The sequence below is a fragment of the Pleurodeles waltl genome, chromosome 9 (genome assembly GCF_031143425.1).
Source record: "Pleurodeles waltl isolate 20211129_DDA chromosome 9, aPleWal1.hap1.20221129, whole genome shotgun sequence".
Lineage (NCBI taxonomy): Eukaryota > Metazoa > Chordata > Amphibia > Caudata > Salamandridae > Pleurodeles > Pleurodeles waltl.
Genome location: NC_090448.1, coordinates 198,174,841 through 199,328,273, shown reverse-complemented (window position 1 = coordinate 199,328,273; position 1,153,433 = coordinate 198,174,841).

Genomic DNA, 1,153,433 nt, shown 5'->3' with positions numbered 1-1,153,433 from the left:
CGTCCACTTAAAAACAGCTTGTAGGAGAGAGGGCATTAGAGGGGGATTCCAGCCAGAATTTACATCAATGCTGAATGGCAGTTTTTGGTGGACCTCAGTTTTTGTGTCTCCACGGTTCGTGATCGGGGGACTGGCGGTCTCACCTTGTAACAAGGTAACTGGGTGGTGTATGCTTTTTATGGACACCATACAGACAGATTGGCCTGCATTGACATGCTCTTACTTAGGGACTAGAGATTAGGGCCCATATTTATACTTTTCCTGCGCTGCATTTGCGTCATTTTTTGTCTCAAAAATGGCGCAACCTTACAAAATACAATAGTATTTTGTAAGTTTGCCCGACTTTTGTGTTAAAAAGCGGCACAAATGCAGTGCTAAAAAAGTAGAAATATGGGCCTAGGTTTTTTTGTAGGAATTATATTTCACGTTATGACAATATGTTGGGGTTCTTCAAATTTACAGCTCTAATTTTCACAATCCTGATTCTGTTGTTTCTCATTATCCTAATCATTGCAGCTCATGCATTTTATTGTAGATCGCAGTCCTTTCAATAAATGTATTGAAAACTGTTCTCCTATCTTGCCTATGTGTGCGTAAGAGACTTGTATGTGGTGAGAAAAGGGTTAGACTTCTTTCCACCACAGTTTCCCTGAGGGGGTTTTCAGAGTCCATGCACGGCTGCCACAAATCACCTTTAGTGGATGGGTTTGGGTGAGGTACTACTATAGAGCACAGAGGGTTGGGCCAACGGCTTCCATCTGGTGTAGGAGTGACTCAATTGCTTACAACATATAAGTGCTGTCACCCCAATTCCAGCAGTCTTGCCAGAGAATGAGCGTCCGTATGACATGGCGCAACCAACAATGATGTAGGCACTACTTTTATGAATATTCTGAGTATCTCTGTCTCATGCACTCTGAATGTACCCTAAGTACCATCCCACTGTGAAGTCTGTGGTCTTAGGGACAATTTTCCTCAGCTAAATAGGGATCACCTTTCTAAACTGTAGGATGTTTAAGCTTGAACACAAAAAGGACTTTCCCCTGATGGTGTTCCCTAAAATGGATTCTCAAATAAGGCAAATGATAACAACATCAGGGATAACTGCAGACAGCCACTCATGTAGTCTCATTTAGCCCATGGTTTAACAGAAGATGACAGGGATATCACATTTGTCGTGGAAGCCCACAACGCATATTTGACAGAAATATTTTGCTCCTGTGTCAACTTTCCTGAAGGAGATGAAGATACACATGCATTTCATACATATAGAAGAGCAAACATATCACAATAGTACTGAGCTTACCTATACTTAGAGATACCTTTCTCTTATCAAGAGCATTAAAACCTGGTCAATGAGGCCCTTCCACATGTAAAACAACCCATGAGATTAGGTCCTTGAAGCAATGACGGACCAACGTGACCCACACTGAGCATCTGTGCACCACATCCCAATGTGCAGGCTATGACAGTAGATGAGGTACACATACTTTACAATGAGCTAGTTGCATTATGGAGATGAGTAATACAATTTTTAATGCAAACTTTGAACACTGCCCAAGCTAGGACTGCTCCATCTGTTACTCAATTGGCTGATCTGTGAATTCATCCACAAACAGTCCACTCAATAATGGGAAAAGCACCCACAGAACAGGAGAAGATCCTGTTCAGGATTGTACAAAAACCAAACTAGTTGGAAGCAGTCTTTCCCCGTACGGGACCCAAGACAAACATAGAATTCTCACCATGTGCTTGCCGTTTGGCATGGTCCTCTCAATAGAGGACTGCAACACGCGGTGTTCAGTTTTCTCAGCAATATACTCTACCAGACATGGTACCCAAATGCTCTTGTCAGTTTACCAAAAGTGTTAAAACACATTCAAAATGAACACAGGGCCACCCTGCCCTGGATTTTGGGATAAAACTGAAGTGTAATTTTGAAACAGTCTCCTTGATTCTTCTAAGTAACATTAAAGGGAAAGAAACAGCTTTGGCTATTTGCCAACATCTCCTAGAGGTTCCTCAGCAGGAACAGGGGCGCGTGGTGCCAAAGATTATTTCTGACACCTATACTAGTATAGGATGGGATAGTCAGGGGGCCAGACCAACTAAATCACAACTACAGAGTACCACCCTTAAGGAAGGTACTAAACAAGCAGAAGAGGGTTCTAAAAATGCTGGAATAAATAAAAACAAAATAAAGACAATAGAAGTCGGAATGGGAAATCTCCACAACTACAGTCCTCTGACCGAAGATATGATCTCTGTCAAAGAGAAACCTCCGAAAGTCCTCGTAGATACTAATATACTGATATGCGTCCCTCTCATTCCTTTCAGGACATACCAGATAAATGGAGTCAGAGAGTGGGCCAGGTCCAAAACAAGAAGTGACTATACAAAGCTGAAGAAGAACTTACAACGTTCCTGAAGCTTATGTTAAAAAAGAGGACTAATCTCCTCAACAGAAACCCTAATTTGAAAAGAAAAATGGGGCTGTAATTTCGGTCAAATATGCCAGCCATGCTGGGAACGTTGTTGAAAATCAGGACATGGGCAGCCACTTTGCTAGACAGTAAGGACGAAGTCACAATTTGTCACCAGAATCTTATAGATCATCTGGATGTGACAGAAACTTGTGATTTTCTCATCAGAGAGACAGCAGACAGGCGCGTCTCCCCACCTGACAGGGTTTATGAACTAAATATACAAATAGAGGGTGAGATAGAGCGCACTATTGAAGTATATTCTAATGGCAGAAAAAGATTGGCCACCTGAATTTGCCTGCAAATTCTCATATGGGGAAGATGTCAGTTTCCCTTCTTTCTTAGTGCTGGCTCCAGATACTGTAAAGTAAGCTTATGTTGCTGATTGGGGTCTGGCGCAGGCTCCCATGCTCTACCGCAACCACGTGGGATGGGACAAATAATCCCCTTACCAATTGATACCAATTAGATCTTCACCACAGCATCAACCTCAATACCCTATCAAACATGAGGGCAAAGCTTCAGTGAGAGAGATTCTCACACAACTTGAATAGCAGGGATTAACTGAACCCTGTGTCTATGCAGTGCATAATCTGTTATCCCCCTTTGCCAAACCTGACCATTCATATAGAACAGTCATAGATTACAGACATTTAAATGGGGTACACACACTTATACAATGCACAAAGTCCACAGCACTTCACTAATGAAAAATAAAGTGCAGAAAAAAATATAAGCAAACTTGGTTATCTCCAATGTATCTCATTAGGCTTTCATCATCGCTTTTGCTGACTACCTCGTGGTTATAGGAACAGCCCAGGGTTGTTTTCAGCCTCTGTAACATTAATATTACATGATATTGACCCTGAGGTGCTGACAGACTACAACCTCAGCATTCATCTTGCCAGGATAAGTCAGATTGTGCTTGGAATTGCTGCCCAAGGCTATAAATTCAATTTTGAGAAAACAAGAATTGCTTTTCTTCGTGTCCTATTCCTGGATACCCATAGCATACAAATCTCATCTCTATTACAATGCAGAACAAAATTTTGCATCAACTGAAAAAAACAACTGACTGCTGTTAAGATGTTCGTCATCAAGGAGAGACCACTTGCCCAAGGGAAACACATTTCTGTAGTTACCCCGGTGCGAGCCCTCAAGGGAGTCCCCAAAGCCAGTGTCCCAAGCCCCAGGGCTTCACATCAAGGTTGGATTCAATGGGCAACCTCCATGACTACCACTGATATTGATTACATGGTTGATCCAAAACTTTAGACCCAGGAATTCCTCTAATATGAATAGGAGTACCCTGCACCTACCAATATATTACCATTAGACCAATACAGAACTGTCATTTACACTGATGGGTCAGCACAACCCGCAGCAGGTACTAAACATCAATACTCAGCCACTTACACAGCTCTAAGCAGAGTGATGAGGGGTGGTATATTCTACCCTCAGAACACCTACCCGCAGACCCCAGGGGACTGCATACCACAGTTGGCAGAGCTCAAGGCTCTTGTCCTGGCACTGGAACATATGGATTGTGAACAAACAACTCTAATTGTGTGTGATTCGTATTATTGTGTCCAGTGATACAATGATTACCTGAATCACTGGTGCCAGAATGGCTTCAGAGATTCCATAGGGAATACTATCAAACACAGAAACTTGTGGAGGAGGGTGGTTGACCTACGAGACAGACCACCAAATGCTCATGTAGTATATACATTGGGCTGTCAACGTGTAGGAGTACATGTTGTAGGAAACACCTTGGCTGATGAAGCTGCCAAGTATGCAGCGGCTACAGCTTCTGTTGCTGCAATAACTCATTCTTAGACAAGATTAGGTAATGAGATGCTGTCTGCTGTGAAAGCTTTGTCTGTCAGCAAGCCTTTACCAAAAGCATTTCCTGCTAAATATTCCTACCATCTTAGTGTACAGAACATTGCGTTTGCAACCAGTTCAGGGGTGGGAGATCGGGTGATCTCCAACCGAAATGAGAGAGCAGATCTCATAAAAGCAGCACATGGGTGTGTCACTTCTGTTTATGCAGGTGTGGCTGCTACAATATCACTATTACAAAAACACTTTTGGTGGTCAGGTCTTCACAAGCAGACAAGGCAATGTTTTTTGCTGTGACATTTGCCAGTAAATTAAAGGGCCCACCATTAAACACCCTCCACACACATCCCTCCTAATTTCCAACAATCCACTACAATGTTTGTACCTAGACCACTGTGGTCCCTTACAGCTTTTTGGTGCATACAAATACGTTATAGTCACTGTTGAGTCCTGTTCTGGATTCCTGTGGGTCTGGCCACATTGGTGGGCTGATGCTCAGACTGTTATTCAAGATTTGATTTTCTTTATTGGTACTTATGCAGTTGCAGCATTTCACTGGGACCAGGGCCATGCTTTTGCCTTCAGGGAATTCAGAGACACCATGGGAACGATGGGTGATCAACTCCTTTATTGCTCCCCCTAATATCCTGAGGGAAACAGTGTGGTGGAGAGGAAAACTCAAGACCTAAAGCAGTCCTTCAGAGCATGAGTTATAGGTATAGGCCGTAGTTGGCTTCATCACCTCTATGGGGTCTGGAGAACTTTAAATAATCTGCCCAGAAGGTCCTTGGGAGGTTGCACCCCCTATGAGTTCCTCTTTGGGACACCTATGTATGTCCCTCATCTTAATGGTTCTGACGCACTGACAGCAGACACACTGTTTGACTTAAATAAATGTGTTGCTGTTTTACAGGAGATACAGCAAATTCATCTGCCTGTGTCACCACCTTAGGAATAAGGAATTTGCCAATAACATCTACATGCTGGATTCCTAAAGTTGTGGATCTAGTGTGTGAAAAGATTGCTGTGGAAAGGAATTTGGCCCATCTTGCAGAGCACCAGTTCCAGTCCTAGGAATACACAGTACCACAACTGTCATCATACCACTGCTGCCTTGTTCCAGAGAGAACAGATTTGCTTCTAACATAAAATTGCACCATGTGGCCGATCTTGTGAAGTAGACCTAGAGGTCCCTTGGGTAGTACCCGCTCCCCTCTCACTATCCAACAGGGTATACCTTTACCTTTAGAAGCAGTAAACAACATTTCTGCCAGCACCAGTGCTACAGTTGCATCTTTGTGCATGGGGAGGGTGAAAAATTAACTTTTGTTGGTTCCTGTTAATACTGTCTGAGATGTGGAATGCTATTGTTCCAACTCACAGATTACATCGTCTACTATGAACCACCACAAATGGTTCTATCCACCAGCTCTGCACCAGCTCCTGTGTTTGCACTGACTGCTTCTGGTTATTTCATCGACCTAGATAACTTTTCTTTTGACATCTGCTTCTGCAACTGAGACTGTATCAAAGACATGTAAGCTATACATTGGCCTTAAGAACAATTACTTAATTTATCCATGGTACTATCTGTGGATACTGTAGATATTGCTTGCCTTTCTCTTTTGTATTTGTTTTGTCATTGTTTTTTCTTGTGGTAAATAGTCATTATCTTCCTGAACGCTCTGCCTTTGAGCCAGTGGGTAAGGATTTGACACCTTACTTATCGTCCCATGAGGTCCGAAGAGACTTATCCCCAGTGAACTTTTCAGCAGTTCCAATTGCAGATGGGATTGTGTGGGACAAAGTACCATTGAATATATACGATACTACTGAGGTCATTCAAATTCCATATGTGTTTAAGGTTTCAATGAGTGATGTAATTGCACCTGGTATTGTTTCTGATGACTGGGATGTTAAAACAGTTGATTCTATGCTGTCTGTGCTGGAATATTACACTGTATTTGAAAGTGAAGACGTGTATGTGAACACAGCAAATTATGGTGAAATGTTTTGTTATCACCATTATGGACATTCCTTTCTGCACCGAACCAGGTATATGAGGGAAGCCCTAATGTTAGCCTATGAAAGGAGCAGACCTCACAGTAGTTGAAAACTAATTTAGGAGTTTTCCACTACCAGGACATATAAAACACACAGATAATTATGTCCTGCCTTTTACCTACACAGCACCCTGTCCTATGTGTTACCTTGGGCCAACCTTAGAGGTGACTTATATGTAGAAAAAGGGGAGTTTAACGCTTGGCAAGTACTTTTAAATGCCAAGTCAAAGTAGCAGTGAAACTGCACACACAGGCCTTGCAATGACAGGCCTGAAACAGGGTTAAGGGTAAAGTGTGCAGAGTCTTAAAACCAGCAAAAACATTGTCAGAAAAGTGGAGGAAGGCAGTCTAAATGTTGGGGGATGACCACCCTAAGGCTGTCAGGTCTACCACTTGCCAACAGACCGGCTGAATTAAAAGACAATTTGGTATCACATTTTACTGTTTGGAAAAACCCAATTGTCAAATGTTAACAATAATCATGTTCTTGCAAAAAATCTCTGATGTCATGAAGAAAAATGTAGACCAGGGAGGTCTCCACTGTGGCAAGTAACAAGTTGATAAAGGTATTGGCAGAAGGATCCATGGAGCAGAAGTGTGCAGGAGCCTCCGGTGCAGACTGAATTGCATAGGTAGCACTGTTCATTGTGTCAGATGTTGTTAGAACCAGCAATTCCACAAGCGGTGGTTCAAAGGATGCCTCACGAATCAACATGCTGTCTCAAGGGGCATTTTTGTGACATTAACAGATCCTTGCCCACAGGAGATGCAGGTTGCACAGCAAGACATACCAAAGGTGACCATTCAAACAGGCACCAGATGCAATAGAAGACTAGCTGGACACAAGTCAAGATCGGTCTGAACGTCAAAGACCAATCAGGCTCCAGCTCCCCAAGCACGGAAGCTCTGAAATACTGCATCATGCATTCTTGATACAGCTGTATTGGCGTTAGCTCCATCACTCAATTTTGCTAAGAGAGAACAGCCACTGCATATCTAATGTAGTAGCAGAAAACGTCTGCCAATTAATGCAAAGGTAGTAGGGAATCTGCCTAAGATACTCAAAAACAGTGAGTGTATTTCTGCAGGTATTACTCCAAACGGGGTCTGGAAGGTGTTATCAAAGCCAGAACTGCCAGCCTTAAAAAAGTGTGCAATCCACGCAGTATTCAATGAATCGAATATTCTGCTGACCAATTCACAAAAATACTCTGGGAAGTTAATTTTGAATAGTTATTGTATACCTGCAGGTCGTATGTCTCTCTGGCCAATGTGAGGGCCAGATGTTTTTGGAATAATACCTTTAATCTGATGAGCTTGCCAAAGTTTATATTAAAATAGCAATGTGGGGCTACATGTCTGCCACTTTTAACTCTTGTGTGGGGGGAACATAATATGGCTGCAACAAGTTACCATTTGAGTAACTGAAATCACGTAAGCAATTCCCAGCTTCATTCTGCAACAACTTTGATCATTCAGAACCACATAACTTCCATTACAAAAGTATCTCAAATACATGACAAATCAAAGAGACAGGAGTACCCTTTAAATAGCATGGCAAATTTGACATCTCTGCATTGCAAAGGCAGTGCAAGCACACCTACATACAAATCTTAGAATGACTAACAATAGTCTCACATTTGCTTCCACCAGGAAAGACCTCCATTTTGCCGTTCATACATTTGTAATGGAAAGGCAACTCCTCGTGTATGTAGCCATCTCCTAGCTGCTCAATCCTGCCTACAGCAAAATGATTTAAGCATTTCGTGAAACAAAAGGTGGAAATGGCATATTTATTACTCCATATAATAGCCATACCGGTGAAGGGATTTCGGCTACAGTGAAAGGCAACTTTTCTAATTTCTCAGTGTTAAGCATGATGTAACTCGCTTCTTTTTAGCCATGGTCTGTTATTTTCTGGGCAAATTAAAAGGTGCAAATAATTTAGTAATGTTCAGTTGCTTCCAGGGTACACAGCTACTTTTGAGAACCTGCAGTGTCCAACTTAACTGCATAATAGAATGCAACAGCTTTGTCCATGTTGTAAAAAAGGCACATCATTCTGAATGTTGTCAATTGCAGATGACATGGTTTTGTCACCTCATTCTGAATGTTGTCAATTGCAGATGACACAATTTTGTTTAAAGTCTAAATTCTGTTGGACAGAGTGTGCATGCCATTATTGTCTACAGCTAAAGCCTTTTCCATGTTTTCCATGTTTTCCTTATCTATCTGCCTTAAGCATACAGCAGCTTCCATCTGGGATAGCTTCCAGATCTTGTGAGATATGGCATAAAGAAAATGCTTTGAGCGTGGCTTTCTAGGTCCTAGCAGGAAATTTTGTAGATTGAAGTTGTGAGACCGGAGCCTAAGGTGTTCTTTTACAAATTTAAACATAGAGGAATACACCCATTGTTGGCAGTTTGCCCACACTATATATAATAATGGTTCCTGAGTGCTGAGTCAAGCCAAAGTGAGGATCTGGCTGACTTGTTATGAAACCCCCAGGGGAATTAACAAAACATGCCTGGCACTCATTTATGTCTTTTGGCCACAGTAACCAACCGCCGGGACTTGAAAAAGAGGAATTAAAGGTAACATTCTGAACCCAAGCAGTTAATTGTTCTTCAGTGATATTTAAAAATGTTTACAAATTGTGAAATTTGGTAGGTGATGGATTATTTTACCTTTGCTAACCCCAACAGGATGTTTGTTGGATGGTGTCATTTAAAAATATCATTTGTAAAGGAATAAGGCATGCTCTAAACAAAGCTTTCCTACACTGTATTTGCCAATCTTTTCTTCCACATACACTTTTCAGTTCAATAGTGTTTTTCCAAAACTCATACCCATCAACAGCAAGACAGAAAATAAAGGACTCATATTCTGTTTGAAAGGTAGATTCCGATCAAAAAGGGGTAAACAGGTCATGTTTAGTATGGCCAGAATTGTAATAGAAAATGTAGCTTATTGGTGAGGTTGTATTTTTTATTACTATTTTAGAAATGCTACTTTTAGAAAGTGAGCATTTCTCTGCACTTAAAATCCATCTGTGCCTTGCAACCTGTCTCCAATCCACGTCTGGGTTGGGCTGGTTGACAGCTCCCTTGTGCATTTCACCCAGACAACCACAAACACAGGATACTCAGTCACACCTGCACTTATTTACATACTGAATGGGTCTTCCTGGGCTAGAAGAGTGGAGGGGCCTGACACTTACATTTCAAAGGCTAGTGGCCTGCCCTTACACATTAGACTGCCAAACACCCTACTGGGACCCTCGCAGACAGTCCTGTACTGAAAGGGGACCTTGTGCACTTCAAAACCACTCTTTGAAGTCTCCTTTACTTCGAAGGCATTTTTGAGTATATAAACTGGAGCCCTGACGCTGCCAAATCAGACACTTCCTGAGACACTTCTGGACCAGATCCTGCAACCTGTCAAGAGGAGCTGCCTGGCTAACCAAATGACTCACCTGGACAGCTTTACTGTGAGGGACTCCTGCCTTGCTGTTGCTCTGCTGCCTTGCTTGCACCGAACTCTGCTGAGAAGTGCTCTCCAGGGGCTTGGATTGAGCTTGCCTCCTGTTCCTGAAGTCTCAGGGCCAAAAAGACTTCTCTCTTTAAGGAAACTCCTTGTACGGTGAACATTGATGCACAGCCTCCCAGAAACAATGCCAAGCCTGCCCAGTGACGAGAAAATTGCCACTTTGCCGAACCGGAATGACGCAGCCCCGCTCCCTGAGGGGAGATCAACGCAGCACCTGCGTGACAAGCGTAACTTCGACGCACAGCCATACCGGAATGACGCAGCATGACTTCTTGAGTGAGGAATTTACACAGCGCCTACCGTGTGATAGAAACTCTGATGCATCGTCACCAGATCGACACAGAACCTGTGACTTTGTCCTGCACGCCCAAAATTTCCATACATCGTCAATGGGCATCAAAAGATCCAGCATCGCATTGAAGATCCAAGATTGCATGCCAGAAATCGATGCAAAGCCCTTTTAGCATGGAAAGAAACAACGCATTGTCTGTGCTGTGTTGGGAAATCCAATGCACACCTTCCTTTTTCCATGCATCTCCTCCTCTGTGGTCTCTGTGCGTGTAATTTTTCATTCAAACCAGGCACTTTGTGCACACAAGAGGCAAATGCTGATTTTTAAAGACTTAAGACTCTTCTCAACATTGCAAAAGTGGAAATTCAACTTGTTTTTATAAAATCTTGATCGTTTTGACCTTAATTTAATCAGATCAAGATCTTATATTTTTCTAAACCTGTGTGGTGTATTTTTGTTGTGTTTTCACTGTGCTATTGTATGATTTATTGCACAAATACTTTACACATTGCCTTCTAAGTTAAGCCTTCCTGCTCAGTGGCAAGCTATCAGAGGATGGGCACAGGATGATTTGGATTGTGTGTGACTTACCCTTACTAGGACTCTGGTCCCTACTTGGACAAGGGTAGATACCTCAGCCAACTAGAGAGCCCATTTCTAACATTGGTGATCAGCGTTGAGCAGTGACATATAATAGCTAGGTGTACACTACCCACAGTTAAAGGTCAATTTGATTTTTCATTTTTTTGCTGCAATTTTATTTTCTTGATTGATATTTTAATGTAATCCTCAACAACATGTCTCTGGTTGGGTCTCAAGGAGGCCCTAGAGAGTTTGACCTAGCCATGCTAGAGACATACACTGCCACCCAGCTCAAAAGGTTTTGCAAGGTCCTCCAAGAAGGAGGAGTACCAAAAGACACTGAGGGCCTGGGCAGAAGCCCGTTCACAAGAGGATGTTGAGGTGGAGGGGCCAGAGGAAGGCTCCCCAGAGGATTCACCAATAGCAGTGGGGGGTGACACCCCTGGATTTGTGCTCCCTGCTAAACCAGGGAGCAGTGTTTTTAGTCATGGCCTGATCACAGAGGAAATGTGGGAGGAGAGAGAGTTCCAGCTGCATTTGGCAAGGTTAAACATGGAGGCAGAGGAGAGGAAAGCTGAAAGAGATGCTAAACAGGCTGAGGCTGACAGGGCCTTGGCTGAAAAGAAACTACTTCTGGTTCATGAAATGAATCTGAAAGAACTGGAGCTCAAGTCTAGGCAGTCTGAGTCCAGCAGTGATGGTGGCAGCAAACATACAGGACCTGCTGGAGACAAAAAGGTTTGTATGCCCAAAGATGTGGGTCTAAGTTATGTGGTAGGAGATGACATTGACAAATGGTTTGATGCCTATGAAGTTGCACTAAGAGCCCATGGGGTTTGTGAAGATTAATGGGGGGGGGGCGGTTTTGTGGAAACATGTTTCAACAATTGGGAGGGACACACTCCTCACATTATAACCAGAGGACCATAACACATAACCGCTCATGAAAGTCAAGTTTAGACTGACCCCTGAGAAATACAGTCAGAGGATCAGAGACAGCTACAAACTCTCCACATAAACTTGGGTAGACTTTTTTTTGAATTTTCTAGCAAGGTACTGACTGGATGGGTGAGGGAAAATAAAGTAAATGATTATGTGGGGTTGTCTAATTTGATCCTGAGAGAGCATATGCCCAGTGCTTGCTTTACAGAGTTGTGCCAGCACTTGATTGACAGTAAACTAACTGATCCTAGAAAGCTTGCTGAGGGGGCGGACCTCTGGGCTAGCACCAGAGAGTCCAAAAAGGTATCTGGGGGGACACCCACAAAGGTAGTCAGGTTTTCCACCAGAAGAAAGAGGGGGGAGAAAAACTTAAAAATAAGGAGTTCTCAAAAGGCCCCCAAAATAATTCCCAGGGAGGAAGAGGTAATGAGTTCCAACCTGATTCTGAGGGGAAGCCAGGGTTTTTGGACAAGAAGAAAGGGAGGTTTGTATCCCAATGCATAGATTCCAGCATGTATGGTCAGTCCAAGGGTGACTCCAATTGTCCAAGAGAGCACAGCCCCCCACCACTGGAGGGCAGACACCTGGGTTGGCCAGTGTAGTGCTCGGGGAGGAGGTAGTCCCAGATAGGTTTGGGGAGCAGATAGAGGTAACGCTAGTGTACCTGGAGATGAGGAAATGGTGCCAAAAGCCCACATGCCTGTAAATACTTCCAAGTATAGTAAAAGAACTATGCACCAGTCTATCTCTTAGGGATGGCAGTTTCCCATAAGTTATTAGTGAATAATGTGATAGTTCAGAGCCAATCGTGGAGTCACTTTCGACCAGATGCCAATGTTTACAAATCATTTTCCTGATTGTTTCAGATTCAGATGAGTCTCACCTGTTTTAAATTGTCCTTCTTCTTATCTTTTATCACCAACAACTCATCTCTGGTTTTTAATCGACCTTCTCTATTGCATCCTGCAAGTCTCTCTGAAGGTATTCCCTGACTTTAAATTTTTCTATCATCCTTTCTGCCACAAGTTGATAAGACACTATACTGCTGCAATTGTGTTTGACATTAAGTAATTCTCCATATGGAATGCCTTATTTCAGTTTGCTTGGGTGATGGCTCTGGCCATATAAAATGCTATTGCCCGCCTTGTGTTTGTGATATAAAGAAGTATGGACTGATTCTTCTCTCATTTGGACCAAAATATCCAAAAATTCTCCTTTCTTCCTTCTCAGGCTTATCAGTAAAAGACAATTTCATGTCATTTTTTGAAATATTCTGAAAGAAGTCTCTAAAGTCATCTTTGGACCTAATAATAAACAAATCATCAATGAGCCTGGTTCAAAAGACAATGTACTTGGTCCACATTTCATTCACATCAGTCCATACAATCTGTTGTTCCCAACAACCCATGACGATTCCAGCAAAACTAGCAACCAAGCAGCTGCTGATCGCAGTCCCCGTGCATTGTTGATACCATTTGTCATCAAAGAGAAAAAATGTATTTTCCAAACAAAATTTTAGCATATCCAGTAACATCATGGAATGTCCATAATAACACATGGCTTTATCCCTAAAGAAGTGTCTACATGCAGCAATGCTCTGATCATGATTAATACACCTGTAAAGAGAGGTCACATCCATTGCAATCATGAGATAAGTGCTCTGCCACGGTAAATCAATAATCTTTGTGATACAGTCTGTGCTATCTCTGCAATAGGAGGGTAAACTGATGACATGTGGTAATAAATAAAAGTCTAAATACATAGATGTTGACTCGAATGAACTATTATTTGCAGACACTATTGGCCTGCCAGGTGGATGAGTTTTATTTTTCTGGATTTTTGGCAACAAGGAGAAACAAGGGCCTACTGGTTTTCTCACAAACAAAAACTGAAATTCTTCATCACTCAGCAAACTCCTGTCCTTCCATTCTTCGAACAAATTGTGATATTTATCGATTGATTGTTTGTACTCTTAATAAGTGGTAGATTCATATTATCATGACCTATGTAACTGTCTCTCTGCTACATGAATATAGTTCTTCACATCCCATAATACTACATTCCCTCCTTTATCTGATGGCTTAGTTACAAAACTCGTATTTGATGTTAAGCAAATTAATGTTTCCCTCTGTGAAGGCGTCAAATTCTTCCCAAAATTATTTTTGCTATTCTTTTAAATTTCTAACAGATCCTGAGTTACTACCTCATAAAATACATCAATAGTATCATGTGAAGTGATGGTGTTATACACTGATTTTAGGTCTAAAAGGGTTGGTGGATCTCCTATCCATTTCCAAATTCAAATGGCTAAATAACTCTCTCTCTGTTGCCTAGTCCACCTCCCCTTGCTCTAACTCTCTAGGTGATGCCATACCTTCTATATCACTCAAACATAAATCATCAAAAGTCTGATCTCTTTTTACGGATGCCAAAATTATTATCTTGTTCTCTTGTTGTTTGAAAAACTTAATCAGGCTTAATTAACATACAAATAAAAAGACATCAATACAAGTTCTACAGTAATCCATTTTATTCATTGGGCAGAAAGATAATCCTAATTCGAGAAGAGATTGTTAATTTCCTGTCAGTTTATGCTCAGACAAATTAACAACTGTTAACTTTTTCTGACCAATTATTTCTTTCTGGCCTGTCGGGTTACTTCATATGACACTTTGTTTAAACCCTCCCCATCTGCTTGTTTTCTTTCTCTTGCACTGATTTCTCCTGTTTCTCTTGGTGTTTTTATCCTTGGACCCTTGCTTATCTGAACAAGTATCCGATCCCGATTCTGATGTTGAGGATACATGATCTTTAGTGACATTCATTTGTTTAAATTGCCTGATGACACCATCAAACTTCCTGCCAAATGTTAAGATCCTCCCATTTGCATAATCCTTTTTGTCTCTCAAAAATGTACGTCTCTTTTTCATCTGTTTCTCTTCCTTATATTTACATATTCTTGGCTCCATTTCCATCAGAAATTTTATCACATATTTCATCTAACTCAATTTTAGCATATTTTGCCAATAAGCCCATCATTTGTTTGCAAGTGGTAGATATCAAGGAAGACCACTCCTCTAACAGTTTCGGGTTAGGTTTCTGATAGGTGTGGGTAATGAGGTTCCGTAAATCAGGTGGGACTCGCCCTACTTCCATATAGTTCTCTAGAGAGCTTAACTCCCACCATCTATTAATTTCCCTCTTAAGTAATTTTTCATATTGAAACAAATGTTGTTTCAGGTTTTTTCCAATGTCACCACTGTTTGATATTCTTGGGGTGTTGCTTCCATCGTTACATTTCTCATCAAAGAGATTTCTAAATTTCCATCCTCTGTGCACATATCTGCTCCATTTTGTATTCAACGTCTCCGTAATATTATTAACAAGTGTCAGTCATTAGAATATAAAAAATTGCCCCTTTTTATCCACAAAGGCTTCTCCAAATGCCTTATTTGTATAATAATAGCGAGCTCCCCTTTTCCTGCGTACCCATGTATCGCATTGGCCCCGCATGGTGCAAGTGACCGGCTTTGGGGAATTTGAATTTGAAATATAGATACAAATTTATATATATACAGATATATATATATATATATACAGATATATATATATAATATATATCTGTATATATATATATGTGTGTGTGTGTGTGTGTTTATATTTATAATTAACTGAAAAGACCAAAGGTTACCGGGATGTTGTAGTAGGGGAAGGGGAAGTGCAGGTTCAGTGAGGAGAACAGCATTTTGATCAAGGAGGTGAGGCAGCATCAACAACAACTATTCGTCACTTCCAAAATGCCATTAGGGAAGAAGGAGGCAATATGATAATCCATAGTTGACATAGTCAACATTGTGGCAGAGGTCAAGAGGACAGTCATCGACTGTAAGAAGTGCTGACATGATTGCAATTGCAGAACAAAGGAGAAACTGGCCAGCATATGCAAGCAGCACTGCAGACTGGAGGTTGAAGTTGAGCACCCAAGGAGGAGCTTGATGACCTGGAGGAGACGGTGGCAGCCCTTCATCCGTGAGGAGTTAGTCACAGGAGTCAAAGAACATGACAGTGTAGCATATGACAGACCACAACAACCACAGGCTAAGTCGCATCGGAGGGCAATGTGGGAAATATGTTAAGCCAAACGGGGAAGGAAACCATGTTCCTGCACCAAAATGTACTGTCCATAGGCTAGAGTGTAGGATGCTGGCATGCTTATAGTTAAATAGCAAACAGATGTAAGGGCTCACCTACAAAGTCCATTGCACTGATGTTGCCTCAATTCTTCACATTTTAAAAGGGAGGCACAGGTGGTGCAAGGGACTTGGAAAGAAGCCCAGCAATGTCAAAAAGGGGAGGCAGTCATGTCTCTGTGCCAAAATGTACTGTCTGCAGGCTACAGTGTAGGATGATGACTTGCTTATGGTTAAACTGCATACAAAAGTAGGGGCTCACCTACAAGCCCCTTGGGCTGCTGGTGACTCACTTCTTCACATTTAGAACAGGAGGCACCAGTGGTGCAAGGGGGTTGCCAAGTCCTGGGGGATTTTGTGAAAAAAATGCCTCTTGGCCCACTCCTGCTGCCCCAGGGACCACCACCTCCCCGTGGCTTATCAGTTGTACGCGGGGGGCCATGTGCCACCCCCACTGTCCTGGGGTCCACCACCTCCCCAGGGCAAATATTTAATATGTGGGGGGTGTCCCCTACCCCACTGCCATGGGGACCACTACCTCCCTGGGGTGATCAATGTAATTAATATGGGTGGCCTGTGGTGCCCCAGGGGATACCATCTTCCCGGGGCTATGCACACATTGGAGGTGGGCTGCATGGCTCCCCTCATGGAGCCAATAATGTCCCTGGGGACCACCACCTCCAGTGCCGGATCTTGCTATGTCCCTGGGTGCCCACCCCAAGACATAGCTGTTTGCTGTGGATTCGCTGCAGCCAAGCCACAGCAAACACTTCTGATTTTGACAGTGGGACCTGTAAAGCAGGTCCTGCTGTCAAAAACGGAAGCTTTCATCTGTCTCCCCTGCACGCGTGCAGGGGACAGAAATGAAATGCTTCAGCAAGCTGGAGCTGCTGTTAATGCAGTTCTGTGCTTGCTGAAATAATTGCCTTAAGGCTTACCTTGTGGTGCCAGATTGCCCGTAAAGGCATTTTTGCAAAATAATAAAAATAAATAAATAAGGAGGGACCACAGGGGATCCCTTCAGTGCTCCCTTGCAGTCCCAGATATCCCATAAAGAGTTGGGAAAAAAATGAAAAATGAAATCAAACCCTATATCTCAGTGTGTAGGTTGTTAGACCGTCACACTGAGCAGGCAGGGTTTGAGTCCAGCCAGACTTGTGCCGCTTCTACTTTTATTTTTTAAAATGATAAATGCATTTTTTATTATAAATTGTAGAGAAATATTACATTCTAAGTAAACCATACACCAAAGTATAAAAATCTCTCTATATCTCTTCTTCTCACTTTTTCTCTCTCTCTCTGACTCTCTTAAAATTCAATTTCTCCAATTCACACAGCCACTCAGACACTTCTGCACCCACTCACAAATGCACTCTGACAGTTACACACCCACTCACAGACACATTCAGGCTCTCACACACCCACTCACAGACCCACTGACACCCTCATGCACCCACTCACAGACTTGCACATACACGGATGCACTCACTAAAACACTGATGAACACACTCACACCCAGACAAACCCTCTCACTGCCACTCTCATGCTCAGATAAACCCTCTCACAACTTTTCTCACACCCAGAGAGGCCACGGGCAACTCCTGCCACTCATAGCCAAAGGGCCATGGGCAGCATGGGATTGGGCGATTAAGGGGTTGGCAGCAGGGTCTGGCTGCAGGCCAGGTCTTGCAGGCAACCTCTGCTGCACATGGGTGAAGGTCATGCACAGTGTAAGGTTGGGTATTTATAGGGGATTGGCCTCAGTGCTTGGCTGTAGTAGTTTGATTAACTTATAGTAATGACAATTTCTATACGTTAAAAAAATGTAGAAATTCCCAGGAAAAAAACTACGTTTACAGGGACATTAAAGGTAGGAAATACTTGTAAAAAACCTTAGAAATTCAATTAAAAAAACAAAGGTCACAAGGATGTTATAATTAGGAAATCAAATCGAATTAACAAACACCTTACAAATTGGGTGTATGAATGGGTGTGTAACCAGCTGTATGAGTCTGTGAATGCATCAATTACTACAATTTGGGTGACAGTGTTGTGACAGTGTCTGTTTGAGTGAATGAGTGTATATGTCACTAGTTTTATGTTTCTGTGAATTAGTATGTCAGTATATGTGTATCTGTGGATATACAAGAGTTTGTATGTGTGAATAAATGGGTGTGTGAGTGTTTATGTGGATGATGTCATCAGTGATGTCACTGACCATGTCATGAGTGATGTGAGGTCATAAGCAGTGCATTACGGGAGCACAAGTTATAGGAAGCCCAGATAACAATAACTGCTCAATTTCGTAGATTTTGTATGAGTAAATTAAGAACGTAACTATAACATCCCTGTAATCTGCTTTTTTCAGTAATTTGTTTTTATATATATATATATATAATATATGTAACTATCTGTATATATATGCATATATATACATATATACACATATATACACACACACACATATATATATATATATATTTTTTTTTTAGAACACACAAACCCAAAACAACACCCATCCCCTAGAAACCCCAAAAAGCACCCCCAAGAAGAACTATTATGTGCTACCAATAATCAACACCACACTAATCTAGCACTAACTAGCTATATACCCCAACTATGTAGAAAATTAGATACAATGGGAATGGAAGGAGTGTCCTCTTCAGTGCCTCATCACTGCAGCCTTGATCACCCTCAGCATTTGCACTGTTTGCTCAGTTTTATGTTCCACTCTGGTATTTTTGGTCAGCAAGCTCAGTATGACCTGCCTACAAATAGGATATCTCAACAAAGGGAGGAACAGCCTTTGAAGTAATTGGTACACTTGTAGTTGCAGCAGAATGTGATGGATCTAACCCCTGTAGGTCCTGCCCTGTTTGCGGCCTGATACCTGCCTGCTGTGTGGGTAGTTAAAGCAGATGGTTTCTTGGGAGGTCCCCCTTGAAGAAATGTCATCCAGAAGCCCAATGATGGCTCCCACTCATAGAGCTGCACCATTCGGAAACCCTTCTGTACCAGACAATTGTGGCGTAGTGTTCTGCCCACTTGCCAAACTCTTGCTTCAGGGATAGGGTCATGTTGGCAGCTGAAACATGAATGGAATATGTCAGCCCCATGTCTATGAGCCAAATGAACAACAGGCATGCAATGGAAAGAACATCTGCAGTTGTAACACATTGGCCTGCACAAATCACAATAACATTGTTGGAAAATGGGTTATTGGTAAGGGTAGGTAAGTACCTACACTTAGCAATAGGCCACTTACTTCCACTTAGGTCCAGTTAGGTCTCAATAAATTAAACCTCGCTTAACACTTGGTAGCTTGGCAATGAGCGACAAGGCTTAACTTAAAATGCAAAGCATAAAGCATTCAAATATCAGAAAACAGTACTTAAATAAAATGGAGGAAACAGTTTAAAAATCCAAAATCAATTTATAAAAATAGGACATATTTTTAACTTCAAAATGACAACAAAATGAATAAAATCAGATAAAGGGAAGCGGATATATGAATTTTTAAAGAATTATTGCTTTTTAGCACTTAGAAACGAATAACAACAATCTGGTCATCAGGTCACACCTCGACCGGGGCAAAGTCAAAGTTTAAGGCCAACTGCGATGGAGACCTGCTCGGCTACAGCCCGCGGCCTTCGGCCTTTACCTTCGGACTTAGTCGTTTTTTTGAAGATTTTCTTCAGCGGGACCAAGTCGCCAGTCCAATCTGACCTCCTGGAACTCTTTCTCGGATACGCATCATGGGAGCCCTCAGTGGAGATTTATACCTTCTGAATTAGTAATTTTTGTGAGATGAAAAACCTTCAACTTGGGCAAACCTGAATCTTGACCCAACGTCCTTGGAGCCCTCTTCAGATACACTGCCTATGAGGTCCGGCTCAACTTAACTTTCTACATTCGGTCTTAGCCACTTTTTCAGAGTTTTTCTCCACCAGGATGAACCTGCAAGTGAGGCCGGGTCACGGTTGAGGCAAGCCGGCTAAATTTGCTGTGGCGGGTCAGTTCCTTTCTGGAGATTTTTCCCAAAACGTCTCCAAACTTCCCCAAACTTCTGGATCTTCTCCCAGATGTTTTTTTAAGGTTCTTTTGAGGTCCACTTATCACCCCAAGGTTCCAGAAGCTCTGAGATGCTCCTTGAGGGTGCAGACTACAACTCCCAGAATGCACCTGACGTATACTCCAAATTGACCGGAGGACTGTGGTCAGCTGGTCAGTTTCTTCAGGTGTTGGTGCAGAGGACTTGAGATAGCAATTTTCGACCTGTAACAAACAGGGAGTCCCTCCTTGAACCAGTTGAAGCCAGGAAAGTTTTATCCTTGCTCCTGGGTGAAGAACAAGTGGGTCCTGGTTCTCCAATCAGGTGTAGGGTCCTTCTCCCTGTGATGCCCACTTCTTGGGAAGTGTGGCAAATAATCTGTCCCAGGGAGCAACATTCCTTAAAAATCCATCATGGCTGAAATTTAATTTTGGAGGTTACATCTGGCTGAGCCCACCAGCTGGTGTGGCTAAAAATCCTAAACACACCCCTCTCCTGCTCTCTCCCAATATAATCAAGGGAGTACCTAATTGTCTGGGTTTCTCGGATGTGAGGGAGGTGCTGGATTGCTCCAAATGTTCTTCCCTGCCTTTGAAGACTAGTTTGGCAGCCCTCCCCCTTCCTGCATTTCCATCTGCTGAGGGAAGTTCTCCTTCCCCAGGCATATCTCTTTGTGTTTAGCACAGGCTACTTCACACCTCAACAAGGCTGCCTGGCCAGGCTGCCAGAGGCTGGCCAATCAGAGGAAACACTACAGGGCTGAAGTTGGCAACTTTGTAGGTAAAGTTTAAAACTCTTTACCTGAACAAGTTATATTAAATCCAACAATTGTAAGTTGAGGAATTTATTATAACAAGTAATTTGATACCAAACTTGAGGTCTCTGTCACTTAAGGGGACTTTATAAATTAAACTAAAGACTCCCCATTCTAGCCTATGGAGGCCATTCACCATAATGAGGGGAAAAACAATTTGTCTGTTTCACCTCACCAGGGCTTGAAAAACTATTTTATAAGGTACCTGCTTATGGTTACAGGGCACCCAACCCTAGGAGCACATAGGGCACACCTTAGGGGTGACTTATTTGTAAAAATAAGGTAGTTTAAGACTTTGGAAGTAATTTTAATTCCAAAGGCGAATTTGCATGTAACTTTATTTTAAAAGCAGCAGCAAGGCATGTCTGCCTTTAAAATGAGACTGGGCACCTCAGTAGTGTACCTATGGGTGCACTACCTTTGCTGAGGTCCCTAAACCTACCATATACTAGGGACTTATAGGTAGTTTAGTATTGCCAATTATATTTAACCTAATTTGCATATCCACTTTACACAGAGCACTGGACCTGGGACTGGTAAGCAATACCCAGGGCAGAGCCAAGAGTCATTAACCACCAGTATCTGTCCAAACATTTTGGAGTTGACCAGGGAAAAAGGAGGACTTTCCTGCACTGCCCACCCCAGATGAAAGGTGATAGGTACTAACCTACAGCCTGGTAGTCCACATCAGCTAAATGGAAAAACCTTGAAAGGCCATCTGCGTTGGCATGGGCAGTCCCAGGTCTATGTTCCACTGTGAAGTCGATCCCCTGTAGGGAAATGGACCATCTTAACAGTTTGGGTTCCCCCCCTTCATTTGCATCAACCATCTGAGAGGTCTGTAGTTAGTTTGTACATGGAAGTGAGTGCCAAACAGATATGGCCTCATCTTCTTCAGGGACCAGACCACAACAAAGGTCTCCTCTCAAAGGCACTCCATCTTTTCTCTCTGGGGAGTAGTCACCTGCTGATGAAGGCAACTTGCTAATCTTGGCCCTCTTCATTAACTTGTGCTTTCACTGTCCCAATCCCTTCTTCAGAAACATCTGTTTGCAGTATAAACTCTTTGCTATAGTCAGGGGCCAGTAACACTGGTGCTGAACACTTACCCTGCTTCAGAGTGTCAAATGTTTTTTGACACTTGGGGGTCCAAATGACTTTCTTGGGCTATTTCTTTGAGGTAAGCTCATTCAGAGGGACCACTATGGTTCCATAATACTGAACAAACCTCCTGTAGTACCCAGTCAGGCCAAGAAAGGCCCTGACCTGAGTCTGGGTTTTAGGAGCCTCCCAATCCAGGATAGTCTGGATCTTGAGCTGGCAAGGTTGTATATGGCCTCCACCAACAAGGTGGCCGAGGTACACAACTGAAATTTGCCCTATCTGGCACTTGCTTGCCTTTATAGTCAGGTCTGCTTGTAGCAAGGCCTGAAGCACTTCCTCCAGGTTGACCAGTGTCCTCCTAGGTGGAACTGAATACAGCTGTATCATCCAGATAAGCTGCACTGAAAGATTCCAACCCAGACAGGACTCTATTCACCAACTGTTGGAAGATGGCAGGAACATTTTTCAGGCCAAAGGGCATCATCTTGAACTGAAAATGGCCCCCTGGTGTGGAAAATGCTGACCTCTCCTTAGCTCCTGGACTCTAGTCAATCCGCCAGGATCCTGAGGTCAAATCAAATATTCTCTGGAATTTGGCAGCCCCCAACCTATCAATGAGCTCATCAGCTCTCAGTATGGGTGAGCATCAGTCCTAGTTACTACATTTAGACATTTGTAGTCCACACAGAATCTCAATTCCTTCTTTCCACCCTGGGGATTAGGTTTAGATACCAGTACCACTGGACTGGAGCAAGAACTGTCAGAGGGCTCAATTACCTTGAGCTCCAACATCTTAGCCACTTTAGCTTTGATGCTGGCCTTGACCTGGTCAGACAGCCTGTACAGCTTGTTTTTGACAGGTAAGCTGTTACCAGTGTCAATGTCATGGACACACCAATTGGTGAGTCCAGGCGTCAAGGAAAAAAGACTAGCATACTGCTCCAAAACCTTTCTGCAGTCTTTTTGCTGCTGGTCTGTCAACTTGGGAGAGAGTACCACTCCCTCCACTGACCCATCTTATGCATTTAAGGACATGAGGTCTGGCAGAGGTTCACTCTCCTCCTCCTTCCCCTCATCAGTGACCATCAGCATGGTCATGTCTGCCCTGTCCTGATGGGATTTCAATCTGTTGACATGCAGGATCGTATGAGGATTCCTGGGGGTGCCAAGGTCCACCAGGTAGGTGACCTCACCCTTTTTCTCCACAATTGGATAGGACCCTGTCCATTTGGCATGAAGTGCCCTAGGAGCCATAGGCTCTAAAACCCACACCAGCTGACCTGGGTGATACTCTGGCATGGTAGCCTTCTGGTCATGCCAGAGCTTCATGAGCTTTTGGCTGGCCTCCAGGTTGCTGCTTGCCTTCTTCATGTACTCAGCCATGCATGACCACAGGCCCAGCCCATAATACAGCACATTCTCCTTGGCTTCTTTGAGAGGCTTCTCCCAAGACTCTCTCACCAAGCATAATGGGCCTCTTACTGGGTCCCCAAACAGTAACTCAAAGGGGCTGAATTCAACCCCTTTCTGTGGCACCTCTCTGTAGGCAAACAGGCAGGAATGGGAGGAGAACATCACATCTCCTACTGAGTTTGTCAGACAAACCCATGATCATGCCCTTGAGGGTCTTATTAAATCTTTCCACCAGACCATTGGTCTGTGGATGATAGGAGGTGGTGAACTTATAAGTAACACCACACTCATCCCACATTGCTTTCAGATAGGCAGACATAAAATGGGTGCCCCTATCTGAGAACAACCCCTTTGGGAATCCCACTCTAGTAAACACACTAAGTCGGGCCCTACCCACTGTGGGAGCAGTGACTGTCCAGAAGAGTCTTGCCTCAGGGTACCTGGTGGCATAGCCCACAACCACCAAAATGTACCTGTTGCCTGAGACAGTTAGTGGGTCTAGGGGGCCAACAATGTCACTCCCCACCCTCTCAAATGGAGTCCCAACCACTGGCAGTGGTATCAAGGGAGGCTTTGACTTGCCCCCTGCCTTGTCACTGGCCTGGCAGGTGACACAGGAGCTGCAAAACTCCCTGTCTTATTCTGACATTTGGGGCCAATAAAAATGGTTGACCAGCCTGTTCCAAGTCTTGACCTGTCCCAAATGTCCAGCTAAGGGAATATCATGTCTTAAAGTGAGGAGGAATTCTGTATACTTCTGGGGGACCACGACTCTCCTGGTTGTCCCTGGTTTGGGGTCCCTTGCCTTGATGTAGAGATCACCATCCTCCCAGTAAACCTTGTGGGTTCCACTGGTATTCCCTTGTTCTTGCCTGCCTAGTTAGAAGGTGCTCCCTCATAATCAAATTGTAAAGCCCCTCAAAGGTACTCACCTTGTTGCCCTGTATCCAGCCCTCTAGTGCCTTCACTGAGATGTCTGCAAAGCCCCCACAGGACTGGGTGCTTGCCTTTTGGGTGTCCCTAAACTGGAGCCTATACTGCTCTGGGGTCAGAGCCAAACTGTTTAGGTAAGCAACTCTTCATACCAGCATATGAATCTGCCTCCTCCCCACTTAAGGTCAGATGCCTATCCCTCCAAGAGTTGGGGACCATCTCCCAAAGAAGCGAACCCCAGTCCTGAAGCTAAACTCTCCTCATCTGGAGGGCCATCTCAAAGGCCCCCAGCTACTTGTCTATGTCGTCCCCCTCTACATAGGCAGGAGCCACCCCCTTGGGTAATCTGGGCAAAACACCCACCATGACATCTTAGCTTCTCTGTCGCTGACACCACCTCTTTTCTCTTCCCTTGCCCACTTTTTCTTTTTTAGGGCCAACTTCTCTGCAGCCATACTATAAATGCTAGCAGGGCCTCCAGCTCTCTTTCCCAAAGTGACATGCCCATGCTGTAGGGGATTTGATCACAACATGCTTCCTGATGTTAGTGGCTGCAGGCAACTCCCTCTTAGTACACAACCTCCTAAGCATGACTGCCGTCAGTGTGGTTAGGCTAGCCAGATCAAGCTCCATGGTTCCCTATTTTTGTGTCAACAAAAACGTTTTACAAAAACTGGAAACAAGAATTTAGAAAAATCACAAAAATAAAATAATTGAAATTAATACAACTTAAAAATTAAAAACAATTTTTCCACTAGGGCAATTTAAAGGATTTCTAATTTGCTTTACTTAAAACTGTAACATGATACTGAATACAGGTACATGATCCCACTACTACGCACCAAAAATGTTGGAAAATGGGTTATTGGTAAGGGCAGGTAAGTACCTACACTTAGCAATAGGCCACTAACATCCACTTAGTTCCAGTTAGGTCTCAATAAATTAAACCTAGCTCAACACTTGGTAGCTTGACAATGAGCGACAAGGCTTAACTTAAGATACAAAGCATAAAGCATTCAAATATCAGAAAACAGTACTTAAATAAAATGGAGGAAACAGTTAAAAAAATCCATAATCAATTTATAAAAATAGGACATATTTTTAACTTTAAAATGACACCAAAATAAATAAAGTAAGATAAAGGGAACCGGATATATGAATTTTTAAAGAATTTATGCTTTTTAGCGCTTAGAAACGAATAGCAACAATCTGATCATCTGGTCACACCTCGACCGGGGCAAAGTCAAAGTTTTAGGCCAACTGCGATGGAGCCCTGCTCGGCTACAGCCCGCTGGAGGCCTTGGTCAAAATTTCACCTTCAGACTTAGTTTTCTTGAAGATTGAAGTCACCAGTTCAATTCGTCCTCCTGGAACTCTTCCTGGAATGTGGGTTGCGGGAGCCCTCGTGGAGATTTTTACCTGTCGGGTCGGTCCCTTTATGGAGCTTTTTCCAAATGTTCTCCAAACTTCTCCAAACTTCTGGATCTTCTCCCAGTTGTTCTTATAAGAGTCTTTTGAGGTCCACAGATCACCACAAGGTTCCAGAAACTCTGAGATGCTCCTTGAGGGTGCAGACTACAACTCCCAGAAAGAACCTGGCGAAAACTCCAAAACTGGACAGTGGTCAGCTGATCAGTTTCTTCAGGAGTTGGTGTAGAGGACTTGGGTTACCATTTTTTACCTTTACCAAACAGGGAGTCCCTCCTTGAACCAGTTGAAGCCAGGAAAAGTCCTTCTTGTGGTGAAGTCCAAGTGTGCAGCCGGTGCAGTCCTCCAAAGTGCAGTGTCCAGGTGCAGGTCAGTGGTACAGCAGGGCAGTCCATTTTCTCCTGTAGTTCTTCCTTGTAGCGATCTAAGGTGTGGGCCTAGGTCTGCCAGTTTTATCCTTGCTTCTGGGTGAAAAATAAGGGAGTCCTGGTTCTCCAATCAGGTGTAGGGTCCTTCCCCTGTGATGACCACTTCCTGGGAAGTGTGTCAAAAATCAATGCCAGGAAGCAACATTCCTCAAAAATCCATCATGGCTAAAAATTATTCTTGGAGGTTACATCTGTCTGTGCCCACCTACTGGTGTTGCTAAAAATCCTAAACACACGTCTCTCTTGCCCTCTCCTAATCTAATCAAGGGGGCACCCAATTGTCTGGGTTTTCCGGATAGGAGGGAGGTGCTGGGTTGCTCCAATGTCCTTTTCTGCCTTTGAAGACCTGTTTGGCAGCCCTCCCCCTTCCTGCCTTTCCATCTGCTGAGGGAAGTTATCCTTCCCCAGGCACATTTCATTGTGTTTAGCCCAGGCTACTTTACACCTCATCAAGGCAGCCTGGCCAGGCTACAATAGGCTGGCCAATCAGAGCAAAGAACTACAGTCTCCCCATTCTAGACTTCGGGGGCCATTCACTACGATGAGGGAAACATGAATTTGGCTGTTTTACCTCACAAGGGCTTATACAACTATTTTTGTAAGGTCCTTGCTTATAGCTACAGGACACTCAACCCTAGGGTCTCATAGGGCACACCTTAGGGGTGACTTATATGTACAGATAGGGTAGTTTAAGACTTTGGAAGTACTTTTAATTCCAAAATCGAATTTGCATGTAACTTCAATTTATAAAAACAGCCAGCAAGGTAGGCCTGGCTATAAAATGACACTGGGCACCTCAGCAGTGCACCTATGGGTGCACTACCTATGCTGGGGTCTCCAAACCTATATGCACTACCATATACTAGGGACTTATAGGTAGGTTAATATTGCCAATTATAATTAGTCTAATTTGCATATCCACTTTACACTGAGCACAGCAAGAGTCAGTAACCACCAGTGTCTGTCCAAAGATTTTGGGGGTGACCAGGGCAAAAAGGAGGACTTTCCTACAGACATCTTGAAGGACAAAATTAATAAACATCTGCACACAAACAGTGATCAGAGGTTGTATCCCGGCGGTGGTGGCTGAACCCTTATTGGTGCCACAGGTGGCTGCTGAAGATCCGTTGGTACCGCCGCCTTTTTGGTGTGGGAGCTCTGGGTCCAGGAAGTTAGCCCTTCACACTTGACCACTGTAGCTGTTGTCAGAAGGACCTGGTATGGTTCCTTCTAACGGGGCAGTAGACAATGTCGTCTGGTGTGGCCTTTGACCACACCCAGTCACCAGGCCGCAGTCCACTTTTTGGTGGTGTCTTCTTCTGGTAAAGCCTGTAGCACCTGGCGGTGTCTCTGTTATTTTCTTGCAGTACTGTAACAATAGATCATCTGTTACTGCTGGTGGAGCCACAGACATGTGGCCAGGAATGTGCATGAGGAGGCCAAACAGTATCTCATGGGGACTCAACTTTGTCATTCTGGCAGGGGTGCTTCTCATGGCAAGCAATGCCAATGGAAGTGCACCAATCCAGGAGAATTCAGTGGATGCACAGATCTTTCCTATCTTGCTCTTAAGTACCCTGTTCTTCCTTTCAATGTCTCTTGCTATGGGTGGGTGGTATGCACAGTGCAATTTCTGGGTGACCCCTAACCCTTCGCAGAGCCCTTTTATTAGTTGAGAAATGAACCCTGGTCCATTGTCAGAGCTCAGGAGTGCTGGGACCCCAAACTGTAGGATACGTTCCTTCAACAGGCACTTGGCAACTGTCTGTGCATCACAGTTCTTGGTGGGATAAGCTTGTGTCCATTTGCTGAACATGCACACAATGACAATGTGCGTCAGGGCATTTTGATGAAGTCCACTTGTATGCTCTCGAAGGGTCTGTGTGGCAGTGAGAAATGGCCTGATGCATTGGGTGTAACCTTGTATGTGTTACATTGAGCACAAATAGTGCACTGCTAACACAAATGTTCACATACTGATGACATTTCGAGCTAAACCCACATTGGGAAAATAGACAGATCATTCCATCTCTCCCCACATGTGAGGGGCTGTGGAAGAGGCTGGCCATGGAGGGGAGCACCATTGATGGCAGGCATATTTTACCATTTGGGGCTACCCAAACCCCCTCTCAATTTTGTATACAACCTCCCCTCTTCCTTTCCTCTAACTCCTGTTCCCCAGCCTGTTGATCACAATTAGGATCAAAATATGTGCATTTTTCTTTAGCCAGTGGGGTATATGTCACCTGCACTATTTCATACTTGCACCCACTTACGACTATTCTTCTAGCTTCACTATCAATGAACGCATTACCTATGGAAACATAGGCCCTCATTATGACATTGGTGGTCAGCTGACTGCCACACCGGCAATGGCGGTGGTACCGTTGCTAGGCTGGCAGTGAAGACCCTCAAATGATGGCAATGGTGGTGATCCCTCCCATAGACAGCCAATGTACCACCTGAACCGCCAGTGTGGTCCATCCACTGACCACAGCGGTAGTCATCTTCAGGCTGACAGACGACAACGACCCACCCACCATAGTATGACATAGCAGACCACCAGGATTTCAGAGGCGGGATCACTGCCACCAAAAGCCTGGCACAAACACATCATATAAAACGAGACACTCACCTCCAGGGACACAGAGGAGTCCGCCTTACCACTAGGAAATTAATTTTGGAGCTAAGAGACTTACCAAGGTCCTTACATCCTATGGCGTACTAAGATGTACCTACCTGTTCATGTTGGACGAGAACATATCTAACTACTACTGTATACAAGCTGGGATCGACATGCGGAATCAGATCCCCACCACTATTTCTTTAATACAAGTGCCTCTTTTAAATGTAACGCTCAAGGTACTCCTACATCATACTGTCAAATTAGCCTTGATGAATTCACAGTCGTGAGGAAACACGTGTTGGATGTACCTGTTACATTATTCCTTGGGATGTATGAATGATAATCCAAATAAAAGACCTACTGGAACACCGAGTTGAAGACTGAGTGATTCTGTCACCAAATAGGTCCATATAAGTTTAATCTCATACTTCTCTCCCTCCTGTTTTTTTTGGTTTCTTTTGTACACCTGTTGAGTGCTGTGGTCATATACTGTTCATTATATGCTGTATATTTTATACACTAAACTGTGCCTTTTGGCAATAGGGCACTCGGCCGTGTGCACCTTTTCATAATATAAATCACCACGGCGGACACTTTCGGATGTGCATTTGTCTACCATTTACTGCCCATGTTCTTGTTTAAGTTCATTTGAGTCAGCGGCTGCCATGGAACCTGAAATGTAAGTCATGCCGATGCTGTACCACGCGATGGCAGTCCAGGAGCACCAACGCCAACGAAGATGACAACGTGCGTACAGTTGCCGAGCACACAAGGGAGGTCAAGGCAGAAAAGGAGAAGCTTCTTAGGGCCAATGGGGTGGGGTGTGGGAGGAGAAATGGGAGTGGAGGTAGAGGGAGTGGTTGTAGGAGGAGGAGGTGTTCTGGACTCTGGGTACAGGTGCATGGGCAGTGTGCACGTGTGAGGTGGATGGCTATTGGGTGTCTGAGTGGGAGCCTTTATGTGTCTTTGGAGGGGGAGTGAGGACAAACAGAACGTGTGTATGTATGTTGTGGTGGTGTCTGCAAGTGAGGTGGGTGTGCTGCATGAGGTGGTGATTGTGGTGGTGATGACTGCATGTGGTGTGTGGGGTGCATGTCTTCATGTCTGCTGTTCTGGTGAATGTGGGCAAGGTTGTACAGGTGGCAGGATCTGGGAATGATGATGCAGTGCATGCAGGTGTGAGTGCTGATGTGACTGTGAGGGAGGAGGAGGAGGGGAGACATTGGAGGCACCAACTGTGTAGTATGTGCATCTGGGTGTTGGCTGTGTGTGTGCTTGTGGAGTAACGTGCAGTGTCTGTGTTTGTCTGTTCGAGTCCTGTCTATTGTTTTGTGTGAGTGCTTGTCAGATTGTGTGTGTGGGATGGGTTGGGGGAGAGGGCTATGGGACTGGGAACAGGTAGTTGGAGGGGGGACAGAAGAAACAGGGACACTGGCTGCCATCAGAGAGGAGGCCAGAGCCTGAAACAATCTCTGTAGGGCAGCCGAGCCACCGTGAGTGCCCTCCAGGAAGGCATTGCATTGCTGCACCTGGTTTGCCAGCCCCAGGATGGCATTCAAAATGGGTGACTGCCCTATAGAGAAGGATCTCAGGTGGTCAATAGCCTCCTCACTGAGGGCAGCAGGGCTGACTGGTGCAGGGCCTAGGGTGCCTGGGGCGAAGGAGATGCCCACCCTCCTGGGTGAGCCGGCATGGGCAACTGGGTGGGGGGCTACTGGGAAGGTGGTGCTGGTACGGGGGTGGCGGAACACTACATAGCTGGGGTGGTCCCAGATGGGTCCACCACAACCAGGGAGCTCTCGGAGGAGGAATCTGAGGGGGTCATTACAACCCTGGCGGACGGTGTTAAAGCGGCGGTAAGACCGCCAACAGGCCAGCGGAATTTGTTGGGGAATTACGACCGTGGCGGAAACCGCCAACAAAGACAGCCACTTTCACACTCCGACCGCCACGGCGATACAAACAAACAGCTCGGCGGTCACTGACAGCAGACAGGCAGGAGACAATGTACCGCCCACACTATTATGACAGGCCAACCCGCCACCCTTTACGGGGCGGATTCACAGCGGATGAAAACACAGAGGAAACAGGCATTTCTAAGGAAAAACGCTCACCTCTACACACTCCACGAGGAACGACGACACCATGGAGCCGGAACTCCATATTCTTCCTGCGTTAGTCTTCCTCCTGTACCAGGAGCACCAACGCCGCCGGCGAAGACCACGGTGAGTACTGCACCCATGACGTGGGGGGGGAGGCAAAAAACAGGGACACACACACGCAACACCCCAACCCCCACCCCCACCCCCACCCTCACCCACTACAACACACACACCAATGCATATCCAAACATTACAGTAACGCCCCCCAACCCCCTCGGAAGAATGCAAAGACAAAAGGAAATGAGTGTAACCATTGTAATATATAAAAATTCAGTAAGCAAATATATACATATATACACTATTAACAAAATATACACCACGATTAGTAGTCCAGGTATTGCACCATTCATAGTCCATGGACCACTGGGCCCAAAATGCATGGGCGAGGCCCACACAAGATACCCAAACATGAAGGAGAGAACACTGCTGGGGCATCAGATAGAAATACAACAGGCACCTCAGGGGGAAGGGAAGGGGGCACCTCAGACGGATGAGTGCACGACGCCAGATCCACGAGGGGGCTCCATGCCCATTGATGTATCCTGGGGAGTGCAAAGCCACAGTCTCTCAAGTCTCTCCAGTGGGTGGTTTTCCCACTGCTTTATCCTGGGGAGTGCAAAGCCACAGTCTCTCAAGTCTCTACGGTGGGTGGTTTGCCCACTGCTTTATCCTGGGGAGTGCAAAGCCACAGTCTCTCAAGTCTCTCCAGTGGGTGGTTTGCCCACTGCTTTATCCTGGGGAGTGCAAAGCCACAGTCTCTCAAGTCTCTCCAGTGGGTGGTTTGCCCACTGCTGTATCCTGGGGAGTGCAAAGCCACAGTCTCTCAAGTCTCTCCAGTGGGTGGTTTGCCCACAGCTTTATCCTGGGGAGTGCAAAGCCAGAGTCAATCAAGTTTCTCCAGTGGGTGGTTTGCCCACTGTACCATCCTGGGGAGTGCAAAGCCACAGTATCTCAAGTCTCTCCAGTGGGTGGTTTGCCCACTGCTTTATCCTGGGGAGTGCAAAGCCACAGTCTCTCAAGTCTCTCCAGTGGGTGGTTTGCCCACTGCTGTATCCTGGGGAGTGCAAAGCCACAGTTTCTCAAGTCTCTCCAGTGAGTGGTTTGCCCACTGCTTTATCCTGGGGAGTGCAAAGCCACAGTCTCTCAAGTCTCTCCAGTGGGTGGTCTGCCCACTGTACCATCCTGGGGAGTGCAAAGCCACAGTCTCTCAAGTGGATAACAGTCTCCACTGGTTTTGGAGGGGGACTGGTGCCCAGAGTGCTTTATCCTGTGCAGGACAGAGGTAGTGGATGCATGTCTCCACTGGTTCTGGAGGGGGACTGGTGCCCAGAGTGCTTCATCCTGTGCAGGACAGAGGTAGTGGATGCATGTCTCCACTGGTTCTGGAGGGGGACTGGTGCCCAGAGTGCTTCATCCTGTGCAGAACAGACGGAGTGGATGCATGTCTCCACTGGTTCTGGAGGGGGACTGGTGTCCAGAGTGCTTCATCCTGTGCAGGACAGATGGAGTGGATGCATGTCTCCACTGGTTCTGGAAGGGAACTGGTGCCCAGAGTGCTTCATCCTGTGCAGGACAAACGGAGTGGATGAATGTCTCCACTGGTCCTGGAGGGGGACTGGTGCCCAGAGTGCTTCATCCTGTGCAGGACAGAGGTAGTGGATGCACGTCGCCACTGGTTCTGGAGGGGGCCTGGTGTCCAGAGTGCTTCATCCTGTGCAGGACAGACGGAGTGGATGCATGTCTCCACTGGTTCTGGAGGGGGACTGGTGCCCAGAGTGCTTCATCCTGTGCAGGACAGACGGAGTGGATGCATGTCTCCACTGGTTCTGGAGGGGGACTGGTGCCCAGAGTGCATCACTCACCCCGTGACGGTCCCAGTTGTGTCACTGCCACAGCCGCTCATGGGCTAGCGGTGCTTGAGTTGGCGGTCCTTGCCCTGTTCAGTGGTGCTTAAGTTGGCGGTGCTTGCCCTGTTCAGCGGTGCTTGACTTGGCGGTCCTTGCCCTGTTCAGCGGTGCTTGACATGGCGGTCCTTGCCCTGTTCAGCGGTGCTTGACTTGGCGGTCCTTACCCTGTTCAGCAGTGCTTGAGTTGGTGGTTCTTGCCCTGTTCAGCAGCGCTTGCCCTGTTCAGCGGTGCTTGAGTTGGCGGTCCTTTCCCTGTTCAGCGGTGCTTGAGTTGGCGGTGCTTGCCCTGTTCAGTGATGCTTGACTTGGCGGGCCTTGCCCTGTTCAGCGGTGCTTGCGTTGGCGGTCCTTGCCCTGTTCAGCGGTGCTTGAGTTGGTGGTCCTTGCCCTGTTCAGCGGTCCTTGCCCTGTTTAGTGGTGCTTGACTTGGCGGTCCTTGCCCTGTTCAGCTGTGCTTGACTTGGCGGTCCTTACCCTGTTCAGCAGTGCTTGAGTTGGTAGTTCTTGCCCTGTTCAGCGGTCCTTGCCCAGTTCAGCGGTGCTTGAGTTGGTGGTCCTTGCCCTGTTCAGCGGTGCTTGAGTTGGCGGTCCTTGCCCTGTTCAGCGGTGCTTGACTTGGCGGTCCTTGCCCTGTTCAGCGGTGCTTGCTCTGTTCAGCGTTGTTGAGTTGGCGGTCCTTGCCATGTTCAGCGGTGGTTGCCCTGTTCAGTGGTGCTTGACTTGGCGGTCCTTGCCCTGTTCAGCGGTGCTTGACTTGGCGGTCCTTGCCCTGTTCAGCGGTGGTTGCCCTGTTCTGTGGTGCTTGACTTGGCGGTCCTTGCCCTGTTCAGCGGTGCTTGAGTTGACGGTCCTTGCGCCGTTCAGCGGTCCTTGCCCTGTTCAGCGGTGCTTGACTTGGCGGTCCTTCATTGCCTAGCTGGGCTGGGGCTGGCGGTCCTTCATTGGTCAGATGGGCTGTGGCTGGCTGTGGCTGGCGGGGCCCTCCTGGTCAGATGGGCTGTGGCTGGCGGGGCCCTCCTGGGCAGCTGGGCTGTGGCTGGCGGGGTCCTCCTGGGCAGCTGGGCTGTGGCTGGCGGGGTCCTCCTGGACAGCGACGATAGGGCTGGCGGTGGCGTCCTGGGCAGCGACGATGGGGCTGGCGGTGGCCTCCTGGCCTGCGGGTATGATGGCGGTCTTCTCCGCCGTGCTGCTCCTCCCAGACTTTGTGGGTTTCTTCTGCCCCTTCCCCACCTTGGTGGGAGTCACAGCTGAGTCCACACTCCCCCCGGGACCCCTGTGAGGGGCTTGGGTGGCTGGAGTCTTCCCTCTCGCTCGCAGGGCACTGGCCAACTTCTGGTGTTTCACAGGGGGGGTACTGGCTGTGCTCTGGCTCCGTGATACACTGGCTGGTCTGGTGGCTGGTGCACTCCACATACCTGTGACAACAGGCACCACTGGTCCCGGAGATTGTGTGGCTGAGGTGCTAGTACGGGACCTATGAGTTGGACGGGGGTGGTGGGAAATAGGTTAAGGGTGGACAGGAAAAGTTGTTTGGAGACTCTGGGACGTGTAGCTGGAGGGGGTTTGGGACTGGAGGAAGAGGTGGCGGTTGTAGGAGGTGTAACTTTTGTGGCTTTGGGTGCAAGTGCATGCTCTGGAGGCTGTTGTGAGGTGGATGTATGTGGGTGGGTGTGTGCCTACATTTGTGCATCTTGGGAGGGGGCGTCACAGACACACTGGGAGAGGACACAGGGGATGTGTGAATGGTAGTGGGGGTGGTGACTGCACGTGAGCGGGGTGTGGTGGTGGGTGTGCTGGTGCGGTACGTAGTGGCTGTAGTGGTAGTTCATGCAGGTGTGAGTGTAGACGAGAATGGGATAGAGGAGGGAGATGAGGAGGAGGGGGACACAGTGGAGGCAGTGGATGTTGGTGTGTCTGTATGTGTGTGATGCTTGCGTGAGTGCCTGTGGGATGTGTGGTGCTTATGTTTGCCTGAGCTTCCCTTGTGTGGTGAGGTGTGTGGAGGCTGGTCTGTTGGTGTGCTTGGGATAGGCAGACGTACAGGGGATTGAGTCTGGGTGGAGGAAGTTGGAGGGGGGAGGCTAGACACAGGAACAATGGCTGCCATCAGTGCTGAGGTCAGAGTTTGAAACGTTCGATGAAGGGCAGCCTGACCAGAATGAATGCCCTCCAGGAATGCATTTGTAAGGAATCCCTTTCTACACCCTGGATGGCATTCAAAATGGTAGACTGCCCAACAGTGAGGGACCTGAGGAGGTCAATGGTCTCCTCACTGAGGGCACCAGAGGTGACAGGGGCAGGGGCTGAGGTGCCTGGGGCGAAGGTGATGCCCACCCTCCTGGGTGAGCAGGCACGGGGCACACGCTGAGGGGCTGCTGGGAGGGCGGTGCTGGTAGGGGGGGGTGGCGGCTGTACCTGTAGTAGCAGGGGGCACAGATGTTGCCACCACCACAAGGGAGCTCCCATCGGAGGACTAGTCCGTGTCGCTGGTTTCAGCACCTGTCTGTAGTGTGGCCCTCCATGGCCATGTGGGACGCAGCTCCCTTGTGCTCCGGTGCCACTGCTCCTCCGCCTGATGATGCTAATGCACACAAGAACAGGGTGACCACAAAAAAGGGGGGGGGACGGAAGAAAGACAGGTTGAGTGCATGGCTTACCGCTACCGTTGGCGGACAAGACCGACACAGCAGCCCCCTGCACTATGTCGCGCTGTTGGGCTCTACAGTGCAATTCCTGGGAAAAAGCCTACAAGGCTATGGATGACATCTGCACACATAGATAACACAGGTGCATGAATAGCTGTACTTGGCACTCAACAGAGGTGGGGTGGGGGGCCACAGAGCCATGCCTTACGAAGGGGCCTAGCCTACGGAACTCGCCCTGGCCTAGGGAAACCCAGAGCCCTCCTCCCCCACCCAGACCCCTCCACTATGCGCAAAGTCAGCTGAATGAGAGTGTACTCACCCCCTTGTGTCTGCTGTGATGCCCTCAAGTGCCCATCCAACTCCGGGTAGGCCACCGCCAGGATCTGGAACATCAGGGGGCTCATGGTTCGATGGGCACCACTCCCACGTTGGGAGGCCATCCCCAGCTGAGCCTCCGCCGTCTTCTTGCTCCAGTGGCGATTGTCCTCCCATCTCTTCTGGCAGTGTGTGCTCCGTCTGTGGTGGAACCCACAGGGTCCGGACGTCCTTGGCGATGGCACACCAAATATCCTTCTTCTGGTGGGCGCTGACCTACATGAAATGTACAGGAGAAGAAGAGAAGTCATTACCAACTGCGCCGTCAAAGTGAGTGGCCCCCATCCCTACCCTTGCAATGTGGCACATGCACCCACCGTCTTTCATGCACTTAGAACTCTGCCCCCTTCCTTCTTACAACCAGCCCTCTCCACACAGGCATAGCCCATACAAATGCCCCCTGTGTACTTACCTGTTGGTCTGGAGGACCCTAGAGTAGCGTGTACCGGGGGAGGACCCAGTCGACGAGCTTCTCCAACTCCTCCGATGTGAAGGCAGGGGCCCTTTCCCCAGATGCACGAGCCATTGTCTCTTCCAGACCGAGGTCACAGCAGCACTTGCAGTGTAGGTCCTCTCCTGTCGAAGATCAGGTATAGAGTGATTCAACAGCTAGAAAATGGCAGTCACTTCCGCGGCATTCATGTCCGCGGCGGTGCGTACCATCACCACCAGCGTACATCGTCATTGGCTCCTGGGACCCATTGGGTCCAATGTTAACCAATGCAGCATTGCGCCATGGTCTTCGACCGCCTACCGCGACGGTGTACAACGACATCGTAGTTACCTCACATCCCATTGTCCCACTTTAAAAGTCAGGCAGCCGCCATTACAGGGGCCCACATGGCCTAATTACTAACTGCATCACACATACCTAGGCCTACTCTCAACACACATACAGGCCAGATTTTGTGTATGAATCGTGTTCTGTGTAGACTGTGGGTACATACCTCTCACTTGTTTGACTCTCTGGTCGCTGTTGTCCTTCATAGGCACTGTCCGCTGGGACATGTGAGGAGATGGCAGAATCCTCCGGTGTACCGACCGCTGGTGGACCTGTCGACAATGGAGGAAAGAAATCTGATAATTACCTACAGGTTTGACCATGCCACAATCCAGGAACTGTGTACCCAGTTGGAGCCAGACCTGATGTCAGCAATCTGCCATCCTACAGGAATCCCCCCTCAAGTGCAGGTGCTGTCAGTGCTCCAATTCCTTGCAAGTGGGTCTTTTCAAACAACTGTGGCCATGGCATCAGGGATGTCCCAGCCTATGTTTTCCAACGTGTTGTCCAGAGTGTTGTCTGCCCTGCTGAAACACATGCAGAGCTACATCGTTTTCCCTCAGGTGGAGGACTTGCTTACAGTGAAAGGTGACTTCTATGCCCTTGGACATATCCCCAACATCATAGGCACCATTGATGGGACCCATGTGGCTTTGGTCCCCTCCAGGGAGTGAACAGGTGTACAGGAACCGGAAGAGTTATCATTCCATGAATGTACAGATGGTTTGTTTGGCAGACCAGTACATCTCCCATGTGAATGCCATGTTCCCTGGCTCAGTGCATGACGCCTACATCATGCAGAATAGCAGCATCCCTTATGTGATGGGTCAACTCCAGAGGCACCGTGTGTGGCTATTAGGTGACTCTGGTTACCCCAACCTGTCATGGCTACTGACCCCAGTGAGGAATCCCAGGACAAGGCCAGAGGAACGCTACAATGAGGCCCATGGGCGTACTAGGAGGGTGATCGAGCGGACCTTCGGCCTCCTGAAGGCCAGGTTCTGGTGCCTCCATATGACAGGTGGATCCCTATTCTACTCACCAAAGAAGGTGTGCCAGATCATCGTGGCCTACTGTATACTTCATAACTTGGCTTAGCGATGACAGGTGCCTTTTCTGCAGGAAGATGGTCCAGATGGAGGTGTTGTGGCAGCTGTGGAGCCTGTGGACAGTGATGAGTAGGAAGCAGAGGAAGAAGACATTGACAACAGGGACTCAGTCATCCAGCAATATTTCCAGTGAAACACAGGTGAGAATACATTCCTGCCTACTACAAGTACTTTTACACTTCTACCTCTATCCTGTCTGTCGATTTCACCCAGTGTATGGTCACTGAGTTGTCACTTTCCCTTACGGTTTCACAGGTGTGGGTCCCAACGGTGGTCATCTGCTTAGATTCCTCAGGGACTACAGCTGTGTGACATAGGTATGTTGACATTAATATTTCCTGAACATTTTGTCACTGTAATTGCAAATACACTATTTAAAAATCACAGACAGACTCCAGTTATTTGGTGCTTTAGGTGTGTTTATTTACATATAAAATATTGGAGGGGGAAGTTAAATGGTGAGGGGTGATGGTGGAGGAGTGTCCATGGCAGAGTCCAGTCTATTTGTCTCATAGGTGCATTGCCCATATGGGCATAGGAAGTGGAGCTGGGGCAGTTTCAATATGGACAGGATGACAAAGTGGGACAGTGGGTTGACAATAAGGGGGGGCTCATTTCTTGGCGGGGTCTTGGCATCGTTCTTGTTCCTGGATCTCAGGGACCGTTTGCGGGGTGGTTCTCCGTCTGCAGGGGGTGGGGTGCTGGTGTGGTGGTCCTGTGGCGGTGCCTCCTGTCCACTAGCGCCGGCGGAGGTGGTGGGCAGTTCATCGTCCATGCTAGTGTCAGGGGCGCCTTGGAGTGCCACAGTGTCCCTCCTGGTGTTGAGTATTTCCTTCAGCACCCCTACGATGGTGCCCAGGGCAGGGCTGATGGTTCTGAGTTCCTCCCTGAACCCCAAATACTGTTCCTCCTGCATGCGCTGGGTCTCCTGAAACTTGGCCAGGACCGTTGCCATCGTCTCCTGGGAGTGGTGGTATGCTCCCATGATGGAGGAGAGGGCCTCGTGGAGAGTGGGTTCCCTTGGCCTGTCCACCCCCTGTCGCACAGCAGCCCTCCCAGTTCCCCTGTGTTCCTGGGCCTCTGTCCCCTGGACCGTGTGCCCACTACCACTGCCCCCAGGTCCCTGTTGTTGTTGGGGTGGTGGGTTATCCTGGGTTCCCTGTAGTGGTGGACACACAGCTGATTGACGTGTCCTGGGGACGGAGGTATGGGCCCGCTTGGTGGGTGCTGTGCTGGTGTTACCAGAGGGGGGAAGGTCTGTGGTGGCCTGTGCCTGTGTGAGGTGAACCGACTGTCCCGAGGCCCACGATGGTCCGGGCTGGTCATCTAGATCCAGTTGGACAGAGCTGCTGTCATCGCTGTGGGCCTCTTCTGTGGGTGGGGTGGAGATGTCTGGACCCTCCTGTCTGGTGACGTTGGGTAGTGGTCCTGCAGGGGTGAAAAAGCAAGATTATTGCATCTGTGTGTGTCATGGTGTGCAATGGGTGAGTGAGCGTGTACCCAAGTGCTGGCATTCCTGTGTGGGGGCTTGTGTGATGATGGTTTAGGGGGGTGTATGGGTATGTGCAATGGGAATGCTTTAGTGATGGGTGTCCATGCGTTGTTGTTGCATGCAGGGCTTGGTGTTGGGATGTGTGGTTTGTGATATTGGTACATTTGTGAGGAGTTGGAGTGTTAGGGGTGGGGGCGAGGGCGAGGGTGGGGGTATGTGATAGCATTGAGGTAGGGTGGGGGATATGGTAGTGAAAGGTTTGACTTACCGGAGTCCATTTCTCCACCGACTCCTGCGAGGCCCTCAGGATGCAGAATCGCCAAGACCTGCTCCTCCCATGTTGTTAGTTGTGGGTGAGGAGGTGGGGGTCCGCCGCTAGTCCGCTGAACCGCCAGGTGGTGTCTTGAGACCAAAGAACGCACCTTCCCCCGTAGGTCGTTCCACCTCTTCCTGATGTCGTCCCGATTTCTTGGGTGTTGTCCCACTGCGTTGAACCTGTCGACTATTCTTCGCCACAGCTCCATCTTCTTTGCAATTGAGGTGTGCTGCAACTGTGCTCCAAATAGCTGTGGCTCTACCGGAAAGATTTCCTCCACCATGACCCTGAGCTCCTCCTCCAAAAACCTGGGGTGTCTTTGCCGTGCCATGGGGTGGTGTAGGTGATGTGTGGGGTGGTGTGTGTGGTGATAAGTGTGGTGATATGTAGTGGTGTGTGGTGTTTTGTGCGTGGGTGTTGTGTGCCTGTGGCTGCTAGTTTGTGGATGGTGGTGTCTCTCTCTGGCCTTGTCTCTGTAATAGTGCTCGTAGGGGTTTGTGGGTGATGTGGGTGTGTGTTTTATATTGCAATGGGTGTGTGGGAGTGGTGTGTGTATGTGTATCAGGTGTGTGTATTTCGAATTCTCCAATGTGGCGGTGTTTTGTAGAAGTGTGTGTATTTTGAGCGCGGCAGTGTGTACCACCAATGGAATACCGCGGTTGAAAGACCGCTGCTTGGATTCGTGTGTTGTGATAGTGTGGGCGTATTTCTGTTGGCGTGATGGTGGAAGTTTTTTTTCGCCAGTTTCTCACTGACCTTTGGTGTGGCGGACTTGTGTGGGTGTCTGAATTTGGTCGGATTTCGAGATGTGGGTCCTAATAGCTGTGGTGGAATTCCGCGGCCGCGGCGGTGTGTTGGCGGCCTTCTGCATGGCGGTAAGCGCCTTTTACCGCCAATGTTGTAATGACCCCCTGAGTCTTTATTAGTCGCTCCTGTCTCCCCCATGGTGTTCCCCTCACCCTCCAACCCACTGATCCACTCGGTGTCTGTGCTCTCTGCCACCTGGGTCCTGTGGGCTGCAGCTCCCCCACTTTCCAGTGCCCCTCCTCCTTCACCAGATGAAGCTAATACACACATGGACATGATGACAAAAGGAGAGGGGGAGAGAGCAAGGTAGTACAGGGTGAATAACAGCACCAACAGCACAAATGACTGTCAAAGCCCAGCTCACCTGAGTTCTTGTTCAGTTCTGATGGTGGTTGAAGACAATCCGACCCCACCCTGAAACTGCTTGTTCCAGCACACTAGTTTTTAAAACAGTGCACTAAGAACAGAAGCTCAAGGGAAGGGGGGAAGTGGATAAAATAAAAAAGAGAGACAACACCGTTCTTGCGTTTCCACTGTTGAAGTGCTGCACAAATCTGCGGCCCTTTCTGACTTCTGTAGAAACTGGTGCCTAATGAAACATAAACAAAGAACAGATAAGTGCAACCTATTCCTAAATGGGTTCCTGACTATCCCTTTATTTATTAGAAATTCTCTTCTAAAAGTACCTCTTGGATCCTGGTCTCTAGTTTCCAGGTTTGGAATGTGTTACTGCTCTGGGATGTGTTTTCTATTACTGTAAAGCTTCTAAAACATTAAACAAATACCGTTATCAGAATTACCAATATCAAACATTCATCATAATATAACTAAAGCCTAAATTCCCAATAGCAGACTCACTTTTCCCCTATTTCCAGAATCTTTTATAAAACAAATACTGTACTTTTACATCAAAATACAGCATGTAATTTGTGCAAGTCCTTGATTTACTGTTTGCCTTGCTGTTAATGGTTTCCACTGTTCGATTCTTAAAAGTTCCATGAGAAAAAACAATGTTTGCTTCACAAAGTTCTGCAAAATATTCTTGTAACAAAGAGTTTGAATCACAATGTTCGTGGAAGGTATTTCGTTTCAAATTGTCTATACACGAATCCAGAAATTGTTGTCAAAGTTCTTTCAGGTAATAAAAGGTTTTGCACTTACTTGTTGCTGGCAAGAGATACTGATCAGTCTAACCTTGTCTTCTTTCTCTTTTGCAGGTTACTCATAGGAGAGAGGCTGAAGCAAGGAGGAACCGGAAACCGGAAGAAGGAAGAGCCAGAAGCTGCGCCCACTGAAGTCAATGAAAGTCTGTAAAGAGCAGGAGTGCCAGCGCCGAGGGATCTGTTCTCAGGTAAGCGGGAGGTAGACGAGCACAAGCACTGGGTGAGGCTCGGGGATGCCTTTTATAGACAGGGCTGGGTGTGGTTTGAAGGGCTGGGTGTGGTCCTCACATGCTGCACATGTTCTTGGAAGGTGTGCAGAGCTGGGTGTGGTTTGAAGAGCTGGGTGTGGTCCTCACATGCTGCACATGTTCTTGAAAGGTGTGCAGAGTTTCAGTTATTATACAAATGAGTTGGATTAACACATGGCCTAGGGAGGAGTATTTTAAAGAAGCCTTGGTAAAAGCAAGGCCCAATGTGTAAACAAAACAGCACATTAAACAACATACACAGAAGCCGGGGGGGGGGGGAAGGTGAGATAACAAGAAAGGCTTTCAATAGTAAGTTTAAAAGGGAGCTATTACAGAACCCACTAGTGCAGTGAGAGGGGACATGCTCTTTGCTGTGTACAAACCCTAACAGTTGCCCCCCTCAAAGGCCCTCCTACAGGACGGGGTTTTCCTGGATTTTTTAAATAAAACCGTCTAATCAGCTGTGGGGCATGAACATATGATGCTGGTTCCCATGAATTCTCAGATTCATCATATCCTTTCCATTCTACTAAATAAAACAGACGTCCACTAAGTCTTTTTGAGTCTTTTATGCTTTTCACTTCATATTCCAGATTTCCCTTAATTGGTATGGGTGGAGGTGGTGGTTCAGGTCGGGTTTTTGAGTTGTACGGCTTAAGCAAGGACACATGGAATGTAGTATGTACTGGATATTCTTTTGGTAAATCTAATTTTACTGTTACCGGGTTTACTATGGCAGTTATACTAAAGGGTCCAATGAAACGTGGTTGCAGCTTTCGGGATCCCTCTAAGTTTAGGTTCTTTGTGGAGAGCCATACCTTGTCACCAATTTTATACATTGGGGCCTCAGACCTGTGTTTGTCTGCTTGTCTTTTCATGCTTTCCTTGTACTTTAATAAATGTTTCCTGGCTTTGTCTTGTATGTCACCTAACCTCGTTAGTCTATCCGTTACTGTAGGCAACAGGGAATCTTCTAACAAAATGGGTATAGCTCTTGGATGATACCCCTGCAAGAAATAGAATGGTGAGCAAAGTAGAGCTGAATGCTCAGTATTATTATAAACAAACTCTGCTACAGGGAGAGCTTCCAACCATTCACTAGAATAATCAGCCAATAAACAACGTAGCGTTTGAAGTAAGGTTTGGTTCAGTCGTTCAGTCTGTCCATCTGTCTCTGGGTGGAAAGCAGTGGATAAGGCCACATCTATTTTCAGTTTTTCACATAATTTTTTCCAAAATCTGGAGTTGAACTGGCTCCCTCGGTCTGACACCACTTTGCTTGGCAAACCATGTAAACGCACAATTTCCCTTATAAAAATATTGGCAAATTCTGCCGCCGTGGGTAATTTCCGTAGTGGTACAAAATGTGCCATTTTAGATAAAAAATCCACTATAACCAACACTGTTGTGAAGGATTTTACAGGTGGTAAACCTACAATAAAGTCTACGCTCACAGTGTGCCAAGGTTGTTTGGGTGTTGGCATTGGTATTAACAAGCCGTCAGGAGCCTTATGAGAAGATTTATGTCTTGCACAAATTGGACAGGTAGTGACAAATTGCTTAATGTCCTTTCTTATAGTGTCCCACCAAAAGTGTTTTTGCACATTTTCCAGGGTTTTTACCCAACCAGGATGACCTGCCAACGGTGAGGCGTGATGCCAAATTATCACCTGTGTTTGTAATTCAGAGGTGGGCACTAACAGCATGTTGTCGTGATACAATAAACCTTGTTGTATTGTGTTATGGGAATCCTTTAACCAATCCTGAGGTGCTATTTGCATGTGTGCATTATATAGATCTGTGATGAAATCCTTCTGTTGTACTGGTGCCAACAACTTTTGGGGAGGAATAATGGGTTCTCCTATTTTATCTTGTTTCATGTCTGAGGTATGTCCGTATCTAGATAACACATCAGATTGAATTTGTTGTGCACCTGGTCTATAGGTTATAACAAAGTCAAATGTGCTAAAAAAAATTAACCAGCGCATCTGACGTGGTGTTAGTGCTTTAAGTGATCCAAAAAACTGTAGGTTCTTATGGTCAGAAAATATTGTAACTGGGTACTTGGCTCCCATTAAATGGTGCCTCCATTCTGAAAAGGCTCCTTTGATAGCTAGTAGTTCCCTTTCAGCCACAGTGTAATTTTGTTCAGCTGGCAATAACTTTTTAGAATAGAAAGCTATAGGATGTAACTGGCCATCTACTGCATCTCGTTGAGAGAGAACTCCTCCTAAAGCTACTTGTGAAGCATCCGCTTCAACAAAAAAGGGCAAGTCAGGATCAGGATGTTTCAGAATTGGGGCTGAAGTGAACTTTTGTTTTAGGAGTTGAAAGGCGTGTGCCGCCTCATCAGTCCAAAGAAATCGTTGCCCTTTCCGCAACAAGGTAGTTATTGGGGCCGCAATGTCTGCAAAATGTGCAATAAACCTCCTATAAAAATTGGCGAAACCCAGAAATTTCTGAATATCTTTTACAGAGGATGGTTCTGGCCAATCAGCAATAGCACTGATTTTCTTTACATCCATAGTTATTCCTTGAGGTGACAGGCAGTATCCTAAAAAGTCCACCTTGTTGACATTAAAAGTACACTTTTCTAACTTAGCAAAAAGATGATTTTCTTTTAACTTTGATAATACTGCACGAACATGTTGGGTATGTTCTTCTGAGTTCTTAGAGTAAATGAGGATGTCGTCTATGTATACTATGACACAAACGTCCAGGAATTCGTGTAGGACCTCATTTATAAAGAACTGAAAGGCCACAGGGGCATTACATAACCCAAAGGGCATTACTGTGTACTCAAATTAACCAAACTTTGTCTTGAAAGCTGTCTTCCACTCATCCCCCTCTTTTACTCGGACCAGGTGGTAAGCTCCCCGCAGATCTAGTTTAGTGTATACAGCAGAATGTCTTAATTGATCCAACAACACAGGTATTAGAGGAAGAGGATATTTATTCTTTATTGTAGCCTTATTTAGTCCTCTATAATCGATACACGCGCGCAGGGATTTATCCGGCTTCGGGATAAAAAAGAGTGGAGATGACATCGGAGATGTGGAATGACGGATGAACCCAGACTGTAGTAGGTCATCTAGGTAGGTTCTTAAGTATTTGGTTTCTTCGTCAGTCAAAGCGTATACTCTGTTATTAGGTAAAGGGGCCCCTGGGATAAGATCTATACGGCAGTCATAAGACCGATGTGGGGGCAGCACACTAGCCTTTACTGGATCAAAGACGTCTTTAAAGTCAGAATATTCAGGAGGGAGACTTGGTTCATCTTGTGTAACACTAGCACAGTGTAATACTGTGCTCTGTTCTGTACCTGCTTCTTGATAGCAATTGGTTCTACAGAAAGAGGAATCCAAAGTAACAGTTCTATTCACCCAATCAATTTTTGGGTTATGAGTTGTTAACCAGGGTACCCCGAGAATCAAACCAAAATTAGGAGTATCTATCAGATCAAAGCTAATCACCTCTGTGTGCCCGTTCTGACAGACCATAACAAGTGGACTTGTTTGTTTTGTGATTAATCCAGAGGTCAATTCTGACCCATCCACTGCACATACTGCTTCTGGACAAGGCTTTAGGCACATAGGAAGTCCTAAGATTTCAGCTAACTTATTATCCACAAAATTTCCTGTTGCGCCTGAGTCCAGTAGGACAGGGAGAGAATGTCTCACTTGGGTAGTAACAATTAAAACGACCTGAATTATGAAATGTCTAGGTATGTGCGGTACCCTGAAGGCTGCAGCATTAGAGGTTTGATTAAGATGTTTTCTCGAACAAGTAACCTCTCCCCTTGTCGAGCTTAATCGTTTCCCAATTCAGTTGAGGAGGTGGAGGAAACAGCACCCTTTTGTGGAGTTTTAAGCTTTACTGGACATTCTCTGGCAAAGTGACCTGCCCTGCCACAATATAAACATAATTGAAATGTTCTCCTTCTTTCTTTTTCCTCTGATGTGAGTGGACCTCTGAGTGTCCCTATTTGCATAGGCTCTGATTCAGGGAGTTTATTATCTGTGTCTTTCTTCTCGTGTCTAATAAAAGTTAACTGTGATTCCAGTTTGTATTTATCTCCCTTTCTTTCTCCTAGTCTATGTTCTAATTTCACAACTAAATCTACAAAGTCCGAATAGTCTTTTGGCAAATCAACGATATGAGCCAGCGCGTCTTTTAACTCGTCTCTCAAACCTTTATAAAAAAGGGAGACACGCTTTTCTTCTGGCCACTGTGTCTCGGTGAGTAAATGATTAAAACTAGTGAGATAGGTCAATAAATCCTTGTTACCTTGTTTAAGATTTAAAAGCTCATTATCACTTGCCTACATGAAAGTGTGTTTTGCAAAAAGGCTGGTCATGGTACGTTTAAATTGATTCCAATTATGGAGGATGGGATCATCTCTATCCACGAAAGAAATTTACCAATTGGCTGCTGTGCCACCCAAATAAGACAAGACAAATGCCACTTTCGTATCATCAGTAGGGAACTGTTGTGGCTTACAAATGAAGTGTAATTGACATTGATTGATAAAAACATGGAATTTGTTACTATCTCCATGAAAACGTTCAGGTGCTGCTAAGGGCACAACATTAGGAACATTAACAGTAACCTCAACTGGGGAAGGCAAAGTTGTATGTTTTGATGGCGCCCCTGTCTCTGAGGAGGTTTTAAACAAAGGCGTAGAAGCTGTGTTCCACTGAGATCCCCTAAATTTATACCTGCTTAAATCCTGTTTTAAAGAGGTATTCTCCATCTTTAATCTCTCTATTTCCTCTTGCATATGTTGCAAGATGCCAGACACTGATTCATTATGAGCCAAGTCCTAATTTAGGGCCTGCGCCATATCCGTGACGTCAATGCCCTCTATTTCTTCCCCGGTATTCATCGTCCACCAGAACTGAAATTTGTTAAGGCTTGTGCTTCTGTCAAAGCCCAGCTCACCTGAGTTCTTGTTCAGTTCTGATGGAGGTTGAAGACAATCCGACCCCACCCTGAAACTGCTTGTTCCAGCACACTAGTTTTTAAAACAGTGCACTAAGAACAGAAGCTCAAGGGAAGGGGGGAAGTGGATAAAATAAAAAAGAGAGACAACACCGTTCTTGCGTTTCCACTGTTGAAGTGCTGCACAAATCTGCGGCCCTTTCTGACTTCTGTAGAAACTGGTGCCTAATGAAACATAAACAAAGAACAGATAAGTGCAACCTATTCCTAAATGGGTTCCTGACTATCCCTTTATTTATTAGAAATTCTCTTCTAAAAGTACCCCTTGGATCCTGGTCTCTAGTTTCCAGGTTTGGAATGTGTTACTGCTCTGGGATGCGTTTTCTATTACTGTAAAGCTTCTAAAACATTAAACAAATACCGTTATCAGAATTACCAATATCAAACATTCATCATAATATAACTAAAGCCTAAATTCCCAATAGCAGCCTCACTTTTCCCATATTTCCAGAATCTTTTATAAAACAAATACTGTACTTTTACATCAAAATACAGCATGTAATTTGTGCAAGTCCTTGATTTACTGTTTGCCTTGCTGTTAATGGTTTCCACTGTTCGATTCTTAAAAGTTCCATGAGAAAAAACAATGTTTGCTTCACAAAGTTCTGCAAAATATTCTTGTAACAAAGAGTTTGAATCACAATGTTCGTGGAAGGTATTTCGTTTCAAATTGTCTATACACGAATCCAGAAATTGTTGTCAAAGTTCTTTCAGGTAATAAAAGGTTTTGCACTTACTTGTTGCTGGCAAGAGATACTGATCAGTCTAACCTTGTCTTCTTTCTCTTTTGCAGGTTACTCATAGGAGAGAGGCTGAAGCAAGGAGGAACCGGAAACCGGAAGAAGGAAGAGCCAGAAGCTGCGCCCATTGAAGTCAATGAAAGTCTGTAAAGAGCAGGAGTGCCAGCGCCGAGTGATCTGTTCTCAGGTAAGCGGGAGGTAGACGAGCACAAGCACTGGGTGAGGCTCGGGGGATGCCTTTTATAGACAGGGCTGGGTGTGGTTTGAAGGGCTGGGTGTGGTCCTCACATGCTGCACATGTTCTTGGAAGGTGTGCAGAGCTGGGTGTGGTTTGAAGAGCTGGGTGTGGTCCTCACATGCTGCACATGTTCTTGAAAGGTGTGCAGAGTTTCAGTTATTATACAAATGAGTTGGATTAACACATGGCCTAGGGAGGAGTATTTTAAAGAAGCCTTGGTAAAAGCAAGGCCCAATGTGTAAACAAAACAGCACATTAAACAATATACACAGAAGCCTGGGGGGGGGGAAGGTGAGATAACAAGAAAGGCTTTCAATAGTAAGTTTAAAAGGGAGCTATTACAGAACCCACTAGTGCAGTGAGAGGGGACATGCTCTTTGCTGTGTACAAACCCTAACAATGACATACACATCAAAATCACTCATTGGGACTTAGATGGCACAGTATGGACCACAGTGACAAAACATTACCTAGGTACAACAGCAGTAAGGAACCCAAACACTACCAACTGCACACCTACTGGGACTAAGCCCCGTCTGCATGCTATGCTAGCTACTCAGCAATACCAAATATGCATACCACCATACATAGCTAAGCAGGACCACACAGGAATTGCTAAACCAGTATATTGGGTCATCCACTGACGTGAACCTCACAGCAAAACCTCATGGCAGGCAACAAATACAAAATACAACACAGTCTGTACTCACCCCCATGTGGCTGCAACTCCGGATTGACCACCGCCAGTATGTGGGCCATCAGGGGGGTCAGGGTCCGACGGGTACCCCTCCCTCGTTGGGAGGCAGTCCCCAGCTGGGCCTCCGTGGCCTTCCGGGCTCAGCATCTCTGCCGGCTATGGACCCCCAGGGTCCTCACATCCTTGGCGATGGCAAGAAACAACCCTTTCTTTTGTTCGGTGCTGCCCTGCAGAGGAGACACAGACTGAAGGACACCATGAACTATACAATCCAGTCTGTCACACAAATGGCACACATACTGCATTTGCCCCTCAACAAGCACACATATTACCAGAATATCTGTATACACATTTCATGCAGCCAAACCCCCCAAATGACACACTGCTAGCACACACATACATATATGTGAAGCTATGTTGCATCCAACGTACCCATGATGTACTCACCTGTTGGCCTGGAGGCCCATACAGCTGCCCATACAGGGGTAGGACCCCATCCACAGGCTTCTCCAACTCCTCGCATGTGAAGGCTGGGACCCTTTCTCTTGTAGCACGGGCCATCACAGGTTCCAGATACAGGTCACAGCAGCACATGCAGTGGAGGTGTAGTACCGTGGAGAGTCAGGAATGAAGTGAAGTGGTAGAAGGAATATGGCGCTCACGTCCACGACGGTGAACACCGTCACCCCTGTCGTTGATCATCATTGGTTCCTGTACTCCGTAGAGCCTCATGTTAATCAATGAAGATTAGCATAGCGATGCAAATCACCTTCCGCCATGATGCTTAACTCCAGTGGAGTGAGGCCAATTCCACCTATCCCTGCATACAGGACAGGCAGTTGCCATTTCCTACTTCTAGTACTCATTTTGGGAATAAATATGTGTGTCATTGGTGTTGACTGTTCACACCTAGACAATTCCAGTCTCCTTCATATATATATATGTTCTGTGTACTATGATGTTGTGTGTCCTGTAGTCACAGCCATTTTACTTTTGTCTCACTTAGATACAAACCACTGCGGAGGATAAGGATGAGGAGGCAAGCGCCGGTATACAGACTCTTATGGACTTGGCTACACTGGAGTACTGGCACATAATACTCACCTATCGTCTGAACAGGGCTACCATTGCCGAGCTGTGTGCACAATTGGAGCCAGATCTAATGCCTGCTATCTGTAGCACTACAGCTATTCCTTCTGTAGTAAAGGTACTCTCAGTGCTCCACTTCCTGGCAAGTGGTTCATTCCAGGTGACAGTGGGCTTGGCTGCAGGAATGTCACAGCTAATGTTTTTGATAGTGTTTGGAAGGGTTTTGGCTGCCTTGCTCAAACACATGAGCAGCTACATTGCATTCCCCCAGAGTGAAGCTTTGCGCACTGTGAAGGCTGAATTCTACGCCATGGGACACATACCACATGTGATCAGGCCCATTGACGGGACCCATATTGCCTTGGTCCCTTCCAGGGCAAATGAGCAGGTATACAGGAATATGAAGAGTTTCCACACAATTAATGTCCAGATGGTGTGCCGGGCAGATCAGTACATCTCCCATGTCACTGCCAAGTATCCTGGATCTGTGCATGATGCCTATGTCTTGAGGAATAGCAGCATTCCACAGGTGATGGCACAACTACAGAGGCACAGAGTATGGCTTATAGGTGAGCATGAGTCTTCACATCATGTATGTCAGTGTATGGCAACTGGAGATGTACTCTATGCCATTGTAGATGGGTAATGTGTGCCCAGAACTACTTCAAGGTGACTTCGGCTACCCAAACCTGTCCTGGCTGTTGACCCCTGTTAGGAATCCGAGAACAGGGGTTGAAAATCGGTAGAATGAGGGACAGGGACATACCAGAAGGATTGTAGAACACACATTTAGCCTACTGAAAGCCAGGTTCAGGTGCCTCCATTTGACAGGTGGGTCCCTATGCTACACCCCTAAGAAGGTCTGCCAGATTGTGGTGGCATGCTGCATGCTGCACACTTTGGTCCTCAGAAGCCATGTGCCCTACCTGCAGGAGGAGGGGGGCAATGCACCTGTGGCAGCAGCGGACACTGAGGATAGTGAGGAAGAGGAAAAGGAGGAGGATGTGGACAACAGGATACATATCATACGGCAATACTTCCAATAACACTCAGGTAAGACTGCAGATATGTTCATGTCTCCATTTCTGTTGAGTGCTGTGTTCCAGCTGTGTTGAGCCAACCCCTGCCTTAACCTTTCAATAGACTGTCACTTAAGCCTTCCCTTTTTGCAGATGTTGGTGTTGTCACAACAGTGTACTGATGTGATGGCTGGTTTATTGAAGTGACAATAATGAAGGGATAGTGCAATAGAGTGGGGTGATGGTTGAGGAAAACCACTGTGTAGTGGTCCAGTTGGTCTGGAGCACAGATACAATGTCCATGAGGCCACAGAATGAGGGTCAATGGCAGTCCAAAGTGAACAAGGTGACTTAGTGGCACACACAGGGACATTTTGGAGGAGCTCATTTCCTGAGGTTGGTCTTGGTAACAGTCTATGGTGTCTGTCTGGGTTGCAGGGAACATTTGCGGGGTGGTTCTTCTGCTGCAGATGGAGGGGTGCTGGTGGCCTGTGGGTCCTGTGGCAGGTCCTCCTGTCCACTAGCTGCAGCAGATGTTGATGGCTGCTGCTGCTGAGTGGAGTGGCTAGAGTTACTGGGCAGCTGGTGTGTTCTGTTCTCCCGCATGGTGTTGACCATGTCACCCAGCACCCCTACAATGGAGGCCATGGTAGTATTTAGGCTCTGCAATTGCTGCATGACTTCCTGGTGGTGTACCTCTGCAGCCGCTGGTTCTCCTGCATGATGGTGATGACCTGACCCATCCTGTCCTGGTATTTTTGTTATGCCCCCAAGACATATGTGAGTGCCTCCTAGGCAGTCGGTTCCCTGGGCCTGCCCCCCCGGCACACAGCTAACCTCCCACTGCTATTGGCCCCCTTTGTCCCATGAATGGTGTGTCCACTCCCACTTACACCAGGACCTTCTCTGTCTTGCTTGTGTGGTGTCGACTCGAGCTCCTGTACAGGTGGGCACACTATTGATCGACGTGTCCTGGGGACATGGGATTGGGGATGTTGGGTGGCTGAGGTGGTTGTTTGAGTTGGGGGGCCTGTGGTGGATTGACTGTGTGATGTGGAAGCCGACTAACCTGTGGTCCCAGATGGGCCAGAGAGTTCATCCAGCTCAGGACATCCATAGATGCTGTCATCACTGGGGGAATCTTCTGGTGGAGGACTGGGTTGCTGTGGCACATGCTCGCTGCTGACCTTGGCATGGAGCACCAGTTGGGATGTAAGTGATTTGTTAGGGTCTTTTCTGTCACATTTTTCACATTTCTACCTTTCCCTACGGGTTTGGTGTTGTCCCCCCTCCTTTGGTAGTGTATGGTGTTGGATTGTGGGATTGGTAGTACTACATGCTGTCCATGCATTGCTGGTGGGTGTGCATGCAGTGCTGGAAGGGGTGTGCCTGCAGTGGGTACAGCATGCAGGGGTACAGATTTATCTATGGTGATTAGGGTGGTGCAATGTGTGGGATGTGGTGGGATATGGGGAGTCAGGATGAGGGGGTGACATGCCATGCAGGAATTGGTGGAGGTAGGATAGTAATGGCGACTTACTCTTGTCCTGCCCTCCAGTGACTCCAGTGAGGCCCTCAGGATTGCCATGACTTGCTCCTCCCATGCTGTCAGCTGTGGAGGTGGGGGTCCATCGCCAGTCCTCATGATGCTATCTGGTGCCTTGATGCAATGGAACGCACCTTCCCCCGTATGTCGTTCCACCTCTTTTGTATTTTGTCCCTTGTGTGTAGATATTGTCCCACGGAGTTCACCCTGTCCACGATCCTCAGCCATAGCTCCATCTTCCTGGCAATGGATATCTGCTGGACCTGTGCACCAAACAGCTGTGTCTCTACCCTGACAACTTCCTCTACCGTCAACCGGCAACTCCTCATCTGTGAAACGGGGGTGCTTTTGTGGGGACATGCCTATTGGGTGTTGTGTGTGTTGTGCAGAAGGTGTTCAGTGTTTTGCTAGTGTGTGTGGTGTGTGATGCGTGACGGATGCATTGGTGGATTTGGTGTGTGAGTGCAGTTCTGTAAAGGATTGGTGTGCAAGGTGTGGCAGTCTTTTTGTGTTTGCAAGGGACTGTGGGTTGGTTGGGGGTGGGTTTTATAGTTCTTTTGGTGGGTGTGTAGGGTGTGTGTTTAGGTGTCAGGTGTGGTTTTTTTTAACTGGCCAATGTTGGCTTGTAGTGGTGATGGGTGCCCAATTCTGCGGCAGCGGTGTGCACGGCCAATGGTTGACCATCACTGAATGTCCACTGTGGTGATTCATAGGCCATACTTTGGAGGGCGGTTTTTGCTGGCGTAGCTCTGTGGGTGGTGGGTCTGTCTGTTTATTGACTTAGTTGGGTCTGGCAGACTTGTGGTTGTGCCAGTTTTTCTATCAGTTTTGTGTGTCATAATCTGATGGGTGGATTACTGCCTCCCCGGCTGTCTGTCAGAATAGACCGCAATGTCATAATGACCACCAAAGTCTTTGCCAGAGGTATGAGCTGCACACTTTAAAATGATGTCCTTTTTGGTAAAAGCAATGCCTGCAACAGTTCAGCAATCAGTGATGTGTGCTGTATGTGTTGGCCAGCTGAGGTGAGGAATCCCCTCATTGCCCACAACTGGCCAAAGTCATGCATTACTCCAAAAGCGTATTGACTGTTTGTGTAGATATTTGCTCACCTTCCTTCTGCCAGCTTGCAGGCCCTCTTTAGTGCCACTAGTTCAGCTGCCTGGGCACTTTTGACTGTAGCTAGCCTCCCACTTCCAGCACCCCTTTGACTGTACCCACAGCACAAGCAGCCTGCAGTGTCCCATTTTCATCATTGATGCATGACCCATCAACAAACAAGTCTCCCTCTGCATCTGGGAGTTGGGTATCTCTGAAATCTGGTCTCACTTTTGGGTGTCTATCAGGATGCAGTCGTGAAAGAAGTTGTCTGTGTAGAGGTCATCATGATCGCATTCTGTCAGCAGGAGACAGGAGGGATTCAGTGTGGTACATCTTTTAATAATAATATGTGGTGCCAGCAATGTCAGCTCATATCGGGAGAGGCGAAAATTTGTGAGGTTAAGTGTTTTGGTAGTAGTCAATAATGTGTCCACATCATTTCGAACGTGCAAATTCAATCTGTGTGCCAGTACAACACTTTCTGATTGCTCTACCGCCAGGGCAGCAGAGGCACATTTTTGAACATGCACCACTCAGAGTAAAACAATTAAATCCAATTAGTCCATATTATTAATAGAAAATCTTCTCTTTATTGGGGTTTCCTTGGATATAAAAACAAAACAGCCAACGCGTGACGCCCTAACCAAAGGCCTTCTTCAGGGTTTGTGAGTAAAAAGTACTTAATATCTCCTCTAATTTTGATAATTTTTAGCTCATGGATATCAGCAAAAAACTGATGCTAGAATAGTATACACATCAAGAACTCAGTGTTGGAATCAAGTGCGGCCGCAGATACTGCCGGTCCCGATTGAAATGTGTAAAAAAAATTATCATTGTATCTCCCTGGAGCTGGTACCTTGGCGGCAGGTACTATGATCTGTGCACACGTCAATTTATAAAGTAAAATATCTTGTTCTCTGTGTCTACTTATGAGGACCATATATAAATTGGAGATAGGGATAGGTGCATAGAGGGTGTTTTTGAACCCGCTGCCATTTTCTGAAATATATTTAGGGCATCAGAGGCCACCACCCTCAGACATAGTGGGAGTGCTGCACCAACAGGATCTACCGTGGTAGGCCACTGGGCGGTAAAAGGAGCTGTGCTTCTGGGCCATCACTCCCCAGGAGCAGCCTCCTTTATCATGGCAGAATAAGTAAAAGTTGTATGATCTGGGAGTCCTAATGCTGGTGCTGCATACAGCTCTCTTTTCAGTGTTTGGAAAGCTTCCTCGCTGTCTGGGGGCCAGGGGCCTTTGTCTGGCACTTCCTTGTGGGTGAGGTTCTGAAGGGGACATGCTATTAAGAAAAAATGTGTGATCCAGTGTCTGCAGTAGCCTGTTACTCTCAGAAAGGCCCTCAACTCCCTCTGCATGGGTGGTCTGGCATATTGTGTTATGACTGCTATCCTATCTGGTAGTAGTTTCCTTGTCCCCTGAGAGAAATCATGACCTAAGTACCACACTTTTTGTTGGTAGACTGCTATTTTTGGCCCTTCCTCACTATGTGACATAGGAGTGCTATAGTGTCTTCGCTACAGGCCATCTTAGACGGCGAGGCCAGCAGCAGGTTATCAATATACTGTACTAGGGTGGAACCACTAGGTAGCTGTAGAGATGCTAGGTCTAAATGGAAGGGGAATCACAGAAGCCCTCAGAGGTTCTTTCCCATGTTAATCGTCTACCATGGAATTGGGATGAGAAAAGATTCTGGGAATCCCTATGGAGGGACAGTAAGAAGAATGCATTGCTAAGGTCCAGGACCCAGAAGTGGGTAGCTGTGATTGGGATGCTAGACAAGATAGTGGCTGGATTTGGGACCATTGTGAATGATGGGACCACCACCTTGTTCAGTTCATGGAGGTCTTGTGTAAATCTGTACACTGGGGCCCCATTGGTCCCCTTAACTGCCTTCTTCACTGGGAGGATCTGTGTGTTACAGGGCCTGTCCTGTATCTCCCTTAGTACCCCTTGCTCCAGTAGATCCTGTATCACTGGAGCTTTACCCTCCTCCCCCTCTTTTGAGATCTTGTATTGCGGCACTTGTGGTAGTGGACCCCCAGGGTGTAATGTTACCCACATTGGGGGGGATAATACAGTACCAGCCCCATATCATTTTCTTCTTGTGCCCAGACCTTGCTAGGAACAGAATCCTGCAGTTCTGTTGGAATGCCTTGTGTTTTCCCTTGGAGGCCACATCTCATGAATGGCTGTAACATTATTCCATTTGTCTTGCTTTCTAGGAATACCCCTTCAGGTGAGCAGCTGATGGTGCACTGAAACTTGCATAGGAGATTCCTTGCCATCAAATTAACAGGGCAGCTTCAGCTGAAGACAAATTGGTGGTTTACAGAAATGGGGCCAACCACAAACTTCAGAGGCTTTGTTATGTATTTATCAATGGGTTGTCCTGTCATGCTCATGGCTGTTATTTGTGTTCCTGACAGTAGTGCATCCAGTATGTCTAATGCCTTTAGCATTGACCTTGTTGCCCCTGTGTCCACCGCAAAGGGGACGTCTTACTCAGCACAGTCCTGTCCACATATCGGCCTTCTTGGTCCACTGATATTCCTGGGCCCTTAAAGTATATTTCTAAGGGTGAAGGAAAAACCATTCTCCTCCCTAGCAGAGTGTTCGCCACATGTGTAGGCTTGTGTGGTTCCTCCCTCAGTTTTGAGATGTCTTTAGTGAATGACATTAAGTCAGAGTGAGTCCAAGGTACATGAAAATAAGATGGTGTGGTGGAGTCATCATCCTCTGATGATACCTTCAGTATCTCTCTCAGGGGCATGGTCAATGCTACATTTTTCAATACCGGGTAGGTGCTGGTCCCTAAATCATTAATAACCTGTGCTGTTGTGATGCTTTCCATTAATTCTTTCCACTTTTGTAACATCTGAATGGCATACTGCAATTTTTCTGTTAACTTAGCATTGTCCCAACAGTGCAGTTTGCTATCTGTGAAGCTGAGCTGGGATGTGTCCCAGGCATATATTTGTGGTAGAGGGGCTGCGCTCTTGAAATGCTGCTTGTAGCTGTGGTGTATATCAGGACCTTGGGCCATTAAGGCCCTCATTACAACCCTGGCGGTCGGTGTTAAAGCGGCAGTAATACCGCCAACAGGCCGGCGGTAAAAAAAATGGAATCACGACCATGGCGGAAACCGCGAACATAGACAGCCACTTTAACACTCCGACCACCACAGCAGTAGAAACAAACACTGCGGCGGTAACCACCAACAGACAGGCGGAACACAATGTACCGCCCACTGTATTATAACAGGCCCATCTGCCACCTTTTCCAGGGCGGTACCAATGCCATCAAAAGCTCGGCGGAAACAGTCTGTGGAAGGGAAACCACTCATCTTCCAACACCCAACGAGGAACCAGGATGCCATGGAGCCCGAGTTACAGGTCCTGCTCATGTTGGTTTACCTCCTCTTGTATCATGAGCAGCAAAGATGCCGGCGACGACACCTAGCACACACGGGAGGGGAGGAGGGAAAAGAGAGTGACACACACATGCAACATGCAAAACTCCTACCCCCAACCTCACCCACAACACTAGACACACAAATACATGCAGCAACATTACATATACACCCCGTCACTCCCTGGAATGCTGCAAGGACAAAATGAAATGATTGTAACAAGTGTAATCATCGAAAAATCTGATAGGCCAAAAAAGAAATATCAGTATATACAAATATGTACACCAACTACACAAGTCCGGATAGTAATGAAATAATTGTCCGTGGAACAGTGGCCCCAAAACGCATTGGCGAAGCCCACACGTGATACCGGACTCGAAACAGAGCGAACACTGCTGGGGCATCAGATCGAAAATAAACAGGCACCTCAGGGGGAGTGAGAGGGGGCACCTCAGCTGAATGAACAGACAACGCCACTGCTCCACGAGGGGGCTCCATGCCCACTGTTTTATCCTGGGGAGTGCAAAGCCACAGTCTCTCAAGTCTCTCCAGTGGGTGGTTTGTCCACTGTTGTATCCTGGGGAGTGCAAAGCCACAGACTCTCAAGTCTCTCCAGTGGGTGGTTTGCCCACTGTTTTATCCTGGGGAGTGCAAAGTGGCTAACAGTCTCCACTGGTTCTGGAGGGGGTATTGTGCACTTCATCCTGCCAAGGACTGGGGTAGTGGATGCTTTTCTCCACTGGTTCTGGAGGGGGCTTTGTGCCTAGAGTGCTTCATCCTGCCAAGGACTGGGGTAGTGGTTGCTTTTCTTCAGTGGTTCTGGAAGGGGCTTTTTGCCCAGAGTGCTTCATCCTGCCAAGGACTGGGGTAGTGGATGCTTTTCTCTACTGGTTCTGGAGGGGTCTTTGTGCCCAGAGTGCTTCACATGCAGTGTGGCAGGTCCCATTCCCTCACCTGGGTGTGTGTGCCATGATATGCCTGGGAACAGGTAGCATGATACCCCATGGAGGCAGAGATACACTCCACCCTGCTGCGACTTCGCCTGCCACCTGCAGGTACAAATAGTGCTGGGTGTCATGCCTCATGTATGTTGTGCAGGGTCCTGGACATCTCCTGCAGCCTTGGACGGCTGACCACTGGGGATGATAGCCATGTCAGCTGTGGTGGCACTATCTGAGCACGTCGCTGGGCTGGTGGCGGTGGTTGTGGAGGTGTCTGTGGCAGAGATGCTGGCGGTGGTGAATGTGTCAGCACCTGTAGAGCGACACGGCTGGACGTCTCCTGCAGCCTCGGATGGCTGCCCACTGGGGATGATCCTGGGGACTATTGCTGAGGCAACAGACATACAGGTGGCGGTGCAGGTGGCGTTGTCCACCGCCGTACAGGTTGCTGTTCTGGCTGCCAGAAGGGGTGACTCTGGTCCCTCAGCCGGAGGCTCCGTGCCCTGTCTTGCCCTTCACGTTGTGTCCCTTCCCCACCTTTGATGTCGCTGCTGGTCCCTTGGCACTGTCCCCTTTTGGCTTGGAGGAGCCCTTGCTGGGTGGCTGGTGCGGCTTCTCCCTCCGGCATGTAGGCACCTTCTTCACCTTGGCAGGTGGCGTAATTGGCTGATCCTTGGCCTCGCTAGGTGGCACACTGGCAGCCCTGATGGGTGCCGCCTGCGATGTGACAGGACTTACTGAGACCACAGTGCTTGAGGATTTGGTGGCTGAGGTGCTGGGCTGGGACCAAGACAGCTTGGCCCTAAGGGAAGGATGGGGGGAGGTGTAGGGAAGAGGTCAATGTTAGCCAGGAAGAGTTTCTTAGACACACTGGGACGGGAAGATGGAGGAGGTTTGGGAGTGGAGGAAGAGGTAGTGGTTGTAGGAGGTGTAAGTCTGCTGAATTTGGGTGAAGGTGCATGGGCCGTAAGCTGTTGTGAGGTGGATGACTGTTGGGTGGGAGTGTGCCTGCTTTTGTGTAGTTTGGGAGGAGGACTCACAGACACACTGGGAGAGGACACAGGGGATGTGTGAATGGTAGTGGGGGTGGTGATTGCATGTGAGCGGTGTGTGGTGATGGGATTGCTGGTGATGGAAGTAGTGAATGAAGATGTGGTGCATGCAGGTGTGAGTGGAGAAGAGGCAGGGAGGGAGGAGGAGGGCGTGGAGGAGGGGGACACAGTGGAGGCAGTGGATGCTGGTGTGTCTGCATGGGGATGGTGCTTGTGTGAGTGCCTGTGGGATGTGTGGTGCTTATGTTTGCCATGTTCACTCTTTTGTGTTGATAAGTGTGCATGCTGGTCTGATGGTGTGCTTGGGATAGGCTGAGGTACAGGGGATTGAGTCTGGGTAGAGGAAGTTGGAGGGGGGAGGCTAGACACAGGGACAATGGCTGCCATCAGTGCTGAGGCCAGAGCCTAAAATGCTCTCTGTTGGGCTGCCACTCCAGAATCAATGCCCTCAAGGAATGCATTTGTTTGCTACAAATGCTTCTAAACACCCTGGATGGCATTCAAAATGGTTAATTGCCCAACAGTGAGGGATCTCAGGAGGTCAATAGCCTCCTCACTGAAAGCAGAAGGGCTGACTGGGGCAGGGCCTGAGGTTCCTGGGGCAAAGGAGATGCCCACCCTCCTGGGTGAGCGGGCACAGGAAAGTCGACGAGGGGCTGCTGGGAGGGCGGTGCTGGTAGGGGGGGTGGCGGCTGTACCTGTTGTTGCAGTGGGCACAGAAGTGCCCACCACCGCAAGGGTGCTCCCATCAGAGGAGGAGTCACTGTCGCTGGTGTCTGCTCCTGCCCCCATCGTGGAGCTCCCCTCATCCTCCATCCTACTGGTGCCTTCAGACTCCGTTAATTCACCCTCCAGGGCCATGTGGGTTGCAGCTCCCTCCTGCTCCAGTGCCAATGCTCCTCCGCTAGATGATGCTAATGCACACAAGGACAGGGTGACAAAACAAAAAGGGGTGGAAAGACAGAGGAGACACATGGTCATTGCCTGCAACACCACAACCGTTGGCGGACACAACACACAGGGAGCAGCCCTATGCACTAAGCCATGCACTAACAGTGCAGGGGAAAAGCACATGCCCATGGGGGACTCTGTCTAGACCCATTTCATGCACAGCTGGAACCCATGGGAGCCTGACTAGGTGTAGAGGGCAAATACCACCTTTGGGATTGGAGTGGGACTGAGCCTGGAAATCAATGGATCTACCTTTGCGCATCTGCCCTGGCCTAGGGGAACCCACAGCCCACCTCCCCCACCCAGACACCTGGTCAAGCGCGCAGAGTCAGCTGAATGAGCGTGTACTCACCCCCTTGTGGCTGCTGTGATGCCCTCAAGCGCCCATCCAACTCAGTATATGCCACCACCAGGATCCGGTACATCAGGGGGGTCATGGTGCGACGGGCACCCCTTCCACGTTGGAGGCCATCCCCAGCTGGGCCTCCGCCATCTTCTTGCTCCAGAGGCGCAGGTCCTCCCATCTTTTCCGGCAGTGGGTGCTCCATCTATTGTAGACCGCCAGGGTCCACACTCCCTTGGTGATGGCATGCCAAATACCCTTCTTCTGGTGGGCGCTGACCTAGAGAAATAGTGAAGTAAAAAAGGATGTTACTCTCCCGTACAGTTCTTCTCACACATTGGGCACAAACCTCCCACCCTGGGCCAGAAAAACATACACTCACCATCCTCACATGCTGGCCTGTCCCCCCCTGTCTCTTCCATCCATGACACTCCATACAATCATGCCCCATCCACCATGCACACGGTTCACTAACCTGTTTGTCTGGAGGACCATACAGTACGTTGTACTGGGGGAGGACCCCATCCACCAGTTTCTCCAACTCCTCCGCAGTGAAGGCAGTGGCCCTTTCCCCAGACACTGTAGCCATAGTTGTTTCCAGATGCAGGTCACAGCAGCACTTGCAGTGTAGGTCCTCACCTGTTGAAGCTCAGGTATCAAGTGAGGGAACAGATAGAAAATGGCGGTCACGTCCGCAGCAGTGCGTACCATCACCACCGGTGTACATCGACATTGGCTCCTGGGACCCATAGGGCCCAATGATAACCAATGCTAAATTGTGCAGTGGTCTTTGACTGCCTACCACGACGCTGCACAATGCCAGCGCAGTTACCTCATTTCCCCTTGTCCCTCCTTACATACAGACAAAGGCACACAGAGATAATTTCACGATGGTGCTAAACAGCCTTGTGAAACCTATGTGGTGTATGACCCTCTGCTCACCCTTCTCCTCCATAGGGCACGTCCGCTGGGGCAAGTGATGAGATGGCGGCATCCTCCAGTGTACAGACCCCTGGTGGACCTGTCGACAATGGAAGACAGACACATCATTATCACCTACAGACTTGATCGTGCAACAATCCAGGAACTGTGTGCCCAGTTGGAGCCAGACCTGATGCCAGCAATCCGCCATCCCACAGGAATCCCCCCTCTAGTGCAGGTCCTGTCAGTGCTCCATTTCCTGGCAAGTGGGTCTTTTCAAACAACCCCATGTGCAGCTACATCGTTTTCCCTCAGTTGGAGGATCTGCCCACAGTGAAAGGTGACTTCTATGCCCTGGGATATATCCCCAATATCATTGGTGCCATTGATGGTACACATGTGGCATTTGTCCACCCACCCGCAGGAATGAACAGGTGTACCGAAACCGCAAAAGCTACCATTCTATGAATGTGCAGATGGTGTGTTTGGCAGACCAGTACATCTCCCATGTGAATGCCAAGTATCCTGGCTCAGTGCATGACGCTTACATTTTGAGAAATAGCAGCATCCCTTATGTGATGGGGCAACTCCAGAGGCACCGTGTGTGGCTAATAGGTGAGCTCAAGGTCCCCACACAGTTTAAATAGGTGTCTGGGTATGGGAGATTCCCTAATGTTTGGAGAATGTCTAACAGTTGTCCCTCGATATCTGCAGGTGACTCTGGTTATCCCAACCTGTCATGGCTACTGACCCCAGTGAGGAATCCTAGGACAAGGGCAGAGGAATGCTACAATGAGGCACATAGGCGAACTAGGATGATAATCGAGCACACCTTCGGCCTCTGAAGGCCTGATTCTGGTGCCTCCATCTGACAGGTGGCTCCCTTTACTACTCACCGAAGAAGGTGTGCCAGATCATCGTGGCATGCTGTATGTTGCACAACCTGGCTTTGCAACGCCAGGTGCCTTTTTTGCAGGAGGATGGCCTGATGCTGGTCTTGTGGCAGCTGTGGAGCCTGTGGACAGTGTCATGCAATATTTCCAGTGAGACACAGGTAAGAGGATGACACTGCTTCACACATCTCATACTACTGTAGGAAATAGCATAAATCTGCCTTTTTACCTCTGTGTATGGACCCTGACATGTCACTGTGCCTTTCCATTTCGCAGATCTGAGTCCCACTTAGTGCCCTTTGCTATGTTTGCTGCTGCCCAACAACTGTGTACCATTAGTATGTGAACATGAACATTGACATTGCTATATTTCTGAGAGGTTGCAATTACACATTTTTGAAATTTTTGACTGACTCCAGATTGATTTGTAATTCAATGGTGTTTCTTTCTGTGCCAATAAGTGGAGGGGGTGTGAAATGGGCTGGGGTGATGATGGAGGAATGTCCATGGTAGAGTTCAGTCTCTTGGTCTCACAGGTGCAATGTCCATGGGGACATAGGAAGGGGGGCAATGGCAGTTTAAGGTGGACAGAGTGACAAAGTGGGACAGAAGGGTGACAATCAGGAGGGTCCTATTTCCTGGCGGGGGTCTTGGCAATGTTCTCTGTCTTGTTCCTGGATCTCAGGGACCGTTTGTGGGGTGGTTCTTCTTCTGCAGGGGGTGGGGTGCTGGTGGCCTGTTGGCCCTGTAGCAGTGGCTCCTGTCCACTAGTGCTGGCGGAGGTGGAGGGCTGTTCATCATCCAGGTTACTGTCAGGGGCCTGTTTGTATACTACTGTGTCCCTCATGGTGTTGGCTAGGTCTGCCAGCACCCATGCAATGGTGACCAGGGTGGTTTTAATGGACTTCAAGTCCTCCCTGATCCCAAGGTAGTGTTCCTCCTGCAGCCGTTGGGTCTCCTGAAACTTGGCCAGTACCGTGCCCATGTTCTCCTGGGAATGGTGGTATGCTCCCATAATGTTGGAGAGTGCCTTGTGGATAGTGGGTTACCTGGGCCTGTCCTCCCCCTGTCACACAGAAGTCCTCCCAACTTCCCTGTCGTCCTGTGCCTCTGTCCCCCGAACCGTGTGCCCACTGCCACTGACCTCAGGTCCCTGATTGTCTTGGGTTGGTGGGTTTGCCTGGGGTCCCTGTAGTGGTGGACACACTGCTGATTGATGTGTCCTGTGGACAGAGGGATGGGCCCGCTGGGTGGGTGCTGTGGTGGTGTTTCCTGAGGGGGGAGGTTCAGTGGTGGTTTGTGACTGTGGCAGGGGAACCGACTGTCCAGAGGTCCCTGATGGGCCAGGCTGGCCATCTTGATCCAGGCGTGCAGAGCTGCTGTCCTCACCGTGGGCCTCTTCTGTGGGGGGACTGGATATGTCTGGCACCTCCTGTCCGGTGACGTTAAGTATGGGTCCTGTTGGGGTGTAAATGCAGAGTTTTAGTATTTGTGTGTGCCATCTAGTGCATTGGGTGAGTTACCCTCTACTCCTGTGCTTGCATTATTGTGTTTGCCCTTGTGTGATTAGCGTTTTGGGGTCTGGGTGGGTATCTGTACTGGACATGCTTTGGTGATGGGGGTCCATGCTTTGGTGTTGCATGCAGGGCTTGGTATTGGGATGGCTGGGTTGTGATAGTGGGGCATATGTGAGGTGTTGGAGTGATGGGGGTGAGGGTGGGGTATGTGATGGCATGCAGGTGGGGTGGGGGATATGGTAGTTAAGATATGACTTACCAGAGACCAGTCCTCCTGCTACTCCTGCGAGGCCCCCAGGATGCAGTATTGCCAAGACTTGCTCCTCTCATGTTGTTAGTTGTGGGGGAGGGTACGGGGGTCCACCGCCAGTCCTCTGTACAGCAATCTGGTGTCTGCACCTTCCCCCATAGGTCGTTCCACATCTTCTTGATGTCATCCTGTGTTCTTGGATGCTGTCCCACTGCGTTGACCCTATCGACGATTCCTAGCAATGGAGGTGTGCTGCACCTGTGATCCAAATAGCTGTGGCTCTACCCAGATGATTTCCTCCACCATGTCCCTGAGCTCCTCCTCAGAAAACCTGGGGTGTCTTTGAGGTGCCATATTGTGGTGTGGGTGATGTGTGAGGTGCTATTTGTTGTGCTGTGTGATGTGTAGTGTTGTGTTGTGTTGGGGTGTGTTGTTTGAGGTGCGTAGATGTTGTATGAGTGATGGTGTTGTGTGCCTGTGGATGCTGGTGTTGTTTTCTATACTCTCTCTCTCAGCTTCTTAAAAAAAAAATTGTTGTAAGTGTTTGAGGGTAATGTGGGTGGGTGTTTTATAGTGTTGTGAGTGTGTGGGTGTGGTGTGTGTATCAGGTGTGTGTATTTCGAATTGTTCAATGTAGTTGTGTTTTGTGAGTGTGTATGTATTTTGAGCGCAGCGGTATGTACTGCCAATGGATTACTGCGATTGAAAGACTGCCTCGTTAATTCGTGATATTGTGGGTGTATTCTTGTTGGCTTGACGGTGTAGGTTTTGGTATCGCCAGTTTATCACTGACCATTGGTGTGGCGGACTTGTGTGGGTGTCTGTATTGTGGTGGATTCCGAGATGTGGGTCGTAATACCTATAGCAGATTTCCGCCACCGCCATGGTATGTTGGCGGCCTTCAGCACGGCGGTAAGCGGGATTTACCGCCAGGGTTGCAATGAGGGCCTAAGTCAGCATGTGCTTATGTTAGTATTTTCTTTCTATGTGGTCTATTAAAAGTCTCTATTATATTTGCCAGCATTGCCCTTTTGTTAATCAGGTCTGGCAGTATGGTGCAACACTTGGCACTGTCTGCCATGATGATCATTTTCTTTTGTGTCGTAGGAACCATGTGAGGTGTAGTGGGTTGTCTTTTAGGCCTGGCAGTGTGATATGCTGTCTCTTCTCCCCCCTGGCATGGTGGTAGTGCCCTGTAAGAACTCTGTCAACATATCTATATTGTGTTGTGTATGATTTGCTTAAATACATATTTCCCAGATCAGCTGTCGCATTCCCTCGGCCCCCATACAGTGATCCCCAGAGTCATCTTGGAACCTTTGTGTCCAGTTTGTGTTGAACAAGTGGGACGCTGAGTGCTCTAGAGTGTCTTTCTTGACTGGGGCAACTGTGTTATTAGTGTTCCCCATTCTCCTCATTAGTATGTCTTCTATCAGTTGGTCTTCTCCCTCATACCCTTCCGCACCTTGTTCCTTCGATTGTCCACCTAAAACCGGAAGATACTTCTAATGGTTGTTCTCTCCAACCCTCGATTTTCCCTTTTTCTTTTTTCTCGGTCCAACATTTATTTTTTAGTTCCAACAATTCTTTATGCACCTTCTCCTTCACATCACTAGTCGCACGTATATCACGTAACACCGCACCACATATCCAGAATGCCTCCCATTCGAGAAGCCTAATCTTTTTCCCTTTAAGGATCAAGATTTGCCGAAAATAAGACAACTTTGTCATGTCATAGGTGCCAGTCTGCAGGAATTGCATATCTGGTCTTTTTGCAGTCAACTTGTAGTAGCCCTGCCTAGTGCCTGGTGCGCTAACGAATCTCGGGGTGGTGCAGGCTGACTGGTATACAGATCCCTTTTGCTAAACAGGTTACTCATGTTGGGGGAAATAACTTTCCCTAGTTGTGCTACTCAATCAATTCAGTTGTGCTTAGCATAGAGAAACAAAGGGGTGTCAACAGGCTGTCCTTATCACTCATACCCTGTGAAACATGGGGGCGCAGACAGTTGATAGTACAAGCAGTCAGGCACTCATCCATCAACAGCAAATATTGTTAGTGATAGTGAGGAGAGCAATTTCAATCTGGCAACATTTCACTTGGTTCCAGTTCATCATAAGCATTCACTAGTTGGAAATAGGTAGAGGCCAAAGGTGCTGTTTCACCGGCATCCTTACGTGGCCAGGAAGGGAAATGACAAAAAAGTAGGGAAAGAAGGTAAACATTTCCACACCCCTGTATTCCCACCCGGCGGCAGGGTGCAGCTGTATGGAAGTGAAGCCTCCCGAATCCACGGCTGGCAGCACACAGGTGAGGTGACAGGTGGTGAACCTATCACACACTTGCATTCATAGGGGTGCAATACAAAAAGCGGGGGACTGTCCCTGAACTATGCCAGTGCGCCCTACGCTTTGCACTGGGTATTCCTAGCATCCCCGTGGGATAAATAGGAGGCATAGTAAAAGCAAAGTGATAAAGCAGTTGGTGCATATGATGGCAATATGAAAAAATTTATCAATTGCTGATGGCCTGTCATTGGGTGGCCTTGGCAGTCTATGAATGTGTCAAAGTAATAAAAGGAAAACATGGTCCTGGTAAGGATAGCAGCCTGGTACTGTCAGTTTCCTTGTAATGTCAATATACCCCAAATGTTAACAATAGTGTCCTTACCACAAACATCCAAACATCAAATCCAGAGGCATGCAGTCTCAGCAGACATTCGTTGTCACACAAAATCCAATATTTCAGATACTCCACTGTTACACACAATCCACCTGTGGTATTCAAAGAAACTTGAAATGTATATACAACAAACAATAGTCAAAGGATCCTGAAATCAATATTTTCTCCTGTCTCCCCATCTATTGTTTCTGGGGGCCTGGTGGGTTCTCGGGAACAAACCAGAGGCCCCCACCTTGAGCGCAGGCATCTGTGAGACAGGGGCAGAAATGACCCAGTCTGAGGTGGTGGCGTGCAAAGCAGCAGAGCACTACCTGCCTGCTGAACTGGGTCAAACCCCTACCACCCCTTCTGGCCAGATCTCTCTCCTCAGCCCCACTGGCTGAAGACACTACTGTGACAGCCCCTCCAGCTGAGACCTTGGACAACCCCACCGGCTGTCCACAAAGACTGTTGTCCCAACCCCACCGGCTGAGGACAGTAACTGCACAGCCCCTCTGGCTGTGACCAAGGGCAACACCACCGTTTGACCATACCCAAAAACAGCCCTACCACCTGCAAATATCACCCAAAGAGCGCTGCTTGCTCATGGAATAAACACAGAGAAAATCCACTGTTACCCCAGGAAGAAAGGTGATAGTAAACAATTTGTGAAGCAGGAGAGCAGACAAATTAACACAGAATCACAGAATCCGATGTGTGGTTGATGGCCAACAATGCAAAATGAGGAGCAGCCTCCGAAGCAAGGGTAGTGCAATGGGAATGCCACCGAAGGCAGAGGAGAAAGAGAACCAGAAAGGAGACACCACTCAAGGGTAGGGAGATAGTGAAAATCAGAGCAAAAACAGAATTCATGTAACCAACTGCACCCCTTACCACTCCACTCCCCTCTTATGCAAACAGAGCCCAAGCATAAATGCAAAACAAGAGGTGGCCAGGAGTAGACAGATATTCACCACAGCACTGGCTCCCCTTCCAGGGAGGGCCACCCCGAGCATGGTGAGGAAAGCCACAGGAGCCAGGTGCTCCCCCAAACAGCTGGAAGCCAGACAGGGGAGACCGTCAATCCAAATAGCGCCGCATTCTTCACCATTCTTCATTGGATCGGGAACAAAACCAAAGACCAGCCAGCCTTAGAGTATAAAGAAAGAAAATGTATTTACGTGCATGGAGACTGTTGGCCAAGTCCAAGCAGTCCAAATTAAGGAAGTCATACATAGGTCCTCTTTATGACATTGGCGGTAAATGCCCCTTACTGCCGTGGTGACGGCCGCCAACTTACCGCCGCGCTGGTGAACATCTGTTCACCATATTATGACACACACACACCAATCCAACAGAATACAGTCACATACACAAATCTGCCAAACCAAAAGTCAGTGCAAAAGTGGTGATCAAAAAAAGCACACAACGTTACGCCAACAGAACACCGCCCATCACATTATGACCCACGAATCACCACAGCAGACATTCAACGGCGGTAAACCATTGGCGGTACATACTGCCACGCTCATAATGGGCACCCACAGACAAAACAACACCACATTGGACAATTAAAAAAACACACACCTGACATCCATACACACACCACACCCACACCACTATAAAACACACAACCAAATTACCTACAACCCTTTACAAATACAAATGATTGCCACCAGACAGTCACCAAGACCACTGTCACAACTAGACACACACACCACTCATACCCATACACCCCTCATGTACTCCACATCACACACCCCAACACATTACCCAACACACCTTCACCAACACACATAACATAACACCCATGGCACCACAAAGGCACCCCCGTTTCACTGTGGAGGAGTAAAGAGGCATGGTGGAAGAAATCGTCAGGGTAGAGCCACAGCTCTTTTGAGCACAGGTGCAGCAGATATCAATAGCAAGGAAGATGGAGCTATGACGGAGAATCGTGGACAGGGTCAACGCCGTTGGACAGCATCCAAGAACAAGGAATGGCATCAGGAAGAGGTGGAACGACCTACGGGGGAAGGTACGTTCCATAGCAGCAAGACACCAGCTCCCTAAACAGAGGTCTGGCGGTGGACATCCACTTCCTCCCCAACAACTCATAGCATGGGAGGAGCAGGTACTGGCAATACTGCATCCTGAGGTCCTGGCGGGAGTTGGAGGAGGACTGGACACTGGTAAGTCAACTGTTAACAATTATCACCCCCATACCTGCATGCCATCACACACCCTCACCCTCACTCCCATCACGCCACTCTATCCCACACACTCCACCGTCACATCACACTAATCCCAATGCCATGGCCTGCATGCTGCACCAATGTATGGACAGCCCTCCCAGCCCTGCATGGACACTCATCATTAAAGCATGCACAGCATAGGGACACTAACAATCCCACAATACACCAACATACACAAGCAAAAGCTGGCATGGGAACAAGAACCATAGGGGGGAAACTACAGAAGTACAAATGTCAGACACCTGAAGCATAATACATCATTTACATCCGCCCAGGTACCCCAGCCGATGTCACTGGAGAGCAGGTGCCACCACTATCCAGTGCCCCAACAGAAGATGCCCACCGTGATGACAGTAACTCTGAGCTTCAGGATCTGGATGATCTACCTGGCCTGTCAGGGACCACTGGACAGTTGGTCACCCAAGCCCAGTCACAGACCACCACAGAGCCTCCCCCATCAGGAACCAATGCCACAGCAACCACCCAGCGTACCCACACCTCTGTCCCCAGGACACGTCAATCAACAGTGTGCCCACCTGTACAGTGATCCCAGGCCACACCTCGTACACAAAACAATCAGGGACCTGGGGTCAGTAGCAGTGGGCACACCATTCGGGGGACAGAGGCACAATCCAACAGGGACACTAGAAGGACTGCTGTGCACCAGGGGGAGGACACGAGCAGGGAACTGACACTCCAGGAGGCTCTCTCTGAGATCCTGGGAACCTACCAACATTCCCAGGACACGATGGGCCAGAACCTAGACAACGTGCAGAAGAACAGGCAGCTGCAGGAGGGACAGTGTCAGGGGATCAGGGAGGACTTGCAGGCCATCAACAACACCATGATCTCCATAGTAGGGGTGTTGGCAGACATGGCCAACATTATGAGGGAGGCAGTGTCACACCAGTGGCCCCCACCACTAGCCAGTCATCTGAACAGCCCTCCACATCTGCTGCCACTAGTGGCCAGGTGGCCCAGCCACAGGACCAATAGGCCACCAGCACCCCTCCCCCTGCAGAAGGTGAACCACCCCACAAACATTACCTGCGAACCAGACAGAAGCCAGAGACACTTGCCAAGACCACCGTCAGGAAATGTGACTCTCCTGATTGTCCCTCTTGTGTCCCACTCAGTTACCTTGTCCACCTTGAACTGCAATTGCTCCCCTTCCTATGTTACCATGGACAATGCACCTGTGATACAAATAGACTGGAACAATACCCTGGACTTTCCTCCATCATCACCCCATTCCATTGCACTTTCCCCTCAATTTTTTGCCATTACAATCAACACCCTTGGATACAAATCGACTCCTAGTATTTCATGTATTGCAAATTTGTATTGATTGAAACAACTACAACCATTGTAAATGAACTGTACATAGAATGAGCATAGAATTAATGACATGTAGCTGGTTGGTGTGATCACACCAGGAAAATGTGTCATATCACCAACATCTGCAAAATGAATATCCAGAGGTAACAGTAGGTGGGCAAAGAAGTGGGTAATGCCAGCATGGCAATGCTACACAGAATATAACAATAGTCATAGAAATGTAAAGTTGCACTGTCTCACCTATGTGTATTGGAAGTACTGATGTATCACAGATGTTCTGTTGTCCACATCCTCATCCTCTGCCTCTTCATCCTCACTGTCCTCAGGGTCCACTGCTGCAACAGGGGCATCTCCAGTCTCCTCCTCCTGCAGAAAAGGTACATGGCGTCTGAGGGCCAGGTTGTGCAACATGCAGCATGCCACTACTATCTTGCAGACCTTCTTGGGTGAGTAGCGCAGGGATCCACCTGTTAGATGGAGGCACTTGAACCTGGCCTTCAGGAGGCCAAATGTCCTTTCAGTGATCCTTCTGGTTCACCCATGTGCCTCATTATAACATTCTTCTGCCCTTGTCCTGGCATTCCTCACAGGGGTCAGCAGCCATGATAGGTTTGGGTATCTAGAGTCACCTACAAATATTGAGGGACAACATTTAGCCACACACTATCTGATATAGCCAATACCATAGGCATACACCAACATATACTGGGTGGGAACCAGGGCTCACCTATCAGCCACACCCTGTGCCTCTGTAGGCGGGACATCACATTTGGGATACTGCTATTCCTCAGGACAAAGGCATCATGCAGTGACCCTGGACACTTAGCATTGGCGTGGGAGATGTACTGGTCCACCAAGCACACCATCTGCACACTCCTGGAGTGGAAACTCTTACGATTCCTGAACACATGTGCTTTCTGGCGGGGGGGGCATAAATGCAATATGTGGTCCATCAGTCGCACCAGTTACATTGGGGATTGTCCCATTGCATAGAATACGGCCTTTACAGTGGCCAAATCCTCAACCTGGGGGATTGCAATGTAGCTGCACATGTGTTTTATCAGGGCAGACAACACTCTTGTAAGCACGTTTGAGAACTTTGGCTGTGACATTCCTGCTGCCAAGCCCACTGTCACTTGGAAAGAACCAGTTGCCAGGAAATGGAGAACTGATAGCACTTGCACAAGAGGGGGGATCCCAGTGGGCAGATGGCTAGCAGATATCAGGTCAGGCTCCAATTGGGCACACAGCTCTGTGATTGTGGCCATGTCCAGTCTATAGGTGAGTATTATGTGCCTGTCCTCCAGTGTAGCCAAGTCCACCAGGGGTCTGTACATGGGGGTATGTCTCCATCTCCTATTTATCCACAGCAGTAGGTATCTAAAGGACACAAGAGTGAGTAGGCTGCCACAAACTGATCAAGGGAGCCACAACAGAAGTCCACAATGTGCAAACATGGTTTGGGACAGTGTAATTTGTGAAGTATGTGCCTATGGATCCTGTGACGCAGCAATAATCAATAGGCCTGTTAACACCCACTGAAATGGCGACCGCCTGTCCTGTGTGTAGGGACAGGTGGAAGTGAGGTAATGCCGCTGGCATTGTGCGCCGGGGCCTTAGGCGGTCATGAACCGCCATGCAATTCTTAATTGGTTAACATTGGGCCCTATGGGGTACAGTGTCCAATGGTGATCTATGCCGGTGGTGACAGTATGCACCGCCGCAGATGTGACTGCCATTTTTTATCCGATTCCTCAATTGTTTCCTGACCTTTCATAAGAGAGGACCTGAATTGCATGTGCTGCAGTGACCTGTTTCTGGAACCTACCATGGCCCGTGTGACTGGGGAAAGGGCCCCAGCCTTTACTACGGAGGAGTTAGAGAGACTGGTGGATGGGGTCCTACCCCAGTATGGACTGCTGTATGGGCCCCCAGACCAACAGGTGAGTACACCTTGCAGAGGCACTGCCGACAGAGGGGGCTGCATCTCACAGTACCCTGGAGTCAGAGTCCACCAACGCTGAGGGCACCAGTAGGACGGAGGGTGAGGGGAGCACCACGGCGGAGACTGGAGAGGACAATAAAGACTCTGATACCTCCTCTGATGGGAACTCTCTGGTGGTGGCGGACACCTCGGTAACCACCCCAGACGCAGGTACAGCTGCCATTCCCCGTACCAACCCTGCCCTCCCAGTAGCCCCTCAGTGAGTTGCCCGTGCCCGCTGACCCAGGAGGGTGGGCATCTCCTTCGCCCTAGGCACCTCAGGCCCTGCCCCAGTGAGCCCTGCTGCCCTGAGTGAGGAGGCTATTGACCCCCTGAGATCCATCTCTGTAGGGCAAACAACAATTGTGAATGCCATCCAGGGGCTGGCAGACAAGGTGCAGCAATGAAATACATACCTGGAGGGCTTTCACAGTGGACTGGCAGCCCAACAGAGATCGATTCAGGCTCTAGCCTCCTCTCTGATGGCAGCCATTGTCCCAGTTTCAACAGTCCCCCCTCCAACTTCCACTTCCCAGTCCCATTCTCCTCAACCCCAACCCATCCCAAGCACACAGCCAGACAAGCATGCACCCAAGACAACACCCAAGAGTGTCAAAGGCAAACACAATCACCACACTTCATTCCACAGGCACTCACAGAAACACCATTCAATTGCAGACACAACAACATCCACTATCTCCACCATCTCCCACCCAGCTGCGTCTAAACTCACACCTGCATGCATTACATCAATAGCAACTACCAACATCATCACCACACCAAGCAGAACACACACCTCACTGGCAGACACCTCCACAACATCCATGCACGTGTCCCCTGTGTCCTCTCCCACTGTGTCTGTCCCCACCTCCTAATGTAAACAAACGCAAGCACTCAGACACCCAACAGCCATCCACCTCACAACAGCATACAGCCCATGCACCTGCACCCAAATCCAGAAAGCACCTCCAACAACCACTCCCTCATCCTCCACTCCCATTATTCCTCCCTCTTCCCGCCCCAACGTCCCTAAATAGCTTTTCCTTTCCCAGATTGACCTCTTCCCTACCCCTCCCCCCATCCTTCACATATCGGCAGGGTAGCAAGGACCCAGCCAAGCACCTCAGCCAAACAGTCACGGGCCCAGTGGTATCACCACCTACTCGTGGTGGAAAGGATTCCAGACCAACAATACTGAAGGTTAAGGAGCCTGCAGCAGCTGCAAAGAAGGGGAAGAATCCTGCATCAGCTGCTAAGAAGAGGAATGAGCCTGCAGCAGCTGCAAAGAAGGGGAAGGAGCCTGCACCAGCTGCAAAGAAGGGGAAAGAGCCTGCAGCAGCTGCAAACAAGGGGAAGGAGCCTGCACCAGCTGCTAAGAAGGGGAAGGAGACTGAACCCGCTACAAAGAAGGGGAAGGAACACGCACCACAAGGCAGAGGGGGGAAGAGCCCATCCACCAGTGCCAGGAAGCGTAAGGGATCCCCAACGCCGGAGGAGAGGAGGCAATCTACGCCAGCGGAAGCTGACAGCCAAACACCGCCACCATCAGCAGCTGTCACAGGGCCTCAACCGCCAGCCATGGTTGTGTAGCCATCAGAGGGTGCAGGAGCCTCCAACAACCACCACCACAGTGCAGCCATTGGAGAGTGCAGGGGCTGAGCAGGAGCCTCCGACAATCATCACCACAGGGCAGCCGTCACCGCCGGCGGACACCAAATAGTCCAGCCTTCAACGGCTGCTCTGCGGCCTGCCCCTACCAGAACCAGTTGACAAAACACCCACTTGAGAGACTGTGGCCTTGCACTTCCCAGGACAAAGAGCAATGAGCATGTTGCCCCCTCCAGAACCAGTGGGAAAGACACCCACTTGAGAGACTGTGGCCCTGCACTCCCCAGGACAGAGCACAAGACATGTTGCCCCCTCCAGAACCAGTGGGCAAGACACCCAATTGAGAGACTGTGGCCTGGCAATCTCCAGGACAAAGGGCAATGGGCATGTTGCCCCCTCTACAACCAGTGGGCAAGACACACACTTGAGAGACTGTGGCCTTGCACTCCCCAGGTCAAAGCACAGGGCATGGTGCCCCCTCCAGAACCAGTGGGCAAGACACCCACTTGAGAAACCGTGGCCTGGCACTCCTCAGGCCAAAGCACAGGGCATGTTGCCCCCTTCAGAACCAGTGGACAAGACACCCACTTGAGAGACTGTGGCCTTGCACTCCCCAGGGCAAAGCACAAGGCATGTTGCCCTCTCCAGAACTAGTGCGCAAGACACCCACTTTGAGAGACTGTGGCATTGCACTTCCCAGGACAAAGAGCAATGGGCATGTTGTCCCCTCCAGAACCAATGGGCAAGACACCCACTTGAGAGACTGTGGCCTTGCACTCCCCAGGATAAAGCACAGGGCATGTTGGCCCCTCCAGAACCAGTGGGCTTGTTCCCTCATCTGGCTGAGGTGCTCTCCCCTTTCCCTGAAGTGCCTGCCTATTTGACAACTGATGCCCCTGCAGTGTTCTCTCCGAATTGATGCAGAATTCGAGTGGGGTCTCGGACTGTGCCCTGTCGTCATGTGGGCCCTGTGAACTATAAACTGGGCAGCGTCCCTTTTTTATTCATGTGTACAGATCTGTTTCATGGCCAAATCGGATTTTTCATTTTATTGTTGGACTGATTACAATCATTTTCATAAATTCCTGTTGCCTTTGCATTATTCTGCAGATTTTCGTGGTCAAATTGCTTTTGTTGTGCACTTGATTGTGTGTATTGCATGTGTATGTCTGGTGTGTGTGATGCCCATGTGTGTCACTCTTGTTTTCCTCCCACCCTCCCTTATGTGCAAAGCGTCTGTACTCACCTTCGTCGTCTTCACCGACGTTGGTGTTCCAGGTGGAGCATAACGTAGAAGATCATCAAAAAGACTTGCAGTTCTGGCTCCCTGGCGGTGTAGTTCTTCCCTGTGTCTCCAATGGTGTGTCCTTTCTCTTCTGTGATGTGTTTCCACCAGGCTTTTGATGGTTGGTACTGCCTGAGAAGAGGTGGCAGAATCATGTGTCTTAATATGGTGGGCGGTACCTTGTGTTCCGCCTGGCTGTAGGCGGCTACTGCCATGGTGACTGTTGTTTCTGCCCTGGAGGTCGGTATGATGCATTGGCTGTCTATGGGAGATATCATCGCCATGGTCATAATTTGGCAGTAATTACCGCCAGCCTGTTGGCGGTATTACCGCCACTTTATCACCAACCGCCAGGGTCGTAATGAGGACCATAATCTTTTATTTCTGTATACCACAAGGCGAGTTTATGCATCTAATTAATTCTCATCTTTAGCATGTGATAATTTCTCGAACATTGCAGAAGGTATTATGGTTAGTCCTTTTCTACTGCACCAAAGAAGATAAGGTAGAGTACAGCATGGAAGTTACAGACCATAGCCTATGTGTCTTGCATTGCAAGGTGGAACTTTCCATCTAACAGAGATGACACGTATACAGGATAGAATGTTTCTTCATACATATTGCTTTGGCTTGCATGCAAGGATATTTTGTGAGGGCTGTCTTGATAGCAAGCCTTGTATCATAATCTGTTCCGAGCAAGCAGAAAAGAACAGTAAGCAAACTTCATTTAAGTAATGAACTGTTCAACAAACAATCCCAAAATAAAGTCAATGTAAAATGCAATTCCACAAGGGAAGAGGGGGTGTTACAGTGTGTGGTGCACACAAGTGTTTTGATACTTTGGGTTGCATTTCCAAGCCACTAGCACCACAGGTGCTTCACTTTTGGCAACGCTACGGTGGCACTGTGCCCTGCACCATATTTCCAAGGCAGAATTAAGCCACTTTTCATGACTTGACATTGCCTCGTAAATTTGGAGCAGGGCACCGCACCACCAGAGGGTAAAAAAAAGAGTGACAGTCCGGTGATGCAAATCAGACCCTTAGCACATACATGTGTATGAATTTGAGAATAGTGCAATTTGCTCATGTTCCCCTTATCCAGGGACCTCCCATCAGGGAACACAGGGGCAGTTTGACACCGGATATCGGTTTTGAACTTGGCTCCACATTTGACATACATCGGACAGTGAAAAGTTCCCTGCCCTATTATCTACTAGGGACTTTTAGGTAGTGCAATTCAACCTTGCACAATCATTTACTTGGGATTTATAGATAGTGTGATTCAACATTGCCCTATTAGCTGCTAGGGATTGATAGGTAGTGGGATTCAACCTTGCCCTACTAACTACTAGGGACTTATAGGAGTCTGTCATTGGCAATTGTGCTTGTGCCAATTTAGCTTATGCCTATTGTTCAGAGTAGTGGCCCGAGGCCAGGTTAACAGACCCAGGGTACAGCTGAGGTCAGTCCACCATTCTCAGTGACTGTCAAATTGTAGTATATGGAAACTGGATGACTTTCACAAAGTGTGACTGGACAGGTAATTTGACCACACACTGGTTGTGATGCTATGGGTAATCTTACATAGGTACTCTCTTTCTTGTTATCAAGCTCTTATGACATTGTGGGAGTCACTCATGCATGTCCCATACACATAACTAGTGTTGGTGACACAGCAAGGTTGCTGCTATTGATGCTATTTGTTGGGCTTGTTCTCCATCTTCCACATACTCATCATACAGCTATTCCTGCTCTTCATTGTCATTGGGCCATGGGAGATTGTGGCCTGCACATGTGTTTGCCAATACTCAGCACAGTAGTATTGGTTCAATGGCTATTGTTGGGGAGTAGGGTAAATGGTCCTAAGTCTTATCCTGACTCCAGGAGTGATACTGGGGTACTCTCGGTGTCCCCTCTACAATGAAGCATGTCCTGTTTAGGCCATGATTTGGACTCTGCTGGGCTTACATGTGGGTGTGTTTGTTAGGTGCAAACTCAATACTTTGTCAGCTGCACAGTGAATAGGGATGGTTTTCGGTAACAGGTTTTCCAGTTTATGTTCCAACATACACATACCAGTTATTCTATGTCCTGATGTACTCAAACCTATTGCCAACAGTATGGGACATGCTGTGACATTGATAGGCATACATGCAAGATGAACACTAATTTTTGAGACACTGTGCTACACATAAAGATGTACTACGCTTTGTGATACACTACTATTTGTCATAAATGTAAGTGCAAAAGATGTTGTGAGTTGTCAGCAGTGTTAAGATTCTTTCACCCATTGATTTAACACATATCTCACAACTAGCAACTGTTGCTATTATTTATAGACCTTGGCTTACAGTGTTGCCCTGATGTATCACGTAGTAATACCTATCTATCTGTTTTCCATCATGCACAACATTTCAAAGGCAGAAATGACTGATTTCATTTAGGATGTTTTTGGCAGGCAAGACAAGGCAAACATTACACAACACACTTTCAGAGCTCAGTGCATCATGTCTGGTCTTTAGAGGATGACAACAAAATTCACACTAGATTGACAACTCTTGGGTCCTACTCATGTTTTCCTAGATGTAGATTTTCTAGGAAATGGGACTGTACCAAACACTCCAAGAAATATGTTGTATATGAACATTTATTCACCTGTTTGCCAGCCATGCCTTACTCTATATGTTATCAGTTGAAGAAATGCTGAACAATGGGGTCACGTCGCTGTGCACCAGCAGCAGCGGTCTGAGTGTCCGGATGATTTGGCGTGTCATATTTTTATTCTTCCCAGGGAACATTTGTTTTGACACAAATATTGTGCAAAATGACACATGCCAAGATCATCTTACAAACCATGGTTCGGGAATACAACAGTCGCCCACCTGATACATCCAGGCAGTGAATGCGGGCCTCTGACAAGCCAAAGGTCCTCTCCATAATGTTCCTGGTCCGAAGATGAGCTTGGTTATAGGCCCTCTCTGCATCAGTTTCTGGATTGGAAAAAAGTGCCATTACCCATGGCTGGATGCCATAACCTTGTCATCGCTATGGTTTACTGCATTTGCATTCATCCTCCATATGTGTGTCAGATGTAATTGTTTTGTTCTGCACTTCTCCCAGTTATGAACACATAATATGTACATCATGAAAGTGTATTGCCATTTCCAGAGGCCTCTTTTCTGACTGTATGTGAGGTCCAATGCAGTGGATTGGCAGCTACATCATACAAATCAACTTCCTGACAGGCACATTTGTGCATCAGGGTTGGATGGTGTCTGATCATATCACTGTGGTCCACTCAATGTTTTGTGTTGCCACTACGTGTGGTGGTATAGAACGTGGCTGTAAATAGTTTTTACATGTCCAGCCTAGGTTGGTGGTGACATGACAGAGATGGCTGCGACGGACACATGTATAGGTCCATGCTCCTCCCTTGATGTTGTTATTGCCCTATATAACATTTGCCAATACCTTTGATTATCCTACATTATCCATGACAGTTGACATGATGCCATGCACACAGTATGTCCTCACACATCCCAACTGAGCGACATGATATGACAACTGCCATTTCCCAATCAATGTTGCATGTCACGGTGTTGTAACCTTTTGTATATGTGAGACAGATTTGTACTCAATTTGTGCACATGAGACATGTATACTGCAGATTTGTGTGTGGCCATCTCTAGGACAGCTACACAACTTCCTACACTGTACTACATCTCATACATGGGGAACTGGTACACATTACTTGGGTCCTCATGCCAATTTGGGGTCCATAGGCCTGGACAAACACAGATTTTGCCTCACAAGCATACATTCACACTTACATCAGAGATTGAAGGTGTACTTCTAAGCTTTCCGGATGGAATTTGTGTGTGCAGGTGCACCTTTCAGACAAAGCTGCTGCCTTATTACCATGGCGAATGATACATGTTTCCTGGATTTCACTATCTGTGGACAAAGTTCACCAGGAGTCATCACTTCTTTTTTTGACAAATGGTGGAGAACACCAAGGTAGCATGTGGAAAAAGTGTCATAATTTAACAAAGGAGCCCTTCATTAGGATTTCCAGTCCTACCCCAGTAAATGTTCATTGGTCATTCCCACCACAGAACACAATATTGAGGTCTGGATGATTTCAACCAAAGGTAGCAATTGATTCGACTTAAACCCTCTACGACCAACTCAAGTAATCTCTACCTTAGGGAAACTTAGGTCCTTGTCAATGCCAGTCTTTCTAACACTCTCTCAGACCCAAAACATAAAACTATGGACCACAACACACACATTAAGGCAAAAATGACAATGGAGGACAGTACCTAGGATATGAGAGAAAATATATGGTTGGATGGTGGACATGAACAGTAAATTTAGGTAAATACTGAAAGAAAACTAGTAAGTAACTTCTTGATTGGCTTTTGAAACATGAAAAATGTTATGGTGTTTGGGATATGCTTGGAATTGCAAATAGTCACTCACACCTGCTACAGTTTAAATTGAAACTAGTATGCTGGTCGCAGAAAGTCTTGTAAACGTTTGACCTAGTGCTAGCAGAGAGTTTTCCAAACATGGTTACTTTGGAAATGGAGCTAAAAGAGTGTGAGGGGGACCAAAAAGACAGTGAAAGTTAAAAGAAGAGTGGTGTACAAGCATTGCTTATTAGAGAGTGTTTGGCTTTTAATTGAGTAGTTATTTGCAAAGTAAAATATATAAGCACAGCATCAACAGCATAATGTTAAATGTTTTTATTGGCATCCATGTGGATTCACATGTCCACCATGAATTTACACATGGGCCACGCTGGGTGCTGCAATGGATCCGCAGATCTGCCAAAAGTAGACTTTGACTTGGTTAAAAATAGGGACCATTTAGAAGTTGTATAATAAAAATAAAAGATGAAAGGAAGGTTGTGATTTATTAAATAGAGGATTATCAGTGAAAGTGCAGTGGGAAAGGTAGCCTTTATTTGTACTTTTGCACTGAGAGTGAAAGACCATTGTTATAGTTCTGACCTGATATTTGCACTAGAAAGAGATACTAATGGATATTAAAAGAAGAGTTGGAGAACAGCAGTTGGAGAACAACAAAGAGACTTGTATGTGAATTAGGGTGTACTGTAAAAAACTATTTGTAAAACAATTATGTCTGTATACACACTGAGAGAAAATGTGTACATTCCAAAAAAAGGGAAAATAGAAGTGAGGTTAAATAATGACATTAAATAACAACATACGGACGAGGAAAGGAAAAAGAAGAATTGGTTTACTGAAAGAATAGTTATTTTATAAAGCGTCAATGAATTAATGTGCTTGAGATTAGAAATGGATATTTGGTTATAGTATGCAATTTATAAGTATATAATTTGTACTCACTGACACAGTGAAGCTGCCACTCATGCACCTAGTTACACTCCAGAACAGCACTTATGTAACCACCACTGCTACAGCTAGACAGTGACTAACACAGTCATAAACACATCAATAAAAGCATTCACACATGAATTTACTTAGCTATAGATCAATCAATCAATCAATCAAAAAATTTATTAAGCGCACTACTCACCCGAAAGGGTCTCAAGGTGCAGTGGGGGTAGGGTGGTAGGGGGGATGCCGTTTACTGCTCAAAAAGCCATGTCTTGAGGTGCTTTCTGAAAGTCAGGAGGCCCTGGGTCTTGCATAGGTTGGTGGGCAGGGAGTTCCAGGTTTTGGAGGTGAGGTAGAAGAAGGATCTACCGCCGGAGTTGGTGCGTTGGATGCGGGGGACTGTGGCGAGGGCAAGGTCAGCAGAGCAGAGGAGTCGAGTAGGTGCGAGGAAGTTCACTCGTTCGTTGAGGTAGGCTGGTCGAGTGTTGTGGAGGGATTTGTGAGCATGGAATAAGGACTTTGAAGATGATCCTTTTGCTGATGGGCAGCCAGTGAAGGGATTTGAGTTGAGTGGAGATGTGTTCGTGGCGTAGGAGGTTGAGGATGAGATGTGCGGCTGCGTTCTGGATTCGCTGGAGTTTTTGCTGAAGCTTGGCTGTGGTACCAGTGTAGAGGGCATTTCCGTAGTCTAGTCGGCTGCTGATGAGTTCATGGGTGACGGTTTTTCTGGTTTCTATGAGAATCCATTTGAAGGTCTTCCGTAGCATGCGAAGGGTGTTGAAACAGGAGGATGATATGGTGTTGATTTGCTGGGCCATGGAGAGAGATGAGTCTAAGATGATGCTGAGGTTGCGTGCGTGGGTGGAGGGTGTTGGGGGTGGTCCTAGGGTGGTGGGCCACCAGGAGTAGTCCCATACTGTCTTGTTGGGGCCGAAGATGATGATTTCAGTTTTTTTGGAGTTGAGTTTGAGGTGGCTTGCTGTCATCCATTTGGCAATGTCGAGGATTCCGGTGTGGAGGTTTGTCTTGGCGGTGGAAGGGTTCCTGGTGAGGGAGATGACGAGCTGGGTGTTGTCTGCGTACAAGAGGATTGTGATTCCGTGGGGGCCGAGGATGTTGGCGTGCGGGCCATGTAAATGTTGAAGAGGGTAGGACTGAAGGAGGATCCTTGGAGGACCCCACAGATGAGCTTGGCTGCTGGGGACTGGAAGGGAGTGAGGCGGACTTTCTGGGTTCTTTCGGCGAGGAAGGAGGTGAGCCAGTCCAGGGCCTTGTCCCAGATTCCTGTGTCAAAAAGGCGTGCGCAGAGGATTTGGTGGCATACAGGGTTGAAGGCTGTGGAGAGGTCCAGAAGGATGAGTGCGACGGTCTCACCCTTGTCTACTCTGGTTCTGATGTCGTCAGTGCAGATGATGAGGGCAGTCTCAGTGCTGTGGTTCTTGTGAAATCCAGACCCAGGAGGCATTGAGTGTGTTGTTTTCCTCTAGGAAGTGAAAGAGTCGGGCGTTCACTATCTTCTCAGCGACCTTGGCGGGGAAGGGGAGAAGAGAGATGGGGCGGTAGTTCGTGAGGTCTACGGGGTCTGCTTTGGCTTTTTTGAGGAGCGCGTTGACTTTGGTGTGCTTCCAGGTGTCTGGGAAGGTTGCGGCATCGAAGGAGCTGTTGATTACGGCACGGAGCTGGGGAGCGATGATTGGGCTGGCCTTGTTGAAAATGTGGTGGGGCAGGGGTCTGTGTGAGAGCCTGAGTGGATGGAGTTAATGTTTTTTTCGGTTTCTTCGTCATCGGTAGGGGTTCAGGTGTGTAGTTGGTTGGTGTGGGGGGGTGTTGTGCTGTTGGTCATGTCGGTGGTGTCGACGGTGAAACTGTTGTGTATGTCTAAGATTTTGAGGTGAAAGTAGTTGGAGAGGGAGTTGCAAAGGTTTTGAGTGTGAGGGGGGTCAATGGTCCTGGATTTGGGTTTGGTGAGCTCTTTGATGATGGTAAAGAGTTCCTTGCTGTTGTGTGAGTAACTATCTATGCGTTCTTTGTAGTAAGCCCTTTTGGTGGTCTGGATGAGTTGAGGTGTTCGCGTATTGTCGTTTTGAGGGTGGAGAAGTTGTTCATAGAGGGCTCTTGGCACCATACTTTCTCAGTTTTGCAGCATTCAGGATTGGAGGCTTGGAGTTCAGTGGTGAACCAGGGGGCGGTCTTGATAGTGCAGGTGTTGTTGTTACTTTTCAGTGGGGCGAGGGAGTCTGAGCAGGTTGTTAGCCATTGTGTGAGGTTGTGAGCAGCAATGTTGGGGTTGTTGGTGATGGGGGGGTGGAGCTTGTGTGAGCTTGGCGTTCAGGTATTCTATGGGGATCTTGTCCCATATTCGGTAGGGTGTGGTCTGTTGTCAGTAGTGGGTGGGGGGTTTCGTGAAGGAGAAGTGGACGCAGGGGTGGTTGGTCCAGTGGAGTTCGGTGGTATGTGTGAATGTGACGTGGTTGTTGGAGGTGAAAATTGCATCAGGCGTGTGTCCTGCTGAGTGAGTGGGTGAGGTGACCAGTTGTTTGAGTCCTAGGCTCGTGAGGTTGTCTAGCAGAGTTGTGGAGTTGGAGTCGTGGGTTCTTTTCAGGTGAAAGTTGAGGTCACCAAGGAGAATATAGTCTGTGGAGGTGAGGGAGTGGGGGCTGATGGTATCAGCGATGGCGTCATAGAAAGGGGGGCGGGGTCCTGGTGGTCTGTAAATGAGGGTTCCTCTAAGGGTGGTGTTGGCATTTATGTGAATTAAGAAGTGTAGGTGTTATGGGTTGTCTAAGGTGTCCTGGGTGTTGGTGGAGATCTTGATGGTGCTTTTGTGTATGATGGCGATGCCTCCTCCTGGTTTGTTTATGCGGTCTCTACAAGAGATTTTGTAGCCTTCTGGGATGGCTATGGCTATGTCGGGTTCTGATGAGGGGTCCATCCATGTTTCCATGAGGAAGGCGATGTCAATGGAGTGTGTTGTGATCAGGTCCCAGAGCTCAATGGCGTGCTTGTGGACGGAGCAGGTGTTTAGGACTATGCAGTTAAGGTGGTTGCGGGGGCTGTTGTTGTTGGGGTGCGTGTTGGTGTTGTTGTGGTGCATGTTGGTGTTGTTGTGGTGCGTGTTAGTGTTGTTGTGGTGCGTGTTAGTGTTGTGGAGCATGTTAGTGTTGTTGTGGTGTGTGTTGGTGTTGTTGGTGTTTGTGGGAATGCTGGAGAAACAGCATGCGTGACATGAGAAAGGTCCGTGTGTGTGCTTGGGGTTGGCCTGAGTGCAGGCACGGTGCTGCCCTGGGTTAAAGGCGTGGAGTTTGGTGGAGGAGTAATGCTGCCTCAGGGGGGGTCGGAGCGGCGAGGGCCAGGGGGACCGGTGCTGGTGCGGTCCAGGCGCGGACGGGCGCAGATGGTTTTGCCTCAAGCGCGCTAGTGAACAACCATATATGCCTACCACTAGGTACCAGGGATGAGGTGTAGGCGGGTGCCTGCAGGGGGTGGAGGGCCTCAAACTCTTATTCCTGGCAGCAGACAGCAGGATCAGGGGCTCGGAGGTGGCTGGGGGAGCCAAGTGGACTCCTTGCCAGAACCATTTACATAGCATTTTACAGATCCATACAGGGAATGCCACACCCGGTCACACACCTATATAGCCATTCACATACCCAGCACTCAGATAATTAGGTAAGGAGATGCCTGCACACATATTTACCCAGTTATAGACCCAGTCACCTACACATATAAACACTCATATACCTATTTTCAAAGTCAAACACTCAATTATACACAGTCACACAGCAAGAGAGGTAAATGCACATCAACTCACACACACATATAGCAGTTATAAATGCATCAGTGACACGTCTAGACACCTACCAGTAGAGCTACTTACATAAAGATTTATACACATATAGTTAGACACTTAGAAAGCATGTTACAAACTGAGATAGAGATTTATATAGCTATTGATTTGTTTATTCTGTGTAATGAGGTAGTACATAATATTTAATGACATTTGTTTTCAGATATTTACATGTGTTTAAATAGGAGTATTTACTATGCCAAGAAAGATTGAAATTTGAAAAGACCGAGGATACAGTGCTATCTGCTTGAATCTGAGAGTAAAAAGGACATGATGTGACTGTGCTGATAAGAAAGACCTGCTCGTAGGAGACCTATGGAGTTTCTTAAAAAGGTATGTGGGAAAACTTCCAAATAAAAAACAAGGTTTAAAATCAACCCATAAAGGAGAATGAGTGCATGGCATTGAAAGTGAGAAATCTTAGAAGAAAAACAACTAATTTGAAAAGGAGACGGAAACAATTTTAAAGAATATGAATTAGAATGTTTAGTAACAGGGTAAAATAGAGACTGATATGAAAAATTAGGCAGTGTAAAAGGAGAAGGGCAGCATTGAAGTAAAAACAACATTATGACAGTATGGTTGATACAAAAGGCGTATTAATAAAAGTAATCTGTGTAAAATTTTCAAATGAGAATTGAAGCATACATCTAGTACTGAGGCGTTCTCTAATGAAGAAAACTGCTTAGAACATAACACATTAGTGTATGCAGTTGAAACCTCTGGCTGATGATATGAGGTAAAAGATGGTACTCTTATTGGAAAGGCTAAGTTTTATTCCAGTCTTTTGTTGCAGGATCTTCGAGCTTGGGCTGAATCGACGGCCTTAATCTCCATAGTTAAAACGGGGTTCTCAGCTGGCTCAGGTACCTCAACCAATTTATTAGCCCTTTCTATTTTGATTGATAGGGCGGTTTCATCAGGCTTGACACTGAATTGCTGTTTTGTGGACTTCAAGGCAGCATTCGATCGGATCCTCCGGATTGCTCTATGGGACAAATTACAAAGCTGGGGCATCCCTCCAGTACTTTTGGGTGCTATCATAGAACTCCACACTAACACCTGGGTCCGTATTAAGCTTGGCGATGGGTGCTCCCTTTCTAGAAAAATTTGACCACTCTTGGTGTGAAACAGGGCTGTGTACTCGCTCCTCTTCTTTTCAATTTGTTTATTGCTGATATGTCAACATCTCTTGACGCCATCAATTCTCATCCCCCTAAGATCGGTGAGCTTAGGCTTAGTTACTTGCTTTATGCTGACGATCTTGCTTTGTTCAGTTGTGCTAAGATCGGCCTTCAACGGTTGCTTACTCAACTTGCAACGTATACTTCCGCTAACCAAATAGAAGTTAACTTGTGTAAAACTAAAGTGGTTCCCTTTGGGAGGAAAAAACATTTGGGCTTTAGTTGGTAATATAAGAACTGCAAACTTGTTTCCGACCAGTCTTACAAATATTTAGGGGTACATTTTGATTTGAGGGGCAGCTTTGTTAATCACAAGAAGGCAATTGAACTTAAAGCTGTGGCTTTGCAGGTGGCCTTTTCTAAATTAGCAAAAGTGTTAAAGGGGCCGACACTCATTCCATTAATGAAAGTCATGAAAGCAAAGATCGCCACCACGTTGGTCTATGGTCAAGAAATTCTGTTGGACAAAGGCTCCTGCCTATTAAATAGGTTGGTTAATAAAATCTATAAAATTGTTTTTCATGTTCCTCACCTGCCTTCACTGGCGCAGGTACGGTTGGTGTTTGGGCTTCCGGATCTGGTGGCAGTTGATGCTGGTGCTTTCCTGAAGTTGTGTCATAAACTGCGTCAGGCCTCAGTTGGCCATCTGGAGGCAGTACTGTGGCAAGAAATTAGTGAGCTGAAATCGAAGTGCACTTACTCCCAATTTTTGGTTGACTGTAAATGGCGTTTGGATGCCGGCGATCTCTGGGAAAGCAATCCCCCCCTATTCATTGTTTAAATCAGAGATTAAAAGGCTTATTCAATTGTACTCTTATCACTCAGACTGTTCTCCTCTTGCTCATCGGAAGCATGCCTAGGCAGTAATTGGCTCTTTTAAACCAGGTATGTCCTCCAGTTTCTTCTCCTGCTCATATGGGTTCTGGTTGAAAAAGGCCTTTTTGGCCCTAAGGATGTGTGATTGGGTTTTTTTAAAACATTTGCCTCAATGGCAGCTATCCCCTGGGGACAGTGTGATATGCAGAGGCTGTAGCGATGCGGAGGAAACCATTGATCATGTGCTCTGCCTATGTCCAGCCTTATCAAAGGAGCGTAGAATTTTGCTCCAGAGTAAATGGAATGAATTAGGAATCCACTCTTGCCGACAAGCAATCATTCAGTCTCTGGACCCAGGCAATCCAATGTTAAATGTGTTACTGACCAAATTTATTAAATTTGCATGTTCTAAATTTAATGGCACTGCGAGCAATGAACATGCCTAGTTTATATTTTTCCATGCTCTTGCCATTTTGCCAGTTATTGTTTAGTACGAGGAATTTTATCGGTATTTGATGATGTTCAGTTAAATTATTATTTTATGCACCTTGCACTTTAGGGCTGTGCCTATGTGTATTAGCCTGTGTCTATTGGGGCTTTGGGTCAGGTGCCCGGTATTGTACTGTATTGTTTCATAATGTTTTTATTACGTTGCATGCGCAATTTATGGTGTGCTTTTAGTTTGAACTCAGTTCTTGAGGGCATTTGCTTTTGATTGTTTGTTTTTCTTTTTTCCTTTTTCCATTTGTCTTGAATATTTGTATTGTATTTTATTATCTGTAAAATAAATTATTACTTACTTATTGGAAAATAAGAGGTAAAAGGAAGGCGTAGACAATCCCCTGTATGTAAATGGAACTGCAGTGGTATTTGTGGTGTTTGGCCAGAATCAATTGATACCTTAAGACATTTTCTACATTAATTTCCAGATAGAAATGTGATACACAAAATTTAAATGTTGTAGGCAATTGATCCATTCAAAGTGAGAATCTATACCAATTGCAAGGGCACTCACTGGTATGTCCATCAATGGAAAGTGTGCACAAGTAATTTTTTGGGAATCTTGACTGTTCATCATTCAAAAAAGTGAAATTAAAACAACATCTTACATTACATTTAGGAGAACCCAACATAGCACTTTTGTAAAGTACAGTAACAGAGATATTCAGTTATATATAATTTGTTCCGAAGTAGAGTCTGGGCAAAGTGGGAAGTTGGTATGTTCAAGTGTAGAGTAACAGAGCACAGATAGATATTAGTACTGGTAAGTTTGCATGAGAAATAGCAAAGTTTCATGCAGTTTCAACAGAGGAAGCCAAACTATGTTCATGTGTGTTGTTGATGCACTTATTACAAAAGCCACATTCAAAAGGTTGATATATTCTCGAAAACTGAGCAACAAAACAGTGATAAGTGTTATTTGCTATGTATTTATTTGTGGAGGAACATTTTGATTTATTAACACACCAGATCATATGTAAGCATTGCTTTGACAAATTAGAGAACAACAAAATGCCTGCCAGAGAAATACACAGTAAGTTACAGCTGGTTCAAATTCTAGAGGAACTTCAGCATCTGAATGTTTATGAAGGAATACTTATACAATCTATACATTCTTTTCAAGCAGTTGTTTGTATGGGATCTGGGAAACTGCTACCCACTGAGCTTCAGAAAGGCCTTAACTGTAGAGTTGTGTATTTACCTTTATATTTAAGGAGCAGTATAGAAACTGTGGGTCTAGAGAGAGATCTGGATGAACTCCTTAATATTCTAGTCAATGGTGTGTCCACAAAAAGGAACTTGTGGATGTGAATAAGGTGGAGAAATTTGCAAAGATGTAGATGTTGTTGCATATTAAAGTTGCACGGCGGAAGAAATGTTCCATTCAAGTGGACAGCTTTAAAAAGTGGATGGAAGTAGATGTGAAGAAATATATGAACACTACAGTATCCATCCACAGCATTCAAAAGAGGTTATGGGGGATACCACTGAACTGAATCAGATGAAACAAGCTAAAGGAGCTTCAATGTGTGTGTTTAGAGAAAAGTTTAGAGAAAAGTTTAGAGGCTCAATGTTTTCTACAGCTATTTACATCTCAAGTAGGTGGATTGTATGATGGCTGTCTTGTGCAAATACCTACAGCTGAGAATAGGTCAACAAGATCATATTTAGAGGAGGTAGATTTTGACAAAATATTCCGTATATGTTCCATCTCTTTTTTTAAAGTGATTTGTCTGGGCTGTTGTATGCTGTTAACCATATTTTCCAGCCAGGAGTTAATGTGCAAAATTTATCTCCAAAAGAGTTTATGGGAAAAACATTGATTACAAAGTTGAGAACGTTGAATACAATTTGATAAATTTGATGGCATGACACCGTGGGATAGTTGAATACTGGTATAATCACCATTGTGATCTGAAGTTTATGTTGCAAAATTGAAGTTCACCAACTCAGTTTGTAATGCTTAGGGACATATGTACAAGCCCATTGCATTTCCTTGCACCCAAACTAGTGTCCTTTTTTTATGCTAATGTGGCATTAAGGAGGCCATTTCCCCACGCCATATTTACAAAGTAGTGCAATGCATGCATTGTGCCACTTTTTAACTCCTTGTGCCACATTATCCCTGCGCCAGACACAATGTATGCAAGGGGGGCGTTTCAACTCAGTGTGGGCCAAAAAAATGTACCAGTGAAATTTAGAAGCTTTCACTGCACCATTTTTAGTGTCACTTTTAATGCTTGCCTGAGGCAGGCATTAAAGTGATGCTGCCATTTTTTAGAATGGGCCTCCCTTGACTTTGCAGGATTAGCGTCATCATTTTTGGCACTAATCCTGCAAAGTACCACAATGGCAACCAAGTTTTGATGCTGTTGTTCTAAGGGGTGCCATGGTGCACCCTATGTTGTCGTTAGGGGGTGCACCATGATGTAAGAAAATGGCAAATCAGGGCTTTCTTGTAAATATGCCTGCAGCTTGTGCAGAGTAAGCATGGGATGATTTACATGAGTTTTGGGAGAAGCATACTCTAAAATTAAAGGCATGAATTCAAGACAATAGGAGAAATCGCTCTCTGGATTATGCAAATGCTTGCAGGTACTTTAACTGTTGATTTCATGCTCTTCTGTCCTTCATTTGAAACAAAAATGCCCCTCATGGAGAAGCTTTCTTTTGTTGTAAGGAGTACCAAGCAAGAGGTGTTCCACATATTCATATGCTATTGTAGATTAAATAAGTACCAACATTTGGAACAAGCACAGATGAGTCTGTACTTTCTTTCATAGACTAGTATGTTACATGTAGCATCTAAAAAGACGCTGTGGAAACAGGCCTAAAGCAGCAAGTCCTGTATTTGCAATCACACAGATATGGTAAGTACTGTTGGAGGAAATACAGAACAAAAGTATAATTTTGCTCAGAATGTTGTTTTGGATTCTCAAAACCTGTTATTTCAAAGGGAAGACTGAACAATTTTGTACGCAGCAAGACATACATTTACTCGTAAATCACCAAAAAACACTGACAACCTGAGGAGAACAGAGGCTTTGAAATATATTCATGACTACAATCTTGTCATTTTGAAAATGTGGAATACCAATATGGATATTTAATTTGTGGTAGACAACTCCACAGCTGTTGCTCATTACGTAACTTCATACATAACAAAATCTGAGAAAATGGAGATGAAAGATGTGTGAGAAGAGATTTTTACTGAAAAGACTCTAAAAAGAGTTTACATCTTCTGTTTGAAGATGCTTTCACACAGGAAAATTGGATCCTATGAATATTGTAATTGTTTGAGTCCAGCTAGATTATACTCTAAATTGAGGGTAATTGTTTGGGCGAGCCTAGACCTACTATTAACTCAAAATAGAGTTCTCAAGTCTTTTACAGAAATTCATTATCTCGCTGACTTAGACCCCGAGAGTACAGACATTGTAAGAACAAACATGGTGGACACTTACTATCCAAAAAGGAGTGTGCATCTTGAAAATGTTTGTGAAATACTCCAAATCTACACATATAGAAAAAATGTGACAGAAAATGTACATGAAGGCAAATTTGCAAAATTTGCTTGATGGTTGTTTGGTATGACACAACAAAGATAGTCTACTTAACCATCGAAAACTGAGTACTGCTGATAAAAGATACATTTTTGATTTGGTACTTTTGGAGCTGCTTAAGCCTTGATGTTGTGAAGCAGAATTAGTAGGAACTTTGACTGCTATGAAGACTCTTTCATTGCTGCAAGGATGGCATTGAGTGCACATTATTTCTAAACCACTTCAAAATGTTTACTGATGAAATTGAACAGGAAGAAACAATTGCTGCTGAGGTAGCTAAGAAGAGTTCAAATAGCAGCCAAAGATCAGGACCTCAAAGTCAAGATCCACTTGGACAGCCAATAATTAAAAATGAAGCTGCTATTGCAATGAATGAGGTTGAGCCTGCAACTGAAAAAGCAGGACATGATCAGTTGATGTGGTTTATTTAGTCACACGTTGATTGCGTCATGACAAGAATGCGTGTTCATGCTCAACATTTGAGCCCATACAGTTGTATGTCGGCAGCCAAGCTGGCACTGGTAAAGGTTTCTTACTACTTTCCTACAGACTGTAATTTGCCATGTGTAGTTACAGCACCTTCTAGATTAGCTGCCTACAATATTGAAGATATTACTTCACAATGTCTTTTGATGGTGCCTGTTGGATATGACAACACACTACCAAATGTCATCCGGTGAAACTAGCCAGGAAGTGTTAAGAGTGTTAAGGGGCATATTTATACTCTGTTTGCGCCGAATGTGACTCAAAGAGTTTGACTCACATTCTGCGCAAACTGTGCCCCATATTTATACTTTGGCGCCCGACCCCGCGGACGTCAAAATTCCACCATGTGCGTCATTTTTTGGAAGCGGGAAAGTGCCTTGCGTTAATGATATGCAAGGTAGGCGTTCCCTTCCAAAAAATGACTTTAAGGCCTGTGCGCCATATTTATCCCCCAGCGTCATTTTGACGCACAGGAGGGGGTGGGCCTTAAAAAACAATGTGCGCAGTTTTTAAATGCCTGGTTCAGGGCAGGCGTTAAGGGACCTGTGGGCTCGGAAGGAGTCCAGAGGTGCCCTCCACTGCCCCCAGGGACACCCCCTGCCACCCTCGTCCACCCCTTGAGGACACCCCAGGGAAGTAGAGGTAAGTGACAGGTACGTATTTTTTTACTTTTTTTTAAGTGGCATGGGGGGCCTGATTTGGGCCCCCCCTACATGCCACTATGCCCAATGGCCATGCCCAGGGGACATAAGTCCCCTGGGCATGGCCATTGGGCAAGGGGGCATGACTCCTGTCTTTGCTAAGACAGGAGTCATGTCAATGGGGATTGTGCGTCAGAAAAATGGCGCAAGTCCGGTTTGAGGCCTGATTTTAGCCTCAGACCTGACTTGCACCATTTTTTGATGCACAACCCCCATTTTCCCATATGCCGGTGCTGCCTGGTGTGAGTAATTTTTTTTTACTCAGACCAGTCCGCAGCGCCGGCTAACGTCATTCTATAAATAAGGCGCCCGCATGGCACGTTGGAATGGCGTTAGCCGGCGGTGAAATTTTTGAAGCACACTGCGTTGGCACAGTTGTGTGTCAAAAAGTATAAATATGGCCCTTAAAACTTTTAATTATCAATGACGTGAGCAGAGTCTCAAATGTAATGCTTGCATTTGTACATCTGAGAATGCAACATATTCTGAGAACTGATTACAATGTCATATTTGGAGGAAAACATGTGCTTGTTTTTATAGATCTATTGCAACCTACTACTGTTAAAGCCCGGCCTGTGTTCTAAACACTGCTCCGTGACAAAACTCTGAATTTTTTTGGAAACATTGGACATGTTAATATTTGGCTGTATTTCAAACACAAAGTATTAATTAGGAATGAACGACAAGCATTGGAAATTAAATAGGGAAATATTTTGAAATATATTAAAGTAGGTCTTGTTTCAAAAAATGAAAGGTGTATTCTATAAAGTCATCTTCTTAAAAACTGTTTCCAATGACAAAGACAGCAGCAGAACTACTGTTGACTTTGATACAAGAAGGTAGATCTATTGTGTGCCTAATGCCTACACTGGAGGAATGTGCCTCATTCAACAAAGAATTGCTGGAATTAGAGAAAGAATACATTTTGCAACTGAAGGCAACAGACAAAGAAGAACACCATTGTGTCACTGTATTGCTAAATGAAATGTTCCAAGCAAAATTCAGTTCATTTGAAAAGTCTGCTTTAATGTCTTTGCGAAAACTGTAGAGTCATTTTTCATTGAAATGTAAATGTTGAGGAATGTTTGGTCAATGGTGCTATCACTAAAGTTGTTGATTTTATTAGTTTTCCTAATAGGAATGAGGTGGAATACCTAGTGATTAGATGTGATCAGCTTAACAGCACAAAGCAGATTGGAAGGTCTAGTGCAGGTTTTTAACTTGTGAAAGATTTATTTGTTTGAAGGAAACAATTTCTGGTTTCTCTAGCATATGTTGTTGCTATTCATAAATCACAATGTTTAAATTTAGATGCGGTATTTATTAATATTGGCAATACTGTCTTTTATGAAAGTATGTCATATGTAGCTTTTGCTTGAGTGAGGACATTGTCCCCATGGGACCCCTTCCCCTTTGTGAATGGCAGGAAAATATATTTTTTCAGAGGAGGCACTGCCTGTCCTGAAACAAATTTAAAAGAAAACTTTTCATTTTTTATTTTTGAAATGCATCTCATTTTCCTTTAAGGAAAACGGGCTGCCTTTTTTAAAAAAAACTGCTTTATTTAAAAGAAGTCACATACATGGTGGTCTGCTGTCTCCAGCAGGCCACCATCCCTGTGAGGGCAGCCATTCCCAATGGGGTCGCAAATTGCAATCTACCTCATGAAAATTCATTTTCGAACTATTTTAAAGATAAAAATATAATCTATTATTGTAAATTGGCTTTACACCTGTTTTCTAAGTTAAGCCTTGTCGCTCGTTGCCAAGCTACCAAAGGTTGCACTGGGTTTAATTTATTGTGGCCTATTGCTAAGTGTAGGTACTTACCTACCCTTATCAATAATCCTCTTTCCAACATATAGATAGATAGATAGATAGATAGATAGATAGATAGATAGATAGATAGATAGATAGATAGATAGATAGATAGATACATAGATAGATAGATAGATAGATACATAGATAGATAGATAGATAGATAGATAGATAGATAGATAGATAGATAGATAGATAGATAGATAGATAGATAGATAGATAGATAGATAGATAGATAGATAGATAGATAGATAGATAGATAGATAGATAGATAGATAGATAGATAGATAGATAGATATAAGGTCTTTGATGTAATGAAAGGTACCCAGTGGACCACCTTGAGTGTGTTCCACGTGTTTCTCTTCAGTGGTCATGGTAGGTCTGCAAGCATGGAGAAAGAGGATGAAGATGCTCATGTAGGTCAAAGAAAGGAAAGTGATGTGTGGAGATTGTCACTACCCACACTTCTGAGACAAAAACTGTGATAGGTATGTGGAGTGGACTCTGTGTGGAAAAAGCTTTCCAGAGGCACTGACAAAAAGTACAGCTATGGTACTTCCACTTTGTGAAAACATTTTAAAACTAACCATGTGCGAGTATATCTATGTTACATCAGGGAGAGAGCTATGGATGCTTCTGCACCAGGATGTCTTCTGGAGCTCCAGCTGTACAAAATATATCTATTCCACCAGTGCTCAACGAGCTCTAAGAGATGGTCATCCATTGTGGCAAGTGCCAGAAACAAAAAAGTGAAGAGCCACTGTTGTTCATTTGTTTTACTTATTTTTTAGTTAGCAAAATAAGTTTTTTTTTTTATATACAACAGCTTTGCATATTGTTTTCTTGTTTATAAAAGCTGTTTTTAAGCCATTTCTATAAAAAAAAAATAGTTGAAATTTAAAAAAAAGTTTTTCTTTGTTAAAACGTCAAAAGAAAAGTTTTTTTATAGAACTGCCATATTTACTAGAAACAGCTGTGTCCGTGTGCTGTTTTTTGTAGTTTGTGGATGAGGGTGTATCTGGGTATGACAGCGAATGCATAAGTATGCCCCTAGGTCTATCAGTAAATGCATTAGTGTCTCCCTAGGTCCATTAATGTATGCATCACTGTGTGCCTGGATGTGTCAGTGTATGTATCAGTGTATACTTGGGTGTGGTAATGTATGTATCATTATGTGACTGGATGTGTCAGCGAATGGAGCAGTGTATGCCTGGATATGTGAGTGCATTAATAAGTGTGTGCCTGGATCTCTAAGTGTATCCATTACTGTATGCTTTGATTTGTCAGCATCTGTATAACTGTGTCCCTGGCTATGTGCTTGGATATGGTCATGTATGCATAAGTATGTCCATGACTGAGTTAGTGTATGCATCATTATGTGCATGGGTGGGTCAGTGTATGCATTAGTATGTTCCTTGGTGTGACATTGTATGCATCAGTGTGTCCATGGGTTTGTCACGGTATAAATCACTGTCTACATGGATTTGTTGAAATATGAATGTGTGCCCCTGGGTATGTCTACATATGCATCAGTGTGTGCTTGGTTGTGGTAGTGTATACTTCAGTGTGTCACTGGGTGTGTCAGTGAACATCAGTGTATGCCTGGCTGTGTCAGTGTATGCTTCAGTGTGTTCTTGGAGCTGTATGTGTATGCATCGGTGTGTGCTTGGATCTGTCAGCATGTGGATTAGTGTGTCCCTGGATGTGTCAGTGTATGTAGTCATTGTGTCTCTGGATATAGTAGTGTATGCATAAATGTGTCCATAAATGGGTTACTGTATGCTTCATAGTGTGTATAGCTGTGTCAGTGTATGTGTCAGTATGTTCATGTCAGTATGTTCGGGGGGGTGTCAGTGTATGCATTAGTGTGGGCATGGGTGTGTCACTGTATAAATCACTGTCTTCCTGAATGTGTTGTAGTTTAAATTAGTGTGTCCCTGGGTATGTGTCTGTATCAATCAATGTGTGCTTGCCTGTGGTAGTGTATGCATCCATGTGTGATTGGGTGTGTTAGTGATATTCAACGGTGTATGTCTGGCTGTGTTAGTATATGCATCAGAGTGTGCCTGGATCTATCAGTGTATGTATCAGTGCCTGCTTGGATCTGTCAGTGCACACATCAGTATTGACTTGCATATGTTACTCTATGCAGCAGTGTATGTTCAAATGGGTTTGTGTATGCATTAGTGTGTCCTTGAGTGTCAGTGTATGTATCAGTGTGTGCCTGGGTGTGATAGCATATGCATCAGTGTGTGCCTGGGTGTGGAAGTGTACGCATCAGTGTGACCTGGTTGTGTCACTGTATGCATAAGTGCCTGCTAAAATATGTTTGTAGATCCATCAGTGTGTGCCTGCATGTGTTACTGTGTGCATCAGTGTGTGTCTGTGTGTATGATATATAACTAGTTACTTACATTAGCACAATAAATAGCTTATTTAATCTGTATCAAAAGAGAAAACATAAATAAAAGTTAAAGTTTCATATTGATAACTTATGTATTAAAAATTGTCAACTTGTAATGCAAACAATATCATTAATTTCAAAAGAAGAATTTCCTATTTCCATATAAAAATTTCAAATTTTACTTAAGCATGTCACATTCCCTTCTCCACTGTTCTCGGCTTGTATACTTTTGCACTGGGTGAATAGTCACATTTACTTTTAAAAGAAACTTAAGTACATGGCATGTTATTTAAAATTAACATTACTATGTATGCTATACATATATCCACTATGAATACATTCAAACATTAGCTGTGCTGCAGATTTTTTGCAAGTAAATATATTCTTTATAAGTCGTATTTCTAAGCAATGTTTCCCTTCACCTGACAGTATTACTACTCTGATGTCCTTCAGAATATTTCCATATTGCATATCAGAGGCTTGACACATATTTCTAATTAGTTCTTTGTATTGGAAATTCAACCAAATGTGTACATTTACAATACTCCCTAAGGAATTGCAAGATTCTTCATGTAAGGGTGTCTCAAATACAGGCTGTCCTTTTGTAGGAGTAAATTGTAGTAAATCACCAAAAACAATTACATGCTTTCCTCCAAAAGGTAGATTGTGCTCTGTCTTAAAAATCTGTTGCATTCTCTAATGCACAAAGGCAAGCATTTAGTTTTACACCATGCCTACCTCATCAACTCTTAAAAGCTTAAATCGCTTCAACACTCGAGAAACTTTGTGACAAGTCTCACCAGATAACTTTAGAGGTTTTCCTTTCATAGTAATAAGTTGTAATAAATCACCGAAAAAATTACATGCTTTCCTCCAAAAAGTATATCATGATCTGTCTTCAATATCTGGTGCATTCTCAAATGCACAAAGGCAAGCATTTAGTTGTACACCATGCTCACCTCATCAATGATCAAAAGCTTTAATTGCTTCAACACTCAGGAAACTTTGTGACAAGTTTCACCAGATAACTTTTGATACTCCAGTTTATTATTGTGTTCAATAGGTAAAATAAGTAGACGAAGCCAAATAACTCATTTGATGTTGTGAGCAGCTAATCTAGTAGGGACGGTTACAGCACATGACAAAATAGAGTCTCTAGGCACTCATTAGGACCCTGGCTGTATTCTGACTGCCAGGGCCAGGGTGATGGTTTTACCGCCAACGGGCTGGCGGTGAAGACCACCACACTATGAGTGTAGCAGGTTGGCCTCTGCCAAACCGCCACATTCCTGCTTATACCGCCCAGGCAGTTTGATCTGCCAGGCTGGAGATAAGCATCTAGGAGCCGGCTTTCTACCAGTGTTTCCATGGTGGTAGCACCGGCATGAAAACCCTGGCAGAAAGGCTGCTAGTGACAGGAAATTTATTTCCAGTCACTGACAGACAACTCCCCCACCCCACATGAAAGCCCAATACCCCCACATCCCTTCCATTCTAGAAGCCCCCATCCCCTAACAGAACAGCACCCCCGTCTAGTACAGCACCCCACCCCCTCCTGCCCTACCTCCTTTTCTAGTACAGTGCCTCCACCCATGTCCCCCTCTTTCCCGCTCCCCACTCTAGTACAGCCCCCCCACCTCTGCATACACACACACAGACACCCACACGTACCCCACATACACTCATATACCAACATGAGATACACTTATTCACTCACAAGCATCTATACACGCATTCACCTCAACATTCATACATGCATTCACCTCAACATTCATACACGCAGTCACCTAAATATTTATACCCACACTCACTTCAACATCCATACACACATTCAACCATGCATACAGACATACATTCATACACACACCAATGCACACACACATGCAAACATGCATACATGGATACATGCACACATGCAGACAACACCCACTTACTCTCCCTTGTCGGCCGATCAACTTACCATGTCCAGCAGGGAGGTCATCGGCAGGGAACGGTCACTTCCACCGCCGGTGCTGGTAATACAGCTGGCGGAGTTCTTTTGGCGGGCAGGTGGTGAAACCACCCATGCACCTCCGACAACCAGCATGACTACTGAAGGATTTCTGCCCAAGATGTGGCGGAGATCCTTCAGTACTCATATTATGGTGGTCGGAAGACTGCCAGCATTGGCGATCTTCTGGCTCCCGTGGCTTCAAGACCGTCAAAGTCAGAATGAGGGCCTGTGGTCTTCTGTAGAGATCTTTTTAGAGTATGAATACATTTTTTTTTTCCAATGACAGCTTGTCTACTAATATATAAAAGAATTTACTTAAAACTTGAACACTTGGGGAGAACATGGTGGCTGGCTCATCTGCCGGTCAGAGAGGGCTCCATTGACCTGGAGACAGAGATGGAAGAAAGTTATTATTTCTGACTCACCGAAGGCGAGGGGAACGCGACAGGCTCGCTGCCGGAGTAGCGGTAAAGAGTTTTGGTGGCAAAGTGAACTGCGGTAGAGAGGTTTCAGAGGGGATGCGCGGCGTCCACAATTCGAGGCAAGCCGCACCATTACTGAGTGCAGCAGTAGAAGTCCAACAAGGGAGAGACACTGGGGTGCGAATCTCGTTCTGGGGCAAACGTGGCAGTGCTAGTACTAGCTCAAGAGGAGTCAACCTGGAAGAGGTAGGTCGAGGGATTTTTTTAAAGTCAGCAGTGGAAGGTATACAAGGAATTCAGAGAGGGGAAAACGATTCTGTGGCACTTTCAGGTGGGTGTGCTTCGTCTTTTACCCACTGTTTGCCGGTGGGAATGACAGAGGGGCTGCTTCCTCCTAAAAAAGGAGGAAAAGTGGTGTCCAGGAGCTGCAGTAGTGGCTCAGGTTATTTTCTGAGGAGTGCTGAGAAAGTAAGAAAGAGCACTACAGAGGAAGGGTGTAAAGAGGATGCTCAGACTCAGGCCCTCATTATGAACATGGCGGTCTGTTCCGCACCGCCGGTGGTAGCGGTAGAAACCGCCAACAGAGGTGCGGTCCGGACCGACAAATAATGAACCAAACTAAAGTTACGCATCCCGCGCACCACCCACCTCCAGGAAAGGAGTCCCGCTGATGACGGCAGACACCACCCACAGGCTTTTGGAAAGGCCCAAACCGCCCATCAAATTATGAACCACCATTCCACTGCCAGTTCCGGGGTGGGAACCACTGCCAATCAAAGCCAGGCCGAAAAGAAACGAATAAAAGGAAACACTCACCGGAGGTCAACAAAATGTGCAGCGGCAACCATGGACAGAGAGCTGCAGATCATGCCAGCCTTGCTCCATGCCACATATCTACACGACCGAGACTGCCGACGAAGACGGCGATGGTAAGTACCGCAACCTACAAAACAAGGGAGGAAAGGGCAAAGTTACATACCCACCCACTCCACCCACCTCGCAAAGCCCCCCCAACTCTTCCCAGCAGCAATAGTCAGACACCCCAGACCAAGACGGATGTAACCGACCGAAGGCCACTGCAACTTGGCCATAGGACATACAATAGCACCGCAGCCATAAATTATTTAAACAAACATCAGGGTGGAACTGAGTGCAGCCCAAACACAAGCCACAGAGAAACTTTATTCAGGTAGCTCAGTGAGCTAAATGATGCTAACAGGGCCAATAGCCAGTCAATAAACAGTCAATTTTCCTTGGCCACAACTGGCCACACCTGACTCGCACAAGTGCCGGGTAGTCCATTCAACAGGGCACCATAGGGGAATCCAGGCACCTCACGGAATGGGGGTGGGGGTGGGGATTTACGACAGCGGTGGGACTTAGACTTGCATGAGGAGGTTGGCGGGGTGGACTTCTCCTTTGAAGGGGGTGGGGAATGTTTGGCTCGGGCAGAGCAGGATGCCTTAGGCTCTGAGCGGGCATTCTTCTTAACTGGAGAAGGGGCACAGGAATGGGAAGGCTGGACTGGGGTGGGCTGCGATGTGGAAGGAGCGGAAAGGGCAAGGAGGTGGGCACGTTTCGGGACAAGACGGGGTGAGCCAGTGGGTACAAACAGGTCTACATGGGAGAGGAAAAGTTTTTGGGGAGAAATTGGGGTGGGCGTGGGAGTGAAGGCAGAGGTAGTTGATGTATGGGGTGTAGCTGTGCATGTAGTGGGTGCTGGTGACTGCTCAGTATGCTGTGGTGTGGTGGATGTGTGATGGATGGGTGTCTTGGTGCGTTTGAGTGTTTTGGGAGGAGGGGTGGTGGACATAGTGGGAGAAGACAGACAGCTATTGTGGATGTATGTTAGGTGGGTGTGTGCAAGTCGGGTGAGTGTGCTGCATGTTTCAACTACAGTGGAGGTGGTGAGTGCAGGTGTGCTGTATGGGGTGCATGGATGGCTGTCTGCTATTGTGGTGAGTGCAGGAAGAAGAGCAGCAACAGTGAGTGAAGGTGCAGTGCATGAGGATGTGCATGTAGAGGGGACAGACAGGGATGCGGAAGAGCCGGGCACACTGGGGGAAGTGGACGTTGTTGTGTGTGCAGGTGTCTATTGGCTGTGTGAATGCTTGTGGTGGGATGTGTGGTGCTTGTGTTTGGAAGTGTGTTTCTTAAGTGTTGATGTGTTTGAGTGCTTGTCTGAAAATGTGCCTTGGACAGGTAAAGGGAGTGTGGTGCTGGAAGGTGTAGAGGAGGTTGGAGGGGGGACGGAATGGCCAGGGAAACTGGCTGCCGTCCAAGAGGAGGCCAGAGCCTGAAAAGATCTCTGTAGGGCAGACATGGCACCGTGAATCCCATCCAGATAGGTATTTATCTGCTGCACCTCTGATGCTAGCCCCTGGATGGCATTGACAATGGTTGTCTGCTCTACAGAGATGGTTCTTAGGAGGTCAATAGCCTGTGAGGGCAGCAGGGCTGACTGGGGCAGGGGAGGAGGTGCCTGGGGTGAAGGAGACACCCACCTTTCTGGGTGGGTGGGCACGGGCAACTCGGTGGGGAGCAGAAGGGAGGGCGCTGATGGTATGGGTGTTGACGGAAGATTTCACGGTCGGGATTTGTCCACTAGTGTCCGCCACTGCCAGAGGACCCCCATTAGAGGAGGTTTCAGAGTCACTACCCCCTGTGGTAGTAGCCTCCCCGTGGAAGTCCCCTCAGCTCCCTTGCCTGATGTTGATGCTGTACCAGACACACAAAAGAGAACAGGGATGGGGAGACAAAACAGGAGAGACACTTGTAAGTAGCTGAATGCTGATACACAATGGCCAGACATATACCTACCCAGCAGACACACCCAACAGGTAGCACCGTGCACTAGGCCCATGACCATGGCCCTGACTACTGGGCAGTATAGTGACCTACACCCATATCCTGTCATTGCATTGAAGCTGAGGTAGGTGAAACCTGACAGGGACACCCCTACACCCTTTGGGGAGCAGACAGTAGCTGGACATCAGTCAAAATCCCTGCTCTAAGCACCATGAGCCCTATCGCACACACACTCATCCTTCCAGGCTGAAGTATGGGCTGTGAGTACTCACCCCCTTGATACTGCTGTGCAGCCTTCAAGCGCCCATCCCGGTCTGGGTACGCCACCGCCAGGATCCTTTGCATGAGGGGGGTCAGTGCCCAATGGGCACCCCTTCCACGTTGGGAGGACTTCAACAGCTGGGCCTCACTGATCTTCTGCGCCGCAGGTCCTTCTACCTCTTACGACAGTGGGTGCTCTGCTGGTTGTAGACCCCCAGCGTCCGTACCTCCTTGGCGACGGCATGCGAATGTGCCCTCTTCTGGTGGGCGCTGACCTAGTAGGGAGACACAGAGAAGAAACACAGAGGTCAGGGACCTGCACGATGGCAATAGCTGGCTGATTGTTAGACATAGGACAGACAGTACTCGCAGACATGCAGGACAGTGGCACGCAGCACTCCATGCACCAAGCCCCATCCTGGCTCACAGGAGTGCACATCTGAGCAATCCACTCCATCCATTACACACACAGTGCCCCCCAAACCCGGACTCACCTGTACCTCTGGCCGGCCGTAGAGTCTGCCGTACAGGGGCAGGACCCCTTCCACCAGTTTCTCCAGTTCTTCCTGGGTGATGGTCGGGCCCTTTCCCCTGTACCACGTGGAACATCCATAACCAGAGGCAGGCCACAGCAGTACACAGAGTGGAGTACTTGTCCGCACAGGATCAGGGATTCAAGTGATCACACAATGATGAACGCGCGTACGTTCCGCGGTGGAATGCACCGTCACGGCCGGCAGCGATCATGATACACCAGGATTCCCCATTGGCACCCATGTTAGCCAATGAGGGTGTGAACAGCGGTCAACAACGCCGTATGCTGTGACGTCAACCGCTAGCAATCTTAGGTCACTTCCACAACAAAGGGGCAGAACTACATTGGGCAGACATTTTGCCATCACCTACACATCTTGAAATTCAAATTACTCACAATGCTGGGCCTACTAGCCATATGAAGCACCTATGTCTCTATCCATAGAGTATATAATCACACATGATTTACTTCATTCCCTCTTAGTGATGTCAATGTACATCAGTCAGGTAGCAGTTATTGTACAGACACTACTATGAAGAATGCAGTGAATGTGTTTAGCAAATATGCCAGTGTATGTGTGCACATGACTCCTTGTTCTTAACCCCACAGGTACCGAACCTTGTGGCGAGGAAGGGCACCATCTGTGTACAGACCACTTGTGGATATGGGGACCAGGTGGAGCGTCAGATCATTATCACTTACAGACTCACACGTGCAGCCATTCAGGACCTATGTGCATTACTGGATCCTGCACTGACTCCCGGAAATCATAATCAGCATGCCATTCCAACTGAGGTGCAGGTGCTCTCCGCACTACATTTACTGGCCACAGGCTCTTTTCAAGTGACAGTGGGCATGGGTGCTGGTTTCTCACAGCCAATGTTCAGCCAGGTACTGACAAGATTTCTGAATGCATTTGTACAACATCTACAATCCTATGTGTGATTCCCCCAAAGTGCTGAGCTCCCTGCCATCAAGTCAGACTTATATGCCTTTGCAAACATTCCCCATGTTATTGGTGCCATCGATGGAACCCACATACCCATCATCCCCCCAAGAGTGAGTGAACAGGTGTACAGAAACAGGAAGAACTTTCACTCCATGAACTTCCAATTGGTATGTACTGCAGACCAGTACATATCCCATGTGAATGCCATGTTTCCGGGTTCAGTCAATGATTAATTTGTTTTGAGGAACAGTAGTGTGCCACAAAAGATGGAACAACTCCAAGAGGACAGAGGGTGGATCATAGGTAAGTGTGCCTTTCATTAACTGACACATAGCAGACAGCCAGGCTGTCTGACTAAGGGGCATAACAATGCCGACTCTTTATTGCACCTTTTTCTAGGTGATTCTGGCTATCCAAACTTGCGTTGCCTCCTGACACCAATGAGTAATCCCAGGACGGATGCAGAGAGGAATTACAATGAGGCCCATGGACGTACTAGGAGGATGATAGAGCGAACTATAGGTCTCCTGAAGGCTAGATTTTATTGTCTACATATGTCTGGGGGTTCCCTGGCCTATGGGCCTGATAAGGTGTGTAGAATAGTGGTGGCCTGATGCATGCTGCACAATGTGGCAGTGAGACATTCTATCCCCCTCTTGGAGGTGGAGGGTGCTGTACGTCCTGACCAGCTACATCTGAGGGGTGAGGAGAGTGATATGCGTTCCCTTCTTGACTATTTTGAAACACATTGTACGACCACCATGCACAATTTGACAATCAAGTTTATCCCTGACTGTTGCATCATTACTCCACTTTGTTCAACATTGAAGACAGGGGACATTGTTACAGGTGAGATATGCTGTTTATTGGTGGAATACAGTGAAATGTGCTATGTACAGTGATGGAAGTCATAATGGTTGGGTGTCCTCAAAACAGACTTGGTGCCAGGCCTGTTTAATATCGTAGGTGGGTCCTATTTGTAGTTTAGTACTTTATTTAGCCCTCAGCTAAGTACAGTTGGTGAATTGGTGGGATGGTTGCTTGGCAGTAGTAGCAGTGTCAATTGTTGAAAGGGGGCTTATTCTTAGCTGGATTTCCAGTGCCATATCTTGGCCTGAGGCTATGTTTGGGTGCCTGCTGTGGAGCTTCTTGGGGTGACATGGTTGGCCCTTGTGATTCCTTGGGGGGTACATTCCTGTGCTGTTTCAGCTGCTTGGGACAACTGTTGCTGGTTGTCTAGGGCTGTTGTGGGGGCCTCTTGTCCGGTGTGGGTGTCTGAGGGTTTGTTGACCAACTGCAGCAGTGCTCCAGCAATGGTGGCCATTGTGGCATTGTGTTCTTTCCACTGCTCCATGGCCTGTTGGTGGTGTTCCAGCTGAATCCTCTGACTTTGCTCCAGGGTGGTTACAATCTGTGCCAATCTGTCTTGGGTATGTTGGTATGCCCCCAATACCTCTGCAATGATGTCCTGGGCTGCTGCATCTATCCCGTGCCCTAACCCCTGACCCACTGGGGCACTTGACCTTGCCCTGGCCCCCTGTGCCTGTGTCCCCTGCGCAGGTCTTGACGTGCCACTAGTACTGGGGCCCTCATCTTCCTGCATGTTGGGGGTGGGACCCTGTGGCCTCTGTTGCTGTGTTCCACCTGTTTGTGCCCTGGGTCCACTGGTGTGGGCACGCCTCCCCTGGCCTGCTGGTCTTGACTGGCTGTTAGGGGTGACAGTGTTTTCCTGGGTGGGGCTGCTGCATGGTGAGCATCCAGGGCTGTGTGAGGGGCCTGCCTGCTCCTCAGTGTCCAGGGATCCTTCACCAGTGGCCTGTGATGTGCCTCTGTCTCCCTGGAATGCTGTGGCACTCCTTATCCCCTCCATTAGGGTTGCATGGGTGGTGGTGCCTGTTGGGGGACATAGAAATGCTTGTTACATATGCATGACGGTTTGAGGTGGACTGTACTGTGCAATTTAGTGCTGGTGTGCCTTTCAGTGGCCTTCAGGGGTGCCTTTGTGAGGTGGAGATTGTATTTAGAGGCAGTGATGGTGTTACATTGTGGTGGGGGTTATTATTCCTTTGTGGGTACATGCAGGGGTGGGTGGCTGTGCACAGCGGGAGTGATGTGGGCCTGGTAGTGAGTTGTGGGTGATGCAGGGCGGTGGATGTGGTGGGTAATGGCTGGGAGGGGTGTGGGTCTAGGTGGGTGGGGGTGGGGTGGGGTGATGCATGCATTACAGGTATGGTGTATATGGGGTAAATGTAGACGACTTACCCAAGTCCATTCCTCCAGTGAGTCCCTCTGGGTGCAGGATGGCGAGTACCTTCTCCTCCCAGTTGGTGTAGTCCGGTGGTGTGGGTGGCGTTCCTCCCCCAGTCTTCTGCACTGCGATGTGGTGTCTGGATGCCATGTCCCGGACCTTCCCCCGCAGGTCGTTCCATCTCTTGCGGATGTCGTCCCTGGTGCGTGGATGGTGTCCAAATCCATTCACCCTGTTGACAATGGTCTGCCACAGCTCCATTTTCCGGGCGATGGGTGTGTGCTGCACCTCGGAACCGAATATTTGTGGCTCCACTTTTAGGATCTCGTCCACCATGGTCCTTAGCTCCCTTTCAGTGAAGCGTGGATTTTATTGGGTGGGCATGGTGAAGGTGGTGGATGGCGTCGGGACTGGGGACCGTGTTTGGGTGCTCCTGTGTGGGTCGCTATGCGTGTCCTGTCTACTGGCTTTCTCTGTCTGGCTCCGGTGCTCTCCGTCTTCTGGTCCTGGTTTCCTTGCAAGGGATTGTGGGGTGTGTCTGGGGGTGTTTTATGGTGTTCTGGATGTGTGTCAGGTGTGTGGGTGCTAAGCCTAGCCAATGTGTGCACTGGTTGCTGTTTGGCCCACTTGCCACCCCTGGCGGTCGCAGCCGCCAATGGTCGTCCAGCCTCCACTGTCCGCTGAGGTGATTTGTGCATCATTATTTGGAGGGTGGGATGTGGGTGTGCTTGGCAGTGGCGGGTGGGGTGGTCCTGGATTCCCGCCGACAGGGTCCTGGCGGGGATTGGTGGTGTGGGAATGTTTGGCGGGGTTGGGTTTTTTGTTCATTATATGACGGGCTTCCATTCGCCGCCGCCAGTGGAATTCTGTTCACCGCCGCCACGGCAGTCGACGGTCTTTCCCGCCATGTTCATAATAACTGCCTATGAGTCAGACTACAGTTGGTAACAAGGTAGTGCGAACTGGTTATAATAAAACAAAGTCCATTTTGAACAATCTAGGATCTGTTGTTGGCAGGAAAGCAAGGATTACCCAATTTTTTATTATTTTTTTTGTTTTTATTTATTTATTAATTATTGCGAATACACAACAAGAACAACCAAAATAAAAAGAAAAAGGCTCGCCAATTACATATATACGTTGTACAGAAATGCATCCCTCCCCTGACATAATGCAAGCTCTGTTTGGCAAAGCCCAGGTTCATGCTCAGGGACAACGATATTCTATACAGTCCACAGCAGCAAAGTCCATCAGCCTCCTCGGCTGCGCAGCCCGACAAGAAATCCAGGATAGGGGCCTTTCAACAAGTGGCATGAGGCCTAAACGAACAACAGGAAAAAAAAAAAAACAACGAAAAGAGTAGGGCAGGCAGAGTACGCACACAGCAGCATCCAGCCATTGACAGCTAAGCACTCAACACGCTGCGAGCAGGGGAAACGATAGAGAAGCATCCAGCATTGCAAGCCAACATAAATCACTCGTCCTCCCCGTTCGACCTCACCAGGTATGCACGCAGAGGAGCCCATATGTCCTTAGGCCGAGAGCCCTAAGGTGAAAGCTCCCAGAAGATCATCAGCTGGTCTTGGCAAAATGCTGCGTCCCTCAACCATTCAGATCCACGAGGAACGCATCCCCTGCCCCAGCACATGGCAACCCTGCACTTAGCCAGCAGTAGAAGCAGGCCTACCAGCCTTCTGTGAGCCCTGCCAATCTCGTTCACACACACAAGCAACGCAACTTTGGGAGAAACAGGTACCTCTAAACCCGTCATCTCGGCTATTATACGGAAGACTTCCACCCAGAAAGCATGAACCTCAGCGCATTCCCACGCAAGTTGCAAGAAACCGTGTCTGGGGCACGACATCGCTCGCAGAGGGCATCCACAGTTCCATAGAGCAGAGCCCACTAGGCGTATAATATAAGCGGTGCAAGAACTTGAAGTGCAGTAGCCTATAATTCGGGGCAAAACTTTTATATGCTCACAGCAACTCCGCCACATCTCTTCTGTGATGGGCTCTCCCACATCCACCTTCCAACGAGCCCTGGAGGACTCTCCAAGCACGCTCTGTTGCTCCTGCATACAGTTAGACAGTTTGGTGACCAGTCTGCATGGCGACCGCGCACAGCACAACACCTCCAGTACACAACACTCTGGCGGAACCTCCGGAAGACCAGGGAACCGAGCTCGAAGCATGGCACAAACCCGCAACGCATACATCCGCTGCAGCGCAGTCACCTGCTCCCCGCCGAGCGCCTCGCCAGGAGACAGTAAACGGCCATCCGCGAACCAGTCGCCCAACTCAGTTAAGTTAGCATCCCAAAGGAATTCCCGTATGCCCACATCGCAAAACATTTGGGCGTCCGCAATGGCCAGAACAGGCAACGAAGGATCAAAAGGAGTGCCCGCTCTCAAACTCCACGTCAACGCCTTCTACGCCCCAGCAGTATATGCCACTGTATCCACGCCACGGGGCGAGGTCGAGATAGATGCCTAAGCACGCGCACCAAGCCGTCTGGCCAGACCGCGTCACTTTCAGGTGCCAAATGCGGCAAGTACCGAATCGGACGCAGCCAGTAATATTCAAAATGCGCTTCCACACAGTTATAATGAAGCTCCAAATCAGGGGCAGCAAGCCCTCCCAACTCAAAAGGCAATGTCAGCCTCTCCCAGGAAATACGGGGCTGGCCGCCTGCCCAAACCAAATGGAGCATAGCAGAGCGGAGACGCCGCAAAAAGCTCCTCTCAAGCAGAAGCAGGAGGTTTACACACAGGTACAGAAATTTCGGGAGAACCATCATCTTCAAAGGATTACCCCATCTTTAAGGACCTCTTTCAGAGTGTTATCAGGATTGCCAAAAATGGCCGTCGATGAGGGATGTGTGCAGTCTGAGCAAGGAACTATATCCCCGGCTAGGAGGGTGGGGGAGATGTCCCCCCAGCTGCTGTGGGCATGAAAGCTCCGGAAGATAACTTGAAATGGGCACAGTCTAGCCCACCTATTGAAAGCCCGCATAACCAGGAATCCCCGGGAGGATGACAGGAGGGTTTAGGGAATGTCCAATTTTTGTACAAAACAGGCCCGCCAGGAGGGAATGACCCTGAGGACTTTTTTTCCCAATCTGTAACTGGGATGTTGAAAGCATTATCAATGGAATTGAGAGGGGGATCTGAGACCTATAAAACTAATCAGGCTGAGATCAGGAGTCTCTGTGAGGATCTCGGTAAAAAAAAGGATGATTTGACAGGCCGGACGGCTGCTATAGAGGAAGAAGTCAGCGATTTGAGGGCTGCAGTGGAGGAGAGTAAAGAAAATATCAAAGGTTTAAAAGCAGGAGAGGTTGGGGTGATGGCTAAGATGGAGTCTCTGGAAAATAATCAATGGAGGAAAAACTTGAGGTTTCTCAGAGTTTCTGAGGGATTGGAAGGGGATGACTTGAAAGGACTGATAGTACATTTAATAAAACAAGAAGTAGATTTTGAGGATATGGAGGATGATATTGTGAAAGATATCCAGAGAGTTCATAGGGTTCCTGCAAAAATGCCCCCTAATATAGATAAGCCAAGGAAGATCCTGGTTTATTATCATACATATGCAGTTAAATAACGCATTTTAGCAGCAGCATTGAAAATAAAGCCTTTTTTGGTGAATGGAGTACCTTTCAAGATTAGATCAAATCTGGCATCTATTACTTTGAACAAACAATGGGAGATGGGGAAAATAATTGATGTATTAAAAAAGTTGAGGGCAACAGTCCAATTAAGATTCCCCACATCCCTTAGGGTAATGGTGAATAATAAAATGTATAATTTTAGTGATTGGTGTGAGGTAGATGATCTGATCAAGAAATCAGAGAAGGGCAAGTGTTCCGGGACGTCTCCCACTTCTAGCTCGAATTAGTCAGGTATTGGAAATGGTAGTCTCCAGGTCCAGTGCGGCAACCTATAAAAGGCAGTAGTGCCAGATTCAGAAGATCGGGTGGGTTCTCCAAGGGGAGGGAGGGATGAGGTGGGGTGGGGAGAGGAGAGGGTGAACTGTAGGGGAAGCAAAGGAGGAGAAAATGGGGATTGGTCCTTAATACGGTGGAGGTAGAGGAGGTCAAAAAGAGGTGCAAAGAGAGGGTGGAAGCTTAACTGGGAGGGATGATGGTAAAAGAACTGAAAATCCTGTCCTGGAATATTAATGGCCTGTGGGTGAAGAGTAGACAAAAGAGATTGCTGCAATATCTGAAAGACCTTTCAGCTGATGTGGTGGTCTTGCAGGAAACACATCTTTCTAGTGAAGAATGTTTGGATGTATTTCAACCATGTAGATGAGTAAAGCGGGTTGCAAGTTCTAATTATATGGGGGAAGTAAAGGGGTGGCCATTCTAATAAAAGTATTAATATAACCTTTGTTGAGGGCCCAGTAGACAAATCTGCTAGATTGGTTGTGGGGAAATTGTTGGTATATGATTGTGCCTTTACATTGGTGGGATGTTATTGACCTAATAGAGATGAAATAGCCCCATTGATAGTGATTGTTGCAATACTGGGATCATATCATTTGGACTGGGGATTTCAATGTTGTACTAAACTATGAACTGGAGAGATCCTCAAGTAGTAGGTCGAGGGTAAATGAAAAAATGCAAGCCCAAGTGCGAATAATGATGTCCAAGTTTGGGTTATATGATGTGTGGAGAGAAAAGATGGGACAGGTGAAAGGATATGCCTATAATAATAAAAAATCTAGGCAAAGGTCTAGATTTGACTACTTTTTCATAGACAGTGCCTTAAAAGAGCAAGTAGAGGAAGTTATACATATTGGGGCACATTTATCTGATCATTCCACTATCAGCTTGAAACTTAGGCTATTGGCTAATAAAGAAGAAAGAAGGTGGACCTTAGACAGAACATTGTTATTTGATGAGAAGGTAGTAGCGGAGTTACGAGCAGAAACATTGGAATTCTTTGAGATTACTAAGGGTTCGGCCCCATTGGCATTAGTTTGGGACACTTTTAAAGCTTTTTTGACAGGGAGACTGATGAGGGCAGCCTCATTTAAGAGGAAAACACATAATAAAGTGATCAATAAAATAGAAAGTAGGATACAGCATGTTGATCAGAGATTGGCATTACAGAATCTTGAGGAAGGCGAAGTGGCCCGGTTGTGTAAACAGGGACAAGAGGCCTGAGCAGAATTGGCAGCAGTGATAGGTAGTAGGGTTAGACTTAGGTGTGAGGCAAATACGGTGGCACACTGTGAACACAGTAAATATAGTGGTAAAATCTTGGCATGGAAAATAAAATCTGAGATAGCTAGGAACAGGGTGGGAGAGATTTGAGATGGAAATCCCAAGCAGGTCAGGAGAAGTAGGAATGAGGTAGAGGAAAGCTTTTATAATTATTTCAAAGATTTACAGACAGAGGAAATAGAGGTATCTCCAGGGAGGGTGAAGCAGTGGGTAGAGGGACTAGAATTACCTGCCCTGAGTAAACAAGAAAGGAGCGTGTTCAATGAATCGATCAAGCTGTTAGAAGGAGAGCGAGTGGTGTGTTCCAGTAAACTTGGTAAGGCCCCAGGGCCAGATGGGTTACCGGTGGAGTTATACTGAGCACTAGGATCTTGTGTCAAAAATGACATGTGGGAATTGAGCAATAATATAATAGAAGCAGATGAGAGGCTCCCCCGTCTTGGAATGAAGCTATCATCGCTATAATTTTAAAACCAGGTAAAGATCCCCAAAAATGTGAGTCATACTGCCCAATATCTGTTCTGAACTCTGATTATAAAATCTTTGCAAAGATTATGTCAGATTGACTGGGGGGGGTTCTGAGTAGGCTAATTCATGCAGATCAGAAAGGTTTTCTAAAAGGAAGGTATATGCATGAATTGACCAACGGGTTAATAGGCTCAATTGATTTTGCCACTACGTGTCAAACCCCGCTGGCAGCTGTAATGGTTGACGCAATAAAGGAGTTTGATAGGGTTAACTGGACCTATTTAAACACGGTTTGGGAAGTTTATAATTTGGGTAGACAGTTTATAAAAACATTATTAAAAATGTTCCATTCCTCGTTTGCGAAGTTTTCGTTAATGGTTCATTGACTACTTTATTTAAGATAGATAGGGGAACGAGACAAGGGTGCCTGTTGTTGTTCGATTTATATATTGAACCATTGGCTTGCAGTATTACAATGGATCAGTGGATTCCCTCATATATGTGTGGGATGCTATCTAGAAAAGTTTCTCTATGTGCAGATGACCTGATGATATATACGTCTAATTTGAGGCAGGCTAAACCAGTACTGGAGGAATTTGAGAAAATATCAGGTTATGTGGTTATTAACCAAAAGACAGAGGTTATGGCATGGAACATGGGTACATGTACCCCCATTGTTAAAAAACAGGGGATCAAGTATTTAGGGGTCATCATAACACACAATATAATTAAATTAGCAGACACAAACTTCATAAAAGTGATGAGGGAAGTGGATCAGTTAATGAGAAAATTGTATAATCTTCCCTTAACTATCATAGGGCGGGCAAATTTAGTCAAGATGGCAATTGTGCCTAAATTCACCTTTATCTTTAATTCAATACCATTGATGTAAAATCAAGACTGTTTTAGGAAACTTCAAGGGAAAATAAGTAGTTTTATCTTGGCTTCCAAGGGAGCTCATATCTCCTAGAAAAAGTTGAGAAATAAAAAAGAGAAAGGTTGTCTGGCGGTCCCGGATGTGCACTATTACACGTAGGCCTTTTTTCTGAAAAATGCAAGGGAGTTTTTTAATCAATCAGTGTGTTCGGACTTCGGTCAGAAGGTTTTTTTTAATAACTTTGGAGACCGCAATTTTTTCAAGGTACTTCAAGATCTATCAAAGCTCTGGTATAAGGTTAGGAGGATCACAAATCTATCTTATTACAGCGAACATGCTCCTGTGTGGGGTTCACCAGGCTCACCCGAATGGACAAAAGATGCTTTGGCAACCCCGTTGAGGGAAGCAGAACTGTTGGAATGGGGACATTTTAGTTACAATGGAGTAATTGGGTCATATGTAAACTTGAATGGAGAGGCAAGGGGTAATTTGTCCAAATTTAAATATCTTCAGATAAAAAGTTGGGTGAATCATCTAAAATGGAAGTGGGTGGTACGAACAGTCTGGAGGAATTGATGCAGCTGGGTACTGGTGTGAAAAAGGAAGTGGCCAGATGGTACTGGTTGATTTTGGACATTGTGGATGGCGAATTTACTCTCTCAGAAGAGCTATTGAAAGAATGATTGCCAGAGTCACAGCAAGAGGATTTATGGCACGTATCTTCTACACTTTTATATAATATGGTTAACTCTGCTGCTTTAAGAAGGAATCATTTGTTTTCTATTCATAGAGTCTTCTGGATGCCAGCCAAGCTCTCTAGATTGGATTGGAACACTACGGTCAGGTGCAAAAAATGAGGAGTGGAATCCGCAGACGATTTACATGTTTGTGGAATGCACAATGCTCAGTATGTTTTTGGAAGAGGTTGGTGCAGCAATTACGGAAATACTCCCTTGAAATCAGAGTAGGCAGGTCACTAGTCATCTTTGGATGTCACCATAAAGCAGTCAAAAAAACATAAGGATAATGCCAAACTCCTTTTTTACATGATGCTGGTGGCAAGGAGAGAAATATGCAAAAAGTGGGTCAGTGCTCTCCCCCCACCTTTTTTGGAGTGGAAAGACTCTATGAGGAATAACTGTAAGTTAAGTGGGAGGGAGGATAGTAAAAAAAATGTAGATTTCGGGACCCCTTGAAACAATGGTTGGATAATGGAATGGATATGGATGGGCAGTAAGTAAGGTATGGTCCGATGACTATGCAGACTTCCGGATACCACTGCACTGTATACCGATGTCTTGTTGGCAACGTGGTTATATTGGAGATCTGATAGATTCCATGCAAGAATGGCTTCAGTGGATGAAAGTTATAACTCACAACCCCCCTCTCCCTCCTTCCACACCCTTTTTTTGGAATGGAATGTCAGAAGATATATGAGGACAACAAATAAAAAAACCTTGAACATTTGCATTCATAGTTTTCATGCAGGAATCATGTTCTTTTTTGTTTGACTTCTATATATATTTGTTCTGCTCATCATCCAGTTATACTACTAGCTGTTGGAAGCCAACATTTTATTCTCTTGCTTGTTGCATAGCGGTCTCCACCTCATTAATTGCTATGGATGGCTGCTTCATTCTCAATTATTGACTGACCAAGAGGATCTTGACTGAGAATTTCTAAAACCTGATGGCTTTGTGAGCTTTTTTTGCTATCTCAGAAACAATTGCGTCCTCTTGTTCCATTTCTTCATTCAACATTTTTAGATAGTTTGGAAATATTTGAAACTCAACACTGTATTTTATAGCATTAAAAAGTCTTCATAGCATTTGTAGTCTCCAAGTAAGTTTTCTAGGGTTAATTAAGTTACCTTTTGCATGCCATACCAAACAACTGTCACAACCATCAACAACATACCTGCATTCATTGATACTTTCTGACACATTATTTCTGTACCTATAGTACTGTAGAATTTCATAAAGACATATATTTTTGAGATGTGGACTTCTTCTTGGATAGTAGGTATCCAACATGTTTGTTTTCACAATATCTGTACTCTCTGGATCAAACTCCGCTAGATACTGAATTTTTGGGAAAGATTTCAAAACTCTAATTCTCATGTTTGCAAATCCTAGACTAACCCAAACAATTCCTCTAGACTTTGACTACAATCTTGCTGAACTCAACCAATCACAGCACTCAAATGAGCTTATATCCCTATGTGAGAACATTTCAAACTGAAACTGTATAACTTCTTTGAGAGGGATTTTTCTGTAGAAGTCTCATCCCAGGTTTCCTTTATCTATGTTTTCTCAGATTTTGTGATGCATGAAGTGTGATAGCGAGCAGCAGCAATCACATTATCTGCAACAAACTGTATGTCAACATTTGGGTATGTTGGCAAAGGCATAGAATTCCGACTTGATGGCAGGGAAATCAGTACTTTGGGGAAACCTCACATAGGACCGCAGGTGTCGTACAAATGCATTCAGAAATCTTGTCAGTACCATGCTGAACATTGGCTGTGAAAACCCAGCACCCATGCCCACTGTCACTTGAAGTGATCCTGTGGCCAGGAAATGGAGTGCAGAGAGCACCTGCACTTCAGTAGGGATGGCATGCTGATTACGATTTCCCAGAGTTAGTGCAGGATCTAGTAAAGGACAAAGTTCCTGAGTTGTTGCACGTGTGAGTCTGTAATTGATTGTGATCTGACGCTCCACCATAGTCCACATATCCACAAGTGGTCTGTACACCGATGGTGCCCTTCCTCCCCACAAGGGTCGGTACCTACGAGGGGTTTCAAAAAGGTGTGATGAAGACACATACATAGGCACACATTTCATTATTTGTGCACTGCATAGTTCATTTTAGTGACTCAACATTAACTGCTTCCTGACAGATCTACATCTACATCTCAACGAGGGAACAGAGTATTTCATGTGTGGTATATTATGGAATGGACACATGCTTAGGTGCTTCATGTGGCTAGTAGGGCATGCATTGTGCAAAGTTTTATTTATAGATGCATAGTTACTGCCAAAATGTCTATCCACTGTAATCCAGGCCTTTTGTTGTGGAAGTGACCTCATACTGCTAGCGGTGTGTTTACCGCGGTTCGCACTGTCATTGGTTAACATGGATGCCAATGGGGAATCCTGGCATATCATGATCGCTGCCGGCGGTGACGGTGCACACTGCCGCAGAACGTACACGATTTTGTCATTGATTATTCACTTGACTCACTGATCTCGTGCGGACAGGTACTCCACTCTGTGTACTGCTGTGGCCTGCCTCTGGCAATGAATGTGGCTTGTGTTGCAGGGGAAAGGGCTCCGGCCTTCACCCAGGAGGAACTAGAGAGGCTAGTGGACGGGGTCCTGCCCCTGTATGCAAAACTGTACAGACGGCCAGAGGCACAGGTGAGTCTGGGTTTGGGGGGCACTGTTTGGGTGTAATGGATGGTGTGAATGGAAATATGTGTGCACCTCTGAGCCTGCATGGGCCGTGGTGCATGGCATGCTGCATGCGTATGGCCTGTGAGTCTGAGAGGACTGTCCGTCCCATAGAGGACAATTAGTCAGCTGTACCTATCTTGCAAGTGCCTGACCTCTGTGTTCCACATCTGTGTCACCCTTTTAGGTCAGCGCCCACCAGAAGAGGGCACTTTGGCATGCCATTGCCAAGGAGGTGCGGACCCTGTGGGTGTACAACCAGCGGAGAACCCACTGCACAAAGAGGTGGGAGGGCCTGCGGCGATGGGTGCGTAAGATCTGTGAAGACCAGCTGGGGAAGTCCTCCCAATGTGGAAGGGGTGCCCGTCGGGCACTGACCCCACTCATGTGACGTATCCTGGCGGTGGCGTACCCAGAACTGGATGGGCGATTGAAGGCTGCACAGCAGTCACGAGGGGGTGAGTACTCATTTCACAAACTTCAGTCTGGAAGGATATCTGTCTGTGCATTAGGGTTCATGATGCTTAGAGGCAGGGACTCCGACTGGTGTCCATCTACTTTATGGTCCCCAAAGGGTGTAGGGGTGTCTTTGTCAGTTCTCCCACACGTCGCCTCCTTAGGTAGACCAGGGGATGGGTGTAGAGCAGTATTCTGGTCAGTAGTCAGGGTCATGGCCATGGGCATAGTGAACGGTGCTGCCTGTTGGGTGTGTCTTCTGGGTGGGTGTATGTCTGGCCATTATGTACCTCCATTCAGCTATTTACAATTGTCTCTCCTGTTGTGTCTCCCCATCCCTCTTCTCTTTTGTTGGTTTGGTACAGCAGCAATATCTGGCGAGGGAGCTGAGACACCAGCAATTGAGGAAGCAGCGGCCCACAGATCCTTGGAGGCAGAGACATCCAACGCCCAGGAGACCAGTGGGTGGGAGGGCGAGGGGAGTTCCACAGGGGAAGCAACTACCACAGAAGGTAGTGACTCCAAGACCTCCTCTGAAGTGGGCTCCCCGGCAGTGGCGGACCCTAGTGGCCACACCACTACAGTGACATCTTCCGCCAACCCCCATTCCATCACCGCCCTCCCTTCTGCTCCCCACCTGGTTGCCCGTGCCCGCTCACCCAGAAAGGTGGGCATCTCCTTCGCCCCAGGCACCTCCTCCCCTGCCCCAGTCAGCCCTGCTGCCCTCACAGAGGAGGCTATTGACCTCCTGAGAACCATCTCTGTAGGGCAGACAACCATTGTCAATGCTATCCAGGGGCTAGCATCAGAGGTGCAGCAGACAAATGCCTATCTGGATGGCATTCATGGTGCCGTGTCATCCCTACAGAGATCTTTTCAGGCTCTGGCCTCCTCTTGGATGGCAGCCAGATTCCCTGGCCATTCGGTCCCACCTCCAACCTCTTCTACCCCTTCCAGCACCCCACTCCCTTCCCCCGTCCAAGGCACACATTCAGACACGCAGTCAAGCCCATCAACACACAAGAAGCACACTTCTAAACACAAGCACCACACCTCCCACCACAAGCATTCACACAGCCAACAGACACATGCACACACAACAACATCCACTTCCCCAGTGTGTCCACCTCTTCCGCCTCCCTGTCTGTCCCCTCTACAGCCACACCCTCATGCACTGCACCTTCAGTCACTGTTGCTGCTCTTCTTACTGCACTCACAACAATAGCAGACACCCATACATGCACCCCATGCACCACACCTGCACTCACAACTACTGTAGTTGACACATGCAGCACACTCACCAGACTTGCAGACACCCACACAAAATACATCCACACTAGCTGCCTGTCTTCTCCCACTGTGTCCATCCCCCTCCTCCAAAAACACTCAAACGCACCACGACACCCACCCCTCACACATCCACCACACAACAGCATACTGTCCAGTCACCTGCACCCGCTACATGCACCCCTACACCACATACATCCACTTTCTCTGTCTCCACTCCCACACCCTCATCCAGGACCACCCCAATTGCTCAGAAGAAACTTTTCCTCTCCTGTGCTGACCTTTTCCAACCCACTGGCCCACCCTGTCTTGTCCCCAAGCATGCTCACCTCCTTGCCCTTTCCACTCCTTCCACTTCACAGCCCACCCCTGTCTGCCCTTCACAATCCTGTGCCACTTCCCCAGAGAAAAAAAAGGCCTGGGCTGAGCCTAGTCCATCTGGCTCCACCTGCTCAAAACAACCCCCCTTCAAAGGACAAGCCCACCCCCCTCAACCTTTCAAACAAAAGTCAAAGACCGCAAATCCCCACCCCACCACCACCTTCCCTGGTCTGTGAGGTGCCCATTAGGTGGAGTACCGTGCACATTCGGCAGTCAGCTTGGGTCCGTTGTGGCCCATGGCAATTGTAGCCATACGGACTGGCCATTGGCCCTGTTTGGACTATTTGGCTCTGTGAGCTTTCATTAAAGATTTCTGTGTGGCCTGTGTTTTGGTGGCACACTGTTGAACCCTGGTCTTTCATTTTATTGTTTATGGGTGTGGGGCATTTGTATGTACTATGGTCAAGTTGGATTTGCCTTGTGTCGGGTAAGTGCCTCTTGCTGTGGGGTGTATAACTTGTGCTGCTGTGAAGGGTTGGGGGGCATTGCTGGGTGGGTGGAGTGGGTGGGTATGTTAATGTGCCCTTTCCTCCCTTGTTTCATAGGTTGCAGCACTTACCGTTGTCGTCTTTGTCGACGGTCTCGGTCCTGGAGGTATGTGGCATGTAGCAGGGCTGGCATGATCTGCAGCTCTCTATCCATGCCTGCTTTGGCGCGTTGTGTGGCCCTCCGGTGACTGTTTCCTTATATTTGGATCATTTCCACCTGGCTTTGTGTAGCTGTGGTTCCCGGTCCGGAAGTGGCGGCGGACTGGTGGTTCATTATTTGATGGGTGGGTTGGGCCTTTCCGTCAGCCTGTGGGCGCACTCTGCCTTCGTCGTCGGCACTCCTCTGCTGGTGGTGGGTGGTTTTCGGGATGCCTGTCTTTCGTTTGGTTCATTATTTGACAGTCCAGCTCTTTTGTTGGCAGTGTTTACCGCCACCGCCGGCGGCGCAGAACAGACCACAGTGTTCATAGCAAGGGCATGAATGTCTTCACAAAACTTCCCAACTTCTCCCACAGTACTTGGTAAGAGAGTTCTATTGAAGTCTCTAGAACATAAAGCTGGACTTTTCACAAAATAAAGTCTCCTTACTACATTTCACATTTTTGAATGATGCACAGCTAATGTTCTTAAGTGATGAAAAGTGCTTCTACACACTTTTTAAAAGACATGCCAATGAATGGCTTTGTAAATTTGTTCATTGGATCTAATTCTTGAAGCATTCTAATTTTCTGTTTCAGACTTCTCCATGAAAATACTCATTAAAAAAAAAAATCAATTTAGCAATAAATCCCTGTTAGATACTATAATTGCTATTGTACTTCCACTTGTACACAGGAGTCTGTGAACGCCTTCCTTCTACTTCTTCACCTATCGATTCTGCTACTTTCCTAGTAACTATCTCTTCTTTTCCTATGGAAGTACCATCTTTTACTTCATAACAACTACCAGTAATGCCAACTGCTTGCACTAATGTTAAAAAATAGTTCGGTACTAGATGTGTGCACCCATTCACCTTTAAAAATGAGATTTGTTGATAAGTCTTTTTCTCAATGTTCTTTTTCTCCTGCACATGGCTGTTTTGTGTAGTGTTGTCTGTCTAATATTAAGAAAAAAGTTTACTCTTCACAACAAATGCTTTTTCAATCAAATTCTCAATATGCTGGTGTTTTCCTGACTCTGGTGGTGCCCTGAGTACTGCTAATCAGTCCTAGGGCCTGTGCTCTGTATAAAATAAGTAATCAAATTAGGCTACTTATAATTGGCTATGTCAACCTACCTATAAGTCCCTAGTACATGGTAGGGCATGTAGGTTTAGGGGCCCCAGCAAAGGTAGAGCCACCATAGGTGTACTGCTAAGGTGCCCAGTGTCATTTTAAAGGCAGGCCTGTCTTGCTGGCTGTTTGTAAACTAATGTTATATGCAAATTCAACTTTGGAATTAAAAGCACTTCCAAAGTCTTAAACTACCTTATTTTTACATGTAAGACACCCCTAAGGTCTGTTCTATGTGACCCTAGGGTCGGGAGTCATATAACTATAAGTAAGGACCTTACAAAACATTGTTTTGTAAGACCTGATGAAGTACCATAGCCACATTTGTTTTCCCTCACTGTAGTGAATAGGCTAAATTAGGGGGACTTTATTTTAATAAACAAAGTCCCCTTAGGTGTCAGATAACTTGGGTTTGGTATTGTTAGAAATGGGGTCTTTGGTTGGCAGTCAGGTTACCCCCTGTCCAAGCAAGGACCCTCACTCTAGTCAGGGTAAATGAGAATCAGCCTCAGCTAACCCCCGCTCACCCCATTGGTAGCTTTGCACGAACAGGCAGGCTTAACTTCAGAATCTAGGTGTAAAGTATTTGTACCAACACACACAGTAATCCAGTGAAAACAATACAAAATAGCACAATACAGGTTTAGAAAGATAGGAAATATTTACCTAAACAAAACAAGACCAAAATGACAAAAATCCAACATACACAAGGCAAGTTATTCATTTTAAAAGCAAAAGAGTCTTAAATCCGTTTGTAAACAGTAAAAACACTGTTAGAATTGAAAAGTACCTGGGTAGCATCAAAATAACTTGCAAGGACGAGTGTGCGTCCAAAAAAGTTAGGGATGCGTTGATTTCTCACCCACAAGCGAGACCGTGTGTCGTTTCTCTTTCTCTAGTCGGGTCAGCGTGTGTTGTTTTTCCTCTCCGCAGGAGAGCGATGCGTAGATCTGGGCGGCACTCAGGTCTGGGCAGGCATTGCTTCATTTTTCCAAGCCAACAAGGTTTGCAGCGAAAATCCAGCCGCGCGGTATCAGCAAAACCGCACTGTGTGGGTTGCGATTTTACCAGCCTCCGTTAGCGGTGTTGCGAGTCATTTCTCCAGCCACATGAGTTGATCTTCAGCTCTTCTTCAGGCAGAGGTTGCTCTTCATGTCCAGAAGTGATCTAAAGGCTGTGGTTTGCGTGATCTTCTACCCATTTTGGCCTTTGAAGTAGGCCTACTTCAAAGGAAAGACTCTGTTTGTGAAATCCTGCCTTGCTCAGGCCAGGCCCCTGAAACCCACCAGGGTGTTGGAGACTGTATTGTGTGAGGGCAGGCACAACCCTTTCAGGAGTGAGTGACCACTCCTCCCCTCCCTCCTACCACATATGGCTCATCAGGATATGGAGGCTACACCCCAGCTCTCTTTGTGTCACTGTCTAGAGAGAGAGGTGCAAACAGCCCAACTGTCAAACTGACCCAGACAGGGAATCCACAAACAGGCAGAGTCACAGAATGGTTTAAGCAAGTAAATGCCCACTTTCTAAAAGTGGCATTTTCAAACACATAGGCCTCGAATTACGACCGCGGCAGAAGCGCTGAGGTCTCACCGCCGGGACCAGCGGTTTTCCACCAAGTTGGTCCCGGCAGTTGTAATCCTCCAGGGCAGCGCTGCTTGCAGCGCTGGCCAGGGGATTACGAGTCCCCCTCCCACCAGCCTTTTCATGGCGGTAGGAACCCCTATGAAAAGGCCGGCGGGAAGGGGAGTCGCGGGCCCCTGGGGGCCCCTGCACTGCCCATGCCTCTGGCAAAAGTGAAGCTTTTCACTGTCTGCATAGCAGACAGTGTAAAGCGCGACGGGTGCAACTGCACCTGTCACACCGCCGCAACACTGCTGGCTCAATTTAGAGCCGGTTAACGTGTTGTGGACGACATCCCCGCCGGCCCAGCGGGCATGTCATAATGGCCACCGCGGGATTGCGGCCGCATTGGCGGCTGCACGGCGGTTACAACTTGTTGTAATGAGGGCCATAATCTCAAAAACAACTTTACTAAAAGATGTATTTTTAAATTGTGAGCTCAGAGACCCCAAACTCCACATGTCTATCCGCTCCCAAAGGGAATCTACACTTTAATTGGATTTAAAGGAAGCCCCCGTGTTATCCTATGAGAGGGATAGTCTTTGCAACAGTGAAAACCAAATCTATCAGTATTTCACTGTTAGGACACATAAAGCACATTAGTATATGTCCTACCTTAAAAGAACACTGCACCCTGCCCATGGGGCTACCTAGGGCCTACCATAGGGGTGTCTTACATGTAAGAAAAAGGAAAGTTTAGGCCTGGCAAATGGCTACACTTGCCAGGTCGAATTGGCAGTAGAAAACTGCACACACAGACACGGCAGTGCCAGGTCTGAGCCATGTTTACAGAGTTACTATTGTGGATGGCACAACCAGTGATGCAGGCCCACTAGTAGCATTTGATTTACAGGACCTAGGAATTATTAGTGCACTGTACTAGGGACTTACCAGTAAATCAAATTTGCCAATCATAGATAAACCAATCAACAATGCAATTTACACCGAGAGCATGTGTACTTTAGCACTGGTTAGCAGTGGTAAAGTGCTCAGAGTTCGAAAGCCAACAAAAACAGGTCAGAAAAAATAGGAGGAAGGAGGCAAAAAGATTGGGAATGACCCTGCAAAAAGGGCCAGGTCCAACAGGTATCAAATTGATTGTTATAATAAATCACACAACTTACAATTGTTGGATTTAATATAACTAGTTCAGGTAAAGAGTTTTACAACTCTACCAGAAAAGTTGCCAACTTCTGTTCTATAGTGCCCTTCTCTGATTGGACAGCCTCTGGTAGCCTGGTCATGCTGCCATGATGAGGTGTGGAGAGGCCTGGGCTGAACACAAAGGATGTCCCTGGGGGAGGAGAGCTGTCTCAGCAGATGAGGAAGCACGAAGGTGAGAGGGAGCCAAACTGGTCTTTAAAGGCAGGAAAGGACATTTGGAGCAACCTAGCACCTCCCTCACATCCTGGAACCGCAGACAATTAGGTGCTCTCGTGATTAAATTAAGAGAGGGCAGGAGAGGGGTGTGTTTAAGATTTGTAGCCACACTTGTGGATGGGCTCAGCCAGATCTAACCACCAAAAATCACTTTCAGAAATGTGGGATTTTTGAGGAATGTTCCTCCCTGGGATTAATTTTTGCCACACTTCCAAGCAAGTGGTCATCACAGGAGGAAGAACCCTGTCGCTGATTGGACATCCAGGACCCCTCTGTTTTTCACTCAGGGGCAAGGATAAATATGGCAGAGCTGCACCCACACCTCAGATCCCTACAAGGACCTCCCACGCAGTATATCCGAGGACGGCTCCTGGGACGCCCGATCAAGATTCAGGTTTTGCCCGGTCGAAGGATTTTTGTCTCGAAATATCATCTAAGTCCGATCTTCAATAAGGTCTCTTGAGACGCATATCCGAGAAAGGGCTCCAGAGAGGTCGGATCGGACTGACGACTTTGTCTCGCTGAAGAAAATCTTCAAGAAATGACTAAGGGCCAGATGTAGCAAAGGTTTGCGAGTCGCAAATGGCCCGAATCGCTATTTGCGACTGCGCAAAATCGGAAATGGGATGCAGAAATCCCATTTCCGACTCGCAAAAAGCGATGCGAGCCGTTACCGACTCACAAAATGTGCGACCCCATTTTGCGACCCGCAAATAGGAAGTCGCAATTTGCGAGTCGCAAACCATATGCAATTGCAACTCGCAAATTGTGACTAGTCGCAAAAAGCCCAGTTTGCATGTCCCATTTACCACTAACTCAGAGCAGGTGGTAATCATTACGAAAGTATAAAAGGAGACCCAGAAGGCATCTGGGTTACTCAAGATGGCGGAGATATACCTGATAGCAGTGAGGAGGAGAGTCCACGCAGCCCAGCAGAGGAGGAGGAGGAGCCAGAGACAGGAGAAGATTTACAGAACAAGGCAGACTCTTTTCCAGCAAACTGAGGAGGAAATCTACGACAAATACCGACTTAGCAGCGCAGCTATACTTGAATTAATTGAATTACTCAAACCACAGCTAGAACACCAGACTCTGCGCAGCTGCGCCATCCCTATGCATGTGCAAGTGCTATGCTCACTGCACCTCTTGGCCTCGGGGAGCTATCAGGGGGTCATTGCTGTGGCAGGTGGGGTATCTCAAAGTGCACTATCAAGGTTCCTCAGGGCTTTCCTAGATGCCTTACTCACACACATGTCTCACTTCATATACCTACCCAGGAATGAGGCAGAAATTAACAGCACCAAGCTGGACTTTTACCGGATTGCCAACTTTCCCCATGTCATAGGGTGTGTAGATGGGACACATATTCAAATATGCCCCCCTGCAAACCTGGAATATCTTTTCCGCAACAGAAAGTGTACCCACTCACTCAATATTCAGGTAGTTTGTGATGCCCATTATGTCATCACTGACATTGTTGCAAAATTTCCAGGCAGTACCCATGACTCCTACATTTTTAGGCACAGTGGGATACACCAACGCCTGGAACGTGGGGAGTTTGGAGACAGATACCTCCTAGGTAGAGCTGCACACACCTCGTAGACATACACACAGATCAATGTGCACATCAACCAGGACTTTCTAACAGTGTACTGTTTGTGCCCAACAGGTGACAGTGCATATGCACTATGGCCATGGATACTGACTCCGTTCTTAACACCCAGCAATGAATGCGAGAGGCGATACAACAGTGCACATAAGAGGAGCAGGAACCTGATTGAACGCACCTTCGGATTGCTGAAAGCACAGTTCAGATGCCTCCACCGCAGTGGAGGTGCCCTCCAGTATACCCCCATTACAGCATTCAAAATTGTTGTTGCATGCGCCATCCTGCACAATATTGCCACCCGACGTGGGCTACCTCTCACCCCTGCAGACCCAGATTCTGAGGATGAAGAGCAGGAGCAACCACATCGCCATCATGGGGATCGGAGCATCGCAAATCAAGGCAGACTGAGACGGCAACATATCGCAACCCAATACTTTGGAAGGTAATGGTCAACTTCAAACATACTCACCTATTGACCAAAAACTCCATTTGTTAAGTGGAACAAAATAACTATTTAATATGTGCAGAAATTGAACTATTTACAATACAAACTGTTCAGGGACTTCAAAAAGCCAACCATGCATGGGGCACATTGCTGTCATGTGCCCCAACATCAGGGACAGGGTTTAGTCTATGACCTACGGCGGCCTCTGCCAGCCTGACTGGTCCCAGGTTGTTCTGCAGTGCTCTGCCTGGTACTCCCACTTCGGAGCACCCTGGTGTCACCAGCAGAGACACTGCTCACAGTGGAGCCCTCTTCGCTGTCCTGTGGGGTGTCCCCTGTACCCCTGGACACATGTCGTGCCTCCATTAGATCGATCACATGGGTGATCCGGCCCAGGCCTCTTGCCACATCCCCTGCAAAGTGGCCCATTTCCACTTGGAGGCCGACTGTCCTTCTTGACAGCCCAGTGGTGTTGACTGCCAGTCTGCAAATTGATGAGGCCATCCTGTCCAGCCTCTGGAGCAGCTGGCGGTCCCAGCGCCGCCCACCCTCGCTCTGTGACAAGAGTCCAGCCACCAGTTCCCGCATGGACAGGGCTAGGTCCCCAGTGTTGTTTCCTATGACGTCCAATTGTGCATGGAGCTGCTGCATGCTGGTCTCATTGCTCCTTACAAAGCGGTGGAGAACCCCACTAATTCTCCCTAACATTTGGTTCTGCAGGCGCTGACCACGAAGCAGTTGTGCCTCGGTCATGGTGGTGGATGGACGCCCGGACTCAGCCTGCAGCCCTGCTCTCCTCAACCTGTGTCGCCTGCGCAGCGGTGGATGGCCTGTGAGCTGTACCGTGGCACTCCTGGCTGTTGCTGGCGCAGCCTTCGGAACCACTGTTGTAGCAGGTGTAGTCATCAAGGGGATGGTGTTGGTGGTGCAGGTGGGAGTGGTGGCAGCTCCTGTGCTTTCCTCATGGAGCTGGCTGACTGTTGGCACCTGGCTGCTGTGGCTGGTGGTGGTGTCTTGTGGGAGACCTGTGGGACATGGGGAACAGACTGTCAGTGTCTACTATCTGTTGCACACTTCCTAATAAACATTTGCCTATTTACTGCCTACTTGACTACATTGCCCATAATGCATCATTCTGGTGTTTGCTACCCTGAAATGGAGCTATCTTGGTTGTGCATGCCCCTGTGTACATGGTGGGTGGGGGTATGGCATTGATGGGGGTACAGGCATATCACATGGTACTCACTGGTTGATGTTGTGGGCTCAGAGGTGTCCAGATCTCCAAATCCTGTAACTGCCTCCTGCTCCAGGGTCTCCTCCACCCTTTCCTCCAGGGGTGTGGGTGGTGGTACGGATGATGTTCCCCCTCCTGTGCCTCTCATCTCCCAGAGCCTTTCTGCCACCCTCTCCTTGGTCCGGGAGCGGAGGTCATACCACCTCTTCTTGATCTCATCCACACTCCTGTGGCTGGCCCCCAGGGAGTTCACCTTTTCCTGAATATCCAGCCAGAGTTGTTTTTTAGTTGAGTCTGGCACATTGAGGGCTGCCTTCCCAAAAAGATCATCATAGTGCTGACAGCATTCCTCTGTCAGCACCTCCAGCTCCTTCTCAGAAAACTTTAATTTCCTCTTTCTGGGTGTTTCTGCCATTGTAGCTGCTGTTCCTCCTGTTGGCTGTTCAGCAGTTGAAAATGGGTGTGGTCCTCCCTCCTCCCAGGCGTATTAGTAAACTTCCTGGCTGTGATGTCATCATCATGTGCCAGGAAGTGTTTCCAGAGTGTTCTGGAGTGGTTTCTGGAGTGTTCTGCAGCACCTGCAATCAATTTACATGGTACTCGCAATTTGCGACACCCACTCGCAAATTGCTTGTCCGTTTTTTGCGCGGTCGCAAACAGCGACCTCGCAGACAGCGGACTCACTATCTGCGTTGCGAGTCCGGGTGCGAGTCGCAATTTGTCCACGGAAATTGTACCTGCATTCCTATTAGCGACACGCAATTTGCGAGTCGCACATGCTCGCAAATTGCGAGTCGCTAATTTTTTTGTACCTACATCTGGCCCTAAAACCAAAGGTAAATGTTTGACCAAGGCCTCCTGTTGCTGTAGCCGAGCAGGGCTCCATCTCGGTCAGCTTTAATCTTTGACTTTGCCCCGGTCGAGGTGCAACCAGATGAGCAGATTGGTGCTATTAGTTTCTATGCACTAAAAAAACTAAAAAAACTAAAAAATTCATATCTCCAGTTCCCCTTATCCGATTGCATTCATTTTGGTGTCATTTTAAATATATAATATATTTTTATAAATTGGTGTAGGATTTTTATTGTGTTTTGTGATATTTAAATGATTTCCACACTTGAATCTTAAGTTAAGCCTTGTCGCTCATTGCCAAGCTACCCAGGGTTGAGCTGGGTTTAATTTATTGAAACCTAACTGTATCTAAGTGGAGGTCGGTTGCCTATTGCTAAATATGGGTACTAACCTGCCCTTACCAAGAACACTTGAGGACAGCAGTTCTTCTCTTATACGTCTTCCCCTTCTTCTATAAATATTAAACTATTCTGTTTCAAAAATGTTTTACTCTCAATTCCTTAAAATGTTTTTGTTTGCAAGATTCTGTTTTTGTTCTTAGATTTCTTAATTTTCACAACATCAATTTGTTCTTCTTTCTCATTATGTTTCAAGTGGCTCCTTTTAATTGATGTATTTTGTCTCATTTTGCATTTTACTGCATATTTTTGCCTACCTGTCTTCGTGTATGCAGCAATGTGCACCTAGATGTAAAAGTGGACACGCTAGTGTATGGCTGGATATTTCAGTGAATGTATCGGTGGGTAGCTAGGTATATAACTGTATGGGCTGGATTTGTTAGTGCATCCATCAGAACCTCCCTCGATGTGCCACTTTGTGCATCATCATGTCCCTAGGTATCTCAGAACATACATCAGTGTGTGAAAAGTTGTGTCAGTGTGTGCATCAGTATCTATCTAGAAGTCTCAATCTATACCTCAGTGTCTGCCTAGGTCTATATATCTATGCTTCAGTGTGTGCCTGGGTGTTTCAGTGTATGTATGAGTGTGTGCCTGGCTGAGGTAGTGTATGGATCAGAGTGCCCCTACATGAGTTACTGTATGTATCTATCTAAGCCAGCATGTCTTATTGTATACATCAGTGTGCTCCTGGGTGTGTCAGACTATGCATTAGTATGTGCCTGGATGTGTCAGTTTGTGCATAAGTGTGTGCTTGGGTGTGCAATAAATGCATTAGCTTCTGCAGGGAAATCGGAAAATGATTTTTTTAACATACTAAAAAACACACATCCATATCAAAGTTTTTTTTTGACACAAAAGCAAATCTGAATAGCAAATAATTATTGTAAATCATTATTGCTTCTACGTTTGCAACAATGAATTCACAGTTCAGTCTTGTTTTTAATACCATTTCCCATCATGCTCCTATAGCTGTGTTACCATGGTTACACAGACTGCAGTATTCTGCTGCAGCAGGGCACAAGTTCATAACAGTTTATAACTAGAGCATAATCACTTTTAAACCATCTTTAGCAGGTGTAGTTGACACTTTCACAATAAACATATCACAGTCAGTAATACTGTTCTTAAATTTGTGTAAAGCCACTCCACATTTACTTAAAATCCACATAACCCCACCACCAAATCCACTGAGAAACATATCTTCAAGAGCCAATTAAATCTGTTCTTTCAGATTCTACCTTCTACCCTCCATTTTAACTGAATTTCATTTCACACTAGCCTCATTCAACTGCAGCCATCTCCTGTGTACTTCTCCAGATTACCCCAAGATGCTCAGAGTGTGTCTTGTGGGACACAGCTTTCTGTTTTGAGCCAGGGAGAGTGCAAAAATAAATGGTATTGACAGGCCCCCAAGTTTATCTAATGTGAATATTACTAGGGTTAGCCAGAGAGGGTTAAAGTGGCATTAATTACTTCAACATCTGGACCTTATGAATGGGCACTGTAGTGGCAATGACTTAGGCACAGTTACAGGGGATGGTTTAAAAATCCTAATGAAGGATACCTTTAAAAAATGTATGACACTTTTCCGCCACACTGTCTTCATATTTTCAAACATTTGCCAAAGGCAGAAGTGGAACTGCTCAACTCAATTTTGCACACAAATAAACAAATCCAGGAAACATGTTAATTAAACTGTTTCTGCATTCCTCAGGGACCATAACATGGGCTCTATGTTTCATGACAACTTACAATTTCACATGAAGAGTATATACAGAAATGATGAAGTTCATCTAACAGACAATGACAAAACGGCGTTCCTACATAATTTGAGAAACTGCATCCTCTATCACTTGTACCATTCACCTACAAATCAAAAGCACAATGGCTCTTCTCAGACCAAATACATTAACCATACACACATAAATACTTTCTTTTAAAAACTTATTTGTGTCAATGTGCTATAGATCCAGGGATCCACCCTAGGATACCAAAAACAAAATTCTATTTCTCACATCCTGTACACATTTTTTTAATGTGCCATTTTATTTTGAATGTATTTAGTAATAGAACTCGTATTCTAACTCATTTATATGCATAAGTGCCCAAATATTGGTCCACTGGACCATTTTGCACTGACTGTCTCTCTAGACCTTGGATTTTATATCTTCTCTCTAGCTGTGAGACAGCTGTGACAGTGTCTATCCTGCTGTGAGAGTGAAGGTGATAGTGTATGTCTCCATGTGAGGGTGAGTGTCAGAGTGTGCCTCTGAATGTGAGACTATGGGAGTCATTACGAGTTTGGCGGTCACAAGACCGCTATGTTGGCGGTGGAGGCTGACATAGAAGATCACCAAATTATGACCATGGAGGTATTCACAGATGAATACAGCCAATCCAACATCGCCACTGCGGTCAGCCCACCATGGATGGCGGTAGCCATGTTCAGCTGGTGGAGACCATGTTCCCGCCGGACAGATTACGATGCTACACACAGCCAAGGATTCCACCACAGTCACACCACCATGGAAACCCTGGCGGAAACCAACTCATAAAAGGAGACATCCACCTTCAGGAATACATACCTGTCTGGAGCCGCTGTGGAACCTGAACTGCACGTCCTCCCACTGCTCCTCCTCGCCCAATGACTCCGGAACCAGCGACGACAATACCAACCGTAAGTACACATGATTACGCTCACTGCTGTAATTTGTGAAAGTACCTACGCATACATAACACACACATCTGGGATGGATGGTGAGGGCAACACACACACTTACCTTCATACTGATACACACATTCACACACAGCCACATACACGGACACATACTACAAACACCATGGCCAACACACACTTGCAACACGCACACCAACCTGCAGACACACCCTTCACCGGCACAGTCGAGCACAGCCATACACAACACTAGCAATTCACACAACTACATCACAACCACAACACCTCAAACGTATTGTCAAGAAACCACAATGCACACCTCCAGCTGACATGACATACATACAACAACACGTAACAGCACCTGACAACCAAAACACACAGTCACATAACCATACAACGAACCATACGTCATGCCACACAAACAAACCACACAACGGTTTTGATATTCCAATCACTACACACACGAATGCACACAGAGTACAAAAACAGAAGGGCACGCAACACTACAAATAACACGTCAATACAAACAATATACACAATATCAACATACATGAATTTTCCAAACACGTCCTACAGACATTACACAGCCATTACTGTGGGCCAAATGCTAAAGCCACACCCACATATGATGCCCAGATACAACTTGTATGCCCAACCAACACACACACACAAAAGTTACTCACACACAAACCAAAGCAAGCAAGACCAAAACAGCCATGTTAAAAGAAAGGCAGGATAATTATGTGTCCATGGGACCACTAACTGGTTGGTCTAGAACTATGTACAAAATAAAAGGCCACATGGAAGTCCAAACAACAATGTGCATAATGCACTATGGCCCTTCAGTGTGTCCCTACATGTCTCCTGATTGCTATGTGACCTCCACAGGGTAGGGGCATCAAGGGGGCAGACAGGTACCTCAGGTATTAAGGGGATCAGGGAACTGGGCTTCAGTTTGGGAGGGGGGTCTTTGGGCTTGGAGGGGGCTTAGGCCAAGGTTTAGGGGAGGGCTGGGAACATCTGGGAGGGGTTAACTTCTTGGCAAGGGGAGGGGCATAGATACTAGCAAGGGGCCGGGAGAAATTGGAGGTGGAAGGGCTGGACTTGGGGAGGGACATAGAACATTTGGGGGTATCATGGGGTGGGAGAGGAGTAGGGAAGAGGGACAACTCTTGTGAGTGGAGAGAGAGGAAGTGGTTGCAGGAGGTGTCCTAGTGGATATCTTGGGTACATGTTTGTGCGAGGAATGCTTGTGGGTGCTGGGTGTCTGTTGGGTGGGTGAGTGTAGGAGGCTGCCCTGGTTTATAGTGGGTACCTAAGGTACTTACACCCTATACCAAGTCCAGTTATTCCTTATTAGTGAAATGTAGGCAGTGTTCTAGTAGCTTAGGCTGTCTAGGGGTAGCTGTAGCAGAACAGCTTAGAATGATCTAGGAGACATGCAAATCTCCTGCAATACCACTATAGTTACACAGTACGTCTACACAATAAAAGACAATGCTCCTTGTTACCAAAAATAAAGGTACTTTATTTTAGTGACACAAGGCTAAAAATATATTAGAGGCAATACTCCTTCTGGAGGTAAGTATTATACACAATATTGTAGGAGGCTGCCCTGGTTTGTAGTGTGTACCTTGGGTACTTACACCTTATACCAGGTCCAGTTATCCCTTGTTAGTGAATGTAGTAGTGTTCTAGCAACTTAGGCTGATAGAGGTAGCTATAGCAGAGCAGCTTAGGCTGAACTAGGAGTCATGAAAAGCTCATGCAATACCATTTATAGTTACACAGTACTTATACACAAGTAAAGACAATACTCAGTGTTACCAAAAATACAGGTATTTATTTGGGTGACACAGTACCAAAAATATCTTAGAGACAGTACTCCTTCTGGAGGTAAGTATTATTCACAATATATACACTAGTCACCAAAATTAGACAAGCAAATAGTTATAGAACAATGCAAACAGTAGGAATTCCCATAGAATGCAATGGGAGAAAATAGGTCTATGGGCAACATAAACCAAATACTAAAAAGTGGAACTTGAATCACAAATTCCCCCCTAGATAAGTGTAGTGTGTGCAGAATCGTTAGGAGAGCAATAATACAATTAAGGTAAATAAATTACCCAAACCCAGAGCCCAGAAAAGCAGGAGTAAAGTACTGCAAGTTTCCTTAGGGCACACTACATCTTGTTTTGGGGATTTTGCAGCAGCCAACCAAGTCTGCCAAGAACAACTGCTGGATTATTGGACCTGAAGACCTGCAAAGACAGAGGACCAAGTCCAGAAGTCGAAAGAAGTTCCAGGAAGGACAGGAGCCCCTGCCAACCCAGAAGAGGGTGCAAAAGAAGAGTCCCCGGTTAGTTGAAGACTGCAGAAATGCACCCTAGGAAGATGCCAGTGGGTTCCTGCATGATGCAAAAGATGTCCTATGACTTGAAGATTGTTGTCAGATGAGATTTTGTGTTGGAAGGTGCCAACAAGCCTTGGCTACGACAAAAGTGTGTTTTTTTGTCAAACTGGCACTGGATGGACCCAGGAGGGCTCTGGGGGCCTCAACTCTGTGTGAGGAGGAAGAGGGGCCAGCCATCACCCCCAGAAGCCACAGAATCCAGGTGCAAAGGAGGTGCAAAACATGCTTGATGCAGCACAACAAAAGAAGGTCCCACGCCAAAAGAGAACAACTCAGTGAGTTGAGCATCACAGGGTGGTGTGCTGGGGACCTGGGCCATGATGTGCAGGAAGGAATTTTGCAAAGAGTGCACAGAGGCCTCAGGAGGCGAAGAAGACACAGTACACAGGGCTACCATCGTTCTCAGGGAAGGCTAGGGCTTACCTCCTCAAAGTTGAGTCAGCAGGACCTCAGGACAGTCTATGTCGATAATGTCCACCCTCTGTGTCCTTAGGAGCAAGCTCGTCATTGTGAAAAGAGTCCCAGGGTACCGATCATCATCTTGGAAGGTGCCTGCTTGGAGCAGGGGAGTGACTCCGTCACTCCTTGGGAGATTTTTTCGGTCCTTCTGGTGCAGGATGAAGACAGGGAGTCCCCAGAGCATGCACACCATCGAAACTGTTCCAGTTGCTGATATGGAGCTGAGGTTGCTGAAGAAAAGTGTGTCTTGTAGACACTTTGTTGCAGTTACAGCATTTCTTGGAGCAGGCTGCGGTTGATCCGAGGTCAGAAGAGCCTGAAGTTAATGCAGAGGATTTCTGAAGGAAACTTGCAAGCAGAATCTGAAGAGAACCTACAGGAGAAAGCCTAAATAGCCCTGAGAGGGGGATTGGCTGCCTTATCAGGTATGGACCCATCAGGAGGGGTCTCTGACAACACTGGCTGGCACTGGCCACTCGAAGTCACCCCAAAGTGCCCCCATACCTTGCAAAGCAAGATGGCTGAAGTCTGGGACACACTGGAGGAGCTCTAGGAACCACCCCTGGGGTGGTGATGGACAGGTGAGTGGTCACTCCCTTTTCCTTTGTCCAGTTTCCCACCAGAGCAGGGGAGAAGGGGTCCCCGAATTGGTGTAGACTGGTTAATGCGAGGAGGGCACCATATGTGCCCCCTAAAGCATTTCCAGAGACTGGGGGAGGCTATCCCTCCCAGCCTGTAACATCTATTTCCAAAGGGAAAGGGTGTAACACCCTGCTCTCAGAGGAAATGCTTTGTTCTGCCTTACTGGGACTGGGCTGTCCAGATCCCAGGAGGGCAGAACCCTGTCTGTGAGGTGGCAGCAGCTGTAGCTGCAGTGCAAGCCTTAGAGAGCTGGTTTGGCAGTACTGGGGGTTCATGGTGGAGCCCCCAGGATGCATGGAATTGGCTCCCCAATACCAGATTTGGAATAGTGGGACAATTCCATGATCTTAGACATGTTACATGGCCATTTTCGAAGTTACCATTGTGAAGCTACATATAGGTATTGACCTATATGTAGTGCACATGTGTAATGGTGTCCCCGCACTCACAAAGTCCTGGGAAATGGCCCTGAACTATATGGGGGCACCTGTGATAGTGCAAGGGTGCCCTCACACTTAGTAACTTTGCGCCTAACCTTCAGCAAGTGAAGGTTAGACATATAGGTGACTTATAAGTTACTTAAGTGCACTGAAAATGGCTGTGAAATAATGTGTGCACTTATTCACGGAGGCTGCAGTGGCAGTGCTGTGTAAGGGTTTGTCTGAGCTCCCTATGGGTAGCAAAAAAAATTATGCAGGCCTTATGGATCTCCTGGAGCCCCAACGCCCTGTGTACCTAGGTACCAAATACTAGGGAGTCATAAGGTGGGTCCAGTGTGACAATTGAAATTGGTGAATTAAGTCACTAGCCTATAGTGACAAATTTAAAAGCAGCTGGAGCATAAGCACTGAGTTTCTGGTTAGCAGAGTCTCAGTGATACAGTTAAGCACTACTGACAACACACATATTAGGCCACAAACTATGAGCACTGGGGTCCTGACCAGCAGGATCCCAGTGAGACAGGCAAAAACATACTGACTTACAGGTACAAATGGGAGTAACATGCCAAGAAAGATGGTACTTTCCCACACTGACTGTATGCAGGTACTTGACTCTGTATGTATGATGTTTGCTGTCCCACTGTAGATTCTGTGACAATGTAGTAAGTGCAACTTGTATTTAGACTAGTGGACATGTATAGTTCCCAACTTGCCTGAGTAATAGATGTGGCATCATGGTTTGCTATCAGTAAATTTACATCTCCTGTATCAAGACATCTCTATGTCTGCATGTGGAAATTGTCAAATGACAATGCCACATGTGTGACTCCATCCTGCCATTTCTATGAATGTGACCTTGTGTATCACCCTACCCATTGAGTATGACCTGGTCCTCCAAAGGCAAGTGAGCATTAGTGGCTCTAAGGTGTCTGTCCTCTCCCATATGTATTGATCACATGTATTTGCAACTGGTTGACTCTCATTTTTGGTACAGGAACTATAGACGTCTCGTACTGGTACAGGTATGGACTCCATGTGAGGCAGACATCTCATTTATACTATAGGTATGTCCTGTATAGGACTGTACTTATGGCTTAGTAGTTGTTTTCCCATTGTCTGTTCATCTTCAATCTATGGGGTATGTGAAGATAGCAACAGTAGGCTACTATGATTTGGGAGTCTGATTTGGTATAATTGGACTCACCCTGGTGTCACCCAAATAAACTAACTGGCAACACTGAGTATTGCCTTTACTTGTGTATCAGTAATGTGTAACTATAAGTGGTATTGCATGAGCTTTGCATGTCTCCTAGTTCAGCCTAAGCTGCTCTGCTATAGCTACCTCTATCAGCCTAAGCTGCTAGAACACTACTACATTTCACTGATAAGGGATACGTGGACCTGGTATGAGGTGTAAGTATCCAAGGTACCCACTACAAACCAGGCCAGCCTCCTACAGTCAGTACTCACTCCGTTGTGGCTGCTTTGCTGCCCTCAAATGTCCATCTACTTCAGGGTAGGCCACCGCAAAATGCAGCCCATTAGGGGGTCATGGTCCGATGGGCACCCCTCCCTCATTGGGAGGAAATCCCTAACTAGGCCTCTGCGATCATGTGTGCCCAGTGTCTCAGGGCCTTCCACCGCTTATGACAATGGGTGCTTTGCCAGCTGGGGACCCCCAGTGTCCACACTTGCTTGGCAATGACACACCAGATCCCTTTCTACTGATAGACATTCACCTGCAGGGATGACACAGACAGTCATGAACACATGCATCATACGAACAGGAGTGGACACCACACATCTGTCATAGCAAGTGCCGACACATACCCACATATCCTCTCCGCTCACATGCTTTCACTATATGGCCTCTGCATGCATACACTCCCTCACCAGTACACATGCCTGAATCAATGACACAAGCAAACCCTATTACACATGGCTGGTCCATTGGACTCACTTGCTCCTCTGGTGCCCCATATACCTGTCCATACAAGGGTAGGACCTCCTCAATCAGCTTCTCCAGTTCTTCTGGTGTGAAGGCAGGGGCCCTATGAACTGCAGGACATGGCATAATGGCTCCCAGATGCAGTATGCAGCAGCTCACGTTGTGGAGGTCTTGCTAGCAAAAGTGTCAAGAGTCAACTGAGCATGGCTGCAGAAAATGACAGTCATGGCCGCCAAATACAGGACAGTCACCTTCGGTGGTCACCGCCATTGGCCCCAGTCCAACACAGGCAGCAATGTTAACCAATGACAAGTTGCATAGTGGTTGTGTCTGCCTATTGACATGACGACTTCTGATGACAGATTTAGGTCACTTCCAATGGTCCACTATAGCAGGACAGGCGACTGCCATTTTGTGCATATTTAATCAATGGCTATATATTGGTAGACTTCAATAATAGATGTGTGATCAGTTCAGGACAGCTCAGTCAGCCACACATATTCAATTACACATGTGACATATGTCCTAGACAACATTACATGTAAACCAGTGTGAAGCAACCAGGATGTAACATGCGCATAACCATGGTCGTTATTGTATATGTCTGCAGTACAACGCATTCCCTATAGTGTTAAGCGTGAGCTAATATATCATGTGGTGCTTACATGTGCCTACTGCTTTACTCATTGTACATTCTCTCCTCTCAACATAGATATCCTGTCATGAGGAGATTGAGACAACCACCAGTGTATCGTCGACTAGTTGACCATGCAACCATGGAGGGCAGGCATGTAATCTAGACATATCGTCTAAATCGTCAGACCATTATGGATCTATGTACACAGATGGAGCCAGATCTCTTGTCAGCCATACAAAATCCCTAATGCATCCCTCTCATTGTACAGTGCTGCACTACCTGGCCACAGGCTCCTTTCAGAATTCAGTGGCCTTAACAGCAGGGATGTCGTAGTCTATGTTTAGTCTTGTCATGAAGATTGTACTGTGTGCTTTTTAAAGCACCTGGACAGCTACTTCAGGTTCCCCCAGCATGTGCCTTGGCCCATGTGAAGGCAGATTTTTATGATAATGGACACATTCCTCATGTGAAAGGGGCCATTGATGACACCCAAGTAGCCCTAGTCCCTCCCAGTACCAATAAACAGGTGTATAGGAACAGGAAGAATTACCACTCCATAAAAGTGTAGGTGGTGTCTCTGGCAGACCAGTACATCTCACAAGCGACAGCCAAGTTTCCAGGATCTCTGTATGACTCCTACATTTTGCAGAACAGCGATGTCCTACACATGATGGCAAGACTACACACAGAGAGGGTCTGGCTACTTGGTATGTATGTATATGAAGGTATTACACTAATATGGCACCTTTCATCACATTCTGGCCTGTCTCTGTACCTATTATTTCATAAGTCCTAGATTTGTGCACACAGGTGATTCTAGCTATCCAAACCTTCCTTGGCTGTTGACACCAGTGAGGTACCCTGCCATAGAAGTGGAACTCCATTTCAATGAGGCCCAAGGGAGAACAAGGTGTGTAATCAAGTGCACTCTCGGCCTCTTGAAGGCAAGATTCAGGTGCCTGGACTTATCTGGAGGTGCCCTCCTCTACTCGCCCCAAATGTTATGCCAAATCATTGTTGTCTGCTGCATGCTCCACAGTCTAGCCTTGAGACGTCAGACACCATTGCTAGATGATGAGGGTGAGGCAGCTGGCCCAGTGGCTGGAAATACTGAAATTGGAAGTGATGAGGAGCCAGAGAAAGAAGGTGCAGCAGACTCTAGGGCAGAGCTTCCAGTGATGTATGGGTATGTAGTGTGGGGTTTTTCAAGTCTTGAATGTCTACATTCAGAGGTGGATTGGTGGCAATAGTCCTCCTGATATGATTTATCAGTAGGAGTGGAATGTGGTCCTATCCCTATGTGTGCATCGTGGACTGATAGAATGTAAGATGCACTGTAACAGTGGTTCAGCTCTAACATGTGTGCTCACTACAGTTACCTAAATTCACTCCTCAAGTAGACAGACCAGTATTGAGCTATGTTTGCTGCAGTCTCCTGTTCTCATTTCATTCCACCCACTGACTATAGTTTTTATTCTGTGCCTCTCCTACCTATGGGTCGAGGCATTCATAGTCATTAGCCGTTGCTAAAGGATTGCAGAAATGAGAGGCGTAGATGACAGATGGCAGGTAAATGATTTGTGTGAATAGTCTGTGACAGGTGATGTGTGGAAATATCTGGGGGACCCTGTCTAGGAGGTATTCTATACTGGGCACAACATTATGATATGCATATGTGATTTGTATGACACCATGCCTTCCATCCTAATGGTACTCTTTGTCATGGTCTTTTTTGTAAGTTGCAATACTGTCTACCTCTCTGACATTTGTTCTGGGACAATTTCTGGACATATTCTGCTGTCCAGTACACTGCCTGTTCGATGGAGGTGGGCTTTACCAGACCACAGTTGGCAAGATTGACAATTTTTGATGTTTTATGAAAGCCACATATACACTATCTGTGTTCAATGGTGATTTATTGTCTATATCATAATGCTGAAAGTTGAAATAAAGGTGCATAAATTGACATTAAGGTGATGAGTGAGGTCATGGTAGATGAAATCAGAGTGGCAGGTACACCAGTTGGTTGCACAGGTCCAGTGTCCCAGCGCCATTGGAAAATGGAGTCATGTCTCTGCACAGTCAACAAGGTGTCTCAGGGGCACACAAGGGAGATAAAATAGGTGAGGTCCACTTCCTGGCAGTGGGTTTAGTCTTGGCATCTCCTCCAGCCAGATGTCTGAGTGGGTGTCCACATTTGCAATGTGGTTCTTCTGCTATAGAGGGAGGGTTGTCTGAGACCTGTGGTTCCCTTTGCAGGGCCTCAATCCCATTAGCTGCTTCTGATGTGGAGGTGGTGTAGATATCCCTCAGCACCCTGCAGTGCAGGCTATGGTGGGAGTGTCTGGCTGCCACTGCTGCATGACCCCTCTGTAGTCTTTGGTTTTCCCACAACATGGTGATAATCTGGTCCATCCAGTCCTGGGGAATTTGGTATGCTCCCAAGACTTGGGTGATGGTTTCCTGATCAGTCGAGTCCCCCTTCTCCGGCCTGCAGCTTCCCTCCCACACATCCTGGCATGCTGTGCCCACTCTCAGTGTTAGCAGAACCTTCATTGTCTGGAGTGTCATGGATCGACTCAGGTCCCTGCACTGTGGGGCACACAATAGTTTGAACAGTCCTTGAGATACAGGTTTGGGGACAAAGGGTTGGCTGTGATGTTGTAGAAATTGGGGGCATGATTGATGTACTGAGACAGGGAGTCATAGACTGACCAGGTGTCCCAGATGAGTAAGGTAGGTCGTCACTGTCCAGGCATTCAGGCGTGTTGTCCTCTCTGGGGCCTTTATCATGAGGAGCGCTGGCAGTGTGGTATCCTCTCCATGGTGGCACTGGCTAGGGTTCCTGTGGTACTTGTGGATGGAGTGAGACACTGATTTAAAAATTTAAATTGTGTTTCGTTTTCTCTTTGTTAGATTATTACAGTGTCTTAACATGATTACAAGCTAGGACAATGGCATATGCTGCACAGAATAACTTGGGTGGTACATACTAGCCCGCATCATTTGTTCATACTTCATATTGGGTGCTGTAATTTAGGTTTGGTACATATAGCACTGGGGATGAGTTCAGGTACTCTGATACTTCACATGATTGTTCAGCAATGTTACCTAGTGAATAGTCAGGCTTGCTAGATCTCACACGAAATGGCTGGACATTGCACCATGGTGCAATAGTGTGAGGACAGTATGTGAGCATGGAAGGTTAAATGTCCATTCTCTGCATGTTGTGCATGTGCATTGAGTCTGCCATCTTACTTTCTATACCATGGTCCATCCATTTCAGGGTTGGAGATCTAGATGAGTGGCTGTTTTGATTTCTCATGAGCCGTAGCTGTGTTTAGCCTTGGTTGACATTGTGGTGTGCCAGTGGATTGCTGTCATTGCCATGTTGTGGTCCTCAGTCGTACCATCTAGTTGGTGTAGCTTGTACAATAGTCATATATGCAAGAGATGTGATGTGCACGTTACAGGTTTTCACATAGATGTGATAGTGTATTGTGATAGTCTTAGTGATAGTTTTAGCCAATGCTATTCGTGCCTTTGCCAAAGGCTGTATAGGCAGTTGGGTTGGGTGGAGGTGTGGCATGCAAGAGAAGAGCATATGGTGAGTAGGTGGGAGGTGTAGTGAGACATACAGTAAATTAGGGAGTATTTGGGTGGCGAGGAACCATGCAGGACACAGCACTTGTGTGACATGGAAGTTGTGGGTATTTAACAGAGTCCAGGCCGCAAGGTATTCCAGTCATGCCCTCAGGATGCAGGATGTCCAAGACCTTCTCCTCCCAAGATGTGAACTGTGGGGGAGGAGTTTGGGGCCCCCGCCAATCTTGTGCATGACGATCTAGTGTTGGGATGCCATGAAACATAGTTTCACTGTAGGTAATTCCACCTCTTCCTGATGTTGTCCCTTGTGCGTGGATGTTTGCCTACTGAGTTGACACTTTAGATGATTATTTGCCACAACTCAATTTTCCTAGCAATCGACGTTTGTTGGACCTGTGCTCCAAACATTTGTGGCTCTACCCTGACAATTTCATCCACCATGACCCTCGTCGTTTGTGAACCGTGGGTGCTCTTGTGGGGACATAATTGTGGTTGTGTTGAGTGATTGATAGGGAGTGGGTGGTGCATGGTGTGTGATGGATGCTTGTTGTGATTTGTGTGTGCTCATTATGGTGGTCATTACAACCCTAGCGGTTGGTGTTAAAGCGGCGGTAAAACTGCCAACCGGCGGTAAAAAATTTTTAATCACGACCATGACGGAAACTGCCAACATAGACAGCCACTTTAACACTCCGACCGCCACGGCGGTACAAACAAACACTGCGGCGGTCACTGCCAACAGACAGGCAGAAGACAAGGTTCCGCCCACTGTATTACAACAGTCCAATCCTTTTCTGGGGCGTATTCACGGCGAACAAAAACACTGCAGAAACAGGACTTGGAAGGGAAAACGCTCACCTCTACACATGCCATGAGGAATCAGGAAGCCATGGAACCCGAGCTCCAGATACTGCCAGCCTTTATCTTCCTGCTTCTCCACCAGGAACAACAAAGACGGCGGCGAAGACCACTGTGAGTACTGCACCTATGACACAGGGGAGAGGAGAGGGAAAAAAGAGTGACACATACACGCAACACGCAACACTCCCACCCCCACCCTCACCCACTACAACACACACACATGTACATATTGATACATTACATTAACAACCCCCAACTCCCCCTGGAAGAATGCAAGGACAAAAGGAAATGAGTCAAATGTTTGTGATCTATTGAAAAACAGTAATCAAAAAAATATACAGTCATATACGTATATTTACACTAGAAACATATATATACACCAAGAATACAAGTCCAAGGTATTCCACCATCATAGTCCGTGGACCACTGGGCCCAAAATGCATGGGCGAGGCCCACACTCAATACCCAATCAAAACGGAGAGAACACTGCTGGGGCATCAGATAGAAATACAACAGGCACCTCAGGGGGAAGGGAAGGGGGGCACCTCAGCCGGATGAGTGCACAATGCCAGATCCATGAGGGGGCTCCATGCCCACTGATGTATCCTGGGGAGTGCAAAGCCACAGTATCTCAAGTCTCTCCGGTGGGTGGGTTGCCCGCTGCTGTATCCTGGGGAGTGCAAAGCCACAGTATCTCAAGTCTCTCAAGTTGGTGGTTTGCCCACTGCTGCATCCTGGGGAGTGCAAAGCCACAGTCTCTCAAGTCTCTCCAGTGGGTGCGTTGCCCACTGCTTTATCCTGGGGAGTGCAAAGCCACAGTCGCTCAAGTCTCTCCAGTGGGTGGGTTGCCTACTGCTTTATCCTGGGGAGTGCAAAGCCACAGTCTCTCAAGTGGATGTCTTTCTCCACTTGTTCTGGAGGGGGCTTTGTGCCCAGAGTGCTTCATCCTGCCAAGGACAGAGGTAGTGGATGCCTTTCTTCACTGGTTCTGGAGGAGGCTTTGTGCCCAGAGTGCTTCATCCTGCCAAGGGACTGAGGTAGTGGATGCCTTTCTCCACTGGTTCTGGAGGGGGCTTTGTGCCCAGAGTGCTTCATCCTGCCAAGGACTGAGGTAGTGGATGTGAATCTCCATTGGTTCTGGAGGGGGCTTTGTGCCGAGAGTGCTTCATCCTTCCAAGGACTGAGGTACTGGATGTCTTTCTCCACTGGTTCTGGAGGGGGCTTTGTGCCCAGAGTGCTTCATCTTGCCAAGGACTGAGGTGGTGGATGTGAATCTCCACTGGTTCTGGAGGGGGCTTTGTGCCCAGAGTGCGTCATCCTGCCAAGGACTGAGGTACTGGATGCCTTTCTCCACTGGTTCTGGAGGGGGCTTTGTGCCAAGAGTGCTTCATCCTGCTCGAGGCGGCCTCAGTTGCATCTGAATCTTTGGCGCTCAGTGGCCTGCGGTGCTTGTTGCGGCGGTGTCCTGTTCAGCAGTGCTGGTGGCGGCGGTGTCCTGTTCAGCAGTGCTTGTGGCGGCGGTGTCCTTGGCAGCGGTGCTGGTGGCGGGGTGTCCTTGGCAGCGGTGCTTGTGGCGGTCTTGTCCGCCGTGCAGGTTTTCCCAGACTTGCCTGTTTTACTCTGCCCCTTCCCCACCTTGGATGGTGGCGCAGCTGTCTCCACACTCCCAACTGTACCCCTGGGAGAGGCTTTGGTGGAAGATTTTTTTCCTCTCTCCTGCCGCGCACTGGCCAACTTTTTGTGCTTTTGAGGTGGGGGACTGTCCGTGCTCTGGCTCCTTGGCACACTGGCTGCTCTGCTGCCTGGCGCACTCCAGAAGCCGGTTACTACTGGCACCACTGTTCCCGCTGATGTTGTGGCTGAGGCGCTGGGTTGGGACATGGAGAGGCATGCCCTAGGAGACTGAAGGGGTGGGGGAGGTGAGGGGAAGAGATCAAGATTGGACAGGAAAAGTTTTTGGGACACACACAGACGGGTATATGAGGGGGTTTGGGAGTGGAGGAAAAGGTAGTGGTTGTAGGAGGTGTATGTTTGGTGACTTTGGGTGAAGGTGCATGGGCTGGAGGCTGTCGTGAGGTGGATGGCTGTTGGGTGGGTGTGTGGCTGCGTTTGTATACCTCGGGAAGTGGGCTCACAGACAAACTGGGAGAGGACACAGGGGATGTGTGAATGGTAGTGGGGGTGGTGACTGCACGTGAACGGGGTGTGGTGGTGGGTGTGCTGGTGATGGAAGTAGTGGCTGATGATGTAGTGCATGCAGGTTTGAGTGAAGACGAGACTGGGAGGGAGGAGGGAGACGAGGAGACGGGGGACACAGTGGAGGCAGTGGCTGTTGGTATGTCTGCATGTGTATGATGCTTCTGTGATTGCCTGTGGGATGTGTGGTGTTTCGGTTTGCCTGAGCTTCCCTCGTGTGTTGACGTGTGCATGCTGGTCTGATGGTGTGCTTGGGATAGGCTGAGGTACAGGGGTTTGGGTCTGGGTGGAGGAAGTTGGAGGGGGGAGGCTAGAGACAGGGACAATGGCTGCCATCAGTGCTGAGGCCAGAATCTGAAAAGCTCGCTGATGGGCTGCCTGACCAGAATCAATGCCCTCCAGGTATGCATTGGTCTGTTGCAACTGCTTCTCTACACCCTGGATGGCATTCAAAATGGTAGACTTCCCAACAGTGAGGGACCTGAGGAGGTCAATGGCCTCCTCACTGAGGGCAGCAGGGCTGACTGGGGCAGGGCCTGAGGTGCCTGGGGCAAAGGGGATGCCCACCCTCCTGGGTGAGCGGCCACGGGGCAAACGCTGAGGGGCTGCTGGTAGGGCGGTGCTGGGAGGGGGGGTGGCGGCTGTACCTGTAGATGCGGGAGCACAGAGGGGCCCGCCACCGCAAGGGAGCTCCCATTAGAGGAGGAGTCCATGTCACTGGTCTCAGCTCCCGGCCTCGCCGTGGAGCTCCCCTCGCCCTCTGTCCCACTCGTGAATTCTGACTCCGTTGTGCCGCCCCCCAGGGCCATGTGGGATGCAGCTCCCTCCTGCTCCGGTGCTACTGCTCCTCCGCCTGATGATACTAATGCACACAAGCGCAGGGAGAACACAGAAAGGGGGGGAAGCCAGAAGAAAGACATGTGGAGTGCATCCAATACCGCTTCCGTTGGCGGACACTACAGATATAGAAGCCCCCTGCACTACGCCGGGCACTTGGAGTTCCCTAATCAATCACAGGGACATGGGTTACAAGGCTATGCCCGATTGCTGCACACATGGAAGTCAAAGGAGCCTGACTAGGTGTAGTTGGCTTTGTACACAGGTGGGGTGGGGTGCCACAAGGCCTGCCTTAAGAAGGGACCTTGCCTACTAAACTCGCCCTGGCCTAGGGGAACACACAGCCCACCTCCCCCACCCTACAATGCGCGCTAAATCAGCTGAATGAGAGTGTACTCACCCCCTTGTGGCTGCTGTGATGCCCTCAAGCGCCCATCCAACTCCAGGTACGCCACCACCAGGATCCGGAACCTCAGAGGGGTCATGGTGTGACAGGCACCCCTCCCACGTTGGTAGGCCATCCCCAGCTGAGCCTCCGCCGTCTTCTTGCTCCAGCGGCGAATGTCCTCCCATCTTTTCCGGCAGTGGGTGCTCCGTCTGTGGTAGACCCCCAGGATCCGGACTTCCTTGGCGATAGCACGCCAAATGTCCTTCTTCTGGTGGGCGCTGACCTACAGGAATAGTACAGGGGAAAAGGAGCAGATATAACCGTCATCACCGTCACAGTCATTGGCCCGCATATCTACCCTTGCCATGAAGCAGATGTACTCACCGTGGTTTCATGCACGCCTCATTCTCCCCCCCTATCTTTCATCCACACCACTCCAAACAGGCATTGCCCATACAGCATGCTCACAGTGTACTCACCTGTTTGTCTGGAGGACCGTAGAGTAGCGTGTACTGGGGGAGGACCCCATCCACTAGTTTATTCAACTCCTCCGTGCTGAAGGCAGGAGTCCTTTCCCCAGAGACACGAGTCATTGTCTCTTCCAGACTGAGGTCACAGCAGCACTTGCAGTGTAGGTCCTCTCCTGTTGAAGATCAGGTATCAAGTGATTGAACAGACAGAAAATGGCAGTGACGTCCACAGCGGTGCGTACCGTCACCGCCGGCATACATCGTCATTGGCTCCTGGGACCCTTAGAGTACATTTTTAACCAATGCAGGATTGCGCCGCGGTCTTCGACCGCCTACCGCGACGGTGTACAACGCCAGCGCAGTTACCTCATATCTCCTTGTCCCACATTACAGGTCAGGCAGCTGCCATTTCAGGGGGCCACATGGCATTATTTTTTACTACGTCACACATATCTAGGCCTTGCTTAAACACTAATACAGCCATGTGTCGATTTTAAAACATTTTCCGATTAAGTTGTGTTTACGTACCGCAGTGTTGGTTGACTCTATGCTCGCTGTTCTCCTCCATAGAGCACGTCTGCTGGGGCAGGTGAGGAGATGGCAGCATCCTCCGGTGTACAGACTGCTGGTGGACCTGTCAAAAATGGAGGAGCGACATGTAATTATCACCTACAGACTTGATCGTACCACAATCCTGGAACTGTGTGCCCAGTTGGAGCCAGACCTGATGTCAGCTATCCGCCATCCCACAGGAATCCCCCCTCTAGTGCAGGTGCTGTCAGTACTCCATTTCCTGGCAAATGGGTCTTTTCAGACGACAGTGGCCAAAGCAACAGGGATGTCCCAGCCTATGTTCTCCAATGTGTTGTCCAGAGTGTTGTCTGCCCTGCTGAAATACATGCGTAGCTACATCGTTTTCCCTCAGGTGGAGGATTTGCCTACAGTGAAAGGTGACTTCTATGCCCTGGAACACATCCCCAATATCATAGGTGCCATTGATGGGACACATGTGGCCTTGGTACCCCCCCCCCGCAGGAGTGAACAGGTGTACTGAAACCGGAAGAGTTACCATTCTATGAATGTGAAGATGGTGTGTTTGGCAGACCAGTACATCTCCCATGTGAATGCCAAGTTTCCTGGCTCAGTGCATGATGCTTACATTCTGCGGAATAGCAGCATCCCTTATGTGATGGGGCAACCCCAGAGGCACCGTGTGTGGCTATTAGGTGAGGACATGGACCCAATACAGTGTGACTAGGTGTCTGGGTCTGGGGATGTCCCTAAGAGTTAGTGTGTGTCTAGCAGTTGTCCCTCGCCATTTGCAGGTGACTCTGGTTACCCCAACCTGTCATGGCTACTGACCCCAGTGAGGAATCCCTGGACAAGGGCAGAGGAACGCTACAATGAGGCCCATGGGCGGACAAGGAGGATTATATAGAGGACCTTCGGCCTCCTGAAGGCCAGGTTCCGGTGCCTCCATATGACAGGTGGTTCCCTATTCTACTCACCAAAGAAGGTGTGCGAGATCATCGTGGCCTGCTGTATGGTTCACAACTTGGCTTTGCGACGACAGGTGCCTTTTCTGCAGGAGGATGGTCCAGATGGAGGTGTTGTAGCAGCTGTGGAGCCTGTGGACAGTGAAGACAAGGAAGCAGAAGAAGAGGACATAGACAACAGGAACACGGTGATCCAGCAATACTTCCAGTGAGACACAGGTAAGAAGACAACACTGCCTTCTACATCTGATTTAATTCTTCTACCTCTCATTTTCACCCAGTGTATGGACACTGAGTTGTCACTTTCCTTCTCGATTTCACAGATGTGGGTCCCACTGTGTGACCTCTGCCTTGTTTCCGCATGGACTAGAGCTGTGTGACATAGGTATGTTGACATTTCAATGGATATAGCATTTTGCCACTGTTATTGCTAATACACATTTTCAAAAGCACAGACTGACTCCAGATTGTTTTGTGATTTAAGGGTGTTTATTTAAGTGCAAAATAGTGGAGGGGGTTGTAAAATGGTCAGGGGTGATGGTGGAGGAATGTCCATGGCAGATTCCACTCTATTAGTCTCACAGGTGCATTGTCCAAAGGGGCATATGAAGTGGAGCTGGGGCAGTTGATGGATGGACAGGGTGACAAAGTGGGATAGAAGGATGACAATCAGGGTGGTCTCATTTCTTGGCGGGGTCTTGGCATTGTTCTCTGTCTTTGTCCTGGATCTCAGGGACCGCTTGCGGGTGGTTTTCCATCTGAAGGGGGTGGGGTGGGGTGCTGGTGTCGTGGTCCTGTGGCAGTGCCTCCTGTCCAGTAGCGCCGGCGGAGGTGGTGGGCAGTTCATCATCCAGGCTAGTGTCAGGGGCCCCTTGTTGTGCCACAGTGTCCCTCCTGGTGTTGACGATTTCCTTCAGCACCCCTACAATGGTGCCCAGGGTGGAATTGATAGATTTGAGTTCCTCCCTGAACCCCAAATACTGTTCCTCCTGCAGCCGCTGGGTCTCCTGATACTTGGTCAGTACCGTTGCCATCGTCTCCTGGAAATGATGGTATGCTCCCATGATGTTGGAGAGGGCCTCGTGGAGAGTGGGTTCCCTGGGCCTGTCCTCCCCCTGTCGCACAGCAGCCCTCCCAGTTCCCCTGTTTCGCTGGGCCTCTGTCCCCTGAACCGTGTGCCCACTACCACTGCCCCCAAGTCCCTGGTGTTGTTGGGGTGGTGAGTTAGCCTGGGTACCCTGTAGTGGTGGACACACTGCTGCTTTATGTGTCCTGGGGACAGAGGTAGGGGCCCACTGGGTGGGTGCTGTGCTGGTGTTTCCAGAGGGGGGAGGCTCTGTTGTGGCTTGTGCCAGTGTGAGTGGAACCGACTGTCCCGAGGTCCCAGATGGGCCGGGCTGGTCTTCTAGATCCAGTTGGACAGAACTGCTGTCATCACTGTAGGCCTCTTCTGTGGTGGAGTGGACATGTCTGGACCCTCCTGTCCAGTGACGTTTGGTAGGGGTCCTGCAGGGGTGTAAGAGCATGATTATGCATCTGTGTGTGCCATGGTGTGCAATGGGTGGGTGACCCTGTAGCCCAGTGCTTCCATTCTTGTGTGGGACCTTGTGTGATAATGGTTTAGGGGGGTGTATGGGTATGTGCAGTGGACATGCTTTGGTGATTGGTGTCCATGCTTTGGTGTTACATGAAGGGCGTGGGTTTGGGATGTGTGGTTTGTGATATTGGGACATATGTGAGGAGTTGGAGTGATGGGGTGAGGCTGATGGTGGGGGTATGTGATAGCATGCAGGTGGGTGGGGGATGAAGTAGTTAAAGGTTTGACTTACAAGAGTCCATTCCTCCAGATACTCCTGTGAGACCGTCAGGATGCTGTATAGCCAAGACCTGCTCCTCCCATGTTGTTAGATGTGGGGGAGGAGGTGGGGGTCCGCCGCCAGTCCTCTGTACCGCGATGTGGTGTCTTGAGACCACGGAACGTACCTTCCCCCGTAAGTCGTTCCACCTCTTCTTGATGTCATCCCTAGTTCTTGGGTGCTGTCCCACTGCGTTGACCCTGTCCACGATTCGTCGCCATAGCTCCATCTTCCTAGCTATGGAGGTGTGCTGCACCTGTGATCCGAATAGCTGTGGCTCTACCCGGATTATTTCCTCCACCATGACCCTGAGCTCCTCCTCAGAAAACCTGGGGTGTCTTTGCGGTGCCATGGTGTGGTGTGGGTGATGTGTGGGGTGGTGTGTGTTGTGATGCGTGGGGTGATATTTAGAGGTGTTTTGTGTGAGGAGCGTGGATGTTGTGTGAGTGATGGCGTTGAGTGCCTGTGGGTGCTATTGTTCGTTCTGGTTGTGTCTCTCTCTGGCCTACTGTCGCAATTGTTGTCGTAAGGGTTTGTGGGTGATATGGGTGTGTGCTTCATAGTGTATTCAGTGTGTGGGAGTGGTGTGTGTATGTGTATCAGGTGTGTGTATTTCGCATTGTCCAATGTGGTAGTGTTTTGTAAATGTGTGTGTATTATGAGCGCGGCGGTTTGTACCGCAAATGGAATACCGCGGTTGAAAGACCGCCACGTGGATTCATGGGTCATGATAGTGTGGGCGTATTCCTGTTGGCGTGACGCTGGAGGTTTTGTTATCGCCAGTTTATCACTGACCTTTGGTGTGGCAGACTTGTGTGGGTGTCTAGATTATGGCAGATTCCGAGCTATGGGTCATAATGGCAGTGGCAGTATTTTGCCGGCCGCATCCTTGTGTTGGTGGTCTTCTGCATGGCGGTAAGCGGCTTTTAACGCCAATGTTGTAATTACCCCCTATGTGTGTTGTATGTTAATTGTGCTGGTGTGTGGTGGGTGATGCATGTGGTATGTGTGTGCCTATGGTGTAAGGGTGTTCTCTCTATGTGTTTGCCTGCTCTTGGGTTTTGTGAATGTTATTTTTGTTGCTGTGCTAGACTCTCAAGGGGCGACTACACCTCCCAGACTGCTCTCTTGCCCTAGGAGGTGGCCATTCCTTGCAACAGCTACTCACACTTGACATCAACAAGCGCTATAAAGCGTCTGAGAGCACTCCGTAGCGCAGGATGCCCTAGACTCCCAGGAGGGGACTACAACTTCCAGACTGCTCTCTGGCCCAGGAGGCAGCCATTCCTTGCCACAGCTGCTCACACTCGACATCAACGAGTGCTATTAAGCACTTGGGGGCACTCTGTAGCGCAGGGCACGCGTGGGCCGTGCCCCGGTGAAGCCCAGGCAAAGTGCGGCCCCGTCCACACCTGTCAGTGGCCAAAAGAGGTTGTGCTGGGCCACCTCTCTGACATCTGGCAAATGCAGGGTGAGTGCTAACTTCAAATATCTCTATCAAAGCATAGCTGGAGGGGGTTTTCTTACTCATCCTCTCAAAGCTGTAACTGTCTAGCGCTTGAGAAGTGCATTGGGTGGAAAACGGTTGCTGCATAATTGGCAGGATGGGCAGGAAGAGGACTCTGCAGAAGGGTGCACAATCAGTAGGGGGCAGAGGGAACCAAATTAAACGTTAAACTCCTTTCTAATCCGAGCAGTTGGGGTAGTCTGAAAGGAGATAGATTTGGCAGAGAGATGCCTTTCAATGGAACTTAGTGACTGACAGCGAGTATCTGCCAGTGATGAGATTCATGAGCTTTCTGATAATGAAGACAGTCGGCCTGTGGTACTTCAGGTAGACTTACTTAAATCACCCCTCGCAGCAGATGGAAATAATGTTGTGGAGGATCCCCCAAGAAAGGACTTGGGGACTTTGTCTGACCTGGCTATACTAGTCCTTCACTCAAGAGAAGAAAAACTCAGAAGAAACCCGGGAGAAAACTCAAAGTAGCACTTTCTGAAAATCTGAACTGCTCTGGTAGCCAGGAATGTATTCATGCCAGTCAGTGTCAAGACCCCAGCATTGAGAATCTTGGAAGCAGCAGTTTCCCTGTTGTATTTCGGGGGGAAATGTGTGGGACTGTGGATCTTGAATGTTATGGCCCCATCCTGGAAAAGTAAACCCTGCTGGAAGAAAACCCAGCAATTCAGGAAAGTGTTACCCAGCAGTCCACACAACCATCCAAATATAGGCAACCTTGTAAAGCATGTAAGGACAGCCCAGGAAAAAACTGTGTAGAACTGCAGGGGAATCCAGTAGAAATGGTATTAGAGGGAGATCTGTGAGCTGGACAGGAGAGAAAGCAGTGACGGTTCAAGAGCAGAGGAGGGGTCAACATTTGCACTGTTGTAATGGTCTCCCACTCACCTGTTTGGAGCTTCCACCTGACTGTGCCCCCTATGTGGTAATACTTACAAATGTTCCATCGTTAGCTCTGGGTGTAAGCAAATCCACTGAACAGCTTAAGAACAAGTCAGGACATTGGCTGAGTAAAAACTGATTTTAACTGCAAGGATATTATGGATATTTTATTTGTTAGAAGGACTGGGTGGGTAGACCCACTGCAAAAGGAAGGAAAAGGGGACTGTATTATAGTGAACTGTAGATACCCAGGTCTAGCACAACATCTGCTTGTACTTGTCACAATACACTGATCCCCAGGCGAGTGAAAAGATTGGTATGTCCCCTTAAGGCTTTTATAGGCACACCCAACCCTAATATGGTTTCCGAGCCAGGGGTCTTCCCAAACTTCAGAAGGGTCGGCAACCACTTAAAGTGGAAAATTGATTTATTGTACTCTTGGACCTGGAGGAGAATGATTGACAGTATGAGTGGTGCATCCGTTAACACAGGAAGTAAAAGATAAGGTAGTTTCATGGAGGTCACCTATTAAAACCCCAGGCTTGAGAGGGTTGGGTGAGGTGTCTTCCTTGACTCAGATAATCTCTTAGAATGTGGCAGGTTATGATGCTAAGCTGCAAGATGGGCAATGGGTAAAGTTTACTTCAGGCTGATTTCATTTTACTTCAGGAAACCTGGTCAGAAGGTTCCGCGGTATGGGATGGATTCCAATGGTTTGCCGTTCTGGCTGAACAGGTGCCTGGTTGGTGCCCAAAAGGGGGTTTTGTCACCCTGGTTCACATCTCTAAGATTGCTAGAGCATATCAAACTAATTGTAGTCATCAGGGTCTACTCATCATTTGGGCAGTATTCCCAAATAAGTAATACGTCCTTTTGGTAAACTTCTACAATGCAGTATGGGATTCTGGTTGCCAAATCAGGGTGTTTTTCTCGGCGCTGCAGATATTGAAGGGAAAGTTAGAGGCCTGTGGTATGGAATTCCATGCAATTGTATCTGGAGACTTTAATGCAAAGATAGGGGGTTAATATACTGTTGAGACTCCTTTTGAGCCGGATTATTGTGTTCTGCAACTGAGGATATACAGGATGGGAGTGGAAGGTCCCTTATTAAGGGGTTACAAAGCCTGGGTTTACAGAATACTCTTGACCTGGAATCTGCTTGCGAAAATGAGGTACCAACTTTTGTGGGGAGAGGGTCCGGGTCGTTTATTGATTATATAGTTGTGCTCCCTTTAGTGAGAAATCTGGTCCAGCATGGAGAGGTGAAAAGGCAGTACTTTAGTGATCAGAACCCCCTCACGGTCTCCCTAAACCTTCCATGCAATATCTGCACATCAGTGATTGGTGGGCCAATAGGTTTGTGAATAAAGGATCAGGGCAGGAGAATTGGTTGGAGAAAGGTGAGCATCCCACAGGTAGTGAAAAGGGTGGTGAGCCAAAATTTAAATCTGATAATAGGGATTCTTTTGGCTGAATCCCCCTCACATGGGGAAGTGATTGATCCTGTGAATAAAGTAAATGACACCATCAAGGAATTCATGACCAAAAATTCCTAAGCATCAGGCAGGATGGTTTAGCAAATCCTGTCATGTGGCGGAAAAACCCTGAAGAGGGCATTGAAGGCACAGCCCAAGGATAAGGCCTATGTGAGTAATGTGAGGGCTCAGTATAGATTTGCTGTGAAGGAAAGAGAACAGCAGCTGAAGGAGCAGGCTTGGGAGGATTTGGAGCGTGCATCGCACTAAAAACTCAAGCCTGGTCTGGAAGATAGTTAACAGGGACACCTTTGAGACAGAAACATCAGAGGTTTTGGGCTGTAATATTACCCTGACGTGTGGGTGAGTCATTTTTGCAGGGTTTTCCTGGGAAGAACTTAAGGGGGAGAAATGGATGAGTTGGCAGGTTATACCTTAAATTTGGCCATCAGATTTACACTTGATGAGGTGTTGTCAGCTATGCAGGATCGCTCAGGCCATAAAGCGCCGGGCCCTGATGCAATCCCAATGGACCTATATAAAAGTGATCCTCAGTTGTGGGCACCTATAATGCTTAATGTCTTAAATGCAGCAATGAGTGCAGGAATCCCTTCCTCCTGGAAATCTGCGTGTTTCGTCCCATTGTTCAGAAAGGGAAACCGGAGTGATCCCAAATCCTACCACCCAATCTCACTCTTAGACTCCTCAGTGAAAATATTGGAACAAATTGTTTTACGGAGTATTGAGGATTGGACGAGAGAGCGTGATGTGCTGAGTAAGGTGCAGTATGGTTTTAGGGAAGGGCTGGAGACTCAGGAGCAATGTTTGAATTTGCTCATGTTGATCGTAAAATACACGCAGGCAAAGAAGGGTACCCTGCATCTTGCTTTTATGGATCTTAGCTGTGCTTTTGACAAAGTAAACCACAGCAAGTTTTGGGAAACGTTTAACCTCGATGGGTATGTACTCCCAAATTGTGGAATTGCTCTGATTCTTACACTTGGGGACAAATGCAACCATGAGATATGGGACTTATGGGGAATGCACAGAATGTTTTAATTTTAAAAGAGGTGTGAGACAGGGGTGTGGTCTGGCCCCCACTGTGTTTCTTTTACATACAAATGGTTTCCACAATTTTCTGGTTGAAAGAATTAAGGGTGTTCCTATAATAAATGGAAAGAGTTTGCTAGCCCTGATAAATGCAGATGATGCAGTGCTTATGGCCCGTACTAAGAACGGCCTCCACAAGATGGTTAAGGCATATGGTGATTTTATGTCTAATTTAGATTTAGAGGTTAAGAACAGTAAGTCCTATTTTATGGTCTGTGACAAGCCCCTGAGCAAAGTGGGTGCTTTGAAGATCAATGACCAAATCATCAACAATGTGCAGGAATTTCCTTATATAGGGGTAACTTTTGATGACAAAGGAACATGGAAGCCCTGCATTTCAAGGCAATGTGCTCATTTTAATGCCATTGTAGGAGTTACTTTTGAGTTTGCCTTAAGAGTTGGAAATAAACCTATACAGCCTCTGCTTGAGATGTTTAGATGTAAATGCTTCCAGGTTCTTATGTATGGGGCACCACTCTGGTGCTATTCGGGTATCGCGGCCCCTCAGAAAATCACTTCTGCAGAAGGTTATTGGGCATGGGGCAAAATATCTCTGGGTTTTCCCTACATGAGTAATTGAATTTGGAGTTCGTGGAAGATGGGATCAAGATTGCACCCTTTTTGCTGTGGATTTCCATCTGGTCAAATGATTTTCCTCCCTAAATAGGGAAATGTTGCATGACTGTTTGGCATGTGATCGAGCTCTGGATATGGCATATATAGAAGAGGTCGCCACATCCCTTGGTCTCCCTGGAAATGTTTAATGTCCCACAATGTCTAACACGTACCGATAAACAATGGGCAAAGGAGAACTTTTTTTAAATTCTGGGAGCAAAAAGGAAGGCAGAGGTATTAAGGAAACCAATGGTGAGGGATTTGTTAATGCTAAAGGGGCAGGTGGGTCTGGAGCTGTATCTTTTGATGGTACAAAATGTTTTGGAAAGGTCACTCATCACTCGCTTCCGATTAGGATTAATTAGAACTAATTTGTGCTTCCCGCTTGGCCAGTATGATTTGAAATCTGTACAAATTTGCCTGTGTGATGGGGTGTCCTTACAGTCTTTAATACATTTTACCATGTTTTAGTGGTTTTTATGCACCGTTTAGACAAAGATTTGTACTCCCCCTACTGAGAAAAAAGGGTTTTGTGCTGTACCTCGCCGCCTATTTGTGATTGCGAATGGGCGTAAGAGCTATAAGCTGGGGGAACAGTGCAAATTATTTTTAATTATTAAATATTTTTATTTTTCAAATTTTGACTGTAAATGAAATTGGAAGCTTTCAAGGTTTTAAATATGTAAGCTTTTATTCTTTTTTCAATTTGTTTGTATTTTATATGTTATATATTTATGTGATTTATGGTTAATATTATATAACCGAATTATTAATTGGATTGGGTTGCATCATATTGTGGGTTGTGTTGGGGTGTGTTATATAGTACATTGAGTAGGTGTGTATGGTGTGTGGATGTGTGTCAGGTGTGGGGTATTCAAACTCTCCAATGTGGTGTTGTGTTCTGACAGTAGTGGGTTATGACCAGCTGGCTGGCAATCTGGTTGGTGGATTTTTGTCAGCCCAGCGGTGCTGGTTGTGTAACCAATTCTTTCCTGCCCTCCAATGTCCCTGCAATCTGGCGGTCATGGATATTTGGCTTTTTTTTGGCAGTCTTCACTGTGTGACTCCTAATACAGCGGTCGGATGACTGCCAGCTTGGCACTCTTTTGGCAGGCGGCAATGCAGCGGTCTTCTGAAAAGACTGCCAAAGTCGTAATAAGGCTCTAGATGTCAATGTGTCTATATCAGTGTGAGACTGAAGATGAGACCGTCTGGGTGTGAGAGAGAGTCTGACAGTGACTCCCTGGATGTGAGAGTAGGTGTAAGAGTGCCTCTTTCAGTGTAAGAGTGCCTGCATGGGTGTGACAGTGAGTGTTAGAGTGTGTGTCTGAGTGAGAGACTATGTGTGGGAGTGATGAGGAGCCAGAGAAAGAAGGTGCAGCAGACTCTAGGGCAGAGCTTCCAGTGACATACAGGTATGTAGTGTGGGGTTTTTCAAGTCTTGAATGTCTACATTCAGAGGTGGATTGGTGGCAATAGTCCTCCTGATATGATTTATCAGTAGGAGTGGAATGTGGTCCTATCCCTATGTGTGCATTGTGGACTGATAGAATGTAAGATGCACTGTAACAGTGGTTCAGCTCTAACATGTGTGCTCACTACAGTTACCTAAATTCACTCCTCAAGTAGACAGACCAGTATTGAGCTATGTTTGTTGCAGTCTCCTGTTCTCATGTCATTCCACCCACTGACTATAGTTTTTATTCTGTGCCTCTCCTACCTATGGGTCGAGGCATTCATAGTCATTAGCCGTTGCTAAAGGATTGCAGAAATGAGAGGCGTAGATGACAGATGGCAGGTAAATGATTTGAGTGAATAGTCTGTGACAGGTGATGTGTGGAAATATCTGGGGGACCCTGTCTAGGAGGTATTCTATACTGGGCACAACATTATGATATGCATATGTGATTTGTATGACACCATGCCTTCCATCCTGATGGTACTCTTTGTCATGGTCTTTTTTGTAAGTTGCAATACTGTCTACCTCTCTGACATTTGTTCTGGGACAATTTCTGGACATATTCTGCTGTCCAGTACACTGCCTGTTCGATGGAGGTGGGCTTTACCAGACCACAGTTGGCAAGATTGACAATTTTTGATGTTTTATGAAAGCCACATATACACTATCTGTGTTCAATGGTGATTTATTGTCTATATCATAATGCTGAAAGTTGAAATAAAGGTGCATAAATTGACATTAAGGTGATGAGTGAGGTCATGGTAGATGAAATCAGAGTGGCAGGTACACCAGTTGGTTGCACAGGTCCAGTGTCCCAGCGCCATTGGAAAATGGAGTCATGTCTCTGCACAGTCAACAAGGTGTCTCAGGGGCACACAAGGGAGATAAAATAGGTGAGGTCCACTTCCTGGCAGTGTGTTTAGTCTTGGCATCTCCTCCAGCCAGATGTCTGAGTGGGTGTCCACATTTGCAATGTGGTTCTTCTGCTATAGAGGGAGGGTTGTCTGAGACCTGTGGTTCCCTTTGCAGGGCCTCAATCCCATTAGCTGCTTCTGATGTGGAGGTGGTGTAGATATCCCTCAGCACCCTGCAGTGCAGGCTATGGTGGGAGTGTCTGGCTGCCACTGCTGCATGACCCCTCTGTAGTCTTTGGTTTTCCCACAACATGGTGATAATCTGGTCCATCCAGTCCTGGGGAATTTGGCATGCTCCCAAGACTTGGGTGATGGTTTCCTGATCAGTCGAGTCCCCCTTCTCTGGGCTGCAGCTTCCCTCCCACACATCCTGGCATGGTGTGCCCACTCTCAGTGTTAGCAGAACCTTCATTGTCTGGAGTGTCATGGATCGACTCAGGTCCCTGCACTGTGGGGCACACAATAGTTTGAACAGTCCTTGAGATACAGGTTTGGGGACAAAGGGTTGGCTGTGATGTTGTAGAAATTGGGGGCATGATTGATGTAGTGAGACAGGGAGTCATAGACTGACCAGCTGTCCCAGATGAGTAAGGTAGGTCGTCACTGTCCAGGCATTCAGGCGTGTTGTCCTCTCTGGGGCCTTTATCATGAGGAGCGCTGGCAGTGTGGTATCCTCTCCATGGTGGCACTGGCTAGGGTTCCTGTGGTACTTGTGGATGTAGTGAGACACTGATTTAAAAATTTAAATTGTGTTTTGTTTTCTCTTTGTTAGATTATTACAGTGTCTTAACATGATTACCAGCTAGGACAATGGCATATGCTGCACAGAATAACTTGGGTGGTACATACTAGCCCGCATCATTTGTTCATACTTCATATTGGGTGCTGTAATTTAGGTTTGGTACATATAGCACTGGGGATGAGTTCAGGTACTCTGATACTTCACATGATTGTTCAGCAATGTTACCTAGTGAATAGTCAGGCTTGCTAGATCTCACACGAAATGGCTGGACATTGCACCATGGTGCAATAGTGTGAGGACAGTATGTGAGCATGGAAGGTTAAATGTCCATTCTCTGCATGTTGTGCATGTGCATTGAGTCTGCCATCTTACTTTCTATACCATGGTCCGTCCATTTCAGGGTTGGAGATCTAGATGAGTGGCTGTTTGGATTTCTCATGAGCCGTAGCTGTGTTTAGCCTTGGTTGACATTGTGGTGTGCCAGTGGATTGCTGTCATTGCCATGTTGTGGTCCTCAGTCGTACCATCTAGTTGGTGTAGCTTGTACAATAGTCATATATGCAAGAGATGTGATGTGCACGTTACAGGTTTTCACATAGATGTGATAGTGTATTGTGATAGTCTTAGTGATAGTTTTAGCCAATGCTATTCGTGCCTTTGCCAAAGGCTGTATAGGCAGTTGGGTTGGGTGGAGGTGTGGCATGCAAGAGAAGAGCATATGGTGAGTAGGTGGGAGGTGTAGTGAGACATACAGTAAATTAGGGAGTATTTGGGTGGCGAGGAAACATGCAGGACACAGCACTTGTGTGACATGGAAGTTGTGGGTATTTAACAGAGTCCAGGCCGCAAGGTATTCCAGTCATGCCCTAAGGATGCAGGATGTCCAAGACCTTCTCCTCCCAAGATGTGAACTGTGGGGGAGGAGTTTGGGGCCCCCGCCAATCTTGTGCATGACGATCTAGTGTTGGGAGGCCATGAAACATAGTTTCACTGTAGGTAATTCCACCTCTTCCTGATGTTGTCCCTTGTGCGTGGATGTTTGCCTACTGAGTTGACACTTTAGATGATTATTTGCCACAACTCAATTTTCCTAGCAATCGACGTTTGTTGGACCTGTGCTCCAAACATTTGTGGCTCTACCCTGACAATTTCATCCACCATGACCCTCGTCGTTTGTGAACCGTGGGTGCTCTTGTGGGGACATAATTGTGGTTCTGTTGAGTGATTGATAGGGAGTGGGTGGTGCATGGTGTGTGATGGATGCTTGTTGTGATTTGTGTGTGCTCATTATGGTGGTCATTACAACCCTAGCGGTTGGTGTTAAAGCGGCGGTAAAACTGCCAACCGGCGGTAAAAAAAATTGAATCACGACCATGACGGAAACTGCCAACATAGACAGCCACGTTAACACTCCGACCGCCACGGCGGTACAAACAAACACTGCGGCGGTCACTGCCAACAGACAGGCAGAAGACAAGGTTCCGCTAACTGTATTACAACAGTCCAATCCTTTTCTGGGGCGTATTCACGGCGAACAAAAACACTGCAGAAACAGGACTTGGAAGGGAAAACGCTCACCTCTACACATGCCACGAGGAATCAGGAAGCCATGGAACCCGAGCTCCAGATACTGCCAGCCTTTATCTTCCTGCTTCTCCACCAGGAACAACAAAGACGGCGGCGAAGACCACTGTGAGTACTGCACCTATGACACAGGGGAGAGGAGAGGGAAAAAAGAGTGACACATACACGCAACACGCAACACTCCCACCCCCAACCTCACCCACTACAACACACACACATGTACATATTGATACATTACATTAACAACCCCCAACTCCCCCTGGAAGAATGCAAGGACAAAAGGAAATGAGTCAAATGTTTGTGATCTATTGAAAAACAGTAATCAAAAAAATATACAGTCATATACGTATATTTACTCTAGAAACATATATATACACCAAGAATACAAGTCCAAGGTATTCCACCATCATAGTCCGTGGACCACTGGGCCCAAAATGCATGGGCGAGGCCCACACTCAATACCCAATCAAAACGGAGAGAACACTGCTGGGGCATCAGATAGAAATACAACAGGCACCTCAGGGGGAAGGGAAGGGGGGCACCTCAGCCGGATGAGTGCACAATGCCAGATCCATGAGGGGGCTCCATGCCCACTGATGTATCCTGGGGAGTGCAAAGCCACAGTATCTCAAGTCTCTCCGGTGGGTGGGTTGCCCGCTGCTGTATCCTGGGGAGTGCAAAGCCACAGTCTCTCAAGTCTCTCCACTGGGTGCGTTGCCCACTGCTTTATCCTGGGGAGTGCAAAGCCACAGTCGCTCAAGTCTCTCCAGTGGGTGGGTTGCCTACTGCTTTATCCTGGGGAGTGCAAAGCCACAGTCTCTCAAGTGGATGTCTTTCTCCACTTGTTCTGGAGGGGGCTTTGTGCCCAGAGTGCTTCATCCTGCCAAGGACAGAGGTAGTGGATGCCTTTCTTCACTGGTTCTGGAGGAGGCTTTGTGCCCAGAGTGCTTCATCCTGCCAAGGGACTGAGGTAGTTGATGCCTTTCTCCACTGGTTCTGGAGGGGGCTTTGTGCCCAGAGTGCTTCATCCTGCCAAGGACTGACGTAGTGGATGTGAATCTCCATTGGTTCTGGAGGGGGCTTTGTGCCGAGAGTGCTTCATCCTGCCAAGGACTGAGGTAGTGGATGTGAATCTCCACTGGTTCTGGAGGGGGCTTTGTGCCCAGAGTGCTTCATCTTGCCAAGGACTGAGGTGGTGGATGTGAATCTCCACTGATTCTGGAGGGGGCTTTGTGCCCAGAGTGCGTCATCCTGCCAAGGACTGAGGTACTGGATGCCTTTCTCCACTGGTTCTGGAGGGGGCTTTGTGCCAAGAGTGCTTCATCCTGCTCGAGGCGGCCTCAGTAGCATCTGAATCTTTGGCGCTCAGTGGCCTGCGGTGCTTGTTGCGGCGGTGTCCTGTTCAGCAGTGCTGGTGGCGGCGGTGTCCTGTTCAGCAGTGCTTGTGGCGGCGGTGTCCTTGGCAGCAGTGCTGGTGGCGGGGTGTCCTTGGCAGCGGTGCTTGTGGCGGTCTTGTCCGCCGTGCAGGTTTTCCCAGACTTGCCTGTTTTACTCTGCCCCTTCCCCACCTTGGATGGTGGCGCAGCTGTCTCCACACTCCCAACTGTACCCCTGGGAGAGGCTTTGGTGGAAGATTTTTTTCCTCTCTCCCGCCGGGCACTGGCCAACTTTTTGTGCTTTTGAGGTGGGGGACTGTCCGTGCTCTGGCTCCTTGGCACACTGGCTGCTCTGCTGCCTGGCGCACTCCAGAAGCCGGTTACTACTGGCACCACTGTTCCCGCTGATGTTGTGGCTGTGGCACTGGGTTGGGACATGGAGAGGCGTGCCCTAGGAGACTGAAGGGGTGGGGGAGGTGAGGGGAAGAGATCAAGATTGGACAGGAAAAGTTTTTGGGACACACTCGGACGGGTATATGAGGGGGTTTGGGAGTGGAGGAAAAGGTAGTGGTTGTAGGAGGTGTATGTTTGGTGACTTTGGGTGAAGGTGCATGGGCTGGAGGCTGTCGTGAGGTGGATGGCTGTTGGGTGGGTGTGTGGCTGCGTTTGTATACCTCGGGAAGTGGGCTCACAGACAAACTGGGAGAGGACACAGGGGATGTGTGAATGGTAGTCGGGGTGGTGACTGCACGTGAACGGGGTGTGGTGGTGGGTGTGCTGGTGATGGAAGTAGTGGCTGATGATGTAGTGCATGCAGGTTTGAGTGAAGACGAGACTGGGAGGGAGGAGGGAGACGAGGAGACGGGGGACACAGTGGAGGCAGTGGCTGTTGGTATGTCTGCATGTGTATGATGCTTCTGTGATTGCCTGTGGGATGTGTGGTGTTTCGGTTTGCCTGAGCTTCCCTCGTGTGTTGACGTGTGCATGCTGGTCTGATGGTGTGCTTGGGATAGGCTGAGGTACAGGGGTTTGGGTCTGGGTGGAGGAAGTTGGAGGGGGGAGGCTAGAGACAGGGACAATGGCTGCCATCAGTGCTGAGGCCAGAATCTGAAAAGCTCGCTGATGGGCTGCCTGACCAGAATCAATGCCCTCCAGGTATGCATTGGTCTGTTGCAACTGCTTCTCTACACCCTGGATGGCATTCAAAATGGTAGACTTCCCAACAGTGAGGGACCTGAGGAGGTCAATGGCCTCCTCACTGAGGGCAGCAGGGCTGACTGGGGCAGGGCCTGAGGTGCCTGGGGCAAAGGGGATGCCCACCCTCCTGGGTGAGCGGCCACGGGGCAAACGCTGAGGGGCTGCTGGTAGGGCGGTGCTGGGAGGGGGGGTGGCGGCTGTACCTGTAGATGCGAGAGCACAGAGGGGCCCGCCACCCAAGGGAGCTCCCATCAGAGGAGGAGTCCGTGTCACTGGTCTCAGCTCCCGGCCTCGCCGTGGAGCTCCCCTCGCCCTCTGTCCCACTCGTGAATTCTGACTCCGTTGTGCCGCCCCCCAGGGCCATGTGGGATGCAGCTCCCTCCTGCTCCGGTGCTACTGCTCCTCCGCCTGATGATACTAATGCACACAAGCGCAGGGAGAACACAGAAAGGGGGGGAAGCCAGAAGAAAGACATGTGGAGTGCATCCAATACCGCTTCCGTTGGCGGACACTACAGATATAGAAGCCCCCTGCACTACGCCGGGCACTTGGAGTTCCCTAATCAATCACAGGGACATGGGTTACAAGGCTATGCCCGATTGCTGCACACATGGAAGTCAAAGGAGCCTGACTAGGTGTAGTTGGCTCTGTACACAGGTGGGGTGGGGTGCCACAAGGCCTGCCTTAAGAAGGGACCTTGCCTACTAAACTCGCCCTGGCCTAGGGGGACACACAGCCCACCTCCCCCACCCTACAATGCGCGCTGAATCAGCTGAATGAGAGTGTACTCACCCCCTTGTGGCTGCTTTGATGCCCTCAAGCGCCCATCCAACTCCAGGTACGCCACCACCAGGATCCGGAACCTCAGAGGGGTCATGGTGTGACAGGCACCCCTCCCACGTTGGTAGGCCATCCCCAGCTGAGCCTCCGCCGTCTTCTTGCTCCAGCGGCGAATGTCCTCCCATCTTTTCCGGCAGTGGGTGCTCCGTCTGTGGTAGACCCCCAGGATCCGGACTTCCTTGGCGATAGCACGCCAAATGACCTTCTTCTGGTGGGCGCTGACCTACAGGAATAGTACAGGGGAAAAGGAGCAGATATAACCGTCCTCACCGTCACAGTCATTGGCCCGCATATCTACCCTTGCCATGAAGCAGATGTACTCACCGTAGTTTCATGCACGCCTCATTCTCCCCCCCTATCTTTCATCCACACCACTCCAAACAGGCATTGCCCATACAGCATGCTCACAGTGTACTCACCTGTTTGTCTGGAGGACCGTAGAGTAGCGTGTACTGGGGGAGGACCCCATCCACTAGTTTATTCAACTCCTCCGTGCTGAAGGCAGGAGTCCTTTCCCCAGAGACACGAGTCATTGTCTCTTCCAGACTGAGGTCACAGCAGCACTTGCAGTGTAGGTCCTCTCCTGTTGAAGATCAGGTATCAAGTGATTGAACAGACAGAAAATGGCAGTGACGTCCACAGCGGTGCGTACCGTCACCGCCGGCGTACATCGTCATTGGCTCCTGGGACCCTTAGAGTACATTTTTAACCAATGCAGGATTGCGCCGCGGTCTTCGACCGCCTACCGCGACGGTGTACAACGCCAGCGCAGTTACCTCATATCTCCTTGTCCCACATTACAGGTCAGGCAGCTGCCATTTCAGGGGGCCACATGGCATTATTTTTTACTACGTCACACATATCTAGGCCTTGCTTAAACACTAATACAGCCATGTGTCGATTTTAAAACATTTTCCGATTAAGTTGTGTTTACGTACCGCAGTGTTGGTTGACTCTATGCTCGCTGTTCTCCTCCATAGAGCACGTCTGCTGGGGCAGGTGAGGAGATGGCAGCATCCTCCGGTGTACAGACTGCTGGTGGACCTGTCAAAAATGGAGGAGCGACATGTAATTATCACCTACAGACTTGATCGTACCACAAATCTGGAACTGTGTGCCCAGTTGGAGCCAGACCTGATGTCAGCTATCCGCCATCCCACAGGAATCCCCCCTCTAGTGCAGGTGCTGTCAGTACTCCATTTCCTGGCAAATGGGTCTTTTCAGACGACAGTGACCAAAGCAACAGGGATGTCCCAGCCTATGTTCTCCAATGTGTTGTCCAGAGTGTTGTCTGCCCTGCTGAAATACATGCGTAGCTACATCGTTTTCCCTCAGGTGGAGGATTTGCCTACAGTGAAAGGTGACTTCTATGCCCTGGAACACATCCCCAATATCATAGGTGCCATTGATGGGACACATGTGGCCTTGGTACCCCCCCCCCGCAGGAGTGAACAGGTGTACTGAAACCGGAAGAGTTACCATTCTATGAATGTGAAGATGGTGTGTTTGGCAGACCAGTACATCTCCCATGTGAATGCCAAGTTTCCTGGCTCAGTGCATGATGCTTACATTCTGCGGAATAGCAGCATCCCTTATGTGATGGGGCAACCCCAGAGGCACCGTGTGTGGCTATTAGGTGAGGACATGGACCCAATACAGTGTGACTAGGTGTCTGGGTCTGGGGATGTCCCTAAGAGTTAGTGTGTGTCTAGCAGTTGTCCCTCGCCATTTGCAGGTGACTCTGGTTACTCCAACCTGTCATGGCTACTGACCCCAGTGAGGAATCCCTGGACAAGGGCAGAGGAACGCTACAATGAGGCCCATGGGCGGACAAGGAGGATTATATAGAGGACCTTCGGCCTCCTGAAGGCCAGGTTCCGGTGCCTCCATATGACAGGTGGTTCCCTATTCTACTCACCAAAGAAGGTGTGCGAGATCATCGTGGCCTGCTGTATGGTTCACAACTTGGCTTTGCGACGACAGGTGCCTTTTCTGCAGGAGGATGGTCCAGATGGAGGTGTTGTAGCAGCTGTGGAGCCTGTGGACAGTGAAGACAAGGAAGCAGAAGAAGAGGACATAGACAACAGGAACACGGTGATCCAGCAATACTTCCAGTGAGACACAGGTAAGAAGACAACACTGCCTTCTACATCTGATTTAATTCTTCTACCTCTCATTTTCACCCAGTGTATGGACACTGAGTTGTCACTTTCCTTCTTGATTTCACAGATGTGGGTCCCACTGTGTGACCTCTGCCTTGTTTCCGCATGGACTAGAGCTGTGTGACATAGGTATGTTGACATTTCATTGGATATAGCATTTTGCCACTGTTATTGCTAATACACATTTTCAAAAGCACAGACTGACTCCAGATTGTTTTGTGATTTAAGGGTGTTTATTTAAGTGCAAAATAGTGGAGGGGGTTGTAAAATGGTCAGGGGTGATGGTGGAGGAATGTCCATGGCAGATTCCACTCTATTAGTCTCACAGGTGCATTGTCCAAAGGGGCATATGAAGTGGAGCTGGGGCAGTTGATGGATGGACAGGGTGACAAAGTGGGATAGAAGGATGACAATCAGGGTGGTCTCATTTCTTGGCGGGGTCTTGGCATTGTTCTCTGTCTTTGTCCTGGATCTCAGGGACCGCTTGCGGGTGGTTTTCCATCTGAAGGGGGTGGGGTGGGGTGCTGGTGTCGTGGTCCTGTGGCAGTGCCTCCTGTCCAGTAGCGCCGGCGGAGGTGGTGGGCAGTTCATCATCCAGGCTAGTGTCAGGGGCCCCTTGTTGTGCCACAGTGTCCCTCCTGGTGTTGACGAGTTCCTTCAGCACCCCTACAATGGTGCCCAGGGTGGAATTGATAGATTTGAGTTCCTCCCTGAACCCCAAATACTGTTCCTCCTGCAGCCGCTGGGTCTCCTGATACTTGGTCAGTACCGTTGCCATCGTCTCCTGGAAATGATGGTATGCTCCCATGATGTTGGAGAGGGCCTCGTGGAGAGTGGGTTCCCTGGGCCTGTCCTCCCCCTGTCGCACAGCAGCCCTCCCAGTTCCCCTGTTTCGCTGGGCCTCTGTCCCCTGAACCGTGTGCCCACTACCACTGCCCCCAAGTCCCTGGTGTTGTTGGGGTGGTGAGTTAGCCTGGGTACCCTGTAGTGGTGGACACACTGCTGCTTTATGCTGCCCTGGGGACAGAGGTAGGGGCCCACTGAGTGGGTGCTGTGCTGGTGTTTCCAGAGGGGGGAGGCTCTGTTGTGGCTTGTGCCAGTGTGAGTGGAACCGACTGTCCCGAGGTCCCAGATGGGCCGGGCTGGTCTTCTAGATCCAGTTGGACAGAACTGCTGTCATCACTGTAGGCCTCTTCTGTGGTGGAGTGGACATGTCTGGACCCTCCTGTCCAGTGACGTTTGGTAGGGGTCCTGCAGGGGTGTAAGAGCATGATTATGCATCTGTGTGTGCCATGGTGTGCAATGGGTGGGTGACCCTGTAGCCCAGTGCTTCCATTCTTGTGTGGGACCTTGTGTGATAATGGTTTAGGGGGTGTATGGGTATGTGCAGTGGGCATGCTTTGGTGATTGGTGTCCATGCTTTGGTGTTACATGAAGGGCGTGGGTTTGGGATGTGTGGTTTGTGATATTGGGACATATGTGAGGAGTTGGAGTGATGGGGTGAGGCTGATGGTGGGGGTATGTGATAGCATGCAGGTGGGTGGGGGATGAAGTAGTTAAAGGTTTGACTTACAAGAGTCCATTCCTCCAGATACTCCTGTGAGACCGTCAGGATGCTGTATAGCCAAGACCTGCTCCTCCCATGTTGTTAGTTGTGGGGGAGGAGGTGGGGGTCCGCCGCCAGTCCTCTGTACCGCGATGTGGTGTCTTGAGACCACGGAACGTACCTTCCCCCGTAAGTCATTCCACCTCTTCTTGATGTCATCCCTAGTTCTTGGGTGCTGTCCCACTGCGTTGACCCTGTCCACGATTCGTCCCCATAACTCCATCTTCCTAGCTATGGAGGTGTGCTGCACCTGTGATCCGAATAGCTGTGGCTCTACCCGGATTATTTCCTCCACCATGACCCTGAGCTCCTCCTCAGAAAACCTGGGGTGTCTTTGCGGTGCCATGGTGTGGTGTGGGTGATGTGTGGGGTGGTGTGTGTTGTGATGCGTGGGGTGATATTTAGAGGTGTTTTGTGTGAGGAGCGTGGATGTTGTGTGAGTGATGGCGTTGAGTGCCTGTGGATGCTATTGTTCGTTCTGGTTGTGTCTCTCTCTGGCCTACTGTCGCAATTGTTGTCGTAAGGGTTTGTGGGTGATATGGGTGTGTGCTTTATAGTGTATTCAGTGTGTGGGAGTGGTGTGTGTATGTGTATCGGGTGTGTGTATTTCGCATTGTCCAATGTGGTAGTGTTTTGTAAATGTGTGTGTATTATGAGCGCGGCGGTTTGTACCGCAAATGGAATACCGCGGTTGAAAGACCGCCACGTGGATTCATGGGTCATGATAGTGTGGCCGTATTCCTGTTGGCGTGACGCTGGAGGTTTTGTTATCGCCAGTTTATCACTGACCTTTGGTGTGGCAGACTTGTGTGGGTGTCTAGATTATGGCAGATTCCGAGCTATGGGTCATAATGGCAGTGGCGGTATTTTGCGGCCGCATCCTTGTGTTGGTGGTCTTCTGCATGGCGGTAAGCGGCTTTTAACGCCAATGTTGTAATTACCCCCTATGTGTGTTGTATGTTAATTGTGCTGGTGTGTGGTGGGTGATGCATGTGGTATGTGTGTGCCTATGGTGTAAGGGTGTTCTCTCTATGTGTTTGCCTGCTCTTGGGTTTTGTGAATGTCATTTTTGTTGCTGTGCTAGACTCTCAAGGGGCGACTACACCTCCCAGACTGCTCTCTTGCCCTAGGAGGTGGCCATTCCTTGCAACAGCTACTCACACTTGACATCAACAAGCGCTATAAAGCGTCTGAGAGCACTCCGTAGCGCAGGATGCCCTAGACTCCCAGGAGGGGACTACAACTTCCAGACTGCTCTCTGGCCCAGGAGACAGCCATTCCTTGCCACAGCTGCTCACACTCGACATCAACGAGTGCTATTAAGCACTTGGGGGCACTCTGTAGCGCAGGGCACGCGTGGGCCGTGCTCCGGTGAAGCCCAGGCAAAGTGCGGGCCCGTCCACACCTGTCAGTGGCCAAAAGAGGTTGTGCTGGGCCACCTCTCTGACATCTGGCAAATGCAGGGTGAGTGCTAACTTCAAATATCTCTATCAAAGCATAGCTGGAGGGGGTTTTCTTACTCATCCTCTCAAAGCTGTAACTGTCTAGCGCTTGAGAAGTGCATTGGGTGGAAAACGGTTGCTGCATAATTGGCAGGATGGGCAGGAAGAGGACTCTGCAGAAGGGTGCACAATCAGTAGGGGGCAGGGGGAACCAAATTAAACGTTAAACTCCTTTCTAATCCGAGCAGTTGGGGTAGTCTGAAAGGAGATAGATTTGGCAGAGAGATGCCTTTCAATGGAACTTAGTGACTGACAGCGAGTATCTGCCAGTGATGAGGTTCATGAGCTTTCTGATAATGAAGACAGTCGGCCTGTGGTACTTCAGGTAGACTTACTTAAATCACCCCTCGCAGCAGATGGAAATAATGTTGTGGAGGATCCCCCAAGAAAGGACTTGGGGACTTTGTCTGACCTGGCTATACTAGTCCTTCACTCAAGAGAAGAAAAACTCAGAAGAAACCCGGGAGAAAACTCAAAGTAGCACTTTCTGAAAATCTGAACTGCTCTGGTAGCCAGGAATGTATTCATGCCAGTCAGTGTCAAGACCCCAGCATTGAGAATCTTGGAAGCAGCAGTTTCCCTGTTGTATTTCGGGGGAAATGTGTGGGACTGTGGATCTTGAATGTTATGGCCCCATCCTGGAAAAGTAAACCCTGCTGGAAGAAAACCCAGCAATTCAGGAAAGTGTTACCCAGCAGTCCACACAACCATCCAAATATAGGCAACCTTGTAAAGCATGTAAGGACAGCCCAGGAAAAAACTGTGTAGAACTGCAGGGGAATCCAGTAGAAATGGTATTAGAGGGAGATCTGTGAGCTGGACAGGAGAGAAAGCAGTGACGGTTCAAGAGCAGAGGAGGGGTCAACATTTGCACTGTTGTAATGGTCTCCCACTCACCTGTTTGGAGCTTCCACCTGACTGTGCCCCCTATGTGGTAATACTTACAAATGTTCCATTGTTAGCTCTGGGTGTAAGCAAATCCACTGAACAGCTTAAGAACAAGTCAGGACATTGGCTGAGTAAAAACTGATTTTAACTGCAAGGATATTATGGATATTTTATTTGTTAGAAGGACTGGGTGGGTAGACCCACTGCAAAAGGAAGGAAAAGGGGACTGTATTATAGTGAACTGTAGATACCCAGGTCTAGCACAACATCTGCTTGCACTTGTCACAATACACTGATCCCCAGGCGAGTGAAAAGATTGGTATGTCCCCTTAAGGCTTTTATAGGCACACCCAACCCTAATATGGTTTCCGAGCCAGGGGTCTTCCCAAACTTCAGAAGGGTCGGCAACCACTTAAAGTGGAAAATTGATTTATTGTACTCTTGGACCTGGAGGAGAATGATTGACAGTATGAGTGGTGCATCCGTTAACACAGGAAGTAAAAGATAAGGTAGTTTCATGGAGGTCGCCTATTAAAACCCCAGGCTTGAGAGGGTTGGGTGAGGTGTCTTCCTTGACTCAGATAATCTCTTAGAATGTGGCAGGTTATGATGCTAAGCTGCAAGATGGGCAATGGGTAAAGTTTACTTCAGGCTGATTTCATTTTACTTCAGGAAACCTGGTCAGAAGGTTCCGCGGTATGGGATGGATTCCAATGGTTTGCCGTTCCGGCTGAACAGGTGCCTGGTTGGTGCCCAAAAGGGGGTTTTGTCACCCTGGTTCACATCTCTAAGATTGCTAGAGCATATCAAACTAATTGTAGTCATCAGGGTCTACTCATCATTTGGGCAGTATTCCCAAATAAGTAATACGTCCTTTTGGTAAACTTCTACAATGCAGTATGGGATTCTGGTTGCCAAATCAGGGTGTTTTTCTCGGCGCTGCAGATATTGAAGGGAAAGTTAGAGGCCTGTGGTATGGAATTCCATGCAATTGTATCTGGAGACTTTAATGCAAAGATAGGGGGTTAATATACTGTTGAGACTCCTTTTGAGCCGGATTATTGTGTGTCTGCAACTGAGGATATACAGGATGGGAGTGGAAGGTCCCTTATTAAGGGGTTACAAAGCCTGGGTTTGCAGAATACTCTTGACCTGGAATCTGCTTGCGAAAATGAGGTACCAACTTTTGTGGGGAGAGTATCCGGGTCGTTTATTGATTATATAGTTGTGCTCCCTTTAGTGAGAAATCTGGTCCAGCATGGAGAGGTGAAAAGGCAGTACTTTAGTGATCAGAACCCCCTCACGGTCTCCCTAAACCTTCCATGCAATATCTGCACATCAGTGATTGGTGGGCCAATAGGTTTGTGAATAAAGGATCAGGGCAGGAGAATTGGTTGGAGACAGGTGAGCATCCCACAGGTAGTGAAAAGGGTGGTGAGCCAAAATTTAAATCTGATAATAGGGATTCTTTTGGCTGAATCCCCGTCACCTGGGGAAGTGATTGATCCTGTGAATAAAGTAAATGACACCATCAAGGAATTCATGACCAAAAATTCCTAAGCATCAGGCAGGATGGTTTAGCAAATCCTGTCATGTGGCGGAAAAACCCTGAAGAGGGCATTGAAGGCACAGCCCAAGGATAAGGCCTATGTGAGTAATGTGAGGGCTCAGTATAGATTTGCTGTGAAGGAAAGAGAACAGCAGCTGAAGGAGCAGGCTTGGGAAGATTTGGAGCGTGCATCGCACTAAAAACTCAAGCCTGGTCTGGAAGATAGTTAACAGGGACACCTTTGAGACAGAAACATCAGAAGTTTTGGGCTGTAATATTACCCTGACGTGTGGGTGAGTCATTTTTGCAGGGTTTTCCTGGGAAGAACTTAAGGGGGAGAAATGGATGAGTTGGCAGGTTATACCTTAAATTTGGCCATCAGATTTACACTTGATGAGGTGTTGGCAGCTATGCAGGATCGCTCAGGCCATAAAGCGCCGGGCCCTGATGCAATCCCAATGGACCTATATAAAAGTGATCCTCAGTTGTGGGCACCTATAATGCTTAATGTCTTAAATGCAGCAATGAGTGCAGGAATCCCTTCCTTCTGGAAATCTGCGTGTTTCGTCCCATTGTTCAGAAAGGGAAACCGGAGTGATCCCAAATCCTACCACCCAATCTCACTCTTAGACTCCTCAGTGAAAATATTGGAACAAATTGTTTTACGGAGTATTGAGGATTGGACGAGAGAGCGTGATGTGCTGAGTAAGGTGCAGTATGGTTTTAGGGAAGGGCTGGAGACTCAGGAGCAATGTTTGAATTTGCTCATGTTGATCGTAAAACACACGCAGGCAAAGAAAGGTACCCTGCATCTTGCTTTTATGGATCTTAGCCGTGCTTTTGACAAAGTAAACCACAGCAAGTTTTGGGAAACGTTTAACCTCGATGGGTATGTACTCCCAAATTGTGGAATTGCTCTGATTCTTACACTTGGGGACAAATGCAACCATGAGATATGGGACTTATGGGGAATGCACAGAATGTTTTAATTTTAAAAGAGGTGTGAGACAGGGGTGTGGTCTGGCCCCCACTGTGTTTCTTTTACATACAAATGGTTTCCACAATTTTCTGGTTGAAAGAATTAAGGGTGCTCCTATAATAAATGGAAAGAGTTTGCCAGCCCTGATAAATGCAGATGATGCAGTGCTTATGGCCCGTACTAAGAACGGCCTCCACAAGATGGTTAAGGCATATGGTGATTTTATGTCTAATTTAGATTTAGAGGTTAAGAACAGTAAGTCCTATTTTATGGTCTGTGACAAGCCCCTGAGCAAAGTGGGTGCTTTGAAGATCAATGACCAAATCATCAACAATGTGCAGGAATTTCCTTATATAGGGGTAACTTTTGATGACAAAGGAACATGGAAGCCCTGCATTTCAAGGCAATGTGCTCATTTTAATGCCACTGTAGGAGTTACTTTTGAGTTTGCCTTAAGAGTTGGAAATAAACCTATACAGCCTCTGCTTGAGATGTTTAGATGTAAATGCTTCCAGGTTCTTATGTATGGGGCACCACTCTGGTGCTATTCGGGTATCGCGGCCCCTCAGAAAATCACTTCTGCAGAAGGTTATTGGGCATGGGGCAAAATATCTCTGGGTTTTCCCTACATGAGTAATTGAATTTGGAGTTCGTGGAAGATGGGATCAAGATTGCACCCTTTTTGCTGTGGATTTCCATCTGGTCAAATGATTTTCCTCCCTAAATAGGGAAATGTTGCATGACTGTTTGGCATGTGATCGAGCTCTGGATATGGCATATATAGAAGAGGTCGCCACATCCCTTGGTCTCCCTGGAAATGTTTAATGTCCCACAATGTCTAACACGTACCGATAAACAATGGGCAAAGGAGAACTTTTTTTAAATTCTGGGAGCAAAAAGGAAGGCAGAGGTATTAAGGAAACCAATGGTGAGGGATTTGTTAATGCTAAAGGGGCAGGTGGGTCTGGAGCTGTATCTTTTGATGGTACAAAATGTTTTGGAAAGGTCACTCATCACTCGCTTCCGATTAGGAGTAATTAGAACTAATTTGTGCTTCCCGCTCGGCCAGTATGATTTGAAATCTGTACAAATTTGCCTGTGTGATGGGGTGTCCTTACAGTCTTTAATACATTTTACCATGTTTTAGTGTTTTTTATGCACCGTTTAGACAAAGATTTGTACTCCCCCTACTGAGAAAAAAGGGTTTTGTGCTGTACCTCGCAGCCTATTTGTGATTGCGTATGGACCCGGATGTGTTGGTGTGTCAGGGGGTGGGGTCCTTCTTAAAAAGAGCTATAAGCTGGGGGAACAGTGCAAATTATTTTTAATTATTAAATATTTTTATTTTTCAAATTTTGACTGTAAATGAAATTGGAAGCTTTCAAGGTTTTAAATATGTAAGCTTTTATTCTTTTTTCAATTTGTTTGTATTCTATATGTTATATATTTATGTGATTTATGGTTAATATTATATAACCGAATTATTAATTGGATTGGGTTGCATCATATTGTGGGTTGTGTTGGGGTGTGTTATATAGTACATTGAGTAGGTGTGTATGGTGTGTGGATGTGTGTCAGGTGTGGGGTATTCAAACTCTCCAATGTGGTGTTGTGTTCTGACAGTAGTGGGTTATGACCAGCTGGCTGGCAATCTGGTTGGTGGATTTTTGTCAGCCCAGCGGTGCTGGTTGTGTAACCAATTCTTTCCTGCCCTCCAATGTCCCTGCAATCTGGCGGTCATGGATATTTGGCTTTTTTTTGGCAGTCTTCACTGTGTGACTCCTAATACAGCGGTCGGATGACTGCCAGCTTGGCACTCTTTTGGCAGGCGGCACTGCAGCGGTCTTCTGAAAAGACTGCCAAAGTCGTAATAAGGCTCTAGATGTCAATGTGTCTATATCAGTGTGAGACTGAAGATGAGACCGTCTGGGTGTGAGAGAGAGTCTGACAGTGACTCCCTGGATGTGAGAGTAGGTGTAAGAGTGCCTCTTTCAGTGTAAGAGTGCCTGCATGGGTGTGACAGTGAGTGTTAGAGTGTGTGTCTGAGTGAGAGACTATGTGTGGGAGTATCTGTCTGGATGTTAGAGTAACTGTGACAGTGTTGGTCTTGGTGTGAGAGGGAGTGTGACAGTGTCTGTCTCAAAGTGAGAATGGATGTAAGATAGGTGTAAGACTGTGTTTCTAAGTGTGATAGTGAGCATGAGAGTGTCTGTATGGGTCTGAGAGGGATTATGACTGTGTCTGCCTCAATATGTGAGTGTGAGAGTGTCTGCATCGGTGTGACAATCAGTGTGAGTGTCTGTGTGAGAGTGGATGTGACAGTGTCTCTTTGGGTGTGAGAGTGGATGTTAGGGTGTTTGAGTGGTGGAACATGTGTATGAATTTATATCTACTTTTTCTTCATGTTCCATGAAATGTGTGGATAAATCTGTAGATTTACAGTGGGGCAGCCTCGCTGAGCCCTGCGGATATATCAGCGGGTTTTGAAAACTGTAGAAAATAATATGATTTAAGGCATTTAAAGACCATTTTCACCTATTTATCACAACTAACTAAAACCATTGGGGTCAGGGAACCTCTACCCTGAACCCTCATCTATATTCAGCAAAGATTTGACCGAACCCCAGGGACTGCTTCCTGATGGAATATAATGGCAGCCGCAACATTCCTGTCAGGTTGCGGCCAGCCAGTCAGATTCTCCCTGTGGTGAGCAGATCCGCAGATCTTTCCGCAAAGATCTGCAGTGCTAGATTTTGATATTATTTGGCCTTAAATGACTCCAAAACTACTGAACAGATTTACACTGAACCACACAAAGCGTAATTTGCAGTACAGAATATAGCTTCATGCCAAACTGAGTGTAAATCAGTTTAGTGGTTTGAACTGTAGGTGTGTCTAAAGTATGCAAAATCCCCATAGACACAGAATAAAAAAAAGTGTTTTAGGACTTCCCCTTTTATTTTGGACCCTGCTTCATGGATCACCCAAAACTTTCATGACAGCAATTGAACTGAACAAAGTATAAGTTTTGACAATTTCATGAAGGTTCATCAAGTGGCGCCACAGTTATTGGCAAAACAAAAAATGCTCTGACTATGAAAAAAATGGTCTTAGCTATAACTACCTAGTGGTGACTGCCACCAGGTTTTAATTTTATATATATATATATATATATATATATATATATATATATATATATATATATATATATATACTACATATATATATATATTACCTTTTTAACTTTTACCTACTGACGATTGTCAGTAGATAGTTACAGTTAGGACCTAGTTTCCATAGTGTTTTTTGACTTGCCTATATTTTTGGTGCCGTTTGACAAATATTCATGAAATAAAAAATATAAAAAAGTGTGCCACAGAATGTTGTTGTGCAGGGGAAGTTTTGGGTTCCATGAAGCAGAATAAGGGAGTGCCAAAAAAAGTGCATTTCCTATTCAATTACCACAGGGATTTTAGACATGACTACTGTCCAAACTGCTGAACAGAATTACAATAAATGTGGCAGAAAGGTAGCTCTTGGCCTGGAAAGAGTGATTTTTGGTATATGGTGTAAATCCATTTAGTAGTTTTTGAAATATTAAAAGAAAACCAAATTTGTATTTCTTTGGGCTCAAAGGCTGTGCAAATGCTCCTAATCTTGAACAGAGATGTGAATTTAGCTGTGACTTTTTTTTAAAAAAGCAAGGCTGGTCTCTTTTTTTTTATTTTATTTTTTACTCTCGGTGAGACAGGTCCCGGAAGTATAGCAAAAAATAAGAGGTGCACACAGGGCCCCTCTCCTAGAGCTTCTGAAAGCCCAAGGAACTGCTACCTCCCTGACGCGCTGCTTTTTAATTATGTGGGGGTGCCCAAGCAGCACTCCGCAGACCAGCACCTCTCCAGGGCAAATGTTTATAAATTAATCTGAGGCGTCCAGGTGGCACCCCCCCACATCCCTGGGGACCAATTCCCCCCCCAGGGCACTCAGGCATATGCATGTGAGTGAGCCTGCTGGGTCTGTCCACGCCCCAGGAACTGCCACCTTCAAGGGGGCAAAATGTTATAAATTAATGCCGGGGCACCATGTGCCACCCCCACAGGCCTGGGGACTGCCACCTCTCTGAGGAAAAACATGGTAAATTAATGAGGGGGGCTGCGTGGCCACCCCACAGCCCCAGGGATCATCACCTCCTCAGGGTAATGAGTTTGATATAATTGGGAGGGCTGAGTGGTGCCACCACACCCCAGGGATCGATACCTCCCTGGTTCAACTCATACAAATTATGGGGGGGCACAACCCCCGCCTTAGCCTCGAGGACCACCACCTCCCCAGGGTTGAAATACATTAATATAGGGAGTCCGCAGCTCGCGGTTGCAGAAAGCAGAGTTTACATCTGTTTCCCTGCAAGCAAGTATGTGTGCAGGAAAACAGATGAAAACAATGGTCCCTCAAGCAGGGAGCTGCTATTTAAAGCAGGTCCCTGCTTAAAGCCTTCACTGCCAGGCATTTTCCCTCTCCTGTAACAAGCCTTTTTTTGGTTTTAGCCTCATTCCAGTTAGTGAAATGGGTGTGAAACCAATTCTGGATCCTGGACAGCTAAACATTTCTGAAAAGTAGACAATTCTAAATTCAGCAAGGGATCATTTGTGTAGATCCTACAAGGTTTTCCTACATAAAATAACAGCTGAAATAAAACAAATTGTCATTTTCTCCACGTTTTACTCTGTAACTTTTTCCTGTGATGTCAGATTTTCAAAAGCAATATACCATTATGTCTGCTGGACTCTTTTGGTTGCAGGGATATATAGGGCTTGTAGGTTTATCAGGAACTCTAGGTACCCAGAGCTAATAAAGGATATGCACCTTGGAATGGGTTTTCATTGTATAGCGGGTATACAGCAATTCATTTGGTCAAATATAAAGAGTCAAAAATAGGTAGGAAGGAACCCTTTGTATTTCCAAAATGAGTAGAAGATAAGGTATTGAGAAGCAGTAGTTATTTGGGCATCTCTGAATTCTGGGGTCCCCATACTAGCATGTGAATTACAGGGCAATTAGACATCTTTTTAACACACTGTCTTACATTTGAAGGGAAAAATGTAGAGCAAGACAAGGGGCAATAACACTTGTTCTTTTATTCTGTGTTCCCCCAAGTCTCACAATAAAAATGATATCTCACTTGCGCGGGTAGGCCTGGTGCCCGCGACAGGAAATGCAACATGGACACATCACATTTTTACATTGAAATCTGACGTGTTTTTTGGAAAGTGCCTAGCTGTTGATTTTGTCCGTTAGCTCAGTCGGCACCTAGGGAAACCTAGCAAACCTATACATTTTTCAAAACTAGACACCTAGGGGAACCCAGGATGGGGTCATTTGTAGTCCTCTCACCAGGCTCTGTTATCCAGAATCCTTAGCAAACCTCACAATTTGGCAGAAAAAATACTTTTCCCTCACATTTTGGTGCTGCAAAGTTCTGGAACCTGAGGAGAGCCAGAAAGTTCCATCTACCTAGCATTCCCCCAGGTCTCCCAATAAAAATGGTACCTCACTTGTGTGGGTAGGCCTAGTGCCCGCAACAGGAAATGCCCAAAAACACTTTGTGGACACATCAAAATTATCTATTACAAAATTACCTGTTTTTGCTGGAAAGGCACCTGTGTTTTTGGCACTGGGCTCAGCAGCCATCTAAGGAAACCTACTGAACCCAGACATGTCTGAAAACTAGACACCCAAGGGAGTACAGGGAGGTGTCCTGCTGGATCACCCAGTTTGTTCTTACCCAGAATCCTCAGCAAACCTCAAATTTAGCTAAAAGGTCAAATTTTTCACACATGTGTATGTGGGATCATTACACCAGCACAAATTTCCCACCACCCAATGTTCCCCTCAGTATCCTAATAAAAATGATACCTCACTTGTGTAGGTGAGCCAAGTGCCTGTGACGGGGAAGAGCCAAAAACATGTTGAAAATGAGGGGGAACCAAAGCAGGTCCAAAAACGTTTTTAGGCTGACAAGTGGGGCAGAATTTTTATCAGTATAGATGTGACAGTTCTGGGTAATTTTGTGGATTCCTGCAGATTCCGGAAGGTTCCATCACAAAAATATGGGGAAAATATGTGATTTCAAACAAAGTTGGAGGTTTGCAGGGTATTGTGGGTAGGAAAATGGTGTGGGGTGCATGTGAAGCACACCACCCTGGACTTAACCAGATGTTTAGTTTTCAGATGCGTCTAGGTCTCATAGATGTTTCTAGATGTCAGTGTCCCAAAGTCCAAAAAGTGCAGTCCTCACTATTCCAAGTGGGATGATTTTGAGAGTTAGACAAGCTCTCATGGCCCAACTGTAAATCCAAAACCCAAAATAATCAAATGTACTGTTGCTTGCCATGGGATAAGATGTTTTAATGTGTGGGGGAGAGCTGAAAGACTGTTATCCCCTTCAGTTAAGGTGGGGGCATAACCATACCCATACTGGTTGGTAGCCACCACCCCAATATTTTTTTTTAATTCCTTGGTATCGAGTAGGCTTTCTGTCCCCCCGGGAGTGGATCGGGATAACTACCCTGCATGCCCACCGGTGGGTAGAACAACTTTGGCTGCATTTATTTGGGGTGGGGATATGGCCACATCAACTTGTGTGAAATTGATGCAAAAAAACCATGGTATCTAGTGGTTTCTGCCCCCCCCCCCCGGTTACAGATGGGCCTAATTAATATAGGCGGATCTGCCCCCAGGGGAGGCAGAAAAAGGTCTAATAATAAAATTGCCCCCTGGGGAGTGACCCTTGCCTAATGGGTCACTCCCATTATTAAAACAAAACATCCCTGTTGTCTAATGGCTTCTGCCCCATGTGGGAGCAGATATGGCCTTAGAATAAAATGCCCCCACTTGGGGAGCGACCTTTGCCAAAGTGGTTGCTCCCCTTATGCCAATTTAAAAAAATAGAATAAATTCCTGGTCTCTAGTGGCTTTTGTCCCCCCGGGGGCAGATTGGGCAAATTAATATAGACTGATCTCCCCCCAGGGGGTCAGAAAAAGCCTAATAATAAAATTGCCCCCTGGGGAGCGACCCTTGTCTAAGGGGTCGCTCCCCTTCTAAACGTAATTAAAAAAAAAATCATCCCTGGTGTCTAATGGCTTCTGCCCTCCCCCGGGGGCAGATCGGCCAAATGAATATAGGCCGATCTGTCTGCCTTAGCAAAAATGCCCCCCCCCCTTGGGTAGCGATCCTTACCAAAGGGTTTGTTCCCCTCATAACAATAAAAAAAAAAATCCCTGGTGTCTAGTGGCTCCTAATTAATATAGGGCGATCTTCCCCCGGGAGGGCAGAAAAGGCCTACTAATAAAATTGTCCCCTGGGGAGCGACCCTTGCCTAAGGGGTCGCTCCCCTTATAAAAGTAATTTTTTTAAAATCCACAGTGTCTAATGGCTTCTGCCCCCCTGGGGGCAGATCGGCTTAATTAATAGAGGCTGATCTGCCCCTAGGGGAGGCAGATAAACGCCTAATTAAAAAATTGCCCTCTGGGGAGTGACTCTTGCCCAAGGGATCGCTCCACTTATAAGAATAAACAACCAAATCCCTGGTGTCTAGTGGCATTCCTGCAGCACAATCGCTATGTGATCGTGCTGCGGGAATGCTCAGAGAGACATGAAAAGGAAAGGAAATGCTATTCCTTTCTTTTTCCTATCTCCCTGACCTCCCCTGACCCCGGACTGAGGAGGAACTAATCTGTTTCTCCTCTGTCGCGCTGGAAGCCATGCTTATATGATTATATGAGCCAGGTGTGGGATAAAACATATTACACAGTGTTGTGTGAGGTTAGGATTTTTCAGCCTTCCTAAGATTTAAACATGGTTGAAAAATTTGAAAAATGTTTCAAAAGTCATAAGTTTACAAAAGTTATAGAAAAACAATCATACTTATCCCCATGCCTTGATAAGCTCTCTCCCAGATTCAATGTTAAAAGACTGGGCCAACTGCCTGAAATAGCAAGAAGTGATTTTAAATAATGAATGTGGCTTGAAGAGCTTTACAGACTGTGAACTTTTTAAAACTAAGGACCCATCAGTTTATCTTGCTTTTCAAACTACACTCTTTTCATTTTATAGATCTTTACAAATGAGTACAACATGTGGTTAATAGTCAAGTCAGGAAAGAAAACTAACTTCCAGTTGATAGGAAATTATGACAGTGTTGAGGGCATTACAGAGCTTCAAGCAGCAGCTGCAAGATTTGGCATTGATTTAGATGAACTATCAGGGACAAACACTTATCTGAATTATCAGTTCAGGGCAATGTCAAAGCTGCTGAACTAGGTAGTATGCCAGATTGCATCTTGGCAGAGAAACATCTCCTGTCCCTTAATGTAGTGTCATTCATGTTCAAAAAAGCAAAATATATTAGTTAACATTAAGAACAGGGCATTTCCTTTCTCACAGGAATTTGTGTTTCAAGTTGTTTGCAAGAGACTCAGGCCCTCATTACGAGTCTGGCCGTCCTAAAAACTGCCAGACTTGTGGTGGTGGTTGGACTGCCATCAATTCGGCAGTCCGACCTCCAGATTATGACCGTGGCAAAAGCACCACGGTCGGACCAATGGCACCACCACATTTGCACGGGCAAAAGCTGGCGCGGGCGGAGGTCTGAATCTACCAGAGCAGCACTACCCTGGTGGTTATGACCCCAATGTCCGTCAGCTTTTGCATGACAAATCCACTGCCATGCAACGGCTGAAAAAGACGGGGTACTGGGGGCCTCATGGGAGCCCCTCTACTGCCCATGCACTTGGCATGGGCAGTGCAGGGGCCCCCATGGGCAGCCTTATCACTCTTTTCACTGCATGATTGACAGGCAGTGAAAAACACGATGGGTGCTGTTCCATCCGATGCACTGCAACATTGCCAGTGGCTCTATTATGAGCCGGCATCAATGTTGTGGGTAGTTTTCCGCTAGACCAGCTGGTGGAAATGCTGTTTCTGCCTGCTGGCCCAGCGGGAAACATAATAGGGCTAGCGGACAGAATACCGAAAGGGCGGTCTTTCAGACGTTCAAGTTTGGCAGGAGGCGGACTCCTAATGAGGCCCTCAGTCTGCCAACATTAGATCTTCTTGCTACCAGACACAATGCACTCCTCCTTCAGTCATTTTCCTGATTTCAAAACCCATTAGCTCTGAGGATATATATACTGTTAAGTCAGTGGTACATGGATCTGCAATTTGCATTTCTCTGATTCCCCTAATTTCTTATTCAACTGCAAACACATAGAGGGGCAGGACAGAATTAATAGTAGTCATTCCTTTTTGGCGAGGCGGCAATGGTTCCCTCTTTTTTAAGAAATGTCAGCCCACCATAGGAGGAGTGGATTCTCCCACTTGGCACTTGCCCTGTTTGCCAACTACCTCTGTCATTGTTAACTATCTAGCACCTAAATCTGTTGATATGGAAATTGAGAGGAAAGGGCTTGTCACTTCCAGTTCCTTTTTTCCGTTCACAATCATCACTGGTGTTCTTATGATGACTGATATCAAAAGAACAAAATATCTACTGTGAAGTATTTGTTGGAGAGGACTTTGAAGTAGCTGACAGTATGAACCTTAAAGTTGGGAACAGGCAGTTATTAAATCTTATTGTTCACTTTGAGGGTCCTTACCCTCCACCAAGATATGGGTATTCTAGGCCTTTAAGTATTTAATTGTAGCAAATTTGTGAATATTAGTTTCTTCCTGAGATCTACCTTTGGTGTTATCTGCTCTTCAGAGTCCACCTTTTGAGCCTTTTAATGAAGTTTCAAATTTTCCTTTGCCATAAATAGTTTTTTCCCCATGGCCATTATTACAGCCAGATATTTTAGTGACTGGAACACTCTGATGTGCACTTCTCTGTATTTGAACATATGTGAAAATAATATTGGTGTTTTACTGGGTCCTTTCCTAGGACATTGCCTGGCGTCTTCTGGGAATCAACAGATAATTCTTCCGATGTTAGGTCCCAATCTGACTTCAGAGCCAAAAGCCTTGTTAAGGTATTTAGATGTGGTTAGAGCAGGAAAATCTTATTTTCTTTTAGATCAGCTGAATTTGAAATTCTGATTATTAGCCAGTTTTGGCCCAGTGAAAGGATTATACAAAACCTCAATGTCAACATTGAGTTATTGGATTAAGGAGGTAATTTCAATACCCTGTTTTTAGGATGGGCATTCTATTCTGGCTTCTGCTCAATGTCATTCTATTTGCAGAATGACAACTTCTTGGGCAGAATGGAGTGGCAGCATCTATTTTGATATTTGAGCAGCACCTATTTCTGCTAATCCTTCCACATTTCTTACTCATTACAGGTTTAATATCACTCATTGGTCAGAGTTTGTGTTTTTGCACTAACATTTTGTTGAGTAATATGGCCCCTTAAAGTTATTTTCTTGTATTTACGTCTACTTCAATGGGAGTTCAAAATAGAAAGCATACTGCTTTGAAGTTCTTGCAATAAGTAAGACATAGGACAGGAAAATATGATGAGGAGGTATGAAGCTTTATTCGGTATAAAAAAATTCATCCATTACAACACATAATCAACAAAACATTATAAGAATACCAATAAAAACCATGTATAATAAAAGCACCCATCATAAAAACATGTACATATAAATATATATATATATATAAAAAAAGTAAAATAAAAAACAAAAGATAAAAACCTCATTCATAAAAACTGAAGAAAAATAAATGAGATCATTCTAAACATTCTATTTTTTTGCGCCAAGTGGTAGCTTCCTTCAGGAATGATCCCAGGCCCTTCCATACCAGTACATCTGACGCCATTTGCAGCCACATGAAACAGGACGGTGTTGCACAAAACCCTTGGGCCTAAGGAGCGGTAGTAGGAATCGGGTTCTAAATGGTGCATAAAAGACACAGAATAGTGTAAAATGGATCAAAGTCTGATGGGACACCCCATCACAGGGGCAGGGTCTAATACATTTCTCCCCATACTGACCTAGGGGGAAGCACAAATTACTTCTAATGATCCCCAAGCGAAATCGAGTTATGAGAGACCTTTCCCTCACATCCTTGATTTCTAAAAGATATTGCTCAGGACCCACCCACATCTTTAGCATAGTAAATTCCCTGATCGATTTTTTCCTTAGAGCCTCCCCCTCCCTCTTGGTCTCCTGGATTCTCTGAAAGTTATCCTTAACCCATTTCTTATCGTAGCTAGTCAGGTCTTCGGGATAATCAAACAATTCAGGCCGCCCCAGGTCATGTGCTATCTTCCTTATGTGCGACAGCCAGGGAATATGTTTTACATGGTCGCAGGCCAAACAATCCCTTAGGATATCCCTATTAAGGGAGGCATGTTCGTTACTCCAAACTGAAATCCATAACAAAAGGGGAGCCATCTGGGTAGTGTCCTGTACAAACTCAAGGTCCAGTTCCAGGTGCAGGCAAAATCCAGGAATATTTTGACCAACACCCAGAAGCCTTCTACAGAAACGATTTTCTTCCACTATAAGGGCTCGGGTATCCCTAAACCCCCAAACTGCTGAACCATACAGAAGGACAGGTAGGCATTTCCGCCTATAGATTTCAAGCAGGGGTTTGATCGGTTTGCTACCTACCCTAGCCGCAAAGCCAAAGGTTGCACCAACAGTTGCATGAAAAAGCACAATCCTTCTAACAATACAGGATTTCCAAGATCCTTTCTCATAAAAAATGACCACTAAGTATGGGAACTCGTGGACTCTGCTAATAACTTGATCCTCCACCCTTAGCTCCCCTACCCTACTCATAGGTTTACCACAAACCATAAAGTGCGACTTCTTAAAATTGATCTCCAGTCCCAAAGCTGACATAAAGACGACATAAGCTCTAACTTTCGTAGACCATTCATCGTGCGGGCCATAAGGACCGCGTCATCCGCGTATGTCAGCACAGGGATATCAATACCCTTCACCTTCGGGACATCCCTGCAGTGTTCCATCAGAAAATCTGTCGGTCCATTGGTATATAGAAGGAACAAGGTAGGGGCCAAGACACACCCCTGGCGCACACCCCTTGAAAGCTTGAATGCCTCCGAAACATTCCCCATTTGGGCCCACCCTCACATTTGCTACTGTCCCTGCATGGAGATATCGGAGAAGCTCTACAATAATAGGGTCCAACCCTAACTGAATTAGCCTCTCCCATAATAAGGACCGGTTCACTTTATCAAAAGCACAGCTGAGGTCCATAAAAGCAAGATAAAGGGTACCTATCCTGGCCTGCATGTATTTGTTGATTATCATCAGTAAATTGAGACACTGTTCTTGCGTACCGAGGCCTTCCCTGAAGCCATACTGTTCCCGACTTAAAATATCATTTCCTATCATCCAGGCATCCAGACGCCCTAGGATAATCCGTCCCAGAATCTTCACAGAGGAATCCAACAGTGAAATAGGGCGATAAGACTTAGGATCATTACGATCACCCTTTTTAAAAACTGGGACTATGCATGCCAATCTCCAAGAGGCAGGGATGCCCACAGTTACGGCTGCATTGAGAACATTTAGGAGAATGGGTGCCCATGACTGAGGGTTAGCTTTATACAGATCCATCGGGATCGAGTACGGGCCCAGAGCTTTATTATGCGCACAACTCTGTATCGCATCAATAACCTCCTGTAGTGAGAATCTGATTGCTAGGTTAGGAGCCACATCATACACACTCTCCCGTGTATTACTTAGGGTAATGTATAGATTACTTAATGGCAATCCTTATTACTCTAATTTACATTACCAGTACTTAAATGTCTTCATTCTCTCCTATCTTCTTCCACTTTGCAAGATTGGAATAGTTTTTCTAATCATGAGTAATTTTCAGTAGCACATTTTTGTGAAATTACTGTGAAATTATGCAAATTTACATGAAATTATGCAAAGTGCATCTCTCACTCTGAACATTACCCCAAAAGTCCATTTATGTAAGAAATCTACTTGAAAATTTAATTTGGAGTTGATTTACGGTCCTTCACATCCACAACATGGCCGCTTATGATTCGGATTTGTAGAAGAAAATGCTGCTTGTGTTCAGAATTCTGCCACTTGCACTCAAATATTACCCAAATGGTAGATCCAAGATTACAATTTCTTCCAAAATTCAAAGCTTATTATGTGACATAATCGCATAATATCAGTAATTTTGTGTAAACGTCTTATGTAAAATTATGTAAAATTATGTAAATAATACTAGCATTATTACATTTTTCCCTGGTTTAATTTTTAGCTCTTTTGCGTAAAACAAATGACGCAAAAGCGGCGCTAAAAAAGTATAAATATGGGCTTGTGTCTAAAAAACACAAATTGGGCAACATACAGAGGACCTACAAGGCTTAAACAGCACTTTTATCGAATTTATTTTCATGTTAACTTTAACCTGCTAGAATAATGAGCTGCAGCCTACATTGTACCTACATTGTACCTACATTGTACCTTCAAGAGCTCACAATTTCCTTTCAATCAATATTCAATGTTCTAGAAAATGGTACTTAACACTTTTACATTGGGATACATCACTTCTTCTGGCTCTACTAAAGCACATATCAGGACAAAGTCTGCAACATCATTTAAAATCATCCCTCAGCTCCTCCAATTGAGCAAAACACTGGTCATTGTTACTTAGCAACACAGTGTAGATTAATTTCTCACTTACAATAAATTAACCATGTTCTACTGCATCGGTATGCATTTTATAGGGTTAATGCCAGCTAGCTTAATGGTTTTCTCTGTAATTGCATGAGAGATGGCCTGATCCCCTGAAGAACATGTGAATTTCAATGTAATCTTGCAAGATCACATCTTTTATTCTTGATCTTGCAAGACTATGCTCATCTTGTCACAAGGCTGCCTTGATCTATAGAGATACAATTCAAAAGGTTCACCATCTTAAGTTCAGAATCATAATCGAGTCATTAAGAGAACGCTAAAGAAATGCACCAGTGTAAAAATAACAAACATTATTACATTATTACTTTAAGTACACAATTCAGGTATGACATTAACAACTGAATGCTTGAAGAGTGTGTCTACTTTTCATACATACAAATAGTTTCTCTAACCTTGCAATAGGTGAGAGCACCTTTTTCACTTTACCCTTCAAGTGTTTAGACGAAAAGAGAAACATACACTTAACTTAAAAAAATAGCATTGTAGGTGTTAGACCTGACAGCCTTAGGGTGGCCATCCCCCAACCTTTTGCCTGCCTCCCTCCAATTTTCTGACACTGTTTTTTCTTGTTTTAGGACTCAGCACACTTTACCACTGCTAACCAGTGCTAAAGTGCCTATGCTCTCTCCCTTAAACATGGTAACATTGGTTCATTCCAAATTGGCATATTTGATTTACTTATAAGTCCTTAGTGGGCCTGCAGCACTGCTACTGCCACCCACATAAGTAGCCCCTTAACCATGTCTCAGGCCTGCCATTGCAAGGCATCTGTGTGCAGTTTCACTGCCTCTTCGATTTGGCATTTAAAAGTACTTGCCAAGCCTTAAACTCCCATTTGTCTATGTATAAGTCACCCCTAAAGTATTCCCCAGGAAACCCATAGGGCAGGGTGCTATGTAGGTAAAAGGCAGATCATATACATGTGTGTTGTATATGTCCTGGTAGGGGAAAACTCCTAAATTTGTTTTTCACTACTGTGAGGGCTGTTCATTTTAGGCTAGCATTAGGGCTACCTTTATATGCGGTTTGAATGGTAGATTCTGATCTGAAAGGGGTAACCAGGTCATATTTAGTGTGGCCAGAATGGTGAAACGAAAATCCTGCTTATTTTTAAGGTTGGATTTTATATTACTATTTTAGAAATGCCATCTGTGCCTTACAGCCTGCTCCAATCAACGTCTGGGCTGGACTAGTCGACAGCTTCCCTTTGCGTTTCACCCAGACAAGCACAGGACACTCAGTCACACATGCACTCATCTGTTTACTGAATGGGTCTTACTGGGCTGGAAGGGAGGAGGGTCTGACATACTTCAAAGGCTAGTGGCCTACCCTCACACAATGGACTGCCAAACACCCTATTGCGACGCTGGCAGACAGACCTGTACTGAAAGGGAAATTTGTGCACTGCAAAACCACTCTTTGAAGTCTTCCACACTTCAAAGGCATGTTGGGTAAATAAACTGGGTCTCTGACTCCACCAGATCAGAAACATCTGGACCTGAACCTGCAACCTGTCAAGAGGAACTGCCGAAATAACTCATCTGAACTGCTTTCCTGAGAAGGACTGCTGTCCTGCTGTTGTCCTACCCCCCGACTTAGCTGAGAAGTGCCCTCCAAGGGCTTGGATTGAGCCTGTTACTGTTTTCTGAAGTCTCAGGGCCAAAAAGACTTAGGGGGTCATTATGACCCCGGCGGACAGCGGTAACATGGAGAAAAGTATTGCCAACAGGCTCAAGCCAAACTGCCAATGTACCACACCGACCGCCACAGTGGTAACGACCGCTGGGCTGGAGATTTCAGTCTCCAGCCCGGCAGCTGTCACTTGCCCGCCTGTGGGATTATGACCCCGCCTACTGCCATGGTTTTTGTGGCAACCTTTCTGCCACGAAAACCATGGCAGTAGGCACTATCAGTGACAGGGAATTTCTTCCCTGTCACTGATAGGGGTCTTCCCTGTCCCTCCCCCTCCCCATGTTTCCACTCCACCCTCCCTCCCCCTTCATACATGCACCTTCATTCACACACGCATACACGCATTCACACACTAATTCTCACATTCAAGCACGCATACAGACATACATTCACACACATCCACACACACTTACATACATACATGCACACATGCATACACACAACACAACACACATGCACTTACACATCCATACATGAACACACACAACACGCAACACACACCCGCATTCACACACGCACAGACATACACACATACACACCCACACACACACACACACACACACACACACCTCACCCCCCACCCCCTCCCTTGTCAGAGAACTGGACTGTCTTTTGTGAGGGGGTCCTCCGGCAGGAGACAGGATGGGGCGCTGCTGCCAGCAGCAGTGTCCACCAGCAGAAGACTGCCCGGCCTTATCATGTGTCATGATACGGTCTGTCCCGGTCTACTGGCGTGGCACAGCTACTGCATCCTTCTGGCTTAAATCTGGCTGTGGTCATAATCCGGCTGATGGCTGGTAGCTGCGGCAATGGTCTTTTGGTGGCCATTGCTGTGGTGGTCGGCGGTATATACCACCAATGTTATAGTGAGGCCCTTAATCTCTTCTGGAAACTCCTTGTGCACCAAAAATCGATGCACAGCCTACCAGAAACGACACACAGCCATTTTGCGACAAAGAAATTGTCGCACAGCTGAGCCAGGACAACGCAACCCGACTTCCTGAGTAAAGGTTTGACGCAGCACCTGCCTTGAGACTGGAACTTCGACGCACAGCCGAAACGGAATGATGCAGCCGATTTCCTTAGTGGAAAATCGGTGTATCGCCTGCCGCGTGACAGAAAATTCAACGCATTGCCATACAAGATCGACGCAACACCTGTGACACCTTCCGGCACACCCAGGACTTCCCCACATCATTCCTGAGTGCCAAAAAGATCCCTGCATCGCACTGAGGAACCAAGACTGCGGGCCGAAAAAATGACGCAAAGCCCCTTGTAGCTTGGAAAGAAACAACGCATCGCCTGTGCCGCATTGGAAAATCCGATGAGCATCCTATTTTTCCATGCATCTCCCCCTCTGCGGTCTTCATGTGTGTTAGTTTAAAAACAAACCAGATACTTTGTGTGATCAAGAGACAACTGTCTTTTTTCAAACTTGCAAAAGTGATATTTCAACTTGTGCTTATTGAATCTTTATCATTTTTACCTTAATGTAACCAGATAAATATCATATATTTTTCTAAATGTGTTTGGTGTATTTTTGTCGTGTTTTCATTGTGTTACTGTATGATTTATTGCATAAATACTATACACATTGCCTTCTAAATTAAGCCTGACTGCTCAGTGCCAAGCTACCAGAGAGTGTGCACAGGATCATTTGGATTGTGTGTGACTTACCCTGACTACAATTGTGGTCCCTATTTGGACAAGGGTGTATACTTCTGCCAACTAGAGACCCCATTTCTAATAGTAGGGTTAAATATTATTTCTAAATTATTCATAAAAAGATGGTAAGAACAGTAAGGTAAACAAGGTGCATATATACAAACATGTTTCTTTCTCTAACATAGATATCTCCTTATGCTTAAGCAGGGGAGTAGCTTGTTCATTAAGATTGGGGGGTTTGTGTGCAGATTTCCCAACAGTCATGCAGAGATACTTTGTTAAATACATTATATGAGAAGCAGGGGAAATTAGTGAAGTTTAAGGAATAGTGGCAAGAGCGAGGAGTGTGGATTGTTAAGGACAACTAAAGCACATTATTCTTCAAATGTATCAACATTTCTAAGGTCTTTAAAACAGAGGCCAGAGAGAGTGTGTGTGTGTGTTTGAGTGTGTGTGTGTGTGTGTGTGTGTGCATGTATGCTTGTGTGTGTGTTTTGTCAGTGTCTAAATGTAAAAATCCCAGGTAAATCCAAATAGACACTTCATCATACCCAACTGAAGTCCCCTGTACCCAACTATTTACTCCAGAATACACTTTGTAGTGGTTGTAACACACTAAAAACCCTCTGAAACTACAACTCTGTGCTTAAGTGCAGTAAATCATTCACACACAGTAATAGGCAGAAATGTGGAGGCAGGGGGGAAATGCTGCAATCTTGTGTGAACACTGCGCCTTCTGAATTGTAGACTAGTGGTAGTTTATCTGCCCCAGACTGCGGACAGCCTCTTACGTGCATACAGGGGTAGCTTTCAGCTGGTGCACCTCCTACAGACATGGAGACCTGTCTCCTGTCTCAACATGATTTGTGTGGCACATACATTTTCTTTAATGCTCCTACACCATGTTTCGACTGAAAGCAGCAGATGTGGTTTGTAATGAAGACACAGCAGAGGCTAATAATAGGGACAGCAGAGTTTTCTGTAAACCCTGCTGAATGGAGGAGGGTAGGATAATACTTAGGGAGAACTTCAGGGAGCGCAGTTGGCATGAGGACACATATTACTGATATTGTCATCACCACTTGTGACAGGTATTTAGGAGATAAGAACGTTTTGGGCTCATAATGGCAAGGACAAGACTAGAATTGAGTGTTTATTTTTTTTTTACTTTTGCTTTAAGCAGTAGCAAATCTTAGTGGAAATCTGCCCTTTTCACAGAATCTGCATTCCCCTCTCATGCTAAAAAATGCAGGCAAAATAGCTAAACCATACATGCTGTTCTCGGGTCACAGTGTGGGACTGTGTATACAGTCCAGTTGCCAGCTAGCACAGACATCAATCCATCTGTTTCAGAACCCACCTTAATTTCTGGTACTTATTTAAACAAATTTGTAAATACATTATTTGGACCTGAAAATTATTCTAAAAATTAACTACTTCCCTGCTTTGATGGAGAACATCAGCATTGAAGAACTAAAGTAAAGAGGGTGCTAAAGCAGACTGCTTGTGATGCCCTGAGGAAAGCCAGCCAGAGAAAGGGTTATTGGGAAGTGACACTGTAACTGGGGCAAGAGACGACATGGCTGTGCTATGCATTTGTTCCCTCCAGCACAGCACACCAGATTTTACTCAATGAACTTCAAGTATTCTGGTGTTTGACTGAGTGTTCTGCACACCAATAGAGAGGACAAGGACACAATCAGATCTCCTAAACCAGTTAAATGTCCCTCATTTGGGGTGGCCAGGGATGAAAAGTCATGCAGAAAAATGGGCTGGTACATAGAGCTTCTTCTATAATGGACCAGGTCTCTGTCACTTCTCTGTGTATCTAACCTTGTGCACCTTGAATGCTTAACAGAACCTTCAATGCATTGGGCCTCTAACAATTCTGGAATTCTGGGTGAACCTATATGATATATATCCTGGTTGCCTAATATCTCCACTACAGAGGTTGTGTCTCTGTCATGCCCGGATGTTCCTTCTTATAGTGTACACTGAAGCAGCGTACATCTTACCTTTTGAACAGACTGATGCCAAACTTTTCATGGGAGCAGGGTAATGAAGAAGTATGCTGCTTACCTGTTGGGACCAGGAAAACTGGAGCTGTATCTGCCCAGCAAAATTATTTTGTCAGACGTACTTTGGAAAAAAATATAGGATTCTGCAACTGGCTAAAGAATGGATCCCTAAAAAAACATGAATGTCCTGTGACGGAATGAATGATTTTGATATTTTATACAATTTTTATATGTTGGGTTTTAGGTTTGTGGGAAATGTTTGGATTATGAAGGTTTTCCTTGTGGAGTCATACTTGATGTCAAACTTGTTATGGTAGGACTACAGTTCTTCCAAGACAATCTGCAAGTCTTCTGGTATTGTACTTTAATTTTTGGAGGCGGGAGGGCATAAATGCACATCTTTCTACAAAATACTAAGGAAAAGTAAAGATTCAGGCACTGGTGTGCTCCATACAGAAAAGGGAGGGAGTAGAACACATGGATAAAAAGCATAATATTCTGAAAATTATAAGATTTATGTCAATATAGATAGAGTTCTTAACAGTGAAGTTTTTTTTTTTTAAATACAATAGCAGGAATTATGTTCTTGATTAATTGGATTCCCCTCTTTAATCATCTAATTAAGGGTAACATGTAGAGTAGTAGTTTGAACAAATGCCTAAAAAGCAATTTTTAATGTAAAATAATGATACAAAAGGGAGTGCCAAAATCCGGCGTGTGACTACCCTCAAACATGTAAGTCTGTGGGTGTTCACTTTTGTAGAAGTCACCAACCTGTAACACCCAGCATGGGGAATTGGTGTACTTTCTCATTGAGTGAATTTGTCTATGAGTGCAAATGTATGTTTTGGCAAACAGCAACATTAGATACGCACTCAGAAGTATTGCTGTTTTCATTCCCAGGGTCCAATTCACAAGGCTGTCCCCTAAGAGTGAGTTTACGTTATTGATGGAATGCAGGAGTTAATCAGAGATAAAAATGTTCTAATTCGTGAATTAGGTCCTTAGCATCACTGGAACCACACTTCAAAAAACATTTTCAAGGACCACGTATGGCTTACACCTATCTGTCATGGAAAACATAAGTAAGCAGGTTTAACTTTTAGAAAATAATGATCTAACCTAAACCTGGAAAAAAACACATCCGTGTATATAAAATGCTTTGACAGAATATGTGAAAGAACAACTAGGTCCTAAACAACTATAGCCTAAACCACTACTGCTAAACAACTAATATATATATATATATATATATATGTATATATATAAATATATATATATTTTCTAAACAACTCATTACCCATAAAAACCAAAAAGAAAACCTTACCTTCAAATTAATTGTTCAGGCAATTGTTATTCAGGCACAATTGTTATTTAGACAGTAGTTGTTCAGTACTTAGTTGTAGAGACTTTTTAGTTGTTTAGCAGTAGTGGTTCAGGCAAGTAGTGGTTTAGACCTACTTGTTCAGGATGTTTCCCATAAGATGAGGTTTGGGATGAGTAAAGGAGAAATGGAGGATGGCAGAGTATGTAGAAAGGGATTGGGGAGATCATAGTAGTTAAATGAGGTTTTAAATTAGTAAAAGGAGAGGTAAATGAGGGAAAATTTAGAAGGGTTGTTTGGGTGATCATAATCGTAAACTGAGGTTTGAGGGGAGCCAGGAGGGGTAGAGGAGGGAAGAATCTGTGAAGGGTTATTTTGGGGATCATAGTAGTAGAATGGGTTTGAGATGAGTCAGAGACTGGAGATATAGGTAGATTGATAGAGGTATAGGGTGATGGTCAGGCAGAGTAAAGCTTTCAGGAGACTAAAATGTTTCTTTTCTCTTGTACAGTAGGATTATAGTAGTAAATATATATGTACATGATTACATAATCAAGAGAATAAAGGTGTAAGGAATATATTATATTGATATTTAAAGTTGTATGGCATAAACACAGGCTTTTTAAGGGTTACAGTATCTGAAGTTAATTTTATAACAGTATATTATCTTTCCTCAATATTTCAATAGTGAAATGCTTATGGGTAGATAAAATAAAAACAGAGACTCATAATCATCTAATCAAGCAACTTCTAAAGACACTATGCAGTGACCTCTGAACATGTCAAGTGTAGAATAATATACACACACACACACATCGCTTACACATGAGTGCCATCCAGTTGTGATGCCTCTGTTTTGATGCAGTAGCACTTGTCCTGGTAAAACAGGCATGAACAACACAAAGTCACAAGACTGGTGATGCACATTCAACTATGAAAATGTTCACTCTTTCGGGTGAGGAGCCTGGACAGTGCATGTTCACCCTGCCTCTTTGGTCTGCAGTTCTTCACATATTGAAAACCCTTTTGTGCATTAATTTCTTGCTACCTGAACTGAAAGGGAGAATAGAGTATAAAAAGACATGTGAACAAAAGGGGTTAAAAAAGTTAAAAAGTGCAACACAGACAAAAGTTAATTCTTCGAAAAAAATTCAACATTGACAAAGTCAATAGGTCCCACTTTTTTATTAGGGAGAGGGAGAGGTAATAGTTGGGATACTGTGGCCCATATTTAAAAGAAAATGACAGAGCACGACACTGTGCCAAAATTGACAGTGCTGTGCTCTGTCAATTTCACAATGCAGGGATGCGCCATGTTTAAGTGAATACGGTGCATCCCTGTGTTGTCCACTGCACTGGCTCTAAATTAAGCTGCATGAGCCAACGTAGGTATCCTTGCATCATTGTGCAAGGATGTCTGCGTTGAGGGGTTTCAGTGTTTATGTGCGGTAAGGTATCCCTTCATGCACTAATAGCGATTTGGCACTTCTGTGTGTGCTGCAAAATGCAGCACACACAGAAGTGTCAAAGCGTAATTTTGAAATTATGTTTATGTGCAGGAAGGGACAACATCCCACACATAAACAATCATGTCTGGCATTTTTCTCATTCTATGCATGCTGCAGAATGTAGTACACATAGAAAAAGCAAAAACAGAGGAGGAATAAAAGTATTCCTCCTTGTTGGGCCTTGCTAAGACCACCCCTGGTGTGGAGTTTGATTTTGACGCTGCCTCAGGTTTACCAAATCTTGTAAATCTGAGGCAGCGTCAAAATGCACACCCACAGCAATACCCATTGCACGCCCCTTGCACGCAAAGGGCTGCATGTGAAGGGGATGTATTTACAATGTGGCGTTAAGTCACAAAAAGTGGCTTAACGCACCTTCTAAATACGGCTCAGGGCATAGCACCACCGGAGCGTGACTAAAAGTGATGCTCCAATGGCTGTGGGGGCTCTTAAATATGCCCCTTTATGTGTTGGTCTCTTTTGTCATAGAAGAAAATCTGATGATGAAATTACTGAAGAGACTGTAGTAGGAGGAAAGATGTGCCCTCAAACACTATAATTATGAAAAGAAGAGAGATCAAAATTTAATTGTGAGGTATGAACCTAACAGACATGCATAGAAAAAAGTCACATAGTAGATACCTCAGACAAAGGCCAGTATTGTTGTTGCATTCACAAAAAGCTTTTGTGAACGATTGTCTTTAATTTGTCAACAAAAAAGCTACAAATTCAACAACATTTTATTGTAACAGCAAAGCAAAGCAAATGACCACACAAGAAAAATGAATGAATAGCAGTGTCTAACTGACTGGTTAAGACATCTAAACAGCACTTAACATCCTAAACAACAAAAAAAAAAAAACATAAATCACCCACTTGCTCTGACCTACAAGTTACACATCATATTACATCTGCAGTCTAACAATAGGACTACAAGACTATCCATCTTCAACACCTAATAGTAACACAAGAAATGACATGACCTTGATACAAAGCCCGTTCAAGCAACAGTAAACCATGAAAAAACAAATCACCTATTCCAAAGCACCATAATACTCACATTATGAGTTTGAGATTAAAGACAGACTTGACTTTGGGGATTGGGACACATGAGGGCATTTTAGGAAGACGCTATACAATGAAAGGGATAAAAGATATAGGCCCTCACTATGACGTCGGCGGTCTTTTCAGCAGACTGCCGAAGCCACAAGCTCCACAAGAGCACCAGTGCTGAGGGTCTTCCGATCACCATATTACGACACTGTTTCTGGGCTGGAGAGAGCCTGCACATGCCCCCAGTCCTTCTGGGAGTACCGAGGCTGGGCACTCCCAGCCAATCCTGATGCTGCTTTGAGCAGCATCAGGATTGACCACAGGACAGGCTGGGAGCCTGTGTCTGCTGCCAGCAGAGGAGCGGTGCGCCGTGCAGGAGCCAAGGTAAGTTTAGTATTCTTTTTTTATTTTATTACTGTTCCCCATCCCCCACCCCTGCTCCACCCCTCCACATGCCGCACCGCCACCTTCAACACTCGCGAGCCGCGACTGCCATTTAGAAACCGGTTGAAAACAAGATAGTTTTTATTATCGTTCCCTGAAATAGGAGGGCTATTTGCTTATCAAACAACCGAAACTCTGACCTTACTTCTAGCTTCGATTTTCATTATCTATAGAAGTATGCAAATTACATTTTGTAATGATTATTGTTGGATAGAAATGTATCACAAAACATAATGATTGAAAAGAGTACATTTTTAATGCTTTTTTTCTTTTTTACTTTTGCATTTCTTTTCTGTTGTGTGTCTCTTATGAACTACTTTTGCTCTGAATGTTTGGCAGAATTTCACGTTAACGAGGAGAATGCATTCTTTCGAAAGTATTCCAATACCGAGATGAACACTGCGGTAATTTACTCATTCTCATGCTCACGACTTTAGAGTAATGAAGCTTTTAAGCAATTCACCGAGGCTGCGCTGACATTGTAAAATTGTTCTAAAATACACCAAGCTTGAAGAGAGCTTGATCAATCTGCAACGTGACTAAAATGGATTGGGATTCTGATGAAGGGGATTACAAACATCCATTAAACAGACCGAGCTTTCCACTTCCTAAAAAAATATTAGTATATAGGAGCTCCTTCTCCAGTAGCATGAGCCGTGTGGCTGTAGAGCAAGAGGGAATCTAGTTAACTGAAAGCATCAAAATCAATAAAGGGCACTCTATTTTCCATTTACTCATGCTTTTGTTAGGTTTTCCACTGCAGCAGCCCAAGGAGGCTTCAATTAAATAACAATTCACCTTCTACGTGAGGGACTGATAAAGGTACTGACATGTACTGCATGATAAAGTTTGCAACAACAATGAGCTTTCCACCATTTTGATCAAATTGTACCCTGTGATTTGGAGGACCCTAGATAAAGCTTTGTTCTGGTGAACTACTAAGTAAGTTTTTCGAAGGCTGCTTTCTCCAAATCACTATTTCATTCCAATGAGGTGAAACAAAGGTTTTCCGCTGTTCCTTATGTGATAAGGGCGAATTAAGACCCATGTCTGATGCAGAAGGAGAAGCGTGGGTTCTTTTCATTTGCTCTTCTCATTGGTGGTACTCATTTCACGTTTATAATCTATGTGACCTTGATGTTGTTCTATCTCGCTTCCAGGTTCCGCGTATCGTTTACCATCGTGCAACATTGACGAAAAACTATTGCCTGATTACATCTGAGAGATAAGTACATTTCCAGCTTTGCATGAAAGAATCCAACGTAATTGAACAAATAGACGTTCATGCTGAGGCAAAAATAACCTGATTGATCCATTAGACGCAATGAAGCAGATCTGTGCAAACTCTGATTAATCAATAGTGTAGTGTTCAGGAGGGTTCCCTACGAGGCATGTAATGGGTGTAGAGTGTGTTGATAATAAAAATGAATTTGTACGTTATGTGGAAGTTGCAAGTAGCAGGTGTTACTATAAACCGAGGGAATCGACTTTGTTTCATCAGAATGTGACGTTTTGGTCACGCACAAATGCTAGCAGCGAGTACATAAATATCTGAGCCACCTGAGTGTTCTATGTTAGGGTTCCAAGGAACTAACTAGTGTTAGACATGGCATCCTTGGCATGGTCTCCCATAACTTTTTGCCTCTGCTTCCCAGGGTGGTGTTGTGTGCTGAACTCTGTTTTTGCTGTTTTTGATACTCTGGGCACTTTACTGCTGCTAACCAGTGATAAAATGCAATTTCTCCTATGTAACATGTATATGTAATTGGCTTATCCATGATTGTAATATCTGATTTACTAATAAGTCTCTAGTAAAGTGCAATAGATTTGCCCAGGGCCTGTAAATCAAATGCTATTAGTGGGCCTGCAGCACTGGTTGGGCCACCCACATTAGTAGCCTTGTAAACATGGCTCAGACCTGCCACTGCAGAGTCTGTGTGCAGTTTTAAACTGCCAATTTGACTTAGCATGTGTACCCACTTGCCAAACCTAAACCTTCCATTTTCAAACATGTAAGGCACCCCTAAGGTTGGCCCTAGGTAGCCCCATGGGCAGGGTGCAGTGTATGTTAGAGGTGCGAGATTTCCTGATGTGTGTTACAAGTACTAACTGTGAAATACTGCTAAATTCTGTTTTCACTGTTACAAGGGCTTTCTCTCTCATAGGTTAACATGGGGCTGCCTTTAAATATTATTAAAGTGCAGATTCCCTTTAGAGCAGATAGAAAAACTGAGTCTGGGGTCTCTGATTTAAAAACACATCTTTTAGTGAAGTTGGTTTTTAGATTGTTAGTTTGAAAATGTCACTTTTAGAAAGTAGGCATTTTCTTGCTTAAACCATTCTGCGTCCCTGCCTGTTTTTGGATTCCCTGTTTGGGTCAGTTTGGCCATTGGGCTGTTTGTGAATCCCCTCTAGACAGAGAGAGAAAGGGAGCTAGGGTGTAGACTGCATATCCTGATGAGCCATCTGTGCTAGAGTGGAGGGAGGAGTGGTGACTTACACCTGAATGGGCTGTGCCTGACCTCACACAATACATTTTCCAAACCCCTAGTGTGTGTCTGGGGCCTGGCCTGGGCAAGGCAGGATCTTGTGAACAACAGACACTTTCCTTGGAAGTATGCCTACTTCAAAGTCAGAAAGGGATATAAGTATTGGACCCCAAACCCTTGAAAATTAGATCACTTCTGGACTCAAGAGGAACCTCTGCCAAGGAGAAGAGCTGAAGAGCTGAGAAGAAGTGCTGCCCTTGCATGTGACTGTGCTTTGTTGGGCTAGCCTGCAGTTGCTGCTCCTGCCTGTGAAAGGGGACAAAGATTGGACATTTTAGAATATTCCTGGTTGTGAAGAATCTCCAAGGGCTTGGACTGAGCTTGCGTCCGGTTTTGAAGTCTCAGGGCAAACAAAGACTTCCTCTGTCAGCACCTGGACTCTCTGCTGAGACTTCTGCCCTGCCAAGTGTCGCCCTATTCAGTTCTTGGGCCCTTTAAAGGAGAATTTGGCCGAACAAGAGCTGAAAATCCACACACAGAAAGCTGTGTGGGGAAATTTTAGATGCACCATCTGTGACATGGATAATAAACTATGCGCCGCCGGGCGCATATCTCCAGGGCAGGTAGCAATGTGTCATCCAAGGGTCTGACTCCTGAGGAGTTACCGGACAGACAGGCAGAGAGGAGTCACCAGATGGAATTGCAGAGGCTCACAATGGAGCTGGAAAGGAGGAGGCTGGCAATTGAAAAGACAAATTTACTGCTGGCTCATGAGCTCAGCTTGAGGGAGCCGTATCAGGGGAGCCAGTCCAGTAGGGATGGTGGCAGCAGTACCACAGTGCAGCCTGAGAGAAGCGTACACATTCCTAAAGACTTAGTGAAGGACAATAAGAAGGAGGATGACATATACTTGTGGTTCAAGGGGTATGATCCTGCTCTCCATATGAACCTGGTCCCTGAGGCACATTGGGGGGCGGGTCTGTGGAAGTACTTTGAGGTAGAGGGGAGGGACACTCTGACATCCTAGGGGGATCTTCGGGGACTCACCTACACCATAATGAAGGATGCCCTACTCACAAGATATGGTCTGACCCATGAGTAGCATAAGGATAAGTTTAGGTCCTACAAAAAGAAAGAGTCCCAAACTTGATTGGAGTGTGTAGATTCCTTTAGCAGTTCACTGGATGGTTGGGTGAAGGGCAGTAAGGTAATATCATATGAGGGGCTTCACAATTTAATTGCTTGGGAGCACCTGTGCAGTCGTTGTTTTCTGGAGCTGCGCCAGCTCCTGATTGACAGCAAGCTGACTAATCCCAGGACGCTTGCGCAGCAAGATTACCATTGTGAGATCACCAGTGTCCATAAGAGGTAAGGGGAGACCACGCCAAGGGTGGGCAGGGTCTCTCTCAGAAGAAAGGGGGGGGTAAAGGTAAACAGGGGGAGTTCTGTAAAGGGCCCCAACCTAGTTTACAGGCTTAGGATTCCTGCCCCCCCAGTGAGAAGAAGCTATGGTTCTTCAAAGGGAAACCTGCGGAGGGGGGTCCCCATAAGTGTTATGCATGTGACCTGGTGGGTCATGTGAGAAGAGATCCCAAATGTCCCAAGGGGACACTGGCACCCACTGATGCTCAATCACAGGGTTTGGTCAGTGTAGCTCTTGGGGAGGAGTTGGTTCCAGGTGGGTGGAAGCCAGCTGAAATTAACCTTGTCTCACTAGGGGACAGTGAGATGGTCATGAGAACACTTGTGCCTGAAAACACTAAGAATACAGGCAGTACCATCAATGGACAGAGACTGGAGGCTCTGAGAAACACAGGAGCCAGTGTGACTACAGTGAGAAGTCACCTGGTGCCTGAAGAGCAGATAGATCCCTGTGTACTTCACCAAATAGTTGCAGTAGAGAACTCTGAGCGCCTGTGCAGAGTGGCACAAATTCCCAGGATCTCAGGTTCCTTAAAAGTAGCTGTGAGTTCAACCATGCTTGTAGATTGTTTGCTTGGGAATGACCTGGAGGATTGTCCTGGGAAGGAAGTGGAGCACAGGTCACACAAAGAGATGATGGGTCTGCCTGGGTGGTTGCATGTGTCTACCTGGTCAATGGCAGCCCACCAGGGTGATCAGAAGCATGAAACAGTGGCCCACGGGTCCATCAGTGGGAGGAAGGGTAAGGGGTGCTAGAAATTGGCCCCAGAAGTTCCCACAGTCCAAGAAGAGGCTGAACTGAGGGTGACGCCCTGGAGCCTACAGGGGAATAGGTAGCTGAGCTGGGGGAGGTCCCTGAGCTGTCACAGTGGTAGCAGGAAGGGAGGCTCACTAGGGAGGCATTGAGAAAATGCCCTACTCTGGAGGGCTTTCGGCAGCAGGCTGCAAATCAGGTGGCTGGCATGGAGCCAGGATCATACCTGACATATTGGGAGGAAGGCCTCCTATATAGTGATCCTATGGTTGCTGAGCCTGGGTCAGCCAACGTGCTGGTGGTACCCCAGTGCTCAAGAGCCTTTGTGCTGGGTCTGGCTCATAATGTGCCTTTAGCTGGACATTTGGGCCAGGACAAGACCTTTGACAGGCTTGTCACCCACTTTTACTGGCCCCTGATGCACAGGCACTCAGATGCACATTGAAAATCTTGCCAAACTTGTCAGGCAAGTGGCAAGAGTGGGGGGAAATGCAAGGCTCCCCTCCAACCTCCTCCTGTGGTTAATACCCCCTTTGAATGGGTTGGTATTGACATTGTGGGGCCACTGGATCCCAAGACATGGGTAACAGGTTTATCCTGGTATTGGTGGACCATGCAACCCGGTACCCAGATGCCATTCCTCTGAGTTCAATAACCTCCCCTGTGGTGGGATATGCATTGATGGGGGATTCCCCAAGGAAGTGGTAACTGATAGGGGGACCAACTTCATACTTACTTACGTGAAGTCTCTGTTGGAAGAGTGTGGGGCAACTTATAAGTTCATCACTCCTTACCTCCCCCAAAGCAATGGACTAGTTGAAAAGTTCAACTGCACCTTGAAAGGCATGGTCATGAGCCTCTCAGAGCCCTTGAGGCGTAAGTGGGACATCCTCTTGCTGTGCCTTCTGTTCGCCTACAGGGAGGTGACTCATAAAGGGCCTGGATTTAGTCCTTTTGAGTTACTGTGTGGCCACCCTCTTAGGGGACCTTTGAGTCTGGTTTGAGAGTGCTTGGAAAAAGCCTCCAATAAGTCCCCCTAGGATGTATTTAGTTACATGCTGGCCTTTAGGAACCAGACAGCTCGCTTCAGGAAGCTCACTCAAGAGAGCCTGGAAGCAAGCCAGGATGATATGAAGCACATTTATGACCAGAATGCCACTCTGGTTGAGTACCTGCCTGGCCAGAAAGTGTGGGTGATGGTGCCAGTGGAGAATACGGTCTCTCAGGACTAGTGGACGGGGTGGAGTGTAAGAGCAAAGTTACCTACCTGGTGAACTTGAGGACTCCCAGGAACCCCTTGAGGGTCTTGTATGTGAACCGCCTCAAGCCACACTTTGAGCTAACTGATTTGACAATGTTCCTAGCAACAGATGATAGGGTGGAGGAAGAGAGTGAGCCTCTTCCTGACCTTCGTCTACTAAGGAGAACATCCAGGAGTTAGCTGGACTGGATGATTTCAGTGCAGCCTACCTGGATGACATTGCTGTGTTCAGCTGTACTTTGGTGGAACACTTGCAACACCTCTTCAAAGTGTTGGAGGCCCTGCTTTTGATACCTTGTAGGCTGCCCAACTCATTCCTCTGTTGGGCTTGAGTTGCCACTCCCTGGATGGCATTCACAATGGTCGACTGACCCACAGAGATGGACCTCAGAAGGTCAATAGCCTCCACAATGAGCTGAGCAGAGCTGACAGGGGCTGGGGGAAATGTGCCTGTGGCAAAGGAGACACCCACCCTCTTGGGTTAGCAAGTGCGGCCAACTGGGTGGGGAGCTACAGGGAGGGAGGTGGTAGTAAGAGAGTGGCAGACAGAGATCATGCTGGGGTGGCCCCAGATGGGTCCGCCACCACCAGGGCATGCCCACTGGAGGAAGATTCCGATGAAGAAGACGTGCATCCTGTCTCCCCGTGAAACTCCCCTCACCTTCCGGGCCACTGGGTCCCTCTGTTTCAGTGGTCTCAGCACTCTGGGTCCCATGCCCAGCAGCTTCCCCACTCAGCTGTGCCCAGTCTCCTTCACCTGCTGATGCTGATGCACAGAGAGAGGGGGAGAGAGAGAGACAGAGAGAGAGAAGGTCATCACATTCTTCAAACAGACATACATTACAACAACATGCAAAACAGTAACAAAACATCTCTTGCAAATAAAGCCCCAGTTAGAAACCATACAGAGCCTACATCATATCACAACAAGATACTTTCACCTTTCCCATATGACAACAGTCTCACACACAACATAAGCCAGCCATCTGCCTACTACATCACCATCCCATCAATTAAGCTGTGACTCAAAACTATCATGCACAAGATGGATTGGCTACATTAAAAATGTATCCCCATAGAGATCATCACTCTCCATCACCAAATCAGTCTAATGAAATGCAGTTGACTGATAACACAATATCTTGCTTACTCCAGCTCCACATCTGCCCAGTCAATCACCAATACTCATGTTCCAAGAAAATAAACTCATCTCACTTCACACGTTACACAGCATGTTCCTTTCCAATCACATGACTAACTAATAATTCTGTACTCAACTTACATAATGGAAAACACCTCAGATGAAGACACTACATGCAGCATTCTCATATAGTGTGCATCGAAAAATGACATAGCATGTCATTGAAACATCTGTCTAAATAGTAGGAAAAGATTCATTAGGAGTTTCTGCACCCACTATTGTGATACATTGTTACACAGACAACAAATCTATACTGCAATGGGGGCCTCCTGAGCACATAGGATACATCCATAGACAGCCACAGGGAGCATAGTAACACCAGCAACACAATGGACACCAAACAATGTGCATGAAGGGCTTATAGCATTCCGCCATACATTCTGAATAGAAACCTCTACATGACATCCGAGCACCTGCATCGCTAACAACTGTCCAGACATGTGATTCCTACTACCTAAGTCCAGAACTAACAATTACACAACTGATTACTAATGTACCCATGAATGAAGTCAAGTAAATTGAATGATAACCTATCCTACAACATCAACAGGTGTATGTTAAATGGAATACCTGCTACACCATTGTCAGGCAGAAATGAGCAGAGCCATAACTAAAGTTGTCCAAACAGCCTCAGATTTGCTAACATGTCTGTAAAAAAAGAGGCTTCAATATCAAATCAGTCATGAAGTATCAATTGACATATGAGGTAGGCAATAAATAGCATATGTTGCACTCATATAGATACGGTATTGCCCTATGTAGCATGTACAATATAGGTTTCAGTAGCCTAGCGACTTATCTTCTCTACACCAAATACATTATGATAAAAGGTATTTGTACACATGTCAATGTATTACCATGAAATGTCAATGTTTTATTGTCAGCACGAGTTCCACAGTGTAGGAGGTCCACCCTTCTCAAACTTCACATTTCCCAGAGTATAAATCGGAAATGACAATGGGGACACCTCTTCAAACCTCGAAGGGAGTGTAGTAAGTTGGCCATAACAAAAGCTTGATTTGGATGACACCCTCACATGAAGTGTCCAACTATTTCAGGACACAGGATTACTTGGGCCTGTTACTCATCTGTCAGACCCAATGTTGCACATACAGCAGATCCAGTGGAGTAGGAGTGGTCAGAAACCAAAGAGCCATACAACTCACATTGTGTGTTAATGGACTTGGGTACACTAGGTGGGAAGGCTGACACAGCAGGTTACAAATATGTATGGCTGAGTAGAGTCACACATATGACTCAGTCACATGAGCATCCCCACATGCAGTCATACTATTTGATAGACAAAGGTGATTAACATGTTTCCATGCACAATACTATGGCCACATCTATGTTTGTAACACTGGCAACTGTAGTACTGTGTCTTCTAGTAGTCACCATACCTGTAGCACATACCACATTGTCACAGCTGCAATACTTAGACATCGTACACTAAACTATCAGAGGCAAGTACATGGGATCTGTCAGTACTAACCCCCTTGTGGCTGCTGTGCTACCCTCAAATGCCCATCCACCTCAGGGTAGGCCACTGCCAAACTGCCGGCCATCAGGGGGGTCAAGGTCCAATCGGCACCCCTCCCTCATTGGAAAATCATCCCCAGCTGGGCTTCTGTGGACTTCTGGGCCCAGTGTCTCAGATTCCTACAGTGGGTGCTCCACCGGCTGTGGACCCCCAGGCACTTGCTTGGCGACTTCTCATCAAATTCCCTTCTTCTAATGGGCATTGACCTACATGGATGACACAAAGAAAAGGAAAAAGTAATGTCAACATGCACCATACCAATAATAGTGGACAGTACACATCAGTGATAGCAAGTAGGCAAACATTTCCGTCCTCTCAACTCACACTCATTTACCGATTATCATCTGCATGCATCAACTCCTTCACTACTTTATGTTTCAGATAAACCATCATTCACCATATCTATTACACATTGGTATTTCATTGGACTCACCTGCTCCTCTGTTGCACCATATAGCCAGTCATACAGGGGTAGGACCTCCTCCACAAGCTTCTCCATCCCCTCAGGGGTGAAGGCTGGAACCCCATCAACTGCAGGATGTAGCATGATAGCTCTCAGAGGCACTACACAACACCTCAGGTAGTCAAGGTTTTGCAGGCAGCAGTGCCAGGAGTCAAGTGAGCAATACTGCAGAAGATGGCGGTCACGTCTGCCACGTACAGGACCATCACTTCTGGTGGACATCGCCATTAGGCCATGTCCGACAAAGGCAGCAATTTCTTCCAATGGTAATTTCCACCACAGTGGTGACCGCCTACCGCCACGACAACTTCCCCCGGTGGAGTTAGGTCACTTCCATGTGTCCAGTACAGTAGGTCAGGTGGCTGCCATTTTAAGCACATTACATTTATGGAAGAGTTTTTTCATCTGCATCATTAACTGTACCCCATATTGTGCATCACAACTGTAAGTAATGCCTTCATGTTTAGTTGTCAACTTGTGCATCATTGCAGGAAGTGCTGTGATATAGGAGGATATGTGGCGATAGCAATGTACACCTACTCAGATGTTCCCATGGTTTCTTGAAAATGTAGATAATGTGAAACAATATGTGTAAGACATGTCAAATCAGTTGGACTTATAATGATGTACAGTAACAGATTAATCTGTATCTGTAGTTCAATAGTTAAGGGAATGTGCCTCAAGGAGGGTGTCATCGGGTTCATACCTATGTGCTGCAATGTAGATATCTGACTTTGTAAATGATCTCAACTGCAGATATGTGTGAGTTGTGTATCTGACTTTACAAGATGTCTGCATGCTGCATGTCACATACTATTTTGAAATTTCTTCAAATAGTTTTCCTGCCATGAGGAGAGGACAACCAGTGTACCGTCCACTAGTAGACCCGCACACAGTGGCGGAGAGACATTGTATCTAGACCTATCGGCTGAATCGTCATACTATCATGGATCTTTGTGATCAATTGAAGCCAGATCTGACACCTGCCATTTGCAATCCCTATATCATACCTCCCATCATTCAAGTCTCATCAGTGCTGCACTTCCCGGCCACTGGGTCCTTTTGGAATTCAGTGGCCCTAACTGCAGGAAAGCCCATGTTCAGTCTGGGTTTGAGGGATGTACTGTGTGCATTGTTGAAACACCTGAACAGCTAGTTCTGGTTTCCCCAATGTGCAGATTTGTCCTATGTGAAGGCAGAGTTTTATGAAATAGGACACATTCCACATGTGGTTGGAGCCATAGATGGCACCAATGTAGCTTTGGTTCCCCATAGTGCCAATAAACAGGTGTATAGCCAAAGGAAAAACCACCACTCAATAAACATTCAGGTGGTGTGTCTGGCAGACCTGTACATTTCACAAGTCATTGCCAAATATCGAGGATCAACCCATGATTCCTTCATCATGTAGAACAGCAATGTCCCACTGCTTCACACATAGAGGCCCTGGCTGGTTGGTAAGTTACAACTGAAATGTGTGTTTGCAATGTACATCATCTGCCATCACGTTGCATGTCCCACATATATGTGTCTGTTGTTCTACCAATTAGTTCACAGGTGTCTCTGACTATCCAAACTGCCCTTGGTTGTTGACACCAGTGAGGTACCCAACCACACCAGGGGAAGTCTGCTACAATGAGGCTCACAGGAGGACAAGGTGTGTTGTTGAGCAGCTTTAAGCCTCCTGAAGGTAGGATTTAGGTGTTTGGACAGATCAGGAGAAGCCCTCTTCTACTCACCCAACAACGTATGTCAAATAATAGTTGCCTGCTGCATACTCCACAATCTTGCCCTGAGATGACAGATACCATTTATACTGGAGGAGGGGGAGCCAGCAGAACCTGTGGATGGTAATGCAGATTTGCCAAGTGATGAAGAGCTAGAGAAAGATGAAGCAGGAGACTCTAGGGCAGATCTATCTCATCAATCAGTACTTCAACTTAATAAAAGGTATATGAAGTAGACGTAATGTTGTGGGTCAAATTTACAACCTGAAGTAGATCGGTAGCATGTCATCTTCTTTCTTACATCATCTGTGGGGTTGAAGATAGCTCCAATGCCTATGGGTGAGTTGTGCTTGCAAACTCTAAATTTTAATGTGTACAGAACAGAGTAGTGTTCATTATCATGTATTGTTATAGCAGATGCAAAGTTACACTTCTGGACTTTCCTGAACTGAGGAGTGAACACTGCTATGTCTCATTCCTCTTTTCGTACAAACACAGTTTTGCCCAGATGCTGTTTGGCTGATCATTCTTGGCAAACAACAGACAGTGTCAGAGAAGAGAGGAATTGCAGACAGTAATGAAAAGTGGACATGGCTGATACCAGATACTATGACCCTCATTATGAACCTGGCAGCAATCACCGCTGACCGACGGTGAACAGAAGACCGCCAGTGGCAGTAGACTGGACACCGCCGAACTAGGATGCCAAAAAGTAAAACCACCAAAAATCCTGCAACCTCCACCCACACCAGGGACCACAACAGTGGAAAGGCAGTACACCCCACCCCACCACGGCCATGCAGACAAATCCTCCACCCACCAAATACACAAATCAGCGTGGCGGATAGTGGATGCCGAACGACCATTAGCGGTATGGACCACCACAGCCAGCAATGGGACCCACCAACATCAAATGCACACATTGGCAACTTTGAAATCTGCACACCTGACACACATCCACAACACTGTAAAACACCCACACACATACCCCACAATCCTTTGCATCTCCAATAGCACAACTGAGATTGACAACACACATACACTGAACATTACATAACACAATTCACACGCACAAATACACCACGAAAACACATACAAACCCCAAACACCTTTATAAGCCAAACACACAACCACACGACAGCACCCTCACAACACCCCACCAACAACATACACCATGGCACCCCCTAAGGACCCCTGCTTCACAGAAAGGGAGCTAAGGACCATGGTGGACGAAATACTCAGGGTCAAGCCACAACCATTCGGGGCACGGGTGCAGCAGGCACCCATGGCCAGGAAGATGGAGTTATGGCAGAAGATTGTCAACAAGGCCAATGCAGTTGGAAACCATCCACGCAAAAGGGATGACATCCGGAAGAGTTGTAATGACCTGCGCAGGAAGGTTCGGTCAATGGCATACAGCCACAATATAGCTGTACAAAAGACTGGTGGCAGTCCCCCACCTACACCCTCGAATACACCGACTGGGAGGAGAAGGTCCTGGCAATCCTGCATCCAGAGGGCCGCACTGGACTCACTGGAGGACTAGACTCGGGTAAGTCAACCACTATACCAAAACATCCACCCCACCTATAATGCATGTATTACCACACCCCTCTCATTCCCACCACGACCCCATCCCCAGTCAGTCCATAACACCCACATCCAACTATTCTGCATGCCCACTATCTCATAAACAGACCTTCATCCTGCCCCCTGTGCACAGTCACTTACCCCTGCATGGATTCCCAGTGGCACTACAGCACCCACAGTGCACCTCCACCCCTACATAAAATGCAAAGAAATGTACACAAAGGGACCTTGCATGCCACAAAGGGGAATATAAGTACAAAATAGGGCAGAACAGTGCATCAATTGCTGAAAAAGTACCCGACACCCAAATGTCTATTCCCCCCCCCCACAGGTACCACCATTCATGCCACCCGGACGGAAACGCCAAGGAGTGCCAGCGCCCCACACGAAGACAGAGGCCCCACTCAGGGGAGTGCAGAGGGATGTATGGAAATTGAGGAATACCCTGGCCCATCACACAGACCTGGACTGTCACCCTCCAGCAGCCCCACCCAGGATACCACTGACAGCCTAACCACCCAGCCACCATCATCAGCTCTGGACACATGACCCCACACCAGTGTCTATGGGCCACAGACTGGCAGCCCACATGTACAGAGGCCAGAGTCTCCATCCACCAACAGGCAGGATGATGAAGGGCCAACTGCAAGAGGGACTGCCAGACCTGTGCAGGGGACACAGGCACAGGGGGCTAGGGCCAGTGGGAGGACATCAGTGGCCCAGGGGGTGTGGCCAAAGGATGGATGCAGCAGCCCAGAAGGTGATATCTGAGGTCCTAGGAGCATTCCACCATACCCAGGACAGGATGGGCCAGATCCAGGCCACATTGGAGCAGAATCAGAGGCTACAGGTAGAACACCACCAGGAGGCCATAGAGCAAAGGAAACAGCTTAATGCCACCATGGCCTCCATTGCAGGGGTGCTGCAGCACCAGTACCACAGCCAGCCTGAGTCCTCCACCCACCTGCAAGCCCCCACCACTAGCCAGCACACTGCCCTGCCCTCTACATCTGCAACAGCTACTGGACTGGTGGCACTGCCAGAGGTCACACAGGAAACCAGCACCCCTACCCCTGCAGCCCAGCTCCAGCCACACAAACATGCCCTCAGACCCAGACATACCACTGAAACACCAGCCAAGACCTAGCCCACTTCTAGGAAGTGACTGTGCCCTGAACCGTCACCCTTGTGTGCCACTGTGCTCCCTTGTTGACTTGCTACTGCCATCACACTATCTACCAATGGCCACATGGAATGAAACCCAGTGCTACCAACAGCTGAGCAAATGTACCTGAGTATGGATATGCACCATGTAGCCCCATCCCTATCACTGTCCCACGCGATGTGTATTTTGTATTTTGTCACTTACTAAATACATCTATGCACTCAAATCCTATGACCCTCATCAATATGAGATATCAATTGTGAGTGTGTATGCATTAGGCAGTCAATTTCGTAATCATACTTTTATTGCAGGAGGGGATCCAACGCATGGTAGTGTCTGAAGTATGTCACACTGTACGTAATTTTGGGTTACCTGGCACATGCCATTTCAGTCATCAGTTAACAGTGTCACTGACTATAGACACCACACTACCAATTACATTAGTCAGACTGAAACCATGTAGTGAAGACATCAGCATCATTGAACAGTACCTTATAGTCACTGGAAGTATAGGTGGATCAGCTGGTTTCTGGAGTTGATATTGTCCCCCTCTTCTTCCTCACCGTTACTTTCATCCCCTCTCTGAGGTTGCTGGGCTAGTTGGACAACACCCTCCTCTTCCAGAAGGGGGATAGCTTTCCTCACAGCCAAGTTGTGCAGCATGAAGCAGGCCACCACTATCTTACACAACTTGTCAAGGACATAGCACAGGGATCCCTCAGAGAGATGGAGGCAACAAAATCTAGCCTTCGGGAGACCTATAGTGCACTCAATCACCCTCCTAGTATGTCCATGGGCCTCATTATGATTCCTCTCTGCATCTGTTCTGGGATTCCTCACAGGTATCAGGAGCCAAGTTGGGGTAGCCAGAAAAAGCAAAAGTGGGTGAAACAGGACCTTAAGAAACTGGCTTTACATGCACATTGGCTAGTGTCATACACACTCACCTATGAGCCATCCTGTGTCCCCTTGTAGTTGTTCCATCAAGTGTGGTACACTGCTGTTTCTCAGGACAAAGGAATCATGGACTGAGCCTGTGAACCTGTCATTGACATGTGATATGTACTGGCCAGCAGTAAACACCAATTCTATATTCATGGAGTGATAGTTCTTCTGATTCCTGTACAACTGTTCATTCACTCTTGGGGATATGAGAGCTATGTGGGTTCCATCAATGGCACCTATCACATGGGGGATGTTAGCAAAGGCATAAAATCCAGATTTGATGGCAGGAAGTTGAGCCCTTAGGGGAAACTGGATATACGTTTTTAGGTGTTGGACAGCGCATCTAGGAATTTTGAAAGGATGAGGCTAAATATTGGCTGTGAGACCCCTGCACCCATGCCCACTGTCACCTGAAATGAGCCTGTAGCCAAAAAACGAAGTACAGATCGCACTTGCACAGTACAGGATCCATTAATGCACAGAGGTCATGGACAGTAGCTCTATTGAGTCTGGAGGTGACAATGATGTGACGTTCCTCCATAGGTTCCAAATCAACCAGAGGTCTGTAAACAGATCGGGCCCTCCCTCACCACATGGGTCTGTACCTATGGGGGAGAAAAGAACACATGTTGAATGTAAACATACACTTGCATCACATGATGTTGCTGTATCTTTGTAAGTGCGATACATAGGTAACACACACAGACGCAAAGTATGAAGTACACTGTCAGGCATATGTGTGCTGAGTTAACTCTGTCATAATGGCATCCCATTGTGGACACAATTCCAAAGATGGGCACATGTGAGGATCCTAGACTCATGTCAGCAAGCAAATAAGGTAGGAGATTTTGAGGCCCTGAATGAGGCCCTGGCCAGGCTATGGTGACGTGGTGGTAGCAAAATGGCAGCCTCCTGCCATCCAGGTATGAGAGAGTGGAAGTGAATTTATTCCGTTGGTGTTAGTCATCATGGTGGAAGGCGGTATTCACTGCTGTGCACCTGATCATTGGGTTACATGGTTGTCACTGGGGAACCTGGGCCAATCATCATCAGCGGTGACAAAGCACACCGCCACGGTACCTATGACATTTCGTCAGACCCTTGACACTTGACTCCTGATTTCCGTGCTGGGTAGTACTGCACTGCGTGTGCTGCTGGGTCCTGACTCTGATCCCTGAGATGGCACGGGTCACAGGGGAAGGGGCCCCAGCTTTCACCGTGGAGGAGCTGGAAAAGCAGGTGGATGGGGTCCTATCCCTGGATGCCAAGTTGTATGGGCGACCAGAGGAGCAGGTGAGTTCGCATCTGTCATCCTTAGATGTGTGTGATTGCGGAAGGTGCCTGTATGCATGTGGGTTTGATGTGTGACTGCCCAGCCATAGACTGTCTGGCATGTACTGTATATGAGTTGATAACTTGACTTTCAACAATGGCCATTCTATAGGGAACGACATGTAATCTGTATTCGGTGCACACATACTGATGTCTGTTTTTTTGCTCTGGGTGTCCCATGCAGGTCAGCGCCCATCAAAAGAAAGGCCTGTGGAAAGCCAACACCAAGAGGGTGTGGACCCTGGGGGTCTACAACCGGCAAAGCACCCACTGCAGGAAGCGATAGGAAGACGTGAAGCACTGGGCCAGGAAGACCGGCTGAGAAGGCCTCCCAATGAGGAAGGGGTGCCCATCAGACCCTGATCCCCCTAATGGCCCGCATTCTGGAGGTGGCCTATCCGGATTTGGATGGGCGCTTGAAGGCAGCACATCAGCTACAAGGGGGTGAGTACCAACACTGTTGTCATACTGCTTTGATGGATGGATGTTGGTGCTGTAGTATGTATGCATTCTAGTGCCAGGCACTTGGACAGGTGTGTTCCTGCAGTCCTGCCCCATCACAGTTCCTGGAATGGTGTGAGGGCTAGTTTGGGCAGTCTCCATAGGCACATGGGGGGGTCCCTGTTTCTGTCATCTGATATGCTTTGTGGCATCATGGACTTGTAAGCATATTGGCTGGGTATGGTCTCTCATGAGTGTACTCCACACAGTGTATCAGGTCCATGTTTTCTGTGGGCAATGTGGTGTATTCTGGGGTAATGGTCATTAGTCAGGGGCACAGTCATGATGTATGTTGTAGGTGCTGCGTGTAGGTGCGTGACCTGGATCGTAGTGTGTGTGCGCCAAAATGTACATCTATTCATGATTTGACAAAGTTCTCCCTTGTTTTGTTTCCCCACCCCTGTGCTCTTGCGTCCTTTGTGTACATTAGCATCATCTGGCAAGGGAGCTGAGGCACCAGAGAGTGTGGATGCAGCAGCCCACGGTTCCAAGGAGGCAGAGTTGAGTGACGCCAAGGGGACCAGTGGGTTGGAGGGCGAGGGGAGTACTACGGGGGAGGCAACCATCACTGGAGGTAGTGACTGTGATACCTCCTCCGATGGGAGCTCCCCGTTGGTAGCGGATGCTAGTGGGCACACCCATTCTATGCCATCATCCGCAACCCTCCATGCCATCACCACCCTCCCAGTTGCTCCCCACCTAGTTGCCTGTGCCTGTTCACCAAGGAGGATCGGCGTCTCCTTCGCCCCAGGCATCTCATCCCCTGCCCCAGTCAGCCCTGCTGCCCTCACAGAGGAGGCTATCGACCTCCTGAGGACCATCGCTGTAGGGCAGACAACCTCCGTGAATGCCACCCATGGGCTAGCATCCCAGATGCAGCAATGCAATGCATACCTGGAAGGCATTCAAGATGCCATGTCTGGCCTACAGAGATCTTTTTAGGCTCTGACCTCCTCTTTGATGGCAGCCAGTGTCCCTGGTCCCTCCCACCACCTCTACCCCTTCCACCACCCCACTCCCTTCACCCATCCCAAGCACACATACAGACAGCCATGCACACACATCAACACACAAGAAGCACACAGACAAACGCAAGCACCACACTTCCCACCACAGCAGCCACACACCCAACATACCAAAGCACACACAACAACATCCACTTCCCCCAGTGTGTCAACCTCCCCCATAACCCTGTCTGTCACCTCACCATGCACACCCACACGCACTGCACCCTCAGTCACTGCTGCTGCCCCCATTCACGCAGTCACCAAAACATCTAACATCAAGACATGCACCCCAGACACCACATCTGCACTCACCACAACTACATTTACAGAAACTTGCAGCACACTCACCAGACCTACAGACACCCAGACAACATCCATGTACACTGGCAGCCTGTTTTGTCCCACTGTGTCCACCTTCCTCCTCCCAAAACACTCAGACATTTGCAGACATCCACACCACACACATCCACCACACATCAGCATACTTTACATGCACCTGCATCCATGTCCAGCACATCTACACCTGATACAAGCACTCCCTCAGCCTCTACTCCCAGACCTGCCTCCAGCTGCCCCTAAGAAGCTTTTCCTCTCCCATTTTGACCTGTTCAAACCCACTGGCCCACCGTGTCTCGTCCCTAAACGTGCCCATCTCCTTGCCCATTTGACTCCTTCCAAGTCCAAGTCCGCCCCAGTCCAGCCTTACCATTCCTGTGCCCCTTCCCCAGGGAGTAAGAAACCCTGTGTTGCCCGAGGTCCCTCTGCCACCCCCTGGTCCAAGCCCACTATCCCACATTCCAAGGGCAAGCCTGACCCCTTCACCTACCAAACCTAACCCACGCCCCCCCTTCCAGAAGTAAGTCCCCACCCCTCCACCCCCTGCCCCTATTCCCTGGGGTGCCTGGCTGGCCCATTGATGCCCCTTTCCAGTGGAGTACCCTTTGCGCATGTGGGAGTCAATTTCAGCCTATTTTGGCCCTTCAGGGAATTTACAATGGACTGGCCAATAGACTTATTTGGACATTATGGCCCTCATTACAACCCTGGCGGTTGGCGGAGAAGTGGCCGTCTTACCGCCATGGTCATCCGCCACTTCTCCGAACTGACCGCCAGGGCGGAGATGACCGCTTAGCTGGAGACTTGAGTCTCCAGCCGGGTGGCCGTCACAGGACCGCCGGCGGTATCATGACCCGGGTGACCACCATGGATTTCATGGGGTTGGACACCGCCATGAAATCCATGGCGGTAAGCACTATCAGTGTCAGGGAATCCCTTCGGTGGGCGGTGTTCTGTTCACGGGGCGGTAGAGGTGGAGCAACCTCCACTTCCCCACCGACCGCCAGTATGGCTGCTGGCGGCTCTCCATCAGGAAAAGGACGGAGGGCTGCCAGCAGTCATAATTCGCAGAGCGGAAAACCGCCAGCACTGGAGGTTGAAATGACCCCCTATGTTTTTTCCATGTGAATAAATTTGAGTGCCCAGTAGTGCTGTTGGCACAATATAGTGACGTTGTTCCGCGTTTCACAGTGGGGGTGTGGTGTGCAACTGTGCCCTTTCTTCCCATTGTACTAGGTTGCAGTACTAACCGTCGTCGTCTTCGTCGGCGGTCACAGTCATGGAGGTATATGGCAAGGAGCAGCACTGGCATTATTTCCAACTCTCTCTCCATGTCTGCGTCAGTGTGCTTTGTTTGCCTCCGGTGAGTGTGTCCTTTTATATTGTTTGTTTCCGTCACGCTGTGCCTGGCTGTGATTCCCATCGCTGAACTGATGGCTTGTGTTTCTTTATTTGGTGGGCGGGTAAGACCTTTCCACCGGCATCTGGACAGCCTCCTCCGTCCTCATCCGGACTACAAAGATGGCAGTGTGCGGATGGACCGCTACATGTTTTTCATTGGCTTCATTATTTACTGGTCCGGACTGCCAGCATGTTGGTGGTAGTTACCGCCACCGCCAGCACGGCGGTGTTTACCGCCAAATTCATAATGACCACCTATGAGTCTTGATTATGTGGAGTGTGACTGACAAAGTTAGACAGTCAGGGGACTGAGGTGGAAAAGTGTTTTCCCGTCAAGGTCACCTGTAGGGTACATGAGGTTGTCTAATGCTGTCATTTGTTTTTGAATATGTGTCTGGCTGAAGTGTAAATGTAGGACCATAGCCTCTCCCTGCACAATGGTAACAGTTGTATGTATTCTACCTTGAATCTAGCTGTTAGTGTGTTCCTACTTTGCAGACCAATGTTCATGCCAGTGTGGACTTACATAGGTGAATGACATGCCTACAGGTATGTGGCCAATGTAAGTAGAAGTTTCCAGTTATGGGTAGATCAGTACTGATTTCTTTCTGTACCATGGGATATGTATATTTGGAAGCCATGGTATGGGTATGGGATAAGGTTTTGCCAGGTGATACAGAGAACCAATATGTGTGCCCCCTGCCTTGTTGATAAAGTGACATGACCCTAACTTCTATATCATGTTGTTTAGCATTGTTTACACCTTAGCAGATATCCTGATTCTACTGTCAGTCATGCTCTTTGTGCTGTTAGCATATCTTTCACTGATTGTGTGTAGTTGTAGTTTACAACATGTTTGGTATCTGTCCAGTTACAATCCTATTGTAATGAGTCTCCTTCAGGTGGAGTCTATGCATGGGGTCCAGAACAATGCATGTACAATACAGAGGGACATGATCAGAATAGAGTTGACATACATAACTATTGTAGATGGTTGATAAACGAGACATACACAGGACCTCTGTTTAAATGTGATTTATTGTGGGGAAAGAAAACATATATGAGACTATGAACGTTAAACACACACAAAAAATTGTGATAGGTTTATGCATGGTGTATGACATAATCAGGGTAGCTGCTATACCTTTTGGGAACACAGACCCAGTGTTCTGGCACCATTGGAAAATGGAGATTGGTTACAGAACAGTCAGCAGGAAGTATCTGTGGCACACAAGGAGAACAGTTCAGGAGAGGTTTACTTCCTGGCAGTGGGTTTGGTCATGGCATCTGCTCCTGCTGGATGTCTGGGTAGATATCCACGTTTGCTGGAGGGTTCTTCAGTTACAGAGGGTGGGGTGGCTTAGGCATGTCCTTCCCCTGGCAAGGCCTCTATTCCACCAGCAGCCACTGATGTAGAAGGGCCTGATGTATAATTGCTAGTGGAAGGGGACAGATGTTGGGTACAAGACCTACTCAGTTTGGTAATCAAGTCTCTCAGCACCCCTGTAAAGGAAGCCAAGTGGGCATTTTGTATCTGCCACTGCTGCATAACTTCCTGGTGGTTGTCCCTCTGCAGGTTTTGGATTTCCCCCAACATGGTGATAACTTGGCCCATTATGCCTTGGGAACCTTGATAGGCTCCCAAGACTTGGGAGATGGTTCTCTGGTCTGAAGTGTCCCTTTGAGACCCCATCCTCTGGCTCCCAGCATCCCTTCCACACACCCTGTCCCCACATGCCTGTGACTCTAGCACTGTGTGCCCATTCTCAGTGGTGCATGTCTATCATTGACAGGGGTGGCACAAGGTGAGACTCAGGTACCTGTACCGTGTGGCACACAGTGGATGACACAGTCCTTGTGACACAGGTTAGGGGACAAATGGTTGCCTGTGATGTGGATGCAACAGGGCTGGGAGGAATTGATGTGGGCTGGGTGAGGCTGACAGTTGTTGACTGACCAAGTGTCCCAGATGGGCCAGGTTCTTCATCAGTGTCCAGACATCCAGGGGTGTTGTCCTCACTACAGTTTTCATCCAGAGGGGTAGTGGCAGTCTCTGGTATCCTCCCCATGGTGACAACAGCAATGTTTCCTCTGTAGGGAGTGGAACACAGAGTTCAGGTTACAATAGGGGTATTGTAGCAGTTGTGTGAGATGCAGACAGTGCCTTGACATGATTCCCAGCAATGCCACTGACAGCTGATGCACTATGTAACTTGGATACAACATTACATTTTGTGACTTCATTTCCATACACCCTGTTTTATGCTGGTAAACCATGTTTGTAGTGATTGTACAGCTGAGAGCATCTGATATTATCAGATAATTGACATGGCTGTTCACCTCTGTTACCTAGTGCACTCTTTGGCATGATAGCTGGCACAAATATGAGCTGTAGAATGCACATTGATGTTTTTGTTGAACACAGTATATGAGTTTACAATGGACATTGACCTGTACTGGATGTACTGCATGTGCATCCACTCAGCCATCTGACTTTCTAAACCAGGTGAGTATATTGCTAGCTTGGGATCTTTGATCTGTGGGTGGCCATTATATATGGACACTCAGCTATACCTGTGTTTTGCTTGGGGTGTTAGCATGAGTGAGCCATTGCATTGCTGTTATTGCCATGAACTGTTCCACACAAGTACAATCAAGGTGGATTAGGTCGGATATTGGTCTGACATGCATGACAAGTAATATTTGTTGCAGCGTACTGGTGCTGACTGTGTTGAGATTTAGCATTCTGGGATGTGTAGTGCTATAATTAACCTGTGTTTCACGTGCCATTTTCAAGGGCTGTGGGATGATATGTGTTTAGGGGACAAGTGGTATGCCAGGGAAGGGTATTGGGTGATTAGAAGAGAGTTGTAGTAGGTGGAAAATAAATTGGGGTGGGTATAGGTAGGGAGGGAGCATGCAGGACAAGACAATTGTGTGACATGAATGTTGTTGATACATACCATACTCCACTCCCCCAGGTATTCCTGTCCAGCTCCCCAAGAAGTGATCGTAGGGGGAGGAGGTGGGGCCATCCCCCAGTCTTCAGTACAGCTAGCTGGTGCCCGGATGCCATGGCACAGACCTTATCCATGCAGTCTCTCCACCACTTCCTGATGTCCTCCCTTGAGCATGGATAATTGTCTATAAAATTCACCCTTTTGACTATCCTTTGCCACATCTCGATTTTCCCGGCAGTAGATGTTTGTTGTACTTGTGTTCCAAACAGGAGTGGCTCTACCCTCCCAATTTCATTCACCATGATCCTCAATTCCTCATCAGTGAAATGTGTTTTTTTTTTTTGTGGGGACATGGTAGTGGTTGTGAAGATGCTGTGGTTGTGTGGTAAGTGAATGGATGCAGAGTTAGGAACATTTTGCGGTGTAGGTGTTGTGATGTGAGTGTGTGACGGGTGTTGTGGATTGTGTGTGGTACTAATGTATGTGTACATAGTGAAGTGTGAATGGGTGCCTATTCTTGCTCTGTTGTACTCTCTGGGATGTTGGTTGTGTGTGGTTGTGTGTGGTGTTTTGTTTGCAAAGGTTTGTTGGTTGTGTTGGGATGTGTTATAGAGTGTAGTGAGTAGGTGTTTCGAGGGTGTGGATGTGTGTCAGGTGTGGGGTATTCAAACTATCTAATGTGGTGTGCTGACAGAAGTGAGTTGAGACCTCTGCGGTTCGTACCGCTGATGGTTTTCTTCCATGTAAGAACTGCAGATTTGTTTTGGGCTGGTGGTGGTGGTGGTGGTACCATCTCTTTTCTTTCCTCCACCATCCTAAAGGTTTTGGGAATTTGTCTGTTTTTTTGGTGGACTTCATATGGCAGTTTGATTGCCGCTAACATGGCGTTCTTTTGGTGATGATTCATAAATCATCTAGAGTAGCCAATACTTCTCAGATGCTTTATTTTTTGTATAATAGATTGTTGTTACTAGCGTTCATATTAATTAAAATTAAGCTTGTTTATAATGATCATTTCTGGCCTTTTAATACTCTGAAATTTTATGCATGTGCTGTTTACTTGCCTGTGTATAACTCACTTTTTGGACTAAGGCTTGTACACAAATTACAGGCATTTTTAATATTAAGATTCCCTTTTCAACCCAAAATCTATTCCTTAGCAGTATTTTCCCATTTTTGAAGCTTTTATCCCAGAAAGCTCCTTTAGTGGATCACCTCCTAGCTAAAGCATTTTATCAAATAACTTCTGACTGGAAACATGCTGTTACTGTTTCTTGTAGAGGTTTGAGGAATGCAATTTTGCTTTCATCATTGACTAGATAGAGCTGATACCTAACCTATCTCTTTAGTTCGTACAAAAGAGCAAATGTGGTTACCTGTAACCCCATTCCTCAACAAAACCAGTATGCAAAGCAAAAATGTTGAAGTCTCTAGCATTGAGGTAAGAAAACCTAGCTACATTTTTGTATGCTTGTTGCTATATTTTATATAATTGTTTTTATTGATCTTGATAGATTCTTATCTCACTTTAGAGCTGTAATATTACTTACAGTATTTGACTGTTGTTTTGGTTAACTAGCTTACATAGGCATGTTAGGAACTATTTTATTTTATGTATTTTTCGTTTTTCTTTTCCTCATTCATACTTCTCATACCTTATATTGCTTATTGATTACGTTTTTATATACCTTTTTGTACTATATTACCTTCACCCTATTACAGCTCTATGCCATGCGTTTTGTTGTGGTTTACATTATGTATATCATCTGATAATGTCCAGTTGTTTATATGTGCATTGTTTCAATGAATGTTACTTATTTTTTCAATAAAGCACATCTAAACTAGAAATGTCCCTCCCTTTCCTTGAGCATGCTGGAGTTTCTGGGAACCTCAACCCTTTGTGTCATTTTCTTTATTAGTGAAGGAAGGGAGAGAAGCCCCATCCCATACCATAGATCTGCCACATGATCTAAGCAGTGTCCTAAGGACCCCATTATCTTGGACACTACTGTTTTCTGCCCAGGAGAGTGTGGACATAACCGGCCCACACTCTTCTGGGCGTAAAACACAGCTCCCTCTGTGGCCTTCAAGAAACCAGGCACTGTGGGTACCACAAGTGAGTACCGGGGCACCCATAGGTAAAGAAAGTGGCTAGCCTCTGCCAGGAGAGCCAGCATGGGCCACAGGGGTCCTGGAGCTCCCCTTCATGGCCATCAACGAACCACATTTGTGATTGCACTCCTTGATAAAAAGAAAATACTGAAATACTGGCTCCCACGGGCACCCATTATAGGGACCAGCTGGGGAGCTAGCAAGGTGCACCAGGGCCTAGAATCTCTCCCATTGGACACCAACATAAACAAAAATGATGTGGGTGCTCTAGTTGCACACCAGGACACTCAAAAATGCCCCTGAAAAAATATATGTAGAATAAATGATTTGTGGACACCATTTATTATTCAGTGTCATTGAGAAGAAGCACCATATAATGCACTGCAAGGGCTTTTTACATTTATTTTTACAGCCTGCTGGTGTTCCTAGAAGTGGCAAGGGCGCCACTAAGCATTTTATTAAAGTTCTGCAGGACACAGAGAGAAGCCTCTAGCAACCTCAAAAGAAATACAGCGGGTCTCCTGGGCTCACTATTTGTTTTAAGCACTCTAAATTCGCCTTCCAGGTTCTTCAATTGGAGACTGGAGACACCTTGTTGTTGTTTCTATGGATGCATTTTGCGGCCTGAAGCAAGTTAAAAGAAGGACTCAAAAGATGTTTTTTTTTTTTAAAGGTGTTAATAAAACATAGAACAATAATTTTTATTAAAGATTGCAATGTGTGAATGTATATATTTTACATTTGATTATTTTTATTGGTGACTTTCTGACAAATATTATAGGTCTGCTTTACATATGTTAACATTTTGAGCCCTTCATACAGCCAATACACCCAATTTTTAGGTCTTTCCTGATACAGCACACGTGCTGCATGTACTCTCACTTGCAAGAGATATTGTATACAACAATGGACTTGCAGCCACCGATTGATTAATATTCAGTGGCTTCATTATCACTCTTATTTGCTGCCTTCTAATTGACCAGCATGTGCTTGCTTCACTTCCACTTATTTCCTCCCGATGGAGGATGGGACAAGCACTGATTGCTTCAGTTTGATTGCTGTCCTTCTGCTGATTGTGCTTTCATTGAGGTATTACTTTTATGTTTCTTCTTCCCTGCTGGCTTCTTGAATGTCTTGCCATTTGTATCTATGGTTTACTATTCCACACATATTTCAAAGAAGTTATTTTCTCATTTGAAATGGATGTTTATTGTGACAACAGATGTTATCTGCTTTTATTCTGACAACACATGTTATCTGCATTCAAATGTATTTTCAGTAGGACTTGCACATGGGTGCAATTGCTTTCTTCATGTGACAGGATTGTTTTGCCAAATATCTTTTTTTTTGTTAACTGAGATTTCCACATACCTAAAATGTCACTTTAATCTTTGTTTTTTTTCAGTGCATGTCTAAGGTTTTCTTACTGTAGGGTACGATATTACCACCAAACTAACTTAACATAATAGCAACCTTTCATTTTTTCAGTGAATGTATGTTTTTTTCAAAATAAAATTCAATGTTGGGCCTGATTAAGAGTTTGGCTGATGGGTTACTCCTTCCTAAATGTGAAGGATGTTGAGTTGGCTGTATTACTATGTCCATGGTCTAGAATGGAACTGTAATACACCTGATGGGATATCCATCACAATTGTGATGGAGTAAACCTGTCCACCAAACTCTAAATCAGGCCCTTTGTTACCATATGTAACCATGCCAAACCTCCACAACCCATGGCCTTTGGCAGTGCTTGGCACTGGGATGGCCATTGGGCTTGACATGCAGCCAGGCCCAGCACCCACCTCCTCAGGCATCTAAACCCTGCCATAAGCTGCCCTTTTTTAAAATCAATTTCTCAATCCTGCTGGACTCCTTTGACAGTTTTTCAGGAGCCAGCGCATACACCTATTCTCCTGGAAGACTTTTCTGGGAGCACAGGGGGCCACAATGACTCCTGAGAGATTTCTGTGAGATCAGCACACACTAAAAGAAATGCCTTTTTCAAATTTGACCTGGGGGGGTCAATCATGGACGGCCCTCAAAACGGCTAAGTCAGGATTTCTCCACTCCCTAATAACTTACAATTTTTAATTTTTAGGACACAGGAACCAAGGGCCACATGTACGTAGCATTTTGCACGTCGCAAACAGCGAATAGGGCCATTTGTGCCGTACAAAATGCACTTTGGGATGTACAGACCCATTTGTGATTCAGTAAAGTATTTACCGAATCTCAAAAAGGGTTTGTGAGTCGAAATTAGGAAGGGGTGTTCCCTTCCTAATTGTGAGTCACAGTCCCATGTATGATTGTTTTGTGACTGAGAATGCGGTCGCAAAACAATCACAGTTAGCACCATTTTCAAACTGGTGCTAACCCATTCGCAAATGGGAAGGGGTCCCTATGGGACCCCTTCCCCTTTGTGAATGGCAGCGGAAAAAAAATTTCACAGCCTGCAGTGGTCCTATGGAAAACGGGCTGCATTTAAAAAAAAAAATGCTTTATTTAAAAGCAGTCACAGACATGATGGTCTGCTGTCTCCAGCAGGCCACTATCCCGGTGAGGGCAGCCACTCTCAAGAGGTCGCAAATTGTGACCTATCTCATGTATATTCATGAGGTATTTCATTTGCGACCCCCTTGCAAATCGCAAACAGTGTCATTGACACTGTTTAACATAAGGTTTTGCGACTCGTAAATTGCGAGTAACTCTGACTCACAATTTGCGAGTCACAAAACCTATATTTCGTACACATGGCTCCAAGGACCAGATGTATTAAAATCTTTTGCACTCGCAAACGGTAAATTCGGCCGTTTGCGAGTGCAAAACCGTGGTCTGCGATGCATGAAATGCATTCGCAGACCACAGATCGGAAATCCCTAAAATATCAATTTCTTGCGTTGCGACCAGGAAATTGCGATTTTTCCAAAAATGGCATTTTGCACTTGCAAAACACCATGCTTTGCAACCAGGTGGTAACCTGGTGCAAAATTTAAAAATGCAGTTAAACTGCATTTTTAAAATAAACATGTAAAGCACACATGCCCTTTTGGCATGTGTGTACCGTACATGTTTAAAAAAAAGTTTTTGGGGTGCAGGAGAGGGGGCCTTAGGCCCCCAGCACCCTGGCCTTTTGCATTTCCAAAATTGCGATTTCTGGTTCAGAAATCGCAATTTTGGAAATGCTAAATATTCGCAGCTATGGGCCAACAGGCCCATTGCTGTGAATGGGGCCAGTATCGCAATTTGCGATTCGGTAATAGCATTTGCAATTTTTAAGAAATCGCTATTACTGATTCGCAAATGTGATACATGGCCCTTTGCGAGTCGGTAATAGCGATTTCTTAAAAATCGCTATTACCGAATCGCAATGGGCAGTGATGGTACATCTGGCCCCAAATCCCTTAGTCCTGTAATAGTGGCTGCAACATTTCTGTTTGTGTTGCAGACAGCCAATCAGAGTAAGTGCTCTTGCATGATGGCTGGTGATAAAAAAATCACAGGCAATCAGATCACTCCATTATTTGAAGTTGTAGGTTAGTGAGAACCTTATAAGACTCTTGTGTACCCAAACTGTCCATGTATATTTTGAAGCATGATTTCTCAAAACGTACTGAACAGATTGCACCAAATCATTGAACGCATCCATTTTGGGCAAAGATCTAGCTTTATGCCAACTTTGGTGTAACTCTGCTCAGCCATTTTGGCTGTAGCGCTGTGTAAAATTACATTTCTGCACTCCTCTTTTTCTTGGCCCCTTTTTGATAGATCACTCTTCAGAAAACTTTCCAGGAATGCAATGAGGTGGATGAACTTATGTTTAGGAGCTCCGGAGGATTTGTTAAATGCTTCCAAAGTTATTGTCCAAACAATTTGCTGCTTCTCAATCATATCGCTTGGCCACACCTAATTATCTATAAATGTTTAACTTTAGTATCTCAAAAACTACTGGAGGGATTTACACCAAATTGCCCTTGTCATTCTCAGTTGTTTCAGAAGCACTAAAATGCTTTGCTATGAAGTGTTTGTTCATTTTGGTCATTGTCAATCTTGACATGTTTTGAGGTGAGAGACTGATCCTTCTGGCTGGGACAACTCCACCAGCTGTTCTAAGCACACGCTTCAAGGACATGTTTATTTCCAGCCTGCTGAGATTTGGCCACTGTGCCCTCTTCTCATACCAAGAGATGAATGGGTCTTGATCCAAGCAAACCTCTGTTCGGGTATCCAGATAGACGTGGACCATCATTTAAATTTTTATTGGTTCTGCCTATGCCTCTGTACATGGTCAAACAGGCTTTGCAGAATGTAGTAAATTTAGTTACAACCTCCTGTGCGCTTGCACAGGAGATTGGTACCTCCTGTGCAAGCGCTTTTATATGTAGATTATTAGCACTCTAAGGGCCATATGTACGAGCACATTTTTCCATAGACATAGAATGGGTAAAAACCTTTCCTACATCTGTCCCTAAATGACTGTTCACTGCTTCCGGGCTTCAAATGAATGACTTAAATGAGTGCATATTCTTAAATAGGTAACCAATATGTTGCTGACTATGGGCCTGATTTAGAACTTGTCCGACGGGTTGCCTAATCACAGTGGTGATGGATATCCTATCTGAGGGAGTAACATGTCCGTTAAGTTCTATATCAGGCCTATGTCTTCTTTCACAATTAGGTTAAAGCAATGTGCAAAACATGGGACTTTTAAATATCCACCGTCAGCCATTGCTTTGACCATATTACTGCACTTGTCAATGACAACAAATCCATTTCTGAGAGCTCTGGGTTTAAGGCATTCACATCTTGGTAGCAAACTTGTCAAAGATGTTGGCAGCTATATGCAATTTCTCCTAGGAAAACATTGCAACGTTTTCATCCCTCTGAATGCTCTGAAATCTAGTAGCTAGCTTTTGCTTAAAGACCAGAAAAGAGATCCGGTGTTCAGTGATGAACATGTAACCTGCTATGACAACTTGTCCACATGTTTGTCATGAGGTGTATGCACTGAACAGTGCTTTGCTTCCTAGCATTAGCAAGCAATTGCGGCACTTCAGAAGCAGCACTAGCATAGTTGCTGTGGCAATATATGTCTGGTCACACACCAGCTTCTTGAGTATTCGGTGGAGCACTCCCATCTTTGGTCATGACAAATATGTAATTGGGGCAAAGTGGAGTGGTCCAACTTTTTATACACATTTTACAGACTGATCTGATGGACAACTCAGTTCCACTCATTTCAACTTCTTTCACTACTTGTGTTATCTCGGGCAAAAAGTCCTTTCTGCAAAATCTTCTGCCCCTTTTAAACTTTCATTCTGGTCACAGGCTCAGCTTCGCTTTTAAATGCTGGATGACATTGAAGTTCTAGTGATGCAGCACATGCAGTTTGTGTACCCACACTTGCAGCAGCTGTTTCACTTCTGATGGGACAGTAATCACATTTGATCATGGATCATCTGACAGAATGAGAGTGGCAGGCCTTGGCAGAGGCATTCATCATAGACAGTGGCTGTCTCCCCAACCAGGTGCATATACGTGTTCAGGTATGGCAGTTACTGCCCCTTAGCTAAGAAGTACTCTGTGATAGGTGTCTTCAGCAGTTGTAACTCCTGGGCTGTTTACTGCTTTTCTTTCAGCAGCAATGTGGCCACTCTTCCTGATGACAACAGTAGCAGCACAAATCTCTCAAGCTCACAGGAGATTGGCAGATGCCACAGTGATGATTGTTCTTGTAAAGTCTTGGGGCAGTTCACAGCAAAAACGACTCAGTCAGACTATGGGAGTCTCTCACAGTATGGATCATTCTTGGCTTCACTCTGTTGTGCTCATGGTTCTCAGGTTCATCTTCACATGGATAACATGGTGCATTTCAACTGCTGAACAGTCTCTCCCCCTACGGGTACAAGCACTTTCCTTCTCTCTCTTTCAGTAGAATTCTGGATTCTATGGACTAGGAAGGCCCTTAATTCCTCCGGAAGAAAGTTCAGACTGCAACTAATGTCTCTCAAAAGTTGGTGAATGGCAGTCAGACAGATGTCCACGATGGTCACACAGCAGCTCTTCGAGTATAGAGCGCTCCCTCCTTAAACATAAAACTCTTTGGAATTGGAATCAAGTGGGTTGCTTTGATCGCACAATTTTACATATTATCCAGATAATGGTGCAGTTCTACTGTCTAATGCCTCAAAGTCAGTTTAGTGTGATTCTATGTCAATTGTAATTTACTGTTTGCCTCCATAGCAGCGTCTTTGTCAAAGGTGGTGGTTCTCATAGTGTGTAGTAATGGTGCTGACTCTAAGCAGGGGCATCCAAAACGAGAATGTGTGTCTGCACCTGTCTGTCAACATCCATCCCAATACTCAAGGACAAGTAAATGGACTGGCCCAAGCCTACAAACTTGCCCATTTGCAATGTAGGACATTCTTATCCTAACAGACATACAACATAATTAATGGGGACAACACAGCAAGCTTTTAATGTTGTGAAACCTAAATACTGTGTCAGGAATATTGTTAACACAAAAGTATTGTGTCACAGAATACAGTTGTCAAGAATAGTGTGTAGGTAAATAATATTGTTTTCTTCAACATCTTTTTATTTAATATCTTGACTTAATTCTAGTTGTAAAAAATATAGGCTTGATTATTTCCATACATGTTAGTTAAAATAGTACCCTCCGGTTTTACTGTTGTTAATACAATTAATTTTGTAAAGCATGGGTGTATTTTAAATGTTTTTTTTCAAAAATAAATTATTATTTTATAATGTAGCAGCAGCTCTTTGGGGGATATGTAGAGGAACAGGGTGGGGAAGTAATCTAAAATGATTAGGGAGTGGAATGCTTTTTGTAGTCCCTGCAAAGTACAACACTTTCTCTACTGTTGCTTAGTCTGAAGTGAATCTAAACTTGTCAAAGTCTGACATTTTCTTTGGTGTTGCCTAAAATGAAGTGTGCCTACTACAAATAACCCTCTTGGAGTCAACTTTCCATGCTGTTGCTTATACTGGAGTGGGAATAGTAAATTTATATCCTCCAGAGTCCTACACTTTCACTACTTATTCTTATATTGGAGAATAAATATTAAATGTAACCCCTCTGGAGTCCAACACTTTCCCTACTGCGGCTTAGACAAGAGAGGGAATAGTAAATCTAACCTCTCTGGAATGCAACACTTTCCCTATTGTTGCATGGATGGGAGTATAATATATCTAAACCCTCCAGAGACTATCCCTTTCTCTACTGTTGCTTAGACTTGAGTGTGAATACTAAATCTAAGCCTTACAGAGTTCAACACTTTTTTAGTGTTGGGTAAACTTGAGTGGTAATAATACATCTAACACATGCAAAGCCAACTATTTACCTACTGTTGCTTAGACTGTAGTAGGAATAGTAAATCAAATAATTCCCACGTCCAACACTTGCTGTAATGCTTATTGAGATGGAGTATGATTTGTAAATTAGGCCCTTGTGAGGTACATACTTTATATAAAATGTGTTAAATAGTGTTTATAATAATTACTTTTTATATTGTACAGAATATTGTATGCTTTCTTTTTTCTAATATGCTTTATACTGTATGCTTTCATTTTTCTAACAATTTATACTTCTTAATATTTGTCATTATGTGTCTTTAATTATTTATGATATGTTGTTAAATATGGTTTTATATTTTTATAATAGACACACACTAATCCATATATATATATATATATATATATATATATATATATATATATATATATATATATATATATATATACATATCTATATATATGTATATATATATATATATATATATATTCACTGAAAAAAACTAAGTTTTCAGGGACTTTACAGTTAAGTTCTGAATTTTCTCGTACAAATCCATAGAAATAGAGTTATTTCAAGTAACTATAACTCACGCCCTACGCTAGCTATAACTCGACAGTGCCCCACAAAATAAATGGTTGTCACAACAACAGGCTGCGGTCAGCCAAATGCAACGCTTCTTTTTGCATGTGTATTTGCAAAAAATTACAAATTTCATGGATTATTTGCGGCCGGAGATATACAAAAGTATTTGACCTTAAATATCTCATAAACTATTGAACAGATTTACACCAAATAACAAAAAGCACAATCTGCGTACTGGCAGCTAGCTTTCTGGTAAATCTGGTGTAATTCCATCCAGTAGTTTGGGCTGCAGACGTGTTGACAGGTCCTCTGGGAATTAACATGGGAAATGCAACATTTTTTGTGCCCCCTTTTTCTTGGGCCCCACATGACAGACCACCTTTCTGTGTGCAACAAGAATCACCAGGTCACTTTATTTGGAAAATTTGTTAAAGAACTATAAAACGGTGCCAAAAATATAGGCAAGTCAAAAAACGCTTTTTCTTTGGAAACATGGTCCTAACTATAACTACCTTCTGACGTCCTCCAGAAGGTAATCTATATATATATATATATACATATATATATATATATATTTATACATTTTTTCCAACACACAGCTTCAGCAACTAGCGATCAGCAGCACCACCAAAGAGTTGTTCAGCTGCACAAATTTGATTTTTAAACAAAAGGTTTTTTATTGAACTTTGGCATAAGGACCATACAAGTAATCACGGCCGCCGTGTTTCAGCATGACACCTTCAACCGGGCCTAGATGTACTCCATGACAGGCACTCTTTTAATACATCGTCCTTCCTCCATTTTCCCAGCCCAACATACTAGACCGCTAAACCCACCCTACTGCATGGCTATAGTCATCCTCCATTTTCTCAACAAATGCATGACCCCATCAATGATGTTTACAATTCCCATTTATTGTAGAAGGCTCCTCTTAAAGCAACATAAGCACATTCAAATACATCAAGATTTAGATCACCAGAAGATTTCAAAAATAAGTTCCTGACACCGATTTTTTATTAATTTAACTGCACATTAGTATATCGTCACATACTCGACCCACATTTCTAAAGAGAATTTTTTTTCCAATATTTCTTACTGTATTTAGGGGCACATGAAATAGTGGTATTTACATAAAGTGCATGTGTTAAGGGTATTTGAGAGAAGAAATTCTAGTCATCCTTGCAAGCTTATATAAAGTGCTGTCGCTTCATTGCAATACAACTCAACATAATGTAGTACAACGCAGTTCCTAGTTATGTACATCGTCTATACAATACTTTCCTGAGATGTCATATATAGCATAGACGATTTTAAAAAATAATCAAAAACTATAGTAAAGTGCACACAGTATCACATATAAAATAAACATTAGATTCTACTACCCCCTACATATAAAGTGCTGCTAAAGTCTCTAAAGTGCACCTAAAAGAGTATACCACAAGGTAATTAATGGTACTTCACATCAAGTCCCCTTCCATCTGAGGAATGCTGTTAATCATACAATTCCTCACTGCTCTATGCTCATATGATATCTCACTACAGTGAATGTCATCCCAGTCACATTATTTCCTAAAGGTATATATGTTTTGAATGACGGTCAAAGGATACAGATGAAGTGAAAAGATATTTTTTTGCAAGGGGCACTCAGGAGATGCATATGATGGGACTCAAACGGCTTTCTCAGCTATTTCAAATATTAAAGTTAGTGCACTTCTGCCTTCATTGGGTACAAATCCATCAACCCCCAAATAGGGGAAATTACCCAATACTTTTAAAATGGAAGGATACAATTTGTCTGTAAGGGATATCCTTACATCAGAAATTCAGTGCTCTAAGGACTCATTAATAAATAAATGAATAAAGAGGTACACAAGCCTATAACATTCATCAATAGCCCAGTGGTCTGTGGGACGACTGTCTGCTCTGAAAAAACATTTTCGCTGCTATTCACAAAGGGAAAGGAGTCCCAGGGGCACCCCCTCCCATTTGCGAATGGGTTAACACCAATTTGAAATTGCTGTTAACTGTGATTGTTTTGTGACCACATTCATGGTCACAAAACAGTCATACTTCCCACCCTCTGGAAGCCCCTTTCTAATTGTGAGTTGCAATCCCTATTTTGCGAGTCAGTAACTGGCTATCCGACTTGGAAAATAGGGATGGTCCATTGTACAAAGCCATTTTCACCTTTTTCATCCGGAAAATCAAGTTGTACATCTGGCCCAAGATGACAATACAGAACTGATAGTAAAAGAAGCTGAAGAAGGATGAAAATATGTTATTTTACATACTGATGACTACCCAAAGGAAATTTACTAGCAACTTGAGGATACTACATGTTACCAAAAAAAATCCCAAAATCCAACTCCTGAAGTACATAAAAAACATATCAGAAGATTTCGACAAATGGTGCAACAAGGGCTTGATCTTTCTGGAGGAAAAGCAATTCTTATATATCAAACACCCAGTAATGGCTACTCTATATGTATTATGAAAATAACATAAACCCAGATTTCCCCCCAAAAAGGCAGCTCATTATTGCAGGCATAGATTCAATCTGTTTCAGACTAGGGGACTATATACACCATGAAGCCATTTATGAAGAGTTTACCACCATGCATTAGGGACACAAAAGACATACTACAAAAACTTAATAATATTGATTGGCAACCTAACTACACACTGGCCACAATAAATGTGATGAGCCTTTACACATAAATAAAACATTCTGATTGCTTGGAAGCAGTGAACAAAGCACTCTCAACTAGTCAATACACTTTTTAAAGCATGAACCAGATAATTCTGGAGATGCTTGACTTTTGTTTGCACAATCATTTTTTTACCCTCAATTTTCCTACAGCAGCAAGGGACAGCGATGGGGAGCAAATTTGCTCCCTTTCATGCCTGTATCATCATGGATGAGATCGAAAAATACTGTCTGAAAAATATGAGTGGTTCAGTAACAAAATAATTATCTGGGCCAGATATTTTAATGACACACTGATTATTTGGCAGGGACCACAGAATACTCTTGAGGAATACATTTTATAATTCTCTGTCCATGATTGTGAATAACCATAACATCCTCTACTTCCAATGAAAAAACAAAATTCATAGATCTAACACTTTACATTGAAAATATTAAGGGGCATATTTATACTTTGTTTGCGCCGGAATTGCGTCGTTTTCTTTTGACGCAATTCCGACGCAAAACTAACTCCATATTTATACTTTGGCGTTAGACACGTCTAGCGCCAAAGTCCATGGACTTTGCGTCATTTTTTAGCGTGGACACCTACTTTGCGTTAATGATATGCAAGGTTGGCGTTCCCGTCTAAAAAATTGACTCCGAGGCATGTGCGCGTATTTACACTCCCGGGCAAAATTCACGCCCGGGAGTGGGCGGGTCAAAAAAAATGACGTACGGCCGCTTTTGCGCCGTTTTTTAGCGCCTGGTCAGGGCAGGCGTTAAGGGACCTGTGGGCTCGAAAGGAGCCCAGAGGAGCCCTCCCATGCCCCCAGGGACGCCCCCTGTCACCCTTGCCCACCCCAGGAGGACGCCTAAGAATGGAGGGACCCATCCCAGGGACATTAAGGTAAGTTCAGGTAAGTGTTTTTTTTTTTTTTTTGTGGCATAGGGGGGCCTGATTTGTGCCCCCCTACATGCCACTATGCCCAATGACCATGCCCAGGGGACAGAAGTCCCCTGGGCATGGCCATTGGGCATGGGGGCATGACTCCTGTCTTTGCTAAGACAGGAGTCATTTCTATGGGGGTTGGGAGTCGAAAAAAATGTCGCAAATCGGGTTGAGGCGAAAAATTTGCCTCAGCCTGACTTGCCCCATTTTTTGGCGCCCAAGCTCCATATCCCCCTACGCCGGCGCTGCCTGGTGTACGTCGTTTTTTTTCAGGCACACCAGGCAGCGCCGGCGGCTAACGCCGGCTAACGTCATTGAATAAATACGGCGCCCGCATGGCGCTTCAGAATGGCGTTAGCCGGCGCTAATTATTTTGACGCAAAACTGCGTTAGCGCAGTTTTGCGTCAAAAAGTATAAATATGGCCCTAAATTTCATAGCAAAATACACATTGAAAAGTAACAACAGTTATTTCTATCCTGCATGCATCAAGCTGCCGTCCCAAGACAACTATAGACAACATACCCAAAGAGCAGTATCAAAGAATCAGACGAAATAGTAGTAAAAGTGAAGATTACAGACAGAAAGCAAATGAACTTACACACTGCCTGAAATAATGAGGACATGAGGAAAAGTATTTACTTAATGTGATAAATGCAATTTAACAGCTGGATAGAAATCTACTCCTCCATGATACACACAAGACTGAAACAATGAAACCAAAAATAAGATTTAGCACACAACACCACATTGGTCACCATCATATCAGAAACATTCTGAGAAAACATTGGTCATTACTCATACATCACATACAATTACAAGAAAGTGTCAAACCCTACCCCAAATTATTTTCCAAAGAGCACAAACCTTAAACAAAAACTTTGCCCGTCACATTAACTGCAGAAAAGAAGGAAAACAGATATTATTTTGGATAAACCTGTGGGTTTGTATACATGCAGAAGCAGCTCCATTTGCAAGGATGGATATGTAACAGTTTAACTGTTCTACTAAGAATTACGAAAAGCACACAAACACTTTATTCCAAGAATGGCTTACTCATATTGTGTCAAGGATACTGTACCAAGGAAGGTCCCTCCAGATCACAGAAGGAAGGGCCTTGTTGAACACTGAACTATAGAACAGGCAACTTGAAAAGTGAATGGTGTCACTGTCTTGAACCTTATCACATACCATACCAAAGTAATCCAACATTACATAAACCTATGTACAGACAGAGGGCAGGACAATAGTCCCTGGTCACAGGTCCGTTATACTCCAATGACCATGCATCTGATGGTATGACACAAACATATGTTAGTGTTGTGGCACCTACACGGTGGCCAGCAATGATGAAACACATTTACAGCTACATACAGGTCATATAAGAAGAGTGTTTAACCTTTGTGAAGGGTGAATGCCTGTCTTGCTCTTGATGACAACATATTTCATGGCCACATATTCACACACATTATGCAATCAATAAATCAATCAATCAAAGATTTGTAAAGCGCGGCTTATCACTCATAGGTTCTCAAGGCGCTGAAGAGCAAGGTCTTGAGGTCCTTTCTGAATTGCTACAGTGATGCAGTCTGCCTGAGCTTAAGGAGAAGTGTGTTCCTTGTCCGGGCTGCTAGGTAGGAGAATGATATTCCTCCTGCTGTACTTTCCCAGGTCTTGGGGAACACTGCAAGGGCGAGCTGGGAGGAACTGAGACGTCTGTTGGGTACTTAGAAGGTGAGGCGGTGGTTGAGGTCTGCTGGTCCTATGTTGTGCGGTGCCTTGAAGGTGTGGATCAGGAGTTTGTATGTGATGTGCTTGTTGACTGGGAGTCAGTGTAGGCCTCTGAGGTGGGAGGAGGTTTGGCTGTGTCAGGGGATGTCTGGGATGAGTCTGGCTGCTGCATTCTGGACTCGTTGTAGTCTTGATTGAAGTTTCTTTGTATTGCCAGCATAGATTGCATTTCCGTCATCCAGTTTGCTGGTGATGAGTGCGTGGGTGACTGTCCTCCTCATGTAGGGGGAATCCATTTGAAAATCTTCAGCAGGACACAGAGGGTGTAGAAGCTTGATGAGGAGATGGCATTAACTTGACAGGTCATTGAAAACGTGGAGTCCAGGATGATGCAAAGGTTGCACGCATTGTCAGTGCGGACGGAGGCGTTACCCAGAGCGGTGTGCCACCAGGTTTCATTCCAGGCAGAAGGGGTAGAGCCGATCACAATGATCTCTGTCTTGTCCGAGTTGAGCTTGAGGTAGCTGGCCTTCATCCAGGCAGCGACTGCTCCCATCCCGTTGTGGAAATTCCTCTTGGCTTGCACAGAGTCCTTGGACAGGAAGAGGATCAGTTGGGTGTCATTGGCGCAGGAGACTATGTTTAGCTCATGTTGTTTGGTGATCTTAGCGAGCGGGGTCATGTACACATTGAAAAGCGGTAAGGATCCTTGGGGCACTCCGCAGAAAGTGTCTTTAGGTTCTGATGTGAACGGTGGTAGTCTGACCCTCTGTGTTCTTCCAGTGAGGAAGGAGCTGATCCAGTTCGGGGCTTTGTCTCGGATGCCAGCGTCGTGCATTCTGTCGCAGAGGGTGGAGCAGGAAACAGTGTTAAATGCAGCGAAGAGGTGGTGGAGGCTGAGTGCAGTGGTGCCTCCGTGGTCCAGTATGATGTGTATGTCATCAGTGGCTGCTAAGAGTACAGTTTTCGGTGCTGTGGTTGCTTCTGAAACTGAACAGGGAAGGGTCTAGGATACAGTGAGTCTCAAGGAACTCGGTGAGTTGCTGGTTGACTGCTTCCTCTGTTACCTTGGCTGGGAAAGGGAGCAGAGATTGGTCTGTAGTTCTTCAGCTCCCTAGGGTCAGCGGTGGGTTTCTTGAGTAGCAGGCTGATATTGGCATGTTTCCAGTCTGAGGGGAATTTGATGGTCTTGAAGGATAGGTTGATCGTTCGGCAGAGCTCTGGTACTATGGAGTTGCTGGCTAAATTGAGGATGTTATGAGGGCATGGATTGAGGGTGCTCATGAGTGGATGGAGTTCATCAGTGTTTGAGTTTCATCTATGGCGATGGGGGCCCAGGACTTCAGTATCTGGTGGGGTGCAAGGTCCATGGTAGTGACAGTGCAGGCAGGCTTTAGTTCCTGACGCCTTCAAAGATGTCCTAGATCTTATGGAGAAAGAAGGTGGCAAGGTCGTTGCAGCGGTCTTGGGAGGGAGGGACGGATGAGGTGTCTGCCCCAAGGTTCATGAACTCTTTGAAGACGGAGAAGAGCTGTTTGCTATTGTGAGTGCTAGTGTTGAGGCATGCGTGAAAGGTGGCTTTTTTGGCTGCTCTGATGTTCTTTTGATGTGTGGTGACTGCTATTTTGTAGGCTGTGTGGTCTTCGGTGGATTTCGCATCCTCCATTTATTTTCCAATCACCTGCAGGCGCTCTTGGATTTCTATAGGTCTGGCATAAACCACTTGGGTGTTTTTCTGTTGATTCTCTGCTGATTTCTTTAGGGGGGCTATGTTGTCGGTGTAGTTTGAGAGCCAGGGGTGAAGTTTCCTTGCAGTTTCATTAGGGTCCGTTGCATCCGGTGGGAGGGAATGGTTGAGAGCGTTGATGAGCTGTGCTTCTGTGACTTTGCCCCAGCATCTGCCGTGGGGGACAGGGGATGTAGTGGTCTGTGGTGTTCTTTGTGTAGGTAAAGTGGATGCACTTTTGGTCGGTCCAATGGTGTTCAGAGGTGTGGGAGATGGTGATGTTGTGCCCTACTGAGAAGATGGGGTGAGAATGTGACTGGCTCTGTGGGTGGAGATGAGTTGTTTGAAGCCAAGAGTTGTGAGGTTGTCCAGGAGGTTTGAGGTGTTGGGTTCATTAAGGATATATAGGTGGAAAATGAGGTCACCGAGTAGGATGTAGTAGGAGGAGATTTGCACTTGAGGGGCGACGAGGTCAGAACTGGGGTCAGGGTTCGGGTAGCCTGTAGATGAGGGTGCCATGTAGGGAGGTGTTAGAGTTGGCATTGACTGAGACTGAGACTCTATGGTGGTAGTCAGGCGGAGGTTGTTCTTGCAGACTATGGCAATGCCTCCTCCAGGCCCGCTGGCTCTGACCTTGTGGATGATTTTTAGTTGTCCGGGATGGCTGTGGCGATGTTTGGGGCAGCAGTGGGGGTGATCCAAGTCTCCGTGAAGAAGGTGACGCCCGGGGCTGTTGAGTTGAGGAGGTCCCAGACTTCTACTGCATGTTTGATGAGGGAGCAATAGGCCCAACACAGCACAGAAAAACAAGTACATTGTGCACTTCAGACCGGCGACCCAAACAATAGCCAGGCTGCCTTGGAACACGTCTCATACATCCCAAATCTTTTAGCTATCTTACCTGGAACACTCCATGTCCACTTCATGTCAGAACAGCATTGGATACCTGCCAATTTCACAACTCTGAAATGTCCACACGAGGATGTCATGGTGAAGGTACCTGGACAAAGACAAGATAAGGAGTATAGATTTAATAACATGCCTACAACACACATCACATATCAAGCATCTGGAAATGAGTTTACATTGCAATGAGAGTTACACAAACAAAGCAGCTACATCAAGGTGGCGATATGTCAAAGGCTAACTTTTCATGCACCCTTTAATGAATGTTGGATAGCATTAGCTCCTGATTGTCTTGCAAAATCACTCTACTCCACACATTCTGACAACTACATTTCATTGCACAGTCACAAACATTACATCACATAAAATACTTATACTCATGAAAAGCAGTTCTAAATGAGATCTTTCCGCAGTCAACTCCTTCCTCTTCACCACTGCCATCTTCACTTGGCATTTCAGGATTCTCACCCGGTGGCACTGCAGTCTCCTCCTCCTCTGGGATGTATGGTATATTCCTCTGCAGGGCAATGTTTTGAAGCATGCAGCAGGCCTCAATGATCCTACACACTTTACCAGGTGAGTAGAGGAGGGCTCCACCAGTGCGTTAGAGACACCTAAATCTGGCCTTCAGGAACTCAGAAGCCAGCTTCACTACCAGTCTTCTTCTTCCATGTGCCTCACTAAAGCGGACCTCCCCTGGTGTATTGGATTCTTTAGTGGCATCAACAACCAAGGACAGTTTGGATATGCTGAGTCTCTTGTTATGGAATGGGACATATATGCAACTCTAAGTCACTCTTGTCAGAATTGTCACACAAATCTTTGCACACACACAACCAGGACAGATGTTACTTACCAACCAGCCAGGCCCTCTCTGGGTACAGTTGCAACATCAGCTGGGGGACCATGCTGTTCTGCATTATGAAAGCATCATGGTGTGAACCTGTATAATGGTCACAGACCTGTGAAATCTGCTAAACATACAACTTGGATGGTGATGGAAAGGAAGATTTTCTATGGTGGTATACTTGTTCAATAGCATGTGCTGGGACCAAGCCAACATATGTGCCATCAATAGCCCCCACCACATGTGGGAGGCATGCAAAACCATAACTGTCATCCTTCCATGAGTTAAATCCTCACGTCAGAGACATTGAATATAACTGTCCAGGTGTTCCAACATTGCTGAGAGGACATCCTTCGACACCAGACTGAATATAGGTTAGGACATTCCACCAGCTATGACCACGGTTTTTTGGAAGGTTTCTATGGGTAGCAAGTGCAACATTGACCTGACCTGTACAATGAGTGATATGCTGGTTGGATAACTAATAACTGGATTCAGACCTAGGTCTAACTGGTGACATAAGTCCACTATTATTTGCGTATCCAGGCGGCAATATGTTATGATGTGCCTTTGCTCCATGGTTTGAAGGTCTGGCAGTGAATGATAGACAGGTGGTTGTCGCATCCTCCCTCTCCCTGGGTACCCACACATGACAAGAAATGAGTTCTGACATTATCATTCTGTCCACAGCAACATACTTGATGTATGTCAAGGATTACATGTGACATGACAATTTTAAATGGATGGACATGGCAAACATTACACATCACAACTGCTCAAACCAAAAGGGTCACATGTAACCCCCCTTGATTTGTTACACTTGTACACATCATATATCAGGAATGAAAGCAATATTGTGCCTCACAGATTCCACTCAGAATGTGACTGGATATCCTGAGCGCAAAAATGACCTTTGAGGAGGTTTACTGTGTCCCACTGTAAATTTCCATATGTGCGCAGCAACATATTACAGTGGTGTTTGATTAGTAGGACAAACATAACCAAACTACAAGCGCAGGTTTTAGTGCTCAAAACAAAGTTATATGAGGTGTGATACCGTTTATGACCCCTAATACTGCACTACTAGCCTCTAAAAAGGCAGCTGCCTGACCAACTCCATTAAACATTAGGAAGTGCCTGCGACCGCTGGCGAAAGTTGTTGTGGCGGTAGCAACTGAGGCAGACACAGCCATAGGCTAACATTGTTGCCAGTGCCAGTCTTGGGTCAATGGCTGTGTCCACCAGGTATGGAGACCGTGTACATGGTAGGCGTGACCCCCATGTCCTGAAAAATCCCTCAGTTGACTCCGGACATTGCTATCAGAAAACATCCACTGCTGAGCTCCTGTGTACCACTTCTGGGAGTAATTATGACACGTGCAGCAGGTTATAGGGCCCCAGCCTTCACATAAAAGGAGCTGGAGAGGCCGGTGACTGAGATCCTACCCATGTATGAACAGCTCTATGGTGCACCAGAGGAGCAGATAGGTGCCTCATGTGCACCGTCGTCTCTGTACCTCACCATCCTTTCCCTGCTCACAGGCTAGATTCTGCCCATGTCTGCTATATTTTATAATTATGTGCCTGGTGTTGCAGTCTGTGTGGCATCAACGTGATAGTCAACATGTATGTGCATGTCAGAATGAGCTGAATATGCATGTTGTATGTGTCAATTGTAAGGAATGTAAGCTATGGGTATGTTGCCACTGACATTACTTCAGACATCTGCACTAGCTAGTCATATTTTTGGAAGGTATGACATCACTCTCTCTGCTTTTCAGGTTGCAACACAGACCACATGCCAAATTGCTGTTGGCTATGTGGTGTACTGTAATGCATGGTAGTGATGGGAATGTGAGTGTTATATAGGTTCAGTTTGCTCACCCTGCAGAGACCAGGGTCTGTCACATGTATCTCCCAGTATGGGTCCTAGTCTAGGTTGGGGTAGAGTCACTGTCACTATACAGCTATGACACTGTGCCACTCACTGTACTCCAGAAGATTCTGTCCTGTGGGCAATATGAGGCCCTTGTGTTAAATTCTACCCAGAGTGCCTCATTCCTTTGATTATATTATGAATGGGTCCAGATGTAAGTTACTAATCTAGTCCACATGTGCACTCATCACCATTGTCAATGTGGGTCTTTGACTCATGACAGGTCCCTTGCTTCCACAGCCCTGTTGTCACCTTCACACAGGTCATATATGTTCTGTGCAGGCTCATTGCCTGACTGACATTTCCACAGTGCAGAGAGTGTATTGATTCTTGGGAGACCATGATATGTGACTCAATAGCTTGGTCACATAGTAGAAATTCTACAGTGCATGCCTTTGTTTGTTGGATGCCTTCTCTGCAGGTTGGACACATACTTCCGAAAGCATGTTCTGTGGTACAGATAAATAACACAGAACCCCACCCCCTGAGTGGCATGAGTTTGAATTTGTCATTACAAAGCTCCACACATGGACAGGGAATACACTTTCTGTACCCACCATACCAGACGCTTCATTGTCACCTGTGTTTGTTGTCTGAGTTTGTACTCTGGCAGTGGCCTGTAGGGAATCCATGCAGGAAGTCATTTTCACAGAGAGTGCATGTGTTGGTTCATTCATGCCTAAGGAGTCTACATTTCAGAAGTCACAGAGGTGTGAAGTGCCTTATGGTAGCTCACATTTCAGTCAGGTTGCTAGATCATGTCAAACAAGATGTCAGTAAGCCTGCCTAGTAATTGTAGGGTCAGTGCCAGGTGGTGGGGCATTCTGCAGATTGAGAAATGTATGTCTGTAGTCATGGCCCAGTACTTATTGGATTGTATACTCCAAACATGGGCAATATTCACAAAATGGGGAAGTCCAAGCTTGATGTTTTTGACATGTATGTGACTCTACCATTTGTGACAAGACTGGTGATCATGATCTCTTGATTTGTTTTTTGCAGTCATGAGGTTAATGCCCATCAAAAGAAAGAGATGTGGAGAGCCATTGCCCATAAGGTGTGGACCCTGAGAGTCCACAGCTGGCGGAGCACCCACTGTCATAAGCAGTGGGAGGACCTGAGACGCTGGGCCCGGAACATCACAGAGGCCCAGCTGGGGCTCTCCTCCCAGTATGGGTGGGGTGCCCATCAGACAATGACTCCCCTAATGACCTGCATCCTGGCAGTGGCCTATCTGGAGCTCGATGAGCACTTGAGGGCAGCACAGCAGCCACAAGGGGGTGAGTACAGAGCATATTCCTTGCTGTCCCATTACCAAGTGGTTTAGTGAGGGTCTAACAGTTCATCCTGACATTTAGGGATGAGGGATGAGCCAGTGTCACTCAGTAGATGAGAGATTCTTTTGGTTGACACGTCCTGTGTTTTATACTGATGTGCCTTGGACTATCGTACCAGGAATCTAGGACTGCACTGGTTGGGAACCTCAAACCACTAGGTTTGAAAGGACCACATATTGCTATGTACAGTTATCAGTCATGTACAGTTTGCTGTTGTAGTGTGTGTATTCCCAAGAGGGTGGGTATCTCCTTGGCCATATGCACCTCTGCCCCATCCCCTGTGAACCCTGATGCCTTCAGTGAGGAGGTTATCACAGTCATCACAGTGGATGTGTTTTCAGTCTAAAAGTTGACAGCGGACCGGTACCATCAAGATCTAAATGAGGCCCTTAGTCCAACTGGTAACCAAAATATGTGATTGAAAAGACTTTGACAAAAGAGACAGGATGAACTGCCTTTTGGGATTCTCCCCATTTTTATGCTTAGGGATCCACTGGATTTTCAGAAGTCTATTTCTGACAATTTCATATTGTTTTACACTTGTGTGTTGACGTGTGTGCATGCTGGTCTGTAGGTGTGCTTGGGATAGGCTGAGGTACAGGGGATTAGGTCTGGGTGGAGGAAGTTAGAGGGGGAGGCTAGACACAGGGACAATGGCTGCAATCAGTGCTGAGGCCAGAGTCTGAAAAGCTCGCTGAAGGGCTGCCTGACCAGAATGAATGCCCTCCAGGAATGCATTTGTTTGTTGCAACTGCCTTTCTACACACTGGATGGGATTCAAAATTGTAGACTGCCCAACAATGAGGGACCTGAGGAGGTTAATGGCCTCCTCACTGAGGGCATCAGGGGTGACTGGGGCAGGGCCTGAGGTGCCTGGGGTGAAGGTGATCCCCACCCTCCCGGGAGAGTGGCACGGGGCGAAGGCTGAGGGGCTGCTGGGAGGACGGTGCTGGAAGGGGGGTGCCAGCTGTACCTGTAGATGGGGGGGCACAGATGTTGCCGTCACCACAAGGGAGCTCCCATCAGAGTGCAAGTCTGTGTCACTGGTCTCAGCTCTTGTCCCCGCCGTGGAGCTCCCCTCGCCCTCCGTCCCACTGGTGAAGTCCGATTCTGTAGTGTGGCCCTCCATGGCCATGTGGGACGCAGCTCCCTCGTGCTACGGTACCACTGCTCCTCCGCCTGATGATGCAATGCACACAAGAACAGGGAGACCACAAAAAGGGGGGGACGACAGAAGAAAGACATGTTAAGTGCATGCATTACCGCTACCGTTGGCGGACACCACAGACACACAAGCCTCCTGCACTACGCCGCGCTCTTGGGCTCCACTGTTCAATTCCTGGGAAATGGCCTACTAGGCTATGGACGACATCTGCACACATGGATGACACAGGGGCATGACTAGGTGTAGTTGGCACTCTACAGAGGTGCGGTGGGGTGCCACATGGCCTGCCTTACGGAGGGACCTTGCCTGTGGAACTCTCCATGGCCTAGGGAAACCCACAGCCCACCTCCCCCACCCAGACACCTCCACTGCGCGCAAAATCAGCAGAATGAGAGTGTACTCAACCCCTTTTGGCTACTGTGATGCCCTCAAGCGCCCATCCAACTCCGGGTATGCCACCGCCAGGATCCTGAACATCAGGGGGGTCATGGTGCGACGGGCACTCCTCCCATGTTGGGAGGCCATCCCCAGCTGAGCTTCCGCCGTCTTCTTGCTCCAGCGGCGAATGTCCTCCCATGTTTTCCGGCAGTGGGTGCTCCGTCTGTGGTAGACCCCAGGGTCCGAACGTCCTTGGTGATGGCACGCCAAATATGTTTTTTTCTGGTGGGCGCTGACCTACATGATTTTTACAGGGGGAAGAGAAAGTTATTACCAACTGCACCGTCAAAGTGATTGGCCCCCATCCCTACGCATGCCATGTGGCACATGCACTCACCGTTGTTTCATGCATGCCGCACTCTCCCCACTTCCTTCTTACATCCACCCCTCTCCACACAGGCATAGCCCATACAACATGCTCCCAGTGTACTTACCTGTTTGTCTGGAGGACCGTAGAGTAGCGTGTACTGGGGGAGGACCCCGTCCACGAGTTTCTCCAACTTCTATGATATGAAGGCAGGGGCCCTTTCCCCAGACACTCGAGCCATTGTCTCTTCCAGACCGAGGTCACAGCAGCACTTGCAGTGTGGGTCCTCTCCTGTTGAAGATCAGGTATCGAGTGATTGAACAGATAGAAAATGGCGGTCACATCCGCGGCGGTGTGTACAGTCACCGCCGGCGTACATCGTCATTGGCTCCTGGGACCCATAGGGTCCGATGTTAACCAATGCAGCATTGCGCCGCGGTCTTCGACCGCCTACCGCGATGGTGTACAACGCCAGCGCAGTTACCTCACATCCCATTGGCCCAATTTACAGGTCAGGCAGCCGCCATTTCAGGGGCCCACATGCCTACAATTTCAACTGCGTCACACATACCTAGGCCTAGACTCAACACACATAAAGGCCACTTTTTAGATTATGAATGGTGTTCTGTGTAAGCTGTGGGTACGTATCTCTGAGTTGTTTGACTCTGTGCTCTCTGTTGTCCTTCATAGGCACCGTCCGCTGGGAAATGTGAGGAGATGGCGGCATCCTCCGGTGTACCGACCGTTGGTGGACCTGTCAACAATGGAGGAAAGACATTTGATAATCACATACAGGCTTGACTGTGCCACAATCCAGGAACTGTGTACCTGATGCCAGCTATCCGCCATCCAACAGGAATCCCCCCTCAAGTGCAGGTGCTGTCAGTGCCCCATTTCCTTGCAAGTGGGTCATTTCAAACAACAGTGGCCATAGCATCAGGGATGTCACAGCCTATGTTTTCCAACGTGTTGTCCAGAGTGTTGTCTGCCCTGCTGAAACACATGCGGAGCTACATCGTTTTCCCTCAAGTGGAGGATTTGCCTACAGTGAAAGGTGATTTTTATGCCCTTGGACATATCCCCAACATCATAGGTGCCATTGATGGGACACATGTGGCTTTGGTACCCCCCAAAAAAGGAGTAAACAGGTGTTCAGAAACCGGAAGAGTTATCATTCGAGAAATGTACAGATGGTATGTTTGGCAGACCAGTACATCTCCCATGTGAATGCCATGTTCCCTGACTCAGTGCATGACGCCCACATCCTGCGGAATAGCAGCATCCCTTATGTGATGGGTCAACTCCAGAGGCACTGTGTGTGGCTATTAGGTGAGCACCTGGAAGCTAGTCAGTGGGAATGGTTGTGTGGGTCTGGGGATATCATTCCAGGTTAGTGTGTGTCTAACAGTTGTCCCTCGCCATTTGCAGGTGACTCTGGTTACCCCAACCGGTCATGGCTACTGACCCCAGTGAGGAATCCCAGGACAAGGGCAGAGGAACGCTACAATGAGGCCCATGGGCGAACAGAGGAGGGTAATCTAACGGACCTTCGGCCTCCTGAAGGCCAGGTTCAGGTGCCTCCATATGACAGGTGGATCCCTATTCTACTCACCAAAGAAGGTGTGCCAGATCATCGTGGCCTGCTGAATGCTTCACAACTTGGCTTTGCAACAACAGGTGCCCTTTTCTGCAGGAGGATGGTGCAGATGGCGGTGTAGTGGCAGCTGTGGAGCCTGTGGACAGTGAAGATGAGGAAGCAGAGGAAGAAGACATGGACAACAGGGACTAAGAATACAGACCTGGCTACTACATGTACTTAAACATTACTGCCTCTCTACTGTCTGTCGTTTTCACCCAGTGTATGGTCACTGAGTTGTCACTTTCCCTTACGATTTCACAGATGTGGGTCCCACTGTGTGACATCTGCTTTGATTCCTCATGGACTAGAGCTGTGTGACATAGGTATGTTGACATTACCAATGAAAAAGCTTTTTGCCACAGTTATTGCTAATACAGTATTACGAAATCACAGACAGACTCCAGATTGTTTTGTGCTTTAAGGGTGTTTATTTAAGTGCTCAATATTGGAGGGGGTTGTAAAATGGTGAGGGGTGATGGCGGAGGAATGTCCATGGCAGAGTCCAGTCTATGAGTCTCACAGGTGCATTGCCCATATGGGCATAGGAAGTGTAGCTGGGGCAGTTTAAGGATGGACAGGGTGACAAAGTGCGACAGTAGGATGACAATCAGGGTGGTCTCATTTCTTGGCGGGGGTCTTGGCATCGTTCTCTGTCTTTGTCTTGGATCTCAGGGACCGTTTGCGAGGTGGTTCTCCCTCTGCAGGGGGTGGGGTGCTGGTGTGGTGGTCCTGTGGCGGTGCCTCCTGTCCACTAGCGCTGGCGGAGGTGGTGGGCAGTTCATCGTCCAGGCTAGTGTCAGGGGCCCCTTGTACTGCCACAGTATTCCTTCTGGTGTTGAGTACTTCCTTCAGCACCCCTACGATGGTGCCCAGGGTGGAATTGATGGTTCTGTGTTCCTCCCTGAAGCCCATATACTGTTCCTCCTGCAGGCGCTGGGTCTCCTGAAAGTTGGCCAGTACCGTTGCCATCGTCTCCTGGGAATGGTGGTAGGTTCCCATGATGAAGGAGAGGGCCTCGTGGAGAGTGGGTTCCCTGGGCCTGTCTGCCCCCTGTCGCACAGCAGCCCTCCTAGTTCCCCTGTGTTCCTGGGCCTCCGTCCCCTGGACTGTGTGCCCACTACCACTGCCCCCAGGTCCCTGTTGTTGTTGGGGTGGTGGGTTAGCCTGGGTTCCCTGTAGTGGTGGACAAACAGCTGATTGACGTGTCCTGGGGACGGAGGTATGGGCCCGCTGGGTGGGTGCTGTGCTGGTGTTTCCAGAGGGGGGAAGCTCTGTGCTGGCCTGGGACTGGGTGTGGGGAATTGACTGTCCCAAGGTCCCTGATGGGCCGGGCTGGTCATTTAGATCCAGTTGGACAGAGGTGCTGTCATCACTGTGGGCCTCTTCTGTTGGTGGTGTGGACATGCGTGGACCCTCCTGTCCGGTGACGTTGGGTAGGGGTCCTGCAGGGGTATAAAAGCATGATTATTGCATCTGTGTGTGGCATGGTGTGCAATGGGTGGGTGACCGTGTACCCCAGTGCTTGTATTCCTGTGTGGGACCTTGTGTGATGATGGTTTTGGGAGGTGTATGGGTATGTGCAGTGTGCATGCTTTGGTAATGGGTGTCCATGCTTTGTTGTTGCATGCAGGGCTTGGTGTTAGGATGTGTGGTTTGTGCTGCTGGGACATTTGTGAAGAGTTAGAGTGATGGGGGTGAGGGTGGGGGGTACGTGCTGGCATGCAGGTAGGGTGGGGAATGTAATAGTTAAGATTTGACTTACCAGAGTCCATTCCTCCACCTACTCCTGCAAGGCCCTCAGGATGCAGAATCGCCAAGAACTGCTCCTCCCATGTTGTTAGTTGTGGGGGAGGAGGTGGGGGTCCCCGCCAGTCCGCTGAACCGCAAGGTGGTGTCTTGAGACCACGGAACGCACCTTCCCCCGTAGGTCGTTCCACCTCTTCCTGTTATCCTCCCGATTGCTTGGGTGCTGTCCCACTGCGTTGACCCTGTCCACTATTCTTCGCCATAGCTCCATCTTCCTTGCAATTGATGTGTGCTGCACCTGTGCTCCGAAGAGCTGTGGCTCTACCCGGACGATTTTATCCACCATGACCCTGAGCTCCTCCTCCGAGAACCTGGGGTGTCTTTGCCGTGCCATGGGGTGGTGTAAGTGATGTGTGGGGTGATGTGTGTGGTATACGTGTGCTGATATGTAGTGTTGTGTAGTGTGCAGTTCGTGGAAGTTATGTGGGTGATGGTGTTGTGTGCCTGCAGATGCTAGTGTTGTTGATGGTGATGTCTCTCTCTGGCCTTCATTCGTGATTTGTTGTCGTAAGGGTTTGTGGGTGATGTGAGTGTGTGTTTTATATTGTATTGGGTGTGTGGGAGTGGTGTGTGTATGTGTATCAGGTGTGTGTATTTCGAATTGTCCAATGTGGCTGTGTTTTGTAAAGGTGTGTGTATTTTGTTCGCAGCAGTGTGTACTGCCATTGGAATACCACGGTTGAAAGACCGCTGCGTGGATTCGTGGGTCGTGATAGTGTTGGCGTATTTCTGTTGGCGTGACGGTGGAGGTTTTGTTTTCGCCAGTTTATCACTGACCTTTGGTGTGGCGGACTTGTTTGGGTGTCTGAATTTTGGCGGATTCCGAGCTGTGGGTCATAAGAGCTGTTGTGGATTTCCACAGCCGTGGCGGTATGTTGGCGGTCTTCTGCACAGCGGTACGCGGCTTTTACCGCCAATGTTGTAATGACCGCCATAGTAACCTATAACAGGGCATTAATGGCATCATCGCACTTTTGATATCCGGTTTCCAAATGTGGTGCAATTTTACTATACCTTGCCTTATGTAGTTTTTCCTAACAATCTGAAGCGAATGCTATTCCACCCCTGACATAGTTTTATTTGTCCTGAGCCAGCCAACTCCCGAGCCTGCTCTTAGATTATCACTTTTGTACTTACACTTTTAAGTTTCTGGGTGAAACCTATCCAAGGTGTAAATGCCATTACCAACACAATAACCCTTTCACCATTACGACTTGGAATGTCTGCACCGGCCAGTGTTTGTCTGGGTGACTAAGCATGGTATTTTGCCATTCTTCTTTTGCTTATCTTCCTAATAGTTTTTAAATCACATTAGATATTCGTAGTATTACCAGAGTATTCCCCTATTTGCAGCTTATCTTATTTTATTATCGTTAAAGACAGAGTCAAAACCAGGAGGTATCTAGAATCAGGACTTCAGAATATATTTTCAAAAGGTAATAAAAACTGGAGACAAGAAGACTTTTTTTTAAAAAAATTACGACAATTTAGTACCAAGCACATGTGCTTAAAACTTAAGTATTAACCTCATCAACTTAATAATAATTGTTTTTATCTAAGAGGAATGGGGCACAATGTTTGAGCACTAACCCGACCATTAGAACTAGATCTATGAGCACCTTTTGATAAAACCACGACTCACATGTTGTGTAAATACATTACAGACAATGTAAATAATTGAACAATGTTTGTATTGACTTCCAGATGTGAAAAAGCCCCCACCCAACAAGCTCTTAGGGGGGTGAAATACGTGTTAGCGCCCCCCTACCGCCAACATGTGTGCACCATATTTAAAATACTGTGCACCATGGCGCATGGTACGGGGCAATATTGTATTTCTTTTTTACGCTACTTATGTACTCTGCTGGAGTAGGGCCAACTTACTTATGCTAATGTGGCATTAAGGTGGCCTTTTCATCACGCCATATCAACAAAGTGGCGCAATGCATGCATTGCACCACTTTGTTACCCCTTGCGCCACATTATGCCTGCGGCAGGGATAATGTATGTAAGGGGGGCATTCTCCCACTAGTAGGCCAGTAAAAATGGCGCAGTGAAATTTACAGCTTTCACAATGCCATTTTTAGCGTCACTTTTAATGCCTGCCCAAGGCAGGCAATAAAATGACGCTCCCATTGTTTTCAGTGGGCCTCCCTTTACTTTGCAAGATTAGTACTATCATTTTTGGCGCTAATCCTGCAAAACACCACAATAACGTCAAACTTTTTGATGCTATTGTCCTAACAACCACCATGGTACACGGAATTGTAAATACAGTGCAACCATGGGGTTGTTAGGTGGCAGTAGGGGCACGTCAGAAAAGTGGCGCATTGGGACCGATGCGTCACTTTCTTGTAAATATGCCCAAAGTCTGAAGGATGTTTCATTAATACTATATTTGAAATAAAAACCAAACATATAGAATCCTGTGCTGCTCTTGTTAATATTCTATAGTTGGGTGTTTAGACATAAACTATAGGAAAACTGTACACTTCTCACAATATATTTCTACTAAAATGCCTGGCAGAAATAGATATTCATTACGATCAGCAGACTGGGAGAAAAAGGCAGACAAGCGAGACAACTCCATATGGGGAAACTAGCAAAGGTGTTCATTAAAAAAGATTACCCCTGCAAAGAAATAAATACTTAGTCCAAGCAGTGCTTATACTAAGACAGCTGAGAGAAAAGCAGCTGAGGCAACAAAGAAACCAACACCCTTGCCTTTAAAATAGAGAAACAGAAAAACAAAGATGTTTGCAATGCCAGCCAAGGATTGGATACAGGTGTCTGAACAAGAGAAGAGGGGAACCGTATTCAGGGGGTTGCTCAAGAAGACTTAGCTACAGCAAATAGGTTTTAGGTATTTTTATAAGCAGAAGAGGTAGAGGGCGCTTCTTGTCTATCAACAGATTGCAAGTTGGGCAGATCAGGTGTTTGGAAAGGAGATGCCTCTAAGGGGATTATACATAGTGAAGAACCTATTAAGACTGACAACAGTGATAACCCAGACACTTCCTTAGAGGGGATTCTTCTGGGCCAGAAAGCTGAAATTATGATGAAGTTATGAGACGTCTGAAAATTACCAGAAGAAATAAAGGGGACATGTCACTCTTTTTTGAGTAAACTGGATGACCTTACAGAGCGAACACAGGTACTGGAAGAGGTTACGGAAAGAGCTACTCTTTGTCTATAGGAAATAGGATTAAGACAACAAAATATGCTCCTGAAAGAAGATATTGAAAGATTGGAAAATCATTTGAGGCTGAGCAATCTAAGATTTTCGAATATTCCAGTTGCAGTCAAAGCCAATGACTTAAAGGGATTTGCAAATAAACTTCTAAAGAGAGGAGTCTTGCAGGATGGGCCTGATAATAATCTTGACCTTGAAATCCAAATAATCCTCAGAGATCCCTTTAAGCAGAATCCAAATCGAAAATCCACTAGGAGGATTCTAGTTAATTTTCTAACCTATATAGTGAAAGAGCTAATTTTAACTTGTGCATTGAAAGTAAAGCTTTAACCTATGAAAATGTCTCCTATCAGATAAGATTGTATATTAGCAAAACAAGCTGTATCACTCTGACCTTTTGACCTCTACTATCATACTCTTGGATTCCGTTAAAGTGTAAATTGTTTCCAACTGTCACTTGCATATGCCTCCTGCAAGAAGTCATATCCCTTTGTGTAACATATGTTCATACCAAGGTTCCTTGAAAAAGTCTAATAATTCCACATGAGACACATCCCTTTATGGAACACTCTCTCCTTCCACATCAGCATAAATACCTCATCTGAACCTGAATCAGGGCTTGGCCTCATTTCTGTCCTGCACAAGCATCTTCTCTGCACTCACCTCCCGGGTCATCTGGAATGTCCAGTGCTCCAGTCTTCCAAGCCTTCCTGCTGAACTAGTGATTTGGAATTCTGTGAAGCTTAAAATGACTACATTCTTGGCTAAGATTCCCACCTTTCATGGCCTTCTTAAACCACAGCCTCCTGTCTTTCCTCTGATTCTAGTTTAAGTCCTAAGACAAGGGTAAGTACTTGGTCCTCAGGTAAGTGATCACTAATTCATAGTTTAGTTTACATAATACAAGACTGAGTTTTGTGATGGCATAAATACAATCATGGAGATCGGACAATTTTTGAGTCCCTCAGACCTGTAAAGTCCCAGTGCTCTGGACTCTTATTTTTTGAGTATTTTGAACTTTATTATACCTGAACTGAATAATTTAACTACAATATTTTCTGACTTGTTGGTGCAGGTATTGAGGAAGCTACTAATGCAAAAACTTGCATTCGAGTTTTGTATCAGAACCTTGTATGTTATGACCTTCTTGGGAGTGTCAGAAAACTCCAGTTTATTTTTTTAAATGGTTGCTGCTCTTTTACGTAATACTTGCTAAAAGACTATGAGCTGAGAATTTTTGGTAAACTATGCTTCTTGTTATTTTCAGTGCTTCACACTGGCATTAACACTAATGAGGCACAGGGAGTACAGACACTTCTAGGCCGTGGTAAAAGGCAGCTGAGCAGGCCAGTGAATCCAGTCCATTTTTTCAGGTTTTCTCCTAATCCCCCCTTCCTATCGGGGGCAGCTAGTGAAACTGGATAATTATTACTTGGTTCACACTGCTGCCCCAGCTGGGATTTGGGGTCCAGCATTGTCTTTGCGATAGGAACCAGGTGAGTGCTGACACCCTACACCTATATTTGTGGGAGGAGATTTCAATATTGTTTTAGATAAAGTGAAACAGGCGGAATCCAAACCTAAATATATACATTCTTCAAAAACAGGGTGAAAGCTAAAGGATATGATGAGAGATTTAGGGTTGATAGATATTTGGTGTAGGAACTGGTACATAGAAATCTTTTATTTTCCGCAGTAAGAAATATGGGCACTACTCAAGAGTTGGTCATTTTCCTCCTTGATGAAGCAATGTACGAAAGGGTAGAGTCAGTGACCCGGCACCCAGCTCTGCTGCTGGATCATTCAGCTGTGGCCTCATGTTTAAGTTCCCGGTTAGGACATGTAGGATGAGGTGGACATTGAATAGAGCTTTATTGTTTAAAGAGAACATCAATAGGGAATTGGCAGACAAGACCACGGAAATATTTGATTATAACAGGGGGTCAGCCATTCAAACTATTGTTTGGGATGCCTACAAGAACTATCTTGGGGAAAATAGTATGCAAAGTTTCACATAGACAAAAGCTAGAGAGACAAAGATAAGAAGAGGTCCTGATGGATAACATCCACACAAAAGAAAGAGAAATTTGGAATTTGAAGAAGCCATTAAGGCATGGTTTTTTGCAATGTCCGTGGGTAAGATGGTTTCCCTATTGATTAATACAAAACTATAGTGAAATGGGCAGTACCTCTGCTGACTCAAGTTTTAAAAAAGGCTACTGAAGTAGGCAATTTCTAACAAGATTTCAACAATGCATATATCTTACTGATCCCCAAAGCTTTTAGAGATCCCTTATATACAGCCAATTACAGACCCGTCTTGCTTCTGAATCATGGTGTAAAAATGTGGGCAAATGTTTTGGTGGGCAGGCTGAAGAAGTTGATACCCCTTCTCATCTTTTAAAATCAGGTGGAATTTGTGCTTCTAAGGATCATCTCACGGTCTTTATCCATCTACTTCGGAAAGTCATTAATGCTCAGATAGAAACAGTGACCCACTATCTAGATGAGGAGAATGGCTTTGACCAAGTGGAATGGGGATACATATTCACAGTGATGACATGAATGGATTTTGGATACATGCTCATAAGGGTGGTTCAAACGCTATGAGACGGTACACGTCAACAATAACAACTTTATCTCAGACAGAAAAACTGTAGCTAGAGAGACCAGAAAGGTCTATCCGTTCTCCCTATTGTTATTTGTGATTGCTTGGTGCCACTGCGGATAGCCATTCAGGAACATCAGACATCACAGGAATAGCCTCAGCAGTCGAAACTCATGGTATGTGCAAATGACATCCTTCTAATCTTGACATCACCTGAATCATCCATGTTGGCTCTCATGTTCACCATCACAGGAACCTCTCTCTTCTCCGGTCATAAAATCAACTGAATGAAATGTGAAGTCCTACCTATGACAAGAATCACAATGGTGTAATTGCTGAGAGGTTTTCCCTTTAAATGGATATTTAAGTGGTTGAAATGTTTAGGCATCTCAGTTAGCAGCATTCTTAAACAAATGGAACAAAACAATCTGAAAATGTAGCAGGAGTATGTGGGGTCGGAGCAATTACAGTTATCACTATGGGGTATTATACAAACCATCAAGATGACAGTGGCCCTCAGACTGAACTACGGTGGTCATTACAACATTGGCAGTAAAAGCCGCTTACCGCTGCGCAGAAGACTGCTGTGACACCGCCACAGCCGCGGAATTCCCCCATGGCCATTATGACCCAAAGACCGGAATCCGCCAAAATCTAGACACCCACACAAGTCCACCACACCAAAGGTCAGTGATAAACTGGCAATAAGAAATCCTCCACCGTCACGCCAACAGGAATACGCCCACACTATCACGATGACCCACAAATCCACGCAGCGGTCTTTCAACCCCGGTATTCCATTGGCGGTACACACCGTCATGCTCAAAATATACACACATTTACAAAACACATCCATATTGGACAATTCGAAATACACACACCTGATACACATATACACACCACTCCCACACACCCAATACAATATAAAACACACACCCACATTACCCACAGACCCATACGACAACAATTGCGACAGAAGGCCAGAGAGAGACACCACCAACTACAAACGAGCATCCACAGACACCCAACACCATCACCCACATAACATCCACGCACCTCACACAACACACCACTAAATATCACCCAACACATCACAACACACACCACCTCACACATCACCCACACCACCCCACGGCACTGCAAAGACACCCCAGGTTCTCTGAGGAGGAGCTCAGGGTCATGGTGGAGGAAATCATCTGGGTAGAGCCACAGCTATTCGGATCACAGGTGCAGCACACCTCCACAGCTAGGAAGATGGAGCTATGGCGAAGAATCGTGGACAGGGTCAACGCAGTGGGACAGCACCCAAGAACTAGGGATGACATCAAGAAGAGGTGGAACGACCTACGGGGGAAGGTGCGTTCCGTGGTCTCAAGACACCAAATCGCGGTACAGAGGACTGGCGGCGGACACCCACCTCCTCCCCCACAACTAACAACATGGGAGGAGCAGGTCTTGGCTATTATGCATCTTGAGGGCCTCGCAGGAGTAGCTGGAGGAATGGACTCTGGTAAGTCAAATCTTTACTACTATATCCCCCACCCTACCTGCATGCCATCACATACCCTCACCCTCACCCTCAACCCCATTACTCCTACTCCTCACACATGTCCCAATATCACAACCCACCCATCCCAAACCCAAGCCCTGCATGCAACACCAAAGCTCCATACACACCCCTAAACCATCATCACACAAGGTCCCACACAAGAATGAAAGCACTGGGGTACACGGTCACCCACCCATTGCACAACATGGCACACACAGATGCAATAATCATGCCTTTAACCCCCTGCAGGACCCATACTCAACGTCACCGGACAGGAGGGTCCAGACATGTCCACTCCACCCACAGAAGCGGCCCACAGTGATGACAGCAGCTCTGTCCTACTGGATCTAGATGACCAGCCCGGCCCATCTGGGACCTCGGGACAGTCGGTTCCCCTCACACTGGCACAGGCCACTACAGGGCTTCCCCCCTCTGGAAACACCAGCACAGCACCCAGTGGGCCCATACCTCTGACCCCAGGACACTTCAATCAGCAGTGTGTCCACCACTACAGGGAACCCAGGATGACCCACCACCCCAACAACAACAGGGACCTGGGGGCAGTGGCAGTGGGCACACTGTTCAGGGGACAGAGGCACCGGAACACAGGGGAACTGGGAGGGCTGCTGTGCGACGGGGGAGGACAGGCCCAGGGAACCCACTCTCCACAAAGCCCTCTCCAACATCATGGGAGCCTACCTCCATTCCCAGGAGACAAGGGCAATGGTACTGGCCAAGTTTCAGGAGACCCAGTGGCTGCAGGAGGAACAGTATTTGGGCTTCAGGGAGGAACTAAAATCCATTATTCCACCCTGGGCACCATTGTAGGGGTGCTGAAGGAACTCGTCAACACCAGGAGGGACACTGTGGCACTACAAGTGGCCCCTGACACTAGCCTGGACAATGAACTGCCCCCACCTCCGCCGGCACTAGTGGACAGGAGGCACTGCCACAGAACCACCACACCAGCACCCCACCCCCTGCAGAGGGAGAACCACCCCGCAAACGGTCCCTGAGATCCAGGACAAAGACAGAGAATGATGCAAAGACCCTCGCCAAGAAAGGAGACCACCCTGATTGTCATCCATTTGTCCCACCTTGTCACCCTATCCATACTTAAACTGCCCCCGCTCGACTTCCTATGCCCCTTTGGACAATGCACCTGTGAGACTAATAGACTGGACTCTGCCATGGACATTCCTCCACCATCACCCCTCACCATTTTACAACCCCCTCCAATACTGAGCACTTCATTAAACACCCTTACAGCTCAAAACAATCTGGAGTATGTCTGTGATTTTGAAATAGTGTATTAGCAATAACAGTGGCAAAATGCTCTTTCAAATGTAATGTCAACATACCCATGTCACACAGCTCTAGTCCATGAGGAAATAAAGCAGATGTCACACAGTGGGACCCACATCTGTGAAATCGTAAGGGAAAGTGACAACTCAGTGACCATTCACTGGGTGAAAATGCAGACAGTAGAGAGGTAGTGGATTTAAATTAGATGTAGCAGGCAGGTATGTCTTCTTACCTGTGTCTCACTGGAAGTATTGCAGGATCACTGTGTTCCTGTTGTCGATGTCCTCTTCTTCTACTTCCTCGTCTTCACTGTCCACAGGCTCCACAGCTGCCACAACACCTCCATCTGGACCATCCTCCTGCATAAAAGGCACCTGTCGTCACAAAGCCAAGTTGTGAAGCATACAGTAGGCCACAATGGTCTGGCATACCTTCTTTGGTGAGTGGAATAGGGAACCTCCTGTCATGTGGAGGCACCGGTACCTGGCCTTCAGGAGGCCGAAGGTCCACTCTATCATCCTCCTAGCTCACCCATGGGCCTCATTGTGGCGTTCCTCTGCCCTTGTCCTGGGATTCCTCACTGGGGTCAGTAGCCATGATATGTTGGGGTAACCAGAGTCACCTGCAAATGGAGAGGGACAGCGGTTAGACACACTAACTCATAGGGACATCCACAGACCCAGACAACTATTCCCACTGATTTGGGTCCATGTGCTCACCTAAAAGCCACACCTGGTGCCTCTGTAGTTGCCCCATCACATAAGGGATGCTGCTATTCCGCAGGATGTAAGCGTCATGCACTGAGCCAGGAAATTTTGCATTAACATGGGAGATGTACTGGTCTGCCAAACACACCATCTGCACATTCATGGAATGGTAACTCTTCCGGTTTCTGTACACCTGTTCACTCCTGCGTGGGGGAACCAAGGCCACATGTGTCCCATCAATGGAACCTATGATGTTGGGGATATGTCCCAGGGCATAGAAATCACATTTCACTGTAGACAAATCCTCCACCTGAGGGAAAACGATGTAGCTGCGCATGTGTTTCAGCAGGGCAGACAACACTCTGGACAACACGTTGGAAAACATAGGCTGGGACATCCCTGATGCTATGGCCACTGTTGTTTGAAAATACCCACTTGCTAGGAAATGGAGTACTGACAGTACCTGCACTTGAGGGGGGATTCCTGTTGGATGGCAGATAGCTGACATCAGGTCTGGCTCCAACTGGGCACACAGTTCCTGGATTGTGGCACGATCAAGCCTGTAGGTGATGATCACATGTCTTTCCTCCATTGTCGACAGGTCCACCGGCGGTCTGTACACCGCAGGATGCCGCCATCTCCTCACATGCCCCAGCGGACGGTGCCTATGTGGGAGAACAGCTCACTCCGAAAACATTCAGAAATCAAATTTTGCCTGTAATTGTGTTGGGGCAAGGGCTAGGTATGTGTGACGCAGTAAAAAATAAAGCCATGTGGGCCCCTGAAATGGCGGCTGCCTGACCTGTAAGGTGGGACAAGGGGATATGAGGTAACTGCGCTGGCGTGGTAGGCGGTCGAAGACCGTGCGCAATCCTGCATTGGTTAACATTGGACCCTATGGGTCCCACGAGCCAATGACGATGTACGCCGGCGGTGATGGTAAGCACCACCACGGACGTGACTGCCATTTTCTCTCTGTTCAATCACTCGATACCTGATCTTCGACAGGAGAGGACCTACACTGCAAGTGCTGCTGGGACCTCAGTCTGGAAGAGACAATGGCTCATGTGTCTGGGGAATGGCCCCTGCTTTCAGCACGGAGGAGTTGGAGAAACTCGTGGATGGGGTCCTCCCCCAGTACACGCAACTCTTAGGTCCTCCAGACAAACAGGTAAGTACACTGTGTGCATGCTGTATGGGCAATGCCTGTGTGGAGTGGGGTGGATGAAAGATGGGGGGGTGAGAATGAGGTGTGCATGAAACGACGGTGAGTGCATGTGCGTCATGGCAAGGGTAGGGATGCGGTCCAATGACTGTGACGGTGCAGTTGGTAATTACTACTCTTTTACGCCTGTACAATTCCTGTAGGTCAGCGCCCACCAGAAGAAGGACATTTGGCGTGCCATCGTCAAGGAAGTCCAGACACTGGGGGTCTACCACAGACGGAGCACCCACTGCCGGAAAAGATGGGAGGACATTCGCCGCTGGAGCAAGAAGATGGCGGAGGCCCAGCTGGGGATGGCCTCCCAACGTGGGAGGGGTGCCTGTTGCACCATGACCCTCCTGATGTTCAGGATCCTGGTGGTGGCATATCCGGAGTTGGATGGGCGCTTGAGGGCATCACAGCAGCCACAAGGGGGTGAGTACACTCTCATTCTGCTGATTCAGCGCACTGTAGGTGTCTGGGTGGGGGAGGTGGGCTGTGGGTTCCCTTAGGCAAAGGCAAGTTTGGTAGTTAAGTTCCCTTCTTCAGGCAAGCCCTGTGGCACCCCACCCCACCTGTGTACAGTGCCAACTACACCTAGTCAGGATCCTGTGACATCCATGTGTGCAGAAATCGGCCATAGCCTTGTAACCCATGTCCCAGAGATTGAATAGTGGACCCCAAGTGAGTGGCGCAGTGCAGGGGGCTTATGTGTCTGTCATGTCCGGCAACGATAGCGGTATTGCATGCACTGAACATGTCTTTCTTCTGTCTCCCCCCCCCTTTTTGTGGTCTCCCTGTTCTTGTGTGCATTAGCATCATTAGGTGGAGGAGCAGTGGCACCGGAGCAGGAGGGAGCTGCATCACACATGGCCCTGGAGGGCGAGACTACAGACTCTGAATTCACCAGTGGGACGGAGGGTGATGGGATCTCCACGGCGGGGACAGGAGCTGACACCAGAGAGACGGACTCCTCCTGTGATGGGAGCCCCCTTGCAGTGGCGGCACCATCTGTGCACCCGCATCTACAGGTACAGCCGCCACCCCGCTACCAGCACCGCCCTCCTAGAAGCCCTCAGCTTTTGCCCATGCCTGCTCACCCAGGAGGGTGGGCATCACCTTCGCCCCAGGCACCTCAGGCCCTACCCCAGTCACCCCTGCTGCCCTCAGTGAGGAGGCCATTGACCTCCTCAGGTCCCTCACTGTTGGGCAGTCTACCATTTTGAATGCCATCCAGGGTGTAGAGAGGCAGTTGCAACAAACCAATGCATTCCTGGAGGACATTCACTCTGGTCAGGCAGCCCTTCAGCGAGCTTTTTAGACTCTGGCCTCAGCACTGATGGCAGCCATTGTCCCTATCTCTAGCCTCCCCCCTCCAACTTCCTCCACCCAGACCCACACCCCTGTACCTCAGCCTATCCCAAGCACACCATCAGATCAGCATGCACACACATCAACACACAAGGGAAGCTCTGGCAAACATAAGCACCACACATCCCACAGGCACTCACACAAGCATCACACACATGCATACACACCAACATCCACTGCCTCCACTGTGTCCCCCTCCTCCTCGTCTCCCTCCTCCCTCCCTGTCTCGTCTCCACTCATACCTGCATGCACTACATCCTCAGCCACTACTTCCATCACCAGCACACGCACCACCACACCCCGCTCACGTGCAGTCACCACCCCCACTACCATTCACACATCCCCTGTGTCCTCTCCCAGTGTGTCTCTGAGGCCACCTCCCAAGGTACACAAACGCAGCCACACACCCACCCAACAGCTATCCACCTCACGACAGCCTCCAGCCCGGGCACCTTCACCCAAAGTCACGAAACGTACACCTCCTACAACCACAACCTCTTCCTCCACTCCCAAACCCCTTCCAGCTACCCGTCCCAGTGTTCCTAAGAAACATTTCCTGGCCAGCCTTGACCTCTTTCCCTCACCTTCCCCACCCCTTCAGTCCCCTAGGGCCCGACTCTCCAGGTCTCAATCTAGCACCTCAACCACAACATCCGCGGGACCAGTGGTGCCAGTAGTCACCGGATTATGGAGTGCACCAGGCAGCAGGGCAGCCAGTGTGGCAAGGAGCCACAGCACGGAAAGTCCCCCACCTGTCAAGCATCAAAGTTGGCCAGTGCCCTGCGTGAGAGGGGAAAGAAATCAGCCACCAAAGCCACCCCCAGGGGTCCAGTTGGGAGTGTGGAGACAGCTGCGACACCATTCAAGGTGGGGAAAGGGCACAGTAAAACCGTCAAGTCTGGGAAGATCAGCACGGTGGACAAGATCACCAGCAGCCCTGCTGCCACAGACAGGACTGCCAGCAGCAGACCCGCTGCCCAGGAGGCGACCGCCAGCAGCCACACTGCCCATGAGAAGACAGCCAGCAGCAGCCCGCTGCCCAGGAGGCGACCGCCAGCAGCCCCGCTGCCACAGATAGGACCTCCAGCAGCAGCCCCGCTGCCAAGGAGGCGACCGCCAGCAGCCCCGCTGCCACAGACAGGACCGCCAGCAGCCACACTGCCCAGGAAAATACTGCCACCAGCTGAACTGCCAAGAACACCGCCGCCAGCAGCCCCGGAGGCCAGGACAAGACCACCACCAGCTGAACCGCTGCCAAGGACACTGCCGCCAGCAGCCCCGCAGGCCAGGACAAGACCACCACCAGCTGAACCGCTGCCAAGGACACTGCCGCCACAAGCACCGCTGCCAAGGACACCGCCGCTACAAGCACCTCTGAACAGGACAAGACCGCCACCAGCTGAACCGCTGCCAAGGACACCACCGCCACAGGCACCGCTGCCAAGGACACCGCCGCCACCAGCACTGCTGAACAGGACAAGACCGCCACCAGCTGAACCGCTGCCAAGGACACCGCCGCCACAAGCACCGCTGAACAGGACACCGCCGCCCCCAGCACCGCAGGCCAATGAGCGCCAAAAGCTCTGACGCTACTGAGACTGCCACAAGCAGGATGAAGCACTCTGGGCACAAAGCCCCCTCCAGAACCAGTGGAGATTCACATCTACTACCACCGTCCTTGGCAGGATGAAGCACTCTGGGCACAAAGCCCCCTCCAGAACCAGTGGAGATTCACATCCACTACCTCTGTCCTTGGCAGGATGAAGCACTCTGGGCACAATGCCCCCTCCAGAACCAGTGGAGAAGAGCATCCACTACCTCAGTCCTTGGCAGGATGAAGCTCTCTGGGCATAAAGCCCCCTCCAGAACCAGTGGAGATTCACATCCACTACCTCTGTCCTTGGCAGGATGAAGCACTCTGGGCACAAAGCCCCCTCCAGAACCAGTGGAGAATGTTATCCACTTGAGAGACTGTGGCTTTGCACTCCCCAGGATTGAACAGTGGGCAAACCACCCACTGTAGAGACTTGTGAGACTGTGGCTTTGCACTCCCCAGGATTGAACAGAGGGCAAACCACCCACTGTAGAGACTTGTGAGACTGTGGCTTTGCACTCCCCAGGATGCAGTAGTGGGCATGGAGCCCCATTGTGGATCTGGCGTCATGCACTCAACCGGCTGAGGTGCCCCCCCTTCCTTCCCCCTGAGGTGCCTGTTTTATTTCCAACTGATGCCCCTGCAGTGTTCTCTCTGTCTTGTTTGGGTATTGAGTGTGGGCCTCGCCCATGCCTTTTGGGCCCAGTGATCCACGGACTATGATGGTGGAATCCCTTGGACTTGTGCTCTTGGTGTATATAATTGTATATAGTATAAATGTATATATTTGTAAATATTTTTGATGTAGGTAATTGAATATATCACAATTATTCGACTCATTTCCTTTTGTCCTTGCATTCTTCCAGGGGGGGTTCGGGGGTGTAACTGTTATGTGTCAATATGTATTAGCGTGTGTGTTGTAGTGGGTGAGGGTGGGGGTGGGGGTGTTGCGTGTGTCACTATTTTTCCCTCCCCCCTCCCCTTTGTCATAGGTGCAGTACAAACGGTTGTCTTCGCCGCCGGCGTTCGTGCTCCTGGTAGAGGAGCAGGAAGATAAAGGCTGGCAGAATCTGGAGCTCCGGTTCCATGGTGTCCTGATTCCTCGTGGGGTGTGTAGAGTTGAGCGTTTTCCCTTCCACCGTGTTTTTGTTCACTGTGAATCTGCCCCGGAAAAGGTGGCGGATTGGTGGGTTGTAATAGTGTGGGCGGTACATTGTCCTCCGCCTGTCTGTTGGCGGTTACCGCCGCAGTGTTTGTTTGTACCGGCGTGGTGGTGGGAGTGTTAAAGTGGCTGTCTATGTTGGCGGTTTCCGCCACGGTCGTAATTCAATTTTTTTTACCGCCGGCCTGTTGGCGGTTTTACCGCCGCTTTAACACCGAACGTCAGGGTTGTAATGACCCCCTTTGTGTTTAATGATAACCCTACTTTTTCCTCATACACTACTTACACCGGTTGACAATCAGATCAAACTGTGGCCCATATTTATACTTTTTGACGCTAAACTGCGCTAACGCAGTTTAGCGTCAAAAAAGTTAGCGCCGTCTAACGCCATTCTGAGGCGCCATGCGGGCGCCGTATTTATGGAATGGCGTTAGGCGGCGCTAGCAGACCGGCGCTGCCTGGTGTGCGTGGAAAAAAACCACGTAGACCAGGCAGCGCCGGCGTAGGGGGAAAATGGCGTTAGGGCGTCTTAAAATGGGGCAAGTCAGGTTTAGGCAAAAAAATCGCCTCAACCCGATTTGCGCCATTATTTTCGACGCCCAGACGCCATTTAAATGACTCCTGTCTTAGTAAAGACAGGAGTCATGCCCCCTTGCCCAATGGCCATGCCCAGGGGACTTCTGTCCCCTGGGCATGGTCATTGGGCATAGTGGCATGTAGGGGGGCACAAATAAGGCCCCCCTATGCCACCCAATGTTTTTTAAAAAAAATAAAAAATTATACTTACCTGAACTTACCTGAATGTCCCTGGGGTGGGTCCCTCCATCCTTGGGTGTCCTCCTGGGGTGGGCAGGGGTGGCAGGGGGGGTCCCTGGGGGCAGGGGAGGGCACATGTGGGCTCATTTTGAGCCCACAGGCCCCTTAACGCCTACCCTGACCCAGGCGTTAAATAGTGGCGCAAATGCGGGGTTTTTTGACCCGCCACCTCCCGGGCTTGATTTTTGCCCGGGAGTATAAATATGACGCATTTGCGTCGCCGTCATTTTTTTAGACGGGAACGCCTTCCTTGCATCTCATTAACGCAAGGAAGGCGTTCACGCAAAAAAATGACGCTATTTGCCCATACTTTGGCGCTAGACGCGTCTAACGCCAAAGTATAAATATGGCGTTCGTTTTGCGCCGAATTTGCGTCGAAAAAAACGACGCTAATTCGGCGCAAACGGAGTATAAATACGGGCCTGTATGTGTGAGGGCCAGGCTGTTAACCTGGAAGACCAAGATGGGTATTTTATGTATTTTACAATTTTTATGAAGCGTAAAATTCATCCTGAAAGGGATATCACAGTGCTATAGCTCACAATGTAACATATATAGAAGTACTCTGAATAGGTGCTAAAAAAAGACAATTAATTTTGAAAGAGCCATGCTTTGAGCTTCTTTCTGAATCTTAGATAGTTATGTGTGAAGCGAAGATTTGAAGGCAATGGATTCCACTGTTCTGTGGCTAGATGGGTGAAAGGCCGGCCTCCTGCTCTTACTTTTTTCATCCATGTAGTTTGTCAAGGGCAAGATTTGCAGTTCTCAGGTTTCCGGTAGGAGTATAGAACTCCATTTCAGATTGAAAGATTGCAGGACCGGAGTTCTGAATAGCCCGGTGTGCATGGCATAAAAGTTTTAATTTCACCCTCATGCGGATAGGCAGCCAATAAATAGAATTGAGACATGAAGAGGCAGAGCTGTACTTATATTTTTCGCAGATGTGTTTGGCAGACATGTTTTGAACCACCTGCAAGCGGGAGAAGAGATGGTCCGACATCCCCACATAAAGGGCATTTTCACAGTCCAATCTGCTAACCACCAGGGCTTGTACTATGGTTCTGCGCCAATCTACAGGAATCCAACAGAAGAGATTTTTGAGAAGTTTTAACAAGCCCTAGCATTTGCCACAAGTGTCAGTGACTTGTTCATGCATTGTAAGAGACTCATCAATCAAGACCCCTAGCTTTCTTACCACTTTTTTTAGGCTTAGGGCATTTCCTAAGGATGCCGGCCTCCCTCATGAGTCCCAAATCCATCTTGTCTCTTCAACTTTCTTACTTAGGGTGATGATCAATTGCATGGCATCAGTATATGAGCAAAACCCCACTTACTTACCAACTTCACGAGGACTGCAACATAAACATTAAACAATGTTGGGCTCAACGACGAGCCCTGTAGCACCCCACAGTTAGAACTGTGGGGAGAAGAACGTATAGTCCCGAGCTGAACAGACTGAGTTCTGTTGCTCAAAAATGAGACAACTCATCATAGAACTGCTGAGTGGATCCTGGCTTTGGGGGTCATTCTGACCCTGGCGGTCCAGGGCGGCGGAAGCACCGCCAACAGGCTGGTGGTGCTTCCTGGGCCATTCTGACCGCGGCGGTAAAGCCGCGGTCAGAAAAGGGGAGCTGGCGGTTTCCCGCCGGTTTCCCGCTGGCCCAGGGTATCCGCCATGGCGGCGCTGCTTGCAGCACCGCCATGGGGATTCCGACCGCCTTCCCGCCAGCCTGTTTCTGGCGGTGTCCACCGCCAGAACCAGGATGGCAGGAAAGGGTGCCGTGGGGCCCCTGGGGGCCCCTGCACTGCCCATGCCACTGGCATGGGCAGTGCAGGGGCCCACTAACAGGGCCCCAAAAAGATTTTCACTGTCTGCTTTGCAGACAGTGAAAATTGCGACGGGTGCCACTGCACCAGTCGCACCCCTGCAACTCCGCCGGCTCCATTCCGAGCCGGCTTCATTGTTAAAGGGGCTTTCCCGCTGGGCCGGCCGGCGGTCTTCTGGCGGTTGCCCGCCGGCCCCGCGGGAAAGCCAGAATGGCCGCCACGGTCTTTTGAGCGCGGAGCGGTCTTTCGGCGGGATCCGCTTGGCGGGCGGCGACCGCCGACCGCCGCGGTCAGAATGACCGCCTTTGTCTTTTGATTATCCTTATCAAAAGACTATGGGGGTCATTCTGACCCTGGCGGTCCATGACCGCCATGGCGGAGGGCGGCGGAAGCACCACCAACAGGCTGGCGGTGCTTCCTGGGTGATTCTGACTGCGGCGGTAAAGCCGCGGTCAGAAAAGGGGAGCTGGCGGTTTCCCGCCGGTTTCCCGCTGGCCCAGGGTATCCGCCATGGCGGCGCTGCTTGCAGCACCGCCATGGGGATTCCGACCGCCTTCCCGCCAGCCTGCTTCTGGCGGTGTCCACCGCCAGAACCAGGATGGCGGGAACGGGTGCCGTGGGGCCCCTGGGGGCCCCTGCACTGCCCATGCCACTGGCATGGGCAGTGCAGGGGCCCCCTAACAGGGCCCCACAAAGATTTTCACTGTCTGCTTTGCCACTGCACCCGTCGCACCCCTGGAACTCCGCCGGCTCCATTCCGAGCCGGCTTCATTGTTGAAGGGGCTTTCCCGCTGGCCCGGCCGCCGGTCTTCTGGCGGTCGCCCGCCGGCCCCGTGGGAAAGCCAGAATGGCCGCCGCAGTCTTTCGCCGGGAACCGCTTGGCTGGCGGCGACCGCCGACCGCCGCGGTCAGAATGACCGCCTATGTGTGACAGTGTCAAATGTCATAGAATCAGGGCTGCCCTGACCTACCCTTAGTCTTATATTGTCCAAAACTGCCAGGGGGGTGGTTTCTTTGCTGTTCCCGGGTCTGAAGCCTGTCTGAGAGGGATCTAATATGCTATTGTGTTCTGAAAAAACTGTCAACTGACTGTTGACAAGTCTTTCTACAACTTTAGACATATATCGAAGTAGGTAGATGGGTCAGTAATTTGATAATACCGAAACATCAAGTCCTGCTTTCTTTGCTAGTGGGATAACCAAGACTTGCTTCCATATGTCAGGATATTTAGTACTTCTCAATGAAGAGTTGAAAACTTTAGTAAAGTTGAGACTGAAAATGAGAGATAATCTAGAAAAATGAATGATGACAGGGGTCGAGAGTATAAATCCAGAAAAGTTATGAGCATATTAATAGAAGCTGAAACAGGGAAAATGCTAACCTCTACATGAGAGATAGAACAAGACATTTTGAATAATTTAGGATCACTGCATAAGGAAGACATCAATCTGGATGAAAATTATATTAAGGAATTATTGCAATATAAAGAACGCCCAGCGCTTACATGACCTCTTGCCTGAAATTACTGAGATAAAAATAAGAAGACAAATTATGACTCTAAAAAATGGAAAAGAACTAGGACCAGATGGAGTTCCAGTGCATTTTGTAAAAAGCTATCATCTCTTTCGATCCCACAATTGAAACATTTGTTTAACTTGATTTACTCTAAGGGCAAGGAAATTCCATTCTCCTCATATGACGCTACTATTGTGATCATTTTGAAGCCAAACATAGATCCAAAAAGGCCAGAATCTTACCGATCTATATCACTCCTAAATTGTCATCATCATGGATATCAAAGCCAATCCAATAACAGGGATAATTTGAGCCATAGCCAATCCTGAACAAAGGAGTCCATGCCAGGATGGCAATTAAATGAGTTAACAAATCTTTTGGTTGGGGTGAAAGATATGGCAGAACCATTTAATATTCTTTTGGCAGAGGTGGCCTTGCCACTACGGCTTTTGATAAGGTGAACTGGACTTATCTATCGAAAAGTCTTTGGGATTTTTGGGATCAATCTCAGTATAATAAAATATGTAATGAAAAAACTAACTTTACAGGCCCTGTACCAAGCCCCTTCTACCTGGGTGTTAATACGTGGACTTTTTTCAGAAGGTTTAGAGAGGGTTGCCCACCCTTACCACTATTGTTTGATCTGTTAATTGAAATTTACGCCCAACAGATCATGTGGTATTATGACCCACAAGAGAGAAATCTGCCACTATACAGATACCCACACAAATCCGCCAGCCCAAAGGTCAGTGATAAACTGGTTGTACCAAAGCTCACACCGTAACGCCAACAGAAATACACCAACAGTATCAGGACCCACGAATCACCGCAGTGGTCTTCCAACCGCGGTAAACCATTGGCGGTGCACACCGCTGCGCTCAAAATACACACACACTAAAAAAACTACACCACATTGGACAATTCAAAATACACACACCTGACACACATACACACACACAATACAATATAAAACACACACCCACATTGCCCACAACCCTTTCAACAAAAAGAAAATTGCTAACTGAGAGAGAGACAAACCAGAAGCACCCACTCAATCTGAGCCACAGAACACCATTACCCATACACCATCTACCCACCTCACAGCACACACCATAACACATCACCCCACACACTCTCACACATACCACTCACACCACATCCATGGCACCACAAAGACACCCCAGGTTTTCAGAGGAGGAGCTAAGGGTCATGGTGGAGGAAATCATCCAGGTAGAGCCACAGCTATTCGGATCACAGGTGCAGCAGACGTCCATTGCAAGGAAGATGGAGCAATGGCAGAGAGTCATGAACAGGGTCAATGCCGTTGGACAGCACCCAAGAACAAGGGATGACTTCAGGAAGAGGTGGAATGACCTACGGGGGAAGGTGCGTTCCGTGGTTGCAACACACCAGGTAGCCTTACAGAGGGCTGGCGGTGGACCCCCACCTCCTCCCCCACAACTAACAACATGGGAGGAGGAAGTCTTGGCAATAATGCATCCTGAGGGCCTCGCAGGAGTAGCAGGATTGGACTCTGGTAAGTTGAATCTTTACTATCATATCCCCCACCCTACCTGCATGCCATCACAAATTCCTACCCCTACCCCCACCCCCATCACTCCACCACCTCACATATACCCCACTATCACAATCCACAACCCATCCCAAAACCAAGCCCTTCATGCCACACCAATGCATGGACACCTATCATAGACCTGCATGGACACCCATTACTAAAGCATGAATATTAGAGATAATCACCTAGCCCACAAAATCACCACTCACACAAGGCAAAGCTGACAGGGCAATCACAACCATACAGGGAAATACACCCATGAGCAAGATGGCACACGCAGATACAATAACACTGCATTTACATCCCCACAGGACCCCCACTCAACGTCACCGGCGAGGAGGTGCCAGCCACATCTACTCCCTTCCGGAAGAGGCCCACAGTGATGACAGCAGCTCTGCACGCCTGGATCGCAATGACCAACCTGGCCCATCAGGGACCTCTGGACAGGCGGTTACCCTGCCACAGTCCCATACCACCCAGAGACTCCCCCCTCAGGAAACACCAGGACAGCACCCACCCAGGGGGCCCATACCTCTGTCCCTAGGACACGTAAATCAGCAGTATGTCCACCTCTACAGGGACCCCTGGCAACCCCACAAACACAGTATGATCAGGGTCCTGGGGTCAGTGGCAGTGGGCACACGGTTCAGGGGACAGTGGCACAGGACAACAGGGACAGGGAACCCACTCTCCACAAGGCACTTGCCGGGATCCTGGAAGCATACCAACATTCCCAGGAGACCTTGGGCCAGATACTGTACAAGTTGCAGGAGACCCAGCGGATGCAGGAGGGACAGTACCTGGGGATCAGGGAGGACCTCAAACACATCCACATCATCCTGGTCACCATTGCAGGGGTGCTGGCTGACATGGCCAACACCATGAGGGAGGCAATGGCACACCAACGGGCCCCTGACACTAGCCACACCGATGAACAGCCCTCCACCTCCGCCAGCGCTAGTGGACAGGAGGCCCTGCCACAGGACCAACAGGCCACCAGCACCACACCCCCTGAAGAAGGAGAACCACCCTGCAAACGGCCCCTGCGATCCAGGCAGAAGCCAGAGAACATTGCCAAGACCCCCACCTGTAAATAAGACTCTCCTGATTGTCACCCTTCTGTCCCACTCTGTCACCCTGTCCACCTTGAACTGCTATTGCTCCCCTTCCTATGCCCCATTGGACAATGCACCTGTAATACCAATAGACTGGACTCTAGCCTGGACTTTCCTCCACCATCAACCCAGCCCATTGTAATACCCCCTCCACTTATTAGCACCTAAAAAACACCTTTTGAACAAATTAAAGTATGGAGTCTGTGGATTATATGACAAATGAATTAGTTTCACAAACTAAACATTGCATTTCTAATCAGCTGTAATATTAACATAGGTATAACCTGTAGTGGGCAGCAGTAAACACACCAGGAGCCAGAGTGGGGCACAGAGATCTGAAAATAGAGATGCCAAAGTTTACAGTAAGTGGCCATAGAAATAGGGAAATCAGGCTGCCATGTTCAATGTCAAACACAAAACTGCAATGGAAAGTGAAGTTACAGTGTCTTACCTGTGTGACACTGGAAGTACTGTTGTATGAGTGATCTTCTGTTGTCCACATCTTCTTCCTCTGCCTCCTCTTCCTCGCTGTCCATAGGCTCCACCTCTGCCACAAGACCATCTCCAGGCTCATCTTCCTGCAGAAAAGGCACCTGGAGTCTCAAGGCCAGGTTATGCAACACGCAACATGCAACGATGATCTGGTACACCTTCTTGGGTGAGTAGTTCAGGGATCCACCTATCAGATGGAGGCACCTGAACCTGGCCTTCAGGGGGCCAAAGGTTCTTTCAATGATCCTCCTTGTTCGCTCATGTGCCTCATTGTAACGTTCCTCTGCCCTTGTCCTGGGATTCCTCACTGGGGTCAGTAGCCATGAAAGGTTGGGGTAACCAGAGTCACCTGCGAATATTCAAGGGACACCTGTTAGACATACACTCACCCTTAGGGACAACCCCACACCCATATACCTACATCATCTGGGTGGGGACCATAGGTTCACCTATTCGCCACACCCTGTGCCTCTGTAGTTGAGACATCACATACAGAATGCTGCTATTCCTCAAGATGAAGGCACCATGCAAAGAACCATGATACTTGGGGGCATATTTATACTCTGTTTGCGCCGGAATTGCGTCGTTTTTTTAACGCAATTCCGACGCAAAACTAACTCCATATTTATACTTTGGCGTTAGACGCGTCTAGCGCCAAAGTCCATGGAGTTTGCGTCATTTTTTAGCGTGGATACCTACTTTGCGTTAATGATATGCAAGGTAGGCGTTCCCGTCTAAAAAATTGACTCCGAGGCATGTGCGCCGTATTTACACTCCAGGCAAAATTCACGCCCGGGAGTGGGCGGGTCAAAAAAAATTACGTACGCCCGCTTTTGCGCCGCTTTTTAGCGCCTGGTCAGGGCAGGCGTTAAGGGACCTGTGGGCTCGGAAGGAGCCCAGAGGTGCCCTCGCATGACCTCAGGGACCCCCCCTGTCACCCTTGCCCACCCCAGGAGGACGCCTAAGGATGGAGGGACCCATCCCAGGGACATTGAGGTAAGTTCAGGTAAGTGTTTTTTTTTTTTTTTTTGTGGCATAGGGGGGGCCTGATTTGTGCCCCCCTACATGCCACTATGCCCAATGACCATGCCCAGGGGACAGAAGTCCCCTGGACATGGCCATTGGGCAAGGGGGCATGACTCCTGTCTTTGCTAAGACAGGAGTCATTTCTATGGGGGTTGGGAGTCGAAAAAAATTGCGCAAATCGGGTTGAGGCGAAAAATTTGCCTCAGCCTGACTTGCCCAATTTTTGGGCGCCCAAGCTCCATATCCCCCTACGCCGGCGCTGCCTGGTGTACGTCGTTTTTTTTTACGCACACTAGGCAGCGCCGGCGGCTAACGCCGGCTAACGTCATTGAATAAATACGGCGCCCGCATGGCGCTTCAGAATGGCGTTAGCCAGCGCTAATTTTTTTGACGCAAAACTGCGTTAGCGCAGTTTTGCGTCAAAAAGTATGAATATGGCCCTTGGAATTCACATGGGATATGTACTGGTCTGCCAAACACACCATTTGCACATTCAGAGAGTGATAGCTTTTCCTATTTCTGAACACTTGTTCATTCCTCCAGGGCAGGGCAAATGCTACATGTGTACCATAAATGGTACCAAAGATGTTGGGGATATGTCCCAGGGCATAGAAGTCAGCTTTTATTCTTGCCAAATCCTCCACCTGTGGGAATACGATGTAGCTGCACATATGTTTCAGCAGGGCAGACAACACTCTGGTCAACACTTTGGAGAGCATAGGAAGTGACATCCCTGATGCCATGGCGACTGTCTCTTGGAAGGAACCACTTGCCAGGAAATGGAGCACTGAGAGGACCTGCACTAGCGGGCAGATACCTGTGGGGTGGCGGATAGCAGAAATCAGGCTCCAATTGGGCACACAGTTCTTGGATTGTGGCCCTATCAAGTCTGTAGGTTAGGATAATGTGTCTGTCCTCCATTGTCGCCAGGTCCACCAGGGGTCTGTACACTAGAGGATGTCTCCATCTCATTTTCATCCTCAGCGGTTGAAGTCTAGGGAGGAAAACGGTGAGCAGAGGGTCATATTCACACATCTATTGAAATAATGATGCATCTTTGCCTTTACAGAACCAGTATGTGAATCCAAGAGTCAGTTGATGTGCCTATGTCTGCTGTGACGCAGTTAGGTGCCATGGCCTGTGCCCCCCTGAAATGGAGGCTGCCAGACCAGTGAGGAGGGACAAGTGGAAATGAGGTAATTCCGCTGGCTTTGTGCGCCATAGCGGTCGGCGGTCGACGACCACCGCGCAACTTCCCATTGGTTAACATTAGGCCCTATGGATTCCAGGAGCCAATGACGATGTACGCAGGCGGGGACGGTACGCACCGCCGCAGATGGGACCACCATTTCCTATCTATTCACTCGCTTACTACCTGACTTTCAACAGAAGAGGACCTACACTACAAGTGCTGTTGTGACCTGTGTCTGGAAGCGACAATGGCTCATGTGTCTGGGGAAGGGCCCCTGCCTTCACTACGGAGGAGTTGGAGAGACTGGTGCATGGGATCCTACCACAGTACACTTTACTCTATGGTCCTCCAGACAAACAGTACACTGAGCATGATGCGTGGACCATGAATGTATGGAGTGCTGTGTGGGTAAGCCAAATGTAGGGGGGGCTGAGGTGTCCTGGTCAGAGTGCTGCATGTATGGTGGTCAATGTATGTGTGGAAGTGGATGGGAGGGATATGGGGGACCATGATTATGACAGTCCAGGTGGTATGACTAATCCCTTTTCTGCTGTAATTTTCCTGCAGGTCAGCACCCATCAGACAAAAGGAATTTGGCGTGCCATTGCCAAGGAGGTGCGGACCGCGGGGGTCTTTGACAGGCGGGTCACACATTCCCGCAAACGGTGGGAGGACCTGCACCGCTGGGCAAGGAAGACACCTGAGGCCCAGCTGGGGCTGGCCTTCCAACGAGGAAGGGGTGCCCTTCGTACTCTACCCCCCTGATGTTCCGCATCCTGGAGGTGGCCTATCCAGAGTTGAATGGGCGCTTGAGGGCATCACAGCAGCCACAAAGGGGTGAGTACAGATTCAGAATCATGACTTTGCACGTGTTAAGGTTTTACCTGGTGTGGGGATGTGGACTGTGGGCGCCCCTAGGCCAGGGGAAACATGGCAGGGTAGGTCCATTGTTGGGCAGGCTCTGAAGCACTCCATCCCCAATGGCATCTACTACTAGTCAGGGCCCTGTTTGTTTCAGGTGTGCAGCTGATGGTGTTATGCTATGTGCCCCATGGGCTGGTGACTATCTTTGTAACTGGTAGTGCATGGCCTAGTGCATAGGGCTGCTCCCTGTGTGTTGTGTACACCAACTGTAGTGTTGCTGCTGGCATTGACCAAGAGGGGAGCATCATGATGGAGACAGGAGGGGACACTACAGACAGCAACTCCTCCTCCGATGGAAGCTCCCTGGTGGTGGCAGACAGCTCTGGGCCCACTCCAACAACAGGTACAGCCGCCACCCCCCCACACGCACTGCCCTCCCAGCAGCCCCTCAGCGTGTTTCCGTGTCTGCTCACCCAGGAGGGTGGGCATCTCCTTCGCCTCAGGCACCTCAGGCCCTGCCCCAGTCAGCTCTGCTGCCCTCAGTGAGGAGGGTATTGACCTCCTGAGATCCCTCACTGTTGGGCAGTCAACCATTCTGAATGCCATCCTGGGTGTCAAGAGGCATTTGCAACAAACAAATGCATACCTGGAGGGCATTCACTCTGGCATGGCGACCCAACAGAGATCATTTCAGGCTCAGCCATTGTCCCTGTCTCCAGCCTCCCCCCTCCAACCTCCTCTACCCAGTCCCAAACCCCTCAACCTCAGCCTATCCCAAGCAGACCTTCAGACCAGCATTCGCCCAAATCAACACACAGAAGTGGCTCAGGCAAACACAAGCACCACACTTCATCTCACAGGCACTCACACAAGCACCATCCCCATTCAGACACACCGACATCCACGGTCTCCACTGTGTCCCCCTCCTCCTTGTCGTCCACCTCCCTCCCAGTACTGTCTCCACTCACACCTGCATGCACTGCATCCTCATCCACTACCTCCATCACCACCATGCCCATCACTACACACCCCTCACTGGCAGTCACCACCCCCACTTCCATGCTCACATCCCTTGTGTCCTATCCCACTGTGTCTGTGACCCCTCCTCCCAAAGTACACAAACGCAAACACACACCCACCCACCCAACAGCCATCCACCTCACAACAGCATCCAGCTCATACACGTGCACCCAAACACAACAGACTGACACCTCCTACAAGCACTCCCTCTTCCTCCACTCCCAAACCTTCACCCTCTTCCCACCCCAACGTCCCAAAGAAGGTTTTCCTAGCCAACACTGACCTCTTCCCTACCCCTCCACCCCCCCATCCTTCACCTCGGGCCAGGGTGGCCAGAAACCAGCCCAGCACCTCAGCCACCAAGTCCAAGTCCGCTTTGGTTTCTGCAGCTGTCAGAGGCTCTAAGGGAGCATCCGTCAGCCCAGCCAGTGTGCCACCACCCCCTGCCAAGGCCAAGAAGGTTCTGCCACCTGCCAAGGTCAAGAAACGGACAACATCCAGCAAGGAGAAGGAGCCCCAATTACCCAGCACGGCCATGTCAAAGACTCCAGCTGCCAGACCCAAGGTGACACCACCTTCTGCCAAGGGCAGGAATGGGCACAAAACGCCAGCCAAGGCACTTCAGCAGTCTGAGCCTGCAAGTGAATGCCTGGTGGCTACCAGCACAACCGCCAGCACCGCCACCTGCATTGCGGCCAGCACCGCCACCTGCACTGCCGCAAGCACCGCCTCAAACACCGCCACCTGCACTGCCAACTTCACAGCCGCAAGCACCACTACTGTCAGCAGCAGCAGCCCCAGGGGGCAGCCATCCGAGGCTGCAGGAGAAGGGTTGGATCCTCCCCCCACCACTGGCAGCACCGGCACCTGCACCGAGGCCAGCACCGCCACCTGCACCGCCGCAAGCGTCGCCACCTGCACCACTGACAGTAGCACCACTGCCAGCAGCAGCAGCCCCACTGAGCAGCCTTCCCCCCCACCACTGCCAGAACCCCCACCAGCACCGGCACTACAACCACTGTGCAGCCGTAGCCACCGGTGGATGGACTGTAGCCCTGCCTCCATGGACTATCATGCATCCTGAAAATCTTGTGGCTCTGACACCCAGGTGAGGGACTATGACCTGGCACCCTGCAAGTGCTGCGTCACTGGGCACAAAGCCCCCTCCAGAACCAGAGGAAGAAGACATCCACTCACCTTATCCTTGGCAGGATGAAGCACAGTGGGCACAAGGCCCCCTCCAAAACCAGTGGATTAAGGCATCCACTCACCCTATCCTTGGCAGGATGAAGCACACTGGGCACAAGGCCCCCTCCAGAACCAGTGGATTAAGGCATCCACTCACCCTATCCTTGGCAGGATAAAGCACACAGGGCACAAGGCCCCCCTCTAGAACCAGTGGATTAAGGCATCCATTCACCCTATCCTTGGAAGGATGAAGCAAACTGGGCACAAAGCCCCCTCCAGAACCAGTGGAAGAAGTCACCCACTCAAGAGACTGTGGCCTTGCACTCCTCAGGATCAAGCAGTGGGCAAACCACCTACTTGAAAGACTGTGGCCTTGCACTCCCCAGGACAAAGCAGTGGGCAAACCACCCACTTGAGAGACTGTGGCTTTGCACTCTCCAGGACCAAGCAGTGGGCAAACCACCCACTTGAGAGACTGTGACTATGTACTCCCCAGGTCCAAGCAGTGGGCATGGAGCCCCCTCCAAGAGCAGTGGCGTGGTACCATCTTCCGGCTGAGGTGACCCCCCTTGCGTATTCCCCTGAGGTTCCTGTGTGTTGTTGACCTGATGCCCCTGCAGTATTCTCTCTGTTTTGAGGCAGGAGTCAAGTGTGGGCTTGGCCAATATCTTATGGCCCAGTGGGCCACGGACTATTTTTGTGTGGACATTGTCCCGCATTTTATATATATTGTATATATTGTACATACTGTTTATTTATTTATGAACGTATTTCTCTAAATTTCTAATATTACACTAATTTGACTCCATTCCTTTTGTCTTTGCGTTATTCCAGAGGGTTACAGGGTGTATATGTAATGTTGTTGCATGTGTTTGTATGTATGGTGTTGGGGGTGAGGGTAGGGATGGGGGGTTGTGTGTTGCGTGTGTGTGTCTCTTTCTTTTTCCTTCCCCCCTCCCGTGTGTACTAGGTGCAGTACTCACTGTGGTGGTCGTCGCCAGCATTGGTACTCCTGATATATTCCTTGGGAAGGACGTGCAGCTCGGGTTCCATGGCATCCTCGTTCTTCCTTGAGTGTCGAGAGGTGAGTTGTTTCCCTTCAAAACACCGTTTCCGCCGTGCTTTCGATGGCATTAGTACCACCCCGGAAAAGGTGGTGGATAGGCCTCTTGTAATACAATGGACGGAACCTTGACTTCGGCCTGCCTGTTGGCGGTTACTGCCGCGGTGTTTGTTGCTACCGCCGTGCCGATCGGAGTGTTAATGTGGTTGTCTGTGTTGGCGGTTTCCGCCATGGTCATTATTCCATTTTTTTTACTGCTGGCCTGTTAGCGGTATTACCGCTGCTTTACCACCAACCGTCAGGGTTGTAATGAGGGCCTAAATACATTAGTGGCAGTCCAAAAAACATGACTTTACTTAAGGAAGGCAAACAACATTCCCTATTACTCATATTTGGTTCTGATTTGGGATTCACCCGGAAGTACAGAATGCTTAAAGGATACCATTGAGACAGGAAGATGGCTCAGTAGACAATTGAGACAGGCAGAATTTAATAACTGGGGGACTTAACAGGTAGAACAGGCTTGACGGACCGGGAGACACTCAGCACTAACAACTGGAGAATGACTTAGGTTTAAGTACCTCCAGCTACGATCATGGTAGTCTTCACGAAAATGGTCTGGAGAGTATAGCAGAGCATGCAAGAATCTCTTCAAAGACAGCACTAAGTTGAAGAAAGAAGTGCCACTATGTTCCTGGGAGATCCTTGCAGCCAAGGACAATCATCGTCAAGAACCATATTCAACTGGAAAAAATATTTCCTGGAGAACAAACAATTGTGGCAAGTATCTTGGAATACTCTTTATTCTATATTAAAACCTGCTGCATTAAGAAGGATACATTTTTTACTCTTCACAGGCTTTACTGGGTGGCACGGAAGCTGGCTACATTCGCACATTAGGTAGAGAAATGCCCAAAGTGTAAATCTTTAAAGGCGGATGACATGACGTTCCTCAATTGCCCTGTTCTTTCGCTTTTCTGGGAGGATGTAAGAAGGATATAGTAGAAGTCACCAGGCACCAGAATGAGGTAAGCTGACCTCTAAAAGTATTTGGAAGGGACCAGAGTTTAAATGTAGTGCTTACTGAAATTCACATTAAACTTCTATTGTATATAGTACTTTTGGCAAGAAGGGAAATAAGTAGAAAATGGCTATCCTCAAATCCTTCAGCCTTTGCAGAGTGGGACAAGTATGTTAATTATATCTGTCAGATTGATTTGGCATGTGACCCAGAAATTTAGAGAAAGTCTTGAGGGATTATGTTAGCTGGCACCATATTCTGATTCTAAAGATTACCCTCTGTTTGCTGCTTTAGATGCCCACTGACAGCAAAGAAAACATAACCAGTTCATTCGTTTGAGGCAACTATGCAGTGTAAAACCAATATAGGAATGAGTACAAAAAGTACTTTTTGAAGTTGTGAGGCTGTGCATTAATTATTGTAGAGCCCCACTGAAGAAGTATTGCACTTCAGTTAAGTGCACTTTATATTAGACATATATGCCCCTTTTCTCTCCACAACTCATCCATCTTCACATCTTCAACCTCATCTCTTCTCTCTTCAGCACCCTCTCTCCACTCTCACCTGAATGCAATTCCTCACATCTATCTCACTTCACTGTCTCCAAACATACAGTGCACTCACTCACATGTAAGCACTTTATTTTCTTTGTATTTTGCCCTTGAAAATATATTTACAACTGTGTACCCCTTTCAAACATACTTAAATAGAATTTCAATTGCAACTGGAATCCGTGACCATCATTCTGTGTGCTCTGACCAACCCACTGACATGCACTGTAAAAAGCTTGCACTGCCTTTAGCCTCAGTCCCAGTGCTCTCAATTGTGGCCTCTCAGAAACTCCTGGCACAAATCAAAGTATGCTCTATGCAGGAGTAATAAGAAACACAGAAACACAACATGATGGAAGTTGCTAACAATCTTGGGGAATGCAAGATTAAGTAAAATATGTGAAATAGAAACAGGAACTAAATTGTGAATATGCTTTACCTTTAAACTTTTCAGAAATGAATCCATGTTTTTGGCATTATTGTTAAGGGCATGAAGACAGGGCCTCTTTCAACATCGTATGACAGAGTCAGATCCCCAAAATAACGTAACCACAAACATCAAGCATGCTGCAGCATGGAACTGTCTCTAAAATCCAAACATGTCCAGAGTTAGGATTAAACATTCTTGAACCGTAGTGTCAACCAATCTAAATAAAAAGGGACTTTGGTAAGCAGCACATGTGAGCGCCATATTCTAGGCATTTGTACCCATATCATTTAATTTTTTTTTACATTCTTCTGATATTCCACAAATCAGGACACTACAAGTACACAGTTTTCCCTTTACACATGACTCAGATATTTGAATTAACTTGACAAGGGAACAAAAGCCCTGCTCATCTTTTTGATCAACTTCACCAGAAAAGGAGCCAGTGACTTAGAACCACAGCCTGGGGTATCACTGCGGGGAGGTCAGTGTGACCAGATGTCTGAGACAAAAATACTTAACACAAGTTTACCATTCTAAGACTTATCATTAACGTCGACAAGACTCCAAATCTCACATACCGCACTTGCATTCAACCCTATCCTGTGACGAATCGGAAAGGGTGGGATCAATACCTGTGAAGCACTGATATCTGGCCTCACCCAACATCACTGGCCTACAGCAGATATCACCATAGTCTATTATAGCATAGAAGGGCTTTAGAAAGGTAAGCTCTGTGTTGTGTGTCACATTGCAGAACCTTGATTTACTGTGTGGCTTCTGACTCATTGTTCAGAGCCAGGTGGGGCAGGCAGCCTGGACAGGCAACCCAGACTTAAATAAATTGATTTGTTTAGAGATGTGACTGTATCATCTATTATTTTTTTAAGTTAACATGTAGGAATTTGAGAGGGATGCAGCTCCAGAGCCATAATGGAAAAACTGTCCCATCGCTGACTGCAGAGATCCAAAGCTCTGAAGTCCAAAGGAAAACAATGAATTTTTTCTTTCCTGTGTCAGAATCTGCTTCCCTAAAGATGTTAATATTATAATGGATACCAGGACCAACACTGCCACAGGTTTGCAATCTAATGCTAAGTATGCCCACATTATACCAAGGGTTAACACCTCTATTCCAGGGGCAGCGTTATGATAAGTTGGAGTGTCATTATATCTAAGATTATATTGTATTTTGTTGGCATTGATAAAGCACTTTCCTACCTCTTGTGAGTCCCAAAGTGATACTGACCTGGATGAGTAAGGATCTGTTCCGGGCAGAATGCATGATAGAAAGACTGCTGTTAGAGTCTTGCCTGTGATTGAAATGTATTAGTGTTGTGCATTAAGTTTGGAATTGTGCTCCAAATGCGTTGTAAAGGGCATGTTGCAGTACTTTTTATCACACAGTAGGGAGTGAACAATTTTGACTGGAATGCAGTTTTCTGCTATAGACCTGTATTGTAAGATGCCTTCAGTCAAAATTATGTTCCAGATTAGTTATGTCTTTATTGCTTTCCTAACTTCTGAATATCATTCTTATTTCTGAAGCATATTCCTAGCTTACATGTCAGTACATACAATGATCTCCCATTATTTTGTGTTCTTTTAAAAGGAGGAAAGGTCGGCAAAAAAGGCAAATGACATACATATGCCTGTTCTGGATCTGAAGTTTTTTTGTTGTAAAAAAAGCCTGCATTTGGAATTTAGGAAAATAGGTCCTGTGGATCTCCTTGTGGGAAATTATAGGTTTTTTGTAGAGACAGCGAGTGTAGGAGGCTGGCTCTGTATATAGTGAACAAAAATGACATGCACTGTGCAGAGTCCAAGCAACCTCACCTTGGTATCCAGAGGTAAAAAGCAGACCACCTAATGCTCTGTTTTTGTTGTAGTATGGGCAACCAGTCGGGCTAATCCAGGAGATGTGCTAAGCATGAGTTGTATTCACAGTACAAATAAATGATGACACATACTCAGAGGAATAACTCAAGACCAATTTACAAATATACTCCATATCTTTATAAATGTTTTTAGAACAGGATCATCAATATACAGTAAGTACTTTTTTTCTTATGATTTTTCAAAGTCTAGAAAATGTTCTGTTGTTGGGCATAATTATGTACCATAGGAATCAATGGGAAAAACTTTCAAAATGCATTTAAAATCAGGCAATGCTCTCACAAATGTCACCCTCTATTTTGAGGTCGAGGTCATCAATGTGTCTAATGGGCCAGTCTGAAAACATCAGGTGGTTCCTGGTTCAACAGGGAGCAGTTGCTACAAGTCTTGGAGCTGGCGGACAAAGGAGAAGGGGTCAACATGGAAACACACTGGAAAGTTGTATTTACAGGTAAGTCTACTGGGTCCACTTGGAGGGAGGAGGATGCAAGGGGTTAGGGACCACTAGAGTACAACTGGTTGGTCAATGCAGGGGCCAGGGAGGATGGGTGCAGTGCAGATAAGTCAGCCAGGAGCCATGCATCTTGGAGTCAGGAGCAAGTGAATTGGAGGGTGGATTACAGGTCAGCAGGGTGATCCTGGGGGTGGTTCTTGGGTGTTCTGAAGTCCCTTGACTTGTGCTTGACTCTAGGCTTTTGGGAGTCTGGACTGGACTTTGGGGTCCAGATCCCCAGGTAGTGGTATACCACAGCCCAGGAGAGCCACACTGCCACCAAACTTGGCATGGTGGTAGGTCCTGTCCTTATGGGCTATTGAACAGAATTTAGTTGAGCTGCTGCGTCTGGGTCATTGGTCTGAAGCTGGTCACTTTATCATATTTCATGGGTTCCTTGCCTGCAGGGTGCAGGAGAGTGATACCTTCACTCTGTGGGAGGTCCTTGGCAATTTTTAGAAGGCAGGAGGTACTCTGGGGTTTTGTAGCATCCTTCAGGTTTCCAGGCAACACCTCATTGGCGATGGCTTAGTCCTTGGAGCAGCAGGCAGGGTTTGTCACCTTTGTCTTTCTGTAGCAGGGCTTCAGGTCTTGTGCTTTGGTTCTTCTTTGTCCTGGTCTTCTTTGTGTCCATTGAATCTGAGTGTTTGGTCTAGGGATGCCCACTATATTGTATATTTAGGAGACGTTAGGGGAGAACCTGGTAGTGGCCAATAGGGCACCTACCTTAGGGGGGCTACACCTGCTGAGTGACAACTTCCTGTGGGAAGAGATCACATCCCTAACCCTGATTGGATATTTTCTTACTACTCAAGATGAAGGAAAGGGAAATGGAGTGGTCATCTCGCCTGCCACACCAGCGGGGTTTTGCAGGCTGTGGATGGACACTTTTCCTATCCTTGCTAGATTTCTAGCCAGTGTTCCTGCATAAAGTGGGGGTAAAACCAGTGAGCGGCCATCAGCTTCTAGCAGCAGGGCGAGAGGTCAGTTTTCTAATTCAGCAAAGCCTTTAAAGCTGACAGCTGGTGCAGTGTGCCTGCCTGGGGAGGAGGTGTGACACCTCTGCCCAGGAAAGGCTTTGTATTCAGACTCCTGAGAGCAAAGGCTCCCATCCCAGGAGTCCAGAATTGTGTCCAGTGATGGCAGGCCATTTAGTATCAGTAAGCAACCATGATGGGGCTGTTAGGTTTTGCAGAGGGCAACTCTAATATGCCCTCTGGGTACATTTTATAATAAATCTGACACTGACATTTCAAAGGAGGCCCTTTCTCACAGCAAGCCAATGCAGGACCTTGAGGGCAGGAATAAAATGATCATGATGGCTCAGATTTAGCACCTGTTTAGCTTTGGTGTCTGGATTCCTTGCAGTTTGTTAATTAGGAGTTTGGGGTAGCTAATATAAGCTCTTGTAGCATACTCAAGGCATAGCAGAACTTGAGACTTAAACCTGTGAAAGAGACTCAGGTGAGGGAAAATCTACCAAAGGATTCTCATGCTATAGAAGGCAATTTTGTTCCTCTGCTTAACAAATTTGGAGTGAGAAATTGGACACTATGATTGCACTGAGGTTCTTTACTTCTATAGATTCTTACTAATTACCTTAGGTTAGATGTGGCAGGTTCATAGTTTTGACATGCTCCAGAAGTTATAATATCTATTTCTGAGCACTTATGATTTAAGTGGTTTAGTAGCACTGAGCTGTCAGGAAGGTCTTTTGGTGCCTTCATTTCTACACTAGTTAGTCTTTCAAGTAGGAATTGATGGTTGTCAGCATCATAATCATATGACAGCCTAGGAAATAGGGTGGTAGCAACAACAACATAAGATTCAAACTTGTTCTTGAGTTCACTCCCAGTTTCAATTATTGTAAATTCAGATAGAAAAATATTTGTCTCAGAGGTGGTTGTTTTGTTTGAGAAAGTCAGCAGTTAGACTGAAGGCTGCCTATTTTGGCTTCCCCAGAAATGGGGCATTTGATATTGGACTTTTAATTTGTTGTGTCCAATTGAAGTATGTTTTTCTACATTTGGTGGCCTATATTGTGCTTGGTGACCTGGAAATAGTGATAGCCTTGAAGTGTTTTGTAATTCTTTTTTACAGAAAGTATGTCAATCATGAAGAGTTTGTGGTGCATGGTATAAGAGAAATAATTCAGAGCCTCATTTACAAGAAACTGACGCATCATCATCGATGCGTTAGATTTAATTTGCCTGACACACATCCCCTAACAATGGCATGGATGCGCTGCATTTACAATACAGAGCTCCAGGGTGCACATTTTCACAGATGCATCAGAAATTCACTGATCTGTTTGTGCTAAAATGACACATTCCTGGAGATGAGTCTTTAAACTGACACAACTCCAGCAATGCAAGGAGAGTCCCATTGGAAAAAGCCCTGCATCAATTTTACGCCAGGTCTGAGAAGGTGGTAACATTTTGATGCAGTAAAGTCGTAGAGTGATGCAGTGAAAAATTGTAAATTTCACTGCGTCAGTTCTACGTTGTTTTTTCTGGAGGAATGCCTACCCTGGGTACATCATATTTGGCGTAGGTATAATGTGATGCAGGGCTGTACAAACTGATGCATTGAGCACAATGTGTCAGTTTTTAAATATGGAGCAGTGTACTGCACTGCTACCGTCCCTGATGCATCCCCAAAATAAAATGCAGCAAAAGGTGCTTGTAAATGAGGCCTTTAGTTTGAGGGGCATAATGTCTTTGCATAGACAGCATTTTGAAATAAGTGATCCATTCATGAGTTGCAGAGCTCCTGTGAGCATTTTGCACAGTTTGAGCTACAGTCTTTGGTTTGCATTGTTTTAGTTGCATTTTGTTGGTTTCGAATGATGGGTCTGAAATGTGAAATGTGTTATAAGTTATGATCTAGTTATTCTTTGTTTGTAACATTATGTCAGTTTGAAGCCAGTTTACCTTCCAATGGTGTGCTTGTGAAGCTCTGAACGAACACACTTTCCCAGAAATAATGGAGAGACATACCTGGGACTGGCCATAACATGGATAATTCTAACGGAATGGACTCTAGAATGAGGTTTTTCCATAACCTGGTGGGTGTGCTTGTGTAGGATGCCCAAAGAGGGGTGGGATGGGAAAGTTGGGGTTGCAACTTATGAGGTGATGTTTACGGCAGGTGATGAAGTTGTAGCCTGTAGCTGATTTTCTCCCTCCTTCAATTTTACTATATAGTAAAAAGCATATGAAACCTTCTAGTACCTAACACATTGCTATCTTTAGTGTTAAGTCATTGTATTTTTTTATTTCTTTTTAATAAATTTAAATTGTTTCCTCTCCCCTTGTCAGAATCAATCAAGTTAATAACAAAAACAATACATTGCCACTTACAATGAACATAAATAACTGTGTATAATAATTCCATAGAAAACTAAACCATAGAGAAATTCACCCAAATTTATCTGAGAAGCAATCACCCCAAATCAAAGAAAACTTGTTACCACTTCCTGCTCTGTTAGCGTATCTCATTTCCTGATTCCTGAATTGCATCATTTTGCACTGCCATTCTTGAGCAGTGGGAGAGAGCTCAGACCGCCAGTTCCTTATCAGAAGAGATCTGGCGACCACAGTAGCAATAAATACAAGTTTCTCCCACCTAGAAGGGAGCCTAGCCTCAGAGTCGAAGCCTAGGCACATCAGCCAGATACTGGGAGTTATGGATACCTGCGCCATGGTTGTTGACATCTTAAGTGTTCTAGTCCAGTATTCCTGTATGCATCATGTCACACTCACATGTGTCCAGCCCGCCACCCCTACTTCCTTACAGCGAAAACACTGGTCAGGACAACTAGGTCCCATACGGGATAAGGCCTGCGGAGTTCGATATAATAACCATTTGCTGAAGAATATAATTCGATGCCAGTTTGCCCCTCTGAGAACTGAGAAATTCAGATGATTAATTGTCTCCTAGCCTTCGCTCGAGAGATCTAAGCCCTCCTGACGAGCCCATTTCCTTTGCGCTTTTATCCCAGAATTGGCCTTATCCCTGTCTGACAAGAGCTTTCTCCATGACCCCGTGGACCTTATCCCAGGCGGATCTACCAGTTCTATAATCAACGACTGTGCATTAATAATAGAATTGACATCTAAATCCCTCAGAGTGTATAGCAAAGAATAATAGGATCCCAGCAAGAAAAAGTCATTTTTAACAGCAGTCAGGATATTTAAGGGAGTCTCACAGATATCATTAGCGTAAAAATCCCCAATTTTACTGAATCCAGCGTATTCCCATATCCTTGCTAAGTCTGCATTGAGCTGAGTACCAGAACATAGCGTAACCTGTGCAAGAGGGTTATCAAAATGCAGAAATGGAATAGAATACTTTTAAAAAAAGTCTGATATTTTCTTAAAGAACCATTTAAGAATCTTATAACACACTTTTTTAGGAGATTTCGCCAAGAGAGCTGGATTCTGAATATTATGCTCCCTGCATATTAACTCACGGGAATCATTGAAGAACCCACAGCCTGCCGATTGATCTATTTTAAAGCTAGAGAAATAATGCACAAAAAAAGATAAATAATACTCTATAAAATTAGGTAGAGCTAACCCACCCTTTTCTTTCTCCACATATAGTATATTTAATGCAGTGCGAGCCTTCTGATTTTGCCAAATAAATGGTTGCAATATAAACTCCAATTGAAAAGAAATTTTGTGTCAGAAAACACGGAATGGCAGCAAATAGAAAATTGAACAGTGGTAAAATAGACATTTTAATTAACACGATTCAACCTAGTATAGAAAGGGTAAGAGATCCCCAACGAGTCAACAAAGCCTGAGTTTTCAGAAGTGGTGGATCATAGTTAAGGTTGTACAGGTCTCCTATGTTAGCTGAGAAGTAAATCCCTAAGTATCTCTTGGGCCTAGGATTCACACAGCATCTTAACTCAGGGAGCAGTTTATTAGAAGAGGTGCCGCACAAAATAATATCAGCCTTAGTCATATTGACCTTATAGCCACCGATTTGTTCAAACTCAGTGAATACTTTAAGAACCGTTTCCTGAGAGATACGTTCTTCAGCTAGAAACAGAATAATGTTGTCCGCATAAAGTTTAATCTTCCCCATAAACATTAAAGGAGGCTGTATCTGATTATGTTGTCTAATTTTAATGGCTAAAGGCTCAATAAAAAGAGCAAAGAGTATCGGGGATAGAGAGCAGCCCTGCCTAGTCTCCCGTTGTATTTGAAGTTGACCAACGTACTTGGAGTTTATGATAATATTCGCTTCCGAGTGTAGATAGAGCTTTTGAATTAGAGCAATGATCTGGGAGGGCACCTTATAGCTAGCAAGTACTGCAAAAAGTGTGTCCCATACAACCAAATCAAATGCTTTTTCCGCATCGAGTAAAAGAATGATGGCAGGAACATTATTAGAAGCAAAATAGTCCAGAGCCTCAGCCAGAAAGTGCGTATTAGAATCAAGTTGCTGACCTGCTATAAATCCATTTTGATCAGAATGCACCAGTTTATTAACTACCCGATTTAGCCTGTTAGCAAGGAGTTTAATAATAATTTTATAGTCTGTATTTAACAGTGAAATTGGACGACATGCATTAGGTTCCTCCTTGTCCTTGTTCTTCTTAGGGAAGCAACCACATCCCCTAAATGCCAGGTCTTGGGAATCTGCTTAACCACCAGAAGGCCATTAATTAAAGCCAAAAAATCATCAACAAATGCTTTAATGAGGGCCTTATAAAATTCGTCCAGAAAGCCATCTGGACCACAAGCCTTCCCCGTGGGGAGGTTCTTAACCACGTCAAGAAGTTCACGCTTCGTGAATGGCTGCATCAGAGCCTCACTGTCTTTTTCTGTAAGACTGGGAATGTCCAGTCTCCCCATGAATTCTGTAATGGCCCTAGGGTGAATGTTCGGAGCATGGCTGTGAATTCTTCTATAATGCTCCAGTATAATTTCATCCACAGCTCTGGGGTCAGTGTGTCTAGATCCGATAACAGGACATCTTAAAGCATGCATAATATTCCCAGCAGCTCGATCTCAGGCTTTCCATGCCACAAATTTACCTGTGAAATTACTTTCTTCGTAAACCTTTTGTTTATAAGCCTGATAGTCTGTATCAACCATCTTAAAAAAGTTATTGGTCAATGCCTTTTTAGCAGATTCTAAGGACTGACTATTATTTTCAGAAGGGGCATGTAGGTAAGCAGTTAAACAGCTTTGGACTGCCTCCTCCAGTGTCCTAATTTCTTGTCTCAGATAAAGTTTATCTGCAGCCTCCTTATAAAAAATTAAGTTATTTTGTCCTGGGAAATCTGTAACCATCCTTCGTCCTGGAGAAGCTGCAGGTTGAAGGCCCACCTTTTAGTCTGATTTCTAGTGACTTTGGAAGAGAGAGACACTTCTAGGACTAGGGGGGCATGGTCGGATAGGCCTGAGTGCTGCACCGACTTAGTTTTAAAACAAAATGTTTCTGATATCAGAAATAAATCAATATGCGAGGAGCTTTTAAATCGAGTTGAGAGACAGGTATATTCCCTCCCATTAGGAACGTTCGTTCTCCAAGGATCACAGAGCATCAAGACCCTAACGTAATCTTTAAAAAAAATTGAAACTCTAGGTTTATGCTGTTTCTTGCCCCGGACAGTAGCATCTAAAACTGGATCCTGAAGAAAATTAAAATCTCCTCCAATAATGATTTTGCCTGTTAATTGCAAAAGTGATTGAAACATCCCGACATAGGGAGCTGGGTCATCTAGCAAGGGAGCATAAAAACTAACAAAGATAAATCTTTCTTTGGCAATCAAACACTGCACCCAGTACCATCGCCCTCCAGGATCAGAAGAAAAATCAAGTGGCTGTGCACTGAGGCCTCTGGCTAAAAAGACCGCAACACCTCAATGTGCCGCTGAGGCTGCAGCGACCACCTTAAAATCGACCATCTTTCTAAACATGTGAAAGCCCAAGACTTTATAAGCCAGAATATGAGTCTCCTGTAAAAGAATAACTGAAGGGTTTAAAGTAACAACCCTTTTCTCAATTGCGGCCCTTTTTCCTACGGTTATTTAATCCATTGACGTTCCAGGACAGTATTCTTAATGGAGAAAACAACCTTGCCATTGATTTAAACCTTGACTTACTTTGAATGATTTTGCCCACATTATGGCCGGAAAAATTCTATAATAATAAGTGTAACAGCGTTCTGGAGTGGCAAAAAAAATAGATCCTGACATCCTACCCTCCCCTCCCATTCCCTCCGCTACTGCCCCATCCCTCCCCCTTGGTGGCCAATACTTGGAGCCCTCCCGTCTGGGCCAACCTAGACCACCCCGCCCCCATACTCCCTTCATCCCTAGCCTTGATATAGCACCCAAAGCCAAAGACCAGCGAGGGGCTAAAGTATGACTACCCTGGAAGTGCGCGGTGGTCGCTCTCAGTACAATCTGCCATTCTAATACAACGAGATCCTCCCTCTTAGCGCAGAATGTGTCTCGCCCCCCCTTTCTATTATATTTTTTTCCCTTATATTTTTCCCCTTATACTTTTCCCACCCCAGCTTCCCCCCGCCCGCTTGTCCGTCTTGACTGCTCAGGATTTTGAATTACACGGAGCAAAGACTTAGCAGCATCAACTGTATGAATAAAATTAGAGTGACCCTGAAAAAAAACTTTAAGCATGTGTCTCGCCCCCCCTTTCTGTTATATTGTTTCCCTTATATTTTTCCCCTTATACTTTTCCCGCCCCAGCATCCCCCCGCCCGCTTGCCCGTCTTGACTGCTCAGGATTTTGAATTACACGGAGCAAAGACTTAGCAGCATCAACTGTATGAATAAAATTAGAGTGACCCTGAAAAAAAACTTTAAGCTTAGATTTCTGCACTAGCCCAGCCTGGGCCCCAGCCTTTTGAAATGCCGGGATCAACGCCTTCAGTTCTCTCCTCCGGTGCGCAGCCACCACCGACATATCTGAGAAAACTTTAAATGCATAGTTGCTGGGATTTTACTCTTAATTGCTTTCTGGAGAATCCGTTCCTTGATGCGAAAATCACCAAAATTCACAAGAATAGTGCAAGGGTATTTAGCGTTGGAAGGCTGTATGGCAGGGACCCGACGGGCCCGCATAATAGTAAGATCTAAGTGCTTGTCTGTTGGATCTAACAAAACATGACGTTGAATAAGAGCAGTAACTAAGTCTGTCACTGTCTGACCATTTTCACGCCCTTCGGGAACCCCTGTGAGTCTCAAATTAGATCTGCGTGAGTGGTTTTCAGCATCCTCAAGCCGGGTCTGAAGACCTAGCAAATCTGCACTGTCTCCGTTTCCCAACCACCCCCCACCAGCTGAACAACGTACCCCTTACCACGTCTTGTGCTCCTCCTATGTTACTGGTGCTGGGGCAGAGGCGTGAGTCTGCGTCTACTCCTACTGCGACTGCCTTGCACCACGAGGGTTTTCTTACAACAGCCTCAATGCCTCAGTTGTGAGGGGTACAAGGGGGGGTTGAGTGGTCCGATGCAGTTGTTTTCAGGCATTGCGGGTCCGGTCCTTGCAGCGGTGCCGGTGTGCTGCTGTGTCTCTGCGGCGACTTGGCTCAGCTCGGCTGCCGCTCCCCTGCTCCACTGCGTCCTGCTGTTCCTGCTATTCATCTTCCTGCCTCCGGAATCCGATGGAGGCGTCGGGTCAGTTTTCAGAATATGCCTGGTTTAGCTGCTCCATTGCAGCCCTTACCACCTGTGGTCCAACCGGGCTGCTGTACCGCTGAGCCTCAGCTGAGGCTCCGATTAGAGGAATGCTGAATTGCGGAGCTTCTCCATAGCGCGTCTCACTCCAAAGCGCGTCCTCTCGCTGTGTCTGTGGCTAGCCACGGAGCATGACGGGAGCTCCTACGCCGCCTCAAGTCATTGTATTTTTAAATGTTTTTTTTTGAGTAAAAAAAAAAAAAAGCAAAACACATGCTATTGTCACATATAATGAGTAGATAGTCACATTCTACAATGCAATAATATATACATTTACATGAGGAAGTGAAACCCACTCTGAAATATAATAAACCAAGAATTGCAATTGTTGAGGATCACATGATATCCGACGAGTGCCCACGATCATTCAGTGGTGGAGTTGGCAAGCCCAGTTATCTGAATACTTTTTATAGGATGTGATCATGTGTGCACTCAGATAATGGGTTCATTCTGCCAAGGCATCTTACCTATGGGTAGACTATCAAGACAGAAGTGGTCACTGAGCAACCTAAGTTATTTCCCCTATAGCATTTGTATTGTCTTCAGTGGGAAAACTAAGATCCGACAGGCATAGTTAGGAAGGGAATGGTTCCCATATATGTTTTGGGAGAGTCCGGGTTGGCATCACTTCCCAGTAGTCTGCTAGTTGCTCCTGGCAATAGGATACGTCTTTTAACCAGTTTGTAATTCTGGGTGCCGGTTTCCTGTCCCAGTGCTTGGCAACTCTACATTTGGTTAGGAGGAAGTAACATGACTTTTAGTCTGCGGGGCATGGAAGGCGTGACTTTCACATAGCCTAACAATCCCACCATGGGTATGCACTGGGGAAGCAAGTCTGTGATCTTGTGTATAATAGTGAACACCTCAACCCAGAGTTTTGCCATCCTAGTGCAATACTATGAGAAATGAATAAAGGTGGCCTGTGGTGCTTTACATCCCAGAAACTAAGATTCATGAGATAGTTCCATCCTAAAAATTTGCATTGAGTTGTGGTACATCCGATGGAGAAACTTTAAATGTATAAGGCGCAATCTCTAGTTAGTCCCATAATAGTGTGTGTTGAGTATAGCAGTAGGACCACTGCACCTTCGTTAGAGGAAAGGTGAGATCCTCCCCCCAGGCTTCTAATGCCTTTTCAGGAAACAAACAGTGAGGAAGCTTGCATGTGGTTGTATAACCGAGTGATCAATTTGTGGGGGGAGCGGGAAGTGTATATACACAGAACTTCTGTAAAAGGCTGCGTGGATGCAGGGACGGTACTGTGTGTCATCCGGCATGTGGCCCTTAACTGATAGTACAGTGGGCTGTGAAGATGGTGAGCTTTCAAATGGTAGGATGAATTGACCTCCTGGGTAGAGGTCTGTGGCACCACATGAGACGTCCACCTTGTCTTGTAGTGGTGGAAATGCAGGATTATTAGCAAGGGGAATGGATGGGGTGTATAGGAGCGGCAGACCAACACATTTGTGCAATCCTTCCCATGCCCAGCATATTCAAGCAGCTGTATCAATTTCTTCTCTGGGCACTCTATTTGGCTTAAATAGTGCTGTCTATAGCAGCCAGGGGGAGATGCAATCTTTCTCAATGGCCATATGTGGCTGGTGTGAAGTAGGGTGAATCCAGTAATGTAGGAAGTGGGCCTGGTCGCATAGCGCGTATAGTCTCCTCTCTGGTGCCCCAAGGCCCCCTTGTGTTTGTGTTAGAGTGAGGAGTTTGTGAGGGACAATCAGTTGTGTCAAATGTCAGACTAGACTATCAACACTTAAACAATTGTGAGGTTAGTGGAAGTGGCACCATTATAAATAGATATAGGAGCCTAGGCAGTATAACCATTTCCCCAATTGCAATACAGTCCGCTATGGATAGCGGATGTCTGGACCACAAAGGAATCCTGCCCTCTAGCCAGTCAATGACCCGTCTGTAGTTTACCCACCAGAGTTCTTCCGGGTCCCTCCTGAGCCAGATTTCCAGATACCGAATCGAGTCTTCAGCCTGTTGAATAGCAGTTTGGGTTCTGTTAGCGGAAAAAGAGTGGACTTAGCCCAATTTACATAAATACCTGAGTAGCCCCCAAACTGCAGCACTTCTTGGAAGAGCAGATCCAGATTCTCCCTCAGGTTACATACATTGAGACCTTAGTCCCCAGGTATGGAACACAGTGCCCCTATTTGTGAAGCACTGACCCAGTCTTGCGGCTGGCAGATCCACAGCAATAGCAAATAGGATAGGCAACAAGGGTAAAACTTGTTGTGTGCCATGAGTGAAGCACCCGGGAGTGAAGCCTGATTGGTCTGGGCTCACTATCGCTGGTATTAGAGACAACAGTTGATTGGCCAGCACTTTGACATAAATCTTGTAATCAGCTTTGATTAGTGAGAGTGGTCCGTTGGAGTCACAGAGCTCGGCTGGCTTTTCTGGTTTGAGGAGGTTATAATGACCGCTTCTCTCAATGTAAGGAGCCTGTAATTAAGGAGTCCTGATATCTCGCCATGAGGTGTTGGGCTAGTAGGGTTGCAAACTTTTATATAAAAGGCTGTGGTCAGGCCATTAAGTCCCGGAGCCTTGCTGCCCAGATGCCCACTAATCACTTGTACAATCTCTTTGGTAGTGATGGGACGATCGAGGTAGGCACGGTGGGCCGGATCCAACCAGAGCTGATGTATTGTGTTGAAATAAGTAGTCATCTCAGACAGGTCTGGCACCAGAGTTTGCCTATAGAGTTGGGAGTAAAAGTATGCCATCACATTTAAGAAGTCAGGGGGGTGAGAGTGACTGGGAATTGGGTTCAACAAGTTCTGACATGTATCTGGAGGCTTGCGGTTTGCGTAGCATCACAGCCAATGACCTGGCAGGATTGTCGCCTTCGCCAAACTGACTAGCGTGAGTCTCTTTAAATAAATAACATGTCTCCTGCTTGCCTCTTTAGAATATTCTGAAAGTTTGTTACAAATATCACTCACTATGGATTGTTCTCTCTATTGGCAATATTCTGTTTCCAAAATGTGGATGTTGTTTTCTAGTCCACTTAGTGAGCTACAAATGGCTTTGAGGACTTCTGACTGTTGTACAATGCATATCCGATGGATCACAGCTTTGATAGCCTCCAATAATATGGAGGCAAATTGGACAGAGCCCTTGTTATGTTCAAAGTACTCCATGTTGCTGATCAGATTTCCTCATGGAATGTCACGTCTCTCAGTTGGCGTCTCTGGGTGAATGCCCTTGGAAGGGTTGGGGGATTCTCAGAGTCAGCATGACTGGCACATGGTCAGAGAGGGTGTACGGAAAGTGTTTCACCTCAGTGATCCAGGTCTGAACGTCTTTTGACAAAAGCCAGAGGGCTGTTCTAGACCAGGCTTTGCAGTATGCCCAAAGACAGAGTCATTCAATGGACTCGGGATGTATGTGGCACTATACTTCCTGCAGATTATTGTCCTGTAGTATGGTGTTAAGGGTATGTGCCACTTGGGGATGCAGACTCTTGGTGATGCCACAGCGGTCACTGCTATCATAAAACACAACATTGAAACCACCCCGCATATAATCATGCATGGTCCCAGCTCTGATATAAATCTCCATACTCTTGTACAAAGTTCCGGGTCATCAGTGTTTGGCTCCTACATAGCCAAAAGAATTACCGGTTGTTCGAATAGTTTACCAGCAATTATGACATATTGGCCCTCTCTGTCAATAAGGGAGTGGGTTAGTTGGCAGTGAAGGCCCTTTTGCAGCAAGATAGCAACCCCTCTTGCATAACTTGAGTAGGCTGAGGATTGAGTTTCGCCGCACTAGATGGCATGAATTCCTGGTGCTGCCATGTCAGCTGGATGTGTCTTGTGCAAAAAATAGATATAAAGTTTGTGTTGTGTCAGGTAGGAAAGTACTAGGCGTGCCTTCCTATAGCAATTGAGGCCACAAATGTTCCAAGTTATGCAAGTCTTCGACAGTGGACAGATTACTTGGTTGTGTGGTGTCTCATCATGTACGAGTCTGAATGACAGGTGAAATATAGTCTGGGTGGGGACCCAGAGTAGATTTCAAAGTGGTTACATAAGAACACAGGACAGCAAGCTTGAATAACATTAAACAACATTGACAAGTTCCCATACCCCCACCTTCCACTCTAACCCCCAAAGTTGGTTCAGATAAATCGAAACCCCCATCCCAAAAAATCTAAGGAAGAACAAAATGTAGGCTGGGAATTTTCCATTGGGGCGATGGGTGACCGTGCATACTTCCCTGTCTGGATGGCTGAGTGGCTGAACTATATGCAGTTAGAGCTGTTGGGGCACTCCCGTGTTGGTAGTGGTGCAGAGAAACAATGATACCGGTTGATGGAACCAAACGGTTTAGGCACCATGGAGCCTGGGCCTCTACCTCCTGTTGGTGCTCCACTTGCCGAGGTCATGCTCAGGGGTGCCAAATACTGCATAGACTGATGTAGCATAGGAATTAATCATTGTCACTTAGATGAGTCTCCTTGGAGGCATGATCTGTCTTCCAGGGGGATTCCATGTCTTTCATTATATGTTTTTTTAACTTTACGGCCACCTTGGTATCAGTGAAGTAATGTTGCTTGTCCTTGGTTGTGATTCAAAGTTTGACTGGGTACAGTAGAGCATAGAGTATGTTTGCTTTCTGAAACAGATGTTTAATTCGCAAGAACTCTCTGCATGCGGCTTGAACTGACAGGGTGAAATTAGAATAACCCTCCGACATTCCAGTGCAGAGCAAATCTGGCCACTTTCAAAATGCACCAGGCAGGGCACGCACTGCCTCCAAGTCTGTGTAGTTGCTCGAGCTGGGCTAGGGAGCCCCGATGATGCTAATTCCTCTCAGATTTGGTGTTTGGCCAGCAGAGCCTCCCAAGACAGTGGCCATCTTACTGCACAGCCAGACCATTCCCCCAGTGTTAAGTCATTGATTAAAACAAATCATAAATAGCAACATTCACTCCTGATAATGAACTGGGCATCTTTCTGGTAACTGGCTTAAGGATTTTTCCTTTGCAATTCTGGCTAGTTTATTAATACCTTCTTAAAAATCATGCAGTCCGTCTAGAAAGAACAATAGTCATGGAGGCATTTAATCTTTAAAGACATATTACATTTATTCTCAATTTTGATGCATTATCCTAATCAAGCTGACTAGATGGCTTTTACTTTGAACAATGCTCCATTCACTTCCTGAATATGTCTTCTTGTTTACTGGTTCACTGCAGTTCAAGTTGGTTTTGGGTGTCTTTTTATAACTTTATTGCATGGTTATCCATCGGAGCATCTGACCTGACCAATTTTAGGGCATTTAATATAGGGATAGGTGCAGTAGATCTTGATGTCACACATAACGTATCATATTCCTGTGCGAATACTGGCTTGTCTCTTGGCAGTTTGAATTTAAATATGGATTGTTTGGTACCTGGATCCTGTTCCTCATTGCGAATTTACAAAGCTTGACAACATTACAAAACTGTCCTGAAACACTTTCGACCAAGAATACATCAAGTGACATTGAATCCAGGACAGCACCGCTGAAGCAGCTTCTCAGAGAGTCACAGTCCATAATGTTATGTTATGTTATGTTATGTTATGTTATGTTATGTTATGTTATGGAAATGTATATAGGCCATAGCTACCCTGAGGCCTCCCAGTGCTTGAGACAGAAATATCCGACAACTGAACACAGGGAACAGATGTCAGTACAGCCAAGTTTATAATAGCCACCAAAATATTAGTTCTTGGTTAAAGGAAAGAGGCAGGGAATTCAAAAGCTTAGCACCAAGATAGGCCATAGATTTTCCGCCTGATTTAGCTTTTTTTATTGGAGGAATCACTCCTCCAATAAATGCTGCTAATGATGATCTGAGTTGTCTAGTTGGCTTATGCAGAGTAGCAAAGGTACGCAAAAATAGAGGACCCTAAGCATGGAGAGCTCTGTGAATACAACAGAGTACCTTGAACTTTAATGGTTGTTCGATGGGGAGCCAGTGTAAGGCTGAAAGGGCAGGTTTGGCCAATTGATGTCTGGGCACGTTGTAAAGAAGGCGAACAGCCATATTCTGAACCACCTGCAATTTCTTTTTAACTTAATTTGGGGAGCCTAAAACAGAGCATTCCCATAGTCCAGACGTGAAATAATGAATGCTTGTACAATCGGGCAGTGACCTGCATGATGGGGTACTGCACCGGGGCCCCTGTACTGCTCATGCCAAGTGCATGGGCAGTGTAGGGGCCCCCAGGGTTGCCCCAGTGCATCCCTTCCGCCAGCCTTGGCTGGTGGCTGAGGAAACATTATCCAAGGGGCAGCACCGCTGCCCTGTCGGATAATGTTTCCAACCGCTGCCAGGCTGCCTGACGGAGGCAGGCTGGCAGTCAGTGAGGGCTGCCGATGGTGGCCCTCGTGGGGTACATTATGTGGCGGTGGCCCGCCATGCCGGCTGGCAGGTTTTATCCACCACCGCCGGCATGGCGGGCCACATCGCCATGTTCATAATGACCGCCATAGTTTGGGAGGGCTTGGCAGGTTTTTTGGTAGTAAGATTCAGAGAGATTAACATGTGGTCTGACCAAGCTAATGGGGTGGGGGGAAGGGCAGTTAAATCAACTGTATTACTAAAAACAAGATCAATGGTGTGCCCTTTATTGCGAGCGGGGCCTCTAATCCATTGAGTAAGATCTAATGCTTTCATGTCAGTTAAGAGGCTTCTTGCAGCAGCATTGTGTGAGGTTTCTGTGTAGATATTAAAATCACCAAGAATAGTAAAATTGGGTCTGTTGCAGATTAAGTTAGCGACTTTCTCAGGGAGAGCTTCTAAGAAAGATTGTACTGGGCTGGGGGGATGATATATTAAAGCCCCAGCAAAAGTATAGTGACGGTTTAAAAGAATAGCAAAAAAGTTAACTCTCACCGTCGGGGAGATGAAGAGGGCTGGTCGAGACCCTGACTGTGTTCCTAACAATGATGGGAATTCCACTCCCTTTCCCTGATGGTCTATCTAACCTTGTTATCAGGTAGTCCCTATGCAAGACCAGCGCCACATCTAGCCCTGAGCCATCATGGAGGCAGGTCTCTGTTAAAACTAATACTGTGGGTCTCTGTGTGCCTAAAAGGGGATTGAAATCTAGTTTATGTGCCACTAAAGATCTGCAGTTTGCCAAGCACAGGGCGCTTACCAACAATTCCTGAGTCCACAGAAATGCTCTGCGGACCTGCTGGTAGATGTCTTTGACTATCTATAAATTGCAGAAGGATTTAGTGGATTTCCACTCTCTATAGCAGCTAATATACAGGAGTGGAGGAATTCGGCATCATACACAATCCTATTAGGGCTAAAACGGGCAGGGGTACTGGCCCCTGGGCCCGATCAGGCGTGGATGGGCACAGACGGGCTTGTCTTGTGTGTGCCTTTGGCGCGCCTGCTGCGCGCATCCACCTCATCACTGATTTTAAATAACTGAAGGAGTGTCAGCCGCTAGACCACTGACCTCCAGGATGGTGGACGTAAACTGTCCCCGCAGGGGGAGTATAAAATGGCTGCCATCTGTAGAAATAAATTGCAAAGCTTAAAATGGAGCGGGATGCCCACTGAGAGTCCCCAGGGACGGAAAGAGGAAGGGTAAAATAAACCGTTCCCTGGGAGTCTCTGCAATATTGGCCTCTGAACACAGACCAAATTGCAGACTCCTTTAAACAGTCAATAAATAGTTTTAAAACACGATACGAGTACAATCAAACAAAGTGTCTAAAACATCAGGTTCAGACAACACATCTATGTCGTGGCTAAAAAAGACTGTCACCTACTGCTGCCACTCTGGAGATTTCGGTGCATGTCTGCCCCATCACCGATCTTAATGACTGTAAATGTCTCAGAGTCAATGCCACTCACACCAAACACCAATTGGGTTAACTCCATCTTCCAAAGTCTAAACCTGTCTCTTTGGGCCTCATTCTGACTTTTGGTGGGCGGTCGCGCCCGCCGCGGTAATTCTGAGTTTCCCGCTGGGCTGGCGGGCGACCGCCAGAAGGCCGCCCGCCAGCCCAGCGGGAAACCCCCTTCCATGAGGATGCCGGCTCCGAATGGAGCCGGCGGAGTGGAAGGGGTGCGACGGGTGCAGTTGCACCTGTCGCGATTTTCAGCGTCTGCTTGCAGACACTGAAAATCTTGTTGGGGCCCTGTTAGGGCGCCCCTGCAGTGCCCATGCCAGGGGCCCCACGACACCTGTTCCCGCCAGCCTGGTTCTGGCGGTGAAAACCGCCAGAACCAGGATGGCGGGAAGGGGGTCCGAATCCCCATGGCGGCGCTGCATGCAGCGCCGCCATGGAGGATTCCCTGGGGCAGGGGAAAACCGGCGGGAAACCGCTGGTTCCCCTTTTCTGACCGCGGCTTTACTGCCGCGGTCAGAATGCCCCGGAAGCACCGCCAGCCTGTTGGCGGTGCTTCCTCTGCCCTCTGCCCTGGCTGTGAGACACCGCCAGGGTCAGAATGAGGCCCTATGTCTTTTATATGTACAACAGAAATTAACGTCAGCACTCAGTAATTGCCATCTCATCCAGTGCTTCTATGTCCCTTACTGTTATCCTTGCTTTTTTCTTAGTGGTAGAATTTGTGGAGCATGCAATCCCCTATAGACCCTTCAATCTGCAGTTTTCATGCTTCTCAGTGACTCCTTCGTTGTCCTCATATGTCTGCTATCTTGTATTTACAAGTGGGTAGACACTCTTGCCCTCTCTGGGTCAAGCCCTGAAAATTGGGAACTGAAAATAATTTTTTGCTGCCGTTTTGCTTCTTGGGCAGTTGCCTCTTGACCTATCCATGTAAAGTGAAATTCAGAAGCTTGTGGTAAGTTCCATTTGGGATTTTATTTTTTCTAAAATAATATTAAGTTGTGAACATTGTATGCAGGTATCACTGACATAGCAATTCATCAACATTATAATGAGTGAATTATGGTGAATAGCTGTATGAACATTATGAGTGTATCTTTAACTAGAGATACTCAAAACTTGTTTGTGAACATTTACTTTAGTGTAGGAGTAACACTTTAAAGATAAGTATGAATCATGTCCATTGAGAACAACTCCATCTCTCTCTGTATCGTCCTGCTTTTGCTTTGTTTCAAGGTCTGTTTGCAGGAAATACACTTCTACAAAGACCCCTGAAGTGCTTGTGGAAGTTGACTATCTAAAACTCCTCTCTGAGGAGGAAAAGTGTGTCCCAGTTCAGTTGACTAAAAATGTAAACTGTGATGATGGTCTGGACACTAGTAGTAAGCTCATAGATCATCTGTGTGTAACCTGTTGCTATTTGATCTATCTGGATTCTGGAGCTTGCATGTTGTTCACTTCCACACGATCACTATGTCTGATAGCCCTGCAGAAGCTCTGCTGACCTACACTTTTGGGAATTTTAACATAAATCAATCTGATGCCACTGGGGAGACAGAACACAATGGCAAGTTCCTCTGCAATAGGTTCATGGTCTTCTTTTGATCTTCTCTCTGAAGATAGTTTTCTCTATGGCTCATTACTCGAGGGACAACTTCACGTGGATAAGTCATGATCTAAGCACAGGGAAGAGAAGTCAGTACAAGGAGACCAGTTTTTAACCAGCATGTAAACCTTTAGAGTAGTGCTCTCCCTCTTTTCTACAACTAGTCTCTTTCACTATAGCTTGGCCTGGTTCTATGGATTTCTTGATGGGTTTCTGGAGTACAAATGTTTTGTCCTCATTTCAGGGCCCCCCTTTTTAAGCCTTATCAACCACTTAATAATGTGAGGGGGAGATATGATATGTTTCCTGAAAACAAGGGGAAAAGCCTTCTTAGAAATTACCAGTCTCAAAAGCAAAAGGGGGACCTGTGGACCAAACAAAATGATTATCTCGGAAATGGTTTAAGACATCCAAATGTGATCATTTATTCTGGCTGTATGCTCCATAGATCATATAGAAATGTCAAAAGAAAGGTCCCTGTTGTTTCTTCACCACCTAGGCACAAAATCTGGTTTGGAACACAAGAAAAGCTCAATTTCAACAGGATACTGTTGTTGCAAAGTCTATGTATATCTTACACTCAGACACTCTACAGAAAGTAAGTGGGAATGTAATATTTTTCAGCTCGGACAGGTGTTCTTATTGTCCTTGATGTTTTAGAGCATGTTTTGGTGTTTTGGGTGATTCAGTAAGGAGTCTGTCCACAGGGAGTCAGTAATGAGGTTGGACCAACTCGCAGAATTTTACTCAAAGGAATTCTGTGGAGTTACATGAAATTCTGTGACATACCGTAGAGCTCCACCCATCTACAAGTGCAGAGCTGTGGAGGGGAAATTGGCATTTAAAGGTGCAACAGCATGTGCAGATATGTGACATCACCGAGCCGGAGAGCTGATAGTCTGAAAAAGCTGCCGTTCTCAGGCTTACCAGCAGAAGTGACCTCACAGCTGTGCCAGAGTTGGCATCTGTAGCAAAGTGAGCATTTACAGGCAGGAGTGTCTACTGTCCACTCATTGGCACCGTCACTACCTATTATCAGCCTTCTCATGCACCGTGTGTGCAAGACACCAATCTCATAGTGCAAAGGTCACCATCGTAGAGATAATGCTAGGCAATAATTCAACACACTAGAGTACAATGTGTGACTTGAAGTCTGGAAAACAGAAATTCCCTTTTATGATGTGTGTGTTTGTAGGACAGTTAAAGCAATAAAAACGGAGTGGATCACACATTTTGTACATGGAAACGGTTTTGCTGGGTAAACAAGAAATGTCTGTATACACAGCCAGCCTGTTGTGGGCTGTAATTCAAAGGAGAGCCATGGTCTCCATACTGTCTATTCAAACGTCATACAGAGAAGCTGTAGTTCACAAAAACTTACTGTAACTGTGCTCCCATTTTAATATATAATTCAATTCAGCAACTCACCGAGTCTTTTTGTAGTTCTGACATATAATATCACACCTTACCGACTAGGGATAAATTAAAAGGCAAGTAGTTACTGTGCTCTAAGTCTAGGTGGTTGTTGTAGTAAGCCACCCGGACTATGCAAACACCCTGATGACCCATATATAACTTGCACTCACCCTCTGGCCAGGCGTGGCCAGAGATTATAAATGAGGGATCGCACACCACAAGTGGTCTTACTCCCGTATCTCACATGAGTATCCTGTCTCTTATTTAGCGCTGTGGATAGCATCGTACATAAGGGCCCCGCCACAACTGGTGACAAGGTGGACTGCCCCCATGTGTCCACCCCTCACTGAGTGCACAGTGACCCACAAGTGCCCAGCGATATGCCGCTGATGCACCTGAATTGGAGCCCTGGAGCCGCGGTGTATCTCTCCACAGCCACAAGCACCAGCGAGCCCAGAGTCTTGCCCTGCCCAGCGACCGCTCCAACAGCAGTCCAGAACACCTCTGTGCCAACACCCCACTTCTGCTATTGTTACTTGTTGAAGGCTGTCAGCCCTATATGGGCTCTCTAGAAAGCTACATGTTTGCGTGCTGACATGTGGCCCCACCCAGCAGGATCCAAAGGCTGCTGGTGGGAAGGGACATGGCTGGAGCACGGCAACAGGTGCTGCCCATTTCAGCACCAGAGCAAGGCAAGCGCATACAATGAGGGAGGAGAGAAGAAATTACCTGATCGCAGACCACACAATGTAAGCAAAATTGAATGCAAGGGCTGGTGAACTAGCAAAGAAAACTGAATGAAAGGGGTGATGAACTAAAATGAAAAGACACTCGCTGGGCAGAAAAAGAAATAAACAAATAACAAGTATACAGAGAGAGCTAACAAAAGTGACACCCAAAAAAGCCTAACAAGAGGAACCAGAGAGACAGGCACAAGGAGAAAAGCCCTGTGAGGACACAGCACACACAACAATCGTTGTTGTCTGTTCAAGTAGCAGGTCCCTAGCTCCAACACCCTGGCTGATGATGCAAATGCACACCTTCCACAAGCACAACAACAAGGCAGAGCCCCACACCAGCACATGCTTGTGGGAGTCATGTAACCATTAAGCGAATTGGCGGACCCTGGTATGGCCGCGACCCGCTGGTGCATAGACAACTACTTCATGGTGATAAGCGAAAATGGTGGGACTGTCAAATGCTCACCACTACTTCATTATGTGGGGTCTGAAATCTATAAGCTTTTCAATCACCTGCCTAACACCAGTACTGTGAATGACTATGATGCAGCAGTGAGAGCCCTCAATGCCCATTTTGGCCACCCATTGAATCCCAACTTTGAACGGTTAAACTACGCTAAGCACGCCAGCATTAAGGGGAATCCATTGACACATTATATGCACGACCTTGAGAACTGGCTAGTACATGCAGAGTGGATAGCCAGATCAAAGAAATAAGGGTACAACTGATCCAGGGCTGTTGCAGCAAGACGTTGAGGGGCCTCATCCTACGTCAACCCAATATTAGCCTCAATGACATCCTAGTTATGGCTAGGTCACATGACCCCTCAACTGCAAAAGCCTCAGAGATGGATCTAACCATCCCTCAAGCCCCTGAGAAGGCTTCCACCATAAACGTGGAGTGTGTGGATGCCATGACTACAAAAGGAAGACCCAACAAGCCATGAACATAGGCCACCACCACACCGCAACTTTTCTGTGAATACTGCGGCAGGGAGGAACACCCCAAGAATGAATGCCCTGCCCAAAGACGCACCTGCTCCAACTGTGGAAGGAACAACAATTTTGTATCTGTGTGTCATGGAGGACAAAGGAACAGAGGAGCAAGAGGCAGATGGATACCCACCAAGGCTGTGCGACATCTGCTGCTAACCAAACCTGAACTAAGTGGCATAATTAGACACCTGCTGAGGTATCAAGAGCAAAACGGTTGTTCACCATCAGATGATGAGGAGGAAGTCTTTCTCATTTCTTTCACAAATTAGTTAAAGAAGCACAGAAGACCACAGACTACTCATGTGAAAGAAATAGCTGGCTCTAAAGTCAAAGCCCTCATTGACACCGGGGCATCCGTTAATGTGTTGGTGATCCAAAAATACCACTGCCTAAGATTGAGGTTATCACCCTCTCATACTAATACATTCACGTACTGTAGCCGGGCGCCCTTGCGGCTTAGACCCCCATAACAGTATGTGTGAAATTCTATAACCAAGAGGTTCACGCAATCTTCCATGTGGTTGATAGGAAGGCTGGAACCCCGCTTGGAAGCCATGCTGCTGATGATCTTGTACTCATTCACAGATAATTTCATATCCAGCCAAACGGACAAATCTTTCGAGTGACTGGAGAGCATGGGAGTGATTGAGAAGGTGTCAGGGCCCACACCATGGTTGTCCCCCACAGTCATAATGGAAAAGCCCAAACAACCAGGCAAGATGTGCTTTTGACCTACCTTCAGAAACTCCTTAGCTGTCAAAGTATTTCAAGCTGCCATCAAGAAACCCTCTTGGGGCTCTAGGGGGTTTTGACTATTAGGGATAACATCCTGATCTTCTCAACAACAGTGGACAAATAACATAAGCATCAGAGAGCAGCTCTGAAGTGCTCATTCTTTCAAAACTCAATTGATTTCTTCAGTTATGTATTTAATCAAGACAGGATGCAAGTCTGGCCAAGGAAATCCTAACCCATCAAACAGGCCCTGGCACCCACTACAGTGTTGAAGGTCTGCAGCTTCCTCTGGAAGGCCAAGCACTGTGGCCATTTCATCCTGAACCTAATAATGATTTCCAAACCGTTGTGGGCCCACACGAAGGCAGATGGTAGCTGGAAATTGGAACAACCAGAAGAACAAGCCTTTCTGAGTATCAAGGACACCCTGTTGAGCAAATCAACAATGGCATACTTTGATCACACTAGACAAACCTGGCAAATGCTCATCACTGGCTTTCACCAGCTGAGCACTGACAACGCTGGAGACTAGGTTTTCTCAATTAGAGAGAGAGGCTTTGCCCATTAAGTGAGCCTGTACTCACTTCTACTTATAACTCACCGGATGACCATTCACATATATTACAGACAACCAGCCACTTGTACCACTCTTCAGAGGCACTGCTCCACACCCACCACCTCGGATAGAATGTTGGGCCACCCACCTCCAGCACAACAACCTCAACATCATATACAAACAAGGAGCTAAGTACCCTGCAGATTTCTTATCACTCCACCTGCTGTAGAAACTGAAGTTACTGGCAATGACACCAGGTCAGCAGAAGAATAAATTCATCTAGTAACGCAAAGCATGTGTCCAAGAGCAATGAGCAATGAGCCTAGATGAGATCCTGGAGGCCACAAAGAGCGAAGTTTTTTTGATCAAAATGGCAGACGTCCTGCAGCAAGGATTGTGTTGACACTTCCTCCATCCTGCTAGCCACTGGCAAAGTGAAGAAATAGAAAGGGGCATGTGTGTGCTCCATTGCAATTATAAAAGTACCTTGGGGTGTTTTTAAATAGCACCTGTTTACCACCGACTTCACATCCATGGCAATTGCATCTCCTAAATGCCCAAGTCGCAGTTAGGAAATCCTTTGTACATCAGACTAGGAATCGCAAATAGAAAATCCCTATTTGCGATTTCCTATTCTTGGAATCACAAATTGCGATTTCTGGAGGGTAGAAATCACAATTTGTAATTTCTTAAAGGCCGTTGTATATAAGAAAAGGCCGTTTTTCATTTCTCAACGGATCGAAATACCGATTCGGACCATTAAGAAATGCAAAAGGGCTTTGTACATCAGGGCCTATGTGACTAACATTCAAGGTTAAGACTTTATTACCAAGTTTGGGAAGGATGTAGTGGGCCACCCGGATTCCACAAACACCCTGATAACCCGGATACAACTTGAACTCACCCTCTGGCCAGGCGTGGCCAAAGGTTATTAATAAAGGGGTCGCTGACCGCACGTGGCCTTATGCCTGTATCTCACACGAGTGTCCTGTACCTTTTTAGCGCTGTGCATAGCACCACAAAGGCCCCATCACACTTGTGACTGCTCTCTGAAGTTTCTGTGTAGCTGCCATAGTTCTCTTCTTATATACCTCTGTGGAACACACTGTAGTTTCGGCAGTCTAGAAAAGCACCGTCATCTGTACACACAGATTGCTGGAAAATTATAGCTTTTACTTTCCTGCAATCAAACAAGGAGGCATTGACAATATTTAGCAGTTTTGACATAGCAATTTACAACACACTAATGTTATAATGGCAGACTTTTAATATACAGAAAAATTTCATTTTTACAACGAAATGAGCCATTATTAGCAGTGAAATACACTGAAGGCCAATGGTTGGTTCATAAAAATAATTTTTTATAAAATATATATATATATATATATATATATATATATATATATATATATATATATATATAAATATATACACAAATGCAATACTCGCATTATCTTGAGGATAACAGTTGTACTGTGCGCTCGCTCACACTACTATGCCACACATGGGGCTTTTCTAACGAGGCTTGAGGGAGACAGGGATTTAAAGACGTCCAGGATTGGAAGACTAGTCTTCTAAGGGTAATTAATAATGATAAATCTGTTGTGGCATGGTGCTGTGTGCTTGCTCAGAACTCAGGACGCTCACATTTCACCCATAGCTGTAGCTATGAAATTTCAGGAAAACAAATGACCTACTCAACAGGAGAAGAAGAAGGAGAGGAAGAAGGCATCGCAAGATAAGAAGGACTAAAAGGCCTCCATTATCCTAAAGCTAGAGCGCCAGTGTTGCCCGTACCTGATCTCAACAGTCTCTGTATACCTCATAAATTAAAGACTGTGAGATTTGATGAGAGACAAAGATGTTAGTAGAATTAAATTCCATTGCACTTGGATTCCGGCTGTGAGAATTGCAAAGAGTAATTATGATTTTCTCATTACAGTTCTATCACCTCTACTATCGCGTTGCCGAAATAATGATATGTAATCAAACTAAGGGTTTATTTAGATCAGAGAAGCCACTTTAGATTACTGGTGAAAATGTACAGAAAATGTTGACGTTCACGCGATCAGTGGCTTACACCAATGGGTTTAAATCATTGGAAAATATGCCAGGTAGAAACCCAACATGGATAAAAACACTTATGCAAAAGCATGCGCCATGGCATTATGAGCAAAAGTCAGGAGAATGAAGGAATTTCCCTATTTTATCCAACCATTGATGCATTTTTTCCAAATCTATTGCAGCTATGATCTGCTCATATTACCTCTTTTATCATGAATTGTATTATGGGCCTTGTATATTATAAGGTGGAAATTGGAATGTGTCTGATTAATGCAGGAGGTGGTAAGAGACGTGTTACAGAAGTCGTTATCAGTGAGCAATCATTCAGGAGATTTGCCTTAGTAACACTTTCCCTTAGGTCACAATAATTCCATCAGACTATTCTCCAGCAACAAACAGGTACCACATCTTCCTTGAACTGGTATGTTTTACATCATCACTCAAATCGAATCATGGGCCTGCAATTTCACCATATATGTTCATGCACCAACGACTTACATGGAGGCCCCCATTCACTCCTGGGTGGAGATACCACTTCCAGCCACGCCTTAATGCTGCCCCAGCCATACCATCTCTTCCATCAAGGCCAGCAGTAACATTTGCCCTTTATTACGGGTGTGGTAGGGCACTGGCCGAAAGATGGAGAGGTGATGGCAGACATCAGCATGGTGATACAAACATCACTAAGCTCAAGTCCCTGTTTCCCTGGACGCTCTGCAGGATTGTTTTGTTTCATATTGAAGAGGCACTGGTGAAGTGCATATGTGCGAAAGCGGTAAGGTACATTTGTGCTAGTACATTACAGTTCTTTTTAAAGTTATTTTTGTTTCAGATTGAAGAGGCACTGCTGAAGTGCGCACACACACAAGTGCGGCATGGTATATTTGTGCTAGTAAATTACAGTTCTTTTTACAATTCATTTTGTTCCAGATTGAAGTCACTGGTGAAGTATGTACACGCAAGTGCAGTAAGGTACATATGTGGTATTACATTACAGTTCTTATTTTCTTAATGCATGTGCCTATTTTTTCAGTCAGGGTAGTTCGCATCCACTTGATAGTAATCATCATACGTTCATCTCGCTATCCTTGCTTTGCTCTTGTGATTAGTTTAAAAAGAATGATACGAGTTGAATGCATTCTGTACTTTTATCATCTTCAAACTCGTTCATCACAGACCGAAAATGATAAATCAAGGGAAGGAAAGAAAATGTCGCTGCCAATAATGTAAGTATGCTTTTGTTCCAGAGGATCCCATTCATCTCTCAGTGACGCCTTGCAGCACTGAAAAACATTATAATCATTCTCTATTCACAGCATTACGCATTTCTCTATTATTGCTACTGGCATTTTGATTCACGTCGAGGCAAGTTAAAATCCAACTTTTGAACATCATTCCCCCCCAAAAAATACAACATTTAAAAAAAACTACATTTATTCATCAGGCTGGATAGCATTTTGAATGCCTCGATATTTTTGTCACACTTTAAATTTGTACATTTTGACAGTCTTTTTATGTCATCTATTCTAGTGTTGAAATGTGATTCACAGTTCCTTCAGATGCAACTGACTGTTGTATTTGTTGTATTGCAAAGATTATCCAACACGACACTGTATCGTCTAAATAAAGTGATTCAGCTCATAGGGGGTCATTCCGACCTTGGCGGGTGGCTACCGCCGCCCGCCAGGCGGAAACCGCCATGCGCCCGCCAATGTGGCCGCACTCACGCGACCCCCATTCCGACATTCCCGCTGGGCCGGCAGGCGCAAACCAAGTTTGCGCCCGCCGTCCCAGCGGGAATGAGGCCGCAACACAGGAGCCGGCTCCTAATGGAGCCGGCGGTGTTGCGGCCGTGCAACGGGTGCAGTTGCACCCGTCGCGCTTTTCACTGTCTGCTATGCAGACAGTGAATAGCTGGCCGGGGCCCTGTTAGGGGGCCCCTGCACTGCCCATGCCAGTGGCATGGGCAGTGCAGGGGCCCCCAGGGGCCCCAGGACAACCCTTACCGCCAGCCTCTTCCTGGCGGTGCAAACCGCCAGAAACAGGCTGGCGGTAAGGGGGTCATAATCCCCAGGGCAGCGCTGCTTGCAGCGCTGCCCTGGCGCATTATCACTGCCGGGGCATAAACGGTGGGAAACCGCTGGCCCCGGCGGTGCGACCGCGGCAGTACCGCCGTGGTCAGAATAGGGAAGAAAGCACCGCCAGCCTGTTGGCGGTGCTTTCGTCATTTTTGCCCTGGCAGTCTCGGACCGCCAGGGTCAGAATGACCCCCATAGTCCTAGAAGAGCACTAGACCCACTACCCTTCATCTGCATTCCTGCAGGTGATCTTTAGTAACTAAAATGTATGTCCAGAGGTGGATCACACATATCTTGGACTGACGCCTAACTGAAGCAGCCCTTGAAGAAAAATTATTTTACCACCCTATTATGAAAGTATGTGTTTTTAGGTGATAATTTGTGACCACAACTGTTGTGTATATTTGTTGTATTGCATTTTGTTGTGGTAGTGATGTGTTGTGCTGTTTTTGTACATTTGTTTTATGTGCTGCAGTTTTGATTTGTCTTTTGGTTGTGCTGTAGTTTGATTTTTGTCTTGCATGCTCTTTTGAGTGCTTGTTGTGCAGTACTTTGTTAGTGCTACTGATTTCTCAAGACGTTCTCTCCTGGCCACATTTAGAAGAGGAATGCTTTACTGTCCTTGTGAATTCCAACTAGTTGCCTGGCTCGCTTTTATCCTCGATTAACACTAACGGGTACTTCCACAAGGGTGAAACTGATCTCTGCTCTTTTTGAGTGGTTGTTGTGTTCACACCTCACTTTTCAGTTTTATTGTTATTTTAATTACATTTTATTATTGCTTAGCAGACGCTGCGCATTAGGGAGCTTTGTGCCAGCACTGTAAGCTGCTGGGCTCCGTTTGTATTTAGTTGCCCCCCACTGTCCTTCCCTTCATTGCAGGCTTGTGATATGGTCACCTGACAACTCGCTATGGTCACGTTCACCTTTTCAGAACTGGAGCCCATTTAAACACTTTGGATGCAACTGCCACTCTAATAGTGCATTGAAAGTTCACCTCTAACAAGCCCACCTGCACCCATCTACTGACGGTCCACACCCTTGTGTTAGCTAGCCATGCTGCCTAACTCAGCTCCCACAACCGGGTCATCACACATAAACGTAGCACTCTTTTAATCCTTTTCTTGCCCTGTGCGGTCATGGTTCTGCCTCCTCTCACAGAGACCAACCCCAGCTTTCCTCCATTGTGATGCCTTTCGCCACTGTCTCCCCTGTATCAGTATGCCCTAGTCCTGGCTCTAATAAGTCCAATTAAAGCCCAATCTTTATCCAAACAATAATTCGAAATCCATGAACTTATGCTATATTTTCGGCTTGATATCCTATCTATTACCGAATCCAGCCCTATGGATGCCGCAGGACCCAATTTAGCAATAGCTGTCCACCCAGGTTTAAAAACTTTCCATTTACGGTGCCAAGTAAGACAAGGGGGTGGCCTTGCAATTATCTGTAAGGAACCTTTCATGATTTTTCCTCTGTCTTTAATTACCTTCCCTTACGCATGAGAAAGATCAAACTTTATTAGTATATTAATGGCATAGAAGTTAGCATATGGTGACTAATTAACCTACTTTTAAAGGCCTAACAAACAAAATAACATGAGTTGTAAATGTCCATGTTTGAATTATGGTGACCTATGAGGCAACCATTCATATTAAACACAACATTTCAACATGAGATAATTTGCATCCATATTAAATGAAGTACTAAAATGACAACATTGAGGCCCTCATTTCAAACATGGCGGTAATGACCGCACTGCCGGCGGTGACGGTCATTACCACAAACGGCATGGCAGTTCAGAACACCATATGATGAACACAGTAGTGAACTAGCTGAAAACCAACCAGTTCACTACTACGCACTGCCAAGCCAGAATTGACAGCTAGGCCGATGGTAGGCACTTTCAACCAGGCGGTGGGATAATGATCCCATTTCCACCAGGGATTTCCTGGCGGGATACCCCACCAGGTAATCCCTGGCGGAAAGCATACTGGTGTAGGAAAGTACCATCTTGCCTGGCATGGTACCCCCATTTTTACTTGTAGGTCAGTTTGTTTTTGCCTTTCTCACTGGGATCCTGCTACGCAGGACCCCAGTGCTCATAGTTTGTGGCCTGAATGTGTGTCCCTGTGTAGTGACTAACTGTGCCACTGAGGCTCTGCTAAGCAGAACCTCAGTGCATTCGCTCTCTCTGCCTTTAAAATTGTCACTATAGGCTCGTGACCATTTTTAACAATTTGAATTGGCACACTGGAACACCTGTATAATTCCCTAGTATGTGGTACCAAGGTACCCAGGGTATTGGGGTTACAGGAGATCCGTATGGGCTGCAGCATTTCTTTTGCCACCCATAGGGAGCTCAGACAATTCTTACACAGGGCTGCCACTGCAGCCTGAGAGAAATAACATCCACGTTATTTCACAGCCATTTTACACTGCACTAGAGTAACTTATAAGTCTCCTATATGTCTAACCCTCACTTGGTGAAGGTTAGGTGCAAAGTTACTCAGTGTGAGGACACCCTGGCACTAGCCAAGGTGCCCCCACATAGTTCAGGGCAATTTCCCCAGACTTAGTGAGTGCGGGTACACCATTACACGTGTGCACTACATATAGGTCAATACCTATATGTCGCTTCACAATGAAAACTCCAAATATGGCCATGTAACATGTCTAAGATCATGGAATTGTCCCCCCATGCCAAATATGGCATTGGGGTGCCAATCCCATGCATCCCCGGGGCTCCACCATGGACCCCTGGTACTGCCAAACCAGCTGTCTGGGGTTTTCACTGCAGCTACCGCTGTTGCCAACCCACAGACAGGCTTCTGCCCTCCTAGGGTCTGGGCAGCCCAGTCCCAGGAAGGCAGAACAAAGGATTTCCTCTGAGAGAGGGTGTAACACCTTCTCCTTTTGGAAATAGGTGTTAAGGGCAGGGGAGGAGTTGCCTCTGGCGCGAAACTGGACGAAGGAAAGGGGAGTGACCACTCCCCTGTCCATCAACACCCCAGGTGTGGTGCCCAGAGCTCCTGCAGTGTTTCCCGGACCTCTGACATCTTGAATGCAGAGGTGTGCTGGCACAGTGGAGGCCTCTGAGTGGCCAGTGCCAGCAGGTGACGTCAGAGACCCCCCAGATAGGTGCTTACCTCACTTGGTGGCCAATCCTCCTCTGAGGGCTATATAGGGTCTCTCCTGTGGGCTTCTCTTCAGATAATGAATTCAAGAGCTCACCAGAGTTCCTCTGCATCTCCCTCTTCAACTTCAGCCATGGATCGACCGCTGACTGCTCCAGGACGCCTGCAAAAATGCAACAAAGTAGCAGGAAGACTAACAGTGACATTGTAGCACCTAATGCTGCTGGCTTTCTTGACTGTTCCCTGGTGGTGCATGCTCTTGGGGCTGTCTGCCTTCACCCTGCACTGGAAGCCAAGAAGAAATCTCCTGTGGGTCGACGTAATCTTCCCCTTGCTAATGCAGGCACCAAACTTCTGCTTCACCGGTCCTCTGGGTCCCCTCTCATCGTGATGAGCATGGTCCCTGGAACACAGGAGCCGGATCCAAGTGACCCCGACAGTCCAGTGGTCCATCTGTCCAAATTTGGTGGAGGTAAGTCCTTGCCTTCCCACGCCAGACAGTAATCCTATGTACTGCGTGAACTGCAGCTGCTAGGGCTTCTGTGCACTTTTGCAAGGAATCCTTTGTGCACAGCACAGCCCAGGTCCCCAGCACTCCTTCCTGCATTGCTCAACTCGCTGAGTTGAGTTGAGTTGACCACCGGCTTCGTGGGACCCTCCTTTGTAGTGTTGAGATGACCACTGTGCTCAGTTTACTTGAATCCATGTTCAAGTACTTCTGCAGGTGCTGCCTGCCTCTGTGTGGGCTCTCTGTATTGCTGAGTGCGCCCTCTGTCTCCTCCTCCAAGGGGCGACCACCTGGTCCTTCCTGGGCCCGGGTAGCACCCATTTTCTTCAACAGTGACCTTTGCAACTAGCAAGGCTTGTTTGCGGTCTTTCTGTGTGGAAACAACTGTGCATCCTCCAGCACTCCGTGGGACATCTTCTGTAAAAGGAGAAGTACCTGGCATCTTCCGTTTTGCAGAATCTTCAGCTTCTTCCACCCAGAGCCAGCCATTTTGCAACTTCATCCGGGGTTTGGTGGGCTCCTGCCCCCCCCTTGACACTTTCTTGACTCTTGGACTTGGTCCCCTTCCTTTGCAGGTCCTCTGGCCCAGGAATCCATCTTCAGTGATTTGCAGTCAGTTGTTGTCTTTGCAGAATCCCCTATCTCGACTTTAATGTCTTTCTCGGGTGGTAGGGTAACTTTACTCCTACTTTCAGGGACTTGGGGTGTGGTATCTTGGACACCGTTAGTTTTTTCTAACACTCCCAGCGACCCTCTACACACTACACTAGGCCTGGGGTCCCTAAGTGGTTTGCATTCCACTTTCTTAGTGTATGGTTTGTGTTGCCCCTAGGCCTATTGCATCATATTGTATTCTACAGTGTTTGCACTACTTTTCTAGCTGTTTACTTACCTGATTTAGGTTTTTGTGTATATTTTGTGTATTTTACTTACCTCCTAAGGGAGTATATCCTCTGCGATTTTTTTGCCACATTGTCACAAAATAAGGTACCTTTATTTTTAGTAACTCTAAGTATTGTTATTCTTGTGATATAGTGCTATATGATATAAGTGGTATAGTAGGATCTTTGCATGTCTCCTAGTTCAGCCTAAGCTGCTCTGCTATAGCTACTTCTATCAGCCTAAGCTGCTAGAACACAACTAATCTACTGATAAGGGATAACTGGACCTGGCACAAGGTGTAAGTACCATCAGGTACCCACTATAAGCCAGGCCAGCTTCCTACAACTGGTGACAGGAATTCTCATTCCTGTCACATGTATGTGACATGCAAGCCCCACCTTTGCCACAACCCCCCAACCCCCCAACACCTAGAACCACCCCTACCCGCCGAACCCCAAAAACCAACCCCCCATCCCTCCTCCCTCCAATCTCCCTGTAGGCCCACCCCAACCCCCTCTCACCATCCCCTTCCCCACCCACCTCCATACAGGTCCCCACCAAACCCCAACCCCCCACATCCATATGCACCCATGTTCAGACACACACACATTCATACACGCAGACAGAGATCCCCCTTCACAAACACACACGCACACCCCCATGCATGCACTCACTCACTCAAAATGCAGACCCCCTCCCCCCTTCCCTCTTAGGCAGCACTTACCTGTTCTGTGGTGTTGCTCCGGGAGGGAACGGGCTCCTAGGATTCTGCTCCGCCTTCATCACCGCACCTTTATACTCCACCACGCCTATGACTGCATCATAATAGTTTTTTTTTGTGGCGATGAGGGTAGAGCAGCATTCACCCCCGCCACCGTCCGCCAGCATGGCGCATAGCGACCCTCACCGCCATCAATGGCGGTGAGGCTCCATGTGTCAGAATATGGTGGGATGCCTGCCGCCGTCATTGGCGGTCCTCCATCGACCGCCAAACATGGTCAGTGGCGGGCTATCACTCCATGTTTGAAATGAGGGCCTAAGTGTTGTTATTAAGATGTAGATTAAGCATTGAAAATATTACATGAATATGACTTATTCATATTGAATTAATTGAATTTTATTAATGCAAGTTACATGTGTGCAGAAAAATAAATGCACGTTTAAAATTGCTCTAGCATGTCATAAATAATGGTTGTAATTAAATAATATTGAAAGATAAGCAATAGGTTTATTAATGCATTACGTGTATTAATGTGTATTTACGGCTTTCTTAGCTTGACTAGACCCGAAAGATTCATTTTGTAGCAGTAAAATCATGTGTTTATTTTGTCCCCTCTGACCTGAATTCTTTTCAAGGATGCTAATGTGACTTTGAATGCCCTATTGTATTGAGAGCAAAGGACATGTTTTTTAATAACAATGTTGTATTATTTGTTCTGGCTGTTGAAGAAGACAGGAACTTGTGACTCCCATGAAAATGTATTAGTTTATTCACTGTACTGTGAGAGAAGATACTGATGTTGCAAACAATTAGATAATGTAATATTTTGTCAGAACTGTATGAAATCATTGAAATGATAATGCTCTTTTGCTGAGAAAATCTGGAATAGTTGCAAATTTAATAGTGCTATCGACAGCCACTGGACACTGAATCTGATGCCTGAAGTGATCCCACCTGAAGCACCAATGAATGGATCCTGTATACTTTGAATTATTGACAAACTTTGAAACTTGGAGTTAGTTCCACTCCTGGCTTGAAGCTGTCCATAACTCTGTCAGAGATTGTCTACTCTTGATTAAGTCTGCTGTCACCCTCTGTTTCTTAAAGTCTCCGGGTGAATTTTCTCAAATTATTTGCCCCATTTGGTTTGCTGTTCAGTTCTAATAAGCTCAAATAATTCTGAACTGCTAATATCTTATATGTGCAGCCGGTGTTCTGCACTTTCCTGATGCTGCTCTCAACTGACGCCGGAAGAAAGTGACCGTTCTGATTAACGAAGTACTACTGTCTGCTGTCCTGTTACGAGAGGAATAAATGTGGTTTCTGGTTTTCTCTTGTTAGATAATTAAACCATCATATTTATATAGGGAGTAGTCCTAGTTAGATGTTTTTTAAAAATATTGTTTTTCTTTGTTTTCTTTTTGTTTTTGTCCACATGTGTTAGCCCGTTCCCACATGCAAGTCCTAGGTTGTGTCAGTGATAGGAATGGCCTAGCCCTGAAATCTGAATTTGATTGTGAAAATTGTATTTTGATGATTTACTGATGTCCCCACCATCTGCTTTGAAATCTAATAATAATGTGCATATTGTGTTGTTGCTAATTTATATTAATCTTTTGGAATGTTTAACAGTATTGATGGTTAGTAGGTTTAACCTTTTCAGAGACTTTGGTCAGCCTATTGTTTTCATCTTTGGTTATAGTTTAGCTTTGCGCACCATTTATGTGACATTGATTTTGAGATTGTAATAAAGCTTTGAAGCTTTATTCAGTTTGGAATTTGATTTAGTGTTATATTGTTCATGGTGTTTAGAATTGTTTATGGTTAATGGTATTGATTTGTGATTGAATGATTCTGGCAACTACACTCTTTGCCTAGTCAAAAGATCTAGTCAACCTCAATAGGTGGGACTAAAGATGGTGTCTCACCTGCGCATTTGTAGTTTCCGAACCTGAAATTCTTCCCAGCCAACATGCTAACAGGTTTGGTAGCAGACTTATGGTTTTGTCTCGTAAGGAGGAGAATCAGAATTGCCTACATTGTAAGTGTTGATGAAATTTCAACGTTGTGTTACAAGTTTACGGCATGTGTTTTGAGTAGGGTTTGCACTTGCAATGCATTGGCTAAATCACATTGATATGTGATGTATGAAGTGAGTAGGGATTTTGCATGCTTCAGGTTATTGAGTAGGGAGTTTGCGTACTCCAAGTAAGAGAGTGGGGAGTTGGCATACTCCAAGTGGATGTTGTGCTTTGTACCAAAAATTGCCCACATGGTTGTTTTTGTCAACGGGCCTGCGAGGCTTAAGACTCCAGAGGATTGTACAAGTGTATGGAGACACTTGGTTAATTTATTGTCCTCAGGCGAGGTTTTGGTCAGTTGAGCGCTGTTGACAATACCAGTAGATTGTCCTTGAGTGTTTAAGTTGTTGGTTGGTATTAGGTGAATCCTGAGTGCACAGGTAGAATCTGTCCCAACCAAAGTGAGGTTTGCGTGTCAAATCTTGCTTGCGTTTGTGAGAAAGCCATAGTCAAAAGAGTAGCTGTTTGTGCGTAAGGCCACAGTTGAAAGTTCTGTACTGCTTTCAAAAAGTTTGAGTCCTACCCGTAATGAGCAGACAAGTTTAAATTTTTGTGCTCGCAATATTTACATTTCGGTTTTGCGTGAAAGGTGTATGAGATAGCTCTGATGTGAATCGTTGTTGTTGAGCAAAGTAAGTGTGACGTCCCTTGGTCCCCACTGGGAAAGGTCAGTTCATCAGCAAAGTTGCACACAGATTGGTGGACATGACTGCGCTGCTAATGGTTGGGAACAGCTTGTGAAAAGGATTGTGGGATTGAAAAGCACTTTCTGGTTTCGTAGATTTTGTGTTTGTGAATTAGATCTGTGTAAAAATGACGTATTTCAAAGCGTTAAGGAGCACATTGAGAGGAGATGTTTTTATTCCAGTTAGGGAGGGTGAGCCTACTCCACCTGAGGGTACACCAGCATTTCAGGTAATGAAGGAGAGAGGAGTTCCAGCATGTCTGTGGGTGAATCAATGATGCAAAATAACTGAGAAGGGAGTTACTCCAGCTTTTTCCTCTAATGGGTCCTTTAATATGAGAATATTGGAACATTTTATGAGGGTGCTGTATGAGTGAAAGCCCCTTCCTAGAACGGCACAGTTTGAAGCACTTTCTATTGGGGAATTAGTTGCGAGACAAAAAGAAGCTCAGAAATCTGAAAGGAGAATAAAGAAAGTAAAGAAGACACTAGCAGAAGCTAGGTGGAATGCAAAGCAGAGAAAGTGGAGAGCAGATACAGTACATGCGGTGAAGCTTTCCCAGCAATTACACAGGAATATGATGGGAGTGTTAAACCTAGAGCTGAAAAGAAGTTGGAAAAAGATACTGAACAGAAATTGGGTGAAAAAAAAAGAGGAGCAGATGTCGAAAGTGATTCATATGATTAATTTATATGTCTTCTGTTGCAGAATCGTCTCCCACTATATAATGCCATTGTATCAGTAAGCCGGAATATAGGCTCTCATTATGAACCAGACGGTCTTCTGACCGCCAGGGCCATGGTGGTAGTTTCACCGCCAACAGGCTGGCGCCACATTATGAGTGTGGCGTGTTGGCCTCTGCCGATCTGCCACATCCCCACTCATACCGCCAGGGTGGTTGGAGCGCCTGGGCAAGGGATGAGCATCTCCGACCCAGCGGTCCACAGAAAACCACTAGCAGTATTTTGAGCCAGCTTTCCACCAGGGTTTCTGCAGTGGTAGCACCACCACAAAAACCCTGGTGGAAAGGCTACCATTGACAGGGAATGTCTTCCCTGTCACCGTCAGACGACTCCCCCACCTTCCCAGCAAGAACAATGCCCCCCACACCCCTCAAGGTACAATGACCCTTCCCCCGAACTCCCACCCCCTAACCCACTCCAGGTACAGAGCCCCCACCCCACCTCCCCGCATACATGCACGCGCACACAGACTCCCACACGCACCCGCACACATTCATTCACCAATACTGACATACATGCATTCACTCACATGCATCTATTAACTTCAGCACTCATACAGGCATTCACTTCAACATTCATACTTGCATTCACTTCAACATTCATACTCGCATACACACATGCATACATACATGCATACAAACATGTGCACACACATGCCTACACACATGCATACACACAATAATACAACCACACATACACACACGCATACAAACATGCATACACCCACGCATACACACTTACATTCACACAAGCAGACAAAACCACTCACACATACACATACAACACCCTCCACCCTCCTGCCCTACTCCCCTATGGGACGCCTGACTTACCTTGTCCGGCGAGGAGGTCGTCCGGCAGGGAACTGGAACAGGTGCTTCCACCGCCTGTAGCGCCCCACCATCAGGATACTGCCAGGCCATATTACTGCTCATAATACGGCTGGTGGGGTCATTTTGGGAGGGGTGGGGCCGGTGGTGGATCCACCCATACGCCTCCACCCACCAGCATGACTACTGCTCGATTTATGCCCAAAATGTTGCAGAAATCCAGCAGTACTCGTTATATGGTGGTATTCTGGCACCCGCGGCTTTGGCGGTCTTTGAAAAAGACCGCCAAAGTCATAATGAGGACCATAGTCTTGAGTGTTGCCACGGTTCCAGTTGCACAAAGCCAGGTTCAGAATATTCCTGCTCCAGTTCTGTCACAGTCAATTCAGAATGCAGTAATATCTCAGTTTGAGTATAGACACCTGTACAAGTCACAAGCCATTAACAAACCATTCCTATGTATTCCCCAGTAACAACACCACAGAATGTTGTCCTGAATCAGTCATATCAAGTTTTTGGTACAGTATTAACTGATTAAAGTAAAGGATTAATGTTCCCGCCAAGTCAGACAAATTTGTCAGGATAAGAAGCATTAACAGTTCCTGTAACCGTAGGTCAAGTCCTCTTGTATGCCCAGGGTAATAATGACAGTGGTTCGCAATTTCAAATCCAGTATCGGCAATAAATTCACCTTTTGGAACTAATGCAGAAATGGAGAGACTGAGCACTATTGTGCCAGCCATGACCCCTATAAATTCATCTGGCTCTAATCAGACATATGATAGAGTGGGTCCACTGTCTGATGTGACATGTCTCCCATGCTCTATAGATTTATTCGTATTAGCTCAGGAGCAGACAATGAGAACATCCTCTATTCATGCACAGCCCCTATCTAGAGGTAATAACATTAGTTTGCATGCATTGACAGCACAACAATTGACTGAATGGTTTGATAGTTTGAACAGCATCAGTTCAAGGAAACACACTAGAGGGAGAAAAGATATTGAACACAGACAGATTGAAATTGAAATTGACTGAAATGATTGAGGGAAAACTTGGATTAAACAGATTAGATTCTTACAATGAAAGTGAATTGTGATTGAAGTATGTTACTCTTCGAGCAGGGCAGGTTAATGATAAATTAGCTAATTTGGCTGAGGAATGTGAACTTGAGATGAATAAATGCAAACAGTTGAAGAAGAGGTACAGATTAGAATTTGATTCAAGAGATTTGGCGAACATGAGATCACCTGTAATGAGATTTCAAATTAAGGAGTTTATTGAAAGCACTCAAACATGAGGAGTATTAGATAAATGGGAAGGCAGATGGGAAAAGAAAAGAGATCAGAAGAAAAAGCCAAATATATCTTCAAATGATGTGCATCAGATTGAAGGACCTATAAAAAGGATGCCAATGAGAGACATTCTGGGAGGGAATTTTGTTCATGTCCCGGGTAGAAGTGACATGTTGTCATTTACAAATGATTACCCAAAGTTCAGGGAGAAACTAGTCAAATTGTACCGCCAAACAGTGAGGTTTGTCAAGCATGCAAAGTGTTTGGGGAAGATCTGAACACTGTTTTTGAGATTGTGGTTCCAGCAGATTTGTGGGTTGAGTGTTAGCGGAGTTTTGATTGGCCAACACGTGAGCCGGCAATAGATGCAGTAACAGGAATGCCATCGGAAGAGGTGATCAAGAGCTATGACAAGGTGATTGAGTTCCTGAAAATCAGAGTTTCCCAGAAGGATATTGATTGGCAGAGGATTGACAGGACATCACAGGAGACAAAGTAGTCTGTTCATGCTTATTATGAGAGATGGTTGCAAGCATTCAAGCAGTACAGTGACACAGAGATTATTGAGCCGAAAGACATGATTCATTTTGTGTTTAAATTTGTTCAAGGTTTGAAGCCTGAAATTATTACTATGATTTGCAATCTTTAGATTTGCTGGCAAGGGAAGCCGATTGATGAAGTCTTGTATTATGCAGAATATTGTAGTGACAAGATTGAGTTGAAGAAGAAAGGTTGAGAGAAAAGGCACTGGTGATGCAATTCAAGCCTGCCCATGCAGCAGGTATGAAGTGTTGGCAGGAAATGGTGAGCGCAGAAGGAATGCAGGGAACACAGCAACAAGGAAATTTGGTGCCTCAGTTCAGAGGTAGAGCTTGTGGAATTCCAGTAGATACGAATGCGAATGTGACTGAATTTCAGAACGTGAAGACGATCCTTCTTTGTCATGCATAGGGCAGTGTTGGGCATTGGAAATGGGAGTGTCCGTTATATAAATAATAATTTGGTGCAAGGTGATGGTGTTGCACAGATGAATGACAACAGTCAGTTTCAAAATCAAAGAGGTCAAAGGCCCCGAAATCAAACCATGAATGTTCCTATTGGAGCAGAATAAATGCAGGTTTCCTGAGCAACAAGTGCAATTTCCCCAACAGCAAATTCAAGCCCCACAGCAAATGCAGATATCTCAAGCTCTGATGGCACAGCGACAGGTAGTGGTTCCTCAGCAGAACGCAAACTAACAAACAAATGCAAATATAAATCAGATAATCACACAATACCCATTGATTGATTTCAGTGATGATGAAATGAGTGAAGAATCCATGAGTGAGAGTTCAGGAGAGGAAGAAGGTGTGTTGGATGCGCTATTGGAGGTAGATCAGCATGGTCCTTATGTGAGTGCGAATGTTATGGGTCATGATGTTTCACTCCTGGTTGACACTAGAGCAACTTGTTCCACTCTCAGATCTGCAGAAGTCCCTAATGTGCCCCTTTCAGTAAGGACTGTTCAGGTAGTAAGAGTAGCAAGCCAGCATTTGTTAAACCCCATTACAGAGCTCATTCCAGTTAAGATAGAAACGTTTGAGGGTTTGGACAGATTCAGACTTTAAGATTCAAGTCCTGTGAGTCTGTTAGGAACAGACTTGTTATGCAAATTAAAATGTTCTATTATTTGTACACATGGAAGGAGAGCAATTTAGACCAATAGCGGTGATGAGACTTCCAGTTAAGCTGATGAGATGTATCCTCTTATTACATTGTTTCCTGCCATAACAGTTAAAGACTTGCCTGATGAATTATAAGGGACTGTAACTCTGAGAGTTTGGGATCTCTCTGGAAAAGATATTAGACTTCTTTTAGGCGTTGAACTAGTCAAAGTGTTGATAAAGCCAAAAGCAGTTTGCCTGAAAATGCTACAGTAGATGACTCCAGAAGTAATTGAAGGTATCACCCAAATAATTGCAGATTTTGTGGAGGAGGGATTGTTAAAAGAAGTGATGTGATCCTAATTATGGGATTGAAAAACTAAGTGAGAAATATAGCATAGTTCATGATTTGAAAAAGGTGAATGAAATTGTGGTATCCTGTTGTGCTGTAGTGCTAAATCCAGCAGTGATTTTATTCAGGATTCCATGTGAAGCAGAATGGTTTTCAGTTATCGATCTGTCACAAGCATTTTATTCAGCGCCTTTGCATGAAGATAGTCAATTCCTCTTTTCATTCAGATTTGGAACCCATGTGTATTTATGGTGTCACAGTCCACAGGGGTTTTCAGGATCTCCATCCATTTTGAATTAGATTTTGAAAAAGAAGTTAGAGTCTTTTAACATGCCATTTCAGTCTGCTTTGGTGCAGTATATTGATGATCTGATAGTTGCGTCCAATACACGTGATGCTCACAGATAAGATAACTTAACATTATTTAATCATTTGGGTGACAATGGACATAAGGTTTCCCCTGCTTAGTTACAGTATGGCCAGAAAGAAGTAAAGTACTTGGGTCACCAAATTGAGAAAGGTGCAAGGAAAGTCTCCCAAGAGAGACTTGCAGCACTTATGCAAATGAATCCCCCAGTTACACAGAGAGATGTCAGGATGTTTTTGGGGCACTGTGAGTTACTGTTGTCAATGGATCCCCAATTTTCAGTAATTTGCAAAACACTGCAGAAGTTAACACCTAAGGAAGTCACAGACTCAATCACTTTGATGAAGAATGCATGAAAGCTTTCACTTGCTAAGAGAGAGTTTGCACAGAGCACCAGCTTTGGGAATGCCTGATTATATGAAAGGTTTTGCACTGTTTGTCATGAACGTGATGGTTGTGCTCTTTATGGTTTGATGCAGTCACATGGAGGAACAAGCAGGCCAGTAGCTTATTTTTCCACCACATTGGATTCTGTCGCTGCTGCTTTTCCCAGCTGTTTAAAAGCAGTGGCTAGCACTGGTGTAAGCATAGGCCAATGTGAAGGCATTGTGATGGGACACCATTTAACTGTTTATGTCCCACATTCAGTTGAAGTACTTTTGCCTAGGTCTAACACCTGATATTTGACCAATGCCTGTCTTACCCGTTATAAGTTATTGATCCTGGGGTCTGCCCATGAAACTGTCAAGAGGTGTGCAGTTTTAAACCATGCCACATTATTGCCTGTAAATGTTGATTATTCAAATGATGTCAATGAAATGGAACATGACTGCCTCGATGTCACTGAACTGTGCACCAAACCCAGACCTGAGATTCAGGATACTCCTTTAGAAGAGAATGACCAAGTTGTATTTGTGGATTGCTCCTGTTTAAGAGACAGTGAAGGTACTCTGAGAGCTGGATATGCAGTTTTCATATTCTCTGGAGTGGTCAAAACCTCATGGCTTCATGGAGTCGCTTCTGCCCAAGTAGCCGGATTGGTTGGTATTACTAGAGCATGCTGCATATCAGAGTAGCTCAAAGTGACAGTATTCACAGATAGTCAATACAGATTTAGTGCTGTGCAAGATTTGGGGCTTTTATGCACCAGCAAGGTTTTATGACCTTGTCAGGATCATCCATTCGAAAAACTGAAAAAGGTCATAATTTGTTAAATGCTTTACAATTTTCGGTTGTTAAGTGTATGGCTCACCAATGGGTCTAATGATTATGTATCATTGGGCAATGCCTATGCTGACCAAATTGCCAGATATTGTGCACTCCTTGCATCACCTTCAGTGAAGAGTGGAGTAGTGGAAGTGACACCAGCAAGACAAATCAAAATTTCTTTATGTCAGTAGTGGATACCTGGGATGAGATCAAGAGGTTGTAGGAAGAGACAACAGTGGAAGAACACAGAGGTTGGATAAAGCAGGTCGTGTTGAAAGAGAGGGAGATAATGTTTGGATTTCAAATGAAAGAAAAGTTGTGTTGCCAGATTGTTTGTTGAACTTCATGGCTAGATATTATCATGGTCAGTTTCACCTCGGCAGAGATGTAATGATTTGCACATTCAAACAGACATGGTTCAACCCCAGATTTAGATTGGTTGCAGAAGCAGTTTGTCACAGATGTGTTACATGCCAACAAATGAACAGAGGGAAATGCACAGGGGTTAACATGAGCCACATAGACAGATCGAAAAGTCCATTTAACAGAATGCAACTTGATTTTACTGAGATGCCTGCCTGCAATTGATTAAAGTATGTATTGGTTATTGTATGTATGTTCTCTCATTGGATTGAGGCTTATCCAACATGTATGAATGATAGTCTCACTGCAGCTAGCTGCTGCTCGGAAAACAGATACCCAGGAATGTGTTCCTGACTTCTTTGGAATCAGATCGAGGAACTTATTTTAATCATGAGATCATAAAGTTGTTGTGTGCAGCACTGAATATTGAGCAAAAATGACACTGCAGTTACACGCCATAGACATCTGGATTGGTGGAACAAACTAATGGAACACTGAAAGCTTGAGTGGCAAAGGTTTGTGCCTCTGCAGCATTGAAACTGCCTGATGCATTGCCACTTGTCCCGACGAGCGCGAGTAGCACCCCTGACAGAAAGACAAGATTGCCTCCCCATGAGATTCTGATGGGTTGTGCAATGAGGCTACCAGCAGCACCTGCAAGTGCACTTGTGAACATAACAGATGAATTAGTGCTGGATTATTGCAAAGGTCTAGCTGATGTGGGTTGCTCCTTGTCTCATCCAGTTGAAGCAGCAACAGTTGAAATGTTTCACGCACGGTATCACAGCTTGAAAGGTAGTGAATGGATTTTAGTCATGAAGCATGTCAGGAAGACTTGCCTAGAGCCACAGTGGAAAGGACCCTTTTAAGCTATCTTAGTGACACCAACAGCTGTGAAGTATGCTGGTCTTCTGAACTGGATCCATACAAGCCATACAAGCAAACTTCTGTGTCCTCTTGAAAACACAGAGTCTGATCCCACAAGAGAAAATGCTGATAAAGAAGGGGTTCAGCTTGACCAAGCTGTGAGGAGAGAATCAGTGGCTGAAGCAGAGATCGTGCAAAGTGGTGAAGGAACAAGTAGCCTGCATGCAGGCAAAAGTGCAGGAGAGCAAGGTCAAAGTGAACTGATTCCTGCCAGTTCAGAAAATGTTGCAAAAACAGTTGCACCTGAAAAGAGAACTGTAAAACAAGATAAATGGCTTGAGGCTGCACATGAACTGGTTGCTGATAAACTACCATCAATAACAGAAGCAGTTAAAGAGTCAAATCAGAGTGAAGATGATGAAGGTGATGTAAGGAGAATGAAGAGGAAAAGAGTGCCAAATTGCAGGTACTCTTCGCCTGAATGGATCTACATTTGTCACAAATGAATGGGAGAGCAAGTTTATGGCCTTTTGTTTTGACTGTGAGAATTCAGTTGAACATTCAGGAACTTGAAATTGCATTTGAACTGAATTCTGAAACAACCTTGCCAGGGAAGCGCGTCACCTGAGGGGAGGAGAAGCCAGGGCAGGAGCCCTTTAAACTTTCTATAGCGCTCCCGCCGCCGCGGGAAGCGCGTCACCTGAGGGGAGGAGAAGCCAGGGCAGGAGCCCTTTAAACTTTCTATAGCGCTCCCGCCGCCGCGGGAAGCGCGTCACCTGAGGGGAGGAGAAGCCAGGGCAGGAGCCCTTTAAACTTTCTATAGCGCTCCCGCCGCGCGGGACGCGCGCGGGCGGCGCCCGGGCAAAGCCCGGGCCAAGGGCGGGCCCGTCTTGCGCCCGTCATCGCCTGGAGGAGACTGGGCTGGGCCACCCCCCCAAAGTTTGGTTTTTGATACATGGTCCTGGTACAGAGGTCTCAGGAATGCCCTTTGCTTAGTTTGCTTAGTCTTACTTGACCACGAGCTTCACTTGGCACCAAAGGGGTCAGTGGAGCAAGTCCCTATTACTTCTCGCTTCTTGGGGTCTTTTTTTTTTTCTCAGACGTGTTTGAAATTATTTAGCTGGGCTATTGGTTAGTCGATATGGGGAAGAGGAAGGCCGATGATGTATCAGCACCCCAGTCCCGGGTTAAAAAACCCAAGAAACGTTCTGTTGGGAAAGTGGAGGGATGTTCTACTGCAAATTTACAGCAATTCAAAACAATTGATTCATTGTTTGAAGAGGTTGAGGCTATACTGAGGAGCCCTTCTGTTGCTGGCCCTTCTATACCGGGTATCATTCCTCCCAAAAAAAAAAATCCTGATCTCTTCAATAAAAAAATACAGACGCATAGAGTAGAGGTCAAGGTTGATTTACACCCACCCCCCCACTCCCAGGGTGTAATTCCTTCACTCGTGGAGATTTCACCATTTTTGGTGGAAACAAATGGATGTTTACCTATAGAAGGTGCACCTCAGCTGAGGTGCTTGTCTCCGCCTCCTATTACCATTCCTTGTTCAAATAGGTTTTCGGTTTTGTCCTCTAATTCTGTAAGTCCTGGACTTTTACCAACCTTACTCGTAGAAGGAATCGATAAAGACTCTTTGGATGGGAAGATGGGCAACAACAAAGCTCCTCAGTTGGTTATCATTTCTCAGAAATTAGATGACGTTAAGTGTTTGTTGATATCTCTGATGAACAAAATCTCTGGACTTCATGTTCAAAAGTCTGGTTGTAATTGCATTGTGCCATATGAGTCTGTTCCTTCCTCTGATTTACTGATGGAAACAAAAAAAACTAGTTCTCTTACCGTAGGTGATAAATTGACATCTTCTTCTACAGATAACCTCACTAAGGGAAGTAACGGTAGTTTCCCAAGGCATGGTAGGTCTGCTTGTCAGACCATGTCTTCTACTCAGGAGCAAGCTTTAAAACTAGGTGTAAACAAGTGTGGATCCATCCTTGGACGGGGGGATAAAGGTAGCCCTCGCTCAAAAACTCCTCAGTTAAAACTAGGAGGAACGCCCTCTGCAGCAAGTTGTTGTGTTAGTCCCCTTTCAGTCACTCACCCTGATCATTTGACACTCTCGCAGCCCTGTGACCTCAAGGGAAGGTTAAGAAGGAGGAGGGAAGATGCTATTATATATTTGACTAGGGTGCCAAAGCTACCTCAGGGTAACAGAGAGTCGAGTGACTCTCTAATTAATAAAGTCATCTATTGGATACGCTCCCAGAGGAACTGTCTCTCTGTTATCCGGTCTGACATACGTGAGTCCCATAGATATAACCAGTCAGGGTCGGAATTTGATTATATTTCGATTCTTTTTAATGACAGTAGTCTAGTTAATGATCTCCTGGCCTTTGATACACGGACAGGTATACTACGTACAGGTAGGGAATCGAATCTTAGACTTAGCACTCAGCCGCCTGGGGCCCCGCTATGTAGAGGATGTTGTACATCCGGAACCATCGCAGCTGGGGTTATTTCTTCTTTAGATAACTCTGTAACATCTAAACCCGTGAATCCTGCCCCCTTACTTCCTGAATTAGACTGACTGATTGCCCCCTGCACAGTACTTCCTAAAATAGTAAATGATGAGTGTCAACTTACAGGGACTCCATCTCCTGCCCCCCTATTGAGAACTAAGTCAATATTTACACCTCCCAAAATTAATATTATATCATGGAATGTTGCAGGAATCAAGTCAAAGTTGGACGACCTGGGTAAGCCTTGTTAATAAACAAGATATCTGTCTTTTTCAGGAAACTTGGTCTGCAGAACAGCTATCCATACAAGGCTTTACAACCTATTTTTTGGCTGCACAACCTCCCTCTGGTGGCTTTGGAAGACAGATAGGAGGGTTAATGATTCTATTGAATAATAGGCTAGAATGTGTCCACTCCATGATAAAGATTAATTCCTATGATCTGCTGGGTGTCCAACTCATATTCCGACCTGGATTCAGGATGATAGTTCTGAATACTTATGCAAGATCCGTTCTCCGTGGGTCAGAATCAATGGTTCTCACCCAGCTGACGGACTATATAGAGCTTCTGGACCCTTCAGATCTTCTGATTATAGCAGGTGATTTTAATTGTTCTTTTGTGTTGGACAACACCATCAGCAATCTGACTACTGAGGAGGACGAATATTGGGGTATTCCCCAATCTAAGGAAACAGCGTTTTTGCCCGCTTCCCGTGTTGCATCTCAGTGGTCTTCCCTTTGTCTGAAATATGGCCTGAGAGAATGTAACGGCCGCACTAAATCTGACTCAGAGCGAGCCATCACTTTCAAGCGAGGGCTTTCCTTTAGTACTATTGATTATATTCTGGTGGATATTAGGCTATGGTCAAGTTCACTGGACATGGAAATCTTACCTCGCTTGGATAGCGATCATAATCCTCTGTGCCTTGTACTGACCAACCATGCATTTTTAAGAGTCCAGCACACTACGATCACTAACGTCCCACTCCCTTATTTGAATCATAGACGTTCTCGGGTCTGCTGGCCAAAGGTGGAATCCAACCCGTATTTGATCGGGGAAATATATTCATTTTTTTTTAAACTCTTCGCAGATTATGAGGAACACGAAGCCTCTGATATTCCCATTATGGTTATCCACAATAAATTGGTGGATTCCCTACAGGGTATCTTCTATAGGGAAATCCCTTCCAAATCGAGACCTGTTGACACCCCTCGTAGGGATTGGTATAATCAGGATTGTGTGCGAGCAAGATCTAATCTAAATAAGGCTGTAAAAAACTCTACCCAAGTGGCCGTTAAAGAGGCCCGACGTAGGTATGTTAATGCCCTGAAACAAGCAAAAAAAGACTGGGATAATGAGATATGGCAGAAGCTGCTTGCAGCAGTCAAATACAAAGATGATAGTTCCTTCTGGCGGCTGTTGACCTCTAGTTCGAAAAGGGCAATGATGACATTGGTATGTACATACAGCCCGAAAGATGGGTGTCCTATTTTTCTGGAATTTATGCTCTGCCTGCACCACAATCTCTGGAGGACCCTGGATATGATGAGTGTTGGGCTGTTAACAAGACCACAACTGAGAGCATTGTTTTTACTTTAGCCGAAACAACAGCTGCAATTAATTCTTTGAGGCCAGCCAAAGCCCCTGGTCCAGATAAGATCCCAGGGGACCTGTTCAAATCAGAACCAAAGATATGGGCATGGTACATCAATGTATTGTCTAATGCCATAGCAGCTGGTAGCCCTATTCCAGATTCCTGGCGTGGCGCAGAAATAATACCGATTCACAAAAAGGGTGATGTAGGTTCACCTGCAAATTATCGACCAATCAGCCTAATTGATATTCTTCAGAAGACGTTTGCTAAGCAGGTCCTAGATAGGCTTACCGATTGGATTCAAGACAACCAAATTTTATCCCCCTTACAGGCCGGTTTTCGGCCTAAAACTAACACCATGGACCAAGTCCTCAGGCTGTCATTACTATTTTGGAAGTATGTCACCCTATCTAAGCAAAAACTTTATGTTGCTTTCGTAGATCTAAGATCTGCATTTGATTTAGTCCCAAGAGAGAAACTATGGGGAGTATTAAATAAAATCGGTATCCCAGGAAATCTAGTGCATTTGATCCAAAGATTACATGAAAAAACATTTGCACAAGTCAGATGGGGTAAGCAGGGGGAACTCACCGACAAAATAGATATTAAGAGAGGAGTACGCCAGGGCTGTGTTCTTGCCCCAACGCTATTTACATTGTTTATCAACGAGGTGGTGCAAGTCGTTACCAACTGCCAAAATGATGCTCCATCCTTGAACAACCATAAAATTCCAATTTTGCTATTTGCTGATGATTCCCTCCTGATCTCCAGAACCCCTATGGGTCTTCAGGTACTTGTGGATAAGTTTAGTTTGTTTTGTGGCGACTATGGCCTTGAACTCAACCATAGCAAAACTAAATTTATGACCCTGGGTTGTGGCCCCACTAAGAGATATTCAATTTTCCATAATGGTACCCCCCTAGGTATGGTAAGCTCCATAGATTATTTGGGGGTGAGAATTAGCAACAATCTGCATTGGGGGGCCCAAATTGAAAAATGTTCAGCTATTCTGGCGCAGAGATCTGGGGCCATTTTACGCTTTCACAAATCTACTTCTGAGAGAGTGATTACTCCAACTATTAAAATTTACCAAGCAAAGGCACAGAGCGCTGCGGTCTACGGGTCTGAAATTTGGGGGTCCTCGAACACTGGCAAGCTTGCAGTGGGGGAAAACAACTTTGTAAGGTCGACTCTGGCCTGTCCTCGCAATACCCCACTGCTGCCTATGTTCTGGGACCTTGGCCTTTCACGCATCTCTGATGTAATTGCCCTACGACCATTGCTATTCTGGGTCCGTGTATGGACCACCCCAGAGCTATCCACATACAAGGAGTCTATTCAAGACATTCTAGACAGACCAAATGTACTTACCATTCCCTGGTTTAGCCACATCTCAAAATGGTTCCACAGATTGGGTCTTAGTGAGTTTTGGAGTCATCCAGAAAGTATAAGGAAGGATCAGAAGAATCATTTAAAAATTGTTTACTGGATATATGTCAGGGAAAACTACTTGCTGTGTTCAACACACGGCAGATTGACTTCACAATTTTTTGATTTTAAATGGTACCCGTATCTGGAACCATTTATGGATACAATTCTTGACCCATTAAGTAAGAGTCTATATATTCAGTTCAGATATGGCTGTCTGCCTCTTAAATCCTATGGCAGCACATGGAGTGCGACCGCAAGTCCTGATACTTGTCCGAGTTGTAATCAAATTTCTGAATCTATTGTACATTTTATGTTTATATGCCCTGTTAATTTGATTGCGCGACGGAAGTGGTTACGACCTGTGTGCAGTAATATGGGGGTAAGACATTGTGAGTGTTTCAACGAAAGGAGAGGTGCAAACTACAGCAACTTCAGTGCAGAGATAGACAACATCCAAACAGGATGGGGGTCATTCTGACCTCGGCGGTAAAAGGCCCTTACCGCCGGTCAGAAGTCCGCCATACTACCGCCGCGGTCGACCGCCACGGTCATTCTGACCACCAACTGTGAAACCGCCAAAAATCCGACATCCAAGGAAGGCCGCCACATCAGCGGGCCGCGGAAAACTGGAGATGACCAAACCTCCACCGTCACGCCAACACAAACACGCCCATGCCATTCTGACCCACGAATCCACGCGGCGGTCTTTCAACCGCGGTATTCCATTGGCGGTACACACTGCCGCGCTCAAAATACACACACAGCTCCTAAACACTGCCACATTGGACAATTTGAAATACGCACACCTGACACACATACAAACAACGCTCCCACACATCCAATCAACTATAAAACACACACCCACATCACCCACAAACCCCCACTAGTTGGAAATCGGAGCGAAGGCGAGAGCGAGAGATAGTGATAGCGAGCACAGCATTAGAAAACCCCAACACACACAGGAACACAACTTCATCACCCACACCACATCTACGCACACATCACCACATATCACCACGCACATCACCACAAACACCACCCCACACCTCATCCACACCACCCCATGGCACCCCAAACACACCCACGGTTTTCGGACCAGGAACTCCGGGTCATGGTGGAGGAAATCATGAGGGTTGAGCCCCAGCTCTTCGGCACACAGGTGCAGCACACCACCATAGCAAGGAAGGCTGAACTATGGCAAAGGATCGTAGACAGGGTCAACGCTGTGGGACAGCATCCCAGAAATCGGGAAGATATAAGAAAGCGATGGAACGACCTACGGGGGAAGGTGCGCTCGATGATCTCCAGGCACAACATCGCTGTGCAGAAGACTGGCGGCGGACATCCACCCACCCCACCCCAATTCACAGCATGGGAGCAAGAGGTGGTAAACATCCTGCATCCCGATGGCCTCGCTGGAGTACAAGGAGGAATGGACTCTGGTAAGTAGAATTTCAACCACTTCACCCCCCCCAAACACCAGCATGCCAACCCCCCTCCTCACCCCCAATCTCACCTCCCAGCACATAACCTCCCTGCCAATGTCTCACCAGCACAACCCACCCTAAACAACACCAACCCCTGAATGCCAACACAAACCATAGACAGCCACCACCAAAGCATGACCATTGCACATACCCATACACCCCCCCCCAAACCCTCACAACACCTCCCACAAGGGAATGCCAGCACTGGGGGACAAGGGCACCCAAAATGCACGCCATGGCACACACAGAAACAATAACCATACTCCTTTACCCCTGCAGGGCCCGAACGACAACACACCGCCAAGGAGGGTCCAGAGATGTCCATCCCACCCCCAGAACAGGCCCCCAGCGAGGACAGCAGCTCTGTCGACCTAGAACCTGACGACCAGCTCGGACCATCGGGGACCTCTGGACAGTCGGTTCCCCACACACAGGCCACAGCAGACCCAAACCCCCCTGGGAACACCAGCACAGCTCCCACCCAGCGGGCCCATGCCTCTGTCCCGCAGACGCGTCAATCAGCGGTGTGTCCGCCACTACAGGGCACCCAGGCTGACCCAACACCCCAACAACAACAGGGACCTGGGGGCAGTGGTAGTGGGCACACCGTCCAGGGGACAGAGGCCCGGGGAAACAGGGCAACTGGGAGGGCTGCTGTGCGACAGGGGGGGGAGGACAGGCCCAGGGAACCGACTCTCCAAGAGGCCCTCACCACCATCATGGGAGCGTATCATCACTCCCATGAGACGATGGCAACGGTACTGGCCAGGTTCACCGAGATCCAGGCACAGCGGGAGGAACGGAACATGGGGTTCAGTAATGAACTCCGGGCCATCGCTACCGCAATGGGGACCATAGTCCAGGCCCTAAACCGCATTGAAACCACATAGCGGGACCATGTGGCACCGCAAAGGGCCCCTGTCACTAGCCAGGAACAGCCTACCACCTCCGCCGGCGCTAGTGGTCAGGAGGCCCCCACAGAACGACGGGCCACCAGAACCCCACCTCCTGCTGAAGAACAACCACCCCGCAAGAGGAACCTGAGATCTCAAAGGAAGACAGAGTAGGATGCCAGGACCCCCGCCAGTCTAATATCCCCCGGATGTCATTCTACTGTCCCACAGTGTCACCCTGTCCAACCTTGAACTGCCCCTGCTCCATCCTTCCACTGCCATATGAACAATGCACCTGTGCGACCGAGAACTGGACTCTGCCATGGACATAACTCCACCCTCACCCTTCACCGTTTAATATCATGTACCAAAATATAGCACTAAAAATAAATCACTCATTGCACATAAATCATTCTGGAGTCAGCCTGTATTATTTACAAATGTATAACACATTACTTATCAATAATGTTCTGTTATATATGTGTGGACAACATACCGATGTCAATAAGCATTAGTCCATGGGCTAATCAGGCAGAAGTCACGCAGTGGGTCATACAGCACTGAAAAGGGAAGGGAAAAGTAAACTTCAGGTTAAAAGAACTTGGGGGCAATACACAAAGTAAAGATGCAGGGGGCATTCACTAAATGGTAAATGGCGTAGGAGATTCCTACCTGTGTGCTACTGAAAATACTGTAGGATAACTCTGTCCCTGTTGTCTGGGTCGTCCTCTTCGTCTTCCTCCTCTTCACTCTCCGCAGGCTCCACAGCTGCTTCAACGCCACCATCTGGACCATCCTCCTGCAGGAAGGGCACCTGACGTCGCAATGCCAGATTGTGAAGCATACAGCAGGCCACGATGATCTGGCACACCTTCTTTGGTGAGTACATCAGGGATCCCCCTGTCATATGTAGGCACCTAAACCTGGCCTTCAGGAGGCCAAAGGTTCTTTCAATGACCCTCCTAGTTCGCCCATGGGCCTCATTGTACTGTTCCTCTGCCCTGGTCCGGGGATTCCTCACTGGGGTCAATAGCCAAGGCAGCTTGGGGTAACCAGAGTCACCAATTAGCCACACACGTTGTCTCTGTAGCTGTTCCATCACATAAGGGATGCTGCTATTTCGCATCACATACGCGTCATGCACTGACCCAGGGAACATGGCATTCACATGGGATATGTACTGGTCAGCCAAACAGACCACCTGGACGTTCATCGAATGGTAACTTTTCCTGTTTCTGTACACCTGCTCATCGTCTTTTGGGGGTACTAAAGCCACATGGGTCCCATCAATGGCACCAATTATGTTGGGGATATGTCCAAGGGCATAAAAATCACCCTTCACAGTGGCCAAATCAACCTCCTCAGGGAATACAATGTAGCGCTGCATGTGTTTCGTCAGGGCAGACAACACTCTAGACAAGATTTTTGAAAACATAGGCTGAGACATTCCAGATGACATGGCCACTGTTGTCTGGAATGAGCCACTTGCCAAAAAATGGAGGACTGACAGAACCTGCACTAGAGGGGGAATTCCTGTGGGTTGGCGGATGGGGGACATCAGGGCTGGCTCCAGTTGGGCACACAGTTCATGTATAGTGGCTCGGTCAAGCCGGTATCGTAGTATGATGTGGCGTTCTTCCATTGTCGACAGGTCCACCAGCGGGCGGTACACGCGAGGATTCATCCTTCTCCTCGCAAGTCCCAGCGGACGGTGCCTAGGAAGGACAACATGGAGCACAGAGTCAAGCAAGTCACAGGTGCGTTCACCACTGCATGCACAGTACACGAAAAGGTATGGATGGCTATGTTTGGATATGTGGCAATGCAAGGCCTAGGCCTGTGTGACGCAGTTGAAATTAAGCCATGTGGGCCCTTGAAATGGCGGCTGCACCGCCGCGGCCGTGACCGCCATTTTCTATCTGCCTAATCACTCGATACCTGATCATCCACAGGAGAGGACCAATACTGCAAGTGCTGCTGTGACCTCGGTCTGGAAGTGACAATGGCTGCTGCGACTGGGGAAAGGGCCCCTGCCTTCACGTCTGAAGAGTTGGAGAAACTAGTGGATGGGGTCCTCCCCCAGTATGCGCTACTCTACGGTCCTCCAGACCAACAGGTGAGTACACTGAGTGCACATTGAATGGGTTATGGCTGTGTGGAGTGGGGTGGATGTAAGTTGTTGGGGTGGGGAGAAAATGAGGGCTGCAACGCACGACAGATGAGAGAATGGGCCACATGGCAAGGTTGGGGAGGGGGTGGCATGTACTCCAAACATGCCGAAAATTCACGTTTTCTCTTTCCCACCCTGTACATGTCTAATAGGTCAGCGCCCATCAGAAAATCGACATTTGGCGTGCCATCGCCAAGGAAGTCCAGGCCCTGGGGGTCTACACCAGACGGGGCACCAACTGCCGCAAGAGGTGGGAGGACATTCGCCGCGGAACCCGAAAGACCGCCGAGTCACTGCTGGGGATGGCCTCCCGACCTAGGAGGGGTGCCAGTCGTACCCTGACCCCCCTGATGTCCCGGATCCTGGCGGTGGCCTACCCTGATTTGGATGGGCGCTTGAGGACATCACAGCAGACACAAGGGGGTGAGTACCTGCACATTCTGCTATCCTTAAGCGCAGTTGAGGCATCTGGGTGGGGGAGGAGGGCCGTGGGTGACACTAGGCCAGGGCGCTTTCTGTAGTGTAGTCCCCTCCCTTAGACATGGCCCTGTGCCCCCGCCCCCCACCTCTGTAGGGTGCCAAGTACAGCTATCCATGGTCCTGCATCACCCATGTGCGCGTCTGTTGTCCCTAGACCTGTTGGCCTAGTCAGAAGTACTGAGTAGTGTACCCCAATTTCGCGGCTTAGTGCATGAGGTACCTGTGTCTGTCCTCTCCGCCAACGGTATTGACAAGGCATACACTCAACTTTGTATTATTTCTCCCCCTACCCTTATTCTTTGTCTTCTTGTGCATCAGCATCATCAGGCGGAGGAGAATTGGCGTCGGAGCACGAGGGAGCTGCAAGTCACAATGCCCCGGTGGGCACTGGAACAGACACCGAGGGCACCAGTGATCCGGAGGGCGAGGGGAGCACCACAACGGGGACCGGTGAAGACACCAGCAACACGGACACGTCCTCGTTTGGGAGCTTCCTAGCGGGGGTGGCAACATCCGGGCCCCCCGCCTCCACAGGTACAGCCGCCACCCAGCGCTCCAGCTCCGCCCTCCCAGCAGCCCCTCAGCCTTCGCTCCGTGCCCGCTCGCCCAGGAAGGCGGGCGTCTCCTTCGCCCCAGGCACCTCAGCCCCTGCCCCAGTTACCCCTGCTGCCCTCAGTGCGGAGCTCATTGACCTCGTGAGGACGCTCATTGTTGGGCAGACTACCCTTTTGAATGCCATCCAGGGGGTGGAAAGGGAGGTGCATCGGAGCAATGCCTACCTGGAGGGCATTCATTCGGGTCAGGCTGCCCATCAACGATCGTTCACTGCTCTGGCCTCAGCACTGACGGCAGCCATTGTCCCTGTCTCCAGCCTCCCTCTTCTAACTGCCTCCACCCTTTCTCTGTCTCCTGTCCCTCAGCCTATCCCATCCACACCATCAGACCAGCCTGCACACACCTCAACACCCAAGGCCAGATCATCCAGACACAAGCACCACAGGACACACAAGCATTCACCCCAGCAACACCCAGATGCAGACATTCCAACAGTCACTACCACCTCTGTGTCCCCCTCCTCCTCGTCTCCCTCCTCCCTCCCTGTGACGTCTACACTCACACCTGCATGCACACCACCATCAGCCAGTGCTTCCATCACCAGCACACCCTCCACTACAGTCCTCACACGTGCAGTCACCACCCCCACTGCCATCTACACGTCCCCTGTGTCCTCTCCCACTGTGTCTGTCACCCCCTCTTCCAAGACACATAAACGCAGGCAGACACCCAAACAACAGCCAACCACCTCACGACAGCCTACGCCTCAGTCACCTGCACCCAAAGACAGCACACCTGACTCTCCTACAACCACATCCTCTTCCTCCACTTCCATCACCACTACTCCTACCCTTTACCTTGGTCCTAAGAAATGTTACCTCTCTAATCGTAACCTCTTTCCCTCCCCTGACCCACCCCCTCCATCGGTTAAGAGTCCCAAGAGCACCTCAGCCACCACCAGCCCAGCATCGAGGGTCCAAGTGGTGCATGGCTTCTGGAGTCCACCCTTTGGCGGCAGTGACACTTCACTGAGCAGCAAGGGGACATCCAGCCCACCCCCAGGCAAGAGGACACGTAAAGTGAAGGGCTGCCGTGAGAGGACTGAGACGGCTGCCCCCAAGGAGCCAACAACGGCCACTTCACCTGCCACAACAGCCAGGGGAGGCAAGGGCTCGAGAGCCCCATCTAAGGAGCGAAAGGGCAGCAGGGCGGAGAGGTCATCCATCAGGAGCGCGGAGCTGGAGGGCCCGCAAGCCCCATCCCGCCTGCAAGGGACAACAGCAAAGGGCCCAGGACTCCGTCCCCGAAGGGGCCTGCCACTGCACATTCGGAGGGCGAGTGATCAGGGTGTCCAGCCCAGGTCTGGCTCCCTAGACTTCCTGGAAGAGGACCGCTGAAGAGGGCACCGCCGTGAAGACAGGCACCGCTGAAGAGGGCCCCGCCGTGAAGACAGGCACCGCTGAAGAGGGCCCCGCCGTGCAGAAGAGCACCGCTGAACAGGGCCCCGGCGTGAAGACAGGCACCGCTGAAGAGGGCCCCGCCGTGCAGAAGAGCACCGCTGAAGAGGGCCCCGCCGTGCAGAAGAGCACTGCTGAACAGGGCCCTGCCGTGCAGAAGAGCACCGGTGAACAGGGCCCCGCCGTGCAGAAGAGCACCGCTGAACAGGGCCCCGCCGTGAAGACAGGCACCGCTGAAGAGGGCCCCGCCGTGCAGAAGAGCACCGCTGAACAGGGCCCCGCCGTGCAGAAGAGCACCGCTGAACAGGGCCCCGCCGTGAAGACAGGCACCGCTGAAGAGGGCCCCGCCGTGAAGACAGGCACCGCTGAAGAGGGCCCCGCCGTGCAGAAGAGCACCGCTGAACAGGGCCCCGCCGTGAAGACAGGCACCGCTGAAGAGGGCCCCGCTGTGCAGAAGAGCACCGCTGAACAGGGCCCCGCTGTGCAGAAGAGCACCGCTGAACAGGGCCCCGCCGTGAAGACAGGCACCGCTGAAGAGGGCCCCGCCGTGCAGAAGAGCACCGCTGAACAGGGCCCCGCCGTGAAGACAGGCACCGCTGAAGAGGGCCCCGCCGTGAAGACAGGCACCGCTGAAGAGGGCCCCGCCGTGCAGAAGAGCACCACTGAAGAGGGCCCCGCCGTGCAGAAGAGCACCGCTGAACAGGGCCCCGCCGTGAAGACAGGCACCGCTGAAAAGGGCCCCGCCGTGAAGACAGGCACTGCTGAAGAGGGCCCCGCCGTGCAGAAGAGCACCGCTGAAGAGGGCCCCGCCGTGCAGAAGAGCACCGCTGAACAGGGCCCCGCCGTGCAGAAGAGCACCGCTGAACAGGGCCCCGCCGTGCAGAAGAGCACTGCTGAACAGGGCCCCGCCGTGAAGACAGGCACCGCTGAAGAGGGCCCCGCCGTGCAGAAGAGCACCGCTGAACAGGGCCCCGCCGTGCAGAAGAGCACCACTGAACAGGGCCCCGCCGTGAAGACAGGCACCGCTGAAGAGGGCCCCGCCGTGCAGAAGAGCACCGCTGAACAGGGCCCCGCCGTGAAGACAGGCACCGCTGAAGAGGGCCCCGCCGTGAAGACAGGCACCGCTGAAGAGGGCCCCGCCGTGCAGAAGAGCACCGCTGAAGAGGGCCCCGCCGTGCAGAAGAGCACCGCTGAACAGGGCCCTTCCTGTCAAGCACCGCTCCGCTGGGACCCGCCGTCTCAAGCACCGCTCCGCTGGGCCCTTCCTGTCAAGCACCGCTCCGCTGGGCCCCTCCGGTCAAGCACCGCTCCGCTGGGCCCTTCCTGTCAAGCACCGCTCCGCTGGGCCCCTCCTGTCAAGCACCGTTCCGCTGGGCCCCTCCTGTCAAGCACCGCCACGCTGTGCCCTTCCTGTCAAGCACCGCTCCGCTGGGCCCCGCCGTCTCAAGCACCGCTCCGCTGGGCCCCTCCTGTCAAGCACCGCTCCGCTGGGCCCCGCCGTCTCAAGCACCGCTCCGCTGGGCCCCGCTGTCTCAGGCACCGCTCCGCTGGGCCCTTCCTGTCAAGCACCGCTCCGCTGGGCCCCGCCGTCTCAAGCACCGCTCCGCTGGGCCCCGCCGTCTCAAGCACCGCTCCGCTGGGCCCCTCCTGTCAAGCATCGCTCCGCTGGGCCCCGCCGTCTCAAGCACCGCTCCGCTGGGCCCCGCCGTCTCAAGCACCGCTTCGCTGGGCCCTTCCTGTCAAGCACCGCTCCGCTGGGCCCCTCCTGTCAAGCACCGCTCCGCTGGGCCCCTCCTGTCAAGCACCGCTCCGCTGGGCCCCGCCGTCTCAAGCACCGCTCCGCTGGGCCCCGCCGTCTCAAGCACCGCTCCGCTGGGCCCTTCCTGTCAAGCACCGCTCCGCTGGGCCCCTCCTGTCAAGCACCGCTCCGCTGGGCCCCTTCTGTCAAGCACTGCTCCGCTGGGCCCCGCCGTCTCAAGCACCGCTCTGCTGGGCCCCGCCGTCTCAAGCACTGCTCCGCTGGGCCCTTCCTGTCAAGCACCGCTCCGCTGGGCCCCTCCTGTCAAGCACCGCTCCGCTGGGCCCTTCCTGTCAAGCACCGCTCCGCTGGGCCCCTCCTGTCAAGCACCGCTCCGCTGGGCCCCGCCGTCTCTAGCACCGCTCCGCTGGGCCCCGCCGTCTCTAGCACCGCTCCGCTGGGCCCTTCCTGTCAAGCACCGCTCCGCTGGGCCCCGCCGTCTCAAGCACTGCTCCGCTGGGCCCCGCCGTCTCAAGCACCACTCCGCTGGGCCCTTCCTGTCAAGCACCGCTCCGCTGGGCCCCTCCTGTCAAGCACCACTCCGCTGGGCCCCGCCGTCTCAAGCACCGCTCCGCCGGGCCCCGCCGTCTCAGGCACCGCTCCGCTGGGCCCTTCCTGTCAAGCACCGCTCCGCTGGGCCCCGCCGTCTCAAGCACCGCTCTGCTGGGCCCCGCCGTCTCAGGCACCGCTCCGCTGGGCCCTTCCTGTCAAGCACTCCCCAGGATATGGCAGTGGGCATGGTGGCCCCTTCGTGGGTCTTGCGTCGTGGACTCATGTGGCTGAGCTGCACCCCCTTCGCTTCCCCCTGAGGTGCCTGTAGTTTTGTCATCAGATGCCCCTGCAGTGTTCTCTCCAAAGGACTCAGGTCTCGTGTGTGGGCTTTGCCCTTGTGTTGCTACACTTTGGCCCACGGACAAATCGTTACTACGTAAAATGTGCAGGACTGATTTCTGCAGTTGTCCACTGCTGTGTATATTGACTTTATAAATGTAAATATTCTGGATAGTTGACCAATACTTATCGGAGGCTATTTTGGACATAAATATTTATTGACAATTTTGAAATGTCATTTCATTTTTTACGGGGGTTTGGTTGGTGTCGCTGTGACTTGTTGCTCTGCATTGGTGTGTACATATTGGGGGGGGGTTGCATATGTGTGTGCCCGTAACCTTTCGTCCTCCCCCCTCCCGTGTGTCGTAGGTGCTGTACTCACCGTTGACGTCTGCGCCGGAGTTCGTACTCGTGGTAGATGAGCAGGTAGACGAGAGCAGGTATGATGTTCAATTCGGGTTCCATGCTGTCCTCCGTACTCGTGGAGTGCGTAGAGGTGAGCGTTTTCACATTCGTAGTCTGTTTCCGCCTTGTTTTTATCGGCGGGGCTCCCGCCCCGGAAAAGGTGGCGGATTGGTGGGTCATGATAGTGTGGGCGGTACATTGTCTGCCGCCTGGCTGTTGGCGGTGACCGCCGCGCTGTTTGTCGGTCTCGCCGTGGCGGTCGGAGTGTTAATGTGGTGGGCTGTGTTGGCGGTTCCCGCCAGGGTCAGAATTCAATTTTTTGGACCGCCGGCCTGTTGGCGGTTTGGCCGCCGCTTTATCACCGACCGCCAGGGTTAGAATCACCCCCGATATGTTTTATAAAGATAAGGATGAGGGATTGCTTCATTTAGATAACACAAAGGGAGATTTGTCTTACAATGTCTATTATAGTTTGCTGTATGAGTATGTGAATACGATGAATGTGTGTGATTTTTATGTGTGTTATTAGAAATGGGGTCTGTGGTTGGCAGTCAGGTTAACCCCTATCCAAGCAATGACCCTAAATCTAGTCAGGATAAAGGAGAATCACCCTCAGCTCACCCCCTTGGTAGCTTGGCACGAGCAGGCAGGCTGAACGTCAGAGTTCTAGGTGTAAAGTATTTGTACCAACACACACAGTAACTTAAAGAAAACACTACAAAATGACACAACACAGGTTGAGAAAAAAAGAAAATATTTATCTAAACAAAACAAGACCACAACAACAAAAATCCAACATACACAAGTCAAGTTATTAATTATTATCACCCGTAAGCGAGACCGTGCGTTGTTTCTCCTTTTCTGGTCAGGTCAGTGTGCATCGGTTTTCCTCTCCGCAGGAGAGCGATGCGTCGCACTGGGCAGCACTCGGATCAGGGCAGGCGTTGCATAGTATTTCTACACCCAGCAAGGTTTGCGTTGAAAATCCGTCCCCACTGTATAAAAAAAATAAACAGTGCAGTGTGGGTTGCGACCTATCAGCCTCCTTTAGAGGTGTTGTGCGCCATTTCTCCAACCACATGCATTGATCTTCGAATCACGCTGCAAGCGCATCGTCGATTTCAGCCCCAAAGCCGGTGGCGCATCATTTCTCAGCCGCGCTCAGGAGGTTGCTTTGAAAATTTCCCTGCACGATGGTCTGTGCATTGATTTTAAATCTTGGTCTTCCAGATTCACCTGTCAAGGCCCCAGGAACTGGATAGGATAGGGCACCACATGCCAGGGCAGGAGTCTCAGAAGAGAGCCCAGGTCATGGCAGGGGAAATCTTTGATGGCCCTGAGACTTCAACAAAAGGAGGCAAGCACAGGACAAGTAGTTGGAGAATTCTTCGTAAGCAGGAATGCACAACAAAGTCTAGTCTTTGTCGCCTTTCACCAGGCAGAAGCAGCAACTGCAGGATAGCTCCACAAAGCACAGGCAGGCAGCACTTCTCCGCAGCTCTTCAGTTCTTCTCCAGGCAGAGGTTCCTCTTGATTTCTAGAAGTGATCTAAAGTCTGTGGTTTTGGATGCTCTTCTTATACCCATTTTGGCCTTTAAAGTAGGCTTACTTCAAAGGAAAGTCTCTCTTGTTTGTGAAATCCTTCCTTGCCCAGGCCAGGCCCCAGACACACACCAGGGGGGTTGGAGACTGCATTGTGTGAGGGTAGGCACAGCCCTTTCAGGTGTAAGTGACCACTCCTCCCCTCCCTCCTAGCACAGATGGCTCATCAAGATATGCAGGCTACACCCCAGCTCCCTTTGTATCACTGTCGAGAGTGAGGTGCAAACATCCAACTGTCAAACTGACCCAGACAGGGAATCTACAAGCAGGCAGAGTCACATAATGGTTTAAGCAAGAAATGCCCATTTTCTAAAAGTGGCATTTTCAAACACAAAATCTTAAAATCAACTTTACTACAAGATGTATTTTTACATTGTGAGCTCAGAGACCCCAAACTCCACATGTCTATCTGCTCCCAAAGGGAATCTACGCTTTAATCATTTTTAAAGGTAGCCCCCATGTTAACGTATGAGAGAGATAGGTCTTGCAACAGTGAAAACTGAGTTTGGCAGTATTTCACTGTCAGGACACATAAAACACATTGGTATATGTCCTAACTTCAACATTTGATGCACCATGCCCAAGGAGCTACCTAGGGCTTACCTTAGGGTTGTCTTACATGTAAGGAAAGGGAAGGTTTAGGCCTGACAAGTGTTTACACTTGCCAAGTTGAAATGGCAGTTCAAAACTGCACACACAGACACTGAGCATTTGATTTACAGGCCCTGGGCACCTCTAGTTCACTGTGCTAGGGACTTACTAGTAAATCAAATATGCCAATCATGTAGAAACCAATCAGCAGTAAAATTTACACAGAGAGCATATGCACTTTACCAGTGGTTGGCAATGGTAAAGTGCTCAGAGTTCAAAACCCAACAACAACAGGTCAGAAACAATAGGAGGCAATAGGAAAAAAGATTGGGGATGACCCTGCATAAGGGAAAAAGTCCAACACGGCCCCCTACCAGCCTAAAGCCAGGGGAGACCAACAATACCTTGATGGACTTCCCTGATTGGGGCGATAGAAGAGGGACCTAGGCCCACAACATCAGGGGCATGTTCCAGTTCTACACCTTCCTGACTCCAGTTTGATCCCTCTGTCCATACTCTCAGGTCCCACTAAACTAATCCATGGGGAACCCTTCTCCTCAACTGCAGATACCATCTGTGCAGCACCTAACTTTACTTTGCCCACAGATGTATCCCAAGGGGCAGATAGAACTACCAGGGCCAACACAGTGGTGTTCCCTACTCCACCCTGGGGTGTGACTCTTGTACCCCCAGAGGTAACTCTGTTAACCAGGACAGAAAGCCAGAGTGGCCTCTGACAGCTGTCAGGGATGTGAGCCAGACCTCAGGCCTCTCAAGGCTCTCCAACCACTGTGACTGTGGAGAGTGGAGGGTGGTAGCCCCAGGGGCCTGGCACCCTTTGACCACTCTCCCTTCCACCAGGTCAGGGATGACAGCCTGACCCTGGTCATCTCCTCTGGGACTCTGTACCTCCCCTCTAGGAGTGGCACCCCCAGAGTCCAAACTTGTCAGGGTGCTTGTAGAAGCAGTCCTGCACAATTCTCCCACCAGTGCAGGGATGTTAACATGCAACTGGTCTTCCATCCTGGAGTCTGTACCTTCAGGTTGGACTAGGGCCAGGGGTGAGGCTTCCCTCCCCCTGCCGTCCCTTCTGGGGTCCTGTACACCGCAACTAGGAGTGCCCCCCCCAGAAGACAACATGGTAGGGGCTCTGTTAGCGGTAGTCCCTCCTTCCAGGTCAGGGGGGACACCCTTAACCTGGCCTTTCAATCCAGGGTCTGTACCGTTAGATTCAACTGGGGTCAGGGGTGAGTCTCTCCCTCCCCTGCCCCTACCCCCAGGGTTCTGCACCCCCCATCAGGTAGAGTACTCCTAGAAATCACACCAGTGGGGGTGATTTGCAAACAGCCCCCCCTCTTTCAGGTCAGTGTTTACCCCCTGCACCTGATCCTCCAGTCCAGGGTCTGTACCCTCAGACTGGACCACTGTCTGGCACACCTACTCCCCATCAGGTGGGATATTACTCCCTGACCCAGACCATCCAACCCAGAGTCACCACCCTGTGGTTGAACCACTGCCTGGCACACCAGGACTTCCTGGGGGGGCACACCTACCCCCCCCAAGGGAAACACTTTTCCCAAGGGCCACACAAGAGTCTGGCTGACAAAGGTCCCCTGCTCATCTGGCGTTTTCTGGATTCCCCCCAACCCAAATGGTTTCACCAAGGTCATTCCTGGGGCGCTCTTCTCTCAGAGCTGACCCCTGACCCTCCAGGTTCTCCACTGGGGTCCGCAACCCCCTCTAAACCCTCTGTCTGGACTCTTGCACCCCCTCACTAGGAGTGGTACTGCCAGACACCAGAACTGGTGGGACGCTGGCTACAGCCACCCACCCCCAAAGATCTCCTGACACTGTGGGGTCTCCCTCAGCAGATGGCGCTACAGTACAGGCTAGACTCTTCTCCTGGTGTTTCCTCATGGAACCCTCCAGGACCTGGGATTGGATCTCGAGCACCCTGGGCCGCAGCCCATCCCCATTCCCTCTCCTCTGAGAATGGGCACAGGGTCCCTCACCCATCCCATTACACTGGGACCTACTTGGGACACTGCAGTCCTTCCCTATCTGACCTGGTTGGGAAATACCGAGACCGCTCCCCTCAGGAGCACCCACAAATGCCTCTTCAGACTCTATATTAGTCACCCAGAGGTCTGCCTCCAGTGTGAGTTCCCTGGGGTCAGAGAACTCACACTCCACCTGGTGGTGGTGTAGCTCTGGAAAATAAGAACTAGACATATGGGGGGTTATTCTAACTTTGGAGGAGTGTTAATCCGTCCCAAAAGTGACGGTAAAGTGACGGATATACCACCAGCCGTATTACGAGTTCCATAGGATATAATAGACTCGTAATACGGCTGGTGGTAAATCCGTCACTTTTCCGTCACTTTTGGGACGGATTAACACCTCCTCCAAAGTTAGAATCACCCCCATGATCTCCAGCAATTACATCACTCAGCCCCTTCTACTGAGGGCAGAATCAAGTGATCACACTATGGAAGAGTTTCTGCCATTTAAATTATTCTGAAAGAAATTAATTGATACAATTAGTGGGATGCTACAAGCGACAAGCAGATTATATGCCAATAAAGTGAATTTTAAAAGGGTTTGCTTATCTTGACTGCCACAGCAATGGTGCTTGAGGTTAACAGTCTGTCACTATGATGTCCAGACGTTGATGGGGTAGCCAGTGTCATCACACGAAAATCTCTTTGATATGCTAGTTGCTGTTAGACCATGTTTCCTGCAGACGGACAAATGGTAATCAGTAATCATGTTAACCCATGTTGGAAGTGGCCGTTTTTGCGGGGTCATCTCAAAACGTTTTGCCTTCTTCTTCCTCATTTTTCTGACCTGTTTTTGTCGGCTTTAGGACTCTGGGCACTTTACCAGTGCTGATCAGTGCTACAGCACAAGTGTTCTCTGTCTAAATTGTGTTGGTGATTGGTTTATCCATGATTATCATATTTCATTTACTAGTAAGTCCCTAGTAAAGTGTGCTACATGTGCCCAGCACCTGTAAATCAAATGCAACCTTTGGGCCTGCAGAACTGATTGTGCCACCCACAGGAGTAGCCCTGGAAACATGTCTCAGACCTGCCACTGCAGTGTCTGTGTGTGCAGGTTTAAACTATTATGTCGACCTGGCAATTGTACCCACTTGTCAGACCTAAACATTCCCTTTTAGTGTATGTAAGACGTCCCTAAGGTAGGTCCTAGGTACGCCATGGGCAGGGTACAGCGTATTTAAAAGGTAGGACATGTACTGGTGGGTTTTCCATGTCCTGATAGTGAAATTCTACCAAATATGGTTTTCACTAGTGCAAGGCCTATCCCTCCCATAGGTTAGGATAGGGATTGCCTTTAAATAACTTTTAAGTGTAGTTTACCACTGGGAGCAGATAGAGATCTGGAGTTTGGGGTCCCTGAACTCACAATTTAAAGATACATCTTTCGGTAAAGTTGGGTTTTAGATTGTCTGTTTGAAACTGCCACTTTTAGAAAGTGAAAATGTTCTTGCTTAATTATTTGGTGCCTCTGCTTGACTGCTGAATCGACGTCTGGGTCGCACTGACAGTTGGGCTGTTTGTTAATTCACTCTAGACAGTGGCCCTCATTACAACATTGGTGGTAAATCCCCCTTACCGCCGCGCAGAAGACCGCCAACACACCGCTGCGGCGGCCGAATTCCGCTACAGCTATTACGGCCCACAGATCGGAATCCGCCAAAATCTAGACACCCACACAAGTCCCCCACACCAAAGGTCAGTGAGAAACTGGCAATAACAAAACCTCCACCTCCACGCCAACAGGAATACGCTCACACTATCACGACACACGAATCCACGCAGCGGTCTTTCAACCGCAGTATTCCATTGGCAGTACACACCGCTGCGCTCAAAATACACACACATTTTCAAAAACACAACCACATTGGACAATTCGAAATACACACAACTGATACACATACACACACCACTCCAACACACCCAATACAATAAAAAAACACACACCCACATCACCCACAAACACCTACGACAAAAATTGAGAACTAAGCACAGAGAGAGACACCACCATCAACAAACTAGCATCCACAGACACACAACACCATCACTCACACAACATCCACACACCTCACACAACACACACAAACACATCCCCTCACACATCACAGCACATACCACCTCACACATCACCCACACCACCCCATGGCACCGCAAAGACACCCGAGGTTCTCTGAGGAGGAGCTCAGGGTCATGGTGGAGGAAATTGTCGGGGTAGAGCCACAGCTATTCGGATCACAGGTGCAGCACGCCTCCATTGATAGGAAGATGGAGCTATGGTGCAGAATCGTGGACAGGGTCAATGCAGTGGGACAGCATCCAAGAACTAGGGATGACATCAGGAAGAGGTGAATAGACCTACGGAGGAAGGTGCGTTCCGTGGTCTCAAGACACCAGATTGCAGTTCAGAGGACTGGCAGCTGACCCCCACCACCTCCCCAACAACTAACAACATGGGAGGAGCAGGTCTTGGCTATACTGCATCCTGAGGGCCTCGCAGGAGTGGCTGGAGGAATGGACTCTGGTAAGTCAAATCTTAACTATTACATCCCCCACCATACCTGCATGCTATCACATACCCCCACCCTCACCCTCACCCCCTTCACTCCAACACCTCACATATGTCCTACTATCACAAACCTCCCATCCCAACAACAAGCACTGCATGCAACACCAAAGCACGGACACCCATCACCAAAGCATGTCAACTACAGATTCCCACACATATCCCCAAACCAAATATCACACAAGGTCCTAGACAAAAATGTAAGCACTGGGGTACAGGGTCACCCACCCATTGCACACGATGGCACACACTGATGCAATAATCATGCCTTTACACCCCTGCAGGACCCCTACCCAACGTCACCGGACAGGAGGTTCCAGACATGACCATCCCCCCACAGAAGAGGCCCACAGTGATGACAGCAGCTCTGTCCAACTGGATCTAGATGGCCAGCCCGGCCCATCTGGGACCTCGGGACAGTCGGTTCCACACACACTGGCACATGCCACCTCAGAGCCTCCTCCCTCAGGAAACACCAGCACAGCACCCACCCAGCGGGCCCATCCCTCTGTTCCCAGGACACGTCAAGCAGCAGTGTGTTCACCACTACGGGGAACCCAGGCAAACCCACAAACCCAAGAACATCAGGGACCTGGGGCAGTGGCAGTGGGCACACAGTTCAGGGGACAGAGGCACAGGAAGATAGGGGAACTGGGAGTACTGCTGTGCGACGGGGGAGGACAGGCCCAGGGAACACACTCTCCACAAGGCCCTCTCCTACATCATGGAAGCGTACCATCATTCCCAGGAGACGATGGCAATGGTACTGGCCAAGTTTCAGGAGACCCAGTGGCTGCAGGAGGTACAGTATTTGGGGATCAGGGAGGAACTCAAGTTCATCAACACCATCCTGGTCACCATTGTAGGGGTGCTGAAGGACCTTGTGAACACCAGGAGGGACTCTGTGGCACAACAAGGGGCCCCTGACACTAGCCTCGATGATGAACTACCCACCACCTCCGCCGGCGCTATTGGACAGGAGGCACCACCACAGGACCACAACACCAGCACCCCACCCCCTGCAGATGGAGAACCACCCCGCAAATGGTCCCTGAGATCCAGGCACAAGACAGAAAACAATGGCAAGACCCCGCCAAAAAATGAGACCATCCTGAATGTCATCCTTCTGTCCCACTTCGTCATCCTGTCCATCCTTAAACTGCCCTAGCTCCACTTCCTATGCCCCTTTGGACAATGCACTTGTGAGACTAATAACTGGACTCTGCCATGGACATTCCTCCACCATCACCCCTGACCATTTTACAATCCCGTCCACTAATTTGCATTTAAATAAGCACCCTTGAATCACAAAACAATCTGGAGTCAGTCTGTGCTTTCACAAATGTGTATTTGCAATAACTGAGGAAAATAGCAATGTCCATTGTAATGTCAACATACCTATGTCACACAGCTCTAGTCCATGAGGTACCATAGCAGAGGTCACACAGTGGGACCCACATTTGTGAAATGGAAAGGCAAAGTGACAGGTCAGGGTCCATACACTTGGAGAAAGTGACAGACATATGATAGGTCTAACAATAGCATGAGATGTAGGAGGCAGTGCTGTGTTTTTACCTGTGTCTCACTGGAAGTATTGCTGGATCACGTTGTTTCTGTTGCTGATATCCTCTTCTTCTGCCTCCTCTTCTTCACTGTCCACAGGCTCCACAGCTGCCACTAGACCTCCTTCTGGACCATCCTTCTGCAGAAAAGGCACCTGTTGTCGCAAAGCCAAGTTGTGCAGCATACAGCAGGCCACGATGATCTGGCACACCTTCTTTGGTGAGTAGTACAGAGAACCACCTGTCATATGGATGCACCGGAACCTGGCCTTCAGGGGGCCGAAGATTCTTTCTATAATCCTCCTAGTCCGGCCATGTTCCTCATTGTAGCGTTCCTCTGCCCTTGTCCTGGGATTTCTCACTGGGGTCAGTAGCCATGACAGGTTGGGGTACCCAGAGTTACCTGCAAATGTCGAGGGACACACACTAAACTGTAGAAACAAGCCCAGACCCAGACAACTATTCACAGAGTATAGGGTCCTTGTCCTCACCTATTAGCCACACACGGTGCCTCTGGAGTTGACCCATCACATAAGGGATGCTGCTATTCCTCAGAATGTTAGTGTCATGCCCTGAGCCAGGAAACTTGGCATTCACATGGGAGATGTACTGGTCAGCCAAACACACCATCTGCACATTCATTGAATGGTAGCTCTTCCGGTTTCTGTACACCTGTTCACTCCTGCGGGTAGGTACCAAGGTCACATGTGTACCATCAATGGCACCTATGATGTTGGGGATATGTCCCTGGGCATAGGAGTCACCTTTCACAGTGGGCAAATCCTCCACCTGAGGGAAAACGATGTAGGTGTGCATGTGTTTCAGCAGGGCAGACAACACTCTGGACAACATGTTTGAGAACATAGGCTGGGACATCCCTGATGCAATGGCCACTGTTGTTTGAAAAGACCCACTTGCCAGGAAATTGAGTACTGAGAGGACCTGCACTAGAGGGGGGATTCCTGTGGGAAGGCGGATAGCTGAAATCAGGTCTGGCTCCAACTGGGCACACAGTTCCTGGATTGTGGCACGATCAAGTCTGTAGGTGACTATTACATGTCTCTCTTCCATTGTCGACAGGTCCACCAGCGGTCTGTACACCGGAGCATGCCGCCATCTCCTCACCTGCCCCAGCGGACGTGCCCTATGGACGAGAACAGCGAGCACAGAGTCAGCCAACACTGAGGTAGAAAAAAATAATTTATTGCATGCATTTGTCAATCCACTATGTGCCTGTCTCTGTCTGTATGCAAGGCCTAGATATGTGTGACGCATTTAAAAATAATGCCACGTGGCCCCCTGAAATGGCGGCTGCCTGACCTGTAATGTGAGACAAGGGGATATGAGGTAACTGTGCTGGCGTTGTACACCATCGCAGTAGGCGGTTGAAGACTGCGGCGCAATCCTGCATTGGTTCACATTGGGCCCTATGGGTCCCAGGAGCCAATGACGATGTACGCCGGCGGTGACGGTACGCACCGCCGTGGACGTGACCGCCATTTTCTGTCTGTTCACTCATTTGATACCTGACCTTCGACAGGAGAGGACCTACACTGCAAGTGCTGCTGTGACCTGTGTCTGGAAGCGACGATGGCTCATGTGTCTGGGGAAAGGGCCCCTGCCTTCACTTAGGAGGAGTTGGAGAAGTTAGTGGATGGGGTTCTCCCCCATTACACGCTACTTTACGGTTCTCCAGACAAACAGGTGAGTACACTGTGAGCATGCTGTATGGGCAATGCCTGTTTGGAGTAGTGTGGATGGAAGATACAGTGGGGGACTGAGGCCTGCATGAGCGGACAGTGATTGTATGTGTGTCAGGGCAAGGGTGGGAACATGGGACAATGACTGTGACGGTCCGGACAGTTAAAGAGTTTTTCCTTTTCCCCTGTAATATTCCTGTAGGTCAGCGCCCACCAGAAGAAGGATATTTGGCGTGCCATCGCCAAGGACGTCCGGACCCTGGGTGTCCACCACAGTCGGAGCACCCACTGCGGGAAAAGATGGGAGGACATTCGCCACTGGAGCAAGAAGACGGCGGAGGCCCAGTTGGGGATGGCCTCCCAACGTGGGAGGGGTGCCCGTCGCACCATGACCCCCCTGATGTTCCGGATCCTGGCGGTGGCGTATCTGAGTTGGATGGGCGTTTGAGGCCATCACAGCAGCCACAAGGGGGTGAGTACAGTCACATCCATCTGACTCTGCGTGCATTATGAGGTGTCTGGGTGGGGGAGGTGGGCAGTGGGTTACCCTAGGCCACGGCGAGCTTTGTAGGCAAGGACCCTTTGTGAGGAAGGCTATGTGGCACCCTAACCCCACTAGTGGTAAGAGCCATCTACACCTAGTCAGGCTCCTGTGACTTCCATGTGTGCAGCAATCGGGTATAGGCCTTGTACCCCATGTCCCTGTGATTAATTAGGGAACTCTAAGTTCATGGCGCAGTGCAGAGGGCTGCTGTGTCTGTAGTGTCCGCCAACGGTGGCGGTATTGCATGCACTGAACATGTCTTTCTTCTTTTTCTCCCCCCCTTTTTGAGGTTGCCCTGTTCTTGTGTGCACTAGCATCATCAGGTGGAGGAGCAGTGCCACCGGAGCAGGAGGGAGCTGCTTCCCACATTGCCCTGGAGGACCAGACAATGGAGTCTGAAGTCACCAGTGGGATGGAGGGCAGGGGGGAGCTCCACGACGGGGACAGGAGCAGAGACCAGCAACACCGACTCTTCTGATGGGAGCTCCCTTGCGGTGGCGGGCCCCTCTGGGCCCACTGCATCTACAGGTACAGCCGCCACCCCCCTACCAGCACCACCCTCCCAGCAGCCCCTCAGTGTGTGTCCCGTGGCCGCTCACCCAGGAGGGTGGGCATCTCCTTCACCCCAGGCACCTCAGACCCTGCCCCAGTCAGCCCTGCTGCCCTCAGTGAGGAGGCCATTGACCTCCTGAGATCCCTCACTGTTGGGCAGTCTACCATTTTGAATGCCATCCAGGGTGTAGGGAGGCAGCTGCAACGAACAAATGCATACCTGGAGGGCATTCATTCTGGCCAGGCAGCCCAACAGCGAGCATTTCAGGCTGTGGCCTCTGACTGATGGCAGCCATTGTCCCTGTGTCCAGCCTCCCCCCTCCAACTTCCTCCACCCAGACCCAATCCCCTGTACCTTAGCCTATCCCAAGCACACCATCAGACCAGCATGCACACACATCAACACACAAGGGTGGCTCAGGCAAACATAAGCACAACACATCCCACAGGCACTCACACAAGCATCATACCCATGCACACATACCAACATCCACTGCCTCCACTGTGTCCACCTCCTCCACGTCTCCCTTCTCCCTCCCTTCCACGTCTCCACTCACACCAGCATGCATTACATCCTCAGCCACTACCTCCATCGCAAGCCCTCCCATCACCACACACCGCTCATGTGCACTCACCACCCCCACTACCATTCACACATCCCCTGTCCTCTACCAGTATGTCTGTGAGCCCTCCTCCCAAAGTACATAAACGCAGTCACACACCCACCCAACAACCATCCACCTCACAACAGCCTATAGCCCATGCACCTTCACCCAAAGTCACCAAACGACCACTCCTACAACCACTACCTCTTCCTCCATTCCCGAACCCCCTCCATCTACCCGTCCCAGTGTGTCTAAAAAGCTTTTCCTATCAAATGTTGACCTCTTCCCTACACCTCCCCCCCCATCTGTCCCCTAGGGCCTGCCTTTCCAGGTCCCAACCCAGCACCTCAGCCACCACATCACCGGGCGCAGTGGTGCCAGCAATAGCGGGATTTTTGAGTGCACCAAGCAACAGGGCTGCAGGTGTCCCAAGGAGCGAGGGCAAGGACATTCCGCCACCTCCAAAACTGAAAAGGTTGCCCACATGCCAGGGATAAGGCGAAAACACCTGCCACCAAAGGCTCAGGCAAGACAAAACTTGAAAGTGGCAAGACAGCTGCGCCACCATCCAATGTGGGAAAGGGCCTGAAAATCAAAGGCAGGTCCACGTCGACGCCAACCTGCATGGAGGATAAGACCACCACCTGCACCGCAGACACCGCCGCCAGCACCCCAGACACTGAGCCCTTCACCAGCACCGCAGACACTGTGCCCTTCACCAGCACTGCAGTCAGTGAGCCTGCCACCAGCACCGCCGCTACTGACACTGCCGCCAGCACTGCAGTCAGTGAGCCCGCCACCAGCACCGCCACTACTGACACCACCGGCAGCACCGCAGTGAGTAAGGCCGCCACAAGCACTGCAGTCAGTGAAGCTGCCACCAGAACCGCTGCCACAAAGACCGCCGGCATCACCGATGTCACGTAGCCAGCTGCAAGCACCGCCGCTACTGACCCCACTGCCAGCACCGCCAGCGGCCCCGCAACATCCTGAGCCAGTGGCACTACCACAGACATGGCTGCCATCCCCAGTGGTCAGTCGTACAAGGCTGGTGGTCAGTTCCAGGAGCCTGAACAGCTTGCATGTTGCACCACCGTCAGTGGAGTGTCACATCCACTTGGCAGGATGAAGCACTCTGGGCACACAGCCCCCTCCAGAACCAGTGGAGTATCACATCCACTACCTCAGTCCTTGGCAGGATGAAGCACTCTGGGCACAATGCCCCCTCCAGAACCAGTGGAGAGATACATCCACTACCTCAGTCCTTGGCAGGATGAAGCACTCTGGGCACAAAGCCCCCTCCAAAACCAGTGGAGTATCACATCCACCATCTCAGTCCTTGGCAGGATGAAGCACTCTGGGCACAATGCCCCCTCCAGAACCAGTGGAGAGATAGATCCACTACCCCAGTCCTTGGCAAGATGAAGCACACTGGGCACGAAGCCCCCTCCAGAACCAGTGGTGTATCACATCCACTACCTCAGTCCTTGGTAGGATGAAACACTCTGGGCACAATGCCCCCTCCACAACCAGTGGAGTATCACATCCACTACCTCAGTCCTTGGCAGGATGAAGCACTGTGAACACAATGCCCCCTCCAGAACCAGTGGAGAGATAGATCCACTACCTCAGTCCTTGGCAGGATGAAACACTCTGGGCACAAAGCCCCTTCCAGAACCAGTGGAGTATCACATCCACTACCTCAGTCCTTGGCAGGATGAAGCACTCTGGACACAATGCCCCCTGCCCCCTCCAGAACCAGTGGAGTATCACATCCACTACCTCAGTCATTGGCAGGATGAAGCACTCTGGGCACAAAGCCCCCTCCAGAACCAGTGGAGTATCACATCCACTACCTCAGTCCTTGGCAGTATGAAGCACTCTGGGCACTTGGCAGTATGAAGCACTCTGGGCACAAAGCCCCCTCCAGAACCAGTGGAGTATCACATCCACTACCTCAGTCCTTGGCACGATGAATCACTCTGGGCACAAAGTCCCCTCCAGAACCAGTGGAGTATCACATCCACTACCTCAGTCCTTGGCGGGATGAAGAACTCTGGGCACAATGCCCCCTCCAGAACCAGTGGAGAGATAGATCCACTACCTCAGTCCTTGGCAGGATGAAGCACTCTGGGCACAAAGCCCCCCCCAGAACCAGTGGAGTATCACATCAACTACCTCAGTCCTTGGCAGGATGAAGCACTCTGGGCACAAAGCCCCCTACAGAACCAGTGGAGTATCACATCCACTACCTCAGTCCTTGGCAGGATGAAGCACTCTGGGCACAATGCCCCCTCCAGAACCAGTGGAGCGATACATCCACTATCTCAGTCCTTGGCAGAATGAAACACTCTGGGCACAAAGCCCCCTCCAGAACCAGTGGAGTATCACATCCACTACCTCAGTCCTTGGCAGGATGAAGCACTCTGGGCACAATGCCCCCTCCAGAACCAGTGGTGTATCACATCCACTACCTCAGTCCTTGGCAGGATGAAGCACTCTGGGCACAAAGCGCCCTCCAGAAGCAGTGGAGTATCACATCCACTACCTCAGTCCTTGGCAGGATGAAGCACTCTGGGCACAATGCCCCCTCCAGAACCAGTGGAGAGATACATCCACTACCTCAGTCCTTGGCAGGATGAAGCACTCTGAGCACAAAGCCCCCTCCAAAACCAGTGGAGTATCACATCCACCATCTCAGTCCTTGGCAGGATGAAGCACTCTGGGCACAATGCCCCCTCCAGAACCAGTGGTGTATCACATCCACTACCTCAGTCCTTGGCAGGATGAAGCACGCTGGGCACGAAGCCCCCTCCAGAACCAGTGGTGTATCACATCCACTACCTCAGTCCTTGGTAGGATGAAACACTCTGGGCACAATGCCCCCTCCAGGACCAGTGGAGTATCACATCCACTACCTCAGTCCTTGACAGGATGAAGCACTCTGGACACAATGCCCCCTCCAGAACCAGTGGAGAGATAGATCCACTACCTCAGTCCTTGGCAGAATGAAACACTCTGGGCACAAAGCCCCTTCCAGAACCAGTGGAGTATCACATCCACTACCTCAGTCCTTGGCAGGATGAAGCACTCTGGACACAATGCCCCCTGCCCCCTCCAGAACCAGTGGAGTATCACATCCACTACCTCAGTCATTGGCAAGATGAAGCACTCTGGGCACAAAGCCCCCTCCAGAACCAGTGGAGTATCACGTCCACTACCTCAGTCCTTGGCAGTATGAAGCACTCTGGGCACAAAACCCCCTCCAGAACCAGTGGAGTATCACATCCACTACCTCAGTCCTTGGCAGGATGAATCACTCTGGGCACAAAGCCCCCTCCAGAACCAGTGGAGTATCACATCCACTACCTCAGTCCTTGGCGGGATGAAGCACTCTGGGCACAATGCCCCCTCTAGAACCAGTGGAGAGATAGATCCACTACCTCAGTCCTTGGCAGGATGAAGCACTCTGGGCACAAAGCCCCCTCCAGAACCAGTGGAGTATCACATCCACTACCTCAGTCCTTGGCAGGATGAAGCACTCTGGGCCCAATGCCCCCTCCAGAACCAGTGGAGCGATACATCCACTATCTCAGTCCTTGGCAGGATGAAACACTCTGGGCACAAAGCCCCCTCCAGAACCAGTGGAGTATCACATCCACTACCTCAGTCCTTGGCAGGATGAAGCACTCTGGGCACAATGCCCCCTCCAGAACCAGTGGCGTATCACATCCACTACCTCAGTCCTTGGCAGGATGAAGCACTCTGGGCACAAAGCCCCCTCCAGAAGCAGTGGAGTATCACATCCACTACCTCAGTCCTTGGCAGTATGAAGCACTCTGGGCACAAACCCCCCTCCAGAACCAGTGGAGTATCACATCCACTACCTCAGTCCTTGGCAGGATGAAGCACTCTGGGCACAAACCCCCCTCCAGAAGCAATGGAGTATCACATCCACTACCTCAGTCCTTGGCAGGATGAAGCACTCTGGGCACAAAGCCCCCTCCAGAACCAGTGGACTATCACATCCACTACCTCAGTCCTTGGCAGGATCAAGAACTCTGGGCACAAAGCCCCCTCCAGAACCAGTGAAGTATCACATCCCCTTCCTTAGTCCTTGGCAGGAGGAAGCTCTCTGGGCCCAATGCTCCCTCCAGAACCAGTGGAGCGATACATCCACTATCTCAGTGCTTGGCAGGATGAAGCACTCTGGGCGCAATGCCCCCTCCAAAACTAGTGGAGTATCACATCCACTACCTCAGTCCTTGGCAGGATGGAGCACTCTGGGCACAAAGCCCGTTCCAGATCCAGTGGAGTTTCACATCCACTACCTCAGTCCTTGGCAGGATGAAGCACTCTGGGCACAATGCCCCCTCCAGAACCAGTGGAGAGATACATCCACTACCTCATTCATTGGCAGGATGAAGCACTCTGGGCACAAAGCCCTCTCCAGAACCAGTGGAGTATCATATCCACTACCTTAGTCCTTGGCAGGATGAAGCACTCTGGGCACAATGCCCCCTCCAGAACCAGTGGAGTATCACATCCAGTACCTCAGTCCTTGGCACGATGAATCACTCTGAGCACAAAGCCCCCTCCAGAACCAGTGGAGTATCACATCCACTACCTCAGTCCTTGGCAGGATGAAGCCCTCTGGGCACAATGCCCCTCCAGAACCAGTGGTGTTTCACATCCACTACCTCAGTCCTTGGCAGGATGAAGCACACTGGGCACGAAGCCCCCTCCAGAACCAGTGGTGTATCACATCCACTACCTCAGTCCTTGGTAGGATGAAACACTCTGGGCACAATGCCCCCTCCAGAACCAGTGGAGTATCACATCCACTACCTCAGTCCTTGGCAGGATGAAGCACTCTGGACACAATGCCCCCTCCAGAACCAGTGGAGAGATAGATCCACTACCTCAGTCCTTGGCAGGATGAAACACTCTGGGCACAAAGCCCCTTCCAGAACCAGTGGAGTATCACATCCACTACCTCAGTCCTTGGCAGGATGAAGCACTCTGGACACAATGCCCCCTGCCCCCTCCAGAACCAGTGGAGTATCACATCCACTACCTCAGTCATTGGCAGGATGAAGCACTCTGGGCACAAAGCCCCCTCCAGAACCAGTGGAGTATCACGTCCACTACCTCAGTCCTTGGCAGTATGAAGCACTTCGAGCACAAAGCCCCCTCCAGAACCAGTGGAGTATCACATCCACTACCTCAGTCCTTGGCGGGATGAAGCACTCTGGGCACAATGCCCCCTCCAGAACCAGTGGAAAGATAGATCCACTACCTCAGTCCTTGGCAGGATGAAGCACTCTGGGCACAAAGCCCCCTCCAGAACCAGTGGAGTATCACATCCACTACCTCAGTCCTTGGCAGGATGAAGCACTCTGGGCACAATGCCCCCTCCAGAACCAGTGGAGCGATACATCCACTATCTCAGTCCTTGGCAGGATGAAACACTCTGGGCACAAAGCCCCCTCCAGAACCAGTGGAGTATCACATCCACTACCTCAGTCCTTGGCAGGATGAAGCACTCTGGGCACAATGCCCCCTCCAGAACCAGTGGCGTATCACATCCACTACCTCAGTCCTTGGCAGGATGAAGCACTCTGGGCACAAAGCCCCCTCCAGAAGCAGTGGAGTATCACATCCACTACCTCAGTCCTTGGCAGTATGAAGCACTCTGGGCACAAAACCCCTCCAGAACCAGTGGAGTATCACATTCACTACCTCAGTCCTTGGCAGGATGAAGCACTCTGGGCACAAAGCCCCCTCCAGAAGCAATGGAGTATCACATCCACTACCTCAGGCCTTGGCAGGATGAAGCACTCTGGGCACAAAGCCCCCTCCAGAACCAGTGGAGTATCACATCCACTACCTCAGTCCTTGGCAGGATCAAGAACTCTGGGCACAAAGCCCCCTCCAGAACCAGTGAAGTATTGCATCCACTACCTTAGTCCTTGGCAGGAGGAAGCACTCTGGGCCCAATGCTCCCTCCAGAACCAGTGGAGCGATACATCCACTATCTCAGTGCTTGGCAGGATGAAGCACTCTGGGCGCAATGCCCCCTCCAGAACTAGTGGAGTATCACATCCACTACCTCAGTCCTTGGCAGGATGAAGCACTCTGGGCACAAAGCCCCCTCCAGAACCAGTGGAGTATCACATCCACTACCTCAGTCCTTGGCAGGATGAAGCACTCTGGGCACAATGCCCCCTCCAGAACCAGTGGAGAGATACATCCACTACTTCATTCCTTGGCAGGATGAAGCACTCTGGGCACAAAGCCCTCTCCAGAACCAGTGGAGTATCATATCCACTACCTTAGTCCTTGGCAGGATGAAGCACTCTGGGCACAATGCCCCCTCCAGAACCAGTGGAGTATCACATCCAGTACCTCAGTCCTTGGCACGATGAATCACTCTGGGCACAAAGCCCCCTCCAGAACTAGTGGAGTATCACATCCACTACCTCAGTCCTTGGCAGGATGAAGCCCTCTGGGCACAATGCCCCTCCAGAACCAGTGGAGACTGTTATCCACTTGAGAGACTGTGGTTTTGCACTCCCCAGGATAAAGCAGTGGGCAACCCACCCACTGAAAAGACTTGAGAGACTGTGGCTTTGCACTCCCCAGGATAAAGCAGTGGGCAAACCACCCACTGAAAAGACTTAAGAGACTGTGGCTTTACACTCCCCAGGATAAAGCAGTGGGCAACCAACCCACTGAAAAGACTTGAGAGACTGTGGCTTTGCACTCCCCAGGGTACATCAATGGGCATGGAACCCCCTCGTGGAACTGGTGTTGTGCACTCATCCGGCTGAGGTGCTCCCCTTCCCCGTGAGGTGCCTGTTTCATATCAATCTAATGCTCCAGCAATGTTCTCTCTGTTTCGAGTCTGGTATCGACTGTGGGCATCGCCCATGCATTTTGGGCCCAGTGGTACACGAACTATGAATGGTGCACTACCCGGACTTGAATAGTTGGTGTACATAATTGTTTATACTGTATTTAAAGTTTGGACTAATGGATTTTTATCGATTACAATCGTTATAATCATTTCCTTTTGTCATTGTGTTCTTCCAGTGGGGGTTGGGAGGTGTGAATGTAATGTTGCAGCATGTATTTGTGTGTATGTTGTTGTGGGTGAGGGTGGGGGTGTTGCATGCTGCATGTGTGTGCCACTCTCTTTTCCCACCCCCCTCCCCTGTGTTGTAGGTGCAGTACTCACCCTGGTCGTCGCCACCGTCTTTCGTTCTCCTGGTAGAGGAGCAGGAATACTATTGCAGGGAGTATTTGGAGTTCTGGCTTCATGGCATCCTGGTTCCTCGTGGGTTGTGTAGGGGTGAGTGTTTCCTCTTCCAAGTCCTGTTTCCGCTGTGTTTTTGCTTGCGTTGAATCCGGCCCGGAAAAGGTGGCGGATAGCCTCTCATAATAGTGTGGGCAGTACATTGTCTTCCGCCTGTCTGTTGGCGGTGACCGTCGCTGTGTTTGTTTCTATCTCCGTGGCGGTGGGAGTGTCAAAGTGGCTGTCTACGTTGGCGGTTTCCGCCATGGTCGTGATTCCATTTTTTTTACTGCCGGTCTGTTGGTGGTCTTACCGCCGCTTTAACACCGACCTCCAGGGTTGTAATGAGGGCCAATGACACAAAGAGAGCCAAGGTGTGTCATGCATATCCTCATGACTCTTCCTGGGTTAGAGTAAAATGGGAGCTGATACCTGCTCTTGAAATGGCTGTGCCTGACCTCACACAGTGCATTCTCCAACCCCCTAGAGTGTGGCTGGGGCAGGGAAAGGAAGAGTCAGGGTCTTGGCACTACAAAGACTTTTCTTTGAAGTTTGCCTAATTCAAAGGCAGAAATTAGTATTGGGCTGCTGACCCCAAAATGTTGAAACACTTTCTGGATCAAGAGGAACCTCTGCCAAGGAGAAGAGCTGATGAGCATTGAGGAGGAGTACTTTTCTGTGTGTGCTTTGCTGGGTTGGCCTGCAGTTGTTGCTTCTGTCTTGGAGAGGACAAAGACTGGACTTTGCTGTGTATCCTGCTTGTGAAGTTAATCCAAAGACTTGAACTGAGTTTTCCTCCTGTTAAGAAGCCTCAGGGACATCAAAGACGTCACCTGCAAGCACCTGGGCTCTCTTGCTGAAACCCCCTGAATAGAGAAGTGGTGCCACATCTAGTCCCTCGGCCCCTGGAAGGTGAAGCTGGCAGCACCTGGGTGAAAATCCATGCACCAGAGCTGTGGGGACCTCGCAGCTGCAAAATTGACACAAAGCCTGCGTAGCGGCTGCAGAATTCAACACATCAGCAGCTCAGCACAACCTCACCTTCGCCATCCATCCAGATTTTACACGCATTGTCCCTGGGCATCAAAATCTTCAACAGCATTGATCCAAGGCTGGTTGTCTGGAATTCGATGCATCCCTTCCCTGCAAGAAAAGAATTGACGTATCTCTTTCCCGGCAGAGAAAAAAGTCAACGCACGGCCTCACTTGCAAATAAGGAATCCACACATCACTTGCTTTTCTGATGAACCCTCGCCCCTGTGGCTTTATTTTTAACACATACCAGGTACGTTGTGCTAAAACAACGCATCCATTGATTCTTATTGATTAAGACTCTTTTTACTTCAAAATTAGTTATCTCTTTTTGTGTATGTTGGACGTTTGTTGTTTTGGTCTTGTTTGACATAGATAAATATTGGCTATTTTTCTAAGCTGGTTTGGAGCCCTTTTGTGGTATTTTCACTGTGTTACTGTATGTGTTTGTGCAAATACTTTACCTCTGAGATAAGCCTGAATGCTTGTGCCAAGCCACCAAGTGGGTGAACAGGAGTTTTCTAAGCTGTGGATCTCCCTTACCCTGACTAGCGTGAGGGACCCTTCTTGGACAGGGTTTAAACTGACTGTCAAACAGAGACCCCATTTCTAACAACCCAAATAACATCATTCAACTTATTTGCAAGACCAGCAATATTCCAAGCAAGCAGGCTCAAGTCAGAGAAGGCTATGGTAGTGCATGTTCTATAACTTGAGGCTGTTCCTAACATTGATAACTGACCAGTGGTTTGCAGTCCTGTACAGGTCAGGTTTTTAACAGTCCTTGCTCCACCATCAATGGAGTTGTTATCAACACTTTCATTTAGGAGATATAATCAATCACTCAAACAATAGTGCTGGGCATTGGGTGTGGTCTTCTTATCTGGGAGTTAGAACCTAAGCCATGTGGCCCCTTCTTGCTTTACATAATTTTGGCCCAGGAGGTTGCTTAGATGAGTGCCCATATCCTGTTTTAATTGATGGCTTATTGCAACCCAGTCAGTCAACTCTGCAAAGGAGGAGAAGCAATTTTGAGTTGGAATGATGAATCACCTGGGTACTGAGGGTGTCAGTAAGACAAGGTTTGAAATGAATGGCGGATTTTTACCTATGAAAATAGCCGAGGGGAAGAGCCTGTATGTCACGTTTAAAATGTACAAAACCAGACAATCTGTGAATTAGGAAACACACCAGCTGTACGTCACAGAAATTAATAGCTATACAATCCTCTTCCTCCCTTTTAGGACTATTACCTATCCACAATACTCTGCGGATGACAATTATATCTCTGTTGAGAGTATCGCATCTCAAATTTGCAAGCTATTAATTCATCTAGTGGGTGGTTTTATTCTCTAATTGAGGCATCCTCAGTTTGACTTGGTCGTAGAACTGGGACATTTTTTAATACAACCACGAGGGGTGTAGCGGGAAACTGCCAAATTGTGAGGGTCAGGATTGCATAATGTGGCTTAGCATTTCTAGTTAAATTGAAACCAAAAACATGAGACAAGGGAAAGGCTGACTCTTTCTGATGTTGTTCATGATGTCCTGAGGTACTTGTATGTATGGGCCAAGTTATGTCTGTGCTATTTAGGTATCCCTGTTGCCCCCTTTTTCAATGTCTTCCTTGCTGTGATGAGCACCATGTGTTTCTCCTAGGCTCTCAGGCTCAGCATGTCCCAAAAACATGGGTAGAGTTGTATTAGGACCTCTTTCAGCACTGATTCTATGCTATTGAGAACAGAGCTTACAGGGCTGAGCAGAGTCTCAAGGATGTTCTCCAGATGTTTAATATTAACATTAGAGATGTTAACTTTACCCTCGCCTAGGTTTGGCTTTGAATGTGAAAGGCTCCTGTCTGCCGGCAAACTAACTGCTAATTTACTTGGCAGCTTAGTAGCCGAAAATAATTTCCTGGTGCCCAGTTTTGCCTGACATAAATTGGCTTTTTTCTTTTTGGTTGGCAGAGATCTCACAGAGTGCTTGTTGGTATGCGATGTGTTCTTAGGCACAGTTTCCAAATCCCTAGGAAAAACACAAGGTTTACTAAGTGCCCGCCTAATACCCCACCCTGAACTCCAATGTGAATGCTCTACAGTTGCACAAACTGGCAATGTCTCTAGAGCTGGGTCTCCGACTATGGCCATCTCTAGGGCCTTCTTAGTGGCTTCCAGCCTCACCCTCCATGCAATCAATTTCAGAGTTCATTGCACCGATAGCAGTGAATAAAAAAATGGTGATAGGGCCAGATACTAGACATTCTTTAATCCGCTCAGATAAAGGTGCAGATTTTCTCTTACTCTTGATGTTTCATGAGGCAGTGCTCTCTTTTGTGGCACAATAGACAGCTGCAGAGTAAGAGGCCAAGGGAGGTGGCTCAGCTCGGTTCAGCCGTGGACAGGCACAGACTTGCCCCCTCTTGGCCCGGTCTTTGCACGGGCCACGCCTGAGCACGTGCTGCACCTCGGAGAAGTTGTGCAGCCTATGTAGCAACCACTGGTGCAGTGATGATAGGCCCCGCCTCTTTGGAGTGAGGCACTCTGGTACTTAGAGTCCTGCCCTCACTGGATTCCTCGAAGAACGACCAGTCATAATGATTTGTGGTCTACACAGCATTCTTACAAAAGACCTGTGCTGTCCTCTAAAGCCTCATTCTATGCAGAAAAAAAATCAAGGCAAGCAACAGGAATAAGGAAATATTGAATTGTGTATTTGATGTCTTCTCCCTCCAGTTTTGCTTCTAAACTTGAACCTTCCCAAGCACCATGCGATAATATTTCCAATGTGTTGCAATAACAATGAAACAGATATGTAATCCCTTCCCTGCTACTCATCTCAACCGCACAGTCAAAATACTGTTGACCCTATTCCCCGATTTGCTCTGGACAGCCTTTCTATGCCACTTCCTATCATACACTACAGGACCCTGCTAGTCCTATATCGGGTCCTGCCTCCCCTTCTCTCAAAGAATTTGCTCTCATCTCTTGTTCTGACTTTTTAAAACCTAATGTCAGTTGTGTCTCCTGATCTCCTCTAGATCCTTCCTCCATCTGGCCCTCTGGTTCACATGTGCTCACTAATACACTACTCATGCTTTGCTTTAAATCAATCTCCACGACCTTGGCCCCTTCTTGCTGAAAAAGAGCCTTAGTGATTCCTCTTCTAAAAACATCCTTGGAAAACCCAGCAATTCTAAGCAAATACCAATCCATACCCCTGCTACTTTTCTGTGTTAATCGTTTTAAAGAGTGCTAACATACTTTGATTTTACATTGTTTATTTAGAACAAAATGCCAAGTAGCCAGTTCATCCCTGATAGGAAGTGCACTGAAGCGAGTATTTCAGAGCAGGCCATTCCTTGGACCATATTATGTCTTTCTTGCTGCACTTAAGAGGTCTCCTCACACTGCTTCAGTCGGTCTTCAGAATCCTCTCTCATTGCAGCCTGCATACTCCTCTTTGAGTCCTGGTCTCATTAAGAGCAGAAGTTCCATCAGATAGGTGATTTGTCACAGTCATAAGCGTCAAATAGTGACAGGAAAATTGACTGCTCATGCAGCTTGATATTGGTGTAAATTTACACGTATGTCAATTTAACGTAAGTAAGCATAAATGAGAAAGTGTTCCGTAGATCATCATTTTTTCTTTGTGCATAGAGGAAGAAATTTCTTCACATTCGCATAGAAATATCTTTTTCATGTCTATCAAAAAAGGGGCAAGTTCAATTGCACCGCTACCATAACTGGAGGTCTAGCTATCACCAGTGCTTAATTTGTAAAAATAAAAGTGAGTACCACTGCCCTTCTCGGGAGGCCACTGCAGTCTGCACCACCCAACACCCCTGTTAGCAGTAGTTGCAACACCAGTACTAACCCTCACACTTCTGCAAGACTGACAATTCAGACTATTCCAAGCCACCCAAAACTAAAATAAATGGTGTGAATGTCATGTGTTATTCATTTTTAATGTGTATTGACCTATTAAACACTGTTGTGCTCATCTCAAAATTTGACAGACAGTGCCACCATGTGGTAAACTGTCGCTAGAACTGGTGCTGACAATTAACTGTCAGTCCAGAGCACTGGAAACCACTGGCTCATATTAAGCACTGGCTATCACACTTGTAGACAATAAGTTGGAGTGGGAGTAAGGGTGTCAGGTATGCACTGACAGCCATAGGTTTCTTGCAAGCATGTCTGTTGAGCTGTGGAACTCTATGTAAATGTTTGGTGCATGTCTACATGGCTGGAGCTTCACACTTTCTGTCAATCGGTCTCTGATATAAATCTCCCCTAAATGTAATTATACATTGTTTATTCTGCAAATAAATGTTTTTCCAGCAAATTAAAAGGGATAGCAAAAATTATATTAAATACTTTTTCACTCTTGATCACATCGAAGGATGTGGCAACAGAAGTACGTTGTCACTGATGATGGCCTATTTTATTCTTTTTAACAGTTAATTGAACCTTAATGGAAAGTATAAACCTCAGAATTTCAGTTAAACAGTGATTGATATTAGGGGCAGCATAACATGTACAGCCCACTTTCCTTGTTTGCGCCACTGTGTAACTTAAAAAAGGTGCACCAGGCACAACCAGGGAAAGTGTTCTTTATTATGTCAAATGTGCTGCCCCCAGGGCAGCTGCGAACTCATGCTGCCAAGGTGGCAATGCATTCAAGTGGTATACGGAGAGGCTGCTTCACAGTCGTTGTGTGTTTCACTGTGCAGATGGCATGCCACCTGCACTTTCAAGAGGGGACAAACATCCCCTTGCAGGCAGGTGCAGTGAGTGTCTGACCCCGCCGCACAGTGATGTCTGGGGGGGTCCATGGGATCCCCTTTCTATCCACAGAGAACTGCCATCAGGAAGAACCACCTCTTTGTGGCACACTTTCAGTGCACCTCCTAAATGCATATTTGCCTCTGCGTCCGTGTCAGTAATATCGGGCAGGGCGCCGAGGGATTCCTTAATTTGCATGTGGCATGCCCTCTCATGATAGCGAGGGAGCTACCTTTATTCCTGTGCTACCGTTATTAGAAAAGGGGGAACACGAGGATCTGCAGCATCTTCTGTAATACCATATTGTCCCAGGGGCACACAAAGTGGGTACACACACCCCTGGGCACAATCTATAGTAGGGCCCCTGATGTCACACCGGTGAAAAAAACTTTCTTTTAAGACTGCCAAAAATCTTTAAAAATAGCTTAAGGGTCACATTTCCTGTCTCTAAACTCCTTTAAGTCATAGTCGTGTTTCGAAACTATTTGCAGTAATATGTTTATTTCTTGGAGATTGTAGTTGTCTGACACATGTATATTATAAGACCATCAAACCTATACAGCCAGAGACACATTATTATTATTATCAATATTTTGAATCGGAAATCACCCCCACATAAAAGAAGATATCATTCAACATAATGTTTAGGATTGAAAAACACATCTAACTGTAAAGAAACTGAGACTACCTCACATATTAGGGAAACCCCAAGTTACGGTTCTCGTAAAAAAAGGCACGCTTCATAAAAAAAATACAAAAATAAAATCTGAAATGCCAGTGAATTATTATTCTTTCAATTGGGACTGATGCATTCACAAACTTGTTATTCTCTTGGAGCAGAATGCAGCGTAATTGTTTCTTGAGAGCACGTTGCGCAGGAAAATTACACACCTACCCTCCCTTTTGTGATAAGTAGGGAAAGTACACATAATGATGTGGAGGAAACACGCTGAGCAAAAAAGTGTAGTAATTATGGAGAATTTGGACCTTTGTCAAGACACCTGCCCTCACCCAAATCACGTGGCTGACAGATATTGAAAAGCAAGTGGGGTTATATACAATCTGAATGAAACGGTTATGCCACAAATTACACACAGTGTGAATCTATTTCATAATTTTTGATTGTATCCATATATATTTGTTCTATTTTTATGTGTTTTCAATATCGCAGAATTCATGTCTAAATATGCTAAAGCAGATTACCGGTAATTACATTCCTTTCTTGCATTAGTTTGTGAAGAAAGTTACACATTGCAGCATTATTAAGAATGAGGGAATACTTTCTTTCTTTCTTCCTCTCTTATCCACCCACGTAAAATATTATATAAAGAAAAAAGGATTGTGAACATTCAGAAGACTTGAAGAGGAACACATTTGAACAGAAGTTCACATGTCAAATGAAATCGAAATTTAGCATTTTTTCCTTCAAAAAGTTTATGGATTTTTACTGCCTGCAGTAAGAGTGTTTTTATGCCACAGAGGCATCAGCAGAAGTTCCCTGATCTTTTCCAGTCAGCACAGCTGGCAATGTCAGTAATTTAGTAGTTACAAGACTCGTTTTGCTTCAAATGTGTCATACACGTATACCCCCACCTCTGGCTGTAACATCTTAAGCACTGAAATCATTTTTGCTGCTGATCACCAAGAGATCGGAATTGCATGTGGGAGAAGAGTACCGCAGATTATATCTGAGAGCAAGGCACACAATAAGCCCTGAAGGCTGTTTTCTAAAACTTGACAATTACATGAGTGACATCAGTCGGTGCCTCTTTAGAGGGTGACTAACGATTCCCAGTCTCGTTGCAGACATTAAAATACAATTACATTCTGTTAGCCCAGCTCTCGCGCCAGCTAAATTACAGAACAGTAGGCACAATCTCCCTCTTGAAGTCACGTTTTGCTGCAGCAGATTTTGCTCAAATGCCTGACAAATTTATTCTTTTTCCGTGTTTGGCATGAGGGCTGAAATTAGTTCGCTGCTACATTTTCCACCCGTCAACCTGTCCTAAGATTTGTGATCCTGCGTTTACAATTATTTTAGCTCTTCTACACCCTAATGAATTTTTAATTCTGAAGTTTACTCATTAAATGCCTTTACTATCCATCACTGTGTAAATGATTATAAAGATGGCGTCATTTGCTGTTATCAATCTTTATCAGTGTTCCTTCAAGATTGATGCTCTTTTATTCTTATGGCTGACTTTGATGATATCTTCTATTAATCTTGCTCATTCTGAAGTTATTTACCACTTTTACCATTTTCTGCACTGAACGTCCTGCTGTGCTTGTGATTGAGTTTTAATAGCCTTGTTGAAAAAAGAGAGTCTGCGATTGGTAGATTTAATTTATACAGAAACCAAATACAAAGGTAAACATGCCAGAAAAATACAGCTTTAGGGAAACGGATGCCACTTGTTTTCAAGGCAGGTGCAATGAGCTCGGAAATCTATCTGCGCCTTGGTTAAACTGCAGTGGCACAAATTCTTTAGAATGATTATGAAATTGCTGGTGGATGGGGGTGTTGATCTAACTGCAGTTCTATTGACAAATCATTCAACATGAGATTAATAAAACTTACTATCTCCTGTTTCATACAGTGGAAGTGGTTGGATAAAAGGGATACTCAAGAACCAACTCCCGAACACCTGCACAAGAAGAATGCATAAATGTGTCAGTATGGCAGAAATTGATTCACCCCTTCCGTGCAAAAATACAACTCCATGAGCACATTTGACACATTTAAAATGAATAATGCCTACCATTGAGACATAAATGGTTTTGTTAACAGCATATTTCCTATGTCATGGCTCACCCGCGAAGGAATGGTTAATTCACCCTACATTGTTGTGTTTCATAACTGGCATTTGTACACTGACACATTCACAAATTGTTTGCTTTTTGATCCTCTGCTGCAGGATTGCGATTCAAAGCACCGTTGGCCGACTCACAAATTATGACTGTGTTTGTTTGACTTTAGAAAACAGAACCTGACAATGTCTACATACTGAGACAAATGCATCAGTCCGATACAGAACAAAGGCGCTGTTTTATATTGAACTGCACACAAGTGTTACAATTTGCAGTGACCATCAGGGTAAGAATACAGCAGCTCCAAGGTCAGCTGTGTACTCACATCAACTCCCAAAGGTCTAAATTGCACAACAGAATGTTTTCCATATGGACAACCTCCTGTGTTCAACTTATTACATGCCGACAAGGGAGTTGGTAACCACTCAATGCTGGTGACCATAGGAACAGTTGCACATCTTTGCTGAGTATCATTTAAAAAAAAAAAAAATTAAGATGGAACACATCTGTACTGCCTACTTATAGACCTGGCATCCTTGGTGTTGGTTCTCCTGACTTTTTGCCTTCAAACTTCCTTTTTTGCTGACCTTGTTTTTGCTTGCTTTAGGACTCTAGACACTTTGGGCCATATGTATGAAACATTTTTGCATTCGCAAACGGTGCAAATCGCAAAAATCGGCCGTTTGCGAGTGCAAAAACGTGGTCTGCGATGCATGAAAGGCATTCGCTGACCAAAAATAAGAAATCGCAAAAACTGAAATTTTGTGCGTTGTGACCTGGTTTTGCGAGTCGCATTTTGCGATTCGGTATTTCCAGTAGGAAATTGCGAGGCGCAAATTGCGATTCGCAAAATCCAAGTCGCAAAGAGATGCATCAAAAAATAGCAAATTGTGATTTTTTGCAGAATGGCCTTCTGCACATGCAAAATACCATGAACTGAAACCAGGTGGTAACCAGTTGCAACATATAAAGAGGCCCAGAATGCCCCAGACTCTTTTCCACAATGACTGCACTCTACGTTATGGCGAGGAGGATGAGGATCTTGGCAGGTTTGAGGAGAGGGAGGAAGAGACAGGAGCGCATTTTTAGAGTGCGCATTACACTTTTTGACCTGACAGAGGAGGAAATATATGAGAGGTATAGGTTGAACTCAGCCATGATACTTGATCTGATAGCTGAGCTACAACTTATACTGCAGCGCAGAACACTAAGGACTCACAGCATACCCACCCATGTACAGGTATTATGCTCCCTCCACCTACTCGCCTCAGGGAGCTATCAAGGGGTCATAGCAGCAGCTGGAGGGGTCACACAGAGTACCCTCTCCAGATTTTTCAATGCATTCATCAACGCTATGCTGAGCAAACTACAACAGTACATCCGATTCACATCTCACAGGAATTACAGCAGACAAAAAGAGAGTTTTACCAGATAGCCCAGTTCCCCCACGTCCTAGGTGCCATAGATGGCACACATGTGGCAATATGTCCACCATCAGCCACAGAGTATGTGTACCGCAACAGGAAATACCAACATTCCATGAACATACAGGTGATATGCAATGCCTACTACATCATTACTGATCTCGTGGCCAGGAACCCAGGGAGCACACATGATTCTTACATCTTTCACCACAGCGGGATTCACACAAGACTGCTAGCTGGGGAGTTTGGTGAATGATATCTATTAGGTATTGTCCCTCTGTACACTGGTGCATTGATGGCGTACCCATGTCAGATGGCTCAGTTACTCATCACACCCTCTGTCCCTTCCAGGAGACAGTGCTTACGCAGTGCACACGTATATGATGACGCCCTGCCTCAATCCTACCACACCAGCTGAACGGAGATACAATGCAGCACACAGGGCAACCCGCAACATGGTGGAGCACACATTTGGACTGCTGAAGAGTCCCTTCCGGTGCCTCCACAAAAGTGGAGGGGCACTACAGTACAGTCCAGAGACAACATGTAGCATAGTGGTTACTTGTGCAATCCTGCACAATATAGCTACAACCAGGGGCATACCTGTAGAAATCAGTGCTACTGAATCAGATGAGCATGACAATCCCATACCACCTCTACAGCCAGCAGACAGGACCAGTGCAGCAGAGGGAAGGCAAAGGCGTGCGAACATCACACACAACCATTTCAGACGTGAGTATGAATGACACAAATCCTCTGACAACTGTACATGTAGTGGAATAAATTTATGACCTTACGTCAGGTAATGTACGTGTGAGTAAGAAAAAAAACAGGTGATGTGACAAACGCAAACCAACAAATAACCAGAGTTATGCACTATTTCTTCATAGTGTCAACAGCAGTCCAATGGCAGCGAGAGTCATTTTTCTTGACCACGCACACCACTCGAGTGCCCAGTTACGTCACTGGCACCTCTATTGTCACCCTCAGTGGCAGTGCTGTGCCTGGCACTGCGCCGTCTGGTGTCCGCTGCTGGTACGGCAACACTGCTGAGGCTGGAACTGTCCTCAGTGTCCCCCAGTGCTAGCTCACTCGGAGTGGCTGATCTTGGTCCCATAATGTATTCGATCACATTTGTGATCAGCACAAGTCCATTGACAACGTCCCTGCTGCTGTGTGCTGCCTCCACTTGCGCAGCCACTGCATGACAGGCAATCACTGCTATCAAATTTGCCATCCTGTTAGAGGAACGGCAGAAGCTGCCAAACATGGTACGGAATCTGCGCTCCTGTCTGCGCTGGCTCACCCTCTCATGGCGCAGCTCCTGGCAGAGTTCATGGACAGCACTTGTAAGGTCCCTGGTGTCCTGTGATGCCTGTACCTGTCCCTCACGCAGCTGTAAAATGTTACTATTGAGTGAGTCAAGTTGGCGATGCAGGCCCATCATGTTGCGGTTATGTTTGCGCAGATTTCTGTCTAATGCAAGGATCCGCTTATTTTGCAGATGCTGCTGCTGCAACATAGCAGCTTCCAGGCCACCGAATAAGGAGGGACCCTCACCTGACTCATGCTGCTGTGCCCAGGACTCTGTCGCAATCCTGCGTGGTGCTGTGGTTGGATGACACCTGCCCTCCTGAATCTGGCTGCGCCTTTCTGGTGCTGATGGGGTACTTGGCCCTTCCTGCTGCTCATCAGAGTTGTTGCTGAGCTCTGGCAGTGGCAGTGCCCTGGGCCTGCGTTGTCCAGTCGACATGTGGAGGGACCCACTGGTGTTCGAATCTGAGGGCAGATGGGTGTCTGTCTCGCCTACTCAGGCAGATGCTGTGGCTGCTGGGCCTGGCCCACCTGCAACAACAATATGCAGCATGTCAGTTCTGTATGTTACATTTTCGGTCAGACAATGGCAAGAAAGGTACAGGTACTGATCTACACGGTGTTGTGTGTGTTGTGTTACTCTGGGTGTCACTATTCTTAAAAACAGTTCTAGGTTGTGGACTGCCACTCCCATAATGCATTGTAGTGCTGCTTCCAAGATGTGGACTGGACTACTTCTCACACTGTTTCACATTACTTGCTAATTCCTAAGGGGCTTTTGTGCATACACATATAGGGTTACAAAACAATATTGCACTTACCTTGGCTGGTACTCGGTGTGCCGGAGGTGTCCATCTCTGTGACCCCAGTCACAGCTTCAGAGAGGAGTGTGGACTCAACTAGGTCCTCCAATGGTGTTGATTGTGCCTCTGTGGGTGGACCGCCTCCTGTACCCCTGGCTTCCGCAAGTCTCCTTGCCACCCTCTCCTTTGCACTGGACCGCATACCACTTTTTTTTTATCTCTTCAATGGTGCGCTGTACCACTCCAATAGCGCAGATTTTGGACTGTATGTCCAGCCATAGTCTCCTCTTTTCACTCTCAGGCACCTGGAGTGAGCTTTTTCCAAACAGGCGGTCATGGCTCCTCACCACCTCCTCAGTTAGTACCTCAAGCTCCTGCTCGCTGAATTTCAGCTTGCGCTTCCTTTCACCCTTCTCCTGTGCTTGGCCTGGGGTATTCATCCTGGCACAGGTGTTCTTGCTCATTCTGAGTGCTGCTCTGTGTGTCTGGGCTGCTCTTTCTCAGGATGCTGGTTTGGGTGTGACACCTGAAACTGCCTGGGATGACTCATTTCCTGCTGGTGATGTCATCAGGCTCCTCCAGGTGTGCATTCTCGAACTTTATTGTATTTTGTGATTTTTTGCTGAATCGCAAAAAATCGGAATTTGCAATAATGCAAATTGCGATTCGGTAAATGGGCCTCGCAAATCACAAATAGCGATTTTTAAGAAATCACTATTTCTGAATCGCAATTTTGTTACATGGCCAATTGCAACTCGGAAATAGCGATTTCTTAAAAATCACTATTTGCGATGCGCAAGCTCCAGTTTTCATACATATAGCCCTTTATCACTGCTAACCAGTGCTAAAGTGCATATGCTTTCTGCTTAAAACATGGTGACAGTGGCTTATCCACACATGGCATATTTAATTTACGTATATGTCCCTAGTAAATTGGCCTGTAAATCAAGTGCTACTAGTAGCCCTTCATTACTGATTATGCCACCCACTTTAAGTAGACCTTCAAACATGTCTCAGGCCTGTCATAATACATATGTCACCCCTAATACAAGCCCTGGACAGTCCAAGGGCATGGTGGAGTGTATTTAAAAGATAGGACATGTACTTTAAAGTTTTAAATGTCCTAGTAGTGAAAAACTTCTAAATTTGTTTTTTGCAATTGCAAGGCCTAGCTCTCCCATAGGATACATTGGGATTACTTTATTTAAAATGTATATGTGTAATTTCCAGTTAAAAAGAGATGAAACCCAAAGTTTTGTGTCTCTGGAATCACAATCTATAAACACCATTTATGGTGAAGTCAGATTTTACATTGTAATTCTGAAAATGCCACTTTTAACTGCAAACAAGGTACTGTTGCAGTGGACTAAGGCTAGTCCCTGTATTCGACCCGTGCTCCATTGAGGTTGGCCTGAACATTCAGATATGACCCTGGTTAGCGTGACCAGGTAGCCTAGTTTTGAGCTTTATGCCTCTAAGCACTACTTTTCAGTTTGTTCTTTAAAGAATCATATCTCCTGAGTTTTTGCATTTTAGCCTTGTTTTGGTCCTTATATTAAGTTCAATTTTTTTTCTAACCAGGCATGGTATATTTTTGTGTAGTGTTTTCACTGTTTTACTTTTTGAAATGTTTCACAAAAACGTTGCATATTGCCTCTTAAATTAAACCTAACTGCTCTGAGCCAAGCTACCAGGGGGTAAGCACAGGTTAATTTAGGGTGTGTGGTGACTGATTAGGATTGTGGTTCATGCTTGGACAGAGTGCACATCTCTGTCATCCATTTAGGGTGTGTGGTGACTTAGCCTGACTAGGATTGTGGTACGAGCTTGGACAGAGTACATGTCTCTGCCAACCACAAACACCTGCTTTGCTGTGTGGTTCAAAAGGACTCACCAAATATGCTTGAAGAGTCACAATAACAATTTTTTATTTACTCCACAGCGCTCTGTTTTTAGAACTGCAGGCTTTAAAAGAAACATCTTTCACGTATCGGCCCCTTTTGTGCAAACTGTATCTGTAGCTTGTAAGTTTTACTCTTGCAGGGATTTTATAAAATTGGATGTTGTAATCTTTTACCAAACTGGTGTGAGTATTGTCTTTGAGCTTTTGGTATACCCGTTGAGGCTGCTTCATGTTGGAAAGAGGGATGATGGGTCTTGTGTCCTTTTGTCTAAAATTTGTGAACATTGATAGTGTGGTGTTGTCTCAACTTGTGTGAGATGTGAAGTTTACGCTATTGGGTTGTATTGTAGGTTTGAAACTATGACACTGGTGATTGAGTAGTTTTTGACACCTTCTTTTATGTGAATAAACTGACAGCATAGTATGTATCCACTCAAGTACTGCATCCATATATTTGGGAGTGTAGGATTATTGGAAGTATTTTGTGCAGCACTTCAGCCTTTTTGATTGGAGAGCTGTGAAAGGTCAGCTATCAGCCTCAGCAGAAAACCATGCCTCTTTCTTACCCAATAATGATCTGCTAATTGTTGTCTTTTTAGTATTATTGGTCCGGGGGACACTGTTGTAAGTTCTTACATAACTGGTCCTGATGTTGATGTTTCTGGTGCTGGTTGCCCTCCTGGTGCTGCTGGATTTGGTGATGCTTATGGACTTTGGAGAATGATGTTGCAAGTATCGCTTACTTTCATTTTTATCCCAAATTCTTGGTGTTACTCATTAGTATTGCCTGGTTTCTACTATGGTTCTTCAGGGTTGAGTTTGGATGTATTTTACAATGATAGAACCTTTGTTGCACATAATTGGAGGTCTAAAGGGCACATGGAGAGAAAGAAGTAATCTTGATTCTATGCATAGGAGTAGGTGAATGTTATTATTTTTGTTTCTCTACTCGTTGATGGGTTGGGCCATTTTATAGGAGCATGATGTTTATTACATTTTTGCAATCTTTAGAAGTATGACTTCTATTAATGTTCTGCTCCTTTCCTGCCATCACTACTACATAAATGGTAGAGCAATTATCTTAAAAGCATACAAGAGATTGAATCCTAGGTATGTGTATATTTCAAAATAGGCAAAATGAACATTACCATTTTTCCAATTTAATAAGGCAGATTTTAACATTTTCTACTATTTCCAGAGTGTGAAGTGATTCTTAAAGCACTTGAATGACATGTGATGCACCTTGCCCATAGTCTTGCAATATCCTCTGCAGTCTTAAAATGAATGTCACTTCTATATGGGGGCCCGCCATACCCTAAGGGTCTATGAAAACAACACAGTCTGACAGAATTTAAACAATCCACTTGTACCCTCTGTGCTATAATATCCCTGCAGGGCATTAAAACGAGAAAAGACAAGGCAGGAATGCCCTTTAGGGGCGTGCGTTTCAAAGCAAGAAGTTGAACAAACAATGGCCTTTAAAAGCCTTCAAAATACAGAAAACTGTCAAATGAGTCTAGTGCACCAGCCATGTTTGGGAGTCATCCATGTCCTGTGTCCATGCCTTTGGCCATGCGCAGCCAGAGCTGGCCACAGGTTCGTGTGACCCTCCCTGCAGATTTCAGCCCTGGGGACCCTATCCCCTGGGACCCGGGCTTCTAAATATTTTTTGGGGGGAAGTGGGCCACGCAGCCCCCCTCCCCTGGCCAGTTTCAGCCCCAGGGATCCCATCCCCTGGGTCCCTGTTTCAATATATTTAGATCTCTGGGTGACCCCCTCCCTGGGCTGATCTCAGCCTCAGGTACCACATCCCCTGGGGCCAGCCTTTCAAATTTGTTTTTGGAGGAGGGAGCCACAAGACTCCCCTCTCCCAACCGATTTCAGCCCCCTGGACCACATGCCCCAGGACTCGGTCTTCATATGTTTTTTGGGGGGTAGGGGGTCCCCCTGACTAAACTGATCATTTTATTTTTTGAGAGGAAGGAGGTTATGTGGCCACCCACCCAAATCTGATCTCGGTCCTGGGTACCCCATCCCCAGGGCCAGGCCCAAGCATTTAATTTTTTCGGGGATGGAGGGACCACAATCCCCCTCCCAAGGCTGATCTCAACCCCAGAGACCCGTCCCCCAGTACCGGGCCTAAACATTCTTTTTGTTTGGGGAGGGGGGCCACAGCTGTCCCCCCAAGGCTGATCTCAGATCCCAGGGCCCAGCCCAAACAATTAAATGTTCTTGGAGGTAGGGGGTCATGCAGCCCCCTCCCTAGTCCGATCTCAGCCCAGGGGACCCCATCCCCCTGGGTGCAGCCATGTGACAATGTTTTGGACTGCAGGGGGAGCCTGAAGGCACCTGTGGTTCCAGACGTCTCCCCACTTCCTGTGGGAGCTGGCATTACTGTTATTTTTGGAATAAGCCAGGAGAGGTGGCGGTGCCCAGGGCTGTGAGGTGGCCAGGTGGCCCCCGCATTTGTTTACATATTCTGCAGTGGGGCTGGGTGCCCACATATTTGCTTAGATATTCTGCCCCAGTACCTGGGGCAGCAAAAAGACCACCAGGGGGGTCTCTTATGCCCCTGGCTTCTCATTTTTTAGTACGCCTTGGGACCTGGTCCACATGGGGCTTTAAAAAAACAAGCGCGGGAGCCAGCACTAGTTTTTGTAATTTTTTTGGCCACAAATTTTTCATTTTGCTTTGTGGGGTTCTGCTGGAGTTTCTCTGGCTCCCCACGAACAAGGCTTGGGGGGGTCAAGGTATTCCTACCATGGCCCCTTTACTTTTTTCACTTTTTTGGAGGGACTTGGCTGAAGCCTAGTCTCAAAATGGCTGCCAATACTTCCTGGTTGAATTGTTGGCAGCCAATCAGAGCTGAACATTTCACTGTACAAGGTTGTCATTATTCACAAAGTCATCGAGGAGGATCTGCAGGCTTAGATATACAAATTTATTTTCCCTTCACTTTCTCTGAACAGATTTACACCAAATAATGAAAAGTGTAATCTGCGTACTGAAAGCTAGGTTTCTGACAAATTTGGGGTAATTCTGTTAAGTGGTTCAGGCTGTAGTTGTGTTCCAATCTCCTATCAGAATTAACATAAGAAACACACATTTTTTTTACCCCACTCCCTTTTTTTCTTAGTCCCCGCTTGACAGATCACCCTGAAAATTTCTGTGTTCATAAAGAATCACTGGGCCACTTGTTTTGGGAAATTTTGTGAAGATTCGTCAGACGGTGCCAAAGTCATAGGTAAGTCAAAAAAATATTTTTCTATGGAAACATGGTCCTAACTATAACTACCTACTGGCAACCACCAGTAGCTAATATATATATATATATATATATATATATATATATCTTGACAAGATATGTTTCTTCAAGGTACATAGGTGTGGAGCCAAGAATAGTAAATCTATGCTTCCCTGTATGCACTTACCTTTCAAAATGTTGTCCCTCGATATTCTATTTATAATATTAGTGTGCCTCAATACACTTGTACTCGATATTCCAGAGTACAATCTAAAATGCTATGTTTAGCTACTTTTACTTCATTTATAAACTAGATATGAGTTGAAACTGAAGACAGACATCAGTGTCATAACACGCATTAGAAAGTTGCCAAAGGTTTTACTCCAGATATAAATCGTGGCTTAGGATAGATATGAGGGAGAACGCTTACTGAAATCAAACTCAACATAAGGTATAGTTGGGTAGGAACATTTTCCCATGTAAGTAAAAGATTTGACATCGCATACAATCCATTTTGTAAGAATCTCGAAATCAGAAATTTATTACAGCCCTTTTGGAGCCAATAGTAATGTTGGAGAAGGGAGGGCAGGCAACTAACACCAATGACAGCATTCCAAGCTTTTCAGTAGCACGATAATGTTAGGGTCATCTTATAGTAAATGGATCATTTGCCTAGTGTCACCACTCATGCGCAGCACAGGCCTTTTAAGAGGATTGATCCAGGTAAATAAAGAGCTAAACTTAATTGGCCTTGTCCATCCCCAAGCATGTCAAGCTCCTCAACCTTTTTTTAAAACAATAGGTTATGGATGGCAGAGCAAGCTAAGTTGACAAAGTATTGAAAGCTGCTTTGGTAAAATAAAAGTAAACGGCAATGAATGGACTATAAAGTTGTCCTTTCATTATAATTTGTGTGCACAGAAACCCGTGAAAGCAGTTTTATTTGTTTGCACATTTTCACAGTAAAAAATAAAATTACTATAGTGCATGCTGATTTATGAAGGTACTTGTATCTGAGGCAGATCTACCCGAACCATCTGAATGTAGTCTGTGGTTCAGCTGTGGGTTTCCTGTGGACAGTGATGAAGTTGGGATTCAACTTAGCCGATCAGGGAGAAGGAATGCCTGCCTAGAGCATACAGGCAGATAAGTAGTGGAAAGAAATGTTTAGAGAATTCGAAGCAATGCCCAACGATATGAAAAGGATTGATTGGCACAAACAACAAATATTTGCTCTTCTCTTTTTGCTGTCCAGTTCTGCCATGTGTTTAGTTCGGCAAGAAAATCAATTGCAGTGTGCGCCTCAATGGCGTACATGCATGAAGTGAACCTCATTTACACCTATAGTCGTTCAGTCACTACATCACTGAATTCTGGGATTTTTTTGTTTGTTACAGTTGGCTAATGCACACAACATAATTATCTGTAAAAAGAATTCCAGGACTCGAAGTTGCTCTCTCGTCACATGGATTATGGTAACTGTTCTTAGACCTGACCTACAGCATCCTATGCTATTTTATATCTTACACATGAACAGACCTCTGCCAGCATACTTCAATTCTGACCTGCAGACAGCTCTTCCAGTGCACCTAGAGTATGACTTAAGGTGAGTTCTGCAAGTCCATCTCTGTTCTAACTTACAAGAGCTCAGCCAGCGCACCAGAGTTGTGAAGTGCAGAGGGTTTTGCCAGTGCATCTGGTTTTAACTTATGGATTGCTCTGGCAGCTCACCTCAGTTCTAACGTGCAAACAGTCCTGCCAATGTACCTCAATTCTGACTTGCACAGAGCTCTGCCAGCGTACCTTGATTTTGATTTGCACAGAGCTATGCCAGTGCAATTAGTTCTATTTTTCAGAGGGCTCTGCAAATGCACCTCTTTTCTGAATGGCAAAAAGCTCTACAACTGGAACTCATAACACTTCAAGTTGGACTTGTTGAGAACTCTGCCAGAACAACTCAATTCTTAATTGCAATCTGGAGTTGGCACCCATACTTACCTCTCCAAATCGGTGGTGCCTAGTGTGGGGAAATAGGGTGTATTATATGGTGTGCTAGTGCAAGTTTCAGGACCATTGGGTTTCGTCTGTCAAACTCTCAGCTCAATCCTGGGTAGCTGTGACACAGAACAGTAAGGCTTACACCGAGCAAAAACTGTTAATCATTTAAACAGCACCAAAACAATTGAAAAGGAAATCAATAGAAAACTCAAGAAATTAAACACCAATTTGTAAAAATAGTTCGTTTTTTATAATAATTTTGATGCTAGAATGAAAAAGCTCCACTGGAGGATCCCAGAGACATACACTTTATGAGCAATGATAAATCAATGTAATTTCACTGAAACACGAACAAGATTTAGCAAAGTCAATGATATGGACACTGAGAAACTTTTTTCCCAAAAAACATAGGTACGTTTCAAGGTGGTTGGTAAGAAGTACTTGGGGCGACCAACTCCAGTAGGGAGCTACTCAGGGGGACTAGCAAGGTCTTCAACTGCTGTCAACTTTAAAGGAGAAGCAGTCCTTCACCAGTTCCAGATGCTTCATCTGTGTTGCAATGGATTCCAATAGAGTGGTTCTGGTGCAAGGGATACAGAATGTTGAAGGTGCTCTTAGGATGCTGTGCATTTAGGGTCTTCCTGCAGGGATTCCCACCAGGATGGGGAGGGGGTCCTGCTTGCAGGGTCTTACAAAGTCCTCTCCAGTGTGGCAGAGATCTACTCGCCACTAGACTGCCAGTCGTTGATTGTCTCTGTCACAGTCTAATCATTCCTGAGTTGATAACCCACCTTCTGAGGAGCCCAGCAACTCTCCAACACTCCTGGGTTTAATAAACGCAGGTCAACTCTGTGCATTGGGTCTTGGTCCTCTGTTCTGAACAGTAGCAGTGGTAAGACTTTGGACTACCAGCTTACATCAGCAGTCTTCTTAAGCTGTTGTGTTACTGTGCTGCAAACAGGAGGCTAGTCATTATTGGTGCAGCTTCTCTTGGCTGGTCCATCAGTGCATTCCTTCTTTGGCCCTTCTTCTGCGTATGTCAAGATCTGAGTCTGGGTGCCAGAGGTGCCCCCTTTATGCTTGGAAAGTGCCCTCAGGGCAGGATGTGGTTGGTAGCCAATGGACTACCAAGCTCCCACCAGCCTAGTGACAACTTCCTGTGGAGTGTTGCGTCTGGCTATCACAGATTGACACCCAGTGTCTCCTGGTGTATAGACCTCCCTAGCCCACCCTGTGTGAGTGGCTGACTCACTGCTACATGCCCCTGAGGAAACCAGTTTAGCACCTGGTTTCCCATCTCTGGTCCCATGCCGGCCTGTCTACCTCAACAATGGGGCAGCCTTCTCACTTGATGTCCCACATCTTCACTTCAAAATCAGCTTCACTTTTGAAGCCTGCCGTTTGGGCCTAACACGTGAGTGGCTTCTTATAGGAGGGAAGTGCCACCTCCCTAGCCTGCAATGCCTCATTGTTCTCCTTTCAGAGAGTTGTTAACACATCTCTCCAGGAGGGCAGAAGGCTGTCTCGTGGTGCAGGCTTCATGTGTGCCTGGGAAAACACATGAGATTTAAAAGTAACAAAGGGGCAGCTTTGCTAAAGCTGCACACTGCAACATGCTACATTAATTTTAAGTTGAGGTACAAGTTAGCTTAATGTAACATGTTGTGTAATACCTTGAAGTGCCCACTTTGGTTGCATTGTTCTGAAGTTAGCACAGCAGAGTTGTTCAGCATGTAAAATTGTATTTGTCAATTGGGCAACCAATTCTTGTTACAGTAAAACAGTCATTTTGCCTATTTTACTGGCAGGACATGTAAAGTACATGTCCCGTCTGTGATATTTCGTGCACCTTGCATTTAGGGCTTAGTTGGTCTGCCAGAGGGGTGACTTACCCACGTGTCCATAGGAAGTGGTGGCTTTGCCATTGTTTCAATGGCAACATCAGGCTAGCAGTGCACAACTGCCCTACCAGTCTGCAGTGGCGGTGGGGGTCTTGCTTTTCTTGGGGGACCTCCAGGGTAACACAATCACTGCATCAAGCCCTGGTGTACCACTGTATCTTACATGCACAGGCTACCAGGGTGCCATTTACTAGGGACTTATGGGTAAGTCAGCCAATTTCAATTGGGTATAGCCAATTCGACAAACAATTTAAGGACCAGGGCACTGGCACCTGCGTTTAGCTAGCAGATCTCAGTGAACTCTCTATAGCAAAAAAAACAGCAGCATCATTTGAAAGTCTTGGGGTGACCATAAAAAAGGGGCATTTCCTTACAGCTGGTGATCCTTAAAAGTGGTGGAGGATAATACTTGGCATTAATTCACCCTTTTTGTTTCAGAGGGCCAGATGTAGCAAAGGATTTGCACCTCGCAAACGGCAAAAATCGGCGTTTGCGAGGCGCAAATGCCTCTTTGCTATGCAGAAATGCATATTGCGAGTCGGGACCGACTTGCAATATGCATTTCGGAATCGCAAATAGGAAGGGGTGTTCCCTTCCTATTTGCGATTCTGAGTGGTATGCAATACCATTTGCGACCGCATATGCGGTCGCAAATGGTGTCGCAGTTACCATCCACTTCAAGTGGATGGTAACCCACTCGCAAATTGGAAGGGGTCCCCATGGGACCCCTTCCACTTTGTGAATGGACCCACAAATATTTTTTCAGGGTAGGTAGTGGTCCACTACCTGCCCTGAAAAAAAACCGAAACTAAAGGTTTTTTTTTTTTAAGTGCAGCTCGTTTTCCTTTAAGGAAAACGGGCTACACTTAAAAAAAAAAAAAATGCTTTATTGAAAGCAGTCACGAACATGGAGGTCTGCTGACGACAGCAGGCCTCCATGTTTGCGAGTGCCTAGACTCGGTATGGGGCCGCAATTTGCGACCCTCCTCATTAATATTAATGAGGTGGGTCTTTGCGACCCCATACCGACTCGCAGAAGGTGTCTGAGACACCTTTCTGCATAACATTTTGCGAGTTGCAGAATGCGAGTCGCTAGTACTCGCAATTTGCAAGTCGCAAAATGTTATTTTGCTACATCTGGCCCTAAATTACCATGGGGAGTTGCCCATATGTGAAACATTACCTTCACTGTGCCAATGTCAGCAATTCATCATGCATGCCTCCTATGCCAATAATTGCATACAATATTCCAGTACCAGAATTTTGACACTGACATTGCACATAAAGCATGGATGGCCCTTACATCAAAAAATTCCTCAAGTATTACAGAGGCAGCGTTTTATCATGGTTTCCCAAACTCACCCTCTCGGCCCATATATGCCATGGCTGCCATCTCCAAAGCAAAGCATTGTCTGCGGTATACCAACAAAACATTTTGCCTCAGATGCCCCTTTATGTCAAGTATTTCTTCCAGTATTCCAGGATCTGCAATTTACCTTGGGAGTCCTCCTTTATGCCAAGAATGACCTCCAATGTTCTGGTAAAAGCATTTTAACAAGGGTGCACCCAGGCCAAGAATTTCCTCTGGTATGGAAGGGCTAGCATTTTACCACAGGGGTCATGCCAAGAATTCATTCTCATATGTTAGTGCCTGCATTTTGCCACGGGTGTCCTTTCTAATTGCAAGAATTATCTCCAATATGCCAGCAGCAGCTGTTGCTTTGGGTGCCAACACAAGCCCAAAATTATTTTCAGTATGCCATGGCCATCGGCAGATTCACAGTCATAAACACACAAACTCACTCTTACTCACACTTTCGCACATACTCACTCCCATTCAGTTACTCACAAACAGACATACTCATCGTCAATGATTATCACTCTCACTTACAAAAACACATAGGGGGTCATTCTAACCCTGGCGGTCCAAGACCGCCAGGGCTAAAATGACGGGGCACAGCGAACAGGCTGGCGGTGCCCGCTGGGCATTCTGACCGCGGCGGTTTGACCGCGGTCAGAAGTGAAAAACCGGCGGTCTCCCGCCGGTTTTCCGCTGCCCATTTGAATCCTCCATGGCGGCGCAGCTCGCTGCGCCGCCATGGGGATTCTGACAGCCCATACCGCCATCCTGTTCCTGGCGGTTCGCCCGCCAGGAACAGGATGGCGGTATGGGTTGTCGTGGGGCCCCTGGGGGCCCCTGCAGTGCCCATGCCAATGGCATGGGCACTGCAGGGGCCCCTGTAAGAGGGCCCCACAAAGAATTTCACTGTCTGCATTGCAGACAGTGAAATTCGCAACGGGTGCCACTGCACCCGTCGCACCTTCCCACTCCGCCGGCTCCATTCGGAGCCGGCGTCCTCGTGGGAAGGTAGTTTTGCACTGGGCTGGCGGGCGGCCTTTTGGCGGTCGCCCGCCAGCCCAGTGCAAAACCCAGAATACCCTCAGCGGTCTTCCGACCGCGGAGCGGTATTTTGGAGGGGGAAGTCTGGCGGGCGGCCTCCGCCGCCCGCCAGACTTAGAATCACCCCCATAGTCATGCTTTCACACTCACTGACTCTGGGCCCTGGTGCAACTGCACCTACTGCACCATTGATAGCTGCACACCTAATGCCCTTCCATGTCCCCTTACAGTCTCCACTTAATCTCCAATCACGCACTACTTATAACACACTCATACTCCTTTATTCACCCCTCATACTAACTTACACATATTGATAAGCTCTCACTCAGATTCTCACTCACTTTCACTTTCATTGACACTCTCATACACATCCATAGACACTCCAACTCAATCTCCGTCACTGTCAATCATTCCCAAACACACTCACACATACTCATGCATGCACGGAGAGACATGTTTTACTTACCTTGCTTCCTTAGATAACCACTCTGAGGTTCTATGGCATCAGTGGAGCAGAAGTCTAGAGCTGGGCATTAAAACCAGTAACCCATGATTCTCAGGGAGGAGCCAGACAGAGCATCATGACCAGGTTTTACAGGGGGAGGCCCACCTCAGTCTTTTTCTCAGCTTCTTGAAAGGACTGGAAGCACAACCCTATAAGAATCTGGTACAGTGCTTGGGATCATGGTCCTGCTGCACTGTGTGATTTCTCATTGGCCTCAGATGCACTGATAAGCGCCCTGACAGCCCTATTTCAGTAGATAGGCTGTACTGCCTGAGGCATGCACAGTATGTCTGCTAAATAAAGAAGATCGTGCTGTGTTAGGGGACCATAGTTTAGCTACACCGTTCACATGCACAATCCAGACATCCAGCTACTAATGTTGTATTTTGAAATAACACTCTGTCGCTGGATCGTCCCTCAGCCCCCATAATCCCCTTCCCCAGCCTCCTACCATCAGGAGCCTGGAGAGGAGGTTGAGAGGGTTGACCTGTGCATTGGCAGTGTTCATGAAAACCTGAAACTCATGTTTTCCAAACTCTGCTTAAATCTGTAGCAGCAGAGACAAGGGGCATAAACTGGTGCCTCACAGGAGGCAGTGCTACACCCCTTAGTAACCTATTAAAGAGCCGCTGCTGGTCCAAGTGTACCTCAGTCTGGACACAATTTAGAATATTTAGGCCCTGCTGCCGGGGTCTGCAGAAAATAATGTCTCTTACCGTGCCTGTAGTTATGAGCATGACCCGCAGGTGAGGCTGTGAAATGAGAGAGTAAAAGCTGGTAAAGTTACTGGGCAGAGCGGACAGACTAGCTAGAATTGCAAAGGGGCGCTACATCTGGCCCCTCAGTTCCAGAATTACTGTATTATTTTAAAGAGAACGAATTTTCCTATGAAACCTTCTCAGTATGGAAAGAGGGACATGTGAAACTGTGAAAAGGCAGCTAGGTGAGGGTGACTTACAGAGGGAGGCAACAACAGTTAAAGAAATGGTAGAGACATTAGTGAGGAGAGCTAAGAAAGATAGGGTCAGACCCATGTAAATAGTCAGTAATGTCCTGATCAGTAATAAAGAGCAAGTGAGTGATATATAGAGAGAGGCAGGAAGTATATCAAATAGATGGAAAACAGCAGGGACACAGAAGCATGCGTCTTGTCTGACACACACCATTTCTAGTGAAGGGTCACCTTTAGTTATTTCAAGGTATGAAGCAGGGTAATTTCCCTAGTAAGGCTGAGAGCTAGATTTCTGGCTCTAGCGACTTCAACTGGCTGTACGTCACCAGAGCAGACTCCCTTGAGGAAGTGCTAGGGGGGTAGAAACTTCTCACCCTTAGTTACATCACACAGCATTAGTAGGTCACGATTTATAAACTCATGCATTCATCGGAACCCGCCTTTAATTTATTTGACTATGCACTTGAGTCCTCACATCATTTTGGCATCGGCTGGGCCTCAATAACAAGATTTCATGCAAGTCAAGAGGAAGAAAGGGACACGGTTGAGGGAATCATGGTCTACTAGTCAATTCCTTCTCAAGTTTTTCCGAGGAGCTTTCCAATAAATAAAGTTGGCCCTTTATTCCTAATTGCTTGCTCTAAAAAAAAAGTTATTTCAAGTATATTAAGGGCGTTCTCTACAGTTTTCAAAATAGCACAGTGGAGATTCTGCCGGATATGAGCCACGGGGGATCAATGTTCATTTCCCAGGGAAGAGTCAGTGGAGCAGTATTACAGTTAATGCACGCATTCCCATGAGAGTCTCTAGGGCCCTAAGTGGTTAGGGCCACAACATCTCTGACTTGAGAGAGGGTTAGAGCCTTACTGTCTTCGTAGTTATACATCTGCTTAAAATTTTATCTATTTAAAATAAATCCACTGGAATAAGTGAATGATTAATAGTTTGGAAGTTTAGTGTTTCGCGTCGATGGGGAGCAGGGGGTTGTGACATTGGTGACCTTGCTGAAGCATGACATTTCCCTCCAAAGGGTGTCAATTTGCATTCTACATCGTCACCTGCAAATAATGGTAGGGCGAGGTTGTACCATCAGTTATAATAAGTTTGTAACAGACCTTCATAGCGTCACACAGTATTGAGCACGGGCAGATGGGGACTAGCGCTTTCGTTCAGCTTGTGATGCGCGGAGATCTATCTTCCGGTTTCAGTATCTACTACTGTCAACCTTTTTTTCTTGAAGTAGGCCTATACTTCCTTTGGTTTGGACAAGAAGATCATGAGGGAAGATGGAAAGGGTCAAGCACAATACAAAGGAGAGGATAATGGAGCGTAAAGATTATGGTCTAAGACTTGCAGTCTGAAGTTTAAGGGTTAGATTCCTACTGTCTGTATGGTCATCTGTCTGTTGAGGGGTCTGTTCCATTGCAAAGAATTATATGGATTTATGAAATAGACGCACGATCAATCCTTTTAAATGTGTTCTTGGTAAAGTAATGTTACTTGAGAGGTTATAACGTCTCCTGGTCAAGAGCTCTCCCTGTGAAGTGGGGTGCAGAAATGTACATAGATAGTACACAATCCTTCCTACTATTTCTCTTCTAATTGTGTGTCTTTTTTACGGTATTATGTACTCTGTAGCAATCATGCACTGCGATGAAGGGCCCCTCAAGACATGTCAAGCTTTGCTACTTCACGGAGCTGTGCAATGCAGTGCACATTCATGGTATTGCTTAGGCAATGCAGAAGTTGTCCAAGGGCCCAGGATCAGGGTTCGAGGCTCAGACATCAAAGATACCCTCTAAAAGAGTGAGGAAAGTACTGGTCCACTTCAGAGAATCCCTAACAGCACTCAGGGAGGTTGGACTGGTGGCATCGGTCAATGGAATATCAACAGGAAATGTTGACGGTGAATTGATCTCTAGAAAACAACAGTGTCTCCACCTTAGAGCCACAGACCATAAGTTCCATTAATAATGCCTATGTGAAGGTGGTGAGCCAGAGTTATAAAGTTATCATTCCTGTTAATCCTGTCAGCCTTAGGGTGGTCTTCCCCCCCAACCTTTTGCCTTCATCCTCTAATTTTTCTGATCTTGTTTATGCTGACGTTAGGAGTCTGATCACTTTATCACTGCTAAATAGTATTAAAGTGCATACACCTTCTCCAGTAACCATGCCAACATTGGCTTGTCCCCAATTGGCATATTTAATTTACATGTAAACCTGTAAGTTCCTAGTAAAGTGGTACTACAAGCATCCAGGGCCTCTAACTTAAATGCTGCTAGTGGGTCTGCAGCACTGACCGAGCCACCCACTTGAGTAGCTGGAGGGTAGGGTGCAACATATTTAAAATGTAGAACACATACTTTTAAGGTTTACCTGTCCTGGTAGTGAAACACTCTCAAATGTATTTTCCAGTACTGCAGGGCCTCTCTCACCTATAAGATAACAATGGAGTTGACTTATAATTAATAAGTGTAATTTCCAAATAGGAGGGGTTAACCAGTTCATGTTTGTTGTCTCTGGAATCCTCATTTAAAATCCTAACATGATGAAGTTGCATTTTAAATTACAATTCTGAAAATGCCACTTTTAGAAAGTTGGTGCCTGCAGCCTGCCTCTGGTCACATGACAGGGTGTAGTTGGCAGATGGACTTTGTGTATTCAACCTAGACAGCTACACACAATGGAAGTTTAGGTGTGGCTGGATTGGGCCTCACTGACAGAATGGGGAGGGAGAAGCTGTGCACAGCCTTACTTACACCTAAATAGGCCATGGCCTTTCTCCACACAAAGGGTTGCATACCCTCCGCAGTTAGTCTGGAGCCAAGACAGGGAAGGCAGGACATCCGTGCACTTCAAAGGCATGACTCTAGAAGTTTTTTCCCCTTCCTAAGGCACAACTGGGTATAAATACTAGACCACAGACACCAACTCTTCAGTACACTTCCGGACCTGTGGGTACTCTGCCAGAAAAAGGACTGATGTGATGCTGAAGGACTGCCACTCTGCTGGACTGCTGTTTTGCTGTGCTGACCTGCAGCCTGCTGCTCTCCTGCCTGGGTGAGAGCGACTGGATCTGTGTCTCTTGAACCCAGAACCTAAGAGCTACTTGGCTGGCCTTTGGATCTGAAGCCTCAGGGACATAACAGGCTTCCAACAACCCTGCATCTGTACCTAGACTCTGCCATCTGTGAGTCTACCCTGCCAAGTAGTGCCACCACAGTCGTGAATACTTGGAATTGGGCTTAAAGTGCATTACCAGCCTCTCTGGATCCAGTGTAGCCTTGCATCTCTTTGGAACCAACTCATTGCCCCAACTTTGCACCGTATCCCTGATGCCGCACTTCACATCACAAGCCCTGTCAACAGGATCCTCGACATTGATGCAACATGACCTCGCACTGCAACCTCACCGCATCTTGGAACTGACACATTGCCTCAGCTGCACAATGCATCTTCAAATCTGATCAATGCAATGCTCTGCAACTGAGGATTTAAGGAACTCTTTTCAGCTAGCCTAACTGGGTCCTTGTAGCTGGCCCACACTCCATTGTGGTCATCCTGAAATGGCAGCTTTGTCCTGGTCTGGCCCAGGCAGATATCCCCAGTTTATGCTGACTCATTTTAGTCCTTTTTTCTCAATTTTTTTTAAAATGTAATAACTCCGGTTCTACAAATTGGATTTTTGTCATTTTGGTCTTGTCTTATTTATTTAAGACTACTTCTTTTTACTAACTATGTGGTAGGCTCCTGTTGTGGTGTGTTTTAACTGTGTTACTGTTTGAAATGTTGAATAAGCACTTAAAACATTGCCTCTAAGTTAGGTCTGACTTCTCTGTTCCAGACTACCAGGACGAGCACAGGTTAAAATGAGAGTTGCTTGTGCCTTACCCTGGCAAGGATTGTGGTTGCTGCTTGACCAGGGCTCAGAGCCCAGTTAACCAACAATCCAATTTCTAACACAGGTGTTCCGCGGTGAGGACTGGACTTGTGTTTCTTCAGTGTTGTACAGTAATTTTGTATTATGCTACCATTCTACTTCTCCCTAATTGTCCTTTTACATTTTTCAAATTCTCTCTCTCTCTGTTGTGCCTGAATCCACTTCAAACATGGAGTTTGAGTTGTACAACATGGAGTCCACCACTGTGGCCTAGTTCAAAGATCTATGTAAAAAGAGGTGACCTTCAACCAAGAGCACCACAAGGAAGGTAAAATTGCAAAAGACGCTGAGAGCCTGCGTGGAAGTCCACCATTGTCTTGCTACAGTAACTGAAGAAGATGAGAAGATTGACTGCCAAGGAAAGGATTTAGACCTTAGCTCTGAGGGCAATCAGCCTGAAGAAAAGGATGACTTGACCACTAATTTGGAGTTTGATGCCTATGTTCGGAGTTACCATTATGTAGCTGGACATAGGTAGTGACCTATGTCAAGGACGCGTGTAAAATGGCGTCCCCGCAAAAGTTCGGGAAATGGTCGTGGAGGTTGTGGAAGCACCTCTGCTAGTGCAGGGGTGCCCTCACACATAAGTACTCTGCACCCTGCCTTCAGGGCTGGAAGGCCAGCAATAGGGGTGACTCATAAGTGACCTGGTGAAGTGTAAATGGCAGTGAAAGGGTGCATGCCCTTTTTCACACAGGCTGCAAAGGCAGTCCTGTAGAAGCCTTTTCATGGGCTCCCTATGATTGGCAAAAGATGTGCTACAGCCCAAAGGGATCCCCTGGAACCCTAGTCCCCTTGGTACCTAGGTGCCACATACTAGGGACTTATAAGGGGGCTCCAGTATGCCAGTTCTGGGTGAAATACTGAATTACCAGTATGCAGTGACAGAATTTAGAGGAGAGAGAGCATAATCACTGGGACCCTGATTAGCAGGATCCCAGCGAACACAGTAAAACACCCTGACATGAGGCAGAAAATGGGGGGTAACATGCCAAATAGAGGGTACTTTCCTAAACAACCCCTCCACCCCAAACGACGGATATCTGCATTGGAATGGCTACTTCCAGGTCTATGTTCCACTGTAAAGTCCATCCCCTGTAGGGAAATGGTCTCCCATAACAATTTAGGGTTTTCACCTTTCATTTGTTTTAAACTATAAGAGAGGTTTGTGGTCTGTTTGAACAATGAAGTGAGTCCCAAAGAGGTATGGTCTCAACTTCTTTAAGGCCCAGACCACAGCAAAGGCCTACCTCTCTATGGCTGACCAACACTTTTTTTTAGGGGTCAACCGTCTGCTGATAAAAGCTACAGATTGATCCTAGCCCTCTGAATTTAGTTGTGATAGAACTGCCCCAACCCCTACCTCTGAAAACTCAGTCTAGACTATAAACTTCTTGGAGTAGTTTGGGCTTTTTAGGACAGGTACAGTGCACATAGCCTGTGTCAGCTCCTCAAAAGCTTTCTGAGAGCTAGCTGTCCACAATAACATATTAGGCATCTTCTTTGAGGTGAGGTCATTAAGTTGGGCAACAATGGAGCCATAGTTCCTAATGAACCTCCTGTGAAACCAAGACAGGCTCTGGCCTGGGTCTGTGTTGTAGGGGGAGCCCAGTCTAAAATAGTCTGGATCTTCCCCTGTAGTGGTTGAATCTGTTTTCCACCTAGCAGGTGTCCCAGATATACCTCCTTCCCCTGCCCTATCTGTTACTTTGAAGCCTTGATAGTGAGGCATGCCTTTTGCAAGGCCTCTAAAACCTTCCATAGGTAGACCAGGTAGTCATCCCAGGTGGAGCTGAAGAGAGCAATATCATCAAGATATGCTACACTAAAAGCTTCCAGACCTTGGAGGACTGTGTTCACCATCCTCTGAAAAGTGGCAGAAGCATTCTTCAAACCAAAGGGTATAACAGTAAACTGATAATGCCCTCCAATGGTAAAGAAAGCTGTTTTGGGTTTTGCATCTTCTGATAGTTTGATCAGCCAATACCCTGTAATCAAATCAAAAGTGCTGAGATAATTGTCAGATACAAGTGTATCAATAAGCTCATCTGCCATGGGTGTAGAGTAGGCATCAGTCTTTGTGATTGTGTTGAGCCCTCTGTAATATACACTGAACATCATCTCCCTTTTTCCATTCTGAGAATGAGGTTTGGGTACAAGCACCACGGGGCTGGCCCAGGGGCTATCAGAGTGCTCAATCACTCCTAGGTCAAGCATTTTCTGAACCTCTGATTTATTGCAGTCTCTGACATGGTCAGGCTCTCTGTAATTCTTACTTTTGACAGGTAAACTGTGTCCAGTACCAATGGTGTGTTCACACCAAGTAGTTTGACCAGGTATGAGAGAAAAGAGTTCTGAAAATTGACCCAAGAGGTTCCTGCAGTCCTCAGTTTGCTCTTCAGAAAGGCAGTCTGCAAGAATAACTCCTTCCACTGAACCATCAGGGAGAGGGTCACTCTCATCTTCCTCTCCCTCATTAATGGCCTTGAGCAGGGTTAAGTCAGCCATGTCATAGTAGGACTTTAGGTGAGTCACATGAAGTACTCTAAGAGGACTTCTAGGAGTGCCTAGGTCAACTAAATAAGTGACCGCACCCTTTTTCTCTACTATTATATGTGGTCCACTCCATTTGTCCTGGAGTGTCCTGAGTGCCACAGGCTCCAGTACCCACACCGTCTGTCCTGGTTAGTACACTGTCAGGACAGCCTTCTGGTCATGCCATTGTTCCTGTAACTCCTAGCTTGCCTGAATGTTTCTAGTGGCCTTTTTCATGTACTCAGCCATTTGTGATCATAGGCCAAGTACATAGTCCACTATGTCTTCTTTGGAGGGGGGGCTTCAAGGGTTGCACCCACTCCTCTTTCACAAGAGCTAATGCCCCCCTACCAGAGTGCCCAAAAAGAGGTTCAAATGGGCTGTAGCCCACTCCCTTCTGTGTACCTCCCAGTAGATAAAAGGGGAGGCATGGTAACAGGACATCCCATCTCCTTCTGAGCTTTTCAGAGTGTCCCATAATCATACCTTTAAGGGTTTTGTTAAACCTCTCAACCAACCCATTTGTTTGGGGATGATAACATTTGGTGAATCTTTCCACATTGCTTTTAGGTATACAGACATGAAGTTGCTACCTCTGTCTGACACCACCTCTTTTGGAAAACCCACCCTGGAAAAGATTCCCAGGAAGGCTTTTGCCACTGCAGGAGCTGTAGTGGTCCTCAGAGGTATTGCTTCTGGATATCTAGTAGCATGGTCCACCACCACTAAAATTAACCCATTGCCAGAAGCAGTAGGAGGGTCAAGGGGACCAACAATGTCAATCCCTAACCTTTCAAATGGCACCCCAACCACTGGCAGTGGGATCAAGGAGGCCTTTGTGGTGCCACCAGTCATACCACTGGCTTGGCAAGTGACACAGGAGTGACAAAACTCCTTTGTGCCTTTGTGTTCTCTGACATGTGAGGCGAGTGAAAGTGAGGGGCCAGTCTGTCCCAGGTATTAATTTTCCCCAGATGTCCAGCAAGGGGAATGTCATGTGCATGGGTCAACAAAAATTCTCTATACTGCAAGGGTATGACCAGTCTCCTGGTGGCACCAGGTTTTGGCTCCCTTACATTCTGTGTATAGGAGAGTGTTTTCCTAATACAAGCTATTGGTGTCACTGACATCCCCTGCTTCTTGTTTATAGCTTGCTGTCTTAAACCCTCATGTGTGGGACACGTTTTGCTGAGCCATACTTAACTCATCCCTGGCAGGCCCCCCTCTGAAGCTCCTCTGGGTTAGGTTCTGCACACGGAGTAGACTCCTCTTCCTCAAAAGGAGAATCTTCTGTGGAGGGAGGGATAGTGGATAACCTTTTACCCTTTCTTCTCTTTTTTTTTAAGATCTTGGTCCATTGTTCCAGGGTACAAGTTTCCCTGTTCTCTTTGCTTCTTGGCCTGAGCCCTTGTCAAAGCAAATATATGCCCAGGAATGCCCAGCATTGCTGCATGAGCCTCCAACTCCACTTCAGCCTAAGGTACAGTCTCCAAGTCATTTCCTAGTAGACATTCTACTGGTAGGTCTGTGGATTCCACAACTTTCTTTGGAACAGTAACCCCCCCAGTTGAGATCAACAACAGCGATTGGGTGGTTAACAGTGTTGCTATGAGCATCTGTCACTTGGTACTGATGACTAAATAGGTGTTGCTCAAGGGCCACCAGTTTTTTAGTCACCATTGTGACACTGGCACCTGTGTCCCTGTAGGTCTCAACCTGAACACCATTTATTCTGGGTTCTTGTTTGTACTTCTTATCCATATTAAGAGGACAAGCAACAGGGGTTGCAAGGTCAATGCCACCATCAGAGACTAAAACAGCCTCAGTGGTTTCCTTAACCAAACCAACCCTCACTGCACTTCCCAGAGTGAGCCTAATACACCCTTGGAGTGGCAATTGGTAGTGTTATTTTTAACACCACCACTGTTATTAATAGGGGCAATAGTGGAAGCAGTGGGGGCTGTGGTGGTGGGAGCTTGCCCAATAACCTTTGTTTTTACACATATAACACTGAGGTTTTCATTCTGTTGGTTAGAAGAGGATTTAGACCCACCCCCAGAGGATTTTTGTGGGCCTGATGAAGATGTTTTGTTTTTATCTTTTTCCCCACCTTTTTCATTAGACTTACCATCCTTCTTCTTGTCTTTGTCACCCCCTGTATGACCTTTCCTGCTCACCCTTGTTCTGATGAATATGTGTGCCTTCTTTACCAATTATTGGGGAGAGGTCAGATATGATTCTACCAACTATTGGTGTAACAAATCACACAAACAGTTTATCAAAATAGGCTATCTCAGAATCAGATTGTATAAGCCCTCATAGTCTGACACTTTGCTACTATGTAATCAGCCTTCTAAAGCAAAACCAAACAGTCCACAAAGTTTATCCAATCCTATAAGGACTCTTTTCTGGTTTCTCTGAACTTAATTCTGTATTGTTCAGTGGTTAAGCCAAAGCCATCCAAGTGTGCAGTTTTAAGAATAACATAGTTGTCTGAATCATCTCCTCTGACAGTGAGAAGTCTATCCCTCACCCTTGTCAGAAAAGCACAACCATAGAATAGCAGCCCACTGCCTTTGAGGGACCTTCTGAACTTTGCAGGCCCTCTCAAGTGCAACAAACCACTTGTAAATATCACCCCCACCTTGTATGGGGGAACGATTTTGTGCAGAATTCTAGAGTCAATGGTGTCCTGGCTAACTCCATAACTCATGAAAAAGCTTCTGCCACCATGGGTAACTAATCCTAGCCCCTGCCTTTCCCTTTCCACAGCCAAGGCCACCCTATGTAGGGCTAGCAGTTGCTGCTGCAGCCTCAGCCTGGCCTCCTCCAGTCTCAGTTTCCTGAGCTCCATATCTATGGAGTCATCACCAGGAGTCGACCCATGGGACCCCTCAGAAACTGAGGTGATATGGGAAGGGGCAGAGGTAGATCTTTTCCTATATTTTTAACCTGAGTAACCTGACCTCTAGATGTGAAGGTAGCCCTCCCTGAATGACTATCCATCCCTCCCACTGCCAGCTACACCAGTAGGTGTGCTTGGTGGAAGATCTTTGGAAGCGCCCTCCTCTGAATCTAAAGGATGATTCACTGACTCTAAGGGTCTAGAATCTCCCTCCCCCTCCTCCTCCTGGTTATCAGCATGTTCCTGGTCATCCTGAAGGAGAAGGCTCAACAGAAAATTCTTGTTGGGGTTCTTCTCTATGTCTAAGTATCTGTCTGAGCAAAGCCCCTTCAATTTGGTGAAGGTCATGACCTCAGGGGGAGTACCCATGACCTCAGAGCTAGAACCAGCAGTAGACATGATGTAGTGTGTGTGGTAGTGTAGCGTAAGAAAAACCTAACCTACCTAATCTCTAGTCTCTTGCAAAGGTAAGTAAGAGACAATAGAAAATACCACAGAATCTAATATGAAGAAATAGGCCCAGGGGCAACACAAACCATATACTAAGAAAGTGGAATGCGAATCACAAATTCCCCCCCTAGGCAAGTGTAATGTGTAGAGGGTCACTAGGAATTGTAAGAAACCACAAAGATGGGTAAAATACCCCACCCCATAGCCCAGGAAAGTAGGAGTAAAGTACTGCAAGTTTCCTCAGGACACACTACACGTCGTCATTAGAGTTATTGAAAGAACCAAGCAAGACTGCAAGCAACAAATGGTGGATTTCTGGACCTGGAGACCTGTAAAGAGAGGAGACCAAGTCCAGAAGTTGCAGAAGATTCCAGGAAGGACAGGAGCCCCTGCCAACCTAGAAGATGGTGCAAAAGAGGATTCTCCGGTAGGAAGAATTCTTCAGAAGAGCACCAAAGAAGATGACTCCGGGTTCCAGCGTGATGCAAAGGATGTCCCACTTGGAGATATCGGATGCAGACGAGTTGCAGCACTGGATTCTTCCAACAAGCCTTGGTTGAAGCAATGTCGTGGATTGTTTCAAAATGGCGCTGCCTGGACCCAGGAGGGACCTGGGGGCCTCAACTTGGACTGAGGAGGCTGATGGGGCTCCCAACACTGAAGGGAACCTAAAGATGACCAGGCAGCACCCATGGAGGTCCCAGGACACCGGGACAAAGAAGGTGCAAATTGCGGTTGCTGCAGCACTACAAAAGAAGGTCCCACGCCGCTGGAGAACAACTCAGCGAGTTGAGCATCGCAGGATAGAGTGCTGAGTGAAATAATGTCCACGTTATTTCACAGCCATTTTACACTGCACTTAAGTAACATATAAGTCACCTATATGTCTAACCCTCACTTGGTGAAGGTTAGGTGCAAAGTTACTTAGTGTGCGGGAACCCTGGCACTAGCCAAGGTGCCCCCACATTGTTCAGGGCACATTCCCCCAGACTTTGTGAGTGCAGGGACACCATTACACGCGTGCACTACATATAGGTCAATACCTATATGTAGCGTCACCATGGTAACTCCGAACATTGCCATGTAACATGTCTAGGATCATGGAATTGTCACCCCAATACCATTCTGGTTTTGGGGGGACAATTCCAAGCAGCCCCGAGTCTCCAGCATAGAGCCCGGTTACTGCCAAACTAACTTTCCGGGGTCTCCTCTGCAGCTACCACTGCTGCCAACCCCTTAGACAGGTTTCTGCCCTCCTGGGGCCTGGGCAGCCCAGACCCAGGAAGGCAGAACAAAGGATTTTCTCTGAGAGAGGGTGTTACATCCTCTCCCTTTGGAAATAGGTGTGAAGGGCTGGAAGGAGTAGCCTCTCCTGGCCTCTGGAAATGCTTTGAAGGGCACAGATGGTGCCCTCCTTGCATAAGCCAGTCTCCACCGGTTCAGGGATCCCTCCAGCCCTGCTCTGGTACAAAACTGGACAAAGGAAAAGGGGAGTAACCTTTCTCAGTAGCCAATCCTCCTCTGTGGGCTATTTAGGGTCTCTCCTGTGGGCATCTCACCAGACAACAAATGCAAGAGCTCACCAGAGTTCCTCTGCAATTCCCTCTTTGACTTCAGCCAAGGATTGACCTCTGACTGCTCCAGGACGCCTGCATAACCGCAACAAAGTAACAAGAAGACTACGAGCAACATTGTAGTGCCTCATCCTGCTGGCTTTCTCCACTGCATCCTGGTGGTGCATACTCTGAGGGTTGTCTGCCTTCACCATGCACTGGAAGCCAAGTAGAAATCTCCTGTGGGTTGACGGAATCTTCACCGTCTAACACAGGCACCAAACTTCTGTATCACCGGTCCTCTGGGTCCCCTCTCATCCTGACGAGCCTGGTCCCTGCAACACAGGGGCTGGGTTCAATTGTCTTCGACAGTCCAGTGGGCCTTCTGTCTAAATTTGGTGGAGGTAAGTCCTTGCCTCCCCACGCCAGACAGTAATACTGTGTACTGCGTGAACTGCAGCTGCTCGGGCTTCTGTGCACTTTTGCAAGACTTCCTTTGTGCCCAGCCTAGCCCAGGTCCCTAGCACTCTGACCTGCATTACCCAACTCGCTGAGTTGGACTCCGATGTCGTGGGACCTCTTTTGTTGCTCTGAGTCGACCATTTTCCTCAGATCTTCTAAGTGCCAGTTCAGGTGCTTCTGCGGGTGCTGCCTGCTTCTGCATGGGCTCTCCGTGTTGCTGAGCACCCCCTTTATCTCCTACTGCAAGGGGCGACCTCCTTGTCCTTCCTGGGCCCTAGCAGCACCCAACATCCTCAACCGTGACTCTTGCAGCTAGCAAGGCATGTTTGCAGTCTTCCTGCGTGGAAAAAACTGCATCCTCCAGCATGCCGTGGGACATCTTCTGACCAAAGGAGAAGTTCCTGGCCCCTTCCGTTGTTGCAGAATCTTTGGCTTCTTCCATCCGGAGGAAGCCCTTTTGCACCTTCATCCGGGGTTTAGTGGGCTCCTGCCCCCCCCCCCGGACACTTGTGTGACTCTTGGACTTGGTCCCCTTCCTTTACAGGTCCTCAGGTCCAAGAATTCATCTTCAGTGTTTTGCAGTCAGTTGTTGTCCTTGCAGAATCCCCTATCTCGACTGTACTGTCTTTTTGGGGTAATAGGGTAACTTTACTCCTACTTTTCAGGGTCTTGGGGTGGGTTATCTTGGACACCCTTAGGGCCATATTTATACTCCGTTTGCGCCGAAATTGCGTCGTTTTTTTTGACGCAATTTCGACGCAAAACTAACGCCAACTAACGCCATATTTATACTATGGCGTTAGAGGCGAATAGCGCCAAAGTTCCCGGAATGTGCGTCATTTTTTAGCGTGAACCCCTTCCTTGCGTTAATGATATGCAAGGGAGGCGTTCCCGTCTAAAAAATGACTCCCAGGCCTTTACGTGGTATTTATACTCCCGGGCAAAAGAGACGCCCGGGAGTTGGCGTGGCTAAAAACGGCGCATTTGCGCCACTTTTTAACGCCTGCTCAGGGCAGGCGTTAAGGGGCCTGTGGGCTCAAAATGAGCCCACAGGTGCCCTCCCATGCCCCCAGGGACCCCCCCTGCCACCCTTGCCCACCCCAGGAGGACCCCCAAGGATGGAGGGACCCACCCCAGGGACATTCAGGTAAGTTCAGGTAAGTATAATTTTTTATTTTTTATATTTTTTTTTGGTGGCATAGGGGGGCCTTATTTGTGCCCCCCTACATGCCACTATGCCCAATGACCATGCCCAGGGGACAGAAGTCCCCTGGGCATGGCCATTGGGCAAGGGGGCATGACTCCTATCTTTACAATGATAGGAGTCATGTTGATGGGGGATGGGCGTCGTTAAAAAATGGCGCAAGTCGGGTTAAGACGATTTTTTCGACGTAACCTGACTTGCCCCATTTTAAGACGCCCATGCGCCATTTTCCCCCTACGCCGGCGCTGTCTGGTCTACGTGGTTTTTTCCCACGCAAACCAGGCAGCGCCGGTCTGATTGCGCCGTCTAACGCCATTCTATAAATACGGCGCCCGCATGGCGCTTCAGAATGGCGTTAGACGGCGCAAAACTTTTTGACGCTAAACTGCGTTAGCGCAGTTTAGCGTCAAAAAGTATAAATATGGCCCTTAGTGTTTACTTACACTCTCAGTGACCCTCTACACACTACACTAGGCCTGGGGTCCATTCGTGGTTCGCATTCCACTTTTGGAGTATATGTTTTGTGTTGCCCCAGGCCTATTTCTCCCTAATGCATACTATTGTGTTCTACATTGTTTGCACTACTTTTCTAACTGTTACTTACCTGATTTTGTTTTGTGTGTATATATTTTGTGTATCTTACTTACCTCCTAAGGGAGTATATCCTCTGAGATACTTTTGGCATAGTGTCCCTAAAATAAAGTACCTTTATTTTTGGTAACTCTGAGTATTGTGTTTTCTTATGCTATAGTGCTATATGATATAAGTGGTATAGTAGGAGCTTTGCATGTCTCCTACTTCAGCCTAAGCTGCTCTGCTATAGCTACCTCTAGCAGCCTAATTCAGAAGTATCAGTCTGGACTATGAATTTCTTGGAGTAGGAAGGGCTTTTTAGGACAGGTGCAGAGCACATAGCCTGGCTTTTTGTCAGCTAGCTGTCCACAGTACCTTCTTAGGCATCTTTTTGCTAGTGAGATCATTAAGAGGGGCTGCTATGGAGCCATAATTCTTGATGAATCTCCTATAGTACCCTGTGAGGCCTAAGAAGGCTCTCCCCTGGGTTGAATTGTAGGGGGAGTCCATCCCATAATGGTTTGGATCTTCCCCTCCAGTGGTGCAATCTGTTCCCCACCTACCAGGTGGTCCAGATAAACTACTATACCCCGGCCCTATCTGGCACTTAGATGTCTTGATAGTGAGGCCTGCCTTTTGCAGGGCCTGCAAAACTTTCCATAGGTGGACCAGATGATCATCCCAGGTGGAGCTAAAGACAGCTATATCATCTAGATATACTGCACTAAAAGCTTCTAACCCTTGCTGGACTGTGTTCACCAACCTTTGAAAAGTGGCAGGTGCATTTTTCAGACCAAAGGGCATTACTATAAATTGATAGTGCCCTCCAATTTTTGAAAATGCAGTCTTTGGTTTTGCATCTTCTGATAACCTAATCTGCCAATGCCCTGCAGTTAGAACAAAAGTGCTCAGATACTTGGCAGAAGCCAGTGTATCTATGAGCTCATCTGCCATGGGTATAGGGTGAGCATCTGTCTTGGTTACTTGGTTGAGCTCTCTATAGTCAACACAAAACCTCATCTCTCTTTTTCCATCCTTAGTGTGAGGTTTTGGGACAAGCACAACTAGGTTAGCCCCAACTTTCAGATTTAGACATAGGGTTTTGGTCAGCGCATCTAAACTCTCTAGAAACATGCAATATGCTAGGGTTGTTTACTTTCTTCACTCTTGTTGTCATGTTGGTTACTGTGCTTTAGTTCATCTGCCTTATTATTGCAGCACATGCTTTTTATACTCAAATGTGATGACTTCAATAAGTGGATTGATATCCATTTTACATTTTGTGTTTCACCTAGGCGTGCATGAGTAACTGAGCAAATTGTACAATATGTTTCCAACACTTCCCTAAGGAGTCAGAGTGTCATATTGAGGTTGCTATTGTAGCCCATTGCCCGACATGTGTGATGGTCAGACTAAGGCACTACGAGCTATCCAGGAGTTAGGCCAACAGCTGCCAAGTGGCATGGGGTGATTCCAGTCCCCAACACTTGGTGTTACTGCCATCCTAAACATGTAGTAATATTACCAAAATAGGAACCACATAACATGGAGCCTCCAAAGTTTACGGTCAGGTATTTATCTAACAGCTCTCCTGAGTACCTCTCTCTTATATGCCAAAGGTTCCCTATACACCTTTTTATGTGGAGACGTCCATGGTGTTATGGAAAATACTCCTCAGCTATATAGCTAGCACCCATACTAGTATGTAGGTTGGTCAAGCTTGAACCTGAAAAGGATACACTATTTGGTATTTCTATTTATGAAGCTTATTTAACAATGGCACAACCAGTAGTTATTCCAGTAAAATATAGACTTGCTGTCACACAACACTTATTAGCAAATGGGCTGCAGAATGGGGGTGGAGATGTTGCATTTGTAGTTGAGGCACAAGATGCGTACACAACTGAAGCATTTTACTCATAGGTCAATTTTCCTGCTAACACAAATACATTTCACACATACATGGTAGCAAACCCATCAGCACAATAGAGAGCATATAACTATTTAGAAATGCCATTAACATACCAGGAACATCACAACTGTTTCCAAGGCACCTCTCCACATGTAGTTGAACACATTAGATTGGGTCTCCTCAGTAATGACAGGGCCTCATGGCCAGTTTTAACTACTCATACACCTTATCCAAATGTACAAAACTTGCAAGCAGCAGATTTACACCCCTTATATAATAATTCAGTAAGAATATTCAGACGCTTAATAAAGTTTGTAATGCAAACATTGAATACTGCCCCAGCAAGGGCTGCTCCAGCTGTTCAACATCAACTGCCTTCATCTGTAATAAACCCAGTAACTATTAAAGCAATTAGGGTAAAGGTGCGGCCAGGCATGAAGAAGAAACCAATCAACTGAAAGCAGTGTCTCCCCATACAGGACACCATGATAAACATAGAATTCGCACAATATGTGTACCATTTGGGACGGTACCCCCGTCAATGTACTACATGGGGCACCGTTTTTACTGCAGTTTATACCATAACGCATGATACATCATCTCTTTCGTTTCTTCCGGAAGTGTAGAAACAAATTCAAAATGAGCACAGGACTGACCCTGTCCTAGATTGTCAGATGAAACTAATGAGCAATTTAACAACAGTCTCCTCAATTATTTTAGGAAATATTAAAGGGGAAGCAGCAGCATTGGCAGTGCACCAACGGCTCACACATGTTCCAAGAACAGATCAAGAATGCAAGCTACCAAAAGTAATTTCTGAGACATACTAATATAGGTCAGGATAATTTAAGGGCCAGAACAAATAAACCACAACTTAAGGGAATTCTGAAAAGGTTAGTACCAAGCAAGCACAAGAGTCTTCTAAAAATGCTGAGACAAACCAAAGTCTATTAAAGATACAGTAAACCATTGGGAGAATCTCCATTCAGAGATCTTAGAGAACAGATTTCATTTAAGAAACTGTGACAACTTGAAACAACCAACCAGGTATCAATATACTGATACACACCCTTCTCATTTCTGGACTCATCCGAAAAACGGATGAGAGAGTTAGGTGGACAGAATGTAGAAAAGAGGAGTACATGAAACTGAAAAAGAACTACTCACAACTCTCATCTGATGTCACGATAAGAAGGAAAGAGAAACTTCCACAACAAAAACCCCAGTTTAAAAAAAAGAAGGTTGCCGGGATTTTGGCTATTTATGCCACACACATTGAGGTCATTGCTGAGAAACAGGACATGGGCAGTGACTGTGCTAGAAAGCGCAGCAGGGGTCACAATAGTTGTCCAGACTCTTCAAGAGTTTCTGGATATGAGAGCAGCTAATGACTACATTGAAGTCGAAACCTCAAACAGGTGGGTCACCACTCCTTATCTTATTCATAAATTAAACATCCATATTGGGGGGGCATAATGAGCATCATTAAATAATATGCTGAGAAAGATTAAAGCTGAGTTTTGATATTCTTTTGACAGGAAAAGATTGGCCGCCAAAGTTTGTCAGAAAGTTCCCACAAGAGGAAGATCTAATTTTGCCATCTTTTTCAGTCCTAGTTTCAGATCCAGTAAAGAAGCCTATGCCATAGATTAGGCTCTGGCACAGGCTCCAGCGCTATACTGAAACCATGTGGCCTGGGATAGTGACTCAAACTACCATGTTATACCTATATGCTCCAGGCCACAAGTACAACCTCAGTACCGAAAAAAACATAATGCAAAAGCCCTCATGAGGGAAATTCTCTCACAACTTGAGTACCAGGGAGCAATTGAACCTGTGTATCGCCAAAGAACCACCCTTAGTTCCCATAACTAAATAGGACCATTCATTTACAATAGTCTTAGATTACAGACACTTAAACAGCAATGCATGCACATTTGCAATACAGAGCTTGCACAGTGCAGCTTTAAAGAACAACATTGTCCATAATACTGAGGAACAACTTTGGATATTTCCAATGGTGTTTTTCTGCTGAAATATAGCACCTGAAAGCAGGGATCTAACAGCTTTTTTCACGGTCAGCTCTCATCGCCAATTTTGTCTACTCTCCCAAGAGTATAGGAATTGTCCCGGATTGTTCTCAGCCCATATTACATCAATATTGCATGATATTGATACTGAGGCATTGTCTTATGTAGATGACATTTATCTAACAGATGACTACCTCAATACACATTAGGCAAGGGTAGATTGCATTGTATTGAGATTTTCCGAACAAGGTTCCAATTTTAACTTTAAGAAAACAAAAATACCTTTTCTCAGTGTCCTATTCTTGGTATATAATCTTTCAAATGAAGGGAAGAGTCTGGCACCACACTTCCTAGAGAAGTGTGCCCAATTACAACCACCAAATACTATAAAAAAAACTGCAATCCTTGTTATGATTTGGCAGGACATATATACCAGATTATGCACAGTGTATCAAACCACCTTACGAACACCTGACATCTCACATAAATACTCAGATCATTACAGACATACATGCTTGAAGCAAAACACTTATATACATTGTGAATAAAACAAATATGGTCATCTGGATAATTCTAGATGACACTGGACTCATACATGTCACATTCAATGAAGTTGACACATGCCAATTGCATATAAATCACATTTACATTCTAAGTTAGAGATGTGTTTTTCATCCGCCGTAAACTTGCTGATGGCCATCAATAAGGAGAGCACATTAGGTCAGGGCACATGCATTACTGTTGTTACTCCAGTTCCAGCCCTTGAAGCTGTTACCAGAGCAAGTGTTCCTAACTTTGAAGCATTACATCCATGAAGGATACAATGGGCTACCCCCTTGACTGCCACTGATGTTGAATATGTTTTTCATCCAAAATTACAAACCCAACAATTTCCCCAATTTGAACTTGAGTACCCCATGCCTACTACTGGCATGCCTCTAGAACGGTAGTCTTCAAACTTTTTAATGCTGTGAGCCCCCACAAAAAAAAAAAATCCATGGTCTCCCTTCTGAAATTTTAACTAATATTCTATTACAGTGGGAATATTTAAATACATGTTTTCATTTAAACAATACCTTTTAAAAAATCCAAACAAATACATGATGCCAACAAATTATTCTGGTCAAGCAGGCGTTGCCACCCTGTAAAAGTATCCACAGTGTGATTATTAGAAGTAGGGTTGAGTGGGGCCTTTGAAGAGTATTTGGTGTCCCTTTCCTTTTGACACATAGGGGGTCATTACGACACTTGCAGTCTTAAAGCCACGAGGGCTACGGTGGTGGTTAATCTGCCACAAATGTGGCAGTCCAACTGCTACATTATGACTGTGGTGGTTGCGCCACTTTTGGACCACCAGCGCCACCTGTTTACCTCCACAGGGGGGGCTGGTGGTGCTGCTGGTCCTAATCCACCAGGGCAGCGCTGCAAGCAGCGCCACCCTGGGGATTATGACCCCCCACTCCACCAGCGGTTACAGGGTGGTAGCACTGCAATGTAAAGGCTGGCAGAGACAGGGTGCAGGGTGCCCCAGGGGGACCCCTGCACTGCCCATGCACTTGTCATGGGCAGTGTAGGGCCCCCCCTCGTGACTGGTGCTGCTGCACCCTACACACTACAACATTGCCGCCGGCACTATTATGAGCGGACGTCAATGTTGTAGGCTGTTTCCCACTGGGCCACCGATGTTTCCACCCACTGACCCAGCAAGAAACTCTTAATGGGGCCCGTGGGAAGGGGTGGCAAGTGGGGCCAACAGGCGGCAACCTGATCATAGGGACTTGAGTGGATGGGCTTTTCCATCCACCGAAGTCATAATCAACCCCAAAGTCCCAGCCTAGATGTAAATGACAAAACATGTTAGTGATGGCCCATAAGAAAGCGCTGTCCTGCTGCTCTTTTTTTAGCTTAAAACAAAGCTCTGCTATTAGAATGGTGATTCTTTTGGCCAGAGCCTGGTGCCCTCCTCTGGGATCCCTCAAGCCCCTCTAGGGGTCCCACCCCCCAGTTCAAAGACCTCTGCCCTAGAAAATTAAAATACATAATTTACACCAATGGATCGGCACAGCCTGCCATAGGTACTAGACACCAGTATTTCCTAGCTTGCACATCCATTTGTGGAATCATGAGGAATACTGAGTTCCACCCTCAAAAACCTACACCCAGTCCCTTGGGGACTGCACATCTCAACTAGCTGAGCTCACATCATTGATTCTGGCACTGGAACATATGAATTCCGAATTCCCACACTTACTGCGTGCGATTCATATTCAATCAATCAATCAATCAAAGCACTTATAAAGCGCGCTATGTACCCGTTAGGGTTTCAAGGCACTGAGGGGGGGGGGGTAGCTGCTTTCGGTTGAAGAGCCATGTCTTGAGGAGTCTCCTGAAGGTGAGGAGGTCCTGGGTATAGCGCAGGGAGGTGGGGAGTGAGTTCCAGGTCTTGGCGGCGAGGTAGGAGAAGGATCTGCCGCCGGAGGTCTTGCGCTGGATTCGGGGAACTGTGTCCAGTCCTTCAATAAAAACTTACGCTGGCACCTAAATGGATACAGAGATTCTAAAAGAAACACCATGAAGCATAAAAAGCTCTAGTAGAAGGTGCAAAGCTTAAAGAAAAGCTACCACAGGCTCATGTAATACATACACTGGGCCATCAACGTATTGGAATTCCCTTTGTAGGGAATGTATTGGCTGATGAAGTAGTCACGACTGCAATTGTTATGGCAACTGTTTATACAATAAAGCATTCCCATATGAGGGTGGATGATGACATTTTGGCTTTTGTAAAGCCCTTGGCTGAGGGCAAGCCACTACCAAACGCATAACCACCAAAATACTCCTACCACTAGAGTGCCCCAAAATTTCTTATGTAACAATAACAGGAGAGGGTGATTGTGTGATCTCCAACCAAGATCGTAGGCTAGAACTAATTGAAGCAGTGCATGAGGGTATTGCATCCACCCATGCTGATGTGGCGTATACTATCTCATTGTTACAAAAGCATTATTAGTGGCATTGTCTTTACAAACAGACCAAATAGTATGTCCTTAGCTGTGACATCTGCCACCAAATCAAAGGCTCGACCACCAAGCGCCCACCACAGACACCACTCTAAGGGCCTCATTTACAAGAAACTGACAAATCATCATCGAAGTGTCAGATGTCTTGCATCTGCCACACATCCCTAACAATTCACTGGATGCACTGTATTTAAAATACAGAGCTCGATGGCAGACATTTTCATGAAAGATTCAGAAATGTTGACGCATCTATTGGCGTTAAAATGATGCATTGCCAGAGTTACGTCCCAGAAAAAAAAAGCCCTGTGTCAATTTTGTGCCTGGTCTGAGACGGTAGTAAAATTTTGACACAATGAAGTTGTAGAGTGAAGCAGTGAAAAGTTATGAATTTCACTGGGTCGTTATAAGTGGCTTTTTCCATGGGAACACCTACCTTGCATAAATTAGGGCCCTCATTACAACATTAGCGGTAAAAGCCGCTTACTGCCGTGCAGAAGACCGCCAACACACCGCCGCGGAATTCCGCCACAACTATTATGACCCACATTTCGGAATCCCCCAAAATTCAGACACCCACACAAGTCCACCACACCAAAGGTCAGTGATAAACTGGAGAAAACAAAACCTCCAACGTCATGCCAACAGAAAAAAGCCCACACTATCACAACACACGAATCTACGCAGCGGTCTTTCAACTGTGGTATTCCATTGGCGGTACACACCGCCGCGCTCAAAATACACACACTCTTACAAAACACAGCCACATTGGACAATTCCAAATACACACACCTGATACACATACACACAGCACTCCCACACACCCAATACAATATAAAACATACACCCACATCACCCACAAACCCCTACAACAAAAAATTCAGAAAGAAGGCCAGAGAGAGACAGAACCAGCAAGAAAAACAGCATCCACAGGCACACAACACCATCACCCACAAAACTTTCATGCACCTCACACAACACACCACTACATATCAGCACACTTATCAAAACACACTCCACTCCACACATCACCTACACAACCCCATGGCATGGCAAAGACACCCCAGGTTCTCGGAGGAGGAGCTCAGGGTCATGGTGGAGGAAATCATCCGGGTAGAGCCACAGCTCTTCGGATCACAGGTGCAGCACACCTCAATAGCAAGGAAGATGGAGCTATGGCGAAGAATAGTGGACCGGGTCAACACAGTGGGACAGCACCCAAGAAATCGTGAGGACATCAGGAAGAGGTGGAATGACCTATGGGGGAAGGTGCGTTCCGTGGTCTCAAGACACCACCAGGCGGTTTAGCGGACTGGCGGCGGACCCCCACCGCCTCACCCACAACTAACAACATGGGAGGAGCAGGTCTTGGTGATTCTGCATCCTGAGGGCCTCGCAGGAGTAGGTGGAGGAATGGACTCTGGTAAGACAAATCTTAATTATTACATCCCCCACCCTACCTGCATGAGAGCACATACCCCCCACCCTCACCCTCACCCCCAGCACCCCAACTCCTCACATATGTCTAACATCACAAACCACCCATCCCAACACCAAGCCCTGCATGCAACAGCAAAGCATGGACACCCATCACTAAAGCATGCCCACTGCACATACCCATACAACCCCCTAAACCATCATCACACAAGGTCCCACAAAGGAATGCAAGCACTGGGGTACACGGACACCCACCCATTGCACGCCATGACACACACAGATGTAATAACTATCCTTTTATAGCCCTGCAGGACCCCTACCCAACGTCACCGGACAGGAGGGTCCACACATGTCCACACCACCAACAGAAGAGGCCCACAGTGATGACAGCAGCTCTGTCCAACTGGATCTAGATGACCAGCCCGGCCCATCGGGGACCTCGGGACAGTCGGTTCCCCTCACCCAGTCACAGGCCACCACATACCTTCCCCCCTCTGTAAACACCTGCACAGCACCCACCCAGCGGGCCCATACCTCCGTGCCCAGGACACGTCAATCAGCTGTGTGTCCACCACTACGGGGAACCCAGGCTAACCCACCACCCCAACAGCAACAGGGACCTGGGGGCAGTGGGCACACGGTCCAGGGGACGGAGGCCCAGGAACACAGGGGAACTGGGAGGGCTGCTGTGCGACAGGGGGTGGACAGGCCAAGGGAACCCACTCTCCACGAGGCCCTCTCCTCCATCACGACCACTCCCAGGAGACGATGGCAACGGTACTGGCCAAGTTTCAGGAGATCCAGCGCCTGCAGGAGGAACAGTATATGGGCTTCAGGGAGGAACTCAGAACCATCAACTCCACCCTGGGCACCATCGTAGGGGTGCTGAAGGAACTCGTGAACACCAGGAGGGACACTGCAGCACTACAAGGGGCCCCTGACACTAGCATGGACGATGAACTGCCCACCACCTCTGCCGGCGCTAGTGGACAGGACGCCCCGCCACAGGACCACCACACCTGCACACCACCCCCTGCAGAGGGAGAACCACCCCGCAAACGGTCCCTGAGATCCAGGACAAAGACAGAGCACGATGCCAAGACCCCCACCAAGAAATTAGACCACCCTGATTGTCATCCCACTGTCCCACTTTGTCATCCTGTCCATAGTTAAACTGCCCCAGCTCGACTTCCTATGCCCATATGGGCAATGAACCTGTGAGACTAATAGACTGGACTCTGCCATGGACATTCCTCCGCCATCACCCCTCACCATTTCATTACCCCCTCCAATATTGAGCACTTAAATAAACACACTAAAAGCACTAAACAATCTGGAGTCTGTCTGTGATTTTGAAATATTGTATTAGCAATTACAGTGACAAAATGCTCTTTCAATTGTAGTGTCAACATACCTATGTCACACAGCTCTAGTCTAAGCAGATGTCACACAGTGGGACCCACATCTGTGAAATCGTAAGGGAAAGTGACAACTCAGTGACCATACACTGGGTGAAAATGACAGACAGTAGAGAGGTAGTAGTGTTAAAGTACATGTAGTAGGCAGGTCTGTAATCTTACCTGTGTCTCACAGGAAATATTGCTGGATCACTGAGTCCCTGTTGTTCATGTCTTCTTCCTCTGCTTCCTCATCTTCACTGTCCACAGGCTCCACAGCTGCCACAACACTGCCATCTGGACCATCCTCCTGCAGAAAAGGCACCTGTCGTCGCAAAGCCAAGTTGTGAAGCATACAGCAGGCCACAATGATCTGGCACACCTTCTTTGGTGAGTAGAATAGGGATCCACCTGTCATATGGGGGCACCTGAACCTGGCCTTCAGGAGGCCGAAGGTCCGCTCGATTACCCTCCTAGTTCGCCCATGGGCCTCATTGTAGCATTCCTCTGCCCTTGTCCTGGGATTCCTCACTGGGGTCAGTAGCCATGACAGGTTGGGGTAACCAGAGTCACCTGCAAATGGTGAGGGACAACTGTTAGACATGCACTAACCTGGAGGGCTATCCCCAGACCCAGACAACCATTCCCACTGACTTGCTTCCAGGTGCTCACCTAATAGCCACACACAGTGCCTCTGGAGTTGCCCCATCACATAAGGGATGCTGCTATTACGCAGGATGTAGGCGTCATGAACTGAGCCAGGGAACATGGCATTCACATGGGAGATGTACTGGTCTGCCAAACATACCATCTGTACATTCATTGAATGATAACTCTTCCGGTTTCTGTACACCTGTTCACTCCTGTGGGGGGGGGGGGCAAAGCCACATGGGTCCCATCAATGGCACCTGTGATGTTGGGGATGTGTCCCAGGGCATAGAAATCACCTTTCACTGTAGGCAAATCCTCCACCTGAGGAAAAACTATGTAGCTCTGCATGTGTTTCAGAAGGGCAAACAACACTCTGGACAATACGTTGGAAAACATAGGCTGGGATATCCGTGATGCAATGGCCACTGTTGTTTGAAAAGACCCACTTGCAAGGAAATGGAGCACTGACAGCACCTGCACTTGAGGGGGGATTCCTGTGGGATGGCGGATTGCTGACATCAGGTCTGGCTCCAACTGGGTACACAGTTCATGGATTGTGGCATGGTCAAGCCTGTATGTGATAATCACATGTCGCTCCTCCATTGTCGAAAGGTCCACCAACGGTCGATAAACCGGAGGATGCCACCATCTCCTCACATGTCCCAGCGGACAGTGCCTATGAAGGACAACAGTGAGCACAGAGTCAAAAAACTCAGAGGTACGTACCCACAGTTTACAAAGAACACCATTCATACACAACAGATGTCCTCTATGTGTGTAGAGTCTAGGCCTAGGTATGTGTTGAAAATGAAGCCATGTTGGCCCCTGAAATGGCGGATGCCTTACCTGTAAAGTGGGACAATGGGATGTGAGGTAACTGCGCTGCCGTTGTACACCGTCGGGGTAGGTGGTCGAAGACCGCGGCGCAATGCTGCATTGGTTAACATTGGACCCTATGGGTCCCAGGAGCCAATGACGATGTACGCCGGCGGTGACGGTACGCACCGCCGCGGACGTGACCGCCATTTTCTATCTGTTCAATCCGACAGGAGAGGACCTACACTGCAAGTGCTGCTGTGACCTCGGTCTGGAAGAGACAATGGCTCGGGTGTCTGGGAAAGGGCCCCTGCCTTCACATCGGATGAGTTGGAGAAGCTCGTGGATGGGGTCCTCCCCCAGTACACGCCACTCTACGGTCCTCCAGACAAACACGTAAGTACTTAGGGAGCATGTTGTATGGGCTATGCCTGTGTGGAGAGGGCTGGATGTAAGAAGGAAGGGGGGAGAGTGCTGCATGCATGAAAGACGGTGAATGCATGTGCCACATGGCAAGGGTAGGGATGGGGGTCAATCAGTTTGACGGTGCAGTTCGTAATAACTTCTCTTTTTCCCCTGTACATTTCATTCAGGTCAGCGCCCACCAGAAAAAAGATATTTGGCGTGCCATCGCCAAGGACGTCCGGACCCTGGCGGTCTACCACAGAGGGAGCACCCACTGCCGGAAAAGATGGGAGGACATTTGCCGCTGTAGCAAGAAGACGGCGGAGGCTCAGCTGGGTATGGCCTCCCAATGTGGGAGGGGTGCCCGTCACACCATGACCCCCCTGATGTTCAGGATCCTGGCAGTGGCCTACCCAGAGTTGGATGGGCGCTTGAGGGCATCACAGCAGCCACAAGGGGGTGAGTACACTCTCATTCTGCTGACTTTGCGTGCAGTGGAGGTGTTTGGGTGGGGGAGGTGGGCTGTGGGTTTCCCTAGGCCAGTGCGAGTTCCGTAGGCAAGGCCGCTCTGTAAGGCAGGCCATGTGGCACCCCACCCCACCTCTGTAGAGTGTCAAGTACACCCAGTCATGCCCCTGTGTCATCTATGTGTGCAGATGTCGTCCATAGCCTTGTAGGCTATTTCCCAGGAATTGAACAGTGGACCCCAAGAGCGCGGCATAGTGCAGGGGGCTTCTGTGTCTGTCGTGTCCGCCAACGGTAGCGGTAATGCATGCACTCAACATGTCTTTCTTCTGTCGTCCCCCCCTTTTTGTGGTCTCCCTGTTCTTGTGTGCATTAGCATCATCTGGCGGAAGAGCAGTGGCACCGGAGCACGAGGGAGCTGCATCCTACATGGCCCTGGAGGGCGAGACTATGGACCCAGAGTTCACCAGTGGGACGGAGGGCGAGGGGAGCTCCACGGCGGGGACAGGAGCTGACACCAGCGACACGGACTCGTCCTCTGATGGGAGCTCCCTTGTGGGGGTGGCAACATCTGTGCCACCCCCATCTACAGGTACAGCCGCCACCCCCCCTACCAGCACTGCCCTCCCAACAGCCCCTCAGCCTTTGCCCTGTGCCCGCTCACCCAGGAGGGTGGGCATCCCCTTCGCCCTAGGCACCTCAGGCCTTGCCCTAATCAACCCTGCTGCCCTCAGTGAGGAGGCCATTGACCTCCTCAGGTCCCTCACTGTGGGGCAGTCTACCATTTTGAATGCCAGCCAGGGTGTAGAGAGGCACTTGCAACAAACAAATGCATTGCTGGAGGGCATTCATTCTTGTCAGGTGGCCCTTCAGCGAGCTTTACAGACTCTAGCCTCAGCACTGATGGCAGCCATTGTCCCCATCTCTAGCCTCCCCCCTCCAACTTCCTCCACCCAGACCCAGTCCCCTGTACCTCAGCCTATCCCAAGCACACCTACAGACCAGCTTGCACACACGTCAACACACAAGGGAAGCTCTGGCAAACATAAGCACCACACATCCCACAGGCACTCACACAAGCATCACACACATGCAGACACACCAACATCCACTGCCTCCACTGTGTCCCCCTCCTCCATGTCTCCCTCCTCCCTCCCAGCCTCGTCTACACTCACACCTGCATGCACTACCTCTACAGCCACTACGTCCCTCTCCAGCACACCCACCACCACACCCTCTCACGTGCAGTCACCACCCCACTACCATTCACAGTCCTCTCCCAGTGTGTCTGTGACGCCCCCTCCCAAGATACACAAATGCAGGCACACACCACCCAACAGCCATCCACCTCACAACAGCCTCCAGCGCATGCACCTTCACCCAGTCACCAAACGTACACCTCCTGCAACCACCACCTCTTTCTCCACTCCCAAACCCCCTCCAGCTACCCGTCCCAGTGTGTCCAAGAAACTTTTCCTGTCCACCCTTGACCTCTTTTCCACACCTCCCCACCCCTTCCGTCTCCTAGGTCCCGACTAGCACCTCAGCCACAACATCTCCGGGACCAGTGGTGCCTGTAGTCACCGGAATCTGGAATGTACCGGACACCAGGGCAGGCAGTGTGGCACGGAGCCACAGCACAGGCAGTCCCCCACCTGTGAAGCATCAGAAGTTGGCCAGTGCCCGGCGGGAGAGGGGGAAGACTCCAACCACCAAAGCCACTCCCAGTTGCCCAGGAGGCCACCGCCAGCACCAGCTCAGCTGCCCAGGAGGCCACCGCCAGCACCAGCCCACCTGGCCAGGAGGCCACCACTAGCCCCGCTGGGCCATGAATGACCAGCAGCAGCTGAGATCCTGCAATGGAGACTGCCATCTCAAGCACCGCTGCACAGGGCACCGCCATCTTAAGCACCGCTGAACAGGGCACAACCATCTCAAGCACCGCTGAACAGGGCACCGCTGTCTCAAGCACCGCTCAACAGGGCACTGCCGACTCAAGCACCGCTAAATAGGGCACCGCGGTCTCAAGCACCGCTGAACAGGGCACCGCCAACTCAAGCACCGCTGAACAGGGCACAGCCGTCTCAGGCACCGCTGAACAGGGCACCGCCAACTCAAGCACCGCTGAACAGGGCACCGCCGTCTCAAGCACCGCTGAACAGGGCACCGCCATCTCAAGCAGGGCACCGCCAACTCAAGCACCGCTGAACAGGGCACCGCTGTCTCAAGCACCGCTGCATAGGGCACCGCCATCTCAAGCACCGCTGAACAGGGCACCGCCAACTCAAGCACTGCTGAACAGGGCACCACCGTCTCAAGCACCGCTGAACAGGGCACCGCCGTCTCAAGCACCGCTGTACAGGGCATCGCCAACTCAAGCACCGCTGAACAGGGCACCGCCAACTCAAGCACCGCTGAACATTTCAAGCACCGCTGAACAGCGCACCGCCATCTCAAGCACCGCTGAACAGGGTACCGCCGTCTCAAGCACTGCTGAACACGGCACCGCCGTCTCAAGCACCGCTGAACAGGGCACCGCCATCTCAAGCACCGCTGGCCCATAAGCGGCAAGGGCATTGACGCAACTGAGTCCGTCACGGGGTGAATGATGCACTCTGGGCTCCATGCCCCCTGCAGAACCAGTGGAGACTGTCATCCACTACCTCTGTCCTTAGCAGGATGAAGCACTCTGGGCACCATGCCCCCTCCAGAACCAGTCGAGACTGTCATCAACTACTTCTGTCCTTAGCAGGATGAAGCACTCTGGGCACCATGCCCCCTCCAGAACCAGTGGAGACTGTTATCCACTTTTGAGACTGTGGCTTTGCACTCCCCAGGATATGGCAGTGGGCAACCCACCCACTGTAGAGACTTGAGAGACTGTGGCTTTGCACTCCCCAGGATGGAACAGTGGGCAAACCACCCACTGTAGAGACTTGAGAGACTGTGGCTTTGCACTCCTCAGGATTGAACAGTGGGCAGCCCACCCACTGTAGAGACTTGAGAGACTGTAGCTTTGCACTCCTCAGGATGGAACAGTGGGCAAACCACCCACTGAAGAAACTTGAAAGACTGTGGCTTTGCACTCCCCAGGATTGAACAGTGGGCAACCCACCCACTGTAGAGACTTGAGAGACTGTGGCTTTGCACTCCCCAGGATGTAACAGTGGGCATGTGGCCCCCTCGTGGATTTGGCGTTGTGCACTCAAGCGGCTGAAGTGCCCCCCCTTTCCCTCCCCCTGAGGTGCCTGTTTAGTTGCTCTCTGATGCCCCTGCAGTGTTCTCTCCATCATGGTCGGGGATCTTGTGTGGGCCTCGCCCACATTGTGTGGTCCCAGTGTTCCACGGACTTTCTTAGAGCACTACCTGGACTACTATGCTTGGTATATATTATGTACATGGTGTATTTAAATATTTCTGCCTCCTACTTGCTTTTAATATATTACAATGGTCACTCATTTCCTATTGTCTTTGCATTCTTCCGGGGGGTTTGGTGGTGTAACTGTGATGTACTGATATGCATTAGTCTGTGTGTTGTAGTGGGTGAGGGTCCCTGTTTTTTGCCACCTCCTCCCCTTCGCTGCCGGCGTTCGTGCTCCTGGTAGAGGAGCAGGAAGGCTATTGCAGGGAGAATTTGGAGTTCCGAGTCCATGGCGTCCTCGTCCCTCGTGGGGTGTGTAGAGGTGAGCGTTTTCCCTTCGGGATTCCTGTTTCCGCCGTGTTTTTATCCGCAGTGAATCCGCTTCGGAAAAGGTGGCGGATTTGCCTGTCATAATAGTGTGGGCGGTACATTGTCTCCCGCCTGTCTGCTGGCGGTGACCGCCGCACTGTTTGTTTGTACCGCCTTGGCGGTCAGAGTGTTAAACTGGCTGTCTTTGTTGGCGGTTTCCACCACAGTCGTAATTGCAAAAAAAATTCCGCCGGCCTGTTGGCGGTCTTACCGCCGCTTTAACACTGACCGTAAGGGTTGTGATGACCACCTATACCTGGCACAGGTGTAATGTGATGCAGGGATTTTCAAACTGACACATTGGGCCCAATGCATCAGTTTGTAAATATGGAGCAGTGTAGTGCACTGCTAGTGCCACCGCTACATCAAACAAATTACGCATCTGCAGCACAAGGTGCTTGTAAATTAGGCCCTTAGTGTCAAACAAGCTTAAGCAATGTATGTACCGGGAACACTGTGGTCTCTTAAATTCAGATGGTGCATACAAACACATTCTACTAGCTGCTGATTCTTGCTCCAGATTCATTTTGGTGTCGGCGCAACAATAGGCTGATGCTCGCACTGTTATTAAAGATTTGCAAGTCTATATTGGGACATGTGCAGTTGCTGCACTCCATTCAAACCAGGGCCCTACTTTTGCTTCTAAGGCTTATAGGGATGGGAACATTGCGTGCAGCAGTGCATTATTCTTCTCTATATCATCCCAAGGGAAATTTGATTGTGGAAAGAAAAAAAACAAGACTTAAATTTTAACAGCTAGAGTATTAGGTTCAGGTTGTCATTGGATACATCACCTATATGGGGTCTGTATGGGGTCCAGACAGCATTAAATAATCTGCCTCAAAGATCTTTGGCTGGCCATTCCACATATAAAGTCCTGTTTGTCTTCTCCATGTTTGTCCCAGATCTTGATGGTCCTGACACAATGGCAGCAGACACACCTTTGGACATAAATGAACGTGTCGCTGTTTCACAGGAATTACAATGGTTCAGAGATGAGCATATCACAAAACAAAATGCCACATTAGGAGTAAGGGATTCAACAACTTCCACAGGCTGGATTCCAAAAGTCTGGGATCTGGTTTGTGAAAAGATACCTGTGAAGAAGGAGCTTGCCCCTTCTTACCAAGCACCAGTCCCTGTCCTATGGATACAGGCCAAGAGAACAGTGATTCTACCTCTGCTGCCTGACTGCAAAGACAATCACTTTGGGGGTTATTCTAACTTTGGAGGAGGTGTTAATCCGTCCCAAAAGTGACGGAAAAGTGACGGATTTACCACCAGCCGTATTACGAGTCCATTATATCCTATGGAACTCGTAATACGGCTGGTGGTATATCCGTCACTTTACCGTCACTTTTGGGACGGATTAACACTCCTCCAAAGTTAGAATAACCCCCTTTGTCTCCATTGATCATATAAAATTGTATCATGTAGCTGATCTTGCACAGTAGACCTCAAGGCTTTCTGGGTCGTTCCCTTACCCTTCTGACTACCCTACAGGAGATACCTCTTCAAGCATTAGATAATGCTGAAATTGTTTACCCTAGGTTGGGGAGGGCGGCAAATGAACTCTTGCTGATTTGGTTATGGCTACAATTGCAAGTACAAGAAACGTTCAAAACGTTAATCTGAAATTCACTAATGTAACCCAAACTGATGGGATTGTTCATGATTAACCACCTTTGGATACATTTATCAGTTCTCTGTCACCTTCACTGGCTTCAGTTTTGCAGAGCTAGCTTCTGGTTATTTTATAGACTTGGATGATTTTTCCACAACATCAACTACTTTTTCAGCACATGTTATACATAAGTTTCTTAATTGGCTTAAACACAATTATTTCATTTGTCCATGGAATTAACTATAGATGATATTGATATTTATTGCTTTTCTTCTTTGGATTCGATTTGTTGTCATTTTCTTCTCGCTTATACATGGATGCAATTCTAAAAGCTTATTTATCTTTCCACAGACTACGAAGAGACGCGTCCCATGTAAACATTTCTGCTGTTCAGTTCCAGATGGGATTGTTTGGAATAAAGTTCCATATGACATTTTTGGTCCTACTGAAATGGTACAGATTCCTCATGTTTTAAAAACAATTCTATGAATGATATTATCCTGGAGTTGTGTCTGATGACTGGGACATTAAAACAGTTGATTCTATGCTTTCTGAGCTTGACTATTATACTGTATTTCAGATTTAAGATATTTACATGAATTCTGCAAATTATGGGCACATGTTGTGTTATTATGGACACCATTACCTGCATAGAGCTAGTACTCCACTTTTAGCTTTTAATCATACGCAATGGGAACATTGTCCAACTCCGCCTTTGGGGAGTTCGAAAACATATGTAGATAAATTTACTTATTTTACTGGGCATGATGCTACTAATCCTGATCTGTAATATTTTAAATTACCAATAACTAAAGCAAGGAAAACACTGCCCACAGACACCAAATTGATTCATTCATAGGTATGTATTTCCCAGTTAGCCATAGAAGGTTATAAATATTGAAAAAGGACAATTGACCTGAAAACAGTTTGGGGAACAAAATATTGGCAGGAGCAAGACACGGATGCCTTATTCAAAGCATGCTTAATTCCGTTACAAATTATTTTTTCAATGAAATTGCTCAGCAAACAATTTTCCTTTGGTTAGAAAAGGTTAAAGAAATGGATGTGCCCAGTATTCCAAAGCAAAGCAAAATTTAAAAATTGCCAAAATGTTGCAAATTTTACTGAAGCTCAACGGTATGGTTAAGAATGGTCCATTTAATTCAACACATTCAGGTCTCAACGGGTGGTTATTGTGGGCAGTGGCACTAATGGTTGTCCTGTAAATTTTATTAACCCTGGGTTTTAAGGCAAGCAGAGTGGACCCTTGTTACATCACCACACAATACACATGTATAGTCACTGGATACAGTGTGGCTAACTTATGCCAGCAATGGTTGCAACTCTCCACATTGGCAGTTGTTAAAGAACACCTCCCCTTGCTCTCTGAATAAACTGATATCCAAGATTTCTTGCTAGGTGTTAGAAAACCAGACACTAAACATTTTTTGCTTGCAATATACAATGAAATATGGAAGCTTTCCCAAATGGAACCGACCGATAATTTAAGGCAAATAGATAAGGAAAATTTAGAGAAAGCATTAACTGTTATCAATAATGGTATTAACACACTGTCTACTCGAATTTACCCCTTAAATAATATAGGGCCTGGTTACAACTTTGGCGGAGGGCGTTAATCTGTCCCAAATGTGACGGATATACCACCCGCCGTATTACAAGTCCATTATATCCTATGGAACTCGTAATACGGTGGGCAGGATATCCGTCACATTTGGGACAGATCAACACCCTCCGCCAAAGTTGTAATCAGGCCCATAGTGTTATCTACAATTGATATCATTCAGAATGACATGCTTCTGGTGACAGGTGAAGCTGTGGAGGAGGAGAGCTAACTGCTCCCCCACATGCTCTCTGCCCAAGAAGGTGATGAGTCAGTGGAGGGTGTCAATCTTTCTGACTCCCTGACCCTGGACCATTGAGGGGACTGCTACCAGCTACTGGAGAAGTAATCCTCTCTGTTTTCCCTCACCCTTGGACTAATACACTTGTATGTCCATGATCTTGACAGGGGAGACAGTCCCCCTGTAAAGGATAAAATGTACATGTTGTCAGACAGGGTGAGGACTAGCATCAAGGAGGAGGTTGCCAAGATGCTGGCTCCTGGGGTCATTGGGAGATCCAGCAGTCCCTGGCCAGCCCTGTAGTGCTGGTACCAAAGGCTGCCCTATCCGGTGCCAAGCCAGAAACTGGACTAATGGAGTCTCAATTCTGTCACTAAAAATGATTCCCACCCCATCCTCTGAGCTGATGAGCTCATAGACAAGCTAGGCGCTGCCAAATTCTTCAGTACTTTTGATCTCACATTAGGCTACTGGCAGATTGCCTTGATTGAGGGGGGTAAAGAGAGATCCGCTTTTTCAAATGAGGGACATTACCAGTTCAGAGTAATGCCCTTTGGCTTGAAAAAATGTTCCTGCTACCTTCCAGCGGTTGGTTAACAGGTTCCTGGTTGTAAGGATGCGTTCTGCACCGCCTATCTATACCACATTGCCGTCTACAGTTCCAGCTGGGAGGAACACCTGCTCCACCTCCAAGAGGTGCTCCAGGCCCAGCAACAGGCAGGCCTGAAAATCAAGGCCAGTAAGAGCCTTTTCCCTGTCTTCCCACTGTCCTGACAGGTAGCACAGGACCTACAGAATGCATCTGAGACCATCCACACCTGGGGCCAATAAAAGTGGGTAACAAGCCTGACAAAGGTCTTGTCTTGCCCTAAATGTCCTGCTATGGAAATGTCATGAGCCAGGCCCATAGGAAGGTCTGGTAACTCTGGGGGACCACCAGCACAGGTGGTTCCACAGCCTCTGGTACCTTAGGCTCACTGTAAAGGAGATCATTCTCTCAATAGATCAAGTGATCACTAGATCAGCTGCTGCTTAGGCTGAGGCCTGTTGCCTCAAGCCCTCAAGAGTGGGACACTCTTTTTGCACCTTGCAGACATCTTTCCTGGTTGGCCCACCCTCAGCTTTCCAGCCAGCAAGCTCAGATAGGTCACCTAGGGTAGCAATGGTCTCCCTGGTTGACTCAGGGGCCTCCTCCTCAGGGACCTCGTCAACCACGTTGGGAACTTCTGGGAATGTTTTCCCACAGCCCTTGCCTCTCTTTTTGGCAGCTGTCTATGCCATTCTTCCAGGCTCCAGACGCTCTTGACTCCCCTCCGGGGCAGCCATGGACCTTGTGGTCATGCAGACCCACTCATGCAATCCCAACATTTCCAAATAAAACCTTATCTCTACCTCCCTCCAGGTAGTGTGCTCAAGGCCATTGCCTAACAGACAATCCACAGGCATGGCAGGACTCACAACTACACTCAGAGTACCAGAGACCCCCCCAACAGTCAAAGGGAGCCAGAGCTACTGTCAGGTGGCTCTCATGATTGCCAGCGACTATGACTTGGTGGAATGTGTTTAGTAGGACCTGCTCTTCTGACACCAGTTGCCCCCTGACAGTAGTCATGCTGGCTCCTGTGTCACTCAGAGCCTCTACCTGTTGCCCATTAATGGTGACCCACTGCCTATACTTGGAAGTATTAGCAAGCATGTGGGCTTTTGGCACCATTTGTGCATCTCCCAGGGACACTTGGGTTACCTCTATCTGTTCCCTAAAACTAACTGGGACTACCTCCTTCCCAAGCACTACACTAGCCAACCCAGGTGATTGCCCTGTAATGGGGGGCTGTGCACTCTTTGGGCATTTAGAGTCTCCCTTTGAGTGACCATACTTAGTTCACTCTGTAAATTGGGGTACAAACCTCCCTGTCTTACTGTCAAAGAAACTTTCTTTTTAGACTGGGTGTTCCCCCAGATACCTTTTTGGACACTCTGGTGTTAGATCAGAGGTCAGTGTCCTCAGCAAGCTTCCTGGAATCAGTTAGCCTAATGTCCACTAGGTGCTGGCACAACTCTGTAAAGCAAATGCTGAACATTTGCACTCTCTGGATGAAATTGTAGAAACTCATTTAACCACTTACTTTACTGCCTCACACCCAGCCATGTAGTGGCTTACTGGAAAAATCAATAAAGTCAACCCAGGTTTGGTTGGGGAGCTTGCTACTGTCCTTGAATCTTTGGCGATACTTTCAGGGGTCAGTCCAAATTTGGCAATTAAAATGGCTTTCATAGGGGTATACTTGGTCTGGTCCCTGGCTTCTAGTGCAGGAAGTGTGTTCCTCCCAAGCATTGGCATGTGTTTCCACAAGCCTGCCCCACATTACTCTTCAGGAATCCCATGAGCCCTTAGAGCAACTTCATATGCTGAAAATCACTTATTAATGTCATTTCGCACCACATTACTTGGTAACCACATCATTGGGTATACAAACCTTTTTGTCTCCAGCAGGTCCTGTATGTATGCTGCCACAATCACTGCTGGACTCAGAATGCCTAGACTTGAGCTCCAGCTCTTTTAGGCTCAGTTTGTGAACCAAAGATTCGTTTATTTTCTGCCAAGGCCTCTCAGTCTCAGCTCTCCTCTTCTCTGCTTCTATTTTCAATCTGGCCAGCTGTAGTTGAAATTCTCTTTCCTCCCTCCTTTCTTCTGCGGCTGGGCCATGATGGGAGACACTGCTTCCAGATTTTGCAGGATGAACAAAATCAGGGTTGTCACCCCCCACTAATGCTGGTAAATTCTCTGGAGAGCCATCAACTTGCTCTACCAACTCAACATATTCTTGTGAGTGGGCTCCTGCCTAGGCCCTCAGTGTCTTTTGGTGGTACTCCTTCTTGGAGGCTCCACAGGTAGGTACCCCTATCCCTTTGCAGAAACCCTTCAGCTGGTTGACAGTATATGTCTCCAGCTTGGCTAGGTCAAACTCTCCAGCTCCTCTTGTGGACCCAGCCAAAGACAATGTCAAGCAGGAAAGTTTGTGGCAAAAAGTACCAAATCAAAAAATGATCTGTGAATGTGGGTGGTTAGTGTACATGTAGCTACTGTATGGCACTGCGCAAACACAATTCCTATACTCACTGCTGATCACCAATGCTAGAAATGGGGTCTCTAGTTGCCAGAGGTATACACCGTTGTCCAAGTAGGGATCACAATCTGTATGCTGGTGAGCCCCGATCTTGGAAAGCAGCATTCATAGAGTGACGGGGCTATGCCAGCTGTACCAGAGACTGCCTCTGACCGGGGGCGAGAGCTGGCAGTTGGTGGGGGGCCCTCAAGCAGCTGATTAGCCCAGCCTGCTGCTCTTGAAAGAGCAAGACCTGCTATTCTGGGTGGTGAGGTGACACCCGGACAAGACCGCGGACAGCCGCTCCGCACCCGACCAGTGGGTCCGGATTACTATTTGGCCGACGGGCCTGCACCGATGAGGCAGGTGTCCCTGCTCTTCCTCCTATTTCTTCCCAGACTCTGCACCTTCCACAACTCTGGCTACCTGCCCCTCCAGGCCTGACTGAGGTGGTTGCTGAATGGGTGTTGGACGTGAGCAGCCATATCTCTTTCCCCGTTTGACCGCACATGGCCCACATGTGCTTTTCGGGCTGGGACAGCCTGATCCCTACCAAGACAGAGAGGTCCTCTTTTAATGACCCTGAGGGCTGATGGTAGCCAGTAGGGGCCCTCTGCCTACCAGCCATATTGGGTGTGGCAAAGTGATCGGGACTGGATGCCTTATTGCCTAGAAGCCAGCCCCGTCCCAGTTGCTGCCATCGTCTGCCACAGTTCATTGCACCTTCCTGCAACTACTGGAGACTAATTGGCTACTGAAGTCCTGAATGGTTATCATGTGGCCCTGACTATCTGCCTTCCAAAGGACCTAGGAAGGAGGTGCCCACTTTGAGGACTGCTTTTTCTCTCCCCGGATGTTGGCCAGCCCTGGCTCTTTGCTGTGACTTTGATCAGAGGATCATTTGGGCTCTCTCAATGCACTAAGAGGCACACCAGGAAATTCAGAACAGGTGCCTGTAGGCTCAATGACCATTGCAGGATTTACAGAGGTTTGATTTTACCTTCCCTCATCCTCCTCCTTCCGCTTGCCCTGGGAGCAATCCACTCATCCAATTCTCATTGCAGATGCTTGTAATGGGTTTCTCTGTGGTTCTCTGTACAGCCATGACTCCCGAACCCAATTGGGAGATTCCCACTGGTAAACCTCATGACAAGCCAGCGACTAAATCCATGCAACAACATTTTTTCTCAGAAGTTCTCCAGCAATCCTGCTCCATGGCTGCAGCAGGGTTTGGGCTGCCGTCTGACCGCTCCTCTACCCTTCCTGGCTTTGTACAGGACATTGCAGTGGAGCGTATCCTTCAGGAACCTATGGCTGTGGGCCGCCAACTGGAGGGGATAGACTCGGGTATCTCTGCTCTGACAGCCAAGACCAAACTATGGCCCTCATTACAACTGTTTTGGAGTTTGTACCGACAACAGGCTGGCGGTACAAACGTGGGCATTACGACCACGGCGGAAGCGCCGCAGTCGCACCGCCCTGACCGGCGGTTTCCTGCCACATTTGTCCGGGCAGTTGTAATCCCCCATGGCAGCGCTGCATGCAGCGCTGGCCAGGGTATTACGAGTCCCCCTCCCACCAGCCTTTTCATGGTGGTATGAACCGCCATGAAAAGGCTGGCGGGAAGGGGAGTTGCGGGGCCCCTGGGGGCCCCAGGGAGCTTTTCACTGTCTGCATAGCAGACAGTGAAAAGCGCGAAGGGTGCAACTGCACCCGTCGCACAGCCGCAAAACGGCTGGCTCCATTTGGAGCCGGCTCCCGTGTTGCGGCCGAGACCCCCGCCAGCCCAGCGGGGATCTCAAAATAGACCCCGCCGGAGTGTGGCTGAATTGGCGGCCGCCCGGCGGTTTCAACTTGGCGGGCGGCAGTTGCCACCCGCCAAAGTTGAAATGAGGGCCTGCATGTCTGGATATTGCGGGAATCCAAAAGTGCACAAACCTACAACAATGTCTAACGACAGTGGAGAGCCATCTCAGTGCATTGCCAGAGAGGGATCAGGAACTTCTATTTCTACGCAGCAACGTAACTGACCTCGAAAACAGGACCCGAAGGGACAATGCCCACTTCTTCTGGTTTCCAGAACAAATTGAAGGGGTGAGCATTGTGGCCTTCCTCTGTATCATCCTCATGATTCTCTCAGGCCTCAATTTTGACCCCCATTGGAATTGTAACGAGCACACCACATGGGTCCGAAATGCACCAATGGGGCTACATGGCCTTGCCCCATCATTGGCTGCTTCTTGCGACATGAGCAGGTCCACCAGCTCCTTCCCACTGCTTGCTCCCATGGTCTCTACCAACTTGAAGGGCAGGACATCTGCATCATGGCAGATTTCTTTAAGGAGACCAGTGACCGCCGCAGGGAGTTCTTGTCCTTGTGACCCTGGCTCCACAACTGGACATAGAGTATGGCCTGTTTGAGCCATCACAAATGTGGTTTACCAAAAACAGTGAATCAAGAGACTTTTTCGACCCTGAGGTCCTCGGGCATTTTTTTGATAACCTCAAGACCCAGAACATGGACACAGGTCTCCGGATTCCCTTTCAACATCTACTGACACCTCAAGAAGATCTCTGCCCTGCCATGACAACTGGGCTGACTGCTGGTACAAAGCAGGGGGCTCTCATCACAGAGGCAGGGAACCTCAGAGACTCGTGCAACCTCAGGACGACAGAGCCCAGGTCCTGCTGGTGGTGTCAAACCTCACCCAATCCCACAACAGAGATAAATACCATTCACCCATGAAACCTGCGCCACCAACTGAATGAACTCTCGGCCACCCTGGTCCTCTAGCCTTGTCTAGACATCAGGGAGCTGACCTGTGCTCCATGAACTCACCCAAACAGACAGATGTACTTTGTTGCATGCTTCAACGCAGTGCAGGCCTTCTATATGACACCTTGTTTCGGTGCAACTGTTCTAGAGAGCTGCACTGCCCACTGAGGATTGTGCATTGAGTTAGGGACCCCTTCCCAGTCCAGCGGCTCCCTCTAGCCTTAGCCTTTAGACTTCTACCTTCAAAGTTTGGAAATGCATTTTTTGATGCTGCTGCTCTTAATTGCACCAGATGTAATTAATGGTATGTTATGTTGATTGCACATGTATGTACAATTAGGCTGATTTTCTGTTATGCTTTGCGCTTTACTACCCTGTGGACTGACCCTTTAACTGCCAACTATCCAGCTCGTCCCTGCTGCCTGTAGCTGATTAAACCTCTCCCTTCTATATTCTCCGGAACCTCACCCACCCTCCCCTGTGGACACACCATCCCCCAAACACTCTACCAGGGGCCCTCCAGTCAAACTGTTCAGACCCCGCTCTGCCTTTACGTCACCTCTGGTAAGGCCTGGGACCCCTGGCCCACCCCTTCCAGGTGGTTCCTGTTATTGCCTGTTGATATCACTATACTTGGGTGGCCGTGACGGGCTCAGCCTTCTTCCTCCTTCACTTTCCCCCGACACCACCATTGCACTTCCACCACCCTGCTTACCCCTTTAAGTGCCCTTTAGGATGAGCCTAGCCGGTGTGCGAACTCCTCAATCTTGGACCCGCAGTTCATAGATCTGCTCTCTCGAGGCATCACTTCAACTAGTATCAAACCCCCACCCTCAGTTTTTTCCAGTTCTTTCAGTTTCTGTTGTTTTTCTCCCTTCCCAGTTTCTTTCCTATCTTTTTCCTTTCATCTTTCACTCCTTAGCCGCACCCCCATTCATCACTTTTCACTTGCCACTTCTCACATGTCTTAACCCATGTTTGTTTCCCTTCCCTTTTCTATGTACTCTAACCCTTTCAGTTTCTACTAAGGCACTATTGGTGGCCTTCGTGTCACCTTACTGGCCTAGGTCTGCAGGAATCCCCCTCTCCCCTCCTTCTCTTGCTGTTTGTACCTGCTGTACCCTTCTTCACCCTCTGCCAATCCCTCCCTCCTTAGCCAGCACTCCCCCTCCCCCAGGATCCTATGGCCTCATGTCCACCTAACCCCCCCTCCCACATCGCACAATAACCACTGCCCCAATTCAACACGCTCCTCATCTGCTCCAAGTTCTCTTGTGGAACATCCATGGGCTGACCCATTATGTGAAGAATAAGAAAGTTCCATCTTACCTCCAATAGAAATGCAGTGATGTGGCTCTCCTGCAAGAAACCCACCTAAATGACCTTGAGTCCAGCAAACTGCATCGAGATTGGGTGGGGAAGGTTAACCACAGTAGTTATCCAGCCCCATCGACATCGTTGAACGAAACTCCCAGGAAGTGCAGTGTGGCATTTCTGTTCCATAAGACCCTACCTATTACCATTGTCAAGACATGGTCTGACACCGAGGGTAGGTATGCCTTTGCAAAACTAAAAGTGGGGTACAACTCACTTTGTCTAGGGTCTGTTTATGCACCTACAGGACCTAAGCACACGTTCTTCCTCCACCTCAACCGTCTTCTCATTGAAATTGGAGCTTCCCGATATATCATAGGAGGTGACTGGAACCTCGCCTACGATGCTGTTCTTGTCAGGACCGGCCCCATCAATGCATGCAACAATGCGGACAGGGCCCTCATGAGTGATATAACCTCTGACCATGGTTTAGTCAACTACTGAAGGCTTACCCATTCGGCAGATAGAGAATGCACCCTTCTGTCCTCTGTTCATAATACTCAGTCGCATCTGGACTACTTCCTAGTCTCACAAAATGCAGCAGCCTCTGCTCGTGATTCAATGATCCTGTCAGCTGTGTTTTTTGACCACACTCCAGTCCTCCTGACGATTGATATGGGACATATTTCTCTGGGCCGCCAACCTAGGCAACTAGCCGTAAATCACTACCACACACCCCCAGGCAAGCGTCAACTCCGGTCACATGTCACCACTTACATGAAAGACAACAAGGGCTCCGTTTCCTCCCAGAGGGTACTGTGGGCACCTGTGAAAGCCACTATACGTGCGAGTATGATGCAGGATGCGTCTCTAGCTAACACACTATCAATGGCCCGCCAACACAAACTTGAGAACCATATCTTGTCCCTCACCAGCCTTTACACAGCTTGCCCCTCACTACCCATGTCCTGCTGTCTGGAACATGCCCGGGTAGCTCTTAAAAAACTTTATACGTCCAAGTCAGAACATGTGCTTCAATGACTCAAAAGCTGCCACTATGAACTGGGTGAGAAGGCTGCCCGCTATTGCAGCTGGAAGCAGCACAGGCAATCCCTGCCATTTGCTCCTTGAGCAGAGGGGTTCTTACGAATCCGCAGGAAATTGTCAATGAAATTGTTGCATTTTACCTGAAGTTATATACACTGGAGTCTGTGCTCAGTATCCAACAAATTACGGCCTTTCTAGCTGGTGTGAGATTGCCCCAGTTGATCAACGAAGGACGGGCTCTACTGGATGGGGACATCAGCAAAGACGAAATAGCACAGGCTATCTCCATCCTCCCTTAACATAAGTTGCCAGGGTCAGATGGAATTCCAGCTGAATTCTACAAGTAGGCCGGGGAGGTAGACTACTTCCATGGGGCATTCCTAGAGGCTAGTCCAGAAGTCTCCTTAGGCTTTCCAACAGAGCTGTGATAGCAGTGATCCCCAAACCTGGGAAGGACACTCTCCACTGCAGCAGTTATAGACCTATCTCCCTATTGAATGAGCATTTGAAAAATTTAAGCCGAAGTACCAGCCGTCCGTCTCCACAAAGTCCTCCCATCTATAATACACCATACATAAGTGGGCTTCATTCCAGGGTGTACCTCCAGGAATCTTCTTTGTACCCTGGCCCAGGCCCTTTGGGAGAACTCAGGTCTGCCAAGCACAGCTATAACCCTGTCTCTTGACATGGAAAATGTATTTGACCGCATAGAATGGGACTGTTTTTTTGCTACTCTCCAGAAGTTTGGGCTGGACGACTAATTCATAGCCACGGTTCATCTGCTCTATGAGAACCTGATGGCTTGAGGTCATTGTGGTGGCTACCTGTCAAACCCTTTCTAAATACAGCTGGGGATGAGGCAAGACTGTCCGTTCTTGCCCCTACTCTTCCTACTGGCTTTAGAAACCTTAGCGGCCACTATTTGAGACTCTTCACAACTTACTGGAATACGGCTTCCCGGAGGGGAATCTAAAGTCTACCTATATGCAGATGGCATCCTACTAACACTAACAGACCTCCAACGCTACTTTACCACCCTCCTGGAGATCATAGGAGATTTTGCACTTTTTTCAGACTACCAGGTGAACTGGGATAAAAGCAAGGCACTGCCCCTCTCCATCATTACTACGAACTCGGCGGTACATGGTTAGCCTTTTCAGTGGAAATCGTCACATCTGAAATATTTGGAGATCCTCGTCAATAGGGGCCTTGACCTCATGGAAGTGGATAACCTGAACCCACTGATAGACCGTGCATGGCTTAAGTTTGTGAAATAATCATACCTGTATCTCTCCCTGTGGAGAAGAGTACATATATTAAGAATGGGTTCGCTCCCACGCTACACCTATGTGCTGGGCATATTCCCAATTATGATATCCCTATTGACTCCTCGTCTTATAGATACAGAGACGCGTACCTTTGTGTGGGGTACTTCCAGGCCTGGTTGACTTCATCTAAGCTCATGGCACGCCGCTTTCGTGGTGGTCTGGGGCTCCCATCAGTGGAGAATTATATCCTAGCCCTCTAGCTGTCCAATCCAATGTTTTTGCTCACAGAGACATGGTATCCCCCACAGAGGATCACCATAGAACGGCAGCTAATTGCCGACCGGAACAACCAGGACCTTAGACTCCTGTACAACAATAGTCTACCCGTACTCTTCCCCACCAACCCATGTACAAAGTCTGGCACAGTGCGCACCACCACCTGGGAGTCCATCCCTGACTCCATAAGCGGGGCCCTGTATGGAGTAATGATAGCATGCATAATGGTGGAGCATCCTCAATTGGATTCAGTGGCACACGGCTGGACTCCACAGCCTTGATCAACTGTAAGCTGTCAATGGACACAAGTCCTTTGAACGTTTGCCGGAAGAATTTGGCATCGGTCCTCAGCAGAAATGGAGATACCAAAAACTACAACACTGTCTACGCTGCTGTCTTGGGGTCGAGCCCTGGAATCTTTAATCCTCACCATGGGTGTCCTACCTTATGACCTGGGGCCGCTTTAAGGGAGTGATGTCAGGTCTCTATTGCATCCTCACTAGCCATCTATTTTTGATACCCCTTGTCCACAATCTATGCACTAAATTGTGCTCCGACTCCAGGTGACAACAGAGGAGGACTGGTCAGACCTTATGGAGGCCCTAGATAAGGGCATGCAGGAAGCAAGGTTGAAATTCTGCCTGTTTAATTTACTGCACAACTGCCATTGGTCACTGTTGAAACCCACAGGGCGGGCCTCCTATTGCACGCTAACTGCTGTGGGTGTGCAGCTAGTTGCGCCTCGATCCAGCCCCTTTAGGAGGAAGTCTGGGAGACAATGGGGGTCTCTATGTCCCTTCTGGTGCCTTTATCCCACTCTCTCATTCTCCTCCATGATTTTGGAGGCTCCCCTGACTTCACAAGACCACAGCACTTCCTCATACACACAGCTGAGATTTGTATCCTACGTCACTGGAGCTTCCCTACCCCTCCGAATCCAGAGGAATGGATAGTAGTGATGATACAAACTACAGCCCATGAATGTGTCATTTATAACTTGCAGGACCAATCAGTGCTATTCGCACAGACCTTGGCGCCTTTCCTCAGAGACAACCCTTCAGCTTGATTATACTCTGCTGCTCCCTGCTTTTCCATCTCACATGGGGTGTTGTGGCACCCCTGACAACCCACCTACCCTTTCCCCTTCCCTACCCCTTTTCTTTTCTTTTCTACCCTTCCCCCTTACCTTTTGCCAGTTCCCCCCCTCTCACCCTCCTTCAGATCAGCCAAGCTGATGACAGTCTTTCCCTTCTTCCAAACTTATCCTATTTCTCCTGTTTCTTCATGTGCACCTCTAAACCCCCAGCCTTGCCCACTCTTAACTCTCCCAATACCATTCCAACCCTGGATTTCCTTGACCAATCGGTTGCCTCATACCTCCCGCCCTAGCATGCTTCTCCCTCCCTTTCCCCTGCTCCCACCAATCCTGCTCAACATGCCTGCTCAACATGCCTATCCACTATATATATCTTCAGGGAATCCTGCTTCCTTTTGGCTCTTTGCTCTTGATGGGCATGATCATATTGGGTTCATATATCTTTACCCGTGGGGATGTTTATTAACACTGCCATGCACATTATTTCCTGCCCTTCCCTCATCTTTACTCCCTTCACCCCGCCGTCTCCCTCCCTTTCCTCCTTTTTTTGCAACAGCTACTGCTTGGATCTGAGTTTTTCTTTCTTCTTTAGTTACCTCGGTATGGACCTATACATGTGTATAGATACCCTGTTTCTTCAATAATAAATTGCTAAACAAAACAAAAATATAAGAAAATGTAGACTCACATTTGGAGCATGTCCTGTATTGGCAGTAGCAACAGGGAATAGAGGAAATTCAGGATACAAAGTTCCCAGCTGGAGAGAAGTAATACCTGTATTATTTAATGCTTGTAGAATGATTTCCTGCAGGGTAGTGAGAAGTGGCAGGGAACTACCCAGGAGCACTGGTGGCTTACTGTGGTCATTACGACTTCGGCGGTCTTTTTCGAGGGTGGAAATGGGGGGAGGGTGTGTGCATGTGTGTGGACATGGGGGGTGCCAGCAACAGGAATGGAGATTCCTGTCGCCAGGTGCGTTACTGCCAGGGCTTTCGTGGGGTGTGACTGCCTTAGAAAGCCTGGCGATCTGCCAGGTTAAATACCTTCGATGGTCTCACAGCTGCCGCTGGGCTGAAGGTGCTCACCTCCGGCCCAGCGGTCTGACTGCCTGGATGATACTGGTGACATTGTGGCGATTTGGCTGCAGCTAAACCACCTATCTCATAATGCGTCAGTCTTCTTAAGACCGCCAGCCTCGGAATGACCACCATTATTTTTAAAACCAACAAGAGGATGCTTAACAACAGTTTTAGTACCTTGAATGCCAAGGACTGGCACCAGTGCTTGGTAAGATGGGCCAAAAGTTTTCTTGTCCAAAATATTCACTTGAACTAGATCTCTGACTGAAGGAATCCAGCAGATTGATCTCAAATGGCATATCTGAAATGATTATAAAGAGCTGGAGCGTACATCTGGACCCCAAATAGGACCTCCTAGGGGGTCCGACATCCCAAAGATCTTTTAGGCAGATTATTTAGAGCACTCTAGACTCCATACGGATGAAGGATACACCTGTGACCTTAACCCAATACTCTAGCTGTTAAGGACTGCTTCAAGTCATGGTTCTTTCTTTGCACTATCAAATTTCCTTCAGGATGATAGGAAGAGGAATAATGCCCAGCGACACACAGGGTTTCCATGGTATCCCTGTAAGCTTTAGAGGCAGATGTCGGTACTTGGTCAAACTGAATGCTGCTACTGCATGTGTCCTGACAAAGACTTGCAAATCTTTAATAACCTTTCGAGCATCAGCTGACCGCTTTTGCCACATAAATCTAGAACATGAATCTGTGATCAGTAAAACAAATTTAAACATATCATCTGAGTTGAGAGGTCCACAGTGATCCACATACACTCATTGGATAAGCTTGTTTGAAGCTAAGAAGGATGCCTGTGTGGGCATGCTGACGTGGAACCTTTAATTTACTGACAACTATCACAACTGAAGACATAAGCCCTCATTATGACTTTGGCGGTCTTTTCTCAACACTGCCGAAGCCACGGGTACCAGAAGACCTCCAGTGCTGGCGGACTTCTGACCACCATATTACGAGTACTGAAGGATTTCTGCCACAATTTGGGCAGAAATCCTCTAATAGTCGTGCTGGCGGTTGGAGGCGCAGGGGCAGTTCCACCAGTGGCCCGCCCCACCAAAAGGGCTCCACCAACTGTATTACAAGCTGTAATACGGCCTGGCGGGGTGCTGCCTGCGGTGGAAGTGCCTGTTCCCGTTCCCTGCCGGACGACCTCCTCGCTGGACAAGGTAAGTTGATCATCCGACAGGGGAGGGGGTGGGAGGGTGAGGGGTGTTGTGTATGCCTGTGTGAGTGGGTGTTATCTGTGTGCGTCAATGTAAGTGTGTATGCATGTGTGTCTGCGTTTATGTATGCGTGTGTGTATGGGTGTTTGAATGCATGTATGATTGTTGAAGTGAGTGAGTGTTGGAATGTTTGTATAGTTAAAGAAATTTCCTGTCACCGGTAGCCTTTCCATGAGGGTTTTTGTTGCGGTGCTACCACCGCGGAAACGCTGGTGGAAAGCCGACTCATGATGCCGCCGGTAATCTTCAGTGGACCGCCGGGTCGGAGATGCTAATCTCCAGCCCGGCTGTCCAACCACCCTGGTGGTACAGGCAAGGCTGTGGCGGGTTGGAGGAGGTGGTCTTCACTGCCAGCCCATCGGCGGTGAGACCACCACCGTGGCCCTGGCAGTCTTCAGACCACCAGGGTCATATTGGGGGCCATAGTGTTTCATCTGCTTGTACAGCCAAAGCCACCAATAGCATTTCTGTAGCAAGGAAACGATAGCCACCACACCAGCATGTACATTTCCCAACCCCTCATGTGCTGCAATAATTAATTCTAGCCTGTGGTGCTGGTGGGGTATCACTCAATCATCCACCCGAGGGATGTTGGCAAAAGGAATGTTTTTGGCACTTGACAGATAGGATTATTTTGCTGGATATTTTTTAAGTGAGGGAGCTGCATTTCACAAAGCAGTGATGGCAGCCATGATTTCATCATCAACACTCATGTGAGAGCAAGTAATCGCTGATACTACAGTAGTCTGGACCACTGCTTTTTGCTGTATTCCAACACATTGGTGGCTCAATGCATGAAGTGCCTGAGTCCAGGCAAGCAATCTTTAAGATGCGCCACCTTATCCTGAAGCAAATTATACTTGATAATATTCCTTTTAGAGTCTCTGAATCATTTTAGGCTCTTTGCAGTCTCTGAATTCATTCAGTCTCCATTAATGCACATTTTAATTGTGCACACAGTAATGTGAATCACACACCATGGAGCATATTTATGAGCCCTATTTCCTGTCAGAGCATCACTGTTTTGATGATATGGAGTAAGGCAATGCAGCATATGTTGCCAGGGAGGTGTTCCATGGGTGCTGTGGTGGGTTTTCCCACTCAACACCCATGAATTTTCACATTGCCCCACATTTGCAAAAGCACATAAACCTGGGGATCCGCCAAAACCTTATGCCTTCCAAGGTGAGGCATAATAATAAATATTTTAATTTCTCCTTCTTTCTTTTTTTTTCCATGTGTGCTGCATTCTGCAGTGCACATAGAAAGAGGAAAATGTATCTCTGGTTTTTGTGTAAGAAGGTGTCCCATCCTGCATAAAAACAATCCTGCATGCAACAGAAGCACCCTTGCACCATGGAGGAAGGGTTCCTGTGTTGGCGCAAGGCTGCTGAAATGGCACCAGCACATAGGGAAAGGAAAGGAATGCACTGTATTGCATAAATATGATGCATACCTACCTTGTCACTTTTCTTTGGCACACAACTCCCAGTCTTCCCTTCGCCTCTGCTGCCTGGTTACCATTATTTGTTTTGATGCTAACCAGGCCGCAGCACCGGCTAACGTCCTTCCATAAATAAAGCACCTGGCTGGTGTGTTGGAATGGCGTTAGCCAGCGGTAAACTTTTTGAGGCAAATCTGCGCTAGCGCTGATTTGCGTCAAAAATTACAAATAATGGCCCTAGTGTCCTTCTACTGACTCAATTCTCCCCTTCTCGATCCACACTCTTATTTACAATATCACTGGCACCAAATAAAGCTTGGCCCCATAACATTTCTTTCATTTTTTGAGTATTTGCAGTGGCCTCTCCCCCGAGATGAATGAACATTTGCTGGTGCAGCTTTTTTTTCGTTTACAGAGAAAGTGAGAGGTTCCAGTATTTTAGTCTAGAGGCCAGTTAAATTGCTGCAGGTTTTAGGCACCAATAAATGGCTTTTTGGAGATTTAAGTTGGAAAATCTATTTAAGCACAAACAATGATTTAGGTTCCAGGGCAATTACAATCACTGAGATCCTAGTAATCGAAGTGGTGGGCATTAGCTATGAACCCTCCTGAGGAAGAAAGGTTTGCTGATAGTTACATTATTTAAGATAAATATGGCTTCCAGGGGCTTCAATTGTGTGGTCAGATATTTGCAGAGCAGTTAGGCCAAAGCTAGGATACTTTAAATTCTCTACGTCTTATTTTCTACATTGGGACACGATTCACTTTGCATGGGGCTGGCTTGAAGGGGTACTGGCGTGCTCATGTTGCTGAGCCTGTGAGGTCTTCCTCTGGTTTGTCTGTGGTTTCAATATTCTTAGGGTTCGTGGCTGGCCAGTATGGTCACAGATGTACTGTTAGTGAACGGTGCACTGTGCAGTTCCCCAGGGGCTCTATTGCATGTTCTTCTTCTATTCATATTCCATTACATGTCATTCTATAGATCGTATTGCAGTGCCTTTTTCTGAACACCTTTGTTGGCATTGTGCGCCTACGTACGCAGGGGTGTTGCAAACTGGGGAGTATTTTTCTGCTCCTGTGGGGATGCAAATAGAAAGTTGAGAAAAATGTTATTGTCAATGTTTAAATTCTTCCAGATGTGTATGCTTTCCTCAGAATATGTGCGCATTTTGTGTGATACGTCTTGTGTCACATAATACATAGAAAATATTTAGGCCCATATTTATACTTTTTGACGCAAAACTGCGCTAACGCAGTTTTGCGTCCAAAAAATTAGCGCCGGCTAACGCCATTCTGAAGCGCCATGCGGGCGCCGTATTTATTGAATGACGTTAGCCGGCGTTAGCCGCCGGCGCCATCTGGTGTGCGTTAAAAAAAACGACGTACACCAGGCAGCGCCGGCGTAGGGGAAAATGGAGCTTGGGCGCCGTTTGCGGCGGAATTGCGTTGTTTTTTTTGACGCAATTTCGACGCAAAACTAACTCCATATTTATACTTTGGCGTTAGACGCGTCTAGCGCCAAAGTCCATGGAGTTAGCGTCATTTTTTTGCGTGGACACCTACTTTGCATTAATGAGATGCAAGGTAGGCGTTCCCGTCTAAAAAATCGACTCCGAGGCATGTGCGTCGGATTTATACTCCCGGGCAAAAATAATGCCCGGGAGTGGGCGGGTCAAAAAAATGAGGTACGGCCGCTTTTGCGCCGTTTTTTAGCGCCTGCAAAAGGCAGGCGTTAAGGGACCTGTGGGCTCTGAAGGAGCCCAGAGGTGCCCCCAGGGACACCCCCTGTCACCCTTGCCCACCCCAGGAGGACACCCAAGGCTGGAGGGACCCATCCCAGGGACATTAAGGTAAGTTCAGGTAAGTATTTTTTTTATTTTTTTTTGTGGCATAGGGGGGCCTGATTTGTGCCCCCCTACATGCCACTATGCCCAATGACCATGGGACAGAAGTCCCCTGAGCATGGCCATTGGGCAAGGGGGCATATGGGGGTTGGGAGTGAAAAGAAAATGGCGCAAATCGGGTTGAGGTGCTAAAATTGCCTCAACCTGACTTGCCCCAGTTTTGCGTCAAAAAGTATAAATATGGGCCTTAATGCCTCTGGTCTGTTTTGAGCCCCATACATCTTGGGATAGAGTCATGTTCTCTGCTCTACAACCAAAATTCCTCTGCAGATACAAATGTTTAAATATCATGAGGCAGAAGGAGAATACTGCAGTTAACAGGGGAATGCAGCAGACATTGCTAATGTGTCTCCTTAATAAATCACCGCCTGCTTAGTTGGATGTTTTGATAGGTAGTACTTATTCACGCACTACCTGCTGCCCAGAAAAAACAAAACTCACTGCAGGCTGATCTTTACGGTATCTACGGGGCTTGTGCCTACAAATTAATCTTGCCCTCCTACATTTCGAGGGGCTGACTTCTAGTTAAAGTGGGGTAAAGTGATAACGTTTTGTTGCCAGAATATTATATAATAGTAGTACTGACAAAGAGTTCAGACAAGACGACTGGTTAATATAAGACTGTGCTAAGCAGCTTTCATTGGGTGATGGATGGCTCCTCAATGTATGGATGCATAAAGGAGAAGTGTACAGGGTCTAATTGTATGTCATATGATCGATTAAGTCATGATTGCAAAACGTAAGGCCGTCTGATATATATATGTGTGCGTGTGTGTGTGTACAAAGGGTGATTGTACATATTGTAGAAGTATAATGTACAATGCATACCCTTACATTGTAGAACTGTACAATGCATAACGGAAAGTTAAAAAACGCTCTGCTTGGTTGTGAAGCTTGTTCTGAAGGTAAATAACATCTTGGGACCTGCAGAGTTTGTTTAGGTTTTGAATGGAATTTTGAGGAACATGCCAGTACTATTTTGCTGTGTGAGGAATGGTTCTGCGAGGTCAGTATTTCAGGGCTCAGATTTAATAAGATTTTAAGCAATGCAACGCAGAGCATAGCACTTGCCTCAGTTATTTTACTCTGGGTAGGCTTTACAAGGGTGGTTCATGGGGGTTCTCTTGAAACCACCCACAAATTGTTACACAAACCCAGATTTACAAAGACTTATATACACGGGTTTGCACCAAAAGGCAGTGCCTACCAAACAGAGGGGTAACAAGGAGAAATATCTCTGCTCTTTCCCTTTCAATCAAAGCAATGGGCTAAGTTGCGTTGCTGCATTGCTTGAAATATTAGTAAATCTGCTTCCAAGTTTTCATAAATGGAGTCGAGAATGCACTGTAGCTAAATATTTTTAAATTCACCTTTGCATACAATTCAAATAGTTTTCTCTTGTTTATTGACTTATTTGGGAACCAGTGTAATATTATTGTGTGTCAATTTCTGAATAGAACAGCTTGAAAAGTGTATTATATTACAGGATTGTCTTCTTGTGCTTGTTGTGTATTCCTTAAACTGTTATGTCATGATTTTAATCTGAGAACTGGACCTCAGTTCCTCATGAGTTCCCTTTCAATCTCTATTTATGTACGACTTCCCTTCCAAATCTATTCAACAAGAATTTGCAGATCATATGCACTCGCACAGTAGTCATATCAATATTCAATTCAGAGTACTATTGCCAAGACAGTCATGAGACAAACTCTTATTAGCATTTGATTGAGAACCAACACTTGTTTTGCAATGTGCTGCTGCTTCATCAGGGCTCAAACACCACCCTCTTTGTCCACTGTTATCAGCTTAAGATTATTTAATTTCCAATGTAGGTTCTTTCCATACTGCATATTCCTGTTTCCTGCTTTCATGAACGCCGATGCACAAGCTCCATTTAATCCATTGGTTCCCAATGTTACTGTATGGGAGAGGTAGACTTGCAGTGATGGTCAGAAACCCAGTACTTATACCCAGTTGTGCCTTTGAAGTGGAGGTGACTTCAAAGAAAGATCTTTGAAGTGCATAGAGGTCCTTTTTAGATAGCCCTTGCTCCATATTCACTACACAGGGTAATCAACAATTTGTGTGGGAACAGAACACTGCCCTTTCAGATGTAAATGTCATCTTCTCCATCCCATCCTGCCCAGAATGAGCCGTCAGGATGCAGATGGACACTCAAACACACCTAACCTTCCTTTTTGTGTGGCTGTCTAGAGGGCCTACACAAAGTCAAGCTGTTAGCTTCCCTAGACATGTATTATAGACAGGCTAGGCTAAAGGCACACAGAGCTTTAAGAGCAGAGAAATACCAACTTTCTTAAAGTGGGATTTCTAAAATAGTAATGTTAAATCCAACTTTGCCAATAAAGAGGATTGATCATTGTCATTCCAATGATATGATACATGACAGAGCTACTCCTTTTTAATCAGGAATTTCAGCTTAAGAGTGTAATAAGAAATTCCCAATGCTAACTTATTAGAGCAGTAGGCCTTACAGTAGTGAAAAATGGATTTAGGTGTCTTTCACTACCAGACATGCAAAGCTTAAAAGTAAGTTTTAACTTACCCAACCTCCTGCCCTATGGGCTACCTAGGACCTACCTTAGAGGTAACATATGTAAGAAAAGGGGTGTCTAAGGCTTGGCAAGGAGTTCTAAATGCCAAGTCGTCATGGCAGTGAAACTGAGTACTCAGGTCCTAAAGTGGCAGGCCTGATACATGTTTAAAGGGCCACTTGTGTGAATAGCGCAATCAGTATTGCAGGCCAACTGATAGCATTTAATTTACAGGCCCTGGGCACAGGTAGTGTTCTCTAGTAGGGGCTTAAAGAAAAATAAATATCCCAATTGTGGATGAACCAATGTTACCATGTTTTAGAGGCGAAGGGCATGCACCTTAGCATTATTCAGCAGTGGTAAAGTGCCAGAGTCCTAAGTCCAACAAAAAGAATGAACAGAAAAGGAGGTAAACAAGCACAATGTTTGAGGGAAGACCAGTCTAAGGCTGACAGGTCTAACAATTGTCCCTCTCTTTTCCATCAATGTGTCAATGCTCACATATTACTCCTGCTGAAGCTGACACTTTTCTCAGGAGTATAGATTCTGGTGTCTCAGATCAAATGTTATAAAAGAGTATGTGGTTCACAGGGCATGTTATACAAGTGCATTCAATATATTCTCTGTTTTTTTTATAAGATGAGGCAACAGAAGTTGAAACACCAATTATACATGTTATGTTTTCACAATCACAGAACATCTGCAAATAGGACAGCAGCAGCACAAGCCTTGCTTCCTCACAGTGTAGGTACAGCATGGAAGTAGCATAGAAATGTTCCCCATCATAGTAGTCAGCAAGTGCAAACTTCAACTCCTTGGAGAGCAGAGTCAGGAGGGTAGACTGGTACAAGACTTTTTTGTATACAGATCATGTACAGGTGAGACATAAGTGTCATGGATGTCACTAATGGAAGTCTGGACTAGGTGGCTAACTTTTGGAGATGAATGTATAGGTACGTGAGTTAGTGAATGTGTTAGCTGTGATAACAATATTTTTTATGTGGTGTTCCATGTTATCACTCTGACAGTCCCACTACTGTCAATAGGAGGCCTGATGCATGTATTGATTACTATTGATTTTAAATTTGGATAGTCTTATTGGAACTGGCAGTGCAAGATTTACAGATTGTGGTTGATACACTCCATGCCTCCTATTACTAGGTTTAAAAGCAAAACAATTGTTCCAGCAACGAGAGGGGTTTGAAAACACTTCTGTATGTATATTTGTAGGTTTGTAGATTTATAGATTTGCTGGATAGTACTGACTATAAATGCAATTTAGTGCAACAGCAGAAACTGGTCAATGAAAAGTATAAGCATATTTACACAGTGAGCAGTAAAATAAGAGGTGTTAACTGCACAAAAAGTATTGACAGACATACATTGAATTGTTTGAGTAAATTAGTTTGTACTAAAGTATAAGCACCAATAATTTTAACAATTTCATTGATTGCAATTGATTTTTATTGTAATGTTTTTATTAATTTAACAATGGATTTCTTTACTTACTGTCATCCGATATTTATGGTGATTCTTTGGCTATTTTTGTATTGAGAAGGAGCTTTGAACTAGTACGATATTGTTATTTGATGCTGCCACAGCCTAAAAACTATGCTCTAGACAAGTACATAGATGCCAACCTCTTCAGAAAGGCTTTGAATGTGTGTGCACTATGTGCCATGCAAACCCTGCCTCATCTGCTCACAAGGCAGAGGGCTGCCACTGCTCAGTAGTCCAGAGTGGGGGCTGTTACAGAAGAGTGGGTTTTGCTAGAGACACAAACATGGCATAGCAGCAAAAGGAGTACAGTCTCATCCATGCAAAGTGAGTGCTGAGTGATGTCACAGCAGTACAGACCAATTGAATTCAGAAAAGAACACCCTGAGTGCAAAGTGAGCACGGGCATTGCAGAGCAGAGATTTTCAATAATTTTCTCTCTCAGTCTACCAAAGTAAAAGATTTTGAAATTGGGCCCCCTTCAAAGGTTTATGACAAAAATTAGAGGAGCAACAGCAGGGCTGAAAGCAGGTTGTGGGGCTTTTGAGATCATTTCAGTGGAACCTTGCCAGTAGCACATAATCCACACCAAATGTGACACTTATAAAAGAGCAAATATATCAAACAAAATCTGAAATTGACAAAAACAAACTACTCTGAGAATTGTGGTGCTGTATGCCTGCCTCTCTCTTGGGCCCCAGTGCAACTTCACCTGCTGCACTAATGGTAGCTGCAGCCATGAATAGAAGGCTGTCTCCTCTGTCTCTTTCACACCTTCTCCACCACTCATGGCCATCACTCCAATCTAAAAACAGATTATTTGTCCCATTCAGACAAAAATGAGCTATGACATGTTTCCCCCTCTTTGCAGCAAGTGTGCTCTCAACCCTAATGCTGGCAAGAAAAATGAACATCATTCCATTTTGTGAATTAGGACAGTCAGAATTGTAATGCAGTGGGCCTGAACTGCCAAGCCAGGTCCTCCCTGGACAGGATTCAAGCATCCTGGGATCGGTTTTAGGGTATCACTGTTCATCAGCCAGGCTAGCTTGAATCCAGTGGCGCAGCAAACAATGGACCAACATCTGGGCATACCTAGCCTCTTAGTGTGCGCAAGGCAATATCACAAAATAAAATGATGGATGGAGTTTTGAAACTTTTAAAACACTCAGCCCCAGTCGCTGATCTGGGTTTAATCCATTGTTATTTTGCTTGCCACGTCACCCCAGTTTGATCCCAGCTATATGCAAATCAGTCTTGACCCTGTGCTTCATAGGGATCCATTTGAAATTCTAGCATAGCATTCACAGGACGCAGAGACATGATGAGGAGACAGCATTGATCTGCTCAATCATGGTGAGGTTGGTGTCTAGTATGATTATAAGGTTCTTGGCAAAAACAGTAGGCACATTGGTGTGGGACCCAGTTCAGAAGGCCACCATGAGGCATCCCAGGGGGGTGGTTGTTTCCGAAATTCAGGACTTTGGTTTTGTCTGAGTTGAGCTAGATGCAGTTGATACTCATCTTTAATGCAACATTGCTCATGCAGTTGGCAAAATCAGTTTTGGCAGCACTGGATCTGTCCATTAGGGAGAGAATGAGCTGGGTGTCATCGACATATGAGATGATGCAGATACTATGTGGTCTGGCAATGTCTGCAAGTGGTGTCATGTATGAATTGAAGAGCGTTGGGCTGAGGGACCCTGCAGATGAGATTTTTGGGTTCTGAGGTGTATGGTGGTAGTGTCAATCATTGTGTTCTTCCCATGAGGAAGGAGGGTATCCACTAAAGGTCCCCCAAGGGGTGAAGAGTTCTGATGAATGTTTTGCGAAAGATGATGTCAAAGGCTGCTGAGAGGTTTCGGAGTATGAGGGCAGCTGTTCCTCCTCGGTCAAGGATGTTCCTGAAGTCATCAGTGACTAAGATGAGGGCTGTTTCGATGCTATAGTTAGGGCAGGAGCCTGACTGAGATCTGTTGAGGAATTGATGGTGCTTTAGGTTCTCAGAGAGTTGAATGCCGATTGCTTTCTCATTGACTTTGACTGGGAAAGGTGAGAGTGAGATGGGTTAATAGTTGATGAGGGGTGGAGGTCTTCTGACATCTTCTTCAACATGGTGCATTTTCCCAGTTTGTTGAGAAGGTGACAGTGGTTAGAAAAAGTAGATGATTGTGGTGAAAGCATCGTGAGATGATTGTGCTTCATAGGTTGTAGGTGGTGGGGGCAGGTGTCAGAGGGGGCTCCTGGAAAGATGGTTTTCATCAGGGTGGTGGTGTTTTCATTTGAGAAGGGCTTCCAGTTGTTGATCTTCTGTTTGGCAGTGGTTTTGGAGTCTGGCTGATTGAGGAGGTGCTGGTCAGTAGGCTGAGGGTCAAACTTGTTGAAGATCTTGGCAATCCTCTAGTTTAAAACGTTTGAGAGGGCATTACAGAGGCTTGTTACAGCCTGCATTAAGTAGGTCTGGGTTGGGTGGGGCTGGGAGCTATGGCAGGATGGGGAACAGGAGAGAGGGAAATTTGGGAGCAGCAGTGAAACTAGGCAGCAGCAAGCTGTCAAAAGCAAGATAATGGCAGAGAAAAGGTGAGACCAGAAACAGGAGCTGGGAACAAGCAGGCAGGAGCCCAGGTGCCTTCTCCTCTGTCCATTTCATAAAAACAAGGACCAACATCTTGACTCATCCCCACTCTGTGCCATCTTTATGAGGCCGTGCTATTGTGCCTCCTCTACTTCAATTTACCTATCCCTTGTGCCATTGCTCCAATGTCACATCAAAAGGTCATTGGGCCATAATGTAAGCAAGGAAGGATAGTAAAACAGCTATATTTGGGGTTTAGTTGGCCCCTCACACCTCTGGGCAAGTAATGGCTTACATATTCACAGTGCTTTTAGTTACAGAGTGGGACCATGCAGCACAATAAATACAGAATTCACTATTTCCCACTGCCTCAATCAGGATTCAGTTCTGTGACTCTGATCACACAGACATTTACAGTGATCATTGTTGGAAAATGGGTTATTAGTAAGGCCAGGTAGGTACCTACACTTAGCAATAGGCCACTAACCTCCACTTAGGTCCAGTTAGGTCTCAGTAAATTAAACCCAGCTCAACCCTTGGTAGCTTGGCAACGAGCGACAAGGCTTAACTTAACAGACAGAGAGTAAAGCATTCAAATATCATAAAACAGTAATTAAATAAAACACAGGAAACAGTTTAAAAATCCAAAACCAATTTATAAAAATAGATTATATTTTTATCTTTAAATTGACACAAAAACGAATAAAATCGGATATAGGGAACCAGAGATATGATTTTTTAAAAGAATTATTGTTTTTTTAGCGCCTAGGAACAAAAAGCGCCAATCGGGTCATCTGGTTGCACCTCGACCGGGGCAAAGTCAAAGTTTAAGGCCGACCGCGATGGAGCCCTGCTCAGCTACATCTCGCGGGAGGCCTCGGTCAAAAGTTTACCTTTGGACTTAGGCGGTCATTCTGACCCTGGCGGTCAAAGACCGCCAGGGCGGAGGACCGCGGGAGCACCGCCGACAGGCCGGCGGTGCTCCAATGGGGATTCCGACCGCGGCGGTAAAGCCGCGGTCGGACCGGCAACACTGGCGGTCTCCCGCCAGTGTACCGCCGCCCCATTGAATCCTCCAAGGCGGCGCAGCTTGCTGCGCCGCCGAGGGGATTCCGACCCCCCCTACCGCCATCCAGATCCCAGCGGTCCGACCGCCGGGAACCGGATGGCGGTAGGGGGGGTCGCGGGGCCCCTGGGGGCCCCTGCAGTGCCCATGCCACTGGCATGGGCATTGCAGGGGCCCCCGTAAGAGGGCCCCTACAAGTATTTCACTGTCTGCTTGGCAGACAGTGAAATACGCGACGGGTGCCACTGCACCCGTCGCACAGCTTCCACTCCGCCGGCTCGATTCCGAGCCGGCTTCATCGTGGAAGCATCTTTCCCGCTGGGCTGGCGGGCGGCCTGAAGGCGGCCGCCCGCCAGCCCAGCGGGAAAGTCAGAATTACCGCGGCGGTCTTTTGACCGCGCAGCGGTATTCTGGCGGCCCCCGACAGGCCGGCGGCGACCGCCGCCGGTCAAAGTCGGAATGAGGGCCTTAGTCTCTTTTCTGAAGATTTTCTTCAGCGGGACAACCCTGCCAGTCCAATCCGACTTCCTGGAACTCTTCTCCGGATTCGCGTCGCAGGAGCCCTCATGGAGATTTGTATCTTCGGACTTAGTCATTTTTTCGAGGTGAAAATCCTCGACCGGGGCAAACCTGGATCTTGATCCGACGTCCCTGGAGCCCTCCTCGGATATGCTGGCTGGGAGGTCCTGGTCAACTTTTTACCTTCGGACTTCTTCTCGTTTTGGAGATTTTCTTCACCGGGACGAACCTGCAAATCAGGCCGGGTCGCGGTTGAGGCAAGCCGGCTATAGTTGCACGGTGGGTCGGTCCCTCTATGGAGCTTTTTTTCAAAAGTACTCCAAACTTCTCCAAATGTCTGGGGCTTCACCCAGATGTTCTTTTAAAGTTCTTTTGGGGGTCCACAGCTCACCCCAAGGGTCCAGAAGCTCTGAGATGATCCTTGGGGGGGTACAGACTACAACTCCCAGAATGCACCTGGCGCAAACTCCTTTTTGGCCACTGGGTAGTGGTCAGCTGGTTGATTTCTTCAGGAGTTGATGCAGGGGACTCTGGTTAGCATTTTTTCACCTGTAGCAAACAGGGAGTCCCTCCTTGAACCAGTTGAAGCCAGGCAAAGTCCTTCTTGTGGTGAAGACCAAGTGTGCAGCTGGTGCAGACCTTCTGAATGCAGGTTCCAGGTGCAGGCCATGGGTCCAGCAGGGCAGTCCTTCTTCTCCTTTGGTTCTTCCTTGTTGGATGTGGTAGGGAACTGAGGTGTGGGTGCAGGTCTGCCAGTTTTATCCCTGCTCCTGGGTGAAAAACAGGGGGGTCCTGATTCTCCAATTGGGTGCAGGGTCCTTCCCCCTGTGATGACCACTTCCTGGGAAGTTTGGCAAAAATCAATCAAAGGAGGCAACATTCTTAAAAAACAGTCATGGCTGACAATGATTTTTGGAGGTTACATCTGGCTGAGCCCACCCACTGGTGTGGCTAAAAATCATAAACATACCCCTCTCCTGCCCTCTCCTAATCTAATCAAGGGAGCACCTAGTTGTCTGGGGTTGCAGGATGTGGGGGTTTTGCTGGGTTGCTCCAAATGTCCTTCTCTGCCTTTGAAGATCAGTTTGGCAGCCCTCCCCTTCCTGCCTCACCATCTGCTGAGGGGAGATCTCCTCCCAAAGGCACATCTCTTTGTGCTGAGCCAGGCCACTTCACACCTCATCAAGACAGCCTGGCCAGGCTGCCAGAGGCTGGCCAACCAGAGCACAGCAGAAAAAACAATGCAGGGGTGAAATTAACAACTTTTCAGGCAAAATTTAAAACTCTTTACCTGAACAAGTTATATTAAATCCAACAACTGGAAGTTGTGGGGTTTAATATTACAATTAATTTGATACCAAACTCGTGGTATCCATTACTTAAGAGGACTTTTAAAATTAAAATAAAGTCTCCCCATTCTAGCCTATGAAGGCCATTCGCTACACTGAGGGGAAAACGAATTTGGCTGTTTTTACCTCACCATGGCTTATAAAACTACTTTTATAATGTCCCTGCTTATAGTTACATGGCACGCAGCCCCAGGGGCACATAGTGCACACCTTAGGGGTGACTTATATGTAATAATAAGGTAGTTTAAGAGTTTGGAACTACTTTTAATTCCAAAGTCGAATTTGCATATAACTTTAATTTAAAAGCAGCCAACAAGGCAGGCCTGCCTTTAAAATGACACTGGGCACCTCAGCAGTGCACCTATGGGTGCACTACCTGTGCTGTGGTCCCTAAGCCTACATGCCCTACCATATACTAGGGACTTATAGGTAGGTTAACTTAGCCAATTATAATTAGCCTAATTTCCATATTGATTTTACACAGAGCACAGGCCCTGGGACTGGTTAGCAGTACCCAGGGCACTATCAGAGTCAGGAAAACGCCAGCAAAAAGTGGAAAATGGGGCAAAAAGGTAGGGGGCCTCTGCAATCAGCCCTGTTCTCTCACACAAGCCCCCCCCAAGCCCACAGGCCCAGGAGACTCAGCCCAACCCTGAGAGAGTCTTCCTGGCTTGTCTAGCGAGGAAGACAGTGAAAAGAACAGGCTGTCCCTTTGAGGGCCTACTCCGCCTTACATCCTCCTGCCAGGGTCACTCCTTCTGGGTAGTGAATCCATCCCAATAGTGAAAGGACCCATCTCAAACTGAAACGTCCCTTTGGAGGGGTCTTCCTCCTCTCTCTCTGCCAACTTGGGTAGTGAGGTGCCCACCTCCACTATCCTAACTTTGCTAGGGCAACACCTAGCTTACACAAAGAGGTCACTTAACACTTGAGCAAACCCACCATGACCAACAGGGTCAGAGGGCCTACTTTGCTTTTGGCTCTGGGGTCTGCCTCCCAGGCCAAGTACAATGCTGCCAGGAGGGCTAGCACCCAACAGAGGCTACTGACAGCTGTCAGAACCCAGAACCACACCCTAAGCTCTCCACTGACAGGTGGCTGAGCTGCTTTAGGGGCAACTGTGGGGTTCGGGCACCCCTGTTGCTGTCTAGAGTGGGGGGCTACCACCTCCTGTGGCAGACACCCTCCTTCTACTCTCCCTTCTGTCAGTGCAGGAGCAACACCCTGCATCTGGACATCTTCCTGACTACTCAGGACTTCCTTGGGGTCAGGTGAGGCCTACCAGTGCCAACTCTGGGCTCCCCCCCTACTGGGGCAGAAGGCCTTTGGCTCCCTGGACCTCTCTTTAAGAGTGGCCCACCCTTCCTTTTCTTCTTTCTTTTTCTTGGGGACCCCTGTTTCCTGACTGTAGGGACTGACTCCCCAGGACTTTGGGTTGGGGGGCGTCCTGGGGGACCGCCCCATCTGGAACCAGACTTACCTCTGGGAGGTCATTGCCCAGGATACAATCTAGGGGGAGGTCAGCATTGACTACCACCCTAAACCAGTCAAGGATACCCTCCCTCTCTAGGGGCACTATGGCAACAGGTTTGGAGGTGACCTCCCCTGCGCTATCCTAACTTTCCTGGTCTCTCCTGGGACATACATGTCTGGGGTCACTAACCGGTCACTCACTATAGTGTGACTGGCACAGGTGTCTCTCAGGCCAGTGGTAGGAATCCCATTCACCTGAATGGGGTGAAAGTGCCTACTCCCATCCTCAGGGATCACCAGCTCATCATCTGGTACTGTCTCCCAGCTCAATGCTAGGAGGACTTCATCATCTGAGGAGTCCTCCTCCATGGCTACACTGGACAGCCCAGTGCTAACCACCTTCTTTGGACAGGCTGCATCTCCTCTGAAATGACCTGTTTGCTGACAGTCAAAGCAAGCCTTACTGTCCAAGAGCTTTTTTGAACCCTGGGTCTCCCTGTCTCTGCTTGTCAGAGTGGGAGTGGTGTTTAGTGTCCTCCTTATTAGGGTTCTGGGGTACAGAGAGATTCTCTGTGGGGGGCTTACCACCTCCCTCAATAGGTCTTTGGGGACCTGACCCCCCCTTCTTGGAGTCTCCCCCTGGGACTTGACAACCACCCTGGTTCTCAACCACTCATCAGCTGCCTCCCCTATCTCTCTAGGGTTGGTAAGCTTAGAGTCCACTAGATGCTGGCGTAGCCTTTCTTAGGTACAATTGGTCAAGATGTGCTCTCTCATGATCAGATTTTATAGCCCCTCATAAGTATTTACTTTGTTACCAATAATCCAGCCCTCTAGTGCCTTAAGTGAGGTGTCTACAAAGTCAACCCAAGACTGGGTACCGACCTTCTGGGTGTCCCTGAACTTCATTCTATACTGCTCTGGGGTCAGACCAAACTTCTTGATTAAGCACCTCTTCATACTAGGGTATGAATCTGCCTCCTCCCCCTTAAGGTCAGAAGCCTATCCCTCCCTGAGTTGGGGACCAACTCCCATAAAAGTTAACCCCAGTATTTAGGCTAACCCTTCTCATTTGGAGTGCCCTCTCAAAGGCCTCCAACAACTTGTCTATATCATCCCCCTCTACATAAGCAGGAACCACCCCCTTGGGTAATTGGGGGCAAACCCCCCCACCCATGGACACCTCAGCTTCTCTGTCGTTGCCACCATCTCTTTTCTCTTTCTTTGCCCACTTTTTCTCTTATAGGGCCAGCTTCTGTGCCTCCAAAGCTATAAATGCTAGCTGGGCCCCCAGCTCTCTTTCTCTGAGGGACAGGTTCTCTCCTCCTGAAGGGACCCCATTCCCCCAACTAGCTTTGGGTCTGCCCCTAGTGACTGTTTGTAATGAGGACCGTTCTTCCTCATCCTCACTTAGGCTCAGATGCCCTCCCTCCCCTGAGTGGTTAGAGCTAGCATCCTCCCCTACTTCTCCCTACTCTGGAGCTTCCTCTGGGTCTACCTCTTGGGACTCAGCCCATGCTGTCAGGGATTTGATCAGGACATGCTTCCTGAGGTCAGTGGTTGTGGGCAACCCTCTTTCAGTACACAACCCCCTAAGCTGGACTACTGTCAGTGTGGGTAGGCTAGCCAGATCAAGCTCCATTGTTCCCTAGTTTTGTGTCAACAAAAACTTTTTGCAAAAATTTGAAACAAGAATTTAGAAAAATCACAAAAATTCAATAACTGAAATTAATACAAATTAAAAATTAAAAACAATGTTTGCACTAGGACAATTTAAAGGATTTTTAATTTGCTTTACTTAAAACTGTAATGTGATACTGAACAGAAGTACAGGATCCCACCGCTGCCACCAAAAATGTTGTAGAATGGGTTATTGGTAAGGGCAGGTAGGTACCTACACTTAGCAATAGGCCACTAACCTCCACTTAGGTCCAGTTAGGTCTCAGTAAATGAAACCCAGCTCAACCCTTGGTAGCTTGACAACGAGCGACAAGGCTTATCTTAGGAGACAGAGTGTAAAGCATTCAAATATCACAAAACAGTAATTAAATAAAACACAGGAAACAGTTTAAAAATCCGAAACCAATTTATAAAAATAGATTATATTTTTATCTTTAAAATGACACAAAAACAAATAAAATCGGATAAGGGGAACCGGAGATATGAATTTTTACAGAATTATTGTTTTTTTAGCACCTAGAAACAAAAAGCAACAATCGGGTCTCCTGGTTGCACCTCGACTGGGGCAAAGTCAAAGTTTAAGGCCGACCGCGATGGAGCCCTGCTCGGCTACAGCACGCGGGAGGCCTCGGTCAAAAGTTGACCTTCGGACATAGGGGGTCATTCCGACCCTGGCGGTAAAAACCGCCAGGGCGGGGAACGCGGATGCACCGCCAACAGGCTGGCGGTGCATCCTTGGGCATTCTGACTGCGGCGGTACAGCCGCGGTCAGAAACGGGAAACCGGCGGTGTCCCGCCGGTTTCCCGCCGCCCTAGGGAATCCTCCATGGTGGCGCTGCAGGCAGCGCCGCCATGGGGATTCCGACCCCCTTACCGCCAGCCTGGCGGTTTTGACCGCCAGAACCTGGCTGGCGGTAACGGGTGTCGTGGGGCCCCTGGGGGCCCCTGCAGTGCCCATGCCAACGGCATGGGCACTGCAGGGGCCCCCTAACAGGGCCCCACCAAGATTTTCAGTGTCTGCCAAGCAGACACTGAAAATCACGACGGGTGCAACTGCACCCGTCGCACCCCTTCCACTCCGCCGGCTCCATTCGGAGCCGGCATCCTCATGGAAGGGGGTTTCCCGCTGGGCTGGCGGGCGGCCTTCTGGCGGTCGCCCGCCAGCCCAGTGGGAAACTCAGAATTACTGCGGCGGTCTTTTGACCGCGCAGCGGTATTCTGACGGCGGGACTTTGGCGGGCGGCCTCCGCCGCCCGCCAAAGTCAGAATGACCCCCATAGTCTCTTTTATGAAGATTTTCTTCAGCGGGACGAACCTGCCAGTCCAATCCGACCTCCAGGAACTCTTCTCCGGATACGCTTCGCGGGAGCCCTCGGTGGAGATTTTTACCTTCGGACTTAGTTGTTTTTCGAGGTGAAAATCCTTCAACCGGGGCAAACCTGGATCTTGATCCGACGTCCGTTGAGCCGTCCTCAGATATGCTGGCTGGGAGGTCCCGGTCAACTTTTTACCTTCGGACTTAGGGGTTCATTAGGACCTTGGGCCGCCAATGCAGCTGCACTCCCGCCGCGGCCATCAGGAGATCCCCACTGGGCCGGCGGGCAGAAACCTGGTTTCCGCCCGCTGGCCCAGCGGGGATCTCGGCCACAACACAGGAGCCGTCTCCAAATGAAGCCAGCGGTGTTGCGGCCGTGCGACGGGTGCAGTTGCACCCGTCACGCATTTCACTGTCTGCAAAGCAGACAGTGAAAACCTGCACGGGCCGTGGCAGGGGGCCCCGCAACTGCCCATGCCAGTGGCATGGGCAGTTCAGGGGCCCCCAGGGGCCCCGCAACACCCCTTTCCGCCAGCCTTTTCATGGGCTGGCGGGAGGGGGACTCGTAATCCCCTAGGAAAAGCTGCAAGCAGCGCTGCCCGGGAGGATTACTCCGGCGGGACTAAAGTGGTGGGAAACTGCCGGTCCCGGCGGTGCGACGGTGGCACTTCCACCAAGGTCGTAATACCAAGGATTTCACCGCCAGCCTGCTGGGTTGTAATGACCCCCATAGTCTCTTTTTTGGAGATTTTCTTCACCGGGACGAACCTGCAAATCATGACGGGTCCCGGTTGAGGCAAGCTGGCTAGAGTTGCCCCGGCGAGTCGGTCCCTCTATGGAGCTTTTTTTTAAAAATACTCCAAACTTGTGGGGCTTCTCCCAGATGTTCTTTTAAGGTTCTTTTGGGGTCCACAGCCCAGCCCAAGGGTCCAAAGCTCTGAGTTGATCCTTGGGGGTGCGGATTACAACTCCCAGAATGCACCTGGCGCAAACTCCTTTTCGGCCACTGGTAGTGGTCAGCTTGTTGGGGGAGCCTCTGCAATCAGCCCTGTTTTCTCACAATCATATTAATCAACTGAGGTTTCATTAAGTAAAAGACTGCATTTTCCATCGATTTGGTTAAATTGCATTTAATTTGGATTTACATTTCTACATTTTTTATATGCAGTTACATGATACAAGAAGACACAGCATATTTGTGCTACATCTCAGACCCCATTAAATCTTTTTTAGAACTTTTACCGCTGCATGTAAGTAAGCCAGTTTGGAAACACAAGTTTTGCTTTCAGGCCTTTTTTATTTTCCGTACTTGTTGAGGCATTTGTGTCCTCCTGGAACTAAAGTCATGGACCCCTAAGAGGAAGCACCTTCCAGTTTGAAGATATCTGGCTAATCATTTTAGTTCAACAACAAGCTAGTGTGCTCTCAATTCGGCAGGAAAGGAGGTAGTCCTTTCCTTATAATTTGTCACATATGTTAAAACATCTTTACTTGAACACTTCTTGCTTTCTTGATTTTAACAGAACAGGCCTGTGATCAGTTTAGTCCAAGAAAGAAATAATTTTTCAAATAAAGATATATGTTTATTGACAATTTATAAACACTGATTCTTTTCCAGACAAATAGAGACCTCACTAGCTTGTCATTGAACTGGTTAACAAGGATAATGTCAGACGTAAGACTCTATGGCCCTCATTACAAATTTCCAAGTTGTAACCGCAGTGCGTCCGCCAATGCTGCCGCACTCCTGCGGTGGCCATTTCTACATCCCCGCTGGGCTGGTAGGCGGAAACCGAGTTTCCCCCCGCCGGCCCAGCGGGAATGACGGCCGCAACATGGGAGTCAGCTCCAAATGGAGTCGGCGGTGTTGCGACGGTGCGACAGGTGTAGTTGTACCCGTCGCGCTTTTCACACTGTCTGCTATGCAGACAGTGAAAAGCTTCATGGGGCTGTGCCAGGGGCCCCGCGACTCCCCTTTCCGCCAGCCTTTTCATGGCGGTTTCTACTGACATGAAAAGGCTGGCGGGAGGGGTACTCGTAATCCCCTCGGCAGCGCCGCAAGCAGCGCTTCCCTGGAGGATTAAATCCGCCGGGACCAACGTGGCGGGAAACCGCTGGTCCCGGCGGTGCGACCGTGGGTCGTAATTCCCAAGATTGCACTGCCAGCCTGTTGGCGGTGCAATCGACAAAACAGACCTGGCGGTCTTTGACCACCAGGGTTGTAATGAGGGCCTATGTGCCTGATTCTTCTGTTTCCTTTTGTGTGTTTGCTTTGCGCTCACGGCGGCCATCAGTTCATTTATGTGAAACTGTTTTACTTTTCATTTTCAGCTTACGTGGCAAGAAAAGTCTGGTTAGGAGTTTACAACGCTAATAGCTTTAACTCGAGTAAAGGCTAGGCCAATTGCATTGCAAATGCTTCTTATTTTTGTTTCCTGTGGTTGAGTGTGAGCCTGATCCCCATGTCATATTGTTTTTTGCAGATAGAGACTGTCTGCCCCACTTAAGGCTACCTTGAAGGCTTGATACATGAACAACAACACCCACAATGCTTCAAAACATTGGGACAAACAACTTGGAGTCATTCTCTCCTGATCTCAAACATGTGACAATCTCAACTGTCAGCCCTGTTACTTTTTGTTCAACGGTCCTCTCTCTCTTGCCAATGCACCATTCCTAAATCTAGGGACGGTCTGCCTAATGCTGGATGTCTCTCATCACAACCAAATGCCAAAGCAGCAAGATTGCTTTTGTCAGAGCGTTCACCAATGTAAAAAAAGGCAATTGACTCAGTGAGTTGAGTACCCACCTATTATGATGTGTCCTTCCTGGCTTTTTCCTTTTCCCATTGCCCTGGAGCTGCACCGTTCTCCACATACAATTGCCATTATGCACTAGAGCTGGCAGCAGGGACAGAAAACAATATAAAAGCCTGTTTGAGCTGAAGTGAAACAAAACACAGCAAAATGGGTTATGCAAGGAGTTTGTCAGTGTTTTGCCCAAAGACTTTCTGGCTGAATTTTGTGTTGCACATCTCTACAGAGAAGACTGAGAGAAAGGCAGAGAAATGAGGAACAAAACACAGTATTTTAAATGATAGGATCACATCTAACTAAGGAAGTATGCAATGTGTGAGAAAATCCCTCTTTTTGTGTGATCACACCCATTTGTTTGACTCTGCACACTGAGGCAATCCTTTCTAGCCTTCATTGAATGCACTCTGACCTGAGGCAACATTGAGAAAGCACAGATGGACAAGCAGCACTGGGGAGTATTGGTGTGAGGGCTTGTACCTACACAGGTGAGGGATACACTTCTAACTCTAGATGAGGCTGTAGCAGGGTCCTACATGCACATGAAAGGTGATTAGTGTAGGTTGCATTGCCAAAGAGTACCATAAAAAGTTAGGAGACACAACAATCTTGGGTTGTAGACATCTCCCTTATTGAAAGCACTAAAGGACTGGGTGAAGGGAAGTGAAAATGTGGTTATGAAGGAACACATATTGAATAATTGTGTTCACAGTTACATCACCATCTATCAGATACCAATCTGACTAGCCTCAGGAAACTTAGAAGCAATGCTACTGTGTGGGGGTTGTCCGTACAGTGTCCAAGAAATCCCAGCAAAGTGGACCCAAGAAGGGGTGCGATAGAACAACAGCAGGAAAGGAGGGGACAACAAGTCTCTAAAAGATAACTCCTTAATGCTCGAAAACTTTGACAAAAAAGATTGCCAAAATACTTCCTACAAGTAGGAAGGAGGGAAATCAGAGGGTGGTAGGAATCACTTCCAGAGAGTCTCAGTGAATGGGATGACTGTCTCTGCTCAGTGGGAATCTTGTGCCAGTCAGATTGTTGTGGTGAAAATGCTGGCTTTGCCAAAACTTTATCTGCAAGGAAAGGCCTGTAGGGTAAGAACTGTCCAAGGTAAGGGAGTCTGCCTACCCTGTGGTCAAGGTTTGCTTATAGTGGAGGAGGGTGGTTGTCCAGAAAAAGGTAGTTGTATGTCCTCACTTACCACAGATTCCTTCCTTGGCAGTGAACTGCAAAGGGCATATAGAGAACCAGTGGGTAAAAAAGCACCTAGGTTGCCCCACCAGAGACTGAGATGAGTATGCTTCATAAGGTTAGGATGCACAAATCCAAGAGGATGGTAAGATGTGGGGTGTCAACTAAATTAAGAGTGCCAGAAGTTACCTGTTATGACAGGAAAGGACCCAAAGATGAGCACTGGTGAGGCAAATATCTTTCCTGAAAGTGCTGCATGTAATGTTGTGGAGACACAGGCCAAGACCATGCAGACACCTGCTGATACAGACTGAGGTTCTCATTATTACTTTGGCGGTATTTCCCGAAGACCACCATATTATGATTCACCAACAGAACACTGCCCAAAAACAGCCAAAAATCTGTAATTGTCGGCCTGACCGACGGCGGGAAGGAAGCGGTTCCTCAGCCAGCACCACCATGCCAACAACATCCTCTTCTCCAAATTATGACTCACAAATCAGCACTGAGGTCTTTGCATGGCGGTAATCCATTGGCGGTCCAAACAGCTGCAGTCAAAAACGCACCACCACCAAAACACAACACCACATTGGACAATACGAATACCCCACACCTGATGTACATACACACACCACACACACCTGATTACAGCACTATATAACACCCCCCCACAATCCTCTGCATCCAGAAATTTTGACAGAGAGAGGGAAGACCGCATTAACAGAAGACACTGCACCTGGATATAATAGGCACCATCACATAGAACACTCATCTCACAACACACAACAGCAACAACAACACAACACACACATCACCACTGCACACAAACACCATAAACCACATGCACACCCTAGCAGCCAAACTCACCCCAACAAACAGCACATCCAGCATCCCTGCACAACATACACCCCTCCACCCACAACACAACCACCATATCACCACAAAAACACCCACGATTCACAGATGAGGAGTTGAGGGTCCTGGGCGATGAAATCGTCAGAGTGGAGCACAATTGTGTGGAGCACTGGTCCAGCAGATATCCATAGCTCGGAAACCGGAATTATGACAGATGATTGTCCACAGGGTGAACGCAGTGGGAAAGCATCCACGGAACAAGGGACGGCATCAGGAAGAGGTGGATAGACCTACAGGGGACGGTACGGTCCATGGCATCCCAACAGCAAATCAGCATAGTAAAGACTGACGGTGGGCCCCTACCTCCTTCCCCTGAGTTCACATCATGGGGGGAGAAGGTCCTTGTCATCCTACACCCAGAGGGCCTGAGGGGAATACCAAGAGGACTGGACTCTCGTAAGTCAACAACATTCCCGAGCACTATGTACTCCTGCACAGCATGTACCCCTACCACCCTGTCACCCCCTCACAACACCCTTATATGCACCAACACACCCTAATCCTAATACCCTCCCTTGCATGCCACACCTCCCCACTAACACCATTCCCACACAGGTCCACCTAGTGCATGGATTTCTCACACTACAGCAAGTACTACAACTACCAAAATACAACACTCCCAACCATTGTAGAACTGCTAAATCCACTCCACATTTGGATACCTGCACGTATACCCATGTCACTCCCTTCACCATCAAGAAATTCTGAATGCACATCAGTACATGGCAATGACAGCATTCAAGACCACCATCAACTATATAGCAAAAAAATACAATAGCAACTTCCAACAGACCCAAAAACTAGCAGTTGTTAAGGAACTGACAATGCCATTCCTGGTCAGCAATTGCAGGCAATAATAGCAAACGACCATGTGTACCACTACTACTATACCATCATGTAACACACTTCCTCTCACTCCACAGGTATCCCTAGTACTGTGACACAGCAGAGGATGCCAGAGACTGAAAGCCAGCCTCTGGAAGTAGGTCCAATATAGGAAGAATACCATGGATGTCTGGGAAGGGACGACTCATCTGGCCCATCAAGCATGACTGGTCAGTCCACCACCAACCCCAGCCTCACCCTGCCCAAAACTGAATCCCCCTCCCTTATGGCACCTACAGAACAGCTGAGTCAACCTTTCCAAACCTGTGTCCCAAGGACAGATCAATCATCAGTGTGCCCCACAGTACAGGGACTGGAGTCAACACCCCAAACCCAAGACAATGAAAGTCCAGGTGTCAGTGGGAGGGGGCACACTGTGCCAGGGGCACAGGCACAGGGGGTAAGGCCCAGTGGGAGGGCAACAGTGGGCCAAGGGATGAGGCAGCAACACGACACGACTAGCAAGAAGGCCAGCTGCAGAGTCCTGGGAGCCTACCAGCAATCCCAGGGCATGATGGGCCAGATACTCACCATCTTGCAGGAGGCCGCAAAGGGAATACCATTAGGAGGCCATGCAGCAGTGGCAGTTACATAATGCCACCATAGTCTCCATTGCAGGGATGCTCACTGAACCCGCAAAAGAGGTCATCAATCCAGACATCCAGCAGGACCTGAGGCCAAGATCAAACACACAAAAGGAAGTGATCCCTCTCCTGAACCTTCTCCCTTGTGTGCCACTGATACACCCTGATGACTATCCAAGGCCAAACCCCATTATCCCCAGGCTCATGGATACAGGACCTGTGGAACCAACAGCTGGACCACCCATTCTGGTGATTTCTGAAACCATGACCTCACTCCTCAGAACTGTGATGTGAAACACAAAACAAACACTAATAAGCACACGTAATGGTCTATGTGTCTTCATTGCTTAGAGTGACATCTTAAGTAACAAACAGTAATTAAATACACACATCTGTACAACAAGTTTGTCAGAGTGATGGATGTTGCAGGAATTTCCAGCAGGTGTGTCAGTAGATCCATATGGAAGTAACATCCAGTTGCAAGGGTGCCAACAGTCATGTCAGGAAGCAGATTATAAACACACATGTGACCTGATTAGAAACCAAATTAGGGAAAAGGTTAAACCCTTAGCTGCTGGACCTCCCCCCACTGCTAAGCCCTTTTTTGGCTATTTGGGGTAGTTCGCAATTCGAGCTTCATAACTTTTTGTCCAGATAAGCTACCGATGCCAAATGTGGATCTTTTTTTCTGACATCCTAGGGATTCCAAAGGTAATCAGAGTTTGTGGGTTCCCCTGGAGAAAAACCAAGAAATTAGCCAAAATACAGTGAAAATTGCATTTTTTTTCTCAAAAAAATGGAAAAAGGGGCTACAGAAGAAGGCTTGCGTTTTTCCCCAGAAAATGGCATCAACAAAGGGTTTGCAGTGCCAAAATCACCATCTTCCCAGCTTTCAGGAACAGGAAGACTTGAATCAGAAAACCACATGTTCAACACAATTTTTGCATTTTACTGGGACATGCCCCATTTTTACTATTTTTTGTGCTTTCAGCCTCCTTCCAGTCTGTGACAGGAATGGGTGTGTAACCAATGCTGGATCCTGGAATGCTAAACATTTCTGAAAAGTAGACAACATTCTGAATTTATCAAGGGGCCATTTGTGTAGATCCTACAAGGTTTTCCTTCAGAAAATAAAAGCTGAAATAAAAAGAAATATTTAAATTGAGCTGAAAAACACCGCCATTTTTCTCCATGTTTTACTCTGTAACTTTTTCCTGCAATGTCACTTTTTTTAAAGCAATACCGTTACGTCTGCTGGACTCTTCTGGTAGATGGGATATATAGGGCTTGTAGGTTCATCAAGATCCCTGGGTACCCAGAGTCAATAAATGAGCTGCACCTTGCAATGGGTTTTCATTCTATACCAGGCATACAGCAATTCATTTGCTGAAATATAAAGAGTAAAAAATAGGTATCAAGAAAACCTTTGTATTTCCAAGATAAGGTGTTGAGAAGCAGTGGCTATTTGCACATCTCTGAATACCAGGGTGTCCATACTAGCATGTGAATTACAGGACATTTCTCAAATAGATGTCATTTTTACACATTGTCTTACATTTGGAATGAAAAAAAGTAGAGAAAGACAAGGGGAAATAACACTTGTTCTGCTATTATGTGTTCCTCCAAGTCTCCCGATAAAAATGGTACTTCACTTGCGTGGGTAGGCCTAATGCCTGCAGCAGGAAACGCACATGGACACATCACATTTTTACATTGAAAACTGGCGTGTTTTTTGGAAAGTGCCTAGCTGTGGATTTTAGCCTCTAGCTCAGCAAGCAAAACCTACCAAACATGTGCAGTTTTTAAATTAGACACCTATGGGAATCCAATATGGGCTGACTTGTGGGGCTCTCACCAGGTTCTGCTGCCCAGAATCCTTTGCAAACCTCAATATTTGGCGAAAACAAAACACTTTTTCCTCAGCATTTCGGTGACAGAAAGATTTGGAATCTGAGAGGAGCCACAAATGTCCTTCCACTCAGTGTTCCCCAAAGTCTCCCGATAAAAATGGTACCTCACTTGTGGGGGTAGGCCAAGTGCCCGCTACAGGAAATGCCCCAAAACACAATATGGACACATCAAATTTTCCCAAAGAAAACAGAGCTGTTTTTTGCAAAGTGCCTAGCTGTGGATTTTGGCCTCTAGCTCAGCCGGCACCTAAGGAAACCTACCAAACCTGTGCATTTTTTTAAACTAGACACCTAGGGGAATCCAATATGGGGTGCCTTGTGGGGCTCTCAAAAGGTTCTGTTGCCTAGAATCTTTTGCAAACCTCAATATTTGGCCAGGAAAAAAACACTTTTTCCTCACATTTAGGTGATAGAAAGTTCTGGAATCTGAAAGGAGCCACACATTTCCTTCCACCCAACATTCCCTCAATTCTCCAGATAAGAATGGTACTTCACTTGTGTGGGTAGGCCTAGTGCCCGCGACAGGAACAGATCACACAACGGTCAATGTTGGTCCTTACATGAGGGCAACTGTTGACCCTGGGGCGATCCATTCCTGATGCAGGCACTAGGTACAGGCACTTAAGTGGGGTAGTGTTCTTATCAGGACAGGTGGGGAAACATTTGGTGGTAGGAAGTTTGTGGATCTCAGCATATTCATGCAGTTTGTGTGACAGAAATGCAAGAAAAAATAGAGTTTTTATTCAACATTTCAGCTTTGCAGGGTATTCTGGGTAAGAAAACATGGGAGAATCCACAAAAGTCACACCTCTGTGGACTCCCTGGATGTCTAGTTTCCAGAAATGTCTGGATTTGGTATGTTTCCCTCTGTGGCCGCTGAGTCCCGGACCATAAACACAGGTGCCTGCCTTAGAAAACCAGTCTCTTTTGGGATAGATAATTTTGATGTCTCTACAATATGATTTGGGTGGTGGAATTTGTTGCTGAACTAAATTGGGGAGCTCCCAAGAGAGCACTCTTTCTGTGCTTGCCGTCGCATGAACCTGCTCTCTGGTTTGGGCTAACCCGCTATTGTCCCGATGCACAGACTGTGCTGGCGAAGGGACAGCAGGACTGTCCTCTTTACATTCCTTTTAATTACTGGAAGAGGAGTTATCAAATGGGACTCCTCTGACTGAAAAATCACTCCCAGACTCTGTGCCATTGTCCTATCCCTCAGATGCTGCCTCAGTATCTGCTGTCTCAGTCTCTGATCCTACGTCACAGCTGTCCTCTATAACCCGAGTGAGGGCTTGAGCAGCAGTTATCAAACAAGATGCCATCACTGCTACTGGCTAAATCATTGCTCTAAAACACTAGCCTGCGTAGACAGTCACAGAATTGCTGGTGGGTGTGTGTGTGTGATACGTGTAACAGTAGAGGTCACCTTACCTTCACTTCTTCCCTCAATCAGCACATTCCTTCAAGACACTCCAAAAAGACACACTATTACTTCACTTTGTCACATACTAATCGTCACAGTCTTTAGCACCTCTAGCGCCCAGTCCAACAATTATTGTTGGTGCTCTCAGTCCAATGACCTCCTCCTCGGATCCCCTCACTACCACCCAGCAAAAGTGCCCTTCATCTCTCCATATCTATCCCCACACATACATTTCATTTGTATTATAGCGCAGGTAATAACTGACTTTACTAATGTACTCAGCTATTTACATAAAATACTGATTTGATTTTTGCAGTAGGCATATAAACCTTCTGCGCTACTTTATGGCATCAAAACTGCCACTAGACAAAAGTCTGATCCTTTTGTAGAAGAAACATAAACACAAGACTTACATGACTTTTTTATTGCTGCCTACAAGCTACAGTTGAAACGTGTCAAATTAAGTATGTGCATTGCTTTGAAGATGCAAGCTGCAACTGCAAGACAACTGGTGGCGAATATATATATATATATATATATACATACATATATATATGTATACATATATATCTATCTATATATATTCATACATATATATATATACATATATCAATATATATACATCTATATATGTATATATGTATATATATATGTATATGTATATATATATATATATACACGTATTTATATATACGTATATATATATATATATATTTTATATATGGGGGCCGGACGCAGCCACCAGGCAAACCACACATACATTGACAAAAGTGATCTATCTATCTATCTATCTATATATATATATATATAGTTAACCAAAATTTTATGGCGACGCACTCCGTTAAGGATTCGTTTTTCAGTTTTCGAGTTTATTCAGTGCAAAGAAAACAAAACAATGTGTTTCAACAAAACAGTCTTCTTCCTGGTTTCACAGTCATTTCTCTCTATCTCTTTTTGTACTACCATAGTCCAATGACCAGTCCAATGCATTGTGGATATTGTGGTGCACTATAATCAATAACCAATTACTTTATATTTTTTCCAATACATCAAATTAGCATAATAATTATAATCAAATCAATATGTGTCTAATCACATTGTTATCGTATTCAACATAGATCAAGGGAAAGAAAAGTACTCTACAGTGTTATATCTAAAAATTTATATTTTTTCTTTGTCCTTGTAAATGGAATATAGTTCATACATAATAAATAAAATTCAATCAGTAAATGATGCGCTTGATCAAAATATTGTAAATATTTGTAATATATGTAAATAGTAAATTAATTTTCTACATCACATCTAATACCACTATGCTTGTGACCACTAACATATTACTTCTTTCATATTCATCATCCATTATGTTATTCACAAATGAACAAAAAGTTCCTCGTCATTATTCAAACTAAAAGGTATTCTTGTTCTCATTTGAATGATATATCTGGATTCTAATTGTCTTAATTTTTTAGTTCTATCATCCCCTCTTTCATGTTTAGGAATATGATCTATACCAAATTATCTTAGAGTTTTCCAACTCTTAATTTCATGCATTTTTTAATGTTTGGCTACAGCATAAGTAAAGTCATTGTGTATAATTGCTCCGATGTGTTCCAAAATTATTTTCTTAAGCAAGCAAATTGTACTGCCTACATATTTTAAGCTACAATGGCATTCAATCACATACACAGTGCACTTAGTATTTCAAATTATTCTATGTTTAATCTGCATTTCAACTTCATTAGACATTTTCACTACTTTTGTTGACTTTCCAATTTTGCAAGCTTTACAATTATTACATTTGACAGATCCCGGTTGTTGTTCTACTAGCCATTTTTGTTGGCTTTTTAAAGATAAATGACTTCTCACTTTATAGCCTTTTATTGACGGTGCCTTCCGATATGTAATCAGTGTCCCTGAGCCTATTTTGGGACTTTCGCAGTCACATGTGACATTTACTGGTCTGCAAGACACGCCAGCTGAACATTAATCGAATATGTACTCTACCGGTTTCTGTACACCTGTTCATTGGCCCTCGGAGGTACCAAGGTGTTGTGAGTACCATCAATGGCCCCTATTACATGTGGCACATGAGCAATGTTGTAAAAGGCAGCCTTAACAGCGTTCTCTTCTGGATGTTGTCGGAACCTTAGGTACCTGTCCATATGCTTCAGTAGGGCATCAAGCACATCCTGTAACACTACACTAAACATCAGCCGTGACATCCCTGCAGCCAGTCCCACATTCACCTGAAATGAGCCACAAAATTCAGGACAGACAACACCTGCACTGTTGGAGGGATGGCATGGGGATTCCTTAAGGCTAGCAGGAGGTCTGGCTGCAACTGGGCACCCAGTTCCCTGATGGTCAGACGGTTTAGTCAATAGGTCATCATAATCTGCCTCATTTCCAGAGTTTCCAGGTCCACTAGGTGCGGTAGACTGGTGCATTCCTCATCACTCCGATTTGGAGGTATCTAGGCAGGGGTACAAACAGTACTCAGTGCAGTTCTTACAGTGTTGTGAACGATAAATATCACAGGACAATCAGAAAGGATTGGTCCTGTAAGTTGTCAGGCAAGTTTCAGATGGAAACATTTATCCACGTACCAGTCTTACTCAGACATTATGACAGTACCTCATATTGCCATACTTGTGACAGAGGGATGTGTACAGGAAATGAAGTCATGAACAAACAAAAGCTTCCCATATGTTACACAGTGTGGAATGTTCTTACATGGATATGAACATACACCTGAAATATTGCCAGCTGACAACCACTTCTTATGTGAGTGTCAATGTGTTGACACCTTACATTAAGCATATTGTGCAAATATTCAAGTAATGACACAGTGGGATCACAAAAAAGTCATTTGAAATTGTAAAATGGCAGCCTCCTGTCCAGCCTGCAGAGGACAGATGGAAGTGACCTCATTCCGCCTGCGGACGTCATCATAGTGGAAGGTGTTCCAACCTGCCATGCAGCTCCTGATTGGTTAACATTGATGTCTGTGGGGAACTGGGGCCAATGATGATCAGCGCCGGCGGTGACGGTCATGACCTCGGCGGCCGTGGCTGCCATTTTGTATAGCCCAGCTCACTTGACTCCTGACACTCGAGCAAGCAAGCCCTCCACTGCGGGAGCTGCTGTGTTCTGTATCTGGAAGCCACAATGGCACGTACAGCAGGGGATAGGTGCAATAGTATGCTAATAATGTATGTGGTGTACAGTGTAGTGGGTTTGTGCTTGTGCTGTGTATGCTGTATGTCAGAAAATACTGATGATGTTTTGTATCATCTATTTGATGTTCTGCTTTTTTCTATGTCTCCCATGCAGGTCAGCACCCATCAGAAGAAATGGTTATGGAGAGCCATCGCCAAACAAGTGCCGCCCCTGGGGGTCCATAGCCGGGAGACAGGAAGCAGTGGGACGACCTGCGAAACTGGGCCCGGAAGACTGCAGAGGTCCAGTTGGGGACGTCACCCCGATGAGGAAGAGTGCCCGTCGGACCCTGACCCCACTAATGGCCCACATAATGGTGGTGGCCTACTCCGAGTTGGATGGGAACTCGAGGGCAGCACAGCGGCCACAAGGGGGTAAGTGCAGACTGTTAGGTGACATTTGTATGGTTTTCTATTGTGTCCCTTACTCAAGTAAACAGTCATGGTTCTCACTCCAATTATGTTGCAGTGATGTTCATTAGCTTTGTAAAGCCATGCATGCATTGATGTGGTGGTTCTGTACTATATTGTCAACTGAAATTAAGACAAACTTCAATGTTCTACAACATTCATTCTCTATCTCTGATTCTACTTTACTCAGCCAAAATTATGTTGTTAGCTCTGTATTTTGATTATGACAAGTGTGTGTAGTGTACATTGAAAGAGGATGCAATATAGAAGGACATCTGTACAAAATGGATTCCACACATACATGTCATATTATCTGTGTATATAGTACCTCTGAAGTTTTTTTGTTTCATTGTGTTGTGATTGACATGTAGGTAAGTATGTTCATGGAGTAAATAAATAGGCATGTGAGTACGAGAGATGACAGACATGTAGGATGTTCAATTTTGTCTCTTGTGTGAAGAAGTAAGGTAATAGGTTATTTATTTGGTCATTGCTACCTGAACTATATATATAATAATTGTATTATAGCCACTATTTGTCACAGCCGGGAAAAGTATATGGGGGTTGTAGGAGGCTGGACTGGCTTGTAGTGAGTACCTAGGGGTACTTGCACCTTGCACCAGGCCCAGTTATCCCTTATTAGTGTATAGGGTGTCTAGCAGCTTAGGCTTAGCTTAGCAGAGCAGCTTAGGCTGAACTAGGAGACGTGTGAAGCTACTACAGTTCCACTTAGTGTCATATGCACAATATCATAAGAAAACACAATACACAGTTATACTAAAAATAAAGGTACTTTATTTTTATGACAATATGCCAAAGTATCTTAGAGTGTACCCTCAGTGAGAGGATAGGAAATATACACAAGATATATATACACAATAGCAAAAATATGCAGTATAGTCTTAGAAAACAGTGCAAACAATGTATAGTTACAATAGGATGCAATGGGGAAACATAGGGATAGGGGCAACACAAACCATATACTCCAAAAGTGGAATGCGAACCACGAATGGACCCCAAACCTATGTGACCTTGTAGAGGGTCGCTGGGACTATTAGAAAATAGTGAGAGTTAGAAAAATAACCCTCCCCAAGACCCTGAAAAGTGAGTGCAAAGTGCACTAAAGTTCCCCTAAGGACAAAGAAGTCGTGTCAGAGGAATAATGCAGGAAAGACACAAACCAACAATGCAACAACTGTGGATTTCCAATCTAGGGTACCTGTGGAACAAGGGGACCAAGTCCAAAAGTCACAAGCAAGTCGGAGATGGGCAAATGCCCAGGAAATGCCAGCTGCGGGTGCAAAGAAGCTTCTACTGGACAGAAGAAGCTGAGGTTCCTGCAGGAACGAAAAGGGCTAGAGACTTCCCCTTTGGTGGACGGATCTCTCTCGCCGTGGAGAGTCGTGCAGAAGTGTTTTCCCGCCAAAAGAACGCTAACAAGCCTTGCTAGCTGCAAATCGTGCGGTTAGCGTTTTTGGACGCTGCTGTGGCCCTGGAGGGACCAGGAGGTCGCAAATTGGACCAGGAGAGAGAGGGGACGTCGAGCAAGACAAGGAGCCCTCTCAGCAGCAGGTAGCACCCGGAGAAGTGCCAGAAACAGGCACTATGAGGATGCGTGAAACAGTGCTCACCCGAAGTCGCACAAAGGAGTCCCACGTCGCCGGAGACCAACTTAGAAAGTCGTGCAATGCAGGTTACAGTGCCGTGGACCCAGGCTTGGCTGTGCACAAAGGATTTCCGCCGGAAGTGCACAGGGGCCGGAGTAGCTGCAAAAGTCGCGGTTCCCAGCAATGCAGCCCAGCGAGGTGAGGCAAGGACTTACCTCCACCAAACTTGGACTGAAGAGTCACTGGACTGTGGGGGTCACTTGGACAGAGTCGCTGGATTCGAGGGACCTCGCTCGTCGTGCTGAGAGGAGACCCAAGGGACTGGTAATGCAGCTTTTTGGTGCCTGCGGTTGCAGGGGGAAGATTCCGTCGACCCACGGGAGATTTCTTCGGAGCTTCTGGTGCAGAGAGGAGGCAGAATACCCCCACAGCATGCACAAGCAGGAAAACAGTCGAGAAGGCGGCAGGATCAGCGTTACAGAGTTGCAGTAGTCGTCTTTGCTACTTTGTTGCAGGTTTGCAGGCTTCCAGCGCGGTCAGCAGTCGATTCCTTGGCAGAAGGTGAAGAGAGAGATGCAGAGGAACTCGGATGAGCTCTTGCATTCGTTATCTAAAGTTTCCCCAGAGACAGAGACCCTAAATAGCCAGAAAAGAGGGTTTGGCTACTTAGGAGAGAGGATAGGCTAGCAACACCTGAAGGAGCCTATCACAAGGAGTCTCTGACGTCACCTGGTGGCACTGGCCAATCAGAGCAGTCCAGTGTGCCAGCAGCACCTCTGTTTCCAAGATGGCAGAGGTCTGGAGCACACTGGAGGAGCTCTGGACACCTCCCAGGGGAGGTGCAGGTCAGGGGAGTGGTCACTCCCCTTTCCTTTGTCCAGTTTTGCGCCAGAGCAGGGCTAAGGGGTCCCCTGAACCGGTGTAGACTGGCTTATGCAGAATTGGGCACATCTGTGCCCAAGAAAGCATTTCCAGAGGCTGGGGGAGGCTACTCCTCCCCTGCCTTCACACCATTTTCCAAAGGGAGAGGGTGTAACACCCTCTCTCAGAGGAAGTCCTTTGTTCTGCCATCCTGGGCCAGGCCTGGCTGGACCCCAGGAGGGCAGATGCCTGTCTGAGGGGTTGGCAGCAGCAGCAGCTGCAGTGAAACCCCAGGAAGGGCAGTTTGGCAGTACCAGGGTCTGTGCTACAGACCACTGGGATCATGGGATTGTGCCAACTATGCCAGGATGGCATAGAGGGGGCAATTCCATGATCATAGACATGTTACATGGCCATATTCGGAGTTACCATTGTGAAGCTACATATAGGTAGTGACCTATATGTAGTGCACGCGTGTAATGGTGTCCCCGCACTCACAAAGTTCAGGGAATTGGCTCTGAACAATGTGGGGGCACCTTGGCTAGTGCCAGGGTGCCCTCACACTAAGTAACTTTGCACCTAACCTTTACCAGGTAAAGGTTAGACATATAGGTGACTTATAAGTTACTTAAGTGCAGTGTAAAATGGCTGTGAAATAACGTGGACGTTATTTCACGCAGGCTGCAGTGGCAGGCCTGTGTAAGAATTGTCAGAGCTCCCTATGGGTGGCAAAAGAAATGCTGCAGCCCATAGGGATCTCCTGGAACCCCAATACCCTGGGTACCTCAGTACCATATACTAGGGAATTATAAGGTTGTTCCAGTAAGCCAATGTAAATTGGTAAAAATGGTCACTAGCCTGTTAGTGACAATTTGGAAAGAAATGAGAGAGCATAACCACTGAGGTTCTGATTAGCAGAGCCTCAGTGAGACAGTTAGTCACTACACAGGAAACACATTCAGGGACACTTATGAGCACTGGGGCCCTGGGTTACCAGGGTCCCAGTGACACATACAACTAAAACAACATATATACAGTGAAAAAAGGGGGTAACATGCCAGGCAAGATGGTACTTTCCTACAGGGGTCATTACAACATTGGCGGTAAAAGGCGCTTACCGCCGTGCAGAAGACCGCCAATACACCGCCGTGGCTGCGGTATTCCGCCACAGCTATTATGACACACATCTTGGAATCCGCCGAAATTCAGACACCCACACAACACCGCCACACCAAACGTCAGTGATAAACTGGCGGAAACAAATCCTCCACCTCCATGCCAACAGAAACAAGCCCATGCTATTACGACCCACAAATCCACGTGGCGGTCTTTCAAACGTGGTATTCCATTGGCGGTACACACCGCCGCGCTCAAAATACACACACATCTCCAAAACACCACCACATTGGACAATTCCAAATACACACACCTGATACACATACACAAACCACTCCCACACACCCAATACAATATAAAACACACACCCACATCACCCACAAACCCCTACGACCATAATTCACGAACGAAGGACAGAGAGAGAGCACAGAATAGACAGCCCCGTCACACAGAGGCACACAGCAGCATCACCCACACAACATCCACGCACAAAACACCACACACCACTACACTCACCACACTCATCACCACATACATCACCCCACAGATCACCCACACCACCCCATGTCACGCCAAAGACACCCCCGCTTCTCCAAGGAGCTCAGGGTCATGGTGGAGGAAATCGTCTGGGTAAAGCCACAGCTATTTGGCTCACAGGTACAGCACACATCAATAGCCAGGAAGATGGAGTTATGGCGCAGAATAGTGGACAGGGTGAACGCCGTGGGACACAACCCAAGAAATTGGGAGGACATCAGGAAGAGGTGGAACGACCGACGGGGGAAGGTGCGTTCAACGGTCTCCAGGCACAACATCGCAGTACAGCGGACTGGCGGCGGACCCCCACCTCCTCCCCCACAACTAACAACATGGGAGGAGCAAGTCTTGACCATCTTGCATCCTGATGGCCTCGGAGGAGTCGGTGGAGGATGGGACACTGGTAAGTCAAATCTTATCTATCATATCCCCCACCCTACCTGCATGCTATCACACACCCCCACCCTCACACCTTCCCTATCACTCCAAATCCTCACTGATCTACCCATAACACAAACCACCCATCCCTACACCAAGCCCTGCATGACACAACTAAGCATGGACACCCATCACTAAAGCATGCCCACTGCACATACCCAGAACACCACCCCAACCATCATCACACAAACCCACACACAGGAATGCTTGCACTGGGGTACACAAAAACCCACCCATTGCACACCATTACACACACACATGCAATTATCATGCTCTTATGCCCCTGCAGGAACTCGATGGACTGTCACCACACCAGAGGGTCCAGACAACACCACTCCACCCCACAGAAGAGGCCCACAGTGACGACAGCAGCTCTGCCCTACTGGATCCTGATGACCAGCCCGGACCATCATGGGCCTCGGGACAGTCGGTTCCCCTTGCACAGGCACAGCCCAACACTGACCTACCACCCTCTGGTAACACCAGCACAGCACCCACCCAGCGGGCCCAAACCTCCCTACCCAGTACAGGTCAATCAGCGGTGTGTCCACCACTACAGGGAACCCAGGCTAACCCGCCACCCCAACAACAACAGGGACCTGGGGGCAGTGGTAGTGGGCACACGGTGCAGGGGACGGAGGCACAGGAACACAGGGGAACTGGGAGGGCTGCTGTGCGACAGAGGGAGGACAGGCCAAGGGAACCCACTCTCCACGAGGCCCTATCCTCCATCATGGGAGCATACCACTACTCCCAGGAGACGATGGGGCCAGTCCTGGACAAGTTGCAGGAGACCCTGCGCCTGCAGGACGAACTGTATTTGGGGTTCAGGGAGGAGCTCAGGACCATCAGCTCCGCCCTGGGAACCATCGTAGGGGTGCTGAAGGACATACAGCAGACCTTGAGGGACACCGTGGCACTCCAAGAGGCCCCTGACACTAGCCAGGATGATGAACTTCCCACCACCTTCTCCGGCGCTAGTGGACAGGACGCCCGCCACAGGACCACCACACCAGCACCCCACCCCCTGCAGACGGACAACCACCACGCAAGCGGTCCCTGAGATCCAGGAACAGGACAGAGCAAGATGGCAAGACCCCCGCCAGGAAATGAGTCCAACCTGATTGTCCTCCCACTGTCCCACTTTGTTACCCTGTCCATACTTAAACTGCACCAGCTCCACTTCCTATGCCCAGATGGGCAGTGCACCTGTGAGACTAATAGACTGGACTCTGCCATAGACATTCCTCCGCCATCACCCATCACCAATTTACAAACCCCTCACATTTCAGAGCACTTCAATAAACACCCTTGAAACACAAAACAATCTGGAGTCAGTCTGTGATTTAGTAAATATGTATTATCAATGACCGTGGCATAATGGGTTTACCATTGTAAGGCTAACATACCTATGTCACACATCACAAGCCCTTGAAGGATGCAAGCAGTTGACACGTAGGTAACCACACCTGTGAAACCATAATGGAAGGGTACAACTCAGTTACCAAATAGTGATTTAAATAGAGAAACAGGATAGAGGTAGACGTGTGAAAGTTAATCTAATGTTAAAAATGAAAATGTTCTCACCTGTGTCTCACTGGAAATATTGCTGTATGACTGACTCCCTGTTGTCTTCTTCCTCAGCTTCATCCTCATCACTGTCCACAGCCTCCACAGACTCCACAGCTGCTACAACACCATCATCTGGATCATCCTCCTGCAGAAAAGGCACCTGGCGTCGCAATCCAAATTATGGAGCATGGAGCAGGCGATGATGATGTTGCACACCTTCTTCAGTCAGTAGAATAGGGATCCACCTGTCATATGGAGGCACCTGAACCTGGCCTTCAGGAGGCCGAAGGTGCGTTCGATCACCCTCCTAGTCCGCCCATGGGCCTCATTGTACCATTCCTCTGCCCTGGTCCTGAGATTCCTCACTGTGGTCAATAGCCAGGAAAGGTTGGGGTAACCAGAGTCCCCCAATAGCCATACACGGTGCCTCTGGAGTTGACTCATCATATCAGGGATGCTGCTATTCTGCAGGATGTAGGCGTCATGCACTGAGCCAGGGAACATAGCATTTACCTGCGAGATGTACTGGTCTGCCAAACAGACCATCTGGACATTCATGGAATGATAACTCTTCCTGTTCCTGTACACCTCTTCACTCCTGTGGGGGGGGAACAGAGCTACATGGGTCCCATCAATGGCACCTATGACGTTGGGGATAAGTCCAAGGGCATAGAAGTCACCTTTCACTGTAGGCAAATCCTCCACCTGAGGGAAAATGATGTATCTCCTTTCGTGTTTCAGCAGGGCAGACAACACTCTGGACAACACATTGGAAAACATAGGCTGGGACATCCCTGATGCCATGGCCACAGTTGTCTGAAAAGACCCACTTGCAAGGAAATGGAGCACTGACAGCACCTGCATGTCAGGGGAGATTCCAGTTGGATGGCGGATTGGTGACATCAGGTCTGGCTCCAACTGGGTACATAGTTCCTGGATTGTGGCATGGTCAAACCGGTAGGTGACGATGACATGTCTCTCTTCCATTGTCAACAGGTCCACCAGCGGTCGGTACACCGGAGAATTCCGCCTTCTTCTCATATGTCCCAGCTGACGGTGCCTACGAAGGACAACAGCGAAGAACCAGTCATTATTCCTCCACGTATGTACCCACAGTTACACACAAGACTACACCACTCACAAAACCCTTCCTGTATGTGTGTTGAGTGTAGGCCTAGCTATGTGTGACGCAGTAGTAAATGAAGCCATGTGGGCCCCTGAAATGGCGGCTGCCTGACCTCTAAACTGGGACAATGGGATTGTGGGGTAACTCTGCTGGCGTTGCACACCGTTGTGGTAGGCGGTCGTAGACCGCGGCGCAATGCTGCATTGGTTAACATTGGACCCTATGGGTCCCAGGAGCCAATGAACAGGTGCGCCGGCGGTGATGATGCGCACCGCCGCGGACGTCACCGCCATTTTCTATCTGTTCAATCACTAGATACCTGACCTTCGACAGGAGAGGACCTACACTGCAAGTGCTGCTGTGACCTCGGTCTGGAAGCGACGATGGCTGCTGCATCTGGGGAAAGGGCCCTGCCTTCACTGCACAGGAGTTGGAGAAACTGGTAGACGGGGTCCACCCCCAGTACACGCTACTCTACGGTCCTCCAGACCAACAGGTTAATACACAGGGAGCACGTTGTATGGGCTAGGCCTGGGTGGAGAGGGCTGGTTAAAGGAGGGAAGGGGGCAGAGTTCATAGAACAACAATGCATTGGAATGAATGGGCCACATGGCCAGAGTATGGAGGGGGCCACTCACAACAACGGTGCAGTTCGTAATGACTGTTCCTGTTCCCTTGTGCATGTCATGTAGGTCAGCGCCCACCAGAAGAGGGACATTTGGCGTGCCATCGCCAAGGAGGTCTGGACCCTGGGGGCCCACCAGAGACAGGGCACCCACTGCCGTAAGAGATGGGAGGACATTCGCCGCTGCGGCAAGAAGACGGCGGAGGCTCAGCTGGGGATGGCCTCCCAACGTGGGAGGGGTGCCCGTCGCACCATGACCCCCCTGATGTTCCGGATCCTGGCAGTGGCCTACCCGGATTTGGATGGGCGCTTGAGGGCATCACAGCAGACACTCGGGCGTGAGTACAACCTAATTCTGCTGACTTTGCGCGCAGTGGAGGTGTCTGGGTGGGGGAGGTGGGCTTTGGGTGTCCCTAGGCCAGGGCGAGTTAGGTAGGCAAGGCCCCTCCGTAATGTAGGCCATGTGGCACTCTACCCCACCTCAGCAGAGTGCCAAGTCGAGGTACAGTTGTCCCTGTGGCATCCATGTGTGCAGATGTCCACCATTGCCATGTAGGCCATATCCCAGAAATTGCATGTGCAGAGGGCAGGAGCACGGCGTAATGCAGGGGGCTGCTGTGTCTGTCTTGTCCGCCAACGGTAGGGGTAATCCATGCACTAAAACTCTCTTTCTTCTGTCTCCCCCCCCCCTTTTCTACTCTCCCTGTCTTTTTGTACATCAGCATCAACAGGCGGAGGTACAGTGGCACCGGAGCACGAGGGAGCTGCATCCCACATGGCCATGGAGGGCCACACCACGGACTCTCAATGCACCAGTGGGACGGAGGGCGAAGGGAGCTTCACGTCGGCCACCGGATCACGAAGCAGAGACACAGACTCGTTCGCCGATGGGGGCTTTCTTGTGGTGGCGGCACCATCTGTGCCCCCCACCTCTACAGTTACAGCTGCCACCTCCCCTACCAGCCCCGCCCTCCCAGCAGCCCCTCAGCATTCACCCCGTGCCCGCTCACCCAGGAGGGTGGGCATCACCTTTGCCCCAGGCACCTCAGGCCCTGCCCCAGTCACCCCTGCTGCCCTCAGTGAGGAGGCCATTGACCTCCTCAGGTCACTCACTGTTGGGCAGTCTACCATTGTGAATGCCATCCAGGGTGTAGAACGAGACTTGCAACACAGTAATGCATTCCTGGAGGGCATTCATTCTGGTCAGGCTGTCCTTCAGCGAACCCTGCAATCTCTGGCCTCAGCACTGATGGCAGCCATTGTCCCTGTGTCTAGCCTCCCCCCTCCAACTTCCTCCACCCAGACCCAATCTCCTGTACCCCAGCCCATCCCAAGCACACCTACAGACCAGCATGCACACAAGTCAACACACACAAGTAGCTCAAGCAAACATAGGCACCACACACACCACAGGCACTCACGCAAGCCTCACCCACGTACAGACACAGCAACATCCACTGCCTACACTGGGTCCCCCTCCTCCTCTTCTCCCTCCTCCCCCCCAGTCTTGTCTACACACACACCTGCATGCACCACATCTACAGGCACCATGAATCGCACAAGGACACCCAGCACCACAAGCCGCTCACCTGCACTCACCACCTCGACTTCCATTTACACGTCCCCTGTGTCCTCTCCCAGTGTGTCTGTGACGCCCCGTCCCAAAGTACACAAACGCCGGCAATCACTCACCCAACATCCATCCACCTCACGACAGCCTCCAGTACCTGCACCTGCACCCAAAACACCTAAAGTGACACCTCCGACAACCACCTCCTCTTCCTCCACTCCCAGACCCCCTCCAGCTACCCATCCCAGTGTTCTTCAGAAACTGTCCCTGTGTAAAGTTGACCTTTTTGCCCCCACCCCACCCCCTCCAATCCATCAGTCCCATCGTAGCGCCTCAGCCAAAAACCCTCCAATACCAGTAGTGCCTGTTCAAGGTTTGTGGAGTGCACCGGCCACCAGGGCAGGCAGTAGGACCCGGAGCCAAGGCACTTGCAGCCCACCCCCTGTAAAGGCTCTAAAATTGGAGAGTGGACGACGGGACCGTGCTAAGACTCCTGGTGGGAAAACAACTGACATGAGTTCCAAGGGGATTGGATAGTCAGCTGTGACTCCACCAAAGGTGGGGAAGGGCCAGAGGAAGTCTGCCCAGCCTGTTGTGAGTGTCACGGCGGAGAAGTGCGCCATCATTTCCGGTGGTCGACACACAACCGCCAGCACCGTCGTCACTGATCCAGAGACCACCGCCAGAGTCACAGCCCAGGAGGGCCCAAGTATCGTCACTGGTCCAGAGACCACCGCCAGAGTCGCACCCCAGGAGGGCCCAAGTATCGTCACTGGTCAGGAGACCACCGCCGGAGTCACAGCCCAGGAGGGCACAAGTATAGTCACTGGTCAGGAGACCACCGCCGGAGTCACAGCCCAGGAGGGCCCAAGTATCGTCACTTGTCAAGAGACCACCGCCAGAGTCACAGCCCAGGAGGGCCCAAGTATCGTCACTGGTCAGGAGACCACCGCCGGAGTCACAGCCCAGGAGGGCACAAGTATCATCACTGGTCCAGATACCACCGCCGGAGTCACAGCCCAGGAGGGCCCAAGTATCGTCACTGGTCCAGAGACCACCGCCGGAGTCACAGCCTAGGAGGGCCCAAGTATCGTCACTGGTCAGGAGACCACTGTCGGAGTCACAGCCCAGGAGGACACAAGTATCGTCACTGGTCCAGAGACCACCGCCAGAGTCACAGCCCAGGAGGGCACAAGTATCGTCACTGGTCAGGAGACCACCGCCAGAGTCACAGCCCAGGAGGCACCAAGTATCGTCACTGGTCAGGAGACCACCGCCGGAGTCAGTGCCCTGGAGGGCCCCGGCTGCCACAGCCCCGCTGGGCAATGATGGGACGTCATGCCACACACCAATGCCCAGTGTAGAGAACGTCATGCCACACACCAGTGCCCAGTGTAGAGAACGTCATGCCACACACCAATGCCCAGTGTAGAGAACGTCATGTCACACACCAATGCCCAGTGTAGAGAATGTCATGCCACACACCAATGTCCGTATCAGAACCGCCATGTCAAAGCACCGCTGAACAGGGCAAAGACCGCCATGGCAAAGCACCGCTGAACAGGGCAAAGACCGCCATGGCAAAGCACCGCTGAACAGGGCAAAGACCGCCATGTCAAAGCACCGCTGAACAGGGCAAAGACCGCCATGGCAAAGCACCACTGAACAGTCCAGAACCGCCATGTCAAAGCACCACTGAACAGGGCAAAGACCGCCATGGCAAAGCACCGCTGAACAGTCCAGAACCGCCATGTCAAAGCACCGCTGAACAGGGCAAAGACCACCATGTCAAAGCACCGCTGAACAGGGCAAGCACCGGGTAGGAATGAATGGACCGCCACATCAGGCATCCTTATCCCATGTGCAGCTGGGACAGTGACAGGACAGGAACTTTCACGGGGAGACTCATCCAGTCTGGGCACCAGTCCCCCCCAGTACCAGTAGAGACCTGCATCTACTTGAGAGACTGTGGTTTTGCACTCCCCAGGATGGTACAGTGGGCAACCCACCCACTGTAGAGACTTGAGAGACTGTGGCTTTGCACTCCCCAGGATGGTACAGTGGGCAACCCACCCACTGCAGAGACTTGCGAGACTGTGGCTTTGCACTCCCCAGGATGGTACAGTGGGCCACCCACCCACTGCAGAGACTTGAGAGACTGTGGCTTTGCACTCCCCAGGATGGTACAGTGGGCAACCCACCCACTGTAGAGACTTGAGAGACTGTGGCTTTGCACTCCCCAGGATGGTACAGGGAGCAACCCACCCACTGTAGAGACTTGTGAGACTGTGGCTTTGCACTCCCCAGGATGGTACAGTGGGCAACCCACCCACTGTAGAAACTTGTGAGACTGTGGCTTTGCACTCCCCAGGATACATCAATGGGCATGGAGCCCCATCGTGGATCTGGCTTTGCAGTCATCCGGTTGAGGTGCCCCCCCCTTCCCTTCCCCCTGAGGTGCCTGTAGTAATTCTATCTGATGCCCCGGCAGTGTTCTCTCCGATTGTGGTCAGGTATCCTTTGTGGGCCTCGCCCATGCATTTTTGGACTGTTGGTGCACGGACATTGTTATGTACATATCTGCACTAGTTCTCGTATTATATATAATTATGGCTGGTTTTCAAATATATAGCTGTATATTTTTGTATGACATATATATTGCCACATTACAGTGTTTGACCGAATTTCGCATTGTCTTTTCATTCTTCCGGGGGGATTGTGGGTTGTTACTGTGATTTTTGTGAATGCATTGGGGTGTATGTTGTAATATGCGAGGGTAGGGGTGTTTGGTGGGTGTCCCCCTAAATTTTGCCTTCCCCCTCCCCCGTGTCGTAGGTGCAGTACTCACCGTTGTCTTCGGCGCCTACGTAGCTGTTGGTCGTAGAGGAGCAGAAAGACAGGGGCAGGGAGTATTTGGAGTTCCGGCTCCATGGAGTCCTCTTTCCTCGTGGGATGTGTTCAGGTGAGCATTTTCCCATAGCAAAAGCTGTTTCCGCCGTGTTTTTATCCGTGGTGAATCTGCCCCGGAAAAGGTGGCGGATTGGTGGGTTGTAATAGTGTGGGCGGTACATTGTCTTCCTCCTGTCTGTTGGCGGTGACCGCCGCGCTGTTTGTTTATACCGCCGTGGCGGGCGGTGTGTTAAAGTGGCTGTCTTTGTTGGCGGTTTCTGCCAGGGTCATAATTCCCTTTTTTTGTCCGCCGGACTGTTTGCGGTATTACCGCCGCTTTAACACTGTCCGCCAGGGTTGTAATGACCCCCTAAATCTTGTTGGCATGTGTACAAGATGGGCAGGTAATGACCCTTTCCTTTACTTCTTTCTCTCCCAAACTCCTTCTCTCTCCACCTCTGTCTATGTGTGCATTAGCATCATCTGGCAAAGGAGAAGGGGCACCGGCAAGTGGGGAAGCTGCATCCCACAGGACTCAGGAGGCAGAGTCCACCGACGCCGAGGGGACCAGTGGGAAGGAGGGCGAGGGGAGCACAACAGGGGAGACTGGAACAGCAACAACATCATCTTTGGATTCCTCCTCTGATGGCGGCTACCTGGCAGTGGCGGACCCATCTGGGACCAGCCCAGCATCATCCTTGTCTGCCACCACCCTTACCAGCACCGCCTTCCCCGTAGCTCCCCACCCAGTTGCTCATGCCTGCTCACCCCGGAGAGTGGGTGTCTCCTTCGCGCAGGCATCTCTGCCACTGTCCCAGTCAGCCCTGCTGCCATCAACGAGGAGGCTATTAACCTTCTAATATCAGCTCTGTGGGGCAGTCAACCATCGAGAATGACATTCAGGGACTGGCATCCCAGATGCAGCATAGCAATGCATACCTGGAAGTCTCTGGCCTCCTCTTTGATGGCAGCTAGTGTCCATTCATCTTCCGTCCCCCCTCCAGTGACCTATTCCCAATCAAAGACCCCTCTCCCTTCACCAATCCAGAGACCACCTTGATGCCCCTTTCACTTGGAGGCCTATTTGCAGTGAGGAGTCAAGTTGGGTCCATGGAATGTGCCCTATGTGCCTAGGGCACATTTGGAAAGTGGACTGGCCAGTAGTCCAATTTTGTGAATAGTTATTTATTTTTGTTAAAGCTGAATAAATCTGCCTACAGAAATGTGGATGTCAAGGTGAAGTACTTGTCCTGGTTTCCTTCTACATGGTGTGTGATGTCTGTGTGGTACGGTGTGTGTCGTTTGTGTATATGTAGTGTCTGTATTGTTGCATACACTGGGTAGATGACTTGTGCTATGTGCATGCGTTTGTATGCTTGCTTGTGGCATTGAATGTTAGAGGTGTGTGAGTCCGTGTGTTTGGTGCTGCATCTGTGAACTCCTTTGTATGTTGGTTGTATGTGGTGTCTCACCTGTGACATTTTTTGGATGTTTGTTCAGTGATATTCATTGAGTGTTCTTGCTACGTACAGGTTTTTGCTTGTTTGTATGGTATTTCTCGACGTGCCAGTGTATGACTGCATTTGTGTGTTTGTGATGTTGTTGTCATTGTGTGATTGTGGGATGTTGTGTATGTATGTGTATGACTGTGTTGGTGGTGTGCGTGTGTGTTGTGCTGTGTGCATGGCACGTGTCTGTTTGGTATGGTGTGTGTATTTTGTTTGTGTAGATGTGGGTGCTGGTACAGTACGTTTGTTTACATGTGTGTGTTGCCTTCGCTGTCCATGCTGAGTTAGTTTGTTCTGTGTGGGTGTGTAATGTTGCCTTTCCCTCCAGTGTGAGCTAGGCAGGGGTATTTACAGTTGTCGTCATCGTCACTGGTCACATTGGATGCAGCACCACTTTTCTTAAATTCGGGTCTTAATGCATGTTCAAACTCAAATGTTAAAAACCCCTGTTGTGGATATAGAGATTACGAAAGCGCTGAATGAGTTAGCCTCAGTGAAGTGGAAGCAATCTTTACCACGATGGCTGAGCCAACCGCTGCGGTTAAAACACAGCTGTTACATGGAATGCGTCTTTACTGCACCTTCCTTTACCCTGCATGTCGTTGCAACATCATGCCTTAGGGAAAGTAGCATTGGACATTAAAATCCCACACTTTCCCCACTTTAGTGCCACGACGGGAGTTGGGATAGTGAAATATACTGCTCCAAAAGCCATCGCCTTCCTTAAGGCATGTTGTTTTAACAATATGCGTGGTAAAGGAAAGTGTGGTAAAGACGGATTCAATGTAAAGACATCAGAGTAATGGCATGCGTGGTGAAGGAATCCTTTGTTCTGATATACTACCTCAGAGAAAGCATCAGGACTGCACTCTATTCCTCCTGAGGTTTACAAAATGTTTGCTGACATTCTGGTCTCTAAATTTGAAGAGCTGATTAATTTTCAAGCTTTCTTGCGTTTGAACCTCGCTTATACCTCAATTTCTTTAAAGTAAAGATCTGCTTAATCGTGGTGCGTACTGCCCAATTTCTTTAATGAATATGGACACCAAAATTTATATTTGTGTCCTGGTCAATTGACTATGTATGGTCATACCTAACCTAATGGACAATCAGTAGCATAGTTTCATTCCAGGACTAGATACCAGGACCCATGTTAATATAGCCATCTCAGTTTTGGATGTTACAGAAACAAGTAGTAAGCCTGCGGGCATGATCCTACTCAATAAGGCATTCCATAAGGTGGCTTGGGGCTTTCTCTGGGAGGTTTTGGCAAAAATGGGGCTCAGACAAAAGTGCAATGAAGATGCTCCACACTTCTCTGTCTGCTAACAATGTTAGTATTGGGAAAATATCGAAGAGCATTGCACTTTAGTGGGGTACTCAACAGTGCTGCCCTCTAACACTCTTATTGCTTCTAGTATAATGGGAGCCCTTTACTTAAGCTTCTAAATACTACACCTCCATTGAACCTGAATCAGCTTATTATTATTGTAATGGTCTATGTGGATGGCATTGCCATTTTTTCATCATCCTCTGGGGAGGCAGTAGTTGGTATTGAGGCTGCAGCTGCTGAATTTGGCACAGTCTCTGGTTATAAATCGAACATTGGCAACATCCAAATTATAAATAGCTCAGTCGTAGCCCCAACTGAACCCTGCAATATTAAGGAGGCCACTGGCTTAGAGATCTGCATTTCTCCAATCACAGAGCTGGTGATTGAGCTTCATTACTTGGGACTATACTATGACTATATGACACTCTTTAAAAAATGGGATACACTTCAATTAGGGCTGATAGGTCACTGCAAACTCATCAACATGGTTAATCAGCCATGGTTTTTAATATCTTTATCAGCCTCTACTGTTACACCTTCCCAGGAAATTATTCAAAATGGTCGAAACCAGTTGGCAGGGATTGGAATGGAGTGAAAAGAAATCGTGTTGCGCTATTCTGTATTGCAGTCCCTTGAGATATGGGTGGCAAGCCTTTTCCCTCTCTGTGGCTGTATTTCCTTTCTTCACGCAGGGCAGTCATGGAGAGGACCGAATGGCAGCTATTCTATCCATTTCCAGGTTTTTTTACTGCACCACCAATAATGTTGGGTTTGATTGACACAGTCTATTTCATATGCAAAGGTTTAAGACACTTGCAGTTAGGGTTTGGGATGTAATTAAGACATACTGAGGCATTTCTGCTTTTAATCAGTTCACCTTCCTTGAGAGCAACACCAACTTACCTATGTCCTTTCAAGAAGGGTAATTTTGGCATCAGATTGACATCAAGCAACTTTGCCAACTGTTCACTAACAGTCCACACTGTTGAGGAAATTCAAGGTCAGTGCAGGGCACATCGACTGTTTTTTTTAGATCCTCCTTCATATGGATTTTGTTCTCTACTTGCCCATAAAGGATTTCTCTATGTGCCGTAAACTATTTCTGGCTCTACAAATGAACAAGTGTTCTGCAAGGATAGCCTATTTCTCATATCATACACAAAAATGGCCATTGGTTGCAAACAAGTTTATTTTCAGAATATCACAAGATTTTTGGATCAAATCAACCTAAAAACAGTTTTTTAAAGTGTTTTTTAAATAGTTTCACAAAGTATGTTTTTGTAAGCACGTGTTTCATGCCACTGATCAAGTATCCAAAATAGTGCTCCAAGTGACGCCGCAGTGAGAACTGAAAATCAGTGTGCCATAAGCAAATAGATGAAAAATTACAAAAAATAAACAAGCATTTACAATGAATACATAGGGATCAGCACCCAAGGATGAAACAGCAACACTATTTAAAGAGCATTTGAGTTTGAATATCCATCATTAAGGGATCTGGGTAGACCCAAAGACAGTTGGTGTGTTGACCCCTTTAATAGATAAATCATCTGGGCTGTTCATCGGGATAAACATATGCTGGTCACCCATACCGATAAATCAGGGGCCAGTAATGTAAATTCAGCAAATTTTCCTGGTCCAAATTTCTGAAGGTCAGTCCTTACATAGCTATCAACCAACCACTGCATGCAAATATCTAGCTTCTGCATTCAAACAACTTGCCTCATCCACCTATAAGAACAGCTGACACTAGCAGCAATTTGGACAGGGAAGATTTGCTGAATTGAAATTACTTCCAACTGGCCCCTGATTTACCGGGATAGGTGACTACCATATGTTGTTTTGATGATTTTTTTGTTGGTTATGTATGCATGACAATGCACTTTATCATTATTTTTTGGATTTGAGACATATTTGAATATATTTTTTTGCCTTTGCGCTAGTTGTATTTTATCTTTTCAATACATTTCCAATTAAATAAAAACAATATTACAACACAAATAATTGAAATAAATGTAACATTTAAAATATATTAACAATATATCGTCGATCAGTGATGACAGCAGATCTGTCCAACTGGATCTAGATGACCAGCCCGGCTCACCTGGGACCTCAGGACAGTCAGTTCCCCACATACTGGCAAATGCCACCACGGAGCCTCCCCCCTCAGGAAAAATCAGCACAGCACCCACCCAGTGGGCCCATCCCTCTGTCCCCAAGAAACGTCAAGCAGCAGTGTGTCCACCACTACAGGGAACCCAGGCAAACCCACAAAATCAAGAACATCAGGGACCTGCGGGCAGTGGCAGTGGGCACACGGTTCAGGGGACAGAGGAACAGGAAAACAGGGGAACTGGGAGGACAGCTGTGCGACAGGTGGAGGACAGGCCCAGGGAACCCACTCTCCATGAGGCCCTCTCCAACATCATGGGAGCGTACCATAATTCCCAGGAGACAATGGCAACGGTACTGGCCAAGTTTCAGGAGACAAAGCGGCTGCAGGAGGAACAGTATTTGGGGATCAGGGAGGAACTCAAGTCCATCAACAACACCCTGGTCACCATTGTAGGGGTGCTGAAGGACCTTGTCAACACCAGGAGGGACACTGTGGCACAACAAGGGGCCCCTGACACTAGCCTCGATGATAAACTGCCCACCTCCTCCGCCGGCGCTAGTGTACAGGAGGCACCGCCACAGGACCACAACACCAGCACCCCCCCCTGCAGATGGAGAACCACCCCGCAAACGGTCCCTGAGATCCAGGACAAAGACAGAGAACAATGCCAAGACCCCCGCCAAGACATGAGACCACCCTGAATGTCATCCTTCTGTCCCACTGCGTCACCCTGCCCATCCTTAAACTGCCCTAGCTCCACTTACTATGCCCCTTTGGACAATGCACCTGTGGGACAAATAACTGGACTCTGCCATGGACATTCCTCCACCATCACCCCTGACCACTTTCCAACCCCCTCCACTAATTTGCACTTAAATAAACACCCTTGAATCACAAAGCAATCTGGAGTCAGTCTGTGCTTTCACAAATGTGTATTTGCTATCACTAAGGAACATAGCAATGTCCATTGTATTGTCAACATACCTATGTCACGCAGCTCTAGTCCATGAGGTCACATAGCAGAGGTTACACAGTGGGACCCACATCTGTGAAATGGAAAGGCAAAGTGGCAGGTCAGGGTCCATACACTGAGTGAAAGTGACAGACATATGATAGGTCTAACAATTGTATGAGATGTAGGAGGCAGTGATGTCTTCTTACCTGTGTCTCACTGGAAGTATTATTGGATCATGTTGTTTCTGTTGTCTATATCGTCTTCTTCTGCCTCCTCTTCTTCACTGTCCACAGGCTCCACAGCTGCCACAAGACCTCCTTCTGGACCATCCTCCTGCGGAAAAGGCTCCTGTCGTCGCAAAGCCAGGTTGTGCAGCATACAGCAGGCCACGATGATCTCGGTGAGTAGTAGAGAGAATCATCTGTCATATGGAGGCACCCGAACCTGGCCTTCAGGAGGCCGAAGGTCCTTTCGATCACTCTCCTAGTTCGACCATGTGCCTCACTGTAGCGGTCCTCTGCCCTTGTCCTGGGATTTCACACTGGGGTCAGTAGCCATGACAGGTTGGGGTACCCAGAGTCATCTGCAAATGTCAAGAGACAACTGTTAGACACACACTAACGCTTAGGGACAACCCCAGACCCAGTCTAAACTATTCATAGGGTATAGGGTCCTTGTCCTCACCTATTAGCCACACACAGGGGGTCATTCCGACCCTGGCGGTCCAAGACCGCCAGGGCCGGGGCCCACGGAAGCACAGCCAACAGGCTGGCGGTGCTTCAATGCCCATTCTGACCGCTGCGTTAAAGCCGCGGTCAGAAAAGGGAATCCGGCAGTTTCCCGCCGGATTTCCCCTGCTTGGGCTGACGGGTGTCGTGGGGCCCCTGCACTGCCCATGCCATTGGCATGGGCAGTGCAGGGGCCCCCTAACAGGGCCCCATAAAGATTTTCACTGTCTGCATTGCAGACAGTGAAAATCGCGACGGGTGCAACCGTCGCAGCCCTGCAGCTCCGCCGGCTCCATTTGGAGCCGGCTTCATTGTTGCAGGGCCTTTCCCGCTGGGCCGGCGGGCGCTCCTTTGGCGGGCGCCCGCCGGCCCAGCGGGAAAGCCAGAATGGCCTCCGCGGTCTTTTGACCGCGGAGCGGCCAAATGGCGGTTTCCGCTTGGCGGGCGTGAGGGCCACAGTGCCTCTGGGATGCTGCTCTTCCTCAAAATGTAAGTGTCATGCACTGAGCCTGGAAACTTGGCGTTCACATGGGAGATGTACTGGTCGGCCAAACACACCCTCTGCACATTCATTGAATGGTAGCTCTTCCTGTTTCAGTACACCTGTTCACTCCTGCGGTGGGGGGGTACCAAGGCCACATGTGTTGGGGATATGTCCCAGGGCATAGAAGTAAACTTTCACTGCGGGAAAATCCTCCACCTGAGGGAAAATGATGTAGCTGTGAATGTGTTTCAGCAGGGCAGACAACACTCTTGAGAACATAGGCTGGGACATCCCTGATGCAATGGCCACTGTTGTTTGAAAAGACCCACTTACCAGGAAATGGAGTTCTGACAGGACCTGCCCTAGAGGGGGATTCCTGTGGGATGGTGGATAGCTGACATCAGGTCTAGCTCCACAGTTCCTGGATTGTGGCACGATCAAGTCTGTAAGTGATAATGATGTTTCTGTCTTCCATTGTTGACAGGTCCACCAGCGGTCTGTACACTGGAGGATGCTGCCATCTCTTCACCTGCCCCAGCGGACGTGCCCTATGGACGAGAACTGCGAGCACAGAGTCAGCCAACACTGAGGTAGTAAAAAAAGAATTTATTGCACACATTTGTCAATCCGCTCTGTGCCTGTCACTGTGTGTATGCAAGGCCTACATATGTGTGACGCATTTCAAAATAATACCATGTGGTCACCTGAAATGGCGGCTGCCTGACCTCTAATGTGGGATATGAGGTAACTGCGCTGGTGTTGTACACCGTCCCGGTAGGCAGTCGAAGACCGCAGCGCAATCCTGCAATGGTTAACATTGGGCCCTATGGGTCCGAGGAGCCAATGACGATGTACGCCGGCGGTGATGGTACGCACCGCCGCGGACGTGACCCCCATTTTCTCTCTGTTCACTCACTTGATACCTGACCTTCGACAGGAGGGGACCTACACTGCAAGTGCTGCTGTGACCTCGGTCTGGAAGCGACAATGGCTCATGTGTCTGGGGAAAGTGCCCCTGCCTTCACTTTGGAGGAGTTGGAGAAGTTAGTGGATGGGGTCCTCCCCCAGTACACGCTACTCTACGGTCCTCCAGACATACAGGTGAGTACACTGTGAGCATGCTGTATGGGCAATGCTTGTTTGGAGTGGTGTGGATGGAAGATACGGGGGGACTGAGGCCTGCATGAGCAGACGGTGAGTGTATGTGCGTCAGGGCAAGGATGGGAACGTGGGCCAATGACTGGCAGTCCGGACGGTTAAAGTTTTAACTTTTCCCCTGTACTATTCTTCTAGGTCAGCGCCCACCAGAAGAAGGATATTTGGCGTGCCATCACCAAGGACGCCTGGACCCTGGGGGTCCACCACAGACGGCGCACCCACTGCCGGAAATGATGGGAGGACATTCGCCGCTGGAGCAAGAAGACAGCGGAGGCCCAGCTGGGGATGGCCTCCCAATGTGGGAGGGGTGCCCATCGCACCATGACCCCCCTGATGTTCCTGATCCTGGCGGTGGCGTATCCGAAGTTGGATGGGCGCTTGAGGGCATCACAGCAGCCACAAGGGGGTGAGTACCATCACATCCATCTGACTCTGCGCTCATTAGGAGGTGTCTGGGTGGGGGGGCTGGGCAGTGGGTTACCCTAGGCCAGGGTGAGCTTTGTAGACAAGGACCCTTTGTGAGGCAGGCTATGTGGCACCCAAACCCCACCAGTGGAAGAGCCATCTACACCTAGTCAGGCTGCTGTGACTTCCATGTGTGCAGCAATCGGGCAAAGGCCTTGTACCCGATGTCCCTGTGATTAATTAGGGAACTCTTAGTGCATGGCATAGTGCAGAGGGCTGCTGTCTGTAGGTTCCGCCAACAGTAGCGCTATTGCATGCACTGAACATCTCTTTCTTCTTTCTTCCCCCCGCCTTTTTGTGGTCTCCATGTTCTTGTGTGCATTAGCATAATCAGGCGGAGGAGCAGTGCCACCGGAGCAGGAGGGAGTTGCATCCCACATGGCCCTGGAGGGCGAGACAACAGAGTCTGAAGTCACCAATAGGACAGAGGGTGAGGGGAGCTCCACGGCGAGGACAGGAGAAGAGACCAGCGACACCGACTCCTCCTCTGATGGGAGCTCCCTTGTGGTGGCGGGCCCCTCTGTGCCCACCGCATCTACAGGTACAGCTGCCACCCCCCCACCAGCACCGCCCTCCCAGCAGCCCCTCAGCGTGTGTCCCGTAGCCGCTCACCCAGGCACCTCATCCCCTGCCCCAGTCAGCCCTGCTGCCCTCAGTGAGGAGGCTATTGACCACCTGAGATCCCTCACTGTTGGGCAGTCCAACATTCTGAATGCCATCCAGGGTGTAGAGAGGCATTTGCAACAAACAAATGCATACCTGGAGGGCATTCATTCTGACCAGGCAGCCCAACAGCGAGCATTTCAGGCTCTGGCCTCAGCACTGATGGCAGCCATTGTACCTGTGTCCAGCCTCCCCCCTGCAACCTCCTTTACCCCGACCCAATCCCGTGTACCTCAGCCTATCCCAAGCACACCATCAGACCAGCATGCACACACCTCAACACACAAGGGTGGCTCAGGCAAACATAAGCACCACACATCCCACAGGCACTCACACAAGCACCATACCCATGCAGACATACCAACATCCACTGCCTCCACTGTGTCCCCCTTCTCCACGTCTCCCTCCTCCCTCCCAGTCTCGTCTCCACTCACACCTGCATGCACTACATCTTCAGCCACTACCTCCATCATCAGCACGCCCATCACTACATACCGCTCAGGTGCACTCACCACCCCACTACCATTCACACATCCCCTGTGTCCTCTCCCAGTGTGTCTGTGAGCCCTCCTCCCAAACTACACAAACGCAGTCACACAGCCACCCAACAGCCATCCACCTTACAACAGCCTCCAGCCCATGTCCCTTCACCCAAAGTCAGCAAACGTACACGTCCTACATCCACTACCTCTTCCTCCACTCCCAAACCCCCTCCATCTACCCATCCCAGTGTGTCTAAAAAGCTTTTCCTATCAAATGTTGACATCTTCCCTACACCTCCCCCCCTTTCCGTCCCCTAGGGCCCACCTTTCTAGTTCGCAACCCAGCACCTCAGCCACCACATCACCGGGCACAGTGGTGCCAGCAATAGCGGGATTCTGGAGTGCGCCAAGCAACAGGGCTGCCAGTGTCCAAAGGAGCGAGGACAAGGACATTCCCCCACCTCCAAAAGAGAAAAAGTTGCCCACATCCCAGAGGGAGAAGGCTAAAACACCTGCCACCAAGGGCTCAGGCAAAACAAAAGTGGAAAGTGGCAAGATAGCTGCGCCACCATCCAAGGTGGGGAAGGGCCAAAAAATCAAAGGCAGGTCCACGTCAACGCCAACCTTCACGGCGGACAAGACCACCACTGGCACTGCCACCTGCACCTCCGCCACCAGCACTGCTACCAGCACCGCAGTCAGTGAGCCCGCCACCAGCACCGCAGCCAGTGAGGCCGCCATCAGCACCGCAGCCAGTGAGGCCGCCATCAGCACCGCAGTCAGTGAGGCCGCCATCAGCACCACAGTCAGTGAGCCCGCCACCAGCACCGCAGTCAGTGAGGCCACCACCAGCACCGCAGTCAGTGAGCCCGCCACCAGCACCGCAGTCAGTGAGCCCCCCACCAGCACCGCAGTCAGTGAGCCCGCCACCAGCCCCACCGCCACTACGACAGCCGCCAGCACCGTTTCCACAGAGCCTGCCGCCAGCACCGATGCTACAGAGCCCGCAGCCAGCACCGATGCCACTGAGTATGCCACAAGCACCGCAGCTACTGACACCGCCGCCAGCACTGTCGCTACTGACACCGCTGCCAGCACCGCCAGCAGCCGCGCAACATCCTGAGCCAGTGGCACCACTGCAGACATGGCTGCCATCCCAGTGGTCAATTGTACGAGGCTGGTGGTCAGTTCCAGGAGCCTGGCCAGCTTGCATGTTGCACCACCGTCAGTGGAGTGTAGCATCCACTACCTGAGTCCTTGGCAGGATGAAGCACTCTGGGCACAAAGCCCCCTCCAGAACCAGTGGAGAAAGGCATCCACTACCTGAGTCCTTGGCAGGATGAAGCACTCTGGGCACAAAGCCCCCTCCAGAACCAGTGGAAAAAGGCATCCACTACCTGAGTCCTTGTCAGGATGAAGCACTCTGGGCACAAAGCCCCCTCCAGAACCAGTGGAGAAAGGCATCCAGTTGAGAGACTGTGGCTTTGCACTCCCCATGATAAAGCAGTGGGCAACCCACCCACTTGAGAGACTTGAGAGACTGTGGCTTTGCACTCCCCAGGATAAAGCAGTGGGCAACCCACCCACTGGAAAGACTTGAGAGACAGTGGCTTTGCACTCCCCAGGATAAAGCAGTGGGCAAACCACCCACTGGAAAGACTTGAGAGACGGTGGCTTTGCACTCCCCAGGATAAAGCAGTGGGCAAACCACCCACTGAATAGACTGGAGAGACTGTGGCTTTGCACTCCCCAGGATAAAGCAGTGGGCAAACCACCCACTGAATAGACTTGAGAGACTGTGGCTTTGCACTCCCCAGGATAGAGCAGTGGGCAACCTACCCACTGAAGGGACTTGAGAGACTGTGGCTTTGCACTCCCCAGGATACAACAATGGGCATGGAGCCCCCTCGTGGAGCTGGTGTCGTGCACTCATCCGGCTGAGGTGCCCCCTTCCCTTCCCCCTGAGGTGCCTGTTTAATTTCAATCTCATGCCCCAGCAGTGTTCTCTCCGTTTGCAGTCTGGTATCGAGTGTGGGCCTTGCCCATGCATTTTGGGCCCAGTGGTCCACGGACTTTGAATGGTGCACTATCCGGACTAGTATAGTTGGTGTACATAATTGTTTATACTGTATTTAAAGTTTTGACTAATGGATTTTTATTGATTACAGTCATTCCAGTCATTTCCTTTTGTCATTGCGTTCTTCCAGGGGGGGTTGGGCGGTGTAAATCTATTGTTGCAGCATGTATTGGTGTGTGTGTATTGTTGTGGGTGAGGGTGGGGTTGGGGGTGTTGCGTGTTACGTGTGTGTGTCACTCTCTTTTCCCTTCTCCCTCCCCTGTGCTGGAGGTGCAGTACTCACCATGGTCGTCGCCGCCGTCATTCGTGCTCCTGGTAGAGGAGCAGGAAAACTATCACAGGGAGGATTTGGAGTTCTCACTCCATGGCGTCCTGGTTCGTCGTGGGTTGGGTAGAGGTGGGTGTTTCCCCTTCCAAGTCCTGTTTCGGCCGTGTTTTTGTTCCTGTTGAATCCGCCCAGGAAAAGGTGGCGGATTGGCCTCTCATAATAGTGTGGGCAGTACATTGTCTTCCGCCTGTCTGTTGGCGGTGACCGCCATGCTGTTTGTTTGTACCGCCGTGGTGTTTGGAGTGTTAAAATGGCTCTCCATGTTGGCAGTTTCCGCCATGGTCGTAATTCAATTTTTTTTACCGCCGGCCTGTTGGCAGTCTTACTTCCGCTTTAACACCGACGGTCAGGGTTGTAATGAGGGCCTTAGTGTTGGGATGTACTCACAGTGACTACCCGCAAAAGGCATTTTGACTGTAATGGGCTATAGCAGTTCCTATTAGAAAAGATAAAGGGAATCGTTCCGACCCCGGCGGGCGGTGGAAGCCGCCCGCCTGGCGGGAACCGCCAAAAGACCGTACCGCAGTCAAATGACCGCAGCGGTCATTCTGACTTTCCCGCTGGGCCGGCGGGCAACCGCCAGAAGGCCTCCCGCCGGCCCAGCGGGAAAAACCCTTCAACAATGAAGCCGGCTCCGAATGGAGCCGGCGGAGTTGAAGGGGTGCGACGGGTGCAGTGGCACCCGCTGCGATTTTCAGTGTCTGCTTTGCAGACACTGAAAATCATTATGGGGCCCTGTGAGGGGGCCCCTGCACTGCCCATGCCAGTGGCATGGGCAGTGCAGGGGCCCCCAGGGGCCCCACAACACCCGTTCCCACCATCCTGTAGGACCAGGATGGCGGGAAGGGGGTCGGAATCCCCATGGCGGTGCTGCAAGCAGCGCCGCCATGGCGGATTCCTTGGGCCAGGGGTAAACCGGTGGGAAACTGCCGGTTGCCCTTTTCTGACCGCGGCTTTACCGCCGCCGTCAGAATGGCCCAGGAAGCACCGCCAGCCTGTTGGCGGTGCTTCCGCGGTCCCCGGCCCTGTCGGTCATGGACCGCCAGGTCGGAATGACCCCCAAAGTTCTGATAAAATGACTATTCTTCTATCTTTGGTCTGGGAGAATCTACAATGAGATGATTCAACCATTATTTGCAATACACATTAGAAATTCAAAATTGTACAAAATGTACCTTTTGAAATGATAAACTTTGTCTCCCTGAATATTCAGAAGGACAATTAAAACTAGACTGCTAGCAGCTGCTCAATGGTAGTGCTTCCCCTAATGAGGTGAGAAACTGCTCCCTGATCAGAAACAATGGCTTATGCCTTTTGACAGGAAGACCTGGATGTGTGGTACATGCCTTCTCTCAGCTCAGGAAGGGAAGTTGAGAAGGGTTCAGGAACTTCATTAACTTGAAAGGGAACAGGGTGAGGCCTGCCCATTCATAGTTATGTGTAAAGGAAGGATTGATGGCTTGCTGTCTGTGACCTTGGCCTACTCTCATTTGTATCCAGGACTGAGAAAGGGACTCCACAGTCAGTAGGCTGATTCCCTGTGTAGCTTTAGGGATACAGCAAGATTCATGAGTTTTTTGTCCTAACCAGTAGCAGCTGGACCCTGACTGGAACCTGTAAGTGTAGCAGCCTCTGCTGGAGTGAGTCTTTACCTCTAAGTGTTGTCCCTGAGGTACTTTGAGCATTAGAAGTGTCCAGGAGGAGCTGCTCCAGAAAGTCTGAAAAGTTCGGACTAGGTCTCCAGAGAGTCAGTGGGACTTTGTTGTAAAAATGGCAAATTTGCAGAGCACTTTGCAAGATACAGCATCATGCTTGACCTGTAGAAGGATTTTGAGATCGTAAAAGGAGCCTAAGAGCTTAAGTTCAAAGTTAGCAATCTTGACCTTGTGAAGCTGTGAATATCATCCAAACAATGAGAGGACTTTGGCAGGCATGAAATGTGAATTTTTTGAGTCTGAGCTTTTCTAACAAAAAACATTGTTAGACTTAGCATCCTTGGCGTGGTCTCCCCTAACTTTTTGCCTCTGTTCCCCAGGTTGTTGATGTGTGCTGGACTGTACTTTTGCTGTTTTTGTTACAATGGGCACTTTACCACTGCTATCCAGTGCTAACGTGGAAGTGCTCCTATATAAAATGTGTATGTAATTGGATTTCCATGACTGGCATATTTGATTTACTGGTAAGTCCCTAGTACAGTGCACTAGAGGTGCCCAGGGCCTGTAAATCAAATGCTGCTAGTGGGCCTGCAGCACTGGTTGTGCCTCCCACATTAGTAGCTCTGTAAACATGGCTCAGACCTGCCACTGCAGTGTCTGGTTTTGCAGTATTAAAATGGCAATTCAAATTAGCAAGTGTACCCACTTGCAGGCCTAATCCTTCCCTTTTCTTATATGTAAGACAACCCTAAGGTAGGCCCTAGGTAGCCCCATGGGCAGGGTGCAGTGTATGTTTAAGGTAGGACATATACTAATGTGTTTTATATGTCCTAACATTGAAATACTGCCAAATTAGTTTTTCACTGTTGCAAGGCCTATCCTTCTCATAGGTTGACATGGGGGCAGCCTTTAAATATGATTAAAGTATGATTCACTTTGGGAGCGGATAGACATCTGGAGTTTGGGGTCTCTGAGCTCACAATGTAAAAACATCTTTTAGTAAAGTTGATTTTAAGACTGTGTGTTAGAAAATGCCACTTTTAGAAAGTGAGCATTTTCTTGCTGAAACCATTCTGTGACTTTGCCTGTTTGTGGATTCCCTGTCTGGGTCAGTTTGACAGTTGGGCTGTTTGCACCTCTCTCTAGACCGTGACACAGAGGGAGCCGGGGTGTAACCTGCATATCATGATGAGCCATCTGTGCTTGGAGGGAGGGGAGGAGTGGTCACTTACACCTGAAAGGGCTGTGCCTGCCCTCACACAATGCAGTCTCCAAAACCCTGGTGTGTGTCTGGGGCCTGACCTGGACAAGGCAGGATTTCACAAACAAGAGAGACTTTCCTTTGAAGTAAGCCTACTTTAAGGGCCAAAATGGGTGTAAGAAGGCACCCAAAACCACAGATTTTAGATCACTTCTGGACATCAAGAGGAACCTCTGCCTGGATAAGAGCTGAAGAGCAGAGAAGTGCTGCCCTGCCTGTGACTGTGCTTTTTGGAGCTATCCTGCAGTTGCTGCTTCTGCCTGTGCTAGGGGACAAAGCCGGGGCTTTGTTGTTCTTCCTGCTTCCCCAGCCAGCACCTGGACTCTCTGCTGAACACCTGCCCTGCCAAGTGGTGCCCTATCCAATTCCTGCGGCCTTGACAGGTGAAGCTGGCAGACCAAGATTGAAAATCCACACACAGACCACCGTGCAGGGAAATTTCCGATGCAACCTCTGAGACGCGGCTGAAAAAACAATGCACCACCGGCTTCGCGGCTGAAATCAACACTCTGTCTGCAGTGCGGCTAGAAGATCGATGCATGCAGCTATAGAAACGACATGCAACGCCACTAACGGAGGCTGGTAACATAGCAACCCACACAGCGCAGTTTTGCTGATACCGGGCGGCAGGATTTTCGATGCAAACCTCGATGGGTGCGAAAGAACGACGCAACACCTGCCCGGACCCGAGTGTTTGTTCAGATCGATGCTTCGCTCTCCTGCAGAGAAGAAAAACCACACATGCCGACCCAACTAGAGAAGGAGAAACAGTCTCACTTGCTGGTGAGAAATCGACGCATCAATCACCTTTTTCGACATACACTTGTCCGTGCGTGTTATTTTGACGCTACCAAAGTACTTTTCAACTCTAAGAGTGGTTTTACAGTTTACAAAAGGATTTAAGACTCTTTTGCTTTTAAAATTAATAATTTGGCTTGTGTTTGTTGGATTTTTGTGGTTTTGTTCTTGTTTTATTTAGATAAATATTTCTTATTTTAATAAACCTTTGTTGTGTCATTTTGTAGTGTTTTCACTGAGTTACTGTATGTGTTGGTACAAATACTTTACACCTAGACTCTGAAGTTAAGCGTGCCTGCTTGTGCCAAGCTACCAAGGGGGTGAGTGGGGGCTAACTGAGGTTGATCCTCCTATCCCCTGACTAAAGTGAGGGTCCTTGCTTGGACGGGGGTAACCTGACTGCCAACCAAAGACCCCATTTCTCACAACCATCAGCTTCTGTGAAGCCTCATCCCATGACTATCTGAGAGGACTACACCAGCTATAATATGCAGCCTTGTGCCTCTAGAGGAGTTTAACTAATATTTCAGAAATTAATTCAGAAGGTAAAATCTTTGACAGGGATGACTTGCTTGGGGTTATTGAACATCCACTCCATTGCAGTCTGCCTTAAACTGCTTTTATTTGCGGTCAACATCAAAAACTGACTTCTTATTGGTGCTTCACATTTGTGTGGTGCTTTTTACCCAAATATTTAAAAAATCCAGATCTTTGGTTCCCATTATTGGATTTCATTCATTTTGAGGTCAATTTTCGTGTTTCATTTTTCTCCATTTTACGAATCTGTAGTGGTATTTATGTTGTGTTTTGGCGTTTGAATTTAAAGTGATTCTGCTGTCACTTAGGCCCTAGTCACCAGGTAGCTGGACTACAGCATCGCCCTCTATGCAGGAACCACCACCCTGCTCCTTAAGAGACTCCAATCAATATAAACCTCTACTGCCAGAGTCATCCTCAACCTCCCCAAATCGACCCACATAATGTCCACAACTACTCTGGCTCCCCTGAGAGAAAAGATGGCAATTTAGGATGCTGATACACTCCTACAGGGCCCTCCACGACCACGAACCAGCATACATGAACCACCACCTAAGTTTTCACCAACTCTCCAAACACCTGCACTCTGCCTCCCTTGCCCTCACATGCACTGCGTGCATCCGCTGAAGCTACGGTGGAGGACGCTTCTTCTCATGACTCACTACCAAGTCCTTGAACAACCTTCCCCTCAACTTCTGAACATCATCCTCCCTCCTGAAATTCAGAAAGGGACTCAAGGCCTGGCTATTTAACTGATCCCAACAAGTACCTAGCGATTGGATACCCTCATGGGTGATTAGCCATGCTCTACAAGTCCTGATTGATTGATTGTGTCTTGGACCTCATGGGATGTTTTACTTATGACGGACTTCTTCAATGAATAATCCATTTTCTAATTTATTCTTTGATGGTACGTTTTCTCATCTTATTTCCTTCCATTTAATTTTCTAAGTTGCAGTCAAATGAATATTTCATCACAACAGCAACATCATGAGGTCAGCGACTATATAGTTAACTGGAATGAGTGGTCCCAATTTCTCCTTTCTTCCACAGTCAATCAAATTGTTTGAGAAAATGGCCCTCCGGGCCACATACAATATGTTCCAGAATTAAGGACAACTTACAGACAGGCTGTACTCAGATTGTTAAGCCTTACAGTAAACACTTCTCATTATTTGAGACTCTAAAATAAACTCTCATATTTATGCTTTACAGATCTCCACAATCATTGTCTTGATTTCACAACAGGTGAGTACTGTAAAAATCTGTTCTTTTACCACCCACTAGGGTGAAATATGTGTGACTTCATCTGCAACATCATATTGCATAATACCTTGGCAAAGTTCATAGACTTTGCTTTAATGACCTAAGGCATGCAAAAGCAGGGAAGCACCATTTTTAATTAGATACTTTGGTCCGAATTTAAGAAAAGTGGTGCTGCATCCAATGCAGTGCCAGTTTTATTGCACCTATTAGTACCTCCCTACTGCCACTATGTGAGCACCATATTTAATATACAGTGCACATTGGCGCAGAGTAGGAGCAATAGCGTTAACATTTTTGACACTATTGATGTACTGTGCAGGATTAGCACCAACATTTTGGCACTAATCCTGCAGAGTACATAACAGCCCTTTGAAAACAATGTTATGCCTCTTTTAACACCAGCCCTGTGCGGGTGGTAAGAATAGCCACTAAAAATAGCACAGTGGAATCTCTTAGATTCCACTGCACAATTTATGTAATCCCCTGACGGGGTAATGCCGCTCTTGCATACATTTGTGATGCAAGGGGTTACAAAGTGGCACAATGCATGCATTGCACCACTTTATAAATATAGAGTGGCAAATTTGGCCTTGTTGGGCCACATTAGCATCCTTAAAAAATCATGCTGATGTGGTGCAAGGAGGCGGTAGGCTTCTTCAATCTAGGCTTTTTTGTTGTAGCCATTTTTTTGGCATTGTTAAAGTTTGTTTATTATTTATTTAATTTAAGAAAGCATTCTAATGATGGAAAGTGACATATTCTTGAATAATGCCAACCCTAGGTTGAAAAGAGATGTTTGGTTTTCTGTCCTGGCGTGTATCTACAACAAAGTGCATTATCTCCAACTCCAGTGTCAAAGGTTTGCAATTGTATATTGTTTTTATTTCTGCACTATATTTTGAAATTGTTGTAGCATGAATGTTTGGTTACAATTTCCCTCCTGGCCTGATGAATTCTGCACTCAATAGTATCATTAAATAGGCAGAAATAAGTTAACACCCTATGTCAGAAGGGGTCATTGAGAAATTTCATATTTTGGTTTTCATTTTTTGGTAGGGCTGTTTTGGGAATTTTTAATTACTCACTTTCACTCATGTTTAATTGGCTCTACCCAAGGTGATTGACTTGCTGTATAGCTTACAACTTAGAGGCAACAGTTAATTTTAAAACACTTGGCTAGGTAGCAGGATACAGGTAGCATAAGTTTAAAACCGCTTATGTATGAAATTGCACTCTTAAAACTGACCTATTGCTTGTGCTATTTCCATTATATAGTCCACTTATCATGATTAAAGCTCTCTGAAACAAAAGCAGACAACATGATTAATCAAACCACATTGGTAATGGTTGTACTTCCTTTTAAATAAATACCCTGCATCATGTAGTTAAGCTTAGTATGGCTCCTCACCTCTGGATTTACATACAATGGGCCAAATACAGCAACAACAGGAGCTCAGCATTAATGAGGGGGCACAATATTACAGGCAAATGAATAAAATTAACTATGATACTTTCTGATACAAGGTGCCACAGAAAGGGTATAAAAGGCTTCCAGGGGAAATCTAAACCTGCATATTCACTTCTCAAGTAATTAAAATGACTCAAAGTTAGATTATGATTAAAATATAAACCTGCAATCACAGTTCATACAATCATGCACTGCCACCACTAAAAAACCTAGTATAATTTATCCACTGAGGTATCATGATGTATCACCTTGTGCTTGTTTTTTCATGCAACATGAAAGTCTCCACATGAGAGAAGCAAACAATACATGGGATAAAGTAAAATCACAGAAGAGTTCAATCATCAAAAAATACCAAAGCCAAAGGCTGAGTTCTGTCAGTTATGCACTCTTGATGGCAGGGTGCACTTTATTACTTATAATAAGTGATCACAACGATCACCTCTCCCACAAACCATGGTGCATAGCTCTTTGGTGCCTAGCTCTTCCACATGAAAGAAAGAGCACACTTGTAAACATGAAGAATAAAGATACAGGGGGTCATTCTGACCCCGGCGGCCGGTGACCGCCAGGGTCACCGACCACGGGAGCACCGCCAACAGGCTGGCGGTGCTCCCGAGGGCATTCTGACCGCGGCGGTTCAGCCGCGGTCAGAAAGGGTAAACCGGCGGTCTCCCGCCGGTTTACCGCTGCCCCATTGAATCCTCCATGGCGGCGGAGCGCGCTCTGCCGCCATGGGGATTCAGACACCCCCTACCGCCATCCTGTTCATGGCGGGAAACCCGCCATGAACAGGATGGCGGTAGCGGTTGCCGCGGGGCCCCTGGGGGCCCCTGCAGTGCCCATGGCAATGGCATGGGCACTGCAGGGGCCCCCGTAAGAGGGCCCCGCAAAGTATTTCAGTGTCTGCTTTGCAGACACTGAAATACGCGACGGGTGCAACTGCACCCGTCGCACCCCTGCAACTACGCCGGCTCAATTCTGAGCCGGCGTCCTCGTTGCAGGGGCATTTCTGCTGGGCCGGCGGGCGCTCTTTCGGAGAGCGCCCGCCGGCCCAGCGGAAATGTGTAAATGGCCGCCGCGGTCTTTTGACCGCGGTGCGGTCATTTCACGGCGGTACCTTGGCGGACGGCATCGGCCGTCCGCCAAGGTTAAAATCACCCCTACAATCTCTAGTGCAAAATGAAACATATCAAAAAACGCTGTTAGTTATTTGCTGCAAACAGTTATCAGATTCAGTTTAATACAAGATGATATCGTGTTGAAATATTCAGAAAGAATCCAATGTTTTCTATAATTACCTGAGGAGCGTAAACTAATGTTGTCATAAAGTTCTCCTTTCTGCTTGCCATTGTTTAGCCATATAAATAGAAAATAAGAAAGAAAAGCAAGTTTTCAAATACCTCTTTGTTTCAGTATGAGATCAAAAGATATATTTAATAAAATGGTGAGGTCAGCATTAGATTCCATATATTTACCATAGGAAGAAGATATGAAGAATCTTCAAATTTTTCTAAATATTTTCTGTTTCTGGGGAATGTTCAACAAAGCTAGAGCATGTTGCCCTAATTTTCCAAGGAAGGGAAAGCATAAATTATTTCAAAAACTACTCTCACCCTCTTGTCACCGGGGGCACCCAAAAAGCCCACTTTACAGAAGAAAACCTATGCTTCACATTCAACCACATCATCCATGTAAGAAAATAAAATCCCCAAGGAGGTTTGCACTCTCATGCCAATATTGTTTACACCTGAAATTAAGTGATTCAACACTATGATAACTCCTCACATCAAACCGGTGTTTGATAAACCAAAGGAAGTGTGTCAGAGTAGACAGAGGGGCACTATGCATACATTGACTATGCAGGCTCCTGGAGCTGTGTAGCCCTGCTGCTGGCTGAATACTTCTTCCTCGCAACCTAGAAGTATGTCCTTGCTCTCCTTATTGTCCGCTCTAAGATAAGCAGTTGAGGAGGCAATTGGCAGCAGCCCATGGAGGCTCAAGGGGCCCCCTTCCACACCAGCCATGCTGATCAAGCCCAGAGGCCTCAATGGGGCTAGGCATAAGTCTTGGATATTTCTCCCACATCTCCAAGCTAAAGGTATTTTGTTGAATGTGAAATTGTGTACCTTTCCCCATGGGTGAGCCTAAGACGAAACAAAAGTTCCAGGAAAGGAAGCTATAGGTATCAAGATGTCTCATATGAGGAGCAATATATATCATAATATCAGATCCCATATTGGACCATTTTCAGAGAGTTTGGTGGAGAAATGCCCTCTGTACCAACAGCCTCCTAGCACAGATATTTAATTGTAGAGTGTTTTTAAATTCTCTCTGCCTCAAGGGATACTACTTATTTTTCCATGCAGCACCACTTAGCTCTAGCGCTTTGGGATTGCCTTCCTGCCTAGCTATTGTGATCTCCTGACTTTGGATCTTCCTCAGCAGCACCCAGCAGGTACTCCTTGACAGACCATCATCCTCTTTTGCGCTCAACAGCCATCCCACCTTGCAGTATGTTGCAGGGTGACTGTGCTCAGAAGAAAGAGTCCGGATTCCTACTCTTTCAAGCACTACATCAGGACCAATCAATGGGAAGTGCACAAGGCTGTCACTGCTGGAGTCCATAGAAGGCCCCCTCCAAGTGAGCCTTGAAAGTAATCAGGGAGTTGGTGTCACTAGTCCAGATGATGGTGAAGAATACAAATCATGAGTGGGTGTATCCCCAAACTTCTGACAAGGGTGAAGGCTCAAGAGCTACGCTGGTGCTTTCAGGCATCTCCTCAGATATCGATGTCTGTTGAGCAGAATCAGAAAGGGAGAGGAGATTTCTAAAGTCAGCGCAGCACCCACCCAATCCTGTGATACCATATAATTACTCCCCATTTACATGACTCTTAAAAGACCAGCTTGTCCCATTCCTTAATAGTATTCCAGAGCTGTTCTCTATGTCCCCAGCTAGTCTCTTCTCTCCAAAAATCTTCAAATTGTCTACTGCTTGATAGAAGATATTTTTCCATCATCACCACTGGGAGATCCCCTCTCCTTAATTAACAAGCAGTTACTGGTGATGGCTATAGAGATTCTAAATACCCCCTTCCTCCAGTAGGATATTTTTTATAATGAACTAATCCAGGGTTAAAATGCATGAATTCTATGCCTGGCAAAATGTCAATGAGGTAGTGACTATACTCTATGTACCATATTTGAAACCAAAGTTAATTGGAACACAATATACACATAGAGTGCACAAAGTGAAGCATTATACATTACATCCCTTTATGTTTCCAGTTCATTTGTAACAAATTAGACAGGGCTCCATCTACTTAAGTGCTACATCTGTGCTCATGCAAGGCAGAGACAGACAACATAGCCTTCCTCAATGAGTCTGTACATGTGCACATGAATATCGGATGTTACAAGCAGTAATTTACCACATGGTAACCTTCAAATCATTTTTAACAATGCCTTTTGTGTTTACATTGAGTTATTTTACCATGTTGCACTTTACCATGCAAGTACTTCCTTAAGGTGGACCGGATGCTCCTCCCAAGTTGAACTGAATATAGCAATGTTTACAAAGCAAGCCGGGTAGTGGTGACAAGTAAGATGCACTTCCCAAATGTGGTGACAGTATGAATGTTGAGTTTTAGATAGAAAACCCTAGAGCGTATTTTGGTGTTCATAACAAACACTTCAACAAAGTTAATAATAGACACCACTGCACTCAGAAAGTCCATATATAAAGCAGTCTTTCAGCTGAAAAAACATTTGCAACACAAAGGATAATTTTGCAACTGTTTTCAACTGAAAGACTGATTTAGATATGAACTATCTGAGTGTGGTGGTGTCTGTTATTGAATATAGTAATGTTATTGAGATATTCTGTGCTAAAAGTATCCAAATTTTATAGGACTGTGTTCACCAACCTTGGAAAGTAGCAGCAGCATTTTTCAAACTAAACTGCATCACTTTTAACCAAAAGTGGCTTTCTGTGGTTGAAAGGTCAGAGCTCTCCAAGGCTTCTTGTATGAGTGCAATCTGCCAATAGCCTGAAGTTGAGTTAAATGTACTTAGCTACTTGCAGCCCACATCTTGTCAATTAGCTCATCAGTTCTTGGTATGGGGTGAGCATCAGTCTGACGCCTAATTAAAATAGGTAAACTTGCAATTTTGTGTAAGTTAAAAAAATTTGTGTTGATAAACAAGTTTATAATTAGTTATGACTGCAGAGACTCCGCTATCGAGTAGAGAACTCAGCACCCATAATGTTATGACAGGCCTATCTTTTTATGTGTGGAGTCCTCCATCACAAATGTGGAGTCTCTACAGTTACAGACTCAATATTGGATTGTAGTTTGTGAATGCAAAAATTTGGAAATGTGCACCAAAGTCTATTTTTCCCTTTGTAAATCAGGCTCAGTGTGTCTACATTTAGACCTCTGTAGTCCACACAGAAGCTCATCTTAGGTTTCCCACCATTTAGATTAGGTTTGACACTAGCACCACTGGGCTGGCACAAGATCTGCATAGGTCTCAGTCAGCCCATGCTTATAGCATTTTGGCAACCTTAGCCTTAATTCTAGCTTTAATCTGGCCTGATAGTTTGTACATATTACACTTGACAGGCCACCTGCCACCTGTCTCCACATCATCAGCACACAAATTTGTCAGACCAGAGGTCTAAGAAAACAGACAGCAAACTGCTTCAACAAGTCATCACAGTCTTTCTGATGTTGGTCTGTTAAAGTGGAGGAGAGCACCACTCCATCCACTGAACCACCCTTGGCATAATTTGACAGTAGGTCAGGGAGTAGGTTACTCTCTTCCACCTCTCCTCTAGCTGCCACCTTGAACATGGTCATATCAGCCCTGTCACTGTTTGGTTTGAGAGTATTTACATGACTCACTCTGTGAGGGTATCACAGAGTACCAAGGTCTACCAAGTAGATGACCTCCCCTTTCTTCCCCAAGATTGTATAGAGTCCACTCCATTTGTCATGGAGAGGTCTGGGAGCCACAGGCTCCAGCACCTACACTAAGTGATATGGTTTGTACTCTACCAAGAAGGACCTATGGTCATACCAGTCCTATATAAGCAGCTGGCTGGCTTTCACGTTGTTATCTGCCTTCTTCATATATTCAGCCATGTGAGAACACAGGCCTGGTACGTAATCCACTTTATCCTCGTTGCGTTGTTTGTTGGGGTTTATCCAACCGTCTCTGACCAAGCCTAGTGGAACCCTCATAGAGTGGCCAAAAAAAGGTCCAAGGGGGATGCTGACCACACCTTTGTGAGACACCTCCCTTTAGCCAAATATCAGGCATGGTAGTAGGACATCCCACTGTCTCCTGAGTTTTGCTGATAATTCCATGGTCATGCATTTTATGATCTTGTTGAGCCTTTCAACTAGACCATTAGCCTTAAGGTAATAGGGGTGGTGAACATTTAAGTACCGCTACATTTGTCCCAAATACCTTTTAAATATGGACACATGAAGTTAGTGCTCCTATCAAAGCACCGGTTGGCATGGTCTGCTACCACCAGGATAAACCTATTTCCAGAAGCAGTGTGAGGTTCAAGGAGTCCAACAATATTAATCCCAACTCTCTCAAATGAAGCTGAATTCACAGGGAGTGGTATTAAGGGAACCTTAGGCTTGCCCTCTGCTTTGCCCCTGACTTGGCAGGTAACACAGTGACAAAATTCTTTTACATTTTCAGACATCTGAGGCCAATGAAAATGGTTGACTAACCTTCTCGAATTTTAGTCTGCCCTAGATGTCCAAGTTTGCTTCCTTATTTCTTCCATAGAATTTGAAAAGCAACACACATGAAACCCTCTTTCCAGCTTCTGAACTGGGGATCTCTCCCTTGATCTGGCATCCTCCCATGAATGGCTACTTCCTTGGACATGAGGCAACCAGCAGGCTCTCAACCTTATTTTGGTATCTTCTGCAACTGAGTGATTGTTTTTTCATATGGAAACAATCATCTGGTCACAGAAGGCACTGAAGCAACACCTCTATGAAAATTAATAGATATAGACCTTAAATTATGAAAAAAATAGTGTTTGAAAGCAATGCTATTCCTATTATTCAGAACCACCCGCAAATGGATATTGAGACTGTCCTTAAATGTTAAGATTTCAAAGGCAGTGCCCCGAGGAAGATCCCACTAAATTAAGTCCTCATGGGAAAACAAAATGCATAGGTTTAGTGTTGGAGTGTTTGGGTGTAATCATGACAAAGGATCGAGCCCTTGACATTAGATTGATGCCCACCTCAAATGTACACCTACACAAATGGATATACTTAAAAGGATAATGTGTTGATTAACTACATCTGGGTGATTTTGTCTGAGTTTTTTATTAATTATGTTCCGTTTTATTCAATGTCATTATTTAGGCATGGTTTGGATTTGAAATGAATGTCTTACAGTATGTAGTGAATACAATATTCATGTTGCGGAAGTACCGCACAAAAGTACCTGCGCTCACTGAAATACTTAATGTATGTTTAGGACTATAATACAGACATGTTGAAAAATGTCTATTGTTGTATTGTATTACATCACAAGAAAGGTTGGTGGATGAACGTGTTTTCTGGTGTTTAATGTGTGCCTGCAGCATTCTTTCTTCATGCTGCAGGCAATGGTAGACCGCAGGCCACCTGCAGGAGTAGTAAAGATGCAACAGTGTCAAAGTATCAGGCACAATACCTAGCACACCAAATGTACACATGGCCATCTTCTTACTGCCTGACAACTTTGCATTCCAACTTGGTGGCTGGACTGGCAGAGAGTGCTGCTTGACACTGAACCGTAGCTACTATGCTAACATACCTCATTTGAAAAGCAAATAGTTTTGTTCTATCTGGCCATTTTCTGCAGGGTTATCCTCAGACTTTTTGCCTTATACTCCACTTTTTGCTAAATTGTTTGGCTTTAGGACTCTGGGCACTTTGTCACTGCTAATCAGTGACAAAGTGCATGTGCTATCTTCTTAAAATATGGTAACATTGGTTTATCCACAATTGGCTTACTTAATGTACTTATAAGTCCCTAGTAAAGTGCACTACCTGTGCCCAGGACATGTAAATTAAATACTACTGGGGAGCCTGCAGCACTGATTGTGCCACCTACTTTAGCGGCCCTTTAACTAGGACTCACACTTGCTATTGCCAAGACTGTGGGTGTTGACATGGCAACTTAACCCACTCGCCAGGCCCAAACCTTCCTTTTTAATAAATAGAAGTTACCCCTAGTTAGACCCTGACAGCCCCGAGGGCAGGGTGCAGTGCACTTAGAAAGTTGGACATGGAGTTTTAAGTTTTACACATCCATGTAGTGAAAAAAACACCCCATTTTGTTTTTCACTACTGCAGGGTCTAGCTCTCCCAAAGGCTAACATTGGAATTACCTAGTTTAAGTGTAATTTCTATTTGGGAAGAGACGGACTCCTGAGTTTAGTGTCTCTGGAATCACAATTTAAAATTACAAGTAATGGCGAAGTCAGATTTTAAATTGTAATTCTGAAAATGTCAGTTTCAGAAAGCTGGCTTTTTCCTACTTTAATTTATCTAGTAGCTTTCACCTGTCTCTGAATAAACATCTGGTTGGCTGACAGATGGGTTTTTGTGCATTCCTCCCAGACAGCCACACACAAAGGGAGCTTAGGTGTGACTGAGTGGCCATCTGCATGTTGATGGCCCATCCTGGGAAGGATAGGAGGGTGGAGCTGACACTTTCACATGAATGGGCTTTGTCTGAAGCCCTGACAAAAGGCTGCATACCTCCCTGTAGTGTGTCTTGAGCTAGGGAAGAGGGGACAGGGACTATGTGCACTTCAAAGGACTCTCTTTTAAGACTCCCCTGCTTCAAAGGCAACACTGAGTATAAAAACTGGACTTCTGCCCCCATCAAATCAGTACACTTTTAAACCTGAGGACATTCTGCCAGGAAGGACTGATGTGCTGTGGAAGGGACTGTCACTCTGCTGTATTTTGCTGGACTGCTGCTTAGCTTTGCCTGCCCTGCTGCTTGTTGCCCTCCGTGCCTGGGACTGAGAAGGACGGGAGCTGCAAATCTCGCCAGAGCCGAAGTGACTGCAAGGGCTTGCTGGCTTGACTCCTGTTCTGAAGTCTCAGGGACATTAAACACTTCACTTAACCCTACCACAGCCTCTGGACTCTGCCAACTGTGATTCTTGCCTTGCCAAGTGGTGCCAATCCATTCCTTGGCCCTTGGAAATGGATTCTTCAGTCTTTTCTTCCAAAATCCACATATTGGTGTTGTTGCCCCGGTCAAACCTGATGCATCTTCTGTGGTTCTAAAAATTCTGGACCCATGTAATTTACTTTGCCACAGCAGTACGATTTTAGTATCAAAAGACCGATAATGACTAGTACACTAAGCATGAGCATTTTCGCTCAATTCCAGCAGCGTTTTCACCTCAAAATCGCCATTTTCGTCCTGCACTCGTGGCTCCCATTTTATACACGGCAGCCATTTTTTAAAGTTGCCCTTACATAGGCTTATAATACAGTCAGATTTTATTCCAAGGACACGTACACCTTGATTGACTTTTCTCTGACCTGGGCAAGCTGAAACCATTGCCTCAGGCCAAACCTGTTTGGTCAGTCCCTCTCCCAGTGGCCGAATCAGATAGCATCAAGGCACACCATGCCATAAATCCCTTATTATCGCTCACACACCCTGCCTAATCTTGCTCACACCTGCACCTGCTCTTTTCTTCTTCTTACTTTACGAGGGGGAGGTGCCCGTTTTTATTGGGGGTCCACACTTATCTGATGTAAAATACTAGGCCTTGCCGGGTCATTTATTATGGGTTGGATGACATGAAATATGAGGTTTCATCATGACACTGTTTTTTCCTTTGTAGTGAAAACATGTGAATGACCAACCAAAATGTCAAGAATGTTTGCCTGAAGCTTAAAAAACTGTATAAAAGGAAACCTGACTTTGCATTGACACACAGTCTCCTGAGAACATACAAACCGTGCTGTTGTACTTCTAGGACGCTTGTTACTTGGTTGCAGCCAATAAATTTGATCTTTGACTTCACCTAGAAGACTCTGAGTTTCTGTGGTCTGAATCAGGAAAGTACCCGAGGTCTTTGGGTGTACCCTGGCAACACTGGGTTACCGAATCAGTACCGGTTCTGAAAAACCCAGTACCTCAGTTGGCGCCCAACGTGGGGCGATACCAGCGGTACCGGTCCAAGCCTGAGGTCCGTGAGGAGCTTCGTGTGAAAATTCTGGAGGAAGGCCGCCACTTCATCGACCCCTGCATGTCGACGTGGTCCGAAAGTCTTTGCTGCGAGGTTCCCCGCTTCCCGACGGCTACGAAGGACTGCTGCCCTGGCTATCGCCCTGATTTGGACCTTTGATGTTTGGTAGAGCGAAACGATAAGACTAGTCTTCTGGTGACGTCATCGATATTTTCAGTTAAGTATAAGTGGAGCCTCTCCCAGTCCTTAGTTGGACACTTGGTTTGGTCCTTAGTTGGACATTTGGTTTGGTATCCCTTCGGGATCACTTTGATTTGGAACTTGCAAGTACCAAAGCCGAATGACTCGTGTATTCACGAGACTATCGTAAACGATAATCCTTTGAAGTTTGAAGCTAGACTAGTGAGCGAAGATGCCTGGTCTTAGCAGACTTGGAAATTTGTTTTGTCTTGGTTGTAAAAGGGACTCCCGGTTGGAGGACTCATGTCCGGTTCCTCCGATTGGAACTCCAACCTATGAACTATATGTGAAGCACAGAGTAGGCCCCATCACATATAATGAAGTATGGATCCGTTACACCAGAAAAGATGGCATTTAAAAATGGCCCCAAAATGGTAGCTTTGACACAGAAATCTTAGATAACCTCGAAGTTAGACTTTTTAAGAAGAAAGCCCGGCCGGCAATGTTTGATTCTTTCCGCTTATGACATAAGGAAACCAAGCAAAAGGAAATTAAATTAGCTAAGAAAAATAAGAGAGAAAAAGGTATTTCGATTATGCAAGCTGCTATACAGTTTAAAGATAACAAAGTAGAACAGTTGAATGAGCAGTTGCATAGGCGACATAAAATGACAGTAGATAAATGCTATCCAGTTTTGCCGCCTCTTCAGCAAGATGCAGCAAAAGACTCTGAAAAAGATCCCCTAATGTCGCATTTGCTAAGTTCGCCACCACCCTATGCGCAGAATGCCACGGCACCTCCGCAACCTCTAGTTGCACAACCAGTGGTTCCATTGCCTCCTGCTCCTCCACAGCACCCACCAGCTATTCTTCAGTTGGTTCCCATTCCTCCGGTGCAGCCTCCTCAAGGGCCACCGGCTTTGACATCTGCTCTGCCTTTACTTCCTACAACTTTGACTACTATGGCGACTACCACTCCTGGTATTGTTTCTGACACTGCTTCTGTCTCTGCCTTGTCTCATTCTGTTTTTCCTCCTGTTCATTTGTCAACCTCTCCCTCTTTCCTCTGAGAATGACAAACACTATGACTAGTCTTTTATCCCCTCTCTTTGGGTCATTAGCTACGACCCCAGTTTCAGAGCGTAAACAATTGCGTAGCCAATTGCCTGATGGTAGGGAGAAAGAGACACTGAATTATTTGGCGCATTAATGGGTTACTGAACCAGCGAGATATGAACTAGAGTCTGTTATGGATGTCTTCCATCAGTGGGAAGAACCGAAACAGAGATACGTTTTTGAGAAAATGTGTACTTTTCTTTCTGAGGATTTAGAGGAAAATGGTTTGGAGCCCAATCCGCCTAAGTTGTGTCGTGTACGGTTCGATTTTGCGACAGGTTTGATTGTGGGTTCAGATGTCGAGAAAGCAGTTGCGATGTGATTGTCGTTTAGGACTGAAGGTGTTTCCAGGTTATTGTTTAAATATGATTCTTCTGCTAAAAAGAAAAGGAAACAGTACCCCATGAGAGAAGCTCCCCCACAATGGAGGGAAGGGGACCCAAATGCTAATCCACCTGTCCTGCCTCATTTCCAGCGTGTATGGGTACACGTTCCATGGAAGCGAGCTGAAGTTTTAGCCCTTAAGCAGACATTGCCTGATCCCCGTAAGAATCCTACAGGGTATTACAAGGTATTGTCACAGACTGCGGGGTCTTGCATTATGAGTTTAGCTGACATAGACATGTTGTTTGGGAATGTTGTTCCACAGCCTTTATGGGGAAAGATTCGCCATACAGACCATGCTCAAGAGTTAGGTGACACATGGGCTAATATTGCTGCTGCAGATGCCCGACAAATTGGTGGTTCTAAACCTGAGCCTTTAGTGACAGAGCTTCCTGGTAGGATTATTGATTACATGAAAACTATAATGCCTGCGATGCGTGTAAACTGGGATAAATTGTCTGCATGTAAGCAAAAGAAAGAAGAAACGGTATCAGATTTCTTCACCAGGTTTGAAGAAACGTTTGTAGACCACAGTGGTCAAGATATGAGCACGGAAGGTGGTCAACGTTTGTTCGTCGAAAAATTTGTGCATAATCTGCTTCCTGAGTTGTGTAAAAAGTTAAAAGACTCAGAAAGTTCTTGGGCAGTTTCCTCTTCAGCGCAGATATTGGCTACTGCACAGTACTACGAAAATAGAGATAAAGATGAGAGAGATAGAGTAGAGAAGAAAACGAAGGTTCTGTTACAACAAGCGTACCCGCCACGTGGTGGTCAAAATAGTGGTGCACAGAGTAACTATCAGAACAACTATCAGAATAACTATCAGCCCCAACCGTTTCAGAGAAACTCGCAAAGAGCCGAGTATGCTCAACCACGTATCTCAGTAGGTCCCAATCAGTGTTCATATTGCAAGGAAGAGGGTCATTTCAAGTATAGTTGCCCTGCTTTACTACAGCGCGCAAATGGTACTTCTGGTTTAAGAGGTCGAGGTGTTCCACAAGCACCTAGAGGAAGAGGACGTGGATATGTTCCCCAGAGTGCGCGCCCATTCCCCCCTCAAAACTCAATGAACAGATTTGATCAACAGGTTAATGCATCTGGTAGGACGGCTCAGTACTATACTGATGATTACTATACAGAGGATGAGCATTTGGACAGTAATGATTGCTAGGACAGCCATAGACAAAGAGAGGGAGTTGTTTCAGTTCCAGTAGATCAGAGTGGGCCTTATGTTAAGGTGATTGCATCAGGTGTGTCAGAACCTTTTCTGTTGGATACTGGTGCTACCAAGAGTTCTATTATGCACTCAAAACTCCCTGGCGCACCTTTGTCTGGCGAAACAAATGTATCAGTAGGGTTTTCCTGCGCCCCAGTTAGAAATCCGATTTCTAACCCTATATCTCTTTCTGTTGGACCTTGTAAATTTGAAACACCCCTTATTTTGATGACAGGCGAGAACTTGTTAGGATTATATCTGTTAAAGAGATTGTATGCGACATTGTATTGCTCTCCTTCTGGAGTGCAACTCACATTGGGTAAGAAAGTGGTTTCACCAATGTATTTGTCAAAGGATAGATTTCCACCAGAATTTTCGTCTCTTCCTAATACTCTTTGGGCTACTGGACCTAATGATGTAGGCCTTTTGGAAATTCAGCCATATGTGATAACATTAAAAGCCAATGTTAAAATGCCACGTATTCCCCAATACAAGATCTCTAGTGAAGGGGAAAAAGCGTTGTTAGCAATTATTTGTGATCTGATTGAGAAGGATGTAATTGAAGAGACAAGAGGCAACGTTTGCAATAGTCCTGTTTTGCCTGTCTTGAAGCATACTGACCCTACTCAGCCACATGTTTATAGGTTTGTAATTGATCTTAGAGAGGTGAACAAAATAGTTGTGCCACAGTTTCCAGTCGTCCCCGATATCACTGCATTGTTGACAATGATTCCAGCTTCAGCCACTTGGTTTTCAGTGATAGACCTGAAAAATGCTTTCTTCAGCATCCCTATTGCAGAAGAGAGCAGGGACATTTTTGGCTTCAATTTGGGAGGACAAAGCTTCAGATTTAAGAGAGCTCCTCAAGGCTATTGTGAAAGTCTATCTATCTATAGTCAGGCTTTGAAAGCACAACTTGACACTCTTATGTTACCTGATGGCGCCACTCTCATTCAATATGTCGATGATTTGCTAGTTGCTGCAGATACTAAGGAGATCTGCAAAGAAGCAACATTGTCATTATTGCGTCATTTGTCTAATTTACACCACAAAGTGTCCCTTTCAAAGTTACAGTATTGTCAAAAAGAGGTGACCTATTTAGGTCATCTCTTTTCGAAGGAGGGAAGGCAACTGACCCCTGAGAGAATCAGGGCTGTTGCAGCAATGAGTGTGCCAAGAACACAGAGAGAAGTGCGTGCTTTCTTGGGTATTACATCATATTGCAGACAATGGATACCTAATTTTTCGTTAATAGCCAAACCTTGGTGGCGTTAACTTGTAAAGATACACCAAATCCCGTCCCATGGTCTAAAGATTGTCAGAAAAGTTTTGTCGAATTACGTGATGCATTATGTTCAGCTCCTGTGTTGGGTACCCCCAACTACAGCAAGCCTTTTACATTGTATGTCCATGAGAAAGAAGGTTGTGCGTTAGCAGTTTTGACACAACAGTTTGGAGACAGGGAGCGTCCATGCGCCTATTTCTCTTCAACCTTAGACCCAGTAGCTAAGGCACTACCAAGCTGCTTAAGAGCGGTAGCAGCAACTGCTGTTTCTATCCGACAGTCTGCTGGTTTAGTGATGAATAACACATTAATCGTAATGGTTCCACATGCAGTGGACATGTTGTTAAACAGAACCAAGACACAGCATTTAACTAGTGCTCGATTGTCCGGTTACGAGTTGACATTGTTAGCAAGCCATGTACATATAAAAAGATGCACTACACTTAACCCAGCTATGTTATTGCCAATTGTGACGGAGTTAGATACTTCTGAACAACATGATTGTCTCCATAGAACAGAAGAAGAAACGAAAGGGAGAATAGACCTTCTGGACACTCCCCTTGCAAAGAGTGATGGTACTTTGTGGGTGGATGGTTCATGCTTTAAGCTCACGAATGGTGACACGACTGCGGCCTATGCTGTGACAACTTTGTGTACGATTGTTGAAGCTGCACGTATCCCACACAATTCAGCCCAAGCAGCTGAGTTAATAGCCCTAACAAGAGCATGTACAGTATCAAAAGGAATGAAAGTGACTATCTATACCGATAGCCAATATGCGTTTGGTGTGGCCCATAGTTTTGGGCGTTTGTGGAAGGAACGTGGGTTCCTGACCTCGCATGGAACTAAAATACAGCATGGTCAGTTGGTAAATGAGCTCCTTGATTCACTTACTTTACCGTTGCAAGTTGCGATTGTGAAGTGTAGCACACATAAAAAGGTGACTGATGATGTTGGTCGTGGGAATGCATTTGCTGACGAGGTCGCAAAAGAAATGGCAAGGAATGTGATGAGCCGAATGTATGTCGCGGGCCCTGCAAGATGGATTGGTGATGTTGGAATGTGTGAAGACACGATAGAAAGCGTGAAATCGATTCAAGCTGAAGCCACAGAGAGAGAATTGAGTGTGTGGAGAGAAAGTACGGGTAAATTGGATGCGAATGGTTGTTGGGTTGAGTTGTCAGAACATCAAAGATGGTTGCTACCCGATGCGTATGTGCTTGCAGTAGTTACAATGGCTCATGGAATGGCTCACATCAGTGTGAAAGGGATTTGTAAGTTGTTGGCCCCAGTATGGCAAAATGGAGGAATTCCCAAGTGCGCAGAAAATGTGGTTAAAAATTGCATGGTATGCCTGAAACACAACCCTGGTAGAGGAACTCCAACTCCAGCTGGTCATTTTGCACCTCCTACGTATCCGTTTGAGGTTTTGCAGCTAGATTTCATCCACATGGAGAGGTGCAACAACTTAAAATACGTACTCGTTGTTGTTTGTGCCTTTTCAAGATGGGTGGAAGCCTATCTCCTAAAAGACAATACTGCGCTATCCACAGCCAAAGCCCTTGTGAAAGAGTTCTTCCCTAGATTCGGAATGCCGAGAATGATCTGGAGTGACAATGGAAGTGAATTTGTGGGTCAAGTGATGAAGAAAGTATGCGAAGGGCTAGGCATAAACCAAAAATTTCACGCTGCAAATCACCCCCAATCAGCTGGATTAGTGGAGTGCTATAATGGCACTCTAAAGCTAAAATTGGCCAAGATACAAGCGAGCTCTGGTCTTAAATGGCCTGACGCTCTACCCCTAGCACTCCTATCAACCAGAATGACTGTGCATTCACGAGTGAAACTTAGTCCTTATGAAATAGTCTTTGGCCGCCCGGCCAATATATGGGGAGTGCCCAGGCCCAAGAAGTTTAGCGAGATGGAGCATCCTGTTTTGCTTGACTATCTGTATGAATTGACGGCTAAATTGCGTGTTTTAAATCAACAGGTCCCCGACACCCTGCCTCCGGTCTCTGAATCTCCAGGTCATCCCATTGAGCCTGGATCCTGGGTTTTAATAAAGAACTTTCAGCAAACCAAAAACGAGCAGCCCAGGTGGACCGGACCGCACCTCGTTCTTCTCTCCACAAGATCAGCTGTTCGAGTAGAAGGGAAGAAACACTGGATCCATGGGACCCATTGCAAAAGGGTACCCCTACCTCTGCCATATGACTGGTGGGTCCAGGAAGGTGTCGCCGACTCAGAGACTGAAACCGTGCCACGTTTTCTGCCTTTCAGCGATGCACGAATAAACGGAACACTCACTGAGAAAGAAAGTGATGACATTTTACAATCAGCAGTATCACCGTCAGTTCGATTGGACACTACAGAACCTGAACTCCTTTTTCAGGACCACACGATACCTGGGACTAACCGTTATAATCTACGACCAAGAATAAAGGACAAATAAAACAGTTTACTTTTCTTCCCTTTAGCAAAGTTCTCCAATATGGAAAATTATTTTTGAATGACTTTTTGTTTTTTTTTGGTGTTTTTCGAACCTCCATCCGGGTTCAGCTGTAGGATCGTGGCTGAAAAGACTTAGGGGGGTAGCCTGTGGACACAAGGTCTACAGGTCTGGTTTGTTCTACGGCGGCCTGGAACATTCAGAACACTCCTAAGTGAAGTAAACCAACCGCCACGAACGGCAACGGTTAGAGGATGGAATCTTTCCAAAATGGAGAACATGTTGAAAGACTGAGTTTCAAGAAGAGAATATGTGAAACGATAACCAGGAAACGGTTTTTGCTGCTGTGCATTTTTATGTTATTTAGTATACTTATGTTTTTTATAGGATATGTTTTATTCTGTTTTAACGTGATATTGGCACCCACTACCTCGTCTACACCTCCTCCTTCCACTGTTTCCCCACATTCTTTTCAACTCCTCCCTAAACATGAATCTGCTAGGAGACTAGAGTTCATTAATAACTCCTTCATCCAGCTTTTGCACCAACACCAACTAGTGATAAATACAACTAACTGTTGGGTGTGTGGCCTTATGCCTCACACAGCAGATAAAGGTATCCCTTATCTGATCCTGCCTTTCAGCCACAATGGTTCCGTGTGGGCATTCAGAACGATATTCATCTATGCACACTACCCCCTACGTTTTGCGGAAGACAACCCTAAGAAAAATGCTTTAGTTAAAGGTATCATAGACATGATGAAGGACAATATCTTCTACGAGACTATCCCCAGAGATGAGACAATAGCATATATAGGATGGAACATGACCGGATATGAAGCCACAATGAGTGAGAAACAGCAAGCTAAGATATCTTCCCTGATTTGGGTTGTACCCCATCAGTGTCACCTGTGTCTGCAAGGTACTGGCAAGAATCCCAGAGCTCAGCTAGGGGAAAGCGTCTGCACTGAGACATATGTCTTCGAATCTCAGACCTCCCCTCCGCTCTTGGCAGCTAAGGGTACCTATTTCATCTGCCATGATAGAGCCTTTACATGGTTGCCCCCTGACTTTTCGGGCACATGCTTCGTTTCGTTCCTGTTGCCCCCTACCTACACAGCAGCGGCAGATTACCACAAGACAAGGATAGTTAGAGGCGTCTTCAGTGAAGAAGACACTGCAGGACAAGAATTTGGGGACTTCGTAAAGGGTTTTCTGCCGTTCTGGGGACAAATAGGTAACAGCAGGAGCATAAGGCAATTGATAAGAGTGGTTGAATCCACCGTGGCTGAAACCGCTGGTGCCCTTGGTAACTTGACTGCTGAGCTCCAGTCGGATCGTCTTATGACCCTTCAGAACAGGGTCGCATTAGATGTCATACTTGCAGACCGGGGTGGAGTATGTACATTGATCCAATCGAGTTGCTGTGTTTTTGTCCCAGATAACGCTCCAACAGTATACCAGGCCATCTCCAAACTGCATAGAATTTCCGAATCTATTCATTTAGATAGAGGAGATTGGTCATTAATGGGATGGTTCTGGGAACTGATATCAGCATGGGGATGGAAGATACTGATGGTCATTGGGATGATCTTGGCCATTCTTTTCCTGTTCTGTCTATGCGTGCAGTGTGCTCCTGCGATATGTGGCCTCTGTGTTACATCATGCATAAGGAAACCTGCACCAAGAGACAAGCTAAATACTAGGATGATGTTACAGCAACATCTCAACGACTTTAGAAACATAGACCTGGACTCAGATTAGCATGAGAATAGGTTTATTGCCTATGTAAGGGCAAAAGGAGGGTTTGTGGTTCTAAAAATTCTGGACCCATGTAATTTACTTTGCCACAGCAGTACGATTTTAGTATCAAAAGACCGATAATGACTAGTACACTAAGCATGAGCATTTTCGCTCAATTCCAGCAGCGTTTTCACCTCGAAATCGCCATTTTCGTCCTGCACTCATGGCTCCCATTTTATACACAGCAGCCATTTTTTAAAGTTGCCCTCACATAGGCTTATAATACAGTCAGATTTGATTCCAAGGACACGTACACCTTGATTGACTTTTCTCTGACCTGGGCAAGCTGGAACCATTGCCTCAGGCCAAACCTGTTTGGTCAGTCCCTCTCCCAGTGGCCGAATGAGATAGCATCAAGGCACACCATGCCATAAAACCCTTATTATCGCTCACACACCCTGCCTAATCTTGCTCACACCTGCACCTGCTCTTTTCTTCTTCTTACTTTACGAGGGGGAGGTGCCCGTTTTTATTGGGGGTCCACACTTATCTGATGTAAAATACTAGGCCTTGCCGGGTAATTTATTATGGGTTGGATGACATGAAATATGAGGTTTCATCATGACACTGTTTTTTCCTTTGTAGTGAAAACATGTGAATGACCAAACAAAATGTCAAGAATGTTTGCCTGAAGCTTAAAAAACTGTATATAAGGAAACCTGACTTTGCATTGACACACAGGGGGTGATTCTGACCCCGGCGGTACTAGACCGCCGGGGCCAGGGTTGGCGGGAGCACCGCCAACAGGCTGGCGGTGCCCCGCAGGGCATTCTGACCGCAGCGGTTCAGCCGCGGTCAGAAGAGGAAAACCGGCGGTCTCCCGCCGGTTTTCCGCTGCCCTTCTGAATCCTCCATGGCGGCGCAGCTCGCTGCGCCGCTATGGGGATTCAGACACCCCATACCGCCATCCTGTTCCTGGCGGTTCGCAGTGCCCATGCCAATGGCATGGGCACTGCAGGGGCCCCCGTAAGCGGGCCCCACTTTGAATTTCACTGTCTGCATTGCAGACAGTGAAATTCGCGACGGGTGCAACTGCACCCGTCGCACCTTCCCACTCCGCCGGCTCAATTCTGAGCCGGCGTCCTCGTGGGAAGGGTTTTTGCACTGGGCTGGCGGGCGGCCTTTTGGCGGTCGCCCGCCAGCCCAGTGCAAAAGCCAAAATACCCTCAGCGGTCTTGCGACCGCGGAGCGGTATTTTGGAGGGGGGAAGTCTGGCGGGCGGCTTCCGCCGCCCGCCAGACTTAGAATGACCCCCACAGTCTCCTGAGAACATACAAACCGTGCTGTTGTACTTCTAGGACACTTGTTACTTGGTTGCAGCCAATAAATTCGATCTTTGACTTCACCTAGAAGACTCTGAGTTTCTGTGGTCTGAATCAGGAAAGTACCCGAGGTCTTTGGGTGTACCCTGGCACCACTGGGTTACCGGATCAGTACTGGTTCTGAAAAACCCATTACCTCACTTCCCTCAATGTCACCACATCACTGCCACCACTGAGGACCAAAACATCTCATTGCCAGCTGTGCGGCTCCACAATGACGCACCGCCTTCATCACTAAGGGTACGACGTCACACTGCTGCTCAATGATATAGAATCAATGACTGCGTGGCTCAATGCCGATGCATCCCGGACTGCATGTATTGGAACCAACACGTCACCTTCGCATTGTCCTATCTCCTCCTCACATCGGATCTTCGACATTAACACAGCCTTCTACACAAAGTACTTTTCAGTGGGACAAGGTTGGTCCCTTACCTCGCCTGCCTTACATTGAGGTCGGCCTGAACTTTTGGAGTTATCAAGGTTTTGTGCTACCAGATATCCCGGTCAACACTTTAAGCTTCTAAGCACTAAATTGCAGATATTCTTTAAAAATTCATATCTCGACTTCCACTTATTGGATTTTTGTCATTTTAGTCATTAAATTAAGCTTCATTCCTCTATTCAGGTGTGGTATATTATGTGTGGCTTTTTCATTTTTTTAGTGTTTTAAGTGTTGCACAAACATTTTATACATTGCCTCCTAAGTTAAGTCTGCCAGCGAGTACAGGTCAATTTATGGTGTGTGTCTGATGTACCTTGGTTGGGATTGTGGTTCCTGCTTAGACAGGGTGCATTCCTCTGATAATCAGAAACCCAATTTTTAACACTGGTGATCAGCCATGAGGATAGGACTTGTGTTTGTGCAGTGCCTTGCAGTAATTTGATGTACACTATCATCCACATATCAGACAAATGTGATCCCAGCAATCGGCTGTAGTGTGTTTACCTCCTGGTGACGTGGGAATGGACTTGTGTAATCAGGATGATTATATTGTCTTTACTCTGGAGGGAGCACTCGCCGCAATTAATTCCCTTACATCTTCTAAAGCCCCAGGCCGAGGTAAGATACCGGGTGATTTATGTAAGTCTGAGCCAGTGACCTGGTGCAGTTATATAAACATGACAGCTAGTGCAATAGCAGCTTGAGGTCCAATACCCAGCACCTGGAAAGGGGCTGAAGCAGTTCTTATATATAAAAAGGGAGTGGTAAGTTCCCCTGGTAACTACAGACCCATTAGCCTCATCGATAACGTCCAAAAAATCTTTGCCAAACAACTTTTGAATAGGCTTTTAGATTGGGTTGACACTCATCCTGTGATTTCTTCACTCCAGGCAGGTTTTTGTCCTAAAACTAGTACCGTGGACCAGGTTTTCAGGCTGGCACTGTTATATTGGAAATATGTAACACTTGCTAAACAAAATCTATATGTTGCCTTTGTGGACCTTCGGTCTGCATTTGATATGGTTCCTAGAGGGAAATTATGGCATATTTTATATAAAATGGGCACTCCACCAAACATAATCCATCTTCTACAGTGGTTACACGAGGGCACATATGCTCAGGTGAGGTGGGGTAATCAGGGAGAATTGAGAGACCATATTACCGTTCAGCGGGGGGTTCGTCAGGGATGTGTTCTGGCACCAATCTTATTCACTTTATATATTAATGAGGTGGTACAAGCTGTATCTTCCTGTCAAAATAATGTTCCTTCCCTAAATGCACAAAAGATTCCTATTCTGCTTTTTGAAGATGATTCTCTCCTCATCTCTAAGACCCCAATGAGTCTCCAGACCCTTGTGGACAAGTTTATAACCTTTTGTACTGATTATGGCCTGGAACTGAACACTAGTAAAACTAAACTAATGGTTTTCAGCCCAGGACCGGTTAGGACATGTACTGTCACTTTAGCTGGGGCTCCTTTGGGGAAAGTTAGTTCAATAGATTGTTTGGGAGTGGGTTAAAGAGATTGTTTGGGGGTGAGGATCTCTAACAAATTGCATTGAGAAGAACAGATCAACAAGAGTATGTCTCTTTCCCCAACATAGATCTGGGGTCATTTTGCGCTTTTACAAAGGTATTGTTACGAAAGCCGTTTCTGCAGCAATAAAAATCTATTTAGCTAAAGCGCAAAATGCTGCTACTTATGTGAGGCCTTTGCAAAACCACTAAGCTGTCTGTGGGTTAGAACAATTTTGCCAGAGCTCTGCATGCATGCCCAGGTGGTACTCCCCAGATCCCTATTTTCCTGGACCTTGGTTTTAATCGTATCTCGTAACTTGTAATTATATAGGAGTATTGTTTCTTCTTTGATGGTTTTTATGACCGAATAAAGCTTGTTGTTGAATTCAATTGAATTGAAACAAATGTCTGTGATCTTTATGAGCATTTTTCACTTTCCTCTATGATTGGCATTTTAAATTTTTCTGTTCTGCCCTGACTGGCACTTTTGTTTTTCTCTAAAATCATGTCTCTGACTGGAGGCCCTACATCAGCACCTGCAAAATGGACTGTGTGCTGGCCAAGCTTAAGAGTTACATTGTGGCCCAGTTAAAGGATTTCTGCAAGGGGTTTGGGCTTTTTACAAAAAGGCTTTACCAGGAAAGTGGAATTGCAAAAGGCGCTGAGGGCCTGGTTAGAAACGTGGGATGCACCTGTGTTCCCAGAGGAGGAGAATGAGATAATAGATGATGATGTGGTGCTGAACTAGGATTCACTGGAACTGCCTGTGCGACAGAGAGCCGATGGAGTGGAGGTTTCCCCGAGAGCAGGAAGCAGCATTTCATCTAGAGATCTGTCCCCAGAGGATCTGGAGGACAGGAGGGATGAAAGGAAATTAAAACTAGAGCCTGCTAAGCTCATCTTGGAGAAGAAGAGACCCTTAGAGGAGAAAAGATTGGCCACAAAGGAAAGGAAAATTAGGTTGGCTCCAAAGCTGAGCCTGAAAAAACTGGACATAAAAGGCAGGGAGGCTAAGTCCAGCAGTGATGATGGCAGCAATTCTTCAGTACCCTCTGACAGGAGAGTCCACACACCCAAGGGTCTGTTGTCTGACTATGTGGTGGGAGATGACCTAGACAGATGGTTGGATGCCTCTGAGATTGCTTTATAGATGCACAAGGTCCATGAGGAGAAATTGGGAGCCAGTCTGTGGAGTCACATCCCTAGTGAGGCGAGGGACACCATTCTGTCCCCGGGGGACAGGATAACAGGATGGCGTATCTTCCTAAGAAGGAGACTCTTATCAGGAGGTTTGGTCTGACTGCAGAGAAGGACAGACAGACGTTTGGGGACAGTCAGAAGTTATCCCAATAGACATGGGTGGATTGTGTTGATTCATTTTGCAAAGCACCTTTATGGTGTGTGAAGGGCAGTGAAGTCAAGCCAACACCTTATTGATAGTAAGCACTGTGACCCCAGAGAGCGTGCTAGGGAGGCAGGGCTCTGGGTCTGCACCAGGGTCCACAGGAAGGTACCTGGGAGTAGCCCCAATAAGGGTGGATTCAGGTTCATCTGGCAGGGTCAGGGGGAGGTCAAGGGAGACATAGTCAAGTCCCAGAGTAAGGGAGGAAGAAAGGGTTACTAAGCCCCTTCTTAGAAGTCGGGAAGAGGATTTTGTGGTCTGTAGCCCAGGGTGCCCCATTTCCAGTCATGCTGCTTTGATTGTTCTCTGCTAGGACACAAGCAGAGGTCATAAGAAACCACTAGGTCTGGGAGGGAAAATGCACTTTGCTTGTGTAGTTGTCAGAGTTCAGGAACTCTGTGCTACACTAAATCCCCCATCCCCCATTTTTAATATTATTATTATTATTGTTTTGTATTTTACATTTTTTTCTGCATAACTTATATAGGTGGGGTAGTTATTGATGCCTTGATAGGATATGTGTTGTTGTAAATTTTTTATAGCTCAGTTGATTTTAGCTTTTGGCATTGCTAAATTAATGGAAGTGTTTTCTTCAGTGTTACCATGCCTCCTTTGGACAGTGTGTGTGTGAGTGTGTTTGCAATAGGGCACCATTTGTCTTTGTTCTCCGTGCCATGTGGCAAGGAGGCATTTTGTATTGTCACTGTTCTTAGTCCTGAATGTGTTATTTGTTTTCCATGCCTCCTTGTTTGTTGATTAACAATGTGGCCGGTGACCATTTTGTGTAACCAGTAGGTGTGCTTCTGCCATAGGTCTGAATGTGTTCTTTGTTATGTCCATGGCTCCTTGCTACCTGTTGTAGTTTGACCATGTGGCCAGTGACCATTTTGTGCAGCCAGACAGTGTGCTTGTGCCACAGGCCTGCATGTGTTCTTTGTTGTGCCCATGCCTACTTGCTTGCTGCTGTTGGTTGACCATAGGGATGGTGGCCATTTTGTATAACCAGCCAGTGTGCTTTTGCCATAGGTCTGCATGTGCTCTTTGTTGTGGCCATGCTTGTTTGCTTTCTGTTGTTATTTGACCATGTGGGCAGTGGCCATTTTGTGTATGCAGACAGTGTGCTTTTACCACAGGCCTGCATGTGTTCTTTGTTCCCCATACCTCCTGGCATCCCGGCAGCCATTTTGTACAGCCACCCTTTTTCCAGTTTTCAAAGCCATTTTCTAGAAAGATTGAAAGGCAAGAGCTATGCCTTTTTGATTTTGATCAGTATTTTTACTTTTCCCTGACATTAGCTTAATAATAGGCTTTGGGATCATTCTAGTATCAGTATGTTATGATTTTGAAAAGTGTTTTATATTATATGCATTTTTCACCTGCACTACCTTGCCTGCCAATGGTTTTCTCATATTCCCCTGGTACGCCAGCAAATCATTTTTTTTATTTCTCATTAATTTTTCATTTCTCAGTCAATTGATCACACAAGAGTCATAAAACTAAATGAATGATTGTAGCATTCTATGCTCTTTCTCTGCCTTTGACTCTTCTTGGTACACTCCTCCTGAAGCCTACCTTCTGTCCTTCTCCTTGACTCTACAATATCATTTTGTTTATAATCCACAGGCCTTCTCCACTCCTTCACGACAGGTCAAAGCTCCGTAGCATTTATGATTATCTTACCATACTGGTTCAGCCAGGCACCCGAGAGTGATAGACATTCAAAGAAGAATGCAGATGCACCACCCAATTTGGCAATACAGTATAATTTTCCTTTTAGCAATCACAGTATTTAGAACTGTGTGGGTTCTCTTCACTCCTCTTTAATTTGTAGTTTTTCAAATCCAGGTGAGAGAACATTTAGACATATAGGACTTCATTATGACATTGGCTGTAAATCCTGCTTAATGCCACGCTGACGGCTGCCAATATACCGCCGCCGCGTTGGATATCCGTTCACCATATTATGACACACACACACCAATCCAACAGAATTCAGCCACATACACAAATCCGCCAGACCAAAGGTCAGTGATAAACTGGCGGTATCATATCCCACACCGTTACACCAGCAGAACAATGCCCATCACATTATGACCCATGAATCACCACGGCGGACATTCAATGGCGATAAACCATTGGCAGTACAAACCGCCACACTCACAATGGACACCCACAGACAAAACAACACCACATTGGACAATTCAAACAATACACACCTGACACCCGTCCACACACCAAACCCACACACCCACACCACTATAAAAAACACCCACCCACAGTACCCGCAACCCTTTATGATTACAAATCATTTCCACCAGAGACACACCAAGACCACTGAGACAACTAGAGCCCCACACTACTCACACCTATACACCACTCACGCACTCCACATCACACACCCCAACACATTACCGAACACTGCCCTCACCAACACACCACACATAACACCAATGGCACCACAAAGACACCCCCATTTCACAAAGGAGTAGCTAAGGGTCATGGTGGAGGAAATTGTCAGGGTAGAGCCACAGCTATTTGGAGCACAGGTGCAGCAGAGATCAATAGCCAGGAAGATGGAGCTATGGCAGAGAATCGTGGACAGGGTCAACGCCATGGGACAGCACCCCAGAACTAGGGATGACATCAGGAAGAGATGCAACGACCTATGGGGGAAGGTATGTTCCATAGCAGCAAGACACCAGCTCGCTATCCAGAGGACTGGCAGTGAACCCCCACCTCCTACCCCACAACTCACAGCATGGGTAGGAGCAAGTCTTGGCAATACTGCATCCTGAGGGCCTGGCCGGAGTCAGAGGAGGACTGGACTCTGGTAAGTCAACTCTCTACTATTATTACCCCCCTATCTGCATGCCATAACATACCGTCACCCTCACCCTCACTCCCATCACTTCACTACATCCCACACACTCCACCATCACATCTCACTTATCCCAATGTCAAGCCCTGCATGCTGTACCAATTCATGGACACCCCTCACAGCCCTGCATGGACACTCATCACTAAAGCATGCACAGGATAGAGAACTAACAATCCCACCATATGCTAACATACACAATTGAAAGCTGGCAGTGCAAATCAAACAATAGAGGGGAAGCCAGGGATGTACAATATGTCATACGCATCAACCATAACACATCATTTACATACCCACAGGTACCCCAGCCAATGTCACCGGAAAGGAGAAGCCAGCATTATCCAGTCCACCAAAAGAAGAGGCCCACAGTGATGACAGTAACTCTGGCCTTCAGGATCTGGACGATCTACCTAGCCCATCAGGGACCACTCACCAGCCGGTAACCCAAGCCCAGTCACAGACCACCACAGAGCCTTCCCCATCAGGAAACAACACCACAGCACCCACCCGGCGTACCCACACCTCTATCCCCAGGACATGTCAATCAGCAGTGTCCACCTCTACAGGGACCCCAGGCCACACCTCGCACACAAGACAATCAGGGACCTGGGGTCAGTGGCAGTGGCCACATGGTTAAGGAGACAGAGGCACAGGCCAACAGGGAAACTGGGAGGAGTGCTGTCACCAGGGGGAGGACAGGCCCAGGGAACCAACTCTCCAGGAAGCATTCTCCGAGAGCCTCGGAGCCTACAAACATTCCCAGGACACAATGGGCCAGAGCCTGGACAACGTGCAGGAGAACAGGTAGCTTCAGGAGGGACATACCAGGGGATCAGGGAGGACTTGCAGGCCATCAACACCACCTTGATCTCCATAGCAGGGAAGCTAGCAGACATGGCCAACATTATGAGGGAGGCAGTGTCACACCAGCGGTCTCGTGCTACTACATCCGAACAGCATTCTACCTCCGCTGGTGATAGTGGCCAGGAGGCCTCGCCACAGGACTCACAGGCCACCAGCACCCCTCCCCCTCCAGATGGTAAGCCACCCCGCAAACATTCCCTGCGATCCAAACAGAAGCCAGAGACACTTGCCAAGACCCATGCCAGGAAATTAGACTCTCCTGATTGTTCCCCTTGTGTCCCACTCAGTCACCCTGTCCACCTTGAACTGCCATTGCTCTCCTTCCTATGTTCCCTTGGACAATGCACCTGTGCTACAAACAGACTGGAACAATACTCTGGACATTCCTCAATCATCACTCCATCCCATTGCACTTTCCCCCTATATTTTAGCACTTCAATAAACACCCTTTGAAAAAAATCTATTTGGAGTATGTCATGTATATCAAATATGTATTTTTTGGAACTGATACAAACATTGCAAATGAACTGTACATACAATGAGCATAGATTAATGACCTGTAGCTGGCTGTAGTGATCACACCAGGAGTATTTTTCAAATCATCAACATCTGCAAAATGAATTGCCAGAGGGAACAGTAAGTGGGCATAGAAATGGGAAATATCAGCATGCCATTGCCAAACAGATTTCAATCAAAGTCATTGAAATGTGAAGTTACACTGTCTTACCTGTGTGTCATTGGAAGTACTGACAGATTACAGATGTTCTGTTGTCCTCATCCTCATCCTCTGCCTCCTCATCCTTACTGTCAACAGGGTCTACTGCTGCCATAGGAGCATCTCCAGTCTCCTCCTCCTGCAGAAAAGGTACATGGCGTCTGAGGGCCAGGTTGTGCAACATGCAACATGCCACTTCCATCTGGCAGACTTTCTTGGGTGAGTAGCACAGGGATCCACCTGTTAGATGGAGGCACCGGGACCTGGCCTTCAAGAGGCAATAGGTTCTCTCAATTATCCTTCTGGTTCACCCATGTGCCTCATTAATAAGTTCTTCTGCCCTTGTCCTGGCATTCCTCAAAGGAATAAGCAGCCATGATAGGTTTGGGTAACCAGAGTCACCTGCAAATATTGACGGACAACATTTAGCCACATACTATCCTGTATGGTCAACACCTCAGGCATACACTGACATATACTGGGTGGGAACCAGGGCTCACCTATAACCCACACTCTGTGCCTCTGTAGTTGGCCCATCACATTTGGATGCTGCTATTCCTTAGGACAAAGGCATCATGCACCGAACTACGATACTTAGCATTGACTTGGAAGATGTACTTGTCCACCAAGCACACCATCTGAATATTCATGGAGTGGAAACTCTTACGATTCCTAAACACCTGTTCATTCTGCCGGGGGGGACATATGCAATATGTGTACCATAAATCGCCCCAGTTATGTTGGGGATATGTCCCATTGCATAAAACTCAGCCTTCACTGTGGCCAAGTCCTCAACCTGGGGGAAAGCAATGTAGCTGTACATGTATTTTATCAGGGCAGACAACACTCTTGTCAGCACTATTGAGAAGATTGGCTGTGACATTCCTGCTGCCAAGCCCACTGTCACTTGGAAAGAACCAGTTGCCAGGAAATGGAGTACAGATAGCACTTGCACAAGAGAGGGGATCCCAGTGGGGTGACGGATAGCAGATATCAGGTCAGGATCCAATTGAACACACAGCTCTGTGATTGTGGCCCTGTCCAGTCTATAGGCAAGAATAATGTGCCTGTCCTCCAGTGTAGCCAAGTCCACCAGGGGTCTGTACACGCGGGTATGTCTCCATCTCCTATTGATCAGCGCCAGTAGGTATCTAAGGGACACAAGAGTGTGGAGGCTGTCACAAACTGAACATTAAAGCCACAACAGTAGTTTGCAATCTGTAAACATGTAATGGGTCAGTATGATTTGTCCAGTGTCTGCCTATTTCTCCTGTGACGCTTCATGATTCCATAGGGCTGCCCCCCCATGAAATGGCGTCCGCCTGTCCTGTGTGGAGGAACAGGTGGAAGTGAGGTAATTCTGCTGATGTTGTGTGCCGTGGCGGGAGGCGGTTGGGAATCGCCGTGCAATTCCTCATTGGTTAAAATTGGGCCCTATGGGGTAAAGTGGCCAATGGTGATCTAAGCCGGCAGTGACAGTATGCACCGCCGCAGACGTGAATACCATTTTCTATCTGATTCCTCACTTGCTTCCTGACCTTCCACAGGAGAGGACCTACACTGCATGTGCTGCTGTGACCTTTATCTGGAACCTAACATGGCTCATGTGACTGCGGAAAGGGCCCCAGCCTTCACTTCGGAGGAGTTGTAGAGACTGGTGGATGGGGTCCTACCCCAGTACAGACTGCTGTATGGGCCTCCAGACCAACAGGTGAGTACAACTTGGGTACGATGCATGTGGCATGAATACATGGAGTTGTGTGTGTGTGAAGGCCTTATGTAAGGGGGTGGGTGGATCTCCTCTTTCCAGTGTACATGTTGTGTACTGGGCTATGTGTGTGCCAATGGTGATGGAAACGGGTATGGTGGGCCATATGTGTAACTGGCTGGACTGTTTTTCTAATGGTGTTTTCCTGTGTGTATTGCCTCTGCAGGTCAGCGACCATCAAAGGAAGGTTATATGGCGTGCCATCACCAAGGACGTGCGGACCCTGGAGGTCTATGACACGAGGGGAACCCAGGGTCGCAAACGTTGGGAGGAACTGAGACGCTCGGCACAGAAGACAGCAGAGAACCAGCTGGGGATGGCCTCCCAGCAAGGAAGGTGTGCCCGTCAGACCCTTACCCCCTGATGGCCCACATACTGGCGGTGGCCTATCATGAGCTGGTCCCCAAAGCCCCTCAGTGAGTTGCCTGTGCCCACTCACCCAGGTGGGTGGGCATCTCCTTCGTCCCAGGCATCTCAAGCCCTGCCCCAGTGAGCCCTGCTGCCCAGATTGAGGAGGCTATTGACCTCCTGTGATCCATCTCTATAGGCTAGTCAACCATTGTGAATGCCATCCAGGGACTGGCAGCCCAGATGCAACAATCTAATGCATTCCTGGAGGACATTCACACTGGATTGGCAGCATAACAGAGATCGATCCAGGCTCTGGCCTCCTCTCTGATGACAGCCGTTGTCCCTGTTTCTACCGTCCCCCCTCCAACTACTACTTCCCAGTCCCATTCCCCTCAGCCCCAACCCATCCCAAGCACACAGCCAGACGAGCATGCACACAGGACAACACCCAAGAGTGTCACAGGCAAACACAAGCACCACACTTCATCCCACAGGCACTCACACAAACATCCAATTGCCAACACAACAACATCCACTATTTACACTGTCTCTCCCTCTTCCTCCTCCTCTACCTCCCACCCAATTACGTCCACAATCACACCTGCATGCACTACATGATCATCCAATACATGCATCATCAACACAAGCAGAACACACACCTCACTCTCAGAAACCACCACAACAACCATGCACACGTCCCCTGTGTCCTCTGACACTGTGTCTGTGTGAGAAGGTAGCCTCTTTTCTAGCATTGCTACCCCCACTTTTGGTCTGTTTGTGAGTATATGCCAGTGTGTTTCACTGTCTCACTGGGATCTTGCTAGCCAGGACCCCTGTGCTCATAGTGAAAACCCTATTTGTCAGTGTGTTTTATCTGTCTCACTGGGACCCTGGTAGCTAGGACCCCAGTGCTCATAGTTTGTGGTCTGAATGTGTATACCTGTGTAGTGCCTAACTGTGTCACTGAGGCTCTGCTAACCAGAACCTCAGTGTTAATTCTCTCTCTGCCTTTACATTTGTCACTATAAGCTAGTGACCACTTTTAACAAGTGCAATTGGCACACTGGAACACCCTTATAATTCCCTAGTATATGGTACCTAGGTACCCAGCGTATTGGGGTTCCAGGAGGTCCCTATTGCCTGCAGCATTTCTTTTGCCACCCATAGGGAGCTCAGACAAACCGTTACACAGGACTGCCACTGCAGCCTGAGTAAAATAATACTCACGTTATTTCACAGCCATTTGCACTGCACTTAAATAACTTATAAGTCACCTATATGTCTAACCTTCACTTGCTGAAGGTTAGGTGCAAAGTTACTAAGTGTGAGGACACCCTTGCACTAGCTAAGGTGCCCCCACACAGTTCAGGGCCATTTCCTTGCACTTTGTGAGTTTGGGGACACGATTACACCTGTGCACTACATATAGGTCAATATCTATATGTAGCTTCACAATGGTAACTCCCAATATGGCCATGTAACATGTCTAAGAGAATGGAATTGTCCCCCCATTCCAAATATGGTATTGAGGAGCCAATTCCATGCATCCCCAGAGCTGCACTATGGATCCCGGGTACTGCCAAACCAGCTCTCTGGGGTTTTCTCTACAGCTACTGCTGCTGCCACCCCACAGACAGTGTTCTACCCCCCGTGGTCTGGGCAGTCGAGTCCCAGGAATGCAGAACAAAGATGTTCCTCTGAGAGGGAAATAGGTGTTGAAGGCTGGGTGGGGTAGCCTCCCCCAGCCTTTGGAAATGCTTTGAAAGGCACAGATGGTGTCCTACTTGCATAAGCCAGTCTACACTGGTTCAGGGAACCCCCAGTCCCTGCTCTGGTGTGCAAACAGACAAAGGAAAGGGGAGTGACCACTCCCCTGTCCCTCACCAGAGCTCCTCCAGTGTGTACCAGACCTTTGCCATCTTGGATCCAGAGGTATGAGGGCAGTCTGTAGGCCTCTCAGTGGCCAGTGCCAGCAGATGAGGTCAGAGACCCCTTCTGATAGGTGCTTACCTGACTAGGTGGCCAATCCTCCTCTGAGGGCTATTAAGGGTCTCTCAGGTGGGCTTTTCACCAGATAATGACTTGCAAGAATTCACAAGAGTTCCTCTGCACCTCTCTCTTTGACTTTTGCCAAGGATCGACCGCTGACTGCTCCAGGACGCCTGCAAAACTGCAACAAAGTAGCAAGAAGAAAACCAGCGACATTGTAGCACCTCATCCTGACAGCTTTCTCAACTGTTTCCAGATGGTGCATGCTTTGGAAGCTGCCTACCTTCACCCTGCACTGGAAGCCACAAAGAAATCTCCTATCGGTCGACGGAATCTTCCCCCTGCTTCAGCAGGCACCAAACTTCAGTGTCACCGGTACTCTGGGACCCCTCTCATCCTGACGAGTGTGACCCCTGGAACACAGGTAGTGGACCCAAGTGACCCAGACTGTCCAGTGGTCCAACTGTCCAAATTTGGAGGAGGTAAGTCCAGCCTCCCCTCTCCAGACAGTAATCCTGTGCACCGCGTGGACTGCAGCTACAAGGGCTTCTGTGCACATTTCCACCAAATCCTTCATGCACAGCCAAGCCTAGGTCTCCAGCACTCTGTCCTGCGATGCTCAGCTCCCTGAGTTGATCTCCAACTTCGTTGGACCCTCTTTTCAGTGTTGGGACGACCGCCATGTTCAGACTTCTTGAACCCGTGTTCAAGTACTTCTCCGAGTGCTACCGTCTTGTGCATGGGTTCTCTATGTTGCTGAGGGCCCTCTTTTTCTCCTCTCCCTTCCTGGGCCCGGGCAGCACCCTTTTTCTTCAACCGTGACTCTTGCAGCTATCAAGGATTGTTTGCAGTATTTTGTCAAGGAAACAACTCTGCATCCTCCAGCACTCTGTGGGGCATCTTTTGACCAAAGGAGACGTTCCTAGCATCTATCGTTGTTGCAGAATCTTCAGCTTCTTCCATCTGGAGGCAGCCATTTTGCACCTTTATCCCGGGGTTAGTGGGCTCCTGCCCCCCCGGACACTTTCGCGACTCTGGATGAAGGAATCCATCTTCAGTGCTTTGCAGTCTGTTGTGGTGTTTGCAAAATCCTCTATCACAACTCTAGTGTGTTTCTGGGGAAATAGCAGTACTTTACTCCTACTTTCCAGGGTCTTGGTGTAGGGTATCTTGGACACCCTTAGGCCCATATTTAAACTTTTTTAGCGCTGCGTTTGCAAATTTTGTGACGCAAAAGCACCGCAAACTTTCAAAATACAATTGTATTTTGTAAGTTTGTGCCGCTTTTGCATCAAAAGCGGCACAAATGTGTTGCTAAAAAAGTAAAAATATGGACCTTAGTGTTTTCCTACACTCCCAGTGACCCTCTACACACTACACTAGCCTAGTGGTCCATTGATGGTTCAAATTCCACTTTCTTAGTGTATGTTTTGTGTTGCCACTAGGCCTATTGCATCCTGTTGTGTTCTACAGTGTTTGCACGACTTTCTGACTGTTTTACTTACCAGATTTTGGGTTGTGTATATATTGTGTGTATTTTACTTACCTCCTAAAGGAGTATATCCTCTGAGATATTTTTGCCACATTGTCACTAAAATAAAGTACCTTTATTTTTAGTAACCCTGAGTATTGTGTTTCTTATGGTATAGTACCTATATGATATATGTTTTATAGAAGGAGCTTTGCATGTCTCCTAGTTCAGCCTAAGCTGCTCTGCTATAGCTACCTCTATCAGCCTAGGCTGCTAGAACACTACTAATGTACTAGTAAGGGATAACTGGACCTGGCACAAGGTGTAAGTACCATCAGGTACCCACTATAGGCAAGGCCACCCTCCTAAAGTACACAAACACAAGCACTCAGACACCCAACAGCCATCCACCTCACAACAGCATACAGCCCATGCACCTGCACCCAAGTGCAGCAGACTCCTCCTTCAACCACTCCCTCATCCTCTACTCCCATTGCTTCTCCATCTTCCCCCCAATGTCCCTAAAAAGCTTTTTTTTCCCACCATTAATCTCTTCCCTACCCCTCCCCTCCCTATCCTGCATGTATGGTCAGGGTATCAAGAACCCAGCCAAGCACCTCAGCCACACAGTCCACTGGCCCAGTTCTATCTGCACCTACTCGTGGTGGAAATGATTCAAGGCCACAGATACTGAAAGAGAAGGAGACTGCACCTCCCATCCAAAAGGGGAATGAGCCTGCACCAGCAGGCAAGAAGGGCAAGGAGCCTGGAACAGCAGGCAAGAAGGGGAAGGAGCCTTCATCTGCCACCCAAAAGGGGAAGGAGCCTGCACCAGCAGGCAAGAAGGGCAAGGGGCCTGCACCAGCAGGCCAAAAGGGGAAGGAGCCTGCACCAGCAGGCAAGAAGGGGAAGTAGCGTGCACCAGCAGCTGTCATGGAGCCCCCACTGTTGAAGTAAGCCTCAGCAAGGCCTACTAGTGCAAGGGGTTCACCTTTCTCTGCACAAAGTCCTCAGACCGTGTAGGAAGAAGTTGGCACAGAAACTGAAATAAAAGACAAAGTTTATTAAACCTCATGAGGTGGTACTGCAGTTCAAACAGCACCCTTCGGTAATGTTTGAAGTAGCACACTGAACTGAGAGAGCATGGTCCTTTTATACCCACGCAGGGGCTAAAAGGAGGTGATACAATTATAGAAGCAAGACTTGCATACATATAAGGTCATGTGGAAATGCACAGTCGACAGGTAGGAGGGGCTGACAGTTTTCAAGGACTAACAGCTGCAGACCTTACTGAGCATGTGCGAAAGTGGGAGATGCTAAATATAATTTGTCACTAGGCAGATTTTCAAGAGTAGTTAACAGAAAGGTAGGACAGAGCATATGGTGAGCACATGGCAGCATGTGGCAGAGAAAATGGCTGCCATGAATACAAAATGGATTCTGTGAAATGTTCACAATAGTTACTAAATACAAGATGTCTTCTGCTAATGCTTAATCTAATCGCTGCTAAACTACAACACCACCATCATCCGTCATTGTGCAGCCATCGCAGGGTGCAGGGGCTGTGCAGGAGCCTCCCACCACCACTACCAGCACCCCACAGTGCAGCCATCGGAGGTTGCAGGGGCTATGCAGTTGCCACACCACAGCCAGCACCACCACAGTGCAGCGATTGGAGGGTGCAGGGGCTGTGCAGGAGCCTCCCACCACCACCAGCACCACCACAGAGCAGCCATCAGAGGGTGCAGGGGCTGTGCAGGAGCCTCCCACCAACACCACCAGCACCACCACAGTACAGCCGCCACTGCCGGCGGACGCAATGTGATCCTGCCTTCATGGGCTGCTGTGGGGAAGACACCCACTCGAGAGACTGTGGCCTATCACTCCTCAGGACCAAACACAGGGCATGTTGCCCCCTCCAGAACCAGTGGGGAAGACACCAACTTGAGAGACTGTGGCTTTGCACTCCCCAGGACAAAGCAAAGGGCATGGTGCCCCCTCCAGAACCAGTGGGGAAGACACCCACTTGAGAGACTGTGGCCTATCACTCCCCAGGGTCAAGCACAGGGCATGTTGCCCCCTCCAGAACCAGTGTAGAAGACACTCATTCGACAGACTGTGGCCTTTCACTCCCCAGGACCGAGCACAGGGCATGTTGCCCCCTATAGAACCAGTGGGGAAGGCACACACTTGAGAGACTGTGGCCTATCACTCCCCAGGAGCAAGCACAGGGCACGTTGCCCCCTCTGGAACCAGTGGAGAAGACACCCACTCAAGAGACTGTGACCTATCACTCCCTAGGACCAAGCATAGGGCATGTTGCCCCCTCCAGAACCAGTGGGGAAATCACCCACTCGAGAGACTGTGCCCTTGCACTCCCTGGGATAAAGCACAGGCCATGTTGCCCCCTCCAGAACCAGTGGTCTTGTTTCGGCTTCTGGCTGAGGTGCCCCCACCCCTCCCCCTGAGGTGCCTGCCTATTTGTCAACTGATGCCCCTGCAGTGTTCTCTCCATATTGATGCAGGTGACAAGTGGGGCCTTGGACTGAGGACTGGGCAGTGTCCCTTTTTCTGTACATTTGTACATATCTGTAGCATTGGCTAAATTATCATTTATACTGTGTTGATCTTATTATAATCACTTTAGTACATTCCTGTTGTGCTTGCATTATTCAGCCGGATTAGGGGGATTAACTTGTTTTCTTGGGCAGCTGGTTATATGGTGTGTGGGATGTGTATGGTGCGTGTGTGTTTCACTGTCATTCCCCCCCCCCCCTCGGTTGTGTGCTAGGCGGCTGTACTCACCGTCATCGTCTTCGCCGGTGTTAGTGTTTGTCGTGGAGCAGAACATAGCATATCATCGGAAATACTTGCAGTTCTGGTTCCAGGGTGACGTGGTTCTTCCCTGTATCTTCAATGGTGAGTCCTTTCACTTCTGTGCAGTGTGTCTGCCAGGCTTTTGATGTAATTGGAACCGCCCCAGAAAAGGTGACGGATTGTCTTGTCAGAATATGGTGGGTGGAACTTTCACTTCCGCCTGGCTGTAGGGGACTACCGCTGTGGTGCCTGTTGTTTACGCCCTGGCGGTTGGTGTGGTACATTGGCTGCCTTTCGGAGATCTTTCCAGCATGGTTTGGTGCTAGTTATCGCCAGCCTGTTGGCGGTATCACTGCCACTTTATCACCGACCGCCAGGGTTGTAATGAGGGCCATAGTAATAACTTGGGTCTTTGGGGCTGAAGGACTGTTTACAATGCATTAAACTGAACTGTGTCATACCCATTCCTTCATTCCCATCCACTAAAGACTGAAGATAATGTGCTGCTTATCACCTTGATGAATATTGTTATTGTGTAGTGTTTGTCTTCGACACACCTTTCCCCGAAATCCCCTTTCCCCTCCATTCATCAAACCCCTAACTCTCTTCCCCTGGACTGTCTGATTTATTGAGATGTGATTTAGTTATTCATTTTCATATGATTTGTTAACAGTTAATGACTGGCTCGGTCCCACTTTTCCACAGCTCGCAGACCAGTCCTACACCGACTTCTGTCAGGTATGTTTTGTAATCTCTTATTTCAGTTCTGTGTTTTTTCTGTGTTTTCTTTAGTTTATTGCTAGACTAATATGGTGGCCAATCTAATCATCATCAAGTAACCATGGGTGACACTCACAAATTAACATGGCGATGGCTTTTAGGAATAGGACAAGATCGGGTTTTATTTTTGGCAATATTTACCCTCTTATTGAAGCTTTTACATTAATACTACACTGATTTCTTTCAGGCATGTTTAGTGTTCACTAATTTGATTTTAGTGTTTTTTTCTGTGTTTTCTTCTGCTTATTGCTGGACTAACATGGCGGCTTCACTACACCTCCTCAAGTAACCATGGTTGACTTGTAAGCAAAGTCTTTTTTTATGATTATTTTCACAACTCAGGATATATGTGGTCTCCTAGTCAAATGTTTTTCCACAACCTTTCCTTCTTCAGGTCGTGGATTCTTGATGATTGGATTCCTTTGGAGTCTCATAGCTGGTTGTATATTCCCTTCTAAATCTCATGCAGCTTATTTGTTTGTTTTCTTTCATGGCGGCTCTTTTTTGTTTTTTGAGTACTGGCTTATGATCAGATTCCTGTGTACTTTGTTCATGTCTGGTTCATATCTTCAGTATAAATATGGTGACCAAGCTAAAATGCTAACCGCGCTGCTGAACTTACTTACTTTCCATTATGCTGCAGATAGGACTCATGCTCTCTATAATTAAACTTTAGTTTGTCGGCACAGACGGACTTGTTTGTGTCAACTTTTGTATCAGTTTGAGGGTTTACTTTTGTAAGATCATCACAGCTTTTTTCTATTCCATTTGGAACTTACCAGTTGATATTCAAATAGCTGGGTGACTTTGGGCCTGATTACAACTTTGGCAGAGGGGGTTAATCTGTCCCAAATGTGACGGCTATCCCGCCCGCAGTATTATGAGTCCATTATATCCTATGGAACTCGTAATACGGCGGGTTGGATATCTGTCACATTTGGCTCGGATTAACCCCCTCTGCCAAGTTTGTAATCAGGCCCTTTGTGTTACTTCGAGTCAGTCACTTTGAAGTTGCCACTGCTCACTGAAGTATTTCTACACTTCTACATTTTTTCATTTCTTGATGTTTTCATGTTATCACACGTACTTACAATTTGTCTATTCTGGAGTACATGTAATGAGCTCACATGGGGGGTGCTATGTTTTAATGATATTGAGTGATTTGCACCGTGTTTTTTTTCTGATTCTCATGTGGGCATTACCTATATTGTCATAAAGTTTTTTACTTGTAACCGTACAAGGTGTTGAATAATAATCTCTAACTCGTCTGGCTGTAGGTCGTCCTATTGAGTGTGATTTTCTCATGTTTATTTCCATGTGCTTGTAAAAATGCTTTAGTTATGCTTGTTTTGCTGTATCCTGAGCTTACTATCCCCTGATGGAGAGTTATGCCCAAAATGTATTGGGATTGAGTATAAGTTGGCAACTATTATTTACAACAGCTTTCATGTTGTGAGATAACTATGGAATTGGAATAAAAATAAATATTGGATATCCACACTTTCCAATATATCTACATTTGAAATGGAAAATAAAGTATACAAATAGAACTCATGTTTTGATGGACTCACTGTGATTACATTTGAAAAAAGCACTATGAGTGTTGATGTCATAACCGTAGTTTGGGGTATTGGAAGTATTGCACTTAGGGGACATATTCCCCAATCCAGTGTAGCATTATTTTGTAATTAATTTACACCATAAATAAATCACACAATTGGTGGGGAAGATGTGGTGAAATTACTTGAGCAATAACCCACTCCAACCGCCCACCCATATTCATGTATCAAAGGGATCCATAATTTAGATACATAACAAACATAATTCACCATCATCATTCAGCTCTTGTGTTGCATAAATGCTTAACCTTGTCCACTCCTGTAGGAAAGTACCATCTTTCTTGGCATGTTACCCCCATGTTTACCTGTATGTCAGTATGTTTTGCCTGTCTCATTGGGATCCTGCTGGTCAGGACCCCAGTGCTAATAGTTTATGGCCTAATGTGTGTGGTGTGTATAGTGTTTGACTGTGTCATTGAGGCTCTGCTAATCAGAACCTCAGTGCTTATGCTCTCTCTGCTTTTAAATTTGTCACTATAGGCTAGTGACTTCATTTACCAATTTCAATTGGCACACTGGAACCCCCTTATAAGTTCCTAATATATGGTACCTAGGTACCCAGGGCATTGAGGTTAGAGGAGATACTTTTGGGCTGCAGCATTTATTTTGCCACCCAAAAGGATTTCAGACAAACCCTTTCACAGGACTGCCACTACAGCCTGCGTAAAATAGTGCACACATTATTTCACAGCCATTTTCACTGCACTTAAGTAACTTATAAGTCACCTATATGTCTAACCTTCATGTAATGAAGGTTAGGTGAAAAGTTACTAAGCGTAAGGGCACTCTCACACTACCAAAGGTGCCCCCACATAGTTCAGGGCCATTTCCCGGGACCTTGTGAGTACGGGGACACCATTACACATGTGCACTACATATAGGTTAATACCTATATGTAGCTTCACAATGGTAACTCTGAATATGGCCATGTAAAGTGTCTAAGATCATGGAATTGTCCCCATTCCAAATATGGTGTTGGGGAGCCAATTCCATGCATCCAAGGGGGCTCCACTATTGACCCCCAGTACTGCTAAACCTGCTCTCTGAGGCTTGCACTGCTGCTACAGCTGCTGCCAGCTCATAGACAGGGTTCTGCTCTCCTGGGATCTGAGCGGCTCAGTCCCAGGAAGGCAGAACAAAGCATGTCTTTTGGGAGCAGGGTATTACACCCTCTCCCTTTGGAATTAGGTGTTACAGGCTGGGGAGGGGTAGCCTCCCCCAGCCTTTGGAAATGCTTTGAAGGGCACAGATGGTGCCCTCCTTGCATAAGCCAGCCTACACCGGTTCAGGGACCCCTTGTCCCATGCTCTGGTGCAAATCTGGACAAAGGAAAGGGGAGTGCCCAGAGCTCCTCCAATGTGTCCCAGACTTCAGCCATCTTGCTTTGCAATATGTAGGGTCACTGTGGAGGGCTCTGAGTGGCCAGTGCCAGCAGGTGGTGTCAAAGAACCCTCCTGATAGGTCCTTACCTGGTAAGGTAGCTAATCCCCCCCTCAGGGCTATTTAGAGTCTCTCCTGTGGGTTCCCTTCAGATTATACTTGCAAGTTTCCAGCAGGAATTCTCTACAACTACTATTCATGCTCCGACCTCAGATCAACCACAGCCTGCTCCAGAAACCGCTGTAACAGCAACAAAGTATCCAGAAGGGGTACTTTTCCTCTGCAACTTCAGCTCCAGCCAGCAACTGCAACAGTTTCCATGGTGTGCACACTCTGAGGACTCCCTGTCTTCACCCTGTACCAGAAGGACTGAAGAAATCTCCCGTGGGGTGATGGAGTCACTGCCCTGCATCTAGGTTGACGAACGGTGCTCTTGGACTCCTCTCCTGGTGACAATCGTGCTCCTTGGAACACAGAGGGTGGACCCCATCATCATAGACTGTCCTGAGGTCCCGCTATTGCAATTTGGAGGAGGTAAGACCTTGCCCTCCCCCAGAACAACAGTACCCCTGTGCACCATGTCTTCTTCACCTCCTGAGGCCTCTGTGCAGTATTTGCAAAATTCCTTTGTGCACAGACTGGCCCAGTGTAGGGGGCTGGCCTGGCTTATAGTGGGTACCTGATGGTACTTACACCTCGTGCCAGGTCCAGTTATCCCTTATTAGTAGATTAGTAGTGTTCTAGCAGCTTAGGCTGATAGAGGTAGCTATAGCAGAGCAGCTTAGGCTGAACTAGGAGACATGCAAAGCTCCTACTATACCACTTATATCATATAGCACTATATCATAAGAAAACACAATACTCAGAGTTACCAAAAAAAAGGTACTTTATTTTAGTGACAATATGCCAAAAGTATCTCAGAGGATATACTCCCTTAGGAGGTAAGTAAAATACTCAAAATATACACACAAACCAAAATCAGGTAAGTAAAACACTTAGAAAAGTAGTGCAAACACAGTAGAACACAATAGAATGCAATAGGAGACAATAGGCCTAGGGGCAACACAAACCATATACTCCAAAAGTGGAATGAAAACTACGAATGGACCCCAGGCCTAGTGTAGTGTGTAGAGGGTCGCTGGGAGTGTAAGAAAACACTAAGGGTGTCCAAGATACCCCACCCCAAGACCCTGAAAAGTAGGAGTAAAGTTACCCTACTACCCAGAAACACAGAAAAAGTCAAGATAGGGGATTCTGCAAAGACAACTGACTGCAAAGCACTGAAGATGGATTCCTGGACCTGAGGACTTGCAAAGGGAGAGTCACGCAAGTGTCCAGGGGGGGCAGGAGCCCATTATACCCCGGATGAAGGTACAAAAGGGCTGCCTCCGGGTGGAAGAACCCATTCTGCAACAACGGAAGGCACCAGAAACGTCTCCTTTGGTGAAAAGATGTCCCACAGCGTGCTGGAGGACGCAGAGTTGTTTCCACGCAGAAAAATTACAAACACGCCTTGCTTGCTGCAAGAATCACAGTTGAAGGTTTTGGAAGCTGCCAGGGCCCAGGAAGAACCAGGAGGTTGCCCCTTAGAGGATGAGACAAAGGGCTCACTCAGCAACAGAGCGAGCCCATGCAGAAGCAGGCAGCACCCGCAGAAGTAACTGAACAGGAGTTCAAGAAATCTGAGCACAGCGGTCATCTCCGCACAACAGAAGAGGGTCCCATGAAGTCAGAGGTCAACTCAGCGCATTGAGAAATGCAGAAAGGAGTGCTGGGGACCTGGGCTGTGCTGTACATGAAGGAAGTCTTGCAAAAGTGCACAGAAGCTCTAGCAGCTTCAGATCACGCAGTACGCAGGATTACTGTCTGGCATGGGGAGGCAAGAACTTATCTCTACCAAATTTGGACAGAAGGACCACTGGACTGTCGGGGTCACTTGAATCCAGCTCCTGTGTTCCAGGGACCATGCTAGTCAAGATTAGAGGGGACCCAGGGGGCCAGTGATGCAGAAGTTTTGTGGCTGCGGTAGCAGGGGGAAGATTCAGTCAACCCATGGGAGATTTCTTCTTGGCTTCCAGTGCAGGGTGAAAGCAGACAGCCCTCACAGCATGCACCACCAGGAAACAGTCAAGAAAGCTGGCAGGATTAGGTGTTACAATGTTGCTGGTAGTCTTCTTGCTACTTTGTTGCGGTTTTGCAGGCGTCCTGGAGCAGTCAGTGGTCGATCCTTGGCAGAATATGAAGAGAGAAGTGCAGAGGAACTCAGGTGAGCTCTTGCATTCGTTATCTGAAGAGGAACCCACAGGAGAGATCCTAAATAGCCCTCAGAGGAGGATTGGCTACCTAACCAGGTAAGAGCCTATCAGGAGGGGTCTCTGGCGTCACCAGCTGGCACTGGCCACTCAGAAGTCTCCATTGTGCCCTCACACCTCTGCATTCAAGTTGGCTGAGGTCTGGACACACTTGAGGAGCTCTGGCACCACCCCTGGGGTGGTGATGGACAGGGGAGTAGTCACTCCCCTTTCCTTTTTCCAGTTTCGCACCAGAGCAGGGGCTGTGGGATCCCTGAACTGGTGTAGACTGGTTTATGCAAGGAATGCACCATCTGTGCCCTTCAAAGCATTTCCAGAGGCCAGGAGAGCATACTCCTCTCAGGCCCTTAACACCTATTTCCAAAGGGAAAGGTTGTAACACCCTTTCTCAGAGGTAATCCTTTGTTCTGCCTTCCTGGGACTGGGCTGCCCAGGCTCCAGGAGGGCAGAAACCTTTCTGAGGGTTGGCAGCAGCGGTAGCTGCAGAGAAAACCCCAGAGAGCTAGCGTGGCAGTACCCGGGGTCCATGCTGGGGCCCCGGGGATGCATGGGATTGGCACCCCAATGCCATATTTGGCTTGGGGGGTCAATTCCATGATCTTAGACATGTTACATGACCATGTTCAGAGTTACCATTGTGAAGCTACACATAGGTATTGACCTATATGTAGTTCACACGTGTATTGGAGTCACCGTACTCACAAAGTCCGGAGAAATTGCCCTGAACAATGTGGGCATGCCTTGGCTAGTGCCAGGGTGCCCTCACATTTAGTGACTTTGCACCTAACCTTCACTAAGTGACGGTTAGACATAAAGGTGACTTATAAGTTACTTAAGTGCAATGTAAAATGGCTGTAAAATAATGTGGATGTTATTTCACTCAGGCTGCAGTGGCAGTCCTGTGTAAGAATTGTCTGAGCTCCCTATGGGTGGCACAAGAAATGCTGGAGCCCATAGGGATCTACTGGAAACTCAATACCCTGGGTACCTAGATACCATATACGAGGGAATTATAAGGGTGTTCCAGTGTGCCAATCAGAATTGGTAAAATTAGTCACTAGCCTATTGTGACACTTTTAAATGCAGAGAGAGAGCATAAACACTGAGGTTCTGGTTAGCAGAGCCTCAGTGATACAGTTAGGCACCACACAGGGAACACATACAGGGCACAACTTATGAGCAATGGGGTTATGGCTAGCAGGATCCCAGTGACACAGGCAAAAACCAACATACATACGTAAAGAAATGGGGGTAACATGCCAGCAAGATGGTACTTTCCTACACAACCCCCCCCCAAAAAAAAGAGGGACTATAAGGCTAACCTTGTCCACATGAGTCTTCATTGTCTAAGTGGAAATATCTGGAGAGTCCATCTGCACTGGAGTGTGTACTCCCAGGTCTATGTTCCACTGTATAATCAATTCCCTGTAGGGATATGGACCACCTCAACAATTTAGGGTTTTCACCTTTCATTTGTTTTATTCAAAGTAGAGGTTTGTGGTCTGTCTGAGCAATAAGGTGAGTACCAAACAGTATGGTCTCAACTTTGTCAGTGCCCAGACCACAGCAAAGGCCTCCCTCTCTATGGCAGACCAACGGTTTTCTATAGGGGTCAAACTCCTGCTGATAAAAGCAACAGGTTTATCCTTGCCCTCAGTATTAAGCTGTGATAGCACTGCCCCAACCCCCAATTCAGAAGCATCAGTCTGGACTATGAACTTTTTGGAGTACCAATGGCTTTTTAGGACAGGTGCAGAGTACATGGCCTGTTTGAGCTCGTCAAAAGCTTTTGGACAGCTAGCTGTCCACAATACCTTTTTAGGCATCTTTTTGCTAGTGAGGTAATTAAGAGGAGCTGCAATGGGGCCATAATTCTTAATAAACCTCATATATTACCTTGTGAGGCCTAGAAAGCCTCTCACCTGGGTTTGAGTTGTAAGGGAAGCTCATTCCATAATGGTCTGGATCTTCCCCTGCAGTGGTGCAATCTGTTCCCCACCTACCAGGTGGCCCAGATAAACCACTTTTCCCTGCCCTATCTGGCTCTTTGAGGCCTTGATAGTGAGGCCTGCCTTTTGCAGGGTCTCCAAAACCTTCCACAGATGGAGGAGGTGATCATCCCAGGTGGAGCTAAAGTCCGCTATATCATCCAGATATGCTGCACTAAAAGCTTCCAATCCTTGCCGGACTGTGTTCACCAACCCTTGAAAAGTGGCAGGTGCATTCTTCAAAAAAAAGGGCATCACAGTGAATTGATAGTGCCCTCCAATGTTTGAAAATGCAGTCTTGGGTTTAGCATCTTCTGATAATTTAATCTGCCAGTACCCTGCAGTTAAATCAAAAGTGTTTGGATACTTGCCAGAAGCCAGTGTATCTATGAGCTAATCTGCCCTGGGTATAGGATGAGCATCTGTCTTGGTTACTTGGTTAAGCCCTCTATAGTCAACACAAAAGTTAATCTCTCTTTTACCATCCTTACTGTGAGGTTTTGGAACAAGCTCCACTGGGCTAGCCCATGGGCTTTCTGAAGGCTCAATCACTCCTAAGTCTAACTTTTTCTGAACCTCTTGTTTAATGCAGTCCCTGACATGGTCAGGCTGCCTATACATCTTACTTTTGACAGGTAAACTGTCTCCAGTATTGATTGTATGCTCACACCAAGTAGTGGTACCTGGTATCAGTGAGACGAGTTCATAAAACTGACTTAAGAGATTTACACAGTTGTCCTTCTGCTCTGCAGTCAAGCAATCTGCAAGTACTACTCCCTCCACTAAGCCATCAGCTTCAGTGGTGGAGAAGAGATCAGGGAGAGGGTCACTTTCTTCTTTCTGTCCCTCATCAGTTGTCATGAGCAGGATGAGATCAGCCGTGTCATAGTAGGGTTTATGCGGTTGACATGGAGCACCATAAGGGGACTCCTGGCAGTGCCCAGGTCTACCAAGTAGGTAACCTCTCCCTTTTTCTCAGCAATTAGATGGGGTCCACTCCATTTGTCCTGGAGTGCTCTTGGGGCCACAGGATCTAATACCCACACCTTCTGTCCTGGGTGGTACTGGGTCAGGACAGCCTTCTGGTCATGCCACTGCTTTTGCAGCTCCTGGCTAGCCTGAAGGTTTTTACTGGCCTTTTTCATGTACTCAGTCATTCTTAATATTAGGCTAAGTACATAATTCACAATGTCCTGTTTAGGAGCTTTTAAAGGTTGTTCCCAACCCTCCTTAACAAGTGTAAGGGGACCTCTCAAAGGGAGCCCAAAGAGAAGCTCAAAGGGGGCTAAAGCCCACTCCTTTTTGGGGTACCTTCTTGTAAGCAAAAAGGAGGCAAGGTGACAGGACATCCCATTGCCTTCTGAGTTTTTCAGGGAGTCCCATCATACCTTTGAGAGTTGTATTAAACCTCTCAACCAGACCATTTGTTTGTGGATGATAAGGAGTAGTGAACATGTATGTTACACCACACTCCTTCCACATTGCTTTGAGGTATGCAGACATGAAGTTACTGCCTCCGTCTGACACCACTTCCTTAGGGAAACCCACCCTGGGAAAGATTCCCAGGAGGGCCCTTTCCACTGCAGGAGCTGTAGTGGTCCTTAAGGGGATTGCTTCATGGTACCTAGTGGCATGGTCCACTACCACCAGGATAAACCTATTGCCTGAAGCTGTTGGAGGGTCAAGGGGGGCAACTATGTCAACCCCTACCCTTTCAAAGGCACCCCAACCACAGGAAGTGGAATTAAGGGGGCCTTTGGAGTGCCACCAGTCTTGCCACTGGCTTGGCAGGTCACAAAAGAGCGACAAAACTCTTTTGTCTCCTCTGACATATGAGGCCAGTGAAACAGGGGATCAAGCCTGTCCCAAGATTTACTCTGGCCAAATGCCCAGCCAAAGGAATGTCATGTGCCATGGAAAGAATAAACTCCCTGCACTGCAAAGGGATGACCAATCTCCTGGCAGCTCCAGGTTTAGGGTCCCTTGATTCAGTATACAGGAGATTGGCTTCCCAATACACCTTATGGCTATCACTGGCATCCCAACTGTCTGTCTCAAACCCTCTAATGTGGGACAGGTCTGCTGTGCCACACTCAGCTCTTCCCTAGCAGGCCCCTCTGCACCCAAAAGCTTAACAGTGTTTGCTGCCAGCTCATCTGGTGTAGGTTCTGCACAGGGAGAGGATTACTCTTCCTCAAAAGTGGAATCTTCTGGTGAGGGAGGGGTAGTGGGCAAGGATTTACCCTGCCTACCCCTAGATTTTGGGAGCACTTGGTCCATTGTTTCAGGATGCAAGCTTCCCTGTCCTTTTTGCTTCTTGGCCTGAGCCCTTGTTAAAGCAAAAATATGCCCAGGAATGGCCAGCATTGCTGCATGAGCCTCCAACTTCACTTCCGCCTAAGCCAATGTCTCCAAATCATTGCCTAGTAAGCAATCTACAGGTAATTCAGTGGCTACCACAACTTTCTTTTGACCAGTAACCCCCCCCAGTTGTGATTCACAACAGCCATGGGGTGGCTAAGTGTGTTATTGTGAGCATCATTCACTTGGGACTGCTGACCACGTAGGTGTTGATCAGGGTGAAACAGTTTCTCTATCACCATAGTTACACTGGCTCCTGTGTCCCTGTAGGCCTCAACATCAACACCATTAATTAGGGGTAGTTGCTTGTACTTACCCATATTAAGAGGACTAGCAACCAAGGTGGCAAAGTCAAAGCCACCATCAGGGACTAAAACAGCCTCTGTGGTCTCTCTAACAAGACCAACCCCAACTACACTGCCAATAGTGAGCCCAGCTACACCCTTGGATTAGCTATTTGTAGTAGACTTCCCACCACCACTGCTATTACTAGGGGCACTAGAGGTTGCAGTTGGGATTGTGGTAGTGGGATCCTTGGTGTTTTTCTATGGACAAGTGGCAGCACTTGCCCAGTGGCCTTTTACTTTACATAAATAACAGCATGGCTTTTTCTGATTGTGAGAAGAGGATTTGGACCCACCACCCCCAGAGGATTTTTGTGGGCCTGATGAAGACTCAGAATGTTTTTTTATCTTTGTCCCCACCCTTGTCAGAAGACTTACCATCCTTCTTCTTGCCATCCTTGTCACCCCCAGTATGAACTTTTCTGTTCTCTCTTGTTCTGACCCATTTGTTTGCCTTCTTTCCCAATTCTTGGGGACAGGTCAGATCTGAGTCTACCAAGTACTGGTGCGGCAAATCAGGCACACAATTGTTCAAAATATGCTCTCCCAGGATTAGATTATACAGGCTTTCATCGTCAATCACCTTATTGCCATGTAACCAACCCTCCAAGGCCTTCACTGAACAGTCTACAAAGTCTGTCCAGTCTTGAGAGGACTTTTTTCTGGTGTCTCTGAACTTAATCCTGTATTTTTCAGTGGCTAAGCCAAATCCATCCAAGAGTGCATCCTTCAAAACTTAGTAATTTGTAGCATACTTTCTCTGACAGCAAGGAGCCTATTCCTACCCTTACCAGTGAATGATAGCCACAAGATAGCAGCCCACTGCCTTTGAGGGACTGTTGGAAAATGGGTTATTGGTAGGGCAGGTAGGTACCTACACCTAGCAACAAGCCACAAACCTCCACGTAAGTACAGTTAGGTCTCAATAAATTAATCCCAGCTCTACCCTTGGTAGCTTGGCATCGAGCGTCAAGGCTTAACTTAGGAGACAAAGTGTAAAGCATTCAAATATCACAAAACAGTAATTAAATAAAACACAGGAAACAGTCTAAAAATCCAAAACCAATTTATAAAAATAGCTTATATTTTTATCTTTACAATGACACAAAAACGATTAAAATCGGTTCAGGGGAACCGGAGATATGAATTTTTAAAGTATTATTATTTTCTAGCGCTTAGAAACAAAAAGCGCCAATCGGGTCATCTGGTTGCACCAGGACCGGGACAAAGTCAAACTTTCAGGCCGACCGCGATGGAGCCCTGCTCGGCTACAGGTCGCGGGAAGCCTCGGTTAAAAAGTTACCTTCTGACTTAGTCTTTATTTTGAAGTTTTTCTTCACCGGGACGAACCTGCCAGTTGGATCCGACCTCCTGGAGCCCTTGTCCGGATACGCGATGTGGGTTTCCTCGGTGGAGACTTTTACCTTCGGACTTAGTCGTTTTTTCGAGATGAAAATCCTTCGACCGGGGTAAACCTGGATCTTGATCCGACGTCCATGGAGCCCTTCTCGGATACGATGGCTGGGAGGTCCCGGTCAACTTTTTACGTTCAGACTTAGTCTCTTTTTTGGATGTTTTTCTTTACCGGGACAAACCACGAAGTCAGGCCGGGTCGCGGTTGAGGCAAGCCGGCTAGAATTTCCGCGGCTGGTCGGTCACTTTATGGAGCTTTTTTCCAAAAATTCTCCAATCTTTTCCAAACTTCTGGGGCTTCACCCAGATGTTCTTTTAAGGTTCTTTTGGGGTCCACAGCTCACCCCAAGGGTCCAGAAGTTCTGTGATGGTCCTTGGGAAGTGCGGACTTCAACTCCCAGAATGCACCTGGCGCAAACTCCTTTTTGGCCACTGGACAGTGGTCAGCTGGTCACTTTTTCAGGAGTTGGTGCAGGGGACTCTGGTTAGCAATTTTTCACCTGTAGCAAACAGGGAGTCCCTCCTTGAACCAGTGGAAGCCAGGCAAAGTCCTTCTTGTGGTGAAGCCCAAGTGTGCAGCTGGTGCAGTCTTTCTGAGTGCAGGTTCCAGGTGCAGGCCAGGGGTCCAGCAGGGCAGTCCTTCTTCTCCTTAAGTTCCTTTCTTGTTGAATTCTGGAGGGGATCTGAGGCGTGGGTGCAGGTCTGCCAGTTTTATCCTTGCTCCTGGGTGAAAAGCAGGGGGGCCCTGGTCCTCCAATCAGGGACAGGGTCGTCCCCCTGTGATGACCACTTCCTGGGAAGTGTGGCAAAAATCCATCCCAGAAGGCAACAGTCTCTAAAAATCCAAAATGGATGAATCTGATTTTTAGAGGAGAGATCTGGCTGAGCCCACCCACTGGTGTGGCTAAAAATCATAAACACACCCCTCTCCTGCCCTCTCCTAATCTAATCAAGGGGGCACCTAGCTGTCTGGGGTTGCAGGATGTGGGGGTGTTGCTGGGTGCTCCAGATGTCCTTCTCTGCCTTTGAAGACCAGTTTGGCAGCCCTCCCCCTTCCTGCTTCCCCATCTGCTGAGGGGAGATTCTCTCCCCCAAGCACATTCCTTTGTGTGAAGTCAGGCCACTTCACACCTCATTAAAGTAGCCTGGCAGAAGCTGCTGCAGGCTGGCCAATCAGAGCACAGCAGCAAAAACAATGCAGAGCTGAAATTGGCAACTTTTTAGGTAAAGTCTAAACTTTTTACCTGCACTAGTTATATGAAATCCAACAACTGGAAGTTGTGGGATTTATTATAACAATCAATTTGATACCAAATTCTTGGTATGTAACATTTAAGGAGACTTTAAAATTTAAAATAAAGTCTGCCCATTCTAGCCTATGAAGGCCATTTACTTCAATGAGGGAAAAACGAATTTGGCTGTTTTTACCTCACCAGGGCTTATAAATCTATTTTTATAAAGTCCCTGCTTATAGTTACATGGCACCCAGCCCTAGGGGCACATAGGGCACACCTTAGGGGTGACTTATATGTAATAATAAGGTAATTTAAGACTTTGGAAGTACCTTTAATTCCAAAGTCGAATTTGCATATAACTTTAATTTAAAAGCAGCCAGCAAGGCAGGCTTGCTTTTAAAATGACACTGGGCACCTCAGCAATGCACCTAGGTGTGCACCACCTATGCTGTGGTCCCTAAACCTACATGCCCTACTATATACTAGGGACTTATAGGTAGGTTAACTTAGCCAATTATAATTAGCCTAATTTGCATATCCATTTTACACAGAGCACAGGCCCTGGGACTGGTTAGCAGTACCCAGGGCACCATCAGAGTCAGGAAAACACCAGCATAAAGTGGAAAATGGGGGCAAAAAGTTAGGGGGCCTCTGCAATCAGCCCCAGTTTCTCACACAACCCCCCCCCAGCCCACACGCCCAGGAGACTCAGCCCAACCCTGGGAGAGTCTTCCTGGCTTGTTAGGCGAGGAAGACAGTGAAGAAAACTGGCTGTCCCTTTGCAGGGCCTACTCTGCCTTACATCCTCCTGTCAGGGTCTCTCCCTCTGGGTAGTGAACCCACCCCAACAATGAAAGGACCCATTTCAAACTGAAACTTCCCTCTAGGGGGGTCTTCCTCCTCTCTCTCTGCCAACTTGGGTAGTGAGGTGCCCACCTCCCCTACTCCTAACTTTGCTAGGGCAACACCTAGCTTACCCAAAGAGGTCACCCAACACTTGAGCAACCCCACCATGACCAATAGGGTCAGGGGGCCTACTTTGCTATTGGCCCTGGGGTCTGCCTCCCAGGCCAAGTACAGTGCTGCCAGGAAGGCTAGCACCCAGCAGAGGCTACTGACAGCTGTCAGTACCCAGAACCACACCCTAAGCTCTCCACTGACAGGTGGCTGAGCTGCTTTAGGGGCATCTTTGGGGTCCTGGTACCCCTCTTGCTGTCTAGAGTGGGGGGCTACCACCTCCTGTGGCAGACACCCTCCTTCCACTCTCCCTTCTGTCAGTGCAGGGGCAACACCTTGCATCTGGACAGCTGCCTGACTACTCAGGACTTCCTTGGGGTCAGGTGAGGCCTCACCAGTGCCAACTCTGGGCTCCCCCCCTACTGGGGCAGAAGGCCTTTGGCTCCTTGGAACTCTCTTTAAGAGTGGCCTACCCTTCCTTTTCTTCTTTCCTTTTCTTGGGGACCCCTGTCTCCTAACTGTAGGGACTGACTCCCCAGGACTTTGGGTTGGGGGGGCGCCCTGGGCGACCACCCCATCTGTGACCAGACTCACCTCTGGGAGGTCATTGCCCAGGATACAATCTAGGGGAAGGTCAGCACTGACTACCACCCTAATCCAGTCAAGGATACCCTCCCTCTCTAGGGGCACTATGGCTACAGGTTTGGAGGTGACCTCCCCTGTGGCTATCCTGACTTTCTTTGTTTTTCCTGGGACATACATGTCTGGGGTCACTAACCGGTCACTCACTACAGTGTGACTGGCACAGGTGTCTCTCAGGCCAGTGGTAGGGATCCCATTCACTTGAATGTGGTGGAAGTGCCTACTCCCACCCTCAGGGATCACCAGCTTACCATCTGGTCCTGTCTCCCAGCACAATGCTAGGAGGACTTCATCATCTGAGGAATCCTCCTCTATGGCTACACTGGACAGCCCAGTGCTAACCACTTTCTTTGGACAGGCTGCATCTCCTCTGAAGTGACCTGTCTGCTGACAGTCAAAGCAAGCCCTACTGTCCAAGAGCTTTTTTAACCCTGGGTCTCCCTGTCTCTGCATGTCAGAGTGGGAGTGGGATTTACTCTCCTCCTTCTTAGGGTTCTGGGGTACAGAGGGAGTCTCTGTGGTGGGCTTACCACCTCCCTCCTTAGGTTTTTGGGGACCTGACCCCCCCTTCTTGAAGTCTCCCCCCTGGGACTTGACAACCACCCTGGTTCTCAACCACTCATCAGCTGCCTCCCCTAGCTCTCTAGGGTTGGTCTGCTTAGAGTCCACTAGATGCTGGCGTAACCTTTCTTGGATACAATTGGTCAAGATGTGCTCTCTCATGATCAGATTGTATAACCCCTCATAAGTATTTACTTTGTTGCCAATAATCCAGCCCTCTAGTGCCTTTAGTGAGGTGTCCACAAAGTCAACCCAAGACTGGGTACTGACCTTCTGGGTGTCCCTGAACTTCATTCTATATTGCTCTGGGGTCAGACCAAACTTCTTGACTAAGCACCTCTTCATACTAGGGTATGAATCTGCCTCCTCCCCCCTTAAGGTCAGAAGCCTATCCCTCCCTGAGTTGGGGACCAACTCCCACAAAAGGGAACCCCAGTATTGAGGCTTAACCCTTCTCATTTGGAGTGCCCTCTCAAAGGCCCCTAGCCACTTATCTATGTCATCCCCCTCTACATAAGCAGGAACCACCCCCTTGGGTAATCTGGGGCAAACTCCCCCACCCATGGACACCTCAGCTTCTTTATCGCTGCTTCCATCTTTTTTTTCTTTGCTTGCCCACTTTTTCTTTTCTAGGGCAAGCTTCTCTGCCTTCAAAGCTATGTAGGCTAGCTGGGCTTCCAGCTCTCTTTCCCTGATGGATGGGTTCTCTCCTCCTGAAAGGACCCTCTTCCTACCACTAGCTTTGGGTCTGCCCCTAGTGACTGTGTCCAGTGAGGACCGTTCCTCCTCTTCCTCACTTGGGGTCTGATGCCTTTCCTCCCCTGAGTGGTTAGAGTTAGCATCATCCTCTTTTGGTTCCTCCTCTGGAGCTTCCTCTGTCTCTACCTCTTGGGCCTCAGCCCATGCTGTCAGGGATTTAATCAGGATTTCCTTCCTGAGATTAGTGGTTGCAGGCAACCCCCTCTCAATACACAACCCCCTAAGCTGGACTACTGTCAGTGTGGGTAGGCTAGCCAGATCAAGCTCCATGGTTCCCTAGTTTTGTGTCAACAAAAACTTTTTGCAAAAATTGGAAACAAGAATTTAGAAAAATTACAAAAATTCAATAATTGAAATTAATCCAAATTAATTTTTTAAAAAAAATTTAAAATTAAAAATTAAAAACAATTTTTGCACTAGGACAATTTAGAGGATTTTTAATTTGTTTTATCTAAAACTGTAACGTGATATTGAACACAAGTACAGGATCCCGTCGCTGCTTCCAATTATGTTGGAAAATGGGTTATTGGTAGGGCAGGTAGGTACCTACACCTAGCAACAAGCCACAAACCTCCACGTAAGTACAGTTAGGTCTCAATAAATTAATCCCAGCTCTACCCTTGGTAGCTTGGCATCGAGCGTCAAGGCTTAACTTAGGAGACAAAGTGTAAAGCATTCAAATATCACAAAACAGTAATTAAATAAAACACAGGAAACAGTCTAAAAATCCAAAACCAATTTATAAAAATAGCTTATATTTTTATCTTTACAATGACACAAAAACGATTAAAATCGGTTCAGGGGAACCGGAGATATGAATTTTTAAAGTATTATTATTTTCTAGCGCTTAGAAACAAAAAGCGCCAATCGGGTCATCTGGTTGCACCAGGACCGGGACAAAGTCAAACTTTCAGGCCGACCGCGATGGAGCCCTGCTCGGCTACAGGTCGCGGGAAGCCTCGGTTAAAAAGTTACCTTCTGACTTAGTCTTTATTTTGAAGTTTTTCTTCACCGGGACGAACCTGCCAGTTGGATCCGACCTCCTGGAGCCCTTGTCCGGATACGCGATGTGGGTTTCCTCGGTGGAGACTTTTACCTTCGGACTTAGTCGTTTTTTCGAGATGAAAATCCTTCGACCGGGGTAAACCTGGATCTTGATCCGACGTCCATGGAGCCCTTCTCGGATACGATGGCTGGGAGGTCCCGGTCAACTTTTTACGTTCAGACTTAGTCTCTTTTTTGGATGTTTTTCTTTACCGGGACAAACCACGAAGTCAGGCCGGGTCGCGGTTGAGGCAAGCCGGCTAGAATTTCCGCGGCTGGTCGGTCACTTTATGGAGCTTTTTTCCAAAAATTCTCCAATCTTTTCCAAACTTCTGGGGCTTCACCCAGATGTTCTTTTAAGGTTCTTTTGGGGTCCACAGCTCACCCCAAGGGTCCAGAAGTTCTGTGATGGTCCTTGGGAAGTGCGGACTTCAACTCCCAGAATGCACCTGGCGCAAACTCCTTTTTGGCCACTGGACAGTGGTCAGCTGGTCACTTTTTCAGGAGTTGGTGCAGGGGACTCTGGTTAGCAATTTTTCACCTGTAGCAAACAGGGAGTCCCTCCTTGAACCAGTGGAAGCCAGGCAAAGTCCTTCTTGTGGTGAAGCCCAAGTGTGCAGCTGGTGCAGTCTTTCTGAGTGCAGGTTCCAGGTGCAGGCCAGGGGTCCAGCAGGGCAGTCCTTCTTCTCCTTAAGTTCCTTTCTTGTTGAATTCTGGAGGGGATCTGAGGCGTGGGTGCAGGTCTGCCAGTTTTATCCTTGCTCCTGGGTGAAAAGCAGGGGGGCCCTGGTCCTCCAATCAGGGACAGGGTCGTCCCCCTGTGATGACCACTTCCTGGGAAGTGTGGCAAAAATCCATCCCAGAAGGCAACAGTCTCTAAAAATCCAAAATGGATGAATCTGATTTTTAGAGGAGAGATCTGGCTGAGCCCACCCACTGGTGTGGCTAAAAATCATAAACACACCCCTCTCCTGCCCTCTCCTAATCTAATCAAGGGGGCACCTAGCTGTCTGGGGTTGCAGGATGTGGGGGTGTTGCTGGGTGCTCCAGATGTCCTTCTCTGCCTTTGAAGACCAGTTTGGCAGCCCTCCCCCTTCCTGCTTCCCCATCTGCTGAGGGGAGATTCTCTCCCCCAAGCACATTCCTTTGTGTGAAGTCAGGCCACTTCACACCTCATTAAAGTAGCCTGGCAGAAGCTGCTGCAGGCTGGCCAATCAGAGCACAGCAGCAAAAACAATGCAGAGCTGAAATTGGCAACTTTTTAGGTAAAGTCTAAACTTTTTACCTGCACTAGTTATATGAAATCCAACAACTGGAAGTTGTGGGATTTATTATAACAATCAATTTGATACCAAATTCTTGGTATGTAACATTTAAGGAGACTTTAAAATTTAAAATAAAGTCTGCCCATTCTAGCCTATGAAGGCCATTTACTTCAATGAGGGAAAAACGAATTTGGCTGTTTTTACCTCACCAGGGCTTATAAATCTATTTTTATAAAGTCCCTGCTTATAGTTACATGGCACCCAGCCCTAGGGGCACATAGGGCACACCTTAGGGGTGACTTATATGTAATAATAAGGTAATTTAAGACTTTGGAAGTACCTTTAATTCCAAAGTCGAATTTGCATATAACTTTAATTTAAAAGCAGCCAGCAAGGCAGGCTTGCTTTTAAAATGACACTGGGCACCTCAGCAATGCACCTAGGTGTGCACCACCTATGCTGTGGTCCCTAAACCTACATGCCCTACTATATACTAGGGACTTATAGGTAGGTTAACTTAGCCAATTATAATTAGCCTAATTTGCATATCCATTTTACACAGAGCACAGGCCCTGGGACTGGTTAGCAGTACCCAGGGCACCATCAGAGTCAGGAAAACACCAGCATAAAGTGGAAAATGGGGGCAAAAAGTTAGGGGGCCTCTGCAATCAGCCCCAGTTTCTCACAGGGACCAACTGTACCATACAGGCCCTTTCAAGTGCAGCAAACCACTTGTTAATGTCATCTCCCTCCTTGTAAGGGGGGACTATCTTATGCAGGTTTCTGGAATCTTGCTCTCTAACAGGATTGGTATCAAAAACACTGCTGCTGCCACCATGGGGAACTAACCCCAACCTCAGCCTTTCCCTTTCCACATCCAGAGATTCCCTGTCTAAGGCCAGCTGCTGCTGTTTAAGCTTCAGTCTGGCCTCTTCCAACCTCAGCTTTATGAGTTCCCTTTCCATTAAGTTATCCTTGGGTGGGAGGCTTGAGAATTGTGAGACACAGAAGAAATATGGGAATTGACAGAAAGAGACCTGTCCCTAACTGGCTGGACTCTAGTAACATGGCCTTTAGGAGTGAAAGGTGCCCTACTAGTGTGTGACCCACTCCCACTACCAGTGTCACTAGATGGCCTGTTAGCTGACAGGTCCTTGGAAGAACCTTCCCCAACATCCTCAGGAGACTCCTCTGAGTCTGGCTGGGTACCAACCTCCTCTACCTCCTGATCCTGGGATGGGCTAGACTGGTTCTGATCACTTTCTAGGAGAAGGTTAAGGAGAAGATCTTTTGTAGGATTCTTACCAATTGCTAAACCTCTTTCAATGCAAGGACCCCTCACACTTTTAAAGTTTAGATTCCCATATGTTGCCTGGACAACTGTGGGAGTAAGCTCTACTGCAGACATGGCAGAAAAGGTTTAGGAAAGAGAGAGAAAAAAGGTTTTGGAACTTTTAAAAGAACACAGAAAAACATTTGAAAACTTGAAACTTTTCAGAAACTTTTCAGAAACATTTTAGAAAGTTTTAGAAAAGGAAAGTTAAATTGTTTAGGTTACTGTGTATATTCTGAAGTATTTGGTATATGTTTTTCATATGAAAAGCACCAATGACAAAGTGGTAAAGCAGTTACATGTACTTATTCCACCGCTGCACCTCCAATGTAGGAGGCTGGCCTGGCTTATAGTGGGTACCTGATGGTACTTGCACCTTGTGCCAGGTCCAGTTATCCCTTATTAGTAGATTAGTAGTGTTCTAGCAGCTTAGGCTGATAGAGGTACCTATAGCAGAGCCTCTAAGGCTGAACTAGGAGACATGCAAAGCTCCTGCTATACCACTTATATCATAGCACTATATCATATGAATACACAATACTCAAAGTTACCAAAAATAAAGGTACTTTATTTTAGTGACAATATGCCAAAAGTATCTCAGAGGATATACTCCCTTAGGAGGTAAGTAAAATACACAAAATATACACACAAACCAAAATCAGGTAAGTAAAACACTTACAAAAGTAGTGCAAACACTGTAGAACACAATAGAATGCAAAAAGAGACAATAAGCCTAGGGGCAACACAAACCTTATACTCCAAAAGTGGAATGCGAACCACAAATGGACCCCAGGCCTAGTGTAGTGTGTAGAGGGTCGCTGGGAGTGTAAGAAAACACTAAGGGTGTCCAAGATACCCCACCCCAAGACCCTGAGAAGTAGGAGTAAAGTTACCCTACTACCCCAGAAAGACAGTAAAGTCGAGATAGGGGATTCTGCAAAGACAACAACTGACTGCAAAGAGATGAAGAGGGATTCCTGGACCTGAGGACCTACAAAGGAAGGGGACCAAGTCCAAGAGTCATGCAAGTGTCCCGGGGGGGCAGGAGCCCAAAAAACCCCGGATGAAGGTGCAAAAGGGCTGCCACCCGCAAACACCACCAGCTGATCCGCTCCACCAAAAGGGCATCTTTCAAAGAGAGACTGGACAAGAACACCCACAACAGCAAAGAACTCTTCAACATTGTCAAAGAGCTCTCCAATCCCAATGCCAGCTCTTACACCATCACGCCCTCACAAGACCTCTGCAACTCCCTCGCCACTTTCTTCCATCGAAAGATCACTGACCTACACAACAGCTTCGGACCCCAGATCCCGCCGACCACCACTGAACTCACAGCCCCAACTATCACCCTCAACGCTTGGACCCCCATCGCCCCAGAAGAGACAAGAACCACCATGAACACCATCTACTTCGGCGCCCCATCGGACCCATGCCCCCATCACATCTTCAAGAAAGCCGACGCCATCATCGCCCCCTATCTCCAGAGCATCATCAACAGCTCGCTTGCCACGGCCACCTTCCCAGAGAGTTGGAAACATGCAGAAGTCAATGCGCTCCTGAAGAAACCTACAGCGGACCCCACCGACCTGAAGAACTTCCGCCCCATCTCGCTCCTCCCCTTCCCAGCCAAGGTCATCGAGAAGGACGTCAACAAGCAACTGACCAACTTCCTCGAAGACAACAACTTGCTCGACCGCTCCCAGTCTGGCTTTAGGGCCAACCACAGCACGGAAACCACCCTCATCGCAGTCACCGACGACATCAGAACCCTGATGGACAACGGAGAAACAACCGCCCACATCCTCCTTGACCTCTCGGCTTCCACACCGTCTGCCACCGCATCCTAATAACCCGCCTCCGCTCCACTGGTATCCAAGTACAGGCCCTGAACTGGATCATCTCGTTCCTCTCGGACCGAACACAGAGAGTCTACCTCCCGCCCTTCCGCTCAGAACCCACTGAGATCATCTGCGGCGTCCCACAAGGCTCCTCACTCAGCCCCACTCTCTTGAATATCTACATGAGCCCCCTCACCAACATCGCTCGCAAACACAACATCAACATCATCTCCTACATCGACGACACCCAGCTGATACTCTCCCTCACCAAAGACCCAGCCACCGCCAAAGCCAACCTGCAGGATGGAATGAAAGACGTCGCACAATGGATGAAGCTCAGCCGCCTGAAACTGAACTCAGACAAGACGGAGGTCCTCATCCTTGGAAACTCCCCGTCTGCTTGGGACGACTCTTGGTGGCCCACGACCCTGGGCACTGCACCAACCCCCTCAGACCACGCATGCAACCTCGGATTTATCCTGGACCCCCTTCTCACCATGACCAAGTAAGTCAATGCCGTCTCGTCCTGTTGCTCCCACACCCTTCGAATGCTCCGGAAGATCTTCAGCTGGATCCCCGCCGATACCAGAAAGTCTGTTACCCACGCCCTCGTCACAACCCACCTGGACTATGGGAACACCTTATACGCAGGAACCACCGCAAAACTTCAGAAACGTCTTCAGCGCAAACAAAACGCCTCGGCACGCCTCATCCTCGACGTACCACGCCACAACCACATATCCACTCCCCATCAACAAAAGGATCACCTTCAGGCTCCTCACCCACGCACACAAAGCCCTCCACAATAAGGGCCCTGAATACCTCAACAGTCGCCTCGCCTTCTACACCCCCACCCGTCAACTTCACTCAACCAGCCTCGCTCTCGCCACCGTCCCTCTCATCCGCAGAACCACCACCAGAGGTAAATACTTCTCCTACCCGGCAGCCAAGACATGGAACTCCCTTCCTGTCCACCTCATGACTACCCAGGACCACCTCGCCTTCAGGAAGCGCCTCAATACCTGGCTCTTCGAGCAGCAGTAACCCCCCCCCAGCGCCTTGAGACCCTCACGGTTGAGTAGCGCGCTCTATAAATCCATTGATTGATTGATTGACCAGCCTAACCCCACACATCACCCACTCCTCTAATGGCACTGCAAAGACACCCCAGGTTCTCTGAGGAGGAGCTCAGGGTCATGGTGGAGGAAATCGTCCGGGTTGAGCCACAGCTATTCGGATCACAGGTGGAGCACACCTCCATAGCTAGGAAGATGGAGCTATGGCGAAGAATAGTGGACAGGGTCAACGCAGTGGGACAGCACCCAAGAAATCGGGATGACATCAGGAAGAGGTGGAATGACTTAAGGGGGACGGTGCGTTCTGTGGTCTCAACACACCACCTTGCGGTTCAGCGGACTGGCGGCGGACCCCCACCTCCTTCCTCACAACTAACAACATGGGAGGAGCAGGTCTTGGCGATTCTGCATCCTGAGGGCCTCGCAGGAGTAGATGGAGGAATGGACTCTGGTAAGTCAAAGCTTTACTATTACATCCCCTACCCTACATGCATGCTATCACATACCCCAACCCTCACCCTCACCCCATCACTCCAACTCCTCACAAATGTTCCAATATCACAAACCACACATCCCAACACCAAGCCCTGCATGCAACAACAAAGCATGGACACCCATCACTAAAGCATGGCCACTACAGATACCCATAAACCCCCCTAAACCGCCATCACACAAGGTCCCACACAGGAATGCAAGCACTAGGGTACACGGTCACCCACTTTTTGCACACCATGCCACACACAGATGTAATAAACATCCTTTTATACCCCTGCAGGACCCCTACCCATCGTCTCCAGACAGGAGGGTCCACACATGTCCGCACCACCAACAGAAGAGGCCCACAGTGATGACAGCACCTCTGTCCAACTGGATCTAGATGACCAGCCCGGCCCATCGGGGACCTCGGAACAGTTGGTTCCCCTCACACAGTCACAGGCCACTACAGAGCTTCCTCCCTCTGGAAACACCAGCACAGCACCCACCCAGCGGGCCCATTCCTCTATCCCCACGACACGTCAAGCAGCAGTGTGTCCACCACTACAGGAAACCCAGGCTAACCCACCACCCCAACAACAACAGGGACCTGGGGGCAGTGGTAGTGGGCACACGGTCCAGGGGACGGAGGCCCAGGATCAAGGGGAACTGGGAGGGCTGCTGTGCGACAGGGGGAGGACAGGCCAAGGGAACCCACTCTCCACAAGGCCCTCTCCTCCATCATGGGAGCCTACCACCACTCCCAAGAGATGACGGCAATGGTACTGGCCAAGTTTCAGGAGACCCAGCGCCTGCAGGAGGAACAGTATTTTGGCTTCAGGGAGGAACTCAGAACCATCAATTCCACCCTGGGCACCATCGTAGGGGTGCTGAAGGAAGTTCTCTCCACCAGGAGGGACACTGTGGCACAACAAGGGGCCCCTGACACTAGCATGGACGATGAACTGCCCAATACCTCCACCGACGCTAGTGGACAGGATGCCACAGGACCACCACATCAGCACCCCACCCCGCAGAGGGAGAACCACCCCGCAAACGGTCCCTGAGATCCAGGACAAAGACAGAGAACGATGCCAAGACCCCGCCAAGAAATTAGACCACCCTGAATGTCAACTTTCTGTCCCACTTTGTCACCCTCTCCATCCTCAAACTGCCCCATCTCCACTTCCTATGCCCTTTTGGGCAATGCACCTGTGAGACTCATAGACTGGACTCTGCTATGGACATTCCTCCACCTTCACCCTCACCATTTTACAACCCCCTCCAATATTGAGCACTTAAATAAACACCCTTGAAGCACAAAACAATCTTGAGTCAATCTGTGATTTCGAAATTGTGTATTAGCAATTACAGTGACAAAATGCTCTTTCAAATGTAATGTCAACATACCTATGTCACACAGCTCTAGTCCATGATGAAACAAAGCAGATGTCACACAGTGGGACCCACATCTGTGAAATAGTAAGTGAAAGTGACTTAGTGACCATACACTGGGTGAAAATGACAGACAGTAGAGAGGTAGTAGTGTTAAAGTACATGTAGTAGGCAGGTCTGTATTCTTACCTGTGTCTCACTGGAAATATTGCAGGATCACCGAGTTCCTGTTGTCCATGTCCTCTTCTTCTGCTTCCTCGTCTTCACTGTCCACAGGCTCCACAGCTGCAACAACACCGCCATCTGGACCATCCTCCTGCTGAAAAGGTACCTGTCGTTGCAAAGCTAAGTTGTGAAGCATACAGCAGGCCACGGTGATCTGGCACACCTTCTTTGGTGAGTAGAATAGGGATCCACCTGTCATGTGGAGGCACCTGAACCTGGCCTTCAGGAGCCCGAAGGTCCGCTCTATAATCCGCTGAGTTCGCCCATGGGCCTCATTGTAGCGTTCCTCTGCCCTTGTCCTGGGATTCCTCACTGGGGTCAGTAGCCATGACAGGTTGGGGTAACCAGAGTCACCTGCAAATGACGAGGGACAACTGTTAGACACACACTAACCTGTAGGGATATCCCCAGACCGAGACAACCATTCCCACTGTCTTGCTTCCAGGTGCTCACCTAATAGCCACACACGGTGCCTCTGGAGTTGACCCATCACATAAGGGATGCTGCTATTCCGCAGGATGTAGGCGTCATGCACTGATCCAGGGAACTTGGCATTCACATGGGAGATGTACTGGTCTGCCCAACACACCATCTGCACATCCATGGAATGATAACTCTTCTGGTTTCTGTACACCTGTTCACTCCTGCAGGGGGGGGACCAAAGCCTTATGGATCCCATCAATGGCACCTATGATGTTGGGTATATGTCCCAGGGCATAGAAATCACCTTTCACTGTAGGCGAATCCTCCACCTGAGGGAAAACGATGTAGCTCCGCATGTGTTTCAGCAGGGCAGACAACACTCTGGACAACCCGTTGGAAAACATAATAAAATCATTAACATTTATAAAGCACGCTACTCACCCGTGCGGGTCTCAAGGCGCTAGGGGGAAGGGGGTTACTGCTGCTCGAAGAGCCAGGTCTTGAGGAGTCTCCGGAATACGGAGTGGTCCTGGGTGGTCCTGAGGCTGGTGGGGAGGGTGTTCCAAGTCTTGGCCGCCAGGTAGGAGAAGGACCTCCCACCCGCTGTGGAGCGGCGGATGCGAGAGACGGCGGCGAGAGCGAGGCTGGTTGAACGGAGGAGACGGGTGGGGGGCTTTGTGGAGGGCTTTGTGTGCGTGGGTGAGAAGTCTGAAGGTGATCCTTTTGCTGACTGGGAGCCAATGCAGGTGTCTCAGGTGGGCAGAGATGTGGCTGTTGCGGGGTATGTCGAGGATGAGGCGGGCGGAGGCGTTTTGAATACGTTGCAGACGTTTCTGGAGTTTTGCGGTGGTCCCAGCATAAAGGGTGTTGCCGTAATCCAGGCGGCTAGTGACGAGGGCGTGGGTCACGGTCTTTCTGGTGTCGGCGGGGATCCAGCGGAAGATCTTGCGGAGCATGCGGAGGGTGAGGAAGCAGGAGGAGGACACGGCGTTGACTTGTTTGGTCATGGTGAGAAGAGGGTCCAAGATGAAGCCAAGGTTGCGGGCGTGGTCTGAGGGGGTCGGTGCGGTGCCAAGGGCCGTGGACCACCAGGAGTCGTCCCATGCGGTCGGGGTGTTGCCGAGGATGAGGACTTCCGTTTTGTCTGAGTTCAGTTTCAGACGGCTGAGCCTCATCCAATCTGCGACGTCCTTCATACCATCTTGTAGGTTGGTCTTTGCGCTGGCGGGGTCCTTGGTGAGGGAGAGTATAAGTTGAGTGTCGTCGGCGTAGGAGGTGATGATGATGCTGTGCTTGCGTACGATGTTGGCGAGGGGGCTCATGTAGACATTGAAGAGTGTCGGGCTGAGCGAGGAGCCTTGAGGGACGCCGCAGATGATCTCGGTGGGGTCTGAGCGAAAATGTGGGAGGTAGACTCTTTGAGAGCGATTGGAGAGGAAGGAGGCGATCCAGTCAAGGGCCTGGCCTTGGATCCCGGTGGAGCGGAGGCGGGTTATTAGGGTGCGGTGACAGACGGTATCGAAGGCAGCCGAGAGGTCGAGGAGGATGAGGGCGACTGTTTCACCGTTGTCCATCAGGGTTCTGATGTCGTCTGTGACTGAGATGAGGGCGGTTTCAGTGCTGTGGTTGGCTCGGAATCCGGATTGTGAGGGGTCGAGAAGGTTGTTGTCTTCAAGGAAGTTGGTAAGCTGTTTGTTGACGGTCTTCTCTATGACTTTGGCAGGGGAGGAGCGAGATGGGGCGGAAGTTCTTCAGGTCGCTTGGGTCAGCCGTAGGTTTCTTTAGTAGGGCATTGACTTCGGCGTGTTTCCAGCTTTCAGGGAAGGTAGCAGATGAAAAAGAGGAGTTGATGATGGTCTGGAGGTGCGGGGCGATGATGTCGTCGGCTTTATTGAAGATGAAGTGTGGGCAGGGGTCCGAGGGGGCACTGGAGTGGATTGAGTTCATGGTGGTTTTGGTCTCTTCAGTGTTGATGTGGGTCCAGGCGTTGAGGGTGATGGCTGGGGGTGTGGGTTCAGTGTTGATCGGCTGGGTCTGGTGTCCGAAGCTGTCGTGGAGGTCGGTAATCTTACGATGGAAGAAGGTGGCGAGGGAGTTGCACAGGTCTTGTGAGGGCATGATGGCGTTGGCATTGGGGTTGGAGAACTCTTTTACGATGCCGAAGAGTTCTCTGCTGTTGTGGCTGTTTTTGTCCAGTCTATCAGTGAAGAAATTCCTTTTGGCTGCGCGGATCAGGTGGTGGTAATCGCGGGTAGCGTTCTTGAGGGCGGTCATGTTGTCAGCGGTGTGGTCCTTACGCCAGGCTTTCTCGAGGGCGCGACAGGTTTTCTTTGATTCCTTAAGGGTGTCAGAGAACCAGAGAGGTTTTTTGGTGTTGGCCTGTCTTGGAGGGCGTCTGAGGGGAGCAAGGTTGTCTGCGCAGTTGGTGATCCAGTTCGTGAGGTTGAGGGCTGCGTCGTTGGGGTCGGTGGTGAAGGTAGGTTGGTTGTCGATGAGCGTGGAGAAGAGCTGTTCTTCGGGGATTTTGTTCCACTGTCGACGAGGGATGGGTTGAGCGCGGAGGTGGCGGGTCTCGCATCGGAAGGTGAAGTGGTCACAGCTGTGGTCGGTCCAGTGTAGAGCGGAGGCGTGGCTGAAGGAAACGTGTTTGCTGGCGGAGAAGATGGGGTCAAGCGTGTGTCCGGCGATGTGGGTGGGGGTGTTCACCAGTTGCTTGAGGCCGAGGTTGGCGAGGTTGTCGAGCAGGGCGGTGGTGTTGGGGTCGTTGTTCTGTTCTAGATGGAAGTTGAGGTCGCTGAGAAGGATGTAGTCTGGCGAGGTGAGGGCGTGCTGGGAGATGAAGTCGCTGAAAAGGGCGCGTGGTCCGGGGTGGAGGTAGATGAGTGATCCTCTGAGGGTGGTCCTGGGGTCGATGCGGATCTGGAAGTGCAGGTGCTCTGCGGCGAGGAGGGTGTCTTCAGTGGAGGTGGTGACGCTGATGGAGTCTTTGAAGACGATGGCGATTCCTCCTCCTACTTGGTTGGTGCGGTCTTTCCTGGAAATCTTGTAGCCTTCGGGGATGGCTATGGCGATGTCTGGGGCCGAAGCGGCGTTCATCCAGGTCTCCGTGATGAAGGCGACGTCCGGTGCTGTGGAGTCCAGGAGGTCCCAGAGTTCAACGGCGTGCTTGTGGATGGATCGAGCGTTGACCAGGATGCATTTGAGGTGGTTGATGGCACGTGGGCTGGTGGTCGTGGTAGTTTCGTGGTGGAAGATACGTTTGCATGTGTGACATGCGAAAGGTCCATGGGTACGTTTTTGGTTAGCTTGGAAGCAGGTGCTGGAGCGCCCTGGGTTGAGGGCGTGGAGGGTGGTGGGGTCGTAGCGGAGCAGCGGGGTTTGGGAGTGCTGAGGACCAGGGGTCGTGGCGCTGGGCGCGGGCCAGGCGCGGACGGGCTTGCCTTTGGCTGGCGCGCGCCCGCTGCAGACCCGCTGCACTATCGCGCAGCAGCCGCCATAAGAGGGAGGAGGGGTCAACTGGGGGTGGGGGACGGGAGTGGGGCAACGAATGGGAGCTGGGGGGCGGGGGTGTGCAGGAGGTGGCAGCGGGAAAGTGGAGGGAGGGGGGACAGGTAGAGGGGAGAAGAGATGGGGGATGTGGGGTTAAGGGTGGTGGGGGTGAGTTTAGGAAGTTTAGGAGTTTAGGGAGAGAGATAGGAGGAAGGTTGGGAAGATAGGGGAGGGGGGGTTGTAGAGGTGGGTGAGGGTGAGAGGTAGAGTGAAAGGATAGGAAGATAGGGGTGGAAACAGAGGGGGTGGCGAGTGAGGGGGAAAGATAGAGAGATAGGTAGATAGGTAGATAGGAGGAGGTGGTGAGTGAGGGAGACAGATAGAGAGATAGGTAGATAGGTAGATAGGAGGAGGTGGTGAGTGAGGGAGACAGATAGAGATAGGGGTAGATAGGGGTGATACAGAGGGGGAGGCGAGTGAGGGAGAGAGACAAGACAGGAGCAGGAGGTCAGGCGCGGGAAGAACCAGGGAGCAGGTAACAGAGGAAGAGGAGCCGAAGAACAGAAGACAGAAGACCACAGAAGAAGAGGAGCCGAAGAACAGAAGACAGAAGACCACAGAAGAAGGTACAGAAGAAGAGGAGCCGAAGAACAGAAGACAGAAGACCACAGAAGAAGGTAAAGAAGAAGAGGAGCGCAGAAGACCGAAAAATACAGAAGAAGGTGAAGAAGAGGAGCGCAGAAGACAGAAAAATACAGAAGAAGGTGAAGAAGAAGAGGGGCGACGAGAAGCAGAGGAAAGAGCCAAGAAGAGGGACAGAGAAGAAGAGGCACACGCAGGTCGCGGTGCAAAGGAGAGAGAGAGAAGCACACAGTTGAAGAGAGAAGACGGGGAGCAGGAGGGAAAGAAGAGTACAGAGGAAGACTACAGAAGAAGAGCGCAGAGGAAGAACAGAGAAGAAGAAGAGAAGCAGGAGAGAGGGTGAGTAGCGTGGGGCAGGGCGAGGGGCTGGGTGGTGGGAGGGTACTTACTGCGAGGTAGCTGGGCTTGCTAGGAGGTCTCAGGAACCTGGGCTGGAGGAGCTGGAGGAGCTGCTGCGGCAGGGGGAGCGACCTACCCTTGGGTCAAGGGTCGCTACCACTGTCGCGCAGCGGCTGCCATAAGAGGGAGGAGGGGGGGAGGGGTCAACTGGGGGCGGGGGACGGGAGTGGGGCGACGAATGGGAGCTGGGGGGCGGGGCGTGCAGGAGGTGGCGGCGGGAAAGCGGAGGGAGGGGGTACAGGTAGAGGGGAGAAGAGATGGGGAGGGAGGTTAAGGGTGGTGGGGGGTGAGTTTAGGAAGTTTAGGAGTTTAGGGAGAGAGATAGGAGGAAGGTTGGGAAGATAGGGGAGGGAGGGTTGTAGAGGTGGGTGAGGGTGAGAGGTAGAGTGAAAGGATAGGAAGATAGGGGTGGTTACAGAGGGGGTGGCGAGTGAGGGGGAAAGATAGAGAGATAGGTAGATAGGTAGATAGGTAGATAGGAGGAGGTGGTGAGTGAGGGTGACAGATAGAGAGATAGGTAGATAGGAGGAGGTGGTGAGTGAGGGAGACAGATAGAGATAGGGGTAGATAGGGGTGATACAGAGGGGGAGGCGAGTGAGGGAGAGAGACGAGACAGGAGCAGGAGGACAGGTGCGGGAAGAACCAGGGAGCAGGTAACAGAGGAAGAGGAGCCGAAGAGGAGCCGAAGAACAGAAGACAGAAGACCACAGAAGAAGAGGAGCCGAAGAACAGAAGACAGAAGACCACAGAAGAAGATACAGAAGAAGAGGAGCCGAAGAACAGAAGACAGAAGACCACAGAAGAAGGTAAAGAAGAAAAGGAGCGCAGAAGACAGAAAAATCCTAGGGCCGACTCTCAAGGTCCCAACCTAGCACCTCAGCCACAACATCTCCGGGACCAGTGGTGCCTGTAGTCACTGGAATATGGAGTGCACCGGCCACCAGGGCAGTCAGTGTGGCACGGAGCCACAGCACGGACATTCCCCCACCTGTCAAGCATCAAAAGTTGGCCAGTACCCGGCGGGAGAGGGGGAAGACTCCAGCCACCAAAGTCACTCCGAGGGGTCAGGTGGGAGTGTGGAGTCAGCTGCGACACCTTCCAAGGTGGGGAAGGGTCAGCAGGTCTGGGAAGAGCAGCACGGCGGAGAAGACCGCCATCATCCCCGCTGCCCAGGAGGCCACCACCAGCACAAGCCCTGCTGCCCAGGAGGCCACCGCCATCATCCCCGCTGCCTAAGAGGCCACCGCCATCATCCCTGCTGCCCACGAAGCCACCGCCATCATCCCCGCTGGCCAGTAGGCCACCGCCAGCACAAGCCCCACTGGCCAGGAGGCCACCGTCAGGCACAAGTCCCGCTGCCCAGGAGGCCACCGCCATCATCCCAGCTGCCCAAGAGGCCACTGCCATCATCCCCGCTGCCCACGAGGCCACCGCCATCATCCCCGCTGGACAGGAGGCCACCTCAAGCACATGCCCCGCTGGGCTAGAGAGGACCGCCAGCACCAGCCTGGAGAGGACGCCAGCACAAGCCCTGCTGGGCTGGAGAGGACCGCCAGCACAAGCCCCGCTGGGCTAAAGAGGACCGCCAGCAGCTGAAACACTGCAAAGGAGCCCGCTGCCTCAAGCACCGCTGCCAAGGACACCGCCGCCTCAAGCACCGCTGAACAGGTCACCGCCACTACAAGCACCGCTGAACAGGGCACTGCTGCCACAAGCACCGCTGAACAGGGCCCACCGCCTCAAGCACCGCTGAACAGGGCACCGCCACCTCAAGCACCGCTGCCAAGGACACCGCCGCTACAAGCACCGCTGAACGGGGCACCGCCGCTTCAAGCACCGCTGAACAGGGCACCGCCGCTACAAGCACCGCTGAACAGGGTAACGCCGCCACAAGCACCGATGAACAGGGCACCGCCGCCTCAAGCACTAATGAACAGGGCACCGCCGCCTCAAACACTGCTGCCAAGGACACCGCCGCTACAAGCACCATTGAACAGGGCACCGCCGCCTCAAGCACCGCTGAACAGGGCACCGCCACCACAAGCCCCGCTCCCAAGGACACCGCCGCCTCAAGCAACACTGAACAGGGCACTGCAGAACATGGCACCGCCACCTCAAGCACCGCTGAGCAGGGCACCGCCGCCTCAAGCACCGCAGGCCCATGAGCGCCAAAAGCTCTGATGCTACTGAGGCCACCACGAGCAGGATGAAGCACTCTGGGCACAAGGCCCCCTCCAGAACCATTGGAGATATACATCCACTACCTCTGTCCTTGGCAGGATGAAGCACTCTGGGCACAAGGCCCCCTCCAGAACCAGTGGAGAAATACATCCACTACCTCAGTCCTTGGCAGGATGAAGCACTCTGGGCACAAGGCCCCCTCCAGAACCAGTGGAGATATACATCCCCTACCTCTGTCCTTGGCAGGATGAAGCACTCTGGGCACAAGGCCCCCTCCAGAACCAGTGGAGAAATACATCCACTACGTCAGTCCTTGGCAGGATGAAGCGCTCTGGGCACAAGGCCCCCTCCAGAACCACTGGAGACTGTTATCCACTTGAGAGACTGTGGCTTTGCACTCCTCAGGATGGCACAGTGGGCATCACACCCACTGTAGAGACTTGAGAGACTGTGGCTTTGCACTCACCCGGATGGAACAGTGGGCAACCCACCCACTGTAGAGACTTGAGAGACTGTGGCTTTGCACTCCCCAGGATGGAACAGTGGGCATGTGGCCCCCTCGTGTATTTGCCATTGTGCACTCAACCGGCTGAGGTGCCCCCCCTTGCCCTCCCCCTGAGGTGCCTGTTTTATTGCTATCTGATGCCCCTGCAGTGTTCTCTCCATCATGGTCGGGAATCTTGTGTGGGCTTCGCCCATACCGTGTGGGCCCAGTGTTCCACGGACTTCAATGGAGCACTACCTGGACTACTATTCTTGGTGTATATATTTGTTTATAGTGTGTATATATATTTTTGCGTACTGGATTTTAATATATTACAATGGTTACACTCATTTCCTTTGGTCTTTGCATTCTTCCAGGGGGGTTGGGGGGTGTAACTGTAATGTATCATACTGTATTAGTGTGTGGGGTGGGGCGGGGGTGTTACGTGTTGCATGTGTGTGTCCTTGTTTTTTCCCTCCCCCTCCCCTGTGTCGTAGGTGTAGTACTCACCGTGGTCTTCGCCGCCGGCGTTCGTGCTCCTGGTAGATAAGATAAGGGCTGGCAGGATCTGCAGCTCTGGTTCCATGGCGTCCGGATTCCTCGTGGGGTGTGTAGAGGTGAGCATTTTCCCTTCGAAGTCCTGTTTCCACCGTGTTTTTGTCTGCGGTGAATCCGCCCCGGAAAAGGTGGTGGATTGGCCTGTTGTGATACTGTGGGCGGTACATTGTCCTCCGCCTGTCTGTTGGCGGTGACCGCTGCGCTGTTTGTTTGTACCGCCATGGCGGTCAGAGTGTTAAAGTGGCTGTCTTTGTTGGGAGTTTCCGCCACTGTCGTAATTCCATTTTTTACTGCCGGCCTGTTGGCGGTCTTACCGCCGCTTTAACACCGTCCCCCAGGGTTGTAATGACCATCTTTGTCTTCTGTCTCCCTTCTGCCTTTCTCTTCCCAATCCCGATCCCCTCTTCCCCGACCCAGCTAAAGCACACAGACAGACAAGTATGTATCCACATCAACATCCAAGGATAGCTCAGGCAAACACAAGCACCACAAGACACACCAATGGCATGCACACCAGCATTATACACCTGCACACACATCAACAGTCACAGCCTGCCCTGCCACCCCACCATCCCCAGCATCATTGACACAACACCTGACAGACCTGCAGATACCACACAAACATTCACAGATCCAGCCACTACACCTATCCTACCCTCAGAGAGCACATAGCAGACTCTCAGACATCCACCTCAGTCACCACACCTGCAGACATAGGAATCACTGACACTCCTACATGCTGTACATCTACCATACCTGCAGTCACTACTTCAACAGGCAGTCACTCAGCCACCACAGCGTCCCACAGCACCCCCACCCCAGTCCCATACACATAAACACCCTCCCTCACCCACCCAACAGACAGCCACCTCCCACAAGCATACCTCTTACACACATGCACCCACGACAATCACACCAACACATCAGACAACCACTCCCTCTCCCTCCACTCCCAAACCCAATTCTGATGACTGTCCCTCTAAAAAAGTGTTCCTGTCATGTTTTGAGCTTTTCTCTACTCTTCTTCTCAATGCAAGACGCCTAAACACTTTGTTTCCCTCCCTTTCATCTCCAAGGCCTCTCCTAGCCTCCTGGAAAGGACTCATGCCCCTCCCCCTGCCAAAAAGTCTGCCCCTTCCGAGAGAATCCAACTAACCTCCCAAGCCCAATCCAAAGGGTCCCCCGCCAAACAAAGCCTAAGCCCAAACCCCTTTCCCCCCCAATCACTGAGATGCCTGCCTGCCCCGTTGATGTTCCTAACTGTGCAGGTTACATGGCAGTCAGGTGTCAAGTTTGGGGCACCAAGATGTGCATCAAGGGCATGTTGCTCTAGTTATATTTGGACTGGCCTATGGTCTTGGACATTTTAATATTTGTTCACAAATTTAATAGATATGTGAACTGACCAGTTGTTGGTTTTGATGTAACATATTTTTCCTGGATTTCTTTTATTAAGGCATATTTGAAAATGGTTAACATTGTTTGTGTATGAGTATTTGTGTGTAAGTGATACTTGGGCTACCTATTTTGTCTGGGCAGCATGCAAGATTGTGTGCAGTGCATTTGTCCCCCAGTGATGGGTGTGTGTTGTGTGACGGCCATGTGAATGCTGAGGACATGTTGTTGTCATGGTATTGAGTGGTGTTTGTGTTGACATGTGTTTGTTGCAGTGTTGTGTGCCTTTGTGTGCTTTGTCTCTGTGTGTGTGCAAGTGTGGTGAATGGTATGTGAGATAATTTGTGATGTGTGTTTGTTGGGTATGTCGAATGCTGCGTTTTATGGTTGTATGATAGTGTGTGTTTGTTCCCTGTTGTTGGTATGTTGTGTTATATGTGTGATTTGTCAATGGGTAGTGTCTATTGTGGGTGCTTGCCAATGCATTGATGGGTTGCGGTTGTGGTGTTGTAGTGTTGTTTTGTGGTGTTGTGTGTTGTTGTGTGTCTCTCCAATAATAGCCTTTTCAAATACACTTCAATTTATCTTGATTTTGTTCCTTTTGATCTATGTTTTTAGCTTTACCATCTTATTGTAGAGACAGTACTGATTTAATCACTGAAGTAGATGGAATTCCTTCATAATCTCATTATTTACTTGTACCCATGGATGTGTACAATAAAATGCCTACATTGGGCATGAACTTTGGATCCAAGCATGCAGATATTTTTTCCATGATAGGTGAATTTACAAGTATGATCACTCCATTGTGTTCAAGGATGTCTGGTTCCGTCAGGTAGTCAGCACTTTGATTTGGAGTTGCTTTGTCCCAAATTATGCTGGGATCTTTATGGGCTGGTGGGAGTCCACCGATGTGGGGGGGGGAGGACAATGAACGGTGGACCAGGTACATTACACTTTGGACAAGATATATCAATGACCTTTTTATCATCTGGGAGGGTTCTAAACAGGAGTTAGAAGAATTCTTGCAACATATTTGTCAGAATACTTTGAATCATTTAAACACAAGGCACAGCCCACTAAAATGGAATTTCTTGATGTATCAGTTGAGACTGTGGGGGGTAAGGTTCATATGAGTTTACACCACAAGAGCACTGCGGGGAATAGAATTCTCCATGCCGGCAGTCATCACCCAAAAAATTTGAAGTGGAGTATCCCCTATGGGGAATTACTCAGGGCTAAACAGAATTTTAGCACCCATCAGGCCTATGAAGAGGAAGAGGGGAGAATGATCAGGGCAAGGGGATACCCCATGTCCTTAGATTAGCGAGTATGAAAGCAGCAGATGTTACGACGGAAACCCTTTTGACCAAGAAAAGAAAGGATGATGAAAACGAAGATGTGATCAGAATGATCATAACTTTTAACGTTGAGAGTGCTGTGATTATGAGGGTGGTAACTAAGCACTGGCATTTGGTTAAACAAGACCCAGTGATTGGTAGAACAGTGACTCCATGTCCCCAGAATACTTAACAAAAATCTAGATCTTAACATGTTGGTTCCCAGCTGCATGAGCACACATCCCACAAAGAAAGGTTGGATATAAGACCTGCAAGGTTTTTACAAATTTGGGAAGTGTACGGCATGCAAGAGGCGTAAAAATGTTAAGACATACAAATCTGCCACTGGCAAGACTACGAGGATAAACAAATTTATCACTTGTGGGTCTTATTAGTTTGTTTATGTTTTACAGTGCCCATGCAGGGATCAATATGTTGGCAGTACCATGGGCCTGGAATCCCTAGAGTGGGACAGGGGTGGTAACCCAGAGGAGGGTCATAATTAGCTCCCATATGTCCATAGAATGCCTTCTGGGGAATGAGTCAGAATGACGCATCGCCTTTGCATTGTCCCCCATGCTCCTCAAAGCTGATCCTCGATGTCGATGCAACCCTCTACACAAGTTACGTTTTCAGCGGGACAAGTTTGGTCCCTGTAGCTAGCCTGCACCCCATCACGGTCTGCCTCAACTTTTGGATTGAATCCATTCTAGCGCCACCAGATAGCACTGGTTGTTGTTATAAGCATCTAACTACTACATTTGCAGATAGTCTTTAAGCATTCATGTGTCAACTTCTACTTATTGGATTTATGTCAGGATGAGCACAGGTTAATTTACGTTGTGTATTTGACTTACCATGACTAGGATTGTGGTTCCTGCTTGACCAGGGTGCATGACTAGGATTGTGGTTCCTGCTTGACCAGGGTGCTTACCTCTGCCAACAGGTTTTCTTCCAACTATACATCTTCTGACCTCCACCCTACCGTTTTTTCAGATCTCCTCTACTTTTCTTCCCATCCCTTTGATAAACAGCTTTTAATATTAAAAAAATAAACTAAACTTTACTATTAATAATTACATGAAAGCTCGATTTAAAGCAAATCCTATTTAAGTTAGGGATGCAGAGATGAATAGCATGTGCTGCTTACCGATGCCAATTCATTTTTATACTTAGGTCCATATATTTTTTCATTACTTCAAAGTAACTGATAGATTCCAGTGACTAGGAAACACAAGATGAAGACTCTAAAGGTGTGAAAAATGAGACAACAACAAATATATAACACATACGCAAATAAGTTTCATATGCTAAAGGAACGCATTTCTCATCATATCTACAAAAGTCGTCTAAGCATGTCCCCGACTCCGGTTTTTTGTCAGTGTTTCAGAATATGGCAGAGTTGTCTAAAGTGAAATCTAAAAGTCAGTGAAACTAACCAAAAGAAACTGCAAAATATGGTGCTAATGAAATCTCTGGAGGAAGAAAATACGAGATGAACAGCTGGTGTTCCTAGAGTACAGCCCTTGTAAAACTGAAAACGAGGTCTATATCTGTTACTGTGACTGAGAGCCCCATAAAATGTTCTTCACACGCCTTGCTGGCAAAGATGTACGTTCTACACGGTTTCATAGGTAATTATTTCTAGCGTGGCACTGATCGAGCTGTTAATAAAGTGTGAAGTTGCCTTAGAGGCATGTACGGAGTAATACAAAACGAGTCCACGTCTAAATTGCAAAAAGTCTCCTATGCCCAATTCCCCAGGTGTCTTTGAGGCCTTGAGTGAAAATCAAACTCTTATTCTTCTGTAAAAAAAATATGTGTTTACATTTTTGTCCCAGTTCATTGAGCTTCAGGTCTTGCTCGTCTTATGTCCATCACTTTGCATCCAGGAACAGAATACACATAAAGATCGATACCTGCAAACAGAAATAGGAATTGGCATTAAAAACAAAAAAAACTGAGCAATAGTAATTCATAGGTTTGCAACAGACAGGCAAAGGAGGAATGCTTTACTTCATAGCATCACATTTCCCTAAAACAGAGCAACTACCCAACACTGATCTTCTTGTAAATTAATCTAATCTCAGATATTTTAATTGTGCATCTATGAAAAGTTATCTTTTTTAGTAAGAATGTATAGGGAACTATTTCGCTTATATTTAAATAATGTATAAAATGTCAAATTTTCAATGTGTGGCTAATACCTTAAAACGTAGCGATGGAACAAAACATTGTAATATTTCCCCACAAAAATACGCTATTAAAATGGCAATGGAAGCGGTTGCCATTATGCATTTGGCAATATATTCATAGAAGCGGAATTATTAAGAAAAAGCAGGTGTCATCAGGGGTGTAACTAGATCTAAACCTTGAGGGAGAGATCTACAATTTTCAAAAGTCGGGGGCTTCAACGCCTGAATCACAATCACTAGCGGGTGCTCAATGAGCTCCCATTAATCTTAAATGTTGCATTTTCAATTTTCATCAGAAAAGTATACCTTGCAGAACGTGGAATGTTGTGCTTCATTATCTAGGATAATCAGGGCAAACGGTATCTTCTAAAACATAGTGGCATTGTTGAATATAGCCTTATAGGTCACCAGAGTGGGCTATATAAGTCATTTAAAGGCTACTGCAGCATTATAGACATGAGGCAAAAGCAAGGGAATATAACAAGGAGCACAACGTCAATTCCTGGTATAGCTATAAAGCTTTGAGAACATTCTGCCCCTTGAGGGTGGAAAGTCGTAATTAAGGACAAGAGCATTCAAGAAGACAGAGGGTGTTCAACACCCCCCTGGCTCAAAATTCTTTTCCACAGCTCACTGTGTGAATGTTCAACTATTATAGCTGCATGGGGGGCATGACTGGTAATTATTGAACATACACAGCTGGAGTGGCTAATTTATTATGTACTACTGCTGAGAAGGACAGCTGCATAATGCCCTGCAAGGGTGTTTTACCTACATATTTTTGGAGCCTGATACCAATCATTTTTTTTTTTTTTAATGCTGTGGGGAGCTGCAGAGTGTGCAGCAGTCCCCAAGCAACATTAAAAAAAAACAGTGTCTCCTTGTTCATTGAATTTGTGATCACAGGAGAGCTTATCATATTATTTTAAGGCACTCTGAGTGGAGCTGCAGGCTGGTACTGGATCCACGGGGTTTGGGAACACAGCCTGGCCCTAGAGTAAGTATAACTCCCACTGTTGCCATGCATTGCTAATTTCCACACTTATTACATCACACATGCTATGTTCAATGACTCCATTGGAAACATCATTGCAATATCTGAAAATCTGAAATGCTTTGATTGTAAGCAACTCTGTGCATGGTGGAGGCACAAGTTATAGGTACTTTAGAGCACACATGATAGTTAACTTTAACTGTTGAGTTTCAGTGGTTTTATTCATATAAAATGGTATGTCTTAATGGACATTTCCACCTAACTATAACTCTTTAACCTTAGTTTTTTTCAGTGACGTATATATCCAAATGGCAATGTAGTGTAGTAACTTGGTGCGAATCCCAGATAATTACTCCAAAAAGCAACCAAACACAAGACTCAGAAACTATGCTTTCTCAGGAGAAACTGTGCTACTCCTGTTTATTCTTCAATTGCCATAATTCATTTGTCCCACAAAGGGCATTGTTCACATAACAGTGGTGATAATTCAACCATGTTTTGAAGCAAACTATATAAATCAACACAAATAAAGGACTTTAGAGTCCTAATTGGATGACAGCAAACCACCTCAAGCTGAACTCAGGAAAAAACGCGATCATCATCTTCGGACCCAACAAGTCAGCATGGAACGACTCTTGGTGGACAGCCACCCTAAGACCACCCCCAACACCCACCACCCACGCATGAAATCTCAGCTTCATACTAGACTCGTCTCTCTCCATGACCCAGCAAGTCAACGCAATATCGTCCTCTTGCTTCAACACCCTCCGTATACTCTGCAAGACCTTCAAGTGGATTCCAGTAGAAACCAGAAGAACTCCCACCCACGTCCTCATCAGCAGCAGACTGGACTACGGCAACGCCCTCTACATGGGGACCACAGCCAAGCTCCAGAGAAAACTGCAGCGCATCCAGAACACCTCAAATCAAATCAAATCAAATCATTAGCATTTATAAAGCGCGCTACTCACCCGTGCGGGTCTCAAGGCGCTAGGGACAAAGGGGGTGGTTATCGCTGCTCGAACAGCCAGGTCTTTAGGAGTCTCCGGAAAGCGGAGTGGTCCTGGGTGGTCCTGAGGCTGGTGGGGAGGGAGTTCCAGGTCTTGGCCGCCAGGAAGGAGAAAGATCTCCCACCCGCCGTGGAGCGTCGGATGCGAGGGACGGCGTCGAGTGCGAGGCCAGAGGAGCGGAGGGGCGGGTGGGGACGTAGAAGTTGAGCCGTCTGTTGAGGTATTCCAGTCCCTTGTCGTGGAGGGCTTTGTGTGCATGGGTGAGAAGTCGGAAGGTGATCCTTTTGCTGACTGGGAGCCAATGCAGGTGTCTCAGGTGTGCGGAGATGTGGCTGTTGCGGGGTACGTCGAGGATGAGGCGGGCTGAGGAGTTTTGAATGCGTTGCAGGCGATTTTGGAGTTTGGCGGTGGTCCCAGCGTAGAGGGTGTTGCCGTAGTCCAGGCGGCTCGTGACGAGGGCGTGGGTCACGTTTTTTCTGGTGTTGGCGGGGATCCAGCGGAAGATCTTGCGGAGCATGCAGAGGGTGAGGAAGCTGGCGGAGGACACGGCGTTGACTTGCTTGGTCATGGTGAGAAGGGGGTCCAAGATGAAGCCGAGGTTGCGGGCGTGATCTGCGGGGGTCGGTGCGGTGCCGAGGGCCGTGGGCCACCAGGAGTCGTCCCAGGCGGACGGGGTGTTGCCGAGGATGAGGACTTCAGTTTTTTCAGAGTTCAGCTTTAGGCGGCTGAGCCTCATCCAATCTGCAACGTCCTTCATACCCTCTTGTAGGTTGGTCTTGGCGCTGGCGGGGTCCTTGGTGAGGGAGAGTATAAATTGGGTGTCTTCGGCGTAGGAGGTGATGATGATGTCGTGCTTGCGTACGATGTTAGCGAGGGGGCTCATGTAGACATTGAAGAGTGTCGGGCTGAGTGATGAGCCTTGAGGTACGCCGCAGATGATCTCAGTGGGTTCTGAGCGAAACGGAGGGAGGTAGACTCTTTGGGAGCGGTTTACGAGGAAGGAGGCGATCCAGTCCAGGGCCTGGTCTTGGATCCCGGTGGAGCGGAGGCGGGTGATTAGGGTGCGGTGACAGACGGTGTCAAAGGCAGCCGAGAGGTCGAGAAGAATGAGGGCGACTGTTTCACCGTTGTCCATCAGGGTTCTGATGTCGTCTGTGACTGAGATGAGGGCAGTTTCAGTGCTCTGGTTGGTTCGGAATCCGGTCTGTGAGGGGTCGAGCAGGTTGTTGTCTTCCAGGAAGGTGGTCAGCTGTTTGTTGACGGTCTTCTCTATTACTTTGGCTGGGAAAGGCAGAAGGGAGATGGGGCAGAAGTTTTTCAGGTCGCTCGGGTCAGCCGTAGGTTTCTTTAGTAGGGCGTTGACTTCGGCGTGTTTCCAGCATTCGGGGAAGGTAGCAGAAGAAAAAGAAGAGTTGATGACGGTCTGGAGGTGCGGGGCGATGATGTTGTCGGCTTTGTTAAAGATGAAGTGCGGGCAGGGGTCCGAAGGGTCGCCGGAGTGGATAGAGTTCATGATGGATTTGGTTTCTTCCGTGCTGATGTGGGTCCAGTTGTTGAGGGTGATGGTCGGGGATGTGGGTTCGGTGGTGTTAGGTTGGGTCTGGTGTCCGAAGCTGTCGTGGAGGTCGCTGATCTTGCGATGGAAGAAAGTGGCGAGGGATTCGCATAGATCCTGTGAGGGCGTGACAGCGTTGGCGTTGGCGCTGGGGTTGGAGAACTCCTTGACGATGCTGAAGAGTTCTCTGCTGTTGTGGCTGTTTTTGTCCAGTCTGTCGGTGAAAAAATTCCTTTTGGCAGTGCGGATCAGGTGGTGGTGTTTGCGGGTAGCGTTCTTGAGGGCGGCCATGTTGTCAGCGGTGCGGTCCTTGCGCCAGGCTTTCTCAAGTGCGCGACAAGTTTTCTTTGATTCTTTGAGGGTGTCAGAGAACCAGAGGGGTTTCTTGGTGTTGTTCTGTCGCTGCGAGCGTTTGAGGGGAGCAAGGTTGTCTGCGCAGTTGGAGATCCAGTTTGTGAGGTTGAGGGCTGCGACGTTGGGGTCGGTGGTGAGGGTGGGTTGGTTGGCGGCGAGTGCGGCGAAGAGTTGCTCTTCAGGGATCTTGTTCCACTGTCGGCGAGGGATGGGTTGAGTGCGGAGGTGGCGGGTCTCGCGTCGGAATGTGAAGTGGATGCAGCTGTGGTCGGTCCAATGAAGGGCGGAGGCGTGGCTGAAGAAGACGTGTTTGCTGGCGGAGAAGATAGGGTCGAGTGTGTGTCCGGCGATGTGGGTGGCAGTGTTCACCAGTTGTTTGAGGCCGAGGTTGGCGAGGTTGTCGAGCAGGGTGGTGGTGTTGGGGTCGTTGTTTTGTTCCAGATGGAAGTTGAGGTCGCCTAGGAGGATGTAGTCCGGTGAGGCGAGGGCGTGCGGGGAGATGAAGTCGGCGATGGTGTCGCTGAAAGGGGCGCGAGGTCCGGGAGGACGGTAGACGAGGGATCCTCTGAGGGTGGTCCTCGGGTCGGTGCGAATCTGAAAATGCAGGTGTTCAGCGGCAAGAGGGGAGTCTTCAGTGGAGGTGGTGACGCTGATGGAGTCTTTGAAGACGATGGCGATGCCTCCTCCTACTTGGTTGGTGCGGTCTTTCCTGGAGATCTTGTAGCCTTCGGGGATGGCGGTGGCGATGTCTGGAGCAGAGGAGGCGTTCATCCAGGTCTCCGTGATGAAGGCGACGTCCGGTGCTGTGGAGTCTAGGAGGTCCCAGAGTTCAACGGCGTGTTTGTGAACGGAGCGAGCGTTGACTCGGATGCACTTGAGGTGGTTGATGGCGCGTGGGCTTGTGGTCGTAGTTGTTGCGTGGTGGAAGATGCGTTTGCAGGAGTTGCAGGCGAAGGGTCCATGGGTGCGTTTGGGGTGAGCTTGGAAGCAGGTGTTGGAGCGTCCTGGGTTGAGGGCATGGAGGGTGGTGGGGTCATAGCGGATCATCGGGGCTTGGGAGCGCTGGGGAACAGGGGTCATGGCGCTGGGCGCGGGCCAGGCGCGGACGGGCGCAGACTGGCTTGCCTCTGGCGTGCCTCCGGCGCGCCAGAGGCGCACCCGCCGCGCGCGCCCGCTGCGCGGACGTGCAGCGGCCGCCATATGAGGTAGGAGGGGGGGAGGGGTCAGCTGGGGGCGAATGGGAGCTGGGGGGCGGGGGCGTGCAGGAGGTCGCGGCGGGAAAGCGCGAGGGAGGGGGGGACAGGTAGAGTGAGAAGAGCTGGGGGAGGGGGGTTTAAGGGTGGAGGGGGGAGAGTGTTAGGAGGTTTAGGAGATTAGGAAAAACAGAAGACACACAGAAGAACACAGAAGAACACAGAAGAACAGAGAGGAGTACAGAAGAACAGAGAAGAATACAGAAGAACACAGAGGAAGACAGAAGAAGACAGAGGAAGACAGAAGAACAGAGAAGAATACAGAAGAACACAGAGGGAGACAGAAGAACACCGAGGAAGACAGAAAAACACAGAGGAAGACAGAAGAAGACAGAGGAAGACAGAAGAAGACAGAGGAACACAGAAGAACACAGAAGAACACGGAGGGAGATACAAAAAACGAAGAAACAGGGTGCAGAATACCACAGCAGAAGAAGTGGAAGAAGAGCAGAGGAGAGAAGACGGGGAGAAGAGGAGTACAGAAGAAGAATACAGACGAGGAGCTAGGAGGAAGAACAGAGAAGAAGGAAAGAGGAAAAGAAGCAGGAGCAGGAGAGAGGGTGAGTAGCGCGGGGCAGAACGAGGGGCTGGGAGGTGGGGGGTACTTACTGTGGGGTGGGTCTCAGGAACTCAGGAACCTGGAGGAGCTGCAGCGGCAGGGGGAGCGACCTACCCTTGGGTCAAGGGTCGCTACCACTGTCGCGCAGCGGCCGCCATATGAGGTGGGAGGGGGGGAGGGGTCATCTGGGGGCGAAAGGAAGCTGGGGGCGGAGGCGTGCAGGAGGTCGCGGCGGGAAAGCGCGAGGGAGGGGGGGACAGGTAGAGTGAGAAGAGCTGGGGAGGGGGGTTTAAGGGTGGAGGGGGGAGAGTGTTAGGAGGTTTAGGAGATTAGGGAGAAAGATAGGTGTAGGGTTGTGAAGATAGGGGAGGGGGGTTGTAGAGGTGGGTGAGGGTGAGAGGTAGAGTGAGGGCATAGGAAGATAGGTAATAGAGGGGGTGGCGGGAGGGGGGGAGAGATAGAGAAATAGGTAGAGAGAAAAGGTAGATAGAGAAATCGATAGATAGGGAAAAAGATAGAGAGATAGGAAGATAGGAAGATAGGAGGAGGTGGAGAGTGAGGGAGTTGGATAGTGGGATAGAGAGATGGAGAGATAGGTAGATAGGAGGAGTGAGGGAGGTAGAAAGTGAACGGGTTAGATAGGGGAGATAGAGGGGGGGATGCGAGTGGGGGAGGGGGATGAGGCAGGAGCAGGAGGGCAGGCGCGGGGAGAAGAGGACGGAGGAGGCAGAAGAGCCGAAGGCAGAAGACAAGAAGACAAGAAGAAAAGAAGAACAGAAGAAAAGAAGAACAGAAGAGCAGAAGACCGGAAGGACTGAAGACCGGAAGAGCAGAAGACGGGAAGAGCAGAAGACACACAGAAGAACACAGAAGAACACAGAAGAACAGAGAGGAGTACAGAAGAACAGAGAAGAATACAGAAGAACACAGAGGAAGACAGAAGAAGACAGAGGAAGACAGAAGAACAGAGAAGAATACAGAAGAACACAGAGGGAGACAGAAGAACACCGAGGAAGACAGAAAAACACAGAGGAAGACAGAAGAAGACAGAGGAAGACAGAAGAAGACAGAGGAACACAGAAGAACACAGAAGAACACGGAGGGAGATACAAAAAACGAAGAAACAGGGTGCAGAATACCACAGCAGAAGAAGTGGAAGAAGAGCAGAGGAGAGAAGACGGGGAGAAGAGGAGTACAGAAGAAGAATACAGACGAGGAGCTAGGAGGAAGAACAGAGAAGAAGGAAAGAGGAAAAGAAGCAGGAGCAGGAGAGAGGGTGAGTAGCGCGGGGCAGAACGAGGGGCTGGGAGGTGGGGGGTACTTACTGTGGGGTGGGTCTCAGGAACTCAGGAACCTGGAGGAGCTGCAGCGGCAGGGGGAGCGACCTACCCTTGGGTCAAGGGTCGCTACCACTGTCGCGCAGCGGCCGCCATATGAGGTGGGAGGGGGGGAGGGGTCAGCTGGGGGCGAAAGGAAGCTGGGGGCGGAGGCGTGCAGGAGGTCGCGGCGGGAAAGCGCGAGGGAGGGGGGGACAGGTAGAGTGAGAAGAGCTGGGGAGGGGGGTTTAAGGGTGGAGGGGGGAGAGTGTTAGGAGGTTTAGGAGATTAGGGAGAAAGATAGGTGTAGGGTTGTGAAGATAGGGGAGGGGGGTTGTAGAGGTGGGTGAGGGTGAGAGGTAGAGTGAGGGCATAGGAAGATAGGTAATAGAGGGGGTGGCGGGAGGGGGGGAGAGATAGAGAAATAGGTAGAGAGAAAAGGTAGATAGAGAAATCGATAGATAGGGAAAAAGATAGAGAGATAGGAAGATAGGAAGATAGGAGGAGGTGGAGAGTGAGGGAGTTGGATAGTGGGATAGAGAGATGGAGAGATAGGTAGATAGGAGGAGTGAGGGAGGTAGAAAGTGAACGGGTTAGATAGGGGAGATAGAGGGGGGGATGCGAGTGGGGGAGGGGGATGAGGCAGGAGCAGGAGGGCAGGCGCGGGGAGAAGAGGACGGAGGAGGCAGAAGAGCCGAAGGCAGAAGACAAGAAGACAAGAAGAAAAGAAGAACAGAAGAAAAGAAGAACAGAAGAGCAGAAGACCGGAAGGACTGAAGACCGGAAGAGCAGAAGACCGGAAGAGCAGAAGACACACAGAAGAACACAGAAGAACACAGAAGAACAGAGAGGAGTACAGAAGAACAGAGAAGAATACAGAAGAACACAGAGGAAGACAGAAGAAGACAGAGGAAGACAGAAGAACAGAGAAGAATACAGAAGAACACAGAGGGAGACAGAAGAACACCGAGGAAGACAGAAAAACACAGAGGAAGACAGAAGAAGACAGAGGAAGACAGAAGAAGACAGAGGAACACCGAAGAACACAGAAGAACACGGAGGGAGATTCAAAAAACGAAGAAACAGGGTGCAGAATACCACAGCAGAAGATGAGGAAGAAGAGAAGAGGAGAGAAGACGGGGAGAAGAGGAGTACAGAAGAAGAATACAGACGAGGAGCGAGGAGGAAGAACAGAGAAGAAGGAAAGAGGAAAAGAAGCAGGAGCAGGAGAGAGGGTGAGTAGCGCGGGGCAGAACGAGGGGCTGGGAGGTGGGGGGTACTTACTGTGGGGTGGGTCTCAGGAACTCAGGAACCTGGAGGAGCTGCAGCGGCAGGGGGAGCGACCTACCCTTGGGTCAAGGGTCGCTACCACTGTCGCGCAGCGGCCGCCATATGAGGTAGGAGGGGGGGAGGGGTCAGCTGGGGGCGAATGGGAGCTGGGGGGCGGGGGCGTGCAGGAGGTCACGGCGGGAAAGCGCGAGGGAGGGGGGGGACAGGTAGAGTGAGAAGAGCTGGGGGAGGGGGTTTAAGAGTGGAGGGGGGAGAGTGTTAGGAGGTTTAGGAGATTAGGGAGAAAGATAGGTGTAGGGTTGTGAAGATAGGGGAGGGGGGGTTGTAGAGGTGGGTGAGGGTGAGAGGTAGAGTGAGGGGATAGGAAGATAGGTAATAGAGGGGGTGGCGGGAGGGGGGAGAGATAGAGAAATAGGTAGAGAGAAAAGGTAGATAGAGAAATCGATTTATAGGGAAAAAGATAGAGAGATAGGAAGATAGGAAGATAGGAGGAGGTGGAGAGTGAGGGAGTTGGATAGTGGGATAGAGAGATGGAGAGATAGGTAGATAGGAGGAGTGAGGGAGGTAGAAAGTGAACGGGTTAGATAGGGGAGATAGAGGGGGGGATGCGGGTGGGGGAGGGGGATGAGGCAGGAGCAGGAGGGCAGGCGCGGGGAGAAGAGGACGGAGGAGGCAGAAGAGCCGAAGGCAGAAGACAAGAAGACAAGAAGAAAAGAAGAACAGAAGAAAAGAAGAACAGAAGAGCAGAAGACCGGAAGGACTGAAGACCGGAAGAGCAGAAGACCGGAAGAGCAGAAGACACACAGAAGAACACAGAAGAACACAGAAGAACAGAGAGGAGTACAGAAGAACAGAGAAGAATACAGAAGAACACAGAGGAAGACAGAAGAAGACAGAGGAAGACAGAAGAACAGAGAAGAATACAGAAGAACACAGAGGGAGACAGAAGAACACCGAGGAAGACAGAAAAACACAGAGGAAGACAGAAGAAGACAGAGGAAGACAGAAGAAGACAGAGGAACACAGAAGAACACAGAAGAACACGGAGGGAGATACAAAAAACGGAGAAACAGGGTGCAGAATACCACAGCAGAAGATGAGGAAGAAGAGAAGAGGAGAGAAGACGGGGAGAAGAGGAGTACAGAAGAAGAATACAGACGAGGAGCGAGGAGGAAGAACAGAGAAGAAGGAAAGAGGAAAAGAAGCAGGAGCAGGAGAGAGGGTGAGTAGCGCGGGGCAGAACGAGGGGCTGGGAGGTGGGGGGTACTTACTGTGGGGTGGAGGAGCTGCAGCGGCAGGGGGAGCAACCTACCCTTGGGTCAAGGGTCGCTACCACTGTCGCGCAGCGGCCGCCATATGAGGTAGGAGGGGGGGGAGGGGTCAGCTGGGGGCGAATGGGAGCTGGGGGGCGGGGGCGTGCAGGAGGTTGCGGCGGGAAAGCACGAGGGAGAGGGGGGGACAGGTAGAGTGAGAAGAGCTGGGGGAGGGGGGTTTAAGGGTGGAGGGGGGAGGGTGTTAGGAGGTTTAGGAGATTAGGGAGAAAGATAGGTGTAGGGTTGTGAAGATAGGGGAGGGGGGGTTGTAGAGGTGGGTGAGGGTGAGAGGTAGAGTGAGGGGATAGGAAGATAGGTAATAGAGGGGGTGGCGGGAGGGGGGGAGAGATAGAGAAATAGGTAGAGAGAAAAGGTAGATAGAGAAATCGATAGATAGGGAAAAAGATAGAGAGATAGGAAGATAGGAAGATAGGAGGAGGTGGAGAGTGAGGGAGTAAGATAGTGGGATAGAGAGATGGAGAGATAGGTAGATAGGAGGAGTGAGGGAGGTAGAAAGTGAACGGGTTAGATAGGGGAGATAGAGGGGGGGATGCGAGTGGGGGAGGGGGATGAGGCAGGAGCAGGAGGGCAGGCGCGGGGAGAAGAGGACGGAGGAGGCAGAAGAGCCGAAGGCAGAAGACAAGAAGACAAGAAGAAAAGAAGAACAGAAGAAAAGAAGAACAGAAGAGCAGAAGACCGGAAGGACTGAAGACCGGAAGAGCAGAAGACCGGAAGAGCAGAAGACACACAGAAGAACACAGAAGAACACAGAAGAACAGAGAGGAGTACAGAAGAACAGAGAAGAATACAGAAGAACACAGAGGAAGACAGAAGAAGACAGAGGAAGACAGAAGAACAGAGAAGAATACAGAAGAACACAGAGGGAGACAGAAGAACACCGAGGAAGACAGAAAAACACAGAGGAAGACAGAAGAAGACAGAGGAAGACAGAAGAAGACAGAGGAACACAGAAGAACACAGAAGAACACGGAGGGAGATACAAAAAACGAAGAAACAGGGTGCAGAATACCACAGCAGAAGATGAGGAAGAAGAGAAGAGGAGAGAAGACGGGGAGAAGAGGAGTACAGAAGAAGAATACAGACGAGGAGCGAGGAGGAAGAACAGAGAAGAAGGAAAGAGGAAAAGAAGCAGGAGCAGGAGAGAGGGTGAGTAGCGCGGGGCAGAACGAGGGGCTGGGAGGTGGGGGGTACTTACTGTGGGGTGGGTCTCAGGAACTCAGGAACCTGGAGGAGCTGCAGCGGCAGGGGGAGCGACCTACCCTTGGGTCAAGGGTCGCTACCACTGTCGCGCAGCGGCTGCCATATGAGGTAGGAGGGGGGGGAGGGGTCAGCTGGGGGCGAATGGGAGCTGGGGGGCGGGGGCGTGCAGGAGGTCACGGCGGGAAAGCGCGAGGGAGGGGGGGGACAGGTAGAGTGAGAAGAGCTGGGGGAGGGGGTTTAAGGGTGGAGGGGGGAGAGTGTTAGGAGGTTTAGGAGATTAGGGAGAAAGATAGGTGTAGGGTTGTGAAGATAGGGGAGGGGGGGTTGTAGAGGTGGGTGAGGGTGAGAGGTAGAGTGAGGGGATAGGAAGATAGGTAATAGAGGGGGTGGCGGGAGGGGGGAGAGATAGAGAAATAGGTAGAGAGAAAAGGTAGATAGAGAAATCGATAGATAGGGAAAAAGATAGAGAGATAGGAAGATAGGAAGATAGGAGGAGGTGGAGAGTGAGGGAGTTGGATAGTGGGATAGAGAGATGGAGAGATAGGTAGATAGGAGGAGTGAGAGAGGTAGAAAGTGAACGGGTTAGATAGGGGAGATAGAGGGGGGGATGCGAGTGGGGGAGGGGGATGAGGCAGGAGCAGGAGGGCAGGCGCGGGGAGAAGAGGACGGAGGAGGCAGAAGAGCCGAAGGCAGAAGACAAGAAGACAAGAAGAAAAGAAGAACAGAAGAAAAGAAGAACAGAAGAGCAGAAGACCGGAAGGACTGAAGACCGGAAGAGCAGAAGACCGGAAGAGCAGAAGACACACAGAAGAACACAGAAGAACACAGAAGAACAGAGAGGAGTACAGAAGAACAGAGAAGAATACAGAAGAACACAGAGGAAGACAGAAGAAGACAGAGGAAGACAGAAGAACAGAGAAGAATACAGAAGAACACAGAGGGAGACAGAAGAACACCGAGGAAGACAGAAAAACACAGAGGAAGACAGAAGAAGACAGAGGAAGACAGAAGAAGACAGAGGAACACAGAAGAACACAGAAGAACACGGAGGGAGATACAAAAAACGGAGAAACAGGGTGCAGAATACCACAGCAGAAGATGAGGAAGAAGAGAAGAGGAGAGAAGACGGGGAGAAGAGGAGTACAGAAGAAGAATACAGACGAGGAGCGAGGAGGAAGAACAGAGAAGAAGGAAAGAGGAAAAGAAGCAGGAGCAGGAGAGAGGGTGAGTAGCGCGGGGCAGAACGAGGGGCTGGGAGGTGGGGGGTACTTACTGTGGGGTGGGTCTCAGGAACTCAGGAACCTGGAGGAGCTGCAGCGGCAGGGGGAGCGACCTACCCTTGGGTCAAGGGTCGCTACCACTGTCGCGCAGCGGCCGCCATATGAGGTAGGAGGGGGGGGGGAGGGGTCAGCTGGGGGCGAATGGGAGCTGGGGGGCGGGGGCGTGCAGGAGGTCGCGGCGGGAAAGCGCGATGGAGAGGGGGGACAGGTAGAGTGAGAAGAGCTGGGGGAGGGGGGTTTAAGGGTGGAGGGGGGAGAGTGTTAGGAGGTTTAGGATATTAGGGAGAAAGATAGGTGTAGGGTTGTGAAGATAGGGGAGGGGGGGTTGTAGAGGTGGGTGAGGGTGAGAGGTAGAGTGAGGGGATAGGAAGATAGGTAATAGAGGGGGTGGCGGGAGGGGGGGAGAGATAGAGAAATAGGTAGAGAGAAAAGGTAGATAGAGAAATCGATAGATAGGGAAAAAGATAGAGAGATAGGAAGATAGGAAGATAGGAGGAGGTGGAGAGTGAGGGAGTTGGATAGTGGGATAGAGAGATGGAGAGATAGGTAGATAGGAGGAGTGAGGGAGGTAGAAAGTGATTGGGTTAGATAGGGGAGATAGAGGGGGGATGCGAGTGGGGGTGGGGGATGAGGCAGGAGCAGGAGGGCAGGCGCGGGGAGAAGAGGACGGAGGAGGCAGAAGAGCCGAAGGCAGAAGACAAGAAGAAAAGAAGAACAGAAGAAAAGAAGAACAGAAGAGCAGAAGACCGGAAGGACTGAAGACCGGAAGAGCAGAAGACCGGAAGAGCAGAAGACACACAGAAGAACACAGAAGAACACAGAAGAACAGAGAGGAGTACAGAAGAACAGAGAAGAATACAGAAGAACACAGAGGAAGACAGAAGAAGACAGAGGAAGACAGAAGAACAGAGAAGAATACAGAAGAACACAGAGGGAGACAGAAGAACACCGAGGAAGACAGAAAAACACAGAGGAAGACAGAAGAAGACAGAGGAAGACAGAAGAAGACAGAGGAACACAGAAGAACACAGAAGAACACGGAGGGAGATACAAAAAACAAAGAAACAGGGTGCAGAATACCACAGCAGAAGATGAGGAAGAAGAGAAGAGGAGAGAAGACGGGGAGAAGAGGAGTACAGAAGAAGAATACAGACGAGGAGCGAGGAGGAAGAACAGAGAAGAAGGAAAGAGGAAAAGAAGCAGGAGAGAGGGTGAGTAGCGTGGGGCAGAACGAGGGGCTGGGAGGTGGGGGGTACTTACTGTGGGGTGGGTCTCAGGAACTCAGGAACCTGGAGGAGCTGCAGCGGCAGGGGGAGCGACCTACCCTTGCCATCTCATCCTCAACCTCCCTTGCCACGGCGTCCTCCACATCCTCAACCTACCAGCACATCTCATCCTCAACCTCCCTTGCCACGGGCACATATCCGCCCACCTCAGAACCCTACACTGGCTACAAATCAACAAAAGGATCATCTTCAAAATCCTAATCCACGTTCATAAAGCCCTCCATGACACCGGACCGGCCTACCTCAACGAACGTCTTAACTTCCACATCCCGACACGCCAGCTCTGCTTCGCCAACCTCGCCCTTGCAACAGTCCCTCGCATCCAATGCACCACATCCGGTGGCAGGTCTTTCTCCCACCTCGCCGCCAAAACCTGGAACTCCCTCCCCACCAATCTACGCAAGACCCAGGACCTCCTAGCCTTCAAAAAGCACCTCAAAACATGGCTCTTCGAGCAGTAGCACCCCCCACCCCAACGCCTTGAGACCCTACCGGGTGAGTAGCGCGCTTAAATTATTGATTGATTGATAGAGTAAAGGTTATAATCTGCACATCTCAAACAGTAAACGATTTACACTAAAGTACAAAACAAAACACGAACACAGGGAGAAAGATCTTCTCAAATAGGAACACAATCTTCTTTACGAAAATCAAAAAAGAGAACAAAGTCAATGTACTCATCAGTTGTTTTTAAATAATAAAAATGAATAAAAACTTAGAAAAACGTCTCCTTGCTTATATAGTGAAAATCACCTGTGACTACTAAGTGAATACAAAAAGGTGAACTGGATTAGCACAATCGTATCTACAGGAATTGCAGAGTATGAGGCAATAACAAATCTGTCCAAACCATACACACAAATGTTTGAAGTCCAGGACTGTAAAATAGCGTAAGCCTTATCAGCACACAAGGAGAAACAGTTGGTCAGATATGAAAAAAATCATAGTACTGCACCCTGAACTACAAGAAATGAATGGATGAAGAAAAGGGTAGGGGGTATAGACCACCCCACTGATGAGAGTCCCATTCCCGTCTCCTGAAATAAATAAAACACATTAAGGAATATTAAAATCAATTAAACTGTCTTGTCAAATATTCTGATAGAGACATACCAGAAAACTCAACAAACATCCCACTTATGCTTTAATCCCCTAAATGTATAGATAATTACTCATCCATAGGCAAACTCTCAGGGTTCTTAGTTTGTAAATCTTTGACCTACTTAGACACCTTCCTTCTTAGTGATAGCACTCTATTGCTTCCCCCACCCCTCGGGTCATGATCAGTGGTGTGTATCCCATGATAACTCAGTGAATTGTGGTCTGAAAAGTGATGGTCATCAAAATGACATGCTACAGGATAATGGGGTTCATGGATTTCATTTGTTCTAGAATGCATTTTTTCAGCAAATGCATTGTACAGTTGTTAGGCAAATCAAACGAGAAACTGCAAAACAATGAAGATGAGCCAAAAAAACACTTTTTATTCCATTAGTTTGTCTCCATCAAATACCAGAAAAGTGCAAAGATTGTCTGACACATTCCGTTAGTTGCCTTCAACTGGGCCAAAGAGCCAAACAGCCGTGTCCCAAACACTCCATTTAAAGTGACAGTATGTGAATAGTTCTTCCACAATTTCTAAAACAAGCAACTAAATGTTACAGATAAGAACAAAAAATGGTCCATACTTGTCTTCCATTACAGAAATAAGTTAAAAAGATATACTACTATTTTTTTTTCTTTTTTTGAAAGCCTGTGAAAAACTCTTTTTCAAAACATGGGCAGAAATTCATATTCATGTTCTAATGAGCTTTAGGCAGAATCATGATGGAAAGGAACAATTGCAATTGTTTTAGCAGACATTCAATAAGTCAATATAAGTTGAATCTACAATCTATAATCACTTCACTACATTAACAACCTTGATATATAGACATCATTACAAGGTAACATCAAATCAGAAATCAAGCAGGATTTCTGTAAACCACTTAATTGAATCTTATCATTTTATGATGAAAACATTGTTCTCAAAATACATTGTGCTCAAAAACCCAATCTAATATCTTTCACTTCATATTCTTAAGCTCTCATTAACATAAGGCGGTGTTGGACCAATTTAGTACAGACTGATAAATATTAATATTCATTTTTACTCAACTCCAGTGGAACCCAATGAAAACTGAGCTACATACTTTGTATCTCTAAATGACGTACATCCACAGTGCATCATGTATTCAGTGTATTTACTGGTAATCAAAATGGTGATACAGAAACATCATCATCATCTAATGAAGAACAATGATAATATTACTATATCCATGGGGAATCCATAATCCAAATTTATAATTCAAAACCAATTCTAACATACTTTTATTCATGTGCCACCTTCTAATTGCTGCGTAATGAAATGCTAGTGCTATTAAAATGCAACTAAACTAATCAAAACATTTCAATTTGCCACTATCAGCTATTTAGCTGCATCGAGGTGAAGCCCATATTCCAAACCTATTATTTGAAATCTAATCTTCAGCAATTTTCCTCATGCTGCCATCATGTTACAATACGATAAAATACCAGTGTTATTAAAGTGCATTAAATATATTTAGAAGTATGCAAAACATTGATTGATGGAGTGCTTGAACTAATCTCAGCCACTGGTAATCATTTAGGGTTGCATTCCAATCCATCAATATTTTTAACACAAGGCCACCTCAGTTTGGATCCAGTTATATGTAAATCGGTCTTGACTCTTCTCCAATAAGAACAGTCCAGCCCAAACAGGGCCCAATCAGGTCCAGAACACAAGCAACCCAGGACTGGTTTCACCCCAGTTATGGGTTCATCAGCTGGATACAGCTTGGTTCCAGTGACACAGTGTGCAAAGGACCCACATCTGGGCATGCCGATTCCACTAAGGGGCACCACAATAAATGTAATAAACAGTGATGGATGGAATGTCTGAATTAACATCAGCCACTAGTAATCACTCAGGGTCGCATCCCAATGCATTGTTATTTTGCACATCATGCCACTTCAGTTTGGCCCAGCTATGTGCAAATCAGTTTTGATCCTGCTCCAGTAGGTACAGTCCAGACCAAGCCGCCAGGCCAGGTTCTCTCTGAACCAGAAGACAATCAACCCAGGACCTGTTTCACTGTAAGTATGGGCTCATTAGCCAGGTACAGTTTGGTTCTGTCGCATAGGTTCTCATTATCCTAATGAGACTACTGGATTTGGGTGGCTGAATCCCTTGTACTGCAGGGGAGTGAGTCTGATCCTGCACCATGTGACACCTGTCGGCCTAATCTGGGTTTGTTTTGGCTACCTAGTAGTACCTCATCTCCACTCAAGAGCAGGGATGATTGGGGCAACCGGGCGCATGACATACAGGACTTCTCAGGGGAATGGTGGTCACTCAGATCTCATCCGTTTCTCTCATTTACATTAGTCTCACATATCCAAGGACAATCAGAGGCAGGGTAAAGTTCAATACAGTTTTATTGAAGTAACTGCATCTTAGGTAATCAAGCATACATTGCAATAACTAGGACGATGAAGCTCAATAAGATTTAAATTGTGACAAGGAGAGTAAAACACAAGAATAATGCTACCATACTGTCACTAAGGTTTGTAGGGATAGTTCCTACCTAAGCTATGTTAGAGCACAGCATGTTAAGCTCTAATTCTGCCTTTCAGGTTCCCGCTGGGAAGATATCATCCCTCATACCTGAGCAAGTGGCCTGTAGTCTACATAAGCATCTATAGCTAAGTAATTGGTAAACAGCTTACAGATGTGGTCATCTAGCTGGAATTTCCCTCTAACGTAGATGGGTCAAAGTAGTGTTTTTATAATAAAACATCTGATGTTCCAAGAAAAGATTTCCACATAAGATTGTGTATGTTTCTGTGAACATTGGAGACAAAGCGTACCACTTTTGCCGGCATACTTTCTTACTGCAGCTTTGAGCTTTTGAGTGAAAGAAATGTCTTGTTTAAGAATGTAGTGCTGACCTAGGCGAAGAGTAGCTGGATAGAGAAAATAAAACAAGACCTCAAATGTGGCTAATGTTAAAATAATAAAAACAAAGCCAAATAAAATATATCTAGGTAAAAGTGCACAACGACAGGCATAGTATGCAAAAGAAAATGTATAAAATTATAGCTAAAATGGCTACACAACAGTTCCAGTGACACCGTGAGCATGGGACTGACATCTGGGCATACCCGTTCGACTTAGGGCAATACAATAGTCACACAAACAGTGATAGATGGAATGCCTAAATTAATCTCGGGCACTGGTAATCACCCAGGTCTGTATCCCAAGCCATCATTATTTTGCACATTATGCCACCTCAGTCTTAACCCTGCTATAAGCATATCAGCCTTAACCCTGCTCCAATTGGAACAGTCCAGCCCAAACTGCCAAGCCATGTCCTTCCTGAACCAGGCCACAAGCAATGCAGGACAGGTTTTGTTCTAGTTATGGGCTTGTCAGCTGGGTAGTCCTTGGTTCAAGGGACAGAATGTGCACAGGACTTATGCCTGGGCTTACTTATCCCACATGCAGTGACACATAATTATACAAAACATTGATGGATGGAATGCTTGAATAAATCTCACCCATTGGTAATCATTCTAGGCTGCAGCCAAATCCATTGTTGTTTGCCACCATGCCACCATGCCACCTCAGTTTGGCCCAGCTATATGCAACTCAGTGTTGACCCTGCTCAAAAAGGAACAGTCCAGCAATAACTGCCAAGCCTGGTCCTAACTGAAGCAGAACACAAGAAAACCAGAACCAGTTTCACCCTTGTTATGGGCTCATCAGCCAGGTACAGCTTGGTTCCAGTAACACAGTGTGCACAGGACCCACGTCTGGGCATACCCATCCCACTTTTTGTGTACTTTAGTTCATTTCCCCAAGTGGAACAGGTATGCCCATACATGCTTGACAAATATAGAACATGGTTTACATCCACTTTTCCCAGCCTTTCCCTTGTCTAAGCTCATTACTCCACAACATTGTAGTCTGTTAAAGTTTGACAGGGTTCCCAATCAGACTTGTCATGAGATTAATCTTTCAAGTTCCTCAGGGCTCTTCACCCCTTCCAGGCCAAGGATGTAATGGTTACGTCCGTGGCCACGGTTGCACTTTTCCAAGGGCGTAATCATTTCACCCTGGCACTGACCCATATGGAAAGTGCTAGTGCTCCCCCCATTGGTCTCCCACCCACCCCCAGCAGGAATGGCAGCGTTGCCACCGGAACCCCCCCAGATGACATCTGATGACATCAGTGCGCATTGCGCGCTAAATTCATCAGAGGTCAACCTCACTGCCCTCTGGCTTCCAGCGCATCCTTGGAGCAACCAGTGAGTTTCTCCTCTGGGAGGGGGAAGAGGGAGGTCAGAGAGGCATTGGAGGAACAGAAAGGGTTGTCCTTTCATTGATTGTCTCTTTAAGCATTCCTGCTGGAATGCCGACTAGACACCATGTTTTCTTTTTCTCATTTCACATAAGGGGAGTGAGCCCTTAGGCAAGGATTGCTCCCTATGTGGGCACATTACTATTGGCCCTTTTATTAGGCCCATTTGCCCCCAAGGGGAACAGAAATCACTTAGACACCAGGGATTGGTGTGGGTGTCTGCGTTTTGTTTGGAGGGGTGGCCACATAGACAAGGGTTGCTCCACATGGGGCACATTACTGTTGGCTATTTCTACCCCACATGGCGGCAGATCAGTCTATTTATATTAGACCCATCTGCCCCCAAGGGGGGTAGAAACCACTAGGCACCAGGGATTACTGTGTGGGTACATGTTTTTTGTTTGGGGGTTCATTAAGCAAGGGTTGCACTCCCATGGGGGCACATTACTTTTGTCAAGTTCTGCTCCCTTGAGGGCAGATCAGCCTATTTTTGCAAGACCTATCTGTCCCCAAGAGGGGCAGAAACCACTAGGCACCAGGGATTATGTTGTGTGAGTTTTGATTGGGGGTGGCCCCATGGGCAAGGGTCGCTCCCCTTTGGGGGACATGAATTGAGGCCATTCCTGCCACCTTTGGGAGCAGATTGACCTATTTATATTAGGCCCATCTGCCCCCAAGTGTGGCAGAAACCACTAGGCACCAGGGAATGATTAGTGTATGCAAGTTATTTGATTGGGGGGCGGCTCCTTGGGCAAAGGTCATTCCCGTTTGGGTGGCCATTTATTTTTGTTAGGCCCATCTGCCCCCAATGGGGGCAGAAAGCCCCCTAGACACTGCGCCCCAAATATATAGGCACAAAGGCGTTCTGCCCACTGAGGGACAGATGGGGTAATTACCCTTGATCTGAAAGACCACTAGATGCCAGGGAATTAAAAAAGTAGAGGGGTGAGGGCTGCCAACCACAATCGGCATGGTTATGCCCCCACCTCAACTGAAGGTGGTAACAGTCTTTCAGCCCCCCCTACAAACTAAAGCACCCCATCAAATGGCAATCAAGAGGGCATTTGACTCTTTTGAGTTTTGATTTTACACATGGGCCAAGAGAGTTTGGCTAACTCCCAATATCACCTCGCTTGGAATGGAGAGCGGCTGCACTTTTTGGACTTACTGGACCTAGACACAACTGAAAACTAAACATCTGGGAGAGTCCAGGGTGGTGTGCTTCACATGTACCCCACACCATTTTCTTACCCACAATGCCCTGCAAACCTCCAGATTTGCTTGAAATCAGGCATGTTAACTACACTTTTGTGATGAACCTCTGTAATCCACAGGAATCCCCAAAATTCCTACCTCCCAGCATAACGTTTCTGCCCCACTTGTCAGCCTAAAAATGTTTGACAAAATAACTGCCCTTTTGGACCCACTTTGGTTCCCCCTCAATTTCAACATGTTTGGGCCCTTACCTGTCAAAGGCACTTGGCCCACCTACACAAGTGAGGTATCATTTTTATCAGGAGACAGAAGGGAAAGCTGGCTGGTACGAAATTTGTGGGGTAATCCCACACAGAAATGTGGAAAAAATGTTTTTTTTTACGCTAATTTGACGTCTGCTGGGGATTCGTGGTAAGAAAACATTGGGGCATCCACACAAGTCACTCCTCCCTGGACTCCCTTGGGTGTCTAGTTTTCACAAATGTCTGGGTTTGGTAGGTTTTACTAGATGACTGCAGAGCCCGGGACCAAAAACGCAGATGCCCCCTTGCAAAAACAATTAGTTTTGTAATAGATAATTTTGATGGGTCCGTATTGTGTTTTGGAACCTTCCCTGCCAGGGGACCTAGGCCTATCCACACAAGTGAGGTACAATTTTTATTGGAGGATTTGAGGGAATGATGGGTGGAAGGAATATTTTGTGGCTTCCCTCAGATTCCAGAACTATCCACCACCGAAATGTGGGGGAAAGGTTTTTTTTTTTGTTGCCACATTTTGCGGTTTGTAAAGGATTCTGGGTGACAGAACCCAGTGGGAGCCCCTTAAGTCGACCCATCCTAGATTCTCCTAAGTGTCTAGTTTATAAAGATGTATAGGTTTGCTAGGTTTTCCTAGGTACCGGCTGAGCTAGAGGCCAAAATCCACAGCTAGGCACCTTGCAAAAAATACATCCGTTTTCATTGGGAAAATGTAATGTGTCCATGTTGTGTTTTGGGACATTTCCTGTGGTGGGCACTAGGCCTACCCACACAAGAAGGGTACCATTTTTATCAGAAAACTTGGGGGAATGCTGGATGGAAGGACGTTTGTGCCTCATCTCATATTCCAGAACTTTGCAGCACCGAAACTTGAGGAAAAAGTATTTTCTTATCCAAATTTTGAGGTTTGCAAAGGAATCTGGGTAACAGAACCCAGTGAGAGTCCCACAAGTCACCCCATCATGGATTACACTATGTGTCTAGTTTTCGAACATGTATGGGTTTGTTAGGTTTCCCTAGGTGCTGGCTGAGCTAGAGGCCAAAATCCACAGCTAGGCACTTTACAAAAAAACGTCAGTTTTCAGTGGAAAAATGTGATGTGTCCATGTTGCGTTTTGGGGCATTTACTGTTGTGTTCACTAGGCCTACCCACACAAGTGAGGTAGCATTTTACTGAGAGACTGATGGGAACATAGAATAGAAAAATAAGTGTCATTGCTAATAGTCTTTCTAAACATTGTTGCCTTCCAAATGTAAGACAGTGTGTAAGAAAGAAGCCATTTTAAGAAATACCCTGTAACTCACATGCTAGTATGGGGACCCCCAGATTTAGAAATGTGCAAATAACCATTGTTTCTAAACTTCATATCTTTTGCCCATTTTGGAAATACATAGATTGCCTTGATATCTATTTTTCACTATTTATATTTCACATAATGAATTGCTGTATACCTGGTATACAATGAAAATCCATTGCAAGGTGCAGCTCATTTATTGGCACTGAGCACCTTGGATTCATGATGAACCTACAAGCCCTATATATCCCCACAAACAGAAGGATCCACCAAAAGTGACAGTATATTGTTTTAAAAAATCTGCCATAGTTGGAAAAAGTTAGAGAAGAAAACGTAGGCAGAAATGGCTGTTTTTCTTCAAATCAATGTCAATATTTTTTTATTTCAACTTTTACTTTTTATGGAAACACCTTGAAGGATCTACACAAATGATCCCTTGCTGAATTCAGAATTTTGTCTTCTTTTCAGAAATGTTTAGCTTCCGGGACCCACAGTTGGTTTTACACCTATTACTGTCACTAAACTGGATGGAGTCTGAATGCACAAAAAACAGTAAAAATGGGCTGTGTCCCAGTTAAATACCAAAAATGTGTTGATTTGGTTTTCGGATTCAAGTCTATCTGTTACTGAAAGCTGGGAAGATAATGATTTTAACATTGCAAATCCTATGTTGATCCCATTTGCAGGGAAAAAAACAGATGCTTTCTTCTGCAGCACTCTCTTTCTCAGAAAATGCAAATGCTAATTTTAGCTGTATTTTGGCTAATTTCTTGGTCTCCTCCAGCGGAACCCACAAATTCTACCTTTAGAATCCTCAGGATGTTAGGAAAAAAGGATGGAAACCTGGCATGGATAGCTTATGTGGATGAAAAGTTTTTGGGGCATAAGCACGAACTACCCCAAATAGCCAAAAAAAGGCTTGCACAGGAGGGGGAAAAGGCTTGGCACTGATGGGGTTAAGCACAGTATGTTCCTTGACATTATAGTGGATATAGGTGTTTCCCCTTTGACCATATTTCTTCGGGCATGAGTTGCAAAATACTTTTTCAATTTAAATTTTCTTGAACATTTATACAAGTCTGTTCTAATATTAGCAAGATCAAAATGTGCTTCTAAACAAAATGGTAGACCTTTGTTAATTACCCTGCTGTGGTCTTCTATAAGAGCTTTAGAAGAAATATTCATAAGTAGGGTCCCGTTGTCTCTGATAGTCATCAACTTCATGTAACTTCTCTTTTCCCTCCTCATCCTCTCCTCACATTTCCATTTACTTTTACTTCTCCATGTCTTGTTCCCCCTGTGCCTCTTTTGGTCAATTCTCTCACTGCCCAGTAAAATAAACCTTTAAGGAAATGGGGCCCTCATCCCCTTTGCTGATGTCTGAGCTATCCGTAGTTTCCAACACTTCTTTCTGCCCTAGAACCACATCCATACATTCTCCATCCCTTATGAGGTCAAATCTTCTGGCAAATGTACACATTCTTCCATTGGCATAGTCCGATCTATGTTTGTTTAATTGTTTTGCCTTACTTGTTTGAACCTTAGATTCATGTTCCTCAACTTTTTTCCCCATGAGTTTTAGAGCATTTCTTATCAATTCATTCATTTTATTGTTTTCTAGTTCCTGTTCCAGCTTCGTTATTTTCCCTGCAGTTCTTTCTAATCTCTTTTCTGCATGTTTGATTAATGTTTACATCAGTTTAAAAGAAAATTCAGTGTTATAATTTTGCCAGCTTAATCAATCAAATTACTTGGGCCCTCATTTCGACTTCGGCAGGCTTGTGCAAAGACCACCTTTGAAGCAGGTGCAAAAGACCGCCAGTGTTGGCAGTCTGAATACCGTCATATTACTTGTCACGCACGGATTTCTGTCAATAAAGAGGCAGAAATCCGACACCGTTAGTGTGACAGACGGCGGGTGAGAGGTGGTTCTACTGGCAGCACCGCCAAGCTGGAAGGACTCTTTCTTCCATATTATGAACAGTAACGTGGCATTGCAGTCCTTGCACAGTGGTGCAGCATTGGCAGTGGAGCCACCGACATCCACCCCCTCCTGGACTACCACCTCAAAGTGGGCTGCCTGTGCAGCCCAGACAGGTAGGTGGACTGACTGGAAGGGGGTGTGTGCGTGTGGTAGGTGCATGTGTGTGTTGTGTGAGTGTACGAGTGCGAGCATGCGTGTGTGTCAGAATGTGTGTATGTGTAACTGTATGCATGTGTGGTAGTGGGGGTGTGAATGTATGCAGAGGGTGGGGTGTGTATTTGAACGTATGTGGAGGGTGGGAGTGTGTATGAATGTGAAGGGGTTGTGTATGTGTGAGGGTGAGGGGGTGCATGTCTGTGTGCGAGTGAGTGGGAGTGCGTGTCTGTGGACGAGCGAGTGAGAGTGCGTGGCTGTGTGCAGTTGGGAGGGGGAGTCTTTGTGTATGCATGTGGTTCAGTGGGGGTGTCTGTCTGTGTGCGGTTGGGTGGGGGTGCCTGTATGTATGTGTGCAGTTTGGTGGGGGTGTTTGTTTGTGCAGTTGGGTGGAGGTGTCTGTATGCATGCATAAGGTTGGGTCGGGCTGTATATGTATGTGTACAGTTCGGTGGCGGTGTCTGTATATATGTATATAGTGGGTTGGGGTGTTTGTATGTATGAATGTGGTTGAGTAAGGCTGTTTGGATGTATAGGTGCAGTCGGGTGGGGGGGTGTGTCAGGAAGTGTGTGTGCGAGTAGGAGTGTGGGTCAGAAAGTGTGTAGGCGAGTGGGGATGTGTGTCTGCAAGTGTGTGGACATGTGGGGATGCATGTGCCAGTGACAGGAATGGGGCTTCCTGTCACCAGGTGCCTTACCACAAGGGTTTACATGGCGGTCGAGCGCTGCAAAAAGCCTGGTGGTTTGGGGCCTCGTAATACGGCTGGTGGTCTGAGGCCCCGTATTACGCCTTCAGTCTTAAGATTGCCACACTCGTAATGAGGGCCTTAATGTTGGCACTATTAGAATGGGGAACCCCTACAGTGTTCAATGTATTTCTGTAAAGTTGTCATTTTCCACCATTTATTTGTCTCCATTATTCAGGCAGTTTCCAACTCTTTTTTAATTTTCAATGAGGTGTTTTGTTGTTCCTCAGTCCAAAAACACCATTCAATCTCATTTGCACGTGCTTACTAAGTGCAGCACAGCTGCCGCATAAGAAATGTTCCTTCACTCCCTCTGTCCATTTACAATCTTTAGCCAAATCAAAGAGGCAGGATCAAGGTGAGCTAAAAGAGCAATTTTTATTTTATTAGGTTGTCTCCACTAAAATCAGAAAAGTGCAAACGTGCGAAGAAAGGCTGACACTTTTTGCCGAGTTGCCCTCAAATGGACCTTAGTGTTCTGCACCAAACTTTCCATTTTAAATGATAGTATGTGAATAGTCCTTCCACAATTTCTAAAACAAACAACTGATAGGTTACAGATAATAACAAAAAGGCCCATACTTGTCCTCCATTACTACAATTAGTTTGTAATATAGACAGCTCCTTTGTTTTCTTTTTTTCAGTCTCCTTGAAACTCTTTGTGAAACTCTTTTTCAAAATATGATTAGAAATCCATATTCATGTTCTAATGAGCTTTAGGTACAATCATGATGGAAAGCGACAACAAAACTTTTAGCACCCATGCAATAATTCAATAAAGATTGAACTCAGAATGCATATGTTTTCCATTACATTAACAACCTATGTGTATAGATATATAGACATATATATATTTATACACTTGTGGTATTCATTTGCTTCATATTGTAAATATTCAAAGTCAGAATTTAGTTGTGAAATTTAGGATCCAAATATTTTTTGTGTTCTTTGAAAGTGTCAGGGTCCTCGGTCAAGCTAGGCCAAGAAAAATTGGGGTCTCAATACTCCAAATCATGTATTGCAAAACATGGCCGGGCAGAATTACACCGAACATGGCAGAACACTAGATATTTATGCATAAAGCATGCTTTTAGTGATTTTATGGAAATGTGTTTAGTGCTTTTTTGAAGAATTAATTTTCAAAGGTTAGTGGTATATTGACAGTTGGTCCTGCAGGAGTCCCATGGTACTCATGTGGTGCTGCAAAATCAAAAAATAGAACATTTTAGTTGGCTGAAATGCTGAAGACGATCTTCAAGAAATATTCAACTCTCCTAGAACAGTTGATTGATTTAACACCAAAGAAGGATGCCAAGCCCATCATTTGAGATTTACACGCCAAAGTTGGATGCAAAGAAGTATCTGGTTTTGTTAGCACTTGGTGATCGAAATGAAGCAGGAAACAGAATGATAGAGTTACACCAAGGAAAGTCTGCGTTATGACCACATGGTTCAAACAACCCAGAAGAATACTGGACACTAGATGGACAATTCCAAAACCAAATCGACTTCATACTCTGCAGCAGAAAGAGGAAAAGTAGGGTGCTGTCAGCAAAAACACATCAAGGAGTGGATTGTGGCACAGATCAGGAACTGTTAACATCAAAGCCAAAGATAAAACAAAAGAAAACCAAGAAGGCACCAACACCAGAGAGATACAACCTGTATAACATACCCAACATGTATTTAATCAATGTAGAAAATCATTTTATTGCCTTCAACATAAATGAATTAGAACCTCACGTACTCTAGGAAAAGATTCACAATATCATACTGCAAAAAGCCAAAGAAAATATTCCACAAGCCAAGCATACGTAGAAAACAAAAGGGTTCTCCAACGAAAGCCTGGAATCAGCAAGACAGAGAAGGCAGGCAAAAGCCAATGGAGACTTGAATACAATTGCTGGGCTAAATGCTGACTTTTAGAGTAAGGCGCGGAAGGATAAAGAAAAATATAAGAAACAAGTATGCAAAGAATTTGAGGAAAACAATCATAGAGGCAAAGCAAGAGATTAGGGAGATAAGGATAAATTCTGCCCACACATTAGAACATTGAAGTACAAAGAAGGCTAAGATCTCTTGAATGAAGAAAATTTAAAAAGAAGATTGAGAGAATATACAGAAAAACTCTACAAGTGACATGAAGATCAAATCTCAGAACTGGTGACTGATATTCAGGAATGTGAGGTTAGATTGATTTTGAAACTCATAGCTAAGCACTATGCATCTGGAAGGGAACAAATACTAATTAAACAGTTCAAAATAATGCAGGACACCTCCATCAAAGTAATAAAGGTTGTTTGTGAGGAAGTAAGTAAGACGACACAATTGCCGAATAACTCAAAGAGATCCATATTTGTACCTATCCCAAAGAAAGGAGTTGGAAAAGACTGCTCGAACTACTGTACAATATCCTTAATATAAGAACAACTGGCCAGATTCCCAAAGGCGAACTTAGTTTAGACCAAAAGTCTAATTGTATGACGTTTTGGTATTCACAAAAGTAAGTTATGAGTACTATGTTTATGTTAGCACTCTGGGCAGAATCTACATACTAGGGGTGGAATCTCCTCCCCAAGTGCAGAGAGTTTACTCCGCACCCAGAGTGCTCTCCACATCCAGAGTGAAATCTCCACACTCAGGGCAGGTAACTACCCTGGGTGAGGAGATTTTGCCCCAAGTGTGGATGTAAAGATACTACTTGTTAACTTACCTTTGTGAATAGTGAAAAGTTGTAAATGTAGGTCATGATTTAAGAGGGCCTAGCACCTCCTTGCACCACATTACCATCATTTTATTACGTTAATGTGGCCCTACAGGGCCTAATTTGCTGCTCCATATTTACAAAGTGGTGTAATGCATGCACTTTGTAACCCCTTGCGTCACATTATGCCTGCGCCAAGCACAATGTTTGCAAGGGGGGTGTTCCCCCTTTAGGGAGCCAAAAGAAATGGTGCAGTGAAATCTGAAAGATTTTGGCATTTTTACCTTCTGTTCAGAGCAGGCGTTAAAAGGGGGAACACCATTGGTTCATATGGGCCCCTCTGTACATTTTGCTGTTAACCCTGAACAGTACACCAATAGCATAAAAAATGAATTCAATATTGCCCCCTACCCTGCGCTATTGTGTGCCATATTTTAAATATGGTGCACACCTGGTGGCACTACTGGGGTGTTAAGGGATGCAAGGAAAGTGGCACTGCACTGGGTACAGAGACACTTTTCTTAAATCTGCCCCTTAGACTATTGGTCTAAACTTAGACCAAAAGAATAGGTTTACCTTTGTGAATCAGGCCCAGTGTCTTTTTCTGCATTACGAACTATGTCAAAGCCATGCGTTGATCATGCAAAATTATGCCACGTATTATTAACACACATTGGTGTGCTATATCAGCTGATCAACCACATGAGGAACCTATACACCAACCAAGAAGAGACAGTGATGACCAAACATGAATACAAAGAGTTGTTCAATGTTGCAAAAGGAGTTTAACAAAGTTATTTCCCAGCACCATATGTGTTCAATCTCTACGATGAGCATATTGTGCGAAAATCTAGACTCAATGATATTTAGGGCCTCAGTGAAAAAGCTGGACAAGTACTTTTAACTCTTACATGTCCTGGTAGTGAAAAACTCTTAAATCCGTTTTTACTACTCCAAGGCCTACCTCTCCCATTGGATAAAATTTGGTCACAATTCTGAAAAATGCTACTTTTTGAAAGTTGGCATTGTCTTGTCCCAACCATTTGATGCCTGCAGAATGTACTTTTGGTCATATAACTGCGTGCAGTTGATCTTTGTATTGCTCTCAGACAGTAAGACAAAGGTAGAGTGGGTGTGTCAGTGTGGGCCATATGAGGGGGAGACACTGTCACCTACCCCAGTTATACATCACAAAGCCTCAACACACTCATACAGGGTTTCACACATGTCTTTGTCATCCCTAGACAAGATGGGCCAGGGCAGAGAGAAAGGAAATTCCAGACACCTCAGTAGGTGGAGGACCCTAGAGGCTTCTCCCACTTCAAAGGGTGCAGCAGGTATAAGTAGTAAACCATAGACCCAACACAGTACACCTCTGGACCTGTGGAAGATTCAGAAGAAGGACTTCTGTGTGGTTCTGCAAGGACTGCCCTACTACTCTGCTGCCTGGCAGACCTGTAGTCTGAGTGAGAAGGACTGTACCTGCATCTTGAACCCAGGACCACCAGAGTGACTCCAAGGCTAGTTGGCTGGTCTCCTAATCAGAGCTTCAGGTACAGAAAAGGCTCCAGCCATTTGTATCCTGCATCTGAGAGGACTAACCCCCAAGTGTTGCCCTCAAATGCAGGGCTGGCGTTTTACCACAGCTAACTAGTGCTAAAGTAATGCAAGCACAAAAAGTACCTTCTGAGAGAAACTTTGAGCTAACAATACACAATGGAATTCAGTCTCAGGTATGGGGTCCCTGAGGACCATTAACACTGTGTGCCCCTTCCCCTTATTTTACATTACAGCCCTGGGGAAGGGGTTCCCTGAGACTCCTATAGACTTGAAAAGGGAGGCCATGTACCCTCTGCCCTTAAAAGGTATGTTTTTGGCCTGGGGAATTGGGTCCCCGGGCCCAAAATTGGCTCAGGGAGGGGAGCCACGTGTGCCCTCTCTCCTTAAAAGGTCCCACAGGATGGACTCATGCCATTTTGTTCCCCCCAGTCAGGCAGGCTCCAATGCTTGTGAAAAGGGAGCTGCCCAAAGACCTGGTTTGAAGTGATCACAGAGGAGGAGTTGCTAATTCCCTGGTCACACCACTCGGGTGGGCTCACATGTTTTGTACAAGTGGAGAAGTGTTTCACCGTTTTGGCCTTAGGTGGAGAGGTGCATGGTGGGATTGTCTGCACTAAAGCACACATGAAATGCTGCAAACGTAGGCAGGATTAACCTTGGATCTTTTGCCGTAATGGTTTTACAGGGATCAGGAGTCACTTCTACTCACAAGGTGGTGCTAGGAATACATTTTGCATACCCTGCCATTCTCCTCATAACACATGGGACCTGTGGAAGAGGTGAAGAAGAAGTGTACCTGCTAGTTGAGATCTGCCAGGATACCAAAAGGGCTGGACCTGCTCCTCCTCATACCAAGGGCAAAAGAGTGAGCTACATGCAGCAGCAGGATGAAATTCTCTGTAAGCTATTTTGCCACAACAAACTGCAAAAGGCCTTTTTTGCCAAAGAGCCTAGCTGACCAATACCAACTGGGCATGATCCACACCCTGCTAGTGGTCTGTGCTGAAGTGAATCTTAAACCTCAAGTGATCTTCCAGATTTGCTGAGACCGTTGGCTTTGTCAAAGTGTATTCCTCCTAAAATCCATGACTTCAGACCTCTAGTGAACTCGACATACCTGCCAAGATGTGTTGCTGCTGAACTGAAGCAACTGGTTTCCCCCTCAAAGTTTCGTGCAGCAGCAAACCAATTCAGTAAGCCCTCAGGGAGAAGGCATCTAGACTCATGGGGCCCTTTTCAGATACAGTCCATAATCTTGCCCAGCTGAAGGAGTCTAATCTGTGAAAAAGAGACTAACGCCCATATTTTTACTTTTTTAGTGCCACATTTGCGTCATTTTTTTATGCAAAAGCGGCGCAAACTTACAAAATACAATTGTATTTTGTAAGTTTGCACCATTTATGCGCCCAAAAATGACACATATGTGAAGCTAAAAAAAGTATAAATATGGGCCTAAGGTGGAAATACTGACCAGGTGATGGCACCAAACATATCTAGCTGGCTGGGGGACTTCCATGAGGGGAAATTTAAATTTCTCTGCTTGGAACTTTTCCTGTCAAAGCCAAACGTTTTACTAGGACCTTATCCAAAGCTTATTCATGGTGGAGCCCTCTGTGGATACAGCCTGCTGCCTTGTCCCTTAGAATGAATTTGATTCCAGAAAAGAGGCTAAGTTGCAAGGTAAAACATCCCACCAAGCCAAATCCGGTTGGTGTGTCGGACCCACACTCCATAACGTTGGCTACCAGGGGCTGACCTCAGGTTTAAATTAAGGAAACCTGTAGCTGGACCTAACAAGGTAAAAACCTACCATTCACTCCAATTAAAAATCCACTTTTCTCATTTGAGCACAGTGAGTTGATGCAGTAAAGATAATTTGTGTAATTGGGGTGCAGACTAGTGACGTTAACGAATGAATTTCGCACTCACATCTTGTGCAAAGCTCAGCAAAATGATTGTTCCAACAAGAAGCACTTCCCTCATGCAGACACAGGATGTACTTTTAAACAACATCCGCATTCAGTGATTGAGATATCTTGGAGACTATTGTGCCAGGTCTTTCTTACTGGCAAGTAAAGATCAAGAGCAAGACAACTTTACAGAACTTTAGCCTTATGTAAATCATCTGCAAATCGGTACAAGTATTTCAGGATGCTAGGTAGTAGATTAATCTATATAGAATGTTTTGGAGAACTTGTTGCAAAATAACTGCTTAGAAGACAAAAATGCTAATGAAAATTGATTTGGTTTTACGAACGTAATTGCATTATGGAATTTGTACACTGATATAAATAGGCACACATTCCTGCCTTCAAAGTTCAACGGAGAGTAAAGTCTAATTTATTTCTAATCTGGTGTGTTGAAATCGTACTAAAGTCACTCATTGGCTTCTGATTTTGTATTTCGGTTGGGACATTTATGTTACTACTTAGCTTTATTCCGAAAATCAGCTGAAAATCAATTGGAATCACGTTAAGTAGAGAGATGAATGCTAACTTTAGACCAATGAACTTTTCCTCGGGCAAAAGTTATTTTTATGATTTGCATTTTAATAGTATAACCTATTACCTTTAATGTTTTACGTTTAATAAATTGAACAACATTCTCCAGTACATTAACCCACGGTATTTCTAGCCAACAAAGTTTTCAGCTACCGAAACCAACTTGCACAGATATTAAAATGCCTTTAAATCTAAACTTCTAAAGCAACGGAATATCTCTATGGTAAACACAAAGCAAGTGTACTTCAATAAAGTTTGAAGGCATTATTGCATTATATATATTAATAATAAGATCCCCCGCATATTGCAGGTATGGTAAAAAAGAAATCCTATTGTCATCCAATCTTAAGGGCCACTGCTTGAAGTTAATAATAACTTCTCAGCACTAAGGGCCAGATGTAGCAAAAAACCAAATAGCGAGTTGCAATTTGCGAGTCCTTCCGACTCGCAAATTGCAACTCGCTATTTGGTATGCAGAACGGTGTCTCAGACACCGTCTGCGAGTCGCTATGGGGTCGCAAAGACACTAATGAGGTGGGTCGCAAATTGCGGCCCCATAGCGACTATGGGCACTCGCAAACATGGAGGCCTGCTGTAGTCAGCAGACCTCCATGTTCGTGACTGCTTATAAATAAAGCAGTTTTTTTTTTTTTCAGTGTAGCCCGTTTTCCTTAAAGGAAAACGAGCTGCACTTAAAAAAAAATCCGAAACCTTTAGTTTCGGTATTTTTTCAGGGCAGGTAGTGGTCCCTTGGACCACTACCTGCCCTGAAAAAATAATTTGTGATCCATTCACAAAGGGGAAGGGGTCACATGGGGACCCCTTCCAATTTGCGAGTGGGTTACCATCCACTTCAAGTGGATGGTAACTGCGACACCATTTGCGACCGCATATGCGGTCGCAAATGGGATTGCATACCACTGCGAATCGCAAATAGGAAGGGAACACCCCTCCCTATTTGCGATTCGGAAATGCATTTTGCGAGTCGGTCCCGACTCGCAAAATGCATTTCTGCATTGGAAACTCACATTTGCGACTCGCAAACGGCATTTTTTGCCGTTTGCAAGTCGCAAAGAGTTTCCTACATCTGGCCCTAAATTCGAACTGAAATAGAAAATATAGTTAGAATGATTTAGAATTGGACATTAATAACGTCATTGTTTATTACTGTTGGTTTTTATCATTATTTTATCATAATATTCCCTACCTTAATATGCAAATACAGTTACTTTTAAAAAGTTTCCTCTTGCTATACTAATTGTTAACAACTACATCACCGGTACTATGATACAATGTCAATGATATTTGTAATCACAGAATTTGTCCTCATGATGCGCACGGTAAAACAAGCAGCAAGGCAATCATGTGGTCCATATACCTCTCTGCTTCCCTCATCTCTTTTTGTCTATCAGGTTATATCTCACTGAGATTGCTGAAGAAAGGGGCCACTAATACCGGCATTGAAGTGAAAGTAGACGAAGGGTGAGGAAAGTGATTTAGAGGGGACTGGGCCCTGGCTAGTGGCTGAAACTTTCTACCCTGGTAGTTACATGTAGCTTAATCCCCCGCCCTTGTTCCCTGCACTCTAGATGGATTCATGCGCCACAGATCATGCATCTACGAGCTGGAAACCTAATATGGATAGCAGTTTCCAATTCAGCTTAGGGTTCATTCCTGGAAGCTAGCATGATGAGTTCTGATACTGTGTGTCACACGAAGGCACTGCATGATATCACAGGTCTGCATGAAGCCCACAGTAATGCTTGGACTTTTCTGGAAAAAAGATTTATTAACCTATCACGAGGAAAGACTAATGTTAAGCATTTTAAAAGAAACGAGTAGAGCGTTGTATTTCTTTCTGAATAGCAGAAGTTATTTTTCTTATTTCACATTCGTTCTGACATCATAATTCACTTTTAATAAGAAAGAATTCACTAATTGATTGTAATAATTTATGAAAATCAAGTGGTGACATCATATTGTCTTCAATCTACCTTTGCCACTAATCATTTGTAGGGAAGCCAAACCTCTTCCCACCGCTACCTTAACCTCGCGCAGAGTAACCTCCAGGGCTGGGAGGGACATTTCCACCTCTGCAATTTCACTCACAGGATTGGGGAGTGCCATACTTGAGTTGAGTTGAGCCGACATTACCTTCTTCTCTCTCTTTCAACTAACAACGGAGACCCTAGGAAGGATAACAGGGATTCGTTAGACAACTATTTGGCAGAAATTGAAATTGTTGGCCAGAAGTTCAGCAGGCACCTAGCCACAAAGACCTTGCATGGGATTCCTCTTCCATTGTAGGTCAGTGCAGCACCCAAATGGGCTAATTTGACTGGTCACTCTCATCTACTAATTCTGAGGGAGAGTAGTCATAGAAGACAAAAGCACAGGAAGACATGGCCAAAGGTAGGCCGTATTAAGGAAGAGAGTTTAAGTGAGGATGAGAAGAGGAGGTGAGGGCTGTGACAGTGAGCATGTGTGAGGGGATGTGTTCTGTTTCCAAAACTCCTCATCCAATCTGGACAGCATACAACAAAATGGCAGAGGGTGCTCTGTTCACTTGTACTATTTCACTTCCCAGCCACTTGACCATACCTGATGCAAAACAAAAATAACTTCAGAGTATACTAAGAAAACCAGAAGATTAGTTGCCATTCCCATTTAATATTTCCTATCAGTGTACATGGCACGAAGGAATTTACCAGCCACACAGCCTCGTGGTCCTAGAAGCTTGAACCTACATGTTATAGAAAATCTAATACCAAATACGAAAAACAACAAGTATCCAGCAAGTATCCAGCAAGTCACCGCCGATTTCTGAGACTTTATTAAGAGAACAGGCCTGTGGCCTTCTACCTCTGAATGCTCAAGACATTTCTCTCTGTGATTTGAAATATCTTTATAATATGCTTGGTGTTCCTAATTTGCGTGGGATGTAATGACCTAGACTATTGACTTCTAGGAGGAAGTGAGGTACTACAGAAATAGGACTTTTCTGATGCCAATTATTATTGTTAGTGTCTCTTTGAACTGCGTTAGCAAGGTTGGAAATAATATAGTCAGGGTGAACCAAAATACTCTGGGTCAACTAAAAACAATCTATATGAGAAAATTACGTTTTTACATGATCACCTCAATTTTGTGCTAAGTTATGTTGGTGGTTTCCAGACTCTGCAGACTAGTGTACTGCAGCTCAATGCCCGGTGTATGTTTTCTGACCTCTAAAGCCTGTAGAAATTGTCTAATCCCTCACTGGCTTAGTCAATACTCCTAAGAGGCCATTTTATGTTGTGTACAAACTACATGCATGGCACGGAAGGTTAAGTGGTACCTGTTGATTGCAGCACCATCCACTACAGTCACCGTGGGAAGAGGGTTGTGTAGCCTGTCAGCAGCAGATTGAACTTTGCAGGCAAACCTGTTAAAAAAAACTACCTCTTGACAGGCATGAATATGTGATTTTGAAAATGTTTGCTGCTCAAATGATAGGATACATACCTTAGGGAGGTGTTTTTCTTTTCCTTTCAGAAAGACCAGTTAGGTTGGATGCAGGAACTTCATTAACTTCATTAACTTGATTAACTTCATTAACTTAAAAGGTAATTGGGCTTTTGAAGTCAGTGTAAGGTGTGTCCTGGAAGAAGCATTTTTTTGTCCTCTTAGTTGGGTTGGCATCAAATTTGGTGAAAGGGAAGGTATCCTCAGAATCACTTAGGAGGTGATTGCTTATTACCCTGGCCACAACTATGGGTGTGCACACAGGCTTTGCAGAAGGAGAAAAAGGGTTCACAACCTTAGAATTTTGGGAATAAGATGCATTATGAGACTGTTTGCAGTAGGGAAAACAGAAGCTGCTGCAAAGGTGAGGAGGGTTGTCACTGGAAACCTTTACCCCATTGGTTGGTGAAGAGCCTACAGTCACACCCATGCACTTACATGGTGTCAGTCATAAATGTGAAATGCTTAGGTACCATCCCCAGAACACTTTTATAGATGCCGAAAAATAGATGGAATGCACCTGATGTTTGAGGCTTGAGAACAGACTCAAATGGCTGGACCTGCTCCTACTTGTACCCAGGAGAAGGAAGTGGACTCTAGTGATCAATTACATTTATCCACAGGTGGCTATAGCGACAAGGCAGGTTGAGTTGTCCATGTAATAAAATAGATTACAGATACAAACACTATTACCTTATTGTAGAAAGTCTAGTAACAGCTTGAAACACAATTAAACAACCATTTTAATAGTTACTAAAAACCCAAATAAATGTTAAAATAGGATTTTCACTAGATATTGAGGAAAAGTAACATTTCAGATGTTGCAGTAACTTTATTAATGATGCCATAAAGCATGCTGAGTATGATGTAATATGTAAAGTAATTAAAATGGCATGCCAAGAGCACAAGCTATAGTTACTTTAGAGCACCAGTTATAGTCACTTAGGATAACTGTAACTGGTGAATTTAAGTGGATTTGTTCTTTTAAAATTCTATGATTTAACTGACTTTTTCCCCTAACTGTACTCTCCCTTTAAACTTTGTTTGAATCATTTATTGCTTCTAGGGGTACCACCAGAAAACAAATAACAGTTTAATAAACCCTAGGACATTATGGGACACTCCTTGTCGCAGTAGTGAATAATAAATGAGCTGCTCTGGCTGTCCATTTGTTATTCTTTATTCTTTGTTATTGTTAGTATTTTTATAAATTGGGGCAGGCTCCCCAGACACCACCATTGTAAGAGCCGGCCATTTAAAAAAAAAATGTTTGTACAGGTGGGTGCCTTGATGCACACCCAGGGCATTCCTAACTAAACAGTTTTTGGAGGCCACTAGGGGATCCCTGGGGGTCCTGGGGTCCCTGTCAGCTCCCCAGCTACTGCTGCAGCGGGAGCCAGACATTTTCATTTTTTTTTTTTAAGTGTGTGCCCCGATTCCCACCTGGGGCACCCATAATCATTCCTCAGTTGATGCTACAGGGGGAGCCTCGTTGCCCCTGTGACCCTGCTGGCTCCTCATCCAGCACCCATTGTGCTGGCTCCATAGCTTTGCTCCCACCTTGGTTGGACTAGCATTTTTCTTGGGAAAACGTTTTTGTTCCCTTATCAAGAGAGTGTGGCTAGGACATAAAGGACATAAAGCGGTTCAGCCGCGGTCAGAAGCGGAAAGTCGGCGGTCTCCCGCCGACTTTCCGCTGCTCGGGGGAATCCTCCATGGCACTGCAGGGGCCCCCATAAGAGGGCCCCGCAAAGTATTTCAGTGTCTGCTATGCAGACACTGAAATACGCGACGGGTGCCACTGCACCCGTCGCACCTTCCCACTACGCCTGCTCAATTCTGAGCCGGCGTCCTCGTGGGAAGGTTGATTTGCCCTGGGCTGGCGGGCGGCCTTTTGGCGGCCGCCCGCCAGCCCAGGGCAAATCTCAGAATCACCGCAGCGGTCTTTCGACCGCTGTGCGGTGTTCTGACGGGGTTACTTTGGCGGGCGGCCTCCGTCGCCTGCCAAAGTAAGAATAACCCCCAAAGTCCCCTGGACACTCAAGCCATATTGGGCCCTAGTGAATGGGGTCCCTGGGGTGGTGCATTGCTCGAGGAGGCTGGCCTCTTGCCCCCTACCCAAAATGTGAGCCTCGGCCCCTGACAATGGGGTCCTCAGAGCCCACTAGGAGGCCGGGTATGTGAGCTGTGCACCCCCTAATTATTATTATTATTCCTATTGTACATTTGTATATCTTTCACCTCACAGGTACCCTGGTGCTGACCTCATTTAGACCCAAAGACCAAGAAAAAAAAGCTACCAATTCAGTCAACAGGGCTTTCCTTCTATATAGGACATTAATTTGGAAAAAGCCATGTTTTCAGCCCTTTTCTAAACTGGAAAAGGTCCTTGCTGGTTCTTAGGGAGGCAGGTAACTTATTCCAAAATTGTGCTGCCGTCACTGAAAATGCCTGTCCTCCTTGTCTCACTTTACAGAGTTTCAAGATTCATGGGCGATTAGCGAAGGATGAGGGCTGCTTTCTGAAAACATCACAAAAAGGTGTCAAAGAAACCAAGAAACATGCCTTTGCAAGCCAATCCCAGATGAGTATACCTCAGATGAAAGCCCCAACCAGAAGATTAATAGGGCAGATGACCCATTAAAGCTTGTCCTTTCTAGGATGAACAAAAAATTTCTGAAAAAAATGTGCAACACCTACGGCAAGCAATTATTATGCTCAGGTTTCTCAATCACAGCCCCCCTAAGGGCAGGAGGACACACTAGCATCTTAGAACAATGAGCTGGGCCAACCAGTGAGGGCAATTTCAATCATTGACAGCATGGTGTTTCTGGGTAGACTGTGGGTGAATCAGCAACATTCAACAAGCCAGAGAAGGCCTTCCACATGGTAGTATAGACTTCTAACACCCAGGATCCACAGAGAGAGTGTGGATGCAAGTGCCATAATCGGCAGGGATCACAGCAATTACATTGTACGGACAGAGAGACAATTCAACAAAGAGCAACAAAGAAAACTCCTACTTGGGAAGATCTAATGGCAGAAGCGCTGCCCCTAAAAGCAGCCCAAACCTGGGGACAACCTCAAACAGGGAGACTTTGAAGGGGCTTGTCATGGCTGGAAATATCCAGCCTCCCTCTCCCAGCTGTACATTTTTGGCCTCTACCTACAAACTAAATTGATAGGTTAAGGGCACTCCACCCTCCTTGCCCCCAGTGTGCAATGATACCAGAGCCTCTCATCAGCGCTGCAATGTCTGGTCAAAGAAGAGCAGTGCGTGACAATATGCCCTACACAGGGACCGCTGTGGGGTTCCCCACAGGTGCCACATTAGCTTCCACTCTACATGAATTTAGTAAGCTCCCAGGAGGAAAATCTAAAATAGGAGAAATAATGGACAAGAGTGCCCATAGTCTGACCTTTCATCCAAACTACATATCTCTGAGACCCTGGGATGTCTTAAACAGGGGCAATAGTGAAGATCTGCAACTCAATTCAAAGCCTTGAGGCTAGGAGGAGCAAGGACGTGGAATACACTGTCTTTCGATCTCTAAAGAATGAGGAGGTAAATGAGAGTATGGAGACCCGATTTCGAAATGCAGGACCCGTCCACCTGCTACTGGCTAACACAAAGGTTATTGAGGACTAGGAAATTGTGGTGATGAAAACTGAAATAGAAAGATATCCATCCTTTAAAAAAAAAAAAAAAAACAGGAATCGATATGCCAGATGGAAGGTAGTCCAAAAAAATCAATGACTCAGAGAAAGATGGCTCAGTTCTCCATCATGCCAAGGAGGCGACAAGCAGCTCTTCCTTCGCAGCAAGCAATCTAACTGTCTCCATTACCCAGGCCCTCACAGCAATCAGCTTTGCAGCATCATTTAGCCAGACTTTGCAAGAATTACTAGGCCAACATTCCATCTGCAGAGGACCTTACAACAAGAGAATAATGAGGGCTGTGTTCCAGGTGCCTCCTTTACCATCCAGTAGGCAAGGCAACCAATTCAACTCAGGGCGCAGCCAACTCCAGCCTGAAAGAATTTAATTTCATTGAACATATTGGGGCCAATAAAGTTGCAGGACCTGTCGTCAGCCTAATTTCTGAGTGCATTTGACACGATTTGTATATGGGAAACCTGGCAAGTTGCCCAGCATCTGCTTACAGTTTATGTGGAATTATCTATCCCTGCTGAGAAAATCAAAACAAGGCACACCATAAAGGAGACCTATCTATTTACATACCTACCTCCAAAATCACACCCTACTGCATGTCTTAGAAGCTTTAACCCTGACAGCCCTAAAAGGTAGAAGTCCATCAGACTTCCTATTGGCAGCAAAACATAAACCGAAGAACAGAGAGTCAATCCGGGATTACACATTTATCTCAGCCTCTAAAATCCATGAAGTACGAAGTTTTCATATTGAGGTCAGAAGTAAAAACAATCACCACCCTCAAAATTTAAAAATAAAGAACAAAAACCAGGGTATATCTGAAGTGGAATTCCTTGGCACCAAAGATCCGGGAGCTACTGGAAATGTATACAATGGAACAAGTTATCCAAGGATAACTTAAAAAAATAGAAAATAAGCCCTTGAACACTTCAACGGGCGGAAACGAACCCCCATCAAGGAATGGAAGACACCACAGTTAGGACTGAAAACTGTATTAGGCCAACAATCCCAAAGAACAAATCCTTTAGGCACAGGCAAAAAACAAAATGGTTTATCCTGGCATTACAACACTAGAGGTTGAAATTAAACAAGGGAGCAAGAAGCCTCAAGCACAATCAGTCATAAAGGACATACCTCAAGCAATTGTAGGAACTAAGATCTGCATACAAGAAGGCCACGTGGGAGGGCAAAAATGGCTGAAAATAGTGGAGCTCTGTAAGGCTAAAAACAATAAGACACTCTGGTTAATCATTAACCAGACAGAGCGGGGCCCAACTGGAGAACTAGGCTACACAGTAGCAGAAAAAAAGATAGGTATAACATATCTCAAAACAATATCAGAATCATACTAAAAGAGCCCCTTCGAAGGTCATCCCCAGTAGAGTACCTGCTCTAATTCTAACTGAAGACACTATTGAGGCAAGAATTCAGGCCAGTCGAAGCAGCTGGGGTCCTGGGCCCAACGGTCTGCCTGCAGCAGTACTCAAACATGATCCAGTGCTCTGAAAAAGCTATCTTGGTAGACTTTACAGCACCTGCTTATCAGAGAAGAGCGTCCTTGATTACTGGGAAGGGGCAGACATTTACTCCATTTACAAAAAAGGTTCTTACATCAACCCGGCTAGTTATTGCATGATTGCGCTACTTTTTCACAACATTTTTTTCAGGTGTTCTACTCGCCGAATAGGAATCCTGGACAAAGAAAATGAATGGTATTCCTTTATATCAAATAGGCTTTTTGTCAGTATCAAGTACCATGGATAACCTTTCTGCTCTAGCCCTGCTCACCGAAAAATATGCCTAAAGAAAAATAGCAAACTAACCTACTTTGTCGATCTGATGAAAATCATTTGACCTGGTCAACAAGAACCACATGTGGCAAAACATTACAGCCTACAACATCCCACCAAATGTGCCCAGATCGATATAGCTCTTGTATTCTGAAACCTGGGTCAGAGTCACCCTTGGTAGCAACAGGTGTCTAACATCCAGAATTCAGATAGAAAGGGGCATTAAACAAGGGTGTGTCCTGGCTCCCACTTGATTCAATTTATATCTCGCATACATGAGCACACAATTAGATTCCATCTGGTCACTCCCACTAAAACCAGGTCACCAACTCATCACAGTACTACTGTATGCTGACAACAATTTTAATTGAACTTATCAGGAACCGGCCTACAAAATCTAGTTTATTTCTTATTCCAAAATTGCAGCTCTAATGAGCTGATGATAAACCTCGAGAAAATGATGGGAGCCCTCTTCGGGAACAGGGCCATAGAGAAGGAGACCTGGAACAGCAGAGGAAGCCCAGTCCCCAGAGAAGGGAGTTATAACTATCTAGGTTTATGGCTGCAAGAGTGCTGGTCCCACCACTTGCATCTGAGCACACTCAAAGCAAGAATGGTATCCAAATAACAGTTCACCAGACCTTGGCAAACAAACTACATAGCCCCTCTTGACAGTCCCTGGTAAAATAAATAAAAACCAAGTTTCTTTCTTCACTGACATATGGATTAGAAATCTCACTGGGGAAGTTTGCTAGCCTCTTGAACAAAGCCCAAAGTAAAGTCTATCCTATTTTTGGCTATGGCAAAGCGCATTGTCAGTGCAGATTATGGTTCAATTAAGACTTCAGGACCTAGAACTTGCCCAAGAGGGGAGCCATTCTCAAATATGCTTCCCAACTAAATCAGGCCAAAGCTAATACATAAGAGAATTATTATATGGTAAGAAATTTCATTCAACTCTACTCAGAACACAACCAGTTGGTCAGAGCAACTTTTAGTTTCAATAAAACAGCTGTGTAATTCAAATCTCCCGCACAAGCTGTTGAAATGTGTGCTGAATAAACAACTAAGACGGATCTCCTGGTGGGAAGACAAAATAACATTCAGGCTGTACAAATATGCCTGGATGACAATTAAAAGCTCCTAATGCGTGATCGTAATAGAATATCACCTAAGAAAACATTTAAAAATCATGATTCTCCAAGCCACATTTGAAATTGTGTCATCAATCAAATGATTTACCAAAATGGTACCCACCAAGGGAGAACAAGGCCCGCAGGCTATGTCAATACCCCCAGGAAGATTGTGTGCACATATTATGCATCTGTCACTCTTACTGCTGTGGTGTAGAAAGTACCTTCAAAACATTCCTAAATTCAAACAGTATTAGGACCTGCAACCAAGCAGTACTGTTCTGTTTAAAAGGGGCTACAACAACAATAAGGGCCAGATGTATCAAAGGGTTTGACCCATTCTGTGTCTATGGGAAAATGCTTTAGTACATATGGCCCTCAGTGGCTTGTTTTGCGAAATTCCTCTGTACAGTGCATCAGATATTGAAACTGAACAACCCAGATTTAGCGGAATAAGTACTCTGCAGAGCCAAAGTTGAAAGCATCCCTAAGAAGCTACAACCATCGGAAAGAACCTCTTCTCTGAAATAGTCTAATACAGTGATATCATAGTGGAGGGGTCGATGAACGATTGGAGTAAATAGGATCAACTGAGAAAACGCACATTGATCCTTCAACTCGTCAGTCTGTATTGGCCATGTCAAAGTCCATTTAGCTAATGTGCACCATTTGGTTTGTTACTACTGACAGGCCCCCGTTAAGAGACAATCATTTAATTTTTCTGCAACAATAAGAACCTTTTATTTTTTTGCTTCTTTTAGAAAGTTCTACCTACTATAAATTTCAGGAGAACAGTTTGTAACCAAATGCTCATGCGGAAGCAGTCTGGACTGGCTTTTTCAGCTTATTTTTACCAGGGAGGGTTACACAGGCGAAAGCAACCTGTGCTCAGCTAAGTGCTGCAAAATTGCGCTTGAATGTATCTCAGACTTTTGCTGTGTAATACGTTTTCCGCTGAGTTATGCTCTTTAAATATTTTTAGACTGTATTATGTTTAATGGCTGCAACAAACACTTGGTTGAATTGCACAAATATTTTGATCACATCCTCCTGTTTTACTTTTGCAATGGTTTGAATTAACAGCACAAATAAAGTCTGAGCATTTCTTGTGGAGTTCCCTTAGAGCTCCAAAGGAAGAAGCCAATTTTGCAGCAACAGCTTGCACTTTGTACAGTCTTTTCATTAAGTATTCTGGTGTTCCTAGTAAAAGGGCATTACAGTAATCAATTGTGCTTAGAATGGTACTTTGAACTATTAATGATCTTGGTGGCAGTGGTAGCATAGGTACACTTTCCCTCAAGTTACCTAGCAGTGCAAAACATGTTGCGGCTGTCTTGTTAACATGGGTCTCCATAGATAACGTTATCAAAGTATACTCCTAGATTATGCACCAACTGAGATGTTTCTGGATTGTCGTTCACCCTGTAACAGTTTGTGAGCCACCATGGGAGGTTCCTTAGCTCCCCCACCTGATGGCTGACACTGGAAGACCACTTGACCCCGCTGAAGAGAGACCTGTGCACACAAACTTGATGACATGAGCAGAAGCCGAGTTAATTGAAGTTCTGCCTATTCACAGGGGTTGGGATGGCTCCGAGGACTGTTGTCCCCTTAAAGGAGAGGACAATGCATGCCACAATCCCCATTCTAAATAAGCGCACCTCTCTTGGCAATACTAAACAGAGAGGTAACCATAATATAGGCACATGTGATTTGTTTGTTTTTATTGTTAAAGATTTCATACATGCATTGGGCAATCCGCAGAAATATATGTCTTTGTAAATTTGTAAGGGTACCACATACAATTTGTGTTTTTTTTTTATTGTTGAAGGGGTGCGTACACATGTCTCGCTATCAGCAGAAATATATGTCTTTGTGAATTAGTAAGGCTGAAAGGTACCACATGCCATATGTTTTTTTTTAAAGTTTGGTTTGTTGAATGACTGAAGGTGACCACGTGCAGTAGAATGACGTGTGGCCACAGTGTGATGTTGTTGTGAGATATTGTATAAATATGAAACCTGTGTTTTTTTCTGAATGTACACTGCATGTAATGAAACATTTATACTGTAATGTGTCCTATAAGACAGAACTAAAAACGAAGGGCCAGATGTATCAAGCTCCCGGTTTGCATTTCTTAAATAGTGAATTTTAAGAAATCATGATTTAAGAAATGCAAAATGGGATGTATCAAAATTGTGAGTCAATAAAAGGGATTTCATAAAATTCGCAAACGCAATTTGTGCGTTGCAAATACTGAATTGCAAAAAAATTAGCAAATAGTTATTTGAAAATTGCAAATTGCGAAAAGAGCAAACCAGAACAGGCTGATGACATCACAACCAGGAAGTGAGTCAGCCCATGCCACACCCACAGGAGAAGGCAGAGAAACACAGCCCAGCACCAGGGAGCCAGCCAGGACCAAACAGCAACATGGCCAATGATGGGAATGTGAAGAAGAAACGAGACAGGAAGCACAAGGAATTGGAGTTGCTCACTGATGAGGTAGTAAGGTACCTGAAAGTGATAAGAGGAAACTGTGGTCAGAAATCCAGACCAAAATATGCACAGTGCGTGTTGCGCAGCGCTCTATTGAGGAGGTACGTAAGCGATGGTACGACTTGCGTCCCTGGGCCAAAAAGAGGGTGGCCAGCAGGCTTAAGGAGGCAAGGAGCACCAGAGGGGGACCCACCCAGACACCGTCTACACCAATGGAAGACATGGTGGAGTCCACACTGCTTCCTGAAGCTGTCAGTGGTGACACTGACATTGACACCTCAGGCACACCCAGTACCAGCAAAAATAAGGGCAGTAAGGATGTGTTTACCCATATGTGCATGTACAAATGCCCCTTCGAAAATGGCTATTAGCTCGATGCATTGTGATAAGTAGTCCATGCCACTTCTTACATGCAACACAACAATACGTTATGGGAGTGATAGTCCACACCCCTGAAGTGCTCATCCCACATAAATAGCAAGTTGTTGTACAGCCACACAGAGGAACACCACAAATAACTCACAGTGATATGATGTTAGTTTACATTCATTACTATTGTGCAACATTTTGAGAAAAATTCATAAATGACATGCTACACATTGTCGTTGTAGATGACTCGGGCCCTGATGCAGCAGAAGGTTGAAATGTGGGGGATGGCGAAACACAGCCACAGTCCGACTCAAACACCAGTGAGTCCTTCAGTATTGCACCAGCTAAATGCAGGGCAAGAATGTTACCTCTCCTAGATTATAACCTGGACTCAGATGCAATGCCGGATGAAGCACCCACACCACCGCCAGAGGCTATATCCACAGGAAGACAGCACTCCTTGCCCCAGAGTCAATCAACTCCCCTCAGGAGGCGTCACAATGCAGGCAAACAGTGCACAGGTGAAGGAGAGGGCCCATCAATCTTTGGCAGCCTTGAACCTTCCATGCTGAAAGTACAGCACCTGCAATGCAAATACATGAGGTCAATGCACAGGCAGTTGGGCCCATATTTATGCTTTTTGCAGCAAACCAGCGGCGGCACTGGTTTGCGTAATTTTTTTTACCGCCGGCTATCGCCATGCCTACGAGCCATGCGGGCGCCTTATTTAAAGAATGACCTTAGCCGGCGCAGCGGACTGGTCTGAGTAAATATTAATTACTCAAACCAGTTAGCGCCGGCGTAGGGGAAATGGGATTTGTGCGTCAAAAATGGTGCCATTTTTTGACGCACAACCCCCATTGAAATGACTCCTGTCTTAGCAAAGACAGGAGTCATACCTCCTTGCCCAATGGCCGTGCCCAAGGGACTTTTGTCCCCTGGGCATGATCATTGTGCACAGTGGCATGTAGGGGGGGCCAAATTAGGCCCCCCTATGCCACTTTAAAACAATTAAAAAAATACTTACCTCACCTTACCTATACTTACCTGGGATGGGTCCCCCCATCCATGGGTGTCCTCCAGGGGTGGGCAAGGTTGGCAGGGGGCGTCCCTGGCGGCAGGGAAGGGCACCTCTGGACTCCTTCCATGGTCAGAGACCATGGAAGTGAGCCCACAGGTCCCTTGATGCCTGCCCTCACCCAGGCGTTAAAAAATGGGGCACATCAGACTGTGCGTATAAATAAGGCACACAGGCCTTAAAGTCATTTTTTGGCCGGGAACGCCTACCTTGCATGTCATTAACGCAAGGCAGTTTCCCGGATCCAAAAAATGATGCACACAGAGGAAATTTGACATCCGCTGGCTTGGGCGTCAAAGTTTAAATATGGGGCAAGGTTTGCGCCAAATGTGCGTCAATATTTTTTACGCACATTCGGCACAAACAGAGTATAAATATGCCCCTAGGTGTCTCACAATGGCAATATGGAAATACTGCACAGGCAGTTGGATGCACTCAATGAAACCATGCACAAGCAGTTGGAGTCTCTGAAAGAGGGACAGCAAACAGCAGCAGAAAACACAAAGGAGTAGACAAACTCCATTAGGGAACTCTGCACTGAGATTCAGCAGGAGCTTCTCAGCCACCGTAGGTGCAATCACCAATTTATGGGAAGGTTTGATAGGTTCTGCAGATCGGTCAATCAGCCCACTAGCTCAACTGCCTTGATTTCACAACATGCTGTGGGCATACAGGTGGAGATGGCACATTGCAGTTGGGAGGTGGCATAGGGATTGGTGCAACTAAGCAATGTTCTGGATGCAATGCAGACAGCATGCAGTGCTGCAAATAGCGAACTTGGTGGTGGGGATAGTGAGGAGCTCTCTAGCCTCAGCAGTCTTACAGCCCCTGTGATGGATCCTAGGCATTGCAGTATCAGACACAGGGGCATATTTATGCGTAAAAAAAAACGACGCAATTCCGACGCAAAACTAACTCCATATTTATACTTTGGCGTTAGACGCGTCTAGCGCCAAAGTCCTTGGAGTTTGCGTCATTTTTTTGCGTGGACACCTACTTTGCGTTAATGATATGCAAGGTAGGCGTTCCCGTCTAAAAAACTGACTCCGAGGCATGTGCGCCGTATTTACACTCCCGGGCAAAATTCACGCCCGGGAGTGGGCGGGTCAAAAAAAATTACATACGGCCGCTTTTGCGCCGTTTTTTAGCGCCTGGACAAGGCAGGCGTTAAGGGACCTGTGGGCTCGGAAGGAGCCCAGAGGTGCCCTCCCATGCTCCCAGGGACACCCCCTGTCACCCTTGCCCACCCCAGGAGGACACCCAAGGCTGGAGGGACCCATCCCAGGGACATTAAGGTAAGTTCCGGTAAGTACTTTAAAAAAAAAAAATTGTGGCATAGGGGGGCCTGATTTGTGCCCCCTTACATGCCACTATGCCCAATGACCATGCCCAGGGGACAGAAGTCCCCTGGGCATGGCCATTGGGCAAGGGGGCATGACTCCTGTCTTTGCTAAGACAGGAGTCATTTCTATGGGGGTTGGGAGTCGAAACAAATGGCGCAAATCGGGTTGAGGCGAAAAATTTGCCTCAGCCTGACTTGCCCCATTTTTTGGCGCCCAAGCTCCATATCCCCCTACGCCGGCGCTGCCTGGTGTATGTCGTTTTTTTCCACGCACACCAGGCAGCGCCGGCGGCTAACGCCGGCTAACGTCATTGATTAAATACGGCGCCCTCATGGCGCTTCAGAATGGCATTAGCCGGCGCTAATTTTTTTGACGCAAAACTGTGTTAGCGCAGTTTTGCGTCAAAAAGTATAAATATGTCCCACAGTACTTTCTTGGAACCTACTACAAAAGATGCCAGCGAGGCCACTGAATAGGACTTTAGGAAGTAATGTTGAGGGCTACAGGGGACTACCTTAACATGTAGCAATGCAGTTATACTATGATGCTGATAGTGTGACACTGTTACTCGCACATGTTTGCCTATAGTGCATAGCTATGTCCTATTGACATATATGTTACTTGAAGTCAAGGTAATAAAGATGCTAACCACATAAATGAATAAAATTGAAGTGGTGTTGTCATTACTTACATCAGAAATGGTTGCGCGTGATGTCAGCATGTCTCTGCCTGCCCTCTGCTGCACTGCTCCTGTCTACTGGGTGAAGGGATGGTAAGGGATCACCATCCTCATCTGAGTCCAGCTCTGTGGGTTCCACAGGTATGCCCCTTGTTGTTGCAATGTTGTACTTCATAGCACCTGTAGCCACAATTTTGCAGGTCATCTCTGGGCTGTACTGTAGTTCACCTCCACTCTTATGGATGCACCTGAAGTGGCTCTTGAGCAGTCCAAAGGTCCCCTCCACCACACTGCGAGTTGCCTTGTGTGCAGCATTGTACCTCCTCTCGGCTGGCCTTGCAGGGCTCAGGTAGGGCGTCAGTATGTAGGTCCGCACTGCGTAGACATAGTCTAAAAAGAGAGTAAAATGAGTACTTGTGATATCTGACGTCACATTTACATCAATGCAACATTGTCAACTATTATATTACCCAGTAGATATCCTTCACCAAACTCCTCAGCTAGGAGTCTTGTGTGAATTCCGCTGTGGTGAAAGATGTACGAGTCATGTGTGCTACCTAGGTATCTGGCCACGACATCGGTTATGATGTTGGAAGCATTGCTAATCACTTGTATGTTCATGGAATGATGGTACTTATGGTTCCGATAAACATACTCGGTGGCCGATAGTGGACAGATTGCTACATGTCCCATCAATGGCACTCATGACATGTGGGAATTGAGCAATCTGGTAGAAATCATATTTTGTCTGTAGTAATTCCTGTGGGGTGTTGTGGAATCTTATGTGTGAGGGCACTCTGTGAGACCCTTCCTGCTGCTGCTATGACCCCTTGATAGCTCCCTGAGGCTAATAGGTGCAGGGAGCATAATACCTGTACATGGGTGGGTATACTATTGGTCCTGTGTGTGGTGCGCTGCAGTAGAGGTTGTAGATCAGCTATCAGGTCAAGTATCATGGCTGAGCTTAACCTGTACTTCTTATAAATGTCCTCCTCTGTCTGGTCAAAACAGCCATTCTGTGAATATTTGTTATTTGCAAATTATTGATGCATCACATTGCGAAACGGAATTTGCGTGTCGCAATCTGCGTATCGCAAATAGCGTCATGATTTTGCGGATCACTATCTGCTATTTGCAATTCTAGGTTGCAATTTGCTAAATCATGTTGCTATTTGTGATACGCAGATTGCGACATGCAAAATCATGTTGCAGTTGCAAGGAATCGCTATTTTAGCGATTCCTTTTTTTCGCACTGCGAATGTCTTTCATGCATTGTATTTGCCATTTTTGCATTCGCAAATGACCGATTTTTGAGATTCGGACCGGTTGCGAATGTAAAATGTTTGATACATCTGGCCCTAATAGCCTATCATAAAAATGGTAAAGTAGAAAAGTGTACAAAATTACTTTCCATCAGAAAGGTTGTGTGAGTCTACTTTAAAATTATTGAAATTTGGTAACAGAAAAGGTAAAAATGAATGGGCAGATTTAAGTGGCACTGCACCCCTTAGCACTCCCCTACAGCCACCAAGTTTGTGCCGTATTTTATACAACAGCGCACCATGGCGCAGGGTAGGGGGCAATAGCGTAATTCTTTTGACGCTATTGATGTACTCTGCGGGAGTAGTGCCAAAATATTCTGCAGAGCACATAGGGGCCCATTATAAATGATGGTATGCCTCCTTTTAATGCCCGAGCAAGATTTCCTTGCACAATTTTTTCACCCCCCCCAATGGGGAAACGCCGCCCTTGCATAAATTATGCCTGGTCCAGACATAAAGTGGTGCAAGGGTTTACAAAGTAGCACAATGCACGCATTGCACCACTTTGATAGTATGGCATGGGGAAAATGACACTATGGCAGTGCTGGGTGTTACTGGGGCACTTAAATCTGCCCCTAAAAGATTATGAGCACCTAAACATTGAGACCCCCTTAAAACATATGCAGAAGGTATTCCCCAGTGACAGAAAGAGATTACAAAAGTATAACCAGGAGTGGTATAAAGCCACCCAAAAGCATATGTATCCTGGCCAAAAGAAGGAATGTTTAATGATAGAGAAATTTAGCGCGTTTTCACTTACCTCTGAAGTAAATATGCAGGAGCCAAATTAACCCCTTTGCTGCGAGGCCTTTTCCCCCTCAGGTGCCAGTCCTTTTTTTGGCTATGTGGGGTATGGCGCGCTTAGGCCCTCATAACTTTTTGTCCACATAAGCTACCCATGCCAAATTTGCGTCCTTTTTTTCCAACATCCTAGGGATTCTAGAGATACCCAGACTGTGTGGGTTCCCCTGAAGAAGGCCAAAAAATTAGCAAAAATACAGTGAAAATTTCATTTTTTTTTTAAATGGGAAAAAGGGCTGCAGAAGAAGGCTTGTGTTTTTTTCCCTGAAAATGGCATCAACAAAGGGTTTGTGGTGGTAAATCACCAGCTTCCCAGCTTTCAGGAACACAATTTAGCCATTTTACTGAGCCATAACCCATTTTTACGATTTTTTGTGCTTTCAGCCTACTTCCAGTCAGTGACGGAAATGGGAATGAAACCAATGCTGGATCCCAGAACCCTAAACATTTCTGAAAAGTAGACAAAATTCTGAATTTAGCAATGGGTAATTTCTGAAGATCCTACAAGGGTTTCCTACAGAAAATCACAACAAAAAAAAAAAAAAATGAAATTAAATTAAAAAACAGCAATTTTTCTCTACGTTTTACTCTGTAACTTTTTCCTGGGATGTCAGATTTTTTAAAGCAATATACTGTTACATCAGCTGGACTCTTCTGGTTGCGAGGATATATAGGGCTTGTAGGTTCATCAAGAACCCTAGGTACCCAGAGCCAATAAATGAGCTGCACCCTGCAGTGGGTTTTCATTCTATACCGGGTATACAGCAATTAATTTGCTGAAATATAAAGAGTCAAAAATAGGTATCAAGAAAACCTTTGTATTTCCAAAATGGGCACAAGATAAGGTGTTGAGGAGCAGTGGTTATTTGCAGATCTCTGAATTCTGGGGTGTCCATACTAGCATGTGAATTACAGGGCATTTTTCAAATCGACATCTTTTTTACACACTGTCTTATATTTGGAAGGAAAAAATGTAGAGAAAGACAAGGGCAATAACACTTGTTTTGCTATTCTATGTTCCCCCAAGTCTCCTGATAAAAATGGTACCTCACCTGTGTGGGTAGGCCTAGTGCCCGCAACAGGAAATGTCCCAAAACACAACGTGGACACATCAAATTTTTCAGACAAAAAACAGAGGTGTTTTTTGCAAAGTGCCGACCTGTGGATTTTGGCCTCTAGCTCAGCCGGCACCTTGGGAAACCTATCAAACCTGTGCTTTTTTTAAAACTAGAGACCTAGGGGAACCCAAGACGGGGTGACTTGTGGGGCTCTCATCAGGTTCTGTTACCCAGAATCCTTTGCAAACCTCGAAATGTGGCTCAGAAAACACTTTTTCCTCACATTTTTGTGATAGAGAGTTCTGGAATCTGAGAGTAGCCACAAATTTCCTTCCACCCAGCGTTCCCCCAAGTCTCCTGATAAAAATGGTACCTCACGTGTGTGGGTAGGCCTAGTGCCAGTGACATTAAATGCCCTAAAACACAAAGTGGACACATCACATTTTCTCAAAGAAAACAGAGGTGTTTTTTGCAAAGTGCCTACCTGTGGATTTTGGCCTCTAGCTCAGATGGCACCTAGGGAAACCTACCAAACCTGTGCAATTTTGAAAACTAGAGACCTAGTGGAATCCAAGACATGGTGACTTGTGGAGCTCTCACCAGGTTCTGTTACCCAGAATCCTTTGCAAACCACAAAATGTGGCTAAAATAAACACTTTTTCCTCAAATTTCGGTGACAGAACGTTCTGGAATTTGAGAGGAGCAACAAATTTCCTTCCACCCAGCATTCCCACATGTATTCCGATAGAAATGGTGCCTCACTTGTGTGGGTAGGCCTAGTGGCCGCTACAGGAAATGCCCCAAAACACAAAGTGGACACATCACATTTTCTCAAAGAAAACAGAGGTGTTTTTTGCAAAGTGCTTACCTGTGGATTTTGGCCTCTAGCTCAGCTGGCACCTAGGGAAACCTACCAAACCTGTGCAATTTTGAAAACTAGAGACGAAGGGGAATCCAGGACACGGTGACTTGTGGAGCTCTCACCAGGTTCCGTTACCCAGAATCCTTTGCAAACCACAAAATTTGGCTAAAATAAACACTTTTTCCTCACATTTCGGTGACAGAACGTTCTGGAATTTGAGAGGAGCAACAAATTTCCTTCCACCCAGCATTCCCACATGTATTCCGATAGAAATGGTGCCTCACTTGTGTGGGTAGGCCTAGTGGCCGCTACAGGAAATGCCCCAAAACACAAAGTGGACACATCACATTTTCTCAAAGAAAACAGAGGTGTTTTTTGCAAAGTGCTTACCTGTGGATTTTGGCCTCTAGCTCAGCTGGCACCTAGGGAAACCTACCAAACCTGTGCAATTTTGAAAACTAGAGACGAAGGGGAATCCAGGACACGGTGACTTGTGGAGCTCTCACCAGGTTCCGTTACCCAGAATCCTTTGCAAACCACAAAATTTGGCTAAAATAAACACTTTTTCCTCACATTTCGGTGACAGAACGTTCTGGAATCTGAGAGGAGCCAAAAATGTCCTCCCACCCAGCGTTCCCCCAAGTCTCCTGATAAAAATGGTACCTCACTTGTGTGGGTAGGCCTAGTGCCAGCAACAGGAAATGCCCTAAAACACAAAGTGCACACATCACATTTTCTCAAAGAAAACAGAGGTGTTTTTTGCAAAGGGTCTACCTGTGGATTTTGGCCTCTAGCTCAGCTGGCACCTAGGGAAACCTACCAAACCTGTGCATTTTTTAAAACTAGAGATGTAGGGGAATCTAAGGCAGGGTGACTTGTGGGGCTCTCACCAGGTTCTGTTATCCAGAATCCTTTCCAAAGCTCAAAATTTGGCTAAATAATACTTTTTCCTCACATTTTGGTGACAGAGAGTTCTGGAATCTGAGAGTAGCCACAAATTTCCTTCCACTCAGCGTTCCCCCAAGTCTCCCGATAAAAATAGTACCTCACCTGTGTGGGTAGGCTTAGTGCCCGCAACAGGAAATGCCCCAAAACACAAAGTGGACACATCACATTTTCTCAAAGAAAACAGAGGTGCTTTTTGCTAAGTGCCTACCTGTGGATTTTGGCCTCTAGCTCAGCCGGCACCTAGGGAAACCTACCAAACCTGTGCATTTTTGAAAACTAGAGACCAAGGGGAATGCAAGACATGGTGACTTGTGGAGCTCTCACCAGGTTCTGTTACCCAGAATCCTTTGCAAACCACAAAATGTGGCTAAAATAAACACTTTTTCCTCACATTTCGGTGACAGAACGTTCTGGAATCTGAGAGGAGCCACAAATGTCCTCCCACCCAGCGTTCCCACAAGTCTCCTGATAAAAATGGTACCTCACTTGTGTGGTTAGGCCTAGTGCCAGCGACAGGAAATGCCCTAAAACACAAAGTGCACACATCACATTCATTCAAAGAAAACAGAGGTGTTTTTTGCAAAGGGCCTACCTGTGGATTTTGGCCTCTAGCTCAGCTGGCACCTAGAGAAACCTACCAAAGCTGTGCAATTTTGAAAACTAGAGACCAAGGGGAATCCAAGAAAGGGTGACTTGTGGGGCTTTCACCAGGTTCTGTTACCCTGAATCCTTTGCAAACCTCAAAATGTGGCTAAAAAAACACTTTTTCCTCACATTTCGGTGACAGAACGTTCTGGAATCTGAGAGTAGCCACAAATTTCCTTCCACCCAGCATTCCCCCATGTCTCCCGATAAAAATGGTACCTCACTTGTGTGGGTAGGCCTAGTGCCTGCAACTGGAAATGCCCCAAAACACAAAGTGGACACTTCACATTTTCTCAAAGAAAACAGAGGTGTTTTTTGCAAAGTGCCTATCTGTGGGTTTTGGCCTCTAGCTCAGCTGGCACCTAGGGAAACCTACCAAACCTGTGCATTTTTTAAAACTAGAGACCTAGGGGAATCCAAAACGGGGTAACTTGTGGGGCTCTCTCCAGGTTCTGATACCCAGAATCCTTTGCAAACCTCAAAATTTGGCTACAAAAACACTTTTTCCTAACATTTCGGTGACAGAGAGCTCTGGAATCTGAGAGGAGCCACAAATTTCCTTCCACCCAGCGTTCCCCCAAGTCTCCCGATTAAAATAATACCTCACTTGTGTGGGTGGGCCAGGTGCCTGCAACAGAATAAGGCCAAAAACTTGTAGAGATAGAGGGGATAGCACAGCGAGTTGATAAGGACATATTCTTCTTTTATACATCTTTAGGCTGACTCTGCTTTGGGGGCCCACACAAGTGAGGTGTCATTTTACTTGGGAGACTGAGGGTAACGCTGGGGAGTAGGAATTTTGTCCTGGAGCGGCGATCCTACTAAGAAAAGTCATGAAAATATGCTTTTTTAAGCAAATTTTGAAATTTGCAGAGGAGTCTGGGTAAGAAAATGTTGGGGGATCCACGCAAGCCGCACCTCCCTTGACTCCTTGGGGTGTCTAGTTTAAAAAAAATTCTGGGTTTGGTAGGTTTCCCTAGATCAATGCTGCACCCACGAACAAAAACATAGGTGTCCCCGCCCCCCCAAATACAGGTAGTTTTGCAATATATCATTTTGATGTGTCCACATACGTCTGTGATGTGCCAAACACTAAAATTGTGAAAAGAAATGCACTTAGGTTATGTGAAAAATACCCCTCACCCACCAACCAAGTTGGTGGCATGCTTTATCATCGGGGTCCCACCTGAGACACCTAGCGTGTCACAAGTGTGCTGCGACGCCTGATTACCGTGGAGCAGGTTTTGTCATTTGTACCACACATACTGGTTGGATTGGCAAGAGGGTGAGTGATGGTTCAGTAGATCAAATTTTATCAACAAGAGATTTCACAAAAGTGAAATGCACTGTTAATAACTGAAAGGCGAAAAAAACTAAACCAATGACTCACAGCTTGTGAGCTGTAAAGCCACGTCAAGGCACCAACCGTTTTACAGTCCATTGTTGTAATTTAGTAGAGATTAGATTAAGCATTAGCAGAAGACATCTTGTATTTATCAGCTATTGTGAACATCTCGCGCAATCCATTTGTATTCATGGCAACCATTATCTCTGCCACATGCTGCCATGTGCTCTGTCCTACCTTCCTGTTAACTGCTCTTGAAAATCTGTCTAGTGACAAGTTATATTTAGCATCTCCCACTTTCGCACATGCCCAGTAAGATCTGCAGCTGTTAGTAATTAGTAACAGACAGTAATGTGTCTACTAGTCCTTGAAAACTGTTAGCCCCTCCTACTTGTTGACTGTGCATTTCCACATGACTTTATATGTATATAAGTCTTGCTTCTTTAATTGTACCACCTTCTTTTTAACCCCTGCGTGGGTATAAGAGGACCATGCTCTCTTAGTTCAGTGTGCTACTTCAAACATTGCCGGAGGGTGCTGTTTGAACCTCTTGAGGTTTAATAAACTTTGTCTTTTATTTCAGTTTCTGTGCCAACTTCTTCCTAAATGGTCTGAGGACTTTGTGCAGAGAAGGGCGAACCCCTTGCACTAGTAGGCCTTGCAGAGGCTTACTTCGACACATTTACACACCTTTCATACATGACATGCACAAGACCATTCACATCACCAGCCACAGGCCCAGCACATTACAACACTTGCATCGACAGACAGCGCCACTCAAGGGCCCACCACTTGCATACGCCCACATACCTGATACAGCAGTCACACAAGCTGATGGGAGTGTGTGGACTGATGTTTGGCTGGCACTGCCATCCAAGCACCACCCCACGCACACTGCCAACCAAGCGCCACCCCAAGCACACCGCCAGCCAAGCACCACACCATGAACACCGCCAGCCAAGCGCCACCCCACGCACACTGCCAGCCAAGCGCTACCCCAAGCACACCGCCAGCCAAGCGCCACCCCACGCACACTGCCAGCCAAGCGCCACCCCAAGCACACCGCCAGCCAAGTGCCACCCCACACACACCGCCAGCCAAGCGCCACACCACTCACACCGCCATCACTTTTATTCCTGTTTATAAACAACAAAGAAACCACTAACTAATTATAAAATGAGTACAAAACTACAAACGCAAAAGCTCTAACTAAATACATGACAGTAATGCCAACCGTGAAACTGGACATACGAAAATATAAAATAGGCAGTTTACGCTGACGGTATTTCCTCAAAATTTTACTTTGTGTGGTCATTTCTGAAACAGCTGGACACACACTGCCCAGGCTTTGAAAGGCAATTGGGGCAGTCCATCCGGCTCTCCCTCTGGATACCTCTTCGGGCACATACTCTACATTTCTTAGTGGGTACGTCTTTTTTGGGAGTGGGAGGAATGTGATCTGGAAAGTGGCGATCTTTCAATCTAGCCACATCCTCCACCACTAATCTAGGAACTCTTGCCTGTTCCACCACAATAAAGCTCTCTATCACTGACTCCCGAAATTTAACAAATGTCATCCTTGACTCAGGTGAACAATCTTTGAACACAATAAAGGCATTAAAAGTTGCCAAATGATATAAAAATAGGGCCAACTTTTTATACCACACGTACGACTTACGCAGAGCAGTGTAAGGTTCCAACCGCTGATCTACTCTATCAACACCACCCATGTGCCAATTGTAGTCCAAAATGCACGCAGGCGCTTCGGCAACCTGACCCCAAACTGTCACAAGGGAAGTACTCTCATCATGGATGGTAGATAGCATGTACACATCCCTCCTGTCTGAAAATATCTGAGCTAGCAGCTCATTATTCCGCAAGGCACTGCACTGTCCCCTCTCAAGTTTTTTTACAGACAAGCTCCCTTGGATGGCCTTTCCGGTTAGAACGGATTGTGCCACAAGCAACAGTGTCCACTCTAAACAACTCCTTGAACAACTGGACTCCAGTGTAGAAATTATCTACGTACAAATGGTGGCCTTTGTTAAACACTTGTCTACCAAGTTCCCACACATTTTTTTTGCTAACTCCAAAAGTGGCCGGACAACCAGGAGGGTCAATACTGGAATCCCTACCAGTGTAGACCCGGAAATTATACATGTATCCTGTACTGCTTTCTGACAGCATATACAATTTATTCCCATACTAGGAATGTACTGCTTAAACCAAAGACTCGTCCACACTTATCTCTTTTCCTGGAACATAGACCTCTGAAAACCGATCTGCAAAATGATCAAGGACAGGCCTAATCTTAAAGAGATGGTCACAATCAGGGTGATCTCGTGGCAAGGCTAAAGCATTGTCTATAAAATGCAGCATACGAAGAAGAAGCAAATAGCGATTATGAGTCATAGTTGCAGGAGATATAGCTGTTGCCATCAAGGGACTAGTAGACCAATAAGAAGCCAGTGACGGCTTCCTTATCAACCCCATTGAAAAAGTCAAACCTAAAAACATTTTCATCTCTTCCAGACATGTGGGAACCCACTGAGTAGCTCTAGACTGAGGCCTAAGTCTTGCAGCGTTGTCCCTCAAATATTGTTGTGCATACACATTAGTCTGCTCCACAATCTCTTCCAAAAATACATTGTTCGTAAACAACTAAAAGAAATTGACAGGCAAAAAGTTTTTCGTATTGACTCTACACCCTGGGAGACCAGTAAATGCAGGTAACTGTGGCTACTCCATGTTTGGGGCAATCCAGGTGTCAAGTCTGCTAATGCGAAACCCTTCAGCCCCAGGCTCCTTCAGTCTTGGCACATCATTGTCCTCCTCTAAAACAGGCTCTTCATCTGCACTAAGAGTGGCTTCCTCATCAGAAGAATCTTCTCAGACAGAAAACTCAATGCCAGAATCTCTCACTTCCTCCTCTGCCTCAGATGCAGAGTCAGTCTTGTAATCATGGTCTGAAGACCACTCAAAAAACATGCAAACAACCTGCTGAGCGGTCACTCTGTAGCTAGCCATGATCTTCACTAACAACAAATGGATTGCCAACAACCACCAGCACTAAAATAAGTAATAAACAAAATGTAGCTTTATCACAAAGAGTTATGTACTAAAAAACAATACCTCTCACTTGCCTGAAAAAGCTACTCACCAGCAATTACTCTGCACAGACACAGGAATCACTAATGATATCCCACTAAAAAGAAAAAAGCAAATTAGACATATGACAACACAAATATCATTGTGCTCAAACATGTCATTCATGCATGTCAACAATACTCGTTTGGAGTAAATTACTTTCACTTACCTAAAACATGCAACTATGCAAACTGCAGGACAACTACTGCCAAAACCACAAGGATCCACAGCAAAGGAAGCAAAAGCTTTGAACTAGAACAAAAAGAAGAAATAAACTGTTATAATCACAAATACAAATACTTCGCCAGTTGACAAACACCCCACCACCAAGAACTTAAAAATTGTCCCTGGTGCCTAAGTGGCTTCTGCCCCCCTTGGAGGCAGATGGGCCTGAAAAAAATAGCCCGATCTGCCCCCAAGGGGAGCAGAAATGGTCATCAGTAATGTGCCCCCCAAGGGAGCGACCCTTGCCCTTGCTCCCCAAAAACATAAGAAAAATATAAGAAATATATAATCCCTGGTGTCTAGGGTCGCTCCTGTGGGGGGCCATAAATGAATCCTAATTCAGGCCCCCCGGAGGCAGATCGGCTGTTTTTTTGGCCGATCTGCCCCAGGGGGGCGAAATAGAATTAGTTATCGCCCCCCACAGGAGCGATCCTTGCCCAAGGGGTCGCTCCCTAAAATCATAAAGAAAAATAAAATCCCTGGTGGTCTAGTGGTGTTCGACCCCCCCGGGGGCAGATCGGCCAAAAAAACTGCCAATCTGCCCCCGGGGGACCGAATTAGGATTTGTTTATGGCCCCCCACGGGAGCGACCATTGCCCAAGGGGTCACTCCCCTAAAACATAAGAAAAATATAAGAAATATATAATCCATGGTGTCTAGTAGTTTTCGACCCCCCCGGGGGCAGATCAGCCGAAATAGGAGTAATAATAGCCCCCAATGAGAGAAACCCTTTCCCAAGGGGTGCTCCCTGAAATAAAAGTAAAGGAAAATCCCTGATGCCTAGTGGGGATTCCTGGTCCAAGATCGCGACCAGGAATCCACTGAAAACAGGCACAGGGGGGAAGGAAAAACTTTTTCCATTCCCCTTGTCTGTTTTCCCCCCAAAACCCTCCAAAGGAGAGAGACTCACCTTTGATGTCCTCTCCTGTGACGCGCTGGAAGCAAATAGCTTCCAGCGCATCCTCTGCAGCTTCTGATGACATTGGCGGGCTGTGAGCGCGCTGACATCCTCAGATTGTCGAGGGGGGGTCGGCGGTAGAAGGGGAAGGGACTCCCCTTCCATCCTCGACTTGGGGGTGTGGGTGGGGGGCCCATGGGTATGAGACCACCTCGTCCAAGGCACCATAGGGGTTAAAGAAAAGAGAAGTCACCTTAGCGTTTTGAAATCATTTTGTGAAATTTCAAGAGACCTCCAGTACCTAATCTGTTCCCCGACCCCCATATGACCCTACAAGCACTTCACCCACAGTGCCCAGAATCTACCTATTAGTGCAGCGATAACAAGGCACAGTAGGATTCAAAAACACTGAAGTTGAAAACCCTTCACACTCCCCTAAAGCAACTCTCAAGGAACCCCATGAGTACCAAACACAATGAGGGCAAGCACTCCCTGACAGTAATCCAGAATAAGGGTTACACAATTTTCAGGGCGATTACAAGCACAGTTCATATTGCATTTAGACTAGACCCTACCTCTCCCTAAGATAAGAACAGCAAGGAGCAGAGTTCAGGGCATAGTGATGACCAGCCACATATTTCATCAGCAATGCCGGGGTTGCTTCAGAAAAGGGACACTTCAGGTAGAGTGATTAGGAAACAAGTGTAAACCCCCCAATGAAGGGATGCAGGGAATGCAGGGTGGAGTGATTATGTGCAGGGAACTGTACAGACAACAGAGCAATTTGTATCCAAAGGAAGGGAACAGGAACAAAGAAGGACTGAAAGTAGTTTGCCACCTTGGCAGAAGTGGAAGGAGGGTCAAGTAATCTCACCCGAGAGTGTGCAGTACTGGACAGGAGAGAGACAAGTGGAGTAAGGAGAAAAAGGCATGAAGATGTCTGTACAGAGCAAAATCAAGAGAAGGTAGGGGATGGATGACTCTCCACAACAGACCCACCAAGCAAATGAGTGCCTAAGCGAGTTGACACATTTCAAGCCTCACACCTACTGAGGCTGAAGGAGAGGGTAGCTGGCATTTCATTGTACCATGTGTTAAAAACTTAGCAGACTAGACTGAGTGGTTGGCTCCACAAATGAACTCATGGCCAGAAGAGGGGTCTTCTCTAACATGAGGAAATGTCTGTGTATATGGCAGAAGTACAGCAGATAGCTTAATCTCCATCTGGCCACCACACCTTTACATCTGATGCCCCTGACACGTAAGGGTCCTGGGGCAACACCTTATGTGGGTCTTATAACCCCAGCAATGAGTGGAAATGTTGTGGTAGTACCGCCAACAGGCTGGTGGTACATACCATCACATAATGAGGATGGTGGATTGGCTGCAGCCAACCCACAACTTCTCCACTCATACCGCCATGGTATGCCATGGTATGCCGTCAGCATTATGAGCCTGCCTACCACCATGGTTTTTGTGGCGTTGGCAATTCCATGAAAACCATCATGGTAGGCCCTTCCGGTGACACGGAATTCCTTCCCTGTCACCGGTAGGCAGCTCCCCCACCCTCCCAAAACATACCTGATACCCCCACCCGCCTCAATCCAACCCTCCACCCCCCGATCTTCACACAAACCCCCACCCCCTCCGATCATCACACCCCCTCCAATCACCACACACCACCCACCCCTCACACCCTCTGATCATCACACGCACTCCCCCATACATTCATACACCCACAGACACGCACCACACATACTCCCAATCACTCACACTGGCATACATGCATTCATACATGCGTACTTCCAAACATGCTCACACACATTCTTACACACAATCACACTGACATGCAAACACCCACTTACTTCACCATTCTTACACGCATTCACTCACACGCATACAACCACGCAAACAACACAACACACACAGATGCATTTATACACACACTCACACATTCATGCAGACAAACAGACACACACACAACACCACCTACCCCCTCTCCTGTCGGAAGTCCGACTTACCTTTGTTGAGGAAGTCTTCCTGCAGCGAATGGGAACGGGTTCTGCTACCGCCAGCAACACCCGCCAGCACAACACCTCCAGGCCGTATCACAGGTCATGATACAGCTGGTGGTGTTCAACTGGTGTGGCGGTGCTGGTAGTAGCAGTACCAGCTTACCACTGTCCACCAGCATGATCACTGCTGGATTTCCACCCTTCTTGTAGCAGAAGTCCGGCAGTGATCATAATATGGCAGTCGGATGGTAGCTGCGGTGACAGTATTTTGACAACCATCACTGCGGGGGTAGGCGGTTTTTACTGCCAATGTCAAAATGAGGGCCTATTTTCCTTGGCCACAAATGAACAAGAAAAAAATCAGAAGACAGTTGCCACTGCTTACAGAGGGAGTCTGGAAATGGATCAGAGCATTTGATAAGTAAACTACGATTTGTAGTGTGGGATCAGCTGAATAAAATGAACCTCGATAGATCAGACAATGGATCACTCATGACTCAGTATATGCAACCAAATGAAGATCCCACACAGTACATCAATAATATAAAAGAAAAGTGGACCCAGAAAGTGGGTCAGGGCTGACAAGTGACAGGAGGTAATGTTGTGTTAATCTATAATGTAGGTAAAAAATGATTGCCTTCTGACTTACAGAACAGCTTAGATACCATAGTGACAGTGGAAGCCAAGTTCTGACATTCATTTTTGCAAGAAGAAGCAAGAAAAGGAGAAAAGCAAACAGGAAGTAGCAGGGTAAGTGGTAGCAAAGTTGGTGCAGCAGAAGTTAGCAAATAAGAGAGCAATGGAAAGTGCTGTAGTGACAGCGGCCACTCAGATGACTCCAAGATCTGCAGGAACGGTCCCAAGGTTTGCCCATGCGACAATGCCCACAGCAACAGGGCAATATAAGGACACAAGGAAATTGAAGAGGGTACAAGGAGGAGTAGGAAGAGGTAGCATGAATCATCCGAGAAGGGATCAAGCATGTCATTATTGTCAGAGGTTTGGGCATCTTATTAGATACTGTAACATGAAAAGATGGATAAACACACAAGGAAAAATGAGAATTTATGGTCCATCCGGAATATGACAGTGCAGCCACAGCAGAATCCACAGATCACGTATGTGCCCCAGACGTTCTTGCCAAATGTGCAGTCACAAGGAATGCGCCACGTGCAGCATGGACATTCTCATCAAAACTATCAAGTACCCTCCACAGAAATCCCACCCCAAAAATGGACAAGAAAAGGTGGCTGTGAGGGGGGGAAATCCCTCCCAACTGAACCCTGCAGGAGGATATGCACAATGAGGGTACTCATGAGTATTTATATGCGTCCATTCTTTTCAGTGGCACACAGGCCAGATGGGGAACCTACTGTGTCCATTAATGACACAAAATATGCATTCCTCATAGATACAGGAGCAACAAACTCCTATATTAAAGAGGGAGGACACACGATTTCCAATAGATTCATGGACACACATGAATTCTCTGGGAAAATTATAAGGGTTCCTTTTACCAAACCAGCAGAGATGGAATTAGGGGAGAGAAAAATTGACAGCTGCTTACTGTTCCCACCAGCTGCCCAAGCAATTTGTTTGGGCAGAGACTTGATGGCAAATTTGAATATGACCATTCATTTTAAGCAAGACAGTAGCATGGTTTGCTTCACACCCAGATTTCTACTCTCCAGAGTCATGGTACTAATGGTAGACTCCTCCAGGAGATGCCAGACCAGAGTATGACCCACAGATGTGGAGGCATTTACAGTAGCAGTATACACCATCATAGCATAGACACCAGAGATATTGCAGAGACACCAGAGATATTGCAGAGAGATGTTAAATTGCCCAAATAATTCCTTTTTAGGCAGCAAGGACAAGACCCTGGGCTATCAGAAGCAGAAGTAATACTGCAGATAGAGGCTTTGGAACAAACACCTGCAAATGGTGCCTTGACAGCCAGTGACCATTATGGTCCTTTGTGGGCATGTGTCATCTTCATAGGGCAGTAAAGATGATTAGGAAGATACTGGATGATGAGCTTCTTGATGATAGCCCGAGAAAATAATTATACTTCTCCAGGATGACATACCACTAAGGACTGTGCTAGAGGTCAGAACACCCAACATAAGCAGAGATTTGTGCTCAGTAGGAGAATCTGATCTGTCACAGGTGCCAGACACCCTGTGGGCTTAGGGTCCTCATAATGTCAGCCTCGTACACATTTCCACACCATTCAAAAGGAAAGTGCCATCTTACCCAAAGTAAAACAATAGGCCTTGTCCAAGAAGGCAGAGGAGAGCATTGCTCCCACTTTTGAGGCGTTACTGGAACAGGGAGTAATTTACCCTGGAATGTCACCTTGAAAGAACACCTATATACCTGGTTGAGAAAGCTAAGGGCAATACTTGGTGCACGGTTCAAGACCTGCACCCGTTGAACAATATTGTGTTATCTGGATTCCCAAGTGCCCCAAACCCCTCCATCAACCTCACAAACATCCTGCAGGATGCCAGGTACTTTTCAGTCATCGATCTCAAGAGTGCCTTCTCCAGCATTCTTCTCCATCCAGATATTCACTATCCAGCATTTGCACTCTCATTTGCCCCAAGGATACTGCACATTCCCCAAAATGTTTACACTGAGCAAACAAAGAGCATGCTTCAAATCTTTAAGTTTACAGCACTCTGTTGCAATATGTTGATCACATATTGTTTTGTAGTCCTAACAAGCAACTCTGCATAAGGTACTTTATGCAGCAGATTTACTATCCCCTGGAGCCACCTTAACACTGCCTTAACCTAATTTGTGTGACAATAAGGCAGGGTTAAGGTGGTCATTCCCCTGTGCCATATTTACAAAGTAGTGCAATGCTTGCATTGCACAGGTTTGCAATCTCTAATGCCACATTATGCCTGCATAAGGCACAATGTATGCAAGTGGGATGTGTCTCCACGCAGGCAGACCTGAAAAAATGGTGCAGTAAAATGTACAAGATTTCACTGCACCATTTTTTCCTTTATTTTTAATATCTGCTCAGGGCAGGTGCTAAAGTGAAGCTCCAATAATAATATATGGGCCACCCTGTGCTGTGCTGCACTAACATCAACATTTTTTACACTGGTGCAGCAAAGTGCCGCAACTGCATCAGAAATGTTGACACTGTTGTGGCAACGACCGCCATGGTGCAAAGTATTATGAATACAGCACAACCATGGTGTCATTGAGGGGTCAAAGGGGACACAAGAAAAGTGTCACATCAGGACTGATGTGCCACTTTCTTGTAAATCTGCCTCTATCTCTTTTAACAACTTTTGCCCAGAGAGGATACAAGGTGGAGTAGGAGAAAATTCAGTACTGCAAGGAAGAAGTACAATATTTAGGATAATTATTGTCAGCAATTGGTAGATGTGTTACACCTGACAGGCCAGCCTCCATTCAGCAACTATCAGAGCCAGAAGCGGTCAGAGAAATGCAGAGGTTTCTGTCCCTCTGTAACTATGTTAGACAATGAGTATTTGACTGGAACACTCTAATTGTATCTAATAGATCACTGCAGGATCTTCCATCACCTGAGCAATAGCCCACACAAGCCCCAATTCTCCGCCTATGCACCATTCATCAGCATTATCATTCAGGCCTTGTGTTGTGTTACGCTCAACCTTGTCCACTCCCCTCCTAACTCTGAGTCCACCTCTCTTGACTCGAGGATTTTGCAAGTTTAGTTTTAATTAAATATTAGCTCCCAATTGGTCAGTAGAAGTTGCTAGTTTTTGCTAGTTTTTTTTATCATATAATGTCTTCTTTGTAGTGTGTCATTGTGGTAGTCTGATCTCAGTCTTTCTAAAGAAATGATATCAATAATGTGTTTTCTTCCAATTTAGTTGCCTGTTATGGATAAGCTTTAATTAATCCCACAGTCGGAGTTCACCTAGGTGGGAGTGGAACCTCGCCTGTGATGTTTTCCCTGTTAGCACAGTGGCCTACTACTACTATTACCACCATAAGATAGCACGTAGGGAAACCCTGCCATTAGAAGACTGAGAAAGGTAGCAGCCCTCACTTCATCTCAGGTAAGAGAATTATGGAGTGAAGTGAAATAGTTTAGTTAGTAACTAACTTCTACTGAAAATGCTGCTTGTGTGTATCTAGGTATTTGTAGGCAATATAGGCAATAGCAATCACCCCCTAGTGGCCAATATAATTACAGAGGGTATAACTAACTATCATACACTTTTTTAAGCAGATTTACAAACCGGTCTACTCCATAAAGAAACAGTGCAACGAAAATCACCAAAATAAAGATTTGAGACATTAATAAAGTCAAATTATGTATTCCCCTTTCATTTTTGACAATAATAAAACTCACCCTTTCCCCCCAATATGCTCACCCCTTTCCCCTCACAAATCACCTCATCACTAACCAAAGTCCAAAGAAAATGTAAGTGTTGAAGTAAAAAAAAATCAGGTCCCAACTTTCTTTCCCACCCTCTCCTCCCACAACAAATGTCCCACGCACCAAAACAAAAATTAATGAAAGGGTTAAAAGAAGGTGTTCTCCACGTGAGTCTGGAGACCATAGAGGTGTGCAATGAAGTTGTGCAATAATTGGTCGATTAAGGAAATATCATGAGGTCTTGGTTTGCAAATGCAATGGGACCATCTTCTTACTAGTTTCAAGGCATACTGCACTGTCATAAAAAATGCTGTCATGGTATACTACTGTATAAATGAAAAATACATAAAACACAACATTGGAGGGTCTACCATAACCATGGCCACTCTCTCATTTTACAATTTGAGCATGAGCAAGAGGAAAATATAGCCTTCACAGCAAACATGAATAGAAAAGCAGACTTTGGCATTCCTTAAGGGAATGTGGAGGTTTCTTCAGTGCACACTTGTGTTGCTCGAATGTGAATTCACCTTGAAAAAATAAAAGACAAGAGGTGTTTGGCAAAATAGGAACAGTTGGTTTAACTAAAAACTATGGCCGGGAGAACAGTTACAGAAACAGGATCTGAGGACTGTCTCAAAGTGCAATTTATCTGAGTGGTGTTCAATACACTTCTCTGGGCACCATAAAAACAACAATAAGCATTCCTTTTTTGGTAAGGAATGTGGTTCACTTTCTTGGAGTCTTCAATAAGGTCCTGATAACAAAGATTGGTGCGCCTCGATCAAGCGTGGACACAATAAGGGTCAGTGGGTAACATGTCCAGATGTCCGGCCTGAGGGGCATGTGATTGCTGCGTATTACTGTGTGCACTGTGTTCTGATTGGCTGAGTGTTCCTAACTTCAAGTGGCATCTCACTTTATGCTGTTTTGGGAATGCACCACCACCCCCAGCCATATGCGTGTTATTGAGGCCAATCTCCTGGGATCAGTGTGGTGGCACTGTGCATATCTGTGTGTCTTATCTTAGTTTCCTGTTAACCCATTTGTCTGCAGGCTATGTGCTGCCCTACCTGTGACCTGTCAATCAGTAACCACAGGCCAAGGTCTCAGAGCCTGCCTGACCAAATATATCTGAGTTGGGGTTGATGGAAAGTTCATGACGAGTGAATTTGATAATAGTGATGCGATTTAATTATTATATGTGAACGTATCATGGAGCACATCAACATGGACTTTTTCAATATTAATATTGGTCCAGTGTAAATCAAGCAGAAACACAATGGATTTAGTTTTGGCAAAGATAAAAGCTTTACAAGAAATATTTAAACAGTACTATGGTGGCATACTCAGTCAAGGAAGTAGAGTGTGTTCTCAAAATCAGGTGGTTTGTTCAGAAGTTGGTCAGCTAACACTTGATTCTAGCCAATTATCCACCTTCTCTTGTGCTGTTGCAGGGATGGTGTTATTGTGTGGTATGAAATGTTGATTCATTTTAATCTTGGTCATTCTCCCCATGTTTGAGCAAGACACCGGTCCTTCTCACTGTGACAAATGCGTCAGCTGCACTGAACACATGCTCAGTGGATACCCTGGCTACAGGACAAGCCAGATACTTTATTACACATCTTCGCATACCAATACAGCAATGGGTTTTGATCCATATAGACCTCTTCTGGGTCACCCAGATACTCGTGGAACATCCGCTCAATGGTCATTGGTGCTGCCTCTTGCTTCACCTCATCTGCCTTTGCCTCCACATTGAACTTAGGACCTGCCACTTGAAACCCAGCCAAAGTAGATGTTGGGGCCAATTCTTCTGTTTCCCTAGGTGTTTTTTTTTTTTTTTTGCAGGTGTTCTTGTTGCAGGTCTTGCCTACTGTGAGACAACAATGCTGTTTCTGGAAGTTGAATGTGTTACCCCAGAACTTATGCCTAGGATCAGAACTTTAGTAATTTCCACCGGTTCTTATTCCAGGTCTTCGACTTGCTCAGCAATCCACATCTTGCATTTTGAAACATCCCATTCAGAAAAAATGAATTAAAATGGCAATTATTTTTTTGTATCATTAATCAAGTTGTGTGTCACAGATGTAGTCTTTGGACAATATGATGTCATTTTGCAGCCTTGCATTACAAGCCAGTCAAATGTTAGGCTGACAACCAAGGAATGTACTTCTGTGTTTTCGTTCACATGTTCTGCAACTGCGTACCTTTTAGACACCTTCTTTAGCTGGTCCTGTATCAGATGTAAGGATAGGATAGCTTGATCCATTATACTGTCCTCCTAACTAACTTCCCATGTGAGAACCTCAAAAGGGAGAAGCATCTGTGTCAGGCATTTTACTAGGCCTCATTTGTCTACATCTATGGTTATAGCTTTCCCAATTGCGTTCCCTCCTGTATAAATGACATAGCAACAGATCGGTCTGTATTCCTCAGACGCTGCAACATGTAATAGGTTGAGTTCCAACATGTTGGTGCCTCCTGTATGATGGCTTTAGCTGGTATTCTATTAGCACCCTGACTAATTCGCAACTGCTTCCAGGCTTTAAAAGAATGGCTGAAATGTGTACAGATTCTTCTGCAGGTGCTCACTACGTTGTTATGTTGTCTTTTTTTTAGAAACTCCTGCACCACCAGGTTGATGCAATGCACTAAACACTGGACCCTGAAATAGCCACCCTTCGACATGGCATTGAATATATTACTGCCATTGCCGTGGTAACAAATCCAATTCTGAGACCCCTGGGTCTTAGCAATTCACACATTTTGCTGATACATTTGTCCAGCTATATGGGATTTTTCCACTGTGAACATGGCTACTGTTGCATGCTGCTGAACACCCTTAAAATTGTCTTCACCTCTAAGACCTGTACTTAGCTATTGCTAACCCCCACAAAAGAGATCCAGTGTGCAGTGATTCACATGTAATCATTTGCCTGACAACTGGTCCGCAAGTGATAGTTTGAACAGCACTTGTTTCATAGCTTGTCCAACCAATTGCAGAACATCTTGATGGAACGCTGGAACAGCAATTCTGGCAAAATAGGTCTGACTTGAAACCTTCCATTTCTGAGAGATGGCCACCACAAATTCTAAAACAAAAAATCCCACTATTTACACAAAAGAAAAAGAGAGGGGGTCAGGCACTAACATTTTGCCCAGTTTTTCATTGTACAAAGATGCTGTTGTGGTCATTGGGGCCGCCCTGGCCTAAAAATGCCTATAATAATAGCATGGATCTTCTTTTCGGGGGTCACTGATGCAAGTGACTACTGAGAAATAGGAGGTGGTAGACTTAATGTGCGTTTTGAGGCAATCACTGTATACCATGATGTCTCCATATAACTCTGAGTCTTGTGCCATTTTGAGGATGCAGTGATTGGTGATACTGGTGTATTGCTGGGGACAGTGCTGCTTACTGTAAATATGTGACTATCTTCTTCCCTCATAACCTCCCACAGTGAGTGGACTCGCAGCTGACGTTTCCCGGCTCTTCTCACCTTCACCAAGACCATGTTAACCAATTTTTTAAAATGTTCCTCACAACGGATTGGGTGATGGTTTTGCATATGGGTGCAAAGCTATCTGAATTTAACCACCGATTCCATCTTGACCACTAACTCCATTTTGTACTTAGCTTATCATCAAATGCGGTCACATCGGTGTCCTGTTTTCTACATTGAACGTGTTTTTCCTCTTCTCACAAGAGAAGGACACATATCCTGGTAGATGCAACGATGATAAGAGTGTACAAGGATGAGGCTCTTTATAGCAGAGAAGGGTATGGCTCTGTCTTGGAAATGTACATTGGGATATAGCCAATTCTTTTTATGTCTTCAATGCATACCAAGTACAGCCAGCGGCTAAAGTTCACAACTTACTCAAAGGGAGGTGGAAGGTTACCAGAACCTTCCCCTTGGGTTTGTTTAAGATAGAAGGTGGGGAAACTTGGCACTAAGGCAGAAGGAACTCATTTGTGAGGGTGATCGCACTGCTCGAAAAAATGAGAGTCCCTTGGGAAATATTTCTCCTGTCTCAGCTCTCCAGGTTTCCACAGCTAGATGTTGGCAAGGAAAAGGATGATGTTGGATTTGATCCCCATGGCCATGGTGATGCATTTTTATTTCTAAATTAGCTGGCTTTGCTGTGTGCATGCATATATATATATATATATATATATATATATATATATATATATATATATATATATATAGATATATGTTGGTGCAAGTCTTAACTGGGTCTTTACAAATATGGGTGCTGAAGGTACTATCTGTGCCACATACCTCAGAGCAGGTCGAATAAGAGGGGTAATGTCAGATTCATCTGTGCCAGCTTCTACAATGACTGCCTCATCTACATCCTCCTCATCATCCCCTTCCACATTCTAAAATTAAGGGAAGTATGCTCCTATGGCAGGCAAGGTGGATCAGGGGAAAATTGAATAGTACCTAAAAAAAACTAATGGTGTTGAGCGGCTCTGCATCTATGACAGTTGGGGTGGTGGATGGATTGATTTGTGGCAACAAAATAAATAAATAATGAAAGAAAATAAAAAAAAATAATAATAACATTAACAATTTTAAATAAAAAGTTAAAATAAAGAAAAAAGAAAATGAATTGCTGATGCTTGAACTATGAGAGTATGGGGAACCTGTTGGGGGCCAAGGAGGTGCAAATGAAAAATGCAAAAAATGCATGAAAAATAAAGCACTACTCATCATATTCATATTAGTAATAGACATATACTACAATGATCCTTAAGCATAATATTAAACTGCAAGCCTATGGCAAAAGAACACTTGCTCACTGTACAAAATGGCTGTTAGCCACATGGTCAAACAACAACAGTGAGTTATGAGGCATGAGGAACAAAGAAAGTGAGCAGGCCAATGGCAAAAGCACACTGGTTGGCTGTACAAATTGGCTGCCAGACACATGGTCAAACAAAAGCGAGCAAGGAGGTTAGAGAAAAAAGAACACATGCAAGCCTACGGAGAGCAAGGAGGCAAGGATAACAAAGAAAAATCAAGCCTTTTATAAAATCACACCTGCTGAGTACACAAAATAACCTCTGGTCAAATGGTCAAATCTACAACAGCCAGCAATGAGTCACAGAGAACACAAAACACATGCAAACCTAAGACAAAAGCACCTTGGTTTTTTACACACAATAGCCACCTGCCACATGGTCAAACAAAAACAGCAAGAAAGGAGGCATGGAGAACAAAGAACATATGAAAGCTATGGCAAAAGCACATTGGCAGAGTACACAAAATGGGCTCAGACCACGTGGTCCAATAACAACAGTGGGCAACGAGGCCTGGAGTACAAAGGACACATTCAAGCCTATGGCAAAAGCACACTTGCTGAGTACACAAAATTGTCTCTGACCTCATCGTCAAACCAATATCAAAAAATTAGACTTCTAGAAAAAAGAACACGTGCAAGCCTATGGCAAAAGCGCACTGGATGGCTGCACAAAATTGTTGTTAGCCACATAGTCAAACTGCAACAGCAAGCAAGGTGGCATTTAGACCAAAGAACAAATGCAAGCATAGAGAAAAAGCACACTGGCTGGCTGAACAAAATGGCTGCCAGCCACATGGTCAAACAAGAACAGTGAGCAAGGAGGCATGGAGAACAAAGAACATATGCAAGCTTATAGCAAATGCACACTTGCTGAGTAAACTAAATGCCTCTGACCTCATAGTCAAACCAACAATATCAAGCAATGAGGCATGGAGAACAAAGAACACATGGAAGCCTATTGCAAAAGCGCACTGACTCGCTGCACAAAATGGATGCCAGCCACATAGTCAAACAGCAACTGCAAGCAAGAAGGTATGTATACCAAAGAACACATTCAAACATGAAAAAAAGCACACTTTCTGGCTGTACAAAATGGCCACCAGCCAAATGGTCAAACAAAAACAGAGAGCGAGGAGGCATAAAGAATAAAGAACATAGGGAAGCCTATGGCAAAGGTACACTTGCTGAGTACAGAAAATGGCCCAAAGCCACACGGCCAAATAGCAACAGAGAGCAAGGAGGCATAGAGAACAAAGACCACATTCAAGCTTGTGGCAAAAGCACACTGGCTGATTACATAAAATGGCCTCCAGCAACATGGCCAAACCAAGAACAGCAAGCAAAGAGGCATGGAGAACAAAGTATACATGGAATCTTGTCGCTAAAGGACACTAGCTGGCTGCACAAAATGGCCACTGGGGTTATGGTCAAACAACAACAGCAAGCAAGGAAGCAAGAGAACAAAGAACACATGCATGCCTATGGCACCGGCCACATGGTCAAATAACAACAGTGTGCAAGGAAGTATTGAGAACAAAGGGCACACACATAAGCCCATGGTATCAGCACACTTGGATTGTAAATGACACATACCTCAACAACGTGGTCTGAACCATTACCGCATCCTTACCACGCATGCCTTCACCATGAATATTGTGGTAAAAGCATGTTTTCTAAGGAATATACATGGTAAACTAGGCACCCAAGCCCCCCAATCCGGTCCCTAACACTTGATACTCCAGCCCTGCAAACCCCCCAGCCCTTAAAATGACCCCTTGCCCTCCTATGCTCTGAGGCTTATAAACCTGCCCGCCAATAAGTTCCCTGACCCTAGCCCCCCACCCTGATCCCTAAAACTGCCCCACCCCCAAAATCTGCCCCATCCCCCGACCTGAGCTCTCTGACCCCACCATGCAATAAAAACTACCCTGACCAACCTGAGCCCTAAATCTGACACCCTTCCACAAAATGCCCCCTCCCTAAGCCCTAAAACTACTCATCAAAAAATGCCACTTCCCTCCTGCCCAGAGCCCTCCAGCCCCACCATGCCCCTAAAACTACCCTTTCGCCAGCCAAACCCCCAGCCCCAGCCCCACTTACCTGACTGTGTCTGAAGCTTTCTTCCTGTTCCTCTCCTCTCTGTTCCTCAGACCATACGTGTGTGGTTCAGGCAAGCGTGGTTCTGCTTGAGTAGTAATGGCACACATGGGTCTGCCCACATTGAAAAGGCCATTTCCCGCACATTTGTTGAGGATGCAAAATGACCTCCAGCCAAATGATCCAACCAACAACAGACAGCAATGAGGCATGGAGAACAATAAACACATGCAAGCCAATAGCAAAAGCAACCTGGCTGGTGGCATAAACTGTCAATCAGCCTCATGGTCAAACAACAACAGCAAGCAAAGAAGAATGAAGAATAAAGAACTTATGCAAGCCTATGGCAAAAGCACAGTTGTTGAGTATACAAAATGGCCTCTGGCCACATGGTCAAACAACAGTGAGCAAGGAGCCATGGAGACCAAAGAACACATACATGTCTATGGCAAAATACACACTGGCTCATTGCACAAACTGGCCACCAGCTACATGGTCAAACAACAAGAGCAAGTAAAAAGGCATAGAGAACAAAAACACATGCAAGCCTATGGCAAAAGCACACTTGCTGAGTACACAAAATGGCCTCCAGCCACATGGCCACGCAACAACAGAAAGTAATGAGGTATGAAGAACAAAGAACACATGCAAGGCTATAGCAAAACCACACTAGCTGGCTGCACAAAATGGCCACCAGCCATATAGACAAACAACAACAGCGAGCAAGGAGTCATGCAGAACAAAGAGCTAACCCAAACATATAGCAAAATCACACTAGCTGCCTGCACAAAATGCACACCACCCACATGGAGCAAGGAGGCATGGAGAACAAAGAACATATACAAACGTCTGGCAAAGCACACTGGCTGAGTGCATAAAATTGTCTCCGGCCACATGGTCAAAAAATAACAGTGAGCAAGGTTGCATGTAGAAAAAAGAACACATGAAATCTTATGGCAAAAGCACCAAATGGCCGCCAGACACATGGTCAAACAACAGCAGCAGCAAGGAAGTGTAGGAAAGTGCCACCTTCCTTCACATGTTACCCCCATTTTTAACCTGTATGTGAGTATGTTTTTGCCTGTCTCACTGGGATCCTGCTGGTCAGGACCCCAGTGCTCAAAGGTTATGGCCTAATGTGTGTGTCAGTATAGTGCTTGACTATGTCATTGAGGCTCTGCTAACCAGAACCTAAGTGCTTATGTTCTCTCTGCTTTTAAATTTGTCACTATAGGCTAGTGACTTCATTTACCAATTTAAATTGGCACACTGGACCCCCCCTTATAAGTCCCTAGGATACGGTACCTAGGTAACCAGGGCATTGGGGTTCCAGGAGATCCATATGGGCTGCAGCATTTCTTTTGCCACCCATACGGAGCTCAGACAAACCCTTGCACAGGCCTGCCATTGCAGCCTGTGTGAAATAACGCACATGTTATTTTACAGCCATTTTCACTGCACTTAAGTAAATTATAAGTAACCTACATGTCTAACCTTCCCTTGCTGAAGGTTAGGAACAAAGTTACTAAGTGTGAGAGCTCCCTTGCACTAGCAAAGGTGCCCCCACATAGTTCAAGGCCATTTCCCGGGACTTGGTGCAGGGACACCATTACACGTGTGCACTACATATAGGTCAATACTTACATGTAGCTTCACAATGCTAACTCCGAATATGGCCATGTAACATGTCTAAGATCATGGAATTGTCCCCCTGTTCCAAATCTGGTATGGGGGAGCCAATTCCATGCATCCAAGGGGGCTCCACTATGGACCCCCAGTACTGCCAAACCAGCTCTCTGAGGCTTGCACTGCAGCTGCAGCTGCTGCCACCTCACATACAAGTTTCTGCCCTCCTGGGCTCTGAGCAACCCAGTTCCAGGAAGGCAGAACAAAATATTCAAGAGCAGGGTGTTACACCATCTCCCTTTGGAAATAGGTGTTACAGGCTGGGGAGGGGTAGCCTCCTCCAACCTCTGGAATTGCTTTGAAGAGCACAGATGGTGCCCTCCTTGCATCAGCCAGTCTACATCGGTTCAGGGACCCCTTGGCCCCCCTCTGGTGTGAAACTAGACAAAGGAAAGGGGAGTGACCACTCGCCTGTCTATCACCACCCTAGGGTTTGTGGCCAGAGCTCCTCCAGTGTGTCCCAGACTTCATCCATCTTGCTTTGCAAGGTGTGGGGCACTTTGGAGAGCTCTGAGTGGCCAGTGCCAGCAGGTGACATCAGAGACACCTCCTCATATGTCCTTACCTGATAAAGTAGCCAATCTTGTTCTCAGGGCAATTTAGGGTCTCTCCTGTGGGTTCTCTTCAGATTTTGCTTGCAAGTTTCCTTCAGGAATCCTATGCAACTACCACTTCATCCTCTGACCTCAGATGAACCGCAGCCTGCTCCAGGAACCACTGTAACAGCAACAAAGTATCCACAAGGGATGCTCTTCCTCTGCAACTTCAGCTCCAGTCAGCAACTGCAACAGTTTCCATGGTGTGCACTCTCTGAGGACTCCCTGTCTTCATCTTGCACCAGGCGGCCTAAAGAAATCTCCTGTGGGGTGACAGAGTCACTCTTCTGCTCACGCAGGCACCTTCCAAGATGATGACCGGTACCTTTGGACTCCTCTCACAGCAACGAGCGAGCTCTTAAGGACACAGAGGTTGGACCTCATCAACATGGACTGTCTTGAGGTCCTGCTGACGCAATTTAGAGGAGGTAAGACCTTGCCTTCCCAGAGAGCAACAATACCCCTGAGAACTGTGTCTTCCTCACCTCCTGAGGCCTCTGTGCATTCTTTGCAAAATTCCTTCGTGCACAGCCTGGCTCTGGTCTCCAGTACTCCATCCTGTGATGCTCAACTCACTGAGTTTGTCTCCCGCGGTGTGGGACCTTCCTTTGTTATGCTGCACAACTGTGTTTTGCACCTCCTTTGTCCTCATGTCCTGGGACTACCGTGGGTGCTGTCTGGCATCCTGAGGGCTCTCCTAAGTGCTGAGAGCCCCTGTAGGAGGCTGGCCTGGCTTACAGTGGGTACCTTACACCTTGTGCCAGGTCCAGTTATCTCATTAGTAGAATAGAGGTGTTTCTAGCAGCTTAGGCTGATAGAGGTAGTTATGGCAAAGCAGCTTAGGCTGAACTAGGAGACATGCAAAGCTCCTACTATACCACATATCATATAGCACAATATCAACACGAAAACACAATACTCATAGTTACAAAAAATAAAGGTACTTTATTTTAGTGACAATATGCCAAAAGTATCTCAGAGGATACCCTCACTTAGGAGGTAAGTAATATACACAAATTATATGTACACAACCCCAAAACAGGCCTATGGGAGGTTGTAGAGGGTCACTGGGACTGTGAGAAAACAGTAAGGGTGTCCAAAATATCCCACCCCAAGACCCTAAAAACTCTGAGTAAAGTTACCCCCTTTGCCCCAGAAAGACAGTATAGTCATAATAGGGGATTCTGCAAGAACCACAACTGCTACAAAAGCACTGAAAACGGATTCCTGGACCTGAGGACATGTAAAAGAAGGGGACCAAGTCCAAGAGTCACGCAAGTGTCCGGGGGGGCAGCCCACTAAACCCAGGATGAAGGTGCAAAAGGGCTGCCTCCGGGTGGAAGAGGAGAAAGATTCTGCAACAACGGATGGTGTCAGGAACTTCCCCTTTGGTGAGAAGATGTCCTATGGCTTGCTGGAGGTTGCAAAAGTGTTTCCACGCAGAAATACCTCAAACAAGCCTTGCTAGCTGCAAGAGTCATGGTTGAGGATTTTGGGTGCTGCTGGGGCAGAAGCAGGCAGCACCCGCAGAAGTACCAGAACAGGCACTTAGAAGACCTGAGGACAGCGGTTGACTCAGAGTCACAAAGGAAGGTCCCACGACGTCGGAGTCCAACTCAACGAGTTGGGCAATGCAGGACGGAGTGCTGGGGACCCAGACTAGGCTGTGCACAAAGGAAGTCCTGGAAAAGTGCACAGAAGCCAGAGCAGCTGCAAATCATGCAGTACACAGGTTTGCTGTCTGGCGTTGGGAGGCAAGGACTTACCTCCACCAAATTTGGACAGGAGGGCCACTGGACTGTGGGAGACACTTGGACCCAGTGCCTGTGTTCCAGGGACCACACTCATCAGGATGAGAGGGGACCCAGAGGACCGGTAATGCAGAAGATTGGTGCCTGCGTTGGCAGGGGGAAGATTCTGTCGACCCATGGGAGATTTCTTCTTGGCTTCCAGTGCACGGTGAAGGCAGACAGCCCTCAGAGCATGCACCACCAGGAAACAGTTGAGAAAGCTGGGAGGATGAGGCGCTACAATGTTGCTGGTAGTCATCTTGTTGCGATTTTTCAGGCTTTACCGCCGCGGTCAGAATGGCCCAGGAAGCACTGCAAGCCTGTTGGCGGTGCTTCCGCGGTCCCCGGCCCTGGCGGTCATGGACCGCCAGGGTCGGAATGACCCCCTTAGTCTCTTTTTCAAAGATTTTCTTCAGCGGGACGTACCTGCCAGTCCAAGCCGACCTCCTGGAGCCCTTCTCCGGAAACACGATGCGGGAATCCTCGGTGGAGATTTTTACCTTCTGACTTTTTCGAGGTGAAAATCCTTCAACCGGGGTAAACCTGGATCTTGATCCGACGTCCCTGGAGCCCTCCTCGGATACGCTGGCTGGGAGGTCCCGGTCAACTTTTTACCTTCGGACTGAGGGGGTCATTACAACCCTGGCGGATGGTGTTAAAGCAGCGGTAATACTGCAAACATGCCGGCGAAAAAAAAAAGGGAATTATGAGCGTGGCGGAAACCGCCAACATAGACAGCCACTTTAACACTCCGACTGCCACGGCGGTACAGACAAGCAGCGCGGCGGTCACCGCCAACAGACAGGCGGAAGACAAAGTACCGCCCACAGTATTACAACAGGCCAATCTGCCACCTTTTCCGGGGCGGAGTCACCGTGGATAAAAACACGACGGAAACAGCCATTTCAATGGGAAAACGCTCACCTTAACACACTCCACGAGGAAGGAGGGAACCATGGAGCCTGAACTCCAAATACTCCCTGCAATAGTGTTCCTGTTCCTCTACGCACATCAGCAACGCCGGCGCCAAAGACAACGGTGAGTACTGCACCTACGACATAGGGGAGGCAAAACACAGGGACACACACACGCAACACCCCCACCCTCGCACACTACAACACACACACCAATGCATTTCCAAACATCACAGTAACAACCCAAGCCCCCCCGGAAGAATGCAAAGACAAAAGGAAATGAGTACAACCATTGTAATGTATCAAAATATAGTAAGCTAATATATACAGAAATATATACACATTCCAAAAATATACATCACAATTAGTAGTGCAGGTATGCACCATTCAATGTCCGTGGACCACTGGGCCAAAAGTGCATGGGCGAGGCTCACACACGATACCTGTCTAGAAACGGAGAGAACACTGCAGGGGCATCAGATCGAAATACAACAGGCACCTCAGGGGGAAGGGAAGGGGGCACCTCAGCCGGATGACAGCTCCATGGCAGATCCACGACGGGGCTCCATGCCCATTGATGTATCATGGGGAGTGCAAAGCCACAGTCTCACAAGTTGTTGCAGTGGGTGGTTTGCTCACTGTACCATCCTGGGGAGTGCAAAGCCACAGTCTCTCAAGTCTTTGCAGTGGGTGGGTTGCCCACTGTACCATCCTGGGGAGTGCAAAGCCACAGTCTCATAAGTCTTTGCAGTGGGTGGTTTGCCCACTGTACCATCCTGGGGAGTGCAAAGCCACAGTCTCACAAGTCTTTGCAGTGGCTGGTTTGCCCACTGTACCATCCTGGGGAGTGCAAAGCCACAGTCTCACAAGTCTTTGCAGTGGGTGGTTTGCCCACTGTACCATCCTGGGGAGTGCAAAGCCACAGATTCTCAAGTGGATTACAGTCTCCACTAGTTCTGGAGGGGGACTGGTGCCCAGTGTGCTTCATCCTGTTAAGAACTGAGGTAGTGGATGCTGTTCTCCACTGGTTCTGGAGGGGGACTGGTGCCCAGAGTGCTTCATCTTGTTAAGAACTCAGGTAGTGGATGCTGTTCTCCACTGGTTCTGGAGGGGGACTGGCGCCCAGAGTGCTTCATCCTGTTAAGGACTCAGGTAGTAGATGCTGTTCTCCACTGGTTCTGGAGGGGGACTGGTGCCCAGAGTGCATCACTCTCCCCGTGACGGTCCCAGTTCCTTCACTGCCCCTGCCGCACATGGGCTAGCGATGCTTGAGCTGGCGGTGCTTGCCCTGTTCAGCAGTGCTTGTCATGGCGGTCTTTGCCCTGTTCAGCGGTGCTTGCCATGATGGTCTTTGCCCTGTTCAGCGGTGCTTGCCATGGTGGTCTTTGCCCTGTTCAGCGGTGCTTGCCATGGCGGTCTTTGCCCTGTTCAGCGGTGCTTGCCCTGTTCAGCGGTGCTTGCCATGGTGGTCTTTGCCCTGTTCAGCGGTGCTTGCCATGGCTGTCTTTGCCCTGTTCAGCGGTGCTTGACTTTGCTGTCTCTGACCTGTGCAGTTGTGTGCCATGGCGGTCCTCATTGCTCAGCGAGGCTGTGGCTGGCGGGGCCCTCCTGGGCACTGACTCTGGCGGTGGTCTCCTGACCGGTGACGATTGTGCTGCCCTCCTGGGCACTGACTCTGGCGTGGGTCTCCTGACCAGTGACGATTGTGCTGCCTCCTGGGCACTGACTCTGGCGTTGGTCTCCTGACCAGTGATGATGGGGCTGGCCTCCTGGGCACTGACTCTGGCGGTGGTCTCCTGACCAGTGACGATGGGGCTGTCGGTGGCGTCCTTGGCAGCGGGGATGATGGCGGCCTTCTCCGCCGTGCTGCTCTTCCCAGACTTTGGCGCTTTCTTCTGCCCCTTCCCCACCTTGGGAGGAGTCACAGCTGACTTGACACTCCCCCCGGGACCCTTGTGAGCGGCTTTGCCGGCAGGAGTCTTCACCCTCTCCCGTCGGGCACTGTCCAACTTCTGGTGCTTCACAGGGGGGGGACTGGCTGTGCTTTGGATCCGTGTCACACTGGCTGCCCTGGGCCCCGGTGCACTCCACATACCTCTAACAGGCACCACTGCTACCGGACATTTTTTGGCTGAGGTGCTATTACGGGACCTATGAATTGGGGGGGGGGTGGGAAAGAGGTCAATGTTGCTCAGGAAAAGTTTCTGACGAACACTGGGACGGGTAGCTGGAGGGGGTCTGGGAGTGGAGGAAGAGGTGGTGGTTGTAGGAGGTGTAACTTTTGATGATTTGGGTGCAGGTACATGTTCTGGAGGCTGTCATGAGGTAGATGGATGTTGGGTGTGTGTGTGCCCGCTTTTGTGTACTTTGGGAGGGGGTGTCACAGGGGACGTGTAAATGGTAGTAGGGGTGGTGAGTGCAGGTGAGCAGGGTGTGGTGCTGGGTGTTCTGGTGCGAGTCCTAGTGGCTGTAGTGGTAGTGCATGCAGGTAAGAGTGTAGACTACACTGGGAGGGATGAGGGAGACGAGGAGGAGGGGGACACAGTGGAGGCAGTGAAAGTTGCTGTGTCTGTATGTGGGTGATGCTTGTGTGGGTGCCTGTGGGATGTGTGGTGCCTATGTTTGCCTGAGCTGCCCTTGTGTGCTGAGGTGTGTGCAGGCTGGTCTGATGGTGTTCTTGGGATAGGCTGAGGTACAGGGGATTGGGCCTGGGTGGAGAAAGTTGGAGGGGGGAGGCTAGAGACAGGGACAATGGCTGCCATCAGTGCTGAGGACAGAGATTTCAGGGTTCGATGATGGGCAGTCTGACCAGAATGAATGCCCTCCAGGAATGCGTTAGTGTGTTGCAACTCCCTTTCTACACCCTGGATGGCATTCACAATGGTAGACTGCCCAACATTGAGTGACCTGAGGAGGTCAATGGCCTCCTCACTGAGGGCAGCAGGGGTGACAGGGGCAGGGGCTGAGGTGCCTGGGGTGAAGGTGATGCCCATCCTCCTGGGTGAGCGGGCACGGGGCGAAGGCTGAGGGGCTGCTGGGAGGACGGTGCTGGTAGAGGGGGTGGTGGCTGTACCTGTAGAAGTGGGGGACACAGATGGTGCCGCCACCACAAGGGAGCTCCCATCGGAGGACGAGTCCGTGTCGCTGGTTGCTGATCCGGTGACCGCTGTGAAGGTCCCCTCGCCCTCCGTCCCACTGGTGTATTCTGAGTCCCTGGTGTGGCCCTCCATGGCCATGTGGGATGCAGCCCCCTCATGCTCCGGTACCACTGTACCTCCGCCTGATGATGCTGATGCACAAAAGAACAGGGAGAGCACAAAAAGGGGTGGGGAAACAGAAGAAAGACAGGTTGAGTGCATGGCTTACCGCTACCGTTGGCGGACAATACAGACACAGCAGCCCCCTGCACTACGCCGCGCTCTTGGGATCTACAGATGCAGTTCCTGGGATATGGCCTACATGTCTATGGTGGACATCTGCACACATAGATGACACAGGGGCATGTATACCTGTACTTGGCGCTCTACAGAGGTGGGGTGGAGTGGCACATGGCCTGCATTATGGAGGGGCCTAGCCTATGGAACTCGCCCTGGCCTAGGGAAACCCACAGCCCTCCTCCCCCACCCAGACCCCTCCACTGCAAAGTCAGCAGAATGAGAGTGTACTCACCCCCTTGTGTCTGCTGTGATGCCCTCTTGGGCCCATCCAACTCAAGGTAGGCCACCACCAGGATCCTGAACATCAGAGGGGTCATGGTGCGACGGGCACCCCATCCCCAGCTGAGCCTCTGCCGTCTTCTTGCTCCAGCGGCTAATGTCCTCCCATCTTTTACGGCAGTGGGTGCTCCGTCTCTGGTGGACCCCCAGGGTCCGGACGTCCTTGGCGATGGCACGCCAAATAGCCAAATATCCTTCCTCTGGTGGGCGCTGACCTACATGACATGTACAGGGGAAGAAGAGAAGTCATTACCAACTGCACCGTCGAAGTGAGTGGCCCACATCCCTGCCCTTGCCATGTGGCACATGCACTCACACTCCTTCATGCTCACAGAACTCTCCCCCCTTCTTACATCCAGCCCTCTCCACCCAGGCACAGCCCATACAACTTGCACCCTATGTACTCACCTGTTGGTCTGGAGGACCGTAGAGTAGTGTGTACTGGGGGAGGACCCCGTCCAAGAGCTTCTCCAACTCCTGTGCAGTGAAGGCAGTGGCCCTTTCCCCAGACGCACGTGCCATGGTCTCTTCCAGACCGAGGTCACAGCAGCACTTGTAGTGTAGCTCCTCTCCTGTCGAAGATCAGGTGTCGAGTGATTGAACAGATAGAAAATGGCTGTCACGTCCGCGGCGGTGCGTATCATCCCCGCCGGCGCACTTCTTCATTGGCTCCTGGGACGCATTCGGTCCAATGTTAACCAATGCAGCATTGCGCCGCGGTCTACGACCGCCTACCGCGACGGTGTACAACGCCAGCGCAGTTACCTCACATCCCATTGTCACACTTTACAGGTCAGGCATCCGCCATTTCAGGGGCCCACATGGCTTCATTTTCAACTGCGTCACACATACCTAGGCCTGGACTCAACACACATACAGACAACTTTTGGGATTTTTTGTGTTCTGTGTAGCTGTGGGTACATACCTCTGAAGTGCTTGACTCTGTGGTCGCTGTTGTCCTTCCTAGGCACCGTCAGCTGGGGCATGTGAGGAGATGGCAGAATCCTCCGGTGTACCGACCGCTGGTGGACCTGTTGACAATGGATGAGCGACATTTAATCCTCACCCACAGGTTTGACCGTGCCACAATCCAGGAACTGTGTACCCAGTTGGAGCCAGACTTTATGTCACCAATCAGCCATCCCACAGGAATCCCCCCTCAAGTGCAGGTGCTATCAGGGCTCCATTTCCTAGCAAGTGGGTCATTTCAAACAACAGTGGCCATGGCATCAGGGATGTCCCAGCCTATGTTTTCCAACGTGTTGTCCAGAGTGTTGTCTGCCCTGCTGAAACACATGAGGAGCTACATCGTTTTCCCTCAGGTGGAGGATTTGGCTACAGTTAAAGGTGACTTCTATGCCCTGGGATATATCCCCAACATCATAGGTGCCATTGATGGGACCCATGTAGCTCTGGTCCCCCCCACAGGAGTGAACAGGTGTACAGGAACCGGAAGAGTTATCATTCGATGAATGTACAGATGGTATGTTTGTCAGACCAGTACATCTCGCAGGTAAATGCTATGGGGCATATTTATACTCCGTTTGCGCCAGAATTGTGTCATTTTTTTGACGCAATTTCGACGCAAAACTAACTCCATATTTATACTTTGGCGTTAGACGCGTCTATCGCCAAAGTCCATGGAGTTTGCGTAATTTTTTTGCGTGGACACCTACTTTGCGTTAATGAGATGCAAAGTAGGCGTTCACGTCTAAAAAATCGACTCCGAGGCATGTGCCTCGGATTTATACTCCCGGGCAAAATTCACGCCCGGGAGTGGGCGGGTCCAAAAAAATGACGTACGGCCGATTTTGCGTCGTTTTTTAGCGCCTGCAAAAGGCAGGCGTTAAGGGACCTGTGGGCTCTGAAGGAGCCCAGAGGTGCCCTCCCATGCCCCCAGGGACACCCCCTGTCACCCTTGCCCACCCCAGGAGGACACCCAGGGCTGGAGGGACCCATCCCAGGGACATTAAGGTAAGTTCAGGTAAGTGTTTTTTTTTTTTTTTTTGTGGCATAGGGGGGCCTGATTTGTGCCCCCCTACATGCCACTATGCCCAATGACCATGCCCATGGCCATTGGGCAAGGGGGCATGACTCCTGTCTTTGCTAAGACAGGAGTCATTTCTATGGGGGTTGGGAGTGAAAAAAAATGACGCAAATCGGGTTGAGGCGAAAAAATTGCCTCAACCTGACTTGCCCCATTTCTTGACGCCCAAGCTCCATTTTCCCCTACGCCGGCGCTGCCTGGTGTACGTCGTTTTTTTTAACGCACACCAGACGGCGCCGGCGGCTAACGCCGGCTAACGTCATTCAATAAATACGGCGCCCGCATGGTGCTTCAGAATGGCGTTAACTGGCGCTAATTTTTTTGACGCAAAACTGCGTTAACGCAGTTTTGCGTCAAAAAGTATAAATATGGGCCTATGTTCCCTGGCTCAGTGCATGACGCCTACATCCTGCGGAATAGCAGCATCCCTTATGTGATGGGTCAACTCCAGAGGCACCAGGTGTGGCTATTAGGGGACTCTGGTTACCCCAACCTATCATGGCTATTGACCCCAGTGAGGAATCCCAGGACCAGGGCAGAGAAACGCTACAATGAGGCTACAATGAGGCCCATGGGCAGACTAGGAGGGTGATCAAACGCACCTTTGGCCTCCTGAAGGCCAGGTTCGGGTGCCTCCATATGACAGGTGGTTCCCTATTCTACTCACCAAGGAAGGTGTGCCAGATCATCATCACAATCTTGCTTTGCGACGCCAGGTGCCTTTTCTGCAGGAGGATGGTCCAGATGACAGTGTTGTGGCAGCTGTGGAGCCTGTGGACAGTGATGAGGAGGAAGCAGAGGAAGAAGACATTGGAAACAGGGACTTAGTCATATAGCAATATTTCCAGTGACACACAGGTGAGAACACTTTCTTTACTAGTACATTTACTTTCACACTTCTACCTCTATCCTGTCTGTCAATTTCAAGCAGTATTTGGTAACTGAGTTGTACATTACGGTTTCACAGGTGTGGTTACCAACGTGTGTCATCTGCTTGCATCCTTCAGGGACTTGTGATGTGTGACATAGGTATGTTGACATTACATTTTCGAACGGATTTTGTATTTGTCATAGCTAATACACATTTTCAAAATCACAGACTGACTCCAGATTGTTGTGCTTCAAGGTTGTTTATTGAAGTGCTAATTATTGGAGGGGGTGGCAAAATGGTGATGGGTGATGGTGGAGGAATGCCCATGGCAGAGTCCAGTCTATTAGTCTCACAGGTGCACTGCCCATATGGGCATAGGAAGTGGAGCTGGGGCAGTTCCAATATGGACAGGGTTACAACGTGGGACAGTGGGATGACAATCAGGGTGGTCTCGTTTCTTGCCGGGGGTCTTGCCATCGTGCTCTGTCTTGTTCCTGGATCTCAGGGACTGCTTGCGTGGTGGTTCTCAATCTGCAGGGGGTGGGGTGCTGGTGTGGTGGTCCTGTGGCGGGGCGTCCTGTCCACTAGCGCCGGCAGAGGTGGTGCGCATTTCATCGTCCAGGCTAGTGTCAGAGGCCCCTTGGAGTGCCACGGTGTCCCTCATGGTGTTCTGTATGTCCTTCAGCACCCCTACAATGGTGCCCAGGGCTGAGCTGATGGTTCTGAGTTCCTCCCTGAACCCCAAATACTGTTCTCCTGAAACTTGGCCAGGACCGTAGCCATCGTCTCCTGGGAGTGGTGGTATGCTCCCATGATGGAGGAGAGGGCCTCGTGGAGAGTGGGTTCCCTTGGCCTGTCCTCCCCCTGTTGCAGAGCAGCCCTCCCAGTTCCCCTGTGTTCCTGGGCCTCCGTCCCCTGGACCGTGTGCCCACTACCACTACCCCCAGGTCCCTGTTGTTGTTGGGGTGGTGGGTTATCTTGGGTTCCCTGTAGTGGTGGACACACAGCTGATTGACGTGTCCTGGGGACGGAGGTATGGGCTCGCTGGGTGGGTGCTGTGCTGGTGTTACCAGAGGGTGGAAGGTCAGTGTTGGGCTGTGTCTGTGCGAGGGGAACCGACTGTCCCGAGGCCCACGATGGTCCGGGCTGGTCATCTGGATCCAGTTGGCCAGAGCTGCTGTCATCACTGTGGGCCTCTTCAGTGGGTGGGGTAGAGATGTCTGGACCCTCCTGTCTGGTGATGTTAGGTAGTGGTCCTGCAGGGGTATAAAAGCATGATTATTGCATCTGTGTGTGTCATGGTTTGCAATGGGTGGGTGAGCGTGTAGCCCAGTACTAGCATTCCTGTGTGGGGGCTTGTGTGATGATGGTTATGGGTTGTTATGGGTATGTGCAGTGGGCATGCTTTAGTGATGGGTGTCCATGCTTTGTTGTGTCATGCAGGGCTTGGTGTTGGGATGGGTGGTTTGTGTTATTAGTACATTAGTGAGGAGTTGGAGTGATAGGGGAGGGGGTGAGGGTGGGGGTGTGTGATAGCATGCAGGTAGGGTGGGGGATATGATAGTTAAGATTTGACTTACCAGTGTCCATTCCTCCACCGACTCCTCCGAGGCCCTCAGGATGCATAATGGTCAAGACCTGCTCCTCCCATGTTGTTAGTTGTGGGGGAGGAGGTTGGGGTCCGCCACCAGTCCGCTGAACCGCGATGTTGTGTCTGGAGACCACGGAACGCACCTTCCCCCGTAGGTCGTTCCACCTCTTCCTGATGTCCTCCCGATTTCTTGGGTGCTGTCCCACTGCGTTGATCCTGTCCACGATTCTTCGCCATAGCTCCATCTTCCTAGCTATAGAAGTGTGCTGCACCTGTGATCCAAATAGCTGTGGCTCTACCCGTACGATTTCCTCCACCATGACCCTGAGCTCCTCCTCCGAAAACCTGGAGTGTCTTTGGCGTGCCATGGGGTGGTGTAGGTGATGTGTGGGGTGGTGTATGTGGTGATGAGTGTGGTGATGTGTAGTGGTGTGGGATGTTTTGTGCGTGGATGTTGTGTGGGTGATGGTGTTGTGTGCCTCTGTGTGGTGGGGTTGTCTATTGCTGTACTTTCTCTCTCCCCTTCATCTCTAATTTTTGGTCGTAGGGGTTTGTGGGTGATGTGGGTGTGTGTTTTATATTGTGTTGGGTGTGTGGAAGTGGTGTTTGTATGTGTATCAGGTGTGTGTATTTTGAATTATCCAATGTGGCGGTGTTTTGTATATGTGTGTGTATTTTGAGCGTGGCGGTATGTACCGCCAATGGAATACCGCAGTTGAAAGACCGCTGCGTGGATTCGTGGTTCGTAATAGCATGGGCGTGTTTCTGTTGGCGTGACGGTGGAGGATTTGTTTTCGCCAGTTTATCACTGACCTTTGGTGTGGCGGACTTGTGTGGATGTCTGAATTTCGGCGGATTCCGAGATGTGGGTCGTAATAGCTGTGGCGGTTTTCCGTGGCCGCGGCGGTGTATTGGCGGTCTTCTGCACGGCAGTAAGCGGCTTTTACCGCCAATGTTGTAGTAACCCCCTTTGTCTCTTTTTCGGAGTTTTTCTTTACTGGGACGAACCAGCAAATCAGGCCGGTTCGCGGTTGAGGCAAGCCGGCTAGAATTGCTGCGGCGGGTCGGTCCCTCTATGGAGCTTTTTTACAAAAGTTCTCCATACTTCTCCAAACTTCTGGGGCTTCTCCCAGATGACCTTTTAAGGTTCTTTTGAGGTCCACAGCTCACCCCAACGGTCCAGAAGTTCTGAGATGGTCCTTGGGGATGCGGACTACAACTCCCAGAATGCACCTGTTGCAAACTCCTTTTTGGCCACTGGTCAGTGGCCAGCTGGTTGATTTCTTCAGGAGTTGGTGCAGGGGACTCTGGATAGCAATTTTTCACCTGTAGCAAACAGGGAGTCCCTCCTTGAACCAGTTGATGCCAGGCAAAGTCCTTGTGGTGAAGCGCAGGTGTGAGTGCAGGTTCCAGGTGCAGGCCAGGGGTCTAGCAGGACAGTCCTTCTTCTTCTGTAGTTCTTCCTTGTTGGATGTGGTAGGGAACTGAGGTTTGGGTGCAGGTCTGCCAGTTTTATCCTTGCTCCTGGGTGAAAAGCAGGGGGGGGGTCCTGGTTTTCCAATCAGGTGCAGGGTCGTTCCCCCTGTGATGACCACTTCCTGGGAAGTGTGGCAAAAATCAATCCCAGGAGTTAACATTCTCCAAAAATCCATCAAGGCTGAATCTGATTTTTGGAGGTTACATCTGGCTGAGCCCACCTACTGGTGTGGCTAAAAATCATAAACACACCCCTATCCTGCCCTCTCCTAATCTAATCAAGGGGCCACCTAGTTGTCTGGGGTTGCAGGATGTGGGGGTGTTGCTGGTTGCTCCAAATGTCCTTCTCTGCCTTTGAAGACCAGTTTGGCAGCCCTCCCCCTTCCTGCCTCACCATCTGCTGAGAGGAGATTCCCTCCCACAGGCACATTCCTTTGTGTGAAGCCAGGCCACTTCACACCTCATCAAGGCAGCCTGGCCAGGCTGCGAAAGGCTGGCCAATCAGAGCACAGCAGCAAAAACAATGCAGGGCTGAAATTGGCAACTTTTGAGGTAAAGTTTAAAACTCTTTACCTGAACAAGTTATATTAAATCCAATAACTGGAAGTTGTAGGATTTATTATAACAATTAATTTGATACCAGACTCTTGGTATCCATCATTTAAGGGGACTTTAAAAATTAAAATAAAGTCTCCCCATTCTAGCCTATGAAGGCCATTTACTACAATGAGGAAAAAACTAATTTGGCAGTTTTTACCTCACCAGGGCTCATAAAACTATTTTTATAAGGTCCCTGCTTATAGTTACATGGCACCCAGCCCTAGGGGCACATAGGGCACACCTTAGGGGTGACTTATATGTAGAAATAAGGTAGTTTAAGACTTTGGAACTACTTTTAATTCCAAAGTCGAATTTGCATATAACTTTAATTTAAAAGCAGCCAGCAAGGCAGGCCTGCCTTTAAAATGACACTGGGCACCTCAACAGTGCACCTATGGGTGCACTACCTATGCTGTGGTTCCTAAACCTACATGCCCTACCATATACTAGGGACTTATAGGTAGGTTGACTTAGCCAATTATAATTAGCCTCATTTGCATATCCATTTTACACAGAGCACAGGCCCTGGGACTGGTTAGCAGTACCCAGGGCAACATCAGAGTCAGGAAAACACCAGCAAAAAGTGGAAAATGGGGGCAAAAAGTTAGGGGCTTCTGCAATCAGCCCTGTTTTCTCACACAAGCCCCCCCAACCCCAGCCCACACGCCCAGGAGACTCAGCCCAACCCTGGGAGAGTCTTCCTGGCTTGTTAGGCGAGGAAGACAGTGAAGAAAACTGGGTGTCCCTTTGTAGGGCCTATTCTGCCTTACATCCTCCTGTCATGGTCACTACCTCTGGGTGGTGAATCCATCCCAACAGTGAAAGGACCCATCTCAAACTGAAACTTCCCTTCAGGGGGGTCTTCCTCCTCTCTCTTTGCCAACTTGGGTAGTGAGGTGCCCATCTCCCCTACTCCTAACTTTGCTAGGGCAACACCTAGCTTACCCAAAGAGGTCACCCAACACTTGAGCAACCCCACCATGACCAACAGGGTGAGGGGGCCTACTTTGCTAATGGCCCTGGTTTCTGCCTCCCAGGCCAAGTACAGTGCTGCCAGGAAGGCTAGCACCCAGCAGAGGCTACTGACAGCTGTCAGTACCCAAGACCCACACCCTAAGCTCTCCACTGACAGGTGGCTGAGCTGTTTTAGGGGCAACTGTGGGGTCCTGCCACCCCTCTTGCTGTCTAGAGTGGGGGGCTACCACCTCGTGTGGCAGACACCCTCCTTCCACTCTCCCTTCTGTCAGTACAGAAACTACTCAGGACTTCCTTGGGGTCAGGTGAGGCCTCACCAGTGACAACTCTGGGCTCCCCTCCTACTGGGGCAGAAGGCCTTTGGCTCCCTGGAACTCTCTTTAAGAGTGGCCCACCCTTCCTTTTCTACTTTCCATTTCTGGGGGACCCCTGTCTCCTAACTGGGGGGACTGAGTCCCCAGGACTTTGGTTTGGGGGGGCGCCCATGGCGACCGCCCCATCTGGGACCAGACTCAACCCTGGGAGGTCATTGCCCAGGATACAATCTAGGGGGAGGTCAGCACTGACTACCACCTAAACCAGTCAAGGATACCCTCCCTCTCTAGGGGCACTATGGCTACAGGTTTGGAGGTGACCTCCCCTGTGGCTATCCTGACTTTCCTGGTCTCTCCTGGGACAAACATGCCTGGGGTCACTAACCGGTCACTCACTATAGTGTGACTGGCACAGGTGTCTCTCAGGCCAGTGGTAGGGATCCCATTCACCTGAATGGGGTGGAAGTGCCTACTTCCACCTTCAGGGATCACCAGCTTACCATCTGGTCCTGTCTCCCAGCTCAATGCTAGGAGGACTTCTTCATCTGAGGAGTCCTCCTCCATGGCTACACTGGACAGCCCAGTGCTAACCACCTTCTTCAGACAGGCTGCATCTCCTCTGAAATGACCTGTCTGCTGACAGTCAAAGCAAGCCTTACTGTCCAAGAGCTTTGTTTAACCCTGGGTCTCCCTGTCTCTGCTTGTCAGAGCGGGAGTGGGATTTACTCTCCTCCTTCTTATGGCTCTGGGGTACAGAGGGAGTTTCTGTGGTGGGCTTACCACCTCCCTCCTTAGGTTTTTAAGGACCTGCCCCCCCCTTCTTGGAGTCTCCCCCCTGGGACTTGACAACCAGCCTGGTTCTCAACCACTCATCAGCTGCCTCCCCTAGCTCTCTAGGGTTGGTCAGCTTAGAGTCCACTAAATGCTGGTGTAACCTTTCTTGGGTACAATTGGTCAAGATGTGCTCTCTCATGATCAGATTGTATAACCCCTCATAATTATTTACTTTGTTACCAATAATCCAGCACTCTAGTGCCTAAGTGAGGTGTCTACAAAATCAACCCAAGACTGGGCACTGACCTTCTGGATGTCCCTGAACTTCATTCTATACTGCTCTGGGGTCAGACCAAACTTTTCAGGTGAAGTTTAAAACGCTTTACCTGAACAAGTTATATTAAATCCCACAACTGGAAGTTGTGGGATTTATTACAACAATTAATTTGATACCAAACTCTTGGTATCCATCATTTAAGGGGACTTTAAAAATTAAAGTCTCCCCATTCTAGCCTATGAAGGCCATTTTCTACAATGAGGGAAAAACGAATTTGGCTGTTTTTACCTCACCAGGGCTTATAAAACTATTTTTTTAAGGTCCCTTCTTATAGTTACATGGCACCCAGCCCTAGGGGCACATAGGGCATACCTTAGGGGTGACTTATATGTAAAAATAAGGTAGTTTAAGACTTTGGAAATACTTTTAATTCCAAAGTCGAATTTGCATATAACTTTAATTTAAAAGCAGCCAGCAAGGCAGGCCTGCCTTTAAAATGACACTGGGCACCTCAGCAGTGCACCTATGGGTGCACTACCTATGCTGTGGTCCCTAAACCTACCTATGCCCTACCATATACTAGGGACTTATAGGTAGGTTAACTTAGCCATTTATAATTAGCCTAATTTGCATGTCCATTTTACACAGAGCACGGGCCCTGGGACTGGTTAGCAGTACCCAGTGCAACATCAGAGTCAGGAAAACACCAGCAAAAAGTGGAAAATGGGGGCAAAAAGTTAGGGGGCCTCTGCAATCAGCCCTGTTTTCTCACAGTGGTGTAGTCATATTTTGGGATTGTAGTGCAGCTCTGTAGGCATGGCCACGTGGATAGGGTGACATTTGTTGTTATATCTCTTCTAATGAAAATTTTGGAGTGAGCCATTTTCATTATTTAGTCAGCAAGTCATACCCTGAATCACACAGAGAAGGGATGCCAAAGTATTACCCACAGACTTGAGCCTCCCTGTTCACTAATGAACATGTTAGACTGTATGTTTGACTTCCTATCAGCATCTAGCTCCACATGTTGTGCTACGTATATGTGGCACTTGAGTACAATGTCATAGTTGTACATGCAGCTCATGCCCAGATGGGTGCTTGCATCTATCTGCTTGTTGTAGGACAGGTATTGGTGGTATCAAATGATGTTGACAATTGTCCACAATTAGGAACATAAATGTGGATGTGATTGTCCAATGTTTGTGTCTATCCTAGTTGGACACCCTCCTTACCTGTGGTGGACTGACTAAACCCATGGACAGCTGTCCGAAGCTTCCTGGCTGTCCTTGATGTTTGAAAGTATGTGTTGCTTGTCCATCTCCCCCTGAGGCACAGGCTTAGGGTTATGAAATATGTGTACCTAGGTGTGAGGATCCAAGCGTAGTACACAGACATGTAATTCTGTAATTAATTTGTTCCAACCTAGGATACCCCCTCTTGATTAGCAACTGCATACGATCCTGGCAATTCCATTTACAAATCACAGATCTTGTGGCCCTTGATTGTCATCCAGAAGATAGTCATTAGTTGGCCTGTCACATGTGGAGGATTTGTTATGTGACTAATGGCAGAACAATGATACTTAGAGCATTTAAGTATGTACACAGCTTTTTGAGCAATGCTGTGCTGTTAGATAGGACATGTGTAGGTTGCGTTGGCATGTACTTCCTCAGGTACAATCTTTGATCTGTACTGTGATTTTGCCCGTTTCAGGTACATTAGATGTATTTTTTGATTATCATCAGTAGTTGTATCACACAATGATGTAACTAATGTTTGGCTTTATCTTTTTTTAACAGCAGCCAATATGGATGCCAACCAGATCTGTGAATTCCAGAGGAGGGTGATGCATTACCGCCACATTCTGGATGTTGAGTCTGGGTTCCACCACATGGCATGGCGTTAGCGCCATGAGGGATCCACAGGGGTGTTGAGGGCATTTGCCCAAGGGGGCCCATCTGTGTCCACAACAGCCACTACCCCCAGCACCACCACTACGACCCACGTGGCAGAAAGGATGACACCCACCACTGCAGGTCCATCAACATTCCTCCGCTCCTGGACCACTGACAGCAGCCCCTGCACCTACCCCTCCAAACATGGCACCAGCAACTGCACAACCCTCCACAACTGGCACACAGACCACTCCTGTGGCAGTCATTGACAATGTAGAATTTCGTTCAATGCAACGTGACATGCAACGGATGTTGCGCAGACTGGAAAGGCTGCAGCAGGTGTCCCAGATCAACAGGAGAGAGCGTGGGATAAAGAACACACTGCAGAGGGCAAACTTGTGACTTGGAGACCCTCAGCCATGGTTCCCTCCCCTCCCTCCTCTTTCCTAGTTCTTATATTTAGTGGGTTTAGGGGGCTTAGTGTTAGGTTAGAATAGGCTGTAAGTTTAGTTAGTATTAGTGGGTTTGGGTGGCGGGTATGATATTTTTACATGTGTTTTTTTTTGTTGGTGGGTGGTTGTTGGATGATGTTGGAGTTTTTGTGTACTAAAAACATAATAAAACAAATATATATATATATATATTAAACAATATATATACATATATATAATTGCTTAGGATAAGATAGTATGTGTTTAGGTTAGTATATGTGTCCTCCAAGTGTCCCGTCATTTAACGGGGGTGGAGGGTTGATGTTTAGAGTGTTTAGTTAAATGTGATAAGTAAGTTTAGCTTAGGGTAGTTAGGGCCAGTTGTGGGTAATGTGTATTTAGGCTACATTAGGTTAGTTAAGTTGTTTCCCCTAGTTTTAGCATCCTATTTTTACAGTTAAATAAATACTTAGGTACTCCTTTACAGTAAGTGTAATATCCTTGGCGATCAGAGCCTTGGCATGGGTGAACAGTGTTAATTTAGTATTTGCATTTGTGTTCCATCCTGCATCTAAATCCCAATTGAGCTGTCACATTGGCAGCTATGCCAAAGCTACTTCTCTAGGAATCTCCCATCCATTGCACCCACCACTGAAGGTTACTATGGTTCCCAATGTGTAGTTACGTTTGGATGTATGTTTTCAATTTGTCATACTTTGACACCAGATTTTGTATCGAGGACACTGTGGTACGTCTGCCTGCAGCCTGATGTTCATGTGAACCCTGATAAGGTGAGTGATGCTATAATTTCTTACATTGTACTGCCAGGTTACTTATTTGTACGTACACTCGTACACATCCATTCCTGATGTATGGTGTGTGTGATGACATTTTTAGGTCAAATGTCACATACCTAAAGATTGTCTGGAAGAAAAAATTTAAGACAATGATTTTCTGCTTAAACATCCCTTGGAGCAGAGTTATTCTGTTCAACACAGCATTATACTGTAATTTTTCTATTTACTTCAGATTTGACCCTCATGAAGGGCAGATGATGGTACAATCCAGACTCCAGTGCACAATTCTCAGCCCACAATCTTTCAAGGCAGTTGTATTGACATTCTATGGCCATTGACATGAGGCAAACATCACTAATCTCCCTTACGGTTGATGTGTGACACTACACAGAGACACAGTGGTTGTGTGAGTGCTATTTATTTTTAAGTACTTTAGTGCTATTTTACCTAGTCCAGGATTGTGAGTCCATTAGTGTGACGCATTCTATTGTGATACTACACAAGTGCAAAAGGACATGTCATTGGACATGCTGGGGTGAAGTATCATACAGTGCAGAGGGACATGAATTGTCAACGAGGTAGTGAGAGACAATCACAGAGCATAGTGTCAAGGTAAACAGTGGGCTGGAGAACAGTGCTTGTGAGCAGCTGTTTTAAGACTGGCATGTTACAAAGCACAGGACCTTGGTTATAAGTGCCCATGTGGCATGGACTAGTGATACAGGGTACTCTTACGAGTGAAGGTGATCTGTTCCATGTCTTAATTTTCTGATGTGTGTGTCGCCTCCTCTGCCCTTGGTGGCGGTGGGTTTGAAGGGGCAACACACACTTCAGTGTTTGAAGACATGGAGTCCGAAATCCCGGTAGCTGCCAACTGTGGGGCTATTAAGGGCTGTACTGTAGCAAGGAGGAGCTGCTGGTTTTTAAATATAGCAGCTGCATCACTGTGGTAGGCAGCCAGATCGGCCCTGAGGGGGTCAATATTGCATTCGTCCACGCATTGAAAGGTTTGGTGCTGGAGGTGTTGTATCAACTCCCTTAATGCTGTGTTGATTTACTTCACAATTTGTTGAAGTCCTTGCATGATAGATGTTGTTGCCTGTTCAGCAGATGACATCATGCACGAACGCATCCCCTCTAGGCTGGCTGCCATATTTTCCATCCTCACCCACACCTCCTTCGCCAGCTCCCGCTGTACTCCAACTACAGTCCTCTCAAAGCTGGCACCAGTGTTGTCAAAGTCCTCAGCTGGGTTGGAGCTGGCAGGTCATCCTATTGGGGTGGTGGGTGGTTCCTCTGTGATGGCTGCTACTTCTGTGCTCCTCCTTGCGACTGAAGGTGGAGTCTGGAGGGTTCCAAGGACATCTTGGAGGGTCTGCTGGCTGATGTTTGTCAGCTCATCATCCATGTCATCAGGGAAGTCCAGGACAGGCATATCCCCAGGAGAGCCATCGTCCTCTGCAATGAGATATTTTACAATTAGTGTGTCTGTGTTGTGGCATTTGTAATGTGACATGTCTGACTTCCTATTATTTGCACATTGTGATCTTGGTTCCTGTTCATTGTTCCTGTCATTAAGATTAGCATTCTCCTAGGCCTATGCCCCATCTGCATGTCACATGTAGTGTGGGCATTTTGGGGAATTGTCTGCGTCACATCCTCTAAGTGTATGGTCTGCCCAAATTGTATGTTGCGACCTTATTCTACAACTCAACCCTCCGTTTACTTCCATTCTCATTAACAATCTGGAACTGCCCCAGTCTCAGATATTACACATCCAGCTGTATGTTGCTGAGACCTAGCATATACTATGTGTAGCATTGGCATGGCACAATACAGATGTGAGCATTGGTAGTGTGTAATGTTGATATTGGGGAATGTGTGCTACATAGAATCACACTGATGGTCCTAGCAGGGTTCCATTTCCTCTTCTGAATGTGCAGGTGTGTTTCACTAGCCGGAAACATATGTCTTCCCCCTCAATGCTGTTGTCTGAGCAGTATGACAGTTGGGATGTTGCTTTGTGTCATTTCCGCTATTGTGACCCAGGCAGAGGGTGGACCCTGACATGTGCAGCATGGATGTGAAATTACTGTTGTGTACCTCATAACGTTTATGACAATGGCTGATGTTTGTACCGACTATGGACATTAGCATTTGACAGGATTAGCACATTTTTATTGATTACAGGGGATTGATAACGTTGTCATCCTAAACCATCTAATTTGGGTGTGTTTGACCATGGGCACGTAACTGCCATTGGCTACTTGACCTGCACACACAGAAGAGGTGGTAGTGGCAACTGTTGTCAGTGTTAAATTCCACTTGTGGATATGGCCTGAGACTGTTAATTGAGCCCTAGTTCATGTAGCAAGAATCCCAGCTGTTGTGTGACAGCAGGCCAGTTTTACGTTGTACCCTACCCTCCTGGACTGGCTTTGCCTTTCCAACATCCTTGCCATGGCAGCATACCCCAATGCAAAGGTTGTTAGTGTAGTGTTGTACTGTGCCCCAGGTTTGCCTTGCACAGCTCATGCCCTCGTGCCCTGCCCCTCTTCCCTTTCCACTCCCTGACTATCATGACTTACATGCATTGTGTAGGAGGGATGTTCCCCCCGCTTTCAGTTAACAATTATGCATTTTAGTTCCCCATGCCACTTACCATGCATCTGTGTTGTCTCCTGGTAGTCTGCGCTGTCCTGTCCTTGAATCCCTGTTACAATCTCCTCAGGGATGACGGCTGCCACCATCTCCTCCATGTGGTCCAGGGCCCTCTGCAGTGCTGCCTTCCTGTTCCTTGCCATTTTTTCCTTGGTCCTGCGCTTGCAGTCATGCCAGCGTTTCTTGCACTCGATGACTGTTCTCCGTACTTCTGCCACACTGTTTATCTTGTCAACAATTTGTTGCCAAATTGACTCTCTCCTACTAATTGGCAATTTAGAGGTGACAAAAAGTTGGTGCTGGTGTTCCGTCACCTCTTTCACCAGTATTTCCTGCTCCTCTGCACTGAACCAACACTTCCTTTTCTTCTTCTCCCTCTCCTGGGTCATGTGTGGGTCCTCCTGGCTGGTTCCTGGTCGGTTGTCATCTTCCTGGGGGTCTCTCAAAGCTTCTGGGATCCATTTTGGCTCTCCTTTGCACATTTTGCTGTGTTTGCGCCGCTTTTTGACGCAATTGTGGCACAAAAAGGCGCATATCCGGTTTGCGATGTCGTAAACCGGATCAAAGTCATTTTCAGTGCGTTAACGTAGTTTTTTTTTACCATGTGGCGCATTGGTTTGAGTAACAAAAAATGTCTCTAACCAGTGTTTGCGCCGCTGAGCATCAAAGTATAAATTTGACACCGGAGCGGTGCAAAGAAATGGCATTAAAGTTTTTGATGCAAAACTGCGCTGGCACAGTTTTGCATCAGAAATTATAAATGTGGGCCTAGGTGAGCTAAAATTTTACAACTACATGAATCTTCTATAGTATCAAATATTACCCCAGATATACACTTTGTGGTGAACTGCTATACAAACAATAACCAACATTTTTTATTTAACTCAAAGTCATCCCTGCCCTAAACTATATTTTAATTAAAACAAAAATTACCTCAGAAGCAGTTCTTTCATGCACTGATGACCATTATTTGGCATTTAGGCTTGGTAGCCCATTGACAGACTTAGCCACATAGCCACATCGTAAAATAAATGCTTGTAAACATGAAGAAAAGGTACTGAACTGTGTAAAGGTTTTCCATTACAAAAGGTGAAAAATGAAACAGAAAAAGATAACTAGGCCCCTACTGAAGCTCCAGGCTACCCATCACAATACAATTTTAAAATCAAATAAAAGTACAAAGAAAAGGTAGTACATCCTCAAGCAAACAAACAACACCCTTATACCATATTTTCCTAACTTATTTGTGTGATATCACAAAAACAAAGTCCTCAAATCCAGAGTTGTATATACAGATGACAAAGAGAGTGATCCTTCTACCTTGAAATTCAAGTGAAGAGTCACTAGGAGATGAACAAAGCACTGGGAGGAGCCTGCTGGACAGGAACTGGAAGTTGGAGTCTCTGGGGCCTTCCTTCCTGTTGGGAAAAAAGTTTAAAAAAGAAAAGGCTTCTTGCACTAAAAAAAACACTTGAACAGTCCATTGGATTAGCAATCTACTCAAAAATGTCTTTTCATGTAGATTTAGCTGCTTCTCAAGTAAAGAATCTGCGTGATGTGCCCTTCAGTGCAGTGCACTATAAAGGTGCCATTGCAGCCGGAAGCCATGCGACTGAACGCAAAGTCGCTAGCGGCCTCAGAATCTTGTGGCATGCAAGTGAGTACCAAAAACAATTCTTGCATGCACAAACATAAAAAGATTCTACCATGTGCTGGATGGCAGAATTTTGGGAACTCTGCTTTACTCCACATAGTGCGGAGGGTCCGAATTCTGAAAACTCCGCGAGTGGAGCAGACTTCACCATCCAGGCCTAGTAAATGTGTATGTGTGTGGGTCTAGTTTTGTTTAGTGGAAATTCTGTCTTTGTTTTACATGTTTCCTTTTTGCTTGGCTATATGGCAGGTGAGCCCGCTGCCACCATTGTTTGCAGTCAGGATTTGTTTTCAATGCCTTGATTCCACTTTTGAAAGCCATTTTCTCTGAACACTCACTAAATGAAAACCTCCATTACATTTTTGTTTATTTTTTTGTATTTTTCTAGTATATTTATATGTGCATGTGGCTGATTCAATTGCATAGAAGTTAATGATTTTGCTTCATTTATAGAATTCATTAGAGCCTACTCCTTACCATAGAGTCCCCACAGGCCCTTGAGGCATAATAGAATGATGTATTTAATGTGTTCAATTTTCTCCTCCCCTTCCATAGGGTTCCCATGGGGTCTGGATGGACATAAGCAATTGTTTAATTGATTTATTTGAATTTTGCCTGCCCCATAAAGGGGAACCCTGGAGAGACACCAAGTTAGCTTTTCTTATGTAATGGCTAGCAAAAAATAGCATATGCACAGATAAAGGATTGTGAAACATTTATGACCACGAAGGGGGAGAAGTCCATGTATTAGCTGACAACGACCCCAGAGTCTTCTGCAACATGCTTCTGATTGTGGTAAGTGTGAACCCATAGTTATAAAGTAAATAAGATGGCCTCAAAGAAGGAGGTTTGTGCCAAGAAGCAGGCTACAGAGCAGAAGAATTCAGGTGCTGCTGCCACCACTGACATCCAGCCCTCCTCATTTTTTTTAAAGATGTGAATTTCTTGTTGCACCCTCTGCCAGGCAGGAAGAGGCTAGGACGAGGATCACCCCTAGATCAATGTCACCACTACCAAAGTCAAAGCCCATGCCTCTCATTTACTACAGTCACAGAGAGCTTTGAGTCTGAAATTGAATTCTATCAGCAGCAAACCAGACCTACACAGGAAATGCAACAACAGGTATCATTGCCTGCAACACCTTTTCGTCTACAAGTAGGATCAGAGCAAGAAGATGAGCTTGCTGCAGAGAAGGATGTTGTGTTGCACATTTAATACTAAAGTTTACAAATGGTTCAACCCAAAGGTCACAGCAATGGATTAGTTGTCACTAACAATGAAAGTAATATTCTCCAAGCCATGCCTGACAAGTGATACTTTAGAGTCCTGTGTTTAGCACATTGCATACACCTAATTGTGCAGGACTTCCTAAAAAAAAGAAGAAGCGTTCAACAACATTCTGGTATTCTGTCAAAGAATTTACACTCGCTTTAGTAACTCACTGAAAACCCAGCAGCAGTTAAGTATTATTCAGAATGCTAGTAAAGCATTGTAAAAGCCATCACATACGAGTTTCCTACACATTGGAATCCAATATAGTACATGCTGTGATGCCTGAGAAGAACGGTCTTATTAATGACTATACAATTCAAAGGAGAGGTAATGCAACTGCCAAAACCATGACAAGGTAGGTGCAGAAATGACGGTTAAATGAGTGTCTTATCCATACCTTCTCCTTCCTGAGATATTTGCAAGAGTATTTAGTAAGGAGGAGAGTGCAATAAGTGAAGTAGCACCATTGTTGCACACACTGCAGGAACATTTGCAAAAGGTCGAACAAGCATTTGTCAATGTCAGTGAAGAAGGAGCTGTTTTGGTCAACAGCTTAATCCTTTACAAAGGTTGTAAAGCTTGATCCTTTGCAAAGACTGCAATAAAATATTGTCCTCCTGAGCACGCATTTTGTGCCACAATACTAGATCCACAGTTAAAAAATATACAGGTTGTTTTCATTCCTTTCTCAGAAGTGTATGTCTCAATTTGCAAGGCTAAGGTCATCAGGAACATCGGTGATTTAGCCAAAGAACTACTACAAATTTGAGGCCAATGCTGTATTGAAGTGCAGCCTACAACCTCCAGATATGGCATTGCTGTTTGCTCTCATTCTATGTAGCAGCAACCAGCACCATTGCCAGCTACTACTAATTCTATAGCAACATCAGCTTCAAGTTCACTGCCAACCTGTGCAATAGAATTGTTTCATTTGGCAGGACTTAAGTCTAGTGCACAGACAAAGCAGACTATGCAAGTGGCAACAGCAATGACAGTCAAGAAAATGGTCTAAGACTACCTGGGTGAAAGTGATGCTATTAATTGAGTTTGACCAATGACTTTGTGTTTTACCACTGCGCATATTAGTTGCTCAATGTTCACCAGTAGCACATTATATGTTTTGTTCAGTTTAGCCGCCTATTGGCTTTGACATGGCATTAACCATTACATTCTGTATTCTGCCTATTGGCTTTGACATGCTGTATTCAGTTTAGCTGCCTATTGGCTTTGACATGGCATTAGCCATTACATTCTGTATTCTGCTATTGGCTTTGACATGATATTAGACATTACATTTTGTATTCAGCTCAGCTGCCTATTGGCTTTGACATGACATATTAGACATTACATTTGATATTTAGGTTAGCTGCCTATTGCCTTTAACGTGGAGTTAGACATTGCAGTTGAGAATCCAAGCTGTATTTTTCCAAGCTGTGTTTTTCCACAAGATGAACCAAGCTGTTTTCTTCACTCTAGACTAGACCTGATAAGAGAGAGTACATTTGGTGTTTTCCTTTCTGCTCAGGCTTGGGAAGAGGAGAAGCCTAGGAGATCTGGCCAGTCTCCAAAGGCTTGCGTAGTTTTCCTGAGTCTGAGAGGAGGGGGCACGCTTTTGTAAGGATGACTCGGGGCTTCAGAGATTTAGATTCGAATCTGCTTGACTTCGGGCTGGAACTTGGCGCCAGTTGCCAGTCTCCCGTGTGGGTAGATAATCTCTTTCTCGCAGTTGACCGGAGTCATCAACTTGCAGACCCCAGAAAGATGATGCTGTATATAGGTCTCACACGGTGATGAATTTTATTTTTTACGCTTTGCATTCAATATCTTATATATATAACCTGCTGTGTACATTGCAACTGAGAAGTACTGTGATATATTTTGTTTTCATTGCTGCAACTACTTTTACTCATTTGAACGTGTGCTTGAAAGCTATTAATTCATCTCTCAAGAACTTGTGGGTGGGGAAGAATTAACAACAATAAAGGTCTTCTTTGAACTCAGAAGTGCATTCCAGAGATGTTCTGTAAGCTCTGATACGAGATAAGTAGGAAGGCAGAACATTTTGGTACCAGGAGTAGGGCAAGGTCGAATTATAGATTTCTATGTGCACAATTTAAAAGTGTAATTGTTTTTTGTTGTTTGGAGAATTACAGAAGCACGGCAGACCATGTTTGAAAATGCATGTGTAGTTAAACTGCCAGATGGTGCTGTGAGAAACATGTTTTCTTTCTGTGATAAAGCATATTTAGAAAATGTGCCTTTTGAAAGAAATGATGATCCTTTTGTTTTTGACAGAAGGGTTTGGATACTTTTATCTGCTTACAGAAAAATGCAGGAGAAATGTAGGCAGTTAGAACATGAAAATAGGAATTTACGTGAGCAAATTAGCCAGAACACATTAATGCAAGATAATGCTGAAATGTATAAAAATGCTGTTTTAGAAGAATCTGGTGGTCATTCTGACCCTGGCGGTCTTTGACCGCCAGGGCGGAGGACCGCGGGAGCACCGCCGACAGGCCGGCGGTGCTCCAATGGGGATTCCGACCGCGGCGGTAAAGCCGCGGTCGGACCGGCACCACTGGCGGGGTCCCGCCAGTGTACCGCGGCCCCATTGAATCCTCCGCGGCGGCGCAGCTTGCTGCACCGCCGCGGGGATTCCGACCCCCCCTACCGCCATCCAGATCCCGGCAGTCGGACCGCCGAGATCCGGATGGCGGTAGGGGGGGTCGCGGGGCCCCTGGGGGCCCCTGCAGTGCCCATGCCACTGGCATGGGCATTGCAGGGGCCCCCGTAAGAGGGCCCCTACATGTATTTCACTGTCTGCTGCGCAGACAGTGAAATACGCGACGGGTGCAACTGCACCCGTCGCACAGCTTCCACTCCGCCGGCTCGATTCCGAGCCGGCTTCATCGTGGAAGCCTCTTTCCCGCTGGGCTGGCTGGCGGTCTGAAGGCGACCGCCCGCCAGCCCAGCGGGAAAGTCAGAATTACCGCCGCGGTCTTTCGACCGCGGAACGGTAACCTGACGGCGGGACTTTGGCGGGCGGCCTCCGCCGCCCGCCAAGGTCAGAATGAGGGCCTCTGTCTTTTCCCATTCCAGTAATGAGGGGGTTAAGACAGCTGTGAGACAGTCTGATTCTCCGTGTGAGCCAGGTTTATTGGCAGTGGAAGTGCATTCCTTAACTGATAACCCAGCTCAGAATGTGATTTACGAGTTACCGTTGCAAAATGAAGTAAAACGAAAGATTTTAGAGTTTCGTACTGTTTGCACTAAGCAAGAGACACCGAGTTTCATTAGCTTGTTTGATTTTTGGAAACAGAATAGCACTCATCTGAGTGAAATCCTAACACTTTGGTATATGGTCACTGGGAAAATTATATACAGCTGCGCGCTTGTGATTTGGCAAATGAAATAATGCAGACTTTAGGTTTCGGTGCAGTGCAAGAGGGAAACACTGATTTACATGTAAATCAAGGACAGGGGAAGAAAAGAGTGCCCCTAGCTAGGATCATACACTGGATCTGGTACCTGCAAGACAGGGCTAGAGTACCACAGGTAAAAGAGTCACCAGTGAAATTGAGTGCACCATTTGAATTCGTGTCCACTGAGGATAAAAAGCATGTTTGTTTGACTAATGATTCATTGACTGAAATGTTGTTTTCTGGCACAGGAGAAGGAACAGCATTGTACAATGTGTGTCAGATTTTAAAGCAAGAGCTGCGTGAGATGTGTCATTTTTATGCTGATTCTTGGTTCATTGCCAATGGTTTAGCAGTTTGGTTTTCCACATGGCTTGTACCTAACTGGTTCAATTCCCTTGCAGATGTTAAAGAGAAAAATTCAGAGAGAGAAGTGTACACCCAGAATTCAGACTTAGTGGGGATGGCTAAGTGGGTGCACCAGAAATGTGAACAGCTGGGAGAAAAAGCCACTTACAGGTGGGCAGAGAGGAGTGAGATGCACATTCCCCTAGATTTGATAAAAACTGTGCCGCACGCACAAGAGAAATCTGTCCCACAAGCAGTCACAGAGCAGTTGGGGAGAGAAAAGTTACCAGGACAGATATGGCAAATTGATCAGGTTTTCGGGGGAGTGATTGCTGCAGATTACCAAGGAGAAATCAAAATTATGCTGATACCTAGAAAAGAATCTGATTCATTCATACAAATTGGAGACAGAATGGCCCAAATTGTCAAAAATGCAGTGAAAGGAGGTTTGGTAAAGAAGGAGTCTGCCCCAGCCCTTCTGACAGTGCAAGAAAAGGGAAGCTGTGGTGCAGCAGATAAAAACCTCAGTGCTGAGGTGTGGGTTAAAGCCCCAAGTGACCCTCCAGAACCTGCAGAAATTATAATAAAGGTCCCCAAAAACGTTCTGCTGATTATAAAACAGGGAAAAGAGGAAGGGTACATTTCAAATGATAAATGTTATTTGCAAGAAAAGTCATTCTTTTTTCTTTTGCAGATCCTACCACGTTTCGCCACTGTCCCTGAGTGTGCTGTGTGGTCCTCCTTCGGGTGTGTGCGTGTGGGGTCGGGGAAGGGACCGAACCCCCAACCTGAACCTGACTGAGTAAAGTGCAAGCACCATGGATCCATTTTGCGCAACTGGCGCCTTCAGTTCAAGTTCAACTCGTTTGATTACATTCTTCCACTGGAACTAAGCAAGCTTAACAGCTAACTGTCTGTGTTTTTTCGTATGGAACTCTGACTTTCACTTACCTTCCAGCAAACCTTTCAGGTGGACCATGCACCTTTACATGAGTAGAACTCATGCTACATCAAATTGCTATTTTAGAGACACTATAATCTCATTCAGAGTATAAAAGTTTCAGTCTTTTCTGTGCAGATGTATCTGATGTGAACGGTTATGAGATCTATATGTTAATCCACTTCCATTGCTTTACAGTGATTGCTTTGATCATTCAAATCTGACTTGCTGATAATGTTTTTTTGTGCTGATGTTTTTTGTTTTTGTTTGAAACAAGAGATATGTGAAACAAAAATTCATTGGTCATAGGGTGGAATGTGATGCTATTAATTGAGTTTGACCAATGACTTTGTGTTTCACCACTGCGCATATTAGTTGCTCAATGTTCACCAGTAGCACATTATGGCCCTCATTCTGACCCTGGCGGTCTTTGACCGCCAGGGCGGAGGACCGCGGGAGCACCGCCGACAAGCCGGCGGTGCTTCAATGGGGATTCCGACCGCGGCGGTAAAGCCGCGGTCGGACCGGCACCACTGGCGGGGTCCCGCCAGTGTACCGCGGCCCCATTGAATCCTCCGCGGCGGCGCAGCTTGCTGCACCGCGCGGGGATTCTGACCCCCCTACCGCCATCCAGATCCCGGCGGTCGGACCGCCGAGATCCGGATGGCGGTAGGGGGGGTCGCGGGGCCCCTGGGGGCCCCTGCAGTGCCCATGCCACTGGCATGGGCATTGCAGGGGCCCCCGTAAGAGGGCCCCTACATGTATTTCACTGTCTGCTGCGCAGACAGTGAAATACGCGACGGGTGCAACTGCACCCGTCGCACAGCTTCCACTCCGCCGGCTCGATTCCGAGCCGGCTTCATCGTGGAAGCCTCTTTCCCGCTGGGCTGGCTGGCGGTCTGAACGAGACCGCCCGCCAGCCCAGCGGGAAAGTCAGAATTACCGCCGCGGTCTTTCGACCGCGGAACGGTAACCTGACGGCGGGACTTTGGCGGGCGGCCTCCGCCGCCCGCCAAGGTCAGAATGAGGGCCTATATGTTTTGCCACCTATTGGCTTTGACATGGCATTAGCCATTACCTTCTGTATTCAGTTTAGCCGCCTATTGGCTTTGACATGGCATTAACCATTACATTCTGTATTCTGCCTATTGGCTTTGACATTCTGGCCCATATTTATACTTTTTGACGCAAAACTGCGCTAACGCAGTTTTGCGTCGAAAAAAAATTAGCGCCGGCTAACGCCATTCTGAAGCGCCATGCGGGCGCCGTATTTATTGAATGACGTTAGCCGGCGTTAGCCGCCGGCGTCGTCTGGTGTGCGTTAAAAAAAACGACGTACACCAGGCAGCGCCGGCGTAGGGGAAAATGGAGCTTGGGCGTCAAGAAATGGGGCAAGTCAGGTTGAGGCAATTTTTCGCCTCAACCCGATTTGCGCCATTTTTTTTCACTCCCAACCCCCATAGAAATGACTCCTGTCTTAGCAAAGACAGGAGTCATGCCCCCTTGCCCAATGGCCATGCCCAGGGGACTTCTGTCCCCTGGGCATGGTCATTGGGCATAGTGGGATGTAGGGGGGCACAGATCAGGCCCCCCTATGCCACAAAAAAAAAAAAAAAAAATACCTGAACTTACCTTAATGTCCCTGTGATGGGTCCCTCCAGCCTTGGGTGTCCTCCTGGGGTGGGCAAGGGTGACAGGGGGTGTCCCTGGGGGCATGGGAGGGCACCTCTGGGCTCCTTCAGAGCCCACAGGTCCCTTAACGCCTGCCTTTTGCAGGCGCTAAAAAACGGCGCAAAAGCGGCCGTACGTCATTTTTTTTGACCTGCCCACTCCCGGGCATGAATTTTGCCCGGGAGTATAAATCCGACGCACATGCCTCGGAGTCGATTTTTTAGACGTGAACGCCTACCTTGCATCTCATTAACGCAAAGTAGGTGTCCACGCTAAAAAATGATGCAAACTCCATGGACTTTGGCGCTAGACGCGTCTAACGCCAAAGTATAAATATGGAGTTAGTTTTGCGTCGAAATTGCGTCAAAAAAACGACGCAATTCCAGCGCAAACGGAGTATAAATATGCCCCTCTGTATTCAGTTTAGCTGCCTATTGGCATTGACATGGCATTAGCCATTACATTCTGTATTCTGCCTATTGGCTTTGATATGATATTAGACATTACATTTTGTATTCAGCTCAGCTGCCTATTGGCTTTGACATGACATATTAGACATTACATTTGATATTTAGGTTAGCTGCCTATTGCCTTTAACGTGGAGTTAGACATTGCAGTTGAGAATCCAAGCTGTATTTTTCCAAGCTGTGTTTTTCCACAAGATGAACCAAGCTGTTTTCTTCACACTAGACTAGACCTGATAAGAGAGAGTACATTTGGTGTTTTCCTTTCTGCTCAGGCTTGGGAAGAGGAGAAGCCTAGGAGATCTGGCCAGTCTCCAAAGGCTTGCGTAGTTTTCCCGAGTCTGAGAGGAGGGGGCACGCTTTTGTAAGGATGACTCAGGGCTTGAGAGATTTAGATTCAAATCTGCTTGACTTCGGGCTGGAACTTGGCGCCAGTTGCCAGTCTCCCGTGTGGGTAGATAATCTCTTTCTCGCAGTTTACCGGAGTCATCAACTTGCAGACCCCAGAAAGATGAAGCTGTATATAGGTCTCACACGGTGATGAATTTTATTTTTACGCTTTGCATTCAATATCTTATATATATAACCTGCTGTGTACATTGCAACTGAGAAGTACTGTGATATATTTTGTTTTCATTGCTGCGACTACTTTTACTCATTTGAACGTGTGCTTGAAAGCTATTAATTCGTCTCTCAAGAACTTGTGGGTGGGGAAGAATTAACAACAATAAAGGTCTTCTTTGAACTCAGAAGTGCATTCCAGAGATGTTCTGTAAGCTCTAATACGAGATAAGTAGGAAGGCAGAACAGTGACGCAACCGAGGGGTACCTGGATCAAGGCCTATTGACCTATCGGAATGCGGGTAAAGAAAGGTGGATAGACCTCAGCAAGTTGGAAATAAAGGGGCAGAACTACTTAGGGCTTGCTTTCTCCTTGTGTCATGTAGGGCAACACAAGCCCTTAACTGGAATTTACTAAGCCATGCAACGCCATTTTGAGGGGCTCTGGTGTACAGCAGTTTGGCTTTTGCCCGCTAATTTAATTGGACCATCATGCATAGCAATTTCTTTGCCTTTTGCCAGGGCTGAGTAAGTGGTGAAAGGTGAGAAAGAATAATTCAACCTTCCGTTCAATTGTAGAGTTGAAATGAGCAATGATGTCCCTGTGCAATGGAGGCCCCCATTTCATAAAAAGAAGATGCATCCCATCCCTATATTTTGTTTCTTCCTTATGATGAGCTGTCAGTGAACATAGGTTTGCTATACATTTTGTTTGCTCCTAAGGGAGAGAGAGAGACATAGAGTTAAATGGACACCACTTTGGGACAGGTAACATCAACCAATGAATATCAAATGATGATTGATATGAGGGCTAGAAGGGTCTTTGCAGATAAACTCGACTTTAAATAAAATGTTTAGGTGATCATTCTGGGTCAATACTTGTTTCCATGTCTTGCTGAGATTGCTACTTTACTTTATCATTGATTTTCCTTCTGATAGCATCTGTTCATCATAAACCTTTCAGTTCTCCTGAGGTAAATCAGCTTACCTAGAGTAATACTCCATTTCTTGTTATTTTCTTTCTCAAAAGGCCAATCTCTTTTAGGATGTAACATTAAAGTACCATTGACTGCAGCCAGGAGAAGGAACAATGTCTATCTACTTCTATGAGAAAAAAAGGATTTAAAGAAGCCTGTCCCCAAGGACTGAAGAGAGGTGCATTTATTTGGAAAATGCAGACTAGTGACACAAGTAGCAAACTCTAGTTAAGTGGTTTGTGGTCTGAACATATCACATGCTGGTCACAGCTAAATTGTTTCATTGTTTGGGTGATCAGCCAGGTACATGAAGCTAGTTGGCTGTCTGGTTGTCTGAGTTCTTCTAATGATATCTGTATTTAACCACTACTCCATCTTGACCACTGACTCCATTTTGTGCAAAGCTTAGCTTCCCACACTGTCACCTTGGTGGCCACCAGACCACTGTCACATTGGTGGCCACCAGATCCATTTTCATTGCAGATTCCATGTGGTGCTTAACTTAGCTTCAGCCACCGTCATGTTAGAGGTGCAGGTATTTTTCCAAGCACAAGTTATGCAATTTGTTTTTCGCTAATGTTTTCACTCTTAGTGCTCTTTCTCACCAAGGGCTAGAACATAACATGGAGAGTACAAATCAGATAAGTATGTACTAGGATAATGTTTATAGTACAGTAGGGAACAGCTCGGTCTTAAGAGTGTAACATGGGTTATGGCCAAATCTCCAACTTCCAGCACTGACTGAATACGGCTGGCGTTTGAACAACAACTCACAGAAGAGGAGGGGGATTTCTAGAATTCTCTTATCCAGCTTTTTTAAAGTATATAAGAGGAGGAAACTAGACAACTGTGGATGTTGAACTCTGGCAGGAGGGGAATGCCTTTGCTTGCCACTCCCTTGAGGGTAGTTCTCGCTTCACAGTCAACTGGCTTCACGGCCTGTTGCTGGCAAAGAGATGAAGCAAGCAAACCCCATGGTGATGAATTATTTTCAGTTATTATTTGTAGCTATGCATTGTGAATGAATATATAACCACTATATGTGCAGATAAATAATCTGAGATTAACATAGTGTATTTTCATTGTTTGTTTTTATGAACATTATTATTATACTGCTGTGATTATTTTTGGAAGTTTATTCATGTTGCTGCATTTGACCTACATGATTCCTCTAATCAAATCTGAAACAGTGCTTTAATAAAATTATTACTCAGACTAAGAGCTCTGCATTGGTGAAATTACTTTTATTCGTGTTTCCTTAAAGTAAAAGCTGAATACTTTTATTTCACTGTGGTGACTTTCTTCAAATGTGCACTTGTGTTGTACATAATTGACCTTTTTATTCAAACCTTGCAAAGTGCCTTGATAAATATATTTCTCGGACTGCACACCAGAAATTCCTTTCAGTATTTCCGTACTTCTTCTTAGTCTGCAGTAAAGCAAAACAGCTGTAGGATCAATACAAGTGTGGTTGTTAGTTTGCAGCACACAAAAATGCCAGCATGTGTCTCTGCCCTCTGTCAATGACTCCTCATTAACCATGCTTACCTTGACTCTACAATATTTTCATTTTCATTTTTTCCGTCCTCAGACCTCATATTTTGAAATAAATCTCTGATGGGAACACTGTGACAGTTTCTGTACAGATATTTCTATTTCTATAAATTTTGTGATGTCAGATTCTACTATTTCTACCTCTTTCATTATTCAGTCTCTTCTATTACTTTAAAAGAAAGTGCTAAGTTTTAACCATGCATAAGTATGCTAAACTGTATCTGTTTTTTATCAATGCTGATGCTCCACCAGGTCCCATAGGAAATGTATGGAAGGCTGGGGAAGACAGGATTTTTTTTTTCCCAAAATACATAATTGCTTGTGGCACACTAGCCCATGGGGACTTAATTGGGGGTGAGGGAAGCAGACAAAAATAAACAACTACATTAATATTTGTGTGTGGCTCACCAGGGCCCATAGGGACTTTATGGGAGCCAGGGAGATATAGGATGAAATAAATAAAAAACAGTAATACTTTAAATAATTGCTGGCACCCCAACAGGGCCCATTGGGACTCTTTGGGAGACAGGCAAAAAAACTGAAACTAATACATTGCGAAACTGCTAGTGCCCCTGTTAGAAATGGGGTCTTTGGTTGACAGTCAGTTTGCCCCCTGTTCAAGCAAGGACCCTCACTCTAGTCCGGATAAAAGAGAATCACCCTCAGCTAACCCCTGCCTACCCCCTTGGTAGCTTGGCAGAGCAGTAGGCTTAACATCAGAGTGCTAGGTGTAAAGTATATGTACCAACACACACAGTAACCTCATGAAAACACTACAAAATGACACAACACAGGTTTAGAACAATAGGAAATATTTATCTAAACAAAACAAGACCAAAATGACAAAAATCCAACATACACAAGTCAAGTTATGAATTTTTAAAGATTATATTAAAAAATAGCACTTAGAAAAACAAAGCCCCATATTTATACTTTTTGACGCACAACTGCGCCAACGCAACGCAGTTGTGCGTCAAAAATGTTACCGCCGGCTAACGCCATTCCAACGCGCCTTATTAATGGAATTACGTTAGCCGGCGCTGCGGACTCGTGTGCGTAAAAAAAAATGACTCACACCAGGCAGCGCCAGCGTATGGGAAAATGGGGGTTGTGTGTCAAAAAATGGTGCAAGTCAGGTCTGAGGCAAAAATCAGGCCTCAAACCGGATTTGCGCCATTTGTTTGGACGCCCAACCTCCATTGACATGACTCCTGTCTTAGCAAAGACAGGAGTCATGCCCCCTTGCCCAATGGCCATGCCCAGGGGACTTAAGTCTGACCCAGGCGTTAAAAAACAGCGCCCATCAGGCTGTGCGCCGTTTTTTAAGGCCCACCCCCTCCTGTGCGTCAAAATGACGCCAGAGTATAAATAAGGGGCACAAGCCTTAAAGTCATTTTTTGGAAGGGAACACCTACCTTGCATTTAATTAACGCAAGGCTCGTTCCCCCTTCCAAAAAATGACGCACATGGTGGAATTTTGACGCCTGCGGGGTCGGACGTCAAAGTATAAATATGGGGCAGGGTTTGCGCCGATTGTGCGTCAAAAAGTTTGACGCACATTCAGCGCAAACAGAGTATAAATATGCCCCAAAATGCTTCGATGAGGTGTTAACATGGCGTTGTGACGGAGTCATCCCAACAATCCGACACCAGCGGCGCCGGCCACGGAGTCACACGGACCTCCAGGTACAGTATCTTGGTGAATAGTGAAAACAAGCCGATGCGCGATGTCAGGGATCGTGGCATCTGTGCGAAATGTTGACTCTGCGCACTTAGAGTGCCGTCGGTCACTACTTGCTGCAGCGACTTCCATGGAGTCATGGATATAGGTGGGGATGCAGTGGTGTCGGACCTACGAAGATCGTTGCTTTCCAGCGAAGATCACAGAGTCAGTTGCAGGCGGCGGCACCGGATTCAGCAGCGGCATCGGTCTGGAGTCGTCCAAAGTCAATTTCCTTGAATTTTCACCAGTTTTTCCTTTCAAGGGCCCAGGGACAGCATAGGGCACCACTTGTCAGGGCTGGATTTTCTCCAAAGACTCCAAGTGCTGGCAGAGAGAAGTCTTTGCTGTCCCTGAGACTTCAAACAACAGGAGTCAAGCTCTAAATCAAGCCCTTGGAGATTTCTTCTCAAGATGGAAGGCACACAAAGTCCAGTCTTTGCCCTCTTACTCTGGCAGAAGCAGCAACTGCAGGATAGCTCCACAAGGCACAGTCACAGGCAGGGCAGCTCTTCTTCCTCAGCTCTTCAGCTCTTCTTCAGGCAGAGGTTCCTCTTGTTTTCAGAAGTGCTCCAAAGTCTGTGGTTTTGGGTGCCCTTCTTATACCCAATTTCTCCTTTGAAGTAGGCCTACTTCAAAGGAAAGTCTCTTTTGAATGTGAAATCCTGCATTGCCCACACCAGGCCCCAGACACTCACCAAGGGGTTGGAGACTGCATTGTGTGAGGGCAGGCAAAGCCCTTTCAGGTGTGAGTGACCACTCCTTCCCTCCCTCCTAGCACAGATGGCTCATCAGGAAATGCAGACTACACCCCAGCTCCCTTTGTATCACTGTCTAGTGTGAGGTGCAACCAGCACAACTGTCTAACTGACCCAGACGGGGAATCACCAAACAGGCAGACTCACAGAAATGGTATAAGCAAGAAAATGCCCACTTTCTAAAAGTGGCATTTTCAAACACACAATCTTAAAATCAACTTTACTAAAAGATGTATTTTTAAATTGTGAGCTCAGAGACCCCAAACTCCACATGTCCATCCGCTCCCAAAGGGAATCTACACTTTAGTCAGATTTAAAGGTAGCCCCCATGTTAACCTATGAGAGGGACAGGCCTTGCAACAGTGAAAAACAAATTTAGCAATATTTCACTGTCAGGACATATAAAACACATTAGTATATGTCCTACCTTAACCATACACTGCACCCTGCCCTTGGGGCTACCTAGGGCCTACCTTAGGGGTGCCTTACATGAAAGAAAAGGGAAGGTTTAGGCCTGGCAAGTGGGTACACTTGCCAAGTCGAATTTACACTTAAAACTGCACACACAGACACTGCAATGGCAGGTCTGAGACATGATTACAGAGCTACCCATGTGGGTGGCACAACCAGTGCTGCAGTCCCTCTAGTAGCATTTGATTTACAGGCCCTCGCACCTCTAGTGCACTTTTATAGGGACTTACTAGTAAATCAAATATGCCAATCATAGATAAATCAATCAACAACACAATTTACACAGGGAGCATATGCACTTTAGCACTGGTTCGCAGTGGTAAAGTGCTCAGAGTTCAAAAGCCAACTGCAACAGGTCAGAAAAATAGGAGGCAAAAAGATTGGGGATGACCCTGAATAAGCAAAACAGTCCAACAGCCCCACCATCCCCTATGGAGAATCTATGGGAAGCAGGGGGAGGCTGACAAAAACAAAAATACATCACATAATTGCTTGTGGCCCATCAGGTCCCAATGAGATCCGATGGGAGATAGGCAGAAAATGAAAATAAATACATTAAATACTTGCCAGTGTCCCACCATTGCCCATGATGAATCTATAGGATACAGGCAAAAAATTGAAAAATACATTAGAAATAGCTGGTGACTTACTAGGGCCCATGGGTACTCCCTGGGAGGCAAATAGAGGCAGGTGAAAATTTAAAACTTTACATTTAATAGTTTGGGTGCCCCACCGTAGCCGATGCAGAATCTTCAGGAAGCAGGCAGAAAAAAAAAACAACAACCTTGTAGTACAATTAATCACAAGCACAAATAAATATAGTGGGAAAAAAGAAAAAAAAATGAACAAAAATGTCCTAGACCTCTTCTATCAATGTTGCTAGAAAATGGCTTTTAAAAGTGGAATAAAAGGTTTGACGCACACTGGCTGCATGAAGTGGTGGAAGCTAGCTCATCCACCTCATGGCTGGTGAATGAGGAAGCACGGAAAATAAAGACAACATTTCCACTAAACACACACACACCCTCACTGGCTCCACAAATTAGAAGTCACCACATGGCCAGCAAGGAGGGTGGCATACAAAAAAAGAAAATGTCCATTAGCACACAAACACTGGCCACACAGTATGGCCACTGCTGCATGTCCAGCAAAGAAGGATGCAAGGAGAACAAAGAAAACAGGGCAGCCTATTGCAAACACACACTCTGGCTAAACACAAAGGCCACTGCTTCATGGCAAGCAAAATAGGAGACATGGAGAACAAAGAAGACTGTCTAGAGCACCTCCCCTCCTCCCAAAAAAGCATATTGTAGCATTGCAAGGAGGGGCTGTGAAGATCTTATTTACCCAATGCGGATGGTCCCACCCATACAGACCTTGATTCACTAACATTTAATGCCAAAAATTAAATAAAGTATAAACATTGCCCAACCACATTAATAACATTATCACACATACACAAGCTGACAGAGAATGATGGGAAAGAAGAAGGTAGCTGAGAACAAAAGAAAATGTTTGGCTGTCTGAAACTGGACTCCAGGAACCACCCCAACCATGGCCCCCAACTGGAACATGCAGATAAAAAATAACATACATTTTGCATTAAATCCAAGGCCAACCACTACAACCCCTAAAGGATTTTTAAACACATATGTGCAAAGCAGCAGTGAGAATGTAAAAAGATCACCAAACATTCATCCAAGGCACAGTGCAGTGCAGACTAGGCCCCAAATAGTAAAACAATTTCACAGTAGAATAATAAACAAATCAGTACAAAGTTCACAAAATCCACACACAGAAATGGAAAAAAAGGTATATTGAAACTTAGGTCTCCACCATGATAAAGGTGTAAAAATGTCCCCTTGAAAAAGTTAATACCACATGCGGGCCACTCCAGGCTACCCACCAAAAAAGAAGAACACAATACACTGGTGCATGCCCTCCTTCAACCAACACACCTTTTCCAAAGTGGAGCATTGAACCTACTTGTTTTCTCCTAAAATGTTAAGATTCTAATGGTGTGGCTACAGCAGAGATTGCTGACAAAGGCAGAGAGAGTGATGCTTTATTTCTAAAATCTAAATCCAAACTGACCAAAGGCAGGACAAAACAAAGAGAGGAGACTTCAAGCCAAAAAGAGGAAGTTGCTCTAGCATGTACAGTAATCTACTAGTCTCTGTGCCATGTTCTTCTTGTTTAAAATAATAAAACATAATAAAAGGGCATTTTATACTAACAAAGTACTGAATGGTCTGTTGGGATAAAACATCAATATGAAAATGCATTTTGAGTTGACTTTTCTGCCGTACGATTAAGGCATCTAAGCACAATGCAGACTGGCAACCACCTGAATTAAAGAAATGCCACTTGTGTTCAAAACGTCTGCTGGAAGTTCTGAAAAAAGAGGACGAATGCAAGTGTCCATGTTATTTCATCATTTCAGTGCTTCTTGTGGTCTAATTTCCTCAGACTGGGGGGTTGCTTATGAGACATGGTGTTATGTGGTAAAGTCAGTAATTACGCATCACAAGAGTAATGTAAAATTACTAAATTATTCCAGTCATGTTTGCGTGATTAAAATTACAACAGGGCCTACTAATAACGCTCACTACGGTTTGGGTGTTGTTGTGTGTTATAATGTGTGTTTCTTTTATGCATCGAACCTTTGTAGATTGTCATGGGAACCGTGACAATCCGCCTCAGACGGTTATTGGGAGCTGGCTGAGGTGGAGGTCACATCTGTTACTGGAACTAAAAGAAACTAACTACGAAATGATCTCCGTGCCAGTGCCGTCCTTCTCAACATAAGTTTGGCGATGAGTTTGAGCCAGCTTCTATGGTGAAGGAGCGGTGTGATCTCTATCTCAAAGGAAGTTATGTAGCAATGGACAAGCACTGCGTAAGGATCGTCAGAATCTTAATCTGATCTTAACCAGAGACTTCGCCGATCAGCTACTGTCTTTTGAGATGTCGAGTGTGATGGCAAACAGACATCGTGTAAGAATTGTGTGCTGAGTCGTCTCTGGATCAGCAGCTGCTTTCCGTCAGACTTTGTGTTTGGGAGCCAAGGAGATCGTGAAGGCGCAAGGCTAACTATTGCGGTCAGTGTCTTGTTTACAGTTTTTTAACTGGGCCAGTGTGGAGGTCTGTTGTGCAAGTCATCATATATACCACATCAATGGTTGATACGGGCGCGCGCAGCTTTAACACAAACACTGGTGGAAAACTTGTGCAAAAAAAGCAAGCAAAAGCGCGTGGGAGCGCAACGTCACCTTGGTGCCATACAGCAAACAAAAGCGAGTGGGAGCACAGCGTCACCTTGGTGCCATACAGCAAACAAAAGCGCGTGGGAGCGCAACATCACCTTGGTGCCACACGGCAAGCAGAAGCGCGTGGGAGCGAAATCTCACCTGAGTGCCGCACACAGCAAGCGAAAGTGTGTAGGAGCGCAGCGTCATCTTGGTAATCCTGCAATTCAGAGTGCGCAGGAACACAATTTTGTTTAGCAGTCAGTGTTCTTTCCGGCACCTGTCTAAGAACTACTTCTGGTATGCGAGCACTAGAGGAAAGGCCGTTCTGATTCTCACACCGACACCTAAAACAGCATATACTGAGCTAATACTCAGTCTTTATAACGATTTTGGGACCATTTTCTTTGCTCTTTTGGCAGCACGCTGAACAAATACTGTACCTGTTGCCATGATGGGGAACCTCTGCGATGTGCACGCATGTTACTGAAACTTTTCTGATCTTTGTGTTGTTTTTTTTTCATGCTTTCTTGGCACTAACAGTACTTTGCAGAGACAGTGCACTAGTGGGGGGGCAATTGGTGTTGCCATATTTCATTAAGTTTTTTTTATATATATTGCTGCTATAGATATATGTTTAAATGATATTCGTCATTGAACAATAACAGTATGGATTTACATGCCATTGCACCACCACCTCTGTTCTTACCCCAACCGGGTGAGCTGTCACTTGAGTGGGAAGAATGGTTGGACGTTTTTGATAATTATTTAGAGGCAATAGATCGGTGTAATTTTTCCCTGGGGCGGAAAAAAGCTATTTTATTAAATGCTTTGGGTAAGGAAGGACAACACATGTTTAAGTACCTACCTCCATTACCCATTTAGGAAGATCAACCTGATGTGGATGTTTATGCTGACGGACATAAGCGCTTAGAGATTAGATTTTCAAAGGGTCGCAATATAGTAATTAGGCGACATAAATTTTATACCCAGCCACAACGTCCAGGGGAGTCGATCAATGACTTTGTCACCAGGGTAAGTGCAACAGTCGTAAGATACAAGAGAGATTGTGAGCTGCGAAAAATCCTACTTTAAAAGATGCCATTGAGATAGCTAAAGTAATAGAAGAATCTGAGTACTGCATGAGAGTGATGGATAAGAGGGAAGAGAAAATTGGAGCGTCAGTTATTGGTCAGCATACAGACAGTGAAGCTATTGGTAGCAAAGGTGGGGCAAGTGCGTGTAAAAGCAGTAAAGGTGGTCAGAATGTGAGAATAATTGGTAAGGGATGCAACAACTGTGGCAGCTATAGTCACAGTACTGGAGTGAGAAACTGTTTTGCGAAAGGAAAGGATTGTAGGAAGTGTGGGCAAAAAGGACATTTTGCAAGGATGTGTCGAGGGATTGCAAAGCCGAAGGTAGCAGTGTTGTCAGAAGAGCCAGATGAGGCTTTGAGTATGCGTGTGGACAGAGTACTGATGGTTGGGCATCAAGACAATAGAAGACAAAGACCTACAGCTGAATTTCTTATAAAGGGAGTGACAATTCATTTAATGGTTGACTCGGGGTCTTTATACACCATCATACCAAAGGAATTGTTCATGTCTAATTGGCCTGATGTCAAGTTATTGCCAAAAGACATCAACCCTGGTGGGTATCAGGGTGAAGAAATCGATATTGTAGGCTATATGGTAGCTGACATCATCTTTGGTGAAAGGGTGGCTGAGGGAAAAGTATATGTGGCGGAAGCAGGTCCACCAATTATTGGGTGGGCTCATCAGTTCCACTTATACATTGTCATAAATCCACGTGTGCAGAATCCCGTTATGGTAGTACAGGAAGTGATGTTGGAAGACATTATCAGAGGTGCGGACAATGTGTTTCATGAGGAAATGGGTGAACTCAAAGGGTATGTGCACAAAATTAAATTGAAACAAGGGGCAATGCCAATCCAGCAAAAAGTTAGAAGGGTACCTATTGTGGTTAGAGAGGAAGTCAACAAGTTATTGCGAGAAATGTTGAAAAATGGGGTAATTGAGCCAGTGGAGACTTCAGAGTGGATTTCTCCTGTTGTCATTACTCGCAAAGCCGATAACAAATTGAGATTCTGCGTTGACTTGAGGAGCTTGAATCAATGTGTAGTTGCAGACAATTTTCCACTCCCCTACATAAATGAACTTTTGACTCCACTGAAGGGTGGGAAATTTTTCACGAAATTTGATCTGAAACATGTTTATCATCAAGTCAAATTGCACAATGATTCTAAACCTCTTACATCTTTCATAACCATGGAAGGCACGTTTCAATTTACCCGAATGCTTTTTGGGCGGCCAGTGTGTTTCAGAGAGTAATGAGTGAGGTCCTCCGTGATTTAGAATGTGTCGATTACTTCCAGGATGATATTTTAATCTTTGGAGACACGGTCAAGAATCATAATTTCACCTTAAAACATGTCCTTGACAGAATTTCTAATGCTGGGTTGACATTGAGGAAAGAGAAATGTGTGTTCTTGGTCAGGGAGATAGAATATCTTGGGCATACCCTCTCAGGTGATGGTATCAAGCCTAAGAGTAACTTATTAGATGCTATTAGGCTGGCTTCACCACCTCAAGACAAAGATCAATTGAGGTCTTTTTTAGGAATGATAGAGTATTATTCCAAATTTGTGGAGAATTTTGCTTCTAAGACGGACGTACTGAAAATGTTATTGAGGAAGGGTGTAAGATTTTTGTGGTCTAACACTCAAGAAGGGTGTTTTGAGGCCATGAAGGAGGAGGTGTGTGCTGCTGGCATACTGACCCCTTTTGATACAGGGAAGAGATAAGTAATTACTGTGGATGCGAGTGCATACGGTATAGGAGCAGTGTTTGCACAGATACATCCAACAGGTGAAAAGACTGTTGCATTTTCTTCGCGTTCCTTAACAAATTCTGAGCGCAATTATTCTGTTATTGATCACGATGACCAACCTGGCCCATCAGGGACCTCTGGACAGTTGGTTCCCCTGCCACAGTCCCAACCCACCACAGAGCCTCCCCCCTCAGAAAACACCAGCACAGCACTCACCCAGCCGGCCAATACCTCTGTCCCCAGGACACGTCAATTAGCGGTGTGTCCACCATTACAGGGACTCCAGGTAACACCACTAACACAGGATGATCATTGACCACAAAGTTCAGGAGACAGAGGCACAGGACAACAGGGAAGCTGGGAGGACCGCTGTGTGACAGGGGGAGGACAGGCCCAGGGAACCGATCCTCCACAAGGCACTCTCCAACATAATGGGAGCATACCACCATTCCCAGGAGACCATGGGGACGGTACTGGCCAAGTTACAGGAGACTCAGCGGCTGCAGGAGGGACAGTACCTGGGGATCAGGGAGGACCTCAAACACATCCACACTATCCTGGTCACCATTGCAGGGTTACTGGCTGACATGGCCAACACCATGAGGGAGGCAGTGGGCACCAACGTGCCCCTGACACTAGCCACACCGATGAACAGCCCTCCACCTTTGCCGGCGCTAGTGGACAGAAGGCCCCGCCACTGGACCAACAGGCCACCAGCAACCCACCCCCCGCAAACGGTCCCTGTGGTCCGGTCAGAAGCCAGAGAACATTGCCAAGACCCCCGCCAAGAAATAAGACTCTCCTGATTGTCACTCTTCTGTCCCACTCTGTCACCCTGTCCACCTTGAACTGCTATTGCTCCCTTTCCTATGCCCCATTAGAAAATACACCTGTAATACCAATAGACTGGACTCTACCCTGGACTTTCCTCCATCATCAACCCAGCCCATTGCAATACCCCCTCCACTTATTAGCACCTAAATAAACACCCTTTGAACAAATTCAAGTATGGAGTCTGTGGATTATATGACAAATGTATTAGTTTCACAAACTGTAAACATTGCATTTCTAATGAACTGTAATAGTAACATAGGTATAACCTGTAGTGGGCAGCAGCAAACACACCAGGAACCAGAATGGGGCACAGAGATCTGAAAATAGAGATACCAAATGGAACAGTAAGTGGCCATAGAAATAGGGACATCAGGCTGCCATGTTCAATGTCACACACAAAACTTCAATAGAAAGTGAAGTTACAATGTCTTACTGTCTTACCTGTGTGTCACTGGAAGTTCTGTTGTGTGAGTGATCTTCTGTTGTCCACATCTTTTTCCTCTGCCTCCTCTTCCTCACTGTCCACAGGCTCCACTGCAGCCACAAGACCATCTCCAGGCTCATCATCCTGAAGAAAAGGCATCTGGTGTCTCAATGCCAGGTTGTGCAACATGCAACATGCAACGATGATCTGGCACACCTTCTTGGGTGAGTACTACAGGGATCCACCTGTCAGATGAATGCACCGGAACCTGGCCTCCAGGAGGCCAAAGGTTCGTTCAATGATCCTCCTTGCTCGCCCATGTGCCTCATTGTAACGTTCCTCTGCCCTTGGCATAGGACTCCTCGCTGGGGTCAGTAGCCATGAGAGGATGGGGTAACCAGAGTCATCTGCAAATATTCGAGGGACACCTGTTAGACATACACTCACCCTAAGGGACAACCCCACACGCATATACCTACATCAACTGGGTGGGGATCATGGGCTTACCTATTAGCCACACCCTGTGCCTCTGGAGTTGAGACCTCACATATGGAATGCTGCTATTCCTCAAGATGAAGGCATCATGCACAGAGCCATGATACTTGGCATTCACATGGGTTATGTACTGGTTCGCCAAACACACCATCTGCACATTCAGAGAGTGATAGCTTTTCCTATTCCTGGACACTTGTTCATTTCTCCGGGGGGGGACAAATGCTACATGTGTACCATCAATGGCACCAATGATGCTGGGGATATGTCCCAGGGCATAGAAGTCAGCTTTCACTGTTTCCAAATCCTCCACCTGTGGGAATATGATGTAGCTGTGCATGTGTTTCAGCAAGGCAGACAACACGTTGGAGAACATAGGCTGTGTCTTCCTTGATGCCATGGCCACTGTTGCTTGGAAGGAACCACTTGCCAGGAAATGGAGCACTGACAGGACCTGCACTAGAGGGGGGATACCTGTGGGGTGGCGGATAGCTGAAATCAGGTCTGGCTCCAATTGGGCACAGAGGTGTTGGATTGTGGCCCTATCAAGTCTGTAGGTTAGGATAATGTGTCTGTCCTCCATTGTCACCAGGTCCACCAGGGGTCGGTACACTGGAGGATGTCTCCATCTCATATTCATCCTCAGCAGTTGAAGACTAGGGAGAAAAACGGTGAGCAGAGGGTCATATTCACACACCTATTGAAATAATGATGCATCTTTTCCTTTACAGAACCAGTATGTGAATCCGAGAGTCAGTTCATGTGCCAATGTCTGCTGTGACGCAGTTAGGTGCCATGGCCTGTGCCCCCTGAAATGGCAGCTGCCTGACATGTGAGGAGGGACAAGTGGAAATGAGATAATTCTGCTGGCATTGTGCGCCGTTGCGGTCGGCGGTCGATGACTGCTGCGCAACTTTGCATTGGTTAACATTAGGCCCTATGGGTTCCAGGAGCCAATGGTGATGTACGCCGGTGGTGACGGTCCACACCACTGCGGACGTGACCACCATTTTCTATCACTCACTTGCTACCTGACCTTCAACAGGAGAGGACCTACACTGCAAGTGCTGCTGTGACCTGTGTCTGGAAGCGACAATGGCTCATGGTTCTGGGGAAAGGGCCCCTGCCTTCACTTAGGAGGAGTTGGAGAGACTGGTGGATGGAGTCCTACCTTAGTACACTTTACTCTATGGTCCTCCAGACAAAGGGGTGATTGCACTGTGAGATTGATGCGTTGGCCATGAATGTATGGAGTGCTGTGTGTGTAAGTCACATATAGGGGGGGCTGAAGTGTCCTGGGTAGGGTGCTGCATGGCCATTGTATGCATGTTAGGGGATGGGAGGGATATGGTGGGCCATGACTATTACAGTCCGGATGGTATGACTAATCCCTTTTCTGCTGTATTTTTCCTGAAGGTCAGCGCCCATCAGAAAAACAGTATTTGGATTGCCATCGCCAAGGAGGTGCAGACCCTGGGGGTCTTTGACAGACTGAGCACCCACTGCCGCAAAAGGTGGGAGGGCCTGCGCCGCTGGGCAAGGAAGACGGCGGAGGCCCAGATGGGGCTGGCCTCCCAATGAGGAAGGAGTGCCCGTCGTACCTTGACCCCCCTGATGTTCCTCATCCTGACGGTGGCCTATCTGGAGTTGAATGGGTGCTTGAGGGCATCACAGCAGCCACAAGGGGGTGAGTACAGATTCAGAATCATGACTTTGCACGCGTTAAGGTTTTACCTGGGTGGGGATGTGGCCTCTGGGTGCCCCTATGCCAGGGTGAACATGGCAGGGTAGGTCCCTTGTTGGGCAGGCTCTGAAGCACTCCAACCCCAATAGTGTTATTGGGCATCTACTACTGGTCAGGGCCCTGTTTGTTTCAGGTGTGCAGCTGATGACGTTATGCTATGTACCCCATTGGCTGGTGACTACCTTTGTAACTGGTAGTGCATGGCCTAGTGCATAAGGCTGCTCCCTGTGTGTTGTGTACGTCAACGGTAGTGTTGTTGCTGGCAATGACCAAGTGTTTCCTCTGTCTCTCCCTCCCTTTTTGTTTTGTCACCCTGTCCTTGTGTGCATTAGCATCATCTGGTGGAGGAGCAGAGGCAATGACGACGGAGGGAGCTGCATCCCACATGGGCCTGGAGGCCGAATCCACCAACGGAGAGGGCAGCAGTGGGACGCAGGGCGAGGGGAGCACCATGACAAAGACAGGAGGGGACACTACAGACAGCGACTCCTCCTCAGAAGGGAAGCTCCCTGGCTGTGGTGGACAGCTCTGGACCCACCCCAACAACAGGTACAGCCGCCACCCCCCCTACCAGCACCGCCCTGCAAGCAGCCCCTCAGCATGTTTCCCGTGCCCGCTCACCAAGGAGGGTGGGCATCTCCTTCGCCCAAGGCACCTCAGGCCCTGCCCCCGTCAGACCTGCTGCCCTCAGTGAGGAGGCTATTGACCTCCTGAGATCCCTCACTGTTGGGCAGTCAACCATTCTGAATGCCATCCAGGGTGTCGAGAGGCATTTGCAACAAACAAATGCATCCCTGGAGGGCATTCACTCTGGTGTGGTGGCCCAACAGAGAGCATTTCAGGTTTGTTTCTCTGCACTGATGGCAGCCATTGTCCCTGTCTCCAGCCTCCCCCCACCAACTTCCTCTACCCAGTCCCAATCCTCTCAACCCCAGCCTATCCCAAGCACACCTTCAGACCAGCATTCACCCAAATCAACACACAGAAGTGGCTCAGGCAAACACAAGCACAACACTTCATCTCACAGGCACTCACACAAGCACCATCCCCATTCAGACACACCAACATCCACTGCCTCTACTGTGTCCCCTCCTCCTGGTCATTCACCTCCCTCCCAGCAGTGTCTTCACTCACACCTGCATGCATTACATCCTCATCCACCACCTCCATCAACAGCACGTCCATCAGTACACACCCCTCACTGGCAGTCACCACCCCCACATCCATGCACACGTCCCCTGTGCCCTCTCCCATTGTGTCTGTGACCCATCCTCCCAAAGTACACAAACACAAGCATGCACCCACCCAACAGCCATCCACCTCACAACAGCATCCAGCTCATGCACCTGCACCCAAATACAGCAGACTGCCACCTGCTACAAGCACCCTCTTCCTCCACTCCCAAACCTTCACCCTCTTCGTGCCCCATTGTCCCTAGGAAGCTTTTCCTAGACAACATTGACCTCTTCCCTACCCCTCCCCCGTCCTTCACCTCAGTTCAGGGTGGCCAGAACCCAGCCCAGCACCTCAGCCAGCAGATCCAAGTCCGCTGTGGTTTCTGCAGCTGTCAGAGGCTCTAAAGGGGCACCCGTCAGCCCAGCCAGTGTGCCACCAACCCCTGCCAAGGCCAAGAAGATTCCTCCACCTGGCAAGGTCAAGAAGGGGACAGCATCCAGCAAGGAGAAGGAGCTACAACCACCCAGCAAGGCCATGTCAAAGACTCCTGCTGCCAGACCCAAGGTGACACTACCTTCTGCCAAGGGCAGAAGGGGCTCAAAACACCAGCTAAGGCACTTCAGCCATCCGAGCCTGCAGGTGAAGGCCTGGTGGCTACCAGCACAACCGCCAGCACCGCAGCCAAGCGCTGCCACCTGCACTGCCGCAAGCACCGTCACCTGCACCGCCGCAAGCACCACTGCTGTCAGCAGCAGCAGCCCCAGTGGGTAGCCATTCGAGGCTACAGGAGTAGGACTGGAGTCTCCCCCCACCACAGGCAGCACCCCCACCAGCACCGGCACTACTAGCACTGTGCAGTTGTAGCCGCCGGCGGATGGTCTGTAGCCATGCCTCCATGGAGTATCATGCATCCTGGCCACTGCAATTCTCATTGCTCTGACACCCAGGTGAGGGACTGTGACCTGGCACCCCCCAAGTGCTGCATCACTGGGCACAAAGTCCCCTCCAGAACCCGTGGAAGAAGGCTTCCACTCACCCTATCCTTGGCAGGATGAAGTACACTGGACATAAGGCACCCTCCAGAACTAGTGGATTAAGGCATCCACTCACCCTATCCTTGGCAGGATGAAGCACACTGGGCACAAGGCCCCCTCCAGAACTAGTGGATTAAGGCATCCACTCACCCTGTCCTTGGCAGGATGAAGCACACTGGGCACAAGAACCCCTCCAAAACCAGTAGATTAAGGCATCCACTCACCCTATTCTTGGCAGGATGAAGCACACTGGGCACAAAGCCCCCTCCAGAACCAGTGGAAGAAGTCACCCACTTGAGGGACTGTGGCCTTGCACTCCCCAGGAGCAAGCAGTGGGTAAACCACCCATTTGAGAGACTGTGGCTTTGCACTCCCCAGGAGCAAGCAGTGGGCAAACCACTCACTTGAGAAACTGTGGCTTTGCACTCCCCAGGAGCAAGCAGTGGGCAACCCACCCACTTGACAAACTGTGGCTTTGCACTCCCCAGGACCAAGCAGTGGGCATGGAGCCCCCTCCAGGAGCGGTGGCGTAGTACCATCTTCCGGCTGAGGTGCCCCCCTTCCACACACCCCTGAGGTGCTTGTGTGTTTTCGACCTGATGCACCTACAGTGTTCTCTCTGTTTTGAGGCAGGAGTCAAGTGTGGGCTTGGCCTCTGTGTTATGGCCCAGTGGGCCACAGAACGTTTTTGTGTGGACATTGTCCCTCATTTTGTATATATTGTATATATTGTACATACTGTTTATTTATTTATGAATGTTTTTCCCTAAATTTCTGATATTACACTAATTGGACTCCATTCCTTTTGTCCTTGCATTATTCCAAAGGTTTACGGGGTGTATATGTAATGTTGTTGCATGTGTTTGTGTGTATGGTGTTGGGGTGAGGGTGTGGGTGGGGGTGTTGCATGTTGCATGTGTGTGTCACTCTCTTTTTCCTCCTCCCCTCTCCTGTGTACTAGGTGCAGTACTCACCGTGGTCATTGTCGCTGGCATTGTTACTCCTGGAACCAGCTTGGGAAGGACGTGTAGCTCGGGCTCCATGGCGTCCTGGTTCTTCCTTGAGTGTGAGAGGTGAGTCGTTTCCCTTCAGAACACTGTTTCCGCCGTGCTTTTGATGGCGTTGGTACCACCCCGGAAAAGTTGGTGGACAGGCCTCTTGTAATACAGTGGGAAGAACCATGTCTTCCACCTGACTGTTGGCGGTTACCACTGCGGTGTTTGTTGCTACCACCGTGGAGGTCGTGTGTTAAAGTGGCTGTCTGTGTTGGCAGTTTCCGCCGTGGTGATGATCCCATTTTGTTTACCGCCGGCCTGTTGGCGGTATTACTGCCGCTTTACCACTAACGGGCAGGGCTGTAATGAGGGCCTTATTGTATTGGCTGCATACAGTACGCCCTATGGCTCGCCCATTGTATCCCATCAATCACGTGGAATGAATCAGGGCAAAAATTTCACCAAATGCAATATCAAACCACCATGCAAATGCATTTTTGACACAGGCTTCAGCACCAGTCATTTCAACACTGTTGATTGTGTTGTAACCAGCTACAGCACCCGGTTCTTTCAAGTCACATGCACAATCCCCTTTTACCAAATTGCTGCATTGATGCCTTCCAAAGTCCTGTTGTATGTAAATTGTGTGCTAGTTGGTTGCAATGAGTTGCAATACAATGTATGTTTCAGGGGATTTAGGTGATGATTTGTTTATACAGCAACAATGTTGCTATTGTTTGCTATCATCAATTCCAAAAACTATTTTGTCCAATTTGGACTCACTGGCAATAAAATATCTAATTTCGTAACTCAGTACTAATCAACAAAAATGTAAAGATATATTTGACTAATCAATGTATACAAAAATGACCTTCTTGTAGCATATAATACAATGAATAAAATATTATATGGTGGGCAAACATATTGTGTCACATTTGATTAGCAAAAGGGCATATGGCATTTTTTGGTGACATTAATTTAATGTATCCTACTTCAGGCAGTGACTAAAAGTCAATATACTTCTCAAGCCAAACGAATTCCATAATACACTTTTGGAATAAATGTGCTTATGTCCCTATTTCATTAAATGCTGTGACATGATATTTTCGACAAATTACAATAGGAAGAGGTAGTTTGACAAAATAATATTTTCGAAATGTCAACCAATATAAATTAGCATTGTGAAGAGTACCCTCTAGCAATCCATACATGTACATTTCTCCAATTTCTGAATTTATGAAAAAGAAACATAATGATTTCACTGCTTTGTGATAGTTTTCTAATTTATATGTAAGCACCACACTCCAGCAGGGAAACGAGCAAAGAAGAAAAAAAGATATCTGGCCTTGGGCAAACAGCTGTAGCTGCTGCAAGCATGTCAGCTAAGAACGGTGCATCTTGTTTCAAACATACAAATTGTACAGATGATATGCTGTTTCAGTTAATTATTCTGAAAATCATTAGAGATGACACCAACATCACAAAATAATAATGAGAATAAATATATAACTAAAAGGCCATACAAGTTTGATTAATGTCCACATATATTAGAAGAAAATATTAGTACACTGTATACATAGATAATCATACTTAAACTACCACGCTGCGAACCAATATGCGTGTAATGTAAACCAATGTTGTTTCTTTTATTGTTTCGCGAATAGAAACAGACATTAAGCATGCAACATTCAATGTTTAAAAAAAGCATAATTTGCAACATTTTTCTCAACGGAAAAAAGGAGCACAGAACAGTCTGCACAGTGTGATATTACCATGTTGGTAGGTAACACGGAACCCAGTAAGTGCTGCACCTCGTTATTCTGCAGATGTAAGTGCCAATAGCCTTAATTCGTCTTTTAGCCAGTCTTTCCTTTGTCTCAGATTTTACCTCCACAACCGCTTTCTAATTTCTGTGTGTTCTATTTGTCTCTTCCACAAGACTGATCTCTAATAAACCCCCATATATATTTTTGGTGGCTTCAGGGATATTGAAAGAGGATTTGGCAAGAGCGTGTCACTATCTGTAACACTCGCCGCCTCCAGGGTTTACAATTCAGCAACACTGAATTGGTGCTTTCTTTTTCTTAACCCATCCTCTGATGACGCATGACTTGTCATATTTAGAGACTTGTGCTAGAAGACTTGAAAATAAACTCGAAACCTTTCCTCCTCTACTTGTTTCCCTAACTCAGCGCCAGTCTCACTTCGTAGTTCGCTGATATCACTGACTGCCAGTGCAACAGTAGTTATCTGCAAAGTGTACCTTATCGCCAGCTGAGATTTAGGCCCTCATTCCGTCTGCCACGTTATGACTGCCACCAGATATCCACACTGTCAGCGGTCGGATATCCAAGGGCATTCATCACGTCGGTCGGTGGCTCATAGGCGGTTCCACTGCCGGCACCGCCATGCCAGAAAAAAACTGCCCACAGAATAACAACCAAAAATTCTGTGTGGCAGTCTTCTGGTGGCATGGCGGTGCTGGAGGTGGAAGAGCCGGGTCCTGTCACCTAACTGAAGAGCACCTCGTCAGACGAGTTAAGTGCCATCCCCAAGGAAGGGGTGTGGGGGGTGTGAATGGGTGTGTGTGAGTGTGTGCATGCGTGTAAATGTGGCAATGGTGATGCATGTGAGTATGCATGTGGATAGGGTGGGGGTGAGTGTATGGGTGAATATGTAAGGGGTAAGGGTGGTTTGAGTGAGTGCGTGCAGGTGTGAGTATGTTTGTATGTAGTTGAAGGGAGGGGGTGGGAGAATGTAGTGTGTATGCCTGTGTGTGTGATGTGTATGGGTATGTGTGCATGTCTATGGGGGAGAATGTTGTGAGTGCGTGCATGAGTGGGGTGTGTCTGTGTGTGATTGTATGTGTGTGGGTGCATGTGTGTGTGCAGAGATGTTTGTCGGGGTATCCTGGTGACAAGAATGCAAGTTCCTGTCGATGGGATAGCTTACTAACAGCATTTTCTGGTGATGAGACCACCAGGGAAATGTTGGCCGTGTCCTGAGTCAGAATAACCTTAGCAGCTATCCAACTCCTGCCGGGCTGCAGGTGGAAACCTCCAGCCCGGCAGGCTGTGGTATAGCAGCAGGACGGGCAAGGACACGGCGGTTTGGCAGCAGCCAAACCACTGCAGTAGTAAAATGGAGGTCTGAACCACCACTCCTGCGGCGGTGAGACTGCCACAGTCATAATGAATGCCTTAGTACTTTGCAATTTGAAATTCATTAACGTTCGGTATCACTGTGCATGCTACGTTTTTACATCCTAATTACAGTTTTACATTGTACGAGTCGTTGTTCTTTGCAAAAACCAAATTGCGAACTTGTATTTTGATACATTATGCTCCCAATCCCAATTATAGATTGACCCTCCTTATTGCTTTACACAAATCGACAAGGAGGTGTGACAGTGGCAGAAGTGTATTATGCTGCCTAGATGTGTCAGACGTTTCATCAAACCTACAGAATATAGCCTTTCTCCTATGAGAGGAAGAAAGGTATTATAGCAGTTTAGGAGCACCCTCACCATGGTTCAGAGGCACGAGTCCCCCCGTGTTCCTGTTTGGCAAACCTCACTACAGCCATGTCCTCCTATGTACCCCCTCCCTGTCATTTCTCACTCTTGGCCCCTCTGTGCCCAGCTCTGATTCCTCAGTGCCTCTTAATACACTTACTCCTGTCTCCAACCTGGGGCATCTTCGGGGATATTTTAAGATCGAGCAAATGTGATCCTATGAAATGTTGTTCAAAACATGTTGTTTTTCCAGGAAGCCAAATACACTGAGAAGCCAGTGGCACAGTTGATATTAAAGCAGTGCCCTGGACATTTGACCCTGCTTTGGCAGATCTCCAAGCCTGGGTCTCAGACCATTCTTCATCTAGTACTTCTCTTCAGCTTTGTGGCCACGTTGCAACCTGTGAAAAAATAAATAACTGAAGGTTTTAGAAGTCTGTTTACAGAGAAGAGGAAACATAATGGTCCGATTTAGAATTACGAGGATGCAGGACATGTACCAAAAATATTCAGTCATCCCATCTGCTCTATTTAGTGTGCATAGACATCAATACACTCAAAACAGGGTAGACAGGAAGCAGTCTCATTTTGGCGAATATCTCACTTCTGCCAAACCCTACACCCACCTAGGTGCCTCATAACATTGCAAACAGAGAGGCATACTACTGACATTTCATGCAAGCAGCAAGTGAAGCTGCTGAGCTGCGTTGCCTGAAAGGGAGCAAGCAGAATTTAGGAAAGTACCATCTTTCCTGGCATGTTACAGCCGTTTTTACTTGTGTGTCAGTTTGTTTTTGCCTGTCTCACTGGGATCCTGCTAGCCAGGACCCCAGTGCTCATAGTTTGTGGCGTGAATGTGTGTCCATGTGTAGTGACTAACTGTGTCACTGAGGCTCTGCTAATCAGAACCTCAGTGCTTATGCTCTCTCTGCCTTTAAAATTGTCACTATAGGCTAGTGACCATTTTCACCGATTCTAATTGGCACACTGGAACACCCTTATAATTCCCTAGAATATGGCACCTAGGTACCCAGGTTATTGGGGTTCCAGGAGATCCTTATGGGCTGCAGCAATTCTTTTGCCACCCATGGGAATTCTTACACAGGACTGCCACTGCAGCCTGAGAGAAATAACGTCTACTTTATTTCACAGCCATTTTACACTGCAATTAAGTAACCTATAAGTCACCTATATGTCTAACCCTCACTTGGTGAAGGTTAGGTGCAAAGTTACTAAGTGTGAGGGCACCCTGGCACTAGGCAAGGTGCCCCCACATAGTTCAGGGCAATTTCCCCAGATCTTATGAGTGCGGGGACACCATTACACGCGTGCACTACATATAGGTCAATACCTATATGTAGCTTCACAATGGTAACTCAGAATATGGCAGTGTAACATGTCTAAGATCATAGAATTGTCCCCCCATGCCAAATCTGGTATTGGGGTGCCAATCCCAGGTATTATCTCCGGGTCTCCAGCATGGACCCCGGGTACTGCCAAACCATCTCTCTGGGTTTTTCACTGCAGCTATCGCTGCTGCCAACCCACAGACAGGCTTCTGCCCTTCTGGGGTCTGGTTAGCCCAGTCCCAGGAAGGCAGAACAAAGAATTTCCTCTGAGAGAGGGTGATACATCCTCTCCCTTTGGAAATAGGTGTTGAGGGCTGGGGAGGAGTAGCCTCCCCCAGCATCTGGAAATGCTTTAAAGGGCACAGATGGTGCCCTCCTTGCAGAAGCCAGTCTACACCGGTTTAGGGAACCCCCAGTCCCTGCTCTGACGTGAAACTGGACAAAGGAAAGGGGAGTGACCACTCCCCTGTCCATCACCACCCCAGGGGTGGTGCCCAGAGCTCCACCAGTGTGTCCCAGACCTCTGCCATCTTGAATGCAGAGGTGTGAGGGCACAATGGAGGCCTCTGAGTGGCCAATGCCAGCAGGTGACGTCAGAGGCCCCTCCTGATAGGTGCTTACCTGACTAGGTGGCCAATCCTCCTCTGAGGGCTATTTAGGGTCTCTGCTGTGGGCTTTTCCTCAGATAACGAATGCAAGAGCTCACCGGAGTTCCTCTGCATCTCCCTCTTCGACTTCTGCCAAGGATCAACTGCTGACTGCTCCAAGATGCCTGCAAAACTGCAACAAAGTAGCAAGAAGACTACCAGCGACATTGTAGTGCCGAATCCTACCAGCTTTCTCGACCGTTTCCTGGTGGTACATGCTCTGGGGGCTGTCTGCCTTCACCCTGCACTGGAAGCCAAGAAAAAATCTCCCGTGGGTCGACGGAATCTTCCCCTGCTAATGCAGGCACCAAACTTATGCTTCACCGGTCCTCTGGGTCCCCTATCATCGTGACAAGCGTGGTCCCTGGAACACAGGTACTGGATCCAAGTGACCCCGACAGTCCAGTGGTCCATCTGTCCAAATTTGGCAGATGTAAGTCCTTGTCTCCCCTCGCCAGACAGTAATCCTGTGTACTGCGTGAACTGCAGCTGCTAGGGCTTCTCTGCACGGAATCCTTCGTGCACAGCACAGCCCAGGTCCCCAGCACTCTGTCCTGCATTGCTCAACTTGTTGAGTAGACCACCAGGTTCGTGGGACCCTCCTTTGTAGTGTTGAGATGACCGCCGTGCTCAGTTTTCTTGAACCCATGATCAAGTACTTCTGCCGGTGGTGCCTCTTGTGTCTTGGCTCTCTGTGTTGCTGAGGGCCCCTTCTGTCTCCTCTTCCAAAGTGGCGACCTCCTGGTCCTTCCTGGGCCCGCTCAGCATCCTTTTTCTTGAACTGTGACCTTTGCAGCTAGCAAGGCTTAGTTGTGGTCTTTCTCCAAAGAAACAACTCTGCGTCCTCAATCATTCCGTGGGACATCGTCTGTGCAAAGGAGAAGTTCTTGGCATCATCCATTTCTGCAGAATCTTCAGCTTCTCCACCCAGAGGCAACCATTTTGCACCTTCATCTGGGATTTAGGGGCATATTTATACTCTGTTTGCGCCGAATGAGCGTCAAAAATTTTTACGCACAATCGGCGCAAACCCTGCCCCATATTTATACTTTGACGGCCGACCCCGCAGGCAACAAAATTCCACCATGTGCGTCATTTTTTGGAAGGGGGAACCAGCCTTGCGTTAATTATATGCAAGGTAGGCGTATCCTTCCAAAAAATGACTTTAAGGCCTGTGCCCCTTATGTATACTCTGGCGTCATTTTGACGCACAGGAGGGGGTGGGTCTTAAAAAAACAGCACACAGCCTGATGTGCGCCGTTTTTTAACGCCTGGGTCAGGGCAGGCGTTAAGGGACCTGTGGGCTCGGAAGGAGCCCAGAGGTGCCCTCCCCTGCCCCCAGGGACACCCCCTGCCACCCTTGCCCACCCCAGGAGGACACCCAAGGATGGAGGGACCCATCCCAGTGAAGTAAAGGTAAGTTCGGGTAAGTATTTTTTTCAGATTTTTTTTGTGGCATAGGGGGGCCTGATTTGGGCCCCCCTACCTGCCACTATGCCCTATGACCATGCCCAGGGGACATAAGTCCCCTGGGCATGGCCATTAAGCAAGGGGGCATGACTCCTGTCTTTGTTAAGACAGGAGTCATGTCAATGGAGGTTGGGCGTAAAAAAAAATGGCGCAAATCTGGTTTGAGGCCTGAATTTTGCCTCAGACCTGACGTGCACCATTTTTTGACGCACAACCCCCATTTTCCTATACGCCGGCGCTGCCTGGTGTGAGTCATTTTTTTTGACGAACACCAGTCCACAGTGCCGGCTAACGTCATTCCATTAATAAGGCGCCCGCATGGCGTGTTGGAATGGCGTTAGCCAGCGGTAACATTTTTGACGCACAACTGCGTTGGCGCAGTTGTTCGTCAAAAAGTATAAATATGGGCCTTAGTGTCTCCTGCCCCCCCGGACACTTTTGTGACTCTTGGACCTTGGTCCCCTTCCTTTACAGGTCCTCGGGTCCAGGAATCCATCTTCAGTGCTTTGCACTCAGTCTTTAATGTGTTTCTGGGGAAGTAGGGTCAATTTACTCCTACTTTTCAGGGTCTTGGGGTGGGGTATCTTGGACACCCTTAGTGTTTTCTTACACTCCCAATGACCCGGGTCCCTACATTGTTCGCATTCCCCTTTCTTAGTATATGATTTGTGTTGCCCCTAGGCCTATTGCATCCTATTGTATCCTACAGTGTTTGCACAACTTTTCTAACTATTTACTTACCTGATTTTGGTTTGTGTGCATATTTTGTGTATTTTACTTACCTCCTAAGGGAGTATATACTCTGAGATATTTTTGGCACATTGTACCTAAAAAAGTACCTTTATTTTTAGTAACTCTGAGTATTGTGATTCTTATGATGTACTACCCATATGATATAAGTAGTATGGTAGGAGCTTTGCATGTCTCCCAGTTCACCCTAAGCTGCTCTGCTATAGCTACCTCTATCAGAGGCAGCTGCTAGAACACTACTTATCTACTAATAAGGGATAATTGAACCTGGCACAAAGTGTAAGTACCATCAGGTACCCACTATATGCCAGACCAGCCTCCTACACAGAACATCACCATATTTTCAAAGATAGGGTGCAGCTCTGCTGTCTCCTAGTGCTGGTGCACTTGCAGCTGCCATGTACTAATGCAGGCACCTTTGCAACCTTTTGAAAGGGTGCCTGTGTAGTAATCAGGATAGTTCTTGTGCAGTAAGGGATTACATTTCTGAAGAAAAATGATCGTTCAAAGCAATCTCCTCTTTGTATGTGTATGTGTACTGCAGAATGCAGCACACATTCAAAGAGGGGAAACATGAGAAATAAAGATATGCCTTTTCTTTACACCAGCCTCAGGTAGGTGTACCATTCTGGTGCAAATTATGTTTTCTGTTTGTGTGTTTTCTAAAAATGGTCATTCTTTATAAAAATTGGATATAATAGTTTATATTTTCAGTGAGAATATCCTCATTATTTACTATTTCTTGTTAAGAGGGTTTTAATAACTTTATAATAACATTAATGGATTTGTGTCTTTTAACAAAAGCCAAGCAAGCACCTCGCCAGGTCTCCCTTCTTCCCTTTATTTCCTTGCTAAAAAATGCCTGCTCTTTCGAGGGACCTTTCTGTACAATAATTCCCATAACTCCCCAGTTTTTATACCTTTATTGTAACTAACTATATGAGCTTCATTCTTATCATGTTGAATCTCTAGCAACTGTATTTTGTGTTCTACAGCGCCAAATGTTTTAACATATTCTTGAGGAATCCTGACAGTTTTGATATAATTAACCCTCTGATATGTGTTTTGAAAGCTTCCTATAGTGTGGCCTGACTAGACACAGAGGCCATATTAGTTTCAAAGTACTGAATTATGTCAGTGTGGATTTTACTACAGAAAATCAAATCCATGAGTGCCTTTGCTGAATTTCTAGTGGGTAATGTAGGGCTTAGAAATGATTATGCAGATGTTCAGTTGCACTGGGGAGTGGTCCATGAATGTGAGTGGCAAGAGGGAAATCTCACTGACCCAGAGAATTTCTGTGGAAATAACTCAGTAGTCAATATGTGAATCATTCTCAGAGAAGTAGAAGGGAAAAAACATCACATATCCACTTGTGCCGGTCAAACACCTCCCAGCTTTAGTACGTCTCGGAAGTGTATCATTTTGTTGAATGCTTGTGCATAATATCCTGACCTGGAGCTGCACAGATAGTAAATAAGTGTGATATTGAGGTAGCCATCCTATACTATAGTTTTGACATTTCATTTTCAGCAAGTATCTAGAATCTGCTCAAAGTCAGGCACATCTACAATGGTGCCACATATAATAGCCAATGTGATGCATTGACCCATTATCCTATGGTTTAGGATCATGTATCAGTTATCAGGGTTGTTGTACTGTCTGTCAACTTAAAGTGCAATATTATGCATATCATTCTACACAAAACTCTAGAAGAAGCACTGAATGAGGCAAAGTATATGCCTGGGCCCCAGTTGTGGGCAATGTCTTTTGGCTGTTTGGGATATGTGTTAGATTCCTGCAGCACTGTGATATCTGTCTGCTGTTTGTCCATATATGCTTTTGTCTAACCTTCTGCATATTATTAAGGGCTCCCACATTCCAGGATGTCAATTAGATTTTCCTAGACATATTTAGTTTTATGTTTGTGAAATGTTTGTGCATTTGTCTGGAATTTTGGGATAATAAGAGTGCTGTTAGATTTCAAAATGCCAGCGTTGTCTAAAAATAAATAGGTGTTGGGCTCTGTAAATCTCTGTTTCCCTCCAACACTGACTGCCAGTTTTCAGTGAAATCACTCCGATTTTAGTAACAAAACTTGATCTTGATTGAGATGTGGGTGTTTACACATGTGGCTGTGGAATTGCTGCAAAACCTCCAACATCCCCAAAGCGTGACATCATTGTTTTATTTTTATAAACACTCACACCTTTCAGCTGTATCACAAATTCAATGCATATATCTTGTAAACATTCCATGTATGTGTCGCACCGTCCATCTAAAAGCATATTTTGGGGGTCATTCTGACCCCGGCGGTCTCAGACCGCCAGGGCCAGGGTCGGCGGGAGCACCGCCGACAGACCGGCGGTGCCCCGCAGGGCATTCTGACCACGGCGGTTCGGCTGGGAGACCGCCGGTTTTCCGCTGCCCGTGTGAATCCTCCATGGCGGCGGAGCGCGCTCCGCCGCCATGGGGATTCTGACACCCCCGCCGCTGTTCCTGGCGGGAGACATGGCGGTAGGGGGTGCCGCGGGGCCCCTGGGGGCCCCTGCAGTGCCCATGCCAATGGCATGAGCACTGCAGGGGCCCCCATAAGAGGGCCCCACTATGTATTTCAGTGTCTGCTATGCAGACACTGAAATATACGCCGGGTGCCACTGCACCCGTCGCACATACCCACTACGCCGGCTCCATTCGGAGCCAGCTTCCTCGTGGGGAGGGGTTTCCCGCTGGGCTGGCGGGCGGCCTGAATGGCGGTCGCCCGCCAGCCCAGCGGGAAAGCCTGAATGGCCTCCGCGGTCTTTCGACCGCGGAGCGGCCATATGGCGGTTCCCGCAAGGCGGGCGGCACTCAGAATCAGGCCCTTTGTCTTGCGTGGATATTCTACATCACTTGTTCTCGTTCCTTCCCTAGGGCTGCTGGGCAGGGCAGCAGAGGTCTCTATTTATGCCATTTGGTCCTGGGTGACATGTTGCATTTTGGGAAGACTTTTTTGGCTTCTTCAATTTAATCTCTGAAAAAGGATGGTTTTGTGTCAGTCTCATTTCTTAACGTAGCTGGGCAGTGTATAGCACCATTCATGCAATTGATCAACAGTTTCTTTTTGTCATCTGTGAATTTTTGAAGAGTCTCTTGGACAGTAGCAGTTTTCATTGCAGTATCTCTGTTACAATAGTTGAGCATAAGGACAATAACCAGCCTTGGGTCCAGAGATTGGTGTACCCTGTCAATCACAAATGTGCTAGTGAAGCTGGACTAGTCAAAAAGCTCAGAGAGCATTTAGTCATGGGTTCATTTTAGTTAGTCACTTGGGCACAGTGCTTAGCTTGCGGCCTTTGCCCTTTTACCCAGCTATTATGGTCTGTATCTCTGTATTGTTTTTCATTCATTTTATCATTGTATCTTGTAGTCAAATTGTTTTAATTTCATTATCATCTGCTATTCTGTGAAAACCTCATTATCAGTGCTGTGCATGACATACTTTACATCATATTCATTCCTCAGAGTTATAAGAACAGAATGCAAGGCACACAGACTAATATTTTATATTATCAGCCCCAGTATATAGTCCAGTGCTTAGGTACATACCCGTGTCAGACTTCTGTGCCTGGACATAAACATGTACCCTATAAAAAACATCTTGTAGGACAAAGGGCATTAGAGGAGGATCCAGCCAGAACTTCCATCCATGCTGCATACCGTTTTTTGGCCAACCTCAGCCTTTGTGCCTCCACAGATCCTGATCTGGGGACTGACGACCTGACCATCTACCAAGGTAACAGGGGTTGAGTGTGCTTCTCATAGACACTGTACAGACAGAGGACTAGAGATTAGGCTTTACTCCTGTCATGACAATATGTTGGGGTTGTTTATATTTATGTCTCTAATTTTCACAATCCTGATTTTGTTATTCCTCATTATACTAATCATTGCAGCTCATGCATTTTATCATATACTGCAGTCTTTTCAATAAATGCATTGAAAGCTGTCATGCATCTCTTTTCTTGCCTCTGTGTGCGTAAGCGACTCGTATGCGGAGAGAAAAGAGTAATGCTTATTTCACCACAATTTTTACTGAGGGGTTTTCAGAGTTTCATGCAAGGCTGCCACAAATCATCTTTTCGGGTTGGGTTTTGGTGAGGTGCTGCTAGTGAGCTGAGAGGGTTGGGCTGACAGCTGCCAACGGGTGTGGGAGTGACTCAGTTGCCTACAATGCAGAGGTGCTGCTGCCCCAAATCCAGCAGTCTCGTCAGAGTATGAGAGTCCTCATGACAATTTCTTCAACATAGAGTTCAGGCTTGCCTATATTTGTTGTTTTTGGGAAGGCCTAAGATATGTTATTGCAACACAAGCGCTCTTTGAGGTCCTCATTCTAGGCAGCATTTTCAACCAATGCCATCTTCAAAGTTGGATATTTTGTGTTCTGAGCCATCAGTAGAAATACTTTGATGGTTGAGTCTCCCTGTTCGATGCTCTAGAGTAGATCTCACAGCATTGCTCTTTCTACCCATCGATGTAAGGCTTTTTTTTATTTAAAGCAAAAACGTTTTAGTAACTGACACTGTTTCAGCCTGGCTGTCACTGCAGGGGTACTTAATAACACAAAAGAATTGACCTAAGGAGAGAAAAAGAAGTGGGTATGAGAAGGGGAAATCTTCTTCCAAAAAGATAGGAGGAATTACTCAATTTTGTATGGCAACAATACATTAACAATCAGGTTTGGTCCAAAGAGGGGAAACCTTGTGTTAGACTTGACAGCCATAGCATGTTCACCACTAACATTTAGCCTGCCTCCCTCCACTTTTTGGATACTGTTTTTGTTGTTTTTTAAACTCTGCACACTTTACCACTGCTTACCAGTGCTAAAGTGCATATGCTTTCTCTCTTTAAACATGATGACATTGGATCATACCCAATTAGATTATTTAATTTACTTATGAGTCCTTAGTAAAGTGCACTATATGTGCCCAGGGCCTGTAGATTAAATGCTACTAGTGGGCCTGCAGCACTGATTGTGACACCCACTTAAGTAGCCAACTCGGACACTTCCTGGAGAAGAGAACCTGAACCAGAACCTACAACCTGCAAATAAGAACTGCCTGGTGCCCAAAGGACTCACCTGACAGCTTTCTGTGAAGGACTGCTGCCCTGCCTTGCTGTTGCCCTGCTGCCTTGCTGCTCGCTGGCTGTGCTGAGAAGTGCTCTCTAAAGGCTTGAATAAAGTTGCCTCCTGTTCCCTGAAGTCTCAGGACCAAAAAGACTTCATCTCTGCAAGAAGAAATCCTTGTGTGGTGAAAATCGACGCACAGTCTTCCAGAAACGACACACAGCCAGCATTGTGGTGAAAAATTCACCACACGCCAAACCTGAATGACGCAGCCCAACTTTGCAACAAGAAGATCAATGCAGCACCAGCTTTGTGACCGGAAATTCGATGCACAGCCCACCGGATCGATGCACAGCCAAGCCAGAACAACGCAGCTGACTTCTTGAGAGGAATCAACGCAGCGCCTGCCGTGTGGTAGAAATTTAGATGCAACACCCACCATATCAATGCAGACCCTGTGACTTCATCCTGTCAGCCCCAGATTTCAACGCATCATCCCTGGGGCGTCCGAAAACCCCCGCAACCTGAAAAAGATCGAAGACCGAGCACCTGAAATTGATGCAAAGCCTTACCTGCTTGAAAAATAAACTACGCATCCCCGTGTGTGACCCGAGAAATCGACGCACACCTCCCTGTTTTCCACACATCTCCTCCTCTGCGGTTCCTTGTGGAGATTTTGCATGCAAACCAGGTTCTTTTTGCTTGTAAGAGACATATGTTGCTTTTAAGAGACTAAATACAATTTGGACCTCATTACAACCCTGGCGGTCGGTGATATAGTGGCGGTAATACAGCCAATAGGCCGGCAGTAATAAATATGAAATTATGACCACAGTGGAAACTGCTCAGACAGACAGCCACTTTAACACACTGACCGCCAGGGTGAAATCAACAGGCACCACGGCGGTAACCGCCTACAGCCAGGCGGAAGACAATGTTCCGCCCACTGTATTATGAGACACCAATCCGCCACCTTTTCCGGGGTGGTACCAACGGCATCAAAAGCCTGGCGGAAACACTGCACAGAAGGGAAATGACTCACCTCTGAAGTCTCAAGGAAGAACCATGCCGCATTGGAGTCCAATGTTGCATGTGTTCCCCATGCTCTTCTTCGTTCTGCTCCACTATGAACACCAATGCCGGCGAAGACGACCACAGTGAGTACTGCCGCCTAGCACACAGGGGAGAGGGGGAGGAAAAAGAGAGTGACACACAAACGGAACACCCCCAACACCATACACATGACCAGAAGCAATAACATTACATATTGACCCCATTCTCCTCAGGAATAATGCAAGGACAAAATGAATTGATTAAAGTGAGTGTAATAAGATAAAATAGTATAAATACGTGCCTCCAAATCAACAAGTATATACATATTAAAAAAGTGTAGGGACACTGCCCAGTCCTCAGTGTCCGTGGGCCACAGGGCCACATCACATAGTCCAAGGCCCCACCTCACTCTTGCAACAACACGGAGAGAACAGTGCAGGAGCATCAGGTCGGAAATAGCAAGGCACCCCAAGGGGATGGGGAATGGGAGACACCTCAGCTGGAAGATGGTACAAGGCCACTGGTCCTGGAGGGGGCAACATGCCCTGTGCTCTGTCCTGGGGAGTGCAAAGCCACAGTCTCTCAAGTGGGTGACTTGCCCACTGCTCTGGAGGGGGCAAGATACCCTGTGCTTGATCCTAGGGAGTGCAAGGTTACAGTCTCTCAAGTGGGTGACTTGCCCACTGGCTCTGGAGGGGGCAACATGCCCAGTGAGCATCATCTTGGGGAGTGCAAGGCCAGTCTCTGAAGTGGGTGACTTGCCCACTGGCTCTGGAGGGGGCAACATGCCCTGTGCTTGATCCTGGGGAGTGCAAGGCCACAGTCTCTCAGGTGGGTGACTTGCCCACTGGCTCTGGAGGGGGCAACATGCCCAGTGAGCTTCATCCTGGGGAGTACAAAGCCACAGTCTCTCAAGTGGGTGACTTGCCCACTGGCTCCGGAGGGGGAAAAATGCCCTGTGCTTGGTCCTGGGGAGTGCAAGGCCACAGCATCTCAAGTGGATGGTTTCCTCTACTGGTACTGGAGGGGGCATTGTGCCCAGTGATCTTCATCCTGTGGAGGATGGGGTGAGTGGATGGCTTCTTCCACTGGTTCTGGAGGGGGCATCGTGCCCAGTGAGCTTCATCCTGTGGAGGATGGGGTGAGTGGATGGCTTCTCCACTGGTTTTGGAGGGGACATCGTGCCCTGTGATGCAGATCTTGAGGAGTGCAACGTCACAGTCTCTCATCTGGGTGTCAGACCCACAGGATTTGCAGGGGCCAGGCCGCATAAGTAGTGGCAGTGGTGGTGCTGCTGGCAGAGTTGGCAGTGGTGGGAGGAGGCTCCAGACCATCCACTGCAGCCTCGGACGGCTGCCCACTGGGGCTGCTGCTGATGGTGGTGGTGCTGGTGGCGGTGCTGGCAGTGGTGGGGAGAGGCTCCAGTCCATCCCCTGCAGCCTTAGACGGCTACCCACTCAGGCTGCTGCTGGTGGTGGAAGTGCTTGTGGCGGTGATGGCAGTGGTGGGGGAGGCTCCAGCCCATCCCCTGCAGCCTCGGATGGCTGCACCACCATGGTTAGTGGTGGGGGCTCCGAATGAGTCCCTGCACCAGGCCCCTTGTCTCTACTGCCTGTTGTTGCAGGCCCCTTGTCCCTCCATCCTGCAGCTGGGACTGCGTCCTTGCCCTTCTGACCTGCAGCCATGACTGCCTCATTGCCCTTCCTTCCTGCAGCTGGGGCTGACTCTTTGCCCTTCCTTGACGCACTTGTGGCTGGCACCCTGTCCATCTGGCTGGCTGGTGGCTGGAATCCTTTCCCACCTGGAGTAGTTGGGGACACTACTGTGCCTGTCAACTGGGTGGCTGAGGTGCTTTCCTGGGTTTTGACCGCCTTGGCCTGACGTGAGGTATGAGGGGAGGGGCAGGGAAGAGGTCAATGGTGAAAAGGAAAAGCTTCTTAGGGACTTTGGGGTGGGAAGAGGGAGATGGTTTGGGAGTAGAGGAAGAGGGAGTGTGATAGGAGGTGTCCGTCTGCTGTGTTTGGGTGCAGGTGCAGGGGCTGGATGCTGTTGTGAGGTGGATGGCTGTTGGGTGTCACTAAGTGCTTGCATTTGTGTACTTTCGGAGGAGGGGGCACAGACACAGTGGCAGAGGACACAGGGGATGTGTGCATGGATGTGGGGGTGGTGACTGCCAGTGAGGGACGTGTACTGATAGGTGTGCTGGTGATGGTGGTAGTGGATGATGATGTAGTGCATGCAGGTGTGAGTGGAGACGCAACTGGGAGGGAGGTGAACGAGGAGGAGGAGGGGGCCACAGTGGAGGCAGCGGATGTTGGTATGTCTGCTTCTGGATGGTGTGTGTGTGTGAGTGCCTGTGGGATGAAGTGTGGTGCTTGTGTTTCAATGTCCACTCTTATGTGTTGTCCTGGGTGCATGCTCCTCTCACTGTGTGCTTGGGGTAGGTTGGGGTTGAGGGGAATGGGATTGGGAAGAGGAAGGTGGAGATGGAGGGGGAGGCTGGAAACAGGGACAATGGCTGCCATCAGAGAGGAGGCCAGAGCCTGGATTGATCTATGTTGGGCCGCCAAGCCAGTGTGAATGCCCTCCAGGAATGTATTTGTCTGTACATATGGGCTGCCAGCAACTGGATGGCATTTACAATGGTTGACTGCCCAACAGAGATGGATTACAGGAGGTCAATAGCCTCCTCAATCAGGGAAGCAGGGCTAACTGGGACAGGGCCTAAGGTGCCTGGGGCGGAGGAGATGGCCACCTTCCTGGGTGAGCAGGCATGGGAAACTCACTGAGAAGCTGCTGGAAGGGCGGTGCTGGTACGGGGTGGCGGCTGTACCTGTAGCTGGGGTATTCACATAAGTGTTAGCTACCATCGGAGGAGGTATCCGTGTCCGAACTGTCCCCTCCTCGCTCCGCCGTGGTCCTCCCGTCAGCCTCCATCCCACTGGTGCCCTACGCATCAGTGGATTTGGCCTCCTGGGTCCTGGGGGATGCATCTCCCTCCGTCACCGGTGCCTCTGCTCCTCCGTCAGATGATGATAATGCACATAAGGGCAGGATGACAAAACAGGAAGGGGGAGGAAGAGACAAAGGATACACTTGGTCAGTGGGGCCAACAACACCACCATTGGCGTACACAACACACTCACACAGGGAACAGTCCTACGCACTAGGCAATGCACTACCAGTCACAATGCTAGTCACCAGCAAATGGATAGGGACACCAATTGCAGCATACCTGAGACTCACAGACCCCTGCCCAGTAGTGGATGCCTACTAGCTTGTGTGAGAGAACAGGGCTGATTGCAGAGGCCCCCTAACTTTTTGCCCAAATTTTCCACTTTTTGCTGGTGTTTTCCTGACTCTGATGGTGCCCTGTGTACTGCTAACCAGTCCCAGAAACTGTGCTCCATGTAAAATAAGTATGCAAATTAGGCTAATTATAATTGTCTAAGTCAACCTACCTTTAAGTCCCTAGTATATGGTAGGGCATGAAGGTTTAGGGACCCTAGCATAGCTAGTGCACCCATGGGTGCACTGCTGAGGTGCCCAGTGTAATTTTAAAGGCAGGCCTGCCTTGCTGGCTGCTTTTAAATTAAAGTTACATGCAAATTCGACTTTGGAACCGCACTGACCCGACCCCCTCAGACCACGCATGCAACCTCGGCTTCATCTTGGACCCACTTCTCACCATGACCAAACAAGTCAACGCCGTATCCTCCTCCTGCTTCCTTACCCTCCGCATGCTCCGGAAGATCTTCCGCTGGATCCCCGCCGACACCAGAAAGACCGTGACCCACACCCTCGTCACGAGCCGCCTGGACTACGGCAACACCCTTTACGCTGGGACCACCGCAAAACTCCAGAAACGTCTGCAACGAATTCAAAACGCCTCCGCCCACCTCATCCTCGACATACCCCGCAACAGCCACATCTCCGCCCACCTGAGACACCTGCACTGGCTTCCCATCAGCAAAAGGATCACCTTCATTCTCCTCACCCACGCACACAAAGCCCTCCACAACAAGGTACCAGAATACCTCAACCGTCGCCTCAGCTTCTACGCTCCCACCCGTCTTCTCCGCTCCACCAGCCTCGCTCTCGCCGCCATCCCTCGCATCCGCCGCTCTACAGCGGGTGGGAGGTCCTTCTCCTACCTGGCGGCCAAGACATGGAACACCCTCCCCACCATCCTCAGGACCACCCAGGCCCACTCCGCATTCCGGAGACTCCTCAAGACCTGGCTCTTCGAGCAGCAGTAACCCCTTCCCCCTAGCGCCTTGAGACCCGCACGGGTGAGTAGCGCGCTTTATAAATGTTAATGATTTGATTTGATTTGATTTAGATTTAAAAGTAGTCCCAAAGACTTAAACTACCTTATTTTTACATATACGTCACCCCTAGGGTGTGCCCTATGTGACCCTAGGGCTGGGTGCCATGTAACTATAAGCAGAGGCCTTATAAAAATAGTTTTATAAGCCCTGGTGAGGTAAAACAGCCAAATATGTTTTTCCCTCATTGTAGTGAATGGCCTCCATAGGCTAGAATGGGGAGACTTTATTTTCATTTTAAAAATCCCCTTAAGTAACAGATACCAGAAGTTTGGTATCAAATGAATTGTTACAATAAATCCCACAACTTCCAGTTGTTGAATTCAATATAACTTGTTCAGGTAAAGAGTTTTAAACTTTACCTGAAAAGTTGTCAACTTCAGCCCTGAAGTGTTTTTGTAGCTGCACTCTGATTTACCAGCCTCTGGCAGCCTGGCCAGGCTGCCTTGATGAGGTGTGAAGTGGACTGGCTAAGCACAAGGAGATGTGCCTGGGGGAGGAGATCTCCCCTCAGCAGATGTGGAAGCAGGAAGGGGAGGGCTGCCAAACTGGTTTTCAAAGGCAGAGAAGGACATTTGGAGCAACCCAGCAACACCCTCACATCCTGCAAACCCAGACAATTAGGTGCCCCCTTGATTAGATTAGGAGAGGGCAGGAGAGGGGTGTGTTTAGGATTTTTAGCCACACCAGTGGGTGGGCTCAGCCAGATGTAACCTCCAAAAATCAGTTTCAGCCATGATGGATTTTTGAGGAATTTTGCTCCCTGGGATTGAGTTTTGCCACACTTCCCAGGAAGTGGTCATCACAGGGAGGAGGACCCTGCCCCTGATTGGAGAACCAGGACCCCCATGTGTTTCACCCAGGAGCAGGGATAAAACTGGCAGACCTGCACTTACACCTCAGTTCCCTATAAGATTCCAACAAGGAAGACCAACAGAAGAAGGACTGCCCTGCTGGACCCCTGACCTGCAACTGGACACTGCACTCTGGAGGACTGCACCAGCTGCACACTTGGGCTTTACCACCAAAAGGACTTTACCTGTCTTCTACTGCTTCAAGAAGGGACTCCCTGTTTGATACAGGTACAAAGGAGCTTCCCAGAGTCCCCTGCATCAAGTCCTGCAAGCAGAGCCCAGCTGACCAGCGTCTAGTGGCCATTTGAGGATTCTGACCAGGTGCATTCTGGGAATTGTAGTCCCAACTCCCAAGGAGCAACTCAGAGCTTCTGGAACCTTGGATCAAGTTGTGGACACTTCAAGGACAGAAAAAGGACCTCTGGAAGAAGATCCAGAAGTTTGGAGCAACTCCATAAGTTGAAGAGGTGCTTTGTGGGAGTTGTAGTCCCAGACCCCAAGAGGCACTCCACAGCCTCTGAATTCTTGGCTGGTGCTTTGGACCACTTTCCTGAATCAAACACTTCTGAGAGTAAGTGTGACAGTGTCACCTCGTGGGTGGCCTGAACTCTGGACTTTGCTCCTTTCCAGTGTGACCTTTTTTAACCTTTTGAGCACTAGTTGCTTCTATGCGCTAGAAAGCATTAATTCTTTAGAAATTCAAATCTCCGCTTCCCCTTATCCGATTTTATTCGTTTTGGTGTCATTTTAAAGATAAAAATGTAATCTATTTTTATAAATTGATCTTGGATTTTAAACTGTTTCCTGTGTTTTATTTAATTACTGATTTGTGATATTTGAATGCTTTACGCTTTGCCTCCTAAGTTAAGCCTTGTCAGTCGTTGCCAAGCTACCAAGGGTTGAGCTGGGTTTAATTTACTGAGACCTGACTGACTAGTGGAGGTTAGTGGCCTATTGCTAAGTATAGGTACGTACCTGCCCTTACCAATAACCCATTTTCCAACAGCTTGGTATGAGTACTTTCACACCAGAACCCTGCCCAACATGGGACCTACCCTGCAATGCCAGGCCTGGGCTAGGGGCACCCACAGGGCCCACCCCCCCCACCAGGATACCACCCCACCAGGTGCAAGTTGTATATTAGGGCACTGTACTCACCCCCTTGTGTCTGCTGTGATGTCCCCAAGTGGTCATCTAGCTCCAGGTAGGCCACCGCCAGTATGGGGGCCATCGGGAGGTCAGGGTTCAACGGGCACCCCTTCCTCGTTGGGAGGTCATCCCCAGCTGGGCCTCCGCCGCCTTCCATGTTTAGCGTCTCAGGTCCTCCCACTGTTTCCGACAGTGGGTGCTCTGCCTGCGGTAGACTCCCAGTTTCCACACATCCTTGGCATTGGCACGCCATATACCCTTCTTTTGATGGGCTCTGACCTGCAGGGAAATAGACACAGGAAAAGGTCCTAGGGATTAGTCTGACGGTCCTGTCTGTTACACTCATGGCCCACCATGCCCCTTCCCATCCCCATTAGCACAGACATGGCCCACCATACATGCTGCATGCTGCCAGGGCCCATCCACCACCCACCCCCTACATGAAGCCTTCACACACAGCACTCCATGCATTCACACCCCTTGCATCGTACTCAAGGTGTACTCACCTGTTGGTCTGGAGGCCCATACAGCAGTCGGTACTGGGGTAGGACCCCATCCACCAGTCGCTCCAACTCCACCAAGGTGAAAGCAGGGGCCCTTTCCCCAGTCACACAAGCCATGGTCAGTTCTAGACACAGGTCAGAGCAGCACTTGCAGTGTAGGTCCTCTCCTGTTGAACGTCAGGTAGCAAGTGAGTGAACAGATCGAAAATGGCAGTCACGTCCGCGGCGGTGCGTACCGTCACTGCTAGTGTACATCACCACTGGTCACTGTAACCCATAGGACTAAATGGTATCCAATGAGGAGTTGCATGGCCGTTCTCGACTGCCTCCCGCAACGGCGCACAACGTCAGCGGAATTACCTCATTTCTACATGTGCCTCCATACAGGACAGGCGGACGACATTTAGGGGGGGAGGCAGGCCATGGCACCTAACTGCGTCACAGTACACATAGGCACCATTTGGGCCTATACAACAATATACTGGTACAGTCACAACATGCAATGCAGTGCAGTGTTTGGAAATATGGTATACTGACCAGCTGCTCACCGTTTGCCCCCTAGATTGCAACCGCTGAGGATAAATAGGAGATGGAGACATACCCCCATTTACAGGCCCCTGGTGGACTTGGCAACAATGGAGGACAGGCACATTATCCTCACCTATAGCCAGGGCCACAATCACAGAGCTGTGTGCCCAATTGGAACCTGACCTGATATCTGCTATCCGTCAGCCCACCGGGATCCCCTCTCTTGTGCAAGTCCTATCTGTGCTCCATTTCTTGGCAACTGGCTCCTTCCAAGTGACAATGGGCTTGGCAGCAGGAATGTCTCAGCCAATGTTCTCAATACTGCTGACCAGAGTGTTGTCTGCCCTGATTAAACACATGCGCAGCTACATCGTTTTCCCCCAGGTGGAGGATTTGGCCACAGTGAAAGCTGATTTCTATGAAATGGGACATATCCCCAACATAATTGGGGCTACTGATAGTACACATATTGCATTTGTCCCCCACCCCCCTGGAGAAATGAACAGGTGTTCAGAAATCAAAAGAGCTTTTACTCCTGAATGTGTAGATAGTGTGCCAGGCGGACCAGTACATCTCCCATGTCACTGCAAAGTATCCTGGGTCTGTGCATGATGCCTTTATCTTGAGGAATAGCAGCATCCCATATGTGATGGCTCAACTCCAGAGGCACCGGGAGTGGCTAATAGGTGAACCCTGGTTCCCACCCAGTGGATGATGGTGTATGGGGATGGTGTGGGCCTAACAGGGTTAGTGTGTGTCTAACAGTTGTCCCTCGATATTTGCAGGTGACTCTGGTTACCCCAACCTCTCATGGCTACTGACCCCTGTGAGGAATCCCAGGACAAGGGCAGAGGAATGTTACAATGAGGCACATGGGAGAACAAGAAGAATCATCAAGAGGACCTTTGGCTTCCTGAAGGCCAAGTTTAGTTGCCTCCATCTAACTAGTGGATCCTTGTGCCACTCACCGAAGAAGGTCTGCCAGATCATCGTGGCATGCTGTATGTTGCACAACCTTGCCTTGCATCGCCAGGTGCCTTTTCTGCAGGTGGAGGAGGCTGGAGGTGGCCGTGTGGCAGCAGTGGACCCTGTGGACATAGAAGCTGAGGAGGCAGAGGATGAGGATGAGGACAACAGAAGTGCAATTATTCATCAATACTTCCAATGACACACAGGTAAGACAGTGTAACTTCACATTTCATTGACAGTTTTGTGTTTGATATTGTCACTGGAAGGCTGTGATTTCCCAGCCACTCACTGTACACTTTGGCAAATCTTTTTGCAGATGTTGGTGCCCCACTATCGCTCCCGGTGTGTTCACTGCTGCCAACTACAGGTCTTTCCTATGTATACATTACTGTACAGTAGAATTGCAATGTTTAAATCTTTTTAAATGAATACATACTTAAATCATTTGCGATTCTCCATACTTGCATTTGTTCAAAGGGTGTTTATTTAAGTGCTAGGAAGTAGAGGGGGAAGTGCAATGGGCTGGGGTGATGATGTAGGAAAGTCAAGGATAAAGTCCAGTCTATTTGTATCACAGGTGCATTGTCCAAGGGGGCATAGGAAGGGGAGCAACGGCAGTTCAATGTGGACAGGGTGACAGAGTGGGACACAAGGGTGATAATCAGGAGAGTCTTTTTTCCTGGTGGTGGTCTTGGCAATGTTATCTGGCTTCTGCCTGGAACGCAAGGAACATTTGCTGGGAGGATCTACTTCCGCAGGGTGAGGGGTGCTGGTGGCTGTTGTCCCTGTGGCGGGCATTCTGTCCACTAGCGGCAGCGGAGGTGGAGGGCTGTTCGCTGGTTTGGCTAGTGTCAGGGGCCCGGTGGTGTGCCACTGCCTCCTTCATAGTGTTGGCCATGTCTGCCAGCACCCCTGCAATGGAGACCAGGGTGGTGTTGATGTCCTTCAAGTCCTCACTGATCCCCAGGTACTGTCCCTCCTGCAGCCGCATGTTCTCCTGCAACTTGTCCAGTATCTGGCCCAGAGTATCCTGGGAATGTTGATATTCTCCCAGGATTATGGTGAATGCCTCCTGGAGGGTAGGTTCCCTGGGCCTGTCCTCCCCCTGTCACACAGCAGTTCTCCCAGCTTCCCTGTTGTCCTGTGCCTCTGTCCCCTGAACCGTGAGCCCACTGCCATTGACCCCAGGTCCCTGATCGTACTGTGTTTGTGGGGTGACCTAGGGTCCCTGTAGTGGTGGACACACCGCTGATTGATGTGTCCTCAGGACAGAGGTATGGGTCCGCTGGGTGGGTGCTATGGTGTTGTTTCCTGATGGGGGAGGCTCTGTGGTGGTGTGATACTATGCCTGGGTAACCGTCTGTCTGAAGATCCCTGATGGGGCAGGTTGGTCATCCAGATTCAGGCAACCGGAGCTGCTGTCATCACTGTGGGCCTCTTCTGTGGGGGGACTGGATGTTGCTGGCACCTCTTCTCCGGTGACATTGGCTAGGATACCTGTGGGGATGTTGTTGCTGTATTATTGTTTCTGCATGTGACAACTTGTGCATGGGTGTGTTGACCTCTATGGTTGTTATTTCCCTGGCAGATTTGCCTTGTGTGAGTTGTTATTTGGAGGGCTAGGTGATTCTCTCTAGTGTCCATGCAGTGGTGATAGGTGTCCATGCAGGTCTGTGAGGGGTGTCCATACATTGGTGTTGCATGCAGGGCTTGGTACTGGGATGATTGGGTTGTGATGGTGGGGTATGTGGGAGGAGGTGGAGTGATGGGAGTGAGGGGGTAGGGGTGGGGGTAGGTGACTACTAAAAAACATTGCTTCCAGATTCTGATAACGAGGCAAACCATCTTGTGAATCAAAATATCAAGGGTTGTATTGCAGAGACGGTGTACTGGCAATACAAATGAATGTAAACATAGCATCATGTTTCCCCTTAAGAAACAGAAAATGGATCAATGTTTTTTGCACAATGGAAAAAAAGGCACCAGCCTATGTCATCTTAGGTGTGTTTAATTAGTGCGAAAAGGAGAAAATACTTATTTGCCATTTTCCAAAAGTAAATAATAATACTATCTTTGATGCGAACACCACTGTGTTTCTTGTGTGAACAAATAAATAGTAAATTACCAAAAACTGTGCACATTCGGTTTGCTCTAATATTTTTTTAATGAAAGTTTGGGTAGAAATTATTATTTCTTTGCCGATGACACGAGTAAATCGTTTTATGTTTAGCATTGGTTCCACAAACTGTTTTCACATTTGCCTGATACAAAATCCATTGTTACATTGTGTAATACAGGTTTGCCGCATTTAGGCCCTGATTTATACTTTTTTTGCGCTGCATTACCATCATTTATTTACGCAAAAGCGGTGCAAACTTACAAAATACAATTTTATTTTGTAAGTTTGTGCCGCTTTCGTGTTAATAAATTACGGTAATGCAGTGCAAAAAAAGTGTGAATCAGGGCCTTAGTCTTAGGAAATTACCAAAACACAATTACTCTGTATAGGCACCAGTGCAAATTATCTGTAACATGCTCCTGAGTTTTACCAAAGAGGGCCTTATCTCTCGATATTGAAGGTGACAAGGCTCTAAATACCAAAGCATGCCTTAGGTTTTTAGAAAGGTATTGACAAATAGGTAGCACATTGTCAAAATCACACATCAGTAAAATATATTCAAATAACTGGCAGTTTAAAACATAATTATTATTATGACTAGTGGATGCAGACAAACCTCCTTAATGTCCTACTCTTAAATTTGCACTTAGGAGCAGGGAGTCCTCAATCTTGGATCAAAACTTAAGGCCAATATTGTCTAGCAGTGGCAGTCAAGGTCCAGCTGCCTCTAGCAGCATCATGTAATGTTATATCCACATCCACATACTAAGGAATTTAGAGAATGGTACCTAGGCAATAATGTAAGAAGGAGAAGTATATAGCAATCTCTCATATATGGCTCCCACTTTGAGAATATGTAGCACTCTCTTTGAGATGTTGCTATGCTGTCAAAGGTTTGAGATGACAATAGTGGTTACTGTGCGACTCGAGGATGATGAAGGGTGATTCCCTGAAACTGGTCCAAGGTTGCTTGTTTCCGGGCCAGGGAGGACCTGGCTTGGCAGTTCAGCACTGTTCCCATGGGGAACAGGGTCAAGGCTGATATGCATATGTCTGGTCCAATCTGGGGTGTCATGGTCAGCAAAAGAACAATCAATTAAACTCAGATCTGTGCTTAGGCGTGAGTGTTGGTAATCTTTAAGCACTCCATCCATCACCCTCTTGTGAAGTTACTAGTTGTTACAAACCATTCAAATCAATCCAGCTCACTAGGATGGGAGACGTCCATTTCATGCCCCCTTCCTCACTGGTTCAGTATGAGTCATACTGTAGAAATGTTGATTCTTTTGCAATTTCCATTTGGTAAACTAATATAGAGTTTTTGCACATCACAGCATGTGAGTGCAAAACAGCTTTTTGCATCTGGCACGAAATGCCCTAATTCCACCAAGGAGTCTTTGAGGATATTGATCTGACAGTACACATAGTATCACAACAGCATGATTTCATCCCAACAATTGCAAACTGATGTGTAGAAGAACTGAGGATTATACCAGCGTTTTAAGTTTTATTTTGTTTATAGTCGTTGAAGCAAGGCCTTTAAGTCAACCCTACAACACACCCATGACAATAATTTAGCATCATAGATTTTCACTGTCTGAGAGGTTCGCATTTAGAAATGAAGATACTATTGAAGTAACTCTTGTCAATGTATTTTTTAGTTATGTTACTTAGAATCATGCCAATGGCCTGCAAACTATCTTGCCTGTTTTCTCTCCATACCCATTGAGATCCTAACGCATCTAGCGTGTCTTTCCCATAGTGTTCATTACTGCACCCTTTTAACCTTTAATTTTACTTTTTACTTGATGTTTTAAAAGTAATTGTGTGCCTCTTAACTTTGCACTCATGCTGTTGCCACTACAAAGGTGGCAAAAGGTAAACATGTACATGAGATCAAAGAGCTTATTAAAATAATTAAACATTTTTTCTGGTCTGCATTCTAAAAATAATTAATTGAGGCTGATCATATGAATCCATCCTTGGATCCTCTCCCAGTGCCTAATTTGAGCTGGTGGTTTCCGGTGTTCAGCACCGGCAATTATGAGAGCTTCAACATGGTAGCACTGTTTGTGTAATTTAAAGATGAGGAGCACACATTTTTTTTAGTATTTGAAAAAAAAACTAATACATGTCACCGAAGCCATTCTCATAACTTTGGGGGCTCAAACAGTGTGAAATTGTCACACAATTAGGATTGTGATGGTTAGTAATTGTGTAGACACTGTCATTGGCAGTGTTGGCATTGGCAATGGATGGTGCAGGCTGTGATGGCCTCCTGACTAGGGCCCTGACACTTTTTTGTTTCTTGGAAATTAAGCACTGATCCTCTCTCCTGACTGTTTTTAACCACAAATAGTAAGGAAACAATGAACAGTCGAATTTCAAACACAAAATGAAACACATAAAGAAGCCTTTCATATTTTAAAAAGTTTTACATTTCCAGGTCTAGAAAGTAGAACAGAAGAACTATAAAGCAATTACATCGACATTTTCCAGTACAATGATACATTCCCATTTAATTTCTCTAAGCAAATCAGAAGTAGATTATCTTCAACACAGGTGAGTCATTTTAAATAAGGGTTGCACAACTTTCTGGCATAGTCATAGGACTAGTTCATGGTGATCAAACTATTTTTATAAAGGGAAGAAAAGGGTGTGACATTATCAAGCTGCTCACAAACATGATCCAATTAGTAACAATCATGTGGAAATTACTATGGCAGTGCTAGAGTCTAAGAAATTCCTATCTCAACCTGAAAAGACTTCTAGAGGTACTGAAAAGAATCAACATTTGCATGGAGCAGTATGAAATCTCTAAAGTGTATTAAGTATTAATAGTTGAGATGGATAACAGTCCATCACATGTAATAGAGTAACTGACCTGTACGGTCCAGTCAAAGGTTTCAGTAGGTTATATCTGACTCAACCTCCAGTGGCTTTGACACACAGCAGACAGGCTTAAACTAGACTAATGCATAAAGTAGTTAGAAATACCAAAGTGTTTTAGAAGTCAAAGATAAAATACAATACAAATCCCACTCCAATTGATAACCAAAGAAAAAATATATCATTATCAAAATGACACCAAAATGCCCAAAATCCAAGAAGGGGAACAGGAGATGTGAATTTTTAAAGATTTAGGTGGAAAAGGCACCAAGGAAAATAAACAGTTGAACACAAGAGCAATCCAAATGTTCTCGTGAACATGTGTATAAATACGTCAACATTAAACAAACATCCACATGAAAATCATTTGTCATAGATATATAGTTGGGCAAAAAGTACTGCTGTTGAATAAATCATAATAAACAAAAATAATTTTAAACATTGAAACATTGAGACTGCCCAACTATAAATCTATGCCAAATAAGGTTCACAGGAATGTTTGTTTCATGTTAAATAAAGAAAAAGAAAGAACTCAATTTAAGTCAATGGTCACAGCAGCCCAGGACCAAGGAGCAAATTTTGGCCAACTGTGATGAAGCCCACGTTGAGTACACCAAGTGGAGTGCTCACGGGGAAACTTTGGTAGACAAAAAGTTTGAAAAAGCTTTGAAGTCCTAATTCAGAAAGGGCCCTAGTCACTTTTTTGAAGGAAAATATTAACATTTCTTCTCAGTCCCAAAAGAAGAAACATCCTCCCTTAGCGCTACGTAGAACAGCATGCCAGATACCTGAAACAGGTTGGTCCTGGAGCTTTTGAGATTTCCAAATGAAAGTCCCAAAGCAGAATGGCACTTTGTGGAGATCTCCATGCAGAAGAAAGCTGAAATTGAATCTGGAATACTTTTCTGCTGTACTGCTGAAGCTCTAGAGCTCTGCAGGAAAGGTTTTCCAAAGTTTGCATACTTTGTTTTGGTGCCGAAACAACTACAGAAGTATACTTCTAAGACCACCAGGCCCTCAGGAAAGGCAAATAGACAATCTTAATCCTTCCAGCAGAGGCCAACAGCAAAGTCCAGTCCCATTCCAGTTGCCACTAGTCCACTGGGATTCTTCACAGTAAATATCTTTTTCAGCTTTTTTATGTTCCTGGAGGCACTCAGCTGAGCAACCTTGTGATCATTGGAGATCTTCTCTTTTCTTCTTGTCCTTAGATTTCAAGTGGAAGGCGATCCATCTTCCTCATGTCCTCTCCAAAAGTCACTGATGTCATGTGCAGCAGGTTCAGCCCACTTGGTGTCCTTTCACAAGTCCAGCAATGTTCTATGGAGGACACTTTGAGGTGCCAGATTTATGCCAGACATCAGCTAGTGGTTGGGGTGACAGCTGGCTCTTCCTTAACCAATGGGACAAACGTTTCTAGGGCAACCCTACCTACTTTTTCAGTAGTTCTTGTTTTCCTTACTGCAAACAGGCCCAAAATATCAGATGCCAAAACAATACAAAGACAGCTGAAGTTGTTAGACATATTAAATATTGAGCTCTGAGAGCTGGTAGTGTGTACAGGGCAGTACTATGGGAATCACACATCTAACAATAAAATCCAGTTTGAAGCAGTGCATGGACCTACAACAAACCCAGAGACAGAAGTCTGTTAGCATAATAACAGGACCCTTCAGCCACCATGCAGAGGAAACAAATAAATTATATTCTGGTCCTGTTTGATCCCTTTCAAGGTACAAACGTTTTCCATGTGCCTCAGACAGAGCTGTCAGGCAAGATTTGACACTGATGTGCAACAGATAGGGCTCTAGCCAAAACACCCTGAAGGTATAGCTGAGCTTAAAGGAGTCATCCCAGGGCCAAAATAGCTTATTGTATAGTTCCTGGGAGAAATTTCACGCATTATTCAGGTCAAGCACTTGAATGACAGCTTCCAGAGAACAAATGTAGATTGGCCTCAAGGGGCTTCAGGCAGGGTAAAGGAAACTTTCTAAAAGTTAATTTTCCTGAATATTTATAAAACATGACTTTATCACTGATTTGGGATTTAATGAATATTAAAAAAAGAGGTTGAGTTATTTACTAGCTGGTCTGAAACCAAAAATATAGAATTATTATTGTAATCTACACTCAAATTTTCTCATATGACAGGCAGGGCCTTCCACAGTGAAAATGGATTTGGGCTGGTTGTCAATGCAGGGACATGGTAACATTCAATTTCTACATGTCTCACTTTTTCCTTTGTGGGCTGCAAGGCATATATAGGTGTGAATTTTTAAGACTCATTTTATTGTGAGTTTGGAGTAACTAAGACACCAGACTCAGAGGCGATCCAAGAATGTTGCAGTGTGACACACCATTAAAACCAGTTATTACAGCTACAGATTGAAGCATACAACAGGGGAGTACCCAGAGATTTCGGAATATTACAGTTATGTTACGGCAATACATCATGAAAGTGTTCGACCCAGATCTTTTGGTGTTTCCCACAACAACTCTAGCTTTTATAAAGCATGGCCTCGGCTAGGGCACAGTGGTCCATACCACTCTGCCAATGTGGGGGCCTCCAGAGTGTTGCATTGTTTAGTAATGTTTCTTTGGGCTATTATCCAACCAACATTGTTGAGTGTCATGTCTACATGTGTGACATCCCACCCTTGGTGGATGCCCAGAATTACCATGTAGAGTTCCCGCTCTATGGGGAAACCCAGGATACTGTGCAAGGTGGTTTAGGTATGAAACAGTGGGCAGTCCCAGATCATGGGCGTAAGAGTTCCTACTGCTGTTGTGCAGCGGGTGCACTCAGCTGTCGGGGATCAATGTGTTTTACATAGTTTTCCTGGGGTGTTGTATAAAGAATGGAAGTATTTGTATTGTATCAGTCACAGCCTAGAAAAGACTGTCTGCATCCTAGCTGCAATCTTGGCTTCTTGCTAGTTGTCATCATTGAGGTTTTCCATGTCCGTGTCCATCGCTCCCTCAATGACAAAAGGGAGTCTGGGGAATTTCTGACTGATGTCTTGTATAGCCTCCATACTTCTTTATTTGTAACTACCTCAAGAATTTTCCAAGGGCATTTCATATTTACAGAAATCTAAAAGTTTGGATCTGTGAAGATTATATTTAGCCGGTAGCTCTGCAAACTTCATGTGTCATGTGATCCATAAATGCACTGAAGTAGAAATGCCTAGCTTGACACTTGTCTCAAATCACAGCAGGTGTGCAATTGGAGGCAGCTAGTCACCTGCCCACAGGTGGGTCAGCAATATGGATCACCCCATCCACTTAAAAATGTGCTCTATGGTGTTAAACTAGCAGTCAGTTGTCAGTCTTGTGGTCGGAAGGTCCATCGGTTCCCTAGCCCTGTATAGGAATGCCAGTGCCCAATGCCGCAAAATTTAAAAGGACCATGGGATAACCTTGGTCCATGTCAGGCCAGTAGTTAATAGAAAGCATATGTGCCTCCCAATAGTAAAGCTGTATTTCTGACACTCCCAGCCCTCCTTCTAATGGTGATTGAACCACCTTTGTTAATGATACTTGTGGGGGACCACTATCCCATGTGTAAGTGGAAAGAGCGGCTCGGAGCCCACTGAAGAAGGTGTTAGGCAGAGGGTATGTGTAGTTTTGTAGGTTGCAAAGTAGGCATGGGAGGGAGATCATTTTATATTGGGACACTTGCCCCATAATTGAGAGTGGGAGCTGTCCCCAGGCTGTAAACTGTATTCTTAGTTTGTGCAACCGAGGTTGTACATTTAATCCCCAGTAGTGTTTCGGCTTCTGTGTGATGTGTATGCCCAAATATTTTAAGGGGACAGTCAATTGTTGTAGAGATAAAATCCTGAATAGGACCACCCTTGCGGCCACATCTACCAACATCAATACTGATTTGTGCCAGTTTACTTGAAGGCCTAAGGCATCCAATAGACTGTCAAAATTTGAAAAATTTGAAGGATCAACAGATACAGGCATTCACAGTAGAGAAGCCCAACATCGGTGTAGAGAAAAACACAATCCCCCATGCCGCCATCCCAGTCCATGACTGACACTTTTCCATCTGTTTGGATCCATGCTGCGAGTGGTTCAATCAGTGCACATAAGTGTGGGGATCATGGGGACCCCGGTCTCATCCCTTGTTCAATTGGAAAAGAGTGAACATTAAGCCACTGAGACCTATTCAAGCCAAACAAGAAGAGCACAGGAGTCGGATGTATGCTGTGAACTGTGGGTAAAAGTTCATTTTGTGCAACACCTGAAACATGAAGGACAAGACACAGAGGTGGTCATTACAACCCTGGCGGACGGTGTTAAAGCGGCAGTTAGACCGCCAACAGGCCGGCGGTAAAAAAACTGGAATTACGACCGTGGCGGAAACTGCCAACAAAGATAGCCACTTTAACACTCCGACCGCCACGGCGGTACAAACAAACAACGCGGTGGTCACCGCCAACAGACAGCCGGAGGACAATGTACCGTCCACAGTATCACAACCTACCAATCCGCCACCTTTTCTGGGGCGGATTCACCACGGACAAAAACACAGTGAAAACAGGACTTCGAAGGGAAAACGCTCACCTCTACACACCCCACGAGGAATCTGAACGCCATGGAACCAGAGCTGCAGATCCTGCCAGCCCTTATCTTCTTGCTCCTCTACCAGAATCATGAACGCTGGCGGCGAAGACCATGGTGAGTACTGCACCTACGACACAAGGGAGGGGGGAGGGAAAAAAAGTGACACACACACACGCAACATGCAGCACCCCCACCCTCACCCACCACGACCCACACACTAATACAACATGATACATTACAGTTACACCACCAACCCCTCCGAAAGAATGCAAAGATCAAAGGAAATGAGTGTAACCATTGTAATATATTAAAATCCAGTATGCACAAATATACATAGATACACTATAAACAAAATATACACCAAGAATAGTAGTCCAGGTAGTGCTCCATTGAAGTCCGTGGAACACTGGGCCCACACGGTATGGGCGAGGCCCACACAAGATCACGACCATGACGGAGAGAACACTGCAGGGGCATCAGATAGCAATAAAACAGGCACCTCAGGGGGAGGGAAAGGGGGGGCACCTCAGCCGGTTGAGTGCACGATGCCAAATCCACGAGGGGGCCACATGCCCACTGTTCAATCCTGGGAAGTGCAAAGCCACAGTCTCTCAAGTCTCTGCAGTGGGTGGGTTGCCCACTGTTCCACCCTGGGGAGTGCATAGCCACAGTCTCTCAAGTCTCTACAGTGGGTGGGTTGCCCACTGTTCCATCATGGGGAGTGCAAAGCCACAGTCTCTCAAGTCTATACAGTGGGTGGGCTGCCCACTGTTCAACCCTGGGGAGTGCAAAGCCACAGCCTCTCAAGTTTCTACAGTGGGTGGGTTGCCCACTGTTCCATCCTGGGGAGTGCAAAGCCAAAGTCTCTCAAGTCTCACAAGTGGGTGGTTTGCCCACTGTTCCATCCTGGGGAGTGCAAAGCCACAGCCTCTCAAGTGGATAACAGTCTCCACTGGTTCTGGAGGGGGCTTTGTGCCCAGAGTGCTTCATCCTGCCAAGGACTGATGTAGTGGATGTAAATCTCCACTGGTTCTGGAGGGGGCCTTGTGCCCAGAGTGCTTCATCCTGCCAAAGACTGAGGCAGTGGATGTAAATCTCCACTGGTTCTGTAGGGGGCCTTGTGCCCAGAGTGCTTCATCCTGCTCGTGGTGGCCTCAGTAGTGTCAGAGCTTTTGGCGCTCATGGGCCTGCGAGCTTGTTGCGGTGGTGTCCTTTGCAGTGGTGCTTTTTGCGGCGGTGTCCTTGGCAGCGGTGCTTGTGGCGGCGGTGTCTTTGGCAGCGGTGCTTATGGCGGCGGTGAACTGTGCAGCGGTTCTTGTAGCGGCGGTGCCCTGTTCAGCAGTGCTTGTGGCCGCGGTGCCCTGTTCAGCGGTGCTTGTGGCGGCGGTGCCCTGTTCAGCGGTACTTGTGGCGGCGGGCTCCTTTGCAGTGACTCAGCTGCTGGCGGTCCTTCATGGCCCAGCGGGGCTGGTGCTGGAGGTCCTCTCTAGCCCAGCGGGGCTGGTGCTGGCGGTCATTCATGGCCCAGCGGGGCTGGTGCTGGCGGTCCTCTCTGGCCCTGCGGGGCTGGTGCTGGCGGTCCTCTCTAGCTCAGTGGGGCTGGTGCTGGCGGTCCTCTCTGGTCCAGCGGGGATTATGCTAGCTGTCCTCTCTGGCCCAGCGGGGATGATGGCGGTGGCCTCTTGGGCGGCAGGGTATGTGCTGGCGGTGGCCTCCTGGGCAGCGGGGATGATGGCGGTGGCCTCTTGGGCAGCAGGGCAGGTGCTGGCGGTAGCCTCCTGGGCAGCGGGGATGATGGCAGTGGCTCCTGGGCAGCGGGGATGATGGCCTCCTGGGCAGTGGGGCTGATGGCGGTCTTCTCTGCTGTGCTGCTCTTCGCAGACCAGCTGACTTTCTTGTGGCCCTTCCCCACCTTGGAAGGTGTTGCAGCAGACTCCACACTCCCACCTGTACCCCTGGGAGCGGCTTTGGTGGCTGGAGTCTTCCCCCTCTCCCGCCGGGCACTGGCCAACTTTTGATGCTTCACAGGTGGGGGCCTGTCCGTGCTTTGGCTCCCTGGTGTCCGGTGCACTCCATATTCCGGTGACCACAGGCACCACTGGTCCCGGAGATGTTGTGGCTGAGGTGCTAGGTTGGGACCTGGAGAGTCGGGCCCTGGGAGACGGACGGGGTGGGGGAGTTGTGGGAAAGAGGTCAAGGTTGGACAGGAAAAGTTTTTGGGAGACACTGGGACGGGTAGCTGGAGGGGGTTTGGGAGTGGAGGAAGAGGTTGTGGTTGTAGGAGGTGTTCGTTTGGTGACTTTGGGTGAAGGTGCATGCGCTGGAGGCTGTCGTGAGGTGGATGGCTGTTGGGTGGGTGTATGCCTACGTTTGTGTATCTTGGCAGGGGGCGTCACAGACACACTGGGAGAGGACACTGGGGACGAGTGAATGGTAGTGGGGGTGGTGACTACACGTGAGCGGGATGTGGTGGTGTGTGTGCTGGTGATGGCAGTAGTGGGTGTAGATGTAGTGCATGCAGGTGTGAGTGTAGACGAGACTGGGAGGGAGGAGGGAGATGAGGAGGAGGGGGACACAGTGGAGGCAGTGGATGTTGGTGTGTTTGCATGTGTTTGATGCTTGCGTGAGTGCCTGTGGGATGTGTGGTTCTTATGTTTGCCTGAGCTTCCCTTGTGTGTTGACGTGTGTGCATGCTGGTCTGAAGGTGTGCTTGGGATAGGCTGAGGTACTGGGGATTGGGTCTGGGTGGAGGAAGTTGGAGTGGGGAGGCTAGACACAGGGACAATGGCTGCCATCAGTGCTGAGGCCAGAGTCTGAAAAGCTCGCTGAAGGGCCGCCTGACCAGAATGAATGCCCTCCAGGAATGCATTTGTTTGTTGCAACTGCCTTTCTACACCCTGGATGGCATTCAAAATGGTAGACTGCCCAACAGTGAGGGACCTGAGGAGGTCAATGGCCTCATCACTGAGGGCAGCAAGGGTGACTGGGGCAGGGCCTGAGGTGCCTCGGGCGAAGTTGATGCCCACCCTCTTGGGTGAGCGGGCACGGGGCAAAGGCTGAGGGGCTGCTGGGAGGGTGGTGTTGGTAGGGGGGGTGGCAGCTGTACCTGTAGATGCGGGGGACGCAGATGTTGCAACCACCACAAGGTAGCTCACATCAGAGGACGAGTCTGTGTCACTGGTGTCAGCTCCTGGCCCCGCCGTGGAGCTCCCCTTGCCCTCCATCCCACTGGTGAAATCAGACTCCGTAGTGTCGCCCTCCAGGGCCATGTGGGATGCAACTCCCTCCTGCTCCGGTGCCACTGCTCCTCCGCCTGATGATGCTAATGCACACAAGAACAGGGAGGCCACAAAAAGGGGACGACGACGGAAGAAAGACATGTTGAGTGCATGCATTAGCGCTACCGTTTTTGGACACAACAGACACAGAAGCCCCCTGCACTACGCCGCGCTCTTGGGCTCCACTGTTCAATTCCTGGGAAATGGACTACTAGGCTATGGACGACATCTGCACACATGGATGACACAGGGGCATGACTAGGTGTGCTTGGTACTCTACAGAGGTGGGGTGGGGTGCCACATGGCCTGCCTTACGGAGGGACCTTGCCTACGGAACTCAGCCTGGCCTAGGGAAACCCACAGCCCACCTCCCCAACCAGACCCCTCCACTGTGCACAAAATCAGCAGAATGAGAGTGTACCCACCCCCTTGTGGCTGCTGTGATGCCCTTAAGTGCCCATCCAACTCCGGGTACGCCACCGCCAGGATCCTGAACATCAGGGGTGGTCATGGTGCGTGTAGGTCCTCTCCTGTCGAAGATCAGGTATCGAGTGATTGAACAGATAGAAAATGGCGGTCACGTCCACGGCGGTGCGTACCATCACCACCGGCTTACATCGTCATTGGCTCCTGGGACCCATAGGGTCCAATGTTAACCAATGCAGCATTGCGCCACAGTCTTCGACCGCCTACCGCGACGGTGTACAACGCCGGTGCAGTTACCTCACATCCCATTGTCCCACTTTACAGGTCAGGCAGCCGCCATTCCAGGGGCCCACATGGCTTACTTTTTAACTGCGTCACACATACCTAGGCCTAGCCTCAACACACATACAGGCCACTTTTCGGATTATGATTCGTGTTCTGTGTAAGCTGTGGGTACATACCTCTGAGTTGGTTGACTCTGTGCTCGCTGTTGTCCTTCATAGGCACCATCCGCTGGGACATGTGAGGAGATGGCGGCATCCTCCAGTGTCCAGACCGCTGGTGGACCTGTCGACAATGGAGGAAAGACATGTGATCATCACCTACAGGCTTGATCGTGCCACAATCAAGGAACTCTGTACCCAGCTGGAGCCAGACCTGATGTCACCTATCTGCCATCCCACAGGAATCCCCCCTCAAGTGCAGGTGCTGTCAGTACTCCATTTCCTTGCAAGTGGGTTGTTTCAAACAACAGTGGCCATAGCATCAGGGATGTCCCAGCCTATGTTTTCCAACGTGTTGTCCAGAGTGTTGTCTGCCCTGCTGAAACACATGCGGAGCTACATTGTTTTCCCTCAGGTGGAGAATTTGCCTACAGTGAAAGGTGATTTCTATGCCCTGGGACATATCCCCCACATCATAGGTGCCATTGATGGGACACATGTGGCTTTGTTACCCCCCGCAGGAGTGAACAGGTGTACAGAAACCAGAAGAGTTATCAATCCATGAATGTGCAGATGGTGTGTTTGGCAGACCAGTACATCTCCCATGTTAATGCCAAGTTCCCTGGCTCAGTGCATGACGCCTACATCCTGCGGAATAGCAGCATCCCTTATGTGATGGGTCAACTACAGAGGAACTGTGTGTGGCTATTAGGTGAGCACCTGGAAGCAAGACAGTGGGAATGGTTGTCTGGGTCTGGGGATATCCCTACAGGTTAGTTTGTGTCTAACAGTTGTCCATTGCCATTTGCAGGTGACTCTGGTTACCCCAACCTGTCATGGCTACTGACCCCAGTGAGGAATCCCAGGACAAGGGCAGAGGAACGCTGCAATGAGGCCCATGGGAGAACTCGGCAGATTATAGAGCGGACCTTCGGCCTCCTGAAGGCCAGGTTCAGGTGCCTCCATATGACAGGTGGATCCCTATTCTACTCACCAAAGAAGGTGTGCCAGATCACCGTGGCCTGCTGCATGCTTCACAACTTAGCTTTGCGATGACAGGTGCCTTTTCTGCAGGAGGATGGTCCAGATGGCAGTGTTGTTGCAGCTGTGGAGCCTGTGGACAGTGAAGACGAGGAAGCAGAAGAAGAGGACATGGACAACAGGAACTCGGCGATCCTGCAATATTTCCAGTGAGACACAGGTAAGAATACAGACCTGCCTACTACATGTACTTTAACCCTACTACCGCTCTACTGTCTGTCGTTTTCACCCAGTGTATGGTCACTGTGTTGTCACTTTCCCTTACGATTTCACAGATGTGGGTCCCACAGTTTGACATCTGCTTTGTTTCCTCATGGACTAGAGCTGTGCTACATAGGTATGTTGACATTACAATAGAAAGAGCATTTTGTCACTGTAATTGCTAATACACAATTTCGAAATCACAGACTGACTCCAGATTGTTTTGTGCTTCAAGGGTGTTATTTAAGTGCTCAATATTGGAGGGGGTTGTAAAATGGTGAGGGGTAATGGTGGAGGAATGTCCATGGTAGAGTCCAGTCTATTAGTCTCATAGGTGCATTTCCCAAATGGGCATAGGAAGTGGAGCAGGGGCAGTTTGAGGATGGACAGGGTGACAAAGTGGGACGAAAAGATGACATTCAGGGTGGTCTCATTTCTTGGCGGGGGTCTTGGCATCGTTCTCTGTCTTTGTCCTGGATCTCACAGACCGGTTGCGGGGCGGTTCTCCTTTTGCAGGGGGTGGGGTGCTGGTGTGGTGGTCCTGTGGCTGGGCGTCCAGTCCACTAGCGCCGGCGGAGGTGGTGGGCAGTTCCTCGTCCATGCTAGTGTCAGGGGCCCCTTGTTGTGCCACAGTGTCCCTCCTGGTGTTGAGTACTTCCCTCAGCACCCCAACGATGGTGCCCAGGGTGGAATTGATGGTTCTGAGTTCCTTCCTGAAGCCAAAATACTGTTCCTCCTACAGGCGCTGGGTCTCCGGAAACTTGGCCAGTACCGTTGCCATCGTCTCCTGGGAGTGGTGGTAGGCTCCCATGATAGAGGAGAGGGCCTCGTGGAGAGTGGGTTCCCTGGGCCTGTCCTCCCCCTGTCGCACAGCAGCCCTCCCAGTTCCCATGTGTTCATGGGCCTCCGTCCCCTGGACCGTGTGCCCACTACCACTGCCCCCAGGTCCTTGTTGTTGTTGGGGTGGTGGGTTAGCCTGGGTTCCCTCTAGTGGTGGAAACACTGCTGCTTGGCGTGTCCTGGGGACAGAGGTATGGGCCCGCTGGGTGGGTGCTGTGCTGGTGTTTCCAGAGGGGGAAGCTCTGTAGTGGCCTGTGACTGTGTCAGGAGAACCGACTGTCCCGAAGTCCCCGATGGGTCAGGCTGGTCATCTAGATCCAGTTGGACAGAGCTGCTGTCATCACTGTGAGCCTCTTCTGTTGGTGGTGTGGACATGTGTCGGTGACGTTGGGTAGGGGTCCTGCAGGGGTATAAAAGGATGTTTATTACATCTATGTGTGGCATGGTGTGCAATAGGTGGGTGAACGTGTACCCCAGTGCTTGTATTCCTGTGTGGGACCTTGTGTAATGGTGGTTTAGGGGGGTGTATGGGTATGTGCAGCTGCCATGCTTTGGTGATGGGTGTCCATGCTTTGTTGTTGCATGCAGGACTTGGTGTTGGGATGGGTGGTTTGTGATATTGGGACATTTGTGAGGAGTTGGAGTGATGGGGGTGAGGGTGAGGGTGGGGGTATGCGATTGCATGGAGGTAGGGTGGGGGATGTAATTGTAAAGCTTTGACTTACCAGTGTGTACCGCCAATGGAATACCGCGGTTGAAAGACAGCAGCGTGGATTCGTGTGTCGTGATAGTGTGGGTGTATTTCTGTTGGCGTGATGGTGGAGGATTTGTTTTCGCCAGTTTATCACTGACCTTTGGTGTGGCAGACTTGTGTGGGTGTCTGAATTTTGGCAGATTCTGTGCTGTGGGTCATAATAGCTGTGGCAGAATTCCGCGACTGGGGCAGTGTTTTGGCAGTCTTCTGCACGCCGGTAAGTGGTTTTTACCGCCAATGTTGTAATGACCGCCAGAATCATACATCTTTTCAAACTCTAAGGCAAGTAGGTCTGCCAGTCTGGGGACTCAGTGAAGTGAGTCAAGGGCTATATACAGTTGTCTTATACTGTGCCTGGTGCTGCATGGCACAGTATAAGACAAAAAGCCATTTTGTTCCGGGTGGACCAAGGTGCAGATCACACCAGCCAATCGAGAGGCCAGGACTTTAGCCAGTATTTTCATCTCAGTGTTGATAAAAGAACTGGGGTGATAAGAGGTGCAGCCCATGGCATTTCTTCCTGGTTTGTGAATGACCTCTATACTCACCCCTCCCAGGTCTCACTGCCACTCTCCAGATTGGAGGGCATCCCTGTAGAGGGCATTTATAAAGGTTTGATGAGCAAACTGGTGAACCTTTTGTAGAACTCTGTGCGAAAGCCATATGGACCTGTGATTTTTCCCTATGGCCTGACATTGATTGTCACATTTATCTCTACAACCCTTAGAGGCAAATCTAGGGTTGTTCTATCTTTGGGTTGCAGTATTGGAACAAGGAGGTCTTTTATTATAGGGTTGTCATGTTTCACCATGGGGGTAGGGAGTACCTTCTACAACTCACTGCAATAATCTATGATTGTTTTGGCAATGTCTGTTGACTTAGTTACCACAGCACCTGTGGGGTTGCTGATTCCTGCCACTACTCTGTGCTCCTGCACGATGTATAAGACTTTCCTATTTTTATGACCCATAATGTATAGGCAGTGTTGGGAGGAAATCAAACGTCTCCTGGCGTTCTCCAGTAATTTGTCTTTGAGCTCCAATCTGACCGCCTCTGTACCCCAGAGTGCCTTGTCCGTACCTTCCTGACACAATGTTGACTCAAGGCTCAGCTTATCAATGTCCCTTTTTGTATCTTTGTGGTGGTCAGTTGTAGAAGAAATAATATGCCCCCACACAGTTGACTTCAAAGCTCCCCACAGTATACTAGCCAAAGGTGCGGAGGATGCATTGAAGGTTAAATACTCTTCAATGCCTTCCTGGATTTGATGAGTGCAGCCGTCATTGGTCAGTCTGTGTGAATTCTGTTGCTATTGGTGTCCCCAGGTTTTGAGGATGCCTCCCAGTGTCAGTTCTACTGAAGAATGATCCGAGAGACACTACATGTCCGATGACTGTATTGATGGACAGTCAGCTGCTGGGAAAAATAAATGATCTAACTTGGAGTGTTAGTTGTGTGCACTGGAGTAATAGGTGTAAGCCCAGTTGCTGGGGTGCTTTATTCTCCATGCGTCCAAGTGCCACAGTGAAGAACCCCATGTTGGTAGAATGGTAGAGGGGACTTGAGTGCTCAGATATCTACGGTCATGTTCATAATTGCATTGAAATCACATCCTATGACCTACTGAGAACTCCAGGATCACTAGAGAGTATCCCTGCAGAGATGATTCCTGCCCAGAAGCTGTGCAGGGTTGGAATCAGCACCAATGCTTCATGAAGCCCAGGAGAATGACTGGTGCTTTCATGAAGCTGTGGTAATCCCCCTGATTCAGTATGATTCAGTATGGTGCCACTGCTTCTGCTAATAGTTACATTTGGCTTCACTGACAACAGACTTGCATCCTGCATATGAACCCATCCAGTGGTTGATAGACTTTTCAATTTGAAGATGCTGGTCATGCTAGGCTGGTTCCCTTCTTGCCATAGCGTGGAGAACAGCCATTAGCATGGAAGAAAATTGCCCATAACTGGTTGTCTCAAGATCCCTGGATACATGGTTTTGGATGGCTGATAGTTTCTTAGATATCCCTGCTTGAGGTGTGCTTTCACTTTCATCATATTGATTTCACATTTCTGTATACGCCACTGCCAGAGAGTGTGTATTTGACTGCTTGAGATCTAAAGGACATCTCTATCCTCCCATCAGAACGTCAGCTTCCCCTCAAGGGTCAGCTGTTGTGGACCAGTTCTTTTGTCCCTTTGGACTCTAACTGTTGTGATCATACCCAAGGAAGGAAGGAAAATGTATGTCAAGTCTGTGCAGAATGGTATAGGGAAGAGGGACCTTTGGTGATCTGCATAAATCCCCCTCTTTAGCACAAGAGTACCAGGGAGCATCCCAGCCTAAGATCAGCTGTCCTGACTACTAGTCTCTCTACTTTTCAGATGTATATGTGTGAGCAATAAACAAGAACATGGATTGCAAAATGAATATTTAAAGTCTTCTCTGCTTGTAAATTTGTGTTGAGGGCAATTTAGGTCTGGTTGGATTGTGCTTGTCCCCATAAGTGAAGATCATGCAGTTCAGTAGGGTCTGGCTGGATTGTTCTTGACCAGTTGGATGAAAGCCTCCTGGGTGTGTTATATTGGCCCCTCATGAAGAAATTCTTTTGACAAAGCCACATTTTTTAACCCCTGTGTGCTTTGGATGCTGGGAGCCACAGTGCTTATATGTATTGAAGGGCTCCCATTTGTCCACGTACATGGCACAGGAAATCCCTCTGGTGTGGGCACAAGAGAGATTCCCTTTCTATTGAAACAGCCTCAGGAGCTGGGAAATAGCTTCCCCAGCTCCTTAGGCTGTTTTGGGGTTTCAGTGAAATGACGATCAGCGTGCATGGTGCGCTGACATAATTTCACTGAAAGCAAAAGTGAAATTAGTTGATTGGCTAATTTCACTGTCACTGCCTTGGTGCTCGGGGGGCTTCCTCAACCCGATCACTGAGGCAGATGGGAGAGGTATAATTGGAAAGGGGAGAATCTCCTCTTTATAATGGTACCCATGCCTAGTTGATCCCTGCTTGGAGATGGGCACAGCAGCATGATCCCCAAGCTGGGATCCACCCAATAGACACCAGGGAGAGGGGAGCCACCCCATGGGCAAGGGCATTAACCACCCTTCCCCCATTTTTTTAGGCTAATTTAGTCTTTCTGCCCCCCCCTGGGGGGGCAGATGGGGACAATGTTCAGAAAGCCCACTAGGCACTAGGGATACTCTTCTGTTGATGTAGAAGTAGGCGCTGCCCCAAATGGGCATGTCAATGCCCCCACCCTCCCAATAATTGAATGGGAATAATATTTTTGCCACCTCTGGGGCCTAGATGGGTTTATTACCCCTGATCTGCCCCCCAGGGTGCAGAGAGCCTACTAGACACAGTGTTTACTTGGTGGCGGCAGCCCACAATGGGCAAGGCCATGCCCCCACCATACATATAATTGGGGGCTAAAGTCTTTCTGCCCTCCTTGGGGGGGGGCAAATGGGGCAATAACTCCTATCTACCCTATCTCCTGGGGGGGCAGAAAGCCCACTAGGCACCAAGGATTTTTTTTCAATGTGTAGGAGCGGGAGGCTGCCCAAAATGGGGATTCTAATGCCCCCACCCCTCCCAAATACAAATGGGCACAGTCTTTCTGCCCTCACTGGGAGCCAGAGGATGGTTATTACTGCCAATCTGCCCTCTCACGGGGGCAGAAAGCCCACTAGACACCAGGGCCTATTTTCTTTGTAAGTGTAGGGGCGGGGGTTGCCCAGAATGGGCATAGCAATGCACTCACCCATTCCCCAAAAAACGACTACAGCCGTTTTCCCCCTTTGGGGGGAAGATGGAGATTATTACCTATGATCTTCCCCCGTTGAGGGGGAGCACAAAATCAACTAGACCCCAGGGAAGATCACCAAAGGTCCCTCTTCCCTATACCTCTCTGCACATTTGAAAGTGCAAATGCAGCAAAAACAATTGGTAATAACACTTGCTCTACAATTCTGTGTTCCGCTAAATCTCCTGATAAATATTGTAAATCACTTGTGTGGGTAGACCTAGTGCCCGGGGCAGAATCCGGGCTATGTCCCAGTAAAATGCCAAAACTGTGTTGAAAAATACAGTTCTCTGATTCAAGTCTGCCTGTTCTTGAAAGCTTGGTAGATGGTGCCTTTAGCACGGCAAACCCTTTCTTGATGCCATTTGCAGGGAGAAAAAAAAACTGATACTTTTTTCTGCAGCACTTGTTTCCCATTTTTCCCAAAAGACCCAAAATTTAGCTACATTTTGACTAATTTCTCCGTCTTCTCTAGGGAAATCCAAATACCCTAGCTAACTTTAGAACTCCCCAGATGTTGGAAAAAAAGACATACATTTGGTGTGGATACCTTATGTGGGGAAAAAGTTATAGGGGCCTAAGCGCACCACCCCAAATAGCTAAAACAAATTGGTGTTGGGGGTGGTGGTGGGAGGCCTACCAATGAAAGTTTTAAACAGGTATTTCATTATGAAATTATGTCATTTGGAATAGTATAAGAAACCTTGGCACAAATGTCAGAGGCAATGATTGGTATATTGCGCAGAGCCAATCATAAATAAAATAGGTCTGGATTTTTCTAGTGTGTACAATCAATGTCAAATACTTTAGGTCTGTGTTGATGTGTTAAGGAAAGCCAAAGTCAATGATAATACGCCTGATTTTTCTTATGGATTCAAGCCGGAATCATACATGTTGGTTACTCTTGTTCAAAACCTTTTTTAAAGTGAATACACAGGCTGATCTTTGAGTATTAGCACACTGCACATCCCTGAGTAAACCCTGGACTCCGAGACAAGTGTAGAAAGGGATGTAATGGTCTCCAGTCAGGGACAGACTGGCTGTTTGTCCCAGTGTGTCTTTGCTCCGGGGCCTGAAGTCATTAGAGGCTGTTTTTGAAACTTTGTTTGCTCTGTTGCTATCATTCAATCCAGTTCAATGGGGTTTATGACAGCAGGCACATTGAGGGCAGAAGGAGAGAGAAAGAGACAGACGGAAACACAGAGAGAGTGAGAAACAAAAATAAAGAGTGATTGTTAGAAATGGGGTCTTTGGTTGGCAGTCAGGTTACCCCCGGTCCAAGCAAGGACCCTCACTCTAGTCGGGGCAAAGTAGAAACACACCCGGCTAACCCCCACTCACCCCCTTGGTAGCTTGGCATGAGGAGGAACGCCAGAAGCAATGTGTAAAGTATTTATTTAAACACACCTAGTAATACAGTGGTACACCACACAAGTTTAGAAAAATAGGTAATATTTATCTAAATCAAACAAGAGCAAAATGACCAAAATCAAAAATACACAAGTCAAGATATGGATTTTCAAAAGAATAAGAGTCTTACTCCATAAAAAACAATGGAAACATTGATTTTTACACAAAGTACCTGGTTTGTGTCAAAAATAAAGCTGCATGGGTGAGCATGTGCTGGAAAAGTCAGCGATGCATTGATTCATCATGTGCAAGTGAGGCAGTGCGTTATTTGTTCTCTGGTTGGGTAGGTGATGCGTCATTTTTCTTCCTGGCAGCACAGCGACACGTCGATTTCCAGACAGGGTACTTCAGATCCACGCAGGGTCAGGATGATTTTGACACCCAGGGACAGTGCATGAAAAATCTCTTCACACGGTATTAGTAAACCGTGCTGATGGAGTTTGCGTCATTATCAGCAGCCGCAAGCGAGTGTTCCGCAACATTTCTCCATCGATGATGAGTCGATTTCAGCTGCAAATCGGGTGGCGTGTCATTTATCAGTCGCGCTGCAGATGGTGCATCGAAAATTTCCCTGTACTGCGTTCTGTGTGAGGATTTCAGCTCTTGTTCTGCCAACTTCACCTTTCAAGGGCCCAGGGACTGGATAGGACACCACTTGGCAGGGCAGGAGTCCCAGCAGAGAGTCCATATGCTGACAGAGGAATTCTTTGACGGCCCTGAGACTTCAAAACAGGAGGAAAGCTCAGCTCAAGCCCTTGGAGATTCTTCTCAAACAGGAATGCACAACAAAGGCCAGTCACAGGCCAGGGCATCTCTTCTCCTCAGCTCTTCTCCTTGGCAGAGGTTACTCTTGAATCTAATAGTGATCTTGAAGAAATCTAAAGTCTAGGGTTTTGGGTCCACTACTTGTACCCCTTCTCCCCTATAAAGTAGGCAACTTCAAAGGAAAGTCTCTGTTGTTTACAAGATCCTGCCTTGCTAAGGCCAGGCCCCAGACACACACCGGGGTTTGGAGACTGCAGTATGTGAGGGCAGGCACAGCTCATTCAGGTGTAAGTGACCACGCCTCTTTCCACTCTAGTTCAGATGGTTCATCAGTATATGCAGGCTACTCCCCATCTCCCTTTGTCTCCCTCTCTAGAGGGGATTTACAAACAGCCTAACAGTCAGTCTGACCAAGACAGGCAGGGTCACAGAATGGTTTAAGCAGGAAAATGCCCACTTTCTAAAAGAGGCATTTTCAAACAAATAATCTAAAAACCAACTTCACTAACAGATGTATTTTACAATCTCCATATTTCTATCTGCTTCCAAAGGGAATTTGCACTTTAAAGTTATTTAAAGGCAGCCCCCATGTTAACCTATGCAAAAGTGAAAACTGAATTTAGCAAATTTTCACTGTTTTTCACTGTTGGGACATGTAAAACACATCAGCACACGTCCCACCTTTAACATACACTGCACCCTGCCCATGTGGCTACTAGGGCCTAGCTTAGGGGTGCCTTACATGTATAAAAAGGGAAAGTTTAGGCCTGACAAGTGGGTACACTTGACAAGTCGAATTGGCAGTGCAAGACTGCACACACAGACACTGAAATGGCAGGTATGAGACATGTTTAAAGGGCTACTCGTGTGGGTGGCACAACCAGTGCTTCAGGCCCACTAGTAGCATTTGATTTTCAGGCCCTAGGATCCACTAGTACACTTTACTAAGCACTTACTACTAAATCAAATAGGCCAATCATGGATAAACTAATCACCAATACTATTTACACAGAGAGCATATGCCCTTTAGCACTGGTTAGCAGTGGTAAAGTGCTCAGATTCCTAAAGCCAACAAAAACAGGTCAGAAAAAAATAGGAGGAAGGATGCAAAAAGATTGGGGATGACCCTGCAAAAAGGGCCAGGTCCAACAGTGATGCACAGGGAAAATGAGTTCAAATGGAAAGAGAGGGCAAACACGGGGTTTCTTTGGGCATTTTTGTCCAGGTTATTGTTTGTTCACAGTCTGAAGAGGCACTGTAAAACTACTGTAGGAAATGGAACTACACTATGACAGCATTCGTGTCTGTCCCAAATACTTGTTGTCAGTTTGTAAAACAAACATTAATTAGGGACACGCAATATTTGTGTAGTTTAATTTTGAGTATTTATGCAAAATTTCGGGATAATGATGTGAAATTACATTTAATTTAATAAAATGCTAATTTATAATCTATCAATTTGGGATATATTGTAGCACAAAATGCGTCCCTCTGTCACTATTTGATGCACGGATATATTTTGTGATACAAAAAATAACACAAAAAACATAATTCTGTGGGGAACTTCCACTTTCATTTTGGTTGTTTGCATTGTTCCCAAGTACCTTTATTATAATTTTTCTGTGATCCATGGCAAAATTACACGACGTGTCATGATGATGAAATTCTGTGAATTTCATGTAACAAACAAAAAGCAAAATTCCTGAAACTACGCCTCTGTAATTAAAACATCACCCAGGGCCTAGCATCAATATACAACCAGTTTATATCCAACAGTGAATTTTAATTGAGTGCTATTGGACAACAAATAAACTATTCAAAATATGTCTTGTAGAAACAAAGGATTGTTGGAGATGCAATTACCCAGGTGGTATTCCAGTGTGCTTGTCTATGTATTGCAGAAAATGTACTGCTGATGGATGGAATAAATAATTTGTCAGGATGTCTTGACATGCACATATTCAGTTGAGTTGTTTTATGCAATGACGTCTCAGCATTGCCTTAGTGAGACATCACTTATGCATGAATAAAAAGGTTGTATTGTCAGAATCCTTATGGTGGCAAATGTATTTGATAACATAGATCTGGATTACTGATACGCTGCAGCCAGCACTCACTGATCATCTGATCGTACCTTTCTCACTTAGATTTCCTTGTGCCATTTTTTTGCCCCCCCTAATGAGGGACTACCCTTTGCATACATTATGCCTGGCCCAAGCATAATGTAACACAAAGGGTTATAAAGTGGTGCAATGCATGCATTGCACCACTTTGTAAATATGGCGCAACATTTTTGGCCTTCTAACGCCAAAGTAGAGTAAAAAAATGATGCTAATGTGGCGTTTGAATGGCGCTAGGGGCTCTTAAATATGCTCCTATATGTCCAAGATCATGGGAATAATAACATCAGAGCTTGAGTAAGTGGAGGAGAGGATGGATGCAGCACAGAAGCAGTCCCAGCGCTCCTCCCAGATCCGGATGTGATTGTTCTCAATGATAGGGGAACAAATTCTCTAACTCCTACATTTGGTAGGCATGGCGATATGCAAGGAGTGGGTTGAGGGGCTCAGTCTTTCAGAGAAGTGCCTTACACCTCTTTGCATGCTAGAAGTTACTGTGAAGAACCTACAGGGGCAGAGCCTTTTCTGTTAGAAAGCCCTCCCCCCAAAAGAGGTGGGATACAAAGAACAGACCCTTAGCTACTATGAATCCAAGTAGGCATAGAGTGAGTCAAATCAAGGGGCTCAAACATACCCCTGGAAATGTGGTTGTAATACAAATAATGATAGCTTTGGCAAAGTGTCACTAAAACAGTTCATATTTAAACTTTCACCTTACTAAATAACATTTGTAAAAATTTGACATCTAGGACAACAACATTAATTAAATATGAGCTGCAGCAAGCACTTTCTGGATCCTTTCCCTTGAATTGCGCCATATTGTGTGCCAGCAGTGGAAGCAGCCGAACCAGTGGGGAATTTCACTATGAGACCCCCTATTTGAACCGGTGAAAGGGTAAACCATGTAGACCTTCAGGATTTAGTCACTCTTTTTGATAAAGCTAGAGGTGGGGCTAATCAAACATCTATGTCCAAGGAAAAGCGTGCAGAATTAATTATTAAGATGGAACGCACTGGCACAAGGGCCCGGCAATTGCCACCAGCCTGCACCACCTATGTGATCATATTAGAGAACGTTCCACCATTCTGGACGAGGGTATTTCAGGGTGACGTGGCATTAACCCATACTTCTGAACATTGGATATGGCTTAAAGCTGGTTTTCATGGTGACTTGCATACTAAAATCCTTTATACCTGGAGGATGAGTTGGATTGGCCATTTTACTAAGACCTCAAAAGGGGATTCTGTAGTGATCAATTTCAGAGACCCAGACCTTATTCACAACTTGATACAATGCTTAAACTACTAGGTCAGTGGCTCCCAACCTGTGGTTCAGGGACCCCTGGGGGTCCGCAAAGCCTCCTCAGACTGACACTGTGAATTCTATCCAGGGGTTGACCATCCAATTTCAACAGACCAATGGTTTCCTGGAAGGCATTCATAGTTCCATGTCTGGCCTACAGCGATCTTTTCAGGGTCTGGATTCCTCACTGATGGCAGTCAGTAACCCCCCATATTCCTCCCCCCTCAACCTCTCTCTTCCCAATCCACCTTCCCAATTCCCCTATGTATCCCAAGCACACAGACACATCTGCATGCACCAACCTCAATACACACAAACAGCACACATAAACACAAACACCACAAGACACACCGGCATGCAGGCACTCAACATAAACCCACAATCACCAGACACTCCCACTGACCCACACACAACATCCATCAGACACATCAGCACCACTGCATCCGCCAGTGACACATCCACTGCAGACACTACCCCAGCACACACAGACAAATCCATCACATTCACCATACCTGCAGACACCGCCCCAACAGACATACACACATCCACCACTCCATCACCCAGCACCTCCTCCTCCTAGCCCCCTAGCCTCACAACCCCCACACTCACACATTAAACAGGCATCACCCAAACAGAAGCACAGCACACACACACCCAAGACATCTATTCCCACACATCAGGCAACTACTCCCTCAACCTCCAAATCCCAAACCCCTTCTGATGACTGCCCCCATGTTCCGAAGGAAAGTTTCTTTTTCGACCTTGCACTTTCCCCTGTTCCCTCTAAACCCCTCTTAAACCCAGGAGGCCCCACCCATATCCCAACCCATCCATTCCACATCCAAGTCCTTTTCTGTCACACCTGCCCCCTGCAGGCACCTATACTCCTCCCCCCAAGAAGATGCCTACCCCTCCAAAAAAATGGTCCACCTCCCCCAAACCCAAACTCACTGATCCCAAATCTGACCTCCCAGCATGATCCCTGAGGTGCCTGACTCCCCACTTGATGCTCCTTCCTGTGGAGGTTCCCTGGCAGTGACAGGAGTCAGGAGTGGGCACACTACTGTGCAGAGAATTCCAAAAGGACTTTGCAAAAGCATTTGCTATTATGCATTTTGAGTTAATAAACCCAAATTGTTGTTTTTTGTGGTACACATTTGACCTGCAATTTATTTTCTACCTTTATGTTGTTCCTCAGTAACTTATGTTGTCTGCCTACAGTTGTGTGTGTTTCAGCCTGCTTGCTGATCCCTTTGCTGTTGTTTGCAATATCTGACTTTGTGGGCAGTGCTAGTGTCACCCAAGACAAAGGTAAATGTTGACTGTATAGATATGTGGGTGTTAATCCAAATGGGGTGTAATTACATTGTGTCATGTTTGGTCTGGTAAGTATTTTATCTTATGTGGTCCAATGTCAGCATATAAGGTGTTAGACTTGACATGTAGGGTGTTCAGTTGTGCTAGCTTCCTTTACATTTGACTGAGCATGTCTCCATTTGTATGTGTGTACCTTGCAGCTACATCATCTAGATGTATGACCCATGCTGTTGTTGTTTTATGTGCTTTCCTGACATGCACTTCCACATTATGAAGATAGGCATGTCACTTGGCTCTAGTATTGTTTGTCCCTGAGATGGCTGAAGGGACTGTTCCTGTGCAAATGTTGTTCTAGGGGCATGAGAAAAGTTTAATGTGTCCCAAGACAGCCTCTTTTAATGAGTGCTCCAAATGGCCCAATCCCTATTGTGAGGGTATTGTTGGCATAGTGAGCTTTGGATATTTCTCTTGCATACGATTGTGCATCCCATTGTCCTTCCATTGTCTTGCAATAAGGTGATGTGTAGGTCAATTGCAGGGCTGTTTCATTGGAGGGTGTTTGTGTTCCATTAGACATCCATATATATGTGTGTTGAATCTGACAAATGTCCATGGCATGTGTACAATATGAGACTGTCAGTTATATTGTTAGATGTGATGTTGCTATGTTGTTGCCTGATACAATGTTGTGCACACGTCACTGTTCTTGTGCCTAATTTGTGCAGACGTGTGGTTTTGTGTAGTGTGGCAGTGCAGTGTAAGTGACCTGTAAAGGGGAAATTTAAGGGCTGTGATTGTGTTCTTCTTTGTGAATGATTCTGACTGTGGACACAATGACATATGAACTTGGTGACCGTAGAGTGGGCACCAAAGCATGTGGACTACAGCGCGACGATCTGTTGTTAAGGTTGATGGCACAGGTAGGTGTGAGTACTTACCATTGGTTGTAAAAATTCTACATGAAACATCACATGCAATTTCACAATTTATATGACAGAAATTAAAACAATGTATATCCATTCACAAAAGACGTAAAAAAGCTAATAATTCATGTCTTAATATGCAAGTATTTGTGTTGAAGATGTGTACCAGTACCTAATGTCAGAATGTAAACTGCAAATTACTGGTTTATCAAGTTTTAGGTAATTTCAGCAAAGGCCTAGTCACAAATTTTGTTTTGTGCAAACATCCTTGTTCTGTAAATTCCTTTTAGTTTGATACTAACATTCTTTCATTTTTCAGTTTTCTCAGCCAACCACCCTGAAACAGCTTGAGGAGGACTGTGTTATACATGAAAATGATGGGACAGGTACATGGATAATACTAAGGAAAATAGATATAAGATATAAATGTGACATTTAAGTCATTGACCTGCTTCTATAGTAACATTGATGCATTATTTGTAGTTTTTCCTAATAATAGGTTTTTTTTACTTGCTACTATGAGTGCAACAAAGAATTCATAAAGATTGGAATATACAGTGTGCAGTATACAAACAATAGATATACCACTCAAAGACTACATTTTGGTGAACTGCAATCAGTTTTAGTTTTCAGTTTCAAATCTTTAATCGCAAATGCCATAAAAGTCATAAATACATTTACATGTTACAGTAATAAATAGGTATTTAAAAAGAAGAGAGAGGAGATTTCAACATGTTGTAAATCATCAAAAATGCAACCACTTAAGTAATATGTTGGCAAAGGTGACAAATATTAAATCATGTATATGACGCCTCATAACTGATTTGGGGGGTATCCACTACCTAATTGATCAGGAGCTTGTTGGTTCTCACTACCTGGCTGAATGATTCTGGTAAAATGGGAAACCAAGTAGTCTGCCAGGATCAGGGATTTGACCTTCGAGGCAGTTTGGTCTAGGAAGAACAGATTGTTAACCACTTCCCAGAACTTAGTATTGTTTCTTAACCTTGCTGTTGCTAAAAGATTTTACTAGGCTTTGCATTTGGTCTCATTTTTCATCTCCTCCTACGTGATTTTATAATGGTGCATAGCATTTCTCACGTCAAGGGCTGAGCAAGGGTTAGATTTAAGGGTGGCCTTCAGATGTTTGTGTATTGCTGTGCAGACTGTATTAAACCATCTATGCAATGAGGTCTCTGATGTAACCCTGTTTGTAGTTGAATTATTTGAAATGTATCTACATAAACTTTCAAACCCTGCAATATGGAGGAATGGTTGGGATTTTCCAATAAGCAAGTTAAGACAGATTTCATATTCTCTTTAATGATCTTTTGGTTAAACGTCACAGGGTGAACTTTGTTTCAATTGAGTCTCAGTACTTTATTTTTTCAATAAGCTATCTCAGCAACTTTTTTCCTGGATCTCTTTTTCATGTGACACTTTAATATAATGGCAAGCGATTATGGTCACTAAAACACTTAGGCCCAGATTTATGAAAAAGTGACGCATCAGCTCTGATGCACTACTTTTCTGCACCCCCTCCCACTGGCACCTAACGACACCATTGTTGCACCATATTTAACATACAGTGCTCCATGGCGGTAGTTAGAACAATAGCGTCAACATTTTTGACGCTATTGTGGTGCTTTGCTATACTAGTGTCAAAAATGTTGATGCTAGTGTAGCAAAGTGCAAAGAGGCCCATTGATTTAAATAAGTACGTCATTTTAACTCCTGCTTTCAGCAGGCATTAAAAATAACATAAAATATGGCACAGTGAAATCTGGTAAATTTTACTGTGCCTTTTTTTGGGGCTCCTAGCACCCGAACGCATGCCTGGTCATGCATTGCGCTACTTTGTAAATATGGCTTGGGGGAAATGCCACCATAACACCACATTTGCATTAAAAAAAATACACAAATGTATTGCAAGGTGGCACTGGGTGGGGTCCTTAAATCTGGCCTTGAGAAACAACTTTAAAATCAGAAGCAAAGGAAACAATCCAGGATAAAATCAATTGTGCTTTCTAAAGAGATTCCCATGAAAGTAGGAATGCCTTTTTGCTCCCTTTCAACTATATCACTAGAGAAGGTTAAATCATACTTCGATATAAGAGTGTTCACAGCCTGACCGAGAACTGTATGTCTATAGTGAGACGTGTTTCCATCATTTCCATCTAGGAAACCACATAGTTGTCCTCTACTAAGATGAAATAAATAAATATTAAACTCCACAACCCATATTAACACAAAGTTTCATTTCAGATGCAAGTAAAAAGCCTCCAGGCAACTATCAAGGTAATCTATTAAATTGCACACAATATGAATAAGAATATTATTATCAAAGTTTATCAATACAATGCTGGGCTTCATGGAGAAAGCTAACAAGGATAACAGGAAAAAACAAGACCATACTAGCGAATTATGGAGAACTGGGGATTCAACAGATACGAAGGTAGTGAGGTCACCCCTATCTTGTCCAGCCAGCAACGGGTAATCTGGTTATGCCAGGGAATAGTAGCCATCAATAAAAAATGCCTCTAAGATCCATGTTTCTTGACAAAAGAGGATGTCAAAAGTAGTCACAAACCCTAACCAATCTGTGATTTTCATCTTTGACCGTGCACCCACTATATTATAGGAAATAAAACATCTGTAAATCACAGAGAGAGAAAACTTCCCTTTCCCCATTGTGTGTGTGTGACTTATCCAGTAATTGTATTCATGTGATCACATCCAAGTCACTCACGGGCTCACACGGACATTGAGCTGGTGTTGTATAGATGGAAAAAGGACATTTAAGTAATTGGCTACACGGGGAGCTGCAGGATTGCAGGATTAGTGAAAAAACAAGTGGATTAGCTCAAATTCCTTTGTGGTTTTTTACCTAGTACAGTTATTCCCAACATTTGGACTTTTATGGAGCCCCACTTTATCAATCCTGGAACCCAGTGACCCCCACTAAATCATTATTGGAATCTGGGGACCCCCTATTGCGTCATTACTGAAAGCTGGGTACCATATCTGTTAAAATCTTTATATTTTCTAAGCAGAGATGTTGTTTCTCAGGAGATCAATAGCCTCCTCACTCAGGGCACCAAGGGTAACTGGGGTGGAGGTGCCTGAGGTAAAGTGACGCCCACCCTCTTGGGTGAATGGCACAGCCAACCGTGTGGGAAGCAACAGGGAGGGTGGTGATAGAAATGCGTTGTCTGACAAAGATAGTACAGGAGTAGGTTCCGATTGGTCTGCCACCACTAAGCAGTGGCTCCTGGAATTTGAATCTGCTGATGAAGACGTTGATCCTATCTTCTCCGTGGCACTCCCTCACCATCTGGGTCACTGGTTTCTTCCATGTTGGTGGTGTCTTGATCAGAAGTACTGTGTCCAGATGCTTCCCCACTTGGTTGTACCCTGTCTCCTTCACTTGCCTGGGATGATGCTGCAAATACAAAGAGGAAGAGGGTCACTTCATGTTTATGAACACACTTGAACAATAGCTGTGATTATCAACCATTACCAAGATGTGAAGTAGGCTCCACTGATAAACTACAAAACTACATTAAAGTGGCTCCTACATGTACCACACCATATGCATGCATGCCATCTGAACTGCCAACAGTTGCTAGCAGGAAACTCTGGATCTCAGACAACTAAAATTGCATGGCTGAAGTCAATCACAGTCACCATTGAACAAGTAGAAGACCACATCACCTTCATGGAGTGCACCTCCGTTACCTGTTGCCATATAATAGTAGCCCAATGTCAAGTTAATTCCCACAGATCCCACACACGTTCATGCAGACATCTATTTGTCACATACACAATAACACAACAATGTGAAATGATGCTCCTAGAACGTGTCATGTAGCTTACAACTGTACAGTAGCCTGGACAAAGTGACATGGAAATACTTATGTCACATGGGAAACATATCAACAATGCACACTTGACCAAGTGAAATAGTCCCAATGAAGTCATGTAGGTTGCTCAGATATGCTACTCATTTGGTATGGACATGGACACTGTAGGCAAAATGTGCAAATTGTCATGGAGATATGTGCCTAAAATCCACAACATAATGAATCAGCAATCCCCAGGGAAATCACCACTAATGTCTGGTACCCCTTACAATGAGATACTCTGATTGCATTAGTAGACACCATTAGTCCCTTGTATGTTGAAGAGGCACAGAGATTTGCAAGTACTTGTAGAAGGCTCCTCAACATTTTGCTCAATGAAAAGCTACATCACTGTCTCCATTTTGGTCCTACAAACCCAAATGTCTGTGGATGAATGGGTGTACCAAAATACATATGATTCCAACTTAAATGCAAGTCGCTCCAAGATGCATGGCAATAGTCAGGTTACAAACCTTCACCATTACACATGTACAGTGCACTTTCCTACATGATGCCACACTAATGCCATGGACATGCTCATTGTCGCTAAAAAATCTAGTCCTACACATTATGTCCCTCATTGCTACTGCAGTTGTACATGCCAAATGACAAGCAATGACGGGTGAGGTTATGTGTCAGCCAAAAATTAATGGTGACACACTCCTGTCCGTGGCACCACATGAAATGTACCACCATTGCAAATGTACCATTCCAAACACAGGTTGTCATGCACATATATGTGAGGGAATACCAAAATCATCCCATAAACAGAGGTAGACCATGCATGAAACAGCAGGGTACACACTTTGTCAATAGAGAAAGGGACACATGCTAACACGTAGGGACAAGGAATGTTGGCTACAGCGATGGCACACAAATCAAGTCCCTCGACATTCCCCGCTTACAGAGGGAAAGTATAAATATGTAGCTGACCCAAAGAACAATGTATGCTCTGTCACATGAATGATGGCTATCTTCACATTAAAGGCAGTAGTGAGGCTTCAACACCTGTCACATGCTGAAGACAAGTAGGTTCTGGGCGGCTGATGCCAATATTCTCATTTGACCATACACATGGCTGAGGACAGTTATCCAACACTTCCTTTCTTTTGGCCTGTAACACTGAGGAGTAGTGGTCTGTAGCATAGAATTTACACCCACAAAAACAACAAACATTACTTGATTGATTAATGTACACAGCCATGTGTTGTCCCTGGAGAGCAAATGGTTTGTGGATTGTGGCTAGTTGTGTCCTATGTCCCTGGGCCAAATGAAAAGGTATGCACCAGTATGGAACGCATGACATATCTACACAAACAGTTACTCATCTACTTTGTCACACATCGCTCAACTCTAATTGTTAGGGGGAGATGTCAGAACCTAACCCATTAACTTGGCAATGTGACAGGCATTAATATGATCTGTTCTTACCTCCTAGCGGCTGCTGTGCCCCCCTCAAATGCTCATCAAGGTCTTGGTACCCCACCTCCAGGATGCTGAACATTGGGGGGGATCATGGTCTGGCGTGTGCCTCGTCCATCTTGGGAGGACAGCCCCAGCTGGACCTCTGCAATCTTCCAGGCCCATCTCAGGTCCTCTCAACTCTTGCGACAGTGGGCGCTTCACCAGCTGTGGACCCCAAGGGTGCACACCTTCGGGTGATGGCTCTTTATATCTCCTTCTTCTGATGGGCGTGTGGATGCAAAAGACAAATCAAGAGATTACAATCACAAGTTTTGGCACAAATGGTTGTGTCACACATGGCAGAATCACCAAGCTAAAAATGTTCAATTTGTCAACATACCACAAGTGTTAAGAACACAAGCCAATAAGTAAACATTACTACAGATGTCTGTATCCATCTTCAGACTAACCCACTACCCCACACAGGGCCTACAATGACTAAGCAAGCCTACTGACATTAGTATCCCATGCTCTAGGAACATGTACCTTGATGTAACCACAATGAAACACTAAACACATATGGCTTCTGAAGGGCAACGTCCTTTGGCCTGAATGGAACAACACATTCACTCACTTAAAGATTACCTCACTGCACAGAGGGTCCCTGTAGGCGACTTTCATAGTACAGACTTCACCATTACATGTGAATGACAATGAAGGGGCTGGCATGGTGGATACAGAAAGTGTCTTCCCTATGCATGTGTGGACCCATGGCCTACCAAAAGCTTAATCATGCCACTTCAGGGTGGGGGCGGTGGTTCTATTGTATGTATCTGTACCACAGAACACTCCTTTGGACACGTGTCTATCCTACAGAGATGGCATCTAACATACAAAGATACGCATTGTACAATTGCTGCTATGTGAACAAGCTACTGACTCACATGGCATGGCCTAGCAGGAATCAACACACTCTCTGCACTGTGGGACTGTCATCAGTGCAATAAGCCTGTACTGTACAATTATGACTTATGTGACGGTGACAAAAGAGCTGTGGGAGTAAGGGACCTGTCATGAGTCAAATATACACATTGACAATGATGCAAAATGCACATATGGACTACTTCTGGGATGTATCTCAGTACCCATTTCAATTCTAGTCAATGGACTGAGGCATTCAGGGCATGTTTTGCCAATAGAGCATCATATTAGTCACATGACAGGATCTGCTGGTGTACAGGTAGTGACACAGTGACTCTCCGACAGCCTTGACTAGGTCCCATACTGGGAAACACATGTGACAGGCCCTGGACTCTGCAGGCTGAGCAGACAGAAACTACATGTCACCCACATGTCCATCACTTCCATGTGTTACAGTACATCATGTGGCCATCAGCAATTTGGGATGTGGTTTGTGTGGCAACCTGAAGGGTGGAGGAAGTCATGATATCCGTTCCAGACAATGGTTTTGCAAGGCCAGTCATTGGTTGAAAGATTTGTGGTATTATATACATTGCCTACAAGACCCTTAATTGACTCAGACAAGATGCATATACAGTTCATGCTGTCATGCACATACATGTTTTCCAACATTTACAACCATCATAAAGAACGAGATCTCAGGATGGTAGGCAATTATCCTTGCCTTGCTATGTGCATTCAACACAAGGAGGATCTAGGACCACAAAACAAATCACACAATGTGAATGAGGACAACATATAGAACTGGCCACCAATTCCTGCACAATGCACATCACATTGATGCCATACAGACTGGAACAACGGGTTCACAAGAAGTCTAACTGGCACACAGGGGCACATTGCAGACTGTGAGGAAGGAAAAGATGGTGTCGAACACACTCAATTGTGCCAATGAGGTACTTACCTGCTCTTCTGGTGAGTCATAGAGTTGTCCATACAAGGGAAAGACCTCAGTAACAAGCCTCTCTAGCTCCTCTGGAGAGAAGGCAGGGGCCCTATTACCTTCTGGATGTGGTATGATTGCTCCCAGAGGCATCACACAGCAGCTCAGGTAGTGAAGGTGTTACTGGCAGCAGTGTCAGGAGTCAAGTGAATTAATTTGCACAACATGGTGGTCACGACCACCGCCTGCATGGTCATCACCACCAACGGACACAGCCACTAGCTACAACGTTAGCCTATGGCTGTGTCTGCAACAGTTAGAACTGCTTACATCCTAAATGACTACCACGAGCGGTCAAGGGTGGTTCCTAAAGTCTAGTGGAATAGGTCATACTATATTTGGCTTTGTAAACTGCCTCACACCTACCATATATGTGTTGTAGCATCACAAACATTCTTATTCTGTCTTATCTTGTAGGTCATTCTACACAACCACCAGTGTAGTGTGTTGCAGACCACAGATGGCATTCGACGGTGGTGCATGGTCCACCACCACGAATGGTGTTCTTGGCAGTCAGACAATTCAGTCACATTTCAAGGAGTAATTGTGTAGCAGATAGTTGAGTTTTGTGCAAATCTATGTAGTGGACATATATTGAAAACCCATATACGTCACATGTGACCCCTATGTAGTTGCCAGTTGGGATGTGTACTGTGTGTCATGTCTATCTAGTCAGAAATGATTTGCCACATGATAGTTTATTTTCACACATCATGTATGTTGCTGTGGACACACCGACTAATGTTACAAATCATGTCTTGTCACAGATAGGCACCCTGGGAGAGGGAGGATGCAACATCCTCCTGTCTACTATCCACTTCCGGACCTTCAGACCATGGAGCAATGGCATATGATTCAATTATGCCTCCTGGGTTGGCAAGTAAAGTGGATTTATGCCGTCAGTTGGAGCCAGATCTGATGCCAGCTATCAGTAATTCAACCTGCATACCACCCATTGTACAAGTCATGTCAGTATTGCACTTCCTGGCCACAGGGTCCTTCCAACATACAGTGCCCCTATTTGCTGGTATGTTCCAACCTATGTTTAGTCTAGTGTTGAAGGATTTTCTCTCAGCAATGGTGACACCCATTGACAGCTGTATCACATTCATCCGACATGAGGATTTAGCCAATGTGAAGGCTGACTTTTATGGCCTCCCCAACCACATGTGGTGGGGGCCATTGATGGCACACATATTGGCTTGGTGCCACCGCAGGCCACTGAACAGGTCTATCACAACAGAAAGAACTTCCATTCCATCAATGTGCAAGTTGTCTGTTTGGTGGATCTCTACATCTGAAATGTGTGTGCCAGTTATCATGGACCAGCCCATGAGTCCTTCATAATGCAGATCAGCATCATACACCAGATGATGTCATAACTGCACCCAGAGCAAGCCTGGCTGGTTGGTATGTTACAACTGTCCTGATCATGTGTGTAATGTACGGTGCTACAATCATGAAGTGAGGGGCTCATTGGTTCACTTATGTTCTATTTGTGAACAGGAGACTCAGCATATCCAAGCTGTCCTTAGTTGTTGAAGCTGCTGAGGAATACAACTATGCCCAGGGGAAGTCCACTTCAATGAGGCCCATGGAAGATCATGGAGGTCAGTGAGGTCAGTGGATTGGGCTTTTGGGCTCCTGAAGCCTAGATTTAGCTGTCTAGAGAGGACTAGTGGAGCCCTCCTCTACACACATGGTACAGTGTATCAGATCACTCAGGCATGTTGTATGCTCCACAACATCGCCCTGCAGAGGAATATCCCATACATCCTAGAGAAGGGGGAGCACGGCCACTGGTTGAGAATCCTGAAATTCCAACTAAGGATGACAGTAGTGAAGAGGGAGGAGCTGAATTGTGAGAAGATCTTATCCATAGCTACTTCTCATGAGTGTAAGCATGTCTTGTGATATCATGGCTATGACTGTATGATGAACTGTAGTTGTGAGAATGTTCTGAGTTGACGGTGTAGGATACAGCCAAAGGCTGCTGGATGAGATAACTTTTGACACATCCCCACCGTCATAAGGTTGCTTTGTTTGTGTCACTTTCCTTGCAACATACTTTGGCTTCCCGGTGCTTGCTATGTGACTTGTGTCATATGTAAGGTTTTAAGCCTATACTCCTTAATCTGTTCATTGTAAAGGTACCTTTATCATGACATCTTCATGTGGGCATTTCAGAGTTGTGACCTTGGGAGGTATGTGATGCTGTTCTGACATATGAAGTGGACATGAATTGTTCCAGGTAATGAAGGTCACAGAGTTTGGTGTATGAGACCTGTGCCAGGACAGCTTGCACAGTGTTTGGGTGGAAGATCAGAAGTGCCTATTGGATTTGTATTTTGTGCTGTGGGTGGGCCTGATGCATCATGTGTGTCATCATGTGGGCATGAAATATGTTGTGCTAGCTTACGACCAAGTGATTGTTCCTTCATATTGGCAAAACACTCTTTTTGTCTAACCTGTATATCCCTGTAGATGTGTTTCATCATTGTAAGCCACAGTGCCTGTGCCACATATGTGAGCACCCTGTGATCAGTGACTATTGTACTGCCATCTGTCTGTTTATTGGATTATGTAATGTTGAATTACTTTGGTTTGGTATGTGATGAGGGTCAAGCTGTTGACATCAACCACATCAGTGTTTGGCTGTTCTACAGGAAAATGTCTGACAAATCAAGTCCTACCGTGGTCTGGAGGTCTGTACCTGTCAACATGTTCATTTACGCAGTATGAGTCAATCATTTTGTATTTCTAATAGTCCTGACAGATTGACAGCCTATGTGCTGAGAATTGTAATACATTTTTTAGTTTGAGCACTTGTATGTATATGTTTATGTGGAAATATTTCAATCCTGAGCTGGACACTGTCTACATGCAAAATATCCCATCTTGGACAAATGACTTGGATCATAATTGTATGGTTCTCATGTTCTGACATGTCTACATGGCTAATTGTGTAATCAAAATCAGCAGACAAAGAGCCAGTAAAGGGTGATTTTATTGTGCAGCTATGACTAACAGAAAATATATGTGACATGCCTCAACAAAAAATTTAATGTGAAGGGGTCAGTCATGGTGAATGAAATCATTGGAGTAGATGCCACACCATTGTGAGTCCAAAGTCCAGAGTACTTCTCCCATTGGAAATGGTAGTTGGTTCAGGATCAGTCCAAAGTAAATTAGTAACACATAAAGAAGGACCTTAAGGAAGAGGGTTATTACTGGCAGTAGTAGGTGTCTTACAATCCAGGATTCTTTGCTGGATGTCACTGCTTGCAGGGGGAAATCTGCTGCTACAGAGGCAGGGATGTGTGGGCCTTGGTGTTCCTCCTGCAAGGCCTTCCTTACAGTGGCTGGCACCGCAGATGCTGTGCGTTCTACCTGACAGCCTTAGGGTGGTCACCCCCAACTTTTTGCCTGCCTCCCTCTACCTTTGGACACTGTTTTTGCTGGTTTTAGGACTCTGCACACTGTAACACTGCTAAGCAGTGCTAAGGTGCACATGCATTCTCCCTTAACACATGGTAACACTGGTTCATACCCAATTAGCATATTTGATCTACTGGTAAGACCCTAGTAAAGTGCACTACATGTGTCCAGGGCCAATAGATTGAATGCTACTAGTGAGCCTGCAGCACTGGTTGTGCCACCCACAGAAGTAGCCCATTAACCATGTCTCAGGCCTGCCATTGCAACGCCTGTGTGTGCAGTTTCACTACCACTTCGACTTGAATTTAAAAGTTCTTGCCAAGCCTTAAACTCCCCTTTTTCTACATATAAGTCAACCCTATGGTAGGCCCAAGGTAACCCATAGGACAGGGTGCTTTGTAGGGAAAAGGAGGGAGATATATCTGTGTGTTTTATATGTCCTGGTAGTGGAAAACTCCTAAATTCATTTTGCACTGCTGTGAGGCCTACTCCTTTCATAGGCTAACATTAGGGCTGACCTCATAGAGTGTTAGAGTGGTAGATTCTGATTAGAAAGAGGTTAACAGGTCATTTTTAGTATGGCCAGAATGGTAATACAAAATCCTGCTGACCGGTGAGGTTGGATCCAATATTACAATTTTAGAAATTCCACTTTTAGAAAGTGGGCATTTTGCTGCACTTAAAATGCTTCTGTGCCTTACAGCCTGTCTCCAATCCACATCTGTGCTGGGCTAGTTGACAGCTCCCTTGTGCATTTTACCCAGACAAGTACAAACACAGGATGCTCAGTCACACCTGCACACATCTGCCTACTGAATGGGTCTTCTTGGGCTGGAAGGGCAGAGGGCCCGACACTTACATTTCAAAAGACATTGGCCTGCCCTCACACAATGGACTACCAACCCCCTACTGGGACCCTGGCAGACAGGATTGTATTGAAAGGGGATCTTCTAAGCCACTCTTTGAAATCTCCCCCACTTCAAAGGCACATTTGGTTGTATAAACTGGGTCCCTGACCCTACCAAAGTAGACACTTCTCGGGACAGACACTCTGCACCTGAACCTACAACCTGCCAAGAGAAGCTGCCTGGATGCCCAAAGGACTCACTTGGACTGCTTTGCTGTAAAGGACTGCTGCCTTGCTGTTTCCCTGCTGCTTTGCTGGCCACTGGCTCTGCTGAGAAGTTCTGAGAAGTGCTCTCCAAGGGCGTGGATTGAGCTTGCCTCCTGTTTCCTGAAGTCTCACGGCCAAAAAGACTTCCTCTCTGCAAAGAAACTCCTTGTGTGGTGAAAATCGATGCACAGCCTGCCAGAATCGACGCACAGCCTGTCCACAGGTGAGAAAATCACTGCATCGCTGAACCAGAACAATGCAGCCCTGTTTCCCTAGTGGAGATCAACGCAGCGGCAACTTTGCAACCGGAAGGTCGACGCACAGCACACCGGATTAACCCTTCGCCATAGCCTGACTTCCTGCGAGAGGAAACGACACAGCGCCAGCCATGCATCCGAAATTCCAACGTATCACCCGCCGAATGGATGCAACAGCTGTGACTTCGCTCCACAGGCTGAGGATTTCCACTCATCATCCCTGGGCATCAAAAGACCCCGCATCACAAAGAGGATTCAACCTGCACACCAGAAATCAACGCAAAGCCCTTGCCGCATAGAAAAGAATCAACGCATCGTCTGTGTGAACCGGAAAACCAATGCACACCTACCTTTCTCCACACATCTCCTCTGCGTTCCTCGTGCATGTAATTTTGATGCAAACCAGGTACTTGGTGCTTACAAGAGACAATTGTTGCTTTTAGGAACTTAAGACTCTTCTTATCATTACAAAAGTGATATTTCAATTTGTGATTATCAAATCTTGATTGTTTTGATCTTTATTTAATCAGATAACTATCCTATATTTTTCTAAACCTGTTTGGTGTCCTTTTACTGGTGTTCTCACTGTGTTATTGCCTGATTTATAGCACAAATACTTTACACATTGCCTTCTAAGATAAGCATTCCTGCTCAGTGACAAGCTACCAGAGGGTGGGCACAGGATAATTTGGATTGTGTGTGACTTACCCTGACTAGAATTGTGGTCGCTACTTTGACAAGGGTACATACCTCTGCCAACTAGAGACCCCTTTTCTAACACTGTAACTGATGTGGATTGGACAAAGGAAGGGGAAAACTGGTGTTGAAAACCCCTGCTCAGGGTAGTATGTATGTCCCTCAACACCCTTGTTATGGATACCATGTTGTTATTGTGGCCCATCATCTGTTCCTGCATGTCTTCATGCATGTCCCTCTGTAGCTGCGTGATCAACACCTGGCATCCTGATAAACTCTGAAGATGTGGCTGATGGTGTCCTGGCCAAGAGCAGCCCCAGTAGCCTCACCACGCTGGCCCACAGCATCCCTCCCACACACCCTACCCCCATTTACCTGTGCCCTTGCCACTGTGCGGCCCCTCCAACTTGTTCCGGGACTCTCATTGTCCAAAGTGTTGCACTGCAACTGAGTATTCCGGACTGGGGGGCACAAGATGGAAGACACTGTGCTTGGGACACAGGTAGACATGGTTTCCTATCATGTTGATGCAACAGGGCTGGGAGGTGACGTGGACACAGTGAGACTCACTATTGCTGTCTGACCAGGTTGCCCTGATAGACTAAAACCATCATCCATGTCCAGACATCCAGGAGTGTTGTCACCAATAAGGGCTTTGTCCAGGGGGATAGTGGTTTCTGTGTGCCTACCCGCATATCCACCTGTTGATGTAAAATTCTATATTGTAACTGGATGTTGTGTGACATCTACCATCAACAGTTTAGAGTTACAGTAAGCAGACAGCTTGTACAAAGTTAAGTTGAAGTTAATCCAGCTATGGCAGGTAACCATAGAAATGGTTGATTTGACATGACACGTGTAAAGCATGCCAACCCATTTAGACTCAAACAGCAGCGAGAATTGCAGATCAATTGCACTTTGGAGGATGGCCTGAAAATGACATCTTCCCACTAGTACAGCCAACACAATGAATTGGCAAGATATTGCTTTGACCATATGGAGGCCCAGTTGAGATGGATGCAGGCAGACCCAGGACTTTGTGGTATATGTGACTGGAGCCATCATGTGCACATTGCTAGGTCAATGTGCCTGCTGCTGCTGCTGCCAATCATCACATGAACTTAAGAATACTTGTTGTACAAAATGGATAAGCTGTTCTTCCTGTCCTCAATAGTTTTAACATGGATGAGCAGGTCAAGATGAACTATGTAGACAGACACGTCTCTGATTTGAGGATGATCTGTGCTTGCTCACTCCTGGGTGAGTAAACTTCATTTGTGAGTTGTCAAACAGGGGTCTTTGGACCAGAGGACTCTGTGCCGGTGGTTGGAGTAACAGAACCAGAGCCTGCTGGGAGTTGCAGTCAAGTCACTCCCTGTACTACACACACTTGACCATTATTATCCCTGCAGGTGAGTAAACTTCATTTGAGAGTTAACAAACACAGGGTCTTTGGACAAAAGGGTACTGGGCTGTGGTTGGAGTTGCTGAAACAGGGCTTGCTGGGAGTTGCAGTCAGGTTACTCCACCTCCTCCTAATGTCCTTTTTTGGGTGCAGGGTGGTGCCTACAGCATTCACTCTGTCGACAACCCTGTCCCACATTTCCATTTTCCTACCAAGAGGACTGTGCTGGACATGTGCTCCAAACAATTGTGGTTCTACTCTTTTGATTTCATCAACCATGACTCTTAACTCAACTTGAGGAATTTGTTGATGTGACATGGTGGAAAAAACACTAATGAGGTGGACAGGGACTTACTCAACAGGGAAAGTGCAATAGGTTGTGAATGGACAAAGGTGTGTGCAGGGTGTTCAATGTGATAGTGAAAAAAGGGGTGCCTAATCTATATGAGGGGTGGATCTTTGTCTTGCTGGGTAAGTGCAAAATATTGTGGTCTGTGAAGAAGTGTGTTTTATAGTGTCTTTTGCAGGTGTGTCCACTCGGTCAATGTGTGCCCGCTCTGTTGCTGTTTAATTCATCCTATGTGCAGATGTGTGTTACATTGCTGATCGTGAGCCACCATGGTCCTGACTGCCATTGGTTGACCATCATGAAAGGACCGTCACAGCGCCTGTGTGATTGTAATAAGCTCAGTGGTTGGCAGCAGCACTGATGGCGCTGGAGGTCGGACCACTTATATCCAGGCCGCCGTGCCACTAGCAGTTTGGCAGTTTTGCTTCACAGTCGGCGGTCCTGCCTTTATGACTCATAATAGGGTGGCCTGGAAGACCACTGATGTGGAGGTCTTTTCAGGACAGCAAACTTGGCAGTCTGGAGGTCCGACCACAAAACTCATGATGAGGCCCGATGTCTGCTATCTATTTGGTAATCATCTTTTAATCACCACCAAGGGTCAAATGATTTATTCAACCTTCCTAAGTAAAAAGAGTATATTCTTCTGAGGATGGAAGAAACTGGAGATTGCAAATACATTTAACAACATGAAACCAGAGCATGAAAGGGAGAAAGGATGTTAATGAAAGACACATGCTTGCACAATTTGATTGCTTACCAATTTAGATGGACAGAAGGAGAATTATTAAACACTTTGAAATTACCCTGTATTTTATCATTTGGCATTGATTGATGAAACTTGGCTATTCCTTACTGCCAAAACTGCTGACTGGATGCATGTTTTATGTATGAGTCCCAAAGCAGACAAAAATGCCAATGTTTACAACTATTTCAAGAATCTCTTAGGGATGTAAAATAAGTTTCAAGTATTATTAGGAAAAGAGATTAAAGAACTGCTGCACAGTCCATTTGAGCATTACCATGCAATAAGGAAACAATAGCAGGAAATGAAAATAATTCACCTTTCATTTTCAAACCCTTGAATGCTTAGCAATGTAGCTGTGCAGTAACAGAATTATGAAACAATTCAGAATCAATTTGATTAAAACTCTGACATTGATGGATGGAACTTGGCCATTCCTTATTGCCAGATCTGATTACTCTTACAAATGTTTGGTGTTGTGAGAGGGAAATGAGATGAGTCCAACCACAAGAAACTTTGTGTTTCATCTGTTACCTTTCACTGTCTGAGCTATGCTCAACTAGGTGTTCTTTTTTCCAGGCTCTTCATCATATCTCTTTATGGGGTTGAGAAGGCATCCAACTATAATCTACATAACTATATAACTGGCAGTCTAGTGTGCCCAGTGTTTCTGTTTAATTTGTTTTGTTGAGATGATGTGTTGAGGATGAGCTTGACCTCAAGTTAGATAGCTGCTTTCAATATTGCTTCATCTGGGATAGCTCCTTCTATCAGTTTTTTCTTCTTTTCTCAATACCTTAATATAAGTAATGTGCATGTCAAACACGGCTGGAGACATGGTGGTTTGTTGACCAGAAAAAGGGGAGGTTTGTCTATCCCCATATCATATCCTTAAATGTTGGAGGCCATGCCACCTGCACCTCTCAATCTCCCTGAGTGATGCCAGTGCACCATTAACTGCTTCTAAGCACACCTGACTTACCAGCTGTAGAATGTGTTGGTGACCTGACTTAAGACCACTGCTATCTGTGGACATGCTGGTGCAACCGGACACAGGATGCACCAGTAATCAGTCTCCCCATCTGGTGAAGGTCATGAGACTCCTTTAGGTGGCTCCAATTCACAATGAAAGACCAGCAGCGCTGTTTCTAGAAACTGCACTGGCCCTAAGGAGCAACCTCATTAAAGAACAGAGTATTGGCTGGAGTCTTCTTTCTTCTTTATCTGTCTTTAGTGGCCAGTAAAGTTTGGAAAGGTCAATATTGACAATTGGATGCCTCTATCTCTGCTGTTGCTACTACTATCTGTCACATGATGAGAGCACTGCCTCCCACATGGTACAGGACTCTGGTGGGAAAGAACTATGGTATTCATTACGAGCATAGTAGTCTTGAAACCGCCAGCCTCTCAGTGGTGGTGAAGACCTCCACTGCTGTGGCGGTCCGACCACCACATTAAGACTTTGGTGGTCCGACCGCCAGGGTACCCCTGTTTCCTCCGGGATCGGTGATCCTGATGGGCTGATGGTGGTGGAGGTTAGAATCAGCCAGTGTGGCAGTGAAAAGGCTGGTGGAGAATAGGTACAGGGGGCCACAAGGGGGCACCTGCACTGCCCATGCACTTGACGTGGTCAGTGCAGAGGTCCCCCTGCCTAGCACCCTCACAGGCAGTGGGCATTGCAAGGGTGCCAGTGCCCCCTGAGGGCAGCAGCATTGCTGCCGGCTCGATTCTCAGATGGTGGCAATGCTGCTACCACTTTCCCGCTGGCTCAGTCCAGCAGGAAAGTTGTAATGGGCCCTGGTGGGGGGTAGCCAGTGAGGTTGCACCCTCCCCAACTCCTAATAAGGCCCTATATCTCCACCATAAAAAGACATATGCCAGCATAACACATCTCTAGTCATCTGGCTATTTAATATTTCTACGTAAATATACTACCTGCTGAAAAAAGATGTCAACACTGATTTAAGATAGGATTTTTCCAGACCTTTTGCTCCCTTATACGTGGATTTAAGAAAAGTAGTGCCACTTTCCTTGTGCCCCTTAGTGCCCCCCCCTACCGCCACCATGTGTGCGCCATATTCAAAATACAGCGCACCATGGTGCAGAGTATGGGGCAATAGCATCAGAATTCCTGATGCTGTACTCTGCAGGACTAGCATCAAGATGTTGGCACTACTCCTGCAGAGTACATAAAGACCCATTGTATTCGATGGCAGCCCCCCTTTTAACTCCTGCTCTGAGCAGGTGTTAAAAGTGCTGAAAAAATGGTGCAAGGAAATCTCTTAGATTTACTTGTGTCATTTTATTCGGCTCCCCTAATGGCGGGACACTCCCCATGCCAGGCATAAAGTGGTGCAAGCATTTACAAAGTAGCACAATGCATACATTGCGCCAATAAGGTGTGTAAAAAGCCACATTAGCACTGCCTTAGCATAAATAAAATTATGCTATGGAGGCGCTAAGGTGGCACTAGGGCCTCTTAAATCTGGCCCTTAGTATCTTTTACAGCCAGGCTGCTACAAAATAATGTACCTTTTCTTTTGACATCAAAACATACCATACCACCAGCATACTGTAACCCACCTTAACAAAATAAAAAATGTTAACAGTGATGCCTGTATCTTCTTTGCTTGCTAATGGTAACTGAACAAAATATCGAAACAAAAATATTGTGTAGCAAATATTGTTTTAGTGGTAATTAGTATGTTATGTATGTGATGTTTTACAGTGTATATGTTTGGTTCATTATTTTAATATGTTATATTTTTCAAATATGTTTCATTTATAACAATGTTTGTAAAATGTAATATTTTAATGTTGTTTTTGATATTTAGACATATTCATTTAGTAGCAAGAAAAGGGGGAGAAGGGTGGGGAATTAAAAAACAAAATGTTTAGTTTTTAATTTGAAATGTTTTAATGTTTTTCTCTTTTGGGCATACGTTTTAGTAGCAGGATGCTGAGTTTATAGGGGATAAGGGTATGAAGAATTTTAAATATTTTAATTAATAATTTTATGTATACTCTTAATATTGTTTGAATATGAAAATTGTTGGATTCATGTTTACAATTGTTAAATTGTATAATTGAAATAAACATATGTAATGTTGAAAAAAGTATGTGTTTATATTTTAGAATACATTTATTATATATTAATGTAAAGAAATCAACATTTAAAAAATAAAAAATAAAGGAATTTGAAAATTTGGAAAAAATATTGCTAAATAATTTTAAAAATAATTAGAGTTTTATTTGAAGAAAAAAGCAAATATAGTAGTAGAAAATAATGTAAATATATTTGGGAACTAGGTTTGTGATTCGTAAAAATATGATCATTTTAATTATATATTTATGTATTTATTAGTAGTTTTGACTACTGTGTTATACGATGAAAGTGTAGTAAAATTGTAAAAAAATATTTATTTGGCTAATGTGTAGTATAAAGTAAGTGTTATGTATTTAAAAAAAAAAATATTGTTCTCTAAGGATATTTTTATTAATTTTCAATTTTGAAATGTGTAATTTGTATTTTGTTATATGTTTTTTAAGTTTGTTTAAATTGTAGTGTGAATAGTAAATGTAACCCCTTTAGTGTTTAACACCATCCCTGAATTTGTTTGTAGTGGAGGGGAGGGATAAGAAATGTCTCATCTTTAGTGTTCAAGACCTTCTCTGATTTAGGGCCTCATTACAAGGGTGGTGGGCAGACTACTTGCCCACCAGCTCCATGGGGAGGAGACCACTACTAAGCTGGTGCTCGCCTCCCAGCCCTATTACGATTTTTCCACTCAGCTGACTGTTGGAAACCTTTGTATTAAGAGTTTTCTACCGGTCAGGCCAGTAAAAACAGTGCATCGGCATTGAGCCTACCTCCTCATGGAGCTGTAGCCAATGGCGTCTCACAGAGGGGTGCTCCAGCAACCTCTGACTGCGTACTGTCTGCTGTAGCAGACAGTGCACATTCTGAGGGTGCTCGGCAGGGGGGCCCCTCCACTGCTCACAACATAGTTGTGGCCCCCAGCACTGTCTTTTATTCAGCCTTTTCATGGCAGGGACCTCGCCATCAAAAGGCTGGTAGAAAAGGTACTTGTGATCAGCACGGTAGTGCTGAACTCTGCACTAAAGTGGATGACCATGACTCTGACCACCACCACCCCGCTGAGTTTGTTTGTAGTGGAGTGGGAATAGTAAATGTCAACCCTTTAGTGTCAAACACCTTCCCTGACTTGGTTTGTACTGGAGTGAGAATAGTATATGTCATCCCTTTAGTGTCCATCACCCTCCCTGACTTGATTTGTACTACAGTGGGAATAGTACATGTTACCCCTGTAGTGTCAAACACCATCCCTGACCTGGTTTGAAGTGGAGTGGGAATAGTAAATGTCACCCTTTTAGTATCCAACACTTTCTCTCAGTTTGTTTGTAGTTGGGTGGAAATAGTAACTGTCACACCTTTAGTGCCCAACACCTTCCATGAGTTAGTATGTAAAGGAGTGGGAATAGTAAATGTTACCACTTTAGTGTGCAACACCTTGCCTCATTTGGTTTGTAGTGGAGTGTGAATAGTATTTTTTTGTCTCTATATTATGTCATTGATCCCTTACTAACACTTCTAGGTATCACACTTCTCTCAAGGGGTTTCTCCTTTCTTTTCACACACATAGATGTCTAGGGCAAAGGCGTCAAGGCAGCTGTTTTTTTCAGATGCATTGATTAGTACTAAAGGCAACAAGACAAAAAAGCAGAAAAAAATACTAGTAACATTAGATATACTTAGATGAAAAAATCAATCAACATTCAGACAGTAACTTGACTCCTCTATCAGCTGCTTGTTGGACATAGAAACTAAAGCATTGAAAGCATCAGACTGGGTGATTTGCACCCCTCAAACAGACGGTAACAGACATTGAAGACAAGGGAAGACACAGCAAAACACACATGTGACTTGCCATAAATAGACATGGAAGTGAGCTTACTCTCTTTTTTACTGCAATTCCAACCATAGTTGCTTGGTATGGGATTACCAGGCACAAATTAATTTCAAAGAGCTTACAGACTAAAGACCGGCATGAACTATCCAAGTTCAGTCAGAATGTGCTTTCAACACCATCAGCACAACAGAAGGGTATTAAATGCAGGTAGGCAACATGGGCCATTTGACTAGAAAGAGGGAAAACGTTATTTTGCAGCTGTTTTTTTGCTTGACACTCACCTACTCTACAATATATTCCTAGACCTACAACCTATCTTCAAACGGAAGGGGCTGCAGTATGGTCTCTTGGACCCAGTACTAATGTCAGTGCCAATTTACAATTAATGGCAAGGCAAGATAACTCTATGCCCCACATGAACTGGACATGTTCCTGGACTCCTTTAAAGACTCTCAATAGAATACTGCTCAACCACAGCAAGATCCCAAACATTTCTTGATATGTCTAATGTATCTGCTTTGTCAGTCGCTACCCCAATTACTAGACAAAAATCAATCTGTCATAAATACCCTTCACAAGACAAGGCAAATCATCATGAACCTTCAAGAGACAAGGATAAATCCAGGTCCCCTGTCAAAGCTTAGCTGATCTAATAAAACCTTCTCAGGCACTAAATATATTTGAGTGGATCACATGCACAACACTATAAAACCTTTACTATCAGTCAATCTTCTTTTGAATCAATAGCTGGAGCGGCACCTGGATGATCTTGGAAGTTACTCATCATGATAAAGTTTTGGATACCTGTGATCTGCAGAGCTCCTTAACTCTTTTTCCAGTTCCATTGTACTCTTGTTCACTATTTAGCTGTTGCTTCTACTGCTGTAACAAGACCTCTTTCTTCATAGTAATCCTATTTTAGCTACAGCCCCAAGAGAAACACTAAACTACACATCCTACTACCCTCTCTTATCACCATTCTGTTGTCACTTGCTGCACTACCTGGTGCAGTACAGAGATTCTCAATGTGAAATCCCTCTCAAAGTGGGCCCTAAATGTCAATTAATTTGTCAGTTATGTAAAGAGAAAAAAGTTCTGACATTCCTGGGTTTCTAAAAAAGAAACAGGTTTGGTCATGCCACAGGAAACCCATCTCTCCCAGACAGAACTAGAGACATTTTGGCAAGACTCAATAGGATCTGTAGTAGTTGACTCAGGCCCTGACACATAAGCCGACCAGTCATTGTACTCTTTATTGCCCTATAGTGGCAATACCTTTTGCAAAACCCTGCAGCATAAGAATTCACAGACATGGTGTGTCTCTGAACGCATTTCTGCTTTTGCAAAAGTGAACACCTAAGGTCACTGCTTACATTTTGGGTTTGTTCTATGCCCCTAATACTGAAAAAGAGCATTCTTCACAGACCTTAATCGAATGACGACTAGTGTGGGTGACTCCAAAAAATGATTGAATTTCAGTGAAATCTCACTCCCGACCAGATTTCTAGATTGGTTTGGTCATCCTGACCCCCACAATAAAAATGATAGAACATTGTTTCATGATTCAAGCCCTCATCCTGAGTTTGGTGGTAACCTGACTGCCACGCTGGCGGTGGTGTCTTGACTGCCATCACGCTGGCGGTGCAGACTGCCATAAAATGAGCAAGGCGGTGAACCCAACGCAACAAAGACAATTCACCGCCACCACCGACAAGCAGCATCTGGCGGTGTAAGCCCACTTAAGGCTGGTGGAAGTCAATGTCCCACCCACCATATACTGAGTTGCCACACCTCAAGGTTATCTGGGGCAGGCTGTCCGCGGTGAAAAACCTGGCAGAAACAGAAAGTACAAAAGGAGATACCCACCTCCAGGCACAGAGACGAGTCCGTGGTCATCAAGGCAAACAAACTGCTAGCATTGTATCTCGCTACACACCTCCAGGGTCACCAACAACGATGAAGATGACAACCGTAAGTACGCCTAGGACAGAGTAGAGGAAATGGCTGTGATGCACTCCTACACATAAAACACATTCCCCGCATAGACCGCATAGACCGCAAAGGCCACACACAGGCACACAAAAAATGTATCAATGCCAAGTACCCAATACACACACAAAGCCAAGCAGATACGGGCCAAACATACAGCCCACTAACACCACCAACACACCCCATAACCACACAATGACAACTAGACCACAAACACTTCAAGGCAGGTATCGACAGTCATGTTGTGCAACACCACACATGCACACACACACAATGACAGACAATCAATAGCAGTGAGCACACACCCAAACAATGACAGAGGTGACCCATCACAAACAACTAACAATCAAGGAAATATCCAGATGTAGAACCATACACATGGTTGCACACTACACTCCATACAATCCCAGAAGCAAGCAGTCAGACACATTACAACATGTCCATGGCACAACCCATCTACCTAGCGCATGCAACAATACAGACACAACTCATACACAGACCTCGCACACCGTTGCACACAGATGTCACACCACCATGTAGACGGAAACCAGGACAAGCATCTCAACTTGCCAACCACAGTTGTATTGTGCAACAAAATATAAAAAATAAACTACATACAATATGTGCCAAATGGTGTAGGAGGCTGGCCTGGTTTGTAGTGGGTACCTTGGGTACTTACACCTTACACCAGGTCCAGTTATCCCTTAATAGTGAAATGTAGTGGTGTTCTAGCAGCTTAGGCTGATAGAGGTAGCTATAGCAGAGCAGCTTAGGCTGTACTAGGAGACATGCAAAGCTACTGCAATAGCACTTATAGTCACAAAGTACTTATACACAAGTAAAGACAATACTCAGTGTTATCAAGAATAAAGGTAGTTTATTTGGGTGACACAGTATAAAAAATATCTTAGAGGCAATACTCCTTCTAGAGGTAAGTAATATACACAATATATACAGTAGACACCAAAATTAGACAAGTAAATAGTAATAGAACAATGCAAACAGTAGGAAATCCTATAAAATGCAGTGGGAGAAAATAGGTCTATGGGCAAATCAAATCATTAACATTTATAAAGCGCGCTACTCACCCGTGCGGGTCTCAAGGCACTAAGGGGAAGGGGGTTACTGCTGCTCGAAGAGCCAGGTCTTGAGGAGTCTCCGGAATGCGAAGTGGTCCTGGGTGGTCCTGAGGCTGGTGGGGAGGGTGTTCAGGTCTTGGCTGCCAGGTACGAGAAAGACCTCCCACCCGCCGTGGAGCGGTGGATGCGAGGAACGGCAGCGAGCGCGAGGCCGGTGGAATGGAGGAGACGGGTGGGGGCGTAGAAGCTGAGGCGTCGGTTGAGGTATTCAGGTCCCTTGTCGTGGAGGGCTTTGTGAGCGTGGGTGAGAAGTCGGAAGGTGATCCTTTTGCTGACTGGGAGCCAATGCAGGTGTCTCAGCTGTGCGGAGGTACGTCAAGGATGAGGCGGGCGGAGGCGTTTTGGATACGTTGCAGACATTTTTGGAGTTTTGCGGTGGTCCCAGCATAAAGGGTGTTGCCGTAGTCCAGGCGGCTAGTGACTAGGGCGTGGGTCACGGTTTTTCTGGTGTCGGTGGGGATCCAGCGGAAGATCTTGCCGAGCATGCGGAGGGTGAGGAAGCAGGAGGAGGACACAGCGTTGACTTGTTTGGTCATGGTGAGAAGAGGGTCCAAGATGAAGCCGAGGTTGCGGGCGTGGTCTGAGGGGGTCGGTGCGGTGCCCAGGGCCGTGGGCCACCAGGAGTCGTCCCATGTGGTCGGGGTGTTGCCGAGGATGAGGACTTCCATTTTGTCTGAGTTCAGTTTTAGACGGCTGAGCCTCATCCAATCTGCGACGTCCTTCATGCCGTCTTGTAGGTTGGTCTTAGCGCTGGCGGGGTCCTTGGTGAGGGAAAGTATAAGTTGAGTGTTGTCGGCGTAGGAGGTGATGATGATGCTGTGCTTGCGTACGATGTCGGCGAGGGGGCTCATGTAGACATTGAAGAGTGTCGGGCTGAGCGAGGAGCCTTGAGGGACGCCGCAGATGATCTCGGTGGGGTCTGAGCGAAAAGGTGGGAGGTAGACTCTTTGAGAGCAGTTGGAGAGGAAGGAGGCGATCCAGTTCAAGGCCTGGCCTTGGATCCCGGTGGAGCGGAGGCGGGTTATTAGGGTGCGGTGACAGACGGTGTCGAAGGCAGCCGAGAGGTCGAGGAGGATGAGGGCGACTGTTTCACCGTTGTCCATCAGGGTTCTGATGTCGTCTGTGACTGAGATGAGGGCGGTTTCAGTGCTGTGGTTGGTTCGGAATCCGGATTGTGAAGGGTCGAGAAGGTTGTTGTCTTCCAGGAAGTTGGTAAGCTGTTTGTTGACGGTCTTCTCTATTACCTTGGCAGGGAAGGGGAGGAGCGAGATGGGGCGGAAGTTCTTCAGGTCGCTTGGGTCAGCCGTGGGTTTCTTTAGTAGGGCGTTGACTTCGGCGTGTTTCCAGCTTTCGGGGAAGGTAGCGGATGAAAATGAGGAGTTGATGATGGTCTGGAGGAGCGGGGCGATGATGTTGTCGGCTTTATTGAAGATGAAGTGAGGGCAGGGGTCCGAGGGGGCGCCGGAGTGGATCGAGTTCATGGTGGTTTTGGTCTCTTCAGTGTTGATGTGGGTCCAGGCGTAGAGGGTGATGGCAGAGGGTGTGGGTTCGGTGTTGCTTGGCTGGGTCTGGTGTCCGAAGCTGTCGTGGAGGTCGGTGATCTTGCGATGGAAGAACGTGGCGAGGGAGTTGCACAGGTCTTGTGAGGGTGTGATGGCGTTGGCGTTGGGGTTGGAGAACTCTTTAACGATGCTGAAGAGTTCTCTGCTGTTGTGGCTGTTTTTGTCCAGTCTGTCGGTGAAGAAATTCCTTTTGGCTGCGCGGATCAGGTGGTGGTGTTCGCGGGATGCGTTCTTGAGGGCGGTCATGTTGTCAGCGGTGTGGTCCTTGCGCCAGGCTTTCTCGAGGGCGCAACAGGTTTTCTTCGATTCCTTAAGGGTGTCAGAGAACCAGAGAGGTTTTTTGGTGTTGGCCTATCGATGCGTGCATCTGAGGGGAGCAAGGATGTCTGCGCAGTTGGTGATCCAGTTCGTGAGGCTGAGGGCTGCGTCATTGGGGTCGGTGGTGAGGGTAGGTTGGTTGACGGTGAGCGCGGAGAAGAGCTGTTCTTCGGGGATTTTGTTCAACTGTCGACGAGGGATGGGTTGAGTGCGGAGGTGCCGGGTCTCGCGTCGGAATGTGAAGTGGACACAGCTGTGGTCGGTCCAGTGTAGAGCAGAGGCGTGGCTGAAGGAGACGTGTTTGCTGGCGGAGAAGATGGGGTCAAGCGTGTGTCCGGCGATGTGGGTGGGGGTGTTCACCAGTTGCGTGAGGCCGAGGTTGTCGAGGTTGTCGAGCAGGGCGGTGGTGTTGGGGTCGTTGTTGTGTTCCAGACGGAAGTTGAGGTCGCCTAGGAGGATGTAGTCTGGCGAGGCGAGGGCGTGCGGGCAGACGAAGTCGGTGATGGAGTCGCTGAAAGGGCCGCGCGGTCCAGGGGGATGGTAGATGAGGGATCCTCTGAGGGTGGTCCTGGGGTCGGTGCGAATCTGGAAATGCAGGTGTTCTGCGGCGAGGGGGGTGTCTTCGGTGGAGGTGGTGACGCTGATGGAGTCTTTGAAGACGATGGCGATTCCTCCTCCTACTTGGTTGGTGCGGTCTTTCCTGGAAATCTTGTAGCCTTCGGGGATGGCTATGGCGATGTCTGGGGCCGAAGAGGCGTTGATCCAGGTCTCCGTGATGAAGGCGACGTCATGTGCTGTGGAGTCCAGGAGGTCCCAGAGTTCAACGGCGTGCTTGTGGACGGATCTAGCATTGACCAGGATGCATTTGAGGTGGTTGATGGCGCGCGGGCTGGTGGTCATGGTAGTTGCGTGGTGGAAGATACGTTTGCAGGAGTGGCAGGCGAAAGGTCCATGGGTACGTTTTGGGTTAGCTTGAAGCAGGTGTTGGAGCGTCCTGGGTTGAGGGCGTGGAGGGTGGTGGGGTCGTAGCGGAGCAGAGGGGTTTGGGAGTGCTGAGGACCAGGGGTCGTGGCGCTGGGCGCGGGCCATAAACCATATACTTAGAAAGTGGAATGCGAATCACAAATTTCCCCTAGACAAGTCTAGTGTGTGCAGAATCCCTGGGACAGTAAGAATACAGTAAAGGTAAGTAAATTACCCCACCCCAGAACCCAGAAAAGCTGGTGTAAAGTACTGCAAGTTTCCTTAGGCTACACTACACCTCGTGATTAGAGGTATTGCAAGAACCAACCAAGTCTTCAAACAACAAATGGTGGATTCCTGGACCTGAAGACCTGCAAAGGAAGTAGACCAAGTCCAGAAGTTGGAAGAAGTTCCAGGAAGGACAGGAACCCCTGCCAACCCAGAAGAGGGTGCAAAAGAAGAGTCCCCGGTTGTAAGAAGACTGCAGAAATGCACCCCAGGAAGATGTCAGCGGGTTCCTGCATGATGCAATGGATGTCCCACGTTCTGAAGTTGGATGCAGGTGAGTTTTGGTGCTGGATTCTTCCAACAAGCCTTGTTTCCGGCAAAGCCGTATTTTGAATCAACTAGGCGCTATCTGGACCCAGGAGGAGCCTGGGGGCGTAAACTCTGTGCAAGGAGGAAGAGGGAGCTCTCTGCACCTCAGAGAGTCCTCAGGACACCAGATACTACCAACGGGAGTCCCAGGACATGGGGACACAGGAGGTGCAAAATGCGGTTGGTGCAGCCCACAAAGGAAGGTCCCACACCGTTGGAGAACAACTCAGTGAGTTGAGCATCGCAGGATAGAGTGCTTGGGACCCGGGCCAGGCTGTGCACAAAGGAATTTAGCAAATAGTGCACAGAGGCCTCAGGAGGTGAAGAAGATGCAGTGCACATGGGTACTGTAGTTCTGGGGGAAGGCAAGGTCTTACCTCCTCCAAATTGGGGCAGCAGGACCACAGGACAGTGTACGTTGATGTGGTCCACCCTTTGTGTTCCAAGGAGCATACTCGTCACCAGGACAGGAGTCCTAGAGAACCAGTCGTTGACTTAGAAGGTGCCTGCGTGAGCAGCGGAGTGACTCCGTCACCCCACAGGAGATTTCTTTGGTCCTTCTGGTGCAGGGTGAAGACAGGGAGTCCTCAGAGCGTGCACACAATGGGAACTGTTGCAGTTGCTGACTGGAGCTAAAGTAGCAGAGGAAATGTATCCCTTCTGGATACTTTGTTGCTGTTACATCGGTTCCTGGAGCATGCTGCGGTTGATCCAAGGTCAGTGGATGAAGTAGTAGTTGCAGAGGATTCCTGCTGGAAACTTGCAAATAGAATCTGAAGAGAACCCACAGGACCGACCCTAAATAGCCCTGAGAAGGGGATTGGCTACCTTGTCAGGTAAGGCCCATCAGGAGGGGTCTCTGACATCATCTGCTGGCACTGGCCACTCAGAGTCCTGCAGAGGGCCCCCACACCTTGCAAAGCAAGATGGCTGAAGTCTGGGACACACTGGAGGAGCTCTGGGCATCACCCCTAGGGTGGTGATGGACAGGGGAGTGGTCACTCCCCTTTTTCCCTAGTCCATTTTCACACCAGATCAGGGTCAAGAGGTCCCTGAACTGGTGTAGACTGACTTACGCAAGCAGGGCACCTTCAAAGCATTTCCAGAGGCTGGGGAGGCTACCCCTCCCCAGCCTATTACACCTATTTGAGTAACACCCTCCTCCCAAAGGAAATGCTTTCTTCTGCCTTCCTGGGACGGAGCTGCTCAGACCGCAGGAGGGCAGAACCCTTTCTGTGAGGTGGCAGCAGCTGTAGCTGCAGTGCAAGCATCAGAGAGCGGGTTTGGCAGTACTGGGTGTCAATAGTGGAGCCCCCAGGATGCATGGAATTGGCTTCCCAATACCATATTTGGAATGGGGGACAATTCCATGATCTAAGACATCTTACATGGCCATTTTCGGAGCTACCATTGTGAAGCTACATATAGGTATAGACCTATATTTAGTGCACGCATGTAATGGGGTCCCCGCCCTTACAAAGTCCCGGGAATTGGCCCTGAACTATGTGGGGGCACCTTTGCTAGTGCAAGGGTGACCTCATAATTAGTAACTTCAGCAAGTGAAGTTTAGACATATAGGTGACTTATAAGTTACTAAGGCCCATCTTTATACTTTTTGACGCAAAACTGCGCCATCGCAGTTTTGCATCAAAAAAATTTGCGCCGTCTAACGCCATTTGGATGCGCCATTCGGGCGTCAAATTTATACTTTGACGTACGGCGGCGCAACCAACAGGTGGGAGTCATTATTTCGTGACGCAAACAGCGTCGGTCTGTCGTAAGGCAAACCCACGTAAAAGTGACGCAAATCACTGTGGGTCGATTTACGACAGCGCTATCGTGAATACGACGTTTTTTTTCACGCTATTGCGTGACATTTTTGCGCGAAAACTGCACTGACAGGAGAGGAGACCCAAAATGGATCCCAGATGCCCCAACAGACCCCAGGAGGATGAGAGCAGACCAGGACCCAGCCAGGAGGAAGCACACAGGAACCAGGACATGTTAAAGAAAAAAAGAAAGTGTCGCTTCAGTGCAGAGGAGCAGGAAATCCTGGTGAAAGAGGTGACGGAACACCAGCACCAACTTTTCATATCCTCAAAATTGCCACTCAGTAGGAGAGAGGCCATCTGGAAAGAAATTGTGGACAAGATAAACAGTGTGGCTGAAGAACGCCGGACAGTCACCGAGTGTAAGAAACGCTGGCATGACTGTAAACGTAGGACCAAAGAGAAAATGGCCAGGAACAGGAAGGCAGCAATGCAGACTGGAGGGGGGAGTCCAGCACAACAGGAGGCTCTGGACCACATGGAGGAGATGGTCGCAGCCGTCATCCCAGAGGAGATTGTCACAGGGATACAAGGACTGGACAGCGCAGACTACCACGACACTACGCACATGCAGGGTAAGTCGCATGGGGAATTACAATGCAATAATGGGGACTGTAAGCAGGGGGGGGATACCTACTACACAATGCATGTAACTTAGCACATATATGAACTGGCATGGGGAAAGGGGCACGGCAGGGGGGAATGCCCAGTACTGACCATAGCCGGGCCACGACAAAATACTGCCACCACTACAGTCCCATGGGGACATCCTGTAATTACAACAAGAGAGCCAAGGGAAACCAGTGACAGGTGGGAAGGACACTACCCTGAATCCACATCCAGGCACTTGTTTTGCACAAACTATTCCCCAACAACTAGGTCCCTACCTGTAATGCAGTAGCAAATACAACAACTGCAACTTAACTGCCACCACAGTTGACAATAACACCTCTCATCTCTGGGCAGCTATAGTACCAAATGGCAGGAACCCCACCCTGGAACATACATTCCTAAATTAGGGGGTGAGGATGACATCTGCAACTACTCCTAGAAATAAGACAAAGCTACCAGTACACTTAAATGCCGAATGTCCATAACTGACACATACATAAGCCTAAGTAAACAGCAATAGGAGCCACACAGCACTAACGACACACACATGCTGCATACATCAGGGTCCCTCACGTGCCTGCCTAACAATGCTACATCACAAATGTCATACTGCTCAGACAACAACATTGACGAGGGGACACAGGCAACTGGTCAATGAAACACATCTGCACAGTCTAACCAAAAAATAGGACATCCATACGATAAACAAGCCAATCCAGTAAGACACACGAGACCCCATCAGATACAAACATCAACAATGTTTACATCCATACCACATCCTAACATTGACATACATAGGTCATGCCACCTAACATGTACAGATCATGCAATGTGAATAAAAAGTGTATGGTGCAGGGCCTGTGAGGCAAGTGTGCTGGCAGGGCAGTCACAACACCCACAGTCAGTCAAAGTGTAGCGTGGCAAGTGAAACGTATACTTTGCGCAATAGCCTCAGGCTGGAGGCCTTTGTGCATCTTACCCTGAATGTACTTATACTCATTTGCTCACATCTAAGTGCCTCAGAGCACTTTGCACTAAATGAATCTCATTGCCCTTCCTATCAGTTAATGTAGCAAATAGTCAGTCCTGAGGTGTTGGCAATTAGTCAAATCACCCTGTTTTGCCTACTTCTGCACTGGAGTTTGCCAGAACATATTCACTCTGTGCCCCAGTCAAGGATACCGTCTGGTTCGTTGATGATAGATGTGGTAGGGGTTAAGGTTTGCCATTCCTGCGTAGGGAAACTTTGTCATCACCATGACATATGTCTTTTAAATTCACTTCCTCGTCCCAAGACACGCACGGGGGAGTTTACAAACCGAAAATCACATCTAGATGCTGCCTGCCTTGCTGCTGATGCACAACCAGATCCCAGCCCATTCCTCTGATATGAGGGATGATGTCTCCCCTGTGATTCAGACAGACAAGCTCCAAACTTAACATGCAGTGCTATATATAGAACAAGCAGAGGGAGAGTAGAAACTGTTATGCACCATGATAGCTGTGTACCAATGTATTACTTTCCTGCGGACTATTTCAGTTCTAACTGTGTGTATTGTTTTGGTTATTGGGGCTCACACCGAAATTCCTACAAGTCAGTTGTACACTGAAACTTCATATCCAACAAATACTGTCTGTGTCATTTGTGTATGGGAACATACCGGAAAAGATAGAAATGTGTAGGACCTGAGTGACCACCACTTCCCTGAGAAGTCCCAAAGATGTCATGGGCTTGGACTTCTAAACATTCCTCTGTTGTGGGAGACCAGAGGCACTGCTAGTCTGTCTGAGCTAAATACAATATCTGGGTGACAGAGTTATTTACAAGTGGGTCAAACTTAGTCCCCCACACCATTAGCTATCCTGCTGCCTAGAAAGCCAAGAATCACATGTAGGATAATGAGAGCCCACCCAAACAAATGTCCCTCCATAACAATAGTGAAACACCGAGAGAGGAGTAGGACAAAAAAATGCATATTCCAAAATAATTACAAATCAACACCTAGAGATGTCCTGGCAGGCATGTCTGATAGCTCCATATCATATATGTGACACACAGGTGGGCCATAGGCCTACAACAATGCCCTATGACAGACAGCAGATACCAAGACAAAATCAGAGTACAAAGTAAAGGCATCCAAAGGCTTGTATCTTAGTGCTAAATGATCTCAACACAGACACACTAATTGTACCCTGTTTCTTTGCAGAGGAACACGGATCTCCTGCCGATATGCCTGTCCATGAGTTCCCTGATGACATGGATGACGAGAACATCAACCTCACACAAGAGACCATTGACATGGTCCTCGAAAGCCTCCAAACCCCCCCTTCAGTAACAAGGAGGAGCCAAGATGAAGCAGCCACCACAGTAGAACCACCCGCCACCCCAATTGTAAGACCTGCCAGCTCCAACACAGCTGAGGACTCTGACGACACTGGCACCAGCTTCGAAAGAACAGTCGTTGGGGTCCAGCGGGAGCTGGCCAAGGAGGTGCGGGTGGGGATGCAAACTATGGCAGCCAGCCTTGAGGGGGTGCGTTCGTGCATGCTGTCAACTGCTGATCAGGCAGCTGCAATGCAAGCCAGAACATCGCTGTTGGAGGAACTTTTAGTAACACAGAAGGCAATCTGCACAGCTGTCATCCAGTTGACCAAACAACTCCAACAGCAAGCCAGTCAGCGTGTGCACGAATGCAACATCGAACCCCTCAGGGCAGACCTGGCTGCCTACCATCGGGATGTGGCTGCCATTCTGAAAAACCAGCACGCTCTCCTTGCTGCAGTACTGCCCTTCATAACTGGACAGGGATCAGCCCCCGGGATGTCTGCCTCCATGTCTTCTGACACTGAGGTGTGTGTTGCCCCTTCAAAACCAACAACAACAAGGACACACCAGGCAACACACACATCAGAAGAAGAAGACATGGAACAGATAACATTCACACGCAAGAGTACCCGGAAGCCCTAGTCCCTGCACCATGCCCCACTCTGACCAAGGTCCTACGTTTTGACACATGCCAGCCTCACTCCAACTACCCTCAATGACTGTTCGGCAATCTACTGTTTAACTTGTCCACATTGGCTGTAAATGTTTCTCTCCTACCATTTGGCAATTCCTGTTCCTCTGCACCGTCTGTGACATCACCCCAGCATGTCAGGAGCATCATCCACACCCTGTAAATAGGATCACCATTTAAGAATGCACCAGAACGGACTCACCTAACATTGTTAATGGACTTTTTGCACTACTCCACCTAAAAATAAATATCACTTGCACACCAATTGTGTCTCTGTGTCATTTCACACTTCAACTGTGCAGTACATAACTCCAAAGTGGCTGTGTGGCAACCATGTTGATTCTCTAGACTACTGTCCTGATTTCATGTCTACTGAAACATCTGTGCAGTGGCCAGGATTGCATCATAGCTTTACTAGACTGAGGAAAATAACTGATGTAGGGACTAAGCACACACAATCATGCTGTGTTGGACAGAATGAGGCCCCATCCATAGCTATTCTAGACAGCTAATGGTGGATGAGAAATGTAGGCACCTTGCGATACTAACACAATACATTATGCTGTAAAATGAAAGGAATGTTAACCAAATTACACTGCATCAATCACCCTTACAGCGTATACTACCATGAAGGAAAGTCATGCTCAAGCAGTACACACATGATGTAGGTCAGCAATGACAGCAACAAGACAAGAGTGTGAACAAATACTCATCTACAAAGCTCTCCCTGAACTTCACAATGCTGTCCGACCTATCTATTTACCTACAAAATCAACTCTGGAAGCACTCTTTGTGAAGTAGGATACATACCAACCCCAAATCTTGATGATCTATGCAGACTACCAATGGTGGCTCTCCCACACGGTGGATACTTACCAAGTTAGCACACGGGTAGCTGGCATGTTAAACCTCAATAGCCTGGGGATAGCGAGCATAGGACACAAATGTCATACTAAAACTTTCTGCTACACTGATGTCAAGGCCATGAAAAGGTAGCACCTAACGCATCTGGTAAAGGGTTAACAAATTGTTTATTTCCAATAAGTAAGAAAAGAGGCAACTAAGGGAAAGATAAACCTACACTAATCTAACCTGACTACTACTAACCCACAACTGTCCCTAACTAACCTAAGCTAAACTTACTCTACACATGTAACGAAACGATCTAAACATCAACCCCCCACCCACCATTATGAGACAAGACACATGCAGGACAACACTTACTAACCTACACACATACTATACTATCCTAAACAAACATATATTTTTTTGTATTTTTTTTTTTGTATATATTTTTTTTTTTTTATCAAACAGGAATCCCAACATTGCCCCCCACCCACCCACCCACACAAAAATATTAGATAGAAAGTATAAGGACCCCCCACCCTCTTACCTAACACTAACTAAGCTAATTACCTATACTTATCCTACAACTAACCCCCCAAACCCAACTAACAGTATGAAAAGAGGAAAGAGGGGAGAGGGGAGGGGTAAAAGTTCAGGAGGGCAAAATAACTAAGGATTTGCCCTCTGAAGTGTGCGCCGGATGGAGCGCACCTTCTTTTTGACCTCCGCCATGTCCTCCGTCAGGTTGTCAACCTTTTGAATTAACCTGTCCAGTTTCCTTAAACAATGCGTTGAAGGCTGCAGGGTCAATTGGAGGGTCACTGCTGGTCTGCGTGCCGGTGGAGGTGGAGATTGTTGCTGGAGTGGAGTGGCCACGGGACAGCCCTGCTCCCAACACACGGCTGGGTCCAGGTCTGGAGGAAGATGGCTGGTCCGTCGCTGGGTCCCCTTGGGCAGACCTGGTGGTTGTAGGTGGCACCGTTGGTGGAGCCTGTGGTGTGGCATACCACGCCCCGGAGGCCCGTTCCGAATTGTATCTGCGGGCCATCCTCCGATACCCACACTGCACCTGCAGGATGTGCCTGTACCTCATTGCACGGCGCTCAAACTGGTTTCGAGCTGCGGCACTCAGGTTTGCAGCTGTGAAGGGAAAAGGCAAATATTGAGCATAGAATTTACAGTGGGTTGAATACCACAATGGGTAATTTGACCATTACTAGCAATGTATTGGTTGCAGCAATTGTTACAACATATGTCACGGGAAGGCTCAGAGGAAGTACATGTGAATCATGCATACTGAAGGGCATATCACATATAGCAGATCCATGTCTCTACATGATGGATGACATCACCCTAAACTACTCCTACAATTCATACCTAAGCCATTATACATTATGGCACCAGCTCGTCCGCATACTGACTTCACTACATATGTCATTCTATGTGATAAGAATCACACTCCTCACTCAATGGCATTTCGAAATAGTTGTGTGCTAAGATTGAACCCCTGGCCATGAATCATATGTCGACACTATGGGCCAGATGTAGGAATTGATGGGAAATCAACTAGCAAATTGCAAAGCTGAACGGTGTCTCTGACACCGTCTGCGAGTCACTATGGGGTCCCTAAATCCCACCTCATGAACATCAATGATGTGGGTTCCAACTTGCACCACCTTAGCAACTATGGGCACTCACGGGGATGGAGGCCTGCTGGGAACAGCAGAACTCCATAGACGTGACTGCTTTTAAATGAAGCAAGTTATTTTTCACCAAGTGTAGGCCCTTTATCTGAAAGGAAAATGAGCTGCGATTTGTTTAAATTCACAACAATTGATTGTTCGTAATTTACACAATAATTATTGCTCCCCTAGACCACTGGCTGTTTTGTGCAGGAGTATTTTGGTCCACTCACAAAGGTGAAGGTTCACAATGAGGACCCCTTCCAGTCAGCAAGTTGGTTAGCAGCCACTTCAAGTGGATGATAACAGCTACTCACTTTGCAACCACGTACTCGTTAGCAAATGGGATTGCCTAACACTGTGATTTGCAAGTAGGGCTGGTAAACTCCTTTATTTTTTTACTTTAGAAAACTATTTTGCGAATATGTACATGACCACCAATAACATTTCGGATTAGGAAACAGACGTTTGCAACTCACTAACATCAAATTATGCTATTTGCAATGTGGAGACATTTTGCTACATCTGGACCTAGGTACAAACTCAAGTCACAAAAGGTGTTAAGTACGTGTAACATACTGGTTGCTACAGTCCTAGGTACCCTGTTTCACAGTAACATCCCAGTCTTTGTGGGTGGTGTGGGAAGAACAAACAACAATCCCATGATCAATGCACAACCAGGAGTGTACAGAAAGTGCAACAAGCATGTGCCTTCACACACAACACCTATGAAGGGCTAGCAACACGTTGGAGTCAGCCCAACCTTGTCACATCCCAGGTCCACACATGTCAAAATGATATGACTTAGCCAAACATAACATACTATTAGTGAGGCATGTTTTACAACACACACAGAGGAGGTAGAACACCCATTCACATGATTCAACAGAACACCTAGGCCATTGCACTCAAGTCACACACACTTCGAGGTCACCTTGTGGAAGTACATGCCCCCGGAAGATCCGACCTACAGTGTACACAGTCCATCCTCAACTAGGAAGAAGCACTTGTCATCGAAGCCATGTGCCTAAGCTATCTGGGAGACTGTCAGTCTGATATGCTGACTCAGTTAATGGCAAGTTCCTGACCAAGTCTAACATTGACCAGTGTGTTCAAAATGAGTCATGCTATTCCCAATAGTCGCACTAATTGAATGACCTACTGCCCCTCAATCTGAGAGATGACTAGGGATTGCTTTACCGAAACATTATTCCAATTTGATATCACACCAAAACAACAAAGCCAATGAACGGCCAGCACATCATATCATGAATTGTCCTGAACACACAGTAATCCATCATGCTTCATTTCCAAACAATGTAAATAGCACTTAGGCAACACTCACTGTAGGTATCGGGGTCGTCAAAATGGGCTACCTCACCAACGGTGTACGGGGCTGGTCCACCTGTAAAGCATGAAAGGAAGATTATACTCAGACTGGGTGAACAGACAAATAATTTCTGTTACAATGACAGTGTGTGAATATTACATGGTAATGATACACTTTCACACATGCTCATCCTGCCTGGCTGACTTTGTATTCTAGATTATCATTGGATGAGTCTCCTGCTCCAGTGACACACCCTACTACACTCATGCAGTGGCCAGGACAGTCATGTGTCGTCCAAGTTACTCCTCCATTAGTAGGCCCGAACAATCATGTGATCCATACATCTCAGCATGTGCATCCCAGAGAGAAACATTTCACAACTGGTTCCATGAGGACTGCATGACCACTCACCATCAAACAGGCTATGGGGACAGGTTCAACACACAGCAACCAGACACACATGTGACATATGTGTGGACAACATGACTAACTTCATGTGACGTGAAGGCAACACACAGGTGTTGCATCATCATGTGTTTGCAATTTTCGGTCTAGCTATGGCGTCTACATATGTAGGTATGTTGTTTCTACATGACGTACTCACTGGCCATTATGACCAGTAGAGTACAAATTGAGCAGTTCACGTGTTGCTTTTCAGACACAAATGCAACACTACATTCCATGCAGCTACAGCCATCTGGTATGTGTTGCAAAGATAAGGCATCGGCCTGGTAGCATAGGTCTTCATACACACCCGGCAACAAATACACATTTGGACACATATGTATACCTTTGTAGCGCAGCATTTGCATCATTTTGTGACGCAGAGAGGGGGCTACTTAGCAAAATACTAATAGATGTTGCATTTTACTGCTGTTATTGGGTGTACATGTGTAGCAAAAATGGGGATTTATGTGTATGCCCATGGGCCTAGGTTTCCCTAGTATAACACGCAGTCAGCTACTTATTTTGCAGATTGGCTACCAATCATCACATGTTCACGCACACATTCCTATTATTCCCATGTAATTGATTATTACTCACCAACATAGCCACCAATCCGGAGTCCCAGGTGGTCCAGCAGGTCCTGTTCCCTGGTGATCAGATCTGCCCAGCGGTGCTTGAGTTGATGGACATTCCTCATACTCCCGTAGACCCGGACCAGGTGATGGCGCACCTTCTCCCAACGTATTTTCCTCGCCTCCGTGTGATACCCCTGTATCACACGGCCCCCAGCCTCCAGCATCAGTGGGAGGAAATGGCTTACGAGCCATATGAAGCCCCCCAATTCGTCCTCACCCATCCTGGACAGGCGAGGCCTACCTGACATGATGCGAGGTTGAAAAAAGTAACAAAGAAAAATGAAAGAAAAAGTGGGAAATGGGAAAGGTAGAGGTGTGAAAGAAAAAGAAGAAGGAGAAAAATAGCCCAACTAACACCCCAAACTATGCTACCCACAACAGACTCCCACAGACAATACAAACTATCACAGGTATAGACCAAACAACACTAAACAGACTGAGACAATGTTTGACAACAATAAAAGATTGACACAAAGACAAAATACCAGGCACACAGGACACTAAAGCAGTAAAACACAGGACAACACCTTTCACACAACCACACAGTCTAGATAACTCTGAGACTGCAAAGTGAAAGTGAAAGTCAACTCCCAGTACAGATTTGGTAAACAGGATATCCTATTACATCACTTCCTGCATAAAATGGCCGCCGTTTTTATTTTCGCGTAATGCGTCATATTTTCACGCATACACAGATGTGCGTCATATTTTTTTGACGCATTACAGTGTACATGATGCGGAGTGTAAAAATATGCTATGAATATTAATATTTCCAATTGTACATGAGATGACCAACATATTGTGCATGTAGCGTCAATTACACCACGCATACATCATGGGCGTCGTTTTTTTTTCACGTACAGTGGTGCACATGATGCGGAGTCAAAAAATATGATATGAATATTAATAATTGATAATGTACATGAGATGACCAACATATTGACCATGTAGCGTCATTTTGACCACGCATACATCATGTGCGTGGTTTTTATTACACGTACAGTGGTGCACATGATGCGGAGTCAAAAAAGTATGATATGAATATTAATAATTGATAATGTACATGAGATGACCAACATATTGTGCATATAGCGTCATTTTGACCACGCATACATCATGTGCGTGGTTTTTATTACACGTACAGTGGTGCACATGATGCGGAGTGAAAAAATATGATATGAATATTAATAATTGATAATGTACATGAGATGACCAACATATTGTGCATATAGCGTCATTTTGACCACGCATACATCATGTGCGTGGTTTTTATTACACGTACAGTGGTGCACATGATGCGGAGTCAAAAAATATGATATGAATATTAATATTGATAATGTACATGAGATGACCAACATATTGTGGATATAGCGTCATTTTGACCACGCATACATCATGTGCGTGGTTTTTATTACACGTACAGTGGTGCACATGATGCGGAGTCAAAAAATATGATATGAATATTAATATTGATAATGTACATGAGATGACCAACATATTGTGCATATAGCGTCATTTTGACCACGCATAGATCATGTGCGTGGTTTTTATTACACGTACAGTGGTGCACATGATGCGGAGTCAAAAAATATGATATGAATATTAATATTGATAATGTACATGAGATGACCAACATATTGTGCATATAGCGTCATTTTGACCACGCATACATCATGTGCGTGGTTTTTATTACACGTACAGTAGTGCACATGATGCAGAGTCAAAAATATTGTGGATGTAAATCATAATTTGAAGGTGAAATATCAAGACACTTTTGGATACATTTGTATCTGACTCTGCATTGTGTGCACTCATGTACATGAACAAATTATGACGGCCATGCTGTATGCGTAGAATATGGAGCAAATTGATCCAAATGTCTTCATGTGTTTAGCTTTGGAAAGGTGATTTGTCATGGTAAAACGGTGCGATGTGAGACACATTTGTGTTTGTATCTGACAAATGTCCGTACTTTTATGTATAGACGGCCTTCACACTGTGATGTTTGGGATACGTTAACTAATGTATTGACCATATTTGACAACATATTTGGTGTAATTGCTGATGGCTATTTTGAAATGAGATTTTTGATACCATTATGTATTCCGTCTCCAAAATGTCCCCACCTTTATGATGGGGATGCTTTTATCTGTAGTCCTAACAGGGAGGGGGAGAGTCACTTTCAGTTTTTAGGGGGCTGACCATGTCCCATTATGATTTTGTGTTTCATATTTGTGTAGGACTTGTGACATTGAGGCCACATATGTGCCTTATGCATGTGTTTAGTTCACAAGTACATGATTCCTGTATGTTTTGGGGGTGGTAGAGGTGGAGTTAGTCCCCCAGCACCCTAGGATTTGACCATCCAGAATAGCTACTGTATCCATGGAGTATTTTTATCATATCCTGGCAAACCTGCAGCAGCGGGCGAATGTAAGGCCATATGGTATGAATGACTGTTGACCATTCATTCATCTCATTAGCCCATTTGACGTTTGCAGTATTGATGATTTGGAGCTAAGTTGCATACCATTTTCATATGACTAAGGGGGTCATTCTGACCGCGGCGGGCGGCGGTCGCCGCCCGCAAAGCGGTTTCCGCCGAAAGACCGCGGCGGTCATTCTGGCTTTCCCACTGGGCTGGCGGGCAACCGCCAAAAGTCCGCCCGCCAGCCCAGCGGGAAACACCCTTCCCACGAGGACGCCGGCTCAGAATGGAGCCAGCCGAGTGGGAAGGTGCGACGGGTGCAGTTGCACCCGTGGCGAATTTCTGTGTCTGCAAAGCAGACACTGAAATTCTTTGTGGGTCCCTCTTACGGGGGCCCCTGCAGTGCCCATGCCATTGGCATGGGCACTGCAGGGGCCCCCAGGGGCCCCGCGGCACCCCCTACCGCCATCCTGTTCCTGGCGGAAGACCCGCCAGGAACAGGATGGCGGTAGGGGGTGTCAGAATCCCCATGGCGGCGGAGCGCGCTCCGCCGCCATGGTGGATTCTCAAGGGCAGCGGGAAGTCCGTTTCTGGCCGCGGCTGAACCGCCGCGGTCAGAATGCCCATCGGTGCACCGCCAGCCTGTTGGCGGTGCTACCGCCGACCTCCGCCAGGGCGGTAATTACCACCAGGGTCCGAATGACCCCCTAAGTTTGCAAGACTCTCAGCGTTCACGATGTGATAATGCGAAGATTGTTTTGCTTGTCTGTGTCCCTTTCTGCATAAACTGGTTTAGTGTCATGTTACAATCTTCCTGCTAGGTTCAAACTGGGACACAACTGTGATGGTCTACTTTCAAATATTAGGTTGGTTGTATGACATATGTGTACATGTGTGTGGGAATGTGGATCCAGTATGACCTGTCTGTGTGTATGTTGTCACTGTAACTTCAAGGTCTCCTCCTGAGTTAGTGGCAGCTGATGTTGTTGCAATTGTGTATTGCTCACATCATACACTTGAGAGAAGCCATTGATGACATGTTCACGTACACATGGATGGTCCCACCCTGTCTCTGAACCCGTGTGATGTGACTTTCAAATGATCTCCAATTTTGGGCTGGATGAGAGACTGTTTCAGTTGTTTGGATCCGGCATGTCTAATTGTCACATTTGTACTCTTGTTGGGCTCTGTGTATGGTAATGTAACATGTCACATCCTACCCTCTGTGCATACAGTTGTGATGTTTATTTTTGGTGTGATGATTTTTAATGGCATTCTTGATCAATGAGACGACATTCATCTTCAGCTATTTCAAACTAAAGGTGGTCAGAAATTAATAGGCCAAAGCATAATGTGGTGTTTGTGATCTGTGTTTATTTACAAGTGTGGAATACAAGTGATGATAATGACTTAAGTAAAAAAATTGTTCACAAGCTGTTGGCGCCTACGCACTCCTGCTGCGGTGTTAGGTTGTTCCCCCTCCTGTTGCAGGCCAGCATCCTCCTCATCATCATCCTCAGGCATGTCTGGGTCCGGTTCAAGGAGGGGAATGTTCCTTTGTACACAAATATTGTGTAATATGGCACAAGTGAGTATAATTTTGCATACCATCTCTGGGGAGTATAGTAGGCTTCCGCCAGTGATGTCAAGGCAGCGGAACCTTGACTTTAGGATCCCAAAGGTCCTCTCCACAATGCTGCGTGTCCTCTTGTGGGCGTCATTGTATGCCCGCTCAGCAGCAGTATTTGGGTTCCCATATGGTGTCATTATCCAAGGCTGGATGCCATACCCCTGATCAGCTGAAAGAGAAACACAGAATGGTATCAATTAGATGTAGGAGGCACTGTTGTACGTATCTTTGATGGCAGTAGTTGTGTTGTGTTGTCTGTGACTATTTTGTGTACTAATGTGACCACCTATGGTTGTTGGTGGAAACTTTGGCATTGTTTATTTTCCTTGGCTGAGCAAGTGTTTGTTGTCTAACTGTTTGTCAGCAGGATGTATTGGTTTCTCAAGTACAGTGTGCCCTCCCTTGCATTGTGACTTGTGACACAGGTGTCCGTGTGTCCTCACTGGGGGTGTGATGATAGTTCCATGCAGAGTTGAAACATGAAAGGGTATTAGAAACGTCCATATGAACATAGCCAGGCCATCCCATCCCTTAAAAGTTATGCATTGTATTAGTGTACAGGTTATTGTGAGACTTCCAATTTGCAAGGTGACATTTAGGCAACCACAGTCATGAATGTCTTCACACTAAGCTGTGGAGTAAATTCAAATGTGTGAGAGGTTCAATGGTGACTTGTGACACATGGCTAGTGATGTGAGTACCTCAGTGTGTTCCTGTCTAGGTGTTGCTATTGTGGTGTATGTGTTGTTTATCCTAGAGGGTTTCTGTGCAGTGAGTATATAAGTAGATTTTTGTCCTTACCAACAAGTAGTCCATTGCCATACCGTCCATCCTGGAAGTGTTGGTTGATGGTGCAGTGACGGAAGATGAATGCATCATGTACACTCCCAGGATATTTAGCCACGATGTTGCTGATCAGTCCTTGGTGATCGACTATGGCCTGCACGTTGATGGAATGTGTGTGCTTCCTGTTGCGGTAGAGGTGTTCACTCGCAGCAGGTGGCACAAGGCGTACGTGTGTGCAGTAGATTGCACCAAGGACGTGTGGGAAGCCACTGATGGCGTAGAACCCCTGTTTGGTTTCCTGCTGCTTCTGCAGTGTGTTAGGGAAGCAGATGTGGCGGGGTGTCAGTCCAATGATGGCATCCAGTACTTTAGGCAGGAATGCGGAGAAAGATGGTTGTGATATTCCACCAACCAGGACACCAGTTGTCTGAAAGGAGCCACTTGCCAGCATGTGAAGTACGGCAAGCAGCTTTGTTTCTGTTGGGATAGTGCGTGGAGTCACTAAAGTGGGGGCCAATTGCTGTTCAATATTTGTCAGCAGCTGCTGAATGGCCTGCCAGTTCAACCGGTACCTCTGGATGATGTCTCGTTCCCTGAGGCCATGCAGGGTTGTTCTTGGGCGGAATATCCTCTCCTGCCTTCTGCGCTGTCTTTGGTGTCCCTGCTGTTGTTGTTGTAGCTGCTGTTGTTGCTGCAGGGCTCTGCGTCTACGTGCACGTTGAAGAAAAAGCACCTCCATGGCTCCCTGTTGCTGCTCTGCTGCTCTGTTGTTTGTTCTGTGTGTTCTGATTAAGTACAGGTGTGTTTGCCCCATTTTAACGCCTGCCCTGACCCAGGCGTTAAAATGTCACGCTATTCATGCTTTGCGCCATTTTTTTGCGCCGCCTGCCGCGCGGGAGTGATTTTTGCCCTGGAGCATAAATACCACGCACCGCTATGTGCGTCTGTTTTTAGACGGGAACGCCTTCCTTGCATCTCATTAACGCAAGGAAGGCGTTCACGCAAAAAAATGACGCTATTTGCCAATACTTTGGCGCTAGACGCGTCTAACGCCAAAGTATAAATATGGCGTTAGTTTTGCGCCGAATTTGCGTCGAAAAAAACGACGCAAATTCGGCGCAAACAGAGTATAAATACGGGCCTAAGTGCAATGAAAATGGCTGTGAAATAGTGTGTGCATTATTTCACGCAGGCTGTAATGATAGGCCTGTGGAAGGGTTTGTCTGAGCTCTTTATGGGTGGCAAAAGAAATGCTGCAGCCCACAAGGATCTCCTGGAACCCCAATGTCCTGGGTACCTAGGTACCATGTACTAGGGACGTATAAGGTGGGGTCCAGTGTGCCAATTGAAATTGGTAAATTAAGTCACTAGCCTAAAGTGACACATTTAAAAGCAGAGAGAGCATAAGCACTGAGGTTCTGGTTAGCAGAGCCTCATGACACAGTCAAGCACTACTGACAACACACACATTAGGCCACAAACTATGAGCACTGGGGTCCTGGCTAGCAGGATCCCAGTGAGACAGGCAAAACACACTGACATATAGGTTTTTATCTATGAACACTGGGGTCCTGGCTAGTTGGATCCCAGTGACACAGTAAAAACACACTGACACACACTCACAAGCAGGCTAAACTTGGGGGTAATCATGGTAGAAAGAGGCTACTTCCTCACAAATGGCAAGTCCAATGTCCACAAATGCAGGACACATTGGCGGTCATTCTGACCCTGGCGGTTGAAAACCGCCAGGGCAGAGTGCCGCGGAAGCACCGCCAACAGGCTGGCGGTGCTTCTGGGGCAATTCTGACCGCGGCGGGAAGGCCGCGGTCAGAAAAGGGAAACCGCTGGTTTCCCGCTGCCCCAGGGAATCCTCCACGGCGGCGCTGCAAGCAGCGCCGCCATGGGGATTCCGACCCCCTTCCCGCCATCCTGTTTCTGGCGGTTTTCACCGCCAGAAACAGGATGGCGGGAACGGGTGTCGTGGGGCCCCTGGGGGCCCCTGCAGTGCCCATGCCACTGGCATGGGCACTGCAGGGGCCCCCTAAAAGGGCCCCATTGAGATTTTCAGTGTCTGCTTGGCAGATACTGAAAATCGCGACGGGGTGCAACTGCACCCGTCGCACACCAGCAACTCCGCCGGCTCCATTCGGAGCCGGCATCCTCGTTGCTGGTGCTTTCCCGCTGGGCGGGCGGGCGACCTTTTGGCGGTCGCCCGCCAGCCCAGCGGGAAAGTCAGAATGACCGCCGCAGTCTTTTGACCGCGGTACGGTCTTCTGGCGGTTCCCGCCAGGCCGGCGGCTTCCGCCGCCGGCTGGGGTCAGAATGACCCACATTGTCCATATATCATGGCCCCAACTTGACTCCTCACAGAAAATAGACCTCCACGTCATAGGGACATCAATGGGACAGGCAGGTACCTCAGGGATGAGGGCGTGGGTGGGGTGTGACTTGGATTTGGAAGGAGCATGTTTTGGTTTGGGCTTGGGTGTGGTGACTTTGACACTGAGAGTGGTGGATTTCTTGTTGGGTGGAGGAGCAGGGGAAACACCAGAGGTGGCACCCGAGGAATGGGAGGTGGATACAACGTTTACGTGGAACATGGGGTAGGAGAGGAGTAGGGAGGAGGTCAAGGGCCACAAGGAAAACTTTCTTAGGCACACAGACGTCACATGACTGAGGGTTGTGAGTGAAGTACAGGGTGTACTCGTCTGACGTGTTGGTGTGCTGTACGTGGATGCTGGTTTATGCAATGTGTGCATGTGTGTGGTGGGTGAATGTTGGGTGGGTGAATGGGTGCATGTACATTCATTGGGAGTAGGGATGCAGGAATATTGAATGGGAGATATGTGAGTGAATGTTGTGGTGGTGTGTGCAAGTGAGGTAGATGTTCTGCAGGTGGCAGAGACTGTAGTCGTGATGAGTGCACATGTGGTGTGTGGGGTGTGTGTCTGTGAGTCTGCTGTTGTGGTGATTGAGAGTATGACAGGAATGCTAACAGGACCAGTGTGTGATGATGCAGTGCTGGCAGGTGAGAGTGGAGATTTGACTGTAAGGGAGGAGGTGGAGGGGGAAGTGTCCGTTGTTGTGTATGCAGATGTGTGTTGTGTGTGTGCATGCCTGTGGGGATGTCTGTCATGCCTGTCTGTCTTTGCGCATCTTGTCTGTTGTAGTGGGTGTCTGTAGGTGTGCTTCGGATGGGTGTATGGAGAGGGGTTGTGGATTGGGAACAGGTAGCTGGAGGGGGGATGAAAGATGAAGGGACACTGGCTGCCATCAACAAGGAGGCCACAGACTGAAACAATCTCTGTAGACCAGACAAGGCACCGTGAATGCCTTCCAGGAACGCATTGGACTGCTGCATCTGGGATGCCAGTCCCTGGATGGCATTCACGATTGTTGTCTGCCCCACAGAGATGGACCTCAGGATGTCAAGAGCCTCCTCATTGAGGGCAGCAGGGCTGACTGGGGCAGGGGCAGAGGTGCCTGCAGCAGAGGAGATGCCACCCTCCTATGTGAGCGGGCACGGGCAACTGGGTAGGGTGCTACAGGGAGGGCAGTGCTGGTAAGGGGGGTGATGGACAAGGATGGTGCTGTGGTGGTCCCAGAAGGGTCTGCCACTGCCTGGGAACCACCATCAGAGGAGGCATCTGTATCAGATGTGGTGGTTGCTCCAGTCTCCCCCATGGTGCTCCCCTCGCCCTCCTTCCCACTGTTCCCCTCAGCTTCACTGGTGCCAGCCTCCTGGGTCCCATGGGCTACTGCGTCTCCACTCACCGGTGCCCTTCTCCTTTGCCAGATGATGCTAATGCACACATAGACGAGGTGGAGAGAAGGAGGGTGAGAGAAACAGAAAGGGAGGAAATGGTGATAACACACACATCCACTTCACATACAAATAATGCATAATTCAGCCCCTCCTGGGCAAACAAAAGACCATTTTGCAATCAATTACAATTGAGTCATGCAAGCTAGACTCAAACTCATCAATGATCACCTCAACCCTACCGCCTATACACCTGAATGAAGAATACCACTACATGCCTATCAACTGGCTAAATAATTGATCCAACAATCCAGCCCAGGAACAGACCCAACCACATGTCATCCATTATGGGATGAGACAAATCTGAGCTCAGAGGAACTGAGCACATAAACTAATACAGAGGTCCATTGATGTAGCAATTGAAGCAATTGCAATGTTCATGAAACATGCCTGTCATTACCCAAATACAGTGCCAATATGATCATCTTGTACTACTACAGTACACGCAGAGATGGAGGATGCAGCCAGTGACATGATAACATACATGAGAGACCCATGGTATAGGTGAATGTGTGTCACAGTACCACCACTTCTTTCCCTGCATGGCTCAACATAGCTAATGTGTCACACTCCTACATGATTGGTGTGACAACCAGGACTGTACATTTCCTAAATCTCATCTGACCATGTAAATCCTAAGTCAAGTGAGGGTCACAGTGCACAACCATAAAGAAGTCACCTAACAGTCAACACTTACCCCCATGTGGCTGCTGTGCTGCCCTCAAGTGCCGATTCAACTCTGGGTAGGCCACTGCCAGTATGCGGGCCATTAGAGGGGTCAAGGTCAGACGGGCACCTCTCCCACGTTGGAAGGCTGTCCCCAGCTGGGCCTCTGCAGTATTCTGGGCCCAGCGTCTCAGGTCCTCCCACTGCTTCCTGCAGTGTAGGCTCCTCCAGCTATGGACCCCCAGGGTCCACACTTCCTTGGGGATGGCTCTACATAACCCTTTTTTATGGTGGGCGCTGACCTGCATGGGAAATATTCTGACAGAATGTAATTAATACCAATACAGCTGAAACCTTTGGTGACACACAACAAACACAGACAATGCACACTGACAATACACCACACATATTAAGTGCATGCAAAACACCTGATCAGTCATGACATGTCAATGTGCACACACATATATCGTCAAACGCCACCCAAAATGTGTGACAAAGGACGTTGTACTGACCTGTTGCCCTGGAGCACAGTATAACTGCCCATACGGGGGAAGGGCCCCTTCACCAGTTTCTCCAGTTTCTCTGTAGTGAAGGCTGGGGCCCTATCCCTGCAGTGCGTGCCATTGTTGCTCAATGGTGCAGGACGCAGCAGCACATGAAGTGGAGGTCTGTCTTGCCCGAATGCCATGAGTCAAGTGAGATGGCCCATACAAAACGGCAGTTTCGGCTGCAGAGGTCATGAATGTCACCACCGGCAGTGATCGTCATTGGTCCCAGTCTCCCATAGACGTCAATCTTAACCAATGAGGAGTTGAATGGCGGTTCAAACCACCTTCCGCCATGACGACTTCCGCCAGCAGAACCAGGTCCCTTTCAGCTGTCCAATGCATGCAGAACAGGCGGATGCCATAATTGTTTGCAACATGATTGTCCTAGGTTGACACTGAGTAAGTACCTGCATGTCATCACAAATTGATACATTAGGACACATTTTGGATAATGACATATGTAGTGAGTGTCTGGTGAGATAACCACACTTTTTTTGCAGTTGTCAGCATATATGATCTGTATAGTGGAACACATGAAAGGTGTATGTTTACATGTCCCATTGTCACAGGGAGTATGTGCCATCATCTAGTTAGGAATAGAGTGTGGAGTAATGTGTCTTCCCACAACATGACAACCAACTTGCATGGACAAAACTTCATTACTGTTGAATGTCACCACAGTGGAGTGATGAGGAATCCACCAGTGTATTGGCCACTCATAGATCTTGATACCATGGAGGAGTGCCACATCATCCTGACCTATCGACTGAACCGTTTGTGCATTAGGGAACTAGTCACCCAGTTGAAGCCCGACCTCCTGCCAGGTTTGAGAAATCCCCATGCCATTTCTCCAACAGTCCAGGTGTTGTCAGTCCTGCATTTTCTGTCGAGTGGCTCTTTTCAGGTTACATTGGGACTGGTTGCAGGTTTCTCACAGCCCCACTTCGGTAAGGTGTTGCAAGATGTGCTGGATGCCCTATTCAAACATGTGCAAAGGTACATTAGGTTCCCACAACATCCTGAATTGCCCACTGTAAAAGCAGCCTTCTACAACATATCAAACGTCCCACATGTAATCAGGGCCATTGATGAGACTTGCATTGCCTTAGTACCTCCGAGGGCCAATGAGCAGGTCAACAGAAACCGGAAGAGTAAATATTTTCTCAATGTACAAGTGTTGTGTCTTGCAGACGAGTACATTACACATGTAAATGCAAAATTCCCAGGAGCAGTACATGATTACTACGTCCTGAGGAACAGCTGTGCCCCTGCAATGATGTCACAGCTACAGGGGGAAAGGGCCTGGCTCATATGTATGTGTACTGCTCTCTGTAGGAAAGTACCATCTTTCTTGGCATGTTACCCCCAATTTCTGCCTGTTTGTCAGTGTGGTTTGCTTGTCTCATTGGGATCTTGCTAGCCAGGACCCCTGTGCTCATAGTTTGTGGCCTACGTGTATGTTGTCAGTATGCTTAACTATGTCACTAAGGTTCTGCTAACCAGAACTCTGGTGCTTATGCTCTCTCTACTTACCAAATTGGTCACTATACTTCAGTGACTCCATATTCCAATTCTGATTGGCACACTGGACCCCTCTTATAAGTCCATAGTATATGGTACCTAGGTACCCAGGGCATTGGGGTTCCAGGACATCCTTATGGGATGCAGCATTTTTATTGCCACCCATAAGAAGCTCATGCAAACCTTCAATCAATCAATTAATCATTCATTTGTAAAGCGCACTACTCATCTGTGAGGGTCTCAAGGTGCAGAGGGGGGTAAAAAGTGGGGGAGGTGCTGCTACTGCTCGAACAGCCAAGTCTTGAAAAGTTTCCTGAAGGCAAGGAGGTCTTTGGTCTGGCACAAGTGAGCAGGAAGAGTGTTCCACGTTTGGCAGTGAGGTGTGAGAATGATCTACTGCCGGATGTAGTTCTGCGGACGCGTGGGACGGTTGCGAGGACGAGGTCGGCAGAGCGGAGATACCGGGTCGGGTGTAGAAGGAGAGTCGTCTGTTGAGGTATTCTGGTCTGGTGTTGTGCAGTGCTTTGTGAGCGTGGGTGAGGAGTCTGAAATGATTCTCTTGTTGACTCAGAGCTAGTGTTGGTTTCTCAGGTGGTCTGTGATGTGGCAGTGGCGGGGGATGTCCAGGATGAGGTGTGCAGAGGTGTTCTGCATGCGTTGCAGCCTCTTCTGGAGTTTGGCAGTGGTTTCTGCGTAGAGGGCATTGCTGTAGTCAAGTTTGCTGCTTACGAGGGCTTGGGTGACTGTTCTTCGGGTTTTGGTGAGTATCCGTTTGTAGATCTTTCGGAGCATGCAGAGGGTGTTGATGCAGGAGGAGGAGATGTCGTTGACTTGCTGGGCAAATTAATAATGAGGAGTCCAAGATGGATCCTAGGTTGCTTGCATGGTCGGTGGGAGTCGAAGCGGCTCCGAGAGTGGCAGGCCACAAGGAGTCATCCCATGCAGAGAGTGTGGAGCCGAAGATGAATACTTCCGTCTTATTAGAATTCAGTTTGAGGCAGCTGCTCTTCATCCATTCCTTAGTCCTTTGTGAGGGAAAGGATCAGCTGGGTGTTCTTGGCGTATGAGATGATGTTGAGGTTGTGGAATCGGGCAATGTTAGCTAGCGGGGCCATGTAGACGTTGAAGAGGGTCGGGCTGAGGGACGAACCCTGGGATACGCCACAGATGATTTCTGTGGCCTCCGAGCGGCATGGGGAGAGGCGAACTCTCTGGGTTCTGCCGGTGAGAAAGGAGGAGACCCAGTCCAGGGCTATGTCATGGATTCTTGCATTGCTGAGGGGAGAGCGTAGGGTGTGGTGGCAGACAGTGTCGAACGTAGCCGAGAGGTCCAGGAGGATGAGGGCCATGGTTTCGTCATTGTCCAATATGGTTCTGATGTCATCAGTGGCGGCGGTGAGGGCGGTTTCGGTACTGTGGTTGCTGCAGAATCCAGATTGGGGAGGGTCCAGGGTGCAGTTCTCCTCGAGGAAGCAGGTTAGTTGTCTGTTGACAGCCTTCTCGATTACTTTTGCTGGGAAGTGGAGCAGAGAGATAGGCCGGAAGGTCTTGAGGTTCTTTGGGTTCCACCTTGGGTTTTTTGAGGAGGGCATTGATCTTGGTGTGTTTCCAGCTCTCTGGGAAGGTGGCAAACTCGAAGGAGCTGTTGATGATCTTCTGTAGTTAGGGTGCAATGACGGAGCTTGCTTTGTTGAAGATGTGGTGAGGGCTGGGGTCAGATGGAGAGCCGGAGTGGATGGTGTTCATGATTTTGATGGTGTCATTGTCTTTGACGGGGGTCCAGGAGAGCAGGAGGTTGGTCGGAGGTGAATCTGTGGTGTTGGTGGTTGCAGGGGGAGTCTGGGTGCTGAAGCTGTCGTGGATGTCTGAAATCTTGCGGTGGAAGTAGGAGGCTAGGGAGTCACAGAGGTCTTGGGATGGCGGGATGTCATTGGGTTGGAGCTGGGGTTGGAGTGTTCCTTCACAACGTTGAAGAGTTTCTTGTGGCTGTGTGCGTTATTGTTGATTTAGTCATTGAAGGAGGTTCTCTTGGTGGCTCAGATGGCATTTTAGAAGGCTGTGTGGTTGTCCAGAGTCTAGTCTTGGCACCACTTTCTTTCAAGTCTTCAACAGGTTTGCTTAGATTCGTGGAAGTTGGCAGTAAACCAGAAGGCCTTTCTGTTGGTGCGTCTGTTGGAGTGATTCTTGATTGGGTCGAGTGCATTGGCACAGTTGTCGACCCATTGCTGAAAGTGGCGGGCAGCTGCATACGTTTCGGTTGTGTTGATGGGTGGGTTCCCGGAGAGGGTCGCAATAAGTTGGTCTTCCGTGACCTTGTTCCAACTGCGGTGGGGGATCCGTTGTGGGTGGTGGTATGTTGTGGATTTCTTGAAGGAGAAGTGAATGCAGCAATGATCTGTTCAGTTCGGTGCTGTGGATGAAACAGACGTGGTTGCTGCCGGAGAAAATAGGGTCAAGCATGTGTCCTGCGGAGTGGGTCATCAGGACTGCCACTGCAGCCTGAGTGAAATAGTGCACACACTATTTCACTGCCATTTTCACTGCACTAAAGTAACTTATAAGTCACCTACCTGCCTAACCTTCATTTACTGATGTATAGGTGCAAAGTTACTGTGTGTGAGGGCACCCTTGCACTAGAAAAGATGCCCGCGCTTTGTCCAGAGCAAATTTCCCGGACTTCATGAGTGTGGGGATACCATTATACGCATGCACTACACATATGTCAATACATATATCTAGCTTCACATGGTGACTCCGAATGTGGCCATGTGAGGTCTCTAAGATCATGGAATTGTCCCCCAGTTCCAAATCTGGTATTGGGGGGCAATCCCATGCATCCTGGGGGCTCCATGAATGTGCATTCCTTATACTCATTGCTGATGGGGAATGACACGGTTTAATATGTGGATATGGGAAGTGGATGTAGCAGTCATGCAAGGGTAGGGAGTGTTGCATTGTGATAGTTGTGGTACTTGCTGCAGTGTCGGGTATCAATGCACTAGGTGGGCCTGTGACAGAATGGTGTCCGTAGGGGGCTGTGGCATGCAAGTGTGGGTATTGGGTCTATGGTGGGATTGTGCACGTTAGGGTGGTATGAGGGGATGAGTGGGTGGTGGAGGTACATGCTGTGCATGGGGACATGTTGGCCGGGGAGTGCAGTTGGCTTTCCAGTGTCCAATCATCTAGGTATTCCTGTCAGCCCTTTTGGATGAAGAATGGCCAGGATTTTCTCCTCCATGTAGGAGGCTGGCCTGTTTTGTAGTGGGTACCTTGGGTACTTACATCTCACACCAGGTCCAGTTATCCCTGGTTAGTGAGTGTAGTAGTGTTCTAGCAGCTTAAGCTGATAGATGTAGCTATAGCAGAGCAGCTTATGCTGAACTAGGAGATATGCAAAGCTCATGCAATACCACTTATAGTTACACAGTACTTATACACAAGTAAAGACAATACTCAGTATAACCAAAAATAAAGGTATTATTTTGGGTGACACAGTACCAAAAATATCTTAGAGACAATACTCCTTCTGGAGGTAAGTATTATACACAATATATACACTAGACACCAAAATTAGACAAGTAAATAGTCATAGAACAATACAAACAGTATGAAATCCTATAGAATGCAATGGGAGAAAATAGGTCTAGGGGCAACACAAACCATACACTAAAAAAGTGGAATGTGAATCACAAATTCCCCCCTAGACAAGTGTAGTGTGTGTAGAATCGTTGGAAGAGTAAGAATACAGTAAAGGTAAGTAAATTACCCCACCCCAGAGCCCAAAAAAGCAGTAATAAAGTACTGCAAGTTTCCTTGGGACACATTACACGTCATTTTGGGGATTTTGCAGCAGCCAACCAAGTCTGCAAAGAACAACTGCTGGATTATTGGACCTGAAGCTGCAAAGGAAGGGGGCCAAGTCCAGTAGTTGAAAGAAGTTCCAGGAAGGACAGGAGCCCCTGCCAACCCAGAGGGTGCAAAAGAAGAGCCCCCGGATAGTGGAAGACTGCAGAAATGCACCCTAGGAAGATGCCAGCAGGTTCCTCCCTAATGCAAAAGATGTCCCACGGCGTGAAGATTGTTGCAGAAGAGATTTCGTGTTGGGAGGCACCAACAATCCTTGGCTACGGCAGTAGTGCATTTTTCATCAAAATGGCGCTGGATGGACCAGGAGGGATCTGGGGGACTCAACTCTGTGTGAAGGGGAAGACGGGGCTCTCAACATTTTAAGGAACCCTGAGGATGACATCCAGCACCCTCAGAAGCTGCAGGATCCGGGTTCAAAGGAGGTGCAAAATGCAGTTGATGCAGCACAACAAAAAGAAGGTCCCACGCCGCCGGAGAACAACTCAGCGAGTTGAGCATCACAGGGTCGAGTGCTGGCGACCTGGGCCAGGCTCTGCATGAAGGATCTTTGCAAAGAGTGCACAGAGGCCTCAGGAGGCAAAGAAGACCCAAAACATTAGGGTACCCTCGTTTTTGGGGAAGGCAAGGTCTTACCTCCTCCAAAATGTGTCAGCAGGACCTCAGGACAGTCTAGGTTGATGATGTCCACCCTCTGTGTCCTTAGGAGCAAGCTTGTTGCCATGAGAGGAGTCTCAGGGTCCCAGTCATCACCTTGGAAGGTGCCTGCTTGGAGCAGGGGAATGATTCCATCACTCCACTGGAGATTTCTTTGGTTCTTCTGGTGCAGGATGAAAACAGGGAGTCCCCAGAGCATGCACACCATGGAAACTGTTGCAGTTGCTGACTTGGAGCTGAGGTTGCTGAAGGAAAGTGTCTCTTGAAAGCACTTTGTTGCAGTTACAGCGTTTCTTGAAGCAGGCTGCGGTTGATCCGAGGTCAGAGGATGCTAAAGTTGTTGCAGAGGATTCCTGAAGGAAACTTGCAAGCAGAATCTGTTGAGAACTCACAGGAGAGACTCTAAAGAGCCCTGAGAAGGGGATGGGCTACCTTATCAGGTATTGACCTATCAGGAGGAGTCTCTGACGTCACCTGATGGCACTGGCCACTCAGAGCACTCCAGAGTGCAAAGCAAGATGGCTGAAGTCTGGGACACACTGGAGGAGCTCTGGGCACCACCTCTAAGGTGGTGATGGACAGGGGAGTGGTCACTACCTTTTCCTTTGTCCAGTTTCCCACCAGAGCAGGGGAGAAAGGGTCCCTGAACCGGTGTAGACTGCTTTATGCAAGGAGGGCACCATCTGTGCCCTTCAAAGCATTTCGAGAGACTGGGGGAGGCTACCCCTCCCCAGCCTGTAACACCTATTTCCAAAGGAAGAGGGTGTAACACCCTGCTCTCAGAGGAAATGCTTTGTTCTGCTTTCCTGGGGCTGGGCTTCCCAGACCCCAGGAAGGCAGAACCCTGTCTGTGAGGTGGCAGCAGCTGTAGCTGCAGTGAAAGCCTCACAGGGCTGGTTTGGCCGTACTGGAGGTCCATGGTGGAGCCCCCTGGATGCATGGAATTGGCTACCCAATACCAAATTACCAAATAGTGTGTGCACTATTTCACGCAGGCTGCAGTGGCAGTCCTGTGTAAGGGTTTGTCTGAGCTCCCTATGGGTGGCAAAATAAATGCTGCAGCCCATATGGATCTCCTGGAGCCCCAATGCCCTGGGTACCTAGGCACCATATACTAAGTGTAGGAGGCTGGCCTGGCTTATAGTGGGTACTTGATGGTACTTACACCTTGTGCCAGGTCCAAGTATTCCTTATTAGTAGATTAGTAGTGTTCTAGAAGCTTAGGCTGATAGAGGTAGCTATATCATAAGAATCACAATGCTCAGAGTTACTAAAAATAAAGGTACTTTATTTTAGTGACAATGTGCCAAAAATATCTCAGAGGATATACTCCCTTAGGAAGTAAGTAAAATACACAAAATATACACACAAACAAAAATCAGGTAAGTAAACAGAAAAGTGGTGCAAACACTGTAGAAAACAATAGGATGCAATAGGCCTAGGGGCAACACAAACCATATACTAAGAAAGTGGAATGCGAACCACTTAGGGACCCCAGGCCTAATGTAGTGTGTAGATGGTCGCTGGGAGTGTAAGAAAACACTAAGGGTGTCCAAGATACCCCACCCCAAGACCATGAAAAGTAGGAGTAAAGTTACCATACTTCCTCAGCAACATACTAAAGTCGTGATAGGAGATTCTGCAAAGACCACAACTGGCTGCAAAGCACTGGAGATGGATTCCTGGACCTGAGGACCTGTAAAGGAAGGGGACCAAGTCCAAGAGTCATGAAAGTGTCCAGGGGGGCCAGGAGCCCACTAAACCCCGGATAAAGGTGCAAAATGGCTGCCTCTGGGTGGAAGAAGCTGAAGATTCTGCAACAACGGAAAATGCCAGGAACTTCTTCTTTGCACAGAAGATGTCCCACAGTGTGTTGGAGGAGGCAGAGTTGTTTCTTTTGAGAAAGACCACAAACAAGCCTTGCTAGCTGCAAAGGTCACAGTTGAAGAAAATGGGTGCTGCCCGGGCCCAGGAAGGATCAGGATGTCGCCACTTAGAAGAGGAGACAGACGGGCCCTCAGCAAAACAGAGAGCCCATGCAGAAGAAGGCTGCACCCACAGAAGTACTTGAACATGGGTTCAAGAAAACTGAACATGGCGGTCATCTCAACAATAGAAAGGAAGGTTGCACGAAGCCGGTGGTGAACTCAGCGAGGTGAGCAATGCAGGACGGGGTGCTGGGGACCTGGGCCATGCTGTGCACGAAGGATTCCTTGCACAATTGGAGAGAAGCCCTAGCATCTGCAGTTAACGCAGTACACAGGATTACTGTCTGGCAAGGGGAGGCAAGGACTTACCTCAGCCAAATTTGGACAGATGGACCACTGGACTGTCAAGGTCACTTGAATCCAGCTCCTGTGGTCAAGGGACCATGCTCGTCATGATGAAAGGGGACCCAGAGGGGGCGTGGCCGGGCCACGAAACAAGATGGCCGCTTAGAGCGAGAGCTCTGTGCCGAGGCGGTCCCGGAGGGGTGACGGGGGCGAGAAGACAGCCGGACAACACACCGGGTTCGGTGCCCCTCCACCCCTACAACAGCGGCGACACGGAATCATGTCCGGGGACCCCGTAGGAGCGGGACGCAAGGCAGGAAACTCGCGACTCGCCCCAGGCCGATAAGGCCTGACAAAAGGGGCGGAGTCGCGTCTCCGGAAGACCGGGGACGGCGTGCCCGCAGCGACAAGGAGCAAGCTGAACAGGCCGCTGGGACTGCGGGAGCCGTGACGACCCGCATCCATCTCCCTACAACACCAACAAACACCCGTGGACCTTCGACCCCCCACAGGGAGACGGGGAGATGCAGCAAAGGGGTGCGGCCCCTTCGACAGCCGGGAGAGAAACCCGGTCAGAGAGGTAGGATCGAATCTCTTCAAACTAAGAACGGCATAGCTGGAGGCAGAGGCACGACTTCTCCCCTCTTTTCCATCACAGAGGGACAACAAAAACCCTGAGATAATAAACTTTCGCCCCCCTCCCTCCAGACAACTAATACTGAGGAGGCCAGAGGGGCGCGACGGGAGGCACGTGGAGGCGAAGAGACGAGAGGGGTGAGCGACTGGAGGGGCATCGGAGATGAAGAGAGCCAGAGAGAGCCAAGAGAACAGAGATACACGAGAAGGGAGAGGACTGGCACCAGTGTAAGCCACCGAACATCTATATCCTTATCGGAATCCACGGAGGGAATCTCGGGCCCCACGTGGCCAGACTCTGTAGACAATTGAGGCGATGCCCGGCAACAAACCGAACCATAAACCTGTCAGCAAGCCTGCACGACAACTATTATTCTCAGAAGCGCTACAACACAAACGCCTAACCCCCACGAAGATAAACCCTCAAACATCTTCACCTTTAAACAAGTCCACCACGATGTCTGATAAAGATCAATCCACAACTATTGACAGGATACTATAAGAGATCACCACCGTCAGCCGCCGCATAGAGGGGATGGACGCCTCTATAACTTCATTGACACTAGAAACCAAATCCATGCGATCTGACATTGCAGGCTTTCAATCTAGAGTGACAGGGCTAGAGCAACGCATGGGATCACTAGAGACGCAGATCAACACGTCTCAGGAGCGAGAACAAGACTTCATCTACCTCAGGAGCAAACTAACGGACATGGAGGACAGGAGCCGGAGAGACAATATCCGCGTACTTGGGATCCCGGAAAACGAAGAAGGCTTGGATATGCAGGCTTTTCTGACCTCCACTCTTCCAAAAATGATTTCATTGGACTTTGACCCGCCGCTAGAATTCCAACGGGCACACAGGATAGGCCCAAAACGCTCTGACAACTCCTCAAGGCCCCGCCCAATCATCGCATGCTTGCTGCGGCATAATCAAACCCGACAAATACTCCAAGTAGCACGCAACCACGGCCCTTTCCGAATAGACCAGCACGAGATCCGAATAACCGCTGATTACTCCAAGGAAACCAACGAACGTAGAAAGGCTTTCCTAGCCCTACGACGCCGGCTTCGCAAACTAGAGATGAAATACGGTCTCTTTGACCCTGCAAGAATGTGGGTTACTAAAAAAGGAGTATCCAAGGACTTTTATAACCCCGACGAATTGAGACTCTTCCTTGACTCTTTCCAATCCCAGCCTATGGACTCTCTCAACACAGACAGTGAGCATGACATTGTAGGAGGCAGTGATAGGGCCGAAACCCCTCACTCGGGAATAGAAAAGGTGAAGACGGCTCTACACGACACCGGAGCCAGTCATAGAGGTAGAGATATGGAGAGACTGACCAGATCATATGATGACAGGGGTCAGATTTTACACGCAGTAGTAACCCACACCCAACTATCGGAAAGAGACAAATCCCGCTCCCCTTTAAAACCTACAACTGGGTCTTCTTGAGATGGTAACGCAACAAGACGACTTGTGGGACTATCGCTAGAGAGTCGAAAATAACAACTATAGACTCTGCGGAAGGATGAGTACCTTTCCAGATCATATGTGTTTTACTATTGTAATTGTCTAAGACTGCTAGTATCAATGTTAAAACCAGATACATGAAAAACCTATGCTCTTTATGACTAGAGCCGAGGCCCTATAATGGAAAACTACCAGTAAATCATTATTTGCCCTCAGTACACAACAGATGATGATTATTAGAACAGGGATCAGACCCCACCAACTCCCTGTATGTTGAATAAGGGCCCGGTCCCGACCCTATAACCCTATAACAAGGTAACAAGGTAACAGGGGCATTAAACAGATAACAAAAATAAACACTAATTAACTATCATGGAACTTACCTTACATTCCACACAGTACAAAATATCTCATGGTAGTAAACAACAAAGTATGTGAAACCTCCCTAATACACACCACACTCGACCAGCGCTGACATTAGAACCGTTTAGCCCCCATTATCACCCCAAGGGAAGGGACTAGACCACGTAAAGATAAATTAATTTCAATACAGGGACACACAATATGATATAACCTGAGACATATCAAAGCTCCCATTACTTGACTTTACTTTATTCTACAATAAGAAACTGGGGAAAAAAATAAAAAAATAGAACATGAGGACATAATACAACATAATACCGCATAACGAAGTGAAATAATATGACATTCTACACTGCCACTCCGCACCACATTATAACATCACAATGTAAATTATAAACTATTAGCTATTCCTTTCCCCAGATGTTTGTACCTACCCCCATCCTAATCATTATTACTATCTTAACCTACCATCTACAATAGAACGACTATGATGGTGGCACATACCAAGTAAGACCTTAGTAGGTCAGTATTATGATGTAATAATACACGGCAAGGAGTTAGTAATAGGACGAGATACGCATTATCCTCGCGTAACCCGGGGCTCAGCTACACTCATTACCTATCCTACGATTAATAGAGAGACGCTTGGCATAATAGCTCCTAACATGATAATGTGATAAGATACCAGGATATGTTATGTTGATCAACCTAATATGTCATTGAAAAGTTGTAAGGCGAGACGAGACGAGGCTGTGTTATAGTTGAATAGAAATGCTCAGGAAATATTATATTATACTGTATATTGGTATCTTTATGTACCCATGCATACGCGAGAACTGTAATACTCTGTTTGAGCTCTTCCCCCCCCTCCTTCGCCCTGCCCCCCCCCCTCGCCAGCCGGTCTCGGACTTTCTGTCTGCCCAGTCCCTACTTTAATTTACGACCCTATCTTATGAACTCCTAAACACCCTACGATATCATACAACATCAAGTACTAGGCACAACATCCTAAACACCATACCCCATCAACACCCGACACCCCCCTCCTCTCCAGCGCCGCCCAGGTACTATAGTTATTAACCGACCATTACTTCTGCCAATATACACTTTAGTTATATAACTAATACACTAGTCACTAACCACTGATGAACAGACCCACTTCCCGATACATAAACATAAGCACTGCTGTGTACCCCCCCCCCTCCTTATCACCGACATATCGATAACCGGCTGTCTGTTATTTCCCCCCTCGCCCCCCCCGATCGAGATCGCCCGACGGCATGAGAGCTCCGAGAAAAATCGGTCCCGCCGTTTACAGACCTAACGAACGAAGGAGGTTGGACTCCTAACCTCCCTCATCCCTATCCTTCTCCACTTCTTCCCCCAAATTGCACGCTCTCTTGCTATACTCTCAATCTCAACTTCAGCACACGCATCCATCCTTTCCCCCTCCTTCTCCCTCTTTTCTTCTCCCTCTCATTTCTCCTTGTCTTCTTTTCCCCTCATATTTCCCCTCCATTTGGCTCTCATCCTACTTATATTGCCTCTCTTCCTTCACCCTCTCCTCTCTCTTCTCTTTCGTCTCCAGAGGACTCCCTTGGCCTCCACCAGCCGCTAACCCCCGTATAAAATAAAACACCGTATCATATCGAAACACAACTCCCACTCTAACAACTAAGTCAATATCTCCCACCCTCCCTCCCCCCCCACCAACACCAACCCCGGAACGAGGGTGCTTACTCACAATTATCCAATATGTCAAAGTCCCACCCTCAAGCGACGCGACCATTACGCATACTCTCTTGGAATGTACACGGCATGACGAGCTATGTTAAGCGGAAAAAGATACTGTCCTATCTTCAATCCAAAAAAACAGATATAGCTCTGATTCAAGAGACTCACCTTGACACTCTGGAATCCAGTAAACTTAAACGGGATTGGGTAGGGAGGGTTGCCTTCAGCTGCCGTCCGACGAGTCAGGAATCTGGAAGTAACGGACCCCGCAAATGTGGAGTGGCGATACTAGTACGTAAATCCCTCCCGGTCACTATCATTAAAACCTGGAATGATACGGAAGGAAGGTATATATTTGCTAAACTAAAACTAGGGGACACTGTTTTATGCGTGGGATCCATTTACGCACCAACCGGCCCAAAACGCCCATTCCTTCTACAGCTAAATCGCCTCCTGACAGAAATCGGAACTACTCGATACATAATCGGGGGAGCCTGGAATCTCGTCCAAGACGCCATAATAGATAAGACAGGCCCTGTTGATATATGTAACAATCACGACAGAGCGCTTCTGACAGACCTGACCACCGACGTCGGTCTGGTGGACTGCTGGAGAATACAACACCCGAAAGATAAGGAATATACTTTCCTATCCACCGTCCATGGCACCCAATCGCGTCTGGATTACTTCTTAGTATCACACACTGTAATCCCTCATATACAAGACACCTGCATCCTAGACAGCGGGCTCTCAGATCACTCCCCAATACTAATCCGGATCCAGGTGGGACTCTCCTTCTCTGGTCGTAAACCATAGCGATTGGCTGTACACAGATATCGCTCTCCCCAAGGGAAGGAACAATTAAAAGCTCATGTAGCTACATACATGGCCGAGAATACAGGCACTGTATCCTCAAAAAGGATCCTATGGGCGGCAGCAAAAGCAACCCTAAGAGGAAATATGATGTGAGATGCAGCACTGGCCAACAAAGACAGAATAGCCCGCCAAACCACCTTAGAGACCACGATACAGGACCTCACTAAACAATATACCGCCCAACCATCCCCTAGGCTGCAACACGCCTTAGAACAGGCCCGCATGGCACACAATGAACTCTATACATCTCAGGCGGAATACGCACTGCAAAAATTGCGAGGCCGCCATTACGAACAAGGGGAAAAAGCAGGTCGCCTCCTAGCTGCGCAGCTCCGACAAAGAGAGGCAGCCTCTGCCATTGCGGCCATAACATCTTCTTCAGGAGCAGTGCTAACTCGCCCACAAGACATTGTAAACGAGTTCGCCAAGTACTACCGACATTTGTACACTCCTGAAACAACGACAGATCAAACACAAATGGAGACATTCCTTACTGCGGCCAATCTGCCCCGTCTGTCTGAGGCAGGCAGGGCCCTCTTGGACGGTAACATAAGCAAAGAAGAGATAACCCAAGTTATAACAAGCCTCCCCTACCATAAATCACCAGGAGATGACGGATTCCCTGCGGAATTCTATAAATGGGCTGGGGAAGAGGCAATAACCGCAGTACATGAAGCACTGACGGAAGCATGTCAAGAAGGCTCCCTGGGCGCTCTATCCAATAAAGCCACGATTGTTATCTTGCCTAAGCCAGGGAGAGACCCCCTTCTTTGCGGCAGTTACCGTCCTATCTCACTTTTGAATGGGGATGTCAAACTCCTAGCCAGTGTTCTAGCAGCGCGGCTACGCAAGGTGATACCATCATTGATTCACAATACCCAAGTAGGATTTGTACCAGGCCGTACCTCCAGAAATCATATGCAAACTCTTTGCCATACACTGTTAGAATCCATACAATTACCTGACGAAGCCCTAGCCCTGTCCCTAGACGCAGAGAAAGCATTCGACCACATTGAGTGGTCCTACCTATTCACAACCATGAAGCATTTTGGCCTGGGGGAACAATTTATCTCTAAAGTGCGTTTATTATATGACCATCCCACAGCACAGGTTAACTGTGGGGGCATCATGTCAGACCCATTCCCTATCGGAAGGGGCATATGCCAGGGATGCCCCTTGTCGCCACTTCGATTTTTATTGGCCATGGAACCCCTAGCTGCCACCATACGAAATTCTCACCAAATAAAAGGGATCCATATCACCGGGGGCATATCCAAAATATATCTCTACGCAGACGACATTCTGTTAACAATGTCCGATCTAGAAACCTCGCTCCCAGCACTACTTTCCACTATAGAAGACTTCGCATCCCTATCTGGATATCGGGTAAACTGGGATAAAGGTGAGGCACTACCATTATCCCGCATAACGACGAGGGCAGCGATACATGGCCTCCAATTCAAATGGACCCCGACCCGCCTTAAATATTTAGGAACGTTCATTAACAGAGGTCTAGAACATATGGTCAGGGACAACATAGACCCCCTTATATCTAAAATGAAACAAGACTTTGCCAAATGGTCCCTACTAGGCCTGTCCATGTGGGGCAGGACACAGGCGGTCAGAATGGTCACCTTACCACGCTTCACATACGTGCTAGGCATGCTCCCCCTACAGATACCTCTTTCCTCACTCCGATTAATAGACACATCCATAAGGGCCTTCGTCTGGGGCTCCTCACGCCCAAGACTGAAACCTGCAATAATACTGGCATGACGGCTCTACGGAGGATTAGGACTACCCTCGGTAGAACAATACTCTCTGGCCCTACAACTCTCACAGCTAATATATACACTTCCGGATATAGCCGATCCACCGCAATGGGTGATCACAGAGAAACTCCTATATGGACAGTATACGGAGATGGGAGGAACATACGCCGACCATGTTCCCTTAGCTAACCCCATCCTCAAGGCTACAAACACAGCGTGGTGCAGAGCCCATCGACTACTAGGAGTACACCCCTCCCTGCATACTCAGGCTCCCATAGCAGGGAATAAAAGCATTAAAATAGGAGGGAATATTCTCAGATGTCCCCAATGGTCCGAGGCAGGTATCCACAATATATCTCACATAACAGATGGAGATAGCTTCCGCACTTTCGCCTCCCTCCAGGAAGAATTCGGCATCCAAAGTAACCAGGAGTGGCGATATCTACAGCTCAAACACTGTATGCGGAGAACATTAGGAACCCCCCCGTGGATGCTCAAAACCTCACCCATCGTCACCTATCTTCAGAAATGGGGCCGACAAAAAGGCGTCTTGGCTGGCCTCTATGCCGAATTAACTAACCACCTTTACTCTCAGCCTTTACTTGAACGACTACGCTTAAAGTGGCAGGATATACTAGAGATAACCTACACGGACGAAGAATGGCCAGACATACTAGAAGCCCTCGACAGGGGCGTACGTGAAGCACGCCTGAAATTTTGCCTTTTTAAAATCCTTCAGGGGTGGTACTGGACCCCCGTTAAACTCTTCAGGGCAGGGTTGATACCTCACGCGAACTGTTGGAGATGCACAGAGCCATATTGTGACCAACTTCATATTTAATGCCACTGTCCAACGGTACAGTCACTATGGGACGCGGTACGCCTCGCCTTATCGGACTTCATACAGATACCAAAACCGACCCCACCAGCATTTATCATTCTACATGACATTCGTCCGTATCCCTCCCTATCGCGGGCACATAAACGATTAATCCACACGGCGCTTGCCACGGCCAAAATATGCATACTCCGGCACTGGAGATCTAGCATTGCCCCCACACCCATAGAATGGATGACGGCCATGTATCAAACGGCTACCCATGAACGAGTGATTTATAACCTACAGGACCAAGCAGAACAATTTGAGGAGGTCTGGCGCCCATTCTTGAAGAGACCATGAAGCGGCTGGTGGATGACCAATGGATTATCAATGTTCAATGATCAATGATTAGGGAATATCAATTACCAATCACCCTCTGAGAATCCTAGACTCCGGAAACACATTTAATCTCCTACTGTCCCCTCTCTCTCTCCCTAGCTACGCTATCCTCTCCCCTTTCTCTCTTTTTTCTCTCTCTCTATCAATCCAAAGGCCTCTAATTTTGTCATATGCACGAGACCCTGAACTACCCAACATAGTAATACAAGTCGCTTCCTAACACAAACAAGGACTGAGAAATCAACTCACATAAGACGTAGACACTCTCTAACCGACCTTACCATATCTAACATACATACTATCTACCCCTAGACAATAACTTGCTACAGACGGAGCAGTACAGAACGATCTACTCTTAGGCCTGAATAAGCTAGTTTCAGGATAAAAAGACCCCCTGCCTACCTCGAGTCTCTTCATTCTACATTCCCCCGCAATTACCCTTCCTCTTTCTTCCCCTTCTCTCCCCCTCCCCATTTCATATGACTATTTCGTCTCTCCCCTATACCAAGATCAACCCCTCCCACACAACCCTATCCTCGCTCCCCCTCCCTTTACCACCCCCCTCCCACCTGTTCTCCACTTTTCTTCAAAATAAGGGTACAAAACTCAACTATGCAACTGGGAATTTTTATTTACCTGACAGTACATGCATATATGCTCACAATGGAAATAATTGTGGTAAAAGAACAAAAACAATGTTTTGAAAGCTAAACAGTTTGTTTATATGCTGTATGTATCGCCTTATATATTCTTAATAAAACTTTTGAAACTTAAAAAAAAAAAAAAAAAAAAAAGAAAGGGGACCCAGAGGACTGGTGAAGCACATGTTTGGTGCCTGAGTTGGAAGGGGGAAGATTCAGTCGACCCACAGGATCTTCTTGGCTTCCAGTGTAGGGTGAAGGCAGACAGCCCCCAGAGCATGCACCACCAGGAAACAGTCGAGAAAGTCAGCAGGATTAGGTGCTACAATGTCGCTGGTAGTCTTCTTGCTACTTTGTTGCAGTTTTGCAGGTGTCCTGGAGCAGTCAGCGGGAAATCTTTGTCAGAAGTCGAAGAGGGAGATGCAGAGGAACTCTGGTGAGCTCTTGCATTTGTTATCTGAGGAAAAGCCCACAGGAGAGACCCTAAATAGCCCTCAGAGGAGGATTGGCCACCTAGTCAGGTAAGCACCTATCAGGAAGGGTCTTCTTACAACACCTGCTGCACTGGCCACTCAGAGGCCTCCATTGTGCCCTCACACCTCTGGATTCAAGATGGCAGATGTCTGGGACACACTGGAGGAGCTCTGGGCACCACCCCTGGGGTGGTGATGGACAGGGGAGTGGTCACTCCCCTTTCCTTTGTCCAGTTTCGTGCCAGAGCAGGGACTGGGGGTTCCCTGAACCGGTGTAGACTCTCGTGTAATGGTGTCCCCGCACTCACAAAGTCCGGGGAAATTGCCCTGAACTATGTGGGGGCACCTTTGCTAGTAAGAGGGTGCCCTCACACTTAGTAACTTTGCACCTTACCTTCACCAAGTGAGGGTTAGACATATAGGTGACTTATAAGTTACTTAAGTGCAGTGTAAAATGGCTGTGAAATAGCGTGGACGTTATTTCACTCAGGCTGCAGTGGCAGTCCTGTGTAAGAATTGTCTGAGCTCCCTATGGGTGGCAAAAGAAATGCTGCAGCCCATAGGGATCTCCTGCAACGCCAGTACCCTTGGTACCTAGGTACCATATACTAGGGAATTATAGGGTTGTTCCAGTGTGCCAATTAGAATTGGTGAAAATGGTCACTAGCCTATAGTGACAATTTTAAAGGCGGAGAGAGCATAAGCACTGAGGTTCTGGCTAGCAGAGCCTCAGTGACACAGTTGGGCACTACAGAGGGATACACATACAGGCCACAACCTATGAGCACTGGGGTCCTGGCTAGCAGGGTCCCAGTGATGCATATAAAACACTCTGACAAATAGGGTTTTCACTATGAGCACTGGGGTCCTGGCTAGCAGGATCCCAGTGAGACAGTAAAAACACCCTGACATATACTCACAAACAGGTCAAAAGTGGGGGTAACAATGATAGAAAGAGGCTACCTTCCTACACTAGGTACTTATACGGTGGGTCCAGTATACCATTTTAAATTGGTAAATGAAGTCACTGGCCTACAGTGACAAATTTAAAAGCAGAGAGAGCATCAGCACTGAGGTTCTGGGTAGCAGAACCTCAGTGACACAGTTAGGCACTACACAGGCACTCATATTAGGCCACAAACTATGAGCGCTGGGGTCCTGGCTAGTAGGATCCGATTGAGACAAGCAAAAACATACTGACACACACTCACAAACAGGCCAAAAGTGGGGGTAACCATGCTAGAAAGAGGCTACTTTCCTACACTCCCCAATGACAATTCTGGGGGAGGGGTGGGGGCCCTCCACCGGTCCTCATTAAGGTGATTTGGTGCCTGGAAGCCATGGTCCTCACCTTCCCTTGTAGGTTGTTCCACCTCTTCCTAATGTCCTTCCTTGTGCGTGGATGGTTCCCCACTGCATTCACCCTGACGACTGTCCTCTGCCATATGTCGTTCTTCTGGGCTATGGATGTCTGCTGGACCTGTCCTTTAAACAGTCACAGCTCCACTCTGACGATTTCATCAGCCATCACCCTCAGCTCCTCATCTGTGAATCGTGTGTTTTCCTATGGTGTCATAGTAGAGGAGTTCTGGTTGGAGGTGTATGTTGTGAAGGGATGCTGGGTGTGCTGTTTGTTGGTGTGAATTTGGGTAGTGATAGGTGAGTGAGCTCTGTGGTGTTTGTTTTTCAGTGGTGTGTTGTGTGATGCATGTTCAGTGTGATGGTTCCTGTGATATTTAGGTGCAGTGCCTCCTTTCAGTGTGCTCTTTCCTCCCTCTGTCAACGTTTCTGGTTGCAAAGGGTTCTGGGTATTTGTGAGGGGTGTTTTGTAGTGCTGTGGACAGGTGTGTGTATGTGTCTCAGGTGTTGGGTAATGGTACTGTCCAATGTGGTGTAGTAATCTGGTGGTGGTGCCTTTTTTCCTGCCAAGGGATTGCCACCGTGTTTGGAATGCTGTGCTGATTTGTGAAAAGTTATTTGGCGAGCAGGATGTTCTCACTGTGGCGGTGCTGGTGGTTTTGACCGACTGTGTTGTTTTTTGGGTGTGTTTTTGGCGGTTTTGTGTGGGTGACTCTTAATGCAGGAGTCTTCACACCGCCATCACTGGCACTCTTTCCAGGTGGCCGCTTGCACAGCGGTCTTCGATAAATACTCCCAAACTAAGAATGACCACCTCAGTATCTGACTACTTACTAGTAGACTCCTGGAGGTTCCTGTACCCCAGTTTCCTCTCATTCCCACATGGGACAGAATCAAAAATGTATTATTTCTTGATCATATGCCACAGTTTTATCATGAACACTGAGGCCCTTATTGTGAGTCTGGAAGTCCTGGGAGCGCAAGACTCATGGTTGCGGTCAGACCACTGCCAAAGCAGCGGTCCGGCTTCCACATTATGACTGTGGCGGAGCCGCCGCGGTCTGACTGCCGGCACTGCCAGGTTGCCGCCAGTCGACAGCCTGGTGGTGTAGGTGGTCTTAATCCGCCAGGGCAACGGTTCCACTGCCATGCAAAGGCCGGCGGACACGGGGTGCTGGGATCCATATGGGGGCCTCAGCACTGCCCGTGCACTTGCCATGGGCAGTGCAGGGGCCTCCCTGGACAGCTCCATCATGCTTTTCACTGCCTGAAATACAAACAGTGAAACGCACAACGGGTGCTATCGCATCCGACGCACTGCAACATTGCTGCCGGCTCGAGTACGAGCCAGAGTAAATGTTGTGGCCTGTTTCCTGCTGGGAAACTGGTAATAGTGCCAGCAGGCAGAAAAGCAGAGTGGTGGTTTTCCGGCCCAAAGAGTTTGGCGCGTGGCCTCCGCCGCCCACCAAACTCATAATGAGGGCTTGAATGTTAGGAATCAAATGTCAGGCTGCTGTTGCTCATGTTTTACTCGAAATACCAGACTATGGCCCTCATTATGAACACGGCCATGAAAACCGCAGTGTCCATGCAATAGGCCACTAACCTCCACTTAGGTCCAGTTAGGTCTCAGTAAATTATACCCAGCTCAACCCTTGGTAGCTTTGCAACGAGCGACAAGGCTTAACTTAGGAGACAGAGGCGGTCATTCTGACCTTGGCGGGCGGCGGAGGCCGCCCGCCAAAGTCCCGCCGTCAGGTTACCGTTCCGCGGTCGAAAGACCGCGGCGGTAATTCTGACTTTCCCGCTGGGCTGGCGGGCGGTCGCCTTCAGACCGCCCGCCAGCCCCGCGGGAAAGAGGCTTCCACGATGAAGCCGGCTCGGAATCGAGCCGGCGGAGTGGAAGCTGTGCGACGGGTGCAGTTGCACCCGTCGCGTATTTCACTGTCTGCGCAGCAGACAGTGAAATACATGTAGGGGCCCTCTTACGGGGGCCCCTGCAATGCCCATGCCAGTGGCATGGGCACTGCAGGGGCCCCCAGGGGCCCCGCGACCCCCCCTACCGCCATCCGGATCCCGGCGGTCGGACCGCCGGGATCTGGATGGCGGTAGGGGGGGTCGGAATCCCCGCGGCGGTGCAGCAAGCTGCGCCGCCGTGGAGGATTCAATGGGGCGGCGGTACACTGGCGGGAGCCCGCCAGTGGTGCCGGTCCGACCGCGGCTTTACCGCCGCGGTCGGAATCCCCATTGGAGCACCGCCGGCCTGTCGGCGGTGCTCCCAATGACCGCCAGAGTGTAAAGCATTCAAATATCACAAAACAGTAAATAAATAAAACACAGGAAACATTTTAAAAAACCAAAGCCAATTTATGAAAAAATAGATTAAATGTTTATCATTAGAATGACACAAAAACGAATATAATAGGATAAGGGGAACCGGAGATATGAATTTTTAAAGAATTATTGTTTTCTAGCGCCTAGAAACAAAAAGCGCCAATCTGATCATCTGGTCGCACCTCGACCAGAGCAAAGTCAAAGTTTAAGGCGGACCGCGATGGAGCCCGGCTCGGCTACAGCCTGAGGGAGGCCCCGGTCAAAAGTTTACCTTCGGACTTCGTCGTTTTTCTGAAGATTTTCTTCATCGGGACGAACCTGCCAGTCCAATCCGACCTCCCGGAACTCTTCTCCGGATACGTGTCGCGGGAGCCCTCGGTGGAGATTTTTACCTTCGGACTTAGTCATTTTTTCGAGGTGAAAATCCTTAGACCGGGCCAAACCTGGATCTTGATCTGACGTCCTTGGAGCCCTCCTTGGATATGCTGGCTGGGAGGTCCCGGTCAACTTCCTATGTTTGGACTTAGGGGGTCATTCCTACCCTGGCGGTCTTAGACCGCCAGGGTAGGTGACGGAGGAAGCACCGCCAACAGGCTGGCGGTGCTTCCGGGGGCATTCTGACCGCAGCGGTAAAGCCGCGGTCAGAAAAGGGAAGCCGGCGGTTTCCCCAGGGAATCCTCCACGGCACCCCAGGGAATCCTCCACGGCGGCGCTGCAAGCAGCGCCGCCATGGGGATTGCAACCCCCTTCCCGCCAGCCTGGTTCTGGCGGTTTTCACCGCCAGAACCTGGCTGGCGGGAACGGGTGTCGTGGGGCCCCTGGGGGCCCCTACAGTGCCCATGCCACTGGCATGGGCACTGCAGGGGCCCCCTAACAGGGCCCCACATTGATTTTCAGTGTCTGCGTGGCAGACACTGAAAATCACGACGGGTGCAACTGCACCCGTCGCACTCCAGAAACTCCGCCGGCTCCATTCGGAGCCGGCTTCCTCGTTGCCGGTGCTTTCCCGCTGGGCGGGCGGGCGGCCTTTTGGTGGTCGCCCGCCCGCCCAGCGGGAAAGTCAGAATCACCGCGGCGGTCATTTGACCGCGCTGCGGTGTTCTGGCGGGGGAACTTTGGCGGGCGGCCTCCGCCGCCCGCCGAAGTTAGAATGACCCCCTTAGTCTCTTTTTTGGAGTTTTCTTCACAGGGACGAACCTGCAAGTCAGACTGGGTCGCGGTTGAGGCAAGCTGGCTAGAGTTGCCGCAGCGCGTCGGTCCCTCTATGGAGCTTTTTTTCAAAAGTTCTCCAAACTTCCCCAAACTTTTGGATCTTCTTCCAGATGTTCCATTAAGGTTCTTTTGGGGTCCACATCTCACCCCAAGGTTCCAGAGGCTCTGAGATGATCCTTGGGGTGTGGACTACAACTCCCAGAATGCACCTGGCACAAACTCCTTTTTGGCCACTGAACAGTGGTCAGCTGGTTGGTTAGTTCAGGAGTTGGTGCAGGGGACTCGGGTTATCAATTTTTCACCTGTAGCAAACAGGGAGTCCCTCCTTGAACCAGTTGAAGCCAGGCAAAGTCCTTCTTGTGGTGAAGCCCAAGTGTGCAGCTGGTGCAGTCCTTCAGAGTGCAGGGTCCAGGTGCAGGCCAGGGGTCCAGCACCCTGATGCACTGTCAGCATCAATAATGCATCCTGAGGGCCTCGCAGGAGTAGCAGGAGGACTGGACTCTGGTAAGTCAAATCTTTATTACTTTATGCCCCCACCCCACCTGCGTGCCATCACAAACTTCTACTCCTACCCTCACCCTATCACTCTACCACCTCATACATACCCCACCATCACAACCCACCCATCCCAATACCAAGCCCTGCATGTAATACCAATGCAATGATCCCCAACACAGACCTGCATGGACACCCATCACCACATCATGCCCAGTAGAGAGGCTCACCCAGCCCACAAAATCACCACTCACACAAGGCCAAACTGACAGGGAAATCACAATCATACAGGGAAACACACCCATGCACAAGATGGCACATGCAGATACACTAACTCTGCATTTGCATTCCCAAAGGACCCATACTCAACGTCACCGGAGAGGAGGTGCCAGCTACATCCAGTCCCCCCTGAAGAGACGACTGCAGCTCTGCACGCCTGGATCAGGATGACCAAGCTGGCCCACCCGGGACCTCTGGACAGTCGGTTCCCCTGCCACAGTCCCAACCCACCACAGAGCCTCCCCCCTCAGGAAACACCAGCACAGCACCCACCCAGTGGGCCCCTGCTACTGTCCCCAGGACACGTCAATCCCCAGTGTGTCCACCACTACAGGGATCCCAGTCAACCCCACTAACACAGGACGATCAGGGACCTGGGGTCAGTGGGCACACAGTTCAGGAGACAGAGGAACTGGAAAACAGGGGAACTGGGAGGACTGCTGTGCGACAGGGGGAGGACAGGCCCAGGGAACCCACTCTCCAGGAGGCACTCACAAACATCCTGGGAGCATACCACCATTCCCAGGAGACGATGGGCAAGATACTTCCCAAGTTGCAGGAGACCCAACGGCTGCAGGAGGGACAGTACCTGGGGATCAGGGAGTACCTCAAACACATCTACACCATCCTAGTTACCATTGCAGGTGCGCTGGCTTACATGGCCAACATCATGAGGGAGGCAGTGGCACACCAACGGGCCCCTGACACTAGCCAAACCTATGAACAGCCTTCCACCTCTACCGGCGCTAGTGGACAGGAGGCCCTGCCACAGGACAACAGGCTACCAGCACCCCACCCCCTGCAGAAGGAGAGCCACCACTCAAATGGTCCCTGCGATCAGGCAGAAGCCAGAGAACATTGCCAAGACCCCCGCCAGGAAATAAGACTCTCCTGATTTTTGTCACACTCTGTCACCCTGTACATCCTGAACTGCTAATACTCCCATTCCTATGCCCCATTGGACAATGCACCTGTGATACCAAGAGACTGGACTCTACCCTGGACTTTCCTCCAACATCAGCCCAGTCCATTGCACATCCCCCTATACTTATGAGCACGTAAATAAACACCTTTGGAATAAATACTAATCTGGAGTCTGTAAAATGATTCAAATATGTATTAGTTCAACGCTATCAAAGCATTGCAAGTCAAATGTACAATTAAAAACACTTTGGAATGACCTTTGGTGGGCAGCAGTACACATTGCAGGAGCCAGAGTGGGACACGAGATCTGAAAATAGAGATGCCAAAGGGTACAGTCAGTGGCCATAGACATAGGGAAACAGGCTGCCATGTACAATGTCCTTACCTGTGTGTACTGCTGAATTATATTGAATCTGTTGTCAACATCTTTTTCCTCTGCCTCCTCTTCCTCACTATCCACAGGTTCCACTGCTGCCACAAGACCATCTCTAGGCACATCCTCCTGCAGAAAAGGCACCCGGCGTCTCAAGGCCAGTTTGTGCAACATGCAACATGCACAGCTGACAACACTCTGGTCAACACGTTGAAAAACATTGGCTGAGACATTTTTGATGCCATAGCCACTGTTGTTTGGAGGGAACCACTTGCCAGGAAATGGAGCATTGACGGGACCTGCATGGGATACCTGTGGGCTGGCGGATAACTGACATCAAGTCTGGCTCCAGTTGGGCACACAGTTCTTGAATTGTGGCACAATCAAGTCTGTAGGTTATGATATTGTGTCTGCCCTCCATTGTCGCAAGGTCCACCAGGGATATGTACACTGGAGGATGCCGCCATCTCATATTCGGCCTCAGCAGTTGAAGCTTATGGAAGACAAAGGTTAGCAGAAGGTCACATTCACACACTATTGCACTAATGATGATTATTTTGCTTTACAGAACCAGTATGTGACTCAGACAATCTGTTGATGTGTCAATGTCTGCTGTGACGCAGTTAGGTGCCATGCCCTGTGCCCCCCTGAAATGGCAGCTGCCTGACCTGTGAGGAGGTACAAGTGGAAATGAGGTAATTCCGCTGGTGTTGTGCACCGGCACGGTAGGTGGTCAAAGACCGCCACGTAACTTTGCATTGGTTATCATTCGGCCCTATGGATTCGAGGAGCCAATGGCGATGTACGCCGACGGTGACGGCACGCACTGCTGAGGACATGACCACCATTTTCTATCTGTTCACTCACTTGCTACCTGATGTTCAACAGGAGAGGACCCATACTGTAAGTGCTGCTGTGACATGTGTCTGGAAGCGACAATGGTGCATGTGTCTGGGGAGAGGGCCCCTGCCTTCACTGCGGAGGAGTTGGAGAAACTGGTGGATGGGCTCCTACCCCAGTACACGTTACTCTACGGTTCTCCAGACAAACAGGTGAGTACACTTAGAGCATGATGCATGGGCCATGAATGTATGGAGTGCTGTGTGTGTAAGCCACATGTAGGGGGGGCAGAAGCGTCTTGACCAGAGTTCTGCATCTAAGGTGGTCAGTGTATGTGCATCAGGGGATGGGAGGGATCTGGTGGGCCATGAGTTTGATGGTCCAGACGGTTGACTAATTCACTTTTCTGCTGTCTTTTCTATGCAGATCAGCGCCCACCAGAAAAAGGGTATTTGTGTGCCATCGCCAAGGAGGTGAGGACCCCGGGGGTCTTTGACCTGCGGAGCACCCACTGCCGCAAAATGTGGGAGGACCTGCGCTGCTGGGCAAAGAAGACGGCGGAGGCCCAGCTGGGGCTGGCCTCCCAATGACAAAGGGGTGCCCGTCGCACAATGACCCCCCTGATGTTCCGCATCCTGGCGGTGGCCTATCTGGAGTTGGATGGGCACTTGAAGGCATCACAGCAGCCACTGGGGGGTGAGTACAGATTCCAAATCCTGACTTTGCGCATGTTAAGAGTTATCTGGGCGGGGGATGTGGGCTATGGGTGCCCCTTGGCCAGGGCGAAGATGGCAGGGTAGGTCCCTTGTTGGGCAAGCTCAGAAGTACTCCAACCCCAATAGTGTTAGTGGGCATCTACTACTGGGCAGGGTCCTGTGGGTTTTAGGTGTGCAGCTAATGGTGGTAGGCATTGTACCCCATGGGCAGGTGACTATCTTAGTAAATGAGAGTGCATGGCCTAGTGCATAGGGCTGCTCCCTGTGTGTTGTGTACGCCAACGGTAGTTTGTTGCTGGCATTGACCAAGTGTATCTTCTGTCTCTCCCCCCCTTTTGTTTTGTCACCCTGTCCTTGTGTACATTAGCATCATCTTGCGAGGAGCAGAGGCACTGGTGACGGAGGGAGCTGCATCCCACATGGGCCTGGAGGCCAAATCTACTGACGGTGAGGGCACCAGTGGGACGGAGGGCGAGGGGAGCATTAAGACAGGGACAAGAAGGGAGACCACAGACAGCGACTTCTCCTCCGATGGAAGTTCCCTGGTGGTGGCGGACACCTCTATGCCCACCCCAACTACAGGTACAGCCGCCACCCCCCCTACCAGCACCACCCTCCCAGCAGCCCCTGAACCTGTTTCCTGTGCCCGCTTACGCAGGAGAGTGGGCTTCGCCTTTGTCCCAGGCACCTCAGGCCCTGTCCCAGTCAGCCCTGCTGCCCTCAGTGAGGAAGCTATTGACCTCCTGAGATCCCTCACTGTTTGCAACAAACAAAATTCATGCCTGGAGGGCATTCACTCTGGCGTGGTGGCCCAACAGAGAGTATTTCAGGCTCTGGCCTCAACACTGATGGCAGCCCTTGTGCCTGTCTCTAGCCTCCCCCTCCAACTTCCTCTACACAGACCCAATCCCCTCAACCCCAGCCTATCCCAAGCACACCTTCAGACCAGCATTCACCCAAATCAACACCCAAAAGTGGCTCAGGCAAACACAAGCACCGCACTTCATCTCACAGGCACCCACACAAGCACCATCCCCACGCAGACACACCAACATCCACTGCCTCTACTGTGTCCCCCTCCTCCTCCTCGTCCACCTCCCTCCCAGTAACGTCTCCACTCACACCTGCATGCACTACATCCTCATCCACTACCTCCAACACTAGCACGCCCATCACAACACACCCCTCACGAGCAGTCACCACCCCCACATCCATTCACACGTCCCCTGTGTCCTCTCCCAGTGTGTCTGTGACCCCTCCTCCCAAAGTGCACAAACGCAAGCACCCACCCACCGAACAGCCATCCACCTCACAATAGCATCCAGCTCATGCACCTGCACCCAAATTCAGATAGACACCTCCCACAACCACTCCCTCTTCCTCCACTCCCAAACCCTCTCCCTCTTTCCGCCCCAGTGTGTCTAAGAAGCTTTTTCTGGCAAACATTGACCTGTTCCCTGCCACTCCCCCGTCCTTCCCCTTGGGCCAGGGTGTCCAGAACCCAGGGCAGCACCTCAGCCACCAAGTTGACATCCGCTGTAGTACCTGCAACTCACAGAGGCTCAAAGGGGGCAGCCGTCAGGCCAGCCAGAGTGCCAGCAACCCCTGCAAAGGAAAAAACCATTCTGCCACCTGCCAAGGTGAAGAAGGGGACAGCAAGCAACAAGGCCAAGGAGCACGAACCACCCAGCAAGGCCTCCTCAAAAACTCCAGCAGCCATATCCAAGGTCACACCACCATCTGCCAAGGTGATAAAGGGGCAGAAACACGAGGCAAGGCACTTCAGCCGTCGGAGGCTGCAGGTGAAGGCCTGGTGGCTACCAGCACAACGACCAGCACCGCCACCTGTACCGTGGCAAGCACTGACAGAAGCCCTGCGCAGGCACCGCCACTAGCACCACTACTGTCAGCAGCAGCAGCCCCAGTGGGCAGCCGTCGGAGGCAGCACTGGCAGCACCGGCAGCACCGGCACCTGCACCACGCCCAGCACTGCCATCTGCACTGCCGCTAGCACCGCTGCAGGCCCGCCTCCACCACCGCCACCTGCACCGCTGACAGTAGGACCACTACCAGAAGCAGTAGCCCCAGAGGGCAGCTGTCCAAGGCTGCAGGAAGAGGGCTGGAGCCTCACACCCCCACTGGCAGCACCCCCACCAGCACCGGCACTACCACCTGTTTGTAGCCTTAGCGCCGCAGGATGGAGTCTAGCCCTGCCTCCATGGACTATCATGCAACCTGTTCCCTGCAAATCTCGTGCCTCAGACACCCAGGTGAGGGAATGTGAACTGCCACACTCCAAGTGTTGTTTCACTGGGCACAAGGCCCCCTCCAGAACCAGTAGAGAAAGGCATCCACTCACCCGATCCTTAGCAGGATGAAGCTGACTGAGCACAAAACCCCCTCCAGAACCAGTTGAGAAAGGCATCCACTCACCCTATCCTTGGCAGGATGAAGCACACCGGTCACAAAGCCACCTCCAGAACCAGTGGAGAAAGGCATCCTCTCACCCTATCCTTGGCAGGATGAAGCACACTGGGCACAAAGCCCCCTCCAGAACCAGTGGAAGAAAACACCCGCTTGAGAGACTGTGGCTTAGCACGCTCCAGGACCAAGCAGTGGGCAAACCACCCACTTGAGAGACTTGAGAGACTGTAGCTTTGCACTCCCCAAGACCAAGCAGTGGGTAAACCACCCACTTGAGAGACTGTGGCTTTGTACTCCCCAGGACCAAGCAGTATGCAAACTACCCACTTGAGAGATTATGGCTTTGCACTCCCCAGGACCAAGCAGTGGGCAAACCACCCAGTTGAGAGACTGTGGCCTTGCCCTCCCCCGGACCAAGCAGTGGGCATGGAGCCCCCTCAAGGAGCAGTGGTGTTATTCCATCTTCCGGCTGAGGTGTGTGTCCCCCTTTTCCGTCTCCCTGAGGGGCATGTGTGTTTTCGACCTGATGCCCCTGCAGTGTTCTGCAGTGTTCTCTCCGTATTGAGGCATGAGTCAAGTGTGGGCTTGGCCCATGATTTTTGGCCCAGTGGCCCACGGACATTTGGAAGGTACAATGAATGGCCTTATATACATATTATATATTTTTGGAAATACTGTTGTTCTATTCATTACGTATATCTGCCTATTTCTAATATGTCACTGATTTAACTCAATTCCTTTTGTCTTTGCGTTCTTCCAGGGGGCTACAGGGTGTAAATGTAATGTTGTTGCATGTGTTCGTGTGTATGGTGTTGTGGGTGAGGGTCGGGTGGGGGTGTTGCGTGTTGTATGTGTGTGTCACTCTCTTTTTCCTCCCCCTCCCCTGTGTACGAGGTGCAGTACTCACGTAGTAGTCGCCGCCACCTTTCGTATTCCTGGCAGATGAGGAGGTAGACCAGCATGGGCATGACCTGTAACTCGGGCTCCATGGCGTCCTGGTTCTTCGTTGAGTGTCGAGAGGTGAGTGGTTTCCCTTCTGTGTTCTGTTTCTGCCGTGCTTTTGATGGCGTTGGTCCCTCCCAGGAAAAGCTGTCAGATAGGCAGGTTGTGATTGTCTTCTGCCTGTCTGTTGGCGGTTACCGCTGCGGTGTTTGTTGCTACCGCCATGGTGGTCAGAGTGTTAAAGTGGCTGGCTGTTTTGGCAGTTTCTGCCGTGGTCGTGATCACATTTTTTTTACCGCCGGCCTGTTGGCAGTATTATCGCCACTTTAACACCGACCGCCACAGTTGTAATGAGGGCTTTAATATACAGGCACTCATGCTTTCTCTCTGTGCTTCAACAACTAACCCTCTGATGCACAATTACCTTTGGATATCTCCAAAATCTCATGCACAATTACCTTTGGATATTTCCAAATCTCAGAGCCTGTCACGTTTTTATTTTACTGTTTTGTGGAAACCTGTTGCTCTGTAGAGAACTCCCATTTCTGTTAGTAGAAAAGTCTCAAGGGACTTCTTTACTTTTTTACAGTCATGCAAAGGTCACCTTTTCATATATTTTGTGATACTTTGTTGTGTAGCCATTTTAGTTATAGGTCCATTCACATTATTTTAACACACTAGGTCTGCCGCTGTGCACTTTAACCTAAATATATTTTATTTAGATTTGTTTATTATTTTAACAATAGCCACACTGTGTTCTTCAACAAGACATTTCTTTCACTCTGTGCTTCTCTCAAGGCTGCAGTAAGATAGGTTGCCGGTAAAATGTGGTAACGCTTTGTCTCTGGTATTCATAAAAACATACACATCCTTACGTAGGGACATTTTCTCAAGAACATCAGCTGTTTTATTAGAAAAACCCTTCCCTGTCCCATACACGTTAGAGGGAGATTCCAGCCAGATGACCACAACTATATGCCGATTGCTGAATGCTTCACTTCAGCTGCTTATGCAGACTTCAGGCCTTTGCTCAGCTATGGGGGATGATGTCTTCCCAGGGGAACCTGAAGGGCAGAGCTAGAACTTAACATGCTGTGATCTAATATAACCTAGGTAGGAATTAGTCTATTGACTCTAGTGACAATATAGTAGCGTTATTTCTATGCTTCACTCTCCTTGTCACAATTTTAATCCTGTCAAGCTTTATCGTCCTGGTTATAGCAGTACATGCTTTATTATCTAAGAAGCAGTTGCTTCAATAAAACCTTATTGAAACATTTACTGCCTCTGCTTGTCCTTGTATATGTGAGACTAATGTAACTTTGAGAAACAAATGAGCTCTGAGTGACCACTATTTCTCTGAGGAGTCAATTGTGTCATGCGCTCGGCTACCCAATCATCCCTGCCCTTGGGTAGAGATGAGGCATTGCTAGTTAGCCGGAGCAAAAACCTGGATTGGAGTGACAGTTGTCACCTGTAATGGGTTAAGACTCAGTATTCCACACCGCAGGCCATTCTGCTGCTCAAATCTAGTAATCTCATTAGAATAATGAGAGCCTACGCAACATGGTGAGGCCAACGTTTGGTCAGGCTCTAATTTTGGGTTCTCCTAAGTATCTCTGTCTTACTACATACAAAGACACCGCAGTACTATATACTGAGACGTCCGTGGTATTAATAAATTTCCTCCTCAGCTAAGTAGGGAGTACCTAACTAAAGCTGTAGGTTGTTCAAGCTTGAACCATTAAACGGATAATCCCCATTTGGTGTGCTTATCTCTGAACAAAAATGTACCATTCATTATGGCGAATCCACAACAGGTAGCAATTGCAGTCAATATGTGACCACCACTAACTGCACATTTACTGGCACATTGCCTAACGGCTGAGGGGCGTCCAGTCACATTTGTTGTTGATGCACATCCAGCATATAGAACAAAACGTTTTTATTCTTGGGTTACATTTCCAGCAGTTGATGGTAACACTAATACATTTCATCACTATACATCTGCAAAAGTACCTGCACAATCCAGAACATATGCATATTTAGAAATACCTCTATCTTATCAAGAACATAATAATTGTCTTGTTGACGCCCTACCCCACACAATTGTACATGTTAGGTTAGGCCCCTTTAGTAATGATGGTCCTACCTGGCCTTTACTGGCCACTTATACACCCTGCTGCAGCAAATATAATGGTAGCTGAGCTTTGTTGCTTATACGCTGAGCTGACAGCAATATACAGACGATTAGTACAGTTTGTAATGCAAACATTAAACACAAACCCAGCATGTGCTGCACCAGCGCAACCACATGCAGTAACGCCAGGCATTTACCCTGCAACTGTACATTCAATCATGGATAAAGTACCCGCCAAACGAGAAGAAATTCAGTTTTGGTTAGCTTAAAAAATAAATGTACCGAAAGCAGTATTTCCCAATACGGGACCTCAGGATAACCACAGAATATTAACAATGTGCTTGCCATTTGGAATGGTTTCCACTATAGATAATTGTAATATATGGGGCACGGTATTTGCCGTGCTCTATACTACCGCACACGGTGCACCAACACTTGCCAATTTACCGGACGTGTTGAAAGAAATTCAAGATGAATACAGGGCTGCCCCGGCCCTGGACTTGGGGATGTAACTAATGGGCAATTTTGCCATAGTATCTTCAATAATATTAGGTAACCTTAGTGGAGAAGCGCTCGCACTAGCAAGAGGCTCCTCCACAATATCAAGAACGTGAGCTGCCAAAGATCATCGCCCAAAGATTATCGCAGGGACCTACTCTAGCATTGGTCGAGATGGTCTGGGGGCCAGACCAACAAAACCACAATTTCAAGATAAATCTAATTACAATTCTACCAAGCAAGCTCCAGAGGGTACTAAGAAATGCTGGGATAAAAAACAACAAATACCTAAAAAAGAAAGGGGAGAATCTCCACATACGGAGACCCCACAGAATGGATATAATTTCAGAAATAGAGATAATATAAAAACATCTGATAGATTTCAATATACTAGTACACACCAATCTTGTTCCTTTCAGGACTCATCGGAAAAACGCACTGAGAGAGGTGGGCGGTCAGAGCGAAGAACTGAGTATGTGAAAAAAGAAGAGAAACTTCCCCAACAAAAAACCCAATTAAAAAAGGAAAAGGTGGCAGCAGTTGCAGTTCGGCATGCCACTCAAGAAAAGGGCTCCCTTGAAGAACAAAAAGTGGGCACTAGTGCTTTTAGACAGCACGGCAGAGGTCACAATAGTTTGCCAGAATATTCTAGAGCATCTGGAGGTGAATCCAAATGATGACTTCCTACAAGTAGAAACTGCGGACATGCGTGTCTCCAAACCTGGTAGGTTATACAAAGTAACGTTACAGTTAGAATGAAACATTGAGTGCACAATAGACGCAATCTTTTGGGATCTCGTTGTAAACATATATGATGTTTTACTGGCTGAAAAGGATTGGCCACCTGAATTTGTCTGTACCTGCGTGTATGGGGAAGATGTTATTAAACCTTTCTTGCACCTTGTTCCTGAGGAGCTCTCAGAATTGTACGCCATTGATTGGACATTTGCGCAGGCACCCGCGTTATATCGCAAAAACGTAGGATGGGATAAAGATGCCCCCATCATGTAATCCCTATTAAAAATCAACCCCAACCTCAACCCCAATATCAAATAAAACATGATGCTAAAGCACCCTTGAGAGAAATCCTCACACAACTTGAGCACCAGGACGTAGTCGAACCCTGTGTCTCACCCATGAACAATCCATTATTTCCAGTAGCTAAACCAGACAGAATGGTCTTAGAATACAGACATTTAAACCCTCATACACATAAATACGCTATACAAAACTCACATAGCACAGCACTCATGAACAACATAGGCCCTTATTACAACCCTGGCAGTAAATCCTGCTTACCGCCGTGCAGAAGACCGCCAACATTGTGCTGCGGCTGCGGAATTCCGCTACAGGTATTAAGACCCACAGCCCAGAATCCCCCACAATACAGACACCCACACAAGTCCGCCACACCAAAGGTCAGTGATAAACTAGCAATAACAAAACCGACACTGTCACGCCAACAGGAATACGCCCACACTATCACGACCCACGAATCAACGCAGCGGTCTTTCAACCGCGGTAATCCATTGGCGGTACACACTGCCGCGCTCAAAATACACACACATATACAAAACACAAGCACATTGGACAATTCAAAATACACACACCTGATACACATACACATACCACACCCACACACCCAATCCAATATAAAGCACACACCCACATCACCCACAAACCCTTACTACCAGAATTGTGAAACCACGCCAGAGAGATACACTACCAAAAACCACACCAGCATCCACAGACACACAACACCATCACTTACACAACATCCATGCACCTCAAACAACACACACCAACACCCCCTCACACATCACAACAGACACTACCTCACACATCACCCACACCTCATCATGGCACGTCAACGACACCCCAGGTTCTCTGAGGAGGAGCTCAGCGTCATGGTGGAGGATATCGTCCGGGTAGAGCCACAGCTATTCGGATCACAGGTGCAGCAGACGTCCATTGCAAGGAAGATGGAGCTATGGCGCAGAATCGTTGACAGGGTCAACAAAGTGGGACAGCATCCAAGAACTAGCGATTACATCAGAAAGAGGTGGAACGACCTACGGGGAAGGTACGTTCCGAGGTCTCCAGACACCAGATTTCTGTACAGAGGACTGGTGGTAGGTCCCCATCTCCTCCCCCACAACTAACAACATGGGAGGGGCACGTCTTGGCTATACTGCATCCTGAGGGCCTTGCAGGAGTAGCAGGAGGAATGGACTCTGGTAAGGCAAATCTTTACTACTATATCCCCCACCCTACCTGCATGCCATCACATACTCCCACCCTTACCCTCACACACATCACCCCAACAACCCACAGATACCCCACCAACACAACCCATATATCCCAAAACCAAGCCCTGCATGTGACACCAATGCATGGACACCCATCACCCAAGCAAGTCCACTACAGAGACTCATTCATGCCCCCAAATCACCAATCACACAAGGACCAAGCCAGTAATGCAAGCACTGGAGTACAGGGTCAACCACCCATTGCACATGATGGCACACACACATACAATAATTATGCACTTACACCCCAACAGGACCCCTACCCAATGTCACTGGACAGGACGTGCCAGACATATCCAGTCCCCCCACAGAAGAGGCCCACAGTGATGACAGCAGCTCTGCACAACTGGATCGAGATGACTAGCCCCGCCCATCTGGGACCTTGGGACAGTCGGTTCCCCTGAGACTGTCACAAGCCACCACAGAGCCTCCTCCCTCAGGAAACACCAGCACAACACTCAGCCAACGGGCCCATTCCTCTGTCACCAGGACAGGTCAATCAGCAGAGTGTCCACCACTACAGGGAACCCAGGCAAACTCACCAACCCAAGAAAATCAGGGACCAGGGGGCAGTGGCAGTGGGCACACGGTTCAGGGGACAGAGGCACAGGATAACAGGGAAACTGGGAGGACTGCTGTGCGACAGGGGGAGGACAGGCCCAGGGAACCCACTCTCCACGAGGCACTCTCCAACATCATGGGAGCTTACCATCATTCCCAGGAGATGATGGCAACGGTACTGGCCAAGTTTCAGGAGACCCAGCAGCTGCAGGAGGAACACTACCTGGGGTTCAGGGAGGACTTGAAGTCCATTAACAACACCCTGGTCACCATTGCAGGGGTGCTGGCAGACCTCGCCAACACCAGGAGGGACACAGTGGCACAACAAGGGGCCCCTGACACTAGCCTGGACCATGAACAGCCCTCCACCTCTGCTGGTGCTGGTGGACAGGAGGCACCGCCACAGGAACAACAGGACACCAGCACCCCACCGCCTGCAGATGGAGAACCACCCCGCAAACGGTCCCTGAGATCCAGGAACAAGACAGAGAACATTGCCAAGACCCCCGCCAGGAAATGAGACCCCCCTGAATGTCACCCTTCTGTCCCACTATGTCACCCTGTCCATCCTTAAACTGCCATTGCTCCACTTCCTATGCCCCTTTGGATAATGCACCTGTGAAACAAATAGAATGGACATTCCTCCACCATCACCCCAGCCCATTTTACAACCCCCTCCACTTATCAGCACAGGAATAAACACCCTTCAATCACAAAGCAGTCTGGAGTCAGTCTGTGCTTACACAAATGTGTAATTGCAATAACTATGGAATATAGCAATATCAATTTACTTGTTCACATACCAATGTAACACAGCTGTAGGCCAGCAGAAAACATAGCAGAGGGCACAAAGTGGGACCCAAATCTGTGAAATGGAAAGCCAAAGTGACAAGTCAGGGTCCATACACTAAATGAAAATTACACACTTATGCTAGTTCCAGCAATAGAATGAGATGTGGGAAGCAGTGGCATCTTCTGACCTGTGTCTCACTAGAAGTATCGCATGATGATGTTGTTTCGGTTGTCGATATCCTCTTCTTCTCCCTCCTCTTCTTCACTGTCCACAGGCTCCACAGCTCCCACAAGACCACCATCTGGCCCATCCTCCTGCAGAAAAGACACCTGGCGTTGCAAAGCCAGGTTGTGCAGCATACAGCAGGCCAGGATTATCTGGCACACCTTCTTCGGTGAGTAGTAGAGGGATCCACCTGTCAGATGGAGGCACCGGAATCTGTCCTTCAGGAGGCCGAAGGTGCTTTCGATCACCCTCCTAGTTCGCCCATATGCCTCATTGTAGCGTTCCTCTGCCCTTGTCCTGGGATTCCTCACTGGGGTCAGTAGCCATGACGGGTTGGGGTAACCAGAGTCACCTGCAAATGTCTAAGGACAACTGTTAGACACACACTAACCCTTAGGGACAAACCCAGACACCTATGTCAACTGTATTGGGACCTTGACCTCACCTATTAGCTACACACAGTGCCACTGTAGTTGACCCATCACATAAGGGATGCTGCTATTCCTCAAAATGTGAGCGTCATGCACAGAGCCAGAATACTTGGCATTGACATGGGAGATGTGCTGGTCTGACAAATACACAATCTGCACATTCATCGAATGGTAGCTCTTCCAGTTTCTGTACACCTGTTCATTTCTGCGGGAGGGGGACAAATGCCACATGGGTCCCATCAATGGCACCAATGATGTTGGGGATATGTCCCAGGGCATAGAAGTCACCTTTCACTGTGGGCAAATCCTCCACCTGAGGGAAAACGGTGTAGCTGCCCATGTGTTTCAATAGGGCAGATAACACTCTGGACAACATGTTTGAGAACATTGGCCTGATACCATGGCCACTGTTGTTTGAAAAGACCCACTGGCCAGGAACTGGAGTACAGTCAGGAACTGCACTTGAGGGAGGATTCCTGTGGGATGGCTGACATCAGGTCTGGCTCCAACTGGGCACACAGTTCCTGGATTGTTGCACAATCAAGTCTGTATGTGACCAGGATGTGTCTCTCTTCCATTGTTGACAGGTCCACCAGTGGTCTGTACACCGGAGGATGCCGCCATCTCAGCACCTGCCCCAGCGGACGTGCCCTATGGAGGAGAACAGCACGCAGAGAGTCATCCAACACTGAGGTATCACAATGTTTTATTTTCAGAAACGTAATTAATCCGCAATGTGACGGTATCTGGATATATTCCCGGCTTAGATAGGTGTGACGCAGTTAACATCCATCCCATATGGCCTCCTGAAATGCCGGCTGCCTGACCTGTAAGGTGGGACAAGGGGATATGAGGTAACTGCTCTGGCGTTCTACACCATTGCGGTGGGCGGTCGAAGACCGCAGCCCAATTCAACTTTGGTTAACATTGGGCCCCATGGGTCCCAGGAGCCACTAACGATGTACGCCAGCGGTGACGGTACGCACCGCCACGGACGTGACCGCCATTTTCTGTCTGTTCACTCACTTGATACCTGACCTTCAACAGGAGAGGACCTAAACTGCAAGTGCTGCTGTGACCTCTGTCTGGAAGCAACGATGGCTCATGTGTAAGGGGAAAGGGCCCCTGCCTTCACTTCGGAGGAGTTGGAGAAACTAGTGGATGGGGTCCTCCCCCCGTACACGCAACTGTACGGTCCTCCAGACAAACAGGTGAGTACACTGTGAGCATGCTGCTTGGGCAACGCCTGTTTTGAGTGGTGTGGATGGAAGATACATGGGAGGGGGGCTGAGGCCTCCATGTGCGGATGGGGAGTGTATGTGCGTCAGGGCATTGGTGGGAACTGGGGGGCAATGAGTATGACGGTCCAGACGGGTAAGTAATTTCCTTTTCCCCGTACCATTCCTCTAGGTCAGCGCCCACCAGAAGAAGGGTATTTGGCGTGCCATCGCCAAGGACGTCTGGACCCTGGGGGTCTACCACAGACAGAGCACCCACTGCCATAAAAGATGGGAGGACCTGCGCCGCTGGAGCAAGAAGACGGCGGAGGCCCAGCTGGGGATGGCCTCCCAACGTGGGAGGGGTGCCCGTCGCACCATGACGCTCCTGATGTTCCGGATCCTGGTGGTGGCGTATTTGGAGTTGGATGGGCGCTTGAGGGCATCACAGCAGCCACAAGGGGGTGAGTACACTCTCATTCAGCTGACTCAGCGCGCATCATGAAGTGTCTGGGTCGGGGAGGTGGGCAGTGGGTTCCCCTAGGCCAGGGCGAAGTTTGTAGGCAATGTCCCTTGTGAGGCAGGCTATGTGGCACCCCAACCCCACCAGTGGTAAGAGCCATCTACATCTGGTCAGGCTCCCGTGACTTCCAGGTGTGCAGAAATTGGTCTTAGGCCTCGTACCCCATGGTCAGCTGAAATGAATAGGAACTGTTAGTGCATGGCGTAGTGCAGAGGGCTGCTTCATGTGTGTTGTGTCCGCCAACGGTAGTGGTGTTGCATGCACTGAACATGTCTTTCTTCTGTCTCCCCCCCCCCTTTTTCTGGTCTCCCTGTTCTTGTGTGCAATAGCATCATCAGGCAGAGGAGCATTGGTACTGGAGCAGGAGGGAGCTGCAACCCACATGGCCCTGGAGGGCGACACTACGGAGTCTGAATTCACCAGTGGGACGGAGGGCAAGGGGAGCACCACGGGGGGACAGGAGCTGACACCAGCAATTCGGACTCCTCCTCTGATGGGAGCTCCCTTGCGGTGGCGGCCCCATCTGTGCCCCCCGCATCTACATGTACAGCTGCCACCCCCCTACCAGCACCGCCCTCCCAGCAGCCCCTCAGCGTTTGCCCTGTGCCTGCTCACCCAGGAGGGTGGGCATCACCTCCTCAGGTCCCTCACTGTTGGGCAGTCTACTATTTTGAATGCCATCCAGGGTGTAGAGAGGCAGCTGCAACAAACCAATGCATACCTGGAGGGCATTCACTCTGGTCAGGCAGCCCTTCAGCGAGCTTTTCAGACTCTGGCCTCAGCACTGATGGCAGCCATTGTCTATGTCTCTAGCCTCCCCCTCCAACTTCCTCCACCCAGACCCACACCCCTGTACCTCAGCCTATCCCAAGCACACCATCAGACCAGCATGCATACTCATCAACACACAAGAGTAGCTCAGGCAAACATAAGCACCACACATCCCACAGGAACTCACACAAGCACCATACCCATGCAGACACAGCAACATCCACAGCCTCCACTGTGTCCCCCTCCTCCACGTCCTCCTCCTCGCTCCCTGTCTCATTTCCACTCACACCTACATGCACTACATCCTCAGCCACTGCCTCCATCACCAACACGCCCATCACCATACACCGCTCACGTGCACTCACCACCCCCACTACCATGCACACATCCCCAGTGTCCTCTCCCAGTGTGTCTGCGAGCCCTCCTCTCAAAGTACACAATCGCAGGCACACACCCACCCAACAGCCATCCACTTCACAACAGCCTCCAGCCCATGCAACTTCACCCAAATTCAGCAGACGTACACATCCTACAACCACTACCTCTACCTCCACTCCCAAACCCCCTCCATCTTCCCATCCCAGTGTGTCTAAAAAACGTTTCCTTGCCAGCCTTGAACTCTTTCCCTCACCTCCCCAACCCCTTCAGTCTCCTAGGGCCCGACTCTCCAGGTCCCAAACTAGCACCTCAGCCACAACATCGGCGGGACCAGTGGTGGCAGTAGTCTCTGGATTCTGGAGTGCACCAGGCACCAGGCACCAGGGCAGCAAGTGTGGCAAGGAGCCAGAGCGCGGACAGTCCCCCACCTGTCAAGCATAAAAAGTTGGCCAGTGCCCGGAGGGAGAGGGGTAAGAAATAAGCCACCAAAGCCGCTCCCAGGGGTACAGTTGGGAGTGTGGAGACAGCTGCGACACCATCCAAGGTGGGGAAGGGGCACATTAAAACCGGCAAGTCTGGGAAGATCAGCACAGTGGACAAGACCGCCAGCAGCACCGCTGCCCAAGACAGGACCGCCAGCAGCATCCCCGCTGCCCAATACAGGACCGCCAGCAGCATCGCTGCCCAAGAGAAGACCGCCAGCAGCAGCCCCACTGCCCAAGACAGGACCGCCAGCAGCAGCCCCGCTGCCCAAGACAGGACCGCCAGCAGCACCGCTGCCCAGGAGAAGACCGCCACCAGCATCCCCACTGCCCAAGACAGGACCGCCAGCAGCAGCCCGTTGCCCAAGACAGGACCGCCAGCAGCACCACAGGCCAGGATAAGACCGCCACCAGCTGAACTGCTGCCCAGGACACCGCCGCCAGCAGCACCGCAGGCCGGGACAAGACCGCCACCAGTTGAACCGCTGCCCAGGACACTGCTGCCAGCATCACCGCAGGCCAGTGTGCGACAATGATTCCGACGCTACTGAGGCCGCCACGGGTAGGATGAAGCACTCTGGGCACCAAGCCCCCTCCAGAACCAGTGGAGAGTTATATCCACTTGAGAGACTGTGGTTTTGCACTCCCCAGGATTGAACAGTGGGCAACCCACCCACTGTAGAGAGTTGAGAGACTGTGGCTTTGCACTCCCCAGGATTGAACAGTGCGCAGTCCACCCACTGTAGAGACTTGTGAGACTGTGGCTTTGCACTCCCCAGGATTGAACTGTGGGCAACCCACCCACTGTAGAGACTTGTGAGACTGTGGCTTTGCGCTCCCCAGGATTGAACAGTGGGCAAACCACCCACTGTAGAGACTTGTGAGACTGTGGCTTTGCACTGCCCAGGATTGAACAAAGGACAAACCACCCACTGTAGAGACTTGTGAGACTGTGACTTTGCACTCCCCAGGATTGGGAGCCCCCTCGTGCACTCAACCGGCTGAGGTGCCGCCCCTTCCCTTCCCCCTGAGGTGCCTGTTTTCTTTCTATCTGATGCCCCAGCAGTGTTCTCTCCGTCTTGTTCGGGTATTGAGTGTGGGCCTCGCCCATGCCTTTTGGTCCCAGTGATCCACGGACTATGATGGTGGAATCCCTTGGACTTGTGTTCTTGGTGTATATAATTGTATATGGTATAAATGTATATATTTGTAAATAATTTTGATTTATGTAATTGAATATATCACAATTATTCAACTCATTTCCTATTGTCCTTGCATTCTTCTGGGGGTAGGGGGTGTAACTGTAATGTATCAATATGTATTAGTGTGTGTGTTGTAGTGGGTGAGGGTGGGGGTGTTGCGTGTTGCGTGTGTGTGTCACTGTTTTTTCCCTCCCCTGTGTCGTAGGTGCAGTACTCACTGTGGTCTTCGCCACCGGCATTCGTGCTCCTGGTAGAGGAGCAGGAAGATAAAGGCTGGGAGTATCTGAAGTTCCGGTTCCATGGTGTACTGGTTCCTCGCGGGGTGTGTAGAGGTGAGCGTTTTCCCTTCGAAGTCTTGTTTCCGCCGTGTTTTTGTTTGCGGTGAATCTGCCCCAGAAAAGGTGGTGGCTTGGTGGGTTGTAATAGTGTGGGCGGTACATTGTCCTCCGCCTGTCTGTTGGCAGTTACCGCCGCGGTGTTTGTTTGTACCGCGTTGCGGTCGGAGTGTTAAAGTGGCTGTCTATGTTGGCGGTTTCCGCACGGTCGTGATTCCATTTTTTTTTGTGCCGGCCTGTTGGCTGTTTTACAGCCGCTTTAACACCGACCGCCAGGGTTGTAATGACCACCTATATGTTGTAATGATATCTGTATGTTCTGGAGATATATAGCAAGGGTCTGGCCTACTCTTCCTAAAACCCCAGAGGAGTTAATAAAACATTGATGACACCCATTGGTATCTATTGGCCACAACAACCACCTGCCTGGACGTGTCAGTAAAGCATTAAACGTCCCATTCTGGACCAACTCATTGAGCTCATCGTTAGTTGCATTTGTGTATTTTTGCCATTTGTCAAATTTCACAGGGGCAGTGTTGGACTTTTTGCCTTACGCAGGGTCATCCCAAGTCTTTTTGCCTCCTTCCTCCTGGTTTTTCTGACCTCTCGCTGTTGGCTCTAGGACTCTGAGCACTTTATCACTGCTGACCAGTGCTAAAGTGCAGGTGCTCTCCCATCTAAAGTTGGTATGATTGGCTTATACCTAATTGGCATATTTAATTTACCTATAAGTCCCTTGTACAGTGGTATCTCAATACCCAGGAGCTGTAAATTAAATACTACTAGTGGGCCTGCAGCGCTGCTTGCGCCACCCACTGAAGTAGACTTTCAAACCTGTCTCAGGCCTGCTAGCGCAGGGCCTGTGTGCGCAGTTTTCTGCCACAGGGACCTGGCATCTAAACTTACTTGCCAGGCCCAGAACTCCCCTTTTACTACATGTAAGTCACCCCTAAGGTACGCCCTAGGTAGCCCTATGGGCAGGGTGCGATGTATGTAGAAAGGCAGGACATGTGCCATATTGCATGGCCTGTCCTGGTAGTGACAAACAGCCTAACTTGGTGTCTCACTGCTGTGAGTGCTGCCTTCTCATAGGATTACATTAGAAATGCCCTTCCTTATTTGTAAAGGGTATTGTCTGATTTATGAGGGGTAGCGTAGGCGTGTTTGGTATGGTTGTGATTGTGATCATAAATACTGCTTACTGGTGTGGGTGTATTTTTTATTACCATCACAGAAATGCCACTTCTAGAAAGTGCTAATTTATCTGTGCTTATGACTCTGGTGTTTCGTCTGGGCAGAATGACAGTTGGGGCTTTGTGTATACATTTCAGACAGCCTGTACACAGGGAGGGTGGAGGTGTCACAGAGGTGCATCTGCATACTGAATAGTCTTCCTGGGCTTAGAGAAGGGAGAGGCGGGGCACACCTACATTTGTAAAGGTTGTGCCCTGGCCTCACACAATAGGGTCGTTAACCCCCCACTGATGTTTGGAGCCTGTGCTGAAAGGAGAGATGGGGCACTCCCAGAACCAGTTGTAACTGGCTGGAACCTCCTCTCCCTACCATTGTAAAACACTGTAAGAACTGACTATAAGTACAGGGGAATTTTCCCCACAATTTGGAGACTCTTTGAACTTACCTGGAACTGGACACAGACTGCTGGAAGGACTCCACAGGAACCGCCATGGACTGCTGCTGCTGTGCTGACCTGTGACCTGTCTGGTCACTGTAAAGGACCACCATTTGCTGGCATCTTCCTTGCGCTGGCCTGTTGTTGGACCCTGTCACCCTGTGTGCCTTTTCCTTGAACTCTGCTCCCCAGGGGCAGGGTGCTGTGGCCCCTGACCCCTGCATCCATTCTTAAAGCACAAGGGGTGCTTTTCTTAACTGAATAAGTCGCTTTGGAAAGCGCCTCTTTGGGGATGTCCTTAGCGCTTGTAAGTGCTGCCACTTTCCTGTGATTAGCGCTTGCTTAGCACTCTGCTGCTGTAATGCTGGGAATCACCACCGCAGCCCGGGGAAGCTGTTTTGTCCAAGCGCGATTGTAGCGCGCTTCCTGATGCCCCTGGGGCACGAAGAAAACCTTCTTGTTATCTCCTGGAGCAAGCGTGCTCCTACTGGTGCCCCCGGGGCGAGGACTACTCCGTGGAGCACCCCTGGTGCACCGACAGGCCCTGCCTTGGGCCCGGACGTCATCGGGAGCAGGAGGGAGAGGAGGACGCCTCTCCCTCGCCTGTTGGAGTCCCGGAGGACTCTCCTTTTATTTGTGGGCCGGACGGTAGCCTCACCGGAGGCTCGTCCGTGCCGCCGGCTCCCTTGTTGGCCCCTGTGTGGGCGAGTGGCATTTTTGGGGGGTTCCCCACCCTGGTGAGGGTCAGTGGAGGCCCGGGGAGACCCCAAGAGTTAGCAGATCCCTGGAGGGGCCCATTTTCAACTTGGAGGGGGTGCGTGGAGCCCCCCTCCTCTCTAGCAGCATTTGTCCTGGCTTTGGCCCTCCCCCTCCTTGTGAGGGCCGGTTGAGGCCTGAAGGGGGGCCCTAATAATCACGAGTCCCCAGGAGGGACCCAGTAAAGATCGGGGAGGGTGCGTGCTGCCCCTCTCCCTCTACAGTATCACAAGGCCCCCATTTTGCGCAGGGAGCGCCAGGGGCCCCCTTGTTTCCGTTTCTTAGGCACTGGAGGTGCCTCTATCATCTACCAGGTATTTCAAAGGGACAATATATATCAGGAGTTCTTATTAGAGACTTTATTGCATTATATATTGCCTACCTGTTTTATGGTGTTTTTGTGTGCATATGCAAATGTTCCTTTTATGGACATGCTTGCTAATATGTTTTCCTAACTTGCCATATGTTGTCTAATGTTCCTACTATGGGCGTTTTATGATATTCTTATGACAAGTGTTCTAATGTGATAACGTATTTCCTGACTACTGCTTATGTTGCAGAATACTGAGTAACCTGTGTGTTATGTGTGACTACTGCTAGTTTGCAGAGTAACTAATGTGTAACGTTCTGACAACTGCTAAGGTAGCAGGATAGTAATGATATGTGATGTTTGGTCTGATAATTGAATTGTGTACAATACAGTATATTTTCATATAATGTGGTGTTGTGTTTCCTTTGTGGTGGGGATATTGCGTCACATGTGTGTGTGTATTGTGCAAAAGCTTTACCCATTGCCTCCGGGTTAAGCCTGACTGCTCTTGCCAAGCTACCAAGGGGGTGAGCAGGGGTTATCTTGGACGTCCATTGCCTCCGGGTTAAGCCTGACTGCTCTTGCCAAGCTACCAAGGGGGTGAGCAGGGGTTATCTTGGACGTGTAACTCCCTTGCCCTCACTAGAGTGGGTAATATCTGCCTGGCTGAGGTGCATACCCTAGCCAACCAGAAACCCCATTTCTAACATTGGTCGTCAGCGGTGAGGATAGGACTTGCGCTTGCACAATACCATTGTGACTCATTATTTCACTACAAGGATTGCGTTTAGACCATCACATGTTTGGCTTCTCTTAACTTTCTCTCTGTGGTCATTTTTCCTGTATTCAGTTCTCATGCTTGGGTATTGTGGTTGTCACAGTTGAGTTATTTGTACCTTTTCAAGATGGGGCTTACCTTTGATTTAGAGGACCTGCCATTTTACACGCAGGAGGAATTAGAGGGGTTCTGTAGAGAGAGAGGTCTGGCTGCTAGAAGGGGACCTCAGGAGAGCTCTGAATTTCTTTGAAAGGTTTGTGACATATACCCAGGGAGGGAGTGTGCTTAGGGAGTACCCAGAGGATCCTGAGTGTAGCGAGGGTTCCCAATGGGAGGGCTCCCAGACCTCATCCCTAGAGAGTGGTAGAGAGACTAATCAGGATGGTGAGAATGACCAGTTGTGGACGCCAGTTGACAGGGAAGGCCCCAGTGATAGGGAGTCCATTGCTGGGTCCAGTGTAAGAAGCAGGGCTACCTCTCCTTCCTTGACACCTTGTGAGCTAAGAGATAGGTGGGAAGAGAGGGACCTGAAGTTGCAGTTAGCGCGCCTAGCTGTTGAGGAGAGAAGGGCTGAGGTAGAGAAGGCCTTAGTACAGGAGAGGATGGCAGAGGCAGAGAGGGCCTTTGCCAGAGAAAGACTCGCTCTAGAGCGCAGTCTGAAGGTTCTGGACTCACCAGCGCTGCAGGTGGAGTCCAGTGGTGGCAGCAATGTACAGTGCTGTAGCAAAGATGTTCCTCACATACCCATAGAACTGGTACCTAGGTTCCAAGAGGGGGGTGACATACGTCAGTGGTTAAAGGAATATGAGAGGGCTCTGGTAGACCGCAGGATCCCTGAGAAGGATTGGGGAACTGGCCTAGGGAGCTTTATTCCTGAGGAGGGGAGGGATGCCCTACTGACTCTAGAAGAGAGTAACAGGAGGGGTACTCCACTGTAAAAAAATGCACTGATTGTGAAGTATGGTTTTTCCCCTGAGGAATATAGAAAAAGGTTTAGGGGTGGTAAGAAACTGTCCCACCAGTCTTGGGAGGAGTTTGTGGAGGATTGCTGCATTGCACTAGATGGATGGGTGAAGGGTAGCACAGTAAACAATTTTGAAGGGCTGTTTAATCTGATTGTCAGAGAGCACCTGCTTCGTTGTTGTTTTTCAGAGTTACGCCAACACTTGTCAGTGTGTGAGCTCTCAGACCCCAGGGAGCTTGCAAAGGAGGCAGACTTCTGGTTGCGTACCAGAGGGTCTGGTGTGGCATTAGGGGGGGTTCCTAATTGGGAGTGGTCTAGGTGTTTCCCAACCAGGGGTGGTGGGAAAGGCTTGTGTCCCAGGTAGGTCCCAGTGTATTGGGGCGGGTAAGGCACCCCATGTCCAGTCTCAGAGGAGAGGGAATGGGGTTGGGCTGAGGCCCAGGGTACCCGAGCTCCAGTCCCATGTCCTGGAGGGTTCCATGAGTGAACACCAGGAGGTGAGCCTAGCCTGTGCCGTAGGGCTAGCTGTTCAGAAGGATCCCATTTTGTCATTAAGACTTGGGCGGGTGGCTGGTGATAGCGTTCCGCCGGTCCTGGTGTCTGGTAGTCTCGCTTTACAGCGGAGGAGGCAGAAATCCAGGCATAGAGTTGAGAGGGGGCTGCGGGCCCCAGTGGAGAACCTGGAGGGTCAGGGGTCCGCTCTGAGAGCATATCCCCCCAGGAATGACCTTGGTGAGACCATTTCTGGGCTGGGAGGAATCCAGACTCTGTCAGATGGGCAGAGGTTAGGAGACCTGCGCCAGCCAGAGTCTTGTGTGGCCCTTGGGGAAGGTGTTTCCCCGGTGGGGGGTAGGTGTGCCCCCCAGGAAGTCCTGGTGCGCCAGGCAATGATTCAACCGCAGGGTGGTGACTCTGGGTTGGATGATCAGGTTCAGGGGGTAATCTCTGACCTGATGGGGAGTCGGTGTGCTGCCAAGGAAGTCCTGGTGCGCCAGGCAGTGGTTCAACCGCAGGGTAGTGACTCTGGGTTTGATTGCCAGATTCAGGGGGTAAGCTCTGATCTGGTAGGGGGTAGATGTGCTCCCAAGGAAGTCCTGGTTCGCTGGGCAATGTTCCAGTCTAAGGGTGTCGTCCCTGGACTAGATAGACAGGTTCAGGGGGTAAACTCTGACCTGGTTGGGGGGCGGTTAGTGTGCTCACCCCCGTGTGAAACTTCTGGTGGCTTCTCCCGAGGTGGGGAGACGCAGGACTCTGGAAGTGGGGTTCAGGGAGGGGGAAGCCTGCCTCGGACCCCGGTGCAACCCAAGGGTGTCGTCCCTAGGTTGGGTGGTCAGTCGCCAGGTAGTGATCCTGGGCTGGCGAGAGAGTTGTGCAGGGCTGCTGTACCCAGCACCCTCGCAAGTGTGGATTCTGGTGATACCCCTCCTAGGAGAGGAGGGCGGGATCCTAGAAGGAGGGGTAGAGGGAGGAGAGCCTCGCCTCTAGCCCCTGTAGAACCTATGGGTGCGGACCCTAGGTTGGTGGATCAGTGGCAGGGTAGAGCCCCTGAACTGATTGGAAGAGGAGTGGAGACAGGTTGCTTTGCACCTGGGGCTACCGCCCCCCACTCGTTATGGTTTCAGAGACCAGAGGCTCCTAGATGGCCTGGGGCCTGGTTCTGGCCATTGGCAGCTAGAGAACCCCCGTGGGTTGGTCTAGGCTGCCTGGGAAGCATTGACAGAGAGATCCAAGTGGAGTCAGGAAGGTGTAGAACTGGAACATGCCCCTGCTGTTGTGGGCCTGGGTCCTTGTTCTATCGCCCCAATCAGGGAAGTACATCAAGGTATTAATTGTTCTCCCCTGGCTTTTGGCTGGTAGGGGGTTGTGTTGGACTTTTTGCCTTACGCAGGGTCATCCCCAGTCTTTTTGCCTCCTTCCTCCTGGTTTTTCTGACCTCTCGCTGTTGGCTCTAGGACTCTGAGCACTTTATCACTGCTGACCAGTGCTAAAGTGCAGGTGCTCTCCCATCTAAAGTTGGTATGATTGGCTTATACCTAATTGGCATATTTAATTTACCTATAAGTCCCTTGTACAGTGGTATCTCTATACCCAGGGGCTGTAAATTAAATACTACTAGTGGGCCTGCAGCGCTTCTTGCGCCACAAACTGAAGTAGACTTTCAAACATGGCTCAGGCCTGCTAGCGCAGGGCCTGTGTGCGCAGTTTTCTGCCACAGGGACCTGGCATCTAAACTTACTTGGTAGGCCCAGAACTCCCCTTTTACTACATGTAAGTCACCCCTAAGGTACGCCCTAGCTAGCCCTATGGGCAGGGTGCCATGTATGTAGAAAGGCAGGACATTTGCCATATTGCATGGCCTGTCCTGGTAGTGACAAACAGCCTAACTTGGTGTCTCACTGCTGTGAGTGCTGCCTTCTCATAGGATTGCATTAGAAATGCCCTTCCTTATTTGTAAAGGGTATTGTCTGATTTATGAGGAGTAGCGTAGGCGTGTTTGGTATGGTTGTGATGGTTATAATAAATACTGCTTACCGGCGTGGGTGTATTTTTTATTATTATCACAGAAAAGCCACTTCTAGAAAGTGCGCATTTATCTGTGCTTATGACTCTGGTGTTTTGCAGCTTGACTCCAATCCACGTCTGGGCAGAATGACAGTTGGGGCTTTGTGCATACTTTTCAGACAGCCTGTACACAGGGAGGGTGGAGGTGTCACAGAGGTGCATCTGCATACTGAATAGTCTTCTTGGGCTGAGAGAAGGGAGAGGCGGGGCACACCTACATTTGTAAAGGCTGTGCCCTGGCCTCACACAATAGGGTCGTTAACCCCCCACTGATGTTTGGAGCCTGTGCTGAAAGGAGAGAGGGGGCACTCCCAGAACCAGTTGTAACTGGCTGGAACCTCCTCTCCCTACCATTGTAAAACACTGTAAGAACTGACTATAAGTACAGGGGAATTTTACCCACAATTTGGAGACTCTTTGAACTTACCTGGAACTGGACACAGACTGCTGGAAGGACTCCACAGGAACCGACATGGACTGCTGCTGCTGTGCTGACCTGTGACCTGCCTGATCACTGTAAAGGACCACCATTTGCAGGCATCTTCCTTGCGCTGGCCTGTTGTTGGACCCTGTCACCCTGTGGGCCTTTTCCTTGAACTCTGCTCCCCAGGGGCAGGGTGCTGTGGCCCCTGACCCCTGCATCCATTCTTAAAGCACAAGGGGTGCTTTTCTTAACTGAATAAGTCGCTTTGGAAAGCGCCTCTTTGGGGATGTCCTTAGCGCTTGTAAGTGCTGCCACTTTCCTGTGATTAGCGCTTGCTTAGCACTCTGCTGCTGTAATGCTGGGAATCACCACCGCAGCCCGGGGAAGCTGTTTTGTCCAAGCGCGATTGTAGCGCGCTTCCTGATGCCCCCGGGGCACGAAGAAAACCTTCTTGTTATCTCCTGGAGCAAGCGTGCTCCTATTGGTGCCCCCGGGGTGAGGACTGCTCCGTGGAGCACCCCCGGGGCACCAGCAGGCCCAGCCTTGGGCCCGCACATCATCGGGAGCAGGAGGGAGAGGAGGACGCCTCTCCCTTGCCTGTTGGAGTCCCGGAGGACTCTCCTTTTATTTGTGGGCCGGGCGGAAGCCTCACCGGAGGCACGCCCGTGTCGCCGGCTCCCTTGTTGGGCCCCGTGTGGGCCAGTGGCATTTTTGGGGGGTCTCCCACCCTGGTGAGGGTAAGTGGAGGCCCGGGGATACCCTAAGAGTTAGCGGCTCCCTGGAGGGGCCCATTTTCAACTCGGACGGGGTGCGTGGCGCCCCCCTCTTCTCTAGCAGCATTTTTTCTGGCTTTGGCCCTCCCCCCCCTTGTGAGGGCCAGTTGAGTCCTGAGGGGGGGCCCTAATGATCACGAGTCCCCAGGAGGGACCCAGTAAGGATCGGGGAGGGTGCGTGCTGCCCCTCTCCCTCTACAGTATCACAAGGCCCCCATTTTGCGCAGGGAGCGCCAGGGGCCCCCTTGTTTCCGTTTCTTAGGCACTGGAGGTGCCTCTATCATCTAACAGGTATTTCAAAGGGACAATATATATCAGGAGTTCTTATTAGAGACTTTATTGCATTACATATTGCCTACCTGTCTTATGATGTTTTTGTGTGCATATGCAAATGTTCCTTTTATGGACATGCTTGCTAATATGTTTTCCTAACTTGCCATATGTTGTCTAATGTTCTTACTATGGGCATTTTATGATATTCTTATGACAAGTGTTCTAATGTGATAACGTATTTCCTGACTACTGCTTATGTTGCAGAATACTGAGTAACCTGTGTGTTATGTGTGACTACTGCTAGTTTGCAGAGTAACTAATGTGTAACGTTCTGACAACTGCTAAGGTAGCAGGATAGTACTGATATGTGATGTTTGGTCTGATAATTGCGTTGTGTACAATACAGTATATTTTCATATAATGTGGTGTTGTGTTTCCTTTGTGGTGGGGATATTGCGTCACATGTGTGTGTGTGTGTTGTGCAAACGCTTTACACATTGCCTCCGGGTTAAGCCTGACTGCTCGTGCCAAGCTACCAAGGAGGTGAGCAGGGGTTATCTTGGACGTGTAACTCTCTTGCCCTGACTAGAGTGGGTAAGTTCTGCCTGGCTGAGGTGCATACCCTAGCCAACCAGAAACCCCATTTCTAACAGGCAGGTATACTGGGCATGTTTAATTCTCTGATTGTTGCTAAGCCTAAACAACTCGTTTGTTACACAGTTTCATTTAAGAAGTTCATCTGAACAGGAATAAGACATGCTCTAAACAATGTTTCTTTTCCCTTAATTTGCCAATTTTTTGTTCCCCAGACAGTTTTCAAATCAATTGATTTTGACCAATATTCATAGGCTTCTACTGATAACCGGGAAACAAAGGATTCTGAATATATACATTTCGTATTAGTCAATAACATGTGTATATCCTTAGTAGGTGGTACCTTAAAGTAATATAACTCAGCATTCTTTTGATTGTGCACAGAAAATTATGCAAACTTTTCAGAATATGTTTTAGAACTCCCTTGCGGTGGAGTTTGACAATGTTCCCATTGCGTGTAATTAAAGATCATTTTGGGACTGCTCGCTCTATGTATGAAGTGGTGCCCATAATAATTACAGCAAAACATATAACCATAATTTTCTTTGAATTGGTAAACATCTATGCTTTCAAAGACAGTATAATATTGCAGTTCTGTCATCATATAATCCACTGTTTTCACATCCCAATCTTCAGATACAATGCCTGGTGTTACTATATCACTCATTGATAATTTGAACACATACGGTATTTGAATAATTTCCGTGGGACCATTTAAATCAAACATTACTTTGTCCCAAACAATCCCATCAGGAACTGGCACTGCGGAAATGTTCACAAACGATAAGTCTCTTTGGACCTTATGTGATGAAAAAGGTGGTTTCAAAACCTCCTCCACCTGTTCAACTGTTCATCTTTCAGGAAGAAAATGACCATGTATTAATAAGAAAAAGGTAATAACAAAACCAGTCCAAAGTAGAGAGGCTAGGACAGTCATAAAAATCCATATCAAGTTCCATGTAAAATTAAATATGTTTCTTTAATCCAGGTTGTTAGCCTACGTGCACTTGACAAATCAGCTGTCGAAGAGGCGAATGAGTCCAAGAAATCATCTTTGAAGTCGGCAAAATAACCAGAGGCAGTTTGTGCAAATGACATAGCCGTTGTCAGTGGTGGAGTTGGTGTTTCCTGTGGTGGCACACTATAGACAGCACCATCCGTTTGGCTTGTAGTCGAGTTGAATTGATCAAATGTTTCTAAGTTAATTGATGTTAGTGGAACTAATGCAAGATCATCTTCCACCCTCCCCAAGCTCAGAGAGGTATCAGTGTTGGTATAAACAACCTGTAGTGAAACTTCTTCGCCAGTAGTGAGAGGGATTCGGGAACTACTGGATGTTCCTCTTGGTTGGCTGTGCAGGATCGGCCACATGGTTTAATTTGACATTGTCAATTGAAACAAAACAATTTTCTTTGGCACCTGCCAACAGTGGTAGAATAACAGTTCTGGTACCGTGTATCCCTAGTACAGGGACTGGTGCTCCATAAGAAGTGCCAAATTCCTTTTTCACTGCAACTTTTTCACACACAAGATCCCCAACTCTGGGAATCCAGCCGGTAGATGTTACTGGCACATCCTTAATTCATGTGGAGGCAGCACTTTTGGAAGAATTATCATCACAGAACTGTTGTAATTCCTGTAAGAGAGTGACACGTTCATTTATGTCAAAAGGTGATTCTGCTGCCTCCACGGCAGGACCATCAAGATCCGGAACAAACATTTGCGCTCCGAACAGGCACTCATATGAAGTACGACCCCCAAGGGACCTTCTAGGCAGGTTATTTAGTGCTCTCTGGACTCCATACAGGTGATTAAGCCAACTACGACCCGTACGTAAGACTCTGGCTGTTAAGGATTGCTTTAAATTGCAGTTTAATCGCTCCACAACACTATTTCCCTTGGGATGAAATGGAGACGAGTACTGCAGTTGGACCCCAACGAAGCCATGGTGTCCCTGAATGCCCTTGAGGCAAAAGCAGGGCCCTAGTCCGAATGGAACGCTGCAACTGCATATGTACTGATAAAGACTCGCAAATCTTTAATAACAGTCCGATAGTCAGCCGAGCGTTGTGGCCACACCCATACAAATCTGGAGCATGAATCAACAGCGACTAATATGTATTTGTATGCACTATCAGGTGATAGAGGACCGCAGTGGTCCAAGTTCACACACTGTAACGGTTTGTTTGAAATTAAGAGGGGTGTGTGCGGCGGGCGCTTGGCCGTGGAAACTTTGATATGTTGACAGATGTCACAACACAGGACATCCTGCTTAGTCTCTTTGTAGAGACCTGGCCACCAATAACGGGCCTGAAAGATTGAAATTGTAGCCGCCACACCAGCATGTGCAGATGCCACCCCCTCATGCACTTCTTTAATCAATTGTGGTCTTATATCTTTGTTAGGGATATCTCGTACGCTGACGCCAGGGATCTTAACTTCAGTGTTCAGCATACTTCCCATATGATAATGATATTTGTTAAGAAATCCTTTAGGATGGGGTGTACCATCAGCCGCAGCTTTCACGGCAGCACAAATGTCTGCGTCTGGTTTGGAACTCAAGCGAGTCACTGCAGCTACAGTGGCTACTGCCACTGCTGACTTTGCGGCTTCATCAGCCAATGTATTTCCAGCAACTTGCATTCCAACGCGCTGGTGTCCAAGTGTATGTACAACATGGACATTCAGTAGCATCTCTTTCAGGTCAGCTACTTTCCCACACAGTAGTCTGTGTTTAATGGTGTTGCCTTTGGAGTCTCTAATCCCATTCTGGCACCAATAATGCAGGTATTCATTTAAGGACTGGACACAATAATATGAATCATAAACAATCAGCGTAGGCTGTGCCGGATCCGTGTGTTCCAGTCCCATCAGCAGAGCATTTAGCTCAGCCAATTGTGCTGTACAATCCCCTAGGGTCTGTGGAAAGGTATGCAGAGGACAACATTTATCCCTTTCCATATAGCCACTTACGACTGCGCAGCAGAATATTGATGTTTAGTTCCAATTGCAGGTTTTGCAGAGCCATCGGTGTACATGACTCTATGATACCCATCAATTGGCGAGGTATTTGCTGGAACTGGATATTCTACTTCATATTGTAGGACTTCCTAAGTTGGTAAATTTGGGTAAAAAATTTAGTCTACATCAGTGGCTGTTAAAGACTTAGCCCATTGTATCCAACGTGGATGTAGTGCTTTTGTGTTTGGAACACTAGCTTTTGTAACAGCCTGTAGGGCTGGGATTGGAGAAACAACAATAATGCGTTTTCCTTGGGCAAAAGGTCTTTCTTTAAAAACAGCCATCTGTAGAGCAATGAGGATTTTCTCTGTGGGAGCAAAACATTGTTCAGCTGCTTAATACAGATGTGATTTGTATGCAATCTGGACTGTCTCACCTTCCTTAAATGTCACATAGGTGAAACCGATGGCCCCAGCTATTACCCTGATGACCAAATGTGTTTTGTTGTTCCTCGTGTGTAAATTGTGTGCTGCAAGCATGTCTGTCTGCAATTCTCTAAGGATGCGTGTATGTTCAGTTGTTCAGAATTTACATCGGGACGTATTAAGTAATATAAAGGTTTTATGCATGTAGCATAATCCGGAATGTATGTTCTGCCAAAATTTAAGAAACCCAATAATGATTGGAGTTTTTTAACCGTATTCGATGGTTGTAACTGTGCGTACTTTTCTAAGAATTGTGGCACTAGGCTCTTCCCTTCACTTGACAGCTCATATCCTAGAAACAGGATGCTGAGGAAGGCAATTTTTGTTTTTTTGATGTTAAATTTGTAGCCAAATTTGGCAAACCCTACAACAATGCGGGCTACCCGTCTTAAATGCTGAAGTAACTCATCATCCGTGAGATATATATCATTTACATAGGACAATGCTTCAGGGTCGATCTTGTGTAAAATGTCAGTGACACGAGCCGCGAACAGTCCTGGGCTGTTCTTGTACCCCTGAGGTAAACAACAGAATTTTTTCTGAGATCCTAGTGCGCTACAGCTTGTTAAGTCCCTGCTTTCTGACGCTATATTCTGGCAGAAAAACCCATTGGAAATGTCTATTGTTGTTTTGTACGCACTATGTTGCTCATTAGGGCAGTGCTATGGGAATTTTGTATAGCATAGGTGGGTGTATGACTGTTTAGATGTCTGTAGTCTAAGACTATTCTGTATGAATGGTCCGGTTTAGCTACGGGGAATAAAGGGTTATTCATTTGTGAGACACAGGGTTTAATCACACCCTGGTACTCTAATCGCGTGAGTATTTCTCTCACTGGTGCTTTTGCTTCATGTTTTATAGGATACTGTGGTTGTGGCTGACGTTCACTTTTAATGGGAATTACATGGTAGGGGGAGTCTTTATCCCACCCAATGTGATTTCTGTATAATGCAGGTGCTTGTGCTAGAGCCCATTCAATTGAATAGGATTCAGCGAGTTCCTCTGGAACAAGGGGTGAGAAGGAAGGCTTAATGACATCTTCTCCATATGGGCAGGTACGGACAAAGTCAGAGGGCCAATCTTGTTCGGCCAACAAGACGTCATACACTTTTACTATGCGATCCCAAAAGAGTGTGTTTATTGTGCGTTCAATGTCTCCTTCTAATTGCAGTGTTACTTTGTACACCCTATCAGGCTTGGAGACACGCATATCCGCTGTTTCTACTTGTATAAAGTCATCGATTGCTTTCACCTCCAGATGCTCTAGAAGATTCCAGCGAACTATTGTGACCTCTGCCGCGCTGTCTAGCAATGCTAGAGCCCAATTCTTGTTCTTCAAGAGGACGCTCTTCCTGTGTGGCATGTCAAACTGCGACTGCCGCCACTTTTTTGTTTTTAAATTGTTGTTTTTGCTGGCCAAGTTGTTTTTTCTTTTTAACAGAAACCTACGAAGAGCCTTGTGATTCCTGTCTCAGTTTCACGTACTCTGTTCTTCGCTCTGATCGCCCACCTCTCTCATTTCTCTTTTCCGATGAGTCCTGAAAGGAACGAGTTTGGAGTGTATCAGTATATTGATATCTATCAGATATTTTGATATTATCTCTATTTCTGAGATTATACCTATTCTGTGGGGTCTCCGTAAGTGGAGATTCTCCCCTTTATTTTTTAGGCGTTTGTAGCTTTTTATCCCAGCATTTCTTATTACTCTCAGATTGTTGTTTGGAGTTATCTTTATTTGATTTACCCTGGGATTGGGTTTTTTTGTGGTCTGGCCCCTAAGCTATCTCGACCGATACTTGAATATGTTTCCGCTATTATTTTAGGCAGCTCTCGTTCTTGATCTTAATGCAGAACGCCACAAAGCCACATGCGCACTGCAAGTGCAACTGCTTCCCCTTTAAGGTTACTTAAAATGATTAAGGACACTGTGGCACAATTGCCCATCAATTGCATCCCCAAATCTAGGGCCGGGGCAGCCCCATATTCATCTTGAATTTGTTTCAGCACTTCCGGTAAATTGGCAAGTGTCGGTGTACCATGTGCGGTTGTGTAGAGCGTGGCAAATACCGTACCCCAGATATTATAGTTTTCTACTGTAGGAACCATCCCAAAGGGCAAGCACATTGTTAATATTCTATGTTTATCCTGAGGTTCCGTATGGGGAAATATTGCCTCCAGCGTATTCATTTTTTGTGCTAACCAAAACTGAGTTTCTTCTCGTTTGGCGGGTACGTTACTCATAATCGAATGTACAGTCGCAGGATTTATACCTGATGTTACTGCATGTGGGTGTGCTGGAGCAGCACATGCAGGGTTTGTATTTAATGTTTGCATCACAAATTGTACTAATCGTCTGTATATTGCTATTAACTCAATGTATAAGCAACGAGCCTCAGCTACCGCTGAATATCCAACCACAGGATGTGGTGTATAGGTGGCCAATAAAGGATAGGTAAGACCGTAATTGCTTTCTGGACCTAACCTTACTGGTAATATTGTATCGGGTAGGGCACCATCAAGCCAATTATTATGTTCTTGATAAGATAGAGGAATCTCTAAATATGCGTATGCTCTGTATTGTCCAGATGCGTTCGCAGGTGTATATTGGTGAAATGTCTTTGTGTTCCTATCAACTGCTGGAAATGTGACCCAAGAATAAAAAAGTTCTGTTCTATAAGCTGCGTGTGCGTCCACCACAAATGTGACTGGACCTCCCTGGGCCATTAGGCCATTTGCTAATAAGTGTGCAGTGAGAGGTTGTCTCATGTTAATAGCTATTTGTACATGTTGAGGATTCGCCATGATAGTAACACTATGATTTCAGAGAAGGCATGCCAAAATGCGGTTTCTTTTTCAAGTTCAAGCTTGAATAACTGCCAGTTGTAATAGGATTACCTACACAGCTGTGGTGGAAGTCCTCAATACCACGGACGTCTCCGCATAAATCCAATCAAATCAAATCATTAACATTTATAAAGCGCGCTACTCACCCGTGTGGGTCTCAAGGCGCTAGGGGGAAGGGGTTACTGCTGCTCGAATAGCCAGGTCTTGAGGAGTCTCCGGAATGCGAAGTGGTCCTGGGTGGTCCTGAGGATGGTGGGGAGGGTGTTCCATGTCTTGGCCGCCAGGTAGGAGAAGGACCTCCCACCCGCCGTGGAGCAGCAGATGCGAGGGACAGTGCCGAGAGCGAGGCTGGTGGAGCGGAGAAGACGGGTGGGAGCGTAGAAGCTGAGGCGACGGTTGAGGTATTCTGGTCCCTTGTTGTGGAGGGCTTTGTGTGCGTGGGTGAGGAGACGGAAGGTGATCCTTTTGCTGACGGGAAGCCAGTGCAGGTGTCTCAGGTGGGCGGGGATGTGGCTGTTGCGGGGTATGTCGAGGATGAGGCGGGCGGAGGCGTTTTGAATTCGTTGCAGACGTTTCTGGAGTTTTGCGGTGGTCCCAGCGTAAAGGGTGTTGCAGTAGTCCAGGCGGCTCGTGACGAGGGCGTGGGTCACAGTCATTCTGGTGTCGGCGGGGATCCAGCGGAAGATCTTCCGGAGCATGCAGAGGGTGAGGAAGCAGGAGGAGGATACGGCGTTGACTTGTTTGGTCATGGTGAGAAGTGGGTCCAAGATGAAGCCGAGGTTGCGTGCGTGGTCTGAGGGGGTCGGTGCGGTGCCAAGGGCCGTGGGCCACCAGGAGTCGTCCCAGGCGGTCGGGGTGTTACCGAGGATGAGGACTTCTGTTTTGTCTGAGTTCAGTTTCAGACGGCTGAGTTTCATCCAATCTGCGACGTCCTTCATTCCATCTTGCAGGTTGGTCTTTGCGCTGGTGGGGTCCTTGGTGAGGGAGAGTATCAGTTGAGTGTCGTCGGCGTAGGAGGTGATGATGATGCTGTGTTTGCGTACAATGTCGGCGAGGGGGCTCATGTAGACATTGAAGAGTGTCGGGCTGAGCGAGGAGCCTTGTGGGACACCGCAAATGATCTCGGTGGGGTCTGAGCGAAAAGGAGGGAGGTAGACTCTTTGAGAGCGGTTGGAGAGGAAGGAGGCGATCCAGTCCAGGGCCTGGCCTTGGATCCCGGTGGAGCGGAGGCGGGTTATTAGGGTGCGGTGACAGACGGTGTCGAAGGCAGCCGAGAGGTCGAGGAGGATGAGGGCGACTGTTTCACCGTTGTCCATCAGGGTTCTGATGTCGTCTGTGACTGAGATGAGGGCGTTTTCAGTGCTGTGGTTGGCTCGGAATCCGGATTGAGAGGGGTTGAGAAGGTTGTTGTCTTCAAGGAAGTTGGTAAGCTGCTTGTTGACGGTCTTCTCTATGACTTTGGCAGGGAAGGGGAGGAGCGAGATGGGGTGGCAGTTCTTCAGGTCGCTTGGGTCAGCCGTAGGTTTCTTCAGTAGGGCGTTGACTTCAGCGTGTTTCCAGCTCTCGGGGAAGGTGGCAGAAGAAAACGAGGAGTTGATGATGGTCTGGAGGTGCGGGCGATGATGTCGTCGGCTTTATTGAAGATGAAGTGTGGGCAGGGGTCCGAGGGGGCACCGGAGTGGATTGAGTTCATGGTGGTTTTGGTCTCTTCTGTGTTGATGTGGGTCCAGGCGTTGAGGGTGATGGCTGGGGGTGTGGGTTCAGTGGTGGTCGGCTGGGTCTGTCGTGTAGGTCGGTGATCTTACGATGGAAGAAGGTGGCGAGGGAGTTGCACAGGTCTTGTGAGGGCGTGATGGCGTTGGCGTTGGGGTTGGAGAGCTCTTTTATGATGTTGAAGAGTTCTCTGCTGTTGTGGCTGTTTTTGTCCAGTCTGTCTGTGAAGAAATTCCTTTTGGCTGCCCGGATCAGGTGGTGGTGTTCACGGGTAGCGTTCTTGAGGGCAGTCATGTTGTCTGCGGTGTGGTCCTTGCGCCAGGCTTTCTCGAGGGCGCAACATGTTTTCTTCGATTCCTTAAGGGTGTCAGAGAACCAGAGAGGTTTTTTGGTGTTGGCCTATCGATGCGTGAATCTGAGGGGAGCAAGGATGTCTGCGCAGTTGGTGATCCAGTTCGTGAGGCTGAGGGCTGCGTCGTTGGGGTCGGCGGAGAAGGTGGGTTGGTTGTCGATGAGCGTGGAGAAAAGCTGTTCTTCGGGGATTTTGTTCCACTGTCGACGAGGGATGGGTTGAGTGCGGAGGTGGCGAGTCTCGCGTCGGAAGGTGAGGTGGACACAACTGTGGTCGGTCCAGTGTAGAGCAGAGGCGTACGGGGAGCATACAGTATTGAGGTGCCATTATATATCATGAGACAGAGATACTGCGAAGGACCCCAAAATTAGAGCCTGACCAAACGTTTGCGGCACCACGTTGGGCGCAATGTCGCGTAGGCTCTCTTTATTCTAATAAGACCACTGGATTTTGAGCCGCAAGATCATCCACAGTGTGGGAGACTGAGTTTGCCCCACGGTGGGTGACAACAGCCGCTCCAAATCCGGGCTTTGCTCCGGCTAACTAGCAATGCCTCATCTCTCCCGAAAGGTAGAGATGATTGGGGAGCGCATGACATATACTTCTCAGGGAAGTTGTGGTCATTCAGGTCACATCCGGTTCTCTCACTCACAGTTCAGTCTCATAGATAAATGACAATAAAAGTAGTATAAGTTTTAAAGATTGGTTTAATAAAATGACTGCATTTTAGATAGCAAAGCGTGAGCTGCAATAACCAGAACGACACAACACAACAATATTAAAATGGTGACCATGAGAGTGAAGCTTAAGAATAATGCTATCATATTGAGCACAGCATATTAAGCTCTAATCCTGCCTTTCAGGTTCCCCCAGGAGGACATCAACCCTCATACCTGAGCAAATGCCTGTAGTCTGCGTTAGCATCTGCAGCGAAGCATTCAGCGTACAGTTGTGGTTCCCTGGCTGGAATCTCCCTCTTGATGTGTAATGGGACTAGGAAATGTTTTTATAAGTGCACAGCTGATGTTCTAAGAAAATGTCCCTATGTAAGGATGTGTATTTTCTTTGAATGTTGGAGACTAAACTTCTACCACGTTCACCGGCAATGTACCAAACTGTAGCCTTGACTGAAGCACAGAGTGATCAAGAATGTGTTGTTTGAGAACACAGTGCTGGGCTAAGCAAAACAGTTAGATAGAAGAAATTAAAACAAGAACGTAAAACTGGTTATTGTAAAAATAACAATGGAAAGCTGAATAAAATATATCTAGGTCAAGGTGCACATCATCCTAGTGTGTTAAACTAACGTGCATGGAGCTATAACTGAAATGGGTACACAACAATGTTGCTGCCTCCCTGGTGTATCATGCTAACTGAACCTCGCAAATCTCGAGGCACGCGCACCCAGGTGAGGGAATTGTACCGGCCACACTGCACGTGGAGCACTCTGAGCACCATGCCCCCTCCAGAACCAGTGGAGAATGACGTCCACTGCCTCTGTCCTTGGCAGGATGAAGCACTCTGGGCACCATGCCCCCTCCAGAACCAGTAGAGAATGACATCCACTACCTCTGTCCTTGGCAGGATGAAGCACTCTGAGCACCATGCCCCCTCCAGAACCAGTGGAGAATGACATCCACTACCTCCGTCCTTGGCAGGATGAAGCACTCTGGGCACCATGCCCCCTCCAGAACCACTGGAGAATGACATCCACTACCTCTGTCCTTGGCAGGATGAAGCACTCTGGGCATCAGGCCCCCTCCAGAACCAGTGGAGAATGACATCCACTTGAGAGACTGTGGCTTTGCACTCCCCAGGATGCAGCAGTGGGCAAACCACCCACTTGAGAGACTTGAGAGACTGTGGCTTTGCACTCCCCAGGATAAAGCAGTGGGCAAACCACCAACTGGAGAGACTTGAGAGACTTTGGCTTTGCACTCCCCAGGATAAAGCAGTGGGCAAACCACCCACTGGAGAGACTTGAGAGACTTTGGCTTTGCACTACCCAGGATAAAGCAGTGGGCAAACCACCCACAGGAGAGACTGAAGAGACTGTGGCTTTGCACTCCCCAGGATAAAGCAGTGGGCAAACCACCCACTGGAAAGACTTGTGAGACTGTGGCTTTGCGCTCCCCAGGATGCAGCAGTGGGCAACCCACCCACTGGAGAGACTTGAGAGACTGTGGCTTTGCACTCCCCAGGATAAAGCAGTGGGAAAACAAACCACTGGAAAGACTTGTGAGACTGTGGCTTTGCACTCACAAGGATGCAAAAGTGGGCAAACCACCCACTGGAGAGACTTGAGAGACTGTGGCTTTACACTCCCCAGGATAAAGCAGTGGGCAAACCACCCACTGGAGAGACTTGAGAGAATGTGGCTGTGCACTCCCCAGGATACATCAATGGGCATGGAGCCCCCTCGTGCAGCAATGGCACTGTGCGTTCATCAGGCTGAGGCACCCCCCTCCCTCCCGTGAGGTGCCTGTATATTTTTGATCTGATGCCTCAGCAGTGTTCTCTCCGTTTTGAGTCAGGTATCATGAGTGGGCCTCGCCCATGCATTTTGGGCCCAGTGGTCCACAGACAATGATTAGAACACTATCCGGACTTGTGTAGTTGGTGTACATATTTGTATATACTGATAAAGCAGTGGGCAACCCACCCACTGGAGAGACTTGAGAGACTGTGGCTTTGCACTTCCCAGGATAAAGCAGTGGGCAAACCACCCACTGGAAAGACTTGTTAGACTGTGGCTTTGCGCTCTCCAGGATAAAACAGTGGGAAACCCACCCACTGGAGAGAACTGAGAGACTGTGGCTTTGCACTACCCAGGATAAAGCAGTGAGCAAACCACTCACTGGAAAGACTTGTGAGACTGTGGCTTTGCACTCCCAAGGATGCAAAAGTGGGCAAACCACCTACTGGAGAGACTTGAGAGACTGTGGTTTTACACTCCCCAGGATAAAGCAGTGGGCAAACCACCCACTGGAGAGACTTGAGAGAATGTGGCTTTGCACTCCCCAGGATACATCAATGGGCATGGAGCCCCCTCGTGCAGCAATGGCACTGTGCGTTCATCAGGCTGAGGCGCCTCCCCTCCCTCCCCGTGAGGTGCCTGTATATTTTTGATCTGATGCCTCAGCAGTGTTCTCTCCGTTTTGAGTCAGGTATCATGAGTGGGCCTCGCCCATGCATTTTTGGCCCAGTGGTCCACAGACAATGATTAGAACACTATCCGGACTTGTGTAGTTAGTGTACATATTTGTATATACTGAATTTTGACTTTTGAATACTGGATTTTTCTTGATTACAATGGTTACAATCATTTCCTTTTGTCCTTGCGTTCTTCCAGGGGGTGGGGGGGGGGGTGTAAATGTAACGTTGCTGCATGTATTTGTGTGTCTGTTGTTGTGTGTGGTGGTGAGGGTGGGGGTGTTGCATGTGTGTGTCACTCTGTTTCCTTTCCCCCTCTCCTGTGTTGTAGGCGCAGTACTCACCGTGGTCGCCTCTGCCACCATTCATACTCCTCATAGAAGAGGAGGTAAATCAACATGGGTAACACATGAAGTTCGGACTCCATGGCGTCCTGGTTCCTCGTTGGGTGTCGAGAGGTGAGAGTTTTCCCTTCTGTGTACTGTTTCTGCTGTGTTTTTGTTAGCGTTGGTTATGCCCCGGAAAAGGTGGCGGATAGGCCTCTTGTAATAGGGTGGGCGGTACTTTGTCTCCCGCATGTCTGTTGTCAGTGACCGCCACGCTGTCTGTTTCTACCGCCGTGGCGGTCAGAGTGTTAAAGTGGCTGTCTATGTTGGCGGTTTCCGCCACGGTTGTAATCCCATTTTATTTCCGCCAGCCTGTTTGCGGTATTACCGCTGCTTTAACACCGACCGCCAGGGTTGTAATGAGGGTCATAGTGTGTAAAAAATACATTTCCAATGGTTTCTTCTGCCAAAATGTAGCGCCTGGGAGTAGAGACTTAACCAATTTCAGCGCACTAGGCTCCCAGAAAAAATTCTGTTGTTTACCCCAGGGGTACAAGAACAGTCAGGGACTGTTCGCAGCTCGTGTGACTTCAATATTACATGCCATAGACCCTGAAGCATTGTCCTATGTAGATGATATCTATCTCCCAGATTATGAATTACTGCAACATTTAAGATGGGTAGCCCGCATTGTTGTGGGATTTGCCAAATTCGGCTACAAATTCAATTAAAAAAATAGCCTTCCTTAGCGTCCTGTTTCTGGGTTATGAGTTATCGAGTGAAGGAAAGAGCCTAGAGCCGCAATTCTTGGAAAGATGCGCACAGTTACAAATGCCACTAAAAAACTCCAATCCTTGTTGGATTTTAAAAGTTTTGGCAGAACCTACATTCCTGATTTTCAAGTACATTTTGGACAGTCTAACACACAAGCATTCTCAGAGCTTTGCAAACAGACATGCATGCAGCACAACACCTACACACAAGGGACAACAAAACACATTTGGTCATCAGAGTAATTGATCAATGAGGGTGAGACAGTCCACACTGCGTACAAATCACATTTGTACCCAGCAGCAGAACAACGCTTTGCTCCCACTGAGAAAATTCTCACTGCTGTTCAGATGGCTGTCATTAAAGAACAACCTCTAGCCCAAGGTAAATGTATTATTGTTGTTTCCCCAATTCCAGCCCTTGAGGCTGTTACCAAAGCCAGCGTTCCTAACACTAAAGCATTACATCCACGTTGGATACAATGGGCAACGTCCTTGACAGCCACTGATGTAGACTACATTTTTTACCTAAAATTACAAACTCAATAATTTTTGCAATATGAACTGGAATACCCAGTTCCAGCAAATACACTACCTATTGATCAATATCAAAGAGTCATGTACACCAATGGCTCAGCGCAACCTGCAATTGACACAAAATATCAATACTCTGCTGCTTGCACAGTCATAAGTGGCTACATAGAAGATAAAACATTTTGTCCCCAGCATACATTCACACAAACCCTAGGGGATTGTAGAGCACAGCTAGCAGAGCTAAAGGCTCTGGTGATGGCATTGGAGCACACGGATCCTGCACAGCTATAACTGATTGTTTGTGATTTGTACTACTGTGTCCAGTCCTTCAATGAATACTTGCATTACTGGCACCAGAACGGGTTCTGGGTTTCTAAAGGCAACACTATCAAACACAGACGTCTGTGGGGGAAAGTAGCAGATCTGAAGGAAATGCTACCAAACGTCCATGTTGTACATACACTTCAACATCAGTGCATTGGAATACACACGTTGCTGGAAATACACTGGCTGATGAAGCTGCCAAATCATCAGTACCTAAGGCTGCAGGCATGCCCATTCAAAAGCATTTCCTGCTAAATATTCCTACCAAAAGGGAGGCTGCCTAGACGCCGAAGTAAAAATACCAGACTTGGGGGTTGGGTAATTCCCAACAAAGACATAAGATCAGAGTTGATTAAATCTGTGCATGAGGGGTAGCATCCACTCAAGTTGGTGTGGCGGCTACAGTATCATTGTTGCAAGCACATTATTGGTGGCCAGGTCTATACAAACAGGCTAAGCAGTATGTCCTTTCTTGTGACACCTGCCAACAAATTAAGAGTTCCACCACCAAAAGCCCACCACAGACACCCCTCTTAATTTCCAACAAGCCATTGCAATGTGTGTACTTGGACCATTGTGGTCCCCTAACACCGGATAGTGCATACAAATACATTTTAGTCGCTGTTGAATCTCGCTCTAGATTTCTGTGGTTGTGGCCACAACACTCGGCTGACGCTGGGACTCTTATTGAAGATTTGTGAGTCTTTATAAGTACATAAGCAGTTGTGACTTTCCACTCGGACCAGGGCTCTGCTTTCACCTCAAGGGCATTCAGGGATGCCATGGCTTTGTTAGGGGTCCAACTCCATTACTCTTCTCCATTTCATCCCAAGGGAAATAGTGTCATGGAGCAACAAAACTGTGATTTAAAGCAGTCCTTAACAGCCAGAGTCTTAGGTACGGGTTGTAGTTGACTTCACCACCTGTGTGGAGTCCAGAGAATACTTAACAATCTGCTTAGAAGGTCCTTGGGGGGTCGTACTTCATACTAGTGCCTGTTTGGAACTCGAATGTATGTACCAGATCTTGATGGTCCTGATGTGGAGGCGGCAAAACCAACTTTTGACATAAATGAACAATTCACTTTCTTGCAGGAATTACAAGTTCCATGATGACAACGCTTCTGCCAATGCTGCCTCCACAGGAATTAAGGATGTACCAATAACGCCCACCGGCTGGATTCCTAAAGTTGGGGATCTAGTACGTAAAAAGGTTGCTATGAAAAGGGAGTTTGGTCCTTCCTATGGTGCACCAGTCCCAGTCTTGGGAATACATGGTACCAGAACTGTCATTCTACCACCATTGGCCGGTGCTAAATAAAACCACTTTGTATCTATTGACAATGTCAAGTTACATCATGTGGCCGATCCTGCATAGCAGACCAAGAGGAACAGCCAGTAGCTCCCAAATCCCTCTCACTACTGGTCAAGAAGTCCCTCTACAAGTTGTGAGCAGCAACAACTACACCTCGCCTGGGGAGGGTGGAAAATGATCTTGCATTAGTTCCACTGACATCTGTTCCAACACATAATATAGAAATAACTGATCGATTTGACACAACTTCAACACAGGCGGATGCCATTGTTTATTCTGAACCACTGCGGAAGACCCCCACCGGTTCTGCACCTACATACACGGCTCCAGCTTTTGCACAAACTGCTTCTGGATACTTCACCGACGTCAACAACACCTTTTCGGACTCATTCGCCAATTCTACATCTGAACTGTCAAAAACACTTAGGCCGGTATTTATACTTTTTTTAGCGCCGCATTTGCGCCGCTTTTTGACGCAAAACGGCGCAAACCTACAAAATACAATGGCATTTTGCAAGTTTGCGCCGTTTTTGCGTAAAAAAACGACGCAAATGCGGCGCAAAAAAAGTATAAATACGGGCCTTAAGCTGATAAACTGGCTTAAAACAAAATACTTTATTTTCCCTTGGAACTATCTGTGGCTCTCTTTGACTGTACTAGCTGTCCTCCTTTGGATTGGTTTTGTCATAACATTCTTTTTATTAATACATGGTAATTTTCTTCCTGAAAGATCAACAGTTGAACTGGTGGCTGAGGTCCTAAAACCCAATTTTTTCTTCTCACAAGGTCCGCAGAGACTTGTCTTTTGTGAACACTTCCGCTATACCTATTCCTGATGGGATTGTTTGGGATAAAGTCACATTTTGATGTATACGGCCCGACAGAGGTCATTCAAATACCATTTGTGTTAAACTCTCAATAAACTATGTAATAATATCAGGAGTTGTTTCTGATGACTGGGATGTGAAAACAGTTGATTCTATGTTGACTGAATTACAGTGTTATATTGTATTTGAAAGTGAAGGTATTTATCAATCTAAAGAGAATTATGGTAATATGTTTTGCTATAATTATTATGGGCACCATTTTCTTCACAGAGCAAGTACCCGAAAGACTGTTTTTAATTGCACGCAATGGGAATATTGTTCGACTCCACCACAGGGGAGTTCTAAAACATATTCTGAAAAGTTTGCATATTATTCTGGGCACAATGTTAATAATGCTGAGTCATATTATTTTAAATTGCCATCAATGGAAAATGTACATATATTATTGACAGAAACGAAAATAATTTATTCTGATTCCTTTTGTTTCCCGGTTGGCTATAGAAGGCTATGAATATTGGCTAAAGTAGATTTATTTAAAAAGTGTGTGGGGAAAACGGAATTGGCAATTAAGGGGGAAGGAAGCTTTGTTTAGAGCATGCCTGATACCTGTTCAAATGATATTTCTAAATGAAACTGTACAACAAACAAGTTGTTTAGGCTTAGGAAAGATTAAGGACTTGAATGTACCCATTGTTCCTGCCCCTGCAAAATTTCACAAATGTAAAAATATATAAATGTAACAGAAGATCAGCTCGATGAATGGGTCCAGAATGGCACATTTAATGCTTCACTGTCACATCCTGGCAGGTGGGTATGGTGGCCAATAGATACCAATGGGTGTCATAAATGTTTTATAAACTCCACGAGGGTTTTACAACCAGTAGGCTGGACCCTCACTATGTGTCATCAGAACATGGGGGTATATTACCAACATACAGTGTAGTGAAACTATGCCAGCAATGGTCGAAGAATTCCTCACTAGTTGCTGTTAGAGATCACCTCAGTCTCCTGTCTAATAACACTGACTTACAGCACTTCCTGTTAGACCCCAAAAAACAACGTAGAAAGTGATTCTTTTATGAAGTATATAATGAAATTTGGAAGCTTTCTGAACAAGAAGCTGCTGCCCGGTTAAGGCAAATAGACCAGGAAAATTTACAGAAGGTATTAGCTGTTGTAGATAATGGGATTAATACCCTGTCCGACTAGATATACAAATTAACCAACATTATTTCCTCTGCAATAGACATAATACAAAGTGATACGTCTTCTTTACACCTTGGACAGAGTCAACTAAGGTCCATTATGCAGTTGGGTTGGACACTTCAAACACTGAAGGCAGGTCGCGTTCCCTGGCAGCACGTTAGCGCAAGGGACATATTTTCTACATTGAACTTAATGTGACAACAGCTAATGGCTAAGAAAGAAGCGACTTATCTCATGTTAAACATGGAAAATTAGAAAATTTGCCTTTTACTGTGGCTGAAATACCATCTGATGAATGGTTAATACACAGGTTTATGAATCTGCCTATTTCAACAATTCAATTCACGTCCGGTTTGAAACACATTCCGGTAGGCAGATGTGAAAGGCTGGGAGATAGTTATATCCATGAGATATGGAAGCTGCTCTTCTCATAAAAATGTCTCAGTGGCATGAAATAAGTTTTTCTTAGCAGTAGTGAATGCAAGACTTCTGTCAGCCATTCGATGGTTTGTAAACAGCTGTCCTTGCACAGGACGTGTAACGCTTTGGCAACGAACTTGGCTTGTTATATGAAGTTATTTCCAGTCCCTTTAATTAGACCCGCGTTCCAGGTGCTTTCAAATGGCAGCTATGTTCTCCTCAATAGTGAAAACTGTTGTGGGATGCGAGTCGGAATAGTTTATGTTGTTTTGGTCTCTAAGATTATTGCATGCTGCGGGAATGTACTCTTTCCTACCACTAGTCAAAAAGAGGTAGCTAACATTTGGACCCATATTGCTACTTCTAATGTGAATTTTGACAAGTTGAGCAGCCTCAAGGCTTTATTGTTCCAAAAACATGTGGCGCTCACATCTGCAAACAAGACCTACACACTTCAGGTGGCAAGGCCATCAGCAGAGATACAGGCCCTCATTATGACATTGGGGGTAAGTACCGCTTACCGCCATGCTGACTGCCGCTACAGTACCGCCGCCGCAGCGAATTACATCTACCCATATTGTGACCCACACATAGCAATCCGTCACTATGCAGCCACACACATGCAAGTCCGCCAGCCCAAAAGTCAGTGATAAACTGGTGGTAGCAAAACCCACACTGTTACGCCAACAGAACAATACCCACAGCATTATGACCCACAAATCACCCCAGCGGACATTCAATGGCACTAAGCCATTGGCGGAACATACCGCTGTGCTCAAAATACACATACACATAAAAAACAACACCACATAGGACAATTCAAACTACACACACATGACACACATACACACACCACACCCACACACTCACACCACTATAAAACACACACCCACACTACCCACAATCCTTTACGAATGCAAACAAGTGCCACAAGAGAGATAGCAAGACCACAGAGAAGACCACCAACACACACCACCCTCACCTATACACCATCCATGCACCTTACATCACACACCCCAACACAGCACACCACACACCCTCACCCACACCACTCACACTACACCCGTGGCACCGCAAGGACACCCCAGGTTCTCTGAGGAGGAGCTAAGGGTCATGGTGGAAGAAATCATCCGGGTAGAGCCACAGCTATTCGGATCACAGGTGAAGCAGATGTCCATTGCTAGGAAGATGGAGCAATGGTGTAGAATTGAGGACTGGGTCAACGCCGTGGGACAGCACCCCAGAACAAGGGATGACATCAGGAAGAGGTGGAATGAACTACGGGGGAAGGTGCGTTCCACAGCAGCAAGACACCAAACAGCTGTACAGAGGACTGGTGGTGGACCCCCACCTCTGCCGTCACAACTAACAACATGGGAGGAGCAAGTCTTGGCAATCATGCTTCCTGAGGTCCTGGCAGGAGTAGGAGGAGGACTGGACTCTGGTCAACTCTTTACTACTATCACCCCCCTACCTGCATGCCATCACATACCCCCACCTTTACCCTCATTCCCATCACTTCACCACCTCCCACATACCCCACCATCACAACCCACCCCTCCCAATACCAGGCCCTGCATGTAACACCAATGCACTGACCCCCATCACAGACCTGCATGGACACCCATCACTAAAGCATGCACATTAGAAAGAGTCACCCAGCCCACAAAATAACTACTCACACAAGGCAAAGCTGCCAGGGCAATAACAACCATAGAGAGCAACACACCCATGCACAAGATGACACACAGAGAAACAATAACAATGCATTTACATCCCCACAGGTCCCCCACCCAACGTCACCGGAGAGGAGGAGCCAGCAACATCCAGTCCACCCCCATTCGAGGCCCACAGTGATGACAACAGCTCTGGATGCCTTGATCTGGATGACCAACCTGGCCCATCAGGGATCTCGGGACAGTCGGTTCCCCAGGCACAGTCCCATACCATCACAGAGCCTCCATCGTCAGGAAACACCAGCACAGTAACCACCCAGCGGGCCCATCCCTCTGTCCCCAGGACACGTCAAGCAGCAGTGTGTCCACCACTACAGGGACCCCAGGGCACACCACAAAGAGAGGACGATCAGGGACCTAGGGTAAGTGACAGTGGGCATACAGTTCAGGGGACAATGGCACAGGACAACAGGGAAGCTGGGAGGACTGCTGTGCGACAGAGGGAGCACAGACCCATGTAACCAACTCTCCAGGAGGCACTCACCAATATCCTGGGAGCATACCACCATTCCCAGGAGACGATGTGCCAGATACTGGACAATTTGCAGGAGACCCAGTGGCTGCAGGAGGGTCAGTACCTGGGGATCAGGCAGGACTTGAAGGACATCAACACCACCCTGGTCACCATTGCAAGGGTGCTGGCAGACATGGCTAACACCATGAGGGAGGCAATGGCACACCACTGGGCCCCTGACACTAGCCAAACCAATGAACAGCCTTCCACATCCGCTGCCGCTAACGGACAGGAGGCCCCGCCACAGGAACAGCAAGCCACCAGCATCCCACCACCTGCAGAAGGAGAACCACCCCCCAAATGGTCCCTGCGATCCAGGCAGAAGCCAGAGACTATTACCAAGACCCCGTCAAGAAATAAGACTCCCCTTGTATCCCACTCTGTCACCCTGTCCACCTTGAACTGCCATTGCTCCACTTCCAATGCCCCCTTGTACAAATAGACTGGACTCTATCCTGGACTTTCCTCCACCTTCACCGCAGCCCATTGACATCCCCCTCTAATCATTAGCACTTAAATAAACACCATTTGAATAAATACAAGTATGGAGTCTGTCAAATTATTTAACCATATATTCGTTAACAAGCTTTAAACACTGCAACATAACTTTACAGTAATGTATACATAGGAACGACCTGTAGTTGGCTGCAGTCAACACACCAGGAGCAATAGTGGGGCACAAATATCTGCAAACAGAGAGCCAAAGGCTACAGTGAGTGGCCATAGAAGTGGGAAAATCAGCCTGCCAGAGACAATGTCAAACACAAAACTGTCAATGTAAAGTGAAATTACAGAGTCTTACCTTTTTGTCATTGGAAGTATTGTCGTATTATTGCACCTCTGTTGTCCTCATCCTCTGCCTCCTCATCTTCGCTGTCCACAGGTTCGACTGCTGCCACATGCCCATCTCCTGCCTCATCCTCCTGCAGAAAAGGCACCTGGCAACGTAAGGCAAGGTTGTGCAACATACAGCATGCCACGATGATCTGACACACCTTCTTGGGTGAGCAGTATAGGAACCCACCTGTTAGATGGAGGCAACAAAACCTGGCCTTCATGAGGCCGAATGTCCTTTCTACTATTGTTCTAGTTCGCCCATGTGCCTCATTGTAACGTTCCTCTGCCTTGTCCTGGGACTCCTCACAGGAGTCAGTAGCCATGAGAGGTTGGATAACCAGAGTCACCTGCAAATATCGTGGGACAACTGTTAGACACACACTAACCCTTAGGACTCACAACATACCCATATACCAACATCCACTGGGTGGGAACCAGGGCTCACCTGTTAGACACCCAGTGCCTCTGTAGTTGAGCCATCACATATGGGATGCTGCTATTCCTCAGGATAAAGGCACCATGCACAGCACCAGGATACTTTGCAGTGACATGGAAGATGTACTGGTCCGCCAGGCACACTATTTGCACATTCATGGAGTGAAAGCTCTTTTGATTTCTGAACATCTGTTCATTTTTGTCGAGGGGGCAAATGCAATATGTGTACCATCAATAGCCCCAATTATGTTGGGGATATGTCCCATTACATAAAAATCAGCTTTCACTGTGGCCAAATCCTCCACCTGGGGTAAATTGATGTAGCTGCACATGTGTTTAATCAGGGCAACAACACTCTGGTCGGCACTATTGAGAACATTGGCTGAGACATTCCTGCTGCCAAGCCCACTGTCACTTGGAAGGAGCCAGATGCCAGGAAATGGAGCACAGATAGGACTTGCACAAGAGGGGGGATCCCGGTGGGCTGACGGATAGCAGATATCAGGTCAGGTTCCAATTGGGCACACAGATCTGTGATTGTGGCCCTGTCCAGTCTGAGGGTAATGTTCCTGTCCTCCATTGTTGCCAAGTCCACCAGGGACCTATACACGAGGGGATGTCTCCATCTCCTATTCATCCCCAGCGGTTGCAATCTTTGGGGCAATCGGTGAGCAGCTGGTCAGTGTTCCATATTTCCAAACACTAAACTGCATTGCATGTTGTGACTGTAACAGTATATTGTTGTATAAGCCCAAATGGTGCCTATGTATACAGTGACTAAGTTAGGTGCCATGGCCTGTGGCCCCGTGAAACGGCGTCCGCCTGTCCTGTATGGAGGGACATGTGGAAATGAGGTAATTCAGCTGACGTTGTGTGCGTTGCAAGAGGCGGTCGAGAACCGCCATGCAACTCCTCATTGGATACCATTGGGCCCTGTGGGTTACAGTGGCCAATGGTGATATATGCCGGCGGTGGTGGTATGCACCGCCACGGACGTGACCGCCATTTTCTATCTGTTCACTCACTTGCTACCTGATTTCCAACTGCAGAGGACCTACACTGCAAGTGCTGCTGTGACCTGTGTCTGGAACCGACCATGGCTCGTGTCACTGGGGAAAGGGCCCCTGCCTTCACCGCTGCTGGGTTGGAGCGACTGGTGGATGGGGTCCTATGCCAGTACCGGATGATGTATGGGCCTCCAGACCAACAGGTGAGTACACTGTGAGCACGATGCATCGGGAATGAACGCATGGAGTGCTGTCTGTGAGGGCCTCGGGTGGGGGGGGTTGGTGGAAGGACCCTGGGCAGCGTGCTGCATGTATGGTGGGCAATGTCTGTGCGTAACGGGATGTGAGGGCTATGGTGGGCAATGAGTGTAACAGGCAGGACGGTCTGACTGATACCTTTTCCTATGTGTATTTCTCTGCAGGTCAGCACCCATGAAAAAAGGGTATATGGTGTGCCATCCCCAAGGACGTGTGGTCACTGGGGGTCTATGGCAGGCGAAGCACCCAGTGTTGCAAACGGTGGGAGGACCTGAGATGCTGGGCATGGAAGACGGTGAAGGCCCAACGGGGGACAGCCTCCCAACGAGGAAGGGGTGCCCGTCGAAACCTGACTCCCCTGATGGCCCTCATAGTGGCGGTGGCCTATCCGGAGCTGGATGGGCGCTTGGCGGCATCACAACAACCACAAGGGGGTGAGTACAGTGCCCCAATATACTACATGCACGTAGTGGGGTGGCATCTGGGTGGGGCATGTGGGCATGTGTGTGCTCCTAGACCAGGCCGGACATTGTGGGTAGGGCCGATGTTTGGGTGATTCTGATGTCAACCTCCTCAAACCAAGCTAGTAGGCATCCACTACTGGGCAGGTGTCTGTGGGTTTCAGGTATGCTGCAATTGGTGTTAGGTATCCCTGCCCATGGGCTTATGACTAGCATTGTGACTGTTAGTGCATTGCCTAGTGCGTAGGGCTGTTCCCTGTGTGTGTGTGTGCTGTGTACGCCAACGGTGGTGTTGTTGCCACCATTGACCAAGGGTATCCTTTGTCTCTCCCCCCCTTTTTGTTTTATCATCCTGTCCATATGTGCGTTAGCATCATCTGGCGGAGGAGCAGAGATACCAGTGACGGGAAGCGCTGCATCCCATAGGGCCCAGGAGGCCGAATCAACCGATGGTGAAGACACCAGTGAGACGGAGGGCGAGGGGAACACCACAGTGGAGTGTGAGGGAAAAGATCTGACAGTGATACCTCCTCCAATGGAAGTTCCCTGGTGGTGGGGGACACCTTTGTGCCTACTCTAACCACAGGTACAGCCGCCACCCCCGTACAAGCACCGCCCCCCGCAGCCCCTCAGTGTGTTTCCTGTGCCCGCTCACTCTGGAGGCTGGGAATCTCCTTCTCCCCATGCACCTCAGGCCCTGCCCAAGTTAGCCGTGAGTGAGGAGGCTATTGACCTCCTGCGATTCATCTCTGTTGGGCAGTCAACCATTGTGAATGCCATCCAGGGGCTGGCAGTTCATTTGAAACAAACAAATGCATTCCTGGAGGGCATTCACTCTGGCATGGCAACCCAACAGAGATCAATCCAGGCTCTGGCCTCCTCCCTGATGGTAGCCATTGTCCCTGTTTGTAGCCCCACCCTCTAACCTCCTCTTCCCAATCCCATTCCCATTCCCCTCAACGCCAACCTATCCCAAGCACACAGGCGGACCAGCATGCACCCAGGACATCACACAGGAATGGTTCAGGCAAACACAAGCACAACACATCATCCCACAGGCACTCACAGAAACACCATCCAGATGCAGACTTACCAACATCCACTATTTCCACTGTCTCCCCCTCTTCCTCCTCGTATACCTCCCTCCCAGTAGCATCTACACTCACACCTGCATGCACTACATCATCATCCACTACCACCATCACGCCTATCTGTAGGAGGCTGGCCTGGGTTGTAGTGGATACCTTGGGTACTGACACCTTATACCAGGTCCAGTTATCCCTTATTAGTGAAGTATTAGTGTTCTAGCAGCTTAGGCTGATAGAGGTAGCTATAGCAGAGCAGCTTAGGCTGAAATAGGAGACAAGCAAAGCTCATGCAATACCACGTATAGTTACACAGTACGTATGCACAAGTAAAGACAATACTCAGCATTACCAAAAATAAAGGTATTTATTTGGGTGACACAGTATCAAGAATATCTTAGAAACAATACTCCTTCTGGAGGTAAGTATTATACACAACATATACACTAGACTCCAAAATTAGACAAGTAAATAGTCATAGAACAATGCAAGCAATAGGAAATGCTAAAGATTCCAATGGGAGAAAATAGGTACAGGAGCAATACAAACCACATACTAAGAAAGTGGAATGCGAATCACAAATTCCCCTCTAGACAAATGTAGTGTGTGCAGATTCGATGGGAGAGTAAGAATACAATATAGGTATGTAAATTACCCCATCCCAGAGCCCAGAAAAGCAGGAGTAAAGTACTGCAAGTTTCCTTAGGACATTATGGCCCTCATTACAACTCTGGTGGTCGGTGGTAAAGCGGCGGGAAAACCGCCAACAGGCCGGTGGTAAAAAAATGGAATTATGACAAGGGCGGAAACCGCCAACATAGACAGTCACTTTAACACTCCGACCGCCACGGCGGTACAAACAAACAGCATGGCGGTCACCGCCAACAGACAGGTGGAAGACAATGTACCACCCACACTAATATGACAGGCCAATCCGCCACCTTTTCCGGGGCGGAATCAACATGATCAAAAACACGGCAGAAACAGGACTTGGAAGGGAAAACACTCACCTGTACACACCCCACGAGGAACCAGGACGCCATGGAGCCTGAACTCCAAATCCTCCCTGTGATAGTCTTCCTGCTCCTCTACCAGGATAACGAAGGACGGCGGCGACGACCAAGGTGAGTACTGCACCTATAACACAGGGGAGGGGGGAGGGAAAAGAGAGTGATACACACACGCAACACCCCCACCCCCACCCACAACAACATCCACACAAATACATGCTGCAACATTCCATTTTCGCCCCAACCCTCCTGGAAGAAAGCAATGACAAAAGGAAATTATTGTAACCATTGTGATCAAGAATAATCCATTAGTCAAAAATGTATATACACGATAAACAATTATGTACACCAAGAATTCAAGTCCAGGTACTGCACCTATATAGTCTGTGGTCCTCACTCGATACCCGATAGAAACGGAGAGAGCACTGAAGGGGCATCAGATCGAAATAAAACAGGCACCTCAGGGAGAAGGGAAGGGGGGGCACCTCAGCCGGATGAGTGCACGACGCCAGCTCCACGAGGGGGCTCCAGGCCCATTGATGTATCCTGGGGAGTGCAAAGTCACAGTCTCTCAAGTCTCTCCAGCGGGTGGTTTGCCCACTGCTGCGTCCTGGGGAGTGCCAAGCCACAGTCTCTCAAGTCTCTCCAGTGGGTGGGTTTCCCACTGCTTTATCCAGGGGAGTGAAAAGGCACAGTCTCTCAAGTGGATAACAGTCTCCACTGGTTCTGGAGGGGGGTTTGTGCCCAGAGTGCTTTATCCTGGCAAGAACTGCGGTAGTGGATGTCTTTCTCCACTGGTTCTGGAGGGGGCTTTGTGCCCAGAGGGCTTCATCCTGCCAAGGACTGAGGTAGTGGATGTCTTTCTCCACTGGTTCTGGAGGGGGCTTTGTGCCAAGAGTGCTTCATCCTGCCAAGGACTGAGGTAGTTGATGTGACACTCCACTGACGGTGGTACAACATGCAAGCTGCCCAGGCCCCTGGAACTGACCACCAGCCTCGTAAGAATGACCACTGGGGATGGCAGCCATGTCTGCGGTGGTGCCAATGGCTCAGGATGTTGCGGGCTGATGGCAGTGCTGGCGGCGGGGTCAGCAGCGGCGGTGCTTGCAGCGGTCATTGTGGCGGCGGTGATGTGGCGGCCTCACTGACTGCGGTGCAGGTGGCTGGCTCACTGACTGCCATGCTGGTGGCTGGCTCACTGACTGCTGTGCTGGCGGCGGTGTCAGTAGCGGCGGTGCTGGTGTCGGGCTCAGTGACCGCGGTGCTGGTGGCTGTGTCAGTAGTGGCGGTGCCGGTGGTGGGCTGACTGACTGCGGTGCTGGCGGCGGTATCAGTAGCGGCGGTGCTGGTGGCGGGCTCACTGACTGCAGTGCTGCTGAAGGGCACAGTGTCTGCGGTGCTGGTGAAGGGCTCAGTATCTGGGGTTCTGGCGACGGTGTCTGTGGCGGTGTTGCATGTGGCAGTGCCGGTGGTGGTCTTGTCCGCCGTGCAGGTTGGCGGCAGCGTTGCCTTGCCTTTCATTTTCAGACCCGTCCCCGCCTTGGATGGTGGAGCAGCTGTCTTGCCACTTCCAACAATTGTCTTGCCTGAGCCCTTGGTGGCAAGTGTTTTGGCCTTCTCCCTCCGGGATGTGGGCAACCTTTTGTATTTTGGAGGTGGACACCACTGTGCCCGTTGATGTGGTAGCTGAGGTGCTGGGTTGGGACTTGGAAAGGTGGGCCCTAGGGGACGGACGGGGTGGGGGAGGTGTAGGGAAGAGGTCAACATTTGATAGGAAAAGCTTTTTAGACACACTGGGACGAGTAGATGGAGGGGGTTTGGGAGTGGAGGAACAGGTAGTGGTTATGGGAGATGTTTGTTTGCTGACTTTGGATGAAGGTGCATGGGCTGGAGGCTGTCATGAGGTGGATGGCTGTTGAGTGGGTGTGTGACTGCGTTTGTATACTTTGGGAGGAGGGCTCACAGGCACACTGGGAGAGGACACTGGGGATGTGTGAATGGTAGAGGGGGTGGTGAGTGCACATGAGCGGTGTGTGGTGATGGGAGTGCTGGTGATGGAGGTAGTAGCTGAAGATGTAGTGCATGCAGGTGTGAGTGGAGACGTGACAGGGAGGGAGGAGGGAGACGTGGAGGAGGGGGACACAGTGGAGGCAGTGGATGTTGGTATGTGTGCATGGGTATGATGCTTGTGTGAGTGCCTGTGGGATGTGTAGTGCTTATGTTTGCCAGAGCCACCCTTGTGTGTAGAGGTGTGTGCATGCTGGTCTGATGGTGTGCTTGGTATTGGCTGAGATACTGGGGATTGGGTCTGGGTGGAGGAAGTTGGAGGGGGAGGCTGGACACAGGGATAATGGCTGCCATCAGTGCAGAGGCCAGAGCCTGAAATGCTCTCTGTTGGGCTGCCTGGCCAGAATGAATGCCCTCCAGGTATGCATTTGTCTGTTGCAACTGCCTCTCTACACCCTGGATGGCATTCAGAATGGTAGACTGCCCAACAGTGAGGGATCTCAGGAGGTCAATGGCCTCCTCACTGAGGGCAGCAGGGCTGACTGGGGCAGGACCTAAAGGGCCTGGGGCTAAGGAGATGCCCAGCCTCCTGGGTGAGCAGCCACAGGACACACGCTGAGGGGCTGCTGGGAGGGCAGTGCTGGTAGGGGGGGTGGTGGCTGTACGTGTGGATGTGGTGAGCACAGAGGGGCCTGCCACCGCAAGGGAGTTCCCATCAGAGGAGGGGTCGGTGTCGCTGGTCTCTGCTCCTGTCCCCGCGATGGAGCTCCCCTCGCCCTCCGTCCCACTGGTGACTTCAAACTCTGTTGTCTCGCCTTCCAGGGCCATGTGAGATGCAGCTCCCTCCTGCTCCGGTGGCACAGCTCCTCCGCGTGATGATGCTAATGCACACAAGAACAGGGAGACCACACAAAGGGGGGGGGAGAAAGAAGAAAGACATGTTCAGTGCATGCAATACTGCTACCATTGGCGGACACTACAGACACAGCAGCCCTCTGCACTACGCCATGCACTTAGAGTTCCCTAATTAATCACAGGGACATGGGGTACATGGCCTACACCCGATTGCTGCACACATGGAAGTCACAGGAGCCTGACTAGGTGTATTTGGCTCTTACCACTGGTGGTGTTGGGGTGCCACTTAGCCTGCCTCACAAAGGGTCCTTGCCTACAAAGCTCGCCCTAGCCTAGGGTAACCCACTGCCCACCCCCCCCACCCAGACACCTGAAATGCGCGCAGAGTCAAATAGATGTGACGGTACTCACCCCCTTGTGGCTGCTGTGATGCCCTCAAGCGCCCATCCAAATCCGGATACGACACCGTCATGATCCAGAACATCAGGGGGGTCATGGTGCGACGGGCACCCCTCCCACGTTGGGAGGCCATCCCCAGCTGGACCTTTGCCGTCTTCTTGCTCCAGCGGCAAATGTCCTCCCATCTTTTACAGCAGTGGGTGCTCCGTCTGTGGTGGACCCCCAGGGTCCAGACGTACTTGGTGATGGCACGCCAAATATCCTTCTTCTGGTGGGCACTGGCCTACAGGAATAGTACAGGTGAAAAGGAAAAACTTTAGCAATCCGGACCGTCACAGTCATTGTCCCACGTTCCCACCCTTGCCCTGACGCACATACACTCACCGCCCGATCATGCAGGCCTAATCCCCCCCCTGTATCTTCCATCCACACCACTCCAAACAGGCATTGCCCATAGAGCATGCTCATAGTGTACTCACCTGTTTGTCTGGATGACCGTAGAGTAGCGTGTACTGGGGGAGGACCCCATCCACTAGTGTATCCAACTCCTCCGATGTGAAGGCAGGGGCCCTTCCCCAGACACATGAGCCATCATCGCTTCCAGACTGAGGTCACTGCAGCACTTGCAGTGTAGGTCATCTCCTGTCGAAGATCAGGTATCAAGTGAGTGAACAGACAGAAAATGGCGGTCACGTCCAATGCAGGATTGCACCGCGGTCTTCAACCGCATACCGCGACGGTGTACAACGCCAGTGCAGTTACCTCATATCCCCTTGTCCCACATTACAGTTCAGGCAGCCGCCATTTCAGGGGGCCACATGGCATTACTTTTAAATGCGTCACACATATCTAGGCCTTGCATACACACAAAGACAGACACATAGCTGATTAACAAATGTGTGCAATAAAATTGTTTTTTTACTACCTCAGTGTTGGCTGACTCTGTGCTCGCTGTTGTCATCCATAGGGAACGTCCGCTGGGGCAGGTGAGGAGATGGCGACATCCTCCAGTGTACAGACCGCTGGTGGACCTGTCGACAATGGAAGAGAGACATGTAATACTCACCTACAGACTTGATCGTGCCACAATCCAGGAACTGTGTGCCCAGTTGGAGCCAGACCTGATGTCAGCTATCCGTCATCCCACAGGAATCCCCCCTCTAGTGCAGGTCCTGTCAGTACTCCATTTCCTGGCAAGTGGGTCTTTTCAAACAACAGTGGCCAAAGCATGAGGGATGTCCCAGCCTATGTTCTCAAACGTGTTGTCCAGAGTGTTGTCTGCCCTGCTGAAACACATGCACAGATACGTTGTGTTCCCTCAGGTGGAGGATTTGCCTACAGTGAAAATTGACTTCTATGCCCTGGCACATATCCCCAACATCATAGGTGCCATTGATGGGACACATGTGGCCTTGGTCCCCCCCCGGCAGGAGTGAACAGGTGTACAGAAACCGGAAGAGCAACCATTCAATGAATGTGCAGATGGTGTATTTGGCCGACCAGTACATCTCCCATGTGAACACCAAGTTTCCGGCTCAACTTTCCTGGCTCAGTGCATGACGCTTATATTCTGAGGAATAGCAGCATCCCTTATGTGATGGGGCAAATCCAGAGGCACCGTGTGTGGCTAATAGGTATGGACAAGGACCCTATACCCTGTGAATAGTTGTCTGGGTCTGGGGTTGTCCCTAAGGGTTAGTGTGCATCTAACAGTTGTCCCTCGACATTTGTAGGTGTCTCTGGTTACCCAAACCTGTCATGGCTACTGACCCCAGTGAGAAATCCCAGGTCAAGGGCAAAGGAACGCTACAACGAAGCACATGGGTGAACTAGGAGAGTGATAGAAAGGACCTTCGGCCTCCTGAAGGCCAGGTTCCGGTGCCTCCATATGACAGGTGGTTCACTGTACTACTCACCAAAGAAGGTGTGCCAGATCATCGTGGCCTGCTGTATGCTGCACAACTTGGCTTTGCAACGACAGGTGCCTTTTCTGCAGGAGGATAGTCCAGAAGGAGGTCTTGTGGCAGCTGTGGAGCCTGTGGACAGTGAAAAAGAGGAGGCAGAAGAAGAGGATATCTACAACAGAAACAACGTGATCCAGCAATACTTCCAGTGAGACATATGTCTGTCACTTTCACCCAGTGTATGGACCCTGACCTGTCACTTTGCCTTTCCATTTCACAGATGTTGGTCCCACTGTGTGACCTCTGCTATGTTACCACATGGACTAGAGCTGTGTGATATTGGTATGTTGACAATACAATGGACATTGCTATTTCCCTCAGTTATTGCAAATACACATTTGTGAAAGCACAGACTGACTCCAGATTGTTTTGTGATTCAAGGGTGTTTATTTAAGTGCAAAATAGTGGAGGGGGTTGTAAAATGGTCAGGGGTGATGGTGGAGGAATGTCACTGGCAGAGTCCAGTTATTTGTCTCACAGGTGCATTGTCCAAAGGGGCATAGGAAGTGGATCTAGGGCAGTTTAAGGATGGACAGGATGACAAAGTGGGACAGAAGGATGACATTCAGGGTGGTCTCATTTCTTGGCGGGGGTCTTGGCATTGTTCTCTGTCTTTGTCCTGGATCTCAGGGACCGTTTGCGGGGTGGTTCTCCATCTGCAAGGGGTGGGGTGCTGGTGTCGTGGTCCTGTGGCAGTGCCTCCTATCCACTAGCGCTGGCGGAGGTGGTGGGCAGTTCATCGTCCAGGCTAGTGTCAGGGGCCCCTTGTTGTGCCACAGTGTCCGTCCTGTTGTTCACAAGGTCCTTCAGCACCCCTACAATGGTGACCAGGGTGGTGTTGATGGACTTGAGTTCCCCCCTGAACCCCAAATACTGTTCCTCCTGCAGCCGCTGGGTCTCGTGAAACTTGGCCAGTACCATTGCCATCATCTCCTGGGAATGATGGTACGCTCCCATGATGTTGGAGAGAGGGTCGTGGAGAGTGGGTTACCTGGGCCTGTCCTCCCCATGTAGCACAGCAGACCTCCCAGTTCCCCGGTTTTCCTGTGCCTATGTCTCCTGAACCGTGTGCCCACTGCCAATGCCCCCAGGTCTCTGCTGTTCTTGGGTTGGTGGGTTTGCCTGGGTTCCCTGTAGTGGTGGACACACTGCTGCTTGACGTGTCCTGGGGAAAGAGGTATGGGCCCACTGAGTGGGTGCTGTGCTAGTGTTTCCTGAGGGGGGAGGCTCTGTGGTGGCTTGTGACTGTGTCAGGGGAACCGACTGTCCTGAGGTCCCAAATGGCCTGGGCTGGTCACCTAAATCCAGCTGGACAGAGCTGCTGTCATCACTGTGGGCCTCTTCTGTGGGAGGGAGGGGGGACATGTTTGGAACCTCCTGTCCGGTGACGTTGGGTAGGGGTCCTGCCGGGGTGTAAAGGCATGATTATTGCATCTGTGTGCAATGATGGGTTGACCCTGTACCCCAGTCTCACATTCTTGTGTTCTTGGATTCTGTCCCACTGCGTTGACCCTGTCCACGATTCTGTGCCATAGCTCCATCTTTCTAGCTATGGAGGTGTGCTGCACCTGTGATCTGAATAGCTGTGGCTCTACCCAGATGATTTCCTCCACCATGACCCTGAGCTGCTCCTCAGAAAACCTGGGGTGTCTTTGCGGTGCCATGGGGTGGTGTGTGTGATGTGTGAGGTGGTGTGTGTTGAGATGTGTGAGGGGATGTGTTTGTGTGTGTTGTGTGAGGTGCGTGGATGTTGTGTGAGTGATGGTGTTGAGTGCCTGTGGATGCTAGTTTGTTGATGGTGGTGTCTCTCTCTGGCCTTCTGTCGCAATTCTGGTCATAAGGGTTTGTGGGTGATGTGGGTGTGTCTTTTATATTTTATTGGGTATGTGGGAGTGGTGTGTGTATGTGTATCAGGTGTGTGTATTTCGATTTGTCCAATGTGGTTGTGTTTTGTAAGTGTGTGTGTATTTTGAGCGCTGTGGCGTGTACTGCCAATGGAATAACGTGGTTGAAAGACCGCTGCGTGGATTCGTGGGTCATGATAGTGTGGGCATATTCCTGTTGGCGTGACGGTATCGGTTTTATTATCGCCAGTTTATCACTGACCTTTGGTGTGGCGGACTTGTGTGGGTGTCTGGATTTTGGCAGATTCCGAGCTGTGAGGTCGTAATAGCTGTAGCGGAATTCCACAGCCGCAGCGGTGTGTTGGCGATCTTCTGCACAGCGGTAAGCGGCATTTACTGCCAATGTTGCAATGAGGGCCTATGTGAAGCCTCTGAAACAGAGGTAACATGAGAGTGTGCAGAGGCGCACCCATCTCTAACAGGGGCACCTGGCCTCTAGGGGTGAAAGGAGCCCTACTTGTGTGCGAACCCTTCCCACTACCAGTTATACGAGTGGGCTTGTTGACAGATAGGTCTGTGGAAGGACCCTCACCAGGATTGTCATCTTGCTCCTCTGAGCCTTCCTGGTTGGAGTCATACTCTACCTCTTCCCCTGTCTGATCTGGACCAGTGATGAATCCCTGGTCATCTTGGAGGAGAATATTGAAGAGGAACTCCTTATTTGGGGGTCTTCCCAATCCCTAAACTTCTTTCAATACAGAGACCCCTCAAACTTTTAAAGGTTAGATTCTCATAGGTAGTCTTGGGAACTCTAGGGGTAGCTTCTACAGAAGACATATTGAAAGAATAAAGTTTAGGAAAGTAAGTAAAAAGTTAGTAGAATAACAGAGCTAACGTTTTAGAGAAAAGAAGAAAACTTTTCAGAACTTTATAAAAACATTTGCAAAGTTTAAAGAACATTTAAGAAAGTTAGAAAATTGTTTCTAGGTATATATTATATATGCTCCAAGTATTAGAGCAAGCTTTTCTTGTGAAAAGCACAGGTAACAAAGTGGTAAAGCAATTGCAAGTACTTATCCCACCGCTGCACCACCAATGTAGGAGGCTGGCATGGTTTGTAGTGGGTACCTTGGGTACTTATACCTTACACAAGGTCCAGTTATCCCTTATTAGTGAAGTAGTACTGTTCTAACAGCTTAGGCTGATAGAGGTAGCTAGAGCAGAGCAGCTTAGGCTGAACTAGGAGACATGCAAAGTTCATGCAATACCACTTATAGTTACACAGTACTTATACACAAGTAAAGACAATACTCAGTGTTACCAAAAATAAAGGTATTTATTTGGGTGACACAGCACCAGAAATATCTAAGAGACAATACTCCTTCTGGAGGTAAGTATTATACACAATATATACACTAAATACCAAAATTAGACAAGTAAATAATCATAGAACAATGCAAGCAATAGGAAATGCTATTGATTGCAATGGGAGAAAATAGGTCTAGGGGCAACACAAACCATATACTAAAAAAGTAGAATGTGAATCATGAGTTCCCCCCTAGACAAGTGTAGTGTGTGCAGAATCACTGGGAGAGTAAGAATACAGTAAAGGTAAGTAAATTACCTCACTCCAGAGCCCAGAAAAGCAGGCGTCAAGTACTGCAAGTTTCTTTAGGACACACTACACCTCGTGATAGGGAATTTTCAGCAGCCAACCAAGTCAGCAAAGAACAAATGCTGGATTCCTGGACCTGAAGACCTGCAAAAGAAGGGGACCAAGTCCCGAAGTCGAAAGAAGTTCCAGGAAAGACAGGAGCCCCTGCCAACCCAGAAGAGGGTGTAAAAGAAGAGTCCCCGGTTAGTCGAAGACTGCAGGAATGTACCCTAGGAAGATTCCAGCGGGTTCCTGCATGATGCAAAAGATGTCCCATGGCATGACGATTGTTGCAGATGAGATTTCGTGTTGGAAGTTGCCAATAAGCCTTGGCTACGACAAAAGTGCATTTTGTGTCAAAATGGCGCTGGATGGACCCAGGAGGGACCTTGGGGCCTCAACTCTGTGTGAGGAGGAAGAGAGGGCTCTCAGCACTTTAGAGGGCCTTCAGCATGCCAGCCAGCACCCCCAGGAGTTGTAGGATCAGGGAACAAAGAAGGTGGAAAATGCAGGTGATGCAGCACAACAAAAGAAGGTCCCACGCTGCCGGAGAACAACTCAGTCAGTTGAGCATTGCAGGATGGAGTTCTGGGGACCTGGGCCAGCCTGTGCAAGAAGGAATTTTGCAAAGAGTGCACAGAGGCCTCAGGAGGTGAAGAAGATTCAGTACAGAGGGGTACCATCGCTTTCAGGGAAGGCAAGGTCTTACCTCCTCCAAGTTGCATCAGCAGGAGATCAGGACAGTCTATGTAGATGATATCTACCCTCTGTGTCCTTAGGAGCACACTTGTTGCTGTGAGAGGAGTCCCAGGGTACCAGTCATCATCTTCAAAGATGCCTGCATGGAGCAGGGGAGTGATTCCATCATTCCACTGGAGATTTCTTCGGTCCTTCTGGTGCAGGATGACAACAGGGATTCCCCAGAGTGTGCACACCATGGAAACTGTTGCAGTTGCTGACTTGGAGCTGAGGTTGCTGAAGAAAAGTGTCTCTTGTAGAAACTTTGTTGCAGTTACAGCGTTTCTTGGAGCAGGCTGCAGTTGATCCGAGGTCTGAAGAGTCTGAAGTTGTTGCAAAGGATTCCAGAAAGGAAACTTACAAGCAGAATCTGAAGAGAACCCACAGGAGAGACCCTAAATAGCCCTGAGAGGGGGATTGGCTACTTTATCAGGTATGGACCTATCAGGAGGGTTCTCTGATGTCACCTGTGCAAGGGTTTATCTGAGCTCCCTATCAGTGGCAAAAGAAATGCTGCAGCCCATATGGATCTCCTGGAACCCCAATGCCCTCGATACCTAAGTACCATATACTACGGACTTATAAGGGGGGTCCAGTGTGCTAATCGAAATTGGTAAATGATGTCACTAGCCTACAGTGACAAATTCAAAAGCAGAGAGAGCATAAGCACTGAGGTTCTGGTTAGCAGAGCCTCAGTGACACAGTCAAGCACTACTGACACACATACATTAGGCCACAAACTATGAGCACTGGGGTCCGGCTAGCAAGATCCCAGTGAGACAGGCAAAACACACCGACATATAGGTATTTATCTATGAGCACTGGGGTCCTGGCTAGCAGGATCCCAGTGACACAGTAAAAACATACTGACACACGCAATCACAAACAAGCAAAAAGTGGGGGTAACCATACTAGAAAGAGGCTAATTTCCTACACTATCAAAACACAACCCTCACTGGCAGTCACCACCCCCACTACCATGCACCCATCCTCTCTGTCCTCTCCCACTGTGTCTGTGCCCCCTCCTCCCAAAGTACACAAACGCAAGCACTCAGACACCCAGCAGCCATCCACCTCACAACAGCATCCAGCTCATGCACCTGCACCCAAACACAGCAGACAACCACTTCCTCTTCCTCCACTCCCAAACCTTCACCTTCTTCCCACCCCATTGTCCCTAAGAAGCTTTTCCTCTCCACCATTGACCTCTTCCCTACCACTCCCTGCCCGTCATTCTTGTCGGGTCAGGGTGGTCAGAACCCAGGCAAGCACCTCAGCCACCCAGTCAACGGCCACAGTAGTGTTGATAGCTACTGCATGTGGGAGAGGATCCCGGGCACCAGGCAGCAATACTGACAGGGTGCCTGCACCAGGGGCATCAAGGAAGGGAAAGGAGGCACCACCAGCAGTGTCTAGGAAGGGCAAGGAGGCACCACCAGCTACAGGAGGGAAGGACAAGGGCTAAACCCCGGCTGCTGACAGGAAGGGCAAGGGGCCTGCACCAGCAGGCAGGAAGGACAGGAGGCCTGTTGCTCGGACTCATTCTGAGCCCCCACCACCAACCATGGTGGCTGAGCCGTCTGAGGCTGCAGGGGAAGGGCTGGAGCCTCCCCATCACTGCCAGCACTTCCACCAGCACCGCCGCCAGCACTGCCACCAGCACCACCACCAGCACCACTGCCAGCAGCAGCAGCCCCTGGGGGCAGCCATTCGAGGCTGCAGTCGAAGGACTGGAGCCTCCCCACACTACTGCCAGCACCGCCACCAGTACCACTGCCAGCAGCAGCAGCCCCAGTGGGTAGCCGCCCGAGCACTCCCTCTAGTTCCCAAAACTTGACAAATGGTATACCCGCAGGACAATGAGGAGCATAGGTGAGATTGCAAACAGGGATATTTGGGCGAGGGAACCCCCTGCTGGTGTTTGGAGTTACAGACACAAGGTCTGCTGGGAGTTGCATACATGTAACTCCCTGTACTACACACACTACACAAATCGTAACTTCTTAGGTGAGTCCACTTCAATTCAGATATAACAAGCAAGGGTGTTTGGACAAGAGAAGACAGGTTTGATGGTTGGTTTTATGTACACAGGTCCCTTCAGCCCTTAGTAGTCATGTCAGGCCTGCTATCTCCCACATTTGACAAATGGTATCCTCACAGCTGACTAAACTTAAATTGTGAGTTGGCGGGCAGTGGTCTTTAGAGAGATGAATACTGTTCTAATGCTTGGATTTGGTGAAACAGTGCCTCCTGTGAGCTAAGGTCCGGTCACTCTCTCGAGTATACACACTTCAATCAATCAATCAAAAATGTATTATAGAGCACACTACTCACCCGTGAGGGTCTCAAGGCGCGGGGGGGTCAAGTTGGGGGGCAGGGAGGGTCAGTGTTCGAACAACCATGTCTTGAGGTTCTTTCTGAAGAGCAGGAGGTATTTGGTTTTGCGAAGGTTGGTGGGGAGGGAGTTCCAGGTTTTGGGGGCGAGGTAGGAGAAGGCCCTGCCTCCTGTGGTGGTGCGTTGGATGCGGGGGACTGTGGCTAGGGCGAGGTTGGGTGTTGCGTGTGGAAGTGTGGAAGTGTGGCAGTTGATTAATGTTCTCCTCCCAGGTGAGTACACTTCAATTGAGAGTTCACTAACAGATGTATTGTAACATGTAACCACTGTGCTAGTGTTTGGAGTTACAAGAATATTGCCTGTTGGGAGTTGTAGCCATGTCAGTACCTGTACTACACACACTTGACAAGTGTTATCTCTCCAGGTGTGTACCCTTAAATTGATAGGTACCAAACAGTAATATTTAGAGAGGTGACCACTGGTCTGCTGTTTAGAGTTATAGAACAGTGCCTGTTGGGAGTTGGAGTCCTGTCAGTCCCTGTACTACACACATGCTATCCAAATGTCTCCCCAAGTAAGTATACTTCAAATGTGATTTGCTAAATGCATGTCTTTGAACTGGTAGAGACTGGGCTGGAGAGTTGAGTGACAATAAAAATGGCAAAAGATGAGCTGTGATCATAGCAATTTGGTGACATTTTTAGTGTTGTGACTTATCAGACACCACTCTCCTAGGTATTACTGTCAAGCCCTCAGGATGATGGATGGCCAAGACCTTCTCCTCCCAAGGATAGAGATGTAATGCTGCACTCGGAGGGCCACCACAAGTCTTCCTGGCCCGCAGCTGGTGCGTGGAGACCATGGAATTCACCTTGCCCCTAAGGTCATTCTACCTCTCCCTAATGTCTTCCCTTGAGCGCAGGGTGGTGACTAAAGCTTTTACTCTGTCGAGAAGCCTGTCACACATTTCCATTTTCCTACTGAGAGGAGCATGCGGTACTTGTGTTCCAAACAATTGTATCTCTACTCTTATGACATCATCCACCATGACTCTGAACCTATCTCTGAGAAATGGGGATTTTTTTAAACATGCCATGGTGGAACAAAAAAGATGGGTGACAGTGACTTACCAAAAGAGGGGAAGTGCAAGAGGGTGTAACTGGACAAAAGTGTTTGCAGGTTGTTGTAAGGCATGGTGAAACAAGTGGTGCCTGGTATCTGTACTGGGTGGAAAGAATTTACTCTGGCTTCTATGTGTTGTGGTGTAAATACAAACAATTGCGGTCTTTGAAGGGGTGTGTTTTAAAGTGTCCTCTACAGGTTCATCTAGTGTGACGATGTGTGTCAGCTGTGTTGTTTTCAAATTCATCCAATGTGCAGTTGTGTATTACTGTAGTGACCACGGACCACTGTGGTTCGGACTGCCATTGGATGACCGGCATTGGTGTCCACCATGGTGACTATGTGCTTGTTATACGTCATTGGTTGGTCACAGTGCTGTCAATGTTGGAGGTCTGACCTTCTATTCCAGGGCTGTTCCTTGGCTGCCGGTATACCTTTTTTTGTTGGCAGTAGAAGGTCCTGCCTGTATGACCCATAATAGGGCAGTCTAGAAGACCAACAACATGGCAGTCTTTTTTAGGACCGCCAACATGGCAGTCAGGCAGTCCGACCTTCAAACTCGCAATGAGGCCATAAGTTATTTGGTCTCTGTTTAGGTATTTAACAGTTTTAGTCATATTGTTTAATCTTATTAGTACCTCCTTTTGTTCTAATCTCATTTTCCTTCATCTGCACACTTGTGTGCATCTCTCCACTCCTCCCAGTTCCTGTGGTCATTCCCACCATTGTTCTTGGTGCATCACAAATTTGCCTCAGATTTGCTGGTGACGCGTTCCACATCTGCCTCGACATCTGTTTAACTCCTACAGAGCCCTTGACTCTGCTGAGCACTCGCGTCCAGGAACACGCCTTGTTGGTGTGGCCTGCTCTCCTGCTACAGCTCCCCTGGGCTTTTTGTCATCATCTCCTTCTGCGGGGAGGTAGCATCTTCATAGACTCTGGAAATGTAAACCCTTACTTCCATTTCCTCAATAATGCTTTATATTATTTTGGCTCTGCTATTGTTCTTCTCATTTTATTATCGCCAAATATTATCCAATCATGGAATCTAACAATTCCTTTGATTTTGAAGACACTAATAATGAGGAGGATTTAAAAAATGATTTGAAAGATTTTATTGAATCCTCTGTGGCACAAGCTGTTTCAGCTTCCATGATTAAAATTACCATAAAAATTGAAAATACTCTTCCCAGTTCATTGTCGCGTGGGCTCTGATTATCCTAAATGAGACTACTGGATTTCTACGCAGCAGGATCGATCATGGTGTGGGGGACTGAGTCGGACCCACATGTAAGGAACTCTGTCACCCTAAATCCGGTTTTTGCTCTGGCTAACTAGCAGTGCCTCATTTCTCCCAAGGGGAAGAGATGATTGGGCAGCCGAGCGCATGACATCTTTGGAACTTCTCAGGGAAGTCGTGGTCACTAAGATCCAAACCAACTCTCTCATTTACAGTATGATCTCATATACAAATGACAAAGGCAGTATAAGTTTTATATAATGTTGTAATAAAACGACTGTATTTTAGATAATAAGGCGTGAGCCACAATAACCAGAAACATTCAACACAGTAGGATTGAAATAGTCACCAGGAGAGTAAAACATAAGAACAAAGCTATCATGGTGTCTAATAGTTTCTACTCTCCCTCTGCCTGGTCTATTTCGAGCACAGCATGTTAAGCTTCTAACTTGCCTTTCTGAATCCCTGGGGAGACATCAGCACTCATACCTGAGCAAAGGCCTGTGATCTTGGTTCAGCATCTGCAACAAGGCAGTCAGCGTCTAGTTGTGGTTCCCTGGTCGGAATCTCCCTCTTGCGTGTATTGGGACAAGGAAGTGATTTTATAACTAACATGTCAGCGTGATCTCAAAATGTCCCTACACAGGAATGCCAAAGACTAAACTCCTACCACGTCTATCGGCAATGTACCAGACTGTGGCCCTCATTCTGACCTTGGCGGTCGGCGGAGAGGCGGTGGTCGGACCGCGAACAGACCGGCGATCAAAAAAATGGCATTCTGACCGCGGCGGTCACCGCCGCGATCGACCGCCACTTCCCCACTCCGACCGCCACGGCGGTCATGACCGGCGGGCTGGAGTCTGCGCACTCCGGCCCGGCGGTCGACCCAAGACCGCCAACGGTATCATGACCCTGCTTACCGCCGCGGTTTCTGGCGGTCGGGAACCGCCATGCGAACCATGGCGGTAGGCACTATCGGGGCCAGGGAATTCCTTCCCTGGCACTGATAGGGGTCTCCCCCACCCCCCACTGCCCCCCCGAGTCCTCCCCCCACACCCTCCACCCCCCTGCCACCCCCCAGAGGTGGTACGAACCTCCTCCCCACCCCCACCCCGACATGCACATACACGCATCCTGACATGCACACACCCCCAACATGCACATATACACACCCCCTACACATACACATACACAACGGGGACACATACCCGCACACATACATGCCGACATGCGCACCCGCCGAACTACACACATCGCCCATAGGCACAGCAGCACCCCCCGCACGCATGCACGCACTCACACACCCCCTCTACACACTCACACGCACACCCCCATGCACGCACACATCACACAACACCCCCCCACCCCCTCACCTCACGGACGATCAACTTACCTTGTGCGTTGGTCCTCCGGGAGGCGACAGGAGCCATGGGGAGGTGACCGCCAACAGAAGACCGCCAACAGAAGACCGCCACACAGAAATGTGGGTCGTAATTCTGTGGGCGGTGTTCTGCTGGCGTGGCGGTGGAGGTTGACCAGTCTCCACTTTCCCGCCGACCGCCAGTGTGGCTGCTGGCGGTTTTCCGGCGGAACGCTCCCAGCGGTCGGAATGCGCACAGCGGCATACCGCCGCGGTCGGCGGTCTTCACCGCGGCGGTAACTCGGCGGTCTTGCGAAAAGACCGCCAAGGTCAGAATGAGGGCCTGTATCCTTGACTGAAGCACAAAGTGAACAGAAATGTGTTATGGAGAACTCCAGTGCTGAAGTAGGCTAAACAGTGTGATATGAAAAAAAAAAAAAGATCGTAGAACTGGCTATTTGAAAAATAACAGTACGAAGCCTAATAAAAAGCATTTAGAGCAAAGTGCACAGAGGCTCTAAGCTGCAAGCAAATGAATAAAATACATCCAGGGCAAAGTGCATAAAGGCCTAAAGCCTGAAGCTAATGCGCAAAGGATACGTAAAACTAACCACACTACAGCATGTCATAATCCAGTTTGGCCCAACCTGCCAGGGAAAGCAGAAAGCACAGGGTCCCAGCAGGCCAAACTTCAGCCTGGTCATTAAAGATTAATTAAGCCCCTCGCCAAGCCCCGCGCTACTCACCTCTCTTCTCCTGTACCTCTGTCTTCTGCCTTCCGCTCTCTGCTCCAACCTCTCTCCGCACCTCCGCTGTCCTTCTTCCCTTCACTCTCTGCCCTCTTCTGCAGCCCTCTTGCTGTGTGTTCTGCTCTTCCTCGGCCACAGTCCACTTCCTCACCGCGTTCTTTTCCTGCTTCTTTCTTCATCTGTGTTCTTCATCTGTGTTTCTTCTTTCTCCTCTGCACCGCGACCTGCGTGTCCTTTCTTCTATCTTCATCTGTGTTCTTCATCTGTGTTCTTCATCTGTCTTCTTTCTCCTCTGCATCCCGACCTGCGTGTTCTTTTTCCTCCTCTGTACTTTTCTCTGCGTGTTCCTTCTCTTCCTCTGTGGCCTCTCCTCATCTTCTGGATGCTTCCCCTCTGCTTCTCAGGTCTCTCCTCTTCTGCCTGACTTCTTTACTCTTCTTCTTGACTTTTCTCCTCTTCTTTATTCTTCTTCTTGATTCTTCCCTCTTCGGTTCTTGACTCTTCCCTTCTTCTTTACTCTTCTTCTTGACTCTTCTCCTCTTCTGTTCTTCCTTACTCCCCTCCACCTCTGGAACCCCTCCTCACCTATCTTTTCTCCCCTCCCCTCTACCTGACCCCACCACCCTCCGCTTTCCCGCCGCCACCTCCTGCTCGGCCCCGCCCCCCCGCTCCCATTCGTCGCCCCCCTCCCGTCCCCCGCCCCCAGCTGACCCCTCCTCCCTCTTATGGCGGCCGCTGCACGGCTGTGCCGCTGGCGCGCCAAAGGCACGCCAAAGGCAAGCCCGTCTGCGCCCGTCCGCGCCTGGACCGCGCCCAGCGCCACGACCCCTGGCCCACAGAACTCCCAATCCCCACAGCACCGCTACGACCCCAACACCCTCCACGCCCTCAACCCGGGGCGCTCCAGTATCTGCTTCCAAACCAACCCTAAACGCACCCATGGACCCTTCGCATGCCTCACCTGCAAACTCACCTTCCACCACGAAACCACCCCGTCCGCCAGCCAACGCGCCAACAACCACCTCAAATGCATCCTGATCAACGCACGCTTTGTCCACAAGCACGCCGTTGAACTATGGGACCTCCTGGACTCCACCGCACCGGACGTCGCCTTCATCACTGAGACCTGGATGAAAGCCTCTTCGGCCCCCGACATCGCCATAGCCATCCCCAACGGCTACAAGATCTCCAGGAGAGACCGCACCAACCAAGTAGGGGGAGGAATCGCCATCGTCTTCAAGGAATCCATCAACGTCACCACCTCCACCGAAGACACAACCCTCGCCGCCGAACACCTGCACTTCCAGATCCAAACCGACCCCAGGACCATCCTCAGAGGAACTCTCATCTACAGACCCCCTGGAACACGCGCCCTCTTCAGCGACTCTATCACTGACTTCATCTCCCCGCACGCCCTTGCCTCGCCGGACTACATCCTCCTCGGTGACCTCAACTTCCACCTGGAACAGAACAACGACCCCAACACCACAACCCTGCTTGACAACATCGCCAACCTCGGTCTCAAGCAACTGGTGAACACCCCCACCCACATCGCCGGACACACGCTCGACCCCATCTTCTCTGCCAGCAACCACGTATCCTTCAGCCACTCCTCCGTAGTACACTGGACCAACCACAGATGTGTCCACTTCACCTTCCGACGCGAGACTCGCCACCTCCGCACACAATCCATCCCACGGTGACATTGGAACAAAATCCCCGCGGAACAGCTTCTCTCCACTCTCAGCGACAACCAACCCACCTTCTCCACCGACCCTAACGACGCAGCCCTCAGCCTCACACATTGGATCACCAACTGCGCAGACAACTTCGCTCCCCTCAGACGCCTCCCAAGACAGACCAACACCAAAAAACCTCTCTGGTTCACAGACACCCTCAAGGAATCTAAAAAAACCTGCTGCACCCTCGAGAAAGCCCGGCGCAAGGACCACACTGCAGATAACATGTCTGCCCTCAAGAACGCTACCCGCGAACCCCACCAACTGATCCGCGCCACCAAAAGAAATACCTTCACAGACAGACTGGACAAGAACACTCACAACAGCAAAGAACTCTTCGACATTGTCAAAGAACTCTCCAACCCTAACGCCAATGCCAACGCCATCACGTCCTCACAAGACCTCTGCAACTCCCTCGCCACCTTCTTCCATCGTAAGATCCCCGACCTACACGACAGCTTCGGACACCAGACCCAGCCAACCACCACAGAACCTACAACCCCAGCCATCACCCTCAACTCCTGGACTCACATCAACACGGAAGAGACCAAAGCCACCATGAACTCCATCCATTCCGGTGCCCCCTTGGACCCCTGCCCACACTTCATCTTCAACAAGGCTGACAACATCATCGCCCCGCATCTCCAGACCATCATCAACAGCTCATTTGCTTCTGCCACCTTCACCGAGAGCTGGAAACACGCAGAAGTCAACGCCCTACTGAAGAAACCTACGGCGGACCCCAGCGACCTGAAGAACTTCCGCCCCATCTCGCTCCTCCCCTTCCCTGCCAAAGTCATAGAGAAGACCGTCAACAAGCAACTTACCAACTTCCTTGAAGACAACAACCTACTCGACCCCTCTCAGTCCGGATTCCGAGCCAATCACAGCACAGAAACCGCCCTCATCTGAGTCACAGATGACATCAGAACTCTGATGGACTATGGAGAAACATTCGCCCTCATCCTCCTCAACCTTTCGGCTGCCTTCGACACCGTCTCCCACCAAACTCTAATATCCCGCCTTTGCTCCACGGGATCCAACGACAGGCCCTGGACTGGATCACCTCCTTCCTCTCCAACCGCTCCCAAAGAGTCTACCTCCCACCTTTCCGCTGAGACCCCACCGAGATCATCTGCGGCGTCCCACAATGCTCCTCGCTCAGCCCGACTCTCTTCAATGTCTACATGAGCCCTCTCGCTGACATCGTACGCAAACACAACATCAACATCACCTCCTACGCCGACGACACTCAGCTGATACTTTCCCTCACCAAGGACCCCACCAGCGCCATGACCAACCTGCAAGATGGAATGAAAGATGTCGCAGAATGGATGAAACTCAGCCATCTGAAACTGAACTCAGACAAAACGGAAGTCCTCATCCTCGGAAACACCCCGTCTGCCTGGGACGACTCCTGGTGGCCCACGGCCCTTGGCACCGCACCAACCCCCTCAGACCACGCACGCAACCTCGGATTCATCCTGGACCCACTGCTCACCATGACCAAAAAAGTAAACACCGTATCATCCTCCTGCTTCCTTACCCTCTGCATGCTCCGAAAGATCTTCTGTTGGATCCCCGCCGACACCAGAAAGACCGTGACCCACGCCCTCGTCACGAGCCGCCTGGACTACGGCAACACCCTATACGCAGGAACCACCGCTAAACTCCAGAAACGTCTGCAGCGAATTCAAAACGCCTCCGCCCGCCTCGTCCTCGACATACCCCGCAACAGCCACATCTCCACCCACATGAGACAACTGCACTGGCTTCCCGTCAACAAAAGGATCACCTTCCTACTCCTCACCCACGCACACAAAGCCCTCGACAACAAGAGACCCGAATACCTCAACCGTCGCCTCAGTTTCTACACACCCACCCGTCAACTTCACTCCGCCAACCTCGCTCTCGCCGCCGTCCCTCGCATCCGCCGCACCACGCCAGGTGGGAAATCCTTCTCCTACCTGGCGGCCAAGACATGGAATTCCCTCCCCACCAACCTCAGGACCACCCAGGAGCACCTCGCATTCCGGAGGCAACTCAAGACCCGGCTCTTTGAGCAGCAGTAACCCCATCCCCCTAGCGCCTTGAGACCCTCACAGGTGAGTAGCGCGCTTTATAAATGTTTATGATTAAAAAAATACTTCTGCGCTATTGACTGGTGAGCAATTTTCACATGGGTTTGAAGACGAGGTTCCACCAGGGCCTCCTGTTGAGGAAGCAAATTCTTCTGGTTCTAAACGCAAAAATAAAACAAAGAATTTAGAGAACAGCAATACTAAAATTATTATCTCCAGCATCCAGGATACAGCTGACCACATGGAGAATCTGGATACTGACAACAGGGAATGATTCAGACTTCTGTTCTGGCCCTCAGGCAAAGAAGGAAAAGTTAACAGCATCACCTACTCATGACCCTCTTCCTTCCAAAGCAGGTTTAGACACTTCTGGCCATCCCATGTTCCACCCCAAACTCATCCACCACCCTAATTCTACAGAGTGGCTTCCCTCGGATCATGTAGGTAAATATATTTCTGCCAAACGTTATTTAATTTTGGATACACAGGCTAGGGCAAAGTTACACTCTGAATGCCCAAGATCTTCTTTAACTCACCATATCACCTCTACTCCTTCTATTGACTCTCATATTTTACCTTTGTTCTGGTCCCCTTGTTAAGACAAGTTGCTGGACATTGTTGGTCTTTTGGCACATATTTTTGACATTGACGTACGTCCGTAGACTTCATCTCCCCGCACGCCCTTGCCTCGCCGGACTACATCCTCCTCGGTGACCTCAACTTCCACCTGGAACAGAACAACGACCCCAACACCACCGCCCTGCTTGACAACCTCGCCAACCTCGGTCTCAAGCAACTGGTGAACACCCCCACCCACATCGCCGGACACACGCTCGACCCCATCTTCCCTGCCAGCAACCACGTATCCTTCAGCCACTCCTCTGTAATACACTGGACTGTCACAGATGTGTCCACTTCACCTTCCGACGCGAGACTCGCCACCTCCGCACACAATCCATCCCACACCGACATTGGAACAAAGTCCCCGCGGAACAGCTTCTCTCTACTCTCAGCGACAACCAACCCACCTTCTCCACTGACCCTAACGACGCAGCCCTCAGCCTCACGCATTGGATCACCAACTGCGCAGACAACTTCGCTCCCCTCAGACGCCTCCCAAGACAGACCAACACCAAAAAACCTCTGTGGTTCACAGACACCCTCAAGGAATCTAAAAAAAACTGCCGCACCCTCGAGAAAGCCTGGCGCAAGGACCACACTGCAGATAACATGTCTGCCCTCAAGAATGCTACCCACGAACACCACCAACTGATCCACGCCACCAAACGAAATTCCTTCACAGACAGACTGGACAAGAACACTCACAACAGCAAAGAACTCTTCAACATTGTCAAAGAGCTCTCCAACCCTAACGCCAACGGCATCACGTCCTCACAAGACCTCTGCAACTCCCTCGCCACCTTCTTCCATCGTAAGATCACCGACCTACACGACAGCTTCGGACACCAGACCCAGCCAACCACCACAGAACCTACAACCCCAGCCATCACCCTCAACGCCTGGACTCACATCAACACGGAAGAGACCAAAGCCACCATGAACTCCATCCATTCCGGTGCCCCCTTGGACCCCTGCCCACACTTCATCTTCAACAAGGCTGACGACATCATCGCCCCGCATCTCCAGACCATCATCAACAGCTCATTTGCTTCTGCCACCTTCACAGAGAGCTGGAAACACGCAGAAGTCAACGCCCTACTGAAGAAACCTACGGCGGACCCCAGCGACCTGAAGAACTTCCGCCCAATCTCGCTCCTCCCCTTCCCTGCCAAAGTCATAGAGAAGACCGTCAACAAGCAACTTACCAACTTCCTTGAAGACAACAACCTACTCAACCCCCTCAGTCCGGATTCCGAGCCAATCACAGCACAGAAACCGCCCTCATCTCAGTCACAGATGATATCAGAACTCTGATGGACAATGGAAAAACAGTCGCCCTCATCCTCCTCAACCTTTCGGCTGCCTTCGACACCGTCTGCCACCGAACTCTAATATCTCGCCTTCGCTCCACCGGGATCCAAGGACAGGCTCTGGACTGGATCACCTCCTTCCTCTCCAACCGCTCCCAAAGAGTCTACCTCCCACCTTTCCGCTCAGAACCCACCGTGATCATCAGCTGACATTGATGCTGAAGAATTAACCATGTGAATACAAAGAGCTTTCTGTCTTTTGGGAAATGCTAATTCCTCTGTAACCTATGAATGGCACATCCCTTAATTCTGAACAATACACTCTTCCTAACAGTGTGGAGGGTTCAGATGCTCACAATCTTATCCAGGCATTTAAACAGAAGCTGTAAGCAGTATCAACAAATCATGGGCCCGGGCACTACCAAGGCTTACATATCTGCCTGGTCTCTTTGGGATAGCTAGTGCTTGGGGAAATATGTTATACCCTTTTCAACAGACAGCCCTTTCATTGCAAACTGCCTAGCAAGCGAAGGTATGACATCCCGTATGGTAAAACTTTATCGCTCTGCAGTTTCAATGAATCACCCCTTCATCAATAGAAAACCATTTGAAATACATGCACACATAGGTCCTCCATTAAAGGGGGTAACATTTTCTAGCCCTCCTATTCTAAAATACAGTGAATTAATGGATGCTAATCTGGTTTTACAATTGTTCATTTCTTCTCCAGACAATAGTTCTCTTTCTGTTTAATCTCCATGAAACAAGTATCCAATGTAAAAGCTTTGGACAGTTCACTCCCACAGGTATTCTTTTCAACATTAGAAAACTTTCAAAAACTAATTTGATTTCTGTTTTTAACCTTTTTTCCCAATCAACCCAATTTATGTGTGGGCAAATGCCTTAAGGTTTATGTACAGAAAACAGTATATCTCTTTCATATGTTTTCTGCCCCAGGAGCATCATTATTACATGATATTGACCCAAAGGAGTTGTCCTCTGTGGATGGCATTTGTCCCACATATGACAACCTCAATATACATTTAACCAGATTGGATTGCATTGTCTTATTGTTCGCCTCCCAAGGCTAGAATTTCTTTTTTTTTTAAACAAAAATTTATTTTTTCAGGGTTCCATTCTAAGATACAAATTATTAGATGAAGGCAAGAGCTTGTCCCCACACTTTCTAGAAAAATTAGCTCAATTATTACCTCCAAACGCCATCAAGAAACTACAGTCACTGCTGGGTTTCTTCAACTTTGGCAAAACATACATTTCATATAATGCACAAAGCATAAAACGTCCTTATGTTCTGATTCATCCTGACCTTTCAAGTAAACATTGGACACCAGAACACACACGCATTCGCAGAGAGCTGCAACAAGATATGCTAGAAGCACAATACTTACACACATGTGATAATAAAACATATTTGGTCATCAGAAAAATTGCTGGAACTATCGGGTTTATCTATGTCACATTCAACGAGGGCGACATGGTACCAATAGCAAAGAAATCACATTTGTACTCCAATGCAGAACAACATTATGCGCCAACAGAAAAAATACTGACTCCTGTTGAGATGGCTGTCATTAAGGAGAGGTTACTTGCCCAGGGATATGCATTATTGTTGTTTTCCCTGTGCCTGCCCTTGAGGTGGTAACGAAAGCTAACATTTCAAATGCTAAGGCATTATATCCTCATTGTATTCAATGGGCAACCTCACTGACTGCCACTGATGTTGATTATGTTTTCAACCCAAAACTACCGACTCAAAAATTCCTCCAATATGAAATTAAATACCCTCCACCCACTAACATCTTTCCTGTCAACCAATTTGAGTCATCATTTATACTGATTGTTCAGCACAGCCAGCTGTAGGTACCAAACACCAAAACTCCTCTGCTTGTGCAGCTGTTAGTGGGTTAATGAGGGATGGTACATTCCACCTTCAAAATACTTACACACAGACCCTAGTAGACTGCACAGCTCAGATTGCTGAACTTAAAGCTCTGGTCCTGGCACTGTAGCATACGTATCCTGAACATCCAACACCGATTGTGTGTTTTTCAGGTTATAGTGTGTAGTCCTAGAATGATTACTTACATCACTGGCACCTGAACAGGTTCAGGGGCTCCCAAGTGAACACCAACAAACACAAAAACATATGGGGGACGGTAGCTGATCTTAAAGATAATACATGTTGTAGGAAACTTTTTGGCTGATGAAGCTGCCAAAAATGGAGTAGCTACGGCTTCTGTTGCTGCAGTAATTCATTCTCATATAAGAATAGATGATGAGACGCTGGCTGCTGTGAAAGCTTCGGCTGACAGCAAGCTTCTACCAAAAGCATGCCCAGAGAAATATTCCTACCATAACAGTGTCTAAAACATTGCATTTACAACACTTACTGGGGTGGGAGATCAAGTGATACCCAACCAAACTCAGAGATTAGATCTCATTAGATAAGTGCACAAGTTTGTTGCACCTGACCATGCAGGAGTGGCAGCTACTATTTCCCTGCTACAAAAATGCTATTTGTGTCCATGTCTATACAATCATACCAAACAGTATGTCTTATGCTGTGACATTTGCCAAAAATTAAAAGGTTCACCTTTAATTATAGACACTACCCCTAGTGTCCCATAAATCACTACTTTGTACCTGGATCATTGCGGTCGCTTATATCCTGATGGTGCATACAAATATATTTTAGTCACTGTGGACTTGTGTTCTAGATTCCTGTAGGTATGGCCACAATGGTTGCCTGATGCCTGAACTGTTATTATTGATTTGTAAGTCTTTTTTCTGGACATATGAGGCTGCATTATTCCACTCGGTCCAGGGACCTATTTTTGCCTTGCAGGGATTCAGGGAAACCATGGGAACGATATGTGTTCAGCTCCATTACTCCTCCCCCTACCATTAAGAGGGTAATTCAGTTGTGAAGGGGAAGAACTGAGACTTAAAGCAATCCTTAACAACAATGGTATTAAGTTCTGGCCTTAGTTAGCTTCTTCACCTATATGGGGGTCCAGAGTGCATCAAATAATCTGCAGAGAAGGTCCTTGGAAGGATGCACCCATCATGAAGTCCTATTTGGGATATCTATGTATGTCCCCGATCTTGAGGACTGTGTTGCAGTGGTGGCAGAAACATTGTTTGTCATAAATTAACATGTCGCTGTTTTGCAGGAATTGCAGCAATTCAGTGATGAAAACTCATCTGCCTATTCCCCCAACTTGGGAATGAGATATTTGCCAACAACATCAATTGGCTGGTTTCCTAAAGTTGGGGATCTGGTTTGACAAAAATTGCTGTCAAAAAGGAGTTTGGCCCATCCTATAGAGCACTGGCTCCAGTCCTGGGAATACACAATATCAGAATTGTTTTTCTACCACCATTGCCTGGTTCCAAATAAAAACGCTTTGTTTCAAAGACTCTTGGACCATGTGTCTGATCCTGCACAGTAGACCATAAGGGTTCCTGGGTAGTTTCCGTCCCCTCTCACTACTCCACAGGAAATACCTCTTCAAACATTCAAGAATACTTCTGCAAGTATCAATGCTATATTTGTCTCCCTGAGCTTGGGGAGGGTGGAGAATGAGCTTCTGTCAACACTTCATTGACAAGAAATACCCAAACTGTGTATCTATACTATTCCAATTAAACAAAAATGGATGACATTGTTTATTATAAACTGCAAGCATTGGGTCCATCTAAAGGTTCTCCACTGGCTCCTGTTTTTGCAGACTGCTTCTGGTTACTTCATCAGCATAGACAACTTTTCATCAAATTCTTCTTCTTCTGCAACTACACCAGTATCAAAGGCATGTAAGCTGTATGACTGGCTTAAAAATAATGACCTGGTTCACCCATGGTTCATCCATGGTATTATCTATGGATACTATTGACATTGATTGCCTTTCTACTCTGGATTGGTTTTGACATTGTTTTTTTTTCTATTGATAAATGGTCATTAGTTTCCTGAATGTTCTGCTGTTGGAATGGTGGGAAAGGATCTGACACTCTACCTTTCTTACCATAAGGTCCAAAGAGACTTGTCCCTTGAGAACATTTCTGCTGTTCTGGTTCCAGATGGTATTTTTTGTAATAAGGTTCCATTCAATATATTTGGCCTGACTGAGATTATTTAAATTCTTTATGTGTTTAAAGTTTCTATGAGTGCTGTTATTACACCTGTGGTTGTTTCTGATGATTGGGATGTTAAAACAGTTGATTATATGTTTCTGATCTTGAATATTACACAGTATTTTGAAAGTGAAGATGCTTTCATGAACACAGCTAATTATGGGGAAATGTTCTGTTATCACCATTACGGGCATTGATTTCTGCACCGAGCTGGTGCCCCTAGATCAGTTTTTAATTATACAATATGGGAGAGTTGTTCAACAAAACATACTTATAAAAGTTTGCATATTTTACTGGCTACAAAGCTAAAAATGCAGGATTTTTTAAGTTGCCTCCTTCAAAATTGAGAAAAATATTGCTAACCCATACAAAATGTATTTATTCAGATTCATTTGTTTCCCAGCTTGTTGTTAAAGGCTATGAGTTTCGGAAAAACAAGATTGATTTAAAAAGTGTATGGGGGACAAAAGACTGCCAGATACAGGGTAGGGAAGCTTTATTTAGGGCATGCCTTCTTCTTGCACAAATGATATTTTTGAATGAAACTGTCCAGCAAACAACTTGCCGAGCCTTAGCAAAGATATAAGAACCAACTGTTCCCAGTATCCCCACACCAACTAAATTTAACAATTGATGAATCTCTTTAAATGTCACTGAAGGACAGCTCCCTTCTTCAGAATGGTACCTTTAATTCCTCATTTTCACATTCCGGTAGCTGGTTATTGTGGCCAGTGGACACAAATGGTTGTCAGGCACATTTTATTAATTCATCAGGGGGTTTCAGGCCAAGCCGACCGGACCATCTCTATGTCACGACTCAGCACTCAGGTATCAGGACAGTGTATAGTGTGGGTAAGCTTTGCCAACAATGGTTACGTTCCTTCACTTTATCAGCTATCAAAGAACACCCTAGTCTTTTTTCAGAGGGAGTTGACTTACAAAATTTCTTACTAGGTCCTAGAAAGCCACGCTCAAAATGTTTTCTGTATGCCATATATAATGAGATCTGGAAGCTTTCCCAGATGGAAGCTGCTGCACGTTTACCGCAGATTTACAAAGAAAACATGGGAAAGGCTTTAATCATTGTTGATAATGGCATGAATACCTTGTCCAACCGTATCTGCACCCTAAATAACATTGGGTCTTCTGCAATAGACATTATTCAGAATGACAATTCATTTTTACATCACAGACAAAGTCAACGAGGTCCATCATGCAGTTAGGTTGGACATTACAGGTTTTTAAAAGTGGTTGCCTGGCCTGGCAGCACGCTAACTCTACTGAGTTATTTGCCACGTTTCACTTGACCAGCCAATAACAACTAATGGCTAAAAGAGAAGTGCCAGATGTACCATTAATTCCAATAGTGATTACAATATTGTGATTTTTTTGCAAATTGCGATTAAGTAATCACTATTGGAATGTATTAAACTCCAGGAGTTTCATATAGTGATTTCCAAGGGCTCGCAAATGGACCTACATCATTAATATTCATGAGGTAAGTCGCAATTTGTGACCCATTGCAAATGGATACAATCACAGGGATGATGGCCTGCTGGGCTCAGCAGACCACCACTTCTGTGATTGCTTTGAAATAAAGCAATCTTTTTTTTTAAATGCAGCCTGTTTTCCTTAAAGGAAAACAGGATGAGTTTAAAAAAGAAAAATGAAATGTTTTCTTTTCATTTTTAAAGAGTAGGCAGTAGTAGCAATGTCTCTCCTTAAAAAATGTTTTCGTATAAATTCACCAATCACGGTCACAAAACAACCATACATACCTCTGCGATTTGGTATTAGGAAGGGATGCTCTTGACATGCCTCTTCCTAAGTTACCGAATCACAAATTGTACTTGATATATACCAAAATGCATTTGAGATCACAAAAATGTTTGATACATCTGGCCCCTAGTGCTTTAGTGATTATAAATATTGAATGGATTGACAATGGAAATTTGCCCTCATTTTGTGAATGGTATTCGATAGTTTAGGGCTGCTATTTACAGACAATATTACCAACTTAATACCAATTGTTAACTATGATAGTGGTATTTATGGCATTCTGGTAATTGCAGCCTGTATTTTAGAGGTAAACACGACAAGGTGTGCACTTGTGTTTTTGTGAGCACGTTAGTAATACCTTTAAATAAGGTATAGTATTGCCTTTATCATAATTTGTCCACTTCTTCTACACAAAAGTAAAAAAGTGAAATTAAAAAAAAACGTGACAGAAGGACTTTTCTGTCTGTGAACTCAAGGTCTGGGACGACACCCTTGCATTAATCAGGATCCTATCAGTGCCTCGCCAAACGGGGAAACCATTGAATACAGTACATCACAATGCTTGTCTTTGATAATGTACGGAGCTCAGCGGCCATTTAGCTAGGTTTACATACATGTAATCAGGTTGTATGTCTTATTGTGATCTTCATTTTCCTAAACTATACCAAGTTTATTGTGGCGATTGTTCCATGCAGCAGGAAAGGCTGTATGAGAATTTGAATTTAATAAAGTAATTGCATGCCAAATATTGTTTTCAACTCGACTGAAGGTCTCATAAAATCTATCTTGATAACAAAACAAAGGGATGTAAATGACAGCTCATGGAAAAAGCCCTGAGTCTCAGAAGATCCATTAACCTAATATTTTAATTATTTAGAAAACATTGAATTAAATTCTGTTAATTGAAGGCGTTGTTTTGTTCCAAGATCACGTGACTTTAGCAGACAATATCTTTATCTGCAACGGGGTCATTTGTGTTGAAAGACTCATTTAATTTCAAAACCTCTATTTGAAATTAAATCATTGTGATTTATATAAAGAATTATAATGAAGGAGTCCTCTGCCCCTCAAGCTTTGGCAGGGACAAGAGTTTTGAATATTTCATAATCTAAATTAATAAATTGTGCTGCGTGCCTCCACTCTTATAAGACTTCAGTGGATTTTTTTTCTAAAGGAACTGTCAATCTGAACACAGTAGAATTAGAAAATGACCCTGGTCACTGTTTCGACCTTATAAAGGCCTCCTTATGCCCGAAGAACGGTACATTCTAGATGAACGTTGCTCTATTATGGATCTCAAGAGAATGAAAATGCTTAAGAAAGACTGACGTTAATGTTTAAATAATGTAATATTATAGAAAATGACGATATAATAAAATGCCCTATCGTTTGTTTGGTTGAGAGACCATGGGTGCACAATATAATATTTTGTAAAAGTTATGAAAAGGAAAATTGTAGGCGGATTTTTTCTTATTGCAATAATATTGCCAAGTTACATCAAACTGCTCTATCTAATAGCCCTCTTTATGTGACAGTGACTGCAGCTATTAAAACCCTGTGTGTTGCTCTGGGCGAAATAAGCCGTGATTTCCAGATTGCACACATCTAAAAAGGGGTTTTCTGGAAAGGAGTGTTTTGCACAACTCTGTAAGGATGTTTTGGGACGCACCTCCTGCTATCTGCACCTGAGTTTCCTCTACCCCATCAGTCATCCTTTTACATTTCAATTGAGTTATACTTAGTTTATTTTATTGATCACCATCTCTCACACCTTACCACAAATCCATCCACTTTGCCTTCACACAGAACACTGCACATCACCATGCCCCCCTTCCTCCTTCAGCAGAAGCTGGGGCAAAGTTACAGAAGCTCAACTCACCAACGCTCTCAGCCACTCCCCCCAATCGGACGCAGCGGACGCTAATAAAGCTGTACGCAATCTACACCGTTGGTTATCGGAATGCGTCAGAAGGGCATCCCCACTCAAGAAACTAGCAGGAAACTGACATAGCAAAACATCTAAATGGTTCACGACAGACCTACAAGAGACCAAACACTCCTGCAGATGACTGGAATGGAAATGGAGGAACAGCAAATCAACCAAAGACTGCATAGCCTACTAGAACGAAGTCACCACACACCACCAGATCATCAGAGCTGCCCAAGAAGACGCCATTCAAGAATGCCTCAGTACCAAAGCTCACAACAGCAAAGAGCTCTTTACCATCGTCTAAGAGTTCATGACCCCAGGGCAGGCACCTCATCCATCCCTCCCTCCTGTTAAGTTGAAGATACCACACGGTACGAGTTTCTTCTGATGTTTTAAGTATAGTTTATTTGTAAATACGACCCTGGTCCGGCTGTCACCACTCCAACCGCTTCTCTTCCTCTCCCACATTCCAGAACCCCACTGTTGCTGGGAGACGATCGGACGATCGGAATCCCGATGACATAACCCCATAAGAATATAACACATCCCCAATCCTATAATAAATATGTTAACTTTCACTAACAAGACTAATGCTAATATATACATGAACAAATTATTATTAATTTATCAAATTATTATTTTTATTTTTTTATTTTTTTTAAAGCAAAATATATCAACTATATTCCAACTACATCACACTAACTGCACACAAAATACTTAAGTAACCTTGACGGCTCCTTCACTCTAACACTTGATCTTTTGTACACGTTTTTTTCCTTCTCCGAACGTGCCTCATTATCCATGTTACCCAATTGTGTTTCATTCCTTTCTTTTCCCATGAAACCATCCCTTCCATTCTCCTTCTTAAACCATTCATTTATTTCCACCTCCGAACACTTCACTACCCTCCTTGTATTCCACCAATTACCATCCGATAACTTAACGCAATTTCCTTTTACGTCTAACACACTCCTCGGCTCCGACAGCTTGGATTCCCCTTTCCTTGCCGCATTACCTACCTTCACTCTCACCCACACACCCTTCTCATACCTCTTCTGCTCTCTTATAACATTACTGTTGTGTCTCGATACATATTGTTGCTGATATGTCCTTACCCTTTCCCTGACCTGTTCATGATTAACCACTGTTTCTTTATGTCTTCTCATTCATGCCGGCACAGCCCTAGTACATGGCCTCCTTCCCTTCAATAATAAAAATGGAGACTCGCCTGTCACACTATGTGGTGTTATTCTGTAATTCCACAGCATGTCCCTAATTTGAGACTTCCACGCTAAATTGTTGTACAAGGCTAGTTGAATATTTTCTCCCAACACTCGATTAAACCTTTCAACCATGCCATTTCCTCTTGGATGATAAACTGGTATCCTACAATGTTTAATTCCCCAAATCTTGAGGAAGTTCATAAATTCACCCGAAGTGAATTGTGGCCGATTATCACTAATCATTTCACCGGGACACCCTTCCCTTCTAAATATTTCTTCACAAAATGCAATAACATTACTTGTCTTCACCTCCCTTACAAATGCCACCTCCGGCCACTTTGAGTAATAGTCTATCATGACTATGGCAAATCTTTCCTGGCCACCCAAATACTCAAACGGCCCACATATATCTATAGCTACCCGCTCCCATGCTCTCACCGGTATTTCTTGCGAATCAATCTTCGTTTCCGACAACACATGCGACTTGTCACTACACGAGCACGCAACGCAATTCCTTACATATCTCTCCACACATGTATCCATACCCGGCCACCAGTAATCTGCACGAACTTTTTTTTTCATTGCAGATATGCCCCCAGGTCCTTCATGCTTTAACTTAAGTACTCTCTCTTTCAACCCCTCTGGTACCACCAATCTGTCACCTCTTCTCAGCACACCATCCATAACAGATCATTCTTCCCACACCTGCTTAAATTCACTAATATCAGCATCTATATGTTTCTTTTCCACTTCACCTATCTTCGGTATAGCTTTCACAATCTTACTCAGCAACACATCCTGCCGAACAGCAGTTACCCACTCTTCTTGATTAATGGCCCTCCAAGTTTCCGAGATATCTGCCACCACCCATTCATCCTCAATAAATTCATCCCCATCATCCACAGGTAGTCTTGACATGCAATCAGCGTTAATATTTTTTATGCCCGGTACATATTTCATCCTAAATGTGTATTCCTGTAGTCTATACATCCATTTTGCTACTCTTGGAGTTGCTTTTCCAGCCCCTTTGGTAGTGAACATGTCTATTAAGGGTTTATGATCTGTCCTCAATTCAAATACAGTGCCCCAAACATATGTTCGAAAATGTTGTACACTCCACCAGCATGCTAATGCTTCCTTTTCCACTGTCGAATAAGTTGGCTCTGCTCCTTTGAATGTTCGTGACGCAAATGCTACCTCTTTTTCTTTTCCTTTATGTTTTTGTAATAATGCTGCTCCCAAGCCGTAATTACTAGCATCCGCAACAATTATCGTCTCATCCTCTGGATCGTATGGTTTAAGTGTAATGGCTTGAATTATGGCTTCCTTGATTACTTCAAATGCCTCCTGACACTCTTTGGACCATTGAAAATGGCATCCCTTCTTCATCAAATTTCTTAACACATGTACTTTCTCTGCAAAGTGTTCCACAAACTTCATGTAATATTCAGCTAATCCCAGGAATGATCTTAGCTGCTCTTTGTTCTGTGGTGTTGGAGCTTTCTCTATAGCATTCATAAACCTCTGCTTAGGTTTTACGCCTTGATGATTTAACGTATGTCCAAGGTATTCCACCTCTTCCACGCCGAACTTGCACTTATTCCTGCTTATAGTAAGCCCAGCTTCCTGCAACTTCCTTAACACCACTGCTAGTATTTCATCATGTGCCTGCTCACTCTCTCCCCACACCAGCACATCATCTTGGAACACCAACGTGTTCAGCACATTGTTCAGTATTCCTTGCATTACTCTTTGGAATACCGCAGAGGCAGATGCCAGGCCAAAAGGCATCCTCACAAACTGGAATGCTCCCTCGGTTGTGATGAAGGATGTCAAATGTCGTGATTCTTCTGCCAGACACACCTGGTGATACGCACTCGATAAATCCAGCGTCGTGAAATACTTCCCTCCTCTCACGCTGGCTAACATCTCATGTGTCCTTGGCAATGGGAACCGATCAATTAAAATACTGTCGTTCAGATCCCTCAAGTCCACGCACATGCGGATCCTGCCATCAGGTTTCTTCGCTATTACAATTGGACTCAGCCACTTGGACGCTTCTATTGGTTCGATTATACCCTCATCACACAACCTACGAAGTTCTTCCTTTAATTTGTTCCTCAGCGATATTGGTACTACTCGTGCCTTATGTACCTTAGGTACTGCATCCTTTTTCAACAGAATCTGGTGTTTAAAATTTTTGAGACAACCCAGTTCGTCTTTAAACACCTCAGGAAACTTAATCACCCACTTTTCTTCTATACCTCCTTTTGTTAACAAAACTTGTTCCGGATGATTTGGGTCTAACACCACACTTAACGCGCGTTGCTCCTTCCATCCGAGCAATGACCGTCGTTGTCTTACAACATATACTTTCGCTCGCACTTTCCGGCCTTTGAATCTTAATTCTGCCACAAAATAGCCTAAACCAGGAATTTTCCCTCCACCATACCCTTCCGGTGACACATCAGCGGGCATAAGTTTGTTGTTTCCCAAATTTCCCCATTCTTGTTCATCAATTAGTGTAAATGGTGAACACGAATCTGCCCACATGTGTGTTTGTTTTCCGTTCACTTCAATAACACACTCTGGTGGATTATATTCTTTGGTCCAATGCCCCTGCTGAGTACACACCAGTGTGGTTCCATCATCCACAGATAACACTTCTACTTCTTCTTCACTATTACTATATTCCGTCTTTCCATTATTCTTTACTATATTCACTGCCTTTCTGAATTTGTGTTCACCTATCATCCTGCACACTCTTGCAAAATGCCCAATTTTCCCACACTTAAAACACTTAGGGCCAGATGTAGCAAAGTTGGAAATTGCGACTTGCAATTTTCGAGTCGGAGCGACTCGCAAATTGTAAGTCGCAATTTTCAATGCAGAACGGTGTCTTAGACACCGTCTGCGACTCGCTATGGGGTCGCAATGACCCACCTCATTAATATTCATGAGGTGGGTCGCAAATTGCAGCCCCATAGCGAGTCTAGGCACTCGCAAACATGGAGGCCTGCTGTCGTCAGCAGACCTCCATGTTCGTGACTGCTTTATCAATAAAGCAGTTTTTTTTTTTTAAGTGTAGCCCGTTTTCCTTAAAGGAAAACGAGCTGCACTTAAAAAAAAAAACGAAACCTTTAGTTTCGGTATTTTTTCAGGGCAGGTAGTGGTCCCTTGGACCACTACCTGCCCTGAAAAAATTGTTTTGGGTCCATTCGCAAAGAGGAAGGGGTCCCATGGGGACCCCTTCCAATTTGCGAGTGGGTTACCATCCACTTGAAGTGGATGATAACTGCGATACCATTTGCGACCGCATATGCGGTCGCAAATGGTATTGCATGCCACTCCGAATCGCAAATAGGAAGGGAATACCCCTTCCTATTTGCGATTCTGAAATGTATATTGCGAGTCGGTCCCGACTCGCAATATGCATTTCTACATAGCAAAGAGGCATTTGCGCCTCGCAAATGGCGATTTTCGCCGTTTGCGACGCGCAAATCCTTTGCTACATCTGGCCCTTAGTATTTATAGCCGGGCAATTCTTTGCTTCTGCTAGATGTTTATTACTTCCACATCTAAAACACTCTTTTCTCTTCCCCTGGCCTTCATCAAATTTATTTGTGTTCTTTTTCTTAGGGTATCCTACCGCTCCCACTACAGTCTGTTCTTTGTTGTCATTTTGAGTATTGAGTTCTTTAACATATTGATTTGTGCTTTCCATATGCCTTGCAACTTCTACTGTTTTATCCAAGGTGGGATTCCTTAAATTTAATAACTTCTCCTGTATTTTCCCGTCTTTCAATCTATTGATGAATTGATCCCGTATGATCTCATCATTTAAATCTCTGAATTTACAAGAAATGGCCAATCTACGTAGACTATTTACATATTGATCTATTGTTTCACTTGGTTTCTGAGTGTATGAAAAAAACCTGTGTCGCTCCACTACTATATATTTTTTTTTTTTCCATAGTTTTCTTCCAATGCCGTCATGGCACTCTCATAAACATCCTCCTCTTGATCCGAGTCACCTCCTTGTGTACTTTGTAATGGTAAAGTTTTTAATACTTTTCTTCCTTCCACTCCTAGACAATGCTTTAGAATTGCTAGCTTCCTCTTTTCCACATACATTTCCCCACCAATAGCTTCCAAATATGTAACAAAAGCCTCTTTCCAATCCTCCCATGTCATACAAGGTTCTCCTGGTAGTTCTAAAAACGCTGGTGGTGGAAATATAGATTGTGTTGCCATTGTTCGCCTGTAAAATACTTATATTGTTTGCCTTTAAAATACTTATATTTAGTCCACTGTATTTCCTTTGATGGTGGTAGACACCTTCTCTCCTTGACACTAGTTTAAATTGTATCCGCTTGCTTGGCAATAAATATGTTTTTTTTTTTTTTTTTTTAAATTGCCGTACACACGTTGCCAAGCACAATCAGCTGTGTTGATTCCCTTGTAAGCATGTTGCTGAGCAACCATACGCGTCAGCCGTATCTTTCTAGTCGCACACGAACGCGCGTGCGTTTTCGTGCATACCGTTTAATAAGGACGGTGTTTAAACAACGCCGCCTTCCGATCCCGTGGTCACCGCCCTTGGCATCATACCTTCGTGGCTCTGCCTTTGTTTCACTGTCTCCGTCTCCTTTTCGTCGACGTTACCTTTCCTCCGTGCCACACCACAGCTGATGCCGCTTTCACCGGTCCAGGGTCGCTTCTTTGCCGAAAAAAAACCAAGGTTCAGGCTTCACCCTCGTCGCCACTGTTAAGTTGAAGATACCACACGGTACGAGTTTCTTCTGATGCTTTAAGTATAGTTTATTTGTAAATACGACCCTGGTCCGGCTGTCACCACTCCAACCGCTTCTCTTCCTCTCCCACATTCCAGAACCCCACTGTTGCTGGGAGACGATCGGACGATCGGAATCCCGATGACATAACATTATAAGAATATAACACCTCCCAAGACCAAGACCTCTGCGACAATCTCACCACTTTCTTCCACTAAAAAATCCAGGGCATTTACAAAGTCTTCAAGAACAAAAACCCACCAGCACTGTCCACAAATACCATCATGGACCCAGCACCACACCAGATCCTAAATTCCTGGACCCCATCACCAAAGAGGACACCCAAAGGCTCATTAACTCCATCCACTTGGGAGCACTTGGGAGCACCCTCAGATCAACGATCTCATCACATCTTCAGCATGGCCAGCACCACAGTAGGACATGAGCTCTGGAAAACTATCAACCAACCTTTTGAGAACGCCACCTCCCCATCAGATTGGAAGCACACCAAGATCATCCCGGTACTCAAGAAACCCACCTCCGACCCAAGGGAGCTGAAAAGCTACAAACCCATCTCTCTGCTCCCTTTCCCAGCCAAAGTAACAGAAAAGGCTGTCAACCAGCAACTCACCGAATTTCTTGAGACACTTAATCCTAGATCCATTCAAATCCAGATTTAGGAGCAGCCACAGCACAGAGACAGCGCTTCTATCAGCCACGACGACATACGCACCATACTAGACAAAGGAGGCACAGTCCCACTCAGCCTCCTCGACCTCTGCACGGCATTCGACTCCGTCTCCCACTCCACCCTCTGCACCAGACTCCATGACGCCGGCATCTGAGCTCAAGCACTGGAATGGATCAGGTCCTTCCACACCAGAAGAACATAGAGTGTCAGACTACCGCCGTTCACATCAGAACCCAAGGATACATGCTGCGGAGTGCCCCAAAGATCATCACTCAGCACAGCACTTTTCAACATCTACATGGCCCTGCTAGCCATGATCATCAAGCAACATGGGCTAAACATTGTCTCCTACACCAGTGATACCCAACTGATCCTCTCCCTGTCCGACGACCCTATTAAGGCCAAATTAAATGTCCACAATGGATGAGAGCATTCGCCGCCTGGATGGAAGCCAGCTGCTTTAAACTCCACTCGGACAAGAAGGAGATCCTTGTACTTGGCTCCACCCCCTCCACCTGGAATAGCTCCTGCTGGCCCACCGCACTGGAAATGCCCCCTGCTCCCACAGACCACACACTCAATCTGGGCATCATCCATGACTCCTCCGTATCCACGACTCTTCAAATCAGCACTGTCTTGTCATTATGCTTCAACACCCTCTGAATCCTTTGAAAGATCTTCAAGTGGATCTCCTCTGACATGAGGAAGACAGTCACCCACACACTTGTCTCCAACAAACTGGAATACGGCAATGCACTTTAAGCCGGCATCACTAAGAAACTATAATCAAGACTACAAAGAATCTAGAAGACAGCAGTCAGACTCATCCTGGACATCCCCCGACACAGCCACATCTCCTCCCACCTCAGAGACCTACACTGGCTCACAGTCAACAAGAGCATCAGAAACAAACTCCTGATCCACACCTACAAGGAACTACACAACATAGGTCCGGCATACCTCAACCACCGCCTTGCTTTCTATGTACCCAAGAGACTACTCCGTTCCTCTCAGCTCGCCCTCGCAGCCATTCCCAAGATCCAGAAAGCACAGCAGGAGGAAGACCCTTCTCCTACCACACAGCCCGGAGATGGAATAGCTATCTCTCAAACTCAGACAGACCACATCAGTGAAGCAGTTCAATAAGGACCTTAAGTCCTGGCTGTTCGATTGAACAGCACGCCCACAAACAGTGCCTTGAGAAGCCTGGAAAAAATGTGTTGACAAAACCAGAGCATTAGTGAGGAAAGGGCTAGGCAAGGGCTAGGTACAATTCTAGGAGAGGAGTTTGTAAACAGGTTCTTTCTTTATATATAATTGATAATGTCGTATGTGGGATTTCTGCTTGCCTAGACATTCGTGTCTCGAATGTTACAAATTTAACAGAAAAATAATAATTTGCATTTAAAGTGCTTTTAATATAAAAGCATTTTGGAGCAGGCCCCTGAGGATAATAAAAACACTCTTTCTACAGGTATAAGGCAGAGACTTTAGAAATGTAGATGATGAACCGATTTAGGACTTTTCATTTCTGAACTGGCTAGTAGATGTTCAGGGCTTAGCACGCTACACTTTGCAATAAGTTTTCATTTCTAACTCTGTGGTTTCTAAAGGTGCAATAATAATTTCTAGTGTGTGGCTCAGAGTACCTCGTTAATTTAAAGATGAGTACAAATCAGGAGAGTGTCACAAAAACTCATATTGAGCTCCGGGAAATTTCGTTTTGCTACAAAAATGTATTTTCCAGTCACATTTTCTTTTTGAAATTATGACATACTCCAAAACGATCCCTTCCTGGAGTTTTGTTATATTTTGTCCTCAGCTGGGGTCTTCATCTTTTCAAATATTTTGGGGAACCTTATGGCTGTGGTAAACAATATTTATGGAAAAACTGACCAGCACCATCATTCAAAGAAGACGGTTCAAGTTTTTAAATGATACAATTATTTTTGAAGGAACACTAAAAGGAAAACAGATTTTTTTTTGTGTGTCTGTGTGTGTGTTTGGGGGAGAAACAAGTGTTACAAGCAACAATCAAGGCCTGTGCATTACTGTTGGTGGTCTGGTCTAAAGTAAAGTGTCAACAGGCAGCATGGGGAATTTAGCACCGCCTATATTCCCTTAACCAGAAGGATCCACCTCCAGATGGTAAATATCGCAATGTGGCCACCGGTACCTTGTTTAAGGGTGCTTTATGCTAGTATTTGAATACAGTGCTGCAAAACTTGTGTTTTTTAGGTGGACCTTGGGCAGGGCACAAGTCCTAAAAAATGAAGTGGGAGGACTAATCAAGTTAAGCAGTATGCAAGTAATATCAAGGTGCGTGACATCACATGTGGCAGCACAGAAAGTGACATCATAGGGGGCGTGGGTTGGCTGCCGATCCGAATGGCCACCTGAGCATGAAGCTCCAAGTGCCGGATTGGATCAGGGCCAGTGGAGGGAGCTCGGTGCCGGAAGAGAGCCTCCCTCGCTATTTCAAAGATCCCTAGAGCCATACAGGAGCCAAGGAAAGGGAAAGGAGGCATCCCGTGACACTCGCCAGCCGCGGTGGCCTCTGGCAGTGTTTGGCCGGGTGCGTCCTCATGAGGCACACTGTGTCACGGCCTCAATTTCTGTTGGGCGGGTGCGCGTCAACGTTGGAGCGGGAGAGAAGTACTGCCTCCCGCAGCTGCGGGCACCCGTTTTCGCCCATACTGATGCAGGGCGGTTGAGAGGATAAATGCCCCCACCCCTTTCCGGCCAATAATTCAATTCAATTCAATTCAATCTAATTTTTGACGCACTTTCATATTCATTGAAAGCAAAGTGGCAGAAACGACTAAAAAGAACACCTGGGGTGCCAAGTGTAGACAGCAGTCAGTCACGCATGTGCACAATCCCAGGAGCCTCACATATCTCCCTGGAAGCCCTGAGACGCATTAATCAAGCACCAACGAACACACCCAGTGCTGCATGGCACACTGGGGTCACTTGGCCCTCACAGATCTGTACTGAGGGCCTATTTTGATGTTTGGAGCGGGCGCAGTTCTAGTAAGCGTGCGGAAGGGAGCAGCATCATTCTGTCCCTTCTGGAGCTTCCTCGACGAAAGCCAGTGCCAGCATTGGGTGCTCAGGTGAGGGACCACTGTTTTCAGGGAGTGGCTGGGCCCCTCGTAGAGCGTCTTACAGGATAAAAACCATTGGTCTGATTACAATGTCACAGTGACAGGGTCCCTATCAATTGGATCTGCCGGGCCTCCTTAACGCAGTTGTCCTTCATCTGCTCTCCACTCCTATGTCCTGGCTTTAGACTGGTGAACGACATTGACCCGGCGTTACCAGGGATTTCTTAAACTGAACATTGAAAGAGGTATATGAGGAAAAGTGGGCGCTACCTGGTGCTCCGGGCCTCTTATATACCGATGTGATCCGTGCGTCGACCTTATCTCTTATTACGGACTTGCTCTGTCTGTTTGCTACCTCATGTCGACTACACTCACCAGTCTTCCTGACGGCTACAGTGCTAACAAAGTGCTCTGCGCACATCCTTACGTGGCACTTTATTTTTGCTGGATACCCTGGGGCAATGCCAAGCAGGAAGTCTTCTGGTAAACACTCCCGCCAACTGTTGTTCTCTGAGGCCCTGGCGCAACCTAAAGCCATGGAAATGCAGGGAACCTCTCCAGGTTCTGCGCCATCACATGCTGCTTCTCCCCCATTGGAGGCGACGGATCGCATACTGCAGGAGATTGCTGCGGTGGGGCGCTGTCTGGAGACAATGGACGCCAGAATCTCTGAAATGACTATAGTCTCCTCCTCCATCCGGGCAGACATAGTTGGCTTTCGAGAGACTATGCATAACTTGGATCAGCGCCTCATGATCACAGAAGAACATGTGGCGGTCTTATCTGGTCAGGAGGCTAAGTAGAGATCTCTGCGAGCAAAGGTCACTGACCTGGAGGATAGGAGCCGTAGAGATAACATAAGCCTTTTTGGTATTCCCGAACACAAAGAGGGCTCTGATGTAAAAACTTTCCTCAAAAATCTCTTACCCGAGCTTACAGGTTTGGAGTACTCATCACCGTTAGAGTTCCAAAGAGCGCACAGGATCAGTCCTCTCCATAGAGCGACCCCTGACAAACCACGGCCCATCATTGCATGCTTCCTGCGGCATGACCAAGCTTGTCAGACCATCTTGGCAGCTAAATCCCAAGGATCATGCTCCCTTGAGGGACATGAAATCAGGGTGGCGGTTGATTTCTCCAGACCAACAAATGAAAAGTGGAAAGCATTTCTGGCCCTTCATCCCCAACTCTGGAACATAGATATTAAAGATGGCCTCTTTGAGCCAGCACGCATGTGGGACACTTACAATGGCAAATCCAGGGATTTCACTGAGCCAGCGGACCTCAGCGCCTTCCTGAGTGGCCTGGCTTCTTACCCTATGGACACCACCGCTACGCACCCCGACATGGACAATCCCACCCACGAGGATCTATCAGCAGCTTCCTCTTCGTTGTCTCAACCACAGCATCTTGCCTCGCAAAAGAGAGGCAGGATCTACGATAGCGCATCCAAAGATTGGGAGGGTCACGACCACATCCTCCAAGCGGTGATTGATCATACTCAGGATCAGGGCAGGGACAAGTCTCGCTCCCCCCTTAAAACCAATTCCTGAGGAACACTCCTTTGCTGGACCTAGGAGAGCTCTGAGATCTTCCCACCTCTTACTTGGCAACAGGTTCCTAACCCTCGGACAGCTAAGTGCCAAAATAAGCTATTAATGTCATTGTCCTCTTTCCTGGTGTTGGGCTGGTGACTTATCCTCAAGCGTTAACTGTATTTGTTATGATGGAACTCTACTCTTGGTTGGGCTATCTGGCCATTTCTCTTGTGAATGTCACACTATCCTGAGGATTGGCCATGGCTCATGTCTCGGAGTGACAACGGATATACCCTCTTGCTACTAGAATCTTGCATATGTTCTTTGATGCTGCTGGTTGAACGTTTGTACCTCTTGGTTTAGGTTTTACGTATGGTATTGATTGCACTGCGTACATGTCATGTGTTCAACCTTCGGTTGTTAATTGAGGTCCACCTTCCCCCGTCCCACTCACTTCCACTCAGGGTACAGGCCTTATGTCCTCATCCTGGGCCTTCCTGCGATTGTGTTCCTCCTTCTGGGTATCCAATGGGCCACATTGCTTCAATTGTCCTTATTTCTCAACTCTGGGACTTATATATTGCCCTCCTCTTGAAGTTTGGGGACTTAGACCGTTGGTGTTATTGACTTTGGTGTACATGACATGGGCTACATGTTTCTTTAATACTATGGCTGGTTCTATTTTTATTGCACCTTGTCTGTATGATTGATTAGGTTGTACCTCTCTCTCCCCCTCCTCTTCCCTAGCCTCTTTCTCAAATTTATGCCATTCCATGGTTTTGTTTGCAGGGGAGACCCCTTAGAAATCATACTAGTTAACAAGATTGATTTCCTTGTCCCCATCCTGGTTCCCTCCGATGACCACCCGGTGCGCGGGTCTTCCAGGTTTTGACCCGCAGGTTAACAGAACTTCTCGTGACAGGACATTTCTCGATCACTGCAGCTACCCCTTCTTCCCTCTTGGAGCTCTGGTTCTTTTTTTAAATTTTATTTTCCCTTCTGTTTCCCGTTTTATCTTTCATTCCCCTCCCCTTTCTTCTCCTTTCTCATTTCCTTCTTTTCTGTGACCAAGGGGTTTCCTCTTCATCTTCCGTTTTGCCTTATTTAATTGTCCATTTCAAAACACAAGTTTGCGGAGATCCGCTATATTTAGCTCTTACATATATCCATTGTCTCACCGATCGCAAATTCCCCAACCATTTGTAAGGCTGCGCTCATACACTGCCACATAATGGGGTCGGCGACCCCGCTCACAGTTCTCTCTTGGAACGTACATGGCATGACTCATTATATCAAGCATCAGAATGTCCTCTCTTTTCTTTGATCAAAAAGTACTGACATTGCTCTTTTACAGGAAACTCACCTCACTCCATCTGAGTCAGAAAAACTCTGCAGAGATTGGGTAGGCAAGGTGCTTTATAGTGGAGCGCCAGCTGTGCATGGTGAGTCGCAGGGTTCGGGGAGGAAATGAGAGGTTGCAATACTTATTCGTTGATCTCTCCAGTTTAGGCTTGTTAAAACATGGAACGATCCAGAATGGCGCTACGTATTGGCCCAGCTTACCCTTGGATCTTCAACGATTTGTATTGGTTCCATTTACGCTCCTATCAGCTCCAAACACTCTTTTTTCCTCTCTCTTAACAGAACTTTGACAGAGATTAGGGCCTCCCAATACTTGTTGGGCGAGGACTGGAATTTAGTGCAGGATGCCATCTTAGATCGCTCTAGTGGTCTGGATGCGGCTAATAATGCGGACCGGGCCCTTTTCTGTGGCGTTCTGTTAGACCATGGTCTATTGGATCATTGGTGCCTCTGACACCCAACGGACCACGAATATACTTTAGTCTCTGCGGTACATGGGACTCAATCCCAGCTAGACTACTTTTTAATTAACCACCGGTTATTGCAATCGGCTCGTGTGTCTGAAATCCTCCCGGCCGCACAATCTGATCACTCCCCGATTTTGCTAGCTTTGGAGCTAGGGATGGCCTTGCCTGGTCGTAAGCCTTGGCATCTCTCAAACTCCAGACATCGATCCCTGAAGGGAAAAGAACAACTCAGGTCTCATCTTGCCACATATCTCCAGAATAATAGGGGTCCTGTCTCCTCACCACAATTATTGTGGGCGGCAGCAAAGGCGACCATCAGAGGGCAGCTTATAAGAGATGCGGCCATTTCCAATGCCGAAAAGAGGGCCCGACAGAGCGAACTGAAAATCTGCGTCATTCAGACCACCCCAGAATATACTCGAACGCCCACCCCAACTGTTCGTCAATGTCTGGAGCTAGCTAAAATGGAGCTCAACTCGCTCTATACGTCGTGAGCGGAATATGATTTACAGAGATTGAAAGGCTATCATTATGAACACAGCGAGAAGGCAGGTCGTCTACTGGCTGCTCAACTCCGTCAGAGGGAGGTGGCCCTGGCCATCCCAGCTTTACGCAATCCAGACGGTTCGTTTATCACACACCCACAGGCAATTGCGGAGGAGTTCGGTTGTTTTTATCGAACCCTATATACACCGGAAAATACTGAAGATATTGGATGACTGGAGGCCTTCCTTGACAGGGCAAACATACCGTGTCTTTCAGATGAGGGTAGAGCACTCCTAGAGGGTGACTTTAGCAAAGAGGAGATACAGCAGGCTGTGGCCAATCTTTCTTACCATAAGGCACCAGGTGAAGACGGATTCACGTCAGAGTTCTATAAATGGACAGGAGCAGATACTGTAGATGCATTGTATGAGGCATTTCGAGGGGCTGATCAAACAGGTACATTACATCCTGTTTCCAACAAAGCCTCCATAGTAGTTCTCCCCAAGACGGGAAAAGACCCTCTTCCATGCGGTAGCTATCGCCCTATATCTCTTCTTAATGGAGATATCAAGATACTGGAAGGGATTCCGGCATCTCGCCTCAGGAAGGTCGTCCCTTCTTTAATTCATCATACTCAAGTGGGTTTTGTTCCGGGCCGTTCGTCAAGGAATCATCTTCGCACATTATTCCACACTACTTGGACTGCCCAGGACTCGCAGGAGGAGGCCCTTGCCCTTTCACTTGATGTTGAGAAAGCGTTCGATCAAATAAAGTGGTAGTACCTCTTCAAAGTATTGCGCTGTTTTGGTCTAGGGGCGAATTTTATCAACCGAGTACGTTTGCTCTACGACTCCCCGACAGCCCAGGTAAACTGTGGTGGGTTTCTTTCTGATGTTTTTTTGATCAGTAGGGGGACACGTTAGGGCTGCCCTCTGTCCCCGTTATTATTTCTTTTTGCCGTGGAGCCCTTAGTGGCACTGATACGCAATTCCAATCTTATATCCGGTATCCCGGTCCCAGGCGGCCGATCCACCATTTATTTGTATGCTGATGAAATTCTCCTCACTCTCACTGACATATCCACTTCTCTTCCAGCTCTTTGAGCTGTTCTGGTGGAATTTGAACATCTTTCAGGCTACCGGATCAATTGGGACAAAAGTGAGGCGTTACCACTGTCTCCATTAACAGTTTGTGCTTAAGTCCAGGGACTCCCAGTTAAATGGAAACAGGCACGTCTTCATTATTTGGGCATTGATGTCAACAGAGGTTTGGACAACATGGTGGCAGACAACCTGGATCCTTTAATTTGCAGTATGAAATGGGATTTTGCGAAATGGACCCATTTGGGCCTTTCTATTTGGGGTAGAGTTCAGGCAGTGCGAATGGTGACCTTGCCACGTTTCTTATATGTCTTAGGTATGCTGCCCCTACGAATACCCCTATCCCTCCTCCGAGAGATTGATCGTCATTTTCGATCATTTGTTTGGGGATCTATGCGTCCGCGGTTGCCCCGAACCACCTTACTTGCCAGACGTGAGTACGGAGGTTTGAGTCTTCCCTCTGTAGAACATTACACCTTGGCACTACACCTATTGCACATGGTCTATTTACTCCCAGGAAAACGAGATCTGCCACATTGGGTGGAAATCGAACGACTGCTTTCATGTGCCGAATCAGGACTCCAGGTTATATACAACGCCTGTCCGATTTCCCACCGCATGAACAATCCTATGATTAGAGCCATGCGTACTGCATGGCGGCAAGCACACCGCTTATTGAATGTAGATCCCTGCATACACAACAGGGCAATCATCTGGGGTAATAAAGGTTTCCTCATTGGGGGAAAGACCATTTTTTGTAAGGATTGGGGTCTGAAAGTTCTCACAAGAGTAGATCAGTTCTTATGAGGGACAGATGGAAGACGTTCTCGGAACTCAAGGAGGAATTCGGACTCTCCGATCACCACTCATGGCATTTTATACAGCTCAAGCACTGTCTGATAAGTCGTCTTGGGAACCCCCGTTGACGACTCATTCAATCTCCAATACTTCATTACTTGGAAACATAGGGGAAACTGAAGGGGGCTGTATCAGGCCTACAAGCCTTTCTAAATAGTCACCTCTTTTCAGTCCCCCTTCTGGTTTCTCTCAAGAATAAGTGGGAGGCGCGCCTACAGGTTGAATACGATTTGGAGGACTGGGCGGATATAATTGAAGCTAGAGACCATGGAGCCCGGAAGGCCCGCTCAAAATTCAGGGGGTGATTCTGATTCTGGCGGGCGGCGGAGGCCGCCCGCCAGAATTCCGCCCCCATTATACCGCTCCGCGGTCAGAAGACCGCGGAGGGTATTATGAGTTTTTCCCTGGGCTGGCGGGCGGTCTCCAAAAGACCGCCCGCCAGCCCAGGGAAAAACTCCCTTCCCACGAGGATTCCGGCTCGTAATCGAGCCGGCGGAGTGGGAAGGTGCGACGGGTGCAGTGGCACCCGTCGCGTATTTCAGTGTCTGCAAGGCAGACACTGAAATACTTTGCGGGGCCCTCTTACGGGGGCCCCGCGCCCCCCCCTACCGCCATCCTGTTCATGGCGGCTTTCCCGCCATGAACAGGATGGCGGTAGGGGGGGTCAGAATCCTCATGGCTGCGGAGCGCGCTCCGCAGCCATGGAGGATTCAAACGAGCAGCGGAAAGTCAGCGGGAGACCGCTGACTTTCCGCTTCTGACCGCGGCTGAACCGCCGGGGTCAGAATGCTCGTTGGAGCACCGCCAGCCTGTTGGCAGTGCTCCCGTGGTCGGTGGCCCTGGCGGCCACCGGCCGCCAGGGTCAGAATGACCCCCTCAGTCTTTTTAAAACTTTACACGATTGGTATTGGACCCCCCAGAAGCTCTGTACTGCGGGGTTACTACATCATGCCTCCTGCTGGAGATTTCCACATGTGCGCTGCGATTTACCTCACATTTTGCATGATTGCTCAGCCATACAGCCTTTCTGGCGAGCAATGGGGGATACTCTTAGGGAAACACTACCCTTGCCACTTTCCCTTACCCCTCACCTCCCCCTGCTACACGACACCAGGGAACTCCCTGATCTCTCCAGACCACAATGTCGCTTGTTACACACTGCACTAGCCACAGCAAAGATATGTATCCTCAGATATTGGCAAGCGACATTTATACCCTCCCACAAGGAGTAGATCTCTGCAATGTATCAGGCTGCCTCCCATGAGCGTCTTTTTTATGATCTACAGGATAAGACAGATGTGTTTCTACAGACATGGGAGCCCTTTCTCTCTGGTCCGGTGACCGGATTATACCCTATGTGAAACACGTCACAGATGCCCCAGTGGCACCCCGCCTTTCCGATAATCTTAACCTTATTATTATACCTCAGTACAAATCGGTCCTTCTTGCCCTTCTTTATTCCGTGTTGGACTCCACTAAGTGCGCACATGCATTCTCTTCACACACTCCTCCATACCTCTCGCTCCTTCCCTTCTGTACGCTGGTCTTCCATAGACATGTCTCCTGTTTCCCTCCCTCCCTTGGTCACTATTACTATAGTTATTCTTCTTATTATTACTATTACTATCATCATCATTATCATTATCATCTTCACAATTATTACCATCATCTTTCATATCGCCATTATTCCTCTCGTTGTCGTGCTAATTTTTATTTTACACATGTTCTCGGCTTCTGTCCTCTCTAGTTTTCCCCTTACCTTTTCTTCTTCCTTTGTCTTTTCTGTTTCCTTCTTTGATAATTTCCTCCGCTCCCTCTTTTTTCCCCTCTAGCTTCCATTTCTTCTTCTCCTTATACAACTCTGGTTTTCTTTATTTGTCCTTTTTTAGCCTAATTTTGTATATATTCCTATCTTGTCAGATATATTTCCTTTAACTATGACTATATCCATGTCATTGTACATCATTATTTAAAGACACTCGTCTCGCCCCTCTACTTGGCTCCCATAGGCCATCATGTCCCATCTAAAGTCAGATGTCCACAGCTTGGTGGTTCTACAATGCTATGTGCCTATGGCATTTTGATGTCCCTTTTCATTTCCTTCACCACTGAATTGGAGGTCTTTGTAGTTACGGAACCTCTAATGATGGGGCAGGTTGGAGAGGGCTTTTCTATTAGTTATATTAGGAATACATATACATGTGTCCTCTTTTGAGGCCTGAAGTGAGGTAGATAATTACATAACTTTATATAATTGTAAAATGGTGACGCTGACTTGCTCCCATAAATACATTATGTTATTCTATTCTATTATACTATATCATCGCATCTCTCCATCGAGATCTGGTGTTTTGGTATTGTATCATAGATACTTCATATGGTATATTTCAGTAGATGTTGTATATCTTGGAAATTATTACCAGATAGCAGACATTTTCGCAAAGCTTTGCTTCCATTGATTGTCTCTATTGTTTCATTTGTTTGACATCTCACTGCTGTGGCCCTTTCAGGTTTTCAGTTGTATGATGCATGCAGATGTTAAGGGCTTATTGCTCGCTCTCTGTTTATGTATGCTGTATATTGTTTTGAAAAATGACAATAAAAAATATACCACACAAAGAAGTGACATCATAATTGAGGCCTTTACAGGACGTGAGATCTTAAGACCTATCACATATGTTTAGCAGGTCCATCATGAGTACATTTGAGCACATTCCAAGTACACATGCAAACACTCCTGGTTAATGTGGAAGACTCACTCTTTTGTAAGCTACGCCTAAAATAATGTGGCATTTTGATGGCATAAAGCTTTTTTTGCCCAAGGACTGACCAAACTAACTCCGCCGCCAGCCTACTCCACCAGGGCTATTATTCCACATGCAGCAAATTTCCATGTAGGTGTGATTGTTTTGGCTGCCTGTGCTCTCCAGAGGGGAGACCAGTCTCCTATGCAAAGTATGCTTACTCAGTCCTACCCACCACTTAATGTGTCTGCAGTTGGCACCTGTACTCATTTTAGAAGATTGAGGCTCATTTTTCACCAGCTGACCATGTACTGAAAGAAAAAGGTTATGGCAACCTTGGCATTCAGCAATGGGAACCTAGGAAAAATTTTGGGGCTCTGCATTTATATTTTTACAAATTACAAGCTGCGGCCCAAAAGGTCTCTTCCACATCAGCAGCAGACATCTCTCATGTTCTTTTACATGGCATAACTACAAGCCTACATCACATTCACCAGGGCAACCTGACAGCTCTCCCTGACATCAGTACAACCAAAAAACCCATTCAAAGAATGGAGGATAAATTTTAAAGGAAGTCCCCTGGGCATGGCCATTGGGCAAGGGGGCATGACTCCTGTCTTTGCTAAGACAGGAGTCATTTCAATGGAGGTTGTGCATCAAAAAATGTCGTAAGTCCGGTTTGAGGCATGATTTTTGCTTCAAACCTGCCTTGCACAAGTTTTTTGACGCACAACCCCCATTTTCCCCAACGACGGCGCTGCCTGGTTTCAGACTTTTGTTTTACTCAGACCAGTCTGCAGCACCGGCTAACGTCATTACTTAAATAAGGCGCTTGCATGGCTCGTAGGTATGGCGTAAGCCGGCGGTAAAAACAATTTCTCAAACCAGCGCCGGCGCTGGTTTGCGTCAAAAAGTATAAATATGGGCCAACATTTCAGTCCCAGCTAGTACGTTCAAGAAGATATAGCCCAGGAACAAAACTACCCAAGTGAGGAGACATAGGAACAGCGAGAGACACTACAAACTATGGCCATTAATCAGAATCTACACTAGATTAAGCTCACTAATAAGAAATTTGCATATCCTAGACATGTTACACTGCCAAAACGCTGCCACGGAGACAGTCTACTTGACCTACTTGTTTATAGTAACACTGACCCGTGGGCTCACCTACTCACTTTAATTGAAGGAGTCAGCCCTATGTAACCACACATGATCTCTCGTCTCATACATAGCATAACTCAGGATTAAGTAATTCTGTCAGACCTAAGATCACCATAACAACATAGCTACCCTATATTATTGTGATATATTGCAGTACTCTGCAAACTTTGCACCATCGCTGTAGTAGGCAGATGTGAGAAAGGCAAAAACAAGGCCACTAGTACCATAGCAGGGCAACAACTTGGCAAAATTAGATGAAAATCTCAAAAGCTGATAACAAATATAGAATATGTACCCACACTCCAACTCGTTCCACAACACAGGTGCTGCACTACCTGGGTTAACGGTAAAAAAAACTAAATATCACAGGAATAATATACAAATATAAGGGAGAGGGACTCCTTCAACAACAGTACAACTTTTACATTTTCCAAAGAGAAGCTAAATGCTCCATATGTAAAGTCCAAGTCAATTAATCAATACTTCAAATAGACAGGTGCGCATTCATAGTCAAAGTGATAGTGTTCATTTTTTTCTTGTAATGTAGATGGGAATCATGGCCACAATGTGAGTGACAAACACAGCCAACACATTTCAACCCAAAATCAATGGGTCTTCTTCAGGGTGGATGAAAAAAACATATAAAACACAATTAATAGAATTAAAATCCTGTTCACTGCAATTGTATAGAAAGCACACAGAAGAAACATTTTTAAAAATATGCATTGCTAAAAACATGATACCGATACAGTATACCAATTCACAAATAATCAAAAGGTATCTTATGCCACATAAACAACCATACATGGGTTTGACCCTAATTAGAAGTAAGACATGTGCCATTTGTACATTTATAATAAATAAAACAATTATATGAAAGCAGAAAACCTGAGATCCATTCCAGTTTCTCATTTTGACTAAATTGTATGATTCTAGGCAAATCTCTCTTTTGCGTTTGATATAATAGGTTTTAATGTTGCACCATGTATAATAAAAATGTAGGATGCACTTGACACTGACTTTCCTGAGGCTTCTGCTTGGTAGCCTCACTCTAACCCCATGCACCAAGAATTAAAGACAAAGCATTAACCTTTGATGTGGAAGAGGGTAAATAAAGAGATGCCCATTCACTGGCTGAATTGCACTAAGTGAATGCGAAACCCTGTGTGCTGCCCATGATCCCTGTATGCCAGGTGGGGGCTACGATAATTGAGCACTGTTGCCATTGTGCATTGCTCTGATGGGAAGAGGGCCGTTGCCCTGTGCAATGCCATGACCTGAAGGGAGCTGTATACCTGCATGCGCTGTTATGAACCCCATCTGCCGGGGGCAGTGATGAAGGGAAAGGTTTGTCATCCTGGAGCAGTGTGAAGCAGTGAAAAAGAAGCAAGCCAAATCCCCGCAGAAGAAGAGCAATTATTCAACTACCCAGCAATTCAGGAGGATTCAAGACCTGCCACCAAATTCCGGGAGGCTTACAGCAGAGGTGGCAGAGTGCCTCTACCGTAGCAGCCAGGGCCTTGGGCACTCCAAACCTCCCTTCCAGCGAGAGCAGGTAAGACGAAATACTGGGCTGCCAGGCCTTGGGACAACTTGCTTTGACTGACATGCTAAGGTGAGGAGGCACTTGACTTCCCCAAAGCCGTCATAGAATTTCATAAACCGGGATTAACCATTATCCTCTGACAGGGAAGTGGGACTGCAGAGCTAACACAGGGAAAGGTAGTGTGCCTGCCTTAGATAGGAAGACTATGGGGCATATTGATGATACCCCTAACACCATCTTGCACCACATTTGCATCCTTTTTTTGATGCAAATGTGGCGTTAACTTGTCATTTCCCACATGTCATTTTTACAAAGTGCGCAACAAAAGCATTGTACCACTTTGTGAACCCTTGCTCCACATTATGCCTGTGCTAAACATAATGTATGCAAAAGGGGCATTCCCACGTAGGGAGGCCCAGAAAAATGGCACTGTGAAATTTACTAGAGTTCACTGCACCATTTTTAGCAACATTATTAATGCCCGCCGAAGGCAAATGTTAAGATGATGCTCTCATTGAAATCAATGGGCCTCCCCGTGCTTTGCTTCATTAGTGCTGTCATTTATGTTGCTAATTCAGTAAAGTGCTACATTAGCGCCATAAATTATTAAACTAATGTAGACACGACCACCAAGGTGCATCGGATTGTGAATACAGAACACACATGGTGTCGTTAGAGGGAAAATAGCTAAATAGAATTATATAACATTTGGTAGATAGCTGGATCAGAAAGCATTATTTTTGTGATTTTTCTATGACAATCTGTTCAGTTGGTTTTGAAAAATTGAAATCCAAAATGTTTGTAAATATAGCATTGTGGCATATTCCCAGTACTTTCATAGAGTACTGAGATACAGCACTCTCAAAATATGCAATGAGATTGGCTGCCACAGTACTCGTTCAGTATAACTGTGGCACCTCGAGGTCCAAACATGTGGTCTAGTTGGCTGGCCATAATTTGAAGGGAAAGTTGCAGCTGCTATTTGATGACTTAGGGACTAATAAGAAATGAGGGTGCAGGGTATTCAGGCCGCCTCACAGTTGTTGGGTGGACCCATAGGGATACATGTGGGGTCAAATTAAAAAGATTTTGTTTCACAACACCACATTATTGTGGTACTAATGTGACATTCAGTGGATCCCCATGTAAATTTGAGGTAGTACTGCAGTACTGTGGTGCCACAAATTAAAGTGCAAAGACATAGGGCACTCCAAGAGAAAAAGCAAAGGTTAAAGTTACATTATAGTTAGGTGAAAATGTCAGGTTAAATGTAATGTTTAAACTAAAAAAAACACACTGACAATCACCAATTATAGTTGCCTGAAGTAATTGTACCTTGCACCCTCTCCATGAACTGCATATGACCTCACATGTTACATCACTCATGACATGCTTTAATGAATTATTGATACTATTATTGCAACATCTGGAATGACATCATTGATAAAAACAATGTGCATGGCCCAGGAGCAAGCATTTGTGGAACTCAAAGATAACCTTGCAAACGGCATCAGAAAGAACATACAGAACTGTATGCAATATCAAGTGATAGATGAATGAGTGGAAAGCAACTTGTAGACAGAGGCCTATCTTCAGGGGGCATATGGAGTGGAGCACCCCCCTAGTAGGCAGTTCATTGTGGTCCCTGGTTGCCTAGTGATAATCATGTCCTGCTTTATTGTTAGTGCAAGACTGCTTTGTGCATGTCTGATGTGAAATTTCACTCTGATGCCACAGATCCATACCACTCATTCTTTACTTTGCCTCCACAACAGCAGCTTTTCTCCCACCCAAGTGCCATTGCATTTGTTAGGGACACATTTACCACCTTTACCAAGATCAAATTATTTTATCCTATTTATGACTTCAAGCAGGATGTTAGGTTGGGCTGCATGTCTCAGACATGGCAGTAATTAAAAATTGACTTTTAAAGAGGTTCCTACCAGGCCCTTTAATCCTGTCCTCAACTCTATACGCAACATAAGCTACAAAAACCCTTATGGGTAATCCACATCAGGGATGCTGCCTCTATTTATATGTTGCATGTTTTATATCATTTTACGTTCCCTATGAGTATTTTTCTTTTTCTAATGTATTTCAGGAGTTGTTTGCAATGCAACATGGTACTCTTGAATAATGTATAATGTGCAATGAGTTACTTTTAGGTATCTAGGTGAGCTCAGGTTGTGGATGCTTGTTTATGACGGCACAGTTGAGAGCTCTGGAAATGACACTGAAAGCAGTGCAAGATTCTCAATTTGCCATCAGTGGGTCATTGGGCTGTTCAGGCTAGAAGCACCAATGTGCCCAGGGATGTAGCTTAAGGGAAGTAGGGGCATATGGGGTGGGTGTATACCCCAGAGTGGGACCCCTCAATGATTACCCATTTGGTTTTGACCTGTGTCAATCAGTTGGGCTGTCTGCACCCACAATGACATCAGGTCACTGTTGCCACAGCCTGTGTAGAGCTGAGCCAGCCAGCATGTTAACAGGGAGAGAATAGAGCCAGTGGCCTGGCTTGTATCTAAAAGGCTATGCATGAGTCAAGACTTGAAAATATTTGACATGTAAGTCATGCAACAAAAATCATGTGCAAATATGATAAATGCACTTAAAAAAAAGAGTATTTTCTGTAAGTGGGAATGCTTTTCACCTCAGTACTTCTGTTTATATCACCATATTGAGAGGCATTTAATAAAAGGAATAGTTTTACAACATAAATGCAAAAATATTCATGCCTTCTGCCGTCCTAAAGACAATACCACTCCTGAAATGGGAGACAAGTCAGTTGTCATGGATACCCCATAAGAGCCATAGATTCTTTAAAGATGTTTAAACATTAGAGGTTTTTGTGGAGCAAACTTCCTGAACGCATCCACTTGAAGGTACTCTCATTTGTGACAAGGATGGAAAAGGAGAATGAGTGAACAAAAATATTTGCCTGGGATCATGCAGTTTGTGCAAGTGGGGAAGCTGGGATTGACCTCAGATTTTCATACTGTGCAATTTGGCTACTAGAAGGGTATCCCTTTCTTTCACTCATTTTACTTCAAAGGCACTACATTGTTGTTGATTCCTTGTGCATGAGGTCAGAAATATGGGGCAGTATGACGCCACAGCTTAACTTCTTTTGGGCTCAAGGGTCCAAAAGGACTGTGAGGTGAGCCAGAACCAGGCATCTGCCTTGAGGTTTCAGTAGCTTGCCCAATACTAAGATTAGACCTGGGATTGCAGAGTGACCTACGAAGATGTGTATGATGTGCAGTCAGAGCCAACCTGACTTTCCCCCACCCGACACTCACTTCACATCAGTGACACCCGCAGGTCTTCAAGTGAGTTGGGTTCTTCCAGGTTGCAAATGTGGCATTAATTAAACATTTTGGAATGGGTCACTATCAGGACATCAGTTCCTGTCCTTTACAGGCACAACCAAAGCACAAATTCCCAACAATCATTGTAGAAAGCCTTGAGGTAATCTTTAACAGTGATGTAGTCCCTGCCAACGACACACAGCTTATCCTCTCCCTCACGGAAGATGCTTTCTCCACAAGCTCCAAATTTCAAAACACCATGACCAACATCGCTGCCTGAATATAGGCCAACTGCCGCAGGCTAATCTCAAACAAAACAGAGATCCTTATCTTTTGATACAAGCCATACCCCTTGGATGACTCATGGTGGCTTACCACCCTTGGCCCCCCTCCAATGCCCGCCAGCCATGCTTGCAACCGTGGAGTCATCCTAGACAACCAACTCACCATGAAGCAAAAGATCAGCGCCTCCTCCTCTGTCTGCATCCATACCCTCCACATGCTCTACAAGACTTTCCATTGGATACCCCTTTTCACTAGGAAAACATTCACCCCAGCCCTCTTGCCTAGCCACCTCAACTATAGTAATGTAGAACCATGAATCAGCTCACCAACTGCCTCCAGACAATCCAAAACACTGCTGCAAGACTTATCCTCAATCTCCACAGAAGAACCAGGATCTCTCTCCACCTCAGGGCCCTTCAATGGCTTCCTGTACAGCACAGATGCCTCTTCAAGCTCCTCACTCACACCTACAAGGCCCTTCACAATGCTGAACCCACCTATCTCAACAACCGCATCACTTTCCACCTAACAATCAGAGAACTCCGATCAGCCACCCTCGCCCAGGCCCACATCACCCACATCCACCTTGAATGACTCGGAGGGCGCTCCTTCTCCTTCCTCACAGCCAAGTCCTGGAATGACCTCTCCCTCCACCTTCACACATCCTCTTGCTGGAGAACTTCAGAAAGCAGCTCAAGACCTGGCTCTTCGACCGACATCTCCCACGGGCTAGACTAGCAGCATTACCACAGCATCAAGAGACCCCCCCGGAGTGACAAGTCCTGCGTTACAAGAACCTACTGATTGATTGATTGGTTGGTACATTACATTTTCATTTTATCTTGCATTCCCTCATTTCCTAAGGGTATGTTTTTCATATGTTCTGTTTTTGTATTTTTTTCATACAACATATGACTCTTTTATGTGATCCAAGTTGCTTCTAGGTGTGAAGGTGAGTTCCGTTTGTTGGTGAGTGTTAATGAAGAGGCATGAGTGAGAGCTCTGGAGATAAGACTGAATGCAGCGTACATTTATCACAGTGTCCAATAGTGTGACATAAAGGTGTTCATACTTCATGCACATGCAATCTGAGCTACTAAAAGGCCTGTTCTAGCTGCTCGTCTGCATGTGTACTGATGTTAGGTATGCACTTATGCTAGTCTGCTCTCTTGGGCCTCCCTGTCCTATATTGGTTTGAGTGGGAACCAAACTAAAGTGGAAAACATAATCCAGTCTATCCCACAGAGGTCCCGTGCTGGATGGTGTTACTTTTCCAAATAACTGAAAACTAATGCTCCTAAACCTGAGAATTACCTCCATTCAGTGGCAGCAGCCTGCACTGTCTTTTTAGTTGGGTATATACACCTCATTTTATGTTGGGACATCTCAGCCTTATAACCCCCTAACATTATTGACTAGGCTATGCCCCTGCTTGCAGACCTGCAACACTATTTTTTTCTAATACTTTTATTTAAAATCAACATGAACAATTACATGTGCCTTCCCAGATATATCTTTTAGCATTTACAATCCTCATCTTTTCTCAAAATTGGTTCCTCAATGATTGGGTTACCATTGCCAAGTCTACGATTTGGCTTATAAACACTAGGTTGGAAAATGTAACTTTACTTTGCTTTCCTAATAATGATTTGTGGTTTCAAACAACATAGCCTCCTCTGTGTTGGAAACACTCTCTAAATATGTCCTGCCTACATACTGTATACTGGTTGCAACTCCCTGTTCTGGCACTTACTACATGTGATGAGTGCCAACAGCATAATCTTAATAATTGCCCCCCTAAATATCTGAAGGTTAAAAATACATTGAAAGTGTTCTTAAAGAATTGGGGGGTCATTCTGGAGGGAACCGCCAGAATACCGCTGCGCGGTCGAGAGACCGCCGCGGGTATTCTGGGTTTCCCACTGGGCTGGCGGGCGACCGCCAACAGGCCGCCCGCCAGCCCAGTGGGAAACACCCCTCCATGAGGATGCCGGCTCCGAATGGAGCCGGCGGAGTGGAGGATGTGCGACCGGTGCAGTGGCACCCGTCGCGAATTTCAGTGTCTGCTAAGCAGACACTGAAATTCAGGGTGGGGCCCCCAGGGGCCCCACAACACCGAAGCCGCCAGGAATAGGATGGCGGTATGGGGGTCAGAATCCCCATGGCGGGAGGATTCAACAGGGCAGCGGAAAACCGGCAGGAGACCGCCGGTTTTCCCTTTCTGGCCGCGGCTGAACCGCCGCGGTCAGAATACCCTGTGGAGCACCGCCAGCCTGTTGGCGGTGTTCCCGCCGACCCCGGCACCGGCGGTCCTTGACCGCCGGGGTCGGAATGACCCCCTTGATCTGTTGAATAACATGATTCATCTGCACTCCCAAAACTTGAACTTCAGAGGAGGTTGATTGCCTATACATTTACAAACCTACTGGAAAATTGAAACAGGATCTTTGACCTAAGAAGTAGAAAGAAAGGAAGGGAGTACACATATAAGACCCTTCCCAATGTTTGGAGAGTTCTTGCAAAGTATACCTCACCAGAGTGAACATTTTTCAACATACCAGTGGGTATGTCCCAAAATAGATGTGGGAAAGAGTATCCAGACATTTTTCCCAGATGAAATAATTATCTTAATAATCTCTATGTGGGGAAATTTCACCACTGCAAAGTGAAATACTGCCATTGCAAATTAGGATAAAGATGCAGACTAAGATGCATTTGATGTTTTCTCTTTGTATTTAGGATCATGCCTTAGTACTTGTGTAAGGGGCTTGGAGCACAGAGTAGCACTCAGTCATCAAATGAACAACATAGGTTGGGACTATTTCAAAATGAAAAAATATGCTGGCTAACAAAGGCTACAATATGACACTAGCATCTTGAAAGGGCACCATTAAAGGCTGCTCAGTTCAGACATACTTACTCTCCTTCATCAGGAGAAAGTCTTGGGGTCATGAGTTTATGTAAATGGAAGAAGTGAAACACGACACTAGTGTGAACCAAGGCACCTTAGAAAAAAACAGTTCTCTTATTGCTTCAACCTTAAAAACTGAGGAGCAGCTTTGTTTAGATTTCACGCATGGCAGCAAGGCAAGTTGCTGTGCTGTACTGCATGGGAGAGAGCTGAAAAGCCCTATATCTACAAAGATATGGTACTTTTCAGCTCTCTCCTTGTACTGGTGCACTTGAGGCTGCATAGTAACAGCACAGGCTCCCTTACACCATGTTGCAAGGGTTCCAGCATTAATGGCAGGATTGTTTTTGAACAGGAAGGCATACCTTTCAGCACAAAAACAATCCTTAGAGGTATATTCCTCTCTCTATGTGTGCTGCATTCTGCAGTACACGTAGAAAGAGGAAATATTGAGGAGAAATAAATATATTTCTCCTTGTTACTCATCACTTGGGAAAGATTAGCATTTTCATGCATTCCCAGGATTACTAACTTTAGTAAATGTTAAAATGTGCCAACATATATGGGTGGATGCATGAAAACACTCATGCTCAACACAGAATGCTTTCCCAATGCAAATGAGGCAAGGCGGTGCTATGCACTGCCATGCGCTGCTATGTGTTACTTTGTATTTACAAAACCACGTAAAGACACACAAAGAGGCTTTGCGTGTCTTTGTAAATACCAAAAATGATTTGTCACGTGGGTTGCACCACAAAGTGACACAGCCCCAACACAAAACCGTAGTAAATCTGCCACCAAGCCTTTTGGGAGTGCTACTTCCAAATGCTAATTATTGGAAACCTGATCTGTGGTTGTAGAAGCATTGTACAAAGACATGGTGCTTTCAATTGAACATAATACTAACAATTGACAGATTTAGGTCAGTTTTTGCAGGAGTTGTGGTTATTTGATGGCATGACGTTAATCCCACTCTCTAGCACATGGAATCAGTAGTTAAGTAATGCATCTGCAGTTAAACAGCTTACCAGTGTTACAGCCCAGGTCTCATGAGATTGTCACCCCATTAGTTTATTTTATGAAATGGCTTGTCAGGCAAAATCAGCCTGTTTAGTAGAAACGGTCTATCACAACCTTGTTTTTGCATTTGCAAGCTAAAAAAAAAAATCTTTTGGAAACCTTCCAAACTCTTCACATAGAGCTATGAGCCTAAGAAAGAATTTGCCTATACCTTTCTTGCACTGATCATGTAAATTACTTTCCTTGCACAGCAGCAACATTTTAGCATTATGGGGGCCACTTTGTACTTTTAGACACTATTTTCAATACACTTATGCAGGGATCATTTTAGATAGCTACTGTGAACTATAAAAGGTACATTTGGGTATTTCCATCAACAGAAAGATGGGCCCTTAAAATCATTGAATTTGCATGTGCATGGGACAATGGGCTGGTAATCTTGAACAAATAGTAAAGCAAAGCCTGGTGCCATGGAACCCAATCATGTTTGCCACCATGCTCACATGGTGTATGTTCCCCCTAGCAAATTTCAGGCACGTCTTTTTCTTGGAACAGAGCATTTGAAAATGTGTAAACTTTCACTTTCTTACAAATATTGTTGCCCTTTGAAATGCTGGTGCATTAGCTCTAAAACACTAAAAATTGTGTCATATATTTTAGTATGTATTTCATGTGGGGAGGAAGAAAATGTTATTGTTGGAGCTGTCTCCCTCTGCAGGGAATCCCTAAACTGTTTGCCCTTACGCTTCCTGCTTTGTGGAATTTGTTTTGCTAACTTTCGGATTGTGTGCACTTTTTTGCATGTCCTGGCACTTTTTTCACAGTTGCAAGGAATATCTCTCCCTTTGACTAACAATGGGATATCTTATTATATTTAATAAGTGATATCTTTACATTGGGAGCAGATAGGAATATGTTGGTTACACTCAATTGTGTTGTGATTTAAAATTCTCTTGTTGAAAATAGCCCTATTTACATGGTCACCCCCAAAATATCTGCCTTCCTCCTCCTACTTCTTGCTGGATTTGTGCTTTTTGGCCTAAGGATTCTGTGCACTTTACCACTGCTAACCAGTGCTAAAGTGCTTGTTCTGGCTCAGTAAAACATAGTTTGATTGGGTTTTACCTTATTGGCATAGTTAATTTACACGTAATTCCCTTGTAGAGTGGCATACACATATGCCTGTAAATTAAATACTGCCATTGGGCCTGCTGCACGTATTGTGCCACTCACTTGAGCAGCATCCTAAAACTTGTCCCAGGCCAGCCATTGCAGCCTAAAGGCAGCTTCCCACTGCCATGTTGACTTGCCATTTTAGCCCCCTTGCTAAGCCCTAAACTCCCATTTCAAAACATATAAGGCACCCCTGAGGTGGGCCCTAAGTCGCTCATAGGGCAGGGTGCTGTGTAATTGAAACATCAGACCTGTATTTGTTAGTTTTACAAGTCTTAGTAGTGAAAATCTACCAAATCTGTTTTCTCACTACTGAGAGACCTACCCATCTCATAAGGCAACATTTGGGATTCCCTATTAAAATTAATACGTTGTAATTCCCAAACTAGAGGTGGTAGATATATTGTGTTTGGTACCTATGAACTTGTAATGATAAAACCTCTTTAAAGTAAAGTCGGATTTATCATCACAAGTTTGAAAATGCCATCTGTAGAAAGTTGGTATTTTCCTGGCATTACCCCTCTGGGCCCTAGGACACATGACTGGGTATAACTGACAGTTGAGACTTTGTGAATTCACCCCAGAGAGTCACACAATAGGGAAATTAGCAGGGCTTGAATGGGCTATTATCTGACTTGATGGGGGGGTGGAGCTAAGCACAGTCCCCCTTGAAACTGAATAGGCTGGGCTGTGCCACCACACAGAAGGCTTAACAACCCTGTATTGTCAGTGCAGTCAGCTAGGAGCCAGGGGAAGCAGAAAATTCCTGGAACTTCAGAGAACATTTCTGGAAACCTCACCCAACTTGCGGGAGCAGGGCACCAGGGTGTAAAAAAATAGGGCTCTCAGACCTGTCCACATTTCACTTCTGGACCTGCAGAAGGACTCTCAGAGGTCTGCCTGCTTCTGTGACTTGCTGTGCACTCTTGCTGTAGAGCCCTGCATCACCATCTGCACCCATGACTTCAACAGTGACTCCAAGGGCTAGTTTAGCTGGTCAACGGTTCTGAGCCACAGGGACATAAATAACGACCACTATCTAAAGCCTGCACCAGTGGAACCTTGCCTGAGTGAGTCATGACCCCGCAAGAGGTCTCCATCCATTCCTGGAGCCTTGGTTGTAGTGCTAAAGTTGCCAAGGTGGCCATTTTTCGAAACTGAGGATGTGCTACTTAAACTTTAACAACTCTGAACTCTGGTTCTGCTAGTTGGATTTACATGGTTTTGGTGTCAAATAATTTATTAAAATGCACTCTAATTTCGTAAATTAGTTTAGTTTTGAATTTCTATTGTGTTGTCACTGTGTTGCTATTTGTTTACTGCATAAATACTTAATACATTACATCTAAGCTTAACCTGACTGCTTTTTATGCCAGTGAGTTTTTGTGGTTCGCCCTGCAAGGGATTGTGGCTCACACACCAGTCAACCAACAACCCATTTTCACATACCTCTTTAATGGTAAAGTTACATTTTAAGTCACAGTTCTCAAAATGACACTTTTTGATAGTTAGCAATTTCTTGTCCTAACCATTCGTGCCATCTGCCAGTGCCCTGGGTCACATGACTGAATGGCTTTGCTGTGGGGATTTCTGTATTGCTTCCAGACAGTAACACAAGGTGTGTTTCTGTGTGAAAAGGATGGGAAACACTTGAGAATGGCTGGGGAGGGGCTGTATCAACCCCCACTTACACTACAAAAGGCTTTGCCTCCTGCACACACAAGGGAAACTAACACCTATCCTGCCCTGTCTTCTCTCATCCCAAGCAATTTAGAGCCTTGATAGGGGAAGGGGGAGAACTTTCCAGAGCCAGATGCAAAGGTAGGACAGGGTGTCCCCCACCAAAGGCTGGCACTAGGTAGAAATATTCAACCTCCAGAGTCACTCTTCTGAACACTCCTGGACCTGCGGAAGTTACAGAAGATGAACTACCCTGCTGCGAGAAGACTGCAGTGCTGCTGAAGGACTGTCTTGCTGTCTGAGAAGGAAGACTGGACCTGTTTGTTTTTATTCAAAACTAACCAGAGTGACTGCAAAGGTCAGTTGGCTGACCTCCTGTGTGTACTACAGGGAGACAGCAAACTTCAGAAGCCTCCCTCTACCTAGCTGACCTGCTACAACGGGACCTGCAACTTGATTTGACTGAATCCTGCTGACATCTGTTGGAGTGAGTCTCTGATCTCCTAGAGGTACCTGTCAGATCCTAGGCTCTTGTATGCCATCAGAGGGTACAGTGAAGATGCTGAAGTATTTGTGACTGTAAAAGGGCCCATTCGTGGCAAAATTCCACTGCCCATGATGACCAGCAACACGAAAGCTGCACTTCACGAAACAGCAATGCAGCCTGCACTGTTTGCTAACACCAATGATCATCCCCAATGCCCAACCAGCTCTTCACGCTTCAACGACAACAGCCTGCAACACCCTACCTGCTCTTTGTGCTACAACAAAGACAATTCACTATGCACCACCCACTCCTCCTGTCTTTCTTCACTACAACAGAACTCTTGGAGCTATCAACTCAACAATGCTGAAGGTAACTCTGCAGTGGGGCTAACTAGTTCCATGTATCCAACTCACCCTCCGTTGCAGTAGTCCTGAACTTACGGGTTTTCCCTGGTCTTGTGCGCCCAAATTACTTTCAGTGCCGCTTTGTACTTTTAGGCACTATTTTCACTTTTCAATTTGAAATTGCATATCTCCATTTCTACTGAATATATTTTTGTTCTTCTGGTATCATTTTATTTCTTAACATTTACTCTATTTTACTAAATTGTTTTGTGATTTTTATTCTGTTGTATTTTCCCTTTATTACTGTTTGTGTGCTGCATAAATACTTTCCACATCGACCCCGTAAGTTAAGCCTGTCTGCTTTTGTGTCAAGTTACCGGAGGGTTAAGCACAATTTACTTAAGTTACTTTTGTGGTTCACCCTGACAAAGATCTTTGTTGTTGCCTAAGTGAGCCTTTCTCTCCTACCAATCAATAAACCAATTTGTTATAGTTAGCAAGTGCATATGTGCCCGCACTGACAATTTGCCACTGTGAAAAACATGTGTGTATATTGTCTTACGAGAAATAATTTAATTCAATGTCAAAAAGTGGGGTCAACTCTTTTTAACGTCATCTTCTGTATGCAATGCCTTTTTGTGCAGTACAGGTCTATCAAAAATTAGGTTTCACAAAGGAGAGGGAATGCAACTGCGAAAGCCATGATGATGGAGGTTGCCAAATAGTGACTAGTGGAGTGCCTGATCTAGCTGCTAGTCACATTGTTACATCTGCTGCAGAAACATATGTATAAGGTGAAACAAACATCTGCAGCTGTTAATGAAGAAGCAGATACTAAACAACCTAGACCAAGATTTAAGAGGGTCTAGCGCCTCCTTGCGCTAAATTAACGTCTTTTTTTATGCTAATGTGGCCCGATTAGGCCAAAATTGTCGCACCAGATTTACAAAGTAGTGCAATGCATGCATTGTGCCACTTTGTAATCCCTTCTGCCACATTATAGCTGCACCAGGCATGATGTGTGCAAGGGGGCTGTTCCCCCTGTTATGGGGGCAAAAGAAATGGCTCAAAGAAATCTGAAAGATTTCCTTGTGCCATTTTTTGAGGCATTTGCGAAACAGGCATTTAAAGGGGACACACCTTTGGTTGCAATGGGCCCCTATACTGTTCAGAATTAGCAGCAAACTTTTGGCGCTAACCCTGAACAGTATATCAATAGAGTAAAAAATGTTGACGCTATTACCACATATCCTGCGCCACGGTTTGCTGTATTTCAAATACAGTGCACACATGGTGGTGGTGGGGGGAGCTAAAGGGTGCACGAAAAGTGGCGCTGCTTCCACTTTTCTTAACTCTGCCCTTTAGTCCTTCATCTGAACACAGATCAAGGACTGCAAAAAGAGATTGGCTCCTGTAAAGAGTACATCTGTGCCATGATACTGTGTCCATAGCTGAAGAAGAGGACACTTTCATTCCATATTCAGCAGTGGATGTCTCAATTTACATGAATAGGTTTGTCAGGAAAATGGGTGACCAAGACAATGAACAATCTCAGATTTGAGTCCCTACAGGAAATAAACAGTTACATTCAACTCTGGAAAGCGCAGTTGTCCTAAACAACAACAAGAATGTCACAGCTGCATCAGTAGCACCCAACAAGATTAACACCATCCGTTGTTACAAAACTTACAATGACAACTTCACTTATTACAACAGCAAATGGTTGTTTTCTAGACATAATAGAAACTAAATCAGATTCACTGGTGCAGGCAACATAGAAATAAGTGTGTCAACAACAACAGAGAAGATTATAACAGACTATTTGGATGACCAAACATAAGTTTATCTGGACCAAAACACATTGACCTTTTGCTATTGAAAGAAGGAACTCTTGCCAGAGCTCAGCAGGCTGGCAAAAATGTATCTGACTTGTCCTTTATCCAGGCTGGCAATAAAGTATCTAACATGTCCTTTATCGAGTGCATTTTAGAACAAATGTTCATTGCAACTGGGGCAAATGTCACAGCCAGAAAGACTAGTCTTGATCCTCAAAAATGTGAGTGGAGTAACAAAGATTAGAATAATTAAACATTCCATACCCTTAAAATATGAAGCTCCATAAGACACAACCATGGTAAGGAAAATTTCTCGAATGTCACAAATATAGCACCCAGTAAGTAATCTTCCTGAATTTGAGGATGGACTCTATTTTATCAATAAAACAATGGAATCAACAGCACAGTAGAAATATTTAGGTTTGGTGTGCGATGAATGTATTTACATTTAAATTGACAAATGAGCATGGGACAAATAAACAACCATGTTGCCACTTGACTTGGTCACTGCGTGGTGAGTGGTGGTGAAGAAAAGGAAAACAAATTCAACCTTAGAGGCAACTGTATGTTTTGTTTCAAGCAATCAATAGCATCTAAATCAGCAACTGAGGCCCCCCAGACTATGTCCTGAAGAAAGGTGCCTGTCTCAGATATTAGTGAAGATCCAAATGGCTGCAGCAAATAGATTATTTATGACCCTTCCATAGGAAAAGAGAGAAGCATAGATAGGTAATTGGATATCACAATTAGAAAAAGTAATTTCCATCAATGAATGATAAATGATGATTCATTTGATAAATGTGATGTGCCTAGTTTATGTGAATGTGGTATTTCATGCTTAAGCGATCAGTCAATTCAGGAGGAATGCTGGGAGTGCTACTTTGTTAGCATTTTGGTAATTTGACACAACCATCTCTTAATTCTTATGAAAGGTCTCAGTTTAACTGGACTAGACTAACATTAACATTCTTTTTATTTTCTTGTTCAACAGATCTGTCTCTTTTTAGAAGAAGAAACACAGGTCCTAATTACAACAGTGGTGGTAAATCCTGCTTACCACAGTGCTGGCGGCCGTCGAGACAGCCGTCGAGATACCGTGGCCGCAGTGGAAATCCACTACAGGTTTTACGACCCACATCTCGTAATCCACCACAGTACAGACACCCACACAAGTCTGCCACACCAAAGGTCAGTGATAAATTGGTGATAGCAAAACCTACACCGCCACGCCAACAGAACCACGGCCACAGTATCACAACCCATGAATTAACGCAGCAGTCAATCAACCATGGTAATCCATTGGCAGTACACACCGGCGCGCTCATAATACACACACATTTACAAAACACAACTACATTGGACAATTCGAAATACACACACCTGATACACATACACACACCACACCCACACACTCACCACTATAAAACACATTCCCACATTACCCACAAACCCTTACAACGATTTACTTGGAAGAAACAGAGAGAGAGAGAATAGCAAACACAATACCAGCATCCACAGGCACACCACACCATCACTTATTCAACATTCACACACCTCATACAACACACACTTCACACAGCACAACAAACAGCACGGGAAACATCCTGAACAACTAGGTCTAAACCACTACTTCTCTGAACCATTACTGCTAAACAACTAAAAAGTCTCTACAACTAAGTACTGAACAACTACTGTCTAAACAACAATTGTGCCTGAATAAGGTAAGGTTTTCTTTTTGTTTTTTTTATGGTATATCCGTTGTTTAGAATATATATATATATATATATATATATATATATATATATATATATATATATATATATATTATATAGGATCAGGGAGGACTTGAAGTCCATTAACACCACCCTGGTCACCATTGCAGGGGTGCTGGCAGACATGGCCAACACCAAGAAGGACACAGTGGCACACCAAAGGGCCCCTGACACTAGCCTGAACCATGAACAGCCCTCCACCTCCGCCAGCACTAGTGGACAGGAGGTCCCGCCACAGGACCAACAGGCCAACAGCACCCCACCCCCTGCAGAAGGAGAACCACCACACAAAAGGTCCTTGAGATCCAGGAACAAGACAGAGAACATTGCCAAGACCCCCGCCAGGAAATAAGACTCTCCTGAATTTCACCCTTCTGTCCCACTATGTTATCCTGTCCACCTTGAACTGCCATTACTCCACTTCCTATGCCCCCTTGGACAATGCACCTGTGATACCAAGAGACTGGACTCCACCATGGACATTCCTCCACCATCACCCCAGCCCATTGCACAGCCCCCTCCACTTATTAGCACAGAAATAAACACCCTTGAATCACAAAACAATCTGGAGTCAGTCTGTACTTTCACAAATGTGTAATAGCAACCTCTCAGAAAAATAGCATTTTCAATGTTCATTTCCACATACCAATGTTCGACAGTTGTAGGGCAGCAGTAAAAGTAGCAGAAGACACTGAGGCCCATATTTATAATTTTTGACGCACAACTGCGCCAACGCAGTTGTGCGTCAAAAATATTACCGCCGGCTAACGCCATTCCAACGCGCCATGCGGGCGCCTTATTAATGGAATGACATTAGCCGGTGCTGCGGACTGGTGTGCGTAAAAAAAAATGACTCACACCAGGCAGCGCCGGCGTATGGGAAAATGGGGGTTGTGCGTCAAAAAATGGTGCAAGGCAGGTCTGAGGCAAAATTAAGGTCTCAAACTGGATTTGCGCCATTTTTTTGGACGCCCAACCTCCATTGACATGACTCCTGTCTTAGCAAAGACAGGAGTCATGCCCCCTTGGCCAATGGCCATGCCCAGGGGACTTATGTCCCCTGGGCATGGTCATTGGGCATAGTGGCATGTAGGGGGGCTCCAATCAGGCCCCGCTATGCCACAAAAAAAAGGAAAAAAATACTTACCTGAACTTACCTTTACTTCCCTGGGATGGGTCCCTCCATACTTGGGTGTCCTCCTGGGGTGGGCAAAGGTGGCAGTGGGTGTCCCTGGGGGCAGGGGAGGGCACCTCTGGGCTCCTTCTGAGCCCACAGGTCCCTTAACGCCTGCCCTGACCCAGGCGTTAAAAAACAGCGCCCATCAGGCTGTGCGCCGTTTTTTAAGGCCCACCCCCTCCTGTGCGTCAAAATGACGCCAGAGTAGAAATAAGGGGCACAGGCCTTAAAGTCATTTTTTGGAAGGGAATGCCTACCTTGCATATAATTAACGCAAGGCTGGTTCCCCCTTCCAAAAAATGACGCACATTGTGGAATTTTGACGCCCGCGGGGTCGGACGTCAAAGTATAAATATGGGGCAGGGTTTGTGCCGATTGTGCGTCAAAAATTTTGACGCACATTCGGCCAAACAGAGTATAAATATGCCCCTAAGTGGTACCCAGACCTGTGAAATAGAAAGCCAAAGTGAACTGTCAGGGTTCATACATAGAGCTAAAAAGGGAAAATCATGCAATGTCCTACAGAGGTCTGATATGAGAGGAGCAGTGCTAGTCTCTTATCTGTGTCTCACTGGAAGTATTGCATGATGATGTTGTTTCTGTTGTCTATATCTTCTTCTTCTGCCTCATCTTCTTCCCTGTCCACAGCTGCAGAGTCACCTGCAAATATGGAGGGACAACTGTTAGACATACACTAACCCTTAGGGACAACCCTATGCCCCGACACCTATGTAAACTGTCTTGGGACTGTGGGCTCACCTATTAGCCACACACGGTGCCTCTGGAGTTACACCATCATATAAAGGATGCTGCTATTCCTCAAAATGTAAGCGTCATGCACTGAGCCAGGATACATGCCATTCACATGGGAGATGTACTAGTCTGCCAAACATACCTTCTGCACATTCATCGAATGGTAGCTTTTGTGGTTTCTGTACGCCTGTTCATTCCTGCGCGGGGGGGGACAAATGTCACATGTGTACCATCAATTGCACCAATGATGTTGGGGGTATGTCCCAGGGCAAAGAAGTCACCTTTCACTGTGGGCAAATCCTCCACCTGGGGGAATGCGATGTAGCTGCGGATGTATTTTAGCAGGGCAGACAACACTCTGGACAACACAGTAGAGAACATTGGCTGCGACATCCCTGATGCCATAGCCACTGTAGTTTGGAAGGAACCACTGGCCAGAAAATGGAGTACTGACAGGAACTGCACTAGAGGGGGGATTCCGGTGGGATGGCGGATAGCTGACATCAGGTCAGGCTCCAACTGGGCACACAGTTCCTGGATTGTGGCACAACCAAGTCTGTAGGTGATAATGATGTGTCTGTCTTCCATTGTCAACAGGTCCACCAGGAGTCTGTATACTGGAGGATGACGCCATTTCATCATCATCTGCCCCAGCGGACGTGCCCTATGGAGGACAAGGGTGAGCAGAGGGTCATACACCACATAGGTTTCACAAGGGTGTTTAGAACAAATGTAATGAAGTCTGTGTTTTGCACTGTATGTCTGTATTCCTGCCCAAAAGTGCTGTGACGCAGTTAGTTGGCCTGCCATGTGGCCCCCTGAAATGGCAGCTGCCTGACCTGTAAGGCGGGACAAGGGGAAATGAGGTAACTGTGCTGGTGTTGTGCAGCGTCGCAGTAGGCGGATGAAAACTGAGGCGCAATTCAGCATTGGATATCATTGGGCCCTATGGGTTCCAGGAGCCAATGACGATGTACGCCAGCGCTGACGGTACGCACCACCGCGACATGACCGCCATTTTCTAACTGTTCAATCACTTGATACTTGACCTTCAACAGGAGAGGACCTACACTGCAAGCGCTGCTGTGACCTGAGTCTGGAAGCGACAATGGCTACAGTGCTTGGAGAAAGGGCCCCTGCCTTCACCGCAGAGGAGTTGGACAACCTGGTGGCTGGGGTCCTCCCCCAGTACACACTACTCTACGGTCCACCCGACAAACAGGTGAGTACACTGTGAGCATGATGGTTGGGACATGAATGTATGGAGTGGCATCGATGGAAGATACAGTTGGGGGGGCAGAGGCCAGCATGTGAGGATGGTCAGTGTATATGTTTTTGGCCCAGGGTGGGAGGTTGTGGCCAATGAGTAAGATGAACCGGACGGGGGAGTAAAATCCATTCTCTCGTTACTTTTCCTCTAGGTCAGCGCCCACCAGAAGAAGGGTATTTGGCGTGCCATCGCCAAGGAAGTACGGACCCTGGGGGTCTACCATAGATGGAGCACCCACTGCCGCAAAAGATGGGAGGACCTGCACCGCTGGAGCAAGAAGACGGCAGAGGCCCAGCTGGGGATGGCCTCACAATGTGGAAGGGGTGCCCGTTGCACCATGATGTACCGAATCCTGGCGGTGGCATATCCGGAGTTGGATGGGCACTTGAGGGCATCACAGCAGCAACAAGGTGGTGAGTACAGCTCATTCAGCTGACTCAGGGTGCTTTATAAGGTTTCTGGGTGGGGGATGTGGGCTGTGGGTTCCCCTTGGCCAGGGCAAACGTGGCAGGGTAGATCCATTGTTAGGCAGGCTCTGTGACAGTCCAAGCCCAAAAGTGGTAGTGGTCCCCTACACCTAGTCAGGCTCCTGTGGGTTCCAGGTGTGCATCAAATGGGTCTAGCCACAGTCCCCCATGGGCATGTGATTTTCCCCTGGACTGTTAGTGCATGGCCTAGTGCATAGGGCTGCTCCCTGTGTGTTGTGTCCGCCAACTGTGGTGTTTTTGTTGACATTGACCATGTATCTCCTCTGTCTTTCCCCCCCTTTTTTGTTTTGTCACCCTATCCTTGAGTGCATTAGCATCATCTGGCAGAGGAGCATTGGCACCGGAGCAGGAGGGAGCTGCAACCCACATGGCCCAGGAGGGTGAATGTACAGAGTCTGAGGGCACCAGTGAGACGGAGGGCGGAGGGAGCTCCACGACGGGGACAGGAGGAGATACCTGTGACAGCGACTCCTCCTCTGATGGCAGCTCCCTGGCAGTGGCGGACACCTCTGTGCCCACCGCATCAACAGGTACAGCTGCCACCCCCCCTACCAGCACCGCCCTCCCAGCAGCCCCTCAGTGAGTTTCCCGTGCACGCTCACCCAGGAGGGTGGGAATCCCCTTCGCCCCAGGCACCTCAGGCCCTGCCCCAGTCAGACCTGCTGCCCTCAGTGAGGAAGCCATTCACCTCCTTAGATCCCTCACTGTTGGGCAATCAACCATTTTGAATGCCATCAAGGATGCGGAGAGGCATTTGCAGCAAACAAATGCATACCTGGAGGGCACTCATTCTGGCTGGCAGCCCAACAGAGAGCATTTCAGGCTCTGGCCTCAGCACTGATGGCAGCCATTGTCCCTGTGCCCTCCAACTTCCACTACCCAGACCCAATCCCCTGTACCTCAGCCTATCCCAAGCACACCTTCAGACCAGCATGCACACTCATCAACACACAAGAGTGGACATGACTAACATAAGCACCACACATCCCACAGGCACTCACACAAGCACCATCCCCATCCCCATGCAGACACAGCAACATCCACTGCCTCCATTGTGTCCCCTTCCTCCACGTCCTCCTCCTCTCTCCCAGTATTGTCTCCACTCACACCTGCATGCACTGCATCCTCAGCCACTATCTCCATCACTAACACGCCCATCACCACACCGCTCACGTGCAATCACCACCCCCACTACCATTCACATGTCCCCTGTGTCCTCTCCCAGTGTGTCTGTGAGCCCTCCTCCCAAATTACACAAACTCCGTCACACACCCACTCAACAGCCATCCACCTCACAACAGCCTCAAGTCCATGCACCTTCACCCAAATTCAGCAGACGTACACCTCCTGCAACCACTACCTCTTCCTCCACTCCCAACCCCGCCATCTTCCCATCCCAGTGTGTCTAAAAAGCTTTTCACTAACATTGACCTGTTCCCTACGCCTCCCCCCGTCCTTCCACTAGGGACAGGATGTCCAGATCCCAGCCCAGCACCTCAGCCACCAAATCCTTGAGCACTATTGTCCTGCAACGTGCCCAACCAGTGCCACCACAGCAGACATGAGGAGCATCCCCAGTGGGCATCCGTCCGAGGCTGCAGAAGATGTCTTGGACCCTGCACAGAGTACATGAGGGACCACAACCAGCACTGGCAGTACCAGCAGTTGGCAGGCTAAGTCACCGCAGGGTGGAGTGTGTCTCTGCCTCCATGGAGTATCATGCTACCTATTCCCAGGAAATCTCGAGGCTCAGACACCCATGTGAGGGAATGGGAACTGCCACACCCCAGGAGCAGCATCACTGGGCACCAAGCCCCCTCCAGAACCAGTGGAGAAAAACATCCACTACCCCAGTCCTTGGCAGGATGAAGCACTCTGGGCAGTAGGCCCACTCCAGAACCAGTGGAGAGATGCATCCACTACCTGTATCCTTGGCAGGATGAAGCACTGTGGGCACTAGGCCCCCTCCAGAACCAGTGGAGAGATACATCCACTACCCATATCCTTGGCAGGATGAAGCACTCTGGGCACTAGGTCCCCTCCAGAACCAGTGGAGAACACTATCGACTGGACAGACTGTGGCTTTGCACTCCCCAGGTGCAAACAGTGGGCAACCCACCAACTTGAGAGACCTGAGAGACTGTGGCTTTGCAGTCCCCAGGACCAAGCAGTGGGCAAAACACCCATTTAAGAGACTTGAGAGACTGTGGCTTTGCGCTCCCCAGGACAAAGCAGTGGTCAGTGCACCCACTTGAGAGACTTGAGAGACTGTGGCTTTGTACTCCCCAGGACCAAGCAGTGGCCAGTGCACCTACTTGAGAGACTTGAGAGACTGTGGCTTTGCACTCCCCAGCACCAAGCAGTGACAAAACCACCCACTTGAGAGACTGTGGCTTTGCACTCCCCAGGACCAAGCAGTGGGCAAACCACCCACTTGAGAGACTTGAGAGACTGTGGCTTTGCACTCCCCAGGACCAAGCAGTGGGCAAAGCACCCACTTAAAAGACTTGAGAGAGTGTGGCTTTGCACTCCCCAGGACCAAGCAGTGGCCAGTGCACCCACTTGAAAGACTTGAGAGACTGTGGCTTTGCACTCCCCAGGACCAAGCAGTGGGCAAACCACCCACTTGAGAGACTGTGACTTTGCACTCCCCAGGAGCAAGCAGTGGACATGGAGCCCCCTCAAGGAGCAGTGGCATTGTCCCATCATCCGGCTGAGGTGCCCCCCCTCCCCTTCCCCCTGATGTGCCTATTTTTTTCGACCTGATGCCCCAGCAGTGTTCTCTCTGTTTTGAGGCAGGTATCATGTGTGGGCTTTGCCCTTGCATTTTGGGACCACTGGTCCACGGACAATGAATGGAACACTATCCGGACTTGTGTAGTTGCTGTACATATTTGTATATAAAGATCTGTTACAGACCTGTTTCCCTATCTGAATTTTCAATGATTACACTCGTTACAATCATTTCATTTTGTACTTGCGTTCTTCCAGAGGATTACAGGGTGTATCTGTGATGTAATTGGATGTGTTTGTGTGTATGGTGTTGTGGGTGAGGGTGGGGGTGGGGGTAGGGGTGGGAGGGTTGCATGTGTATGTCACTCTCTTTTTCCTCCCCCACTCCCCTGTGTGCTAGGTGCAGTACTCACTGTGGTCGTTGCCGCCTTCTTTGATGTTCCTGGTAGAAGAGGAGGTAAACCAACATTGGTAGCACCTGTAACTCGGGCTCCATGGCGTCCTGGTTCCTCGTTGGGTGTCGAGAGCTGAGTGGTTTTCGTTCCAAGTCCTGTTTCCGTTGTGCTTTTGATGGTGTTGGTACTGCCCCGGAAAACCTGGCGGATGGGTGGGTTGTAATGGGGTGGGCGGTATATTGTCTTCCGTCTGTCTGTTGGCGATTACCACCGCGGTGTTTGTTTCTACCGCCGTGGCGGTCGGAGTGTTAAAGTGGCTGTCTGTGATGGTGGTTTCCGCCATGGTCGTGATTCCATTTTCTTTACCGCCGGCCTGTTGGCGGTATTACTGCCGCTTTTACACTGACCGCCAGGGTTGTAATGAGGGCCACAATCTGTAAGTCTTATCAACAACATGCAGAAGAGGGACCAGTACCTATCTATCTCTATGAAAAATATAAATGGAAAAAGTGTTATTTGTAATAATGCAGGTTCAAGTGTCAAAATCTAATTGTTGTCCTCATGTGGGTGACATGATGATGATGGTGACAGCTAAACCTTTTTATTCTTTGGGTGATCAGTCAGTCAGGGTACTTGCAGCTAGTTGTCTGGGATAGCTGGTACTGGATTGGCTCTTAGTTAATTGTATGCAAATTCATTTTCCACACTCTGGCATTCACTTTCTTGTTGTCATTTTCTTTTCTCATTCTATAGACCTTCTCTCCTGCAAAAAAGTGGAACATTCATGGCACTCCTGCTCTGCAGTTCACCCTTATTCCAAAGACAGACAATGCCAGAAGAATGCAGTTGCACTATTTATATACAGCATCATTTTTCTTAACATTTCTAATAAATATTTTTCAACTGTGTTAATTGTTGCCATTTTGGTCTTCATCCATGAAAACTTGGGAATAGATTGAATGCTAAAGACTGAGGCGGTCATTATAACAGTGGCGGTAAAACCCGCTTACCGCCGTGCAGAAGACTGCCAACGCACCGCCGCGGCCGCGGAAAACCACCACAGCTATTATGACCCACAGCACGGAATCCGCCAAAATTCAGACACCCACACAAGTCCACCACACCAAAGGTCAGTGATAAACTGGCGAAAACAAAACCTCCACTGGCACGCCAACAGAAATACTATCACGACACACGAATCCACGCGGCAGTCTTTCAACCGCGGTATTCCATTGGCGGTACACACCGCAGCGCTCAAAATACACACACATATACAAAACACTACCACATTGGACAATTCGAAATACACACCTGATACACATACACACACCACTCCCACACACCCAATACAATATAAAACACACACCCACATCACCCACAAACCCTTACTATCAAAAATCACGAACGAAGGCCAGAGAGAGGCACCACCATCAACAATACTAGCATCCACAGGCACACAACACCATCACCCACATAACTTCCACACACCTCACACTACACACCACTACATATCAGCACACTTATCACCCCACACACCACCCCACACATCACCTACACCACCCCATGGCACGACAAAGACACCCCTGGTTCTCGGAGGAGGAGCTCAGGGTTCTGGTACAGGAAATCGTCCGGGTAGAGCCACAGATATTCGGATCCCAGGTGCAGCACACCTCAATTCCAAGGATGATGGAGCTATGGTGAAGTATAGTGGACAGGGTCAACGCAGTAGGACAGCACCGAAGAAATCGGGAGGACATCAGGAAGAGGTGGAATGACCTACAGGGGAAGGTGCGTTCTGTGGTCTCAAGACACCACCTTGCGGTTCAGTGGACTGGTGGCAGACCCTCACCTCCTCCTCCACAACCAACAACATGGGAGGAGCAAGTCTTGGCAATTCTGCATCCTGAGGGCCTCGCAGGAGTAGGTGGAGGAATGGACTCTGGTAAGTCAAATCTTAACTATTACATCCCCCACCCTACCTGCATGCCAGCACATACCCCCACCCTCACCCCATCACTCCAACTCCTCACTAATGTCCCAATATCACAAACCACACATCCTAACCCCAAGCCCTGCATGCAACAACAAAGCATGGACACCCATCACTAAAGCATGGGCACTGCACATACCCATACACCCCCCATCACACAAGGTCCCACACAGGAATGCAAGGACTCGGGTACACGGTCACCCACCCATTTCACACCATGGCACACACAGATGTAATAAGCATCCTTTTACACCCCTGCAGGACCCCTACCCAACGTCACCGGACAGGAGGGTCCACACATGTCCACACCACCAACAGAAGAGGCCCACAATGATGACAGCACCTCTGTCCAACTGGATCTAGATGACCAGCCTGGCCCATCGGGGACCTCGGGACACTTGGTTCCCCTGACCCAGTAACAGGCCACCACAGACCTTCCCCCCTCTGGAAACACCAGCACAGCACCCACCCAGCAGGCCCATACCTCCGTCCCCAGGACACGTCAATCAGCAGTGTGTCCACCACTACAGGGAACCCAGGCTAACCCACCACCCCAACAACAACAGGGACCTGGGGGCAGTGGTAGTGGGCACACGGTCCAGGGGACTGCGGCCCAGGGACACAGGGGAACTGTAAGGGCTGCTGAGCGACTGGGGGTTGACAAGCCCAGGGAACCCACTCTCCACGAGGCCCTCTCCAACATCATGGGAGCCTACCACCACTCCCATGAGACGATGGCAACAGTACTGGCCAAGTTTCAGGAGACCCAGCGCCTGCAGGAGGAACAGTATTTGGGCTTCAGGGAGGAACTCAGATCCATCAATTCCACCGTGGGCACCATCGTAGGGGTGCTGAAGGAAGTACTCAACACTAGGAGGGACACTGTGGCACTACAAGGGGCCCCTGACACTAGCCTGGACGATGAACTGCCCACCATCTCCGTTGGCGCTAGTGGACAGGAGGCACCGCCACAGGACCACCACACCAGCACCCCACCCCCTGCAGAGGGAGAACCACCTGGCAAGCAGTCCCTGAGATCCAGGACAAAGACATAAAATGATGCCAAGACCCCCACCAAGAAATGAGACCACACTGACTGTCATCCTACTTTCCCACTTTGTCACCCTGTCCATCCTTAAACTGCCCCAGCTGCACTTCCAATGCCCATTTGGGCAATGCACCTGTGAGACTAATAGACTGGACTCTGCCATGGACATTCCTCCGCCATCACCCCTCACCATTTTGCTACCTTCTCCAATTTTGAGCACTAAAATAAACACCCTTAAAGCACAAAACAATCTGGAGTCAGTCTTTGATTTCGGAATACTGTATTAGCAATTACTGTGGCTAAAAGCTCTTTCATTTGTAATGTCATCATACCTATGTCACACAGCTCTAGTCCATGAGGAATCAAAGCAGATGTCACACAGTGGGACCCACATCTGTGAAATCGTAAGGGAAAGTGACAACTCAGTGACCATGCACTGGGTGAAAACGACAGACAGTAGAGAGGTAGTAGTGTTTAAGTACATGTAGTAGGCCAGTTAGTATTCTTACCTGTGTTTCACTGGAAATATTGCTGGATCACTGAGTCCCTGTTGTCCATGTCTTCTTCTTCTGCTTCCTCGTCTTCACTGTCCACAGGCTCCACAGCTGCAAGAACTCCGCCATCTGGACCATCCTCCTGCAGAAAAGGCATCTGTCGTCGCAAAGCCAAGTTGTGAAGCATACAGCAGGCCACGATGATCTGGCACACCTTCTTTGGTGAGTAGAATAGCGATCCACCTCTCATATGGAGGCACCTGAACCTGGCCTTCAGGAGCCCCAAGGTCCGTTCGATCACCCTCCTAGTTCGCCCATGGGCCTCATTGTAGCGTTCCTCTGCCCTTGTCCTGGGATTCCTCACTGGGGTCAGTAGCCATGACAGGTTGGGGTAACCAGAGTCACCTGCAAAATGATGAAGTACAACTGCTAGACACACACTAACCTAGAGGGATATCCCCAGACCTAGACAACCATTCCCACTGACTAGCTTCCATGTGCTCACCTAATAGCCACACACGGTGCCTCTGAAGTTGACCCATCACATAAGGGATGCTGCTATTCCACAGGATGTAGGCGTCATGCACTGAGCCAGGGAACTTGGCATTCACATGGGAGATGTACTGGTCGGCCAAACATACCATCTGTACATTCATCAAATGATTACTCTTCAGGTTTCTGTACACCTGTTCACTCCTGTGGGGGGGGGCAAAGCCACATGTGTCCCATCAATGTCACCTATGATGTCGGGGATATGTCCCAGGACATAGAAATCACCTTTCACTGTAGGCAAATCCTCCACCTGAGGGAAAACGATGTAGCTCTGCATGTGTTTCAGCAGGGCAGACAACACTCTGGACAACACATTGGAAAACATAGGCTGGGACATCCCTGATGCTATGGCCACTGTTGTTTGAAATGACCCACTTGCAAGGAAATGGAGCACTGACAGCACCTGCACTTGAGGGGGGATTCCTGTGGGATGGCAGATAGCTGATATCAGGTCTGGCTCCAACTGGGTACACAGTTCCTGGATTGTGGCACGGTCAAGCCTGTATGTGATGATCACATGTCTTTCCTCCATTGTGGACAGGTCCACCAACGGTCGGTACACCGGAGGATGCCGCCATCTCCTCACATGTCCCAGCGGACGGTGCCTACGAAGGACAACAGCGAGCACAGAGTCAAACTACTCAGAGGTACGTACCCCCACCTTACACAGAACACCAATCATAATGTAAAAAGTGGCCTGTATGTGTGTTGAATCTAGGCCTAGGTATGTGTGACGCAGTTGAAAATGAAGCCATGTGGGCCCCTGAAATGGCAGCTGCCTGACCTGTAAAGTGGGACAATGGGATGTGATGTAACTGCACTGGCGTTGTACACCGTCGCGGTAGGCGGTCGAAGACCGCAGTGCAATGCTGCATTGGTTAACATTGGACCTTATGGGTCCCAGGAGCCAATGACGATGTACGACGGCGGTGACGGTATGCACCGCCGCGGACGTGACTGCCATTTTCTATCACTTCAATCACTCGATACCTGGTCTTCGACAGGAGAGGACCTACACTGCAAGTGCTGCTGTGACCTCGGTCTGGAAGAGACAATGGCTCGAGTGTTTGGGGAAAGGGCCCCTGCCTTCACATCGGAGGAGTTGGAGAAACACGTGGATGGGGTCCTCCCCCAGTACACGCTACTCTACGGTCCTCCAGACAAACAGGTAAGTACACTGGGAGCATGCTGTATGGGCTATGCCTGTGTGGAGAGGGGTGGATGTAAGAAGGAAGGGGGGAGAGTGCAGCGTGCATGAAACAACGGTGAGTGCATGTGACACATGCTAAGTGTAGGGATGGGGGACAATGACTGTGACGGTGCAGTTGGCAATAAGTTTCTCTCCCCCTGTACAAATCATGTAGGTCAGCGCCCACCAGAAAAAATATATTTGGCGTGCCATCCCCAAGGACGTCCGGACCCTGGGGGTATACCACAGACAGAGCACCCACTGCTGGAAAAGATGGGAGGACATTCGCCGCTGGAGCAAGAAGACGGCGGAGGCTCAGTTGGGGATGGCCTCCCAACGTGGGAGGGGTGCCTGTCGCACCATGACCCCCCTGATGTTCAGGATCCTGGTGGTGGCGTATCCGGAGTTGGATGGGCGCTTGAGGGCATCACAGCAGCCACAAGGGGGTGAGTACACTCTCATTCTGCTGATTTTGCGCGCACTGGAGGGGTCTGGGTGAGGGAGGTGGGCTGTGGGATTCCCTAGGCCAGGGCGAGTTCCGTAGGCAAGGTCCCTCCGTAAGGCAGGCCATGTGGCACCCCACTGCACCTCTGTAGAGTGCCAACTACACTTAGTCATGCCCCTGTGTCATCCATGTGTGCAGATGTCATCCATAGCCTAGTAGGCCATTTCCCAGGAATTGAACAGTGGAGCCCAAGAGCGCGGCGTAGTGCAGGGGGCTTCTCTGTCTGTCGTGTCTGCCAACAGTAGCGGTAATGCATGCACTCAACATGTCTTTCTTCTGTCGTCCCCACCCTTTTTGTGGTCCCCCTGTTCTTTTGTGCATTAGCATCATCAGGTGGAGGAGCAGTGGCACCGGAGCACGAGGGGGCTGCATCCCACATGGCCATGGAGGGCCATACTAAGGAATCGGTCTTCACCAGTGGGACGGAGGGCGAGGGGAGTTCCACGGCGGGGACAGGAGCTGAGACCAGTGACACAGACTCGTCCTCTGATGGGAGCTCCCTTGTGGTGGCGGCAACATCTGTGCTCCCCATCTACAGGTACAGCCGACAACCCCCCTTCCAGCACAGCCCTCCCAGCAGCCCCTCAGCCTTTGCCCCGTGCCCGCTCACCCAGGAGGGTGGGCATCGCCTTCGCCCCAGGCACCTCAGGTCCTGCCGCAGTCACCCCTGCTGCCCTCAGTGAGGAGGCCATTGACCTCCTCACGTCCCTCACTGTTAGGCAGTCTACCATTTTGAATGCCATCCAGGGTGTAGAAAGGCAGTTGCAACAAACAAATGCACTCCTGGAGGGCATTCATTCTGGTCAGGTGGCCCTTCAGCAAGCTTTTCAGACTCTGGCCTAAGCACTGATGGCAGCCATTGTCCCTGTCTCTAGCCTCCCCCCTCCAACATCCTCCACCCAGACCCAATCCCCTGTACCCCAGCCTATCCCAAGCACACCTCTAGACCAGCATGCACACACGTCAACACACAAGGGAAGCTCAGGCAAACATAAGCACCACACATCCCACAGGCACTCACGCAAGTTTCACACACATGCAGACACACCAACATCCACTGCCTCCACTGTGTCCCCCTCCTCCTCATCTCCCTCCTCCCTCCCAGTCTCGTCTACACTCACACCTGCATGCACTACCTCTACAGCCACTACTATTATCACCAGCACACCCACCACCACACCCTCCTCACGTGCAGTCACCACCCCCACTACCATTCACACGTCCTCAGTGTCCTCTCCCAGTGTGTCTGTGACGCCCCCGCCCAAGATACACAAACGCAGGCACACACCCACCCAACAGCCATCCACCTCACGACAGACTCCAGCGCATGCACCTTCACCCAAAGTCAGCAAACGAACACCTCCTACAACCACAACCTTCCTCCACTCCCAAACCCCCTCCAGCTACCCGTCCCAGAGTCTCCAAGAAACTTTTCCTGTCCAACCTTGACCTCTTTCCCACACCCCCCCCACCCCTTCCGTCTCCTAGGTCTCGAACTAGTACCTCAGCCACAACGTCTCCGGGACCAGTGGTGCCTGTAGTCACTGGAATCTGTAGTGCACCGGCCACCAGGGCAGCCAGTGTGGCACGGAGCCACAGCACAGACAGTCCCCCACCTGTGAAGCATCAGAAGTTGGCCAGTGCCCGGCGGGAGAGGGGGAAGACTCCAGCCACCAAAGCCACTCCCAGGGGTACAGGTGGGAGTTTGGAGTCAGCTGCGACACCTTCCAAGGTGGGGAAGGGGCACAAAAAACTCAGCAAGTCTGGGAAGAGCAGCACGGCGGAGAAGACCGCCATCATTACCGCTGCCCAGGAGGCCACCGCCAGCACCAGCCCAGCTGCCAAGGAGACCACCGCCACCAGCCCTGCTGCACAGGAGGCCAGCACCAGCCCTGCTGCCCAGGAGGCCACCGCCAGCATCAGCCCTGCTGCCCAGGAAGCCAGCACCAGCCCTGCTGCCCAGGAGGCCACCGCCAGCACCAGCCCTGCTGCCCAGGAGGCCACCGCCAGCACCAGCCCAGCTGCCCAGGAGGCCACCATCACCAGCCCTGCTGCCCAGGAGGCCACCACAAACACCAGCCCTGCTGCCCAGGAGGCCACCACCAGCACCAGCCCAGCTGCCCAGGAGGCCAGCACCAGCCCTGCTGCCCAGGAGGCCACCGCCAGCATCAGCCAAGCTGCCCAGGAGGCCACCGCCAGCACCAGCCCTGCTGCCCAGGAGGCCACAGCCGTCATCTCCGCTGGGACAGAGAGGACCGCCACCACAAGCCCCGCTGGGCTAGAGAGGACCGCCAGCACAAGCCATGCTGGGCTAGAGAGGACTGCCAGCACAAGCCCTGCTGGGCCATGAAGGACCGCCAGCACAAGCCCAGCTGGGCTAGAGAGGACCACCAGCACAAGCCCCGCTGGGCTAGAGAGGACCGCCAGCAAAAGCCCCGCTGGGCTAGAGAGGACCGCCAGCAAAAGCCCCGCTGGGCTAGAGAGGACCGCCAGCACAAGCCCCGCTGAGCTAGAGAGGACCGCCAGCACAAGCCCCGCTGGGCCATGAAGTACCGGCAGCAGCTGAGTCACTGCAAAGGAGCCCGCCGCTCCAAGCACTGCTGAACAGGGCACCACCGTCTCAAGCACCTCTGAACAGGGCACCGCGGTCTCAAGCACCGCTGAACAGGGCACTGCCGTCTCAAGCACCGCTGAACAGGGCTCCGCCATCTCAAGCACTGCTGAACAGGGCATCGCCGTCTCAAGCACTGCTGAACAGGGCACCGCCATCTCAAGCACCACTGAACAGGGCACCACCGTCTCAAGCCCTGCCGAACAGGGCACCGCCGTCTCAAGCAATGCTGGCCCATGAGCGCCAAGGGCACTGACACTACTGAGTCCGTCACGGGCACAATGAAGCACTCGGGGCACCATGCCCCGTCCAGAACCAGTGGAGACTGTCATCCACTACCTCTGTCCTTAGCAGGATGACGCACTCTGGGCACCATGCCCCCTCCAGAACCAGTGGAGAGATCCATCCACTACCTCTGTGCTTAGCAGGATGAAGCACTCTGGGCACAATGCCCCCTACAGAACCAGTGGAGACTGTTATCCACTTGAGAGACTGTGGCTTTGCACTCCCCAGGATGGAACAGTGGGCAACCCACCCACTGTATAGACTTGAGAGACTGTGGCTTTGTACTCCCCAGGATTGAACAGTGGGCAACCCACCCACTGTAGAGACTTGAGAGACTGTGGCTTTTCACTCCCCAGGATTGAACAGTGGGCAACCCACCCACTGTAGAGACTTGTGAGACTGTGGCTTTGCACTCCTCAAGATGGAATAGTGGGCAACCCACCCACGGTAGAGACTTGAGATACTGTGGCTTTACACTCCCCAGGATTGAACAGTGGGCATGTGGCCCCCTTGTGGATTTGGCGTTGTGCACTCAACCGGCTGACGTGCCCCCCCTTTCCCTCCCCCTGAGGTGCCTGTTTTCTTGCTATCTGATGCCCCTGCAGTGTTCTCTACGTCATGGTCGGGGATCTTGTGTGGGCCTCGCCCATACCGTTTGGGCCCAGTGTTCCACTGACTTAATTGGAGCACTACCTGGACTACTATGCTTGGTGTATATTTTGTTAATGGTGTATAGATATATATTTGTGCATACTTGATTTTAATATATTACAATGGTTACATTCATTTTCTTTTGTCTTTGCATTCTTCCGGGGGGGTGTAACTGTGATGTATCAATATGGATAAGTGTGTGTGTTGTGGTGGGTGAGGGTGGGGGTGGGGGTGTTGCGTGTGTCCCTGTTTTTTCCCTCCCCCCTCCCCTGTGTCGTAGGTGCAGTACTCACCGTGGTCTTCGCCGCCGGCGTTCGTGCTCCTGGTAGAGGAGCAGGAAGACTATCGCAGGAAGAATTTGGAGTTCCAGCTCCATGGTCCTAGTTCCTCGTGGGGTGTGTAAAGGTGAGCGTTTTCCCTTCGGAATCCTGTTTCCACCGTGTTTTTTTCCGCAGTAAATCCGCCCAGGAAAAGGTGGCGAATTGGCCTGTTGTGATACTGTGGGCGGTAATTTGTCCTCCGCCTGTCTGCTGGCGGTGACCGCCGCGCTGTTTGTTTGTACCGCCGTGGCGGTCGGAGTGTTAAAGTGGCTGTCTCTGTTGGCGGTTTCCGCCACGGTCGTAATTGCAAAATTTTTACCGCCATCCTGTTGGCGGTCTTACCGCCGCTTTAACACCGACCGCCAGGTTTGCAATGACCACCTGAGTGTCTCATTAGGACTTTAGTGGTCGGACCGATGGACCGCCAAAGCCATGGCAGGTGAGGCTGCCATCATATTGGCGGTCTCACCCCATCGCATTATGATGTTTCCCCCGGGCTAATTGGCAAAAACATCATATTACAATGTTTCCGCCAGTTAGTACAGCGGAAACAGTGCAGCAGCATTGGCCTTTGCTCCCTTAAGGGAGCAGAAGCCAATGTCATCACACAACATCACCCTTGGAATGAGCACTGTCTGAGTAGTAGACAGTGGTCATGCCGAGAGTGCTGGCAGCGACACCTGCACTACCTTTTCCATGGGCATTGGCAGTGTGTGGGCCCGCTGTGCCCCCCAACACTGGCTTTACGCCAGCCTTTCCATGGCGGTGGAACCATTAGATTGTGTTTAATACTGTCCACCTTAATGCCCAATTAATAAAAACAATAGGGCAATACAAAATGTTAAAACCAAAAAACACCTCCTAGTTTAGCAGGCAATTCACTCTCAGCAGCATATCTAGGGTCCTCAATGCCATCTGAGTCTCACCTCTCCTACTAAAATGCTAGCCAAGTTAAAGTAGACAAATTCATTAGGCAATGATTGCAGAAATGTTAAAACAGGTCTTACTTGCATAAATTGGAGCCCTTTCAACATAGGAAATACAAACTGTTTCTGGAGCAAACTGTAGTGGTCACAGAACAAGATAAGGTGCAAAGTGTCTTCGTCAGAAAAGGAATGACTGCCACAAAGGCCATGCTTATGAACTTGGTTTCAGCCCACGGGCTCTGCTAGGATCCAGTGTAAGAGGTTAAGCCTACATCTTGTGAAAAGAAACCTGTTGCATGTTTTAGAAATTATCATGAGGTAAGGTTCCATAGTCAAAAATGTCCTCACAGCGGCATAGTCATGAACGCTAGCTTTGCTCAACACCATTATCTCTCTATTAGCCTGTACTGCTGCTGAAAATCATCTCTTGAGCCACAATGAGTCCCCACAAACAATCTGCTCAGGTAAACTATAATGTTTGGGGCGACCTGAGTTAGCAAGTGATGATTTAATGTAACTGAGCCATGGAATACTGGTAAACTTTTCTAGTTTTATACAATCATTGAAAACAGCCTGGTACAGACTCAATTCACTGTTCAACCATATTGAGATCCATCTGAGCAGGGGATGTAGAGCTAGATGTTCAGAGATACATCCTGCTTCTAATTCTTTGCGGAGGATATAAGAGGGTGTGGATTGGGTCAAAGAGAGTAGGCCCCTTATAAATCTGTTTTTGACTGTTCGTAGCTCTGTGGCCCCTCTGTTCCCTCAAATGTCACTGCCATAGCTTGCTATGGAGATACAATTGGATTATTAGATTTTTAACAAGGCCTAAACAGGCTTTGGTCCCAACCCAGAAGCAAAGTCAAAAACAGAAACAATCACCCAAGCCATTGTATTATGTTTTTTTTCTAACCAGGGGGACCCAAGATCCTTTTTTGTAAAATAATAAGCAGAGGCATGAAAAACACCTTAACTCTAGTGATGCCATTGCCTTGTAGTGTACAATTCCTTGGACTGATTTCCTTAGAACTCAGGACCATTACAACTGATTTTTTATAATTGGTGCTCATCTGCAGGCCATTCATTAAACTAACAAAAACGCTTAGAAGGTTATGTCACCCTACCACAGTTCTCACTAGCAATACTGCATCATCAAAGTATGGGATGGCTGGAATAAGGTGCTGACCTGCTCTTGGGATACCCTTATAGGCATCACACAGTGTTGGCCACACATTATTGATGTACAATGTACACAACAGAGGAGTCAGAATACAATCCTGTCTAACACCCTGTGGGCACTGAATGACTGAGTTAGCTTATCACTCTGGTCATATCTAATTGTGACAGTCAAATCCCTATGTAATTCATGTAAAAAGCTGACTATTACTCCGCCTTTGCACTCTGTGGATTTATGCTGGCCTCTGTCTTTGATCTTTTACTATTTTTTTCTTTTCATTTCATGTAGCAGAATGATAATTTTACTTTACTGTATTTACCTGCTTCATTCTGACTAAGATTAACCTTGTATTTTCTGTGACGTCTTCCCTGTTTGGCCTGTTAGGACCACCAGATTTTAGTTCCTTTGAAAAACACTCCATATTCAAAGATTGTGGTAGACAACATGCTCCTGCTCATTTAAGAGTTGGAAGGAGGAAGTGATTTGTTTCTGGGTTTGTACAGAACTTTGAGGTATGCATTATTAAAACACATCTCCTGTATTTGGTTGTTGTAGTGTTCTTCCTTATTGGTGACTGGTGATGGTAACGTTATGGCATTATACAGATAATTCTACTACTGACTGATGGGAGGGTGGGCATTCTCAGGTGACATCAAGTCATGATGTGAGGAGGTAAAGGTGGGATATCATCCATTTTCAAACACTGACTGCAGGAGGGTGGATTGAAGGCATGAACTAGGGCTAGCCTGGAGATTATGCCAAACTGAGATTAGAGAGTAGACTAGGGCCATGATGATGAGTGTGGGCAATTGGCCAATTTCTTTGTCATTGGCCAGGTTTGGGGTTCAGTTTGTGCTATGACAGTAGATAGGTAGAATATCCTATCCTGAAGATTTTATTGTGAAACGGTCAACAAACAGATAAATTAAACTGAATTATAAGCAACCATAGTCATTATTAATAATTCATTAAAAAAATAACATTCCTACCTACTTTCTCCTCAACAGACCCTTCATCCCCTTAAACCCTCAGAAAACAATCTCAATAATACTATCCCTTTCCTAGCTATGATAGTCTCACTATCCACAACAGGTGCATGCCCTCCCTAAACCATGAAACTATCCTAATACAAGTACCCCTTCTCCAACTGATCATCACCACTGCTAACAACAGCGGCCCACTCCATCCCTAAACCCTCAGAAAATTATCCTAATACACTGACCCCTCTCACAACTGCCCCATTATCTGTCACTATCCAAAACAGGCCCACTCCCTCCTATAACTGTCCCACTGCAAAGCTCAGACACTTCGTAAACTCCCTCTTTAAATTATTTGTTACTCATGGCCTTTAACAATTTTGTAAAGGACGACTCTAGTTGAAGGGGATAGGGGACAGTCTGCTCTAAAGAACACCAGGTTGCCTCTGGTGGCTACAGCAATGTTCTGCTGGTTGTACCCTGGAGGCAGCATTCACCACTGCCTCCACTTCCTCTTCCTAAAGAATCATAGCCGGAAGAATGCCATCTTTTTTGCTTCTAATTTCTGAAGGTGGAGACAAGCCAGTGATGGTCCAAGGCCTTACTCTGGGAGTCAACTAGATTCTCTGACGGAAGAAGAACATAGTATATATTGTAAGACCAACCACACACACATGTCTTAGACAAACAGAAACATACATTTGCTTGTTCTCTAGCCCCATTGTTTTTATATGATTCTGTCTCTCTGGGACTTTATTTATATCGCTAATTCACATAGGACTACTTGCAGTAAATGACTTTAAATAATCCATAAGTCCACCAACTACACAATTAAAAGAAAATATTCTGTTGCTATAATCGATAAAATAAAAAATAAATTAATTCTTGAGGTGACACGTTTTCACTAGACACTTAAAATTTGTTAAAATAATAAAGATACTGCAAAGTTATAAAACAATTGCTACAGAAAAATATAGCACATTTAAGTTATGTTGCACAGTTTCTTTTTACAATAAAACTATGTGTGATTGAAACATCTGTCTTGCATTGCATCTCACAGAAATAGAGACTGCACAGCAACTAAAGAGTCAAGGGAGCCTCACCACCTTTGGAACCTGACTCTCCTAACGTCCTGCCCATCAACCTAAGCATATATGGCAAATCCAGGCAGTGTGACATAACTGATGTCCACTTTCATTCCTTGAATCCAGACATCCTCCATAAGATGCCCCTACTCTATCTGGACCACAAGCCATCCACACTTACAAGGTCCAAGAAACCTTAAAGCGTATTATTTTGACAGATCGATAGATAGATAGATAAATAGATAGATAGATAGATAGATAGATAGATAGATAGATAGATAGATAGATAGATAGATAGATAGATAGATAGATAGATAGATAGGCAGATAGATATTACTAATTTATATATTTTACGAATGTATGCATACGTAAGATGCATTTCTGTAATTGGGTTTCACCATAGTTTTCCTTATGCCAGAGGAACAATCATCTTAAGTAATCTTGTATGCGAAACATTTTAGACATCAAATAAGGTATAACACTGTAGAAAATGAAAGCATATTTGCTTACAGCTGTCCTTCTCAAATGTTTTAGAATTACACTCTATTTTTAGAACGACAACATTTTGTGACATTCCTCTGTTTAACTGCTGTGAGGTGGGTGAGAATATTCAATGTAATAGTAGGCAAGCTTTCAAACTGCTCTGAATTACCAAAATAACACACTCTACAATTTTTACCTTTCTTCTCCAACAACACTTGGTTGTAAATGGCATAACTTTGACCACAGCCTTCGATATGTCTTTATCGGATTGTAGTCAAAATAGTGATCTGCCTATAAAAGTGGCAGATGGTGAACTGCACTGGTGCTGGAACACATTTTTTAGAGTGAGGTGCTGGCCTTGGCATCTATTCACAAAAATCACAAGGATTCTGAAAAATGTTGGGGTTGATATCAGGAATTTTAGAATTGTTTTCCAAAAAACGTCTACAACAGAGATTGGGGAAAGGTCTCGTATCCATTTTTATGTTACAATGAGGCCGAGTGTTGCATTGTAGACACCAAGTATGTAATACAGTACTATATGGAGCAAACACTTCCCAAGGGTATTGAAGCGCTGTACATAAGCATCAGATTACATAATATAAGGTCACATACATTTTATTTTAAGCAAATGCTTGCCCAGAACAAATGCCGGGACTGAAGATCACCACGGCCAGATTGTGCAACATACAGCATGCCACGATGATCTGGCATACCTTCTTTGGTGAGTAGTACAGGGATCTACCTGTCAGATGGAGGCACCGGAACCTGTCCTTCAGGAGGCCAAAGGTCATCTCAAAAATCCTCCTTGTTCGCCCATGTTCCTCATTGTAACGTTCCTCTGCCCTTGTCCTGGGATTCCTCACTGGGGTTAGTAGCCATGAGAGGTTGGGGTAACCAGAGTCACCTGTAAGGTGCAAAGTGTCTTCGTCAGAAAAGGAATGACTGCCACAAAGGCCATGCTTATGAACTTGGTTTCAGCCCACGGGCTCTGCTAGGATCCAGTGTAAGAGGTTAAGCCTACATCTTGTGAAAAGAAACCTGTTGCATGTTTTAGAAATTATCATGAGGTAAGGTTCCATAGTCAAAAATGTCCTCACAGCGGCATAGTCATGAACGCTAGCTTTGCTCAACACCATTATCTCTCTATTAGCCTGTACTGCTGCTGAAAATCATCTCTTGAGCCACAATGAGTCCCCACAAACAATCTGCTCAGGTAAACTATAATGTTTGGGGCGACCTGAGTTAGCAAGTGATGATTTAATGTAACTGAGCCATGGAATACTGGTAAACTTTTCTAGTTTTATACAATCATTGAAAACAGCCTGGTACAGACTCAATTCACTGTTCAACCATATTGAGATCCATCTGAGCAGGGGATGTAGAGCTAGATGTTCAGAGATACATCCTGCTTCTAATTCTTTGCGGAGGATATAAGAGGGTGTGGATTGGGTCAAAGAGAGTAGGCCCCTTATAAATCTGTTTTTGACTGTTCGTAGCTCTGTGGCCCCTCTGTTCCCTCAAATGTCACTGCCATAGCTTGCTATGGAGATACAATTGGATTATTAGATTTTTAACAAGGCCTAAACAGGCTTTGGTCCCAACCCAGAAGCAAAGTCAAAAACAGAAACAATCACCCAAGCCATTGTATTATGTTTTGTTTCTAACCAGGGGGACCCAAGATCCTTTTTTGTAAAATGATAAGCCGAGGCATGAAAAACACCTTAACTCTAGTGATGCCATTGCCTTGTAGTGTACAATTCCTTGGACTGATTTCCTTAGAACTCAGGACCATTACAACTGATTTTTTATAATTGGTGCTCATCTGCAGGCCATTCATTAAACTAACAAAAACGCTTAGAAGGTTATGTCACCCTACCACAGTTCTCACTAGCAATACTGCATCATCAAAGTATGGGATGGCTGGAATAAGGTGCTGACCTGCTCTTGGGATACCCTTATAGGCATCACACAGTGTTGGCCACACATTATTGATGTACAATGTACACAACAGAGGAGTCAGAATACAATCCTGTCTAACACCCTGTGGGCACTGAATGACTGAGTTAGCTTATCACTCTGGTCATATCTAATTGTGACAGTCAAATCCCTATGTAATTCATGTAAAAAGCTGACTATTACTCCGCCTTTGCACTCTGTGGATTTATGCTGGCCTCTGTCTTTGATCTTTTACTATTTTTTTCTTTTCATTTCATGTAGCAGAATGATAATTTTACTTTACTGTATTTACCTGCTTCATTCTGACTAAGATTAACCTTGTATTTTCTGTGACGTCTTCCCTGTTTGGCCTGTTAGGACCACCAGATTTTAGTTCCTTTGAAAAACACTCCATATTCAAAGATTGTGGTAGACAACATGCTCCTGCTCATTTAAGAGTTGGAAGGAGGAAGTGATTTGTTTCTGGGTTTGTACAGAACTTTGAGGTATGCATTATTAAAACACATCTCCTGTATTTGGTTGTTGTAGTGTTCTTCCTTATTGGTGACTGGTGATGGTAACGTTATGGCATTATACAGATAATTCTACTACTGACTGATGGGAGGGTGGGCATTCTCAGGTGACATCAAGTCATGATGTGAGGAGGTAAAGGTGGGATATCATCCATTTTCAAACACTGACTGCAGGAGGGTGGATTGAAGGCATGAACTAGGGCTAGCCTGGAGATTATGCCAAACTGAGATTAGAGAGTAGACTAGGGCCATGATGATGAGTGTGGGCAATTGGCCAATTTCTTTGTCATTGGCCAGGTTTGGGGTTCAGTTTGTGCTATGACAGTAGATAGGTAGAATATCCTATCCTGAAGATTTTATTGTGAAACGGTCAACAAACAGATAAATTAAACTGAATTATAAGCAACCATAGTCATTATTAATAATTCATTAAAAAAATAACATTCCTACCTACTTTCTCCTCAACAGACCCTTCATCCCCTTAAACCCTCAGAAAACAATCTCAATAATACTATCCCTTTCCTAGCTATGATAGTCTCACTATCCACAACAGGTGCATGCCCTCCCTAAACCATGAAACTATCCTAATACAAGTACCCCTTCTCCAACTGATCATCACCACTGCTAACAACAGCGGCCCACTCCATCCCTAAACCCTCAGAAAATTATCCTAATACACTGACCCCTCTCACAACTGCCCCATTATCTGTCACTATCCAAAACAGGCCCACTCCCTCCTATAACTGTCCCACTGCAAAGCTCAGACACTTCGTAAACTCCCTCTTTAAATTATTTGTTACTCATGGCCTTTAACAATTTTGTAAAGGACGACTCTAGTTGAAGGGGATAGGGGACAGTCTGCTCTAAAGAACACCAGGTTGCCTCTGGTGGCTACAGCAATGTTCTGCTGGTTGTACACTGGAGGCAGCATTCACCACTGCCTCCACTTCCTCTTCCTAAAGAATCATAGCCGGAAGAATGCCATCTTTTTTGCTTCTAATTTCTGAAGGTGGAGACAAGCCAGTGATGGTCCAAGGCCTTACTCTGGGAGTCAACTAGATTCTCTGACAGAAGAAGAACATAGTATATATTGTAAGACCAACCACACACACATGTCTTAGACAAACAGAAACATACATTTGCTTGTTCTCTAGCCCCATTGTTTTTATATGATTCTGTCTCTCTGGGACTTTATTTATATCGCTAATTCACATAGGACTACTTGCAGTAAATGACTTTAAATAATCCATAAGTCCACCAACTACACAATTAAAAGAAAATATTCTGTTGCTATAATCGATAAAATAAAAAATAAATTAATTCTTGAGGTGACACGTTTTCACTAGACACTTAAAATTTGTTAAAATAATAAAGATACTGCAAAGTTATAAAACAATTGCTACAGAAAAATATAGCACATTTAAGTTATGTTGCACAGTTTCTTTTTACAATAAAACTATGTGTGATTGAAACATCTGTCTTGCATTGCATCTCACAGAAATAGAGACTGCACAGCAACTAAAGAGTCAAGGGAGCCTCACCACCTTTGGAACCTGACTCTCCTAACGTCCTGCCCATCAACCTAAGCATATATGGCAAATCCAGGCAGTGTGACATAACTGATGTCCACTTTCATTCCTTGAATCCAGACATCCTCCATAAGATGCCCCTACTCTATCTGGACCACAAGCCATCCACACTTACAAGGTCCAAGAAACCTTAAAGCGTATTATTTTGACAGATCGATAGATAGATAGATAAATAGATAGATAGATAGATAGATAGATAGATAGATAGATAGATAGATAGATAGATAGATAGATAGATAGATAGATAGATAGATAGATAGGCAGATAGATATTACTAATTTATATATTTTACGAATGTATGCATAGGTAAGATACATTTCTGTAATTGGGTTTCACCATAGTTTTCCTTATGCCAGAGGAACAATCATCTTAAGTAATCTTGTATGCGAAACATTTTAGACATCAAATAAGGTATAACACTGTAGAAAATGAAAGCATATTTGCTTACAGCTGTCCTTCTCAAATGTTTTAGAATTACACTCTATTTTTAGAACGACAACATTTTGTGACATTCCTCTGTTTAACTGCTGTGAGGTGGGTGAGAATATTCAATGTAATAGTAGGCAAGCTTTCAAACTGCTCTGAATTACCAAAATAACACACTCTACAATTTTTACCTTTCTTCTCCAACAACACTTGGTTGTAAATGGCATAACTTTGACCACAGCCTTCGATATGTCTTTATCGGATTGTAGTCAAAATAGTGATCTGCCTATAAAAGTGGCAGATGGTGAACTGCACTGGTGCTGGAACACATTTTTTAGAGTGAGGTGCTGGCCTTGGCATCTATTCACAAAAATCACAAGGATTCTGAAAAATGTTGGGGTTGATATCAGGAATTTTAGAATTGTTTTCCAAAAAACGTCTACAACAGAGATTGGGGAAAGGTCTCGTATCCATTTTTATGTTACAATGAGGCCGAGTGTTGCATTGTAGACACCAAGTATGTAATACAGTACTATATGGAGCAAACACTTCCCAAGGGTATTGAAGCGCTGTACATAAGCATCAGATTACATAATATAAGGTCACATACATTTTATTTTAAGCAAATGCTTGCCCAGAACAAATGCCGGGACTGAAGATCACCACGGCCAGATTGTGCAACATACAGCATGCCACGATGATCTGGCATACCTTCTTTGGTGAGTAGTACAGGGATCTACCTGTCAGATGGAGGCACCGGAACCTGTCCTTCAGGAGGCCAAAGGTCATCTCAAAAATCCTCCTTGTTCGCCCATGTTCCTCATTGTAACGTTCCTCTGCCCTTGTCCTGGGATTCCTCACTGGGGTTAGTAGCCATGAGAGGTTGGGGTAACCAGAGTCACCTGTAAATATCGAGGGACAACTGTTAGACACACACTAACCCTTAGGGACAACACCATACTCAGACCCCAACTTATACTGTGTGGGGACCTTGGCCTAACCTAATAGCCACACCCGGTGCCTCTGGAGTTGCCCCATCACATAAGGGATGCTGCTATTTCTCAAGACATAGGCGATATGCACAGAGCCAGGATATTTGGCATTCACATGGGAGATGTACTGGTCTACCAAACACACCATTTACACATTCATCGAATGATAGCTTTTTCTATTCCTGTAAACCTGTTCATTTCTGAGGGGGGGACAAATGCCCCATGTGTACCATCAATGGCACCAATGATGCTGGGGATATGTCCCAGGGCATAGAAGTCAGCTTTCACTGTGGCCAAATCCTCCACCGGGGGGAAGACAATGTAGCTGCGCATGTGTTTCAACAGGGTAGACAACACTCTAATCAACACGTTGAAGAACATTGGCTGATACATCCCTGATGCCATGGCCAGAACCACTTGCCAGGAAATGGAGCACTGACAGGACCTCCACTAGAGGGAGGATTCCTGTGGGCTGGCGGATAGCTGGCATCAGGTCTGGCTCCAATTAGGCACACAGTTCTTGGACTGTGGCACGATAAAGTCTGTATGTGATGATAATGTGTCTTCCTCCATTGTCGACAGGTCCACCAGGGGTCTGTACACTGGAGGATGCCGCCATTTCTTCATCTGCCTCAGCGGTTGTAGCCATTTGGAGGAGAACGGTGAGCAGAAGGTCATTTACCACATAGATTGCACAACTGTTTCAGAATTTATGTCACAGAAGCAGGGTGTGAATTCAAAAGTCAGTAAATGTGCCAATATGTGCTGTGACGCAGTTAGGTGCCATGCCATGTGCCTCCCCTAAAATAGCGGCTACCTGACCTGTGAGGAGGGACAAGGGGAAATGAGGTAACTGCGCTGGCGTTGTGCTGCATCGCGGTAGGCAGTCAATGACTGTCACACAACTCTGCATTGGTTATCATTGGGCCCTATGGGTCCCAGGAGCCAATGGCAATGTACGCCAGCAGTGACGGTATGCACCGCCGCAGATGTCACTGCCTTTTTCTAGCTATTCACTCACTTGCTACCTGACCATCAACAGGAGAGGACCTACAGTGCAAGTACTGCTGTGACCTGAGTCTGGAAGCGACAATGGCTAGAGTGTCTGGGCAAAGGGCCCCTGCCTTCACTGCGGAGGAGAAACTGGTGGATGGGGTCCTCCCCCAGTACATGTTACTCTATGGTCCTCCAGACAAACAAGTGAGTACATTGTGAGCATGATGTGTGGGCAATGCCTTTGTTGAGTGGTGTGGATGTAAGGCACATGTTGGGGGGTGCTAAGGCATCCTGGCCTGAATGCTGCATGTGCGGTGGTCAGTGTATGTGTGTCAGGGAATGTGTGGGAACTGGTGGGCAATGAGTAAGACGGTCCGGACGGTGAGTTCTTACATGTTCCGCTGTATTTTCCCTCTAGGTCAGCACCCACCAGAAAAAGGGTATTTGGCGTGCAAACGCCAAGGAGGTGGCCCCTGGTGGTCTATCACAGGCAGAGCACCCACTGCTGCAAGAGATGGGAGGACCTGTGCCACTGGACCAAGAAGACGGCAGAAGCCCAGCTGGGGCTGGCCTCCCAACGTGGAAGAGGTGCCCATCGCACCATGACCCCCCTAATGTTCCACATCCTGGAGGTGGCCTATCCGGAGTTGGATGGGCACTTGAGGGCATCACAGCAGCCACAAGGGGTGAGTACAGATTCAGAAAGCTGACTTTGTGCGCTTTAAGAACTAGCTGGGTGGGGGATGTGGGCTGTGGGTGCCCCTTGGTCGGGCGATCATGGCTGGGTAGGTCCCTTGTTTGCAGGCTCTGAAGTACTCCTACCTCAATTGTACAAGTGGCCAACTACTACTGAGCAGGGTCCTGTGGGTGTCAGGTGTGCAGATGCTGGCGTTAGACATTGTACCCCATGGGCTGGTGGCACCACAGGCAGGACTGGCAGCATCTCCGCCGCAGACACCGCAGCAAGCACCGCCACCTGCAACGCCATATGCACCGCCTCATGCCCAGCCGGTGCTACTACATCTGACATCAGCAGCATCCCCAGTGGGCAGCTGTCCAAGGCTGCAGGAGACATCCTGGACCTTGCACCCACCACTTGAGGCACCACCACCAGCACTGGCACTACCAGCAGTTTGCAGCCTAAGTCACTGCAGGGTGGAGTCTGTCTCCGCCTCTATGGAGCATCAGGCTACCTGTTCCCTGCACATCTCGTGTCTCAGACACCCAGGTTGGGAATGTGAACTGCCACACCCCAGGTGCATCATCACTGGGCACAAGGCCCCCTCCAGAACCAGTGGAACATGTCTCCCACTTGAGAGACTGTCGCCTTGCACTCCCCAGGACCAAGCAGTGGGCAAACCACCCACTTGAGAGACTGTAGCTTTGCACTCACCAGGACCAAGCAGTTGGCAAACCACCCACTTGAGAGACTTGACAGACTGTGGATTTGCACTCCCCAGGACCAAGCAGTGGGCAAACCACCCACTTTAGAGACTTGAGAGACTGTGGCTCTGCACTCCCCAGGACATCGCTGTGGGCAGGATGCCCCCTCTAGGAGCAGTGGCGTTGGATCTGTTAGTGTGTATGGTGTTTTGGGTGAGGGTGGGGGATGGGGGAGTTGTGTGTTGCGTGTGTGTATCACTCTCTTTTTCCTCCCCCTCCCCTGTGTGCTAGGTGCAGTACTCACTGTTGTCGCCCCCGCTGCCTTCTTTTAAATTCCTGGTGTAGTACATACACCAGCATGTGGAGGACCTGCAGTTCGGGCTCAATGGCGTCCTGGTTCTTGGTTGAGTGTTGAAAGGTGAGTGGTTCCCCTTCAGTTTACTGTTTCCGCCGTGCTTTTGATGTCGTTGGTACCGCCCCAGAAAAGCTGGCGGATTGGTGCCTTGTAATACAGTGGGCAGTACATTGTCTCCCGCCTCTCTGTTGGCAGTGACCGCCGCAGTGTTTGTTGCTACCGCAGTGGCGGTCGGTGTGTTAAAGTGGCTTTCTATGTTGGCGGTTTCCGCCATGGTCGTGATTCCATTTTTTTGTCTGCCAGCCTGTTGGCGGTATTACCGCTGCTTTATCACCGATCACCAGGGTTGTAATGAGGGCCTAAGGGCCAGATGTACCAAAGGTTTTTACCCATTCTGTGTCTATGGGAAAAAGTGTTTGTACATATGGCCCTAAGTCTCTTACCTTTGGAAATTACACTTATTAAAGGTAAAAAGGCAACTCTAATATTCTACTGTTATCCTATAAGGGAGATAGGCCTTGCAATGGTGAGAAACTAATTTAAGATTTTTTCACCACCAAGTGTAAAACTAAAATGTACATGTACTACTTTTTAAATGCATTGCACCCTGCCCTCTGGGCTTCCAAAGGTCAAACCTAGAGGTGACATATGTATAAAAAAGAAAGGTTTGGAAATAGGAAAAGGTTTATTTCACCAGTTCAAGATGGCAGTGTGGAACTGCACACACAGGCTTTGCAATGGCAGGCCTGAGACATGTTTAAAGGGATACACAATCAGTCCTACAGGCCCTCTAGTAGCATTTAATTTACCGGTTCTTGCCACGTGTAGTTCACCTTAGGAGGGACCTATAAGTAAATGGAATATGCCAGCTGGGTATTAGACAATGTTACCATGTTTTATGCAGAGAGAACATGCACTTTAGCACTGGTTAGCAGTGCTAAAGTGTCCAGGGTCCTAAAGCCAACAAAAAACAGTTCAACACAAATGAGAGGAGGAAGACAAAATGTTTGGGTAAGACCCTGCAGAAAGGTCCCTTTCCAACAGTAACTATTTATGATTTGTGCATCACCAAAAAAGGGCCAGATTTACAAGGACCTTGCTCCCCTTAGCGCCACAATAGGTTATGCAAGGGGGCCGCAAGAAAAGTGGTGCATCACTAGTGATGCTCCACTCTCTTGTAAATATGGCCCAAAGGGTATTGATTTGTGTTGATCCTATTAAAACTTTAGTCCTCTCGTATTTCAGAATTACAATAGAAGTGTGATTATTTTGTCTTTTTCTAACTGCTGATACATTGTACAATATGTGAACAATCCATTTACATGTATTTCTATTTTGCTATGTGATAAAAAATGGCATCCGTCAGCCTTTCTTTTCCCATACCCTGTACCACAACCGGGTTGTCACATAGTTCACTTTGTAGTAAAAAAAAAAAAGTAAACACCAATCCACAGTTTGAAAGAGTAAGCTGCAATTTGTTAGAAGACATATCCTGTCTTTTGAGCTGTAACTAAAGCACAGCAAATGTGACAAGATAAACACAAAATGGAAAGCCAGCTTTATTTATTATTTGTTTGAGACCCAAATTGAATCAGCTAGCAACCCACCAGGCATCCAAATATACAGTTTGGCAAATGCTGTTCTAAAGTGCAATACAATATTTTTTATGGATTAATCATTTTGTATATATGCAAATCAACTGGAGCAAAGGTGATGAATTCAATAATTTCTTAGTAAAGAGTGCATTTATTTATGTTGATGGCAGTAACTCATTACAGCTCTGATGGGAAATACAGGTGTCCCCTGTTATCCTTCCTCTGCTGCCTCCAACATGTGGCCACCCTCAGGATCAGATGCTTAGGATAACATTAGCACCTAGCAGCCCTCAGCCACCATGTGAAACCCACCCTGCCTCCTTAGTTTGTCACAGTGTCTGCTTTTCTGGAGGCTGCAAGGTAGAATATTGTTATATCAGACACCCTTTAGGGACCTTTAATAGGCACTGCTGGCTTTACAGGCCAAGAAAGAGTCTTAGGCTGACTACCAGAAAGAGCTCTGCTGTATTCTGAAGTACTGGATAGCAGCCATTTTTCACAGACCAACCCCTTCTTATGCACTGTAGTTGTTTCTCTCAGTTTGTCTTCCATGTATACACTTTAATTACTCCAGCATGTGATCAAGCTCTGGAGTGTTCCAGTTAAACAGATGCCTAGGCCAGATGAAGAGATCCAAGTGGTCCTCATATCAGCACCAGAGGATGGCTATGAGATCATACCCTCAAACCAGAGTCTTCCTGACACATCATCCAGGATGGGATAGTAAACCACCTTTGGTTGACTTGGACATTCCCTTTAGATTTGAGCTTCCTTTGAACATTATTTTGTGTTTCTTTTGACAAGTTATTTTTCTTTTTCATCCCCATTTGGGCAATGTGAATAATCTTGACATTTTCCATGGCCCACTCCCGCTAAGATGACTCTTACTCACTGGACACAGGAACTACTTTTTTTTCTTTCTTCCATAGTGTTCATTTAACACACCAAGGCCCTCATTCTGACCTTGGCGGGCGGCGGAGGCCGCCCGCCAAAGTCCCGCCGTCAGGTTACCGTTCCGCGGTCGAAAGACCGCGGCGGTAATTCTGACTTTCCCGCTGGGCTGGCGGGCGGTCGCCTTCAGACCGCCAGCCAGCCCAGCGGGAAAGAGGCTTCCACGATGAAGCCGGCTCGGAATCGAGCCGGCGGAGTGGAAGCTGTGCGACGGGTGCAGTTGCACCCGTCGCGTATTTCACTGTCTGCGCAGCAGACAGTGAAATACATGTAGGGGCCCTCTTACGGGGGCCCCTGCAATGCCCATGCCAGTGGCATGGGCACTGCAGGGGCCCCCAGGGGCCCCGCGACCCCCCCTACCGCCATCCGGATCTCGGCGGTCCGACCGCCGGGATCTGGATGGCGGTAGGGGGGGTCGGAATCCCCGCGGCGGTGCAGCAAGCTGCGCCGCCACGGAGGATTCAATGGGGCCGCGGTACACTGGCGGGACCCCGCCAGTGGTGCCGGTCCGACCGCGGCTTTACCGCCGCGGTCGGAATCCCCATTGGAGCACCGCCGGCCTGTCGGCGGTGCTCCCGCGGTCCTCCGCCCTGGCGGTCAAAGACCGCCAGGGTCAGAATGACCACCATAATCTGTAGTGGGATCGGTGAACTAGAAACATTTGGGAGTGCTATCTGAGTGCTGATCAGTGACAGGTAGGTAATTTTAAAGGGGAATTTGTTATTGTCAATTCCAAAAAGGAGGAAAGTGGAGGTATTATCCACATTCTGTATTCATAATACTAGGCCCACTTGGGTTGAGGATCTTGGGAACTGAGAAAGGATGTTTTGTGATGGGTGCAGATGGGGTGTTTGTAGTGTTTTAGGGTGAGTAGGGCCATGCAGTTTGTTGTTTATCCCCACTTTCCTGAAGCACCAAATTTTGTCCTGCAGCTTCATATGGGTCCCATTGAAAGGGTCTGTGTAAGCAGCTGCATGTCCTTGATATCTGGAGATATTCCTGGTGCAAAATCACCATGTTGTGAACACATTCGTTTATATTATTCAAGAAAGTTTTATCTATACATTCGCCTTGGAAACGGTTCCAAGAAGGTTGTCAATTGGCATACAGATACTCCCAATTCATGAATGTCCCACTTCATAGAGGATGTCTTTTGAAAAGATTGATCCTCCCAAAGAAACAAAATTACCCATGCCAACCCCTCCAACAAGCACAGCTGTCTTACACAGCCAAATGTTTGCTCTTCATATTCAGTGCTGATATGATGGAGATTGTGTGAAGGAGACTGGTGGATAGAATATAAGGCCAACAATGTCCTTTTTTGTTCAGCTGTGAAAGTCATGTCAGACCGCAGTGTTAAAGCGTATATGGTTTTCTCCCAGAACTGTATGTCGCTCTCTACTTGTAAATAGTATGAAGTCATTGTCCGTTGTTGGCATGGGAAGGGAAATAGAAAAATAATTTTTACTGAGATATTGAAGAGTGTGTAGACCCCAAACCCTGACATGTACTATATATTAGCTTTAAGGCATAGGTGAAACTTTAGCTAAAATATATGAAACACTATAATAATATGTTATGGTGTATGCTGTTTAATCTGTTTCTCACAATCCTTGTTAATGCGACCCACTGAAGTCTCTAAATTAAACTTGCTCAACCCGTGGGTAGCTTTAGCTCATAGCAGAACGGCTTAACATAGAGGCAGTGTGTAAGGTATTTATACAGTCCTCAAACAATAATAAAATCAAAACACAGCACAAGAACAATCCCACAACAATTTGGAAACATAGACAAATTATCAATAAATAAAATGGAACAAAAACCACAAAATTCAGATTAGTAAAACTGGAGCTTTGATTTTAACATTTAAGGTTCATAATAGCACCAAAAACCAGTAAGCACCAACCACTATCTTCTAGTTGCACTTGATGGGGACAATGGTAAGGTTTAAGGCTCACCTTGAAGTAGTGTGAGTCGGATACAGGGACCAGGTTTGTTGTAGTGAAAAGCTTTACCTTTGGACTTACCGACTCATTACAAGTTTGGTGGGCTGTGCCCCTCTGTGGGAGTGGTGGTGGTCCAACCGCCATTGGCTTGATGGGCGGACCACTATATTATGAGCCATGCGGACCACTGTATTATGAGTCATGCGGGCCTATGGAGGAAGGACTGCCACTGTCCCGCCAACACTGCCAGACAGCGGAGAGCGTTGCAATCACGAGGCAGCATAAAAATGCCGGGGGAGCCCGTGTCTCCGCCAGACACGTTATGAGGTTGCACATTGCCAATGTGACCATGGCTGTCCAACCACCACGTCTCAGCAGGCTGAAACAGAGCAACTCACCTGCAGGCAGCGTTATATGTCTTGTTCCACCATGGAGCCCCTCACACTTGTCCTGCCAGTGTTGTTGCTCATTGATAGAAAAAATCCACACTGACCTCTGTCATTAAAGTCAACAACAGATCATCACACCTTCATCCACATGATGCTGGGGTCACGCTACATGGGCAAAATATACTCGTCATCGTGTACACAGTCAGAGTCATTCACAAAGAAGGACACATTCATAGCCACAAACTTCCCCCTTTGGGCAGGTCACTCACACTGCACTGCAACACTGCACAGATACATACATCTGTGCATTTTAGGCACAGGGACAGTGAAGTGTACACATCATTGTGTCACAAAACAGAAACAACACATCAACATCACATCTAGAAAATAAAACTGACATCCTCACATTGCACACATGCAGTGGACTGTTCAGCTACAACACACATATGTATGAATATGTCATGGAACACAAACACCTCTCCCATGAACTGGTCCTGCAATGGACTCACACATCATCCACATTGCAACAAAATGAAAGGACAATGGGGATGCACAGTAGACACAGGGACAAATATACAAAGCTCACTATGCAAACAATGCCCTCATATTATGGATTGGGGCATCAGGAGCACTCAGGGAAGGATGTTGCACTGGGACACATTTCACTTTGCACATGCCCAAGACATTTTCCCAGGAACTGGCCCTACATGTATTTCAGGGACAACCAATAGTAGAGGCAAGTGATATGTCGATCTGCACAATGTCGAAGTGTAAGTCAAAAAAACACATACAGCTGCAACTGCTTTGGACATACATCTCGATAACAAAGCTGCAAGGTATGCACATGCATAGTCAAATTCAATGAAAGGTCCTCCATGCCTTGCCAAACAAAACTCAAGAAGCCACACATGAGACAAATATATAATCCATATCAGAGGACAAGCCTAACAGCACATAAATGCTGACATTGGACAACACAAAATAAAATACTTACCATACCAAACAGAATACACTGCAGTGACACTCCATTTGGATTAACACCCGCCTATCCATACAGTCAGCATGTACGTTTGTCTTGGGTGACACCAGCACTGCCCACAAAGTCAGATATTGCAAACAACAGCAAATGGATCAGCAAGCAGTCTGAAACACACACAACTGTAGGCAGAAACACAGGTTACTCAGGAACAACATAAAGGTAGAAAAGGAATTGCAGGACAAATGTATACCCTAAAAAATCAACTGTTTGGGTTTATTTTAAAGGAAATGTGAAATGGCCAAGGCCATTGGTCAGTCCATCAGTCTTTCAGCGCACAGTACTGTGCCCACACTTGACTCTTATTAAGGCCAGGGAACCTTCACAGAAAGGGGCACCAAGTGGGCAGGCAGGCACCTCAAGGATCATCCTTGGGTAGGGGCAGATTGGGATGGGTGACTTTGATTTTTAGTTTGACAGGGGTGTAAAATGTAAAATGTAATGTAAATTAGCACTTGTATAGCACACTACACACCCGTTAGGGTCTCAAGGCGCTGTACTCATACCGCTATGGAACCCCTCCTGGCTTTTTCCCTGTGAGGCGCCCACTCCTGAGCACCCCCAGGGTGAAGCCAGGCATCCAAGCGCTGTTGGGGCCGTTGTGGAGATTAAGCAAGCTATTGCCCAGAGTTGCAGAGTGGGACCCATGAATTAGATTAGGCACCGAGGCAAGAATTATCTGGTCAAGGGGAATTGAGCCCAAGACCTGCCGAAGCGGGACTTGAACCCTGGTCTTGAGCCAGATCTCTGCTTCAGGGTCTACCACTCTAACCATTGAGCCACACTTCTCCAGGGGTGGACAGCTTCTTTGGAGGAGTGGGCTTCTTCTTGGAGGGGAGGGGTATGGGTGCTTGCAGGGGTGCAAGTGTGAGAGGGGAGGAATTCGATGTGGAAGGGGTGGGTTGGAATTGTGGTTGGGGCCTCGGGTTTGGGATGGGGTGGAGGGAACAGGGGAAAGGGCAAGGTCAAACTAAAAAACTTTCCTTGGGAACAAAGGGACAGTTATCAGAAGGGAATGGGGATTTGGAGGTTGAAGGAGTGGTTGTCTTGTGTGGGGGTGTTGATGCTTGGGGTGTGTGTGTGTGTGTGTGATGTATGTTTATGGTTTTGTGGTGTCTGTTGCATGTGTGATGTGGGCATTTGCATGTCTTTGGGTTTGAGAGGTGGAGGCGCTGTGTGATGTGGGAGTGGTAAATGTGTGTGTGTTTGTTAGTGTGGAGTCTGCAGGTATGCTTTTCGTGGTGGATGTGTGTGTTTCTTTTGGGGTAGTGTCTGCAGTTATGTTGGATGTGGTGGATGTCTGTGTCTGTTGGGGTGGTGGCTACAGGTATAGTGTGTGTGGTGTATATCTGTGTGTCTGTTAGGGTGGTGTCTGAGGGTATGGTGGGTGTGGTGGATGTGTCACTGCCTGTTATGGTGGTGCCTGTGGATATGCTGGATGTAGTGTGTGAGCCATCGGGGGTGTGCGGTGTATCTGGGGAAGTGCTGGCTGATGTTGTTTGTAGGGGTTTATGTTGAGTTCTTGCATGCCAGTGTGTTTTGTGGTGTTTGTGTTTATGTGTGCTGCTTTTGTGTGTTCAGGTGGGTGCATGCAGCTCTGTCTGTGTGCTTGGGATAGGTAGGGGAATGGGGCATTTGGATTGGGAAGAGGGAGATGAAGGGGGGACGGAGGTGGGGGGAAGATTTCTGTAGGCCACACATGGCACTATGAATACCTTCCAGGAATGCATTGGTCTGCTGAAGTTGGCAGGCCAACCTTTGGATGGAATTCTAAATGGCAGTCTGCCCCACAGAGATACTCCTCAGGAGGTTAATAGGCTTCTCACTGAGGGCAGTAGTGGTAACAGGGACTGGGGCAGAAATGCCAGCAGCAAAGGTGAATCCCACTTTCATGGGTGAGCGAGTACGGCCAACTGGTTGAGGAGCAACAGGGAGGGTAGTGATAGAACTGGGGGTGGTGACAAGGATGGTACTGCAGTTCATCCCAATGGGTCCACCATCACTATGGAGTGGCCACTAGAGGAAGAATCTAGTGATGATGATGTAGATCTGGTCTCCTCTATGGCACTCCCCTCAACCTCTGGGCCAAGCATAATTTATGCAAGGGTGTATTCTGGCACTAGGGGAGCTGATAAAATGGTGCAAAGAAATCTAGGACATTTCTTTTCAGCCATTTTTAACTGCTGCTCAAAGCAGGCATTAAAAGAAGGCTTTCATTGTTTTCAATGGGCCTCTGGGTGTTTTGCAGGGTTAGCATCAACATTTTTGATGTTAACCCTGGCAAAGCGCCTAACTAGCATCACAAATGTTGACGCTAGTTCCCTAACTACCGCCATAGTGAGCCGTATCTTAAATACTTCGCACACATGGTGGCATTAGGGGGCCCAAAGGGGTGCAAGAAAAATGGCGCTATACTAGGTGCAGCACAACTTTTCATAAATCTGCCCCAAAGTTGGCATGGCCTCTTCCAGGTAATGTAGGTCGCAGAGTTTGTATGTATGTGACCTACACTAAGACAGTTAAAAGTGTTTGGGCAGAGGGACAGAAGTGCACATTACACTTGTTTTGTGTCTTGTGGTGGGCCTGAAGAACCATTTCTGTCATCATGTGGTCTGTAAATATGTATTCCTAGCTTTTGACCACGTCATTGTCTTCCTACACATTGGCTAAACACTATTTTTGTATTGCCTGTCTAGAGCTGTAGATATGTTTCATCATTGCAGGCCACAGTGTCAGTGCCACAACACTGACATTTGTTTCTGTAATACCATCAAATGCATGGGAATTGGATTAAGATGGGACTGTGATCAGGGACTGTTGTGCTACCATCTGTCTGAATCTTGGATTATGTGATGTTGGATTAATTTGGTGTGGTATGTGATAAGGCTCATGCTGATGTCTAAAGTTTGCCTATTTTCCAGACAATGTCTATCAAATCCCTTCCTTTCATGGTCCGGGTGTCTGTACGTTGAAATATGTACTTTGATTCAGTATGAGTAACACATTCTTGTTCCTAAGAGTCCAGACATATTGAGCCTATGTGCTGTACACTGGAATACAAATTTTGGTTTGACCAGACAATTGTACTGTTGGTGTGTGCTGTATGTAATCCTGGCCACCGTGCACCTGTAACATATCCCTGCTGCACAAGTAACTTGTTTCTTCATCGCATCATGTGGTCCTACATATTTACATAGTGAAATGTGAAAATTAAGCAAGCAGACAATACGTTTGTGATGGGAGAATTTATTACAATGCTTATTATGAAAATAGATTTTAGACATAAAGTAACGAAAAAGTAAAGTTAAGGGGTCAGTTATGGTGATTGAAATCATTGGAGTAGATGCCACACCACTGGGAGTCCAAAGTCCATAGTACTCCTCCCATTGGAACTGGTAGGTGGTTGAGGATCAGTCAAAAGAGTGCATGTGTGGCACGCAAAGGAGGGCCTTTAGGAAGAGGTTATTTGCTGGCAGTTCTGTGAGTCTTGCCTTCTGCACCTCCTGGATTCTTTGTTTAATTTCCCCGCTTGCATGGGGGAGGGGGATCTGCTGCTATAGAGGCGGGGGATTCTGGGTGGTGATCTTCCCCCTTCCAGTAGCTGGAACCGATGTTGATGTGCCTGGTGTTGAAGAGCCAAAGGAAGGGGTAGACTGTTTTTGGAAAGCCCTGCTTAGAGTGGTATGAGTGTCCCTCAGTACCGCTGTTAGGGAAGCCATGTTGGTATTGTGGGCCTCCATCCGTTCCCGCATGTCTCTGTGCATGTCCCTCTGTAGCTACTTGATTTCCTGAGTTCAGTCAACACCTGGCCCACCACGCTTTGGAAATCCTAATAGACCCTCAAGACGTGGCTGAGAGGGTCCTGGCTAAGATCATCTCCAGTGGCCTCACTCCACTGGCCAACAGCATCCCACCCATTCACCCTATCCCCATGGGCCTGTGCCCTTGCCACACAGTGTCCTCTCCATCTTGGATTCGGACCCTCATTGTCCGAAGTATTGGAATGCTACTCAGGATCCAGAACTGGGAGGCACAAGATGGTAGACACTGTGCTTAGTACACAGGTTGGGTGGCAAATGGCTGCCAGTGAGGTTAAGGCAACAGGGCTGGGAGCTGATGTAGTGGCCACAGTGAGACTCACTGTTGCCATCTGACCAGGTTGCCCAGATAGGCCAGAACCATTCTCTACATCCAGATGTCCAGGAGTGTCTTTGTCACTGAGGGCTTCATTCAGGAAGGTAGTAGTAGTCTGTTCTGTGGCCTCTATGTGCCCAGCTGCAGCTCAAGCTGTTAATGTAAAACATACAATGTTACTGGTTGTACTGTGACATCTTCCTCCAATAATTTAGAGTTGCAGTAAGCAAAGGCCTTGTACAAAGTTAAGATGCAGTTAATCCTATTGTGGTACTGAGGAGGCGCTGAGAGATGTGGGCCACTAGGAGTCGTCCCAAGATGAAGTTGAGTTTCTGAAGATGATGAGCTCAGTATTGTTGGAGTTGACCTTGAGGCAGCTTTCTCCCATCCCGGTGACAACAGCTTCCATTCCTGAGTGGAAGCTCCTTTTGGCCATGTCCGGGTCTTCGGTGAGGGAAATGATGAGTTGTGTGTCATTGGCATATGACACGATGTTCATACAGTGGTGTCTGACGATGGCAGCGAGAGGGGCCATGTATACTTTGAACAGTAAGGTACTCAGTGAAGATACTTGGGGGACTCCGCAGTTGACTCCTGTGGGTCTGGAAGTGTAGGGCAGGAATCTGACCCTCTGTATCCTTCCAGAGAGGAAGAAGTGGATCCATTCCAGGGCTCTTCCGTGGATTCCTATGTCAGGGAATCTGGTGCACAGAGTGCTGTGGGAGACTGTGTTGAATGCTGTTGAGAGGTCGAGGTGTATGAGTGCTGCGGTATGGCCACGGTCTAGGAGTAATCTGAGGGCTGTCTCCATGCTCTGGTTGCTGCGGAAGCCGGACTGAGAGCTGTCCAGGGAGTTGTTGGCCTCAATGAAATTCCGTAGTTGTGCGTTGATTGGTTTCTCCAGTACTTTGGTGAGGTAAAGTAGCAGCGAGATGGACTGGAAATTCATTAGTGATGGGTCGGCCAATGGTTTCTTCAGGAGAGGGTGTATTTCAATGTGTTTCCTGTCCTCCGGGAAGGTGCCCATGTTGATGGAGAAGTTGATTGCGTTACGGAGCTCAGGGGCGATGGATACGCTTGCTCTGATATATAGGTGGTGTGGGCAGCGGCCCGAGGGGGCTCTGGAGTGGGTGCTGTTCATGATGTTGACTGTTTCCTCTGTGGTGAGCTAGGACCAGCAGTGGATGGTCTGGTAGGGTTCTGGGGAGGTGGGTGGGTCACAGGTTCCGGTGCCAGAATTTTCCTGGAGGAAGCTGTTGTAGATGTCCTCGATCAATCAAGTTGCAGTTGTGGATCATTGCACTAGGGAGGACGGCCTGAAAATGACATCTTGCCACCATTGCAGGGAAAGCAGTGACTGAGCATGATGTGGATTTGACCATTTGAAGAAATAGCCTCTCATTATGACATTGACGGTAAATCCCGCTTACCACCACGGTGATGGCCGCCAACATACCAAAGCGATGGAGAATATCCGTTCCCATTATTATAAGACACACATACCAATCCGACAGAATACTGCCTCATCTACAAATCTGCCAACCCAAAGGTCAGTGCTAAAGGGCAGGTACTAACACCCATACCGTTACGCAAACAAAACAATACCCACCACATCATGACCCACGAATCACCACAGCAGTATATACTGCGTGCTCAGAATGGACACCCACATATAAAACCACACAACATTGGCCAATACTAAAAACACACGCCTGACATTCATACACACACCACACACACACACTGACAGCACCACAAAACACACCCCCACATTATTCACAACCATTTACGAACAACAATTACTGCCAGGAGATTGACACGAACAGCACAGAGACAACTAGACACACACACACAACATCCACCCATACATCTCTCACACACCCACATCACACACCCAACCACATTACTCAACACACTCTCACCAACACACACACCACACAACACCCAGGTCCCCACTAAGGCACCCCCGTTTCACTGATGAGCAGTTAAGGGTCATGGTGGAGGAAATAGTCAGGGTAGAGCCACAGCTGTTTGGGGCACAGGTCCACAAATATCCATTGGCAGGAAGATGGAGCTATGGCGCAGGATCGTGGACATGGTGAACGCCATGGGGTAGCATCTAAGAACAAGAGATGACATCAGAAAGTGGTGGAGCGACTAACTTCCTCCCCCACCGCTCACAGCATGGGAGGAGCAAATCTTGGCATTACTGCATCCTGAGGGACTTGCTGGAGTAGCCAGAGAACTGGACACTGGTGGGTCAATATTTCCTACTTATCACTCTCATACCTGCATGCCCTCACACCCCCTAACCCTCACTCTCATTACTCCACTCCATCCCACACACTGCACCTACACATATGACTAACCCCAATGGCAAATCCTGCATGCCATACCAATGCATGAACAGCCCTACCAGCCCTGCATGGACAACCATCACTAAAGCATGCAGAGCACAGGGAAACTAACAATCCTACAATACATCACCTTACACAAACATAGGTGAAAGGCAGCACCAATGGTAGAGGGGAAGCCAGGGATGTACAAATGTCATACACATGGAGCATAATACATCACTTACATTCTCACAGGTGCCCCTGCCAATCCCAGTGGAGAGGAGGTGCCACGACTATCCAGTCCCCCAACAGAAGATGACCCAAGTGATGACAGTAACTCTGGACTTCAGGATCTGGATCAACAACCTGGTCCATCAGGGAACATTGGACAGTCAGTCACCCCAGCCCGCTCACAGTCAACCACAGAGCCTTCCCCATCAGTATCCAACACCACAGTACCCACCCAGAGTATCCACACATCTGTTCCCAGGACATGTCAATCAACAGTTTGCCCACCTGTACAGGAACCCCAGTCCACACCTCGCCCCCAGGACAATCAGGGACCTGGGGTGCGTGGCAGTGGGCACCCCACTCAGGGAACAGAGGCACAGGGCAATAGGGACACTAGGAGGACCACTGTGCGCCGGGGAGGACAATCGCAGGGAACCGACACTCCAGGATGTACTCACCGAGATCCTGGGAGCCTACCAACATTCCCAGGACACGATGGGCCAGATCCTTGACAACGTGCAGGAGAGCAGGCGGCTGCAGGAGGAACAGTATCAGGGGACCAGGGAGGACTTGCAGGCCATCAATACCACCTTGATCTCCGTAGCAGGGGTGATGGTAGACATGGCCAACATCATGAGGGAAGCAACAGCACAGCAGCGGCCCCCTACCACTAGCCAGTCCATTGACCAGCCCTCAACTTCTGCTGCAGCTAGTGGGCAGGAGGCCCCACCACAGGACCCACAGAACACCAGCACCCCTCCCCTGCAGAAGGTGAAACACCCTGTGAACATTCCCTGCGACCGAGACAGAAGCCAGAAACACTTGACAAGACCTCCACCAGGAAATGAGACTCTCCTGATTGTCCCCCTTGCATCCCACACTGTCACCTTGTCCACTTTGAACTGCCGTTGCTCCCCGTCCTATGGCCCCTTGGACACTGGACCTATGCTACAAACAGACTGGAACAGTACCCTGGACTTTCCTCCACCATCACCCCATTCCATTGCATTTTTCCCTCAATTTCATAGCACTAACAGAAACACCCTTGAACACAACTTGACTACTAGTATTTTATGTGTTGAAAATTTGCATTTATTGAAACAGTCACATCTAGTGCAAATGATATGAACACTGTAAGAGCATAGAAATATTGACCTGTAGCTGTCTGTAGTCATCACATCAGTACACAGTTGTTATCTCACCAACATCTGTAAAATGACAAGTCATAGGTGACAGTTGAGATTCAAAGGAAGTTAATGCCATCATGCTATGGACACACAGAAAACATCAATAGTCAGAGGAATGGTCAATTGCACTGTCTCACCTGTGTGTCATTGGAAGAATTGACGTTTAATTGATGTTCAGTTGCCCTTATCCTTATCCTCTGCCTCCTCATCCTCACTATCCTCAGGGTCCACTGCTACCACATGGACAGCTCCAGTCTCCTCTGCCTGCAGAAAAGGTAAATGCCATCTGAGGGCCAGGTTGTGTAACATGCACTACTATCTGGCAGACCTTTCCGGGTGAGTAGCACAGGAATACACCTGTCAGATGGAGGCACCTGAACTTGGCCTTCAGGAGCCCGAAGGTCCTGTCGATGATCCTTCTGGTTCGCCCATGTGCCTCATTATAACGTTTCTCAGCCCCTGTCCTGGCATTCCTAACAGGGGTCTGCAGCCACAATAGTTTTGGGTATCCAGAGTCACCTGCAAGTATTTAGGGACAACATTTAGCCTCAAACAATGCTATGAGGATGAAACCCAAAAGCATACACTAACATACAGTGGGTGGGGACCATGGATCACCTCTTAGCCACACCCTGTGCTCTGTAATTGGGGCATCACATTTGGGATGCTGCTATTCCTCGGGACAAAGATGTCATGCACTGACCCAGGATACTTGGCAGTGACGTGGGAGATGTGCTGGTCCTCCAGGCACACCATTTACACATTCAGTGGCTGGAAACTCTTACGATTCTTGAACACCTGTTCATTCTGGTGGGGGGGACTGAAGCACTATGTTTTCAGTTAATCACACAAATAATATTGGGGATATGTCCCATTGCATACAATCCGGCATTCACTGTGGCCAAATCTTCCACCTGGGGCTTAGAAATGTAGCTGCACGTGTTTTACCAGGCAGACAAAACTCTTGCAAGCGTGATTGAGAACATTGGCCGTGAAATTCCTGCTGCCAAGCCCACTGTCACTTGGAAAGAACCATTTGCCAGGAAATGGAGCACTGGTAGCCCTTGCACAAGAGGCGGGGTCCCAGTCGGATGACAGATAGCAGATATCAGGTCAGGCTCCATTTGGGCACACAGCTCAGTTATTGTGGCCCTGTCCAGTCTATAGGTGAGTATAATGATCCTGCCCTCCAGTGTAGGCAAGCCCACAAGGGGTCTGTACACAGGATTTTCTCTCCTCTTCCTATTTATCCGCAATGGTATGTATCTAAGGAACACAAGAGTGAGTTGGCTGTCACAATTTGAACAATGCAACCACCACCTCAGTGTACATAGTGCATTTATGTGATGGGACAGTGCGAATGGTGAGGTAAGTGCTAATTTAGGCTGTGACGCAGTTGAGGTTAATATGATCATTGTCCACCACCATGAAATGGCAACCGCCTGTTCTGTATGTAGGGACCGGTGGAAGTGGGGTAACTACGTCGATGCTGGGCATCGTGGCGGAAGGCGGTCTTGCTCCGCTGTGCAATTCCTCATTGGATAATATGGGGATCTATGGAGTACAGTGGCCAGTGGGAATCATATCCAGCGGTGACGGTGTACACCGCGGCGGACGTGACCGCCATTTTCCTTTAGATTCCTCACTTGTTTCCTGACCTTCAACAGGAGATACCTACACAGCGTGCGCTGCTTTGACCTGTCGTGAACCTACAATGGCCTATGTGACCAGGGAAAGGACCCCTGCCTTCACTCCGGAGGAGTTGGAGAGATTGGTGGATGGGGTCATGCAAGCATCGTGTCATCGGGGGGATGTCTTGTGGTGGTGTACATGCTGTGTGCCGGGTGATGTGTGTGTCAATGGTGATGGAAACGGGACTGATGGGCCATATGTGTGACAGGCTAGATTGTATGTGTAATTGTATCCTCCTGTCTGTCTTAACTCTGCAGGGAAGCGCTCTTCAAAAGAAGGGACTATGGCATGCAATCACCAAGGTCGTGCAGACCCTGGGGGTCTATGGCAGGTGGAGCACTCACTGTCGGTAGCGGTGGAAGGAACTGAGACGCTGGGCAAGGAAGACTGCGGAGGCCCAGCTGGGGATGGACCCCCAACGAGGAAGGTGTGCCCGTCGGAACCTGACCCCTCTGATGGCCCGCATAATGGCAGTGGCCTAATGAGAGCTGGATGAGCGCTTGAGGGCATCACAGCAACCACAAGGGGGTGAGTAAAGTGGGCATTACTACCATAATTGTATGGTGGCATGGGATACGGGTGGTGGGTGTGAGTTAGAGGGTGCCCCTTAATGCCAGGTCAGCCATTGCAGCGTGATCCAGCTCAAGATTAATGGTTGTATGGCAAATGCAGGTAACCTAGCTTGTTAGCATTCCATGTCAGTCAGGGCTTTGTGGGTACCAGGAGGGGTGCAGTTGGTGGTGTGTGGCTCTCATCTTGTCATGGCATCTAGCCAAATCACTGGCAGTGCAATGCATAGTGCTCAATCCTGATCCCTGTGTGTGACGGTACTGTGTATGCCAACTGTGGTGTTGGTGCTGTAATTGACCCAGTGTTTCCTTTCTCTCTCTCCTCCCTTTTTTCTTCTGTAATCCTGTCTATGTGTGTATGAGCATCATCTGGCAGAGGAGCAGGGGCACCAGTGACAGAGAGAGCTGCGTCCCACAGGACCCTGGAGGAAGAGTCCAACGACGCTGAGGGAACCAGTGGGACTGGGGACGAGGGGAGCACCATGGCAGAGAAAGAAGGTGACAACACTGACTCAGATACCCCCTCCGATGGAAGCTCTCTGGTAGTGACAGACACCTCCGTGACCACCCCAGTCGCAGGTACAGCCACCACCCCCATACCAGTACCGCCCTCCCAGTAGCCCCTCAACGAGTTGCCCGTGCCAGATCACCCAGGAGGGTTGGCATCTCCTTCACCCCAGGCACCTCAGGCTCTGCCCCAGTGAGCCCTGCTGACCTGAGTAAGGAGGCTTTTGACCTCCAGAGATCTATCTCTGTAGGGCAGTCAACCATTGTGAATGCCATCCACAGGCTGGCATCCCAAATACAGCAATGCAATGCATTCAAGGAGGGCATCCATGGTGGATTGGCGGTCCAACAGAGATAGATTCAGGGTCCGGCCTCCTCTCTGATGGCAGCCATTGTCGCTGTTCCTAACATCCCCCCTCTAACTACCACTTTCCAGTCCCAGTCCCAGTCTCCTCAACCCCAACCCATCCTGTGCACACATACAGACGAGCATGCACACAAGACAACACTCAAGAGTGGCACAGTCAAACACAGGCACCATACTTCATCCCCCAAGAACTCACACAAACACCAGACAGTTGCAGACACAACAGCATCCACTGCCTTCACTGTCTCCCCCTCTTCCTCCTCCCCCTCCCTCGCAGTCACATCAACACTCACACCTGCATGCACTGCATCAACATCCACCAACATCACCACACCAAGCAGCACACATACCTCACTAGCAGACACCTCCACAACATCCATGCACGTCTCCCCTGTGTCCTCTCCCACCCTGTCTGACCCCCCCAAAGGACACAAATGCAAGCACTCAGACACCGAACAACCATCTACCTCACATCAGCACACTGCCCATGCACCTGCACCCAAGTCCAGCAGATATACACCTCCAACAACCACTCCCTCAACCTCTAGTCCCATCCCTCCTCCCTCATCCCGCCCGACCATCCCTAAGAAGCTTTTCCTTGCACAACTTGACCTCTTCCCTCCCCCTCTATCCATCCTGCTCGTAAGAGCAGGGTCCCAATGATCCAGCCCAGCACCTCAGTCAAACAGTCTTCGTGGACAGTGGAAGCACCTCCTAGTCATGGTGGCAGGGCAGTGAAGGATCCCACTCCACCAGCCAGGAAGGTTAAGGATCCCACACATCCTGCCATGAAGGGGAAGAAGCCCTCAACTCCTGCCATAAAGGGGAAGGAACCTACACCTCCTGCCATGCACCACCTGCCATGAAGAGGAAGAAGCCCTTAACTTCTGCCATGAAGGAGAAGAAGCCCTTAACCCCTGCCAGGAAGGTTAAGGACCCCACACCTCCTGCCATGAAGGGGAAGAAGCCCTCGACTCCAGCAGAAGCTGTCAGGGTGACACCACTACCACCACCAGTGGTCACTGAGCCCTCACCGCCAGCTGAGGAGCAGCCTACTCCTCCTGTAGAGGCTGCCCAGGAGGTACCTTCACCTGCTGAGACAATGCAGCCCTCACCTCCAGCAGAGGCTGCCCAGGAGGCACCTTCACCTGATGAAACAGTGCATCCCTCACCTCCAGCAGAGGCTGCCCAGGAGGCACCTTCACCTGCTGACACAGTGCAGCCCTCACCTCCAGATGAGGCAGTGCAGCCCTCACCACCAGCGGAGTGTATATAGGCCACCCTCCAAGGGCTGCTGTATAAGGGGCCCCATCCAGAAGAAGTGGACAATTCAGCCACCTGAGAGACTGTGACCTTGCACCCCCCAGCACAGAGAAATGGGCAGGAAGCCCCCTTCAGAACAAGTGGGCATGTTCCCCACCTGAGAGACTGTGACCTTACACTCCCCTGCAGAGAGAAATGGGCATGGAGCCCCCTCCAGAACCAGTGGGCTTGTTCCCGTATTTGGCTGAGGTGCCCCCACCCCCAACCCCTTGAGGTCCTTGCCCAATTGCAAACGGATGCCCCTGCAGAGTTCTATCTGGATGATGTCAGGATTCGAATTGTGCCTTGGACTGTGCCCTATGGCCATGTGGGCCCTTGGTACTTTGGACTGGACATTAGCCCTTTGTGTACATTTGTACATATCTTTTTTCATACAATTGGTTCATTTGATAGCTGTTCACAATCAATACGTTCTCATTACTGCATTCTTGTTGTCCTTGCATTATTCTGCTGTGTGTCGTGTGCCATTGTTTTTCTTCTGCAGCTGGTTGTGTGTATGGTGTGTGTGTGTTAGGTATGTGTCATGTGTGTGTGTTTCACTCTCCTTTTCCTCCCTCCCTTCCATGTGTGCTGGGTGACTGTACTCACCGTCGTCGTCTTCGTCGCCATTGGTGTTTCAGGTGTAGCATGGCATAGATGAGCATGGGAAAGACTTGCAGTTCTGGTTCCATGGCGTCTTTGTCCTTCTCTGTGTCTCCGATGGTGAGTCTTTGGTCTTCTGTGATGTGTTTCAGCTAGGCTTTTGATGGAGTCAGTACCACCCTGGAAATCATGGCGGTTTCCTGTGTCATGATATGGTGGGCGGTACTTTGTCTTCCGTCTGGCTGTTGATGGCTACCGTCAGTGCTGTTAACGCCCTGACGGTTGGTGTGGTACATTGGCTATCTATGGGAGTGCTCATCGTCATAATTTGGTGGTAATTACCGCCAGCCTGTTGGCGGTATTACCACCACTTTATCACTTACCAGTGTCATAATGAGGGTCATAGTTGAGTGTGATACAGGCAGACCCAGCACTTTGTTGTATGTATGACTGGAGTCATCGAATGCCTAGTGCAGTGTGAACGTGTCTACTGCCAATACCAATCTGGTGATGCATCTTGAGGCCTTATGAATACTTGTTATACACTGTGGTTAAGGTGTCATTGCTGTCTTCTAATAATTCATCCTGGGTCAAGATGGAGCTATGTTGACAGTTACATCTGTGATTTGGGCATAATCCGTGCTTGATCAGTCCCAGTGTAGTATACTTCATTTGATAGTTGACAAACATGGGTATTTGTATAAGTAGCTTCTGTGCTAGAGTTTGGAGTTAGAATTACAGGACCTATTGGGCTTTGCAGTCATGTTGTTCCCTATACTTTCCGACACTTAACAAATGGTAACCTCCCAGGTGAGTACACTTCAAATGAGAGTTACCAACAAGGGATCTTTATACAAGTGAACACTGGTCTGGAGTCAGAGAAACTGTGCCTCCTCGGAGTTGCAGTCAGGTTATTCCCTCTACTTCACACACTTGACAAATAGTTTCCTCCCAGGTGAGTACACTTTATTTGAGGTTCACCAAACAATGGTATTTGGGCAGGAGAATACAGGGCTGGTGAGTGGAGTAACAGTAACAGAGCCTCATTGCCTCAGCATTCATTTCACTCCTTGTACAACACACACTATACAAATGTAATCTCTCCAGGTGAGTACACTTTATTTGCACTTTACCACACAATGGTGTTTGGACAAGTGAACTATGGGCTAGTTGATGGATTTACAGGCACAGTGCTTTTCTGGCCTTAGCAGCCATGTCACTCCCTCTACTTCCCACAGTTGGCAAATGGTATCCTCCCATGGGAGTACACTTCAATTGAGAGTTTCCAAACAGGGATCTTTTGACAAGTCCACACTGGTCTGGTGTTTGGAGTTAGTGAAACAGTGTCTCCTGAGAGATGCAGTCATGTCACTCTCTCTAGTACACACTTTCGACAAACGTTCTCTCCCCAGGTGAGTACATTTCACGTGAGAGTTCACTAACAGATGTATTGGGCCAAGCTCTGCGCTGGTGTTTGGAGTAATACAAACAGGGCCCGCTGGGAGTAGTAGTCATGTCAGTTTCTCTACAACACACACTATACAAATGGTATCCTCCCAGATGAGTACACTTCATGTGTGAGTTCACTAACAGAAGTATTGGGCCAAGTGGAGCCTTGGCTGGTGTTTTGAGTTATAGAAGCAGGGCCTGCTGGAAGGTGCAGTCATGTCACTTTCTCTAATACACACATTATACACATGGTATACTCCCAGGTGAGAACACTTCAATTGTGAGTGAAGACACGGGTATTTGGAAAAGTGAACACTGGTCTGGTGTTTGGAATTGCTGAAACAGTGCCTTTTAAGAATTGCAGTCAGATCAGTCTCTGTACTACAGGCACTATGCAAATGTTGTGTAGTACTTATCTGTATGCAGATTACCTATCTGTATGCAGACTGCATTTGGGTTTCGGCATACATTTACCTATTGAGACATACGATGATTCCTGTTATCATTTTTTGATATTGAAAGACTGACAGGCCCCATTTTGACATGTTGTAGGAGGCTGGACTGGCTTGTAGTGAGTACCAAGGGGTACTTGCACCTTGCACCAGGCCCAGTTATCCCTTATTAGTGTATAGGGTGTCTAGCAGCTTAGGCTGATAGATAATGGTAGCTTAGCAGAGCAGCTTAGGCTGAACTAGGAGACGTGTGAAGCTACTACAGTACCACCTAGTGTCATATGCACAATATCATAAGAAAACACAATACACAGTTATACTAAAAATAAAGGTACTTTATTTTTATGACAATATGCCAAAGTATCTTAGAGTGTACCCTCAGTGAGAGGATAGGAAATATACACAAGATATATATACACAATAGCAAAAATATGCAGTATAGTCTTAGAAAACAGTGCAAACAATGTATAGTTACAATAGGATGCAATGGGGAAACATAGGGATAGGGGCAACACAAACCATATACTCCAGAAGTGGAATGCGAACCACGAATGGACCCCAAACCTATGTGACCTTGTAGAGGGTCGCTGGGACTATTAGAAAATAGTGAGAGTTAGAAAAATAACCCTCCCCAAGACCCTGAAAAGTGAGTGCAAAGTGCACTAAAGTTCCCCTAAGGACAAAATAGTCGTGTTAGAGGGAGAATGCAAGGAAAACACAAATCAGCAATGCAACAACGATGGATTCCTGACTGAGGGTACCTGTGGAACAAGGGGACCAAGTCCAAAAGTCACAAGCAGCTCGGAGATGGGCAGATGCCCAAGAAATGCCAGCGGTTGGTGCAAAGAAGCTCTTACTAGGCTGAAGAACTGTGAATACTGCAGGAACGACAAGGGCTAGAGACTTCCCCTTTGGAGGATGGATCCGCCGCGCCTTGGAGAGTCGTGCAGAAGTGATTTCCCGCCGGATGGACGCCAACAAGCCTTGCTACACGCAAATCGTGCGTTTGGCGTTTTTGGACGCTGCTGGGGCCCAGGAGGGACCAGGAGGTCGCAAATTGGACCTGCAGAGAGAGGGGACGTCGAGCAAGACAAAGAGCCCTCACTGAAGCAGGTAGCTCCCGGAAAAGTGCCAGAAACAGGCACTACAAGGATGCGTGAAACGGTGCTCGCCGAAGTTGCACAAAGGAGTCCCACGTCGCCGGAGACCAACTTAGAAAGTCGTGCAATGCAGGTTAGAGTGCCGTGGACCCAGGCTTGGCTGTGCATGAAGGATTTCCGTCGGAAGTGCACAGGGGCCGGAGTAGCTTGCAAAGTCGCGGTTCCCAGCAATGCAGCCCAGCGAGGTGAGGCAAGGACTTACCTCCACCAAACTTGGGCTGAAGAGTCACTGGACTGTGGGGGTCACTTGGACAGTGTCGCTGGATTCGAGGGACCTCGCTCGTCGTACTGAGAGGAGACCCAAGGGACCGGTAATGCAGCTTTTTGGTGCCTGCGGTTGCAGGGGGAAGATTCCGTCGACCCACGGGAGATTTCTTCAGAGCTTCTGGTGCAGAGAGGAGGCAGACTACCCCCACAGCATGCACAAGCAGGAAAACAGTCGAGAAGGCGGCAGGATCAGCGTTACAGAGTTGCAGTAGTCGTCTTTGCTACTATGTTGCAGGTTTGCAGGCTTCCAGCGCGGTCAGCGGTCGATTCCTTATCAGAAGGTGAAGAGGGAGATGCAGAGGAACTCGGCTGAGCTCATGCATTCGTTATCTAAAGTTTCCCCAGAGACAGAGACCATAAATAGCCAGAAAAGAGGGTTTGGCTACCTAGGAGAGAGGAAAGGCTACTAACACCTGAAGGAGCCTATCAGCAGGAGTCTCTGACGTCACCTGGTGGCACTGGCCACTCAGAGCAGTCCAGTGTGCCAGCAGCACCTCTGTTTCCAAGATGGCAGAGGTCTGGAGCACACTGGAGGAGCTCTGGACACCTCCCAGGGGAGGTGCAGGTCAGGGGAGTGGTCACTCCCCTTTCCTTTGTCCAGTTTCGCGCCAGAGCAGGGGCTAAGGGGTCCCTGAACCGGTGTAGACTGGCTTATGCAGAATTGGGCACATCTGTGCCCAACAAAGCATTTCCAGAGGCTGGGGGAGGCTACTCCTCCCCTGCCTTCACACCATTTTCCAAAGGGAGAGGGTGTCACACCCTCTCTCAGAGGAAGTTCTTTGTTCTGCCATCCTGGGCCAGGCCTGGCTGGACCCCAGGAGGGCAGCTGCCTGTCTGAGGGGTTGGCAGCAGCAGCAGCTGCAGTGAAACCCCAGGAAGGGCAGTCTGGCAGTACCAGGGTCTGTGCTACAGACCACTGGGATCATGGAATTGTACCAACAATGCCAGGATGGCATAGAGGGGGCAATTCCATGATCATAGACATGTTACATGGCCATATTCGGAGTTACCATGGTGAAGCTACATATAGGTAGTGACCTATATGTAGTGCACGCGTGTAATGGTGTCCCCGCACTCACAAAGTTCAGTGAATTGGCTCTGAACAATGTGGGGGCACCTTGGCTAGTGCCAGGGTGTCCTCACACTAAGTAACTTTGCACCTAACCTTTACCAGGTAAAGGTTAGACATATAGGTGACTTATAAGTTACTTAAGTGCAGTGTAAAATGGCTGTGAAATAACGTGGACGTTATTTCACTCAGGCTGCAGTGGCAGGCCTGTGTAAGAATTGTCAGAGCTCCCTATGGGTGGCAAAAGAAATGCTGCAGCCCATAGGGATCTCCTGGAACCCCAATACCCAGGGTACCTCAGTACCATATACTAGGGAATTATAAGGGTGTTCCAGTAAGCCAATGTAAATTGGTAAAAATGGTCACTAGCCTGTCAGTGACAATTTGGAAAGAAATGAGAGAGCATAACCACTGAGGTTCTGATTAGCAGAGCCTCAGTGAGACAGTTAGTCACTACACAGGTAACACATTCAGGCACACTTATGAGCACTGGGGCCCTGGGTTACCAGGGTCCCAGTGACACATACAACTAAAACAACATATATACAGTGAAAAATGGGGGTAACATGCCAGGCAAGATGGTACTTTCCTACACAACCCCCCCCCCAAACGAAGGACAATAAGACTAGCCATTACCTGATGAGTCTTCATTGTCTAAGTGGAAATATCTGGAGAGTCCATCTGCATTGGAGTGGCTACTCCCAGGTCTATGTTCCACTGTATAGTCCATTCCCTGTAGGGATATGGACCACCTCAACAATTTAGGATTTTCACCTTTCATTTGTTTTAGCCAAAGTAGAGGTTTGTGGTCTGTCTGAACAATGAAGTGAGTGCCAAACAGGTATGGCCTCAACTTCTTCAGAGCCCAGACCACAGCAAAGGCCTCCCTCTCAATGGCCGACCAACGCTTTTCTCTAGGGGTCAACCTCCTACTAATAAAAGCAACAGGTTGATCCTGGCCCTCAGAATTAAGTTGTGATAGGACTGCCCCTACTCCTAATTCAGATGCATCAGTTTGGACATAGAATTTTTTAGAGTAACAAGGGCTTTTCAGGACAGGTGCAGAGCACATGGCCTGCTTCAGCTCCTCAAAAGCTTTCTGACAGCTTGCTGTCCATAATACCTTTTTAGGCATTTTCTTGGATGTGAGGTCATTAAGAGGGGCTGCAATGGAGCCATAGTTCTTAATGAACCTCCTGTAATACCCAGTGAGGCCTAGGAAGGCTCTCACCTGAGTCTGAGTGGTAGGGGGAACCCAATCAATAATAGTTTGGATTTTCCCCTGAAGTGGTGCAATCTGTTCCCCACCAACAAGGTGTCCCAGATAAACCACCTTACCCTGCCCTATCTGGCACTTTGAAGCCTTGATAGTGAGGCCTGCCTTTTGCAGAGCCTCCAAAACTTTCCATAGGTGGACCAGGTGATCATCCCAGCTGGAGCTAAAGACAGCTATATCGTCCAAATATGCTGCACTGAAAGCTTCCAGCCCTTGCAGGACTGTGTTCACCAACCTCTGAAAAGTGGCAGGTGCATTTTTCAAACCAAAAGGCATTACAGTAAACTGGTAATGTCCTCCAATGGTAGAAAATGCAGTCTTAGGTTTAGCATCTTCTGACATTTTGATCTGCCAATACCCTGCAGTCAAATCAAAAGTGCTTAGATACTTGGCAGATGCCAGTGTATCTATTAGCTCATCTGCCCTGGGTATAGGGTGAGCATCAGTTTTGGTTACCAAGTTGAGACCTCTATAGTCTACACAAAACCTCATTTCCTTCTTTCCATCTTTAGAATTGGGTTTTGGTACCAGTACCACAGGAGAAGCCCATGGACTGTCAGAGTGCTCAACCACTCCTAGTTCCAACATCTTCTGAACTTCTTGCTTTATGCAGTCCCTGACATGGTCAGGCTGCCTATAGATCTTACTTTTGACAGGTAAACTGTCTCCAGTATCTATAGTGTGCTCACACCAAGAAGTGGTGCCTGGCACAATGGAGAAGAGTTCTGAAAATTGTCCTAGGAGATTTATGCAATTATCTTTCTGCTCAGCAGTAAGACAATCAGCCAAAACTACACCTTCCACAAGAGCATCTTGTTCTGTGGAAGAGAAGAGATCAGGTAGAGGATCACTGTCTTCTTCCTGTCCCTCATCTGTTGCCATGAGCAGGGTGAGATCAGCCCTGTCATAGTAGGGTTTCAGGCGGTTGACATGGAGCACCCTAAGGGGACTCCTGGCAGTGCCTAAGTCAACCAAGTAGGTGACTTCACCCTTCTTTTCAACAATTGTGTGGGGTCCACTCCATTTATCTTGGAGTGCTCTTGGGGCCACAGGCTCCAAGACCCACACTTTCTGCCCTGGTTGGTACTGAACCAAAACAGCCTTCTGATCATGCCATTGCTTCTGGAGCTCTTGGCTGGCCTGAAGGTTTTTACTGGCCTTTTTCATGTACTCAGCCATCCTTGATCTGAGGCCAAGTACATAATCCACAATATCCTGCTTAGGAGCTTTTAAAGGTTGTTCCCAACCCTCCTTTACAAGTGTGAGTGGACCCCTAACAGGGTGTCCAAAAAGAAGTTCAAAGGGGCTGAAGCCCACTCCTTTCTGGGGTACCTCCCTGTAGGCAAAAAGGAGGCATGGTAGAAGGATATCCCATCTCCTGCTGAGTTTTTCAGGGAGTCCCATAATCATGCCTTTGAGAGTTTTATTAAATCTCTCCACCAGTCCATTTGTTTGTGGATGATAGGGTGTTGTGAACTTGTAAGTTACACCACACTCCTTCCACATGGCCTTTAAGTATGCAGACATGAAATTGCTTCCTCTGTCTGATACTACTTCCTTTGGGAAGCCCACCCTGGAAAATATTCCCAGGAGGGCCTTTGCCACTGCAGGAGCTGTAGTGGTCCTTAAAGGAATTGCTTCAGGATATCTTGTGGCATGGTCCACTACCACCAAGATAAACCTATTGCCTGAAGCAGTAGGAGGGTCAAGGGGGCCAACTATGTCAACCCCTACCCTTTCAAAGGGAACCCCAACCACAGGCAGTGGGATAAGGGGTGCCTTTGGAGTGCCACCTGTCTTGCCACTGGCTTGACAGGTTTCACAGGACTTACAAAATTCGTTTGTGTCCTCAGACATCCTAGGCCAATGAAACAGTGGTACCAATCTGTCCCAAGTTTTCATTTGACCCAGGTGCCCAGCTAAGGGAATGTCATGTGCCAGTGTTAGGAGGAACTTTCTGTACTCCTGAGGAATCACTAATCTCCTGGCAGCTCCAGGTTTAGGATCCCTATGCTCAGTGTACAAGAGGTTGTCCTCCCAGTAAACTCTGTGTGAGTCACTGACATCCCCATTAGCCTGTTTGACAGCTTGCTGTCTGAGACCCTCTAATGTGGGACAGGTTTGCTGTGCCACACTCAGCTCCTCTCTGGCAGGCCCCCCTTCACCCAAAAGCTCAGCAGTGTCTGCTTCCAGCTCCTCTGGTGTAGGTTCTGCACAGGGTGGAAATTCTTCTTCCTCAGAAGTAGAATCCACTGTAGAGGGAGGGATAGTAGGAAGTGGTTTGCTTCTACTAGCCCTAGCTTTAGGGAGCACTTGGTCCATTGTTCCAGGATCCAAGCTTCCCTGTCCTTTTTGCTTTTTGGGCTGAGCCCTTGTCAAAGCAAAAATATGCCCTGGGATGCCCAGCATTGCTGCATGGGCCTCCAACTCCACATCTGACCAAGCTGATGTCTCCAAATCATTCCCTAATAGACAGTCTACAGGTAAATCTGAAGCTACCACAACTTTCTTTGGACCAGATACCCCCCCCCAGTTGAGATTTACAACAGCCATGGGGTGGCTTTGTGTTATGTTGTGAGCATCGGTTACTTGGTACTGGTGTCCAAGTATGTGTTGTTCAGGGTGCACCAGTTTCTCAATCACCATTGTGACACTGGCACCTGTGTCCCTGTAGGCCTGGACCTCAACACCATTTATTAGGGTTAGTTGCTTGTACTTCTCCAAGTTATGGGGGCAAGCAACCAAAGTGGCTAAGTCAATAGCCCCTTCAGAGACTAAAGTAGCCTCTGTGGTCTCCCTAATCAGACCAACCCCAACTAAATTACCAAAAGTGAGCCCAGCTACTCCCTTGGATTGGCTATTAGTAGGTTTGCTCCCACCACCACTGCTATTAGTAGGGACACTAGGTGTAGCAGTAGGGGTTGTAGTGGTAGGAGCTGTGGTGCCTTTCTTTGGACAACTGGGATCTGTTGTCCAATGGCCTTTTATTTTACATAAATAGCACCATGGTTTCTTTTCCTTGTTCTGATTAAAGGAGGATTTGGGCCCACCACCCCCACCAGAGTGTTTTTGTGGGCCTGATGAAGACTCATTTTTAGATTTGTCCCCACCCTTGTCAGAAGACTTACCATCCTTCTTTTTGTTGCCATCTTTGTCACCCCCTGTATGAACTTTTCTGTTCACTCTTGTTCTGACCCATTTGTCTGCTTTCTTTCCCAATTCTTGGGGAGAGGTCAGATCAGAGTCCACCAAGTACTGGTGCAACAAATCAGACACACAATTATTAAGAATATGCTCTCTCAGGATCAAGTTATACAGGCTGTCATAATCAGTAACTTTACTGCCATGTAACCACCCCTCCAAGGCCTTCACTGCCTGGTCAATGAAATCAACCCAGTCTTGTGAAGACTCCTTTTTGGTATCTCTGAACTTTATCCTGTACTGTTCAGTGGTTAAGCCATAACCATCCAGGAGTGCATTCTTAAGAACTTGGAAATTGTTAGCATCATTTTCTTTTACAGTAAGGAGCCTATCCCTACCTTTTCCAGTAAATGATAGCCATAGGATAGCAGCCCACTGCTTTTGAGGGATATCCTGTACAGCACAGGCCCTCTCAAGTGCAGCAAACCACTTGTTAATGTCATCCCCCTCCTTGTAAGGGGGAACTATCTTATGCAGATTCCTGGAATCATGCTCTTTTGCAGGATGACTATGGGGAATACTGCTGCTGCCACCATGGGTATCTAAACCCATTTTCTGTCTTTCCCTCTCTATTTCTAAAGACTGTCTATCCAAATCCAGCTGTTGCTTCTTGAGCTTCAGTCTGGTTTGTTCCACTCTCAATCTATTGAGCTCCCTTTCTAACAATCTGTCATCAGGGTGGGTGGGAGGGACATTTCTAGATACAGAGGTATGATGGGAATGAACAGAAGGAGACCTGTCCCTTACAAAGGGCACCCTAACAGCTTGGCTACCAGCATAATGTGAGAGCACATCATCAGTATGATGTGATTCAACCTCTGTACCAACTATGCTAGACTGTCTAGTAATGGGCAGGCTGAGAAGTTTCTTTCCTGAACCTTTTCCTGGGGGAGTCCCTGGATCAGATTGAGAACCATTAGCTACTTTTTCTACAGATTGGGCACTTATGGCCTTATCCTGTACTCTAAGCATATTAATTAACAGTTCTAAGGAAGGATTCTTCCCTACACTCAAACCTCTCTCTATGCAGAGACTCCTTGCTCCTTTCCAGCTAAGGTGATCATATGCAAGTTTGGACAGTTCAACTTTTTGGCCTGTGCCAGACATTTTTTAGAGAGAGTTAAAGTGATAGCAAAAGATAAAAAAGTTTTCAGAACTTTTTGGAAAGACAGAAAAAAACTTTTTAAACTTTTAAGAACTTTTTGAAAGTTTAGAAGTACTTTTCAGCACTTAGAAAAGAGTGAAAAGAGGAAATGCAAAACTTTTTGGCTATGTGTATATACACTGACCTTGTTTTGTATATTTTTCTCTTATGAAAAGTACAATGACAAGAGTGGTAAGTAGTCTCAAAGCACTTATCCCACCGCTGCACAACCAATGTAGGAGGCTGGACTGGCTTGTAGTGAGTACCAAGGGGTACTTGCACCTTGCACCAGGCCCAGTTATCCCTTATTAGTGTATAGGGTGTCTAGCAGCTTAGGCTGATAGATAATGGTAGCTTAGCAGAGCAGCTTAGGCTGAACTAGGAGACGTGTGAAGCTACTACAGTACCACCTAGTGTCATATGCACAATATCATAAGAAAACACAATACACAGTTATACTAAAAATAAAGGTACTTTATTTTTATGACAATATGCCAAAGTATCTTAGAGTGTACCCTCAGTGAGAGGATAGGAAATATACACAAGATATATATACACAATAGCAAAAATATGCAGTATAGTCTTAGAAAACAGTGCAAACAATGTATAGTTACAATAGGATGCAATGGGGAAACATAGGGATAGGGGCAACACAAACCATATACTCCAGAAGTGGAATGCGAACCACGAATGGACCCCAAACCTATGTGACCTTGTAGAGGGTCGCTGGGACTATTAGAAAATAGTGAGAGTTAGAAAAATAACCCTCCCCAAGACCCTGAAAAGTGAGTGCAAAGTGCACTAAAGTTCCCCTAAGGACAAAATAGTCGTGTTAGAGGGAGAATGCAAGGAAAACACAAATCAGCAATGCAACAACGATGGATTCCTGACTGAGGGTACCTGTGGAACAAGGGGACCAAGTCCAAAAGTCACAAGCAGCTCGGAGATGGGCAGATGCCCAAGAAATGCCAGCGGTTGGTGCAAAGAAGCTCTTACTAGGCTGAAGAACTGTGAATACTGCAGGAACGACAAGGGCTAGAGACTTCCCCTTTGGAGGATGGATCCGCCGCGCCTTGGAGAGTCGTGCAGAAGTGTTTTCCCGCCGGATGGACGCCAACAAGCCTTGCTACACGTAAATCGTGCGTTTGGCGTTTTTGGACGCTGCTGGGGCCCAGGAGGGATCAGGAGGTCGCAAATTGGACCTGCAGAGAGAGGGGACGTCGAGCAAGACAAAGAGCCCTCACTGAAGCAGGTAGCACCCGGAGAAGTGCCAGAAACAGGCACTACGAGGATGCGTGAAATGGTGCTCGCCGAAGTTGCACAAAGGAGTCCCACGTCGCCGGAGACCAACTTAGAAAGTTGTGCAATGCAGGTTAGAGTGCCGTGGACCCAGGCTTGGCTGTGCACGAAGGATTTCCGCCGGAAGTGCACAGGGGCCGGAGTAGCTTGCAAAGTCGCGGTTCCCAGCAATGCAGCCCAGCGAGGTGAGGCAAGGACTTACCTCCACCAAACTTGGGCTGAAGAGTCACTGGACTGTGGGGGTCACTTGGACGGTGTCGCTGGATTCGAGGGACCTCGCTCGTCGTACTGAGAGGAGACCCAAGGGACCGGTAATGCAGCTTTTTGGTGCCTGCGGTTGCAGGGGGAAGATTCCGTCGACCCACGGGAGATTTCTTCAGAGCTTCTGGTGCAGAGAGGAGGCAGACTACCCCCACAGCATGCACAAGCAGGAAAACAGTCGAGAAGGCGGCAGGATCAGCGTTACAGAGTTGCAGTAGTCGTCTTTGCTACTATGTTGCAGGTTTGCAGGCTTCCAGCGCGGTCAGCGGTCGATTCCTTATCAGAAGGTGAAGAGGGAGATGCAGAGGAACTCGGCTGAGCTCATGCATTCGTTATCTAAAGTTTCCCCAGAGACAGAGACCCTAAATAGCCAGAAAAGAGGGTTTGGCTACCTAGGAGAGAGGAAAGGCTACTAACACCTGAAGGAGCCTATCAGCAGGAGTCTCTGACGTCACCTGGTGGCACTGGCCACTCAGAGCAGTCCAGTGTGCCAGCAGCACCTCTGTTTCCAAGATGGCAGAGGTCTGGAGCACACTGGAGGAGCTCTGGACACCTCCCAGGGGAGGTGCAGGTCAGGGGAGTGGTCACTCCCCTTTCCTTTGTCCAGTTTCGCGCCAGAGCAGGGGCTAAGGGGTCCCTGAACCGGTGTAGACTGGCTTATGCAGAATTGGGCACATCTGTGCCCAACAAAGCATTTCCAGAGGCTGGGGGAGGCTACTCCTCCCCTGCCTTCACACCATTTTCCAAAGGGAGAGGGTGTCACACCCTCTCTCAGAGGAAGTTCTTTGTTCTGCCATCCTGGGCCAGGCCTGGCTGGACCCCAGGAGGGCAGCTGCCTGTCTGAGGGGTTGGCAGCAGCAGCAGCTGCAGTGAAACCCCAGGAAGGGCAGTCTGGCAGTACCAGGGTCTGTGCTACAGACCACTGGGATCATGGAATTGTACCAACAATGCCAGGATGGCATAGAGGGGGCAATTCCATGATCATAGACATGTTACATGGCCATATTCGGAGTTACCATGGTGAAGCTACATATAGGTAGTGACCTATATGTAGTGCACGCGTGTAATGGTGTCCCCGCACTCACAAAGTTCAGTGAATTGGCTCTGAACAATGTGGGGGCACCTTGGCTAGTGCCAGGGTGTCCTCACACTAAGTAACTTTGCACCTAACCTTTACCAGGTAAATGTTAGACATATAGGTGACTTATAAGTTACTTAAGTGCAGTGTAAAATGGCTGTGAAATAACGTGGACGTTATTTCACTCAGGCTGCAGTGGCAGGCCTGTGTAAGAATTGTCAGAGCTCCCTATGGGTGGCAAAAGAAATGCTGCAGCCCATAGGGATCTCCTGGAACCCCAATACCCTGGGTACCTCAGTACCATATACTAGGGAATTATAAGGGTGTTCCAGTAAGCCAATGTAAATTGGTAAAAATGGTCACTAGCCTGTCAGTGACAATTTGGAAAGAAATGAGAGAGCATAACCACTGAGGTTCTGATTAGCAGAGCCTCAGTGAGACAGTTAGTCACTACACAGGTAACACATTCAGGCACACTTATGAGCACTGGGGCCCTGGGTTACCAGGGTCCCAGTGACACATACAACTAAAACAACATATATACAGTGAAAAATGGGGGTAACATGCCAGGCAAGATGGTACTTTCCTACACATGTGGCAAGTGATGGGCCTTGGTAGCTGTGCAGTAGGGTCCAACTATGCAGATTGACAGTGTTTAGACTCAGATACTCTGGGTGTTGAATGTTGGTTGGGTACATGAACAAAACAGTCTGCAAGGTTGAGCTGTCACCATGCATGGCCCTGCAGTTATGTGAAATATTTAGGGGCATATTTATAAGCCCCTAGCAACACCTTGTGCCACATTTGCAGCATTTATTTTGACGTGAATGTGGTGTTAAGATGGCATTTACCATGTGCCATATTTACAAAGTGATGCAATGCCTTCATTGCGCCACTTTGTAAACCCTTGCGCCACTTTATGCTTGCGCCAGGCATGATGTATGCAAGGTGGGCAGTTCCCCGGTTAGGGGGGCTGATTTACTCGTGACTTTTTTATGGCATTTTTATTGCCTGCTCAGAGCAGGCGTTTAAAAGGGGGCATAACATTATTTATAATGGGCCCCCATGTACTCTGTAGGAGTTGCACCAATATTTTGGCGCTTCTCCTGCAGAGTACATCAATAGCATCACAAATAAATGAGGCTATTGCCCCCTATCCTGCCCCATAGTGTGAGCTGTATTTTATATATGACGCACACATGGTGGTGGTGGGGGTTGTTAAGGGGTGCAATGAAAGTAGGGCTGCACTGGGTGCAGAGCCACTTTCCTTAAATCTGCCCCTTAAAGTTGTAACTTACCAGACTCTACTCCCCCAGGTATTCCTGTCCTGCCCTTGGGATACAGGATGGCCAAAACCTTCTTCTCCCAGGGAAAGAAATGTAATGGGGCACTGGGAGGGCCCCCTCCAGTCTTCTTGGCCTGCTGCTGGTGCCTGAAGACCAGGGAACGGAACTTGCTCCTGAGGTCTTCCCACCTCTTCTTGATGTCCTCCTCTGTGCGCAAGGTGATGCCTACAGCATTAACTCTGTTGACGATCCTGTCCCACATTTCAATTTTCCTACTGTGAGGAGTATGCTGGACTTGTGCTCCAAACAATTGTGGCTCTACTCTTAAGATTTCATCCATAAATAAAGTGGGTGATAGTGACTTATTAAACAGGGGGAGTGCAGAAAAATGTGAAAGGACAAAAGTGTGTGGAGGGTGTTCTACGTCATAGTGAAAAACAAGGGTGCCTAATCTATAAAGCGTATGGGAAATAAGGTTCCCTGGCTTCAGTATTTGGAGTTTGAAGTGCCAAGGAATTGTGGTTAGTGAAGGGGTGCATTTTACAGTGTCCTCTGCAGGTGTATCCACTGTGGCAATATGTGTCAGCTGTATTGGTTTCAAATTCATCCAGTGTGCAGCTGTGTATTACTGTGTAACTGCGAACTGGGAACTGCCGTGGTTTGGACCTCCATTGGCTGACCACCATGAAGGGTCCACCAATAGTGACTATGGCCTTCATTACAACCCTGGCGGTAAATCCTGCTTACCGCCGTACAGAAGGCCGCCAACATACCACCGCAGCCGCGGAATTCCGCTACAGGTATTACGACCCACAGCCCGGAATCCGCCACAATACAGACACCCACACAAGTCTGCCACACCAAAAGTCAGTGATAAACTGGTGATACCCAAACCAACACCATCATGCCAACAAGAATACGCCCACACTATCACGACCCACGAATCAACGTGGTGGTCTTTCAACCTTGGTAATCCATTGGCGGTACACACTGGCGGCGCTCAAAATACACACACATTTACAAAACACAACCACATTGGACAATTCAAAATACACACACCTGATGCACATACACACACCACACCCACACACCCACACCACTATTAAACACAAACCCACATTACCCACAAAACCTTACTACCGGAAATTTAAAAGCAGACAAGAGAGAGACACTACCTAAAACAACACCAGCATCCACAGACACACAACACCATCACTTACACAACATCCACGCACCTCAAACAACACACATCCCCTCACACATCACAACAGACACCACCTCACACATCACCCACACCACATCATGGCACCTCAACGGCACCCCAGGTTCTCTGAGGAGGAGCTCAGGGTCATGGTGGATGAAATCGTACGGGTAGAGCCACAGCTATTCGGATCACAGGTGCAGCAGACATCCATTGCAAGGAAGATGGATCTATGGCGCAGAATCGTCGACAGGGTCAACACAGTGGAACAACACCCTAGAACTAGGGATGACATCAGGAAGAGGTGGAATGACCTACGGAGGAAGGTGCATTCTGTGGTCTCCAGACACCAGATTGCTGTACAGAGGACTGGCGGTGGACCCCCACCACCTCCCCCACAACTAACAATATGGGAGGAGCAAGTCTTGGTAATACTGCATCCTGAGGGCCTCGCAGCAGTAGCAGGAGGACTAGACTCTGTAAGGCAAACCTTTACTACCTTATCCCCCCCACCCCACCTGCATGCCATCACATACTCTCGACCTTACCCTCACACCCATCACCCCAACAACCCACAGATACCCCACTAACACAACCCACACATCCCAAAACCAAGCCCTGCATGTTACACCAATGCACGGACACCCATCACCCAAGCATGTTCAGTACAGAGACTCACCCATACCACAAAATCACCAATCACACAAGGACCAAGCCAATAATGCAAGCACTGGAGTAGAGGGTCACTCACCCATTGCACACAATGGCACACACAGATACAATAATTATGCATTTACACCCCAACAGGACCCCTAACCAACCTCACCAGACAGGAGGTGCCAGACATGTCCAGTCCAGAAGAGGCCCACAGTGATGACAGCAGCTCTGCACGCCTGGATCAAGATGCCCGGCCCATCTGGGACCTCGGGACAGTCGGTTCCCCTGCCACTGGCACAACCCACCACAGATCATCCCCCCTCAGGAAACACCACCACAGCACCCACCCAGCGGGCCCACCCCTATGTCCCCAGGACACGTCAATCAGCAGTGTGTCCACCACTACAGGGAACCCAGACAACCCCACTAACACAAGATGATTAGGGACCTGGGGGCAGTGGCAGTGGGCACACGGTTCAGGGGACAGAGACACAGGATAACAGGGAAACTGGTGTGCGACAGGGAGAGTACAGTCCCAGGGAACCCACTCTCCACAAGGCACTCTCCAACATCATGGGAGCTTACCATCATTCCAAGGAGACGATGGCAACGGTACTGGCCAAGTTTCAGGAGACCCAGCGGCTGCAGGAGGAACACTACCTTGAGATCAGGGAGGACTTGAAGTCCATTAGCAACACCCTGGTCACCATTGCATGGGTGCTGGCAGACCTTCTCAACACCAGGAGGGACACAGTGGCACAGCAAGGGGCCCCTGACACTAGCCTGGACGATGAACAGGCCTCCACCTCCGCTGGCACTAGTGGACAGGAGGCAACACCACAGGAACAATAAGACACCAGCACCTCACCCCCTGCAGATGTAGAACTACCCCGCAAACGGTCCCTGAGATCCAGGAACAAGACAGAGAACATTGCCAAGACCCCCGTGTTGTAGTTTAGCAGCGATTAGATTAAGCATTAGCAGAAGACATCTTGTATTTAGCAACTATTGTGAACATTTCGCGGAATCCATTTTGTATTCATGGCAGCCATTTTCTCTGCCACATGCTGTCATGTGCTCACCATGTGCTCTGTTCTACCTTTCTGTTAACTACTCTTGAAAATCTGCCTAGTGACAAGTTATATTTAGCATCTCCCACTTTCGCACATGCCCAGTAAGGTCTGCAGCTGTTAGTCCTTGAAAACTGTTAGCCCCTCCTACCTGTTGAATGTGCATTTCCATGTGACCTTACATGTATGTAAGTCTTGCTTCTATAATTGTACCACCTCCTTTTAGCACCTGCGTGGGTATAAAAGGACCATGCTCTCTCAGTTCAGTGTGCTACTTCAAACATTGAACGTCAGGAATTAGAAGCAAAAGGTAGCGAGGATAAAAAGATTAAAGAATTAAAGACAAAGGTTATGTTGGCTCAAGCTTATGATCTGCCTTTTAGAGGTAGTGATAAAGGTGGACGTGGATCTTATGGTTCTTCTTACACTTGTCCGAATTTGACTGTTGATCAGTGTGCGTATTGTAAGAAATTTGGGCATTGGGCTGCCGATTGTCCAGCACTATGTGGTCAGCAGTGTTCACGTGGTCGGGGACAAATGAGAAATCGCTCAGGATATTCAGGACCTAGAAGAAGCACGAATGATCATGCTAGGGTTGATGCTAATGTACGAGGGCAGGATGGGTTTAACACTTTTGATAGATGCAACCAATACCAGATGTCTAACTATGTGCAGCCTGATTTCCACGATTCTGCTTATGCATAGGATTGCCTAGGATGGAGTAAGGAATCAGTTGAATTTCCAATAGATCAGAGGGGTCCCTATGTTACAGCACATGTTTTGAGTTCTACTGATCAGTTTCTGGTTGATACAGGAGCTACTCGTAGCACCTTGTCTAAACAATTGATTCCAAGGGCTCCCCTGTCTGGCTTAACCATTACATCAATAGGTTTCGAAGGAACACCTTCCCCTAGCCCATTGTCACAACCACTTGCATTCCATGTTGATAAATGTACTGCTCCATGTCCATTTTTGCTTTCTCCAAATACACCAGACAATATTGTGGGTCTTGATATGCTCAAGTATTTCAGGGCTACAATACGATGCTCTCCTGAAGGGGTGTGTGTTATTTTGAATGATAATCATTCTGTGATGGAAAGAGTTTGTCTTGTTAAAGAGGATATTGCATTAGCTTCACTCACTAGTACTTTGTGGGCTACTTCACATACTGATGTGGGACAAATGATTATTCCACCGGTACATATTAGTGTCAAGGAGGGAGCTGTATTGCCACGTTTGCCTCAATACAAAATTTCACAGGAGGGCGAAGAAGCACTTACACAAATTGTGCATGATCTTATTGCAGTTGGAGTTGTTGAGGAAGTTCCGTATAATGTTTGTAACAGTCTGATTCTTCCTATTCTGAAAAAGGATACTGATACTACGATTTACCGATTCATTATTGATTTACGAGAAATCAATAAGATTGTGATACCATAATATCCGGTGGTATCTGACATCACAACACTTCTTACTTTGGTTCCCCCCATAGCAACTACGTACTCTGTGATAGACTTGAAGAATGCTTTCTTTTCGATCCCTATTCATCCTGACAGCCGTTATTTGTTTGGTTTTACTTTGAATAAACGATCACTTAGATTTTGCAGAGTTCCTCAAGGCTATACTGAGAGTCCAAGTATTTATAGTCAAGCGTTAAAACGACAACTTGATTCTTTTGTTTTGCCTGAAGGTGTGGTTCTCATCCAATATGTAGATGATACTTTGTTGGCAGCTGATACCCCTGATCAATGTGAAAAGTGCACTTTGTCCTTACTTTCTTTTCTTGCTTCACACCATCATAAAGTGTCACGAAAGAAATTGCAATATTGTAGACCAAAGGTAACCTATTTAGGTCACCTTTTGTCTAAGGAGGGCCGTGCACTTACATCAGATCGTATTCAGTCAATTTTAGACACACCAGTACCCTCTACTCAGAAAGATGTTTGTTGATTCCTTGGTCTTACTTCTTTTTGTAGGCAATGGATATTAGGGTTTTCACACATTGTCAAACCTTTGCTAGCACTTTTGACTAAAGATACTCCAATGCCCCTCCCATGGACAGATGATGTGAGACTGCTTTCCGGCAGCTACACCAAGCCCTTTGTTCAGCACCAGTGTTAGGTACTCCAGATTACATGAAGCCTTTTGCACTTTACGTACATGAGAAAGATGGATGTGCATTGTCAGTTTTAGTACAGACACATGGCGATAAGCAGTGTCCCTGTGCATATTTTTCAGCAGTACCTGACCCTGTCGCTCGGCGTTGCCTGGGTGTTTTCGTTCAGTTGCTGCAACACCTGTGTCAATACGTCAGAGTGAAGGGATAGTTTTGTCACATAAGCTGTTGGTTTTAGTACCCCATGCGGTTGATGCTCTTTTAAATCAAACAAAGACACAACATTTAACTAGCGCTCGCCTGACAGGATATGAATTGACATTGCTGGCTCCTCACATTACACTGAAGAGATGTGCAACACTAAATCCAGCCACTTTGTTCCCATATCCGGTGACTCAGCCTCAGTCACAAGAAACACATGATTGTATATTCCTTACCGAAGAACAGACAAAGGTTCGTATTGATTTATTAGATACGCCCCTTCCAGATGTAGACGGGGAATTGTGGGTTGATGGGTCTTGTTTGAAGTTGCCAGACGGTACGACCACAGCTGCATATGCAATCACCACAATACACACGATAGTGGTGACAGCTCGTATACCACAGAAGTCAGCTCAAGCAGCTGAACTAATAGCTTTGACACAAGCATGGGAGCTTAGTACTGACTCATGTGTGAACATTTATACAGACAGCCGCTATGCTTTTGGAGTGGCTCATGATTTTGGTTTGCTTTGGAAGGAGAGAGGCTTTCTCACATCCCATGGGATGCAGATAATGCACGGAGAATTAGTGCATAACCTCTTGACTGCATTGACATATCCAAAGAAACTAGCTATTGTGAAATGTAGTGCACACAAGAAAGTGACCGATAAGATAGGGCAAGGTAATGCTCTTGTAGACCGCGTAGCACGTGAGACTGCGATGCAGCGAAGTACTACTTCTATGTATGTAGTGAAGTCACAAACTGAACTTTGGCATAATGCTAGACAAGACGTATTAGATATACAGAAATCTGCTTCTGTGAAAGAACGTTAGCAATGGTCTGAAGAAGGAGAATTGGATGATGAGGGCTGGTGGCAGAGTAAGCAGATGGATAAATGGAAATTGCCTATAGCTTTTGTACAACCTATGGTTCAGATGGCACATTGGCTGGCACATGTTGGTGCTTCAACAATAACAAAGTTGCTTACGCACGTTTGGGAGCATCCAGAAATTTCCAGTACAGCTAAGAGAGTAGTACAGTCTTGTTTGATCTGTTTACAATACAGTCCTGGAAAAGGGACACGTACTCCTGCGGGAGGGTTTGCTACACCAACTGCACCTTTTGAAGTTCTACAAATGGATTATATTCAGCTTGAACGCTGCAACAATTTAAAGTATGTCTTGGTGGTGGTATGTGCCTTCAGTAAATGGATAGAGGTTTACCCCACAAAGGATAATACTGCCATTACCACAGCGAAGGTGCTTTTGAAAGAATTTTTCCCTAGGTTTGGTGTTTGCAGACTTTTATGGAATGATAACGGACCTCATTTTGTTGGGGAAGTTATTAAGTATGTCCTGAAAGGATTAGGGATCAAACAGAAGTTCCATGCGGTTTTCCACCCACAATCAGCAGGGTTGGTGGAAAGGTATAATGCTACTTTGAAGCTGAAGTTAGCGAAGATACAGGCTTCCACATCCTTAACTTGGCCGGATGCATTACCTTTGGCATTATTGTCTATTAGGTCAGTGCCACACTCTAGAATCGGGCTTAGTCCTTATGAAGTGGTGTTTGGAAGGCCAATGAACATTTGGGGAGTTCCTAAGCCAAATTCTGTATATGATGTACCTTGTGTCCTGATGAATGATTATTTGGCACAGTTAACCGACAATTTGGTTTCTATTCATCAACAGGTTCGAGAAGCACTTCCTGACAGATCTACAGGTGAAGGCCATGAACTCCGACCTGGTGAACAGGTGATGATTAAGTCTTTTGAAAGATCAAGCAGCTTGGAACCAAGGTGGCGAGGCCCAGAACAGGTGCTCCTTGCAACAATGACAGCAGTTCGAGTGACGAACCGAAAGAATTGAGTCCATAGTAGTCACTGCAAGAGAGTGCTACCTACCTTGGTGGAACCTGCTGTGCTAACCGATCATCAAGAGATTTTGACTACGGAGAAAGGCGTGCTATATCACCTGACGAATCTGCGGAGTTCTTCCCGGACTATACGATTTCTGGAGTGTCGCAATATAATTTGAGACCGAGGAAAGACCCTGTAGTGCTTGAGAAAACTGGTTGAGCTACCGCCCTGGGTTAGTGAAACGGAGAGCCAATGTGGCCGAGGGGGGGTATCAGCCATGCATAGGAGTAGTGACACCCATCTTGGCCCGTGGTGAAGAAATTAGGGGCTGCCAAGGGATAAGAGCTCCAACGATTGTTTTTAATTAATTTCTGAAAGGGTCGATTATCACTGTTGCTAAAATGAATAACAAACTGATCATTAGTACTATGGGGTTTGTTGTTGTTTTGGTGGTTATAGCAATAATCACCTGCTTTGTTGAAAAGAAGGCTCCTGCTCGTGAGTTTTTTGTTGCCACTACTCCAGTACCAGAGGATTACCATTACTTTACGCTTCCCTATCAGGAGCAGAAGCACCGTCAATCGTACTTCAATAATACTTTCATTCAGATGTTGCATCATACTCATAATGCTACAAATACTACTAACTGTTGGGTATGTGGAATGATACCTGCGCATCAAAAGAAAGGAGGAACACCTTTCCTTCCTCTTCCTTTTTCACACAATGGTTCTTGTCAAGCTTGGTACACGCTTTTGTTTGCATCTGAAAAACGTACAGATGGCGGACTTCTATTTCGCCTTAAAAAAGTATGCTACCAAGAAAAAGATGGGTATCCCCAAGCCAAAGGAACTAAATGGGAATGGGAAGAGTATCAACCGGACAATGTTTCAATTCCATATGTCTTCACAAATATGAGAGACTCTGACAAGAAAGAACAATTTGTGATTTCTGTTACAAAAACTAAAGCAGATTTATGTATACGTAGCATTGGGCCAATTCCAGTAGGGATAAGCGATTGTACCTTGATTTTAACTATTGAGGGTGTAAATAATAGCAGTTTTACAGCTTCACATAACACATATTTTGTTTGTGGTAACTATGGATATTACTAACTACCTGTTGGGTGGTCAGGTGTTTGTTATGTATCTTTTCTATTACCCCTGTGTTTTTGGACCCTGCATCATATCACCGAGATTTTAAACTGTTCAATGACATCATTAAAAATAGATATAAAAGGGCAATAAGTACAAATGAGGTAGACCAAACGGATACTAGCCTGCAACAATATGTTGATTTTAATTTAGGGTTGTTCTCCTTTGTGGGTGCTGCGTTAAACAGTAGGAAAGTGGGACGATTGACTAGGGTTGTGGAAGCTGTTACCAATCAGGCAGCTCTGGCACTTGGGAATATTACCGAGGAGCTCCAAATTGCGAGGATTGTAGCACTCCGAAATCGTATGGTACTAGACGTGATATTAGCTGATCAAGGTGGTGCATGAAGCATCATCGGTAGTAGTTGCTGTGTTTTTATTCCAGATCACTCACCTTCAGTATATGATGCAATGTCTAAATTGCATAAAATTGCTGCAGAAATCCACACAGAGACTTGTACTTGGACTTTTTCTGGATGGTTTTGGGCTCTTGTTTCCGCTTGGGACTGGAAACTACTGACTATCCTGTGTGTAATGATTGCAATATTTTTCACATGTTGTATCTGTATTCAGTGTGGTCCAATGTTCTGCTCCATGTGTATTACTGCTTGTATGCCTACCAAAAGAAATATTACAGAAATGAAAGGACAACACATGTTAGATAAGGAAATAGCTGAAATGCTGAGCATAAATATACAAGATGAATATTTAGATTATCCCAGAAAGACGAATGTCTTCAGCTAATGCTGAAAGGGTCGTCTGTTGTAGTTTAGCAGCGATTAGATTAAGCATTAGCAGAAGACATCTTGTATTTAGCAACTATTGTGTACATTTTGCGGAATCCATTTTGTATTCAAGGCAGCCATTTTCTCTGCCACATGCTGCCATGTGCTCACCATGTGCTCTGTCCTACCTTTCTGTTAACTACTCTTGAAAATCTTCCTAGTGACAAGTTATATTTAGAATCTACCACTTTCGCACATGCCCAGTAAAGTCTGCAGCTGTTAGTCCTTGAAAACTGTTAGCCCCTCCTACCTGTCGACTGTGCATTTCCATATGACCTTACATGTATGTAAGTCTTGCTTCTATAATTGTACCACCTCCTTTTAGCCCCTGCGTGGGTATAAAAGGACCATGCTCTCTCAGTTCAGTGTGCTACTTCAAACATTACCGAAGGGTGCTGTTTGAACTGTAGTACCACCTCATGAGGTTTAATAAACTTTGGGGGTGATTCTTACCTTGGCGGGCGGCGGAGGCCGTCCGCCAAAGTACCCCCGCCAGAACACCGCACCGCGGTCGTCAGACCGCTGCGGTGATTCTGGGATTTCCACTGGGCTGGCGGGCGACCGCCAAAAGGCCGCCCGCCAGCACAGTGGAAATCAACCTTCCCACGAGGACGCCGGCTCTGAATGGAGCCGGCGGAGTGGGAAGGTGCGACGGGTGCAGTGGCACCCGTCGCGTATTTCAGTGTCTGCAAAGCAGACACTGAAATACAAAGTGGGGCCCCCAGGGGCCCCACGACACTCCATACCGCCATCCTGTTCCTGGCGGGTGAACCGCCAAGAACAGGATGGCGGTATGGGGTGTCAGAATCCTCCATGCCGGCGCAGCTTGCTGCACCACCATGGAGGATTCATTTGGGCAGCGGAAAACCGGCGGGAGACCGCCGGTTTTCCACTTCTGACCGCGGACGAACCGCCGCAGTCAGAATGCCCAGCGGGGCACCGCCAGCCTGTTGGCGGTGCCCCCGTCATTTTAGCCCTGGCGGTCTTGGACCGCCAGGGTTAGAATGACCCCCTTTGTCTTTTATTTCAGTTTCTGTGCCAACTTCTTCCTATATGGTCTGAGGACTTTGTGCAGAGAAGGGTGAACCCCTTGCACTAGTAGGCCTTGCTGAGGCTTACTTCAACACCCGCCAGGAAATGAGACCCCCCTGAATGTCACCCTTCTGTCCCACTATGTCACCCTGTCCATCCTTAAACTGCCATTGCTCCACTTCCTATGCCCCTTTGGACAATGCACCTGTGATACAAATAGACTGGACTCTGCCATGGACATTCCTCCATCATCACCCCCGCCCATTTTACAACCAACTCCACTGTTTAGCACAGGAATAAACACACTTCAATCACAAAACAATGTGGAGTCAGTCTGTGCTTTCACAAATGTGTAATTACAATAACTATGGAATATAGCAATGTCAATGTACTTTTTCACATACCAATGTAACACAGCTGTAGGCCAGCAGTAAACATAGCAGAGTGCACAAAGTAGGACCCAGATCTGTGAAATGGAAAGTCAAAGTGACAAGTCAGGTTCCATACACTAAATGAAAATGACGGACTTATGCTAGCTCAAACTATAGTATGAGATGTTGGAAGCAGTGACATCTTCTTACCTGTGTCTCACTGGAAGTATTGCATGATGATGTTGTTTCGGTTGTCGATATCCTCTTCTTCACTGTCCACAGGCTCCACAGCTGCCACAAGACCACCATCTGGCCCATCCTCCTGCAGAAAAGGCACCTGCCGTCGCAAAGCCAGGTTGTGCAGCATACAGCAGGCCAAGATTATCTGGCACACCTTCTTTGGTGAGTAGCAGAGAGAGACGCCTGTCAGATGGAGGCAACGGAATCTGGCCTTCAGGAGGCCGAAGGTGCGTTCGATCACCCTCCTAGTTCGCCCATGTGCCTCATTGTAGCGTTCCTCTGCCCTTGTCCTGGGATTCCTCACTAAGGTCAGTAGCCATGACAGGTTGGGGTAACCAGAGTCACCTGCAAATGTCGAGGGATAACTGTTAGACACATACTAACCCTTAGGGACAGCCCCATACCCAGACACCTATGTCAACTGTATTGCAACCTTGGCCTCACCTATTAGCCACACACGGTGCCTCTGGAGTTGCCCCATCACATAAGGGATGCTGCTATTCCTCAAAATGTAAGCGTCATGCACAGAGCCAGGATACTTGGCATTCACAAGGGAGATGTACTGGTCTGCCAAACACACCATCTGCACATTCATCGAATGGTAGCTCTTCTGGTTTCTATACACCTGTTCATCCTGTGGGGGGGTACAAATGGCACATGTGTACCATCAATGGCACCAATGATGTTGGGGAAACGTCCCAGGGCATAGAAGTCGCCTTTCACTGTGGGAAAATCCTCCACCTGAGGGAACATGATGTAGCTGTGCATGTGTTTCAGCAGGGCAGACAACACTCTGGATAACACGTTAGAGAACATTGGCTGGGACATCCCTGATGCCATGGCCACTGTTGTTATTTCCCACTGGCCAGGAAATGGAGCACAGACAGGACCTGCACTAGAGAGGGGATTAGTGTGGGATGGCGGATAGCTGAAATCAGGTCAGGCTCCAACTGGGCACACTGTTCCTGGATTGTTGCACGATCAAGTCTGTATGTGACTAGGATGTGTCTCTCTTCCATTGTCAACAGGTCCACCAGGGGTCTGTACGCCGGAGGATGCTGCCATCTCATCACCTGCCCCAGCGGACATGCCCTATGGAGGAGAACAGCGAGCAGAGAGTCATCCAACACTGAGGTATCACAATGTGTTATTTGCAAAAACGTTATTAATCCACAATTTACCGGTATCTGTCTATATTGCAGGCCTAGATAGGTGTGACGCAGTTAACATCCATCCAATGTGGCCTCCTGAAATGGCGGCTGCCTGACCTGTAAGGTGGGACAAGGGGATATGAGGTAACTGCGCTAGCGTTGTACACCGTCGCGGTGTCGGGTCAAAGACCACGGCGCAATTCTGCATTGGTTAACATTGGGCCCCACGGGTCCCAGGAGGCAATGACCATGTACGCCGGCGGTGACGGTACGCACCGCCGCAGACGTGACCACCATTTTCTGTCTGTTCAGTCACTTGATACCTGACCTTCAACAGGAGAGGACCTACACTGCAAGTGCTGCTGTGACCTGTGTCTGGAAGCCACGTTGGCTCATGTGTCTGGGGAAAGGGCCCCTGCATTCACTTCAGAGGAGTTGGAGAAACTAGTGGATGGGGTCCTCCCCCAGTACACACAACTGTACGGTCCTCCAGACAAACAGGTGAGTACACTGTGAGCATGCTGCATGGGCAATGCCTGTTTTGAGTGGTGTGGATGGAAGATACATGGGGGTGGGCTGAGGCCTGCATGTGCGGATGGGGAGTGTATGTGCGTCAGGGCATGGGTGGGAAATGGGGGGCAATGAGTATGACGGTCCGGATGGGTAATGAATTTCCTTTCCCCCTGTACCATTTCTCTAGGTGAGCGCCCACCAGAAGAAGGGTATTTGGCGTGCCATCACCAAGGACATCCAGACCCTGGGGGTCTACCACAGATGGAGCACCCACTGCCATAAAAGATGGTAGGACCTGCGTCGCTGGAGCAAGAAGACAGCGGAGGCCCAGCTGGGGATGGCCTCCCAACGTGGGAGGGGTGCCCGTCGCACCATGACCCCCCTGATGTTCCAGGTCCTGGTGGTGGCCTATCTGGAGTTGGGTGGGCTCTTGAGGGCATCACAGCAGCCACAAGGGGGCGGGTACACTCTCATCCAGCAGACTCAGCGCGCATTACGAGGTGTCAGGGTGGGGGATGTGGGCAGTGGGTTCCCCTAGGCCAGGGCAAACTTGGTAGGCAAGGTCCCTTGTGAGGCAGGCCATGTGGCACCCTAAACCCACCAGTGGTGATAGCCATATACACCTAGTCAGGCTCCTGTGACTTCCAGGTGTGCAGCAATTGGTCTTAGGCCTCGTACCTCATGGTCAGCTGAAATTTCTAGGAAATATAAGTGCATGGCGTAGTGTAGAGGGCTGCTCCCTGTGTATTGTGTCCACCAACAGTAGTGGTGTTGCATGCACTGAACATGTCTTTCTTCTGTCTCCCCCCCCCCTTTTTGTGGACTCCCTGTTCTTGTGTGCAATAGCATCATCAGGCTGAGGAGCACTGGCACCGGAGCAGGAGAGAGCTGCACCCCACTTGGCCCTGGAGGGCGAAGCAACGGAGACTGAAGCCACCAGTGGGACGGAAGGTGAGGGGAGCTCCACGGCGGGGACAGGAGCAGACAGCAGTGACAGCGACTCCTCCTCTGATGGGAGCTTCCTTGCAGTGGCGGGCACCTGTGTGCCCACCGCATCAACAGGTACAGCCGCCACCCCCCCACTAGCACCGCCCTCCTAGCAGCCCCTCACCCTGTGTCCCGTGCCCACTCACCCAGGAGGATGGGCATCTCCTTTGCCCCAGGCACCTCAGGCCCTGCCCCAGTCAGCCCTGCTGCCCTAAGTGAGGAGGCTATTGACCTCCTGAGATCCCTCACTGTTGGGCAATCTACCATTGTGAATGCCATCCAGGGTGTCAAGAGGCATTTGCAACAAACAAATGCATACCTGTAAAGCATTCATTCTGGGCAGGTGGCCCAACAGAGAGCATTTCAGGCGCTGGCCTCAGGACTTATGGCAGCCAGACCAGCATGCACACTCATCAACACACAAGAGTGGACATGGCAAACATAAGCACCACACATCCCACAGGCACTCGCACAAGCATCAGACCCATGCAGACACATCAACATCCACTGCCTCCATTGTGTCCCCCTCCTCCACGTCCTCCTCCACCCTCCCTGTCTCGTCTCCACTCACACCTGCATGCACTACATCCTCAGCCACTACCTCCATCACAGCACGCCCATCACCACACACCACTCACGTGCACTCACCACTCCCACTACCATTCACACATCCCCTTTGTCCTCTCCCAGTGTTGTCAGTGAGCCCTCTTCCCAAAGTACACAAACGCAGGCACACACCCACCCAACAGCAATCCACCTCACAAAAGCCTCCGGCCCATGCACCTTCACCCAAGTTCAGCAGACGTACACCTCCTACAACCACTACCTCTACCTCCACTCCCAAACCCCCTCCATCTTCCTGTCCCAGTGTGTCTAAAAAACTCTTCCTGGCTAACATTGACCTCTTACCTACAACTCCCTCCCCGTCCTTCCCCTTGGGCCCGGCTTTCCAGGTCCCAGCCCAGCGTCTCAGCCACCACATCCCCAGGCACAGTGGTGCCAGCAACTGTGGAGTCAGTGAGTGCACCACCCATCAGGGCTGCCAGTGTGCCACGTAGCGAGGGCAAGGACATTCCGCCACCTGCCAAGGTGAAAAAGGTGCCCACATCCTGGAGGGAGAAGCCAAAACTACCAGCCACCAAGGGCTCAGCAAAAACCAAAGGGGATAGTGGCAAGACAACTGCGACACCATGAAAGCTGGGGAAGGCCCAAAAGCAGAAGAGCAGGTCAGGAGAGGGCATGGTGGCACGGACTGAGGGACCAGTGTCACACTTTCTGTCCACGACCACCCCAACCTGTACGGCGCCACCGCAACCGCCACCTGCACCGCCACATGCACTGCCACCTGCACCACCCTGCACGTCTACAGCCTCAGCTACAGTCCCCAGCCTCTTCCCCAGTGGGCAGCCATCCGAGGCTGCAGGAGACGTCCTGCTGTGTGACTCAGGAGGTGCTGACCCATGCACCACTGCCAGCACCGCTGCCAGCACTGCTACCACAGACACCGCCGCAAGCACCGCCGTGACATACACCGCCGCAAGCACCGCCACCTGCACCACCCTGCCACGTCTACAGCCTCAGCGACAGTCCCCAGCCTCTTCCCCAGTGGGCAGCCGTCCGGGGCTGCAGGAAACATCCTGCTGTGTCCCTCAGTAGGTTCTGACCCATGCACCGCTGCCAGCACTGCCGCCACAGACACCGCCGCAAGCACTGCCACAGGCCCTGCGGCGTCCTTGAACACAGGCACCACCGCTGACATGGCTACCAACCCCAGTGGTCAGTTGTCTGAGGCTGGAGGGGAGTTCCTGGACAGCTTCCATGAGGCATGACATCCATCACTGTTTGCACCTGCAGGGGGAAGGTGCAGCCTCAGCAGTGTGGGGTATGTCGCTGCCTCCATGACGTATCATGCTACCTGAACCTCGCCAATCTCGTGGCACGCACACCCAGGTGAGGGAATCGTACCGGCCACACTGCATGTGGAGCACTCTGGGCACCATGCCCCCTCCAGAACCAGTGGAGAGATACATCCACTACCTCAGTCCTTGGCAGGATGAAGCACTCTGGGCACCAGGCCCCCTCCAGAACCAGTGGAGAATGTTATCCACTTGAGAGACTGTGGCTTTGCACTCCCCAGGATAAAGCAGTGGGCAAACCACCCACTGGAGAGACTTGAGAGACTGTGACTTTGCACTCCCCAGGATAAAGCAGTGGGCAAACCACCCACTGGAGAGACTTGAGAGACTTTGGCTTTGCACTTCCCAGGATACAGCAGTGGGCAAACCACCCACTGGAGAGACCTCAGAGACTGTGGCTTTGCAATCCCCAGGATACAGCAATGGGCATGGAGCCCCCTCGTGCAGCAGTGGCGTTGTGCGTTCATCAAGCTGAGGTGCCCCTCCTCCCTTTGAGGTGCCTGTGTATTTTAGATCTGATGCCCCAACAGTGTTCTCTCCGTTTCGAGTCAGGTATCATGTGTGTGCTTCGCCCATGCATTTTGGGCCCAGTGGTCCATGGACAATGATTAGTACACTATCCGGACTTGTGTAGTTGGTGTACATATTTGTGTATACTGAATTTGGAGTTTTGACTAATGGATTTTTCATGATTACAATCGTTACAATCATTTCCTTTTGTCCTTGCGTTCTTCCAGGGGGAAGTATATGTAATGTTGCTGCATGTATTTGTGTGTATGTTGTTGTCGGTGAGGTTGAGGGTGGGGGTGTTGCGTGTGTGTGTCACTCTCTTCCCCCCATCCCCTGTGTTGTAGGTGCAGTACTCACCGTAGTCGCCGCCGCCGCCATTCATACTCGTGGTAGAAGAGGAGGTAATCCAACATGGGTAACACCTGAAGTTCGGGCTCCATGGCGTCCTGGTTCCTCGCTGGGTGTCGAGAGGTGAGTGTTTTCTGTTCTGTGAACAGTTTCCGCCGTGCTTTTAATAGCGTTGGTTCCTCCCTGGAAAAGGTGGTGGATAGGCCTCTTGTAATACAGTGGGGGGTACTTTGTCTTCCGCCTGTCTGTTGGTGGTGTCCGCCGCACTCTTTGTTTCTACCGTCGTGGCGGTCAGAGTGTTAAAGTGGTTGTCTATGTTGACGGTTTCCGCCACGGTCGTAATCCCATTTTTTTTTCCATCGGCATGTTTGCAGTATTACCGCCGCTTTAACACCGACCGCCAGGGTTGTAATGAGGGCCTATGTTCTTATAATATGCTCGGTGGCTGTTGGTGCTGAATGTTGGACTGCTTATTTCCAAGCCACCGTGCCACTGATGGTCTGCCTTTTTGCTTGGCAGTTGGAGGTCCTACCTGTATAACTCGTTATTAGGGTGATCTAAAAAGACCACGGGCATTGTGGTCTTTTCAGGACCACCAACATGGCAGTCTGGCGGTCTGACCGCCAAACGTGTGATGAGGCCCTTAGGCCCAGATTTATACTTTTTGACACAAAACTGCACTAGCGCAGTTTTGGGCCAAATGTTTAGCGCCATTTTTTATCACCTTCCGGGCATCATATTTCTACTATGACGCTGGGTGGTGCTAAGAATAGGTTAGAGTAAAATCTTTTGATGTTAGCCTTGTTGTAAGGCAAAATGACGTTAACGCTGAAAAAATTACTCTAACCCCTTTTACGACACTTAAATATGTCCCAAAATAGAAATACACCATTTTACCCCCATTAGCATCAATTAAATACATTAATGGAGAAAACAGTGAAAAGGAGAGGAAGAAATGGACCAACAAAGCCAGGTGTGACCCCTTGGGGACCCCAATCAACCAGGAACCAGTCAGGAGGACGCACACAAGACCCAGGGGTGGGAGAAGAAAAAGCGAAAGTGTTATTTCAATGTGGAGGAGCATGAAATACTGGTGAGACAGGTGACGGAGCGTCAACATCAACTCTTCATTACCTCAAAATTGCCAATTGGCAGGACAGAGGCAATTTGGCAGCAGATAGTAGACACGATTAACAGTGTAGCAGAGGTGAGGAGAACCATAACAGTGTGCAAGAAATGCTGGCATGATAGTAAGCGAAGAACAAAGGAAAAAATTGGAAGGAACAGGAAGGCAGCACTGCAAACTGGAGGTGGTAATCCAGCACCACAAGAGGACTTGGATGAGATGGCGAGATGGTTGCAGCGGTCATCCAGGAGGAACTGTTCACTGGAATCGCAGGACAGGACAGTTCAGAATACCAGGGAACACCACAAATGCATGGTAAGTTGCATGGGGGAAATTAATGTCAAATTGTCAAGTGGTAGAAGGGGATTCACATAGGACTCACACAATGCATTGTCAAAGGAGCGCAGAGAGACACATTGCACATTAAGCAAGCTGCACCAAGCTGACAAAAGCTACACATGTACCTACCACTTGGTAGTGCCATGCACCATAACACATACACAACCTGAACATATATCAGTCACCAGACCTAAATACCTATGTACAAATGCAGCACATGGCATGGATGGCATGTATAATGACTGTGCCTTTGGTTCTGTAATCACAACATCCCTTGCATATAGACATATTAATCATACCAACATGACCAAGACTTCAGAGACTAGGTAGTCAGTCAATGCCGTTCCTGGGCCACGTCATGGTGATGTCCCTTACAGTAACACCTTGCAGCTGCCTTACTTTCTTGCACAAAAAACATGTGTGCTGCATCTTACAGCACACAATCCATTGCAACTGTTCCAGAAATGTGCTAGTAATACCACCACCCCACACACTGACAACACATCCTCATAAGGCAGCCACCACACCATCATGCAATGGGGATGTCCCATGTGAGCAGGGAACAATAATCTGAGCAGGTGCTGGGGGAATAGCAGGGTGGTCCTGTATCACTTGAAACATGCCACCACCCAGACCAACTAAACTGGTGTAGTGTGGGACCACACATCTTGATGCTGAACAGAAATGTGCCACTGCAGAAAGTATGTACCACAGATAGCAAACTGTAGGTCACAACAGTTACAGGCTGAGCCCATATCTATTCAGACACAACCGTGTGAGACACATAGGCCCTCATTACAATCCCGGCGGTAAATGCTGCCTACTGCCATGCTGACGGCTGCCAACATACCGTGACCGCAGCAGTATTCTGCTACAAGTATTATAACCCACACTAAGAAATCCACCACTATACAGACACCCACACAAGTCCGCCAGACCAAAGGTCAGTGATAAACTGGAGGTACAAAACCCACACTGTTAAGCCAACAGGAATACGCCCACAGTATCACGACCCACGAATCACCGCAGCGGTCTTTTAACCGCAGTAAACCATTGGCGGTACACACCACTGCGCTCAAAATAGACACACACTTACAAAACTACACCACATTCGACTATTCAAAATACACACACCCGACACACATACACACACCACACCCACACACCCAATCCAATATAAAACACCCCCCCACATTACCCACACCCCTTACAGCAAAAAAAAAGATAGCAAGCAGAGAGAGAAAAGCCAGGAGTACCCACTTAATCAGAGGCACAAAACATCATCACCCATACAGCATCCATGCAACTCACAACACATCACCCCACACATCACCCCACACATCCTCACACATATCAATCAGACCACATCCATGGCACCCCAAAGACACCCCAGGTTCTCAGAGGAGGAGCTAATGGTCATGGTGGAGGAAATCATCCGGGTAGAGCCACAGCTATTTGGCTCACAGGTGCAGCAGACGTCCATTGCTACAAAGATGGAGCTATGGTGGAGAATCGTGGACAGGGTCAATGCCGTGGGACAGCACCCCAGAACAAGGGATGACATCAGGAAGAGGTGGAACGACCTACGGGGGAAGGTACGTTCCGTGGTTGCAAAACACCAAGTAGCCATACAGAGGACTGGCGGTTGGCCCCCACCTCCTCCTCCACAACTAACAACATGGGAGGAGCAAGTCTTGGCAATAATGCATCCTGAGGACCTCGCAGGAGTAGCAGGAGGACTGGACTCTGGTAAGTCAAACCTTTACCACTATCACCCCCAACCTTCATGCCATCACATACCTCCACCCTCACCCTCATTCCCATCAGTCCACCCCCTCACACATACCCCATTATCACAACCCACCCATCCTAATACCTAGCCCTGCATGCCACAGCAATCCATGGACCCCCACCACAGACCTGCGTAGACACCCATCTCCACAGCATGCCCAGTACAGAGAATCACCCAGCCCACAAAATCACCACTCACACAAGGAAAAGCTGACAGGGAAATCACCATCATACCGGGAAACACACCCATGCACAAGATGGCACACACAGATACAATACCACTGCATTTGTATCCCCACAGGACCCCTACTCAACGTCACCGGAGAGGAGGTGCCAGCTACATCCAGTTCCCCCCCAGAAGAGGCCCACAGTGACGACAGCAGAAGAAGAAGAAAAAGAAGAGATTTTATTGTTTAGTTACTGAGAACCATAACACAAGAAATAAAAATAGATAAGCACTATATAAAAAGGTAAAAAAGAAAAATCATTGTTCAGTCATTTCAGTTCGGCTCCATAGGAGCTCGCTTAAAATGATTGTTCAGTGTTGCTATTTAAAAAAATTGCGTTGCTCCAGTGTGAGTAGAGAAGAGCTTAATGCCATTGTTGTCCATTGTCAGGCATTAAGCCTGTCCTCCTCCTTTAGACCGACAGGGGGGCAATGTTGCTCGGTTAACTCCTGCTTTTGTGACACCTGCAGTAGAAACTTTACCAAGGCACAATTCACCTGTGGGTCACCCGGTGCAAAGCACGCCATTACTGCTTCTCTCTGTGTTCGTATGCCCTTTTCATAAAATTTGCACTTCCGTAGGCCTTTTCGTTCTAGTGCAAGATGATTGCAAGAACAAAGGATGTGGAGGAGATCTTCCGTGTCCTCACCGCACAGGCGGCACATAGAGTTGGTTACATCCCTCAACCAGGGGGCCGCATATAAGGCAAGTGGTAGGAGACCAAGTTGGTACTTTGAGAAGTCGTCCTTTGTTCATTTCGAGAAGCCCTGGCCTAGGTATGGCTGTGGTGTCAGAGACGTGTAGGTGTACAGGGCCATCCAGGCGTGAGACCTCCATCAGAAGGCTGCTTTGTCCTACAGTAGTTACTGGAGCCTAAGTGATTTCCTAGCTGCTTACTTAAAGGCATTGTGTGGGATTGAAATCCTCCACAAGTCCGTTAGTCTGGTCTTCTTAAGAGAGTCATCTAAGTGAATTCTGAATGGGGAGGTGTTCTTACATTCAAGCTCTTGCCACAAATGATAGTTGAGAGTGCCCGGGGAGGCACCGCGGGCTTTGCTCCAAAAGCTAATGTAGGCAGCAGTTCGAGCCAGGGTTTGGTTCAGCAGACCAAACTCCAATCTCAGTTGGGCAGGGGAGGTGAATCTGGGGATGTTAACGATCGTCCGGTAAGCTTTGCTCACTGCACGATTTAAGATATCAGAGTCCCTGCCTCTTTGAGCTTCACTCCCATATGTTATTGTGGGGAGGAGCTTGGCCTTTAGCACTTTTAAGAGGAGGGTGTGTCAGGGCCTATTCAGAAGGGTTTTTAGTCTTTTTAGTGAGAGTGCTATGCCTAGACTTTTTCCCATTAGGCTTTTCCTTTGATGCTTGAAGTTCCCCGATTTGTCAAAAGTGACTCCAAGATATTTGTACTTATCTGTGTGGACCAGTGGTGTCTCACCCCAAACCAGGCTCTTGCGGATGGCTTTGACCTAATTGACAGTGTGCGTGTTTTGCCAAAGTTTGCTGTTAAGGCATTCGTAGCTGTGTATAGCTGAGTGGCATTGAGTAGTCTCTGAAGGCCTACCTCCGTGTGGCTGAGTAGTACGAGATCGTCGGTGTACATGAGGCATGGTACCTCGAGGTCCCCAGTTTTTGGAGGGTGCAAGTTTGTAAGAGTGAGTGCACCCGCTAAGTCTGCTAGATATAGATTGAACAGTGTGGGTGCCAGAACGCAGCTCTGTTTTAGGCCTTTGGTTGTAGGGATCCGCCTTGAGATATAAGTGCCTGTGCCTAGTTTTATCTGGACCCATGTGTCTGTGTGGAGAGCTATTATTAGGCGTAGAAGTGGATGGGGAAGCCCCCAGGTTGCAAGCTTCTTCCACAACCGGTTTCTGTCCACATGGTCGAATGCCGCCTTAAAGTCAACAAAGCATAGGTAGAGCTGATGTTTCAGTGTTTTCGCTTTGTCACTTAAGAGGGCAATGGCTGTGATGTTCGTGATGGTGCCGGTATGTTTGGAGAATCCTGTTTGAATCGTAGGGATTATTTCCTTTTCGGTAGCCCATGCCAGCAGATGATCCAGTAACAGGACTGCAAAGTACTTTGCGTCATTGTCAATTAAGGCAATCAGATTATAGTTATCGGGAAGCGACCTCTCCCCTATTTTATAGATGGGGGAGGTTGTGGTCCCCTTCCAGGACTGCGGTATCGGTCCTGTCAGACCTATTTCCAGGTAGACGGGTTTAAGAATCTTTTCCCAGAAGGGTCTATTGTGCTTGAAGACTGCGGGAGGGAGGCCATTTGGTCCTGGGGTGCCATCTCTCCGGCCCTTGGCTAGCTGGTTATGTATAGTGACAGAATTGGTGAGTAATGAATGCTTAGTCTTTAGTGCAGGCCTGTGTAGAGGAAGACATCCTGGTGTGATTATGCTTTGTGTGTCCATGCTAACTGATATTGGTCCGTTGAAATGCAGTCCGAGATATTTGGCCCAGACAGCTTCTGGTATATGCGATGCAATGGCACCATGGTATGGGCGTGTGAGGTTGCATATTGTGCGCAAGAAGCGTACGCTGTTGTTACTCCTTGCATCCGAATGTAGCCTGGCCCACAAGACTTCATTGCAGCTCCTATTTATTGCCCATTTTAGTTTTTTCAGTTCCTATTTGTGGTGCCTTAGGTTTGTCAGAAGTTCTGGATTACCCAGGGTGCCATGAAGTCACCTTAAGCTGGAGTTGACTTTTCTCTTTGCATCTCGCAGTGCTGACCTGTGGGCTTGCGCCAGGTGACTTACTGCTGCAGGAGGTGGTGGTCGCCTGTTGGTAATCGGTACCGCAAACATTCCGCTAAGCCTGGTTGTGAGTTGTACCCATTTCTGTACCTCGCTATCGTTAGTTGTTTCAAGTTCGAGTTGCTGTTTTGATGAGTTGGTCAATGTTTGATTGCCCATATTTGACACGCTTTCAATTTGTGGTAAAAGTGGTGATTTGTGCAATGTTCGTTTTCTCCATTTTGGTTATCCCCAGTTTGATGGATACTTCCTGTGGGCAGTGATCACTCTCGCACCTGTTGCCTAGCTGAAAAGAGGCTACCTGCTTGAATAGTGGAAGAGAAACAAATGTGTAGTCAATTGTGGTGGATGCAAAAATATGATGCTGCCGGAGGCAAGTCTTCAGTAAATCTGCCATTCAGGGCTCTTAGCTGTAACAGTTCCAAGCCATTGAGAAGCATCCTGCTGACCTTTGTTGGACGGCCATGTATGTTAGCCCCTTGTGCAGGGAGGTCCCAGGCGCTTGAAAGAGCAGGTGTAACTTCATCTGTTGAGGATCCTAGCAGGTGCAGATTGAAGTCCCCTGAGACGATGATGTCGGCCGCGTCAGCTATGACGCTGCTGCTTATGAAGTTCTCAAAGAGAGCCACTAAATTATTGGTTTCACTGAGTTTAGTTTTAGGGTGAAGGTAGTCGTTTACAGGAAATATCTCTACTGCAGACGCGCCTGTTGTAGTGGCAATTGACACCGTATTGATGCAATGCAAAGAGGTGACTCTAGCCGATAATGCTAGGGAGATATAAGTAGCAAGGCCACCTTGCAGATGCCCATACTTGGTTATCCTGATTGCTGGGGTAATGAAACACATGTAGCCCTGCAAGTGAAATGGTTCCTCCAGCCAGGTTTCCTGCATTAATATAATGTCAAAGGTGAAGGCAGGAACAGATCTGGAGTGTAGCATTGCACGCGATACTGGTCTGGTGTCACAAGCCAGGTGCCCTTGCCAGTCTGTAAGATGCTGGAAATCTGCCAGTGATCGGCCATTGGCCTATGGGGCATTCCCCATTGACAACAGTTGCCACTACCACCTGCGCTGTTGGGGGTAGTCATATAGACAATGGCAATAGGACTGCCACACTTGAAACGAGGGACCAGTATGACTCCCTGCAGAATCACCATTAAACTAGCATGAGGCCCTGACCTAAGTTCAACTCCAGTTAACTGGCCATGTCAATAAACTCATTTACCATCAGGCACTGTCACATACATAATGATGTACACAACAAAAATATTAAACCCATGTTGTCCATCCCTGGATCTACTCCTGTGCCTGTGTCAAATTAGCTTCACTGCCACCATGCTGCATCTCATGTATCATGGTGCAAGGCTGGCTGCATTGAAGGGGAGATAATAGGTGTGTAGGAAGGCGCACCTACCTGCACGGACTGAAGATGAAATTGAACTCTGCTAGGTCCACGTGTGCTGTGCAATGTAGCACACATACACATACATCAACATGAAGAGCTATCAATGGTAGCAAGAGCATAGTGTCCTGGAAATGCCAATTCTGGGGTTGTGCAAGGTAACAGTACTGCATGGGTGTAAGTGAAAGACTGGGACAGCGGCATATTGAAATGTGTGGTGTTGTGGCAACACCCATTGCAAGGCTTCACCATGAAAATTGATGCATAGTGGGGATTGCCAATGATAAGATGGTGTCAAACCACCAAAAGGATATACCTCACACCTAGTAGATGTGGCGCAGCAAATTGCCCCACCTGAGCTTCCCCTTATGTGACACTCAGGTGGGGCAAAGGGCTGATAGACTGCAACCATGATGTACAGGAACAATGTTTGGGAACTAAGATAACAATGAGCCTCCGATAGCAAGTCAGTGACGTGACATATCAACTGCCACAATACAGACAGATTGATTTTACACAATCTCATTGCAGAGGATAATGGCTCACCTGCTGATCTTCCTAGCCACCACCTCTAGTCACAAGGAGGAGTAGTAATGTAGCAGCCATCACAGATGCCCCACCCAACACCCCAATAGTACGACCAGCCAGCACCGGCACAGCTGAGGACTCAAAGGACCGAGGGTTCAGCTTTGAGAGAACAGTGGTAGGAGTCCAGTGGGAGCTGGCCTCGTTATGGCCAATGAATAGACTCTGAACAATTGAGGCACACACTCCCCAATGCATGGAGTCCAGCAGTGTCTGAGGGACATAGCTGCTGTCATGATGGAGAGGCCACAACAACTGTCCTCCCAAACTGGCAGCACCGTGCTTGAGAACAAGATGGACTCTATGCACCGGGAACTGGCCTCCCTCAGGGCAGACATGGCTGCCTACCACAGGGATGTTGCTGCTATTCTGAAAAATCAGCAGTTCCTCCTTGCTGCAGTGATGCCAGATGTTGTTCCACAGATGGCAGCTGCTGGGAATTGGGAGCCCACATCTCGACCCACTGAAATGTGTGTGTCCCCCTCTACCTCCCTACCACCACCATGAAGAGCAGAGGAGATACCACACACATCAGAGGATGATGTGGAACAGATCATCTTCACCCGTAAGAGTTCCTGGTAGCACCAGCCCATGCCACATGGGCAGTATTTTCCTTTGTCCTGTGCTTGATATCATGCCAGTGTTAGCACAGTTGGACATGTGCACTCTTCAAAGGCACACTGGTGACCTGTTTGATATGGACTGTCATTGTCTCTCACCTACAAGTGGGGAAATCATTTTTCTCTACACTTAAAGACATTTCACCCAAGCATGCCCCATGACAAGTCCCTCAACCCTGGGCTTCTGTTGTGTCACAATTATATGGATTTCACTAATAGGGTCACAGACCGGGCCATTGTAAATATTGCACTGCAACACCTGTGAATAAATATCTCCTACACAACCAGCATGTCTTTATGTATTGTGACACATCTATTACGCTTAGGAATTGTGATGTGTGCAGCCATGTCTTTAGTCATAGAGTGTCAGCACAAGAGTGCAGGAATATGGGGACACATATCTATGCTCAAGGTTCCTACATGATGAACAACAATGCTGGTCTCATCCCCTACAAGCAATTCACTAAGTCTGTCAAAAATGTGGAACACATGTATGCTTCACCCACTGCATACTGCAGGAATGGCTGTGAACAGTTCTCGGGCACTAGCGTCAGCTGGGAGTACCAGTAGAACACATTGGCTTGAAACAGAGGTACCTAACCAAATTTGTAATTGCCACTGGTCAGTTTTGCAGGATAGATATTAAATGTAGGCTGTTGTCAGATGTGCCACAGTGCCCAACATTCCTACACAGGACCTTAACACTGACAGCTGAATTACCACACCCACCTGTCCAATACAACATAAATACAGTCACCTTGAGTGGTGGTTACACTGGATGGTAGATGCATAGACAAGTAGATGTGTTGTTGCTGCCAATGTGACAGCTCAGTTGTAAACAGGTGATGTACATTCAAGATAGGGATTTGGAGGCAGGACAGAATCCCTAGGCCAACACACAATTTGCAATGTGCACTCATGGGAAGATCCTGTGACACAAGCATATGACACATAAAGTAACTGAGTACCCAAAATCTTTGATTAACAATGAAAGTTAACTAAAAAAATCAAGAAAACCTATCCTGACCTAACTTAACCTAACCTATTCTAGCTATACTTAACCAACAACTAAACCTAACTACCCTCTGCTAAATGCACCTAACACATTTGACAACACACTCTAAATATTGCCCTCTATGTTATGAGACGCATGCAAGACAACATATACTCAAATACACCTATACTAACATCATCTAAACAAATATATAGTTTTTCTTTTTTCTTTCATTATAAAACACATGTATACCTCAACATTACCACCCACAAATTAACAGGTAAAAAGTAGAAACTCCTCTAGACTAACACTAACCCCCTAAAACCAACTATAAAACATGAATACAAATGAGGAGGGAGGGGACAGAACTGGGAGGCAAGAGTTCCAAAGAGAATCACAGCTTTGCCTTCTTGAAGGTTTTCCTCATGTACTTGAGTCTCTTAGTATTGGCTGCCACCTCCTTCTCCAAACTGTCCAACCCTTTTAATACAAGTGTTACTTCCCTCTGCAGATCCTGCAGCATATTCTGGTCCATGGCAGTAGGTGATGTGGGCTGATGCACCAATGTCGAAGGTGTTGCAGCTGTGGCTGCAGTCGTGGTGGCAGCTGTGCCCCCCTGCACTGCTGTGGAGCTGGGTCTCCTCTGTAGGGCCACTGCCAGTGTGGGACCCCTTTGGGTGAATGCCCACCATTCCTCGGCTGATCTCCCTCACCGAGATAGCGGCGAGCTATCCTCTGGTACCCAGATTCCACTGCCAGGATATGTCCGTAGCAGACAGCCCTCGTTTGGAATGCTCGCAGTTCCTCATTGCTCATGTTGGCAGCTATTAAATTGAGACAGGCAACCATCATTGTCACCATTGTGCGGAGTATGTGCAGATTATTGGCTTACACTCTTCATCTAATTACACATGCACTCCAACTCACATTCGGGAAAAGACAATGGCCCTGATAAATGCAACAGCAACACTGCCTTAGCATCATTTAATTGACACCAATGCGACACACAACAAGATTAGGAACCAAATCAAATGATGTCTACATTGCTTTTGTGCAAAATGTTATGATGCAAAGGCAGCGTAAACTTCACATAGATCAGGCCCAAATTTCCTCATCATCTGTGTCAATTTTCAACCATACATCACAAGTAACTTGAACGTGTTATTTGGAGGATGGGATGCAGTTGGGAACCAAGAGGGGTCAGTGCTGATAAGTATACATGCAAGCCTGAACAACATGACTGTTACCTACACTGTGAGCATCACATCTACCTAAAAATTAGTTTTTTCTCTCCCCCTGTGCCTAAAGGGGGTGGCCAAGCAATCCATCATCTCAACTGTCCAGGTCATCCACCAAGGTATGCCCACTCATATATGGAGTCAGGGAATAGACCATATGTTAGGAGGGCTGCCAAATAGGAAGCTGGTATCCACAGGTATATCACATCTATATTCATGTGTCCAGGTGTAGACACCCATCAATACCTGATCTGCCAATACTATTCCTTACACTCTTATTTCCATGCCAGCACACATTTGGCCGTGACCTGCATTCACGCCTATTATATTCCACATAGGTGTTACCTACATGGAGGGCAAAATATGGAGTGCCATGCTGAGGGACTATCGCCAGCCCAGTTCTACATATTCATGACGGTACAGGGATGCACCAAATTGGGTTCAAAATGGTGCATCCCTGTGTTGTGAGAATCACGGAGTGCAACACTGACAATATTCTCACAGCATTGCACTTCTTAGTCACATATGGTCCTAGATGTGGCTTGTCATCACCTTGTTTACATCATGCTTCCCATTGAGCACCACAAGCCTCACAAGATATGACCCTCTGGTGGTGCATGGGGAACCGTTCAACAGGGCACATTTTCACCATCTAGCTTACTTTGATATTTGATCATTTGACAGCTTATCACATCTAGCATTATGTGCAACACACGACTCACTCACGCCAAACCCTTGATTACTTCACAGGGCACACATTATCACACTTACTGGATACATCTGGATCCTCAAATCACGCCACTTCGCCAATTGTGTAGGGGGCAGGTCCACCTGTAAGATATGAATAGAAAACCATGCTTAGTGTCATATCACTGTCACTACTAGTGTACAACAAATTTCAGTGTGTACTAATTTAGAGGAGTGAGCTAGTTATCCTAGTGTAAAACAGTGCAATAAACAAACCACTACAAACACACGATGACACAGACACTCAGGTGAGTGAGAGCCACACATCTGCACACTTTCACTGGGCCTGAGTCTCACGTAGTGCAACACCCTGCAACAACCATGTGTGGGCAATCTATACAAGATGAAACTCTATGGTATAAGAGGGAGTTGTGTAACAAATACATGACACTACTGTTGTGCTTTGCAAGACAATTGACTAAGGTTCTCAAGCTTGTCCTGCAAGGCACCCAGAGGCACTTTGTGATGGGCATGCGACTCAATTCTAAGTCTGCGTTGAGTAATTTATGACTGTTGTTAGCAAAGTTGTCTGATGCTATCAAATGCCCCATTTACATTGCCCCCTAAGGCAGGTAGCCCCTTTTGCTGAAATAATGGCAGGGATCATGTTTGTGAAATGATGACAAAGTAGCGATATACATGCATTACCCTACTTTGTTGACACAATCCAGGTAAATACGGTAGGCTGGCGCTGTCTTGACGTATCGTACATGACACTATGCCTGGGCACAGATGTTGCCATGATCCCTGAAATGTGTAATTTAATGATGGTTGGGCATGACTCACCAGAACATCTGACCTGCATTGGTATAATGGTAGGACATGTGAAATCCATGTCTGGACAGGCGCTGTTAAACTTCATTCTGGTTGCATGGAACCTGTCCACAAGCATTGCATGCAGCACTCCAACACATCTTCTACTGTCATTCAAGAGCGGTGAACAGTAAATAGTGTACCAATGGGAGACTCACTAACACGGCCACCGATCATGACACCAAGATGATCGAGCAGATCCTGCTCCCTGGACACCAGATCTGCTCAGTGATGCTTGAGCTGGTGCTCATTCTTGGTGCTTCTAAAGACCCTATTCAGGTGGTGGAGCACCTTGCCCCACTGCAGCTGCCTCGCCTCAGTCCGGTAGCCCTGTATGACCCGCCCCCCCATCTCCAACATCATCAACAGGTAGTGGGCTACCAGTCACACAAAGCCACCCAACTCTTCCTCTCCTATCCTGGTCAACCTCACCCCTACCAGACATATTATAACTGGAAAGATTGACCACAACTACCTAGAAAAAAAAAATACATGAAAATAACGGAAACTTAAACCCAATAACTAATCCCAACTATCCCAACTTAACAGCTATCCTGGACAGACACCCCACAGTTACAAATACAAACACTGGGACAAAATATGAACAATACAGTACAAATACAATTATACACAAAAACACACAAATTTACAAACACTGGGACAAAATACAGACAATAATTAACAAAACATGACAGGAGGGACACCAGAAGATATAATATGCAAGATAATCACAACCACAAACTCCAGAACACAACCACACAGTCAAAAGAGGCACAGACTGTAAAGACAAAGTAAAAGTACACCCACTGTACAATGCTTGTAAACAGGATTTCCTACTACATCACTTCCTGTCCCCGTGTGTCATGGTTTTCATTTATGCGTGTATTTATATGACGCATTTGACATATGACGCATTTGCGTGGGTATTTTAAATGTATAACGCATGTGTGTCATTTTTATTGATGCATTACAGTGTAGTGTGGTTAGTTTTACGTATTCATTGTGCTGTAGCTTCAGGCGTTAGGCCTTTGTGCACTTTGCCCTGAATATATTTTATTCATTTGCTGACAGCTTAGAGCCTCTGTGCACTTTGCTCTACATGCTTTTTATTAGGCTTCGTACTGTTATTTTTCAAATAGCCAGTTCTACAGTGTTGTTTTTTATTCATATCACAATGTTTTGCCTACTTCAGCACTGGAGTTCTCCATAACATATTTACTCTGTGCTTCAGTCAAGGATACAGTCTGGTACATTGCCGATAGAAGTGGTAGGAGTTTAGACTTGGCATTCCTGCGTAGGGACATTTTGTGATCACGATGACATGTTAGTTATAAAATCACTTCCTTGTCCCAATACACGCAAGAGGGAGATTCCGACCAGGGAACCACAACTAGACGCTGACTGCCTCGTTGCAGATGCTGAACCAAGATCACAGGTCTTTGCTCAGGTATGAGGGCTGATGTCTCCACAGTGATTCTAATAGGCAAGCTAGAAGCTTAACATGCTGTGCTCTAAATAGAACAAGCAGAGGGAGAGTAGAAACTGTCAGACAATATCATAGCTTTGTTCTTATGTTTTACTCTCCTGGTGACTATTTCAATCCTACTGTGTTGTATCGTTCTGGTTATTGCGGCTCACGCCTTAATATCTAAAATACAGTCGTTTTATTAAAAACATTATATAAAACTTATACTGTCTTTGTCATTTGTATATGAGATCATATTAGAAATAAGAGAGTTGGTTTGGATCTGAGTAACCACGACTTCGCTGAGAAGTTCCAAAGATGTCATGCGCTCGGCTGCCGAATCATTCCTTCCACATGGGAGAAATGAGGCACTGCTAGTTAGCCGGAGCAAAACCCGGATTTAGGGTGACAGAGTTCTTTACACGTGGGTCATACTCAGTCCCCCACACCGTTATAGATCCTGCTACCTAGAAATCCAGTAGTCTCATTTAGAATAATGAGAGCCCACGCGACAACAGTTATGCGTTGAATTCACTGAAATTCAACATTGAGAAGAGTGCCAAGGTAGAATTCACGCTAAGGGCCCATGTGTCACATTCTTTGCATTTACAGATGTTTTACACACATTTGCATCAATGTTTTTTACTCAGTTACTGATTGAGTGTTTTTGTTCCATTGTCTTTAGATGCACCCTGTATCAAGATACAAGTGACATGGGCTGTGCTGCTGTGTGACATATTATGTATGGCCATATATGGTAGTCCATGCAACAATGTGATGAGGGTGTGATTGGCCTGTTACACTGGTGTGTGTGTTACAGAGTGAACAGCATGCAAATAATTGCACATTGTGCATATTTATGCATATGTGACAACAGTTTATCCACATATGTATGGCAGTCAGTACAATGTAATAGTTCTGATTGGTGAGTGTGAATTCTGTTTTCTTATGTGATGTGTGGTGTGGTCATAAAGAGCATAATGTTTCAACCGAAATACACAGCTCAGGTATTGTTGATGATGGCTGAACCAATGCCACCTAGGAAATTTTACCCGACAACTGTCTCCGTATGTAGATTTGGAGTTTATGGTGACTTGTGTGTGGCCTACACATATGCCTGACATGTGTACATCTTTGTTACATACTGTGTATGACACACTCTGCCTACAGTCCACCCAGATTATGTTTTGACCACAAATGTGTGATTAAACTCATTGCTTTTAGCAATGGTTGTTGGTTTTGTGTGGTGGACCTGCAGCCCTAGCTGCATATGTTCTCATCCATACTGAAGTGCATTCCCCATATGTGTCCGTGCAATGTGTGAGATCATGTGCACCCTGTGTCAGGAATGTGCCCCATGGCAGTGGCAGGACAGATTACCATGGATGTACTGCACAGGCCCAACTTCTTCCATTACTTGTTAAACCTGGGCAAATCATTATAACCATTGTTACCAATTATGTCCCCCCATTGTCACACATGTTCCATGCAGCCATTGTAACTCACACACTGAGTTGTGACAGTGTTCTGTTCCAACATGACTAACTTTCTAATTTTGGTCATCTACTACCTCCTGTGTGGGCCCTTGCATACTTCCTACTTGGAGATGATGTGGTTGTGTGCGATGAGCTATTGATGAACAAGTTGGTACCATAGTTGTACAAGATATGTTGTGGTCCATAGATTGTGTCCTTCAATTGTCACATACCAGTGATGAGGCTATTAGTGATGTTTGTGATGGTGGCAGTACAATCTTACACATCACATATCATGTTGCAACAGTACTTGTCAGATTCATATTTGTAACATGCTTTGACTCACAATCCTATGGTACATGTAGTAGAGATTGAAGAGACTAAAGCAGGATTGGTTGTGTAAGTGAAGTTTTTATTTACAAAATTGACAAGGTGCTTTAAGTGGTGCTTAAGTGAAAAAGTTTTCAACTATGTGCTGTCTGCGGCCTATCCCAGCAGCTGTGTTGTGCTTTTCGCCCTTAATTTATACACCACCATCCTCCTCCTGCTCCTCAGGCAGATCATCAACCTGGTCACACATGGGGATGTTAACCTGCACACATATGTTGTGGAGGATAGTACATGTCATGATGATTTTGAAGACAATGTATGGGTCATATAGAAGGCTGCCTCTTGTGATGTCCAGGCACCTGAATCTTGACTTCAGTTTGCCAAATGTCCTCACCATGATACTCTGTGTCTTACAATGTCCCTCCTTGTATGCACACTCTGCTGCTGTGCTTGGGTTTGCAAATGGGGGCATAATCCATGGCTGTATGCCATAACCCTGATCCCCTGCAAAAGGTAATAGGAGGAAGTTGTTGTGAAGGCTTGCAACAGGTTTGTCATGTAGCATGGCAGTTGCAATTTTGAGGTGGTTGTGACTCATATGTGTTTGTGGTATGGTGCGAGTTCCTGGCCTAAGGCAATCTTTTCTTAGCACTGTGTTGTTGGACATGACCATCTTGAGTACTGGCTCAAGGACCTGGGACATATGATTTGGTATGCTAACTGATGGTCAGTATGTATCTACCATGCATTGTGATGTGCACCTTTGTATCAGTGTGCTATCATTAGAGGGGACATGACTCATCCTCTCAACACAATGTGGTCAGATGTGGTGGCAACATGGTAGCACTACATAGCCTGGACATCCTAGCCATTTTGAAATGTCATAACAGCTGAAGTGCAACACTTAGGCCTATTTCAATGAGTAAGTGACAATCCATAGCACAGCTCCAACATTGGCAGCACTGTGCTGCAATATTTTGACTATGCAGGAATCACCATCTGTGACATGTTACTAGGCAACCCTTTGTAGTCCCCTGTGCCAGTGGCGTATAAGAAGCCATGCCCTGACACTACCAACCTTGAACCAGGGTGCTTGGCTAGCTGCCCTGTGGAGGTGGATGTGTCCGTGCAGGAAGGGACACCTCCTTATACATATGTTGTTTTGATGGACTATTGGTTCTTTCTGTGTGTGCAGCAGTATGTATTGTTTGGTACATTCATATGAGTTCCAATCACAGTTTATTTCCTTTTTGCAACTTGCAAATGGCACCCCTGAGGTGGTGTTTGATGTTGGCACTGCCTGAGGTTTTAGGTGACACCTACATCTGAGTCAGCATCATCATGCTACGTATCTTGTGGTGACAGACCTGCAGCAACTCACATTGCACACCATTCCATGCAAAGTGCTGCATGGGAGAGTGGCCACTTTCCAATGTGACTTCAAGTCACTTAAGATTGGTCATACGCAAACTTGTGCATACAGTGCAGGCCATGACAAAAGTACTGGGGGCTTTTACATACGTCCCTTAGTGATCCTGAGTGGCAGCTGATGTTTGTGCCAGCCATCAGGTGTCCAAGGGTGTGTATCCTATTGTTTCAGGATGATCACCATTATTACCAGTGTCTCTCCTATCTTCCAAAACATAATTCAGAAATTATACTGTCAACACATGCACAGTGCAAGCTATGGGATGATCCTAAGATACTTAGCAAATGCGTCCCTTGGCCCAGTGCATGTAAGGTCAGTGATATCCTCTATACTCCTAGAGGGTGCCACTACAGCATCCATGATCTGCACTGTCCAACAGTGACCCTGCCCCAGGGTGGGCCATTTATTGTTTATGGTGCAAACATGATGGTGTTATGGGTCAGTAAGTGGAGCATGTGAGGTATGGTGCCACTTCTCCCAAATCTGGCACATGGTATGTGATGGGCATTAATTGTGTATTCCTATGTGTGTGAGCCAATGCGTCAAGCAGATGTATGTGTACACTACAGGTAAGTCAGGTATGTGTTGATGAGATGTATTTGGTATTGGGAGCAGTTGTCTGGCATTTCATGTTTGTTCTGACAGTGACTTGCATGCCATGATTTGAAGGATCTGTGCCTATGTGAGACTTATGTAACATGAGCATGGTAAATGCCATTGACATTGCTGTGCCAGTCTTTGTTTGGTGTACCATGTGTGAAGAGTACATCGTAGGCAACATGTGGGCACTTGTAGTGGTTTGTGTATTTCAACTGTTTGCAAAGGGTACATCTCTGCTCCTGTCCTTCACGTGGTGTGCCTGACAAGTTGTGGGTGTGTTACGTACATGTGAACATGTATGTGTTTGTGGTGTGTACTGACTGTGCTGTACTGCATGTGATGTTAGCTTCACATCTGTGTTACCCTGGCCATGTGTTTTTTGTAGTGATGTGTGTCTTGTGTGTCCTATAGGGTTGGTATGTTGTGTGTATATTGCTAGGTTCATTGACTTACCTACAAGTAGGCCATTTCCATATTGCCCATCCTGTAAGTGTTCATTGAGCCTGCTGTGTCTAAATATTTAGGCATCATGCACACTCCCAGGATACTTGGCCAAAATGTTTGTGAATAATCCCCGGTGGTCCAATATGGCCTGCACATTGACGGAATGCGGGTGCTTGCGATTCTGGTATGTGTGCTCAGTTGCTATAGGTGGCACAAGTCAGACATGGGTGCACTCAATTGCCCCAAACACATGCGGGAAGCCATGAAATTGGTAGAACCCCTGTTTTATCTCCTGCTGCTTTTGCAAAGTGTTCGGGGAAGCTGTTGTGGCGGGGTGTCAGGGAGATTGTGGCATCTAACACCTTTGACAGGAACACAGAGAATGCCGGCTGTGACACACCAACAACCAGGGCACCCGTTGATTGAAATGAGCCACTTGCCTGCATGTGCAGGACAGCTAGCAGCTTTGTCACAGGTGATATGTTGTGTGGGGTCTGCAGGCTGCCTGTGATTTGTGGCTCAATGTGGAGCAGCAGGTAAAGTATGGCTGCCAGTTGAGTCTGTATGTTCCTATGATGTCTTGTTCCCTGAGGCCACGGAGGGTTGTCCTGTTTCTGAATACCCTCTCCTGCCTTCTGCGTTGCCTTTGTGGGCCGCATTATAGTTGTTGCTGTGGTTGTTGCTGTCCTCTGCGTCGTCTCACAAGCTGGAGCAGTAGCACTTCCATCTTGTCCTGTGGGTTTGTGATGTTGCTTCTGTGTGTTTTCCTTAAGTAGTGATGTGTTTGCCTCATTTTAATGCCGGGTCTGACCTAACTGCGTTTTTTGGCTCCGCCTCCCACTGTGTGTCTTTTTTGTCCGGGTGGATAAATATGGCGCTAGGCGCTTAGAGTCATTTTTTGGACGGGACCACCTACCTTGCATCTCATTGATGCAAGGAGGATTCACACATCCAAAAAATTACATAAATTCCACTATTTTGATGCTAGATGCGTCTAGCCTCAGAATATAAATATGGAATTAAGTTTGCCCTGAATTAGCATCCAAATATAGCTAATTTAGCGCAAACAGGATATAAATATGGGCCTTAGCCTCTCAAATGAAATTCAAAAATCCTCGGTGGGACAAAGCAGCAATCTATGGTCAAAGAGGGTTTTAGGGCATCAAATAGCTGCTGTACAAGGTATTTGTGAAGCCACTGACGTTTGGTGAGAAATCTCTGAGTGGTAAAAAAGTGTATATTGTGCCTGCAGAAGGTCTTTAGCTGGCCAGATACTTTTCATGCCTTTGTATGCTGAAGATTTCTACCTTTGGAAATCACAACATTTTTGGAGCTCAGATATAGGACCAGACAATGGTGGATATTTTCTCCACAAGGTCATGTTGTGCTAGATTTCCTGCTGCAGAGAACGTACATGGGCCAACCTGAAATTTTGTCCAGGCGGCAACTCAACTTCGACAGATCGGCTTCACAGTTTGGTCCCAGCCCCTCATGGGTTCTCAGAGCAACAATCTGGCACCCAGCTATGGTTCAATATCTTGTTGTATCAATGTATCTCTGTATCTAAAGCAGGAGAATTTGGGTTGTTGGGTGACTACACTGTAGGCCCTGGTCAAGCAACAGCGGCAATCGTTTTCAGGCTAAACACAAAAAGTCATTTAATCGACCTATGCTCAACCCTGGGTATATTTGCACAAAAAGTAGCCAGGCTTAATTTAGAGGCAAATTGTAAAACACAATACAAGAAAAATCCCACATCAATTTAGAGTACATTTAAGTAAATTATTTGATACCAAAATGAAAAAAAATCCAATTATTAGAACTGGAGTTGTGAGTAATAATGTTTCTTGTAAAAACGAGTGCCTAAAAGGTAAAAGTGCCAACAGAGGACACCTAGTTGAGCGGGTCTAAATCAGAAAATATGGCAGACCGCGATAGAGAATGGTTTAGATACAAGAAGCCAATTGTGCCAGGCCAATGCTTACCTTGGGACTTTTGAGAAAACAGTAACGTTTGGCAGGGCAAGGCTGCAGGTAGTGTCTGAGGAGAGAGTGTCAACATTAGTGGGACTTGAGTCGAAGCTGTGGTAAAGATTTGTACGTTTGGATCTAGTCTATTTTTTGGAAGTCGAAAATCTCCATTGGGATGAGGCAGAAGGCTGCAGTTGAAGAAAATTCCAGGGGCTTGGATACCCCTTTAGCAAAGGACCAGTGAATAAGATTTGCTGCAACGGAGGAGAATATAGCGGGAGAAGCTGTGAAGTCAATCCAACCAGCGATGCACCTGAGGTAAATAGGCAGGCAGGTTGATCCCTATCTCCTATTGTTTCTCAGAGTAGGTTTTGGCCAAAAGTTCTAGGTTCTGGGTTTTGGCCATCTGGGCTCCTTTATCACCACACAAAAAGGTCCAGGACGGGTGGGACCAGACTTAGGGGTCCAGGACTCACTCAGGCTGGCTCCAGGTACAGGATGGTGGGACCCGTTTGTCTCCCTGTGGCTAGGGGGGCAGAAACTAGCCCTTGAGGCTGCTCTGGCATTTCTGGGTTAGGTGGAGATGCAGGGGGCAACAGCAGTGGTGGCCTCTGAAAGTCCAAAGCAGGCTCCAAGTGGCAAAGCAGTCCTTCCAGGTACAGCTAATCAATTTTTGCAGCATAAACAGCAGGTCAAAGTGGAAGGCAGTCCACTGAGTGTCCTCTTGTGGGTCCAGGAGTCAACTAAACAGTGGATATGAGGGTCTTAATTTTATACCTGGTGACCTTCCTTCTAGAAGATGTGAGAAGCTTCCAGAAAGGTTCTTTAAATTGCATGGTATTTCCTGACTTCTCTGCACTGGCTCCAAGCTGGCTGCAGTGACAACGTAAAGGTGATATGTCATTTGTGTGAAGACAGAACACAGCCTGCTCAATTGCAAGTAGAACTATGCTCAGCTCCTCCCTTTTTCTTCCAGCAGAAGGCCCATCCAGGCACACCTAGGGCCGTATTTATAGGCTCCTAGTGCCACAGGAGCTTCACTTTTAGTGATGCTCCTGTGGCGCTAAGCACAGCGCCGTATTTACAAGGTGGTGTTAGGCCACTTTTTGTGGCTAACACCACCTTGTAAATACATCCCCTTCCCACAAAGCAGTGTGGGTGGAAGTGGCGTGCAATTGGTGTTGCTGTGAGCATGCCACAGCAAAACCCATTGCATTTTGATCCTGCCTCAGATTTATGAAATCCCATGACCCTGAGGCAGTGCCAAAATCTTACACCACGCCCAGGGGTGCATTAGCAGGGCACAATGAGAAGGAATACTTTTATTCCTCCTCATTTTTTTTGTTTTACTATCTGTGTTGTATTCTGCCGCACGTGTAGAAAAAGCAAAATGCCAGAAATTATTGTTTATGTGCAGGACGGTGTCCCTTCATGCACATAAACAATCATTTGAAAATGACGCTTTGGCACTTCTGTGTGTGCTGCATTGTGCAGCACACACAGAAGTGCCACAGTGCTATTAGTGAATATATATGTGCAGGAAGGAACACCTTCCCGCACATAAACAATCACACCCCACAACACAGACATCCAGGCACGATGGTGGCATAGTCAGCAAAAAACCAATGGATTAAATCCAGATCTTTGTGACTGGGGGTGAATGTTTGCATTGTTCAGCATTCTGTCCATCAGCTGTTCTTTTTGCATTTGTCACCCCAAGTGGGAAGGGTATACCCAGACATGGGTCTCATGGTCACTGAGCCAGTGGATTCAAGTTAGCCTAGCCGATGAAGGGTGATACCCTGAAACCAGTCCTAGTGTGCTTTTTTCCGGTCCAGGGAGGACCTTGCCTGGCAGTTCGGGCTGGGTTGTTCCCATGGGGAACAGGGTAAAAGACTGATTTGCATTTGGCTGGGTCCAAACTTGGGTGGGGTGGTGAGCAATAAAACAATGGATTAAACCCAGATCTTTGTGACTGGTGGTGAATGTTTGCATTGTTCAACATTCCGTCGATCATCTGTTCTTTTTGCACTACTCACTTGTGTAGCACTTCCTATGTGTTGTACTACAAACAATACCACAGTTCCTCAGTTCTTGTGTGACATTTCAAAGCACATGGAAATGGTCCTCCAGAGGCTTGAGGCAGGTAACAGACAATTTATTACATTACATGTTCTAAAGTATTTATTACAAACCCAGATGTTCCAGTGAATAAAGTTTGGAATACATATTTTAAAAAGCTCAAGAATTATGTGGCTGCTTCCTAAGCAGAGTTAGCAATATTAAATTGAATATATTATATACCAATGCTTTCGTAAGGCACAGCTAATCCTGCAACATTGTAAATAGCATTTTATACTTGCTCACTGTTAGGGTGTATTTGACATTAAACATTTACATGTCCTACTCTTAAATAGTATGCACCCTGCCCTAATGGCCACTGTGGCGGTGACTTCAAAATATTCAAGAGGAGGGTTAAGGATTGTCAAAAATGGTTTATTTTTACAGGTCAAATTTGCACTTAAAACCTGAAAGACTGTGCTACACATTAGGCCTGCAGTCATGTTCGCCATATCACTGCCATGGTGGAACAATCTGAGGCATATTTATACTTGTTTTGCACCAAATTTGCATCATTTTTTTGTAAGCAAATTTGGTGCAAAACTAACTCCATATTTATACTTTGGCGCTAGACCCGTCTAGCGCCAAATTTATGTAGTTAAAGTCATTTTTGGGGCGTGGAGACTTACTTTGCGTCAATGAGATGCAAAGTATGCATTTCTGTGCAAAAAATGATCCTATGGCCTTAGTGCCATATTCATCCCCCTTTGTTAAAATTACACACAGGAGGGAGGAGGGGGTCAAAAAATTATGCAAAGCTTGCTTTGCACAATTCTTTAATGCCTGGGTCATGGCAGGCGTTAGGGGACCTGTGGGCCTATTTCCATGATGGAACACCATGGAAAAAGCCCACAGGTGCCCTCCCCAGGCCCTAGGGACACCCACTCCAGAGGGACAGGGGAGGATGGGGGATCCCATCCGAGGTAAGTATTGGTAAGTATAGGTAAGTATTTATTTTAAAGTGCCACTGGGGGTCCTGAAAGGGGTCCCCCTGCATGGCACTGGGTGCAATGGCCATGCCAAGTGGACCCTGGTCCCCTGTCCTGACCATTGGGGTGGTGGGCATGAATCCAGTCTTTTCTGAGAGAGGAGTCATATGGTATGGATGGTTTTGCATCAGAAAATGACTCTAGGCAGGTTAGACTCATTTTTCTTTTACACCCTAACATGCCTAACATCATTTTTTGGTGCAAAACCCCCTTCTTCCATACCGCCAGCTCCACCTGACTAAAGTATTTTTTTTTTTTACGCTAGCCTACCCTTTGCACCGGCTTGCACCATTCCATAAATATGATGCCCGGCTGGTACACAGAAATGGTGCAAGCCGGTGCTAAACGTTTTAGTGTGAATTTGCGTTAGTGCATTTTTGCACCAAAAAGTATCAATCTGAGCCTCTGTGCGCAGCCCACTGGTTACATTTAACTTATAGGCACTGGTTCACTTTAGATACTATATACTAGTCTTAGAAGTAAGTTAAATATATGAATTAGGGGTATGCCAAACGTATCAGGTTGAAAGGGGGAGCAGAGACAAAGTGCACAGATTTCTAAGGACATCAAAAACAGTAAAGGCAAACATCTGGGGTATGCCACACACAAGTCAGTTCCAACATTGTTTTTTCCTTCTCAAAACAAATTAAATAAAATACTTTTTTATCTGCAACTTCCAATGGTGTTTCTTTCATGGAAAGGCCTCTTGATGTCAACTGCTGTCCTTGAAAATAGTAGTGGACAAGGGTCCCTCGATCCTATGGCTGTGGAAAAATATAAATCTGTGAGTGTGACTGAAGGGACCTTAGGGGGGGTTGGGCCACAGGCCAGGTTCTGCAGCCAACCTTTCTCCACACAGGACCAAAGGCACTATGTGGCAGAGGGATCTGCCGCTTTTGCAGGGTTGGGCTCAGGTCAGGTTCTTCAGCCAACAGCATGCTACATATAGCCGTTTGTTCACAGGAGGGGGTTTCTGTCCACCAGTGTTTGGCACAGAGCCTGGTCTCAGAATGAACATAGTTCAACAGAAATCTATTTTTCAGGAAGTAAGGGATGAAACTATTGATAGATTTAAATGAAATATTTTACAGCTGCCTACCACCCAAATCAAACCATGCTAAAGTCCTACAGTGCACACTTTCCCAGCTTCAACTATGTGGTCGTCTCATCTGTATAATTATGAGATTTCAGATATCTCTGTTTTTAATGCAGGTGCTAGCAACTTCACTTTTAGAAGGAATTATTTTCACTCACCATCACACAACCCTTAAGAGGTTAAACCATAATAGCTGTGTACACATTACAAAAATGTCTCTACTTTTCATGCCTACGTTCAGACTTCCGTTTGCATTGTAGTAACAGAGTATCTCACCTACTTTTGAGACTAAACCTAATGTGCGCAGTTCTTTAGATTTAATAATTATGTACTTTAGTCACATTAAGTGGAGACGTAATGTGGGAAATAACTGCTCATATCACTTTGTAAATTCAAATTTCATTAATTCAGTAGCCAATGTTGCATTCTTAAGGGTGTCTCCAAGGGCTCATGTGTATCACATATGTGGTTTGAATTATTATTATAGATGTAACAGCATTTTAAGCTATGAAATCAAACACAATAGGTTTTCCTATAGCACACATCTCGAGTTCACAAATTTGAAGGTGCTCGCATATATGCTAATGAGAAAAAAGAAGGCTCAGTGATATAAAGTGTTCTGACGGATCACAAAATTTGGTCAAGCAGGGAATTTTCCTTTTACACACTGTGCAACTTAGCCACTAATTAGCAATATTTTTGACATAATCAATTAATGCTTAGGGCCAGATGTAGGAAACAGTTTGCATGTCGCAAACAGCGAATTTCGCTGTTTGCGACGTGCAAACTGCACTTTGCAATGCACAAAACCCCTTTTGCGATTCGGTAACCTGGTTACCGAATCACAAAACGGGTTTGCGAGTCGCAATTAGGAAGGGGTGTCCCCTTCCTAATTGCGAGTCGCAGTGCAATACAGGATTGCTTTGTGAGCGCGAACGCGATCGCAAACCAAACACAGTTAGCACCCATTCACAAAAGGGAAGGGGTCCCTAGGGGACCCCTTCCCTTTTGTGAATGGCTTTAAAAACATTTTTCCAGAGAAGGAAGTGGTCCTGTGGACCACTGCCTGCTCTGAAAAAATGAAACAAAAACGTTTCATTTTTTTGTTTTGTAATGCATTTCGTTTTCCTTTAAGACAAACGAGCTGCATTACAAAAAAGAAAAAACTGCTTTATTTAAAAGCAGTCACAGACATGTTGGTCTGGTGTCTCCAGCAGGCCACCATCCCTGTGAGTTCCGCGAGTCTCAAGGGGGTCGCAAATTGCGACCCACCTCATAAATATTCATGAGGTGGGCATTTGCGACCCCCTTGCGAGTCGCAAACAGTGTCAGTGACACTGTTGTGCATAGGGTTTTGCGACTCGCAACTTACCTACATCTGGCCCTTAGTTCTTAATTCTTGGAGGAGCTGAATAGTGCTTGGTTGACAGGCAGAATAATCATTTTATTTTTCTGTTTCACATAGGGCGAAACTTGCTTGAGAATTTAACAGAGCTTCACAACAGCCACAGACAGCATTACTTGGTATTTTTTAGAGAGCATTGAACCAAAAGTAAATGTTTGCCACTCACCTCCACCCGGCTTACTGTCTACCCCAGTACAATGCTAAAAAAATGCATGTTGCATTTGTTGTGTCCTACTAAGATTGCACAATATAATAACTCATTGACCATGTGGTGCTCCCATGCTCCTCTACTAGGTGATGTATACTTCTCAAACAGTTCAAATATGTGGATACAATTCTCTTTTTATTTCACTTAATTCATTTCCCTCTTCATTTGCTGTTTCCTCAGTGATGTTACCCATTTTTCATTCTTTGTACAACATTCAATTTATTTCCAACTTCATTTATTAATATGTAGTTAACATAACTAATACTCAGCAATTAAACTTAGATACAAAGCCACTGTTGAACTCCACAGAAAGCTTCACATTCAACCAATAGTAAACCATTTCCTCCACCACTGCATTTCTCTAGTACAACAAATGGGAATGACAAAAATGGCAGTGGTCCAACCACATTTGTCCAACGACTGAAAAATCATGTAAACATATCAACAAAGTAATTTCAGAATTTCTCTGAGACCACGGTATGGTCTCCATCTACCACAAAAATATCCACTTGTTAATGCCTAGTATCTTCCAATGGAATGGAGTACATCACAGCAGAAGGGAACACAATCTTCCTAAACAACATAAACAAATGTATCCAATTCTACCTGTATTTGTCCACAACACACTATTAACACAATGAGTCCTGTCAGAGCCACACTGATTCACAATTATATCAATTAAAATGTTTTAAATATTTTTTTGAGTACCATGGTAATACTGATTCCACCCTTTTTCACAGGTGGCTCCCTTCTGCGTACCTCAGTTGGGTATTTTTTTTGTTCACCATGCCACCCCAGTTTGGACTCAGCCATATGCAAATCAGTCTTGATGGGAACAATCCAGCCCGAACTGCCAGACCAGGTCCTCCTTGGACCAGAAACAGGCATTGGTTATATGTAAGTTTAGGCTACTAATATAGCCCAAACAGTACTAAAAAGCACATTCAATAACAGAAATACTAGACTGTATACTATAAGAATACTATGGTGCACCTATTCATGTTTAAGATAATTTGACCATGTAAACTAATACAGTACAGTATTTGAAGGGTAAGCCGCCATGTATCTGTTATGTACTTGCTGTCTTGTTGAAAACACATGTAAAAGATACAATAACTTTAACAACATGACAGATTCAACTACTGGTATACTTTGGAAAAAATACAATTTAGCTGTAACACACATTGCAGTTGGATTATAATGTGGTTAGCCCAATACTTCCAGAATTATGCAAATACTATTTGAAGGAGGCTGGCCTGGCTTATAGTGGGTACATGAGGGTACTTACACCTTGTGCCAGGTCCATTTATCCCTTATTAGTAGATTAGTAGTGTTCTAGCAGCTTAGGCTGATAGAGGTAGCTATAGCAGTGCAGCTTAGGATGAAACAGGGGACATGCAAAGCTCCAACTATACCACTTATATCATATAGGTACTATATCATAAGAAACACAATACTCAGAGTTACCAAAAATAAAGTTACTTTATGTTGGTGACAATGTGCCAAAAATATCTCAGAGGATATACTCCCTTAGGCGGTAAGTAAAATACACAAAATATACACACAAACCAAAATCAGGTACGTAAAACAGCCAGAACGTAGTGCAAACACTGTAGAATACAATAGGATGCAATAGGCTTAGGGGCAACACAAACCATATACTAAGAAAGTGGAATGCGAACCACGAATGGACCCCTAGTCTAGTGTAGTGTGTATAGGGTCACTGGTAGTGTAAGAAAACACTAAGGGTATCCAAGATACCCCACCCCAAGACCCTTGGAAAGACCACAACAGACTGCAAAGCACTGAAGATGGATTCCTGGACCTGAGGACCTGTAAAGGAAGGGGACCAAGTCCAAGAGTCGTGAAAGTTTCCGGGGGGAGGCAGGAGCCCACTAAACCCCAGATGAAGGAGCAAAATGGCTGCCTCTGGATGGAAGGAGCTGAAGATTCTGCAACAACGAAAGGTGCTAGGAACCTCTCCTTTGTGCAGAAGATGTCCCACGGAGTGCTGGAGCATGCAGAGTTGTTTCTTTTGCAAAAGACCACAAATAAGCCTGCTATCTGCTAAGGTCACGGTTGAAGAAAAAGGGTGTTGCCCATGCCCAGGAAAGACTAGGATGTCGCCACTTGGAAGAGGAGACAGAAGGGGACCTTAGCAACGTAAAGAGTCCATGCACAAGAAGGCAGCACCCGCAGAAGTCCTTGAACACATGTTCAAGAAGACTAAGCATGGTGGTCATCTCAACACTACAAAAGAGGGTCCCATGAAGCCGGAGGTCAACTCAGGGAGTTGAGCAATGCAGGACTAAGTGCTGGGGGCCTGGGCTTGGCTGTGCAGGAAGGATTCCTTGGAAATGTGCACAGAAGCCCTAGCAGCTGCAGTTCATGTGATGCACTCTCTGGAGAGGGAAGGCAGGACTTACCTCCTCCAAATTTGGACAGTTGGAGCACTGGACAGTCTGGGTCACTTTGGTCCACCACCTGTGTTCCAGGGGCCATGCTCGTCAGGAGGAGAGGGGTCCCAGAGTATCGGTGACGCTGAAGTTTTGTGCCTGCTGGAGCAGGGGGAAGATTCTGTCGACCCACGAGAGATTTCTTTGTGGCTTCCAGTGCTGGATGAAGGCAGGCTGCCCCCAAAGTATGCACCACCAGGAAACGGTCGAGAAAGCCGGCAGGATTAAGGGCTACAATGTCCCTGGTAGTCTTCTTGCTACTTTGTTGCACTTTTGCAGGCGTCATGGAGCAATCAGCGGTCGATCCTTGGCAGAAGTCAAAGAGGGAGGTGCAGACGAACTCTGGTGAATTCTTGCAAGTTGTTATCTGAGGAAAAGCCCACAGGAGAGACCCTAAATAGCCTCCTTGGAGGATTGGCCACCTAGTGAGGTAAGCACCTATCATGAGGGGTTTCTGACGTCACCTGCTGGCACTGGCCACTCAGAGGCCTCCAGAGTGACCTTACATCTCTGGATTCAAGATGGCAGAGGTCTGGGACACACTGGAGGAGCTCTGGACATCACCCCTGGGGTGGTGATGGACAGGGGAGTGGTCACTCTCCTTTCCCTTGTCCAGTTTCGCACTGGAGAAGGGACTGGGGGTTCCCTGAACCGGTGTAGACTGGCTTTTGCAAGGAGGGCACCATCTGTGTCCTTCAAAGCATTTCCAGAGGCTGGGAGAGGTTACCCCTCCTCAGCCTTTAACACCTAATTCCAAAGGGAGAGGGTGTAACACCCTCTCTCAGAGGAAATCCTTTGTTCTGCCTTCCTGGGACTGGGCTGCCCAGATCCCAGGAGGGCAGAACCCTGTCTGTGGGGTAGCAGCAGTGGTAGCTGCAGAGAAAACCCCAGAGAGCTAGTTTGGCAGTCCCCGGGGTCCATAGTGGAGCCCCGGGGAGCATGGGATTGGCACCCCAATACCAGATTTGGCATGGGGGGACAATTCCATGATCTTAGACACATTACATGGCCATATCCAGAGTTACCATAGTGAAGCTACATATAGGTATTGACCTATGTATGGTGCACGCGTGTAATGGTGTCCCAGCACTCACAAAGTCCGAGGAAATTGCCATGAACTATGTGGGGGCACCTTTGCTAGTGCAAGGGTGCCCTCACACTTAGTAACTTTGCAACTAACCTTCACTAAGTGAGGGTTAGTCATATAGGTGACTTGTAAGTTACTTAGGTGCAGTGTAAAATGGCTGTGAAATAACGTGCGTTATTTCACTCAGGATGTAGTGGCAGTCCTGTGTAAGACTTGTCTGAGCTCCCTATGGGTGGCAAAAGAATTGCTGCAGCCCATAGGCATCTCCTGGAACACCATTACCCTAGGTACCTAGGTACCATATACTAGGGAATTATAAGGGTGTTCCAGTGTGCCAATTAGAATTGGTGAAAATGGTCACTAGCCTATAGTGACAATTGTAAAGGCAGAGAGAGCATAAGCACTGAGGTTCTGGTTAGCAGATCCTCAGTGACACAGTTAGTCATTACAGATGTACACAAATTCAGGCCACAAACTATGAGCACTGGGGTCCTGGCTAGCAGGATCCCAGTGATACAGGCAAAAACAAACTTACATACATGTAAAAATGGGGGTAACATGCCAGGCAAGATGGTACTTTCCGACACAACCCCTCCCCCCAAAACGAGGGACAATAAGGCTAATCTTGCCCAGATAAGTGTTCATTGTCTAAGTGGAAATATCTGGAGAGTCCATCTCCATTGGAGTGGGTACTCCCAGGTCTATGTTCCACTGTATAGTCCATTCCCTGTAGGGAGATGGACCACCTCAACAATTTAGGGTTTTCTGCTTTCATTTGTTTAAGCCATAATAGAGGTTTGTCGACTGTCTGAACAATAAAGTGAGTACCAGACAGGTATGGTCTCAACTTTTTCAGTGCCCAGACCACAAAGGCCTCCCTCTCTTTGGCAGACAAACACTTTTCTCTAGGAGTCAACCTCATGCTGATAAAAGCAACAGGTTGATCCTGGTCCTCAGAGTTAAGCTGTGATGGAACTGCCCCTATCACTTATTCAGAAGCATCAATCTGGACTATGAATTTCTTCTAGTAACAAGGGCTTTTTAGGACAGGTGCAGAGCTCATCAATAACCTATTGACAGCTAGCTGTCCACACTACCTTTTTAGGCATCTTTTTGCTGGTGAGGTCATTAGGAGGGGCTGCAATGGAGCCATAGTTCCTAATGAACCTCCTATAGTACCCTGTGAGGCCTAGGAATGCTCTCACCTGGTTTTGAATTGTAGGGGGAGCCCATTCCATAATGGTCTGGATCTTCCCCTGCAGTGGTGCAATTTGTTCCCCACCTACTAGGTAGCCCAGATAAACCACTTTCCCCTACCCTACCTGGCACTTTGAAGCCTTGATGGTGAGGCCTGCCTTTTGCAGGGCCTCCAAACCTTTCCATAGGTGGACCAGGTGATCATCCCAGGTGGAGCTAAAGATGGCTATATCATCTAGAAATGCTGCACTAAAGGCTTCCAATCCCTGCAGGACTGTGTTTACCAACCTCTGAAAAGTGGCAGGTGCATTTTTCAATCCAAAGGGCATCACAGTGAACTGATAGTGCCCTCCAATGGTTGAAAATGCTGTTTTAGATGTACCATCTTCTTACAATTTAATCTGTTAATACCCTGCAGTTAAGTCAGAAGTGCTTAGATACTTGGCAGAAGCTAGTGTATCTATGAGCTCATCTGCCCTGGGTATAGGATGAGCATCAGTTTTGGTTACTTCATTGAGACCTCTATAGTCAACACAAAACCTTTTGCAGGGCCTCCAAAACTTTCCATAGGTGTACCAGGTGATCATCCCAGGTGGAGCTAAAGACAGCTATATCATCTAGATATGCTGCACTAAAGGCTTCCAATCCCTGCAGGACTGTATTTACCAACCTCTGAAAAGTGGCAGGTGCATTTTTCAATCCAAAGGGCATCACAGTGAACTGATAGTGCCCTCCAATGGTTGAAAATGCTGTTTTAGATGTGCCATCTTCTGACAATTTAATCTGTTAATACCCTGCAGTTAAGTCAGAAGTGCTTAGATACTTGGCAGAAGCTAGTGTATCTATGAGCTCATCTGCCCTGGGTATAGGGTGAGCATCAGTTTTGGTTACTTGATTGAGACCTCTATAGTCAACACAAAACCTTTTGCAGGGCCTCCAAAACTTTCCATAGGTGTACCAGGTGATCATCCCAGGTGGAGCTAAAGACAGCTATATCATCTAGATGTGCTGCACTAAAGGCTTCCAATCCCTGCAGGACTGTATTTACCAACCTCTGAAAAGTGTCAGGTGCATTTTTCAATCCAAAGGGCATCACAGTGAACTGATAGTGCCCTCCAATGGTTAAAAATACTATTTTAGATTTAGCATCTTCTGACAATTTAATCTGCCAATACCCTGCAGTTAAGTCAAAAGTGCTTAGATACTTGACAGAAGTCAGTGTATCTATGAGCTCATCTGCCCTGGGTATAGGGTGAGCATCAGTTTTGGTTACTTGATTGAGACCTCTGTAGTCAACACACAACCTAATTTCTTTTTTACCATCTTTACTATGAGGCTTGGGGACAAGAAACACTGGGCTATCCCATGGACTTTCAGAAGGTTCAATCACTCCCAGATCTAACATTTTCTGCACCTCTTGTTTTATGCAATCTCTGACATTGTCAGGCTGCCTATAAATCTTACTTTTGACAGGTAAACTGTCTCCAGTGTTGATAGTGTGCTCACACCAGGTACTTGTACATGGGATTAGTGAGAAGAGGTCAGAGAACTGGTCTAGGAGATTTATGCAATTGTCCTTCTGCTCAGCAGTGAGGCAGTCTGCAAGCACCACTCCTTCCACTAAGCCATCAGCTTCAGTGGTGGAGAAGAGGTCAAGGAGAGGGTCACTCTCTTCTTCCTGCCCCATATCAGTTGCCATGAGCAGGGTTAAGTCAGCCCTGTCATAGTAAGGTTTTAGGCAATTGACATGGAGCACCCTAAGGGGACTCATGGCAGTGCCCAGGTCTACCAAATAGGTGACCTCACATTTCTTTTCTACTATGAGATGGGGTCCACTCCATTTGTCCTGGAGTGCTCTTGGGGCCACACACTCTAATACCCACACCTTCTGTCCTGAGTGGTACTGAGGCAGGACAGCCTTCTGGTCATGCCTTTGTTTTTGGATCTCTTGGCTGGCCTGAAGGTTTTTACTGGCCTTTTTCATGTACTCAGCCATTCTGGATCTTAGGCCAAGTACATAGCCCACAATGTCTTGCTTGGGAGCTTTTAAAGGTTGTTCCCATCCCTCCTTCACAAGAGCAAAGGGACCTTTTACAGGGTGCCCAAAGAGGAGTTCAAAGGGGATGAAGCCCACTACTTTCTGTGGTACCTCCCTATATGCAAAAAGGAGGCTAGGCAACAGGACATCCCATCTCCTCCTGAGTTTTTCAGGGAGTCCCGTGATCATAACTTTGATAGTTTTATTAAACCTCTTAACCAGACCATTTGTCTGTGGATGATAAGGAGTAGTGAACTTTTAAGTTACACCACACTCCTTCCACATAGCTTTGAGGTGCGCAGACATGAAGTTACTACCTCTGTCTGTCACCAATTCCTTAGGGAAACCCACTCTGGAAAAGATTCCCAGGAGGGCTTTTGCCACTACAGGAGCTGTAGTGGTCCTTAAGGGTATAGCTTCAGGATACCTGCTGGCATGGTTCACTACCACAAGGATAAACCTATTGCCTGAAGCTGTAGGAAGGTCACGGGGGCCAACTATGTCAACCCCTACCCTTTCAGGGGGCACCCCAACCACTGGGAGTGGAATTAAGGGGGCCTTGGGTGTGCCACCAGTCTTGCCACTGGCTTGTCAGGTCACACAGCAGTGACAAAACTCCTTCGTGTCCACTGACAGGTGAGGCCAGTGAAACAATGGAAAAAGTCTGTCCTAAGTTTTACTCTGGCCCAAATGCCCAGCCAAAGGAAGACCATGTGCCAAAGTCAGAAGAAACTCCCTATACTGGAAAGGGATGACCAGCTCCAGGTTTAGGGTCCCTTGACTCAGTGTAGAAGAGGTCATCTTCCCAATAAACCTTATGACTATCAGTAATATCCCCACTCTGCTGTTTGACAGCTTGCTGTCTTAAACCCTCTAGTATGGGACAGGTTTGCTGTGCCACACTCAGATCTTCCCTAGCAGGCCCCCCTGCACCCAACAGCTCAGCAGTGTCTGCTGCCAACTCATCTGGTGTAGGTTCTGCACAGGGAGATGATTCCTCTTCCTCTAAAGGGGAATCGGCTGGAGATGGAGGGATAGTGGGCAAGGATTTACCCTTTCTACCCCTAGTATTTGGGAACACTTGGCACATTTTTCCAGGATCCAAGTTTCCCTGTCCTCTTTGCTTCTGGGCCTGAGCCCTTGTGAGAGCAGAGATATGCCCTGGAATGCCCATCATTGCTGCATGAGCCTCCGACTCCACTTCAGCCCAAGCTGATGTCTCCAAATCATTGCCTAGTAAGCAGTCTACAGGTAAATCAGTGGCTACCACAACTTTCTTTAGACCAGTAACCCCCCCCCCCCCACCAGTTGAGATTCACAACAGACATGGGGTGGCTAAGAGTGTCCTTATGAGCATCAGTCACTTGGTACTGCTGACCAAGTAGGTGTTGTTCAGGGTGAAACAGTTCCTCAATCACCCTAGTGACACTGGCTCCTGTGTCCCTGTAGGCCTCAATCTCAACACCATGTATTAGTGGAGGTTGCTTGTACTTACCCATATTAAGGGTACAATCAACCAAGGTGGCAATGTCAATACCACCATCAGAGACTAAAACAGCCTCTGGTCTCCCTAACAAGACCAACCCCAACTACATTACCAATGGTGAGCCCAGCTACACCCTTTGATTGGCTATCTGTAGTATTCTTCCCACCACCACTGCTATTACTAGGGGCACTAGAGGAAGCAGTTGGGGTTAGGGTGGTGGGAGAATTGGTGTTTTTCTTTGGAAAAGTGGAATCACTTGCCCAATGGCCTTTACTTTTACATAAATAACACCATGGCTTCTTTTGATTGTTAGAAGAGGATTTGAACCCACCTCCCCCAGAGGATTTTTGTGGGCCTGATGAAGACTCAGAATGTTTTTTATCTTTGTCCCCACCTTTGTCAGAAGACTTTCCATCCTTCTTCTTGCCATCCTTGTCACCACCTGTATGAGCTTTTTTGCTCACTCTTGTTCTGACCCATTTGTCTGCCTTCTTTCCCAATTCCTGGGGAGAGCTCAGATCTAAGTCTACCAAGTACTGATGTAACAAGTCAGACACACAATTATTCAAAATATGCTCTCTCAAAATAAGATTATATAGTCTTTCATAGTCAGTCACCTAACTGCCATGTAACCATCCCTCCAAGGCCTTCACTGAACAGTCTACAAAGTCTGTCCAGTCTTGAGAGGACTCTTTTCTGGTATTTATGACCTTTTTCCTGTATTGTTCAGTGATTAAGCAAAATCCATCTAAGAGTGCATCTTTCAAAACTTTGTAGTATTTGGCATCACTCTCTCTGACAGTAAGGAGCCTATCCCTACCCTTGCCAGTGAAAGATAGCCACAAGATAGCAGCCCACTGCCTCTGAGGGAACAACTGTACCATACAGGCCTTCTCAAGTGCAGCAAACCACTTGTTTATGTCATCCCCCTCCTTGTAAGGGGGGACAATTTTGTGCAGGTTTCTAAAATCTATTTCTCTTACAGGGTGACTTTCAAGAACACTGCTGCTGCCACCATGGGAAACTAACCGCAACTTCTGTCTCTCCCTCTCTACATCTAGAGACTTTCTGTCTAAGGCCAACTGCTGCTGTCTCAGCTTCAGTCTGGCCTCTTCCAACCTCAGCTTTCTGAGTTCCCTGTCTAGGGTGTTATCCTCAGGGTGGGAGGCTTGGAATTCTCTGACACAGAGATAATGTGGGAATTGGCAGAAGTGGACCTGTCTCTAACTGCCTGAACTCTAGTTACCTGGCCTTTTGGAGTGAAAGGTGCCCTACTGATGTGTTACCCCCTCCCACTACCAGCTTCAGTAGATGGCATGTTAGCTGACAGGTCTTTGGAGGAACCTTCCCCAGAATCCTCAGGGCCCTCCCCTGATTCTACCTGTGTACCCTCCTCCTCTACCTCCTGATCCTGGGGTGGGCCAGGCTGGTTCTGGTCACTGTCTAGGACAAGGCTAAGGAGAAGATATTTGGTAGAGTTCTTACCAATACTTAAACTTCTTTCTATGCAGTGACCCCTCAAACTTATAAAGTTTAAATTGCCTTAAGTTGTCTGGACAACTTTGGCAGTGGCCTCTACTACAGACATAGTTGCAAGAAAGAGTTTAGGAAAGAGATAAAAGGTTAGAAACTTTTAAAGAAAAGAGAAAAACTTTTTTAAACTTTTCAAAACTTTTTAGAAAGAGAGTTAGGGGGTGATTCTAACTCTGGCGGGCGGCGGAGGCCGCCCGCCAGAGTTCCCCCCTCCAGAATACCGCACCGAGGTCGTAAGACCGCTGCGGTGATTCTGGGTTTTCCACTGGGCTGGCGGGCGACCGCCAAAAGGCCACCCGCCAGCCCAGTGGAAAACAACCTTCCCACGAGGACGCCGGCTCTGAATGGAGCAGGCGGAGTGGGAAGGTGCGACGGGTGCAGTTGCACCCGTCGCGAATTTCATTGTCTGCAATGCAGACAGTGAAATTCAAAGTGGGGCCCTCTTACGGGGGCCCATGCCATTGGCATGGGCACTGCAGGGGCCCCCAGGGGCCCCACGACACCCCATACCGCCATCCTGTTCCTGGCGGCAGAGCCGCCAGGAACAGGATGGCGGTATGGGGTGTCAGAATCCCCATGGCGGCGCAGCGAGCTGCGCCGTCATGGAGGATTCTTTTGGGCAGCAGAAAACCGGCGGGAGACCGCCGGTTTTCCTCTTCTGACCGCGGCCAAACCGCCGCGGTCAGAATGCCCTGCGGGGCACCGCCAGCCTGTTGGCAGTGCTCCCGCCAACCCTGGCCCCGGCGGTCCATGACCGCCGGGGTCAGAATGACCCCCGTAGACTCTTTAGGTTTACTGTGTATATTTTTAAGTATTTGGAATATGTTTTTCTTCTGAAAAGCACCAATGACAAAGTGGTAAAGCAGTTACAAGTACTTATCCCACCCCTGCACCACCAATGTGGGAGGCTGGCCGGGCTTATAGTGGGTACCTGAGGGTGCCAGGTCCAGTTACCACATATTAGTAGATTAGTAGTGTTCTAGCAGCTTAGGCCGATAGAGGTAGCTATAGCAGAGCAGCTTAGGCTGAACTAGGAGAGATGCAAAGCTTCTACTATACCACTTATATCGTATAGATACTATATCATAAGAAACACAATACTCAGAGTTACCAAAAATAAAGGTACTATATTTTAGTGACAATGTGCCAAAAATATCTCATAGGATATACTTCCTTAGGAAGTAAGTAAAATACACAACATATACACACAAACCAGAATCAGGTAAGTAAAACAGTCAGAAAGTAGTGCAAACACTGTAGAATACAAAAGGATGCAATAGGCGTGGGGGCAACACAATCCCTATACTAAGACAGTGGAATGCGAACCACAAATGGACCCGTGGGCTAGTGTAGTGTGTAGTGGGTTACTGGGAGTGTAAGAAAACACTAAGGGTGTCCAAGATACCCCACCCCAAGACCCTGGAAAGTAGGAGTAAAGTACTACTATTTCCCCAGAAACACTCTAAACTCACGATAGAGGATTTTTCAAAGACCACAACAAACTGCAAAGCACTGAAGATGGATTCCTGGAACTGAGGATCTGTAAAGGAAGGGGACCAAGTCCAAGAGTTGTGAAAGTGTCCGGGGTGGCAGGAGCCCACTAAACCCCGGGGGAAGGTGCAAAATGGCTGCCTCTGGATGGAAGAATCTGAAGATTCTGCTACAACGAAATGTGCTAGGAACTTCTCCTTTGTGCAGAAGATGTTCCACAGAGTCCTGGAGCATGCAGAGTTGTTTCTTTGGCAAAAGACCACAAACAAGCCTTTCTAGCTGCAAAGGTCACGGTTGAAGAAAAAGGGTGCTGCCCATGCCCAGGAAGGACTAGGATGTCACCACTTGGGAGAAGAGACAGAGGAGACTCTCTGCAACATAGAGAGCCCATGCACAAGAAGGCAGCATCTGCAGACGTCCTTGACCATGAGTTCAAGATGACTGAGCATGGTTGTCCTCTCAACACTAAAAAAGAGGGTCCCAGGAAGCCGTAGGTCAACCCCGGGAGTTGAGCAATGCAGAACGGAGTGCTGGGGACCCGGGCTTGGCTGTGGAGGAAGGATTTCTTGGAAATGTGCACAGAAGCCCTAGCAGCTGCATTTCATGTGGTGCACAGGATTACTGTCTGGATAGGGGAGGCAAGGACTTACCGCCTCAAAATTTGGACAGTTGAACTACTGGACTGTTGCAGTCACTTGGGTCCACCACCTGCATTCCAGGGGCCACGCTCGTCAGGAGGAAATGGGTCCCAGAGTACTGGTGACACTGAAGTTTGGTGCCTGCTGGAGCAGGGGGAAGATTCCGTCAACCCACGGGAGATTTCTTTGTGGCTTCTAGTGCATGATGAAGGCAGGCAACCCCCAAAGCATGCACCACCAGGAAACAGTCGAGAAAGCCAGCAGGATTAGGCGCTACAATGTCGCTGGTAGTCTTCTTGCTACTTTGTTGCAGTTTTGCCGGCGTCCTGGAGCAGTCAGCAGTCAATCCTTGGCAGAAGTCGAAGAGAGAGGTGCAGAGGAACTCTGGTGAATTCTTGCAACTCGTTATCTGAGGAAAAACCCACAGGTGATACCCTAAATAGCCCTCAGAGGAGGATTGGCCACCTAGTCAGGTAAGCACCTATCATGAGGGGTCTCTGACATCACCTGCTGGCACTGGCCATTCAGAGGCCTCCAGAGTGCCCTCACACATCTGGATTCAAGATGTCAGAGGTCCGGGACACACTGGAGGAGCTCTGGGCACCACCCCTGGGGTGGTGATAGACAAGGGAGTGGTCACTCCCCTTTCCTTTGACCAGTTTCGCACCAGACCAGGGATTGTGGGTTCCCTAAACCGGTGTAGACTGGCTTATGCAAGGAGGGCACCATCTGTGCCCTTCAAAGCATTTCCAGAGGCTGGGAGAGGCTACCCCTCCCATCCTTTAACACCTATTTCCAAAGGGAGAGGGTGTAACACCCTCTCTCTGAGAAAATCCTTTGTTCTGCCTTCCTGGGACTGTTGGGTGGCAGCAGCGGTAGCTGCAGAGAAAAGCCCAGAGAGCTGGTTTGGCAGTACCCGGGGTCCATAGTGGAGCCCCAGGGATTCATGGGATTGGCATGATCTCAGACATGTTACATGGCCATATTCGGGGTTACCATAGTGAAGCTACATATAGGTATTGACCTATATGTAATGCACACGTGTAATGGTGTCCCCGCAGTCACAAAGTCTGGGGCAATTGCCCTGAACTATGTGGGGGTGCCTTTGCTTGTGAAAGGGTGCCCTCACACTTAGTAACTTTGCACCTAACCTTCACTAAGTAAGGGTTAGACATATAGGTGACTTATAAGTTACTTAAGTGCAGTGTAAAATGGCTGTGAAATAACAGGTGCGTTATTTCACTCAGGGTGCAGTGGCAGTCCTGTGTAAGATTTGTCTGAGCTCCCTATGGGTGGCAAAAGAAATGCTGCAGCCCATAGGGATCTCCTGGAACACCAATACCCTGGGTACCTAGGTACCATATACTAGGGAATTATAAGGTTGTTCCAGTGTGCCAATTAGAATTGGTGAAAATAGTCACTAGCCTATAGTGACAATTGTAAAGGCAGAGAGAGCATAAGCACTGAGGTTCTGGTTAGCAGAGCCTCAGTGACATAGTTAGTCATTACACAGATACACTCATTCAGACCACAAACTATGAGCACTGGGGTCCTGGCTAGCAGGATCCTACTGAGACTGGCAAAAACAGACTTACATACATGTAAAAATGGAGGTAACATGTCAGGCAAGATGGTACTTTCCTACAATATTTACATTAGGTGAAGTGCTGTACTCGAACTGAAGTTCAAGAAAAGCCTTGAGATATATCTATAGGTGGCATAGTGTTCAATTCTAAGGAAAATAATAACATTTACTTTAATGAAATGTAAATAAAAATAAAGCTGTGTAGTACTTTAATAACCAGCTTAACAACAGAGTACCTGGCATTGTATTACAAACTTATTCCATGTATAAGAAACACACTTCAAATCTGAAACATAAACAATATACCTTGGGTGTGTTTAATTTAAAATATAAATTATATAATTCAGGGAAAAAAACCTTGAATTGGTTAAAGTTTTCTATTATATGTGGTGGCTGCTGAAGACACATGTCCTGTAGTGAACAATACTTTTAGGATGACGTTTACCATACATACTCTAATTGGGTCATACCTGTAAAAATTGAAGGGCTTTGCTATGAAGTTATATGTACTTTGTGGTAGGGTTAGAAAAAATATAAAAAGCATTACAGATTACTCAAAACAGGACTTTGAAGAGAAAGATTCTAAACATCCTGCTTACCAATGGAATTGCACTTGCACACGAGAATTTGAGACATTCAATAAAAAAACTGCAAATGTTAATGACAGTTTTTAACCCCTCCAGTGCCTGGGACGAGGTGGAGATGTCCTTGGCTGTGGCAGTCAGGTGCCAGGGATGTAACCACCTCATCTTGCACTCGGTCCCTGTGGGCCTCCAATGCCCCTCCCTGTTTCCCCTTCCACCCTCGACCCCCGCCGCATCCCAGTGTTATCTGATGACATCAGCACATGATTGCGTGCTGACCTCATCAGAGGCCGCCCACATTGGTCTGGAAGCTCAGCCTCCAGAGCTATCAGAAGAGAAATGCAAAGCATTTCTCTTCCAATTACGGGGTTGGAGCAGGCAGAGGACATGAAAGGAAAGGAAAGTTGTTTCCTTTCCTTTTCTGTCTGTCTGAGCATTTCTACAACCCGATCATGAAGTGATCGGGCTGGAGAAATGCCCACAAGATACCAGGGAGTTTGTTTTGGTGTATGTAAACAATGAAGGGGAGCGACACCTTGAGCAAGGGCCGCTCCTCTGCAGAGCAATTGTTTATCAGGCCATTTCTGCCCCCACTGGGGGTATATCGGCCTATTTCAATTAGGCCCATCTGCCCCTGCGGGCGGCAGAAGCCACTAGACACCATTACATTTTTTTTCTTCTTTTTTTTACATAAACACCGAAGGGGAGCAAGGGGTGTAATTATTTATGAGGCCTTTTCTGCCCCCCCCCGGCGCAGATTGGCCTATTTTAATTAGGCTGCTCTGCCACCAGGGGGGCAGAAGCCACTAGGTACTAGGGATTATTTTTTAAAAAAATGTGTTAGAGGTGGCGAGTGTCCCTGTGAGCGGGTAGTCGGATATAAAGCACTCTAGACCGCAATAAGCTGAAGAAAGGTTTATGTTTATTGAAAGTTGAAGATGTAGGAGAAACCAGGTGAGTATTTGGTTGTATGACTTGAGGGTGGGGATTGTCTTGAGATTCTATCTTCACTCTTCGTTTCTGTATCCTTGGTTCACAGGTCATTCCCGGGAAGTGCATGTGGAGAGAAGAGGAGACAGCGGTAAGTGTACATGCCACCCAACTTGGTTTAGTCTTTATCCTTTTCTTTTCCCCCTGACTCTCTGTTCGTCTTATTACAATCGTTTAGTAATAACTAACAGGTGTTGTCTTTCTTCAGTGTTTTTACTTCTATCCTTTCTATTTTCCTAGTATGTGGACCTACACATAGATTTGCTGGCCTTCGTTTTGGATTTTCTACAAGGACTAGGGAATGTATTATAATCGTTTCCTTCCTCACCTTTCCTCTTATATTTGTCCGTTTACACTGTTCCAGCCCCCCCTCCTTTCCTCCGTTTTCGTATTGGTTATGAGTCCTCGTTTTGTTTTCCTTCCCCTCCAGCTGTTCCACACTTTCCGACCTCCCTCCTCATACCCTCTGTCTCTCACTCACACACTCGTTCAGGGACGTAGTCCCACGCACCTGAACGGCCACGCTTCTCCTGAAGCATGGCGGGATGCAGCCACTCGTCTCCCCAGTTGCCTGGATCAGGTTCTCCGGACGCTCGTCTTTCGTTTGCAGCTTCAGGGCTTGTAGGAGACCGCCGTCTCCTACTCTTTGGCGACTTCCGATCCTGGTCCTTCACCTTCACGTCTCGGTTGCTGGGTGTTTCTTCTTCCACGAAAGGGTTCACAGCGCTCTCCTCCTCTCCTGGGAGTTCCTCCAAGGCTTTGAACCCCATGAAAGTCTGCCGTTGTAGTTTTGAAGTGTCAGCGCATCGCCACTGCCGGTTCTTCCACCAATTACGATCAGGGAGCCTCAGAGCACCAGGGGCAGAGTCAGCACAAGCAGGAGCGGAGTGTGGGCAAGCAGAGTCCAGCCCGTCACAGTCCCCTTGGACAAGGGTCACTCCCCTGGGGGGCAAATTCTTTTTAGACCTTTTCTGCCCAGCTTGGGGCAGATCGGCCTATTTTTATTAAACTAAATATATAGATTTATTACAGAAAATAGAAAAAGAAGACAGAGTGGAGAAAATGTGTTATTTATCCTATTGTAGGAAACAGGTATGTTTGTTCTGATCACACTGTTTGTTATTATTGCTTTGGGAAACTTGAACATAACTTTATGCCTTCACATGCAATGTCTAATAATTTAGAAATGTACTATTTACATGCTGTATTACATAATTTAAATTTATATGAAAGTATCTTAATTCAAACTTTAAATCATTTTCAAACAATTATTGCAATGCAACCTGTACAATCATGTACAAGAATTGATGTGTGCACTAAAAGAAAAGGTTGTTTGTTTACCATTAGATTTAGGAACAAACATTGAAACTGTGGGAGTACAGGGGAAATAGAAGTCAATGGAGTGCCAACAAATGATATAATAATTTGGCAAGAAATTTCAAAATATAAGATGCTATTTTATACTTGTTAGAAAATAACATACACTGACAGAATTTTACAATGAATTAGTTCATGGGATGGGGCGTGGCGTCAGATGATTTGGCAGTCTTGTGAGGCTCTGCTCCAATCCAGGCTCATCAGTATATATCCTGCTCTCCTGTACCTTATGAACCTATAGATAAAGGGGTGAGACCCCTTTTTTGCAACACCAGCCTGCTGTGGGGCACCAAGGCATTCCGGCACAGAGTTTGCTATTAGCAAGGGATGTGAATTGAGCGCCAGCGGTGAGGCCTGCCCCACTCGACCACGAGGCTTGCGCTGAAGTAGTACTGGAAGCTGGCAGCGCTCTTTGGTCACTGAGAACCCCTGAAGAGTGCCCTGAGGGGCAGAGGGCTCCCACCGCTCCACATGAGGTTGGTGCTTTTGTGGACTTGCCTGCTGTGCTGAGGCATGCACGGCCATGCTGAGATTGGCCGTCCAGAAGTCGCGGAGCTCCTGCAAAGGCCTGAGGTGTGAGTGGGCCACCTCCTGCTGTAGGGACGACAGCCCTGGTGATTTACTTGCAGTGAAAGGCCATCTATAGACTAGGAAGCTGAGTTGACTCTGCTGCATGTGGTGGTCCGACGGGCTGCTGATGACCAGATGAGGCGGGTTGGCTGAATTACAAATAAAAGGGCAAGGCCACTGACTGCAGATGTGTATTGTTAGGCATGGGAGGGCCCAGGTTGCAGCCTTGGGGCTTCCCCCTTAAGTGAAGGGAGTGGGGCTTCTGTAAAGACTACCAATGGACTCTGGGTACATGGGCCTTGTTGGGGAACTGGCCACTGCACTTACCTGTGAGGTGATGTTCTGGTGGATTGAGCTATGCAGAGGGGTAAAATGAGGCATACTGCCACAATGTCAGTGCCTTACTGTCCAGGTGAGCAGGTGTACCAATGCTGATTGCAGAAGGGGAGAATGGTTAAGTAGGGACACTACAGTCCATCCTCAGCCACATGTGCTACTGCTACCACCTTATCCCCCACTAGGAGAGCATGTCAATGTAGCACCAGGAGGGACAGTGTCAGCTTTTCCGGCAGGACCCGGACCTAGCGTATACAATGAGGAGCATATAGAAGTGGGTCCTCTTCATCCCTTCCTTGAACCATCTGGGTGGTGCTACTCAACTTGTTTTGGGGTCCTTCTTGAGGCGTCGCTTTAGGGAGGCCCTTCTGAACACATTTGTGCACTGAAACATCACAAACCTTTAAAAGTACAATACATGCAGCCTCTTTTGGCCTTGCCTAAGGTCCCTTGAAGCAAGTTGTTCTGCTGGTGCCACACACTGTCTTGAGAGTGCCCGAATGCTTGCAGTCCCAAGAGGCTGCACGAAACAGGAATGTCCCATCTCCCTTCTTATCTACCTTTTAGGAGCTCCCTATACTCAGACTGGATGCTTGACCGCCTCTACCCCTCTTGAATCCCCAGTCACCATGGATGGCAGCCATTGCGGCATGGTCAGACCGAAAGCTACTAAACCTCCGCCGCCCCAAAAAACATTCATGGACCTGCTGGCAGTGTCCCCTACACTCGTGGATCCAATCCGCCAACTTGAAAGTACCCTTGAAAAGCACACTGGGATGTTCAGGAGACTTCTGCAAGCTATCCAGGACTCTCAAATGGTGATGGAGCCCAGCTCGGAATGATTCAGATAGAGACTGGGCTATTGTGAGCAGACCACGCCAAGCTCAAAGATCGGGTGGATGATGCAGAATACTCCCTTATTTCCATGCAGCAATTCCTGCACCAAGAGAGTTCAGGACCAGCCGCAGTGGAGGGGGTGACCCGTGAGTGTCATCCAAGAAGAGGCCTAAGGCCCATATTTATACTTTTTTAGCGCCGCATTTGCGCCGCTTTTTGTCGCAAAAACGGCGCAAACTTACAAAATACAAATTGTATTTTGTAAGTTTGTGCCACTTTTGCGTCGAAAAATGATGCAAATGCGGCGCTATAAAGTATAAATATGGGTATAAATGTCACCACCTGTGTAAGTCCCAATCCTGTCCATCCGAGGAACAAACTTACATAGGGGACATTGTGGCATGATGCCTGTTATAGGCCAAGCCAAGGGTGTGGGTGTTCTTGTAATATTTTCTTCAATCCTATTGATCAGGTTTGTACACGGAGGTTGTTAGAGAATCATGGGTGGTGTGAATTGTGAGGTGGGTGATCATATGGCGGTCGCCCGGCCTGGGAGTTCTTCGTTCACACTATGGCTCTCACAGACAATATACTAAATTGGAACATAAGGGGCATGGCTACCCCTACACCCCATCACATAATACACGCATACCTTCAGCGTAGACACATACACATAGCCTGCCTACAGGAGATGAAAATAACCACAACTGAATTAGACAAGTTGGAGGGGCAGTGGAGTGGACAGATGTTTGGCACCAGGTACTCTCCATTTGCTAGAGAGGCTATGATTTGGATTGCTCCGGGGTCCCCTTGACACATAGGAGGACAGTGGCGGCCCGAATGGCTGCAATGTGCTCCTGGAGGGCACCCTGAATGGGTATTCATGCTTCTAACTTATCCCAGGGTGACTTTTTACCCACATTATCACTCGCCTCACTCCTTAGCTCAAAGGCTCCTAGTATATGGGGTGGGGATTTCAATTGTATACATTGCACTGATACAGTTCAATCAGTGCCCTCCCTACCAGGGACGAAAGGTTTACAAGTGATTACAAATGTCCAAAACTGGACATCCACAACACAATTACATTACGTTTGCCAGCTATGTTACACTGAGGTTGTTGAATACTCTTACTGTGTGCTGGGACACCAGATACACATCAGATTAGATTATGTTTTCTGTAATGCAGTCTTCTGGATGCAAGTACTGGACTCAGAGTATTTGGGCCACACATTCTCAGACCATATGCCCCTTAATGTTTCCTTCCAATGAGGTAAAGTCAGGGCACCAATTCTGATCTGGCGACTGCAGACTGAGGTTTTCCTAGACGGGACTTAGAGGGACACTATCAGCACCCATGTGCTTCAAAACTTTGAGAATAATAGGAGTATAGTGGGGTCTAGACTGGTAGAGTGGGACGCCATGAAAGTGGTCATGTGGGGCCAATGCATAAAGACAACTTGGAATGAACGAGCATCCGTGCTTCACAGTACATTGGCCCTAGAAGCATGATTGGGCACCACTGAGGTGAAAACAGTGACGGTCCCAGTGGCTTACACTCAACTTCGAGACCTAAGGTTTCAGTGCAAGGAATTAATGCCCTGTCTCAGTAATATTGGCTATAAGGTTTTGCTGGCTTGGCAGTACACGGATGAACACAAACCAGGTCGTATGCTGGCATGACTGCTGCATTCGGCAGTCCCACAGACCATTATTGGGGAAATTCATACTCCCACTGAGTATGTTGCAATTTTTCATGCAGCTATATGTGAGGTCTGTGTCCAGGACAACTAAACCGTTTTGCTCATCACCTGGACTTATATCGCAGATGCCACCCTTCCCCGCCTGAATTCCCTGCAGCTCCAGGAGCTTGAGCTCCCTCTTCAGCTTGAAGAAATTCAGGCAGCAATACGCCAGGTAGCTCGCAATAAGGTCCTGGAAACAGACTGGTTACCAGTAGAGTAATACGCCATGTTATGGGCTACCCATGCCTCCCGGCTACTTTGGATGTATCAGGAGGTGCAACAGCAGGGCAGTTTACCCAGCTTGCTATTTAAGGCTCTCATCATGATGCTGCCCAAGTCAGGCAGAGACCCCCTGGAGGTGAGCTCCTATCAACCATTGTCAACGTTGAACATTGACTATAAAATCTTGAGTAAAGTGCTGGTCAATCATTTGCTTCCCATGTTTCCAATGTTGGTCCATGTGGTTCATTCTGCATAGAGCCACCTCCTACAGTACCCATAAGGTGTGCCACATTATGGACACAGTTGAGGGGTCTGTGGAGCTCCCAGAGGTGATCTTCTTAGACTTTGAGAAAGCTTTTAACACCCTTGTGTGGTCCTACTTACTGTTCATCCTGGAAGCCCTGGGAGTGGGACCTGAGTTCCTGATCTGGTTGAAATTACTCTACACAGGACCACAGGCCAGAGTGCACAGAGGCTGCCAAATTGTGTGACAGTTTGATATTGACAGGGGCACCTGGCAGGGCTGTTCTCTTTCCCCTATTATTTTTACACTGGCTATAGAGCCCCTAGCTACATTGCTGTGCATACAGGAATCGACCTGGGGAGTAGAAAACTGGGCCGAGCTGGCATGCAATTTTACCATATGCGGTTGATGTCCTGGACTACATGCAGGAGCATGAGTATGACCTGCCAGCTCCATTTGATTTTTTAGACCTATTGGGCTACATGACAGGCCTCCAGGTAAATTGGGAGAAAGTCTTCTGTCTTTCCATTGAGGAAGGTGGAACCCCCAGTGCTTGAGGAGCTGTAACCAGCTTGCTTGCCCTGGCGATTCAAGACATTCAGTTACCTTGGAGTCAACATATATTATGTTGATAAGGACCTACAAGACAGGACTCATGAGAGGGCCCTCATGACTCTAAAGATGTCCTTGGGCATCTGGAAGTGCCTGTCCCTGTCGCCTTAGGGCTGGGCATCCATTGTTAAAATGATAATCCTCCTGCCGCTTCTATGTTTCTTCACTGCAGTGCCGGTGATCCCCACTAGAGTATTCTTTGTGGAGCTACAGAGGTTACTCTCTGACTTAATTACTGATGGAAGGTGGATTGGGAGAGCAGAATCTCGAGCTCTGCTTCATAGCGGTGAAGCTTTAGTGGCCCATGGGATGACTGCCATGGGATGCGATTGGCAATCACAGGCTGATCAGGGAGGAATTGGGGGGCCTGGACATTCTGGATTGGCTGCTCTCCCCTGGTGACCTGCTTTGGAGTATGTCTGGGTTAAAGAATCTATTGGGAGCCCAACCCAACACCCTGGTGGGAATCCAGGGTGACCTACCTAGCTGAAATGTATGATGACAAGGGCTTACACTCCTTCTATGAACTGACAGAAAAATGGGACCTGGGAGCTGGCCAGTTTGTGGTCTGCAACTGGCTAATCATTGTGCTCTGGAGCACTTGGGCTGTGGGCCTGGAGGGCCTTGAGACTACATCATGCTCTACCATGTATATTGACACACAGTCTTGGTTGTAGGTCTAATACTGTGCTATTCACAGCTCTCAAGGCCTTAGAAACAGACTTGATACTGCTAAGTAAACCCCACTGGACCTTGTGCCTGGTGATTTTCCTGACGACCAAGCAGTGGGCGATGACGCTGGGACAGGTAAAGCATGTGTCCAACAATGCCTGTCTCAAGTTCACCCTGTTTAATTTCTTACAGCATAGGCAACACTGGATGTTCCCGTGAGTGACACTGGTCTGACCCCAATGTGTGCACCAAGAGTCAACCTTCTTTCATATGGTGTGGGAATGCCCCACTTAATGCAGCTAATGGACCAGGTAATGACTCATATTTCAAAAGTGATAGACTTCCCCTCCCTCCTCACTCCCTGTTCTGCATGCTGGGAACTACCAGATGTACAAAAGACACTAAGGGCTCCAATCTGAGTTTCGCAGTTCACTGACCACCAGACTCGTGGTGGTGGTCGGACTGCCACACTCCTTGAGGTCCAACCAGCAGATTATGATCCTGGCAGTTGGACTGCCTGGAGACTACCGCCTCTACTGGGATCATGGATTCCGAAGGGTTGGCGATGGTCAAAGTTGTGGTCAGCCACAATTTCACTTTCCACAAGCCTGGCACAAACCCAGTGCTGGGTACCATGTTGTGGGAAGTGCAGGGGTCCCCCTACCACCACCCTCAAAATGTTTACTGACAGCTATTGCAGATAGTATGCTTTCTGAGGGTGCTTGTATGCAAAGGCATTGGCCTCAGCTCCATAGGGAAGCCAAGGTCAATGCTGCTGCAATATTTCCACCGAGCTGACTGGTGGAAACATCGTAATACACCATTTCTGCCTGTCAACCTGGTGGAAACATCGTAATATGATGGGGGTGAAGCCGCCTGCTTGACAGCAGCCTCACCCCGCCACATTGGTGGTTGCCACCTAGATTGGCCCTGAGTGTTATGAGAGGCCTGTGGATCTAGCCATTGCCCTCTGTAAGCAACGTATTGCCATTTCTTGGAAAGCAGCGCAGCTCCCCTTGATCAGTTGCTGGTTTAGGGTTGTGTATAAGTGGGCTACTGTGGAGGCCGATGCTCTGACCAATGATTCCCAGGTGCAAGGGACTAGAGGTCCTCTTACCATCTGAGACATTCATGTGCTCAAATTGCAGGACAAAGTAGATAACCTTCAAAGATTGAAATTCCGAATGATAGCTGCATGGGTGTCACCTGACCCTGGGGCAGGCCACTGGGAAATGAGACTGGGGAGGCCGCCACCTGGAGCTTACCCAGACCCTCCCCTACTAGTCTTAGTAGGTCCATCCTAAGGCATTCGGGAGACAGACTAGGTGAAAAGTAGATTTCCTCACAACCACACATAGAGATTCCTCGCATTAACCACCTTTTCCCCTTTGCCACTGGCTTCTACTTGGGTTAACTGTCCAACTTTTGCTGCTGACCCTGGAATCTCAAATCATTTTTCATTTCCTTTAAGTGGTTCAATAAATGTGATGTTTTTGATTGTTTCTTTACAGATGGCAACACCCTCAGGAGTATGCTACATTAGCTTTTCTTCCTTATTTGAGGACTATGCTGGTAGGCCAACATACATAATTTTGCCACTCCTCATTGGTCTGTATTCATACATTAATGTATCACCACTGTCATTGATTCATGTGCTGAAAAACACAAATAGCATGGCCTTTGTTGTTATAATGCCAATAAAGAATTATTTTTAAAAAATGAATGACTTTATAGATACCGCTGACCTACTATTTACAGATCAAAGTAATGTGAGCAGTTTGAGAAAATAAGTAAAGAACACTCAGAAGAAATATATGAGGGCTTTAGTATACACCTACTGCATTCTAAAGAATTAATGGGTCATGCCTTAGAACTCTATTAAATAAGTCAGGCTGCAGGAGATCCACTTAGTATATGGGAAAAGACTTTAAAAGCTCAATTTAATCTAACTTTATTTTTAACTGGAAAAGGAGGGCGAGAAGATGATTGTCTTATTTCAACTTCTGCATTGGAATATCTTTTTACAAGATTATATGGAGAGGACCAATGTTTCAGGCAAAACATACATTATATTTTCTCTTTACTGTGGGAAAGTTAATTATCCATTACCTCTTTACTTTTGCATATGTGATACAAACTGGAACAGGATTTAATAACTTAACAGCTAAACATTTCCTAAAAAAGCAATGATTAAAACTTGAAATTGAAATTGATAAATATTTTTGCAGGTCAGTGAGGTACAAAGGTATATTGGTTGCAAAGACATGGAGAACTAAGATCTATTTTGAGGAATTTGAGACCACCCACTTGGTTTCAACCTTTGAGTTACATCAAATACCTATGGGATGATTTTTACAGTTTTGTGCTTAAATCTAAAAATAATTTGACAGACGTTGCACAAGGGGAATTATGTTCTTTAGATACAGCAAATGTTTGTAGATATTGTAATCACATATTCCAAACAATGCTTAAGTATATAGTAAATAAAAAAAAAAACTAGGTTACGTGATGACTTATTTTTGAGAAAAGAGTGCCAAGTAAGAAGTGTACCTCATATTCAAATGCTTTTATGGATTAAAAATGTACTAACAATTGCATATGACTCAGATGAATCTGTTCTTCAGTTGTTGCATGATATGTTACTTGTTACATCCCAAATAAAGAAACAAACAAAAAAATGTTTGAACAAGTTATTAATTTTCAAAGTCATAAATGTGGAAAAGAACTACATGTTTTTATACTAAATTTCGAGCTATAACATAGCTTAGTTTAACATTAGCCTCCTCACATTTAAGGGTATTAAAAGTTTACCAGAAACTGAATATCTGGCTCACTTCGCTCCTGAAAACAAGAACAATGTAAAACCAAATTTGATAGACACTTTCTACCCTAACAGAAGCCCTTTATTGCAACAGTTATCAATATATGGAGTAGTTAAATTTTATATTTACAAAAAAATGTCTTTGAGGATGTTCTTACGGAAAAATTATATTAGAATAGATCAATCAGTTACTTACAAAATCATTAAAAATTTACACTGATTAGTCACTGCAAACGTACATATGATAATCCTGCTAATAAAGAATTGTATTCCTTGACACTGTTACAGCTTTTTAAATCATGGCAAAGAGAGGAGGTATCGATTGGAACACCTACATCATATGAGGAAGCTTTTTATTATTACAAACCATATTACAATAACAGAGTTTTAGATTTATGTTAAAACGTTGGACCTGAAATATTTGGAGGAAAAGAATTGAATTGGGAATTGTTGGACCTAGCTCTTTTTACAGGGTTGCCTGAAACTTTTCGCCTTCCTCCTCCTCTTTTTCTGACCTTCTTTAGCTGGCTTTTATGACTCTGAGCTCTTTGCCACTGCTAACCAATGTTAAAGTGCATGTGTTTTCTCCTTTAAGCATGGTAACAGTGGTGAATACCTGTTTGGTGAATTTAATTTACTTGTACCTCCTTTGTAAATTGGTATACCATATACCCAGGGCCTGTAAATTAAATGCTACTAGTGGGCCTGCACCACGGATTGTGCAACCCACACATGTATCATTTCAACTACAGTGCCTGTGTGTGAAGTTTACTGCCACTTCAACTTGGCATTCAAACTACTTGCCAAGACATAAACTCCCTTTTTATTACATATGGGTCAACCCAAGGTAGGCTCTAGGTAGGCCATAGGGCAGGGTGTTACGTAAGTAAAGGACAGAACATGTACTATAACATTTTACATGTCCTGGTAATGACAATTTTCCAAAGTTGTTTTTCTTTATTATGAGATCTGTTCCTCTCATGGGCCAGCATTGGGAATTCCTTGTTGTACTTGTAAGCTGCAATTTCTGATTGGAAAGGAGTAGATGCATCTGTTTCATATCATTGGAATGGCAATGATAACTACTCTTTACTGATAAAGTCAGATTTACTATTACTATTTTAGAACTGCCACCTTTAGAAAGTGGACATTTCTCTGCTTTCAATGCTCTATGTGGCTGCAATCTTGTCTCCAATACGGGTCTGGTCTCAGCTACATGACAGCTACATTTGTGCATTACCTCCAGACATCCACAACACATGACATTCTACTGCTTCCGCATTCATCAGCAGAGTGATGGGTCTTCCTGCAGTTCTTCTGCAGACTCAGGGACATCAAGAACTGCTTGCAACTCTCCTGTCAATGCTGGACTTTGCTATCTTTGTGTCCTATCCATGATTTAGGAGCCCCACCCAAGACACACCCTCGGCCTCAGAAGTGAGTTCTGAAGCTTTTTCCTGCAAAAACCAATATAAGTGCATGTACAATTTTGCTGCTTATCTCCTCTGATGCAGCATAGATCTTTTTAAACTGGTGTGGAGTCTTTTCATGGTGTCTTCATTGAGCTTCTATATTTTATGTGTGTTGCACAAATACTTTGCACATTGCCTCTTAAGTTAAGCCTAACTGTTCTGTGCCAAGCTACCAGAGGGTGACACAGGTTAATCTTACTTACTTACCCTGACTAGGATTTTGGTCCTTATTAAGAGAGGGTACATACATCTGCCACCTAGATACCCAGTTTATAACATAAATAATATGCAATACTGAAAGTAACAATAACCTTTCCAATATAGCACCTGCAGACCCACTCGAGGAATTCAATATTGCTAATGAAGGGACTATTACTATGGGTGAGGTAGGACTTGCTGGGGGGGGAAATGGGTAAGGATGGTGAAAATGTTGACTACCTGTTATCACAATTAAATGATGATCAACATGAAATATTTGAGAAAGTTAAAACAACTGGAGATCATGGACTTCAACCTGAACATAGTTCATGTTCGCATTTTCAGCCTATATTAACATTTATATTAGGCCAGGCTGGTACCAGGAAAAGTTTCCTTGTAAAAGGTACAGCTGCTTACCTTCAAAAAGTAAAGAATTCAACCTTTATCTTTTGCTGTTACAGCTCCAACTGGATTAGCAGCACATAATATTAAGGAGATTACAACATACAGACTATTTTTACTGTCAGTGCAACATAACAATAAACTGGGATACTTAAATTTTAATTGTGATGCCTTTCAAGAACTTTGCAGAGTTCTCAGATTATCAGACTTTTTGATTTCAGATCAGTTTATTGTGGTTTCCAACTTAATAATGGCTTTTGTTCACTTATGTATGATAGAAATATGGAAGACATCAAGGTGCTCATTACAACCCTGGCGGTCGGTGTTAAAGCGGCGGTAATACCACCAACAGGCGGCGGAAAAAAAATGGGATCACGACTGTGGCGGAAACCACCAACAAAGACAGCCACTTTAACACTCCGACCGCCACGGCGGTAAAAACAAACAGCTTGGCGGTCACCGCCAACAGACAGGCGGAGGACAATGTACCGCCCACAGTATCACAACCTACCAATCCGCCACCTTTTCTGGGGTGGATTCACTGCAGACAAAAACAAGGCGGAAACAGGACTTCAAAGGGAAAACGCTTACCTCTACACACCCCATGAGGAATCATGACACCATGGAACCAGAGCAGCATATCCTGCCAGCCCTTATCTTCTTGCTCCTCTACCAGGAGCACGAAAGCCGGCGGCAAAGACAACAGTGAGTACTGTACCTATGACACAGGGGAGGGGGGAGGGAAAAAACAGTGACACACACACGCATACCGCAACACCCCCACCCCCACCCTCACCCACTACAACACACACACTAATACAGCATGATACATTACAGTTACACCTCCCAACCCCCCTGGGAAGAATGCAAGGACAAAAGGAAATGAGTGTAACCATTGTAATATTTTAAAATAGAGTACGCAAAAATATATATATACACTATAAACAAAATATACTCCAAGAATAGTAGTCCAGCTAGTGCTCCATTGAAGTCCGTGGAACACTGGGCCCACACGGTATGGGCGAGGCCCACACCCAATCCCCGAAATGACGGAGAGAACACTGCAGGGGCATCAGATAGCAATAAAACAGGCACCTCAGGGGGAAGGGAAAGGGGGGGCACCTCAGCCGGTTGAGTGCACAACGCCAATCCACGAGCAGGCCACATGCCCACTGTTACATCCTGGGGAGTGCAAAGCCACAGTCTCTCAAGTCTCTACAGTGGGTGGGTTGCCCACTGTTCCATCCTGGGGAGTGCAAAGCCACAGTCTCTCAAGTCTCACAAGTGGGTGGTTTGCCCACTGTTCCCTCCTGGGGAGTGCAAAGCCACAGTCTCTCAAGTCTCTACAGTGGGTGGGTTGCCCACTGTTCCATCCTGGGGAGTGCAAAGCCACAGTCTCTCAAGTGGATAACAGTCTCCACTGGTTCTGGAGGGGGCTTTGTGCCCAGAGTGCTCCATCCTGCCAAGGACAGAGGTAGTGGATGTTTGTCTCCACTGGTTCTGGAGGGGGCTTTGTGCCCAGAGTGCTTCATCCTGCCAAGGACAGAGGTAGCGGATATGATTCTCAACTGGTTCTGGAGGGGGCTTTGTGCCCAGAGTGCTTCCTCCTGCTCGTGATGGACTGAGTACCGTCAGTGCCCTTGGCGCTCATGGGCCAGCGGTGCTTGTTGCGGCGGTGTCATTGGCAGCGGTGCTTGTTGTGGCGGTGCCCTGTTCAGCGGTGCTTGTTGCGGCGGTGCCCTGTTCAGCGGTGCTTGTGGCGGCGGTGCCCTGTTCAGCGGTGCTTGTGGCGGTGGTGCCCTGTTCAGTGGTGCTTGTGGCGGCGGTGCCCTGTTCAGCGTGCTTGTGGGGTCCTTTGCAGTGACTCAGCTTCTGGCAGTCATGTCTGGCCCAGCGGGGCTGGTGCTGGCGGTCCTTCATGGCCCGCGGGGCTGGTGCTGGCGGTCCTGTCCTGGGCAGCAGGGCTGGTGTTGGTGGTCCTGTCCTGGGCAGAAGGGCTGGTGCCGGCGGCCCTGTCCTGGGCAGCAGGGCTGGTGCTGGCGGTGGCCTCCTGGGCAGCAGGGCTGGTGCTGGCGGTCCTGTCCTGGGCAGCAGGGCTGGTGGTAGCCTCCTGGGCAGTGGGGATGATGGCGGTGGCCTCCTGGGCAGCAGGGCTGGTGCTGGCCTCCTAGGCAGCAGGGCTGGTGCTGGCGGTGGCCTCCAGGGCAGCAGGGATGATGGAGGTGGCCTCCTGGGCAGCGGGGATGATGGCAGTTGCCTCCTGGGCAGCAGGGATGATGGCAGTCTTCTCCGCCGTGCTGCTCTTCCCAGACTTGCTGACTTTCTTGTGGGCCTTCCCCTTCTTGGAAGGTGTCGCAGCTGACTCCACACTCCCACCTGTACCCCTGGGAGCGGCTTTGGTGGCTGGAGTCTTCCCCCTATCCCGCTGGGCACTGGCCAACTTTTGATGCTTGACAGGTGGGGGACTGTCCGTGCTGTGGCTCCGTGCCATACTGGCTGCCCTGGTGGCCGGTGCACTCCAGATTCCGGTGACAGGCACCACTGGTCCTGGAGATGTTGTGGCTGAGGTGCTAGGTTGTGACCTGGAGAGTTGGGCCCTAGGAGACGGACGGGGTGGGGGAGGTGAGGGAAAGAGGTCAAGGTTGGCCAGGAAAAGTTTCTTGGGAACACTGGGACGGGTAGCTGGAGGGGGTTTGGGATTGGAGGAAGAGGTTGTGGTTGTAGGAGGTGTTCGTTTGGTGACTTTGGGTGAAGGTGCATGCGCTGGAGGCTGTCGTGAGGTAGATGGCTGTTGGGTGGATGTGTGTCTGCGTTTGTGTATCTTGGGAGGGGGCGTCACAGACACACTGGGAGAGGACACAGGGGACGTGTGAATGGTAGTGGGGTGGTGACTGCACGTGAGCGGGGTGTGGTGGTGTGTGTGCTGGTGATGGAAGTAGTGGCTGTAGATGTAGTGCATGCAGGTGTGAGTGGAGACGAGACAGGGAGGGAGGAGGGAGACGAGGAGGAGAGGGACACAGTGGAGGCAGTGGATGTTGGTGTGTCTGCATGTGTGTGATGCTTGTGTGAGTGCCTGTGGGATGTGTGGTGCTTATGTTTGCCAGAGCTTCCCTTGTGTGTTGAGGTGTGTGCATGCTGGTCTGATGGTGTGCTTGGGATAGGCAGAGGTACAGGGGATTGGGTTTGGGTGGAGGAAGTTGGAAGGGGGAGGCTAGACACAGGGACAATGGCTGCCATCAGTGCTGACGTCAGAGTCTGAAAAGCTTGCTGAAGGGCCGCCTAACCAGAATGAATGCCCTCCAGGAATGCATTTGTTTGTTGCAACTGCCTTTCTACACCCTGGATGGCATTCAAAATGCCAACAGTGAGGGACCTGAGGAGGTCAATGGCCTCCTCACTGAGGGCAGCAGGGGTGAGTGTGGCAGGGCCTGTGGTGTCTGGGGCGAAGGTGATGCCCACCCTCCTGGGTGAGCGGGCACGGGACAAAGGCTGAGGGGCTGCTGGGAGGGCAGTGCTGGTAGGGGGGGGGGGCGGCTGTACCTGTAGATGGGGAGGCACAGATGTTGCCGCCACCACAAGGGAGCTCCCATCAGAGGACGAGTCTGTGTCACTGGTGTCAGCTCCTGTCCCCGCCGTGGATCTCCCCTCGCCCTCCGTCCGACTGGTGAACTCCAAGTCCGTAGTGTCACCCTCCAGGGCCATGTGGGATGCAGCTTCCTCCTGTTCCAGTGCCACTGCTCCTCCGCCTGATGATGCTAATGCACACAAGAACAGGGAGACCACAAAAAGGGGGGGACAACAGAAGAAAGACATGTAGAGTGCATGCATTACCGCTATCGTTGGTGGACACGACAGACACAGAAGCCCCCTGCACTACGCCGCCCACTTGGGCTCCACTGTTCAATCCCTGGGACATGGCCTACAAGGCTATGGCCAACATCTGCACACATGGATGACACAGGAGCCTGACTAGGTGAACTTGGCACTGTACACAGGCCGGGTGGGGTGCCACAGAGTCTGCCAGAACAAGGGGACCGAACTAGCACACTCGCCCTGGCCTAGGGAAACCCACAGCCCACCACCCCCACCCAGACACTTCCTGTAAGGAAATGCCTCCTTGGCATGGTTACCCCTGACGTTTTGCCTTTGCTGATGCTATGTTTTGATTTGAAAGTGTGCTGAGGTCTGCTAACCAGGCCCCAGCACCAGTGTTCTTTCCCTAACCTGTACTTTTGTTTACACAATTGGCACACCCTGGCATCCAGGTAAGTCCCTTGTAACTGGTACCCCTGGTACCAAGGGCCCTGATGCCAGGGAAGGTCTCTAAGGGCTGCAGCATATCTTATGCCACCCTGGGGACCCCTCACTCAGCACAGACACACTGCTTGCCAGCTTGTGTGTGCTGGTGAGGACAAAACTAGTAAGTCGACATGGCACTCCCCTCAGGGTGCCATGCCAACCTCACACTGCCTATGCAGTATAGATAAGTCACCCCTCTAGCAGGCCTTACAGCCCTAAGGCAGGGTGCACTATACCATAGGTGAGGGCACCAGTGCATGAGCACTGTGTCCCTACAGTGTCTAAGCAAAACCTTAGACATTGTAAGTGCACGGTAGCCATAAGAGTATATGGTCTGGGAGTCTGTCAAACACGAACTCCACAGCACCATAATGGCTACACTGAAAACTGGGAAGTTTGGAATCAAACTTCTCACCACAATAAATGCACACTGATGCCAGTGTACATTTTATTGTAAAATACACCCCAGAGGGCACCTTAGAGGTGCCCCCTGAAACCTTAACCAACTACCCGTGTAGGCTGACTGGTTTTAGCAGCCTGCTACACTCGAGACATGTTGCTGGCCACATGGGGAGAGTGCCTTTGTCACTCTGTGGCTAGTAACAAAGCCTGCACTGGGTGGAGATGCTATCACCTCCCCCAGGCAGGAGCTGTAACACCTGGCGGTGAGCCTCAAAGGCTCACCCCCTTTGTTCCAGCACCACAGGGCACTCCAGCTAGTGGAGTTGCCCGCCCCCTCCTGCCACGGCCCCACTTTTGGCGGCAAGGCCGGAGGAAATAATGAGAAAAAACAAGGAGGAGTCACTGGCCAGGCAGGACAGCCCCTAAGGTGTCCTGAGCTGAGGTGACTCTAACTTTTAGAAATCCTCCATCTTGCAGATGGAGGATTCCCCCAATAGGGATAGGAATGTGACCCCCTCCCCTTGGGAGGAGGCACAAAGAGGGTGTACCCACCCTCAGGGCTAGTAGACATTGGCTACTAACCCCCCAGACCTAAACACGCCCTTAAATTTAGTATTTAAGGGCTCCCCTGAACCTAGGAACGCAGATTCCTGCAACCTAAGAAGAAGAGGACTTCTGAGCTGAAAAACCCTGCAGACAAGACGGAGACACCAACTGCCTTGGCCCCAGCTCTACCGGCCTGTCTCCCCCCTTCGGAAGAAAACTGCTCCAGCGACGCTTTCGCCAGGACCAGCGACCTCTGAATCCTCAGAGGACTGCCCTGCTCTAAAAGGACCAAGAAACTCCCGAGAACAGCGGCCCTGTTCACCCAAGACTGCAACTGTGTTTCCAAAGGAGCAACTTAAAGACAACAGCGTTTCCCGCCAGAAGCGTGTGACTTGCAACCCTGCACCCGGTGACCCCGACTCGACTGGTGGAGAAACAACACTTCAGGGAGGACCCTCCGGCGACTCCAAGACTGTAAGTAACCAAAGTTGTCCCCCCTGAGTCCCCACAGCGACGCCTGCAGAGGGAATCCCGAGGCTCCCCCTGACCGCGACTGCCTGACTCTCAGATCCCGACGCCTGGAAAAGACCCTGCACCCGCAGCCCCCCAGGACCTGAAGGATCGGAACTCCAGTGCAGGAGTGACCCCCAGGAGGCCCTCTCCCTTGCCCAGGTGGTGGCTACCCCGAGGAGCCCCCCCCTTGCCTGCCTGCATCGCTGAAGAGACCCCTTGGTCTCCCATTGATTCCAATTGAAAACCCGACGTGTGTTTGCACACTGCACCCGGCCGCCCCCGTGCTGCTGAGGGTGTACTTTCTGTGCTAACTTGTGTCCCCCCCGGTGCCCTACAAAACCCCCCTGGTCTGCCCTTCCGAAGAGGCGGGCACTTACCTGCTGGCAGACTGGAACCGGGGCACCCCCTTCTCCATTGAAGCCTAAGCGTTTTGGGCACCACTATGAACTCTGCACCTGACCGGCCCTGAGCTGCTGGTGTGGTAACTTTGGGGTTGCTCTGAACCCCCAACGGTGGGCTACCTTGGACCCAAACTTGAACCCCGTAGGTGGTTTACTTACCTGCAAGAACTAACAATTACTTACCTCCCCTAGGAACTGTGAAAATTGCACTGTGTCTAGTTTTATAATAGCTATATGTGTTTTATTTGAAAAGTATATATGCTATTGTGATTATTCAAAGTTCCTAAAGTACTTACCTGCAATACCTTTCATGCAAAGTATTACATGTAGAATTTGAACCTGTGGTTCCTAAAATAAACTAAGAAAAGATATTTTTCTATACAAAAACCTATTGGCCTGGAATTGTCTCTGAGTGTGTGTTCCTCATTTATTGCCTGTGTGTATGTACAACAAATGCTTAACACTACTCCTTTGATAAGCCTACTGCTCGACCACACTACAACAAAATAGAGCATTAGTATTATCTCTTTTTGCCACTATCTTACCTCTAAGGGGAACCCTTGGACTCTGTGCATACTATTCCTTACTTTGAAATAGTGCATACAGAGCCAACTTCCTACATTGGTGGATCAGCGGTGGGGTACAAGACTTTGCATTTGCTGGACTACTCAGCCAATACCTGATCACACGACAAATTCCAAAAATTGTCATTAGAAATTGATTTTTGCAATTTGAATTATTTTTCTAAATTCTTAAAAGTCCTGCTAGGGCCTTGTGTTAGTCCCTGTTAGCATTTCTTTTAGAGTTTAAAAGTTTTGTCAAAGTTTGAATTAGATTCTAGAACTAGTTTTAGATTCTTAAAAAGTATTCCAACTTTTAGAAACATAGGTGGTCATTCCGACTCTGGCGGGTGGCGGTTGCCGCCCGCCAGGCGGGAACCGCCATTTGGCCGCTCCACGGTCAGAAGACCGCTGGCGGCATTCTGACCTTCCCGCTGGGCCGGCGGGCGCTAACTATGTTAGCGCCCGCCGGCCCAGCGGGAAGGAGGGCTGCAACACAGAAGCCGGCTCCGAATGGAGCCGGCGGTGTTGCGGCCGTGCAACGGGTGCAGTTGCACCCGTCGCGCTTTTCACTGTCTGCTAGGCAGACAGTGAAAAGCCGGCCGGGGCCATGTTAGGGGGCCCCTGCACTGCCCATGCCAGTGGCATGGGCAGTGCAGGGGCCCCCAGGGGCCCCAAGACACCCGTTCCCGCCAGCCTCTTCCTGGCGGTGACAACCGCCAGAAACAGGCTGGCGGGAAGGGGGTCAGAATCCCCATGGAAGCGCTGCTTGCAGCGCTGCCATGGCGGATTAGCCCAGACGGGGCAAAATCGTCGGGAAACCGCCGGCTCCGGTTTTCTGACCGCGGCTTTACCGCCGCGGTCAGAATGGGCTAGGAAGCACCACCAGCCTGTTGGCGGTGCTTCCGTCATTCGTGGGCCTGGCGGTCTTAGACTGTCAGGGTCAGAATGACCCCCATAATGTCTAGTGCAGAGATGAATGTGGAGGAACTCGACCTCACACCTTACCTCCATCTTAAGATGAGGGAGCTAGGGTCACTCTGCAACCTAAAGAAAATTGGCTCAAGACCCTCCAAACTACAGCTCCAGGAGCTTTTGGCAGAGTTTGAAAAAGCCAACCCCTCTGAGGATGACAACCCAGAGGATGATGTTAGTGACCTGGAGGAGAATTCCCCACTTCCAGTCCTAACTAGGGAACCCAGGGACCCTCAATCCCTAATTCCAACTGTGATAGTCAGAGATGCTGCTTCCCTCACAGGAGGGACCAGCACCTCAGGAATCACTGAGGATAGCCTCAGTGAAGAGGACCTCCTGCTAGCCAGGATGGCCAAAAGATTGGCTTTGGAAAGACAGATCATAGCCATAGAAAGGGAAAGACAAGAGATGGGCCTAGGTCCCATCAATGGTGGCAGCAACATAAATAGGGTCAGAGATTCTCCTGACATGTTGAAAATCCCTAAAGGGATTGTATCTAAATATGAAGATGGTGATGACATCATCAAATGGTTCACAGCTTTTGAGAGGGCTTGTGTAACCAGAAAAGTAAGCAGATCTCACTGGGGTGCTCTCCTTTGGGAAATGTTCACTGGAAAGTGTAGGGATAGACTCCTCACACTCTCTGGAAAAGATGCAGAATCTTATGACCTCATGAAGGGAACCCTGATTGAGGGCTTTGGATTCTCCACTGAGGAGTATAGAATTAGATTCAGGGGGGCTCAAAAATCCTCGAGCCAGACCTGGGTTGATTTTGTGGACTACTCAGTGAAAACACTGGATGGTTGGATTCAAGGCAGTGGTGTTAATGATTATGATGGGCTGTACAATTTATTTGTGAAAGAACACCTATTGAGTAATTGTTCAAATGATAAACTGTATCAGCATCTGGTGGACCTAGGACCAATTTCTCCCCAAGAATTGGGAAAGAAGGCGGACCATTGGGTCAAGACTAGGGTGACCAAGACTTCCACAGGGGGTGACCAAAAGAAAGGGGTCACAAAGCCTCCCCAGGGGAAGAGTGTTGAGACATCCAAAAACAAAAATAGTAAAGAGTCTTCTTCAGGTCCCCAAAAACCTGCACAGGAGGGTGGGCCCAGAGCCTCTTCACAAAACAATTTTGGGTACAAGGGTAAAAACTTTGATCCCAAAAAGGCCTGGTGTCGTGGACACCAAACTGGAGACAAGGCCTGTCCCAAGAAAAGTACCACTTCCAACTCCACTCCAGCTAACGCTGGAATGGCTAGTCTCCAAGTGGGATCAAGAGTGTGCCCAGAGCAAATCAGGTGTCACACTGAAGCTACATTAGTCTCTGAGGGTGGGGTGGATTTAGCCACACTGGCTGCCTTGCCTCCTAATATGAAAAAATACAGGCAGCAGCTCTTAATTAATGGGACAAGTGTAGAAGGCCTGAGGGATACAGGTGCCAGTGTCACCATGGTGACAGACAAACTGGTTTCCCCTGGTCAATACCTGGCTGGACAAACTTATCCAGTCACCAATGCTGACAATCAAACTAAAGTACATCCCATGGCTATGGTAACTTTAGAGTGGGGAGGGGTCAATGGCCTGAAACAGGTGGTGATCTCCACAAATATCCCAGTAGACTGTTTGCTTGGAAATGACCTGGAGTCCTCAGCATGGGCTGAGGTAGAACTGAAAACCCATGCAGCCATGCTGGGTATCCCTGAACTGGTGTGTGTCAAGACAAGGGCACAGTGCAAGGCTCAGGGTGAAAAAGTAGAGTTGGAGCCTGGAAAAAGGGCCCAGCCTACCAAGAAAAAAGGAAAGACAGCTGGGAAACCAGCTGCAACACAGCAACAAAAAGAGAACCTCTCTTCTCAGGAAGAAGTTCTGCCCTCTGAGGAAACTGAGCCTCTAGAGTTAGAACCTTATCAGGTTGAGATCTTAGGCCCCGGGGGACCCTCAAGGGAACAGTTGTGTAAGGGGCAGGAAACCTGTCCCTCTCTTGAAGGCCTTAGGCAGCAAGCTGCTGAAGAGTCCAATGGCAAGAAAACTGGAACACATAGGGTCTATTGGGAAGATGGACTCCTTTACACTGAGGCAAGAGATCCCAAACCTGGTGCCACTAGGAGAGTGGTAGTGCCTCAAGAGTTTAGGGAGTTCATACTGACCTTAGCCCATAATATTCCTCTTGCTGGGCATTTGGGACAAACCAAGACGTGGGAGAGACTAGTCAACCACTTCTACTGGCCCAACATGTCCCAGAATGTCAAGGAGTTTTGTGTCTCCTGTACCACCTGTCAAGCCAGTGGTAAGACAGGTGGACATCCAAAGGCCCCCCTCATTCCACTTCCAGTGGTGGGGGTCCCCTTTGAAAGAGTGGGTGTGGACATAGTGGGTCCACTTGAACCTCCCACAGCCTCAGGGAATATGTACATACTAGTAGTAGTGGATCATGCTACTAGATACCCTGAAGCTATTCTCCTTAGGTCGACTACTGCCCCTGCAGCAGCCAAGGCCCTCATTGGTATCTTTACCAGAGTGGGCTTCCCTAAGGAGGTGCTGTCTGACAGAGGTTCCAACTTCATGTCCATACCTGAAACACATGTGGAATGAGTGTGGAGTGACTTATAAATTCACTACACCCTATCATCCACAAACTAATGGCCTTGTTGAGAGATTCAACAAGACATTAAAAGGCATGATCATGGGGCTCCCTGAAAAACTCAAAAGGAGATGGGATGTCCTCTTGCCATGTCTGCTTTTCGCTTACAGAGAGGTGCCTCAGAAGGGAGTAGGGTTCTCACCCTTTGAACTTCTGTTTGGCCACCCTGTGAGGGGACCACTAGCTCTTGTGAAAAAAGGCTGGGAGAGACCTCTTCGTGAGCCTAAACAAGACATAGTGGACTATGTACTTGGCCTTCGTTCAAGGATGGCAGAGTACATGGAAAAGGCAAGTAAAAACCTTGAGGCCAGCCAACAGCTCCAGAAGTTTTGGTATGACCAAAAGGCTGCAATGGTTGAATTTCAACGAGGGCAGAAAGTCTGGGTTTTGGAGCCTGTGGCTCCAAGGGCACTTCAGGACAGATGGAGTGGCCCTTACCCAGTGCTAGAGAAGAAGAGTCAGGTCACCTACCTGGTGGACCTAGGCACTAGCAGGAGCCCCAAGAGGGTGATCCATGTGAACCGCCTAAAGCTCTTCCATGATAGGGCTGATGTGAATCTGTTGATGGTGACAGATGAGGACCAGGAAGCTGAGAGTGAACCTCTCCCTGATCTCCTCTCATCAAACCCTAAGGATGGTTCAGTAGATGGAGTGATCTATTCAGACACCCTCTCTGGCCAACAGCAATCTGACTGCAGGAAGGTCCTGCAACAGTTTGCTGAGCTCTTTTCCCTAACTCCTGGTCAGACACACCTGTGTACCCATGATGTGGACACAGGAGACAGCATGCCTGTCAAAAACAAAATATTCAGACAGTCTGACCAAGTTAAGGAAAGCATCAAGGTAGAAGTCCTCAAGATGCTGGAATTGGGAGTCATTGTGCACTCTGACAGCCCCTGGGCTAGCCCAGTGGTCTTAGTCCCCAGACCTCACACCAAAGATGGAAAGAGAGAGATGAGGTTTTGTGTGGACTACAGAGGACTTAATTCTGTCACCAAGACAGATGCCCATCCCATTCCAAGGGCTGATGAACTGATTGATAAATTAGGTGCTGCCAAATTCTTAAGTACCTTTGACTTAACAGCAGGGTACTGGCAAATCAAAATGGCACCTGGAGCTAAAGAAAAGACAGCATTCTCCAAACCTGATGGGCATTATCAGTTTACTGTTATGCCCTTTGGTTTAAAGAATGCCCCTGCCACCTTCCAAAGGTTGGTGAATCAAGTCCTTGCTGGTTTGGAGTCCTTTAGTGCAGCTTATCTTGACAATATTGCTGTCTTTAGCTCCAGCTGGCAGGATCACCTGGTCCACCTGAAGAAGGTTTTGAAGGCTCTGCAATCAGCAGGCCTCTCTATCAAGGCATCCAAATGCCAGATAGGGCAGGGAACTGTGGTTTACTTGGGACACCTTGTAGGTGGAGGCCAAGTTCAGCCACTCCAGCCCAAGATCCAGACTATTCTGGACTGGTCAGCTCCAAAAACCCAGACTCAAGTCAGGGCATTCCTTGGCTTGACTGGGTATTACAGGAGGTTTGTGAAGGGATATGGATCCATAGTGACAGCCCTCACAGAACTTACCTCCAAGAAAATGCCCAAGAAGGTAAACTGGACTGTAGAATGCCAACAGGCCTTTGACACCTTGAAACAAGCAATGTGCACAGCACCAGTTCTAAAAGCTCCAGATTACTCCAAGCAGTTCATTGTGCAGACAGATGCCTCTGAACATGGGATAGGGGTAGTTTTGTCCCAAACAAATGATGATGGCCTTGACCAGCCTGTTGCTTTCATTAGCAGGAGGTTACTCCCCAGGGAGCAGCGTTGGAGTGACACTGAGAGGGAGGCCTTTGCTGTGGTTTGGTCCCTGAAGAAGCTGAGACCATACCTCTTTGGTACTCACTTTGTAGTTCAAACTGACCACAGACCTCTCAGATGGCTGATGCAAATGAAAGGTGAAAATCCAAAACTGTTGAGGTGGTCCATCTCCCTACAGGGAATGGACTTTATAGTGGAACACAGACCTGGGACTGGCCATGCCAATGCAGATGGCCTTTCCAGGTTCTTCCACTTAGAAAATGAAGACTCTCTTGGGAAAGGTTAGTCTCATTCTCTTTTGTTTGGGGGGAGGGTTGTGTAAGGAAATGCCTCCTTGGCATGATTACCCCCTGACTTTTTGCCTTTGCTGATGCTATGTTTTGATTTGAAAGTGTGCTGAGGCCTGCTAACCAGGCACCAGCACCAGTGTTCTTTCCCTAACCTGTACTTTTTTTTACACAATTGGCACACCCTGGCATCCAGGTAAGTCCCTTGTAACTGGTACCCCTGGTACCAAGGGCCCTGATGCCAGGGAAGGTCTCTAAGGGCTGCAGCATATCTTATGCCACCCTGGGGACCCCTCACTCAGCACAGACACACTGCTTGCAGCTTGTGTGTGCTGGTGAGGACAAAACTAGTAAGTCGACATGGCACTCCCCTCAGGGTGCCATGCCAACCTCACACTGCCTATGCAGTATAGATAAGTCACCCCTCTAGCAGGCCTTACAGCCCTAAGGCAGGGTGCACTATACCATAGGTGAGGGCACCAGTGCATGAGCACTGTGTCCCTACAGTGTCTAAGCAAAACCTTAGACATTGTAAGTGCAGGGTAGCCATAAGAGTATATGGTCTGGGAGTCTGTCAAACACGAACTCCACAGCACCATAATGGCTACACTGAAAACTGGGAATTTTGGTATCAAACTTCTCACCACAATAAATGCACACTGATGCCAGTGTACATTTTATTGTAAAATACACCCCAGAGGGCACCTTAGAGGTGCCCCCTGAAACCTTAACCAACTACCCTTGTAGGCTGACTGGTTTTAGCAGCCTGCCACACTCGAGACATGTTGCTGGCCACATGGGGAGAGTGCCTTTGTCACTCTGTGGCTAGTAACAAAGCCTGCACTGGGTGGAGATGCTATCACCTCCCCCAGGCAGGAGCTGTAACACCTGGCGGTGAGCCTCAAAGGCTCACCCCCTTTGTTCCAGCACCACAGGGCACTCCAGCTAGTGGAGTTGCCCTCCCCCTCCGGCCACGGCCCCACTTTTGGGGGCAAGGCCGGAGGAAATAATGAGAATAACAAGGAGGAGTCACTGGCCAGGCAGGACAGCCCCTAAGGTGTCCTGAGCTGAGGTGACTCTAACTTTTAGAAATCCTCCATCTTGCAGATGGAGGATTCCCCCAATAGGGATAGGAATGTGACCCCCTCCCCTTGGGAGGATGCACAAAGAGGGTGTACCCACCCTCAGGGCTTGTAGCCATTGGCTACTAACCCCCCAGACCTAAACACGCCCTTAAATTTAGTATTTAAGGGCTCCCCTGAACCTAGGAACGCAGATTCCTGCAACCTAAGAAGAAGAGGACTGCTGAGCTGAAAAACCCTGCAGAGAAGACGGAGACACCAACTGCCTTGGCCCCAGCTCTACCGGCCTGTCTCCCCCCTTCGGAAGAAAACTGCTCCAGCGACACTTTCCCAAGGACCAGCGACCTTTGAATCCTCAGAGGACTGCCCTGCTCTAATAGGACCAAGAAATTCCCGAGAACAGCGGCCCTGTTCACCCAAGACTGCAACTGTGTTTCCAAAGGAGCAACTTAAAGACAACAGAGTTTCCCGCCAGAAGCGTGAGACTTGCAACCCTGCACCCGGCGACCCCGACTCGACTGGTGGAGAAACAACTTCAGGGAGGACCCTCCGGTGTCTCCGAGACTGTGAGTAACCAAAGTTGTCCCCCCTGAGCCCCCACAGCGACGCCTGCAGAGGGAATCCCGAGGCTCCCCCTGACCGCGACTGCCTGACTCCCAGATCCCGATGCCTGGAAAAGACCCTACACCTGCAGCCCCCAGGACCTGAATGATCGGAACTCCAGTGCAGGAGTGACCCCCAGGAGGCCCTCTCCCTTGCCCAGGTGGTGGCTACCCTGAGGAGCCCCCCCCCTTGCCTGCCTGCATCGCTGAAGAGACCCCTTGGTCTCCCATTGATTCCAATTGAAAACCCGATGTGTGTTTGCACACTGCTCCCGGCCGCCCCCGTGCCGCTGAGGGTGTACTTTCTGTGCTAACTTGTGTCCCCCCCAGTGCCCTACAAAACCCCCCTGGTCTGCGCTCCGAAGAGGCAGGTACTTACCTGCTGGCAGACTGGAACCGGGGCACCCCCTTCTCCATTGAAGCCTATGCGTTTTGGGCACCACTTTGAACTCTGCACCTGACCGGCCCTGAGCTGCTGGTGTGGTAACTTTGGGGATGCTCTGAACCCCCAACGGTGGGCTACCTTGGACCCAAACCTGAACCCCGTAGGTGGTTTACTTACCTGCAAGAACTAACAATTACTAACAATTACTTACCTCCCCTAGGAACTGTGAAAATTGCACTGTGTCTAGTTTTAAAATAGCTATATGTGTTTTATTTGAAAAGTATATATGCTATTGTGATTATTCAAAGTTCCTAAAGTACTTACCTGCAATACCTTTCATGCAAAGTATTACATGTAGAATTTGAACCTGTGGTTCCTAAAATAAACTAAGAAAAGATATTTTTCTATACAAAAACCTATTGGCCTGGAATTGTCTCTGAGTGTGTGTTCCTCATTTATTGCCTGTGTGTATGTACAACAAATGCTTAACACTACTCCTTTGATAAGCCCAGTGCTCGACCACACTACAACAAAATAGAGCATTAGTATTATCTCTTTTTGCCACTATCTTACCTCTAAGGGGAACCCTTGGACTCTGTGCATACTATTCCTTACTTTGAAATAGTGCATACAGAGCCAACTTCCTACATTGGTGGATCAGCGGTGGGGTACAAGACTTTGCATTTGCTGGACTACTCAGCCAATACCTGATCACACGACAAATTCCAAAAATTGTCATTAGAAATTGATTTTTGCAATTTGAATTATTTTTCTAAATTCTTAAAAGTCCTGCTAGGGCCTTGTGTTAGTCCCTGTTAGCATTTCTTTTAGAGTTTAAAAGTTTTGTCAAAGTTTGAATTAGATTCTAGAACTAGTTTTAGATTCTTAAAAAGTATTCCAACTTTTAGAAACATAGGTGGTCATTCCGACTCTGGCGGGTGGCGGTTGCCGCCCGCCAGGCGGGAACCGCCATTTGGCCGCTCCACGGTCAGAAGACCGCTGCCGGCATTCTGACCTTCCCGCTGGGCCGGCGGGCGCTAACTATGTTAGCGCCCGCCGGCCCAGCGGGAAGGAGGGCTGCAACACAGAAGCCGGCTCCGAATGGAGCCGGCGGTGTTGCGGCCGTGCAACGGGTGCAGTTGCACCCGTCGCGCTTTTCACTGTCTGCTAGGCAGACAGTGAAAAGCCGGCCGGGGCCATGTTAGGGGGCCCCTGCACTGTCCATGCCAGTGGCATGGGCAGTGCAGGGGCCCCCAGGGGCCCCAAGACACCCGTTCCCGCCAGCCTCTTCCTGGCGGTGACAACCGCCAGAAACAGGCTGGCGGGAAGGGGGTCAGAATCCCCATGGAAGCGCTGCTTGCAGCGCTGCCATGGCGGATTAGCCCAGACGGGGCAAAATCGTCGGGAAACCGCCGGCTCCGGTTTTCTGACCGCGGCTTTACCGCCGCGGTCAGAATGGGCTAGGAAGCACCACCAGCCTGTTGGCGGTGCTTCCGTCATTCGTGGCCCTGGCGGTTTTAGACCGTCAGGGTCAGAATGACCCCCATAATGTCTAGTGCAGAGATGAATGTGGAGGAACTCGACCTCACACCTTACCTCCATCTTAAGATGAGGGAGCTAGGGTCACTCTGCAACCTAAAGAAAATTGGCTCAAGACCCTCCAAACTACAGCTCCAGGAGCTTTTGGCAGAGTTTGAAAAAGCCAACCCCTCTGAGGATGACAACCCAGAGGATGATGTTAGTGACCTGGAGGAGAATTCCCCACTTCCAGTCCTAACTAGGGAACCCAGGGACCCTCAATCCCTAATTCCAACTGTGATAGTCAGAGATGCTGCTTCCCTCACAGGAGGGACCAGCACCTCAGGAATCACTGAGGATAGCCTCAGTGAAGAGGACCTCCTGCTAGCCAGGATGGCCAAAAGATTGGCTTTGGAAAGACAGATCATAGCCATAGAAAGGGAAAGACAAGAGATGGGCCTAGGTCCCATCAATGGTGGCAGCAACATAAATAGGGTCAGAGATTCTCCTGACATGTTGAAAATCCCTAAAGGGATTGTATCTAAATATGAAGATGGTGATGACATCATCAAATGGTTCACAGCTTTTGAGAGGGCTTGTGTAACCAGAAAAGTAAGCAGATCTCACTGGGGTGCTCTCCTTTGGGAAATGTTCACTGTAAAGTGTAGGGATAGACTCCTCACACTCTCTGGAAAAGATGCAGAATCTTATGACCTCATGAAGGGAACCCTGATTGAGGGCTTTGGATTCTCCACTGAGGAGTATAGAATTAGATTCAGGGGGGCTCAAAAATCCTCGAGCCAGACCTGGGTTGATTTTGTGGACTACTCAGTGAAAACACTGGATGGTTAGATTCAAGGCAGTGGTGTTAATGATTATGATGGGCTGTACAATTTATTTGTGAAAGAACACCTATTGAGTAATTGTTCAAATGATAAACTGTATCAGCATCTGGTGGACCTAGGACCAATTTCTCCCCAAGAATTGGGAAAGAAGGCGGACCATTGGGTCAAGACTAGGGTGACCAAGACTTCCACAGGGGGTGACCAAAAGAAAGGGGTCACAAAGCCTCCCCAGGGGAAGAGTGTTGAGACATCCAAAAACAAAAATAGTAAAGAGTCTTCTTCAGGTCCCCAAAAACCTGCACAGGAGGGTGGGCCCAGAGCCTCTTCACAAAACAATTTTGGGTACAAGGGTAAAAACTTTGATCCCAAAAAGGCCTGGTGTCGTAGCTGTAATCAGCCTGGACACCAAACTGGAGACAAGGCCTGTCCCAAGAAAAGTACCACTTCCAACTCCACTCCAGCTAACGCTGGAATGGCTAGTCTCCAAGTGGGATCAAGAGTGTGCCCAGAGCAAATCAGGTGTCACACTGAAGCTACATTAGTCTCTGAGGGTGGGGTGGATTTAGCCACACTGGCTGCCTTGCCTCCTAATATGAAAAAATACAGGCAGCAGCTCTTAATTAATGGGACAAGTGTAGAAGGCCTGAGGGATACAGGTGCCAGTGTCACCATGGTGACAGACAAACTGGTTTCCCCTGGTCAATACCTGGCTGGACAAACTTATCCAGTCACCAATGCTGACAATCAAACTAAAGTACATCCCATGGCTATGGTAACTTTAGAGTGGGGAGGGGTCAATGGCCTGAAACAGGTGGTGATCTCCTCAAATATCCCAGTAGACTGTTTGCTTGGAAATGACCTGGAGTCCTCAGCATGGGCTGAGGTAGAACTGAAAACCCATGCAGCCATGCTGGGTATCCCTGAACTGGTGTGTGTCAAGACAAGGGCACAGTGCAAGGCTCAGGGTGAAAAAGTAGAGTTGGAGCCTGGAAAAAGGGCCCAGCCTACCAAGAGAAAAGGAAAGACAGCTGGGAAACCAGCTGCAACACAGCAACAAAAAGAGAACCTCTCTTCTCAGGAAGAAGTTCTGCCCTCTGAGGAAACTGAGCCTCTAGAGTTAGAACCTTATCAGGTTGAGCTCTTAGGCCCCGGGGGACCCTCAAGGGAACAGTTGTGTAAGGGGCAGGAAACCTGTCCCTCTCTTGAAGGCCTTAGGCAGCAAGCTGCTGAAGAGTCCAATGGCAAGAAAACTGGAACACATAGGGTCTATTGGGAAGATGGACTCCTTTACACTGAGGCAAGAGATCCCAAACCTGGTGCCACTAGGAGAGTGGTAGTGCCTCAAGAGTTTAGGGAGTTCATACTGACCTTAGCCCATAATATTCCTCTTGCTGGGCATTTGGGACAAACCAAGACGTGGGAGAGACTAGTCAACCACTTCTACTGGCCCAACATGTCCCAGAATGTCAAGGAGTTTTGTGTCTCCTGTACCACCTGTCAAGCCAGTGGTAAGACAGGTGGACATCTAAAGGCCCCCCTCATTCCACTTCCAGTGGTGGGGGTCCCCTTTGAAAGAGTGGGTGTGTACATAGTGGGTCCACTTGAACCTCCCACAGCCTCAGGGAATATGTACATACTAGTAGTAGTGGATCATGCTACTAGATACTCTGAAGCTATTCTCCTTAGGTCGACTACTGCCCCTGCAGCAGCCAAGGCCCTCATTGGTATCTTTACCAGAGTGGGCTTCCCTAAGGAGGTGGTGTCTGACAGAGGTTCCAACTTCATGTCCATACCTGAAACACATGTGGAATGAGTGTGGAGTGACTTATAAATTCACTACACCCTATCATCCACAAACTAATGGCCTTGTTGAGAGATTCAACAAGACATTAAAAGGCATGATCATGGGGCTCCCTGAAAAACTCAAAAGGAGATGGGATGTCCTCTTGCCATGTCTGCTTTTCGCTTACAGAGAGGTGCCTCAGAAGGGAGTAGGGTTCTCACCCTTTGAACTTCTGTTTGGCCACCCTGTGAGGGGACCACTAGCTCTTGTGAAAAAAGGCTGGGAGAGACCTCTTCGTGAGCCTAAACAAGACATAGTGGACTATGTACTTGGCCTTCGTTCAAGGATGGCAGAGTACATGGAAAAGGCAAGTAAAAACCTTGAGGCCAGCCAACAGCTCCAGAAGTTTTGGTATGACCAAATGGCTGCAATGGTTGAATTTCAACCAGGGCAGAAAGTCTGGGTTTTGGAGCCTGTGGCTCCCAGGGCACTTCAGGACAGATGGAGTGGCCCTTACCCAGTGCTAGAGAAGAAGAGTCAGGTCACCTACCTGGTGGACCTAGGCACTAGCAGGAGCCCCAAGAGGGTGATCCATGTGAACCGCCTAAAGCTCTTCCATGATAGGGCTGATGTGAATCTGTTGATGGTGACAGATGAGGACCAGGAAGCTGAGAGTGAACCTCTCCCTGATCTCCTCTCATCAAACCCTAAGGATGGTTCAGTAGATGGAGTGATCTATTCAGACACCCTCTCTGGCCAACAGCAATCTGACTGCAGGAAGGTCCTGCAACAGTTTGCTGAGCTCTTTTCCCTAACTCCTGGTCAGACACACCTGTGTACCCATGATGTGGACACAGGAGACAGCATGCCTGTCAAAAACAAAATATTCAGACAGTCTGACCAAGTTAAGGAAAGCATCAAGGTAGAAGTCCTCAAGATGCTGGAATTGGGAGTCATTGTGCACTCTGACAGCCCCTGGGCTAGCCCAGTGGTCTTAGTCCCCAGACCTCACACCAAAGATGGAAAGAGAGAGATGAGGTTTTGTGTGGACTACAGAGGACTTAATTCTGTCACCAAGACAGATGCCCATCCCATTCCAAGGGCTGATGAACTGATTGATAAATTAGGTGCTGCCAAATTCTTAAGTACCTTTGACTTAACAGCAGGGTACTGGCAAATCAAAATGGCACCTGGAGCTAAAGAAAAGACAGCATTCTCCAAACCTGATGGGCATTATCAGTTTACTGTTATGCCCTTTGGTTTAAAGAATGCCCCTGCCACCTTCCAAAGGTTGGTGAATCAAGTCCTTGCTGGTTTGGAGTCCTTTAGTGCAGCTTATCTTGACAATATTGCTGTCTTTAGCTCCAGCTGGCAGGATCACCTGGTCCACCTGAAGAAGGTTTTGAAGGCTCTGCAATCAGCAGGCCTCTCTATCAAGGCATCCAAATGCCAGATAGGGCAGGGAACTGTGGTTTACTTGGGACACCTTGTAGGTGGAGGCCAAGTTCAGCCACTCCAGCCCAAGATCCAGACTATTCTGGACTGGTCAGCTCCAAAAACCCAGACTCAAGTCAGGGCATTCCTTGGCTTGACTGGGTATTACAGGAGGTTTGTGAAGGGATATGGATCCATAGTGACAGCCCTCACAGAACTTACCTCCAAGAAAATGCCCAAGAAGGTAAACTGGACTGTAGAATGCCAACAGGCCTTTGACACCTTGAAACAAGCAATGTGCACAGCACCAGTTCTAAAAGCTCCAGATTACTCCAAGCAGTTCATTGTGCAGACAGATGCCTCTGAACATGGGATAGGGGTAGTTTTGTCCCAAACAAATGATGATGGCCTTGACCAGCCTGTTGCTTTCATTAGCAGGAGGTTACTCCCCAGGGAGCAGCGTTGGAGTGACACTGAGAGGGAGGCCTTTGCTGTGGTTTGGTCCCTGAAGAAGCTGAGACCATACCTCTTTGGTACTCACTTTGTAGTTCAAACTGACCACAGACCTCTCAGATGGCTGATGCAAATGAAAGGTGAACATCCAAAACTGTTGAGGTGGTCCATCTCCCTACAGGGAATGGACTTTATAGTGGAACACAGACCTGGGACTGGCCATGCCAATGCAGATGGCCTTTCCAGGTTCTTCCACTTAGAAAATGAAGACTCTCTTGGGAAAGGTTAGTCTCATTCTCTTTTGTTTGGGGGGAGGGTTGTGTAAGGAAATGCCTCCTTGGCATGATTACCCCCTGACTTTTTGCCTTTGCTGATGCTATGTTTTGATTTGAAAGTGTGCTGAGGCCTGCTAACCAGGCACCAGCACCAGTGTTCTTTCCCTAACCTGTACTTTTTTTTACACAATTGGCACACCCTGGCATCCAGGTAAGTCCCTTGTAACTGGTACCCCTGGTACCAAGGGCCCTGATGCCAGGGAAGGTCTCTAAGGGCTGCAGCATATCTTATGCCACCCTGGGGACCCCTCACTCAGCACAGACACACTGCTTGCAGCTTGTGTGTACTGGTGAGGACAAAACTAGTAAGTCGACATGGCACTCCCCTCAGGGTGCCATGCCAACCTCACACTGCCTATGCAGTATAGATAAGTCACCCCTCTAGCAGGCCTTACAGCCCTAAGGCAGGGTGCACTATACCATAGGTGAGGGCACCAGTGCATGAGCACTGTGTCCCTACAGTGTCTAAGCAAAACCTTAGACATTGTAAGTGCAGGGTAGCCATAAGAGTATATGGTCTGGGAGTCTGTCAAACACGAACTCCACAGCACCATAATGGCTACACTGAAAACTGGGAATTTTGGTATCAAACTTCTCACCACAATAAATGCACACTGATGCCAGTGTACATTTTATTGTAAAATACACCCCAGAGGGCACCTTAGAGGTGCCCCCTGAAACCTTAACCAACTACCCTTGTAGGCTGACTGGTTTTAGCAGCCTGCCACACTCGAGACATGTTGCTGGCCACATGGGGAGAGTGCCTTTGTCACTCTGTGGCTAGTAACAAAGCCTGCACTGGGTGGAGATGCTATCACCTCCCCCAGGCAGGAGCTGTAACACCTGGCCGTGAGCCTCAAAGGCTCACCCCCTTTGTTCCAGCACCACAGGGCACTCCAGCTAGTGGAGTTGCCCTCCCCCTCCGGCCACGGCCCCACTTTTGGGGGCAAGGCCGGAGGAAATAATGAGAATAACAAGGAGGAGTCACTGGCCAGGCAGGACAGCCCCTAAGGTGTCCTGAGCTGAGGTGACTCTAACTTTTAGAAATCCTCCATCTTGCAGATGGAGGATTCCCCCAATAGGGATAGGAATGTGACCCCCTCCCCTTGGGAGGATGCACAAAGAGGGTGTACCCACCCTCAGGGCTTGTAGCCATTGGCTACTAACCCCCCAGACCTAAACACGCCCTTAAATTTAGTATTTAAGGGCTCCCCTGAACCTAGGAACGCAGATTCCTGCAACCTAAGAAGAAGAGGACTGCTGAGCTGAAAAACCCTGCAGAGAAGACGGAGACACCAACTGCCTTGGCCCCAGCTCTACCGGCCTGTCTCCCCCCTTCGGAAGAAAACTGCTCCAGCGACACTTTCCCCAGGACCAGCGACCTCTGAATCCTCAGAGGACTGCCCTGCTCTAATAGGACCAAGAAATTCCCGAGAACAGCGGCCCTGTTCACCCAAGACTGCAACTGTGTTTCCAAAGGAGCAACTTAAAGACAACAGAGTTTCCCGCCAGAAGCGTGAGACTTGCAACCCTGCACCCGGCGACCCCGACTCGACTGGTGGAGAAACAACTTCAGGGAGGACCCTCCGGTGTCTCCGAGACTGTGAGTAGCCAAAGTTGTCCCCCCTGAGCCCCCACAGCGACGCCTGCAGAGGGAATCCCGAGGCTCCCCCTGACCGCGACTGCCTGACTCCCAGATCCCGATGCCTGGAAAAGACCCTACACCTGCAGCCCCCAGGACCTGAAGGATCGGAACTCCAGTGCAGGAGTGACCCCCAGGAGGCCCTCTCCCTTGCCCAGGTGGTGGCTACCCTGAGGAGCCCCCCCCCTTGCCTGCCTGCATCGCTGAAGAGACCCCTTGGTCTCCCATTGATTCCAATTGAAAACCCGATGTGTGTTTGCACACTGCACCCGGCCGCCCCCGTGCCGCTGAGGGTGTACTTTCTGTGCTAACTTGTGTCCCCCCCAGTGCCCTACAAAACCCCCCTGGTCTGCCCTCCGAAGAGGCAGGTACTTACCTGCTGGCAGACTGGAACCGGGGCACCCCCTTCTCCATTGAAGCCTATGCGTTTTGGGCACCACTTTGAACTCTGCACCTGACCGGCCCTGAGCTGCTGGTGTGGTAACTTTGGGGATGCTCTGAACCCCCAACGGTGGGCTACCTTGGACCCAAACCTGAACCCCGTAGGTGGTTTACTTACCTGCAAGAACTAACAATTACTAACAATTACTTACCTCCCCTAGGAACTGTGAAAATTGCACTGTGTCTAGTTTTAAAATAGCTATATGTGTTTTATTTGAAAAGTATATATGCTATTGTGATTATTCAAAGTTCCTAAAGTACTTACCTGCAATACCTTTCATGCAAAGTATTACATGTAGAATTTGAACCTGTGGTTCCTAAAATAAACTAAGAAAAGATATTTTTCTATACAAAAACCTATTGGCCTGGAATTGTCTCTGAGTGTGTGTTCCTCATTTATTGCCTGTGTGTATGTACAACAAATGCTTAACACTACTCCTTTGATAAGCCTACTGCTCGACCACACTACCACAAAATAGAGCATTAGTATTATCTCTTTTTGCCACTATCTTACCTCTAAGGGGAACCCTTGGACTCTGTGCATACTATTCCTTACTTTGAAATAGTGCATACAGAGCCAACTTCCTACACTTCCACTGCATGCAAAATCAGCAGAATGAGAGTGTACTCACCTCCTTGTGGCTGCTCTGATGCCCTCAAGCGCCCATCCAACTCGGTGTACGCCACCGCCAGGATCCTGAACATCAGGGGGGTCATGGTGTGACGGGAACCCCTCCCACGTTGGGAGGCCATCCCCAGCTGGGCCTCCACCGTCTTCTTGCTCCAGCAGCGAATGTCCTCCCATCTCTTACGGCAGTGGGTGCTCTGCCTGTGGTGGACCCCCAGGGTACAGACTTCCTTGGCTATGGCAGGCCAAATATCCTTTTTCTTGTGGGCGCTGACCTACACAAATTGTACAGGGGGAAAAGAAAAGTTATTACCAACTGCACCGTCACAGTCATTGGCCCCCATCCCTACCCTTGCCATGTGGCACATGCGCTCACCATCGTTTTATGCACGCCTCAATCCCCCCCCCATCTTTCATCCACCCCACTCCACACAGGCATAGCCCATATGGCATGCTCCCAGTGTACTTACATGTTTGTCTGGAGGACCGTAGGGTAGCATGTACTGGGGGAGGACCCCATCCACGAGTTTCTCCAACTCCTCCGGTGTGAAGGCAGGGGCCCTTTCCCCAGACGCACAAGCCATTGTCTCTTCCAGACTGAGGTCACAGCAGCACTTGCAGTGTAGGTCCTCTCCTGTTGAAGTTCAGGTATTGAGTGATTGAATAGATAGAAAATGGTGGTCACGTCCGCGACGGTGTGTACCGTCACCGCCAGCGTACATCATCATTGGCTCCTGGGACCTATAGGGTCCAATGTTCACCAATGCAGAATTGCGCCGCGGTCTTCGACCGACTACTGCGACGGTGTACAACGCCAGCGCTGTTACCTCACGTCCCATTGTCCCACTTTACAGGTCAGGCATCTGCCATTTCATGGGCCCACATGGCTTAATTTTTAACTGCGTCACACATACCTAGGCCTTGCTTCAACACTCATACAGGCCAAATTTCTGATTATGATTCGTGTTCTGTGTAAGCTGTGGGAACGTACCTCTGAGTTGGTTGACTCTGTACTCGCTGTTGTCCTTCATTGGCACCGTCCGCTGGGACATGTGAGGAGATGGCGCCATCCTCCGGTGTACAGACCGCTGGTGGACTTGTCGACAATGGAGGAAAGACATGTGATCATCACCTACAGGCTTGATCGTGCCACAATCCTGGAACTGGCTGCCCAGCTGGAGCCATACCTGATGTCAGCTATCCGCCATCCCACAGGAATCCCCCATCAAGTGCAGGTGCTGTCAGTACTCCATTTCCTTGCAAGTGGGTCATTTCAAACAACAGTGGCCAGAGCATCAGGGATGTCCCAGCCTATGTTTTCCAAAGTTTTGTCCAGAGTGTTGTCTGCCCTGTGGAAACACATGCGGAGCTACATCGTTTTCCCTCAGGTGGAGGATTTGCCTACAGTGAAAGGTGACTTCTGTGCCCTTGGACATATCCCCAACATCATAGGTGCCATTGATGGGATACATGTGGCTTTGGTACCCCCCGCAGGAGTGAACAGGTGTACAGAAACCGGAAGAGTTATCATTCCATGAATGTGCAGATGGTGTGTTTGGACCAGTACATCTCCCATGTGAATGCCAAATCCCCTGGCTCAGTGCATGACGCTTACATGCTGTTGAATAGCAGCATCCCTTATGTGATGGGTCAACTCGAGAGGCACCGTGTGTGGCTATTAGGTGAGCACCTGGAAGCAAGTCAGTGGGAATGGTTGTCTGGGTCTGGGGATATCCCTCCAGGTTAGTGTATGTCTAACAGTTGTCCCTCGCCATTTGCAGGTGACTCTGGTTACCCCAACCTGTCATGTCTACTGGCCTCAGTGAGGAATCCCAGGACAACGGCAGAGGAATGATACAATGAGGCCCATGGGCGAACTGGGCGGATAATAGAGCGGACCTTCGGCCTCCTGAAGGCCAGGTTCAGGTGCCTCCATATGACAGGTGGATCCCTATTTTACTCATCAAAGAAGGTGTGCCAGATCATCGTGGCCTGCTGTATGCTTCACAACTTAGCTTTGCGACGACAGGTGCCTTTTCTGCAGGAGGATGGCCCAGATGGTGTTATTGTTGCAGCTGTGGAGGCTGTGGACAGTGAGGATGAGGAAGCAGAAGAAGACATCGATAACAGGACCTCTGTGACCCTGCAATACTTCCAGTGAGACACAGGTAGGAATTAACACCTGCCTACTACATGTACTTTAACACTACTACCTCCCTACTGTCTGTCGTTTTCACCCAGTGTATCGTCACTGAGTTGTTAATTTCCCTTACGATTTCACAGATGTGGGTCCCACTGTGTGACATCTGCTGTGTTTCCTCATGGACTAGAGCTGTGTGACATAGGTATGTTGACATTACAATTGAAAGAGCATTTTGTCACTGTAATTGCTAATACACAAATTTGAAATCACAGACTGACTCCAGATTGTTTTGTGCTTCAAGGGTGTTTATTTAAGTGCTCAATATTGGAGGGTGTTGTAAAATGGTGAGGGGTGATGGTGGAGGAATGTCCATGGTAGAGTCCAGTCTATTAGTCTCACAGGTGCACTGCCCACATGGGCATAGGAAGTGGAGCTGGGGCAGTTTGAGGATGGACAGGGTGACAAAGTGGGACAGAAGGATGACATTCAGGGTGGTCTAATTTCTTGGCGGGGGTCTTGGCATCGTTCTCTGTCTTTGTCCTGGATCTCAGGGACCATTTGCGGGGTGGTTCTCCCTCTGCAGGGGGTGGGGTGCTGGTATGGTGGTCCTGTTGCAGGGCGTCCTGTCCACTAGCGCCAGCGGAGGTGGTGGGCAGTTCATCGTTCAGGCTCGTGTCAGGGACCCCGTGTTGTACCACAGTGTCCTTCCTGGTGTTGAGTACTTCCTTCAGCACCCCTACGATGGTGCCCAGGGTAGAATTGATGGACCTGAGTTCCTCCCTGAAGCCCAAATACTGTTCCTCCTGCAGGCGCTGGGTCTCCTGAAACTTGGCCAGTAACGCTGCCATCGTCTCCTGGGAGTGGTGGTAGGCTCCCATGATGCTGGAGAGGGCCTCGTGGAGAGTGGGTTCCCTTGGCCTGTCCTCCCCCTGTCGCACAGCAGCCCTTCCAGTTCCCCTGTGTTCCTGGGCCTCTGTCCCCTGAACGGTGTGCCCACTACCACTGCCCCCAGGTCCCTGTTGTTGTTGGGGTGGTGGGTTAGCCTTGGTTCCCTGTAGTGGTGGACACACTGCTGATTGATTTGTCCTGGGGACAGAGGTATGAACCCGCTGGGTGGGTGCTGTGCTGGTGTTTCCAGTGGGGTGAAGCTCTGTGGTGGCCTGTGACTGTGTGAGGGGAACCGACTGTCCAGAGGTCCCCGATGGGCCGGGCTGGTCATCTAGATCCAGTTGGACAGAACTGCTTTAATCACTGTGGGCCTCTTCTGTTGGTGGTGGGGACATGTGTGGACCATCCTGTCTGGTGACGTTGGGTAGGGGTCCTGCAGGGCTATAAAGGGATGTTTATTACATCTGTGAGTGCTATGGTGTGCAATAGGTGGGTGACCGTGTACCCCAGTGCTTGCATTCCTGTGTGGGACCTTGTGAGAGGTTGGTTAGGGGGGTGTATGGGTATGTGCAGTGGCCATGCATTGGTGATGGGTGTCCATGCTTTGTTATTGCATGCAGGGCTTGGTGTTGGGATGTGTGGTTTGTGATATTGGGACATTTGTGAGGAGTTGGAGTGATGGGGGTGAGGGTGAGGGTGGGGGTATGTGATAACATGCAGGTAGGGTGGGGGATGTAATAGTTAAGATTTGACTTACCAGAGTCCATTCCTCCATCTACTCCTGCGAGGCACTCAGGATGCAGAATCACCAAGACTTGCTCCTCCCATGTTGTTAGTTGTGGGGGAGGAGGTGGGGGTCTGCCGCCAGTCCGCTGAACAGCAAGGTGGTGTCTTGAGACCACGGAACACACCTTCCCCGTAGGTCGTTCCACCTCTTCCTGATGTCATCCGTATGGAGGTGTGCTGCACCTGTGCTCCGAATAGCTGTGGCGCTACCCGGACGATTTCCTCCACCATGACCCTGAGCTCCTCCTCAGAGAACCTGGGGTGTCTTTGCTGGGCCATGGGGTGGTGTGGGTGATGTGTGGGGTGGTGTGTGTAGTGATAAGTATGGTGATATTTAGTGGTGTGTTGTGTGAGGTGCGTGGAAGTTCTGTGGGTGATGGTATTGTGTGCTTGTGGATGCTTGGTAGTTGTTTGTGGTGTCTCTCTCTGGCCTTCTTTTGGTGATTCTGGTTGTAGGGGTTTGTGGGTGTGTGGGAGTAGTGTGTGTATGTGTATCAGGTGTGTGTATTTGGAATTGTCCAATGTGGTTGTGTTTTGTTAATGTGTGTGTATTTTGAGCGCAGCAGTGTGTACCGCCAATTGAATACTGCAGTTGAAAGACCGCTGCGTGGATTTGTGTGTCGTGATAGTGTGGGCATATTTCTGTTGGCGTGACAGTGGAGGTTTTGTTTTCGCCAGTTTATCACTGACCTTTGGTGTTGCGGACTTGTGTGGGTGTCTGAATTTTGGTGGATTCCAAGCTGTGGGTCATAATAGCTGTGGCGGATTTCCACGACCGCTGCGGTGTGTTGGCGCTCTTCTGCACGGCGGTAAGCGGCTTTTACCGCCAATGTTGCAATGACCGCCCAAATGATAATCTATTTGGTGGGAAACGTGATTGTTTTTGGCAATCTACTTTAACTTACTGCAGTTAAAGGGGACCCAAACAGTGACACCCAAAGAAAGTATAGGAAGTATAGGTAATGTTGATATTATATTATATTATTATGAATAATATGTGAAAATATTAAAAAATATTAGGTTAGGAATTTTTACAGAAAATGCAAAAGAATGCTTCTACAAGAAGTATGCCTATTTTATTCCCACATTTCAAAACTTCAGAAGAAGTTATGCATTCTCTTCTTTTCAAAGTACTACCCATTGTTTGTTTAGTGTCAACCCTAAAAGAATGCAGTGATTTAAACATAGGAGTACTATCAACAGAAAATAAATCAATTATAAATTTACCATGTAAAGTTTGTTTTGAAACTCATAGAGCAAATATTTTCTATATTGAAATCTTTATCTATAAAATTATTAAATGTAGAGAAATCTGTGTCACATACTGCCGGTTTTGAAAAATACCCATCTCTTTGCAAAAAATGCTGTGACAATTCATGATGCAATTTGAATGTAGAACATAGACCTGTAAGTGGAGATTTGGTACATACGGTTCAGATGTATAAGAGAACAATTTCCTTTTCATTTAGCTTCTGCTGTAACAATACATACATTTCAAGATATAAGCTTGGATTATGCAATAATTAGCAATGTCTCAACTGTTTTTAAAGAGGGTATGGGATGTGTTGCTTTATCCAGTGTGAAAACATTACCAGGTCTATATATGATATATCTAGATTACACTAAAATTAATGCAGACACCTTCTGTGTAGGCACATATAGGTGGTTATTATGACATTGGCGATGACTGTTGAAGTGGCGGTAATACCACCAACAGGCTGGCCGTGAATATCGCCAAATTATGAACATGGCGGTGATACCTCTCATAGACAGCCAATGTACCACACCAACCGCCAGCGCGTTAACACCACTGACCACGGCGGTAGCCATCAACAGCCGGGAGGAAGACAAGGTACCGCCTACCATTTTATGACATAGCAAACCACCATGATTTCCGGCGTGGTACCAATGCCATCAAAAGACTGGCAAAAACATTACAGAGAAAACGAAGACTCACCATCAGAGACACAGAGAAGACCTCTGCCGCCATGGACCTGGAACTTCAAGCCTTCCCCATGCTCTTCTATGCCATGGTTCGCCAAGAACACCAATGTTGATGAAGATGACGACAGTGAGTACAGCCACTTAGCACACAAGGGAGTGAGGAAAAGGAGAGTGACACACCCACTCACACAACACACCATTCACACACACACCATACACACAACCAGCTGCAGAGTCAAACCAATGCCACAGGATCCATGTCTAATTAAAACAAGAACGACATTGAGGTATAACTTATACTGTAATATGATGCCAACAGCCACCATATTGTCCATGCGATACCAAAAACAGGCATCAATGTCTAGACAGGGTCAATGGCCAGTCAAAGGACAAAAGGCTCACATGGCCACAGGGCACAGTCCAAGCTCCAACTGGATTTCTGACATCATCCGGACTACACTGTGCATGGGCTTCATGTTGGAGATGGGCAGGCATCTCAGGGGGAAGAAGGGTGGGGATGGGGCACCCCAGCTGAAGTGGGTAACATGCCCACTGGTTCTGGAGGGGGGCCCTTGTCCACTGTCCCTGGAGGGAAGTTTTTGGTCACAGTCTCTGGAGTAGGTATTATGCCCACTGGTTCTGGAGGGGGCTCCTTGCCCTCTGTCCATGGGGGGGAGTCTTAGGCCACAGTCTCTGGCGTGGGTATCATGCCTACTGGTTCTGGAGGGGTCTCCTTGCCCAATTGTCTCTGGTGGGGTGTCTTAGGCCGCAGTCTCTGGAGTGGATATCATGCCCAATGGTTCTGGAGGGGGCTCCTTGCCCAATTGTCTCTGGTGGGTGGCCTACACACCCTCTGCTGGAGGTGAAGGCTCCTTGCCCACTGCTGGTGAAGGTTTCATCCTGGCTGCCTCTGCTGGGGGTGACGGTTCCTTGCCCACTGCTGGTGGAGGTGTTACCCTGGCTGCCTCTGCTGGAGGTGAGGTCTCCTTGTCCACTGCTGGTGGAGGTGTTACCCTGGCTGCCTCTGCTGGAGGTAAGGGCTCCTTGCCCACTGCTGGTGGAGGTGTCACCCTGGCTGCCTCTGCTGGAGGTGAGGTCTCCTTGCCCACTGCTGGTGGAGGGGACCTCTTGCCTCTCTTTGGTGGTAGAGTGGGATCCTTCCCTTTCTTCTGTAGTATAGTGGGATCCTTCCCTTTCTTGGGTGGTGGAGTGAGAACCTTCCCTTTCTTGCATCCACGACTAGGAGGTGCCACCACTGTCCCCATCTCTTGTCCCTTGGTTTTCACCACCATAGTTCTCCCTTTCTGAGGTGGAGGTGTGATCACATTAGGAGTGGCAGCCATCACACTCTTGGGCCCCTTTGTGCAAGCAGCTGAGGATCTGATGGGAGCAGTGGCAGACTTTTTGGCTGAGGTGCTGTGCTGAGTCATTCGGACCCTGCCCTTACAGGCAGGATGGGGGGTGGGGGAGGAGGGAAGAGGTCAAGATGGCAAGGAAAAGCTTCTTAGGGACGCTGGGGCAGGATTTGGGAGGAGGGATGGGAGTGGAGGTTGCGGGTATACATCTGCTGGACTTGGGTGCTGATTCATGGGCAGTGTAGCATGTGTAAGTATGATGGCTGCTGGGAGTCTGAGTGCATGCTTTTGTGTCTCTTAGGAGGGGGGCAGACAGGGTGGGAGAGGACAAAGGGGACGCGAGGATAGATATTGTGGAGATGTCTGCAAGTGAGGTGCGTGTGCTGCTTGATGAGTGATGGTGGTGGTGGCTGTTGATGCAGTGCATGAAGGTGTGAGTGTGGATGTGACTGTGAGGTAGGAGGGGGAGGAGCAGGGGCATACAGTGGAGGCAGTGGATGTTGTGTGTGCGACGTCTGTTGTTTGTGTGAGTGCTTGTGGCCTGAAGTGTGCTGCCTGTGTTTGACTGTGCTACTCTTGTCTGATATTTTGTGTACATACTTGTCTATATGTGTGCATGGGATGGGTTGGGGTTGAGAAGACTGGGACTGCGAAGTGGTAGTTGGGGGGGGCAGTAGGACCAGGGACACTGGCTGCCATCAGTGAGGAGGCCAAAGCCTTTACGATCTCTGTAGGGCCGCCAACCCACCGTAGATGCCCTCCAGGTATGTATTGCACTGCTGCATCTGGGATGCCAGCCCCTACAGAGATGGATCTCAGGAGATAAATAGCCTCCTCACTGAGGACAGCAGGGCTCACTGGGGCAGGGCTGAGGTGCCTGGGGTGAAGGAGATGCCCACCCTCGTGGGTGACTAGGCACAGCCAACTCAGTGGGGGGCTACTGGGAGGGCAGTGCTGGTATGGGGGTGCTGATGTACCAGTAGCTGGGATGGTTCCATCACCACAGGGGGCTAACATCAGAGGACAAATCAGAGTCAGTGTTGTCACCTTCTGTCTCCGCCATGGAGCTTCCCTCACCCTCCGTCCTACTGGTCCCCTCGGCATCAGTGGACTCTGCGTCCTGGGGGATCCAGCTCCATCTGTTGCCGGTGCCCTGGATCCGCAGATGATGCTAATGCACACATGGACAGGATGACAGAAGTAAATAAGGGGGAGAGAGAGGAAGGGAGTTCTGGGTCAATTACAGAAGCAACATGACATATGGCATACACATTACCATTGCACACAGAGATCAAGATTGAGCACTGTGCAAAGCACTGGCATTCCATTGGCTAGGTAACACAGCAAGATGAGAGCCAACCACTGCCATATGCACCCCTCCTGGACCCACTATGCCCTGTCTGACCTGTAATGCCACCTAGCTAGATTACAAGATTATGTTATACACCCATTTACCTTGAGCTAGACCACCCAGCAATGTCTGAGCTGTCATTAAGGGGTACCCACTAACTGAAACCCACCACAATGATCTCATACCAGCCAACAAGCAGGTTTGTCACACTCACTGTACTCACCCCCTTGCAGCTGCTGTGCTATCCTCAAGCACCCATACATCTCTGGGTAGGCCACCGCCAGTATGCAGGCCATCAGAGGTGTCAGGTTCCGATGGGTACCCGCACTTATTGGGAGGCCATCCCCAGCTGGGCATCTGCAGTCTTCCGAGCCCAGCGTTTCAAGTCCTCCCACCTTTACTACAGTGGGTTCTCTGCCTGCTGTAGACCACCAGGGTCCGAACGTCCTTGGCGATGGAACGCCACAATCCCTTCTTTTGATGGGTGCTGACCTGGAGAGGTAATACAGACAGGACAACACCATTAAACATACAATCCAGCCTGTCACACATATGGCCCACAAATACCATTGGCACACACATCACCCGGTGCCCACCATGTACACTACCACCAGAAATCCCCCCACCAAATGACATGCTGCTAGCACGCACATCTCCATTCAACCTTGTCACATGAATTGTGCCCATGGTGTATTCACCTGTTGGTCTGGAGGACCATACAGCTGTCCATATAGGGGTAGGACCACATCCGCCAAGGGCTTCAAATACTCTGAAGTGAAGGCAGGGGCCCTTTCCCTGGTCACACGGGCCATGGCAGTTTCCAGACACAGTTCACAGCAGCACATGCAGTGGAGGTGTCGCCCTGTGGAAAGTCAGGAATCAAGTGAGGTTTTAGACAGAAAATGGCAGTGACGTTCATTGCGGTGTGAACCGTCAGCACCGCTGGTGAGCCCCATTGGCCACTCAACTCCATAGAGCCCTACAGTAGCCAATGAGGAATAGCACAGAGGTGCAATACCCCCTTCAGCCATGACACCCAACACCGGCGGAGTTACCTCACTTCCACCTCTCCCTACATACAGGACAGTCAATCGCCATTTTATTGTGGTGGACAACATTTAAAAGTTAAGAACTGTGTCATTGCTGTAAATTGCACATACATTGCCATTCACATTGCCCCACCACATACATGCTCTATGTACACTGAGGTGGTGGTTCCATTGTTCAATTTGTGACACCCTACTCACTCTTGTGTCACTTGGTATCTACCACTGCAGAGGGATGGGAGGAGGAGACAAGACCTCGTGTAAAGACCCCTTGTGAACTTGGCCACACTTGAGGACAGGCACATAATAATGACCTAGAGACTGGACAGGACCACAATTGCAGAGCTGTGTGCACAATTGGAGCCTGACCAGTGCTCCATTTCTTTGCAACTGGTTCATTCCAAGTGACAGTGGGCTTGGCAGCAGGAATGTCACAGCCAATGTTCTCAATCGTGCTGGCAAAGTTTTTGTCTGCTTTAGTCAAACACATGTGCAGCTACATCACTTTCCCCCAAGTGGAAGATTTTTCCACAGTGAAGATAGGATTCTATGCAATGGGAGATATACCAAATATCATTGGGGTGATTGACGGAACACATATTGCATTTGTTCTACCCCCCGGAACAATGAACAGGTGTTCAGGAATCGGAAGAGTTTCCACTCACTCAATGTGCAAATGGTGTGCCTGGTGGACCAGTTCATCTCCCAGGTCACTGCCAAGTATCCTAGGTCGGTGCATGACACCTTCGTCCTGAGGAATAGCAGCATCCCAAATGTGATAGCACAACAACAGAGGCACAGGGTGTGGCTAATAGGTGAGCCAAAGTCCCCACCCAATGTATGTCAGTAAATGCCTTCAGAAGTTAGTCCTCTACCATTGTGCAAGGCTAATATTTATCCCTCAATACTTGCAGGTGACTCTGGCTACCCAAACTTACTGTGGCTCCTGTCCCCTGTGAGGAATGCCAGGAACCGGGGCTGAGAATCGGTATAATGATGCACATGGGCAAACCAGGCGTATCATAGAACGTACCTTCGGCCTCCTGAAAGCCAGGTTCAGATGCCGCCATCTGACAAGTCGATCTCTGTGCTACTCCCCTGAGAAGGTATGCCAGATAGTAGTAGGATACTGCATGTTGCACAACCTGGCCCTCAGACGACATGTGCCTTATCTGCAGGAGGAGGAGATTGGAGATGCCCCTGTGGCAGCAGTGGACCTTGAGGACAGTGAGGATGAGGAGGCAGAGGATGAGGATGTGGACAACAGAACACCAGTTATACATCAATACTTCCATTGACACGCAGGTGAGACAGTGGAACTGACCATTCCTTGGATTATTTTGTTTCCAGTGTGGCTGTAGCAGGTTGGCATTCACTTCCTTTGTATCTTAACTGACTGTCACATATGCCTTCTCATGTTGCAGATGTTGGTGTTATAACAACTGTGTACTGATGTGATGTCCACAGACAGCTACAGTTCATTATGTGTATGCTACCACAGTGTTCATGCAATTTGCTCAAGATGTGACTGTTTCCATATTTGCATATTTTCATCACATAAAACGCTATCACTCAAGTTGTGTTCAAGGGTGTTTATATTAGTGGAATTTATAGATGGAAAAGTGCAATGGAATGGCATGATGGTAGAAGTAAGTCCAGGGTATTGGTCCTGTCTGTACCGGTGTCCCCTGAATGGTGTGCCCACTGCCACTGACCCCAGGACCTTAATTGTCTTGTCATTGAGGTGTTGACTGGGGTCCATGTACAGGTGGGCACACTGCTGATTGACATGTCTGCGGACAGAGGTGTTCGGACATTGGGTAGGTGCAGTGGTGTTGGATCCTGAGGGGGAGGCACTGTGGTGGACTGGGAGTGGGCTGGGTTTGTCGACTGACCAGAGATCCATGATGAGCCAGGTAGTTCATCCAGCTCCAGAAGTCCAGAGTTACTGTCATCACTGGGGTATCTTCTTTTGGGGGACTGGATAGCCATGGCACCTCCTCGCCGCTGGAATTGGCTGGGAACCTGTGGAGGTGTAAGTGATGTATTATGCTTCATGTCTGTGACATATTGCACATCCCTAGCTTCCCCTTTATCGTTGCTATTGCCCTGACACTTTTGTTTGTGTTGGGTGATGTATTGTGGGATTGTTAGTTCTCCATGCTGTGCATGCTTTGGTGATGGGTTTACATGCAGGGCTGGGAGAGCTGTACATGAATTGGTATGGTATGCAGGGATTGGCATTGGGGTTAGTCACATGTATAGGTGCACTGTGTGGGATGGAGTGGAGTGATGGGAGTCAGGGTGAGAGGGTGAGATGGCATGCAGGTATGGGAGGTGATAAGTAACAAATATCAACTCACCAGTGTCCAGTCCTCTGGCTTCTCCAGTGAATCAGTCAGGATGCAGTATTGCTAAGACTTGCTCCTCCCATGCTGTGAGCTGTAGTGGGGAAAGTGAGGGTCCACCACCAGTCCTCTGGATGGCAAGCTGGTGCCTTGTTGCCACGGAACGTACCTTCCCCCATAGGTCATTCCACCTCTTCCTGATGCCGTCCCTTGTTCTTGGATGCTGTCTCATGGTGATCACCCTGTCCACAATTCTTTACCATAACTCCATCTTCCTGGCAATGGATATTTGCTGTACCTGTGTTCCAAACAGCTGTTTCTCTACCCTGACTATTTCCTCCACCATGACCTGCAACTCCTCATCTGTGAAACGGGGGTGCCCTAGTGGGAACATGGGTGTTGTGTAGTGTGTGTTGTGCAGAGGGTGTTGAGTGATGTGGTGGAGTGTGTGATGTGGGGTGCGTGACAGATGAATGGGTGTTTGTGGTGTGTGTGTGTGTAGTTGTCTCTATGATTTGCATGGCTAGCTATTGCAGTCTTTTCATGTTCGTAAAGGGTTGTGTGTAATGTGTGTGTGTGTGTATTATAGTGCTGTGGGTGTGTGTGGTGTGTGTATGAGTGTCAGGTGTGTGATTTTTATTTTGTCCAATGTTGTATTGTTTTGAATTTTGGTGGCCATTCTGACCACGTCGGTGTATACCGCCAATGGTTTACCGCTGTTGAATGTCCACCATGGTGATTCGTGGGTCATAAAGTGGTGGGTGTAGTTTTATTGGCGTAACGGTATGGGTGTTCATAGCAACTCTTTACCACTGACCTTTGGTCTGGTGGATATATGCTTGTGGCAGTATTCTGTCAGTTTAGTGTGTGTGTGTGCCTTAATATTGGCCTTTTTGTAAGACTGCAGTTAATTTGTATTCCCTACTTTAGTTGGATAAACAATTGGGCCAATCTACAAGTGGTATGAGTGATTCTGTGGAAATTTGCACAGGATCTGTTCGCTTCTCTATAAATGAACAACAGGATGCCCAGGAAGTTTGTATGACTATTCTGGAAATTGTAGCTAATGAGAGTTTCCCACATACAGGAATGTTTTTCTCTAAGCTACCATTAGGAACATGAATGGTTCCAGTGCTTGAATGCTTTCTCAACAGTCACGGAATTTGAAAGATTTGTATACCTCCCCATTCCTGATTGTAATTCAAAATGGCATATTATATAAAAATGTGCACTCAAACTTTTGTTCAAACTGTGTATCTAAGGTTGTCCCATCACTTTCTATAACTATGGTGAAGAAATATTTATGTGTAATGATACAAAGAAGTTCTCCAGATAATATAAACATTAATACCTTAATTACGGTAGTCAGTGTTAGCCAAATTTCCATTTCTGGATATACTTTTTTTTGTCCTACAATTATTTTTCATCATGGGAAAAAATACTATTCCAGGACATTACACTATGGGGGTCATTCTGACCCTGGCGGTCAGTGATAAAGCGGCGGCCAACCCGCCAACAGGCTGGCGGTAAAAAAAAATTAATTCTGACCCTGGTGGGAACCGCCAACACAGACCGCCACCTTAACACTCCGACCGCTACGGCGGGACAAACAAACAGCGCGGCGGTCACCGCCAACAGGCAGGCGGCAGACAACGTACCGCCCACCCTATCACAACTCACCAATCCGCCACCTTTTCCGGGGCGGGAGCCCCGCCGATAAAAACACTGCGGAAACAGACTACGAACGGGAAAACGCTCACCTCTATACACTCTACGAGGACGGAGGACAGTATGGAGCCCGAATTGAACATCCTACCTGCTCTCGTCTACCTGCTCATCTACCACGAGTACGAACTCCGGCGCAGACGACAACGGTGAGTACCGCACCTACGACACAGGGGAGGGGGGAGGAGGAAGGGTTACGGGCACACACATACGCAATACACCCACCCCCCAACTATCTACACAACAATGCAGAGCACCAAGTCAAACTGACACCACCCAAACCCCCCGGAATAATGAAAAGAATCAATTAAAGTGAGAAACCAAATATATTAATAAAATAGGTTCATTCAAGTCATGCTAAAATCGGAAATTGAATAATATAAACCAAGTTAAAACATTGCGTCAACGATAAATAGAGGCAATAAGTCCTGCACAGTCACTGAAATAGCAAGTGTCCGTGGGCCAAAGTGTACCATCACACGGGCAAAGCCCACACAGGAGACCTGAGTCCGTTGGAGAGAACACTGCTGGGGCATCAGATGACAAAACTACAGGCACCTCAGGGGGAAGGGAAAGGGGGTCACCTCAGCCACATGAGTCCACAACGCCAGATCCACGAAGGGTCCACCATGCCCACTGTGCCATCCTGGGTAGTGCAAAGCCACAGTCTCTCAAGTCTCTACAGTGGGTGGGCTGCCCACTGTGCCATCCTGGGGAGTGCAAAGCCACAGTCTCTCAAGTCTCTACAGTGGGTGGGCTGCCCACTGTGCCATCCTGGGGAGTGCAAAGCCACAGTCTCTCAAGTGGATAACAGTCTCCACAGGCAATGGAGGAGGCAGGGTGGGCCGAGTGCAGCGTGAACAGTAGCTCGACACAGAACCGGCACTGTCAATGGGCCAGCGGTGCTTGAGACGGCGGGGCCCAGAGGAGCGGTGCTTGAGACGGCGGTGCCCGGCGGAGTGGTGCTTGACAGTAAGGGCCCAGCGGAGCGGTGCTTGACAGGAAGGGCCCGGCGGAGCAGTGCTTGATAGGAAGGGCCCGGTGGAGCGGTGCTTGACAGGAAGGGCCCGGCGGAGCGGTGCTTGACAGGAAGGGCCCGGCGGAGCGGTGCTTGACAGGAAGGGCCCGGCGGAGCGGTGCTTGACAGGAAGGGCCCGGCGGAGCGGTGCTTGACAGGAAGGGCCCAGCGGAGCGGTGCTTGACAGGAAGGGCCCGGCGGAGCGGTGCTTGACAGGAAGGGCCCGGCGGAGCGGTGCTTGACAGGAAGGGCCCAGCGGAGCGGGCCTGTCTTGGCGGGGCCCTCTTCAGCGGTGCCTTTCTGGACGGCGGGGCCCTCTTCAGCAGTGCCTTCCTGCACGGCGGGCCCTCTTCAGCGGTGCCTTCCTGCACGGCGGGGCCCTCTTCAGCGGTGCCTTCCTGCACGGCGGGGCCCTCTTCAGCGGTGCCTTCCTGCACGGCGGGGCCCTCTTCAGCGGTGCCTTTCTGGACGGCGGGGCCCTCTTCAGCGGTGCCTTCCTGCACGGCGGGGCCCTCTTCAGCGGTGCCCTCCTGCACGGCGGGGCCCTCTTCAGCGGTGCCTTTCTGCACGGCGGGGCCCTCTTCAGCGGTGCCTTCCTGCACGGCGGGGCCCTCTTCAGCGGTGCCTTTCTGGACGGCGGGGCCCTCTTCAGCGGTGCCTTTCTGGACGGCGGGGCCCTCTTCAGCGGTGCCTTCCTGCACAGCGGGGCCCTCTTCAGCGGTGCCTTCCTGCACGGCGGGGCCCTCTTCAGCGGTGCCTTCCTGCACGGCAGGGCCCTCTTCAGCGGTGCCTTTCTGGACGGCGGGGCCCTCTTCAGCGGTGCCTTTCTGGACGGCGGGGCCCTCTTCAGCGGTGCCTTCCTGCACGGCGGGGCCCTCTTCAGCGGTGCCTTTCTGGACGGCGGGGCCCTCTTCAGCTGTGCCTTTCTGGACGGTGGGGCCCTCTTCAGCGGTGCCTTCCTGCACGGCGGGGCCCTCTTCAGCGGTGCCTTTCTGGACGGCGGGGCCCTCTTCAGCGGTGCCTTTCTGGACGGCGGGCCCTCTTCAGCGGTGCCTTTCTGGACGGCGGGGCCCTCTTCAGCAGTGCCTTTCTGGACGGCGGGGCCCTCTTCAGCGGTGCCTTCCTGCACGGCGGGCCCTCTTCAGCGGTGCCTTCCTGCACGGCGGGGCCCTCTTCAGCGTTGCTTGTCCTGTAATTCCAGGGAGTCAGACCTGGGCAGGACTCCCTGCTCAGTCGCCACCCGACCGTGCAGTTGATGGACCCTTCGGTGACGGTGTCCTGGGCCCTTGGGTGTCCTCCCTCACACCCGGGATGGGGCTTGTGGGGCCCTCCTGGTCCACGCTCCTGATGCCTGACTTCTCCGCCCTGCTGCCCTTGCCCTCCTTCGCTGTGGCTCTCTGGGCCTTGCCTCCCCTGGATGTTGTGGCAGGTGAAGTAGCCGAACTTTGGTCCTTGGGGGCAGCCGTGGCACTCCTCTCGCGGCGGCCCCTCACTTTCCGGGTCCTCTTTCCAGGGGGGGGGCTGGCTGTCCCCTTGCTGCTGACCGATGTCTCACTGCTGGCAAAGGGGGGACTCCAAAATCCATGGACTACGCTGACACGTGAACCCGGGCTGGTGGTGGCTGAGGTGCTCTTGGGACTCTTAGCAGATGGAGGGGGTGGGTCAGGTGAGGGAAAGAGGTCAAGATTGGAGAGGTAAAAAAATTTAGGACCAAGGTAAACGGTAGGTGCAGTGGTTATGGGAGTGGAGGAAGAGGAGGTGGTTGTAGGAGAGTCAGGTGTGCTGTCCTTGGGTGAAGGTGCATGGGCTGCAGGCTGTCGTGAGGTTGTTGGCTGTTGGGTGGGTGGCTGCCTGCGTTTGTGTGTCTTGGAAGAGGGGGTGACAGACACAGTGGGAGAGGACACAGGGGACGTGTAAATGGCAGTGGGGGTGGTGACTGCACGTGTGCGGACTGTACTGGAGGGTGTGCTGGTGATGGAAGTACTGGCTGTTGGTGGTGTGCATGAAGGTGTGAGTGTAGACGTCACAGGGAGGGAGGAGGCAGACGAGGAGGTGGGGGACACAGAGGTGGTAGTGGCTGTTGGCATGTCTGCATCTGGGTGTTGCTTGGGTGAATGTTTGTGTGATCTGTGGTGCTTATGTCTGGATGAACTGCCCTTGGGTGTTGAGGTGTGTGCAGGCTGGTCTGATGGTGTGGATGGGATAGGCAGAGGAACAGGAGACAGAGACAGGGTGGAGGCAGTTAGAAGAGGGAGGCTGGAAACAGGGACAATGGCTGCCGTCAGTGCTGAGGCCAGAGAATTGAACGATCGTTGATGGGCAGACTGACCCGAATGAATGCCCTCCAGGTATGCATTGCTACAATGCACCTCCCTCTCTACCCCCTGGATGGCATTCAAAAGGGTAGTCTGCCCAACAATGATGGTCCTCAGGAGGTCAATGACCTCCTCACTGAGGGCAGCAGGGGTAACAGGGGCAGGGGCTGAGGTGCCTGGGGCGAAGGAGATGCCCGCCTTCTTGGGCGAGCGGGCACGGAGCGTAGGCTGAGGGGCTACTGGGACGGCGGAGCTGGTGCGCTGGGTGGCGGCTGTACCTGTAGAGGCGGGGGGCACGGATGTTGCCGCCACTGCTAGGGAGCTCCCATCCGAGGACGTGTCGGTGTCGCTGGTTTCACCACGGGTCCCCGTTGTGAAGCTCCCCTCGCCCTCCGTATCACTGGTGGCCTCGGTGTCTGTGCCATGGCCCACCGGGACTTGTGAGTCGCAGCTCCCTTGTGCTCCGGTGCCAATTCTCCTCCGCCTGATGATGCTGATGCACACATGCACAAGAAGATAAAAAAAAAGGGTGGGGGGAGACATAAAAGAAGGTTGAGTACATGCATTGTCAACACCGTTGGCGGAGAGGACAGACACAGGAGCCTCATGCACTAAGTCGCGGAATCGGGGTACACTACTGAGTACTTGTGACTGGGCCAACAGGTCTAGGGACAACAAACGCGCACATGGGTGATGCAGGACCATGGAAAGCTGTACCTGTCACTGTACAGAGGTGGGGGGCGGAGGCACAGGGACATGGCTAAAGGAGAGGAATACAATACAGAAAGCGCCCTGGCCTAATGTCACCCACAGCCCTCCTCCCCCACCCAGGCACCTCCACTGCGCGTAAAGATAGCTGAATGTGCTGGTACTCACCCCCTTGTGTCTGCTGTGATGTCCTCACGCGCCCATCCAAATCGGGGTAGGCCACCGCCAGGATCCAGGACATCAGGGGGGTCAGGGTACGACTGGCACCCCTCCTAGGGGTGTCCACCCACCTCTTGCGGCAGTGGGTGCCCCGTCTGTTGTGGACCCCCAGGGTCCGGACTTCCTTGGCGATGGCACGCCAAATGTCGATCTTCTGATGGGCGCTGACCTATTTGACATGTACAGGGAGGAATTGGAAATATCATCATTTTTCCGCATGTTAGATGTGATTGGCCCCCCCTCCCCAACCTTGCCATGTGGCGCATGCTCTCATCTGTCGTGCCTTGCACTCCTCATTCTCTCCCCACCCCACCATCTTATATCCACCCCACTCAACACAGGCATAGCCCATTCAACGTGCACCCAGTGTACTTCCCTGTTGGTCTGGAGGACCGTAGAGTAGCGCATACTGGGGCAGGACCCCATCCACAAGTTTCTCCAACTCTTCGGAACTGAAGGCAGGGGCCCTTTCCCCAGTCGCAGCAGCCATTGTCTCTTCCAGACCGAGTTCACAGCAGCACTTGCAGTATAGGTCCTCTCCTGTGGATGATCAGGTCTCGAGTGATTAAGCAGATAGAAAATGGCGGTCACGGCCGCGGCGGTGCGTACCGCTGCGGTGCGTACCGCGACCGCCGGCGCAACTCGTCATTGGCTCCTGAGACCCATAGGGTTCAATGTTAACCAATGCTGCTTTGCGCCGCGGTCTTCGACCGCCTACAGCCACGGTGTGCCACACCAGCGCATTGACCTCACATCCCACTGTCACACTTCTCAGGTCAGGCAGACGCCATTTCAAGGGCCCACATGGCTTAATTTCTACTGCGTCACACAGGCCTAGGCCTTGCATTGCCACTCATACAAGCCATTCAATGCATAGCGATTCGTGTACTGTGCAAGCTGTGTTTACGTACCTGTGGGTTGCTTGACTCTGTACTCCATGTTGTCCTTCCTAGGCACCGTCCGCTGGGACTTGCGAGGAGAAGGAGGAATCCTCCCATGTACTGACCGCTGGTGGACCTGTCAACAATGGAGGAACGTCATATTATACTTCGATACCGACTTGACCGAGCCACTATACATGAACTGTGTGCCCAGCTGGAGCCAGCACTGATGTCCCCCATCCGCCAACCCACAGGAATTCCCCCTCTGGTGCAGGTTCTGTCAGTCCTCCATTTCTTGGCAAGTGGGTCTTTTCAGACAACAGTGGCCATGTCATCAAGGATGTCTTAGCCTATGTTTTCTAAGATTTTGTCCAGAGTGTTGTCTGCCCTGACAAAATACATGCGGAGCTACATTGTGTTCCCTGAGGAGGGTGATTTGGCCACTGTGAAGGGTGACTTCTATGCCCTAGGACATATCCCCAACATCATTGGTGCCATTGATGGGACCCATGTGGCCTTAGTACCCCCAAAAGACGATGAGCAGGTGTACAGAAACAGGAAAAGTTATCATTCTATGAATGTGCAGGTGGTCTGTTTGGCTGACCAGTACATCTCCCATGTAAATGCCAAGTTCCCTGGGTCAGTACATGACGCGTACGTTATGCGAAATAGCAGCATCCCCTATGTGATGGAACAGCTACAGAGACAGCGTGTGTGGCTAATAGGTGACTCTGGTTACCCCAACCTGCCTTGGCTATTGACCCCAGTGAGGAATCCCCAGACCAGGGCAGAGGAACGGTACAATGAGGCCCATGGGCGATCTAGGAGGATCATAGAAAGGACCTTCGGGGTCCTGAAGGCCAGGTTTCGGTGCCTTCATATGACAGGGGGATCCCTAATGTACTCACCAAAGAAGGTGTGCCAGATCATCGTGGCCTGCTGCATGCTTCACAACCTGGCTTTGCGACGCCAGGTGCCTTTCCTGCAGGAGGATGGTCCAGATGGTGGTGTTGTAGCAGCTGTGGAGCCTGGGGAGAGTGAAGAGGAGGAAGAGGACGGCGACGACACAGACAACAGGGACACAGTTATACAGCAGTATTTTCAGTAGCACACAGGTAAGAATCCCCCACGCCATTTTACATTTAGTTCAGGCCTCCTGCATCTCTACTTTCTGTGTTTCCCCCCAGTTCCTTTCAACTGAATTGTGACTTTCCCTTCCCTTTTCAGAGCTGTATGACCCACTGCGTGATTTCTGCTTTGTTTGCCCATGGAGTGAAGCACATTGACATTGGTATGTTGACATCACAATGTAACTGAACATTTTTGAACCGTTATGTGTAATACATTTATTAAGAATACAAGCAGACTCCTGAGTGTTTTAAGTGCAACTAGTGATTTATTTAAAGGGCTACAAATAGGGACATGATGGTAAAATGGTGATGGTGGGGGTGGAGTAATGTCCATGGCAGAGTCCAGTTCTCAGTCGCACAGGTGCATTGTCCATATGCCTGTGGAAGGATGGAGCAGGGGCAGTTCAAGGTTGGACAGGGTGACAATGTGGGACAGTGGGATGACATCAGGGGGGATGTTGTGCTGGCGGGGGTCTTGGCATCCTACTCTGTCTTCCTTTGTGATCTCAGGTTCCTCTTGCGGGTGGTTGATCTTCAGCAGGAGGTGGGGTTCTGGAGGCCCGTCGTTGTGTGGGGGCCTCCTGTCCACTAGCGCCGGCGGAGGTGGTAGGCTGTTCGTGGTCCGGGCTAGTGACAGGGGCCCTTTGGGGTGCCACATGGTCCCGCAATGTGGTGACTATCTGGTTGAGGGCCAGGACGATGGTCCCCATTGCGGAACCGATGTTCCTGAGTTCGTCTCTGAACCCCATGTACTGTTCCTCCTGCTGTGCCTGGATCTCCTGGAACCTGGCCAGTACCGTCGCCATCGTCTCCTGGGAGTGGTGGTATGCTCCCATGATGGTGGTGAGGGCCTCTTGGAGAGTTGGTTCCCTGGGCCTGTCCTCCCCCCCTGTCGCACTGCAGCCCTCCCAGTTGCCCTGTTTCCCCGGGCCTCTGTCCCCTGGACGGTGTGCCCACTACCACTGCCCCCAGGTCCCTGTTGTTGTTGGGGTGTTGGGTCAGCCTGGGTGCCCTGTAGTGGCGGACACACCACTGATTGACCTGTCCTGGAGACAGAGGCATGGGCCCGCTGGGTGGGAGCTGTGCTGAGATTCCCAGAGGGGGTTAGGTCTGCTGTGGCCTGTGTGTGGGGAACCGACTGTCCAGAGGTCCCCGATGGTCCGGGCTGGTCATCAGGTTCTAGGTCGACAGAGCTGCTGTCCTCACTGGGGGCCTGTTCTGGGGGTGGGATGGACAATTCGGGACCCTCCTGGCCGGTGTGTTGGCGTTCGGGCCCTGCAGGGGTAAAAGAGTATGGTTATTGCTTCTGTGTTTTCCATGGCGTGCCATTTGTGGGTGCCCTTGTCCCCCAGTGCTGGCATTCCCTTGTGGGAGGAGTTGTGAGGGTGGTTTGTGGTGGGGGATGGGTATGTGCAGTGGTCATGCATAGGTGATGGGTGTCCATGGTTTGTGTTGGCATTCAGGGTTTGGTTTTGGGTTGGGTGGGTTGTGCTGGTGAGACATTGGCAGGGAGGATGTGTGCTGGGGGGTGGGGGTGAGGGTGTGGGTTGGCATGCTGGTGGTTGGGGGGGGAGTGGTTGAGATGAGACTTACCAGAGTCCATTCCTCCGCCTACTCCAGCGAGGCCTGCAGGATGCAGGATGTTCAAGACCTCTTGCTCCCATGTAGTGAATTCTGGAGGAGTGGGTGGTGGTCCGCCACCAGTCTTCTGCACAGCGATGTTGTGTCTAGAGACCATCGACCGTACCTTCCCCCGTAGGTCATTCCAGCGCTTTCAGATGTCTTCCCGGTTTCTGGGATGCTGTCCCACAGCGTTGACCCTGTCGACAATCCTTTGCCATAGCTCCGCCTTCCTGGCTATTGTGGTGTGTTGCACCTGTGTGCCGAAGAGCTGGGGCTCTACCCTTATTATTTCCTCCACCATGACCCTGAGTTCTTGGTCCGTAAACCTGGGGTGTTTTTGGGGTGCCATGGGGTGGTGTGGATGAGGTGTGGGGTGGTGTTTGTGGTGATGTGAGTGGTGGTGTGTGGTGATGTGTGCGTAGATGTGGTGTGGTTGATGATGTTGGGTTCCTGTGTGTGTTGGCCTATTCGGTAGCTGTGCTCTCTCTCTCTCTCTCTCGCCTTCTCTCCGATTTTCGAGTTGTGGGGTTTGTGGGTGATGTGGGTGTGTGTTTTATAGTTGCTTGGATGTGTGGGAGTGGTGTTTGTATGTGTATTAGGTGTGTGTATTTCAAATTGTCCAATGTGGCTGTGTTGTGTATATGTGTGTGTATTTTGACCGCGGCGGTGTGTACCGCCAATGGGATACCGTGGTTGGAAGACCGCTGCGTGGATTCGTGGGTCGTAATGGCATGGGCGTGTTTGTGTTGGCGTGGCGGTGGAGGTTTGGTCATCTCCAGTTTATCGCTGCCCGCTGATGAGGCGGCATTCCGTGGATGTCGGGTTTTCGGCGGTTTGGCAGTATGGGGTCAGAATGACCGTGGCGGTTTACCGCGGCGGTATGATGGCGGTCTTCTGACCGGCGGTAAGGGCCTTTTACCGCCAAGGTCAGAATCACACCCTATATATTTAAGGGACAATACAGGATGGACTAAATGTGATGCCACTAAGTTAACCTTTGAACACAGATTTTCAAAAATGTAAACAACTTTTACCTTCTGGTTCTAACTTATACTTTTTAATTACTGGTCTAAGCGCCAGATGTATGAATCTGGCCCATTGCGATTCGGTAATTGCGATTTTTAAGAAATCACAATTACTGACTCGCAAAGGGCCATGTATCACATTTGCAATTTGGTAATTGCGATTTCTTAAAAATCACAAATGCAATTACCGAATCGCAAATTGCAATACTGGCCCCATTTTTTGCATTTCCTAAATTGCGATTTCTGAACCAGAAATCGCAATTTGGGAAATGCAAAAGGCCAGGGTGCTGGGGGCCTAAGGACCCCTCTCCTGCAGCCCAAATATGATTTTTTTACCATGCAAAGTACACACATGCCAAAAGGGCATGTGTGCTTTCCATAGTAAATTTAAAAATGCAGTTTTACTGCATTTTTTAATTTTGCACCAGGTTACCACCTGGTTGCAGACAATGGTATTTTGCATGTGCAAAATACCATTCTGCGAAAAATCGCAATTTGCGATTTTTTGCAGAATTGACTTGCGACCTGGATTTTGCGAATCGCAAATTGGGATTCGCAAATTCTAGCTCGCAATGCAGAAAATCGCAATTTTTGCGATTTTCATTTTGTGGTCTACGAATGCCTTTGATGCATTGCAGACCACGATTTTGCACTCGCAAACGGCCGATTTCGCAGTTTGCGAGTGCAAAATATTTTGATACATCTGGCCCTAAATGTCTGCTCTTGTGAAACATGGACTATATATACTACATAGTACCAACAGTACATATGCTATATGTGGCCTAGCATAGTTGATGACTTTTAAAGAAATCTACTGCTTTATGCCAGAAATGTAGTTAATTATTAGAAATGTCTTTAGGAATTTAAAGTACAACTCAGAGTTGAGCAAGCACAGCATTGAAATGGGCTTTTTTTCATAATCCATTTGATTTGTGCTTTCCCTAGCATTGATAATTAACAAAATATAATGCTTACCTGCACCCTGCTGGGCAATACATGTTTGCATATATTAGTAACTGTATTGGTACTACCATTTGAACAACACTAAAGAAAAACATTAGCTTTTATAATTCATGTGTATTTAAAAAGAAAATGAAATCTATTTCAATGTAGTGTTTTAGATCAACAAATCAATTTCTTTCTTTATAACTTTATTTGGACATCAAAAATATCCACAAAAGTACATACAAACACATAATTTAAACATTAAAAAGTGATTAAAATGAAATAGTATAAATTATTGAAACAGAAACCCAAGTCAAAAAGTGCCCTGCACATTCCAATCAAGTCAATATAAATTAAGGGCCAGATGTATGAAAAGCTTTTGCACTCGCAAACAGTGCGAATCGCAAAAATCGGCGGTTTGCGAGTGCAAAAACGTGGTCTGCGATGCATGAAAAGCATTCGCAGACCAAAAACAAGAAATCGCGATTTTTGCGATTTTTTGCGTTGCGACCTGGTTTTGTGAGTCGCATTTTGCGATTCGGTATTTCCAGTAGGAAATTGCGAGGAGCAAAATGCGAATCTCAAAATCCGATTTGCAAAGAGATGCATCAAAAAATCGCAATTAGCGATTTTTTGCAGAATGGGATTTTGCACATGCAAAATACCTCTAAGTGAAAGCAGGTGGTAACCAGGTGCAACCTATATGAAGAGGCCCAGAATGCCTCATACTCCCCACCACAATGGCTGCACTCTACGTCATGGCGAGGAGGATGAGGATCCTGGCAGGTTTGATGAGAGGGAGGAGGAGACAGGAGCGCATTTTCAGAGTGCGCATTACACTTTTTGACCTGACAGAGGAGGAAATATATGAGAGGTATAGGTTGAACTCAGCCATGATTCTTGATCTGATAGCCGAGCTACAACCCATACTGCAGCGCAGAACACTAAGGACACATAGCATACCCACCCATGTGCAGGTATTATGCACCCTCCACCTACTTGCCACAGGGAGCTATCAAGGGGTTATAGCAGCGGCTGGGGGGGGTCACACAGAGCTCCCTCTCCAGATTTGTCAATGCATTTATCAACGCCATGCCAATCAAACTCCAACAGTACATCAGATTCCCCCACACCCCACAGGTAATACAGCAGACAAAAATTGACTTTTTTCAGAAAGCACAGTTCCCCCACGTCCTAGGTGCCATAGATGGCACACATGTGGCAATATGTCCACCATTGGTCACAGAGTATGTGGACCGAAACCGTAAACACCAACATTCCATGAATATACAGGAGATATGCAATGCCAACTACATCATAACTGATCTCGTGGCCAGGTACCCAGGGAGTACACATGATTCATACATCTTTCGTCACAGCGGCATTCACACAAGACTGCTAGCTGGGGAGTTTGGTGAAGGATATCTACTAGGTAATGTCACTCTTTACACTGGCGCATAGGTAACAAACCCATGTCAGAGGGCTGAGGTACCCAACAAACCTTCTGTTCCTTTCAGGAGACAGTGCCTATGCAGTGCGCACCTACATGATGACACCCTACCTCAACCCGACCACTCTGGTTGAACGGAGATACAATGCAGCACACAGGACAACCCGCAACGTGGTGGAGCGCACATGTGGCCTCCTGAAAAGTCGCTTCAATTGCCTCCACAAGAGTGGAGGGGCACTACAGTACAGTCCAGAAACCACATGTAGAATTGTGGCTACTTGTGCAATCTTGCACAATATAGCTACAACCAGGGGCATACCTATAGAAATCAGTGACACTGAATCAGATGAGGATGACGATCCCACACCACCTCTATAGCCAGCAGACAGGACCAGTGAAGCAGAGTGACAGCAAAGGCGTGCTGACATCACACACAACCATTTCAGAAGTGAGTATGTACAATCAAACTCTACTGACTACTGTAGCTATAGTGAGAAAAAAATATTTATTCCTTTACGGCAGGTTATGAATTGTGATGAGTAAAGTAAAAGGGGGATTGTTAAAATGAAAATAAACAAATTAATTGAGTCCCACACTATTACTCCATAGTGGGGACACCAGAGTCAATGAGGCAGAAGTCACTTCCTCCTCCCTCGCACACCACTGGGGTGCCCAGTTGAATCACTGGCACCCTGAATTTCAGGCTCTGTGGCAGTGCTGCGCCTGGCCCCTCGCCGTCTGTGGTCTGGAGCTGGTACGTGCACACTACTGAGTCTTGAGGTGTCCTCCGTGTCCCCCAAGGCAACCTCACTGGGAGTGGCCGACCTCTGTCCCATTACTTGTTCGATCACAGTGGTGATCTGGACAAGGGCCTGGACCACATCCCTACTGGTGTGTGCAGCTTCTACCTGGGCCGCCACAGCACGACGGGCGATGAGGGCAGTGGAGTTGGCCATGCGATTGGAGGACCGGCAGTATGTCGCAAACATGGTGCGAAAACGGTGCTCATGTCTGCGTCTACTCAGTCTTTCTTGTCGCAGCTCCTCGCACAGGTCACGCACAGCAGTGGTCAGCTCCCTAGTGTCCTGGGAGGCCTGTACCTGTCCCTCACGCAGCAGGTTGATGTTATCATTCAGGGTGTCCAGTCTCCGATGCAGTCCAACCGTATTCCTATTGTGGACTCCGAGGCTCCTGTCCAAACTTTGGATCCTTCTATTTTGCAGCCGCTGTTGCTGCAACATAGCAGCTTCAAGTCCAAGAAACAGGGATGTACCCTCAGCTGCCTCTTGCTATTGCTGTATTGACACTGGGGCACTTGGACGACGCGCTGCAGGACCCCTGTCCTCCGGTACCTGGCTGCACATCCCGGGTGCAGATGGTGTGCCTGAACTCTCCAGAGTCACCACTGAGGTCTGGTAGTGGTAATGGCCTAGGCCTGCGGCGCACAGTTGAGAGATTGCTTGACCCACTGGTGTTGTTGTCAGAGGGCAGCTGTGTGTCCGTGTCCGCTACACCCGTCATTGCTGTGGCTGCTGTGCCAGGCCCACCTGCAACAACAATATGCAGCATGTCAGTTCTGTATGTTACATTATCTGTCCAGAAATGGCAATAATACTATATATACTGCTGTACATGGTGTAGTGTGTGTTGTGTTACCTTGGGTGTCACTATGCTTGCTAACATTATCATGCCACTGTCTGTACTAGTTTGTGGACCACGACTCCCATAATGCATTTTTTTGCTGCTACTGAGATGTGGAGTGGACTACTTCACGCACTACTTCACATTACATGCTAATTCCTAAGGAGCTTTTATGCATGCACATACAGTGTTCACACAACAGAATTTGCACTTACCTTGGCTGGTACTTGGTTGGGCCGAGGTGTCTATATCAGTGACCCCTGTCACTGCTTCTGGTAGGAGGGTTGATTCCACCAGGTCCTCCAGTGGTGTGGCAGGTGGCTCAGTTGGTGGTCCACCTCCTGTGCTCCTGGCCTCTGCAAGTCGCCTTGCCACCCTCTCCTTTGCCCGGGACCGCAAGTCATACCAGCGCTTCTTGATTTCATCTATGGAGCGCTGGGCCACTCCAATGGCGCAAATCTTGGTTTGGATATCCAGCCAGAGTCTCCTCTTCTCACTCTCTGGCACCTGGAGGGATGATTTGCCAAAGAGGTGGTCTTGGCTCCTCACCACCTCCTCTGTTAGGATCTCCAGCTCCTGCTCACTGAACTTGAGCTTGCGCTTCCTCTCCTGCTTCTCAGATCCTGGACCTTGGGGCTCCATTGTGGCTCAGATGATGCTGCTCCTTCACAGTGCTTCTCACAGTGGCTGGGTTGCTCTCACTCTGGATGCTGGCTTGGGTGTGGCTCTTGTACCTGCCTAGGATGACTCATTTCCTGCTGATGAGTCATCAAGCACCTCCAGGTGTGCATTCTCAAACTTTCTCGCATTTTGCGATTTTTTACCGAATCGCAAAAAAATTGCAAATTGCGAGAATGCAAATTGCGAATCGAAAAATGGGCCTCGCAAACCACAAATAGTGATTTTTAAGAAATCGCTAATTCCGAATCGCAATTTTGTTACATGGCCAACTGCAACTCGGAAATTGTGATTTCTTAAAATTCGCATTTTGCGATTCGCAGACCCCAGTTTTCATACATCTGGCCCTAAGTCCTTTCAAGTTAATCAACGATCATTAAGCCGTGTGTATGCACAGCAGCACATAAAAATGCTCTAATGTGAGCAATCACCTTTTCATCATCAGGCTGTAAAAGAATATGCCAAGCTGCCCTAAACAATTCTGACACCATGTCTCTTTAGTAAGGGAATCAAAAAAGCCCTCGAGTACATGGAGTAGTAATAAAGAAAATATATAAAGTGCGTTATTGTTTGTCCTGGTCTTTCATCACAGGGGCAAGGTTTGGGGTCTAGGCCAGCATTTTACCCCAGTGGTAAGCACAACAGATATTTAATTGTACCTGTCCTATAGAGAAACAACAGACTCCGGTCCCATAGGCCCATGGTTTTACTCATGTACTCCACAGGTCTGGTGACTGTTATAAAATTCATGTAACCTTCCACACTGGGCTTCCTCTCATTGATCAGACTATCAGACTCCGCCAATTTTAACAGAGCCAGCTGCAGCAGTTTTTTTTTATTAATGTTGTGATTGCCTTAAGGGTCTGAAAATACATGAGAAAAGCCTGCCTTACACAAACTTAGTTTTACGCTGGGAAGTCAGGGAATCGAAATTCCTTTATCACGATTAAGGCAATGGCAAATAATTTCTCTTGAAAGAGCTCCCATGTTTTTCAATACAGACAGCCACAACAATGGAGGGCGACTTCTAATACAATCTTCAATGTAAGGGATGCTCAATTCCTTGTGACAAATCAAATGGGGAGTGGAAATGGGGTTGGCTGAAACCTTCCTGCAGAACCTATTCTGTTTATTCTGAATCATGGCATGGTTCTCGATACCCCACCTCCTTGCTCCATTGGATACTGAAGATAGGCACTGTGATTTATACATTTCTAATAAGAGAATGAGTGCACCACCGTCCCTCAGCTCCGGCAAACTAAACAAGATACTAGTAGTCTTAGTTAATTGAGCCCTGCAATGGGCAATGTGCAGTGCCGAAGAACCAGTATCAGCAAAAAATACTCCTAAATAGGGGAAGGTACTGGTAGATTTCTCAGAAAATCCCAGTACCTTTCAAGACCTCACAATTAGTGTTTAATCTGATCCTGGCCTTTATATCCTTGTGGAGGTAGGCTAGGAAATATACCAGTGCTTCATCCATCCCATAAATTAGGAGAATTGCCCACAGCTTTGACTGATTTACGCAGTCAAACGCTGACAGCAGGTCCATGAAGACCAAGTACAAGGGAGAGCATTTAGCAATGGTGTATTTCCATTTACCAGTGACAAGTTGAGGCATTGCTCCATGGTCCCCACATAGGGGGTCATTCTGACCCCTGCGGTCATGGACCGCCGGGGCCAGGGTTTGCGGGAGCACCGCCAACAGGCTGGCGGTGCCCCGCAGGGCATTCTGACCGCGGCGCTTTGGCCGCGGTCAGAAGAGGAAAACCGGCAGTCTCCCGCCGGTTTTCCGCTGCCCATAAGAATCCTCCATGGCGGCGCAACTCGCTGCGCCGCCATGGGGATTCTGACACCCCATACCGCCATCCTGTTCCTGGCGGCTCTGCCGCCAGGAACAGGATGGCGGTATGGGGTGTCGTGGGGCCCCCGTAAGAGGGCCCCACTTTGTATTTCAGTGTCTGCTTTGCAGACACTGAAATACGCGAAGGGTGCAACAGCACCCGTCACACCTTCCCACTCCGCCGGCTCCATTCAGAGCCGGCGTCCTCGTGGGAAGGTTGATTTCCACTGGGCTGGCGGGCGGCCTTTTGGCGGTCGCCCGCCAGCCCAGTGGAAATCCCAGAATCACCGCAGCGGTCTGACGACCGCGGTGCGGTGTTCTGGCAGGGGTACTTTGGCGGGCGGCCTCCGCCGCCCGCCAAGGTAAGAATCAGGCCCATAGCTTTTAAAACCATACTGGCAGGGGTAAAGGATTGACTTCTCTTTTACCCATGTCCATATCCTGTTAAATAACACTTTACCCAGGATATTAATTGTCGTGTTGAATAGGGAGATTGGCTGATAGCAACTAGGGTGGTATCGGTCTCCCTTTTAAAAAATCCAGACTATAACAGATGTGGTTCATGAACACGGGAGTCAATCCCTTAAAACATTCACCAATTGAGTTTCCCAAAACTCAGGGAAGGACTTAATTATACCAATAGGAACACTGTCTGGCCCAGCGACCTTCCCATCGACACTCTCAGCAATAGTCTCTTCCACCTCACCCAAAGATACCTAGAGTCCCTTAAGATTGTATCTAAAGCTAAAATCACCAGAGGCTTGAGGGAGGGCATATGTTTCGGCAAAATGTGCCTCCCATGTTTCACTAGAAATGTGGCAGCTAATCTGGGGCTCTATCTGATTCAAACACTTCAATTCCCTCACTACAATCAGAATTGCTTACTATTCTTTCTAGCTGCTGCTAAAGCCAAGGAATCCCACTGAGACTGAAGCACTGCTGTCTTCCTGCTTTTAGTCACCTGTTCATAAACCATACTGTGATAGGCCATCACTGTGGGGTCTCTTGGGTTGGCCGTTAGTGCTCTACACAGTAAACAGTTGTCCACTGTGCGCTCATGATCAAACCATCTAGAAGTAGTAGCTGACAAACGAGGAAAATGCAGTAGTTTAGCCCAAAGGCTGTTACAACCTCCAAACCAGTGCTGCTCTTGGTCAGGCAGATCTCTACCAACTTAGGATTTTCCAATAAGGTGTCGTAAAAGAGTCGACCAGAGTCCACCACCCTCCAGACAACTCACAGTCCATCAATCAATGCGTAAGTATTCCCAATGCCACATTCCAGTTTGAATTTAGGCCTGAGGGGGTAATGAAAAAGTGGCTTTAACTGGGTTATCATCCCCAAAAGCAGAAGAGACTACGCTCCCACAGAGTAATAAATCCTTTAAATTTGTTTAAAGATTGGTAACATGGGCTTGACACCCCGGTCAACGTGCATAATGCTATCAAAATCGTATGAAGTTAGGAACCCTGCAATTCTACCGCCCTGGTATCTCCCTCGGAGGGGACATTAGGGTGGTCAAAGTCTGAAGCTGTGAGGCTGCCTACCAGTTATTTTTAATGTAGAGCTTATCACTAAAATCTGCAGGTAAGTAATAGCCTACCCATTTCCCTTCCTGGGTAACTCTGCTTTGTGAACAAGTAGTAAAATCAAAGAAGCTAGAAAAAATGATATTCAAGCTGTTACTGAATTTGGTATTGTAAAAGTTATTTAAATACAAAGTGACACCCCTTTTATAGGTCACCACCTGAAAACACTGGCTTCGGGTTTCAATACCTTTGGAACAACCACCTGTGGCTGTTCAGTCAGCAAAGTAGGTTTATAAAAGTACAATGGGGAAGAGCACAGATATTAGTTTCTTTACTCCCCTGCACCTCCTGCAAATGAGACAGAGATTTCACCTTAGAAGGTCTTCAAAAGTTCACAACTACACAATCCCCTCAATATATTTTTTTGAACGTCTGACCCCCACTCTATATGGAATTATGATTTAATTCAAACTGCCTATATGTAAGAGGATGGCTCTGACTATCTGGTCCGCCCTGATTTTTCGCTTTTTATTCACCTGGTTTTTGACCTTTTACTGTGAGGAGTCTCATAGTTGGGGACTCATCCACAGTAAATTCATAGTAAAATGGACTACGTGTGTTAACCATTGGTGCAGCCTTGTTAAGGAAAGGCTGTTATGGTACAGCAAAATAGGAGGCCCCAGGTTGGTTACACACGATCATGTGTGCATTCACATGTGCACACGTGTGAGGGCTCTATCAGGAGGATTCCTGGAGTGTGAAGCCCAGGAACTGCACTTAGGTAGCCTGGTGCAGAAGGAACTTATTAGAGAGGGTAGTGACCTGGAGTGGGCTTCATGAGATGGGTATACAGGTGTGAGGGATAGTCAGTGTGCTTACTGTCTTTTCACTGTGGGGACACATCAATGAATGTCAATGGGGAAGGATGGCCTAGGGTGCAACTCAGCTCCCCTAGGGTCCTCGGGGACCAGAGCCACACCAATGTACATGGTAACATGTATGAAAAGAATAATGCAGTAGGTTACAAAAACATAGTTGAACAACTTATGGGTCATCCAGGAATGTCAGCTTTCCTTGACTCAGCCAACACTAGTCTGTCCAGCTGCCTGAGCAGGGCCTTGCATCAATCAGCCAGCTGTCAACCCATACCAGGAAATGGGGGGAGAGGCCCTCGGAGGAATGTCAGTGAGGAGGGGATGAGAGTTTCAGAGCAGATTTGGCACTAGCTCCTGGTTGACACCATTTTGAGTTATCCCAGAAGACTGTGCAGGAAAGAGGGGACAGGGGCTTGGAAGTGATGTAGCACATCTGGATTGGTCAGAGGTGTAGGCCTGCTGAACACTTCCACCCCCACTTAAAAGGTCTTGCACAGGGGAGAGCTCCTTCTCTTGGCTGTGCTTCACTGCTGGACACTGGGACTTAAGACGGGCTTCATGGGCAACTGGAAGAAAGAACGTCCTGGCTGCATCCTAGGGCAGGGACGTTGCCCCTGCAGGAATTCAGATCCAGCGAGGCACATTCCAGGGCCAGGTAAGCTGAGGACTAGTTGGTGGAAAGACTAAGCTAGCACAAGGGGAGTGCACTGCTCAGAAGAAAAGGAAGGCACTCAGAGGAAAGGATGGCACAGGGAGTCTGTGAGAGGGGCTCCTTACAATCTGGGAACCTTCGAGACCAGGAGGCCTAACAAATGTGCTCTTGGTGGCCAGGGATCACCACCAGGGGTGAAATGACACCAAGATCATCATAAACTGCTCACAGTGGCCTGATATATGAGGAGGAGAAGATCTGTGAACTTTGACCTTTCCTGAGCGAGTGGTGAAGCACATGGGGCCCTGCCGCTGCTACAGACTGTGTCCCTAGGGTTGGCCAGAGCCCAGGGGCTGCCCCCCAAAAGAAGTAAAGCAGGGTGGGACAGTCAAACCCCCTGTGAAGCCTAGAGGAGGGGCTCCAGACCCCATTTCGGAGGCCACAAAGAGAAGTAAAATCAGGGAGCACCATCACTCTTCCTGTGAGTTTGTGCTGTCACGTCCCTGCCTGAAGGTGCTGGAAGGGGTGCTGGACCCCATCCCGGGGCCCCAGAGAGAAGGTTAAGTTGTGGAGTGACCGTCGTGATCCCCGTGAAAAATCCAAAAGGGGCCCCATTCCGGGGGGGATGGCCGCCGGCTGATGAAGGGGCTGGTGGGCAAAGGCAAAGCCGGGGAGTGCCATTGGTTGTGCTCCCTGTGAAAATCCTCCACGGGGCCCCAGACCTGAACCCGGGGCACCACATGGAAGGTGAAGTCAGGGGTGCCATTGTGCCCCTGTGAAGCTGCCCAGAGGGGCTCTGGACCCCATCCCAGGGCCCCGTGAAGAGGAGAGCGAGGACTGCTGTTGCGCTGTCTGGGATGCCAAGGGGGAGCACCGGACCCCATCCCAGGGCCCCAGTGGTGCAAGAGAAGAGGGAGAGTGCTGCCGCAGCCTACCATGCTGCCACCCAGCCTCAACAGCAGCTCACTACTTGCCACATGACCGGGCTGACACCAAATGAGAGGCTGGCTCCCGCAGCAGCACCTGGAGGTGATGGCCATGCAGGGAGCCGGCGGTAGTGGCCAGGGGTGGCTGCCTGCACCGCTCCCCAATGAGGAAAGTCATACCTGGTGTGGGGGTGTCCGGGTGGGACCAGGCACCCTCTAGTACAGAGTTCCAACTCTGGCAGCATTGCGGCTCTCCCTGGTGCAGCGGGAGAGCTGCTCATTTCATATGCATATTTCCCATAATGCCTTGTGAGGAACAACGTCTTCCTGAGCTTCGTTATCAGCTTGTGGTGGCCCCAGGGAGACGGGACCACTACCAACAATATGGGCATGGACTGGGGGAGCAACAGGAACAGCACAGCCTCCCCGAAAGCAGAGTTTGTGTCCATAGGGTGGGTGGGACAAAAGAACCATAACCCCCCCCAAGGGTTACAAAGTACTGTGTAGAGTTGTTGTTCTTTGTTTGTAAGCCTATGTCTTCCAGGGGCAAAAGCTGTAAGGGAAAGTATTTTACTACCTTAGTGAACCCAATAGCAAGTTAGGCTGAAGAAAATCTGAGAATGTATGGTTGCAGTAGGGAAACACCTAGTATGGCCAGAGAAGGTTCATATGACAGAGCACTCTTCAGGGGTGCAGGATGGGATACAAAATGTTATCAAAAGTAATCTGAGAGTAATCAGGAAGTAATCTGAAAGTAATCCTAACCACACACAGTACTCCAACATGCATATACAGGTTCTTTTTTATGCTTATTTGAGTATTGAGACTGACATCTACCTCAAAGTAGATATACTTTATTGCAAGATTTAGGTGCTCTCTCTCCAACCTTCAGTCAGATATTGTATTGAATACAAGGAAATGTTTTGCCATGTGGGTTGTTGGGTTATATTTCCACTCAATGGAGACAAGAATGATTACACAATGTCATAAAATAGTAATTCCAACAACTTGCGCACATTTGTAAATTATTGCATAGAATTGAGTAGTGTGTGTAATAAATGAAATTTTACTTTATCAAAAGAAAAAATACAGACTGGACATCGATTTATTGAGTGCTCGTGAATAGGGATTACTTTGAGCAAGCCTAGGACTGCTTTGCAACAATACCATATGAGAGTCAAGCTCTACAGTGGGGTGCTTGGTTCCCAGTGGTGCTCAGGTGTGGACCCATTACTTGTGCAGGCCACACAACTAATGACCCAGCTACCAACACTATGTTAAACTGTTTGTGCTTGATAAACCAATCCACACACTTATTGCATAGGTTAAACCACAATTCAGACCGAGAGGCCTTGAGAGGAAGAACCCTGGCAAGTACTATGATACACAGGTATGAGGTCGGGGTAGATCCAGGTGATGTTTACTCGAATTACAAGGGTACCCAAATTGAACTGCTCAGTAGTGCCATCCTCCGTTTTCCCAGCGGACAACGCAGCCTCTGTAAAAGTCTCTGTAGAAGTGCCCGACATTGGTTCGACTACTAGTGGCAAGAGAGAACTTGGGATGTTAGTTGAAGGACCATGTTGACCTTTACGGGTGTCAGTTTTATTAAGCGCTGGTGGCTCAAATACATGTTTCTCTAAGTTAGACATCTTTGTGAGGATGTTGCTAAAGCTGCTTCCCACCCAGATGAGCTGTTCCTTGATTCCCTCGAGAATGTCACTGAGGTACACCCGAAAACATCTGAAATAGGTGAGTTATTACCACAAAGGCTGAGGACTCAGTCTGTGTCGACTGATTACTACACTACTTAAGATGCCAGGACGAAAGCCATCCTGGCATTTAGTAGACGATTCACTGGCCCCTACTTGCACCTTTTCATTGGATTTTTTCTTCTTTACTGCCTGGCCCAATTCTAAAGGCCTGCAATGGGACTTTAAGAAATGGCAACCACTCCTGTGCCGTCACTAACCAGTTCCACAGCAGATGCCGGAGTCCGCATGTGGGCTGGGAGGTCTGTAAAATCTGAGCCTAGAGAGGGACCATTGGATATTATATTCTCAAAGATGGATTCCCCGTTGGGGCAGCATTCCATAGATAATCTCCTCTCAGTCAAAGTCATCTCCTGTAAGGTAACTTAATCACTTGCCTGGGCAAGAAAGGCCCACCCGGGCCAAAGAGAGTCGGCCCAGCTCAGCCTTGTCCAGTCACGGGCATGCGCAGACAGGTCAGGCCTTGGCCTGGTCTTGGCCTAGGCCCTGCCCAGGCGCGTCCAAACCTGCAGGCTCTTGCCTGCACTTTAGTAGAGCCTCCAGGCATTTGAATGAAATGGCAGCCAAGGGCAATACAGGGAGTTGCGGTCAGGGCCCCCAGCCAGTAGTTCAGCACGTCCAATGCTGCGGGCTCCTCCCAGCACTTTAGTAGCACCTGTGGGTGCTTGTATGATGTGGGAGCCAAAGGCAGTCCTGGGAGCTGCAGTCTGAGCCCCCGGGTAGTAGTTCAGCACATTCCCCACCATTGGCTCGAGCCTCCACAAAACAATTTACATTTCTAAATGAGAATCTAAAAATACTATACCTTTACTGTACGTACCTACATAATGTCACTTACTGTTCACTTAGCTTGAGCAGCCAAGTCTTGAGTCCTTTCCTGAATCCCAGAACAGAGGATGACTTCTGTAGTTGAAGGAGGAGGTCTTTACAGGATTTCATAGTGAAGTAGGAGAAGGAGCAACCTCTATTGTTGCTTCAGTGGATGTGCCCAACAGAGGGGGAGGTGGACCGCAGGAGTCTTGAGGGTTGGTGGAAGTTCAAGCGGTGGTTGATGTATGCAGGTCCTTGATTGTGAAGGGTTTTGATGGTGTGGATCATCATCTTGAATTGACATCCCTTCCGAGGAGCCAGTGGAGCTTTTTAAGGTGGGGGTGATGTGGGTCCCTTTGGGGAGGTGGAGGCTGAGGTTGGCCACTGAGATCTGTATTATCTGCAGTCTCTTTAGGAAGTGCATAGTGATTCCTACATAGAGTGCATTGCCGTAGTCCAGTCTCATGGTGACTATGGCTTGAGTGAGGGCTTGTTTGGTATTGACAGGGAGCCATTCAAAGGTCTTACAGAGCTTGCAAAGAGTTAGGAAGATGGTGGAAGAGACTGCGTTGAACTGTTTTTTCATAATGCGCTTGCCAAAGTTGCGTCCGTGGTCTTTCGTGGTGGGTGCTGGTCCAAGTTTTAAAGGCCACCAGGAGTTGTTCCGCAGGGAGGTGTTGTTCCTGAAGATCAGCACTTCTGTTTTATCTGTATTGAGTTCTAGGCATTTGCCTTTCATCCAGTCAGTGATGCCCATCTTGCACCTGTGGAAGTTGACCTTCATGGTGGATGAGGCTTCTCATAATTGGAGAATCAGCTGGGTGTCGTCTGTGTAAGCTATGATGTTCATTTCGGGGGATCTGACAACATTGATCAAGGGGGTCATGTAGATGTTGAATAGTGTGGGGCTGAGCGATGGGCCTTGAGGGATGCCACAGATGATGTCCTTGGGTTCTGAGGTGAAATATAGGAGTTAGATTCTCTGGGTTCTACCAGTGAGGAAGGAGGTTATCTACTGGAGCCCATTCCTTGCATTCCTATGTGATGACGCATCTTGATAACGGTGTGGTGGGATACCATGTCTAACGCTGCTGAGTGGTCAAGGAGGATCAGGGCTGCCATTTATACCCTGTCAAGGAGAGTTCTGATGTTGTCAGTGGTAGCAATCAGGGTGATTTAGGTGCTGTGGTTATTGCGGACTCTAGATTCAGAGGGGTCCAGAAGGTTCACTGCTACTTGAGAGCCAGGTGGTAGAATCATGGGTGGTGCAGAAGTATTGAATGATCATAGTACTTGAATGGCCACAGCTGAAGTGGTACGTCAGGCAGATGCAACATCCCAGGTCCAGCAGATGTTCCTTCCTCGAGTTCAGCCAAATCCAACTCTCTCCTCTTTTCTGCACAAACCAAATGGGATAGGAAGCATTGTGAGAAGGTGTTTCTGCCTTCTTGGGGCTCCAAGGAGTGCTGATGTCCTGTTCCACAGGATATAACTTTCTGACATAATGAATATGTCACTACTGGACATTAACTTTCTTCTCCCCTGCTGGAATTTGGAAGTACTGCCACACCACTTACTTCTTAAGTAGCTTTCAACCCGTCAGTTCATTCACATTGATGGAAATGGCCTCCTTTTCCTCTTCCAATGCACCACAAGCAACTGCACTGGGTTGTACTCCTGCAGCCATGTCTTAAATTTCAACCCTAAAAGAGCACAAGCAGCGACAGTTGATACACTTTTGAACAGGTCTAAAACAGAACAGTAACGAGTGAAAATAAATCTTTCTTACTATCATGAAGTACTACAGAACTCCCAAAATAGTACAGTGGTACCAGCAAAATTTGAAACAATTTTCAAACTTAGGGGTTACAATAAAACTAAACTATGACACATTTAAACACATTTAAACTACACAAACATTCGAAATACAATAGTTGTAGCATTTTTAAAGTTTTTAATTAAAAACCTACTTGTCGAACTGATACAATTTTCCACAATATAACATCAAATTTCAATGTCACTCATACACTCAAGCAGTTGAAACTCACCTGCTCATATCCTATGTACATGTAAAAGAAAAAGTTTTCACCTGCATATCATATTGTCTGTATGTATGCCAAATGTATGAATGTATCAAAACACATCATTTAATACTGTAAACAAAAGATATTCAATGGGTGAGTCATAGTTGCTTGAGTGTTTGAGTGCCACTGACATTTGCTGTTACATTGTGGGCTGTAGCTTATGTGAGACAAATAATGTTTTAATTAAAGACTGTAAAAATAACTATCAATATTGCATTTCTAATGTTTCTGTACTTTAAATGTGATATAGATATATATATGTGTGTGTGTAGTGTGTATATACTAGGAAGTTATAGTTATAGTTAGGACCTAGTTTCTATAGAAAAAGTACTTTTTGTTTTGATAATAAATTTGGCACCCTTTGATAAATCTTCCATAGATATATATATGTATATATATATATATATATATATATATATATATATATATATATATATATAGAGAGAGAGAGAGAGAGAGGGAGAGAGAGAGAGAGAGAGAGAGAGCGCTAGCTCTCTCCCTCTCTCTCTCTATACATATTATTTATATTTATATATATATATATATATGTTCCACCTCAATTGCCAAGTTCAAGTTGCCAACAGAGAAGTGCTGCAAGAAACCAGCACCACCTGATGGTGATGGCATTTTCCAATTGCCACTCTACGAGGAACTCGCACACAGGGACAATTCAACTGGTTTTATTCAAGTGTCATAACCAGCCCCAAGTGCTAGTAATATATATATATATATATATATATATATATATATATATAATTAAATATATATATGTATATCCTAGTGGCAGTCACCACTCGGTAGTTATAGTTAGGACCATGTTTCCATAGAAATAGTGTGAATAGTGTATCTTTAAAATCATTTGACGCATTTTCACAAAAAAATTGTGCCAGTGATTCTTATTGCTCGTGGGAAGTTTCCGGGGTGATCCGGCAAGTGGGGACTGAGAAAAAAGAAGGGTATTTCCATAGGAGTTATGAACTACAGCCCAAACTGCTGGATGGAATTACACCAAATTTTGGCGGAAAGCTAGATTTTCTTCCGCAGATTGTTCTTTTGGTTATCTCTTCAGACTAGGAAGTATTAGCAGCCATCTTGGGACTCAGTTTCCATTGAGTCCCAGGAAAAAAGTGAGAAAAAAGAAAAGAGGCCAGGGTAGGTATAGCCCTTAGCTCCAGTGCCGGGATCCCAGAGGGAGCTCGCCTGGGAAAAAAACACTTTAAAAAACATTTTGCAGCAAATATATGTCATAACTTCACAGCAAAATGTTTTTTTTAGAAAAGAAGCACATACTCTGCATTAATTTTTATGTAGCCCCCGGGGCCATTTTGAAATAAAGGAGGGGGTACACAGGGCTCCTTTTTTATAATGGATGCGGGAGGGCCGCGTGGGCTCCGTGCAGCCCTGGGGCTACAAACAAATATATTGCAGGAAGCTGTGTGGTCCTCTTGCAGCCCCAGTGACCACCACCACTCCGGGGCTTCAATCAAATATGATGCAGGGGGCTGTGTGTCCCCCCTGCAGCCCTGGGAACTACCATCTGCCCAGGGCTTCAATCAAATATAATGTGAATGGGTCATGTGGCCTCCCCCAGCCCCATGGACAACCAGCTCCCCGGGGCTTCAATTAAAACATGCACCCTCACCATGCACTGTTAATTATCCCACAAATTAAAGTACTCATGATATATTTGATAAAATCATTGTTTATATAAATGTAATATTTACAGTCAAATTGTTGACAAAAAACTGTGCATGGAAAGGGGGCAAGTTATAGTTAACCTAGTGCAAGAGTTACATTTCTTGAGATAACTCTATAATAATAGGTGAATTTCTATGGTTTTGTACATTTAATATGTGAGTCTAAATATAACGTCCCTGTACCCTAGCAAGGACCTAGTTTCCATAGGAAAATCATTTTTTGTGCTTGGCGAAGCTTCATGAATTTTTTGAAATTAGTACCCAACTCACTTCAGCTTCTGTTTTGAATATTTTGGGGTGATCTGTCAAGTGAGGGCTGAGAAAACGGGTCCCAAAAGGTCTTTAGACATGACTACAGCCTGAACCGCTCGGCAGAATTACACCAAATTTGACAGAAAGGTAGCATTTTTTGCACAGATCATATTTGTTGTGACTTGTTGTAAATTTGTTCAGTAGTTTTAGAGAAAATAAAGGAAAATATATTTGTATATCTAGGGACAAGGACCCTCTTCGGATCCATTAATGAGCCAAAGCAGAAAAGTTGCTGCAGCCATTTCCTATATTGGCTAATGGTCCACAGGGCTGAAAGGCCGCTTACCAATCAAATGAAAGGGTCAGGTTAGAGCTTTCCTGATCCCATGTGTCTGCTATAGATGTGGTAAAAGTATGTACAATGGGCAAGAAAATAACACATGTGAGATCCACGGATCCTCTCAGGGGGCTCAGTGAGGCCCCATGTGTAAATCGGCAACGGATCAGTGGAACTCCTCATGAAAAAAAATGGAAAAAAAAATCCATATATATATATGTATATATATATATACTCACTCTGACACCCATACCGACACTCTCACACCAACTGTGACACAGACACTCTCACACCCACCTTCACACCCAGACACTCTCAAACTCACTCACACACCCAGACAGATACTCTCATACCCACTCTGACACCTAGAGAGAGACTTTCACACCTATTAACACACCCAGACTGGCAATCTCACACCCACTGACACACTCAGACACACAGTCTCACACCCACTCACACACCCAGACAGACACTCTCACAGCCACTGTGACACCCAGACAGACACACTCACACCTGCTCACACACCCAGAGAAACACTATCACATCCACTCACACACTGAAACAGACACTCTCATACACACTCAGACACCCACTCACAGACCCAGACAAATACTCTCACATGCACACTACTCACATACCCTGACAGACTCTCCCACCCAGTCACACACAGAGACAGACACTCTCACACCAACTGTGACACCCAGAGAGACACTCATATCCTATCACAAACCCACTCACATAAGACCATTACATTAACACAGACACATACGTTAGTGTTGTTGGAAAGTGGATTATTGGTAAGGGAAGGGAAGGTAAGTACCTACCCTTAGCGATAGGCCACTAAGCCCCAATAGGTTCAGTAGGTCGCAATAAATTAACCCCAGCTCAACCCATGGTATCTTGGTAACGAGTGACAAGGCTTAACTTAGGAGACAAAGGCCCTCATTATGACATTGGCAATAAATCCCACTTACCGCTGCAGTGACGACCGCCAAGATACCGACGTGGAGACGAACATCCGTTCACCATGTTATGACATACACACACACTAAACTGACAGAAAACTGCCCCAAACACAAATCCGCCAGACCAAAGGTAAGTAGTAAAGTGTCAGTACGAACACCCATACCACTACACCAACAAAACAATGTCCATCACATTATGACCCACAAATCACCACAGCAGACATTCAACGGTGGTAAACCATTGGTGGTACACACCGGCGCGGTCTGAATGGCCACCTAAATATAAAACAACACAAAATTGTAGAAAACAAAAATCACACACCTGACAATCATACACACTCCACACCCACTAACCCCCAGCACTATAAAACACACACCCACATCACACACAAACCTTTACGAATACAAAAAATAGCCAAGAGATAGCCATGCAAATCACAGAGACAACTACACACACACTGCAAAAAAACACCCATTCATCGGTTACGCACTCCCCATCCCACACCCCACCACATTACCCAACACCATCTGCACAACACACACCACACAACCCCCCACTAATGCACTCCTGTTTCACAGATTAGGAGTTGCGGGTCATGGTAGAGGAAACAGTCAGGGTAGAGCCACAGCTGTTTGGAGCACAGGTACAAAAAATATCCATTGCTAGGAAGATGGAGCTATGGCTGAGAATCGTGGACAGCATCCAAGAATAAGGGACGGCATCAGGAAGAGGTGGAACAACCTATGGGGAAACGTACATTCTGTGGCAGCAAGGCACCAACTCGCCATCCAGAAAACAGGCGGTGGACCCCCACCTCTTCCCCCACAGCTGACAGCATGGGAGGAACAAGTCTTGCAATACTGCATCCCCCTGAGGGGCTCTCAGAAGTAGCCGGACAACTGGACACTGGTGTGTTAATGTTTGCTACTCATCATCCCTCATACCTTCATGCCATCTCATCCCCTCACCCTGACTCCCATCACTCCACTCCATCCCACACAGTGCACCTACACATGTGACTAACCCCAATGCCACGCCCTGCATGCCATAACAATGTATGTACAGACCTCCCAGCCCTGCATGTACACCCAACACCAAAGCATGCACAGCATGGAGAACTAACAATCCTATAATACATCAAAAACAGAAACAAAGGTGGCAGGGTAACAGCATTGATAATGAGGAAGCTAGGGATGTACAAAATTTCAGACATGAAGCATAATATATCACTCACATCCCAGCAGGTTCCCCAGCCAATCCCAGCAGCGAGGAGGTGACACGACTATCCAGTCCCCCACCAGAAGATGCCCCCAGTGATGACAGTAACTCTAGACTTCTGTATCTGGATGACCTACCTGGCCCATCAGGGACCACTGGTCAGTCAGCCACCCCTGCCCACTTCGAGTCCACCACAGTGCCTCCCAATCAGTATCCAACACCACAGCACCCACCCAATGTCTCCACACCTCTGTCCCCAGGACATGGACATGTCAATCAGCAGTGCGCTGACCTGTACAGGGACCCCAGTCCCCACCTTCCAGACAAGACAATCAGGGTCCTGGGGTCAGTAGCGGTGGGCACACCGTTCAGGGGACACAGGCACAGGGATGCATGACACACGGAGGACAGCTGTGCTCCAGGGGGAGGACAGGCCCAGGGAACTAATTCTCCAGTACGCACTCACTAATGCCCTGGGAGCTTACCAACAATCCCAGGACAAGATGGGCCAGATCGTTAACAACATGCAGAACAAGTGAATGCAGGAGGTATACCATCAGGAGATCAGGGAAGAATTTCAGGCCCTCAACACCACCATGCTCTCCATAGCAGGGTTGCTGGCAAATATGGCCACCATCATGAAGGAATGGACAGCACACCAGCAGGCCCCATCCACTAGCCAGTCAACTAAACAGCCGACCATATCTACTGCAGCTAGTGGACAGGAGGCCCTGCCACAGGACCCACAGGCCACCAGCACGCCTCCCCCTGCAGAAGGTGAACTACCCAGCAAACATTCCCTGCGACCCAGACAGAAGCCAGAGACACTAGCCAAGACCAAGACCGCTGCCAGGAAATGGACCCTCCTGAATGTGCCCCTTGTGTCCCACCCTTTTACCTTCTCCACTTGGAACTGCCTTTGCTCCCCTTCCTATGGACCCTTGGACACCGGACCTGTGCTACAAACCGACTGGACCACTACCCTGGATTTACCTCTATCATCACCCAATTCCATTGCACTTTTCCGTCTATAAATTCCACTACAATAAACACCCTTGAACACAACTTGAGTGATACTGTTTTATGTGATAAAAATGTGCAAATATGGAAACAGTCACACCTTGTGCAAATGACCTGAACACTGTGATAGCATACAAATAATGACCTGTAGTTATCTGTAGTCATCACATCAGTACAAAGTTGTTCCAACACCAACATCTGCAAAATGAAAAGCCATAGGTGACAGTCAGTTGAGATGCAAAGGAAGTGAATGCCATCCTTCTACAGCCACACTGAAAACATAAATAATCAGAGGAATGGCAGTTCCACTGTCTCACCTGTGTGGCATTGGAAGTATTGACGTATAACTGGTGTTCTGCTGTCCACATCATCATCCTCCGCCTCCTAATCCTCACTGTCCTCGGGGTCCCCTTCTGCCATTGGGCATTTCCAATCTCCTCCTCCTGCAGATAAGGCACATGTTGTCTCAGGGCCAGCTTGTGCAACATGCAGCATGCTACTACTATCTGGAATACCTTCTCAAGGGAGTAGCACAGGGATCCACCTGTCAGATGGAGGCACCTGAACCTGGCTTTTAGGAGGCTGAAGGTGTGTTCTATAATTCACCTGGTTAGCCTGTGTGGATCATTATACCGCATCTCAGCCCCTGTCCTCACAGGGGTCAGGAGCCACAATAGGCTTGGGTAGCCAGAGACACCTGTAAGTATTGAGGTACAAACATTAGCCTTACACAATAGTATGGGGATGACTCTGGAAGGCATACACTGACATACAGTGGGTGGGGACTCTGGCTCACCTATTAGCCACACCCTGTGCCTCTGTAGTTGTGCCATCACATTTGGGATGTTGCTATTCCTCAGAACAAAGGCGTCATGCACCGACCCAAGATACTTGGCATAGGTGTGAGAGATTTACTGGTCAGCCAGGCACACCATTTGCACATTGAGTGAGTGGAGACTCTTCCGATTCCTGAACACCTGTTCACTGACCCAGGGGGGTGGACAAATGCAATATGGCACTCATTACAACCCTGGTGGTTGGTGATAAAGCAGCGGTAATACTGCCAACAGGACAGCTGTAAAAAAATGGGATCACAACGAAAACCGCCAACACAAACAGCCACTTTAACACTCTGACCGCCAGGGCTGTAGCAATCAACACCGTGGCGGTCACCGCCAACAGACAGGCGGAAGACATTGAACCTCCCACCACATTACAACCTGCCTATCTACCAGCTTTTCAGGGGCGGTACCAAAGCAATCAAAAGCACAGCGGAAACAGTGCTTGGAAGGGAAACCACTTGCCGCTCAACACTCAACGAAGAACCAGGACGCCATGGAGCCTGTGCTGCAGGTCCTGCCGATGCTGGTCTACTTCCTCATCTACCAGGAACACCAAAGACGGCGGCGACAACGATGGTGAGTACTGCACCTAGTAGACAGTGGAGGGGGAAGGAAAAAGAGAGTGACACACACATGCAACACACAACATCCCCACCCCCACCTTCACCCACAACACCATACACACAAACAGATCCAACAACATTACAGATACACCTCATAATCCCCTGAAAGAATGCAAGCACAACAGGAATTGAGTCAAACCAGTGAAATTTTAGAAATAGGCAGATACTATAGAATTTGAAATATAGTATTTACACAAATATACAACATGTACAGAAGTCCGTATATTGTCCTTCTCAAATGTTCGTGGGCCACTGGACCATAAATCATGGGCCAAGCCCACACTTGACTCCTGCCTCAATATTGAGAGAACACTGCAGGGGCATCAGGTCGATAACACACATGCACCTGAGGGGGATGGGGAAGGGCGGCACCTCAGCCGTAAGATGGAAGAACACCACTTGCTCCACAAGGGGTCTCCATGCCCACGGCGATGTCCTGGGGAGTGCAAGCCACAGTCTCTCAAGTGGATGGTTTGCCCACTGCTTGGTCCTGGGGAATGCAAAGCCACAGTCTCTCAAGTGGGTGGTTTGCCCACTGCTTGGTCCTGAGGAGTGCAAAGCCACAGTCTTTCAAGTCTCTCAAGTGGGTGGTTTGCCCACTGCTTGGTCCTGGGGAGTGTAAGACTACAGTCTCTCAAGTGGTTCTGGAGGGGGCTTTGTGCCCAGTGTACTTCATCTTGACAAGGATAGGGTGAGTGGATGCACATCTCCACTGCTTGTGGAGGGGGCTTTGTACCCAGTGTGCTTCATCCTGCCAAGAAGAGGGTGAGTGGATGGATATCTCCACTGGTTCTGGAGGGGGCTTTGTAGCCCAGTGTGCTTCATCCTGCCAAGGAGGGGGTGAGTGGATGCATATCTCAACTGGTTCTAGAGGGGGCTTGGTACTCAGTGATGCAGTACTTGGGGTGTGCCAGTAAAGATTCCCTCACCTGGATGTCTGAGGCACGAGATTTGCTAGGCACAGGTAGCATGATAGTTCATGGATGCAGGGCTAGACTCCATCCTGCAGCAGCTTAGGCTGCTAAGTAGTGGTAGTCCCAGTGCTGGTGAGGGTGCTGCCAGTGGTGGTGGTAGGCTCCAGCTCGTCTACCGCAGCTGCGGACGGCCGCCCTCTGGGGCTGCTGGTGCTGGTAGTGGTCCTACTGTCACTGGTGCAGGTGGTGGTACCTGTGGCGGTGCTTGCGTCATGGATGCTGGCGGTACTGGCCGTGGTGCAGGTGCCGGTGCTGCCAGTGGTGGAGGGAGGCTCCAGCCCTTCTCCTGCAGCCTCTGACGGCTGCCCACTGGGGACGCTGATGCTGACAGCAGTGGTGGCAGCGGTGGTGCAGGTGGCAGTGCAGGTGGCGGTGCTTGCGGAGGGGCTGCAGGCGGTGCTGCACGCTGTGCAGGTGGCGGGGCTGGCGGTTCTGCTGGTGGGCACCATGACTTCACCTGCATCCTTCATCGGCTGAAGTGTCTTGCCTTCGATTTTCTTCCACTTCCTCACCTTGGCAGATGCTGTTGTGCCCTTGGCTCTTTCAGTTGGTTGTTTGGAGGAGGCCTTGCTGGGTGGGTCATGCTCCTTGCCCTTGCTGCATGCTGGCCCCTTCTTCACCTTGGCAGGTGGCGGAATGGTTTTATCCTTTGCAGTGGTTGTTGGTACACTGGCTTTCCTGACGGGTGCCCCTTTTGAGCCTCTGGGAGTTGCAGGTTCCACATTGGACAGTGACTTGGTGGCTGAGGTGCTGGCCTGGGTTCTGGACACCGTGGCCCGAAGGGAAGGACGAGGGGGGTAGGGAACAGGTAAAGTTTGCCAGGAAAAGTTTTTTAGATGCACTGGGGCAGGAACATACAGAGGGTTTTGGAGTGGAGGAAGAGGGATTGGTTGTAGGAGCTGTCTGTCTGCTGAGTTTGGGTGAAGGTGCATGGGCTGGATGCTGTTGTGAGGTGGATGGCTGTTGGGTGGGTGGGTGGGTGCTTGTTTTTGTGTACTTTGGAAGGAGGGGTCACAGACACACTGGGAGAGGACACAGGGGACGTGTGCATGGTTGTGGGGGTGGTGACTACCAGTGAGGGGCGTGTTGTGATCGGCGTGCTTTTGATGGAGGTAGTGGATGAGGATGTAGTGCATGCAGATGTGAGTGGAGATGAAACTGAGAGGGAGGTGGATGAAGAGGAGGACACAGTGGAGGCAGTGGATGTTGGTGTGTCTGCATGGGGATGGTGCTTATGTGAGTGCCTGTGAGATGAAGTGTGGTGCCTATGTTTGCCTGAGCCACCTTTGTGTGTTGATTTGGGTGAATGCTGGTCTGAATGTGTGCTTGGGATAGGCTGGGTTTGAGGGGATTGGGTCTGGGTAGAGGAAGTTGGGGGGGAGGCTAGACACAGGAACAAGGGCTGCCATCAGTGCTGAGGCCAGAGCCTGAAATGCTCTCTGTTGGGCAGCTCCGCCAAAGTGAATGCCCTCCAAGTGTGCATTTGTTTGTTGCAAATGCCTCTCGACACCCTGGATGGCATTCAGAATGGTTGACTGCCCAACAGTGAGGGATCTCAGGAGGTCAATAGCCTCCTCACTGAGGGCAGCAGGGCTGACTGAGGCAGAGTTTGAGGTGCCTTGGGCAATGGAGATGCCCACCCTCCTGGGTGAGCGAGCACAGGAAACATGCTGAGGGGCTATTGGGAGGGTGGTGCTGGTAGGGGGGTGGTGGCTGTACCTGTTGTTGGGACGGGCACAGAGGTGTCTGCCACAACCAGGGAGCTTCCATCGGATGAGGAGTCGCTGTCTGTGGTCTCCCCTCCTTTCCCCGTTATGGTGCTCCCCTCGCCCTCCATCCCACTGATGTCCTCACACTCTGTGGAATCGGCCTCCAGGCCTTGTAGGATGAAGCTCCCTCCATCGCCAGTGCCTCTGCTCCCCTGCCAGATGATGCTAATGCACACAAGGACATGGTGACAACAAGAAAAGGGGGTGAAGACAGAGGATACACTTGGTCAATGCCAGCAACAACACTACCATTGGCGTGCACAACACACAGGTAGCAGCCCTATGCAGTAGGCCATTTAAAACCATTTTCTAAGACAGTCACCAGCCCATGGGGTTCAATGGCAAACACCATTAGCTGCACACCTGAAACCCATAGGACTCTGCCCTGGAGTAGATGGCCGCCAACACCATTCTGGTAGGAGTGATTCTGAGCCTGCCCAACAAGGGACCTACCCTGTCATGTTTGCCCTAGCCTAGGGGCACCCACAGCCCACATCCCCCACCCAGGTACCTCATAACGTGCGCAAAGTCAGGTTTCAGATTCTGTACTCACCCCCTTGCGGCTGCTGTGATGCCTTCAAGCGCCCATCCAACTACAGATAGGCCACCGCCAGGATGCGCAACATCAGGGGTTCATGGTGCGACAGGCACCCCTTCCTCATTGGGAGGCCAGCCCCAGCTGGGCCTCCGCTGTATTCTTTGCCCAGTAATGCAGGTCCTCCCGCCTCTTGAGGCAGTGGGTGCTCCGCCTGTGAAAGACCCACGGGGTCCGCACCTCCTTGAATGGCATGCCAAATACCCTTTTTCTGGTGGACGCTGACCTGTCGTCCGGGTCATCATACTCATTGCCCACCAGATCCCACACACCCCCTGACGCACATATGTTGACCACCTTACATGCTGCACTCTGTCCAGGACCTCTCTGCCCCCCCTACATGTGACTTACACACACAGCAGTCCATACATTCATGGCCCATGCATCATGCTCACAGTGACTCACCTCTTTGTCTGGAGGACTGTAGAGTAACATGTACTGGGGTAGGACCCCATCCACCAGTTTCTCCAACTCCTCCGCAGTTAAGGCAGTGGCCCTTTCCCCAGACACATGATCCATTGTCGCTTCCAGACACAGGTCAAAGCAGCACTTGCAGTGTAGATCCTCTCCTATTGAAGGTCAGGTAGCAAGTGAGAGAAGAGATAGAAAATGGCGGTGGTGTCCGCGCCGGTGTATACCGTCACCACCGGCGTACATCTCCTTGGCTCCTGAACCCATTAGGCCCAATGATAACCAATGCAATTTTGCGCAACAGTCATCGACCGCCTACTGCCACGGAACACAACACCAGCGCAATTACCTCATTTCAACTTGTCCCTCCTCCCAGGTCAGGCAGCCGCTATTTCAGGGGGGCACAGGGCATGGCACCTAACTGCGTCACAGCATACATTAGCACATCATCGGACTCTATACTTCACATACTGTTCCTGTAAAGTCAACAATTCATCATTAGTGCAATATAAGTGTGACTATGACCCTCTGCTCACCGTTCTCTTCCATAGGCTTCAACCGCTGAGGCAGAATATGAGATGGAGGCATCCTCCGGTGTACAGACCCCTGATGGACCTAGTGACAATGGAGGAGAGACACATTATAATTACCTACAGACCTGATCGTGCCACAATCCAAGACCTGTGTGCCCAATTGGAGCCAGTCCTGATGCCTGCTATCCGCCAACCCACAAGTATCCCCCTCTAGTTCAGGTCATGTCAGTGCTCGATTTCCTGGCAAGTGGTTCCTTTCAAACAATAATGGCCATGGCATCAGGGATGTCTCAGCCTATGTTCTCCAACGTGTTGACCAGAGTATTGTCTGCCCTGCTTAAACACATGCGCAGCTGCATTGTGTTACCCCAGGTGGAGGATTTGGCCACAGTGAAAGCTGACTTTTATGCCCTGGGATATATCCCCAACATCATTGGTGCCATTGATGTTACACATGTAGCATTTGTCCTCCCCCCTGGAGAAATGAACCAGTTTACAGGAATAGAAAAAGCTATCACTCAATGAATGTCGAGATGGTGTGTTTGGTGGACCAGTACATCTCCCATGTGAATGCCACATTTCCTGGCTCTCTGTATGATGCCTATGTCTCGAGGAATAGCAGCATCCCATATGTGATGGGCCAAGTCCAGAGGCACCGGGTGTGGCTAATAGGTGAGCCAAAGGTCGCAACACAGTATGAGTAGGTGTCGGGTTGTCTCTAAGGGTTACTGTGTGTCTAACAGTTGTCCCTCGATAGTTGCAGGTGACTCTGGTTACCCCAATCGCTCATGGCTACTGACCCCAGTGAGGAATGCCAGGACAAGGGCAGAGGAACATTACAATGAGGCGCATGGGTGTACAAGGAGGATTATAGAAAGAACCTTTGGCCTCCTGAAGGCCAGGTTCCGGTGTCTCCATTTGACAGGTGGATCCCTGTACTACTCACCCAAGAAGGTGTGCCAGATCATCATTGTATGTTGCATATTGCACAACCTGGCCTTGAGACACCAGGTGCCTTTTCTGCAGGAGGATGTGCCTGGAGATGGTCTTGTGGCAGCAGTGGAGCCTATGGACAGTGAGGAAGAGGAGGCAGAGGAAGAAGATGTTGACACCAGAACCAATATTATTCAGCAGTAATTCCAGTGACACACAGGTAAGACACTGTAACTTCTCTTAACTTTTCAGTTGTCTGTTGGACATTGTACAAGGCAGCCTGTTTCCCTATGTCTATGGCCACTGACTGTACCCTTTGCCATGTCCATTTTCAGATCTCTGTGCCCCACTCTGGGTCCTGCTATGTGTACTGCTGCCCACCAGAGGTCATCTTAAAGTATATTTCACTGTACTTTTGAGTTGCAATGCTTTGATCATGTTGTACTAATACATATTTGAATCATTTGACAGACTCCAGATTGGTATTTGTTCAAAGGGTGTTTATTTAGGTGCCCATAAGTAGAGGGGGTGGTACAAGGGGCTGGGCTGATGGTGGAAGGAAGTTCAGGGTAGAGTCCAGTCTCTTGGTATCACCGGTGCATTGTCCAGTGGGTCATAGGAAGGGAATTAATGGCAGTTCAAGGTGGACAGGGTGACAGTGTGGGTGTCAACACCAGAGCATTACGCGCTCTATTGGCGACTAGAATGCAAAAACCCAGCACTCTCAAAACACCGTAATTTATGCATTTTGCTGATATGTTGTGGTTTAACTTTTTGCATTGCAGAGTTCAATCCTGAAGACTGATTTTGAATATGCTTACAAATCCTGTTCCTTTGCAATGTATTGTTGCAGGTTTTCAAAGTGTGTTAGGGTGTGGCCCCTTTCCTGGGTCTTCCAGAGACATTCCCCGCAGCATGCCTGGGCGTGGTTGTGGGCTGGGCCAAGACTCTATAAAAGAAGAGCCAGCCCAACTCCCAATGCTCACTATTCAGAGGTCCCGGTGCAGAACAGCAGCTATTTCCAGAGTTCCTGTCCCGGTGGCCTATTTGATCTTCCAGACCTCTGCTTTTCATGCTTCATTGGTGATCCTTGTTCTGGGCGGTAAGACAGTAGTTGGGTTTCCTCCAGACACCGTTTATTTTGAGAACCCTCATATTCTTGAATCTAATTGTTTATTTGATTAGCGGATTGCTTTGAGCTCAGGAAAAGTGCACTTGAGTGTTTTGTAGTGTTTACATGGGAGTTTGTGAATCAGCAAGACGCGTGATTCGTTTTGTGGAAGTTTGGAACTTGTGTTTCATTGCACGCTGCCATTTTTAACATGTACATGGATGTTTGCGAATCGGCAAGACGCGCAATTCATTTATTGAAAATTTAAAACTCGTGTTTCATTACGCGGTACCATTTATTTACACGGAGGCTTGTGAATCGGCAAGATGCGCAATTCGATTCAAGATGATTTAAAGCTTGTTGTTTATTGTGCACAACCATTTCTTGACATTTACATGAAGGTTTACGAATCGGAAAAACACACGATTTGTTTCATGATGATTTAAACCTTGTTATTTATTACGCACTACCATTTCTTGACATTTTGCATGGTGGCATTCGAATCAGGAAGACGTGCGATTTTCTCCTCGAGTTTATTTCATGTTGTTCATTGTATACTACCATTCTAGGACATGTGTTTGGTAGTATTCGAGTTGGCAAGTGTGTAATTTATTTCTTGAACTCATATAGTGTTAGTCATTGAAACACAATTCTTCCATAGTGTTTACTATATATAAATATATATATATATATATATATATATATATATATATATATATATATATATATATATATATATATCTGCAAAGAGTGTAATCTGTATTGAAAACATTTCAAGAAAACACAAAAGGCCAGAGTTTCTAAATGTAATATTGTATGCTTCTATTATGCATTCTTAAAAAAAAGGATTCATACCACTAATTTAAATTTTAGTCACAATGTTCTTTTTTCTGATTCTCATGTAAAGGAAAAAAGCTTGAATAAGAACGTTTTCATTTAATTCACCTTGATTCCATTACAGGTATCCCATCATCTTGAAACCTAGTCATTTTAAACTTCATTCTTAGATTGTTCATGTTTTCAGAATGACTATGCTTAAAACCATAGTCTAGTATTGATATCAGGTCATATTGTGTGTTCTAACCTTTTTTATTACTACAGGTCTCCTTCCCAGCTGTTCCCTTCCTAATCCCCTCTTCCCCTCTTGAACTCTCTTAGCCTCTATGATTTATCTATCAGAGTCTTGAAGCTGTTCAGTGGTGGACGTGTTGGGAACGTGCGCAGACCCCGAGGATCTGGTGACTCTGACAGAATAGTGAGCCCACAAATTATTATCCTCCTGGTTTGTGTATGTTCTCAACATGGCCACACTGGACGAGTTAGTCAAGACTATCACCCAGCTCCAAGCAAAGGTGTTATCATCCAAAGAATTAACAACTAGCTTTGCTGCGAAAGTGAGTCAGTTGCAAGATAAGGTAGAGAAGAAGGAACAAAGTCCCACAGGTGTGTCTTAGCCAGGTACTTCTTCTCCGGCTTCTGGAAGTAATCCGACAAACATTTCCCTAAATGTTCCTTCTGCAATTCCTTTAGCTCCCCCAGAACGTTTCTCAGGTGACCCTTTGAAAGCGCAATCTTTTCTGGTTCAGGTGGGACTACACTTCACCTGCAGACCACATACTTTTCCCGATGCCCAGTCCAAAGTAGCTTTCTTGTTATCATATTTGGCTGGGGATGCAGCTGCTTGGGCAATTTCTCTCATGCGTAAAGATAGTCCCTTGTTGTACAACTGGAGAAATTTTGTTCGTGAGTTTGAGAGAGTTTTTGATCGTAGAACTGTAACACAGTCAGCAGATTGTGAATTGTTAGATTTATGCCAAGGGAATCCAGATCTAGTATCGTATTTAGCCAATTTTAATCGGTTGGTTGCCGAGACATCCTGGCCTGAAGTAAAACAAGCGGTCTTGTTTTACAAGGGACTCAAAGAGGAACTAAAAGATATCTTAGCGCAAATTGATCCACAACCGACAGACTGTCAAGAATTAATAAACCTTGTTTTGAGGCTTGATCATCATTTAGCAGAATGTAAAGGAACGCGCAACAAGATTGAAAAATATTCATGGCGTGTTCATGATAACAGAGACTCAAGAACTCTGAAAGATAGAACGCCGGAACCGATAGAAATTGTAACCACCACAAGACCTTTAACGAAAGAGGAAAAGGATTTATGCAGAAAATATGGACAATGTCTTTATTGTGGGTGGAAGGGTCATTTTGCCAAAGACTGTCCATTCAAACCAAAGAACAAGCAAGGTCTGGTTCAGAAGGCCGCAGCCAATGCACCAGTCGAGTTGGAAAACTAAAACACCCGAGATGCAGAAAAGGGTTGCTCTTGGGTGTCACCGTGGTTCCTTCACAATCTAGACATCTTAAACTGGAAATAAGAGTTCAGGTCAAGAAAAAGATTTATTTCAAAAAGGCTCTAGTTGATTCTGGGGCTACCGGGAACTTTGTTGATGTCCAATTGGTTTGTTCATGGGGGATCCCATGTATTGAAAAGAAGCCCCCAGAAATCATCCAGGCAGTCGATGGAGGTCCAGTAACTCTTCAGACTATCCCCTTGTCAATGAGTTCTGAAGATGAGAATCAAAGAAAGAAACATAATGAAAAAATCATCCTTGACGTGATTCATGCTCCCTAATATGGGATTATCCTCGGCTTGCCATGGTTAACTCATCACAATCCAAAGATCAATTGGGCAGAACGAAAAATCATGTTCTCATCTGCGCTATGTAACGAACAATGTCTCCAAAAGATTCAAGTACCAAAAGTTTGCAAATATTCCACAGCTACTGCCGCAGAGAAAGAAATTCAACTGCCCAAACAGTATTCAACTTACAAAGATGTATTTGATGAGAAAGGAGCAGAGACTCTGCCTCCTCATAGATCTTATGACTGTCAAAATGATCTAGCCCCAGGTGCGATACTTCCCAACTGTTGTGTATATGCCCTGTCAGAACATGAAAATCAACACTTACGAAAATACTTAGATCAATTTTTGGAGAATGGCTTCATTCGTCCCTCTAAGTCTCCTGCAGCTTCACCTTTGTTTTTTGTTACAAAAGCTAATTGAGAACTTCGAACTTGCATCGATTATAGGGGTTTGCTTAAAACCATAGTCTAGTATTGATATCAGGTCATATTGTGTGTTCTAACCTTTTTTATTACAACAGGTCTCCTTCCCAGCTGTTCCCTTCCTAATCCCCTCTTGAACTCTCTTAGCCTCTGTGATTTATCTATCAGAGTCTTGGAGCTGTTCAGTGGTGGACGTGTTGGGAACGTGCGCAGACCCCGAGAATCTGGTGACTCTGACAGTGGGACACAAGGGTGACAATCAGGAGTGTCTTTTTTCCTGGCTGGGGTCTTGACAATGTTCTCTGTCTTCTGCCTGGATTGCAGGGACCGTTTGCGGAGTGGTTCTCCTTCTAAAGGGGGTGGGGTACTGGTGGCCTGTTGGTCCTGTGGTGGGGCCTCCTGTCCACTAGCGCCGGTGGAGGTGGAAGGCTGTTCCTCAGTTTGGCTAGTGTTATGCACCAGTTGTTGTACCACTACCTCCTTATGGTCTTGCCCATGTCTACTATCCCCCCTGCAATGGTGACCAGGATGGTTTATATTTTTATTAGGTCTTCCTTGATCCCCTGGTACTGTCCCTCCTCCAGCTGCTGGGTCTCCTGCAACTTGGACCGTAACTGGCCCATCGTCTCCTGGGAATGGTGCTATGCTCCCAGGATGTTGGAGAGTGCCTCGTGGAGAGTGGGTTCCCTGGGCCGGTCTTCCCCCTGTCGCACAGCAGTCCTCCCAGCTCCCCTGTTGTCCTGTTAGGCTGGACTGTATGTTTAATGGTGTCCTCGTGTCTGTATTACCTCTGCAGGCCAGTGCCCATCTGAAGAAGGGATTGTGCTGTGCCATCGCCAAGGATGTGTGGACCCTGGGGGGTCTACAGCAGGCGAAGCACCCACCGTGGGAGAAGGTGGGAGGACCTGAGACGCTGGAGCCGGGAGACTACAGAGGCCCAGCTGGGGATGGCCTCCTAATTAGGGTGGGGTGCCCGTCGGAACCTGACCCCCCAATGATCTGCATACTGATGGTAGCCTACCCAGAGCTGGATGGGCGCCTGACAGCAGCACAGCAGCCACCAGGGGGTGAGTACAGTGAGCATGACAACCATGGTTGTTGGCTGCCATGGGATCCTGGTGGTGGGTTTCAGTTAGTGGGTTACCCTTAATGTCAGCTCAGATATTGCTGCATGGTCCAGCTCAAGGTAAATTGGTGTACAACAAAAATTTGTGATCTAGCTAGGTGGCATTTCATGTCAGACAGGGCTTAAAAGGCCTGCCATTGGCGGTGGTTAGCTCTCATCTTGCTGTGGTACTTAGCCAATGGAATGCCAGTGCGATGCATAGTACTCAATCCTGATCCTTGTGTGTGATCTTAATGTGTATGCCATCTGTGGTGTTGGTGCTGTAGTTGACCCAGTGCTCCTTTTCTCTCTCCCCCCTATTTTCTTCTGTCATCAGGTCCATGTGTGCATTAGCATCATCTGGCGATGGACCAGGGGCACCAGCGACTGAGGGAGCTGCATCCCACAGGACCCAGGAGGCAGAGTCCACCAATGCCGAGGGGACCAGTGGGACGGAGGGCGAGGGGAGCATCACACTGGAGACAGGAGGTGACAACACTGCCTCTGATTCCTGCTCCGATGGTAGCTCCCTGGTAGCGGCAGACACCTCAGGGACCACCCCAGCTACAGGTACAGCTGCCATCCCCGTACCAGCACCGCCCTCCCAATAGCCAATACAGTAGAGTTGGCTGTGGCCGCTCACCCAGGAGGGTGGGCATCTCCTTTGCCCCAGGCACCTCAGGCCCTACCCCAGTGAGCCCTGCTGCCCCTCAGTGAGGAGGCTACTGACTTTCTGAGATCCACCTCTGTAGGGCAGTCGACCATAGTGAATGCCATCCATGGGGTGGCATCCCAGATGCAGCAATGCAGTGCATACCTGGAGGGCATCCACAGTGGGTTGGCGGCCCTACAGAGATCGCTTCAGGCTTTGGCCTCCTCTCTGATGGCAGCCAGTGTCCCTGTTTCTACCGTCCCCCCTCCAACTACCACTTCCCAGTCCCAGTCTCCTCAACCCTGATCCATCCCATGCACACATACAGACAAGCATGCACACAAAACATCAGACAAGAGTAGCACAGTCAAACACAAGCATCAGGTTTCAGGCCACGAGCACTCACACAAACAACACACAGTTGCACACACAATAACATCTACTGCCTCCACTGTTTCCCCTCCTCCTCCTCTATCACAGTCACATCCTCATTATCACCTGTATGCACTGTATCAACAGCCATCACCACCACCACCATATCAAGCAGCACACACCTCACTTGCAGACAGCTCCACAACATCCATCCACGTGTCCCCTTTGTCCTCTCCCACCCTGTCCGCCCCTCCTCCTATGAGACACAAATGTATGCACTCAGACTCCCAAACAGCCATCCACCTCACACACGCATACTGCCCATGCACCTGCACCCAAGTCCAGCAGACGTACACCTCCAACAAGCACTCCGCCAACCTCCACTCCCATTCCTCCTCCCACATCCTGCCCCAACATCCCTAAGAAGCTTTTCCTTGCCCACCTTGACCTCTTCCCTCCCACTCCATCCCCCTGTCCTGCCCATAAAAGCAGGGTCCCAATGACCCAGCATAACACCTCAGCCAAACAGTCTGCCACTGCTCCCTTCAAATCCTCAGCTACTGGCACAAAGGGGCCCAGGGTGTGAAGGCTGCCACTCCTACTGTGAGCACACTTCTTCCTCAGAAAAGGAGGACTGTGTGGTGAAAACCAAGGGGCATGGGACAGGGACAGTGGAGGCAAGAAAGGGAAGGATCCCACTCCACCACTTAAGAAAGGAAAGCATCCCAGTCTACTACCCAAGAGAGGGAAGGATCCTACTCCACCACCCAGGAAAGGTAAGGATCCCACTCAAAGAGAGGCAAAAGGCCCCCTCCAGCATCAGTGGGAAAGGAGCCCTCACCTCCAGCGGTGGCATTCAGTATCACAACTCCACCAGAAGTGGGCAAGGAGCCCTCACCTCCAGAAGAGGCAGCCAGGGTCACTCTTCCACCATTATTGGGCAAGGAGCCCTCACCCCCAGCAGATGGCATGTAGCAACCCACCAGAGACAACTGGGCAAGGAGCCTCCTCCAGAACCAGTGGGCATGTTCCCCACTTCAGAGACTGTGGCCTTACACTCCCCACCAGGGACAATTGGGCAAAGAGCCCCCTTCAGAACCAGTGGGCATCTTACCCACTTCAGCTGAGGTGCCCCCCACCCCCACTCCCCTTCCCCCTGAGGTGCCTGCCCATTTCCCTGATGTTGCCCCTGCACATTAGAGTCCAGATACTGTCATGAATCAAGTTGGGGCTTGGACTGTGCCCTGTGGCCATGTGGGCCTTTGTATTTTGGACAGGCCTTTGGCCATTTCTAGAAATTGATGCCTGTTTATGTTATCGCACGGACACTGTGGTGGCTGTTGGCATCGTATTACAGTATCAGTTACAGCTCAATGTGGTCCTTCGCTTAATTAGACATGGGTCCTGTGACATTGGTTTTCTTCTGCAGCTGGTTGTGTGTATGGTGTGTGTGTGTGTGTGTGTGTGTGTGTGAATGGTGTGTGTTGTGCATGTGTCTGTCACTCTCCTTTCCCTCCCTCCCTTGTTTGCTAGGCAGCTGTACTAACCATCGTCATCTTCGTCGGCGTTGGTGTTCCTGGTAGACCATGGCGAGAAAGAGCATTGGGAAGACTTGAAGCTCAGGTTCCATGGCGGCGGAGGTCTTCTCTGTGTCTCTGATGGTGAGTCTTTCATTGTCTGTGCAGTGTTTCCACCACGCTTTTGATGTCATTGGTGCCGCCCCGGAAATCGAGACAGTTTGCTATGTCATAAATGGTGGGTGGTACCTTGTCTTCCGCCTGGCTGTTGATGGCTACCACGGCCAGTGGTGTTGACGACCTGGTGGTTGGTGTGGTACATTGGCTGTCTATGGGATGTATCACCGCCATGGTCATGATCTGGAGGTAATTACTGCCAGCCTATTGGCGGTATCACTGCCACTTTACAAGTCACTGCCAATGTCATAATGAAACGAAAGTGTGTAAAGCATTCAAGAATCACAAAACAGTAATTTAATAAAACACAGGAAATAGTTTAAAAATCTAAAACCAATTTATAAAAATAGGAACTATCTTTAGCTTTAATTTGACATCAAAACAAATACAATCAGAGAAGGGGAATCGGAGACATGAATTAAAAAAAAAAAATGTTTTTTTAGCGCTTTGAAATGAATAGCACCAATCTGGTTGCACCTCGACCGGCGGGCAAAGTCAAAATTTAAGCCCGCCCACAATGGAGCCCTGCTCAGCTAAAGCAAGCAGGAGGCCTTGGTTAAAAGTTTACTTTTGGACGTAGTCATTTTCTTGAAGATTTTCTTCAGCGGGTCGAAGTTGCCAGTTCGATCTGACCTCCCTGGAGCCCTTCCTCAGATACACGTCACAGGAGACTTCAGTGAAGATTTCTACGTCCGGACTTAGATGATTTTTTGAGATGTAATTCCTTTGAGTGGCCAAACATGAATCCTGATCCGACTTCCCCGGAGCACTCTTCGAATGCACTGCGCAGTAGGTCCCGATCAACTTTCCACATTCGGACTTAGGGCCAGATGTAGGAAGCCGGTTGCATGGTGCAAACTGCGAAAATCGCAGTTTGTGCCATGCAAACAGCCTAACGATGCTCATTTGTGAATGCGACTCGAAAATAGGAAGGGGTGTTCCCTTTCATATTTGTGACTCGCATTGCAATTCAGAATTGCTTTGTGACCGCGAATATTACCACTGGTCACACTGGTGGTAACTCATTCACAAAAGGGAATGAGTCCCTATGGGACCCCTTCCCCTTTGTGAATGTCGACAAAAATATTTTTGCTGAGCAGGCAGTGGTCCTATGGACCACTGCCTACTCTGAAAAAACGAAACCAAATGGTTTTGAAGATTTTTAATTTTGCAACTCGTTTTCCTTTAATGAAAATGGGCTGCAACATGAAAAAAAAACTGCTTTATTTAAAAAGCAGTCACAGACATGGAGGTCTGCTGACTTCAGCAGGCCACCATCCCTGTGAGTGCAGGGACTCGCTATGGGGTCGAAAAATGCGACCAACCTCATTAATATTGATGAGGTGGGTCTTTGCAACCCCATAGCGAGTCGCAGACGGTGTCTGAGACACCGTTCTGCATCCGATATTGCGACTAGGAAATTGCGAGTCGGACAGACTCGCAATTTCCCAGTCGCAATATCGGCCTTTGCTACATGTGGCCCTTAGTCACTTTTCCTGAGCTTTTCTTCAGCTGGACGAACCTGCTTTTTCCAAAAAGTTCTCCAATCTTTTACAAACTCCTGGATCTTCTTCCAGAATGTCTTTTAAGGTCCAAGAAGCTATGAGTTGCTCCTAGAGGGTGCACACTACAACTCTCAGAATGCACCTGGCTCAAACTCCAAAATGGCCAGTTTCTTCAGGATCTGAGGCAGGGGTCTCTGGTTAGCCATTTTGTCACCTGTGGCAAACAGGGAGTCCCTTCTTGAACCAGTTGAAGGCAGGCAAAGTGCAGCGTTGTGCAGCGTTTGCAGTCCTTCAGACTGTAGTGTCCAGGTGCAGGTCCTTCTTCTCTGCTGTTCTTCCTTGGAGGGTTCTGAGGGCTGGGTGCAGCTCTGCCATATTTATCCTTGCTCCTGGGTGAAAAACAGGGGGTTCTGGGTTCCAATCACAGGCAGGCTCCTTCCTCCTTTGATGACCACTTACTGGAAAGTGTGGCAAAATTCAATCCCATGGAGCAACATTCCTCAAAAATCCAACATGGCTGAAAATGATTTTTGGAGGTTACATCTGGCTGAGCCCACCCACTGGTATGGCTAAAAATCTTAAACACACCCCTCTCCTGCCCTCCCCTAATCTAATTGAGAGGGCTCCTAATTATCTGGGGTTGCAGGATGGAGGGAGGTGCTGGGTTGCTCCAAATGTCCTTCACAGCCTTTAAAGACCAGTTTGGCAGCCCTCCCTCCTTCCTGGTTCTCTATCTGCTGAGGCAGATCTCCTCCCCCAAGCACATCCTTTGTGTTCAGCCCAGGCCTCTTCACATCCCATCAAGGCAGCCTGGCCAGGCTGCTAGAGGCTGGCCAATCAGATATGGGCACTACAAAGCTGAAGTTGGCAACTTTTCAGGTAGAGTCTTTACCTGATCTAGTGATATTAAATCCAACAATTGTAACTTGTGGGATTTATAATAACAATTAATTTGATACCAAACTTGGGCAATCTGACAAAGGGGAATTTGTTAATTAAAATAAAGTCTCCCCATTTTAGCCTAAGTAGGCCATTCACTACAGCGAGTGAAAAATTAATTTGGCTATTTTACCTCACCAGAAATTACAAAACAGTGTTTATACGGTCCCTGGTTATAGTTACATTGCACCCAACCCTAGGGGAATATAGGGCACACCTTAGGGGTGCCTGATATGTAAAAGGAAGGTAGTTTAAGACTTTGGAAGTTCCATGAATTCCAAAGGGTAACTTGCATATAACTTTAGTTTAAAAGCAGCCAGCAAGGCAGGCCTGCCTTTAAAAATGACACTGAGTACCTCAGCAGTGCACATATGGGTACATTTCCTATGCGTGGGTCCCTGCACCTACATGCCTTGCCATATGTTAAGGACTGACAGTTAGGTTAATACTGGCAATTATAATTAGCCTAATTTGCATATCCACTTTACACAGAGCACCTGCCCAGGAGTCAGTAACCACTAGTATCTGTCCAAATGTTTGAGGGGGACCAGGGCAAAAAGGAGGACTTTCCTACACTGCCCCCCCAGATGAAAGGTGATGGGTACTAACTAACACTCTGGTAGTCCACATCAGTTAAGTGGAAAAATCTGGTAAAACCACCTGTGTTGGCATGGGCACTCCCAGGTCTATGTTCCACTGTGAAGTCCATCCCCTGTAGGGAAATGGACCACTTTAACAGTTTGGGTTCTCCTCCCTCATTTGCATCAACCATCTGAGAGGTCTGTTTTCAGTTTGAACACAGAAGTGAGTGTCAAACATGTATGGTCTCATCTGTTTCAGGGACCAGACCACAGCAAAGGCCTCCCTCTCATTGACACTCCATCTTTTCTCTTTGAGGAATAGTCGCCTGCTGATGAAGGCAACTGGCTGATCCTAGCCCTCTTCATTAACTTGTGCTAACACTACCCCAATACTGTCTTCTGAAGCATCTGTTTGCACTATAAACTCTTTGCTATAGTCATGGGCCAGTAACAGTGGTGCTGAACACATAGCCTGTGTCAGAGTGTCAAAGGCTTTTTGACATTCTGGGGTCCAAATGACTTTCTTGGGCTGTTTCTCCAAGGTGGGTTCTGTCAGTGGGGCCACTATTGTCCCATAGTTTTGAACAAACCTCCTGTAGTACCCAGTCAGGCCAAGAAAGACCTGGCCTGAGTCTGGGTTTTAGGAGCCTCTCAATCCAGGATAGTCTGGATCTTGGGCTGGAGAGGCTGTACATGGCCTCCACCAATAAGGTGACCCAGGAACACAAGTGAACTCTGCCCTATATGGCACTTGCTTGCCTTGATAGTCAGGCCTGCTTGAAGCAGGGCCTGAAGCACTTCCTTCAGATGGACCAGGTGGTCCTCCCAGGTGGAACTGAATACAGCTATATCATCCAGATACGCTGTACTGACAGATTCTAACCCAGAGAAGACTCTGTTCACCAACCGTTGGAAGGTGGCAGAGCATGCAGGCCAAAGGGCATCACTTTGAACTGAAAGTGGCCCACTGGTGTGAAAAATGCTGACCTATCCTTAGCTCCTGCACTTAAGGCAACATGCCAGTATCCTGAAGTTAGGTCAAACGTACTCAGGAATTTGTCAACCCCCAACCTATCAATGAGCTTATCAGCTCTAGGTATGGGGTGATCATCAGTCTTGGTGAGTGCATTTAGACCTCTGTAGTCTACACAGGACCTTAATTCTTTATTCCCACTTTGAGGATTGGGTACCAGTACCACTGGACTGGCCCAAGGACTATCAGAGTGCTCAATCAGCTTGAGATCCAACATCCTAGCCACCTCAGTTTTGATGTTGGCCTTGACCTGGCCAGACAATCTGTGCACCTTGTTTTTGACAAGTGAGCTGTCACCAGTGTCAATAACATGAACACACCAATTGGGGAGTCTAAGGGTCAAAGAAAACAGACCAGCAAACTGCTCCAGAACGTGGCTGCAGTCTTTTTGCTGCTGGACTGTCAACTTGGGAGAGAGTACCACTCCCTACACTGACTCATCTTGTGCATTTTAGAAAGTAGGTCTGGCAGAAGTTCACTCTCCTCCTCCTTCCCTTCTTCAGTGATCATATGCATGATCATGTCTTCCCTGTCCTGGTAGGGTTTCAGTCTGTATACATGCAGGATCCTCTGAGGAGTCCTGGGGGTGCCACCCTTCTTCTCCAAAATTGGATAGGGCCCAGTCTTTGTGGCCTGAAGTACCCTTCGAGCCAATGGCTCCAAAACCCACACCAGCTGACCTGGGTGATACTCGGGCATGATAGCCTTCTGGTCATGCCAGAGTTTCATGAGCTCTTGGCTGGCCTCTCCGTTACTGCTTGCCTTCTTCATGTACTCAGCCATGCATGACCGCAGACCCAGAACATAGTCTAGCACATTCTCCTTGGATTCTTTGAGATGCTTCTCCTAGACTCTCTCACAAAGCACAGTGGGCCTCTTACTAGGTGCCCAAACAGTAACTCAAAGGGGCTGAATCTAACCCCTTTTTGTGGAACCTCCCTGTATACAAACAGCTGCATGGGAGAAGATCATCCCATCTCCTCCTGAGTTTGTCAAACAAGCCCATGGTCATGTCCTTCATTGTTTTTACAATCTTTCCACCAGATCATTGTTTTGAGGATGATAAGGGGTGGTGAAAGTTTTGGTAATGCCACACTCATGCCACATTGCTTTCAGATAGGCTGACATAACATTTGTGCCCCTATCTGAGACCACCTCCTTTGTGAATCCCACTCAGGTGAACACACCAAGTAGAGCCCTACCCAATGTGGGAGCATTGACTGTTCTGAGGGTACCTGGTGGCATGGTCTACGACCACTAAAATGAACCTGTTGCCTGAGGCAGTTGCTGGGTCTAGGGGACCAACAATGTCAATCCACACCATCTCAAAGGGAGTCCCTAACACTGGCAGTGGTATCAATGGAGCCTTTGGCTTGCCTCCTGCCTTGCCACTGGCCTGGCAGGAGACACAGAATCTGCAAAATCCCTTGCCTTTCTATGTCACGTGGGACCAATAGAAATGGTTGACCAGCCTGTTCCAGGTCTTGGTCTGTCCCAAATATCCAGCTAAGGGAATATCATGGCTTAATGTCAGGAGGAACTTCCCATACTTCTGGGGGACCACAACTCTCCTGGTTGCCCCGGTTTGAGGTCCCTTGCCTCCGTTTAGAGAACTCCATCCTCCCAATAGACCTTGTGGGTCCCACTGGTATCCCCTTGTTCTTGCCTGGCAGTAATCTGCCTCAGGCCCTCAAGAGTGGGACACTCTCTTTGTCCCTGGCAGACTTCCTCTTGGATGGTCCTACCAGCCCCTTGCAATTCTGCCAAGTCAGGCAGAGATTGCAGGGAAGAGGCCCTTCCTCAGAGGTCAGATCCTCCACCCAGGTTTGGATTCCTCCTGACTCTCTGTTCTTGGTGGGGCTGGCAAACCAGATCCAGTGACCTTTTCCTTCTACTTGGAGGCTTGGCCTATTGTTCCAGGGTCCAAGTGTCCAGCCCTTCCCTGTTGTGCTCCCTGTGACCTGGTCACAGCACACACCCATTCAGGGAGGTCCAGGAATCTGTGCATTTGGCCTTAATTCCACCTCTGACCATTCAGATGCTTCCAGATCATTTCACAGTAGGCATTCTACTTGGAGGGATGGAGCTACTGCTACCTTCTTAGGGCCAGTCACACCTCCCCATTCCAGGTTTACCATGGCAATGAGTTTGGTTCTGCTACCTGCATATGTTACTTGGTGGAAGACTCCAGGTAAAACTTGCTCTGGAGAAACCAGCTTTTCTGTGATCTTTGTCTCCTGTATTTCTGAGAGCTTCCACCTCAGTCCCACTGGCTTTAGGACTCCGCCTATACCTCTCCATGGTAGGAGGTAAGACGGCCAGAGTTGCAATGTCCACCCCACTCACAGGCACTAAGGTGACCTCTGTGTACCCTGATCCCAGCCCTGGGCCAACACTCTACCCCCACACCTACACCCAAGGGACTGCCCACCATTGGGGACTTCTTGGAGCAGATAGCATCCACTCTTTTGTGTCCAGGTTGGTGACACTCAAAACTCTTGCCGGCCTTTGCAAGCTCCTGAAACATTAATGCTTCACTAGATACCCCTTTCCCTTGGAAGTGGCATGACTTGGGGCCCCCCTGAGGATGTTTTGGGGACTCTTTTGAGGACTCTTTAGACTTTTTTCATCCTTCCTTTGGTTCTTCCCCTGAAAAGAACCATGCCCTCTCTTTTCCTGGTCACCCCCTAGGGGTTTCTGGTTAACCCTAGTTCTTAACAAGTCATCTGCTGCCTCCCCCAGCTCTCTGGGGTTGCTCAACTTAGAGTCAAATAGATACTTTCGGGGGAGGAGCCAAGATGGCGACCGAGAAGGACGCTTAACCAAGCGCTCCTTCTCGGGCTCGCCACAAAATAACTGTGGGGTGCCCCTGGGGCGCTGACATCTTGATGCGGAGGAGGGATCTGCTCCGGGAGCCTCTCTCCCCTCGCTGGCGGCTCCAGAGGTGGTCGGGTGGCCGAGAAGTGAGGCCGTTGAAGAATTACTCTGCACGGGGAGCTGCGGCCGCCATCTTCCCCGCCGCGAGGATTGGGACTCTGTCCTGGGGCCCGGACGGTGAGGTGGGTGTGCGGCGGTGGGAGGGGCCCACTCTGGGAGGGCAGTAAGCCCACATCCGGGCCCTGCACTACCCTGGGCTCCCCCCCCTCTCTCGCCGGAGATTACCCCCCCGCCTGCGTGGGGGCTGAGTGGGCAGCAAATGACTGGCGGCCAGGGACCCCTGAGAGTGCCCCCCCCCCTTATTTACGGACCAGCGGAAAGATGTGTCCCCCTCGGAGAGGTCCAGAGGGGCCACAAGAGGAAACCCGCGGGGCGCTCCCGGGGCGCCAACAACTCGGGGGCGGAGGAGGGATCCGCTCCCGGTGCCTCCCACCTGCCGCTGGCAGCCCCAGAAACTACCGGGCGGCTGAGGGTCCGGCCACGGTAGATGCGCCCTCTTCAGGAAGCCACAGCCGTCATCTTCCCCTGACACGGGGATCTGAACTCTGCCCGGCGAGGCGGGTGTACGGCGGCTGGGGGGGTTGATAAAGGGAGGGCGGGGAGCCCTCACCTGGGCCCTGGGCTGCCCTTGCCCCCCCCCTCTCTCATCAAGGATTCCCCCCGCCCATGTAGGGGCGCGGAGGACAGTGGATGATTAGCTGCCAGGGACCTCTGAAGGTGCCCCTCTCCCTCATGCTCGGCGGAGTGGCGTGCCCCCCCCCCGGAGAAGACCCTGGGATAGCAGGAAGATGTCGATGCCACAACATACGGGGCACGTGCACGGCCGGACTGGATCAGGCCAAGACATGTCTCACGACAAGTGGCGCCGACCTGCCGTATAAGCGCTGGACTGCTCTAAAGAATGTGAGCGTGCCCGGAACTCACTTGGCACGCACACACGGGAAAGACACTCTTCCCTCCCATATCGACAGAGGATCCAGGGCTTGGAATTTGTCGCCAGCCGGAGAACTAGTGGGGGCGCGTGGGCCTTGCCCCCGCCCTCCGCCTCCCTCCCGCCCACGCTGGTTGAGGGGCCTAGCGATGGGAAGTCCCTGCCCGCCTGAGCAAGAATCCATCTTGAAGATCGCCAGGAGGGCCGAAATCCCCAAAATTTAAGCACACACCGGCGCTGACCCGTGAGGACATACAGCCCCCCCTGCTCGAACAGCCCAGGGAATGTGGGTGATCGCGTGGGTGTAGGAGGAACAAGGACACACCAGACAAGACAAAATGGCCGGGAGGTCCAAATCAGCGAAAAGCCAGGACCGGAACACGCATGGACCGGCACCTGGCGATCAACAACTTATGCCCACCCTGCAGTCGCTGGAATCCACACTCCTGGCCCACTCCTCACAATTCGAGAAAGTACTACAGGCAATCATGGACACTAAAACCTCACTGGAGAGCAGGATAGACACGGTGTCGCAAGATCTGAACATTCTTAGGGTAGACCACCGCAAATTATCCGAAAAAGTGAAGTCAACCGAAGAGGCGCTAAGCGAACTGGCTCCCACAGTAGCGGATAACCAAAAACAAATTCTCCGCCTGGATACCGAAGTAAAGACACTGCTGAGAAGAGCAGAGGAGGAGGAGGGAAGGTCCCGCCGTAACAACATACGGTTTCTCGGATTCCCTGAAAAATCACTGGATCAAAACTCAGAGCTTCTGCTGGAACACTGGTTAATTAAAGAGGTCCTGAATGGAGCCCCATCGTAATTCGTTTCAGTGGAAAGAGCACACAGGATTCCCGGACATCCCCCAGTGCCGGGCCAACCCCCAAGACTGTTGCTAGCCAGGTTCCTGAATTTTAGAGACCGTGATGCGATACTGCAACAGTTTCGCAACAAAGGCCCATTCAAGTACAAGGACTCAACTGTTCACGCTTATCCAGACTTCACTCAAGAAGTGCAAAGACAACGCAACTCCTTTGCCCAAATAAAGCAAGGCCTCCGTGAACATGATATAAAGTACGCACTATTATTCCCTGCCAAATTAAGAGTATTAACAGATGACCGCACCCACGTGTTCACCTCACCGGAGGACGCTTTGACGTGGATGCATGCTAAGGGGATCGCCCACCCCCATGAAGCAACCGGTACTGACGAGAACTGGTCAATGACATCGTCACGGAAACGCTCCAAGTGGCGCCCCAGGGGTCAACCCACGGAGAAACAGGCTGCAGAAGAGAGAGCTAGGGCCCCGAAAGAAACTCCCCTGCTGACACAGAACTCCTTCAAGACTCTCAGGAGCCACCCGGAGGGAGGCTCGGAATCGGACTCGATCAGCTCGGATTCCACATTAACGGAGGCACTGAGGGGCCCGGAGCTCACCCCCAGGACCGCAGATACACTTTGAACGAGTGTCACCGACCCACCCCCCCAGCGGGACCGGCCGCCACAGTTGGAGAGTAGAACTGAACTTTGCATGCCCCACTGGAAGTGGGTGGTTCTATCACCTGAACTTATGTATCCTTATTTCTCTACTCTTGGAGATAACTCTTTTATTCATACTGCGCGTAATTGGCGGCGGTGCGCGGCGGGGAGGGGGATGGATCACCGCACCCTGGCAGCACCCCAAACCACCCGCAGACCGTGTCTGCAGAAGGATGCGAGCCCCCACAATGAGCCGCACCCGGATAGTATTATTGCTCCCCCGCAGATATCCACATGGACACAGTCCAGTTCGCACCCCAATGGGGTGTGTAGCTTGTTGCAAGCTCACAGTTGGGGACGGGATCCAGTTGGGGAGGGAAAGTGGGTAACTACTAGTTTGTACACTACAGGTATGCCTACAACACAGGATAAACGGCCGGGAGTGGGGGGCCCGGCCACTGAAGCGACGAGGGCGGGGGAAACCGACCGGGTCCTACCGGGGGGCAGAGTGCCAGACACACCCTTACAAAATGAACATGGCCCAACCTACAGCCTATAGTACACACAAATACGACATAGTCACCTGGAATGTCAGGGGACTTGGGACCCCAAGCAAAAGGTCCAGGGTGCATGCACGACTAAAACTCCAGGGCACACATATAGCAATCCTACAAGAAACCCACCTGCGGGACCCAGATTTGCAAGAACTGCCGAGTAAATGGGGAGGACAGATTGTAGGCACATCTTACTCAACTTTTGCGAGGGTGGTCCTTATATGGATAGCAGGGAATGTCCCCTTTCTCCAAACATCATATAGGATAGACCAGGAAGGCAGGTATGTGGTAGTGGAGGGTAAATTAGACGGCAAACAACTATCACTTTTAGGGGTATATGCCCCCAATAACACGCTGCCCGAGTTTCTGAGCACGCTCACCCCAGCATTATTAGTGAACCCCGAAACACCCGCCATATGGGCTGGAGACTTCAACTGTACGCCGGACCCGGCACTGGACAGGTCTAACTCCCCCACACACCCAACAGCCAACAGATATCCCAGACGCCCATTGCCAACATGGGCCAGTGACATGGGCCTCCATGATATATGGCGCATGAAGCACCCGCAACACAGGGAATACTCATTCTACTCAATACCACATAAGGTGCACACCAGGATATATTTATTGTGGGGTTCTCAGGAAGTCTGCACAACAACCAGCGGGATTGAATACCTAGCCAAGACACTATCGGACCACTCACCGCTTAAAATAACTCTGGACTGGGGCAGGAAGCGTCAAGTGATCCCAACATGGAGGCTACAAGTGGAAGCCTTACATGACCCAGCATTCACAGAAACACTGAGAACAGCGCTAAAACAGTATTGGGAATTAAATACCGGCACCACAAATTTAAGAGCAGTGGAGTGGGACGCACACAAAGTAGTGATTCGTGGGCACTGTATCTCTACTACATGGGGGGTGAGACGTACACTCCATGCAGAGGTCAGCAAGCTGGAGAAGAAACTAAGAGCACTAGAAAATGCAGTAGCCCGCAATGAAATGCCATACACGTCATTAAAAGATGCGCGTGCAGAATACGCAACCGCCAATGCCACATTACGCCTTCATGATTACAAATACCACCTGACTAGACTACAAGCGGAAGGTGACAGATCGGGTAGGCTACTTGCATGGCTCCTGCGGGAGGACCGGCAGCGCCCTCCAATCGGGGCAATAGGGATGGGCGCAGGCGCACTAGCAACCACGCGGGAAAAAATAAACGATGCGTTCAGGGAATATTATACACAACTATACGCTAAACGTACATCATGCACTCCCCAACAGCTCAGGTCCTTTTTAGCGGACTCCTCCCTGCCCCAACTTACAAACACTGACAGAGAGACATTAGAGGCCCCCATCACATTAGGAGCTTAATCGTTAACTTGGGGAAATCCTGCATATTCCCACTAGTCAGCTGGCCCCCAGCGAAACAAGAGAATGCCCCGTCAGGCCACCTAAAATGGTGCTTTGACACATTTAAATACCTAGGGGTCAACGTCTACCACAGAGCAGAAGACCTTAGGGATGGTAATCTGGGAAGAGCTGTGACCTCTGTAAAGGGCTCAATGCGTTTCTGGAATAAACTACCACTCTCACCATTGGGCAAGGTCGCCATAGCAAACATGCTGGTATTACCTAGACTGTTGTACTACTTCGCGGCCCTGACAATCATTATTCCCAAAAGCTTTTTCAACAGTTTGAATTCTGCCTTACTACAACTGGTGTAGGGAGAGGGCAGAAGGCGGGTCGCACTCACCACGCTACACCATCCGGTGGCTGCGGGCGGGCTGGGCGCCCCAAACTTTGAGCTCTACTCCGCGGCCGCACAGCTGCAGTGGATCTTAAATTGGATCCATAGACCCAGCTCAGCGGAAACTACTTGGCTGAAATCCCGACTTCAGGGAATCCCCCTGCTTGTATGGCTTATGGATAAGCAAACCAAAAGCACACGCGAAAACCCACTGATGGCAGCGGCACACGCATGCTGGGAGAAGTATATTCAAAAAGACGCCAAAAAACTTCCCTACTCACCGCTTCTCCCACTAGAACGGCTCCCCGGGTGGGTGGAAGCCGGATCACATTCGCCCACAATCTGGATAGATGCGGGCATAAATACAGAGGGAGATTGCTTTGAGGAAGGAAAATTAATGTCCCTTGAAGCCATACAGGCCCTCACAGAGATCAGCCCGGTGCAATTCCTGGCATACCACGCTATATGCCACACAATTAGAAAAACATGGGCGTCTGGAGATCTAGAGCCAAATACCTCAGCTACCCTGCATCATATGCTGAGCTGTGACACCTAAGAAAAAGCAGTCTCAAATTCATATAAACTTCTGAACAAACCCCCGGAATCCACCTGCAAAAAGCGTGGGAGAGGTGGAACGCCGTATTGCTTACCCCGATCTTAGGGGCAGAATGGCCAAAAGCCCTGAGTCACACATGTGAGGTCTCAAGAAACCCCAGATTCTGATACACACAGTTTAATTACTTACATCAGACATATTTGGCGCCAGCCAAGATTAAACGTATGTTCCCCGGGACGGACCCAGCTTGCCCCAGATGCAAAACACCAGCAGCACAGTTTTACCACATGGTCTGGGAGTGCCCGCGGATACAAGGGGAATGGGCTGGGCTGGTTATAACATTATCAGAACTGACGGGTCTCAACCTGGACGCGAATCCCAAGTCCTGCCTACTAGGCCTCAGGACAAGGACGAAAAGAAACAAACATTTGCACAGGTTCGTAGATCTAGCTTATGCAATGTACAAAAGACTGATAGCTATGAACTGGAAGGCCCCAAATGCACCCGACCTGAAAGCCTGGCTCATCCTCAAGCTTCGGTGGGCCCGTGCTGAGCATCAGGTACTAATGAACCTAGCACGAAGGGGACTGCGACAAGCGGGCTGCGAAACTTGGGGCACTTTAGTCCCCAGACTAGAGGCAAAAAACGATGAAAGACCCCCTTGAACCGTAGACAGCCGCGATTACCTAGACGGCCGCGGGCTTGGATCCAGCTGTAACGCAGCACTATATCAGGGGATGCATACACAGCTGTCAACAACGCCTCGTCCCTATTGACAACACACCAAACCCCCAAGCGCACACATGTCAAGCAGCACAATCAGGCCACCACGTCCAATTAATAGACACTAGCGCCATGGTGTACCGCGTCACCCCTCCCCCTTCCCCTCCTCCTCTTCCCTCCCCCCCTCCTCCCCCTCCCCACGCGGCAGTCGGGCCCCTCCTCAAGCGGTATTGGAGCCTTTCCACAATAGAACGCCCTAAACATCTGCGTCGGCAAAACCCGAAAATATTGATCAGATTGTGCAGACCTGGAAGTGAATGAAAGTTCTTAGTTGTTTGTTAACTTTAATCTGTGAGAGCCTAGCGAGTTACTGTAATCAACAACATCCTGCTATTGTTGACATTTGTATGCAATGCAATGTATGGCTCTCTTGAAAACTCAATAAAAACATGTTAAAAAAAAACTAGATACTTTCATAAAGACTTCTAATCATTTCAAATTACATTTCAAACAAATCGCAGTGTATTTTCATACAGCAAAAAATCTGAAAAAATATGTGAAGAAAAATATATACATTTTATCAAACTCCTATAGTAAATCTATCCATAAGTCCAAAGAATTCACAAAAATCAAAGCGACAAATGCGACTCAATCATGTCATAATATTGTATCTTTAAGATTTCATCAAGGCTTAAGATCATTAGAGAATGTATAAATGTTTGTATACTCAGTTTGATATAAATTCCAAAAAATGTATTAGCAACTGTTGTATGAAAAAACACTGCAATTGGTTTGACATGTAATTTGCAATTATTAGAAGTCTTTCCTCTACGAAACTGTGATTGTGGTATAGTCTTTCCACTATTTTTTGTGTGATGAGTTAGATTTGTTTTAAAGGATGTTGGGGCACTCTGGTTTTGTATCAGCTGTGAAAAAGATCTCTTTTATTGTGTAGGCTCTCATTATTCTAATGAGACTACTGAATTTGGGCGGCAGAATCACTTGCACTGTGGGCGACTGAGTCTGAACCCACTACAAGTGACACCTGTGGCCTAATCCGGGGTTTGCTCTGGGTAACTAGCAGTGCCTCATCTCTACCCAGGAGCAGGAATGATTGGGCAGCCAAGCGCATGACATAATTGATTCCTCAGGGAAATCGTGGTCAATCATATCACATCCGTTTCTCTCATTTACATTAGCCCCACATATACAATGACAATCAGAGGCAGTGTATGTTTCAGTAAGGTTTTAATGAAGCAACTGCGTCTTAGATAATAAAGTATGTACTGCAATAACTAGGACGATGAAGCATGACAAGATTAAAATAATGACGAGGAGAGTAAAGCATAAAAATAACGCTACCATATTGTCTCTAGAATCATTCAAATAATTCCTACCTAGGCTATGTTAGAGCACAGCATGTTAAGCTCTAGGTTAGGTTTTTCTTTTGGCGTCTTCCACTGATTTTACTTTTTCTTTTCTTTTTGTGCTTTTCCCGCCTCTGCCACCCTTGCGGCCCCGCCCCCCCTGCGCCCATTTGCTGACCTCCCTCCCGCCTCCCGCCATCCTTACTGACCCCTCCTCCCCCCCTTCCCTCTTATGGTGGCCGCTGGCGCACCAAAGGTGTGGCAAATGCAAGCCTGTCTGCGCACGTCCACGCCTGGACGGTGCCCAGCGCCAGAACCCCTGGCCCCCACCGCACTCAAAACACCCGACTAAGATACGACGCCGTCTCCCTCAACGCCCTCAACGCCCTCAACCCCGGACGAACAGCCACCTGCTACCAAGCCAGCCCTAAACGAACCCATTGACCCTTCACCTGTCAAGCCTACAAATACACATTCCTCCGATCCTGTATACCACACACCGGCCATCGCAACAACAACCACCTCAAGTGCATCCTCCTCAACACGCGCTCCGTCCACAAGCACGCCATCGAACTATGGAACCTCCTGGACACAACAGCACCAGACGTCGCCTTCATCACAGAAACCTGGATGAACGCCTCCTCGGTCCCAGACATCGCCATAGCCATCCCCAACGGCTACAAGATCGCCCAGAAGGACCGCATCAACCAAACCGGAGGAGGAATCACTATCATCTATAGGACCACCCTCAACGTCACGACCACCACCGAAGACACACCCCTCGCCGCCAAACACATACACTTCCAGTTCCACACCGACCCCAAAACCACCCTCAGAGGAACTCTCATCTACAGACCCCCGGGCCCACGCGCCCAGTTCAGCGAAACCATCGCAGACTTCATCAGCCCGCACGCCCTAGCCTCACCAGAATACATCCTCCTCGGGGACCTGAACTTCCACCTGGAGAAAAACAACGACAACAACACCGCCACCCTACTCGCCAACCTCGCCAACCTCAGACTCAAGCAACTGGTGAGCACCCCCAGCCACACCGCTGGCCACACACTCGACCACATCTTCTCCGCCAGCAACCACGTCTCCTTCAGCCACTCCTCCGGACTACACTGGCCGACCACAAATGCATCCACTTTACCTTCAAACGGGAGACTCACCACCATCGCACACAACAAATCCCCCGCAGATGCTGGAGCAAAATCTCCACAGAGCTGCTCCTCTCATCACTGAACCATAACCCTCCAGCCAACATCACTGACGTCAACAACGCAGCCCACAGTCTCACACAGTGGATCACCAACTGTGCCGACAACCTTGCACCACTTAAAAAAAAACCCAGGCAGGACCAGCATCCGGAAACCCCCATGATTCAGGGACGCCCTCAAAGAATCTAAAAAATCCTGCAGAACCCTCGAAAAAACCTGGTGCAGGGAACGAACAACAGAAAACATGACATCCCTCAAGATCACCACCCGTGAACACCACCAGCTGATCCGCTCCACCAAAAGGACATCATTCAAAGAGCGACTAGACAACAACACCCACAACAGCAAGGAACTCTTCAACATCGTCAAAGTGCTCTCCAACCCCAGCGCCAGCTCCGACGACATCACACCCTCACAAGATCTCTGCAACTCCCTCGCTACGTTCTTTCACCAAAAGATCGCAGATGTACACGGCAGCTTTGGACCCCAGAACCCGCCCCCTACACCGAACCAGCAGCCCCCTCCACTACACTCAGCTCCTGGACCCCTATCAGCTCAGAAGAGACCAGAAGCATCATGAACACCATCCACTCTGGCTCCCCCTCGTACCCTTGCCCTAATCACATCTTCAAAAAAGCCGACTCCATCATCACCCCCCATCTCCGGAACATCATCAACAGCTCGTTCGCATCAGCCATCTTCCCCGAGAGCTGGAAACACGCAGAAATCAACGCCCTCCTGAAAAAACCCACGGCAGACCCCAATGACCTGAAGAACTTCCGCCACATCTCTCTTCTACCCTTCCCGACCAAGGTCATCGAGAAGACCGTCAATAAGCAGCTGACCTCTTTTCTCGAGGTTAACAACTCACTCGACCCATCCCAATCTGGATTTCGAGCGAACCACAGCACAGAAACCGCCCTCATCGCAGTCACCGACGACATCAGGACTCGGATGGACAACGGAGAAACAACCGCCCTTATCCTCCTGGACCACTCAGTTACCTTCGACACTGTGTGCCATTGCACACTAATAACCCGCCTCCGCACCACTGGACTCCTAGGACAGGCCCTAAACTGGATCATCTCGTTCCTCTCCAACAGAACCCAGAGAGTCCACCTCCCTCCCTTCCTCTCAGAACCCACCGAGATCATCTGCGGCGTACCCCAAGGATCCTCGCTCAGCCCAACCCTCTTCAATATCTACATGAGCCCCCTCACCGCCATTGCACGCAAACACAACATCAACATCATCTCCTATGCCGACGACACCCAGCTGATACTCTCCCTCACCAAAGACCCAACCACCACCAAAACCAACCTACAGGAAGGAATGAAAGACGTCGCGGAATGGATGAAGCTCAGCCGCCTAAAACTGAACTCAGACAAGACAGAGGTCCTCATCCTCAGACAATCCCCATCCGCCTGGGATGACTCCTGGTGGCCCACGGCGCTGGGCACAGCACCAACCCCCTCGGATCACGCTCGCAACCTCGGATTCATCCTGGACCCCCTCCTCACAATGGCCAAGCAAGTCAACGCCGTCTCGTCATCATGCTTCAACACCCTACGCATGCTCCGAAAAATCTTCCGATGGATCCCCGCCGAAACCAGAAAGACAGTTACCCATGCCCTCGTCACAAGCCGACTAGACTACGGAAACACCCTATACGCAGGCACCACCGCAAAGCTTCAGAAACGTCTACAATGCATACAGAACACTTCTGCACGCCTCATCCTCGACATTCCTCACCACAGCCACATATCTGCCAACCTGAAACACCTGCACTGGCTCCCCGTCAACAAGAGTATCAACTTCAGGCTCCACGCCACGCACACAAAGCACTCCACAACATGGGCCCCGAATACCTCAACAGCTGCCTCTCGTTCTACACGCCCACCCGTCAGCTCCGCTCAGCCAACCTCGCTCTCGCCACCGTCCCACGGATCCGCAGAACTACAGCCGGAGGAAGATCATTCACCTACCTGGCAGCCAAAGCATGGAACTCCCTCCCCGCACACCTAAGAACGACCCAGGACCATCTCGCCTTCAGGAAACTCCTCAAGACATGGCTTTTCGAGCAGCAGTAACTCCCCCCCCAGCGCCTTGAGATCCTCTCGGGTGAGTAGCGCGCTCTATAAATGCACTGATTGATTGATTGAAGCTCTAGTTCTGCCCCTCAGCTTCCCCTGGAAAGACATCATCCCTCATTCCTGAGCAAGAGGCCTGTAGTCTACATAAACAGCTTCAGCAAAGCAATCAGCAATCAGCATACAGTCGTGGTCATCGGGCTGGAAACTCCCTCTAACGTGTATGGGACAGAGAAGTGTTTTTATAATAAAACAGCTGCTGTTCTGAGGAAATGTCCCTACGTAAGAATGTGTATTTTTCTATGAACACTAGAGGCAAAGCTTTACCACCTTTACCAGCAACCTATCTTAATGCAGCCTTGAGAAAAGCACAGAGTGAAATGTCTTGTTTAAGAACACAGTGCTGACCCAGGCAAAGAACAGCTAGATAAAGAGAAATAAAACAAGACCGCAAATGAGGCTATTGTTAAAATAATTACCAAAGCTAAATAAAATATATCTAGGTTAAAGTACACAGCGGCCGGCCTAGTTCGCTAAAATAACATGTATGGAGCTAAAACTAAAATGGGTACACAACACTCTCACCTTGCCGGTTCAAAGGTGGTTCAAAGACTAATTATATAAAATCTACCCAAACTCAACCTTATACTTATGCATAAAAATGTCAATGATGACAAATTAAAAGACACTTGAGCATGTAGAAAAAGGACAATTTAAAATGGTAACTGTGGCATAAAAAGACCAAATTTCAAGAGTCAGAGTCATTTTGGAAGTTGCCAGCGAATGCTGGATAATTGAAGACAGGAAATCTTTCACTTCGGTAAGGTGGTAAAGTAGGAAGTTCATCACCAAGGAAAACCAAGGAGCATTTGTGTTCCAAAGCCTGAGCTCCAGCCAAGGCAGCAGCATTCCGTGGTGTGCCCAACAATGAGTTTAGAACTGCATCCTCCATGAAGGGCAACTCATAAGCAGCTTCCTGTAGCAAACGCACCCTCAACGCCCATGTCTGGTAATGAGCCCTCAGCGAGAACATTAACAGATCAGCAGTGAATGAATGCAAGTGCTACGTAGAAAGACAAACTTTCATTGCATGTTCGAACAAGCACCAGAGGCACCGAAACACGAACTGCACACAATGCAAAACCGGTCTGAATGATAGAGACCTGTCACACTCCAATTGCTCCATGCATTGACAACACAGCTGCACTGGTGGGAGCGCATTCAGTCCTCCCCATTGCGGCGGGACAGCCATTGCGCAGAAAAAGTAGCAATAGCAAGATGCCACCTCTTGCAGCCAAGGTTATCGGAAATCCCCCGAATGTGCTGGAGAATATTGAGTGGATGGCTGATGGTATTAAACTGAATATAGAGGAGAAAGTGTGATCGAAGCCAGAACCAACAGCCTTAAGATTCCAATAGTACTAAAGGCATTAAATATTCATCCCACGAGCTCACCAAAATGGCTTGGAACATTAGTACTTAAAAGGGACTGTATCTCTGCTGACGACCTTGCCACCTGAAGCGCATAGGTCTTGCATGCAGATGAGAGCGCCAAGTGTTTTTGAAACAATAAATCTTTGAGTCTGCTCAACTTGTCAAAATTCACATTTGTAGTAGCGATATGGGGCCAAATCTGAGCTACTTCCCTCCCGCAGCAGGTAACAATCTTAGGCCCATATTTATACTCCGTTTGCGCCGTATTTGCATCATTTTTTTTACGCGAATCCAGCACACACTTAACTCCATATTTATATTTTGACGCTAGACCCATCTAGCGTAACAAATATGGAGTTAGCTTCAACTTAAGGATGTGTGAAACTGCTTTGCATCAATGAGATGCAAGGTAGGCGTTCCCGTTGAAAAAATGTGTCAGACACCTTAGGGCCATATTTATCCAACAGGGCAAAAATGTCGCACGGGTTGGAGGCGGACCCGACAAATTACGCTAAACTCGATTTGCGTCAAAATTTAATGCCTTGGTCAGGTTAGGCGTTAAAATTAGGCAACACGCCACTACTTAAGTAAAACACACACAAGCAACATCACAGACCAACAGGACAACATGGAGGTGCTACTGATAC